The sequence below is a fragment of the Lissotriton vulgaris genome, chromosome 1_1 (genome assembly GCF_964263255.1).
Source record: "Lissotriton vulgaris chromosome 1_1, aLisVul1.2, whole genome shotgun sequence".
In the NCBI taxonomy this organism is placed as follows: Eukaryota; Metazoa; Chordata; class Amphibia; order Caudata; family Salamandridae; genus Lissotriton; species Lissotriton vulgaris.
The window spans coordinates 1,590,483,897-1,591,637,329 of record NC_141685.1 but is presented as its reverse complement, the minus strand read 5'-3'; the positions used below and the strand labels follow the sequence as shown (position 1 = coordinate 1,591,637,329).

Genomic DNA, 1,153,433 nt, shown 5'->3' with positions numbered 1-1,153,433 from the left:
TTTTCAGCTAAGCTCTGTTGTCAGAAGGCCAGTCGTTTTTTGCCCTCTTCTTCCTTGTAAATTCATCAAACCTCTGTGCTAGGAAATGCAGGGTCTTGCACAAATAAGTTTAAGGTACTCCTAGGCAGATGCGGAAAATTCCTTTGACTTCATTTCTTAGATTAGAGGAAGACCAGCACTAGCTGATGCACCTAAATTGCTCACCAGAAACTAGGATCTGTTAAGTCAAAGCAACCACTGTCAACCTCCCAACACCTGTAGGGCGCACAGCACATTCTTTCTCTAAGCAACTTACTGGGCCACAGCATTCAGAATCACTACTCATAAAGGCAATCCAGTGGGACAGAAACTTTTGTAAACCTCTGATTATTTTAAAGTGTTTAGTCTGCAATTCTATTTTAATTGGTTAATTGCTTAGTCATTTGTTTATGTTATGTTATAGGGTGTCTTATAGAGCGCGCGGCTACTCGGGCAGAGTGTCCCGGCGCTATGTAGATCTGTAGAGGAGACCGGAAAACACAGACAGACTAAAGACCAAAAAGCCAGGTCTTCAGACCCTTCCTAAAGGACAGCAGATTGTCTAATTTCCTAAGCGAGAGGGGAAGCTTATTCCAAAGCTATGGAGAGGTCTTACAAAATATATCCTCTTGTAGAAACACCAAAATAATATTATGAGTATTTGTGATGGGATAGGCATGGCTTCTTGAAAGTCTGTTGTTCATGGACAAGTTATGATCTCTTACTCTCTCAATATATGAGATGCTAGAAGACCCCTTTGTGTGCCTATCATCTGCTGGTAACATGTTGAGTTTTTGTGTGCTTTTTTTTGTTTTTGTTTTTTTCCTCACAATGTCCAGCGAAACCTAGCCTTTACATAACCAGTGAAACTCTGACCTTATGACTGGGAACAAATGTAATGGTATTTTAAATTAAAACATTTCTATTGCAGGAAAAGCAGACTTGCTTACATTTACAATCACATTTTCAATACCTTGTGAGTGGAGGTCTTGATAATACGGTCAATATCTGGGAGTTAAAATCTAGAAGACTTTATCGCTCTCTTAAGGTAAGAATCAAACTTGAAGCTCCTTTTAAAATTACTTGTAATTGAATGCTAATGAAGTGTACTGCAAAGTATGTGTGTACTGGTCACTTTGTGTTTGAATGTTTTTGTTTAAATTATTAATAAATGAAAGCAACCCGATCGCCTTCCTCCCTCCTTCTTTCTTTCTCACCTAGATCAGTGGTGGATTGAATGTTTCATTCCAGCTGCCAAATTTTGTGACTAAACACGGAGTTTCGGCCAACTTCCACCAATCGCTGCGTGGGGGAATTTTTTTCTCACAAGGCTCCATAAATGTGAGTGAGATTTGGCGTCCCCTAGCGTGATTTTCTAATGCAGGCATTCATGGTCATAGTGCTGCTTCTCGAGCAGATTTGGCTACATGATAAATCATAATTTTTTTGTTCAGAAAGACACTAAAAGCACAAGGTTCCTAAGAGGCATCAAACTCTTAGGATTCTAGTGGGTCGAAGATTTTTAATCACCAAATAAGAAAAGTCACCATGAAGGAAATGAATAAAGAACAAACGGAAACTTGGCAATGCAATACTTGTCAACCTTTCAGCTCCTTACACGATTCAAGATTTTACTCTGCATGTCCGATGAAGGAGACTTTTGTTTCCCCACTTCTGTGGTATATCATATTGAGCTAGTTCCACATTTGCAAACAGTTTATGGCTTTTCTTAATTTCAGTGTCTCCCCAAACACCCAGTATGATTAGGAAATTTTAAGCAGCATGCCTAGCACTTCATGCAATCTTCCTCATTAGTTTCTACCAAAAAGTTTGTATCACCGGAAATAGCCTCAATGTATGAGAGAACTTACCATCTTATCCACATCCCAAAACACATAATAACTTGGAGCCGCTTGCCAACCATTGACTTGCGTATCCCCCACACCCTTCTCCCATTTGATTTTTAACTTCTCCTGGGTATGTTAGCGTTGTTGGTCCCTGTTGTAAAGATGGCAGACACAACTTTCACAGCTACTATCTTCCTATCATACGATCTATCCTTCAGTGGAGTGCCCTGAGACAGTCTCAACCCTGCTGTAATATGTTTACTTGCAACATGAAAAACTGTAATGTAAATGTATGCAGTGCACTCCACTAGTTCAACCACTATTATATCACTGTCAATGTTCTAATAGTGTAAACGGGTATCATCCTCTGGTCTGGGTTTCTACAAAAACTGAATCCCATCACTCTACCAGTCTGGTGTCGTGTGAAGGGAAACACGCACATCAACTTTATTCTCTGATGAGTTGCATCTCTTTTAAATATATGTTTATAAAACAAAAAATAAACCAATTCCTTTATTTACATTTTATCATCATTATTTTAGTTAATCTTTGAAAAATGTCCCACTAAAGTAATAATCTTCAATTACACATGGTTCAACCTGGACAATTTTTAGTAAGGATCCTCAGTGCTTTCCGGACCTATGTGGTCCTTAATCAGGAAACCATACTCTAAGAAAAAGTAGAGAGTAATGTGGGTGAATTATTCTGTGCGACCATAAATTATGTCCACAACCCGTCAAATTAATTGATGGAGCCCTTACCTGTTCCTGGTGTAATAAAAAATACTTCCATTCTTCAAAATGTTCTCGATGTAAATGAATCGTAAAACAGAATCCTATCCTGCATTCTATGCGACCGTCGGAATGCATTAGTAGGCATTTCACTGGATGAGTTAAAGTGAGGATCGGGAAAACAAAAGTTAAGGAGGGTCAAGGGGACTATGTTTAAAGACCTACCAAACTCTAAACCCCTAAGTCAAACTACAATAAACAAAGAGAGTCGGAAGGTCTGTTAGAAAACGTAGCTGAGTCTATGAGGTCCTAATGAAGTGACCCTTTTGGATTGCACTGAACCAGGCCCAGTGGTCACATGACACACATGTGTATTAGAAATCCTATCAGCCCACCCATCTGGCGGAGCCTCGTCATGTAGGACCTCAAACCAGGGTGGTGTGTCCAAGCCCAGATGAATTGGCCAGACAGCACACACTACTGGTTCATCTTGTGAAAGTGTCCGTGCCACAGAGTGGTGCTGAAAAAGTGCAGTGCAAAACAGGGGATAAAGAATAAGTGATCTAAAATGGCGGTCAAGGCAAAGAAAAAATATTTTTATTAAAGATATTCACCAGGACGCCAGATTAAAAAGAAGTGTTGAACAGTGTGAAAATATCACTGTGATGCTTTGCTGTGTTGTAAATCAGGCCAACATGTTTCTGCCGAAGGTGGAACTACACCGGCATTCTTCAGGGCCAACTACAAAAAGATCTTGCTACTGCAAAGGTACACTCAGACAAATTATACAAAGTGAGACACAAAAAGGAACAGACCAAAAATTTGTTAAAGACCTGTCCAAACTACTGGTGTGGTCATATAGACCATCCTACCATATCCTCCGGATCAGAAGTTGATAGAGGAAGTAATCCCAGCAATATGTGGGAGTCGAGCCTCACCTCACCCGGCAAAGGCTCGGAGATTGAGGCCCCGCTCTCTCCGTCGGTACCCCTAGGCAGACACCTAAGCCGAAGGGGAGGCCAAGGTCTGTTCCTTTTTGTGTCTCACTTTGTATAATTTGTCTGAGTGTACCTTTGCAGTAGCAAGATCTTTTTGTAGTTGGCCCTGAAGAATGCCGGTGTAGTTCCACCTTCGGCAGAAACATGTTGGCCTGATTTACAACACAGCAAAGCATCACAGTGATATTTTCACACTGTTCAACACTTCTTTTTAATCTGGCGTCCTGGTGAATATCTTTAATAAAAATATTTTTTCTTTGCCTTGACCGCCATTTTAGATCACTTATTCTTTATCCCCTGTTTTGCACTGCACTTTTTCAGCACCACTCTGTGGCACGGACACTTTCACAAGATGAACCAGTAGTGTGTGCTGTCTGGCCAATTCATCTGGGCTTGGACACACCACCCTGGTTTGAGGTCCTACATGACGAGGCTCCGCCAGATGGGTGGGCTGATAGGATTTCTAATACACATGTGTGTCATGTGACCACTGGGCCTGGTTCAGTGCAATCCAAAAGGGTCACTTCATTAGGACCTCATAGACTCAGCTACGTTTTCTAACAGACCTTCCGACTCTCTTTGTTTATTAAAGTGAGGATCTACAATAAATATATTGCCGTATTTTTTTTATATGTATATGATATATAATATCCAAAATATGTGGTGCCCACATGTTCTACAAAGTGGAATGACCATTGGTCCATCACTAAAATAATTCCCCGTGTTAAAGGTATTATCATGCTTAATGCTGCATCTATAAATCTCCTTAATAGGCTATACCTGCCTGCGTACATCATAATCAATGAATTGGTGGTTTATAGAGCACGCTACTCACCAGTGAGGGTCTCAAGGTGCTGGGACAGCGGGGGTGGGTGGGTGGACTGTTCCAGGTCAGTAGAAGAGCGAGGTCTTGAGGTCCTTCCTGAACGTGTGGGGGGTAGGGGAGCGTTGGATGTTGACCAGGTGCTAGTTCCAGGTTTGGGCTACGATGTAGGAGAAAGCTCCCCCCCGGTTCTGCTTCTGCAGATTTGGGGGAGCTCTGCTAAGGCGAGGTCAGCAGAGCGGAGGTTCAGTCATTGAGGTATTCGGGTCCGATGTTGAGCGATTTGTAGGCATGGGTGAGGAGTTTGAAGGTGACCCTCTTCTCGAACAGGAACGTCGATGGTAAACGGACATACCCGAAATGAGTAACGATTCAAACAGTGCCTCGACTGTGCTAGTGACATATAGTGCCCATATATAACGTGAACTCGAGAGGGACGAAGCAGGTGTGTGAAGGGAGACAAGACGCCAGACTGGCAGAGGGCAGGTATTCAGTACTTGCAACATGACACCGTTGGAAATACTTAAAAACTGTGTCTCATATTTGAAACTCTTCACTCTTGAGATCCAATCTTGGCTATGATCATACCTTGCTTTTTATCCAAACAGCTACTTCTGATGATCCCAAGTTTGCTCCGAACCCATGTTCTCCCACTTCATATGCCACCTATTTCTGCAATTATGCAAAAGTCCTCGTCACCATTTAAAAGGGAAACCAGAGCCTCTCGGTAGTCACTACCTTTTTTTAATACATTTGATGAAATTCTATAGTTATTCTGAGGCCTATTGGTGCCTATCCATTTGTTTATAAATATTTTGTGTTTTGCTCAGTAACAATAGGAATCATTTTGGAACACAAGGAAACCCGTAGAGGGGCCTTCGGACCATGGGTTAATTCAGTTATTATTGGGAACAGCGGATTCGCACTGCCACTGAAGGGGGAGAAGACCATCGAGTTTCTCCCACCACCCCACCGCCACTTCCACCGAGAAGTCAGTATTGAATCTGCGGATCAAAACAAAGGAGTCAACCCTACTCTTAAAACGGGAAGAAACCATCGTGTTCTACTTCCACCCCACGGCTGCCCAAAGTGCGGCCAGCAATCAGCTCCTAGAGCCGGAAAGAGAAATCCTCTCCAACTAAGAAATAATCATGCCATCACGACCTTGATCTTGGACTTGTGAAGGCATTCGCATTGTAATTCAGGCTATGATTGTAAATTGTCCTGATGATGATCCCATTTTATTGAGAGCCCTTAGGGATCGAAACGTCGACGCTCTGAACAGTGTTACATATGATCTAATGTGTATAATTTACTGTTGACACTGTTGGATGTATTTTGCGAAACTATCTATTGAAATCGCAAGCCATCCTTCGGCTCCAAAAAACTTTTCTTGCCTGAAAAACCTCTTTCCTTTCTTCTACCTTGCTTGACTCTATTGGTTTTCCAACCTTGCGGGATAGGTACAGGACTGTACCCTATCTTGTTTTTCATATTTTGACCATCTCCTGGTCAATGTAATTCTATGTTATTCTCAATAAATTACTCTACGCCCGGCTGGGCGATAAAAAATATAGTACTGATTGTGGTCTATATTAGCATCTCTTGTTACATCCTAAATCCCTAGGACCCCTGTTCCCAACAGTAACAATAGGGAAACATTTTTACCGTCAGTAGCCCATGGTGCAATACCTTTCAAAGATAAAATTACAACATGGCTGGACACAGCTCAGTCAGCCAGATTTTGTAGATTTTTCTTTTTACCTAATGCTACTTCACATGCGTAAATACGTAGGGAATTCATCCTTTAATCTCAAAAGTGGACCCTAAAAGCTAGATTCATAGCCTATTGTCAAAAAGCCAAACAAGCCCGGGATAACACGCTAAAGAAAAACATCTGGACAATGATAAACACCCGAGGGTCCACATGGTGTGAATTTCTAGCTCACTGTGTTGGCAGCAAGACTTTTAACAAAACGGGAAAGATACTGTTGGCCGACAGTGATACACAAACTCTGAAAAACATCTGGACTGGAGTTAATTACCTTTAATCAAAATCGATTTGTAGTTTACGGAGTTCACGCGTAATCTCCTGTGTGACGGTCTTTTAACGCTCAAAGAGGAGTGTGCGTGGCTGGGCAAGTACAGGAGAAATTAACTTTATTTTCATTTCATTCTTTTTGAGACTTGAGGTGTTGCGGGCGTTGGGAGCAGCGTGCGCTGCTACAGGAAACGTTTGCATCTTTTGATGCAGCAACGTTTTTCTTGTTTCCACTGCGACTTTGATATTAAGCATCAGCTGTGGTGCGAGCTGATCACTTGCATCCTGTCACAGAGAAGCGAGAAGCTGTGAATGCACGCATAGCACGTTTTGACGTGCAGCAGCAGGATTATGATACGCTGCCATTGGTCAGTTTGTCGCACTTTCATTGGGAGCTGTGAGCTGTGCTTTCATTGGGCTTTCAAGCATTGTTTTCGTTTTTTCTTCAGTATTCAAGTGTTTTCTTTAACTACCCCTCGTATATTCAAATATGTTTCTCCTTTAATTACATCATGTTGGGCCATTGGTCATCATGAGCCTTTGAAAAGTTGGAAACTTATATTTAAAGGTGATTAGTTGCAGAGGGAAGTCGGCTCCAGAACTAAGAGGCACAGTTGACTGTTTCAGAATATGTCTGGTACTTTTGGAACATTTTGACGGCATTAATCAACATTAGTGTTTGGATATATATATATATATTGTTAGATCTGGGAGTCTCTAATTTTCAGAGGTAAGTACCTTAGACCAAGTAGGGACCCTTGCTTCTAGTCAGGGTGAAGGAATACACACAGTAGATAACCCCTGCTCACCCCCTAGGTAGCTTGGCACGAGCAGACAGGCTTATCCCTAAGGCAATGTGCATAATAAATGCACTTAACACAAACAATGACCCCAATCCACCACAAACTGAGACCACACAGGTAAGTATATATATAAAAATATAACTTTATCTAGTTGCATCAGTAAAAATCAACAGTACACATTGGTTGCTTTTTTAGTAAAAGGTTGCACTTAATCTTGATGGTTGCACTTGTGTTTAGGAAGTTCTTAATGTAAAAGAATAGTCTCAAGTCTCTTTAAGATTATTATCTATAACAATGCCAGCGTATTATATGCTCAAGTCGGCTTTTTAAATTATCACCAAAAACAATGCCAGCGTTCTGTATGCCCCAGTCGGCTCTTCGCTGACTCTAGCGGGTTATTACCCCGTTCCCCTCACCGTTGCGTTTACTTCAGGAGCCCGGTGTGGGCGGAGCCTTCACAAACGGTCCCGGCCGGTCCCGACTGCTCTCCCGCCCGCTCTCGACAATCCAACGAGCTGCGGGTAGATTGAGCAGCACTCTTCAGTCAGGAACGCAGGCCAGGGGCGCTGGGCACACTCGTTGTTCCGTCGGCGGGAGCGGGTCACACAGATGGCCCGGTTGCAGCTCCCCCGAGATCTTTTCCTTCACGTTTCTCGGCGCTTCCCCGAAGGTCCCGATGACGTGGACCAATCCTGTTGCGGCCTTCACGGCGAGCCTCCTCAGTCACCCGGGAGTCAGCCAATGGCAGTGCGGCTCCCGGGGCAGGCCCTTGCTGACGCGAACGCCAACAGCCAATCAGGACGCAGCCTCGGTGATGACGCGGCGGCGCTAGGCCAATCCTAGTGCGGCGATCACTGAGGGAGCTCGTCCTCCTGGGCCAATGGGAGCGCGGCGGCTTCGGTCTTCGTTACCGCAGCTCCGGTCAGGGACGGCAAACTTTGGAGGGTGTTTCTCGCCCCGGGCAGCGGCAGTGAATTGGTTGCAAGAGATTTTCAGGGCCGCAGGTCACGGCTAGAACGTTTCAAACCACCCGATCGTCGGGGATGATTCTCTACGCAGGGAGGCACCACGAGCCTCCTGTCACCCCGGAATATGTGCTGATGAGCAGGTCCGGTCAGGGCCGGCAAACTTTGGAGGGTGTTTCTCGCCCCGGGCAGCGGCAGTGAATTGGTTGCAAGAGATTTTCAGGGCCGCAGGTCACGGCTAGAACGTTTCAAACCACCCGATCGTCGGGGATGATTCTCTACGCAGGGAGGCACCACGAGCCTCCTGTCACCCTGGAATATGTGCCGATGAGCACAGCGATCTTCTCCCATGGCCAGCAATCAGAAACACGCGCTTGGGGCAAAGCACCACACGATCTTTTCAGCAGTTTGGCAATGCTTAGGAACCTTTTAACCCTGGGTTCCAGAACAGGAGGCCTGCTCTTCTCAGGCCCTTGGAGATTCAGTTAGAAGACACAGCACACAGCAAAGTCTTTGTAGGTCAAGCAGGCAGGGTCACAGCACACAGCAAAGTCCCTCTTCTCCTCCGCTTCAGTTGGTCAGCAGAACAGGTCAGCCCTTAGAGCACACAGCAAGGCAATCTTCCTTTAGTTCTTCAGCGGTCCTTCTTCCAGCAGAGGTTCCTCTTGATTGTAGAATCTGATTTTCTGTTGTCATGGGTCCTTCTCTGATACCCCTAAAAGTCTTTGAAGTCTTTGTGCAAGTGGGCCCTGAGCCCGGTCTAAACCAGTTCTGGGTGTTGCTGAAGCCCTTGGGCTTCCTGGCTTCCTTCTTCCTTCCAGTGTGAGGGGCAGAGGTGACAGTCGCCCAGCGGGAGGTGGAGCCAGCAATGAGGTCAGGCAGGCACAGCCCTATTCATTCCTAGGTGCTATCTCCTCCCACTTCCCTAGATGCAGATGCAGTCTTTCAACCACGGGCTGACTCAGACAACCTCCTGGGGGCTCTCCAGCCCCTGTCACCCTCAAACCGGACAGTCAATCCACAAGCAGGCCCAGGCACACAGAAAGGTTAGACAAGAGTACAGCCACTTTCTGAAAGTACTGTTCTCAAACACAGAATTTAAAAACCACCTTGCCTAAAAGATGTGTTATTAAATTCTGAGTTAAGGGATATCAATCACTTATGTCCCATCTTGTTCCTATGGGAAGATAGGCTGGTATCCATTGGGACCAGCCTCCCCCATGTTAGTCTATGGAGCAAGATAACCTTGCAGCAGTGAGCACAAAAAATGGCTGCTGCTCACTACCAGAGCATGTTACCTGCACTAGTGCATGCTCTACCTTACCCATACACTGCACCCTGCCCAAGGGGGTACCTTTAGCCTTCCTTAGGGGTGACTGATGTGCACAGACACGGAAGGGTTAGGCCCAGCCAGTGGGGACACTGGCCAGGCGGACATGGCAGTACACTGACTGCACACAGGCACTGCGGTGGCAGGCCTGAGACATCATTTTAGGGCTACTTATGCGGGTGGCGCAATCGGCGCTGCAGGCCCACTAGTAGCATCTGTCATCACCCGCCCTGGCACACACAGTGCACTTTACTAGGGACTTCATGGTGATACAAATATGCCAATCCGGTATACCCAATCAATATGACAATTTACATAGGGAGCACTTACACTCTGGCACTGATCAGCAGTGGCAGAGTGTCCAAAGCATCTAAACCAGCAAAAACGAAATCCAGCACAGCATCAAAAATACAGGAGGCAGAGGCAAAAAGATGGGGGCAAACCACGCCATGGGTGTCAGGTCTAACACGTGTCCCCTCCAGCTGAAAGTGGGGAGAACTACCCAACCTCTTAGGAGTCCTAATCACTAAGGTGGAAGAATCTGGATAGACCATCAGCGTTGGCGTGTTCTGTACCAGGGCGGTGCTCCACCGTAAAGTCCATCCCCTGTAGGGAAATGGACCACCTCAACAGTTTTGGGTTCTCACCCCTCATCTGCATTAACCATCTAAGGGGCCTGTGGTCGGTCTGAACACGGAAGTGAGTCCCTAACAGGTAGGGCCTCAGCTTCTTCAGAGCCCAGACCACAGCAAAAGCTTCCCTTTCAATTGCACTCCATCTCTGTTCCCTGGGGAGTAGCCTCCTACTAATGAAAGCTACTGGTTGGTCTCCACCATCATCGTTGATTTGTGAGAGTACTGCTCCCACGCCTTGCTCTGAAGTGTCAGTTTGCACAATGAACTCATTGGAAAAGTCAGGTGCCTTAAGGACCGGTGCTGTGCACATGGCAGTTTTGAGGGCATCAAAAGCAGTTTGACAGGCCTCGGCCCAATTCACCTTCCTGGGCTGATTTCTAGATGTCCGTTCTGTCAAAGGGGCCACAATGGTGCCATATCCTTTGACAAACCGTCTGTAATACCCGGTGAGACCTAGATAGGCTCTCACCGCCGTCTGGATCTTGGGGGGGTTCCCAAGCCAGAATGGTATCCATCTTTGCCTGTAGGGGCACCACCTGGCCGCTCCCCACCTGGTGTCCCAAGTACACCACTGATACCTACCCTATCTGGCACTTACTGGCCTTGATAGTGAGGCCCGCCTTCTGCAGGGCATTCAACACTTCACAGAGGTGTTGCAGGTGTTCCTCCAAAGTGGAGCTGAACACAGCAATGTCATCCAGGTATGCAGCGCTGAATTGCTCCAGCCCTGCCAATACCTGGTTGACCAGTCTCTGGAATGTGGCAGGGGAGTTTTTCAACCCAAAGGGCATGTCACGAAACTGATAGTGCCCTTCTGGCGTTGAAAATGCTGACCTCTCCTTGGCCCCATCAGTTAAGGCAATCTGCCAGTACCCTGAATTCAAATCAAAGGTGCTCAGGTACTGGGCAGCTCCCAACCGATCCACAAGCTCATCAGCTCTGGGGATGGGGTGTGCGTCAGTCTTGGTGACCGCATTGAGCCCACGGTAGTCCACGCAGAAACTGAGTTCTGGGGGGCCACCAGGCGTAGCAGCTTTCTTAGGTACTAAGACCACTGGGCTAGCCCTGGGGCTGCTGTAGGGCTCAATTAATCCTAGTGCCAACATCTTGGAAACTTCTTCCTTGATGCTAGCTCTGACCTTGTCAGCCACCGTGTAAAATGTTTGTTTCACAGGCCGACTATCTCCAGTGTCCATATCGTGGACGCACCAGTTGGTGACACCTAGGGTCAGGGAGAACAGGGAGGCGAACTGACCCAAGACCTGGCGACAGTCCCTCTGCTGCTCTGGGGTCAGGGTGGGTGAGAGGACCACACCATCCACTGACCCGTCTTGCTCCTTGGTTGCCAGGAGGTCAGGGAGAGGATCACTATCCTCCTCCCCTTCAGCATCTGTAGCCATGAGCATAGTCACTTCAGACCGTCTTAAAGTAGGGTTTGAGGCGGTTCACGTGCAACACTCTCAGGGGCTGCCTGGGAGTCTTCATGTTAACCAAGTAGATAACCTCGCTTTTGCGTCCTACCACCTCATATGGCCCGGTCCACTTGTCACGGAGCGCACAAGGCTCCACCGGAACCATCACCCACCCTTTCTGACCAGGGTGGAACTCAACCAGAGAGGTGTTCTGGTCGTAGCATCTTTTCATTTCCTCCTGTCTAGCCTCCAGGTTCTCTTGAGCGAGCTTCCTGATGCGCTTGGTCTGGTTGTGGATGGCCAGCACATAGCTGAACACATCCTGGGTGGTTTTCCCATGGGATTTCTCCCACCCCTCCATCACCAGAGTGAGAGGTCCTCTGACAGGGTGGCCATACAGCAACTCAAAGGGACTGAACCCTAAGCATTTCTGAGGCACCTCCCTGTAGGCAAACAACAGGCATGGTAACAAGACGTCCCACTTCCGCCTCATGGGTTCTTCTAGGCCCATAATCATGCCTTTTAGGGTGCGGTTGAATCTTACAACCAACCCATTTCTTTGAGGGTGGTAAGGAGTGGTGAACTTGTATGTCGCCCCACACTCCTCCCACAGAGACTCCATGTACCTAGAGATGAAGTTTGTACCCCGGTCGGAGACCACCTCTCTGGGGAACCCCACACGGGAAAAGATCCCCATTAAGGCACGGCCCACCACGTGGGCTGTGACTGTCCTGAGAGGGACTGCTTCCGGGTACCGGGTAGCATGGTCCACCAAGACCAGGATAAACCTGTTGCCTAAAGCTGTCTTGGGGTCCAGGGGCCCCATGATGTCGAAGCCCACCGGCTCAAAAGGGGTGCTCACCACAGGAAAGGGTTGGAGGGGTGCCACACACTTCCCTCCGCTCTTGCCACTGGCCTGACAAGTTTGGCAAGACTTACAAAAGGCAGCGACGTGCTTCTTCATCTGGGGCCAGTGAAAGTGGGTGACAAGCCTGTGATAGGTCTTGTCTTGCCCCAGATGTCCTGCGAGAGGCACGTCATGAACCAGACCCAGTAGGAAGTTCCTGAAGCGCTCTGGTACCACCAGCACACGGGCTGCAACGGGTTCAGCGAACTTAGGCTTACTATAAAGTAAGTCATCTTCCCAGTAAATGAAATGTTCCTTGGACCCCAGACCTGCTGCCTGGTCTGCAGCCTGCTGCCACACACCAATGAGAGAAGGGCACTCTTCTGAGCCTGGCAGAATTTCTCCCTGGAGGGACCAACCTCTTGCTGCCACTGGGACAGCTCGGGCAATTCCCCCAGTTCGGCCACCTGCTCCCCTGTAGGTTCCAGGGCATCCCCCTCAGGTTCTGCTTCCTCCTGGACCGTGGGAACGGCGGGGGCTGGTTTCCCACGCCCTCTACCCCTTCCTCTCTTGGCAGGTCCCTGGGCCATTGTTCCAGTTCTGCTGATTCACCCCTACTGGCTGCCATAGCACGTGTGGTCACACAGATCCACGCAGGCAAGCCCAACATTTCCAAATTAGTTCTGTGCTCCACATCCTTCCATGGAGAGCTCTCCAGGTCATTACCTAATAGACAGTCTACAGGCAGGGCATCACTGACAACAACTTCCAAAATACCAGAGACTCCTCCCCATTCAAAGGGAACACGTGCCAACTTGCAGAGGCGCACTGAACTGTCAGCTGCCACCACAGGACGGAGTACATTGGAAATGATTTGCTCTTCAGACACCCACTGACACCTGACAGATGTCACGCTGGCCCCTGTGTCTCTCAGAGCCTCTATCTCTTTTCCATTGATGGTCAACTTTTGCCCATATTTTTTTGTGTTAAGGGGCAGCAAGGTTTCCTGGGCCATCTCTTGGTCTCCTAGAGAGACAAGGGTCATCACTGCTAACTCCTTCCTCCTCCCCACCGGAAATCAAATCCCCTCCCAAAGCTACACTGGCTAACCCTGGGGTTGGAGCACCAGTGGGTGCTGGAGGTTTGTTTGGACATTTAGGGGCAATGTCCCCCACCTCCCTACACGCATAGCAAGTAGGCGGAGATCTGTTGTCCTTTTTGCCCTTATGGGGCCAGGACTTCTTAGGCTTGGGGGATTGAGACTCCTTCTCCTGGGAACTATTTTGGGGCCTTTAGAAGACTACTTTTGGTTACCCTTGCCCCCCCCCCCCCCACTCTTCTGCTGGGGACCCTGTCCACCATTGGCTGGGGTACTTACCAGCCCCTTGTGGACCCTGGTGCTAGTCCAGTGGTCCGCCTCTTCAGCAAGCTCAGTTAACTTGCTGTTTAAAAGATGCTGGCGCAGCTCTGGAACACATAGACTACTCAAGTGCTCCCAACTAATCAAGTGACACAACCCCACATAATCAGTTACTTTGCTACCCTTTATCCAACCTTCCAGTGCACGCGTGTACATACTCACACACTCCACCCAAGTACTAGAATCAAGCTTCTTGAAGTTCTTAAACTTCTGGCGGTACTGTTCTGGAGTGAGCCCATACCGGAGGCATAAAGCCTCCTTCATAGTGGGGTAGGTTAAGGTCCCTGCTGCTTCTAAGGGTGCCAAGACATCCCTCCAGGAGGCCTCAAAATGCGTCCACAAACCTGCCCCCCAACTCTTCTCAGTCACTTCATTCATCTTCAAGGCAAGCTCATAGGATCTAAACCATGCATAGATATCCTCACCCCTCTGAGAATTCTGTACCAGATCTTTTGGTATGTATACTTTACCCGCCTGTACTGGTTGTGCGCTGCCACCATTAGGACTGGACTCCACCTGTTTGGCTTTAATGTCCAGCTCCCTCATGCTCAACTCATGAGCCAACTGGAGTATCCTCTCTTCAAAAGCGAGAGCATTCCTCCTCTCCTCCGCCTTCTTTTCACTTTCAAGGCGCAGTCTCCTCTCTTCTGCTTGAGCCTTGAGTTTAAAAAGCTCAATCTCATGGGCCCTAGCCCGCTGATTATCCTCCAGCTCCTCTGGAGAAAGAACCCTACTGGAATGGTTGCTGCCAGCCCTAGAAGCTGGCCTATTCACTGGTAAATCCTGGGATTCAAAACCCATCACCTGTGCATCCCTCTCTCCAGTAAAATCCTCTGAATCAACATGTTAGGCCTCCCACCAGGCCCTTAGAGCTTTCTGTAGCGCTTCCTTGTTTGCGCTGCCCTTCACTGGGCATCCAAGCTGTTTGCAGAATTGCTCCAGCTGCTCCTTTTTATATATGAGCAACTCCTGAATTTCAAATTCCATTTCTACTCCTTCGCTTGCTCCTTTCTGAGACATGATGCTTCCTAGACTTCCAAAATAAGTTTCACCAAAAAGAAAAATCTTGTGCAATCTGTTGCTGCTAAACTAGGCTAATGATGTACAAGAAATCACTGCAGGTGAAGTGCAAATATTAGTTCAAAATCCACACCGCTGTCCAACAATGTTAGATCTGGGGGTCTCTAATTGGCAGAGGTAAGTACCTTAGACCAAGTAGGGACCCTTGCTTCTAGTCAGGGGTGAAGGAATACACACAGTAGATAACCCCTGCTCACCCCCTAGGTAGCTTGGCACGAGCAGACAGGCTTATCCCTAAGGCAATGTGTATAATAAATGCACTTAACACAAACAATGACTCCCAATCCACCACAAACTGAGGCCACACAGGTAAGTATATATATATATATATTCTCTCCAATCCTGACAGTCCTTGTCTAGAAATCAGGCGCTGACTCCGTGGGGTCTCATTTCAGAAACAAGTTTTATTTTCTTTAGTGCTTGGATCGACGCGTTTCGACGGTCACAGCCGCCTTGCTCACAACACAGAGCAACATTACGTCATTGCTTTCAACATGTCAACATTTCATTGGATCTCGGAATGGTTTCCCTGTAGTCATGGCTACCAGTTTGAAACTCACTGGTATTTTACAGCGTTTCCTTTTGAATACAATCATTTTGTTTGTATCAACACTCTTGAAGTTTGCTACACATTTTATGCATCCGCATTAAATAAAAAGACAATTGTTGTCATTGTCGATTATTAACAAAATAAATCATTTTAACTTTTGTGAAGTCTTAAGCGTTTGTATATATATTTTAAATCATTTACAATGTATTAAATTTCAGACAGTTGAAATCCGCATTCTCAATATTACCTATATAAGGGTTATATTGTTGCCATAAAGGGTCTAGTGCCCATATATTACTCAAGAACCCTCTAATTACAAGGTTCTTTTTAATTTCATCTGGTTCTTTTGAATTAAGCCCAAGTGGGCAGGGGGTAACACATTGCAAAAAATGTCCAAAACAAACTATTTCTACGTTACTTAATTCATTGATTTAGTTCTCCGCTTGCTAGCAAAAAGAAGCCATTTTTCTTAAGGAAACCAAACAAAAGGGGTTTGTGAACATATACACTGTTACTATAGAAAGATGACATGTATCTTTTTAATTACAATCATTCAGGGACTCTGTTTCCGGAGGGACGGTTTGGGAACTTACAGAAATATAAGATCATAGGCTTTTGCAAATCATAAATGTACACTGAGTGCTTCGTCTGCATTCAAACCTTGTGGCGCCTTGCTGTCTAGGAGAATAATATATCTCGATTCTAATCTTCGGAGGGCTAGTTGTCTATTTCCCCCTCTAATGCTTTTCTTCACATGGTCTATGACGAAGTATTTGATGTTTTCTGCATTGCCCTCATGTTTCATATTGATGTGCCTTGCCACTGGATACGTTGGGTCATTGTTTTTTATGGCCCTGAGGTGCTGGAGCACTCTTACGTGGACCGGATGTATTGTACTCCCCACGTATCTTTTATTGCAACTACATTGTAAAACATAGACTGCAAAGTCCGTTTTACATGTGTAGTTTGCTCGTATCTCTAGCAGGGTCTTCCTATATGGGACTTCTACCGTAGTAACATTAGTACCATATTGACAGGATTTACATTTGGTACATTTATAGAAACCATTCTTTGCTTTTAACCATGGTGGCTCTTTCTTTTTTAACACTGGGGCATTGTCTACCAACTCTTCCCTCATACTTTTGGCTTTCCTGAAAGTGAGTTGCGGGATTTTATTGCAACTTTTGCCTATCACCGGATCGTTTCGGACTATGGGCCAATGTCTATAGATTATATTTCTCACTTGTTTGTGGTATGCATTGTACCCTGTAACAAGGCGTGGGGTCCCTGCGTTATCTTCTGATTTGGGTTTTTCAGTTTTGGCGGAGAACAGTAGGTCTTTCCTCTCCCTAAGGTCACATTTCTGTTCCGCTGTTTTTAGTACATGTTCTGGGTAGCCTCTAAGTTTTAACCCGCTGAACAACTTGGTCTTTGAATTCTTGTAGCTTGTAGTTGTGCTACAATTTCTTTTCATTCGAAGACATTCTGCATATGGTATGCTATCAATTAGATTTGGAGGGTGAAAACTGGAAGCATGCAAGATAGTGTTTCCTGCGGTTGGTTTACGGTAGGTGTTCGTTTGTATTTCGTTGTCCACCACCAATAATTCTAAGTCTAGGAAATTTATCCTACTTTTACTCACTTCACAGGTAAACTTCAGGTTTAAACTATTTTGGTTGAGTTGTTCTGCAAACTCTCTTGCACTTTCTTCGTTACCTTTCCAAATTAAAAAGATATCGTCTATGTAACGACTGTAAAATGTTACATTGTGTGTCATTTCTTCCATATGTTTCACCCTGAGTACTTGCTCCTCCCACCAGCCCATATGCAAATTAGCACAGCTGGGGGCGAAGCAAGTACCCATGGCAGTCCCTTGTGTCTGTTTGTACAGCAGTTTGTTAAAACTAAATGTGTTGTTCTCCAAACACCACTCCGTCATTTGGAGTAACATCTGTGAGTGCTTATACAAATCAAGGCTTCGGCCTCCCAAGTAATGTTTGATTGCTTTGAGCCCATCTTGGTGTCTTATACTTGTATAAAGGCTTTGAACATCTAGTGTCATAAAGACAAAGTCTGACTCCCATTTTACATCATAGATTTTTTTCAGAAAATCTCCACTGTCTCTTGTGTATGAAGGTAGAGTCTTTACAAAGGGTTGTAGAAAGGAGTCCACAAATCTGCTTGTATTTTCAAATAAACCTCCTATCGCAGAGATTATGGGTCTTCCAGGGGGACAGGTAGGATTTTTATGTACTTTTGGGATTAGATATAGGTTTGGAGTGACTGGATAATTGTTCTTAAGAAACTCAAATTCGTTCTTTGAAATAGTTCCTGCCGTTTTCCAGTCATATAGACTCCTATGGTATCTCTCTTTTATATTGAGGATATTGGTCTCACTAATCCTTTGGTAACATTCTCTGTCAGACAATTGTGATAGCGCTTCAGTATTGTACATGTCCAAAGGCCACAGGACTACGTTACCACCTTTGTCTGACCAGCGCACAACTACATCGCTTCTTTCTTTTATTTTCGTCATAACCTTTTCATACGCCAATCTTTCGTTAGCATGTGTTTTATAGAATTCATTGCTACTTGACCATGATAAGGTTTTTAAATCTTTTATGACTTTTTCAGAAAAAATGTCAATGCAGTCTTTGGGCATAATAGGACAAAATGTAGATCTTGGTTTAAATTGTGTTTTTGATGAACCCCCAATGTTTACTCCAGCATATTCCGCTGCCTCCTGGGTGTCCATCATATCACTTACTTCATCTGTGTCCAACTCTATCATTTCCCTGATGAAAGGCATATCATTAATTTGCCAGCTTGTGTCTCCCGAAGGTTCTTTTTCCGTATTGCTTATCTCCTTGCAGTTAAAAAAATGTTTTTTCAATTTCAGTTTTCGTGTGAACTGATGCAAGTCTATCCGGGTCTGAGTGTAATTAAAGTTAGTGCGTTTGCAATAGGATAGTCCTAATGACAAAAGTTTTTTCTTCATTTGTTAAGGCCATATTAGTTAGATTTATGACTGTGTTTTTATCTTTTGTATCTTCCTCAGATTGTGTTTCCATTATCGTCTGTAGTTCCGTCTGTAGTTCTGTTTCTTTGTATTTTCTTTAGGCTGTCTTGTATTTTCCCCATCTCCTGTTTTTTCGTTTCCTGCTTTTTGTGATGTTGCTGCTTTGTCTCTGGCCGAGTTCTGTCGACCCCGCAGTGGTCTTAGGCTTCTCAGTCTTTCCTCTCGTAAAAAATTGAACTCGTCTGCAGGTGTGGGTACTTCTTCATTTTCTGCCATCGATCCCGATGTGCCAGGTTCCGATTCAGCTCCAGAACTTACTTCGGATTCCTCAGGTGTTCTGTTATCCTCAGCATTTGCGGCAGTTTGTTTTCTTTTCCTGAAACTGTCATATTTCTTCGCAAACGTATAAATGCGCCCTTTCATGTAGTCTGCACGGTCCCTTTGAAACTTTTCAGCTTTACGTTCCTTTATAGTTTGCTCATATTTGGTCACACGTGTTTTAATGTCTGTCATTTGTTTAGTTATATATTCTTGATCTTCTTGTTTTTCTAATTCTTGCGCAACGTTGGCTAATTGCGCCAAAAGTTTTTCTCTGTCCGTTGTCGCATATTTTACCAATATTTCCAACATATTTTTAGATGACTGTGCGTTATTGTTGGCCCACTCTTCCAACAGTCTTTGGTCAGGGTTGTCATATGTTGGTGCGAGAAGAATTCTTAGGCCCCTTGGTACTCTGTTCACTTCTAAGTACCTTCGTAATGAAGTGCACTCCCACCACTTTGAGATTTCTTGCTTGCGAAATTTTTCATAGTCTCTCAGTAGTGTTTTGGTATCGGATTCCTTAGATGACGGTTTACTTGTGCGACTTCCCTTTCCAGTGCTTGTATTTTTATCGATATCTTCAAAGATATCGCGCGCTGCTTCCATGCGCTCCTGTTCCCATTCCTCCGCCATCCTGCACTTGTGTCTTTAAGAATATGCAGTCGTTTCTGACACCCACTGTCCCCTTCGGTCTCGCTTGCAAGCTCCGCTTAGGACTACCTCTCCCAGAAGCCACCTGGTCGGATACGCAAAGCGCTAGCTCCCAGCACTCGCAGGCTTACCTGGATTTTCCGATGCCCTCCGGCACACAAAGGATCCCGCTCACCATGTCCGTGCCGAGTGCCCACGCAGTCTCTATCCGATGCGTTTAGGCTTGGGTGGCGCTTCTCTTTCCTCTCCTCGAAGATATGCCAAACTCGATCTGCCCATCAGAGAAGTGCTCCAAACCGAGGTGGGTCAGCGTGCGGGATTCAGGCTTCTCCAGTAATACTCTCTCCAATCCTGACAGTCCTTGTCTAGAAATCAGGCGCTGACTCCGTGGGGTCTCATTTCAGAAACAAGTTTTATTTTCTTTAGTGCTTGGATCGACGCGTTTCGACGGTCACAGCCGCCTTGCTCACAACACAGAGCAACATTACGTCATTGCTTTTAACATGTCAACATTTCATTGGATCTCGGAATGGTTTCCCTGTAGTCATGGCTACCAGTTTGAAACTCACTGGTATTTTACAGCGTTTCCTTTTGAATACAATCATTTTGTTTGTATCAACACTCTTGAAGTTTGCTACACATTTTATGCATCCGCATTAAATAAAAAGACAATTGTTGTCATTGTCGATTATTAACAAAATAAATCATTTTAACTTTTGTGAAGTCTTAAGCGTTTGTATATATATATTTTAAATCATTTACAATGTATAAAATTTCAGACAGTTGAAATCCGCATTCTCAATATTACCTATATAAGGGTTATATTGTTGCCATAAAGGGTCTAGTGCCCATATATTATTCAAGAACCCTCTAATTACAAGGTTCTTTTAATTTCATCTGGTTCTTTTGAATTAAGCCCAAGTGGGCAGGGGGTAACACATTGCAAAAAATGTCCAAAACAAACAATTTCAACGTTACTTAATTCATTGATTTAGTTCTCCGCTTGCTAGCAAAAAGAAGCCATTTTTCTTAAGGAAACCAAACAAAAGGGGTTTGTGAACATATACACTGTTACTATAGAAAGATGACATGTATCTTTTTAATTACAATCATTCAGGGACTCTGTTTCCGGAGGGACGGTTTGGGAACTTACAGAAATATAAGATCATAGGTTTTTGCAAATCATAAATGTACACTGAGTGCTTCGTCTGCATTCAAACCTTGTGGCGCCTTGCTGTCTAGGAGAATAATATATCTCGATTCTAATCTTCGGAGGGCTAGTTGTCTATTTCCCCCTCTAATGCTTTTCTTCACATGGTCTATGACGAAGTATTTGATGTTTTCTGCATTGCCCTCATGTTTCATATTGATGTGCCTTGCCACTGGATACGTTGGGTCATTGTTTTTTATGGCCCTGAGGTGCTGGAGCACTCTTACGTGGACCGGATGTATTGTACTCCCCACGTATCTTTTATTGCAACTACATTGTAAAACATAGACTGCAAAGTCCGTTTTACATGTGTAGTTTGCTCGTATCTCTAGCGGGGTCTTCCTATATGGGACATTTACCGTAGTAACATTAGTACCATATTGACAGGCTTTACATTTGGTACATTTATAGAAACCATTCTTTGCTTTTAACCATGGTGGCTCTTTCTTTTTTAACACTGGGGCATTGTCTACCAACTCTTACCTCATACTTTTGGCTTTCCTGAAAGTGAGTTGCGGGATTTTATTGCAACTTTTGCCTATCACCGGATCGTTTCGGACTATGAGCCAATGTCTATAGATTATATTTCTCACTTGTTTGTGGTATGCATTGTACCCTGTAACAAGGCGTGGGGTCCCTGCGTTATCTTCTGATTTGGGTTTTTCAGTTTTGGCGGAGAACAGTAGGTCTTTCCTCTCCCTAAGGTCACATTTCTGTTCCGCTGTTTTTAGTACATGTTCTGGGTAGCCTCTAAGTTTTAACCTGCTGAACAACTTGGTCTTTGAATTCTTGTAGCTTGTAGTTGTGCTACAATTTCTTTTCATTCGAAGACATTCTGCATATGGTATGCTATCAATTAGATTTGGAGGGTGAAAACTGGAAGCATGCAAGATAGTGTTTCCTGCGGTTGGTTTACGGTAGGTGTTCGTTTGTATTTCGTTGTCCACCACCAATAATTCTAAGTCTAGGAAATTTATCCTACTTTTACTCACTTCACAGGTAAACTTCAGGTTTAAACTATTTTGGTTGAGTTGTTCTGCAAACTCTCTTGCACTTTCTTCGTTACCTTTCCAAATTAAAAAGATATCGTCTATGTAACGACTGTAAAATGTTACATTGTGTGTCATTTCTATATATATCTTTATCTAGTTGCAGCAGTAAAAATCAACAGTACACAATGGTTGCTTCTTTAGTAAAAGGTTGCACTTAATCTTGATGGTTGCACTTGTGTTTAGGAAGTTCTTAATCTAAAAGAATAGTCTCAAGTCTCTTTAAGATTATCATCAATAACAATGCCAGCGTATTATATGCTCAAGTCGGCTTTTTAAATTATCACCAAAAAAAATGCCAGCGTTCTGTATGCCCCAGTCAGCTCTTCGCTGACTCTAGCGGGTTATTACCCCGTTCCCCTCACCTTTGCTTTTACTTCAGGAGCGTCTGCGTGGGCGGAGCCTTTACAAACAGCCCCGGCCGGTCCCAACTGCTCTACCGCCCGCTCTCGACAATCCAACGAGCGGCGGGTAGATCGAGCAGCACTCTTCAGTCAGGGACTCGGGCCAGGGGCGCTGGGCACACTCGTTGTTCCCTCGGCGGGAGCGGGTCACACAGATGGCTCGGTTGCAGCTCCCCCGAGGTCTTTTCCTTCTTCAGGCTTCCCCGAAGGTCCCGATGATGTGGACCAATCCTGTCGCGACCTTCACGGCGAGCCTCCTCAGTCACCCAATGGCAGTGCGGCTCCCGGGGCAGGCCCTTGCTGACGCAAACGCCGACAGCCAATCAGGACACAGCCTCTGTGATGACGCGGCGGCGCTAGGCCAATCCTAGCGCGGCGATCACTGAGGGGGCTCGTCCTCCTGGGCCAATGGGAGCAAGGCGGTTTCGGTCTTCGTTACCGCAGCTCCGGTCAGGGACGGCAAACTTTGGAGGGTGTTTCTGGCCCCGGGCAGCGGCGGTGAATTGGCGGCAAGAGATTTTCAGGGCCACAGGTCACGGCTGGACCATTTCAAACCACCAGATCGTCTGGGATGATTCTCTACGCAGGGAGGCACCACGAGCCTCCTGTCACCCCGGAATATGTGCCGATGAGCAGGTCCGGTCAGGGACGGCAAACTTTGGAGGGTGTTTCTGGCCCCGGGCAGCGGCAGTGAATTGGTGGCAAGAGATTTTCAGGGCCACAGGTCACGGCTGGAACGTTTCAAACCACCAGATCGTCGGGGATGATTCTCTACGCAGGGAGGCACCACGAGCCTCCTGTCACCCTGGAATATGTGCCGATGAGCACAGCGATCTTCTCCCATGGCCAGCAATCAGAAACACGCGCTTGGGGCAAAGCACCACACGATCTTTTCAGCAGTTTGGCAATGCTCAGGAACCTTTTAACCCTGGGTTCCAGAACAGGAGGCCAGCTCTTCTCAGGCCCTTGGAGATTTAGTTAGAAGACACAGCACACAGCAAAGTCTTTGCAGGTCAAGCAGGCAGGGTCACAGCACACAGCAAAGTCCCTCTTCTCCTCAGCTTCAGTTGGTCAGCAGAACAGGTCAGCCCTTAGAGCACACAGCAAGGCAATCTTCCTTTAGTTCTTCAGCGGTCCTTCTTCCAGCAGAGGTTCCTCTTGATTGTAGAATCTGATTTTCTGTTGTCAGGGGTCCTTCTCTTATACTCCTAAAAGTCTTTGAAGTCTTTGTGCAAGTGGGCCCTGAGCCCGGTCTAAACCAGTTCTGGGTGTTGCTGGAGCCCTTGGGCTTCCTGGCTTCCTTCTTCCTTTCAGTGTGAGGGGCAGAGGTGACAGTCGCCCAGCGGGAGGTGGAGCCAGCATTGTGGTCAGGCAGGCACAGCCCTATTCACTCCTAGGTGCTATCTGCTCCCACTTCCCTAGATGCAGATGCAGTCTTTCAACCACTGGCTGTCTCACCTCCTGGGGGCTCTCCAGCCCCTGTCACCCTCAAACCAGACAGTCCATCCACAAGCAGGCCCAGGCACACAGAAAGGTTAGACAAGAGAACAGCCACTTTCTAAAAGTACTGTTCTCACACACACAATTTAAAAACAACCTTGCCTAAAAGATGTTATTAAATTCTGAGTTCATGGATATCAATCATTTATGTCCCATCTTGTTCCTATGGGAAGATAGGCTGGTATCCATTGGGACCAGCCTCCCCCATGTTAGTCTATGGAGAAAGATAACCTTGCAGCAGTGAGCACACAAAATGGCTGCTGCTAACTACCAGAGCATGTTACCTGCACTAGTGCATGCTCTACCTTACCCATACACTGCACCCTGCCCAGGGGGGTATCTTGAGCCTTCCTTAGGGGTGACTGATGTGCACAGACAGGGAAGGGTTAGGCCAGCCAATGGGGACACTGGCCAGGCGGACATGGCAATCCACTGACTGCACACAGGCACTGCGGTGGCAGGCCTGAGACATCATTTTAGGGCTACTTACGCTGGTGGCGCAATCAGCGCTGCAGGCCCACTAGTAGTATCTGTCATCACCCGCCCTGGCACACACAGTGCACTTTACTAGGGACTTCATGGTGATACAAATATGCTATGCCATGTAAATTTGGACAAATGGCAGACTAAATGATACAAGATCAAATTGTAGTTGATGTAAGGAGTAAGATTATACAGGAACAGTTATGGGTAGTAGGAGATCCTATATTACAAGATGCTGTTGCTGAGGCGTTAGAACAGTCTGAAAAATGGGTGTCTGTAATTAGTAAGAAAGATCCTAGTAATGAGGATGTGTGTGCTATTAACTCCAATCAAGGAAATTTGTGTGCGTTAACCAAAGGACGTGACTATAAAAAAAATGAAGGCAGAAATATCTTTTGTTACAGGTGTGGTAGTTTTTATCACATTGCATCTTTTGCTCATTGTCCTGCGATTGGGAAGGAATGTATGAAATGTGGTTGCGTTGGACATTTTGCATTAGTGTGCAGAGACATGAGAAGAAGAAATAATGTTGCTACTAGTTAGAGTGGAAAAGTTTTCTCCCTAGCTGAAATAAGTAGACATGAGGTTAACTGTGAGTGTGGAAGAACTGATGTTCAAACTAAAGGAATTGTTTTATCAATAAATGATACCAGTCTGGAAGAAACAGGAGGCAAAGATCCACCCAAATGCATTGTCAAAGTTCTTAATGAGCAGTTAGAGCTCATGGCTGACTCAGGGTTTCTATGCACTACTATTACAAAGGAATATTTTATGGAAAAGTTTGAAAAACGTTTATATTTGGAGAAGTTAAAACCGTCTGATATTATTGCAGAAACTTTTGATGGCACAGCAATTGATGTTATTGGTTACCATAATGTAGTACTAGATTTCAAAGGTAGAAAAGCGGATGTTAATTTTTACATAGCTCTAAAAGGCGTGAATGTGCTTGGGTGGAGGGATCAGTGGAGACTAGGAATCCTACTAAACCCCAGGAACAGTGAACCAGTCCTTATCATATGAGACAAAAGTTGTGAGGAAACCATTATTGAACAGTTTCCTAAAGTTTTCTCTGACAAAGTGGCAATCCCTGACCACAAGGCCACAGACTGCAAAATTTGTAGAACCTTCTCTACTAAGACACTTTGTGACAGAGAGGGACGGCTTTTGACCTGGCTTCAAAAAATGAAGACTCGGAAGGAGGTTCTCTCATCGGATGAAGAGGGTTCGACATCTCTGGCTTCCTCTCACAGATCCAAGAAGAGGGGTATGTCTCCTACTGGTTCTTCTTCAGCTGAGCCCCCTTCTAAGGCCCCTCATAAGATCTCTGACTGGTCTGAGAGGGCTAGTCCCCTTCAATCTCCTCGCGGAAGTGAAAAGGAGAGGCAGGGACAGGCTGCTGTATTAGTTACAGCCTCTAGTGACAAAAAGGAGGTTTCTATCACTTCTCCTCCGTCCAAAAAGGAAAGGACTGGTGACAAACACTCTACAGGCACTCCAGGGACCGTGCCTGAGAAAAAACAGCGTCCGTCGACGACAAAAACATCAGGTACGTTGACGACTATTACTTCTGGCAAAATTCCCGCTGCTTCCTTGGCTCAGTCGACGGGCTCGTCGTCGGTAGCGGTTTCAGCGTCGACGACTTCGTCGTCGTTCAAGGTTCCAGGTTCGTCGACGATAACTTCTTCAACGTCGACGATGGTGGTCTCCGGAAAGCTGCTGTCGACGGCATCGTCGACGACGAAAACTATGTCGACGACGACAACGACTTCAACGACAATGATGGTGATGACGACGAGTTCGTCTAAGAGTCCGTCGACGATCATCCCGTTGACGACGACCAAGACTCCTTCGACGAGGTCTTCTGTGCCGTCGACGACTCCGTCGACTACCTCCGCACCGTCGACGACGACTCCGTCGACGAAGCCGTCGACGGGTAAAATACTGCAGTTTCCTCTGCAGAGAATGAAAATTACACCTGAGATGACGTCTCCTCGACGAGTTTCGACAGATCTACCGACATTGCTTCTAGATGACGATTCGGAGGAGGATGAGGAAAATGAAGGCCATTTTGGGGATGCCTACAGTCCCTCAGACTTAAATGTAAAATTGCAGGAGACTGACACGGAGGAATACTATGAGCAATGTGACCAACGGGTGCATCAATATGTTCTACAAGGACTACGTCCACCTGGTTTAGGGCAGGACATGGTGGCCATGCCCGCCTCTTTAATTTCTGACCTGCAGTTGATGCTGCAGGACTATATGAACAGGTTTCCTTCGGAACAGTCAATGCAGTGTACGCAACCTCCACCTCCGGCGTTGCCGCAAGCGCAGCCAGTGGTCGAACTTCCTCTGTCACAAGTGGTGTCTCTCACACCACCAACGGTCATTCCTAGGGTCCTTTCCCGGACACCAGATCCCGGACCCTCCACTCCGATTCAGCAGGATACCTCTTCGGATGATGAGGTACAGGTGGATCCCTTGACTGATCCATTGCAGGACCCAGACTTGGATCAAGGAGACAGTGTATTTCAAGATCCAGACGCCACTGGTCGGGATACTTCTATTTCCCCTTCGGTTGATATAGGGGTGTTCCATAACCTCATGGAGAGAGCTGCAAAGAGGTTTGGACTACCAATTTCGAAGGAAGAGTCTGAATGTTTCCTGTATGACTTTAAGGATCAGTACAGAAGATCGGTCAAATCCATTCCTATTATTGAGCATGTGTGGGAGGAAGGTATGAAGATAATGCAAAATCCAGCCACTGTGATTCCGGTTCTCCCCAGGTTGGAAAAGAAGTATAAGGCTCCAGATGGCAGTCCATTATTGAACAGTTTCCTAAAGTTTTCTCTGACAAAGTGGCAATCCCTGTGAGACAAAAATTAAGGAACGTCCCCATCAACATCAGACAAGAATTGAAAACTATGTTAGAGGACCTGGTCAAAGAAAACATAATTGAATAGGTAGAGCCTTCAGAATGGGTTTCTCCCATAGTTTTGGCCAGGAAAGGGGAGCAATCTTTGAGGCTGTGTGTGGATTTAAGAGCTTTAAATGCTAATGTGATAGCTGATTGCCACCCACTTCCTAATATAAATGAGCTTGTAAGCTTGTTAGAAGGAGCTGCTGTGTTTTCCACTATGGATTTTAGATCCGCCTATCACCAGATAGAATTGATAGATACTTCTAGACATTGTACTGCTTTTATTACACCATTGGGTCTTTACCAATTCAAGAGGATGCCTTTTGGTTTAATATCAGCAGCATCAGTTTTTCAAAGGGCAATGTACCACATTTTTAAAGATTGTAATACCTTTCAAAATGTTTCAAAGATGACATACTTATATTTTCAAAAGATCATCAAGAGCATTTCACTCATCTGGAACAGGTTTGCAAAAGATTGGAGGACCATGAGTTGATGTTAAAGAAAGCAAGTGCCAATTATTCCGCACTTCTGTGGAATATTTGGGTCACACTTTGTCGGGAGAAGCTGGTGTTCCAAATAAATCGTTGGTTGATGCTATAGTGAAAGCTCCTGCACCAAACTCTAGAGAGAAGTTACTTTCATTTGCAGGAATGTGTAAATATTATAGTAAGTTTTTTAAGGATTTTGCAACAAAGATGGAATATTTGCGTATGTTGAGCAGGAAGGGTGTAAAGTTTGAGCGTTCTGACAAACAAGAAAATGCATTTCAGCAAATCAAAAATGATATTCTGGCGGCTCCTACTCCTAAAACATTTTGTATTGGTAAGGAATGTATAATTACTGCAGATGCCAGCATGTATGGTTTAGGAAGTGTGTTGTCTCAGAGGTGTGGAAAAGAAGAATGAAATGTAGCATTTGCATCTAGGAAAATTAACGAAGCAGAGAGGAAATATGTAGTGATTGAAAAGTAATTACTTGTTTGTGTTTGGGCCATCAAACATTACCGTAATTATGTTTGGGGAAGTCATTTTTTACTCTGGACTCATCACAAACTGCTTGTTCATATTCTTTCACCAGGTGCTGGTAGGAATGCCACTGCTCGTATTGCCAGGATGCTGTCTAGACTACAAGAGTATAGATTTAAAGTGGAGTATGTACCTGGAAAGAATAATGTCATAGCAGATTGTTTTTCCCAATTACCATGTGATTTTGAAGAAGGAATGTTGGACAAAGCTCACAAAGACATTATTGCTTCCATTAGTGATTTTGTTGAGGAAACATTTGTAGGTATTGTTGAAAAAACGTGGTCTGACAATTGAAAGGAAGATGAATTACGGAACAAGGTAAAAGATTGTTTTGACAGGTTGGCCTAGGAATGATCTTTTATTGCCTGAAGTACTACCTTTCTTTAAGGTTGCTGATGAATTAGAAGGAGACATACTATTTAAGAGTGGTAAATGTATCTCTCCCTCATGTGGGACTGCAGAAGATTATTCTTCAATTAGCGCATAAACAACAATTTGGGATGTCTTTTATGAAAAGATTAATTGGGGCTAATTTTTGGTGGCCTGGTTTAGACAGGCTGGTTGACCGAGTTGTGATAGAATGTGGAGATTGTGTGAATAGTGAGAGAGGTCTCACTGTGATTCCTGCACCTTTAAAACCTGTGGATTTGCCGGAATTTCCTTGGCAGAAAGTAGCCATGGATATATCTGTACCTTTCCATTCAAGATGCGAGGATTGCTCTTGTGGTTATTGGCTATCTTTCGAAATGGTCTGAGGTGAAATTTGTTAGTCATATCACCACTGATGTGGTCATAGTTTCCTAATGACATTTTTGCGAGGGAAGGGTACCCCGAAACTCATTACTGACAATGGGGTTCAGTTGAAATCCAAAGAGATGCATGATTTTCTGGTGCATTGTAATACTGCTCTATATGAACCTCAAGGGAATGGTCAGGTAGAAAGATTTAATCGAGTCTTGAAAGAATGGATAAGTGCTGCATGTAATACTTTAAGGGAAAACATGTGGATATATCGTACTCCACCTCGCACCATCACAGAAGTGAGTCCTTTCAAGTTGCTCAAAGGCAGGAATCCTACCACTAGATTATGTCCTTGGGGTTTCAAGAAAAGATGGGAAAAGACATGTCATGATTATGATGTGCAACAAGTGGGCAAAAGGTTGGCAATAAGACAAAACAAAATGAAAGAAATGTATGATAACAAATGGAAAGTCAGAAGTCCCAATTTTTGTGTTGGAGATTGGGTTAGGATCCGTTTGCCTGGAATTATTTCCAAAGGTGTGCCTAGATTTGGAAAACCCATTAGAGTAGATTGTAAAAGTGAATTTGAACAGCGTGGTTACACAGGATGGTAAAGTTTGGAATGTTAGGCGTGTTTCTAAATGCAATTGTTTAAAACATGTTAATGTGCATTTAAACCATTCCCATGAACAGGATGGAGAATTTCTTGATGAAGTAGAAATCTGTGATCACACAAGCCAGGTTGATCCAACTGAGTCTGTAGCATCTGGGGTCATAGATACTTGCAGTGTGAGACGTTTTCTTCATAAATTCAATGATTTTACATTTTATTGATTTCTGTTTTAGAGGAGGAGAGGTGTTATAATCTCTGTGTATTTATTTCATGTTGCTTTTCAAATGTGTTCCACTGTTGCTAGTATGTTTATGGAATTTAGAATGCCTTGTAGTTCAGTTTACTTATGCTGAACCTTGAGGCAAGCTATTGGATGCTGTGCTGCATTAAAGACACAATATTTGTATATTTCTACTGGTGTCTGGATCCATTATTCAGCAACCCTATTTGGCGTATTTGAAATATACGAGCATGTCAAGCTGCCCTGGTTGAGTGCACGAAAGGCGAATACGTGCAGCTGGCGGCACGCTTCATGAAATATCTGTCGCCAGTAAAAACAGTGTTCGAGGCATGTGGGCTGCTGAATTCATATCTGTGCATAGATCGCCGCCTAGTGTTGGGTCCGGATGATTGCACATTGTTGTCCTGGAAGAGTCCTCGAAGTATCACGAGATAGGTGGCTCCTCCCCTGGACTACAGTGCGCATGGGCATCGCCTCCATCCCCAGATTGTTTTTTTCCGCCATTGGGTTCGGATGTGTTTCGGTTCCCTCTGTCGGAATCGATAGTTGTTTAACTTTCCTAATTTGAGACCAAAAGGTCTTTAGGCTTAGCGTCGGTATCGTCTTCGTTCGGGTTTTGTCTGTTCATCAGCTCCGAACCCTTGCTGCCCCTCCGCGTGCTGTCGGCGCCGACGGGCCTACACGACGCTCCAGACTACTTCAATGGAACGAACTCCGTTTAAGAGGTGCCCGGTGTGCACCTCAAAGTATTCACACCTCGACGTGCACCCAGTGTGCAACAAATGTTTGTCGCCGGACCATGATGAGGCCAGGTGTATGGCCTGCTCAAAGTTCCGGTGTAAGAAGACTCTCAAGCTTCGTCGGGCCGCTAGACTCCAGGCCCAGTTATCGGCGCCCCCGCCGGACAACATCTTCGAAGAATTTGTTGGAGACGACGATGTCTTTCAAGTTTCGGACTCTAGCCCTGCGTCGGAGGGGGAAGACTACGACACGGGAGACGAGGAGTTTGATGAAGTCGTCGACGAGGTAGGGGACGACGATGGGGCCATTGCCACCGTGGAGGATAGCTCGGAGGAAGAGCATCCTCAGACTGACTCAGGGGTCAACCCCCACCATACGGCCCAGGTCGAGGGATCGCCTTCGGGCCTTACCCAAGACCTCATTAATCGTCCAGCAGCCCCGCCTCCGGGCCCGGCCACGGACATTTCTGATGCGCCACTCCCATTGAAGAAAACGAAAGTGAAGCCATCTGGGTCCACACCAACGGTATCGAAACCGAAAGTGAAAGTCGCTCTGGTGGGACAGAAGGCTCCAGAGGCCTCCATGTCTAAAAAAATTCAAAATGGCCGACATCAAGAGCCACGCCAAGATGGCCGACCCGAAGACCCCGGTGTCGAAGCCGAAGGCGAAGTCGACCGACGCGGCTGCGTCGGCGCCGAAGATGGTCGAGGTCGATGACCCGAAGAGAGCTTCGAAGAAGCGTCAAAACGATTCCAAAGCTCTGGCTGCGCCGACTCCGGCCGTCGAGGCCAAGGATGGTGATGTGTCAGCTCCGAAGACCGTGCCTTTCGCCAATCCGACTCTGGACTCGGGGAAATCGCTCGAGCCGGTCCAGCCTTCCCCGGCCTTAACAAAAAAGGTCACGGTGTCCCTGCAACGGATTCGGAAGGACGCTGTGGCTCCTGAACCAGAGGATGTGGTGCCGAAGCCTACACCAAAGCCAGCAAAGGCGCAGACGCCTATCCGCTTCACGCTACCGCCAAAGACGACGCCGAAGGCTTTCGCTCCGAGGCATGGGGCTGGGGTGCCCTCGAAGGGGGTGTCAACGCCCAAGGCGTCCTTGGTGGTGTCGAAGCCTCGGCTCCAGCCACTTGCAGAGGAAGAGTGTCGATAGGTCATCATCGACGCCAATACCGGGAAGCTGTCTCTCCTCAAGAGGAAGATCACCACGGAGCCGGTGTTGGAACATTTTCGTATTCCACTCAAAAACAAGAAGGACTCTGCGGGTACTTCGGCCCCTATAGAGCCTGCATCTCCCAAGAATTTAGAACTTTCACCGACGCATTCCAACGCTGGGGAAGGTGATGGAGATGAGGGGGACGAGTACAATTATCCAGCGTACTCGGATCCAGAGGAGGAACATGAACCTTGGTCTGCCTGAGGCGACCCTGAGGACCCTCAGTCGGGTCAGGAACCGCAGCTTTTTGCAGCGAAAACCTCACCAACGGAGGACTCTGCAGCCTTCAACGCTCTTATTGAGAGAGCTGCAGCAAATCATGATATCGACCTACATTCAGATCCTGTGGATGTCGATTTTTTGTTTGACACTTTCTCCGTGGCTGAAAAGTCAGTCAAGACATTGCCAATGCTCAAGGGAGTGCTAAAGCACGCGCCAGAGGTTTTCAGGGAGCCCACTCGGGCGCGAGTCATCAATCCTCGCATTGACAAAAAATACAAGGCAGCGCCCTCAGATCCAACGTACATCAAGGGACACTTGCCACTGGACTCTTTGGTTGTATCCAACGCACGCAAGAGGGCGAATTCGCAGACCACGGGTGACGCTCCTCCCCCAGACAAAGAGTCAAAAATATTTGAAGCCTCAGGGAAACGAATTGCTGCGCAGGCAGCTAATATTTGGCGCATTTCAAACACGCAGGCCCTACTGGCACGCTACGATAGGGCGCACTACGACACCCTAGAAACACTTCTGCAGCACTTACCTGATCAGTACAAGGAGGCAGCTGAAATGTTGATTCAGGAGGGGAAGCTGATCACCAACGCTTCCATCAAATGTGCACTGGACGTAGCTGATACCGCCTCCAGGGCAATAAACACTAGCGTGTTGCTGCGGAGACATGCATGGCTTAGGATATCAGGCTTCAAACCAGATATACAGACAACCATCTTAAACCAAACGGTTAATCCAGACCACCTGTTTGGCCCTGAAGTGGATGCAACCCTTGAAAAAATGAAAAAAGACACGGACACTGCTAAGTCTATGGGGGCCCTCCAGTCCCAGCAGTTTCGGGGTGGTTCCTTTCGCCGCTCCAGTAACAGAGGCACCTCAAGGGGTCAGGCATCACAATCCACGCAGTACTATAAAAGCAACACCCAAACCTCATACACTAACAAGGGTAGAGGTGGTTACAGAGGCAACAACGTCAAAGGCAGGGGACGTGGAAACAACAGCTCCAGGTCCTCCACCTCCAACAAACAGTGACGCCTTGTCACTGCCCCCCGACCGCACAACACCGGTCGGGGGGAGACTCCAGCAGTTCCTGCCCGCGTGGAAATCCATCACCACGGACAGGTGGGTCAAATCTCTTATCCAGTACGGTTACTGTCTGGAACTTACTTCCACTCCACCAAACATACCTCCAAGAAACCGTCCTATGTCCGGCGAGCACTTGCACTTGTTGCAGCAGGAAGTTCAAGTCATGCTGCAAAAAGGGGCAATAGAGCTCGTTCCACTGCAAGAAAGGGGAACAGGAGTTTACTCTCTGTACTTTCTAATCCCCAAAAAGGATGGATCCCTCAGGCCCATCCTGGACCTCAGGCCCCTCAACTGGTACATCCTGTCGGAGCACTTCCATATGCTCACGTTGCAGCAGGTCCTCCCTCTGCTTCGGCAGGGGGACTTCCTGGCTACGCTGGATCTCAAGGATGCATACTTTCATATTCCCCTGCACCCTTCACACAGGAAGTACCTCAGATTCACGATCCAGGACCAGCACTACCAGTTCAGGGTTCTGCCTTTCGGGGTCACCACAGCGCCAAGAGTCTTTACAAAGTGCCTGGCGACTGTGGCGGCGCATCTACGACGCCAAAACGTCCACGTCTATCCCTATCTGGACGACTGGCTCATTCAGGCAAAGTCAGAACAGCAGTGCGCCGACCACGTGTCCCGCACCATTCATCTCCTGCACGATCTGGGATTCTCGCTAAACTATCCGAAATCCCATCTCCAACCCGCCCATATACAGCAGTATCTGGGCGCGACGATAGACACTCTGGCAGCCACCGCGCAGCCGAATTCAGTGAGAATCGCCAGTATCCAAACTCTGATCCAACGATTCAGACCACAGCACTCGCTTCCAGCGAAGGTGTTCATGCAGTTGATAGGCATGATGGCCTCCTGCATCTCCATCGTCCCGCACGCGAGACTACATATGCGTCCGCTTCAGGAGTGCTTAGCACGTCAGTGGACTCAGGCTCATGGGCAACTGACAGACCTAGTGTTGGTGAGCGGTCGGGCATACAACTCTCTGCATTGGTGGAATCCACGAAACCTTTGCAAGATCCGACCGTTCCAGGAGCCTGTGCCACAGATTATCCTGACAACGGACGCTTCTCTCCAAGGATGGGGAGCGCATGTACTCCACTACACACTGCAGGGACTATGGACACTACAGCAAAGGAAAATGCACATCAATGTATTAGAACTGATGGCAATCTTCATGGCCTTGAAGGCATTCAAAGTACATCTGTGCAACAAGGTCGTGTTGATCCGGACGGACAACATGACAGCCATGTACTACATTCAGAAGCAGGGGGGCACACACTCTCCGCAGCTGTCTCATCTGGCTCAGAGCATGTGGAAGTGGGCCATTCAGAGGAACATCTTCCTCATGGCGGAGCATCTCCCGGGCAAAGACAACCAGATGGCGGACCTGCTCAGCAGGCACAGCCACCAAATGCACAAGTGGGAGATACATCCATCGGTACTCCAACCGTACTTCCAAAGGTGGGGTCATCCAGAGATAGACCTGTTCGCCACAAAGGAGAACGCAAAATGCCAAAGCTTCGCCGCCAGGTTCCCACACCCGCAATCGCAGGGCAATGCGATGTGGATGAACTGGTCAGGCAGATTTGCGTACGCTTTTCCCCCAGCACCTCTGATACCGCTGGTGGCACGCAAACTCAGGCAGCACTCGATGACTCTCATCCTGGTTGCTCCAACATGGGCTCGCCAACCATGGTACACCACGTTTCTGGAACTCTCCGTGGTACCGCATCAAAGGCTTCATCTCACACCCAGCCTTCTGACGCAGAGCCATGGCGACATTCAGCACCCAGATCCGCAACAGCTCAACCTGGCGATCTGGCTCCTGAAGTCCTAGAGTTTGGCTACCTCAATCTTCCCCCCGATTGCATGAATATCATTCGGGAGGCAAGGAAGCCCACTACTAGAGCATGTTATGCGGCTAAATGGAAGCGGTTTGTCGTTTACTATGTAAACCACAATATTGACCCGCTGGATGCTTCCATTCAAAACATCATTTGTTACCTGTTCCACCTGTACCAATGCAATTTGGCGTACTCTTCCATCCGCATTCACTTGTCTGCAATGGCAGCATACCTTCAGAATAGGCAGCACCTATCACTTTTTAGGGTACCTGCTATCAAGGCTTTTCTGGAAGGACTCAAGAGGGTCATTCCACCACGGACACCACCAGCTCCGGAATGGAACCTCAATGTGGTTCTTACAAGACTGATGGGTCCTCCCTTTGAGCCACTGCACTCTTGTGAGCTTCAGTTTCTGACTTGGAAGGTGGCTTTCTTAGTAGCAATTACATCGCTACGGAGGGTTAGTGAATTGCAGGCACTCACCATCCAAGAACCTTTCTTCCAAGTACACGCTAACAGGGTGGTGCTACGCACTAACCCTAAATTTTTACCCAAGGTTGTATCTCAATTCCACATGAACCAGACAATTGAGTTGCCAGTGTTTTTTCAAAACCCAGAGTCGCTGGCGGAGCGAATGCTCCACACCCTTGACGTTAAAAGAGCCTTAATGTACTACATTGACAGGACAAAGGATTTTCGCAAAACCAAGCAACTTTTCGTTGCATTTGCCACACACCACAAGGGTAACGCTATCTCCAAAGCTGGTATCGCTAGGTGGATCGTGAAATGCATTCAGATCTGTTACGCTAAAGCTAAACGCACTCTCACAATTCCACCAAGAGCCCACTCCACCAGAAAGTTGGGGGCCTCTATGGCTTTCCTGGGTAACATTCCCTTAGAGGATATTTGTAGGGCAGCCACATGGTCTACCACACATACTTTCACTAAACATTACTGTGTAGACGTGCACTCCAAACAGCAGGCAGCTGTTGGTCAGGCTGTTCTCAAAACACTTTTGCAAACTGCTGCAGCTGGCACGGGCGGCCGCCAATAATAGGAGGACTGCTGTGTATTCTATGCACAGATATGAATTCAGCAGCCCACATGCCTCGAACTGCAAATGCTACTTACCAGTATGCATCTGTTCTTGGCATGTAGGGCTGCTGACATTCATATCGTCCACCCTCATCCCCGGCGCCTGTAGCAGCTGCAGTATTCATATATATATGCTCATAGCATGGTCATCACTCACTTACTTCACTCCATCTCTGCCAATGGCTAAATCATCCGGACCCAACACTAGGCGGCGATCTATGCACAGATATGAATGTCAGCAGCCCTACATGCCAAGAACAGATGCATACTGGTAAGTAGCATTTGCATTTCAATTCCGACGATCACACAAAACTATAATCCATACTGCAGTGCCAACTGTTTTAAAGCTTCATGTTTATAGTTGCTTAAGCGGTGTTTAAACTTTTTAAACTTCAGAACAAGAGTGATGAAAAAATGTATATACCCTTTTGTAACATTGGAATATAAGCACTTTATATTGGTTTAATAAAACCTGATTTGCAATGATTTCAATTAATTGTGCAATAAAAATTACCTACCTACCTACCTATAAATGGTCTGAGTCTTGATCCAGTCCATAATGTAGGAGTAAGGCTTAGTTGACATTGCCCCAGTGTTGGAACTTTCATAGATTTCCATGCTTTGTATCATTCCCCGTCGTCGGAATGGGAGCCTCGGTAGTATCACAACCTTAGAAACAAAAGAGAAAAAATAGGCCTGGTCCTCATCTCCTTTTGTATCCTATCACCCTCTTTGTGCAAAAGAGACCAAACTTTTGTCGGGACCAATCAGAGCAGCGTCACCCCCTAGAACCTTCCTGAGAGAGCTCTGAGCCTCAGATTTTTCTACCGCACGTTGTGCTAGGAAGTCTCCACTGAGCTCTGCTCAGTTTTTCTCATTCTAACTGTTTATTTCTTCAAGTTTTCTACTTCAATCAGGACATGTCTGACAAGGAGATGAAGGCCTTATTCAGGTCCTGTGCGTCTTGTGGAAAAAAGCATCTTTTTGTGGAGGATAAGCATGAAAGCTGTATCTATTGCTTATACCCTGGCCACAAGGCCACAGACTGCAAAATTTGTAGAACCTTCTCTACTAAGACACTTCGTGACAGAGAGGGACGGCTTTTGACCTGGCTTCAAAAAATGAAGACTCGGAAGGAGGTTCTCTCATCGGATGAAGAGGGTTCGACATCTCTGGCTTCCTCTCACAGATCCAAGAAGAGGGGTAGGTCTCCTACTGGTTCTTCTTCAGCTGAGTCCCCTTCTAAGGCCCCTCATAAGATCTCTGACTGGTCTGAGAGGGCTAGTCCCCTTCAATCTCCTCACGGAAGTGAAAAGGAGAGGCAGGGACAGGCTGCTGTATTAGTTACAGCCTCTAGTGACAAAAAGGAGGTTTCTATCACTTCTCCTCCGTCCAAAAAGGAAAGGACTGGTGACAAACACTCTACAGGCACTCCAGGGACCGTGCCTGAGAAAAAACAGCGTCCGTCGACGACAAAAACATCAGGTACGTTGACGACGATTACTTCTGGCAAAATTCCCGCTGCTTCCTTGGCTCAGTCGACGGGCTCGTCGTCGGTAGCGGTTTCAGCGTCGTCGTTCAAGGTTCCTGGTTCGTCGACGATAACTTCTTCAACGTCGACGATGGTGGTCTCCGGAAAGCTGCTGTCGACGGCATCGTCGACGACGACAACGACTTCAACGACAATGATGATGGTGGTGATGATGACGAGTTCGTCTACGAGACCGTCGACGATCATCCCGTTGGCGACGACCAAGACTCCGTCGACGAGGTCTTCTGTGCCGTCGACGACTCCGTCGACTACCTCCGCACCGTCAACGACGACTGTCGACGAAGCCGTCAACGGGTAAAATACTGCAATTTCCTCTGCAGAGAATGAAAATTACACCTGAGATGACGTCTCCTCGACGAGTTTCGACAGATCTACCGACATTGCTTCTAGATGACGATTCGGAGGAGGATGAGGAAAATGAAGGCCATTTTGGGGATGCCTACAGTCCCTCAGACTTAAATGTAAAATTGTAGGAGACTGACACGGAGGAATACTATGAGCAATGTGACCAACGGGTGCATCAATATGTTCTACAAGGACTACGTCCACCTGGTTTAGGGCAGGACATGGTGGCCATGCCCGCCTCTTTAATTTCTGACCTGCAGTTGATGCTGCAGGACTATATGAACAGGTTTCCTTCGGAACAGTCAATGCAGTGTACGCAACCTCCACCTCCGGCGTTGCCGCAAGCGCAGCCAGTGGTCGAACTTCCTCCGTCACAAGTGGTGTCTCTCACACCACCAACGGTCATTCCTAGGGTCCTTTCCCGGACACCAGATCCCGGACCCTCCACTCCGATTCAGCAGGATACCTCTTCGGATGATGAGGTACAGGTGGATCCCTTGACTGATCCATTGCAGGACCCAGACTTGGATCAAGGAGACAGTGGATTTCAAGATCCAGACGCCACTGGTCGGGATACTTCTATTTCCCCTTCGGTTGATATAGGGGGGGTTCCATAACCTCATGGAGAGAGCTGCAAAGAAGTTTGGACTACCAATTTCGAAGGAAGAGTCTGAATGTTTCCTGTATGACTTTAAGGATCAGTACAGAAGATCGGTCAAATCCATTCCTATTATTGAGCATGTGTGGGAGGAAGGTATGAAGATAATGCAAAATCCAGCCACTGTGATTCCGGTTCTCCCCAGGTTGGAAAAGAAGTATAAGGCTCCAGATGGCAGTCCAGCTTGTCTTCTTGCGCAGCCAAAGCCTGATTCGGTGATATCACAGGCTGCTCAAAGCAAGTCCAAGAACCCATCAACACCTTTGACTACGCCTCCGGACAAGGACGGTAGGCACCTGGATAACGTGGGGAAGATGTTTTCTTCCATGGCCAGCTTACTGGTTCGAGCAGCAAATGATCTCGCCATTCTAGGCAGATACGATCGCCAGATGTGGTGTGACATGGAGCCGTTTGTGGAACAACTGCCAGACTCCGCGAGGGAAGAGGCAAGGAGAGTTCTGATGGAGGGAGAAAAATCATCCTCTGAAGTTATCGACTGTGCTATGGACATAGCGTCCACGGCTTTTCGAGCATTGGCGGGGTCAGCTGTGCTTCGTTGCCAAGGTTGGTTGAGAGCCACCTGGTTTCGTCAGGAGGTCCAAAATAAGATCCTGGACCTCCCATTTGATGGAGAGATGCTCTTTGGTAAGCATGTTGATGATGCCCTGCAGAATATAAAAAAGGATACGGACACGGGGAATCTTTGGGCTCACTCAACTACCGTACGGTCCCATTTAAAGGCGCTCTTGGCAGAGGTTTTTCTTCATACAGAGGCAACACCCAACAGAGATTCCTCCCAGTCTTCCCAATCTTATAAGACTCAGTATTCAAATCAACGGCAGGGACAATCGGCGTCTTACTCTCGCCAGCCTCCGCGAGGGCGTCGGAACCGAAAGGAAAGCGACAACACCAAGAGACAATTGCGGCCTCTTGGCTCTACCTACTGTTCCTCCCCTCCCAGTCACATCAGTGGGGGCAGGATATCATTTTGCCTGAACAGCTGGAAGTGTATAACATCAGACCAGTGGGTCCGGAATATTGTTCAGAGTGGCCATACGTTGGAGTTCCAAGACCTTCCTCCAACGAGAGCTCCGGGCGCCACCCGCACGAAACATCTGGGACTGCTCCACCTCGAAGCCCACCAATTGTTCCTCAAGGGGGCAATAGAACCGGTACCTCTCTCTCAGAGTGGCAGAGGTTTTTATTCCAGGTTCTTCCTGGTTCGGAAGACGGCAGAGACTTGGCGCCCCATACTAGACCTACGGGAGCTCAACACTTATCTCATCAAACTCTTTCTGGATGGTCATTCTCCAAGAAATTCTTCCTCTTTTGAACCCAAGCGACTATTTGGCGTCTCTGGATTTAGAAGATGCGTACTTCCACATTCCAATACACCCAGCTCACAGACAATATCTGCGATTCAAAGTGGGAAAGAGCCATTTCCAAATCAAGGTGCTTCCGTTTGGCCTTCGGTCTGCACCTAGAGTATTCACCAAAGTGTTGGCACCAGTAGCAGCTTTTCTACGAACACAATCCCTGGAGGTTTTCCCTTATTTGGACGACTGGCTCGTCAAGGCTCCATCTTTCAAGGACACCTCTCAAGCGGTTTCGGCTTGCATTCAGTTGTTCAGTCACCTGGGCCTTCAATTGAACAAACACAAGTCAGTTCTACAGCCCTCCAGATCCACAAGGTTCCTTGGGGCCATTTTAGACACGACGCAATGCACAGCTCGTCCTTCAGAAGAACGTCAACAGAAGTTGATCATATCGGCTCGCCAACTGTTCCACTAGAAATGCCTTTCAGTCACACAATTCAAGTCCCTACTCGGGTCGATGTCATCCTGCATACCATTAATACCTTATTGCAGGCTGCGAATGCGTCCTCTGCAGGAAGAGCTAAACAAACAATGGTGCCAAGCAGAGGGATCATTCAACGACAAGGTGTTGGTGACACCAAAAATGAGAGGCATCTGAATGGTGGCTAGTGCAGGACAATATCGCACAGGGTCTGACGTTCAGAGTTTCACCATACCCTCTGATCATGACAATGGATGCCTCTTTGGAAGGCTGGGGAGCGGTGCTCCGAGAGCTTCAAGTCAGCGGGCACTGGAGTCCAGAACAGCGTCGGTGCCATATACATTTTTGGGAGCTAGCGGCCATTCGTTTGGCTTTGCAGGCTTTCCTTCCCAGGGTCCGAAATCATACAGTGCTGGTCCAGACGGACAATACGACGGCCATGCACTATTTCAGCAAGCAAGGAGGAACGAGATCACAAACTCTGTCCAAAGAAGCTCAGAGGATCTGGGATTACGCGATTCTACACAACATCAGCTTGAGAGCCGAACATCTAGCAGGCTCTCTCAATGTCAAGGCGGATGCCCTGAGTTGCCAGAAGTGAATCACGAATGGGAGTTGAATCAGTCCATTCTGGAGAGTGTGTTTTCGGTCTGGGGGACACCAACCATCAACCTTTTTGCCTCTCCGGTGAACGCAAAATGCCGGTTTTACGCAAGCAAAGTTCACCATCGGGGATCTCTGGGGAACGCCCTTTCGATGGCCTGGTATAGCGCATTCTTTTACACTTTTCCGCCAATTCCCCTCATTCCTCAAATACTCAGGAAAATGAAAGTGGAACCATGCAAGATGATTCTCATTGCACCAGCTTGGCCCCGGCAATTTTGGTACACAGAACTCCTTCTATTCTCCCAAGCTCCTCCGTTTTGCTTACGACCAATTCCTTCCCTATTGTCGAGGAATCAAGGACAAGTTTACCATCCGGATCCGAAATCACTGGACTTGACAGCATGGCTCCTGAACACAGAGTTCCGTCATCTGAATCTCTCCCAGGAATGTAGAGACGTTTTGTCCCAAGCTCGAGCACCGAGCACTTTTAAGACTTACAAGGCTAAATGGAAGATGTTCTGCCTGTGGTGTCAGAGATAAGATCTCCATCCTTACAAATCTCTGCCTCATCAACTTTTGCCATATATACTATCATTGGCAAAGTCTGGGTTGGCGCATTCATCTCTTAAGGTTCATCTTGCAGCCATATTGAGGGTTAGGCGCAGTTCTTCAGGCCCTTCCTTATGGTCCTCTAGGATTGTTAAACAATTCTTAAAGGGCTTGTTTTGAATGTGTCCTCCAGTTCGCCCTCCTCCACCAGTTTGGCAACTCAATCTTGTCCTGGCTCAACTCATGAAAGCTCAGTTTGAGCCGGTGCGCAAGGCGGACTTGAAATTTTTGTCTTGGAAACTTGCCCTCCTCTTAGCTCTAACATCAGCGAGAAGAGTGAGTGAGCTTCAAGCCCTCTCCATAGGGCATCCATTCCTGCAATTCAAAAAAGAAGTGCTTATCCTTCGCACCAATCCGAAATTTATTCCAAAGGTACCATCTGAGTTCACTTGAATGAACCTTTGATTTTAAAGTCTTTCTTTCCGCGCCCTTCAACGCTTGCGTAACGCACATTACATTCTTTGGACGTTCAAAGATGCTTAAAATTCTACTTAGAGCGCACACGACCCTTTCGGAAATCATCCAAATTGTTTGTCCTACAGCGCACCACGGAAGGGGTTTCCTTTGGCAAAGAGTGGCATTTCCCGCTGGATCTCCAGTGCGATTCAATTCTGTCATCAGGAAGCGGGCAAGCCTTTGGACAGAAAAGTCCGTGCACATTCCACAAGGTCTGTGGCATCGTCGGTGGCTCTTTTCTCTGGAGTCGCCATTAAGGACATATGCAGGGCAGCAACGTGGAGCAGTACACATACCTTCACGAAGCACTACTGCCTGGAGTCTGCAGGATGAGACGACGCGGCTGTGCTCTGCGGAATCTTTTCCATTGAGAGGTGAGCTTTCCCTACAAGCCCTCCATCCTGGTGAGCACATTTTGTTTCTTGTTTGCTATGCTATAAGTTTATATGCTTTATGGTTATGTGATGCCATGTATCTACAAAATGTGTCTTGGTTATTACTGCTAGCTACTCGGATACAAAGCATGGGAATCTATGAAAGTTCCAATACTGGGGCAAGAAAACAAGTTACTTACCTGTAACTTTGGGATTCCCATGCGCCCACCCTCCTCCCCTGGGAAAGCTCAGTTTTTTGACAGAGATAGTGGCGGTTTGCACAACGACTACGAAAATTTGAGGCTCTGAGCTCTCAGGAAGGTTCTAGGGGGTGAGGCTGCTCTGATTGGTCCTGACAAAAGTTTGGTCTCTTTTGCACAAAGAGGGTGATGGGATACAAAACGAGATTTTTTCTCTTTAGTTTCTATGGTTGTGATACTACCGAGGCTCCCATTCCGACGACGGGGAATGATACAATTTAGAAAAGGGGGTGGTGATGAACAGAGTGTCTGAATTGAGCAGACCACTCTTACCCAGTCCAAAGATCAGGGCTTGATCCATCACCGTTATTTATCTCACTGCCCCACCCCAGCTCAGAACCTGGCTATATGCAAATCAGTCTGTCCCTGGCCCAGTGCATCATGGGAACAGGGCAGACTAAACTACCAAGCCAATTCTTCACCAGAAAGGAGACAAGCTACCGGGGACCGGTTTCTGGCATTTCAGCCGTCTTCGGCCCGGCTTGCTTGAATCCTGATGGAGCAGTGAGAAAGGGACTCATGTCTGAGTATACCCTGCCGAAGATGGCTGTAATGCCAGAAACCGGTCCCCGGGAGCTTGTTTCCTTCCCAGTGTAAGAATTGGCTTTTGTAGTTTGGTTTGCCCTGTTCCCATCATGCACTGGGACAGGAACAGACTAATTTGCATACAGCCAGGTTCTGAAACTGGGATGGTGCAGTGAGCTAAAAACGGTGTTGGATCTAGCCCTGATCTCTTGACTGGGTGAGAGCTTTCTGCTTAATTCAGAGACTCTGTCCCTCACCACCCCTTGTTGTAAATATTTTTGTCCACCCTAAGCGTGGAAGGGTATTCTCAGATGTGAGACCCTTGCTCATTGCACCATCAGGATTCAAGCAAACCGGGCCGAAGACGGCTGTAATGCCAGAAACCGGTCCCCGGGAGCTTGTTTCCTTCCCAGTGTAAGAATTGGCTTTTGTAGTTTGGTTTGCCCTGTTCCCATCATGCACTGGGACAGGAACAGACTAATTTGCATACAGCCAGGTTCTGAAACTGGGATGGTGCAGTGAGCTAAAAAACGGTGTTGGATCTAGCCCTGATCTCTTGACTGGGTGAGAGCTTTCTGCTTAATTCAGAGACTCTGTCCCTCACCACCCCTTGTTGTAAATATGGGGAATGATACAAAGCATGGGAATCTATGAAAGTTACCAATACTGGGGAACCAAAGTTACAGGTAAGTAACTTGTTTTCATCTTTGGCTTTGTTTCCCGAATCCATTTCAGCCTCCGACTGTTCAATATGTTTGCTGGGCTCACAAGTATCACAAATGTCACTTGGTTGAGTACTAAGCCTCCCAGGGGCAGTTATCGTTGGTAATGGTGAAAAAGCATTGTATGGCGTGGCCGCCGTATACTCCCCCGGGGAAGTCCTTATTGTTGAGGGAGCAATTGGAGTTGTTAGGCCCAAGACTCCCTCCGTTGAGGAAAATAATACATCTCCCGGGTCTTTCAAAAACTGGAATCTTAAACAAGCCGAGTTTTTATTTTGAAATGACTTCTCAAAGAGAGATGCAATTGGTGAGATGAGTGGAGTCCGTTTTGGACTGCTTGCCTTATTAGCATTCAGTTTCTCCAGTCTTTTCCGTTTGAGAGAACCTCGTGAGGCTGGTATCTTATCCCCTGGTGGTTTTCTCACTTTACCAGACCTCATGGTGTGACATAAGTATGTCTTTATCTTTGTCTTTATCTTTTGGTCAGTAAATAAATAAGCAGTTGGACAATTCACCACCCTGTGCCTTATTCTCTAATTTGCCTTGCCTTGCCACAGAACTCTTCACACAACTCCTGCAGGACTCTGATTATTATCACCCTGCCCTCACGGCCGTGGGGCAGCAGCTCCTGCACCCTTCCGACCCCCTTCAGCACAGCAGAGCAAGGAGAGGTGTGACAAATGTGTTTGAGATTTGAGGGATGAGTCACAAACTTAACACCTCCAATGATGTTTTGAAAATTCGTGAAAATTCCTCCAATGATGTTTGAAAGTTCGAAAGTTCGTGGCACTCTGATAGCAGTACTCTGATGGCAGCGCCAGAAACTAGTGCGCCACACTACACTTCACTGTTCCTCCGTGGCACTCTGCAGCACTGCGGCTTGGAGGAAGCAGGGGAAAAGAGGCTGCAAAAGCTGCAAGAGGAGAGGGAAGCCGTAAGGACAAGAACCGGCCTGGCAGCCAGTAGCGAAAGGCGTGAGCCTAGTCTGCCACACGCCTAGTTCTCTCACAGCACACCGCACGCAGCTGGCTCACCGGGGCTCACCTCGCCTGCCTTCTCACTCAGCACTCAGCACAAATCAGCACCGAGATGCACCGGAGATGTACCAGAGCGCAGCTGCGTCTGCTCCGAGACTGCCCCACCCCGTGACTTGCACGACTGTCCTCCGCTCACCTCCGCTCTCCTGCATCACCCCGCGGCTCGTTAGTCTCTCTTTCACAGTCCTGCAGACGAAACACTGGCGAAACACAGGCCCGCTGCTGTCGCTGCCACGGAGCCCCACAGAGCCCCCACAGGGCCCCCGGAATCGCAGAGTGCCTCGAAGCCGCCGCCTCTCTCCACTCCGCGGCTCGCAGCACGCCGACCTGCTGGCCCAGAGTAACTCGATAGTCTCGTCCGCCGCTCTCTGCTGCACTCTAGCCTGGGTGTGGTGGTCTATGTCGGGCTGAAGATAACTGCACAGACAGGACGGTAAGCCTCGTCGACGATAAGGCTCGTCGACGGTTGTCCTCGTCGAAGGTTGACCCATTGGCGATAGTCAGCTTCGTCGACAGTGGGCTCGTCGGCGGTAGCTCGTCGACGGTAATCTTCGTTGACGGTGTACTTTGTCGACAGTCATTCTCGTCGACGGTACACTTCGTCGATCATTGGCTTCGTTAACGATTGGCTTCGTTGACGACAGAGCTGCTTCGATGGTGGGCGCATAGACGGTGGCCTCGTCGACGGTCAGCTCCGTAGACGTTACAATGCAGCAATTACTTCATCAACTTTGTCCGACAATGGACTTTGTCGGCGACAGAAAGCTTCGTCGACGGTTGGCTTCGTCGAGGGTTGGTGTTGTCGCCCGTTAGCTGTGTTGACGCAGATGGCCTCGTTTACAGTTGGCCTCATCGACGGTTGACCCAGTCAACTGTTGGATTCGTCAACGGTTAACCTAGTTGCCAGTTGGTTATATGCACAGTGCTTTTGTAGCCTATTTATTAGTCATACACTGCTTTTCCGCTACATCAATGTGTTGGCGTGATGGCTCCTTCCTCAACGCCATAATTTCTTAGACTACTAAAAAACGTTGCCAGACTCTCAGCCTCTGGTTCCTTAAGACTAGATTTATGTTTTTCTGACGACGAAGCTGCCATGTCCTGTTCCATGGTGAAATTATACCCTCTCTTACACCTGAATCTCCGTTACATTTCCCTCCGGTGGATAGTGGAGAATCAAACCTCCTCATGGAGAGAACGGCGGCTCGCTTTCATCTTCCCCTCGTCACGAGGAAAGAGGCAGACCGTTGTTCTCTTTGATTTTACAATTAACTAAGGACACAAGTTCGTTCAGTTCCTCCGATACCTTTTATTTGACAAGAGGTCTTTGACTCTTCCTGAGCCCCAGATCTGCGCTGGCGGTTCTTTCACGACTCAAACACAAATTTAAAACGCCAGACAATTCACCTGCTTGTCTCGTCTCTCAACTACAACCTGACAATGGCTGCACCCACAGTTTTAGCTCCGCGGGCTAACTCTTTAGCCATTTTGGGCAGGTACCGCTGCCTGAGGTAGTCTGGCATATTGGCGCAGGTTGCCCTTATTACCGAATCCTCCTCGGCTGAGTGTATCAGAAACCTTAAACCGTGCAGTGGACATTGCGTCTCCGATTTTTTTTAGACAGCTCGCAGCAGCGGCCGTATTGCATAAACAAGGTTGGCAGAACGCTTGTTTATTTCGCCCAGAGGTTCAGATTAAAATAATGGACATACCTTTTAGGGGTAATCCCTCTTTGGCCAACATGTTGAGCAGACACTACAGACACTACCCGCACCTTCGGTTCTCTCCAGTACAGAAAGCAGCCCTTTCAAGGTGACAGAGGTTGCAGCTCCACATCCTCTTTTCCAAGGAGCTCCACCCAGTATCACTCCTACAATCAGAACCAACTGCATTATTCGGCTCCAACTCGTATACAGGAAATAATTCTTCCAGGAAACAACGACTTGCCTTAGAACCTACCCTTAATCCAATCCCAAAAAGGCAGATGGTGTCATTTTTCTCTCTCTTTTATTCCATTTGGTCAACGATGCCATTTGTCTGTTGGGGGTTCTAAAATTTGTGTCGAAAGGGCACGCTCTAGAATTTGACGAATTCCCTCTTGCTACACCTTCAAAGGGGGACCTCTACCTCCTCATTTACGTGAGTCGTTTGCACAAGTGTCTATATTGTTACACACAGGGACCGGCGGAGTGGTTCCAAATCTCCAACAACAGAGTTAGGGTTTACTCTCAGTTCCTCACCCACAAGCAAGTCAGGAAGGAGGCGCCTGATTTTTGATCTTTGTGCAAACTTTTCAAATGTTGTACCTCCAGAAGGTCCTGAAGTACTACTGCCAGAACGGCTTTATAATTACACTCGACTTCCAGGATGTCTATTTTCATGTGCCAATCCTTCCACAGCACAGGAAGATGCTACATTTTACAATAGGTACAAACCTTTTCAATTCAAGGTCATACCTTTGGACTTCAGTCCGCTCAACATGTCTCCTGGCACCAGTGGCAGCCTGTCTACGTCTGCAAGGCATAAAAATGTATCATTACTTAGACAACTGTATCATAAGGGCTCGCTCTTATCACCAGGCAGTCCAGCACACCCAGACTTGTCAGTCACTGTTTCAAAACCTAATTTTCAAAAAATTATGACAAGTCCCAACTGGTCCTAGCTCCGATATGAACATTTCTCGAAGCATCAATTAATACAAGCCTAGTGTTTGTCTCACACGAACGACAGGCCTGCATCTCCCACATGTTCGTTCTTCTACGTACACAAAAAGGTCAGTTTCAGTAGATCCTCAAAGTCATTTCTGGCCACGGCCTCCACCTGCATCCTGTTGGTTCCCAACTGCAGATTACATATGAGAAAATGCTAGAGGAGCTAGCTAAGCAGTGGCGTCCGCTGTCTGGCTCATTCAACGACATCTTATTTGCCTTTCGAATGAGGACACCGCTGGGCTGGTTGGCCCACACTCCCAGTGTCGCAGCAGGCCGCTCCCTCCTCTGACGCTCCACCGCTCGCCCTTACCAACGATACCTCTCCGAAAGGTTAGGGAACGCACCTTTAGGGTTTTTCCCATCGAAGGCTGATGGATGCCTTTCCAACCATGTCGCACACTAACCGCTTGGAGCCATTATCCAGTTTCCTGGCTCTGAAAGCCTTCCGCTTCCTAGTGCGAGAGGAGTCCGTGTTAGCATGTACAGACAATACTATCACTATACACTACACATTTGCGAATAGGCCATTCACCATCTCGTTGATTTTTCTGCAATACATGTTCCAAGGGTCTTGAACGTCATGACGGACTGCCTCAGCGGATCCGCCTTGGACAATCACGGGTGGGATCTCCATTTACGGACCGTGGACCACATCTTATGCCTGGGGGTACAACCAGACCTGGATCTGTTTGCAACGCCTCTCAACCGCAAATGCCTATACTATGCCTTCCCCACAAAAGATCGTGCGGAACTGCATCGATGAACTCGTCAACAGTGTTTGCATTTGCTTTTCCGCCGATTCTCTTTGTGCCTCGTCTCCAGCGGAAAATGAGGTTCCAACCATGTCACATCCCACTCTTTGTGCTCAGACGGCCTCGCCGACCGTGGTGCATGGGTCTCCTCCTACTACCTTGCTGCGAACCTATCATGCTTCGCCCTCTGCCGCACCTTCTGACAGTACAGTACGGACGGATTCACCATCCGCATTCCTCAGGCCTCCAGCTTGTGCTTTCAACCTGTGCAATTTGAATTTGCTCTCTTGTGCAATGCCACAGACTGAAGGGAGGTTTCTCGCGAACGCAAGAGCCCCTCCACTACTTAGAAATATAAACTAAAATGTAAACGTTTTGGTATCTGGTGCAAATCTGTCTGCATCGATTCTGTACACGCTACACCAGAGCAAACCCTACCTGTTTTTCTGCTTATGGCAAAGTCAGCCCTTTTCTCATTTCGTCTTGAAAAGTCTGGCTGCACTTCTCGTTTTCGCCATGATGGATTCAGGTCTCTCTATTCCTCCCGGATTATTTGCAAGTTCTTTTAGGGCCTCTACAGGATGTTTCCACCCATTGGGCGTTCCTTGCGTACTCGGCGTCTCAACGTCGTATTAGCCCAGCTTCTCTAAGCTTCTTTGAACCAATCCATTTTCGGATTCAACATTTCTAACAGGGAAAGTTTCCCTCCTACTCGCTCTCACGTCTTCTCGACGTGTGAGTCCTATTCAAGCTTTTACCATCAAATATGTTGAACTTCAACTTCCAAGTGACTCTGGTGCTGCGCACCAATCCATTATTTATACCACAGGTTCTATCTGACTTTCACCTTTATGAACCAGTCATCCTATGAAACTTTTTTTCCAAACCCTCAGTCTTCAGCTGGGCGCACTCTTCATTCTTTAGATTTCGAACGATGTATTAAATTATACATATAACGGACAGCTGCCTTCGCAAGCTAGACCACCTTTCTTGTGTATGAGCGGATGCGTTTAGTGCATCCAGTGACTAAACAAACCATTGCCCCATGGTTTGACATCAGCTATCTCTTTTTGTCATACAAAGATGGGCAAGCTCTTACCTACTCCGGTGAGGGCCCACTCGACAAGGGCAGTTTTCATACTCCACTTCCCTCTTCGCTTGAGTACCTCTCCATCAGATCTGCTGAGTGGCAATGTCGTCCAGCAGACGTATGTTTCACAAGGCACTACTGTCTGGAGGTAATTGACAGCGCAGACACTGCTGTGGGTCAAGCTGTGCTTCTGAATTTTTTCAAGTAAGGTGAGCCTCTGTTGCTTCCCTCCTCCTGCCATTTTGCATTTTCGCATCAGTGTACCATTAATAGTGGTTGTTAAATATGCAATATTTTCATGCATTACGGTTGTAGCATTTTATGGATATATTGGCTATTGCTAGCTATTCTATTCAAGCATGTGACTCTATGAAAGACACCCCAATACTGGAGAAGAACAAAAGTTACTTACCTGTAAACTGTGGTTCTCCAGTATTGGTGTCTTTCATAGATTAACATCCAACCCACCCTTCCTCCACTCAGAGGCTCTCTTCTCCTCATCCACTCTTTTGTCACTCTTGTGCTACGAAAATCTGAGGGCCTGAGCTTCTGAGGAGAAGGTTCTAGAGGGTGTGACAGCCTGATTGCCTGGAATTTGGACTATCATAACGACATGAATATGCCAGTAAATTGATTCTCCCTCCTTATGTGTTAATAATGTTCTATGGTACTTTCAAGCATTCTATTATTATTATTATTAAATTCTATTTTATTATTATTATTATTATTTTTATTATTATTATTACTATGACATATATTTTTATATATGTGATTTGTTTACTACTATTGTACCGTGTACTCCCACTCCGACGGGAAATATTCAAGCATATGAATCTACGAAAGACACCAATACTGGAGAACCACAGTTTACAGGTAAGTAACTTTTGTTCTTAGTGTGTTTACAGTGTAAATAGTATGATGTTGGTTGAAGGGCTCAACAGTTGCAGAACGTTGTAGCGGTACTAAGATGCAAGCTTCTCCTTCATCAGATATGCATAAGACCACATTTAGGGTTTCCGGGCCATGACACAAGAGTGTAATTCTCCTTTTTATCTTATGTTTGATGAGAACTCTTAACGCTGGGTAGCAACATATTTCTTTTACTCTGATAAGGAAAGGTAGTCTAGTAATGGGTGAGTAATTCGCAAGAAGATGTAGTTTGGCATTATGTTTTTATTTGAGGGCTGAATGTCATCCGGGTCTCTGTGGAATATCTTATTTAAGGGAAGTGGTAATATGGTCACACCATGGTGGTAAGAGTGCATCAGTGTACTCCTTTGTGAATAGCAGGGGGATAGATCGGCAGACCAATTGCTGGGTTTGATATTTTATTTTTATGTGCATTTTTTTAAATTGTTCTCGGAGATGGAGTTGAATGTCGTCCAACTTGAGATGATGCTATCTTTATAGATGATATTTTACTAGGTTCTGAATAGAGTAGAGGAAGTCAATGTTTTACTGGTCATGTATGATTTTGATTAGCTCTATCGGTCTATTTCTGGCATTTTGATGCGAAGAACAAAGATTTGGCCTGCAGAGAAGCTTTTTGTAAGCTTTTCTATAACATTGCAATATTTTAGGTAAGATATAGAGTTCTTCCATTTAATCTCAGTGGCTTATAACATTTTCTGGCATTTGTTTGTTTCTATTGATGTAAACTCATTTTGTGCTCATTGTGATGCTGGTCAAGAGGCAGCTTTGGGGTTATAGGTGGTGAGATGGGGTGGATTGCATCAGAAGAATATGAATTATGTCTAGTTGAGTACATTATTGCCTCATGGCAACCCAATTCACCTCCATGTGTAAACCTATGTTTCTAGGTGGCTTCACCGTCACTTGGTAGAAGAAATCCTATCCTGACATATGACAATTAAAAAAGATCCTCATACAAAATTATTTAACTCAACATTGCAAACTGTCACATCTATCTTTAACCTAGTGATCTAAAAAATCAGAGAAAGCCCAAAGTGATATCACCCTCATAATCTGATCAGAGCGCTCCCTTTTCGCTTTTGACATCTCTCCATGCTAAAATAGAAACTAAAGGTACTAAAAACTAGGAGAGATATAAAACCAACAATGAACAACTGATCTCTGTGTCCATGGTTCATAATCTGGCAAACACTTCACTGCACACCTTAACCTACTAAGTCAATGTGATGCTAAACATAGTTGCACTAGCCAAAATCAAGCTTGAGCACAAGAAAATCATTTTGGTTTACTAGTTAAGAGATGTGCCTAATTGTAGTAGGTATATTCTCTACAAACCTGTTGCGTGTCACATCTCACTTTACTTGGCACAGGCACTAGAATATCCAGGCAAGGGGGGAGCTTCACAGCCAATAAATGATGGAAACAGTCAGAATCGTCTCTTAGAACATGGCATACACTTCCAGAGGGCTGTGGGTCTAGACATGACAATTTTGAATGCTTTGTGAACCTTAGGGCCCGCGGAGGTTGGAGTGGAGTTCAGTGCTGCAGCACATGTTCATGAGGGTCACTAAATCATATTTACAGATATGTAGCTGATCTGATGCAATTCCATTGAGAAATTTCACCTGATATTAGGTGGATAGTGTGTTCAGAGCAGAGCTCTCATGTTGATTTGGTTGCCTTCATGGCCTGCAACTCTACTATCAGATTCCAGTGTTTCTAACGCTTTCTTGATAAGTCCTGTGGTTCGTTTTTCAGCTAAATATGTATTTGTTTTCCCCAGGATCACAAAGATGAGGTAACATGTGTAAGATTTAATGGAAATGATGGATACATCGCTTCTGGCTCTACAAGTGGTGAAATTATTTTGCACAGTATTACCACCAATTTGTCAAGTGCTCCTTTTGGTCATGGCAGCACACAGGTAATGTATATTGAATGTCTTCAAAACATATCCAGACATTGTTTTAGTGTGGTCTGAATTTGATCTTAAGCATGAAGAGGAGTTACCGTTGACTTATGCTTTTCAGCAGCTTCTGTAGGTGCTGTTGAAGGCTTCAAGTCTAAACAGAAAAAAAGTACATGGCTGCAGTTATGTATGTTTTTTTCATTACAGTTGTTACCCCAGTAAAGTTAACATTTCTTTATACAGCAATGTAATGTATTTTTTTATTTGACCATATTTCATTCAAATTACTAAATGAAGAATGTGATAATGTGCTTAATATCTTAGGTGCCAAAGGCAGAACTAATTCTTAGGCAAATGAAATACTTTTAGCTTTGCTCTGTTTAGATTTGCTAAGGACATAATTATCGTTTTCTTAATATATGTATATGTTTACATTTCTGTACAATCTGACAATTCTTGTACTAAAGCTCACCTTTCAAAATGGATTGTCTTTTTGTAGCAAATACTGTATTTATTTCATTCTTTGGCAGGGTCATGAAGTTTATGCTTCAGAATATACAAGTAAATAAGTGAGGAGAAGTTGGAACTAGTAAATAAAAGATCATGAGAACAAAGTAAAATTAAATATTGGCATACCTGGTTGGGTGGGTTTATTTACAGTGTGTGTTTGAGAGGAGGGGGTAGAGAGTGTATAAAGTGAATACATGCTTCCCTGGATATTTTTCCATGTGTCTGAACTGTTTTCTTTACTTTTTGGTTCCTTGTTTTCTTCCAAATAAATCATATGAAGAATGTGCTTATCCTCTCCAGTAGGCTCACCATTATTGGGGGAACTAGCCAGGATGAAATCGGTAGTTTGTACCAGTTGTGCAGGACTTTGGTCAAAATATATATATATATATATCAAGATCGAGATCGAGATCGAGGGATATAGAGATAGATAGATGGATATATAGAGATAGATAGATGGATATATAGATAGATAGATGGATATATAGATATATATAGATAGATGGATATATAGATATATATAGATAGATGGATATATAGATATAGATAGATAGATGGATATATAGATATAGATAGATAGATGGATATATAGATATAGATAGATAGATGGATATATAGATATAGATAGATGGATAGATGGATATATAGATATAGATAGATGGATAGATGGATATATAGATATAGATAGATGGATAGATAGATATATATACATATAGATAGATAGATATATATACATATAGATAGATAGATATATATACATATAGATAGATAGATATGGATATATAGATATATGGATATATATATATATATATATATCCTACTGGCGGTCGCCAGTAGGTAGTTATAGTTAGGATCTACTTTCCATAGGAAATCCGCAACATTCTATTGGGAATAACTTTGGCGCCGGTGGACGAATCTTCACGAATTTCTCAAAGTAGGTGGCCCGCTCCGCTCCTTTCCTGAAAATGGGGGGGGGGATCCGTCAAGCGGGGGCCGAGATAAAAGGGGGGTCCCAAAACGTGTTTTCTCCATGTTAATTTCCATAGGGCGGTCAAACTCACTTTTAGCCCGAACGGCTGAATGGATTTCCACCAAACTTGGCAAAATTGTAGGGACTGGTAGCCCGATGTGCCTTTGCTATGTCTCAAGATATGTGCTCCAGTGGATTTTGAGTAATTTAGGTTCAAAAAAATATATATATCTATAGGCGCGCCCCCGTACGCGCCCGATACGCGCACCGGGCGCGCTACGCGACTTGCGCACGGAAAGCTGATTGGCTCACGGGTGTCTGTAAACATTCGAAACAGTCCGGAGCGGCCGCCATCTTGTGTCTCGGTAGGATCGAGACACAAGAGGTGGCAAAAACAAAGGGGTAAATGACCATAAGGGTGCAGGGTAGACCTCCCCTGACCCCCTAGGTTTGATGTAGGGGCCATAAAAGGGCCTGCGGGGTAAAAAAATATATATATGTTTTCGATTTTCGCGGGGGGAGCGCCCGGTACGCGCACCCGGGAGCGTACCATGGGGAAAAAGAATGACAGTTTTTTAAAAAAAAGTAGCTGTTTCAAAAAAAATGTTCTTTTTGTTGTTTTTTTTAAATTTTATTTAAGTACCTACATGTAGGTACCAATGCAGAGTCTTAAATTTAATGTACACCATCTCCTCTGTAGATATCTTGCATGTTGTTATAGAAGTTATTGTAGTATATGGAATTCATACCATAGTGTGTCAGGAAAGCAGAAACAGATATTTTAAGCAATCCCTGAGAAGTCCTAGGGGATCATGTGTAATCTATCCTGTTCCCTTATGATGAAAAAGAGATGTAAAATACACATTGGAGATAATATAGTGGGAGAAAGGTAGTAACTATGAGTAAACTTACTATGTAACACAAAAAAGTTGCATAGTATACTATAAGTCTCACTTTATAATATAAACATTTTGGTACTACTTCATGAAATACATATTAAAATGAATAATGTCTCAAACAATTTTTAATTATTAAATATAAATTTATTCTGATTCTTTTTCAAAATTTAATAAAACTTCTAACATAATATCGTCCGGAATTTCCTCATAATCATTAGTACATGATTCTATTTGTTCCAAAGATTCTAGTAACTGTTCATCGAAAGAGTCATCCATGAAATTAAATTCATCTTTTTGTTCTTCTGGATTCTCCACCTTTACTTCAAAAGAAATAACAGTTGATTGTTTTTCTCCTTCCATTTTTTTTGCTGTAAATTGCATAAAAAAATAAATATATCAGTAGAGTTAGGGCACTGTTGGGTTTAAGTTCAGACAGGTACTTTTGAGTTTTTAACAGTGAAGTTATCTTTGGGCAGTGTATGGTTTCAAGCAGGAAGTAGAACTATTAAAAAGTGCATGTGATGAAGCCTAAGTAAATTCATAATTATACCAGAGAAGCCTAACTCAATTCATAATAATAACAGAAGTCTATCTCAATCTCTAGCTCTTACAGAGGGACATTATATAACTATCAGAAAACGTTTTCCCAAATTAACTTAAAGTGCATAACATAGTTATCCTTTCATATTAACATCTTACCTTTTTCAAAGTAGTTGACATTTTCTGTCAAAATTCTTTCCAAATGTACCTTCGGTAGTATTAGTCAAAATGGCTGTTTCCCTCTCATTTTTCATATATATTCATGTACTTAACCAATCAAATGTCAGCAAAGAAAAGTACAACATGTAAGCAACATTTTAATTGGTTGAAAATTCAAACAGTTTCATGTGTGTTTTTGTCATGTAATTTACCTCAGGATATTTAGACAGGGCTACAGCCCAAATGGCTCAATGGAATTCCACCAAATTTGGGTAAATGGTAGGGACTGCTATGTAGTAGGGCCTATTCTATATTTGGCGTAAGTGTCTCCAGTGGTTTTTTTTTGTCCTCATTTCCACCATGGTATAAGAAAGCCAGATAGAACAAACCATAAGTCAGCTGTCTCAGTATTATAACTGGAAGGGATCTAACGTGAAAGGGGGACCAAGCATCCCTCAGCTGTCTCTGGTTGATTGCAATCTTGGCTACCATTGGGGGGGCTTACAACGAGGCCAGGGCCGGGTTATGACCGGATATCTGTGCAAAAAAGAATAGGTGCCATAGTAGTGTAATCATTGGACCCGGGGAAAAATAAAAACGGAATTTTTATTGTGCCCAAACAAGCATGTGCCAAAAAGCTCTTTTACTTAGATTTCCCGGTCTAGCAAGGTCAATTTGTGCCGTTTGCAGACAAGAGGCCAGCCAGTCTCCATGGGAAGGGGGTAAGGGGTCCTTCCACCTCCTAAATATCTCCCTCCTTGCTAAGAGAACCGTATAAAACACTAAACTTCTGGCTGCATTCTGCAATCCTATCAAGATCCCAAAAATCACAAACGATACATCAAAAGTGACAGGGTAGCCCAATGACGCTGTAAGAGTATTACCTATGGCTTCCCAAAATTTAGCAACCCGAGGACATTAAAAAAAAAAATGAATGTCTGATGCTGCTTGCAGCCCACACCTTGCACATGCCACTGAATTACCTGTAACAAATTTCTCTGGGGAGAATAATACGCCCTAAGGAGGGTATAGAGATGGTTCCTTCGAAGCCATGAAGGCTTTACTATACTTTTTGCGAGCTCACATGAGGTGGACCAAAGCTGTTGCACGTCCAGGTCAGTTAGTAATGCACCCCACAACTGACCAGGTAACTTGAACTCCCCATCCGATTCCTCAACTAAAAGTTTATACCATTGTGAGATCTCGCTTTTAGTCGGGCCGATGTTCACTAAATTGGTAATTAATTGACTATACCCTCCAAGGGGGAACCTATTTCTTTTGGATGGTGTAATTTTATAGGTTTGTGTCCAACTACTCATTTGTAGGTATTTAAACCTCGAAATAGTTGGACCTGTCCTATTCTGGAGGTGCTCCCAAGAAAGCAGGTCCCCTTCATAAAAGAGGTCTCCCCATACTTCAAGGCCCGCCTCTTTTAAAGGCATGGCTAGGATGTCTTCTAGCCAGGCTGGGCTTTCAGGTAACCCCCAAAGCGGTGTTTTATCGCAGAAATACCCCTGCTTGATTGAGTTTGTTACCTCACACAACATTTTAGCTAGTCCATAGAGGACCTTCAGTTTAACTTTTAAAAAAAATTTCGGGTTGCCAAATTTAAATAGATAACCCGACTGGCCGAGACCTTCCCCCTCCAACATGGCAGAAAACATTAAGCCTACCCCACAGCCTGTAGGCCTTTTTAATAGCATTCAAGTATGAGACAGCTGAAACGCCCAGGCATATAATTTCAAGTCTGGGGCAGCTAAGCCCCCCTTCTCCCAACGCCTCCTCAGCTTCTTCCAAGCTATTCTAGTTAATTGTTTGTTCCAAATAAAGGAAGTGATTTCTGACTGTAATTTGGATATATGTGTCTGGTCAAAAAAAAGGGGAATAGTGTTAAAAAGAAATTAAATTTTAGGCAAGATCAACATTTTAATCAAGTTTACTCTCCCCATCAAAGACAATTGAAGGTGAAACCATGGCTGCATTATTCTCCTACATTCTTTAGCGACTGCTGTGAAGTTTCTGTAGCAAGTTTATTAAGATCCTTTATTATATTCAGGCCCAGATAGCGCATTGATTCACCCGCCTGTACTTCCAATGCACTCACATCATCGTTCCAGACCAACATCTCTGTCTTTGATGTGTTAATCTGGTAACCTGATATCCGACCAAAACCCCGGGCCATTTCGAATATTACAGGGAGAGCAGTAGTTACGTCTGATGTGAGGATGAGGAGGTCATCGGCATAAAGGGCCACCTTCCTCTCCCACCCTCTGTGACAAAAAGGTCTGATGGCAATCTCTCTCCTCAGTTGTTGCGCGAGAGGTTCGATGTAAAAGTCAAACAGTAGGGGGGAGAGCGGGCACCCCTGCTGTGTCCCTCTAGTTATTGAAAAAGGGTCTGATCGCTCCCCATTTATCAACAGGCTCGCCACTGGGCTACCATACAGCAGCCGAACCGCCCGGCAAAATCCCTCGCCAAACTTGGCCAAGGCCCCCGACAGGTATACCCAATTGACCCTGTCGAAGGCCTTAGTTGCGTCTAACGTGAGAGCGGTCAAGGCCACTGCTATATCAATTGCGCCTATTAAGTCGTACGTCAATTCGTATAACTGTTGCCCCTTTACAAACCCTTTTTGATCCACATGAAGGACCGATGGGCCAACCTAGAGGCCAATACTGTGGTAAAGATCTTATAGTCCACATTTAGAATTGATATTGGCCTATAGGATTCACAGACAATCTTAGGTTTCCCAGGTTTCAGAATGAGCGTTATTGATGCACTATCCCATGATGAAGGAGGGGTATATACTTCCAAGAGAATCTGATTAAAAAGCTTGGTGAGAAAGGGGACATCTCCGCCTCTAAGCTTCTGTAGATTTCTTCAGGTAGCCCATCGGGCCCTGCAGCCTTCCCCTTTTTGCATTTTTTTAGAGCAGCCCTAACCTCTTCTTCAGTGATGGTACTATCCAAGAATTGGGACTGTTCATACGCAAGACAGGGTAGATCCACTTGCCTTAACCACTTCTCGACCTCCTCTGGCCGAGTGCCAATGTCCTCCTTATAGATGGATTCAAAAAATTCCCTGAAGGCCTTCCTGATTTCAACATCTGATGAGAAGGAGTTATTACCCACGGTGATAAGGTCTATGTTGTTCCGGACCTGATCAACTTTGGTTTTACAGGCAAGTAGTTTGCCTGCACCCTCGCTATACTCAAAATGAGCCAACTTGCTTGCCTCCCATCTCTGCTGTAATCTAAGATTCAGTACTGAACCTAAACTGGCTTTCAAAGTCGCCATTTCCTTTAGTTGACTGTCTATGATGGACTCATCCGCCCCAGTACTAGAATCGATGAGACTTTGGAGGTTGATAATCCCTTTTTCAATGGTAGAGATTTGCTCCTTATACTGCTTCCTTCTGTAGGATACTTTCCCTGTTATAAGACCTCTCAGAAATGCTTTAAACGAGTCCCAGATGATCCGCGTGGTCGCTGAATCGTTGTTAACTAGGACAAAGTTATGTGTCTCTAAATTGAGGTAAGCCGTATCATCTGGAGAAGAGAGAAGTGATCGGTCAAAGGACCATCTAGCGAGCAATCTCTCCGTACCTTGAGCAAGTTCCATTACTACTGCCGAATGATCGGAAAGATGTATTGGTAGATATTCAATGGATCTAACATGCTCAACCAGCCTCAGACTAATTAAAATAAAGTCAATCCTTGACTGGTGCTTATATTTATAGTTCCGGAAAGACACCCCTTGCTGACCACCCGACCTTTCTCTCCATATGTCCAGGTAGCCGTATGTTTTCATAGCAGAATGTAGCATAGACCTAGATTTAGATAAAGCTAAAGATCGACTATTAGGAGATTTGTCCAACACGATGTTAAAGTCGCCAGCGATGATGGTTGGCCCTGGAAAGGAAAGCAGCTGAGAAAACATAGCCTCCAATGTAACCGGATCATCCTGATTAGGGCCGTAGTAGCCCAAGACTGTAATTTGAGAACCTGCTATTACCACAGATGCGATGGCCCATCTGCCACCTGGGTCCACCACTTGAGATTTCAGCCTGGCTTTAGCCCCTTTTTTGAAGATTATAGAGACACATCTGGTGTTAGTGGTCTGGGTAGTTGAAACTGCTAAGTCTATCCATCTATTTCTTTTAATCAAGTCAAGCATTTCTATTTGCGTTAAGTGAGTCTCCTGGAGTATAATGACCTGCGCCTCCGTGTCTCTCAAATATTGCATAATTTTATTTACCCTAGGTTTTGTGCGCAGGCCATTAACATTCCAGGAGAAGTATTTTATATCACCCATCTTTATCATTGAAAACCCACTGAGGAGAGGAACAAACAAATAAGGCTAATCCAATCCATTGTTGCCCAAATTTCTTTCCAAAAAACTGCAAATTCACTTCCTTTCTAACATATCTTGGTTTACTGAGGACTTTTTTCCCACCCCCCCACCGCCTGTCCTACCTAAGTGACCCCCCCCCCCCAAACCCTCCACCCAACCCCTGGAAAACCCTTGCGATATCTAACCGGAACGATGTCCAGTTGATGGCGCCCCTCCGTGAACTCCCGGAGAAATATGCCCACCATTAAATGTGAAAAAAGATTAAATCAAATAGTAATATTGAATCATTATATTTCCCTTCCTAAAGGTTTTGCAATAACAGGACTCTAGCTACAAATATCACCAGAGAAAGAGAGAAGGCCGCGAAATGTTAGGGCAACTATAGCTACACCGTAGTATTTGAAAGAGTTAAGTAACTCTCTAATCAGCTATCTAAGCTAGGCTTTATATTTTATTTTTACTGCCCATCTGCATTAAGAGTTCATCTGCTGCCTGTACTGACCTGATGTTAGTCATCTTGTTGTTATACATAATTTTCATGGCAGCTGGGAACGTTAGTTGGGCTGTAGCCCCCAACGCCCTGAAGGCCTCCAGACGCCTCCCAAATTCCCATTGTTTCTCTAAGGTTATTCTGGAGAGGTCCGACCTTATTAAGAAAGTAAACCCCTTCCCAGCAAGAGATTTCTGCTTAAGCGCCATATTGAGAATTTGCTCTTTCAAAACATATGTGTGAAAGTTGACTAGTATTTTGCGAGGCTTTGATCTCTGGGGGCTGCGTTTAAAGGGATCCCTATGTACTCTTTGGATATCCAATGCTAGATCTTCCAATGACTGCTCAAGCCTCAAGGACTCCTTCAACAAGACTGTTATAAATTTCTTTATGTCAGAGCCCTCTGAACCTTCTGGAACGTTCAAAATGCGAAGATTCCCCCTCCTTGCGTTGTTTTCTAATGTTTCCATTCTTTCACTCAATGCTTGACCCTCTCTAGAGAGCTTCTGGATGTCAAGTTTCGCCTGGTCCAAATAAATAGATAGTGATGCTGTTGTCTCTTCGAGGACCCCAGTTCTAAGGGTGAGCCCGTCGATTTTATTATCGAGAGACTCACAGTACGCTCTTATTTCGGCTTGATTCGCCGAAGACTCTGCAAAACCCCTTCTTATTTCCACTGTCAGAGCAGAAAACATGGCCATTATAGAAGCCGGAGTTATGTCATCCTTGGCCTCGGATTCGGTCTGATCCGTGGGACTTTCAGTGGGCCCCTCAACTTGGCCCGCAAGGCCCCCCCCCATCAGTAGATTTTCCTTTAGTGCCACTAGCTGCCGTGACAGTCAAATCCATTACCACTAGATCTCCTGAAGGGGTGGCCGGTAACGTTCCCAGCTCTAACTCCACCCGAGCCAAAGAAGACAATGATCCCAGATGCTTTTCCTGTCTCGGCAGACTGTCTTGTGTAGGCTGGGCATCCCCCCAACCTCCGAGAGCCAACATACAGGCCTCATGCTCTATAACCTTTACTTCTGCTCCTTCTTGCTCCACAACACCATGCCCAGATAGAGAAGAGACTATGTCCAATGCCTCTGCTGGGGGGGAGACCTCCACAGATGCCATATCTTGATCCTCTGTAAGATGTAGTATCTGGGGAACAACTTTGAAATACGAGCGTAAGGAGGGAGTAATTTTAGAACCTTTTGCTGATGCAGTAATGGGTGTTTTTGATTTTGACTTAATTTTTGAAGTGTGTTTAGTAACCTCTGCATTTAACCTCTGCATTTAAATAGGAAGAGGATTTTTTTTTATTTACCACCTCTGCGGTACAGTCAACCTCTCCCCTAGATAAACCTGGATCTCCTCCCTTCGCCTCTAACAAGGCAGCTTTTTTCTTCCGCCCTCTCTTGCCGTACCCCTTACTCAGGGTGGGTGGCCCCTTTCCAGATGTCGGGGGCAACTGCCGTCTCTGATACCCCCACTTGCCCTGACAGTATAGCAGAGAGAGGGTCTAATGTATCCAGAACCGCCTTACCTCTCTTTCCTGGAGATGACCCCTCCACTATATCCGCCTCTGATGTTAATAAGTTGGAGTGATCTTGTCTTACCTGAGGGCTTGCATCCCCTGGGGTGCCACACAAATTTATATCCGAGGAACCAACGCGAAAAGGCTGCCCCAGGCTCCGCAAAACCCTCCCTCTCCTCAGCTCCAGCGCTGCTAACCAGAAATGTAGCTGCGGTGTTTTCCTCTTCTTTCCTGCTGGATCCTGTGAAGAACTCTGTTGGTTACGGACAATGTGGTGAATGGGGGTCCTCTGTGGAAAGCGGTGCACGTCCTCCTCTTCTTTAGCCTTAATCCCGCCGAGGCTGACCAGACCGTCTACGCCCTCCTCAAGGGTTATGTCCGATAGTACCCCCTCGCATGATGGTGTCCGCAGCAAGCGTGAGGGATGATACCCCCGCCACCAGACTCCACACCGGGCTCCGCACCCGGCCGTACAGCAGAAGCCACAAACACAAAGACAAGCACAGCGGCAGTCGGTGCGGACAACAAGGCTTCGACCTGTCCGTTCGCAACTGACACTCACTCCGCCCTCTACTGCCGCGCCGCATAGGAGGAGAAAGCGGACTGCTGAACACGTCCCGTCTGATATCGGGAGACTGCACTGCATTACCGGGATTACAAAGTAAGCTTCGGTCTTCGGGAAAGCAGTAAAAGTTTTTTAGGCTCAGGGATGTTATCTCAATACCACCGATGTTTTCCTCTCCATTTTCAGTCTTTTACGTGGCAATGTGGCAAATCTCACCGGGAGTTCTTTCCGGAGCACTGCGACCGCTTAACCAGCAGCCGCCATGTTTTCCCCCTCAGAATTCATCTCCAGTGGTTTTTATGTAAATTACTTTCCCACATTTTTTTAGGGAGCGCTTACCGGTGCCCACCCCGGTACGCGTACCGGGAGCGCTACGGGAGTCCGCCATTTTGTGTTTCGGTCGAATTGAGACACAAGATGGAGGACAAACAATGTTGGGAATGGGTAGAAGGGGGCACAGTAGACACTTCCTGACACTCTAGGTTTTCTGAGGGGGTTTAGGAGGCCCATTTATGTCCCCCCCCCCCCCCCCCCCCCCCCAAAAAAACATTTTTAAATTTTTCGCGGGGGGAGCTTCCCAGTGCGCGTACCGGGGAGCATACTTTGGTGAAAAATAGTGAAAAAAGTTAGAAAAAGAAAATCATTATGAGTGATCAGAGGTAGGGTAGCCCTGAAAAGAGCTTTTGGGTTCTGTGGCTGATTTAAGTACCTACAAGTAGGTTCCAATGCACAGTCCTAAATTCAGGAGGAATATTCTATTCCCCCTCATCTGAGAAGTGCACACCATCTCCTCTGTAGATGTCTTGCATGTTGTAACGCAAGTTATTGTTGTATATTGAACCCATTCCATAGTCTCTCATGTAAGCAGAAACAGATTTATTCACATGTTTCCGTGCTTTCTCAAATTGTGGACAAAATTGGTTGGACAAGTTCCATTTCTGTCTTTGGCATATATTGGAATATACCAAGGCAGTTTGTGAAAAAAAGTGTCATCAATTGATCAAAGGTGCCCTTTAAAAGTATTTCCAGACCAACCCCAGTCAAAGTGCCCAAGTCATTTCCACCACAGTGCACTATTAAGAGGTCAGGGTTTGGCAGATGCAAAAAGGTTTTCACCAATGGTATCAATTGGTGACATCTCAATCCTCTCTGGCCAATCCACTTGATTTCCACATTTGATAAATCAAGGTTGTGAAAATTTCTGCTAGCTGCATACCTTTGAGCCCAGTGGATGTAGCTATGTCCAATAATCCACACAGAATACATGATGAGAGAAGGTTCTGGTGCAGTCAGATGAAGTGTGGGAATGAAATGACAGTTGGAACAGTAGGAGTTTACAAAAAAATAATTGTGGAGTTTCCCTGCTCTTGAATCACAAGCAATGATTGGTGGATTCAGATAGGTAAAAACTGAAAGTTAGGGTGCATGGTTGTGTTGTGTGAAAGAAGCAATTTGAATGGTTAAGAAAAAGTCAATTAAAGCAATAATGCCCTGGATAAGCTGGTGTATTGAGAGGTCAAACATCCTTGCTGACTTAATTTGCAACATTGTAGGATAAACCTTTGAACCTGAGAGTTCAGTTAGGAGGGAGTTGCTATGGTAACAGATAGAAAGGTCTGAGAGGGGAAAGGGTGTTGGTTTGAAAATAGTGAGGGAAGAGTTTTGATTGGTTGAAATGAGGCATATGTGTGTAGAATTAGAGGTTTTCTGTGCCAGTCTTTGTTTCAGTGTATTGAGTGCACACCTTTTGCTCTGCTAAAGAAAAATTGGTGTGTGTGTCTGACACTGTTCTCAATCTCCCAAAGCATTTGTAAAGGTAAGTAATGATTCATTTAATTTAGATAGAGACTTGTTTGTTCTATGGAGAAGATTTGGAAGCAGATAGTGAAGTTTCAGTAGTGAAATTGAATGCTTGTACATAGGACTTGTGCTGTGTTTGTAAAAAGTTATTTAAAAACGATTTTGGGGTAAAAGAATGGCTTTTATATTTTTGAGAAGCAATTAATAGTGTCTGCCTCTGTAAAGAAATATATTTGAACCTTATAGAATTATGTCTCCTGCGTTACCTCAAATTAGGAAGCAGATTGAGATTCTTTCTTGTTGGTTTGTGGCATGTTTTTTGGAAATGCTTGATATTAAAATATGCAAAATAGAGGAATTGTCTTTTGTGAAATAGTGAAGTTTCAGTAGTGAAATTGAATGCTTGTACATAGGACCTGTGCAGTGTTTTTAAAATGTTATTTAAAAACGATTTTGGGGTAAATGAATGGTTTTTATATTTTTGAGAAGAAATTAATAGTGTTTGCCTCATTAAATAAATATATTTGAACCTTTTACAATGATGTCACTTGCATTACCTCAGATTTGGAAGCAGATTGAGATTCTTTCTTGTTGGTTTGTGGCATGTTTTTTGGAAATGCTTGATATTAACATATGCAAGATAGAGGAATTGTTTTTTGTGAAATAGTGAAGTTTCAGTAGTGAAATTAAATGCTTGTACATAGGACCTGCGCTGTGTTTCTAAAATGTTATTCAAAAAACGATTTTAGGGGCAAATAAATGGTATTTACATTTGGGCCTTAGTTATGATTGCCTTGTGCCGCTGGTGCGTCACTTTTAACATGGGAAAAAGTGACGCACCGGTGGCGCAAGGCCTTCATAAATAAGGCCTTGAGTTTCTTTGCTGTTGGTTTGTGTCTTGCTTTTTGATAATGCTTGCTATCAACATTTTCAAGATAGAGGATTTGTATTTTGTGAAATAGTGAGGTTTCAGTAGTGAAATTGAATGCTTCTACATTACTTTATTTCCGTTTCTGTATCCTTCACTCTTGTTTTATTTCTTACTACATTCATTTTGATTTTTTACCTCTTGACCTGTTTCTTCTTTTTTAAAATATATATTTTACTAATTATAACTTTTTTTTCTTTTGTCTTTCACAGATACAAAGTGTAGTTTAAACATGCAATTAAGTTTACATTAATTATATGGTAAGTGTGACAAAAAAAATGTAGTCTGTCATCACCCTTTGCTTTAACCTCACTACTTTTCTCTCACCCTACCTCACCCCTGTTTCCTTACTCTGCTTCCCTCACTTATTCTTATCCTCCATATTTACTTCTCTTTTCCTTACTTTCCTACCTCATTCAACTTCTTTCAGTGCCCCTGCTCACCCACACTCACCTTTTTTTTCTGGTTCACTTAGTCCCTTTCTGTCACTCCTTCCTTTAGTCTCTCTGTTCTTTCTCTCTGTCACTCCCCATGTCTTACCCTTATTCACTTTTATCCACCCTCTTTCACCCCTCTTTACTTACACTCACTGCTCTTTTCTTTCCCTCCGTCACCGCTGTTCCTTTTCTCTGGTTCCGTCACTACCCGTCATTCCCCATCCTTTACTCTCCTTCCTTTTACTTTCATCACCCATTCACATTTTCCCAGAACCTCTGCTTTAGTCTTCTTCCTCTTTCTTCTCTTCTTTTGCTCCCGTATTCATTTTCCTTTTCTCAGTTACTTCCTCTTATACCTTTTTTCTGTTTTACTATCTATTACACAGTCCCTCTGTGTTTCTCCCTCTAGCTCTCTTTCTCTTAACACCACTCTCTGTCCCCATTCCTCATGCTCACTCCATTATTTTTTTTTTCTTTTTAGGTCGAGCAGACCTACCTTCAATGCGTAAGCATTGATGGACCTATTGTCACCCGTATTTAGGAATGAAGACACGAGTCAGACGCGCGCTTTTCTTAGTCAATTTTGACCTCGGGAGCGAGCGCCTGAGCCGCGCTTGCGCAGACGAACTCACCACACACACAGACACAGCCAGCCCCCACCCCTCTGCATGCAGGTACAACACACGCGGGCACATACAAGCGCACCCCCCCCCCCGCCCCCCCCCCAGGGCTTACGTGCACACACACACTCCCAACCCTGCTCACCGGGCACAGGCAGGGCTTCCATCACTGGGGGGGCGGGCACCGTCAATGTGCCCCGACGCCCCCCCTCACCGGCTCCTCTCGTCCTGTCCCTTCATGTCCAGACTCCGCAGCCCGCTCCGTTGTTTCTCCGCCCCTTCAGGACAGTTCGTGCGTGTCACGCCTCTCCTTTCTCCCGGCCGGAAATCCCATATGCGTGTCAGGCCTCGTTTTCACCACACTTTTTTTTTTGTTTTGTTGCTGGCTTGTTTTTGATTCGAAGACGCCTCTTGCACACAAAAAAACATTAGCAGACAGCAGCTGCTCATGGTCTGGTTGTTCCCGTGTTTCAACTCTACAATTTTGCAGCGAACTGTGCCCTAACTACGTGGCGTAATTACACAATGTGGTGTAATTTCAGGAATTTTACTTAACCAGCCTAACATGAAATTCTAAAAATGGCACAGATTACATCAGCATAATTAACATTCCGCCCGGGCTAAGAAAACAAAGGCAATACGTGCGGAATTCGGGGTGGTTAAATACCGATTCTGCACGTTAAGTCAGTTCAAGGGTAAACTCGGAATAGGAGGTATTTACCACATCCAGCAAGTATGTCACTTTGAGGCAACGTAGTTTTTCAGGTGGTGTTCGTATCTCTCCTATTCACAATACTTGTAATGAGAACCATGTTGATGCAAGGAGTGTGTCCTTATTTCAGCCCAGGCACTGAAGGACTGGCGAGGGCATTCTTCACAGCCAGCAGCTAAAGATCAGTGTCAGATTCCCCTGCCAGCAGAATGGCCAAGCAGGCCAGGCTACAAGACTGGATGAGCAAGTACCATCCCCATTCTATGACTCTAGTGTTCATGATAGGCAGTCTTTGTTGCTGCACCTCAGTGGAGCAGTAAGGAGTGCAAAGTTGAGAGAGAGCTAGAGTCAGCAGAAAGGTCTTGGGCTACATGCATGAGCCTGGTGGCACGTATGCAGGCTAGAGTTAGCTTAGCTTGATGTTGCATGCGCCTTCAGCCAAGGAAAGGGGTTGCAGCTGGTTGGCACACTTCTGTTGGCATCCAGTCGAGGAATTAAAACTAAAGTGGATGGGCACTTAGACTTTCCACAAGGTTGTTTGATAAGAGCCAGGCTTCCAGGGAAGTAATTCTTTGAAAAGGTCATAGTGTTTAATAATAGCAGGCTGGTTGGAGATTTTGCACTTGGCAGATGATAGGAAACTGGTTCACGTATTTGTAGTTTTTTTTTTTTTTTTTTTTTACATCATAGGCACCCTTTGGTGGATTTGGCACGATATCATCAGTGGCGTAAAGTTTGCAGTAGAGCCAGTGGGAGGACATATCGTTGGTTAGCCAGAGCTAGTTTTTGATTTGGGGAGGGAGCTCTGTAGACATCCTCACGTCTCGCAGGAAAAGGCAAGAAGTAATGAACAGGAAGTAATGTAATGTAATGTAAGGGAGTGGAGTTGAAGGATGTAGAGCACGCCTGTACCAAATGCCAGCAGCTGAGACTTCTGCTACAGAACTTAAGGTGGGAACTGCTCTTACAGAGTGGAAAAAACTATTTGCAATGGAAGGAAGGTATAACCTGCATGGACAGTCACTTGGTCTTACCATTTCTCCTTGCCGATGCACACCTATTTGCTTCGGCCATGCTTTTTAATAATTCTGTTCCACATTGGCAAAAAAACAAAAAATACTTGTCTCCTAATGCCGAACTTCAGCAGAAAAAAAGCCTGAAGAAAACTATCATGATTCTACAGTGGTCCCTTTGACTCGTGCACATGCATAGTGGATTTTCATCACAATAAAATACACTGAACATAATCTTCACAAAAGTTATTTACAAAAGTTTAAGCTATTGGCATTATAAATTACAATAACTTTTACTTAAGTATTAATTATTAAAAAAATTAAAAGCCATTGTTATTTGTAATATCAATACATCTAAATCACGTAAATACAACACCTATTCCATTACAAATGCTATAGGTGTCACATTTGCAAAAGTTATAACTATTGGCATTGTAAATGACAAACCTATTAATTTAGCTATTTTCAAAACCAACACATAAATGAAAAAATTGTCATTTACAATACCAATAGCGCAAACTTTCCTAATGCGAGACCTATTGCATTGCAAATACTTGTTTTTTTTTTTGGTGCGCTGACTGGACGCGCACCGGGGCGCTCACCGGTACGCGCACCGGGAGCGCACCAGGGTGAAACTCAAAAAAATATATATATACTTTTAAAAAAAAAGTATTACATTAATATACAATATAGGATTCATTTTTACAAAAAAATACCTTTCTTAGCTATAGACATTTGCTAATAAATAATCTTAAAAATTCACTAAAAACACATAGGTATGAGACCCTATATAAAGTTAGGAATTAGCATTTAAAAAACCTATGAAATTCACTGAAAAAACCATAGGTTTCACACACGTTATAGTTAGGAATTAGCATTTAAAAAACCTTTGAAATTCACTGAAAAAACCATAGGTTTCACACCAGTTATAGTTAGGAATTAGCATTTAAAAAACCTTGTAAATTCACTGATAAAACCATAGGTTTCACACCAGTTATAGTTAGCTGGAAATTTTACTGACATAAAACCATTGAAATTCCACGTTATAGTTAGTTGGACTCACTATAACTTGCGCGCCTGCAATGCACTGCTGATGACGTCACATATTACATCACTCATGACATGGTCAGTGACATCACTCATGACATCACTGATGACACCATCCTTGTGACCGAGTCAGAGACCTACTTTCAGTGTAATGTAACCCTTGAAACACATATTAAAAAATAGAAACTAAAATTTTCAAAAAAATGGAGATACCCATACGAGTTACAACCATATGGCCGGGATGCCCGCCACCCCCTCCCAACACCAATTCCCCATGGGAGGAGGCAGACACAAGTTTGAGCTTTTGGAAGGCGGGGGGGGGGGAGTTACCCCCCCCGGCCGTATTTATTAAAATATGAAACAAAATTTAAAACATTAAATTAAAACGTTTCATAAATTATGTACAATTTTACTTTCATTACATTTTTATGAAGACATGTTCTTTGGCTAACCTTAACAGATCTCTAATACAAAGGTTTCCTAGCCGAGTCTAGCATCCTGAAAATGCATAACATTCTAAAATAAAATTGTACATCCTAGCATTAAGGGCCAATGGCAAGGTCTTAACCGGTGTCAGATCCCTACTACCAAACTCCCGCCCTCACGGTGTGAGTGGCGCATGCGCAGAGGACTTTACCCTCGTTGCCAACTGTAACTTCCCTTGTCGTGGGGGCCCCCTTTCACTCGACGCCATCTTAAAGGTCGTCCGAGTCCCCGTGTGAGGTATCTGTAAAAAGGACAGCATGGACTCCCCCCCCTTCCCCACACTCTCTTCCGCCGGAGCGGGTATCCGGCCCCCAGGAAATTCGTAGGAGGGGCATATAGCCGTCTCCCCCCTGGGAGGGGCCTATAGCCGTCTCCCCCTAGGCGACCCATCCGTAGTGGGTGCCGCCTTACTGTGGGAGGGGCCAATGGCCGCCTCCCCCGGGGCGCTCCCATCCATACTGGGTGGCGCCCCCCCCTAGGGACCTTGAAATCACTGCTCACCGATCATGACCTTACCGCCACAGGCCGGATAGTTGACCGACTATCCGGCCCCCCCCACACCTCCTAAAGGTCATGCCTCCTCAATCCCACTAGCCATGCTATGAAGTCTCCTATGAATAACTCATTCCCCGCCCTGGACAGGTGAACCCCATCATTCAAGTAATAGTGATCACCCCGAATACACCCATGGGGAATGCTTTTGCAAATGCGCGGAGCAAAACAATTTCCCAATTTTATTGTTGACCCTCTTTACCGAGTAGTTCAACGCCGTTACCGAGAAGCCCCCCCGCCAAACTCTCCTGGGGATCATGTGGGACCAGGCAATTGTGCACCCCGGGAGCCTCCTAGCCAACCAGCTGACTGCCGACAATATGTGTTCCACTAACACTCGTCTTCCCAGTCTTACCAAGTCATTGCCCCCCAAGTGCACTATGATTACAGATGGCGGTGACCTTTGCCGCCCTAAGAGACCCTCCACAAACGATTGAAATTGGTCAAAACAGAGGCCTCCCTTCCCATGGAAGGTTACCCTGAACCCGTATTCCCCAGATGCGTGAGTCGCGTCACCTGCCATGAATACGTCCCCGGCGCGCCTCACGTATGAGTGGCCCACGACCCATACCACTTGCTCTCCAGTCGGTGATCCTTGACCGATGGTCCTCTGGTGATGGGTTGATCCCAAATTCCGCCCCGCGTCACAGGCTTGCGAAACTGTAATTCAAACAAAAGACAACAAGCGTGAGTGCATTTCACTAGTCTTTTATAACATGTGCAGTCGCACATACCTCTTGAAACAATTCGAGGACCAACGGCCTAACTGTTTCACTTCTTCCGCACCCAGACCACGAGCCGTAGCCTCAGTAGCGGCCCCTATTCTGAATGAGTGGGTCGCCGCAATTGTAAGTGCCAGCACCCTCTGAAACTGAAATTTCGTCAATGGGGTGCCATCCTTGTGTCTAAGCAGGCTCCCTCCCCATGTCGCCGGCCTCTGTGCCAGGTAGCCCTCTAAATACCTTATCGGACAACTGGGGCTCCCTCGAGCGCGCTGCACAATAACACTACTCCCCAAAGCTTCCTGGTCTGTCTTAGACCTGGCTATCGAGATCAGCATGGAATTACCCCGAATTTGAACGTGATCCCTGCATAGGCCTCCCTCCATATCCTTCTTGTTCCTCGCTACGAGTTCACTTACCCGCATGGCCCCATGGAATGCCAATGCGAAAGCCGCTCGGAACAGAACTACCTCGGAAGGGGAGGAGCATGTCTCATCAAGTTTAGCTAATAGCAGAGACAATCTCTCTAAACCAATCGGGTGCCTTGTATCTTGTCTGCGACCCTCCAGGCGTTGCCAACCGCGGAGCGCCTTCCTGACTAAAAAGGAACTTGTCGGGTCCCGTATGCCGTGGAGCTGTGCCATGAATGATATGGCCGCCCTATGTCTGTTGGCAGTTGCGGCTGATCGGCCTTCTTTATGAAGCGCCACTAAGAACCCCAGGAAGGATTCCTCCTGCCCCCAGCTATGACTCCCTGCCGGCCCTAAAAAGGCGCAGTATGAACGAAACGCTCCCTCATAGGCTTTCCTTGTCCTGGGCGCTAAGCTGGCTGCCACGAGGTCCTGTAATCCGGGGCACCGATCAGCCATAGTGCTTCGGGAACGGTGCCGCCAATAGATCCGCTGTAGGTAGATAGCCCCTGAAAGCCTGCATGTGTGAACGAGAGAGTGCATCAGCTGCATTATTCAGTACACCCGGCACATGTTTTGCCCTGAACTGTACATTCAACCTCATGCAACGTAATACAATTTCTTTCAACAGTCTCAAGATCCACTTGCAGCCTGCTGCCTACTGATTAATGCACTCGACCACTGTCATATTGTCAGACCAAAACACTACTGAGCGGTCCCTAAAATCATCTGGCCATGCCAACAGAGCCACCCAAATGGGAAATAGCTCTAAGAACCCAATGTTACCTGTTAGGCCACTGGAGTGCCACCACGTCGGCCATATTTGTGCCGACCATCGGTTACCAAAGATTGCGCCAAATCCCACGCTCCCGGCTGAGTCGGTCCATAAACCCAATTCATCAGACGATGCTGGGGGTTTGTTCCACGCCACCCGACCGTTGAAGTCCGCCAGGAATGCCAACCAAATGCGCATATCCTGGTGAACCTCTGCCGACAGTCTCGTGCGGTGGTGTCCCTCCTTGAGGCCGGCCATAGCCTGTGCAATGGAACGTGAGAAGGGGCGAGCCATCGGTATTACTCTTAAGGCAAAGTTAAGCTGGCCCACTGTTTGTTGTAACTGGTGCAGGGTCACCTTTGCTTTACCCAGGCATTGCATTAAGGAAGCCCTGAACTTGGCCACCTTCTCCATTGGCAGACGGAAGCATCCCTCCACAGAATCGAGCTCAATTCCCAGAAACTCTAGTGAAGTAGATGGCCCCACTGTCTTACCTGGTGCCAATGGGACCCCAAACTCCTGCGTGAGCCTGCAGAAGTCCTGCAGTGCCTGTGCACATTTTGTAGTGCCTGCCGGCCCTAAGAGCAGGAAGTCGTCTAAATAGTGCATCACCTGTTTATGCCCAGTGGCCTCGGTGAACGCCCATTTAAAAAAACAGCTGAACATTTCAAAATAAGCACAAGAAATTGAGCAACCCATGGGCATGCATTTATCCATGTAATACTTCCCTTGGAACATAAATCCTAGCAAGCGCTGGTCCTGCGGGTGTACCGGGAGCAACCTGAATGCTGATTCGATGTTTGATTTCGCCATCAGAGCACCGGGGCCCAGATGATTCAGTAGGTCGATGGCATCGTCGAACGATGCGTATCGAACTGAACAGATTTCCGGGTTAATGGCTTCATTCACCGAGGCCCCCCTCGGGGCCGACAGATTATGAATGAGTCTATACTCCCCCGGGTTTTTCTTCGGAACCACTCCTAGAGGTGAACACATGAAATCCGCCACCGGTGGCCATGGAAAAGGTCCTGCTACCCGTCCCAAGCTGACCTCTTTCGCAATTTTCTTGGCTGCCACTGCCGGGTTGTGTTGAACAGATAGCTGATTCTTACAAAAGGGGCTCCCCCGAAAATTCCCCGCCGGGATGTTGAAGCCATATATGAAACCATTCCTCAAAATCCCGGCGGATACATGATCAGGGTATTTGTTCAGCCAGGGAGTCAAAGCCATGATGTCGATGGGTGAGGGTGATTGCTTCCCAAGCATCACATCAATCCTGCTTGGATCCCCCCTTTCCTCCCGAACTACCGCTCTTGGACCTACAGCTACTTTCTGGGTGTGAGGAGTTCCCACAGCCCGCACAAGCATGCCGGAACCTACATGTTCCCTGAGGCCTGTTACAGTTACCTCTGTTGAAACCCCAACAAACCCCGCGCTTGCCCCATTCCCGCCGGTCTTGGGCGGTGATTCCCCACCGGCGCTTGCTCGAAAGGGCTGCGCTGGTCTTTGTTGAACTGTCCCAGACCCGTTTCCCCCCCCGGCGAGGACGTACCCGCCGATCCAGGCAAGAGCTGTTTGTGCCATGACACCGTGTCGAGACAATCCCACGTTAAAGTTACATCAAACTCTTTAGATTTTCGAAAGTTAACATCGTAACCCTTCCACTCATTTCCCCCGTACATTGTATAAAAATCCATGATCCTGTTCTGGTAACATGAGAGATCGGGCAACACTTCGGGTTTACGTTCCCCCATTACTGCCGTAAAAACAGAGAAGGCCTTTACCCAGTTCGCTATGGTCTCGTCGACCCTAAATTCCGCCATCTTGGCCCGCCATACGCTGGGGTGCCATAAATCCTTCTGGGTTTTTGCGTACTCTATCTCCCGATGGTCGGTCAACAGTGAAAACATATTAATATATTTGTCCCCCCATATGATTTCCTTCGTGGCCGCCGGGATGTGCTGGGCCATCCTTTCCCGCCTCAAAGGCACTGAACTCTCCCCTACCATTGGCAATGGGTTCTTACCGGGTTCAACCACCTTGTCCGCTGTCTTTTCTCGGCCATCCGCCGTCACTCCCGGTGCCACCTGTGGGGGAATATAAGGAACATTCGCCGTAACTGCTCAATTATTATTCTGGCTTCTTCCGCCGGATCGCCCCCAGCCACTGCCCCCCCTGTTTTCTTCTTTAGCCATGGTAACACTGCTGCTAACTGAAGGGCCAGTTCTGGGGGCATCTGATCATCCTCAACCGGTGTTATCACCACAGGGATTGGTAAACCCACGTCCGGACTTGGTACTGGGTTGTCCACCGGTGCGACTGGGCCTGCTGGGGGCACCTCTGGGATTGGGACCTCCCCGGAACCTGCCCTCTTCTTACTACGCTTCCCCCTTCCCTCTGGGGCGACGCCCGGCAAGGCCGGTCCTATCACTTTCTTAGGCCGCCCCAAGAGGTTGTTCTGGGCTGCTAAATGTTTTTTAACTTCTGCCAAGCCCCGACCGATCGAATCCACTTTACCCAGTTTTCGGTCCATTACCGCCATTCGGTTCGCCAAAGTGCGCAGAATCTTCTCCATCTCGGAGCTCTTTCCCGCTTTTTTGCCAGACATGCTTTCGGTTACTCCGTCCGACTTGATCGACTAGGTCCTAGATCCTCCACACGCCTGACACTGAAAAAGAAACAACAAAGATTACAAGTTCTCAAAATTGCAGCTTGTTCCGTCGAGGGCTCACGAGCAACGAGTGGTGCAGCCTTCAGAGCACTGGAACAAGAGGACGCTTCCTTGGATTCCCGCTCTATTTATCCCTTCTCGGGTACGCCCATCTGGGCGCGGTCTTCCAGGCGGGTGTCTAGGACAACCCCTTCTGGGCGGGAAGGGCGTGCTCTGGCTACGCCGCTTTGGGCATACCAGCCGAACCACGCCCCCCGCCCAAAATGGTTTCCCAGGGGGATCGGGGCACCCATCCATACGTTCGGGGGGACCGAGTGGTCTTCCCTTTCCAATTCAGTAATACCACCATCTATATACACATCCACTCATTCACCAACAGTTATATATAGTCACCCATACATATATTCACTCATCATATGTAGTGATACACCTATACATCCTGTTACACACCGACAGTCATCCAAAAGTTACTCACACACATACTCACACATGCAAATAAACTATTGAACATCCATTAATTTGCATATACGGCTATACACACACTACCACTTTACTTCTAAGGAAACTTACACATACTCACTCTCTTAAACAATCAATTATAGAAACACATACTTATTTAAACAAGAACTCTTACAATCTCTCTCTCACATATATTCACTTATATACATCAATACTCACATATACTAGATTAAAACATATGTTGTTACTAAAAATGACAATAGTGAGACAGTCATTCACTCACTAACACACACATCTACACACTCATCCACCTATACAGTCCTGCACATATGCTGTCTTTAAAACACATACAAACAGTGAGTCAGTCACCAACCCATGCAGCTACTTATACACAAAGTGAAACACTGATACATATATTTCAATATTTAAAAGTTACTTGTTAATATACGTATTCACTAAAATACACTTAATAAGGCAGTGAACCAAACAATTTATTTATAAAAAACATAATAAACATAAATATCCATTTAGACACATATTTTACCATTTATTCTTCCATCAACCTTTACAAATACATATATAAAACATATTTATTTTTCACAAAGACACACATTCACTGGCTTGTGTCATCAGTGATGTCATGAGTTATGTCACTGACCATGTCATGAGTGATGTAATATGTGACGTCATCAGCAGTGCATTGCAGGCAAGCAAGTTATAGTGAGTCCAACTAACTATAACGTGGAATTTCAATGGTTTTATGTCAGTAAAATTTCCAGCTATATATATATATATATATACATATACTCGTACACATTTTCATTGGGTACGAGTGATGATCCGTGGGCAATCCAGTTCAAAGAGAACAGAAAGAACAAGGGAACCAAACAGGCGTATTCATTCCGTCAATGCCCTCCTCACTTCCTCTGCTCCCTTCCCTGTCTCAAACCAATTCCTCAGCAAACTAGTCCTGTAGTAGGGGGTGCCTGTCGTGCATAATTATCATTCACAAAGGTCAAGAGGAGGGTCCATATTTTGTCAAAACTTAACTTTTTGTCCCTCGCTCTGGTTTCAAACTCTTCATAGCATATATAGCCCAAATCTTTGTCCACCACAGTATCGTAGTAGGGAACTGCGGGACCTTCTATCGGAAAGCAATCACCAACCGTATGGCCAACAAACAATGTGTGATCAATTTACCTGAAAGGGGATTGCGCAGGTAAAGTCCCTCCTCATTTGGTGCCCCCAGGAGTGCCTGAAGGGGGTGGGGGTTAAGTGTAACATGTAGGATCTCTGACATTTCACGAAACAAACTTCCAATAATCAGCGACCACTGTTCATGGCCACCACATATGGAGATATGCCAGTCGAGTCCCACACCTTGGCCAACAGCCATCTCTCAGCCCCATCATGTGGGACAGGTGGCCCGGGTAAGATACCACTCCCAGGAGCAATTTATAGGAACTTTCCAGAGACCTCCCTATACTCTCTTAGGGGGTTCTCAAGTGTGTCGAAGGAAGCTACAGGGTCAGTCAGAAAACAGTGTTTCACCTTCAAACTGTGTAATCTTTACCTGGGTTACACACATAGGAAGTCCTTGTATGTTTGAATTTGCGTGGACATTCTATATGAGAGGCTCAACACAAAGGACGAACAATGCCAGTGACAGGGGGCACCCCTGACTGGTTACCCTGGATAGCGTAATCCAATCTGTCAATAGATCTAAAATATTAGTCTTTGTGGATGGTGTCACAAAGTTCGCCAAAACATAGGACCGCAAACGTGTGCCTATGTTAGTCGGGAACAGGTCCTTGGTGAGGAACAACCAGTTCACTCGGTCGAATGCTTTCTCCACATCCAAAGACAAGAGAAGCATCTGCACCCCATCTTTTGTTGCCCGTTCGGTGGCATTCATTGATATTGATAGCCGGGTGTTGTCCCGGTCTCTCCCTTCCTAATGAAACCTCTCTGAAGTGGGGATACAAGGGTGGGCCAAACCCCAGGCAAATGTTATGCCAGAATCTTAGTGAATATTTTAACATCACTGTTTGAAAGTGCAATCGGTCTATATGACCCACTTTGGTCGGGGTTGGATGGCTTCAATATCATTGAAAGTGTAAACTCCATCATTGTCGAGGTAACCTAGCCCTCATCCAGGAAAGAACTACAGACTTTTGTCAAATAAGGGACCAACAACTCTCAAGGATTTGTAAAAAAAATAATTAAGAAACTCGTCCGATCGTGGGACCTTATTAGTAAGCTGGACTTAATAGTGGCTCTCATCTCCTCCTCCTTAATGAGGGAATCTAGTTCTTCCCAAACCACGTCAGTAATATTTGGAAAATGGAGGGGTGTTAAGTAATAGTCCTGCTTAAACAAATCTAAAGTTTCCCCCAGTAGAGTTCCCTATAAAAGGAGATAAAAGCATTGCTAAAGTCTGCTTCCGAGGTCAAATAAGATCCCTCCACAGTGGTAATTCCCTTTATGTAATTCTTGGCCTGGGCTGGTCTAATCTTATAGAACAACCGGTCATCTTTCTTCCCTGTAATTGTTTGGGTCTCTAATAACTTATGAGCTGCATTCTTGTTCAACAGGGCCTCCAGTTCTCGCCTCGTTTGGCCTAGTTTCCTAAAGGTAAGGTGCAAGGTTGTTTGTTTATGTTCTTTTTCAACTTTGAGGATTGCATCTCTAGTTCCAAATGTTGGAGTTTGTATAAATGGAAAAAGGCTGTGGTGTGCACTATAAACTCTCCCCTGATCACTGCCTTGGCCACGCCCCAACTCGTAGTCCAGGAGAGGTCTTCAGTAATATTCTCAGATAAATAACACTCTATCGCCCCCTTATTTTTAGAATCTAGAACAGGATTGCGAAAAGCGTTCTCGTTCAGTTTTCAAGTGCGATATGACCGAGACCGCGGCAGCACAGTTGAACGCAACAAAGTGACAAGTGCATGGCGGGATAAAACCTGGGACTCCATAATTGTGTCGTCTGCTCTAGACAATAAGGTGTCAGATTTAAAAATTTCATTTGGTAATAAGATTTGGGTATATTCAAAAAGTAAGAATATTCCAGATCATGGGGGTGTAGAGGACATCAGGCATCCACTAGGTTCCAGTCGATCATACCCTGGGACGAACACTGTGGAGGATGGGACGCCCCCTCAAGAAGGCTGAACGATGCAAGGTTTGGTCTAAGGTCATAGTATAGTCCCCTCCCAGTATCATGATGGCCAGAAGCAGTTGCCCTGGCCGGGAACAAATTGGCGAAGAAGGGAGCCTTGTGGTAGTTGGGATCATAAATGGAAGCTATGGCGTAGGAGGTCGTATCATCAGAAGCTTGAATCATTACCCATCTCCCCTCCTTTGTTGTCACCCTGAGCTTGACACTTGCCGGAATGAGAATAGCCACCCCCTTAGTTTTATTAGAAGAGGAAGAATGGGATTGGCGTGGTAAAAGGTGTGACCTAAACCTGGAGACGTTGTTTGCCCTCAAGTGGGTCTCCTGGAGAAGCCCTACGTCTGCGTTCCCAGAGGAAAACCAGCGGAGTAATGGTTTACGTTTATAAGAGGAGTTAATGCCATGCTCATTGACAGACCAATAATGTATCATTGGATCAACTGCTATGAAGAGGTGAAAACCAGAAGGAAGGCTGTGCAAAAGCACCCCTATGGGACCACCCCTCAAGACCCAAATCCCCATGCACTGTCCCGGTAAAATCCACACAATGAATAATTTAAAAAAATAATAATAAAGAAAAAACAATACTGAGATGAAGAAGGCATCAACAACAATAACTTCTCAGAAAAATGAAACTAAGCCATGCCTGCCTCTGCCCTACTCAACGTAACCATTAAGGCATCTATAACCATAACACACAAAAGATTAAAACATAGCAAACAACAGAATATAACGCTTAGAAACCACATCTAAGCAGTCTCTCCGAAGAGGCATCCTGTCTAAGGGAAGAAAAATAAAGAGGCTAGCCCCCAATGGTAGTGGGCCCCACTGCCGTACCCATTCTCAAAAATAAGGCTTGATTAGTAGAAGAGCAGATGAATAAACCCACATGCAGAAAGAGGCACCATCATTTATTGTGGGCTATCAACACCATACTGCACCAGAAAATCTAGCCATCAAAGTTCCATTGTGTCCATCAACAGTGCATTGTTCATGTTTTGTTGGTCAGTTTTCGCGGACTTCTTCCATTCGGATTGGCTCGTCCCCTGCTACCCTGCGAAATGACCGCCCTCAGACGGAATCCCAACACCATATGTTCTCCTCTGCAGAGGAGAGCACCACAGGCTTGTCCTGGTAGCAAAAGTGGTTCTTAAAGGAGAACCCCCTAACAGTAAGAGATAAGAAGGCTCTGGACATGCGTTTCACCAGGGTATAGGATGATATGTTTTGGTAAAGGTGAATCATCAAGCCTTGGTAAACTACCACTTCTTTGTCTCTGGCTGCCCTCAAAATGTCATCCTTAATGCAGAAAAAGTGAACTCTGGCCACAACATCAGGGGTGAGTTTATTGTGAATTTGGTAGGCGTTTGATTGAACTTGACTGGGTTCTCAGGGTTACAGTTGCTCCTCCGGTGCAACCAGCAAGGTGAGAAACAGGCCCAGGACGTATACCTAGAGTTCAGAGGCAGCGAGAGACTCCAGCAACCCTCAAATGCGAACAGTATTTCTGCGTGGCCTGTTTCATTATCATCTAATTTATCTGCAGGAGTTCATATCACAGTTCTAGCTCATGGACCTTAATGTCATTTTTTTTAGAACATTTGTTTATTAGCATTTCCAAAATTATGTTCATATTGCTACGGGATATGTGTGGTTCTGTCTCAACATTGTGATACACTCTTACAGTAATTTAATAGTGCTTGGCAGAAATTAGGCAATCATTGATTTATATTTATCCTTGCTCAGTTTTCTCCGCCCAACTAACACCTGCAGTATACATCAGCCCACTTGAAATCTGGCTTTCTCTGTGTCCTGATATTGTCTCTACCTTAGGTTTATTTTCATAAATCTACAGTATTAAGTGGAAATCAGCTAGAAACTAAAGTAAAAACATAACTTGTGAAATGTATCTAACTTATTTCCGTGTGTCTCAGTACTAATACATTCATTGGGGGGGGGACTAGTTGGGTGCATAGGGTCTGCACAAGTTGAAAAATAGCTTCTCTTATTTACTGTTAGCAACCAAGCGGGGTTTTAGCTTGTGGTGTACTAATTACAGTGTGTTTCCTCCTGTCTGTGGTCTGTTGATTGTTTTGGTTACTTTTCCCATTTCTTATATTGTTTCAGCTCATCTGTCCAGTGCCCTTAAGCTCCCTCTCCATCAGTCATTGTTTTCTAGCATTAGACTTTCCCAGGATCGCACAAACTCCCTCCATTGGTCCGCTATGGGTCTCTTGCGTACCCCCTTGCCTCTTCTCTGGAAAGTGCCATCCCTTCTGCTTTATCCCAGCTTGTGACGTCTCATTTCCAGCCCTCTGCCTACGTGCCCTTTTTGGCTTTCCAGGACATCACCACCTGTCTCTAGTCTAGAGCCATGGCTAGGTCTAAAAATCTGTTCCTATTCGTTTCGGTAGGCGGGGAAATAGGCCCAACAGGCACCCTTCTGCAGAGCTATCCAGCATTCTCTCTAGGGTTGTCGCAGTCAATTTCACTATTGCAGCCCAGAAGGGAAATCATTGCAGGCAATTCCACACTATGTGGATAAAGTTTGCATCCTGTTGGTCGCACCCCATGTATTATTCTAAGCTTATATAGTGTCAGATAGGTCATGTGTATGGCTGATAAACTGAAGGTTTTTCAGCCTTGTGTTGCGGCATATTGACTTAAGAGAAGCTAAAACTTTCTCCCAATCTCAGTCTGCGAGCTGCCTACTCTGGCGTGTTCCCAAGGGTCTCTCATTTTAGGTAATGGTTCCAGCGATGCCTCCACTAGGGCCATATAGAAGCACTTCACCTGGTGCTTAGCTGCGCCCAAGGAGAGCAGCACATGAAGGAAAGGATGGACGTCCGGTTCTTCCCTGTTTCCGCCCCATAGATCTCTGAATGTGCGAATCAGGGCTTTGTACTGCAAGAACTGGCCGACTGGTAATACATATTGTTCCACTAATTCCACAAAAGGAATCGGTGTCTTTTCTTGGTAGCAGTCTCCCACCGTCTTTAAGACCACCTCTGCCATTCCGTTAGCTGCTAGGGTTGAATACCTGGCGTGGGGTTCCATGCGGCAGGCCCACCAAGGGAAGCCGTGGTGTATAGTTTGTGACCCCAGGCAACCTGGACATACTCTTCTTACATCTGGACACAGTGTTTTCCCAGCGGCCATTGATGCTATGACCTTCCTTATCTCTGTCACTTTCATCGGTTCTCCCAATAATTATCTATATTGTCTGTCTAAGGTTACTAGCTGCAGGGGCGCCAAATGGTCCCTAACTGTCGTTGGGGGTGGGGCATCGTATAGTTTTTCATGATATTCCCGGAACAGGGCGTTAATCTCTTCTGGGTCATGTATACTCGTGCCAACAACCTTGTTGATATGTGGGATTTGGCAGCCTGTTAGCCTCGATTTGAATAGCCTTGCTAACAGTCAGCCTGATTTACCTTTCTCATTGTGCACTCTCACCAAGTGGCCTTTATAGTCCGGTCGCTAAGTGTTGTCGTGTGCACATAGGGGTTCCTCAAGTTTATCTAGTTCCCTGCTGAGGGTTCTCGGCACCGCGACTGACTGGCTCAGGCAGTGCTCCTGGATCACAACTTTAAAAGCTTCCCATTCCAACAATTCTGGGAAGGCAGAGTGTGTGTTTGTGGTGAAGTAAGTTGCAATGCAGAAGTCTTGAGACTCTTTAAAGGGGCAGTCTTCAAGCATTTCAGACCTGAACCTCTACAGAGGGATTAGGGTCTAATTCCCGAAGGTCGGTGGAATAGTAGCAGCGGACTATGGTCCGAGCAGGTGCGTCGCAGATATTAAGTGTGCATGGCAGTCTCATTGATGTCTGCGTTATAGAGAAATGCATCTAGCATAGTGTGCAATTGGTGTAGTGGGGAAAAGTAGGAATATTCCCTGTCCATGGCATGCTGTACTCTCCACGTGTCAACCAATCCCCAGTGATTACTCCCGTCCTGGAAACCCATTGATGTGCGGTGTGGCTGGGTACCAGGGAGGGGGGAGGGGGATGTGAATACATGTCACACAGTTAATGTCTCCCCCTATTATTGCGGCTCCTGGCATCTGATTGACTAATTAGGCTAAAAGCCCTCGCAAGAAAGCTAGTTGGTCATAGTTTGGGGCGTAAATACTACCAATTGTAATGCCCCTGCCGCACACTTTTCCAGTAAGCAGTACATATCTCCCTTCCTTGTCAATCATAGTGTTGGTAACTTTCAAGGGGACCCCTGGCCGTAACCATACTAGGACACCTCTAGCAAAGTCAATGTAACTTGTGGCGTAAATCTACCATCTCCACCTTCTATGCAGTTTCTTAATTTCAGTCTGTTTGAGGTGTGTTTCTTGGAGTAAGGCAATATGGACCCTCATCCTTTTCAGGTAACTATGCACTGTATACCTCTTGCTCATTGACCCCAGTCCCCTTACATTCTAGGTGAGGAATTTAATAATACCCTAGGCGGCTGCCGTAGTTGACGGTGTTGAAAAGTTGCACAGCTCCACGCACCACCCCAGAGCAACCCCGAATCTCGGTAACAACCCCTACTCAGTGGAAAAAAACGCATCACATAAAAAAACAACTTCCCATAACTTATAACACCGTGATCCCAGAGTGGCTCGACAACTGTCGCTGCCTAAACCTTACCCAATTCACTAACCACCAAAGTAGACTAAGGACCATCGTGGTACCCACCCGTCGGGGGGGGTTCAGCCAGTAGATCCAAGTTAACATCTAGCTTGGTTGCATCATCCTAAAGTACAGTCTGAGCTGGATCTACTGCCCTATTGTCCACAGGTTCCCATAATTTCAAGCTGTGGCCTGGCATCTTATAAGTGTTTAATCCAATTATATCGTCAGCAGTACCCGGGGTAACCTTCGGGAGCACCACGCTGCTGACCCTAGAGGCTACAGATTCTGAGCCCTCTGTTCCTTTAGCTGAGCCTATTTCCGATGGGAATCTAGCACTCTGTACAATCTCAGCCACCCTCCTTAGCGCCACGGGGCTCTCCTTCTCAGTTTGTGAGGGGCTGGGTTTTTTCGACAGCTCCTATCTGGGTTGTCTCCTAAGCCTCTTCCTGTTGTCTCTCTCACGTTGTCTCTGGGATTGCCCTTCTTTGCCCATCGGCCTACCTGTTTTATACGCCTCCATTCAGTCCCATGCCATTTTTGGGTTATTGCAGAAGTGAGATTGGCCATCTAGTATGATGCAGAGAAAAGCGGGCGCATCAGCAAATATTGAAGACTTTCATCGCACAGAGCTTTTTTCACTTCCAGATACAATGCCCTTCTTCTTTAGACCGCCAGTGTGAAGTCAGGGAATATGCTATTATTCACTGTGAACGGGCTGCCTGACTGTGCCCTCTGCAGGAGAAAGTCCCTGTCTTTGTAATGCAACAACCTGGCTTCCACTTTTGCGGGGTGGGTCTGGAGCCGGGAGCCCCCCGGGACCCGATGCACGCCCCCCAGTGTGTAGAATGAGGACAGGCCCTAGGTCGATCACCATTTGAAGCCATGCCTCGAGGTAGCCAATCATGTCCTCTCCCTCCCCCTTCTTGGGAATTCCCACCACGCAGATGTTATTCCTTCAATTGCGGCCCTCCACATCTTCCACTCCTTGTTCAAGTCTGTCGACCCTGGACGAGAGGTCCGTGACCTGACGTTATAGCAACGCCTGCAACTGAGCCAGGTCAGCAATGGACTACTCTGCCGTTTTTACCCTGTCTGATAACTTGTGGTGTTCAGCTCGGATATAATGGCTCAATTAGAGTCCCAAATTTACAAAACACAGAGGTAAGCTCACTGGCACCAGAAACAGGACCACAATTTTAAGAAAGTACAAAAATCATTTTATTTCTTTTTTTAAATTCTGTTTTTTTTTTTTCTTTATATTGTTTTATAACAGTACAGAATCAATCAAAAGGGAATCACAATAAATAGTTAAATACACACCCCACACACTCCTACATCCCTTCAATCAAACCATACAACAGACACACAGATTTCATATCATCATGCACCTTCTACTGTCAAACATACCCAAACATTCCTCATATGTTCAAGGCTCATCATACTTCCAACGATAGATGTAGCACAAAAATTCTGTCCAAATAGTTCTCCCTGAAACAGGATGGGCGATCAGATGGCAAGGATGTATGCTTCCATTCAGTAAATATATATCTCTATATTTACTGAATGGAAGCATACATGGTGTAAATGTTTATTGTATTGTGTGATTGTTAGTGGTCCACTGGGATTCCTGCCTACGAGGCTCTTTGTTGTTATGTGTTACACTATTCTGAAAAAACTTGTTATGCATATTGTTGAGCTCACTATGTTCCACCAGAATTATTATATAAAACGTGCCACTGAAACTGTTTTGATCTATTTGTCTGATAAACTGACATGGTGGCATAGTTCATAAAATGTACATGAAAAAAACTGTAAATAGTTTCTTTTTTTTTTTACCTATTTTCAGACTATGCGGTGGCTTCATACTCCTCCCCCACCCCCTCCTTCTTCTCCTCTCTCTGATCGCCCTGATAAAGGTGTGGCCTTAGACCTGGCACTGCACCCAAACGTGCGTTAGAGTTTTGTATTCTGTCCAGATCCTTGCCATCTGATCTCCCATCCTGTTTCAGGGAGAACTATTTGGACAGAATTTTTGTGCTACATCTGTCGGAAGTATGATGAGCCTTGAACAAATGAGGAATTTTTGGGTATGTTTGATAGTAGAAGGTCCATGATGATATGAAATCTGCGTGCCTGTTGTATGGTTTGATTGAAGGGATGTAGGAGTGCTTGGGGTGTGTATTTAACTATTTACTGTGATTCCCTTTCGATTTCGATTGATTCTGTACTGTTATGAAACAAAATATAAAGAAAAAAACCTGAATGAAAAAGATATAAAATGATTTTTGTATTTTCCTAAAATTGTGGTCTTGTTTCTGGTGTCAGTGAGCTCACCTCTGCGTTTTCTAAATTTGGGACTCTAATTGAGCCATTATATTAAATTGATCGCCAATGCTGCCTCGTCGTGTGTTGCCAATTGAGAAGGAGCTCTGTCGTTCATCATCTCTACCGTGTCGGGGCACTAGGCTTGGGTGCGCGCTGTACGATCTCATCTTTGCTCGGGCCTTTGGATATTTTTGCCCTACTAGCAGGCATTTAGGCACATGCCCAGTAATAGCAATGAAAGATGATGGAGGGGTGCGGGGATCGCTGGACCACCTTCACCCACTTTTTCACTCCACACTGTAGTCAGCCGGGCATCGACCAGCCTGCCTCATCGCACTCAAAATGCCGTACTTTTGATCCCAAGGGGCAGCCACCGCCCAAGCGGTAGTTAATTGGGCTCAAAGCACTCCTTCACCCAGTTCAATTAATGCCCCCATCAAAGCTCTCACCACACTCCAGCAAAGCACGTCCAAGCTGAGGGCTCACAATCGCCAATCTCTCTGCTAGCCTCACCACCGCTCTATCAAAGAGTTGTATTTCCAGTACCTTCATGCATGCATGGGCCACGGTGAGAAGTCCCCATCTGTTGCTGCCCTCACCCATGGCCCGCATTGTCTGCGAAGAGAGGGGGGTGGGGGGGAGTCGGCAATGTCCGGCCACAGTCTTGCCCCAAAATGAGAGGGCCGCACAGATCACGGATGTCGCAGGCCTAATTTTCTCCTCCTGCTGAACGCGCCATCTAAGGAAAATGGGAGCGTTGGCACCCATGGCTCCAAAGACCCTATCAAACTCTGCAACCCCAGGACCATCGAGGACTGCACGAGTCTCGTCACGTAGGGGAAAGGTCCCCTATCTCAGTCTGTTAGGCATTCCCCGTTCCTCACCTCTGGTACGGGCATTTCGACATGAAGGGCCGTAACACCAGGGAGCATGGCGAGAACAGGTCTACATGAGTCCTCTTTGTAGCTACGCCCCTCTTTTTATTATACTTTTAATCAAGGAATATGTTTAGCCAGAAATTGACAATCTGACCTAGTAAGTATATTACATTGGCAAAAAAAATCTTTAAAACCTTGGAAACATATTAACATTTCAGTACTGAAAAAATATACAAGTCGGATGTGTTTTTGGTAATTCGCCAGCCTGTCAAAGTTGCTCCAGTACCTAGGTGTGGCTCATGACAGAAGCAATGCCTTGAGATTGAAATATTTAGTACTGGTGGAGTTTACTTTCATGGAGAGCGGAAGGGTGTTTGGGCAGAGGAAGTAACAATTTTGAATCTAACATTGTACTTGTTCATAGTCGACTATAGGGCATCTGCTACAAGTACCAAGTAATATGAACTACACATGTATCTATGCGGACCAATATAGCACCACTCTAACTACACTGAACCGGAGCCCTTTAAAATATAGGGAGGAATTGCATTCATATAGAGGTGTTGTAACAGACCTCAGGCATATCTCAGGGCTAACAGTTATCAACAAATAATCATCCGTATTCCCATTGGTACTCTAAGCTCAACACAGATTATTCAGGCTCCGTGCCCACTGCATACATTAGGCCTCTACTATATTCTGTTATTTGGGTATCAGCCTCTACCAAGCCCACTCTCTTATTGGAGAGCAGCCTAAGTAGGACTGCAGGATCTTGGTGTTGCCAGGTGGCCTTCTGGACTTCTCTACCATTATCTGTCCCGAGCCGTATAGCAATCTCCCAAGATACTAATAGTTCTTCTGTTACTTTATTACTTTGCAAAGCTTCCCCTGGTGATTCTAAAGAAGTATTTTTAACAGTTAAACTTGTTAATGACAATCCTCATATGGGGAACATGGTGGCTGAGAATTAATTGACTAAGCTGAGATTGCTACAGTATAAGTGTGGATGGGGAGCTCCCGACGTTTATAGGTATTACCTGGCGGCTCAGCTCCAGTGACCAGCCTGGTGGATGGCGGGACCATGGAATCTCAATTGTCCAGTCTCAAGCTGGAGCATTAAACATGCTACTATTCCCTGGGAGAAGAGGGGATGAGACGGACCCCTCTCTTAGTCACGAACGCCATAACCTTGTGCAAAAAGTGTTTCACAGAACCTGGTGCTACACTACAGTTTTCCTCTGCTGACCCCCACGCAGACTCCCTACAGGGTCTGGACCTCTTTTTGGGCTGGGAGTTGAAGATGTGGGAGGAGTCTGAGCGCCACACCGACAGGGACTTATACCAAGAGGGGGGTGGCTTAAGAACTTCTTCCCACAAGTCCAATTCCTCCAATATGGGAGGATTCGATGGCTCAAAATGCGCCCTTTACCAGTGCTCTACTGCATGCACTACATATTATGGGGCAGCCGCAGAATGATCACTTGGTTATATAGGGCTTTCCGAGTACACACCAATGTCTTTCTACAGCCCTTGAAGGACACATGTGAGGTGCTCTTGGGAAGGGCATTAAACGGTACAGAATGGCAGAGGTCTTTGGAGTACAGTTGGAAGGTCTCCAGAAAGGTGTAACTTCGCTTTATTCAATTAAATATTCGACACAGGGCCTACCTAATGCCCCCGAAATTTGGTCATCTATTCCTGGAGGCATGTACTGACTGCATTTGCTGTTATCCCCCCCCCCTCCCCCCCCCCCCCCGCCGACTTCAGCCATGTACTTTGGAATTGGCCACATATTATGGTCCGGAATACTATAGCAGCTCTTGCAGGTAAATCGAGGTTGACATCTACTGAGGCCTTCCTGATGCGCACATTACAGATCCCCAAAAATAAAGTAACAACAAGCTTTTCAATTCTCGCATTCCTGCTGGTCAAATAACTTATTACAATGAGGTGGAAATCCGCACTTTCTATTTCAAGAGGGACCTAGCTTACAGATGCCTTGTTCTGGGCTGGAGCAGAATGGAGGGTGCATCAAGAGAGGAGAACAGAGACCTGCGACACCATCCCATTGCAGATCAGTAGGATGCTTTGGTGCAGGACCAAATGTACTAAGGAGTGGATGATGATAGACCCCCATGGTCGGGGGTATTCAGTTGCATGTAATACAGCCGGATCAGCAACAGGCTACCTCAGCCGAAGCCCTCAAAGTTCCCCTCTGGGGGCGACCCACTCTCAGGCGGCCCCTAACCATTCCTACAAGACCCTAAGCTCCAGACACAGTGGGTCTCGAGACATGGCAGCCCTGTAGAAGCCAAGACACCAGAACACGTCCTGGCCTGTTCTCGCACTTCTAAGCGGCAACCACCCGGGCTATGGGCGGGTGGCAGAAGGTCCCATGACAATTTCATGTTAAACGTTACACCAGGTGGTTGGGGAAGGAAGTGGGGAGTTAGTTATTAATCGGATGTTAATAGCTAAATGGGAAAATAATGCATGTCACTTGAGGATGGGCGGGTGCACTGGTGGGATGGGGTTTAGCCTACGAGAGACAATTAAGTCTATTCGAGTCTGGATTGCTGTTAATGCCATGCACTTGCATGCTTCTTGTTGTCTGTCCGTTTCTGCCATAATAATGTCAAACCAAACAAAGCTTATTTGACAAGAAAAGTAGAACTGTTATAGGAGAGGCCATGGCGAGGGAGGGATGTCACAGCAGGTTCAAGTAGTGTGTTGCTCGGGCTTTGTATATTTCAGGTTTTTAGGTCGAGCTGATAGCTGCAGCGCGCATGCGCTGTGAGGCATGCAGTGATGGAGTATGAAGTGGAAGCTCCGTCCACTCCCCCGCCCATCTTTTTCATTGGCTTGTGTCTTTGTCCTTTCTAAATGTTGCCTTCCGATTGGTTTATAGGCTGTTAGGCCCTCCTTATGACCGGCCATGTCGACATTTGTATCCTTCCATGGCTACTGGCCCCTTTACTTCGAGTGTTGCATGGTATGGGTTATTTAGATTGTGAGCACTATTTTCTTCCCATGTTTCCCGCCTCTACTTCTGTTGTTCGTGTCTTCTCGCCCTCCAGCCCCCTGCCCGCCCGCACTTTTGTTTCCAATGCAATAGGTCTCGCGTAAATGAGAGTTCTATTGCATTGCAAATGCTTGTTTGTGAAACCCTGCACGAGTCCCATGCTTCTCCCCACTGATTCCCCGCACCAGTGCCTTTCGTGCTGCTTTTACGTAACTCCTGACCTCCATTGAGCTTCTTTTCCATACCTCTCACCTCCTTCCCCTGTCCCCCCCTCTCTATGCTACACAGCATCGGGGTTACTGTGCATCTTGGGAATGTGAGAGTGCAGCACAGCGGATATAATGAACCGCTAATGCAAGAGATCCTTCAAACATGGACAAGAGAGGTCCTGCCTTGCAAACAGATGTAAGCGCCCATCCCCCCCAATCGCTTGCCTTTCACTGCACTATGTGCAATGGTGTTATATATTTATAGCCAGCTTCTCTTTCAGTTCAACGTAGCCACGTTAAACGCATGCAAGTGCAGACAGGCCTGTTTCAGTCCACCGATTCCAGATAGTCAAAGATGGAGATGGCATAGAAGCTTACATCATTCTATATGTACATTTAAAAACCTGTGTAACACAGACTAGCAGCAAGGCATGTATGAAATTATATTCCTGCTTCCACTAATTATAACTCGGCATAACATTTTTTTGCCGCATTGACTGTCCGTTGCTATACTAACTGTGTCCAGGTGGATTTGGCCCCAGAGAGATGTGCTTTAGCAGCGAGATCAAGGAAGTTTGAATAAGGGAAGTGTGGGGTCGGGAGAATCTATAAATAAACGTAATACAGTTAACACACACCATCATGACCATGTGAATAACTTTGGTATTCTTAAACAGAACTTAGTCAAACAATTGTGCTTCAACACCCCAAACTGTGTCAATGGTGGCTGACAAACATAACAAAGATGACAGACTAGACGGTGGGGACCGTGGTCTCATGGAAGAACAGATACGGAACTGAAGGTAACAAGAAACTTTAGAATACCTGCAGTGCTCTGTGCAAAATAGTTCACTCTTTAAATGTAAAAAATTGGCTAATGTAAGTTAATCTTTGAATTGCCCCATTTGTTCCTCTAATGTAAAAATGTATCCCGTTTTACATGGCTATCGAGAAGCATTCCAAGACTTTGTGGGGCTTTTGACTGCATCTCCACTCTCCAGAGAGTGCCCCCTCCCTTGTCTTTCGTTCTTGTCATGCCACCACCAAATACGGCAGCCAGGTTTTCAGTCCTTTCATTTGGATGTTCGGGATAAGAAGCCTGATTCTACCAACATATAAACAACAAAATGCTGCATAAAAAGTCCACATTAGGCATCATGTAGCAACCCAAGTACAACCACATGTTCCTAACCCAAGAAACCCATTCCGTAAGGAGACCAAACTGTTCCTAGTTCCCTGAATCCTGGATTAGGAAAAATTATCACATCCACAAGAATAGAATACTAAAGTAGTGTCTATCCTAGTGAAAGACCGATGTAGTGTTTGTTTGCGAAACACAGGTGTCAAAGAATGGCTTGCCGCCTGGAGAATACGGTCTCCTGAAATGAGTGACCAAAGGGAATAACTTTAAAGTTCAAGGAGCCAACCTTGAAAGATGTCCATTTTATATAGAAAGCCATTTAAATGACAGCATAAAAGGAGAAATATGGTTAAAAGTGTAGGCACCAACCGCAAGTTATGGTGCCATATGTAATAGTATTTTTAATATTAGTTGGAAAATGTCACTTGCAAAGAATTACAGCTATGTCCGTTCGCCATTGTTGAACTGGTAAGATGTTGGATGTAGGATAACATAATTTAAACTCTGTGAATCAGGGGGAGTGCCTTGAATATGGTACACTGCTACGCACTTCTCTGTGGTCCCAGGGCAACGCTCCAGGCATGTGATATCCTTCCAGACAAGATGCTTTCAGAGACCCCACTTTCCTTCGGACACTGGTTGGGGCCAAATTTTATACAGTCCAGTAACCATCTCCTCCAGTGGCTGCATGTAGACGGTGAATAATGACGGTGACCGGATTTAGGCTAGAGATTCTCATGCGAGGAGGGGAAATGCCAGAAGCAGCACTGCCAACAAACTGCGATTTTGCAGCCTGGAAAGAGGAGAATCCGTTTACAGTCAAGCCTTTGGGCCAAATTTAAGAAAGTTAGACCTTAATCAGAACCACGTGAATAACTGAATCAAAAGCAGCTCTCTGATCTAGCAGCAAAAATAGACAAGGCTTACCTAGATTACATTTAAAGAGAGATCAGCAACCTCCTTAAGAGTTGTGTTGTTGCCGCAGTATTGCATGTGGGTGAATATGAATGGGTAGGTTGGTGAAAGTTAAATGTGAGTTGCTGAAGGTGAGTAACAGCTGGTATCTTTCATATAGGTCTTAAATAGGCTGCTTACCCAGATATGGGACCCTTAATGCAAACCAGATTTCACACAATATGCTGGAACTAACTATTCCCCCCACTATTTACAAAGAGGAGTACATTCTGTTACTATTAATTTGTTTGTTTTAAAAAGAAAGCGTTGTCTCTGGTCAAGCTAGGTAGAAAATTGTGACTTAGTAAAATGATTAATCCAACAGACATTCCTTGTAAAAACACAAACCAATTTTTAGAATATATTCACTCAATCCCATCCCATTGCTGTGCAACTTGTGACCAGGGCTAGCCCTCGCAGACTGCATTGTGAGTTGCTTTTGTATCATTTCAAACTTCATTCTCATATTTATAAGTGGGTTCACTTCCCAGTCAATCTCCTGCTCACCATCAGCAGAGGGATAGAACTTGAATGACCCAGATCTAAAAAGGAGGTGCCACCTTAACTAAGGAATGCTATTATGACTGTGTCTTCCAATCCATATCAAACATATGCTCAACTTACTTGTCTCGTAAAACTAACAACCAGTTCTTGGGGAAAACTCTCCTCAATCAACATGCTCTCAACACCAATATTTCGTTAAGCTCAGCTTTAGAGCCTAGCTGTTGGGAAAAAGCTAAATGAATCGCTGCTCTAGGGAAGATCTGTGGTAGTTCAGTACGGGAGAAAAGCCCTGCCCACTACCCCACCCATATTTTTCATTAGCTTGTGTCTTTGTCCTTCGTGAATGTTGGCTTCTGGTTCTTAAATACTCTTGTTAGTCCCTCCTTAGCACTGCTGTATCGTCATTTGATTCCTCCCATGGTTACTGGCCCCTTTACTATGGTTCTTACACCGTAAGCACTATAGGGCACATGAATCATTGCTTTTTGTGGTCGCAAAGAGGCAGATTCGCATCCCAGATGCTAACATCGCTATTTAAGCAAAATTTACAATTACTTACATTGCGATTGCAGTTAGGGAATCAAAATTGCGATTCCCTAACTTCAATGCAACAAAAACAAATCGTGATTTCGCTTTTAAGAAACGCAAATTACCTCCAACTTAAAGTTGATGGTAATTCGCGAAAACTTTGAAAAATTCACAAAAGTGCATTTTTCAAAGTTCTATGTTGCACACAAACATGCCATTGGGGCATGTGTGTGTGTGTGTGTGTGTGTGTGTGCAACATGTTTTATAATTGCACTTTCAGGGGTGCATCAGGCACCCTTTCACCCTTGAAATTGTACATGCAATTCTCATTGAATGAATGGGAAGCCATTCCTTAATTAGGACTCGCAATTTGCGAGTCGCAATTAAAGAATGGGTAGGAATCGCAATTTATTTTGCGATTCCTGCATGCATAGGCAATTGCGATTCCATGTTTGCAATTCCTTAATGATTGCAATTAAGGAATCACAACTGCCTATATTAATGCATGTGCACCTATATTCTTTGAGTTTGTCCAACTTGAGGCAGAACAACGCGCTTTATTTACTTTCAGCGCTTTGTGAGCACTTTCACTTTCGAAGGTGCCCGGACAATCTCGACTGCTTGTTTCTATATCTCACGGCTCTTACATAGTAGGATTTATTTTATCCTGCATCGAGAGAGCTATGGCTTTTCTGTGACTAATAGTTGCTCCCCATTGATACATCACTTGTCGTAGAATATATATGCCTTAATATTTATGCACTACCGTGCATTCTAATATCACAGGAGTGGCATTCTGGGAGCCTTCTCACTGATCGCATATATCTAATTGGAAAGATGAGGCAACTACGAGCTTCTGTAGTCCTATGGAAAGGCAAGGTAGTCTGGTACCTATGAACCGGATAGGTAGCGCAGTAGATTGGGTGCATTTCACAGGGCATTTAATAGGGTGAGGGTGTGAGAAAATGCCATCTTTATTGCATTGTATGCCCCCACTTTTTGCTGAATTGCTGATGTGCTTTGACTGAGTGTGCGTTTGGCTCATGCCAATCAGGTGCCCAGGGCCTGTGTTCCTGCCCTAAAAACTGTGTTGACACTAAAACCCAATTGGCATCTCTGGCCAAATGTCAGCCCCTGGTAAATGGTACCCTAGGTACCCGAGGAATTGTGAGCAGAGAAGACCCCTAAGGGCAGCAGCACTTATTGTACCACCCTTAGGGGCCCTGTACCCTGACACACACACACACACACACACACTGCCTTTGCAGGCTGAGTGTCCTGGTACAAAACTAAACAAAAAGTCGACATGGCCCACAAACCCACGGCCCTGGCATACATCAGTCACCCCTCTAGCTGGGTGCCCTATGCCAGTGGTGTAGGAGCAGGTGCATGAGCCCTGTGCCCCTACAGTACCCAGGACCATTCCTGGGCCCTGTAAGTGCAGTGATGTCATTAAGAGTATATGGTGCTGGGAGATTGTCATTACAAACTCCACAGCACCATAATGGCTACACTGAAGACTGACCAGTTTGATATCAAACTTCTCAGCCCATTAAACATACACCGATGCCAGTGTGGGATTTAATGTAAAATGTACTACAGAGGGCATCCTAGCGATGCCCCCTGAAACCTAACCTACAATCCTAGTCTAGTCTGAGAGGCTGCCTAGGCTGCCGCACAGCAGACATGTTGCTGGACTCCTGGGCAGAGAGCCCCACTCTCCTGGGTCTGCAACAATGCACATCCTGGGCGAGGTGCTAGGTCTCCTCCCCCAGGATGGGCAGGGGGAAGCTTCAAAGGCATGCTGCCTTTGTGAGCTTCTCCAGACCACTTGCTGTACTCAGCAACTGGCCCCCACCAGTTCTGACCCCCACTCTGGCGGGAAGACTGGTAGGAAACCCTACATGAGGAAAGGGGGTGTGCCAGCCTGTGCCAACTCCACCCCTCAGGTGGGAGAGCTGAGGTGAAGCACAACTCCGGGCTCCGGCCATCTTGAGGATGGGGAGCCCTGCTCAATCAGAGATAGGCTCCTGCCCCCCTCCCACAGGCAGGAGCAGGATAGGGGGTGTACTCACCCCAGGATAGGGACCTATTGGACCCTGCCTTTCTCCTACCTGTAACACCCGTAAATTCACCCTGAACCTTCCTTCCTCAGATCCCGATTTCGAAACAAGAAAGAAGAATAATAAGAAGAAGACTTGCTGTGCAGCTGCTAACAAGAGGACAACACCAACTGACTAGAGGCCTGTTAATCCTTGGACCTGCTCCTGCTAAATCCTGGCGTCTCCTGTGACAGCAACCTTGAGAACACCGGAGGACCTGCCTGCCGTGACCCTCTTAAAGATTGGGACTCCCACGAGCAGTGGTTCTACTCAAACAGCAATACCCCTGGTGCCAGCCAGGAACCGCAAAACGAGCTCACTATACACCTGCCGAGCCCGGCCTGTGCCCGAGTGGACAAAGACCCTGAGGACATCCCCTGGCAATTCTGGCGTGGAATCAAGTGCCCAAGTACCCTCCTCGACGACCCAGACGCCGCCTGCAGACTCAGACCCGAGTGGACAAAAATCCTGAGGACGTCCCCTGGCGATTCTGGCCTGAAATCCAGTGCCCAATGACCCTCCTCGACGACCCAGACAACGCCTGCTGACTCAGAACCGAGACGACGCCTGCAGACTCTGCAGGTGGAGGGACCCCTCTAACTGCAACCAGCAGAGGGTAAGATTTCCCGACGTCCAAATACACCCCTGCACCCGGTGCCACCCGGCCTTCTGTGCCCAGTTCCGGGGTGCCTACCTATCCTCCAAGATCCCAACTTACCCATCGAAGTGTTGGTCGCTCCAGAAAATCCTCCGTCCCGAGCCTGCAGACTTAGTTCCCTTTTCAAGATCTCCATTGAATATCATTGAGCACCGGACGTATCAAAAGAACCCTGCACCCAGCCGCCCCAGTGCCCCTGGCAGTGCAACCTTTGTCCTATCCTACTTCCCCATTTGCCCGGAGCAAGTGACCCGGAGCCCAGTTCCCACAGCTGCGTGGCCTGCTAGCCAGCAGCCACCAACCGAAAGCCCCCTGCCTCTCATTGGATAACATTGAGCCTAACTACCTCTGCACCCGGGTGGCCCTTTGCCGCTGAGGGTGTACCAACTGTACCTACCTGACCCTGGGAGACCCCTGAGTCTATGCCCAGAATCTCAACTCTGCCAGCCGAGTACTTACCTAAAAGCTGATAACTCACTTTTCTTCCATAGGCTAACATTGACTGGTTTCACTTGGAATTTCTTGTGTGGAGTTTTGGAACTTATATTCATCTAAAATCAGCCGAACTATGAATTCCGATGTACTCACCTGTTATCAGAAGAGACCTCAGTGCTGCATCTTTGAGCCCAGTACTGACCCTGAAAAGTAATTCTAACCGTACTTACCAGTAACCTGAATTTCCTTCCATAGGATATCATTGCCTGCTTTTTGCTGAAAAAGTTTGTGTCGATTTTTGACATATTCTCTAATAATAGTGCCAACGATAAAAATGTAATTACTTGCCTGTTGTAGATAGAGGTCCCAGTGCTGAACCTAGGAGTCCAGCACTGGATTACAAAAGTAACGTGAACATACTTTACCTGCAAATTGAATTTCCTTACATAGGATAACATTGGTAATTTCAACTGAAAAAGTTTCTACGTGTCAACTTTTTAAAATACAATAATATTCCTTAAAAATCACTACAGTAACCAGAACGCTTTTACCTACCTGTTTACAGCTCATGTCCCGGGACTGAATCTAGGATGCAGTCCTGTGGTTAGAAAAGTAATCTACAAAGTAACTAATTGATTTAACCAGAAATTCCCATTGAATGTTGCATTGTGTTTGAAATTGTGTTGCCTATTGCAACAAACTGTAGCTATTGCATTCAAAAAGTCTATTGCCTATTTGAAAAGTATTTAACTAAAGTAACTCATCCTGAGAAAATATATTCTGATACCTTGTTGGTTCTAAAATAAAACCACTATATCTTTTGATACAAAACAATTGGCCTAGAGTTCAGTTCTTGAGTGTGTGAGACCATTTGCTGACTGAGTGTGTACAACAAATGCTTTACACTGTCCTCTGATACTGCCTTGCTGCTCGACCAAGCTACCACTTTAGAGAGTAAGGTTATATCTTACTTTAGCCTCTGCCAAACCTCTGGGGACTGGAGACCCTATACACACTGTACCTTACTTTGGTCCAGTATATATAGAGCCACTTTCCTACAGAGGGGCACCCATGTCAATGCATCACCTCACCAGGCATCACTGCAGTAACGAAGACTCCACACCTTCTGCCACAGTCTTTAACACGCCTCCTTTGACATCACATCCGTTATTCCAGACTCCCTCAATTCCGAGGATTGAGTACAGCGAGATCTGCATCTGGAAGCCTAGTAAATGTTACGACACACATCCATTGACATATTAGGGGCCTATTTACAAGCTCCTTGCGCCACTGGTACGTCCCTTTTTTCTCTCACAAAAAGTGACTTGGCGGTGCAAGGAACATATAAATAAGCTTTTTAGTTTCCAAGAAAGCGAAGAGTGGATTTGCTTAAACCAGCATATTTAAGATATTTACTATTATTTTTATACGTTGTGAAATATTACATTCTGTGTATTTGAGTGACCCATTATTTTGCATATAAAATAATTGCATATTTAATTATGTAGTAATACTCTGCATGTCTTTAGGAGATAAAATCCTAAATAATGTGTGATAGATGAATTTCTATTGCTTTATTTTTGTTTTGTCTATTTATTTGTACTGCACATTACTAACACGATCACTGATTCGAACAAGCATTTGCTATGCAATAGGTCTTGCATTTACGCGAGTTTAAGGTATTGGCATTGTAAAAATGCATTTTATTTATGTTTCGAAAACACAAATGAAAGGCACTGTCATTTACAATTCCATATGCCCAAACGTGCGTAAATGCGAGACCTGTTGCATTGCAAATGCTTGTTTTTATAGGGCTGATAACCAAACTAAGTGATGCTTGTTTTTCACATTGAACAGTTGTTTTTTTATTTTTATAAAACAGATTCCTGCAACATAATAAATATTGTTTCTTTTCAGCCCATTCGACATTTAAAATATTCGGTCATAAAGAAATCTTTGCTTGGTAGCGTATCTGACAGTGGAAACGTAACCTTGTGGGATGTAAATAGTCAAAATTCCTGTCACATCTTCGACAGTGCACACAAAGCCCCAGCTACTGAAATCTGCTTTTCTCCTGTGAATGACCTACTATTTGCAACCACTGGTTTAGATAAGAGAATCATTTTCTATGACACTGCAAGTAAAAAGTAAGTGATATTCCGTTGTGTAACTCCTGTGTGTGTATGTGTGTGTGTATTTGCGCCTATTGTCCAGCCTGATTATATTTTATATATGTAATGTTGAAAATAATTGTTTCGATGCCCTGTTGTATATGGCAGTGTATTTTTAGTTTCAAAGCATCTCGTGATAACTTTTTCTCTCATTCCCATCGAGATGTAAAGCTGTGCTGTGAGAGGCAGCTTCGAAAAGCTACTGCAGAGATGCTGTTGGGTTTTATTTCTATACTGGAAAGAAGGGCCCTGCTCGTATGTTTTCCTCTATGTCTTGTTCCTTCTGCACAGTTCCTTGTTTTCCACTATTAGTCAAAACATTGCTTTTCATGCATTTGCACTCATCCACAAATGAGCACGGCACAAGAACCTTTTCTGTTGTCTGCCAGCTGAGTTCAGAGATTATGCCATAGCCAGTAACTTCTAGCTTGCAACAATCAATTGTAGGGCCTGGAGGACGAGTCTAAACAGACAAGCAAGGGTTGCTTCATATATGAAAATGAAAGCTGTCTTTTTGGGACCTTTTGCAGTCTTTGACAAGGTGGACATTAACACCCTAGAATGTTGCTTGAAAGAAGCAGGCTTTGAAGACAGTGCTTTTCTGGATTGTCTCATTCCTAGAAGTGAGCACACAATCTGTATCACTGGGGAACTTTAAATGTGCCAGCATGATGTCACAGGAGTTCCCATTAAGGGGACATAACTTAACCGCTGAAGATGGCGGATGCCTGTTGAGCAAGCTCCGAGCCAGCAGATGATCTATTCCAGCAGAATTCTGCTGACCAGGACCGTATCTGTCACCCACATATCGTTTGAAGATGTCCAGGAAGACACAGTGGCTGTGGTCAGCCGATTTAAGCAGCCTGATGCTGCTGTGGGGGATGTCATGAACTGCTGGGCCTAGTTCCCCGACCCTACACGGTCTGCTTGCAGGGCTCGATACTTCGGGAACCCAGCGTCCCGGTAGACTAATTTGGTGTGCAATCGGCACTCAAGCCTGAGATCCTTCTTTCCAGTCCACGAGTGCAAAAGTGCCTAGATAGTGACCTCCAGGTCCGCTCCACAACAGCGCAAGGAGTAGGGATGGCCCCTCCTTTGCTTTTCTACTCTCCGACAAATCCTCCACTGCCTAGAATCTACATCACAGAGGCACAACACGGCGCTCGCAGACACCCATGAGTGGTGCTGGGCATACTGAGCAGACCAGCGGCTCCCAGCGGACGAACCCTCAGAGTTGACTGACTCATGGACAAGCCCACAGCCTGTGAAGAACACTTCCTCCACTGTTGCTAAGGCCGCATCGGATCCTCTTCGGAATGCGGTCAGCATGCAGGACGGAGAGCATGCTACCCTCACTTGAGAACTGCATAGTGCGACACTATCCCTTGTGCCCCTGCTGCCCACCTGGAAACACTTTGCCACTTCTGTTGCTCCTCCTCAGTGGATCCCGACCCCTTTGGCCTCCTTGGACGCACTCATCAGCGTTAGGTCTGCACAAAGGTCGGTGAGTCCAATCACCCCACTTGCAGAGACTGAGGTGAGGATTTCCCCAGGTTCCCCCCTGGCCCATCTGATTACTACTACTGGCATTGTGCAGCCTCCCCGTAGCCACGCCTGGAATAACGCCCCTGCGCCCACATAGTAATCCCAGAGGGGTTTTCTTTGTTGAGGACTCAGGCCAGTACCCCATGCCCCACTGCTCACTACCTGCGCAGGGTCTGTTGAAGAGACGTTTAGTGGCCAACAGACTGTGTATGTGGACCTCCTGCCATTTCCTCATCCTTCTGGTGCACCCAGAGGTCCTGGTGCAGGTGGACACCCCTGATCAATTGCAGCGCACTCACCTAGACAATTCGAGCAGAACTGGAGACAGCCTTCCCAATAGGTGTAAATGACCCCACCATGTCCATGTGCAGCTTTGCCTCTTGGTGACACTGGAGCCTTGAGAGTCCTCTCCTGGCAACTCACCTAGGTTTCTGGATACATGGGCAGGCTGGACTGGGACTAGGGTTATAAACACGGAATGCGTCTTTGAGGATATACAAACTCAGTTAGCAGATCAATAAAAGTGAATGTGGGACCTCCTCGACAGGGTACAACATTTGGAGCATTGTGTGGAAGACGCTTTGGGCTGGGCCCATCGGAATAACAGAGTGCGCTGAGGGCACCTGATCGATGATTAAGTGCCTGGAGAAATGGGTGAAGCGCTCTATACCAGCACAGTTCCTCTCCCCTCTCTTCTCCATGGAAAGGGCGCACCATGTTCTGTCCTTCCACCTCTTTCGGAGGGAGAGGGGCATTTCCTTTCTGTGGTTTCCAAATGTCTTCATTACAAAGATAGATATACTATCCTGCAAGTGGCTAGACAGGCAGACCCACTTGAGAATGAAAACCGCTGCTTTTCAATCTTTTCCTGACCACACCGTGCAGACCTAGCACCAGTGCTCCTCCTTTCTCACAGTAAAACGTCGCCTTCTGGACCTCCACTACCAATACTCTATTAAACCTAGTGAAGCTCAAGGTATTTCATGACCAAAAGACAATTTTTTTCCATGGAGCCTGATACGGTTTAGGACTGGTTGGAAACTGAGTTTGAGGGCAGCCATCGCCCCATTGGCAGACAGGGGTGCCACGTCCAGCCCAATCAGATGCAGGGGCCGACTGAGGAACTCCCGCAGTACGCTCTTCGAAGGAACTAAGACCAAGTCAGCAATCCGCTATTGCAGCAGTGTTTGCAATTCGCCCATCCTAGTCTGCTCCGAACACAGACTCCAGTTCGGCCATGAGTGAAGATGGCATGGCGATGGATGCCTCGTACCGTTGTCCAGTCCCTTGGTTACACCACAAACAGTAGACAACCTCCTCTAATCGCCCGACCAGGTAGCACACTGCTGGGGGAACGGACATTGACGATCGACCACTAGACTATCTCTGGCCCCTAAACCTGGACCCCTGCTCCTCTCACCTCACGCATCCTCTCTCTTTGGACATTACACCACAGACGTCCTACCCTACTGCGAGCTGTGGATGGACGGTTTGCCACAGTCACCCATAGCTTGGCTTGTCAGCCTGCCGCCCATCGTACCATTCCCATCAGCATGCTTACCGATTACCACCACCTCCAACGTATTGCTTTGGTTTTTGAGAGACTGTTTTGTGTGTGCAGCCCCCAGCTGCAGGCTCTTGTTCTTGTTTAAGTTCTATTGTTTGTTACTCTTGGTTGTTTTCTCAACAGCATGAGCAATGGACTATCTTTTCACCCTTGGGCTGTGGTGGGCACTGGGACTGGGCTAGATTGTTCCTTATGCCTTTCCTACCGACACACACCTGCTGAACCCCCATGGCTTCCCGACTAACCATCAGTTTTCTCACACTAAGCATGCAGGGGATTCATTTGGCACGCCGCTGTTATTCTATATACTCCTACATTAAACGACAACAGGCAAACACTAACTTTCTAAAGGTGACGCATCTCAGTGGTAGTGAACTCCAGTGACTTAGTAAATGCTGGAGAGGCAAGATTTATGGCCCGAATTCTCTGCTTACGGCAGGCGTACTCTACTCTGAATCAGTCAAGGTACGCCATTCCAAACACTCAACACGATCATTGATAAAGAGGGGATATGTGTTTTTGTAGAGGGCCAGTTAGATGACAACCTCGTCCTCCTGGGCTGCATCTACACCACAGATACATAGCAGACAGCGTTCTCGGCCACCTTGACTGAAGTGCTAGCCCAGCGGGTGGATATTGCCTCGATATTAGATGGGGACTACAATAATGTCCCAGATTTCTTTGTTGATCACTCCCAGTCCCTGATCCCTCAGGCCCCACACGCCAGCATTCACAGCAATTTTCCCATTGGGCACAGCATTGGTCAATCCTTGATGCCTGGACCCCTCACCACTCACACCTCCGCCAGTACTCCCATTATTCAGTTCCACGGGATTTTACATGTCTGTCTGGACTGCTTCTTGTACTCCCCAACCAAGCCCCCACAACTCACGCACTGAGATTACCTAGACCTATATGCTTTCTGACGATGCCTTTCATGTTCGAGGCATGTGGGCTGCTGAATTCATATCTGTTCATAGATCGCCGCCTAGTGTTGGGTCCGGATGATTGCACATTGTTGTCCTGGAAGAGTCTTCGAAGTATCACGAGATAGGTGGCTCCTCCCCTGGACTACAGTGCGCATGGGCATCGACTCCATCCTCAGATTGTTTTTTTCCGCCATTGGGTTCGGATGTCTTTGGGTTCCCTCTAGTCGGAATCGATAGAAAACTTTCTTGAGACCAAAAGGTCTTTAGTCTATTACGTCGGTATAGTCTTGCGTTCGGTCTTCGTTTCTTCCAGCTCGGTCCGAGCCGGATTCTCCACACCTGCGTGCTCTCGGCGCGGAAGGCCCAGTCGACGCTCCAGACCTATCGACCCTCCGTCATGGACCGGAGTCCATTCAAGAGATGTCCGGTCTGCAACTCTAAGTATCCCCACATCGACATCCACCCGGTGTGCAACAAGTGTCTGTCGCCGGACCACGATGAAGCCGAGTGTATGGCTTGCTCTCGCTTCAGGTCCAAGAAGACGCTTAAGCTTCGACGAGCTGCGCGCCAGGAGGCCAAGCATGCTGCACGGGCGCCTGTGGACATCTTCGATGCGGGGGATGCCGAGGACGAAGTTATCCAGGACATTTCTGAGTCGAACCCCGCGTCGGACGTCGACTACGACTATGACGCGGATGCAGAGATGTTCGAGGCCGAAGAAGTCATCGACGAGGTAGGGGACCACGACGGGGCCCTCGGGGCCATGGAGGATAGCTCGGATGAGGAGCTTCCTCATACGCACTCTGGGGCCGTGCCAGTTCATGAGGCTCAGGTCAAGGGATTGCCTTCGGGCCTTACCCAAGATCTCACTATGGGTTCTACGGCCCCGCCTTCGGGCTCGGCCACGGACATTACTGCCGAGACACTCCCTGGAAAAACGAAACCGAAAGTGAAACCTACGGTCTTGACTCCAGACACTGCGCAGGTGCCGTCCTCGAAACCGAAAGTGCGCATCGCTTTGGTCGGCTCCAAGGCCTCGGAGCCTCCGGCGCCGAAGAAGCAGAAGGTGGCCGTCGAGCCGAAGGCTCAAGTCAAGGGCGTCGAGACGAAGTCTACCGCGCCGAAGACTAAAGTGAAGGTGGTCGAGTCGAGCGCGTCGGCGCCGAAGACGGTCGACGTCAGCAAAAGCCTCGGCGACCCGAAGAAGGCTATCGGCGATCCGAAAAAAGCTGTCGGTGACCTGAAGAAACGGCTGAATGACCCGAAGGTTCTCACGACTCCGCGTCAGCAGGACAAGGCCAAGGGCACGGCGCCCAGAGAGTCCACTCCAGGTGTGGCGTCGAGGGATTCCACTGAACCGGCGCGCCCATCCGCCGCGTTCACCAAGAAGGTGACGGACTCCCTGCAGCGCATCAGGGACGGAACCGCGTTGCCCGGTCCGAAGGATCCTCCGCCTACGAAACCAGTGGAGAAACCACTAAAGGCGTCCACGCCCATCCTTTTCACGTTGCCACCAAAAACGGCGCCGAAGGCTTTCGCTCCTAAGGCAGTCGCCAGCTTGCTCGAGAAGGTCTCCTCAGGGCCGAAGTCGTCAGCGGTGGTCCCCGGCCCGCATCCTCGACGACCTTCAGTAGAAGAGCATCAGGAACACTTCATCGATGCCGAAACGGGCAGGCTTTCCCTCCACAAGCGGAAAATCGCCCCTGAACGCCCAATGGAGTCTTACAAGATCCCTCTCAAGAAGAAGAAGGACTCTGCTTTCACTCCTGTTCTGGTGGAACCACTTTCCCCACAGACTCATAATGTTTCGCCCACTTACTCTGATGTGGACGCTAGTGAGGGGGATGATGAGGATGAGTACAGTTATCCTGTCTATACAGACCCTGAGGATACCAACGAACCCTGGGCAGCTGGTTGTGACCCAGGGGATCCTCAAGCAGGACAAGACCCTAAACTGTTTTCTGCAAAAACGTCCCCTACAGAAGACTCTGCAGCTTTCAATGCCCTCATTGAACGGGCAGCAAACAATCACAATGTCCAGCTCCATGCTGACCCTGTGGATGTCGACTTCCTTTTTGATACCTTCTCAGTCTCAGAAAAAACTGTTAAGACTCTGCCTATGCTGAAAGGTGTTTTAAAGCATGCTGCTGAGATCTTTAAAGAACCTACCAGGGTGAGGGTGATAAACCCTAGGATTGACAAAAAGTACAAGTCGGCGCCTACTGATCCTACCTACATCAGAGAACAGTTGCCTCTAGACTCTCTTGTTGTCTCGAATGCCCGGAAGAGGGCTAATTCTCAGACTACGGGTGATGCTCCTCCCCCAGACAAAGAATCCAAGGTCTTTGAGGCCTCGGGGAAGAGAGTAGCAGCACAGGCAGCCAACATATGGCGCATTTCTAACACACAAGCGCTTCTAGCGCGCTATGACAGGGCACACTACGATACACTGGAGACCCTGTTGCAACACCTGCCTGATGAATACAAGTAGGGGGCTGAGATGCTGATTCAGGAAGGGAAGCTGATCTCTAACGCTTCTATTAAGTGCGCTCTGGACGCGGCTGATACCACCGCCAGGGCTATAAACACTAGTGTTCTGCTGCGGCGACATGCCTGGCTGAGAATCTCTGGATTAAAGCCGGAGATCCAAACCACCATCCTTAACCAAACGGTCAACCCAGATCACCTGTTTGGCCCGGAGGTTGACACCACCCTAGAGAAAATTAAAAAGGACACGGAGACTGCGAAATCCATGGGTGCCTTACAGTCCCAGCAGTTTCGGGGTGGGTCTTTTCATTGCTCAAACACTAGAGGCGTTTCCAGGGGCCAGCTCTCCCAGTCCACGCAGTACTACAAGGGCAACACTCGGTCCACATACACCAACAAGAGTCGAGGTGGATATCGTGGCAACAGCGCCAAGGGCAGAGGTCGTGGAAACCGCTCCAGATCCTCTGCCTCCAGCAAACAGTGACGCCTTGTCACTTCCCCCCGACCACACAACACCGGTCGGGGGGAGACTCCAGCAGTTCCTGCCGGTCTGGAAGTCCATCACCACAGACAGGTGGGTCAGGAAACTTATTCAATACGGTTATTGTCTGGAGTTAACATCCACTCCACCCAACATGCCCCCAAGAAACCGTCCTATGTCGGCCGAGCATTTGCACTTATTGCAGCAGGAAGTCACCGTTATGCTGCAAAAAGGAGCAATAGAGCTCGTGCCTATGCAAGAAAGAGGCACAGGGGTCTACTCCCTGTACTTCTTAATACCAAAGATGGACTGGTCTCTCCGGCCCATCCTGGACCTCAGGCCCCTCAACCAGTACATCCTGTCGGAGCACTTCCATATGCTGACCCTGCAGCAAGTGCTCCCGCTGCTCAGTCAGGGGGATTTTCTCGCAACTTAAGACCTAACGGATGCGTATTTTCACATTCCACTGCACCCTTCACACAGGAAATACCTCCGGTTCACCATCCAAAACCAGCACTACCAGTTCAAGGTTTTGCCTTTCGGTGTCACCACGGCACCCAGGGTGTTCACGAAGTGCCTGGCGACAGTGGCGGCGCATCTCAGGAGACGGAACATTCACGTCTACCCTTATCTGGACGACTGGCTCATCCAGGCAAAGTCAGCCCAGCAGTGTGCCGCCCACATGTCCCACACCATTCACCTCCTGCACGATCTGGGATTCTCACTGAATTACCCAAAATCCCACCTCCAGCCCGCCCACATACGGCAGTATTTGGGTGCGACTATAAATACTCTGGCGGCCACAGCACAGCCGAATTCAGTGAGAGTCAGCAGCATTCAATTGCTGATACAAAAGTTCAGACCTCAACACTCGCTTCCAGCAAGGGTGTTCATGCAGTTGATAGGCATGATGGCCTCCTGCATTTCCATAGTCCCGCATGCAAGACTACATATGCGCCCGCTTCAGGAGTGCTTAGCACGTCAGTGGACTCAGGCTCATGGGCAGTTGAAAGACCTAGTGTTGGTGAGCGGTCGGGCATACAACTCTCTGCATTGGTGGAATCACACAAAACCTTTGCAAGGGCCGACCGTTCCAAGAGCCTGTGCCACAGATCATACTGACAACGGACGCCTCTCTCCAGGGATGGGGAGCTCATGTACTCCATTACACAGTGCAGGGACTATGGACGCAACAGCAACGGAAGATGCACATCAATGTTCTCGAACTGATGGCAATCTTCATGGCACTCAAAGCCTTCAAAGTACATCTGTGCAACAAGGTAGTGTTGATCCGGACGGACAACATGACAGCCATGTACTACATTCAAAAACAGGGAGGAACACACTCTCCGCAGCTGTCTCATCTGGCTCAGAGCATGTGGAAGTGGGCCATTCAGAGGAACATCTTCCTCATGGCAGAACACCTCCCGGGCAAGGACAATCAGATGGCGGACCTGCTCAGCAGGCACAGCCACCAAATGCAGGAGTGAGAGATACATCCATCGGTACTCCAACCGTACTTCCAGAGGTGGGGTCATCCAGAGATAGACCTGTTCGCCACAAGGGAGAACGCAAAATGCCAAAGCTTTGCCGCCAGGTTCCCACACCCACAGTCGCAGGGCAATGCGATATGGATGAACTGGTCAGGCAAATTTGCGTACGCTTTTCCCCCAGCACCGATGATACCGCTGGTGGCACGCAAACTCAGGCAGCACTCGATGACTCTCATCCTGGTTGCTCCAACGTGGACTCGCCAACCATGGTACACCACGTTTCTAGAACTGTCCATGGTACCGCATCAGAGGCTACGTCTCACACCCAGCCTTCTGACGCAGAGCCATGGCGACATTCAGCATCCAGATCCGCAACAGCTCAACCTGGCGATCTGGCTCCTGAAGTCCTAGAGTTTGGCTACCTGCACTTGCCTTCTGACTGCATGGACATCATTCGGGAGGCAAGAAAGCCCACCACCAGAGCATGCTATGCGGCAAAATGGAAGCGGTTTGTCATTTATTGTGCAGACCACAACATTAACCCGCTAGATGCGTCTATTCAGAATATCATCTGTTACCTTTTCCATCTGTACAAATGTAATCTGGCCTATGCTTCCATTCGCATACATCTATCTGCAATGGCCGCTTATCTCCAGAACAGGCAGCACCTTTCACTCTTCAGAGTGCCTGCCATTAACTCTTTGTTGCCTTTGCACCACACCACAAAGGTAACCCCATCCCCAAGGCTGGTCTTGCTAGGTGGATCGTTAAATGTATCCAGATCTGCTATCTGAAAGCCAAGCGTACTCTAACCATTCCACCGAGGGCCCACTCCACCAGAAAGTTGGGGGCCTCCATGGCATTCCTTGGAAATATTCCTTTGGAAGACATATGTAGAGCAGCCACATGGTCTACCACACACACATTTACAAAGCATTATTTTGTTGATGTGCACTCCAAACAGCAAGCAGCTGTAGGGCAGGCTGTTCTAAAAACACTTTTCCAAACTGCTGCAGCTGGCACGGGCGGCCGCCGTTAATGGAGGGACTGCTATGTATTCTATGCACAGATATGAATTCAGCAGCCCACATGCCTCGAACCGAATATGCTACTTACAAGTATGCATCTGTTCTTGGCATGTAGGGCTGCTGACATTCATATCGCCCGCCCTCCTCCCCGGCGCCTGTAGAAGCTGCAGAATCTACACATACTTCTAGCATGGTCATCATTCACTGCGTTCCACTCCATCTTGGCCACAATGGCTTAAAACAATCTGAGGATGGAGTCGATGCCCATGCGCACTGTAGTCCAGGGGAGGAGCCACCTATCTCGTGATACTTCGAAGACCCTTCCAAGACAACAATGTGCAATCATCCGAACCCAACACTAGGCGGCGATCTATGCACAGATATGAATGTCAGCAGCCCTACATGCCAAGAACAGATGCATACTGGTAAGTAGCATATTCAATAGTTGACATGGAATAGGAAGCACTGCACCCTCCTGGTCCCCACCTGAAGAGTATCAAGGACATACAGTATTCTGTGAAGCACAATTTACTCACATTAGCCAGAACTTTACTGACAGCCACGCTACAGTCACAACTCGCGCCTTTAAAGTTGTCACCAAGGGTTTCTGTATTCAGAACAGAGTTGGGGTCTGCCGAAATCTGACTGGGGCTGCTCAAGACATCGAGGAGGCGCTATCTGCCATTGATAATTGAGCCCTTCCAGGACAACACCACACACCAGGCCCTGCCCTCCAAGAAGAAACATGCCTCTCTGATAGTCTCCTTTATTGTACCTTTGCAGAATACACAGCCAAACCTCATGCCACAAGAGATAAACCTGACCACCTACTTGCATTTCAAGCTCACCAAGAGACTCGCAGTAACGGAGATAGCCCTGGACACCGGTCTCACCTTGCACTCCCAATCAACTATAATACAGGCATTCAGCTACTGTTATTCGAAGCTGTACAGGGTGCCTCCTGCTCTACTCCCTGACATCCTAGTGCGCTTCCTTGCCCCTCTCCTCTGCCTTCCATTAATGCCATTGAACATGAAGAACTTGACGAACTGATCACAGTGGCTGAGTATTCTGACTGCTACTCTGCTCACCTTGACCCCAAGCTGGCTGAGATTTATAAAGAGGCACTCACTACCAGAGCGCTCCCTGCTCCCCTACAGGAGTCCTCCCTCCTAATCTCCCTCTCGAAACCAGACAGGAATCCCACTCATCTGTCTTCCTTACGGCCCATAGCCATTTTGAGCGATGACTATAAGGTACTCTGCAAGGTACTTGACGAGCGGTATCTCATGGTGTTACCTGCCATAGTCCATCCATACCATAATGGATTTGTCCCGGGCCAAAGCAAATCTTATTTTATCAGATGGCTCTACTATGTTATGGACCAGGCTCCATTACATTACCCACAGGCAGCATGTCTCATATTGGACCTCGAGAGGCCTTTGATTCCTTATCATGAGATTATCTCTTCAAGGTTCTGCTGGTCTCGCCCGGCACCTTCTGGTGTACTCAAAATTGCTGTACACAAACCGACCTCCTGAGCAACAGTAGGTAGCCTGATCTCACCCCCCTTTCCCATTAGCTGGGTAATTTGTAAGGGCTACTCTCTATGTCCCCTATCCTATTGCCATGGAACCACTCGCTCACGGTCTTCAACTGGAAGGCTGACATTGGGGTATCTCCTTGGACGACACCACTCATGCATTGTTGCCCTACACAGACAACCTCTTAATATACCCTCTGGATGAGGCTGCTAGCTCCTGCTACCTGTGGGACTGGGTGGGCTAGTTTCTTTATCTTTTGAATGCTACTACCTTGCAGCGCAGCTTCAATGCGTATCCATATAGCTACCATGTATACAAGACCAATGCAGGTGAAGAGCCTCTTCCCATGCACATTCTTCACCAGCTACTGGTCCCTTGTATGGGTGGCCAGGAAGTGCCTCACCAGGATTGCCCATCTGACCTGGCAGGGGGTCCCTTACTCCCCCGCCAGCCCCCTCCAGGGTCTTCCGGGACTCCTAGGGCACTTTACGGCCGACCAGCTGACAGCTTTGCATGATTAATCCCTTGACACTTGGGTGGACTCTTCCAAGATGCCCATCTTCTCACATTTGATCAGTTACGACAGGACCATGACTTTCCTCCTGCCCAATTCCTGTTACATGGGCAGCTACTGGGACGTTGTGGTGAAAGATATACGAAGAACCCCCTACTCAAGCTGTAAAAAAACGTTATACACTAAAGGGAAGGGCGTCCCCTAGTAACATGGTTATACAAGGCAATCAAAGAACACACAGGAGTCACCTGACTCACCTTCGCCATTTCTAGGAAGAGGATTTGGCGCAGTCCCTACACGACACCGGATGGTCCATGACTGCCCGCTACTTTCTTTTCTGTATTGTTCAAGGCGTGATTCAACCAGTCCCTCACACAAAAGAAACACATTCTGAATCAAGATTATTTTTAAAAAAACATCACAGGAGTTCCCATTGACTAATGCATTTCCAGCTGTATGTTAGCCCTCTTTGAAGCCATAGCCAGTCCTTTTGCTATAAAGCACTTTCATACGCATACAATACAGTTTATTGTCAGTTTCTTAACTCTCTACAAGACTCCCATAACTTCATGTAGGCACCTTAGCAGTGGATGCCTCCCATCCTTTGAAATGTAAATGCCAGTAAAACAGTAATACTGATTACCAGGGGACAAAATATCACAATCTTCATGAGTACCTCTCATGGTAGCCAAGAGTCCAGGGCCTAGGGGGATACCTTTTGGTGCTCAGGACTCATTCCAACTGAGACCAGCAGCATGGCTCAGGCTGGTCCAGATGGTGCTGGTGATCTGGCTGTGAAGTTGAAGGGCAGGTCTCTGAATGTTTTTGTGTCCCTTTAGCTCAAACAGGAGGTCAGCCAACTGACTCTTTAAGTGACTTCTGAGGAGCCTGGGCTGAAAGAGGCAGCAGGGCAATCCTTCTAAATCCTCCACAGGTCCAGTAGAAGTCTGGGACCTCCAACAGCCACTCGCCCAGCTTCCTCACAGAGACCTGGACCAATGGCAGCTCTGCACCGGACATCGCAACCGCCATCCCCAACAGATATAAGACCATGAGGAAAAACGACCCAAAACGCCATGTAGGAGGCCTCGCCATCGTCCACATGAGCTCCCTCCAACTAACCACCACCAACTCAGACTATGTCTTGCCCCCCATGGAACACAACCCATTACAGATCCATCCCAACCCCAGAACGACGCTCTGTAGAACTCTCACCTACAGACCGCCAGAACCCCGCTCCTCTGCTCCCCTTTCACCTACACCATTGCAGACTAAATCACTCCCAATGCTCTCGCCTCCACGGACTGCATACTTCTCGGGGACCTGAACTTCCAGCTAGACAACCTCAGCGACCCCAACACCACCGCCCTCCTAGAGAACCTCACGAAATTCAGGCTGAAGCAACTAGTCTCCACCCCCACTCACACGGCTGGGCACACTCTCGACCCCATCTTCACCGGAGGAAACAACATTTGCTTTGATCACACCATGGAACCTCTCTGAACGAACTACGACTGCATCCATTTCTCCTTCTCGAAACCCACTGCACATAAGCTCACGCCACGCATCCCACGCAGAAACTGGAACAAAATCACCAAAGAACACCTCACCTCCTCCCCCTAACACACAACAACAGCAAACAACCTTCACCAATGGATCAGCACCTGTGGCAACACTCTCTCCCCCTCCAAAACTCCGACAGACGACATAGAGCTAAAGCCACCTGGTTCACCATGGACCTCCGAGAATCCAAGCGCTCCTCTCGACGAATGGAGAAACAGCAAAACCCCAGAATCACGTTCCGCCCAGAAGGCCTCAACCACGGCACACCACCAACTAATCAGATCAACTAAGAGAAAATTCATCCAAGACAGAATCCTCTCCAATGCCCACAACTCCAAGGAACTCTTCGCCATCATACAGGAATACAGCAGACCGAACATCAAAACTACTGACGTCCCTCTCTCCCAAGACCTCTGCAACAAACTCAGCTCCTTCTTCCACCACAAGATCAAGACGCTCTACAACTTTGGCGACTAAGACCACAGCACTAACCCAACACCACCCACCAGCTACGCCATCCAGCTAACCCTCCTAACCTAGACCCCTCTCGCCACAGAAGACCCCGCACAGACTATGAAAAACATCCACTTAGGAGCACCCACCGACCCCTGCCTACCGCACGTCTTCCACAGGGCTGCCTTCGCACCCGAACTACGACGAACGATACTGCTCCAGCGATTCAGCCATATTCTCCTACGACTGGAAACGTGCCGAAGTCAAACCCCTCCTCAAGAAGCCTGCTGCAGACCTGACAGACCTCAAGAAATTCAGGCCCATCTCTCTTCTCCCCTTCGCCGCCAAGGTCATCGAGAAAGCAATCCACACCTAGCTAGCGCACTTCATAGAAACAACCAACATCCTTGACTCCTCCAAGTCCGATTTCCACAGCAACCGCAGCACCAAGACCCCCCTCATAGCCGCCACTGACGACATCCGCACTATCCTCGGCCAAGGCCACACTGCAGGCCTCATCCTCCTAGACCTCTTAGCAGCCTTCAACACCGTCTCCCACTGCACACTAGCCACCAGACTCCAACACGCTGGCATCCAGGGAACTGCCCTTTACTGGATTCGATCTTTCCTCTTAGGCAGGACACAAAGAATAAGACTCCTGCTCTTTCGCTCTATTCAACGTCTACATGGCCCCCTCACAACCATCAACTAAAAACACATACGCAGCATAGTCTCTTACGCCGACGACACCCAACTCGCCCTCTCTCACCAATGAACCCAACATCATCCGGCACAGTTTCCAAAAAGGGATGAAGGACGTCCTCATCCTTAGATCTACCCCTTCCTTATGGGACAACACCCGGTGGCCCCCTGCCCTCGGAAACCCACCCACCCTTACGGACCACACCCGTAACCTCTGCATCATACTCGACTATTCATTCACCATGAAGCACCAAATCAACGCCAAATCCTCCACATGCTTCAACACCCTCTGCTTAGTCCGCAAAACCTTTAAATGGACCCCCGACTACAGGAAGACAGTCACCCAAGCTCTCATCAATAGCAGACTGGATTACAGAAACGGACTCTACGCCGGAATCAACAAAACACTGCTCCGCAAACTCCAGACCCTCCAGAACACCGCAGCCAGACTCGTCCTCGACATTTCACAACATGACAACATCACCCAACACCTCCGCACCTCCACTAGCTCCCCGTCAAAGAAGAATATCCTTCAAACTGCTCACTCACGCCTACAAAGGTTTCCATAATGCTGGATCCCAATATCTCAACAAAAGAATCTCCTTCCGTGCTCCCAAGAGAAACCGCCGCTCTGCCGACCTATCGCTAGCCACGGTCCCCCGCATCCTACGGGACAAAGCTGGTGTCAGATCCTTCTACATCGCGGCTAAGACCTGGAACAAAGTCCCCCATCACATTAGACGAAGCCAGACACAGCACCTATTCAGAAAGCAACCCCCCGCAGCACCTTGATACTCTCACGGGTGAGTAGTGTGCTTTAAAAAATTCCTGATTGATTGAGGTGAGCAAGCCACAGCAGGCTTGAGCCAGATGAATGGCTCTAGCTCAGCTCGAGGTTCTCATGGCTCCTCCAGCTTAAAACAAACCTAGCCTTAATGGTGCTTCTGTCTTCCACTCATGCTCTAAACCTATGAACAAATAATCAAAGGCGAAGCATCAACGTTTGATGTAAAACGTGAGTGGGAAAGAGAGAGCCATCTAGTGACACTATGTAGGCTTCCCCACTTGACCAAATTGTTTGTTCATGGCAGTGGTTTTATTTCTTTTTGCTTCCCTTTTCTATATTATTGCGTATATGAGCTCCTTAAAACTCATCAGTTTCTGATGTGCACTGTACACAACATTCCCTTCTATATAATGTTGCTGCAAGTATATCAACAAACTAGGTCCGTATCCGAAAACAACGTTACAGCTCTCTGGGAGACTGGCCTACAGCCCGTTTCTCACAAGACGGCATTACCCGCTGATTCTTGAGGGATCTCAACTTTACAGTTTGACTCCACGCTTGATACTTCGGCCGCAGTGGGCCTTTGTTTTGTTTATACGTTACCCGACTAGGACCGGGTTGGAATTAACACGGTCCCCGATACCGCCCCATTACACGTCCTTCAGCCTTGAAGAGACACAGGTATTATCCCGATTTGACGAAACACGTGTCGGCTGGTGCATTTTCTTTGCATCTCCTGGACAGGAGTTTCATTCTGACCCATAAAAACTATTTTATATGAAAAGAACCATTGGTGTGCGATTTTTATCATTCCATTACGTATGTGATTGCTTTCACAGTATAATTTACTCTCAAGTGTGCTCTGGACTTTGCTCATTCCCTTCTATATAATTTTGCTGCAAGTATAACAACAATCTAGGTCATCCAGAGGGAGCACATGACAAATGACATGGCTCGTTTTACTAATGGTGTTGTCAATGCGCAGAGGGGATGGGGATGAGGGTAGCAGTAATGTTTTCAAATTCATTCTGGAAAACTATAACGTTCGAGGCACATGAGCTGCAGATCCTACACTTAGCAATAGATCGCCACCTGGTGTTGGGCTCGGATGATTGCAGGTTGTTGTCTTCTTGGAAGAAGTTGTTGTAGTCACGAGATGGGTGACTCCTCCCTTGGACAATACTGCGCATGGTCATCGACTCCATCCTCAGATTGTTTTTTTCCGCAACTGGGTTCGGATGAAAGTTTTCCGCTCCGGCTAGAAAATACTTTTTCTGCATTTTCGAAGCGAGAAACTTTAGATAAACTTATTTCGACATCGAATAGACTTTTCGACATCACCAGCTACATTCCGGTGCGTCGACGCGGGCCGTTGGGCCTATCGGCGCCGTACGGCCTACGCCTCATGGACAGAACTCCATTCAAGAGATGCCCAGTATGTCGAGCAAAGTTCCCTCATAGCGACCATCACGAGGTCTTCAACCTCTGTCTCTCGCCAGAACACGACGAGTCGACCTGCGCAGCCTGTGCCTCCTTCCGATCAAAGAAAACCATTCGGGATCGGAGGGCCCGTCGACACGAAATGAGGAGATCAGCGCCAGCACCGGAGGCCATCTTTGAGGAGAGATCGTCGAAGAAGACGTCTCTGAGGACGAAGATCCAATCGAAGATATCTCCGAGGACGAGGCTCCACTCGTCGCCGAGGAAGACTCTCCTGATCTCCAGATCATATCGGGGGCAGAGGACTCGGACGATTCGATTCCATCTCGACAACCTGTGAGTACCACTGCCCCCGCACAACATACACTACCCAAGACAAAGGCAGTGGTCGGCACTCCGCCCATGTGGCCCAGTCGAGACCGAAATGTACCCTCCGACGCCCCGCCTTCGTCCTCGGCTCCGAGGAAAAAGACTACGCCTTCCGGTGCCTCGGCACCGAAAAAACAACATGTGTCAATTCCACCTCCTCATTGGCACCGAAACATCCTTCGACATCGAAGGATTCTTAGACACCGAAGCCAAAACGCCCTTCGGTGCCCAAAGACAAAGACCCTTCGGCACATGAACCAAAAGACACATCGCTGCCGAAGCCAAGAACCGTACCGGACCCGAAAGCTTCGACTCCAAAACCCTCCGGTTCCAAAAATAAAGAAGGGAAGCCAGATTCCGGCGCCGCAGGCCCAACAAAACCTGTGTCTACGTCGAAATCTACGATATCGGTACCATAGACTCCAAGGCATGATACAGACAAGCCTAGACCACCTTCGGCACCGAAAAAATTGCCACAGGACTCAATCACTCCTCGTAAGGCAAAGAAAACTAATCAACCTCTATCGGCACCGAAAAAATATACGCCAAAGAAGATTATAGAACAAGAAGAACTGTTTAAACCAGATCCTAAACAGAAAAAAGTCTATATTAATCCAAAAACTGGACATGTGGAAGCAATTCCATATAAAAAAGACCAGAAGCAATTCCATATAACAAAAGACCAGCAGACACACCACTTCCACCTGTGGTTCCTGCCAAAAAGGACTGTGCAACTTCTCCATTGCACCCTTCCTCTCCTTCACCTTCTTCCTCTCCTAATCCTTACATTGAACCTATGACTTCTCCAGTTCAATCTCCTGCATCATCACACCACACTGACAAAGAGTATGATTTAGGTGGGGGCAATGACGTAACATACCCTTTAGATGAGGATGTCAACCCCCAATATCCCAAGGAGGACGAGGCATATGGTTTTACACCAAACCATGCACCAGACAACCCTGAGCCTCAGCACAACCCAACAAAACCTTCCCCTACAAAAAATAGTATTGGCTTTAATCATCTATTAAACAGAGCTGCCCTTTACCATGGAGTGTCAATGCACTCTGATGCCATTGAGGAGGATTTCTTACTAGACACTTTTGAGCAGTCACAAATGTCTACTCAAATATTACCTACTAGCAGCCCGTCCCGACCTTGTCCGGGAGCAATCGGGCTTCCCCGCCTGCCCCGACATTGGCCATCAGCCCGGGCCCCCGTCCGCCCCGTCCCGCGGCTGCCCCGACCCCCGCCTGCCCTGACATTGTCCTCCGGAGGCTTACCTCACACAATTATGCCTGAGGCCCAGTGTTGCAGTGGTGGCCAGCAGCAGCGCCTGAGGCACTGGGGAGCTTTCTGGGTAAGTTGGGCTCTGGCGCTCTGTTTGCAAGGAGGCGAGGATGAGCAGAGGTTGCAGGGATAAGAGTAGGAGTTCACAGAGTATGGAGTGGCCGGCGGGAGTCGGGAGCTTGAGCACAATTATGCGAGAGGGTCCCTCGCCTGTCCTGACCCCCGCCTGCCCTGACATTGTCCCCAGGATCCTTTTTGTTGTAACTCCCCGTCCCCTGCGTGCCCCGACCCCTGCTCGCCCGAACAATGTCCCCCGGAGCCTTACCTCAGCCGCCGCTCCTCAGTTCAGTTCTCCTCGCCGCTCCGCTGCTGCTCACCGCCTGTGTGCCGCTCGTCAGTGCTCCTCCCCCGCGCCATGTCTGCCGCTCAGCTGCCGCTCCTCAGTTCAGTGCTCCTCGCCGCTCTGCTGCTGCTCACCGCCTGTATGCCGTTCGTCAGTGCTCCTCCCCCGCGCCATGTCCGCCGTTCCTCCTCGCGTCCCTCGCGCTCCTGGACGACGTCAGCACGCAGGTCGCGGCCGGCGCTACTTCGAGGGGACTACTTTTTTTTAAATGTACATTTTTTTAAATATAACGTATTTTTTAAATTTATATAGCCTATATCCATCTGCACACCCTGAGGATTCCAACAATGTATCGGGTGTGTGGATTGGCGCGTTGGTTCCCGAGTTTACCCGCCTCAAAGCCTCAAAGTTCTTCCTTTATAATAATAGTATAGATATAGATGATCAAAGGAGTTATTAGACATTTTTAAAGATCCAGTAAGATGTAGGGTGCTAAATCCCAGAATAGAAAAAAAGTATAGACCAGCACCAGCTGATCCGGTCTATATTAAGGGACATCTGCCACTAGACTCTTTGGTAGTGTCAAATGCACGTAAAATGCACGTAAAAGAGCAAACTCCCAAACTTCTGGTGACACGCCCCCGCCTGAAAAAGAATCAAAAATGATTGATGCGTCGGGAAAAAGGATTGCTGCACAAGCAGCAAACATATGGCGCATTGCAAACACACAAGCCTTACTTTCACGCTACGACAGGGCTCACTAAGACCAACTAGAAAAATTAATGGAACATCTCCCAGATCAATACAAAGATCAGGCAGCAGAGCTCTTACAAGAAGGCAAACCAATATCTAATGCCTCAATTAAATGCGCACTAGATGTAGCTGACACTGCATCCAGAGCAGTCCATACTAGTGTGATTCTCAGACGTCATGCATGGTTACGCATTTCAGGTTTTAAACCAGAGGTACAACCTACCTTCCTGAACCAGCCCTTCAATCAAAACCAGTTGTTCAGGCCGGAGGTAGACAACACACTAGAGAAGATGAAAAAAAGACACAGACACAGCTAAGTCTATGGGTGCATTACAATTCACCCAGAATAAAAGTTCTTTTCGCCGCTCCTTCTATAGAGGAGGCTCAAAGCAAACCGGCACAGAGACCACATCATCTTTTAAAACAAACACACAAACCTCCTCTAACAAAGGCTACTTTAGAGGAGGATACAGAGGCAACAACAACAAGGGAAGAGGCAGAGGTAATAACAGCGATTGCTCCTCTTCCACTCCCAAACAGTGACTTCCCTCTGCCTCCCCTACAGCATTCCACTCCTGTGGGGGGCAGACTTTCACAGTTCCTACCTGTCTGGAACTCCATCACAACAGACAGGTGGGTAAGACAAATTATCCAACATGGCTACTGCCTAGAACTGACAGCAACCCCCCCCTCCGCCCCCCCCCAAACATACCACCCAGGCAGCGTCCAATGTCCACAGACCATATAACTCTGCTTCAACAGGAAGTTCTAGCACTTCTACAAAAATATGCTATTCAAGTAGTTCCTTTAGAGGAACAAGGAACAGGAGTTTACTCCCTGTACTTCCTAATTCCCAAAAAAAGGACGGGACATCAAGACCAATTCTTGACCTCAGGCCCCTCAACCACTACATACAATCGGATCATTTTCACATGATCACTTTATAACAAGTACTCCCATTACTACAACAGGGAGATTTTCTGTCCACACTAGACCTAAAGGACGCCTACTTTCACATTCCTAAACATCCTGCGCACAGGAAGTATCTAAGGTTTGTCATACAAGGACAACACTATCAGTTCAAAGTCCTTCCATTCGGGGTCACAACAGTACCACAAATGTTTACAAAGTGCTTAGCAGTAGTAGCAGCACATCTCAGAAGACAACAAATACATGTCTTCCCTTACCTCGACGACTGGCTCATAAAAGCAAGATCGTTCAACCAGTGTGTACAACACACAAAACAATTCAAACATTGCACCACTTAGGGTTTACGATAAACTACACCAAGTCGCACCTAGAGCCTTCGCACGCTCATCAATATCTAGGAGCTACCATAGACACATCTGCAGCTCTAGCGTATCCCAGTCAAGCCAGGATTCAAAGTATTCAGAACTTAGTCTCCCTTTTTCAATGCCAGCACTCTCTCCAAGTCAGAGTGTTCATGAAACTAATAGGGATGATGGCGTCTTGCATCTTTATAGTTCCTCACGCAAGACTGCAAATGCGCCCACTACAAGAATGCTAGCACAACAATGGAATCAGGCTCAAGGTCAGCTCACAGACCTGGTGTTGGTAGACAGCCATACATATCGCTCTCTGTAATGGTGGAACACCAAAAACTTGACAAAGGGACGGCCGTTCCTAGACCCTGTTCCTCAGATAGTGCTCACGACAGATGCATCCCTCACAGGATGGGGAGGCCATCTCTTGCATTATACCACACAAGGTCAGTGGAACAATCAACAGAAACAGTTCCACGTCAACCATTTGGAGTTGCTAGCAATTTTCCTAGCACTCAAAACTTTTCAAGTACAAATACAAAACAAAGCTGTCCTAGTCTGGACGGACAATATGACAGCCATGTATTATGTACAAAAACAGGGGGGGGGGACACACTCTCTGCAACTGTCCCAGCTTGCACAAAACATTTGGAGATGGGCCATCCCTCAAAACATACACCTCCCAGTAGAACACCTTCCAGGAATTCACAACCAGATAGCAGATCTGTTGAGTCGTCAGTCACAACAGATTCACGAATGGGAGTTGCACCCACAAGTTCTACAACCATTCTTCCAAATGTGGGGGCATCCACAGATAGACCTGTTTGCCACCCACGAAAATGCAAAATGCCCAACCTTCGCCGTCAGGTTCCCACACTCACGGTCGGAGGGGAATGCAATATGGATGAACTGGTCAGGCAGATTTGCGTACGCTTTTCCGCATTTATGGAAGAATTAAAACTAATAATCCCACCTAGGTTACCGCCTGCTCCAGTATGGAACCTAAATGTGGTCCTTACAAGACTCATGGGCCCCCCTTTTGAGCCTTTACATAAGTGTGAACTTCAATTTCTAACATTAAAAGCTGCCTTCCTTGTTGCCATCACTTCTCTCAGAAGAGTTAGTAAAATAAAAGCATTCACAATAGAAGAAACATTTTTTCAAATGCATCCTAGCAAAGTGGTTCTTAGACCCAATCCTAAATTCCTGCCAAAACGGATTACTCCTTTTCACCTAAGCCAATCAGTAGAGCTACCAGTGTTTTTTCAAAAAACAGACTCTGTTGCAGAAAGGGCTTTACACACCTTAGATGTTAGAAGAGCTCTACTATACTACACAGACAGGACTAAATCCTTCAGAAAGACAAAACCACTATTTGGATCTTTCTCTCCCCCACACAAAGGCAATCCCATCTCTAAAGGAGGAATTGCCAGATGGATTGTAAAGTGTATTCAAATATGCTATCAAAAAGCTAAACGTACACTAACGGTTCTTCCTAGAGCACACTCCACTCGCAAACTAGGAACCTCTATGGCTTTCTTAGGAAACATACCACTAGAGGACATATGCAAGGCAGCAACATGGTCTACAATACACACCTTCACTAAACACTATTGTGTTGATGTGCAAGCCAAGCAGCAAGCTGCAGTGGGCCAAGCTGTCCTTAAAACACTATTTCAGTATGCTGCAACGGATACAAGCGACCACTGCTAGGGGAGACACTGCTGCACAATTGTTGCTAAGTGTAGGATCTGCAGCTCATATGCCTCGAACGGAAAATGCTACTTACCAGTATGCATCTGTTCTTGGCATGTAGAGCTGCAGAGTCCTACACGCCCTCCCGCCTCCCCGGGACTTGTATCCGTTCCAGTACTCATCTTACTTAGATGCACACGCATGGACATCCTTTCTCTTTACTTCTACTAACTCCATCATTTCCCATCATGGCGAAAAACAATCTGAGGATGGAGTCGATGACCATGCGCAGTATTGTCCAAGGGAGTAGTCACCTATCTCGTGACTACAAAGACTTCTTCCAAGAAGACAACAACCTGCAATCATCCAAACCCAACACCTGGTGGCGATCTATTGCTAAGTGTAGGACTCTGCAGCTCTACATGCCAAGAACAGATGCATACTGGTAAGTAGCATTTTCCTTCTAAAATGGCTTTCATTGCAGTGATGTAATCTAATGTACTAAGGTGAAATGCTTCTGCATGTTAATGCAGTACACTTTTCTGAATTTTGAATTGAGTTTATCGTATTTTACATATTAGTTGCAGGATGTCTTTAAAAATGAACTAAAGAGAAGTTTTGCAAGACCAATTCTGTGCTCATTGTCTTTTAGTTGACTGCAAATGAACACCTGCCTATTTAACAGCTTTTTGAATGTTAATTTGCTGTTGCGTAAACAGCAGCCCAGTGCCCAGGGAGCAGTAGGTAATGCTGAGAGAGAGCCTGAAGGGGCTCCCGAGCTGTACTTGGAATGTTCCTGGGCCAGTCCAAGTAAAAACTTCAGCTTCTTTTTATAAGCATATGTTGCAAAGTCATCCTGTGTCCTGGGCACCCCCCAACTTTTTTGCTGACTGGAATTGGTGGTAACTGACTCTGGCTGACCCTGGGCTCTGTTTAACCAGGCCCAGGCCCAGGGCCAGTGCCAGCTAAAAGGAACACATTAGAATGCAGTTAAAACACCCATCATACACTAGGGTACACTATGATATGGTGGGGTACCCCCTGTAATTGGCATGACCTACCCCATAAGCCCCTAGTATGTAAGAGGGCAGGGGTTTGAAACTACCTAGAAGTCTCCAGTATCCGGGGGCATGGCAGTTTAGAGGCCAGCAGATTTTCTGCACTAGCATGTGTGCAGTGCTGAAGCCTGGGGTCAGTTTAAAAGCATCCCTGGTGGCCAGGACACTTTTTAAACCTTAAATTGTGCCCAAACTCGACTTTGGGGGGTAGGGGCCCTTAAAAATGAAAAACCTACCATGTTTTTGCATATTAGGGACCCCCAGGGTCACCCCTAGGTATCCCAGGGGTGGGGGGGGGGGGGGGAGGGGGGTCAGTTATTTATAAGGTACGCCCTTATAAAATGGGTTTTTATATGCCTGGGTAAAGTGAAATTTTACATTTCACTCCCCACATTGTGTTAAAGAGCTGCTCAAATTCGACTTTGATGCTAGAAGAATTGGGTAAGGATAATCTGCATGATTTCTGCATATTCACAACCCCTGAAGTCTCCCCTAGTTGCACAAGGGGTGGGGGTCCTGTAGAAATTAGGGAAATACTTATTAAATATGGTTTCATACGCCCCGATTCTTTAAAAGTGGCCCAAGTCATTTTCCACCATTGCAAACCCCATGGCCCATAGGTTAACATGGTAGATAGTGATTGATTAAAAAATATTGATAGGAGAGGACTAGCCGACCATTCAAAGACTTCCCAGAATGGTAGTAGTAAATCCAACAATATTATATTGTTGAAGTTTTCCTACAGTGTACATACAAGAAGTTATGAGACTTTCTTGTTTGTAAGTCCAAATTCAGCCTTTCAGTGATCTACCCTGATTGGTCAGAGTTAAGTGGATTAGCCCGGCTGCTGGGAGGGCAGTGTGCTGGTCTATAGGAATGCCAGGCTAGGAGGTGGCGTTGTAAACTATACTCTTCAAAGGCAGAGGGGAGGTCTGGGTTTCAGTCCACTCTTGGCAGTCTTGACCCAGAGTCAGGGCTAGGCTTAAGGAAGGTATGTGCAGATGTTAGGGAGAGAGTCCATGGAAATGAGCCATCCCAGGGGGTGTGTTTATTCAGCTCTTACCTCCTTGCTGGAAAATCAGCCATTATGGATTTGGAAGAATGATGCACTCTGGGACAAACTAATGCCACACTCTACAGGATGTGGTCATAACTATGAGGAGTTGCCCTGCTCTCATTGGTCAGCAGTGACCTGTTGCTTGACCCAGAGATTTTTTAATAAGTATCTGAGAGGGGCAGAGCCCTCCAGATCTGCTGCTTGAAACTGAATGAAGCAAGAAGTGCCATGCTGAAGATTTTGCTGTGCAATGAACTCTAAGGCCTGACCTCTGAAGACTGCACCAAGTAAAACTGCAGCCCTGTGGATTACCTTGCTGCCAACGGACTCGAGAGTTGAACTCACTGCAAGCTTCAGGTTAACAGAGCTCACCTAGACAGCCCCACAAAGAATTCAAAGCCCGGAGTACCAGTGGATTTGTAAGGGTTTTGTTCAAGTGGATTGCGGAATTGAAGTTTCACACTTTCAAGGACCCTCTTGGAGATTTCAGAACCTTGGATTGTGTGTTGGATACTTTGGGACCCGCAAGCAGAACGCCAGGAAGGTGTTCTAACTGGACCCCGCTTGCTGAAGGCGGCCCACTACAGTGGTGAGAATTCTTAAGAACAATTTATAAAGGTGTGTCCCTGACAGCGAAAACGACATGACTTATATGGGTGCTGTTAGTTTTTAAGCACTAGAAAGTGACTAATCTTTACAAATTCATATCTCTGGTTCCCTACAGTGGATTATTTTCGTTTTGGTATAATTTAAAAGATAAAAATATTACCTATTTTTATACATTGGAGTTGGATTTTTATTTTGTGTTGTGTCTTAATTATTCACTGAAATGGTGTTTTTAAATGCTTTACATACCTGTCTTTGAAGTTAATCCTGTCTGCTCGCAACCACGTTAGCAAGGGTTGAGCAAAGGAAGACCTATGCTGAGTCCTATCATGTGTTAGTGGCCTTATTGCCAGTGGCAGACTTACATTTGTCCCTACCAATAACCCACTTTCCAACAGCATAATATCTCCAAATTATTTCATGAGTTGTATTGTGATAAGAACAAATTAGCCAAAATGTTATTCGGCTATGAAATGCTATTCTGTCAAAATGAACGTAGTGCTGCTGCTGTTTTTTCAGGCCCTCTCAGTTAGATAACTAAAGATACCCTTCCCTTTGACCTGCTGTGAGATTTTTCATTTTTTTTCTGTTGGTGTAATTGTCAAGGCCATTTTAAAAATAAAATCATTCAGACGGCAAGATTCGAATGGAGGCTAACGGCTATAGCTACAGCAACTCCCACTGGCTAGTCTGATCACAATCCTGGTTATCTGGGCTACCAGTGGCAGCCACCACAAACAAATGGTGGTAGGCTGGGTGCAGGGAGTGTGAGAGGGGGTGCGTGGGTGGATTAATAATACATTTGTAAAAAAAGGAACTTGCCTTAAGCTACCAGCCGCCTCCCGCGTCCAGCCTCCATGTTCTTCCTGGTCACAGCAGACACTAGGAAAGACTCCCTGTACAATCCCTGTGCTGCTGTCATGCTATGAGAGCAGCGCAAGGATGTCCGGAGTGGACTGAAAAGACGCTCCTCTCAGGACAGGGAGTCTGCTGTTTCTCCAGCCCGGCTGTTTAATACAGCCAGGTTGGAGAAACTTAAGTGTGCATGTGTGTCTGACCGGCCTGAGACGGACGTCCAAACTCTGTTTCGGGGAGGGGCAGGCCTGGCCTGCCCCTCCCTAGACGCACTGGCTCAGCCGGCAAATGAATAATAAAATGATGATAGAACATCATTTTATTTTTCACGTGCTGGCTGTCAGCCATTGGGGCGATGCTCCTCCACCATTGCGGAAGAACCGTCCCTGTAGACCACTGGAAGGACAAAAGCCCACGTTTTCAATTTGTATAAAAAGTCTCAATGGAGAGGTCTCAAAGTCGCAGTCATTGATCCCATATTTAGAGAACAACTGACCTTTAGCTCAACCACACATGTAAGACTGACAATTGCTCTTTGCAAAATAATATTCCTCTTACCCTGACCAAGTGTCATATCGGCAGGTGGGAGATGGCTTTGTCAATGCCTCCGCCCCTTCTGCTGCTTTCTTGCACCATGCTATGTGTTGGACCCGGCCCTTTTTGGCAGGTTCACCCCAAAACTTTTTGCTTTTGCCTAGCCTGTTTCTGTAACCTGGTGCTGGTGATTTTAGACCTCTGCGCACTTTTTCACTGTGGTCCAGTGTAAAGTGCGTGCGCTCTCTGTGTGTGTGGTGAGAGTGACCTGCCCTCCCATAGGAATGCATGGGGAATATGTGTGACCATGGTAGTTCCTGATGTGTGGGAAGTGCAGGGTCGAGTTTGGTATGTGCGAACTCGTGAGAGTAAATGCTGCGCAACAATGTATGCGGCATGATTGTGTCTAGTGTGGAAGTGCCACTTCTAGAAGTTGGCATGTTAGTGTAATTTGTGCCTGGCGTGTGATTGGCTGGAGCTGGCTGGTGAGCCTGGCTCCAGGAGTCAGGATGGGTCTGCCCCGGTGGTGAATGGAGAGATTAGCATGCTGATGTGAGGGAGGGGTACTCCTGGGACCTGAATAGGGCTGGGTTTTCCCTCCACAATGCTGGCTCCATACCCTGTGGTGCGTCTGATGTCCCTAGCCTGGCCAGTGAAAGGAGTTCCCCATAACCAGTTGTAGCTGGTTCTCACATTGCCTACACCCTGCTAGACAAAGGATTTTGCTGTATAAATGAGGAGCTGTGACCCCATGTCAGTGCTCTTTTTATCTGACTGGAATCAACCAGGGCCGTGCGGCTGCTGGGGCTCAGGGGAAGGCTTGCTTCCCTGGGTCCTGCCCAGCCCCTGGACTGCTGAGGGACCTGGATGCCTGGAGTACCTTTTTGCGTGGGGTCCCCTTTGCTTCACTGAGCCCCAGGACCCTTTTCTTTGAATCCTGAGTTGCTGGGACCCTTCTTGATGCAGAGGTCATCTCTGGGGACTTGTGGGGCTGTCCGTGCCCCCAGCGCAGTGTGAGCGCTTTATTTTTGGGCAGAGCGCTGTGTTTTTCCCTCGAAGGGAACCGCTCCTGCCCTTTTGTGCCCAGAGTAAGCTGCTCACGTCGTGGGTGGCCTTTCTTCACCCTGTGCCCTGAATCGCCAGGTCTACGCATCACCCCCGCTGCCCGGGACAAAGAACCTCGAAGAAACTCTCCGCCATCAGCCCCGGGGCCGCTGACATCACCGAGAAGGCTGTGCTGGCATTGGGCCGCCGCGGGAGGCTTGCCGGAGAATCCACGCAGTCATTGGCTGACTGTGGGAGGCTCGTCCCATGAGGCCGCGCTGGGATTGGCCCAGCCGGGAGCAGTGCCGCGTCAGAGGGGGCTCGTCTGAGAGGATTCGCTGGGATTGGCCCAGTGCTTGTGGAAGCCCAACGCTCAGATGGCTCCAGGGGGCACAGTTAGTTGTTCCTACGGGCTTGTGAAAGCCCATGCCCCCCTTTGCCTTGCCTGAGATACAGCTGCCCAGCAAGTAGTGGGGCAGCTGCACCGTTTAGGCGCAATTTGAGAGTCCCTGAGAGGGACAGAGATGGCACAGAGGGGCCAGGCCTTCTACATCTGCGCAGCACTTAGTGCCAGCTACAACGTTTAGGCCCTGTTACTGTTCCCAGCTGCCCAGCACGTAGTGGGCAGCTGCAACGTTTAGGTTTGCGCCTATACAGCACCCCTGACTGGTGCTGCGTGGCAGCGGGCCCTGACATTCTGGACACAGGGCATTTGAGCCCCTTCTTGAGATGGCCAGTTGGCCTAGGGGACTGGTATGTGTGTAGGGCGCAAGGCCCTAATGTGATTTTTGCGCAATGTGATTTTACTATGTTTATGATGGTAATTGCCTGATGTGTTTTATGGGCTAGAGTGATGTGGTGCTAGGAAATGTAATGCATTTAGTATGTTTTACGCACCTTGTATTGATACCTCTAGAGATGGTTTTTCCTATGGAGGTTTGTTAGTGAGATTGTTTCACTGTGAGTTACGCCCCTAAATGTGATTTATTCTTAGGAGGCAGAGTCTAATGTGTGTAGACTAGTGAGAGATTGCCTACTGTAGTTATACTGTTTAGGACTAAATGTGATTGCTGCGTAATGTGCTTTGCCCTTGTGCTTGTATTATACTTCTAAAGGTGCTAATGCCTAGAAGTTTGCTTTGCCTAGTAGGTTATACTAGAGAGGTTATGTGTCCATGCGTGATCTAGGCCTATGGTTATTAGTATTGCGTAGTGTGTACCTACCTGTTACCAGTGGTTACTGGTTGTGATCTATAATTGTTATTTGGTGTGACAATTATTGTAAGTGCTAGTTCTATTCAGTGCTGATTCTGACAGTGGCCCACATAGCCCTGTCCTGGTGTAAATAATCCCTTGTGAATATTGCCTGTGCCAGTTGGCACAATGTATATTGTGTGATTATTATCTGATGTGTTTTGACAATACAAAAGTTATTTTTTTATAACCTTGTGCGGAGTTCCTTTTGTGGTGTGCCTAGGATGTTGTTGCACAAATGCTTTACAAATTGCCTCCGGGATAAGCCTGTCTGCTTGTGCCAAGCTACCAAGGGTGTAAGCAGGGGTTGTCTTGGCGTGTGACTCCCTTGCCCTGACTAGAATGGTGGTTTCTGCCTGGCTTTGGAGTAAGCCTTAGCCAACCAGAGATCCCAGATCTAACACTATGCCTAAATGTAAATTTGCTTCTCGAAGTTCCTCTACTCTTCTCAGATGAATCACCCATTTAACTTCATGCTCTGCCATGAGACGTGTGGCGTTAGTAGCTTTTACTTATATAGTCAGAAATGTTGCTTTTGCACAGCATATATTCATGTATCTAGTTATTATTGATTATTGGTATATGTGTAATATTGAGACCAAAAACAATCCGCAACTTGCTAATACACCGGTGCCCTTTATCAACTTCTGCGATACATTACATCTAAGTTAACCACTGTAGTTTACATTGTTCCATTAAATTACTACTATGTTTGTTGCTGTGACTTATGGATCCATGTATTTATAATGCCCTAAATATATTTTATTTTTTGGTGTGAAGAGTGGTGAAAACTGCAGTTGCTGAGTCGCCACTGACTGCTGTCGACTTTTTGCCAGATGGACTCAGTGTGACAGTTGGATCTTCACGAGGAAAGATTTACCAGTATGATTTGAGAATGTTGATATCACCTGTAAAAACTGTTGGCGCCCACAAGACCTCTGTACAGAGCATCCAGTTTCAGCACAACAATGTATATGTGAAGGTGAGAACCTAACCTTGTATTTAACTAAGAGTTTAAATAACATCTTATCTCTTACCGAATAGTGTACCTTCTGAGATATAGTTCTACTGCTAAGGAGGAATTCGGTATACGTCTTACAAGACCGTCAATGTTCAGCAGTGCTTTGCCCATTTGAGTTTTATGAGCTCAGCTTAGGTGGAAAACTCATATAATGCTTTTAATCAAGTTTCAAGTTTAAGTTTATGTTTTTGGCTCTCAAATGAGGGCCACATAAAATAAACACACAATTATACAGTATTAATTTACAATGAAAATTACAAGTCACAAAACAAAAGGAAACACTTCGTATTCACTGGTCGAACAATCATCTAACAGTTCTTTATGTATCATTAATAAATATCTAAAAACCCTTTAAAAAAGTTAAAAATTCAGAAACAGAACAGTTCATTTGGCGGACAGTAAAGTGCATGGAAAAAAGTTTTTACATTTAAAATTCCTAATTGTAGACAAATAGGTTTTAACCATTTAAGACGCAATGGGCGTAGTGCGGGACAGATAAACAAGACATGATTACGATCCTGTATGGCACTATAACAAAGGTTACATATAGGAGATACACCATACCATTTTGCAAAAAGGAGATTTAGTGGGAGCAAATCTTGTCTTAAAAGGTACCATAATCTACGGACTCTATGGGGGATATTCCAAGTGAGATATTGTTGGGCCAGCTTTGGTGTGTATGTGTTTAACAGTGATTGCCTTTCTCTTTTTCCTTGTTGGGCAATCATATCCATTTTAAAACTGAGTTCCCAAGATGCACATTTTAATTTAGACTTTAGTTCAGAAGGAGTAAGTAAAAACAATGTGCTTACATCCAACTCTAGCAGAGTTACTGCTTTTCTAAAGTTTTTTACTAACATGGAAAACTCGTTAAAGTTGCCCAGAAGTTCATTTTTAATGGCTTCCCGTAAGGTACCCGGTTTCCCTCTCGCTAAACGGGCCACCCACCTTACGAGGGCAATCAACCCCTGTACCCAACAACTTCGGAGTCCGAATTCCAGCCTGCATGAAAATACAGAGCAAGCTGTATTTAGGGAAGAAATTCTTCTTAGCACCTTTCCTTCCATCTAATCCATACAGTAGAGTTGCAGGGATCTTTGCTCTAAATACATCCAAAAATAGTGTAAAATGTCTCTTCCCGGTAACGTTGTACAAGGAGCATATCCCCATACCGTGAGCCGATGCTTTACTTGAATTGTGCTCTATGTGGGGTTTCTCACTTAGGTTTGCTGAAATTATTTTACCTAAGAAAGTGTAGGTTTTAACCACCTCTAGTTTCTGTCTTCCTATGGCTCAACTATAGTTTTCAGACCTACATTTTTTCTTTCCAAAAATGCACATAATTTTGCTTTTCGAAACATTAATCTTCATATAATGTGCTTCTGCGAATTGATTTAATGCATGTAAGCGGTTAGACAGGCCCTTTGGGGTTAAATCTAAGATGAGGATATCATCTGCATACATTAAAACCGATATAGATGATCCTCCAATTTTAGGGGCTTGCCCACCACAAGCAGAAATGGAAGTAGGTAGGTCTGCCGTATAAAGTGAAAACAATATAGGGGCCAGTATACACCCTTGTTTCAACCCATTCGGAGAAGGGATAGATTGAGAGACCCCTTTCTCCGCCTTGTAGTACCTTACACCACGTGTTCGAGTGAAGAGACTTTACAAGTGCAAGTAACTGTATTGGCATGCCTAAAGCTGCAAGCTTTCTCCACAGCGTTGGACGATCCACCTTGTCGAACGCTGTGGAGAAGTCTATAAATGCCACATATATTCCACCACCTCGAACACGTACATATTTGTCGACAATCACCTGTAATGCTGTTAAATTATCAAGTGTGGCATGCTCTTTGCGAAATCCGGTTTGTTCCAAGGGTAAAATACTTTTTAGTTCTATCCATTCAGTAATTAATATTAAAAGATATTTAGCAAAATTGTTTCCTATTGAGTCCAATAGAGCTATTAAACGATAATTCAAAGGATTATCCCGCTCTCCCTTTTTAAATATGGGAATTAATATACGTCCCCTCCATGAGTCAGGGACTGATCTCGATAGGAGGCATGCATGAAACACTGGGAGAAGAAACCTACTCCAGGAGGTGACATCTTGCTTCATTAATGACATAGGCAATTCGTCCGGACCCATAGCTCCGGAAGAGCGCATACTCTTTATCACCAAAGCTATGGTTTTCTCGGTCGGGAGCTCTATATTATGCTCGCTATTCGGGGCTAGGTCCCAATTATCACCCTCTACGCCGTTCGATGCGTACAGACTAGATATGAATAATATCCAAACATCTTCAGCAATGGAGATGGGGATAGGGGTGGTTCTTGCACCACATCCCTTCCCTATTATAGACCAAAACTCTCTAGATTTATTAAAGGCCGATGCTTCTCTTAACCTAATCCAGAGGGAATCTTCTTTTTCTCTTTTTAATTTTATTTTCAGTCTGGCCCTTCATCTTAGTAAGGCTAACTTATGCTCATTTTCCCTAGATCTGCTAAGGTACTGTTTCCTCACAAGTTTATTTATTTCCTTATTTAAAGGTAGTAATATACTAGGAGGGGAATGCAACTTCTTAGGATTTCTTGTTTTCTTAGCTGTCATAGTAAGCTTCTTCTTAAAGTTTTCGAAATATAAGAATTCCCTACCCTGCCATTCATCTAGTTCTAGTAAAGTTTGGGCAAGAATATTTTGTACATCCTTCATAGTGATAGGGTCCCAGAAGCACCTTCCAGATTTACAATGAATAGAAACTCCTTTATTGGCTAAAGACCAGGAGTCAGTATCTGGAGGTTGTAATGAGACGGTTATGTTAATCACATTATGATCACTCAAGGAGGATTGAGAGATCATTATGTCTTGAATGAAAGGGAACGTATCATAGTCCGTAATTACGTAATCCAGGATGGATTCACCCCTAAATGACTTATGTGTAAAATTAGCGGGAATGTCAGAAGGCATCCTACCATTTATGATTAGCCCCTCTAAATAGCTAAGTTCTTCAAGTAATATCTTTCCTCTTTTATTAGTTTTTATTTTACTAGGAAAGATTGCTTGGGGTATATTATATGCTTCTTCCTTGAATTTGTTTCTAAACATATCTGTACTAGAATTAGACACTTTGCTATTTAAGTCACCCATAAGTAAGATATAAGGGGGCTGATCGAGCTCTAATAATTTTTTTACATAGGAAAACATTCGCTTCAAAACAATGTTAAAAGTATCTTCGGGTGGAATGTATGCATTTAAAATTACAAGAGAAGTACGTCTTCCTACAGACTCTATATTATTAATAATTATTGATTGAAAGAGATTACTACTGTCCGTATAATGGGAAAATTGCCATTGTAGTGAATTTAATAAGAAACAGGCAATTCCACCTTTCGCATGGCCTTTTTTTGAAGGTGTAGCGGCGGCCTCAAGGACAAAGTAATCTTTCCCTCCATATAGGCTGTTTTTACACCATGTTTCCTGAATACATATTACATCTGCATGCAAGGAAAATAAAAAATCAAGCTTCTCTGGGCAATTATGTAGTCCTGCTGCATTCCAAGATATGATTTTTAATTGTCTGTTAAAGATGTTGAAACAGTCTTGGGTTGTTCGATGTGTTATTAGATAAGACTCCTGGTAGCCAATTCCACTGCTGATTATCTTCTGTTAGAGGCATATCCAAATTCTCAGGAATGGGATGTACCTGAGAAACCATGCGCTTACCTCTAGAGACCCAGATTTTTAGATCTTTATTATAGATGGATTGATCTTCCTGCCTAAGACCCATCTTTGAGACTCCTTCTCTAGAGAAGATACGCTTTCCATTATTAAAAAAGGGTAACACATCAATCCCTCTACATTGGAATGCTTCCGCTTGTTGGAGGACAAGATTAGCAATTATTTTTTAACAGAATTTTACCCGTGCTCGTTGCCCATTTTCAAACCTTATTACTGAAACCAAGTCAATATCACTTGACAAAATAAGTTTTAAGCTTTCAATATCCTTAAAACAATTAAGCAACCATGACCTATTCAGATTTAGGTCAGAATCGAATAAGGGAAGAAAATCCAATGTCAAGGTATCCACACATGGGTTAGGAACTTTTAAAGGTGCAATGGTTATGTTCGTAGTCATGTCCGCAAGAGGGTGAAAATTAGGTGCTGATGGATTAAGTACCCTTGTTACAATAGGCATATTTCTTGTCACTTCCTCCACAGGTTCCGGGAGATTTATCTCACCAACTTCGGAACATAGAACTCCCCCATTCATAGTGCTGACATCAAGGGGACCTTCTACTACAGGGTTAGTTGAACAACAACAGCCTCATTAGAGGAAGTATCCAATAGTGAACTATCTGCAATTTCTATTACATCAAGTGCTTCTGTATTTATGTGCTTTTGAAAGATAATTTGTCTCTGTCTTCTCTTCTTATACTTGCGGATAGGTTTCCTATTTTTCCCTTTGTTCTTTCTACTTTTTTCTTTTACTAACCCCTTAGTCATTACAGCTCCTTCAGAGTCTTTTTTATCCTGATTAAAAATGGGGAAAAGTTATTTCGCAGTGCTTTGGTTAACCTCTACCAAACTTTCTTCCTTCAAAGTTGGTTCTGATTCTTTCCTCCGATGTAAGGAAAATGGAGTGGGGGTCTTAGAGGGCTCGTGAATATCTACCTTTAGCGACATCCCCACTGGTGCATTTTTACTCAATGGATTATTGCTGTCCAGGTCCTTCTGGACAACAGTTTCAGTGGGGAAAATGGACCCATTCTCAGTATTCTTAGCAAGTAATACTTTCAGTATCTCAGTAACTGAGTCCAAAATACAATCAGAACTCCCAACAAATTTCCCTAATAAAAGAAGTATGTAAGCCAGTAAATGTTCAAGTGCTATCAGGGAATCTGAAATAGGTTTATCATTTTTTGGGTATCCAGATGCAGTGAGGGAGCAGATACCTGATAGATTAAGTTGCGGAGATTTCGAATCACTCTGCATTGAAGGGATATCATTGGATGCTATAGAGGGAGTGCTACTATATAGCAATATTCCCGATGGTGTTGCTCCATTTGGAGTTTAACTGAGTTCAGGCTGTTTCAGGATTCTCTCGTCCATATAGCGACCACAAAGTTCGAGATCGATACTGGACGGAAAAGAAAGTTCTTTTATATCCACTTCCTGATTTTCTGTGTCCTTAAGAGTGTTAGGCTGAAGAACTTTCGAATTTGCTTTCGTAGGGTCAGAGTGGTCTCCTTTGGATAAACATAGTGGGAGGATTGCATCAGTATTTGAAAACCGGGTAGGCAAGTTTTTTTCCGCAGTTAGTTCAGGCTTGATTTCTTTCACTACTTCAAACTGCGGTTCCATCTTTGTTATCATTTCATCGTCAGTGATTATTGGAGCTTCCATAGATTTGTTCACTGGTTTTTCCCATATTTTCAGCAACTGCATCTGTCCTTTAAGTTGTACGCTATTTTCATATTTGTTCCTTAAGGGGTTGGATCTAGTTTTTATACAAGACCTCCCCCCTAGGACTCTTCCGGAGCGTAATTTCTTAGCTGTCATATTTTGCGGAAAGGTGACTAACCAGGCAGCAGGTTTATAAGGCAGTAGTTGTAAGTGTTTTTTAAGTGTAAATAAATAAATGAACAGTCAATAAGATGTAAATCCACAGAAAGGATAAGGTAAATATTCGACCAGTCAACAGATATATCTCCACAGTTCACACGCCTTCAAACACTATTAGATCTTACTTGTACAGTAAAATGAAAATAACAGGGCCCAGCCTGGCCTACCTCGGCCACTGAGGGCCACAGGGCTTTTAATCAGCTGAACAGAGGGAGGTTAATGCCCCCTTATGTGTTGTGATGTTAATTGATCACTGCTCTGCCAAACATTGACCTTGTCAACAGTTTGTGAGACCTTGTTTTAACCTGAATTATGGACTTTTAATAACTTTTTTCTTTCTTCCCAGAAAATTATGTCTTCTTAGATTCTATTCGGTTCCTTCGTCTTCCGTTTTTGTCTGTCCTGCGTTCGGTGGTTCTGTCAAATAAATGCTACATGTTGAACCTATAGTTTTAAAGCTGGCTATCTGTGTTGATTCTGTTAGCCATTTGAGCATTCAAATGATGATTGTTGCTGTATAGCTATGCTACGAATACTGTCATAGGAAAGGTGACCAGAATATTGGTTCCTCTTCCTCCTGTCTATGAAGGAACCCACAGTGAGGCAGATTCACAGCCATCATCCTCTTGTGATTCCTCTGCTGGCCTTTCCGTTGTAGAACATTGACCCTGAAGGACTCCTTTGCCATAAGGTTATAATAAATAGATGAAAAGCACACTTTCAGTTGGGTGAATGTCACACATTTTTTTAACGTTCCCAGATTGATGTTGGTTTCTTTCTTTTGCTCCCTCAGAAAATGACACAACCTGAATTTCTACAGAGCCTTTCCTAGTACTCTGCATTGAGGAGGCACTCACAACATCAAGGACTAATGGGCATTTCTGGCAAGTTAATAAAAAGCATGAGGGCTGTTGATTATTCCAAAAGGAAGAAGGCAAGCCACACGTCTGTTGCACAGCTGCAGAATGACTTACTCTTGTCACAGGTTACTTATCAGGTTGCTAAGGGATCGTTGTCCTTTTCAATAGGGTACCTTCTCTGGTGTCTTATTCTTCTTCGGTGTTTTCTTGCTCACATAATTAATTCTTCCTGTGTTGAAAACTGTCTTGGAACCCTCATTGGCAGATTAGCTGGTACCAGCCTCTCTCAGACGGTCAAGATAAGGGACTGATTGCTTAATCTTTATATGCAGTTCAACTGCTTTAATGGAGTTTACTGGATGTAAACAGTAAGTCTGCCACATTGATTGTAAAAATCCTTCTATTTATATTAGGAAGATTTGCTTTTAAGGAAAATCTTCTCTGTCTTTTCAGTGTGATGCACAGTGCGTGCAGTGCACTGACCTCACACTAAAAGTAAAACCAGGCGGCGCTATTAGGGCTGACTGGGTTCACTTTGATAAGTGCTCCAAACACTGATGAAGAAGGAAACGTGCAGCATGAAAAGGACAATGTCCCTCTCCGACAGGTACTTCTCTCAAATGGATCCATCCCTGCTTGCTACATAAGTGTCTAAGTGCATTAATTCCCCAAAACTATCCTCTGGAGTGGTATCCGAATCCATAGATCGCTGCAGGAGCACTCGATCATGCTGAGCTGCTCCTTCAGGCGGCCATTCTCGGTGGACGCATCCCACGCCCCCTAGGAAATTATATTTCCTTAAGATTTATGTTTTTCGCTCTATGAAGCTCATAGCACAGAGAATGCTAAATGAATTGAGCATACCGCAACAGATAGCGGATTTATCTTCGGCTTTCTTTTCCAAGCCATCATTAAAATGTATAGGGTTAAATTAACAAAATGGGGATCAAAATCTAGTTTGCATAAAGAGGAGCCTTTAGCTGTTTTAGCCGAAAACAAAAAAGAAAGCTCTTTGAAAGAGTGTAAAGAGAGGTTATATTAGTACTTGGATGTACGAAGTGCAGCTGGTGAAAATAACTCAGGACCGTTGGTCAAATCTACTCTTTAAAAAGGAATGTAAAGTGATGACTTGTGCATGGGTTTTAAAGAAGTACTCATAATCCTAGTGAGCGTTGCGTTTAGCACGCAATCCATAGTTTAATATTGGGTCAAATCTTGTAAACCACTATCATGCTGAAAATAACATTTCAACAATTAAATCCATGACGAGCATTTTAGAGTTACAATTGAGCTAAAAGACTGCTCTCTTGTCCATATGCACTTCTCATCCATTGTTTACAACAACGTACCCTTTTCATCTCTATTTCTAGTAAGAGGCCAGCACATCCTTACAATATACTTTGACACAAAAGCACCAAGTGAGTTTACTAGATGTCTAGCTTTATTACGAGCTCTTATACAGAGATAAGGCATTATATCGATGACCGGCTTAGCACATCTATGTGCCGAAAGTCCATTTCCGGGTGTCTTTATTAAATAACCAGCCACTTGCAATTGTTGTGAGTTTTGTAGTGATAGGAATATTTGGAGTAGTACTGAGCAAAAGTGTGGCACAGGCATCTGCAGATTGTATGGTCTGACAAAGAAGAGTTATATTTTCAGTTCCAATAAATATTTGTTAGAACAGTCTAGTATCTCTTACACTTGATTGCCTGCATATATTTCTAGTCCTATATCTGCATATGCTTTCAGGAATGATTGGATGATCAGCGACATCCAACCCTTAATGGGTATAATATGGTGCTGGTTTTCTTTGAGATAGCAATATCCATGCACTAGTGGATAATACTTGGATGTGTCCTAGGTTTCCCATTTCAGTTCCCTCCTCCATAGCTGCCCTTTGTGACAGCTGCATTCCTGTGGGAATGCCCAACATATGCAGACTGTTGGTGAGTGGTTACTGTTCACAGAGTGGGCATATGTTTAATATCTATGTATTCTTTCAAGTCATAAAACTGAAAAGCTTGGGCAATTCAGAAATGTGACCTTCAAAAAATACATCTCGGCAACAGCTCAATATCTTGCAGGAGGAGGGGCACGGACCTTGCTCACGACCAAGATGGCCACTTGAGCGCGTAGATCCATAACACCGCCACACTCCCCATCGCATATTTGCTCCCTGAGGCGTGAAGCAGGCACCGCAGTGACAGATTTGGCAATCAGAACTAGTGCGGAGCAGTACGCTGTTACTCAGACTACTGTGCCTCGGAGCGCGATCTGGCCTACTGCAGTGAGGACGACTGGGCCTGAATCTCTTGGGCTGTAGTTGCTGCAGCAGCCCTCTCCCATCCACATCGTTGCGGCGGAGTGTGGCGCCCTGAGACCAGTGAAGAGACTTGTCCTTCCCCCGTCCGACTGACCTCATGACTTCGCACTTACTATACAGGCTGCTGATAGATACCTCTGCTTGCTACCCCGTTGGTGGTTTGCTGCATGCGGCTGCTGTTACGCTTGACCCCTATTCCTCTTCTGACATACGATCGGCTCTGACCGGGGATAGTGTGCTCGCTCTTCCTTTGGTGGGCCACGGCTGGTGAGGTGTTGCTCTGCCACTTCGGCCCCGGATTGTGTCACAGTGCCTTTGCCCTACTCCAAAGTGGAGGGAAACATCCAGCATGGGCAAGGGCGACGAAACGCAGCCAAAGATCACCTTCAACCAGAAGAGAGCTAAGGGGCGTGAGACGGTCTTTGAGGAAGATGAGGGCACGCAGGATTTGCCCCATGAAGGGCCAGCAGGAGACATTCGAACTATGCTGGCGGCAACGGAGAAGAGCCTACAGAGTAGCCTCTCAGTGCTGGGCTCCAAGATGGACTCTCCTGCAGTATGGACAGAATGTCCTAACAACTGGATAGGCACGCTCAACGATTGGATATGGTAGAACGCCACACCACGGAGGTCGAAGAAGTGCAAGTAACACTAGATGTGGGCCACAAGCAGTTGGGGAAAGTTATGCAAGTCCTGCAGGACAAGACAGAGGACTTGGGAAGCGCGCTTGAGGCGGAGCAATCTTAGAATCATAGGTCTTCCGTAGTCCACCCCAACTGAAACATGGAACAGTTCATAGAAAAGTTGTTACACAGAGGAGGAGCTACGATAGCAAACAAGATGGCCGCTTAGTCTCCCGGCTCCGCTGACCTCCATCTTTCACTTGCAGATCCTGTCATCTATCCTGATTTTCCGCCACATATCCGTGTCTATGAACTAATCTGCAGTCCGATGGAGCAATCCCGAGACTTTTCCGACATTGTGTAGTGGAGTAATGTTGAGGTTTGACTCGAGGCCTAGCCCAGTCTGGAAGCCGGGGTCTCGAGTGCTGGTCCTGCCGGGTCCCAGTTGAACAACAGCGGACTGGTGAGGGCGGCAGGGACCGGTCCATGGAACATTCAACATCTTTTAGACTGCTTTGCTGCCGATCTGCTGCCTGGTCTTGTATCGAAGGTGAGGAGACGTGTGACGCCCGAGGCGGTGTGGCGGAGGTCCCTGACCCGGAGGCCTAGTGCTCGCCTCGCCGGTGCCTTTGGGTCGGGGACTTGGCGCGCACAAACGCATGTTGACGATCTGTCCCTCACGGTTCATCCCTGCTCCGCCTAATCTTCCCCCGGGGAGAGCGGCTCTCCGAGGGGATCACTATGCCTGATGTCATGCAGGACCTGGCGGAGCAGGCTGAGTGCGACTCGTCACTGCAGTCTGTGCTGGCAGCCCTCGAGGCACTTCAGGTGACTATGGAGGCCCAGATCTGTAAACTGATGTCGGCAGCAGACGGAATTAGGCAATCGGGACCGGACCCTGATTCATCGCACAGGACTCGACGGCCAGCTCTACTCCCGATAGACACCCCAGCGGTGCATTCAGACCCTGTGCATGGAGCTGTGCCTGCCTCTTCAGAAGTGGAATTGCTCGAACATGCTGCGATCTGTGTATCGACTGTATGGTCGGAATCCTTGGTTTCGTTACCAGTGGAACATTTAACTGCTGTTCCCACTCTGGAAACTTTTGGTCGAGACTGAACTGCGTTTGATTGTGTCGCACCCCCTTCCCAGCTGGTTCATCAAGATGGCGGAGGAAACCGTGTCGGGCCTTGGAGTCGGGGAGGGGCACCGTTGGAACCGGCCATGTACTTTGGAGTTTGCCATCCTTTCTCCACCTAGCAGACTATATTTCGGCAACTTCTATGTATATTTTGACAATTTGTGGATGGAGTTCTACTTACCAGAGAGAGTCAACAAGTTTGATCGACGGGGTTCTTTTGGGCTTATTATTGTGGTTTAATCGGTAACGGGATTTGCTTAATTAGGTTAACGGAGACCGCGCGGGGTTTATAGTTTCCTCCGGTGTAATCCTCTATTGTGTTTTGCTCGATTGCGTCTGCTTTGTGGGGGATTCTTTGTTAAGGCGGGGGGGGGGGGGAGACCGGGAATGTGTACGACAATGCCCTCCTCCATTTCTACTCTTAGTGTGCGGGTTTAGTTACTCTTTTATATCTCTTCGTTCTCTCTATATTTCGGGTTTGTTATTTGGGGCGACAGGCACGCTGCTAGGGGGGGGTAGGCCGTAGTCCTCTGCAGGGGTGCAGGGTGGGGGGTTGGGGGAGGGGATTTTTTGTTTTACTTTTATTTGTTTCTATGGCCCTTTTATTTTTTTTTCTTTCTCTTTCGTTTCCTTTCTTTTGCCTTTTCTTTCCTTTCTTCATTCTTCGGGTCAGCACAGTGGGTCCACTCTTGTGTCTATTATTGATCCTTCTTTATATGTGCCTATACTTTCTACAGTATTATCAGTTTCAATGGGCGGGCGCTTAACTGGTGCGAACTGTGACTGTATGCTTGCATATCCTGAATCATATGCCTTAGCGCCACTGTTCTAACTGCGGTGGTTCTCACTGTGGATGTCTTACTATTTTGCCCGCCCTTTATGCGACTCTGTGTTATTGTATGGCACCTGATCCTTTCATTTTTATATTATAAAATGGAGCCTTTTGAATCCTGTAATTTAGATGATACACTCAATAACAAGTGTTATCCGAATCTACGATACCTCCGATTCACGGGCTGCCGAGTCGTGTCATACCTACTTACTGTGATGAAACTGATTAGCGGCCGGCCCTGGTGGTTGTAGGCCCATACTTGTAACCGTTTGAAGTAATAATAAAGGTTTTCCACAAAAAAAAAAAAAAGTTGTTACGCAAGTTGTTAGGCTCCTTGGGCAGGAGATCTTTTCATCCGTGTTTGTTGTAGTGCATTCACACCGCTCTTTGGGCCCACGACCGGTGCCCGGGGTGCCCCCAAGGCCCATCATCGTGAAGCTCCTGAACTACCGCAACAGAGACTCTGCACTTCATGCAGCTAGAGACAAACAGCCACTTAATTTTGAGGGCTCTACTATTTCGCTATTCCCTGACTTTACTGTCAAGGTCCAAGAAGCACGTCGACAATTAATCCTTTTGAAGAAGCAACTAAGAGAAAACAATATTGACGACACAATGCTCTACCTCGCCAGACTCCAGATTAATCGCCAGGGCCAGTCACACATATTTACAGACCCGAAGGCTCTACAGAGGGTGATGAAAGACTGAGCTACAGACAATGGACGCAGCCCGGGTCAGCCTCTGCTGGATGAGGCATCGGGAGGAGTTCTGGAGGAGCAAGACTGATGATGCGCTTCTGTTCCATGCAGATAAGATGATTGTTGCTGGGGTTTGAGCGGGAGATTACCAGGCATCTGGGAAGGTTTACTGAAAAGCTGTTTGTTCACGCTTTATATACATGGTTCTGTCACGTTTCAGAATTGACAGGCGCTGTGAGATGATGTGGGAGAGGGAGTTCACCAGATTACGTAATTTTGTGGTCCTGATTAGTCCTTTAATAAGTTGACAGGAGGGGGAGGGGATTTTATGGTATAATTTTTGCCTCCAGAGTTCTCAATCCATAGGGGGTATGAGGGGCGGAGACCAGTTGTGGTCTCTTTCAGTTTATGTATAGGAAGCGTGCCACCTCTGCCCACGAGTGTGATGCACAATTGGGATATCGTTTTGAGAGGGTGGGAGGGATAGGTTCTCCTTGCGTTCTATTGACACTTCTGTATCAGTTGTTAACCTATGATGTTACCCAGGAGGTCTGTCTGCCAGTTAATTGTCTAGGCCATGTTTGGGTTGACCTGACGTGGGTGGGGGGTGGAGTGAGCAGGGGCCTGAAGATGCGCAGCACTGTTTGGAGACACTACACACACTGCACAGGTACTATGCATATATCGGGATTTTATGGCCGACACTAGCGATATTGATGCGACGGGGTCTGTTGCTACTGATCACACTCCTCGCAGGGTTTATACACAGGGTACTCTATGTGCACTTACATGGAATGTGCCTGGTCTTAATGACCACAGGAAACTACGGAAAGTATTCGCATACCTGAGCAGGCATGATATTGATATCGCACTTTTGCAGGAAACCCACCTACCTCTCCAGCCCGTTACTATGTAGCAGAGGTTTGCAAGGAAATACACATGCTGCGGGCTTCACTACACACTCCAGGGGAGTACTCACATGGGGTTCGCCCGAAGTCTACCTTCACACTGCAACCCCTATATACTGATGTTAATGGCAGATTTGTTGTATCTAGTTGTCAGGGTAGGGGGCTGGATCTACTGGTTATTAATGTGTATGGGCCCAACTATGATAACCCAGACTTTTATATAAATTTGTTCTGTAGCGTGCAGGCTCTTGAGTGTGTGAGCAGCAACTATGGTGTGAGGATTTCAATTTAGTTATGAACTCGGAATGTGACCGCTCTGGGGTACCGACTAGATGGGTCCCCGCCTCGGCTCGTACACTCGCTGCATCTATGATACGTGCAGCGTTTCCCTGACAAATTTGCACACGATTCAGCATTCCATGACTTGCACCCATGTATTGATTACTGGCTAGCCTCCAGACAGCTGTAAAATCAGGTGCGAACTAGTGAGGTGCTTGCACGTATGTTTTCAGATCATTCCCCGATTTTAGTAGTTATTGACACTCCCTCGATGAGAATTCCTCATTATACCTGGAGGTTTCCTCCATATTCCCTTCTAGACGAAATATTCAAGGCAGAACTAGCAGACGCAATTGAGAACTATTTTGACGAAAATGTGGGCTCGGTAAAGATCTTCCAGGTGGTATGGGAGGCGTTTAAAGTCTATATTCGAGGAGTCACGATGTCCAAGCACTCTGGAGTTCTTAAAGCGCTGCGTAGAAGGTTGACTGACTTAGAGGGCACGCTGACTGACCTAGAGACGCGACTGTAACTCGGTGTCTAGGATGGGATGATGGCAGAATTCAAGACCCATTTGGAGGAATTTCAAGGAACAGCTGATGCTGAAATTAAACATCTCGGCAAATATGCCACGTCACACATTTATGGTAAGGGAGAAAGACCAGGCAGGATATTCGCACAGCTACTACGGAACTGGCGTGACCTCTGCTGAGGGGGTTGCACTAACAGAAGATCATGCCATAGTAAAGAGATTTAGGCAATTTTATTCATTGTTGTACTCTTCACGTAGAACAGGCTCTGGGCTGAAAAATTAGAATACTTGCCTCATATTAAACTGCCATGGATGACTGACACATCACAAGTTTTTAATGCAGCCAATATAGAGAGAGAGGAAATACTTCTTGCGTTATCCACTATGAGAGCGGGTGGTGCCCCCGGAGTAGATGGCCTAACGGTGGCATTTTAAAAGGCATTCCTGGACCTCTTACTGCCTCACCTGTCTGCTCTATTTGATGATATTTGCGTATCTGGCTCAATCCCGCCCTCCATAGAGAGGCGGTATTTGTGGCCATTTTAAAACCGAGGAAACCACCTGAGGAATGTTCGTCATATCGTCCCCTCTCACTCCTCAATGTTGATACCAAAGTCTTTGCAAAGACTAGTGCCACTGGTCCCCATGCTGGTCGCGCCGGAACAGGAGGGGTTTGTCCAGGAACGTAACATCACTTATAATCTACATGCAGTGTTTGGGGCCCTAGAACACACCGTTCGGGAGGCACGTGCAGTTAAGGTGTTTCTCGTTATGGAGAAGGCATTCGATTCTTTTGAATGGCCCTTCATAAGGCAGGTATTGGTGCGTATGGGCTTATGACCGTTCTTTCCGCAGTTGTTGGGAGTACTCCATTGCTCGCCTTCGGCACGTATTAAAATTGGGACTTAGTAACGGATCCGATATTTATTTTGCGGAGCACGAGACAGGGTTGTCCGCTCTCTCCGATCCTCTACACGTTAGTAGCGGAACCCTTAGCCTGTGCTGCATGAGTATCCTAGACATAAGGGCATTCGCATCCCAGGACATGATCTCATAGTTTCGGCCTATGCGGATGACACTCTTCTTTATGTGTGTGATCCTGAACGACCTCTCTCCTCGGTACTGCAGAAGTGGTGCTTTTTGGGGCAGCCTCGGGTCTACAGGTTAATTGGTCCAAATCCCTCATATTCCCCCTCACGCTGTCGACAACAAAATCTGACCTCGGCTACCCACTTCAATGGACTACGGACTCAGTGAGGTATCTTGGAATACAAGTACACTCCGACTCGGAGGTGGTCTTCAGAGACAATTATGGAATATTAGTGGGTAAATTGGAAGACGATATAGACCGTTAGATTCTGTTACCGTTGTCGCTGCTAGGTAGAATTTCAATAGTGAAAATGGTAATTCTTCCTCTATTCCGGTTTCTTTTTACAAACATCCCGATGGTCCTCCCCGGTATATTCTTTAGGAAACTCACGACTCTGATGGTTAAATTAGCTTTGGCGGGCAAACAGCTGAGAGTAAAATGGCAGGTACTCACCCTACCTTACAACATGGGTGGGTTGGGGCACCGGACTTCAAACTTTATTATAGAGCCGTGCAATGCGCCCATGCTCATCTCTGGAAACACGGCTCACCAGATATCCCTCATCTACGCATTGAGCTGGAGGTAGCAGCCCCGAGCCTGCTACCCATGTTGCTCTTCATGCCTACAGATCACACGACTGGCATTCTAGATTCGATCAACGCAACTAATTATGCCTGGCATCACCTGCTGAAGTTGCAGGCTGGGGCTCAGTTGTACTCACTTTTGGTACCCCTTGATTGGTTCCACTGGTTGTCGCCATGTGGAGATTGGGGTGTCGTCCACACGCTTAATTCCACTGGGGTCATTACTATAGGAGACTTGTTCGAAAATGGAATCATGAAGGATTGGGACTCCGTAGCTGGGGGTGGGAATACGCCCTCACTCCTAACCAAGTTTCAATATCCTAGGACAAGACACACATTACTGCAGCTGCTAGGCACCGACCTGACTGAGCCACCGGAGACTACACTCTCCCTGATCATAAAAACGTAAGCCACGACGAGAATGGTCTCTAGGATTTACAAACAAGCCTTGTCATATAGAGCGAACAACTACACTAAAGCTAGTTTAGCCTAGCAACTTGACCTAAATATGGAAATAGACGACATGTGGTTATACTGCTGCCTTTACACAACTAGTTTCCCTTAATGGTAGGCACCACCTAATAACACTTTAAGTTCCTAAATAGGGTCTATTATACCCCAGAAAGAATATGTAGATATGGGCTCTGTGAAAACTCACGATGCAGTGAACAAGTAGCTGACTTTGCACATCTAGCCTGGCTTCGCCCGGGGGTGGCTATATTTTGGAGACCGGTGTTTTTGGAATTGACAGTTATAACTGGGCGGGAGCATCCACCGGGCTTTTGGGCTTCTCGAAACCCTTGCCTAAGGGACTTCGCAGGGTAGTAAACATGGGATTTCTCATTGCAAAGTGAAGGGTTGCCATTTGCTGGTCAAGGGGGCCCTCTACCTACGTTGACCCAATGGGCCTCCGACATCTTATATTGCTGTACACACACGGAAAGTTTCAGTGATCTCATGCCCCCGCAATAGACCTAAGAATTTCTGGACATTGTACAATACATATAGGACCAATAAAAATAGTGAGGGAGGGGGCTCTCCGACAGATGTAATTATTTTATCTCAATCGAGTTGTCCCTGTGCTACAACTCTGAGAGAGTAAGTTGCCCTTTGTAAAACGCCATAAGTGCGAGTAGGGGAATGAGTTATAGTTGTTATGTAACTTACAGTATGTATATCCACGGACTGTCCTCCTGTTTCTTGCCTGAGGGTATATTTCCCTTGTATCAACTATGTTATGATGACTGCCTGGTGTGTTACCATGTTGCACTTTGAACCTTCAGTAACTTTGTTTAACTCATCAGTCATTGTGTTGCCATGATTACTGTAATGTATCTACAGCCTATTGTACAGCTCGCATCTGGTGCTCCTTTATTCATTTATTTATTTATTTATTTATTTATTTTAGTAGTTTTGTATAGAGCTAGCTGGACCAAAGGGTATCGGAGCGCTTCACAACATATACAATAATGAACAGACATGTGATCCAGGAGAGTGGCGGAACATGTGGGTTACTGCAAGTGTGGGACTGGCATATGGCCGCAGGGTAGACTAGCAGGGGGTAGGATCTGATATTCAACCATACATAATCAGGAATCAAGAAGTTTAAGCACAAGGCTTTCCTGAACTGCGTCGGAAGGTAGGGTTTAATATTGAACCATACATAATCGGCAAACAAAATGTCTATACACAGAAGAATTTCTTGAGCTGCAACCGTGTTGTCAGACTCTAATTGTAGTAATGATGGAGTGTCAGTTGGGTGACTGTCTAGGGTCTGTCAGTTTCCTCGAGTGCTGTCGAGGAAGAGGTCTTTGAGTAGGCTGAACTTTGGAAACTAGTGGATTGTTCAGATGTGGGGTAGTATGGAGATTTTAGGTGCGTTTCCAGCAAAAGATTTGGCTATGGTTCTGTGCTTGCGAGTTTTTGGCAGGATGAGCAGTAGAGCTGGTGCTCCTGAGGTTTCTCGACTGGCCTCCCCTTTTGAGTTTAGCTGCCAGGTATTTTGGTTTACCTGTATGGGGGGCTTTGTGCGTGAGGCAGGCTGGTCTAAAGCTGGCTCGCAACTCCACTGGGAGCCATCTGAGTTCTCTGAGGGCTGGAGAGATGTGCTCGAATTTCTTAATTCCGGTGACCATTCTTGCTGCTGCGTTGAGTGTAGTCTTCAAGGGGGCAAGGTGGGTGGGGGTTTTTGCTGTCCCCGTCAAGGTAGCAATCCCGTAGTCTGTTCTGGAGAGGACTACTGCTTGGGTGGCTTGTTAAAGGTCCTTGGGTGGGAAGAAGGGTTTTATTTTGTATAGTAATTTTAGGTTGAGAGACACTTTTCGCGGATCTTGTGATGTTTCTTCATGTCAAGTTTTGGGTCTAGGGTGATCCCTAGAGATTTCACCGAGCCTGCCTAGGAGAGGTTACCATTGAGGGCATCAATGGCTTTGAGTCACTTTTCGATTTGAGGGTTATCATCTTTGTTGGAAATGAGTAGTATTTCTGTTTTTTCTTGGTTCAGTTTCGAGTGATTGGTTGGGAGCCAGTGTTGGACCTCCTTGAGCGTGTTGTTTAGTCTCTGGATGTCATCAATTGAGGTGGTTTCCAGATAGAGCTGCGTGTCGTCAGCATATAGATTAAAGGGGATGTTGGATTTTTTGAGTAGAGAGGTGAGGAGTTCGATGTTGATGTTGAAGAGCTGGGGGGAGAGTACAGACCCTTGTGGAACACCTCTGATGACAGGGTGGAGGTCTAATTCGAAGTTTTTGATTTTTATTCTCTGTGATTGGTTGTGAAAAAAGGAAGAGAACCAGCGAAGGACCGTCTCTTGTAGATTAGCCCTTTCTTGAAGAACCCTTAAGAACAGATTGTGGTTGACTGTATCAAATGCAGCCGATAAGTCAAGGAGGATGAGAAGGCAGCATTTATCAGAGTCGAGTGACTTGAGTAGGTCGTCTATGACATTGAGGATTGCTGATTCAGTGCTGCATCCCTTTCTGAAGCCCGATTGGTGGGGATCTAGTAATTTGATGTTTTCTAGGTGTTGAGTTAGCTGTGAGAGTACACATCTTTCTATTATTTTGGACAAAAACGGAAGGTTCGAGACCGGTCTGAAATTGTTCAGAACTTCAGTGTCTAGGCCTGGTTTCTTGTGTGACTCGTCCTACCTTGAGGCAGTCTGGTACGATTCCAGAGCTCAATGAGCTGTTGATGATCTTGCACCATATTGGGGCTAGGACTAGCTTCAGGTCTTTGGCCAGGTGAGTCGGTAGCCGGTCCAGGGCATGAGCGGAGGGCTTGGCGTTGGAGATTAGATTGACTATCTCTGCTTCCTGGATGGGAATGAATGATGACCACTGTTTTGAAGATTTCACGGAAGCGTTGACAAGGGTATTTGACAATTTGATCTCACTGAGAGAGATGGGATTTGAGCCCAGTGTCAGGTCGATTTTGGCGATTTTATAGTTGAAAAAGGTTGCAAAGCTGTCGCATTGAGCTTTGGATGCCTGAGTTGAGGGAGGTATGGGTTTGGAGGTTTGATTCCTTATGATATTGAAAAGTTATTTGGGTCGGTTTTTTGCGTTATCTAATGCCGAGCAGAAGAAAGCTGACTTTTTGTTCTTAATGTGATTTTTGTACATCCTGCAGGCTGCTTGGAGTTGATCACGGTGGAGGGCTGAGGGCTTGTTCCTCCAGGTTCTTTCTGCGGCTCTTAGTTGTCTTCTTTCATCGTTGATGTCAGTGGTGAACCATATTCTAGAGGGTTGTTCCTAGATTTCTTTAGCTTCAAGGGACCAATTTGGTCCAGGGTAAGCGTCATATTGGTGTTGTAAAGAGGAGTGAGATTGTTGGTTGAGAGGTGGACAGTGGAGAAGGGGAGCAGCCAGCTGATTCTTTCTTCTAGGTCCGCTCGTGGTATTTGGGCTGTGCTCCTGACCCATTTGGGAGGGTCGAGCTTGGAAATTGGATTGGTCAGGATCGAATGTTTGATGTGATGGTCGGACCAGTCAACAGGGAGGATGTGGTCGATGGAGATAGCCTTGCTTTCGGCTATAATGGCGTCAAGGATAGCTCCTCTGTGATTAGTTTCTTCTAAGCAGTGTTGGGTCAGATTGTTAGCTAGAAGTAGGTTATTTAAGGTTTGAATGAGCGGGTTCTTTGTTTCATTCCACCTTAGATTGAGGTTGCCCAGAACTATGTTTTTAGAGTTGCCTTGTGCGCAATCGGCAATCAAGTCGGAAAGGTAAACCCCGAATTCTCGAGAGTTGCTTAGGGGGTGGTATAGAAGATGGCAGAGTGTGGGTCTGGTATCCTGAGTTTTGATGTTGACTGAGAGGCATTCAAAGGAGCTGTAAGCACCAGAGGAAATTTCCGTGATGGAGATGTTGCTCTTGTGGATGATTGCTATACCCCTGCCTCTTTTCGCTTGCCTGTCTTTCTTGATCATTGTGAATCCAGTAGGTATTCGCATGTCTGTGAGCCAGGTTTCTATTGTGAATGCTATGTCTATGTCATGGGAGAGTATGGCTTCTGCTAGTTCAGATGCATGTTTAGAGGCTGATCTGCAGTTTATGAGCATGCAGTTGATCAGGGGGGGTTGTTCATTGAATTTATTCAGTTGGACTTTTGGAAGGAGGGCAAGGTGGGGAGGGAGTCTGGGGGCTCTCAGACGAGGGTGTTTGCTTCTGAATCTCGTGATTACTTGGATCGTGGATTTAGGAGAGGAATTCCACGTGGGTCGAAGGGTGCCGTTGGGTGTATAATTCCCTGCGGGGTAAGTGAGGTGGTTGCTCTTCTAGGTCTTTCCAAGGAGCTGCTCTTCCCTTTACTGGGGGACCGGGTTTAGGTCTGGGGGGGGACTTGAGGCTCGGTGGGAGGTGTTATCTTACCTAGGCTGGGTTGGATGAGACTAATTAGCTCTAAGGGTGGCTGGGAGGACTTTCGGGTCAGGGCTAGGATGGATAGAGTTTCATTCAAGCCTCGAATCAGGATTTCCAACTGTGTTTCTAGTAGGGAGAGGTGATGCGTCATGTTGTCTATGGAGGGAGGATGGGTGTCAGTAGCAAGATTGTTTTTGGGTGAGGGAGGAGGGACCAAGGGGTGTGGAAGGGTGTCAGAGGTCGCATTGTCCTTGATGAAGGGGGATGGGTCCCTGACTTGATGGTAGTTTGATGAGGGAGGAGAGCCCTGATTGTGATGGTTCTTGTGGAAGGGGATGCCTGGATAATTTATAGTGGGGTTCAAGGGTGAAGGGAATGCTGCTTCAAGGCAGGTGACGGGTCCCGATTGACGAAGGGACGGAGGGCTGTGAGTGGGCTGAGTTGGAAGGTGATGTTCCCACCTGGGAGTTAAGAGAGGAGGGGCATGGATAGACGGGCTGTCTGATAGTCGGGAATGGTGACTCATGGCAGGTGACAGATCCGGAGTGATGCGGGGACTGGGGGCTGTGAGTGGGCTGAGCTAGAGGGTGATGTTCCATCCTCTGAGTTAAGAGAGGAGGTGAGGAGGGGCATGGGTGAACATGTTATCTGATTGTCGGAGGGTAAGTGGTGAGAGGAGGGATAGAGTTACGGAGGGGGACTCGGGGTGACGGCTGTCTGATAGTCTGGGAGTGGGTGGAGAAAGGAGGGATGGTGTTAAGATTGAGGCCTCGGGTTGATGCCGTGGGGGATGTCGGGGCAGCTGCAGGAGGGGTCCGATGCCTCTCCTGTCGTGGGTGTCTCTCTGAGTGGGAGGCTGGGGTAGATCCGAATCCTGAGGTGATCAAAGGGACTGTTTTTTAGTGAGAGGAAGAGAGAATCGAAGCTCTCAAGGTGAGCGTTTTTGGCCTGTATTAGGACTGTGCCTTTCGTTAAGATGAAAATGAAAGAATTGTTTTGAAGGGTGTCGGGAAGATTGGCGCTCAGCGGGTACCCAGTGTGTAGGTGGTGATAAAATAATTACGTCCGGTGCAAACAGGTCAGGGGAACAACACCAGCGGAAAACAACCCCTGTGGAGACAGAGACGTTTCCCTTGCCAAATGAAATGTAAAGTGTCCTGTGCACACAAATTCTCAAATAGTTCTCAGGTGAGAACCAAAAGTATAGTGAGCCTTTAAGGAATGATTTCACAATCCATCCGTGTAGAGTGAAAATTATTTAATAGTTCAGAATGGATCAGTACATACAAGAGCAAGTAGCCGACACGTGTTTTGTCACACCGTGTGCGGGTAATGACTCATAAGGGCTATAGAGAAAAACCAATAGCAAACTGCCTCCAATTGCGGTCATTAAAACGGTTTGCACGAAATGCTAAAGAAACAGAGGGTCAATGGTTGAGGCCCAGTACATGAGGGTACCTAAGAGAAGACAAAATGAAATTACAATGTCCAGCGACATACTAGGTTTGTTCCAAGAGGTAATGTGTTGTTTCTAAAGAAAACCACTGTATAATATAGCGTGATTACAGTCTACATAAACTGTCACAAGGTGTGAATTATAGAGTCACCCAAAATAATTATCGTTGCCGCGGTTAGATTCAGAATGGAGGACAGTCTTAAAACTGACAGACTATAATCAGACTCTATCAAAGTGACATGCAAGTTACAGTACTGTGGGTAATACGAAACAATTCTATGAAGTCGGATTGTAGCATTAGGGATTATGCTTGTGCTTGGCTGGTTTCACTGTCTCTTCTGGCGGCCATTTTAGGAACAGGCATCTTATGCTCAGTACGTCAAGAACTTTTCTCTGCCGTAGCTCAAGAGATTTGGTCTCTTTTGATAATCAGACTCTATTACTATTTGTTGACTCGTTTTGTCCTTTTTTTGCAGTCTTTGCTGATAAAAACCATTTCGGACTCAGTTGTCGCTCAAGACTGTTAATTGCTAATTGTTGACTAATTGTCCTTCTTTGCTGTCTATGCTGAAAAAAAGCAATTCAGTTTCAGTTGTTCCTCCAGCCTCTGTCTGTTGCTAGTTGATTATTTGCTCAGGACTCAGTTAATTGATAGCTATTGAATATTAGTGTCCTTTTTGCTTAATTTTCTGATGAAAATTGGCCTTTTACATTTGAGGGCTATGCTGGTTTTAGCTTGTACTCGATGTCTTTTCTGGAGGCCATTTTAACCACATGCGTGCTAGTGGAATTCTGCACCCATGCTGATATTTTGTAAAACCCATTGTTCATGACGAGCTGGGCTCGTCATCAGTGTTTGAGGAGGCTACACCATGACAAGCCCAGCTCGTCATGAGCCTGGAAGGGGTTAAGGACAGGCGTCTTGCATTAACTTTGCAGCGCTCATTTGTCAGCCGTAGCACGAGCGAATCAGTCTAAAAGGTGTTCCGCGCCCGTTTGCCCTGGGCTGCTGAATGATGGCAGCTGATTTATGAAACAAAGGCTGCTCGAGTCTGTGGAGCGAGCCTCTGCCCTTTGCTTAATGGGGCTAAGGCGGCCATTGCAGAGGCAGGCACTGGAAACTCTCACCTTGGTCCCGGGTGCTTCTCTGCCGTCATGGCGCGTCCTGTGTGTCTCCAGCTGCAACTGAGTGTCCGGGCTTCTGACCCTCGGTCCTCAGTGTATCCTACTGTCCTGGACGCGCGGAACAAAGTCTGATTGCGTTGTAGAGTAGCCCATAGCATATCCTAGCCAAGCAAAAATTGTTTTAGGCCAAAAAGGACCTTTAGGTATTTCTCAAGTGCAAGTTTTCAGGTTTTGTCTGTCCCTACCACCACCTCACTCCATGCCCCTTCTCCACCCTGTCACTAGTTGCCTCCCTACTACTTACATCGTAGCTTGTTTTATATAGTGTGAAGTCCACGGGAGGGACTTGGAGCGCTTTACATTTGTGGCAGTTACAGAACACAAGGACACCTTAATTTTTACAGGCATGGGGAGGTTAATTGATTTACCCAGAATCACAGGATATATTGAGCTGTCACAGAGACTTGAATCTGGTTCGCCAGCTCCAAAGCCGGCAGCTCTGGACGTAACGCCACAGCCTTTCCATGTTCAATGTTCCAGCTAACTACACTTTGACACACTGGTAACTGCAATGGGCATTGATCCAAGAGTAAAAATGGTACTAAGTGTATTGAAAATAACAATTTGAACTTGTTTGTACTTATAGAGCTTAAAGTAAAAAAACTAAAACAAACATCATGCAGTCTAGCTATGTCATATAGCTTTTTATTGATTTCTTTATGATTTTACTTTAAGCTGTGTAGCACAACAGCTCGAACCACTGTGCAACATTAAAAATATATATATAAAAAAGACAGACAAAGCCAATAGATCTCGCATAGGGCAAACCTATTGGCTTTGATAATGCTTGTCATTAGAAGTCAAACCTTTCTGTTCCAAATGCACCTAACACACATTTAGCAAGACTTAAGGTGTGCTTCTTAGAGGAAGTCTGTTGTACATTTACCCAGAAATCAAACTATGATATATTGCTTAGAATCTGATGGTTATTTCTCTGCTTCTTTGTTCTTCTTTCAAAAGGTACCTCAAACTGCTTCTGTGCTTGGGTGTGCTATAGAATTATCGATTATGTATTTGTAACACATGTTCTGCATTAGTAGTTTGGTATCTGGATCGACCAATCAAACGTTGATAGTACTACAGTTGTATCTAAAATATTTAACTGAGGTGCTGCACAGCTCTGAATTATTTAAAAAAACTCCTGTACCAAAGTATCCAGGTAGGCTGAAAGGACCTTTGTATGGACTCCTATCAAATTTGCTTCACAGATGTAACATTCCAGGTTTTGTTAACCTTTCTCAGTGAGGTACAGCCGTTAGGTTGGCCCAATTCTTCATATAAATTTGATATAAAATTGAGGCATGTAGAATTAATATCCAGTACTTATTTGGAAACCATCTATTTTTAATCTATTTGATAAATCTGACAAATTAACGTTTTTTTCTGTTTCATTTTAATATTTCAGTCTAATAGCAAAGGTCCTTCAAGTAGATCCTCATCTGTGCTTTCTTCAGCTGTGAATAAGAGAAATTCTCATAAAGGAAACGTAGTCTCTGTAGGAACCCAGAATTCCAATATAGTGAAGGATGTGAATTCAGTTGCAACCACTGGAGTATTTGCTCCAGGCTTACCAGAAACTGACAATAAAGGAATTGATTTTAACCAGGACAAGACAGGTAACTAAAACGTCTTTTCATCTACCAGGTGTGCTGTGCTTTTAATAGATATGCAATGAAGTTTGTGAACCTGTAAAGAATTCAATAAATGTGTGATCCCTGCCACATTGAAAACAGTAACCTTGCCTCCATGTTATTTTCCTATATGTGGAGAAACCTCACATTTGGCAAATTTGTACTGTTAAGTATTCTCTGAACTGGCCTGCTTGTTTTTTTTGGGGGGTGGGGTGGTTCTTTTTCAACACATTCTTCCTTTTGTGGATTTCTCATGGTATCCCAGGCTGATGCTAAACCATGCATGTGTGCAGCAGCAGATCACTCAAACTCCCTTGCTCTCTTTTTCGGTCTTGGGCATATCCACCAGCCACCTTTATTATCCTTGGTTAAACTTTTAAACACACTCCTAGACAAATGACCTCGGGGCTATATAGGTAAATAACAGGCCAGTCTGCCATGTTATATTACATTACATTATATTTGTTTAGCTTGGAGTTCATCTGAGCTTCTTGTTGAAAACACTATAACCACTAACCTAAAGGAGATCTATAATAATAGTAACGGACTAACGGTAGAGAGTTGTAGCTTTAAAAGCTTTTAATGGGGAAAAAAAGGTTTTGTCCTAAGCTGTAGTGGGAGAGAGTTTCAGGTTGTAGCTTCCTCCATGGAAAATGTCTCTTCTCTGAATCTGAAATATTTTGCTTCGGGAACTACATGAATTCCTGGATTAGCAACCAGAAACACACCAGTTAAATGTGGAGGAAATGAAACTATTATAGAGTTCTCCATCTACTTTGGCTGCTTGGACAACTAATTAGGGGTTTTGCTCAGTGAAGATACTGTACTTGTAAGAAAGCTGATAATTTGCAGTTGGTGGTTTCCCACCTAATGGACTAATAACACTAACATTTCAGGGTGAACATCAAAGTCACTAAATTCACCTGAGTTCAACCCCCTAGTATCTGTCACAAAGCAGACCGAGACTTAATTTACGGTAATGATTAAAGTATTTTGCAGCACCAAACCAGTAATGTTATGTTATTCTGGATTAAGTGGGGACGGCAGATGTTATTAGCCGTTAGGCAGGCGCGTGTGGCGGAGTCGAGGCAGGGAAGGCGAGAGTGTTGTAGAGAGCAGAGTTCAAGAGAGGTATAGTTGTAATTTTCCCCATTCTGCCTAGTCCCTAGGCCCGACCTGGTGCGGACAGGCGCAGACTGGCTTGCCTTAGGCGCGCCCGCTGCGCTCGTCCACTGCGCGTCCTGGGAAAGCACATAGTTATAGGGGGGAGAAGGGGCGTGGCCTGACGATAGTGGGCGTGGCCCGGGGAGATGGCGGCAAAGAGAAATGTGCCCCGCGGCAGCGCTAAAATCCGCTGCGCGGGGAAGCCCAGATCGTGCCTTCTCAAAGATTCAATTACCAGGGAGATGGTGAGTTAAAATACACAGTATCGCAAGCAAAATGGTTAAAATAATAGCAGCGTTTCTCCCGGCTTCCGCCTCAGGAGTTTAGGTGTGAGAAAGTGCCTTTTTGACATGATTACCCCCTCTTTATGCCTGGTATTGATGTGGTCTTGATTGTAGTGCATAGGGTCCCTGCCTACCAGGTCCCCTGCATTAGTACTTCTTCCCTAAAAACTATTCCACAACTGTCCCTTCAGACCCCCCTGTAAGTCCCTAGTACATGGAACCTGGGTACCTAGGGCATGGGGACTGAAGAGGGTCTCTTAGAGACTCCTTACCTAGGCCAGACAGACTCTCCTTTTACCTGCAGCAGGCCATGCATACTGCATTGACAATTTGACATGGCACACTTCCTGTGTGCCATGCCAACTAGCACTGTCTAAGATCTAGGTAAGTCATCCCGCTAGCAGACCTTCCCAGCCCTAAGGCAGGGTGCACTATATCACAGTTGTGGTCACATCTGCTTGAGTAGATATGCCCCTACAACATTGTGGTCTATTCCTTAATGTTATAAGTGTCAGGCAAGCCAGAGTTCATGTGTTGGAAACTCAGCAGCTCTAGTTGTACAGCATGATGATGGCTTCACTGAAAACAGGACTGTTTGGTACCAAAGTACCTTTTTCAATAAACCCACACTGATGCCAGTGTGGGATGTATTAAGGGCACCTCAGAAGTGTCCCTTGAAAACCTACCAGCAGCCTGCCACTACCAGACATGTTTCTGGACCCCTGGGTCGGGAGCCTCTGTACTCTGGGACCAGAAACAATGCACATCCTGGGCGGAGGTGACACGCCTCCACCCCCAGGATGGACACAGTGCTTGAGATGGGAAGCTCCAAAGGCCTGCCACCTTTGTAATGTGACCCCCAGAGTCTGCTGCTAATAGGAGGTTGCAGCCCCCGGTTTATACCCCCACTTGGAGCTGGAAAACCACCTGGAAACTTAAAATAGGTGTGCCTATCTCTGCAAACTCACCTGACCCTTGCCTCTTGTTGACCTTTTGTCCCGGAGACAGGAACTGTAAGTCTGGTACTTATCTATATAACTGCATTATTGTTTTTTCTCATAGGATAACATTAAACTCTGTGTAAATTGCACTTTGTCGACTTTTGAAAGCTTTACGTATTTTTGCTGCAGAACGCACTCACCTTATTGTGAAGAGCTTGGTCTTAACATAAAAAACAAAGCTTATTTGTATAAAATTGGTGTGGATCTCCTTTTTGAATCATGTGTCCCTAATTGATCAATGTTGTGCAATAAATGTCTTATAATCCTCTGTGTTAGGCTTAAGGCTGTTCACCCACACTACCACTAATAGAGCAACTTGGGTTTGCATTGAGCCCTTTACGCTACCTAGGGAATCTCTGGATTCTGCAAGGTATAACCACCCAGTGGTATACCATATACAGAGCCAGCTTCCAACAGTAATAAAGTGAAAACAACAAACAATAACAATTTGAAACAGAGTTAGAATAAAAGAGTGCATTTTAATAAAATTATTCCAAAACGACAAAAACCAAGAAGGGAAACCAGAGAGATGAGTTTTAGGTAAATAGTTCCTAAAAGCAATAAGCACCAATGATAGCCTATGGAAGCGGTAAGCTGGGGCCTAGACACAATTTGAGTCCTACCGCGATGGGGTGCAGGTCATATACCCCAACTGGGATTGTCCTTTAATAAAGATTTTACGTTCTTGGTTTTATGAAGCTGAAAATCCTCTAGTGAGTGAAGCTTGAAGCTGTATCTGAAGAAGGTGCAGTGAAACTGGACACTTCGGCAAGAAAAACCTGCCTTGAGGCAGCAGTGAGCTTGGCAACAAATGGGAGGACAAATCACAGGAGGAGCAATGATGGTAGGAAGCAGAGTGGTAAAGCGAAAGGGGAAATACATAAGACACCAGCCCCACTCCCCAGCCATGCATCACCACCACAAGCAAACAAAGGTGCAGCCTAGCAGGTACGCTCCCAGTAAGGCACACAGCAATTACCCCAGTGTCTTAAACAGGAAGACCTCTGACCCGGCCTTCTAATATAGAAACTAAACATGTACCCAAAGTAGGGGAAGGAAAATGCCAGACCAGTTCAATCAACAGCCGACTACATACATAGGAAAGAGTGATAATAATATGGCATGGAATAGGGAGCAAGGTGGGTCCTACCCAAAGGAAGAGAGAAATGCAGCCCTGACCCATACATTTGCCTTTAGCTGATCCTTGAGCTTTTTAGAACATAAGCACAGGTGCACCATACATCCATTTCAAGAGCTAAAGGAACACTGTTCTAACTGTACACAACGCAAGAAGTATTCAAAGTATTTCTTTTTATTCCAGTATTAAGCAGAAAAGCTGCTGTTCCGGTTATCCTTTGGCTTTACTCTCTTGTGTAATTTGACTTTTTCAATCTATCAGTGCCCTGAAGAAGCCCTCTAATAGGACAAAACGCGCCGGCTGTATCATTGTGAAAACTGATGTTCACAACCATGTTTTAAAATTCAATATTGGAATAAAAGGAAAAACTTTGAATAATACTTGTGTTGTATACAGTTTAAAAAATTGTTCTTTTGATTCTTGAAATTGATGTGTGGTGCACCTGTGCTTATGTTCTAAAATGTTATGATCCCATGGGGGCTTGCACAGTGACGGTGGGTGCGTTTCAGTGTGCACACATACCTTAATAAGTATAGGGGTCAGAATATAACCAGGATAGTAGTCCAGGTGCTGTGGATGTGAGGGCTCCACTGTCAGATTCGTTTCTCACTGATCCTTGAGCTTAATATTAGGATATTATTGATGTGATACCCTGTGTAATTTTGTACACCAATCCTGTCCTTCAAGGATTGTGGCGCGGAATACAGACTTTAGGCACTGTTCGGCAGGTGTCTAGCTGGTGGGTGTAAATCAGGGATGTCCGTTGTGTCATGGACATTGGCAGGTGGGAGAAGGGAGTCCGCATCAAGTGCTGATCATTTAATATTTTTAGGTCTTGCTACTCAAATCTTTTAGCTTTACTGTTGTCAAAAGCCTCAGGTGGACCATACCAAACACCTACAACATACTTGGAGGCCGCCGATTGTTTAGCTTTATAGTCACTCATTTGCTTGCTTATCATTCAATGGCTTACTTTCCTCTTCTTGTGTTTCTGTCTCATGTAGCATATCCTTTTTACCATCCATTTGACTGGTTGACTTGTATCAGGGCTGGCCCTAGGCATGTGCAAAGTGTGCACCTGCACAGGGCCGCCAAACCCCAGGGGCCGCCACGACGACGGCGGCCCCCTGACAGGATTTGGTGGCCTCCGGGCAATGGCAGCGACGTGTGAGCGTTGTTGTTTTAAGCAGTGACTAAAAGTGAGAGCCTGTGGCAACACTGCCTGGCTGTGGTTTACACACGTTGCTCCAGCAGGATTGAGGTTCGCAGCTGTTCTAACGCAGCATTAGCACAACTGCAACAATGTTTCAACATTATAACTGCCGGGGCGCAGCTCTTCCTGTCAACCTGACATCATTGTGGGGGGACGTCACATCCTGCTTGCTGCCTGGGCGCCAGGAGAATTCGTTTTGGGTGTTAGAAATAAAGGCGGCTGGCTAGTTTGTGGAGCAGCGCGGCACGTAATCGTGCACATAATCATGCCCGGAGGGAGCACGCAGTTAATTACAGTGGCGGCCGTGAGTTCGCACCGGTCCGGACCACCTCGTGGCTGCATACCAGCTGTTGTTACTAACCCCTACCCACCTTCCCTGAATTCAGTATTTTACCGCAGCAGAAGACGGATTTAGTAGATCAGAGGCAGCCAGGACAGACCGTCTGACACTCGATGCCCCCACCTCCATGGGGCACACAACTGGTAAGCAATAAGCAGGCTCCAAGCCCTTTTTAAGATAATATGTCTTACATTCGCATGTCCCGGAAGAGAAAACTGATTATGATCAGCTATTGCTGAGATGCACCTAATGTTAACAAGATCAATATTAATGAAAATGCACAGGCCATCTCGCAGACCCTGCCCACTTGTGAGCGCGAGCTGTGCCGTACTGCCTGTGAGGTGTCCGCGTGTGTTTACAAGATGACTCGGGCAGGGCCTGCAGCACACATGGTGCCCACAAAATACAGCTTTAGAGGCGCTAATAAGCACAGTAAAGGAAAAGACCACAAATGCCCCGAAACCATGAATGCAGCTTGGTCCACAGGCATAAACCAGATTACGTTAAAGGACAGTTCAACCCAGAATCTGACTTTATTCGTTCCCTCTGAACGCGTTCAAAGATCAGAAACAGCCGTCAACAGCCTCCTGTATGCATCCGTCTCACATTTGGGGCAGATTGTAGAGGTCTGACTTTAGTCTGCTTGCTGCTGAATGAAGATAATGGTCAGACTGCATCAATCCCTTGCCCTTCCTTCTCATTCGAAATGACTTCCGAATATGTGCTCTAGATAAGAAGGAACGTGGAAAAAACCGCTGCAACGTCGGACTAACGTCATTAAGAGATAAGTCTTGAAGACCGGCCCCCCATTTTCTCGAGGGGCTATGAAAGGAAGTGACGCGGCTCCTTGTTATGATGAATTAATGTAAACAGCATTTTATAAAGCACTTCAGACATTTTGAAGAGCTCCAACTTCGCAGCAGAAGAGATTTAGGTAGATTTGTAAACTGCCCAGGATCACAGGGTGGGTGGTGCTGGATCCGGATGCAGGATTCTTGGGGTCCTGTCAGAAGTGTAGAGCACCACATCATATGAGACAACCCCCCGAGCTTTGCACAGTTGAAGGCGCACTATTTCCACGAGCAGTATATACAGTGAATTTGATTTTGCACCTGTGCAGCTTCACTCTGCCCTTTAGGCCAGGTCCGTGCTATACAAATAACAGACTCGCATATCCATCGCTCAAATTACTTTCACATTTCACTACACTAACTCACGACTAATCCTTTATGGGTTCCGCCTGGTCAGGGGTAGTAAGCGCTATATAAATGCAATTACAATACAATACAATACATGCATACAAACGTACATACAGGCTCGTACTGGCCGTTAGGGCAAAATGGCAGTGCCAGAAGGTCTGGGCTCACACATCAGTGCATGGGCTGGCTTTGTGGCTGTTTCTGGTTGAGTCGCAGTCTCCCACACCTTATACATCACTAATGCAGCTTGTCTTTACAACTGCCCTGATTTGCAAATCTGATAAATGTTTGTTAGTTGATTTGTTAATGGAGGACACTTTTTTTTGTGCCCAGTCCTATTTTTTATTATTTTTTGCATTTTAATATAGCAAGAAATCCACCCGATGGTATTGGAGTGCTTTACATGAGCCCAGGTACATCACACAAGGACACATGCGTTTTTCGGTAGGCACGGGGAGATTACGTCATTTGCCCCAAATCACAGGATGTTGAGTCAACACCGAGACTCGAACCTGGTTGCCTAGCTCCATAGTTGGGTGTTCTGGCAGTTACGCCATATCCAGTCCGACACTGCATACATACACCAAAGGAATATGTCAACGTTAAACGCTTCAAGGCCTCGTCAGGCATCGTCCGCACTATATAAAGAGAGTTTATGATTATAATCATTGTATCTCCTTGTGCTACCCAAGTGTAGCTGTCAGTTGGTCAAGTCATTCTAGAAACTTTTAATCCATCCTGTTTTTTCAGCAAACCGTACTCTGTTTTCTTTGACCTGTTCTAGGCAATATGAACATGTGGGACAGAGAACGCTTACTGCCAATGGCTGAAAAAACAGGATTGGCTGAAATACCTCTACATGCTACTGGGCACGTTGACAGCCATAACAGTCATGGCTAAGCCATGTCAGACCACAAGCATGACAGGACTGCGGGCAGGCCTGGATGTTATCACAGGAGGCGGGCCGGGCGGCAAACTCTAATTGCCACGACCTCCGCAGTAGCTCGCGGCCTAAGCCTGCCTTCAGCCAGCCTTGCAGACCAAAGTTGCGGCCTGCAAATATGGAGCGCGGCCAGAAAGTTCAGCATTTGGTTAAAAGGGTTTAGGAGCTCGGCAACTAATCTTCTGCTTCTGAAGGTGTCCAGGGTCGTTAGCGGGCACTTGACATGAAGCATACCTGCATGATGGTAAGAGAATTTCTTCACAAGTAGTTAATATTGTAATGTGGATACTGAGATGTGCTAACCTTGAGCTTTACGAGGAAAATGCTGGTGTTTTGCTTGAATAGGTGCCAAGTACAGTGGCTGTTTTCTAAATTAATTTAAAGCAAGTTCTGTATTATATTTAGCGTTTCAGCTTTTGAATTCACAATCCCGAAGCACTATAGCACTTAAAATGCTAACCTGCATTAGTGTTGTTGAGTGATATAAATGAAAAGCAATTCTTGCTAGATAAATGTGGAAGAAACGATTTAAAACAGTCCTTGTTATGTTCTTATGCCCCGGAAACCGCTATAGCCCTGCATCAACCCACAGACCTGCAGGTACCAGAACTCACTCTTTTAAGATCTGCTTAGAGTTTCTCGTTGTTCAAATGGTTGTAATTGTTTATATATATATATGTTTCCATCGTCTTAATTGTTTGATTTTGCTCGGGAGACCGTGTGTGTCACTAATAGTCGTTGAAATGTCACTTATAATTGCACCAAAATTATATAAATGTCACACATAGCAATCTGAAACCTTGGCAGCTATGTTCGTTTTTGTGGAGAGAGTATCTTCTGATCTATTCACAGTATCAATGCAGGCCCACGCTGCAGCCGGCTTCCTTATTTGATCCAGGGCCGAGACAGCAGATAGAGGTGGTCTGCTCCCAGACTCCTAGGCGCAAGACCCCGGGGAGTTCGGGGCAGTGAATTTATTTAGACAGAGGGTCACTGAGAGCCAATGAGACACTGGTATGAACTGCCAACCATGTGCTTACTTCTGTTCAAAACAGAGGTCTGGTCACGGGAGCCCTGATTCCACCCAGGTATGTGTAATGAGGGGCAGAAATAACTTCATTTATTTTGGGCTCTGCGGGAACACCCGATATTTAAAGTGGTGCTTGTGCTAACAGCGTTGCTCATCAAACTCTTTCTGTGCGCATAATGCAGTCTCATTCCTTTACGTGTGTATCGGTTCTCCTTACCCATCCCAGAGTTTCGTCTATTTTGCAGAATATCCACAAATCCATCATGCATTTTCATGCCCTGGTAGAGCTGAGCTTCTAAAAGGGCAGTAGTCTTAAGTATATGTATTCATTTTTTGCCTAGCCCAAAACACTACTTCCAAGAATATCTGCTGCATTAAATCATTACAGGCTCGGTTCAAGGATTCTGGGGGCCCTGGGCAGAAAGCAAATTTGCGAGGCACCTAATAATTTGCACAGACATCCACATTCAGGGCTGCCTGCATCTCAATAGATGCCCTAGCTCCTCTAGCTGCAGCCCCTCCCTCTCCTTAAGTGCCTCTTAACAGCTCATAAAGGGCTGGAGGTGTGAGGGTTGGTTATCTGCAGAAAGTGTTAATACTGCCAGGGAGCTAAACAGGGGGACAATAACCATCCCGCTGTGCCACCGCGCTTGTGGGGGGTGGAGGCCTAGTTGCTAGACACAGCCGGAGGAAAGTGTTCTCTTGCAACTGGGACTACCCTTACCCCAGTGCCGACGTATTATTATTAAAACATCTTCCTGAGCTCCGCCCCGTCCGGACCCCCTTTTCCGGGGCCCCCACCTACGCTCCCTGCACAGGGCCGCCTAGAGCCGGCCCTGCTTGTATCCTTTCATAGCTCACATTTAGGGAGTTATTTTTTCTTTTACCTTATGCATTTCATGAAAAATGTTTTTTCCAGCTATCTCCTTTGTGGGCTGCTTCCCATTCAAAATACCACCCATACTTCATGTTGCCCCCTCTCCCGCTATGTCACTTGTGTGCTGCTTTTGCCGTTCGATTCCTGCTCACCACCTCATGTGAGCTGCGTTGCTCAGCTTCTTTTTAATTTGTATTTAACCTCATTATGTCCGTTGCTCCTCCCACTCCCTTTTGCTTCCCTCCCTCACCTGCTCCTCTGTTGCTTCCCGCCCCTTGCGATCCATATAATGCTTATAGTTAGAATGTTTTGGAGAGCCCCACAGTTCCCATGTGCTACCAAGCCACCCTGCTTTCACAAATGCGCTCTTGCGCAGGTAACTTTTTTTATTTTTTATTTACTGTTCCGAGTGTTGTCCACCACCTTGGGTGAGTAAATGAAAATAATACAATAGCACCTGCGTCATTCAGTTGGTACATCTATGTGAAGTGACACATGCACACTCATACGTCCCCCATGGATGCTTCTGACTGAATGACGTGGGCGAATGATGCATGTGCGCTCATGCTCCCGTTGTGTTATTACCAAGCAGCATTTTGCTTTTTGGTGATGCTGTATAGCATTAGCAGAAAGCATTGGCAAGGACAATAGATTACAATGGTGAGACCTGTTGGCTGTGCCAGTGCTTTTTACTTCTTTGTGGAAGTGAGTGACCACTGCATCTCAAATATGTCTGTCTTACTACATAAAAAGCGGAGTGTTCTACCTATTGTCATAGCCAGTATTAGAGCTCAAGACAGCCTGCTGCTTTTTTGTTTTTGTTTTGTTTTTAAAACAAATGGGCAGAAAGTATCTTTAGTGCTGCAGGTACAGTGGCACTAGTGCGGAAGGGTATGAGGAGTCAACTAAACGCCATTCATCACTATTTTACCATCCTACCTTGTTTTCATTCGGGCCCAGGGCACTCTTGCTATGCCAGCGTTTTTTGGGCCTTGTAGCAATGGCTCAAAGGAGAGGTAAATAAAGGCAGAGAAGACACCATAGTTTGGCCTCAGATGGTAAGGAGGGGGATGTGGCAAGATGGGAGCCTTGTATTTAACAAAGGGCATAGAAGACAGCCCACTTTACAAAGCAGTAGCTATCGTTAGTGAAGCAGGTACAGCTACAACGGTGCCCAGGGATCTGGGAGGCCCACTGCATCACATTTATGACTGTCTCACTTTAGAAAAGGGACAGGGGGTGGTGTTCTTTCTAACATTAGGACGGAGGCCACCCTTGCAGAATTAAAAGTGAGATGACATGCGCGAGCTTGTGTATTTTTGGATCAGTTATTGGTTTTGTTTGATACGTTTTCTGTAACATTTAGTCTGGATTATGAGCTACAGAAAACATCCCTGAACTGATCTCAGGAACCCTGTGCTCAGCCCTGTCCCTCCCACTCCACCTGCAAGTCCTTGTCCTAGTTTTGGAGGGTAGCCCAACTTCAAAACATATTGTATAGGAGCTCCAAGCCAAAACAATTGAAAACCTCGGTAACGTTTTGGTTATGCACTTGACCCTTTAATCATTTCAAAGTCAATCAAATGAGTTTCAGCAGGTTTTGTTACAATTATCACTGTTCACAGCTGCAAATGAGTACTGAGCAAGTAATGTATTTATTAGATATTATTAATGTACTGTGAGAGTGGTTTTCATGTGCATTAATTCTCAAACGATTGTGTGTATCCAAAGGGCTGGTCAGTAGTATTGATTGCTGGTGCTCCTTCAATCTACCTAACCGTTGAGATCAGCCATTTGTCCGTCAGGGTAATGAGAATTTACCCATGCTGCTTTTTATCAGTTCAGTCTTGACACTTGAGAACAACTTTTTTTGTTTTACAATACAGTCGACTCGTTTTGCTGTCCATGTGCTGATTGCATTGAATGATTTTTGCCTAATGAATCTGTTCTGATAACAGCTTCTACTTTGCAGGTATTTGTTTTCCAAAAGTAATCAATCTGTTGACTTTGTTTATCATAGGTGTACGTCGAAGCACCAGTCTCGATGTTATTCCTTCAAAAGAAACTGAATATTCAAAATCTATGGATTTAAAAATCAATGATACATACGGAAGGAGTAGTTTAGGTGATATGTTCTCTCCTATCAGAGATGGTAAGTTGACACATTTTGTTGTTCTTTCTAGCACAATTGTTTTTGGCAGTACATGAAAGTTGTGTTTGCTTCGTCATGTAAAAAAATCGAGACTGAACAACCAGATACTGTTTACCATGAAACATCTCTAAACAAAATGCGGCATACTTCTTTCTGCCGCTCTGTGTGATCCTAGCAGTAAAACAGTGACTCACATTGCCTTACAGTCACTTGTTTCTACTCTGAAGCAATCTGGTCCAAGCAGTGGGGGCGGGGGTGTTGGGGGATAGTGGGGCTGGCTTATTGCCACCACAGATGGACGCTTGACAGGGAGCTGTGATCCTGGACTCCTCCATATGTGTATCCCTAGCATATCTCATTGCATCTTGGAAACCAAGATGGTTACCCTTGAGGCTGCGGGTACCAGGCGATGGAGCTGTAAGGCAATCAGAGACCCGGATCTGCCGTGCTGGCGGCTGTGCTGCTGGGGAGCTGTGGCCTAGAAGACTGAGCTCCTTTGGGCTTTGAAGTGGAGACGACTGCCAGATGATGGTGGGCGGACTTTTATCTGGCCCAATCCTTACCCACTAGCGCTGTTGAGGATCTATATGCACCTTTGCAGTGACCGGGATCCTTCCCATACACTCCCTGCCTGCTGTGCTATCAGATTGGAACACACGCAGTGGCTCAGATGTCCTGGACCCAGCAACCTGACAGAGATGCAGGTGCGAAAGAGACACAGAACCCTCACAACAAATGGAGGAAAAGCCACCATTGGGAGGAGGCACACACAGTACAATAGCATTGCAGGTTTACCGGGAGCCTTCACCGTGAGATTGAGTGTGGCCTGGCTGATGGCCTACCTCATAGGCTTTGGCTAGTCCTTTGAGATATTTCACAGGCTGGCGATCTGCTCACATCTGGGTACTAGAGCTGTGGGAGACTGCCAAACATTGTAATATTCTAGTAGGGATCTTCTCGTCTTGCCTGGGATTAATGGAGCCGGCATTTGCACATTGTCTTTCATGATGAGTATTGAAATCTGTCCTTAATTGAGTGGAAATTCAACATGCCACTGCTACAGACAGATTTGTTGTCACTGACTGCAGGGCCAATTTGAAAGAGACAGTTGGTTATTATTATTATTAAGGGAATTTTGTAAAGCGCCTGGTTACGCTCAGATGGCGTGTCCCTGCGCTATGGTGAGTGGAGTCAGCAGAGTCGTGCCGCAGGGTCTGCTCGGCTTACTGTGTATAAAGGTGGGTTTTTAACTTCTTCCTGAAGCCAAGTTCAGATGGCTCCAGGCGAAGGTCCAGTGGCAGGGCATTCCAGCTTTTTGCAGCCAGGTATCTGAAAGATCTACCTCCCATGCGTGCTTTTTTTATCCTGGTGACCTTTAGTAGCCCTCCACAGGAGGTGCCTAGGACGAGCGCAGGAGCGTATCGGGTGATCAAACTCTGAAGTGGCGCTGGTGCCTTCCCGGTCAGGATGCGATGGCATGTACAAAGGGCCTTAAAATCGACCCTGCTCTTTACTGGGAGCCAATGAAGGGCCTGAAGGGCTGCTTTGGAAGCAGATCTCTTGGGGAATTTCAGAATCAGGCGAGCTGCTGCATTCTGCATCACCTGGAGGCGGTTAATCGCCTTACTGGTGGCTCCCAGATACAGCAAATTGCCGTAGTCCAGGCGCGATGTGACGAGGGCATGCACCAGCGTCCTACGGGCTGACGTAGGAAGGAGATCTAAAACCTTCTGCAGGCTTTTTAGGACGCTGAAGCAGACACCCACCACGCGGCCTATCTGAGGTCCAAAGGTCAGGTCTGCGTCAAGCCAAACTCCGAGGTTCCTGGCTTCTTGACAGGGTATTGTGACCTCCCCTAAGAATGATGGCCACCATGCCGATGACCATACAGATGCTCACCCCCCCCCCACCCCCCCCCCCCCCCCCCCCCCCCACCACGAGCACCTCGGTCTTGCTGCCATTTAACTTAAGACAGTTGGTGGACATCCAGGTTGCTAGTTCCTGCATGCAGGCTCTGAATCTGTCCAGCGCAAGACCAGGCGCGCGCGAAAGGGAGATGACCAACTGGGTGTCATTGGTATAGGACACTATGTGCAGACCATGGCTTTCAGCGATCGGCGCCACCGGGGAGACGTATAGATTAAATAGGGTGGCGCTCAGGGACGAGCCCTGAGGCATGCCCTGGCCCAAACCGATCTCCCTAGAATAACAGTCTCCCTGGCGAACCTGAAAGCCTCTCCCTGTCAGGAAGGACTGGATCCATTCGAGCGCAGCACCTGATATCCCACCACCATTCAGACACTGTAGCAAGGTGGTGTGAGCTACAGTGTCGAATGCTGCACTCCGGTCCAGTAGGATGAGAGCCATGGTCTGACCCTCATCCACCCCCTGACGTAAGGTCTCCACAGCCATCAGAAGCGCTGATTCAGTTGAGTGGCGGGGACTGAAACCAAACTGGGTCTTGTGCAGGAGGGCAGCCTCTTCCACGAAATCCATCAGTTGTATGTTTACCGTTTTTTCCGCCACTTTGGCCAGGTAGGGCAGAAGGGAGATTGGGCGGAGGTTCTCCTACTTTTTGAAGCTAATATTGGGCTTCTTCCTAAGAGGTAGAACCACCGCCTGTTTCCCATCTCTGGGCGCGGTCTTAGTCCTGAATGACACGTCCAACAGATATCTGATGTACGGTTCCAGCACTCGCAAGCTGTCAACTAACCGTTTAGGCGTGGTGGGGTCCCGAGGGGAACCTGACTTAACAGACCTACAGATCTTCAAGAGGGTCTCCGGGGACGGGGTGGCAAAGTTGGTCAGAATGAGTAAATTTTCGCTACTTTCTCGGCAAAGAAGTCCGCGATCCTATTACAGGATTCCACTGAACAATCATCTGGGGCAGTGGCGGGCATCCCGCCCAAGAGTTTTATAAAGCAAAAACAGTTCCTTCGTGGAATTCCCAGCTTCACTAATCCTAGTGGCATAATATGCTGCTTCGGACTTCCTGATTAACCCATGATAGACTCGCCTCTCAATTAGGTAAATCTCCTTAGCATCCGTGGCAAAAGCCCCTCGCCACTGCCTTTCAGCTCGCTTCAGTGCTGCTTTCGCAACTCGAAGCTCATCACTATACCACGGGGCTGGTTTTTGGGTGCCGCCACCCGATTTATCAAGGGAGAGTGGGGCTGTGCAGTCAAGTACCTCGGTGATGCGTTTACAGAGGTTGGTATTAGCAGTATCGTCATCATCCCCCCTAGGGCTCCCCCCTCTAGTAAGTGCCGCACAAAATTTAGCCTGGGAGAAGGTGGTCCATCTCCGCCTAGGGTGGTACAGTGGTGCTGGTTCTGGTAATCTAACCCCTGGGATGCGTATGGAGAATGGTACCAGATGATGATCCGACCAGGGGATAGGAATGGGAGTCAGGGCATCTACTTCCCCCCAGTTGACGAATATGGGATCTAGCAGGTGGCCCAGCTGGTGAGTGGGGCCACTTACTATCTGATTCAGCTGGAGGGCCCCCAACGCCTGGCTGAAGTCCCTGGCTGCTTTGTCCATGGGGTCATCCAGGTGTATGTTGAGGTCCCCCAGTACCAGGAACTTGTCTCTGCGCAGCGCTGCCTCAATAATGCCTTCTACCAGACTCTCCCCAAACCTGGCCATAGGGCCAGGGGGTCTATAGATCAAAAGACCCTTCATCGTGTAGCCATCCTTTACCTTAATGGTAAAGCTACCTGCCTCGCTGTCCAGGATGGGGGAGTAGTCTAAGTGGCACCATAGGCGTTGCTTGGCTACAATAGCAATGCCCCCGCCTCTTCCGGTAGGTCTGTCTTGCCTAAGCATTGTGTAGCCTTCTGGTAGCGCCTCTAATTCATCAGAGGTAGATCACTCGTCTAACCAAGTCTCTGTGAGTAACACAAGATCCCACTGTTTCTCAGTGAGTAGATCGTAAAGATCTAATTTGTGTTTCCGCAGGGAACGTACGTTAAGCAGGCCACAGGCCAGGTTGTGGTCCCTAGAGTCCACATCCCTGCCCGAGTCGTAGGAGAAGTGGCAGTGCGCACAGTCCGTGTTATCCTCCACTCTCATGCTATATAAACATGGGCTGGCGATGGTACTGCGGAGAGCCATCAGCTCCTGCCTGTTCCACTGTAAGTGCCCCGCCCGTGGGACATAAGGTCCGGCCCTGGCCCGCGTATGATCGCGGACGGGCGCAGACGGGCTGGACTTAAGCGTGACTTTGGCACGCCTTCGTCGCGCCCGCTGCGCTCGTCCGCTGCGCTGCTGGGAAGGCATCCGCCTTAAGTATCCGGCAGCCCGTCAGCGTGAGGAACACTAGACCGCTGATCGGCCTCCTACGCACCAGAAGTGGCTGTCTTTACTTTACACGCCCTCCGCACAAAGGTGCTAGCCACCACGTCGGACCGGGGTGGGAAGGATGGATGACAGATCAGCCCCCCGTTGTGCGTCCCCAGTCAGGTAGGTCTTCCGGATTCTGTGCTAAGAGGGGCGCCTGGGCGGGAAGCCTAAGTTGCTATCCCGCCGTCCGCCTAGCACAAGTACAGTTAAAAGAGTTTTTAAAATAGCAAACCGTTAAAAACGAAGTTGAATCTCCTCCAGGCGTCCGACTGGATCTGGCAATTTTTTTTTTAAGCAGTACCCCAGCGCGTCGGTAGGTGGCATTGGTCAACTCTGCATCCGTCGTCTGCATTGTGGTCGCCAGAATTACATTGCGGTGCCAACTTAGGCGCCGCCGCTGCACCCTGATGTCAATACTTTCTTTTTCTGTTCCAGCCTAGTGCAGATCTGTAGAGGGCCAACTTATATATTTTTTTTGGTCTTTTGACTCCTGTTGCACGAGGAATGTCCCTTCGTTGAACCAGCTTCAAGCTCTGCGGTGCCTGTCACAAGATGATGTCTGTGATGGACTCTCACCTCGTGTGCCTGTGGTGTCTGGAGCCTCAAGGCCATTAGCGGAGGCCCCAATCCTTGTCGCACTCCAAATCGATGAGGTCATCGGGTACGTCAAACACAAGAAGGTGAAGAACAAGCACTCACCTTCTGATGCAATACTGGATTCGGAGTGTCGTTGTTCAAAGACTCCGTCTCCGGTGCCCGATTCAGGGACGACTCCACGCCTCCCCCTATTTCCATGAGCCGGAGCATCTCCTACCCAGCTTCAACAGTTTTTTGAGGCCTTACACCTCATCTTTGGGCAGCCTTTCTGATAGACTACTAGCTGCAGATTCCTTAACGTAGAATTATCCCCAGGCGTGAGACTGGATCCCAATTTTTTTTGCCACAGCATCCCTTCGCGCCGAGGGGAAAGCATCACGTGACTCTGCCCAGGCGTCGTCCGCGTACTGGACATCAGTGAGGTCACATAAGTCCCACTCTGGCGCGCCTACATCAGTTTTGATCTTTTCTGTGTGCCCCGTTGATCCGGCTCGTGCTCCAGGCCTGTTTAGGCCTTTTCCTTCGCTATTGTGTGTGTTTGTGGGAACAGTGTGCGGATGCCTTCTGGCTTTAAGACGTGCTCGTCGTGTGGGCGCCTAATGTCGGCGACGGACCCTCACCTCATTTGCATGTGGTATTTGGGGGAAGATCATGGCTCCACTGATTGCGAGGTGTGCCAACAGTTGAAGCCGAAGTTGCGGCGGGAACGCCGGATGAAACTACTCTTGGCTAGTCTGTCTAGGTCGGCTTCGTCACCTTGATCAGCTTCTTCGGAAGGTTTTCGAAGCAGCCATCGTCATCCTCTTCCCTCTCCTATGCCGCAAGAGCGTCGCTCCCCTGTCGGTAAGTGTCGCAGTTTGTCCCAGAGGGCTGGTTTCCGGCCTATTGGGGGCATGGGCTCTCCTCGGGTGATGCGGCCCACGTATCGTCCCCCTATCCATCGTTTCCTGGTGAGGGGGCGTCGAAAGCCCAGATGGAGACATATGTGGCTGCTTTACAAGCCTCGCTGGCTTCTCCTCCTCCTCCTTCCCCTCCTGGAAAGTCAGCGGATCCCTTGTGTTGTGCGGGGACCTCCGCGGCGTCACTGGCGGCTCCGGCCCCGACTGGCTCGGCTCCAGGCTTGGAGGATGTGGTGCCGTTCGGGTGCGGCCCTTCTGGGGTCCCTCCTTCGGACTACGGCACCTCTACTTCCCTGCAAACTCCTGCGGGAGTCCCTGTGGTGTCGCAGGAGGTCTCTGGGGCTCGGGTTGCATCCCTGAGCCCCTCTCGGCCCTCTGGACAAGCGGTGACCTTGTCTGAGGCCGAGGTGGCACCGCTACCGCGCCGGCAGCTGCTGGCCCTGGCAGCGCCACAGGGGTCGGCGGACCCCTCTCATCCCGTTATGGGTCGAGGTTGGCGAGGGACCCCTCTCATCCCTCCACCTAGGCGGCTGCCTCGTTCGAGGTCGAGTGGGCCCTGGCGGCGCCACATGGGTCGGCAGACCTCCCTTGTCCCATTATGAGTCGAGGATGGCGGGGGGCTCCCTGTCACTCCACAAGTCCCTATCTGTCCCTCCACGCAGACGGCTGCCTCGTCGGAGGTCGAGTCGGCGCCGTCCCTTAGCCTCTGCTCCGGCCCAGCCCCGGTCCCCTGCGCTGTGTGGAGGAAGCCTGACCGGCGTCTCCTTTGGTGCCGGACGATGACGTCGTGCCTCGGGCTGCGGACTCTACGGCGCTGGACAGGTGTTTGGTTGCGGACTCATCTTAGGACGCCCCCTCTTCCCCGGAGGTTGGGTGCCTGCTGGTGTCGTCCTCGCCAGAGACTGGCCACGCGTTGTGGCCTTCTCCCCAACGTCCTCAAAAGATGGCTCCTCCCAGTTGCCGCGGTTTTCACTGGAGGAGCCACAGGTCCCCCACTCCTCGGTCCCTCTTTCTCCTTTCCGGACCTGGCCCTTGCCCACTCCGGTTGGCTTCGGGACGGCCGCCTTAGCTTGCATCCTTCGCCCACGCAGGAGCTGCTTTCCTCACCGTGGGGCCCTACGGAGGCGGGTGCAGCCTTCGCTCGCTATGTCCACGGCTGTGGGTATTTTGCGCATGGGTGATACGGTTGCCCATTTCCCCGCAGATAATCTTCTGAAAGTTCTCCACCAGGGCTCTGGTGGGAGGGAGCTGCTGCTTCCCTTGGAGGGTTCGCTCCTTTCTTCCCTGAAGAGGACTTTGGGCGCCCCGCCATGGGGGATCCGGTACCTCAACACCACCTGCACCAGCACCTTCTAGCACCGCGTGACCCGGTGTGTCTTTCCCTCTATCCCTCTACCTCAAGCCCCCTTTTGCGGACTGCCTTTCCCTCCCAGCCGCCGCTGTTGTCTCCACCATCACTGGAGGCCTGCTGGCTAGACTCTTGGGGGCACAATATGTTCGATTCGACCAGTGCAGCTCTGCAGGCCCTTAACACTTTGTGTGTTGGCTAGGGCCACCTCTTGTTTGTGGGACTCGGCTGAGTCCCTGAGATTCGCCGCTTCACAGGAGGATGCTCGGGTTGATAAGCGGCACCATGCGTTGGATGGTAGGGAGCTGGCGGCGTTTATTCTTCGCTCTGCTCTGGACATCTCGGAGGTGCTTGGTCGTGCTTCGTGGCCACTCGAGTCCTTCTTGTTGAGACTGTGGTTCTGTTGGTTCTGTTGGCTGCTGGCCCTTTTTTGGCTGTGTGTTTTTGCTTTTGGTTATCTGCACCAGGTTGGCCCTGAGATTAAGCCTTCTTTTTTTCTCTTTGGCTGCTTGACAAGCCTTCTGCTGTTTTTTTTTTCCCCCGCGGCTCTTTTTTGTCATCTGCTGCGGAAGTTTCATCCTAAGAGGGTTCCAATGTCTTGGAAGTTAACATACCCTATGTGGGGAAGTGGTAGCTGTTATATAGCTTGTTCTGTGCTGGGGAGTTGTGGTCACTTTCTGGCCTCTGCTCTCCATGGCGTTTATGTACTATGCAGGTGCAATTCCCTTATTGCTGGATTGGAATGCCTTGGTGGGGCCCGGGTGTCCTTCTCTGGGGCCGCTGCGCTGTTCGCCAGGTCTGACCTGCTGTCTGCGGCCTGGCGTTGTGGCTCTGGTTCTGCTTCTCTTGGGTCGTGTGTGCTGACCTCTCGTTGAGGTGTGTCCGGGCACTTCAACGCCCTCATGTTCTCTGTCCTGGGGGCTGAGAAGGTTTTGTGTTCCTCCATCTTTCAGGTGCAGCCTGCCCGATCTTCCTGGGGGCCAGGCTGCTCTTCCTGCTTCCGACTGCTTTATTGCTGTCAGCGCCGTTTTGTCTGGTCTATTGACTTCCGACTGTGGTGGGTTTGCCTTCTTTTGCCTAGTCTCCTTGGGCCCTCTTGATTGTTCTTCTTCCTTGCCTTGGCATTGGATGGAGGTTCTGTTGCCTTGTAGGGGCTTGGGGTGCTTCAGCCTCCCCTGGCCTTGCCCTTGTTTCCTCTGTTGAGTGTGAGCAGGCTTCCTCTTTCATCTTCTTTTCTTCTTCCCACACCCCTCTTGGGGTCCGTGGTGTTCTGCTTGTGGGGGTTCCCCTTGCCTGGGGGATGAGGCTCCTCGCCCTATCCGTTGGTCTAGTCCCCTGTGGGACCCTCTGTTATGTCCAGGCTGCTGGGGTCCTTCCCCGTGGGTATGGATAGGGGATCTATTCTACATGAAGGAATCTGCAGCTAGTAGTCTTTATCAGATGTACGAGTTACTTACCTTCGGTAACAATGTATATGGTAGAGACGATTCTAACCGCAAATTCCTTCACGGCCCGCCCTCCCTCTCTGTTCTGCAAAGACCTTTGGCTTGGTCTTCTGCACTCGTCTCCCGGTGGGTGGCTATGTCTTTTGTGAGTACATTCTTTCGTTCTTTTGACAGGATGATTTGTCTTGTTTCTTGTTCCTTTCCTCCTCTTTGGTGCTTTGGAGGATGGGTCTATATGTACTCCTGTGCCCCTCTGCTCTGGTTGCTCCAGGATTGGGGCTTGCCTTTACTCTTGTCCCTTCCCTCCCTCCCTTGTTACTAAGGGTCCTGGCTACACTGCTAACCTCTGGGTTGGGGTCTTCTGGCCGTGCCTTTGCCCTTTGTACCTTTGGGGGGTTGTCACACTCTGTGCTGGGGTAGCCTTGGAGGTTTGTCGTTCCCTGTTTGTCTTGGAACTGGTTCCCCTTTGTTGTTCTTGTTTGGGGTTCTAGTCCTGCTACATGTTGTCATGACATTTTGCATATGTTCCTTGTCTCAAGGGGGGGGGGAAGTGTCTACATATTGGCAGGGTGGCTGCTCAGGGCTGTGCTCTATTCTTTCTTCTTTCCCTGCCTTTGGGTACTACAGTGTTGGCACTGCTCCTTATGGTGTTGTTCGTCACCATTCCTTTTTCTATTTTGTCTGCTCTATTGCACATTGTTCCCATACTCCCACAGTTTGTCTGATGGCTCCGCTTTGTGGCGCAGAAAAGTTCTCAGAAGAAAACTGACGTAGGCACACCGGAGTGGAACTTATGTGACCACGCTGATGTCACGTGCGCGGACGACGTCTGGGAGGAGGCGCGTGATGCTGTCCCCCGGCGCGCAGGGATGCTGTGGAAAAAAAAGCTGGTGGTCCAAGCCTCTTCTTCCAAGGGCACTTTTTCTTCTGCTCTTCTTTGGAAGCTGTGACGGAGCGGGTCCGCCTTCAAGGGAACACTATCAAATACAGGACTGGTGGCTGGCTACAACCCGCTCACCCGCTTGTGTCCCTTCTCACCAGCAGCCCAATCAATACCTCAAGACGAGTGGCATCACCGGGAAAACGAACCTTTTTGGTCCCACGGCGTTGGAAATGCAGAGGGCTCCTTTAACTGGGGATTCCCAACTCCCGAGGCTCATCCCCCCACTGACGTCACCACGCCTTCCGCAACAAATGAGGGAGGAACCAGGAAGTCGACGGACGGCGTTTCCCCTGAGGACGAGAAAGGCGACGGAGAACGAAGAAGAGGAGCAGAGTTGTGCGTTACGGAGGAAGAAGACGAGACTGAACAAGACCAAGAACCCCGAGCTGAAATCACCAAGCCAGGAGGCCAACGTCCACACGAGGCGCCCCGCCACGCTCCGCTCCGCGGCTCAATCGGGTACGGGGCAGAGTAGCGGGTTGGGTCGGGTGACGTAGCGTACCTAGTGAATCAAACCCCGCGTGTAAGTAATTGTACAGTTCCATGTATAGTCTCTAAAGTATCCCTCCCTTTCACGAGCACATTGAGCACCGAATAGTGACTGTGAATAGCACTGCCGCACTGGGTTTCCCTCACCCCCGGTCCCTGCACCTTAAACTCCCGGTCACCCTTCAAATACCCCCCCTTTTGTCTCTCTTTCATTCCCGGCTGCCGGACGGAGTGGAAGAACCAGCTATCACCCGTGGTTTTCCTTCTGCGATCTGGATCCCAATGCCAAGACGGATCGCGCAGCCTTCGCAAGAGAGAGACTGACAAGCCGGAGACGGAGGTCCTACATAAAAATAAAACCTTCTTTAAGATCCTTACTCAAAGTCTCTGACCCTTTTCATTCAACCCCTTCCACCCCTTTACAAGTGGTGTCAGAAATGGGATCTTTCCAACCCAGCCCATCTGTACCAGTGAGATGGACGCCCTAATCCAGCACATTATCAAGGGTCAGAAGAAGCTCGGATGGGCCCTTGAGAGGCAACTTTCCTCCGCCCAGGAGGACAGTGAACTCTTTCAGAACACCATCACTGCACAAATTGAAAGCCTCCAGAAAAATGTGACGCCTCCACCTGTGACTATGCCAGCAGAGGGCCGGATACATGTCCCGAACCCCTCCGGGATCTCGTTACAGAAATATGTGCAGGGAGAGGATCCTGACGCGTTCTTGCTGAATTTTGAGCGAGTGGCCAGAGCTCTAGGGTGGCCCGAGGAGAAATGGCCTTTCTTCCTGGTCCCCTTGCTCTCAGGCAAGTCACAGTTCGCCTATCAAGTGGCCAACCCTGTCGGCAATGCCCCTTACCACCTAATCAAAGAAGTTATACTTGACCATCTCGGTCTGGACCCCGAAGCGTACAGGGTGCGATTCCACAAAGAAAGAGGAACCCCTGGCAAGAACCCCAAAACCCTGTTTTTCTGCTTAAAGATGGCCAAGGATAAATGGCTAAAACCGGAGACCAGCACTAAAAAAGAAGTGATGGCTAAAATATACCTGGAGCAGTTCATGGAGGCACTGCCGTACACCTCCCAAAGATGGCTTAGGCAACACTCTGAGCTCACCGTTGAGCAGGCCATCAAAATGGTGGCCAAATATGCACAGGCTCAACCACGCACTACAGGGTGGGAACATGAGAAGGCCAGCAAGAGCATACTTCTGCCCAAATCAGAAAAGAAGCCAAAGCCTTTGTTTGAACCCGCCAGACCCAGGCCACCGGGGATGGACTCTCCTATGATGCGTGGGCCACAGTGCTTTAAGTGTGGCGACTGGGGCCACATTGCCCGTTTGTACCCCAGGAAAAGGTCAACAGAAGAGCCCATGGAGGTGGGATACCTTCCTAAAACAGTTCTATACTCCGCCGAGATGGGAACGTCTTTTTATGTGAGTATGAGGATGAATGGTTATATGGTACGAGCCCTCCTAGACTCAGCCTGTAGGCAGTCAGTGGTTCAAGAGCGTTTTGTCCTCCCCGACCAGTATGTTCCCGATACCATTGTACACATACGCTGCGTTCATGGGGATATGAAACCCTACCCCCTGGCATTGGTGACCATAACGCCTAGAGACAAGACTCCATGTACTGTCAAAGTAGGTGTAGTGGACTCCCTACCGGAAGATGTAATCATGGGGGTAGACAACCCGGAGTTCCTTTCCCTTTTCAGAAACACCCTTAACCAACCATCCCAGGGAAAAGGTGGCTCTAGACCTGCACTACTATCCCCAGAACCCTGGATCATAGACCGTAGTTTCAGGTTTGCCCAAGCCGACGATAGGACTCTGTACAATGCCTGGGAAAGCGCTCATGTCTCCCAAAACGACCCGACCCAGACGTACCCTCGGTTCATCATAAAGAACAAATTGCTGTATAGGGAGCCTGGGGAAAAAAGTTACGCACACTTGTTGGTGCCCCTGTCCTTCCGTGAACAAGTATTGTTCTTTGCCCCATACACACCTCACGGCTGGGCATTCAGGAAAGGAGAAGACAACGGAAATCATCTTACGCTATTTCTACTGGCCGGGCATATATATATGGATGTCCAGATGTATTGTGCGAAGTGTGAGATCTGCCAAAGAAAGAATATACAAAGACCCACAGCAGCGCCTTTATGACCCCTCCTCATCATAGGCGTTCCGTTTGAACTGGTGGGTATGGACCTAATCGGACCACCACCAAAGTCATCAAAAGGGCATCTATACCTCCTCGTATTGGTTGACTACGCTACGCGATTCATAGAAGCCTTCCCCTTAAGGACCCCCACCACCTCGAACATCGCCGAGAAATTTGTGGAATTTTTCGCAAGGGTAGGATTCCCGAAAGAAGTCCTGACAGATCAGAGCACGCCCTTTACATCCCGCCTAATGAAGGAGGTCTGTAAAACGCTGGATATCCGACATATAAAAGACGTCGGTATATCATCTGCAAACAGATGGACTCGTTGAGCGATATAACCAGTCTCTTAAATAGACTCTAAAAAAGATGCTGAGCTCCGAAGGGGCCGATTGGGACCGCCTCCTGCCACTGGCCCTATATGTCCTTCGGGCCCAGAAACAGAGCAGCATGGGCTGCTCTGCGTTTGAGCTCCTGTATGGACGCAACCCCAGGTCACTGCTGGAGATGGCGAAAGACGTATGGGAATCCGAAGAGGAACAGGAACAAAAATCCCTCCTTGAGTACACTCTCCAGCTAAGGTCCAAGCTCGGCAAACTCTGAAATCTTGCTTATACAAATCTGGAGCAGAACCGAGACCGACAGAAGAAGTACAATGATCGAGGGAAGAAACTGAGGAGGATGAAGGTCGGCGACTGGGCTCTAGTCCTCTTACCCTCTATCGGCAACAAAAGCAAGAGTGAATGTTTAGGGCCTTACAAAATAGTTGCGACAGTGGGAGACACCACGTACAGGCTTCAACTAACACCCTCCAAGTCCCAAAGTTATCATATCAACGTCTTGAAAAGGTGGATTGCTTCCGTTCCGCGAGATGCATACCTTGTGATACCGTCTGGGAAGAAGATGATTACCACACTAGATCGCCTGGTGGTAAACAAGGCTCTTTCTGAGCAGCAGAGGGAAGACCTAAACAAAACCTTGATCACCTTTTCAGATATCTTCTCGGATCTCCCCGGGAAGACCAACCTGATTGAACACCACATCGAAACAGAGCCCGGAAAGATGGTGAAACAACGCCTCTACCGGATTCCCGCAGCTAGACGTGAAGCTGTGAGAAAAGAAGTGAAAGATATGTTAGACCTCGGAGTGATACGCCCCTCGAAAAGCAACTGGGCATCCCCGATTGCGATGGTTCCGAAGCCAGACGGCTCCAAACGTTTCATTATGGACTTCTCAACGACATATCTACTTTCGATGCGTACCCCATACCACGAGTCGATGAACTGATTGAGAAGCTGGGGGGTGCCGTGTACATCACCACCTTGGACCTCACAAAGGGGTATTGGCAGGTGCCCCTCCGTGAAGAAGACCGGAAAAAAAAACACCTTTATCACAGACGAAGGCTTATATGAATTCACGGTACTTCCTTTCGGTCTACACGGGGCACCTGCCACCTTCCAGCGTCTCATGAATACCATCTTACGACCATATCCGTCATTCAGCTCCGCATATCTAGATGACATAGTGGTATATAGCAGTACGTAGGAAGAACACTTATGGCATCTGCATATTATCCTTACAGCTCTGAAGCAGGTGGGACTGCACATCAACGCGAAGAAGTCTAGAGCCGCGCTCCACAGGGTCAAGTACCTGGGGTATGTTCTGGGCGACGGTACCATAGCGCCACAACAAGAGAAAATAAAAGCCATAGACAAACAGCTTTTCCCTCCAACAAGAGAGACATGAGAGCCTTTCTAGGGTTGATTGGCTATTATCGGAGATTCATCCCCAGATTTGCCGATGTAGCTGCCCCCCTTACTAACTTATTACGAAAAGACACCAAACCCAGAGAGTTGCAGAACCCATCTCAAGAGGCCCTGAATGCGTTTGAAGGGTTAAAACACATAATGGTAACAGCACCGGTGTTGGTATCACCTGATTTTACCAAGACCTTCCTGCTGGCCACAGGCGCTTCCAATGTAGGAATCGGGGCCGTCCTATCACAAATAGGGGAAGATGGATTAGAACATCCCGTGTTATATGCCAGTCAGAAGTTGTTTCCCCGGGAATGTAAGTATTCCACAGTGGAACAGGAATGTTTGGCAATAAAGTGGGCCATTGACAAGTTGCAGTATTACCTGGAGGGAAGACCATTCATCCTCCATACTGACCACGCTCCCTTAAGGTGGATGTACAAGAACCAAAGCCACAATCCAAGGGTTCTCAAGTGGTTCCTATCCCTCCAGCCTTATTCCTTCACTGTGCAGCACAGAAAGGGGTCGGAAAACTGGAATGCCGACTTTCTGTCCCGGGTCTTCCCTCTCCCCGATCGGGAGAATCAAGGGGGGGAGGTGTGTGACGGAGCGGGTCCGCCTTCAGGGTAACACGATCAAATACGGGACAGTTGGCTGGCTACACCCCTATCACCCGTTTGTGTCCCTTCTCACCAGCAGCCCAATCAATACCTTCAAGACGAGTGGCATCACCGGGAAAACAAACCTTTTTGGTCCCACGACGTTGGAAATACAGAGGGGGATTCCCAACTCCCGAGGCTCATCTCCCCACTGACGTCACCATGCCTTCCGCAACAAATGAGGGAGAAACCAGGAAGTCGACGGATGGCGTTTCCGCCGGAGGACGAGAAAGGCGACTGAGCACGAAGAAGAGGAGCAGAGTTGTGCATTACAGAGGAAGAAGACGAGACGGAACAAGACCAAGAACCCCGAGCTGATATCACCAAGCCAGGATGCCAACGTCACCACGAGGCGCCCCGCCACGCTCCCGCGGGAGGAGCATGGCTCAATCAGGTACGGGGCAGAGTAGCAGGTTGGGTCGGGCGACGTAGCCTACCTAGTGAATCAAACCCCGCATGTAAATAATTGTACAGTTCCGTGTATAGTCTCTAAAGCATCCCTCCCTTTCACGAGCACATTGAGCACCGAATAGTGACTGTGAATAGCACTGCCGCACTGGGTTTCCCTCACCCCAGGTCCCTGCACCTTATACTCCTGGTCACCCTTCTAATACCCCCCTTTTGTCTCTCTCTCATTCCAGGCTGCCGGACGGAGTGGAAGAACCAGCTATCACCCGTGGTTTTCCTTCTACGATCTGGATCCCAAAGCCGAGACGGATCCCGCAGCCTTCGCAAGAGAGAGACTGACAAGCCGGAGACAGAAGTCCTACATAAAAATAAAACCTTCTTTAAGATCCCTACTCAAAGTCTCTGATCCTCTTCATTCAACCCCTTCCACCCCTTTACAGAAGCATATGTTCTTTTTCTCCAGCTTGGCACTGCATTCCTTAAATACTGTGTGCCTCTTGGGCTGATACTCCATACCATCTTTGATACGGTTGTGCATGTGTTGTCTCAGTGCCTGGAGGAGACCCGGACCGTTCTCTCCCAGGCAGTGGCGAATGGGAGAGACACAGCCAAATTTACGATCAGATGTGGACTGGACACCACTGACTCACTGGACAGTACGAGTGCCACTTTGGTAGCCTTTAGGTGCTACGCCTGGTTGAGGACATCTGGCTTTTCGGGGGATGTCCATTCAACTTTGATGGGCATGCCCTTTGATGGCCGTCGTCTTTTTGGCAACAAAGCTGACTCGCCGCTGGAGCTTAAAGATTCCCTGGCTACAGCCAGAGCTTTGGGACTCGCTGTGCTTTCTCGCCCACTCCAGTCTGCTTTTCGTCCTTTGGGCCCTCAACCGCTTCCTCCGGAAGGAGAAGTTCAAAATGATCATGTTGGCTCAGGTCCTGTCTGCCTTCGACCCTGGAGACTGGATGGTGGCGTTGGACTTGCAGGATACTCATTTCCATATACCGGTCTTGCCAGCCGACAGACGCTATCTACAGATCATGGTGAGCCACGAACACTTTCAGTTCACCGAGCCCCCCATTGGCCTTACCAGTGCTCCTCGGGTGTTCTCAAAAGTGATGGCAGTGGTCGCAGCTCATCTGCGCAGATCAAGGGTTCCAGTCTTGACGACTGGCTGTTGAAGGTGAGTTCACCCCTGCTGTCGTCTCCCACCTCCAGCCTACGGCGGACCTCTTGAACTTGCTGAGGTTCACTATCAACATGCCAAAGTCACCCCTGACTCCCTCGCAGATGCTCCCTTTCATCGGAGCTGTTCTGGACACAGTGGAGTTTCGGGCCTATCCTCCCGAGGAGCGAGTCCGGGATATTTGGACCATGAAACTGATGTTTCATCTTCTATCCTGGATTTCGGTGAGAATGACTGATGCTGCTGGGCCTCATGGCATCCTGCGGTGGGGCATGCCAGATGGCTTATTGGGCTCTGCAGTGGGACCTAAAGTTCCAGTGGGTGCTGCATCAGGGTAATTTTTCAGACTACTTCCAGATCTCACAGGGAACTGCACAACAACTGCAGTAATGAACCAATCTTGGCTCAGAAGCAGATCCTTCTCCCTTCCCCAACCAGATCTAATCGTGGTGACGGATGCAGCACTCCTGGGACGGGGCAGCCATCTGGGAGATGCAGAGATTAGAGGCGTCTGCTCTCTGGCAGAGTGCGGGCTCCATATCAACCTGCTGGAGCTTCGTGCAATCCGACTGGCACTGAAGGTATTCCTTCCCTCTCTCAAAGGGAAGGTAGTGTAGGTGTTCACAGACAAGCACCACCACCATGTGGTACTGCAACAAATAGGGCGCGGTGGGTTCATGGACCCTATGTCAGAGGCTATTCGCCTCTGGACAAGGCTGGAACATCAAGGAATTTACCTGGTGGTTCAACACCTGGTGGGTTCTCTGAATGCCATGGCGGACGAACACAGCCATCGGTGCTTGGTCAATCACAAATGCCGTCTATATTCGGAGGTGGTGCAAGGTCTCTTTCAGTGGTAGGGAAGAGCCTTGGTTAGATCTGTTTGCCACCGAAGAGAACGCGCAATGTCAGCAGTTTTGCGCATTGGAGTTTCCAAGGTGGACCCTCGCTCAGTGACGCTTTTTGTTGCGAGTGGAACTGCGGCCTCCTGTACGCCTTTCTGCCTGTACGACTACTGCCCAGAGTGCTCAAGAAGATCTATCGCGACCAGGCCCGAGTTATTCTTGTGGCTCTGGACTGGACACAAAGAGTCTGGTACCCCAAGATCCTGAGCATTGCCATCAATCCTCCGTTCAGACTGCCTCTTCAGGAGGATCTTCTGTCGCAGCAGCTGGCGACGGTTCTTCCCCTGAACCTGTCCAGTCTCCACCTCCTTGCGTGGAGTTTGAGCGGCAACAGTTGACAGCGTTCAACCTACCGCCCAAAGTCTGTAATGTCATCTTGGCAGCCAGGCTTCCCTCCACTAAATCGCTACACGCCCTTTAGATGTTATAAGTCTGTGGCATGGCTGGGGATCCCCTTTCTGCCCCTCTGTCAGTTTTTTTTGTTTATACTTTCTTTTGCCCTGCAGAGCTCTGCTCTGGGATCTCTCAAAGGTATTTTGCTGCTATCTCTGCTTTTCTTCGGCTACCAGATCAGCCATTCTTATTGAAGTCTCCTATTGTAAATAGATTCTTTAAGGGCATTACTCATTGATTTCCTCCATCTCCTTTCATAATGACCCAGTGGAACTTAAACCTTTTCCTTACATTCCTTATGTGTGCTCCCTTCGATCCTTTTCATAACTGTCCTCTCAGGCTCCTTACTCTAAAGACTGCCTTCCTTGTTGCCATCACCTCTGCTCGCAGAGTAAGTGAGCTTTAAGCTCTGTCTTCCAAGCCCCCTTTCTTCTCTTTGCATCCGGACAAAGCGGTGCTTAGGACAAGGCCTTTCTTTCTACCTAAAGTGGTTTCACCTTTTCATATAGGTCAGTCCATCACATTACCGACTTTATTCCCACCTCCGCACCCTTCCAAGCAGGAGGAGAAACTCCCCTGTCTGGACCCTAAACATGCATTGTCATTCTACCTTGACCACACCAAAGATTTCCGGATGGATGATCAGCTCTTTGTTGGATATGTGGGTAGTAAGAAAGGTAGGGCTGTTCAAAAACGTACCATCTCACAATGGGTTGTCCTTTGCATAAAAATCTGCTATGCTCTAGCTAAGAAAGATCTTCCTGTGGGGGGCCCTAGTTGCAGCACACCAGGGGTCAGTGTCTTGCATGGCTCTAGCTTCTGGCATGGAGAGTCGTGTCAGAATTGACGTCCGTGCGCAGGGGCAGCATCTAAGTAGGCACTGCAACGGAATCCCGGATACCACGACGCCGCCGACAAAGGACGCAGAGTCGATCAACGCCACTTACTGACATTCAGGGGTACTGCTTAAGAATAAAGCTCAGGATCCAGTCTGATGCCTGGGGAAAATTCGAAGGTAAGGAATCTATAGCTAACATATGTCTCTTACAGATACATTGTTACCGAAGGTAAATTACTTATTCTTCTCTGCCTTATCCTACAACACCTGAACTATGGGGAAATCGGCCACTAACCAGGCAAAACTAACTTTTGATCAGAAAAGACCTGCAACACTGTGTTCTAGATCCATCCTGCCTGTGGCGGAACGGTTCGCCTGTGGTGCGGTCAGCAACATGGATGTAGACAAGTGTTCAGTTTTGATATACATGAAATTAATGGTCAGCAGGTGGCTCTGAAAATCAACCATCTTCCAACCAGGATGGGTCTGATGAAGGAATGGTTAGACATGGCGATTACCTATATGAGGTAGAATGGTGAATTTCGACACTAGTGGATGACACCTTACTAAACACAAACACACAAGGAGCTCGAGCTTGCTAAAATCACATCCAAAACAAGAACTTTGCATCACAATCCCGGTAGAATACCATCAGAGTTGCCGGAATAGCTGATACAACAAATTTGCTTAAGCTGAAGGCCTTCGTCAAATTATTGTTGGTTACCCTGTTTGATTGAACTGCCTTTTGTGACGGTCTGATTGTTGAGAAGGTGTATTGATCTCTGGGGCCCAAATCCCCACCTGTCACTCCTCCCCGCCTTATGATAGCTAGTTTGCTCAATTATAAGTATTGGGGCACCTTGCTTGAGTAAAAGGCATGCTCTAATTCCAAGAATTCTACCATCTCAATTTTTTACCGAGTTCCCAGTTATGTTATTGATTATGGTTAATGTTTTTTAAACATGGCAATCACTCGCTCCCACAGGATTGAAAAATTCTACCTGAAAGAAACAGGTTAGAATTGATTCCTTACCTTAGAATATCCCCAGGCGTCAGACTGGATCCGGAAAGTTTTGCGTAGCAGTACCCCTGCGCGTCAGTAGGCGTCGTCCGCGGCCGTCGTTGGCGCCGTGATGACGTCGTTGGAGTACTTAGATGCTGCCCTCGCACGTTGACGTCAGTTCTTCTTTTTTCCACGCCAGCAAGCGCCGATCTGGAAAAAGTGGTACCCTTAGTCATTTTTTGAGTAAACTTTTTCAATCTTGTTGATCTGTTTTTCGAGTCGAACGACTCCATCGGTGCCGGTAGGGATGCCTGGGTTCATGCCCTGTGCTGACTGTGACCGACTGATGTCTGTTACCGACCTTCATCGCCGGTGCCTAAATTGTTTGGGGTTCGACCACGATGACAAGTCGTGCCCCGACTTCTGGGCCTTGACGTCGAAGGCTAGGCGGGAGCGGTCTCGTAAGCGCCTCGAGCTCCGGCAGTCTGCCCCGTGCCGTTCGAGTTCCCGGTCCAGGAGGAGGTCGAGGGACCCGTCGCGGGGCAGGAGTCATCACAGCTCGTCGAGTCGACACCACTCGTCGGGCTCCAAGTCCTCAGGTAAGAGGCACAAGAAGTCAAAGCAGCGACACAGCTCTTCTGACTCCCCCAACACGCTCGCGTGATGCGGCCGGGGGTTCGGGCGACACCGCCCACGCGGCTCTGCCGGAGGAGATTTGTGACGTCCTCGTGCCCATGAGGACTCACTTCCCTTGTTGGCGCGCCTTCGGGCCCCAAAGCCCCGACCGGGGGCCTTGGCGGGCCAGAGGCTTCGGCCCCGGAGCTGTCTACTACTTTGGTCCCGACGCCGCTAGGCCCCACTGGATCTGGGTCCGGATCCGGGTCGCTGCTGGCCGACCTCACGACCCCTCCGCCAGCGGCGACCCCCAGGGTGTCGCCCCCGACGCCGTCCCCAGACGACGTCATCCCTGATCGCTCCCTCGGTCCGGATCCGGCGTTGGACCGGCGTTGCTAGACGCCGCATTCGACGCCGGCTGAAGAACTTTTCTTCTTTGATCCGGCTCCATCCTTTGCCCTGAATTTCAGGAGATTTAGGACGAGGAGGGTTGGGAGGGGTCTGAGGAACCTCTGACACGTGAGTGTCAGTCCTTTCAGGACAGAGCAGAGGAGCTAGGAGAGGCCAGTGGTCTAGACACCTCACCTGACACTCGTTTTGTCTCCCCTCCGGAGGAGGAGGCTGCTTATAGTGTGGTGTTGACGCGGGCAGCTAAGGCCTTGGTGCTTACGCTCCCCGTCGCTACTGTGAGGCCTAATATCCTCACTGAGGTCCTTAGACCGCAGGCTGGCTCTCTGGAGCCTTTACTGCCGTTTAATGAGGCTCTCATGGACGTCCTGTTGGACACGTGGTCCAGGCCCGCTACAGGCCCTCCTGTAGATAGGCACGTCGCCAGGCGCCACCGCCCAGCTCTGGGCGACCCTAGCTTCCTGTCCTCCCACCCCACCCGAGAGCCTGATTATCCAGGCCTCCACTTCCCAATCCGCATTCCCGACTGCACCCCCAGATCGGGAACCCAAGAGGTACGAACAGTTTGGTAAGAAACTGTTCTTGGTTCTTAGCTGCGGACTGCGGTCAGTCAACACCGCTTGCCTCTTGGGCCAATATACCCACTCTCTGTGGGATATGGTTGCGGCCGTGCTGACAGAGTGCCCGGAAGGGGCCCGGGCGAAGCTCGCTCAAGCCCTCGCGGAGGGACGAGACGCAGCGCAGTATTCTATTCGATGTGGGCTGGATACCACGGTCTCACTGGGCAGGGCAATGTCAACGACGGTGGCGGTTTGCCGCCACGCCTGGTTGAGGTTCGCCAACTTTTCGGCTCTCATGGACATGCCGTTTGATGGCAGCCACCTCTTTGGTGGAAAGGCAGATCATGCGCTTGAACGCTTCAAGGACTCCAGGGCTACGGCCAAGTCCTTGGGCCTGTTGGCCTCATGTCAGCAGCAGTCTGCCTTTCGCTCCTTTTGTGGCCAAAGAAGGGGCGGCCCCACATGTCCTGCCAGCCACGGGCCGCAGACTAACATCCAGCGCGGCGGCGGACGTGGTAACCGCTGTGGCGGTGGCCGGGGACAGCGGCAAGGCCAGTCCACATCCACATCCACCCCGCAGCATCCCTCTTAAAGCCCTCCTAGTTCGAGCTTTCAGGCCCATTCGACGCCAGTGGGGGGCAGGGTTCGCCATCACCTCCTCCACTGGCGCACCATCATATCGGACAGGTGGGTGCTGCAAATCGTCCGAAGGGGCTACTCCCTCCCCTTCGAGGGGACCCCTCCAGCCATGCCACCACAATACCACCGCGTGTCGGGGGATCACTTGAATCTTCGACAGGAGGAAGTTACGGCCTTCTTGGCCAAGGGGGCCATCGAGCGTGTTCCTGGGCCAGAAGTAGGGTGTGGTTGCTATTCCCACTACTTTCTGGTTCCCAAGAAGGGCAAAGGGGGCCTTTGCCCTATCTTGCACCTCCGGAACGTCAACGGCTTCCTCCGGAAGGAGAAGTTCAAGATGCTGACTTTGGCTCAGGTCTTAGCTGCCCTAGACCCAGGAGACTGGATGGTAGCGTTGGACTTGCAGGACGCGTATTTCCACATCCCCGTCCTGCTGGCCCACCGGCGCTACCTGGGGTTCACGGTAGGCCACAAGCACTTTCAGTTTACCGAGCTCCCCTTCGACCTTAGCGCCCCTCGGGTGTTCACGAAAGTGATGGCGGTGGTCGCAGCTCATCTGCGCAGATTAGGGGTGTCAGTCTTCCCCTATCTCAACGACTGGTTGTTAAAGGCGGGCTCGCCCCAGACAGTCGTCAGCCCCCTCCAGACTACGGCCGACCTCCTGCACCTGCTGGGGTTCTCCATCAATGTGCCAAAGTCACACCTGTGCCCCTCTCAGAAGCTCCTCTTGATTGGAGCGGTTCTAGACTCGGCGCAGTTTCGGGTTTATCCTCCTGAACAGCGGGTTCGGGATATTCAGGCTCTGATTCCGATCTTTTAGCCTTTATCCCGAGTCTCAGTCAGATTGACGCTGCGGCTTCTGGGGCTGATGGCCTCCTGCATCCTTCTGGTGCATCACGCCAACTGGCGGATGCGGGCTCTGCAGTGGGACCTGAAGTTTCAGTGGGCCCAGCATCAGGGCAACTTGTCAGACCATGTCTTGATCTCGGAGGGCACTGCAAGACAGTTGCAGTGGTGGCTCACTGACCGCGATTGGGTCAGCGGCAGATCCCTCTCTCTTCCCCAACCGGAGCACGTAGTTGTGACTGACGCGTCCCTCCTGGGCTGGGGGGGGGAGGGCCCACATGGGAGAGGCGAAGATCAGAGGCCTCTGGTCTCCGGCGGAGTCCCAGCTCCACATCAACCTTCTGGAGCTGCGGGCGATCTGACTTGCGCTGAAAGCATTCCTCCCCTCTGTCCGGGGAGTTTAGTGCAGGTGTTCACGGACAAAACCACCGCCATGTGGTACTGCAACAAACAGCGCGGGGTGGGGTCGTGGACCCTATGCCAGGAGGCTCTGCGCCTCTGGCAATGGCTGTAACATGAGGTACTTCAACACTTGGCAGGTTCTCTGAACGCCAGGGCGGACAAACTCAGCCGTCGGTGCATGATGGATAACGAATGGCGTCTGAACTCTGTGGTGCAAGGGCTCTTTCAGCAGTGGGGAGAGCCTTGGTTAGATCTATTCGCCACAGAAGAGAACGCGCAATGTCATCAGTTCTGTGCGTTGGAATTTCCAAGGCGGTACTCGCTCGGAGACGCTTTTCCTCGCGAGTGGAGCTGCGGTCTGTTGTAATCCTTTCCCCCTATACCACTTCTGCCCAGAGTGCTGAAGAAGATCAGGCGTGACCGGGACCAAGTCATCCTTGTGGCTCCGGAATGGGCACGAAGATACTGCGATCCCGAGCTACTTAGCATGTCAGTCGATCACCCGATTCGTCTACCTTGTCAGGAGGAGCTTCTGTCGCAGCAGCAGGGGACGGTCCTCCACCCGAACCTGTCCAGTCTCCACCTCCATGCTTGGAGATTGAGCGGCGACAGTTGAGGCCATTTGACTTGCCTCCTGAAGTCTGTGATGTGATTCTGGCAGCCAGGCGTCCCTCCACAAAATCGGTATACGCCTGCAGGTGGAACAAATTTGTGGCATGATGCACAGCAAAGGCTGTGGATCCACTCTCTGCCCCTCTTTCTGAGTTTCTCCTCTTTCTTCTTTCTCTTGCCCAGCAGGGCTCTGCTCTGGGCACTATCAAGGGCTACCTCTCTGCCATTTCCGCCTTTTTAAGGCTACCCGATCAGCCCTCTCTTTTCAAGTCCCCGGTTGTAAATAGGTTCTTGAAGGGCACCACTCATATCTCCTGTTCCTTTCGTGTTGCCTCAGTGGGACTTGAACCTTGTTCTTACTTATTTGATGTGCGCTCATTTCAAGCCACTTCATAATTGCCCTCTTTGTATTCTTACCCTTAAGACTGGTTTCCTGGTTGCCATCACCTCTGCCAGGAGAGTGAGTGAGCTCCAGGCTCTTTCCTCAAAGCCTCCTTTCCTTTCTGTCCATCCAGACAAGGTTGTGTTGCGAACGCGTCCCTCTTTACTGCCCAAGGTAGTCCCAGCCTTCCACATCGGGCAGTCCATCACCTTGCCCACCTTCTTTCCGCCTCCGCATCCCTCGAAAGAGGAAGAGAGGCTCCAACGTCTGGACCCAAAACGTGCGCTCTCCTTCTACTTTGATCGCACACGCCAGTACCGGGTGGATGACCAACTCTTTGTTGGTTACGTCGGCGCCAAGAAGGGACGGGCAGTGCACAAACGGACCATCTCTCGGTGGGTCGTGTTGTGCATCAAGGCATGCTACTCTCTGGCTAAAAAGGAGCCTCCTGTTGGGCTGAGGGCCCATCCCACTCGGTCCACGGCGGCTACTACGGCCCTGGGCCGGGGAGTCCCCTTGCAGGACATCTGTGGGGCAGCTACTCGGGCCTTGCTGCACACGTTCACAAGACACTACTGCCAGGACAGCCAAGTCCCGAGAGATGGCTTTTTCGGCCGTTCCGTTTTCCAGGACTTTCTGGTGTGATTATTGGTTCGCAGACCCACCACCGGGGTTGGTATTGCTGGGGTATCTATTCTAAGGTAAGGAATCTAATACTAACCTGTTTCTTTCAGATGCACAAGTTACTTACCTTCGGTAACAATATATCTCTAAGAAACAGTAGTTGGTATTAGATTCCTTAACCCCCGCCCATCCTCCCCGTTCTGCGAACCGATATCTAGGGCTAAGGTCATCCCTTTGAGGGCCCTAGTTTCATGGCACCAGTGTTGGTTTTTATCATGGCTCTGCATTTCTGGCACGGAAAAGTTGTGTATAAGAACTGACGTCAGCGCTCGAGGGCATCGTCTAAGTACTCCGACGTCATCACAGCACCAACGGCGAACGCGGAGCCGCGGGCGACGCCTACCGTCGCGCAGGGGTACTGCTACGCAAAACTTTCCGGATCCAGTCGGACGCCTGGGGATATTCTAAGGTAAGGTATCTAATACTAACTACTGTTTCTTACAGATATATTGTTACCGAAGGTAAGTAACTTGTGCGATAAGAACAAATTTGAGTTTACAAAATGTTGAAATGACCTGGAGCCAAATGGTAAATTAAGCTGCCCCCATTGCAAGTCATTTGAATATGATTGAAAGAAGCCAGTGCAGTATTGGCAGAGCTAAAGCTCCTTACCGGACAGTAGAATCCTATTGTGGAAGGAAGATAGGCTTGGCCTTCCCCATACAGAGCTCTGCGGGTGTGGCAAAGAAGTTTAAAAAGACAGCATTTTCTAATAAGAAGCTGATGTGAGGATCTCAATTTTGCTCTGAGGGGGAAACAGAAGGAAGACTGCATACCAGATGGGCTGCCTTATTCTGACGTGGGATGTAGGCACCTTTTGCTTGTAAGAAAGAGGCTGTGCTGGCTTATTTTTTGTATGACCAGTTCTCAGAAACTTTGCATTTCCACAATATCGAAGGAAAGACTCAGGTTCCTAGACTGGGACTTCTGTGGTACAGATAATTTAATTGTTGCTGTGTCATAGTGATATTCCTTCTAGCCTTGGCCCTACTGGGTATGATGGGGCCTACTGTAATCATACCTGGTTCAATATAACCATTTCAGTGAAGGACATGGGGATTATTTCTGATTTTCATGAGTTTAGGACATTAAAGGTGAGTTTGATCCTGTCAGTTATTTTAGGAAAGCACTCTTTCTTGGCGGAGACCGAATTTGTACTCCACAATTTTTACTGAGAGATTTGGGCAGTTGGGATCTTGCCTATATATTTTTAGAGCCCAGTTCCACTATGAACAGTATTTCTCATGGATGCGTGGTACTTGGTCCTTTTTCACAGAAGGAAAGGGTGGGCTTCTTAATTTCTCAGTTGAATTACTTTAGAAGCTGTACATCCTATTCTAATTGGGACAGTGGCCTTGCCGCTTTAAACATATACATCAATATATTTACATAATGTATTGCTAATGCTGCCGTTTTGTTTGTCCCTCACGTCTCTCTGAATGATTACTTGATATTCATGTACTACATCTCGAGGTTTATTTATCAAAAATATGAGACAAGTTCTCTTCTCCAAGGATGGCACAATCCTTTGCCTTCTTTAGTTCTGCTCTCCTGATGCTGCTTGTAACTCTTTACTCCACCTTGGTTAGAATCTGGTGCTCGTGGTTCGTCTGTCTCTGAGGAGGAAAAAGAAAAGATTCCCTCAAAAGGTTGTTCTGGTAAAGATTCTGAAGTCTTATTGTAACAACTCTCAACAATCCCAAAGCTGCAGCAGTGTTTGCAAGATGATTTCTCTCTCAACTCAAACATGTGAGAGTCTGTTGTGCCAAAATACTTGCAGGAAAATCACTGAACAGGAGTTCACTCACCAGTGAAACTATAGCCCCATTGACTCCCTGTCCATTTCTTCTCACTGCCAACAAATCTCACAAAATCCTCTTGCCTAAGTGACCAAGTAAATGGCCTTTGATGCCATAGAGTAAATGCCAAGTTCAAAGCTAGCTCTGACTTTATTCGAATGAAGGTTATGTGCTCCTGTGAATCTGTATCTTTTCAGGCTCAGTTTTTTAATTGAGCACTTGTTTCCCTCATTTTCCTGCAAGTGGAAAGTTACTGGTGTGATATAAACGTTGGCTATAAACGTTGGCTGACGCACTGCCCAAAGTGCTATGGAAACAGTGGGTACGCATCAGCCCAGGGCCAGAGTTCGAATTCTCACCCCTGTGCTGCAGAGTTTCGATGAAACATTCACCCGGCAACCCCTTTCATGAAAATATAATGCTGTCTGGGCTGCCATCCAATGCTGTAATTTTTTTCGAGTGGGGGTTCTTTGTATAAAAAAAAACGAAGGAAAAAAATGCGCCTGTAATCCTTATGGAGTTTGTCATGAGTGCCGGAGCCATTTTTGTTTTCCAGCCTTAGACGAGAATGTGTCGCATTATGATCCCTTGTTGGAAAAAGTGCCACAAATACTGACTGTGAGAGAGAGGACGCCACTCATACCTGTAGGTCGTTAGGTGGTGAACATTCCATGGATCAGCAATGGCGTGATACAACCTGGGACTTGGAGGTGGAATCACATGACTACCAATCATTCCCCCCATATGATGTTTCCCACAGCAAGGCCCAGTGAGTACACCGCAAGTGGGCGGAGATGAACTCGGAAGTGGAAGTGTCAGCCCAATGAAAACCGGAGAACCCAGGAAGCAGTTGTCTTTGACCAGTGAAGAGGAAGGACGAATGAAAAGTGGAGATGCCGAAGACCGAAGGAAACAGGAGGAAGACAACGCGGGAATCCAGGAATACGCGGGACCTGAAGTCGGTCAAGAAGAAGACGAGGATATGGAGGAGCGGTGGACCGAGTATTGGTGGTGTCCACCGGGGGTTCTACCGGAGGAGGCTGGAGAGCGGCCGCAACTGAGGAGAGTTGCGGCGGAGCCGGTGAGTGGTGCCGCCTCCGGGGACTAGGGAGGAGACCACGGGAGGTGGGAGGTGTGTTAAGGGGAGGGTAGGAATACTTTGCAGTGCTGCATGTTTAATACCGTGTTTGGCTACGTACTTAATATTTTGCTGCGCTGCATATTGAATGCCTTACCGTGCCAACGTTGCTGCATATCAATGTAACTAGCTACACATGGATGTTGATTTTGCTGCACATTAATAGTGAAATATGGGCACTGATTACTAGAGCACAAACTATCTGTTTTTTCCTTAAATTCTTTGTTTTCCCACCCCTTTTCCTGTTACCTTTTCGGCAAATATCCCACCACCGCATGTTAAGTTGGGATAGGGGTTTGTTTTATCGTTTTCCCTGTTTCTCCTAGTTAAACTGGGTTTTTTCCCCTGCACACATTTCTTCGGACCTTCCTTCCCCTCACTTCCAGGTGTGGTGACTGGTAGAGAAATAAATTATACTAAAACAGAGTGTCTGACGGCTTCATTTCTAGCTCTCCTTCTATGAGCATCCGGGGAGACCGCACCAAGAGCGAAGAGGAGCCCGGAACATCTCCTACAACAAGTCCCTTCAGCTCACCACTCAGTGCTTCTGGAGAAGACCAGGAAGAGAGACATTCTGTATCAGAGGATCACTCATTTACTGCTAATAAACCACGCACTTTTGGAAAATATATACAGCCTACTCGCTGTTTATCATGCCCGGTAGCCGTAATTGGTCAGCCAATGACAGCCCTCGCTGATACCGGATGCCTACATAGTGTGATTCGGCCTCAAGATCTAGGGTCACGGCTCGGTCCAATTGATGGAACAGTAGCAATAAGATGTGTTCATGGGGTTACCAAACCCTACCCCACCGCTCCGGTCCAAATACAACATGCTAGCGATCCAGGAACCACCTTAACGGTAGGGCTCATACCCCGCTTACCAGAACAGGCTGTACTTAGGAACTATTACCCAAAACTATCTCCGGTTTTACATGGGAGTCCCAAGGAAGAAGAAGCCTGGTGGACCACTGCCCCTTTTTCACAAGATATCAATAAAGAATGGCCACTGTCAAAGGATAGAAAAAGCAAGAGACAAAGATGGGCGGAGAAAGGAAAGAGTTGCTTGGTTATGCCAGTGATACAGGATGAGAACCCTTGGGAAATTGACAGAAGCTTTCACGCAGCACAACGGGAAGACCCAGTTTTACAAGAGGCCTGGAATAAGGCCTTGGAAGATGAAGACCCTCACCACGTAGGCCCCTATTTTTTCAAAAGAAAGGGATTGTTGCACAGGAAGGGTAGTCCCAACCAGGAACCCCAATTGCTAGTACCAGGTTCTTTCAGAGATAAGGTTCTATACTTAGTGCACAGTCACTTGTTAGGAGGACAATTTGGGGTAGACAAAACGGAGAAACAAATCACGGAAAGGTTCTATTGACCTGGCATTTATCAACAAGTAAAGAAATACTGTAGAGAATGCCCAGTGTGTAAAAGAAATAGCAGATAGCATTCTCCCAGAGCACCCCTTCACCCCCTTCTCATTATAAGTGAGCCTTTTAGTAGGGTAGGCATGGACATAATAGGGCCTTTATTACCATCTCGTAGGGGATGCCATTAAGTCCTGGTCATGGTCGATTATGCGACCCGGTTTCCTGAAGCGCTGCCTATCATCCTCAAACGGATGGGTTAGTTGAAAGATGCAATGCAACTATTAAGGACACCCTTAAAAAAACTCCTGGCCCTAAAATCCAGAAAATGGGAAGACATGCTACCTCTCGCTTTGTTCGCCATTAGGTGCAAGGAGCAAAAGAGTACCGGATACTCCCCCTTTGAACTGCTGTATGGGCATAAACCACGTATTTTTCTAGAAATGGCCCAAGAGAAATGGGAAACCGAGCCCAATTGGGACAATGGCAGGGACCCTATACTATTGTGGAGGTCGTCAGTCATGTGACCTACAGGATTGAAATAGATCCAGTTAGGCATATTTCACAAATCTACCATGTGAACTTGTTAAAGAAATGGGATGGTCCAGTACCTGTAAACGTGAACACTACAGAAGCCTCAACTCCCTTGTTCTATCAATGTATAGATGCGGGTCTTCCCCCTGAACTCTGGAATGTATTGGTAAAAACACTAGAACCAATCCAACATACATTTTTTTCATCCCCGGGTAGAACCACTCTTCTGGAGCATGCTATAAAAACCCCTCCCGGGAAGCAATTACGCCTTAGACCCTACCACATCCTGGAAGCCTGGCGTCAAACCATTAAAGAAGATATACAAAAGATGCTACAAATGGACATTATAAAGCCCTCTGTGAGTGAGTGGAACTCACCTTTTGTCCTTGTGCCGAAGCCAGAATGCTCAGTACGTTTTTGTATTGACTTTAGAGAGGTCAACAAGATTTCTGAGTTCGATACTCATCCCCTTCCCCGGGTGGATGAAATGGTCGAAAGAATAGGTTAAATACATCAGTACATTGGACTTATGTAAAGGATACTGGCAGATACCTCTATGAAAACAAGATAGGGAAAAAACAGCTTTCTCTACTCCTGATGGATTGTACCAATTTAAAGTATTACCCTTTGGGTTACATGGTGCTCCAGCTATGTTTGAGAGGGCCATGAATGTAATACTACAACCACATGAGATATGCAGGAGCATATATTGATGACATAATTATCTATAGTGACTCATGGGAACAACACATGTTACATCTGTTTCAGATCATAACAACCCTAGGGCAATACGGTTTGAAAATTAACCCTGCAAAGAGTCATCTCGCAGCTCAAACCATTCCCTATCTTGAATATCTGTTAGGTGAAGGGGGTAATAAGACCACAAACAACTAAATTGAACGTCATCTCTGAAATACCTTTGCCACAAACCAAAAAGGACCTCCGGGCTTTCCTGGGGTTACTCGGGTATTATTGAAGGTTTATTCCAAGGTTTTGCAGCATGAATCTTTCTGCATTCACTATGCTGTGCATTATTCCACGGGCTGGTGGTTGGGTCCGGAATCGTAGTCTTTTCTTTTGTTTTTTTTTGTTTTTTTTTTCCGTAGCCCAGGTGGACGTCCACGTCCCACCTTTTGGTGTACTTCCTCCTGTGACGTCTGCACGCTTCCTGCGGAAGCTCCCACCCTTGGGCGCCATCTTCAGATTATTTTTTCCGCGGTTGGGTCTGGATCGTTCCCGAACCGGCTCCAGACATTTTTGGAGAAAGAAGAAGCCAAAAGTAATTTTTGGGACGAGAAAGGATTGGAAAGACAAGAGACCACACCATCAAAGGGGACGACGAAGGAATAAGAGAACTTCAAGAGCTTCGACGTCCATCGGAGAATGCGCGCTCAGGGGGCCCCCTGAACGCAAGAGATGGACAAAACACCATTCAAATTCTGCCGTAACTGGCACCACAAGTACACGCAGAAGGACGAGCACCCGGTTTGCATCCTCTGCCTACCGGTCGACCACAAGAGCAGGGACTGCAACGCCTGCTCCTTCTTCACGCCGAAAACTCTTCGAGTGAGAGCGAGGCAGAGGGTAGCCAACGCCAACTTGCAGGACAAGGGCCAGACACCATCCCTTCAAGCCCTGGGGGATCTCATCAGACGAAGAGGACAACGTCGCCGAAGAAGACAACGGCTTCACTGTCGTAGAGACCGATTATAAGAAGACTCCTATAAAGGGAGGAGACTCCACGGCCCCTAAAGTCCCGAAAGACACTTGAGAGTCTGACCCAGACTAAAAAAAAACGAGGGCAGGGCCTCGAAAGCGCCACGCCAAAAGCTTCGGCGTCCGCGGCTACATCCAGGCCCAGCGGATCCTCGGAGAAGGACTCCCAGGCGCCGAAAGCTGGAGAACAGTAAAAGACGTCGTAAAGCGTCCCCGAAAAGGAATGTTCGGCGTCGAAAGAAAAGGACCTGAAGAGTACTTCGGCGAAGATAAAGGACCCGAAACCAGCTCGGCGCCGAAGCCTGCCTCTCGCCGAAAGTTGGCTCGGCGCCGACCTATCCGCTGGAGAGAGCGGCCGAACCATTCAACGCCATACACGCCGCCGAAATGGAGAAGATAAAGAGACGGCTCGAGGCCGAAATGGAGAACATCCTGCAGCTTTCTTGGTGGCAATCACCTCGCTGCGCCGAGTGAGCGAACTACAGGCGCTAACGCTACAAGAACCCTACATACAGATACACAGTGATAGGGTGGTGATGAGAACGGAGCCACGCCTTATGCCAAAGGTGGTGTCAAGGTTCCACATCAGCCAAACAATACAAATACCAAGTTTCTTCCAGAAACCAGCCACAAGCGCTGAAAGGGCACTGCACACTCTGGGCGCCAGAAGGGCAGTCATGCACTACATAGAGAGGAACACAGGAAAACAAAGCAGTTCTTTGTGTCCTTCGCAAACAGTTTCTTGGGAAAACCAGTAACTAAAGGAATGATTGCACAATGGATCGCTCAAACAATACAGTTCTTCCACAAACAAGCAGGACAAGAACTAGCAGAGGGGACACGAGCCCTCTCCACCAGGAAGAAAGGAGCTCTGATAGCATTCCTACCTAACACACCCATTCAAGATATATGCCTGGCGGCAACATGGGCTTCAGTGCACACGTTCACGAAGCACTACTGTGTGGATATACAAATGAACAAGGAAGCAGAAGTCTGACAAAAGGTGCTTCAACACATATTCAACAACCCACGCTCATCTTCCACTCAGCCACCACAAACATAACAAACCGCTACAACGTCTATGCACAGGATAGTGAATCCAGAAAGATTCACGCTGCAAAACTAATAGTTTCTTTCCTGTCGGTGTAGCTTTGCAGCTTGAAGATCTTTCTGGATTCACTAGCGAACCCACTCACCTCTGCCGGAAAGATGAGGCTGGAGAAAGGGGGGTTAAAAACAGACAATACTGAAACAGACGCCTTAAAGGTTAAAGCGGTGAATCACTTACTTGAACATGGCCATGGATTCGGATACAGAACACAAAACGAGAAAAAAAGAATCCGAAGATGGCGCCCAAGGGTGAGAGCTTCCGCAGGAAGCGTGCCGACGTCACAGGAAGTACACCAAAAGGTGGGACGTCGACTCACACCTGGGCTACGAAAAAAAAAAAGACTACGAATCCAGACCCAACCATCAGGTCTTCTTTGACCAACTTACTCCAAAAGTCGGTTAAAACAGAAGTAAAACTGAAGTGTCCTACGGCTGACATAATACAAGCCTTCGAAACCTTGAAAGCGTCCCTCACTGCAGATACTGTTCTCATAAGTCCAGATTACTCTCTTCCCTTTGTCCTTCAGACTGACTCATCAGATCAAGGAGTAGGAGCAGTTCTGTCACAAGAAACACCACAGGGAGAAAGACCTATTCTGTTTATAAGACGTAAACTCTTCCCCAGAGAGAGAACTATGCCACCATAGAGAAAGAGGCCGAATCCATTAAGTGGGCCATAGACACTTTACGGTATTATCTTGAGGGGCGGGAGTTCACTCTATACACTGATCATGCCCCTTTAGAGTGGCTAGCTCGAAACAAACAAAATAATGAGAGGGTACTAAGGTGGTTTTTGTCACTACAACCTTATAAGTTTCAAACCAGGCATAGGAAAGGTATTGAACAAGGGAATGTGGATTACTTATCCAGGTTTCCCCACAGTCAGATCCCCAGTAGAAAGACAGCAAGGGAAAGGGGATGTGAGAGAGAGAGGATGCCACTCATACCTGTAGGTCGTTAGGTGGTGAACATTCCTCCAAGTTTTAATTATCTCCATCTCTATCAATACTCAGGTGATCCTCGGAGGCGCGATCATTTATAATCCCCCCAATAGTACAATTGACTTCAGCACCCAACTCCTGGAACAAATTCTTCCACTCTGTCTCAACCATAAAAACATTATAGTCATTGGTGACTTCAATGTTCATTTCGATCTACCTGATAACCCCCTAACTAAAAGCCTTGCTACAGACATGGAAATTATGCAACTAACGCAGAAAATAGCTCGCCCCACACACAGAGCGGGGCACATGTTAGATCTTATATTTACTAACATAACGAATACTAACATTACAAATATAACACCTTTGACATGGACGGATCATTATAGGATAGATTTTACATTAAACCTACCTATAAAAACTAAAAGACTGTTAGCTCAGCCGACTAACTCTACTAAATGTTGGAGTAAGTTCTCTATGGAAAAATTTAAAGAAGAGTTATTTTATAATCTCAACTCTGAAATGACATGCGAAGAAGAAATTTGTCAATTGCTTGGCAACATAGAGAAAGCACTGGACCATTGTTCACGGATCCGCGCAATTGATCGATCTAAACTGAAAATCTCTGAGAAATGGTATGGTCCAGACTTAAAAATTGAAAAAAGAAAATGTACTACACTAGAGCATAAATGGAGAGTAAGTAGAAACCCCGAAGACAGAGCTACTTACAAACATCAACTGAAAATATACCATACTGCCATACGTAAAGCAAAGAAAGACTATTTTTCTCAAAAAATACTAGAGAATAAAAACTCGTTCAAGGAGCTTTTAAAAATAGTAAAAGAACTCTGTAATCCCCCCAGTCTCACATCTAACTTGACGCCGTCACAAGAAAATTGCTAAAAAATTCGTGACTTTTTCAGTGAAAAAATTGACCAAATATATGCTTCTTTTACAAATAACAGCCAGGCCCCTGTGGAGTATCAGACTGACTCTACTCTGCAAGCCAGCTGCTCTACTTTTGGCCCGTTTTCCGAAGACGAGGTCACCAAAGCCATGTCAGAAATCAAATCTGGCTCGCCACGGGATGTCTGTCCACACTATATTTTCTCTCAATTAACTCCCATAATTGGCCCAGCAGTCACAAAAGTTCTTAATCGGTCCCTGGAGCAAGCTGTATTCCCAGAAGTTTGGAAAAATTTAGCGGTAATCCCATTACTAAAAAAAGCTGGTGCGGATAATAACGACCCAGCCAATTATCGTCCCATTTCACAGCTCCCCTTTCTATCTAAGGTTTTAGAAAGGTTGGTAACAAAACAACTGTCAAGTTTTCTGGAAACCAATAATCTACTAGACGTCTCCCAAACCGGTTTTAGATCAAATAACAGCACAGAGACAATGCTCCTGGCTGTAATGGACGATATTCGAATGCAGGTCGATAAAGGCAAAACAGTCGCCCTGATAGTCCTTGATTTATCAGCGGCGTTTGATACCGTGTCCCACAAACTGCTAATACACATGCTAGCCGCAAAAGGAATACAAGGTAAAGCCCTGAATTGGCTGGATTCTTTTTTATCAAACAGATCCCAGTCCATCTGTTTAGGCAACTTTACCTCTACTCCTCGAAAGATCAAATATGGGGTGCCTCAAGGAGCAACATTGAGCCCAACATTGTTCAATGTATACGTTTCCTCATTGGCGTCGATTGGCAAGAAATGGGGCATTAATATCTGCTCCTACGCTGACGATACTCAGCTGATGGTAACCCTAAATGGCGCAAATGACGCCAAAAGTAGACTGCAAAACTGCCTGTCAGAGCTATCCAATTAGATGCATGGCCATTATTTGAAACTAAATACTGACAAGTCAGAAATTCTCCTTTTCGGTGGAGCAAAACAGCTCTGGGATAACTCTTGGTGGCCAAATACCTTAGGTACTCCACCTAACCCAACATCGTCTGCTAGAAACCTGGGAATCCAGATGGACACTACTCTATCGATGAAACGCCATGTCACCACAATATGTGGCAAAGGATTTGCCATACTAAAAAGGTTGAAACAGGTCTTCCCCTGGATCCCACTGGAATGCAGACGGATCCTAGTCCAGTCGCTACTAGTTAGCAGGCTGGACTATGGCAATTCACTATTTGTTGGTATGTCGGACTATTTATTTACAAAACTACAATTAGTCCAGAATGCTGCAGCTAAGGCTGTTTGCAATAAAAGAAAGTATGATTCAGCCACAAACTGCTTGAGAGCCTTACACTGGCTGCCTATGAGACAAAGAGCCTCGTTCAAAATGCTATGCATCGCCCATAAAACATTACACAATACGGGCCCTTACATTCTGCGGAATAGAATTAAGTTCTATGCTCCAGCACGGAACTTACGCTCACAAGCCTCAGCCAAAGCAGCCACCACACGGATCAAGCTATCCAGGATGGGCGGACGTGCTTTTTCACACATTGCGGCCAAATGTTGGAATGATCTGCCCATCAACCTCCGACTTACGGACTGCTACCCCATCTTTAAGAAAAAATTAAAAACTGCATTATTCCCAATATCAGAATAATCAGTAATCTCTGGTGAATCGCCCATGGTTTACTGCTCAATATTGCAGCGCCGTGATATCCTGGTAGGATGAATGTTGCGCTTTATAAGTACACATAACAAATAACATTCCGTGGATCAGCAACGGCGTGATGCAACCTGGGACTTGGAGGAGGAATCACATGACTGCCAATCATTCTCCCCGTATGATGTTTCCCCACAGCAAGGCCCAGTGAGTACACCGGAAGTGGGCGGAGATGAACTCGGAAGTGGAAGTGTCAGCCCAATGAAAACCGGAGAACCCAGGGAGCAGTTGTATTTGACCAGCGAAGAGGAAGGACGAGTGAAGAGAGGAGACGCCGAAGACCGAAGGAAATGGGAGAAGGATAACGCGAGAATCCAGGAATACGTGGGACCTGAAGTCGGTCAAGAAGAAGACGACGAGGATACGGAGGAGCGGTGGATCGAGGATTGATGGGGTCCGCCGGAGGGTGTACTGGTGGAGGCTGGAGAGCGGCCGCATCTCGGGAGAGTTGCGGTGGAGCCGGTGAGTGGTGCCGCCTCCGGGGACTGGGGAGGAGACCGCAGCAGGTGTGTTAAGGGGAGGGTAGGAATACTTTGCAGTGCTGCATGTTTAATACCGTGTTTGGCTACGTACTTAATATTTTGCTTCGCTGCATATTGAATGCCTTACTGTGCCAACGTTCCTGCATATCAATGTAACTAGCTACACATGGATGTTGATTCTGCTGCACATTAATAGTGAAATATGGGCACTGATTACTAGAGCACAAACTTTATCTGTTTTTTCCTTCAATTCTTTGTTTTCCCACCCCTTTTCCTGTCACCTTTTCGGCAAACATCCCACCACCGCATGTTAAGTTGGGATAGGGGTTTCCTTTATCGTTTTCCCTGTTTCTCCTAGTTAAACTGGGTTTTTTCCCCTGCGCACATTCCTTCCGAGCTTCCTTCCCCTCACTTCCAGGTGTGGTGATGGGTAGAGAAATAAATCCTACTAAAACAGAGTGTCTGACGGCTCCATTTCTATCTCTCCTTCTATGAGCATCTGTGGAGACCCCACCAAGAGCAAAGAGGAGCCCGGAACATCTCCTACAACAAGTCCCTTCAGCTCACCACTCAGTGCTTTTGGAGAAGACCAGGAGGAGAGACATTCTGTATCCGAGGATAACTCATTTACTGCTAATAAACCACGCACTTTTGGAAAATATATACAGCCTCCTCACCTGTTTATTAAGACCGCACTCCCACACTGACTTAAGCGGAGCATCATTCTGACACTGAAAGCCAGCAGGCCCATTCGAGGGCTGGGAGAGATGGGTGGATAGGGAATCTAACGATCCTCAGCAAAGACTCTGTATCTATATCTATATCTGTGCTATAGATGTTGAGCATACCTAGTTCCACATTTTAATGTGGCAGTCTCATGGCTGTCTTGGGGTGAGAGGTAGCTCTGCATCTCGTTTATCTTGACTCATCACATTCACCTTCTGTTGTCTGTCCTCGGGCACAGACCATGGTGTTGACGTAAACAACTGCTGAAAGATTGAGGTGTCCACAATAACTACATTTAAGACCCCATTCTCTCCCCCTGAATTACTTAATCTCTGGCTTGGATATACATATAGCATGGACTGACACCACAAACTTATATTCTATAAATGCCTGTGCTTATTTAAAATCGGCAAAAGATAGGGGTTTCTAAAAGGCGATGGTAAATCTAGTCCCCTTAACGGTGGTTCCACAGCATGTGAACCTGCTCAGAGTCCAGCATCTACTTTCTGCAAATGATGTAGATATTTGGCTCATCTACCTCTGTTTATCTGGGTGCTGACAAAAAGATGAAGACCAGCCATATTACAGCTCTTTTATTCCCGGACTGGAAATACAACCATCACCTAGATCCATAAGTGCCTTCCTCATTTCAGTTGGTGGATTCTGGCGTCCTTACTTTTTAACAAATCTAAAAACAAATGTTCAATCATAGCCCTCAAAACATATGGTGCATATTCCAGTCCCTTTGTAAATGCAGTAACGGAGTATACCGTCCCCCAGGCATGAGTCTTAGAACCTTGGCTCCTCTTCTACAATATTTTAACATAATGAAAATAATGCTGGGATAATCATGGTTCCTCTGTTCAAAAAAATAAAACCTTAAGCCATCAAGTAAAAATGGGGGGGGGGGGGGCAGTGAAATATAATCAATTTTACGTTATCAGGAAACATTTGAAGGTGGACACTTAGGGGGTCATTAGGATGGCAGGCGGACTTTACCTGCCATCCTCCCCTGGCATGGGACCGCCCGCCATAGGTGCGGGGGTCCTGTTTCAGAGATTAGGATGCGCCCGCCACACTGGCGGGCACATCCTGCATTCCTGGCATTGCGGCGGGCGGTGCACACCGCCCGCCACAATGCCAAGAAGGCATGTTGTGCACTTCCATGCACAACATGGCAGGCACCGCGCGGGCCTGCCATGTTGTGCATGGAACTGCAGGGGGATACCACCCCGGTGTGCCGCCCATTCGAGCGGCGGACGGTCTTTCCATCCGCCGCGGACCCCTCAGCCATTGTAACATGGGTGGGGGCAGTGACTACTGCCGGCCCGGCGGGAGCGATCAGCCCGCCATCCTGATGGGGCCCCTAGTGTGAGCAGCCATCTGAATAAAATGGAATGCAAGGCGACCTGTAATATAAGTGGGGTAAATGTTGGGATGTTGCTGTATTTTGTAATACCTTTTTGTCGCTAATGCTCCCAATTTTGCCCATATGAGTTTCTAATCAAACGTTCCTTGTAAATTGTAGGTGTAAAACTAGTATTTCATCTAGTAAGATAAAAAAAAAGCTCACAATATATCCATAAAAATGTTATTGGAACTGCTAGATCTGACATCCTTGGTGTGGCTACCCCAAACATTTTGCCTTCTCTTCTCCTGTTTTGCTGGGCTCATTTTTGTTGGCCTTAGGACTCTGCACACATCACCATTTCTAACCTGTACTTAAGTGCTTGAGCTCACTACTCTAAACATGGTAGGATTGGCTTGCACCCAATTGTCATTAACTTACCTATAAGTCCCTAGTAAAGTGGTATTACATGTGCCTAGGGCCTGTCATTTTAGTGGGCCTGCAGTGCTGATTGTGCCACCCACGTAAGTAGCCCACTTAAAAATGTCTCAGACTGTCACTGCAGCCTGTGTGCAGTTATAAACTGCCATTTCGAGCTGTCAAAATAACCCTTTCGTCAATCCTCAATGTTGCTTTTTAATACATATGTCACCCCTATGGTTGGCAGCAGTCTTAAACAACTTTAAGGGCAGGGTGCAGTATACTTAAAACGTTGGGCTTGTACTTTCAAAATGTACATGTCCTGGTAGTGAAACACTCTCAAATTAGTTTTTCTTTACTGCAAGGCATACCAATTCCCTAGGGTAACATTTGGGTTACCTTATTGCATTTAATAAGTCATAACGTTTGGGTGGGATCAAGTAAAAATGTAATGTTTGGTCTTTAAAGAATTGTAATTTTAAATCCTCTTTAAGGTAAAATCAGATTTGAAGTCACAATTCTTAAAAACCCACTTTTAGAAAGTTGGCATTTTCTTGTTCTAATCATTTGGTGCCTGTATTCTGGGTCAAATGACTAGGTGTAGTTGGCAGTTGAGTATTAACAAAGGAGGGAGGAACCCTACTATTAAAAAAATAGGGACAGGGTAAATACAGTTTGGCAAAACAGAAACGTCCCAAATTGTATGCAGGAGTGTGCGTGTGTACTAACAAAAGTAACTAGTTACTCCAGAGAATTACATTAACATTACCAGGTGATGTATAGCAAGAGAATCAATTCGTCAGCAAACACTAAATGATAAAAAACCAAAGTATAAAATACAAATTTTCAATTTATTACACAAGATTTAAAAAACATTTTAATACATTAAAAAGCATTCCATAATTACAATATTAAAAAGACAAAATCAACATTTCATGGTTACACTTCAGGAAACAAGGTCGACGCTGCGTTTGAGTGATTTGACAAAGATGTTCACCTTCTTCAGGACAGTTTTCTCACTTAGTTGTTGTATTGCGTGTACGCTCAGTTTAACTTTACACCAAATGTAGGCAGGATGAAATGTGGATAGAATTTCATTCAGGTATCACTCAAAATTAATGCCGGTGAGTAAATAAATCAAAATCTGGAGACCTTTTTTGGAGCCACCGTATAATATGATTAAAGAGCTAATTTAAAATTTACAGGAAATCTTCAATGTGGTGTGCTTGTAAGTCGAAACTGGATACCGACTGAGCCTAGGACCTCCTCATCAGGTTTTTTCTAGATCCAACAGTCTGGACTTGAAACATAATGCAATAATTGTGCAGGTTATAGGTTCTTGACAGACCTTTGTGTTAAAAAACGGCCTCCCTTCGTCCAACAAAGGTTCTGCCTATTGTAGTTGGCAGTTGGCCTCACCAGCACAGACCTAGTGCAACACATCTCAGCACTAGTCTCAGCAATACTGCCGCAGTGGCTTCTTCAACCCGATGCAGTGCGACACAGGACCACGCATAACCGCTCCAGTTAGACTGGTCCTCTCCACAGCACTCCATCGCAGTCATCCTGAACTTGTGACTTAGTCCCAGTCCAGCGCAACCAGATAGCCATAGTTAGCGCTATTTGCTTCTAGTTGCTTTTGCCTCCTAATTCTTTAAAATCCAATGTCTCCCGTTCTATTGATTGCATTTTGGTTTCATTTTTTTATTATTATGTTTTAGTCTATTGCTCTATCCTGGTGTGGGATTTTTCTTGTGTGGTATTTTCTCTTTATTATTGTTTGAGTTCTGCACATATACTTTACAGATTGCCTCTACATAAAGCCTGACTGCTTTTGTGCCAAGCTGCCAGAGGTTTAAGGACAGTTCATTTAGTGATTGTTAGTGGTCCACCGTGACAAGGATTGTGGTTGTTGCTTGGGAAGGGCCCCCTCCTTCCCCCAACTAACAACCAAATTTCTCACAAGTAGTACCTAACTTTTTACAAGATTTTTCAAACTTGGGTCGTTTAAAAAATGTATGTTTTTTAATTTGACATGAATATTGCGTCTTTGTATTGACATTTCAAAAATGAGTAGTGTGCATAGCTTTGAAATACATTTCATCCTTTAAAGCTTGTCCTAGCTAATTGCCTCTATTTTCTTCTTGTAGATACTGCAACTTCTAAAGTAAATGAAGACATCACAGTAAAAGGAAATGGTATGCAATTTTAAGAACAATCTTTCCTCATTTGTGCTTTAGAAAAATAAATGCTTAAACAGATTAAAATTATATAAAGGTAGAAAACCACAGTCCTTACCTACATGGGCAGGGAATCATACATGTATCCTCTATTACTATACCTTACCCTGCCAATGATAAACTGGGAAAGAATTATTTTGTTTCGATTGAGGGCAGGAACTGTAAGATTCTTGTTAAACTTTCCTTTGGGCTATCGGCCCTCCCCCGATAATATAAGATGCCCCTGTGACGGGGTGAGCGCACAAACTGATCTGCACTTTTTCTTTGTTTGTAAATATTATTTAAAATATGTAAAATGGTTTTTAATTCCCCTTTTTAAAAAACATAGACCAATTACCATGGGGGAATCTTATCAACTGCTGCTTTCCCTGGACAATGAAGAAATAATGTGTCGCACTAACTTTTTTGAGAATCGCTGTACGAGCACGTAAAATGATGGATAGTCCTTGATAGTCCTCTGTTTAATAACTTGTAACATTTGTCTGAGGCCTCATGACTTAAATATTTTTATATGGATTTTATAATACTGTCAATTTGTGTATGTGCATTTATGAATTCTTGGAATTCGAATAAAGATTTCTGAACGGAACTATAAAGGTATCAGTTCCTGAACGTGAGTATTAAGTCCAAGTTCAGTCTTATTTAGAGTATGTTTCCTGGTCTGAATTGTTTGTCGTTAAAATTTGCAGTTTGGAAAAAAAATACTTGACAAAACCTTTAATAGTGATTTAGGAAAAGATGTGCATAGAATCCAATTTGAATTGATTAGTATATTAACATGTAGAAAATGTATAAAATGTAAGTCCACCATTGTCTCAGTAGTTTGATTATGTGATATTTTCTTAAGTGGTGTTGTTACACTAGTAACAGCTCTTGTTTCATTGTCACTGTTTTAATACACTTTAAGAACCTTACATTAGGATTGCAATTAGTTAATGTGATTTAATACTTCATTTGCATATTTCAGTGAGTTAGTGAAGCTTTGTTTTATCGGAACTAATGAAGTATGGGAGGACCATCTGACCTCGAATTTCCAACACCGTAAAACAGTTGAATAATAATGCAGGGCTCCAGAATAAAGCTTCCAAGCTTAATTTCCTCTCTTTTAGTATTCCCATCTCCAGATTTCCTTTCAGTGAACAACCATTGCTTACTTAACAACGCCCAGATTACTTGATGGTAATCTTCCTGAATGACAGTAATGATAAGTGCCAGTAAGAACTCCAGGCATTCTAGCGCCCTGGCATTGTCCATATAAAAAAATATTTAAGTTTAGGCACAATATATGAATTTACGTTAGCTGAAGTGCCATTGCTCATTACCAAGAAATGCCTTGACTCACACTGTGGTTCATACTCTAGCTCAGTGGTTCTTAGCCTGTGATCCTGGAACCCTTGAGGGTCAGCGAAACCTACTCAGGGTGTCCGCAACTGCTTAGACAATTAAATAATGTTAACAAACAGATTAATAATGTGTTTATAAATAAAGAAGTAAACTGTAAAGTTGAAGATTTTTAAATGTTCAGTAAATATGAAGAAATTTCAAACTGGAAGCAAATAGCATAGTCACATTGATGCATTTGCACTGCTTCCTAAAAATCAATCAGTAGTATGGACGATGAGCGCCACAATTGAATTTAGAGGAGTACCAACCTTCCCATTGACATTAAGATGTTTATTTCTATTTTATATTGGTTTGTGAATATTTAATAATTTGTGTATTTGTTTGAGAGCTTTTTCCTGTATTTGTAATGTATTGTTTTGTGGTTCAAATCATCAAAAATGCTTAAGCTAAGGTCTGCGGCTTCCAGTAATGACTCATTGGGGGCCCTGGGCTTCTGGTAATGATGCAGTGGTAGTTTCAGTAATGAATAAGTGGGGGTCCTTAGAAGTCAAAAGGTTAAGAACCATTGCTCTAATAGGTAAATTCGTTCACCATCCGTTCACTCTGGGAGTAACTTTCCCGAATAGTTACATTCAGTGATTCATATGCTGGGCAGAAAAACATTGGTCCCTTCTCATTCGTTCCTGTAATCTGAAAATTTCAAACATTTACGCTGATTGGCTGTTGCAGCATTTCTTTCCACAATTCCTTTTGCATCCCTTTTCAAGTACTGGCATCTTTAACTGGTGATTACTGAAAGCAGCAACTTATTAAACTACTATTACCTTACATGCGTTCTGGCTGTAGCTCCTAGTTGTTTCTACAGTTCCTTTGTTCTAATGACTTCCCCAGAGTTCTTAAATGGATCAAATTATTAGCAATCCAGTAGACTAGGGACTGAATGTACTGGAAAGTTAAGAAGGCTGGTGGCTCTTCCTTATATTTAAAAGTGTTTCTTTTGCCTGTTATCCCTTTCTAGTCCATTAAAGAGTCCATCAAGCAGTATTGGGTGCATTTGTGAAGCACCCTGGCACTAAGTACTTATAAGTACTCCAGAAGAGACTGTGCACAAATCTCACTGTATAATTGTCTTTGATGCGCTCTATGGAGTATGTTACAACAACATATTACAGGATGTTAGTCTACTGTTTTTAGTGCGAATCTAATTATTCATTGGCCAGTAAAAAACATTACATTAAACCTTCAAGTTTCCTTTCAGAATGACACAAAAAGTTACTAAGCAAATTTCAAGCTAGCGTTACTCGCTTTCAAACTTGTCTGCAAAAACTAATGCCCATTAGGTTGAACGGCTGTCCCAGCAGGCCTCTTTAACGCCAGTATTGGAACTTTCATAGATCCACATGCTCTTATCTCATTAATTAGCGCTGGACAAATGCAGACAATGTGAATATTGTTCTCCACGCCTTGATTGCACTATCTACAATTGTTGCTAGTCCTTTGCTTAGGCTATTTCGGAATAAAGTCTAATGCTGGGAGACATTCAATTCTGTGTCATGGATTTATTTTTTCAAAGTTTTGAGTAGCATGTACCAAGATATTGTTTTCTAAATTATTCAGAGAAATTGTATAATAGCAAATGGGCTGCAAAGGTGTTGTTCCCATACCTAGCCGGAAGTGCTGATCTGTTGCCCAGGAATAGATGTGAAGGAGTCCTGCAAAGTGTTTTTGCTTTGTTTCGGAACAGGGCGACTAAGCAATAGTTGGCAGGGTTGGACCTGTCGCACCCTCCCCCCTTGAAGATTGGATAGATAATTGCTTCCTTCCCATAGTATGGTACTACCTTTCTGTGTAAAATGTACTTATACAGGGATGTTCATTTTCTCAACCAGAATTCAGTGTTTGATTTAAATAGGACTACAGGAAGCCCATTGCAGCTAGGCACACCATGAGTGCGGCTTTTTGAAATTATTTTTTGTACCTATCCATCATTGTAAGCCATTCAAATTATGTCATAAGACTCGTTGATGCTGTAGTTATTTTGTGAAGACTCGGTTGATGCTGTAGTTATTTTGTGGTGGGGGGGGGGGAGTTTGGGGGGGCAGCGTACCCCGAGGAATGTAATCCTTGATGATAAATATTAGATTTCTTTCCACCTGATGCAATGCTAAGCCATGGAGTTATTAGCACAGCTTTGCATATATAGTTAATGAATCCATATAACTTCAATGATGTTGACATTTTTTGCTGTGATACTTACCATGTCAAGTTGGGTTACTCTTCTCCAAAATTCTCAGAATTGGTCATGATGTTGTTTCTTTGCAGCTCATACCTTTTGTACTTGTAGTAACTCCTGCAGATTCTTCTTCTGGGTTCTTAGTTCCCAGTGTACCGCTTTATATTTGTATTCTGAGGACATGGGTACTCCAGTTTCCTCTGTTACTAGATGGAACAAAAAATGTGCCATGTTGGAGTAGAGTCAGGAAAATGTGTAAGAGGTTTTTAAACAACTTATTCCCACTCTAGTGTAAGGTTATCCTCTTACTTGTGCCAGTGTTCAAATAAGAGTGCAGAGCGTGCCTCAATGTAATGTGACTAATCTATTATGTTTTAATTTCCATTTTAATTTATTTCGATTCTCCCAATGTGCTAAGGCTAATTCAGTATTTGCTTTTGAATGAGAAGTGGTCGGAGTGGTAAGTTTGTATCTAGGGAAAATTATCACTTTCCAAACGCTGATCAATTGTATAATGTATAGTGTACTGAAACAATGGAAGACATGTAGCAGTATAATCTATTATGATATTGCTGTTTGTGGAAATGTCTGTGAAGGTAAAAGGTTGATCCCCTATAAATCTTCGGTTTAGGACTATTGAGACTGCCAAGTTACACGAGATCAAGATGTTCTCTCCTAATACGTTATGACGCTTGAGTAGGAGTACGCCCTCGTAGGCAATATTGAACAGAGAATCTTTTAGGGAGTTGTTCTTTTTTATAATGGAGAAAATACCTTTGCATTAAAATCTCTCGATTAAAAGGAAGGAAGCGTTGTTGTATTATTGTCTTAAATCTGTGCTCATTGACTGCAATGTGTCTACTGTTTTGTGCTTCTCCTTCAACAAAGGGTTTATAAAGATGTTAACTATGATTGAAGAGGATTGTACACATCTAGGGCCAGTACTCCTTTATTGATAACAGAATATTTTTTAACTGTAAATCAGAAGAAATCTTTATTGCCAACTTGCCCTTGGGCTGACCTTTTATTTTCCTTTGATTGCATAGTCATTTATTTAAATGTAATCTATTGATGGCAGAGAACTCTCCATAGCTTCTGAAGAAGAAGAATATGAAATTATTTCAAATAGGAGAACAGTTCTTGATTTTGAATGATGTTCAGTCGGTCTCTAACATTCCATGAACAAAAGTTTAAGGAACTGGTAGTTGAGGAGGAACTGGGTGAATAATAAAAAGACTGATCTTTCATTCAATTCACTGTTGAGATAATGAATTATGTCAATAACTGGCTCCAGTTTTCTTTAAGCTGGATTGATCCTTTACCACATTACATGGCCTTCCAAAGGATCGTGAGGAAGAGATCAGTAAGTTTGATGGCCTGATTCTGGCAGCACTTGTAGTTTTGCCAAACTCACTTCTCAAAATCGATTTAGAAGAGACTCTTTTTGGTAACATGTGAGTTAATTTCGAAAATGTTTTTTTTTACAGTTATCTCTGTTTGGCAATTAACTAACAAGCCAGGTAGGCCTTTTCATGATATTTAGAGATTTTTAATCCCAGTGCTATAAACATCTTCTTTACCGAGATGTTCATGGTAACCCATGTGGCTAAAATGGGTTTCTTTTCTCTTTAGAAGTTTGATAATGTTGCTGCAGTTTAAGTCCTCCTGACTATCCTTAGATAGATATTCTGGCAAAAACAGTAACTTTATTGTGATGGCTTCAGGGCAATTTTTTGACAAGCTTGAAGATGTGGGGCTACACCCCTCTGCTGAACAGTGTTTTTATTTTCAGTGGTATGATTGCTAGATACAGGGTGTTATTTGACTTCATGTGCAGTTACATACCTAACTATAATTTTCAACTGTGTTTATTTACACATAATTTCTGTGGAGCCAATTTGAATAGTGTGGGTTTCCAAATGGATTCTAGTCTCTGCTAGTATGAAGGTCAATTTACATAGCTTTTGTTTATGATGGTGCTTTCTTCCTAGGAACCTTCATTTACAGAATCACTAGGGTTCTGGGTTTCTTGATTTGTTGATTTAAATGTCTTGATCCGAGTTTCTTGCCTTTGTGGAAAATTGGTTGCCTTCTGCAATCTTTTTTGTTCCTGCTTTGATAATGGTTGTGTGTTGCTATTAAGCAATTGGGGGAATTCAAGGAGGTAATTCTAAGGAGAAGTTGGAGTTTCCAAAGCTGGGATGTCCTCAAAGTTTAGAATAGGATCTACCTCAACCAGATGTTTAATTTGGCCTTGATGTTTGGTCTTGAGTAAGTTTTTTTTGGTTTTTTTATTTGAGTTTTCCGCATCTTTACGGATGATTTTCAAGATTGGTGTTTTGTGACAAGATATTTGAATCCTCGAGCAATCTTTGAGTTTAGATTGAAACATTTTATGTTTTGGAATATTGCAATCAGAAATTGTTTGTGAGATTGTATTTTTTTTATTGCCATTAAAGTGGTTAATGCTGTTGGGGGTGAGCTTAACTTACCTATTAGAGGAAGAACATAAAGAGGAGTTTGATTTTGCTTCTACCTCAGACCTGACCCATAGTATTCGGTTATTCATATCTTCTAGTTTTATGTCAATGATGAAGGCAAAAACTGCAAATGTATTTAAAAGTGCTACTTGTACATCCAGTTTATTTGAGTGACAATTTAGGGCTTTAACTTTGGCTTGGAGTGTGCCCAGCAGAGTGGACCAGAATAGTGGACCAGCATTCATCAGTTGGATCCGCTAAGATTTCAGGGTCGATTTATTTTAAACATGTAAGCCTTAGTGATAATGTCCGTTTTAACAAATGATTTGCTAGATCTGATGTGAATGGAATTGTCAGTGTTTGTGGTAAATATGCTTCCCATTCTTCTTTCAAGTTCTTTTGTTATTTCACAAGCTTGACTAAAGGCTGCAGTAGAGTGACATGTAGTTTTATGTGCCCGTCTGTGTGAGTTTTCTGTTCTTGAGATCTCGGCAATGATCTCCTTATTATTTACTCCCTTATTTTGTTCCGTCTATGGAGTTAACATATTTGTTTCCACTAGCTATCTATCTACTTTTTGTATCATTGGGCCCCAATGTACCAACTTTTTATGGAGGAATTTAAGGATTCTTAGGGCCTATTTTTTAAGTCCTGTGAACAATGATGGGGATAGTCTTGGGGCCAGAACTGGTTGTAATTTCTAAAACAAGCATTTGTAATGCAATAGGTCTCGCATTTGCGAGAGTTAGAGCTATTGGAATTATAAGTTACAATGTATATACCTATGTATTTTGGTTTGGAGCAGATTGGAATTATTTAGGTTGTATTGGAATTGTTAGTTGTGGAATTGTGTGTTGAAGAGTGTATTTGTGTAGTGGAATTATGTGGCCTGGTGAATAGATAAGGGTGAGAGCTGCACAGAATAGATGTAAAGGAAGGTAGAGAAGGGTAGTTTGTGTAGGAAATGGTGAATGAACTTCAGACAGAGGAGCAGAAAGAGTGTGTGAGAGAGAGAAAAAGGGGAGAGCTGGTGACAGAAGTATGAAGAGGTGCACCTGTGTATCCAGAAGACACCCCAAAAAGAGGGAGGAGAGCGTGAGTATGAGACAGAAATGTTGAAAAGGCACATGAAATAAACTGTGCTTGAAGACCTGAACTCAATCATACGAGAGAGTACAGTTCAGTACACGAGAGAGTGAGAAAGAGGGGTGAGAGTGTGCAAGAGAAAGAGGGAAGAGTGGGAGGGGCAGCCAGAGGCGGTGGGGCAAGACGAGAGCTGTACCAGTGCACTACACATCATTTTTTATAAGAATTTGAAAGCCCTTACACTGCGACTGAAAATACAAAGGTAACTATAATAAAAATAAAGAAATAAAAGTAAAGAACACGCGCAAAACAAAGTAAAACTTCAAAGCCTTTGCTCAGTGAGTCAAGGTATAAAAATAGTCATACAATTATGCATCAATAAAAGAAAATTACAAATAAAAACAATAGTGCATCATATGCTGCCTAGCCTAGTACAATGAGTATAAATATTTCTGTAAAGTTTCTAAACAATTGTAATTATAATACCAAATTTAAAAGAAAACTCCCGTTGTTAGAGTGCATTTCGGTGTGAAGAGCTGGTAAGGCTAGGACTAAGTCAGTTACTTATAAAATAGTTTGATGCTTAAGGATAACCAATTATAGCCAAGCAGCCAGTGTTAGGCTGTATGTTATGGTTTTTAGGTTTCACCTGGCATCCACTGCGCAGCAGTGTTCGCAAAGGCGAAATCTTTTGTTTTGCAGTACGGGGCTTTGTCCCACCTGTCTCTTCCATTGGCTAGCTCCATAAATGGAGGCTAGCCATTGGAAGAGAGATGCGTCGGTCATAGTGGGAGCAGATACGTGGGCGTTCCGGTGATTTCTTTCGCTCTCCGCCTCTTTTCGTATGTCATGCGGCGGTGGGCGGTTGTTTTTTTTTTTGTCTCGGCATGTTTTGGTCATTTCCAACGTGTGCTTTGCAGGGGTGGGCTGCGCGATTTTACTTTCCTTGATTTAGTAGCAGGTGAGCGGCATTTTGTACTACTTTTTTTTATCTCCTTCCCGCCCCCCTCCCGCTGTCCGTGTGCCCGTTCTCGCCCCCCCTCCCGCTGTCCGTGTGCCCGTTCTCGCCCCCCCTCCCGCTGTCCGTGTGCCCGTTAACCCGCCCCCCTCCCGCTGTCCGTGTGCCCGCCCCCCCTCCAGCTGTCCTTGTGCCTGTTCCCGCCCCCCCTCCTGCTGTCCGTGTGCCCGTTCGACTCCGTGGCCCGTCTCTCGCTAGACTTTCACCCAAAGTGTCTCCATGGCTGCAGCAGGCAGGGGTGAAGGCACTCCAGGCAAAGTACACGCAGGAGTGTTTTGGAATAAGTGGCAGGGACGTAGCTTGGTAAGTAAGATTACGGTGATGGGTTTCAGATTTTCAAAGCAGAGGGAGAGTGTGCTTTTGTGTTTTTGTAACAATTCCTTGTAAAAGCCGACATTAACCTAAGCATACCAGACTGAAAGCCCCCCTCCCGCTGTCCGTGTGCCCGTTCCTGCCCCCCTCCCGCTGTCCGTGTGCCCGTTAACCCGCCCCCCTCCCGCTGTCCGTGTGCCCGCCCCCCCTCCAGCTGTCCTTGTGCCTGTTCCCGCCCCCCCCCCTCCTGCTGTCCGTGTGCCCGTTCGACTCCGTGGCCCGTCTCTCGCTAGACTTTCACCCAAAGTGTCTCCATGGCTGCAGCAGGCAGGGGTGAAGGGACTCCAGGCAAAGTACACGCATGAGTGTTTTGGAATAACTGGCAGGGGCGTAGCTTGGTAAGTAAGATTAGGGTGATGGGGGTGGGTTTCAGATTTTCAAAGCAGAGGGAGAGTGTGCTTTTGTGTTTTTGTAACAATTCCTTGTAAAAGCAGACATTCACCTAAGCATACCAGACTGAAAGCCCCTCCTCCTGCTGTCCGTGTGCCCGTTCCCGCCCCCTCCCGCTGTCTGTGTGCCTGTTAACCCGCCCCCTCCCGCTGTCCGTGTGCCCGTTCCCCCCCCCCCCTCCCCCCCCCCCCCACTGTCTGTGTGCCCGTTTCTGCCCCCCCTCCCGCTGTCCGTGTGCCCGTTCCCACCCCCCCTCCGTCCTTGTGCCCGTTCGACTCCGTGGCCCGTCTCTCGCTAGACTTTCACCCAAAGTGTCTCCATGGCTGCAGCAGGCAGGGGTGAAGGGACTCCAGGCAAAGTACACACATGAGTGTTTTGGAATAACTGGCAGGGGCGTAGCCTGGTAAGTAAGATTAGGGTGATGGGGGTGGGTTTGAGATTTTCAAAGCAGAGGGAGAGTGTGCTTTTGTGTTTTTGTAACAATTCCTTGTAAAAGCCGACATTCACCTAAGCATACCAGACTGAAAACCTCTGTTCCCAACCATTTTCAAGAAAATGTATTTTTTAGGGGTGTAACTCTCCCAACTCCCCGAAGCTTCGCCTCTGCTAATTGGCGACGTTAACATAAGAGATAAAGTTTTGAAGAAGAATATGTTAATACACAAGTGAACGTAAATGACCAGCATCAAGGCTTGTTTCGTTAGGATGTAACTCTGTTCGCTGTGCCACTTTTGCAGGTGTAGGAGTGACCAGCACCTTTGTAAGGAGATAATGGGGCAGCACTTACAAAACATATCTTAAGCGTGAACAACATCGAGGCCACGGGTGGAAACACACTCGCACACACTCACTTGTTTTTGCAGCGAGATTGCTGATGTTTCTTTTATTTGCAATGTCAAGATTAGGGAGAGCTCCCCCAGGGCCTGGGCATGACGACTTCTCCACAAATTGTTCTGTGGAAGAGATACAAGGGGGCGCTGTGCTTGCTTCCCTGCCCCATGGCTGTGCTTGCTTCCCTGCCCCCACGGCTGTGCTTGCTTCCCTGCCCCCACGGCTGTGCTTGCTTCCCTTCCCCCACGGCTGTGCTTGCTTCCCTGCCCCCTGGCTGTGCTTGCTTCCCTGCCCCCTGGCTGTGCTTGCTTCCCTGCCCCCTGGCTGTGCTTGCTTCCCTGCCCCCTGGCTGTGCTTGCTTCCCTGCCCCCTGGCTGTGCTTGCTTCCCTGCCCCCTGGCTGTGCTTGCTTCCCTGCCCCCTGGCTGTGCTTGCTTCCCTGCCCCCTGGCTGTGCTTGCTTCCCTGCCCCCTGGCTGTGCTTGCTTCCCTGCCCCCTGGCTGTGCTTGCTTCCCTGCCCCCTGGCTGTGCTTGCTTCCCTGCCCCCTGGCTGTGCTTGCTTCCCTGCCCCTTGGCTGTGCTTGCTTCCCTGCCCCCTGGCTGTGCTTGCTTCCCTGCCCCCTGGCTGTGCTTGCTTCCCTGCCCACTGGCTGTGCTTGCTTCCCTTCCCCCTGGCTGCGCTTTCTTACCTGCCCCCTGGCTGCGCTTTCTTCCCTGCCCCCTGGCTGCGCTTTCTTCCCTGCCCCCTGGCTGCGCTTTCTTCCCTGCCCCCTGGCTGCGCTTTCCTGGCTGCGCTTTCTTCCCTGCCCCCTGGCTGCGCTTTCTTCCCTGCCCCCTGGCTGCGCTTTCTTCCCTGCCCCCTGGCTGCGCTTTCTTCCCTGCCCCCTGGCTGCGCTTTCTTCCCTGCCCCCTGGCTGCGCTTTCTTCCCTGCCCCCTGGCTGCGCTTTCTTCCCTGCCCCCTGGCTGCGCTTTCTTCCCTGCCCCCTGGCTGCGCTTTCTTCCCTGCCCCCTGGCTGCGCTTTCTTCCCTGCCCCCTGGCTGCGCTTTCTTCCCTGCCCCCTGGCTGCGCTTTCTTCCCTGCCCCCTGGCTGCGCTTTCTTCCCTGCCCCCTGGCTGCGCTTGCTTCCCTGCCCCCTGGCTGCGCTTGCTTCCCTGCCCCCTGGCTGCGCTTGCTTCCCTGCCCCCCGGCTGCGCTTGCTTCCCTGCCCTCTCGCTGCGCTTGCTCTCCTAGGTGTGTGTGTGTGTGTGTGGCTCTGGGTGTGTGGGTGTGTGTGGCTCTGGGTGTGTGTGGCTGTGGGTGTGTGGGTGTGTGTGGCTGTGGGTGTGTGGGTGTGTGTGGCTCTGGGTGTGTGGGTGTGTGTGGCTCTGGGTGTGTGGGTGTGTGTGGCTCTGGGTGTGTGGGTGTGTGTGGCTCTGGGTGTGTGGGTGTGTGTGGCTCTGGGTGTGTGGGTGTGTGTGGCTCTGGGTGTGTGGGTGTGTGTGTAGCTTTGTGTGTGTGTGTGTGTGTGGCTCTGTGTGGCTCTGGGTGTGTGTGTGTGTGGCTCTGGGTGTGTGTGGCTCTGTGGCTCTGGGTGTGTGTGTGTGGCTCTGGGTGTGTGTGTGTGTGGCTCTGGGTGTGTGTGGCTGGCTCTGGGTGTGTGTGTGTGGTAGTAATTGCTGTCTGCTGAGCTCGTTCAGTAGGGTACAATAGGTCTTACATTTGCGAGAGATTAAGCTGTTGGCAATGTAAATTACAATGCCATTTATTTATCTGTTTTCAAAACCAACACACAAATAAAGTTTTTGTCATTTACAATGCCAATAGCTCTAACTTTTGCAAAGGCGAAACCGTTGCATTGTAAATGCTTGTTGTAACGATTGTTAAACATGGGTTAGATGTTAAAGGAAGACTGGTGGCGGATAGGTTTGGTTGCGGCAAGATAGGCATACCTGGTGCAGCAGCAGAAGTGGGTTATTTGTGTAAATAAACCAAGTCAAAAACGCTCTGCTGAGATTAACAGAGATTGTGTGAAATCACCTATGCACACTGGTGTTACGGGAGAGCACTTTGATCATTGTGAATTCCAAACATGATGTATGGATGGCGTCCGGCTAACAATTGCGACCCAGGGGGTCTTTCTGCAGCAGCCTGTATTTAAGATGCTTCAGAACGTTGTCTTTTCCTGGCTGGAACAGAGTGATTTATATGCAAGATATGTGGCATCTCACAAGTACTTACGAATACTGTGTAAGTGTATGACTGTGCTCAGAGAAATTAAATGTAGGGTAAGCATAAGACGGGTACCATTTAAAAGGAGTGGCGTGAATACGTGACATTAGACAGTTATTCCAGTTGGCAAGCAAGAAGCATCTGTGGCTATAAATTACATTCTGAGAAATTAAAACGGAAATATTAGAGAGGGTGTCCGTTTGGACCATCAGGGGCTGTTTATAAGAGGCATTGAAGCATGTGCCATGGCATTTGAGATTCGACATCATACATTTACAAGAAGTGCAGAGTGAAAAACATTAGTCGCAGCTATCAAAGTGGGACATCGTGAGCTATCACTTACTAGAACTACTCTGTAAACAAGGTGCTTTATCACTGCTGCAGAGGTGTGGTGTCATAGGTGCCAGTTTTCAAGAACTCTTAAGTAGAGGGATACAGAGATACAGAGACCGAACTTTGGAGTGGCTTGTGGGTGCAAACCCACACTCAAACCTCAAGCACCAACAAGTGAAGAATACATCAATCATGCGGGTCAGTCGAAACGCTCCCCAACCGTTTAACATTGATTGTAAAGACAATCTAACGCACTCACACACACAAAGATATCGGCCCTGAAATGTAACAATTCTAGGAAAAGGTTTAGCTATAACCCAATGTTAATAACCCATTCCTACAGAACGGCCTGCGGGCACAGGAGACAGCTACCTCCCTCGGTGTGGCTGAAATAATTCCTGAAAGATGTGAATGTGGAGAAATGTACAAACATCCGCCACCAAGGTTCTCTACGCCAGTCAGTCCACCCAGCTACCACAGCAACAGTAAATGGCAGCCTCCAACTCGATGTAGAGAAGGAGAGGTCGTTAGAGCAGCGATTGGATGGACGCCAGGAAAGCTACTCTGTGATTGGGTATGGGAGGCTAGGGTGATGGACCTCCCAGTGATTAAGCCGTTCACACCTTCAGATTGGTGTGGTGTGCATATGTTGGAGAACATTTTGTGAATGAGTTTTAGGCGGAAAGGGAAAAAAAGCTCAAAGGAGAGAAAAGAACTCAGATGAGCTCTAGTTCGTGAATAATCAAGACCCCGCTTTTGTCAAGGAGGTGAGGAAGAAACAGACACGAAGGGGAGAGGATGTGGTGTAATGGTCAGAGCTGCGGACTCAGGAGCTGGGTAACCAGGTTCAAGTCTTTGCATCGGCTCAACATACAGTGTTTCTGGGCAATCACGAAATCTCCCCGAGCCTCTGCCAAAAATTAATGTTAGTGCGTAATGATACCAGTGCTCATGTAAAGCTCTCCAGTACCTACAGGTAGAGACCGTGCTGTGTAAAACAGCCCAAAAAAGGGTAGGGGTGAAATCGATACACAGAAAGGTCTCCGACCGCAGCGACCTCAGAGGGTTAGTGGGGGGGCGAGCAAGTACTGTTGTGGGAGGGGTGAGTGGGTGTGGAGCACGACACAGGAGATCTGGGAGATAAGTCCTGGGTGAAGGAAGATTATAGGAAGTAAACCAATCTAAACGTTTAACAGGAGCAGAGACCGACCTAACCAAAAAAAAGAGTGCTCTGAAAGTTTTCTAAGTAACCTTCAGCGTAACAGGGCAGTCCTTATGGGAGTTTACAAAAGTTGAAAAGTGGGGACTAATGAGCCTATTAACCAATGAAAAGCAGCCATTTACAAAGGACAGCAAAAGGAGCCAATTAGAAAGATGGTTGTTGCTTAATGCCAATATCCCGAATATTGTGTGTCTCAAAGAAACAGCACAGCGCAAGCACTGCCTAAGTGAGACCTAAAAGGTAAAAAATGATTGATACTAACATCAATTTTCCTCCCTGTAGACTGTACTTGTACTGTGTGGTGCACCTTTTTTTTTAATTTTATTTTTTTATTTTTGTTGCAAAACAGAAATATTATCTTTGACATCATCAGGCACATATCCATATACATTCGTAGGGTCTCTTCAAAATACAAAATAAATGGGAAACGGCAGATGGTGTGACATCACCCCGAAGTTACGTTGTGAGCCCGGTGATCCGGGTGACTTGATGAGAAGGAAAATACATGTATCGTAAAAAGTACAGTTTGCATTTTATGGTGTTTTTTTTTTTAGTGTTTTGCAAGTAACAAACTCAAACCAGTAAAAGTTCACACATAACTCGGCATGTAAGTGATGTAGTGTCTACAGTATCTCGCATCACAGTCTATCTATAGAGGGACCAATCAGTCGTTCCTATGCCCCCCGCCCCATTCCACCTCCCCCATACCAACCTCCTAACGCCAGTCCAACCCGCTCCTGTGCACATCGCCCAACAATCATCCTCATACCCAATCAGTGGTCTTCTTCGCTGTCAGATCCCTCAAGATCGCCCTCCTCCAGTGGTTCACATATGTCCCCCCTATAGGAGTTTCAAGGCTGCCAGACCCCGTTCCATTTACGCGGATTATCCCTCAGTTTATACACCGCCCTTTCAGTCAGCATGAGCATGTCCATGTTGCGGATCCACTGAGCCAGTGGGGGGAGATCAACAGACCCCCACTTCTGTGCTATATCCCGTTTCGCCGTCACCAACCCCACTGTAGTCCACGTTCTTGCATAAAAGGTGAGGTCTGTCGGCCCCCAGACATTCAGCAGGCACATCCGCGGGTCTAGAGTAAGTGAGGTGTGTAGTGTTTGGGCTATGGTGCGCAAAACTCGTTGCCAATAACTAACAATCAGTGGACATTCCCAGATCGTATGTATAAACGAGCCTTCTGCCCCGCAGCCTCTGAGACAATAAGGATGATCAGCCCTGTGCAGTTTGTGTAATGTCGTGCGAGTGTAGTAAATCCTATGCAGAATCTTTAACTGTACCAGGCGGAATTTGGAAGATGTGCCTGCTTCACGTGGGGACGCCATGGCTGCGTTCCACTCGGTTTCGTCTAGATCGCCCACCTCCAGCATCCATTTGTCTTTCAGCTTCCCCAGCGGGTCAGGTATATTATTAATCAATTTACGGTATGTCATCGATGTCGCCCCTTCCTGTAAGTAGTCAGTGAGTAGGCGGTCTTCAAGAGGGGAGGATTCTGGTGGGGTTGTGTCTGGCGGAATCGCCGCTTGTAGTGCGTGTCTGACCTGTATGTACCTGTAAAGCTCTGTGTCCCCCAAATCATATTGCTCCTGTAGAGTCGCACAAGGAATTACTCCTTCCCTCGTCCACAGGTCCCCAACGGTTGAGATCCCGATGTTGTCCCACTGTGTGAAGCCCTTGGAGCGTCGCAGGTGGCCCAATGCTTTTGCGTCCCACAGAGGTATAAGTTTTGTGACGGTCCCATCCCATTTCAACTTTGCCTGTGCCTTGTACCATAGACGAACAGTGTGCTTCGTGGGCCCAGTGAGTTTTGCCGCTACACCGCGGTGGTACAGTGGGGCCAACAAACTGTTCGTACCCAGTTGTGCCCTGTCCGCTTTAAACGCAGGGTCCTCTTGCGGGGCGTGTATCCATTGATTTAGGATTTTAAGCTGGGCCGCCCAGTAGTACAGCTGTATGTTGGGCAGCGCAATGCCACCGTCGTACCACCCCCTATTTAATTTTATGTGTGAGATCCGGGCTGGTTGGCTGCCCCAGAGCAGGCCTGAGATCTGCGCCGTTATTTTCTGGAGGAAGCTATCTGGTACCAAATGTGGAGTGTTTTCAAGAACGTATAGGAAGCGCGGCAGAGCCATCATTTTAAAGAGCGCTGCCCTTCCCAGTAGTGTTAAGGGGAGTTCTTTCCAATGTTGCACATCACTACGGAGACGGATCAAGGGGGGCTGCAAGTTAAGTCGTGCGAACTCTGCCTCGTCTCAGGTGATATGAATCCCCAGATACTTAAAAGAAGCGTGCGCTAGCTCTAGTGGACAGGAGTCTGGGAGTGGCGGAAGTGGTCCCCTTAGCTCAAAAATGATTGACTTCGCCCAGTTAATGGTGTAGCCCGAGACTCGCCCATGCGCAGCACAGAGAGCCAGGAGATTTGGGAGGCTATCTTCCAGTTCTGTAAGGTATATCAGCATGTCGTCTGCGTAAAGGGACACTCTGTCCTCCCATTGCGAGGTCCATTGAATCCCTTTCAGGAGCTGCGTGGTGCGAATCGTAACCGCCAACGGTTCCAAAACCAAAGCAAAAAGGAGGGGTGAAAGCGGGCACCCCTGTCGCGTGCCACGGCCTAGAGATATGGTTCTGGAAATGTGGCCGTTAGCCACCACTTTGGCTATGGGGTCTCTGTACAGCATGCGTATCCATGAGATAAATACCAGGCCAAAACCCATACGTGCGAGCACTGCAAAAAGATAGTTCCACTCCACCATGTCAAACGCCATCTTGGCGTCTAGCGAAAGGATCGCGGCCGGTTCCCGTAGTAGCGGGATTCGCGCCACTACCCCATGCACCCTGCGGAGGTTTAATGCGGTACTGCGATGTGGCATGAAGCCGGATTGGTCTGGGTGAATCAATTGAGGTAAACACGGCAGGAGCCTGCTCGCCAACACCTTAGCGATAATTTTGGCGTCTGGGTTGAGCAGGGAAATAGGTCTATATGACGAGCATGCACTGGGGGGTTTACCTGGTTTCGGTATTGCTACGATAGTTGCCATCCGTTGATCCGGCGGCAGCATACCCTTCACTCTAGATTCTTCATACATATGAAGTAGGGGTGTGCTCAGGGACTCTGTCATAATTTTAAACCATTCAATGGGAATCCCATTGGGGCCCATGGCCTTACCCGGATGAAGGGCGCCGATGGCCAGCTGAATCTCTTCCACCGTCAAGGGCGCGTCTATGTCTCTTGACGACTCCGCCGTTAATTCCGGCAGAGGGACATGCTCAAGGGCAACCCGGACCTCACCCTCTCCCACCACCGTCTCTGGGGTATATACTTCAGTAAAATAATCCGCAAGGACTTCCACTATCTCGCCGGGGCGGGTGTGGACGATGCCGCACGAGTCAATGAGCTGTAGGATGTTCCTCCCTCCCCCCTGCCTCCTGTCCAACCATGCCAAAAGTTTACTAGCTTTGTCCCCGATGTCGTAGACCCTGTGTTGCGTCGCCGCAATGTCCGACACCGTGATCCTCCTTAGGTGGTCGGTGAGGTGATGCTGATGGACCTGGAGATCATGGAGCGTGTCTTCCGAAGGACTTGCCATATGGGCGGTATTGGCCCTCTCGAGGCCCAATTCTAAGTCCAAGGCCTCTCTTCTGTGTGCCTTTTTATGATTCGCAATAACGGCAATGGCCTGGCCCCTAAACACTGTCTTGTACGCTTCCCATAACGTAGAGGGGGAGTCTACTGAGGACCGATTTTCCTCAAAGTAAAGCCGTGTAGCCTTCTTCAGGTCTTTATTGATCTGGGGAACTTTAAGATAACCAGGGAAGATCGGAAATAGCCTTTGTCGTTTAGTGTCTGTGGTAGTGATCGTCAGGGTGAGCGGAGAGTGATCCGAGACGCCCCTTGGCTGTATATTTGTCTCGGCCACAGTAAGATGCCCGTTGCTCAATGTGAAGAAGTAATCTATCCTAGAGAGGCTGTTGTGTGTGGCCGAATAATACGAGTATTGCTGCTGGTTAGGGTGTAGCGTGCGCCATATGTCCACCAATCCCTGTGCATCTAGAAAGGTCTGGAGCCTGCTGGGCCCTTTTATGTGTGTGCGTGGGGGGAACCGGTCAAGGGTGTTCGTGAGTGCCATGTTGAAATCCCCACCTATGAGTAGGTCCCCATCAGGGAGGTTAAGCAGAAATTTACCGAGGTCCGGCAAAGCCTCAGAATGTAGTGCTGGTGGTATGTACACGGAGACTACGTTTAACAGTTTCCCCTCCCACTGTCCATGAACCGCTGCGCAGCGGCCATGGGCATCGGTTGCTGTGGACTTCACAATAAATTGGGACGATTTCTTCTGCAGGATACCCGTACCACGGGACCCTGAAGTGAACTCCGCGTGTACTATCATGTGATAGCCTCTCCTATCTAGAGCCTTCGTGGCCGCCCCCGTCAAGTGTGTCTCCTGTAGGAGAATGAGAGCGGGCCCCTGTCTTCTAATCCCCTGCAGCACCAGCCCCCTCTTGATCTTATCTCCTAGACCTCTGACGTTCCATGACATGACGAGCAGAGGGTTTGGTGTGGTGCGACTATCCGTTCCAGCCATAAGAAAAACAGTGAATCTTCATGAAGCCCCTTCGCCGTAGGCGAGGCGGCATGTGGAGGCAGATGTAGGGCAAGCGTGACTTTATCCAACATTCCATTCTCTCATTGCCCCGAATAGACCAGATGCTCTCAGTTACGTGAAACATGCCAATAAACATACGTGTGCTTAGAACATGAACTTGCAGGACCAAAAAGTCCCGTAGTGCAAACTTACCCAACTCCCTTTCCCCCCCTCCCTGCCCCCTGCTGCACAGACTCAAAACTGCCCGCCCCCCCCAACTGAGCAGAGTGCATACCCCATCCCCCAAACAGTGTACTTGCGCGTTGGGGTAAGGGACTCTCCGCTGCCGGCAGTCTCTCATTCACACCCTCGGAGGCCCTTCACCCAGTGTCCAATGGCGGGAAGCGCTTACGCAGCATTAAAGTGTCATTAACAAAAGAATGTCAGATGGTCATTGTTCCTCGAGCTCTTCCTGGCCGCCTTCTGCTCCCAAAGAATCCCTGTTATCTGGTCCCCCTCCCGAAGCCTGGGAGTCCTGGTGGTGACCTCCAGTTCGATCCTTCTTGGGACGATTTGTCCGTCTCTGGTTCTGACCCGGTCTCCAGCCCTCCAACCACTCCTGCGCGGTTTCAGGGTTGTCGAAGAACCACGTTTTGTTCTCCGCTTCCACCCGCAATCTCGCAGGAAAGAGCATGGAATATGGCAGCTCTCTGGCCCTCAGTTCTTTTTTCACCTCATAGAACGTTCGTCGCCGACGGGCGACCTCCGCTGTGTAGTCGGGGAAAATGGCGACGGTAGCGTTTTGGATCTTAAGAGGAGGAGAGGTTCTGGCCGCCTGCAGGACGGCGTCCCGGTCACGGAAATTAAACAAACGGGCCACTATGGGTCGTGGAGCTGCCCCCGGTTTTGGTTGACCTCCCGGCACCCGGTGGGCCCTTTCCACTGAAAAAAAGTTAGACAGCCCTTTTGGCTTCAGTTCATCCGTGATCAGGCTCTCCACGAAAAGGTCCATGGCCTTTACACCTTCTGATTCCGGCACCCCTATAATGCGGATGTTGTTCCGCCTGGAACGTCCTTCCTGCTCATCCAGTTTCTCCCGGAGCATTCTATTATCCTGCGCCGTCTTCCCCATTTCCCGTTGAAGTTCTGAGACGTCCTCCACAAGAGATTTTGTGACCACCTCCATGTTCTTGACTTTCTCCGACATTTTGTGGAGGTCCGCTCTGAGTAGGGTGACATCCGTGGAGATTGCGCCAACGGTCGTTTGTAACTGGACCAGAGCGTGCATGACATCGTCTAATGTCGCCTTCTTTCCTCCTGGGGTTTCAGTCACCTTCCCTCCTTGGTCTTTCCCCGCTGGGGAGACGGTGGACTTGTCGGAGGTATACCGTTCGATGCGGGTCTGTGTGACGCCGCCCTTGGGGCCTTTCCCCGCCATACCGCTGATTGTCGCGCTCCTCGTGCCCCTACGCTCCAGGATGTGTGGAGCGGTGCGGACACCCTGCCCAGTCCAACTCGACAAAGATCAGGTCTCAGTGGCGTGCTCCGGAAGGCGAGAAGCGTCGAGTATCGCCAGGTGCGTTGCGACTTTTTCGATCAAGAAAATGGCGGACGCCCCCTTCGTCACAGTCTCCTTGACTCTCGGTGCTGCTCGTGTCGACCGCAGAGACGGTCGGAGCGCCAGCGACCGTGCCGGAATTCACTACTCCCCTGGTCCGTGTGGATCGTTGCATCCGACCGTCCAGTGTGCACTCGTTCTGTCGGCTCCTTCGCCCCACGGGCACTTCCGGTCCAGGTCCCCAGGTCTGCATGTACTTCCTGCTGGGTCGACAACCAGGGGAGGTCCCGGCTCAGGAGGTCAGGGTAGGCCGATCCGAGGCTTCGACGTATCTCGGTCAGCAGACGTCGGATCTTGTCGCCGCTTGTCGCTGCTTACTCCACCCGGTCCTGGGTTCTGGTACCCTCCTGTAGGGCTTAAAAAAAGTGACGGATTTTATGTCGGATCGACGAAGAGGCTGCTTCAGCTGCGGAGCTCGTCCCTTATGCTGCCGCCATGATCGGCTGCTAGCCACGCCCTCTGGTGCACCTTTTTTAATTTGGCCCCACCCTGAAGTTTTCTTCTCTGTGAGAATGAGGATGTGATGATTTATGACCTACCAGAACTCATTTTGAATTTCATATATAACAATGCAGCCACGTATTTTTGTAGACCAAAGGTTGTGAATTTAAAAAAAAATCTTCTTAAAATAGCTTTGATTTTGGTGTGAGTGTTTCGTCGGTGTATTGGTGCACACCACTAGGAGCTTGGTCCACGATTGCTAGCGAGTTTCCTTTAATATTCTATACTCTCCTAGCCGAAAGGCTGATTGATGCCCAATCGTCAACGATTATGACCAGGCTTTCAATGTTGCTTAGTTGGGCTGTATCCTTCCATCTTAAGAAATGTATTAATGCTTGCAAATTTGTGCCCTTGTATGGTCATGATGTTAAAGGAAATTTAGCATATAGCCATCGGATGGTCAAAGTGGACACCCCAGCTAATTTCGAATGGGCGTACAATGTGGTGTGGGGATAAATGCAGTGGCGTTAAACAAGATTAGATTGCACAAATTAGGCACCCAAACTGGTCTTATTTAAAATGCAGGTTCTTTATTGCCGTCGCTTGTTGTTCCTTGATTTCTATTATGGGATTACTGCCTATCACAAGATCAGCAGCTTCTGCTTCTGCTTGGAATTCCAACACTGTTCAGAGTCAACCCTCAGTGCGAGGCCACAAACCACACTGGGGTCGTCTGCAGCCCTTGAACCAGCTCACAGAGAATTGTCCTACCAATGCAGCCCAATTCCAAACATAGAACCAAGCCTACACCACCTGCCCCTCCCCCCCTGCCCACGGTCGGGGCTTACCAGAAACCTTCGCTGTCAGTTGATTTCCCCCACCCCCAGGAAATGGCGAAAGGACTGGTCCGGGAGCAAGGCTGAGATGACAATGCAACTGTAGCAGAGGTGCATTCCTTATAGCTTGAAATCACGTAGCTTGGCACAAGTTCCTCAGCTGCTTCCGAATCCTCAAGCACCAAAGAGCCAAAGCTCCAATGCCACCAGCACCTGTGCCTCCTCCCAGTATGCCCGGGATTTCACTGGCTCTGGCTCTCCGATCCCGCTGTGGCTCAGCTCACCCTACTTTCTTTACAGCAGGTGACATCAACATGACGACGTTTACACACATGCAACATTTGTGTTGTAGTTCACTTAGTCCCATTTCCACATGAAGGAGCCACAAAATATGATCATCTTTATTATAATGGCGGAAAGAGGAGGTCATAAGTTGCAATGATAAAGTTGAAATCTATAATCTCTGCTTTGAATAGGCTATAATTGATATGAAAGTGTCTCCCCTTTTTTAAATCCAATGTTCGATCCTGAGCGGTGTTCAGCTATTTGTTGGTTGCGCTATGAAATTGCTTAAATGCAACCTATGCCCGGAACTACCCCCCATCAGCTTCCTTTCCTCGATGCCACTATTATCTAAGGCCAGTGGCAATTTTGGGATCAGACTCAGCGACTCCGATTTGGACTTGCCTATGTGCTCCCATACGGAAGAAAGTGCCTGTTTTGCAATAGTTGTTAGCGGACCACTGAGATTTTGAAAAGTTACTATGCTGTAGAGACTTAGGGAAATGTACTTACTAAACTTTTCTACCGGGCCCTTCAATCTCAGAAGCTTTTGCTGACTTTTGATGAGTCTCTGACTGAGGCGTTGTGGTGACCTGGGCCAAACCTTCTCAGTGCTGTCGATGAACCCTCCAGTTGGTTGCCACAATTGTTTTGATGAATGCTTCTACCTGCATATTCCTAGACATGGATCCGGAGTTTCTCCTGGGTGTTCAACCTTTTTTTGGGAGAAATTGTGCCAGTGTGCAAGGGAAAATATCCCCTTAGACATCAAGGTGTATACTGGGTAGGGACTGTCGCAAACAGATATCTGTGACAGACTCTCACAAAGTCTTTGTGACGCCTCTGTCGTCAGTATGCCTTCTGTTCCCCCTCCTAATGTCCATCGGAGCTGATTCAGAGTTTCGTCCTGACACACCCTTTATATGCAGGTTCTTTGGCGACATCGCAGCAAGTAGAGTCCTTCACGGAGGCCATGCTTTGTATTTTTTTAATTTAACCAACTCTCCTCTGGGGCACTTTCAGGCCAAAGGATCCGCAGGGGCCTCCAGTCAGGCTTTTGCCAGCGGGTCGGACTTCTGCGCAGTCTGTGTCCCTTGGACCAGCACTGGGTTCATCACCTGCTCTAGTGCAGACCTCCGATCCGACGCCATCCCCTGGGTCTGTTCCTCTTGCATGGATGTCGAGGTTGATCACGTCGATTAGGATGTGCAGCCCACAGTCCTATCTGACTCAGAACGGAATCCACCACTATCTCCACTGAAGTCGTCCCTGATGCCAACCAGCATACAGCCACTTGGCAACCCCTCTGTATCTGATACCTTGCCTTTTTTACATGGGGGAACGCAGACCTTATACAACCTGTTTAGGGTTTGCAGTTGGTAATAGTGTGGCTCTTTGAAACCACACATGGGTAGGGTCTAGAGGCTTCTCCGGGAATGTCCAGTGATCCTTAATGGACACGTCTTTCAACAGTTTTCGCCTTTTTGGTGACAAAGTGGACTCAGCCTTGGAATAGTTGAAAGAGAGTAGAGCCAGAGCTTGTTCCTTGGACCTTCCTGCTAACACAAGACTAAAGTGACAGCAATTTTGCCCCTTCCATGGCTATGGCAGAGTTTTTTTTATTTTGCCAGCACCAGCCTCTTCCTCCAGCCCAGCCCAGGCCTTTCAACCCTTTAATGGAAGAGGCCATGGTTCTCATAGACAGAGCACATCAGGAACAACATGCAGCTCAGTTCCCTGCCTTTCCGGCAGCTGCAGCCGCAAAAAACGATTTAGTGCCAGGACACAGCCACCCTCTTGAGACAGGATCGGATTTTTCCTTCAGGGGTGGCAGGCCATCCCTTTGTAATAGTGGATCTTTCCATTCCTTTCTACCTGGCTTCACTTTACACCTCCTTCAAGGCAGCTGTTGGAGGATCATATAGCTGTCTTAGTGGGAAATGCGGACCCTTTTGGCCAAAAGTGCCATAGAGCCGATCCCATTCTCAGATGCAGAACCTGGGTGTTACTCTTGCTATTTCCTAGTGCTAAAGAAGGACGGAGGCTTTTGTCTTATTTTAGATCTTCACCCTCTCAACACCTTCCTTCAGAAACACTAATTTAAGATGCTCACTCTGGCCCAGATCATGCCCACCCTGGAGACTGGATGGTGGCATTATACCTGCAAGATGCTTATTTTCATAATCCTGTCCTGCTGGCCCACAGGTACTACCTACAACTCACAATCGGCAAGGAGAATTTTCAGTTTGCAGTGCTCCCCTTTGGCCTTTCCATCGCCCTTCGGATGCTCACGAAAGTGATGGGAATGGCCGCAGCGCTTCTTTGGAGGTCGGGAATACCAGTTTTCCCAAACTTGACTACTGGCTTTTGAAGGCGGACTCAATGCAGACAGTAGACGGCCATCTCCAGCTCAAGGCAAACTTGGAGGTGTGTTTCTTCAGGTGTTGTAATAATTCACTTGTTTCATGTGCACAAGCCGTGGAACAAGAGAGCTGAACCGCTCAATGTTTTCTTATATCATGATGTTTACTCAGCAGTCTGGCAGTGGGGTTTTTTAACAAGCATGTTGTTTGAACTTTACTGACTATTCGTTGTCATCGGCTGAGAATATAGTGTTTAGCTATCTAAGCCTCAAACTCAGCTGCTATTTCTCTGCATGTTCTGCATGTTCAAATTATGGTAAGTAAGTGCCTCATTAATTCTTTCGTCTGCAGCATGCTCGTCTGGAATAAAATATGTGGAAGCTTTTCCTTAAAATATGAATACTTATTTTTATGTTGCATAAATGAAATATCAAAATATCACTATGGAAATTAGTCCCTTTAATATCTCAATGGTGCAGTGAGTTTAAACAGTCTGCTCATATATCTGCTTACTAAAAAAATGCCTCAGTAAAAATATTGTAAAAGGAAAATTATGTTCGATGGCATGTGTGGCTGTGGATACACATGCCCTGCCATCTAGTGTTGGGTCTAGATGTGTGCAAGTTGTTTTTCTTCAAAGAAGCCTCTCGAGTCATGAAGTAAAAGTAACTCCTCTCAGTGATATTATGCATGGGCATCCACTCCATTGTTAGATTGTTTTCTTTCCACCAACCGGTTCTGTCGTGTTTTTCAGCGCTCCAGTTCGAGACCGCTTTCGGGCTCCCTTCGGTTCATTGTTCACCTGTTTACCCATCAGTATTGTTTTCATTCATGTTACACCATTGTCTTTCGAAAACAGAACAAAAGTCGATTCAACTTTCTCCAGTCGCGTCTTTCAGGCCTCCCCAATTCTGACTTTTTTTCCATTCAAGCCTAGTTTTCTGTCTCATTGGATTCAACCAACAATGCGTTGTTGATGGACCGTATTATATTTCGATTCTGGTCCAACTGCCTGTAAAAGGAAAGTTATTTTGTAGAAAATTCCTAGAACAATTACTTTTCCAAATACCTGCGAGTGGTTAGGAGGGGTCGAGGGGTCTGCATAGCAAAAAATTACATAGTCATCATTATAGCTCACCTTTGATGATCTACTAGATTCTCAGTCGATCTTATTTCTGTTTAGAAGGATGACCAGACTGAGAGTAGTAGAAGGATCCATGGATCTGACTGGTGTTAGCAGAGGGATGGAAACGCTAGGCTAGAGGGGACTGGGGCTGGTAGCTTTCATGGCAAAAACTATAAAACAAAAAAATGGTAAGCGACACAGATGAAAAGTGAGATTAGTTAAGGGGAGGGTAATTTAAGACTTGAATTATCTCCAGATCACACAATGTCTCGGTCCACAAGATGGGTGGACACTCAACAGTATGTTCCAAAATGTATTCCACCCTCCGCCTTGCATGCACAATATTTTCACTGTGTTCTTGGAGAAACGAAAAAAAAACTTCCAAAATCTAATTTCCTTGATTATTAGCAGACCTCATTTGCATGTGATGATAACATTAAAGCAATAACTGCCCTCAGAGCTAAATTTGTTATCAGTGAAAATCGCCGTGTTTCATTATTAAGAAGACCTGATTGGTTTTATTAAACAGTGACAACATATCATTTGTGTTTATCCAAAGATTTAGCAACATAATGTGTGATCCCTTAACAATTACATTTGAGGCCTTGACATAGTTTGCGGTCTCAAATTTTAGCCATTCTTCTGTGTAAACCTTGTTTATCTTGTATAACTTTAGAGTTCTCTGCTTTTACTTCGGAGCCTCTACTTTGCCTAAATCATCTGTGCTGTTAACTTCTTATGGGTGTTCTTTTTGTATATCCACTAAAAGTAACATTTATACCACACTTCTATGCACGTCAGGACTGCCATTTGCGGATTGTCCTTCATATTTAAACACATTTCTCCATTGCCGATACAAGCGATGTAAAGTATTTCATAAAGTCAGAATATTTTTCACAAGCAACCTGGTTCAACCTGCACACGCAGCACATTTTATGGCAAGAACGGAGTATAGTATTACCGTGTGAACCCTTGTAATGCGAGCAGAATAGAACTAAGAATATAGAATCCACCAAGCAAATAATGTATGGAATGTTGACACGTAAGTAGGAGTATAAGCAACACTCCAAAGAATCTTTTTTCATTCCTGCTTCTCAGGCAGCTAAGTACCACTCTTCAACGGATTGTCTTTTGTTTGCTGAGCTGAAACTGCGAAAGGTTTGGGAATGCCCCCTTTCCTGTTTACAGGCCCCTTATTCTCTTATGATTAACATTTTGTTTCGAGATGTCTTTTTCAAGTTGTCTTCTCTGGCTACCCTATAGCTGCATACCCTTCACTTTGTCTCTGACTTCGCGTTTTTTTTAGTGTCTGAAGGATGCTTTGTATCTACTTAAGTAGGAAACATAGGGCAAGCTACATCTATAAAGATGAGGTCTAGCTTGCAGTTTCCTCAAGTAAAATCCAGTCATCTGTTCAGCCAGAGCTCCTTTGTCAGGTGGCAAGGCTACAACTGGATTACTCCTGCATAAGGTTTTGTACGCAGGGCCGGGTCTGAAGACCCAACGGAGTGCTCTGCAAGTATGTCTCTTAGCTTGGAGTGTGATTGTTGCTATACTGCACAATCATAATTAGCAGTCCCACAGATTCTCCCACAATTAGTCATGCTCCTCTAGTTTTCTGAATTGGAGTGCTGCCTGTTTTTTGTGAAGAATTGAGCGAAGCCGATGCACATCATTCTGGAAGTATGGCACCTGGTAGAGATTGGAATTGCTAAAGGGGTCAGAGCCTTGACTACTGAATGATAACAGCACTCGGGTTCTCAGGTTAATGTCTCAACAAATACTATCCAAGTGTAGAGGAAACAATGTGCAGTCCGTGTGGGCAATTTTGTAAAGCTACCATCTTTTCTTTTACACAGTCCTCTTCTCAGAAATGAGACGGTCTTTGGTTGAAATTTTCACTGTATTTTTATCAGCGGGTGAATAAATCAATTAGTCTGTACAATGATATAAAATGCCAGATGATGAAAATAGAAGGCGAGCTTATTTATTTTAGTGGGCTCACTTTCAGTGTTTTTTTGATGTTGTTGCAGGTTTAGACCATCTTTCCCATTTTAATACATTGCCTTCAGTAAGGAGGAATCCTGTCGGTGCTAGCTCGCAGGGAACCTATACTTCTCCTTTACATATATTTACTGGTACTCCAATTAAAGAAGAAGATGAAAATCAAGATTCCAATTCAAAGGCGAATTCGCAACAAGTAAAGCCAGAGACCATCGACTATTCAATACAGGTAGAGTGCCTCACTCATACATTTCTTTGGTGGAATGGTATCTTTGAATCGTTTTTTGAGAAACACATCATTAGCCTATTTCTTTCATTATTTCTTTCATTATTGGAGCCTTAAAAGGGGCCATTCCGTGCAGAGTTGCCTATTGCTGCATCTCTAAAAATCAAAAAATATAGGCGTTCTAGAATACTTGTTTGTAAGCTTGGGTTTAATGTCTTGTGATTTCATGTATTGGCCTATGCCCTTTTAGGATTTTTCTCTAGTTACACATAATGTTTTGTCAGCCAGATAACTAGTTGTAGTGTATTGGTTTCCGTCCTCGCCCTGCCATGCAGCGCGAGGACGCTTCTTTACATGTTTTTATTGGTTTGAATGTCGTTCCAGGATCGGGTTCTGCCGAGGGCATTCCAGGGTTCTGACAACGTTTTTTCAGTTGTCTGGAGTCCTGGTGTGCAGCGGGAGCGTCCGGTCGTGGGTGTTACCATTATCTTAGAATAAAGCTGAGAAACTTACGAAAACAATTCTCTGGAGTCAATTACCACACTGTTGTCATGTGTTACTAGTTGTATATTATATCTATAAAACAAGTACTAGATTTGTATTTTATAATTAAGTACTTATTTCAAAACAATACTTATTGTTGAATAAATCCACTGGAGAAGGAGCATAGATGCAATTGGTTTTTATACGCGAGTAATTTAAAGCAACCATTACACTTATCATTTTCAGTATCTGCAAATAACAGCATTGAGTCCAGTATTCAGGGTGGATTACAAAAAAAGAAAACATCATTGGTAATGAAGTGAAACGTATGAACCAGCGATCAGGGAACGATCATTTTTCACAAACATTGGCCCATTTACACTACCCAACTGATCCCTTCACGCTGGGTGTCAGTGTGATGTAAGTTTGTACCCAACTTACCAAAGTACATCACATAACCTGCATTTTCTCTTTACAACATTTATTATCTGTGCCGACAGACTTATTAGTTAATTAGTTGATCACAATAATTATGTACTCCTGTACACTACTAAATAATAACAGTGTAAATGTATAATTTTTTTCGTAAATACTTTGAAGTAAAAATAATGCTCATCAAGTACTTGTTATACAATGCAAACCATGGATCATCACAGTGAAAATATATTAGCAAAGTATAGAAATAAACTCATAGCAAAATAACATTGCATTGAAGGAGTGGATAGACGTAGAGAGAAAAGTTTCAGAGACAAAATAAATGTGCAAATTATTATGCAAATTCGAAAATATCATCTATACTAACCAAAGTAAGAAATCAGGTAAATCTACCCTCTTTGCCAAAGAAGGGTAGTTGGACCCCTCGAGAAGATTTTAGTGGCAAAGATTAAGTCAGGAAAACAGGATCAGGAACAGGTAGGCCTCTATCTGGAAACGGCAGACCGACGACATTGACGATGTCCCTGTAGAAGACAAGTAGTCTTATTAAATCCAGGACAAAGGATATCTTGAAAGGAAGCTTTATTCCAAAGGTTTCCAAATCACATGAGGAGCGCCTCATCAGTCAGGAGTCCGAGTAGGAACTGAAGGTATCCAACGAACACCTGACATCTGAAGACTCCGTACATTCAAATGAATACATGTATACATTCTCAGCATGCGCCCACGCATGCAATACAAAGAATACAAAGAGCACGAGATAATAACTATTACATTATACTACATCACCTTCCCCCTTATGCAAAAACACAACCAAAACCGAAAATAAAAATCAAAAAGAAACAAATTCATTATATCTTGCGGGAGGTTTCCTGATACGACCACTGCGACTACAAGAAGGAACAGCAGGGTCGTTAACCACACTAGGAGAAGGCGAGAAGTCATTAGAGGAAGGGAGGTGATGAGGAAGAGAATCCAAATTAGGTTGTAACCAGTGCATCCAATCACACCCCTCCTGCGTTGACAATTTTTTGCCTCTACAAATCTATACTACATCCACTTCGAGAAGTAATCAATAGCTAAAATAAGGTATCTTTTCCCCTCGGGAAGCACCTTATACGGGCCAGAAAAATCCAGAGCAACCTTCTCCCAAGCAACCCCAGGAAATTGAGAAGGTTGTAACGGAGCCTCATGAGTCTTCCAATGTTTATCTGATAAACACTCCTCACAATTATCAACAACTGCCCTTACCTGAGTATCGATGCCTGGCCACCAATAATGAGATTTGATTCTCATACAAGTTTTGGTAACCCCCAAATGACCACTGTGAGCCAGCTTGACAATAATGTTTCTTAAACCACTGGGAGGAACAAACTTGTCACCCCTCAACAAAACACCATCTTTCACTGAAAGTTCTTCAGCCACTTGAGCAAAATTCCTTAAATCCCCCGACAAATTTCTGACCTCAGGCCAAACGTTAGAAGAGAACTCCATCGCTTGAGACAAAATGACATCCTTCACACTGGCCTCCTTCCAGTCTTTTTCAGAAATGACAGAATTCCACTCTTCAACAGCATCCACCACAGACACACATTCTACATCCTCCTCCACCATATCATCATCATCATCTCTATCCATTAACATCCTGGATAAACAATCTGCTCTGAAATTCTTACCCCCAGCAATATGCCTTAAATCAAAGTTAAATTCCTGGAGTTTAGAGACCAGCCTAGTCAACCTAGGAGAAAGACTGTTAGAACCCGAAACTTTGCTAAAGATAAACGAAAGGGGTTTATGATCCGATAAAATAACAAACTTAAGGCCCCAGATGTACATTTTAAACTTCTGGGCCGCCCACACGCAGGCCAACGCCTCTCTCTCAATCGTACTATAGTGTTTTTCGAAATCTTTTAACCCCTTCGATGCTGATGACGAGCTCAGCTCGTCATCACCCACGGGTGGCGTGTGCTGATGACGAGCTGAGCTCGTCATGTATCGCGGTAATTTAAAAATTGCCGCACAGCGTAAAAATCGCCGCAGCAGCGATGCGGTTAAAGACCTTGAGGCAAAAGCTACGGTGTGTTCCTTACCCTCCACCTGTTGACATAACACAGCTCCTAAGCCTTTCATACTAGCATCCACAGCAATAATACAAGGGGAATCATCCCTGAATGCCTGAAGAGAGCGTGCTGAAACAATCAATTCCTTGACTTTAGCGAAAGTCACATCTAAATCCTTGGTCCAAATGAACCTCTGACCTTTTTTAAGCAGCAATCGTAGGGGCTCCACCACCTGTGCATAATTTTCTACAAACCTGGCATAATACTCAGCCAGCCCTAAGAAAGAACGAAGAGCATCTTTATCACCTTGAGGTTTAGCTTCCATCAGAGCCCTGACCACCGAAAACTTTGGTTTAATGCCAGATTCAGAAATTGTATGTCCCAAATATTCCAACTCAGACACTCCAAACTTGCATTTGTCCTCTCTGACAGTCATCCCTTTACCCCTCAGAATGGACAACACTTTTCTCAACAAAATATTATGCTCATCCATTGTCTTTGCGAAAATCAAAATGTCATCCAAATATGCTTGAACCCCCACCAGATCCCCAAACAAAGAGTCCATCAACCTTTGAAAAACACTGGCTGCCGAAGCCAACCCAAATGGTAGCCTCAAAAACTTAAAAGCCCCAAATGGGGTAACAAAGGTGGTTAGCTCCTGCGAATCCTTTGACAAAGGGATCTGATGGTAAGCGGACTTTAAGTCCAACAGCGAAAACCATTTGGCCCCGCCTAAATTTGCTAACAGCTCTTGAATTTTTGGAAGTGGGTGAGTCAACCTTAATATTTTTATTGAGACCCCTGAGGTCCGCACATAGCCTGATTTCATTATTTTTGTTACGTGCTAATACAATGGGGGCGACCCATTGAGAGGATTCCGATGGTTCTATAATTTTGTCCCTACATAAATCCTCCAGCATTTTCTTAAGTTCAGTCCTGACACTCAGAGGAACTGGACGTACCTTATGAAAAACAGGGGATGCACCAGGAATTAACCTTATTTTGTGTTCAGCCCCTTTCACCAGACCAATTTTATTGCTAAAAACATTCTTGAACTCATTCAGCAGGTCGGTTCTGTCAATTTTTGCATCTTCTACAAAACAGATAGGAAACTCCCGCACCTTAATGGGATTTTCATCACCTGGGACCAGATATAACCCCATCTTAGCAAGGTCCTTCCAACCCACAATATCGTTCCCTTTTATTGCCACATAAATTTTTGTAACGATAGACCTACCAAGAACTTGTAAATTTCCTAAGAAAAACCTAACATATCTATATCTTTCTCTCCGAAAGCCTTCGGATTGACATCAGATTGACTCAATTTCATATCACCACCCCATTTGTCAAAAAATGTAGAATCCCTGAGAATAGTAATGGGAGCACCAGAATCCGCCATTATTTGTACCTTAATGTTATCAATCAAAGCTTCACATAAAGGTCCTTTAATAGTATCCGAATCTCCACCATCCACCATTAACATAAGGTTGTCAAAGTTTTCACAACACTCGTCCATGTCCACATAGTTGACTTTAACAGGTTTCGTTTGGAACCTGCAAACTTTTTGAAAATGTCCTACTTTCATGCACAAAACACAGCGCTTATTAACAGCAGGACATCCCTTGAAATTCCCAATATGAAATTTAGACCCACATCTAAAACAAAAATGTTGTTTGTTTTGGTTAATATTTGGTTTACTTTGCCATTTTTCCTTATTTTCTTTATTAGAAATAGCATATAGTCCTTCCTCCGACATTTCTTCAGAAACAAAATTTATTTTTTGAGGAAGAATCCACTGACATAGCTTTTGTGGAAATTATTGATCTCTCAATACTAAGACTAAGATCAATAACTTCAGATAATGATGGATCCTTACAACTGAGAATCCTTTCCTTAACTTTAGATGAGGCACAATTGAACACGAATTGATCACGAATATAGTTATCAAGCAAAGGCCCAAAATCACAAGTAATTGCCAATACCCTTAAAGCAGAAATATATTCATCAATTTTTTCATCTTCCTTTTGTTTCCTTTTATAGAACTTGTGTCTCTCTAACATAATATTAGGAGATTCCTCAAACTGCTTTTTTAACCTCGCAATAGCCTCCACGTAAACATTCCACTCACTATCACCAGAATGAGCAGCTGGAGGTGGAATAGGAACGAGACTCTTAAAAATGCGTTGAGCGGCTAGACCTAAACTACCAAACAGAAGAGCAAACTTTCTAGGGGGAGAATAGTCAGCCGCATCAATCGCCATAATGTGGTTCTCAAATAAGCCAAACCACTCTGACCACAACAAAGTAGGTTTTCCAGGCTTTTCGAGAAAAGGAGGTTGAGTGACTTCTCTGACAGAAGACATGTTAAATATGTAGAACAGTAATCACCAACTAAATAAAAGAAAATTAAACAGTCGTAGAATTATAATACTTCCAAAACAATTAAATGTTCAAACAGTACCAAATCACCAGGAAATGTCCCTCTGTAAGATAATCTTTCCGTTAGAAGAAAGAGAAATAAATTGCAGATAAGGCGTGTGAATCGCCGAAAACGGGTCACACGCAGATTGTAGAATGTATTGAAGTCTAGAAACTTCACCAAAATGGCCGCCGCACGTAACGTCCAACGTGTAACGTCACACGTATTCCCAGAATGCTATGCGGGGCCAAAGACACAAAGATTCCGAGTTCCAGCGCCGTCCTGTGGAGGTTCCAGGAAGAGAAGATCAGACGCAAACACTCCAAATTCCAGAAGCAGTTTGGTAAGTGCGTAATTTAAAATGTTGAAGCGATCGCCAGGAAAAAATTAAAATAGCGATAAATCCGACCATCAGTGTCGAATCAGGAGTTGACGGGAAATCAAACAAATAGAAATAATGGCAAATCCAACCATCAGTGGTGAATCAAGAACCAATGTCCAATATCAAGCAAATTAAGATTTGTGCAAGGTTCCGCTCCTCAAGACGAGAATCCTGAGACACCACAGTCTTTTCTTTTCATAATAAAATCCATAAACAGTTACCGAAGGTTTATGAAGACGGTAACCATGAAATCCCAGAAAACGCCAAACAGCAAAAAATTCCTTTGCGTGGGTCGGTGATTGGAAACAAATCCCGATCGTCGCCAATATGTAGAAGACAAGTAGTCTTATTAAATCCAGGACAAAGGATATCTTGAAAGGAAGCTTTATTCCAAAGGTTTCCAAATCACATGAGGAGCGCCTCATCAGTCAGGAGTTCGAGTAGGAACTGAAGGTATCCAACGAACACCTGACATCTGAAGACCCCGTACATTCAAATGAATACATGTATACATTCTCAGCATGCGCCCACGCATGCAATACAAAGAATACAAAGAGCACGAGATAATAACTTAAGCACGAGAAAATAACTATTACATTATACTACAGTCCCACTAGCTAACCCCAACATCTACTCTCGCAAACAACACCCACTGGGGCATCTCAATTACACCCTAAAACCTAAATGTCTAACCCACATTTGTCTCAGTATTTGTAAACTCTCTGACTCTCATTGGCTAAGAATGGGGGTGTTCTGTCACACCACTCTCTGAGTGATGTCCTTATTAAATGTCCCATTGTCTTGAGCATTCAGCATTACAACAGATTCTACCCAGGAAACAATTTTGATGACAAACCGCATATATTCACACTTTCTTTGTTTGCCTCTGCCATCTCGTGAGAAAGTTGCATCGCTTCCACTTGCTTATCAAAAATGTCTACCGAAGCTGGACAGTCAGTCAGCCCACTATGAAGGTCTGATTTATGCTTTTGTGTTTTTTGCCATCGCCTCAAACCCATTTTAATTCTCTGTATGTATTTCTTCTAGCAAACATTTAACCCCAAACTGGCATGCAGGAAAGTTGCCCCATGCTCGCCTTTTCTACAGTAAAAACAAACACATAACATTATTTTCATGAAATGTAATTTCATTGCACACCATCCCAGCATTGCACTAACCCATGCACAGCCCATGTTGTTCCTAGGAATGTAAATGTAATTGTAAATGTAGGTATACTTATATAGCGCGACCTGTCACCACAAAGGGCATCCTGGCGCTTGCCTAGGGAACCCGTCCTGGTATTCCCCTGTGAGAGGCCCCAGCAGGATATCCACAAGGTGAAAGCCAGGCATCCCGCCGCGAGGGGCCGTTGTGGAGATTAAGCAAGCTATTGCCCAGAGTCGCAGAGCGTGAACCCGTGAGTCGAGAAGGCACCGGAGCGAGAATTATCGAGACCGTGGAATTTTTAGCCCAAGACCCGCCGAGGCGGGGAATTGAACCCTGGTCCAGGGCCGATCTCAGCTTCCGGGTCTGCCGCCTCTAACCCCTGAGCCACACTTCTCACATTATTAACATGCACAAAAGCAGCAGTAGTCATTATTTTCCTTAAAGCCAAACAGAGTGCCGGTTATTTTTCCTGCATTAGTACACACATTAGTTTACACATGCACAAAAGCATTTCCCCTTATTTTAATGTTTATTAACCCCTTCCATGCTCATGACGAGCTCAGCTCGTCATGAGGCACAGTTGAGCTGTGCTGATGACGAGCTGAGCTCGTCATGAATGCAGCAGAATAGCAATTTCCAGCACAGGGGAAAAATAACCACAGCACACTGTTAATAAATGTTACTGAGGGTTCAATCTTGAGCAGGTTTTATTTTCGCAAAAACCCAGCTTCATCACGTAAGTAAAAAAAAAAAAATTTAAACCCAAGAATATTCAAAATGATGGTATCTTAAAGGTAACAAATCTGTTACTGTTTGTGAAACAGACCTCAAGAATGCAATACCTGGTCGTAGATAAAGGATAGTGTCAATAGTAGACCTTCAGTGTAGGCATCAGCAGGTAATGAACGCAGCCCTCACTTGTGACTTTTCACCTTTATCGAAGTTCAGATTGCTGACTCGTCAAATAAGTTGCTCCTCATTATTACCTATCATTTGGTACCTTAGTAGTTCCTCTGTCTCATTTGTAGTGTTAATTATCTCAAGTTTATTAATTTCAGCTTCTGTCCCTTTAGCTTGCCGTGTATAATCTAAAAGGGGGTTGCATATGCACCTTGAGTTAAGCACGGCATATATCATAACGGCGCAAGCCTCTTCTAGTTCATTAATGTGCAATTGGTTTTGCTACTATTCTTTTTGTGTAGATGAAGGTACCTTACACCAATGTATCACCAGTTACACTTTGCTAGACGTAGTTTTGTAGTGACAGATTTTCAATTCACAATATGTATTTCTGCAACATAGCCCTACAAGCACAAATAGTGTGATCATCTGTAACTCCCTTTCTATCATTTAGGTTACCTCTCCTATCACTCATTTCGAATAAGTTCTAATGCTAAGTTTAGGAAGTCCATCCCATCTTGTGTGCAGTGCTTGCAGTGACTGGGTCTCAGTTGCATTTCCTAATCACTTATCATGTGCTGTCAAATCTTTGATTGGGTGTGAGTGTTTGATTGGTTCAGATGCTCCGTCCATTACCACCCCCTTTTGTACCGCTTTTGGCCGCCATAGGTCTGGCAGGGTATGCTCAGACGTGAGTCCCTTGCTCACTTTGCCACTGGATTCAAGCAAGCCGGGCTGAAGACGGCTGGAATGCCAGAAACAGGTCCTCGAAAGCTTGTTTCCGGTCCAGGGAAGGCATGGCTTGGCAGATCGGGCTGGACTGTTCCCATGAGGCACATGGTCAGACTGATTTGCATATAGCCATGTCTGAACTGCGGTGGCAGAGTGGGTTAAAGAACGGTGATGGATTAAACCCAGATCTTTTGACTGGGTGTGAGTGTTTGATTGGTTCAGATGCTCCGTCCATTACCACCCCTTTTGTACCGCTTTTGGCCTCCATAAGTGTGGCAAGGTATGCTCAGACGTGAGTCCCTTGCTCACTTTTCCACTGGATTCAAGCAAGCCGGGCTGAAGACAGCTGGAATGCCAGAAACCGGTCCTCGGAAGCTCGTTTCCAGTCCAGGGAAGGCATGGCTTGGTAGTTCCGGCTGGACTGTTCCCATGAGGCACAGGGTCAGACTGATTTGCATATAGCCATGTCTGAACTGGGGTGGCAGAGTGGGCTAAAGAACGGTGATGGATTAAACCCAGATCTTTTGACTGGGTGTGAGTGTTTGATTGGTTCAGATGCTCCGTCCATTACCACCCCTTTTGTACCGCTTTTGGCCTCCATAAGTGTGGCAAGGTATGCTCAGACGTGAGTCCCTTGCTCACTTTTCCACTGGATTCAAGCAAGCCGGGCTGAAGACAGCTGGAATGCCAGAAACCGGTCCTCGGAAGCTCGTTTCCAGTCCAGGGAAGGCATGGCTTGGTAGTTCCGGCTGGACTGTTCCCATGAGGCACAGGGTCAGACTGATTTGCATATAGCCATGTCTGAACTGGGGTGGCAGAGTGGGCTAAAGAACGGTGGTGGATTAAACCCAGATCTTTTGACTGGGTGTGAGTGTTTGATTGGTTCAGATGCTCCGTCCATTACCACCCCCTTTTGTACCGCTTTTGGCCGCCATAAGTGTGGCAGGGTATGCTCAGACGTGAGTCCCTTGCTCACTTTTCCACTGGATTCAAGCAAGCCGGGCTGAAGACGGCTGGAATGCCAGAAACCGGTCCTCGGAAGCTTGTTTCCGGTCCAGGGAAGGCATGGCTTGGCAGTTCGGGCTGGACTGTTCCCAAGAGACACAGGGTCAGACTGATTTGCATATAGCCATGTCTGAACTGGGGTGGCAGAGTGGGCTAAAGAACGGTGATGGATTAAACCCAGATCTTGTGACTTGGTGTGAGTGTTTGATTGGTTCAGAAGCTCCGTCCATTACCACCCCCTTTTGTACCGCAAATCTTTGTAAGACGTTAAACCGCGGAGCAGGGTTTTTGCAAAAATAAAACCCTGCTCCATCACGCAAGTAAAAAAAAAAAAAAAAGAAACCCAAGAATATTCAAAATGACGGTTATCTTAAAAGTTACAAATCTGTTACTGTTTGTGAAACAGACCTCGAGAATGCACCCTACTCCATGGTGGAGAGCTCTAGCCACTATGGGCAGTTGCAGCAGACCTCCCATACAAAGCAGTGCAGTTCTCAGGGATCTGGTTCTCCTGGCTCCCAGCGCCAGCCTTCCTCCTGGTCTTCATTACTGGTTACAGAAGTCCAGGGCTTTACCCCAACTGGTCTCGGGGGTTTAAGGGGGCCAGAGGGTTTGTTCTTCCAGTTCTCCTTAGTGGTTTCAGGGTCCAGCTGCGAAGTGTAGATAAATCACCAGGCAAGAGAGTCTCCACTTTGTGCACAAGTTTTTAAAGAGGAGTGGAAGGTTCCAGAACCTAGGCACCCATAGCCAATCCTAGAGTCCCATTTTACCACTCCACCCCTGTCCCAAACCTCGTGCACAGCAAGCTAGAGCAGTTCATACTGGTCTAATCCAGGACTCACTAGTAATATCTCCTCTGGGGACTTCGGGTCTTCCCCCTCGTTGACATCACTGCCAGAGCCTTTCTTGCTAGATTTTCAAAGGGGAGCCCCCTCCAGTGCTAGCTCCAGAAGTCTTGGCTCCCTCCTTTGTTCAATGGGCTTGATGAATTGAAAGTGTTTTTTCAAAATCGAATCTGTGGCAAAAAAAAACAAATAGAAGTCGTGCGTGCTCCCGTGCTTCTTTGTAGATTTGTCCTGGGTGGGCCAGGTCCCGGGTACTTTTTTAAAATAAGATGAGGGGTGTGGATTGGCATACAGTGTTATAGAGTCGAACGCCACTGAGTGGAGTGGCGTGGAGAGGACTAGAGTGGAGCACTGTGTCAGAGTAAAGTGGGGCGTACCTTGTTGTAGAGTAAACTAGAGTATTGTAATGCAACATAGAGTAGAATAGATTGTCGTTTTGTGGCATACAGTGTAGCAGTGTGTTGTATAGTTGATTGTAGCGGTACAGAGTGGAGTAAAGTGTTAGAGATTGTCATAGACATTAACATCTTGTAGAATAAAGTTAAAAAGAGTAGGGTGGTACAGCGGAGCTGCATAGAGGGGATTCTTATACAGTGGCATAGAGTGTGGTAAAGTTTTGTAGATTAGAGTGGGGTAGAGTCAAATGGAGTAGCGCGACAATGTGAAGTAAAGTAGAACAGTGTATTGGTGTGTAGTAGAGTTCAGTAGCAATGAGTGGAGTGGCATACCATAGAGTCGAGTAAACTGTCATATATTGAGGTGTTGTCATACAGTAGAGTGGAGTGTTTTGTGGTAGAAAGTTGGAAAGTTTCAGACTGCAGTAGAGTGTTCTACAATGGAGCTTACAGGCATGGAGTGGAGTACAGAGTTGAACAGTGGAGTAAATGGGGAGAGTGTGGAGTAGAATGGCAGAATGTACTAGAGTGAAGTTATAAATAGTGGAGAAGAGTGTTATACAGTGGATCAGCATAGAATGGAGTAGGGTACATTGGAGTGGCATACAGTGGAACAGGGTGGAGTGGCATACAGTGGAATTGCATAGAGCTTAATCGCATACAGTGGAGTAGCATCCAATGTAATAGGTTACTCTGAAGTGGCATAGATGAAGTAGCATACACTGGAGTGGCAAACAGTGGAATAGCATGGAGCAGAGTGGAGTGGCATACACTGGAATTGCCTAGACTGGAGTAGTGTACAGTAGAGTGGAGTGACATAGACTGGAGTAGCATAGAGTGGATTGGTGCACTCTAGAGTCGTGAAGAGTGGAATAGTGTACAGTGTCATGGCACACAGTGGAATACAGTAGCGTGGAGTGCCATACAGTGGAGTGGGGAGGAGCGTTGTAGACTGGAGTGGGGTAGAGTGGAATAGCAAATAATGGAGTGGCATATAGTGGAGTAGAGTACAGTGAATTATAGAGTGTTATACACAGGAGTGGCAAGCATTAGAGTGGCGTAGAGTGAAATAGCGTATAATGGAGTGGCTTTGAGTTGAATTGTGTGGAGTGTAATAACGTATAGTAGAGTGACGTATACTGAAGTAGAGTACAGTGGGGTGGGGTGGAGTGGAGTGGAGTGGAGTGGAATAGAATAGTGGAGTGGCGTCCAATTGAATAGCAAAGAATGGAGTGGTCTGGGGAGGCGTTCACTGAAGTGGCGCAGAGTGGAGTTGCATAAATTAGAATAGCATACATTGAAGTTTTGTGGAGTGGCATATAGTAGAGTGGCCTAGAATGGAATAGCATATAGGGGAGTAGCGTACAGTGCGGTGACATACAGGAGTGCTGTACAGTGGAGTGAGGAAGGGTGAAGTAGTGAACAGCGGAGTAGTGTAGACGAGTGGATTAGAGTGGAATGCTGGCCAATGGAAGAGCGTATAATGGACTGGCGTAGGGTTGAGTGACATACACTAAAGTGTCGTAGAGTGGAGTAGTGTACAGTGGAGCGACAAACAGTGGAACAGCATGCTATTGAGAATTGTAGAGTGAAATAGAGTATAATAGAGTGGTGTTGAGTGGAGTTGCGTCAAGTGTAATGGCGATCAGTGAAATAGCGTATACTGTAAAATTCTGCATAATTTAACTCACACAAACCCCCCACCAGCTTGTGCTCATACAGACCAACCACATCTCACACAATACTCCAACTTGCATGCATGATCCTCATCATCCGCTCGCTCACCAAACATGCCACAGAGATATGGGACCTACTGCACAACCATGCCCCAGACCTGCTCCCTTCACAGAAACATGGCTAAACCCAACATCTGCACTGGACAGCACTGCTGCAATCCCCATTGGTTAAAAGATTGCTAGGCAAGACTGTCCGCATAAGCCTGTAAGTTGATCCACCATCCTATTCAAAAATACCATCAGCTGCACCACCTACACGCTCACCTTCACCGGCTACATGGAGCACCTCACTTAAAGATTTGCATCACAGCCAACTTCTCCCTTGAAGGAACCCTCTTACACAGATCACCAGGGTCCCGCACCAATTTTGACAGCGGCATCAGACTCTGTTGCCCCTTTCATCCCCTTTGTAAACATTAGCCTTCATCTAGAAGACCGCACCAACCCAAACACTACAAGACGTCTTGAAAATTTCAGAAACATCGGCCTCAGACAGCATGTTACCGAACCCACCCATACAGCTAGACACCTACTGGGCACAAGTTTCTCCTCTATCAGCAACATCACAGTTGACAAGTCAGCAATTTTGACATCAACAGACAAGGCCCATGTCAGTTTCAGCTTACCCATTCAGCATCACCACAGAACTACCATCAACAAACCCACAGCTTAAAAGACCGCAAAGAAGAGGAGTGGGGTTCTGCCTTCTCCATGCACCGGCCTGAGCACACATGCAACTTGCAGAAAGCCATCGAGAACCTCAACTGGATCCCTGCATGCTCCGACACCCTGGCTTCCCTCAAGCACAACCTATTGGCAAGAGCCAGACCACAGGCCAGTTGGTACACAAAGGGACTAAAGCTATCCAATCGCCACTGGAGTACAAATGGAAACTTAAGTTAAGACACCGCAGATTAAGTAATCTTCAAATCCACCCTAAAATGGTACCACTAGCAGATATGGAAAACCAAGTGCAAAGCTCTTGCAGACCGCATCGATGCCAACACTAACAGCAAAAAAGTCTTCACCATCAAAGATCCCATCATGCCTTCTGCTGTCTCCAGCAACCTCCCCTCCTTAACCTGGAACTTCGACCCTCAACCAGACCCCGTACTTGTGGCAACTCCACTTCCCATCACGACTGGAGAACAAACCTTGACCTTGTTGTCCGCTGTCACCACGGTCAAAACTGGTGCTGCCATGAAGACCATCCACCCACGGTCAAAACTGGTGCTGCCATGAAGACCATCCACAAGGGGACCCATCTGACCCTTGCCCCACCAATCTTTCACCAATGGTCCCCTACTGATCAACGAAGCACTAACACACCAATCTTCAATGCCTCTATCGACTCTCCCACATTCCTGGACACCTGGAAGCATGCAACAATGCGGTACTGTGCTAAAGAAACCATCCATGGCGATGACAAGCACTCCTTTAGCAGGCTATTACAAATTTTGAGCAGCAGCCACCAAACGGAATATCTTTGGCTGCCCGTCTGGAGGACTCTGTCTACCTAAAACATGCTTGTAAACTTACTGCCATCGAAATACCCGCTAAAACACCCGAGATACAATCTCTATTAATCAAAGTCCAAGGCTTAACTTTCAACCCTTTCACCTGGTGTAAATAAATTGTTTTATCAACCCGGTGAAGAGTCAGAAGAAAGACTTCATGAAATCTGTTATGGGTATTGGAAGATCTGCAAATTAAATATGAATCCCACCAGGTGATCATAGGTGGAGACTTAAACATGAGGGCCCTGGATGAGATTACAGATTTGCACAGCCACATGGGTAAAGGCCATACCCTTCCTCACCTTCCTTCAAAACCAAAAGTTATGCTTAACCCACTCATTAAAAGTAAATAGTTCGCCTTCATGGAGCTCTAAACTAACTTTCAAGAACGCGTCTACAATCAACTATATCTTAGTCTGTGAAACAAATGCAGCCAGATTGGTACACTTGGAAGTCGATGACAGAGGCGAAAGCGACCACAGGCCTCTGTGTGCTACTTTGCATTTAGCAGTTCATATAGCAGCCCCGCTCCTCATGATAGGGGGACCCACGGGAGAAGAGTGGTATAAGGTTAGCCAAAGAATTAAATGGTCAGCTAGTCTCGATGATAACTTGTCGGAGTGGGTAGAAAAGAGAAAGAACAGCTTAAAGTCAGCAACCCCTATATCAGTAATAAGTGACTGGGAGGCCCTCATTGCAGCCCTACAACGGAGTTTGGGGAAGGATCAATATAAGACCCTGAGAACTAGCTTAGAACAGACACCTCAAGCTCCCCGCTGTCCGAAGGACTTAATACGCTGCAAACGCGCCCTCCTTAGGGCATTGGAAGCCAAGAAAAGAGGCAGCAAATCGATTGATGGGCTTTCCATAGCCCCTCTGAGGGCAGCATATAAAAAAGCACAGAATTGCCAAAGGAAGTACATCGAAAAGGGAATGGCTTAAAGTGTTTTCTTTGCTGAAGGAAAAGAACCATTCCGGGCTGTGGCGGTTCTTCAACCGGCTTCATAAGCAAGAAACGACAAAGGAGAACGGGGTAGCCGAAAGCGATTGGAAAAGGTATGTCAAACATCTGTACTTGAAAGACACATCAGACGAGGGGTCCACCGTAATGAGTTGCCCAGAAGCAGACTGTGCTCTCAATCAAAAAACTTGAATAGCTGACAGCAAAGTAACTAAGAACATTAATAATATGAGGAGTGATGGAGCTCCAGGGCCAAACGGGATCCCTGCCCCATATTCAAATTAGCACAGGTATTTTGGGCTCCAATCTTTACCCCATTTTTTAACTACTGTTTATGACTGCAATGATGCCGCACTCTTGAAAAGGATCCATTCTATTTTCTATCCATAAAAATGGTGACCAGTCTAACCCAGCAAACTACAAGTTTGTTGCCTTGCTAGATTTATAAGCCAAGGCTTTATGCCCTAATCCTCATGAATGAGCTGGAGTCATGGGAAGAAGAAAAAGGAATCCTCCCATTTTTTTAAGTCGGGATTTAGGCCACACAGTTCAACCATGGACAATATCATTGCATTGGCGTATCTTTCCTTGCAATCGGTCAAGAAATGCACCCGCCCCAGTTCTACTGTTTCGTAGATTCCAGCATTGCATTTTATAGGGTGGAACGTGGTAGACTATGGGGGAAAACTAACCGCCCGAGGCATCACGTTCAAGCTCCTGAAGGCAATCACATCCTTTATATCGGGAAACATAGGTTCCGGTCAAAACAAGCCCCACCGCAGTAACATCAATAGTCGCCACAAACAACGGACTCTAACAGGACTGAGTTTGGCCCTCACCCCTGCTACTTTTCAAACTTTTCTCTGCAGATCTGGGGGCCGCCCTGCAAGGAGCCACTTTAGGTACTCCAAGGTTGGGCAGGGAGAGGTTAACTATCTTACAATATGCAATTGATACAGCAATAATGGGTCATTCTAGGGTTGGTCTCCAGACAGCCCTTAACGACCTTCATAGCTATAACCAGAAAAAACATCAGCTAGTTAACACAACATTACGTGTATTTGCAAAGCGCACATATCGCCCAAGGGAACCAAGGCTCTGAATAACAGATGTTATTGTTAACCAACTCAGTGGTACTCAATTTATCAACCTCATATGGATGAAAGGCTGAGTGGACCCACCAGGATTTGAACCTGTGGCCATGATGTTGAACACAGGCCCCTACAGTGGATGCATTAGTCCTCTAAGCCGCCTTACCCAGAGCAAAATCAAGATAGTCGTGTTTGGGAAATGTCCATACAAAAGGCAAGCCCACTGATAATGGGGAGAATATCAAATAGGGACTACGACAGCCTACAACTACCTGGCTTTCGGACAGAGCAAAACTGGCCACCCACCTAAAACATCTCAATGCAAAGGCAGACCGTGTTATCCACACATTGAAGCGACAGATCTAGCGCCTTACATGTCTAACTGCAGAGCCAATGCTGACTGTCCTGAAAGCAAAATTGATATCGGCCAAGAACTGTAGACACGTGGCTTTCCCAGGAACCTTGTATAGGTTCATAATAGCAGCACAGGTCACTTCATACTAATCAGTGTTGATTGCTCTGCAGCAAGCCAGAAAAGCAAGGCCAAGGCCGGAGCTTGGTCTCAGCAGGCCAGACTTGGCGTTACAGGGGGACCTAATCAAGTAGTGCATCAGGGTCACCAGAGCCCCAGAAAATACACTCAAACAGCAACTGAGAATTATTTTTGTGGATTAGGGTTCCCTCTGGTACTCCTTGGCTGGGGCAAGCAATTGTAAGATCAAAGCAGAGAGTCTGCATCAACCTGCCATCCCGTTATGTGCTTGTAAAACCGTGTTGAAGAGGCAGGTACTGATTACTTAGTCTGAAAAGGACTCTGCAACTCTTTGCCTCAGTCCCATCACCACACAGCACTGGACACGCCATACACTCTGGGGAAAGCTCAACCTATTCTACGCGATGCATTGTCGGCTCAGGCGCAGAGGAAAATACTCTACATGAGATTTGTGTTAAGAATCACAGATTTTAATCCAGCCTGGGCATGTAAGGGAGCAGCAGTTTTCGTGTAGGCTTTGCTCATTCCGCAAGGAATCTTGGTTGCACCTGCTGTGTTGCTGTTCCAAACTAGCCGAAGACCACCACTGTCTGCTCTGCCCTATTTTTAAGGACAGGAGGCCTCAGACTTGTGTTTTACTGAAAAAAATGCTTGCAATCTAGCTAGAGTGGGGAAGTTTACGCATTTAATCAGATTAGCACTAAAAGAGTCGCCACAGATTTCTTAGTCCCTCAACAGGCTAAGACATTGCACATTATTCCTGGCACGGCGCACTTTAACCCGTAGGCTAACAATGAGTTGCCTGGAGCTAACCCAAGTCCATCAATAGGCTAACATATGCATGTTTAACTAGCACAACACAATCCTCTGTTTAATGTGGAAGTAGCGCATTATTCCATTAAGTGCAAGAGAAGTGCACAGGAAGGCCACCCAACAGTTTTCTTTTCTTTTCAAGTAGTTTTTATTGGTTTTGGAAAGAAAGTAGAAAAGAGCAAACCACAATAAAAATGGTGTATTTGACAGTACAAGTAGAAGGTTGTTGTTTGGTTGCTGTTTCTTAGACATGATATATATTAATACGACAGATATGATTTATCTTAACATGTGGTATTCTCAAGATCAATGTTAGGTTGTAAATTGGTTACATGAAATAGCCAACTGGCTCAGGCTATACAGAGACATTGGATCATGCTGTGGCAGTTATAGTTGTTTGTACTATATAACTTCTACCTTCATAATGTTATACAAGAGAAATAGAGAATTTGATGCAAAGAAAAAGAATAAAGAAAAGAATAAGGAAGTGCAGGAACTGGGGTCACAAGTTCCCCGGGGGGTAACTTGGCTCGAGCAGGTAGGCACCCGGAAGCTTAGGAGTAAAGTGACCACACAGCACACACATCCACTGATACAATGAAACGCACACAATGACTAGACCACACCAGTAAGTTTGATTCAAATCAATAAATGTTATCTAGATCAAGGTCATGTCTGGTAATTCATTTAGAGCAATCAATGATCACAGTAACCATAACTCATTAAGATATCTCATCAGGGGAGCAAAGGGAGCAGTTCATTAATCCATGTAGCATGTTTCAATAGCTATCTTCTTAAAGGAGCACGACAAGGGTTATCTGTAGGCCTAACTTCAACCTTGCATTAGGCCGAGACCAACATCTCCTAAGGCAAAAGCAACCATTTCATTAATCAAGGATAAAACATTTCATTGAACATATGTACAGCATTTCATTAAGGCAAAAATAAACAGTGCCTAAGGTAAAATGAGCATTTCTTTGAGCATGGGCAAACCATCTCATCCCTCCGGAATAACCTCCTCACTAAGCAGGGATGGACGTTCCTATAATCTCACAGGTCAATATGCACCATAACCGGGCTGAGAACAAGCTGTAAAGAACACCACCCCATCCGGGGGTTACTCCTCCGTCACCCCCAGTCTATAGGGGCTTAATCCAGGCTCTTGCCCAGTCCACAGTACTCTTATGGGCCTTCTGGGGCCAACAACAGTCTCCCCCGGGGAGGGGCGATCTCGGGCCTCCCCGGGGGGGTTTACCTTTTCCTTCGTCCCACTCGGGGCCCTTGGGGAGGTTCCAGCGCTCTGGCAGGGAGGAGGGGTCTCACGCAGACTCCAAAGCCCCCTCGCCGGTATTCTCAGCTTGAGCGTGTGCAGGCCAATCAGGGGAGGCCCGCGCGCTCTGGCGCTCCTCTTGGGGGTCTGCTGGCTGAGGAGAGTGCTCCTACGCTCCTCGGAGCCCTCCGGCGGTGTCTCTTCCTGTTCCTGGGCATGCGATGGCGTCAGAGGTCCAGGGACCAATCAGGAGGCTGGCGCGAGGTGGGCACGGCCAATCGCAGGGCAGGCCAGGCGGGCGAGTTGTTTGCAGCCAATGGCTGTGCGGCTGAGGCGCTGCCAATGACGCTGCCGGGCGCCCCGTCACGTTGGGTGAGTCTCCCGGCCTCCAAGGCCTAGCGCGGCCTGACTGGAATTTCACGGCTGCCTTCTCACGGCCTCAGGGGCTGCCACTGGGACTCTTCACGGTCGGGCTAGGCTGCAGCGGTGACGTGGCCCCCACCAGGCGCACCGGAGGGCAGCGCCTCTCCCCAACTTTCTCCTGGGCTGGGCGTGGCCCACTGCAGCACGGCGGCGGCCCTCTCCTGGCGTCGGGGGCCGCCGGGGGGGCAGATGTCAGCCGGGGGGGGGGTGTGCTCCTCAGGGCACACATTGCTCGGTCTTCGCAGCGCCTCGCGGGGGAGAGGAGCACTTGGAAGTTCCTCACAGGTTCGTCGATACCAGAGCTTCACAGGACCCAGCAGGTGAGTAGCACACAAGAGAGCGCTTGAGGGGCAATTAGGCGGGACAGGCCACACGACAGTGGCAGATCAGAGTGCCAGCGTTAAGTAGGGAGTGCTTAGAAGGTAACTCAGTTCAGTCAAAACAGGTCAGGGCCACACCGGAGCACAGGTTGAGCAGGGGAGCGCAGCATGGATACAGCGCCGGCACCTGGTTGATCCCCAGTGGTCCTGGTGACACACAAAAGTGGGTTTCTCGGCGCTTGGTGGATCTTGCGCCCTTAGTAGGTAGTTGCTTGAAGAGTGGGGGGGGGGGTGTTGAGTTGAAGGCTGCTGACAGGGTTCCTCAGCGGGTCGCTGCTGGTGGTCCCTGGGTTCCCCTCCGCCGTCCAGATCAGTGGGCTAGTTCAGTGTTCCTCACACAGCTTGATGGGCAGCGCCTAAACCCTGTCACCCCCAGTGGTATAGGATCCTGACTAGGCCCTACCGCCTAAGTCCCCTGCGTGGGTTCCCCCAGGTCAGTGATGCCCCAACTGACTAAAAAGTTTCCCTCTTTTCTTTATATATGCCCAGGTCAGGTGACCACACTCTAAGGCGGCAAAAGCAGACTCCGCCCTTATTCTAGAAGGTTCCAGGAGCTTCCCTACTCTAACTATGGGCAGGCAAGGCAGGCTGGTATTGCAACAATGTTTAAGGGTTCCAGCCAGCTCCTGGCAACTAGAGTGTGACTAAAAAGACCACGCTGCAGTAGCAGGGGCCAGTGGCAGCCATGTTGGGGGAAGAGAGCACCTGCACCTTAGCATTGATTAGCAATGGGAAGGTGCTCGGAGACCTAAGTCCAACAAAAAAAAAGGTGGGATAAATGAGGCAAGGGCGAAAAAAATAGGGAAAGACCACCCTAGGGCTGACAGGTCTAACAGGAAGCAAGAAAGGAAATGAAAGAGATCAAAATCAGGGTCAAGGGGGGTACTGGTAGTACCTGTTGGTGGTCAGCATCGACACTTCAGGGCTGAGCGTGATGAGTTTATGAGGATTATGATGGACACTAGACGAAGCCTTATGTGAGAAGCTTACGGACCCCTTTAAATGATAGAACACATTTTTCAGGGGACCGCACATTGCACTTTAAAACGGCACTTTAGATGTTATCAAGCCAAGGGGTTGTGCACTAGGTTTCTAACACGAGTAAGAGGAGTGCACAGCCACCTGCACCAAACAACCAGTTCAATTAACTCTGGATTATTAAATTTTTCTTAAAATATGGCTTTTGCAATGGGATATTTTTAAAGATGGGTCACACATCACAACACACTGTGACGCTCTTTCTCTTCTACAAGGGAAATTAATAAAGACTTGAGAGCATAGGTGAACCGTGGGATCATGAAGTTTTAGGACCCGAGGTGGGCGCGGGGACGAACTGAACAAAAATGCTTATTTTGCTGTAATAATGATTTTAATTAATCGAAATGTTAATAAACTTCATCATTTTATTGCAGCCAGGCTTATCAACCCTCTTCCTCCACCTGGCTGCTGTTACCCTGTGCAAACACACCAGTTTAAGAAATTAGTGATTTAACCAAATTACGGTGTTCAATGATGTTTCCGATATACACAAGCAAATGTAACTCAATGCAATAGCACCATGTCTTCACATGCATGGTTTACCTGCACACAACAAACTTGTTAATGTTGTTTCTTAAGTTTAATTGTTCTGATAAAATGTGAAATATTTATGTATGTAACATAAAATTGATCTGACTAATCTATCTGTAAATAACCTGAGGTGGAAAGGTGAGCCCTTAACAGTAAACGTAAAGGTGCTGACCTCCCCCGAATACTCTAGATATTACCAAGGAATATCCGTTACTAGGTCATTTGGGTCTTATCCAATGACTGCCTCCAGCCCCTTGAGGTTTCTTGGAATGCTGATTAAGGGATTGTGGGGTATACATGTAAGTAAAGGTTTCACTCAGTAGAGACTCTTGCATTGCAAGCTTTTGTATTTTTTGACAATCAGCCTGCCATCCACGCAAGGGTCATATATGGGAGATTTATGGTATGGAATGGAAAAGGAAGGGAAAGTCAGGGAAACCATGGAATTGATTAATGGGTCAGACTTGTTTTTTAGCTGTGGCCAAACATATAGATCTGATAGAGACTATTAGTTGTAGATTCCTTACCTTAGAATTTTACCCAGGTTTCCGTCTGGCTCTGGAGATTTTTCAACAGCTGTACCCCTGCGTGTCGGTAGGTGGCGTAGGTTTGCTCTGCGTCTGTCGTGGGCGATTGTATGACGTCACAGGGCCCATATATATTGTGAACAACGTTAATGACTAATTTTTTCCCCACGTGGAATCACAACGCGGTTAGTTACCACGACCGCGTTGTGATTCTACATACTATTACCCCGCAAGTCGGAACAACGACTTGCGGAGGGGGGGAGGTGTTGGATTTAAAATCCAACACCTTTCCTAGCGTCCGCACAGACTGGAGTTGGAAAAGTAACTTATACTATTCCAACTTCCAGCACCCCCCCTCCGCAAGTCGTGGTTCCGACTTGCGGAGTAATGGTATGCGGAATCACAACGCGGTCGTGGTAACAACCGCGTTGTGATTCCATGCCGGAAAAAAGACTGCGGGACAAAGAGGTATATTCATATATATGCTGCCCATGTGCGCTGACGTCAATTCTTTCTGTTTCCGCTCCAGCCTAAGCTCTGATCCGGAGAGAGCTACCCTTTAGCCATTTTTTACTAGATTGTTTTAATTTTATCGATTTCTTTTTCGAGTCTTGGACTCCTGGTGCATGTAGGATGCTCCGACTGCCGGGCCATGATTCGGAAGGCTTTGCAAGAGCGTGCTCGAAAGCTGTTGGAGGCACCACAGTCAGTTCCACGTCCCTCCTGGTTTTCGTTCGAGAGGAATGTCCCCGGAACTGTTGGGGAGTTTGCACTCCTCGGTACATTCAAAGTCGTTGGGGAGCTCAGGTGAACACAAGAAGAAGTTGAAGAAGCACAAGCGTTCTTCGACTTCACCCCGTCCGTCAGCCAAAGCAATGCAGGACTCTGAGCATTCGACTCGAAAGCTCAGTCTGCGGAGCCTCCTTCTGAGACGACTCCACGCCTCCCTGTTTTTCTGGGACAAGAGCATCTCCTGCCCAGAACCAGAAGTTTTATGAGGCTCTGTATCTCTACTTTAGGCAACCTGGCTCCGCTGGTGCGTCTTTGGGCCCAACAGAGTCGGTCGGGGCCCTAGATCTCCGACGCTGACAGCTTCAGCACCAACTTTCGGAGGGCCCCCGTGGATCTGTTCTCGGTCCAGTGGCGATGCTGGTCGATCTTATTCTTCCTTCCCCGACATCTGCCCTGGCAAACACATTCCCAACTTCAACAATGTCCCCGGTCGGCTTCGACCCCCACCCTCGTTCCTGACTTGGATACTGAGTTGGACTGACATCGGTTCCAACGCCGGAAGGGACTTTCGTCCCTCTGTTCATCCTTGGTGTAGATTTTGTGCCAGGAGGTGGTGATGAGTAATGGGAGGGTCAGATGGACCTTAAACCGACCAGCTTGAAGACCATATGGACTGGCAGATTGACCTGGGTGAGGCCAGGTGTTTTGACCCTTCCCCTGACTTTCTTTTTACCCCTACCGTGGCTACAGAGGAGGGAGCTTCCTATGCTGTGGTGGTGAGAAGGGCAGCCGAGGTCCTTGGCCTCGAGCTCCCTTCGGGGCAGTCAAGACTAACCTCCTGACACAGGTGCTTCAGCCTGCAGTTTCCACTTCAGAACCCCTTCTACCCTACAGTGAAGCCCTCACTCTTGTCCTTCTGGGCACTTGGTCCAAGACTAGCACATGGGTTCCTGTAAAAAGGACAATCACCCACCGCCCACTCCGGCGACCCAGTATTCCTCACGCAAAACACCTACCCTGAGAGCTTGGTTGTCTAAGCCTAATCTTCAAAAGGCGCATTCCCTTCTGCATCCCCAGATAGGCAATCCAAGAAGCTGGGCCATCTTGGGAGGACAATGTTGTCTTCATGCCACTTTAGCTGATACTCCCATACCATCTGGGAAACGGTTGCAGAGGTGCTGCCTCAGTGTCCCAAACAGTTGCAGATGGGAGAGACGCAGCCAAATTCACTATACATTGTGGACTGGACACCACCAACTCACTGAGCAGAACGGTTGCCTCGTAAGTAGCAATCAGACGCTATGCCTAGTTGAGGCATTCTGGCTTTTCAGGTGATGTCCAGTCTACCTTTTCAGGTGATGTCAAGTCTACCTTGATGGACATGCCCTTTGATGGCACTCGCCTTTTTGGCAACAAGGCAGACTCCGTGCTTGAGCGCTTCAAGGAATATCGAGCTACGATAGATCCTTGGGCCTCACGACTACCACCTAACCCCTGCAGTCTGCGGTTCATCCCTTTCGTGACTATGGAAGGGGCGCCTAGTCACATCATGTCCAGCCCATCCCCGAGTCATGCAAGCTGTCCAGCCTCTGTGTGGCCGCGGACGTGGGACCCTGTGTCCTCGTGGGTCAGGAAGCCAGCGGGCAGGCCAGTTCACCCTTACTCCCCCTGCTACTGCCTCCAAACCCTGTTAGTCTGACGTTTCAGGCCCACCAACGGCCAGTCAGAGGCAGGATTCGCTATCACCTCCTCCATGGCAATCCATCACGTCAGACAGGTGGGTTCTGCATATCGTCTGAAGGGGCTACTTCCCCCTTCTCAACCCCATGCCACCCTCCTACAACTGAATGTCAGAGGATCATTTGGCGCTTCTCCCCGAGGAGGTTACGGTTCTCTTGGCCAAGGGAGCCATAAAGAAAGGTCCCGGCACCAGAAGTAGGACGTGTTTTTTTTTTTTTGGCTAGTTTCTGGTGCCTAAGAAGGACAAGTCCTGCATCCTATCTTAGACCTCCAGACCTTCAACTTCTTCCTAGGAAGGAGAATTTCAAGATGCTCACTTTGGCCCAGGTCCTTTCTGCCCTTGACTCAGGAAACTGGATGGTAGTGTTGGACTTGCTGGACGCATTTTTCCATATCCCCGTTCTGCCTGCCCACAGATGTTACTTGCGGTTCACGGTGGGCCACGAGCACTTTCAGTTTATCGTGCTCCAGTTTGGCCTTACAAGTACCCCTCTGGTGTTCACAAAGGTGATGGTGGTGGCCGCAGTTCATCTACGCAGATCAGGGGTACCAGTCTTCCTCTATCTCAACGACTGGCTGTTGAAGGCGAGCTCACCCCAGGTTGACGTCTCCCACCCCAGACTCTCAGACCTCCTGCACTCAATGGGGTACAATATTAACGTGCCAAATCACACCTGGCTCCCTCTCAGATGCTGCCTTTCATCGGGGTGGTTCTGGATCTGCTGTTTGGGGCCTATCCTTCCAAGCAGCGAGTTCAGGCTATGATGCCGATGTTTCAGCCTCTATCTTGGATTTCGTTGAGAATGACTTTGAGGCTGCTGGTCCTCAGGGCCTCTTGCATCCTGCTGGTGGTTCATGTCAGGTGGCTTATTACTACGCCAAGCATTACATGCATGCTTTTACAATGCGGTTGTTACAACAACCAAGTTGTTGGTATGCGATGCATTTCATCGCAAGTCATTCTAACGACTTGCAGTAGGTGGTGCGCTGGACTTAGGAATAGTATTATTTACTATTTCAACTCCAGTTTGCACAACAGCATGGAAGGTGTTGGAATTAATTTCCAATACCTCAGCGCCCCCTACAGCAAGTTGTTGTAGGACTTGTGATGTAAATGCATCATATACTAACAATGCGGTCCTTTTAACAACCGTGTTGTAATGGTAGAGCAATGTAATGACAGCGTTGTAAACGATATTTCCCAGGTGGCATATGCAGGCTCTGCAGTGGGACCTGCAGTTCCAATGGGTGCAGCATAAGGGGAATCTTTCTGGCTTATCCATATCTCATAGGGAACTGCACAACAACTTCAATGGTGGCCAATGAGCCAAGATTGGGTCACATGCAGATCCCTCTCCCTTCCCCCAAAAAGAACGACCGGTGCTGACAGATGCGTCACTCCTGGGATGGGTGCGGCCACCTGAGATTGGCGGAGATCAGAGGCATCTGGTCTCCGGCAGAGTCCGGTCTCCATATCAACCTTCTAGAGCTCCGGGCGATAATATTGTCACTGAAGGCATTCCTTCTTTCGCTCAAAGGTAAAGTGGTGCAGGGGTTCACGGACAACACCACCGCCATGTGGTAATGCAGCAAACGGGGCGGCCTGGGGTTCCTGGACCCTTTGTCAGGAGGCTCTCCACCTCTGGACATGGCTGAAACATCAGGGGATAACCCAGGTGGTTGAACACCTGGTGGGTTCTCTGAAGGCCAGAGCGGACAAAATCAGCTGTCGTTGGCTGGTCGATCACGAATGGGGCCTCCATCCGGAGGTGACGTAAGGTCTGTTTCAGTGGTCAGAGCCTTGTTTTGATTTGTTCACCTCCGAAGAGAATGCGCAATGTCAGCAGTATTGCGGGTTATAGTTTCCAAGCTGGCATTTGCTCTGTGACGCTTTTGTCACGAGTGGAGCTTCAGCCTCCTCTCTGCCTTTCTGCCTATACCACTTCTTCCCAGAGTGCTCAAGACGATCAAGCATGACCGGTCTCAAGTGATTCTTGTGGCTCTGAATTGGGTACGAAGAGTATGCATTCCGACCTTCTGAGCATAGCCATTGATCCTCTGATAAAACTGCCATTCAGGAAGGTCTTGTACCGCAGCAACTGGGGACGGTTCTTCACACGAACCTGTCCAGCCATAACCTCCTTGTGTGGAGTTTGAGCGGCTGCAGTCGACAGGTATCGACCTTTCACCTGAAGTCTGTGTTGTCATCTTGGCAGCTAGACGTTCCTCCACTAAATAAGTATAGGCCTGTAGATGGAACAAGTTTGTGGCATGGTGAACAGCAAAGGCTGTTGGTCACCATTCTTTCCCTTTTTGAGAGGTTCTCTTGTACATATTTTCTTTGGTTCAGCAGGGCTCTGCGTTGGGCACCCTCAAGAGTTATCTTGCAGCAATCTGCCTTTCTGCGACTTCCAGATCAGCCTTCCTTGTTCAATTCTCCCATTGTAAATAGGTTCTTTAAGGGCCTTACTCACTTGTTTCCGCCTTCCCCTTTCATAATGCCCCAATGGGATTTGAATTCAGTCTTGAACTTTCTTATGTGCGCTTCTTCCTTCGAGCCTCTTAACAATTGCCGTCTCAGACTTCTCACTCTTAAAACTGCTTTCCATATTGCCATCACCTCTGCGTGCAGAGTTGGCGAGCTTCAGACTCGATCTTCCAAGCCTGCTTATCTGTCCATCCGGATAAAGTGGTGTTGCGAACGAAAGCTTTGTTCTTGCCTAAAGTGGTCATGTGGGACACTCCTCACTCTGCCCCTCTTTTTACGCTTCCCCGCATCCTTCCAAGGAAGAGGAGAGACTCCACCGCCTGGACCTAAAGCATGCATTGTCCAAAGACTTCCAGGTGTCGGATCAACTCTTCATTAGCTATGTGGGCGCCAAAAAAAGTCAGGCTGTGCAAAAACAGACCCTCTTGCGATGGGTTGTCCTCTGCATTAAAATATGCTATGCATTGAAGAAAAAGGAACCTCCTGTGTGGTTGCTTGTTCACTCCACTAGAGCAAAAACGGCAACCACTGCATTGGCACGCAGAGTTTTAGTCCTTGATATGTCAGGCAGCGGCGTGAGCATCCCTGCACACGTTTACGACACACAACTGCGTGATTAGTGAACTCCGTAGGGGTTGGTACTTTGCCTGTTCGTGCCTCCAGGACTTCCTTGTGTGATCTTGGTACAGACTCTCCTACGGGGATGGTATTGCTGGGGTATCTATTCAAGGTAAGGAATCTACAACTATTAGTCTCTATCAGATGAACAAGTTACTTACCTTCAGTAACAATGTATCTGATAGAGACATATATTAGTTGTAGATTTCTTATCGACCCACCCATCCTCCCGCTCGGCGAACTTTTTTCTAAAATATAGGGACTCTCCTAAAGGGCCCTAGTTTTGACGCACCAGTGATCACTGCCTTTCATTGCTCTGCGCTTCTGGCGTGAAAAGTCGTGTTAAGAACTGACATCAGCGTGCATAGGCGGTGTCTATATAGGTCCTGCAACATCATTTCGGTGCCCACGACGGCAAACACAGAGCTGGCCGACGCCACCTACCAACGTGCAGGGGTGGTACTGCGGTTGAAAAATCTCCTGTTCCAGACGGACACCTAGGGGAAATTCTACGGTAAGGAATCTACAACTAATAAATGTCTGTACCAAATATATCGCTACCGTAGGTAAGTAACTTGTTCGTAGCGTATGAATTGATCTTCTAATTTGTTCTTTCGCTCCTCTACAAAGAAGACGGAGGGTGGGCTGGTGAGTGAGAAACAACAGCACCAATACTGTATAATTTGAATACATTTGTGATGTTTGCAAAGCTGACAGCATCCAGAAAAAACATCTCACAAAGGTAGCCTGATGGAGGTAGTACTTACTCATTGCAATGTTTATCAGAAAAATTACACCTCATCTATTGAATATATATATATATATTCTTTTAGGCAGAGCGCATTGTAAGTGATATGCTTGTGTTTAATTAATGCTATTGTTTCATTTCCAAGGTTAAAAAATTGAGTTCTTCAAATTCTGAGAGGGGACATGTAAAAACTCCATCATCTTCTGTAAGCATGCCCCTGGAATCCAGTGAAAAGACAGCAAAGCAAGTTCAGACCCAGTTAATCTATGACACTCCATCAAATGGCATCTCATTACCAAGTAAGTGATGTCAAGTCAACTATACTACTTTTTCTTTAGCATCAAAATAAATGTAGTTGGGGTTTTAATTGAACAAGACAAATGTACCACAACAGATTCTGACTCCTTTTCTTAGCAAGTTTGTAAATAAATGCCATTATTTACATTAGTAAACTTCTTTGATCAAAAACTATTTCGCATGAGTTTGTCTCCATAGATTCATCGGCTCACAGTGATCTGACTTGCATTAGCAACCAATCAACGGCGCTGTGGCAGTAATGGTTTTAACTTTAAATCAGTTCCACTCTTAAAATATAAGCTAAGGAATTTTGTAGAAGTCCTAAATCAATGAATAAAAATGACTGGATAGCGATTCCCGACTAATATTTCTGTTGAGAGGCCGACAGTTTCACTATCAAATTCTGCATTTTAGAAATAAGCAGCTAAATGCCATTTTACTGTTGGGAAGTACAAAACGTCCCTGATTGACTATGCAGCAGTCTTCACAGTTTGTTCTGAATGCCAATCACGCTTTTCTAGGCATCCTCTTGGAGAGGTTTTGGGAGTGTAAGTTTTCCTGCATGGTATGTCGGTGTGTCTGCCTTCCCTGAGTGCCTGACTGTGTGCATATCTGGTATCCTTTAATTTTAACCCATGGTGTCATGCTAATCTAGCCATTGTGCAGAGACCTAGGCCTATCTTTGAGGATGCATGGTGTAGGACCTATGAACTGGTGAGTGGACAAAGTATACCTCCAGAGTGAACAGAGGACTGTTGTCCGGGTCTTAGAATTAGTGTATAAAGCAATGGTGGCAGAACATTTGTGTCAGTGTGTGGCCTACTGTACCTTCTCCTGTTAATTGAAAACATAGAGCCTTTCCGTGACATCCTGTGTGGATGTCAAGTGCTTGTGCAGTATGTGGTATAGTATATACACAGCGAGCTTCATACAAAGTAAGATATAGTGTGCATAAAGTCCAGGAAGTCCCTAGAGGTATAGCAGAGGCTAAATTAGGTACGTACAAACAGCTCTCTTTGTGGTATTGTGGGTGAGCAGTTAGGCTTATCCAGAGGTTGTGTTTCAGCATTTATTGTATTCATTCAGTCAAGACTTAAGGCACACACTCGTACGCTGAATCCAGACCAATTGGGTAAGTATAAAAAATGTATACTTAAGTTTTATTTTCTAGAACCAAGCAAGTCTTGGTACAGGTGGGTAAAATATGTTCGAGGCATGTGGGCCACTGAATTCATATCTGTGCATAGATCGCTGCCTAGTGTTGGGTCCGGATGATTGCACATTGTTGTCCTGGAAGAGTCTTCGAAGTATCATGAGATAGGTGGCTCCTCCCCTGGACTACAGTGCGCATGGGCATCCTCTCCATCCTCAGATTGTTTTTTACCGCCATTGGGTTCGGATGTACTTTCTTGACTCAAGTTCGGAATCAGTATAAGACTATTTTCGCAAGGCCAAAAGGCATTCGGGGCGTCGGTAGTGTCTCGTTCGGTGCCTATACTTCATCCAGTTCTTCGAACAGGACGTCGAAGGCCGTTTGCCTTTTCGACACCAAAGGCCCCAACTTCGACGACAATGGAACGGAGCCCGTTCAAGAGATGCCCCGTCTGCAACTCAAAAGTATCCTCACATTGATGTGCACCCAGTGTGCAATAAATGTTTATCCCCGGACCACGACGAGGCCAGCTGTTTGGCCTGTTTCAAGTTCCGGTCGAAGAAGACGCTTCGACTTCAACGCTCAGCGGGACAGTCGGCGCAGAAAGCGGCGCCCGACCCGGAAAACATCTTCGAGGCCTGTGACGATGAAGGTGTCGATGAAGAGGATCCTGACCAGCAGTCGGGCCCTGCGTCGGAGCAAGACTCTACCTTCGATGTGGACGAAGAAGAGGACTATGTCCATGAAGAAGACGACGTCGAGGTAGGAGACGACGCAGAGGCCATCGGAGCTGTCGATGACGACTCGAGCGATGAGCAAGGCCCACCCGCAGTTGCGGGGCCTAATATTGACACTGTGCTCTCTAAGGCTCAGGTCGAGGCATCGCCGGAAGGCCTTAGCCGAGATCTTACTCCACATTCTATAGCCCCGCGTCAAGGCCCGGCGAAGAATACTTCAAAGGAGCCATTGGTCGATCCATCAAAATCGAAACCGAAACTGTTGAAGACAGTCCTCGGATCAACGCCCTCGGACTCCTCGGCTCCAGTTAAGTCTAAAAGTGTTGTCGATTTTGGAAAAGGTGATGGACAGAGTTTCTGAATGATGCAGAATACTCCTACCCAGTCAAGAGATCAGGGCTTGATCCATCACCGTTTTTTAGCTCACTGCACAATCCCAGCTCAGAACGTGGCTATATGCAAATTTGTCTGTTCCTGTCCCAGTGCATGATGGGAACAGGGCAAACCAAACTACCAAGCCAATTCTTATACTGGGAAGGAGACAAGCTACCGGGGACCAGTTTCTGGCATTTCAGCCGTCGTCAGCCCGGCTTGCTTGAATCCTGATGGTGCAAGGAGCTAGGGACTCACGTCTGAGTATACCCTCCCACACTTAGCCTAGATCTTACTCCACATTCTATAGCCCCCGCGTCAAGGCCCGGCTAAGAATACTTCAAAGGAGCCATCGGTCGATCCATCAAAATCTAAACCGAAACCACCAGAGGCGAAAACGAAAACGAAACTGTTGAAGACAGTCCTCGGATCAACGCCCTCGGACTCCTCGGCTCCAGTTAAGTCTAAAAGTGTCGTCGACCCTTCGGGGTCACAAGGGGGCGTCGGCCCGAAGAGCGGGGCCCCGAAGCCAGTCTCGACGGTCAAGCACGTCACTCTGACGACGTCGACGTCCAAACATGGCGACACTGCCAAAGGACTCCAGACTAAAAAGACTTTCGAACCGACGCTTGCATCCTCCAAGCCGATATTAAGCAAGGCCCTCGAGTCGAAGACTAAACCCGACCCGAAAGAGCATATCGCGTCGAAGCCCAAGGCAGTGCCTGCTGCGCACCATGCTCTTGAGTCGACGCAAGGCCGCAAGCCTGCTGGTGATCCACCAAAGCAGATCGGATCGAAGACGCCGTTGATCTCGAAGAAGGTCAGTTCGTCTCAGGTGCTTCCTGCAATTAAATACGGACTGCCCCCGACCGTTCGACCCAAAGCGTTCGAACCACAAAAGGGCGCCGAAGCGTCCAAGAAGGTGTTGGGACCTTTCAAGTCTCAATCCATTCCAGAGGAGGTAATGTTCCAGGCACCCTCGTATGACAATCAGTCGAAGCTCTTCATCGACTCGGATTCTGGCAGGCTCACCATTCAAGCGAAAAATCACTCCAGAACATCCTTTAGAGTCATACAAGATCCCTCTCAAAAGGAAACGGGATTCAGCCACCTCACCTGTTCTCTTCGAACCTGTGGAGTCATATACACAACAATATGCCTATTCTCCCACCCGCAGCGATGAGGATGTGGGAGAGGGTTACGGTCAGATTAGATTTAATTATCATGCTGACGCAGATCAAGATGAGCCTCAACCCTGGAATGACCCGGTTGACCCTGATGAGCCACAGACTGCGCCTGATACTCAGTCCTATAATGTCAAGACCTCGCCTACTGAAGACACGGCGGCGTTTAACGCTTTACTGGAAAGGGCAGCCCTTAACCATGACGTGGAAATGCATGCGGATCAGTGGAGGAGGACTTTCTGTTAGATACTCTCTCCACCTCAGAAAAATCAGTAAAGACATTGCCTATGCTAAAGGGTGTCCCGAAACATGCTACTGACATTTTCAAGGACGAGGGTTGTAAACCCAAGGATTGAAAGAAAATATCGGCCTGTGCCTGTGGACCCTACGTACATCAGGGGCCAGCTCCCATTGGACTCCTTAGTTGTGGCTAATGCTCGCAAAAGTGCAAACTCTCAGACTAGTGGTGATGCTCCTCCTCCGGACAAATAATCCAAAATCTTGGAAGCCTCTGGCAAGCGTGTAGCTGCCCAAGCGGCTAATGTTTGGAGGATCGCAAATACACAGGCCCTATTAGCCAGATACGATAGGGCTCACTACGACACGTTAGAACAGCTAATGCAACACTTGCCTGATGTTTATAAGGAGGGAGGAGAAATGCTAATACAGGAAAGAAAGTTGATTTTGAATGCATCCATCAAGTGTGCCCTCGATGCAGCAGACACAGCAGCTAGGGCCATCAATACTAGTGTTATGCTGAGACGTCATGCCTGGCTCCGCATCTCTGGTTTTAAACCAGAGATCCAAACAACTTTGCTTAATCAGCCAGTTAACCCTGACTTTCTTTTTGGTCCTGATGTAGACACGACCCTTGAAAAGATTAAGAAAGACACTGAGACAGCAAAATCCATGGGGGCCCTGCAGTCACAGCAGTTCAGGGGCAGTTCCTTTCGTCGCTCCGGTAACAAGGGAGCCTCTAGAGGTCAAGCATTGCAGCAAGCCCAATACAACAAGGGGAGCACGCAGACCACCTATAACAAAAATAACAGGGGTGGATACCGTGGGAACAGCATCAAAGGCAGAGGACGTGGAAATAACAATGCCAGATCCTCCGCCCCAACAAACAGTGACGCCTTGTCACTGCTCCCAAACCATTTAACACCGGTCGGGGGAAGACTCCAGCAGTTCCTGCCGGTCTGGGAAGGCATTACCACAGACAGGTGGGTGAGACAACTTATCCAATACGGCTATTGTCTGGAACTAACCTCCACTCCCCCCAACATACCCCCAAGGCACCGTCCTATGTCCGCCGAGCACACGCACTTTTTGCAGCAAGAAGTACTCTCTATGCTGCAAAAAGTGGCAATAGAACTTGTGCCTTTAGAACAGCAAGGTACGGGGTGTACTCTCTGTACTTCTTCATCCCAAAAAAGGACGGTTCCCTGCGTCCCATTCTAGACCTCAGACCCCTGAACCAGTACATCTTGTCAGAAAATTTTCATATGTTAACTTTACAGCAAGTCCTACCATTGCTCAGTCAGGGAGACTTCCTAGCAACCCTAGACCTAAAGGACGCATATTTCCACATCCCCATTCACCCAGGACACATGAAATATCTCAGGTTCACCATAAACAACCAGCATTACCAGTTCAAGGTCCTGCCTTTCGGGGTCACTACTGCCCCTCGGGTGTTCACCAAGTGCTTGGCGACAGTGGCTGCGCACCTTCGGAGACAACAAATCCATGTCTATCCTTATCTGGATGACTGGCTGGTCCAAGCAAAGTCAGCCAACAGTGTGCCAGCCACATGTCCCGCACAATTTATCTCCCACACAGTCTGGGATTTTCACTAAATTATCCAAAATCACACCTTCAACCCGCACATGTGCAACAGTACCTAGGTGCGACAATAAACACTCTGACAGCAACAGCGCAGCCAAACTCTGCCAGAGTCAACAGCATGCAGCTGCTAATTCAGAAATTCAGGCCCCAACACTCGCTCCCAGCGCAGGTATTCATGCAGCTGATCGGTGTGATGGCCGCCTGCATCTTCATAGTCCCGCACGCGAGGCTACACATGCGTCTGCTTCAGGAGTGCTTGGCACGACAGTGGAACCAGGCTCATGGGCATCTAAAAGACCTAGTGTTGGTGACCGGTCGTGCATACAACTCTCTGCATTGGTGGAACATACAAAACCTTTGCAGGGGACGACCGTTCCAAGAGCCTGTCCCACAAATAGTGCTGACGACAGACACATCTCTCCAGGGCTGGGGAGCGCATGTCTTCCATTATAGGACTATGGACGACGCAGCAGCAGAAGATGCATATCAATCTGTTGGAGCTGATGGCAATCTTAATGTCGATGAAGGCATTCAAATTGCACCTGTGCAACAAAGTCGTGCTGATCCGGACGGACAACATGACTGCCATGTATTACATCCATAAGCAGGGAGGCACACACTCTCCGCAACTATCTCATCTAGCCCAGAGCATGTGGAAGTGGGCTATCCAGAGGAACATCTTCCTCATGGCAGAACATCTCCCAGGCAAAGACAACCAGATGACGGACCTGCTCAGCAGGCACAGCCATCAGATGCACGAGTGGGAAATACACCCCTCGGTGCTCCAACCATATTTCCAGCAGTGGGGTCATCCAGAGATAGACCTGTTCGCCACAAAGGAAAACTCAAAATGCCAAACCTTCGCCGCCAGGTTCCCACACCCGCAGTCTCAGGGCAATGCGATATGGATGAACTGGTCAGGCAGATTTACGTACGCTTTTCCTCCAGCACCGCTCATACCGCTAGTGGCACGCAAACTGCGGCAGCACTCCATGACGCTCATCCTGGTTGCTCCAACGTGGGCAAGGCAGGCCTGGTACACCACGTTCCTGGAACTTTCAGTGGTGCCTCATCAACGGCTGCGCCTCACGCCCGGTCTCCTCACTCAGAGCCATGGAGACATTCAGCGCCCAGATCCGCAACAGTTGAGTCTTGCAATATGGCTCCTGAGGTCATAGAGTTTGGCTACCTCAACTTGCCCCCTGACTGTATGAACATCATCAAGGAGGCAAGGCGGCCTACAACTAGGGCATGCTATGCAGCCAAATGGAAGCGATTTGTCATCTCCTGTTCCAATAATGACATTAATCCGAAGATGCGTCCACGCAGAACATCATATGTTATTTGTTGCATCTATACAGATGCAATCTGGCATATAGTTCCATCAGGATACATTTGGCCGCCATGGCAGCATATCTTCAGAACAGGCAGCATCTTTCCCTTTTCCGAGTGCCTGCCATTAAGGCTTTTTTGGAAGGACTCAAGAGTAATCCCTCCCAGACACCCTCCTTCACCTGCCTGGAATCGAAACATAGTTCTCACCAGACTCATGGGGCCACCCTTCGAACCTCTTCATTCCTGTGAGATACAGTTTCTTACATGGAAGGTGGCTTTTCTGATAGCCATCACATCGCTAAGAAGAGTTAGTGAGCTTCAAGCCCTAACAATTCAAGAGCCTTTCCTACAAATTCATGCTAATAGGGTAGTGCTACGTACCAACCCTAAATTCATGCCTAAAGTGGTGTTGCAGTTCCACATTAATCAAACCATAGAACTGCCAGTTTTCTTTCCAAATCCTGATTCTGTGGCAGACCGAGCACTGCACACCTTAGATGTTAAAAGAGCTCTCCTTTATTACATCGACAGGACAAAAGACTTTAGAAAGACTAAACAACTGTTTGTTGCCTTCTCTCCACAACACAAAGGCAACCCTATTTCCATCAGGTATAGCCATATGGATTGTTAAGTGCATACAAATCTGTTGTCAAAAAGCGAAACGCACATTAACAGTTCCCCAAAGAGCGCATTCCACACGCAAGTTAGGGGCATCCATGGCTTTCCTAGGTAACATTCCCCTAGAGGATATATGTAGAGCAGCCACATAGACCACCATACATACATTTACCAAACACTACTGCGTAGATGTACACTCCACACAGCAAGCTGCTGTAGGACAGGCTGTTCTCAGAACCCTTTTTCAGACTGCTGCAGCTGGCACGGGCAACCACCACTTTATTCTATGCACAGATATGAATTCAGCTGCCCACATGCCTCGAACGGAATATGCTACTTACCAGAATTCATCTGTTCTTGGCATGTAGGGCTGCTGACATTCATATCGCCAACCCTCCTCCCCGGTGCCTGTAGCAGCTGTAGCACTCAGAATCATTCTCAGGCATGGTCATCACTTACTGTATTACACTCCATCTCTGCCACAATGGCGAAAAACAATCTGAGGATGGAGAGGATGCCCATGCGCACTGTAGTCCAGGGGAGGAGCCACCTATCTCGTGATACTTCGAAGACTCTTCCAGGACAACAATGTGCAATCATCCGGACCCAACACTAGGCGGCGATCTATGCACAGATATGAATGTCAGCAGCCCTACATGCCAAGAACAGATGCATACTGGTAAGTAGCATATTCCACTTTAAATCTTAGAACATTTCAAGAAGTGCATTTGGAAAGGGATTTGCAATTGTTTCAGAAACTCATAACATTAGTTCCTATTGGAGCAAAATGGTTAACGGTTTTACAGGTACGTACTCGACTTACAGGTATGACTTTTGGGGGTTAAGACAAAGGTCCAGGTAGGCACTCAAATTGCACTGCCAGTGGCACTGGGGCGTCCCAATGTTAGCCAATGGGGCTAACTGGGCCTTCGGTCAGGAGCTACTTACTAGCTTACCACTCTGGTGTGGAAGCAAAGCTCCTGGCATTAGGACCAGCACTCCAGGGGCCAACATTCAGCACAGAAGCTGCACAACCAGCGGCACAGGGGCAGCCGGGTGCAGAGTGCCAAGGTGACATCGGGGACCCTGTTGTTATCAATAGAGATCTTCGGTTCGGTGAAGATGCTGCAGGCTTGGGCAGGGAGGCTTCCTGGAGGTGACCACTGGCTGGAGAGGTAAGTTGGGATCTTGGGGGATGCCTAGACACTGTTGGTTAGGCGACAGATGGCAGTGGGGCTTTGGGTACAGGGGTGTCTTTTCATATCCGGTTCTTCTTACCAGCTCCAGTTGCCGTCGGGGGACCCTTCAGGTTGAGGCTGCAGTTGTCGGCTTGAGGGAGGTCGAGGATCACCAGATCCCAGGTCAGGATGGCTAGGGAGACCTCCTTCTGGTGTTAGGCCACTCGAACGCAGGCCATGGGTGTCTGGTGCAGAATCACGGAGCCACCTGGATTCAGATTCTGGGGTTGTCTTTGCTTGAGCCAATCTGGTGCTCACAGGAGACCCGGTCTGTCAGATGAGTGCAGGGCAGGTCCTCCGGGCTCTGGGGGCTGCAGACTGCTGGACTCGCCAGGGTTCTCGCTGTAGGCAGGTTGAAGTCTGGACAGGCCAGTCGGGCTGGGGCCAAAGCAGAAGGTGTATCCTTCTTCCTGGGTCAGCACTGCTCTTTGGTTCTTCTACTTTCTTCCTCGAATCGGAGGAGGCAAGGTTCAGGGTCTCCTCCAAATGCTAAATTTAGGGGCGTTTAAAGGGGTGTGCAGGTCGGGACCAATGGGTCCATTCCTTTGGGTGGGTACACCCCCTATTTTCTAGCAAGAATAAAGGAACCCCCTCTGTTAATGTTTTCGGCCAGGAAAAAGAGGGGATTGAAATGAACACAATACTAAATATTTCCCTCACACACCATCATACCTTCTCGTTAGACATTATTCATATGTTTTTCAATAAATGCTCAAACACCGAATAGGTATTATGACAAACCACCTGAAAGAAAGGAAAGTGAAGCCTCTTTATATTATACGATCTGTCTATATTAGAAACCCCAATAGAAGGTGCAATGATCTGGCGAAAATATACTGACCTCATAGAGGTGTATATATTTCAAATATATGAGACTATATGAGGCTTCACTTTCCTTTCTTTCAGGTTGTTTGTCATAATACCGATTCCCCACATGCCTTACAAGACGCAATCTCACTCTTAAAATAATTGATATTCACTTCATAGTATCTTTGGTAAGAGGATTGTACTAAATAACTCTCTGGATATTCGTAGGAAAATTCTTTAACATCTACACCAATGATATGTTCTTTGGTTATAGGTAGACTGAGAGACTCTTAATTGGAGATCCGGATGGACTCCGTTTTTGGAACCCAGGTTGATTTACTCAACATTATAACCCTAATTAAATACTGCATTACTAGTCTCATGTAAGTTGATTCAGATATTCCAGTGGCAGGGAGTTCTTTGTCCGTGTTCACGGTTTCTATGATCTTTTTTCACAGGGTGAAGGTGATGGTATGGGCCTTATGCTTTATAATTGATGAATGATATTTTTTGTTACTAATAATTGATACTGTTGACTCTACATCATATGGTTATATGACTATAGTTTTGAATCTAAAAGACAGATCAGCTCATTTGAGTGTTAAGATTTTTGAAATGTTGAGTGATACATGTTCTGTAGTACCACATGTGTGCTCATGTTGGGTCCAACTGTATAGATTTTAATTGTCTTAGTTGATTGAATTGTCTCAGTTTTTGTAATATACAACAGTGCTGACATTTTTATTTATTTATAGGTACCCTGGGAATTGAAAGCTAGGTATCTGGATAGGTCCTGAGGAAGGTGGTCCTTACATCTAGATCCCACCGAAATGCGCGTCGACCTCGTTTTGAGCCTAGTACCCTGCACTGTGATTCAGTTTGTGGCAGGGGCTTTCTCTTGTCGCAGATTACTCAACTGTGTACGGATACTGTATGGTTGTAGTTGGTGTGAGAGTGGATGAGTTGGTGTGATTGAAGTATGATTTTACTCATTTAACTCAATCCAGGGGTGTTTGTTTATGTGTATTTTTTCTAAAAATTGGTTGTGTATTATATTTGTAAAAAATTCTATTCTGGTTTTGAAGAATCACTGCTTAAAAGAAATGTATTTGTGATTGCATAACTCAGGATGAATAATGTACAATAAGGAAAATAATAAATCCCAAAAAAAGAAATATTTTTGATAAAATAGAAAGACTATGAAATAAGAAAAGAAGAATAATGTTTTGACAAAATAAAATAACAAGATAATTGAGTTGTCACTGTTGTGTTTGAGCATTTATTGAAAAACATATAAATAATGTCTAATGAGAAGGTATAATGGTCTGCGAGGGAAATATTTAGTATTGTGTACACCCCCTATTTTGCCACTGGGAAGGGGGCATGAGCCTCTTTCTAATTGGTTGGGTTCCCTCATCTCCAAGATGGAGAGGACTGAGAGGTGTGCTTCACCTCACCTCACCCACCTGAGGGGTAGGGTTGGCAAAGGTGGGCACACTTCTCCTCCTAACTTGGTTATCCCACTGATGCTCCCGCCCAAAGTGGGGGGCAGAACCAGTGCAAGCCAGTTGCTGGGGACAGCAAAAGGCACGGACAGCTTACAGAGGTGGCAGGCCTATGAAGCTTCCCCTCTCATGGACCCAACCTTTCCTGGGGAGGAGGAGGCATGACACCTCTGCCCAGGATGCGCTTTGTTATTGGAGCCAGAGAGCGGGAGCACTCTACCCAGCAGTCCAGAAATCTGTCTGGTGGTGGGAAATGGTAGACAGCCATTCAGAAACCACACACGGGCTGGTAATATGTCTGTGTGCATTTTACATTAAATCTCATACTGGCATCAGTGTGGTTTTAATGTGCTGAGAGGTTTGCTACCAAACTACCCAGGTTTTAGTAGAGCCATTATGGAGCTCTGGAGTTCGTAATGGCGAACTCCCAGACCATATACTCTTTGTGGCTTTACTAAACTTGCAATGTTTAAGAATGGACTTAGATACTGTAGGGGTACAAGGTTCATGCCTGTGTACCCTCACCTGGTGGCTAGTGCACCCTGCTAGAGCGGTGACTTACCTAGGCTCCAGGCAGTAGGTTGCAGGCAAAGCACACAGGGATGTGTACCATGTTGTGTGTGTGTGGATGTTAAGGTACAGGGCCTCTAAGAGTGGCACAGTAGGTGCTGCAGACCTTTGAGGCCTTCCCCGGTCACAGTGCCCTTGGTACCCTTGCTACCTTTTTAACCCGGCTGGGTAACGACTATTAGATGTTGTTTGTTGACTGCCAATCACATCTAGTGTTCTACGCAGACCCAAGTGGGAACAATACGATGGAACACCCACTGATCTCCTATCCCTATTTTTAAGACTAAGCACGCTCTCATCTCCGTAGGAGCCTGCGGTCCCAACACACACACCCCACTATCAACGCTGCCCTACGCATTTGGCGGCCTTTTGGTAATTATATATCCAATTGCTTTGGACTTGGAATTAGGTGATTCATTAATTCAGTTTACCTAAATCATCCCCTTTTTTCCACTAATTTAGGTGCCCCAATCTCCGTTCCCTCACATCACATCCCAGTCCTGAAGAAGACCCCACTGTAAGGTGCGACTGAACCTACACCATTAAGGGGTCGAAACGTCGACTATCATTTACAGCACCTACCCATCCTCAACAAAGTATTATTACTGTGCAGAACTACATAGGATAGGATTTTATCAATGTTAAACAATGTATGGGGCTACAATGATTATAATGCCCATGTGATGACAACCATTTGTATTTTTGTGTGACCATTACTTCTTTCTTAACACTACCTTGACCCTCACAAAGCACTTCCCCCTTTTTCTTCTACTTTCCTTCCCACTTCGGGCACAAATGTTAATTTTTTGAAAAAAAAAAATATATATATATATATATATATATATATTTTTTCAAAATATATATATATATATATATATATATATATATATATATATATATATATATATATATATATATACACACGTAGGTCGGTGGCAAACCTTTATTTCTTGGGTACAACTTGTCTGTTGCAGGCAGCTTTAATCCGACAGTCAGTTACGCGATGAGCCTGACGCGTTTCAAAATTTTCTTCCTCAGAGGCATTCGCTTGGCTGATTGTGTGCACCTGGTACTGTTTTTCACACAACATTGATGTCACGCCCCTGATGCAGTGGGAGCATTGTGGGAAAAGTAGTCCAGGTTAATTTCATATCCTATGGTGGCACTAATGTCTGTCAATGTTTTCAAGCCCTCAGATGGGCCCTGCCAGCAATGTCCAGTTTAAATCCCTCCTTTGTGTTCCGCAATGCAGCTCGATAATTATCAGCCACGCGGCTCCCGGTTATGGGGTGGTGCAGGTTCGGCGGCAGGACCACCGCCCAAATATCTTCGCTCCAACTTGCCCTTGCTTGAACAGCACGCAAACACGTAGGTCGGTGGCAAACCTTTATTTCTTAGGTACAACTTGTCTGTTGCAGGCAGCTTTAATCCGACAGTCAGTTACGCGATGAGCCTGACGCGTTTCAAAATTTTCTTCCTCAGAGGCATTCGCTTGGCTGATTGTGTGCACCTGGTACTGTTTTTCACACAACGTTGATGTCACGCCCCTGATGCAGTGGGAGCATTGTGGGAAAAGTAGTCCAGGTTAATTTCATATCCTATGGTGGCACTAATGTCTGTCAATGTTTTCAAGCCCTCAGATGGGCCCTGCCAGCAATGTCCAGTTTAAATCTCTCCTTTGTGTTCCGCAATGCAGCTCGATAATTATCAGCCACGCGGCTCCCGGTTATGGGGTGGTGCAGGTTCGGCGGCAGGACCACCGCCCAAATATCTTCGCTCCAACTTGCCCTTGCTTGAACAGCACGCAAACACGTAGGTCGGTGGCAAACCTTTATTTCTTGGGTACAACTTGTCTGTTGCAGGCAGCTTTAATCCGACAGTCAGGTACGCGATGAGCCTGACGCGTTTCAAAATTTTCTTCCTCAGAGGCAAGTTGGAGCGAAGAGATATATATATATATATATATATATATATATATATATATATATATATATATATATATATATATATATATATATATATATATATATATATACATACACAATGTATAAGAATGAGGATATGAATAAATAACATCTCTCCCAAAAATCGTGGTACTAGTGATATATACTTTAGTTGTAAGTTTTTTTCGCATATGCGAAGAAATCCGTACTTTGGGACCCCTAACTATGTAACACCTTTTACAAGAGGCTCACCTGTGGTCAGAGATGTGCCAATTATGGGTACAAAGTTACAGCTTTGAGAAAGAACACAGGCCCTGGGAATCTGATTTGCAGGGACCCAGGGCACACCAATTCAAAGTGCATCATGTGTCTGGCAAAAAGGAGCACTTTCCTACAGTATGATGCTGCATTGATGAAGTGTATGAAAGTGTATGAAAGGTTATTGATGTTATTGTTTATGAAATGTGTCTCTGCTATTAGCAGTGTACAGTCTTGATCAATTGTTAATGTATGTCAAACTCCTCAAAATGATAAGCAAGATGAAAGTAAATTTTATTTGCACACTTGATTAAAATCGTTGCACGATACACAGTAGGAAAATAACTTTTGAGGGTTAAAAGTTTAAAAAGGAAGCAATATAAAAATCAATTTAAAACAAAGAGTTTGCAAATGAAGTTAAAAAGACGTAGGAAAGTCACAGGGGAGAAGGGAGCTCAAGCTTTAACAGTAGGAAAATTCGGGGAGTTGATGTCTGTGATAAACTTAACAAATCGAGCTGCCAACTGCGGTGAGTCTCCCCTCATGCATGCGTCTGGTGCTTCCTGACAAGTCCTGATGTTTAGTAAAAGCCAAATTGGGCGCAGCCAGCAGTTTCTTTGGGCCCGGAGTTTTCGGCAAATGCACAGGATATCAATAAGATTCTCCTAGTCCTGTTTGCAGGAGCGGCATTGTGTGAGGGCTTCTTTCCTGTAACCTTGGCCAAACTTGTATGCCATCAGCGGGATTAATCCGAAGCGTAGTCTCATTAATTGGAGTTTTATATGAACTTTCACTGATGAAGCAAGGTACGACGGGAGGGTTTTCGAGGTGTATAGTTTGGCGGCCCAGGAGCCATGGAAGAGATGGTTGACCCATTGCTCGTCAAGATCATTTGAAAGAATTTTTGCTTGCTTTGTTAAAAGTTTAGTTTTCGCCTCGATAGGCAGCGAGGATAGCCATATGACTTTTGCTTTAAGGGATTCGAGGCATGACATTAAGTATTTATTCCAGGATGTTTTTGAATTACTGAAGACCAACCATAGGGAGCTCTTTAGGGTATGAAGGCTGGCATGTTTCGTTTTTAAACAATAGCTAATGAAGCGAGCACTCCTAATCCATCGCTGGGAGGATAGCAAGAATTCTTTTCTTATTTGGGCATGAGCAGTTGAATTAGGCAGTCGGAAAACCCTGCGATAGCAAGACGGTTGCGCTCTGTCCAGCCAAATATTCATTTTATCCTTGAAGATTATTGCGCCAAAGGAGATTGTGGGGAGTAGTTTTGCAGTAATCCGTTTTATTAATGGTACTAAATCCTGGGAGTGCAAAGTGCTTTTCGTTCTTACGAAGGCCCCTTCTAGGCTTCGAGCAACAGCCTGCATTTCAGTTATGTGCATAGAGGATCTCCCTTTATGATCGATCCACACGCCTAAGTACTTATAAGCGGTGACAGTTTCCAGTCTCTTCCCTTCAATAAACCACGCGTTTTTTTTGGTTTTTCCCTTGGATATTATCATTGCTTTAGTTTTGCTGACATTTATTTCAAGCGTATTCATATTGCAATACTGGGCGAGGGAATTAAACAGTCTTTGGAGGCCCACCTGAGTTTGATCTAGCAGAATGGTGTCGTCCGCGTATTGTAGAGTTTGAATCTTCCTTGATTCTATTCCCGGAGGGAAAGCACGGGTACGTGACAACCATTCGGGGAGGTCTGCGAGGTACAAGTTGAAAAGCATTGGAGCAAGTGTGCACCCTTGTTTTAAACCCCTGGTGGTATAGATTTTGTTAGAGGTGGACCATCTTGATGTAACCCTCACTTTGACCCAGGTGTCAGTGTGTAAAGCAATTAATGCTTTCAGTAGTGACTGCGGAATGCCCCATCTTACAAGTTTTTCCCAAAGTTTTGGCCGGCTTACGCTGTCAAATGCTTTACGAAAGTCAATGAATCCAAGATATAACAATTTCCCTTTTGCAGCTAGGGTGGTTTCCATCATGTGAGCAATACAGATCAAATTGTCTTCGATGTGGCACCCTTTTTGAAAGCCGGTTTGGGTGAAGGAGACTAGGTTGCTAGTTTCCGCCTACCTGGTGACCGCAGTTAGGAGAATGCTGGCGTATGCCTTCTCGTCCACATCTAGGAGGGCTATCATCCGATAATTGTGGGGATTGGTGCGCGAGCCTTTCTTATGGAAGGGAACAAGAAGTGAGCCTTGCCAAGACGCCGGAATGGGGCCGCCCAATATTGCGGCTTCAAAAAGAGGTGTTAGTATCTGGGCCCCTTTTATAGCAGAGGCTTTAAATACTTGGGTCGGAATACCGTTGGGGCCAGGGGCGCCGCCCGAGCGCATGTTCTTTATTATTCTTGTTATATCGTCTGTTAATATATTAGCGGTGGGGAAGGTTCCATCCTGACTAACTAGACGATCAAGGGAGGCCATACTATTGATGATCTGGTCATGCGGCGCTGTATAGAGCCTTTTGACATAGGTCTCCCAGTCCTCGGGGGTAATATTGGTTGCGGTAGGGTGTTTAGTAGCTTTGCTGGTCTTGTTGACCCAGTTCCAAAATTTACCCAATGCCGCTCTTCTTTCATTTTCGAGCCTTCCTATAGGTTTTTCGTACGGCCGTAATGGCCTCCTTCAAAGATTTATGTTTCATTTCATTATTAGCGTTTGTTCGTTGTACCTTATTTAATTTACTCTTTGCAGTGATTGTGTTCTGTTTTTGAACTGACAAAATTGTCATAGTTGAAGTGTCCTTCGAAAGATTATTTATGGGTTTTGAAGTGAAATGTTCTCTGAAGTTGGTCAATATAATTTCCCAACTGGGAACCGTCGCGTGGCTGGTACCAGCCGGGGGCCATCCGGTCATAAGCTTGTCTACCTCCTTTTCAATTGCATCCTGGTTACTTTCTGACCATCGGAGTTTCCTTACATTCTGCAGACTTGATGCTGACCCTATCGGATTTGTGTTTGGACGGTGTAGTGGGCGAAGCGCAATACTACATGTTAAAATAGCATGATCGCTATCAGGAGACGGTGTTACTGCGAAATGGCATACCAGATGGAAAGCCATAAGCGATATCCATAGTCTAGGTTGGCCATTCGAGAAAAAGGATACATGAGAATATGTGGCCGGTTGATCTGTGACGATCCTTCCGTTAAGGATTAGCAAACCAAGATGATTCAACTTTGTTGCTAGTTTCATTCCGTTGACATCCTTTCGGTGGTACTGGGATTTTATCTCCGGGATTGCCCACATTACGTTAGGTGATGTTATTTGAGAGGATTGGGTGAGATCGGTTTCCATCAAATTTGCATTGAAGTCGCCCATTGTCAACCACAGATCATTTGGGTATAGGACTTCAAGATTATTCATTAGTGGTATTATGTTACTCAAAGTAGACTCTCGTCTCATTTTTGTTGGGTGTAAATAGATACATCCAAGGAACAATTTTTGCTTTGAGTTCCCATTTACTTGGCTCTCGATCTCAGTTCTGATGAAAATATAACCACCAGCTCCGCTGTGGAGAGTTTCTATCTTCGCAGTCAGTGAGTTATTCACAGCGATCAGCACACCTCCAGATGCATGACCGCCTGCTTTAGATGGGGTAGCGATAGATTATATTACGCTGAAATCCTCCCAGATGGTATTTTCCAAGGCCCAGGTCTCTTGGATAGCGAAGATGTCATGGGTTTTTTGCAAGCCTAAGGTTAGGCGTTCAATTTTCTCCTTTGTTAGACCCCGGATATTCCAACAGCATATGTTTAAATGGTGAACCTTTTCATTGTGAGTCTTCTGCAGGCCCGAAGTTAAGCGTTCTATTTTCTCCTTAGTTGGACCCCGGGTGTTCCCGGAGCGTATGTTTAAGTGATGAACTTTCTCGTGAGAGGGGTTGTCGTCATGGGTAGGAGGCGTCGCACTACCCTAACGCCTGGGAAAGCCAAGACCAATCTTGAGATTTGTGCGGTTTTAATATGCATTTGCGTGAACCTCCTGATGTAGAGGCAGTTACTAGAAGTGGATTCCCAATCCATAAAGCTGTTTTTGGCTCCTGTCGTAGGCCCCGCAACATCGAGGGTGGCTGTGTTAAGTGCTTTTCTTGTTTTAAATCTTGTCTGATTTTAGTGGTCATTGTAATGTCAGGTGAGATTTTTTAAAAAGACGGGTAATTGGCAACAATATAGGGGCTAGCTTGAATGCCCCATTCGTTCAGTGGTTTTGTGTTCTTCATCAGTGTTTCCCCCCCCATTCTGGATTGAAGAAGGTTGCCAATGTAGACTTGTTTCTTTGTTCCAGAGCGGGGTCTATAAAGGCCACTGTCTCAATGTCCATAGAGTTCACGCTTTCTAAGCCTGGCAGGTTCGAGCATAACTTTAGGATATTACCCCTATTTAAAATCTCCCATTGTCCCTCGGATTCATACTATGGATATAGCAGTATTTTTCTGTGCTGTTGTTGTCCGGGACAGGGGACTTGTTGCGATGGACCCTGATTAATACTGTGTACCGCGGGATCGTTGCCCGGGAGCTCCAGGTTGTTTTGTGTGCTTGATTTTGTAATTCGCGGGCAGGCCCCTCTTAATGGATCTCTTCCCTTAAGAGGTTCTTGGGGGGAGGACGTCTTATTACCAATACTAACTGCGCCCATGCTTGCTGTATGGCGATTCTCTTCCTCTTCTGATCGTGGCAATGAGATTTCCTCAATGGTTATTCTTGCTTTTAGATTTGACGCGTGGGGAGCAAGATTGTGTGTTTCAATAACTGTGAGAAGAGAACTTTTATCAGAAGGTTTAATGAAAGATTGCTTCAGGCGATTGCAGGGAGACTTATAGTCTGCTAATTGCTGTGCATAAGTTGATGGGGTTTCCTGGTTTTCAGTTTTGTCTTTTTGGGGTGCAGCTGGTTTTTCGGCCTGATTAGTCAGGTCAGTGGATGATTCGCACTTATTTGTTCCGAGCCATTGTGTTAGCGCATTACCCTTTTTCTTTGTTTTGTTTAGTTTCTTCAGTTTCTTCTTGTTCTTTCTGGATAGGAAGATTCCTACCTGTGGATCTTGATTGATCTTGCTTATAGGAATGCGATGGCTTGGTGAAGTAGATGGACATACTTCAATATTGGGTTGCGTAGTTGTTTTTGCAACGTTCAATGTTTGTGGAGGGGGATTGGTAACAGAGTCCGGAGGTACTTGGGAGGGCTGTTCAAGATGATTATTAAATGCAGCTTTAAGCGGAAGCTGTTCCAATTTTGAACCAATGCTATTGTTATTGAGACAGTTTTGGTAATTGAAGATAGGTTCTGGTAGTCTAAGGGTATCCGGAGAACGGAGTTGAATAGGGGGAGTACTAAGACTGATCTGGGTTGGGTCTTTAGCCTCAGGTCTTCTATTAGTGTGGACATAATTTCGGGTAATGTTTCAAGTATTTTTAATAGAGGCTCGCATATGCAGCTACTTTGAACATGATTTAAGTGAGCAGTTGCCTTTGCAGTTGGTTCCATACTCGGAATCGCGTCAAGGGCATGATTGTGGGCCACGTTTTTTTGTCCTCTTCGTATTAGCGAGTTTAGTTGATCTAATTTTGAATCTATTCCCATTATAGAGTCGGCAACTAATTGTAAAATGGATATCTGGGTATCGAGTTTATCGGCGTGCATGTGAGCAACACAGTTCATTACGCTCAGGGCTCTATTGGTAGCTGCCAGAAGTCCTTCAATTTTGAGCATTCCTGGATTGGATTGGGAGACCTCGTACCCAGGATCATTGCGTGTGGATTTTTTCCAATGGGATAATTATGGTCCAGGGGTGAGTTGATGAATGTGTTAATTTGTTCCTTTGAATTGTTTTTGTTAGGGCTTAAGGGGAAACTACAGTCTTTGGTGGCGGTGTTGCGGCCGCTGCTAGTTACTGATGGCACTTTTAGTGAGCTCGTTGTGTGGACCCCCTCGGGCAGAACATTGTTTCTTAGAAAGGCAAAGTCTGGTACCCCACTAAGAAACGGAGTAGATGTTTGTGACGGGAGATCAAAGCTGCGTGTTTGTGAAGAGGCGTTCAAAAGGCCCTTCAGTGGGCTTGTTGCGTCTTGACGCTCTAGTCCGAGTTTCTGTGGTGAAATTCTTAAGGCCCTGGTTATAGGGTTAGTTGATGAGACCCAGTTATAGAGTCATCATTGCCACATGCCACTCTTTGGTCATTATCTTTACAGTTTCCATTTTCTAGTTCTGGAGTTGGACGTTCTTTCTCAGGCTCTGAGACGCTGGCTCGGCTCTTAGTGGGCGGCAGAGCAAAGAGAGCTGGCGCTGCCAAAGGGCGAAGATTTTCGGGTGATTTGGTGGTGCTTAGCTGGGGGGGTTGGAACTCTGAGGGGGGCAGAGATAATGTCGGATCAGGGTCAGAGCGTCTTAATGTTGATTCTTCCAGCTCAGAAGCGATGGGAATGATTGGGGTCTTGCATTGAATAATTATTTCGGATAGAGCGAGATCAGGTTAGGGGTGGCTGATGAGATTGTTGATTGTTGGAGGATGCTGCATTCGTATCACGTAGGAAGTGAGGAACAGATTGATTTAGTTTGCTAATCCGAAAAAAGTGCTCTCTAATAACGACAGAGCTATTATAATTTTTTTTTTTGGGGAGATTTTGAGAACAAGCAGGTTGCATATGAGTAATTGGCATTTTATCACCCTTCAGAGGCCCCGGTGAGGGCTTTGAGGGGCTCTCATCCACATCTTCGGTTCGCTCAAGGTGCAATTGGCGGGAAGGAGATTGAAGGCCCCGTCCTGCCTCTTGTGGCTATATAGCAGCTTAGACTTCTGGCGCTTGGCGGACTTATGGGGACAGTGAGTATTTTGTAGTTGAAGGCTGCTCCTAGTGCGCATCGTTACTGAGAAATGAGGGAGCAGGTGTCACTTCTAGTTATTGAAGGTGTAGAAGAGGTGATTAATGAGTTTGAAATCTTGTTACTGCCCGTAGTTTTAGAAATTTCCGGTGATTTTCTGTGGTTTTCTGTTACTCTGGTGCTCGGGGGCTTTAAAAAGAAGCTTTTGTAAGGAAGCTTTTGTGAGAGACCAGGCCCTTCCAGCCCTTCTAGCGGAGGTAGCTCTGGCAAACCGCAGAGGCGAAACGAAGTGCGGGCGAGCAGAGCGCACAAGGGCGGGTCTCGGGCAGAGTCTGACCTAGTCAGCCCTGTCTGATTCACCGCCCTCCGGCTCTTACGTGGCAGCCGCCTCTAACGGCAACCACGCTCGCGGTCCCAAGACCCAGGACTCCCCTCTCCTTATTGCTCTGTGATCTGGCTTTTTACAGCTCCGGGACACCGGGACACCGAGGAGGCTCCAGTAAATCTTTCAGCAACCTCAGCGGACTCTTGGCGGCTTGGCAGCTTAGCACCTTGGCAACTTGAAAACTTGCGAGGCCCTCCCCTGTCACCGGGGGCACAAGGAACTGGTTGCTGATTGCAGTCCGATTGAATGCCGCTGGCCTCGCGGCTTTCACCTCGCACTCGCACGTCTTTGCTCCGTGGGATCCGCGGGCCAAGAGGCGAAGGCTGAGGGTCTGTTGACCCGTACTCCTGTGCTCCCGCAGGTTCGGGCAGGGAGGGGTCACCTCTTGCAGCCGCAGGATCGTGGAGATCGTGGAGGCAGGTAATGTCTATCAATAGTCCGCGGCTTTGCAGAGCTTGCAGAGCTTGCAGAGCTTGCGAGGCACGCAGGGGTTATAGGGGCGTGCAGAGGTTAACGTGGCACAGCGATATAGTGTAACCCCAGGCAGTGAGGCGGTAATGTGAGTGCCCAGAGTCTGGACCAACACTGGGGCCGCTCACAGCCGCTGCTGCTTTGCTGTTTTGCTGGTGCTGCTGACTCGCTCTTCCTCCTACTCAGCGTCGCGTCTCAGCGTCGCGGCGGATCGGCAGATCGAGAGTCCGTCTGTTTTTTTTTTTCTATCTCTCCGCTTTGTCAGTATACTGTTGCGGGTTCGAGGCTTTCTTCCGCACTTAACCGCATTCTTTCCCGCGTCTACCACGGCTCCCGGGACTGCTAACGAGCTGCTGTGATCCGAGAACCACTAACGCGACTCCTCCTCCTATTTGCACATGCGCAGGAAAACCTCAAAGTTTGTTGCCATCCACCACTGAACTGAATTGCTTAGTTCATGTACTGTTGCCTTGATGTTAGCTATTAGCAGTGCTTAATTTGTAAAATAATGAGTACTAGGGCTGTCGTCAGGAAGCCACTGCAGGTTTGACCACACATTACTGCTGCCAATGATAGTAACAACACAACTATTAACCAACACACTCCTACAAGCGTGAACATTTGGACTATTTATAGCCTCCAAAACAGGCTTGGACAGGAGGCAATAATCACTGTTAATGTATATTGACTAAATAACTGTTATGGTCCTCTCTGGATGAGCCAGACAGCACCACCTTGTGGCAGGCTATCACAAGAGCCGGTGTTGACAATTAAGTGCTGGTGCCAAGCACCTGAAACCACTGGCTCAAATTTAGCCCTGGCTATTAGTTTCCTAATCTAGCTGTGTTTTTCTGTTACGGTTCTTTTTTTTATTAAGGGAGTAATTGTTGTCTATTGCATGTCACAGGTTCAAGGCTAACCACATCTGTCACTACTGGAGTTGCCAATTCATTATCAGAAAAAATAGTGGATGCCATTGAAGGCGACAGAACAAGTGCACCATTAACAGCGATCCAGATCAATTTCATAAAAAATATGATTCAAGAAACAGTGGAAGATGTCAGGTAATGTAGCATATAATATAGTTTTAGTATTTGTCCGGTATCAAAAACCTACACTTTAAAGTCCCTATACCTTTAAAAATAATACACAAAATTAACTTTGGAATGGAATATGCAAATGTATGAATTCATTTACTTTCTTCTCTACACTGTCATGTGTAGGTAGGAAACACATAATTATAGCAAATTAGTTATTGCAATGCTTCTTTTTAGGTCTCACCCAGGCAGAGCGCATGCGCTGTCTCTTTGAGACATCAAGTAATCTCTATCGGGGGTGAAACTCCACCTTTTGCGAGGGAATATCTCCTGCCGCTTTTCATTTGTAAACACGATGCCATGAACAATGTAGAGGGCTTATTGGCTGTAGATGTGATGCGTCACTTCCGTTTATTCCGGAAGCAGCACCGCCTAACTACAGTTTTCATCCGCCCTTGTGGTTAATGTGCATCCGAGGGGAACTTCCTTAACCATCTACAGACCAAGAAGCCCACACCCAGGCTTCCATAGTCACCTCCTGGTGTGCGCAAGTCCATTCCACTGCAGTAGTCATGGACGCTGCTTTAAACAAGGATGACCGCTCAGAGGGAACACACCATCACCGCAATCCTGAAGGAGTACTCCGATGCAGCTTCAGTACTTACAGGATGAGCAGGAAAGTGCAGGTGGCTCCACCGCCCTTGCTGCCTCCATAGCAGCCGACACTACACCATCATGCCCAACAGCGCTCTACAGTTCGCTCTCCCTGCTAGTGCTAGTGGCGCCGCCACTACCCTGCACCATGCACAGACCCCGAACGGGCAACAGTTCTTGGTTCCCTCCAACCAGGTGGTGGTGCAAACACGCTCTGGGAACATGGAAACATACCATATCCGCACCACCACCTCTGGAGGTGGTGGCAGTATCACCTCAGCTCTACCCCAGACCGTGCTCATGAGCTCACTGCTAGCCCTCAGTTGTGCCGCTGCCCCCAGTTCCAAGACAGCGGACCTGCTTTATGTGTCAACAAGAGGAAACACTGAAAAAGATAATTCTTTCAGATTAGTTGCTCAGCCTGACACCCGTCAACGAGTGGCCATCCACTTTTTCTCTAGCCCTCCCCTCTCTCTCTATCCCTCCCCTCTCTCTCTCTGAGCCTAGCCACTCATCATATCTAGCAAAGTCCAAGTCGCTCCATTCTCTTGCTCACACTCTTAACCTATTGAACCATTCTGCTGAATCACTGCCTAACCCTCACTTCTCTCCCAATCCGGCTCAAGCAGCTCTTTCATCACCTTTCCAGTGCCTTAACTCCTGTCCAATCTTTCTAAATATTCACACACTCTCATGCCTAGCCACAAGCTAACCCTTCTCACTACTCCTCTTGTTTTGTTATTAGGCTTAAATCTACATTAGTATGCGCATTGTGATCTTAGCACAGGCTTCCTTAAGCACCCCAATAAACATCGAATTTTTAGACATCTACTCCAACATTACTCACTAGCAAACTTATGCACTCAACAGTTTATAACCACAAATGAGGTTTTGAAGTAGCAATCAGTTGGTATTTTAATGTTTTCATCTTGTATGTCTTGCTTTCTGTCGGTGTGTATATATTAACTGTTTAGTGCAAATGGCCACCACGTAGTCCATTTTTCACATTAACAAACACTTCTGACCACGAGTTACCATGCGCAGGGCCCATTTATTCCCCGAGGACACACGGAGTCCTGTAGCTGTACTCCACTGACAAGCTTTCTGTGCGGTCTTTCGAACATGGCTGACTCCGGCCACTGGTTCCATTCATCATCAATGTAAGTCCCATGGTTCTTCCGAGCTTCACCCTATTATGCATTGCCCCAGCTGGCCTCCGTACTTATTTGTTTTGACCTATTCCATTTAGCCCATCAGCCTTCACTCATAGTTTCTCCCACTTGGCAATTTCCGATATGCCCTCTTCCCTGGATTAATTTCCACAATTGGACACCTGTTCACCGGGTTGCTTTGAAGCCATGACCATATCCGTTCTGACTCCCAGGTTGGTGCTAGTCCTGCTATCATCTGCCCATTTCTGTCCTCCATGGTTTCCTCGATTCATTTTTACCTCTTCCTTTTCCCCCAGTATCGGTCTCTGGCTGGCTAGAAACCCCTCCCCAACTATTTGTATCATCCCTCTGGACTGGCGCTGAATCTTCACTATACCGGGTACCAATTTTTACTTACTAATGCCATACTTATCACTTCGGTCAGCAATGTCCATGGTAGCATGCTAATTGACATTATTATGATGTATTCTGCTGCACACCACCCATTCGTGCACAAGCATAGTTTGATATCACCTCCGTTAACATTGTCCATGGTAGCATGAAATGTGACTTTTTTTAAATTGTATTTGGTTGGCAAACAACCAATCACGCACAAACTTAGTTTGAGAGGTCTCCTTATCTCCCATGGTATAAATACATTCTCTTCCAGGGGATCCTCATCAATAGTCATAAGCATTAGAATATTCCCGCCCATGCGCGGGACCCCGGAAACACTATATTATATGTGCCCCACATATATACACTTATATATATATATATATATATATATATATATATATATATATATGCAATAGCTGCCAAATACACAATAGAGCTGGATTATGCTGTAAAGAATGTCCACCATACATGAAACATAAGCATTAGAAACATGAAAAACTACTCCAAAGATTGTTTTGAAACTTTTAATGCTGAAAAGCAGTAGAAATTCTCATTATATCCTGTAAGCATAGAAAGCTCCCAGGCTGCATTGCAAACACACAGTCTAAAAAGACTGAAAAGCTAACCTGTAGCTGCATGCTACAAAAAACTGACACCGTGCCTATAAGGCACTCATGACCCCCAGTATCCCATCATGCCTCAGAGTGGACAGTTGGGTCAGTTGTTCTTTCCGGCTCCTTCAGGAAGGATCCTGGTTACACAGCTCCACTCTTTTTCTGTTTTCTGACAGAAAATACACTCAGTTTTCAATGTTTTTGACCTTACTTCGACGTTTTTCATCTAGTCAAGTAGGTTTTCTCTTGTTGGTTGGCTTTTTCATCTTAAAATGCCTTCCCTTTTTGACAAATGCCCCTCTTGTGGCAAGATGAAGGCAAAGACGGACAGCCATGAGGTATGCATTCTGTGCTTACCTGAAGACCATGACCCAAATACCTGCCCTCACTGTGAATCTGTCATCAAGAACTTTAAAAGACAGAGAGAGGATTCATGTCTATGGCCTAGCCCATAGGGCTTCTAGAGGGAGGTCCCCAGCCAAGAAGGGCGAGACTTCTCGTCCTGCAGCTTTAGAGTCGAGCTCGGCGCTGAGAAAGGAGCATCCGGTGGGTCATTCTTCAAAGAAACGACGTGTATCACCGTCGACGGCGGGCTCGCTGTCAAGAAGATCAGGTATGTCGTCGTCGAGACGTCCAGTCCTTCTGCCATCGTCAACTTGGCGACGATCGGCGTCAAGGGGCGTTACACCTCCGCCGTCGTCATCCAGGCGACGACCGGCGTCGAGAAGTGTGACTCCTCCGCTGACGTCAACCGGGCAATGTTAGCGTTGAGGGGTAAGGAGCCTCCGCCTTCGTCGTCGTCACGACGTTCGGCGTCGAGAGTTGGCTCACCTCCGTCGTCGCAGGCTAAGCGACAGACGTCGAGAGCCTCAAGTCCTCCGCCGTCGGCAACCAGGCGTCGATCGGCGTCAAGGAGGAGATCTTCATCGACGTCGAGGCGACGTTCGGCGTCGGGGCGATCAATACCCCTCCGCCGACGTCACATAGACATTCGATGTCAAGAGAGGAAGCTCCGTCGTCGGCCACACAACGCCGCTCGACGTCGAGAGACCATCATTCATCACGCCGTTCGCCGTCGAGGCATACGACGTCGAGGTTGCTTGATCCACCGGCGCCACAGAGAGAGTCGGCGTCGAAGGAAAGGACCTCGTCGACGGTGGAGCAGCGCCGGTCGAGGTCGAGAGGTCATCATCGCTTGGAGTCGAGGCATGCGCCTTCGGAGCATTCGACGTTGAGGCACCATGAACGGTCCAGATCGACGTCAAGACGTCAGCGAGCTGAACGCTCGGCTACAAGATCTAGGGATGATTGTGATCCTAGTGACTGAATCAGCTTCCCGCCACTCTTCGGGCTCTTCCAGATCCCAGTCAAGATCCAGGAGTCCTGACCGCAGACCTCCCACAGAGGGTGTGCAGTTGTCTCCCAGATGGAATAGGCCTCTGCACAATTGGCGAGATTCAGGAGCCACAAAAAGGCTGCAGGAATATGTTAGCCCAGTGCACAGATCTCCACTGCAAAGACTGGTCGAGGAAGTCGATAGACACAGCCCTCCCAGGCGCAGAGAAAGATCGCCTGTGAGACAAGCTGCATCTCGTTCCCCTGCACGAGAAGAGCTTTCAGGGAGATCTTGCGACAGGAGACTCAATCGTTCCCCTAGACAGGAGGTACCAGCCAGGAGATCTCGAGAAAGAAGAGCTTGAACACCAGCTACTTCCTCTACCCTCTCTTCCGTACGGGATTACTCCCCCACCTTGGTCGATAGCCCTATCTCTAGGGTTTTACCGTGTACGATATAAAAACCTACCATGATGTCCTACAGAGGGGTGCACTGATATTGAACATCAAGAAGTCTGTGCCACAGGTCTCCACGACAGTGATCTTTGAGACTCTTCACCAAACCAAAAGTCGGGGTCTCGTCCAGTGCTACCGTTGGTCCCAGGGATCATGGATCCTGTCAATGATGTGTTACTGGCTCCAGGATCAGTAAAAGAGGCGCAGGCCCGTATCCAGAAGAAGTATAAGGCCGCACCCTCTGATCCGATCTTTGTGAAAGCGGACCCTCCCGCCGACTCAGTAGTTGTGGTGGCGGCGGCACGGAAAACCCACTCAGTCCCTCCCTCCTCTTCAACTCCTCCTGACAAGGACAGCAAGTTGCAAGACTCGTGGGGCCGCAAGGTCTGCAGTTCTGCCGCTTCGACGCTGAAGGTGTCTAGCGCGGCTGCACTTTTAGGCAGGTACGATAGAGCCCTATGGGACTCAACGGAGCGTTTTAAATCGAAATTGCCTAAGGAGGACCAGCAAGACTTCGAGGAGACCCTGACGGAAGGAAGCCTGGTGGCTAATAAGATAATTAGCACTGCTGCAGATGGAGCAATACTGGCGGGACATACCTATGCCCATGGGGTATGTGCCAGACGTTCGTCGTGGCTGCGCCTGACAGGCCTCAAGCCCGATGCGCAACAACGCATCCTGAACCTCTCGTTTACCGGCACATCTCTCTTTGACCAACACACGGATGACGAAATGAGTCGGATGAAAGCCGAGCTCAACACCGTCTAGGCAGTCGGCCTAGAAAAAAAGAAAGTTCAAACGCCGTTTCAAGACCAACAAAGGCAGAGTGGCTCAACAGAGGGTTCAAACCCCTCAGTGGCCCCAGAACAAATCCCAGGGCAAGACCCAGTTTCAGGGTGGTAAAGCCAACCGAGGTAGAGGAGGTCACCAGCAGTCCTCTACTTCGACGAGAGGAGGAAAACAATGAGCACTGGCTTCCTCTTGCGTCGTTGTCCACTCCAGTGGGAGGAAGTGTCTCAAAATATCTGGCAGAGTGGGGCAGCATCACGAACGATCGGTGGGTGCTGAATTCACTGCGCAATGTATATGTTCTTGGTTTCTGTGCGCCTCAACAGGACATTCACCCAAAGAAATCTCGTCCGCACCAACTCGATCTGCTCCGAAAAGAGGTGAAGGCTCTTCTCCAAAAACAAGCTATAGAAGAGGTGCCTCCCTCTCAAAGGGGAAAAGGAGTCTACTCCAGATACTTTCTTGTCCCTAAAAAGGATCAGGAAAACAAGTTCCGGCCCATCCTGGATCTTCGTGTTCTGAACAAGAACATAGTCAAGGAGAAGTTTTGCATGCTTGCTTTTCACCAAATATATCCACACCTGCAAGTAGGAGATTGGATGTGTTCGATGGACTTGCAAGATGCCTACTTCCACATTCCAATCGCCATGCAACATCGGAAGTTCTTAAGGGTTCTTGTGGGCAGCAAACACTACCAGTACAGGGTCCTGCCTTTCGGGCTAAAGTCAGCGCCAAGAGTCTTCACCAAATGCATGGCAGTGGTGGCAGCCTTCCTGCACAAAAATAGTCTATCCCTACCTAGACGACTGGCTCCTAAAAGGCCCAACTCCTCGACAGGTAGAGAACGACTTCCACCTTTGCCTGCTACAATTGCACAGACTTGGCCTCCACGTCAACATGGAGAAGTCTGTACAACTACCAACTCAATCCATACACTACCGGGGCTCCGTTCTGGATACAGAATTGGGAAAAGCGTATCCTTCGGAGGAGAGACTTTTTTCTATGCAGCATAAGTGCAGAGTTCTGCTACAATGCCAGAATCCAACAGCGCGTCAAGTAGCGTCTCTGCTGGGTTCCATGGTGTCCTGCATCTTCCTGATTCCTTCACGCCAGGCTGAGGATGCGACCATTGCAGCAGGCTCTGGAGGATCAATGGGATCAGTCGACAGGGCTCTGGGAAGACCGGATCTTTCTTTCCCAGATGACGAAGACCTCCATCAAATGGTGGACTCACCCTCGCAACCTTCTGGTGGGAGTGCCTTTTCACCAACCTCTCCCGACACAGTCTATAGTCACAGACGCGTGTCTCCAAGTCTGGGGAGCACACATGGTGGTCTGCAGATTCAAGGAAGGTGGTCAGCAAAAGAACAGACCTACCATATCAACATGCTGGAGCTTCGGGCAGTCCATCTGGCTCTGAAGTCCTTACTTCCTGCTCTCGAATCACACTCCGTTCTGATCCAAACGGACAACACGACGACCATGTTCTACCTGAACAAGCAGGGCGGAACTCTGTTGCGTCCTCTCTCTCTGGAGGCACAAGCCATATGGCACTGGCTGCTCGCCAGGAACCTCACAGTAGTAGCGGTGCATCTCCCAGGAGAGCTAAATATCAAGGCTGACGCACTCAGCAGGCACTTCGAAGATCAGCCAGACTGGGTGCTGCACGACAAGGTGGTGGCAGACCTCTTCCATTGCTGGGGTCGTCCAGTAATAGATCTGTTCGAGGACAACGAAAACTCATAATGCCACGCCTTCGCGTCCAGATTCCACTGTCCAGGGACAAGGGGGAATGCCCTTTTGATGGACTGGTCAGGGACATTTGCTTGTACAGCTGTCGGTGCTTCCACCCAGGAGACTGCCCTGCAGGCCGGACCTGCTAACCAAGATGGGGGGGGAGGATTCAGCATCCCAACCTTCCCTCACTGCACTTAACAGCATGGCTCCTGAGGTCCTACAATACGGACATTTATATTTGCCGCTTGATTGTATGCACATTTTAAAGGAAGCGTTACGACCCTCCACAAGAGCGCCTTATGCGTTTAAGTGGAAGAGGTTTTTTCTTTGGTGCAGAGAACGTCACTTTGATCCCTCATTAGCACAGGAGGAGGTGATTCTGCCTTACCTGCTGTACCTAGCAAAATTTGGTCTTAAATATGACTCTATCAGTCTGCACCTCTCGGCCATTACGGCTTATAGGAAGTCTCCTACTCAGCCCTCCTTCTTCCAGATGGAGGTGATCAAGGACTTCTTACAGGGGTTGAAGAAAGTGTACCCCCCTGTTGGCAACCGTTCTCCTCCGTGGGAATTAAACCTAGTATTGTCTAAGTTGATGGGCCCCCCCTGCCAAGAGATCTATCTTCAGATGGATCGTCTCCTGTATTAAATTGGCTTATCAGCTTGCAGGCAAGCCCTTACTTTTGTCACCTAAAGCACACTCTACTAGGTGAAAAGCGGCCACAGTAGCTTTCCTGCATGATGTCCCTATGTCAGAGATTTGCAAGGCTGCAACCTGGAGATCAGTTCCTACCTTTACAAGGCATTAGTGTCTAGAATCTGATTCCAGGGCTGATACTCAAGTAGGACAAGCCACTTTGAGGAAACTATTTGGGTACGAGCTTAGTTGTTTCTAGGCTTAGTATTGTTGTTACTGTATTGTTACTCCTTTGCCCGCAGGGAGATGAGGTGAGGCTCGCTATTCTATTCTAATGATTATGACTATTGATGAGGATCCCCTGGAAGAGAAGGATTAGTTACTTACCTGTAATCCTAGTTCTCTTCCAGGGGTATCCTCATCAAAGTCATAAGCAACCCTCCCGCCTCCCCGGGCAAAGGATCTTTCTTAACTTAGAGATATTGTTAACCTATTTGTTTCCATGGTTTTTCAGTCTCCGAAAAGAACAACTGACCCAACTGTCACTCCTGAGGCATGATGGGATACTGGGGGTCATGAGTGCCTTAACCCCTTCGATGCTGGTGACAAAGCCAGCTCGTCATGGGCGTTACCTGCGCTGCGCACATGACGAGCTGGCTTTGTCACTTAACGCGGGTTTTTAACATTTTCAGCGCGCAGCGGGAAAACCCGCTAGCGCGCATGCGGTTAAAGACACGGTGTCAGTTTTTTGTAGCATGCAGCTACAGGTTAGCTTTTCAGTCTTTTTAGACTGTGTGTTTGCAATGCAGCCTGGGAGCTTTCTATGCTTTCAGGATATAATGAGAATTTCTACTGCTTTTCAGCATTAAAACCGTTTCAAAAAGATCCTTGGAGTTGTTTTTCATGTTTCTAATGCTTATGATTTATGTATGGTGGAAATTCTTTACAGCATAATCCAGCTCTATTGTGTATTTGGCTGCTATTGCTTGTTTTATATATATATATATATATATATGTATGTATGTATGTATGTATATGTATGTATGTATGTATATGTATGTATGTATGTATATGTATGTATGTATGTATATGTATGTATATGTATGTATGTATATATATATATATGTATATATATGTATGTATATATATATATATCACATATAAACAGTGTTTCCGGGGTCCCGCGCATGGGCGGGAATATTCTAATGCTTATGACTTTGATGAGGATACCCCTGGAAGAGAACTAGGATTACAGGTAAGTAACTAATCCTTGCCTCCACTTGACTTAGCACTAAATTGTTCATGGCATCGTGTTTAATAATTTAAAGAGGGAGAAAACTTTCTTAGGAGTGATGAGAACAATCCGTCTGTAATGGTGTTAGCCGGGAATGATGGTAATGGCGAGTGTTAACGTTGCAGTGATGTGCGATAATGGGCTGCATCGGTAAATAATTTTGAGGTCCCAAAGGCGAGACTGATTGCATTGCAAATGCTTGTTTGGAATTCTCATAACTACCGAAGAAGTATTTCGAGATAGTAGCCCACTCGCCCTCACCCCGGCATTTCTATGCATAGCTTCTTATATTAAAAAGCGTTTGGTGTCCAGATAAAAAAATATATATGTTAAGTCGGTAATTTAAGAAAAAGTATATTTCTGTTTTGTTCTCCAAAGCGATGACCACTATTATTTTTTTTAAAAACTCAGTGCATGGAGAATATATATATATATATATATATATATATATATATATATATACACATATTTATTTAGACAAAACGATCCTTTGATGCAACGAGAGCGCTCAACAGTGTGTGCTCGGCCCAAGGGCTGGATCAAAGCCCGAAATTCAATTTGAGCACAAGAAGGGCGGCACAACCGGATACTTTTTAAGAAGCTTTTATTCGCACTTCACAACACCCCACCGACGCGTTTCAGCCTCACGGCTTTTCTCAAGGTCCTATTCTATATTATATATATATATATATATTTTTTTTTTGTCAAACAGACCTTCGATTAAGCCTTGAGAGTCAAATTCTGATTTGACGGGGGTATTTTAAAGCTGATAACAGTAGCTTTTAATTGGAATTGATTTAATTATTTTAAAAAATTCTTTTTTTGTATTGTTTCGGATACATCTAAATATTAAACCTTTTGTGCGTTGCTGCGTTTGAGTATTTTGCTAAACTGACTGTAACAATGGCTTCTTAAACATAATACATACAATATGTGAAGGAGTTGTTCATTATATTTTTGTCTACTATCATCACGTGTTCCATAATAACATCTTAGCAGATTCACTTTCGAGAGGTTTGGTGCAAATGATAGGTATTGTGATATATTTTAATAGTGGGAGAGTCAAAGCCTCCTTTTTGTACCTTTTTAAAATATTTTTTTTAACACTAACTCCAAATTAAATTTCAACTGAATTTCTCGAAGCAATATCTATCAAATAAGACCTATATAAATGGGAGTAATGGACCCCTCTTGCCCACATTAAACTTAGCCTATAAGGATAAATCTAAATTTAAATTACACATAGTCCTTACTTGTTTTGACCTATTTAGTATTGGGTTAGAGCAAAGTGGAATCCATTTGTCAGTCCTTCTGCTAAAAGAGATATCTAAAATAATGTAGATTGTCTTTACTCCAGGCATCAACAGAGGCAATGCTTTGGGAAATGTTCAGTTGAGTATACCCCTAGATAGGAACCTAAAAATATTAACTGTGCTCAGTACTGTTGGTACAGACGTTCTAGGGGAAATTTTAGAGAGTAGCAAGCCAACTGCAAAAAAAGCATAATTGGGAAGCCTTTTGTTTCATTGTTACTCCTGATTTTCGTAGTTGTATATTCAAGTGTTAAAAAAATCATAGTTTAGTCCATCTATGTAGAGTACCTCGATCTGACCTAACACCTTTGGTGATTCAGAAAAGGGGGTGGTGATGAACAGAGTGTCTGAAATAAGCAGACCACTCTTACCCAGTCCAAAGATCCGGGCTTGATCCATCACCGTTTTTTAGCTCACTGCACCATCCCAGCTCAGAACCTGGCTACATGCAAATTAGTCTGTTCCTGTCCCAGTGCATGATGGGAACAGGGCAAACCAAACTACAAAGCCAATTCTTATACTGGGAAGGAAACAAGCTTCCGGGGACCGGTTTCTGGCATTTCAGCCGTCGTCGGCCCGGCTTGCTTGAATCCTGATGGTGCAATGAGCAAGGGACTCACATCTGAGTATACCCTTCCACGCTTATGGTGGACAAAATGATTCAGAAAAGGGGGTGGTGATGAACAGAGTGTCTGAAATAAGCAGACCACTCTTACCCAGTCCAAAGATCCGGGCTTGATCCATCACCGTTTTTTAGCTCACTGCACCATCCCAGCTCAGAACCTGGCTACATGCAAATTAGTCTGTTCCTGTCCCAGTGCATGATGGGAACAGGCCAAACCAAACTACAAAGCCAATTCTTATACTGGGAAGGAAACAAGCTTCCGGGGACCGGTTTCTGGCATTTCAGCCGTCGTCGGCCCGGCTTGCTTGAATCCTGATGGTGCAATGAGCAAGGGACTCACATCTGAGTATACCCTTCCACGCTTATGGTGGACAAAATGATTCAGAAAAGGGGGTGGTGATGAACAGAGTGTCTGAAATAAGCAGACCACTCTTACCCAGTCCAAAGATCCGGGCTTGATCCATCACCGTTTTTTAGCTCACTGCACCATCCCAGCTCAGAACCTGGCTACATGCAAATTAGTCTGTTCCTGTCCCAGTGCATGATGGGAACAGGGCAAACCAAACTACAAAGCCAATTCTTATACTGGGAAGGAAACAAGCTTCCGGGGACCGGTTTCTGGCATTTCAGCCGTCGTCGGCCCGGCTTGCTTGAATCCTGATGGTGCAATGAGCAAGGGACTCACATCTGAGTATACCCTTTTCCGGTAGCTTGTCTCCTTTCTGGTGAAGAATTGGCTTGGTAGTTTAGTCTGCCCTGTTCCCATGATGCACTGGGCCAGGGACAGACTGATTTGCATATAGCCAGGTTCTGAGCTGGGATGGGGCAGTGAGATAAATAACGGTGATGGATCAAGCCCTGATCTTTGGACTAGGTAAGAGTGGTCTGCTTAATTCAGACACTCTGTTCATCACCACCCCCTTTTCTGAATTGTTTTTGGCCACTATAGGTGTGGCAGGGTATATTCAGACATGAGTCCCTTTCTCACTGCTCCATCAGGATTCAAGCAAGCCGGGCCGAAGACGGCTGAAATGCCAGAAACCGGTCCCCGGTAGCTTGTCTCCTTTCTGGTGAAGAATTGGCTTGGTAGTTTAGTCTGTCCTGTTCCCATGATGCACTGGGCCAGGGACAGACTGATTTGCATATAGCCAGGTTCTGAGCTGGGATGGGGCAGTGAGATAAATAACGGTGATGGATCAAGCCCTGATCTTTGGACTAGGTAAGAGTGGTCTGCTTAATTCAGACACTCTGTTCATCACCACCCCCTTTTCTGAATCCTAACACCTTTGGTGGCAATCGCAGAAGTGGATTCTTTTTAGGGCACTTGTAAAACATTACATCCCATGGATTCCAAGTTCTTCTTATTAAACATGCAAAACCAATAATCCAGCTTCATAATGTCCAGTGCTTTTTGTGCATCTAACAGAGTAATAAGTCTCACTCTACTTTACTGTAAAATGTTTACAGAGTGTTGTAAGAAATTGGGTTATTTGAGAACTAAGTACCCCACTGTTGCACCTGGCTCTCTCATGGTAGTGAAGAAAGATAGGTTGCACAGGGACGTGGCTCTACCCATGCACCCGCCCCAAAAGGGGGATAATATTTCAAACTGAGTCCACATTTGTGCCAACCCCCGGACCCAGGTCTGTTGTTGCTTGTTTCTCTTCTTTTGAAAAGGCAGATCTTTAAAGCTGCAAATCTGTGGCCCCGTAGCCCCTAATCATTGACTTGTTTTGCTGTTTGAGGCTAGCCCTAACAACCAAGAGCATCTTCTTCAGGCCTTCTGGATTCTAAAAGTGGCCTATTCTGTTTTGAGCCGGATCTTCTGACTCCCTGAGCCAGAGCTGTCTTCTACCTCGAGCTCTTTTCCTGCTGTTGAGGCCTTCTTGCACAGCCATTCCGAAGCCAGCCATAGGAACACCCTCCCTGCTGCCCTCCCCAGACCCCAGAGCCTCCTGGATTCTTGAAGAGTACCTTAATGGCAGCAAACTCAAGAACCAGTCCACAGAAATCCAGGGTATCCGTGCCTGTAGCCCTATTGAGACCCATCCTAGTCCTGTGGGTCAGCTGGAGTCAAAATCCTAAGTTTGTCCTTGTAGGACATCAGCTGGCTTCTCCTTCCACTTATGGGATGAAAAGTGCTCCAGCATTACTGACAATATAAGGCCTACTCTTCTTTCACTAGCAGTTCCTGAAAACTCCCTTCTTCAATAGGCTACCTGTCTGCTGAAACGGTGCTGTGCACAATAGTAGTCTCACATGGCAATCCCACAAGTTTGTTCTCACCTTTTCATGTGTAATCAGGCCAGAGCCTCTTACCCTAGCTGCAGCAGCTGCCTTATTTTAAAAGGTCTCCCATGTCAGACTCCGGTATTGAGACTAGCTCACAGTAAAAGCCCAAATACCAAAGAGTCAATTGCAATAAATCCTGGTGGACTAAATGGGCTGACCTCATTTGCTACTTGCAACTAACCAAAACTTTCCACATATGAGGCATGTTAGTCAATGTGAACAGGCTTATTAACCACAGGGTCCTCTCTTTTAAAATATCCCCAGGCACCAGACTTGATCCACAGAATGTAATCAACCGGTGCTCAAGCAATCTGGCAGGTGGCCTTGTCAAGCTGCCACCTCTGCACGCTGATGTCAGCCACTTTCTTTCCATGTTTTTATTTCTGCTCCCATCTTTTGTCATGCTTAAAATTACTCCGAAATTTGCAGACAGTGTGCTAGGCAATCCTGTGCTCAACAGCAACTACATTTTAAAACTATGTCAATTAGCAGGAAGCACATATTGAACACAGACACACATGAGTATTGCCTCTGGTTTAGGGCTTTGGCTATGATTCTAAGTGGTGGTTTGACAATTGTGCCCTGCTGCACCCCAAGGTGATCCGAGAGGCAAAATTCTGCATTGCCGAAAACAAGAAGAGGTTACTACCATTTAATGATGCTTTCACTGACACCATGATGGATTAATGGTCCATTCTTGTTCTTGCCCTCCAGTCAGCTGGCCTGTAGTTCGGTAACATAGCCCTGTGTCTGGTGATCTGGACTTCCTACCGGCACTGTACATAGTCTAATTTAGCAGCCCTCAACTAATAAGGTCAGTTCTTGTTACCTTCCTGACAATTCCTTCAAAACGATTGACACTTTTGGTAAGAGGATGTTTTTGGTCCTTAGGTCTGTTAATGTGTGTTGTCTACTGGGCAGGTACAGCCATACTCTGTGGGACATGGCCAGTGAGGTCTTCCCAGTCACTGAGGACCTCTGAGCTTCACTGGCTCTGATAATATAAGATGTAGAGAATGTAACGAAGTACAAAATTAAATTAGGCCTGCCACTGCAGAGTGCCTTGCCATGGATGCTGGCATCAGCATCGTGCTTCACAAGCACAGATAGGGGAGACTGCAGATGTGGTACCCGCATACACTTCACAGGGTAGTGAGTCAACAGTCCTCCAATTCCTCCTACACCATGGCAGTGGCTTTCAAGCCATTTCCTCCTCGGCTAAGATCCATTACGTTAGACAAATGGGTCTTACAGATCATTCAAAGGGTTTACACCCTAACTTTCATTTCCTCCCTGGCCCATTATCCTTCTAAGTTTGAAAATAGAGGGCCCCTACCTTACAGGATAAACCCTAGCAGGGAAACTATACTTTTAGGAAAACTAGGAATTTGCACTGTGTTGTGTGCAAGGATTTAAATCACACAGTTAAGACGCTGAAAGAAGATTCAGGTACTAATGAATTTTTGTATGATCTATTTTTTGTTTAATTTTATTAGTTGTATCAAAAAGTTTGTTTACATTTTTATATCTATATATTTTTTTTAAAACTTTACATATTTTGTGACTGTACAGATAGTACCCTGTTACAAGTGACCATGTGCAAAAACTAATGAGTTACAAACACAGATTAATCACAATAAGTTGATCAGTCTTTTGTTGAAATACAGAACCAATTCCTCTTCAACGCGTTTCGGCGGTTAGCCTTCCTCAGGAATTCTGTATGTACTATATGTGACAGATTGATACTTTATTATTAGCTGGAGGGACTCCGATGGTGTGACAAGTAGGATGTTTACTGTGTTATCCTAAGGAGTTGCTGTTTCCAGAAAAATTAATCAGACGACTGAGATGGACATTCTATGCGGTTCCAGATTTGTAGAAAGGGAAAGGACTTTCCTGGTGATTTCTAGGGCTCATACTCTGCCTCCTTGATGATCTGCTTATAACCGAGACATAAAGCAAGGGTCCTGTGGAAGATGATTTGTAAGGAAACTTAATTTGGATCGATATTTTCCACTTGCAGGTATAAGAATTGCTGAAGTTTGTTGGTACTGAGCGGCGTGCCCTCCTGTGTCCTCTGTCTCTTCCGTCTGAACGAGCGCAAAACCCGGTGCAAATTCCTAGTTTTCCTAAAACCATCATCCTTCTAAGCCAGAACGAATTTTGGAGGAGCACTTGACAATTCCGATGCACAAGTTAAATCGCTCACTCTTCAAAGGTGCACTTGAATGGGCACCGTACTCCTGGAAAAACAAGAAATTCTATTACAGCTATTTCCTCGGCCTAAAAAAGGGTGGGGGCAATCAGTACTCCCCTTGAACTTTCCCCTTTGTATTCCTCTATGCAAAAGTTCAAATTCTGAATGCTTAGATCCTATCCTCACTAGACCCTCTTGTCTTGAAGGGCCTGTATTTCCTTATACCCATACTGCAATCCCACAGGCATTACCTGCAGTACACAGTGGACCAGGAACACTTTTAGTTCAATGTGTATTATTTGGCGTTACCTCAGTGTTCACAAAAATAATGGCAGTGGTCACAGCCATCTTCGGAAATAGAGAGTACATGTATTCTCTTATCTCGATGACTGACTGCTTAAGTTGACTCACCACAGACAGTCATAGACCACCACACGGCGGTGGCCAATCTCAGTTCAGTATACTATGAAAGAATGGAAGGCGCTTCTCGACAGCCTTCATTATTTGGGCAATTTTGGATAAGGTGATGTTCAAGGCATTCTGTCCACCATGGTGAATCCGGGTTACTGAGGGTATGATCTTGATATTCCAGGATCACTCCTGTGTGTCTGTTAAGATGACTCTGGGGTTTCTGGGACCTTTGAACTCATGCATTCTTTTCATCCACAATGGCAGGTGGCACATGAGAGCCCTGCAGTGAAATCTCAGAAACCACTGGGCTCAGCATTGTTAATGACTGCCTCCCTAACTCCATTCAGGTATCCAGGAGGTTGGCTCTGTATCTGTTGTGGTGACTTTCAGGTGCCAGTCTAACCCTCTACAGGCTGCTCTTCATTCTCCACCCATAACTCACAATTGTGATAGACCTGTAACTGTGATGTTGTAGGGCATATCCTGGAGGAAACTAAGATCAGATTCATGCTCCATATCAATCTTCTGAAGAATCAACCAATCGGTCTGGCTCTCAAGGCATTTCAGTTATCCATCAAGGAGAAGCAGGTGCAGGTTCTCAATGGAGCCAATACAGCAATGTAGTACTGCAACAAGCAGGGTGGAGTGGGTGTCCTGGGCCCTGTTCCAGGAGGCTCAATGCCACTGGAGGTAGCTGGAATGGCACAACGTCGTCCCAGCTGTTAAACCAGCTGGCAGGATCCCTGAACAACAAAGTGGCTGGACTGACCAGGTGTCATCTGGCGGCTTAAGATCGTCTACTTCATACTGAGGTGGTGCAGTGCATCTTTGCATACTGTGGGGATTCCTGGCTAGTTCTGTTTGCCACTATCTGGAGCACGGAGTGTCAGCAATTTTGCGTGCTGGTGTTTTCTCGAAACCACTCCTCTGAAAGAGACATGTTAGTGATAGATTCCTTACCTTTGATACCCCAGGCGTCAGACTGGATCCAGAAAGTTTTCGTCCGCAGTACCTCCTGTGACTCGGAAGATGCGGTCGTGCGGCTCAGCGTCCGCCGTAAACGTCGTGATCGCCGGAATGATGTTGCGGCAGCTACTTAGACGCTGCCCTTGCACGCTGACGTCAGTTCTATCTTTTTCCGCGCCACCAATTGCAGATCCAGAGAGAGCGGTACCCCCCAGTCAATTTTTGACTGAGTTTTTGGGGACTTTTGTCTCTGTTCTTTTGAGTCCTTGACTCCTGGTGTATAGGGATGCCCGGTTTCAAGTCTTGTGAGGCTTGTCCCCGCAAGATGTTGGTGACGGACCCGCACCACGAGTGTCTCTACTGCCTGGGGCTCGACCACGACCTTGAGTCGTGCCCCGCCTGCCAGGCCATGGCTCCGAAAACTTTGCGGGAGCGGTCCCGAAAGTTGCTTGAGGCCCGGGGGTGGGCTCCGCGCCGTTCCAGGTCCTGGTCCTATGGGAGGTCGAGGGACCGGTCGTGGAGCCGCCATCATCATTCGATGAAGTCTTCGCATTCTGGATCAGGTAAGGCGAAGCACAAGAAGTCAAAGAAGAAAACGTCGCTCTTCCTCCTCCCCTAGCCTGTCGCGAGACACGGCTGAGTGTGCGGGTGGTGCCACCCCTGCGGCTACGGCAGAGCCTACGCAGTTGCCGACGGCCTACCTGCCCTTCCCGGGTCCATCGACTACTCCGGCCCAGCTGCAGGAATTTCTGTCAGCCATAGCCTGCCTCTTTATCCTGCCGGCGTGCCTTAGGGCCCCGCGGGCCCGACTTGGGGTCCTTGCTCTCCTCCGTCGCTGGCTCCGGCCCCGACGTCAACGGCTCCGGCCTCGACGCTGCGAGACCCCATTGATCCATGTGTGGATCCCAGCCAGTGTCAGTTGTCCTCTTACGGCCTCCACTGACGTCTTCAGCACCACCGCTGGCGTTGGCCGAGGAGCCCGTCGACACCATCCCCGGCTTCCACCCCAACATGGAGACAGTGCCGGACCCGTGTCTATCGACACCGATTCTGACGCCGATGGGGAATTTCTATCCCTTTAGCCATCCTCCTCCTTCTTTTCCGCCTGTCCCACAGGTTACAGAGGTCGGGGTGGACTGGGAGGGATCTGAAGACCCTCTCACAGTCCAATGCGAGTTAGACAGAGACTGGGAAGAGGATTTGGACGACGCAGGTGGACTGGATTTTTCTCCAGAACCTCTTGCACTATCTCCTTCTACTGTGGCTACGGAGGAGGGTGGTACTTATTCAGTGGTGTTGCGTTGGGCGGCCAAGGCTCTCCACCTCGAGCTACAGTGGCCGACAGGACTAACCTCCTGACAGAAGTGCTTTGGCTTGCGTCTTCCTCTGCGGAGCCACTGCTGCCCTTCAATGACGCACTTTCGGACGTACTTTTGGGCACCTGGTCCAGGCCCAACACAGGGGCTCCTGTGGATAGAAACGTCGCCCGACACCATCGCCAGGCCCCCGGCGACCCCATTTTCCTCTCCCAACACCCTACCCCTGAGAGCTTGGTTGTCCAAGCCTCTGCATCCCCAAGCGCATTCCCTACCGCACCTCCAGAATGGAAATCCAAGAAACTGGAGCAGTTTGGGAAGATTTTCTCTTCCACCAATTCAGGGTTGCAGTCTGTGAACACTGCATGCCTCTTGGGCCGTTATTGCCACTCTGTGTGGGATACGGTGGCGCAAGTGCTGCCTCAGTGTCTGGAAGAGGCCCGGAAGGTGCTCTCCCAAGCTATTCCTGAGGGCAGAGATGCAGCCAAGTTCACGATTCGTTGTGGCCTTCACACTGCCATCTCACTGGGCAGGGCGATTTCCACGACTGTGGTGCTACGCTGTCACGCCTGGCTGAGAACTACTGACTTTTCTAGGGATGTCTAGGGATTGGCAGTTCGGGCTGGACTGTTCCCATGAGGCACAGGGTCAGACTGATTTGCATATAGCCATGTCTGAACTGGGGTGGCAGAGTGGGCTAAAGAACGGTGATGGATTAAACCCAGATCTTTTGACTGGGTGTGAGTGTTTGATTGATTCAGATGCTCCGTCCATCACCACCCCCTTTTGTACCGCAGAACACTGTGATGGGCATGCCTTCGGATGGCACTAGCCTTTTTGGGCGACAAGGCAGATAGTGCGTTGGAGCGCTCTAAGGACTTCCGGGCTACGGCCAAGTCATTGGGCCTTTCGGCCACACACTCCTTCAGCGTATGCTTTTCGCACCTTTCGTGGCCAAGGAAGGGTCGCCCAGACATGTTCATTTCAAAGCCACAGGCCTGTGCAGCAACAGTCTCGGCACAGCTGCAGATGTGAGACCTGCAGAGGTGGGTCACAGGGCCAGCGGGCATCTCAGTCCACCACCTCCCCTGCCACCACTGCGTCCAAACCTTCCTAGTCAGGTGTTTCAGACCCACCAAACGCCTGTGGGTGGCAGGATTCGCCATCACCTCCCCCACTGGTGCACCATCACTACGGACAGGTGGGTTTTACAGATTGTCTGAAGGGGCAACTCCTTGCCCTTCGAGACCACCCCTCCAGCCATGCCACCTCAGTACCACTGCATGTCGGGGGATCACTTGGTACTCCTCCAGCATGAAGTTGCGGCCCTCTTGCCAAGTGGGCCATTGAAAGCGTTCCGATGCCAGAAGTAGGGCGTGGTTGTTACTCCCACTACTTCCTTGTTCCAAAGAAGGACAAGGGCCTGCGTCCTATCTTAGACCTTCGAAACGTCAATCGCTTCCTCTGGAATGAGAAGATCAAGATGCTCACACTTGCTTAGGTCTTGTCTGCTCTGGACCCGCAAGATTGGATGGTAGAGTTGGACTGTGGTTCACCGTAGGCCACGAGCACTTTCAGTTCAACGTGCTCCCTTTTGGCCCAGCGCCCCTCGGGTGTTCACGAAAGTGAAGCGGCAGGGGTCGTAGCTAACTTGCGCCGATCAGTGGTTTCAGTCTTCCCGTATCTCGCCGACTGGTTGTTGAAGGCGGGCTTGCCCCAGGCAGTCGTCTCGTAACTCCAGACTACGGCCGACCTCCTGCATTTGCTGGGGTTCTCCATCAGCGTGCCAAAGTCTCACCCGATTCCCTCTCAGAAGCTCCTCTTTAACGGAGTGGTTCTGGACACAGCGCAGTTTTGGGTCTATCCTCCCAAACAGCGAGTCCGGGACATTCAGGGTATGATTTCGATCTTTCGGCCCTTGTCCTGGGTTTCGGTCAGGATGACCTTGAGGCTGCTGGGCCTCATGGCCTCCTGCATCCTGCTGACCAATCATGCCAGATGGCATATGCGAGCTCTGCAGTGGGACCTGAAGTTCCAGTGGGTGCAGCATCAAGGGGACTTCTCCGAGTACTTCCAGATCTCGGAGGGCACTGCACAACAGTTACAGTGGTGGCTCACAAACCAGCATTGGGTCAGTGGCAGATCACTCTCCCTTCCCCAACCGGAGCACACAGAGCACACAGTGAGTGGTGACGGATGCGTCCCTCTTGGGATGAGGCGGCCACATGCGAGAGGCGGAGATCAGAGGCCTCTGGTCTCTGGCGGAGTCCAGGCTCCATATCAACCTTCTGGAGCTTTGGGCAATTCTACTTGCACTGAAGGCATTACTTTCCCTCGGTCAAGTGGTGCAGGTGTTCACAGACAACATCACCTCCGTGTAGTACTGCAACAAGCAAGGCGGGTGAGGTCCTGGACCCTACGTCAGGAGGCTCTGCGTCTCTGGACATGGCTGGAACATCAAGGCATTTCCTTGGTGGTTCAACATTTGGCAGGTTCTTTGAAGCCAGGCCGGACAAACTCAGCTACATGTCTTCACTCTGAGGTGACGCAAGGTCTCTTTCAACAGTGGGGGAGAACCTTGGTTAGATATATTTGCTACCGAAGAGAATGCCCAATATCAGCAGTTCTGCACGTTGGAATTTCCAAGTCAGCACTCGCTTGACGACGCTTTGCATCATAAGTGAAGTTGCGGTTTATTGTACGCCTTTCCGCCTATACCACTTCTACCCAGAGTGCTGAAGAAAATCAGACTTGACCGGGCCCAAGTCATTCTTGTGGCCCCGGACTGGGCCTGAAGAGTTTGGTATCCCAAGCTACTCAGTATGAGCATAGATACCCCGATCCGACTGCCTCTTCAAAGGCATTACTCATTTTTTCCCTCCTATTCCGTTTATAATGCCACAGTGGGACTTGAACCTGGTTCTTACTTATTTAATGTGCGCTTCTTTTGAGCTGCTTCACAACTGTCCTCTTCGTTTACTAACTTTAAAGACTACTTTTCTGGTTGCCATCACCTCCGCTGGGCGCGTGAGTGAGCTCCAGGCTCTTTCCTGTAAAAGTCCTTTTCTGTCTGTTCATCCGGACAAGGTTGTGCTCCGCACTCGTCCTTCCTTCTTGCCAAAGGTTGTTACTCCATTCCACATCGGGCAAGCTATAACTCTGCCCACTTTCTTTCCGTCTCTGCATCCTTCCAGAGAGGAAGAGAGGCTCCATCGTCTGGACCCAAAACATGCGCTCTCTTTTTACCTGAATCGCACACAACAGTTTCATGTGGATGACCAGCTCTTTGTTGGCTACATAGGCGCTAAGAAAGGCCGGGCTGTACACAAGAGGACTATCTCCCGTTGGGGCGTCTTATGTATAAAAGCCTGTTATTCTCTGGCTAAAAAGAAACACCCGGTGGGGCTACGCACCCATTCTACCAGGGCGACAGCAACTACTACTGCATTGGGACGTGGGGCCCCCCTGCAAGACATCTGTCAGGCAGCCACGTGGGCCTCGCTGCACACTTTAAGTAAGCATTATTGCCTTGCCGGCCAAGTCCGGAGAGACAGCATCTTTGGCCGTTCTGTTCTCCGTGACTTTCTGGTGTGATCTTGGTTTGCAGACACACCACCGGGGTTGGTATTGCTGGGGTACCTATTTTAAGGTAAGGAATCTATTACTGACGTGTCTTCTCTTTGGTAATGATATATCTGTAAGAGATGTTAGTTAGTGATCGATTCCTTACAGCCCCACCAATCCTCCCCATTCTGCGAACTGATTTCTAGGGTTAAGGTCATCCCTTTCAGGGCCCTAGTTTCAATGCACCAGTGGTCAGTATCTTGCATGGCTCTGCGTTCCTGGCGTGAAAGGTCATGTACAGAACTGACGTCCGCGTGTGAGGACGGCGTCTAAGTAGCTTCCGCAACGTCATCCCGGCGATCGCGGCGCCTATGATGGATGCGGAGCCGAACGGGACTACTTCCGACGCGCAGGGGTACTGCTGATGAAAATTTTCCAGATCCATTCTGACCCCCGGGGGTAATTCTAAGGTAAGGAATCTATCACTAACTAATGTCTCTTACAGATATATCATTACCAAAGGTAAGTAACTTGTGGGTTAAGAGATGGAGTCCTAGAAGGTGCCTTATAGCTGGAATTGAGCGAAGGACTTGTGTACACCTTCCTACCAATCCTTTTATTGCCTCTGGTTCTGAAAAAGATCAGGAGAAATGGGGCCCAAGTCATCTTACTGCCTCGGATGGGGCAAAGAGAGTTTAGTAGCTAGAGCTTCTGAGCCTCGGCATGTGCCCTCTAGTCCGGTTTCTGCTTCAGGAGGACATCATGTCTCTGCAGCAGTGTGTGCTTCTACACCTGAAGCACCATAACTTGTACCTCAGAGCATTGAGATTGAATGGCCGCTGCAAAATGCAGTTGACTTGCTGATTGAGGTAGTGGATGTTATCCTTGCTGCCAGCCACCCTTCCACAAAGTCCATCTACCCTGGACGAAGAGACAAATTAATTGCCTGGTGTCTTTTGTTTGTTCTTCCTGTACCTCAGCAAGGCAAGGCCCATCACTGGGTACAGTGAAAGGATATTGGTCAGCTCTTTCACCCTTTCTATGTTTTGTAGTTCAGCCACTTCTGTTTAAGTCACCGGTTCTGAGGCTTTTCATAAAAGCTTTGACAGACTTTTCCTCCCAAGTCATTTGTAATGGCCTAGTGGGACCTTAACCTGATCACATTTCTTATGTGTACACCCTTCAATCCTAAACACAGGTGTGCCTTAAGGCTGTTGACGCTGAAAAAGTCTGTCTTATTGCCATCACATTGGTGCCCTTCTATGTTTGTCAATCACCTTGTCCTCCTCATTCCTCAAAAGAGAAGGAGAGGCTCCACCACCTTGATCCAAAGCAGGCATTGTTTTTTTACATCAACTTAATGAAAGATTGTGTAGACTATCAACTGTGTGTTTGGTTCTACTGGGGAGAGAGAATGCAGTCTTTACTGCGTGAAGGGGCAGACAAGGGTACTTACCATCATATTCCCCATGCAGGCAGCCGCAGCGGATTTATTTTCAGCAGCCAACAGGATTGGGGTACCACTTGGTGCACGAGTGCCTTATTACTTCAAGGGTACCCGTAATTGAGGACAGTCCGGTGCGGAGTAATGTTTGGGACCGCGTATGGAGTGAATCCAGAGTGAAGGAGGAGCCTAGTATGTCATCCAATGGGAGTGGACACCTGAACTTTCGAAAAGGCTCCCAGGAGTACTATCTTGCACGAGTGAAACCGGCACTGATTGATGCCGACTTGGCTGAAATGCGTCTCCCTGAGCGTTTCACGGACTGGAGATTTTTACCTCTGTGCGCTAAACTGCAAGATCCTTTTTGAATAAATACCACGTTTGCCCCAGAGCATGTGTCGGCGCATTCTTCTGGTGAGTGGGATTGGTTCCATATAGATGGATAGATATATATAGATAGATTGATATAGATAGATGGATATAGATAAATAGATATAGATATTTTTTATTGAGATTTTCAATATTACAACAAACGAAAAATAATTATAAAAAGAGCATAGCATTACAGTGCAGCCCTACAGGTAAAAAATGTATAACAGCATCGTACATGACAGTATATCCAAGTGCGGTCATAGCTAAACCCTTACAACTCCAGATACACATCTGTACCCTAATAATTCAGCAGTGTAACCAGTTATTTGATACAATGACTTTTACAATGGTGCACTTATTCCAGTTATGGCTTTATTTGACTTCAGGTCCAGTGGGTGCAGGCTGCTCTTGTGTGGGGGTGTTAATACTATCCTGCGTTGTCAGGAGGTAGCATTGAAACAGTGGCCAAATGTCTACGTGCCGAGCAGCCGGTGGGTGCAGTTGAGCATAGGTGTCACTCGTGATATTAAAATATGTCATACTATGAAACCATGCATTGAGTGTGGGGTACTGTGTGCAGGCCCATTTGATAGCACCTCACGTTTTGCGATAAGAAGCGCTATGGCAATAAAACGGCGCTTGGATTTGGGAAGATAATGAACATACCCCAACAGCGCCAACAAAGGTGACTGCTCAACCTCTACCATCTTAGATATTTCCCCAAAAACCGATCTCTAATAGCTCTTTATTCTAGTGCAAGTCCACGTCATGTGTGCAAAGTCGGCCGCTGCAGAGCAACACCTCAGGCATATATGTGGATTAGAGGGGGGTCATGTGTTCCCTCCACAGAAATTCGAAATGCAATGATTTGGTCGATGGTTTGGAGACATGTTTGTGCACAGCACGACCCCACTGCACATCTGCCAACTGGTAACCAAGCTCACATTCCCATGCTGCCCCACACTTGTACTGTGAAAAACACAGTTGATGGACAGAACGTAGAACAATGTCATACATTCACCCCAGTACAAGGATCTGGGCCTAAATCCATCGTTTTTTTTGCACTCCACACCACCTTGGGTTAGACACTGGCTATATGCAAATCAGCTCTGACCCTGTGCCCCATGGGAACAGTCCAGTCCGAACTACCAAGCCATGTCTTTCCCAGACCGGAATCAAGCATCCAAGGACCGGTTTCTGGCTATCAGCCTTCATTCAGCCTGGATAGCTTGACTCCAGTGGTGTGGAGAGCCTGGGACTCACGTCTGAGTATACCCAGCACACTCAGGGTGAAAATTGCAAAAAACACAGTTGATGGACAGAACGTAGAACAATGTCATACATTCACCCCAGTACAAGGATCTGGGCCTAAATCCATCGTTTTTTTTGCACTCCACACCACCCTGGGTTAGACACTGGCTATATGCAAATCAGCTCTGACCCTGTGCCCCATGGGAACAGTCCAGTCCGAACTACCAAGCCATGTCTTTCCCAGACCGGAATCAAGCATCCAAGGACCGGTTTCTGGCTATCAGCCTTCATTCAGCCTGGATAGCTTGACTCCAGTGGTGTGGAGAGCCTGGGACTCACGTCTGAGTATACCCAGCACACTCAGGGTGAAAATTGCAAAAAACACAGTTGATGGACAGAACGTAGAACAATGTCATACATTCACCCCAATACAAGGATCTGGGCCTAAATCCATCGTTTTTTTTGCACTCCACACCCCCCTGGGTTAGACACTGGCTATATGCAAATCAGCTCTGACCCTGTGCCCCATGGGAACAGTCCAGCCGAACTACCAAGCCATGTCTTTCCCAGACCGGAATCAAGCATCCAAGGACCGGTTTCTGGCTATCAGCCTTCATTCAGCCTGGATAGCTTGACTCCAGTGGTGTGGAGAGCCTGGGACTCACGTCTGAGTATACCCAGCACACTCAGGGTGAAAATTGCAAAAAACACAGTTGATGGACAGAACGTAGAACAATGTCATACATTCACCCCAGTACAAGGATCTGGGCCTAAATCCATCGGTTTTTTTGCACTCCACACCACCCTGGGTTAGACACTGGCTATATGCAAATCAGCTCTGACCCTGTGCCCCATGGGAACAGTCCAGTCCGAACTACCAAGCCAACCAAGGGTGTGTAGTGCAAAAAACGATGGATTTAGGCCCAGATCCTTGTACTGGGGTGAATGTAAGACATTGATCTACATTCTGTCCATCAAATTGTTTTTTGTAATTTTCTCCCTGAGTGTACTGGGGTAGCTCAGACGTGGGTCCCAGAGCCTCCACACCACTGGAGTCAAGCTAGCCGGGCTGATGAGAGGTGTTACCTCGAAACCGGTCCGGTCCTCGGATGCTTGATTCCGGTCTGGGAAATATATGGCTGTGTAGTTCGGACTGGACTGTTCCCATGGGGCACAGGGTCAGAGCTGGTTTGCATAAAGCCATTATCTAACCCAGGGTGGTGTGGAGTGCAAAAAACGATGGATTTAGGCCCAGATCCTTGTACTGGGGTGAATGTAAGACATTGATCTACATTCTGTCCATCAAATTGTTTTTTGTAATTTTTCCCCTGAGTGTACTGGGGTAGCTCAGACGTGGGTCCCAGAGCCTCCACACCACTGGAGTCAAGCTAGCCGGGCTTATGAGAGGTGTTACCTCGAAACCGGTCCGGTCCTCGGATGCTTGATTCCGGTCTGGGAAAGATATGGCTGTGTAGTTCGGACTGGACTGTTCCCATGGGGCACCGGGTCAGAGCTGATTTGCATAAAGCCATTATCTAACCCAGGGTGGTGTGGAGTGCAAAAAACGATGGATTTAGGCCCAGATCCTTGTACTGGGGTGAATGTAAGACATTGATCTACATTCTGTCCATCAAATTGTTTTTTGTAATTTTCTCCCTGAGTGTACTGGGGTAGCTCAGACGTGGGTCCCAGGGCCTCCACACCACTGGAGTCAAGCTAGCCGGGCTGATGAGAGGTGTTACCTCGAAACCGGTCCGGTCCTCGGATGCTTGATTCTGGTCTGGGAAAGATATGGCTGTGTAGTTCGGACTGGACTGTTCCCATGGGGCACAGGGTCAGAGCTGATTTGCATAAAGCCATTATCTAACCCAGGGTGGTGTGGAGTGCAAAAAACTATGGATTTAGGCCCAGATCCTTGTACTGGAGTGAATGTAAGACATTGATCTACATTCTGTCCATCAAATTGTTTTTTGTAATTTTTTCCACACTTGTACTGTGGCACGGGAGCAGTGCCACTGCCGCCTTGTACATCCGTGCCACCAAATGGCTCTCATCCCTGCCCTTGATAACCCCAGTTAAAATCGAAAATTCAGGGTGTTCAAAAGAGTAACTATCCATTCATGCGTGCAACACCCTCTGCACTCCTAGCAGCACAAAATTGTCCATTGTAGTAGCGGTTCGAAGCTGTGGTCTTTGGTGCACGAAAAAATATGGCCTTCAGGAAACAAATCACCAAAAGTTATCAACTGATATTTAGCCAATGTGCGCTTCACTAAGGTCTCCTGCAGGATGGGAACCCAACCAAAAAATAGATCTAAAAGTTCTGTACACCAAATCCCCCACCCCCCTCTCATACAGCAGTATTAAGGTGTCCCAGCCAATGCGGGCCTGCTTACCACCCCACACAGGCTGTGTTAACAGCATGCGTAGTTTAGAGAAAAAACTGTTGAATAGCAGTTTGGGAATGTTTCGAAAGAGATACAAAAATTGGGGAAGTACCACCATCTTAATTCTAGCTATCCTTCCGGCCATTGACAAGGGCAGTTTCAACCAGCGTTCAAACTTGCGTCCCAGTTGCTCGATGACCGGGCCATAGTTCAGCTGAAGGATACGATCCTTATCTCTATGAATGTAGACTCCTAGGTACTTCACAGAGTCGTCACACCAGGTCAGTGGGTAATCCATCGTTCTAGCACAGGTTGCCTCAGTCAATTGGAGTACCACCGACTTCTCCCAATATTACATGACAACCCGACTTGGTGCCATATCTCGTCACTTCCCGGGAGCAATGTTGTTAAATTATCGTACGAGTGCCGTACATATAGAACAATGTCATCGTGAGAAATAAGGGCCTGGTGTTAAATTGCAAACACTGATGACTATGCCTTTCTAGCAACTGGCGCACCAGGGGGTTGAGCGTGATTAAAAATACCAAGGGAGATAGAGGGCATCCCAGTCCCATTCCCAGTGTAAGTGAAAACGCTTTGGTCAACGTGCCATTTAGTTGAATATGTGCCGTGGGTAATGTGTACAATAGCCAAACCACCACCAGGAACCATTCCGACACCCACAGTCTCTCCATGCTGGCATAAAAAAAGGGCCACTCAAGCGAATCAAATTCTTTCTCAGCATCAAGGAGGACGGCGGCCGTCTGAACCGCCGGTGAGATCCTATTCAATGTGGCGGATAGTGTGAGAGTGTTTGGGGCCGTGGATGTATGGGGAATGAACCCCAATTGCCCTGGGGAGGTCAATTTCTCCACAATCAATGCAAGTCTTGTTGCCAGCATTTTGGCTAGGATTTTAAGTGCTGCCTACCTGCCGGTCGACTGAGGACTGGACTGCTACCTTTGCCCGGGTGTTACCCCTGAAAACGCCACACCTCGCCGGACCCGCTGTGCGGGTCCCGCTTCGCGCCTCCCTCTGAGAGCTCGAACTGAGAAGGAGGGGCAGAGACTTCGTGCAATATTGAATTGGGCTGAGTGGTTGGAGGAGCAGGGCTGCGAGCGGTGTGGTCAGGGACTCCATCTCCCAGGAGCCCCTGACAGCCTGACCTGAAACACCTGGGCCGCTCTCCCTGCTTGCCCCGCCTCCCTCGTGTCACTTCCACCTATAATTAACAGGCCTCGATCACCGCTGCGCGGGAGCGCGCAGGAGCGTCCCGGGAGAAGCCCAGGACAAGGGCGGGACCGTCTGTGGCCGTCAGAGGCCGGAAGAGACTGGACTGGGCCAAGGCTCTTGGTTGCTCCCTGAAGATAGAGGTTGCATATTTTGCTGCGATAGTGTTTTTACTTGCTATTGTTGCTTTTCTTGTTTGGCTATTTCGAGCATAACTATTGTTGCTTTACTGAAAACCCCCTGAGAGCTCAGTGTTTGTGGATCTCGCTGTCTCCCCCTTCTGCATTGCTGAGGTACATAGAGTGCCGCAAAACTAGAAGTATGACAGCGGCAGGCGGGAAAAAATTGACTGGAACTTTAGATGACTTTATTGTGCATACCAACTCTTTAATTGATCAAGGTATCGTACTTATGGAAAGGAGGGTTTCTCAGGAATTAGCTCTAGCCAAAAGATCGTCCTTGGGTCTTATTGGCTCTGCCTGCACACCTGATACCTCATTGCTTATACCCAACCCTGTACAGGTCCCCGCTGGCATTCATGATAAGAACTGTAGTCAACCAAGCTTATTAGACCCACCCCCCCTCGACCCTCAGGTTGAGGTTCTTAGCCCAACTGGGACTAGCTTGGTACTTAACCAGCTAAATCCACAGGTAGATCCTTTGGTAGTGTCTACACACGAACAAAGGAGGGGGAAGAGGGAGGGGGCAATCCCCAAGCGAAAGCAACCTAATTTTAACATCACTGGAGCTAAGAAAGCCCGTGTTAACCCTCCCGGGAATACTAGTGATGATTTAAATGAGAAGGGTGGTTCCGTAGAGTCGAGAGATCCGGGTAGTGAACCTACTGGGGAGAAAACTGGGGCGGAAGTAGTTCATTTAGAGGCTGCTAGCCTAACCCTTACTATTATCGATGATACTATCCTGGATAACTCACTGGCGGACATCCTTGAGGATAGCATCATTGTTGATACGTTAAGGGCGGATGCAACAGGGAAGGCTAATAGGGAGGAGGAGCCCTTGGGTTGTACTATAACTAAAATCATTAAAACCTTACTTGCCCCCCTAGAAGCCAGGCTTCATGGCATCGAAAAAGTCCTTCACGACATACATAAGGATATAAGGTTTCATGATAGTAGCTTTGCTAACAGGATCACTAATGACACCACTCCAGCCAGTAAATCTCGATCCGCGGCTAAGTGTATAGCAGCGGTAAATAATAAGACACCAAAAAACCAGGCACTAAATCCCACTAATCATCCGATTAGTAAAGTTAGCACCCAAACCCCAACAGCAAATAAGCCTAGTGACCAAGTTAATCCAAAACACCCTGCCATCCCTACTCCAAAACCTGGCCCTGCACCAACCGAAAAGAATTTGTTACGGCGAAATATTCATCTACCGCCAGATGCCTCCTCTTACGTGATTATTCTCACAGGGGTAACAGAACTGGTCCCCCCTAATACAGAAACCTTTCAGGCGCTCAAAAACAAGGTATGCCACTGGTTAACTAATAATCACCCTTTACCACCAAATCTCTGTGGCAATATCCTAATGGTCGAGAGAACGCCTTGGGTAGGACATAACAGGAAAAGAACACAGAGAGACTGTATAGTAGTGACCTTTGAGGATTCTCGTATCGCTGATTATGTCTGTCGGGGGAATCCTCGTAATAATAATAATAAAGGGACTTCGGTCACGGCTAGGCCCCTATTTTATTTTTATATGCCCAATGAGCAGCAGGATTGTAGATGGAGTTGGTTCAAAGAGCCGAACAACCACAGAGAGGAGAGATGAGGCCAGAGGCACTCAGGGAAAGGAATCCCTATAGCTGGGATAGATGTGGCGAGGAGGGGTGGATTCTAGCCCATAGAAGAGGAGGCAGAAAAAAAACCATGACATCAGACACCACGTAGACGGGTTTAGGGGCAATGGTATGAATGTCGGTCACACTTACAACTATGCCCAAATCCCTTATCCATTAGATAATCTTTATAACATCCCAATGTCAAACCAGTATGACTGCCTGTCCGATCTGGGCTGGGTTGATTGACAACAGGTGGGAACAGTTCCAGGAACTGGTAAAGGAAATAAGATCATCCCCGTCTCCTCCGTAAATTCGGCTTCGGAGAACGGGATTTTAAGTGTGGATAAAAGGGTATCGCTCAACATTGCCTGTGAGCTCGGCAATGGTAAAGTTTTAGAAAATAGCCCAGTTAGCCAACCAGTGGGTAGGGATGTCCCCAGAGAAAATAGATACATCAAGATAGGAACATGGAACATCGCAGGGTTAAGGAACAAAGTAGATGACCCCATTTGGAGGGAATTCATAGGCACGGCAGATATCGCCTTGCAGGAGACGTGGGACACAAATAACATATTTTCCATGGATGGATACACCACCTATTCTCTCCCAGCGGTCACTACTACTAGAGGAAGAGCTAAGGGAGGGCTGGTAACTCTAGTGGCAGCTAATATCCTAGGAAAACATACGGTGATTGACTCTGGTTCCCCCTATTGTTTGGTAGTCAAAATCATCTGTAAAAGGGCTTACAATGTTTTGATTGTCAACTTTTACAACTCATTCGATAGAGCCACTTCCACTAGTAACTTAACAGCTTTACATTCCTTTTTAGTAGATTATAGGGAGCTGTCTGAAAATGAATGCTATATAATACTATTGGGGGACTTTAACATCCATAGATGTCCAGATAAATGCCTGTCCAACGATCCCTTTGCCCCCATCAAACAGGTTGATTCCCACTTCGAGCATACGGAGCAGGGGATCTTATTGGAATATATCTTAGCCGAAAATGGTTTAATGTTACCCATGGGGGACGAGGTGAATATACCAACCTTTAAGGGAAATAGTAGTGGGTAAACCATTGACTTTATTTTTACAAATCTAACATTAGGGAGTAATTTAGTGGATTATTTTCCTGTCTGGACCCATTTTAGCAACCGTAACCCCGTTTTTTTGCGTGTTGGAGGCATTTTTACTAGATCCGGGACGCAATTGAAAGGGGCTGATAAACAAGATATTCGGGCCACAGATCAGGCGCGGAGAATTAAATGGTGTAAAATCATCCCTGAGGATTTCCTAAGCAACCTCTCCAATAGTAGAGGGGAGGAGTTACGTATATGCATGGACAAGGAAGCAGGGGACAGTGAAGTAGTGGAGGCATTCCAAAAGGTCTGCCAGCAGATATCGTCTGACTTAACGCATCCCCGAAAAGTTAAAGTACCAGGGCCAGTAGGCTGGTTCAACCATAACTGCTCAGTAGCCAACCGCAAATTGAAGGAGGCCCTGAAATGTAAGCCTGTTGATAGAAAAAGTGTGGCACTCCTAAGGAAAGCATACAAAGTAGCAGTTGAACAGAGGAGGCGGGAGATTAGGGAAGATGCTTGGGCAGAACTGACCTCTATTGATGTCATAAAAAATAGCGCCAAATTTTGGGCAGTGATAAATTAACCCTACTTTGTAGATTCTAGTAATAATGTTTTAGACTGTGGTGTACAGGAAGATAAGTGGTTCTGCCATTTTAAGTCAGTTTATGAACATGTGTCCGTAGGGGTTAATGATTCAACCTTAGGGGCTACTCATCCATACACCTTAGTAGTAAACGAGGCTGAGGTAACAGAAGCCATCTGTAAAATGACAAGCATTAAGGCCCCTGGCCCTGATGGCATACCAGCCGACCTCTTTAAGTCTAACATAGCAATATGGTCTAAAGTTTTATCTAATGTTTTTAATAGAATTTCTGTAACTGGTATCCCAACGACTTGGTCAAGTCGGTAATTGTACCTATCTTTAAAAAAGGTAATAGTGGAGAGCCAAGTAATTACCGTCCAATTTCCCTTATAGATTCTGCTGTGAAGGTCCTAGGCAGAGTGATTCTGTGTAAATTATCTGATTGGCTCGAGGACACGAACTCTCTGTCAGCTTTACAGTATGGGTTCCGAAAGGGGCGCAGTACTATAGATCAGTGCCTCAACCTCCAATTACTGATTGGGAAGTATACTTTAGCGAAGCAAGGTTGCTTGTATATAGCATTTATGGACCTGTCCTTGGCCTTTGACCGGGTAAACAGGTCCAAGCTATGGGATCTGCTTTTAAAGATGGGCATTGACGAAAATATAGTATACTTTCTAGCTGATCTTCATAGGGACCTCACAGCCACAGTGAGAGATGATCGTAAGGGGAATTGTACGGGTAAGATAGGTATAACTAATGGGGTCAGACAAGGCTGCATTTTAGCTCCCTTATTATTTACACTATATATTAATGAGCTAGCTAGTGTCTTGGGTGCAGCTTGTAAGGATATCCCTAAGGCGGGCAAGTTCTCTCTTCCCGCGTTGTTATATGCGGATGATGCCGCACTTATAGCGCGCACACCAGTAGGTTTACAAAGTCTTTTAAACACCTTTTATAAGTTTATGTCCTCCTTGGATCTTAGCGTTAATTACACCAAATCTCACATCATGGCTGTGGGTACAAAGGGCAGGCTTAGGAAGCATATGTCACTCCATTGTAACGGGAACAAGTTAACTAGGGTAACCAGATTCCCATACCTTGGGGTGGCTTTTTATGAAAGTTCCACCTGGCTTCCTCAACTGTCCGAGAAAAGAAATGCGTTTGTACGGTCCACCTCTGCTGTTTTGGGTTTTTCCCGTAAACTGGGGGTGAAGCCGTTACAAGCAGTGTTAAAGGTTTATGACGCAAAATGTGTGCCATAGCAATGTATGGCGCAGATCTATGGGGCTTTAAGAACGTTAAGCTGTTACAGGTGGCAGAGGACAAATTTTTAAAGTCTATTTTATCTGTACCACAATCGACCCCAGGCTTTATAGTTCACCAAGAATGTGGGGTGGAATATATAGAAGATCGGATCGCCATCGCGCCCCTTTTAAAGTGGATTATGGTCTGGTTGAATCCAGAAGTGGATGTGAATCATGAGGTCCTGGAGGATTGTCTTAGACTAGAACATTGGCAATCTATCCCGTGGTTAAGCAATGTCAGAAAGGTTGCAGTCTTACTAGGGCGACCAGAAATATTTGAGGAACCATCTAAACTGGTTAAAGGAGATATAAAATGGGTCAAGTCAGCCTTTAAACAGCTTAGAGAGATGAACAGAGAGGGCTTTGAATTGACCAAGCCAACTGTGAGAGCCCATCAGCTACTTGTAACATCAGAAAATGACCTAGAATTATATCTGAAGATTGTTAACAATGCAAACCACAGATATTTACTAACCAAGTTTAGACTAAAAATTAATTTACTTATTTCAGGGCGCCCTTGTTGGACCAAGGTTACAGACTTGAAACTATGCACTTGTGAGGGTTTCTCTGTAATGGACACTGCTCACTTTATGTTCTTTTGTGGTTTTTTTAAGGATATACGGAAAAAAATTATTGTACCCCTACTAAAGGACAAAGGGTTCAAACAAGTGAAACCTGCCCTATTATATCTCCAACTGTTAACCAATACGTGGGAAATTTTTAATGTTTCCACTTTTTTAAATATAGCAATGAGATTGAGGAAAAAATTAGTTAGCCTTAGATAATATTCTTTTTAGAGTGTCAATTATTGAACTTTTAATTAAAAAGAATTGTGTATGTTTTTTAAACTCACTTATGAAATTGTTACTTAATTTGTATTGTTTTTGTTAAATATTCTTTCCTTAGTCGATGTGCCGCTATTGTTAGTTAGCCATATTGCATTTGAATGTCTTTTCCCTCTTTTTGGACCTATGTATACTTTTCTGGTTTTTGTTATGAACCGAATAAAGTATTTTGACTGACTGGCTAGGATTTTATTATAAAAATTTAAGAGAGACTGGGGACGAGAGGTGCTACATTTACGTACATCCATTCCGGGCTTGGGCAATAAAACTATGACAGCTTCTCTTAAAGGTGGGTGGAAGTACTCAGCCTCAATGGCCTCCTGATAAATATCAATAAGATGGGGTATAAGGAGACTTTTATATTTTTTTTTATAAAAAACAACCAGTGAATCATCCAGCTAGAAATTCCTGGTGAGCCTTGTCCATCCAGGTAAGTGAGACCTCATTGAGGTATTCACTGTAGTCCGAAGTGAGTTCTATAGTTCTGGAGGTATATAATGTTATGTAATACTTAAGTACCTCCCTCAGTATCCAAACATTACTAGTGATCCGCGTGCCATCATTTCCACTAAGTTCAGCTATGCAAGAAGGTCTACAGGTTTGTTGCATCACGCTGGATAGTGTTCTATCAGGTCTTTCACCCTCCCCATACCGCCGAGCAACCGCGTATTTACCTAAAAAACTCTGGGTCATCAACATGCGGGGCATATGCATTGACAAATAGCACAGAATGTTCAAACATAGAGTCCTTAACCAATAAATAATGCCCCCCCCTGCATCCCGATAGACCTCCTCTTCCCAATATGGCACCCTTTATGTATCAACACTGCAACCCCTCTGGCATAAGAACCATATCCTGCAAAATATATATGTGCACCCCAGCTCAACACCAATTATGTTGTGCTGCGAGATGAGTCTCTTGTATAAAAGCAATGTCTACTTTATATCGTTGCATGTAGTTGGTCACCTGTTTACCCTACGGGCATTATTTAAGCCCCTGACATTCCAAGACATCGGTACCACACTGGTCTCTGCCACATCCTTATTAACCATAATTTATATCCTGTGCTTCTGATCCACTGGCACCCTGGCCACTTGTACTACACTGAAAATGACAACTGCAATAATAGCGGACTACGAACATTAGCCTGACACCCAGTTCCCCCCACCCCCTCCCACCACCCATCCCCCTCACCTAACTCTAGGGGGAAACCCTCAACCCTTATAACCATGGTTAAATAATTATACAGACAGAAACAGATTATACTATAATCCTGCATAAACGGAGACATGTGCAACTGCACTGGGGGGGGGGTGGCAACACCCAGCCGCTTCCCCTAGTCTTGGCACATAGTGCCTGCATACTTGCATATTATGCGTCCATGTCTGCGTTCTAACGTGCCACAGGCACAAGTCTATAGCGGTGCAGCTTGAAGATTATGAAACGTGACATCATAGAACTTCAGCGTTGAAGACCGATGCTATGGAACTTAACTAGCGGTTGAAAGGTCTGCACTTGCACCGGAGTCCGGTATGTCCTGTGTCTGCTGTAGTGACGCCATGCCCCGTTTGTTCACAGCATTGGAGTACTTTTGACCGAACTCTTGGGAATCAGGGGGGAGTTGAATACTCTGGATCCCCATCAACCTTCAGCCGTGCTGGATACAGCATTCCATATTGTAGCCCCATTTATTGCAGGGCCGCTTTTACCCCTACATATTTTCTGAGGGCTTCCTGGACCATAGCAGTGAAGTCCGGGTACAGGGATATGCTCGAGCCCTGCCAGTCAAGCTGGCTCTTCTCGCCTGTCAGCTGTAGGGCAGTTTCCCTGTCTCTAAAGTTCAGAAGACTGGCAATGATCGGTCCAGGCGGATTAGGTTGTGGTGCCAAGATGCATTGTGCACATTCAATGACAAATGTAGTGGTAAAGGACTCACAGCCAACTAGATCTGTAAGGAGCGTTTCCACAAAACGGTCCAGTCGCCCAGTGTTTGTAGATTCAGGTACCCCATAATATGGATGTTATTCCTCCACCCGAGCTTCCAAATCCTCATTCTTAATGGCGACAGTCTTAAGGAGCTTTTCCATTCTCTCCTATTTTTTTAGTAGTCTGGGCAGTGCCATCATCCAGGTCGGAGATTCTACCCTCCGCCACAGTCAGACGCCCTTCTTGTTGATCCAGTCGGGCCTCCATGGAGTCCAACCTCTTATTGAGGGCATCAAAGCGAGTGTACACGGCCCGAAGCCTGCCCTCAATTCCGCCAACAAACTGTCGGGCCCAGCTACCTCAGTTTCGTGCGTAACTCATCCCTCTGCAATGTTAATCTGCTGCGCACCAGTGCTGGGGGCCGTTGCTTTGAAGGACAGGGTGCTTTGCTTGGGGTCTTTACGCCCCATCCTCCACGATCTTTATTTGCGATGGTCTTGGTCGTGCTAGTAGCCCCTTGGTTCTCAACCTAGCCATCAATGGTGAATGGGCCCCACTCGTGGATAGGCTGCGCCCCAGCCCAGCTTTATTCAGGTCCACTGTCCTCGCACTCCAGTCAGTTTAGTCAAAAAGGATGTCAGCATGGCAACACCTCAACAGCTATTTATCCACAACGGCAAAGGTGCCATTCATACGCCCCACGCGTGCTGCTGGCTGAACAGGGCTTTGTCAGCAGCATTGTAGTTGTAGCAGGCCATGAAGGAACATCAGCCCACACCCCACAATTGCAGCAATCAGACTCTCCAACCTCCCAACCTGGCGCCCAGGAGGACACCACTGATTCAATACAGGGCGATATTTGCCTGCTCGCTGATCCTTAAACACAGTGCGCCCCTACGGCATGGCTCTTCTCAGCGTGGATGGGCCCTGCCATTGCCATGTGATCTATGGTGGTTTGTAGGGGCGGGTGGGAAGGTGGGGGGACCCACCGACCCGGTGCAAGAACGTGAGAGGAACAGGTAGGGGGATCGCGGCCACGGGGGGAAGCACCCATGGGCAACACAACACTGTCCCCATGCCCACTCGCAACCCCTGTTGCCGCGGGGCTTCCGGGGAATGTCAGTGTCACGAAGCCTCTAGCCCCCACCGCGACCTCTCACCTCAGTATGCGTGCTGCCCGATCAGTTCTCGCCAGACCCGCGATTCACGCCCTGGCTCCGGTCAGCGAGCTACTAGAGTCCCTGGCGTCCCTCATGGCGACAGGCAGGGCCGCGTCCAGCACTACAGGTCGGCGCCAGTCTGCGCCGCGAGCCGTGATCAGGCAATTTCCACCAGTACGAGCCGCACCATCTTCTTGTACACCGCCCGCGGTGTCTCGGAGTGCAAAATCGCCACCAGCGCCACCATAACAAGCATGGAGAAGGGAGTCCGCAGCAGAGCTTCAAGCCTACGTGGACATTTCGGTCGGTGGCTTGGGTACCCCCCACCGGGGTGGCTCTTATATTTGGCTATTTTCCCTCCAATTGGAGGTGGTGCAAAGCCTTCATGACTGACTGCGCCTTCCAGTGCATGGGAGCTCGGCTGTTGAAGTTCTTCAAATCCAGTCTGGGTATATACTAAATGTGAGTAACCTTCAATTAAAACAAGTGGTTACCAGAACGAGGGTTACTGAAGGTAAGCAACTTGTTCAATGGCAATCTCTCCATCCAAATCTTAATATGCATTTTGTAGTTCCCATTGCAGTAGTGGTTGGCTTTTAATTGCACAGTCCTTAATTTGTCTGCCTTTCTTATAGACTGGGATAAAGATTGTTTTGAGTCTAGAACCTGACAATTGGAGATATTAAAATGATATACCTCACATGGATGGGCTAAAATATTTTGTTAGGCAGGCCATCTTGTTCCAGTGAATCTTCTGGTTTACTGGATTTAATTGCCTTTCCAATTAAGTAGTACTAATATATATTTATTGAGAAAGATACGTTGAACATCTAGCAGCCATTGAATTTGTGAGTTCAAAAAAAGGGCCTCTGTTCATTGTTGCGGATCGTGGAGTTTTAAACAGTACAGTGTAAAAATCTGAATCTCTATTGACTTATTCCTTGTGAAGATCCAGTGTTATGTGGATTAACTTCTCATTGTGTAGTTTCTTAACCTACTGTGCTAAAGGTTTTCCTCCTCCTTTCTAGTACTTTCGACTAAGAAGAGAGACAGTTTTGCTTTCTTAGTGCAAATCATATAACCAACATATTTTACTCACTTTACTTCATGTCTGGTAAAGTCAGTTTATGTTGCTTTAAGTAGTTTGTTTCTAGCTGTTTCAGCTTTTTTCTATAGTTACAATTTCTTGTTGCTTATATTGCTTATTTTTATAAGTTCTGTTTCCAATTGTGATTCTAATGTGTAGTTTTAAGGCTACTCAAAACTTTATATCTGAAACACTGCCCACATTTCTTTGTTAAAATTCTTAGAAGTTTTCCTTTATATTTTTCTGAAGTGTTTCTTTAATTCATAAGGTGTAGAATTTGCTGTCCTGTTGAGTTTTGTTTCTACTACTACAGATTTGTGAATCCTTTTACAAGTGAGTAAATGCACTGCTCGGCTCTATATAAATAATTTTCAAAGATTGTTTCCTTGTGGATAATAAAGCTTCCTAATCTAACTCTCCATTCAAGAATTATATCAGCTTGTGTTTCATTTTATGCCCAGTGCATACAAGTATGTCTAAAGGAGAAGAAAGCAAATCGACATAGGACTGGATATATGTTTGTTGGGGTAGTGAAGGTAAAGGGTCTTTTTGAGAGAAAACTTCATTTTATTTATCCTGGAGCATGTTTTAGTTGTCTTCTAGATGTAATCTAATTTTAGATTTAGGTGTTGTTGTTTCCATTTTTATGTGATTGAGGATCTCTGGTAAAAGATGTGGCCCTTTGAGGGTGAATTTGAACTACGCTTTTAGGGCTGATTGTGTGATAGGTTGGGTTATTTACTCAATACAGTTGCATTTCTTTTGTTAGGCACTTTTACCTTACTTTCAATTGGTGCCAGAAGGAAACCGCAGGTCATGAAGACACTATATCATTAGTATCCTTCTCGTGCCTTTTAATTACCCCATTTAACCTTTATTTTACCAATTATTGCTTAACGTCTACTTCTTGTTCACCTGATAGGCAGGAAGCATATTAGATTTCTGTTTTAAAGCTGCTGTTGTGGTTGTTTTACAATATTTTGTTTCAGTCCAGGTTAGAGAGTGTGTTGTCTTCCTACACTTCAAATAACAGTGGCTAGTGTAAATGTGCAGAGCCAAGGAGCACACACTCTGCACCTTCTTGGCAAACCCTGGCTTCATCACAATTCTACCTAATGTAAAACGTCCTCTCACTTTTTTTAATTCTATTCAAAGGTACTTTTTAATGTTGTATCCTGGGATTTTTCTCCTGCTTGCCTACTGTTGGTGGAACTTGGTCTTTTTTTTATGCCTTTATTTCCAGCAAAGGATTCAGTCACACAGCTTCTTGGAGGCAACTTTTTTGAATGAGTGTAGTGCACCCTGTCTTTGTTGATTGAGCATAAGTAGAAATGGGTATGGTTTACGTGCCACTAAGGTAATGCTCTTGGGATTTGATATCCATGGCTAACAAATATAACCAGATTGTTTCTTGCACTTCATATGATGGTACATTATAGCAGTAAGATAGACACACAATATTGTGACACTGATTGTGCGTATGGAAAAAATGATGGATGTTAATTCATAGGGTCTTAGAAAAATCTGTAATGGAGTTGTTTGGACATTTAAAGAAACATGTTTGATTAGAGGACAGTGCAAGACTCCTATCCAACTTCACCAATAGTTACAGTACAACTGAATTGGATAGGGCCCTGCTAGGTATGTTTCCAAATCTTTGGTATTGAAAGAGGTGTGGAGACATCTAAAAAGTATAAGCCTTTTTCAGTGGTCCCTCTTAGCAAACTGGATCAGTCCAATCAACAAACAAATCTATCTGTCCACTACTCTAGTTAGAAACGTATTTTTCCTATAGTAATCCACCACGGGTTCCGTAGCATGCTACTCGCCGAAAAGTGCTTCAAAGCCTCATCAGGGGTTTTTAAGCGCTATATAAATAACATTTCAATTGTTGTGTGGGGGTGGAGAGCTGCAGGCTTTGTGAGTTGTGGCTGACCTCCCCCAATGTTAAACAAGTGTGTGGCTAAATGAAAATACAGTGTTCGAGGCATATGAACTGCAGAATTCATACTACTGCATAGATCGCCATCTGGTGTTGGGCTCGAATGCTTGCACCTTGTTGTCTTGGACAAAGTCTTTTGTAGTCACAAGATAGGGGACTCCTTCCTTGGGTGATAGTGCGCATGGGCATCGGCTCCATCCTGAGATTGTTTTTTTCCACCATCGGGTACGGATGTCATTTACTGCGCTCCAGGTCAACGTCGTTAGATTCCCCTTCGACACGCAAAAACTCTCACCGCTCGACGGTATTGTTTTAATCGCGAATCTCTCTCAACGCGTATCCAGTTTCCAAGACATTTTCGAGTCCGGTCATCGACGTGGGCCGTTGGGCCGATCGGCACCATCAACCAGCATATGGAAAGGACTCCATAAAAAAATGCAAGTGTGGGGCTAAATTCCCACACACAGATCTCCAAGAGGTCTGCAACCTTTGTCTCTCGCCAGAACATGAGAGTCGACACTGCCAGGCCTGTGCCTCTTTCAGGTCCAAGAAGAGTATACTTGATCACCGGGCTCAATGACACGAAATGTTCAGGTTAACCGTTCCGGCGCCGGAGAACATCTTCGAGGCAGGCTCCGATGACCAGACACAGGAGACGAACAACCCAACATCTCCGAAGCCGAGGAATCGGAATCAGAAGACCGGATGATTACTCCAGGTCAACGGAGTGCGAGAACTGACGTCGACGCCCCTGCCCCAAAAAAATAAAAGGCTCTGGTAACACCTTCACCTTCAGGCCTGAGTCGGCACCGAGACAACACTTCAGAAGTCCTGCCTTCGAAGCATCCAAAGCCTACAGACAGCTCGTGATCGAGACAGCCACAACATGGTGCCGAAAAAAATTGTCGGCACCAAAGCATGAATCCAAGGTCCCGCCGGCACCAGAAACTTTGGCGCCGAAACCCAAGGTACTGGACTCTTGGGAACGGAAGAAACCTTCGGATCTGAAAAACAACCTAATCCTTCGGATCGAAAACTCCACCTAGGCAAAAGGACACTAAAACACCTCCTAAGGCTAAAGAAGACTAGCCAAAACACCACTTGGAGTTGAGGTCCTCGGCGCCGACAAAAGACGACAGATCCAAAGAACTTTTTCATCCAGATCCACCGGATCCTAGGCAAAAAACACTCAATATTGACCCTATTACTGGACATATCAACTCTATACTACCTAAAAAGAGGAAATTGAACACCTCCGGAACACCTGAGATACTCTTCAAGTAAAAAGACTCATCCACCTCACCTATGAGGCCTTTCTCTCCACTTCCACAGCCTCTAAACACTATCCCTTCTCCAGCACACTCTCCAGTGCCTGCTTTTTAACCACAAGGGGAGGATGACGATATAGGGGGTGATGACATACACTCATCACATAATACAGATACTGATGAGGACACCCACAGTATCCCACCTCAGGACCCTTGGGACAATTATAATGTCCCAGATGTACCTGAGCCAGATTCATATCCCTCCAAACCATCCCCTCCAGACAATAGTATAGGGTTTGCACAACTAATAAATAGAGCTGCACAATACCATGGAGTCCAATTACATTTAGGCCCTCTAGAAGAGGACTTTTTACTAGAGACATTCGCTCAGCCTTAAAAGACAACAAACTCTCTCCCTATGCCCAAAGGGATGATTAAACATGCCCCTGAGGTTTTTAAAGACCCTGTTAGAGCTAGGGTTCTTAATTCCAGAATTGGGAAAAAATACATGCCAGCTCCAAGGGATCCAGCTTATATTAAAGGTCAACTCCATCTGGATTCATTGGCTGTAGCAAATGCCCACAAACGGGCAAATTCGCAAACCACAGGTGACGCCCCTCGGCCAGACAAAGAATCTAAATTACTGAGAAAGAATTGTCTCAGACAGCACATTTTTGGTGCATTGCCAATTCACAAGCCTTACTAGCAAGGTACGACAGGGCTCACTATGATGAGCTTGAAAAGCTCATTCAACACCTTCGAGACTAACATAAGACCAAAGCAAATGATCTTATACAAGAGGGAAAGTTAATTACAAATACCTCAATACAATGTGACCTTGATGCAGCTGATACAGCATCCCGCACAATAAATAAAAGTGTGTATTACGTAGGCATGCATGGCTGCTCATATCTGGGTTTAAACAAGAGGTGCAGTCTACCATCCTCAATCAACCCTTAGATCCGGAACATTTGTTTGGACCCACTATAGACACATATTTAGAAAAGATGAAAACGGACAAAGCTACAACCAAATGCATGGGGGCTCTACAAGCAACAACTGGTAGAGGTTCCTTTTGTTGCTCCTTTTGTAGGGGCGCCTCCAAAACCATTGGCACAGACACCACCTCTTCCACTTATAAAACCCCACCCAGACCTCCCCTAGCTAGGTTACTTTAGAGGGAATTATAGAGGCAATACAACAGTGGGGGAGGGCGCAGTTCTAATACCCGCAACTCCCCCACCACAAAACAGTGACTTCCCTCCACTTTCCCCTGACCAGTCCAGGTGGCTAAGACAAATTATCCAGTATGGTTACTGCTTGGAACTTTTTGCTACTCCCCCCAACATACCGCCCAGACAGCGTCCCATGTCCATGGGACATCTAACGCTTCTGAAACAAGAGGCTCTCTCCATGCTTCAAAAGCACGCAATAGAACCAGTTCCCCTAGAGCATCAGGGGACAGGGGTGTACTCACTGTACTTTCTAATCCCCAAGAAGGACAGTACTCTCAGACCAATACTGGACTTCAAACCCCTCCATTTCTACATTCAGTGAGATCACTTTCACATGGTCACTCTTCAGCAAGTCCTTCCACTGCTTCAACAAGGCGACTTTTGCCACATTGGATCTCAAGGACGCCTACTTCCATATTCCCAAACACCCTGCTCACTGGCAATATCTAAGGTTCATAGTGGACGGGCAACACTATCAGTTCAAGGTCATTCCATTTGGAGTAACAGCACCCAGGGTCTTCACAAAGTGTCTGGCGGTAGTAGCCACACCCCTACGAAGACAACGCATTCATGTGTTTCCGTACCTGGACAACTGGCTGATGAAAGCCAAGTCACACAGTCAGTGTGTACAGCACACCTACCAAACAATTCAGCTACTACACAGTTTGGGGTTCACAAAAAACTACACCAAGTCCCATCTACAGCCCTCCTATCTACATCAGTATCTAGGGGCCACCATAGACACTTCCAAAGCTCTAGAATACCCCAATCCAGCAAGGATAGTGAGTATGCAAGCCCTCATCACAAGGTTTCAACCCAAACACTCCCTTCCAGCTGAAGTTTTTATGCAGCTAATAGGAATGATGGCCTCTTGCATTTTTATTGTCCCTCATGCAAGGCTTCAAATGTGCCTCAAACCCTCATCACAAGGTTTCAACCCAAACACTCCCTTCCAGCTGAAGTGTTTATGCAGCTAATAGGAATGATGGCCTCTTGCATTTTTATTGTCCCTCATGCAAGGCTTCAAATGCGCCCTCTACAAGAATGCTTAGCACGTCAGTGGAACCAGGCTCAAGGTCAATTTACAGATCTGGTGTTGGTGGACAGCCGCACGCATCGCCCTCTGCAGTGGTGGAACACACAAAACCTTTCCAAAGGGTGGCCATTCCTAGAGCCAGTTCCACATATATTGCTAACATCGGACGCATTCCTCACTGGCTGGGGACCCCTTCTCCTAAACCGTACAGTCCAGGGCAGGTGGACCACTCAACAAAAGGTGCATCCATCTAGAATTATTAGCAATATTTCTAGCGCTAAAATCATTCCAACCACATCTCCTCAACAACACTGTCCTAGTCAGGACGGACAACATGACAGCAATGTATTACATACAGAAATAAGGAAGAACAAAGTCTTTGCCGCATTCTCAACCAGCGCAAAACATATGGAGATGGGCCATTCCGCGAAACATATATTTCCTAGTAGAAAATCTTCCAGGAGTTCACAATCAGATTGCGGATCTGCTCAGTCGTCAGACACAGCAGATTCACAAATGGGAACGTCATCCACAGATTCTTCGACCATTTTTCCAAATCAGGGCTCACCCAGACATAGATCTGTTCGGCGCACAGGAAAACGCAAAATGCCCAACCTTTGCCGCCAGGTTTCCACACCCGTCATCCAAGGGCAATGCGATATGGATGAACTGGTCAGGCAGATTTGTGAATGCTTTTCCGCCACTCCCACTCATTCCGCTAGGAATACGCAAGCTCAGGCAACAGTCTCTAAAGATGATCCTAGTTGCTCCCACATGGGCACGGCAACCATGGTTCACCACACTTCTCGAACTCTCCACACCAAAAACTGCGTCTCTTCCCGAAGCTACTAACGCAGAACCATGGAGGGATAAGACACCCAGATCCAGGTCAGCTGAATCTGGCAATCTGGCTCCTGTCCTAGAGTTTGGTTACCTTAACCTTCCACCAGACTGTATGAACATCATCAAAGAAGCCAGACGTCCTACAACTAGAGCCTGTTATGCAGCAAAATAGAAAAGATGTGTCATTTACTGCAATAATAATAAAACCGATCCACTGGATGCTTCATTCCAGAACATCATTTGCTATTTGCTGCATTTACAAAGATTTAATCTGACATATTCATCCATAAGATTACATCTAGCTGCTCTTGCAGCCTACCTACAAAACCGACAATACCTGTTGCTGTTTAGAGTACCTGCAATTAAAGCCTTTATGGAAGGCCTTAAAATAATAATCCCTCCCAGACTGCCACCCTCCTCAGTGTGGAATCTAAACATTGTCCTTACCAGGCTCATGGGTCCCCCATTTGAACCTCTACACAAATGTTCCTTACATGGAAAGTAGCTTTCCTAGTTGGAGTCACCTCCCTCAGGAGAGTAAGTGAGATCCAGTCTTTAACCATACAAGAACCATTCTTACAAATACATCATAACAAGGTGGTTCTTAGACCAAATCCAAAATTCGTTCACAAAGTAATATCTGCTTTTCATTGTAACCAATCCATAGAGTTACCAGTGTTTTTCTAAAACCCAGACTCTGTAGCAGAGAGAGCTCTTCACACACTTGACGTCAAAAGAGCTCTACGCTATTATATTGACAGGACTAAGCCCTTCAGAAAAACAAAACAATTATTTGTAGCTTTCTCACCACCTCATAAAGGACACCCCATCTCCAAAGCTGGGATTGCCAGGTGGTTTGTCAAATTCATTCAGATATGCTACCAAAAGGCTAAACGTGCATTACCAATTCCCCCAAGAGCACACTCAACACACAAACTAAGGGCTTCCATGGCATTCTTAGGGAACATTCCCGTACATGACATCGTTAAGGCAGCAACATGGTCTACAACACACACCTTCACCAAACACTATTGTGTTGACGTGCAGGCAAAGCAACAGGCTTATGTAGGCCAAGCTGTTCTTAAGACACTTTTTCAATCCACTTCAATGGATCCAGGTGGCCACCGCTAGGGGAGACACTGCTGTACAGTCTATGCAGTAGTATGAATTCTGCACCTCATATGCCTCGAACGGAAAATGCTACTTAACAGTATGCATCTGTTCTTGGCATGTAGAGCTGCAGAGATTCATACGTCCACCAACCTCCCCAGAACCTGTATCTGTTCCAGTATTATCTTAATTAGATACATTCACATGGACATCTCTTCTTTTTCTTACTAACTCCATCATTTCCCTTCATGGTAAAAAACAATCTGAGGATGGAGTCAATGGCCATGCGCACTATCACCTAAGGTAGGAGTCCCCTATCTCGTGACTACAAAAGACTTCTTCCTTGTTGACTGGCTCAACCGACAAGATTGTCTCAGAGAAAATACCTTTGTGATAATTAGCACATCAAAACAAAATGTAATTTAGAACAATAAACAGAGAATTACACATCAGTTTAGACAAATGTGTGGAATTTAACAATAAAAACAGTACTGAAATTATAAGAGTTGGCACTTTTTGCAAAGAAACAGTAAAAAGTATTCTTAGTAAAAATGGTTTGCAGTAGTTCGTGTTAGTCTAGGAGGTGTGGGTGAAAAAGTCCTAGGAGCATTTTAAGTCTGACTTTAGTGTGGCGAGGGTTGGTCAAAGCCTAGTGGTCCTTCCTAGGCAACAGTTTAATGGTTTGATTTTGTCTGTGACATGCAAGTCAAATCCACTAGCAGCGCACAACAGGGTCACTGAGGTCTATTTGCCACTTTTCATTCTCTCACTTCATTGTGGCCGCAATAACTTTTTTTGCAGCTCAAAATTCTACAGCAGGGAAAGGCTGGAAGTTAGTTGAGCAGGGCTCCCTGCAGTCCTGCAGGTGTCAGTCTTCACACAGCAAGCTCATAGTAAAACAAATCCGGCCTTCTTGTCCATGTGGAGTGCACCTTTGTAGGGTAACATCAGCATCTTACCCTGGTCCGTTAAGAGCTAAAAAAGCTCACCATCCCAGGTTCACAAATTGCTAAATATTTTCCCACTGCTCACTCTAAATAATGCTGGATTTTCAGGAATGGTTTCCATGGTACCAGGTCACAGATTGCACTGGGAGAGTGGATTCTCGACCTCTCTTCAGTGAAGGCTGCAGCCTATGTCTAAAGTTCCTCCACTCTCTTCTGCTTGTGGACTATCAGCCAATGTCTAGAACCCCTCCTGTGTCTTCTGCTTGTGGACATCAAAGGTTTAGCTTTCTTGACCCTTTAGAATGGCTTTCTGCTCTGGATATTTAATAGAAAGCATATTTTTCCTCAGTCCTTTGTGACAGGAAGCAGCCTTCTTCAGCGTCTTTTGGTTTTCAGGTTCTAGCAGCATTCTAATACTCAGGTGATGGGAGTCTTTTTTTTATAAGGGTAACATAGCAGTGGTTGGGAGGGACCATTGATACTGTCACTGTGGAATTCCTACACCTTCCAAAATAGATTTTGAAGCTCTTCTGTATTTTTTTTTTTTATAGAAGGTGGCTTAGGAAGATCCTTTTATACGAAGTATTTTAGTATGGTGGGAGGAGCTCAAGTCTACCTGTTTCCCCAAAATGTCAAATAAGCCAAGATTTTACAACCATGAACTATAAGCAATCTGGGGTAATCTGTTTAAAAGAGAATTTTTGTTAATTGTGCTTTTTTAGTTGCCTCTTTCGTTTAGAGACTTCGGCGGAAAGTAATAGAAAGGAATTCGATTAAACACGTAGAGGTCACCAAAAAAGAAATCAATATCAAAAATAGTATGCAGCTTTTTAATAAGAGAAGACTGCACTGGAATGTCGCTAACTGGACCGGTTTCTTAATTTTTGTTGGGACTGTCGTATTTGGCCTCCTCTTTACATCTTATTGACTGCACTATACCCGAAGGCATCCTAGTACTACAGTACAGAATAACACTGGCAGATGACCAATCCTTGGAGTGAATATAGTAAGGCTTTTAGAACCTAAATACATTTTATATGATCAGATTACATATGTAAACATGCTGCTAGCCAGTTTGAAAGAAAGCACCCTTGAAGTGAGCTGGGCACAGGGTACTCAGTCTGTGATGGAAGTTAATACTCACCCTGCTTGATCCCACGGGCAGCAGTGTATGTGCAGTGAAGGTATAGCTTTTAATAAATGAGGTTCTGGGTTGACTCTTATTTTAGTACAACACAATTGTGCATACGGTGAATGCCCAGCCAAAGTTGCAAGTCTTTGCAAAACGAAATAGCACTTTAGTAATTTCTCAATATGCAAATTTAGGTATAGTGCAAACAAGTCAAATAGCATGATAATATACATATGAAAAGATAGCGGTAAGTAAGGGCACCTGAATTGTACACAGTGTAAACCTTTTTTGATTGGTAAATGAATACAACCACAGAATACTCTTCAGATATATGAAGTTTATCACAACGCCATTGCTGTTTTGAAATGTTTAGAAAGTTCAGCACGATAAACTCTTCACAACAGTATAGTTCACTGTTCATTCCTAGACACTGTGCTCTAAAATAGAGGAGCTATTGTCCAGACAATATATGGTTGTTACGTAGACGGTGTAGTAATTGATATTGCATAGCCTATTGATTGTGAACACAGAAACTGGTATTCACACAAGAAGCACAGTGGCAGCCTCCAAATAAGCTAAACATGTGAGCACAGTAGAAGCCAAGTGTTTGTTTGGGGGATAACTGAAACATCTGTTTACAGTCCCAGTTTAAGGAAAGGGTTTTCAGTTCCTTATGAATTAGGATATCTTGTAACTTCCTGGACTTAGTGATTCTAGATCGAGGAACCAACGTATATTGACTGAGGCAGACAAATGCATGGAGATAAATGTCAGCCCACAGTCCCAAGGACCGCGCACTGGGACTATACATATCATTCTCGTGCTCAGTAACTCCTACTAGTGCTGTGGAATCTGATATTAATAAAAACAACAAAAAACATATGTGCTCGCAGGCGGCGTCACCATTCAGATAATTGGTTCTACTGTAGGCCTCTTGCCTTGTCGTATAGTTCTTAAAAATGCAATGCTTTGGTTAGACCTCTGGTTGACGCCCGATCTTAAGGGCCCGACCCTATGCGTGGTGACATTTAGGCGTGGTGGACAGCACACACTACTCCTTTACAGCGGCCGGCCTGATTGGGATTTAGGCGGAACGCTATGTATGAGACTGACGTGATTACTGACCATGTACACACAGTATGTTATTGCAAATTTTTTCGTGACGCGGCCGGCCCCTTGAGGGTTGTAGGTTTATCGCTGTGTAACTGTCACCTTTTCTCCTGCGTACTCCCTTTTGGGGGTAGAATAAAAACAGACGTTGAGATAAAAATGCAATGCATAGGATCAGCGGGTTTAGACAACATACACTATGGGACTGGTGTCCAGACTGATTCCAGATACCCACAAAGGACATGTTAGCCTTTAGGCCAGCTGGCTCACAGTGCCACCATAAGCCCCCTAATCTTACCAAGGAGCGAATAGTTTCTGGCAACTATCGAACATGACAACCCTTGATCATCAATCAATCGTATTCACTTAGGATAATTTATTGAAGCGGTGCAATTCTCAACCCTTGATCCTCAATCCATCTTATTCACTTAGGATTATTCATTGAAGAGGTGCAATTCTCAATCACACCTTGGTATTCAAGTTGATCTAAGATTTCCCTGGCCTGTTTTGTTGCGTCATGTTTTATTGGGTACTGCCTCTGTGGAACAGGAGTCGTTTTTAATGGGATCTCATGGTGAGGTGACTCGGCTTCCCACCCTACATGATTGCGGTAAAGTGCGGGAGCTGGCGCTAATGACCACTCCTGTGAGTATGAATGTTTTAGTGACTCGAATACGGTCTGAGTAAGCTGGTAAAATTACATCTTCCCTCTTTAAGCACTTCATGACGAACTCAGGAAGCCATTCTTTTCCAGCCAATAGGATATCGTATCCATATGTCAGGTTCTCCCACAAGAGACCTTTCACTTTTCTGGGTATGGCCCCCTACATCTGGAGGGTAATTTCATGTAATTGATGTGGGACACTTACCCTTGTATCAGGTGTTTCCAAAGTGATATGTTCATTCAACACTTTTGTCACTAGAAATTCAATCGGGTTCTGGTGAGCTATTGTTACTTCTGCTGCGCTGTCTAGCATCGTCAGATCCCATTCCCCGTTCAGTAGTAGAGTCCTCTGTAGTCTGGACATTTCTTATTTTAAGGCCAGCTACTATCTTCTTTTTAAATTGATGTTTAATTGTGGGTTTAACTTCTTTTTTGATTATGGAGTCTGAAGTGCGATATGTGTCTTTTGGCTTGACTCGCTGTTCTGATCTGCGTTCTGACCATCCTTCCCTCTCCGAGTCTTTTGATGAGCTGTGAAAGGAACAAGAGGAACGTATATCAGTATCCTGATACCGGTCAGGTTTTTAAATATTGTCACGGTTTCTAAGGCTGTATTTTCTATCAGAGGGGTCCAGTTGAGGAGACCCACCCCAAGATCGTGATGCATTCTGCTTATTGTTTTTTGATTTTGTTACCCCATTTCTTTTTAGAAGAATCGGATGCCTGCTTAGCTATCTTTTTCGGAATTACACATTACTTGTGATTTTACAGGTCTAATCCCAAGTTATCTGTACCCAGTAAAGCATATATTTCTTCGATAATCTTATTTATTTACTTATTTACTTGAGTTTTATATAGCGCTGGCTCAAACCGGAGGTATCAGAGTGCTTTTCATGAGGAGAGTTACATAGGTTACAAGTTACATGTTGTTACATCCGTTGGTTCGTGGCATGTAGAAGGGTAAGGGGGTAATGTAAAAGGGCGACGGGGAGGGAGATTAAGCGGAGAATTGGCACAAGGAAAAACAAAGCAGGCAGGGGGAGAGAGATTCAGGGGAGAGAGGAAAGGAATAGGGGAGGCAACGAAGGTATGAAGGAGGGAAGAGGTGGGGGCTTAGGTAGTTCTTGCTCCTGTTGTTTAGGAGTGACCTCCCTCAGGCTTTAGCATATAGCCACCGCTGCTTCCTCCCCTTTTATGTTAGCTAACATAATTGTGTATACCCGGGCAAAATTGCCTATCAATTTCATCCTTAAGTTCAGGACAGGTTCTGCCCCATACTCAATCTGTATTTGTTTCAATACCTCCGGTATGACTGCTATTGAGGGTGTACCATGAGGTCTGGTATAAACGGCAGAGAAAACTGTACCCCATGTGGTACATTCCTGGCAACTATAGAACATGACAACCTTGATTTTTTTTCAGGGAGATTGGAAACAGTACTTTTCACTTAGTCAATCGTACTCACTTCGTTTCAGAGATACACAGAATAAACAATGGGGAAATTTCCAATATGCATTTATTGAACCAGCGTCATTCTAGTATAAAACATTTGTGCTGCGACAACCATTAGACAGAAACAGATGTATAATATTACAAGCACCAACAGAGTAAATGAAAGGTAGAATTTCACTATGGTGCTAAAACCGAATATATGCAGGCATATAGATACATGACTGTAATCAAGCATACTCCTACGATGCAGCCCTACCTAGGTATACCTAGCATGTATATGGGTGTAGAGCTAAGAATCCCTTAGAAAAAAGCCATCCCCATTACCTGACGGGAGAGACCGCTGCGTGGTGAAGCTAATGCAGGCCAGGACCTCAGCATCTAGTGTCAGCGTTGATGCTTCTCCTCTGCCTATCTAGTGTTGGTAGGACTCTTTTATACCATAAATAGCCTCTGGGTTCCTTACACAATCTATATGTTGTGAGTATGATTATGAAAATGAGCATAGAACAATACCTGCAATTCTGCAAAGCAATACTTTTGCCCTAGGATGAAGATGACCATGGCTTTTACACAGTGCATCTTCATGCTGTTATGAACATCATATACAGGGACTTTTCTAAGAACCGTGATGCATAATAAATGAGGCTAGTTTCCAAGAAACCGATCAACATTTATTCAGCACATAACTGGGTAAAAGGTCAGTGCTAGAATCCCTTTGCAGAGCAAGGTAGGAAAAATGTACGTAAAAGGTTGTGTAGCTACCTAGGCACATGGGGGTACATAACATCCTCTGTGATAGTGCAGAAGAGAAAAGGCTTCTATGCATTGCCCATGTTTAGATCTGGCTGTAAATCTATGCAGACAACTACACAGCAGTAACGTGGTTTCAGCACTGTTTACAGGTTGTTTCTACCTTTGAGGCAGCAGCACTCCTCTGCAGATCCTCACCGCACCATGCTCCACTCGAGCCTAGTTGAAGCCTGCCTTCTTTTTCCAACTGAACTACCGCTCCAGTTTGTGTATCCAGTCTGTGCATCTATCCATTTTGAAATCTCAACCAACAATGTTATGGTATAGGTTCCCTCTTAACATTAAATTTCTGGGAAGGCTTCTCTTGATCTCTAATCAGAATGCTCTATGAGGCCCACTTTCTAAATAAATCCAGCTAGGTTAGTCACTGGTACCTCCTCTGACAGTAAACCTCTGTATCCCCCCTCCCTCAGGACCTGGACACAAAGGAGGCAGGAAAGGAAGAAAATAAAGCGGGTGTTGAGGCCTTGTTTCTCTGTGGGCCGCAGCTGTTTTATGTCTTCCACTCTCCGTTTAATACAAACAGGTTTTCATGATCACCCAAAGATAATCGTCCCAGCAGGTGCATTACAAGTTAAAAAAAATCCTCTGTTGTGTGCTTTAATGTTGACAGTCATTATTGTAAAACGTAGACCTATATTATTCAATAACATCTGTCTTCATTAGTTAGGAAAAATCCAAAGTCCCAGATTGCCCCATGTCAGTTGACTTCATTTAAAAGGGGAGGATGCCAGCCTTCACCAATGGGTACAGCTATTGCGTCCCACAAAGTCTACAACTACTGCCATGACCCAGGACATGGATGCCGGAAGGGTTAGAGTTGCAAAACCAATTGGGGGTCACCACTCTCGGGGTACAGAGAGGGTGATGATGTCCCTGAGGATGGGCAGAATTGCAGTTTGACAGGTCATTTGAGATTAGAGGGGTTCAGTGCCCCATAACCTGTGACTAAAGGAGGAGTCATCCAGTGGAAACACAATCACATCCATTCATTAACTGATTGAAAGTTGCCAGACATCAAAACAAAATCTCGCTATGTCTTGAAGAGAGCTATAGTTTCATCAATGTATATGTGAACCTACATCGGAAAACATCCAAGTAGTTGTCGAAAGGGGGTGGGGGACAGCAGATCATTGAGGGTCCCAACACATTAACCTGTCTAAAGAGGATTTAAATGTGGGAATTGCCACCCACTGGCACTATTAAAACAGAAATTATGTTGCTAGTGGCAAACTGCCTGATGACATAAACGTAAACTCATAGGGAACACTTCTGTGAACTGTGTATGATACTTGAGGTAGAATGAAGGGATGGATAGACCTGCAAATAAGAGGGTGTGTAGAGAGGTGAGGGCTGCAGTTAAGTAATCTTTTAGACTGTTGCACTTGTTTCATGAGGCATGTTCTTTTGCGATTACCATAGCCTTTATTTCACATGTGCTGAAATGTATATTTAGCTTTGCGTAATTAATATGGTCATTTGAAGTGCTTCTGCATTGCCCAATTTATTTCAAGTTGATCTGATATGCATTCAAAGTATCAGAAATCTTAAGTCACCGTGTTATTAAAAACATAATGAAAAATGTTTGATCCACAAAGAGAATTAGATTGTGCCAACTTAATTTTGGCATTCAATATTTACATTGTGGTAGATGTGGTAAATAATGGTCCTATTTTTGTTCCAGGGAAGCATGCCATCGAGACATTGTAAATCTTCAAGTGGAGATGATAAAACAATTCCACATGCAATTGGTATGTTTAACTATTAAATACTGCCATAGGCTCTCAAAAGAAATGGCTAAGTTATTTGCTGTCTAATGCCTAGGTACTAAGTTTCTATATTTATAGTTTTATATATTTTTTCTAACTTCTTATTGAACTGATTTCCCTTCTCCAGTAATTGTGGACAGCTTAAAAGGCGTATCTTTGTTGTATCCATGATATTTATAGTTGGAATATTTGTTAAAGACTAGTCCATCTATGAATCTGTTTATGATTTGAACAATGCACCTATTTAAGCCAGTTGCTATTATGACACTAAACACCCGAGCATGGCCAACTGGGTCAAGTGGCAGCCCCAGTTTGAGCGGACTCTGTCCCAGCGCCACTAACATCTGACACGATCCAAACTTTCATCGGGCGCTGAAAATCAGGGATACATGGAGAAAGCTGTGGAGAATCTGCAGCTTGTGTCTCTGGCCTAACTAGCTGCATGCTTGCCCCAGGATCGCCCCATAAGCCGGTCAGGTAAGCACTATGAGGGAGAAGTTGTGCTTCGTGCACGAGTGCCGCCTGGCATTGTGGGCGAGTCTGGAGATCCCCTCGACCCTCTTTGCTGTGGCGCTGGAGTGGCATCTCTTCCATGAGACTCCCTGAGGTTCTTCAGGGAAAGCCTACTCACCAGGGGAGCTGTGGATCAGCTGCTAGTGTGGGGCACAGGGCTCAGCATGGCAACCTAGGCATTACAGACCCTGACATCAGTCCTGTAGGTTGAGTGCAGGGCAGCTGCATTGCAGGAGAGGATCCAAAAGAGGCTTGGAAGTGCTGCTGTCGACACAAGGCAGGGAACCTGGAGCAGAACTGTAGAAAAACCTGCATGTACCAAGATAAGTACTTCCAGACCCCATAATCCTAAACTACGCCAGACCGACCACAGGCATAAGTGATAGTGCTCGCCACAAGACAAAAGCCTCTTGGTGCTGTGGCTTCACTGGGTGACAGCCTGCAGCTACAAAGGTGCATTGGTGACTTAGGAAGTACTCTGGGACATTGGGGTGTCCATTGTGCAAGTTAAACACTTTAATAACGCTTTCACTACTTCCTTTGACACAAAAGGGAGGGACAGTGATGCATCTTTAGTTGGCGGCTCCTGCTACCACGGGCCAAATCACAAGAGACCACAGCATAAAGGACAGAAATGGGATGCACCTACACACTGACCCCAACTGACTTGCATCGATAGCCATGATAAATGTAATTCATGGCTTGCTACATAGACTCTTAAGTGACACCAAAACTAGGCTGGGCTAAACTGTGCGGCCACTCTGGACTCGCACACAAAGTACTGCAATTAAAGAGACAATTTGCTAGAGATATCTAACCGCAGATCCTTACTTTTGAATTTCCCAGCTGGATTTGAAAGATTTATCTTCAGGCAATACCCTTGTGTTCCATTAAGTGGCATTGGTTGGCCCTGTGTGACGTCATCTGTGTCATCTTCGCCATTGTGACGTCCACCTCACTGACGTCAGCTTTTTTTTTTCTGCGCCAGCCAGCGCCTATGCGTGAAGTTACCCTCTTGTCACTTTTTAAAAGGCTTTTTGGGTTTTTTTCGAAGGTTTTATTGCACGATTTTTGATGTGTAGGTTTTTCCAATATGTCAAAGAAGACTTCTGTATTCAAACCATGTTATTGACGGATCCAGACCTGATTTGTCTTTGGTGCCTGAAGCGCGACCACGACTTGAAGTCATGCTCTGTCTGCCAAGCCATAGATCCGAAAGTTTTGAGGGAGCGTCCCTAAAGCTGCTTGTGGCCTGGTGCTCTGCACCGCATAGTTAGCCCCGAAGGTCTGGGTCCCTGTTGAGAGGAAGGTCTGGGCACAGCTCCGGTAGTCTTTAGCCTTGTCCTCCCACTCAAAGTTGTCGGGTAAGTCAGGTAAGAGGCATAAGAAACAAAAGCGACGGAGGAGCCTCAGTGCTCCAGCCCTCATTCTGTAAAACTTGTGCCTGGGTCTGCTCCGTACTTCCCCGCCTTCCAGAGAGGCGGAGCAACCCCCACCCAGCGCAAATAATTTTATAATGCCAGTTTCCTCATATTAGGGTGGCTGACCCTCCTGGCGTGCCTTCAGGCCCTGGAGGCTCAAAGGAGGCTCCATTGGATTCCACGCTAGCAGCTCCGGCGCCAATGATCCCCACCTATGGATCAGGACTGATGCAGTTCGTGCCAGTGCGACCTTCCCCAGCGCCAGCACCCGTGCCGAGAGTTCCGGTGGCATCAGCCCTATTCTTATCCCTGACGAGCCCGATCAGCACCTACTAACGCAGATATCACACTTGTGTCCTAGGTCGGTTCCTCGGCCTTATTTTGAAGGACTAGCAATGGAGGAAGATTGGGAGGGTTCGCTGGACCCTTTACAAAACCAGCCTGAACACGAAATGGACGGGTATGTAGAATTGGGTGAGGCCTGTGGACTGGATACCTCTCCAGATTCTGGCCTGCTTTCTCCCCACACTGTGGCTGTGGAGGCGGGAGCTTCCTATACTATGGTGGTGAGAAGGGCAGATGAGGTCCAGTACCTTCAGCTCCCTTCTGTGAAAGTCAAGATTAACATCTTGATGGAGATCTTGCAGCTGGGTGTCTCCTCCTCTGGACCTCTCCTGCCATTCAATGTGGCCTTGACTAATATTCTTCTGGGAACCTACTAGAAGCCCACCACAGGAGCTCCTGTGAATAGAAAAGTCGCACGCTACAATCGCCGTGCACCAGGTTACCCACATTTCCCCACCAAACACCCTACTCCAGAGAGCATGGTGGTCCAAACCTCTACCTCACAAGGTCAATTCCCTTCCCCAGCCCCGGACAGGGAATCCAAGATACTGGATAGTTGAGGAAGAAAATCTTTTCTTCCGGCAGCTTTGCATCGAGGGCCATAAACACAGGACACCTACGGGCCGTTCTTTCCACTCCCTGTGAGAAACGGTTGCGCAAGTGCTGCCACAGGTCCCAGAGAAGGCCATTCTCTCCCAAGTGGAATCAGCCAACAGGGATGCGAGAGAGTTCACAATTCGTTGTAGGCTTGACACGACCAACTCGCTGGGCAGAGTGATGTAATAGACGGTGGCTGTTAGACGCCATGCCTGGCTTAGAACTTCTGGCTTTTCTGGGAATGTCCAGGTTTACCTCATGGACATGCCCTTTGATGGCCCCAGTCTCTTCTGAGACAAAGTTGAAATGGCCTGAGAGCACTCTAAGGACTCACAGGCTTCGGCCAAGTCCTTGGGCCTCTCAGTGGCCACACACACATCTGCTTTTCGCCCTGTGCCAGTCATACCTCAGCCACACTGACCTGACCTCTGGTTGCTCGACCTACAGGGTCAGAACGAGCCGCACCCACAGCTGCGCAGGGGTTGCTGAACATGCACAGCTTTGTGCCAGTCATACCCCAGCCACAAGGCGTTGCAAGTTCAGCAACCTCTGCGCAGCCATGTGCGTGGCTCGTCCCGAACCTGTGGGTCGAGCAGCCAGAGGTCAGGTCAGTCCACCTCCCCCCTTCCTTTTTCCCTCGGCCTCCAAAACCTTTCAAGATCATGGGCAGCCAGTTGGTGGCAAGATCAGCAATCGCCTCCATCACCGGCAAAACCTCACATCAGACAGGTGGGTTCTTCAGATAGTCCGAAGTGGCTACTCCCTTTCCTTTGAGACTACCCCTCCCACCAGGCCTCCAGCTTAAGATCAGCAGAGGGAGGATCACCAGGCTATGCTTAAGGAGGAAGTTATGATTCTCTTGGCAAGAGAGCATAGAAAGGTTTCGGAGCCAAAAGCAGGCTGTAGTTGCTATTTCCGCTACTTTCTTGTCCCAAAGAAGGACTTAGCCTGTTCCCTATCCTAATCTGTGAGCCCTTAACTACTTCCTCAAAAAGAAAAAGTTCAAGATGCTAACTCTAGCTTGGGGAGTGTCGGCCCTGGATCCAGGAGACTGGACAGTAGAGTTGAACTTGCAGGACGCCTATTTTCACCTTTCCGTCTTGCCTGCCCATCGGCGCTACCTGTGGTTTATGGTAGGCCATGAGCACTTTCAGTTTACCATGCTCCCCCTTGGTATTATCAGAGCCCCTCTGGTGTTCACCAAGGTAATGGCTCATCTGCGCAAATCAGGAGTGTCAGTCTTGCTCTTTCTCTATGGCTGGCTGTTGAAGGCGAGTTCGCCCCAGGCTGTCGTATCCCACCTCCAGACTATGGCAAGCTTTATGCACTCACCGGGGGTTCTCTATCTACATGCCGAAGTCACACCTAACTCCCTCTCAAACGCTCCTTTTCATCGGGGCTGTTCTGAATATGGTGCAGTTTCGTGCCTATCCTCCCGAACTGCAAGTCCAGGATATTCAAGCTATGATACTGATGTTTCAGCCTCTGTTCTGGATTTTGTTGAGAATGATTCTGAGGCTGCCGGGCCTTATGGCCTCCAGCATCCTGCTAGTGACACATGCCGGATGGCATATACAGGCTCTGCAGTGGTACCTGGAGTTCTAGTGTGCACTGCATCAAGGGACTCTCTCCAACATGGTCCAGTTCTCGGACTGAACTGCACAGAACCTGCAGTGGTGGCTAACAGACTGCGAACAGGTCAGAGGTAGACACCTCTCTCTTCCTCAACCAGACTATGCAGTAGTGCAAGATATGTCAATCCTGGGATGGGTCGGCCCTCTGTGAGAGGTGGAGATCAGAAGACTCTGGTCTCCGGCAGAATCCAAACTTCACATCAACTTGTTGAAGCCCCGAGCGATTCGCTTGGCATTGAAAGCCTTCTTCCTTCAATCAAGGGAAAGCTTTTTCAAGTTTTCAGTGACAACACCACTACCATGTGGTACTGCAACAGGGCAGGGTGTGGTTGTAGACCCTTTGTCAAGAGGCCCTGCGTCTCTGGAAAAGCAGGGCATTTCCCTGAAGGTTTAATACCTGGCAGGTTCTCTGAATGCCAGGACAGACAAACTTAGCTGCCGATGCCTAGCAGATCACGAATGGCGTCTCCATCCGGAGGTGACGCAAGGTCACTTTAAGCAGTGGGGAGAGCCTTGGTTAGATCGGTTTGTCTCCTCCAAGAACGTGCAATGTCAGCAGTGTGGCACACCGGAGTTTCCAAGTCGGCTATCGCTCTGCGATGTTTTTTGTCTCAAGTGAAGCTCGAGTATACCTTTCTGCCAATACCACTCCTGTCCAGAGTGCTCACGAAGATCAGGCCACACTGGGGCTCCTAGTCCTTCTTGTGGCTCCAGACTGAGGACGGAGAATCTGGTATCCATAACTTCTACAACTGAGCATCGATCTTCTGACCAGGCTGCTCCTTTGGGAGGGTCTTCTGTTGCAGCAGCAGGGGTGTGTCCCTTACCCGAACCGGTTACCTCTACACCTACTTGCATGGAGATTGAGTGCCGGCTGGTGACAGTATTCGGCTTTCCTCCTGAAGTGTGTAATGGTATTTTGGCAGCTAGGCAACCCTCTACCAAGAGCATGCACACCTGCTGGTGGCACAACCTTTAATCTTGCCTCAGTGGGACCTTAATTTGGTTCTCACCTTCCTGATGTGTGCTTTGTTCGAACCACTGCACAACTCCATCTGTTTACCATCTAAACAGCCTTTTTAGTGGCAACAACTTCTGCCAGGATGGTGAGCAAATTGTAGGGTCTGTCATCTATGCTTGATAAGTTGGTGCTTCGCACTATGGGCTCTTGCCGAACGTAGTGACACCAATCCACGTGGGGCACTGTCACCCTGCCCTATTTCTACATTCCTTCTCACCCTTCTAAAGAAGAGGAGCGACTCCACTGTCTTGGACCCAAAGAGTGTTGTTCTACCTTGACCACACAAATTAGTTCCCAGTGGACGACAAACTTTCTGCGGGGTACGTGGGAGTAAAGAAGGGTTGTACGGTGCAAAAATGAGTTGTCCTTTGCATGAAAATCTGCTATGCTCTGGCCAAAAAGCATTGTCCTAAATGCTTCAGGGCTGATTCTACCACCAGGGCATTGAAACGCGGAGTTTGTCATGACATTTGTCAAGCAGCAATATGCACAACACTGCACACGTTCACCAAACACTACTGCCTGGACAGCCAAGAGCACAAGACAACCTTATCTGAAAGAGACACGTTAGTGATAGATTCCTTACCTTAGAATATCCCCAGGCGTCAGACTGGATCCGGAAATTTTGCGTAGCAATACCCCTGCGCGTCGGTAGGCGTCGTCCGCGTCTGTTGTCGGCGTCGTTAGCGCCGGAATGACGTTGTCGGAGTACTTAGACGCCGCCCATGCGCACTGACGTCAGTTATTCTTTTTTCCGCGCCAGCTAGCGCAGATCCGGAGAAGCTCTACCCCTAGTCATTTTTTGACTAAACATTTTGATCTATTTGATCATTTCTTTCTTCGAGTCTTCGACTCTATCGGTGGCGGTAGGGATGCCCGGGTTCAAACCCTGCTCGAAGTGCGACCGACTGATGTAGTTACGGACCCCCATTGTCGGTGCCTGAAGTGTTTAGGCCTCGACCACGACGACCGCACCTGCTCTGACTGCCGGGCCCTGACGTCTAAAGCTAGGCGGGAGCGGTCCCGCAAGCGACTCAAGCTCCGGCAGTCGGCCCGCGCCGTTCCCGGTCCCACGGGAGGTCGAGGGAATGGTCGCGGGGTCGGAGTCATCGCAGCTCCGGGAGTGGACATCGGGAGGCATGAGAGGTCAGAGAGATGTCATCGTTCCTCCGACCCACCCCGACGCTCGCACGATGCGGCCGGGGGTTCGGGTGACACCACCCACGCGGCTCCGAGGGAGTCGCAAGCATCGCCGCCTGCCCCACACCTTCGGGTCCCTGGGCACGGCGCGACGCCGGAGGAGATCGAGCGGTACCTCATGGTCATGAGGTCCCTCCCTCCTCAGTCGGGTTCCGTGGCGCCTCCGTGCCCAACGGTCCCGGCTGGAGGCCCTAGCGGGTCGGGTGCTTCGGCCCCGACCCCGCCGGCGACTTCGGTCCCGGCGCCGCAGGACTTCACCCAATCCGCTTCCCGGTCGTCGCCGGTCGACCTCACCAGCGCCGGCCCCGCGGGTGTCGCCCCCGTGCCCACTGTGGACGCCGTCCCCAATGTTTCCTTCAGTCCGACTCCGGCGCCGGAACGGCGCCGTTGGGCGCCGCTTCCGACGGCCTTTGGAGATTTTTATTTCCATGAGGAGACCCCGTCTGTTAATCCTGTTTTACAGGAGACGGGTGACGAGGGAGACTGGGAGGGGTCTGAGGACCCACTGGCACTGGTGTGCCAGTCTCAACAGGACTGGACATATGAGCTTGGGGAGGCCAGTGGTATTGACACTTCGCCAGACACTAGATTTGTCTCCCCTCCCACCGTGGCTTCGGAGGAGGGGTTTACTTACAGTGTAGTGTTGACGAGGGCGGCCAAGGCCTTAAACCTTGGGCTCCCCGTCGCGGCCGTGAGGACTAACCTCCTCACTGAGGTCCTCAAACCGCAGACTAGCTCCGGTGAGCCTCTGCTGCTGTTCAATGAGGCCTTGACGTTCTTGTAGGCACTTGGTCCAAGCCCGCCACAGGTCCGCCTGTGGATAGGAACGTGGCCAGACGCTACCGCCCGGCTCTGGGCGACCCTTGCTTTTTGTCCACCCATCCCACCCCTGAGAGCCTGGTTATCCAGGCCTCCACTTCCCAGACCGCATTCCCGACGGCTCCGCCCGATCGGGAATCCAAGAGATATGAACAGTTCGGGAAGAAAGTGTTCTCGTCCCTAAGCTTAGGGCTGCGGTCTATCAATAGCGCCTGTCTCTTGGGCCGCTACACCCACATCCTGTGGGACGCGGACGTGCTGCCACAATGTCCGGAGGAGGTCCAGGCTAAACTCGCCCAAACCCTCATGGAGGGCCGAGATGCAGCCCGATATTCCATCCGGTGTGGGCTGGATACCACGGACTCGCTGGGCAGGACGATGGCAATGACAGTGGCGGTTCGACACCACGCCTGGTTAAGGTCCGCCAACTTTTCGGCCGATGTCCAGGCCCCACTTCTGGACATGCTGTTTGATGGCCGTCGCCTCTTTGGCGACAAGGCAGACCATGCGCTTGAGCGTTTTAAGGACTCCTGGGCCACGTCCTTGGGCCTCTCGGCCACACGCCAGCAATCGAGTGCCTTTCGCTCCTTTCGTGGCCAAGGAAGGGGCGCCCCCACACGTGCTGCCAGCCACGAACCGCAGAACGTTCAACAGCGCGTTTGCGGACGTGGAAACCGCCGTGGCGGCGGTCGGGGACAACGGCGAGGCCAGTCCACACCTTCCTCTGCAGCACCTGCCTCAACACCTTCCTACTCAGAGTTTTCAGGCCCATGTGACGCCAGTGGGTGGCAGGGTTCGCCATCACCCCTCCCACTGGCGCACTGTCACATCGGACAGGTGGGTGCTGCAGATCGTCAGAAGGGGCTACTCCCTCCCCTTCGAGGCGACCCCTCCAGCCATGCCACCGCAATTCCACCGTGTATTGGGGGATCACTTGCAACTTCTGCAAGAGGAAGTCACGGCCCTCTTGGCCAAGGGGGCCATCGAGCGCGTTCCTGGGCCGGAAGTAGGGTGTGGTTGTTACTCCCACTACTTTCAGGTACCCAAGAAGGGCAAAGGGGGCCTACGCCCTATCTTGGACCTACAGAACGTCAACGGCTTCCTCCGGAAGGAGAAGTTCAAGATGCTGACTTTGGCTCAGGTCTTCGCTACCCAGGAGACTGGCTGGTAGCGTTGGACTTGCAGGACGCTTATTTTCACATCGCCGTCCTGCCGGCCCACCGGCGTTGCCTGCGGTTCACGGTAGGCCGCGAGCACTTTCAGTTTACCGTGCTCCCCTTCGGCTTACCAGCGCCCCACGGGTGTTCACGAAGGTGATGGCGGTGGTCGCAGCTCATCTGCGCAGGTTAGGGGTGTCCGTCTTCCCCTACCTCGACGACTGGTTGTTGAAGGCGGGCTCGCCCCAGACAGTCGTCAGCCACCTCCAGACTACCGCCGACCTCCTGCACTTGCTGGGGTTCTCCATCAACGTGCCGAAGTCGCACCTGTGTCCCTCTCAGAAGCTCCTCTTCATCGGAGCTGTTCTCGACTCGGCGCAGTTTCGGGTTTATCCACCCGAACAGCGGGTTTGGGATATACAGGCTCTGATTCCAATCTTTCAGCCTTTATCCTGAGTCTCGGTCAGGTTGACGCTGCAGCTTCTGGGGCTGATGGCCTCCTGCATCTTCTGGTGCATCACGCCCGGTGGCGGATGCGGACTCTGCAGTGGGACCTGAAGTTTCAGTGGGCCCAGCATCAGGGCAACTTGTCCGATCATGTCTTGATCTCGGAGGCCACTGCGAAACAGCTGCAGTGGTGGCTCACGGACCGCGATTGGGTAAGTGGCAGATCCCTCTCCCTACCCCACCTGGAGCACATAGTTGTGACTGACGCGTCCCTCCAGGGCTGGGGAGAGGCGGAGATCAGAGGCCTCTGGTCTCTGGCGGAGTCCCGCTCCATATCAACCTTTTGGAGCTGCGGGCGATCCGACTAGCACTGAAGGCATTCCTCCCCTCTGTCCGGGGAAGTGTAGTGCAGGTGTTCACGGACAACACCACCGCCATGTGGTACTGCAACAAACAGGGCGGGTGGGGTCGTGGACCCTATGCCAGGAGGCTCTGCGCCTCTGGCAGTGGCTGGAACATCAGGGCGTGACCCTGGTGGTTCAACACCTGGCAGGCTCTCTGAATGCCAGGTTGGACGAACTCAGCCGTCGGTGCATGATGGATCACGAATGGCGTCTGAACTCGGACGTGGTGCAAGGCCTCTTTCAGCAATGGGGAGAGCCTTGGTTAGATCTATTCGCCACAGAAGAGAACGCGCAATGTCATCAGTTCTGCGCGTTGGAATTTCCAAGGCGGCACTCGCTCAGAGACTCATTTCGTCGCGAGTGGAGTTGCGGTCTATTGTACGCCTTTCCGCCTATACCACTTCTGCCCAGAGTGCTGAAGAAGATCAGGCGCGACCGGGCCCAGGTTATTCTTGTGGCTCCGGACTGGGCACGAAGATACTGGTATCCCGAGCTACTCAGCATGTTAGTCGATCCCCCGATTCGTCTGCCTCTTCGGGAGGACCTTCTGTCGCAGCAGCAGGGGACGGTTCTGCACCCGAACCTGTCCGGTCTCCACCTACAAGCTTGGACATTGAGCTGCGGCAGTTGAGGCCATTTGACTTGCCTCCCGAAGTCTGTGATATCATTCTGGCAGCCAGGCGTTACTCCACAAAGTCAGTATACGCCTGCAGGTGGAACAGATTTGTGGCATGGTGCACAGCAAAGGCTGTGGACCCACTCTCTGCACCCCTTTCTGGGGTTCTCCTCTTTCTTCTTTCTCTTGCCCAGCAGGTCTCTGCTCTGGGCACTCTCAAGGGGTACCTTTCTGTCCTTTCCGCCTTCTTACGGCTACCTGATCAGCCTTCCTTATTCAAGTCCCCCCAACTTATAAATAGGTTTTTGAAGGGCATCACCCACATGTTCTCTCCTGTTACCTTCGTGATGCCTCAGTGGGACTTGAATCTTGTACTTACTTACCTAATGTGTGCTCCCTTTGAGCCGCTCCATAACTGTCTTCTCTGTCTTATTACTTTAAAGACTGCTTTCCTGGTGGCCATCACCTCTGCCAGGAGAGTGAGTGAGCTCCAGGCTCTTTCTTCTACACCTCCTTTCCTCTCTGTCCATCCGGACAAGGTTGTGTTGCGGACGAGATCCTCTTTCCTGCCCATGGTTGTCACAGCCTTCCACATCGGGCAGTCCATTACCTTGCCCACCTTCTTTCCGCCTCCGCATCCCTCGAAAGAGGAAGAGAGGCTCCACCGTCTGGACCCAAAACGTGCGCTCTCTTATTATCTAGATCGCACATGCCAGTTCCGGGTGGATGACCAACTCTTTGTTGGTTACGTGGGCGCTAAGAAGGGAAAGACGGTGCACAAGAGGACCATCTCGCGGTGGATCATCTTGTGTATCCAGGCATGTTACTCCATGGCCTAAAAGGAGCCCCCTGCTGGATTACGGGCTCATTTTACTCGGGCCATGGCGACAACAACTGCCCTGGGCCGAGGAGTGCCCTTGCAGGACATGTGCCAGGCCGCTACGTGGGCCTCGCTGCACACATTTGCAAGACACTACTGCCTGGACAGCCAAATCCTGGAGGGATGGCTTCTTTGGCCGTTCCGTCCTCCAGGACTTTCTGTTGTGATTATTGGTTCGCAGACCCACCACCGGCATTGGTATTGCTGGGGTATCTATTCTAAGGTGAGGAATCTATCACTAACGTGTCTCTTTCAGATGCACAATTTACTACTTGTGTAACGATATATCTGTAAGAGACATTAGTTAGTGATAGATCCCTTACCGACCCATCCATCCTCCCCGTTCTGCGAACCGATATCTAGGGTTAAGGTCATCCCCTTTCAGGGCCCTAGTTTCATGGCACCAGTGTTGGTTCTATCATGGCTCTGCGTATCTGGCGCAGAAAAGCTGTGTATCAGAACTGACGTCAGCGCACATGGGCGGCGTCTAAGTACTCCGACTACGTCATTCCGGCGCTAACGACGCCGACGACGGACGCAGAGTCGCGGACGACGCCTACCGATGCGCAGGGATATTGCTACGCAAAAAGTTCCGGATCCAGTCTGACGCCTGGGGATATTCTAAGGTAAGGAATCTATCACTAACTAATGTCTCTTACAGATATATCGTTACACAAGTAGTAACTTGTGCTTTGGCCACACTGTCCTGCAAGACTTCCTGGTCTAAACCTGTCTACAGTCTGTTCTCCGGGGATGGTATTGCTTGGGTATCTATTCAAAGTGAAGGAATCTGTGGCTAGATGTCTCTTATCAGTTTGCTTACCTTTAGTAACGCTTTATCTGGTAGAGACCTGATCTAGCTGCAGATTCCTTACTGACCCACCCATCCTCCCCACACTGCAGACAGGTTTTTAGTGTCAGGGCTGCTCCTTTTCAGGGTCAGAGGTAAAAAAAAGACCAATATTCGTGCACCTCATGGCTCCGTGCTTCTGACGTGGAAAATTGTGAAAGTTACTAACAGCAGCGCCTATATAGGTGACGCAGATGTCACAACTGCAGAGACTAAGCCTATGACCTCACACTGAGCTGACCTACACCACGGACCAGTACGTAAGGGTATTGCTCCTAGAAAAATCTTCTGGTCCAGTCTGATGCCTAGGAAATTCAAAGGTAAGGAATCTGTGGCTAGATCATGTCTCTACCAGATATGGCTTTATCAAAGGTAGGTAACTTGTCCATCTAGACTTTATCTCCGAGGCAGTCATTACTAATAAAGTGCATTTGATCTGGGCCTATTGCTTGAGGATTAGAGAAAATTTAAGGGAAGGGTCACCCAGGGGGGAGAATTCAGTGTGGTTGTTGCAGCCATAAATAGCTGACCACCACCAGCAGCATGTGCAGGATCTCGCAAAGTGTATTTGTTTCCTAGAGGGTAGGGCGGAGGATGGAGATCCACAGGGTGTGAACAAGCAGCATGGTGTAATGTATTTAAAATTGAATAAGTGCCCCAAGTCTTGCTTCTTTTCCATCAAAAGGGCTCATTTGGGTTTCAGATTGCATCCCTCGTGGACAGTCAGTATCTAAGCTACTGCATTTGGGACCATGATGCCATCCTGCAAGCAGTTAGGAAGACTTGGCGGTGCACTTAACAATGAATAACAAGGTTTTGATCTAATTTCTCCCACTATACTACTACAGTGCAACACCACAGACCTTTTTTTCTGGGGTGAAATGGAAACTCTAAGACATGGGTCTCAAATACACCCTGCTTCTCCCGGTCAAACCCAAAACGTGACCCACCACCAGGACCGCCTTCTTCATTGACCCGGAGGCTGCTTGGTACTGGGTGAAACAGTGTGGCTGTTCAACCCAGGTGGGCACTCTGCAATGGTGTGGTGGGGGCAGAGTGGGTCCTGGTACAGACGGAGGCAGCAGACTGGTAGAATAGCACTGTGGATGACTCTAAATCCTGAGCAGGCAGACACAGCGCGCTCCTCAGTGCTGAAGGCGGCAGTGTCACTATTCGGAGATGCAACATATTTTGCTTCAAACTTTTGCCTATGCTTCTCCACTCTATGCCACTCAATGTGCCACTCTATTCTTCCACTCTACTCCGTGTCACTGTACGCCATTCTTACCTACACCACTCTTCTGTACACCACTCCATTCTACACGATTCAGGTCTACCGTAGGCCACTGTATTCCAATTGCTGCTACTCTATTGTACGCAACTCCATGCTACTCTACTCCAATCTACTCTACATCACTTTACGCCACTCCATTCCAGTCTAAACCACTCTGCCATTACACCCAGGCCTACACCACTCCATTCTGCCATTCTACTTGGAGCCACTGTACACCACTCCCCTCCCCTCTACACCACTCCACTCCCCTCAACACTAATCTCCTCCCATTCACACAAATCCTCTCCCCTTCACACCAATCCTCTCCCCTTCACACCAATCCTCTCCCCTTCACACCAATCCTCTCCCCTTTACACCAATCCTCTCCCCTTCACACCAATCCTCTCCCCTCGGTGCCACTCCACTTTCTAACTTTACGCCACACCACTATTAGCTACGCTGCTGTACAACCTGGCTAATAAAATATTGGCAAAAGCAGTAACTCTCACATATGCAAGACCTATTGGCTTTGCCAATGCTTGCTTTCTGCTGCTCAAATGATAAGTCCCTCAGAGATTCTTCACCTTCGAGAAAAAGCCCCTGACCGCCTTTTTCACCACCAATTTACTTTTTGGAGTTTTTTTTTGATATTCCATTCATCCTGTGACTTTATAGAAGGAACCCATGTATAGCCTGTTAAAAGATTAATTGTACTCCTGATTTCAAATCTTTTTTGTGCTGAATACAGGTATTCGCTATTTAAATAATGCTTCTGCAGTTTGGGGCAATGTTTTAATCCTGAATTTAAAATTCTTAAGAACAAAAATGTACATGTTCTCTTAACTGTGCTATTAATAGTTGTTTTTTCTTTCAGAACGAAATGCATACTTTGCTTGAAAAGTATTCGGTGAACGAAGGCCTAATTTCAGAAATTGAAAAGCTCAGAGAGGAGAACAAAAGATTGCGAACAAACTTTTAAAAGTTGCTCATGGAGAGATTTTTTGCGTGCCTTATTCGGTGCTTAGTACCTTTGATTGTTCAAACTTTTTTAACAGCTCGTTTGGTTTTTAGACCCATCTATTATTCGTCAAAGGCTTTTATTATTGCAGTTTTACTTTCTTATTGCAGTTTTACTTTCTTATATTGTATATTGTGTCTTCGTTTACACCATATTTTTGCGGTGTGAATTAAAAACTGACAACTATTAGTAGTGTCATGCATGACCTCTTTTTAATGATGTATATAATGACCCCTTTTTAATGCTGTAAATTGTATTTTATAAATACTGGTGTGTTTTTTAATTGATTTGTGCTTTGTACATGTATAGACAGTAGTAGCCTATAATAAGAATTACATAATCATTTAACCAAAAAAGAATTAACCAAATATTCCTGCAGTTGTCTTCCGTTTATATTGTCAGTATGGAAAAAGGCTCCCTTCTGTACAGGCTACTAACATACTTACAAAGTAATGAAACCTTCCATTGTCAGACTTGACTTATCTTCAATGCAATAGTGCAATAGAAACAGTTTCTTTCACATCCTTATAGTGTTTTACATAAGTATGACTGGTAAATGGAATCCATTCCTCTATTTGTGTGGATACCCACAGAGGCCCATCAACCCTGTGTTAAATCCCTACCAACAGTTCTTCCTTCTCGCCTCGGCTGTCGCATTTGAGTTAGCAGCTCTCTGTCAACAATGTGGCATTCTTCTTTAACATGTTTGTTCTTGCTTTAATGATTTTGGCATGATCCATATATTTCAGAATGCTATTAGTAATCTCAATAGATATCAACTGTATTAAAATAAGGTTCTGTCATAAACCTCATCAAGATTGGGAAGAGTCCTAATTGAATACCCAACCCCAAGGTATTATTACATCTGTCAGTTTTTGTTAATAACCTCTTGTAGGCCCGCAAATACCTACTTTTTCTTCATTCTCACTTTGTTACCTTCGTATTCATTCGATGGTGGGGCATTGAAAGTGCCATCTTAGTTTAGACAAACTCTTTCCAAAAAAGGAATAATGTTTTATAAGGTGTTACAAAATAGATTGTTCCAGTCTATTCTCAATACACGTAGGGTTTGGCCCTTAGGGAAGCAGGTACATAAACTGGACACAGGACTCTTATAAGGGTGCCTTGGCATGAAGTAAAATAGTTGAATCTTCCCCTGCTAGAGAAAAGAAAATTGGCCTGTGGTCACAAGCTTGTCACAATCAAAGGCAGATGGGGGTCTGTGATTAGTGCAGTCTCCTGAAATGGATCAAAAAGACACGGGTTACTGGATGTATAAAATAGGGGTTGCCACCAGCTGATCTTTGCAGGCTTCCTGAACACTACTTTTTGTTGCCTTACCGAGATGGGGGAAAAGACTTGACAGAGGAAACCGAATGCTTTCTTCCTTTTGCGAGGTGAAAGTTTTCATTCAGGTTTTAAGTGCATGTCCATTGCACTAAGTAGCACTCCATTCAGAAAGTAACCATGAGATAATCCTTGGAAGCTACCACATTGCTCTCTAGAAGAAAGCACATTCTTAAACTATAATATTTGCTTTTGATCATATCCACAAGCCGTAGAGTTGGGGTATAGTAGGGAAATATAACCGCATATGTTTCGTGAATATTCTATCTTGGTTTATATCAGAATTATAGTTTATTAAATATGAGTTTCAGTGGAAGGTAATATCAACTCTCAAGACGTAGGTAGCAAGGTCACGATAGCAACTAAAAGCAATGGTGAAGCAAATAGCTTTTCTTATAGGTAAACTTGGTATTAAGTCTGCACATTTCACAGAACAACAATATATTAGCCTCGTTGTAAATTGAAGGATCAAACATGAACAATACCAACTATTTAAAGAGTAACACTTTGGGGAAACAAGATAAATGTCTCGTCTTTCTGCGCCTACTAAGCATTTACTTTGGCGGTTCAGCCATACAATCTGCCGTTATTCCTACAACTGTAGTTTATGTAGGAAAAGGGGAGATTCAGGCCAGGAGATTGTCTGTTTCATTGAATTTTGTTTCTAGGCTATTTGTTAATCATTACATTTGTGCACTACTCTTTTTGGCTATGAAGTCGGTTTCCTTTATTTCATTCACTTCACACGTTTCCTTTCATCGATGGTGTTTACGCACAACTGGAGTACATTCTAGATGAAGGTTACATTTCTAATTCTTGTTTTGGTCTCCGGCACTATTGGTCTGTGAGGTGCATAGTTTTTGTTTTTTCTTGTGTACTTCCCTGGGTACTTTTTGTTGTTTACATTACTTGTCACTTACACTTGACAATCTTCGTGTTTTATAAGGTTTCTATTTAGTGTCTTGCTCCATATAGTTAGGTGTTCAGAGAATGGTGATAGGGATTGTGCCCCAAGAATTTTCCTTGGGTATCTGTATGACATTTACTCTTAAATACTATTTGGTTTTACAATTTGCAATGTGAATTGTATATTCCCCTTGCTTCTCTTGAGTATGCCCCCCATATCAGATGAGCTAGAAACTCTGTACCTTTTTACACCTTCCAGGATAACTCCTGGTCTCTCTAGCAGGATGATGCCTCCTGTACTTAGTTTAGCAGTTTTATGTTGTGTGTCTCTATCAAGATGGCTGCCCTTGCGTCATACCAGTAACAAAGCATTCTCTCATTCATGTGGTGGTGGCTTCTCAAAACCAACCACTGATAATCTATTTGCTCTTGTGGTAACTTGTCTATTCTTTTAACCCTGCTGCTCATTTTCATACATTTAGTGGGTCCAGAAGGGGTATTTGATAACTTGAGGGTCGCATGCTGCATTGTTACTGTCATTTCCACCATCATGCCTGCATGAGGGAACAGGTGGAGAGGGCAAGAAGTTGCTAATATGAAACAATTGTTCTGCCCTCTATTGACTGAATTTATGAGAGTCACACAGCTGTAGGCTCGAGCCCTTCTCTGTAGTGACCTTTGTATTTGTGATGGCATAATACTGAAGCATTGTGAAGGGAATTTAAGTGGGGATCCTATATTTCCACAGAGCTTTTGAGCATGAAGTAGAACACCGTACCGCCACGAGAGTGCTGCAATGGGTGCAGACTGCCGTCTCAACTAAGGGTTGGAGACTGACTGTCTGTGCGTTGTACGACCATGCATGAATTGTTCTCACACTATTTTCACAGGGCAGTGCAGGCTTTCTAGCCTTTTCATAAGGTCCTACGTCTGCGCTTCCATGTACATATTATCAGCATTTTCTAACTTTCAATACTGAATCTTCTACTACCATTTGTATTCAATATTCTCGGGGATTTGTAGTAACACGTTTTCAGGGCTAAGAAGCCCTAATATTATGCAGCTACTGTGACTTGGTTAGTCACATCCTCCTTGAGTGAATGAAGAAGAATTTCTGGGTGGAAGGACCCAGTCAGTTAAAGGTGGATACAGCCCACGCATGAGACCCTTGTGACCTATAAGCCTCACCCAATGTTTTATTTTGACAAATAACTACTGTGCAAATTTTGTGTAAAACTGCTTCAAAAGCAACATTGTAGTTCTATTTTTTATAACAAAACAAGCAGAGGGGGTGAGTGATGCAACAAACCTTCAACTGTACACGAAGTGCCTTTTTTCATTAAAAAAAGGTGAGAACCATAATTTGTAAAGTCAATGTTTTAATATCAGCATTGTTTATTGAAAGACGCACCTTCTTCTATTTTTGTGAGAATTTGATAACAAGACAGTTTAATACTAGACTATTTTTGTTGAGTATGAAATGTCATTTTATAAACTTGCCTGAAATGTTCATGTGTACAGCAATGTATTTATTTACTTAAAATAGAGTTTCTTAAGTATTTTGTAAGGACTACTAACATCCAGTTTGTGTTCAAATGTCTTTTGAACATAAATACGGTTCTTAGCAGAAATCACATGCATAAAAATAATAATTTACTTTTGTAAAGTAATTGATTGTCTGCTGAGTAATGCATGTTATGGTTTGGATATTCTGAAAATATTGTTTTTGGGGTATTGAATTCAATTTGGCCTTTCCTTTATTTATTTATATATATTTTGTTCAAAATTTATTTGATTTTTCCTTTGTAATGTATTCTAAATTGCAAGGAAATTCTGAATATATATGTTGATATTTCTAGCTGTGATACCCTAGAACATGCATTTCAATAAAAAATACTTGAAACTCATTGTAGAAGTCACTGTTTTTGTTTTAGTTCTAAGAGGTTTTTGGCAATTGTATACATTTGTCTGCTGCATCCAATCTTGGTTCAAATGTTTCACACTAGCATGGTTATTAAGACCTTTAACTTTGCATTACTGTAAAGGGTACCACTCTTCATTTGGTTGGTCAAGTATGGACTTGGGCTTGAGCAGTATGACCCTATAAAAGAAACGTTAGCCAAGCCAATTGTTTGCTCTTTGCATAATAGATTTGTTTAGGTACTGGGGGCAGGTTTGCTGTGGGTTTAATGTGTGTGACTTGGAAGACGGGCGGTAAGGTGTGAGGCACGGTTTAGGAAGGACCCGACAAGGGATTGGTTCTGTGACCAGCTTTAAGGAGTGAATACTTTAGTCCAAAATTATGCTTGGGTTTGCTTTGGAAGTTGCATTGAAAGACGTTTTTGTGTACAAGGAGCAGACCTGAAAAAATATATTAATGTGTTCATTTCACTTGTTTCTGCTTTCAGCAAGTTATTCTGTGCTGTATGATATTGTCAAAGCACCATTGCTACCCAGTATGTCTAACAACTTAGTTAAGAAACCAGACCAAAAGCCTAATACGCAATTTAATTTGTTCCTGGGATGTTATATAACACAGACCTGGTTCCCAGGAATAATTCCCTGTGTTTTTGAAGATGTGATGTTGAATGTAAAACACTTTGAAGTGAAGAGTCTGAGACTGGTTTACAAGAAACCCAGGTTTGATGGTGTGATAACATGCAATTGGGACACTATACAGTTTTCTTTGTTGTACGTTTACATTACACAATTAAAATCTACAAGGATGGAGTGGCAAGACATCTCAGATTTTCTTGGTTACTCATGGAAGCCAGGATGCGGCTCTGTATCTCCAGAATCAAAAATAACACATCTCCTCTTACAGGTTAACATAAGTTTTTTGTGGTGATAACTCCTTAAAGATTTGAAGTTTTAGATTTCTAAACAGATCCCACTAATTCTCCTGTTAAAAATCACTAGAATTACTGTACCCAAGAATACACTTATAGCTAGCGGACCAGTCTGTGTATTAATCGTGGGGATGCCAGAGGAAGTTCGATAAAGTATGGGATCTATGGTTGGAGCCGAGAGAGCAGGAGGTCTAATGGACAGTGATTCAGTAGCCGGGTAGCGGTGCTCGTGGACCAAGGGGATGTATACACTGTCAGAGCTCCTGGAGAGTTGGGGCCGGCAATGGGACTGATGCCTGCAGTTCATGGAACTCTTTTACATTTTTGTGAACTTCCAGAAGATGCCATATTATACAATGATGGATATGTATCATTTCTTGTATGCGGTTTCTTTGCAAAATTAATACATGTTTTTTTCTACACCCATACCATAATATATGGCAACTAGTATTCATGTGGCCATAATATGTTCATCTTATTGACCGTCCAAATGGAAGAGTGCAGTGCCACAATTTACTCCCATTTATTTCAGCATGCTCTATCTCTCATTACATTTTCCACTGTGTTCTGTGCAGCAAATAAGTCTTATTTCTTTCGGTGGAGTACCATATATGTGGTTAGATGGAATTCTTCATGATCAATTTCTTAAACTGTTGCCAAATCACAGTACCATTTTTACCTACATTTGCTAAGAGCTTTACATTTCTGAAAGGGCTCCTATGAAATATTCAAGATGCTCCTGATCTTTGTGGTCTACGGTCCCATCAAAATTACTTTTTCTCTGCCCCATCCCTCATTGTAACTTTATTCTGGTTGGAAATGTCTGTCTGCAGATTCCTAACCTTTTCAATCTTCCTAGACATCAGACTAGATCCAGAAAAACATCCATAGCTCTTATGCATCAACAAGGCCTTCTGCAAAGCAGTGGAGGCATGCCCAGGTGTCAAAGGCAGAGCAGGCCGTGTGTCAGTATCAAAAAGGGAACTGCTGTGGAGTGCGACTAGAGGCTAGGAAGGGTCCATGAAGGAACTGAGGTAGAGTTCTATTTAAAAGCTGCAGCATTGCCTTTTTGAAAACCTCAACTTGCTTGAAACCCAAAGTAGGCCTGGATAATTTCGTAGAATTTTACCAGGATCAAAGTGGGCTTAGAGGAAGAAGAAGAAACTGGAGTCAGATCCCATATTTGCCTACTGTGCACTTGTTAGAAATGGGATTTTTGGCAGGCTAGGGCATGCGGCAAAGCCAGGCACAAACCACCACTCTAGTCAGGATAAGGGAGTTACACTCCTAAAATAACCCCTGCTCACCCCCGTGGTAGCTTGGCATGAACAGTCAGGCTTATATTAGAGGCAGTATGTGAAGCATTTCTGTTAGAAACGGGACCCTGGCCGGCCAAGACTCGCGTCGAGGTCAGTCAGGGATCGCCATTTCTAAGTGTCAGGGCAAGGGAGTCACACACCAAGGCAACCCCCACTCGCCCTCTAGGTAACGTGGCGCGAGCAGTCAAGGCTAAACTTGGAGGCGATGTAAGTTAAGCATTTGCGCACGCACCCCAGCAACAACAGCCAAAGGCCCACCACAAAGGAAAACTCCACACAAGGTTATATGAAAATAGCCTTTGTATTATCATAAATATACATCAGATAAAACACACATCTTATTACACTGTGCCAACAGGCACGGGCGGAATTTACAAGGGATATTTGTACAGGACAGGGCCACTTGGACCACTGTCAAGGGTATCAGCACTTTTAGAAATAATACTTTCAGAAGGTAAAAATCAGTGTAGCACACAATATAAAAGTAGAGCATACAACCAGTAATCACTGGTAACAGGACCTCTCTAGCACCACCTGTACTAGGGAGAAAACAACCACCTACATGTCACACTACCTGTAGGGGTGTAAAAGCAAAACACATGATGCAATGCATGACATTCATTCAGAGGTGTAAAGGCACATGACGCATAAACAATACATTCAGAGGTGCAGAGAAAATACCATTGCGCCAAACTCACAAGTCACCACCTGTGACTGTCCCGGTGTCCCAATGTCAGGGCCTAAACGTGGCAGTTGCCCACAAAGTGCTGGGCAACTGGAGCAGGGAAAGTTAGGGCAACGTTGGAGCCTCTCTGGGCTCAAAGAACCACCACTGTGGCACTGGTGAGCCTCTCTCAGGCTCTTAAACAAACAAGCGTGCTGCTGAGCCTCTCAGGACTCCAGCAACAAAAGGTGCAGCCTCGCTGGGCTGTGGGGTCCCTCTCTCTGGGGACCCAAAGGGGTGATGCTTGCCAAGAGCCTCGCTGGGCTCTAACTCAACTGGTGCCCCCGGGGCACCTCGTGGCACAAAAGGAATGCTCCCACTCGTTGGAGCCTCTCTTAGGCTCGGGAAGCGGTGCCGGCAATCGAGCCTCGCAAGGCTCGCCAACAGGAAATGCCCCCAGAGCCTCTCTCAGGCTCTAAACACGTGGGCGCGAGGTCGCGCTGCCGAGGGGGCGGGGGGGGGGGGCGGACACCGACAATGTGTCCCGGTGCCCCTCCCTCCAGGACGGCCACACTCACCGGCTGGTCTCCAGCGGAGGCGGGTCTCTCCCGCTGGTCCCGGGGCTCTCCTCTCCACTCGGGGAGCCTCGGGGATCCGGCCGGCAGCTTCTCTCTTCCCGGCTCGGCTGAGGAGGCGGGACTTCCGGTCGGCCTTTCCTGGGCCGCGCTAGGATTGGGCGGACCCCCAACCACTTCCGGGTCGCCGCGGGCAGCGCGGCGGCTCGCTTTTAGGCAGGCAGGCGGCTTCCCAGGTGATCCGAGGAGTGGGCTCCCTCGTAGATCAACAACCCGGGCTAAAACAAAGCGGCAAGGAGCGGGGTGGCACCCGCGCTGCCAAAGCAAATATAAAGCGAGGTAGGCACTCGCTGGGCACCGCGATTTCGGGCTGATGCCGGGTGGGCACCGGCTGGCTCTCAAAGCGCTAGCAGCGCTAGCCTCTAAGAAAAGGCGCTCCCAAGCGCCACCGGGCCAAATGCAGCGCTCTCAAGCGCTAGACAAGGGATTCCAGCGCTGAAGGGCAGAGAGCAGCGCTCTCAGGCTGCAGGCAAGAAGTCCTCAGTGCTCCCCAGCACTGGAGGACAGGACAGGGCTCCAGCAGGGCTGGAGGCAGGCAGGGGGGCAAGGCTGGGCCAGAGCCAGCACACTGGGTCTCCAGGCAGGGAGACTCCCCAAGTGGCGGTCCTCCTGGCCCCAGCAGCAGCAAAAGCCCCCTCTGGCAGGATCCAAGAGTAGAACATTTTCAGTGGGGACACAGCCCCTTCTTATACTGACAAATCCTTTGTTTCAGGGTGCAGGGTGGGGGGAAAACCAGTCGCAGCTGGTTCTGGAGCACTCTTGATGGCCCAACCACCCATTCCTTTCACTGGGGAGGCTAGGGTCATTAGACACACCACAGGGGGGCGGAGCCAGCATTGTGTGGGGAAAACCCAGCCCATCCAGGACACAGGTACACTCCTCCCACACATCACTCATGCTAATCTCCCACTCACCACCGGGCAGACCCATCCAGACTTCTTGGAGCCTGGCATGCCAGCCAGCTCCAGCCAATCACGCTCCAGCACCCTCACTGCACACATATCTCAATGTCCAGAAGTAGCACTTCCCAACTAGACACACACATGCCGCAGACACCATCTTGCAGCATTCACTCTCACGAGTTTACACATACCAAACTCGAGCCTGCACTCCCCACGCATCAGGAACTACCAGGGACACACACATTCCCCATGCATTCCTATGGGAGGGCAGGCCAGCCATACTACACGCACGCACTTTCACTCTGGGACTCGGGGGAAAGTGCGCAGAGACCCAAAAATCACTAACACAGGGTCACAAATAAGGCAAAAAGTCTAGGGGTGAACCTGCCCTGCGGGCCAAGTCCAACAATTTCCACATACCCAACCGTAATACAGTTTAAGCACTACTAAAGGACACCACACCAGTTTAGAAAAATAGCCAATATTTCTATATACTTTAAAACAAGACCAAAAATTAGAAAAATTCCACAATCCAGTACTTAAAAATCTAAAGTTGCCGAAATCATTTTTAAAATCAGTTCCTTGATGTCAATAGCTCCGTCCGGGGCTATCACAGCGTCGTGAGCAAACAAATCCAAATAGTTCTGGCTGACCACGGCATCGTGGGCCAGCTACGGTATCGGGAAGACCTGCTAAACAGTACCTTTTAGAAATGCAGGGCGTCAGCGTCCTCTCGTTGAGCTTCTGAAAACACGGCGTCCACACGTGTCCGTTCCGGAGGTAGGTGCAGGAGTCGTCTGGGCCCTCAAAGTCACTCGTGTTGCAGGTCGACCTCTCTGTTGGAATTAGGAGCGCTGGTGTCGGCAGGCATCGTGTGCTGCGGTGCGGCGTGCGATGCCCGCAGGTTTTGGTGCGAGCAGCGGCTCAGTGGGTGTGTCGGATGGCCTTGTCAGTGAGACCAGGGTCACGGTGCGAGATGGAGGCGGTGCTGGCAGGTCATGGTGCAAGCAGCGGCGTCGTCGTTGCTGAAGTGCTGTCAGTTGACGAACTGGAGTCTATGGCGTCGGTAGGCCAAAGCTGTGGTGCGAGATGAGGGCGGTGTGTAGTGTAACTTTACGAGCGTTACCCTCGAGCCACGGTGCAAAGAGCAGCGGCAGGGATACCAAAGCGGTGTCGTGGAGCGGTGCATAGTGCAGTGCCCCCAGGTCGCGGTGCGAGTAACAGCTTGGTGTTGGCATCGGATAGTATTGTCGGTGAGACCAGGGTCATGTTGCAGCGGTGCCAAAGCGTCGGCGTGAAGTGAGGTGGTGCAGAGTGCGGTGCCCACAGGTCGCGGTTCGAGCAGCGGCACGGTGGCGCCGTCAACAGGCGGCGTCGGTGAGACCAAGGTCGCGGTGTCCTCTGGACACTGGGTTGGCAGCCTAGAGTTGCTTTTCCTCTGTTGCAGCACAAAACACACAGTCCCCAGTGCTGCGGGCAGAAGAGCTTGAAGTCTTTGCTGTTCCTGAGACTTTGTGAACAGGAGGCAACCTCTACCTCAAGCCCTTGGAGAAACTCTAAAAGCAGATTGCAGAGATTCCAGTCCAGTCCTTTCACTGCCCAAGACAGAAACAGCCACTGCAGGCCAACACAGCAAAGCCCACAGAAAAGTGGTAGTTCCTCCTCACAGCTTCTCCAGCTCTTCTTGGCAGTCTTCTTGATCCAAAGTAGTTCTAAAGTTCAGGGTTCTGGGCCCCTATATTTATATCCCAAAAGCCTTTGAACTCTTAGGCAGAGAGTGTCTGTGCCCAGCCCGAACCAGTTCTGCCTTCTCTGGTGTGATTTCCTGGTAGGAGTGGAGACTGCATTGTCAGAGGCAGACCAGGCCCTTTGAGATGCAAGGCAATCTCCTCTCCCTTCCCCCATCACAGCCCATGTCTATTCAGCCCTTTCCTGACCCACCTAGACTATCCAGAGCCACTCCTGCTCCCCTAGCCATCTGTCATCCAAAACCCAGACAGGCAATCCACATTCCAGCAGAGGCACACAGGATAACTGAGCAAGAAAAAAACTACTTTCTAAAAGTGGTATTTTCAAACACAGAATGTAAAAATCACCTTCACTAAAAGATGCATCTTTAGATTCTGAGTTCAGGCACACTAAATTTTGTTTTCCTACCTAGGTCCCAGGGCCAGTTATATTTATTAGATGTTATAAACAAACTTCCCATTCTGTCCTATGGGGCACAGGTAGCCTTACAATAGTGAGAAACGAAATGCGCTGTAATTCACTATCAGCGGTACAAAAGTGGGTGGTGATGGACGGAACATCTGAACCAATCAAACACTCACACCCAGTCAAAAGATCTGGTTTTTATCCATCACCGTTCTTTAGCCCACTCTGCCACCCCAGTTCAGACATTCCCATATGCAAATCAGTCTGACCCTGTGCCTCATGGGAACAGTCCAGCCCGAACTGCCAAGCCATGCCTTCCCTGGACCGGAAACAAGCTTCCGAGGGCCGGTTTCTGGCATTCCAGCCGTCTTCAGCCCGGCTTGCTTGAATCTAGTGGCAAAGTGAGCAAGGGACTCCCGTCTGAGCATACCCTGCCACACTTATGGTGGCCAAAAGCGGTACAAAAGGGGATGGTGATGGACGGAGCATCTGAACCAATCAAACACTCACACCCAGTCAAAAGATCTGGGTTTGATCCATCACCGTTCTTTAGCCCACTCTGCCACCCCAGTTCAGACATGGCCATATGCAAATCAGTCTGACCCTGTGCCTCATGGGAACAGTCCAGTCCGAACTGCCAAGCCATGCCTTCCCTGGACCGGAAACAAGCTTCCGAGGACAGGTTTCTGGCATTCCAGCCGTCTTCAGCCCGGCTTGCTTGAATCCAGTGGCAAAGTGAGCAAGGGACTCACGTCTGAGCATACCCTGCCACACTTATGGCGGCCAAAAGCGGTACAAAAGGGGGTGGTGATGGACGGAGCATCTGAACCAATCAAACACTCACACCCAGTCAAAAGATCTGGGTTTGATCCATCACCGTTCTTTAGCCACACCCTGCCACACTACCGCTTTTGGCCACCAGAAGTGTTTGATTCAGATGCTCCGTCCATCACCACCCCCTTTTGTACCGCTTTTGGCCACCATAAGTGTGGCAGGGTATGCTCAGACATGAGTCCCTTGCTCACTTTGCCACTGGATTCCAGCAAGCCGGACTGAAGACGGCTGGAATGCCAGAAACCGGTCCTCGGAAGCTTGTTTCCGGTCCAGGGAAGACCTGGCTTGGCAGTTCGGGCTGGACTGTTCTCATGAGGCACAGGGTCAGACTGATTTGCATATAGCCATGTCTGAACTGGGGTGGCAGAGTGAGCTAAGGAACGGTGATGGATTAAACCCAGATCTTTTGACTGGGTGTGAGTGTTTGATTGATTCAGATGCTCCGTCCATCACCACCCCCTTTTATACCGTAATTCACTATCAGGACATGCCACACATGAATAGATTCCGGAACAGATAGTATTGTTCGCTTAGTAAAGATGGACAAATACACAGGATATATGTATGTAGTCAAGATTCCTTTGAGGATCCACAAAGCCTGCAGCAGTTGTCATTTTTTTGTCAGGGAGGAGAGGCTGGACAATGTTGAGTGGACAACAGTGTAGTAAAAATGTACTCTTTAAACTTTGGAGAAGATAGGGTTGCAAGATAGGGTTGTGGTTTTAAGATGGCATATGTATTTGTAACTCATCAATTGTGGCCCGTTTTAGCTGCAATAACTTTGTCCTCCAGTATAGATTGCTTATGCATCACATTGTTCCATTGATATGCCTGAGATGTGAAGATTGAACATCATGGTTTTGGTTCAGTAGACAGAGCTGCAGAGAGCGATGTCTAGTCTGTTGTAAGACACATGTTTTCCAGTTGGGTTTCTACGTATACCTGTCGGCTGGGGGGTCTACATTTACAGCTTGCTGCTTGCGGGAATTTGTGCTAGATGTTTCCTTTCCTTGTGCATTTTTTCTCTAAAAGTTTTTGTGGAACTGCTTGAAACTCTGGTTTTCAAACTGTGGAAAGATTTCAGGAGCTGTACTAGATTGCCACAGTTCAAAATGTCATGTCTTCCTTTTGACTGATATTCAGGATCAAACACTTTTTTTGATGAGGTGGGCACGGAGGTTTTTGTATAATCTCTTCTTTTTGTGTGAGCTGTGCCTTCATTCGATTGATGTGCTGGTTGAATTTCTGAGGCATAGTTTGCACCATAAGATTTTGATTTAAAGCAGGCTGTTTCCCTGCCGTCATAAGTTCATTTTGTGGGTTGATTGCCTACTGTGCCTCGGGTCCCTACTTTTGAGTTAGTGGACCTAGCTGCTATTGTAATTTTAATTGAGGATGGACTGGAAAAAATCCTTGCAATGATGGATTTGTGTATCGGTTTTTGGCATGTGTAGTTATACTATAATTTATCAGTGCTAACTCTATTGATTCCTGCCTATATATCATGTGTACTTTTTTTTTTTTTTTTTTAACTCTGGTTAGGCACCAGTCGTGTCTGGAAGTATTGTGCTTTTGTCTAGTTGGACTTTCCCATCACAAAGATTTCCATCTATTTGTGCTCCCCCCTCAGAATGTTCCATCAGTGGAGGGATGTTGCACCTTTTGTATCCGTTTTTTTAAGTCTTTTTTTTCCCTAGGTTTTGCTTTGCTTGTTTACGTTCTCCTTTAATTTTTTGTTGAAATTTTTTAGTCTCTTTCCTCTATTCCAGGACTTCTTGCTTTAATTGCATTGCACAATACTTTTGCGGGACAGCCCGTTCCTTACGTTGTTTTCTCCTGACCTTCCAACTTATCATTTCTGGATGGTTTAAATGATTCCCTGCCGAAGTACCATCTAGGGCTATCTCTGGATTACCTGACTATTTTGGGCTGTTTCCACTGTTTTATAATCCTCTCCCAGTGGTCTCTGTAGGTGCGACTATTGACACCCCTTCTACCATTATTTACAATTTTCCACACTTGGCCATTGACTCCACGTTTGGATCCTTTGTCTAGTTTTTTAGATATTTCCTGTTGTAAAGTTGAAATCAGCTCAGCGGATAATGCAGGGTCTGTGTGAATTGGACCGAAATGTATAACTTTTCTGACAGGTAAATTTGAGCCTTTATTATTAGAGTGCTAACTGGGTGGTGGGCGGGATTCCAGGTAGGCAATAACTTGATCTTTGATGGGTGTTTTGCTCTGATTAGATCCTGGTACTAGAGCGGCAAACTGCGTACTTTAGCTTACATCTCTTGATTGCAAGTGTTTGTCCGGCTAAGAATAACAAGCGTTTGCAATGCAATAGGTCTTGCATTTGCGAAAGTTTGAGCTATTGGCATTGTAAATTACAATGCCTTTTATTTATGCGTTTGAAAACCTGCAAGCTGTGCGTTAACAAGCACTCTGTACTCATAGTCCATGCTTATGAGAAGCAAGGCTGACAGTCCCTTTTACTGCCAGCCATACTTATCGTAAGCAAGGACTATACGTTCAAAGTGCGTTTTTATGCACCGATTTGCAGGTTTCAAAAACAAATGAATAAAAGGCATTGTCATTTACAATGCCAATAGCTCCAACTCTCGCAAATGCGAGACCTATTGCATTGCAAATGCTTGTTTTTTTGCCCTTCGCTTGCAGTCTTTTTTTTATGTCATGTCTAATCACAGTTCTCAGAGGGTTATGTGAATATCAATGTTTGCACAGTTAGTCCAGACCTTCAATTAAACTTTTCAGCTCCATCCCTTCTGAAGGATGATTGTTAATGTGGCCTTCCCTTTCTTTGTGTAAAGACACCACTAAAGGAGCCGGGAGAGGAGATCTGATTTCAAAAGGTTGGAAGGACTCAAAGACCACGTGATCTCTTTTCTTTGGTAGGGGGTTCAAGTCTTCACTTTAAAATGCATGCAAATGTCTGAAATTTGTTCCCCTCGAATGTAGCTTCATTTAGTAAAATTATCTTTAAGGTGTATTATGACGTTGTTAGGAATGAGTCACTGTCACAGTGCTAACCATATGTAAATCAAAATGTTGTTTAAATATTGACAATTCCACTAGAAACAAATCAGACCGTTCCATAGAATTGCAGGGTGGGGAACATAGCCGATCACAGGAAGGGGAATTACTCATCATTGGAAGAAGGACAAATAAAGAATTCCTTTCAGTTATGGGAGCTCAAAATCAGAACTAATACATTTGTGACAGTATCCTATTTTTTTAAGATCTGAACATGTTATTGTATTTAGAGACGTTTGATTGGCAAAGAATGCATGACTGAGTGGAAAGGAAAAATCCGTAGCATGAAGTTTATATCAGTTATGAGTGATGCTGTTGGGGCCATACACTGGAAGTAATTGTAAAAGAAATTACTGTGACATTGATTTAATTACAAATACTACTTTTTGGCTAAAATGGTATCCCACACACATAAGAACAGGAGTAAGTGTGTGTAAGTGAGAGTCTGACAAACCGCATAGACAAAAAGATGGGCACTTAATTCACAGTGAGATGGGAGAGTAGTAACAGAGGAGATACATAAAATGGAAAACTGCTTTTACAAGCTGTGGTCAGTCAAATAACACACAAGCAGGGCAGTAAGTACGTTCAGATGTTTATGTAGAGAACGGGAAGCAATATAATATAAATCAAAGACTGAAAATCAATAAACTAGCGGACACTTAACTGATAGAGCTGGATGACGGAGAAAGGCAATATTGCATAATTAGTGATTTCCCCCCTTGTCAGCACACGAGCAAAATAAAAAAGACTGAATATCCGAAAAAAAAGCCTTGCTAATTCGCCTGACAGTCCATTTGAAAGAAATATTGCTTACAATTTCAGGACGGTCGCCGAGCCGCCGTCCAGGTATCTATTTATCATGTCAAACGTGTACTATATTGAGATGATCAGAATTAGTGTGTAGAGTTTTCACGATGCAGATAAGCGCCCAGAAAACTAGTGGGGGATCGTGCTTGAGCTAAGAAGCAGCACCAAACTCCAGTCGGGTAAAAACAACATTTAGAAAACACAGGCGGAAAGCAACGGTTAACAAGTAATGGCACGTCTAATAGGGGTGGCGATGTCTGCCAGTCTTTTGGCTGTCAATGCTTCTTTCTTTTAGCCGTGGTTTTGGGAATATTTTATTGTTGGGCAAATAGCCAGGTCACCGTCAATAATAAACAAGCCCTGCCACTGCAGACACCCACTGAAGGTCAGTCGTTACAACGGTATGTAGCTTGGTGTGCGTGCGTGACAGTGGAAAATCATTTTACTAGAGGACACGTGCTAATGGAGCGCTCTTCACGAGATGCAGTGAACTAACTAACTTCCTATATACATACACTAAATGTGTTATGCTTCACGAAAACGGCACAATTATGGCTTTATAGACCATACCAAAGAACCACCCATGGCTGTCAAGAAACCGCGAGTTATGCAGCATAATGCCAACACTGGGACCCTCACACAAAGGCCACCCCCTTTCCCCTTTCGTGACACATTCATTGCAACACAGCATTTTCACCAGATACAGTTTTTGTCAACGGAGAAGAAACCGTTGATTGATTTAATCAGGTATTTCCTTTTCTCCTAAAGGCAGATACAAACATTTTAAAACGTAACGAAAGTGCACCACACGTCTTCCGACTTGTTTCCACTTTTAAATGGAAAAAAATCTGATATGCCTGCACAATGCAAACACCCAAAAGTGGTAGCCATATATGCTCCGATGCGCTGACTCCACACTAGCCTCCTCCCACCATGACTCCTATACAGAGCCCATGAACTAAGAATTACACTAACTAGGCCCTACTGTTGGGAGTGTAAATTGGCTCCATGCTCCCTACCAGTGTGCCTGAAAATTCAGCGAGTGCAAAAACCATAGTTGATGGACAGAATGCATAACAATGTCATACATTCACCCCAGTACAGAGATCTGGGCCTAAATCCATCGTTGTTTTGCACTCCACACCACCCCAGTTCAGACATGGCCATATGCAAATCAGCCTTGAACCTGTGCCTCATGGGAACAGTCCAGCCCGAACTGCCAAGCCATGTCTTTCCTGTACCGGAATCAAGCATCCTAGGACCGGTTTCTGGCTATCAGCTGTCTTCAGCCAGGATAGCTCGACTCCAGTGGTGTGGAGAGCATGGGACTCACGTCTGAGCATACCCATCCCACTCGGGGTGACATATGCAACAAGCATTTACAATGCAACGGTTTCGCCTTTGGAAAAGTTAGAGCTATTGGCATTGTAAATGACAAAATTTGTATTTGTGTTGGTTTTGAAAACACATAAATAAATGGCATTGTCATTTACATTGCCAATAGCTTAATCTCTCGCAAAGATTAGGTGTTCATCCAATTCTTGGCCTCTCTGCAAAGGCACTGAGCAAAGGTCACGTATACCGGCTGCAGTTGTTCAATGCAAACGTGTGGTTAGGGTGGCGATCTACGCAAACGTTAGTGTGCATGTTTAAGATATATCCTTAATTAAATAGGCCCCGTTCCTTTAATGCCTCTCACTTTTTCCATCCCACTTAAAGCCCTGCGCACCGTAATGAATGACCGAGATGAACTACAGCAAAGGTCCTAGACAGCAGCCTGCTCTCCTGCGGAGAATGTCGTGCGAGGCGAACACTCGTCTGCAGAGAGAGGCTCCCACCAGGTAGAGACCCCTTCCCACTCATTATGGTCAAAACTCACCCAACGGTGCGCAACGGCACATAAAATCGATAGTAATCGATGTGTTAATCGACAAATTTGGCGAAAATCACTTAGGTGCCTTAGCTGGAAGAGGCAGTCAAGTGATTAGCTCCGTATCCCAATAAGCATAGGAGCCGCGCTGGGAGGTGAGAATGCCTAACAAATGCAAACACCCACGACTTTCAGTGACCCGTCACGTCACCTACTCCCAACTGGGTGTCACTTTAGGTTTTTAAGTAGGCTGCAGCACAGCGGGTGTTGCTGGTGTTTGCACAGGATCGGGAGCAAGAGCTCTCGAGTCACTGAAGAGTTTATTTGAGGTAAGGATGTATTGTTCATAGTTTGATGTGTTTCTGTACTCGTAAAATTGCGCGGAGTAAAGCCCGTGCCTCTAGTGATCGCACGTCACGACCGGCGGCGGCACGAGCTTCAAACATGGTACCGATAAGTACTGGATGCGTCCCTCGCACCGAGAACAGCCACAGGAAGAAGATATATAGATTTAGAAACTATGACACGTATTTACTGGGATCTGTACTGAGGTAACCTCATTTAACACGCGTCACGGCGGAGTCACCAAATGCCTTGGCGCTCACGCCTCACAGGGCTCTGAGGTGACCTCGCCGGCCTCCGTGACACCAGTAATTGAGCAGCGCAGCCTGTTTGTGTAGTTTTTCCCTCGTTTTTCCGAGCACTCTTCAGCGTTACCTCCAGCTGTCACCTAGTGTATAACTGAAGAAGGTGAACCTTATGCTTTTTTTGTAGCTCATATAGGGCAAACTCGACCCGAAGTTTTGGTGCGCTTTATATGAGCAGTAGTACTATATTACACAAGGACACATTTATTTTTGGTATGCCCAGGGAGATTAAGTGATTTGCCCGGAATCACAGGAGCCGATGCGGAGTTCAGAAGCCACATCTTGAGCTCCAAAGGCTGCAGCTCTAACCGTTAAGAAACATCCTCTCTACATTTGTACGCTATGACAGGAACCCATCATTAAATAGTCAACTAAAAGAACTAAAATTGTGAAAACCAGGCAAATAAAATAACCAAATACCCTTGGGACAGTATTCCCAAACAATATTGAATAAGGGGCTACCGCAACGTAAATGCATGCAGACAGCAGTTTTGTTCTCCATGCCTTGAGCAGCAGCGAGACTCCAGGCATTCCTTTTAGCACTGCAGACCGCAGTTGCATGGTAGTTGCTCTACTGCAAGGCCGCAGAGGATGCAAGTTAGTACTGACTGCCGTGTGCGAGTGCTCCTGCTCACATTCGGAAGTCACAGAAAGGTGTGTTATACCGGAGCAGCAGCCACAAAACTAATCACTATATTGCGATGATCCAGCATACCCTCCCTCTCTTATTTTTCCCTGGGCATATGACAGCTCATATCCCAGACAATGCAAACCCAAAAGACAAAGAATGGAATAACAAGTCAGGTCCCGGGCCGGCAGCCAATCACAGCGCGGCCCGGGGAATGACGTCACAGGGGTGTCTCGGGCTGGCAGCCAATCACAGCGCGGCCCGGGACACACGGCAACAAGGGGCGGGACTTAAAAAAAGAGTCAAACGCCCACGATTCGCGGTCTGACCGGGGAAAAAGTGATTGACAACTATGTCTTCCAATGGCTAGCCTCCATTTATGGAGCTAGCCAATGGAAGAAGGGCCGGGTTCAAGTCCCCATACTGTTCTAACATTAGATTTCGCCTGCGCAGCTTTCGACAGGCAAAACCTAAAAACCACAGTTGATGGACAGAATGCACAACAATGTCATACATTCACTCTGTACTGGGGTGAATGTATGACATTTGTTCTGCATTCTGTACTTCACCTGTTGTTTTTTGCATTTGTCACCCCGAGTGAGACGGGTATGCTCAGACGTGAATCCCGTGCTCTCCATCCCACTGGAATCAAGCTATCCAGGCTGATGAGGGCTGAAAGCCCGAAACCAGTCCTTGGATGCCTATTTCCAGTCCAGGGAGGACCTGGCTTGGCAGTTCGGGCTGGACTGTTCCCATGGGGTACAGGGTCAAGACTGATTTGCATATGGCTGGGATCAAACTGGAATGGCATGGTGAGCAAAAAAACGATGATTTAGGCCCAGATCTCTGTACTGGGGTGAATGTATGACATTGTTCTGCATTCTGTCCATCACCTGTTGTTTTTTGAAAATTCAGCGAGAGCAGCCTCATCCTTCTTGCTCCCTCTAGTGCCCGCCTCTGTGTACGCGCACGTCCGCGCGCATGTCTCTCCGAATGTCTATTTTTATCACTTCTTCTCGGAAGAGCGGCTCCTTTATCATCAAATGCTTTCTGATATTAACGAGGCACAAGTCCTAAACAAGTTATTAGCACAGTGTCAGGATGCCCAAAACGCGACGTCTGCAAATCTCTGGGAAACCCCTCTGAATACGGGTTTCCCAATAACCAAGGCAAGCAGGAGTGGATGCCGGCTTGTGCCTCGGGGGGACCGTATAGTGCCGATTCATACTAGAGCACTGTAGTCAGTCCCTGCTTGTGTCCCAGGGGAACTACAAGGAGCACGCTACATGTCTGTAATGCCGAAAGCAGGAAAGCTGGAAAGTGAAAGGCAGCTGTGCTCAGACATTGTGCGCGTTAAAATAGCCAGCGTGCTGGAAAGTCTCCAATTACAAAGGAAGACAACAGCTTGCAAAACAGATGGCACTGAATCGGGTCTACAAGGAAGTTAGGAAATCACCAACAGGAAAGGAGATGCCAACAACACTAACATAACTAAGCCAATAGCAAGCAGAAAAACAAATAAGATTAGATTTAACCCAACATACAGATGACTTTAAGTCTCGCTGAGACAGCGCATTCGCTGACAAACACGAGACCTAAAAAGCATAGCTTTCCCCTGTCGTTGCCTGATGAAGCTGTGTATTACCAATATGAAACTGAACAGTTACAAGTCCTGCTGGTTCTATTATGGGTTTAAGTTCAGACACTATGTTATTTACGTATTTTCTTTATATTTCTTTATTGGCTTTTATCTTCAGTACAAACATGGCACTTCAGCAGAATTCTAGAATAAATATTTATACATATCATATTGTTGGCATGGTGTATCCATTAATGTCCATCTGTCAGTAACCCACAGTCTCTAGGACTGGCTCCCTGTGATCAGGAGGAAGGTGGAGTTCCCCATAAATTATGAACAGGCCTCGCCAGTAGTCTACCCAGTAAGGGCTGGTGTACACACAGGTCCCCCATCACTTCTCCTTCTCTCCTGCCATTGTCCCGGCCTCCCTTAGCCAAGATCAATCAGAAATGTCAGCGTCCCCCATGTCTGGGGTGTGTAACAGGTACGATTTCAGAGGGTCCCATATATCCTTCGCCCAGAGGATAGTGTTATCAATTCAGAGTATTATGACATTTGCTCCTGACAGAACATTAAACCGTAAATCCAATCCTTGAATTTTGCTCTTTCCCCCTGTTCCCATGTGCATGCCACCCTTCCTTTTGCCATAAGCAACCCAAGCGACAAATATCTTCAAACCGTCACTTCCACTTTCTCTGTGTATCCCAGCAGTGCTACTAATGGGGTAAGCTGTATTTGTGTACCCGTCATCTGTATCAGGCCAGCAGCTACCTGTGTGCAGTATGTGTTAATCAAAGGACATGTCCACCCCAGGTGAAACAAGTCTGCTCCCTTCCCCCCGCATCTGTCAGTGGTGCATAGTCTGTATCGGTGTAGTCAGGCCAGAGTATAATAGACCCAGTGCAAGAATTTATAATGTATTGTGCTCAGCCGGCTACTAGCCATGATCTTCTTGGTCTGGTGGCAGCAATTTAGTCATTGCTGGTCACTGAGAGGAGTGTGGGGTCTGGTATTTGCAATAGTGTATACAGCGGGGCAAATGTGGGGGGGGCTCCCCTGAGAAATCAGGGGTAGATGCCCTAACATTTCTTAACCAAATATATAGAAGGACTTCCATCGGGGCTGGCACTTTGCCCTCAAAGAAATCTCCCTTCTTGTAGAGATCTCCCTGTGGTAATCTCCTTCTTCTCTTTCTTTGTTGGAGTTCTAACATGTCACTCCTGGAATTGTTATTTGTAGAGTGTTACCTATGTAATGGGGAATGTTTTGTGAGCTGTGTTCTAAATCAGAGAAGCGGTTGGAGCTGATCTGATTTAGACGCTTTGCTCTGTGCTCCAGTGGGTCCTAGGATTTAACTTGAAATAAATCCTTTTTTACACTACTCCTGCCTCCTCCGCTTTTTACAATGGCGACGAGGACATTTTTAAAATAAGTGGACCCACTGCGATGCTGAGTGTCTTTTAAACTTTAATTTAAATTATTTTAAAGAAACGAACCTACGTGTGATCCTCTTCTGGAGCAGTTTGTGAGGCTTTTGACACTTGTGTGTTGACAGTTGTGTTCTCTCTGGACTTCCAAGGTACTGTAATTTTATATAATTTGAGCACTTTGAGCTGCTTTTGCCGAGGCGTCCCTCTGTCATTTGGTCTGCCTGCGTTCATCATCGTTTCCAGACTGATGACGTCCGTCAGTTACAACGGACTTCTGGAACGCATTCCTTCCTTGAAACGCAGCGCCTAGAGCACGCAACGTCACAGCCATTTTAAGTTTTCTTTTCCAATTGCTGAAACGCATTTGGAACGCGACGTAGCACGCAAGCCCACGGCCATTTTGAACTTCATTTCCGACGATCACCTGTTTAGTCCTAGCGGCGTCAGCGCTTACTGTGCAGTCTTGCCAGTTAATTAATTCCGACGCCTGTTAAGCTACGACTGGCTGTTTAAACTCTATTTCATGGGATTTCTTGCGAATTCAGTGATTCGCTCACTTTTACTTGAAAATATTTATTCTCAATATCGGAAACTGAAGGTGTGGTAAGCTGTTTCCTTCGGTGATGTGCACACTATATTTACTTCAGTGATGTGCACACTTTACCTCTTATTCTCAGTGATGTGCACACTTTATTTGCTTTGACAAGTGCACTTTCTTATTTACTTCAGTGATGTGCACACTTCATTTATTCTGAGAAGTACATTGTTATTCGTTTGCTATTGTCTCCTGCATTTATAATATTTTCAGTTTCACTGGTTATTTATATAGGTGATGGAAATGGCTTCATCTCAAATCTGCAATCAACCATCTATATTTTTACAAATACCAGGAAAACCGAAGTTAAGGTGGAAAAAATGGTTTGACACTTTTGAAAATTATATTGTTGCTATTGATGGCACTAAGTTTTCTGTGGAAAGGAAGAAAGCCATTCTTTTCAGTTATTTAGGCACAGCTGCTATTGAGATTTTCAAGAACCTTATACCTATTGCACCACCAGCTGATGGAGGTGATGGGTGGAATGTTTTTGTTGAAGCTGTTGCTAGACTTGAAAAACAATTTGAAGATGAGCCTAACGTTATGATTGAAAGACATTCTTTTCATAAGAGGAAACAGCTAGCAGATGAATCCGTTGAGGATTATATAGCGGCTCTGAGGGTATTAGCTGCTAACTGCGAATTTGGTGCCCATGTTGATACTGCTTTAAGGGATCAATTTGTTTTTAATTGTGCCGCTAAAAAAGTACAAGAACGACTTTTAGCTTGTCGCAATCCTACCTTGGCAGAAGTAATTTATTTAGCCAAAGGGATTGAAAGACCTATTGAGTCTTCAAAGGTCATTGCTGCTAGTGAAAATAAGAGTACTAATGACACCTCTGTTTGTGCTGTTCAAATGCGTAGTAAGAGTAATTTTCAGACTGGTAGAATTTTAAGCTGTTTTAGGTGTGGCTCAAAGGCACATTTGGCGAATTCTCCAGATTGTCCTGCTCTCAAGAGAAAATGTACTAAGTGTGGTAAGATTGGCCATCTTGCATCTTCTTGTAGGATTCAAAGGAAGGGTGGTAGATCTGACTCCGCTGTTACCAGTGTTTCTTGTATTCATGATGATTTGGAGAATTTGGTCATTACTATTTATGATGATTCCTTTGATAGTCACATAAATAGTGTTTCCCTTCCCTTTAAAGCTCCCTTAGGGATAGTTCGTGTTGGGAAAATTGCCTTTGAAGCTATGGCTGACTCCGGTTCGCCTGTGACCATTTTATCAGATGTTTTCTTTTATGAGAAATGGAAAGGTGTCATACTGGCCAAATCTGATATCAATCCTAAAGCTTTTGGTAATTTTAAGATCAAAATGCTAGGTTTCTTTGAAGATTCACTAAAATTTGAGTCCCGTGTCATTTTTACCAAAATTTATGTTGCATTTGATGGACAGAACATTGTTGGATGGTATGATCTTGGTAAGCTTGGCATTAATTTATGCCCTGGTCCTGATCATCCTATTCAGTTGAGAGAAATGCCTGTTAACAGTATTTCTTTAGATTATCCTATTTCTCCTATTCTCAATAAGTATAAGAGTGTCTTTGAAGATGTTGTGGGTGAGGTCAGAGGCTTTTCACACAGGATCAAACTTAAAAAAGGAGCTTTACCCGTACAACATAAGGTTCGCATGGTACCTTTGGGTGTGAGAGACAAGCTTAAGTCGCATTTGGATGGTCTCTGTTCTCAAGGTATCATAGAACCTACAGATAGCTCAGAATGGGTTTCGGTTATCGTTATTGCCCTTAAAAAGAATCAAGAGATTAGGCTATGTGTAGATCTTCGATCTCTCAATATAAACATTGTTGTAGAAACATATCCTTTGCCCAGAATACAGGAAATGTTGGCTGCTGTAAATGGAGCAAAACATTTTTCAATTATTGATTTAAAGGCAGCGTACCATCAAGTCACTCTGGATCAGGATTCTAAAGATCTAAATGCGTTTATAACTCCGTTTGGGTTATTTAGATTCTTGAGGATGCCTTTTGGCCTGGCATCGGCTGCCAGCGTTTTCCAGAAATTAATTGAAAATTTGTTCCATGGTGTGAAAGGTGTCCGGTCTTTTCAAGATGACATTTTAATTTTTGCAAAGTCTATTGATGAACACAATGTCACTTTGGAAACTGTCTTAAAAATCCTTAGCAGCAAAGGCATGACTGTGAGCAAGGAGAAATGTAAATTTCTTGTTAAAGAAATTGACTATTTGGGACATAAAATCACTCAGGAAGGGATTTTTCCTAAAAAGGATATTATTAGTAATCTTGAAAATGCCAGCAAGCCTCTGGACAAGGATGCTTTATGTTCCTTTCTTGGGTTAGGAGAATACTACGCTAAATTTGTTAAAGGATATGCTTTGGTTGTCGAGCCTCTTAGACAATTACTTAAAAAAGGTGCTAGATTCATTTGGACTGATGTCCATGATTTTGCTTTTCAGGGTGTCATCAAACTTATCGCCAATGCCCCGGGTCTTAAAACTTTTGATCCTGAGAGGAAGTCTTTTGTAACTGTTGATGCTAGCGCTATTGGTTTGGGAGCTGTTTTCACGCAGATGGTTGATGGCAAGGAGAGAGTTATTTCATTTATTTCAAGGGCTGTTAGAGGTGCTGAGGTTCATTATAGCACGATAGAAAAGGAGGCTCTTGCCTGTGTGTGGGCAGTGGAGAAGTTGAAGAATTTTTTGTGGGGTATGCCTTTTGTTTTGGTGACGGACCATAAACCGTTAGTCTATATGATGGATGGCGTGAGGAGTGGTAGCGCTTCCTCCAGGTTGGTTCGCTTGGTTGCAAGACTGCAGGAATTTAATTTTGAGATTCAGCATATTCCTGGTGGTAAGAATTTTGCTGCTGACTGTTTATCTAGGTTACTTCCACTTTGTGATTCTGATGATGGAGTCACTGATCAGCATGAGTGTGTGGTAGCTGCTGTGGATGCTGTGGAGTCTAGTAATTTTGGCATTGGTGTGCAGGAATGGAATGATCATGCTTGTAAAGATAATTTGTTAGCGAAGGTCAAGTCTTATGTTGTTAATGGATGGCCCTCCATTAAAAATATTGAATCTCCTTTAAGGAGTTTTGCACAAGTGGCAAATGAGTTGTCTATTGAAAATGGTATTTTGTTGAGGAATGAATTATTTTTTCCACCTGGTACCCTTAGGGAAAAGATTGTCAGGTTGGCACATTCTGGACATCCTGGTGTTTCTGGTACAAAGAGGATACTTAAGTCTCACTATTGGTGGCCTGGATTCGATACCTTTGTTGAGAAGTTTATCAACAACTGTGCGGTGTGTGTCCGGTCTGACAAGCATTGGAAGGTGTCTACTGAACCTTTGTCAGTTTGTGAGGCTCCTACTGGTCCGTGGGAAAGGCTTTCGATTGCCTTTTCTGGACCCTATGATTGTCTTGGCAGGGAGAATAGGTTTTTGATTGTTCTCGTTGATGATTTTTCTAAGTGGTTACATTATTCTTTTGTTGAGCATCCTAGTACTGATGTTGTCATTAGTTTTCTGGACAATGTTTTCAGAATTGAAGGGGCACCCATTTCCATTAGGTCTGACAATGGAGTTCAGTTCATCTCAAGTAAAATGGGAATGTTTCTTAAAAAGTTTAGAGTGTCTGCCAAGAGGGCTCCTCTTTATAGTCCACGTTCTAATGGTCAGGTTGAGAGGGCCAACAGATTTTTTAAGGAGGGGATCCAGGCTGCTTTGGAGAGTAATTTGGACGTTTTTGACTTTTTAAAAGACAAAATTTGGAGTTATAATCTCACTCCTAATTCCTGTACGGGGGTTTCTCCTTTTTATTTTATGAGAGGCAGACAAGCTAAATCTTCATTTTTACCTCAATTAATGAACAAGAGCTGTTTGTCTGGAAGTTTTGAGTCTTCTATCTCTAAAGCTAGAGATAACATCACCTCTGCACGGCACTCTGGAAAATCTTATCATGATGATTTTCATCATTGTAAGAGCAAGATAATAAATGTCGGTGATTGGGTTAGGATTGTTAATCCCTCTCACACACCCAAAGGTTTATCCAGGTTCAGTAAGCCTTTCATGGTAGAACAAGTTTCTGATTCCTCTGTTTTTTTCAAGGGCAGAGGGTGGTGGTGTAAAAGTTCTGTGGTTGTTCTAAAACCTGGCCAAGAATTTTTTTTTGATAAAAGGGGAGATGGTGAGGATGATGTCTGGTTTGATGACTCTTGTGATTCGTGTCCTAGTCCATTACCTGAGGACTCTTATGACTCATGTCCTAGTCCATTACCTGATCCTATTTTGGATTCACCTGTTCCTATTGATGATGCGGTTTCTAGTTCTTCTGTTCTAGATTCTCATGTTACTCCCAAGAGATGTTAGGTTGCCTAAGACGTTTGATGACTATGTTTTGGATTAATCTTTCTTTCATTTGTTTTTCTTTTCTTTTGTTTTATTTTGTTTTTTACTTTATTTTGTTTTCTGTAAAAAGGATACATGTGGTAATCTCCTTCTTCTCTTTCTTTGTTGGAGTTCTAACATGTCACTCCTGGAATTGTTATTTGTAGAGTGTTACCTATGTAATGGGGAATGTTTTGTGAGCTGTGTTCTAAATCAGAGAGGCGGTTGGAGCTGATCTGATTTAGACGCTTTGCTCTGTGCTCCAGTGGGTCCTAGGATTTAACTTGAAATAAATCCTTCTTTAAACTACTCCTGCCTCCTCCAATTTTTACACTCCCTTTGTGTGAAGCTCAGCACGAGAGCATCTGTCGGTAGCCCGCTACATGTGTCACTGGGAGCAAGGGGATGGTAAGGTAAGCGCAAAAGCAGGGAGTATAGCATAGGGATGTTGAGACATTTAGCTAGTCCTCGCCAGGTCTCAGTAGTACAGGCTACCATTGTGACCTTTGCACCTGTTACCTGAGGGCTCGCCCCTAGGAAAGCGGTTGTCTGGTTTGGAGCCATGTATCCCTAATCTGTCGCCAGGTGGGGCATGTAAGGGGGAGGGCAGAGCCTGTATGTCGCAATATGTGCATGGGCACATTGAAAGTACAATTCCAAATCTGGAACTTCGTGGCCTCCCCTTGAGAAAGGTCGTACCAGTATGTCTCGCCGGAGCTTTGGCTGTTTACAATCTCCCTTCCACCCAAACTAGATGGATTAATTGTGTTATGAGCAGTCTAAAGAATTGGCAACCAGGAGTATAAAGGATCGTTATGAAAAACTATAGTAGTTTAGGTAGCATGACCATTTTCATTAATGATATGCAGCCTGCTAACGATAAGTGCATGGAACTCCATTGTGTGATGGAGTCCGTCAGATTATTTAATGTTGTGCTAGAATTAGCCAGGATCAATTCTTCCCTTTTTCTTAAAATGACAATTCCTTACATTTAATTTCTGAATCACACCATTTCAATGGGTAGTCTGGAATATAGCAAGGGGTATTGGGGGTAAGGTAGAAAATCTGGGATTTCTCCAAGTTTATCGTTATGTCAGAGTGTACCACATAATTAATAAATTCTCCGAGTATTGGATTAAGGCTCACTTGGGGATCATGCACGCATAAGGTAATATTGTTGGCGTATAGAGATATATGGAGAAGTGTGGCTCAGGGGTTAGAGGCGGCAGACCCGGAAGCTGAGATCGGCCCTGGACCAGGGTTCAATTCCCCGCCTCGGCGGGTCTTGGGCTCAAAAATTCCACGGACTCGACAATTCTCGCTCCGGTGCCTACTCGACTCACGGGTTCACACTCTGCGACTCTGGGCAATAGCTTGCTTAATCTCCACAACGGCCCCTCGTGGTGGGATGCCTGGCTTTCACCTTTTGGATACCCTGCCGGGGTTATCTCACAGGGGAATACCAGGACGGGTTCCCTAAGCAAGCGCTTAGATATCGGGTCGGTGATTTGCGCTATATAAATACATGTACATTTACATTTACATACTAGTAAGGGCCGGATCGCATCCTTCCGGTGGTGCTGTCTAGGCTGGCTTTGCAGCCAGTGGCTCCTGCCTTGTGCCACGGGAAATGGGAACATAAGGAAAGCAAATGCCATTTATATGTACTCTTGCTTTTAGTTGCTAATATGGCAACTCTATCCAGGGGAAGCTCATGCGCCTCAATACAGCCAGGAGGAGGTCCTATTCCAGGGAATTGAAGGCTTTGGTGGTGTCTAGGAAGATGGCCACCACTGCCAGGTCAGGATCAATATCTTGAAATAGTGCAGAGAGAGTGAGCAGGTTGTGTGAGGTTGCTCTCTCCGGTATGAAGCTGGATTGATCGGGCAGCACCAGGGACCACATAGAGATTCAATCGATTAGCCAGAACTTTGGCTAGTATTTTGCCATCACCAGTTGATCAGTGACAGGGGTCTGTACGATTCACAGACGGCATCAGCCTTACCAGTCTGTAAAAGTGATATGATCAGGGCCTCTGGCATGAAGGACAGGAGAACACCTGGTTCTCGTGCCTCTTCGTATAGGATTTTTTAGGATAGGGATCGAGTTGTCCGCGTATGTTTTGTAAACCTCGGCCGGGAGGCCATCAGGTCCAGGAGCACGCCTCAACCATAGCTGCATGATTGCTGTCCTGATCTCGTCTTCCTCTAAAGTAGCCAAAAGAAAGTCCCATTGGACATCATTCAGCCATCCCTGGGCTACATTTTTCAAATAGGCCTCCACATCGAGAGGCTTGGACCTGCGGGTGGTATAGAGGGAAGAATAATATGTAAAGAATGTGTGGAGAATGATTTCTGTGTCTTTCTGAAGGTCGCCTTAGTCTCTAATATCAAGTATGTAGTTTGAGAAGCGAGGCTTACGGATCATCTCAGCTAGGGCCTTTCTGGGTGTCTCCCTCTCCCGATACCACCTAGCCCGATGGTATCTTTTGTGGAAGAGGCATTCTCTCTCCGCAGTATCGTGATAATTGGAGCGTCTCTCTCAATTTGGCTTTACATCTGCCTCATGGGAATGGTGAAGTCACAATTCCATTGATTTAAGATCTCTTTCCATTTTTTTTTTAGGCTATCGCAGATGTTGCACAAAATGCTTATACAAATGCCTCAAGTGGTGACTTTGAAGGCTTCTCATACAGTGCCTAATGTTGGGACTAAATGTATATTACACTGCAAAAAATCTTTGATTTCCTGGAGCAATTTCTCCTTGAAGTATAGTCTCATTCAGACCGGAGAATGGTCTGAATATGAGCGGGCTAAGTGTTGTATCTGCACCAACCAGGTGCCAAGTCTCTGAATATGAACCAGTAATGTCACTGGGACCAGCTGGAATGTATTGACAAATGAAATATGCCCTCCTTTATGGAGAGATGCATAGTTCTGCAGGCGTCTAAGAGATTGTATTCCCTGATAACATCCCCCCAAGTGACACGGTATAGTGGTGTGCTTCTGAATGGGACTTGTCCTGTATGTGATCAATTCTGAGATTGAAGTCTCTGCCACAAATAACATCAGTGTAGCCTGTATTGACCATCAAACCCCCTAACTTCATGTAAAAATCAAAATCATCTGTGTTTGGTCCATAACAGTTTATCACAATCACGGAGTGGGCAGCCAATCTGCCCCACATAAGACAATAGCGGCTTGAGCAGTTTTGTATTGATTCTTCCATGACATAGGGTGGTTTTTTCCTGATGATGATAGCTGTACCTCAAGAATATGTGGAGTATGCTGTAAAGCTGTTATGGGAGGTCCATCATGTTACGAATGTGTTCTGAGAGCCAGGGCAGATATGCTTTTCCTGAAGCATGGCCACATGTATGTTGTGTCTTATCTAAATCGGCAAAAATATGGTGACGTTTGCGTGAGTTCCCCAGACCTCTCACCAAAAGTCCCACAACCTATACCCACCCACCTCCCACAACCACAGCCCAATCCACCCAGAGACATGCACTCCTCCACCTAACTTACCCAACGGGGGCCTAAAACATGATCCCCATGCGGGGCAACTTAAAAGTCCCCAGAAGGAGGAAGATTAGGTGCACAGGGTCAGAAGAAAGCGAGATAAAGAAAGACATGAGGGCAATGAGGGGGCTAGCCACACCGCCGCAGTGAGGCTATAATAGTAAAGATAGAATGCTGATGGAGAGTAATAGTTGAATAATGACAGAGATAGAAAGTGATAAAAAAGAGAAGAGAAAATAACACACTGTACTGTATCAGGGGTATCCTTCTGGGGTATCGCCACATGACAGGGCTGATCCTCCTCGAATGAGCAAGGGCGTCCAGGGCAGTCATGGGCGACCTCACATGGTCTACAATGATGGCAGCAGTTTCCATTTCAACAGCAGGGATATCAGTTCTCTTAATATCGCAGCACATGTGGAGACAGTACAAAAGTTCTGGATGCATTATAGAAGTTTGTTAGCATCAAGTCCATTCTGTTTTTTGCGAGGGGCGTTTGAATCGACAAACCAGAGTGGGAACGCATCAAACAGTCAGCATCTTTCTGATTACCAAGCCCTCCAGTCCATGGCGTTGATAGCCTCCATGTGGACCAGAATGCCCTAGCCTGGATCTGAGAGAGAGATGGGGATCTGGCCCTTGGAGTGTGCTTGAGGGCGCACTCCGAGGGAGACGTCCTCTGGGTATAGCATGGCTTAGGTGATGTTTGCTTGGTGTTTCCTCTTGACTTGGTAGAAATGTCTTCTAGCTACTTGTACTGCCAGAGTGAAGTCAGGATATATTGCTATAGCATTGCCTTCAAATGTTAGTGTGCGTCATTCTCTGGCCAGGTGAAGTGTGGCGTCACGGTCCCGGTAATTTAGCAGCCTTGCCACAATGGGTATTGGAGGGATAGCGTCAACGAGCGATGGGCACTCTCAACTACCACCAATGAGGAGAAGGTGTCGGAGCCAAAGATAGTTGTGAGCATTTGTTCCACATACTCATACATTCTTTCCATGCTGGTGGTCTCTGGCACCCCAAGGATATCTCAATATGCGTTCCATGTTGAGAAACTGGTCTTCTCTCTGCGAGGAGTCTGCCAGCTGAGATTTTCTATGTTCTGCCTCCCCCCGCTGTCCGTCATGTTTTTCCAGTGTTTGGCTAATAGTCTATTCTCATGCACATGGAGTCCATATAGACGTGAGGATCTGTTTCTTTGTGATGACTGATTTCATATCATCGCTGGGCGGTTGGTTCGTCAGCATCCCTTCACCAATGGGATGGTCATGTTAGTTGCCATGGGACCAAGTCGACTTGCCGGGCTTAAATGGTAGCTTTGATTGTTTCCCCTCCATTCATGCAGGTGCCTTGTAGTGTGGTAGGGCAGAATCAGAGCGGTCTGGGTGAGCACTTGTCCAAGCCTCCAATGCCGGTCGTGAGTGTGGCCCATGGGAATGGTCTCAGGGTTCTGCCTCTCCCTCACTGCACCTCTGGAGGGGGCACAAGAAAACACTCAAATCCTGCTTGATTCCCCCACTCACAGTAGGGCCTAAGTCAATCCTGGGGGCCAGTGCTTCTTAAAATGGTGTACAGCAGTGGGGTAATGATCCATCAGGCCCTTAGTACAAAGGGATTCGCCTCCAATCAGACAGGGAGGGCCCTCCATGCGGACCCACCAATCCCCGCTGTTGCGTAGGAGCTCAGCTGCTCCGCCCACTCTCACCTCCGGGCCATAGATTAATTCACGGTCAGTCTCCATGGACAGGACCGCAGCCGGCAGGTCTCCTCTCTGGTCAGCACCATGATAGGCCTCTACCTTTCACAGCGGGTGCAGATTTGGATACTCTGCCTCTTGCCGCTGTTGCCTATCAGCCTGTGGAGCTCGAGGGAGCTAGCCGCAGCTTCTTCACAGCTCCGCAGTGACCACCATGCAGTGACCGCCAATGTGGTCTCAAGCCCATAGCCACTCTTGGGCGGTCAGCCCTCTACCTGGGTATTCACCAAGTGATGGTCCGTCCGCTAGGTTGCAGCATATTATAGAAGTTCTTCACTGCTAATTTAATTAATTATGAGGCCGTTCCGGGCAGGATTGTCAGTTGATGGTCCCGGACAGAAGAAGCCTCACGCATGCGTGGCCATCTTGCTAGCCTGCCCTCTAGCGCCCCCCATGTTACTTATTTATTACTTCAGATAGAGTGCTTATCCATCATAGGTGAAAATGGGCATGCAAGGAGATTACCCTCTGTGACTGCCTGGCCACCCGTTACAAGTTGGTTTAGCATTTCCAGTTTTGTCTATTCTGGATGTAAAATGGCCAAAGTGTTTATTAAGTTCAGTTGTTTGTCTAATTTGGAGGAATGATAATGCAAGGCCATGACCATTGTTGTAATCTGTCCAGCAAAGCCACCCGACGGTGCTTAATGTACTATTTGATGAGTTGCTTTTTCAGGCCTTGCATTCTTGACGCTCTGGGTCAAAATCAGCCATAAAACTGATTGATGCTGCATTGGAGGGTGTAATGGTTCCAGGGTGTTCCAACTGCTCTGTATAGGTTTTAATACTTGCTGCCTCTGAATTCTCAGTCATATTCTCGTACTCTTATTCGGATTTGGCCTCACCAATGGGATTTTGGCATGGGTTTTAACTTTTTGACATATCACTGACTGAGGATATGTGTTTTGTTGATGTAGCGCCCAAATGAGCCATCTTCTTCCAGCAGATTGGGTGCACTGGACAGTCGAAGATAAAAATGAAACATTGAAACACTGTACATTATAGGCGGCCGAGTGATTAGATTTTGTTTTTGCTGGGTGGAGTAAAATGGTGGCTGATACAATAAGATGATGTCTTTCTAAACTGTTGGATACATAAGGTGGCAGTGGTTATGAACCGTTCTCGCTGGTTGGGATACCACCGGGGTCTGGGCGAGTTTGACCTGAATTAAAGTTATCACCCTTGTCGCTAATTGCTGGTTCGGGGGATCTGTTAGGTATAGGAGGTCATTGTCCATGTTACTGCCTCTGCAGTATGTTGCAATCCATAATCTCCTTCTTGTAGTGGGAAGGCTATGTCGACTAATGTTTGCAGAGCCTTTACTGGATTTCTTGGATAAGCCCCCATGTGCTGCGTGAGGGTCTTGGAAGTCTGCTGACCAACTTTCTCGAACCTAGCTATTCCTTGTGATTTTCTTTCCTGCTCGCTACATGCGCTGGAGCCCTTGCTTTTCCAGATCACATCAGGATTATTACAGTGCAATGGGTGCTCAGCTGCAATGCAGGTAACATGTGGTTAGTGCCCTTGGTGCATAGAGCGATGCCATTGTTACTTGGCTTTAGTGACTACTGTGCCTCTCCACACACCTGCTCAGCAGCTGTCTTGTGGCTGATGGTTTGCAGGATGACTTCAAAGTGCAGGCGCTGAGCACAGCCTACAAGTCTATTGCTAAGCTACAGGATTAGGGTCCATATGGATGTGAGCAGTGACTGAGCTCAGGAAAAAAAGACAAGCCTCCTGCTATGCCGCAAGCGGACCTACCACTGCTACTACCACCGCCACTGCCGCCTGCAACCTCAGAGTATTGTTGAGGAGAGGAGCTCCTACTTAAGCTCCTTTCCTATGCTCTTTTTCTCATAAGCTTTGGTCCTCCCACTCTGGTAGAAAAAGAGGGTGTGTGTGGAGATGTGGGTGTGCAGGTCGGGACCACAGGGGTATGCCAAGGGTTACCGAGCCACAGGTCAGCTGGTAAAGCAAGTGGGTGGCACAGAAGGTTCCAAGCCTAAGTCGCACCGATACCTTGACTGGCCACGTCTAGGTGCTTTACTGCTGAAACCCAGCGCTATTGGTGTCTAACAGACTAGGAGAACAGCCACCTGCAACCTCTCATTTCAGAGGGAAATCCATTTCATCTCCTTGAGCAATCTGTGTCCAGTGATTCCCGCAGTTCTCTGCTCTACTCCATACTGCACCATTCAAGCTGCTCCTCCTTAGCTTCTGCTCAAGCCTGCTTCTCTCTCACCTCTGTATCATCTGAGACTTCTGCCCTTCCTCACTGCAGCAGATGCTGCAGGTAGATAGCCACCAGAAAGAATGTTAACTAACACAAATAACATATTCTTCGCTCATCTTTATCAGAGTTCTTCTCTGCTTTTCTAGTCTCCCTTTCTCTCAAACTGCTCCCCACCTCTCTAACATGTATTGTACTATGGAACGTCTATGCTCCTAGTCTGAGCAGGCGGAAGAAAGATGGCAGGTTGACTCCGCCTTGAGCTCCGGTCCTCTCTGTGTTTCCCCAATCTCCGCTACCATGGCAAGGCCAGCGATCCCAGGAGCAACGTAGGGCGCTACCTGAGAGACTGGGTTCTCAGACAAACCAAGACTGTGGTCGGTCGAGGCCGGCACCTAGGCAGTGTTTTTCTCTGTTTGTTTTTGCGGATGCCGCAGCTCTGTGGATGGTGAGCGCACTGCCATGTTTATCTGTCTGAATGCTCCTGTTTTTATTCAGTGAGAGCCATTTTCCATCCTTCCTCAATGACCCCACCAAAAACCAGTGTATCCAGAGGAGCTCGCGGGACACGAGAGGCAGTCAGAAATCAAGCTGAGGAACTGGTCACTCAGAAGGAGGCGGCTGCAGGACCCAGCCCGACAGTTGCACACCTGGTCTCTATACCCTCACAAATGGGACTCCCTATCCTGAAACTACTCAAGATAGGGGCAACACTGGACCTGATTGAGACCGCATCTATGGAATTCACCCCAGGAGGAGTATCCCATTTGGCAGAGACCTTGAAGGTGGCAGTGGTAGTAAGTACACCGGTAACCATGCCCTCACCATTATCACTCAGGGAACGGGGTCAGGACTTGGACCAGGACTTGGAGCAGAATTGTGTGCACGACCACAGCAGTGCTAATCCGATCTTGTACCCTTTGCAACCCACTATCTCTGGTTCCTTCACAAACAGGGGACTTTCCTGCAGACGGCAGAGAACCAGCTGTTCAGGTAGCCTCCCCAGAGGCTCTACCAGATACTACACAGTCAACGCATGTAAGTACTGTTTCTGGTACTTTTCAGCAGCCAGGGAGGAATATGCGCGATGACAATCAGCTACGCCATGTTCCAGGGGAAGATGTAGAGATTATGAGGGCTTATTATGTGGAGAAAGTCAGAGTGCTATATGGTGTTATTTCCAGGCAGGTGGAAAGGCGGGTTTAAAAAAGCCTGCTGACAATTAAAGTAACCATCAACCTGCTTCAGCAAGCTCAGAGGTCCCAATATTGTAGTCTAAGAAGGGCATGTTGCATGGCCTACAAGCAGAGGTTGTTTCTAAACAAGGGTGTGTGCTACCAAAAAACGGACTACAGTCGGGCAGCTCAAGCAGAGAAAATATGTAGATCAAGCTATGGCTCACCCTCCAGTACAATCTGCAAAGCATCAACAGCCTGGATGGCCAGTGATCAAGGTGCAAAGTACAGCCCACTTAGGAAGTGGGTGACCGCTAAGGCGGAAGTTAAATCAATTATTAATTGACTATCTGCCCCTTTTCTAGGCTCTGCTGATGAACCACAACACTCCGAGCCACAGGCACAATGCGCCTAGCTAATATACTCCACCCTGAACAGCAGTTCTCCCTCGGATATATCCTCTGGGACACTTTCGGATCATTATCCTCCATTTATGACTAAGGAGTTGATGGAAGAGGATGCACATGAACCATCTTTAAGATCTATTATGTTAGCCTTACAGATGCAGCGGGTCTAGGCGCAGGCCTCCTAAACTCAGTCAAGAGCAGATAATACGCAGATACAAAAATCGCTCGAGGTGGTCTCTGGACAGATCAGTAATCTTATGACGGATTTGAGTGATTTACAGCAAAGAGTAGCCTGTAATGAGGAGATGGTAGTGAAAATAACTAAGTCTGTAAAGAGTCATAAGAGCCAGCTCAAATCCCTTCAAACGAAGATTGAGAACATTGAAAATTGGAATAGGAGAAATAATCTAAGGGCTTTTGGGGTACTGGACGGTAAGGAAGGCGCTGATCCTCGGAAGTACATGGTGCAAATATTTAGAATGGCTTTTCCAGATATGAGTGACTGGGACTAGGATTTGCAAATACAGCGTGCTCATCGGCTCCTCTTCAATCGTAGTGCCCCCTAGTGCAAACGGGGAACAGCCTATGCTGATATACATTGGAAATGTTCCTGCCCGATCAACATCCCTGGTCTTAGTCAACAGCATGTCAATTGTTTTTTTATTTTTTTATATTTCTTTTTATTAATTCAAGGCATCAAACAGAAAAGACACAATACAGATGAATCACATCATAATTTGCAGTACATTTGACAAGATGCGGAGGAGAGTCGAACCAAAAATCACATTATAAAGGGTATCACGGGGATGGGGGAACATTAAATACAGAATTTCGAGGTGGTGTACAAATTTCGCCTCTATACTGATTCCATTGATTCCAAATTAAAGCCCACTTCCGAGGACGTCCTCTCGCAATATACAGTTTTTTCTCGAAACATACTCCAATCCAAATTCTTTTTCCAGTTATCAAGGGTAGGAGGGATCTCAGCACCCCATTGTTGGGCAATATTCCTTTTAGCAATAATATAACCCAGTGTGGTCCACTGTGTCTGCGCATTGTTCAGATCTGTAGGTTCCCAAACATTAAGAAGGCACCTTCGCGCCTCCGGCAAGAGTGGGACTCCAGTGACCTCCTGAATAACATTATGGATCCTACCCCAGTACTCAGTCATGTAGCGACACTCCCAGAAAATATGCATGAAAGTACCCACCAGTCCACATCTCTGTCTACATAACCCTTCCTCCGACAACCCCATCTGTACAAGTCGAGGACCAGCCACATAAACCCTGTGCAGTTTTTTTTAATTGTACCAGTCTCAAACTCGCAGGAATCGCTACCACTTTGGGGGGAGGACACAGCTGATTGCCAATCTTCATCATCCAGTTCTACACCATCTCCTGTCCACTTTACCCTCAGATCCGCAAGCAAGTCCACCCTACTATTGATAAGTTTCTTATAGATCAGGGAGATCGTTTTATCAGGGAGGTGACCATCTAAGATCCTATCCTCGAGAGGCGAGGCCTCCGGTAATTCCCCCCCATAGGCAGAGCAGCCGTTAAAGAGTATCTGACCTGTAAATAGCGGAAGTGCTCCGAGACAGAAAGCTTGTACTCTACTTGCATTTCTTCAAACGATTTCACTTGCCCCTCGTTCCACATGTCCTCAACAGTTGAAATCCCTATCAGCTCCCACTTATCGAATCTCTTAGTATTCCACAGTTTACCTAATCTCTCTGAGGCAAAGAGTAGGGTAGCCTGCGTTAATTTATTTTTCCACCCCAAAGAACTCGTGGTACCATGCCACATTTTTACTGCATGCTTCGTTGGTCCCGTGAGACCAAGTTTCACCAGGTTAGAATACATTGCTCTGTTGTAATTGCCACCTGGCAAAAGCCATTTATCCATGGCATATCCCGGATCCTCAACTGGCCCATAAGTCCCATGATTGATAGCTGCCAGCTGCGAGGCCCAGTGATAGCGCTTGATGTCCGGGAGGGCGATACCACCATCATACCACGAGATCGTCAACTTGGCCAGAGTAATGCGGGGCCTCCCCTCCCATAGCAGACTTCGTTGAAGTCCCTGTACCTCGCGGAAATAACTTGCGGGCACTGCATCTAAAGTATTCTGAAGGGCATAAAGGAAGAGCGGAAGGGACATCATCTTAACGAGGGCCGCCCGGCCCAACAAAGAGATCGGAACCCGTCGCCAATGAGCAGAGTCACTCCTAAGCCGCTCCAGTGGGGTAAGTAGATTTTCAACATATCTAGTTGTCGCATCCAACGAAACAAAGATACCTAGATATTTAAATCCATTCTTGGCAATCTGGATATGACAATTTCTCGGAGGAACCGGGGCCTCTCCACTAAGGACATACAACACTGATTTAGCCCAATTAATAGAAAGCCCAGAATTTTTACCAAAAGAAGTTAGCACATCGCATACCACCATGAGGGATTTCCGGGGAGAAGTCAAATAAAGCAGAATATCGTCTGCATATAAAGAAATCCAATCCTCCCACTCCGGGGACCATCGTATTTCATGGCTTGATGGCTCCCAACGGATTCACGCTGCCAGGGGCTCTAGGGCTAACGAAAAAAGGAGAGGTGAGAGAGGGTAGCTCTGTCTCCTGCCTCGTTCTAAAAGAAAGGGTGCCGAGACTCGTCCATTAACTACTACTTGGGCAAGCGGCTCAATGTACAATAGCCGTATCCAGCCAATAAATTCAGAGCCAAATCCAAATTTAGCCAGGACCGCCCACAAATAAGACCACACCACCGTGTCAAAAGCCATGGTTGCATCAAGGGAAGCGATAACCGCTGGTTCCCTCAGAGTATGTGCTCTAGCTATCACTCCATGCAACCTCCTTAAATTCAGGGCAGTATTCCTATGAGGTATAAATCCTGATTGGTCCGGGTGGATCAATCCGCTAATCACTTTTAACAATCCGTTTGAAAGGATCTTAGCCAATATTTTAGGCTCCGCATTCAATAAAGAAATCTGCCTATACCAGGTAGGTACATTTATCCCTGGGCTTACCGTCTTTATAAATCACTACCACCGATGCCACTCTCTGGTCCCTAGGCAGGATCCCCTTCTCCCGGGCCTCAACAAACATACCCTTTAAGTAATGAGCTAATTTATCCGGTTTCAATTTGTAAAGTTCAATTGGAAATCCATTAGGACCTAACGCCTTGTCTGAGTTTAATGAGCGAATAGCCAGGGCTATTTCATCAGCTGTTAGAGGGCTCTCCATAAAATCAAAATCTTCCTTAGATAAAAAAGGGAGTCCTATATCGCGAAGCAATAAATGGGAGTCCTCCTCCGGTCGATCCGAGACTGAAGCATAAACCATATGAAAATATTTTGCAAAACAATCTACTATATTCTGGGGGTCTGTGACTACCTCTCCTTCATCCGTAACGAGTTCTGGGACGACACGCTCAGATCTTTCTTTCTTATCCAGCCATGCTATTAGCTTCCCTGCCTTATCCCCAAGATCATATAGTCTCCCCTTCTGTTCCCTATCGAAGGCTTTAGCCCTGTCTGTAACCAGCTAGTTATAATCATGCTGTTTAAGACTTAAAACATGCAGTTTGTCTCGTGTCACCTCTTGTTCCAATTCCTCCTCTAATCTTCCAATTTCAGTTTCCACCTCAACAATTTCTTTATTCTTTTCTTTTTTGGTCCCAGCTATTAAGCCCAAAGCCTGACCCCTGATACCTGTTTTGAATGCCTCCCAGAATGACACCTTAGATAACACCGACCCTTCATTCTCTGTAAAATAATTGTCTAACGCCTTTATGAGGTCGCCGCGAACCTTAGGGTTTCGAATGTACCATGGGTTGATGGGAGCAATTCTACCTGCAGCGTGTGATACAGAATCGAAACCACAATGGGGAGTGATCAGATATGCCTCTCGCAAGATGCATCACCTCTGTAATATAGGATGCTTGTTCCGCTAGGACCAAACAATAGTCTAGCCGGGAGAGGCTATTATGCACTCCTGAGTGGAAGGTATACTGCTTTCTGTCCGGGTGAAACAATCTCCAACTGTCTACCAAGCCCATCGCCTCTATAAAGTCAGGCAACCATCTTTGAGCACGTCCCGTATCTCGCGGGGGCACCTATCCATTATTCTAGAAATTACAGCATTAAAATCACCACCTATAAGCAATAGACCCCTAGGGAGTTCAAGCAGTAGCTTCCCAAGATCAAAAAAGGTTGTAGACTGTAGACCCTGTGGGACATAGACCGACAAAAGGGTTAGGACACGCCCCTCCCATCTGCCCGTAATCCCCACATACCGGCCTCTATCATCTATCCATGTGGAATCCAGCACTAAGGGGAGAGCATTTCGAATTAGGATGCCCACCCCCTAGACCCAGACGTGAACCCCGCATGAGCAACCAATCTATATCCCATCCTATGCATAGCCATGCATGTATTTCCAATCAAGTGCGTTTCCTGGAGTAAGACCATAGCTGGCGCACAACGTTTTAAATATTGAGGAACCACACTATGCTTGATTTTGTCCCCCAATCCATTAACGTTCCAACGTATAACCTTAAGTTCACTACCCCCCCTCATCATAGACAAAAGAAAGATAATCATCTGGTGTCTGTTGCATATTAGTTCAAACCAATACAGTGATGCCAACTATAACACAAAACATAAAACTGAACAAAATTGACAAAAAAAGGAAAATACAACTACACAAAATCAAACCCAAACCCTCACCCCCCACCCTGCACCCCTACTCTCTGCATCCGCCAACCCCTAACTCGCAGTGTGCCTGTCGCCCCATGCACTAACTAACCAGCTATCTAAATATAGATTAAGGGAGGATTGAAGAACCGGGTTTTAGAACCCAGCGGCACCAGGGGAAACATCCGATGTCTTCGGGTTCACCTGTCTTAGAATACAGAGACACAGGATACTTCTCGGTGACGTCAAAGACCACATTTATTGGCTGCAACCAGGAACAGAGGTCTACGAAGCACAACACGGGTGGTTCGCTAGAGACTGCACAAATTCATAGAGCGGAGCATCGTCTTTAATGCTAAAAATCACATTCCTGGCTAGCATCGATTACATACAAACTGACCAATCAGATGATGACATTCCAAACATATCGCATGACGACAAACCCACTTTCCGTTGTCCAGCCCACCAGAAATGACTAGGCGAAATCCAACATTCCTGCTCAGACAGGCCGGACGAACCCATAATAAAAGACCTCAACCCAAATCAATAATTAAGCCATAAAGGAAGGAACAGAAGCAGATGAGAAGCAAGATAGAAGGGTGTGTGCATGTACCATAAACTCAGCAATGTCCTGCTCTTTGATCTCTATCTGACCAGCTGCCTAACAAGGAACTGGCTCAACGAGGTCAGCCTCGGGCAAGGGAGTCAGCTCGTTCAGGTCACACAAAAGGCAGCTAAAGGTGTACGTGTCCCAAGGACTCGTTCGGCCGTAGTCATCGGCCTATGAGAGGGCAACCACAAAATGGAACCCGAAGGTTTGAACGAAATCCATGAATACGTAGTGTTTCCATTGATCGATTATGACGAAAACACTCTTACATACCGCACTCATCATTTGCGGTCCGCTGATACCAAAATCGTCTTTATCCGACGACCTTCATTGAACGGGTTCAGAATCACGGAACCTCAGGATGTCAGAGCCCTGCATCGCCGTTCCCGCCCCTTGCAGCGCTTCCTCACGCCTTCTACGTCTTACAATTGTAGGGGGTAGTCTCAAAGAAAAGTCTTGCAACTAGAATAGTGCCCACCCACCCGCTCCGGTCAAGCAATGCAGTACTTATCACTCTTGTTCCTGTTCACCGCGGCCGTCGTCTTCGCCGTCCCTCTGAGGCTTCCCCCGAGGGAAGAGACTCTCCAGCTAGTCAGAAGCAACCTCCGGGTTGTCAAAGAACCAAACTTTCTCATTGGCCTCCACCCGCAACTTGGCAGGAAACAGCATAGCCTACTTTAAACCCTTGTCTCTGAGCCGCCTCTTGACTCAGAGAAAGCTCTGTCGCTGCCTCTGAACCGTCTGGGTGTAGTCGGGAAAAAAGTTAAGGGTGGAGTTCTCATATCGTAGGGGCCCACCAGATCTGGAGGCCTGCAGGATAGCGTCTATGTCTCTAAAATTAAGCACTCTTGCGATCATCAGGCGTGGTGGAGCCCCCGGCTTAGGTCGTCCCCCAGGAACCCTGTGCGTACGCTCCACAGTAAAAAAGTTTCCCAGACCTTTGGGCTTCAGATGGTTGAGGATCAGATCCTCCACAACGAGGTCAGGGGCCCCATCCTCCGCCTTTTCCGGAACTCCAATAATGTGTATATTGTTTCTTCGGAGTCGCCCTTCGTATTCATCCAGTTTGTGAAGAGTCAAGTCATCCGAAGCCCTAAGCTCCCAGACCTCACGTTGCAGCTGCGAGACATCGTCTGTCAGGCTTGCCGTTTTGATGTCCAATGACTTTAACTTCTCACTGGTTTTCGTGAGATCGGCGCAAAGCAGGTTGACCTCTATAGTCACAGTATCCAACTTGTGGTCCAGCGACTCCATCTGCTGTCCCAGGGAGGACTTAAGGCCGTCAATGGCGGCCATAACATCCTGCAGGGTAGGGTCAGATACTGAATCTGCGGAGTCCTTGCCTCCCTCCGGCGTCCGTCCCGACCCGATGGACGAACCTCTGGGCAACGTGTACCTATCCAGTTTATTAGACTGCACGACTATGGAACCTTTAGTCGACCTAGGGGCTTGTCTCTCACCCTCAGGCCGTGTCGCCATTTTGGACCGATAGTCGAAAAATGCAAGTTCACAGCGATGGTAGCCTACAATGAGATAGGGAGGCAGCGGGTCTGTCGCGCTACCAGGACAAAAGCCAACTCTCCTCTAGCGCTTGGACCGCCTCCGTTTCTCTCAGCTCTAATCAGATCAAACGTCGAGCATCGACAATCCACCAGGCAACTCACTAGGTGCCGGCCGGGCCCGCTGCCTCCACCGGCAAGAGTGTGTACAGTTAGATGACCACCCAGGGCTCGCACTCAAATCAGTGGCACCAGGAGGTATTCCCAGCAAAGATACACAGTCAGCTGCATCCGCTCCGGACCATTCACAGCAGGGGGGGCCACACCATTAAAGTCTGGAGGCAACGACCGACCAGCGGCTACTGACATCCAATAACCAGGATACTTCCAGGCATTCTGCAGCAATGAGACGAAACCGGGCACTTATATAAATTGCACCCCAGCAAACACCTCTCAGCTGGTACTGCATTAACTGAGAACGGCAAATGATCAAACTTAGAGCGTGCCAGGCCCGGTGAATGTCCCCGGGCTACGCCCTTAGTACGGAAAGGAGTTGTATGCTTCTCACTCAAAGAGTGCCACAAATAACACAGGGGGGAGAAGGCTGTCATATAAGTCTGGCTTCATGGGAGAAACAGGCGTCAGTGTAGTGGGGAGACAGTATGCGGCAGGGACAGGCTTCTTCGAGAGCTGCCCTGTTGCCCTCACTGGTGAACCACCTGCTCCTTGCACTCTCTATCCCAGCCTCAGGGTTCCTCAGTGCTTCCCCCAGTGCTCCTTTCTTGCACCACTCCACCAGCTGCCTGGACAGTGTCTCTGCCTTATGCAGTGTTAGTTTCTCCTGTCTTGCCAATTTGCATGGGCTGTTCCTCCACCCCTCTTTGACTGTGCCGTGGAGTACGAGCGGCCCCCTGCAGCCCCAATCGCCGTCCAGCCACACAATACGGGTGTCTAGCGATCTGTGACACTAATGGCTCTGATGCCCACGTCTTAATGGCGGCACTTTCGCAGATCTTCCTACAGATACTCATAGTCTACCTGCAGTTTCTCAAAGTCCGTGATGACTCCGCCGGGTCCTCACCGAAACACCACCAGTCAGCAGCAGGCCAAAGTCGCTCATTTGTCCGGGTTTTCAATCCGCTTCGGGATGCGGCCGGCGACTTCTGGTCAGCGCACCCGATGTTATTCGGTTTCAGGCCGGCCGTGCATTCATGAGAGCTTCCGGCTTCACATCAAGCGCGGCCCCAGACTTCTCAAACCAGCAACTTCGGCTCACAACGACGTCCCGAGCCCGGAATTTCTTCAACTTGCACCGCTTCCCCTCCGCCAGATAAAGCCGTCGTCTGCGCCACAGGATAAAAGGCAGGATATGTGGAGCGAGGAACTGGTCGCCCGGAGCTACTGGCCTACGCGGCCATTTTCTACGGACGCGTAGCTCCTCCCCCCAGCATGTCGATTGTTGACTGGTCAGATTTATGTAGGTCTACAATCGACCAGAGATGGAAGCTGCAACAGTTCGTAGATCCATTGAAGGCTGCTGGCGCGCAAGTGTTTCTACAGGAACTTGCTCACCTTGAAATTATTAAGAAGGGGTGCTACCAGATGTGTTTATAAAGAAGATGCTGCACAGGCTCTTGCTTGTATAAAGGAGACAAAAAAGCATACTTCAGATGAATTATAAATGGAAATACTTTGGATTCTCTGTGTGCTCTCTGGATGTTGATGTCGTGTAAGGAAAATGGGTGACAAGTTGGAATACTATTTCCCCCCCTTCTTCCCTCTTTTTGCTTCTCATCTTATGGCTCTCGCGCTTCTGTCTGGTCTCTGCTTTACTTCTTTTCCTGTATTTTTCTTTACTTGGAGGTGGGTTGGTCGGCAGGGTTCGGGGTGGATTTGATGCAGGCTCTCTTGTGGGCCGCTTCTCAATGCCCCTGATTGGGGTGATTTTTTCCTTAGGGTACAGGGCCGTTGGTGTGGTCTTCGGGTGTTGGGTGGTGTGCAGGGGAGGGCCAAGTCGGATATAATTGAGTATTTTTTTGCTGCCAGGTTTGCCCAGCTATGGAGGGTTCGGGGCAGGGTGGGGGAGAAAGTGTTTCATACAGGATGTATGCTAAGTTTTTTACCTGATATGCAAAGTCCGATATACAAAGTCTGTACTGGAATGTTAAGAAGGGGGAAATTCAGAATCTTTCTATACTGTATATATGGAAAAGACAGCCCAGATTCGATGTATGTGTTGGAATGTGTCGGATTAATGCACAGCCTAAGCGACAGTTGGTCCTAGAGGAGATTGGATATTCCGAACCCCATTTGGTAGCTTTGACTGATACTCACCTTTCACATAAAGATAGGGCCTTATTCAGTGAGCTGGATTACGATATTGTTGCTTGTACATCCCAGACTAAATTGATTCCGGGGGTAGCTGTCCTTTCTTCCCAAAAAGTTCAAGGTCAGGTATTAAAAACTCCGGTTGATCCTAGGAGTAGATCGGTATTGGTACAATTGATCTTACATTCTTTTAAATATGTGCTGTGTGTTGTCTATTGGCCAAATGTTGACACACCTGAAATATTTGATACACTTTCATTTGAAATATTGGATTGGGCAGGTGAGCGGATTCTTATGGGAGATTATAACTATGTAATGGATTATAACATTGATTTTACTAGCCATAGGGCTACTTCTCGTAAACCTAGAATTAGGGCCTCCCTTAATGATTTGATTTAAGCTACATGGTTTATGAGACGCTTGGTGGACACTCTACCCTCGGGACCCTGGCGATACATATTATTGTCACCCACACAAGCAGTATTCCAGGATTGACATGGTTTTTTCTAAGCGTATGCTGGTAGATAATATGGAAATGATTGTATGCCTTTTTACCGGGCCTGAGATGGGATAAGCCCAATAGCCCTAGGTTCCCTATCCCTCATCATTTATTGGCTAATAGTGAGTATATACAGTTTACCTCGGACTCACTTAGGGATTTTTAAAAATTATTATTATTAGAGGATCAACCCTCCCAACAATAGTATGGGATGCTATGAAAGCATATGCTCGCGGCACAATGATTCAATATATAATTAGGCAAAATAGAGATGTGACTGAAGAAACTTATACCCAACATCAAAATGTTCGCCAACTCAAGCTATTCCACGCCATCAAAATTACACTTGGCGCTAATGATGAACGCCAAGTATTTGGACTACTGCTACAAATACGATGTTGTGCCGGGTGCAGATAGAGGGAACAGGTGGTGGCTATATTTATGAAGTATAAGAAGCTCCAGTATGAACACGGGGAGAGGGTCGACCATGTAGTAACATGCCAAACTGCAGAACAACAAATGAAGGGTAGATTTCAGACCATTAAGGGATTAGACAGTAGGCTTTATACAAAACCTAAACTTATCTTGCAACAGTTCTCTCAGTTTTACAGTACGCTATATAGCCAGTTACAAGTGTTGGATATTGGCAAGTGTCAGGAATATATATCCAACAGTTCCATCTACCCTCTCTTACAGAGGAGCAGGCATATGATCTGCAGATAGAAATCGCAAGACTGGAAATTAAGACTGCACTTATGGCCCTTCCATCAGGTATGGTTGCTGGGGAGGACGCACTCCATATAGAGATTTATGAAACATTTAGAGAAGTACAGAGTGTGGACTTTTATCATGTTATACAATTTATTCAGACTGGAGGGGCCTTCCCAGATAGCTGTAATACGACTAACCTTGTGGTTTTCTTAAAAAAGGCCAAACCGGCCAATGACGTGGATTCGTATAGATCCATTTAATTGATAAATACAGATGCTAAATGGTTTTCTAAAATGTTTGCATCCCGCCTCACTCTGTTGCAGTTTGTGTTAGTATCTCCACAGCAGCATGGATTTGTTCCTGGTAGGGCCACCACAGAGCATGTTATACAGTAATTACTTCATTTGATATTGCAGGAAAATGCAACTTGGACATGGGCATTATATTACTTGATGCGGAGAAGGCATTCAACCGTGTAGTTTGAGATTGCCTACGGGTTACGCTGCATGGCTTTGGTGTAGGGGAGGGTTTTGTTCAACTGACCCAGGCACTTTATAAGCGCCCTTGTGCCCGAGTGGCGAATGCTGGGAGTTATTCCGAGTTTTTCCGTATTTATAGTGGGACAAGATAGGGGTGTCCACTTTTACCCCTCCTTTTCGCTCCGTATATAGAACCTCATCGCAAGTCCCTTCTTCGGAAAATAGGTATCCAGTCATGGATATTCAAAGGTCGACAAATCAAACTGAATGCATATGCTGATGATGTGCCACTAACCCAGCAACAGTCATTACCCAGATCTTGTTGGAAGCACTTACTTTAGGTGAATTTTCTGGTTACAAATTGAATCTTGGTAAAACACAGGTTCTTTTGAATTTTACCTCTAACTCCCCATTTCAAGGGGCTAGCACATCAATGGTTTACTTAGGTATCAGGTTGTGTTCCCCGGTTTTTAATATCGTAAAATTAAATTATGAAACGTTACTATCAGCAACAGTCCTCAAATTAAAATCATGGTAAGCGTCCACTCACCATTATCGGTCACGTGAATATTATTTAAATGAATATTCTTCCCAAATTTCTTTATCTATTCAGGGCAATCCCGCTGAGGGTCCCGGAGTCATTATTTAGGCGACTGAAAGGCGCTATTAGCAGCTTCATTTGAGGTTACAGACGGGATAGGCGTGCTTGACGACTTCTGAAATCTTCTTATAAAATGGGAGGGCTTTCACTTCCTGATTTTAAAATGTATTTGTGAGCTGCTTTTACTGGTCACTTGTGTAGTCTATTGCTATATGGTGATTTAAATCAAACACCACTTTGCTATCAGCTTGTTTTGGGAGTGGAAGCTAGGCTTTTTATCTATCGACTAGATGATCCTAATTATCTCAAGAGGGTGCATTTTAAAGTACTTAAGGATATCATCTATATTTGGAGGGGCATTTGTAAGAAATATTCTATCGGCTTTATCAATAAGGAGACCCCATATGGGATAATCCTACCCTTTCTTGTATCTTCCAAGATCTAGCCTGTAGGGCTGGGCAGACTGTGGCATTACAAAAAATGGACCAACTATTCGATTGAAATGGTTTCAAATCCTTTTCCGATCTACGGGAAGCTTTTCAATTGCCTCATCACCCTTTCTTTAAATATCTTCAGCTGAGGGACTACATGCGAACGCCTCACGGACGTTTCTAGTATTAAACCTACTATAAGCATAATGTATCAGCTACTCTCACAATCGGTTATAGATGAAACCCCACTACTAGCTGCAAAATGGAGTAGACTTCTCATCAAAGGTCTCAGCCTGAGAGACTCAGATGGCTCTAAATTTACTAGATCATTTGGTGCACTACATTAATCTCAAGCTGCAACAGTGGCACATGTTGTGCTTTTTAAACTATACCCCATATAATATTTAAAAATGGGGAGTATCATCCACTGTAAATTGGACAAATAGAATGAAATGTCCTAAATGTAAGATTCTGGCTGACGATGTCCTTCACATGTTTGTACTCAGTCCCCGTTTACAAAAATTCTGGGAAGTGGTAATTAATGGTATGTCGCTACACCTCGGCTTTTCCGTACAACTATCGGTTAAAAAAAATCTGATGGGTGTTAAAAATGAATTGGAAGGAGTTGTACAAAAATTAGTTATGATTTTGCTGGTATCTGCCCAACTTTGTAAAGCTCGAGCATGGGTCGTGGAGTATGCTTCCAAAGAAACAGAAGGGTGTTAATCAAATATCTGAATTAGAGCTCGCTTTGGCTAAAGCAAGAGGCTCCCTCCTGCTGCTAAAGTTTGATAGGGTCTTATCATTGCTGGTAATGATTAACTTGATAAATCAAAGGGTGTAATCTATTAGGCAAGCAATCTCTTGTTATAGTTTACAATCCCTCAGTTAGCGTATTGACCAATCTATATGCCAGAAATGAATTAATGATGGAAATTAATTGATTTTACTCTCCCTGTCGGATTGCACTTTTTTGATGTTATCCTGTATTAACTGTACCTGTTTATCGATTTTGTACTATTGTCACATGACCCATGGGGACATTGTGGTCTTCTCTAAGTTAGCATGAGTTTGCTGCAGACAGTACGCGTCTTTGCGCACATTACTACATGGCTTTATTTTTGTAAAGACATTTCACTTGAGAACCAACTGCTGCATTCACTCTGCCTGTTCCTGGGATTTAGTCTGAACATTGTGAGCAAGGTCGATGAACAAAGCCCCTTAGTATTCTGTTCTGGTCAGGCCCTAGCACCTAGACACAGAATACCAATAAAGCTGTTCTTTGGAAATCCTACTTTAGTTTTATTGGGATACATGCATAGGGGGCACACATGTGGAGAGGAACCTTTCCAGGAAGAAGAGCGAAACAGCACCAATGATGTAGAAATACCATCTATAGTCTTAGGTATGGGGTCTGCAGACGAAACTCAGAGATCTTCTAAAATATAACAATACTGCTCCTAACCAAGGGGAGAGAGGTTAGGCTATATAGTCTTTACATGATGACATCTCCTTTCATGATTTATGGACTTGCTCCGGTCATGAGTATAAAGATGGAGACGGGAGAGGTGGTCTATTCGCAGGCAGCAGTCTTGTTGCGCTTCTGACATACTACTCGACTTTGTACGAAAGTCGGCTGGAAGTTGAAGCCCCTGACATTGAGAATTACCTGGCGAATGTTCAACTCCCGGTGCTAGATGAGGCTACTGCAAAGGACTTGGGCGGTGCCATCACAGTGTCGGAGATTAGAGTGGCCATCAAGCAGATGGCTAGGAATAAGACGCCGGGGGTGGATGGCCTGCCGATCGAATTTTATGCAAAATATATAGATGTTTTGGCACCCAGGCTGCTTGAGGTATACTCTGAAGCCATGAAACTGGGGTGTCTACCCCGATCGATGAGGGAGGCACTGGTGGTCCCGCTTCTGAAACCCGGTAGGGAGGCCACCGACGTTACATCATATATGCCGCTGTCCATGTTGACGGTGGACTACAAGATTCTAAGTCGCATTTTGGCCACTAGACTGTTGCCGCACATGACCACGCTAATTCACACGGACCAAGCCTGGTTCATTCCTACTAGGAACACCTCAATAAACATCCACCGTTTAATCTGAATAATGGACAGTCACTTGGAGTCAGAGCAAAAGCCGTGTTGTCTGTTGATATCGAGAAAGCTTTCGATAGCCTAGAATGGGGGTACCTTGATAAAGTACTGGAGAAGTTTGGCCTAGGTGACGGATTTGGGCGCTGGACAAGAGTTTTTTACTCTTCTGCGACGGCTAGGGTAAGACTGGGGCCTGTTATATCTTACGACTACCCGGTGTGTAGGGGGACGAGGCAGGGATGCTCGCTATCTCCTCTGTTATTTGCGTTAGCGATGGAGCGGCTGACGGCCCGGGCAGGGGCATTGTACAGTGGGATTGGACATGGTGGGGAGTTTCATTACATATCACTGTACGCAGACGATCTGTTGCTGTACCTGGAAGACACAGAAGGGGCACTCAAAGGGGCAGTAGCGATGCTGTCGAGTTTTGGGAGACTGTCGGGCCTTAAGGTGAATTGGAACAAGACATGTGTTTTTCCGTTGCGGACGGATACGCCTTATCCTCCTCTTACAGTAGATGTGGTCTGGGAGGGAACTTGCTTTACCTATTTAGGGGTCCGCACATATCACGATGCTATGGATCTGCTGGAAGGGAACATAGGACGCTGTATTAGGGCTCTGGGGGGGTGCATGACCTTTTGGGCCTCCCTACCTTTATCGGTGCAGGGCCGGGTGGCACTGCTGAAAATGGTGGCTTTGCCCAGGTTGCTCTATTACTTCAGCACCTTGCCGGTGTGGGTTCCTCAGCGGATCTTTAGAGAATTGAGAACGATGATTATTGACTTTCTTTGGGGACATGGGAGACGTAGGGTAGCACTGAATACACTGATGAGACCCAAACTCGAAGGAGGTATGGCGGTTCCCGATTTTGAATTATACTACCTAGCGGCACAGTTACAGATACTAACCCAAAACATTGCTAGAGAATTTAGAGGCCTAGACCGGGAAAGGGGGACAGGCATCCAAAGACACATCCTATCATATATAATTATGCAACAGAAATTAGAGTTGAGAGGCCTGACCATGGAAGAGAAAACCCTGCTGATGTGTTGGCATAGGAGCTTGAAAAGAGCGAAGGCGGCGCGCCCATATGCCCCGGAGATTCCTCTGGGGATGCTGACAGCGCTGCCACATGGAGGGGACTGGTCTCCTCTATTGGAATGGGAAGATCTGGGCCTACAGATGGTGGGAGACTTGTATGTTGATGGGATGTTGGTCCCCTTCAGAGTATTGCAAGACCAATTTGGCCTCCCGGATGGAAGCTACCTATTGCATGCGGCGGTGGTCGGGGCAATGCAGAAACACTGGAGAGGGGGGTTGGTAGAACCCAGCACGACCATGGCCTGTCAATATGTAGTGATGGCTGCGGGAACGATTAAGGCGGTTACATGCCTCCACTCTAGAATGCTGCATGAGGGGCTAGAGCCGCTTACAGCTCTGAAAGAGACGTGGGAGTAGAGTATAGGCAAATCCATACCGGACACGGTCTGGGGACATATTTTGAAGAGGACATGGAAGGGATGCAGAAATGCCCGCTTTCAACAAGTGCATTTCTTTGTACTACACAAGGCCTATCTGACCCCAGGAAAGATAAGAAGGTACTTCCGAGTACAAGATGCAGCGTGCCCGAGATGTTTGGCGCCTGAGGTGGAGCTGGACCATTTGCTATGGGGTTGCCCGAAATTGGGGACGTATTGGCCGGAGGTAGGGTAACTTCCTAATGCAGTCACTGATCGTGAAGTGGAGTATGACATGTCTACTGCTTTGGTTCCCTCACACGGCCAAGACGAAAATCACGAGTAAGTTCATTGACCTAGGACTCATATTAGCCCAGAGAGAGATCACCTGGCACTGGAAATCCAAGGAATGCCCGTCAGTTAGGAGATGGATGAATGAGCTGCTGAAATGGTCCAGATGTGAGGGTGTGGTTAGGTTGCGGCAAGCCGCTAGGACAGCAAATGTGAAGGGCTTGGAGATGGCGAGGGCCTGGGAGGCAATAGTACAGGCCTTGAAGGACTATTTGACAGAGGATGAAGATTAAGGGATGACCAGAGAAGGGGGTTCCATGGGACATGGAGGAGCGAATGTATAGACTCCTCAGGTAGCGAAGTCTTGAGTCAGAACCTATAGTTATAGCCCACATCAGCAGCAGTTGGGAGAGGGAGGGATAGAGGGTGGGCTAATAGGGATCTGGTATAGCAATAGGAGGGATGCCCGCAGAGGGGAGTCGTGGTTATAGGTGAAGGACAGCACATGCGGGCTATGAAGATTAGGTACACACATAGATTGGTTCACGATAGTGCCCGGAGAGTACTACCACAGGGGATTCTGAAGTGTGTCTGGAAGGTGCGGGATCTGATAAGACTGACATCATTCACCGCTGGTGGATGGCTATATTCGGCTGAGAGTATGAGGGAGGGGTTTGGGTGTTATAAAAAAGCAGATGCTAAATTGTGTTGTCGACCGGACATCTCTATGAGGTGGCCTCCTTGACATCATCGATGGTTCGATCAGGTACGCCGCCCAGCCTCCGGGATGTGGGCTGAATGGCTGTGTGCAATTTTATGACAAGAATGTGCTTTATGATGATCAGGGGCGAGAAGGTTGACCTATTTCAATGCTTTGTTTATGAATCTGCAATAAAAACATATTTAAAAAAAAAAAAGATTTATGGACTAGCTGCTATGATGACTATATTTGTATTATGCATTTTCCTGCTTGTTGTGGCACGTATACTGCATGTTAGAGAATGTTAGTTAAAATACATATTTAAACTGGTTCATATCTCTGTCAAATCTGATTGTGGACAGGTAGAAGAATGCGAGTGAAAGGGTGTGTCTTGCAACCACGAGTCCTGCGTCGGGAGTGTTGAGTTCTGGGGTGTCTAATCACTTGTTTCTCTGTGAGTGAGTAGGAAGGCAAATGAGGCAATATAGCTAGCCGGTCCTGTGCTCATGGGTACTAAGGTGGTAGGATGACTCAGTCACTACGCACTAAGGTCTTATAATCCTACGCATAGTTATGTTCTTCCAGCAGAATCCCTGCAACACTATGACCTAAGAAAATGTCATTTTTAAAAAAGGAACTTCTATGCTCCTATCCTTATCCAGCTGCTCCTGCCTCCATCTTTGTCAGTCTTTTAGAGCCCTTATTTGTTTGCTCCCTTATAGACTTTGTGTGTCCCTCTCTTTGCATCTTGTACCCAATCTATGTTCCCCCCTCTTCCTTTTTGACTCATTATAAAGTTTCCTTTTTCTCTTAGCAACCCATTTTGTTATGTGCACCCCTTTGTTTGTCAACCGTCTATTTGTCTCTTGTCTTAATTTTTTCTTGTCGCCTAGGTTAACCTGCCTTTGGTTCATTTATTTCTATGCCCCATCTCCCTGCATTTATGTTGTTTTACTTATTTTACCTTTATCTCTTTCTGTCCTTTCTAGATATTTGTGCACTGTCTCTTTGTAAAATTTTATTTTTACATCTTCCAAATTATATTTTTATTCGAGGAATAAAGTACTGTTAGGCCTGGCATCTTTTGCCATGATTCCCATCTTTTTGCTTTCTGACCTCCAGCTTTTGACTCTTTTTTTGCTGGTTTAGTGTCTCTGCGCTCTTTCTCACTGCTGATCAGTGTAAAAGTGGAAGTGTTCCTATTGTAAAATACATCATGGATTGGTGTTTCCATGATTGGCATATTGGAGTTACTGGTAAGTCCCTAGTAAAGTGCACTGAGAGTGCTAGGGCCTGTAAATCAAATGCTGCTAGTGAGCCTGAAGCCCTGGTATTGCCACCCACACGAGCAGCCTTTCAAAGAGTTCTCAAACCTGCCACTGCAGTGTCTGCGCACAGTTTTTACTGCCATGTCGACTTGGCAAGTGCACCCACTTGCCAAGCCCTAACCATACTTTTTATATAATGTGAGTCATCCCTGAGGTTTGCCCAAAGTACCCCTATGGGCAGGGTGTGGTGTACTTGAAAGGTAGGACATATACTGGTGTGTGTTACATGTCTTGATAGTGAAATTCAGTATATTTCGTTTATCACTATTGAAAGGCTATAGGATAGAATGTGAAGTACTGAGTAACAATTTACGTGTTTATCTTCCCATTTGCTATAGGATAGAATGTGAAGTACTGAGTAACAATTTACGTGTTTATCTTCCCATTTGGACAAGATAGAGAAATGAAGTTTAGTATGCCTGAACTCAGAATGTAGTAATGCATCTTTAAGTAAAGATGGTTTTTATGTTCTATGTTTGAAAATACTACTTTTAGAAAGTAGGTATTTTCTTGCTTAGCCATCCTGTGTGCCTCTGCTGGGTTGTGGATTGATTGACTTGCTTTGGAGTGACAGGGGCTGCGGATGTGCATTCTCTTCAGACAGCCATGTCAAGGTGTTTCCTGCCTTTCTTGAATGAGTCAGGGTTGGGCTGAATAGACGTGGGCTGCATTTAGAGTAGTGCGTGGAGATTTCTTTGCATCATCACCTCTTGCCAGGAAGCTGGGCCAGAGAGGACCAAACTGTTTTGGACTAAGCACAGTCACTCTTTGCCCAAAAGAACAAAGAGAAACTGAGTATAAATATTGTGGCCCAGAACTTTAGAACTCACTTGGATCAAGGATCCTGCCAAGAAGAAGAGCTGGAAGAACTTCCAGGAGGAGTACTGCTCCTTTGCTGTGGTGTTGCTTTTCTGGGTTGGCCTTCGGTCGATGCTTCTGCCTTGGGCAGGGAGAGGACTGAACTGAACCTTCTTGACTTGTCACTGAGTATCTTCAAGGACTTCAAATAGAACTTGCCTCCTGTTCACGAAGTCTCAGGGACAGCAAAGGCTTTGCTTACCTCTGGGTACTGCCTCTGGAACTGTGGGTTTCGTTTGCCACAGAGGGGGAAAGCAGCTGACAACGTCACCGACACCACTGCTGGCTGCGTGTCCTGAAGGCACTGCAAAAGGCGCTGCCACACTTTGCACGTCAATTCTGATCTCACCGAGGACGACGACCGCGCTGCCACCACGCCTCTGTTTGCAACATGACTTCTGGGCCCTGCACTCCGCACCGCCTTGTTTCACTCCACCGCTCTTGTCTCACCAATGCTGTCGCTGCTAACTGAACTAGACACTTTTAACTGCACTGTGGTTTGGAGGCACCACTCGTAAGTCGCCTGACGCGCCGTCCCGTCCCACACCGTAGTCTGGGCTGACCAATGCCATCTGCCATCAACCGGCACTGTTGCTTGCACCGTGACCTGTCAGCACCGCAATGAGCGCTGCCCTGCTTCACACTGTAGCCCTGATCTCACCAACGCCACTGAACGACCATCACTGAGTGGCTGCCTGTACCACGCCTTAAGAGCACCGCACACTGCACCGCTACGCTTCACATCGCAACCGTGATGGTTGCCTCAACCAGCCCGCACAGACGTGGTCGGCCGGAACCAAAGGTACTGTTTATTAGTATGGTGACACTTACGCCGGTCCGCACTGATTCGGCCGGCCGGAACTGTTGGATTCTGTGTTTTTTCAGCACCGTGGTAGCCCCAGATGGAGCTACTGGCTTTAAGGAACTGCATCTTAGTCATTCTTGCAATGTGCATATTTTTATTTTTTTTAAAACCTTTATTGAAAATCATTCAGTTACAAATGCGAGCCTACAACCACACGGGCCGGCCGTCGCCAAGGCAGACAGTAGCATGGTATTTGTACGGTTACACAGCACTTCAGCCGGCAACCCGGGGTCTGGCGGCAGATAATCGCACATATCATGAAAATATACGTTAAAACGTAGGATAAATTAAGGTTTTACTTTTTTAATATATAAACAAACATGAAAAAGAAACTAAAAACCATAAAAGAGAGGCAAAATAGGAAATTTATGTGAGGTGTCCCTCCCAGGAGGGGGAGAGCCGCATCTGGAAAGTTGTATGCAAATCAATGAATGAAGGAATGAAAAGGAGGGGGGAGAGAGAGCAATCAATCATGTTAGCAACGAAACTCAACACGGTAGAAGGAATGTCAGGCTATGGGGATTGCGGCATCTCCAGGGTATCTACAAAAGGAGGAGTACAGATTTCTCCGCGATATAGGTTCCACTGGTTCCATATTCTGCCCCACTTCTTGGGCCTTCCACGTGCAACATACACAGTTTTTTCCCGAAACATGCACCAGTCCATGTTCTCTGTCCAGGTGGAGACCCTAGGCGCCCTCTGGGACCCCCATAGCTGCGCGATGTCCCTCTTGGCCACCATATTCCCCAGAGTGACCCATTGTGTCTGCGCCACGTTGTAATCATTAGGCTCCCACACATTCAACAAACACCGTCGGGCTTCAGGCAACATTGCAACTCCAGTAACTTCATTCATGACCGCATGCACATGGTTCCAAAACGTTACGACCTCGGGGCACTCCCATAGAATATGGAGAAAGGTACCCATCATACCACACCCATGCTTACACAGCCCATCTACCGAAAAACCCATTCGCAACAGTCGGGGGCCTGTCATGTAGATACGGTGTAAGATCTTTAATTGCACCAGTCGAAGACGGACCGGAATCGCAACCTCCTTGGGAGAGGATATCACAGCCTGCCAATCCTCATCATAAAGCTCCAATCCATCGCCGGTCCAAGCCTCCCGCAGTTGTAAAAGGAGATCCGATTGATCATTAATGAGTTTTTTATAGATCAGGGAAATGGTGCTATCCTTCAAGAGGGGAAGATTCCGGGATTAAAGTTCCTGTCGGAAAGACCGCACCAATCGCGTGTCGGATCTGCATGTATCGGAAATACTCCCTATCGTTTAGCGTGTATTCAATTTTCAGTTCATCGAAGGTCTTGATCCTGTCCTTGACCCAGAGATCCCCGACTTTACTGATACCAATGAGGTCCCACTTCTCGAAGCCCTTGGTAGTCCATAGACTCGGTGACATAAAGCGGGGTCACTCGGGTCAATATGTGCGACCAACCCATAGCTACATTTGCACTATGCCAAATCCGCACCGCAACCCCAGTGGGCCCCGTTAATGTCCTACCAGTCAATTTGGAGTATAGTGCCATGCTGTAATTCCCTCCCGGAAGTTTCCATTTATCCATCTCGAATGCAGGGTTGGACGCAGGGCCGTACATGGCATGATTAATTGCACTCAGTTGGGAAGCCCAGTAATAGCGGTTGATGTCCGGCAACGCGATGCCCCCATCATACCAGGGCAGTGTTACCTTTGCTAAAGCAATGCGGGGGCGCCCGCCCCATAGTAGCCGCCTCTGAAGGCATTCTATCTCGCGGAAATAACTGGCGGGCACGAGGTCAAGTGTGTTGTGAAGGGCGTATAGAAATCTGGGTAAGGACATCATCTTGAATAGGGCAGCCCTTTCGACCAGAGACAACGGCAGTCCACACCAGGCCGCCACGTCGGATTTTAGCCGAAGAAGCGGATGGAGCAAATTATTCTGGTACCGAACCGCTGGGTCAAGCGAGACATATATGCCCAAGTTTTTAAAGCCGGTGTGCGATATTTGTATCGGGCAGTTACGCGGCACGGAAGGTACCTCGCCCGTAAGTGAGTAGACACAGGATTTGACCCAATTAATCACCAAGCCAGAGTTCTTCCCAAAGGAGCTAAGGACATCGAACAGCACTCCCAACGACTTCCGAGGGGAAGTAAGATACAGGAGGATATCGTCCGCATATAGAGTCGGGGGTCCATCTAATGCCCTTAAGCGATGGTTCCCACTGCAGCCATGCCGCTAGGGGTTCCAAGGTGAGCGCAAACAGTAGCGGAGACAGGGGGCATCCCTGTCGCGTGCCTCTTCCGAGGGGAAAGGACTCCGATACCCTACCATTGACCACCACCTGGGCCAGCGGATTCTCATAGAAGAGTTTGACCCAACCGATGAATCCCGGGCCAAAACCGAACTTCGCAAGGGCCGCCCATAAGTACGGCCATTCCACAGTGTCGAAGGCCATAGTGGCATCTAAGGATACCAAAATGGCCGGTTCACGCAACGTTCCCGCCCTCGCGAGAACGCCATGAAGACGACATAAATTCAACGCGGTGTTACGAGTAGGGATGAATCCAGACTGATCCGGGTGGATCAGGTCCCCAATTACTTTAATTAATCGATTTGCTAAGAGTTTTGCCAGGATCTTAGGTTCGGCATTCAAGAGTGATATAGGTCTGTAAGACGCACACAAATCTCGGGGTTTCCCATCTTTATGGATCACAACAATGGAGGCCAGCCTCTAGTCCCGGGGAAGTGACCCAACCTTGCGCGATTCCAGAAACATCGCGCAGAGATATGGCGCCATTTTGTCGGGGCACAGCTTGTATAGTTCGATGGGGATGCCATTAGGGCCTGTGGCTTTTCCCGAGCGAATTCATCGTTGGAAAATTCCGCCTCCATAAGCTCTCTATCAGAATCAGACAAGCTAGGCAATGCGATATCTCTGAGCAATAAATGCGAGTCCTCCTCAGGCCTGTCTGAGACTGGTGCATACACCGTTTGAAAGTGACATGCAAAGCCCTCCACTATCTCAAGCGGGTCAACCACTAGCCCACCATCCGCTCTTTCGACAACTGGCACTACTCGACTCAATCTTTCCTTTTTGTCCAGCCATGCGATCAACTTCCCCGCTTTATCACCCACATCGTACAGTAGTCCCTGTTGCTCGCGACTCATGGCTTTAGCCGCGTCTGTCACTAAGGCTCTGTAGTCGAACTGTTTGAGTTGCAGGACATGTAGCTTATCCTGCGTGACCCCAGACTCCAGCTCTGCCTCCAGGGTAGTGATTTCAGACTCCAGTCGCACAACCTCCTCATTCTTACGTCTCTTAGCACAGGCAATCAACGACAGTGTCTGGCCTCGAATCACAGTTTTAAAAGCCTCCCACAACGATATAGATGAGGACACTGACCCCACATTTTCAACAAAGTAGTGATCTATAGCCTTGACAACACCCGCCCGGGTCTCAGGGTTTCGGAGATGCCAGGGATTGATCGAGGCGACCCGACCCCCGGCTCCCAGCTGGATATCAATGAGAAGCCATAGTGGGGAGTGGTCCGAAATGCCTCTGGCCAAGTGTCTAACCTCTCTCACCGATGTGGCCTGTGCCGCTGGCATGAGGACGTAATCAAGCCTCACGAGGCTCCCATGTGCAACTGAGTGGAAGGTATATTGGGCCTGCCCTGGATGCATCATTCTCCAACAGTCAACAAGACCCAATGTCTTCAGGAAGCTGCCAAGCCAGGATTGCGCTCTTGTGAGGTCCCTGGGGGGGGGGCAACAATCCTCTCTACCACATACAACAGAGTTGAAGTCTCCACCCACCACTAAGATCCCTTCGGGTAGCTCCAACACCCTCTTTCCCAAGTCAGCAAATGTTGTGGTTTGTAGACCAGGTGGAACATACACAGAGAGCATAGAAATCGTTTTCCCTCCCATCTACCAGTAATAGTGGCATACCGTCCCCTATCATCCAGGATGGTATTGTCAACTTCCAAGGGGAGGGAGTTCCTAACAAGGACACCTGTCCCTCTCGATCCGGAAGTAAACCCCGAGTGTGCGATCAGCCGATAACCTCGCCTATTCATTGCGTGACATGTGTTCCCCACTAGGTGCGTTTCCTGTAATAGCACAACATCGGGGGAAAGGCGTTTCAAGTACTGCAGTACTATCCCCCGCTTTATCCTGTCACCCAAGCCATTGACATTCCAACTTAAAACTCTCAGCCCCCTACCCCCCATCCCCGGAACGCTGGCAGAATCTCCCAAACAGTGAGAAGGACACAAAAGTCAAATTGTACAACGATATGTAGCCTCTGTAGCAAAACAAAAAGAAAAAAGAAGAACCACCCCACCCCCAGAAACCCAGAACCCACATCTCCCCTCCCTGCACCCCTGCGTTAATCCAAAAAACCACCCCTACTGCAGTGTCCCTGTCGCCCTACCCCAGAACTAATCTACAAGAAGAAAGAGGAACACCCCGGGAGGAGGAAGAGTCCCAATCACCCTGCCGCCTCTGGGTGTATAATCATTGTATTTACGTTAAACCAAAATTTCAACAAACCACTGCTGCAAAGTCCATGAACCACACATGCCGATTCTGCTCGCTCCTCCTGTTCCATCTGGCCACCTTCCGCACCTCCAGGTCGTTCCGTGCGGTATCGATGCGTAGATAGTGTCTAGCCAGTCACTAACTACCTCAGGCCGATCAAAAAAGAGCACACGTTCGTTATGCTCAACCCGTAGCCAGGCAGGGAAGAGCATGGCGTACTTCAAGTTCAAGTCTCTGAGTCTCCGTTTCACCCCGGTAAATCCCATTCTCTGCTTCTGTACCGATTGGGTGAAGTCCGGGTAGAAACTGATGGACGCGTTCTCGAATTTCGTGGGGCCATTAGTCCTCGACGCCTGCAGGATGGCATCTCTGTCACTGAAATTAAAGATCCTGGCAATTATGGGCCGTGGTGGGGCGCCTGGTTTGTGTCTTCTGCCCGGAACTCTGTGGGCACGCTCCACTGCAAAGAAGTTGCTGAGGCCCTTGGGGGCGAGATGATTTAGTATCAGATCTTCCACAAGGAGATCCGTGGTTTGTTCAGCAGACTCCTCCGGAACTCCGATAATGCTTACGTTATTGCGCCTCGCACGACTTTTGAAGTCATCAAGTCGGCGGGCGAACTGATCGTCCGAAGTTCTCAAATTCCGGACCTCCAAGGTCCTCCGGTGTTTTACCAGTACCGCTGGGGGAACCTTTAGGGCGAGTGTATCGATCCATATTGTTGGATTGGGTGGCGCCTCCTCGGGACGTGATCTTGACCGTCCGTCTCTCGCTTTCAGGCTTGCTCACCATGTTGAGCTGTGCGCCCCAAAGGGGCTTTTGGGACCTGGTGTAAATGGCTCCCCACAGACAAAGCTGTGAAAAATCAAAAGACAGAGCGCCCTGTAGGAGCGGTCGATCAAGTTGGACCGTGGGCCGACAAGAACAAAGGGCGGCCGTCTTTCGGTAGACAAGAGCAGTGAAAACGAAACTGAAAGTACACCAGGAGTACCAATTGCCTTCCAATAGCCTATGTTGTTCAACTGCCCCCTGGGTGTTTCGGAGGCTCGAGTCCCGGGCTGTCTCTCGATGTAGGCCTTCAGGCTTCAGAGCGGAGTAACTCTGGTTCTCGGCATCCAATTCGAGTTTTGGAAAGAGCAGTTAGATCAGCAGGGTTATGTCCGCAACAACCCGCTGTTCATATCAGGATCCGTGACAGGATATATGTAGAAGGCGGCTAGGGTCTCGGGAGCCCTTTGCTCACGCGACCATCTTGGATGCGCGCTAAGCTCCTCCTCCCCGCAATGTGCATATTTTTGATTACTGTATGTTGGACTTAATTTTTTGGTATTGTTTGCACAGACAAATATTGGTTATTTTTCTAAAACTGGTGTGGTGTCCTTTTGTAGTGTTATTACTGTATGTTATGTTCAAATGCTTCACACGCTGCCTCTGAGATAAGTCTACTGCTCAGGCCATGTTACCAAGGGAGTGACCGGGAATATTTCAGTAGTGTATCCCCCTTATCCTGACTAGAAGGAAGGGTCTCTTTTTGGACAAAGGTGCAAACCATTGCCAACCGGAGAACCCAATTTCTAACGAGTACATAATTAATCTATTTAAATCAAGCTTTATTATTTCTGAGATATGCCCAAATAATTTATTTAGAGGTGTGACATATGTTAAAAAATGGAGATTGTCATTAAAGTAGTAAAACAAAACTAGCTTAGAAGATACAGAATAAATGGAAAGCAATGTATGATACTTGAAACTGAATTTGACTTTAAGGATACACCATCCCTATCACAATTAATGACAACATTGTGGATGTGAGGCAAGCTAGTTTAATTTTAAATCACACATTTTTCAGAGTCAAGATGTGAAACATCACTTTCCTCGAAGTGAAACACATTGGGGCTGATTCTGACCTCTCTGGGTGAAGGCTTCGTCCGACTTGGATCCAGAGGGATTTCTGCCGACTCGTGCTCCGGGGCTCCGAGCGCCCGAGTACAATGCAAACAAGCGCTGATGGACACAGGTTGCTCGGAGCCCCACTGAAGTCAATTGGTGCCTGTTGTACGACGCGTACATAGGCTCCAATTGATGAAAAAGGTACGTTGCGCACAAGGGCGCCCCCTGTAGCGGGGACGCGTCTGTGCCACACGCACCATACTTGCATGTGTATGGGGGACCCTTGGTTCCCCCCCTGTAATCAACTCATACGACTACGGGTGTTGGGGGGTCCGGCGCGGACCCCCGAAGTCTGCTTCCCTGAGCTTATACGTGTCAGAGGCGTACGTGCGATCAGCCGATAACCTTTTCTATGTGCCAGAATAGGATATTTCACGGTTCTATCTGGTATAGCCTGAGGCAGAAGGTTTAGAATGTTATACATGAACGAGTCAGAAACAAAAAGTCAAACCCTAGAATGTTTGAGCAGAAAGAAGGTCTGTACCAGTGATTATTGGCCGTAAGTCACGTTATTATCTTAAATGGATCCCTCAATTTTTCAATCTTTTAATATGGCTGTATAATCTTTTTTTACCGGTTAGAAGGCAGCCCTTCTGGCTCCCATCCCAAATCCAGCAACTCAAGCCTTTCAGTGCCAGCCAAGATCTCTATGACAGGCTATTAGAACATTCTGCCCCATGAGGACAGAAAGTCCTAGGAAAAAAATAAAAGCAGCCTTATGGTAGCGACGGGGGTTTACAACCCCTAGCGCCTATGAAGCGTAAGTGCCTTCCATATCTTGTGTGTGCCTGACAGTTGCTTCTGTAAACCGCCACGGCGAGTGAAAGGAACTATCAATCATGCACAGAACGTGCTCTGAAAGGGGTCAGCCCTATTGCTCTTGCCTTAGCTGAACAGTTTTTTAGGTTGAGCCCAGACCACGCTTGAGCTGTTGCTTAGTGACCTGTTGTATATGCTTTGTGGGGTTCAACTCAGCCCATTGCTTGCCATTGCTTTTCATTTGTCTATGAGTGTTCTTTAAAAATCCTTGCTTGCCAGTGGTCAGTCCTGCCTTTTTTGTCCCTCTATTTTCTCTTCCGTTCCTCCCACTGAGCAGGGACTAAGTACTGTATCATTATGCTATCGTTGTTCATCTGTTCTTTGGGGGACTATTTGTTTTCTTGGTTTCCTGCTCTGTTAATGTTTGACTGTGTTTGGCTTCTGCACTATATCTGCTTACATTTTAATATAGCATTCCTCTCTCCCACCTCTTCTTAATTAGTTATGTTAATGCTGCCAACTGTTCCGCTCCTCGTATTTTTTGTCTTTTTTTGCAATTTTGTATGTCGCTTATCAGTTGGTTTCTTTGGTAAGCTATTGTTTGGTTTTGGGCTTCCTTTTAAAAGGGATTGGACTTGTTTTAGGCTTTTTTTTCAACTTCTGGATGTTGACTTTTTTGGGCTTCTTGTGGGAAAATATTACTTTTAGGCTACATTTTAGGGGGTATTGGGTGTGCTCCTTTTGTGTTTGCATACTTTTTTTGTTTTGTTGCACAGTGCATTGGTTTTCCTGGCTCAGCGCGGCTCCCATTTCACGGAAGCCACACTTGATCTTTCATAGACACTCGCTCTCCTCTCTATTATTTACAGGACAGCAGCAGTAAAAAGCGCTCCCCCAGGCAGCTACGTGACATGCCTTAAGGAGTTGTGAATTAGCTGCCTTGTTCATATCTGCTGTCTCCTATTTGGCACTGTTTCCCAGTGTCTCTTTTCTCCTTCTTCCCCCTTTGCTTCCTTCCATCTCTTGTTTTTCTTATGCAAACCACGAACTCGCCCAACACCCTGGCTAATAATATTATTTTACCTGCTGAACGACTAGATAGCAAAATGTGAGGGGTGCCAGGGTTACTGTGCCCCCACGTGCCCTGAGCAGCAACACCAGAAGACATGCAATCTCAGGCTGCAGCAAATGATTTACTGTCTGTTTAGTGGCAGTTGCTTTTTAGGTGGCATTCTAACCACCTGAGATGTACTGCCCATAACTATTCACAAGCAGCTGTACGATCAGTCTATTTCATTCAATCTCCCCGTATGACCATATCTGCTTGTTTTTAAGCTTTCTTCATATCCGTCTGTGTGTCCATTCTTTATTATGTTTTACATTCGTTTTTTAAGATGGTGTGTAGTATTCAAGGGGTTACAATGTAAATTATGGTACTCCTGTAAAGCTTGTGTTTTATCTGACAACATGTTTTTTGATTTGAAGTTGCATCAGCTTCGGATTGGCATGTTTATCACATTTGCTTTTTTATAATGTAAAACTTTTTCGTTAAATTTGAAGTGGCACAGATTGATTTGTAAAGGAATCTGTGTGCCTGTATGTTTTCTTTTTAAGGTTTCAGCAATTTTTTCCGTTTGTCACTTTGCTTGACGTGCGTTTCTCTAGATGGCATGTAGTATTCAAGGGGTTACAATGTAAAGTATGGTAATCCTGTAAAGCTGCATCCATCTTTACGTATGCCAAAATAATTTGCATTCTACTGTTATTATTTTGTGATATACATTTTGTTCATATCTGGATTTATAACTTTTTGCCAATTTACATTTTATAAAACTCTTTATTTAAATAGGGATTATTAAACAGTCTGTGTGTTAACCCTACTTTTGTAGCGGCATGTTTAGTACCTCTGCTTTTTTAAATAATTAAACATTTATCAATATTTTTTGTTAATTGTTGCACTAGCACAGATTTATACAGGAGTCTGTGTGACCGTATGAGTTTGTTTTGAAGCTTTCTTTACATCAGCATTTTTTTCCATTTGGCATTTTGTTCTAAGTGATTTTTAGGTCTCCCCTGGAGTGAGCAGCGCTATGCGTCATGGATGATGCAAAACGCAGTGTAATGATTGCACCAGAGGCAATATTAAACTAAGGGTTGCCAGCCTGTCCGCTTTTGGCCCCGCCCACCGGGATTTGATCTTTTACTTGCGGTGGGAGACAGTGTCTCTTAATTAGCAGCTACGCCCCTTTTCCCTAGTACAGTGTTTGTCTGCAGCAATGGCTGACGTGCCTTTCATTTTTCTGCGCTGCTGGTTTCTTTGGCTTTCACTACATTGTTAATAATGGCGCACTTTTGTGTCCACTACACTAATGCTTTCACTTTCCCACTCACTTTTCGCTGCATTCAGTTCCAAGCGCAAGCGAAAGGCTTTCACTTTTGCGAGCACTACATTGTCAATAATGGCACACTTTTGTGTCCGCTACACTATTGTTTTCACTTTCTCGCGCGCTGTCCGCGCATGCTACATTGATAATAAAGGCGCACTTTTGAGTCCGCACTTTTTTGTCCGCTACCCTAGTGCTTTCCCTTTCGCTCGCACTACATTATTAATAATGGCGCACTTTCATTAGTTGCTTAAAAAGTGTCCCGCAGACCCGTTGCTGAGCCTCTCCACCTCATAAGCAATTCAGTGTGCTCTGGGGCTTGTACTTCTCTGTCCCCTGCCCCTCTAGTTGCTTCCCCCTCCCCCTGCTTGTTGCAGTCAGCCGTTCAACCAGCGGCTAAAAAAAGAGATCGCAGTCCATTTCTCGCGCCTACTCGGTGTCCACACCTCTTTGCACACCACATTCTCTCCATTTTTAGGCTCGGGGAGGCATCTACCGTGTTCCTGTGGGCGTTCCATCAGTGCTAGGCACCCCTCCAACTGTGGCTTGCAGCATTTATGAGGAGCACCCTGCCCCTCCATGTGCACATTCAGTGTCCGGCGTTCTCTAGGCCAACGGTCTGCGTGTCCAACTCGGCACACACTGCCAGGCACCTTCACTGCCCACCTCCCCGTGTCTTGGCCTGGCACAAAACGGTTCTCCACCAAGGCCTTCTGTGCGTACCCACTCAGTATGTGGTACCTCTCCAGGCTTCCCTTGCTGGTGCTTGTCTGGAGGCAAGTTGGAAGACATTCTCAAAGCTGCTGACTGGTCAAATGCTAGCACCATTGCACGTTAATTATTGCAAGCTTTTTGAACATATGTCTGATGTTTTACAAAGCTACCAACATGCATAATGTAGCCTCAGTTCTTGTAATGAAATTGCGATTCTCATATTAACATGACTAGAGAATCTGGATTTCATTAAAGACACGAAGGCTGACATTATCCCTCCCATCCCACCCCTTGGTGGTCTTACAATGATTTAATGCTGTTTTTGTTACAGTTTATTAGTGTACTTTTTATTAACAGTACTTGTTTCATCTCTTGTTCCTTTTAGCTTGATAAGCTTGACAATATTTTTTACATTCAAGAGATATTTACTTATTTCTCTTTTCAGGTAACGCTCCTTAACTGTGTGTTGTCTGGCCTTTGTTTTTACCTTTGTTCTTCCTTCTCCTTCATCCTGCTCATCAGAAGATCGTTTTGATGTTTCAAGTTTCGTGAACTTATTTTCCTCCACATTTAAAAGAGGCAGATTGTTGATGGCTCATGCCTTTCATGTGGTTGCAAGGCCGCTCCAGCCTTGAGGTCAGCCCTTACTGGCCTTTTTTCGCCCCAGCGAGAACAGCCCGCAGTGCAACAGCGGGCCATCTGCGAGGAACTGTATGTCACTACCAGAGGTTTGCCTCCGCCATACCTCCCTTCTTGTTAGCAAACCTCCGGCAGGCTGTCCATGCCTGCCTACCAGAGGAGGAAAGAAAAGGGGCAGCACCTACCCGGATGGAATCGATGACAGAGGCCGCATCGGTGTTAGAGTGCCGTCCCCACGTTGCTCCGCTAGCCCTCGCACGAGCAAAGCTGCTGTGGCCGGAGGCACCGCCTAGCTGCTATACTGAAAACTAGGAGGACTGCCTCGAGAGTGCACGGCGCAAGACAAGGGCTCTGAAGACTCAGCTGTCCAGCACTGACTCAGGCATGGCAAGACCAGCCCAAAGGGCAGGATGTGGCATAAAGAATTCCCGCAACAGCCAGCAATCCCTTTCCACCCAGGCATAATCACAAAACGGGCCCGAGGAGCAAAGGAGCCTGCAACTGATTCAAGGCACTGCACTGCCACCTGTTGATCGCCAGTACACCTCGAAAATTAAAGCGGACAAATAACCGGAGCAACTCCTGTCTGCACTTCAGCCACAGAGAAACGTCCCCAGAGTGCAAAGTGGAATGCCAGGGCCTCCAATTTAAAACAAGCATTTGCAATGCAATAGGTCTCGCATTAGGAAAGTTTGAGCTATTGGTATTGTAAATGACACATTTTTTATTTATGTGTTGGTTTTGAAAATAGCGAAATTAATAGCTTTGTCATTTACAATGCCAATAGTTTTAACTTTCGCAAATGTGACACCTATAGCATTTGTAATGCAATATGTGTTGTATTTACGTGACTTAGATGTATTGATATTACAAATAACAATGGCTTTTAATTTTTTTAAATAATTAATATTTAAATAAAAGTTAATGTAATTTATAATGGCAATAGCTTAAACTTTTGTAAATAACTTTTGTGAAGATTATGTTCAGTGTATTTTACTGTGAGGAAAATTCAAGCACAGAAGTGAAATATTAACATCTTTTTGTGACATTTTTAATAAAGCTTGAAACATTGAGAGAACATATTTGAACTAGTTGTTGTTGAATGGTTGCACAGATTGATGCTGTGGTGGCGTTGAGAGATGTTGTGTTGTTGACGAGTGATGCGTTGGCGTTGAGTGATGCTGTGGTAGCACATATTGATGTTGTGGTGCCCCTGAGGGATGTTGTGGTGCCCCTTAGGGATGCTGTGGTGCCCCTGAGGGATGCTGTGGTGCCCCTGAGGGATGCTGTGGTGCCCCTGAGGGATGCTGTGGTGCCCCTGAGGGATGCTGTGGTGCCCCTGAGGGATGCTGTGGTGCCGCTGAGGGATGCTGTGGTGCCGCTGAGTGATGCTGTGGTGCCGCTGAGTGATGCTGTTGTCCCGCTGAGTGATGCTGTTGTCCCGCTGAGTGATGCTGTTGTGCCGCTGAGTGATGCTGTGGTGTCGCTGAGTGATGCTGTGGTGCCGCTGAGTGATGCTGTGGCGATGCGATAGATAGAGAGTGAGGGCGATAGAGAGTGAGGGCGATAGAGAGTGAGGGCGAAAGAGAGTGAGGGCGATAGAGAGTGAGGGCGATAGAGATAGATAGATAGATAGATGGCAATAGATAGATGGAGTGAGGGTGATAGATAGATAGATAGATAGATAGATAGAGTGAGGGCAATAGTAATACAAAATCCACTTTTTCCAATGGAACTATTTCAAATCTAACAGAGAAAATACATAGGGACTATTTTGGTTGAATACAAAGTAAATTAAATTGACAGAACCAGACAGTAACCATTTAGATAAGGTAGCGACCTCACATTTTAACTTTTGAGTATCTGGTTGAGCATAACATAAATAAAGTAATTAAATTGTGTTTTCCTTAAAGTAGAACAAACTTATTCAGCAGCAATGCTGTTTCACCTAATATTACACAGTTGTAAATTTCCTTTTGCAGTTCTAAGAAGGGGATACTCGCCTGCATTCAAATAAAAAAGGATTAAATTACTTTGATAAATAAAATGGGCCAAGTTGTTTGACCGAAGAGCTGTAAGATAGTTGGCCTTTAAAGTTGTTGTGGACTCCGTCAGTCAAGATGAGGCGACCAGATTACCTGCGCGGCTTATCTTGCATTGAGAAAGATGTGTTCCTTTATCTCTCCACGTGAACAGGTGCGTAACCCGGCCTCAGGAGTAATCAGAGCAACGCCAGTCTGAGAAGGCCTGCGGCAAAAGAAAACATTCTTATCCGAGTCCTCTCATTTGGAACAAGTGAAAAGGAAATGGAGATATAATCACACTAGACCCAGCCGGCTACTATATGTGTTAGAAAAAAGGGGGAAAATGTTGGTAAAGGGGGTACTGGAAATCGTGGAAATTAATGAACAACTGTAGGTGAGGATGCTTTCTTCTGTGTGAGGGTGGGGTGGAAAGGAAGGAGCAGAAGGAAGGCTGGCGGTGGACGATGAGACAAGGCAGATGCGGCTGTCTATGGATCAGAGCCTGAGAGCTATTACCTGCAAAGGAGGCGTGGTACATGAAGGGAATAAGTGCATCATGTATTAAAAATGTATAAAACGACAAGTAGAAACTTGAAAAATTCTTACCCGTGTAGGCCTCCATTAAGGTAGGCCAAGTCACAGGTAGCAATGAAATGGGCACGGTAACTGGATATGTTCCGTCCTGGGATATCTGAAAGGATGCACTTGTCCATCAGTTACAGAGTTCAGGAAGTTATGTGAGATTAAATCGGGCGCGCGGTCATCGCGCATTAATTAGCTTCACATTGCTGAGTTACTGTGATGTGTAGCTGCTCCGTGTTAAATGACCGGGTTATGTTCGCAAGATGGTGTGCCGCACCTTAATAGCGCATTTAGTCCCTTTGCTAAGCATTCAGTGCCCCAGTGTGTGGCATTTCATTCAAAGTATGAAAGTAATTTGCGCAAAATATTTATGCGCACGACAACATCCCCCATAAATTGCTTAATAGTCGTGAAGACTATACCTGCACCACCCTCATATTGGCTGATAGTGCCTCAGTGGTACCAGAGTTTGGGAAACAGATTAACTTAGTGTACGGGTGGTGTGCAGAATAACGAAGTGTGGGCCAGCCGTTAAAGAAAGTTGATTGTGCGTGAGGCTTACCTTCCGAAATAATCGGCAAAAAAACACCTGGAGCTGCTACCCGTCGCCTCTGTCTGGATGTGATAACAGCGAGGGAAGTTTCGAGGTACACTTAAGGACTGTCTTGGTCTAGTCAAAACCGGTTCGCACGGCAGGCATCTTAGTGGATTGCCGTTCGTGAGAGGGAGCAGGACGGAAAGGAAAAGGGTAAAAAGGGTGAAACGCCGCAGCCCGGCATCAACAGGAAGCCAGGCAACCTTTGTTGGGACGGGGCGGGGCCAGACAAATGCAGGAAGCAGACGGGAGTCTACCCCGCGCTCCTGTGCCTGCCGGAAGATTTGCGTCTCAGCGCGGCACCTGCCTGTTGCCCAGAATGACCGTATGGCTGCCGAGGGACACGAACGAAGAACCTGGTGAGTGGGGTGTGAGGGGGATGTGTGCGCACTGCCATGCCATGCTGTCTGAGTCAGAAGGGCCCGCGCCCAACGGTATCAATCCTTAGTTGTAGGGGAGGGCGGCGGGGGGTCTTGGTGCGCTTGTGTGTGTGCTGTGTGTGTATGCGCGCGTGTGTGTGTATATGCAACGGCGGGGGTGGGTTCTCTGTATGTATGGGTGCGTGCATGCATGGGCGCTCGTGTGTGTGTCTCCATGTATGCGTGTGTGGTGTTGGAGCTTCCGAGGGGGGGGTAGCGTGTGTGTATGCAGTGTGTGTGTGAGTGTGTGTATGCGACGGCGGGGATAGGTTCTCTGTATGTATGGGTGCATGGGCGCTTGTGTGTGTGTCTCTGTGTATGCGCATGCGTGTGTGGTGTTGGAGCTTCCGAGGCAGGAGATGGGCACGGCGCCGTGCGCGCCCACGAGGTCAAATCTGGGCTAATCTGTGCTTGTGCCATTCTCGTGTCTTCATTCCCAAAAACGGCTGACAATAGTTGTCGAGCAGACAGCAATCAATGCTTCGCATTGAATGCAGGTCGAGCTCGACCTAAAAAGGCAACACTACTGACTGCTCAATTTGAATGCCCACAGTGCCTCCCTACATACAGAGACTACAGGAGAATCTCTGCACCTGCAGCATCAAGAAAGCTGTTAGGACCCAGGACTAATGCTGCAGTGCCACCTGGTGGATAATTCCATTTACGCACCAGCAGGAAAGAAAACACCTACATTGCTCCCCTAGCTCCGAATTTAATTAATTAATTAATTGTGTGCTTATATAGCGCTGGAATCACTCCCGAAGGGGTACCTCCACGCTTCGACCGCTGCGAAACCCTTCCTGGTTTCCCTGAGAGATGGTCCCTTAATGGGTATCTCCAGGGTGAGACCAGGCATCCCCGGCGGTCTGGTGGGGCCGTTAGTGAAGATGAGGCAAGCTAATGCCCAGAGTTGCCAAGTGTGATCGCTGATCAGAGTGGGCACCGAGGCGAGAGAATTATCGAGTCCGCTGACCCTGGTCCAGAAACCTGCCGCGTCGGGAATCGAACCCTGGTCCCGGGCCGTCCTCTGCTCTCGGGTCTGCCGCCTCTAACCAGTGAGCCACACCACTTCACGAATCACGGTGTAAGGTCTAAACCCCAGTAACCACACTGTTATTTGGAAGGAAGGCACAGGAAAGCCAAGCAGTATCCCTAGTAGGAAACACCAAGGCAGTACCCCTTAATGCCAAAACAAGGGAAGAGAAACAAGCCAACTGAGCACCTCATGCCTCATGTTAGTGCCCTTCCCTCGCTGCAAGAGGGGGAAGACCTGGTAAACCCCATAGGGAGCAACAAGATGCTCACAGCTGCCCTGGCCAACAGTGACCTAGCAAGGCCCTGAGAAGGCAATAGGACCGAGAGCACCCAAGCCCCAGGAAGACGCGAGAGAGTTGCACGCCGAACGGGCAAACCCCAGTGGCAAGTAGCCACCACGGCAAGCCATAGAACGGACACACCAAGTGCCAGAAGAGAGCGCCCAGGAGAGCGGACCTCTCCACAGAAAGAAAGCAACAACACAGGCATACCAATTGCCAGGGGAAAAGCCCAATAAGCAAACGGAGCGTACTAAGTCCGAGGTGCGCAGAAGGCCACACCAGATAGCCTGACAGCACCAGCAAGTGCCCAGGATACAGAGACATCTCCGCAAAGAAGCACTGCTAAACGCAGCTAGGAGAGCCGAGGGCAACACAGTGTCCTCCCTCGCACCACCTCAGGACGGAGTCGGCAGTGACCTGCGACAGGCAAGAGAGGAGTTGCACACTCCATGCGGCAGGCCGCAACTGGAGCAGGCGTTCCGACAACTGGTGACAAGTGCCCGGACATCACGTTGCCCAGCAATCAAGGAGCAGTCACCCCAACTGACCAGTCCGGACAAGCACCCCGAAACGAAGGCAGAAGCTGGCGCCACAAAAGCACTGCCTCGAGGTCCAAGCACAACGCCCTCGAAGAAAGAAGAGAGTGACAGGCCTGTCACCCCGACAACCGAATGAACACAGGTGGGTTGAACAGACAGAGGACTCACACAGCAAGCCAAAAGCACACCCAGACATGCCAAACAGCCACCAAGGCGGACGGGCGTCCCTGGATACAGCCGCAGCAAGAGCACACCGAGTCTCATCCCAACGCTTCTCCAGGTGAGTGCCAACTGGCGTCCCTGGATATAGCCCAGGTGCACATGTTCTTGGCCAGTTCCTGCACCATACCAACCAGTGTCTGTGTCCATCAATTCTCACCATGTGGGCCTGAGGCCCAACTTTACAATGCATACCACCTCTCCGCGTGTGTATAGCCGTAGCCCTCTCCGCTTGCACACGGTGCCTGGCACCCTTATTGCCCCCCTCTAGCTGTGCATGCACGTCGTGCCTGGCACCTCTCAGGTCCCTCCCCCGTGCCAAGTGCGCCCCCTCCTCAACGGGCGCAGGGTGCGAGGCCTGTTTACAATGAATGCAAACAGTGTGACAGCTGATGGCCCCACCAGCCGCTCGGTTCACAAAGCACACATTATGGGGAAGGCAGCGGCGAAGCTCCGGCACATTATCGTTGCCTGCCTGCGTGGGTTCATTGGAAAGGCAAGCCAACGTGCCTGTTCCTTCGAGGCCTCCTCTCTCTCCCTCGGCTGCAGCGGGGTGGGAACAGCCCCTTCTCACAACTTTTCCCCTATCATGGTTCGCCTGCCTCCTGTAGCACGTCTGAAGGCTTCTCCATGAAAAACAAAAACCACCGCCCCTCCCCCCAACCCACTTCTTCGGGACAATACCACTGAATTTTATGAGACTGTGCCCCATAAAAGTAGCATCCACAAACAACACAAGCATATGTGGCAATAAAGAGTAGTTTCTCAGTTGCTGAATGTTACATTTTTAGATAAACATATTTATCTCTGGGCCGATGTGTGTTTGTGGGGAAGCCAGTGGGTTGGTTCTTTGGAGTGCTAAATTATTGGGCAGCAGGGCCGGACTGGTAATACCGGGCAATCCTCCCGTAGGCTGGATGGGGTGGGAGCCGGGGTTGCTGTTTGGATGATTTTCTGCCCGCGATGTGAGTCAGAGAGAGAGTAGCGTACTCCTGTCTGTCCGTGTTTCTGCTCTGCGGAAAAGTTAAGGGGTCTGGTGCCGTACAGACAGACCGTTCACTTTGCAGCCTGAGGCCGCCTCCACCAGGGACTTTTTAACAGACCTGTGATATTGGAGGAGGTGACCAGGCCCAGGGGAGGTGCCAGGTGCGCACAGGCCTGGGTGCGCAACGTGCAGATGAAGTCTCCTCCGCCACCGCCTGCCGTGGGCTCGTGCAATTAGAAGTGCGCATGACTGCCGGTCAGTGACAGTTAAAAATGGAAGTTTACAGTCAGTGAAGCAGTGTATCAGAAACTCTACGGGGTGAGGAACGTGGCTGAACTCTTAAAGGGTGCGAAGGCGATAAAGAGGCCAGCCAAGTCTAGATAAAATGCTACAGGTTTCATGCGGGCGTATGGCTGTATATGGCTGGTTATTCATAGATATCCATTTATTTATATGTTGTAGAATTACACAACATTGGTAAATCTGAGATAAATGAGCAAGCAAAGCCCTGTGCAGTGCACTCTATATACCCCAACCGCACTCATCTTTCGCAGCATTTTTACGTTTCTGTGAGGTGGGAACCTCGGAAAAGACTCGCTGCATCTTGGGTGACTTGAACACAACCTTCTTCATGGGACCCTCAATAAATGTTTGCAGCTTTTTGACAAGGAATATTTTCTTTCCCCCAAGTTTTGATTCAAATCGTATAGAACATCTCCAGCCTTGTGTATCTCTGTATTGCGCAAAAAAGTACCTGTCACATATTGTTATTGTTATCTGGATTTTGTATAGCGCCAAATCACCGTTAGGTCTCTAGGCGCTTCTGACAGATACAGCAACAAGAGAGAATAAGTAAGCAGGGATTCGGATTATCGGCCTAGCTCACAGAGATCCCAAAGGCATCTCTGAATAAAAGTGTCTTCAAAGATTTCCTAAAAAGGAGGAGATTAGTTTCTTTACGAAGGGCCTCAGGTAGCTTATTCCACATTTGTGGGGCTTGGATTGAAAAGGATCTCCCGCCTTTGGTTGCCATTTTAAAGCGCGGACATGACAACAATTGGGAGTTGGAAGATCTTAAAGCTCGCTTGGGATTGTCAATGCATTTGAGGCTGTTCTTTTCCATGCGCTGTATAGTGAGTGACAAAGCCACCCTGAATGATGCACACAATATTGCACCTATGTAAAGCTGTGAAAGTGTGTGAGTGCTTTGACTGCGACTATTACAAATGGCAGTTTTAATTTCGGCACCATTTTCATGGCACGCATTGCTCTTTTTTCCTCAAAAATCAGTGGTTTTAGCTTTGAAATATATAACTTAGTGCAATAAATAATGGTTTCAACAAGTTAGCATTGAAGGGGAATCTTTCTTTCATATAAATTTGGGGGTAGGCTGGATATATGATGCTCGCTAGGCCATCAAGGTGGAGATAGTATGGAGTACCAGCTGGAACTCCTTCAACCCCTGTTTTTTGCTAGCTTGACAATCACATTAAATCTGCTAGAGGCATTGCCAAAGAAAATGCACAATTCCACAGCCACAGCTTTTACCTCATAAATATGGATTTGCTGCACTTGCCACATAATCCGTATACACATAATTAAAAAATTTTAACAAACATTTTTTCTAGGTCAGATGGATAAACAGTTATTAAATTGACACACATGGGCCTAGCACTTTGCAAAAAGTATCAAATCATTGTTCAGCCGCGGACTTGTAATCAGGCGTTTAACGAGGTGAGAATGTTGCTTGGATTCTGTGTCATGCGTGACAGGGCTGTTATGGATGTCCCGTCCACTGTTCCCCCAACAATGCGACACCTGTTTACTGCTCCCAGCCCCTGTCTGCTGAGTCAGGAGGGTTTATGAGTCACTGTGAAAAGACAACTCTTTAGCAGAACACGCGAGTGCGGCGGGGACAGGGGCGGTACACTGCATTCACATTTGAAAAAGCACAAAATACACTCAATTAAAGAGATCGGTGCGCGGCCACAGGGAGAAGGGGGCAAGAACCAGAAACGCCTGAAAAGTAAATAGACTCAGATATAAAAGGGCATACCCTTTAGTAGGATAACTTTCGATCAACGTATGTCAGGGCTATTGATTCCTCAGGAGCAGTACCCTCAATATGCCCACCTTCTGGCAGCTCCAATTCTGTGCTCGTTAGTAACAAAGGGGCATATTACCAATAAGCATGGACGGAAAATCCGTTACGCTCACAGATTTTGCGGATTTTCGGTAAATTCGCAATCCGCGAGATCCGCGAATTTCCCGCAAAATCCGCAAATTCGCACGCAGCGGATTTTTTGCTGCGTGCGGTGTAAGTTCGCAATTGCGAACTTACACAAAACCCTCGCGAACTGGCAGAAATCCTTGCGAACTGGCAGAAATCCTTGCAAACACAAAAAAAGCATTCAGCAGGTTCAAAAGTTCAAACTCATCATTAGTAACCATTCCCTGTAGTGCTTCCTGACAAGGGCCCCTCCAGAGTTCAGTTGCTAGTTGCAACAATTATATGACCCTGCTCTGACCCTCACAGCAGGCTCATAGAATAGCTACAAGTAAGCCACAAAGGTCCTGGAAAAAAAAATTGCACTGCAACAGAAAGCAAATTACAGATAAGGAAGCAGGTGCCAGACTGGAATTTTAAAACAGTGACACATTAATAAATCAACCCCAAATTAATTCATGTCAGTTGAAGCAGGCAGGTGTGCTTGCTTTTCCCCCCCATAATCTACAGTGATGATGAACCAGAGGGTGGCATTGATGCACCAGAGGATGGCATGGGTAAAACAGAGGGTGGCAGGGGTGAAACAGAGGGTTCTGGGAACCTGTGATGATGAACCAGACGTAGAAACAACATAATAGTGACCGTTGCGAGCCGACATGTAAGTTCGCAATTGCGAACTGGTACAAAACCCTTGCGAACTGGCAGAAATCCTTGCGAACTGGCAGAAATCCTTGCGAACACAAAAAAGCATTCAGCAGGTTCAAAAGTTCAAACTCATCATTAGTAACCATTCCCTGTAGTGCTTCCTGACAAGGGCCCCTTCAGAGTTCAGTTGCTAGTTGCAACAATTATATGACCCTGCTCTGACCCTCACAGCAGGCTCATAGAATAGCTACAAGTAGGCCACAAAGGTCCTGAAAAAAAATTGCACTGCAACAGAAAGCAAATTACAGATAAGGAAGCAGGTGCCAGACTGGAATTTTAAAACAGTGGCACATTAATAAATCAACCCCAAATTAATTCATGTCAGTTGAAGCAGGCAGGTGTGCTTGCTTTCCCCCCCCCATAATCTACAGTGATGATGAACCAGAGGGTGGCATTGATGCACCAGGGGATGGCATGGGTAAAACAGAGGATGGCAGGGGTGAAACAGAGGGTTCTGGGAACCTGTGATGATGAACCAGGCGTCGAAACAACATTATCGTGACCGTTGCGAGCCGACATGTAAGTTCGCAATTGCGAACTGGTACAAAACCCTTGCGAACTGGCAGAAATCCTTGCGAACTGGCAGAAATCCTTGCGAACACAAAAAAAGCATTCCGCAGGTTCAAAAGTTCAAACTCATCATTAGTAACCATTCCCTGTAGTGCTTCCTGACAAGGGCCCCTCCAGAGTTCAGTTGCTAGTTGCAACAATTATATGACCCTGCTCTGACCCTCACAGCAGGCTCATAGAATAGCTACAAGTAGAACACAAAGGTCCTGGAAAACAAAATTGCACTGCAACAGAAAGCAAATTACAGATAAGGAAGCAGGTGCCAGACTGGAATTTTAAAACAGTGACACATTAATAAATCAACCCCAAATTAATTCATGTCAGTTGAAGCAGGCAGGTGTGCTTGCTTTCCCCCCCCATAATCTACAGTGATGATGAACCAGAGGGTGGCATTGATGCACCAGAGGATGGCATGGGTAAAACAGAGGGTGGCAGGGGTGAAACTGAGGGTTCTGGGAACCTGTGATGATGAACCAGACGTAGAAACAACATAATCGTGACTGTTGCGAGCCGACATGTAAGTTCGCAATTGCGAACCGGTACAAAACCCTCGCAAACTGGCAGAAATCCTTGCGAACTGGCAGAAATCCTTTCGAACACAAAAAAAATCCACAAATTCGTGAGAATTCACGGATTTTGCGGATTGCGAGTTCGCAAATTCGCAAAATTCGCGAACGCCAGATTCGCCCATACTTAATTACCAAGCAATAGCGATAATTATCGCTATTGCTTGGTTAGAGACAAAAATTTACCGCAGCGCTGCGGCGATTTGTACCGCAAATAAACCTTGGTATTACCAAGGTTTAACGCAAATGCGGTAAAAATCGCCGCAAAGCATGAATATTGCTGAAAAGTCAGCGATATTCATGCATTAGCGAGCTAATGCTCTTAGCCATGTTATCCACCTCCCATTGGATAATATGGCTAAGAACTGCTCAGGGCAGGTGTTAGCTTTTGGAGATATTCCCGCTTAGAGCGAATATCTCCAAAAGTTGGTAATAGGAGATAGCGATGTTAGCGACTGTTTTCAGTCGCTAACATCTTGGCACGCCCACTTTGCATCTCATTAGTGATAAATATCACTGACATGCAAAGTGGGGCCCAAGATGGTCGCTATCTCCTACTAGCTGTCGCAAACTGGTGTTAGCGGCAGCTAGGTAATAGGGAGATAATTTTATCTCCGCTTTCTTGGCTTTTAAAGCCAAAAAAGCGGAGATAAACGCCCTTGATAATATGCCCCAAGAATGTCTGCGAGGCCAGACACGGAGAAGGGTTTGAGGAGGGTACTTCTGGGAGGGAGACCTGTGGAGAAATATGGTTAAGTCACACAGTATAAGCAATCAATGCGGTCTCTTATCTGAATCATTCATATACTTTGTGCATGTATCCAATATGTTTACACACATTGTTACACTTCTCCAACTGGAACTTTATTATGGGAAAGTTCTAATCTCTTTTTACCATGGCTCACTCAGTAATGTGTTTCAACCTTATGCACTTTGCTGATAAGGTGCCCTTTACAATAACAATGCATAGCAAAGTGTTAATAGTCAAATGGTTTTCTTGATTAAGACAAGCGCTATAATTACATTCAATACTTTGCTCTACCAGTTTTTTCTGTACGATTGCTTATACTGGACATGCATTAACAGTTGGGATATCGCTAACCAGTGCTAAAGTGCTTGCCCTCTTTCCTTTAAACATGGTAATATTGGATTACACCGAATTGGAAAATTTACTTGCAAGGCCCTAGAAATGTGGTTCTACATGTACACAGAGACTGCAAATTAAATGCTGCTACTGGGCCTGCAAAAACAACAAGTGATGGACCGAATGTGGATCAATGTCACACATTCCCCCAGTCAAAAGATCTGGGCCCAAATCCATCGTTTTTTTGCATTCCACACCACCCTGGGTTAGACAATGGCGATATGCAAATCAGCTCTGACCCTGTTGCCCCATGGGAACAGTCCAGTCCGAACTGCAAAAGCCATGTCCTTCCCAGAACGGAATCAAGCATCCGAGGACCGGACCGGTTTCGAGGTAACACCTCTCATCAGCCCGGCTAGCTTGACTCCAAGTGGTGTGGAGTGCCTGGGACCCACGTCTGGGCATCCCCAGCGCACTTAGGGCGGCAATTGCAAAAACAACAAGTGATGGACCGAATGTGGATCAATGTCACACATTCCCCCAGTCAAAAGATCTGGGCCCAAATCCATCGTTTTTTTGCACTCCACACCACCCTGGGTTAGACAATGGCGATATGCAAATCAGCTCTGACCCTGTTGCCCCATGGGAACAGTCCAGTCCGAACTACAAAAGCCATGTCCTTCCCAGAACGGAATCAAGCATCCGAGGACCGGACCGGTTTCGAGGTAACACCTCTCATCAGCCCGGCTAGCTTGACTCCAAGTGGTGTGGAGTGCCTGGGGCCCACGTCTGGGCATCCCCAGCGCACTTAGGGCGGCAATTGCAAAAACAACAAGTGATGGACCGAATGTGGATCAATGTCACACATTCCCCCAGTCAAAAGATCTGGGCCCAAATCCATCGTTTTTTTGCACTCCACACCACCCTGGGTTAGACAATGGCGATATGCAAATCAGCTCTGACCCTGTTGCCCCATGGGAACAGTCCAGTCCGAACTACAAAAGCCATGTCCTTCCCAGAACGGAATCAAGCATCCGAGGACCGGACCGGTTTCGAGGTAACACCTCTCATCAGCCCGGCTAGCTTGACTCCAAGTGGTGTGGAGTGCCTGGGACCCACGTCTGGGCATCCCCAGCGCACTTAGGGCGGCAATTGCAAAAACAACAAGTGATGGACCGAATGTGGATCAATGTCACACATTCCCCCAGTCAAAAGATCTGGGCCCAAATCCATCGTTTTTTTGCACTCCACACCACCCTGGGTTAGACAATGGCGATATGCAAATCAGCTCTGACCCTGTTGCCCCATGGGAACAGTCCAGTCCGAACTACAAAAGCCATGTCCTTCCCAGAACGGAATCAAGCATCCGAGGACCGGACCGGTTTCGAGGTAACACCTCTCATCAGCCCGGCTAGCTTGACTCCAAGTGGTGTGGAGTGCCTGGGACCCACGTCTGGGCATCCCCAGCGCACTTAGGGCGGCAATTGCAAAAACAACAAGTGATGGACCGAATGTGGATCAATGTCACACATTCCCCCAGTCAAAAGATCTGGGCCCAAATCCATCGTTTTTTTGCACTCCACACCACCCTGGGTTAGACAATGGCGATATGCAAATCAGCTCTGACCCTGTTGCCCCATGGGAACAGTCCAGTCCGAACTACAAAAGCCATGTCCTTCCCGGAACGGAATCAAGCATCCGAGGACCGGACCGGTTTCGAGGTAACACCTCTCATCAGCCCGGCTAGCTTGACTCCAGTGGTGTGGCGTGCCTGGGACCCACGTCTGAGCATCCCCAGCGCACTTATGGCGGTATTGCAAACAAAACAAGTGATGGACCGAATGTGGATCAATGTCACACATTCATCCCAGTCAAAAGATCTGGGCCCAAATCCATCGTTTTTTTGCACTCCACACAACCCTGGGTTAGACAATGGCGATATGCAAATCAGCTCTGACCCTGTGCCCCATGGGAACAGTCCAGTCCGAACTACAAAAGCCATGTCCTTCCCAGAACGGAATCAAGCATCCGAGGACCGGACCGGTTTCGAGGTAACACCTCTCATCAGCCCGGCTAGCTTGACTCCAGTGGTGTGGCGTGCCTGGGACCCACGTCTGAGCATCCCCAGCGCACTTATGGCGGTATTGCAAACAAAACAAGTGATGGACCGAATGTGGATCAATGTCACACATTCATCCCAGTCAAAAGATCTGGGCCCAAATCCATCGTTTTTTTGCACTCCACACAACCCTGGGTTAGACAATGGCGATATGCAAATCAGCTCTGACCCTGTGCCCCATGGGAACAGTCCAGTCCGAACTACAAAAGCCATGTCCTTCCCAGAACGGAATCAAGCATCCGAGGACCGGACCGGTTTCGAGGTAACACCTCATCAGCCCGGCTAGCTTGACTCCAGTGGTGTGGCGTGCCTGGGACCCACGTCTGAGCATCCCCAGCGCACTTATGGCGGTATTGCAAACAAAACAAGTGATGGACCGAATGTGGATCAATGTCACACATTCATCCCAGTCAAAAGATCTGGGCCCAAATCCATCGTTTTTTTGCACTCCACACAACCCTGGGTTAGACAATGGCGATATGCAAATCAGCTCTGACCCTGTGCCCCATGGGAACAGTCCAGTCCGAACTACAAAAGCCATGTCCTTCCCAGAACGGAATCAAGCATCCGAGGACCGGACCGGTTTCGAGGTAACACCTCTCATCAGCCCGGCTAGCTTGACTCCAGTGGTGTGGCGTGCCTGGGACCCACGTCTGAGCATCCCCAGCGCACTTATGGCGGTATTGCAAACAAAACAAGTGATGGACCGAATGTGGATCAATGTCACACATTCATCCCAGTCAAAAGATCTGGGCCCAAATCCATCGTTTTTTTGCACTCCACACAACCCTGGGTTAGACAATGGCGATATGCAAATCAGCTCTGACCCTGTGCCCCATGGGAACAGTCCAGTCCGAACTACAAAAGCCATGTCCTTCCCAGAACGGAATCAAGCATCCGAGGACCGGACCGGTTTCGAGGTAACACCTCTCATCAGCCCGGCTAGCTTGACTCCAAGAGGTGTGGAGTGCCTGGGACCCACGTCTGGGCATCCCCAGCGCACTTAGGGCGGCAATTGCAAAAACAACAAGTGATGGACCGAATGTGGATCAATGTGTGGAGTGCAAAAAAACGATGGATTTGGGCCCAGATCTTTTGACTGGGATGAATGTGTGACATTGATCCACATTCGGTCCATCACTTGTTTTGTTTGCAATACCGCCATAAGTGCGCTGGGGATGCTCAGACGTGGGTCCCAGGCACGCCACACCACTGGAGTCAAGCTAGCCGGGCTGATGAGAGGTGTTACCTCGAAACCGGTCCGGTCCTCGGATGCTTGATTCCGTTCTGGGAAGGACATGGCTTTTGTAGTTCGGACTGGACTGTTCCCATGGGGCACAGGGTCAGAGCTGATTTGCATATCGCCATTGTCTAACCCAGGGTTGTGTGGAGTGCAAAAAACGATGGATTTGGGCCCAGATCTTTTGACTGGGATGAATGTGTGACATTGATCCACATTCGGTCCATCACTTGTTTTGTTTGCAATACCGCCATAAGTGCGCTGGGGATGCTCAGACGTGGGTCCCAGGCACGCCACACCACTGGAGTCAAGCTAGCCGGGCTGATGAGAGGTGTTACCTCGAAACCGGTCCGGTCCTCGGATGCTTGATTCCGTTCTGGGAAGGACATGGCTTTTGTAGTTCGGACTGGACTGTTCCCATGGGGCACAGGGTCAGAGCTGATTTGCATATCGCCATTGTCTAACCCAGGGTTGTGTGGAGTGCAAAAAAACGATGGATTTGGGCCCAGATCTTTTGACTGGGATGAATGTGTGACATTGATCCACATTCGGTCCATCACTTGTTTTGTTTGCAATACCGCCATAAGTGCGCTGGGGATGCTCAGAGGTGGGTCCCAGGCACGCCACACCACTGGAGTCAAGCTAGCCGGGCTGATGAGAGGTGTTACCTCGAAACCGGTCCGGTCCTCGGATGCTTGATTCCGTTCTGGGAAGGACATGGCTTTTGTAGTTCGGACTGGACTGTTCCCATGGGGCACAGGGTCAGAGCTGATTTGCATATCGCCATTGTCTAACCCAGGGTTGTGTGGAGTGCAAAAAAACGATGGATTTGGGCCCAGATCTTTTGACTGGGATGAATGTGTGACATTGATCCACATTCGGTCCATCACTTGTTTTGTTTGCAATACCGCCATAAGTGCGCTGGGGATGCTCAGACGTGGGTCCCAGGCACGCCACACCACTGGAGTCAAGCTAGCCGGGCTGATGAGAGGTGTTACCTCGAAACCGGTCCGGTCCTCGGATGCTTGATTCCGTTCTGGGAAGGACATGGCTTTTGTAGTTCGGACTGGACTGTTCCCATGGGGCACAGGGTCAGAGCTGATTTGCAACTTCCAGCCCATCTCCCTGCTCCTGTTTCCGGCGAAAGTCATTGAGAAAATCGTCAACAGGCAACTGATCCAACACCCTGGACTCATCCCAATCCGGATTCCGCAGCAAAAACAGCACTGAAACCGCCCTCATCACCGCCACCGACAACATCAGAACCCTGCTGGACAGTGGCAAAACCGCAGCCCTCATCCTCCTAGACCTCTCAGCCGCCTTCGACACGGTCTGCCACCACACCCTACCCACAGCCCTCCACAACGCAGGAGTCCGCGACAAAGCCCTGGACTGGATCACCTCCTTCCTCCCTCCATTCCAATCCGAAGCCACCAAGATCACCTGTAGCGTACCCCAAGGATCATCCCTCAGCCCGACCCTTTTCAACATCTACATGGCACCGCTCACCAACATCGTCCGATCGTACAACCTCAACATCATCTCATACGTCAATGACACCCAGCTGATCCTCTCCCTCACCAAAGACCCCGACACGACCAAGACCAACTTCCTTGAAGGAATGAAGGCTGTCGCCAAATGGATGAAGAACAGTCGCCTGAAACTGAACTCGGACAAGATGGAGGAAGACTCCTGGAGGCCGGCCTCGCCGGGAGCTGCACCTACTCCCACCGACGATGCACGCAACCTGGGGTTCATCCTGGACTCATCACTGTCAATGTCTCAGGAAGTCAAGGCCGTCTTCTCCTCCTGCTTCAACACCCTCTGCATGCTTCGCAGGATCTACAGATGGATCCCCACCGGAACCAGAAGGACGGTCACCTAGGCCCTCATCACCAGCAGGCTGGACTACGGCTATGCCCTATTCGTGGGACCCACAGCCAAACTCCAGAAAAGACTTCAACGCATACAGAACGCCTCCGCACGCCTCGTCCTCAACATCCCCCGCCACAGCCACATCACTGGCCACCTGAGAGACCTGTACTGGCTCCCCGTCAACAAGAGGATTTAAGCTCCACACCCACGCTCACAAAGCACTTCACAATGCTGGACCTACATACCTCAACAAACGACTCGCCTTCTACACGCCAAACTGCCAGCTTTGCTTTGCTGACCTCGCCCTTGCCACTTTCCACGCATACACTGAACGGGTGGCAGGTCTTTCTCCTACCTTGCCGCCAAGACATGGAACACCCTTCCCACCCAATGCAACAGACCCAGGACCTGCTGGCCTTCAGGAAACATCTCAAGACCTGGCTGTTCGAGCAGTAGCAGCCCCACTCCCCTTAGCGCCTTGACACCCTTACGGGTGAGTAGTACGTTCTACAAATACTTGATTGATATATTAGTAGGGGTGAGGCAAGACCATGGCTCAGTGATGCCTTGGAGGCTTCTCGAGCTGTGGAGGACATTGGCAGATTGGATAGAGTGCCTTTCGTCAGTCTAGTGCTCGCCTTGTGCCCTGTAGTTAGGGTGACCAGAATTTTAAAGCCAAACACCAGGACATTTCCCCAAAAAATAGAAGAAGGACTACAATTTTACTTCAAGCGAGTGCAAAAAATGACAGGGCTTCTCAGCAGAGAATTACAGAACAGGCAGTAAGAACATACATAAAATGCCATTTTTAAAGCCAGTAGCATGCCTGATAATTAAATTGATTTCTTATAACAGCTGCTAACTATCCCTGCTTTGCAAAACATAAAAAGATAGCTACCACCGTTTTCAGCCGACCCTCTCTAAAAACCAGGACTTGATTGTAATTATCAGAAATCTGCCTGGACAGCTGGCGAAAAACTGTGACTGACGGGCAAATCCGGGAAGTCTGGTCACCCTAACTATAGTACCATGGACTCTCCTGGGCCTGTTGAGTGCTCTCCCTTCTTACACCTTGGTGGGGGTGGCCTCTGCTATTCTGCTGAGGAGCGAAAGCACTGACGTCCCATTATGGGGAAATGTGATAGAAAACAACCAAAGCTGCATTTCAACGTGCATAGAGTGTGTGCTCTGCTACATCAGAGGTTGCTATGTGGGTGACCTCCGGGTCGGTCTTGAATGTGGGTGCACTGCATACAGGCATGAAAACCTTACTGAAGGCAATGCAGGAGAGTTTAACCTCATTTGATCACAAAATGAATGAATGAAGGAGTTTATAAAGCAACAGCTACTCCTCCAGTGGCCCAGCACTGAGGTAGATGGCCAAGATAGGGTTAATTACAATCTAATCATTAAACAAGTGTTTTTTTAGCGGTTTGTAGAACAGTTTTTTTGTCTGAAATGCATCAGAGGTGAAAAGGATGTTTGTTCCAGTGTTTGGCAGCAAGACCAAAGCAAGCATAGCCACCCCTCCATTTCCTTTTGCTGAGGGGGATGGACAAAAGGCTGTGAGCACAGGGATCTGTGCAGGCAATAGCTGGACAATCTTTCTGGCAGGTAAGAGGGGCCAGTTTTATAGAAAGCAGAGTGTACTACTGTTAGGGCTTCGAAAATGATCCTTTTCTTTACTGGTAACCAATGCATTCTGCAGCACACATAGAAAGAAACATAAAGTTACCCCTTCTTGAACACAAACAATATTGCCTACAACACAGGCCCCTTGCAATTTGATGCAAGGGGGCCTGCATTGGTGATAGGCTGCTAAAACTGCACCAACGCAAAGGAAAATGACAGGAATGCACCATATTGGATAAATAAGGTGCATTCCTGTTCTTTCCCTGTGAGTCAAGTCAGTAAGGTGACTTGCTGTGTCGCAAAAGTTATAAATATGCTCCTTAGAACCGGTACCTGATCACATGACTGGATGTAGCTGACAGTTGAGCTTTGTTTTTTCCTCCTAAACAGCCACACACAATAAGGAGCTTTGGTGCACCTGGATGGGCCATCACCGGAAGGATGGGAGGGAGGACCTGGTCAAAGTCCTATTTACACTTGAATAGGCTACCTCCTGCCTCAACACAAAGGTCTGCATACCCCCTGTTGCTAGTCTGGAGCCTGGGCACTTCAAAGGGAAACCTCTTGAAGCTTCTCCCACACTTCAAATAGGGATTTGGGAGGGGCGGTAAACCAGGGGAGGCCTGCTCCTACCGGGGGAGGGGGGGGGGGGGGACAGTCAGCACCTCAGTTGGGCTGGTAATATAGTTTTGGGCTGGGGTGGACTACCTTTGGGCTATTTTTGGGCTGGGTCAATATTTAAACGGCCATTTTAGGGTACTATTCACCATTTGGTGGTAGTGACCCAGCAGCCGGTATTTGGTGGTAGTGACCCAGCAGCCGGTTGGGGGTGGTCCTGTGGGCGATTTATTTTCCTGTGGGCGATTCCTTTGTACTGTGAGCGCTTTCTTTGGCTTGTGCGGTGTTAGCTGCTCCCTACTCGTGTGGGCTGTGGTCTGCCTGGGGGCTGCTGAATTCGGTAGCGTGTGGCGCTCATCAGAAGGTACCTGCTCCGGACGGCCTTGTCGGGATGGGGCGGCTGGATGATCCTCGTGTGGCGGAGGCCTTCCGCCTTCTCGAAGAGGCGGGCCGCACCGAACTGTTGCGGCCTGGAATCAAGGTAAGGCTGCTGCAGCGGGTGGCGAGCAATGACAAGGTGGCGGTACTCTCGGCGGATCGCTGCGGTCCCAAAGGAGGCTGGGTGGGAAGGAGGGGGGCGCGGTAGTATGGCGGGGAATGGCGGAAAGCGCGGCCACATGTCTGAAGCAGCCGCACTGACGGTGAGGAGGAGGAGGAGGAGGAGGAGGGGGGCAGGGCACGGCAGCAAGGCTTGCGCTGGCGTTCGTGGCGAGGGGCAGGATAGGCCCCACGAGAGGAGGGCGATGAGGGTGAAGCGGTGAGGGAGATCCGAAGTGGTGGCAGGCGAGGTGGGCGGATAGGTGAAGGTGCGAAAGCTGCCTCAAGCGGAGGAGGAGGCGTGTGCGTTGGAGAGCGAGGGGGAGACGTCCCCACTGCTTATTGATGACTCAGAGAGTGAGGAGGAGAGGGGCCGGGTGGGTTAGCGAAGGGCCGGGGAGGGTGCAGGCAGCGCACATGGTACAGTGGGGAATCTGGGTGGGGGGCGGCCAGTACACTGACACCGGGGGGAGGTGAGGGTGCCTGCCCACAGGGAGTAGGGCATGGAGGGGGGTGTTGGGGGAGGGGAAGAGGCTGGCCACGGCCTGGGGGGGTGCGGACACGGGTCGGTCCACGCTTCGGTTTTCGTACGCAGGGGGAGGGGGAGAGCTGGGGCGGTCGGGGGGTCAACGGGAGGAGGGGTGTCAGTGTGCCAGGAGCTGGAGGAGCTAGTCTGTAGCGAAGGGGAGGAGGAGGGGTGCAGTCAAGGGGCGTGGCCGGATGCACCTTCGCAGCGGGGGGGGGGCATTCATAGGGCGGGGAAGGGTGCGGGGGTGGTGGCCGGTGGGGGCTTTGGTGGAGGGGGGTCCTTTTAACCCGGTATGCTGGACTCTACTTCTTTTTCCCGACAGTAGCGTCTGGTGAGTTGTTCGGGAGAGCTGCATGCGGCTCCACTCCACCGAGGGGATGGGCCGCCTCTGCCTGGTGCGGGCGGTTGCGCTCCCACGAGGTCCCCGCCAGCCCCCCCCCTTGAAGGGTCGACACGGCGCCGGGGGACGCGGGCAGAGGTCCGTCAGTACTGAACGAAACCCCGGAGAAGAACAGGACGGGAGGCGACGGGAGAGTGTGGAGGGGATCTGATGCGTACTTGTAGGGAGAAGGCAGGTCTCAGCCAGCTGGAGCCTGCGGAGGGCAGCCGAAGGCAGGATTTGGCAGGTGGTAGCGGAGGGGGATCTGGAGGGCGAGAGGTCCCAGTTGGATTATGAGGAGGAGAGCGCAGAGGAAGGGGAACTTAGGGAGGAGAGGGGGTGGGTGCAGGATGGAGGGGGAGAGGAGTAATGTTGTTCCTAGTCTTTTGCAGACCCGGAAGTGCGGAGCGGAGAGAGTGACGGCACCCTTTCCTCAACTGGTTAGGCGGCAGGATCCAGTGCGGACGCCAGCCTTGACGCCAGGTAAGTAAGGTTGCAGAGCGGGTCAGGAGGGGCCAGAGAGGTCACCGTGTCGGTGGGAACTGGCACGGAGGAGATGGCAGAGGGGGCCAGACCAGGTACAGTGTCAGTGGGGACAGAGGCAATAGGAGGAGATGAAGGGGTGCGTCTTAATAAGGGACAGTACGTGAAGGACACAGAGGTAGGCCCGGAAGGGGGAGGTGTCAACAGGGATGGGGATCTCAAGGCGGCCGGGGGAAACAAGGGGGGTGCCGAGGGGAAGGAGAGTCACGATCTCCCGGTGCGCGAGCTGCCTTATATGGGCATCACAAAACCGCTAGGGGCGCACCTGTCACTGGCTACCAAAGGGAAGATCTGGAACGGGGAATATGTGGATATTCTGAAACTCCTCCACCGTGAGCTGACGGCGAAGGAGGAGGAACAGGAGTTGGCCAAATGGCCGAAGGATCCTCTGACTACAGAAAACTGGTAGACGTTTTTTTTTTATATTCGCCAGCAAGTACCCAGAGCGGGCGATTGCTCTGTTTAAGTATATGGACATGATCCGGAGGGCGCAGGTCACGTATGGGGGTTACGCGTGGTCGCATTATGAGGAGGCGGTTTGGGCACGCTTGGTGGCAGGTCCGGAGGTGAAGTGGGGGGAGATTGATGCTGACATGTATCAGCAGACCATGGGGGGGGGGGAAGTTCGGTAAGGAGATATATACGGCCAGTGGTCTCCCGCCTTGCCCCTTTACGACCCGCCCCACCTGTGGGGGGGTGGGGCACGGAGAAGGTGTCGCAACCACCAATGTTGGAGCTTGCTGGGACTACAAGGGCGCATGTGGCAGGCAGTACTGTTGGTTCCGGCATGAGTGTGCCAAGTGCTTAAAACGGCATCCGGTGGTGCAGTGCTGGGGAGTCGGGCGGAAATGCAAGAAAGTAGTCCGCAACGTCAGGGACAAAGTCAGGGGGAAGGGGGGGAAAGGAGGGGGGTCAGGGCTCTTGGAAAAGTTTTGTACGCCGGTTAGGCAGGACCAGCTGGAGACCATCCTAGCGTCTTATCCACAGACTGAAGACACAGGTGTGTTGCCACAGGGGTTCCAGGAGGGTTTCCAATTGGGATACGAAGGTCCGAGGATTGCCAGGTGGGCGGAGAACCTGAAATCGGTCAACATGCAAAAGGTGGTGGTGCGGGACAAATTGTTCAAGGAGGTGTAAGAAGGGAGGATGGTGGGCCCCTTTTGGGAGGCGCCCCTTCGGGATTTGATTATCTCTCCTATCAGCGTGGTGCCAAAGAAGGAGCCAGGACAATGTCGCCTGATGCAACACCTGTCATGGCTGAAGGGGACATCAGTGAACTTATATATATTGTCAGAGTTGTCCTCGGTATCGTACTCGTCCATGGATGTGGCAAGGTGGCTCGTGACGACAGTGGGGGCGGGTGCCATCATGGCGAAGTGCGACATCAAGTCGGCATTCAGACTGCTACCGGTACAGCTGGAGGATCATCAGCTCTTGGGGATTCAGTCAGACGGGGCATTTTTGTGGACAAGGCACTGCCAATGGGGTGTTCGATATCGTGTGCATTGTTCGAGCGCTTCAGTAACTTTTTGCAGTGGGCTTTTTCCTGGCACACAGCCAAGGACACGGAGACGCACTACCTGGATGACTTCTTCTTGGTAGGACGGCCTGGTTTGGCGGACTGCCAGCAGCAGCTGGACGGTTTTACGGAACTCATGGGCTACTTGGGTGTGCCCCTGGTGCCTGAGAAGACGCATGGTCCCAGTACGGTGGTGTCATTTTTTAGGTATAGAGCTTGGTCATGGAAGCACAGCTGCCGGGGGAGAAGAAGGCGCATATGTTGGCATTGGTGGATACCATGGTGCGGAAACAGAAGGTGACAGTGCTGGAGCTACAGGTGCTGCTGGGGCATTTGAACTTTGCAGGCCGCGTTGTGCGGGTGTGTCCCACGTTCTGCAGATGGCTCGGTCTGGCGCTGTTCGGTTTGACTTTGCCACATCATCACTTGAGGCTGTCGGCGGGGACAAGGGAGGACCTACGCATGTGGGGAGCCTTCCTGGAGCACTTTAATGGGATGCCCATGGCTCTTCCTGAGGACTGGGAATGAGACGTCACTATCTCATCGGATGCGCGTGGGGGTGGGCGGTTTCGGGCTGTACTGGTGAGGGAGGTGGTGTGCGGAGGAATGGCTGCTGCATTGGCAGGGTGGGGGGCAGAGTATTGTATTTTTGGAGCTCTTTATGCTGGTGATTGCCGTGACAGTATGGGCGCCACAGCTGGCACACAAATGGGTCCTTTTCAAGGTGGACAACATGTCGGTAGTGCAGGTTGTCCATAGACAGTCAGCTAGGGACCCACAGGTGCTCAAGTTGATGAGGGTTTTCATGCTACGATGTTTGGAGCATGACATTTTGTTTCAAGCCCGGCATGTGCCAGGGGTGGACAATGACATTGCAGATGCTTTGTCTCATTCACAGTGGCAGAGGTTCCATGGGCTAGCCACAGAGGCGGACGAGTGCAAGACGCCAGAGCCATTGGAACTGTGGTCAGTGGGAGAGACCGGGTCGTACAACTGGTTAGAGCGTCGTTGGCCGTTTCTACCTAGAGAGCGTATGAACAGACATGGAACTAATTGGTGGTGGGGAGACTTTTGTTGTGTTTTGCAGGCAGCCTCATCTTGATAAAACTTGCATGCCATCTAGTGCGAACGCCTAAGATCTATCATCCGAGAGCGCTCATGCAGGATCCCGACCTAGCTGATATCTGGCAGCACAGGTTCCAGCACACTGTAGAGGGCACTTACAATTCCCACGTACAAGTTGGGGCAAACCTTGACTATTGGTTACTGTCTACGGATGTGGTGCTCTGATTGCATTAAGTAACACATTTAGTTTGTACCCTCTTGGTCTTTCATGAAGGTTGCACCCAGGGGCCCTATTTGATAGGGTTTTTGCAGAGGAACTCTGCATTGAGATAATGGAATATTTTGAAATGAAACCACTTCTAGTGGCATTGAGTGGGAGGCATTTAAATGTACGGTTCCTGGCATGTGCATAGCCAAGCATGGTGATGTGCTGCAGTCTCTTTGGGCTTGTTTGGCTGGGTTGAAGGCAGAGTTGAGGGCATTTGAGTGTACTCTGGCATGTGTGTCATATGGGTCAGTGGGGGCATGCCTCCACTCTTAGCTGAGTAAATGAGGTTGGGGATAAGGAATGCAAACTCGGGGGCAAATATGCCAGGGTGCGAGTGTACAGAAAGGAGGAGAGACCATGCCAGTCATGGGCCACTAGAATTAAGTGGCTTTGGGCCTCTGACACCATTGTGGAGTTTGAGGATGACCAGGGGCAGACGTGCTGTGGTGTGTCATAGATTTTGTCTGTCGTCTCGCAATATTTTCAGGGCCTCTATGCAACTACAGGGGTACGATCAGCCACACAGGTGGGCAACTATGTGGAAGATACAGCTCTGGGATGGTTGAGTGATGCTAGACTCCTCTTCCTGGTGAAGCCTTTTACAGTGGAAGAGTTAAGAGAGGTAGAGGACACAAACTCCCCTCATGGAAGGCGCAAGGCTTAGATGGCTGGTATTTGGATCTTAAAGCCCTTTAAGCTACTTGTGGCCTTAGAGGAGTAATGGATGGCTGGGACTCTTCCTCCTTGCTAGTGGAGGCAGTGATTAGCCAACTCACAAACGTGATCTATCAGCCCCTGCTGCTTCTTAATTGTGATATGAAGATATTGGCTAAACTTGCGGCCAATCGGCTTTGCCTTCTTGAACTTGAGAGACCAGATCAGTCTGGCTTTGTTGCAGGTTGATCTGCTGCCCACAAACTGAGCATTTGATTCAGTTGAATGGGGATACTTTTTCACGCTGTTGAGCAAAATGGGCACACCACAGGGTTTCCTGAGTTGGATACAGGTACTCTACAGCCCACCCGTGATGCAAGTGTGTATAAATATAGGTGCGGGGCTGCCCAGTTACTGAGTACCTTTAACCTTACTTCAGAGTAGTAGCAGATTGCCCTAACTGAAGGAGCAAAGCAGATGTCAGCCTTATCCACTCCAGAAGGCCACTACCAATTCAAAGTGATTCCTTTTGGATGGATTAAAGAATGGCCTTGCCACCTTCCTGAGGTTATTAAACCAGGTTTTTGCTGGTATGCAGGCCTTAAGTACTGCTTACTTGGATGACAATACTGCCTTCAGTAGCAGCTTAAGGGCCACCCTTTTCACCTACAAGAAGTTCTTCAGGCTCTGCAACAGACAAGCGTGACTATTTTTTATTTTTAATGTCATTTGTAAAGCACCTTAATCACCCCAGATGGGGTATCTCCACGCTGCGGACTAGTAGAGGATGCTGACCAGTATGTCTAGAACAGAAGTGTTTTTAGTTTTTTTCTGAAACTTAGATAGTTGTTAGATTGGCAGAGCTCCAGGGGTAATTGATTCCAGATTTTGGGCGCAAGATGGGAGAATGATTTGCCTCCCCATCTGGTTTGTCTGATGCGGGGATTGACGAGAAGGTCTTTACCTTCTGAGCGGAGAGTAGGTGACGGGGTGTATTTAGTCAATTTGTCGGTCAGATAGGTTGGCCCTAACTGGTGTAGACCTTTGAAAACTATGCAACAGACTTTGAAATGGATTCTTTTGCGGAATGGAAGCCAGTGGAGTTTGTGTAGGAGAGGGAGAGACGGGGTTCGGTGAGAGGCACTGGTGACTAGGCGGAGCACCGTATTCTGCACCACTTGAAGGGTCTGTAGCGCTGAGTCTTTGGCGGAGATCAGCAAAGCATTGCTAAAATACAAGCGACTTAGTACCAGAGCATGTATAAGGGTCTTCTGAGTTGATGAGAGGAGAAAATGGAAGACTTTGCGCAACAGGCTGAGGGCGTGAAAGCAAGAACGTTTGGTGGCTGCTATATGGTCATCCATGTTCAGCTTATTGTCAATCAGGACTCCTAAGTTTTTAACCACTGGTTTGGGAGAGGGTGCTGCACCAAGTTCTTCCGGCCACCAGCTGGTGACTGCGTCAGTGAACAGCATGATTTCCGTTAACCCCAGTATTGAGCTGTAAAAAATTGTGGCTCATCCAGGATGTGATCATTCGCATGCCTTCTGCAAAAATCTCTTGGATGTTGGGAGTATCATTGTCATAGGCCAAAAGTAGTTGTGTATCATCTGCGTAGGAAATCGGGTTGAACCCGATGTTTCTGAGCAGCGTGGCGAAGGGGGCAATGTATATATTAAAAAGGGTGGGGCTGAGGCATGAACCCTGGGGGACTCCCTTGGTGACGGAGGTGGTATTGGCTTTGAAGGGTCTGTCAAGCTTTAGAATGCAGTAGCCGTCAGGAAGGGCCATTGCGATGGAGGGGGAGGAGGAGGTTTTTAGCCATGTTTCTGTCAGGAAACCAATGTCCGGATGGGAGGAGGATAGTAAGTCCCAGATATGAGTAGCATGCTTAGGGAGAAAGCGTACTTTGTCCTGAAAGCGTTCCAGCTAGATTTAGTGGAAATGTGGCCGTCCACTTGAGGATTGATGTGGGGATCGTTGGCTGATGGAGGAATGCTTTGTAAGCCTCAGTCTAGGCAAGCGAGAGGGCCTTCCAGATAGGAAGGAAATTGGTGAGTGCATGCGCGTATTTTAGAATCTGGGTTGGACGGGTGAGTGGGGGAGCTAGAGAGTAGCAGTAGCTCCTGCCTGGAGTAAGTAATCCTCATCTTAGAGTCTGTGACCTTACCGGTGGAGAAACCAGCATGGTGCCTGGCTCGGACGGGTGCAGACGGGCTTGCCTTTGGCGCGCCGCTGCACGCGTCTGCTGCGTGTCGGCCAGGGCATGGGCTTTTAACTCTGTCGGCAGAGTCCAGCTGATCTGGGTCTCTGGCGTCACTTCCGCTGGTGCGTCCCTCCCTCCACTCAAGCGGAACTTTCCGTGTTGGACCGGAGGCGCAACCCAGCACTGCAAACAGGTAGGTGCAGTGAGTGAAACAAAGATTCAAATTCAGATTAAATGCCAAAGACAAAAGTGGATTAAAAACAGATACTTTGTGACAAACTGCGCTGGCTGCATGGAGTTTGTAAAGTGAGTGGCAGCAGAGAGTGTGTGGGCGAGGAGGTGGGGAGTCAGGAGGGTTCCAAATCAACTTCCTTAACGACTCTAAGCAACAGACCTCTAGCGCGTCCGCTGCGCGTCGGCCAGGGCATGGGCTTTTAACTCTGTCGGCAAAGGCCAGCTGATCTGGGTCTCTGGCGTCACTTCCGCTGGTGCGACCCTCCCTCCACTCAAGCGGAACTTTCCGCAGTGGACCGGGGAGGCGCAACCCAGCAGTGCAAACAGGTAGGTGCAGTGAGTGAAACAAAGATTCAAATTCAGTTTAAAAAACAAAGACAAAAGTGGTTTAAAAACAGATACTGTGTGACAAACTGCGCCGGCTGCGTGGAGATTGTAAAGTGAGTGGCAGCAGCGAGCATGTGTGCGAGGAGGTGGGGAGTCAGGAGGGTTCCAAATCAACTTCCTTCACGACTCTAAGCAACAGACCTCTAGCGGACTATCAAGGCCAGTAAGTGCCAGATCGGGCAGGGGAACTGTGATATACTTTCTACTACTGATGGGCAGAGGTAAGTTGCAGCCCACTCATTCCAAGATAGAGACTATCATGGCCTGGAAATCCCTCTCTCCGACCCCCCTCCAAAACCTCAAACTGATGGGAGAGCCTTCTTACTCCTCACAGAGTGCTACAGAAGCTTTGTCAAGAGATATGGCACAATTGCCCCCTTGACAGAGCTGACTTCAAAGAAGCAGCCGAGAAATGTGATTTGGATAGAGGCTTGCCAAAAAGCATTGCCTCTGTAAAGCAGGCCATGTGCACAGCCTCTGTTCGCAAGGCCCCTGCCATTTCCAGGGAATTCATTGTACAGGCAGATGCCTCAGACCAATCGCATAGGGGCAGTTCTATCATAGCTATATGATGAGGGCCTTCACCAGCCTGTAACTTTCATCTTTATGGGGTTACTCCCAGGAAACAGAGGCGGAGTGCCATTGAAATGGAAGCCTTTGCTGTGATCTGAACACTGCAAAAGTTAAGACAATACCTGTTTTGGACTCACTTCCTGATTTAGACAGACCACAGGCCCCTCAAGTGGCTCATGTAAATGAGGGTTAAGAATCCAAAATTGTTAAGGTGGTCCATCTTCCTACAGGGAATGGACTTTATAGTGGAACACATACCAGGATTACGACAAGACACTACGTAGGAATCACCACTTACCTCCTGAAGAGGCTGCAGACAATACAGAACTATGTGGCCAGAAATCCTCGAGCTCCCCATACGCACCCACATTACCCCCAACTCAATAAATTCCACTTGCTCCCCATTCAGAAGTGATGTCAATACATGATGCTAATCCACACCTACAAAGCCCTTCAAAAGCATGGAGCAGCATACATTAACCACTCCCTGAACTTCCACCAACCCTCTAGACTCCCTGTGTTCTGTCTTCTTCCAACTTTGGCACACCCCAACATCCACCAGAGCAATACTGAAGGGTGCTCCTTCTCTACCTCACAGCAAAATCCTGGAATGATCTCCCCTTCACCTGCAGACCTCATCCTCTCTTCTGAAATTCAGGAAAGGACTCAAGAGCTGGCTGTTCGACTGAAATTCGCAGCTTTCTCTCAGCGCCTGTATACATTCGCAGGTGATTAGCTGCACAATAAAAATTCTGATTTGATAAGAACTGGGATAGACCATGCTAATGCTCTTTCACCTTAGTAATGAGAACCTTCAAGAGGTTAGGTAGCTCTCCCCACTTTCAGCTGGGGGAAGAGGGACACGTGATAGACCAGAAAGCCTTAGTGTGGGCTTTCCCCAAACGTTTTACCTGCTTATCTGCAATTTTTCTGAATCTTTTTTCTTGGCCATAGGACTCTGAGCACTTTACCACTGCCAACCAGTGCTAGGGTGCATGTACTTCTCCCCTAAGACATGATTTTATTGACTTATCCACAAATGGCATATTTAATTTAACTACAAATCCTTAGTAGAGTGCACTACATGTACCCAGGGCCTGTAAATTTGCTACTAGTGGGCCTGCAGCACTGATTGTGCTACACACAAAAGTAGCACTTTAAACAAGGCTCAGGTCTGCCACTGCAGAGCCCGTGTGTGCAGTTTACACTGCCATGTCGGATTGGCATTTAATCCCCCTTGACAAGCCTTAAACTCTATTTTCCTCCTAAGCGAGCGCCTAGGCCGCCCTGGTAGTGAAAAACTTCTTAATTAATTTTTCACTACTGTGAGGCCTACTCCTCTCATAGGGTAACATTGGGAATTCCTTATTACACTTACAAATTGATATTCATGATTGAGAAGGAGTAGGTCAGCCATGTTTGATATAATTGGAATGGTAATGAAAATTCATCTTTACCGGTAACGTTGAATTTAACACTACCCTTTAAAAAAGCCTCTTAGCCTTGTATGCCTACAGCCTGTCTTCAATACACATCTGGGGTGGGTGATAGCTAGACTCTGTGCATCCCCTCTGCACAGCCACACACAAAGGAAGCTTAGGTGTGACTGATGGGTCATCCACATCCTAATGGGTCATGCTGGGCAGGATGGGAGTGAGTAGCTGACAGTTACAACTGAATAGGCTGGGTCCTGTCCTCACACAAAGAGCCCTGTATTGTGTCTGGAGCCAAAGCTAGGGGGAGGACCTATACGCACTTCAGAGCCCCTCTTTGAAGTCACCTCCACTTCAAAGGCACAACTGGGTATAAATACTGGGTCCCTGAACCCACTAAATCAGACACTACTGAACCTGTGAAGAAACTCTGACAGGAGGAAGGACTACTGCGCTGCCACAAGGACTGCCTCTCTGCTGCTCTGGATGAACAGCTTTTTTACTGTGCTGCCCGCTACCCTGCTGAGGAAGAGCTGGACTATCTGACTTAAACCCAGAGTGATCTCCAAGGGTAGGGTCGTTTGCATTCTATATTAAGACTCCGGGATATCAAAGTCGTACTCCCTACTCCTGTAGAGCAGAATCGTCGGATCACCGCTGTTGGGGTAACAGGACCAGCACTTTGCACTTGGAACCGGCTCATCACTATTGGAACCAACGCATCAGAATCACTGGCACTGCAGTGAGAAAGACTCAATGTATCCCCTCAAATGCAAGAAGAAACCCGGCACATCGCACAAGGAGCTGGCACTGCAGTGAGAGAGGATCGACGCATTCCCTCAACTGCATGAAGAAACCCGGCACATCGCACAAGGAGGCAACACATCTCGAAACGATGCTTCATTTTCTGAACCGCCGAATCCCCACCAATTTGTGGAGAAAATTGACACATCAACTTGAGTGCGGGATTGAAACAAATGCATAACTTGGCTGCACCCCTGTATCTCGCTGTTCCTACCCGGATCAAGGTACTTTTCTTCAGCGGGCCTTGCATGGCTCCTGTATATGGCCTGTACTCTATTGCAGTTGGCCTGAACTCTTGACTTTGCCCCAGTCCAGCGTGACCAGATAACCCTGTCATATGGTTACTACGTTTCTATATATTGTGTTAAGTTAGCATGTGCTTATTAAATGTTTAAACGCCATATTTTCTTTCTGCTTCGGTTTGCACACGACACCCAATTGTTATTGTAGCTTCTAACCTAGACGAAAGATGTGATTTATTTGAGAATAATATGTTATTGCACTGGTATCAGTCGTGCTTGGTACACTTGGTACAACTGTCTGCACACTGAGAACTGCACACTCTAAGAATAACCTAACACAAGATTGCTGAAGGCCTGATCCTCGCACCACGTTAGTCATAACACAAATAATGTTGTTGCCAATATTGGGCTCTACGCGGGTTTAAGATACAGTTACAGGGAATGAATCAACACACTTGATGCTTCGCATGCTGAGAGCTGGTAGCGGTTGATGTGATCTCTTCCTACTGAGAATTAGAGGTATGGGTCCGCCCTGCTAAGAACCCAGATGAGACCTTCTTAGATATAATATAATATGCTAATTAGGGTGCGCGAAATATAGGTGATACAGAATTCTATAGATCTTTGCATCATAACATGCTATCACCTTTTGCTTATTATGGATTAGTGACTATGCTGCTAACTCTGATTTTTATAATATGTATGTTGATATTATATAAGATACTGCGTTTGAGAATGTTGCATTGAAAAATAAACATTTCAAACTTGCACGTGTGTTCTCTGCCTCCCAGTTTCGGTTTGTAATGATTATATAACGAAAGAGTGTTCATGTGTTCCACGATACCTGAGGTATTCTAAGTTCATGTTCTGGATTGTCTAAGTCATTGGTAAGTTATTACTGCCGATGAGACACTGTAGCTAGCTTGGTAAGGGGATTTCTGAAACAAAGGTGAGTTTTGGGTCACCCTAACTCACCGAGGTTCTAGATCTCTGTGCACAGTTCTGTGGGAGAACGGAAACCCTGCTACATGGCGCCCAACGTTGGTTGGCCTTATATCATGACACTCGAGTAGTATAACGTTCAAACCTTAACGCCTTCATTCCCGTTTCCGGAAAACGGCAGTGTCGGAAAAACCTACCTATTTTGGAAATAGGTCTTTTTCAAGCTTGAATCTAACTGTAAAAGGTTTCTTTGAATTACTACCCAGTTGTGCTACAAAGTACTCTTTGTGTTTTCACTTTCCTGTGCTGACATGGCACAAGCCGTGGACATCCCGCAGCATAGTCGCATTGCGGTGCGTGACCATTTGCGGATGTATGATGTTCCTGTGGAAGGCTTGGCTGTCGTTCTGGTAGTGAGTGCAGAACATGCTTACCCGTACGAACTATTTTATTCTTGGGTGACATTTCCGGCGGTGGACGCTAATTCTGGAGTGTTCCATTCATACACTGCTTCGGCTGTACCGGCTGCGTATGCTCCGTACAGAGCACTGGAGGTTCCTATTGATGCTTGGCAGCATGGAGTTTGGTTTGGTGGCGCCCTACCACACTCTTTATCCGCTTCGAGGTTAGGTCCTTTGTCCATTCCGGGCACACCTTGGCCCGCTTTGGCTGGATTCACTCCTCACCCTCTACGCGCCACTTGTAACGTGGCTGATCTGCGGCGGCTTCATGAAGTCGCGGTGGCAGTGATTAGAGCGCTTGTTCATTACACTAGCCGTAATGTTCAGGAGGCGGCCCCTAGGGGCGCACAGCTTCGTGCAGAACATGCTGGTCTGAAAATCAATCCGGTCATGGTGAACTCCGTGATGGGTAAAAAGCCCCAGGAAAAGGATGATTTTCCGTTCTGGCTTGCTGAGAAATTCGGCCAGCTGGAAGCTGTGTTTCCCAATACGAGTCCGGGTGATAAACACCGGATTCTTACACTAAGTTTTCCGAAAGATCTGGCTCCTGACCTTGTTGACTGTGAGACCTGGGGCAAGACTTTTGCAGCGGTCTATTCGAGGTGCTATGGCTCCCCGTCTGTGACCAATCTAGGTGGGGTCCTTATACGTGTTCAAGACGAACACGGACCAGAGTCGGCTGTTGAATTGGGTATGCGCCTGTGTGGCTCCTTTGAAGTGGTTTGCGATCTGATCCTTGCGAATGTCAAGGGGGATGCAGTAAACTTTCAGGTGGCTAACGCGTTGGCGTTAGTTCAAGAGGCCGACCGACCCCGACAGTTGGCAAAGATAATTGTAGCTGCTTACAAAATGGTTGGCCGCAATGCAATGGGGGTTAAAGCTTTTCCTGATAAGGAGAAGAAACAGCCCCAGGGTCAGACATCGGAAACTAGTGGTCAACAAAAGTCCAAGAAGCAAAATTGGCCTAAAAAGCAGAATCAGGGTAAGCAACAACAACAGCAAACACAAGTTTCTGCTCCTGCGTCTCTGTTGCCTGCGCAGTCGGATCGTGTTTATGATTTGCGCGACCGCGCGATGATTAAATCGCCTGAGAGGTTTCAGGCTTCTGACCAACGCTCTCCTCGTTCCTTTCAGGACTCATCGGCTCCGTCAACCGGTGGTGGAGGGGGCGGCAGGGGCCGGGGTGGCCAGCAAGGACGTGGTCAGCCCCGCCCGCGAAACGGTGGAGAGCAGCAGGAAGGCTCTACGCCCAAGAGACCTCAGTTTGCCACGAAGAAAGTCGCCGCCCTGACAGCGCATCGTTATGCCCCAGATAGTGAGAACGCGGCTTCGGAATCTGACGTGGGCTCTGACCTTGCTGGACAGCGCAGCAGAGATTACCATAGTGAGAGAGGCCCTCCGTCCACTGTTGAAGGTGACAGCGACTGATTCTTATGTTGTGATAGAAACTGCTGACACGCATGTTGCTCCCCCTGAACGTCTTTTTGAAATTGTCCTGTTAATTGAAGGTGACATGCAGCGAACTGTAAAAGGGGTATTTTGGGAAAATCTCTCGTCCACATATGACATTTTGCTTTCGGAGGCTGACTGGCCCCCACCTTTTGTTCTCGCAGCTCCGCGAGGGGAGGAGGTAATCCTGCCCAGTTTCGCGCACACTGTGCCGAGAGTGGAAGCGCTGCATTTTGCAGAAGAGTGGGCTCTGGCGCTTGCGCCGGCTGTGTACCGCAATCAGTGTGGCTGGGATAAATTGTCACCGAGCCACGAGATTCCTTTACGGTCACAGCCACAGCCTCAACCTCAATATCCCATACGGCGTGAAGCCAAAGCTTCAGTCGCGGCTATCCTTGAACAATTGGAATATCAAGGTGTAATTGAAACGTGTGTGTCACCGATGAATAACCCACTTTTTACTGTAAACAAGCCGGACGGCTCATATCGTTTGGTTTTGGATTATAGGCATTTGAACTCGCATTGCCGTAACTGCGCAGTACAGAATACTCATGGCTCTGCGTTAGTGAATAGTCTTGAGCGTAAACGGTTCAAAACCACGCTTGACATTTCCTACGGTTTTTATGCCCATAGATTAGACGGTCTAAGTTCCCAATGGACCAGTTTTACATGCGGCGGTGTGCAAAAAAAGTTTTGACGTCTCCCAATGGGCTATAAGAACAGTCCTGGCGTATTCTCCGCCCGCATTGTCTCTCTTCTGGAGAGCTTCGACCCAGTTGCTTGTTCGTATGTGGATGACATTTATCTCACAGACGACGACCTTTGGGAGCATCTGTGTCGAGTAAATAGCATAATTTGTAACTTTGCTGACATAGGTTACAAGTTTAACTTTGCAAAGTCGCACATTGCAGAGTACACGGTGTTGTTTCTAGGTTACAAGCTTAACAATGAGGGGAAGGGTTTAGCACCCCATTTCCTGGAGAAGTGCGCACAGTTGCGCTCTCCGACAACACTGAAAAAATTACAATCTCTGTTGGGTTTTTTGAATTTCGGGAGAACTTACATTCCGGAATATGCCCAGCGTATCAAGCCTTTGTATGCTTTGATACAACCATCTTTTTCCAAATCATGCTGGCTGCCTGAGCATTCGGCCATTCTGCAGTCTTTGCAGGCTGATTTGCTCGCTTCTGAATACTTACAGACTCGTGATAACCACACCAACCTGGTGATAAGAATTATCCCTGGGGCGGTGGGTTTCCTGACTTTTAATGAGGGTGATACAGTACCTATTGCTTACAAGTCACACTTGTACACTTCGGCTGAATTGCGTTTTTCCACTGTGGAGAAAGTTTTAACGGCTGTGCAGATGGCAATTCTTAAGGAACGTGCCCTGTCACAAGGGAAGCGCATGTTGGTTGTTACCCCAAGACATGAGTCCCTTTCTCACTGCTCCATCAGGATTCAAGCAAGCCGGGCCGAAGAAGGCTGAAATGCCAGAAACCGGTCCCCGGTAGCTTGTCTCCTTTCTGGTGAAGAATTGGCTTGGTAGTTTAGTCTGCCCTGTTCCCATGATGCACTGGGCCAGGGACAGACTGATTTGCATATAGCCAGGTTCTGAGCTGGGATGGGGCAGTGAGATAAATAACAGTGATGGATCAAGCCCTGATCTTTGGACTGGGTAAGAGTGGTCTGCTTAATTCAGACACTCTGTTCATCACCACCCCCTTTTCTGAATCGTTTTTCGCCACTATAGGTGTGGCAGGGTATACTCAGACATGAGTCCCTTTCTCACTGCTCCATCAGGATTCAAGCAAGCCGGGCCGAAGAAGGCTGAAATGCCAGAAACCGGTCCCCGGTAGCTTGTCTCCTTTCTGGTGAAGAATTGGCTTGGTAGTTTAGTCTGCCCTGTTCCCATGATGCACTGGGCCAGGGACAAACTGATTTGCATATAGCCAGGTTCTGAGCTGGGATGGGGCAGTGAGATAAATAACGGTGATGGATCAAGCCCTGATCTTTGGACTGGGTAAGAGTGGTCTGCTTAATTCAGACACTCTGTTCATCACCACCCCCTTTTCTGAATCGTGGTTGTTACCCCGTGTCCTGCCTTAGAGGCGGTTATGAAAGCCAGTGTACCTAATTCCAAAGCTTTGCACCCTCGGTGGATTCAATGGGCTGCATCCTTGACGTCCCAGGATGTCACGTTTATTTTTGACGCCACTTTACGGTCGCAGGAGTATTTACAGTATGAATTTGTTCATCCTGCTCCATTAGCAATGCGGCCGTTGGAGGATTTCCATTGCATCATTTACACTGATGGTTCGGCGCAGGTTGCGCATGGCTCTAAACATGCCTACGTTCCGCTTGCCCCATTGTGGTCGGTGCCATGGTGAACGATGAGTTCAAGTCCAGTGTTGTGCACACGCAGACGCTTGGAGACTGCACCGCACAATTAGCAGAGCTTCGTGCTCTGATGCTTGCATTGGAGTACGTAGATCCTAGTGTGACGACTTTGATCGTAAGTGACTCTTACTACTGTGTCCAGTCTTACAATGAAAACTTGCTCTTTTGGATTCAGAATGAATTTCGTGATTCCAAAGGTAGCACAATAAAACATAAAATGATCTGGGTCCGAGTGGCGGAACTTAAAGAGAAGCTGCCACTCGTCTTTGTGATTCATACTCTCGGTCATCAGCGCGTGGGGGTCCACGCTGTTGGCAATTCGCTTGCTCATGAAGCAGCGAAGTCAGCAGTATCAAAATACTTAGTTGCAGCAGTCACGAGGTCCAAAAGCAAAATAGATGATGACATCTTGGCAGCAGTTGCTGCAACGGAGAAGGGAAGTAAATATCCTGCGGGGTTCCCTTCTAAATACACATACCACTTAAGTCCCGATAAGGTTCCTTATGTGAAAATCCCTGATGTTGGCGAACGTCTAGTTCCCAACTCGGATCGCAGGGCTGTTTTGATTGCAGCGGCTCATGAAGGTGTGGCGTCTGCGCATGCGGGCGTCTCAGCCACTGTAACTCAGCTACAACAAAGGTTCTGGTGGCGGGGACTGTACAAACAGACGCGCAAATATGTTCTTCAATGTGACATTTGCCAGCAGATTAAGCCTTCGACTGCGGCGCGTCCGCCTCAGACACAGTTGTACATCTCGAATAAACCACTTGGATGCGTTTATTTGGATCACTGCGGTCCATTTTCTTCTGATACTGCATACAAGTACATCTTAGTAGCAGTAGATTCATGCACACGCTTTGTGTGGGTATGGCCACATCGAAGCGCTGATTCACGTACTGTCATTAAGGATTTGCGAGTCTTTGTGGGAATTTTTGCCTGTGGTACCTTCCATTCGGATCAGGGTCCGGCTTTTGCCTCTAAGGCATATAAGGATGCTATGGTTTCGATGGGGGTCCAAGTCAAGTTTTCGAGTCCCTACAGACCCGAGGGTAATAGTGTAGTTGAACGAATGAACCGCGACTTAAAGCAATCTTTGACAGCTCGGGTTATAGGCGCTGGCAGTAACTGGTTAGCCCACCTCATAGGCGTGCAGCATGCGCTTAATAATCTCCCTAGAAGGTCTCTGGGTGGGCGGACCCCATACGAAATGCTCTTTGGTATCAAGATGTATGTACCTGACCTCGATGGGCTGGACTACAAGGCCCAGGCCACGGCCTTTGACGTAGATGAACATTGCAATGTTTTACAGAATCTACAAAAGACCAGAGACAGTCTTGCAAAGGAACATTTGCCCTCCACATCGGATGAGCGCTGCAGATCCCGGTAGTTGGCTGGCTGCCCCAAGTTGGAGAACTGGTTCGAGAGAAGATCGATAACAAGAAAGAGTTTGGTCCCTCATATCGAGCACCGGTTCGAGTTCTTGGAGTGAAGGGCACAAGAACAGTCATTTTACCACCACTTCCAGGTCGTAAGGAAAACAGATTTGTTTCTATTGACAATGTCAAGACACACAGGGTTGCCGATTCTTCATAGTATGACACCGGCTGTATCCTGTCCTTCCATGGTGAGGCACTCTGTACTAGCAATAACATCTGGCGCAGAACAGGAGGTGTCGCTCGAGATGCCTACCATATCCAATCCTTTATTAAATACTATTCCTGTTACTAACATTGATGAGCTGAACTACACTTATCCTGCTGATTTATCGATGCCTGATTTGCAGACCCGTTTGGCCAACCAGTCCAGATTCTCTTTTGACTCTGATTCGGAACTTTCAAAGAAACCCTCAAACATTGCAAGATATGCCACATTGTTTAAAAAACATTTTTTAATACCCCCTTGGACATACATTTGGTTGATCCTATTTTCATTTTATCTTTTTATGTCAATTGGTTTTGTGTTTTATTTTTTCCGTCTGATTGATGGTCACTACGTTAAAGAAAGAACAGGAATTCGGTACCTTAATGGAACATTGGCCCCTCTTTCCTCTTCACATTCAGCGCACAGACTGAAACGAAACTTAAATACAGTTAACATTACTGCTTGGCCTGTCCTTGATGGGATTGTGTGGGATGCGGTTAGGTTTCAGATACATGGGCCCACTGAAGTGATTAATGTTCCAAATGTGCTTAGAGTAAACATGGGAGATGTTATTAAACAGAATATACGTTCTGATGATTGGGATATTCAGGCCGTAGAAGCATTATTCTTGGATTTGAAGTATTATGCTGCCTTCGATGCTGAGGATCTGTACACAGATTCTATTAATTATGGTGATTTGTTTTGTTTTCAACACTATGGTAATCATTTTTTACATAAGACAAATTCCAGGAGGGTTGCTGTAAATTATACACAATGGGAACATTGCCCTGCTCCATTCGGTGGCAGTTCCAATACATTTCTGAAAAAATATACCTATTTTACAGACTTTAATCGGTCTAATCCCGAGTCATTTTATTTTAAAATGACACAAAAGCCCATTTCCAAAGTTAGACTTACCGATACAAAATTGCTGTATTCGAAGTCCTTTCTAGACAGGTTGGCTGTAGATGGCTACGAGTTTTGGAAAGGAACAATTGACCTTAAATCGGTTTGGGGTACCAAAGATTGGCAGGTACAAGGCACTGAGGCTTTGCACCGTGCATGTCTCATCCCGAATCACATGTTGTTTTTAAATTCGACCATTTTCCAGACAACATGCTTTGGATTGGCTACTTCTAAAAAATTAAATACACCGACCATCCCAGATTTAGATGAATATACAGGTTGGGGTAATTTTACTGATTTCTCCATTCATGAGTTGCAAACTCTTTTACACAATTCATCCTTTAACATTTCCAGTTTGGATTCCAAGGGTTGGCTGGTATGGCAAAAGAGTGCTGATTCTTGCCAACGCCGTTTTATGGGTTTGGCTGAAGGGTTCACAAAAGTCAGGCCCGATCCGCGTTTTGAAGAAGACTATACTGTCACAACTTATTCTGTGGGGAAGCTGTGTCAAAATTGGTTACAACATTCCACATTAGATGCAGTTAAACTACATCTGTCTCAATTAAATGATAATGTGGATTTGAACGATTTTATAAAAGGCCCGGCTAAAGGTAGATCTAAACGATGGCTGTATGCAATTTACAATGAAATCTGGAAAGTTACCCAGGTTGAGGCTGCTAAACGCCTAAGAGCTATTGATCAAGCAAATTTAGAAAAGGTACTTGCAGTTGTTGATAACAGTATTAACACGCTTTCTTCCCGAATTTACACTTTAAACAATATTGTGTCTTCTGTTGTTGACATTGTACATGATGAAGTGTCCGTGTTATATCATGGTCAGAATCAATTACGTTCTGTGATGCAGTTTGCTTGGACACTACAGACTCTTAAGTCTGGTCGAGTGCCGTGGAATTTTATGAACGTCTCATCACTATTTGCCCCATTTAATCTGACTGAAAAACAGCGCATGCTATCAATGAGAGATGCGACATTTTCTATGTTACACATTGAAAAATTAGAATCCTTGCCTTTTTCTGTGGCTGAGGTGACTGCTGCTACATGGCTTATCCATGGTGTTATTACCTTACCTTTTGCTTTGTATAAATTTACAAATTGTATGGAATATATAGCTATAGGGCGATATGAACCATTAGGCAGTGCTTTTCTCCATGAGACATGGTCTTTACCATACACTTATAGATGCCTAAAAGAGGGAAATGAAGTGAATTTGAATGGTGAAGAATGTACACAGTCGCCTGACCGCTCACTAATATGCAGACACATCCAGTTGCATGGTTCTTGTAATCAGGACAAACCTAATTTGGCCTGTGTTTTGAAAGGGACACCAGTTCCTGCAATAGTTCCCACGTTCACTTTGTTGTCCAACGGTAGTTATTTGCTTTTGAATAACGAGTTTTGTTGTGGGTTAGAGGCCGGTATCGCATATGTGGTTACCGTGTCAGAAAGGGTGGTTTGCTGCAAGAATGTGTTATATCCGCCCACGCATGGAAATTCAGATGTTTTAATTTGGCCAAGTATACCAACCTTGAAAGCTGAGTTCAATGGTTTAGGCCGTATAAGAGCCCTATTGTCTCAAAAGCAGGTGGCCCTGAGCTCTGCCCGCGAAACTTATGTCCTTCACATAGAAAACACACGCACAGAAGTACAGGCACTTTTAAGTACTGATTTGCCGTTTCATTTCTGCGAGCTGGTTCATCAAATCTTCAATGCCTCCTCCACAACGAGCCTGGCTCATTTTTTTAAAATGGTTAGCAGTGGTCTCGTGACTACATTTGAAAAAGTATTTGGTATTATCCCTGCGTTCTTTCATTCTATATTCGCTAGCCTGTTTGGCGGATTTCCTGTTTTGCTGGCTTTGGCTGCAGGCGTTCTGGTGATATTTTACTTTATAAAACATGGATGCCCATCCTGCGCAAGGAAACGCTCAGTCCCTACTGATGCAGTTTCGCAACCGGATGCTTGATTATTATGGATCCCTGCCGCTTGCGACTTTAAGCACGGCTTTTGGATTATCCTTCAGATTTTCCTATTTCACATGTGTCCAGCCCGTGTTTCATTGCCTGAGCTGTGATTTCGACTGGGCCAATAATTTGTGTCTCTGTTTACCGACTTCTCCTGACGTCGACTTTGATCAGCTGATGTACCCCGTAGTGGCTCACGAGCTGGTCTGTTCTGGCGAAAGGGTTATGGCTGTGGCAGCGATGCATGGACTAATGGGTCAGTGGGACATATTCGCAGCGGCGCATGACTTTCTGGCACAGAGCGTTCTCGAGAACCCACTGAGTTGTCCTCTGATGTTGCTAGAGGAACCGGTGTTGGAGGAGCACGTATGTTCTTTCCCATTGCTTAATTGGATGGCTGAACTGTTTTCGGATGATGACAGTGATTTCATGTTGGAAGCTGTAGCTACCTATTTTGCATATTCATTCAACCATGAGTGACTTTGAAGACTTCCATCATTATGGCACGTGACTTTTTAGTAATTCTGAATGGTGCCTTTTTTCAATACGAACATTCGATTTTTTCATATGTTCTAGGCCTATTAACTGAGAGTAGGCCTTAAGTTCGACTTTTTATATTTTGTGTGGCCACTATAGGCATTCATACATAAATTTTGTTTTTGAATTTTACATATATTTGCATACATTTAGCTTGGCTCAATATCATTGAACTCTGCTTTCATGTCTTGCCTCTCATAGAGTATTGGCTTATATTTTTTGATTTTTAACCGTCCTCGGATCATTGGGGGGGTGTCATATGGTTACTACGTTTCTATATATTGTGTTAAGTTAGCATGTGCTTATTAAATGTTTAAACGCCATATTTTCTTTCTGCTTCGGTTTGCACACGACACCTAATTGTTATTGTAGCTTCTAACCTAGACGAAAGATGTGATTTATTTGAGAATAATATGTTATTGCACTAGTATCAGTCGTGCTTGGTACACTTGGTACAACTGTCTGCACACTGAGAACTGCACACTCTAAGAATAACCTAACACAAGATTGCTGAAGGCCTGATCCTCGCACCACGTTAGTCATAACACAAATAATGTTGTTGCCAATATTGGGCTCTACGCGGGTTTAAGATACAGTTACAGGGAATGAATCAACACACTTGATGCTTCGCATGCTGAGAGCTGGTAGCGGTTGATGTGATCTCCTCCTACTGAGAATTAGAGGTATGGGTCCGCCCTGCTAAGAACCCAGATGAGACCTTCTTAGATATAATATAATATGCTAATTAGGGTGCGCGAAATATAGGTGATACAGAATTCTATAGATCTTTGCATCATAACATGCTATCACCTTTTGCTTATTATGGATTAGTGACTATGCTGCTAACTCTGATTTTTATAATATGTATGTTGATATTATATAAGATACTGCGTTTGAGAATGTTGCATTGAAAAATGAACATTTCAAACTTGCACGTGTGTTCTCTGCCTCCCAGTTTCGGTTTGTAATGATTGTATAACGAAAGAGTGTTCATGTGTTCCACGATACCTGAGGTATTCTAAGTTCATGTTCTGGATTGTCTAAGTCATTGGTAAGTTATTACTGCCGATGAGACACTGTAGCTAGCTTGGTAAGGGGATTTCTGAAACAAAGGTGAGTTTTGGGTCACCCTAACTCACCGAGGTTCTAGATCTCTGTGCACAGTTCTGTGGGAGAACGGAAACCCTGCTACAACCCCAGAGGTGGTTATTGCTTCTAAGCGCTATTTTTCACTTTAAATCTTAAAAAATTCATATCTTGACTTCTACTCATTGTAATATTGTTGTTTTGGTCTTGTTTTATTTATTAGATCATTTATTTTTTTAAGCAGGTGTGGGATCATTTTGTGATGTTTTCACTGTGTTACTGCTTGAAGTGTTACACTTTGCCTCTAAAGTTAAGCCTGCCTGCCCTGGGCCATGCTACAGAGGGTGAGCACAGGTTAATTTATGGTGTGTATCTGACTTACCCCGACTAGGAAGGTGGTTCCTGCTTGGACAGGGTGCATACCTCTGCCAACCAGAAACCGAATTTCTAACAATGTCCCTTTACGTAGATAACATACCCTTATATATTAGGGATGCATAGTTAAGTCTTAGGGGCCTATTTACAAGATAATGATGCACCACCAAGCTGATAACCATCTTACTGCCCCCATCTGCGTCATTAGGAAAGTGCAGGTTTGATGTTTGGGAGTATTTAACTTAGTGAGGTTGGTCCCGATGAGAACCCCAAGAACAAAAGGGGTTTGAAACCCGTAGACCGTGGAACTACCAAACATTTGCCCTTAGTGATTGATTTCAAATTTGGTATTTGCTTGTATCCAACTAATGAGAATGTTATATCAAATGTAAAAATATTTGTAAAAACTGTATAGGATATGTTTTAAAAAAGAAATTGTGATTAATAGCAATGTTGGTTGGTATTGGATTTACAAGTATGATTGTGTAAGACATTTTTTTGAAAGTGTGGATATTGTGTTTGTAGAGTGAGTGGGTTTTTGGAGAACTGTTGAATGAAAGTGCAATTTATTTCTTTGCTTTTTCCTTCATCTAGTGTTTATGTATTGTTTACATGAAGTGTCCATCACATGTATTAAAGTGTTTCTTCTGAAGATAGATCTAAAAAAGTTTGGTATATTCAAATAAAAGCTATTAATGAGCTTAAGGATGTTTTGATGGTTGGTCTGCGCATCTGTATTTAAATGATTTAAAATGAATAGCAGTATTGGCATTCCCTTTGATTGTTACTTTTAGAAGTTGGCGTTTCTGTGTGCTATGTGTCTTTGCCTGCCTGGTGTGTATTGTATGTCTGGCTCTGGAGTGACAGGGGCTGGTGAGTTGTGTGGCTCCAGAGGGGATGGATGAGTCAGCGCTAGGCTGAATGGGCAGATCTGCATTTTGAATAGTGGGAGGAGTAGCCCCTGACCCGGAATATGTGTGTGCCTGTCTTGTTCAATGCTGTCTCCGCCCCCGGGGGTGTGTCTGAGGACAAAGCCCAACCTGACAAAGGAGGGTGTGAGCACATAGACAAACATAGTATAAATATTGGGGCTGTGACCCCATGTGAGTGTGCTGTTTTTGCGTGCTGCTTGTACCTGATGGGCCCCAGGAAGAACCACCAAGAGGGACTGCCCCTCTACTGGGAGGGGCCTGTGAGCTGGCCTGCCTGGGCCCAGCTTTGCCTTTTGGGCTCTGAACTTAGCGTCTCGTGAGCACCACACTTTTGTTGCGGATCCCAAGGAGTGAGATTCCACTTTGTCCGTATGCCAGGAGCTCGAGCAAGAGGCTCCCACCTGCAGCTGCAGGGGCTCCATTGCACTGTGGTGGGAGAGCACTGTGTGCTGCAGAGGTCCCCAGAGGGGGGGCTCCAATCTTATCTGACGAGAACTCCAGCACTGCACCCTGTGTAGTATTACTGAGCCCAGTGGAGAAGGACTCCAGTTCTGCTCGGACCGAGTGAGCCTGAATTCAGGCGAAGACAACCCAGGAGCCTGACCTGAGGCGGGCCGGCAAGAGAAGCCAATCTCAGCCACCGCCGGAAGTCAGGTGTTGCCTGGTGAGAGGAGGGGCATTCAACACGTGGTGAAAGAGGCACCACTGCCAGGAGTTTATGCCTCGGCAGTCGGGGAAGACCCAGGGGTCCCGGACGGGCCGCTAGCGAGTAAGAAGGAGCTTCTTGGTTGCTCCACACGACGGGGAAAAGCAGCACTCCCCCTTGCCCATCAAGGAGAAAAGCCCTGGTGAGAGGGAAAAAGTACTGTTGGTGCTGGTCTGGATCTTCAGCTACACCGCCAGATCACGGGTAGCTGCCACCACTTGAAGAGAGCCCCAGTGAGTGGGGTTCACGAGGCACTGTAGTGACGATATTTACTACGAATAGAGCCCCGGGAAGGAGGGGCTCCCCAGGCACACTGTTGGTGCCTAATTGTTTCACAGCTGCACTGCCTGATTGCAGGAAGCTACAACAAGGGGACACTTTTTGTTTATAAGTCCCGGGGTGGGGCTTCAGGGGCACCATGGTGCCATGGATGATTTTCTCAGCTGCACACCCGGAGCGCGGGCAGCTGCAACAACGAAGGCAGGCTGTTTCTTATAGCGAGGAAGGGGTGAGATGCACCCCCCGCCCTCCTGTGCATCACGCACATCTTTATGCTGCATTGGCAGTCAGAGGACTTGGTGGAAGGCCCTATGATCATCAAACCCTGACCTTTGGGACAAATGGGATTTGGGACAGCGCAGATGGGCCCCCTAGGAAGGCCATTTGGCCTGGGCTCTTTTTTGTGGTGTTGGTAGGGCGCAAGGCCCTAAAAGGATGCATAATGTATTTATGCCTGAGGTGATGTATGCACCTACGGATTGTTACTACGGTGCACTTCTAAATGCGATTGATGCCTAATGTGTTTAAGCATATGTTTTAGCCAAGTACAGTATTTTACCAGTAGTCACAGGTTCTTTCATTTCTTACCTGTTCTTATGGTTTTAACAGCGGCCTGATTGGCCCTGTCCTGTATATAATGCCCTGTGAAGTATTGCCTAGTGCAAGGTGGCACAGTGTACATTTGTGATTATGATTCTAATGTGTTTTGGATAATAAAAAGGTTATTTTTGATATAACCTTGTGTGAAGTTTCTTTTGTGGAATGCCTACTGTGTCGCTGCTGTGTGTGTGTGTGTGTTGCACAAACGCTTTACACATTGCCTCTGGGATAAGCCGGACTGCTCGTTCCAAGCTACCAAGGGGGTGAGCAGTGGTTATCTTCAGCGTGTAACTCCTTTGCCCTGACTAGAGTGGTAGTTTCTGCCTGGCTTGCCCTAGCGAACCAGAAATCCCATTCCTAACAGGCTGTTTATGTCCATTGGTCACACATGGTGGATTCCAGTATACCAATTGATCCTGTGTGTGCTGTTGGGATATTTAGGGGATTTGAATACCCTCCACATATGGTTCTAGCTCTGGCGTTTTTGTTGGCAAAGTGGCATGTTGTTAGGGCAGAGCTCCTAAATGTAAGTATTTTCAACATGCCATGATTTACTGCAATGAACACCTTCAGCTGTACCCCAACCTGCTCCCAGGTGACTCTCAATCTTGATACATATGGGGACCTTTAGAGTCATATATGCTCACATATTGTGAATGGTATGGAACAACATTGCAATGTTTAAGAGCTGCAATGAAATGCTGTTGAAGTCCAAAACGTTGGCTTTCAGTAGTCTTAAGAGGTCCTGTTGGGCCTCAATGATGGGCGGGAACTATGTACAGCTGGAATTGGTTTCCAAGTAGGTCCTCCGAGTGAGAATGCGCTTGATATGCGCCACTGCTTGTTCATTCTCAGCTAGTCTATTTGGACATTCTACTGTTGTATTGCTATAATGTATCTCTATGTGAGTTTAATGCACTACATAAAATAATTAAAACAATAGGTATTGTGTAGAGTTATTTAAAGTAGTGTCCAGCCATTTGTTTTTGATTGAAAGGGTTAGCTTTTTGTTAAAATTATTGTTTAGGATTTTACATATTCTTGCAGGATCATGTAGCTGTGTGGACAAATCTGTGAACCAATTGAAGAGGTAAAAGCAATAGGGTTTCGTGTGCTTGCTCAATGCAACTTTGAGCTTCAGAAAGCTTTAAAAGACTTATCTAGGTTGTATAGTCTTTGTAATTGTGCCAAAGATTTAGGAATTTCAGAGGCCCATTATTAGTTTCTGGAGAGACCATGCACCGTTGCCTTTGGAAATGCTGTCATCTATACTATGGAACTCTGGGCAATTCAGGATCTGTGCAATGAATTCTCAAGATGCACAGCTAGATTCTGAGACTGACTACGCGCAGCTCCTCATGCACTGTGGCCTGTGGATGGCTCAAAGCCACCAGTCTACACTGTGAAATTTAAAAACATTCTCCATTTGGCAGCTCTTAAATCTTTCAAGTTGCTTGGGTCATTCAGTTGGGTCTATAAACAGGTAGCAGCTATTCTGGCATACATGAGGTTGTCAAAACTAAGTTATGTGTCCATTTATTGGGGGCTTTGCTATACTGTAATAGCCTGTCTTTGGCGTTGTTGTGAAAGTTGGCAGCTGCTAAGTCTAAAGTACAGTTCACTTATTAAAAGTAACAGCATTTTAAGATAATATTAGGAACCTTTGTTTTGGGTTACTTTAAGGTTATTGATATGGAAGAAACAGGTGAAGTGTGCTGGCTGATAGAGAGCCGCCTGGTCAGTCTAATATCTGATTAACGATTTAAAAGAACATTCGAAATTCAGGAAAAGAAGCAGTGAACTTGAAGCATGGTAAGCACAGGAGAAGAGAGGTATCAGAGGACCAATAGTTGTCTTTCTCAAAGCATAAGTAAACCGAGGAGGAGAAACACAGGGAAGAAAATATGAATGAAAATACACTTTTAGAGAAATAAGACAAAAGATAACATATGGATGATAGAAAGAGGGTTTTGTTTTATTGAGATGGGTGCCCATGTGCTACAAACGGAGTTGGGTGTTTTGTTTGTTATGAACGAGGAAGGAGTTCTTAGTGGGACGTAAAGGATGGGTGTTTTTGGCAGTAAAAATGATGACAAGTGGTTGACTGGCAAAACTGGTTCGAAGGCTCTCTTGATTATGCAGGGTATATTGACTATACTAATGAGTATTTTGAATAAATATTTCACGGATGCCATAGATAGGGACACATCGAACAGGTTTGGAAGTCACACTAAGAGGGGGGGTTTTAAAGTGTCCGCAAGGCAATGGTATGTTTATCATCACCATCATTCATCACACAATAGGAGTGCAGATTATTGCCCTCTTGATGTTAGAAAAGATTTAATGTATTTTTAACCCCTTGATAAAGGGCTCAAGGAACTGTATGAGGACATAATATTCAAAAATATGTACTTCATTATTGTTCTGCTCTAGATTCGCTTGTTAGTCATTGTTTTATTGAGGTGTGTAAACCTATTATTAGATATCATTTCTCCAATTGTTTGAATGTTTGATATGACAGAGGAAGCAATGATGAAGGGAGTCAATGTATATATAGCTCTTTTGAGAGGTTGAAACCAAATGGCCAAGTATAAAGTTGATAGCTTACAGACTTTCCAAGATAAAGGGTATTTCTCTTTCGAGGGACATTCTTGAGGAAAGAGATGGATTGGTGAAGCTCGATCTCAAGATTCGTTAATTCACTATTCCAGGTGAAAAAGTGCGTCAGTAGACACTACAGTTCAGAAGAGCATATAAATTGTTTTGGTTTGTAAGTATTCAATTTATCTTGCCACCAGTTGGTAAAATTGTTCCAATGAATGAGGGGTGAGGAAATAGGGTTTCATAATGAACGAGGAGAAGAAAGTTATGGAGGTTTTGAAAAGTATAGGTTCTGAAGTGAACACAGTGTGAGATTTATGGAAACTTCCATAGAAAAAGTTCAGACTAATCCATTCAGAGATTTATTATAGGTTATCTGTGGAGGCTTTGAGTTTGGAAGCCATGGCTTGTGTGATTGATGATCTTTTAATGTCAATTAAACCTATGTTCTATAGTTCTTTGCATTACAGAGCTCTGCAGTACTTGAAGATGGCAGGTTTGTGTAAAAGGTAATGTTATAGAGACAAGATTGGTCTGATGAAGAATGCCAACAATGAAGTGCCATGGTGATTGGAGAACCTGTGGGCAATGAATGGTGGTGAGGATTTTGTTTGCAGATCACATGCTATAATCAGAAGCAGGTTTCCTAAATTGGGGTACTTGCTGCAGATCGAGACAGATAGTCAGTGGTAGATAGGCTGATTGCACAGATTTTTTTTGAGCTGACGTCAATTACTTTTGCTTTGAAGAGGTTTCAATTCAGAGGTGTTCCACCCTATTGCACATCAACATTGTGTCTACAATATTTTACATGAATTGACCAGTTGGCTGCAGCTCAAACCAACTGTAAGAGTTGACAAAGCATTTATCACATTCAAAGCATAGTATCTTCTGAGAGCGGAGATCTTCATAGTTCAAGGACATGTTGCTGGAGACCTTTGGACTTTTCAAGCCACACTGATCCCATCAGCAGGTGGAGATATCTATATATGATGGGTGATTCTCCACTGCAGAAAGAATTAAAGGTGTCTACTGATAGAGCTGACTGCCTTCCAGGATCTAAATGCCATGTATGCCTTTGTCAATCGCATTCTCAAGGAACTGCCAAGATAATCTCTTTAAATTTAAAGAGGACCTGGTAGCCATCTCTGACTGGATGGCAGCAAATTGTTTGCAGCTGAATGCTGCCAAATAAGAAATTCTAGTGCTGGGGAGAGACAGTGCCCTCTGGTCCGAACAATGGTGGCCTGACAAACTTAAACCTGCGCCCCTGCCAAAGAAGGCAGTAAAAAATCTTGGCTTCTGGATTGACAGTGAACTTTCATTTGATGCGCAATCCAAGGCCTTGGCGGGATCTTGCTTTGGTCTCCTAAGAAGGTTAAGGCCCTTACTCTGCTATTTTGCACCAAAAGTCCGCCAAACCATCCTTCAGGCCACAATTTTGTTAAGGCTAGACTATGGTAATTCCCTTTATCTAGGCGCCAACAAGTCTTGTATCGCTCGCCTCCAGAGAATCCAGACTGCAGCAGCTTGCGCCCTGTTAGCTCTGCCTAAATCATGTTCGGTCGCGCACCTTCTGCCTAAGCTACACTGGCTGCGGATAGCGTAAATAATTCATTTCAAGTCTCTATATGTGGCCCATAAAATCTTGACTTGTCAAGGACCACAGATTTTAGCGGCTCTGCTGGTTCAATATGCGATCGGCCAATTTGGGCTTGGTTTCTACTCCCTTTTTTCAAAGAGCCAGAGCAGGCGCTCGCTCTTTTAAAGACTTTTTGAAAGGCTTTAAGACCTGGCTCTTTCCAGCTTAGGCTCACTCCTTCTTCGAGTGTTCTCAGCCCTTGCTTAGATAGCGCTGGGACGCCCCGTCACTGGAGCAGCTATACGCTTTATAAAACTTTAAATAACAAATACAATTCTCATTCAATTCCACTTTTCTATTTGTTTTCCTCCTACCTTGTCTTTTTCTCTCTCCTCCTTTCCTCTGCCAATCTCAATCCATCTTTTAATTGTGTTCTTCTGAATTTATCTTTCAAGTAACAGGGCTATTTTCTGTACACTGCAGCGGATTATCAGCAGAAGCAAATATTGACAATACTCTATAGTTTAAGTGACAGAGTTATTAACAGTATAGAAAACAGGTAGTACAAAAATGATTATTAAATCATTTAAATTACATCATAATAAACCGCAATTAATAACCATAAATGAATGTAAATACATTAATAATGCAACGATTCTGTTATTATAATTTATAAAATAGCACATGAAGGAGAGAGCTGCACAAGAGGTAAAGAGTGACATGGAGTAGATGGAGGTTTTTTGGTAGGGGAGATGCATATGAGCGAAAGAGATGGAAAAAAACATTTACTCTTCTACTGCTTAAAAAATGTAGCTCACTAAATGTGAGCTGTGGATGAAAACAAGTCAACTGCTGCAAATAATGATAAAGAGGTTATGCTCCACAGAAGGGACAAACGCAAGACGAGGAAGGCAAAACTTTGAATACAAATGAGCCCAACAATAAAGCCAACAAATGATAAGCAATGGGCGAGCTCTTAGCCCATTGTAAATATTCAGTATGCTCCTCTAGAGAAGTGTTTCCCAAACTCTGAGCAATAAATAAAGATGCATTTAAATTCTGTGTATATCTTGTCACATTTACCAGTACCACTTTCCAGTCAGAGAAGGGAGAGTTAAGTGAATTATGTGACAGGTACAGGGAGTGTGGAAAAAATACTGTAGGATGTCGTGTTTTAGCAAAACACAATCAAACGTAAATACCTGTAAATGAGCTGTATGCATTCAGCAGTTCAGAAAGAAAAAATGTAGCAAGTTTTTTTTGTAATTCTGAAGTGTGCTGGAAACAAAGATTGTAATATGATCAAAACAAATAAAGACATTTTATTTAGTGATGGAGAAATGATAAATATTCACAGAATCCCGATGTAGTTTCATCATTAAAACTGTATGTCTGTGCAAATTTGGTGGACACTTCAATGGAAAATGTGCTGTCTGTAAATGCCAGAGAGCTACCACATGAAGCTTTAGTTACATTCAAAATTTGGTGAGTCGCAAGAGTTTCTCATTCTAACAATTGGGTCGTGGTTCTGAAAGATTTTGGAAAAACTGTTTAGAGTCTATGCCTACAAAAATCTAGGGTGTCAAAATTACATACTATACCATTGTGCATGGTGCTGCTACTAAAAGTCCGCATGAGTGAACAAAGGTGAGGGATTGTGTGGTTGTTCCAAATTAGATGTGGACCTTTGTCCTGTGATGGAAACGAACCTGTATTAAAACATCTTACATTACACCGCGTGGGAAGGAAAAATAGCTGCAATTCTGTGATCTCTCCACCTGAAAGAGGAAGGGAGAAGGGGAGGTGGAGAAAGGGGAAGGAGCAATGGGAAATAATTCAAAGGTGAGGACTATTACAGTGTGAGTGTGAAGAAAGAGAGGCAAGACTAAGAGGAAAGAGCAGGGCATGCGCCCCTATGGAGTGCTAAATGTCAAATGCTACAGAAGCATGCAAAAGAAAAATAGTTCCCTCACATCAGCAAGGTATTGTTTACGGTGCTGTTTGTGGCAAGATTGCCAAAGGAATTTGGTATTTCAGCAAACAGATATAAAAGTCCTAGAAGGTATACCGTTTTACTGCTTCAGATTTATTCAAACTATTTCAATAGAAGATTTTTTTTAAGGAATTCATTACTACACAGAGTATTTTAGTCTTTATTAATGTAGTAGGTTTTGCAGTAACAGGGCATGATTCACACTTTGTGTAAGTATACACTTTAAGTGAAATTCACACACTAGGTGCAGAGTTTTAAGACACTGCTTGTCCTATCTTTATATGTGCCGAGATTACCCCCTGCCCCCAAACTGCGAAGTCTCTGCACACGTAAATATATGAACAGTGGTAAAACGCATGTAGTTTGTGAATTTCACTTTAAGTGAGAACTTACAAAAAATGTAAGTTTACCTCTGTGAATCAGACCCTTAGTATTTAGAATGTAGTTTGGACCATTCAATTTGCTACCTGCTGAGTGTATTGGGATTATACTGTGATTTCAACATATTTACAGAAACAAATACATTGGTCTTTAATAAAGTGAAAGGTTCTAAATATTGCGACTAGGTTCCATTATTTAACTCAGCACAATGCTTTTCTGAAATGTTTGTTTCATTACTGGATATCTTTAAACTGCAAGGATTTCTGATCACACACATTACATGTTCTCGTTCTAACGACAATCATAGGAGAAGTGGGTATAACATATGCATTTCTAGAGCTATTAAATATATGCGAGAGGTCTTAGCAGAGATATTTGAAGTTTTTCAAACTCGGTTTTTAATGAAGGAATAACCTAAATCCAAAGAATGCCGAGCAAATGATAAAAATCCATAGAAAAGATAGACCAGATTTGTATCTATACAAAAGATACTGGGAAGAGTTTATTGCATAAATTGGAAACGGGACCATGCCCCACAAAGTGCAGAGTGAGCAACAACTGATCAACAAAGAGCATCCCATGTTATGGTCTTGCTCAGAGACAGTTTTTTTGGTCTCTGTTCTGTTGCCAAAGACCCATTGTGGACAATACCAATACCTGCTTTGGGTTATCCCGTTCTTTATCATTAGCTGCCTTTCTTGTCAATCTAATTTGCTTGCATATTATTCTATGGCTGTCCTTTCTTCCGTTTGTTTTTCCTTTTCCTGGAGAATCATTCCTTTTTGATTAGATAAATTATATCTATGTCTCCACACCAGGGAATTACTTTTTCATTTTCCTTTCATCACTCCATGGTAGTGGTGTAGTTTCTTGCTCTCTCCTGTGTGTTGCATCCCCTTATATCCTGGACCCCCATGCTCTCCACATTGTTCGCTCCATGCTTCCCTGTTGCTTCCCCAACTCCTCCCCGTTTCACTCAGCTTTCTTAATTTTATTTAAACACCCTCCCCACCATGCTCCTCTGCCACTCCTGCTTCTTATTGACATTTACTTCCTTCTCTTTGTTGCATTCTCATTTAAATGTTTAGGTTTTGCTTGCATTGTGCTTGAGAAATCTATTGTATTTAATATAAGCTTCAAAGGGACTTACATCCTGCCTCCTCTCTTTACCGGTTTTTCATTGGTTCCTGTGCGTGCTACTTACTTTTACTCCATTTTTATTGTTGTAGCGTATTTTCCAGCATTTACTAATGCTTGTTCCTCATCTGCTTCTCTTATCAGTTTCCAGTCGCTGAAATACTGTTAACATTCGTGTCGGTGGAACTATGTTTTCCATTTCAATTTGTCTATTAATGCTTTTTTGTCTTGCCGCAGATTTATGAAACACAACATATCACCAGGAGAAATTAAGTGATTTGCACAGAATCACAGGATGGTGCATCGTCAAAACTCGAAGCAGGATCCCTAGCTATCGTCAGCAGCTCTGCCCACTGTGCCACATCCTCTCAACTCCTGTGTTACTTGTTTTAGAATACCCCAGTGTCACAGATTTCTCTTGCTTTCTCCTAGCAGCATGTTTGCTTCTATCAGGTCACTCCGGCACCTGCAAATGTCCCATGCCATTAACGCATACTGGCACCTTTGACCTCTCTTGTCATCTCTTCCTACTTTCATAAGCTTCACGGACCAGTCTCGCCCTCCCACCACCCCCCATGACATCTGGCGTCACGTAAAATGGTAAATGTGTCACAGGCGATAAGCCTCCGCAGCTCACCTCTCAGAGATTCTATTTGGATAGGGTGGCTAAATCTTGGTGCTGTCAGCCTGTTTGCCAGTGAATGAAGAAGTTTAACAAACTAGAAAATGGCAATTCATTACAGCTTGATGAAAAGGTAACAGAGCCCTACCTTGTCCCCTCACCCTCCACCCCACAACCAGCTTCGAACAGCCTAAAGACGGCAGCTGAATTTGAGACCGACGTACGGGGAGTACACTTCACTCGTGCAGAACATTACATTGACAAACGGGAACTTGTTTTACATTCCAGAAGAAAAGAGCTGACACTTCTTGTGGTATTTTCTTGGCACGCCAGCTCTCCGTCTGTGACATTCCCATCTTTGCTGTAGGGTTGGCAGCTCCTAGGTGTTAAGCCCGGTTGCCATGTAAATTGTTGCTGAAAAATCCTTGGAAGACACATACCATTTTAATTTCCAAAAGTTGGCATATAGGGACCTAGATTAGCAAGCCACCATTAATTAAAAACACAACCTGAAAACATGGCGTAAAGTAAAGCTTGTCATTGGCCATAGCTTCCACGGTTCCTCGGCGTAGCTAGTTAGAAGAAAGTTTGGTTTTAGATTTATTTAATCCAGTATAAAACAAAGATTACAAGCAGGGGCTGCTCCTCCGTTGGAGTGGAGGAGCGCCGCCCAACTTAGATGCCCTTCAAAGCCCTGGAGATGAAAAGTGAGGACGTAGACGTGGCCCACTTAAAACACTGCCTGTAACCTAAGGTTACGGGCTAGTCTCGCTCTACAACTTGATGCGAAGTTCTGTTGTGTGTCGTCTGTGGGGGTCAAAGCCTTGTGGTAGTTCCGAGTCACCTTTCATCTGCAACAAACTTATTTTGGCTTTTCTGTAGACAGTGTTAACCCTCACTGGCCATTGTCTATCATTTACCCTAATTGTATATTCTTGTATTTACTATGGATATGAATCCCTGGTAACAATAGTAGTATAGTTACAAGGGTAGTACCAGGAGAAATTAAGACGATTTGGCCAGAATCACAGATTATTGCGCCGCCAAGACTCAAACCGGGATCTCTATCTCTCGAGTCAGCAGCTCTGGTCACTGCATCACATCCCTTGAACTACCATGATACTTGTAAGGGAGCTCTTTCATTAGTCCCGTATGGTAACTGATTTATTATTCATCATGTGGGTGAAACCGATGCATTACCAATGCTTGTTTTTATGTACCGTTCCAAAATCAATGTCCACCATCTGGGAATGGTAAATTGAAACAAACCCAAAAGGGCTGCAGCATTATGATGCATGTTCATGCTGCTGTCGTCACACTGAGGCGCAGTATCATCATGCATACGTGTGCATGCGTGCATATACATCATTCAAATTCACATTTTTTTTGGCTGCTGCTGCTCCACATTGGCAACAACCACTTTTTTCTTTTCTTTGAGCCAATACTGTTCAGCATCTGCAAAAAAGTACTGGGAAAACCAATAGACCTACCTTGGCAGAGCCAAAAATGCTTGCGCTTACTGTTGGTGACAGACAGGAGCACACCTCAGTCAACGGCAGCGTTAACTGCACCGAACAAGGAGGTTTGACACAAACTATTAGCATTTCTGGTTTAGCGGAGTGTAACTAGTATGGTGGAGTGTAACAGATGATTGTTGTTACGTAATACAATGCTAAGCAGCAGTCCCCCTGCTAATTTCCTGTCTTAAGTGCTTACTTTAGAAGTATTGGTTAGGATTTAAATGCTCTGTCCTATTTCAGACTTGTCCCATTCAAGGCTGCGGCATATCTTTATTATTTTTATGGTGTATTATACTATAACTGTCAGTAATGTGCTCATGCTCCTGCTCCAACCTCCAGCTCAGGCAACGTATTCTAGTGTCTTTCTAATAATGTACTCTCGTTATTTATAGTTTCTCTTGGTTTCTTGGATACAGAGGTTGGATACCATAATGTTGTGAAGGCTGTGCCGTAAGCACCGTGGAACTTCCCTGTGCTTTCACTCATGCCGGCACTTTTTGGGTACACTTTGAGTAATCTGTAGTTGTTCATAGACATCACAGGAGACTGGAAGTTTAATCTTACATTCAATAATCATTTAGTACAAGCTTTAGAAAAAGAATTGTTTCAGAGGTCATCAAAAGTCCTTTGTCTGCTGAAGGATAAATTTACCTGTCTATCTCACAATTAAAACTGCCTCTCAAACTCACTTTAAGCAGACTCACGATATCAAACTTGGTGTCCTTCAAAAGCAACCTGAGAACATGTGCTATTGAAAGATGTCTACTATGGCCCCTGTATGTCCAGGGATACCCCCTCGCTATAGTTAGATTTCAGGGCCTCTTTTAGGTCTTTCTCCTGGTGAGCAGGTACTGCAAGTTCTCTTAAGAGCACCTAGACCTTTCAGCCACACTCCACCAGCTAGTACCACAGAGAAGCCCAGCGGGAAATAAACATTTGAATGCTACAAACTGGTAAAATGTCACAAGCCAACACTATACAACGCAAAAAAAGGGGAAAACCTTCGTCCTGACACTCTGGGGCCCTCAGCTCACAAGCAAGCTTCTTCTGTCAGATGTTCTGTGTCTACAATTCGTCAGGGCAAGGTTGCCTCACATCTCTATCTACAAACACTTGTGGTGAAGAAGTAGATGCGCGGTGGGAATTTATTGCATAACAATGAATGATGGTCCGCTTATATTAGATAGTAAAGCTCGATTTAATGTATGTGCTTAGTGAAATATATTTTATTAATTTCAATTAACAGGAGTATTTAGTTTTCTTAAACATGTTTAGAGCAAAGCTTTCGTAATCGTTTGTTCTCTTCTCGAAGCTTCTCGGTTTCAAGTATCAAATCATCATTTACAAAATATGCGTCAATGAAAGCGTGTATCTCATTCTGAAAGAGAAATAAAATATTAGTATTAAAATTCAAATATTCAACACAATAACGCACGAGTTTGATTAAAGATTAAATAGGCAAGTTTACATCAAAGCAATATTTTGCTCCATTGTGCCTACCATGCAATTCGACTTGAATTAAGTTTAAACACAATAGGACATATGCAGCAATTAACCAGCAGCTGAATACCACAAACATTACATGTGTAGCACTTTAGAAAATCCCTTTCCTTTCACAATTGAGTGTGCGTTCTCAAACCCGACCAGACTGCAGTCCAGCCACTATGCCATCCCTTTTCAGCCTAAGCGATACAGAATTCTGTGGCAGACCAGCTCAGTGTTTCCCTTTTCTTCAGCCTCCTAGTCTTAGCATAGCATTGAATAGTCGCTGGAGTGGGCCTTTACCAACCCAGGCCAAACTACAGCCCATCCTTCACCAGCTGATCCCTCTGCCAGCTTAACCCTTTCACCAGCTTAGAACAGCACTTTCCACATCCTACTTCCACGCTACTGGTCTTCATTCTCAATAGTGTCTCGGGTCTTAATAATGACGTCCCAAGGAGAGCCTCACAATGGGGCCACCATTATCTCCACGCGTAATTTGGCCCAAACAGGTGATGCTTGGACTGCCTGGGATCCTGCGTCCTGGTGTGGATGCAGCAGCTGTCTATAGCGCTAGTCCACTAGCATTCACAGCACTTGCTCACTGGTCCCCTGCTCCCCTCGAACCCCTCATGCACTTAGCATGCCTTGGCAGTGATTCGTGGTCAGACCACCCCCACAGGGACTATGTTGCTTAAAAGACACCCAGCCACTTTTCTTTGTCCTTTTTCCACTGTCTGCCTTGGTCTATTTGCCTTTTTCATTCCTGTGAGCAACAGTGAAATAGTGCCCACCTGCCGTGCAATCAGCAGCTCCAGAATACAGGGTGATGAGCCAGGATCCTCAAAAAAACATAGAAGAGCAGCATTGTTTCTATAAACCTCAGTCCTTGAAACAATAAAGAGGGGCTGAAGGCCTAGCCACCAGTATTGCATTAACACCAAAAGGAAGGACTGTTGGGGCATTAGTGCTTTTTCTCTATCCATTCTTCTGGCACTGGTGGTAAAGACGGAGCACACATTTTCAAAAATGTGAAAAGGATTTGAAAGCAAATGAAGGACAGACTCTGTGCCACTACTCTAACCTTCTAGATTCTAAACTATATTGAGGAAGAATGAACACATAACATTACATTAAACAAATCATTAAAAAGTAAATGGATAAAACGGTTGTATGTTTAAACCTTGCATGCATTTACCATGCATTCCAACGCAGTCAGAACCACAACAACATCTTTACAATGCATTCCTTTACTACGCATGCGTCTTTACAGCGCATTCCCTTACCACGCAAGTCCTTACAACGACTTGCCTTAGGATAAGCGTTGGCATTTGGAATAGTATAATTTACTATTCTAACTCCAGTCTGTGCAGCAGTAGAGAAAGTGTTAGACTTGAAGTCCAACAACGGTCCGACAACACTTTACACAAGGCAATTCGTCGTAACAACTTGCGTGGTAAAGGAATGCATTGTAAAGACGCACGCATGGTAAAGTGATGTTTTGGAAAGATGCATTCATGATTCTGACCCGATTGTAAAGGCACAGAATGGTTCAAGCCACGTTGTTGAGGCTGTTTCCTTGTTAAAACAACCTAAAAATTGACTTAATTAACCAAACATTCACCAACAAATAAGCAATGCGACCTAAATATATTAAAGGTATACACAATCTACTAATAGGTAAATTAATAAATTGCATGATATCAGTATTAGAAGTAAATGCATTGCACTAGCTCTATCAGGGAACATGTTGCCTATAGGAATGGTCACCCTCAAAACAGAGACCATGTTTGCCCCACTCTTAATACTTTGCACCTTTAGTACCTGCTATCCAGTAGTTCCTGGCCCTGTAGACTCTCCAAATTGTAAACTTATAAACACTATTTCCAGAAAAATACAAATGTTTGTGGGGCCCATCCTAGGAGTTTCCCTTAAGAAATGCTCTGCTGCATTATCCTCTTCCTGGCTCCCCAATAGCCCAAGTAGCACGCACCTACACAAAGCATACAGTCATGCACACAAATGGTGCCTTTAATATGCTCGGCTATGGTTCTACAGTAACAAAAGTGTATATATATGGATCACAAAAAGTTGCAAGTATCTCATTCCTTTTCCTCCTATCAAGGTTCAAATGCTCTGTTTAATCCGTTTGCACAATGCTTCACAAAGGTAGTCCTCCACATTTAGTGAGCAAACCCCACTAGCTTATTAACAATTATCCATAATGGCAGCACAAAAATACATTAATAAAGTGTTAGACCTGTCAGCCTTAGGGGGTCTTCCCCCAAACATTTTGCCTTACTTCTCCATATTTTTAGGATCTTGTGTTGGTCGTCTTAGGGCTCTGTGCACTTTACCACTGCTAACTAGTGCGGACATACCTGTGCTCTACCTCTAAACATGGTAGAATTAACCTACACCCAATTGGCATCTTTAATTTACTTATCAGTCCCCAATAAAGTGGTAATACATGTACATAGGTCCTGTAAACTGAATGCTACTAGAGGGCACCTAGTACTGATAGTGCCTCCCACTTAAGTAGCCATTTAAACATGTGTCAGGCCTGCTAGTGCACCCTTTTTGTGCAGTTTTAAACTGCCATTTTGACCAGGCAAATAAACCTTCTGCGAGGCCCAAAACTTCCTTTTTTTATACATATAAGTCAGCCCTAGAGAAGGCCCCAAACAGCACACAGAACAGGGTGCAATATATTTAAAAAGGACATGTACTTTTAGGTTTTACATGTGCTAGTAGAGTAAATCTGTTTTTCACTACTGCAAGGTCTGCTTCTCCTCTAGGATAATATCGGAGTTACCTTATTACATATAATAAACTGTAACTTTCAAATGGGAACAGGTGGACAGTTAATGTTTGGTGTCTTTAGAATTGTAATGGAAATTTCTATCTTATGGTAAAGTCGGATTTTACATTACAAAAATAGAAAATACCACTTTTAGAAAGTTGCCATTTCCTGCCTTAGCCATTTAGGGCCATATGTATCAAGCTAATTTTTATTCGCAAACGCTGCAAATCGCAAAAAAACGCGTTTGCGATTAAAAATTCGCTATTTCCAATGTATGATGCACAATCTTATTGCAAAAATAGCGATTCCTTATGTTGCGGGACCCAGAATTCTGCAAATTCGCTAGCGATTCCTTATTTTGTGATTTCTCAGTTAGCGAAAATCGCATACGGGAAATCGCATAATAGGAAATCGCTATCGAATATATGAAAAAAATCGCAATTAGCAAATTCACGAAATTCCCAATTTAGAGAATCCCAAGTAGGAGCAGGTGGTAACCAGGTGCAAACTATTTAAGGAGTCCCACAATGCAACAGACTCTTTCCACAATGGCTGGGCTGTACGTGATAGGCAGGAGGCTGCGACTCAGAGCTGCTGCCCAGAGGAGACGCCAGGAGAGGATATTCCATTACCATGTTCCAGCGGACTGAGGAGGACATCTGTACACACTACAGACTGGATGAAGAGAGCGTCCTTGATTTAATTGAGGAACTCAAAGCCTTACTTGAACACCCCACACGCAGGACACACTCCATCCCCACCCACATCCAGGTCCTGTGCTCACTGCACCTCTTGGCATCATGTAATTTCCAGGGGGTGATAGCTTCAGCAGGAGGGGTATCACAGAGTGCACTTTCACACTTTTTCAACGCTTTCCTTGATGCCATGGTACAGAAGCTGCATCACCACATTCACTTCCAAAGCACCCCACAGGCACTAGACCAGACCAAGCAGGACTCCTATCAAATAGCCCAATTTCCTCACGTCATTGGATGCATGGATGGGACACACATTGCAATATCCCCCCCTCCCAGAATGAGTACGTGTTCAGGAATCACAAATCCTGCCATTACCTGGACATACAGGTGGTGTGTGATGCCAAATATCATCACAGGCATGGTCACTAAATTCCCAGGCAGCACGCACACCGCTTTCATATTCCGTCACAGTGGGATACACCGTCGAATCACAAGTGGTGAGTTTGGTGAGGGATATCTACTAGGTAAATGCATTTTAACAGAGGCTACACTTGTTAAGGATAGCATGTGCAGGACAGTGTTTAACCATAATTCTCCCACCCCCCAGGTGACAGTGCGTATGCGGTCCGTGACTTCAAACTGACACCCTACCTCAATCCAGGCAACGCTCGGGAGCGGTGGTACAACAGCGCCCACATAGCAACCAGAGGCACCATTGAGCAGACATTCAGGATACTCAAGAGCAGATTCAGATGCCTACATAAGAGTGGAGGGGCACTACAATTCAACCCCCAGACCTGTTGCAAGATAGTGGTAGCATGTGCCATGCTGCACAACAGCGCCACCAGGAAAGGCACACCGGTGGAGCTCAGTGAATCAGATTCATCAAATGTGGAGGGGTCAGCTCCAGGACGCATGCCAGCTGCTGTAGTTGGTGCAGTTGCTGGCCGGCAGAGGCGAGAAGAGAATACACACAACTATTTCTAAGTAAGAAAATATGACACAATGCTAGATATCATTTGTGAGACTGTGTTTTATTCCTTAACATCAGGAGGAATGATGTCACACAGCCTGAGTGACACACAATGTCTCTCCCAATGTCCAGCACATGTTACAGTCGCAGTGCAAGTCTTTCATCAGGAGCAAGTTTCAATGTAATGTGGCTAGCTGCACCCATCCAGTGTTCCTATTTAGTGCACCTGATATGCGGCGCTGTCGGGAGGAAGCCCCTGTTCAGGGTTGCACAGTGCCCTCCTCACTTGGCCCACTAGGCCTACTGGTACGGCCACTACGGCGCCTATCCATGGTGGGTGGGGGGGGTGATGCTGCTCCTTCCTGATTGAGCGTCCTCATCTGTGGGAGTTAGGACTCCTGGCCCAATAGTGCGAACGGCCCACAGCTCATCAACAGCAGATGTTATTTGGACCAGGGCCCTTGCAACGTCCTGGCTGTTGTGTGCCACCTCGCACTGCATGCAGATGCTGCGCCTTGAAAGTACATTGGTAGCAGAGGACAGGCGGTTCACCGCACGTGTGTACAGATCTAGGCGCTGCATCTCTCTGCGCCTAGCAGCACGGTCTGCCTTAAGTTCGGCACAGAGTGCCTCCAGGGCACCAGTCATGCCCCTGAAGCCTGTCCTGACTTCCCTCTGAAATGCTTTTATATTTTTGGCCTACAGGCGCTTTACTGGCAACATGTGCATCTCCAGTCCGCCGAACACTGTGTCATCCCCTGGATCTGCAGCACTGCCGGATGCACGAGACCTGCGCCTGGTTTGGACTGTTGGGATGGGATCAGCACGTGCATGGTGTTGTGGCTCTGGCTGTGTTGCGTCAGTTTGGACATCATCATCGGTATCCTGGCCTCATCCTCCAATGGGGGTAGTGGTGGCACTGCATGTCTCCTGCGGCACTTTGGAGGGTGCACAGGGCTGTCCTGCTCCGTTTCCTCCTCTTGCCCTGCTGCTTCTCTATTAGGGGAATCGCCCTGTCTTCCACTGCCAGTTGCCTGTGTTCCAGATGGTGCTGCTGATGTAAAAGCACATTTATTTACTGTTCTGACTTGCACTTGTGAATTATTAAATACCACTGTTTGGGATTACATGTGTCTCGTATTTGCCGTTCCTGATGTGCACATGTTATTGGGGACTGGCTGGGTGTAAATGCAGCCCTGTAATGTGCATGTGACTACATCTCCCATAATGCATTGCAGTGTGTGCTTGTGTACCTACACTGGACTTCTAGTTTTGTCCTGCCCCTGGGTCGCTGCTGGATGTGTGGGCGTAGTTGGCGGGGGGGGGGGGGGTCAGCGGTGTGATGGCATGCTTTTTACCATGTCCTGGTACTGGGGGGTCGGAGCTATCAAGGTCGGCCACACCCATTACACTTTCTGGAAGCAGGGTTCCCTCCACCAGTTCCTCTAGAGGTGTGGAGTAAGTGGCAGTGGAGGTCCCTTCACCAGTCTTCCTGGACTGCTCCAACCTGGCAGCCACCTTCTCCTTGGAGCGCTGGCGCATACCGTACCAGCGCTTTCTTAAGTCTTCCACACTCCTGTGTGTGACACCAACAGCATTCACTTTCTTCTGGATTTCTGCCCATATGCGCAGCTTGCGTGTCTCAGGCACCCGGAGTGATTTCTTCCCAGATAGGAGCTCATATCTTGTCATCATTTCCTGTATGAGCACCTCCAACTCGGATTCAGAAAACTTTTGGTTCCTTTTCCTCTGGGTTTCCCCCTGCTGCTGCTGTGTGTCCTGGCTGGCCATGTCTCCAGTGTCTGCCATTGTATTCACCACTGCAGTGTTCACTCTCCACCACTCCTTATCTCTGACTCTGCTTCAGAAACTCAGGTGCAGCACGGGTAGTCACACTTCCTGGTTGTGATGTCATCAAGCTGCACCTGAGGTTCCGATTCTCAGATTTGCGAAATTCGCAATTTAGCATTTTTTTCCGTTAAGGAATCGCTATTTGGGGGTGTCACAATGAAAATAGCGATTTTTACAGAATCGCAATTTTTTTTGATTTTTCACAAACATAGCGTTTTGTGATTCTGAAATTGCAATTCGCTAAAAATCGCTAATTCAGATTCGCAAAAGGGGAGATTGATACATATGGCCCTTAGTGCCTGCAGCCTTTCTTTAAGTCACATGACTGGGTGTAGTTGCCAGCTGTGCTTTGTGTATTCCTCATAGATACCATACACACTAGAGAGCTTAGGTGTGCCTTGATGGGCCATCACTGACAAAATGTAAAAACTGAACTGGGCAGAGCCCTACTTACACTTGAACAGGGTCTGTCCTGCCTTCACACAAAGGACTACCTACCTCCTGTAGACATCGTTATTAGATAAAAAAATGTTTGACTTAACTTAGTACGTGGGTGTATGTTTAGCTGAAAGACTGCTGTATGAAGAACAGGAGGTTGGTGCTTTTACTGTCCTAGGTGCAATTATCTACTGTGAACAGTTTTGTGCTCAATAGAAATGACTTAGAATTAACCTTTTGTAGGAAATTGAGTTACTGGTTGAGCGGGGTGTAACCCTACTCAAGCAGAAACCACAATCAGACTTAGAGGCAATATGTAAACACTTCTGACAGTAACAACGTGTAAACACACCACAAAAAGGATTTCGGTTTGCGATGAGAGGACCTGCGTTGGGGATGCATCATGCAGTGGCGGTTCCGATGCTGCTGCAAGGTCCATATGGAGTTCTTGCACTGGAAGAATACTTGTAGGCCCCTTCCCCGTACAGATCTAGGCGCTGCATCTCTCTGCGCCTAGCAGCACGGTCACACAATGGTGATCATCTCTGGACCTGTTGCATATATCTTCCGCATTTTAAACATCAATCAGTGTTAGAAACAGCAATGGTCATGGTTTTATGGTACTAACAGAAATTTGCAAGTGGTAACCAATGAATTGTCTGTCACTGTTGTCGGAATTCGCAGCTGGGAATTCTGGGAGGGATTGATCCTTATGAAGGAGCGACCACGGATAGGCAGTATGTGCTGTGATAAACCAAAGTCACTCTTCATTGAACCAGCATCTGGTGGGAGTATGGCAGTGGAGAAGGAGAGAGGATAAGCAGGAAACCCAGACATACATGATATGCTCTTGGGAAGCACAAGAGACCTCTTGAGATCATCCACAATGTGAGACAGGAGAACAGCACCTTAGGATTGTGTTTGAAGGGTAAGTCACCTTTTCATGCTGTTCAGATAATCCTAGGGCACTGCACTAGTTGTGCCACCCAGCTTTAGCACATATTGTACTTCAATGCCATATGTCAAGTCCCCACATCATGCCACAACATCAGACTCCCCAGTATTTTACCTATTTTCACAACCACCCTCTCCAAAGTCAGTATCTGGGTCCCAGATGTTGAAATGCCTTTCTTCCTGCTCATCCATTATTACCCAGTCCAGGTCAGCTGTCTTATTATTTTTGCTAGGGATAGGCTTCTTATACGCCACATCAGCTGTAAACATTAATGAATGTAATATGCTTCAAGCAACCCACAGATAAGCTTAATTGAGGATTAATTACGAGTCTGGAGAATTCCTTTCATCTACTCCACTTTATGTCTTTTAACAGATCACAACACCACACAAAAAACCAGCCATTCCCTATTCACATTTTCTGTCAATACAACTGCACTAACAAAAGTAAAGTGTGGATGTAGATTCGTTATTTCTTCGTAATCCATTCTTTCAACTGGTGAGAAGCACTGTGAGTGAGGGGGCGCTATACTACAATTTGCTGCTTTTTAAACTGATCTTGCACATGTTTCTTACCCAACTACTGAATTTTAGTGTGCTATGTATGTCTGTCTGTCAGTGTTTTTCACCGACACTTGTTGGGTATATCAGATTTCTCAATCCACTTCTCGCAGATGGAGTGGCAGCGGCCCTCTTTTCTTAAACAAAGTGCACATACTGAGCCTCCATTTTTGAAGGGCGTGCTCTTGCTTTGATGGGCAAGCATTGTCTAGCCCTATTTAAATTCAGTTTGGCATCAACGGTGCAGCAGGTGTGCCAAAGGCAAGCCAGTTTGTACCCGGCTAAGACCAGTCACTATACCTGTGCACTGACTCACCCACCCCTCCGTAAGTGTATAAATTAGGTCAGACATCTTAGCTAATTTAACCCCTTCCATGCGGCCGCGATTCCCCTGGTGTGCTGTAAACAACACGAACAGGGGCGGGCCGTGACGAACCCCAGCCGTCATCAGCACACGAGCACCGTAGTGCATGACGGCTGGGGTTCGTCATCAGCATGGAAGGGGTTAAAGGGGAATGAGACACTGATTTAGCCCACTTCTCCTATTATAAATATAACTTTCAGAAACTTAGGTACAGCATATGAGCACTATCCCCATGCCCCTAGATGAGTTCTGGGTCATTTATTTAAACACTCGCTTCCCTAGTTAAGCAAAAAAATAATTAAATCGGTTAGATACGGAAAACCCAATATATTTACTTTCACCTGAAACTCAACCCGCTGAAAAAACCACTCCAGACATTTGAGCTGCACTACCCAACAAGTTTCAAGATAAATTATTGTTTATTTGGACAATCAAATCCATCAAAATGAGAGCAGCTGTAGCATCCTCTCTGATTCACACTGTATGATGTCATGTATTCTATTTGGTTACCATAGCTACTAGAATGTATCTTTACAAGCTGTGGGCTGTTTGACTTTGAGCTTGGATGAGATCTGGATGTGTCTCCTTTATCTCCAATAAAACCTGAGCTTCTTCTCAATCCAATCCTGTGTCAGCTGCATCTTTATCAACATCCAGGATCTTACATTGGCGTAGTCGGCAGCTGAAGAAAAGGGAGACTCAACTATCTCAACAAAACTGTTTTTCATGCCTCCAGAACTCTATTCATCTGAAGGACTCTGTGGAACTGCTTCCTGATTGCATCTCACCGCAAGTTATCATATATCATATACTGTACTACTCCACTTTATTTATTATTAATTTACATTTACAAATAGTGTTTTTATCTCTTTAAGCTGTTCTTCCTTTTCAGGTGACTAGGGTGATTGTTTTTTTTTTCATATATACTGCTTAGACAACCATGCAGAATGTTACTGCCGCCCCATTCTTTCTATCGTCTCCTGGGGATCCTCCTATTAAGTGGCAAAAATGGAAAAAGGTATTCGAACGTTATGCTAAAGTTTGTGGGGTTAGTCTGAGCGCTGAACGCAAGACTTCTCTCCTACTTCATTGTCTTGGGTCAGAGGGCCAAGATGTATTTGACCATTTAGCTGAACTTACTGCTGAGGAGGAAAGAAATCTGAACGAGTTTGAAATTTGCATGAAGAAGTTAGATAATCACTATTTACCCAAGGTTAGTACAATCTTGGAAAGATATCAATTTGCTAAAAGGTTACAAAATGAAGGGGAAACTATTGAGGGGTATGTCACGCAGTTAAGAAAATTAGCTTCCTCTTGTAAATTTGACACTTCAAAGTTCATGGTTGGTTGTAATATTGAAAAGGTTCGAGATGAACTTTGGTTAAAAGATGAACCATCTTTAGATGAGGTTCTACAACTAGCCAAAAGAGTTGAACATTCTCTAAAGTGTGTTGACACCTTGAATAAAGACAAACAACCCTCTGTTCACGTTATTAAGAAAACTATACCTGACTCACAAAAACCCTTCTGGGTTTACCACCCCTTCAAATTCTAAAAAGAAACCCTTTGTACCCAAATGTTTCAGGTGCGACAAAATTGGTCATTATGCGAATGACACGAAATGTCCTGCTTTTAATGCGGTTTGTTCAAAATGCAAAAAGAAGGGTCATTTTTCAATGTTATGCAAAAGTAAAACCCCTTCCACTTCTGTAAAATTCGTTGAAGATGAATGTCTAGAAGAAGACTTTGTCTGTGGACAAGTTATTGTTCAAGTCACATCCACAGCTGATCAAAGAAACTGTCCTATTGACACCATTGAAATTGAGGGTGAGTCAACGGATGTTCTTTTTGACTCTGGTGCCAAAATAACTATTATTTCTAGAAGTTTTTATTTGGGTAAGTTATCCAAAAAGACTCAATTAGCTAGAGCTGACATTCGTCCGTTAGCTTATGGAGGTAAACTTATTCCTCTTATGGGATGCTTTACAGGACGTATTGAGTATAAAAGTCGTTATACTGTTGGCAAAATCTATGTTTCTCAGAAGGGTGATAGTATAATCAGTTGGTTCCACCAGGGTGATCTTCACATAATGTTGGATCCCAGTGGTCCCAATCCAATAATACTTAAAGAGCTTGTCAACTCTGTCCAAGTTGATTCTAATGTTGAGTTATTGTCACGCATCAAGATGCAATTTCCTAAAGTGTTTAGAGATGAATTAGGGTGCCTCAAAGACTTCAAGCTTGAAATTCCATTAAGGCCTGGGTCTCAACCCTATGCTTGCAAGCCTAGACCTGTTCCCATTTCCCTCAGAGATGAGATGATTAGTGAATTGGAAAAATTAAAGTTGGGTGGGATCATTGAGGAAGTTACAGGGACTGATTGGATTGCGCCCGTGGTGGCCGCACGCAAACCCAATGGTTCTTTGCGTCTATGCATTGATTTGAGACAATTGAATAAGTGCGTTATCAGTGACAGATACCCTCTTCCTAACATCTCTGATCTTTTGACTAAAGTGAACAATGCAAAGGTATTTAGCACGTTAGATTTAGCCTCTGCTTACCACCAGATTGAGTTAGAAGAGTCTTCAAGGAATCTTACATCTTTTATCACTCCCTTTGGGACTTTTAGATTTGTCAGAATGCCCTTTGGCCTTGTTTCAGCGGCGTCTGTATTCCAGCGCATTATGGAGAAAGTTCTCAAAGGTTGTTATAAAGTATGTGTTTACCAAGATGACATTCTTGTTTTTGGTAGGAATGATGTTGAGCATGAATCTGTCCTGTTTGATGTACTTAGTAGACTTGAAAGAGCCAACCTCACCATCAAGATTGAGAAGTGTCATTTTGGTGTCTCATCAATTCATTATTTAGGTCACACAATTTCAAAAGATGGTATTGCCCCTAAGGCCAACTTAGTGGATACAATTGTTAAGATGCCCCCCCCTTCCTCCAGAGAAGAATTGATGAAATTCTTTGGTATGGTAGAATATTACAATAAGTTTGTTAAAGATTTTGCCAGTCAGTGTGTAGGCCTGAGAAGTTTGTTAAAAAAAGGGTCTGAATTCATTTGGGATGACACTTGTGAGTCTGAATTTCAGACGTTAAAGAAGGGTCTTGAGAAAGCTCCTAATCTTCGAAGCTTTGACCCTCAAAAGATTTTTATTCTTACTACCGATGCCAGTCTCAAAGGACTTGGTTCTGTTCTCCAACAAGAGAATGATGGAGTCTTAGATACCATTATGTTTGCCTCACGTGGTCTTAAGGGCCCTGAAACTCGGTATTCCGTTATTGAACGAGAGGCTCTGGCTGTATATTGGTCTGTCAAAAAATTCAAGAAATTCTTGTGGGGAAGTAAACTCATAATCAAGACTGATCACAAGCCTCTATGCGAGATTTTCTCAGAAAAAGGTATTGATTTAGTATCCAGTAGAATATCCAGATGGGTTATTGCACTTCAAGAATTTGATTTTACTATAAAATACATACCAGGTGTTCAGAATTGAGTGGCTGACACCTTGTCAAGGTTGGTTGACATTTCAAAGGACGTACCTTTAGATGATGACTGTGAGGAAGATAAATATCAAGTTTGCCCAGTATCTGTTGAAGTCATTGATGAATCTGAGTGGCGTTCTAAATTATCATCTGATCCCGTTCTCTCTGAGGTGATGTCTCTCTTAGAGAAGGGTTGGCATTCCAAGAAACAGGGATGTGCTGAGTGTGAAAAATTCTGGGGGGTGAAAGACGAATTGGCTGTTTGTAATGATTTGTTGGTTCGTGGGACTAGATTGGTTCCTCCCTCTGAATTACGCAAAAACATCATTGATCTGGCTCATGAGTCACACTCTGGCATGACAAAAACTAAGGAAAGAGTTCGCTCATCCTACTGGTGGCCAGGCATGGACTTGCACATTGAGCGTATTATCAGGGATTGTGTGGTTTGTAACTTGAGTGATAAATCCAAAGTTGTAAGAGTACAACCCATGATTATTAGAGATCTCCCGAGTGGGCCGTGGAAAGAGGTCTCATTTGATATCCTTGGCCCCATTTACACTGATGGGCAGCAAACTTTCATTTTTGTATTAATGGATTTATTTTCCAGATGGCCTGAAATACATCTCACTTCAAACATTGAGACTAGCAGTGTTATAAGATTCTTAGAGTCCCTCTTTGCCAGGGAAGGATTCCCACATTCGTTACTCACTGATAATGGGGTTCAATTAGTTTCCAGGGAAATGGAGTCTTTCTTACTCAGATGTGGTATAGTCCATAAAAAATGTGCTCTTTACCACCCAGAAACAAATGGTGTGGTGGAGAGATTTAACAAAGTACTCAAAGAAACCATTTCCTGGGCTAAAGGGGTGGGCCTCAATTGGAAAGAACAAGTTCTTAAAAGGGTTGAAAATTATAGATTCACTCCTCACTCCTCAACTGGCAAATCGCCCTTTGTTCTTTTTAGGGGTAGGTCCCCTTGCACTTTGTTGGAACCAATATGGGTAAGAGATTTGAGTGATGAAATTGCTAGTTGTCCAAAAAATGGTGATTCGAGTAATGAACTTAATTGGCGAGAGAAAGAGATTTTGAAATCCTCCAACAGAAAGCTTTATTTCGATTCCAGGCATGCTGTTAAAGCAATGCCTGTGAAGGTTGGTGACATGGTAGTTGTTAAACTTCCTGGTAAAAAAATCAAATTCTCTGAACCAATAAAAGTTATAAAAGTCTTTAAGAATGCTGTGAGGACTTTAGACCATAGAATATGGAACTTAAATAGAATTTGTGTCTTATCTGGCAATCACGGGTCTTCTGCTCCTGAGCTTAAAATGGATGCTGATGGCTCCCGACCTGACACCAATCATGAAGTTCCTAAGGCGTATCGACGTTCTTCCAGGACCACCAAGAGACCTTCTCATTTAAAAGACTATGTTTCTTGATGTAAGCTTGATTGTTTACCTTATGTTTTACAATTTTAGGTGTTCTTCCCTTTGTTAGTTATTTATTTATTTATTTATTTATTTTTTAGGGGGGATTATGTGTAGCATCCTCTCTGATTCACACTGTATGATGTCATGTATTCTATTTGGTTACCATAGCTACTAGAATGTATCTTTACAAGCTGTGGGCTGTTTGACTTTGAGCTTGGATGAGATCTGGATGTGTCTCCTTTATCTCCAATAAAACCTGAGCTTCTTCTCAATCCAATCCTGTGTCAGCTGCATCTTTATCAACATCCAGGATCTTACATTGGCGTAGTCGGCAGCTGAAGAAAAGGGAGACTCAACTATCTCAACAAAACTGTTTTTCATGCCTCCAGAACTCTATTCATCTGAAGGACTCTGTGGAACTGCTTCCTGATTGCATCTCACCGCAAGTTATCATATATCATATACTGTACTACTCCACTTTATTTATTATTAATTTACATTTACAAATAGTGTTTTTATCTCTTTAAGCTGTTCTTCCTTTTCAGGTGACTAGGGTGATTGTTTTTTTTTCATATATACTGCTTAGACAACCATGCAGAATGTTACTGCCGCCCCATTCTTTCTATCGTCTCCTGGGGATCCTCCTATTAAGTGGCAAAAATGGAAAAAGGTATTCGAACGTTATGCTAAAGTTTGTGGGGTTAGTCTGAGCGCTGAACGCAAGACTTCTCTCCTACTTCATTGTCTTGGGTCAGAGGGCCAAGATGTATTTGACCATTTAGCTGAACTTACTGCTGAGGAGGAAAGAAATCTGAACGAGTTTGAAATTTGCATGAAGAAGTTAGATAATCACTATTTACCCAAGGTTAGTACAATCTTGGAAAGATATCAATTTGCTAAAAGGTTACAAAATGAAGGGGAAACTATTGAGGGGTATGTCACGCAGTTAAGAAAATTAGCTTCCTCTTGTAAATTTGACACTTCAATTGAGGAAAGAATTAGAGATCAGTTCATGGTTGGTTGTAATTTTGAAAAGGTTCGAGATGAACTTTGGTTAAAAGATGAACCATCTTTAGATGAGGTTCTACAACTAGCCAAAAGAGTTGAACATTCTCTAAAGTGTGTTGACACCTTGAATAAAGACAAACAACCCTCTGTTCACGTTATTAAGAAAACTATACCTGACTCACAAAAACCCTTCTGGGTTTACCACCCCTTCAAATTCTAAAAAGAAACCCTTTGTACCCAAATGTTTCAGGTGCGACAAAATTGGTCATTATGCGAATGACACGAAATGTCCTGCTTTTAATGCGGTTTGTTCAAAATGCAAAAAGAAGGGTCATTTTTCAATGTTATGCAGAAGTAAAACCCCTTCCACTTCTGTAAAATTCGTTGAAGATGAATGTCTAGAAGAAGACTTTGTCTGTGGACAAGTTATTGTTCAAGTCACATCCACAGCTGATCAAAGAAACTGTCCTATTGACACCATTGAAATTGAGGGTGAGTCAACGGATGTTCTTTTTGACTCTGGTGCCAAAATAACTATTATTTCTAGAAGTTTTTATTTGGGTAAGTTATCCAAAAAGACTCAATTAGCTAGAGCTGACATTCGTCCGTTAGCTTATGGAGGTAAACTTATTCCTCTTATGGGATGCTTTACAGGACGTATTGAGTATAAAAGTCGTTATACTGTTGGCAAAATCTATGTTTCTCAGAAGGGTGATAGTATAATCAGTTGGTTCCACCAGGGTGATCTTCACATAATGTTGGATCCCAGTGGTCCCAATCCAATAATACTTAAAGAGCTTGTCAACTCTGTCCAAGTTGATTCTAATGTTGAGTTATTGTCACGCATCAAGATGCAATTTCCTAAAGTGTTTAGAGATGAATTAGGGTGCCTCAAAGACTTCAAGCTTGAAATTCCATTAAGGCCTGGGTCTCAACCCTATGCTTGCAAGCCTAGACCTGTTCCCATTTCCCTCAGAGATGAGATGATTAGTGAATTGGAAAAATTAAAGTTGGATGGGATCATTGAGGAAGTTACAGGGACTGATTGGATTGCGCCCGTGGTGGCCGCACGCAAACCCAATGGTTCTTTGCGTCTATGCATTGATTTGAGACAATTGAATAAGTGCGTTATCAGTGACAGATACCCTCTTCCTAACATCTCTGATCTTTTGACTAAAGTGAACAATGCAAAGGTATTTAGCACGTTAGATTTAGCCTCTGCTTACCACCAGATTGAGTTAGAAGAGTCTTCAAGGAATCTTACATCTTTTATCACTCCCTTTGGGACTTTTAGATTTGTCATAATGCCCTTTGGCCTTGTTTCAGCGGCGTCTGTATTCCAGCGCATTATGGAGAAAGTTCTCAAAGGTTGTTATAAAGTATGTGTTTACCAAGATGACATTCTTGTTTTTGGTAGGAATGATGTTGAGCATGAATCTGTCCTGTTTGATGTACTTAGTAGACTTGAAAGAGCCAACCTCACCATCAAGATTGAGAAGTGTCATTTTGGTGTCTCATCAATTCATTATTTAGGTCACACAATTTCAAAAGATGGTATTGCCCCTAAGGCCAACTTAGTGGATACAATTGTTAAGATGCCCCCCCCTTCCTCCAGAGAAGAATTGATGAAATTCTTTGGTATGGTAGAATATTACAATAAGTTTGTTAAAGATTTTGCCAGTCAGTGTGTAGGCCTGAGAAGTTTGTTAAAAAAAGGGTCTGAATTCATTTGGGATGACACTTGTGAGTCTGAATTTCAGACGTTAAAGAAGGGTCTTGAGAAAGCTCCTAATCTTCGAAGCTTTGACCCTCAAAAGATTTTTATTCTTACTACCGATGCCAGTCTCAAAGGACTTGGTTCTGTTCTCCAACAAGAGAATGATGGAGTCTTAGATACCATTATGTTTGCCTCACGTGGTCTTAAGGGCCCTGAAACTCGGTATTCCGTTATTGAACGAGAGGCTCTGGCTGTATATTGGTCTGTCAAAAAATTCAAGAAATTCTTGTGGGGAAGTAAACTCATAATCAAGACTGATCACAAGCCTCTATGCGAGATTTTCTCAGAAAAAGGTATTGATTTAGTATCCAGTAGAATAACCAGATGGGTTATTGCACTTCAAGAATTTGATTTTACTATAAAATACATACCAGGTGTTCAGAATTGAGTGGCTGACACCTTGTCAAGGTTGGTTGACATTTCAAAGGACGTACCTTTAGATGATGACTGTGAGGAAGATAAACATCAAGTTTGCCCAGTATCTGTTGAAGTCATTGATGAATCTGAGTGGCGTTCTAAATTATCATCTGATCCCGTTCTCTCTGAGGTGATGTCTCTCTTAGAGAAGGGTTGGCATTCCAAGAAACAGGGATGTGCTGAGTGTGCAAAATTCTGGGGGGTGAAAGACGAATTGGCTGTTTGTAATGATTTGTTGGTTCGTGGGACTAGATTGGTTCCTCCCTCTGAATTACGCAAAAACATCATTGATCTGGCTCATGAGTCACACTCTGGCATGACAAAAACTAAGGAAAGAGTTCGCTCATCCTACTGGTGGCCAGGCATGGACTTGCACATTGAGCGTATTATCAGGGATTGTGTGGTTTGTAACTTGAGTGATAAATCCAAAGTTGTAAGAGTGCAACCCATGATTATTAGAAATCTCCCGAGTGGGCCGTGGAAAGAGGTCTCATTTGATATCCTTGGCCCCATTTACACTGATGGGCAGCAAACTTTCATTTTTGTATTAATGGATTTATTTTCCAGATGGCCTGAAATACATCTCACTTCAAACATTGAGACTAGCAGTGTTATAAGATTCTTAGAGTCCCTCTTTGCCAGGGAAGGATTCCCACATTCGTTACTCACTGATAATGGGGTTCAATTAGTTTCCAGGGAAATGGAGTCTTTCTTACTCAGATGTGGTATAGTCCATAAAAAATGTGCTCTTTACCACCCAGAAACAAATGGTGTGGTGGAGAGATTTAACAAAGTACTCAAAGAAACCATTTCCTGGGCTAAAGGGGTGGGCCTCAATTGGAAAGAACAAGTTCTTAAAAGGGTTGAAAATTATAGATTCACTCCTCACTCCTCAACTGGCAAATCGCCCTTTGTTCTTTTTAGGGGTAGGTCCCCTTGCACTTTGTTGGAACCAACATGGGTAAGAGATTTGAGTGATGAAATTGCTAGTTGTCCAAAAAATGGTGATTCGAGTAATGAACTTAATTGGCGAGAGAAAGAGATTTTGAAATCCTCCAACAGAAAGCTTTATTTCGATTCCAGGCATGCTGTTAAAGCAACGCCTGTGAAGGTTGGTGACATGGTAGTTGTTAAACTTCCTGGTAAAAAAATCAAATTCTCTGAACCAATAAAAGTTATAAAAGTCTTTAAGAATGCTGTGAGGACTTTAGACCATAGAATATGGAACTTAAATAGAATTTGTGTCTTATCTGGCAATCACGGGTCTTCTGCTCCTGAGCTTAAAATGGATGCTGATGGCTCCCGACCTGACACCAATCATGAAGTTCCTAAGGCGTATCGACATTCTTCCAGGACCACCAAGAGACCTTCTCATTTAAAAGACTATGTTTCTTGATGTAAGCTTGATTGTTTACCTTATGTTTTACAATTTTAGGTGTTCTTCCCTTTGTTAGTTATTTATTTATTTATTTATTTATTTTTTAGGGGGGATTATGTGTAGCATCCTCTCTGATTCACACTGTATGATGTCATGTATTCTATTTGGTTACCATAGCTACTAGAATGTATCTTTACAAGCTGTGGGCTGTTTGACTTTGAGCTTGGATGAGATCTGGATGTGTCTCCTTTATCTCCAATAAAACCTGAGCTTCTTCTCAATCCAATCCTGTGTCAGCTGCATCTTTATCAACATCCAGGATCTTACAGCAGCATTATATAACTGCGATTAAAATTAATACAATACATAAAAAGGCATAAAAACTGCCGTAAATAGGTTTAAGCCAGAGATAGGGAATGACATAGTAAATATAAACAAATGTCTGACAGAATGACCAGCTGTTTTAGGATTTAAGCCATAAATAGGGTGACGCATAGAGATCTCAATAAATGTCTGACAAAATACCCATTACTCAACAATAACTATATTTTATACCAGAATAGATTGAAGCTAAAAAAGAGGGAGAGGTGGTGCCCATATTTCACTGGAAGGTCAAAGTAAACCAACCCCATTCCAGAAGTTTATTCTTTAATTATAAATATTGAATTAACCTAACTGACCATACTCTGGCTCCTGACCTTTGAACACCCCATCTATATAGGAGTCTTCCCTCAACAGTTTTATTATATCTGTTGATTACACACTAGTGGCTGATTCTCAATGGCTTAAACTATTGGGTTAACAATGACAGGGCAAGACCTAAAGGCCAGGAATTCTCTTAGTTAATTAATTCTTTAAAATGTAATCAACACATCTCTTTTTCAAACTATATTTAAAGGGACATTTCCTTCTTCTGGACTGGACTCAACTCATCATAATCTAGAGATCACTGACTTACAGTTTATACCATGCATCTGGTCAAAACATCTACTGACCACATTGAATTTTCTTGCCTCATGTCAAAGGGTCAGCAGTAAAACGGTTACTAAATCTTTTTGTGAACTGCATTATCTAAAATGAACAAAATATTCAGTGACATGGCTCTTACATTTAGCCATCAAGTGGATATCGCTGAAAGGAAAAAAAAAAAGAAGAAATTTCCCAATGGCTCGACTCTGCTACAAATCATAATGCTCGATTAAAAAAACTAAAATAATCACAGAGTAACAAAGCCAGTTCTCTTGTTTCCTAGGAATTAAAAGAGGCAAAATTATTATGTCACTATTTAGAACACCAATGACTGAGAGATTACTCTCTCTGGGAACAGTTTCAAAAAAGGGATTCTGGAGTAAATTTGTTTGTGTTTCTTGTCCAAAACTGTGCCCTCAGGGCAACCGTGGGCATGGTGAATACTGGAAGGTCAACTTTATTATTCCAACTCCAGTCGAAATATTCATTACTACACTAAAGAATTAATGGAAGCACATGACAGGCAGAGAGAGATTTTGAAAGTGATGGACAAGCTTTAGGTTCCGGATAGCGTAATCCTGAACATAGTCTCCACAAAAGAGTTTTCTGACAGAATAAATGGCTACTTTATAGTTAAATTGAAACATATTAAAGAAAGCATACCTATTAATCTTTAATCTTTCTCTCCAATTGTCAAAAATCGTTTTCAAACCGTGCTGTCAAAGGTGAATTCTGGATCATCAGTTGACCCATCCCCAATGTGTATCTTAAAATCAATGCTATCTTATTTATTTATTTTAGTGTTTTATAGAGCGCGAACTTGACCCGTTAGGGTATGAGAGCGCTTTACAGAGTCAAAGAGTCATACAAGAGGCATGATAAAACAAGAGTATACTGTACATTCAGCAGGGGGGGTGCTGATTACAAGAGGAATGGGAGTTACAAGGATAGTCAATATTATAGTTGCTGAGAAACAGGCCCCTGGTTTCTTGGTGGGGCGAGGTCGAAGGAGGATGGCAATAGTCTCTGAGGTGGTTGTGGGACGGGGTTAGCCGAGGAATTTACCCATGAGGAAGGATTTAGCCTCCATTTTGAAGCGTGCCAGAGAGGGGATTCTTCTAATGACGGGTGGGAAGGAGTTCCATATTATTGGTGCCGCCCCAGTGAACGCTCGATTATAGGTTTTTGTTTTCCGGAAGCGTGCAGGCTGGAGAAGGAGGGCATTGGCCGATCGTGAGTTTCTGCTACCTCCGGATATCACAAGTTTCTGTGCAAGATGCGCAGGGGAGTTTGAGTGTAGGGTCTTGTGCGTGATGCATGCCAGCTTGAGTTGAATTCTGGCCTCGAGAGGAAGCCAGTTCAACGCTTTCAGATGAGGAGTGATGTGATCAAATTTCCTAGTGCCAGTGAGTAGTCTAGCGGCTGCATCGAGGCAGGCTTTCAAGGGTGCTAGGGAGATATTAGGTAGACCAGAGAGGGTGGTGCAGCCATATTCCAGCCTAAAGATGACTAGTGCTTGGACTGCACATTTTTAGGTCGGGAGCGTCAAGAAATGGTTTCAGTTTCCATAGGTAGCTCAGGTGGAATCTGGCAGATTTGGCCATTGAGTTGATGTGGTCTCGCATGTTTAAGTTGTAATCCAAGGTTATTCCCAGAGATTTGGCCGAATCCGCAATGGTCGGGAGACAATTTAAGGCTGCGATAGCCTTGATCTATGCCTGGATCTCAGAGTTGCTTTTTGGCGGGGAGATTTGAAGGAACTCCGTTTTCTTAGCATTGAGTTTAAGTTGGTTGGAGGAGACCCATTGGACGGTCAGCTTCAGGGCCTCATTCAGGGAGAGAATCTCCTTGAGAGATGAGATTTTTATGTAGATCTGAGTGTCGTCGGCGTACATATGGTAGGAGATATTTGCTGTGCGAAGGACTTCGGTAAGGGGTTCTAAATAAAGGTTGAAAAGGGTGGGGGATAACGTTGAGCCTTGGGGGAGTCCAACCGAGACCAAGGAGGGAGCGGTCAGGTTACCATTGATTAGGAATCTTTGAGGCCGGTTTTGGAGGAAGGATCTAAACTAGTCAAGGACAGGGCCTATTAATCCCATCCTTAGTTTGAGGCGTTCCAGTTTTGCCTAATTCACCCTTGAGGCGGAAAGCCGAGGGTACCTTGCGCTTCCTTGCGCGCTATTGTGACTTGCCAGCGCTGATTGTAGTGTTGGGGTTATTGACTACGAATAACATATTTTAACAACTGTAAATATTTTAATAGGTGGTGATTTTAATAGTAGCCCCTACCTTAGCAAGACTAACATCGCTAGGACATTCTCCGTGGGTGACACAGCGCCGCTGTTGCTAGGCGCTGGTCACTTCCCATAGTAACTGGAGCCGCCATCTTGGGCCGGGGAAGGCTCGTGCTGGAACTCGCAGCCCCTCCCGCCCTCCCGGGTACTTAAGGGCGTTTACTCGCTGTTTGAAACATTTGCCTAATTCACCCTTGAGGCGGAAAGCCGGGGGTACCTTGCGCTTCCTTGCGCGCTATTGTGACTTGCCAGCGCTGATTGTAGTGTTGGGGTTATTGACTACGAATAACATATTTTAACAACTGTAAATATTTTAATAGGTGGTGATTTTAATAGTATCCCCTACCTTAGCGAGACTAACATCGCTAGGACATTCTCCGTGGGTGACACAGCGCCGCTGTTGCTAGGCGCTGGTCACTTCCCATAGTAACTGGAGCCGCCATCTTGGGCCGGGGAAGGCTCGCGCTGGAACTCGCAGCCCCTCCCGCCCTCCCAGGTACTTAAGGGCGTTTACTCGCTGTTTGAAACATTTGCCTAATTCACCCTTGAGGCGGAAAGCCGGGGGTACCTTGCGCTTCCTTGCGCGCTATTGTGACTTGCCAGCGCTGATTGTAGTGTTGGGGTTATTGACTACGAATAACATATTTTAACAACTGTAAATATTTTAATAGGTGGTGATTTTAATAGTAGCCCCTACCTTAGCGAGACTAACATCGCTAGGACATTCTCCGTGGGTGACACAGCGCCGCTGTTGCTAGGCGCTGGTCACTTCCCATAGTAACTGGAGCCGCCATCTTGGGCCGGGGAAGGCTCGCGCTGGAACTCGCAGCCCCTCCTGCCCTCCCAGGTACTTAAGGGCGTTTACTCGCTGTTTGAAACATTTGCCTAATTCACCCTTGAGGCGGAAAGCCGGGGGTACCTTGCGCTTCCTTGCGCGCTATTGTGACTTGCCAGCGCTGATTGTAGTGTTGGGGTTATTGACTACGAATAACATATTTTAACAACTGTAAATATTTTAATAGGTGGTGGTTTTAATAGTAGCCCCTACCTTAGCAAAGACTAACATCGCTAGGACATTCTCCGTGGGTGACACAGCGCCGCTGTTGCTAGGCGCTGGTCACTTCCCATAGTAACTGGAGCCGCCATCTTGGGCCGGGGAAGGCTCGCGCTGGAACTCGCAGCCCCTCCCGCCCTCCTCCCACCTACTAGGATGAACTTAAGCCAGGGGTCGTCCCGTCCGCGCAGCGGGCGGGCGCAGCGGGCGCGCCGACGGCGCGCCAAAGGCAAGCCCGTCTGCGCCCGTCCGCGCCGGATCCGGGCCTAGGGCCATGACCCCTGGCCTTTTCCCCCTACCTCCTCTAGGGACGTACACCTCCAGCCAGCTCAGGAGCTGGCAACCTCCACGAGATCCCCTATGTTTCACATTTGACCCGCATTATTTAGAGGGAAATGCTCACCAATGCCCGAATTGTGCCGCCTCAATATCAAACCGCCACGATTTTTCTCGCCGGAAGCCCAATAAGACTCCCTGCAACTACTCTATGGCCCTCATCAATGTTCGCTCATTGGGTAAACATCGACATGAAATAGCAGAGCTTATGGAAGAAAAACAATTAGACTTTTTGTTTTTAACTGAAACCTGGTTGGACAATGCTTCCGATCCGGACTTGGTTATCGCTGTCCCCCATGGGTTTTCAATCCACAGACTGGATAGACAACGCAAGAGAGGGGGAGGGATAGCCATAATTGCGCGGGATACCTATGCGATCAGAATTAATGACATACCGCTTCTTTCTTGTGAGGCTCTCCAATTTTCCATTAAACTTACTCCTTCCGTAAATTTCAAAGGTATCCTTCTTTACCGTCCTCCAGGACAAAGGTCGGCATTTATTTCCGACATCAGTCATATTCTGGAAGTATCTGCTCTGGATGGTTCATTTACCATACTAGGCGACTTCAATTTTCATTTCGACAAAATTTAAGATAGTGATACAGTCGCCCTCCAGGCATGCTTAACTACTTTCGGACTCTCCCAGCTAGTGAAAGCCCCCACTCATGAAGGAAGCCATACTCTGGATGGCATTTTTTCCAACTTAAACGATCTCCAGGTCTCTGCCATTTTCCCCACCATATGGTCAGATCACTTTGTTATAACGGCCACCCTAACCAGTTATGCCTTAGGAACAGCCATGGAAAATGGTAATCACCGTCAGACCTTCCTGGATTGGAAAAATATTGACAGCAATAGCTTACAATCACTTCTGATTAAAACCAGTCCGCCTCTATCACATGATCCTAATCTCGCTATTACCCAATATAATGAATGGGTTGCATCCGCGGCCACTTCCTTGGTCCAGTTAAAACAAAGCTCCCGAAACAGATCATCCCCGTCTGCCCCATGGTTCTCGGAAACACTAAGGACACAGAAGCAGCTGTGTCGGAGGAATGAAAGGAACTGGCGCAGACACTATTCCGAAGAGGCCAAAATAGTATACAAGCACTCGGTTACCATATACAAAAATATGATCCTAGATGCTAAAAAGAAGTTCTTCTCGGAAAAAATCGAGCTCTCCAAAAATTCAAACAAAGCCTTGTTTGAGACCACTAAACAATTGGCTGGCTGCTTACCCAATCTACAACCCCCCTCCTCCCAATTATTTTGTGATGCATTGGCCAACTATTTTTACAATAAAGTCAATGACATTTATGCTGTCTTCGCAAACTGCGTAAAAATGCCATTAAATACTGCTCTTGAGAAAGCGAGTCCCTCCATAGCTGGTCCTTCTCTCTCTCAGTTTGAGGAGGTCTCTATCCCTCAGTTCAGGGATTTTTTGTTACTCATTAAATCAGGCTCTGCCCTTGATCCTTGCCCTTTTAAAGTATTGCAACCAGTTTTGGAAGTCCCGATCCCAGCTATCACTACTATCTGTAACACTCTGATCAACACAGGAGTTTATCCCTCTGATCTAAAAAAGACATTACTTAAGCCGCTGCTGAAAAAACCAAACCTAGATAGGAACGAGCTCAAAAATTACCGACCGATTGCCAATTTGCCTATTTTGGCTAAAGTTGTCGAGAAGGCTTTAAATGTCCAACTCTCAGCCTTTATAGAATCCCATCATCTATTGGATGATTCTCAGTTTGGTTTTCGCCAACATCATGGGACGGAGACGGCCCTGATCAAGGCGACAGAAGACATCAGAATCATTCGTGATGCCGGTGGCACAGCAGTCTTGATACTGCTGGACCTGTCAGCAGCGTTCGACACGGTCGATCATGCTATTTTGATCGACCCTGTCGAAGATCTGGGGATCAAGCACAAGGCCAAGACTCTCCTGGCATCCTTTCTTGCTGAAAGGACTCAGGTGGTCACCATAGGGCCTTTTCAGTCCACCACCCTGTCCCTGCCGTGCGGAGTACCCCAAGGCTCATCCCTGAGTCAGACACTCTTTAATATATACGTGTCGGACCTTGCCAATACCATCAGAGCTCACGGGATGAGCCTTACATCCTACGCTGACGACACCCAGTTGGTCTTGGCCATCAGAAATGACGGCCAAAAAATGGCCGATAATTTCAATCTGGGCATGCAGGCCATAGGGAATTGGATGGCCTCCAATTGCCTTAAATTGAACTCGGATAAGTCCGAGGTGGTCATCTTTGGAAACTTGTCCCCAGACTGGTCTTCCCGCTGGTGGCCACAGTCCATGGGTTCACCCCCCACTCCGGTCAGCAAAGTGAGGAACTTAGGTGTCATGTTTGATGACCGTCTCACTTTTCTCCCCCACGCAAATCAGATTGCCTCCTCCGCATTCTACAAATTACGAATCATTAAAAAAATCCTCCCTTTCCTTCCTACTTCAGCTGGCAAAACCCTGATTACGTCCTTGGTCTTATCCACCTTGGACTACTGCAACGCTCTATTCCTGTATTCCCAAGAGAAAGTCCTCAATAAGCTGCAAACCATTCAAAATGCTGCTGCCCGACTGCTGGGTGACATCCCCAAATTTCAATCAGTCTCAGGCACCATCAGAGAATTGCACTGGCTCTCCATCAGGAACAGAACTAAGTTCAAGGCTCTGTGCATTGTCTATAAGTCGTTGCACAACCAGGGACCAGCCTTTCTCACTCAACAACTTGTTCCCTACCGGCCTACTAGGTCCCTGCGGTTTCTGATCTTCTCCAGCTGGAAGTACCCCGTACCAAACTGGTCTCATGGGGTGACAGAAGGTTCCTAGTTTCAGCACCCAAGCTCTGGAATTCCTTGCCACTATTCATAAAGAACAGCCCCTCCTTATGGTCCTTTCGAAAACAACTCAAAACGTGGTTATTTGACCAATAATCACATCCTCCTGTAGGGCTGAATTTGGCAGATACTAGCACCGAGATGCCCAAGGGCCTTCGTAGCGCTTTACAAATGTTTAAATAAATAAATAAATAAATCACATGGTTGACCGTGTCGAAGGCTGAGGATAGATCTAATAGGATTAGGAGACAGGTTTTGTCTTGGTCAAGGGCGTGTAGGGCATCATCGACGATGTGGAGCATGGTGGTTTCAGTTCTGGGTCAAGGTTGGAAGCCAGATTGGCAGTCATCGAGTAGGGGGAAGTTGTTGATGTGGTGACTTAGCTGCAGTTGCACACACTTCTCCAGCACTTTAGCTAAGAGAGGATTGTTGGAAATTGGTCTGAAACTGTCTGGGGAGGCTGGATCCAGCGACGGCTTTTTCAGAATGAGAAGGATTTGGCCCGCTTTCAGAGAGTCAGGGATTGATCCTTGCCGGAGAGAGGCATTAATTATCACAGTCCAGCTGGGAATAATGGATTGGGCGGCGGTCGGCAGACAGTTTGAGGGGAGCGGGTCGTTGAAATGGTTGTTCGGGTTGAAGGTGGGAAGGATTTTGGCAACAGAGTCAACGTCAGAGTGAGAAGTCGGTCCAGCGTGCTTGATTCTTAGGTGAGGCCTGTGGAGGCACGGGGGGAGAAGGCAGAAGGTCAGGGTTCGGTAGCGGGAGTGAGGCAGAACTAAGTTCATTACCTAAGGTTTTGATTTTGTTACCGAAAAACGAGGAGAATTTTTCGGAAGTGATAAGAGACTTGGGGTTTTCTTTCGATGTTTTGGCCAATTTGTTCAATTGGTGTTTGACCAACTCGAAGAGTTTGTGTGGTCTGTTCTGGGCATTACCTAGTTCCGCTCTGAAGAACTCTTTTTTTGAGTTGAGGATGTTCTTGTTCTATGTATTTGTGGCCTGGCGGAGAAGTTTTAGGTGAGCGGCCGAGGAGTGCTGTCTCCAGGTTCTTTCGGCTTGTCGGCGGGATCTCCTCTCATTGTTGAGGGAACCAGTGAACCATGTATTTCTATCTTTGACTTGAGTTCTTTTTAGTTTAAGAGGGGCTAGGTAATCCAGAATGTTAGACTTAGTTGCAGAGTAGTGATCATTGAGGTCACTGACTGATGTGATATGTGGGGGGGGGGGGGGGGGGGGGAGTCAGATTTGCAGCGGACTTCAAGTTCCTTGCGGTCCAGGTTCTTGGTGTCTCTGACCCACCATTTGGGAAGCACCAGTTGTGGTGTCCTTATCTTGTGGGTGCTGGGTAGAAGGAAGGCAATGGCGTGGTGGTCAGACCAGTCACAGGGTTCTATGGAGATAAGCTTGACGGTTGGGTTGGGAGTGAACAGGCTTGGGTCAGGGCTTGGGCGGCCAAGAGATCTTTAATGGCGTTTACATGAGGATCCTTGGGATAGTTCAAGTGTAGGTTGAAATCTCTGAGGAAAATATCTTTGGCATTGGAGGAGCTGTTTGCTGTGAGAATTTCCATGAGGTGGTCAGTGAAGGAATCGTTGGTGCCTGGGGGGTGGTAAAAGATGTGGAGGTTGCATAGTTGAGTGGTGTTACTGCGAATTAAGAGGGCTAGGTATTCGCAGCAATCGGTAGTATCCGCTAGGAGCTCTGTGACAAGAAGGTTAGAGCGATAGATGCAGGCGATGCCACCACCTTTCTTGTTATGTTGTCTGTCTAGCCTGGCAATGTTATAGTTGGGGGGACTAAGAGGTCCAGACATTGGGATGAGGAATCATTAAGCCATGATTCTGTTAGAATGGCTAAGTCGGATTTATTGTTGAGGATGAGAGCAGCGACATCGGCTGCATGCTTTACTGCAGAGCGGTAGTTAATTGAGAGACCAGTCAAGGAGGGGATGGAGGCAGTGTCGGGCGTCAGGGCAGGCTGGTGCACAGGCGCTAGATTGCTTCTGATCACCCGTCTGTTACAGAGGGGAGCTGGTCTGCAGGGGTTGATAGCGACCTTGCGGATGGGATGTTCAGCACTCACGTCTGGTAGACAGGGTGTGCCCAGGGCTGCATTATGGTCCTGGAGAATGTGAAGGATTTCCTTTTTGTGAGGCCTAAGAGATTTGATGTGGTGGGGGAAAGGTTGTAGGAGAGGGCGAGGGCCAGGGTTTCCTCCTCCGATAGGTGGCTAGGGTGCTTACGAAGGGGAAGATGTCTCAAGGATGTCGGTAGTGGGTGTTTGGGAAATTCTGGGATAGGGGGGGGGGAGTGGGCTTCAGTTGAGGCCTCAGCGAGGTGAAGGAGGTTTGTTAGATCCAGAATGGAGAAGTAAATGCTCTGAATTATTTTGGTGGCTCTGGAGTGCAGACTATCGAAATCCGTGTAATGGGAGGTGCGGTAGAGGTGCTGGGAGGGTTAGGATGGACTGTGTTAGGAGTCATAGAAGGGGTGGAATGTGTGTTAGCAGGGCTAGCTTGACCTGCTTCAGCAAAAGTCGTTGGAGGCGCACCAGCCTTAGAGTTTGAGTGGGGAGCATGAAGGGAGGAGACCAAGGGTCTTGAATCGATTGCGTTGGGGAGGCTGGTAGGAGGGCTGAGGGGGTTAGGGTGTGCTGTGTTGGAAGCCATGGAATCCGAGTGGGGAGCATGGATGGAGGAGACCAAGGGGGTCGGGTCAATTGCATTGGTGAGGCTGGTAGGAGGACTGAGGGGGTTAGGGTGTGTGGTGTTGGCAACCGTGGAGACCGAGGGAGGAGATCCAGCGTCTCGGGGTGGTACTGTTAGCAGGGCAGGTAGTGAGCTGGGGGGGTTAGGAGGAACTGTGTTGGAGACTCTTAAAGGGGTGGCTTGTGGGAAGTTAGTCATGGTGGGCATGTGGGTCGAAGGATCATCGGGACGGGTATAGTCAAGCATTCCATGTTGACTTCACTGACCTAATCCATTTCTCAATGGATAGTTTTGAAATACTTCAGGGGTGCAATAGTAATGCCTATACAAGAAAACATGGGTAAGACACTACACTTCGGAAAGAAATGCTCACCTGACCGCTCTTCTCCCATTTCCATTGAAATATTTGGAACCTCATGTAGCTCAGGAACTTTGTCAACACCTACAAGTAATGGATTATGTTGACCAACTACAAGCCTTATTTTGACAAGTGCACAGCACTGAATCTGTCATATTGCCAGCAGTAAATGCAGGGGCGTAGCTACACAGGAGGAGGGGGTATTTGTGGTGAAATCCTCCTAAAAAATGTATTCTGTAGTAAATAGTTGCGTACAAGTGCTTTCAGTTGGGAAGTGTGAAGTGTCAGTAGGATTTCACCCTGGATTTTTACATGCCCACACTGAGAAAAACACACACAGTCTCTCTCGTCTGTGTTTTGAAGCCAATAAAAATGTTTATTAGTTAGAAAAATATTGCATTTTAAGTACCCCTAACAATCTGCACTCCTTTCTCTTTCCACTGCCCCATATTCCCTCTCATGTCCTACTTGTCATAAAATGTGTTTTAAGAAAATGTCCCAGTTTGATTGTTGGGAAATCAGAAGCACACCTCTCCTTCCACCCCCCACCCAATCATACTGACCAAGCTACGCCCCTGAGTAGATGACTTGCATTGAAACAGGGACAAAGGACAGACTTTGGTATTGGTCTTGTCAGATTTGCATCCAGCTTTTGAGTCGGTTGCCTATAACATACTTGTTGACAGTATTGATTAGAGGAAGGCACCCTAGCAGGGCGCCTTCCCTCTTCTGGGTAAAGTAATTCTTAGGAAACTGCACACAGTCCACCTCACCCCCTTAATTGCTACAGCAGTACAAGCGGACTGTGAGGGTACCCCAGGGTTCCTCATTATCTCCTCACCTGTTCAATTTATACATTAGACCTGTGATGAAAGAAATGTGAATTAGAGAGTGCAGTCTCTATATCTATGCAGATGATTGCTAATTCCTAGTCCATCTGAATGACACCCCTGCCTCTCAACAGAATTTCCAGATTATCATGATTTATATATGGGAGTGGTAAGGTAAGGTAAGGTAATTTTATTATGCATAGTTAATTAAATTATATATGGGAGTGGATGGGCAACAACTATCTAAAGCTAAAGACAGATAAACCTCAAGTAGTTATATTGAGTAATAGGCTGAGCCGTTGGAATCCTCTTTTTTGGCCTACCAAATCGGTCCAGCAGCACCCGGCCCCCTAAAACACAAGCTAAAAGCCTAAGGGTAATCGTTGGAGAGCTATCCTTGAAACCTCAAATTGGACCAGTTGTATCAAAAGGTACCTTCATGCTAAAAAAAAAAGAAGATCAACGGCATTGCTTTGTTACATATGCAGGATGCTTTAAGAACAGTGTAGTACCCTCCAGAATGGACAACGCAAACTCGATTTACATAGGTTTGCTTAATATGCGGATTCCCAGATTACAGAGCCATCCAAAATCAAACAGGACTATTTGATAAAAACTCCTGAAGGACTTATATTGGCTTCCAATGGAATACAGAATAACATTTAAGGTGTTCATTTCTTACCCTAAAGACTCTCGGGGGCAAGGATCCTCACTTAATAGCTAAAAAGATTTAAAAATACACTCCCATAAGGGATGACCATTAAAACTTCATGTGGAGAATTCGCTACATCAGGAAAAATAATATAGCAATCTGTCTGTGTTGCTTCCACTCATGAATGGTCATTCAGGGGTGACAATCTATCAGCACTATTACGGGGCCTATGTCCTGCCAGCCATTGGCCTCAAAGAGGCTTCGAGTTGAATAAAGATTTGCACCACAGAAAATACAGACAAAGGCTACACTAGGCAAATATCAAACTAGAATGACAGTAAGGTTGACATGCTCTTAAAAATGCCCCTCTAGTATATTGTATAGTGCTGGAGCATTGCTCTAAAGCAGTGGTTGTTAGCCTGTGGTCCGGGGACCCCTGGGGGTCCACATAGCCTTCTGAGGGGTCCATGAATTTTTTTACAAAATTAAATAATATTAACAGAATAATAAAGCTTAAATAAAGAAGCAACATGTAAAACTGAACATTTAAAACGTTCTATAAACGTGAAGCATTGCGAAACTGGAGGCTAAAAATCAAGGTAGTATCCTCATATGTATTCTTTGGAGCCGTCATACAAAATATAGTATGGATTCTGATTGGCCTCAATTGAATTTAAGAAAAGCTCTACACATCCCATTAAAACAAGAATTTTGATTTCTGTTTAACATGTCCTTGTATTCCAACTTATGTCACCAGGGGTCTCTGGCAGTGCATTTTCCAGTAGTAATGACCCCTTGACCGCGGTGCTGGGGAAATAATGAGTGGGCAAGGTTCGGACGGCCCCCGACCGTCCTCCGCACATGCCCACTGTGACGTCGGACGGATTAAAGCACCAGTTTGTGTTATTTCGTTATGGCAACATGGAGTCAAAAGATGTTATTTCCTCCTGGAAAAAGAAGTTGCAGAATCTAACTTGCAGACTTTGTGGATATAAACAAGAGAAGTAGCCCACATCTTCTGTGTTTGTCCATTACGCTTACAGCAAAAGGAAAATCCTTTTGAAAGCAATTTTCAGTGTAAAGTTTTTAACACCACTAATCAAAGACATGACAAAACATTATGAGTAAGGATAGAGTCAGAACTGCACCTCTTAGCTGCACAAAGCACTTGCACTTTAAGCTATGAAACGAATATGGATCATGAACATCTTGGCCTGTGGTCAGGCCAAAATAAATCTTGCTTCTGAAAGGCATTTTTTTCATATTAGTATTTTAATTGTGGGGCACTTGCACAGCCTTGGGTATAAATGGGTCTTACAAACTGTAAGCAGTTTTCAAATTTTTGGTTGTCCTTGTTTTTTTTGTTTAGTTTTTCTGTAGTTTTATATAGCTCAAACCTGACCCAAATGTATCAGGTATCACAGCGCTTTACAATAGCACAGTTGCATTACACAAGGGCACATTCATTTTTTCTTTTGGTTAGGCACAGGGTGATTAAATGATTTTCCCAGAATCACAGGTTGCTGAGCATCATTGCAGAGATTCGAACCGGTTTCCCAGATTTGAGATCGACCACCCTAGCCGTTCGGCTACATCCTCTCCCCAACCTGTTTGGTTTTTAAAGTCACGTAATGGTTTTGAGAACTGTTTATAAACAGTTTTTATACTTTTTGAAGGTGCTTGATTGAGTTTTAAATAGTTTGCAATGATTTTAATAGCTTAGCTGCGGCGCAAATTCTCCCGCTGTGCGGGAAAATTCCACGTGTGCGGAAAACGGACGGCCCCCAGCTGCCTTCCGCACACGCCCACCGTGATGTCAGACAGCCAGGCGCTGTCCGACGCAGCTTAGAGCTTAATTAACTATACAAATAAACTTGATTTGATATTTCCTTGTGAATTAAATAAAATATTTCATCATTTGTTTATTTGTTTGATGAACACCTGTTTCCTGTATTTTTTGATTTATTGCTTTGTGGTTCAAAACATTGAAAATTCTTAGGCTGGGGTCCCCAGCTTCTAGTAACAACTCAGTAGGAGTTTCGGATTCCTATAATTATTCAGTGAGGGTCCACAGAAGTCAAAAGGTTAAGAACCACTGCTCGTCCGCACTATAAATCAAAAATTAAGTTCTTTAGATAACCTGAGTGATTGGCCTATAGCCAGAGTGATGGTTCCTCAATAAAAACTTGAACCGTGTTACAAACCTTTTACTTGCAGCTTCATTTGGATACGAATGTCAGGTGTTTAATGATAGGGGAACTACATGAAATTAAATTGAAAGCGAAAGGTGTGTGTGCTATGATGTCATTGTGGAATAATACATCCCCACTTACTGACAACATAATCTGAACTATCCAGTAAAAGAACTAAACTGGATTTACTGTCAGGTTGAGATACTATGCTCAGCTAGGCAAGCTCAAATCCATATTCTGACATTCCCTCGTGTCTTAACCATACCATCCTTTAACTGGCAGTCAGAGAAGGCAGCATTGTATTTCTTTGTTTAGGCAGGGTCACTTGTCATTGCCACTGTAATTCTGAAAATAAGATTTGTCATTGCCACTGTAATAATGAATATAAGATGAACCAATTGGGGCAGGGATTCCTCTTCATTTTCAATATTTACACCAACACTAGGTTTAAAAAATTAAGTACAATTAAAAGGATTGTGTGGCAGCATTAGACTGCTTCAATGTGTCTAAAGCTTCATCAGCTTTACATCAAAAGGCATCAAAAGGGGGGGCATGGCTAGCAGCCGATGATGGCGGCAGCCTAGAAGGAGAGCTCCGTGATTGAAGCGGCTCCCAGTTCAATCCGCAAATTTATCCGTCGACAAAACTTCCCAGGCGGGAAGGCAGCGAAGCCCAGGACCAGGCGGCGGCAGTTCGAATTAGCTAGACCTCAATCCGAGGTCGGGATCCCCAGTTATTGTCAGCGCCCCGAGCGGGCCTGTATGCGACATCCGGACCGGGAGGCACAGTGAGCGGCGCACTGACAGGAAGTGGCCCGTGTCGGGCAGCGATCCACCGGAAACACCCGGCCACGGAGAGCGACGGGGTGAACAGAGACCGAGCCTTCCAGTCTCCATCACCGGACTGCGGGGAGCCGATCTGCCTGACGAGAGGCCCATGTGAGGTGAGGGGGACGCCCGGCGAGGACGGTGCCCGGCGCCCAGAGCGACGACGTGGGGACCTGACGCCGCCATCTTAAGCAGCGGCGGCCAGAGCGCAGAGTCTGGCAGCGAAGGAACCGCGCTACCTCATTGTCTGCACGGCGGCTTCCCCTCGCCGATCGGAGTGCCTGACAAGGCGAAACGGACCCGAGGGCACCCCCACCCAGGAAACAGCGGAGCATCTGCGCAGGGCACCCGTCCTCACGGCGGAAGGACCTGTCTGGGACTGACCCGGGCCCCCCATCGCCATCAGGGGACCCACGCACGTGGCGCCGGCGACCCAGGGGCGCTACGCGCGGTGCCGGAGGGGGACAGAAGGAGTCCTCCAGGGTGGCGACAATCGGTTGCGCGCCCCTCTAACTAATCCGAGACCCGGCCGGCCACCACACACCGGAGGCCCGATCAGATCTGCAAACATCCCGGGACACAGGTACCGGTGCACCTCGCAGGGGCCACTCTCACCCCACTAAGCACAGCGTGGGCCCAAGGACGACCCCTGGTAACCGTCTGAAGGAGGTGGCCTGGCCCAGGCGACACCAAGATGGCTGGCAAGGGCTCTAAAAACGGGGCGACACAATCACGCCTGGACCGCTTTGCATATGACAAACCCGGCTCTCCCTCTCCCTCACAGGACGCCAAAGCACAAGCGAGCAAGACAACCGAAGTGACCGGAGGAAAGAAAGCAACCATTGATGACGTCATGCGGGCCCTCACGCAAGTACAGGCCACGGTGGGGTCGATCTCGGCCGAGATCACACTTATAAGGGCGGACTTCCATAAAATGACAGAGAAGGTGAACAATATGGAGGTCGTGACCAAGTCCCTGGTCGAGGACGTCTCGGAACTCCAGATTAGTATGGAACGCATCTCGAAGGAGAACAGAGAACTACGCGACAAGCTCGATGACCAGGAAGGACGCTCGAGGCGGAACAACATCCGCATTATTGGTGTGCCAGAATCGGAAGATACGAGGGCGATGGACCTATATGTGGAGAGCCTAATCAAAGACACCCTGAAGCCCAAAGGACTCTCCGCCTTTTTCACAGTGGAAAGGGCGCACCGGGTACCAGGGGGACGCCACAAGACAGGAGCTAACCCCAGACCGATCATAGCGAGGCTCTTCAATTTCAGGGATCGGGACGCCATCCTACAAGCGGCAAGGAACTCGCCCCCCATTAAGATCCAGAATGCGACGCTGGCATTCTTTCCTGATTATACGGCCGAGGTGGCGCGGAGGAGACGAACCTTTTTTGAGGTCAAAAAAGAACTCAGAGCCAGAGAAATCCCATACTCAATGCTTTTCCCGGCCAAGCTTCGGGTCGTAGCGGACAACAAGACTTGGTTTTTTGACTCCCCAGAGGTAGCGCAGGATTGGCTGGAAGGATGGAGAGCGGCGGGCCCTCGTCGCTCCAATAGACAGAACAAACACCGTACAGCTGGCTCCCGACAGGGCTCACAAGCCAACGACGAAGATGCAGAGCTACATTCCCCCTTATCCGACCGTCAGGAGGACAATGCAGACGGGGATCAATAAGTCACAGCCATGGTCCGGCTGAACGGAAGAAGATACAAGCAGGCAACGCCGCCTTGGACACTGGGCGGAAAGGCCTCCGCAGCTGAAGATGGGGGCCGCTGACCACGGAGAAACCTTCACCCCAGCGAGCAAGTACTATGTTATGGGATGGGATCAGGCACTCTGCTGAGTTGGGGGGGGCGGGCAGTTCTGAGTCCGTTGAGCAGGGGGGCAGGGAGGGGGGGAGTTGGGGATATAAGGGGGTTTTGGTTTTTAGTTTCTACACAGGGGCAGGGTAGCTACAATGGGGCACACGAGTATAGGATGGTAATGCCACAATGCAACACACAGGGTCACTGCACAGACCTCCTGGTCATCCACGAGCGCACATTCACAGACCGCACACCCACACAGGATGGGGGAGGACACTAATGTAGGGCAGACGTCCCCGCTACACCTCATGTCCTGGAATGTAAGGGGCCTAGGCGACAAGATTAAACGTGGGCTGGTTCTGCAAACTATAAAGAGGCTGCACCCCGCCCTGGTCCTACTACAAGAGACACACCTCACCGGCACAGCTACGAAGGCCCTGGACAGAAAAGGGTATAGCATGGTGGTTCACTCGGGCTTTACAAAGGGGTCCCGGGGCTCCGGGATATTAATTAATCGCTCATCCAGGTTCATAGCCCAATCAACTGCAACAGACACACAGGGGCGCTTTGCAGCGGTACATGGCCAGTGGGAAGGGAAACCGCTGAATGTGGTCTCGGTCTACATCCCGCCAGCGCTACACACCATAGCTTTCCCGGAACTAGGGAAATTCTTGTTAGATCTTCCTGAAGGTGATCTTGTCGTGGGGGGAGATTTCAATGTAGTGGCACAAGACTCCCTAGACCGCCACCCGACGTGCACACGAACACCAGGACCCTCCAAATTGCATGACTTCATGGAAGCGCAGGGCTTAGTGGATGTGTGGAGGCGGCTACACCCAGATGTCCGGCTGTATACATACCACTCGGCAGTCCACGACAGCCTGTCGCGGATAGACTATTTCCTGACGTTGGGGGGGGGGTCTCCTCACTTTCACTGATTCCCAAATTAGGCCGAGAGGGATCTCTGACCACTCCCCGCTTACACTGACTCTGTCCAGTCAGGGGAGAACCCGCAGAAGGATTTACCCTATTTACCCGGGTTACCTTAGAGAACCGGGCGTAGCCAAGGCCTTGAAGAAAAGCACACGGTCCTACCTGGCAGAGAACGTGGGGTCGGTGGAGTCGCCTACTGTTCTGCGGGAGGCTTACAAGACAGTTCTCCGCGGACAGGCGATTTCGGTGATCGCACAGCACAGGCGCACACAACGTCAGGAGCTAACAGACCTAGAGGAACAACTGGATAAGGCAACACAGGAACACGAGGGGAACCCGACTGGAGACACCCAGCACACACTCAGACTGGCCCAGCAGAGTCACACCGACTTTCTGCGCCGCAAAGTGCGAGACAACATGTCCGCAACGGCGAGCAGGGTGTACGACATTGGCGATAAGGCAGGGAAGCTCCTGGCGTGGTTGGAAAGGGCACGGGGAGGCCAGCGGGCGATACTGCAACTGAGGGACTCTAAGGGTGAGATGCAGACCAGTCCGGCTCACATAGTGGAACTCCTAGCAGACCACTTCCACTCCGTATACTCCCCTGATTATGAGGTCACACGGGAAATGGCGGAAAGCTCCCTTGTGGGAGTGCCGACCCGCACTCTCTCCCCAGACCAACGGGACGAGCTTGACTCCGATCTGACGGAGGAAGAACTACAGACAGCCATAACAGCACTACACCCCGGGAAAGCACTGGGCCCCAATGGTGTGCCAATAGAATGGTACAAACTCATGTCCGAGACACTGTCCGCACCATTGCTCGATATGTTTCAGGAGTGTCGGGAACAGGGGCGACTGCCTCCTGATCAGCGCACGGCCACAATAGTTGCAATACCTAAGCCCGGCAAACCCCCTCAGGAGTGCGAATCCTACCGCCCGATCTCCCTCCTTAACGCCGAGAGTAAAATCCTGGCGAAACTGTTGGCCACCAGGCTACTGCCCCATCTGGCGCACCTTATACACCCGGACCAATCGGGCTTTATGCCACACCGGAGTACGGCGCTGAACTTGCGACGGCTACACGGGGTATTAGCCCGAGCCCCGCAGTTGGAGGAACCGGCAGCGGTACTGTCGCTAGATGCCAAAATGGCATTTGATATGGTGGAGTGGCGCTATCTCTTTGCGGTCCTGGAACACATCGGTATCGGCCCAACATTCATATCGTGGGTCAGACTGCTATACACCGAACCCATGGCAAGAGTAACCGCAAACGGACACATATCGAGGGAGTTTCCGTTGGCAAGGGGCACGAGACAGGGGTGCCCACTCTCGCCACTACTGTTCGCCTTAGTGCTAGAACCCTTGGCCACGATCCTCAGAACCACCCAGCTGCTGAAAGGTATACAATGGGAAGGTGGAGGCGAAGATAGGGTATCCCTATATGCCGACGACATGCTCGTCTACCTCATGGACCTCACGAACAGTATCCCGGTCTTACTGGCACTATGTGAAAGCCACGGTACGGCCTCGGGCTATAAGCTCAATTGGTCCAAATCCGTTCTCTATATGATAAAGGGCGACCTTCCAACCTTGCCTGAGGATTGCCAATTACTTGTAGAACACGTCACCTTTAAATACCTAGGGATACGGATTACGAGGGAGCACTCGACCTTCCTTGACCTGAATCTTAAGCCCCAGCTGGACAAATTGAAGACTGACGTGCGCCTTTGGAAAAATCTCCCTTTAACACTGCTAGGTAGAGCGGCGCTCTTTAAGATGCTGGCGCTCCCTCGCTTCCTTTATGTTCTGGAGAACACGCCGGCAATGGTTCCCGTGTCGTTCTTCCGCCACGTCTCGGCGCAATTGTCCAGTCTTCTGTGGGGAGACAAACCGGCCCGGGTCGCCCAGTTGAAACTAACCAGAGACTGGTATAGTGGGGGAATAGCCCTCCCCAACCTTGAACTATATTACTGGGCAGCTCACCTTAAGGTGATTAACCAATGGCTCCACGCAGCGCAAGACGACCCGGCGTTCAGGGCAGATAGACAACAACTGGGCATGTCCACCCTGCTAGCCCCACTCTATAACAAAGGGATGGTGAGGAAGTTAGAGGGGCCTACCAAACACACTGTAGCCTTATGGCACAAAGCTCAGAGACGGCTGGGATGGGAGGGAGTGATCACCAGACTCACGCCACTATGGGACGCCAAGGCCCTCGGTAACCTGCGCAGCTCCAAGGGGTTCGACCAATGGGACAACATTGGGATCTCAGCGGTGGGCGACCTATGGACCAGAGAGGGTGTGCTCTCCTTTACGACCCTGAGGGAACAATACAGCCTTGCAGAAACCGAAACATACAGATACATACAAATCAGACACGCACTCCTGTCGGTGTTGGAGATTGGTGCGACGCTTCCGGAGTCGGCTCCGTTAGAGGACCGATTGCTTACAGACTACATGGAGGCCGGGGCAACCTCCCTCACTTACCGTAAACTCATGAATAACCTGCCGGACCCCCTGGGGAAGCTAAAGGAGTACTGGGAGGACGAGATAGGGGACCTAGATGAAGCGGACTGGAACGCAGCCCTAGCATCGCCCAGGGAGGCAGGTATTTCCACTCGATTCAGACTGATCCAGTTCAAAGTGCTACACAGGGTCTACTACACCCGCACGACACTGTATAAAATACATAGAGCAGAACACCCACATTGCCTGAGGAATTGCGGGGAGGAGGGTACGCTGTACCACACTATATGGACATGTCCACATATACAGGACTACTGGCGGCGTGTCACACGCACGATCGGTCAGACCCTCCAGCACCCATTTGCACCGGACCCTAGGGTTTGTCTCCTGAATGTGTGGGGCCCAACAGATCTATCACTGCATGCGAAGAGGTGGGTGATCATAGGTGTAATGCTGGCAAAGCGTGATATCGCGAAAAACTGGGGGGCACAGGAAACACCAACACTGGCGCAATGGTGCAGAAATATGGATGTGATCATGTTGACTGAGCGGGCAGTATATCAGCAGAGACATAACCCTCGAAAATGGAACGGGACTTGGTCACCCTGGAACACTTATAGGGGAGACATCTGTGAGCCTCTGCCCGAGGAGGAGGATGGGGACAGCTCAGGGGATGACGAAGATCTGGATTGATGGGTGGGAAGGGGGAGTGGAACGTGGAGACAGTGAATGATACAGGGCCCTGGGAACCTACAGGTAGAGGAACATACTGAACTGTGTATTTGAACCAAGACCTGATAGTTGCATTTGGACACACCGATGATGATGTAAATAATTGTTATGAATAGTGGATCTTAACCCTAATAAGTAGCAGGTTGAAGTTGGGGGGGTAAAATATAAAAAAGTTGCTCTACTGATTATGGCAGCTGAATGTTGACGCTGCACTGAAAGCCTACTGTCCGTTATCGTGTACCATGTGACAGCAACAACAAAAATAAAATAATTAAAAAAAAAAAAGGCATCAAAAGGCATCAGCCCAAGCAGCATTTCCAAAAGCCTTTCTTGCCAGAATAATGAGCCTTGGGAAATACATTTATTCCTACTGTACCATTTAAGTTGAATGGATCCACTCAAACCAATAGGAGTCTTTACAGAAAGAAGAAACCATGACCTTTCTTTTCCATTTTTTATGAACAAGAAGAAGCTTCAGGCAACTTAGAGTGGACTTCAGCACCAAGGCCTGATTCCCAAACTGCCCTTTTGTAGTAACTAACAGTTCTGTAGTAACTTACACTTTTGTAGTATAGTACTACACATGGCCAACCACTGGTACTGCAACAATCTCCCAAAGAAAATAATGGAGGTATGGCCTTAAAATAAAATCTCTTAGAAAATAATGTTAAATCAAATTTCATTATTTAAAATAGTTTAAAATATAAAGAAATATAAACTAATGTTAACAAAACGTACAAATATATAAATATGTAAAAACAGTATGCATTATTTAGCTATAACATATTTGATATCCAAACCATAGGAAAGCATGGAAAACAACAACAACAAGGATGGCCATCGACCTCTGCGGCCATAGGAAACACTCCAAGAGAGACAGGAGCCCTTTGGGACCATGTAACAGAGACCCAATGAAGAAGAAGGTTTGTGATTGTGAAGCTGTGAACAAGTGAAGGTCCTGTGGGACACAAGAAAAACTGCAGCAATGCCACCAACTGAATGGCAACAATAAGGCAGATGAGAGAAGACTGAAAGAGAAAACAGCAGGTGAAAAACAACCCGCTTGAATAAAGAAACAAAGACCACTATCTGGGACTGTAAAAGAGCAAGTGGAACAATGGGCCGACACAGGGGAGTGTATTCAGACAACCAGTCTCCATCTTAGTAGAAAAATTATATCAGACAGGAAAGAGGGGATGGCAGGGGTGATTAAAACCACGGATTAAGACAGAATAATAAGTGTAGGAAGACCAACACCACAAGAGTAGGTCCACAATGAACCAATTGGTAGAAGACCTGGAGTAACAGACGGAGTGGCAGCACACACAGTATCACAAGTGCAGAGACCACAAAATAAATGTGTTCATATGAAACAGGACCCATAAAAAGGGTCAAAGGTTATCGTTGAAATACAGCAAGATACCTATAGTATACCACAACTATGGAGGAGAAAGAACCTCACCTCTTCCAGATGAAGAGAAGGGAGAAAAGGAGAGAACATTCAACAAGTACAACGAATTTCCATTGTCTACGTGACAACTTGTGTCCAGTAAACAATTCCTGTGACATCAAAAGTGAGGATCTCAGGGTCACCTGAGAGCGTTATTTTCCCACTAAGAAGTTCAAGCAATAATGAACCCCCAAGGGGTTGGCACTTTATCCTTACCTGCGAGAAGTGAAAGAAAAGTCCCTGGAATACATCGAAAGGAGTACTAAACCTCAGTACGAACCAACCCAAGAGAGTATGATCAAGGAACACAAGTTCAAGAAGAACAATAGTTAGTAACAAAGGGTTGGGGTTTGTATAAGAAGGGTCATGGAAATATTTCCAACAAAGCACAAAAACTTTGCCCAAAGCAATAACAGTTTCACCTAGGGCAGAAGACGAGGAAAATCCGACCATGCAATGACATAGAAGAGAAAGAGTCAGCGAAATAGATCACACATGCCAAGAAACCAGCAAGGTATTTCCACAAGGAACCTTGAGGGAAGAGGAAATGACAAGAATCCTTAGTACCCGTGCATAATGGGAACTAGCACTAAGCCGGAATAGAAGGAAAGAGAAGGAAGGACAATCATTTGCAATGCAATAGGTCTCGCTTTTGTGAGAGTTTGAGCTATTGGCATTGTAAATGATAATGCATTTTATTTATGTGTTTTGAAAACCTACAAGTAATGTGTAAACACAAACATTGTAGTTATAGTTCTTGTTTACGAGAAGCAAGGCTGGCAGTAAAGGAGGCGCAGTTACTGCTAGCCTTGCTTCTTGTTTTCGCACCACTTGCAGGTTTTCTAAACACATAAATAAAAGGCATTGTCATTTACAACGCCAATAGCTCAGACTCTCACAAATGCTAGACCTTTTGCAAATGCATGTTGAGCTCTGAGGCAGAGGTGGCAGCAGCTATAGGAAGGCTGGGACTGTGATGCCAGGCCTTGCATTTCAGAGGGAGGAGGAGGCAGATGTAGCCAAAACAGACCTCTGCCTTTGAATGCACAGCAAATGTGGCAAGTTAAGAGCAAGATTTACAGCCCTGTTTACAACAGAGCTCTTTAAACCACAAGCACTGGTCTCCAGTGCTCCAGCTTAAAGAAAGATATAGTACTCACAAGCTCTGGGTAACTTCACATGTAACAGGGAAAGCCCATATCCTGAATACAGCATGTCTCAGAGACAGCGATATCACTGCCTAGGCAAGACCTACAAATAAGTCTTCTTGCCAGGGTGCTTGCTGTTTAAATGAATGTATGCTTGTGTAACTGGTTATCCTTCAAACGTAAAGGCACCTTTGAAACCAGTATTGGTTTTCAATGATGGAGTAACTTGATGCTGCATGATGACAAACATTTAGGGTCGGATTTATATGTTGGTGGTATGTATGCTCCTTTGCTAGGACTCCGTCAGGCCATCGAAGAGGTTTGGCTGTGGCGGTGACAGAGTAGTCACCGCTGTAGCCAAACCTAAGGTCCACCCGCATATAAATTTGGTGGGCGGACCATTAAAGCGATATGTCTGCACAGCCAATCAGGATGGGTGGACATATCGCCATTTTTTATTGTAAGATGCAAATAATGTTCACCCAGCCATGGGAGATGGGTAAAGAGACAGAATATTGAATAAACAAAATCGAGTTGCACAAATATTGAGTAAAACATACCATGGTTCAGAAACATAGTGGTCAATAATATCGACTTAAGGTAAGTAATATTGATTTTAAAAATATCTAAGTGTTAAATATTGTTTGCAAAAATATAGTTGTTACATATAGTTTTTTAAATTAAGGTTATGTATTTTAGTATATATTTTATAAGTATGTGATGTTTTTTGTATGACAATTGTTTGTATTTTTAATATATGTGTTAAATATTTAATATTTATTAAATTTAATTTTAATTTTGCATTTTTAGTTTTGTAGCGAGTTGTCGGTTTATAGGGGAATAGGGTGGGAAGTAATTTAATTATATTAAATTAATTGAATATTTTTCATTCATGAATATTTGAGATTTTATAGCTTTTAATGTGTAAAGTAATTTATAATTATTATTTATTAATTGACTTAATTTTAATTAATTTTTAATTAATTATGGTAATGTGTAATAGATTTTAGGTGTGTGGTGTTTATATATATAGTTGTTAATTAATGGTAATTATTTGATATGTATTTTGGGTAATTGTTAATTGTTTTACATCTTGTAGGGGGAAAGGGCGGTAATGAAATACATTTTAATTACTTTAGTATTGGTTATTAATAGTTTTTAATTTAAATCTAAGTATTAATTGTGTTTTTTTATAGTTTAATTTAGGTGTGTGTTGTGGATATTATAGTGTTAAAGTGTGTGTAGTCAATGTTTATTCGTTTTTTATTAATATCTTTTTAATTGATTATTAATTATGTTAATCATGGAAATAAATGTAATTTAAGACGTTGAAGTGTTTTTATGGAGTGGTGTTATAGGGTAGGAAATCAAAGTAATACATTTATGTAATGATTATTTTTTTGTTTGGAAATATTTTTCAGCGTAAAACAATAATTTGTTTTATTTTATTTTATAGAATATTTGTAGGTTTTTGTATGTAATTAATATTATATGTTTTCTTTTTATATATACAATATAGTTTATTTTTCATTTTTTTAATATTGTTTATTTTTATGATTTAAAAAAAAAAATTTAAACATTTTTTTTAACTGTTTGAGTGTGAATAGTAATTTTTGTCTCTCCGCAATCCAACACTTACCCTAATGCTGCACTCACTGGAGTGGGAATAGAACATTTTACCTCTCCATTATCCAGCAGTTATCCAGCACTTTCCTTCGTGTAGCACTGACTGGAGTGGGAATAGCAAATTTAACCCCTCTGCTATCCAACACATTTCCTACTGTTGCACTCACTGGTTTTGGAGTAGTAATTTTTAACCCTCCGCTATCCAACACTTTCCCTACTGTTGTTGCACCCACTGGAGTCGAAAGAATGTTTTTTTTACCCCTCCGCTATCCAGCAGTTATCTTACTGTTGCATTCAGTGGAGTGTGAATAGTAATTTTTACCCCTCCGCTATCCAACACTTTCCCTATTGGAGCGCAAATAGTAATTTTTACCCCTCCTCTATCCAACACTTTTCCTACTGTTGCACTCTTTGGAGTGGTGGTAGTAATTTTAATTACTCCACTATTCAACACTTACCTTACTTTTGCAATCACTGGAGTTGGAATAGTTATTTGTACCCCTTTGCTATCCAACACTTTCCCTACTGCTGCACTGATTTTATTGTGAAGTTTAAGTTTAAATATTTTTTAATAGTTCAATGTTTTAATTTATTATAGATTTGTTTTTTTATATTTTTAATCATCAATATATATTGTTTTTTTAATATTATTTTATACTTTTAACATAAACAATAAAAACATTTAGTATATTTAATATTGTATTTTATATAAAGTCGATATTTTATACATCAATATTTTTTATTCAATATTTTTGTTCTTACCCAAAAAAGTGTGGAGCCGATATTTTTCTTGTTTATATTTTTATTTCGATATTTTTTTAGATCGTTATTTTTTACATCAATGTTGTGTCAGTAAACCAGAAGATGACTAGCATGGCGAGGGGAGTATTACTTTTTTTTATTTTAAAAAAAGAAAATCCAAAACAGGATTTTGTCTTTGAAAATTAAAAAAAAAAAAATGTTTGGTGCAGGGCTTGACAGAAATCTAAGTGATGGCGGTTCCTGTCAACGCATTATAAATTACCGCCTGCTTGTCGAACATTTATAAATTTGGCAGGAGGTCCCCCTACCATGGAGATGGAGTAATTTACTCCATTCCCATGGTGGAACGACAGGCAGCCTGTCATAACATAAATCAGGTGCTTAGTCTTTTTTGAGAGGTATTGTGATGGTGTAGCCAACAGGGCTGTAGAATGTGTGCTTTTAATGCTTTTAATGGAGGCTTATGAAAAAAGTTGCACTAGGTGCAGTCTGATTGCATGTTCCTAAAATCTTAATTTTCGAAGAACATTTTTTAATCCGAATTCTACAACATTTGTGAATGAGTGAGTCCACTGACCTGTCACAACAGTGGAATGCAAGCACCTCTTTCAAATGTTCAGCAGTCACAGAGGTGTTTTACCATCAGAATAGTGAGCAGGGAAAACTGTATGAAAAGCATCAGATGTAACCTGCAGGTGTGAGTATTCATTCTCCGTGGTCACTTACACCTGCCCTAGCCCAAATAGCCCAAATACAAGGGTTTCACCCCCAAATCGTTTACTCATTTTCAGAAAGAACTACACTTTTTAGTGAGCAAATATTTTATGCAAATGCTTCATACGGATAGGACAATGTCATTGTAAATATAGTACTGTCAGAAAGAGAAGATTATCTCTCAAAGATGTTAAGACTTGTTTAATCTAGGGACATCCAATAGGAATGATAAGGGAAGTAACCAAAATTAGGGAAAATGTGCTGCAATGTCAATAAAAGCAGGTCTTATACCTATGTCCTTTTGGTGACATGTTTCAGTTTGAGTGTCAGCATTGCTTTGGCGTGCATCCGTGGTGTAACGCAAAATGTTGGGGGCCCCTTCAGAGACTAGGTACCCTCGAGCCTCCAATATCCCACAGATATTCATGTGCATTGGGCTGAATGGGGACCTTTGAAGTGTTGGGAGCCTCCCTGCGCTGCAGGGGGCCTGCTTTACACCCCTGGAGTTCATGGCAACTGTGCGCAACATATCTTCAAAGTGAAGATATGAAAAGGGGGGAGCTCCTTGTGTGATCTTGAGCACCATGGAGCTGTGGCTTGGTTGCCCCCACGCCTTGCACTCCATTCCGAGGGTGGCGCGTGGTTCTGTGTATATCTAGACTGGAGGTGTGACGCTCTCATATTAAACCTCCAGTGTAAGGCCTGCTCTGGGTTATCCCAGCCCTTTCAGGGTCTCTCTTCGGCCTTTCCATCTGTCCTGCCTAATGTTGAAAACACCCTGGGCCAGCAGGCGTGGTGTCTGGCTGGCCAGTACACGGTATATGGACCCAACTGGCCAAAGGAGCAGGCTACTCTTGCAAGGCGTGTTCTGGGGCACGACATATGGAGAGAGGCACAAGTGAGGTGTTTGCGTACACACCAGCCCTCTGAGTGCTACACATGCCTCATTGTGTCACCACTGAGGTAAGTATGCCTCAGGCCTAATAAATGTACGCATACAGGTGACAAAGCACGATGAAAGCACAATAAGGAATTTTGTTACTACCAAATATTTAACATATGCGCTTAGAAGGCTTTTTACGCTACACAGCCATCTAGGCACTTGACAGTAAAACATGTAGTTCCAAGAGGCCCAGTGCGTACACATACTTAAAATTACCCAACAAGAATAATAAACAAGCATTTGCAATGCAATGGTCTCGGCATCATTAAAGGTAGAGCTATTGGCATTGCTCATGACATTTCTTTTTTTTTCTTTAAATCATAAATAAATGGCATTGTCATTTACATTGCCAATACACAGCACTCTGCACTCAACAGCACACACCACTCTGCACCTGCACTCACTGCTCTGCACACTCACTCTGCACTCACTACTCACTACTCTGCACTCACTACTCACTACTCTGCACTCACTACTCACTACTCTGCACTCACTACTCACTACTCTGCACTCACTACTCACTACTCTGCACTCACTACTCACTACTCTGCACTCACTACTCACTACTCTGCACTCACTACTCACTACTCTGCACTCACTACTCACTACTCTGCACTCACTACTCACTACTCTGCACTCACTACTCACTACTCTGCACTCACTACTCTGCACTCACTACTCACTACTCTGCACTCACTACTCTGCACTCACCACTCTGCACTCACCACTCTGCACTCACCACTCTGCACTCACCACTCTGCACTCACCACTCTGCACTCACCACTCTGCACTCACCACTCTGCACTCACCACTCTGCACTCACCACTCTGCACTCACCACTCTGCACTCACCACTCTGCACTCACCACTCTGCACTCACCACTCTGCACTCACCACTCTGCACTCACCACTCTGCACTCACCACTCTGCACTCACTACTCTGCACTCACTACTCTGCACTCACTACTCTGCACTCACTACTCTGCCCTCACTACTCTGCCCTCACTACTCTGCCCTCACTACTCTGCACTCTGCCCTCACTACTCTGCACTCTGCCCTCACTACTCTGCACTCTGCCCTCACTACTCTGCACTCACTACTCAGCCCTCACAACTCTGCACTCTGCACTCACTACTCTGCCCTCACTACTCACTACTCTGCCCTCACTACTCTGCACTCTGCACTCACTACTCTGCACTCTGCACTCACTACTCTGCACTCACTACTCTGCACTCACTACTCTGCACTCACTACTCTGCCCTCACTACTCTGCCCTCACTACTCTGCACTCTGCCCTCACTACTCTGCACTCACTACTCAGCCCTCACAACTCTGCACTCTGCACTCACTACTCTGCCCTCACTACTCACTACTCTGCCCTCACTACTCTGCACTCTGCACTCACTACTCTGCACTCACTACTCTGCACTCACTACTCACTACTCTGCACTCACTACTCTGCACTCACTACTCTGCACTCACTACTCTGCACTCACTACTCACTACTCTGCACTCACTACTCTGCACACTCACTCTGCACTCACTACTCTGCACTCACTACTCTGCACTCACTACTCTGCACTCACTACTCTGCACTCACTACTCTGCACTCACTACTCTGCACTCACTACTCTGCACTCACTACTCTGCACTCACTACTCTGCACTCACTACTCTGCACTCACTACTCTGCACTCACTACTCTGCACTCACTACTCTGCACTCACTACTCTGCACTCACTACTCTGCACTCACTACTCTGCACTCACTACTGGCCCGGATGGCTACTTTCAAGAAAGCACAGACGTGGTAGCAGATTTCAGGTGTGCTCAAAAATTGTAAGTGGAGCAGATGCATATTTAAAATATTTCTCACAAAAATACTACCGCTGATGGCTGACCACCATTCATTTCACATCTATGGAAACTGAGGGGCAGATAACGTTTAAAAATATTTCATTTAACGTTTTCAGCAATTTTGTTTGTTTTGCATGTTTAGCTAATTCTCTGCTTTGAGTGACGTTTGCCAGACGTGAGAGTGCTTAATTGATTGCATAACACCGACACAAGCACCAATCTGCACTCACTACTCTGCACTCACTACTCTGCACTCACTACTCACTACTCTGCACTCACTACTCACTACTCTGCACTCACTACTCTGCACTCACTACTCTGCACTCACTACTCTGCACTCACTACTCTGCACTCACTACTCTGCACTCACTACTCTGCACTCACTACTCACTACTCTGCACTCACTGCTCTGCACTCACTACTCACTACTCTGCACTCACTACTCACTACTCTGCACTCACTACTCACTACTCTGCACTCACTACTCTGCACTCACTACTCACTACTCTGCACTCTGCACTCACCACTCTGCACTCACCAGTCTGCACTCACTACTCTGCACTCACTACTCTGCACTCACTACTCTGCACTCACTACTCTGCACTCACTACTCTGCACTCACTACTCTGCACTCACTACTCTGCACTCACTACTCTGCACTCACTACTCACTACTCTGCACTCACTACTCTGCACTCACTACTCTGCACTCACTACTCTGCACTCACTACTCTGCACTCACTACTCTGCACTCACTACTCTGCACTCACTACTCACCACTCTGCACTCACTACTCTGCACTCACTACTCTGCACTCACTACTCTGCACTCACTACTCTGCACTCACTACTCTGCACTCACTACTCTGCACTCACTACTCTGCACTCACTACTCACTACTCTGCACTCACTACTCACCACTCTGCACTCACTACTCACCACTCTGCACTCACTACTCTGCACTCACTACTCTGCACTCACTACTCTGCACTCACTACTCTGCACTCACTACTCTGCACTCACTACTCACTACTCTGCACTCACTACTCACTACTCTGCACTCACTACTCTGCACTCACTACTCACTACTCTGCACTCACTACTCACTACTCTGCACTCACTACTCACCACTCTGCACTCACTACTCTGCACTCACTACTCACTACTCTGCACTCACTACTCTGCACTCACTACTCTGCACTCACTACTCTGTACTCACTACTCTGCACTCACTACTCACTACTCTGCACTCACTACTCACCACTCTGCACTCACTACTCACCACTCTGCACTCACTACTCTGCACTCACTACTCTGCACTCACTACTCTGCACTCACTACTCTGCACTCACTACTCACTACTCTGCACTCACTACTCACTACTCTGCACTCACTACTCTGCACTCACTACTCACTACTCTGCACTCACTACTCACTACTCTGCACTCACTACTCACTACTCTGCACTCACTACTCACTACTCTGCACTCACTACTCACTACTCTGCACTCACTACTCTGCACTCACTACTCACTACTCTGCACTCACTACTCTGCACTCACTACTCTGCACTCTGCACTCACTACTCACCACTCTGCACTCACTACTCTGCACTCACTACTCTGCACTCACTACTCTGCACTCACTACTCTGCACTCACTACTCTGCACTCACTACTCTGCACTCACTACTCACTACTCTGCACTCACTACTCACCACTCTGCACTCACTACTCACCACTCTGCACTCACTACTCTGCACTCACTACTCTGCACTCACTACTCTGCACTCACTACTCTGCACTCACTACTCTGCACTCACTACTCACTACTCTGCACTCACTACTCACTACTCTGCACTCACTACTCTGCACTCACTACTCACTACTCTGCACTCACTACTCACTACTCTGCACTCACTACTCACCACTCTGCACTCACTACTCTGCACTCACTACTCACTACTCTGCACTCACTACTCTGCACTCACTACTCTGCACTCACTACTCTGCACTCACTACTCTGCACTCACTACTCACTACTCTGCACTCACTACTCACCACTCTGCACTCACTACTCACCACTCTGCACTCACTACTCTGCACTCACTACTCTGCACTCACTACTCTGCACTCACTACTCTGCACTCACTACTCACTACTCTGCACTCACTACTCTGCACTCACTACTCACTACTCTGCACTCACTACTCACTACTCTGCACTCACTACTCACTACTCTGCACTCACTACTCACTACTCTGCACTCACTACTCACTACTCTGCACTCACTACTCTGCACTCACTACTCACTACTCTGCACTCACTACTCTGCACTCACTACTCACTACTCTGCACTCTGCACTCACCACTCTGCACTCACCAGTCTGCACTCACTACTCTGCACTCACTACTCTGCACTCACTACTCTGCACTCACTACTCTGCACTCACTACTCTGCACTCACTACTCTGCACTCACTACTCTGCACTCACTACTCTGCACTCACTACTCTGCACTCACTACTCTGCACTCACTACTCACTACTCTGCACTCACTACTCTGCACTCACTACTCTGCACTCACTACTCTGCACTCACTACTCTGCACTCACTACTCTGCACTCACTACTCTGCACTCACTACTCTGCACTCACTACTCACTACTCTGCACTCACTACTCTGCACTCACTACTCTGCACTCACTACTCTGCACTCACCACTCTGCACTCACTACTCACTACTCTGCACTCACTACTCTGCACTCACTACTCACTACTCTGCACTCACTACTCTGCACTCACTACTCACTACTCTGCACTCACTACTCACCACTCTGCACTCACTACTCACCACTCTGCACTCACTACTCACCACTCTGCACTCACTACTCTGCACTCACTACTCTGCACTCACTACTCTGCACTCACTACTCACTACTCTGCACTCACTACTCACTACTCTGCACTCACTACTCACTACTCTGCACTCACTACTCACTACTCTGCACTCACTACTCTGCACTCTGCACTCACTACTCTGCACTCACTACTCTGCACTCACTACTCTGCACTCACTACTCACTACTCTGCACTCACTACTCTGCACTCACTACTCTGCACTCACTACTCTGCACTCACTATTCTGCATTCTGCACACTCACTCTGCACTCACTACTCTGCACACTCACTACTCTGCACACTCACTACTCTGCACACTCACTACTCTGCACACTCACTACTCTGCACACTCACTACTCTGCACACTCACTACTCTGCACTCACTACTCTGCACACTCACTACTCTGCACACTCACTACTCTGCACACTCACTACTCTGCACACTCACTACTCTGCACACTCACTACTCTGCAGTTAGACCTGGCACCTTGGCGTGAGTCTCCCTTCCACTTTTTGCTGATGTGCCTCCGATGTTTTGCTGGTTTTCCGATACTCAGGGCACTGCGCCACGGCTGATCCGTGCCGCAGTGCAAGTGCTCCCTACTGTAAATTGTACATACGATTGGTATCCATGATTGGTGCATTGGATTTACTGTTAGTCCCTAGTAAAGTGCACGAGAGAGTGCCGGGGCTTGTAGATGCCAATACTGCTGGTGGGCCTGCAGCGCTGGTTGCGCCACCCACCGAAGCAGCCGTAAAGATGTGTCTGGGAACTGCGACAGTAGAACCCGCGTGCGGTCTCGTACTGTCACGCTAGCTGGGCAAGTGTCCCCACTTGCCAGCACCGACCCTTCCCTTGACTACATATTAGTCCCCCCTATGGTAGGCCTGCGGGCAGGGTGCGTTGTAGGTGCAAGGTAGGACAAGCCCTGATGTGCGTGGCATGTCCTAGTAGTGACTTACAATGAAGACCGTATTTCACTACTGAAGGCTACCTGCTCCAGTAGGCCAGACTGAGCTGCGTGGATTATTACACCCTATAATCCCTGCAGGCTCAAGGAGCATGGTAGTGAGTCATGTTTAGTATGCCTGAACTCGGGATAATGAGATATTTCTTGTAGTCAAGTTTATTTCAGTATCCTGGGTTTGCAAAGGCTACTTTTAGAAAGTTAGCATTTGCTTGCTTAACCATTTCAGCCGCCTCTGCTGGTGTGTATCTGACTGTCTGGGATGTGTGAGTGACAGGGCTGGAGGGATGACGGGTGGTGAATGCGCAGATTACACCTTAGTGGGAGGTAGGAGTGCCTCTTGACTCGAACTGTCACTGTGCTCGACCTCCACAATGCTGGCTCCACCCTCCTGGGGAGCGGCGGATGACTCTGCCGGCACCTGGCCCAGGAAGGGCGAAGCCCCCATCAACAAGGTACTCTGGCCACTCCTGTCCGGACAATGCTGGCTCCACCTCCTGTGGGGCGTCTGATGCGCCTGCCCCTCACACTGAAAGCAGAAGCCGGAGTACACCCGCGGGGGTACTCCAGAACTGAGAGTGGCTATGCAAAGGCCCCCCTGGCCTGCGAGAACAAAAGAATTGGCCTATAAAAGACGGAGCCCTGCTCCTTGAAATTTAGATCCGGTTTGGGCCACAGAAAGACTCTGCCCTACGAGAAGGACCGTGAGAGACAAGGAAGGGTGCTGACTCTTGCCTGTGTCTGGTGCCTTGCTGCTGAAGGAGAGGAAGACAATAAGACTACGAAAAGACTGTTGTGCTACTTGTGCCAAACTCTGCAAAGAGATCTCCAAGGGCTTGCAACTGAACTTGCCCCCTGACCAGCGTCCCAGGACCAGTGGACGCTACCCCCTTGGAAAGCGACTGCGGGTGCTGACCATCGCCGCAGCACCGACGGAGGAATCTCCTCTAGGGCATCGACCTCCTCCCAACCACCGTGACCGGGGCCCAAAGCAACAGCGAAAGCAAAGTGAGGACCAGCCGCCGCTGGCCCGAACACCGTGACCGCAACTGCACCGGGAGCCCGAGAGCAAAGCAAAGGAGGACCCGTCCGGTCCGAGCTATCGAGGTGAAGGCACAGCGAGCCCTCACTCACCTGCAAAGACGGACAATTGCCCTACGAGAATCCGCAAGGTCGGTAAGCCTGCCCGACAGCCCAGCTGTGAGCCCACAGCTGCACCGACATTTGGCTGGGTACGTCCTGCACTTGGGGACCGTACTGCCACTTGTCACCACCGCACAGCCGCCGCCTCCAGGGTCGGAGCGGACGACGAGGAAAGGACCCTGCCGCCACAGAACACCGCTGCCCCGGACGACCAGTGACCTGCTCGGCCGAAGAGCCGCAACGATCAGCGACCCCGGGAAGGCAAAGCGACGTGGGACAGATCCCTTGGAAGCCGCCGGCTCCACAAGAACTTTGAATAACACCGGCCTACGGGCCTCAAGAGAACTTCCATAAGAACTGTGGTAACCCGAATTAAGTAACCTGCAACCGTCTTCATAAAGTTATTGACTGTATTCATAAGCCTGCTTAAAATCTATATAAAGATATATATTTTTACAAGAATACAGTCTGGTCTCGTTGTGTGGTGGGTTGGTTGTAAAGGTGTACTGTTGCAAGTGTTTAACCCTATGTGCCCCAAAGATTAGCCTACGACTGCTTAAGCCACACTACCTAGAGGGTAAGCAGAGGTTGTCTGGAAGGTAACCCTCAGCCCTGACGAGGAAGAGAGAGTCCCTGCTTGTCGCTAGTGTTACACTGCGCCAACTAGAGCCTCCCCCTTCCTACATCTGCACACTCACTACTCTGCACTCACTACTCTGCACTCACTACTCTGCACTCACTACTCTGCACTCACTACTCTGCACTCACTACTCTGCACTCACTACTGGCCCGGATGGCTACTTTCAAGAAAGCACAGACGTGGTAGCAGATTTCAGGTGTGCTCAAAAATTGTAAGTGGAGCAGATGCATATTTAAAATATTTCTCACAAAAATACTACCGCTGATGGCTGACCACCATTCATTTCACATCTATGGAAACTGAGGGGCAGATAAAGTTTAAAAATATTTCATTTAACGTTTTCAGCAATTTTGTTTGTTTTGCATGTTTAGCTAATTCTCTGCTTTGAGTGACGTTTGCCAGACGTGAGAGAGGCTTAATTGATTGCATAACACCGACGCTAGCACCAATCTGAGGGGAGAAACAGAAGTCTGTACATGATGCCAATATTTGGAATTTCAGTTGGCTAAAGTGTACTCAGGCGAGGAGTGAAATAGACCCATGGCATCCTTGTCATAGGCTATGGGCTGGGGAGGGAGTGGACAGCACACAGCAACCCGCCTGACGATATTCCCTAAGGCACCCCAGCACCCCAAAACCTTTTCTTGAAAAGGAGAGTGGATAATAGATGGAGACATGTAATTAAAACCAAAGGGAGAAAAAGAGTTGTGTTGTGCGTATGTCAGGTTTCATTATGTTAGGGAGTGCCTACAGCAATGTTCTGCATCTGCTGCTAAAAAAAGTTGTAGAGCTGAACTAATTTAACGACACATTGTGAATAACAGAGAAGATATTTTGTAAATAACAGCAGCATCCTAAATGCCCCCAGAAGCCCGCCGCGGCCGCCCCGGAAGTCAGGCACGGTCGCCTGTGACGGGGGCGGGGCCACGTCCAGACCGGAAAAGGAGGCAGGCGGAGTCGATGCGTCTCGCGGCCCGGGACTCCTGTGAGCGGTGTAGAGCCCCGGGGCCGCGCCAGCAGGAGGTTGGGCGCCGCGTGCTGAGAGCAGAGTCCCCGACATTGGCCAGGTAAGTTCCAAAAGGCTGGGGGGGCTTGGTGCACTTGTGTGTGTGTGTATGCTCGTGTGTGTGTGTATGTATGTGTGCGACGATGACGGCGGGGGAGGGGGGGGCCTCGGTGCACTTGTGTGTGTGTGCGCGCGTGTGTGTGTATGTGTGAGGGGGGGTGTCTCTGTATGTATGTATGTATGTGCGTGCGTGCATGGGCGCTTGTGTGTGTGTATGCGCATGCGTGTGTGGTGTTGCTGCTTCCCAGGAGACAGCAGCTGAGCGCGTTCGCGAGTGCGTGGCCAGCGGAAATCACCTCCTTGAAGAGGCAATGCGCGTGGCCGAGGCTGTCTCCTGGGAAGCACAGTCTGTGACAAAAGATCTCGGCGGAGACGCGCTTCCGCGCGGCTAGCCGAGACCTAAAAATTCATATGAAACCAATCTTTAAAGATGGACAGAGCGAGATGTTAGAATACTTGTGATGCTGTATAGTGCATTACTACCACTGGTGTGAGACGAGGAATTACATATGCTGTGGGCATTTGAGTGAAGGGCTTTTTCACTCTCCTTCCCTGCACTCCGGCCATTCTGCTGACCAAAACGGTACTGCAGCATGTTATTGTACCTGAGAGTAGAGCCGAGAGCTGCAGCGCTTCTACGCCAACAAAACAGATGGTCTGGGCGGGGAGTGTCCTCAAAAGGAAAAGATAAAGGAATGCAAGCAGCATGAGTGTGCCTGCTCGCTCCTGCGGCAATACTCCATTGGAGTGAACTTATGAGAAAAGGTTGGACATGCACCCACCATTAGCTATTTATAGGCTACGATTTTTACATGACAAAGATAAAAGTCAATCCAAAGCATAGGCGGAGTCACACCCCACAAAGTGCAGACAACACGTTGCCTAACAGTGCAAGCACCGTCTAGGCTCATCCTAAAATTTACATTGCCTAGGGCAGGAATTCTGCCTTTTTCTTTGCATCTGATAGGAAGGAAGGGCACCAAATAAGGTATAAGGAAAGCGCAACGAGGAACCCCATGCACCTTCCTTCCAAAAACACTAAGGTGAAGTCCCCTATAAGGGGTACCAAAGCGTCAGAAATGATGGAGGGATGCCCGTAGGACATACAGACAAAGTACCCTGGAGGACAGGGAGCAAGGCAACCACACAAGAGAAGTAGAATACCCCACCTGAACCTGGGTAGGAAAAACAATAGAACACCTTGCATCAACAGGCTTGGAAGCCAATAGGGCCATAAAACAAAATGTTCCCCAATAACGGGGACCAGAACGAGTCTTTCACAGATCCGGAAGCAATTAAAAATACCCGCTGGAGAATCTCACCAGGTGCCCCTCATAGGCGGTGTGAAAGAAAAAAACTCAATGGCCCTGTTCCAAACGTCTCCCTTGTAAAAGAAAAAAACAGGCGGCCATACCCTGTACAAGCTCAGTACAGGAGAAGAGGAAAGGACAGTATCGCAAGCAGGGCTTAAGATTTCTCTCCACCTGACAATCCCAAAAATGGCATAAAGCGAAGTTGGCTTGAAAGCTAAACAGATGTTGATCATCGAAAGGCATGTCCACCAAGGAGGATTGAACAGCCTTTCGAAAACCAGAGGTGCACCAACCAGAGAAGAACTACCGAAAGAGCCATGGCTCGCACGACAGAATCTGTGGTACCCATGTAACAGCGAATCAGCAATTTAGCCACCTGACGCCCTCCTGGTGTAACCGAGTAAGTGTGTCCTGGGTGTCATCGAGGGGAGAAGGTTCGAGACCAAATCTCACAACATGTGAGAAACAGCCCAGAACACAAGTGGTATTAAGGGACTGCAAAGCGGAACTTTTGGCAGAAAAGATATATCTTCCAAGAGAATTTAAAATGTAGTCTCCCTGTCTGGAGGGACATCATGCAGGGTGCTGATGTCTGAGGAGGTTGGAGCAGCCTGAACCACAAAGGTGAGCAGAGTAGGCTGTCCGAAGAGGCAGATAGGGTCTCCAGGGACAGGACGGTGCCGATGAGGTATAGACTGGTCAATTGAAGTCTTTGAAATGGGTTTAGCCCAATAGCCCAAAAGAATATCAAAGAGGGCTTCACTGAAGGGCAGCACAAGCTCAGCCCCCCATCTGGCCCTGATGAAGCACCCCAAGTAGGGGATCAATGGCTACCTCTACAGAAGGGAGCTGGTGCTTCAGAACCACAGCAAGTCTAAGCAAAAGAAGAGCTAGCCTCAGTAGCAAGGCTAGGAGGAGAAAACAAGCCCAAGGATGGGTTAGAGTCAAGTCCACTAGCCTCACAATGCTCAGACACCCAATGAAACTTTGGAGGAAGCTAAGTAGTGTCACTCATGTCATCACATACATCACCAAAATACCTGTCTCCAGAGGAGAAAAAAGCAGAGGGCTCCTCTGAAGGAGGAGGAAGGTAGTCCAGAAAGAACTGTTCTGCCGACTCCGCTCCAGATGTAGACCAGCATCAAAGAGGTGACACCTCAGCGTCGGCGAAGAGAGGTATAGTAGCAGCAATTGTTGCCTTCAATTCCAATTTCAGGGCTGGTAGATCCAGCATTGGCATCACAGGTGGGAACCCCAAAAAGCTGTGCACCGGAGACAATATGGTTTCAATCACAGATCCAGAGGGCCTCACTGACACCAAGGGAGGTCTCACCAGTTTGGAGTCAGTCAAGACTTCTCAGGACTCCTTTGGGCAGAGACTAGCACTAGAGGGAGACGGAGAGCCAAAAATAGCATAAAAGGAGAAACAGTATTCCCTCATCTGATCCAGAGTTGCCCCTGCGCCGGGAAATATTGGAAAGCACGGGGTAGACTGTTGCTCCAACTCTGTAACCGGAGGAATAGGAGGCGTTGCAGAGACACCGTGTGCACGTAGAAAAGTTAGGGAAGACCACGACTCTGACCACCTATGGGGTGACTTACCAGTCGACAGTGAAGACGAAACACTCCTGAAGCTGGCCCTTGAGCGGTCCTCGAAGGGAGAAGATCACGGCTGGCAAGGGACTTTCGACCACCACATCACTGACAGTGTTATGCGGTGCTCCTGTAACGCCGACGACTGAAGCAGAAGACATTAGCCGCACCCTTCAGAGTCATGGTGCATGCCCAATCACCACATGCAAATAGAATGAGGGTGCAGGGTCAACATCTTAGTCCACAGGACCCCGAAAACATCAAGAAAAAAGCACACTGTGTCATCAACAAACTTAGAGATAAGCCAAAATTTGCCAGAGGTACTGCTCTCCAAATCCACTTGGAATAACGGAAAGGAAGAACCTGACACCAGGGGAGGGCTTCTATGGACTCTGTCAACGCCACATCTGGTGGACATCATTGCTACGGAGTCGCAAGTCACCCTCTTTCGACGTGCAGTGGTACTGCTGTGGAAACGTTTTCTGGCGCCTGGGGAGAATTCAGAAGTAAGGAATCTGTGGCTAGATGTCTATCAGATTGAAATAGCCATCCACTAACCAGAATAAATATGACCTCGAGACTTTCAAATGGCTGAATACACCATTTATCCACAATGAAAAACTCCATCATCCCTAGAGACAAGAACATAGACACATCATGGTCTTTTTCCAATAAAATATCATAAGATTCACTTTATGAACATTTTACCATCCCAAAACTCTCCCAAATTGAATGGTCTCAATTCTATCTACATTAGCTAAAAACAGATGTACACTGATGCACAGCTGGTCAAAACTCATCAAATCATCCCTTATACAGGCTACTGTTCATGGTCCCTTAACATTTGGCAAGTTAAAAGCCTATTCAAATACTGGCAATGCTAAGAGGTCTGGTTTTAAAGGAATGTGGTATGGCAATGTGAGGCATTACAAGCAGATAGCATGGAAACTGATATGTATTTGCGGGGAAGCAACAAACTGTAAAATAATGTTGGTGTAGTTTAAAGGGCCAGGTGACAGTTGCACATATCAAGCCATAACTAAACATCCATGTAGGTTAAAGATTGTCCTCCCGTCTATGTTCCTGCCAGAGAAAAACACCATCACATTATTTAGTTACGTAAAACACTGAAAGATTAAGCCCAGGCAGCTGGATAAACAAAATGATCACAGCTGTGAGGTGGGCAAGCACTTTTTTTGTGGAAGCACATAGCTTCTGCCCAATCAAAACATGTACTTCGGGCTCCTAACATGTGCGTGGAGCCAAAGCCCCTCTCTAGTGATGCTCACATAATTTTCTGGTTAGAACTGCACTGTCAAGCCAGACTATAGAAACTTTCACTCAGGTTTTTGCCAGGGCTGTTTGGATCTAGAAATTCTACATTCACCAAAAGAAAGATGCACTATAGAAGTATAAATGCTACCAAACATATTTCAAAATGTCAAACCTGTCCCTGAAACTCGCGGTGTTCCTGAAGGATCCATATTAGCACCTTTACTATTCTACAAATACTATAGCTCACCAGTCCCAGCAACCGTGTCTTCTTGTCTAATCCAAGTATAATAACAACTGAATAATCTGCCTGTACAACTTTACAAACCCAAAACTGAATGTTTAGTTCTTTCACTGAATACAAATTTCTATTTCGATGAGAACAGGGCAAACCCAATCCAACCAGATTGTTTCCAACCACAAATTGTACAAGTTTATACGGTTCATACTTAATCTTGAAGCACGCATAACATCTACCAAAGGGGGAATTTTACATCATAAATTACCTTATAATTGTAAGCCCTTCTTACAATTTGAGGACCTAAAACATGCTTAGAGTACGGCAATGGCCTTCTCACAGGACTATCCAAACAGAGCCTGGCACATCTGAAACTGACCTCCATGCTGCTGTGCAACTAATCTTAACACTCCTTTAAAATGGTTCCTGACTGAGGCAAGATGCAACTACAAAACCATCTGCTTAGCTTACAAGACTCAATGCCTTTACACTCCAAAATATCTTTTAAATAAAGTAACCATCTTCGGTGGCTGTTGCATGGTTAGAAACAAAAGACATGTTTGCCGTCTGTTCCAACGCCTCTTTAGTCTTTACCTTTTCGGACCAGGAGACTGAGTTATGTAAAACAAATATCCATGAGACGGATCAATCCTTCCAATCAATTTAAGTGCTCCTTGAAATTATACCTTCACGATAATGTCCTCATCTTATGTTTTTCGTATCTGAAATGTTTACTAGTGGCCATGTTCGCACCTACGTCCCTTAAAGTGAACAAATACACTGACCTAAAAATATATTTGATGCGACTGTCATGAAGAAATATCAAAGACATTGCCAGGTAACTCAGGTAGAATTAAGGGTTACCACCGTTAATTTATGAAATTCGCATTATTACATTAGTACAACGTTTGCTCATCAGCTCATGTATGGTCCTATCGCAATAAATCCACCAATCGATCGCATCCTCTCTTATAGTCATGTCCTTAACTTTTCAAACAAAAGCACTCATTCATTACTAAATAAATGTAAAACCGTTAAGGTAACCATGTTGCTGCTGCATACATTTTTACATGCTTTACTTAATCCTGCATTCCCGATCACTGTTTACTTTCTCCAGGATGTTCTGACTTTTTTTCCAACCAGCATATTACTCTTGTCTCCCCTCCCTCATAACTTCTTTCCCATTTTCTGGTTCTCCAGCGCCGCAATGTTATAAGAATGACAATAGCGTATGCAAATATCATCACTCCACACCAAAAAAGCAAAATAAAAAACATTGTCATTTTCAACGGCAACAGATCTAACTTTCACAAATGCGAGACCTATTGCATTGCAAATGCTTGTTTCAGTAGCAGTTACTTTAAAGCGCATTGCCATTTCTTGCAGATAAAGAAATGAAACGTGAAGAAAAATCAGTTAACCTTGTTAGTAAAGCATAGAAGCCTGAATTAGAAAATGTGTTTTAAAGTTGCCATCTAGGCTACTAGGTCACACCAATTTTTTGAGAAGTTTCATTAAAAATAAAAAAAAGTGAACACTGTGTAACAATAAGCATTTGTTTGAAATATATAATCTATGATACTGAGATATGCACAATAGAGAACTAGTGATAGAAGTTAACTATGTGCTTTCTTTCTCAATGGAGAACTAGACAATACCCCAGGTCTAGGAGTCTTCCTTTTACATTTTCATACCTACCAACTGCATGTGAAACTGCTTTATCATCTCCACTTGAAGATTAACTATCTCTCGATGGCATGATTCCCTGAACCAAAATGAAATGACATATTATTCAAACACATATCATAAAAACAAGTATTAAAATACATTGTCTGAAACTAGGCTAATGCATGTCTATCTAGTAATACAGAATCAGGGAAGCGGCTGGGGACTAAATCGACTCTAATTCAAATGTGACTATTTCACGGTAAATGCATATGAAAGAAATATAGAAATATTAACACACTCGCTCATTGACTTTTTTTCCAAGAAATAAATAGCAGTCAAATTATTTGAAGACGGAGATTTCAACAGTTTTAAATTGAGTAATCACTGAATTGCAAATTCAATAAAAATAACAGTTTTTTATGATGATATACCAGAAACTATAGTGAAGTAAAAAAAACACATTGCACAAACTATTTTTCTTTGTAATGAATCTTTTGAATATTATTTGTGGCAACATGTTCTTAATCTAGCCATGAATCTGCAATACTAATTGGAAAAACACACGTCCTTTCACTTTTGGTAGTAGAGAATGTTAAATTAAAGTTAGCCTGTCAAAACTCCTTTCAGAGGGCCAGAGTTCAAGCAGGGGTTACTAGGCCCAACCGTTTTTTCTGATGTCCCTGGGACCGACCTACGTGGCAAAGTGGTATGCCATCACTTGACTCTCTGGGGTAAGGAAGTCAAGCAGTCAAAGGCACTTCAGGGAGAGGTAGGGTAAGGTGTTGTTACGTCGATAGTCTTTCCTATCGCGATTTGTCCCCTGCATACTCCCGTCCCTGCCGTGCGACCTCCCCACCTTTGCATGCGTTACGTCATAGGGCTTTGTTCTAGGACAGCTAGGTAGTTGACAGTTTGTTATGACAGTTGCAGCTGTCCATGGTTTATGAGCTGGTGACCGGAGCGCCGACCTTCGTACCGGTGTGTCGTTTGTTATGAGGAATAAAGTTACGCATTAAGACATATGCTTTTGTCATTTCCTTAACAATTTGGCGACGAGTGACGACACACCGAAGAACCCACGAAGAAAAAAAATGTGTAACTGAAGTAGAAGGCAGTGCGAGGCATCGTGAGAAGTGAGGCAGCAAACACGAAGAATTTATGAGCAAAGATGAGAGCGCAGACACCGTGTGTCTTCACAACTAATGATTGAACTTTGAAGATTCGAAGGAAAAAGAAAAGTAAAAGAACACTTGAAGATTATTAAGTGGTATCTGCGCAAAGCAAGTGAGGTGAGCCGTGAATGCTGGGTGGAGGAAGAGTGAGCGCTGTGGGAACACAGTCAATTTCCAGAAACCGAGTTTGGTATTAATTTGAGTCGACGCGTCAAGCGTGTGAGGGGAAGCTCATCACAGATCTCCAGCATGAAACAAGAGTAATAGTGATGACGAAAGGGGCGTCAGGGGGCCATTTTGAGTGAGGGAGCCTTCGTGCCAGTTTCATTTATGAGGCAATAATAGCTTGTGTTGTAACAGGAAAGTAATTAAAACGTCACCACGCAAACCTTTTGAATTAGAAAAATAACACGTGTGTGGACTAAAAACAGAAAGAGGATTTAACCCCTATGCATTGGTTCGATCATCTTGAAGCGAAGAGGAAAATAGTGAGAGATTTTTTTTGTGCTGAATAAAAACACAGATTACAAGTAAGGAGTACTAAGAAACAAGACATTTAGTGTGGAACTCCTTTTGAAAGGAAAAAAAAGAAAAGAAGAACTGTAATAGGCAAATAAATAAAAAAAACATAATAATAAGGAATTTAGTGGTCCCTTCAGGGTAGATCCTTCCCATATCCAAATGGCAACAGGCAACATATACAATCTACCACCCCCACAATCATTCATAAAGGGAAAAGAGGAACCAGAAATAAAATGGGAGGAATGGAGAGAATTCTTCAATAACTATATAACGACTTTTGACAAACCAGAAGAAACTTTAGCAGCAGAGGAAAAGGAAAAGATACTGTTACACTGTTTAGTGGCAGGTGGCCTGAAGGTGTACAACAACATTACAAAAAAACACGTGGGGTAAATGAAGGAGATGTGTTCAATAATGCCATGGAAGACTTGGAAAATTATTACAAGCCCACTGTGTGTGTTGCAGTTAACAGATATAAATTTTATAGGCGTAAACAAGGGAAGGAAGAAAGTATAGAAGACTATGTCTTCGCTTTAAAAAATTTGGCACTGACATGCAAATTCGGAAACATGCATGATGACTTGATAAGAGACCAAATCGTAATGTGTGCGGCTAATCCCGACATACAGGACGCATTATGGGCCAAAGGAGAGAAACCACTCAAGGAAGTAATTGAAATAGTAAGGAAATAATTAACGGGTCATTGTGCTAAAACAGTCATAAAAGAGGACGAGTATAAAAAGGAAGAAACAGGAATAGTAGCTACAGTAAGCGGAAGAAGGAAGAAGCAATTAATAAGGAAAAACGTAAAGGAGGAAGATGATGATACAAAAAGTGAAACTACAAAGTACAAAGATCTAAGATGTTTCAGATGTGGGAGCAAAAAACACTTGGCAGATAATTGGGAATGTCCAGCAAGGAACAGTAAATGTACTCAATGTGGACTGATAGGTCATTCTCAGAAGGTGTGCTACAGGAGAGCAAAAGGGAAAACCTGTTATGTCGAAGAGAGTGAGGATGAAGAATCAGAATCATCAGATGAGTCGGAGTACAACTTATGTGTGCTCATCATAACAGAGGGAGAAACCAATGAGAAGGAAGAAGAGTACAAAGAAAAACCAGAGTGTGTCATCAACATAGGTGGTGTGGACATCGAAATGGTTGCAGATTCTGGGTCAGATTGCACAATAGTAAACAGGAATGTGTGGAAAAGTAAATTGGCAAGAAAACTAGGAGAAGAGTTAATGGAAGCCACTTTAACGCTAAAAACATACACAGGAGAAAACATTGACCTGGTTGGATGCAAAGAGATGGAATTGAGTTTCAAAGAGAGAAGTACTAGGAGTAAGGTATACATTTCGGAAAAAGGCATTTCAGTAATGGGATGGAAAGAGCAGAGCAAATTAGGAATAACACTAAATCCCAACAATTGGGAACAAGTGAGTTGGTTGGCTCATAACGAAAGAACACAACATAACCAGTCTGTGTTGTTGGGTGGGATGACACCACAAGCAAAGGATAATGACGGATGGAAAAAAACTGCTGGTAGAGCTGAAAGAACAAGTGAAGCAACAATGGAAAACAACAAAACAAAACAAGGTACTTACAAAGAACATATAGAAGATAAACACGCAAGCAAAGAATGCGAGATCAGGAAAAATAAAGCAGTAAAAGTGGAAGAGAGTGTGGTCGTTGAAAAGAGACAAAGTATACCAACACAACCCAAGGGGGAAGAGGACTTGTGTCTGGAGGAACTAGAGTGCAACAACAAAGTGGATTACTATGACTGGCTGTATTTGGAGGAGTCAGAGGATGTGGGGGAAGAGACACTAGAACAATTATAACGTCTAAACCCCAAGGTTGATTTAGGGATGAGCGGAATGCATAACAGGTTCAGGGGAGAATATGCGTACAGCAGTACAGAGGACTCTTCCTGTGCTAGTCAATCATCCATGTTGAAGAAAGGAACGGCTCTAGAGGGAATGGTTACGGAAGGAATGGAGCCAATGGATAGCAAAGCCGCTGGTGGTCCCAGTACTGAGTGCAACAAGAGGACAGATGTTGGTGATAGGATAGCAACCAGTGCCAAGAAGTGTCCTAAGGAAGAGGATTATCTAGCTAGTGACACTGACCAGCGTGGAGAAGAATGTGCGAGTAAGAGAAGTCTCGAACACAACAACATGAGGGATTACTACGAATGGTTGTATTATGAGGAGTCGGAGAACGTGAGCGAAGAGACACATAAACACCTACAACGTCCACACCCAGAAGTGGACTTGAGAGCGAACTGGATGCAAATTGAGTCTATGGAGAAGAACGAGTTCAGGGGATCTGAGGACTCTGCCGACTCCTTCTGCGAGATAAAATCGCCTACGTTAGAGGAAGTTCGAAACTTGGTGGAAGCCATTCCAGAAGGTATGGACCCTGTCGACAGGAGCAACACCAGTGACTCTGGAACAGAAAACGAAAAGAGGTCCAATGTGAGACTTTACACGAATGATTACGACGGAGAAGATACCAGTCGCACGGTTGACATGGACGCCTGGTGGTCAGGTCCATGAAGTACAATGACTTCTTGTTCTACTACAGTTCATGTTTTTACTTCTTTCTTAGGGAAGGAGATGTCCGGATATTGTTAGGGCCTTGCCCCGTGGTTACGTGATAAGCAGGCTCGATCGTCCTAAGGGCCGGGGCGGAGGCATAGCAATTATTTGTAAGGACTCATTTAAGTGTCGTACTTTAGACAACCCGCTGTCAGACTGCGAAAGTCTGGAATTTGCTATTTCCTTCTCCCCAACCTGTACACTTTCGGGTATCCTATTGTATCGTCCACCAGGATCCTACAATGGCTTTTGTAATGCCCTCCTTGATAACATTTCTCACCTTAGCAGTACTTCCTCTAATTTCTCTATTATCGGGGATTTTAACATTCATATTGATGACCCTGAAGCACTGATCTCGCAAAATCTTTTAGAGGGATTGGGGACTTTAGCAATGAAACAGTTTGTGGAGGGAGCCACTCACTCTGCTGGCCATTTGATTGACCATTTCTACACCAATCTCACTGACATGCAGTGGAAGGAGTCGCAATTTATTCCATGGTCAGATCATGCACTACTCTCATTTGCATGGACGCCTGCGGATGTTGTCCAGCCTTATATAACAACTAATAAGATAGGTCGGATTTGGTCAAAACTGCCGGTGGCGAAGTTGGCATCCTCCTTAAAGTGGAGAGGTGTGGCTCACTGGTTAGAGGCGGCAGACCCGAGTGCAGAGAACGGCCCGGGACCAGGGTTCGATTCCCGACGCGGCAGGGTCTTGGACCAGGATCAGCGGACTGATAATTCTCGCATCGGTGCCTACTCCGACCAGGGAGCACACTCGGCAACTCTGGGCATTAGCTTGCCTCATCTCCACAACGGCCCCACACAAACGCCGGGGATGCCTGGTTTCACCTTGGAGATCCCCAGGAGGGACTATCTCACAGGGAAAGCCAGGACGGGTTCCCCAGCGGTCTATAGCGCTACGAGGCCTCCGGGTAGCAGTGCGCTTTACAAGACACAACAATTTACAATAACAATTTACAATTTAAAGGATTCTCTTCCGTTAATTAGGGAGGATAACCCGATTGAAGTCTACAGTTCCTTTAACAAGTGGCTAGAGTCCTCTCTTGATCTCACCCTTCCTAAACGCAAAATAGTGCACCGCGGAGGCTCCAATAAAATGCCTTTGTACACTGCAGAATTGAAATGTCTTAAACGGAACTGTAAGAGGCTAGAGAGGAAGTGGAGAAAGAATTTCACCCTGGAGGATAAATCGGAATATAGAGCAATTATTAGGATATATAAGACCCAATTAAAATCAGCTCAAGCTTAATTTTACCAGCTGGAGATTTCTAAAGCTGCTAACTCCCCCAGGGAAATGTACAAGATCTTCAAGTCATTGGTTACTCCGCCTAGTCCCCTGAATGAAGTGGCCGATTCTCTAAAACGGTGCGAAGAGTTAGCCAATTTTTTTAGCTCAAAGGATGCTACCATCTACTCCTCCTTCTGTGTGAAGGAAGCTACAAATGATCCTGGACACTCCATTGAGCTCACTCCTCGATTGGTCTCTTCACCAACTTTGGATGTTCTGCCCCTGATAGATCCCTCCACAGTAGAAAAACTTTTGGAGAATCTTAAGTCAGGCTCTCCATCGGATATGGCTCCGCCCTCTGCCCTGAAACAAGTCTCCGAGGTGGTGGTACCAATCATGAGGGATGTGATCAACTCCTTTCTTTCCACTGGAGTGGTTCCCCCACTGTGGAAACAGGCCAGAGTCAAAGCTCTATTAAAAAAAGCTAATCTTGACCCCTAGGATTGGTCAAACTACCGCCCTATCTCCCTGTTGCCAGGGATGAGTAAAATCACGGAGAAGCATGTAAATCTAGCTTTATCCGCCTTTATTGAAAATGAGGCAGTGCTTCACCCTACTCAAACTGGTTTTAGAACCAAACAGAGCACTGAGACCGCCCTGGTTGTTGTAGTGGAGGAAGCGAGGAAGATTGTAGATGCAGGAGGCTGCGCTGCGGTGGTCCTTTTGGACCTTAGCGCAGCCTTTGACACGGTTAATCACTCCTTGTTGATCAGCCGGCTCTGCGGGGCTGGTATCTCCGGTGTGGCCCTTAAATGGCTTCAATCTTTCCTAGCAGAAAGAACATTCTCTGTTTTTGAAGGGGAGTTTACATCACAACAGTTCCCCTTTCATTACGGCGTTCCCCAGGGATCCTCATTAAGTCCCACCTTATTTAATATCTATAGGAGGCCCCTGGCCGAGGTGGTGCTTCCCTGGGGAATTAAATTGGTCACATACGCCGATGACACTCAGTTGGTGGTCTCACTAACGAGGTCTGAGGATTGGACCTCGGGACCAAATAATCTGTCCCCCTGTCTCACTAAGGTTTGTGACTGGATGGAAGCCTCATTTCTGAAACTGAATGGGACAAAAACCGAGATCATGATCATGGGTTACAAGGCCCCCATGAACCTCAAACCATGGTGGCCGAGTTGCCTGGGCCCCCCCTGACCCCCAAGAAACAAATCAAGAGTTTGGGAGTCTGGCTTGACCCCTCCCTCGGTTTTCAAGTGCAGGCAAGGAATGTAGCCGCAACATGTTTTGGCCTGATTAGGGTACTAAGGAAGGTTTTGAACCTCCTTCCATCTGTTTCGAGACGGCTCCTGGTCCAGTACTTGATCATCGCCCGATTGGATTATTCTAATGCACTCTATCTTGGCGACCCGATGGGCACTATCAAAATTCTGCAGTTAATCCAGGACTGCGCTGCTTGAGTATTGGTCAAAGTACCTAGACACAGCTCGGTTAAGCCTGCTCTACGTGCTCTACACTGGCTACCGATCCAGGAGAGGATAGGTCTCATGTGCATGGTCCACAAATCCATCACAAATAACGGTCCTGATATTCTGTGCCCACTCTTTTGCCCATACCGATCCTCTAGAACCCTTAGGTCTAGTGAACTCAATCTTCTGACAGTCCCAAGGATCAAAAGATCCCGTATGGGGGGTCGGCGGTTCTCTTTGCAAGCGGCCAAATTCTGGAACAATCTTCCTGAGAGCATCCGACTTCAACCGAACAATCTCATGTTCCGGAAACAACTTAAGACCTTTCTTTTCCGATGAGTGATGGTGATGTGCCTTGGGTCAAAGCGCTGGGATGCCTTAGGGTAGCCATGCGCTATACCAAGTATATTATTCATTCATTCATGTGTTACGTCGATAGTCTTTCCTATCGCGCTTTGTCCTCTGCATGCCCCCGTCCCTGCCGCGCGACCTCCCCGCATTTGCATGCGTTACGTCATGGGGCTTTGTCCTATGACAGCTAGGTAGTTGACAGTTTGTTATGACAGTTGCAGCTGTCCATGGTTTATGAGCTGGTGACCGGAGCACCGACCTTCGTACCGGTGTGTCGTTTGTTATGAGGAATAAAGTTACGCATTAAGACATATGCTTTTGTCATTTCCTTAACAGGTGTACACTGTACACCGGATCAAGACTCAAAATACATACCGGAAATGCAATAATTTATTTTCTTGTCAAATTCTGGCTTTTGTGAAAAAGTAGTATTCAATATAAACACTCAAAGCACAAAAGCCATGCACTAAATAATATCCACAGACTTTAAAGGCTGCTACACCAGTGTCATACTGGGTGGTATATCCCTATCCGTTAGTCTCCCTTTCCCTTCCAGTGGGGCTGGTTATTCCCTATTCAATAATGGAGGTGGCTTCATTGTAGATTTAAGACATGGTCCATGTTCTTTCCCACACAACAAAGTCTGACTTTGGCCTTAACAGTAAACTTCAGCAGTGCTATCCACTTAGCTAGCATAAGTCTCTGGCAAGCCTGGTGGCCTAGAACAGTCTTACCCGACCCGCTGGCAGCAGCTGAGTGCCGGAGGATCAAGGTGTGTCTTGATGGCTTTGGCCCCTCAATCTCTTGCAGTCATTTCCCAATTACAAGGGGGCCACCACAATCTCAGGTTAGCCTGCGTTGATTGTCTTTTCCACAGCTCCCTTGGCGATTGTTGTTACCATATCAGTTGTCTTCTAGAGTAGGCACCTCATGGCTCATCCCCAAGCTGGGATCCTTTTCGGCTGACGTTTCAGGACAGTGGATATGACTTCACAGTGGTCACCACCTGGCATACTGGGGCCGCGGACTTCACACAGCAATGGTGACAGCCCTAACTTAACGGTGGACCCACCTGACATATGTGAGTCACCGACATCACAAAGCATGAGCGACGTCCCTACCTTCATGCTAACCCGTGTGAGAAGTTGGCCTGATATATAGTGCTCACTATTCTAGTGATCGCTGTGTATCATTCCAAACGACCCTTATTGATGATTGGTTGTAAGTGAACCTTATAGACCAGCTATCCTAGTAGCGTGGACAAAAGCAGTCTTTAGGCTAAACTCTAGAGGGTGTGTTAAGCCAGCTGTTTTACCATCACATATACCCCTTGAACACCAAGTGAAAGGACACCACACAAGTTGTTTTAAAAATAAAGGATATTTATTAATAACAAGTCTACCCTGAGCTCGTTATGAGTCAGGGAGCTAAGCACAATACAAAACTCTTACGAAAATACTTCAAGTTGCACAATTTACACAAATGCCCGAGGGGCACGAAAAACCATATACCCTAAAAGTGGAATGCGAAATACTAGCAGGTGAGTAACACGATCCAGAGGCTTCAGGATCGCTAGGACTACACTACTGAACTCTAAGGTTAGGAGCAGGAGGCCTAGGGAGATCGGGTGCAGAGTGTGCACTCTCACGCGGGATGCGGGACAAAGTCTATGGAGGCTAGTATTTCTAAAGTTACTGTTTCCGGACGAATCCGACTAGGTAGACTTAAAACGAAAAAGGATCTGGACACTTGGATAGTGAACCTGCGTTGGAGCACCGGAATGCTCGGGTTACCTAGCCCAGGGGCTGCGGCTGCATAGGGTTCAAAAGACGTCGGGAATCCTCGTTGTAGTCTATGGAGCCTGAAAGAAGAAGTTGCTGGCAGGCGACCAGTGAAGATGTTCGGTGTGATCCAAGCCTGGATCGGTGATGGAGACGACCTGAAAGCAGAGGGGACTCAGTTCTCAATCACTAGCCAGTGATTGTGTGGGCACCAGGATGGCTCCGGATGAGGTCACCGCGATCAGGTGAGTGGGCGACGCTGGACTCTGCAGTCACACGGGCCAGGAGGCGTTATCGGCGACCAGGCTGGAGGTGCGAGCTGTCCCACGATGGTGTCTGCTGTCGGCGATGCTGGAACCAGGATTGGAGCAACAAGCCTTGGCAAAGGCAAGCCCACGCGGTGGAGTCAAAATGGCGTCTGGAGTGGACCAGGAGGGTCCGGGGTGCTCCTCTTTTGGAAGGGAGCAAGGGCCAGTCTGGAGCAACCAGACCAGCGGTGAAAACGTCGTGGTACGTCGTCAGGAGGGTCACTGGCCAACGGGCAAGTGACCGGACACCGTGGCAAGCAGCAAAAGAGCAGAAGGGCCCCACGCAGATCTCGTGGATGCTGGGGGGCTGGACTTCGGTGCTGGAGCTGCTCTGGGTTGGGGCTTCTCAAACCCCAGTGCACTCACTCGAGGATCCCTCGGCAATCGTGCTGGTTAAGCGTTGTCCTGGTTTTGAAGATGGCCAGTCCCTCAGGTCTCGTCACACCCACGAATCTCAGCTGGGCTGATGATGCAGGTAGAGGTCAGAGATGCCAGGGAATCCGGGTCTCGTTGAGCTGGTCAGTCTTGATCCGGAGGATGGACGTGCAGCAAACCGCGATGCTTAGGTGGTGCCTGCGGGTGCAGGGTGGCTACTCCTTAGCCACAAGGGAGAGTCTTCAGAGAATGTCAAGAGTTCCTTTAGTGGAAAGTAGTTCAAGATTCAAGATTATCTAATTTGGGAAGGGGGCCCGCTCCTACCTTTATCCTAAGAAAAGGGGCTGGCACGCAACTAGGTCCTGCCCATGGGTGGGACCAGGAGGGGGGTGGTTACACCCCTCTCCTTTGTCCGGACTTTCCCCAGCTCAGGGGCTGGGGTGCCCCTGGAACTGGTTTGAGCCGGCATATGCACAGTGAGCACCGGGGTGCCACTTGCAGTCACCTTCCTCTCAGCCCTGCCTACCTGGGATACACAAAACCCTGTCTGGGATGGTGCTAGCACCGCCCCTGACAGGAAACCCTTGGTCCGAGCTCTCCTCGCTGGAAGGACTCCCAGCAGCAGGAGGTCAGACTTGTGTCTGTGGTGGCAGCATCCATTTTGTGATGCTGAGGCTCGAGTTAACTTTAACCGGGGTTCACAGTTACACACATGTCGTGTCCCTCTAGAAGGGTGGAATGCTAACCCCGTCGCCAGAATTGGCGAGGGGTTAGTATTCCAATTCGTATGACACCTTACTCGACATGTTTTGATAAAGCGATACCAAAGTTAGCAAATAACCGCGAGGATTATAATGCACTTAAGAGTATATGGTACGCGTTATCATGGAACAGCTATTAGGACCTGGTTCCGCAAGCTGCAAATGGGCTCAGCTCATGCCAGAGCACCATCTCACATAATTCCAAGCACTCTGCCTTCAGGATTGATAAGGCCTGCCATAGGACTGACTGATAGGAATATATGTGTCCATTTCAGGGTTAGATATAGGAATACTATATCTAAAGCAAAGGGTGATTACACCACCTTGCCCCAGCTGTCGTGCAGCCAGTTGTGTCAGATTTGGGTGGCCAGCCAGGGGTGGCATAATACATGCTGCAGCCCCTGGTAGGCCCTGGGTACACCTATGCCCTGGGTACCTAAGGTACACTGTACAGGGACTGATAAGGTGTCTCAGTATCCAATTAGATATGTACATGGAATCCATTTTACAGAGAGAGCAGTGGGCCTGGGGCCCTGAATAGCAGGGTCCCAGGTCAACTAAGTCGAAAAACCAGCAAAACACCAGGCAAAAAGTTGGGGGCAACCATAGTCAGATATCCACCTTCCTACAACCCGCACATGGCATACAGGGTTGCCGACTTCCTTGAGATGGCTCACATTCTTGCAATGGTCCTAACTGCATTGTACGTCTAACATGCATTCAGCAGGATCCCTGGTGGGCCTCGCTCCCTCCATGTGCTCTTCTCTTCCTCCTCACTGGGTCTGCTGGCTTTGGCAGCCTGGCTGAAGGCTGATGCTCCACACTCGGGGAATGTGGTCTTCACTTCTTCTGTAATGGCCTTTTGCCCAGCATGGAATTAGCAGACCTTGGTCACTTGTCTTTGTTACAGCAACTGGAAGTCTTGCTGATCTTTCCACTCTGGAGAAAAGTGCTGTTGAACAACTTGTGGGACTTGCACTCCCAATTTTATAGTCCGTATCTAGAGACAGATGTGGTTTAGTGTTTGGTCAATTGAAATTCGTGTTGGGGGTGTTGACTGCTTTGCATTGCCCTCTGCTTTGTCAAAGGGACAGTCTGCCACATCAGGTACAGCTTCAGTTCTTATTATCCCATCACACAAGCCAAGGGAGTAGCAGGGAATCACACCTGGCTTCATTGAAATATGTTTCACAAAGATTCAAAGGCCTAATCCCCCTCATCTGTTATGACTCCCTGGTCCCACAGCGACCACCTTGTCAGACCCATCATTTCCCTTGACAATGAGCTCAGGCCTCATTGATCACTACCTCATCCTTGAATCAAAGAGACCTTTGATGTGCATAGAGGAAGCTCTGATCCCCCTTCCTCCAGAGTGTGTGTGTTCTCACCTCAGCCATCAGGAATGACAGCAATCCAAATCTCTTGTCATTGAGGGTGGAAGTCCTCACCCCCAAATGAGTTTTCCATGTCATGTACCATCAATACAAAAATAACAACTGATGGACAGAATGCAGAACAATATCATACATTCAGCCCAGTACAGAGATCTGGCCCTAAATCTATAGTTTTTTTTCTCCCAAGCCATTCCAGTTTGAACCCAGCCATATGCAAATCAGTCTTTAACCTGTGCCCAATGGGAACAGTCCAGCCCGAACTGCCAGGCCAGGTCCTTCCCTGGACTAGAAGCAAGCATCCTAGAACCAGTTTGGGGGGTTCACCCTTCATCAGCCAGGATAGCTTGACTCCAGTGGCATGGAGAGCATGGGACCCACTTCTGAGGGTACCCATCCCACCCAGTGTGACAAATGCAAAAAGAACAATTGATGGACAGAAGGCAGAACAATGTCATACATTCACTGTGCTACTGGATTCAAGCTATCCTGGCTGATAAGGGGTGAAACCCCGAAACCGGTCCTAGGAGTCTTTGTTTCCAGTCCAGGGAGGATTAGGCTTGGAAGTTTGGGCTAAACTTTTCCCATGAGGCACAGGCTCAAGACTGTTTTGCATATGGCCAGGTCTAAACTGGGGTAGCATGGTGAGTGTTGACTTGGCCCTTTTGGTTAAAGTTCCCTAAACATTTTGCCTTTCCCCTAGACCTTTTTTCCAACATGATGGTGCCAACTCAGATGCTTTGGGCACTTTGCCACTGCTGATCAGTGTCAAAGTGTAAGTGCTCCCTATGTAAAGTGTAATGGTAATTAGTTGTCCATGATTGGTAGGTTTACCTTGCTGGTAAAGCCCTTAGTAAAGTGCACTATGTGTGCCAGGGCTAGTAATGCAAATGCTACTAGTGGGCCTGCAGCCCTAATTGTGCCACCCACACAAGTAGCCCTAAAAAGAGATCTCAGGCCTGCCACTGCAGTGCCTGCCCGCAGTTTGTTAAACTGCCTTGTTGTCCTGACAAGTTCACCCACTTGCCAGGCCTTACCCTTCCCTTTTTATACACATCAGGCACCCCTATGGTAGGCCCAAGGTACCCCCGTGGGAAGGGTGCAGTCTATGTGAAAGGTAGGACATGTACTAAGGTGTGCACCATGTCCTGACAGGGAAAAACTGCCAAATTCGTTTTTCAATGTTGTAAGGCCATCTTGCCCATAGGACAGAATGGGGAAGGCTGTGTAGTATGTTTTCAGCCCATCTTCCCATATGCTTAAGATGGAGAGGTGAAGTTTAGTGTGCCTGAACTCACAATTTAATAACACATCTTTTTGTGAAGGTGGTTTTGAATTGTGTGTTTAGAAACTAAGCTTTTAGAAGTGGCTGCTTTCTTTGTTCTAACAATTCTGTGTGTCTCTGCCTGGTTGTGGATTGATTGTCTGGATTTGAATGTGATAGGATCTGGGAAATGTCTTTACCCAGGGGAGGAGTTGAGACAGCAACAGGTTGACCTGCATCTGGTGTGTAGGGGGGAGGATTAGACCCTGGAGGTGAAGAGGCATGGGCTGCTGCCATAAAACAATGGCTCTATCTCCTGTTGAGTTGAGTGATTGAGGATCCAGACCCCCACTAATCAAAGGAAGAAGGTGTCACTGGCAGGGAGACACCCGGAACTGGTATGGACAGGGGTCAGGGCCGCCCTGAACACAAAGACTTCCAAGACACTTTTGGGTGTAACTATGAGAGCTGAAGCCCCAGAACGTTGGCACTCATCAAGACTGAAAAGGATTGAAAACTACTTTGTGGTCAAGAGGAACCTCTTCCAAAGGAAGAACAGCTGAAGAGAAGGACTGACCCTTGCTGTGTGTTCTGGGGTTGGCCTGCAGTTTGCTGATCTAACTAAGAAGAGGCTAAGGGACTTTCCTGTGTGCTTTGTCCCCTGCTTGAAAGGACTTTGATGTGTGCTGTGTCCTGAAGTAACTTGTCCCCAAGGGCCCAAGGAGAGCTGGATTCCTGTTGTGGAAACTCAGGAACATAAAAGTTTCCAAGTGTGTCTCAACGACGCTGTGTTCATGTGCTTTTTGCAGCCTGAGACCTTTGTAAGAACTGCCCCGTGATCGTGTGCACCCGGAGTTCAAGGGAGTCTCCGCGACGCTGTGTGCATGTGCTTCATGCAGCCTGAGACCTTCGTGAGGATTGCCCTGTGATTGTGTGCACCCGGAGTCCAAGGAAGTCTCAGCGACGTTGTGTGCTGTGTGCTGTGTGCAGCCTGAGACCTTTGTGAGAAATTGCCCCATGACTGTGTGTCCCGGACCAGTCTTGTTCTCTACTTTGATCGACAGCGTGACCAGAAGTGCTGCGATCATCACTGCCATCGGCCGGGACCGGCACCCCCAGAGGTAATGGGGAATTCACCACCGCCGGCCCGAGCCTGCCTTTACCAAAGAGAGACCTCAAACCATTACCGTCGGGGGTCCAAGTTCCACTTCCCAAGAGCAACAAAGTCGCATCAGAGGCCCAATCCGCTAGGAGAGGAGAGTGAGATTGTAACCCCCAAGCTAACGTTCAGCGAGCGTGCCTGTGTCGCCGCCTGGGGTGGGGTGTGGAAAACGAGAGAAACGCTCTCGGCATTTCCCCTCTTTTGCAGCACGAGCCTCTGTTTAAATCCGTATCGTGGCAGTACCGGGGCCGGAGTTTCGAGCAGCACTTTGTTTTCCATCATAACAGTGTTGGGGGCATATTTTGGCAGTAGCTGACCGCGAATCAGTAAGAGTGGATTAGAGACCGTTCAGAGCACCATGATCGGTGCCGGAGTACATAATTTTTGCATTACGAATTGCATTATTTTTGCATTACGAACTGCCTCATTGGTGCATTACGAATTGCATTATTTTTGCATTAGAACTGCCTGATTGTTGCATTACGAACTGCATTATTTTTGCATTATGAACTGCCTGATTGTTGCATTACGAATTGCATTATTTTTGTATTACGGAATGCCTGGTAGTTGCATTACGAATTGCATTATTTTTGCATTACGGACTGCATGATAGTTGCATTACGAATTGCATTATTTTTGCATTATGAACTGCCTGATTGTTGCATTAAGCATTTTATTATTTTGGCATTACGAACTGCCTGACTGTTGCATTAATAACTGCATTCTTTTTACATTACCAAGGGCCTGAATCTTGCATTACGAACTGCATAGCATTGCATTAGGACTGCATGGGATTATTGAGAATTGAATCAAAGTCGTGGGTTGTGTGGCACTCTAAAGATAATCATTTTAAAATTGTTCACCTGTGTCTTCTAGCGGTTTTCAATGCTTGAGTGCTGTTGGGTTGTTTCCTCTGACCTGGTGGAGTTGTAATTAATGAACTGTGTGTACACTGCTAAACTTAACAGTGGGCCCAGCTGCACTCCTTTTGGAGAATGGAAAATCTTCAATGTTTAAGTTCGAGGTATCCAAAAAGTGAATTCACATGAATCTGATTTAACTTGTTTATTCATCTTTCAAAGTACTTCATCTTTTTCGCTGTTGCGTCACTGCTCAAGCATTTCATTTTATTGCATCATGATAAGTATCTCATCCTCGTTGTGGTATATACAATCCAGAAATTTGTTAACGTATGTACATCAAAACCCTATGCATTTCGTGCCGGGGCACTTCATCAGGGGAAATGCATGTGATCTGTAATAAACGTAAAAAGTAGAAGAAGTGTGTCAATGATCAGGAAGTAGAAGAATTGAGAGTAACTAAATATATGTGTGGAGAGTTCATGCACGGCTACCGATGAAAACGTGTTGCTGTATGGCTTAATCATGTCTCGGGGTAGGGGTTAACGAGACTTGGATATGAACAGTCTACTGTTCTGACGTGGTGCTCAAAAAAGTGAGGTTAGTCCGAGTGAGTAGTTTTCAAATAAAAAAAAAATGGTACTGTTGGGTGAATACTGAAAATCTTGTGTCCTTCAATTCATGTTGCTGGAGATTAATGTTATAAGTGCAATTAAAATGTGCGGTGCCGTTAAGAAATGTGCTTGTGCCCGTAACCTGATTTTTCAAAAAAAGAATACCCGCGGTCGGCGTAAAAGGTTAAATGGTGCTCGTAGTGGTTAAATTATCTACGGTGCATGCGTTATATAAGCGTACTAACGTTCGTACCTAAAAATGTTGTGTTCAAGGCCAGAGGTCTTAATTGCGTTGAATGAAATCCGTCTGTTCACTGTGAAAACTGTCCGTAATACGCGACGCATGCGCACATTTTTACTGATTGCCCGATTTATACACCAGGAGTATTTGTGCACACATGCATTTGTTTAAGCACGGATCCATTTCTGAAATTTGATGATCTCATTTATACCCTGAGTTTGATTTCGCTTGTCACCCGTGACTCACTTTTATTTTAATGTCTGTTAGTTTCACTTGGACACCCAGCTACCCTCTGGATTTTAGTAATTTAATGTGCACGCACTGAGAATACCACACAATTCCAAGATGGCCGCCATACACAGTTCATGTCACCAAAGTATTTATGGTGTAACAGTTTCTAACATTACCGGCAGCATATTGTTGTGCATTCACACGTGATATAATATCCCCAACTTCACATAATTGGCGTATACTATAACATTTTTTTCGCACAAACTAGTTCGTCACCAACACGCACTTCACCATGTTTGACTTCCGGGTTATCCCTATAGAAACGCACAACAGAATACCGTGCGCATGTGTTGCGTCTTAAGGAGAGTTTTCACAGTTTTCAACGTGAACAGACGGATTTCATTCAACGTGATTACCCGGTAAGACCTCTGGCCTTGAACACAACATTTTTAGATACGAACGTTAGTACGCTTATATAAAGTATGCACTGTAGATCATTTAACCACTGCGAGCACCATTTAACCTTTTACGCCAACCGTGAGTAGTCTTTTTTTTTTTAAAAACAGGTTACGGGCACAATCATATTTCTTAACGGCACCACACATTTTAATTGCACTTATAACATTGATCTCCAGCAACATGAATTGCAGGACACGAGATTTTCGTTATTCACCCAACAGTACCATTTATTTTTGATTTGAAAACTACTAACTCGGACTAACCTCACTTTTTTGAGCACCACGTCAGAACAGTCAACTGTTCATATCTAAGTCTCATTAACCCCTACCCCGAGGCATGATTAAGCCATACAGCCACACTTTTTCATCTGTAACCACGCATGAACTCTCCACACATATATTTAGTTACTCTCAATTAAGGATTCACAGGCCTACTTCCTGACCATTGACACACTTCTTCTACTTTTTACGTTTATTACAGATCACATGCATTTCCCCTGATGAAGTGCCCCGGCACGAAATGCATAGGGTTTTGATGTACATACTTTAACAAATGTCTGGATTGTGTATACCACAACGAAGATGAGATACTTATCCTGATGCAATAAGATGAAATTATTGAGCTGTGACGCAACACCGAGAAAGATGAAGTACTTGTGAAAGACGAATAAACAAGTTAAATCAGATTCATGTGAATTCACTTTTTGGATACCTCGAACTTAAACATTGATGATTTTCCATTCTCCAAAAGGAGTGCAGCTGGGCCCACTGTTAAGTTTAGCAGTGTACACACAGTTCATCATTGAGAATTGCTCATTAATGCTGCAAGAACCTAAAAGGGCTTGCTGGCCTAATAACCGGCAAGGTGAAATATTACAAATACGCATATGTTGGATTTTTATCGTATGGTCTCATCGTACATCATTTTCATAAACATATAATTGTTTTTTTATGACACTCGTGTGGAGTCCATTTGTGGTGTTATCACTATGTTACTGAGAGCATGGTTGCAAATACTTTACATATTTGCCTTGCAGATAAGCCTGGCTGCTTGTGCCAAGCTATAGAGGGGGTGAGCAGGGGCTATCTGAGAAGGTGTCCTTCCTTTCCCTGGCTTAGAAGCATGGGTCCCTATTTGGACTAAGGTCCCTACCCCAGCCAAATAGAAACGCCCAGTTATAACAGCGTTCAAAGAAATTATGGTTTTAACCCTGATCTCTTGACTCGGAGTGAACGTTTTGATTTGTTCTGCATTCCGTTCCATCAATTGTGTGTCTTTTGCTTTCTCGCCCTAACTGCGCCGGGTATGCACAGACATGGGCCCCAGGCTCACTATGCCACTAGATTCAAGCTATCCTGACTAATGAGGGGTGAAACCCCGAAACCGGTCCTAGGATGCTTATTTCCAGTCCAGGGAGGACCTGGCTTGCCAGTTCGGGCTGGACTGTTCCCATGAGGCACAGGGTTAAGACTGATATGCATATGGGCAAGTCTAAACTGGGGTGGGGTGCCATAGTGAGCAAAAGAATGATGGATTTAACCCAGATCTCTTAACTGGGGGTGAATGTTTTGATTTGTTCTGCATTCTGTCCATCAATTGTGGCTTTTGCTTTCTCGCCCGAAGTGCGCCTGGCATGCCTAGACGTGGGTCCCGGGCTCACTGTGCCACTGGATTCAAGCTATTCTGGCTGATTAGGGGTGAAACCCCAAAACCAGTCCTAGGATGCTTGTTTCTGGTCCAGGGAGGGCGTGGCTTGGCAGTTCTGGCTGAATTCTTTCCATGAGGCGCAGGGTCAAGACTGATTTGCATATGGCCAGATCTAAACTGGGGTGGCATGTTGAGCTAAAAGAATGATGGATTTAACCCAGATCTCTTGACTGGGGGTGAATATTTTGATTTGTTCTGTATTCCGTCCATCAATGGTGTGTCTTTTATGCACCATCAATAGGCACACATAAATCTCAGAAAGCACATGTTTTATACAAGTGCAGCATGGTGCTGCATACAGACATCATTTAGCTCAAGGGTGAATTAAGTATACAGCAGTGGAACATTACATGAGTGGGCAGGTAGCAGCCACTCCAGGAACACTGGTAGTAAGGCCTGCTCACACTACTAATTACTGAAACTGGTTTGCTGCCACCACTGAGCACGTGCCACTTAACTCCTGGCAAGTGCTTTTGATCTTTACCACTACTATGGTAACGCTTGGGGCACCCCTCCTGTTCTAACAAGAACTCATGATCATTAAACAGGCCTGTGCCATTGTGCACTTGCATGATTTATGTTTGCCCTAGACAAAAGAATCCAGTTGTCCGGATATCAATGGACTGCACTCCCATCACCATGCAGGAAACATTTCTGTCCCGAGGCAAAGTAGTCTGAGAAAGTTTGCACTCCCCAACTATTTCTGCAGTAGAATGCACAGCAAGGGGCACACATCGTCAACTAGGCCTTCTATGAGCTGTCTACTGCTCCAGGTCCATGGCAATGGTTTCACTGTACAATCAATCTACGGTTTATCTTTCTTCTGTCTTATGTTTCATCACATCCAATGGAATTAGAATCAAAATGTTCAAGCGTTACCTGGAATTAACTTGCTTCAACACTTGGGGCGTGGTTAGCACACAATGATATCAAACTCCTGGGCCGCCCAAACAAATCCTTAGGCATCCTGGACCCACATTGATGGAACACCTCCTTGATCCCTTTGAATTGATGGGGGAACACTAACAGTCCTGGGATGATAGTGGCATCCAGCACAAAACAAGTGGCAGCAGCCCTGCACCAAATGACCTTCAGCAGAGGCAAGGATCCAAGATGGTGCCCACACATCCTGACGGACAAGAGAAGGCCAGCCACTGCTGTCCCCGCCTTCTGAGTAAGAGGCACAGAGAGTAAGTAACAAGGTCCCTGCTGTTGCCATACAAGATCCTGGCATTAAGGAGGAGGACGAGGAAAAGCTGGGCCTAGTAACAACACTGCCTGTCTGCCATGAGGGTTGAGAAGTGCACCCTTGGAGAGGAGGTGGCCACGGCGGAGTCATCCCATGCTGAACCTGATTGAATTGAACATGCTGGAGGAAGTGGGTCTTTGAATGCGGGTGGTGGAGGAGAAAAGGAGCCTCCGGGGTTGCGGATTGGACCCCTGCTGATACTGGGGAGAGGGCTCCACTCTCTGCAGGTCTGTGGCAGTCTTGATTCAGTGGGCCCAGTACCTGGAGATAATCACCTGCAAGGGCTGAGCATGCTGATCCTCATATTTTGCTGCCTCCTCTCCCTCCCCCTACTGAGGCCTGGTTGAAAGATCTCAAGCGGCACACATGGTGATCAGCACCGAGTGCCCTGGCAGCAATAACAAGCAAACAGCACATGATTTAAAAGAGGGTAGCCATTGGCTCAACGTCTAACTTGACCTGTTGGAGCAACTCTGAGGGCCACAATACTCTGAAAGTTTGACATGGGATTCTCACCAGGGAGCAGTCCCCCCCCTTGATGCCAGTAGTCCCATTAAAGGGGCATTAGCCCACTGAAAAGAGACACCCAAGAAGAACCAAAGATGCCGATAGTGAAAGGTCTAGCCAAACGCAGACATGGAGGCATACATTTGAAGGGCTCCTTTATACTGGCCCTAAATAAACCCAACTGAACAGTAGTGGTAACAAAAGGCAGCATCAATGACATCCTTCCCCGGTACTTAGAAAATCTCTACAAGAGAGCTAGACAGCCTCCTGATGTCACATCTGTGGGCCAAGAAAATAAACAGAGTCTTACTTGATACCTTAAAGCTGGATAGTGAACAGAGAGAGCTTGGCCTACCAGACCAAAGCTGCACAGCTCTAACACATAGCAAGATGGCATTAAATTCAATATCAGCTTTGATGGAGTTTTTAAAGAAGGTTAAACTCTCAAAGCTTGTCAAAAATCACTTGGCTGAGTTGGATTCATATCTCCAGATAGATAAGTTTGTGTCTGCCATAAGTGAACTATCCTCAAAGAATACTCTGAGAGCAGACCAACTCCCACCTGTGTTTTTATCATGTATTCCCTGACCATGATCCCTGAAGTCTATGCAGAAGCTTAGCAAAGAGGGAGACTACAGGACACCATAAGGGAGGCTATTGTAGTCATGTCGCTCAAGCCAGATAAGGACCAAACATAGTCAGACACATATTGGCTGTTATCCGTGTTCAATGTGGATACCAAAGTGTTGTCCAAAACACTAGAAAACTGACTTCTATGAGTAATTTGGACCACAGTGCAGGAAGACAAGTGCAGATTTATTCTGGTCCGCAGTACACTTATGAACATGAGACACCGTAACCATGTAATGCACACAACAGTGGAGGCAAAAATGGAGAGCGCCCAAATGGTGTATGCTTTTGAAAAGGCATTTGATATCCTCGGCTGGGAATATATGCCTGAAGACCTTGACAGAATGGACTTGGGACCAAACTACCTGGGTTAGGTTGAACAGTTCTAACAGGAACCCAAGGCACAGGACTAATCCGGTCCGGTCCTCGGATGCTTGATTCCGTTCTGGGAAGGACATGGCTTTTGTAGTTCGGACTGGACTGTTCCCATGGGGCAACAGGGTCAGAGCTGATTTGCATATCGCCATTGTCTAACCCAGGGTGGTGTGGAGTGCAAAAAAACGATGGATTTGGGCCCAGATCTTTTGACTGGGGGAGTGTGTGACATTGATCCACATTCAGTCCATCACTTGTTGTTTTTGCAATTGCCGCCCTAAGTGCGCTGGGGATGCCCAGACGTGGGTCCCAGGCACTCCACACCACTTGGAGTCAAGCTAGCCGGGCTGATGAGGTGTTACCTCGAAACCGGTCCGGTCCTCGGATGCTTGATTCCGTTCTGGGAAGGACATGGCTTTTGTAGTTCGGACTGGACTGTTCCCATGGGGCAACAGGGTCAGAGCTGATTTGCATATCGCCATTGTCTAACCCAGGGTGGTGTGGAGTGCAAAAAAACGATGGATTTGGGCCCAGATCTTTTGACTGGGGGAGTGTGTGACATTGATCCACATTCAGTCCATCACTTGTTGTTTTTGCAATTGCCGCCCTAAGTGTGCTGGGGATGCCCAGACGTGGGTCCCAGGCACTCCACACCACTTGGAGTCAAGCTAGCCGGGCTGATGAGAGGTGTTACCTCGAAACCGGTCCGGTCCTCGGATGCTTGATTCCGTTCTGGGAAGGACATGGCTTTTATAGTTCGGACTGGACTGTTCCCATGGGGCAACAGGGTCAGAGCTGATTTGCATATCGCCATTGTCTAACCCAGGGTGGTGTGGAGTGCAAAAAAACGATGGATTTGGGCCCAGATCTTTTGACTGGGGGAGTGTGTGACATTAATCCACATTCAGTCCATCACTTGTTGTTTTTGCACAGGACTAATCAGGACACATGCTATCAGACAAATGGAATATAGAAAGGGGGGCCGGGTGGGTTGTCCCTTATCTCCATTATTGTTTTCCCTAGCAAATCCAAGAGTGGTGATCCAGCTAAGAGAAGCAATGCAGCCATGGGGAGTCAGATCAAGACAGACACTACAAACAGTGTCAAAGTATGCTGTGGATATGATCCTGTAGACAGTCGACAGCTCTCGGACACCCTGCTCTTACAAGAATTAGACAACAAGAATAAAATGGTCCTGCATCCACTGGCAAGTCTGGTGGGAGATACCCTGGGGGAGCGCCCGACAATAGATGAGAACGATTTGCTATTAGGGGATCCAGGTGACGCATTTGGCAACAACTATATGACTATGACATGGGGAGGGTACTAAAGGGTTTGAGGACCTCAATTCAATTCCTGAACATGCTCTCAGTCTACATTATGGAAAGAATGGCAAGCCCTAAAATGGTATGAAACCCCCCCTGCCTGTTTACACCTCAAAACACTAGGGGTACTATTAAGAATACAGCATGCTGTTCCTATTGACCCACAGTGCACCTTTACATAAGTGTGCCGTGCGGAAACGGGAAAAGGGCACCTTATTATAAAGAAAGCGCTGCCGCAAACTCATGCTGCACTGGGGGCAGCGCCTTCAAGTGAAATTCAGAGAGGCGTATCAAAGCTGCTTCATGTTTCACTGTGCAGGTGGCACCCCGTCTACACTCTTTAAAGAGGAGAGAAAGAGCCCCTTGTAGGTGGATGCAGTGAGTGACTGCACCTGCATGCAAGGGGATCTCTTGAGGGTCCATAGGACCCCCTTCTCCTCCTCCAGAGGACTGCCATCAGGGGGTGCACAGACAGTACATTAGCTTTTTGTTGCACACCCTCAGTGTGCCTCCTAACAGTTTCTTTGAATTTGCAACTGTGCCCATAGTACGGCGTGGGTGCAGAAGTAGAGACACTTTGTCATTTGTGGGAGGCAATGCCTGCAAGCAAATGAGGGAACGCCCTCTCTCGATAACACTGGTGCTACATGTGCACCAGCGCTATCTACATTACAAAGGGGCCACACAAGTGCTTGCAGCCCTTTCTGTAATTCCAAAGTGCCCTGGGAACTAAATAAGCAGGTGCACATGCCAGTTCCACCCCCAGGACACCTTTTGTAATATGGCCCCTGTTGTCTAACTCTTAGATCCACTATGAGAGAACTAGACAGCCTGCTGGTGTCACAGGTGTGGACCGGGAAAAGAAACTGAGTCTTTAAAGCTTGATAGAGAACAGGGAGAGCTTGGCTTGTCAAACCAAAGCTGCATAACTCTTATACGTGGCAAGCTGATGTGCTGAAGGTGAAAACTCGTAACAAAAGCTACTTAGGGGCTCAGTAGATGAGGAAATGCTACCAATTTGCTTGATGAGGGAAGGAAGTCTACCAGCTGACACCCCACTTCATACGACAGGTCGCAATGGTGTGGGAAACGGTGGTCAGAAGACTTCTGAAGAGACCTCAGTTTTAGAAATCACTCCACATAAGTACTGCTTTGTCAATAAATACTGGAGAGAGGACAAATGTCAAACAATGGGAGGTCTGTATTCGGGGTCAGGTGCATAACTTCTGAGGAGGCTGAGGCGACCTTTGGGGTTGGGTCGGTCAGTTCCTTCAATTTGCTAAATTGTCCAGAATATAAGCAGGATCTGCATGCACTCCACTGCTACACAAGCGTCCTTCATGACAATCAAGACCCTGCTCGAAGTGCGACAGCATAACAGGCTGGTCTTGTGTATATACAAAGCTCTAAAAGCTAAGTAACAGGCAGGCCCTATTAAAAGCAAGAAAGGCATGAGATGTTACCCTACAGGAACCAGCCAATTGTAGAATGGGAGAAAATGGTGCACAAGTACAAGGAATTGTAAACAATGCGAGATTTGAACTATCACTTTTCAGTTATTGACATCATACCTATTTGACTCCCTCCAGTCTACCTAAGATATTCCCTAATAAGTCTTGAAACTACCCAAAATACAGAGACAGAGAAGATACATTCGTACATATGAGCTGGACATGTAGAAGGATATTTGAATACTGTAGTGAGAAGTACAGGGCATCAGATTTTGATCACCCCTAGAAGGCATCACATTTTGATCACAATATATGTAAGCAAAGAGGACGCTTTCAACACCTTTTTCGCCCCTAGTGGACACTGTGCAGCATGTACCCTTTGTAAACACCTTTAGGCCACAGTAATAGCAGCCATAGAATTCGCCCTAGAGGGCGGTGCACAACCAGCTGAACAGCACATGCTCCAGCCTTGGGAGTGCTTGAAAATTCAGGGAAGATTCTGGTCATCTTTTTTTTTTTAAAGTGCCACACAACTTAGTGTTAGTACTCTTAAATCCTTTTTGGGGTGGTGGCTGCTCGCTCCCCAAGACACTGGGAGCGGGGAGGTGCACCACAGATGGGAGGTGAGTGTGTCATCATTCTCATCTCCTGCAGCATTGTCGGGCCTATAGTTGGGACCCCAGGCCTGCCTCTTTTTACTTTTCCTCAGGGGAAGTGTGACAGTGCTACCCTGTCACCACAGTGATCGGGCCCTGGAGTTGGGGTCCCGGGCCCCCAATCAAGAACCAGGCCTGGAGGATGTGGTCCCCAGGCACATAGAGCACTTCAGAGGGGGCCCCATACACGCCCCTTCCTAGCATATACACCAGAGGACCTCTCCTTTGGCAACGCCCGGGTCCTGGCCCATCTGTGGGGTTTAGAACAGCTTGGCAGCAGAGTTCCACGTGCTCAGAGATCGCAATGGGGGTCAAAATCCTTCTCATGCGGATATCTGGGGCCCGTTGCTTTTGATTTTCCCACACAGGTTATGCTCTAATTCGAGGTGTCACTGGTCTCTGCAAGCCAAAGGGAAGTGAAGCTACACTCTAAGGAAGCACTCCCAATAGGTGTATAATAGAGTGTCACTACAGACAATACAGAAAACCACACAGACTTTCTTTCCTTATGAGTCTACACTAACTTTAGGAGGCCTGCCCCAGGTCAATATCCAATCCAGCAGAGTTCCCTCTGCACCAGCGTACTTGTGCGCAGTTACCGGGCTGCACACTACAGGAGTCTCCCATGTGCAGCCTCACAAATGTAACCAGCCACATGCCTTGCCCTTGCTGCATCACAGCGGATTTATCTTAAAAGGAAGACACTGGTGGTACACAAGCGCAGTCCATTTACCTAGAGTTTACCGTGGGTAACTCATAGGTTAGAAGGCTTTATAATATAAGGTTGAAAGCCGGGTGATCAAAAAGTGAAAAATTTGGGCGGATTAGTAGGGCAGAACCCATTGTCTCACACAGCGCATTTCAATGCATTGGCTTTCTGCCAAAAGAACCACTAAGACTATCTGGGAAAAAGATATGATGGAATGGATCCAGTTGAAGAATCCCCAATGAGAAACGTTAGTAGAGATGTAGGAGAGGCAAGTATTTGATACTCTTGGAAGAAAGGAAGGATTAAAAGATTGGCAGAACCCCCGATAGATAACTCACCATAAGGAAAATAAAACCCAGATGCATATGGGCTTTACTGTGTGGGTCAAGAACTGATGAGAAGGTTTCTCAGGGAACTGAAAGCGAGTGACTGGAAAGGAATTGAGGCAAGCATAGGGGGCAGGAACTCTGACATGATGGGGTATGAACATGGACCTAATATAAGGTGTGGCGGTTACAAATACTCATGTGAAATGGAAAAAGTAATGAGCACAGATTATATGCATCAGACAAGAGAAAATGCACATCGATCCATGTGTATGAGGTTATAGCTGTACTTAACTATGTATCAGATATATTTAAAATATTGTATACTTTTTGTTATGCAATAACAATCTAGCTTTCCTTTTATGCATTCCCTTTGTCCAAGTATATATTTCTTGCCAATCCATCATGTCAGAATGAAGGAAAGATTTATTCTAGTATAAAGATTTTTTTAAGACTTTAATAAGAGTGTAAAAATCATACATAAGAATAAGAATGATTTAGTTAGGCAGCATCATTCCGCAGCTTAGTTTCAAATCGAAGATATTTCACGTTTTGGTAAGGAGTAAAAGTTTTGTGACCAGTGGCTATAAATGAAAACGCACAGAAAAAAAGTATTGAATAAATGCATAATTGAATGAATCTAAATGACCAATTAGAAGAGGGATTCAGTAGTTTATCATTGTAATTTGTAGGACCTTAATCCGGAGCAATGACTATAGCAGACACATGCAAACATGGCTAAATATTTAGCCTCATATGTTTTCACTGGATGACTATCAGCCTATGTCTGACTTTATCTAGACTGATATGATCTTCCTGGCAAACCACAGTATAAAGATGACTGGCCTCCTGTCAGAAACAGGTAAAAAAAGGTTTAAAGCATGCCCTGGACTACCTCTCACTATAAAAGCTGGAATCCAATTTTCAATAATGTACTCCATGAGAGGATGGATGAATGCCACAAATACCAGAGAGGCGAAGAGAAGTGTATCCTTTGGAGGAAGGAGGGGGCTATGAATTAAATTTACTGATCTCACTATGATGAGTAACTTGTATCATCTGTAAATGTAAATGTAAATGTCAAGGTATTTGTAGAGCGCACTGTCACCAAGCGGTTTCCTGGCGCTATTACTCATACCGCTGTGGAACCCCTCCTGGCTTTCCCTTTGAAGTGTCCACTCCTGGGCACCCCCAGGGTGAAGCCAGGCATCCACAGCGCTGTTGGGGCCGGTGTGGAGGTTAAGCAAGCTATTGCCCAGAGTTGCAGCGTGGGACCCATGATTAGAATAGGCACCGAGGCGAGAAATCAGGTCCGAGGAATTATGAGCCCAAGACCTGCCGAGGCGGGAATTGAACCCTGGTCCCGGACCAGAACTCTGCATCAGGGTCTGCCGCTCTAACCATTGAGCCACACTCCTCCAGTAACAGCAAGCAATGCTAAGAGGAACCTTACATGTCCCAGTAAAAATCCATAATTTGTACAAAAATGAAGGAAAACATAAAGGGCTCAACAAACACCCAAAACTCTGAGTTGCAAATAGATGAAGTAGGATGCTGGAAATTGAGGCACATAAGTAGATGAAAATGAGGATCTCCTTTAGAATAGGACGTGGGAGGCCATAAGGAAAATATAATGAATAAACCTAGAGGGACAAAGGCAATGATGGTTTCTCACACAGGTAGATGTAGAAGAGCAAGATGTATTCACCACCAGCCCAGACAGCACCAGGAGACAAACTGCCTGGAACATTCCTGACTGATCATATTCCATGGGATTTGGATGTAGAATGCCCCATTGTACTTAAATATACATCAGCACATCTCTCTCTCCATGAAAACATAAATATTAACAGCAATACTAAATTAATAAAACAATAGATTAAGTATTCTAAGACTGGCAAGGACTCCGTTGTTGGAAATTGTCACTGCTGGAGTAAATTAATGAAGATCTCACTGCTTAGGTAATGTCTGCATCAATGCTAAGACAGCAAAATACTGAGGGCCTTATTACGAGTTTGGAGGTCCTACAGCAGACGGTGCAACCTGTGGTTGTACCGCCCACCAGATCAGGAGTTTTCTCTTGGTCTGGCGGGTGGTCTATCAGCAGTCCGAGAGTGGCAGTCTGTCGGAGTCCTTAAAGAGACAAACAGACAGACCATTGCTCTAAGAGCGTCGTCTGCACCTTCCTGCCCAGTGTGCAAGAACTGGGGGTACAGAATTAGTGGGCGGCACTACATATGCACCCCTGCATGCACCCCCAGGCACAGTGGCACAAGGGGGCCCTGTAGGGTCTCCTTTGTTGCCTCACCACCACCCTTTTCATGGCGGTGCAACTGCCATGAAGAGGATGGCTGTGAGGTAACTCAAAATATGCTCAGCGGTGCCACGGCAGCACCACCAGCTTACTTTGGCCAGGAACCACCACCACCTGCCACAGGTTCCTTGATCCACGGCAGTAGCAGCGGTTCAGTGGTGGTCCAACCACCACACTTATAATACTGTGGGCGGTCCTACACAGTGGCGGTAGTCATACATCCACCGTGACTACGGCGGTTCCATGGACCCCCGTAGATGTAATAAGGCCTAGAGTGTATTTTCCCTCTTTGTACTAGTTTGGCCCAAATGTTGTTTTTTTCCCACACAAATTATCTAGTCCCGTAAAACAGTTGGGGCAACCATCTTATCTACACTCACTAACATTTTGTTTCTAGGGACAAGTTGTCAGCTACCTTAAACTAGGATTGCATTTTAGTGTAGGGACTTTTCTTTTTTTAAACCTTCAATGACACATTTCTGAACAAACAATATACATTGTCCTCCTTTGTTATGACTCCAATAATTGTTCCCCAAAAAAACCTTTCTCACAAAACACATTAATTGCAGCAATTAAGCATTCTTCGCTTTCCTCATCGTCTGGAACGCTGTGTATACATGGGGGAACATATGACCTAGACAGATAATTTGCTCTAAAACGTCTGCCACAGGCAACATGATGTACCTCAAAATTGTACTGTAGTAACTTTGAGCACAGCCTCATACTCCTGAGGGTGTGATCTTTGATCAGGCAACCATCTACGATATTTACAAGTGTTTTGTGGTGAGCCATGAGGGGGAATTTCCTGTCCAATGCAAAATACCATTCCACAGCGCAACATCATGCTAGTAACTTTTTTTGTTATTCTTAAGCCCCCTTGGAAGGTAACCTACAGTTCTTTCACCGTCACTGTTTTTTTTTTGCTATATTATGGCATCCTTATCACTGTTACTTGCATCAACTGAAATTATGTATTCTTTGGTAAAATCAAAAGGTAGAAGCACCTTGGCAGAAAGAAATTTCTTTTTTCAGTGCATTCAAATCGAATTCACATTTTTCTTTCCACTTAAATGTCATATTTTCTTAAATAAGCTTCTTAAATCTTCTACTTTTAAAGCACAATTTTGACTAACATTTGATTATAACTCACATACACCTAGAAAAGAAGGTACTTGATTCTTGTAATTAGGTTTGGGTGCCTTTGTGATGGCTTCTACTAATCCAGATTGTGGCTCCACCACTTGTTGAGAAATGAGTTCTGCAAAATACTTTATAGATTTTTTGAGAATTTATATTTTCCATTATTAGCAACTATGCCTTCTTGTTCTTCAATGTTCTAGGCTCCTCAGAAGCATTCCCTTCAGCATATTGTGTTCCTGACTGACTTGCGCTGCTATGAGGATGTAATCCTGAAAAGTAACTACACCATTCAAACCCTGGAAAACACTTTGTATAACCTGCTGGAATTCAGATGCAGCAAACGCTAACCAAAAAAGCATCCTTTTGAACTGGAACGTTCCCACTGGAGAAATGAAAGCTATAAAAATGCTTAGGCGGTATGTTTAATAAGTAAATGCCAGATTGAGCTTGCTGAAAACTCTAGCACCTGCATATATCATAATGCCTTCTATGTAAGTGATAGGGTGCGAGTCAAACCATGTTTCCTTATTCAAACTCCTAAGGTTGATGCAAATTCTCAAGTGCCCATTTTTCTTTTGTGCTATGAATAATGAGAATGATTACAGAGATAATTCCACTGGCTCTATAACACCATCGTCACACATTCTCTTACGAAATTCAGCCAAATCTACTCTGCCAATGAAAGGTAACATTTTTTAATTTATGTTTTTCAGGTCTAACTCATACTATGTTGTGGATTTCGGGTTTGAAACCTCTGATCTGAGTCTGTTGTTAAAAACAGATAAGAAAGACTCCGCCCATCAGTAACTGAGGGTTGTATTTCTTCAGCTACCAATGAGACTTAGATTTCTTTTCCAGGCCTTCGAGTTATTTCTCCTCAACCTTGGTGGTATCCCCAAAAAGTGAAGTCCCTTTTTGGCCAAATACATCTTTCTGATATTTTTAGGTTGAGGACTGCGTCGCACTGCGTAGCAATGTGGGCGGTGCTCAGATTTTATGTTTCTTAATTAGGGGGCTTGAACCCGCCCCTCTTCTCCATTGGCTGGCTTCCTAAACAGAGGCCAGCCATTGGAGGAGAGGGGCGTCACCCCATTCAAGGCCCGTCTTTTTCGGATTCGGGGGCGTTTTCTTGCTCTTCTTTCTATTTTTTAAGCCCCGCCCCTTTTCTAGTGGTGGGCGTTTGTGGGCGCCAACCCGTTTCGGAGCGCTTCTGCTGGTTCGGGACTCCCTTTGCCGACATTTTTTCTGCAGCCGTTTGTGTTTTTTCCCGGACAACAATCACCCCGTTTTCGGAGCGCTTCTGTCGGTTCAGGACTCCCTTTGCCGGCAGAAGTAAGTTCCTCACTTTCCATCGCTTCTTTTTTCGAGGACAGGCTGGCAGCGCCCGCCGCCGCGCTGGGATTGGCTGCCGCTGCCGGAAACAGGAGGTGAAGCTGCTCGGTGGAATCTGGTGAGCCACTCGGAGTGCAACCTGCTGCACAGCACCAAACAAAGCCCTCTTGTGCTCCAGAGACTTGTGTGCGCCACTAACTCCCCCTCCCCCACTTATCCAGTATTGTCCCACCCGCCCAAAAAAACACAAATTCACGGAGCCTGACACGTGCCAATCAATGAAGAATAATTTTCATTCGTTTACATACGGATAGCGTATTGGCTTTCTCGAAGCTTCTTTAAATTGCTTTGTTTACATTTCCCACACTTGTATCAAATAGTGTTGCAGCATGCTTTGAAAACGGAGTTGGCGATCTCTGGGCGGAGTTATGGAGCCAGGAGAGCAGGGCTCGGAGATGAGATGGGGGGAGGAGTCAGAGGGCTGTCCTTACTCCAGCACCGCAGTCAGGACGACACCAGGGCAGTACGTTCTGCGCTCGGTACCACAGATGCGACCTTCGGTGGAGAAAAGCGGGTGAGAACTTCGAGGTCGGGCTAAAGTACCAGTGATTTTTTTGTTTTCTTTTTGGTGAGGGTTATGTCATTGTTTATGGTCCCACGTGCTGTGCAAAAGTATAGTGTCCGGTCAAACAGCTCGTCTGCATGATTGTTGAGGAAAACACCAACCTTTCTCGCTGTTGTGCTCTCTAACTTTCAAGGGGATATTGAGTTTCAATGACGTGCACACCTTCCCAGAACTGTAAAATGTACAGTGAAGATAAGTCAGTTGCCTTGATAGTGTCGCGCCCTGGCACCGCTTGCTTACTTAAGGTTGCCCTTCTCTGCCAGGAAGCGAAGGGGGCGCTGGGGTGGGGGGAGGCAGGTATCTCTGGAAATTCCCGCAAACGGCGCGTGAAGGGCAAGGAGAGTGTGCTCCCTGTAGGAGGCAGCCTTGAGGTGCTTGGATGATAGTAAGGTGGGGTTAGTGTTGGTACATACATAGCAGAATCCAAGCAGGGTCCAGACATGAGGGCTGGCAGTAGTACAGTGCGAAGATGGGTGGGTGTGATGGAACATCAGATGCATTCGCTACAATCTGCGTTTGCGTCAATATTTTCTTAAGGTCGGTCCTGGCAGTGTGTGTTTTGAGTACTTGGGGAGAGGGGGCGTAATCTCCTAACGCATGTGACCCCGCCCTGGTTAATTTGTAAACCAAAGTGTGTGGAGAGAAAATAACCACGTGTGACTCTTTGGCTGCTGCGTCCAGTTGGCAGAGAGGGTGGGGGGGGGGGAATCCTCTGTCTTCAACTCACGTTTAATGGGTCCTCAACACAACTCCTCAACACAACGAAGTGCGTCAAAAGAGGCAGCAAGTGTGTGCATGCGGGTTAGATGCCAGTATTAGATGCAGCTCCGCCAGCGAACCCAGCCTTTTTAGCCAGCAGCATTTTCGCTTTGAAATATTGACACCGTGCGATGTTAAAAGCGAAACTACAAGTCCCAACATGCAAAGGACTATTAACTAACATGTCAGGACTGACGAAAGGTAGCACACATTGCCACTTTTTGACAGTGTGTTTCCTTTGGTCTTCCTTTGGGTCATTATAGTCCTTCTTTGTTGTCACAGTTTGTGTTTTTTCCCGGACAACAATAATCCAGTTTTCGGAGTGCTTCTGCCGGTTCAGGACTCCCTTTGCTGGCAGAAGAAAACTCCTCACTTTCCATTGCTTCTTTTTTCGAGGACAGGCTGACAGCACCCGCCGCCGCGCTGGGATTGGCAGCTACCGTCGGAAACAGAAGGAGAAGGTGTACGGTGGAATCTGTACCCACTCGGAGTGCAACCTGCTGCACAGCACCCAACAAAGCTCTCTCGTGCTCCCGAGACTCGTGTGTGCCATGGCGACATCATCGGCAGCGGTGGGGACACACCTGAAGCCGTTGGGCACCTGGCGTTGTAGTGAGTACGGTGCGGCCGGCGTTTCGACTGTCTGGGTGTGCCTGGCGGAGCCGCTGCGGATTGTGCTGCCTCTCCCTGATGGCGCCGGAGCACAACAACTGCTTAGTGAGCGTGTGTGGAAGTCCAGGTATGAGCAGCGCCAGAGGGGCCAGCGGCCTGGGCTATCTACATTAACGGACTATCTGCCCGCCTGCGGAGGCAAGGCCCTGACGGCTATCCTACTCTGTGTCCGCGAATAAGCTCTACTACTCTCTAATGCTCACCTATTGCCATTGTAAATGACAATACCATTTATTTATGTTTTTTAAAAAAATGAAAAAAAGTCATGAGCAATGTAAATAGCTCTACCTTTAATAATGCCGAGACCATTGCATTGTAAATGTTTGTTCTCTTTGAAACTTGTAGAGCATAAAAAAAACATGTGCCCGATTTTCTTTCCTTCATCTGATACAGGACATCTGTGAGGTAGTTTTAGCTCTTTTGCTTCAGATTTATCTTTAAATAAATCCTCCATTATCATAGTCCTTGTTCCAGAGTCAATAAGTACAGTTAAAACTCTTCAGTCAACTACTATGTCAGTGTAATACTAACTACAGATGCACAAGCAAGAATAATCTTCTATTTCAAGCATGTTCCTCTATGATGATCCGATTTGTCATTCAAGAATACTCCTCCGAAGGTGGAGTGTATTCAAACACATTTTGTTTGCTCATTCAATCAAGGAATGACATTGTACAAGTAAAAATGTATTTCAATGAGCTAAATTGCACTTTTTTCTACATAGGGAAATAATGTTTCCTCTGGACAAACACCTTCTTCTAGATCCCAACCAATTTTACACCGGAATAAATTTCACTCCTGCCCTGAACTGAAGGAAACCTCCGAACGTTCTCTGGGTGGCAATGGACTGTAAAACGATTTGTGAATAGCCACAAACAAGTATCCTTGTAAAAATGCTCTGAAAATGTGTCTGCACCCACAAACAAGAATGTTTTGAGTACAAACTTTCAGAGCATTCGGATGCTGGAACTCTGAATAAAAAAAGATATTGTGAATTTCACAATAATTAAGCATTAAACGTTCACATTTACTATTTGAACCATATTGTATGTGGGCAGACTCTCTAGCCAAAGACGTGTGGCTTTCAAAGTAGGCGCTGAGAGGAACCTTATTGTCTCTCCATGCCCTTTCACTGCCTTTCTTCGATGAGGATATCAGCTGGCTACACTTCGAGCCAACAGGCTAGTATGTAATATCATTTAAAAACGTAAGTATGATCTAATATTTCCTTTTTGCCACAAGTATTAACTCCATTTGTGGAGGTGTGCTTTTAATACATGGAAATCTTAAATGTAACAAGTTGCAAATCAGTAAAAAAAAAAAAACTTGCTTGCACAGCTGCTGAATACATCTTTAAAGACGCTAAAAACCTCCTACAGAACACCCAGGAAGGTCTATATTTGTTGCGGGTTCGAAACTGCACGAAGAGTGGCAAAAGTGTTTAAGAAACTAAAAAATACTTATCAAGATTTTGATAGCGCTCTACTGCTGAAAAGGGGAATGAATCAGCTCTCATTTTGGGTGAGCTGCTCTTCATTCTTATCTTAGTTTCATCTTTGTACCTCACGTAAGCATAATCATGGACAACGGGCAGCAGCAGGGTAAGGCCCCACACAGGTTATTGACTGAAGGACATTATTGCTGACAAAATGCATAATAAGTGCATTGGAGTTGATAATGAGGGCAACGCAATTGCTTGCTATTGGACATGGCATTCAGGGGTGAGTGGAAGTGCTGTGGCACAGCGGCTGATGATGGCTGTGGTCATACTGCGAGTATTTGTCAGAGTTTTAGAAAGTCTAGCCTCTTCCGGGTTTCATGCATCACCTGCAGGAGTTACCAAAGCTAATCCTGCACATGGCTTAAGGATGCTGCCAGTGTCAGGATTGAGCTGCTGCCAGCTTTCATGCTGCTAGCACTTCTGCAGCTCATGGCAGTGGCAGCAGTGGTAGATTAGGTGGACGCTTACCAGTTCAGTCGCTCAGAATTATGTGTTTCATTTGCCAGGTTTTTGTTTCTGGGCAGATTAGTACTCTTCGTGCAGCTAAAATCTGATTACGGAATCATAGCAAATATAGGAAAATTAGCTGAATGCCAGAGAGTATAAACAGGGGTGAAATAATGCCAAGGGAATAATGGTATCGACAAATCGCAAACAGATTATTTTAACCTCATTATACCCCTGAAGAAATTCTTAACAATTCCAAAAACTCACAATAAGTATGTGCACAGAGTTAGCACTGGCAAACCATGTCTTGTGCTTCTCCCTCTCAGGGAGAGACACATACATCCCTCCTCCTGCGGGAATCTAAGTCCTGGTACGCCTTCTCCACAGTGCTTCGTAACTTGGTTTACGGTAAACCAGGTCGTGGGGGCTTCCCCTTTCATGGCTTACTATCCGATAGATTCCTTTATACAAGTGATGTTATTTTCCCCCGAAACTTTTGTGTATTCTAATTTCAGTAAGCTTTAATAAATCTGCTTTTAAGGCGTCACATTTTCTGCGCTACCTGACATCTTCCGCCGCTTCCTTAATCATGTCTTTTATCATATTGATCTGCGTTGCTGTCAATGGTTGGCTTCCATTATCTGTTTCAATGGTATCTGCATACTTTTCTGATATTGATTTGTCAACTTCTTTAGTCATCGAAATGGCTAACAATGGACCTTTAAGAGATAACAAAAGAATGTTAAGATGTTAGGATAAGTGATCATGCATAAAGACAAATTTCTTCAAGTTAAGGACAAATTATTTTTAACAGTACCTTGTTCCATGAACAATATGTGCAACATACGTTTTTGAGGTCCAACATCATTGAAACATGTCGACATGATTCATTACAAATTCTTCAGATGTAACACCTACAAAAGCTTGGCGACAGGAGTAACAAGCATTTGCAATAGGTCTCGCATCTGGGAGAGTCTGAGCTATTGGCATTGTAAAAGACAATACCTCCCATTCATGTGTTTATTTACAATGCCAATAGCTTAAACTCTCGCAAATGCCAGACCGTTGTAGCACCCGCACTTTAGCTTTAAACATTTTAAACTAACGTGCAGGTGCCGCAATAGCTTGAAAAGAAAAGAAATAGAAAAAACGTTTTTTTGTATTCCATTACTTTTGGAGCAATAGCGGCACCCGCGCCGGAGCTTAAGTTGTTAAAAGCTAAAGCGCGAGTCCCGCACATGTAACAAAAAGTAAGCAACTAGAAAAAAAATGGCAGGCAAACACTTTTTTTTCTATTTATTTACTTTTGTTACAATGGCGACATCCTCACTTTAGCTTTGAACATCTTAAGCTAAAGTGTGGGTGCCTTAATTGCTTCAAAAGTAAACTAACAGATTTGTTATTTATATTTGTTTATTTGTAAAGCAATTGCGGCACCCGCACTTTAGCTTAAGATGTTTAAAGCTAAAGCACGGGGGCCTCCATTGTGAAAAAAAAAAAAACCCCACATAAACATAAAAAAAGGCATGCAGTTCAGCCAATAAATATCAAAAGAAAAGCATGGCCGCCATTATGGTGTGCCGAGCTGACTAAATGAGAGAAAAAAAATAAGCAATGAGTTCGAGCGTCTCCTGCCTGCTACAGTAGGCAGGACAAAGCTATTTAGGAAAATACTGCTTGGAGGCTGTAATCAGGGCCTACCGGGTAACAACACATGTAACAGGGGGTGTCCTCGTGGGAGGGGACAAGAAGAGAAATGTTGGTACTAAGGAGGGACTACTAAGTCTATTGCAGTGGCTGCCCCTCTGCTAGAGTGGAGAAGCGTTGCCCCACTACTCAAAAGAATAAAGAAAATAATAATGTAGTGTTATTATTATTTTATTTTTCCTATTGAAGTCAGTGGCTCTCGCGGTGAGGCTGGCCAAAGCAGGGAGAGAAGAGGTTTGTACTCCATAAGTGAGCATGACTGCTTGGCTTGCCCTCTCAGGCCAAACTAAACCTCTAGCCTTTTAAAAAATGCAAGCATTTGTACTTCATCATATCTCTCTTCCTGCCAAGAAATGCCACAGGCCCCAAAAGGGGATATACCCAGCCATACCACAATGAGAAAATGGTAAAAGTTAAATTAAATTAAGGAGCTACAACAGGTGTAGTCTGCTCTATAAATCATTTCAATAAGAAATCAACATAAATTCCAGAAATATTATTTTTGATTCAGCAACTCTTCCTTCATTTTAGTTCGTAGACATGGTTTTAACATTGTCTACGTGCCCTTGAGGTATGAAGAAGATTCCAAATATCTCAGAATGAAGATAACATTTTTCAAACAATTCTGTAAGACTACCTGGCCAAAACTCTATCAACTTGGAGCTGGAATCCACTCAGTGCTTGGTAAAAGTGCACAACAACTTTAACTTGGCAATCGTAAATGAAGGCATGTCTAGTGAGTATGGATTTCCTTTGTGGAGAAAGACTAGGAACTTTCAAATCTGGTTGTACAGCTATCCCCTAGCTTAGTGCAATGAAGCGTACATCCCTCAAGGAGAGGACTGTTTGGAATATGAACACAGTTTTAGTCTTAAGAGTGTAAGAGTTTTTGAGACACTTGGGCATGAGAGGGCCACATCACACAGTAACACTGTGCTACTGTATGCATAATGTATGTATGTATGTATATATTTGGTATTTCTATACCGCAAACATACCCAAAAGGTATCAGAATTCTGTTTAGGGACAAGAACAATATTAAAGTCAACGAGGTTTAGGAGAGCAATCTGGATTGAGAACTTTTAATGCATTGTGATGTAGTGTTCTCTGAAGAGGTGAGTCTTCAACCCTTGTCTCAAGTGCAGCAGCGTGGGGGTGCTCCAGATCGATATGAACGTGTTATTTTAGATCGTGGTGCATAGATGGAAAGGTCTGCTGCCTTTTTTTTTTTGACTTGTCAAACTCTTTGAACCATTTCCTTAACAGTAGTTGACTTTTGATTGAGAGTATTTAAGAAAACGCTACTTGAAATTGACATATTCCCCTTTAGTTCCGTACTTGGATTAGTCTTCCCACAGGAAAGGGATTTTTCCTTTTCCCTTTAACTTGTCCATCCTTGACTAATGCGGACATCATTTTTAAAATATAAAGTTTGTCAAGCTGTTGTAGGAAATTCCAAAATAATGATAACCAATAGCATCCTCTTTAGAAATTGCATTGCTACATGTATTTGAACAAACTTTATAACAAACATGATAATTTGCCTTTATTCATATTTTTAGAGCTCGCATTAAAGCACTAGATATTAAGTAACAGGCAAATACATACAATCCAATGTGTAACCAGTATTGTTATTATATATAGACTTTTCTTCTGTCTGTTTCCATTCATTGTATTTTGGTTGGGTATTTCAGTCTTTTCCAGTGTTTTTAAAAATTGTGAGCATCAGTGGTTGTCAGTCTCTGGTTGTTTTTGCACTGTAAACAAAATCATGGAGTTGGTGTTTTTTCAGGGCTTATAAATACGGTTGCTTTTATTTTCATCCTTCCCTCATTTATTCCTGTTTCCTTTTCTACATTCTTTCTGGCCTGTGTATTAACTCCCCTTCTTTTGACCCTATCCTTGCCTTGGCTCTTTCAAGTCACCTATCATTATTTTCCTCCGCTCCAGGCTGGGATTTTTTCCCAGCATTCAAAATTCTCTTTCCAGTGTTTGATCCTACCCCATTTGAAGGATGTGTACGGATGGAGAAATACAAATGGCAAATATTGGCTGAATTAAGATTGGCTACTTAGGTCATGGTGTGTATATATAATGTGGGATTCTTGGTGCTCTGCTCTACAAGCCAGCGTCACACTGCCTCATTGTTTGTATTGAGATTCCAAGAAGGGACTGGACTACTAAATATATTGTTATTGTTTGATCTGGATCTATATCTACTCTACCTGGTCATAGGAGAGAAGCATCCTTAGGAATTATTATGCATCCTGTTAGGTTCTTTGGTAACAGCATTTCACTCTGTGACTACAGCCTATTTTACATTATTGGGCTGTGCCTGTTGGTTTTGCGTTTACCTGAAAACCAGTACGAGGACTACTACATTATTTTTGTACCAACTATGGGAGGCCTTTGTTTAATTTAGAAGCAGAAAAGGACTACACTCCTGCTGGGAATGTGGAAGAAGTGCAAAAGGCATTTTTATGTCTTGGGGAAAGAACAGGCACAAATCAATATCTCAATAGGTTCCTATTAAGTGCGGTTAAAGTGTTTATTTTTGGTGATGTGGGATAACTGAACCCATAGGGGATGAGAGGAATTAGTCTAAATAGAACATTACAATGTTTTCAGGGAATACACAACAATCTCAAATATGATCACATCCAAAATCTATGCACCACAAAGAATAATTTATTTACTTATTTAAACATCTTTAAAAAAATAATTTGCCAGAATAACTTTCTCATGTCTCTAATGCATCATTCTTACATAATATTATTTTAAAGATTTGTTTAGGTAAGTAAATAGTCTCTGGTGGAAGGAAAAGTGACATATGTATTCCTTGCAACACTGTATGTTCTGTGCCAATATGCATACTCTGTTGTGTACTATATTCTAGGTATGGAACTTTCTTTGTAGTAAAGAAGTAAACCCTCAAGCATTCAGAGTAACATGCTGCATCATTGGCCTAATCCTTCAACACCATCCTGTTATTAGAAGAGCTCACACTAAATGCTTGGACTTTTTTGGTGTGCTAAAAATTGCTAGGGTCTCTCTATTTTCTGTTAAAATTGCATTATGGTAGGTAAATGTCTTCTTCCTTTATTTCTAACGTTGAACATATGCAGGTTAGGTCACAACTAGATATTTGAGTACAGTAACAATCATTACCATATCTCTTTTAACCTTGCATATGTTAGGAAAAAAAGGTTCCACAAATAGAACACAGTACAACACAGAGTAGGTGTAATGAATTTTGCCATCCATTCTGATGTTGCTAAGTGTCGAGCCTTGATTTGGCACTGTCAATTCTAAGTTTCATTTTGACATTGTGTTGTACGGTTCATACTTTCTCAGGAAAACTGTGGGTTTGTTGGACAACATAAATGTCAAAAGTGTGCAGTGTTTCTATGCACACAATCAGGATATATTGGCCTTATTCCTGCTAGCTCACAGTGCACCATCTGTACCCTTTAACTGGCAAGGTAACAGGTGCAATGTGCAACCCCAGAACAGATGGAGTAAGGACGGACGGTTTTAAACAACAGGCAGCAGGTATGTGCTAAGTGGGAACATCGCTAGCTTATCCCCGGTTGTAAAAACATCAAAGATGGAGGGGAGGGAACAGAGAGTTAACATGGAATAATGATGGCTGTGAGGGCGCGGTTAAAATGGGAGACGGGGCACGTCAGTTTGCATACGGCTCGCCGTTAGGTTAAATGTGTGTGAAGAGAGATGGAAATAGATCGGGAAGGGGAATATGCGTGATACGGTGTCGAGGCACAGGCAGACACCAAGGGATTGACGAGTGGCTCTCATGTGGGGAGGAGACCGAGGGGGTTTCAACTTTTTGTAAAGCGGTAATGAGATAAAGATTAGGATCTAGAGTAAGAAAAAGCATATTATTTAAATTGTTTGGCACTCAGCGGATAGCGCAATACACCAAATTGTTGAGTAAAGTGTTCTAAATGTTGTTAAGACACTGGGTAACATGTTTATTAATTGGACTGGTATTAAGCAATGTTTGTAAAGTGGATAACACAACTTGTGACTGTGGTTATTTGTCATTTGTTTACAGTGACCCCCGAAGAAGGGCGTTGAGCCCGAAATGCATTGGGTATTTTTTGAATAAAACGCTGCCTGACACGAATTCTTGCCTTAAGTTCTGTTCATTCATAAAGTCTGGATAGACATGGGGTGAACAGTAAAAACTCGAAAATAGCATGTACACTCAGCGCGCAGGCTCGCATTAAAACTGATTAAGGAGGAAGACAATTGTGGAATATAAATGGAGTAAAATGGAAGAACATGAAAAAGGAAAAATAAGGAAATACGAAGGCAATTGGCACATTTAGCAGTGCGATTGTTTGGGGCGTGATGGCACCCCACTACAGTCAACCTCAGAACACGACAACCCTCACTCCCAAAGAGAGACACAAGAAATACACAATGTGTCATTGACATTGAGTGATATTTATATAGCGCATGGCTACCCGGAGGCATCCCAGCGCTAAGATAGATAGAGGCAGATGACCAGAACACGCTAAGGAAACAGCAGTGTCTTTAGGGATCTGCAGAGGGAAAGATGGTTGGGTTCGGCACGAAGTTAGGCCGGGAGGGAGTTCCAGAGTTGGGCAGTGTGCAGGGAGAATTGACTGCAACCACTTCTGGTTTTATTGATTTTAGGAATGGGTGCCAGATTTCCATATTTATTGAAGCATTATGACTTGTGTAAAATAAATGTGCTGCAATTATTAATAGAAGGAAATACAACAGTGTAATCAGCCTCACAAGAGGGGTAAAGAAAATTAACAATCCAACCATTGTGCTGGTATATAGGTATATGCTTGTATACAAGTACTGCTATATTTTGTGCTCCTACCTAGCGCTACCTATCCTATTGTGTCTACTGTGGATGAATCAGCCAGAATCCCAGTAGGGTGATCTAAATCCCCCAATACCTGTTGGTAAGTGTCATCAGGGAACCTGTCTTGGCGGAGAGCTAGGAGTTGTCTCTCACAAGAGGTAAACAGGAATCCGCTGGTCGGAATTCCAGCATAGGGCAACCTCAGTCCTCAGCAGTATAGGCGAAATCCTTCTCTGACTTAACAAAGGAGTGATGTTGTTTATATAAAACACTTCACTCACGTAATTTTTCTGAAGCCCCAGTCAGGCCGCTATTGTTGGTTCTTTTTTGATAGTCCTGCAATCTGCCCCTTACTCAAATTCATTGGCATAGTTAATCTTGAGTAGAAAACATCTCCGCTCATCCCCATGGGGAGTTGTAGCCCACACTGGGTTTTCCTGTGGTCCTAGTGTGTTTGGAGGGACCCCAATGATGAAGCATGTCCCCTTCGGATGAGTGAGGGTTCTTGTACGAACAGCATAGTGCTCCACTCGTGTTCCATCTGTCCTTCTTTTTACACCCACCCACGTGCATAGTGTGTGTTATGATTCATATTGGAGCAGTACTTTTGTCTATTTTTGGGTGGTATAAGGCACCGAGTTGACCCTTTAGTGAGTATATATAATAAATGGTCTACCATGGCTTGAAGTGGTGATAGAGAAAGCATCCATCACAGGATAGTGCTTACAGGATATAGCTGCACTTGAACAGCTTTGGCACCGTAGGCAAAGCAAAAGAGCAGAAAAATCTGTTATTTTTCTGGATTCTTCTCACAATGAAGTATTACCTTCAGTGGTGTTCAACAGTTATATTTGGCTTCATCTGAAAACCAGAAATCCTAATTATATATATACATCCCAACCAATACAAAGTGCTAGTTCCGACTTAGCATTTGAAAGTATAGGTGTTGAATGTAGCTGGCACATGGTTTGCATCCACCAGGGAGGTATTTGAGCTTTCTCAAGATGTAACTGTTGTCTGCATTTTGTGTTTTTGTGTTTGTAGATATGTCACGTCTGGTCTGGGTTTGTGTTTTCTTCACTCCCTTCGCTTCCCCTGACTAGTAGCGTAATGAAAACTCAAGGGGCCCCCTGCAAGGTACACTGGGGGGCGGGCCTATATCACCCTGCCACCCAGTATCCCACTATAATGGACCCCCCAATATTAAACACGGTTTCAGTGGTACAAATAACTCCAAACAGGTACAAATGTTCAGTGGTCAGAGTGACAGTTTTAGTAAGCATGAACATCCCTTCTCTTGTGAGAGGAGAAAGATACAAACACATCTTGATAGGAGCAATGAGAGACATTCTCCTACGTGGAACTGGAAAGACCACCTAAACTCCAAGGGGGAGGAGGGGCATGCACAAACCACCTGGAGAGACATGTAGACATCAATAGGACCTAAGAAGGAAGAGCTGTACCACGTGAAACAGGTAAAGCTGCATTTAATTGGTTGGTGTTATTGATTTACAAAATGAGGCTTAGTGGTCCGGTGGAGTGTGCACTGAACTAAAAATAAATACTTAAATCAATGTATGCATTAACAAAATCATCTTTAGTTGACTACTGTGAAAGGGATGCACAAATGCAAATAAGTTAATCCTACAAGAAGTGACGTTTTATCATTACTACCTTCACCACTGGATTAAAACTGGAGTTCCTTTCTCCTTGAACCTTTTTCTAAGCCTGTATTTTGCTTTTTTTAACAGTAGCTAACCTAGAGTGGTGCCATCTTTTCACTACTGACAACGAAACAATGCCTGATAGAGATTAAATAAATCTTAGTAGCTAGGTGGCCTTGGTTCAAGTCCTGCATCCCTTTCACCGGATTGGATGTTCTTTAAATCAGCGTTGCTACCTATACCTTGGTTTCATCGCCTGCTAAAACTGAGACTGTCTAGAGGAGGAGGTCTTTGTAGCTGAAGAGGACATGGCAAAAATACCATGCCCACATTTCTACAAATTTTGGAGGAAATAAGGTTGGACTGTGTTTTACATCAGTTTCTGAATAAATGAGTTAGTAATACATAGGTTTCACACAGATTTCTGAAGGAAAACTCAAGGAACATTCTGATACTTACAGGTGCACAGACCAAAAAAATGCATTATTTCTCTAATTCTGCACCTTAAGTATGTGCCATCCAGAAAGGTTTTCACCAACAGATAGATAGAATGAACAAAACACAAACTGTGCCAAATGAGAATCAGTGCCTGATAAAATTAGGTTATTATTCTTTCCATGTCAGTTGTCAGTCCATAGAAATGCACGTTCTAGAAAATAGATTTTTTTTTATATATTCATTATTATTTGCTACATCACAAATATTGCTGTAATTTTAATTTGACTGTACAGTGGCAGATGTTAAATCAATATCATGCTACAAATTGTCAGCATAGAACTATTTGATAGCAATGCATTTTATTTCTTCATGTTTAATGTCATATCTCTTTCTTTGGTTTCAACAGGAGGTATCTCTTAAGTAGATATTGCCCACTATTCTTTTTTTTATTGACATCACATAAGGGTAACATACATCAGTTCATAACATAAATCAAAATACATACGTATAATCATCATAAGAATAACAAAAATATCCAAGTATTTTTAAAAATAATCATAATCGTCAACTGGTGTACCTGTTCTGGGACATTCCAATATTTAAACAATAAAAATTAGTTTCTTTATCTAGGATAGACTATATCGCAAGATCCATAGGACCCCAAATTTTCTCACTCTTGACCATAGAGCCGATACCCCTAGCGTTGGCCAAGGCGAATTCCATGTCATAAGTTTCTTTAATAATAGACCACCAGTCACAAATAGTTGGCAGCAGCAGGGAGACCCACATCCGAGCAATAGCCAACCTAGCAACAACCATCATGATTGAAAAAGACTGTGCCAAAGCTGGTTTATCTACATTATAACCTAACATAATTTGTAAAGCCGTAAATGTAGGACCGACTCCTAGTTTACTATAGAACACTTGACCAATCTTCTGCCAATAAGATTGCAATTTCTAACATTCTATGAACATATGTATTCGATTTGCAGCCTGAGTCCCACATTTAGGGCATTTAGTCTTTTACTCGCTACTATTACCTCCTGCCCATCTATTGATCCTTTCAGGTGTATAATACAACATACCGATTGTATGAAACTGTTGTATTTGCAGACTCACAGAATGGACTGAGTTACCAATATTACCCAAAGCCTGAGTGATCATACCAGATGTTATCGCCTAGTTCAGCGTTTGGCTCTATTGTACTGCTAATTTTACACACCCATCTGCTTTGAAGCTAGTCAGCAATTTATACATGTTGCCCATGAGAGATTTAATTTTCTCCCCATATAGAAGATCCCAGGTCAACTATTTAGTAATCATATGTGAGTCCACATTCTTCTGTAGATAATCCCTTATCTGTAGATATTTGAACAGGAGGTTAGTAGGCAGTTTATATTAAGTTGTAGAACTTCAAATGATTTAATTCCTCTTGCCTCGTACATATCGCCTAAACATAAAATCCCATACATTTCAGGAAGCATTGGGTTTCCCCAGAGTGGGAGCTTGGTGTGGATGAACGACAAATTACTTTTGGCAGACCTAGCCCACCATATGAAAACAGTCTCTCTAACTGCCTTAAACTTGACACGTTTAAAATAGTTTGGATCGTTGACGCGATATAGAAAAAATAAACTATCATCACCCAAAATCAGTCTATATAGGGAATCTTTCTGATCGATCCCCAGAAGACTACGGAAGGGCCGGCGAACGCTGCCCAAAAATAAAATCTAAAGTCTGATAAACCAAGGCCACCTTGTTTGTAGGGTGATTTAGGCAAGTCAATAGCCCGTCGAGCCTTCTTAAAGCCCAAGATAAAACTACTCAGGACTCCATCCAATTTAAAAAAAATATATTAGGAAGATGTAAGGGAATAGATCTAAACAAATATAGACATTTGGGGAGTATTTTCATCTTTATTAAATTGCATCTCCCCAAAAGCCCTATAGGAAGTTTATGCCATTTTTTTAGAATTTTAACTGTTTCGTCTAATAAAGGAGTATAGTATAAAGATATTATTTGGCCTACTTTAGCAGAGACCTTGACCCCCAAATATGTAGCTGTAGTACAACTCCCCAAAATTGGAGAGCTGGGTTTAAAATTAATGAGCACCTGTGTTTTGTTAATATTTAGTTTATATCCCGAAGCTAATTCGAATTTGGTTGCAGCCCTCTCAATAGCTGGAACAGCTTCTACAGGGTTAGAAGAAAAAAATTGCCAAATCATCGGCATATGCTGTTATCTTTAAAATACTAAAAGTAGTCCTTAATGATTTGATATGTTAGTCAGCTTGTAGGGTATGTATAAACGGCTCTATATAAAGAGTAAATAACAGCAGGGAGGACAGCCCTGCCTCGTACCACATAAAATATCAAATGACGCCGAGTATGATCTAGAATATGAGAGCTTAGCTGTAGGTTTATAATATAAAGAATGCACTCACTGTATGAACTTTTTCCCAAGGCCAAATGCGCTCAATGTAGCCCATAAAAATTCCCACCCGACCTTGTCAAAGGCCTTTTCAGCGTCTAAAAGAATTATACCCAGACCCACCCCCTCTTTCTCCGCATAATTGAATGCCCCAATCGCCATATTGACATGAGATGTAGTATCTCTGTCAGGTATGAAACAATGTTGAATATCGGAAACCAAACCTGACATCATTGGGGCAAGATGATTTCCGAGGATTTTTGAGAAAATCTTGGCATTTGTATTTATGAGGGACATGGGTCGGTATGATCCACAATCAGTAGATATTTTACCCTTTTTAAGAAAAAAAATCGCTCTGGGTCATATTCCATGACTCCGGTATCTTGTTATCTATACCAATATATTGAATAACTGCACTAAATGATACAAGCAAAGTGCTTTTGAAGACCTTGTAAAATTCAATTGGTAGTGCATCTACCCCTGCAGCTTTGCCTGAAGGTAGTGCAGAAATAGCTGTTCCTATTTCTTCCAACAAAATATTATTATCTAATAATGCTACCTCATCATCGCTCAGACCCGGAAGATTACTTTCTACAATATATTGTGCAATGTCCCCTTCATCAGCTATAGCAGAAAGTTTCTGGTAAAAAAGTGAGAACTGCTCCAAAATAGCTGAAGTATGATTATATGAAGTACCATCTGCACTTATGAAAGCCTTCATTTTAGTTTGAGCCTTAGCTTCTGCGGATTAAAAAGCTAACACTTTACCAATATGTTCACCAGATTCATACTGCTCCTGACAGTGTTTTTTATACCTCTACGCTATTTTTCCCCTACATTTTTTTTTCATTTCTGATCTTGCATCTAATAAAAGAAGAAAAAGCTGATCTTGATCTGATTGACCTCGTATTACCACCTCAACATGTTGCTTTTCCCTATTTGTAATATCATAATCAGTTTCTCCCTATTGCTTTTCCTTTGCTTGTTCTGATCCCAAATGTACTGTTGGGTCATTCCTCTAACATAAGCTTTCATGGCATCCCAAACGATCAAAGGGGAAGCTGTCCCTGTATTTTCCTCAAAAAAACCTCCAGTTGTTGCCTCGAACTTGATATATATTCATCATCAATAAGCAAGTATCTGGGAAAAGAAAATGGTCTTGCATTTTTAGTTTCAAGAATAACTGCAAAAGATAGCAAAATAAGGTTGTGGTCTGATGTAACTCGAGGGCATATTGCAATATCTAGTCCTAATACCAAACTATCAGAAATCCAGGCCATATCAATTCTTGAATAAGATTTGTGCGGGGCTGAGTAATAAGTATAACCCGGAATAAATGTATATATCTGCCGCCAAGCATCCTGCAGAGACTGTGATCGGGCCATTTCAAGTAGAACTGCCCTGACTTTTCGCATTCTACTAGTACCCCCTCTTTTAGTAGAGTCAATGTTGTAATCAATGACACAGTTAAAATCACCCATTATCAGACGTTCCCCATCCCAATTCAGCACAACTAAATTAAGGAAATCAAATATGGCAGGGTCGGCAATATTTGGTCGTTATATTGAGCCAAATAAATTTTTCTTGCCGCAAATTTCTATTTGAGCTAATGTCCAACAACCTTTTTAGTCAGCCACTGTCTTAGTTATTTTACAAAAAAAACTTATCTCTTAATATAGCAGTCCCTTTTATTGATATTGTTTGGGAAGTACAAACAATAGTTTCATATCCCAGATGTTTAAACAAATGACGGTCTTTATAGGCCAAATGAGTTTCAGTTTTAAAAACCAAATACGATTGATGTAATTTTAGCTCTTCCTTCACCAATTGTCGTTTAGTAGCACTATTGAGTCCGGACACATTCCATCCCATACATTTTACCTTAGCCATACTGAATTATGTTTTCTTATCATTATCCCCCTACAAGTAAAAATTAACCTAAAGAAAAGCGGAAAAGAAAACAAAACCTGATGATTTATTAGTGATTTCTTGTAAAACTACATTTCACCTTAGTGATGTCCTTTTTGATTTTTGCACACCCACCCCCACTCCACATCCAGTCCTCCCTCTGACCAGAGAGGTCCTGGAACCCCCCTCACCCCTGTTACTTGAAGGAGTAATCCTCCCTTTAACCAGCTGCCGCTGAACGCGCAGCACCCCAGAGCCACCCCCGCAAAGGTTGCCCCACCACACCCGAACACACCCTAAATAGAAAGAGGAAACATAAGATGAGCAATATCATTTACCCAAATCCAAAAACTAACTACTGTATCACTAGTAAGACGTATATATCATTGAGGTGGGGTTACAGGAAGGGACCGGAGACTTGTTCTGGGTATGTAAGGTTTTATTTTAGAGAAAGTCTTTTTATAGCGCGACGCAAGTCTTTCTGTTGAGAACCCGGCAAGATCCGTTTTAGCGGGTTCCCCCAACAGGGGGGAGGAGTCTCTGTGGCCTTGTTCTTCATTCTTCACTCCGTTCGTCCTGGTCCTTGGGTTCTCTCACCACAGGCCATGTAGGAAAAGGAAGATATAGAAGAGGCTGTCAGGACACGAGTCTTCTATCTGAATGCTCGAGGGGAACCGGTGAAGTGAAGGGGTCACCGCTGCAGTCGTGTTTTTTTACACTAGGAGTCTATACAGGTGGCATGAGGAAAGATTTAAGTGAGGAGAGGGTAGAGAAGAAATGCGGGAAAGACGGGAAGAGGAAAGGCTACATACACTATGGACATAGGGCACAAGTCGGTCGCTTGCGGTCCTATGGAGGGGAGTCTCCCCTCCTCCCAACCCAGCCTGCAAACCGCTGCTGTACCTGCTTAAGCCACACTCCTCCCTCGGGGGTGTGGCATGGTGCTTCTCGGGGACGTTGGCCTCCTGGCTCCGTGACTCCTTCTGCTGCCTCTCTTCGTCTCTCCCTGCTCCGGTAAACGTCTCCTTGCTTCAACTCTTGACCTCCGTATGCCTCCTGGGTGTCTCACATGCCATTTTCTCGTCTTCCTGGATTTGAACTAATCCCACAGTCCTGGCGTCAGTCGGGCCGTGGCTTTGTCGTCCGTGTACGCCCAGTTAAAGGAGCCTTCTCCCATATCATCCGCTTGCTGTGAAAACAAATGATGCCTGTCTGTACTCCATTCGTTCTGGGGTAATTGGAGAGAGGGAGGGTAGGCAGAATCAACAACCCACCAGTCACTTGAGGGGGACACCTCCTCCACCCGCTTGGTCTCCCTTTTACAATCATTCATCATTTAATTTTTTTTATTAAAGACTTTATGACTTCTGAGAAGCTTCCATTTGCCATTAGAGATAGCCAGCTTAACATCATGATCATCATTAAAAAAGTAAGACTGTCCATCTTTGAAGACCTCCAGGCATGCCGGTTCCTATAGAAACACTTGGGACGCCAGAGCTTTAAGCGGATTATTTGACTGACGGAGCTGCCAACGCCTGTCCATAGTGATATTACAAAGAAAGTAACAGATTCCACAATAACTGGTGTATTAGGTCGAGCTTTAAGAGCAAATGCCTCCCTTAATAAAAAGTTCCCAAAGAAAACTATAAACGGACTAGGGTATCTACTTTCCTGATTATGTTTAACAGTTGGGTGCCTATGTACTCTCTGCAACTAAGAATCCCAGTCCCAGTCAGATAGTTCCGGGAAAGCTCTCCGGAATAGCTGTACAAGGTAAGCCCTGGAGTCCGCCCCTTCCACTTCTTCAGGAATACCAAATATGCGCAGATTGTGATGGCATTGGCGGTTTTCTAAATCCTCAAGCTTAAGCTGAAGGGTTGAAATTTGAGTAGCCTGTTTCTGCACCATGGTGTCTGTGAGGCTTACAGTTTGTTCCGTCTCTCCAACTCTCTGTTGTAAATCCGATACGTCATTAGCAAGACCACCAACTTTTACTGTCATCTCCTGCAGCAGTTGTGACATCTTATCTGTATCTGATTTCGTTATCTGTATCTGATTTCGCCTGTATATAATTATCTTGAGCTTCTGTTCGTTGATCTCTCAAGAACTGCATTATCGAGGCAAGTGTCGGGTCAGAATCTATCAGAGTAGCCAAAGGCTGAGTTGTCTCTACTGGAAGCGATGCTGCTGTGACTGCTGCTGCTGTGATAGATGCTAGTTGAGCACCAGTCTCCATTTGTTTTTCAGTGGAGCGATCCCCTTTCTCCAATCGTTTTCCAGCAAGATTATTGTTCGCCGTATTAAAGACTGTATTATCTTCATTAGGACTATTACCAGTAATTCAGGAAACCATACTTTTCACTCCTCCCTTTGCTTGAACCCATTTGCAGAGAGAGCTATTTTCTGAATTACATTTCCCATACATATTATTTTGAGATAGGCTCTGCTGTAAATTCTCCTGTCTCTGGGGTGTCTTCTTATTTTTAACTTTAGCCTTAGTTCTCTTCCCAGGAAGAGTCTTGATAAATCTGACACCGGCTGTTGAAACTACTGTAGCTGCTAAAGTATCATTGGTGTAAGATGCCAGCTCTTCCGACTCCTCTAAGGCATTATCATGTGTCTCTCCCCTGTCAACACCATCATTATTAATTATGTTGCTAGTTGTAACCCCCAGCTTCTTGTAATCAAAGTTTCTGCCTCTCAGCTCCATTAGGGACTGACTCATTAAGACACCCATGTTCGGTGAGCTCACTGACGTAGGAGTAGCCTGGCTATCCTCTATAGACAGATCAGTCTCTGCTTCTCTTTGTGTCCCTTTTTTAGTCCAAGCACCAGTCTCCGTGCTACATTGTATCCCTGGCTTTGAAACACTTTTAATCACACTCTGACATATCTGTATAGCCTCCAACAATGTCTCAGATAGTTTGTTACTATTGTCCATTTGACTTACTGAACCGGTTGCAAGCAGCTCAGCGGCTTTCCCTGTTTGAAATAGGCGTAGTATGGGCTTACCGACAGCTGAGCCTTCAGCCTTGCTCCCAGCAGCAGCAGCCTCACTCGTATCCCCTACTGTGTCGGTATAAGCAAGGGCACGGCCAGCCCGCGTTCCCCTCGGATGATTCTTTGGAGGCGCCATGTCCCATTTTAGCGTTGTCGGAAAGCCGAGAGGCAGCCCAAGCCAGTTGTATTGTATTGTATTGTATATTGGATTTATATAGCGCTTATCACCCAGGGGCCTCTAAGCGCTTGCCTTGGAAACCCGTCCTGGTTTTTCCCTGTGAGATAGCCCCTACAGGGCATCCCCAAGGTGAAAGCCAGGCATCCCGCCGCGGGGGGCCATTGTGGAGATAAAGCAAGATTAATGCCCATAGTTGCAGAGTGTGAACCCATGATTAGGTCAGGCACCGAAGCGAGAACTATCGAGTCCGTGGACATTTGAGCTCAAGACCCTGCCGCGTCGGGAATTGAACCCTGGTCCCGGGTCTGACCTCTGCTTCAGGGTCTGCCTGCTCTAACCAGTGAGCCACACTGTGTCGAGCGGCAGCCAGACAGCCAGGGTAGTAGCCTGAACGCCAGCAGCCCGCGTCTGCCTCCAGCAGCGCCAATCACTCGCATACGTCCTCGAGTCCTCAAGGTCTCTCCGATCCCTGGATATTGCGGTCAAAGACGGTCAAAGTCGGCTTTGATGCAGGTAAGTAAAACTACCAGTTTTTAATCCATTGCACCGCCGCTATTTCCCCCGCTCCAGGTTAAGAACAATCCAATATGCCGAGTGTGGGGAGGCTTTCCTCATGCGGTATGCTCCGTGGCAATGTCAGCCCGCCATCTTGCTCCTCTATCCGAATAGAATTCTGTTATAATCTACTCTTGCATTTCCCCTTGCCTATGTTTCTCTTCTCTACTGCTCAGCCAGTTTGAGTGTTGGTGTGCCTGTAGATGTCTAGAATGTTGGATGAATGATGATGTCATGGAATGTTGGGTGCTTGGTGAGCAGTGAGTGTCAGTTGGAGTGTGCAGGCTGAGCAGGACAGAGGCTGCTCCTGGTGGGGCATCGCTTGGACTTACCATCTTCCAATGACTTACTGAAGTTATTATCTTATCAATAAATCCACAATATTTATCTACACTGCACTTGGCTACAGAGGACTCCATATTAACAATAAATTCCATCTGAATTTCTGTTATTGTAGACAGGATTTAACCTAAGGATACAGGCATCTCATACTAGGGTGCTTCCAACATGTGCCTGTTGATTGACCACCACCGCTGCTGACTTTATGCCGTTGCAAAGTTACGAGTACATATTCAATACACTATACACTTCTTGAGAGGTGTCTATCTCTCGCATTTCTTGCTTCCATTTCACCCAGTCTTCCTCTCATTTCTATGTCTGTCTCTCGATCTTTCATCACTATTTCTACCTCTCTTATATAACTGGTGCCATATTAATCGCCATCTTGCTCCTCTTTCTAAACTTCTGACTAAAGATGCTACAGGTGTCTGCCGAGATGATTTAGGTCAAGAACCTCATAGTTATGCGTGCAACATGATTTTTTTGTGAATGCTAGATTCTGTTAAGCCTAAGGGATTTGTCAAATTAACCTGAGTTCTCGAATATGAGGAATGAATAGTTCAGTCCTCCATAAAAATGGCCAGTGTTTTCCTTCCAAGCTGTCACCACCTTGATGAACTAATAGTTGCAGATGACACAAGGTTTTCTGCTTTTGGCGGCTTATGGTATATTGAAATGTGTATTTCCATATTTCAGGCCTTTCATGAAGGTGCTACAAATGCATTGTTCCAAAATTTAAAATCCTTCATGCTTAAGGGCATTGGCAATGGTTTGCCATTAGCTGTGCCTTTAGTGACTTAATACTCCGTGCTTCTGGTGACAATTATCCCGCAGGGCTTTGATATCCATCACAATAGACTTGTCATAGTTCCTACTCGAGAATATGTTGGGCTCCCTTCAGACCATACTTTGAATTTACAGGTCACCAAGCAGAACTAAAGACCACATGTTTGACTCCTAACTTCTTTCAAATGCTGCTCCTGGGAAGGACGGCTTGAATTACATATGTGTAACTTGCAATCACAGCCTGTGATGACTGTCACTACATTCTATGAAACAAGCCTTGAGGGACCTAAACCCTGGTACACAACTTATTTGTTTCTAGCTATTTGCCATTAACAATTCATAAAAAAGTTTTTATGAATCAAACAATTCACTCAGAAAGCCAGTGACGATAGAGTAACTACGTGGAGAGGTTGTGTAGTTGATTGATAATGAAATTAATTGATTGTACTTTTGCTCTTAGTATACTGCAGCTATTTATGTTTCATGTATTTAGAAGTTAAGGCATTGCCGAACAGGGATTGCATTCTGAAGCACAACACAACATTTTGCAGCACACACAGAAAAAGGAAAAATCTTTAAGGATTGTTTATGCACAGGAAGGTATTCTTTCATGCACAAAAACAATTGTGCCCATAATGCTAGCACCCTTGCAGCATGGCGTAAGGGAGCCTGCATTGGCGCTAGGAAGCATAGTGCACCAATGCAAGGATGGAACAGAAGTGCGCCATATCTTAGTAGATATTGGCAGTTCGGCCATCTCCGCTTCACGCAGCGCAGCATCTCTGCTTGCTGCCCTGTGTTGCATGAAACATTAGTAAAACCTAGGCTGTGGTTTTTAGGTCTGGGTTTTGACAGCTGAGTTGCAAGATGCCCGTTTGCAAAAGTATTCTTAGAGCGGGCTTTGGATCCACCCCTTTCAACCACCGGATTTCTTCGACCAGCCTTTATCCGCTGCCTTGAAATGGTTAATCACGTCTTGGCTAAGCCCAGTCAAATATTCATCTCTCACATATTGCTACTGGCCGAGTGTTTCCTCTCATCGCCTCTTGAGCACTTACATCAAAGTGCATCAGGGAATACTTTGAAAATGTAGTTCTCTCGATCAGCTCATGTTGGCTATCTCCGGTGTGTCTTAGTATGCGGTTGCACATTAATTCCAGAACTATTGGATTTGCTAGTGTTTGTGTATTTTTATTGCTACTCAGCAAAAGAGAATAGTAACTATGCTGAATCTAGAGAATTTTAGTATTAATCTTGCTTACCGCGTCCACTTTACTGACATTTTATTGTACCAAGTAAAGTGTGAGATCACATTTTCTATCACTTACCGCATTATTTTTCTGACTGCTTGACAATAAGCTGTTCAAAGATGCCATGTGTATGAACTCACATACTCCCCGCAATAACTCCTATTTATTTAATCCGCCACAAAGAAACTGGAGTAAATGCATGGAATGGTTTTCTTTAAGAGCGCAAGGCTAATATCAATAGCCGCTGAATTAACCTCTATCCAATAGCCACTGAATTAACCTCTATCCAATAGCCACTGAATTAACCTCTGTCCAATAGCCACTGAATTAACCTCTGTCCAATAGCCACTGAATTAACCTCTATCCAATAACCACTGAATTAACCTCTGTCCAATAGCCACTGAATTAACCTCTATCCAATAGCCACTGAATTAACCTCTATCCAATAGTCACTGAATTAACCTCTATCCAATAGCCACTGAATTAACCTCTATCTAATAGCCACGGAATTAACCTCTATCCAATAGCCACTGAATTAACCTCTATCCAATAGCCACTGAATTAACCTCTATCTAATAGCCACGGAATTAACCTCTATCCAATAGCCACTGAATTTACTTCTATCCTTGGAATCTGGAGCAGCCTGTTGCCCCATGTTAAGTGCTTCATTACCTTGCCAGGGCCTGTAAGCGCTAACAAAATACAATTGCAATACGAGTTAATGTCAGCCGTTTTTGTGAGATAAGGGGTGAATTTTCTTGCGGGTCCTCTTTTGTTTTCAATCCAAGGACAAGCTCTTAATTAGGGAAATGGAAAACTGAGTACTTGCCATGGTCCTTGTGGTGTAGCCACGTTAGCTGTGTCACAAAGTAACAGGCCAGTCCTGCTTCGCCTTAAAACAAAATCACGTTGTAACAGGAGCTCAGCCAACCAAAAGGATCTGGGTCTGGGGCACAGAGGCCCTGCCGCCCTCTCCTTATGGTAGCCAAACTGGTGCTCTCTGTAACATGGATAACTAGCTTCTTTCTGTCCTGGTCACAACCCGACTAATAGCTCGACTCTGCTGAAAATCACTGAGTATTGAACTTTACCTACATCCCAGTGGAGAGACTGCTTACTGACTCAGCCATGTAAAATCTGTGTAGATCGTCTTGCTTGGGATCCTCACTCCTGCGGATGTGAAAGTTGTATATGACGAAAACCTGAACACATGAAGGATGAGGTACTCCAGTATAATGATTCCTAAGTATGAAGTCAAAGGTTTGCAGAGAATTACAACTGTTTTTACAGTTTTCCTTCCTACCTAGGCCTCTCAACCACTTATTTTCGCCTCCATCCTCCCAGTGAACTCAAATGAGCATCCAGAAATCTCTTAGTTCTATCTTATCCATTTATTCACTTACCATCATCACTCAATGTCGCTTTGACCCCTATCCCTTTAATCTTTGTTATTCCTTTTCTTTCATCATCTCTACCGCTCCTTCTCTCGCAGGCATCTTCTAGCTTCTTTGTTGCATGAAGTTGTCAGCTATATTTCCGTTTTGCTCCGCTCTACAAATCTACTGATAGTTTCTTCCCCTGATCCTTATCTATTTTTATGTTTTACACCTATGCCACACCTTGTCATCTCTATGCCACGCCATGAAGCCACATTTAAGATGTTTATCCACCCTCGCTCTTCCTTATCCACAACGCAATGGACTGCTCTATCCTCCTTCTTTCCCCCCTACTCGTGCTTGGCCTCCCTATCCTGGTCTCCCATTCTTCGTCTTTTCCCTACCCCTCAATATTTCTTATGGTCTTTTTATTTTCTGTCGATTGGTTCCTTTCTCTTTCCATTTCCTTTGTTTTGTTACTTCTTTTTATGTTTATGCATACCATTGCCCCATCTTGCTTTTTTTGTCTTTCACATCTTACGCTTTTGTTCTATTTTAACATCTGATTTCTTTCTCTTCTGTTCTTGCCGTGACATCTATTTTTTCTTACATTTTACCAGTTTCTTTCTTATGTTGGTTGTTACCATCCCTTTTATCTTTGCCCTCAAAGTTTTCTTATTTCTCACACCCATTTTCTAACGCTGTTCCCATTTCTTCATTACTTATGCCCACACTTTCATCATTTCTGTTTCGCCCTTTTGCCTCACTCACCCTTTTTTCTCTCTCATGTACTATCTAGTCAGTCTCTGTCACCGTGTAGAGTCCTATGCTCCTATTCACACACCAGAATCTCAACGGTTTATTCCAGACTTTATATTAAGACAAGCTGTACAAAAGCCACCCCAGACAAAACAGGACACCATGGGAGCAGCTATGGGGTTCGCCCACACTAAACAGGAACTCCATGTCTTATTCACACGCAGGGGTTGTCCTCCGTAATGGCAGAGGAACATCACCCCACAGCACAGCACCAGCATAAGATGTAAGATGGTAATAATATGTTAGTATCATTTTATTCATGCTGTCTGAGCAGCACAATGAGAATTTGGGAGGGGTGCAACTGGTCATGGCAGAGAGGAGGAGTAGTGCACACTTATAAGTGCGCATGTCAGTTTGGCCGGCCTTCTTAGGGGCACCTATGTTTCTCCAACCAGACTGTGTTTCACAGCCCAGCTGGAGTAATGCCACAGGCTCTAATGCACTGTCTAAGCAGCAAACGAGGATGAGCAGACCAATCCTAGTGCTGCTCTCATAGAGCAGAGTCTGGATTGGGTGGGGAGCCTGTGCCTTGAGGGGCCATCTCCTTCTGGCCCAAGAGAGGAGCAGCGAGGAGGCTGGCAGAGTCAGTGGGAGCGGAGAGGCAGGTAAGTCTTTTTTATTTTTTATTATTTCATGGCTCCACTTTCCAAGTACAACCCAATCCTCAATCCCAATCCCACAGATCCCCCCCACCCCCCCGGCGGCTGCCCTACTAATTTAGAACGGTTGCAGTCTCCACTGTTCACACTAGAAGTAAAGAATGGGGAATAGATATGTAGATCTTACTTAACAAAAAACAGTCATAAATTACCACACATCCAAGACCCACATGGGCATCTTTGAGCAGACGGGCGCACAGCAGCCAAAAAATATCATTATGTTACCATTATACAGTTTTTGGCTTTCCCAAAATGACTTAACAACCTGGAATTTTTAAACAGATACTTATAAAACGAAAGAAAACGGTATGAGACCAGGAGTCCCAGGATGCAGAGTAATTTTTGCTAAGAAGGAAGGACTAGCTCAAAATGTCACAATTGATATTGTGTGAGGGAGAACACAAGCAGTCATGTTCAAAGGTGATAACATTCAGCTGTGGCTCATAGTGCACGAGTGGATGTATTATACATAGTGCCCCAGAGGCGCAATGGGTGTTAGCCCCCACCTTTTGCACCTGGGCCACAATGGTGTTACAGCAGGGACCATAGACACTTGTGCGCACTTTATTAATACTGATAATGCTGGTGGTGCACATGTGGTGCCAGCGCTATCTTCAGAGTGATGGTGTTCCCTCATTTGTAGGGGCATGGTCCAATGCAAATGAGGGAATCAGTTTGCGTCTGCACCGTATTTCAGACACAGGCACAGAGGCAAATATGCCATTAGGCGGTGCACTGTCAGTGTGCCCCTTCAGAGCAGCCCTCCAGAGGGGGAAATGGGATCCCATGGATCCCCAGACATCCCTACGTAAGGGGGTGCCACTAATCACGGCACCCGCCTGCAGAGGGTTCTCCAACCCCTCTTTCAAGTGCAGATGGGTTTCCTGCTGTAGAGAGAAACATAAAGTAGCTATTCCATTCTTTCACTGAATGCACTACCCCCAGGACAGTGCGGTTTAGTGGCTGCCCTGGGGGCAGCACATTCATTGAAATATGGCGCACTGTTCCTGTTTGCAACTGACGTACCTGCTTAAAATGTGCACTATGGCACAAGCAAAGACAGTTCACAGGCTCAGATATACCTGGAATACCCTCTTTAAATCTTCGCTTGATGTTCATTTTTAAAATACGGAATACTGGGCAATCTTTGCAACGCACATCATAGTATGAGCCTAGCCTGTGTTAGTGAATCTGATAGCTAAAAAAGTGGTCCACATTTGCAAATCAGGGTGGTTTTCAACTTGTAAAAGCACACTGCATAGGTCTTTTTTTACAAGGCATGAGGGACTGTATGCATTTAAGGCAGGGTTGGTACCTTTCTACAAGAAAAATACCCTTCGCTTGATGTAGTGCTTGCATAGGCCCGGGGATGAAACTATATAGAGTTCTAAACAAAATGTAATGTGTTCCTTTGTAACGTGACTTTCCTCTCTTTGGCCACCATAAATATTAGTCATGCATCGTTAACGTAGCTTTAACACATATTTAAACGTGCTTGGTATTTATATTGCTGTTTGAAGTCTATACAGATGAGGCTAAAAATACATGATTTAGGTGATTTGGCTTATTTTTGTACCAGTTGAATCATTAAAATACAAGTAATTCCAGTAGAAAAATAAACTGGCCAGGTGGTAACTCTTATTCAAGGGTTTGACAATCAATCCGGCAGCAGGTGCTACTGTTTAGCCAGTAGGCGAGGGGCCATTTGCTCGCTTGCACCAGGGCCCATGATACTGTAGTTTTGTGAACCCAGTGCAAAGGCAGAGGGGTGATCTGTTTAACTCCCCCATCGACATGAGGGACTTGGTTTAGCCCATACATCATGCCCATAGTACAATAGAAGCATGCAGACGTGGCAGCCTCTGCAGTTACGCGCCAGTACGGAACTGCAAGCACTACACCTCTACCTGTTAATAATTGGCGCACCACAGCTTGGCAGTACTGCCAAGACCAAGCACCACACTGGCTGCGGGGCTGTAGCCATGCCCGTGCCCTCAGCTTGATGTCATCCCTGGCAGTTCAGCCTCGTGGAGGCCGATTACCACCCCGCAGCAGTGTGCCAGTGGCGTCCTACATAGCCGGTGCATTGCGCCACACAGCTCAATCTCCTTCGAAGAGAAGTCTCTGTCTCAGGCCCCGCCCACATGTACCATTGGCCCGAATTCCCCTACTGGCAGCCTTCACAGGCCGGTGGAGGTTGCCTGGTATAAGAAGGAAGCAGCTGGATATCTGTACATCTGTGGCAGCCTGCATCCCTAAGCCAGGTGCTTCAAACTATGCACTGGTTGCAGCTTGCAACTAGTACCAGGTGCTCCTGCCCGGGCGTCTGACCCTACAGGTGAGGTGAGTCGCGTGCCCAACATCCTAGAAAGGGCCCTGTTGGGTTGAAGGCATCTCACTGGGATCGCCATCCCTCGGCCAGGCAGCTGTTTTGTGAATCCACTTTGTGGAACAGTGCTCATGCCACAAGAGACCCCTCCCAACTCGCCACGGAGACCAAGAGGCCACCTACACAGAAGCATGCATAAGGGGCTGAGACATGGCCACAGTCCCTGCCATAGAGCCTTTTATCATTGAAAACACACCCTCGGAGCAGGCTCCCAAGTGCAGGGCCTGGGTGGGAAAATGGCCTGCGCCCTCATGCTGCATCTAAGAGGGAAGGACATTTATAAGGTTTATAAAATCCATGGTGGCAGCAACTCCTAAGACTTATGCAATGCTGGTCACAGCCCTGAATGCACCTTTTGAACCTATGGCCTACAGGGTCAATGACAGGTTCATCTTTAGACAAGCCCTCCAAGAACCGGAAGAGTCGCTCAACACCTTTCATGGCAAACTCAAAAAGCTGAAGAGCACATGTGGCTTTCATAACAAAGAAGAAGAGATCATGGGCCAGATCATCCAGGGATGTGCGTCTGCTAAACTTAGAAAGACTATACTCCAATAATCTGCGAATTCACTCTGAGGCATCCTGCCCTCAGGTAGGTAGAAAGAACTATCCAAGGCTCAAGGGTCGCACATTGAGGCCGCCCTCCACAGGGCCATCAAGACAGAACATATCAATGCAATACAAACGCGCTGCCCCATTAAGACCCCTAAGTGACTTCGAGATAGAAACAGGAATCGTGGCTATTGTGGAAGACAGCCCCACAGGTCGAACTATTGTCCCACCAAAGGCAGACAATGCACAGCCTGCTGAAAGTACAATCATTTTGCCAAAGTCTCCAGGTCATCAAAATGTAAACCCTGGAAGGAAACCATTCAAGCTGTCACCAAGATATTGAGTTGGCCAGACGACATGGATGATGACGTTGCGGAGTACACCGTATACTCAATCTTTCTAATGGGACCTGTTCACTCCACACGTTGCTCGCTCCCACAGTGCCAGATACAAGTAGGGCACCACACTATCACCACTACAATCACCATGGGAGATTCTATAGATCTCATGTCTGCATACACCTACCATGTGCTGACGAACCCCACAGCACTTAAGAAAGCCAGAGTGAGGGGTTTTGCATACGGCCAATCCCAGCCACTGCCCATGCTAGGGGTCTTCAAGTAGTCGGTGTCTCATGGCGAAGCGAGTGTGCATACCATCATCTACATGCCAGATGGAGGTCATGGGATGTTGGTCAGTGGTCCCACCGCAGAATCTTTGGACTTGATTTCTTTTGCATTCAGCGTGCAAGTTGAGGAGCTGTCGAGCATCCTAGCAGAATTTGAAGAAGTGTTCCAAGGGATTGGCAAAGTTGTGTGGCTGTATATCAACTAGTCAATACAGCCAGTAGCTCGATGTTGCCAGCTCAACGTATTCCACTTCAGGCTGAAGGTGGAGGACGAGGTATACAGGCTTAAACGAGCTGGCATCACATTGAGAAGGTGAATGGCCCCACACCATGGGTATCACCTATCGTAGTACCAAAGAATCAAAAACAACTCGGAGAAGTCTGCATCGGCATGGACATGCAGCTCCCAAATATAGCAATCAAGCGGGAATGCCACTTGACCCTTCCACGATTGATAAGATCATGAGGGAACTCAACGGGGTGAAAGGGTTCTCAAAAGTTGATCTTCATTCTGGGTACCATCAGCTACCTTTACACCTCGACTCGAGGTACATAATGACATTTTCCACACGTCGGCCTCAGGAGATACAGAGAACTCAATTTTGGGATATTGAGCACAGCTGAGGTATTACAAAACACCATCCAGAAAATGCTCACCGGTTTGCCAGGCATCATCAATGTCAGCAATGCCATCCTGATCTTCACCAAATCCATTATGGAGCACTAAGAATGCCTGCGAGGGGTCCTCCAGAGAACCCGTGACTCAGGATTAACCCTCCACCGGGAGAAGTGTGAGTTCCTACAACAACAGATTAGCTTCTTTGGCTACACTTTCGCAGCAGGAGTGGAGCCGGATCCAGAGAAGGTGCAGGGCATGCAAGAGGCACATGCCCCCACCAGAGTGTGTGAAGTGAAAAGCTTTCTGGGGATGGTGAACTGCTGCGGATGAATAATATCAGACCTCACAGGATTCACACCCTGCCACTCCGCAAACTCACAAACACCATACCTCCATGGACCTAGGGTGTGGCACAGGAAGAGGCCGTTCAGCAAACAAAAAGGGCCCTCTAAGCAAGCACCACGCTGCCATATTTCGATGCACTGAAGCCGATGACCATCTCAGCTGATGCAAGCCCAAAAGGACTAGGGGCTGTCCTCATCCAACAGCAACGCCATACACTGAGCCTGCTGGCACTTTCACTCATACATCTACGAACACCCCTTTTAGGCCAGCACTAACTGCAAGCCCCTCATACCTTTGTTCCAAGGCTCGGAGTCGAAACCACCACCTGGAATTGAAAAGTGGATACTTCAATTAAAATAGTACGATGGCTGAGTGGAGTATCGACCAAGTGCCAACATTCCAGCAGACTCTCCCAGCACCCTTGTGCTGCCACTGGATTCAAACTAGTCTGTCTGATAAGTTGTGATACCCCAAGACCAGTCCCAGGATGTTTGTTTCTGGTCCATGGAGGACCCAGCCTGGCTGTTCAGACTGTACTGTTCCCATGAGGAACAGGGTCAAGACTGATTTGCATATGGCTGGGTCCAAACTGGGATGGCATAGTGAGCAAATGAACAATGGATTTAACCCATATCTCTTGACTAGGGTGAATGTTTGAATCATTCAGCATTGCGTCCATCCTCTGTTGCTTCAGCATTTTTCGCCACTCAGAAAGAAGCAGAAGACCCTGAAACAGTAGAATATGACTGGTATATAACTGAGAGATCAAGGCCACTTCCACTTTTTCTCAATGCCCTACAGCTTGCCAAACAAATCGAAGAGTGCCACCAGCTGGCTATTGCAGCGATCCAGTGAGAGAAAGGCATGGACTGAAGAAACATACATCTCAAAGAACCCCAGAAGCGAAAAGGTTTTGGAATCTCTGCTCAACATGCGCCACAAACTCATGGCTGATGCCAGCGGGTGCTTGCTAAGGGGATGCCACCTGGTAATAACCTCCAGCTTAACGGCCCAAGAAGTGCAGCTTGGCCACCATGACATTGTAAAAACAAAGAACAGACTGAGGATGTTAGTCTGGTTTCCGGGCATGAATGAGATGGTAGAAGCGGCTGTGACCTGTGAGGTCCGGTGAGTGGTACCAAGTGTATGGCCCCCTGGAAGCACAAGCACCTACACTCAGCAGCTCTGGGAGTGCATCAGCCTGGATTTTGGTTGCTTCCCTGATGGGCCGTAATCCTTGTCTTAATAGATGACTAAACAAGTTCGCAGAAATAGAGCTCATTGGGCCTCAAGCAGCAACAGAAGTCATCCCGAAGAGGGAAAAGATGATAGCCATCCACGCTCTTATGAAAAATCTCAAAACAGACAATGGGCCACCATTCCAGGGGCAAGAATATGCAGACTACCTCCAATCATGGGGTATCAGCCACCGTAAAGTAACCCCCTCTGGTCACAAGCCAATGGAGAGGTGGAGTGTTTTATGCACACCCTGACCATAGCACTACCCATCGCTAATGCCAATCACCGACTCATGGAATGTGCCATTTATGGGACCTTCAAGAATAACAACAGACTGCACACTCCACCACCAGACAAACCCCAGGGCATGTCAGCATGGAATGGATCCCTCACCACACAGGATGGACACCAATTTCAAAATATAGTGCCAGGACTTTTTAAAGGAAAAGAGACACCAATAATCGGGCCAGTACCACTCATAGAGCTCAGCCATCTAACATCCGTCCTGGTAACCTAGTATTCGTAAAGGACCGACAAACAGAAGCATATTTAGATTGCCATTCAAATGTCACTGCTAGGATGTTATCCCATGGAGAAGCATAATGATCACTGCTCGAGACAAAGATACCACCCATAACGTCTCATCCTTCAATGAACCCGTGAAAACTTTAGTGAGGAGAGCCTAACTCCCACGCTTTCCAACCCCTTGCCAAAAAGAGATGTTCTCATGACCCCATCACTCCCTGGTCCTACCCTCTGCGAAGAGACCTGGCAGTCCTGACAGAGCCAGGAGAACCCAGTCACTTCAGGCAGAGCCCGATGAAGGCCCCTCATCTACATCTGCTCCCCAGAACTCAGCAGGTCGAGGTGACCACCCAAGGTACTTTTTGTGGAACAATCAGGTGCTGTCCACCTAGTTGATGAACTTCCTGGTCTGAAACCCCAAGGGAGCCATGAGGCATCCCAGTAAGATGTACACATCCACACCAGAGAACATATTGAAGTGTTTGCGAAATTATTGGTATATCTGTGACACATTTCCAGTTGTGTATAACTGTTTTATTTAATTAAAGTTTAGGAGGAATGTAGTGTTGTGAACCTGGCGAGAAGGTAGAGGGGTGCTCTTTTTTTCTCACCCAACAACGTGTTGGAAATTCGTTTAGCTCGTGCACCATGTGTGGACTACAATAAAAGCGTACGGACGCAGCTGCCGTGGCGGTTATGCAGCAGTACGGAACTGCAAGAACTAAGTCCCTGCCTGTAAATATTGGCGCACCGAGTGCTGGTCTAGTGCCAAGCTCCAGCACCACTGGAACCATCGCCATGCCAATGCATGCAGTTGAGCTTGGTGCAGGCAATGTTATATTTTCATATCGGGCAAACAGCAATAAAAACTGCCAACAAGACCACAAAACAGGTCACAAACAGACAAAAAAAAACAGCCTACACACTAAACTGTCAAACCATCTTTTAGGCACAACCTAGGCCAGTCCAACCCTGGATTTAATTGAATGAAAAATATGCTGTCCTTTCTTACATGGCCAGTTCTAATCTTTCTTATTCCAAACTTGCTTCCCATTTTGTATAAATCGCTTTATGGAGGGATCGAGGGTGGCGGCCAAGAGAGGCCCATCCTACTCTCCCAAAGTGGGCTTCTCCCACACTCACCCTGGAACTGCCTGAAACAGAAGCTAGCAAGTCATATTTAATTTCTCCTACTGCAGAGTCCAGGAGTCAGCTTGTAGCTCGGTGCGAAGCAAATTGAAACACACACAGCAGAAAATCGGATAAGGTGAGAGAGCTTCCAGCCTGAGGGGGGACCCATCAGATTTAGAAAGCAGGGACGCCCGCACACACCACTGGAGCTGCAGGGGGGTGGCTGTTACACCCCTACCCCTAGCTGGTATCAAAACATGCGTCTTCTACACTTAACACCCCTTTTTTTAACCCCTTCCATGCTGGTGACGAACCCCAGCCGTCACGCTCTGCGGCGCTCGTGTGCTGATGACGGCTGGGGTTCGTCACGGCCCCGCCCTGTTCTTTTGTTTACCGCACAGCGGCGGAAACGGCCCAGCATGGAAGGAGTTAACACAGCTACAATAGTTCTCAGAGGCTTGTCATTTTCAAGAATACAGTTGTTATGGGTTATTAATCTTAGTTATGCAATAAAACATGGTCCTTTACTAGAAAACGTTCACTCTAGTTGGGATTTAGAAGTCAACAAAAAATATCCCCCACGTGCTCAACCAGGTAGAGTTATTAACAGTTATTAAAAATATTATTTTCTTCCCTCTCTCCAGTAAGACTACAGATGGCTTGGCTTACTTTAAAGTTAAGGATCAGTGATGGAGATAATGCGGATTCTCCACTGCATATGAACTAGTTGTAGTGGTTCATGTTTCCCAAATGTAAAAATGCCCATGGGAAAAAAGAGAAGTGACTCAGGAATTTCTACTTGTCCCTCTCCTCTTCTTTGATTCACTTTGAGCCCATCTCGTCACTACCGGGACCTCCTGGAGGGTTTCCATTGGAAGACACCTAGAAGTGTGCTGATGCTACAGTAGATTCAAAATCCGGTGATCACATATTCTCCCAGAACACTGTTAGTTGACTCATACTCGGTTACATGGCCCATTCAGTTATCCAACTGGATTCAACATCTGTGCACCTCATCACTCACACCAGCTATTGCCTTTCTCCCTCCTGTACATTCTAGCGGACCCCTTTCAACTATAATACCTCCTCTAGATATTGTCGTTCAGCTACACTTGCTGTAGGAAACAAGTTGGGCATCATATAAAGGACATTCACCATCACACAACTGTCTCGCCAGTGGCATGGAGAGCATTTATGCATGTAACACGCGCACACTCACCAATCTCTATATAATGTAGAGCCTTTCAAAGGTGACTTTCTAGATTGGATTCACATCTTTGAAGAAGACACAGCTTCTCTATAATTGCCCATCAGGTCCTACATGAACAAATTGTAAAGTGACTGGAAGAGACAGTAAGTAGGTTCTGTGAGTTAAGTGTACACTAATGACATATGTGTGCAGCCCGCAGACTCAAGACCGATCCACACAGAGACAGGATAAACTCAGTCTTTTGTCCCTCCCATTTGCACACATAGCACGCCATAAGGAATTCATAAAGAGCTGATGGAGAGAGGTTCTGTGGCACTAAGCAATAGTGCCACAGAAAGGCTGAACCTAAAAGGCCCCTCAAGTTGTTCCTTTTTCTTCTTCTGTTCACCTACGATTCTTCCTAAAAATGCCTTAAGCACTGCAGTGAGATGTGTACAAATGACCAGAGACAGCAGGAAGAAACACAATCAGCTGACAAAACTTACTTTGGGAGAATGTAGAATTGCAGTCCTATAAGGCTGTACCTTGGTGAGGCAAAATATCCATCACCAATCTGATACTTGGATGCATGTAATGGCAATGACAGAACCTGACCAGCCAAGCAATCCATGTTGTGAGTCCACTGATCCTGCCCAGACCTAATTACACCTGCTACTTTGAGGGCCACACATGGGAAAGTTGAACTGACTAACTCCAGTTCTGCCGCTGTCTGGTTTCTGCTGGCATGGACCCCCTCTAATGCTTGGTCATTTGCCCTGCCTCTTATTCTCCGCCATGGCCCCGATACTGGGTGGTCCAATGCTGTTGGTGCATGCAGGAAGATGCCATGGGCACTCACAGCAGTGTGTACCCAACATACCCCTCGTGTCCCAAAATATATATTCAGTAGTGCCCAAAGGGTCCAATCTATCGCAGAAAGTCTGAAGGTTTGTAAGTCATCCTTGGTCTCCACCCCTGACCCTAGGCTTGCTACAGTGGCTTAATGAAAACCCAAAGACACTTTGAGGAAGGTCTGCAGCACATTCTGTGGTGAGTCTAATTCTTGGCATCCTATTTCATTTCTTTAGGAACCACCCATATTCCTTGTTATGCTTTGACATGCGGTGTCGATAGTACATGGTTGATGTTCCAAAGGACTAGAGGCCTCTCTGCCCCCTGCTAAGTGCTTGGTCATATAACTTGTAGACAAACCTATGTGCACTTATGCACTTGATTACTTGTTCACAGGTTCAATGGCTATGGGGGGGCGGGGGGGGGGGGGGGGGCTGGAGTAAAAAAAGTAACAAGACACCGCTGGCCGTATTACACTAAGTGTCCTTGGGGGCTCAACAGGCCTTTGCCCCCACTTTGTGCGCCTCTGTGGCACTTTGATATATCAGAAGGGGGCACAGATGCTTGTGCGGCCCCTTCAGTAATACTGCAAGGGCTGGTGATCATACAATGCCAGTGCTTTTTCAAGAGAGCCTTCCTTCATTTGCATGAGGTCGTGCCCACGCAAATGAAGGTATCCCTTTGCCTCTGCGCCGTGCCGTATTACAGACACAGAGGCAAAGAAGCTCTCAGAAGGTGCACTAACAGTGCAGCACCTGAGAGCAGCGCTCTGGAGGGGGGGAAAGAGGGTCCCAGGGACCCCCAGACATCCCCTTGTCAATGACTGCATGACTGCACCCGCCTGCAAGGGGATCGCTAATCCCCTTTAAAAGTGCAGTTTGGGTTCCCGCCTGCACTGTGAAACACGGAGTGGCTGCATCAAAGCCGCTCCATATTTCACTTGAATGCGCTGCCTCCAGGGCACCACTAGTTCGCGGCTGGCCTGGGGGCAGTGCATTCTATGTAAACGGGCAAACTTTCTCTGTCTTAAGGTGCGCCAGGGCACAAAAGGGGGAACGTGCACCCTATACATAATAGGGACCCAGGAATTGACGTCCCCCAGAGCGTGCTGCAACATGAGCTGCAAGAAGCTGGCCTAAATAATCCACTTGTTATCCTCTTTGCATTCTACTGTGTGAAGTGCAAGGCCAACAATCGCTGTGGGGGGAGTAGAATCTCATGATTGGGAAACAAGTGACAGATAATTGTTACATATATTCAATCATGGAAAACAAAGTTTTTTTTTTTTTTTTAAACCTTTTCTTTATTATGAACATTGTGCAGCACATAGTCATGACAGTAACATCAGCAATTATCCTGTACAGTATCGATCATGGTACATTCAGCGGACAACCATCGTCTACACCGGGCAAGGTACAATATGGATGAATTCCAGCAATGTCCCGGAGTCAGAAGCCACTGTGCCTGCATCCCTCCCCCCGCCATCTTAGCTGTGCAATTTTAGCAAAGGGGGGGACCCCCCCTCCCTCGAAGTCAGGTATCCCCTCCACAAGGAAAACCAGGAGTTCATAATGTCATCGGTCCGAAGTCTCCCTGTCGTCGCCCAGTGAGACAACCACGGCGCCCAGTGTAACAATATGTTATGAGTGTGCCCAGTGGATAGGGAGCCGCTGCGCGCCCCAGGGAACCAACCATGGGAGGAATATGTGAGGTGGAGCTCCGCTGGTCAAGGGCCAATCTATCGGGCGGTATGTATTGCGGTGAGTGCAGTGTAATGTGCATTTTCACGCTCATGGGCCAGGCATCGGCTCGTCCTCACCAGAGGAGTCGCTGCCGGCAGCCAGGGACAGCCAGTAAGCCTGCAAGGGGGACCAAAAGTCCCTGGGTCTACAGCGGGCAGGCATCAGGTCCGCATAAACGCCATGTTGGTCCTGGCAGTACTTGAGGTCGTCCAGCCACTCCTTAAACTTGGGTGCCCTCCCTCTCCCCCATCTGCATGCAATCCTCCGTTTAGCTAGAAGGAGCGCGAGATCGACAAACTTGCGATCCGATTTGGGAATGTTTTTGGTATAACCCAGCAGCATCACCACCGGCTCCAGGTCAAGAGGGCCGTCGATCATCACCTGCAATGCAGCATGAACCTGCTCCCAGTATTCCCGAATTGCTCCACATTCCCAGGCCAGATGGAGGAAACCTGCGCCCTCTGCACGGCACCGCGCACATCTGTCGTCATCCGACAGTTGGAATCGCAGTTTCCGAACTGGGGTATAGTAATACCGTTGTACAAATTTATAGTGGATAATTTTCAGTCTACAACTAGAGGAGACTCTTGCGGTAATCGAGCAGCAGTATCTCCACTGGTCATCAGTGAGAGCAGCGGGTAGGTCAGCGTCCCAGGCAGTACGTGCCTTGGACGGAACAGGAGGCCGTTGTTCTCGAATGGCCGAATATAGCTTCGACACCAAATGTCTGCCGTCCGAGACTAGCATGATGTGCAGCGGCAGGACCGTACCCGGTTCCCCCGGGTAGCCAGGAATTATCTCCTTCATACCCTGACGGAGCCTGATGTAATAAAAGACCTCCATTGGCGTCGGGGGAGTAGCACCAAAGAACTGCTCCTTAGTGCGGAACTGCTTCTCATGAAATAAGTCCCCCCAGGTATGAAGTTGGATGCGGTTGCACATGGAATGAAATCCATTTTCCGTCAGGAGGGATAACTTCGGATGATACGAAAGGGGCAGCGCCGGTGAGTAGAGCATGGGGGCTTCCAGTAATCTAGTCACCCTCCGCCAAGCGTCCATGGTACAAGTTACAGTAGTGGCAGGCGTCTCAACATCCCCGATCTGGCCCAGCAGCATGCCCTTGAGCGGCAGTGGGTGAACTATCCAGTCCTCAGCCGCCACCTGAGGCATAAAGGGGGTGGGGTTGATCCAATAATAAGCATGTTGTGCCTGCGCGCTGAGGTAATACACCTCCAAGTCAGGCACGTCGAATCCACCCCTGTCGTACGGTTGTGTCAATACTTTCCAGCTGAGGCGCGGTTGTTTCCCGCCCCAAAATAGGCGAAGCAGTTCGGACCGGAGTCAAATGAAGAAGTAGGCTCCCGGGTAATAGGGTATATTTTGAAAGAGGTATAGGAAGCGTGGGAGGATGACCATTTTTATCAGGGATGCCCTTCCCGCCATCGACAGTGGGAGGGCCAACCAGCGAGTCACATTATCGGCTAATTTGGAGATGGCCACCCCGTAGTTCAGTCGGACCGTGTCCTCCTTAGCAAGTGACACAACAATTCCCAGATACTTCAAATCCGTACTACACCACTCCAGCGGGTAATCAAGGGGGAAAGGGGCCACCGAGGGCGTGAGGGGGAAGAACTGCGACTTCTCCCAGTTGATGTGTACACCGGAGATTCCACCAAATAACACGAATTCTCTCAATAGGGGGTTGAGGTGTACTTGCGGGCGCCGCACATATAGGGTAACGTCATCCGCATAGAGGGATATGCCTATCTGTCTCTGGTTGCAATTAAAGGCGCTGTCCTTATGCAACTGCCGGATCCTGCAAGCCAGGGGTTCGATAGCCAGGGCAAAAAGCAGGGGCGACAATGGACATCCCTGCCGAGTCCCTCTCGTGATCGGCATCTGCGATGACAGCACTCCGTTGACGATGACCCTAGCAACTGGAGAGGTGTAGAGCAATGTCACCCAGGCAATGAAGATCCGGGGGAAGCCCATCCTGCCTAAAATGGCCAGGAGATAGCCCCACTCCACCGAATCGAACGCCTTGGTGGCGTCCAGAAATACAGCAGCGACCGGCAGGTCCGGCGAGATTGTAGGTATGAGGGAGAACAGGGTGCGGAGGTTATGGGACGTAGCCCTGCCCGGGACAAATCCAGCCTGATCCGGCAGCACCAGGGTAGGCATAAGTAGGGATAACCTAGTCGCGAGTACCTTCGCTAGAATCTTTGCGTCGCAATTCAGCAGCGATAAGGGCCTATAGGCATCGGTATCCTTCGGGTCTTTCCCCGGCTTAAGCAGTGAAGTGATTGCCACCTCCCTCATAGAGCCCGGTAGTATCCCCTCCTCCAGCGACTCCTCATACACCTCCTTCAGCACTGGTGCCATTATGTCCATGTAACATTTATAAAATTCGGCCGGTAGGCCGTCCAGTCCCGCGGCTTTTCCGTTACTGAGTGACATGATCGCATCTCGGATCTCGTCAATCTCGAAAGGGCACCCCAAGAAAGCCCTATCACTATCACTCAGCCAACACAGTGCAATGTCGTCGAGGAACCCACCGAGGTCAGCCTCTTCAGTCTGTTGCGTGGTATACAGCCGTTTATAATGTTGCAGAAAGGTGTCCTGTATCCCCCTAGTGTCCTGATGAGTTCTGCCTTCGCCATCCGTGATTTCCAGTATATGCGTGGCAAATCGCTGGTGCCTAGTGAGCGCTGCTAAAACTTTACCCGGCCTATCTCCTTCGCAATAGCGTCGAGCCGTCCAGTACTTACCACGGAATTTGGCTTCCCTGGCCGCCTCCTCCTCAAATTCGGATAACTTGGCTCTGAATGCCATCGCCAGTTCAGGGCAAGGGTTTCCAACCATCTCCGCCTCTAACGCTTTAAGTTCCGACTCAATACCCGTCAGCGTGCGCACTATTTCCCGTAATACGCCACAGCTTTTAGAGATTGTGACTCCGCGCACTGTGACCTTAAAAGCCTCCCAGATCGTCTCAACCCTAGCGACAGAACCCTTGTTCCTAGGGAAGAAGGCCTCGATTTCCTCTCCAAGTTCTTGTTTGAATACCGGGTCAAGGAGGGCCGAAGGGAATAGCCGCCACGGAGGGCGTATTCTCGCATATCCAGGCAATTCCAGGACGGTCAGCACAGGGCAGTGATCCGAGTATGTTCGGGGTAGGTGCCGCACCTTGGCGACGCCACCAGCAAGACCACGTGAGACGAAGCAGTAATCAATCCTGGCCCACGAGCGTGCATGTGTGGTGAAGTGGGTGCCCTCCCTAGCCCCCGGGTGCAAGTGCCTCCAGCTGTCTAACAATCCCGCTTCCTCCAGTATGCCCCGTAACGCCTCCCTGGCTTTCGCATTGTACTGTCCGCTACCGTCTGACCTGTCCGCCCCCGGGTACAAGGAGAGATTAAAGTCCCCTCCCCAGACTACATGTGTGGCCTCGACCTCAAGTGCAAGTCCCCATAGTGTCAAGAAGAACCCAGGCGTGTCAATGTTGGGTGCGTAACAGTTGATAAGCATAACAACATCAGTGCCCAGTCTCCCCCAGAGGATCACGTATCTCCCCTCACTATCCGTCCGAACACCCAGTTTTTGGAACGCTAGCCGTTTATTAATCAAAATGGCAGTACCCCTGGAATAGGTGGAATAGGAGGAGAACTCCCGCATGGTCGCCCATATGTCTGCAAAGCGAGGGATGCAACGTGGATTAAGGTGAGTCTCCTGGAGTAGAGCTATTTGCACCTGGTGTTTATCTAAGTATCCCAACACATTCCTACATTTCCGCGGATTATTAAGGCCTCTGACATTCCAGGACACTATAGACACAGTATTCAACATATGATCACCCGTGCTCAACATCACATCCCTGTACCCAATGAGTGCAAAGAGCTCCAGCACCCTGTGGTGCCACATCCTGTACCAAAAACCAACGCGCATAGCATCGTCGAGTGTCCCGATCAGTCATACTGCCACAACCCGCACGTCCAGACCCAACATACATGCCATGACTACCATCCGCACAGTCATTCATTCTCCCAACAAGCCCCCCCCCAACAAGTAAACAGTCCTCCTCTCTCCGTTCACAGTAACAGAAACCCCACTCCCCGAACCCTCCCCCAACCCACTGAAGCAACCCAAACTTGCCAGTATTACAATTCCTCCCCCCCTCCCAGACCCCGTATGCAATAACCATAGTAAAACCATGTGGGGAATCCCCTCCTGGGGGCATCAGAGGTACACGTCTACTCACCCCAACACTCCCCTCCCCTCCCGCATATGCCATATGGGGAAGACAGAGAAGAAGGGGTGGTGCCTGGCCTAAAGTAGTCCTGCAGAGGTAAGCCTCAGCGAAAAGCCATCAGTGCCGGACCCACAGCCCTCCAAGTGTAGAAAACAACAATAACTTCAGTGACCCCGTCCCATTCCCAGCTGCCACCCGCACAGTCACCTGCTTTATTATCAGTGCGTGCGCCCCAGGCGCTAGTCAGTCTAAGGATCAGTGCGCTCCAGCTGGGCCAGTAGTCCGCTGGGGGTCCATGGCACAGTGAGGCAGGTGCCCAAATCAAACGAGGAAGGAGCATGCCGCCTCGGAGCAGCCAGGGCGGGGACACCGATGTCACCGCCAGCAGCCCCCAGCCCCTGTTCCAGCAGAGCGGCAGGGTGCGAGTGGCAGAAACTTCATGATGGCGCCGTTAGGGGTCATTCATCCTGTTCAGCAGGATTCCCTCCCGCTTCACCCTCACCCTCGTTACGCCTGTCTCTCCTTTCAGTGCAAAGCCGTTTGACATAATCCTCAGCGTGCTGTGGGTTCGTAAAGAAGTGCTGTTTGCCCTGATGGGTCACCCGGAGCCGGGCCGGGTACAGAAGGGCGTAGTCGATCTGCATATCCCTCAATTTCTTTTTCACTTCCAGGAACTTTTTCCTCTGGTCCTGCACCATGGGCGTGAAGTCCGGGTAGAGTGAAAACTGCACACCATCACAGGATAAATTCCGATGCGTGCGGGCAGCTCGGAGGGCAACGTCCCTGTCACGGTAGTTGAGTAACCGGGCGATGATAGGCCTAGGTTGTGCTCCTGGCTTGGGGACCGGGCCCAGAGAGCGGTGCGCTCTCTCAACTATGAATTGACTCGAGAAGGCCTCCTTGCCTACAGCCGTTTGCAGTATGCGTTCAACTTAGTCCTCCATGCGTCCAGAGTTGGTGGACTCCGGCACCCCCGTGACGCGGATGTTATTGCGTCTACTTCTCGCCTCCAATTCCTCATTCTTCGCCGCTATCACTCTGAGGATATTGTCCATGCGGGTAAGGCGTGTGTCGTGCGTCGCGGCAGTGTCTTCGGCCGTGGAAATGCGTCGCTCCGCCTCAGATAGCCGCTCCTCATGCAACTCCACTTTTTGTACCACGCCGTCCATCCTGGAAGAAAGCCGATCAACCTTGTCCACAACTGTTGCGAAGCCCTGACGCATCTCCTCGATGATCAGGCGCAGTTCAGGTGTTATGACCGCAGGAGGGGGCTCGGTGCTTGGCTGCCCCGTGGAGGTCCCGGCGCCCGTCGCGCCACGCGTTGGTTTCTTCGAAGCTGCAGGTTCGAAGGACAGTTTGGGCTGCTTGGCATCGTTCTTGCCCATGGTGCCCAAGCTGTTGGCACCCAGTGGTTGGAATAGAGTGGGCGGTCCGCCAGCCCCCACGAGCAGAGCCCGCGCGCAGGTCGTCCCAGATATAGTGCCCCAGAGGCAACCGTGGCAGCGTCTTGTCAATGGAGTAAGCAGGGGGGCCGGCGCGATGATCAGCCCCTCCGTCGTCCGTCCCCAAGGGCCGGGGTCAGGCAAGCAAGCCTGCGTTGATAGCAGATCTCCGGGGTATGGTCAAGGGGGCCCCGGCAGCAGGAGCACCCGGGCGGCAGATGGGCGCGAGGGGGGGAGGGGTGGGTTAACACTCCCCGGTAGGATCCGCAATGCAGACACCTCAACGGCCTCTATTGTTTATCCGACAGTCCCCAAGCCAACACGCCCGGGTGCAGCAGAGGTCCGCACGGGCCACGGGTCTTCAGTGGGAAGTTGCGCTGTGAGGCAGGGCAGCGAGAGCAAGGTCCGGGCGGCGGGCGCCGATTGCAGCCCGCTGCTCCAGCGAAGCACAGATGCGGCTCCCAGCGTCTCCTCACCCCGCAGCGGAACCGATGCAGCAGAGGTCCGCACGGGCCACGGGTCTTCAGTGGGAAGTTGCGCTGTGAGGTAGGGCAGCGAGAGCAAGGTCCGGGCGGCGGGCGCCGATTGCAGCCCGCTGCTCCAGCGAAGCACAGATGCGGCTCCCAGCGTCTCCTCACCCCGCAGCGGAGCCAGAGTGGTGTGACTCACCTCCGTTTATGTCCGGTGAGCCTCCGGTGGTCTGCACACCCGGTGGGCTGTTCTCCGCGCCCTCGAGGCCTGGACGCCTCGTGGAAGGCCGCGGCCTCGCGTAGGCCGGCGTCCAGTCCGCTGCAGCAGCCCTCCGCCCCGGTGCCCTCCGGGGATATTTCACGGCGTCGTATCTCAGGCGCCAGCTCTCAGATCCGCTCCAGAGTTGGACGGGCTCAGCAGCATAGGTGGGTCAAACTCCGGCGTGATTCTTAGGCGCCGATCTGCAGATTAAAAGGAGAAACAAAGGATTATTCTGGCCAGGCAGCCAGAGCCTCACAGAAGTGCGGCCATTAGGTCGTGCGCCCTCTAGCGCCCCCCGGAAAACAAAGTTACAAATGTTTTAAGTGTCCACTTACCATGAACGTTCCAGAATCAGTAATAAAACTCAAAATCAAAGGAAAAACCCTTAAAAACGATTATATTTAGTCCACCCCCAAACATAAAAAAGAGCTAGCCTCCATAAACGATTAGGCCCTGCAAGGCTGCCCACAGTGGGATAGCTGCAGGGCACCCCTGCTCTGCCTAGCCAAAGGTCCAGCAGAGCAGGGGCTGGTTGCCCATTGTGGGTTGGTTGCAGCGTCTGGTAGTAGGCCAGGCTTTGCGGACAACCCTCACTGAGCATTAGGGTGACCAACCGTCAGTAAATTTCATGGACTGCCCGTAATTTGGGGCTCTTGTCCGTTGTCCGTGAAGGATTCTTTCACGGACGCCTTTTGTCCGTAATTTCAGCTGCCCCCTGCAAGCAGTCTGAGAGTCCTGTAAATGTCACAGCAGGGGTCAGCTCGCGCTCCTGCTGTGATCAGTGGCCTGTAGCAGCCCCTCCCCGACCTGGCACAGATTGCTATCAGGCCCATTATCACTCTGTATGTAGGCCTAATTATCACATACAGAGAGATAATGGGCCAGTGACAGCATTTGCTGGGCCTCCTCTTTCACTCACTGTTCTTCTCACGGATCGATCGTGTGTGCAACAGTATTGCTCAGTGAGTGTTACCAGCTGCCACTGCAATGCCACGTTCATCTTTACGGTTAAGGGGTTCCATTAATGGCTTCAGTTAATCAGGGGCCAGTGAAGCTTTACATACTCCAGTTTATGCTGTGCCTCCTACTCGCTCAGCATTGTTAGGGTGTAGTGGAACTACTACTCAGTGGACGACTGGAAGCAGAGGTATGACTTACAAGCATTTGCAATGCAATAGGTCTCGCATTTACGCGAGTTTAAATGATAATGCCTTACATTTATGTTTTAAAACAAAAACAAAAAGAACAAAAAGAAAAGGCGTTGTTATTTACAATGTGAATAGTTCAAATTCACCTAAATGCGAAACCTATTGCATTGCACATGCTTTTTGTCTGTGGTATGCCCTGTTGGGATCAGTTCTAGAAGGCACTGGAATTCCTTTGTACTTGGGAGAGGGCAACCTTGTGAAGAGCTCTGTCTTGTTAATGATGACTTGGACCACGTTGGATTTTGCTTACAATGACTTCAGGGAGATTTCCTCAGATGTAAGGTTGGTACTCTGCCAGAACAGGAGACATCTTAAACCAGTGTGTGTGCTACTTGGAATAATTCTCATACCAACAGCAGGGAGCAATATCAACTCTTCTCATGAATCTACTAGAAAACATACTGGTAACCTGCAACATGTCTGCTTGTTGTGTAGGTAGGTATATTTTAGCATTATCCCTGTAATTTTTGTCACTCGCAATTCCTTCCCCATTTTATTAAAATGGATGTATTCCTTTAATTCTTTTTATTTTTAACAGCATTCTTGTTTGGTTGCTTTGTTACAAACACCACACATCACAAGAAGGGGGGGGGGTACTGCTTTTGGCACACTACCAATAAACACTGGCAAAGCCAATAGGTACTGCTTGTTTAGGTTTATGTGTTGAATGTTCTTCAGTAACATGGTTTTATACTGGATGAACAGAAAAAAACACATCTGAGCTCCCCATATGCACTAGACAATACCAAGATGCACATATACACTCAGAAACACACAGAGAAATGTATTTACATATGCATTCAGTTAAACAACACATATACGTGCCCATACAGTCATATTTATAGGACAGTTGGATGAATGTGTGGATTGATGGCTGTGTAAAGAAGGGTGAGTAGGCAGTCCAAATCTGTGGGTGTCTACAGTGTTGTGGGGAGATTGAATCAGTTGTATTGTTGGACTGATACATGCAGACTTGGTGTGGGCGGACAGGTGAATAAATGGATGTTGGGGTTGGATATGACCTGGAGAGACAGCGAATGGTGGGCCAATGGCTGGGATAGGTAGATGCATGCCTGTGTGTAGGCACATGAGGCTGATGGCCCAGAAAGAGCATCAGGTGGAAAGGGAGCATACGAGCAATGTAAAGGTTCAAGCAATAGCACAGGAGACTTCTAGCACACAAACACTGTACTGGAACCGAGGGAATACAAGCAACACAAGGGGTTGACTGTCTAGGAACTAGTGGAGATAAGGGAGAGCACAAAAGCATTAGGGCCTGGCAGGAGGGAAGACAGAGGCTGGGGCTCGAGAGGAGCCAGGGCAGATAGAGATGGGCAGCCATGTCAAGACAAGCTAACAGCTATGTGGTTATAATAAATAAGCGGTTCCCTACGACAAATCTCCTTATTGACCTACACTTTCGCAATTGCTTCACTAACCTTCTTGCTTTCTCAAATATTCTTGGAAAGGCACCATTTGCCCACTCTTTTTGCAAACTTTTCTCAAGGAAGAACCCCCCCTTCCCCCGGCCCCCACCACCCCTCCTAATGACGTTCAGGCTCCCTCACTGCGCTCGCCACCGGGCACTCATCACAAGTTTTTACGCCCACCGCTTTCAAATGTAACCAGCGGCAACTGTTCCTGTGGAGCCCAGGGCATGGCAACGTGTTTTTGTTTATGGAGTCCTGTCACCTCACCAGGGGCCAAGCTCTGGGGGATGGAGGTTTCATTTTGGCTAATGTTACCCAGGTGCATCCAATATGTAAATCATGTATTTAAGTTTCACTCCGGCACACAACAGATGCAGTGCAAGGTTCTCTCAATCTAATATAACCTTATTTTGACTTGTACTTGTGTTGGTTCTCTGTTTACTTATGTAATATTGCGCGACCTCCTCTGATGTGTCGGTAAAATGTACCTTTTGTCCCAAATTTTTGTCCTGAATTCTGACCTTCTGTCCTGAATTTTTGTCCTGAATTTTGACCCTTTGTCCTGAATTTTTAGACTCACTGTCCTGAATTTGCACCCATGCCAGTTGGTCACCCTACTGAGCATAGCACAGCGGATTGGTCGCAAGTCCAACAACCAACCCCACAATAAGCTGTAGGGTTTGGTCACAGGGATGGGCCAAATGTGATTCAAGTCGTTAAGGAGTAAGGCTCAAATATGCATTCACTTTCCTACTAGGTGTCAAAATCACGTATAACAATTTTCCTGCAAAAACACAAAAGTATTTACACACATGCATTTGCCTACCTTCTCCTTTTGCTGCACTGTCATCATTTGCTTTGAATGCTTCCGAAACTAGAACAAGAAAGCAGTAGAAATAGTTAGCATGAATATTTGATACACAGCAGTTGTTGGAATGTTGATTCAATTATACATTTTAAAACATTACTTAAAGGGAGTGGCATTGGTTTGAAAAGAAGTAATACAGCCTGGGAGTAGCTGTTTTCTAATCAAACTGTGAAGTTTACAATCCTTTAAATGTTCCTGAACGAACCCGGTCTCCAAAGCACTGAATACTTTTCCTGACTATATATCTATGACTTAGGTCATTAAAGGAGAGAGAGAATTTCTTTGCATGTTTCTACACATTCTGATTTAAAGCATTTCAATAATTCGGACTGTATTAAGCAAATGCTAATATTTATTTGCAACAAATATCCAACTGCTCTTTATGTGTTTAATTTTGCACTAGAGATTCTAGTTTCATTCTTCATTCTATAAACATTCTGACTCTTTCATATGAAAGGGCAACTTACCAAGGATGTAAGTGGATAATGGCCATGTGTTATCAGGGAAAAAGTACAGTCTGCCTTACATTATGAGGATATTGCAAGTCTCCTCGGAGTTCCATAAAATTATAAAGGAACTCTGCCTTTGGCCTCCTTCTTCTATATGGTCATGGAACTCGTCAGTGACTTGCAATATCCTTATCATATATGAAGGGGAGCACTTTATCCCATATACACTCATAGTTGTCACATTGATTGTGGTAATGTTAATGTGAAATAAAGTCACAGCTGAAAAATCATTTATGAAATGTGTAATTGTATCAGTTATGTCAAAGATGAGGGCTTGAGCGTTGTATTTGTGTGTGCTATAGTTTGTATGACTGCAGTGCAAGCTGAGGACTGCAACAAATTTATATAATCACATGTTGCAATTTTTTCTTTTTGATTCGTAACCATAACTGTAATTTAACTGTTTTTCCAAGTCATTTTCTTTTTTCTTTTTTAAATGTAAGATGAGGTGTTTAGCCAAAGCTTCATTTTAACCTTGGTTTAGTCAATGAAAAAATGACCTCTGCAGTTCATGTTCCCACTCGCTCTCACCCTCTCATCACACTTGAGTATGTAGATGGTGCCGAGTTTGTATGGCAGATCCGGCCTGCTCTGGGAATGTGATAGGACTGCTTTTGCTAGTGTTTTTCCCTCTCACCAAATAGGTCCACAACCTCTGCCCAGATTCCAGCTATTGATGGTACTTGGTGGGAAACAGTTGGAACAATGCGGGCTAAGCCAAGCGTCCTCCAACAAGGCAAGTGCTACCACGCTTGCCTTAACCATGCATATGCCTTAAACACACATATGCGTGGTTAAGGCAGTGCGCAGTCTAGCTGCTGCCGGGCTGAAGCAGGAAGGATAGGAGAGGACGCGGTGAGGTAAGTGGGGCTGACTCTGGGTTTTGGGGGTTAGTTTGTAAGGGTTGGGGGTAGTTTTCAGGGCTGGGAGGTTGGGTAGCTTTTAGGACTCGGTGGTCAGTGTAGTTTTTAGGGCTTAGGGGAGGGCGGGGTAATTTTTAGGGCTAGGGTGAGGCGGGGTTCGAGATATTTTTGAAAATTAGTGGTTAGGGTTTTAGGCCTCAGGGCAGTGGAAGGGGTTGGGTAGTTTTAGGCGCAGGGGTGGGAGTGTCAGGGTAGTGTATGCTAAGGGGCAGGGTTTTAGGCCTCAGGGCAAGGGGAGGGGAATGGATAGTCAGAGTAGTTTTTAAAGCTCGGAGTAGTTTTTTAAAGTGCAGGTTAGGGTTTTAGACCTCAAGCCAGTGGAAGGGGTTGGGTTAGTTTTAGGGCCAGAGTGGGGGTGGGGGTGTTAGGGGTAGTGTATGTTAGGGGCTGGGTTTTAGGCTTCAGGGGGAGGGGAATGGGTAGTTTTCAGGGAAGATTTTGGGCCTCCGGGCGGGAGGCAGCAGGTAGGGGTTTTGTAATTTAGGGCTTACGGTAGCGGGGTCAGACCCGTGGTGACCTTAACCATGCGTACCCATTACCATTCATGCCTTTAACACGAAATTACGTGATAAAGGCATGCGTGGTAAAGGAATGCTTGGTTTAGACGAATTTGAGGTTCGGGCTGCATGGTAGAGGCATGCATGGTTTACCCATGCGTGCCTCTATCATACAACTGTTAATTGTTCCTTAAAATCATGGCCTGGTTGTGCTTAGCTTTTTCCCCTCCCTGCCCTGCCTTGGTTGACCATTATCATGTGTGTAACTCCCCGCTCCCACTCACCATCTTACCCCTAGTACATGTTGAGGGAGCCATCAATAGGACAGTGTCAGGACTGCTTCGCCAAGGATCCCTATCAACAGTTTGCATTATAGCCTCTATTCAATTCCAACTGGGGGTGGCTAGATCCTTGAAGCTTTGACAGGGTCTTGCCCATGGCAGGAGAGCCCTGGGTTCTGCCTGGGCAGAATTCATTGTCGCCTGATGTAGGTGAGCTTTGGCTACGTCCATAATGACAAGTTTATTAGGAAAAATAACTAAACTTAACACTGAGACCATTTTACAGGTTTCATTTTCGGCCATTTTAAGTAAAACTTTAAAGCAGACATTAGTTAATGTAGAGGAGGATGAGTTACTAAATTACCTGGGTTGTATGACTGAGGGAAACATGGTTGTATTTGAATGTTATGTAGGTTTTTAATATTTTAAGTCTCTTTTTTAAGACTTTTAACACTGTGTTTTGACGAGGCATACTTTTCACTTACATTGTACATAGTGTTTCTGGTGTACAAACAACTATAACAGGGCATGTGGCTTTGTAATATGCTTAAGGGTAACAGTGGCGGCTCCTCCGCTAAGGCAGAGGAGCGTCACCCCACGGCCAGGAGCAGGAAGGAAAGGAAAAAATTCAATGAGAATAACGGAATGTTATTTTATTTTTCCTCCTGCTGCAACAGTGCCTGTGGAGTCGGGGCTGCAGGGGAGGAGTGGGAGACACTCCTGTGCAGCCTGCATGGAGAAAATGCCCACCCCTACAGCCCTTGGCTGAGCGCTGTGTCACAGTTCTCAGACCAATCACAACACTTCAAAGGAGCATTGTGATTGGCTTAGGGGTGGGAGTCTAGTTGTCTGCTTCCTGTTCCGACCAGGAGTTGGACACAGGCAAGCAGGAGCGAAGATGTGGGACCCGCCGGCAGCAGCAAGGTAAATTTTCTTTTTATTTATTATAATTTTTTTTACAGCAGCCTGCGAGCAAACACCCCTCCCCTTCCCCCGTGCTCCTGCCCCCAACCCCCCTCACACCCGCCCCCTACTTGCGAGCCATGCCACGGTAATTAGCAAGATAACACGCTCTAGCTTGCTACCAGCTGCAATCCTCAAGACACACATGTTGGGAAACCTCAACAAATCCAGTATAACAGCTAGCATCCACATGCTGGCCCTCTGTCTGAGGAGTCATGCAGCAAGAGGGCGGGTGGTGGTTCAGAGATGTTGGTGGTCCCATGGAGGAGCGTAGAACTGTAGTCAACTTGAGGCTGAAATGAACCAAGGGGCTGGCAGTGCTTGTGCCGCCAACAGATATGGTCTCTGCTTGGCTTATGGCCAGGTAGTCTCTGCCACAGCCTCTGACCCTAAACTAGTTAACCTTCGTTGCTGACAGTGAAAATTGCACCATGACGTAGGTGTTGTCCTGTTCAATTCCCCTGCTGCCAGCGTTTGCTGGTGTCTGCACTTCCACAGACATGACTGCCACAAAACCACGAGAACGCACTCTGATCCCCAGCAGATCTCCATGACCATACAATACATTTTTGTCTCTGCTGCCAAACTCCTGCAGTATGACAAGTTCTAGGGGCAGCCACAAGTACCAGCGTTTGAGCATTTGAAGTAGTAAGAGGCCAATTCTCAGTTCAGACAGCAATTCAACAAATACAAAGCTTATTCCAGTTTGTGCAGCACAGGCAAAATCCCTGGACTCAAATTCCACCAGAGATAGCAGGTACTTTTGTGGAAACCCCCAGTACAACACAAGAGAAATGCCAAAAAAAGTCTCGCTGACTATTACTCAAGGTCACAAAGCAATAATGACTGAAATGTTGTATGTTCTATTGTGATGAACTTTTATGATCCTAGTGATGGATAATAAAATCTTTGATGATAATGATAATGACTCATGGGTATACATATTGTGATCTAGGTTAGCTGCAAAGCAAGAATTTTGGGGTTGGGAAAATGGCTTGGAGATTCTTCTCGGTGAAGTTGTACTCTCAGCTAACACCCACATGAGCAGCACGCTGCAAGCCGATGGGAATAGTATTTGCATTGTGGTGAGACTGCACCAGGGCTAGTAATAGGGAAGGATTGCAATAGTAACAACAGAGCAGCCTTTAAAATACTGCCAACATTAACCCTGGCTTCCCTTTAATGAGCTAAGTACCCAGTGCCATGAGTAACAGGGAAGAGGGATTAGTAGCGATGCTGGAACGGGATGGGAAAAACTTATGTGGATGCATACCGATTGGTGGAGAGTAATTAACTGTCCTGGGGAGGGATATGCAAAAACTACTATAGGACGTAAACGTCTACCAACTATTGCTCCTTCTCTGGAGGACATAACCCACCTAGGGCAGTATTTTTGTGCAAAGATTCATTCTAAATGAACTGTGAGGCATTGATAAGGAACTCGACACTGTCAATGGCTGATGTTTCTATTCAGTCGATGAATGCCAGAGCCAGCATTCCTCGATGAAATATCTCACCGCCAGTCGGATGCTAATTCCGCCGGAATGACACAATGGTCGAAAGCCCTGTGGTCCACCCCTTAACAGAACAGATTTTCCTTGCAGAGAATATGGCAGCACAAATTTCACTTTGTGATGCTGAGCAAGACTTCATACTCTCCAGATCCCTAATTTCTCTAACAACAGATAGTAAACTCTGTGTTAACATTATTACGTAACACAGTACGGGACAATGACCATAACACTTTTCTTCTAACTGTTATATTATTAGATATTGCTATGGAAACAATTACACTAGAGGCATCAACCAAGAGAACCAACAGCCTTCTGGACGATCCTGCGCTTGCATTATTGGAAAAAACCTTTACCTCTACATTGCTCCCAAAATCCAACGAGGCAGCAGGGCGTGTTGCAGTTACAGGTCTGAAGGACAAGCTAGCAACCCCTATAAAGTCGAATATGGTAGGTGTAGTGCGGTTAGCACTCTAGCAGACGCACGTACGCATCCACGCATCCGCAGGCCAGGCGTGGCCTGCGGGGTCCAATAAAAGAAGGACGCGCGCTCGGGCACGTCACTTCCGAATGAGACGAGTGTGTGGTTTACTGGCTGATGCTCCGCGCTTCCACCCCTGCGCACGTGGCTACGCTGGTCGCCTAGGCCTACCCACACACCCTCATCACATTGGCGACGAAGGTGGGATACCAACCCCGCTCCCTTCATCGGGTGGTACCATCGACACCAACCCGCGGTGCCTACCGCGAGGAGCTCAACGTGCCCTCATTCTGGCGGGTCCGCCCCAGTGACCCGAAATTGCCTGACTCACGCCGAGGCAACACCACAGGTTTTGTCGACCCACTAACATTCGAGCACAACCGCCATGGTGGACGAGGCAGCGGCTCCAGTCATCAACATCCCGTTCCAGCATGCTGCTGCGGGAGTGCTACCGCCGTTCAGCGAAGCGAGTGACCCATCCACAGCATCACCCCGGTGGAAGGTGTGGCTAGAGAGACTTGAAGATTACTTCGTGGTCACCAGAGAAACGGACGACGCGGTGAAACGATCGCTGCTCCTTCACTACGCGGGGTACGAGGTGTTCCGACTCTTCAAACACCTACCCAATTCGGCGGGAGTAACCACGTATGCTGCTGCGGTCACCGCATTGAACAATCACTTTGACCCACAACTGAACGTAGACTTCGAGGTCTTTAAGCTGGGACAAGCCCGCCAACGAGAAGGTGAATCGATGGATCAATTCCACACCCGGGTCCGGGAACTGGCCAGTTCCACGGACGAAGACTAACCCAAGGCCATCAGGCGCCAACTAATACAAGGGTGTCGGGACAAAACGCTAAGGGGCCATATCCTAAGAAAGCCCGGGATCTCGCTCGAGGACATCCTTGTCTTGGCCAGAGCCCATGAACTGTCAGATGCCAGGGCCACGGCCATGGAACAAGCGCTGCACAAAATTCCCGCCAAACCGGAAACGACCAGGAGTGAGCGGGCTGACGCAGTACGGGCACGACCACGTGGTCCAGGAAGAAAAGGAGCCCGGCGAGATGCACCACAGGGCCGGTGCGGATACTGTGGACACGAACCCCATGCGGCCAGAGACTGTCCTGCCCAAGGCCAAGTCTGCGGGAACTGCGGAATCCCAAATCATTTCGCAGCGGTTTGCCGCCGGAGGAACAAACCTCCAAACTCACAGAAATCATGGACAACCGCCAAAGCGGTCCGCCAACTATCTATAGCAGAATCACTCCCGGGGAGGACAGACAAATTCCTACCAACGTCGCAGGTTGAATCAGACTCTGAGGACGAGGAGGAGGCGTATGTGGTCTCGTTCGCCAGGGAACTAAAAATCAGACGAAGGCCGCAGCCAACATGTGTGATCCACGTGGGTGAGAGCGAAGTGAAGGCCGTCATTGACACAGGGGCCACCGTCAATGTCATGGGCCTACAAGAATTCAACAAGCTGCGCCCTCGCCCGGAAGTCTTAAACTCCAAGACCAAGATATTTGCGTATGGCGCCGACACCCCACTTCCCCTAAAAGGGAAAATAATCACACCCATACGGGCTGACGACGTGGAAGTAACCGCAACGATCCACATCATTGATCGAGAGGCCGACACCCTAATAAGCAGTCACACGGCGGAAGACCTAAAGCTCATTGCTTTTGCCAACCACATACGGAACCACCAGGTAGAAGAACTTCTGGAACGCTTCCCCGAGCTGTTCAAAGGCCTGGGGTGCATCAAATGTGCACCGATCAAGTTGCACATCGACAAGACCGTCACCCCCACCGCTCTCCACCATCGGAGAATCCCATTCCACCTGTGGCCATTGGTGGAGAAAGAACTGGTGAAACTCGAGAAATTGGGAGTCATCGAAAAGGTAACCGGGCCCACCCCGTGGGTGTCGCCCATGGTCATCGTCGAAAAACCCAAGCAGCCGGGCGAGGTCCGGCTATGCATAGATATGAGACTACCAAACGCGGCAATCAAGCGGGAAAGACACCTGACCCCGACGATGGATGACATCATAGCCGACGTGAATGGCTCGAAGTGGTTTTCCAAAATCGACCTTAATGCAGGATACCATCAACTGCCACTCGCTGAAGAGTGCCGTTTCATAACCACATTCAGCACCCACCTGGGCCTCCGGAGGTACAAGCGACTCAACTTCGGAATATCCTCGGCTGCCGAGGTGTTTCAAAACACCATCAGGGAACTGCTTTCAGGACTGCCAGGAGTCATCAATGTGAGTGACGACATCCTCATACACTCAGCCACGGCCTCCGAACATTACAAACACTTGCGGGATGTGTTGAAGAGACTCAGCTCACATGGAGCGACACTCCACAAGGAGAAATGCCAATTCTTCCAGCCCTCGATCGAGTTCTTTGGCTACGTGTTCAACCAGGAGGGAGTCCAGATTGACCCGCGAAAGTCAAAGTCCATCAAGGACGCCCCAGCACCCCAGTCGCCCACAGAAGTGAGGAGCTTCCTCGGAATGGCCACATATTGCGGCCGCTTCATCCCAGGACTAGCCACACGCAGTGAGCCTCTTCGAGCGTTGACGAAGGCAGATGCCGCCTGGACCTGGGGCCCCAAAGAACAAGAAGCCTTCCGGAGCATAAAAGAAGCACTTCTAGAGAACGCCACCCTCTCATACTTCGACCCGACCAAGCGGACGGAGGTAATCATGGATGCCAGCCCCGTGGGGCTTGGGGCAGTCCTGACACAAGAACATGAACCAGGAAAATGGACCGCCCTAGCATTCGCAAGCAAAGCCCTAACGCCCACCGAGGCCCGATATGCCCAGATTGAGCGCGAAGCGCTAGCTATCAAGTGGGCCTGTGGACACTTCCACCTTTACCTACACGGACAAGCATTCGTCATGGTCACAGATCATCAACCTTTGGTGCCACTCTTCAAAGGCACTGCCCCCCATCCACCGCCACGAATCGAGAGATGGGTGATCCAGCTCCAGACCTACGACATGGAGGTCATCTACAGGCCCGGAGCCAAAAATCCAGCCGACTACTTGTCACGGCACCCACTGCCGCGAGAACTGACAGCCACTGATGAGGAATGTGATGGCTATGTTCAGTGGGTGGCTCTCACATCATGCCCCCAGTGTATGACTCTAGATGAAATCAAGGAGGCAGCCACGGAAGACCTCCCCTACATGCGGTCACTCCAGGCGGTGCAAGAGGGGTCCTGGACAGATTATCTCCGGCCTCCCCCGAGCTGGTCGGCGGCAGACAAGGAAACCCTCACCAAGTATTGGCAGATCCGCCATGAACTCAGCGCCACAGAGGAGGGCACACTACTTAGAGGGAAGCGCCTCGTGATACCAAGGCAACTCAGACATCGGGCCACCCAACTGGCACACGGAGGCCACCAAGGGGTCACCAAGATGAAGGCGCGCATGCGCGAGAAGGTGTGGTTCCCCGCACTAGAAAGCACCGTGGACGAATATGTCAAGAACTGCATGCCCTGCCAGTTAACCAGCGATCCGGAGCGACCAGTCCCCATCATCACGGAGGAAGCCTGCACAGCTCCCTGGGAAAAGGTCAGTGTGGATTTTGGAAGCTTCCCCGGTGAGGGACACACTCTGGTGGTCATAGACTCTTATTCCAAATACCCCCTTGTAGAGAAAGTGCCATCCACGGCTTTTACCCATGTGGGGCCAGCACTTGAAAAGATGTTCTCCCTATTCGGCCTGCCCGGTGAACTTAAAAGCGACAATGGCCCTCCCTTCCAGGGGGCGGAGTTTGCCACCTTCATGGCGACGCGAGGCATCACCCACCGGCGCATCACTCCCCAGTGGCCACAAGCCAATGGGGAGGTGGAGCGGTTTATGCGTACGCTTAACAAAATGTTCAGGATCGCAGTGGTCGAAGAGGCCGACCCCGAGCAGAGACTGCACGAATTCCTGAGGGAGTACCGTGGAACGCCCCACTGCACCACGCTGAGAAGCCCGTGGTCGCTGATGTTTCAAGGCCAACGTAGGGACTTCCTCCCTGTGCCGCCGGGGCCAAGGCGGGAAGATAAGGAACCGGATGAGATGCAGGAACTCGCACAAAGACGCCGACGCAGGAATAACATGCGGGCGAGCAGCCGCCGCAGGGCCACCCCAAGGCAGCTACATCGAGGGGACAGGGTCATCATCAAGAATCGACGACCCGGGGGAAAGTTTCGGACTTTCTATGAACCAGGACCGTGGACGGTCACTAACACGAAGGGCACCATGGTGACCGCCAACAAGGAGGGAGAAGAAGTATCAAGGAACTCATCATGGTTCAAGGTAATCACTCCAGCCGGCAGTGCAAGTGCTGAAACACAGGAGGACACTCCCGAAACGCCCGGAGCGACAGCACCAGAAGTGGTGAGTGGCTCTGCAGCAGACAGCGGGGGCCTCACACCAGAATCCGAAGCGCCAATACCCTCCACCCCCGTCCGGAGCCAGGCCCACCACGGGGATCGAGGCTCAGGCCGCACGCCTCGTTACAGTCTGAGGCCCAACCCCCGCCCCAACCAGAAACTCAATGACTATGTCTGCCACCTGAGCTCCTGAACTCTGCAACCGAGGAGCACGCAAGTACCCTGTCATCAATGTATTGTTTCATTTCATGAACAGTTTATTGAACATTTTGAAATTGTTGAAAGTTGGATAGAGATGTAGTGCGGTTAGCACTCTAGCAGACGCACGTACGCATCCACGCATCCGCAGGCCAGGCGTGGCCTGCGGGGTCCAATAAAAGAAGGACGCGCGCTCAGGCACGTCACTTCCGAATGAGACGAGTGTGTGGTTTACTGGCTGATGCTCCGCGCTTCCACCCCTGCGCACGTGGCCACGCTGGTCGCGTAGGCCTACCCACACACCCTCATCACAGTAGGCACCTTTAGAGTGGAGCAGACTATTATTGGCGAAAGGTGTGAGGAGGCTACGGGATGAGATAAACTTACATCTGCACTAATAATCAAAGTAATCACAACACTAAGGGCATCGTGGGGAAGACACAATTTATTGAAGAAGAGAATAAAAAGGCACACATTCAGAGGAAAGGAAAGAGGCATTTAGAGAGCGATATGCAGACTGTTGCAAGCGAAAAAGTCACCCGAAAACAGCAAAGTGCCGGACATTGAAGACTAAAGGTAGAAAATGCAACAAACCAGTGAAAAGGGAAATAAAACAGCCAAGAATGTTGCTATAACGAAAGTATTCAAAGAATCTGTTGAAAGCTATGAGGATGACAAGTGGCTGTACCCAGTTTTTAGAAGGAAAAACTCAGCCCTCAAAATGAATTCCATCGCGACAAAGCCAAGTGCAGAGCCTGCTCTGCAACTAAAAGAAAAACACAAAAGGAAGAATACATTTAAGAAAAATAAAGTGGCACGGAAGTGTACAGAAAATTGAAAAAGAAATCATGCAGTTTTATAAACTAATGCAGAGGTTACCTCCGGGGAAACCACCACACAAGCGAATGAGCTCGCGAACACTTCTGAAAAAATTGCCCTTGGTTCGACCTGCAAAGAACTAAGTGGCACCAAAGGAACGAGTCCCACTCTGTTAAATCCACATGGGACGGTATTTAAGCCAGAACCAACTGACTCTATAGTGCAGACCACCAAGGTAGACTGGATCAGAGGCGCTTTAGCCCTTAACAAAGTTTACCTTCATAGACCTGGTCTTAGACCCAGTGCATCCGCTACCACTAAACTGAGCACAACTATTAGATGTGTTCCATGTTAATTAATGCTGCACCTTTTTGATCTCAGAACAGGACATCATATTGGTAAACCCAAGTGTGCGTTTCAACCCTAACTGGCAAGGTTGCCATGAGTGGGCGTCTAGCGATGTGGAGTTCCATATACCAGTCTCCCTAAATTGAACAGTGACAATATTGACTATTTGCATGTGATAGGACTAGATATGCTCCCACAAGGTAGTGATCACAGCTTTAAGTTGCAGCAAAAATGCCAGATCGAATTGGGTCCAGTGAATAGAGAGTGACAATGAGTGCGAGCTATCCCCAAAAGACCAGAAGGTCTGTTCAAAGTAGCACCTAGTATTGGGTTTCACCAAAAACATGACTCATGAGGGGAGAAAATAATACCGCAGCCATCATCATCCATCAAGGAAGGAAGCCCGAAACTGCACAGATTCTGGGGCAAATTGGCTGCCAGCTGTTTTGAATCGCTCCAATGCTGCATGATCCACAGCTCGACCTACCCAGGCTACACTTTCTGGCAGTAACATCCATGGCAAGAGTAATGGGATCACTATTTTGTCATGGAACATAGCTGGATTGCACAAAAGCCTTGAGGATTCTGACTGGGTGGCATTTGTAAGTTCCAAAGAGGTCTCTTGTTTTCAGGAGACATGGGCTGCGGTCAGTACTATAGTTACATAGTCACCCCAGATTATATGGGCTTTCCAAATGAGACAACTAGATCCAGTAGAGAGAGAGAGAGAGAGAGAAACCAGGGGACTCTACTTGGATTACAGCAAAATAGGACTATGCAGCAACAAACGTCGCCTACGACTCAAATATGCATGTAACAGTGTCTAGGGATCAAAAGACATTACGTTTTCTAATAGATGTTATGAATGTCTACTTATTTATTTTATTTATTTATTTGAGATTTGTGGAGCACCTGGCTACTTCAAGGAGTGTACCTGTGCTAGGCAGTAGCACCAGGCCATTGTCAGAAGAGTCAGAACAAATAGACCCACTAGCTCTACTGACTCTGCCTGAAGAGCCAGGTCTTAAGGTCTTTATGGAACCTCACCTCTGAGGGTTCGAGTCTCAGGTTCAGTGGCATGGAGTTCCACAGCCTTGCTGCCCATAGTCTGAAAGAGCTGCCCCACAGTTGCAGTCTGCGCATTCTAGGAATCAATGCCAGAACAGCTTCACTGGTTCTAAGATGTCTGGAGGGTATATAGGATTGAATCAAGGGAAATGAGGTAACCAGGACCTCTCTGATTCAGTATCCTGGGCGTAAGACAGAGAGCTTTACAAGAGACACTGTGCTTAATGGGGAGTCAGTGTAGTCGAGCAAGACTGAGACTAATAGTAAGCCATTATGAATTCCTAATAACACCCAGACTGCTGCATTTTGTACTCTTTGAAGCATTCCCAGTCTGAATTTGAAGACCCCAAAATATAGTACACAGCAATAGTCAAGCCAGGACACCACAAGAGCTTGTATTTCCGTTTTTTTTAGCTGATTCCGGAAGAAGCCCTAGAATATTCAGCCTCAGCACTCCAAAACAAGTGCCCACCATGGCCTTAATCTGACTCTCAAACGATAACTGTGCATCAATAAGAATGCTGAGATTTTTCACTTTGGGTTTAGGGATCGGCATAGGGCCCAGTACAGAAGGCCACCATGCGGTAGACCAAATTGAGGGCTGCCTCCCAACCACCATGACTTCTGTCTTATCTGCATTTAATTTCAGACAGCTGGCCTGCATCTATGCCACAAGGTCAACCAGACAAGAGAAAAAATGTGCTGCAGCACTGCCATCATCTTGTGCAACTGTGTTGATTAGCTGCGTGTAGTCAGCATACAACACCATTCTAAAGCATGGCATTTGATTACGTCCGCCAGAGCGGTGGATCTACAAATTGAAGAGAGTAGGACTCAGAGCTGAACCCTGTGGCACTCCCTGTTAAATATTTTAGGAAGAAAGGGGCCCCTGCCTAATAGGATAAACCCTGGCAAGGAAACAACATGTGAAGAAAGAGGACAAAGTTGCACCGGGTTTTGTGCCTGTTGAACTAAAGAGAAGGAAAACAGAACGCTAATGACTAAACTGACACTGAGAATATATATTGATACATTCTAATATTTAATTGTTTTTTTTTTTTTTTTTTTAATTTTTGGTAACCTTTATTGTGCAAAAGGAGCAAACAAATACGGGCCTACAACCACCTGGCCGGCCACAAAACAGTAAGCACAATTGCAAACAATACGGTACATCGACAGTGGGAAGTCATTAACAAGGAAACATTAGAAGTTACACTGGGTCGTGCCACACTGCCGATATGCAGGAGAAGTGAGGTTAGTTTAAAGTTTTATAAAACTATAACAAGAATTAGGTCCAGGAGAGCCATTGTCCAGTCAGCCCCATTTCAAAACAGGTTGTCCACGATAAACAGGCGAGTCCCATGGGACAGAATAGCGTCACAATCAAATTAGCGGCATCATGAGGATTACAACAGGATGACTAAGGCAGCAATATGGCAAATGTCGACAGGAACCCACCCAACTGCAAACCAAACAACAGCCCAAGGACAGAAGAAGACGAGAGAAAGTGAAAAAGGAAAAAATGAAGGCCCATAGAAACAAAAGAAAATGACATTTAAACCCCCCACCCTACACGCATGCAGAGGCTACGGCCTACCCCCCCCCCCCTTGCAGTGTGTCTGTCGCCCAATAGAGTACCCGAAATATAGAACAAGAGATAAAGTAAGAAGAAAGAAAAAAGTAATCCTGTATTAGAAAGCCTGGGGAGGGCCCAAAAGTTTTCGTCCCGGTCAACCCGCCATGCAGTCCCTACCCACCCCGTAAAATTACAAAACATTCGCAGTCTTATGTACTGTAAAAAGCGGGGTGAGACATTTCAACATGCACAATCCAAAATACAGTCGTTAATGATCCAAACCGGGTTCCCATCAACCTGTCAGTCCCGATCTGCAAACTGACGCCTTCAGCCCTGGCCAGAGCGCAAAAGTCCCCCTGGAGACATCAACCGAGGAGAAACCGATCCATACAGACCCAGGATAGAAAATGGCCGCCGCCGATGAGGAATCGGGAGACGGGGACAAAATGGAGGTCCCCAGGCAGCAGCCGAGCCACAAGCAGACCGAAGAAGCACCCCCATATCCTTAAACTGACGTACCTTCCTTCGCTGAGAAAAAGTCACATGAAAAGCAGCAAACGCTGGGGGATACAGTTGCAGCGCAGAAGGAGGTCGGGGAAACAATAGCTTCTCCACCGGCAGGGTCTCAGACTCCGGAGATGCTTGCAACAATGTGTCCCCGGGCCAAGTGTCGAACTGCAATGCACGGGAAGCGCGGCGTAAACTAGGATGCCTCGCTTCCCTGCCAGTGAGCAATCCATCGACGTCCCCCTCCGGGCCCACCGAGGACGAGGCAGCACATCGCCGAGAGGCAACCGGTTGGTCCCACGCCGACCTCCACGCCGCGCCGCCTCCCACCATGTCAGGGAGTGCTCGCATTTCTGCCCCGAGTTGAAGCAGTGCCATGAAGACGTCACGGCAAGTCGGTTCCGCCTGGTCACCATGCTGCTCCTCAGCGCAATTCCCGGTATGCTGCTTAGTATTCCGCCTGGTGGCCGGCAGGGAGTCGCCGGCGCGAGGTGAAGGGACAGTCTCCGCGGCAGTGAGGGCAGCCGCCATTTTCGGTGCCTGGTGGAGTGCTGCACAACAGGGGGGGCAAAGTCGGTCCCAGGGAGTTCGAGATCGGGTCAGAGCGTCTCACAATTCCGGAACCTTGTGGAAGGAAGGGCACTGCCGCCGCGGTGCAAGGCCGAGCAAACCTGGAGCGGTCCACGCACTCCGGACGGCGCAGGGCAGCTCCAGCCGGGGGAGGCGACTGCAACAAAGGAACGCTGCACCCACTCACAACGATCGCACAGGTGGAGGCGCCAGGTGCTGCAACAGGGTTCCGTCCGGCTCCCCCGACGACGTCGCTGCCAAGAGGTGGATCTCCGCTTCCAGGACGCAGAACACGTCTACCCCACTGGTGGTCCACGGCGGCCAGGAGCAGCGCTGGTCACAGGATCCGGGCACAGGGGCCGCCGTCCGACGTGGCGATATCTCCGGAGATCTGGCAGGTAGGGATCCCGGTGGAACACTGAAAGTATCAGTGCAATCTCAGCTATGGTCCGCTGCGATGCAAAGTCGAGTTCGGCGTCAGGATAGATATGCGGACCACACAGGCTTGCGGAGCCGAGAATCGAGCGTCCGTTCAGGTCGCCATCTTGGCTCCTCCCCCCATTTAATTGTTTTTTGTATCAACTTTTATATTGAAACTAATTTTTTTCTTTCTTATTTTTATATCTTAGTACATACAAAAATCCATTACATGTAACACAAAATGTGTGAATAATAACAAACAGATCAATTAATTTATAAAATACAGAAGTGCATTCCAATTGTATTTCTAACACCTCTTGAGGCGGAAAGCCGAGAGGCAGTGCTGTAAATTGCTGTTTTAAATATTAGGCATCTTGAACTCGCTTAGAATTCGTTTGTGTGTATTTTAACTTTGATGTGCATTTTAAACTTGCTCAAACCCCACACATTCATCCCCCACTCAGAGCCGATTTCGAGCTGAGAGTGGGATCGAACCGACGCTGTCCTCCTTGGCCGCCATCTTGCTGGAGGCTCAAGGTTAGCGTCCTAGCTGCCCTGAGCTCCCGCCCCTGAACACATAAATTGGGAACGTCCAAACAGGCACGGTAATTTGTATTTTTAACACCTCTTTAGGCGGAAAGCCAAGAGGCAGTGCTGTAAATTGCTGTTTTAAATATTAGGCATCTTGAACTCGCTTAGAATTCGTTTGTGTGTATTTTAACTTTGATGTGCATTTTAAACTTGCTCAAACCCTACACATTCGTCCACCACTCAGAGACGATTTCGAGCTGAGAGTGAGATCGAACCGAAGCTGTCCTCCTTGGCCGCCATCTTGCTGGAGGCTCAATGTTAGCTTCCTAGCTGCCCTGAGCTCCCGCCCCTGAACACATAAATTGGGCACGTCCAAACAGGCACGTTAATTTGTATTTTTAACACCTCTTGAGGCGGAAAGCCGAGAGGCAGTGCTGTAAATTGCTGTTTTAAATATTAGGCATCTTCAACTCGCTTAGAATTCGTTTGTGTGTATTTCAACTTTGATGTGCATTTTAAACTTGCTCAAACCCCACACATTCGTCCCCCACTCAGAGCCGATTTCGAGCTGAGAGTGGGATCGAACCGACGCTGTCCTCCTTGGCCGCCATCTTGCTGGAGGCTCAAGGTTAGCGTCCTAGCTGCCCTGAACTTCCGCCTCTGACGGTCTAAATGGAGCTTGACATACGTAGGCGCAGCAGACGGGCGCAGCGGGCGCGCCGAAGGTGCGCCTAAGGCAAGCGCGTCTGCGCCCGTCCGCACCGGGACCGGGCCCAGGGCCTTACATCCTGACCATTCCAACACTCATTTAGAGCCTGTAAGTGATATTGATGTAGCTAGGAGAATTGAGATCGCGGCCTTAGAGAACTACTCTGGTCCAGTTTTTAAGTATAGCTCTAATCGATTGAAAGAACTGAGAACACCCATACTTCCGGATTGCACGGGCTTACACCTTGAAACTGGCTTGGCCTCGTGCCTGACTTGTGGTTTATCCACAACAATTACATATAGAGGGGAGGATAAGACAAATACAAGGAGGGCGCATCCACAAGGGAAGGATAAAAACTTCTGTTCTTGAGCCTAAACTGTAGATCTTTACTCAAGCATAAATATGAAATCTTTAATCTACTGCTGGAGGAAAAACCGGACGCTCTTTTTTTGACTGAGACATGGCTCCAAGAGAGTTCAGGGCCGGATATTGCAGTGGCTTTGCCTGATAATTATGCGATTGTTATGTTGGACCGTCTCAATCAAATAGGAGGGGGTATAGCAGTCCTCTTCAAAAAAGAATATAGCTGCGAGCTTTTGAGACTCAGTAACATTAAAGGGGAGGCGGCGATTTTTAAGCTGGCAGTTACTCCGAACTTCACCCTTTCTGGGATGCTGGCCTATCGTCCACCAGGCTCAGTGACAGATTGGATAACGGCATTACCTGAAATTATAAGTCCCCTGGTTCTGTCTGCGGCAAATTTTTCTCTTCTTGGAGACTTTAATATTCATTTAGAGAATTTAGCTTGCACTACTATAGCAGATTTTATATCAGACTTAACTGCACAGAACATGAGGCTGTTAAATACAGAAGCCACTCATAGTGCAGGCCATTTATTGGATCCAATTATTTCTAACTTAAGGGATGTCAAGGTTTTGCCGTCACTTCCATTGATTGGTCAGACCACTATCTGGTTGGATTCTCTATGCAGATTGCCTCCCAGAAAGTTAACGACCCACTGGACTACCCCAGACTGATAAGAAGCTGGAAAATTCGAGACCTAGAATAATCATCTAGAGGCACACCGCCCGTGTTTAAATGGGTCGGTGCAGTCTCTGTCTGAGGAAGTGCAAAACTGGTTAAGGGTAGCTATAGATACCTGTCTACCACTTTCTAAAGCAAAAGGTAAGGGGAGGAGGCCACCTGCACCTTGGTTTAACGAAACATTAAAAAAGTAAAAATCGGAATGTAAAGTAAAAGGTAAGGGGAGGAGGCCACCTGCACCTTGGTTTAACGAAACATTAAAAAAGGAAAAATCGGAATGTAAAGTTCTGGAGCGGAGATGGAGAAAGCACTATCTCCCAGAAGCAAAAACGGAATATAAAAACAAGCTGAAAATGTATCGGTCTCTCGGTGACAAAGTGCAAGCAAACTATGTCTGCTCCTCGATATCAGAGGCCTTAAACCGCTCCCAAATGTTATTTAAAATGGTAAAAGAACTGGCTGGCTCAAAAACCATAGCTAGCCACCCAGAATTAAGTAAAGGCCAATGTGAAGCCCTAGCATCGTTTTTTATTCAGAAAGTGGATACAATCCATCAAGGAATAGTGACAGCTAAACAATGTGATTTATATTCCGGGACAACTCCCCCTCTTGGAGAGGAGCAAGAGTGTGGATTGGAGGTAGAGCGGCCTTTGAATAAAGGAAACGTCCTAGATAAATGGCCTAATTTGAGTACGGAAATTTTTATTAAACTGCTCAGCTCGAATAGGTCAGGATCCCCGAAAGACCCTTTACCTTGTAAAATCCTGAAAAAAACTCTCTCCAGACGTACTGGATATTATCACAAGTTTACTAAATAGGTCCCTGCATGAAAATACAGTACCGTCCGAGTGGAAGCATGCCATGATTCAACCCATTCTGAAGAAAGCAGGAACAGACCCTAATCAGCCCTCCAACTTTCGTCCAATTTCATTATTACCAATTTTCTCAAAAATTCTTGAAAAAAATGTAAACCGCATCTTAACTGAATTTGTTACCACCCACGATCTATTACCTCCCGGTCAATCAGGTTTCAGAGCAGGCTTCTCAATGGAGACCACGCTCTTGGGGGTGACGGAAAATATCAGGAGTAGGCTGGACAAAGGAGAAACTGTGGCCCTGGTGTTGTTGGACCTCAGTGCCGCGTTTGATTCAATATCCCATGCGGTCCTGATTTCAACATTGCAATCATTAGGTATCTGTGGTCCAGCATTGGAGTGGCTTATTTCTTTTCTAAAGGAAAGGCCATTTCAGGTTTTTTTCTCAGAACGCATGCTCTGACATCCACAATTTTGAACATGGTGTTCCCCAGGGATCAATTTTGAGTCCTTTATTATTTAATCTATACATGAGCCCTCTGGCTAAGATTGTGGAAGAAACAGGATTAGTGATGTTTTCTTACGCAGACGATTCCCAACATGTTGTTTCCCCGACTTCTGAGACAGTGGAAGATGAGTCCATCCTGAAAAGTGGTCTGAAGAAAATCGCAAGATGGATGCAGGATAATTTTCTCCAACTGAATGGGGACAAAACTGAGGTTATCATCCTAGGGAATAACAAAAATTTGTGGGGCCCCCACCACTGGCAAACTGAGATGGGCAAGATCCCCGTCCCAGTGACTCAAGCACGCAATCTTGGAGTCATTATAGACGATGCGCTTAAGATTCATAAGCAGGTGGAAAAAACGGCAGGAACATGCTTTGCCATCCTAAAATGGCTGAAGAAAATCTGTTGGATGCTACCTGAGCCAACCAAGAAGAAGGTGGTGAATGCTTTGATTACCTCCCGTATTGATTACGGAAATGTCTTGTACTTGGGCGCAAATAAAGCACTAATTCGTAAGCTACAGGTAGTCCAAAGTTCTGCAGCTAGGCTTATATGCAGAATTCCCAGACACACCTCAACCACTAAATACCTGGGAGATTTGCACTGGTTGAAGGTGGAAAAGCGGATTAGAATTAAGGCCCTTTGCATTATGCACAAAATATACATGGCCAGAGCCCCGAAATATCTGATGACACTGGTCCACCCGTACCTTCCATCTCGATGATTGCGCTCCTCTACCCAAAAGAAATTCAATATTCCCAGATTTAAGCTTTCCTGCGTAGGAGCCAGGTCTTTTCGCTATCAAGGCCCAATGCTGTGGAACTCCATGCCTCTTGCAGTTCGGATGGAAGATAATTATGGCAGATTTCGCAAAAGCCTCAAAACCTGGCTATTCAACATCTAAATCTCATATTCTGTAGTGTTGCTTATCTTTACAAATCTCCGCGCCGGGAAACCCTTTGTGGGTAGCTGTTGCGCGTAACAAATGCAATAAATAATAATTTGTTTGAGAGAATTACACACTGACGCCCGCTCCACGCATCTGCCTCTCTGCCCTAAAAATGGAGCACTTTTGGGAGTATTGACGTTTCCAAGTCACCTTTAACCATACCCAGAACCTCGAGTTCGGTTGAAACACCATGTTTTATTAAGCAAATTCGAGTGGGCGTCGCCACTTTTCTCTATCCCCAATTCTCATGTTTGTCATCTACTGGAATATAACAGGCCCTTTACCAGGGAACCTATAGTTACATGCACCACATTCTACAGAATTGCAGTTTTCTACCCTGCTCACACAATTGAAGTCAACATAATTGTGCATGAATACAAACTTCCTGAAGAAGGCTCACGCCGAAACGCGTTGAAATGGGAATGCACTTCTGTATTTTATAAATTAATTGAACTGTTTGTTATTATTCACACATTTTGTGTTACATGTAATGGATTTTTGTATGTACTAAGCTATAAAAATAAGAAAGAAAAAAATTAATTTCAATATAAAAGTTGATACAAAAAACAATAAAATATTAGAATGTATCAATATATATTTTCAGTGTCGGTTTAGTCATTAGCGTTCTGTTTTCCTTCTCTTTAGTTCAACAGGCACAAAACCCGGTGCAACTTTGTCCTCTTTCTTCACACGCACTCCCTGTTGAAACCAAACCAGTAGGGTAAGCAAAAGTATAATATGATAGTCACTGGAGACCAACATTCATCTGCTTGAAGGCCTATGGCATGATACAACAAACAAAGAGGTGGCGAGTGTGGTTATCCCAGCGGCTGATATTGGAAGTTCACCAGTCAGATGTGTTTCTGGTGGTGCTAGTGGTCATGTGGTAACCAGGTGCAAACAATAAAAAGGCACCCAAAATGTATCAGGCTCTTTCACAATGGCGGCTTTGTACCTTCTGGTGAGGAGGATGAGGATTTTTGCTGGGAGGCAGAGAAGGAGGAGACAGGAGAGGATTTTTAAGGTGAGGGTCACCCTGATTGAATAGGCTGAGGAGGAGATTTATGAAAGGTACACACTCAGTTGTCAGGTAATTATTGATTTAATCGCTGAGTTACAACCTCAGCTACAGACCCCAACATCCAGAAGCAACACAATCCCATCACATGTGCAAGTATTGTGCTGCCTACACCCCCTAGCTTCTGGTAGTTTCCAGTGGGTCATATCAATGGGAGGGGGGTGCCACAATGTGCATTTTCAAGGTTCTTTTGCATGTTCATGTACATCATGGTCAGTAAAGTCAACCAATATATATCTAACCCTATCCCCCTAATTATTGCAACAAACCAAACTGATGTTCCACAGGGTAGCACAGTTCCCCTATGTTATTGGCTGTGTTGATGGTACACAAATTACCGTATATTACCCCTCAGCAAATTATTACGTATACAGGAAAGTAAAAGCTCACTGTGCAGGTAGTGTGTGATGCCTCCTGTATCATAACAGACCTTGTGGCCAAATTCCTAGGCATCACCCACGACTCATTCATGTTCCGCCACAGTGTAAAACAAACAGTGTCGCAGAATGAATTTGGCAATGGCTTTCTATTAGGTGAGAGAATTGCAGACTCAATAAATACAGTGGTCGGATGGTGTGACCAAATGGTTTTTCTACTCATGATTTTAAGGTGACAGTGCATACGCCTTACATCCCTGGATACTCACACCATACCTGACTAAGGACAAGAAATGAAAGGCAGCACACAGGACAACACGCTCCATCACTAAGAGGATCTTTGGGATCGTGAAGTCCTGATTTCGCTGCCTCCACAAGACTGGCGGGGCACTTCTACACAGATTGGATACATGCTGCAAGATCATTGTCAAAGGTGCCACACTGTACAATATCGCATTGAAGAAGAGTTTGCACGACATACCCATAGAGCTTGATTCCGACTCAGATGATAAATTATCACCACTACAGGTGCAGCAGGAGTGTACACATGCAGCAGAGAAAGGGGTACGATGCACAGAGATCACCAACAACTATTTCTGAGGAAAGAATAATGTAAACATCTAATAATGAGACATAACACATGATAGTAATGCTTGGTGCACAACTAAGAAACCACCTTTTATTAGGGTAGCAACAACATTGTTTCACTCATGGACCAACTGTATCCTTGTGTATGTAACATTGTTAAAAATAAACAAAGTAGGGGCGTGGCTTGCTAAGCCGACATGGCGGACGTGGGCTGAAGAGCTCCGCCCAGCCCAACGAAGATCCTGTAATAATCCTGGCTCCCTCGGACGACAATTGAGTCCTGGAGGGAGCGCATTGCCTGCGGACCCCAGGGAAACTGATCGGTTCAGGCACCCAGCGCAGCTGTGAGGCGACGCGGCGGCCCTGGGGCCTGCGACCTGGTCACCGCCTGTGAAGCCGCGAGGTGCCGTGATCCGCGACCCGGCTAGGGGCAGCTGGTGGTGGCTAGAGGGCGGTGGCGGCAGCCAGGCAGAGGCCGCGACAGGTCATCATCGGGTCCCTGCCGGATGTGGCGCGACCCCCGCCTACCAGTGAGTTGCCCCCCGCGTGGGGCTGTAGAGGAGAGGCGCCCGGCCGGTGTGGCGGGGTCGGACCCGGTCTTGTGTGGGTGTATGCGGCGGCAGAAGTCCGGAGGTCAGCGACTCTGGGTGCAGGCCTCATTCCAGGAGCGGAGGCCACGCAGTGAGGAGCACACAGCGGCCTGAGACCGGGGCAGGAGTGGGAAAGGCCGGTGCTCGGTGGCTGGGTCGGCCACTCCGGTGGGCGCCGCCAGGATCACCAGGTCCTATTCCTTGGGGAGCTGTTCGAGGGGACGCCGGGGTCTGGCTGCGGTGGATGGGCGGGCGGTCCCCCCACCCTCTCCGTGCCTGCTGGCTTGGCGACCAGTAGAGGCATTGGACCCTGTGGGGGGCAGGTATGGCGGCCAGGTGGATGCGATAGCAGAGGTGGTGGTCCCCCCATTCTTCCCGCTCACACAACGACGCCTGCTGGTTGCTGGTTGTCCGGGTGGCGCTCTACTTAGCTCTTGTGTGGTGGCTGATCCCGGCCCTTGGTGTAAGGGAGTACCGCGCCTAGTGAAGTACCTGGTTGGTGGCAGTCGGGCGGGGAAGTTGCTGGACAGACTCCTGTGGGCCCGGGCGGAGCGCCCGACATGACGAGGGGCAAAAGCGGCGGTGGCCCGACCACGCATGGACCTATAGATAAATTTACCGGGCCCGTTATGGCGAGCGGATTGGCTGGCTTGAAGCAAGGGACCCCGCCGGACAATGCAGCTCTACTGGTGGCGATTACCCAATCGCGGGACATGCTGGACGCTAAGATTGGTGCGGTTGGGTCCGACGTGATGCTGCTGAGGCAGGACTTGCGCAACACAGTGTCCCGCATAACAGAGGCGGAGGCACGAGTGTCGGGGGTGGAGGACGATGTCACCATCCTCAAACAGAAAGTGGCGAAGCTGGAGAGTACCCAGAGGGCCCGGAGCTACGGGTTGAAGACGCCGAAGGGAGTGCCAGGCGCAACAACCTACGTTTTGTGGGCTTTCCGGAGGGCTGTGAGTCTGGCAATATAGAATGATTCCTCACAAAGTGGCTGGAGGGTTGGCTCCCCCGGATGCCATGTCCCGCTGCTTCGTGATCGAGTGGGCGCACAGGGCGCTCACTCAGAAACCACCAGTGGGAGCCTGACCTCGCCCAGTCATTGCGAAGCTCCTGAATTATCTTGACCGAGACACAATCCTGAAGCAGGCCCGGGCCAAGGAACCCTTGCTATACGACAACCACCACATCATGGTATTCCCCGACTACACGTGCCTGGTGCAGCAGCAGCGCCAATCCTTCCAGGCGGCCAAGGCCCGACTTCGGGAGCTTAAATTGCAGTATGCCCTACTCTTCCCAGCGCGCCTTCGAGTGGTGTTCCAGTCCCGCACCATGTTCTTTGATACTCCGGAAGACGTCTTCAAGTGGACGGACGAAACTGTGCGGGTGCGGCCTCACACTCCACCGGGCATGCACTTGGACTCCTCCTTGAGTGAAGCCTGCGGAGGGGCTCAAAGAGACCGCGTAGGCGCGGCACCAAACGATCTCGTTCCAAGCGGCGGTCATTGTCCCGCAGTCCAGCGTTGGTGGGAGACGAGGGATCACAGCAGCAAGACACTGGCTCCTCAGCCCTGGCGGACAGTCATCGGACGGATGGGGCCTCCTGAGTGGACATGATGGAATAGTCGATTTACAATGTACGAGGGAGCTCCGAGATGGGCTCCTACCCTACTGACTCTACACCGTAGGCAGCAAGTGGGACTGTTATGGGTGGTAAGTTATGGATCCATTGGTAGGGCAGGCCCGGGTCCTCCTGTTGGGGGCTTGGTCCCGGTCTCGCCGCAACAGATACTTCAGAGTTTTTGAGGTATGGGGTGGGGGGTTGTTGGGGGTTGGGGTGGTTTTGTTAAGGGGTTGAGGCGCACATTCACACTGGGTTCCGGTTGGAGGGTTTCCTCTTTTATGGGTCTGTGGGATGGGGTGGAGGAAGTGTGTGTATCTGAATGGCTAATGGACGACTGATGGCTTCTGGTCCCCTGGGTACACTATGTGTTGTCAGCTGGAATGTTAGGGGGATCCTTGATAAGATTAAACAGGCGCGATGCTGCGACAGGCCAAGAGGGTCGGTGCGGATGTCCTGCTACTGCAGAAGACCCACTTGTTGGGTTCAAAGGTTTTGTGCTTGCAGCGCTATGGCTATCAATACATTTTCCATGCTGGTTTTACTCAGGGGTCCAGGAGGGTGCTATTCTGATACACCGCAGGGTCCCTTATGTACATGTACAGCAGTGGGCAGATGGGTAGGGGCGCAATGTCTTTGTTCGGGGTACCATTGGACAGGCCCCGGTGGTCTTTGGCAGTGTTTACGCCCCCCCCTCCCCTGCAGTGGCACCTGGTTGAAAAATTGTTGGCAGTATAGGCTGATATCCCAGAGGGGATCTCCGCCATAGGGGGGGATCTGGAACGATGTTATGGACATTTCTCGAGACAGGCGCCGGACGGGTGGGTATCGGGGTGGCCCCCAGCCCATGAGGTTGCATTCCCTGGCCTCCAGCCTTGATTGGGTGCTCAGGATTCAAGCAAGCCGGGCCGAAGACGGCTGAAATGCCAGAAACCGGTCCCCGGTAGCTTGTTTCCTTCCCAGTATAAGAATTGGCTTGGTAGTTTGGTCTGCCCTGTTCCCATGATGCACTGGGCCAGGGTCAGACTAATTTGCATATAGCCAAGTTCTGAGCTGGGATGGTGCAGTGAGCTGAAAAACGGTGATGGATCAAGCCCTGATCTTTGGACTGGGTAAGAGTGGTCTGCTTAATTCAGACACTCTGTTCATCACCACCCACTTTTCTGAATCATTTCTGTCCACCATAAGCGTGGAAGGGTATACTCAGATGTGAGTCCCTAGCTCATTGCACCATCAGGATTCAAGCAAGCCGGGCCGAAGACGGCTGAAATGCCAGAAACCGGTCCCCGGTAGCTTGTTTCCTTCCCAGTATAAGAATTGGCTTGGTAGTTTGGTCTGCCCTGTTCCCATGATGCACTGGGCCAGGGTCAGACTAATTTGCATATAGCCAAGTTCTGAGCTGGGATGGAGCAGTGAGCTGAAAAATGGTGATGGATCAAGCCCTGATCTTTGGACTGGGTAAGAGTGGTCTGCTTAATTCAGACACTCTGTTCATCACCACCCACTTTTCTGAATCATTTTTGTCCACCATAAGCGTGGAAGGGTATACTCAGATGTGAGTCCCTAGCTCATTGCACCATCAGGATTTAAGCAAGCCGGGCCGAAGACGGCTGAAATGCCAGAAACCGGTCCCCGGTAGCTTGTTTCCTTCCCAGTATAAGAATTGGCTTGGTAGTTTGGTCTGCCCTGTTCCCATGATGCGCTGGGCCAGGGTCAGACTAATTTGCATATAGCCAAGTTCTGAGCTGGGATGGTGCAGTGAGCTGAAAAACGGTGATGGATCAAGCCCTGATCTTTGGACTGGGTAAGAGTGGTCTGCTTAATTCAGACACTCTGTTCATCACCACCCACTTTTCTGAATCATTTTTGTCCACCATAAGCGTGGAAGGGTATACTCAGATGTGAGTCCCTAGCTCATTGCACCATCAGGATTCAAGCAAGCCGGCCGAAGACGGCTGAAATGCCAGAAACCGGTCCCCGGTAGCTTGTTTCCTTCCCAGTATAAGAATTGGCTTGGTAGTTTGGTCTGCCCTGTTCCCATGATGCACTGGGCCAGGGTCAGACTAATTTGCATATAGCCAAGTTCTGAGCTGGGATGGTGCAGTGAGCTGAAAAACGGTGATGGATCAAGCCCTGATCTTTGGACTGGGTAAGAGTGGTCTGCTTAATTCAGACACTCTGTTCATCACCACCCACTTTTCTGAATCATTTTTGTCCACCATAAGCGTGGAAGGGTATACTCAGATGTGAGTCCCTAGCTCATTGCACCATCAGGATTCAAGCAAGCCGGGCCGAAGACGGCTGAAATGCCAGAAACCGGTCCCCGGTAGCTTGTTTCCTTCCCAGTATAAGAATTGGCTTGGTAGTTTGGTCTGCCCTGTTCCCATGATGCACTGGGCCAGGGTCAGACTAATTTGCATATAGCCAAGTTCTGAGCTGGGATGGTGCAGTGAGCTGAAAAACGGTGATGGATCAAGCCCTGATCTTTGGACTGGGTAAGAGTGGTCTGCTTAATTCAGACACTCTGTTCATCACCACCCACTTTTCTGAATCATTTTTGTCCACCATAAGCGTGGAAGGGTATACTCAGATGTGAGTCCCTAGCTCATTGCACCATCAGGATTCAAGCAAGCCGGGCCGAAGACGGCTGAAATGCCAGAAACCGGTCCCCGGTAGCTTGTTTCCTTCCCAGTATAAGAATTGGCTTGGTAGTTTGGTCTGCCCTGTTCCCATGATGCACTGGGCCAGGGTCAGACTAATTTGCATATAGCCAAGTTCTGAGCTGGGATGGTGCAGTGAGCTGAAAAACGGTGATGGATCAAGCCCTGATCTTTGGACTGGGTAAGAGTGGTCTGCTTAATTCAGACACTCTGTTCATCACCACCCACTTTTCTGAATCATTTCTGTCCACCATAAGCGTGGAAGGGTATACTCAGATGTGAGTCCCTAGCTCATTGCACCATCAGGATTCAAGCAAGCCGGGCCGAAGACGGCTGAAATGCCAGAAACCGGTCCCCGGTAGCTTGTTTCCTTCCCAGTATAAGAATTGGCTTGGTAGTTTGGTCTGCCCTGTTCCCATGATGCACTGGGCCAGGGTCAGACTAATTTGCATATAGCCAAGTTCTGAGCTGGGATGGTGCAGTGAGCTGAAAAACGGTGATGGATCAAGCCCTGATCTTTGGACTGGGTAAGAGTGGTCTGCTTAATTCAGACACTCTGTTCATCACCACCCACTTTTCTGAATCATTTTTGTCCACCATAAGCGTGGAAGGGTATACTCAGATGTGAGTCCCTAGCTCATTGCACCATCAGGATTCAAGCAAGCCGGGCCGAAGACGGCTGAAATGCCAGAAACCGGTCCCCGGTAGCTTGTTTCCTTCCCAGTATAAGAATTGGCTTGGTAGTTTGGTCTGCCCTGTTCCCATGATGCACTGGGCCAGGGTCAGACTAATTTGCATATAGCCAAGTTCTGAGCTGGGATGGTGCAGTGAGCTGAAAAATGATGATGGATCAAGCCCTGATCTTTGGACTGGGTAAGAGTGGTCTGCTTAATTCAGACACTCTGTTCATCACCACCCACTTTTCTGAATCATTTTTGTCCACCATAAGCATGGAAGGGTATACTCAGATGTGAGTCCCTAGCTCATTGCACCATCAGGATTCAAGCAAGCCGGGCCGAAGACGGCTGAAATGCCAGAAACCGGTCCCCGGTAGCTTGTTTCCTTCCCAGTATAAGAATTGGCTTGGTAGTTTGGTCTGCCCTGTTCCCATGATGCACTGGGCCAGGGTCAGACTAATTTGCATATAGCCAAATTCTGAGCTGGGATGGTGCAGTGAGCTGAAAAACGGTGATGGATCAAGCCCTGATCTTTGGACTGGGTAAGAGTGGTCTGCTTAATTCAGACACTCTGTTCATCACCACCCACTTTTCTAAATCATTGATTGGGTGGATACGTGGCGCCTTCACCATGGCAATGAGAGCGGGTACACCTATGTTTCGTCAGTGCATGCGTCCTTTTCCAGATTGAATTACCTCTTTGTCCCTAGAGGGGTGGCCCCGAGGGTGGTGTCTGCGGGTATTCATACACGAGGGCTCTCGGATCATTCGGCCATATATGTGGTGCTGCAGTTGGATGGGAGGCGGTCGCTGTTTCGTTGGCGCTTATCGGTCTGGCATCTACTCAATGACAAATATGACAATCAAATGAGGAAGGCGATTGCGGACTTCCTGGTCGCGAATGTAGGCTCAGTTTCGGGAGTGACAATGGTTTGGGATGCGATGAAGCCTACCCTTCGGAGGGTAGATATAGCCTGGTGCAAGGAGACTCGGCGGCAGCGTCGGGAGGAACTAGTAAAGGCAGAAGCGGAGATAGCGCGTCTGGAACGCTAGAGTGGGGAGGCGGATGGGGGTAGGCAGGTGAGATGCCTGATGCAGGCGCAGCAGTCTTACGCCTCCCTCCTGTTGGATGAGGCGAGGCAAGCATGGCTGGCGACGCGAAGTCTGATCTGCCAGTGGGGAGATAAGTCCAGCAAAATGTTGCATAGGCTCTGCCAGGGCACTTTTAGCCCACAGGTCCTTCCGGGGGTCCTTGATGTTAGCGGGGCGCCGCTAGCGGGCCCCCAGGCTATCGCCAATAGTTTTGCTATTTACTATGCGGCCTTCTACACCCCCCAGGAGTGCTTGGCGGAGGAGTGGGTGGATAAGTTCATAGCGGACCTTCCGCCCAAGGCGGTCTCGGATGAGACACAGCAGTTACTAGATCTCCCCCTGTCGGATTAGGAGCTTGGTAGGGCATTGGGGGAGCTGAACACCGGGAAGGCTCCAGGCCCAAACGGGTTCCCCAGCGAATTCTTCAAGCGGTATTTTCTCCAGCTGGCTCCACATTATCGAGCTGTGGTCGAGCCGTGGTCGAGGAATCTAGAGAGGCGGGCAGGCTTCCCCCTGACTGGAGACATGTGATGGTAGTTGTCTTCCAAAAGCCGGGCAGACCGCCGGAACAACACGCCTCATACCGCCCAATCTCCTTACTGAACGTTGAGACCAAGGTCCTGGCTAAGGCCCTGGCGAACCACCTCCTACCGCACATAAAGACCTTAGTGCATCCGGAACCGGCCGGATTTATGCCACAGCGGCGACCCGGCACAATATTCGGAGGGTTCATGTGGCGCTGGCGACGCGGTTGGGGGTTCCAGCGGCCCTCTTGCTTGCTGACATGGATCGGGCTTTTGATTCCCTTAGCTGAGTTTACCTGTTTGCCTTCTTGCGCAGACTAAACTTGGGTCCCCGGTTTCTGTCCTATATAAGCCTGTTGTATACCGACTTGACAGCATCGGTCCGGGTGGCCGGGGCTACATCGCCGAGCTTCTCCGTGCGGCAAAGGAACCCATCAGGGCTGACCTCTGTCGCCCTACCTTTTCGCTCTGGCGATGGAGCCACTCGCGGCTTGGGTGCGTATGTATGCGCAGCTGAAGGGCCTGGAGTGGACGCCCAGGATTTCGGATAGGATTGCGCTGTACGCTGATTATGTCCTTTTCTTTTTGACGGACTAGGACAAATCGGGTCCGAGGATCCTGGATATCATGCGCATCTTTGGGGAATCCTCTGGATTGTACATGAATCCCGGGAACTCCACCCTGTGGATACTGGGAGATCCCGGGCCGGTGGGATCCTGGGCCTCTACTCTGCAACGGGCTGATGGCCGCCTCCAATATCTGGGGGTGTTTCTTACTGACGTGCCGGCGGTGGCGTGGGAGAAAAATCTTGCGCCAGTGTGGGAGCGGGCTCGAGCCGACATGAAACTCTGGTCGCGTATGCCTCTTACCATCTACAGCCACTCGGCTATTTTTAAAATGGTTGCACTTCCCCGGTTGCTGTATCAGCTCCAGAATCATCCATATCCGATTGCGCCCAAATGGTTCCAGCAGGTTAATTCTGCGTTGGGGCAGTTCCTCTGGGCGGGGGGAGCGGTCCGCGTGGTAATCTGTAAGTGCTTTCTTTCCACCTATTGCGGGGGGCTCCCTACCTCCGATATCCTGTCCTATTATCAGGCCTCCCACCTTCTGAAACTAAATGAGTGGTGGCACGGGGCCAAGGGGGACCCGCACTCCCTACATAAAAAAAAGTAAGTAATGCCAAACAAAATAAAGGCGACTCATTGCTCTGAGTGTTCAGTGGTTCATTTCTTTCGGGCTCTGGGGTTGGGTGCCTTGGCAGTAACACTGCGCAGTGGTACTGTTGACATGTCAATCCCAGAAGTGTGTTGGTGTGAACGCCTGGAACTGTACGTGCATCCTGAATGGATGTGCTACGGAGGCTAGAGCTCTCTTCGTTCTCAGGAAGGGGCAGGATGTTACGGACACAGAGGTTGTGGGACTGGATATTCTGCAGAGCTGTGGTCACTTACACTAGCCCATGTGCTGCATCCTGACAGCAGTGCCCCATGCCAATCTGTCTGGTGACAATTCTCCTAGCCACTGATGTTGTGGCTTCTGCTAATCGGGTGAAGACATCAAACCGTGCCAGGTACTGCATGTGATTCTGTCTCTGCACATGGTGCTCCCTCTCCATGGCAGCAATACACTGGTCCTGCTCTTTCTCCAATTGCTGCATCAACCAAACCATTTGTAGCACATGTCTGCTAACATTCCTTATTTGTTTTGTCTGCAGGTGCTGTATGGAGAAAATGGCCTTTTTCAAGCCACCAAAGACAGGAGAACACTTTGACATGCCATCTGACACATTCTCACTGTGGCTGTTGCTTGCTGGCCTCTGCGCTGTCTGTGTGTCCTGCCCTGCAATGGTCCCACATCACTATCCACAAAGTCGGGCAGTGATATGGCTGCTGTCCTGCTGTCCTGGCAGTTGAAGTTAGTGTGATGGGTTGAGTCGATGGTGATGTTGTGTCCTCAACTTCAACATGCGTGTCTTCAGCCCCTTCAGCATCAAAGACTTCTGAAATGTCCTGGGAGTGATCTTTGGAAATGTATGTATAGTGTAAATAAATGGTTTATGGTTGTCCACAAAAATGTTGGAACTGTGCTTCATGTGTTTGTAAAATGTTTATGATCTACATATGTTTGGTGTAGTCATCAGCACACAGTACAGCATGCAAAATGTGCACAACAACTCCAATGATGCCTTGGTAGGGTAGGGCAAGCATCTCAATGGAGTTAATAATGCTGTGATGTTTGATTTTTGGTTTTGCTAACATTATGTAATGTTAAGTAAGTAATGGGACGATTACTTAACCTGGTTGGGACCTGCACGATTGGGGGTGTCAATGTCAGAAACTCCCACCTTACTCTCTTGTTCCAGGGTCCCTTTGTGTATTCATCAGAGTGGAGGGGTGCAGGGGGAGGAGTGCTGAGGGTCTACCACCTGTTCCACGACCTTCAGCCATCCTGATAGCAACCTTCTCCCTAGTGTGAGATTGTGGGTCCTACCATTGTTTGCGTATCTCTGAGATGGTCCTCTGGGTGACACTTAGGGAGTTTACCTTTTCCAGTATGCTGGACCAGATCTTCGTCTTTTGGCTCTCAGGTACTGTGAAGGAGACCTCAAACATCTGGTTCATATGGGAGACACATTCCTCAGTCAGGAGCTCTAGCTCCTTCTCAGAGCATGTAACCTTTCTCTTCGTGCTCCCTGAATCATTGTCCCTATATTCTTTTGACCATTCTGGGCTTCTGGGTTGTGACCACACACTGTATTTGTGAACATCCCAGTCTAACATCATCATTCTGCATCCAGAATGAGACTTTTCGTATTTTGGGATTTCCAGTTTCAGAAAATTGCAATATTGCAATTTCCAAAATTGCAATTTCCTAATTACAAATAAAAACCAGTAGGAATTGCTATTAGTGGAATTGCTGGTTACATACATACTGTTTGTCGAATCCCAATTAGCGATTTCAATGGATTTACAATTTGGAAACCGCAAATCCTGAATTTCGTAGCTATGGCCCTATATTACTCTGGAGTAACATTTAAGTGTCCAACCAATAATGATTCATCATTAGGTTGGAGGTGCACGTGACCAGGCAAATGTGAATCTAAGCAGGGAAAGTTATATTCAGTGGAGGTGAGTTCAAGATTATGACAAGTCACCCTCTGTGGTGACGGGTGTTGAGAGAATGAGATGATACAAATGGACTAAGTGCTTGTCCCTCCCTGTAAAGAAGCATGTGTACTTGAGAGGGTGTTCCAAAGGACTGCACAGGGAGACACAAACTACATCACTATTAAGCTGGAATACAGTGGGTCTCTTGGACAAACTGAAAGACAGAGATTGGCTGGACTTTGTTTTTGGCTCAACATCGGCTGCTTCCAGGAAGTTATGGTCCCAACCAATGCAGTAATCTGAGGCAATCTCAGAATCATCCACTTTTGCTTAAGAATGAAACAAGTGTAAAATAATTGGTGTCTCACAGTGAACCATGATCCACTGCAAAATCCCGAACCACCTATCCAATTAGGCATGGCATAATCTGTGGCTTGATAGTAAGAAAAGGCCAACATCAGGCAATATGAACAGTCTAACTGTAGACACCCCTTCAGATTAACTGAAAGTAGACAATCGGAAATGCTGAAACAGCCTGGGACTGTATCCTTTTCAGAAATTCAGATTGGCTACCATCAGCTAATCAGAATGGATCTATATGATTAGATCCGTCTGGTCAGTTTATGGCAGCCCATTAACAACAATGAGCGGCCCTGGTCTCCATGAGCTGTTTTACAGTTAGTGAGGCAAGGCATTCCTGATCAAAAGCAATTTTCCAGGGTTTGCGAAAAGAATCCGCTTTTTTCTGCGTTTGCCTGTGAAGCAGGTTTAGGAGTTTTTATTGTCCACAGTCTTCCCTCTGAATGAACTATAAAGGTGAATTTTGCCCATTTGTTAAAGAATAGACACAGTGAAGCTCTGTTAGGTTTCCTTCTGGATTTCGAGAAGAAAGAGTGAATCTTCCCGGTAGCCACGGTGCCACAATACAAGTAAAAAATGAAACCTGTCTCCTTAACCCCTTGGGCGCGGCCACGATTCTGCACCTGTGCGGCGTTTTTTGAAGTGGGCGGGTTTATGACGGCCCCCAGCCTTCATCAGCACACACCCACCGTAGTGCATGACGGCTGGGGGCCGTCCTCAGCATCAAAGGGGTGAACAGGGTCCCAAAATGGGAAAACAAGAAACAAGTAGGAAAAATGATCCGCTTGGCAATCTGACACGAGGGGGATTATTGGAGGAACAGACAGGCCAGACACAAAACTCACCCCAACATAAGGAAAGAGAAAAGACCCAGGTCATCAACAAGAAGATGTTAAAGGACTCCAATAAAAAAAAAAATAGGCACAGAAATAGAAGTGGTCAATTAATTCAATGACATGTAGGAAACAAATGCATCTCCCCTTGCATTTGCCTCCTTTTACATTCAAACAGGAGCGGACATCAGAACAAGATCTTCATCTTAGAGTGGGAAACTCTACATTTCAAAAAAACTACCATCCTGGAAAGGGTTCTTCATAAGCTCAGCGACACCCCTTTTCTCAAAATCATAGTGTCAGCATGTCATGTCAACAAGCAATTTAAGTATATTATTGTTTTTCTGCTCATGAACTCTGCAGCTCTTCAACCACCACCCTTTCTCAGCCAATGCTTCCAGCAGATTGCAGAAGACCATTCTGGGTGACCCTGACTATATGGTCCAGGCAGCGTGGATGCCTGGATGGTGGCTGAGCAGGGTGTCCAACAACATGTTGTCTAAGGCCACAATCTCAACCTGAAGTTGCACCGACACTGGATCACATAAATGACTCCACTTGCTTTACAATTGGTGTGATTTTTGAGTAACCATGGGGTTCTGTCAGTGTACCTTGCAATACATAGGCATGAACATCCACAAAGTGAGGACAATAATAGTAGAACACCGGATCATGATTAGATGCAAGCGTTCCAATACTAAATTGACCCAACATTTCCTCAATTTTCATCACAACGAAGATGACATTAGGTGTCGACAAACTTTACCACACATCACATGTGTGTAGTCTATAGAGCCATTTGTTTTAAAGAGAACAACGTTGGGTGCTCAGGTTGAGGAGTCACATTATAGGCCTCAATGATGATTTGCCTTGAGCTGCTTTTCCATAATCTACTCTATTTTATACAGTTATTTTAATAAATAATCTTACAGCTGGTTATAACTTTACCTCTTGGAGGTAACCGATCCAAATATATTTTTGTGTTGTGTTACAAGTAACAGTAGAAAGATAATAACATCTAATTTCATGCACAAAACCTAATCACATACTTGTGCATAAAGTCTCTGTATTCACACCTTGCAAATAATATATGTAAAAATACGTCCGCTATGATTAGCGTGCAATAAATTCTGGCTTGAAGCCCTTGCTTTATTATTAACAGTACCTATCTGACATTAAATCGGATTGAGGCCTTTTGGAATGTGTCTTTATGTACTTTACCCTGTTGGGACCATATTTCCCTGCCTTCTTTGCATCTTCTACGTGAACACTGCCTCACGTGACAGACGCTTCTGACGTTGTTCTCCTGCCCTAGAAATGGCCGCTCTCTCTGGCCTACATTGCTTCCTTGCTAGGCATGCCAGAGACAGAACACAGTAAACTTTTATGGCAGTTATATGGGATGCCCCATTAAAGACAGAGTTGAAGTAAAACACCCAACTGGTGTAGGTGAGAAAGACAGGGGATTCCCTTAACAAATGTTGTGGGTTACGGTATGTGTTAGTACACTTCACCTACATTATCTTACAGAGTGCAATATATTTATGGTCCTGAAGAATGCCTAGGAATCTCATAGCAAGGTCATGAGTCGGTCATAAATAGATTCATGTTGACCACTCATGCACTGGGGTGAAACACCACTCATGCACTGGGGTGAAGTTTCAATCTCCTTTGATGTTCTTAATCTATCCCTTAGAGGCACCTGAATAAGGTCTAGATTTTGCCCACCAAGAGGTAGTTTTAGTTCACTTCACACGTATTTAGCAGTCCTCACTTGGACCATTATTTTCACAACGAGCTACCTCATTGGAACACCACAACAGCTTGCCTCTATTATAAATTTGTAGCCCACTTCAAGACCACGTTGGTCCTGGTGTGAGGAGGGACCCGAAGATGAAGCATGCCACCTAAGGGTGTGTGAGGGTTCTCGCCCTTAACAAAATAATTGTTTGAGAGTACAGAGACACATTTTTTCCAGTTAATCACATGTACCTTGGTGTGCTTATCTGGCTAAGCTGGACCGTGGGATAGTCAGAAATTCATGCCGAACATGTTGGAGAGCGAGTTGGATACAAGGGCCAGGTTCATATAAAGAGCTGCTGTTCTCGTTGGCAAGGGCTGCAAAGAGGTCGTTTTAGGTGCAAGGAGCAGGTTAGACATCTCGGGTGGTTGCTACTGTAGCACAAAATACCGGCTGTCAGTAGAGATTTGAGTTAGCAGATGACACAAGCTTTTGCTCTTGGTGCAGGTCTCCTCGGAGCTTCGCACTGACAGTTGTCATGGATTGTAACTGTCGAAGGAAGAGCAGGTCCCACTGGAGCATCTTGTTGGCAGTCATCACAGTTTGTTGATTTTTGGCACAAAGGCGTCACTTTGCAGTCGCGTGGGGCCCAAAGCTTCTTCATCTTCACCTTTTCTTCTGAAGTACAATCTGATGCAAGCCAAGGGTACAGGACCTAGGGGCATTCTTGGGGATCAGTACTCTTTGCAGCAGTGATCAGTAGCAATACTCAGACAGGTCCACCTGGTGATCGTCAAATGGTCCGTTGCAGGGAGGCCTCCGAAAGCTGGTTGTGTCTCTGTAGCTCAAAGAGGATGTCAGCCAACTGACCATTGGAGACATTTCTGGGGAGCCGGCTTCAAATCAAGTAGGCCCAATCTTCCTTCTTCAGACAGCAGAACAGTGATTCTTGTTAAATTTGTAATCACTTTATCCTAAATTGAATAAAGTTTCAGTACCAATGTTATTTGCCTGAGATGCTCTTCTGGTTACCCATATAAAATTAGCAACACATGAGCTCTTCAAGTGGTTTAGCATCTGTTGTAATAATAAAGGCAGTGTTGTAAAAGGCTCTCACAGTACGGGGGGAGGCCCAGTCTCCAGGGGACCCTCCCTCAGCACAGGGCCCTGGCCTGAAAGCTCCCAAGTGAGTCCGGAGCGGGTCCCTCCATGTACATTGCCGGGGGACCCTCTTAACTTTTGTTACACCACTGAATGAAGGCCTAGTAAATTAATTAAATTAAAACATAGATTTTGCTTGAGGACACTTGGGAGAAACCAAGGAGGTTGTATGGGGAAATGGGCTTCAACTGGATCAAGTACCACCATCTGATTACCCATGAGAAAGGCTGCTGGTTCTGGTTGATACACATTGGAAAATAGGTTGTTGCTGGTATTACATAGATTGGCAATGCCCCTTGATGATTTAAGAGTCATCAGAGTTGCTACTACATGACAATTTTTAAAGATGTATTTTAAGGTAAACAAATGTATTATGCTACGCACATGTTGTGCACATTAAAAACCTTTGGTTCAAATACACTAAGTAGTCTATTGTACTGAATCCAATCGTGTACAACAGGAGAATACATTTATCGTGAAAAAGAGCCACTAAGAATGAAGGACGAATCAATTATTGGGTAATGTAGTGTTGTAAATGAATCTAGGACTCTAGTGTAATTTTTCCCGATTCTTGCCCTTATATAGGTATAGATTATCCTATCCTTATATAGGCATAGAAATCATTACCACATTTAGACTGAGCCTATGCAGCCCAAATACGGCATGCCTACTTCCACTAAATTCCAAGAATCAACAACGATTTCTTAGAGAAACCCGCCTTCAGCAGCTAGGGACTTCCCCTTGCCTGAATACTAATTTATATAGGAAATCATGGACTTTTCGAAGAACTGAGTCTCTTATGACGTTATTAAGTCCAATCACACGTCAAACTCGGCACCTTCAAAGTATAAATATGCCTAGATTTGCCCAGACAAACACACAGTGGTTTGGAGCAGATCAACGTACTACTTGCCTGACGCCCTGCAGCAGCAAGTGCAGAAGGAAGCCGACCCTCCAGCTGACGCACTGAGAGACGCTGTCTTTTCTCCTGCCGAGAAAACCAGCTCCAGTGTTTCCAGGCTACCCTTGCGGGTTGCTGGGAAATCGAGTCCTGAGATAGAGATACAAGGCCTCCTTCATTCTAAAACCAAGGTACGGAGCTGATTAGACCCTTAGAGAATTCTTGGATAGATTCTTGGCAGAGAAATACTAAACTTAAACTACTCCTTACTTACTTCTTCCCTTGTACTAGACTTAGGTTAGGTACATCGGGGTAGGCGTATTTTAGAAGCACCAGTTGAGTACTTTTAGTCATTATTTTATCACTGGATGTATTTTATATGTTTTAGACAATTTATGGCTTAGAAACCATATCATGCTTTTACAGTACTATATAATACTTCTCGTATTATATGCTTTGTACTTTATAAACAGTATTACGATTGTAGCAGTAAATTTCTTATGCTCGAGAAAGAAGACTGTTCAATGAAATACTTTTTATTGAAAACGCCCGTCTCTCTATTTTCTCAGCACCGCTGGTGAAACGAAGCATGCACGATTGACTCAGTAAAATAGTTATCTATTGTTTCCGCGACTCTAGAGATTGATTTCTAATTCTTGGGAAACAAAGTTGTCATGTTTATGCGGTTGTCAGAAACTAATCCCTTCTTGTGAATTCAAGAAAGTTTCTAGTAACCTCTGAGCTACCTGGCACTCACAATTAAGTCTAATAGATTCGGTAGAGACCTAGTCGACCTCAGTCCTACGTCTAAACTACAGGATTCATTATTCCAATGCGCAGAGCATATTGGAAATATAGGAACTACACTACATGGCGCCCTACGTTTGGTAAGGCGATAATTTAACGCTAGATACTAGAGTAGCTCAGTCATGCTTTTCACACAGATCCCTTTTCTCTCGTAAAATACTCCACTAGACGTCTGGAGAGGGTGAAAGGATAATATCCGCCAAAACTGAGTAGGACGAAAAATCCTATGCATTAGTGTTTGGTTTTTTCAACGTTGAAGGATACAGTGTTCCAAATAATTGTGCACCTTATCTTTGTTTCCTTGAAACTTGTTCTGCAAACTCTTCAATCAGTAAAAATAATGGTTACTGACGAAGAATTAGAAAGAGCTGGAGCAGCAGCTCAAGCAGCCTAAGATGACAGAAATCTCCTAGAGAATGACCCGGATGTTATAATCATCCCGGTAAATGTAAGGAAAACTATAACTTACAAACTGATAAATAATGGAGTATCATCGAGAGGTGGTAAAGTAATCTTTGTTATAGAGGCACATGAGTATAGACAGATAGAGGTATTCTATTTATGGATTCACTTTCCTCCAGCAGATGGAGACACACACAAGTTTCACAACTACAAAGTAGAGGAACCTCCAACGGAATACGTTCCTTACGAGGACGTTGAAATTCCATTAACTTACCAAAAGCATCAGAACTGGTTTAAAGGCGCCCACCAACATCAAAATCACATTACCAGGCTCGGTCCACTAGGTAGACCAGGAGCGACATGGCCGGTATTAGCCAGCTATACACCACATCCTGACATTTAAAGAATGACAGGTCCAGAACTGTTAGTACAGCTAAAATAGTTAATAAAAATACACAGACAATTGGTACAATATGTCATGCGGACCTTAACAGTCCATCCTACTGTAAGGATTCCACAGCACACCCCTCACCAGGGGAACACAAACAAAATCCCACCACATACTATATAATCAGTCATTGGTAAACTTCCTGCCAGAAGGGAACAAATTCAGTTTTGGTTAGCCCAAAACATTACTCAAATTGAGGCAGTATTCCCTGATAGTACACCTCATGAGAAACACAGAATTCTGACAATCTGTTTACCAACGAGGATAGCACCACATGTGGAGGACTGCGACACTTGGGGTACAGTCTTTGCTTCAATCTACACAAAAACACATGATGTCCCGTCTATGGCGGTAATACCAGACGTTCTGAGACAGATTCAATATGAATACAGCCCTGAACCGGCCTTGATTCTAGGTATGAAATTACTGAAAGATTTCAAACAGGTCTCGGCTATACTGTTAGCCAATATCAAAGGTGAAGCAGCATCCGTGGCAATCCGCCAGAAGTTAAAAGAAACAGATATAACAGACCAACCATATGAGCTTGCAAGAATTATTGAAAAATCATATGAAGAACTAGGTAGAGATAGTTTGGGTGGGAAACCATTAAAACCCCAGCTAACTGAAAATCCAGAAAAAGCTTTTATTAAAAATAATCTCACTACCACTAACAAGAAGTGGGAAAACAGTAAGCAAACACTTCCTAAAGAGAAGCATTCGCAGTCCAGAGGTAGATCTCCCCAACGGGGAGGTAGATCTCCCCAACGGGAGCCCTCTGAAAAAAGATATAACCTTAGAAATAGGGATAACTTAAGAAAACCTGATAGATATCAAGATACTGATACACGTTCTTCTCGTACCTTTCAGACTTCCTCACAGAAATCCGAGAGGAGAGGACAATCAGAACAAAAAGAGGAACGCGTGAAGTCCAAAGAAGAACAGCAAGTTCCAAAAAATAAGAAAACTCAATTCACCAAGAAGAAGGTAGCAAGCATAACGATCAGACATGCCGAGGATCTTAAGGACACAACTCAAGAACGGGGAGTGGGCTCAAACAATGCTAGACAGCGCATCAGAAGTGACCATAGCTCGCAAGATCTTGATGGATCACCTGGAGACAGTGGACATGAATGAATCCATTCAAGTTGAAACTGCAGACACCAGGGTTAGTGTACCCCAAAAGTTATTTGAAATAACACTCCGGATGGAGGGGGACATACCTAGAAAAATGAAAGCTCTCTTTTGGGATAAGCTTTCCAAGGGTTATGACATTCTTCTAGCTGAACGGGACTGGCCACCTGAATTTGTCAGGGAGTGCCCACATGGCGAAGAGATAATTATGCCACCCTTCTCAAATCATATTCCTATTCAGAAAAAATATACATATGCCAGAAAATGGACAATAGCTCAGGCTCCAGCATTATATAAAAATCATGTGGGATGGGATGAGGATTCTCCTCACCATAAAATCTAGTTAAAAAATCAAACTACTGCACAAAGGCAGTATCCAGTTAAGCAAGAAGCTAAAAAACAGGTCAGGGAGATTTTAAATCAACTTGAATACCAAGGGGTGATTGAAACATGCACCTTGTCAATGAACAACCCTTTGTTTCCTGTCTCCAAGCCAGACAATTCATATCGTCTACTTTTGGACTACAGACACCTAAACTCATGTAGCAAAACATTTGCAGTACAAAATGCTCACAGTGCAGCACTAATGAATAACATTGTGCGCAAAAAAATATAAAACCACAGATATTTCAAATGGGTTTTTCTGTCAAAATATTGCACCTGAAAGCAGGCATTTGACCGCTTTCTCAATAATGGGGACACAGCGACAATTTTGCCGTCTCCCCCAATGATTCAAGAATAGTCCAGGGTTATTTTCAGCCAGAGTAACAGAGTTACTACAAATGTACGATGATGAGGCATTATCTTATGTCAATGACATCTATCTTACCGACGATGATTTCGACATGCACTTGAAAAGAGTGAACACCATAATACTCGGGTTCGCATCTGAAGGGTACAAATTCAATTTTTGGAAATCACGAATTGCCCACCGCGACGTCCTATTCTTAGGATACGAGTTATCAAGTGAAGGAAAAAGCCTGGCAGCCAACTTCCTAGAGAAATGTGCGCTGCTCCAACCTCCAAAGACGCTGAAGAACTTACAGTCAATTCTAGCTTTCCTGAATTTTGGAAGAACTTATGTTCTAAATTACGCAGAAAGGGTTAAACTTCTCTACAAACTAATCAAACCTGATTTCAAACCAACAAATTGGACTCAAACACACACACAAATTTTGTGTTCAGTGCAAACAGACATGTTAGCAAAAACACAATTAGAAACACGCGATAATACGCGCAATCTTGTGATCCGAATCATCCTAGGGAGATGCGGATTCACATACCTGACCTTTAATGAAGGTAAAAAGGAACCAATAGCATACAAATCACACTTGTACACACAAGTAGAAATAAAATTAACTTCTACAGAAAAAATTCTGACAGCTGCTCAAACTGCAGTAGCAAAAGAGAGAGCCCTCGCACAGGGTAAACGCATAATGATTGTTACACCTGTGCCTGCCTTAGAGGCAGTGACAAAAGCAAGCATTCCCAATGCTAAGGCTTTACATCGGAGATGGATACAATGGGTTAATTCTCTTGCTGCAGCAGACATTGAATACGTTTTTGACCCCTGCTTAAAGACACAAGAATTCCTACAATACAAATACGAATGTCCTCTGCCGACCGAGATTCTGCCTCTAGAGCATTACGGATGTATAATCTATACAGACGGATAAGCGCAGCCGCAGTTGGGGGTAAACAAGCCTATAGTGCTGCGTGCGCAATTGTTAAAGGTCACTGGCGCGAAGGTAAATTTAGTCCTATGGTCACTAAAACTCAATCACTCGGAGACTGTACAGCTCAGCGAGCTGAATTACAGGCTTTAAAGATGGCGCTTGAAAATACCGATTGCGAATTCCCCACACTAATAGTGAGCCATTTGTATTTCTGCGTCGAATCTTACAACAAGAATTTGCAGAACTGGGTTCGAATCGGTTTCAAAAATGCAAAAGGTGGCACAATCAAGCATAAAACGCTTTGGGAACAAGTAGTTCTTTTGCAGAAAGAATTACAAAAGACTAACCTAATTCATATACTGAGTCATCAGCGTGATGGCGTTCATGTTGCAGGGAATTCATTGGCTGATGAAGCCGCGAAGGCAGCTGTGCAAATGGCTTCCGTAGCTACAATCACTCGCTCAAAAAGAGTAATAGACGATGAAACATTACTAGCAGTAAAAACCTCAATGGAAGGCAGCTATGCAGCGTTACCTCTAACCCCTTCCATGCTTATGACGGAACGGTTAGGTCATCAGTGTCGGTTGGGCTGTGCTGATGACGGAACCGTTCCATCATGACCACACCCGTTTTTCGAATCTTCAGCACAGTGCGAAAATTCGCGCTGTGCTGAAGAGGCTAAACTATCCACTCGGAAATACATACATAACTGATGCAAACTCGGTTCCTTTTGCTCAAATCCCTGGAGTGTGGAACAGAGTAATTCCAAACAGGAACGAGCGAGGTACTTTGGTTCACAAAGCACATATGGGAGAGGGTCTGAGACATCAAGGGATCTTAAAATCTCTAATAGAATTAGAAAAGATGTACTGGAGGCCAGGAATGAGCGTTGATGTGTATAATTTCGTAATTTATTGCCCTAACTGCAACAGAGATCGCAGCAGCGAAAGCCACCAGATACCGGACTACAGTGTAGCCAGCCCAGTTCAGATACCATTGCTAGACAGCATTAGATTATCTACACGCAAACGTCATAATGAACAGATGCAGTCCCACAACTACTAGGAGAAGATTTATTTGGATGTGGCCTCAGCGCTCGGCTGACGCCAGAACTGTTATAAAGGATTTGCGAGTCTTTATCAGCACATACGCAATCGGCACGCTACATTCTGACCAGGGTCCTGCGTTTAGCTCTCGAGCTTACAAGGAGGCCATGGCTAGCTTGGGAGTTGCATTACGGTATTCTAGTCCCTTCCATCCTGAGGGTAATGCGGTAGTGGAAAGAAAAAACTGTGACCTAAAGCAATTGATAACAGCTAAGGTATTAGGTTCGGGTGATGGGTGGGTCAAACATCTAATAAGTGTCCAACGTAGTCTTAACAATCTGCCAAGAAATTCTCTGGGTGGAAACACTCCGTATGAATTACTGTTTAGTACTAGAATGTTAATCGAAGACTTCGATTGTCAAACTTCAGTGGTGGAACAAAAAGCCTTTGATGTCAAAGATCGTTTGGCTGTCTTACAGGACTTAAATGAAACAAGAAGAAGTCTGATTAACAAGATACAGAAGCCATCAACTACTGAAGAAAAACCCCCTGTCCGAGCAAGACCTGTCTGGATTCCAAAGATTGGGGATCTAGTCAGGGAAAAGATTGCGGTAAAGAAGGAATTTGGGCCTTCTTGCAGAAAAGCAGTACCAATCTTGGCAATCCAAGGAACAAGATCAGTAGTACTACCGCCCCTTGCTGGTAAAAGGGAGAACAGAGTTGTGTCCCTCGACCTGGTCAAACCACAATCATGTGGCTTATAATAAGTAGTAGGCCCAGTGGACTCCCAAGATGTAGCAGACGACCAAATCTAGCTACAATCCAAGAGGTTCAAACTGAAAGACTTATCACCTTTGATAAACCTGCAGTAAGAAAAGAAGGACTATGCAACAAAGCAATGGAACTTATGCCCCTGGATACCCAAATAACAGTTCGTCAAGAAACACCCGTCTACAATGATGTAGCCTCTGACTATACAAGTATCACAAAGGAAGAATCAACTCCAAAGATTAATAGCAATCCTGATGCAATTACAACAATTGACAGAACTGCCTCCGGCTATTTCATCACCTTTGATACATTCTCTGAGGATCTCAGTGAACCCGAGTATAAGCCAGCAAATGAAACTTTCAAAGAAAAAATGACAGAACTCTTTCACTAACTTGGAAAAACATATCTAGTTTCACTATGGGTAGAATTTTGGATTGTGCTAGGTGTACTTTTCCTCCTGCTCTGGCTCATACTAGTGTTAAGTTTGGGGAGAATGATAGATGGAAAATACAGTGCAATGGACACAGCAAGTAAGAAAATCAACTTGGTCCTAAAACCTCACAAATCATCTCATTGTGAAAAAAGAGACCTGTCATCAGTGAACATCACAGCCGTTCCTATACCTGGTGGTATAGCATGGGACAGAACTGATTATGACATCTATGGCCCGGTGGAGCTGCTAAAGATTCCACACTAGTTCAAGGTTTCTTTAAGTGACTTTGTCTCACCCAGCACATTTTCCGATGATTGGGACTTTGAAACTGTTAATAACATGATGACAGACTTAAAAATGTCAGCTAAATTTACAGAACAGGAATACTTAGATGGTTCATCAAATTACGGACACATGTATTGTTTTAATCATTATGGTCACCATTATTTGCATAAATCTGCAAGCCCGAGAAATGTTTTTACTTACAATCAATGGGAACATTGTCCAACGCCAAAAAAGACAGCTCAAAAACATTTTATGAAAAGTTTTCGTACTTCTCAGGGTTTAATATTACACATCCAGAAACATTTAATTTTAAAAATGAAAATAAGACAGGAATGAAAACAATGCTGACCAATACTAAACAAATGTATTCTGCAAACTTTTATGCTCAGCTGTCTACATCAGGGTTTGACTTTTGGAAAGACAACATTGAGACAAAAACTGTCTGGGGCACAAAAGATTGGCAGGTGCAAGGTTTAGAAGCCCTGTTCAGAGCCTGCATTATACCATAACAAATAATGTTTTTAAATGAGACACTGTTCAACAAACTTCTTGTCTTGGCCTGGCTAAGATAAAAGATTTCAACAAACCGTCTATACCTAAGCCCACATCTGACAGTGATGATACTACAGAAGAGGAGGTAGACGTACCCTATATTTTAAAACAAAACAGAACTAATCCTGATTGGAAAAAATTGTGAATCTGGCCCACAGACATGAATAACTGTCAAGATAGATTCCTGAACAAAACACAAGGGTTCACAGTGAATAGGCCCGATCCAAGATACTCCCAGAGACAACATCCAAGGATAGTTACTACTTATAGTGTAGGAAAGCTATGCCTTGAGTGGCTACAGAAATCTACACTTCCAGAAATCAAACAACACTTAGCTTTACTTAAAGAAGGCATTGATTGGCGAGATTTCTTAATGGGGCCTCGCAAACCACGTCAAAAACATTTCATATACGCCAGTATATACGCTGCGTACAACGAAGCTTGGAAAATAACGCAAATGGAAAGTGCAGAAAGAATATGCGAAATTGATCGTGTTCATTTGGAGAAAGCTCTCTCTGTAGTGGACAATGGGTTAACAACTCTGTCCTCCAGAATTTATTCTTTGGACAGCATCGTATCATTTGCAATTGACATAATAGTGCAGGACTTGCTAATGTTACAACATGGCCATCTCAATTACGTTCTATAATGCTGCTAGGCTGGACGTTGCAAAATCTCCGTTCAGGCTACGTGCCCTGATGTCTAATCAACACCACGTCATTGTTTTCTGTATTTAACCTTACAGATAAACAAATCTCTTTGGCACAAAAAGGAGCAGACTATACGGTGCTGAGCATTGGAAAGATTACCATTGACAGTTTCTGAGAAACCTGTCATTGAATGGATAATACATGGCACCATCACGATACCAGTGACGATTTTCTAATTTCAGTATTGTCTACAGCATATACCAGCGGGCCTGTATGAAAGGTTGCGTAAAGAATACATTAAGTCGGCCTGGACTTGACCATACACCCACAAATGTTGGAATAATGGAAAGGATGTATTCCTTAGTGGTAAAAATTGTAAGAACTCACTAAGTGGTACACTTTTGTGCAAAGGTATTAATTTACACAAAGCCTGCGAAGGTTCTGCAAATAACCTCTTGCCACCTGCACGGTACACCCTCCGAAGTGATAGAACCAATTTTCAGGCAGCTATCCAATGGCAGTTACGTGATGCTCAACGACCACAGCTGTTGTGGCATGTTGCCAGGAAAAGCGTATCTAGTCAGTGTCTCGTCCATGGTCACTTGTTGTATGCCAGTATTGTATCCAACGCACAAAACAGACAGGGAGACGGCAATATGGCCTTCACTGAATATCTCTTCTATACAAATTGATACTTTAAGCAGAATGAAAGTCATTCTTTTACAAAAAACTGTGCGACTGACCTCATCTAGAGAAACATATGATCTTGCAAGGACTTCTGCAGAGATACATGTATTATTATCAACAAACTGCCCAGTACATTTCGCAGAAATGTTAAGTCAAATCTTAAATATGTTCGATACCAGTGGCATCGCACATGTATTTAAGATGATTTTTTCGGACTGTTAACACCATTTGAAGCAGTCCTCTGCATTTTTCCAAATTTCGTACACTCTGTGTTCGGCGGCCTGGCTCTCATTTTGGGACTCGTAGCAGGAATTCTATTTTTATTCCTTCTGCTCCGATATGGCAAGTCCTGTCAACAGCAACACCCAGACTACAATGGAACAATGCCTCCTTGCCATGAGGTATCGTGAGAGGAGTTCACAGTTTATTGGCTTGGCTCGTTTAAGAGATCTGAACACAACCTGGTTTCTATCGTTCAGATCAATCTGGCAAGAATGCATTTTACCTGTTCTACGATGCCAGCTTTGCGGATAGGAATGCGTGTTGGACATTTGTCTTACACTTCTATCAGTACTGCCATCGGAAGCTGATGCTTTGCTCAGTCCAGTAACTACTCATGCATCGTGTTGCCCCCAACGGCTGCCCATTCTGATGACGGCATTCATTGAGGTTTCACGGTCAAGTCTAACTGAGGGTGAGGCACGGGACACTACAGGCACCATCTACTGCGGATATTGCTAATGCATCAAACGCTGACTGCGATGATCCACACTTCTGCACTTTTGATCTGCTAACTGAAGTGATTCCACTTTCACCTACTATGGTAGAGGGTTTATTTTCCAGCCTAGACAATCTGATGTTTTCTCCTGACACCGATAATAACTTTTGACTATTTCACACAGCGATCCCTGAACTCTGAAATTCGGCCCTCATTTTTCAAAACAAACCATCTACCAATTTTAACTTTTTCCAAAATAGAACTTTTTGGAGTAATCTGCTTAAAGTAGAACTATTCTTAGAGAACAAGATTTCTTTTGAAAAAACTTCCCAATGACAATATTTGGCCTAAATCATCATAACAAAACGGTTTAAAAATAACACTAAGGGTTAGCCTCGATTTCTTTTCTGTAAAACCCAAGAGACATTTCATAAATGTAAATTTATGTTTCATGCTAGAATGTATGCTCTCATACCATGCTTCATATCTGTTGAGAACAGTTTTTTTTCACCAGACAAATTATACTGGTTTTATGTAAACAAGCCTTCTCAAATGCAAATTGTATTTCGTATTTTGGGTGGGATTGTAAACACTAGCTTTAGATAGGTCAGTGCTTCTACGCTTAGTTGTATTGAACTTAAAATCATGGAGTGGGTGTTGTAAATGAATCTAGGACTCTAGTGTAATTTTTCCCGATTCATGCCCTTATATAGGTATAGATTATCCTATCCTTATATAGGCATAGAAATCATTACCATATTTAGACTAAGCCTATGCAGCCCAAATACGGTATGGCTACTTCCACTAAATTAAAGAATCAACAATGATTTCTTAGAGAAACCCGCCTTCAGCAGCTAGGGACTTCCCCCTTGCCTGAATTCTAATTTATCTAGGAAATCATGGACTTTTCGAAGAACTGAGTCTCTTATGACGTTATTAAGTCCAATCACATGTCAAACTCAGCAACTTCAGTATAAATATGCCTAGATTTGCCCAGACAAACACACAGTGGTTTGGAGCAGATCGACTTACGACTTGCCCGACGCCCTGCAGCAGCAAGTGTCGAAGGAAGCCGACCCTCCAGCTGAGGCACTGAGAGACGCTGTCTTTTCTCCTGCTGAGAAATCCAGCTCCAGTGTTTCCAGGCTACCACTGCGGGTTGCTGGGAAATCGAGTCCTGCGATAGAGATACAAGACCTCCTTCATTCTAAAACCAAGGTGCGGAGCTGATTAGACCCTTAGAGAATTCTTGGATAGATTCTTGGCACGAGGTCCGGCAGCAGGAGACGCTAGGTGCGGATCGGGTGCAGGGCGTTGCGGGCGGTGTGCCATTGTCGCCCCACCCACCTCCCGAGACCTATGGGGCGTGGATCGTTTTTTGTACAAACTATACAGGTTCCTCTAAAGTAGAGGTAATTCCCACAACTTGATGGTTTGTTTTTCTGCACAATTTTTACACAGTCATTTTTAACTTTCACGTCCTCTGGTAGGGTGGACCTTAGCGCGCCCACACCGCCAAGGTACACAAAACATGGTCCTGAAGAAAGCCCAGTAACTTTACACATAAGGGCTGAAACATGTCGACCCCACTTTAAGTGGAAATAACCAATACATTAATTGGCACATTTCCCTACACATATTTTAACCTTGTCAGGCTGACCATTGAATACATTTTTCTTTCTGGTACAGCCCTTTGACAATTTTAATATCACATATTTTTTCACATCACTGTCACAAAAAATCCAGCTCCGCAGTAATCTGGCGTTGTAGCACACCAGGGAGGCACTCGGCTTCTCCTGGTGGGCCCGATGATGAAGCATGTCACCACCCAGGGTGGTGAGTGAGGGCTTCTAATAAATCCCTAACGATTTCCAATGTGAATCCTACAGGAAGATCTTCATCTCCTATTTTGTGCTAATTTCCTTTGTTTTTTGACACTCTCTTGTTGTTTTACTAAGACTAATATAAAGTCATGGGTTTGCCCTGGTATCATATGCTGACCATACCCAAATGATTGTCTCTGTAAGTGGATCTTCTAACTCCATGGCTAGCAGCTTTCAAGACTGCATGAGCCACATCAGGAACTGGATGTCAGAGAACTGTCTGAAACTTAACTCGTCCAAAACATAGCTCCTACTGTTTGGCAACAATGCTCAGTTCTGGACCACCCATTGGTGGTCGGCCCAGCTCAGACCACTACCAACGGCAGTCTTAAAAGCAAAAAACCTGGGAGTAATAATGGATAATAAACTATCCTTTGAGGCGCAGATCAACTCCACTACCTCCAGCTGCTATTTTGTACTAAAGATTTTGAGCAAGGTCCTAGCCTCACTCCCATTAGAACTTAGGAAAACAGTTATATCAGTCTTAATGTTATCAAGACTGTATTACGGCAATGCCCTTCTCACAAGCGCAACAAAAGAAAGCATTCAAAAACTGCAGAACGTACAAAAACCACAGCCAGGGTTCTCCTAGGAATCCCTAAATCCGAGTTTGTAACTTATGCTCTCCCTCCGCTGCATTGGCTGACAGTAGCAAAATGGATTCAATTTAAATCCCTTTGCATTGTTTTCAAAGCACTTAAACAAAATGCCCAACTCAATTAGCAAGTTTTCTAAAATCATATGTTTCGGCAAAGACATTAAGATCAGCAGAACTCAGAAAATTGAGTGTCACCAGGATAATAAAGACTAAGTGGGGTGGAAAGAGTTTTGCCTGCACAACATCAAAACTCTGGAACACCCTTCCAACCTCTCTAAAGAGAGAGACAAACATTAAAATTTAGGAAGAATATAAAAACATGGCTTTTCAGAACATAGCAGTACTCCTTTTTTCTTCGTTCCAACTGTACGTGTTCTCAGGTAGTGCCTAGACACCTAAGGGTATTGCTGCGCTTTATAAATTACTCATTCATTCATTAATACTTAGTTTCTCTAGATCTGAGATCACTAAGGAATACCACACAGAAGAGCAAAAACGAGAATTTGAGCATAGAAGAACGAAAGCATTACATGATTTAATGGAAAATAATGAGATCGGAATAAAACTCGCAGACAAAGGGGGGGATAAAGTAATTATGGAGAAAATACATGAAGGAGGCTATGATACAACTGAATGTGGCCACCCACTATACGAGGCTTAAAAATAATCCTATTAATGATATAACTTTAACTTTGAAAGAGAAAAAATCAAAAAATGGCAAGCAGAGGGCCTATTGAGTGAAGATAAACGATGATGTTTCTACAATGGCAATCCAATAATTCCAGCAATATATTTCCTCCCAAAAATACACAAGACACTGGAATAAACTCCGGAAAGAGCCATCATATCAAGTTGTGGGTCCTTGTATAAGAATCTGTCTCTGTATGTGGACCATTTTCTAGCCCAATCGTAGCATTGTTAAGCTCTTAGATTAAAGACACCAGTGATTTATTTAGAATTCTGGCACACACAGGATGGCAGGAAGGATATCTATTAGTGACCATAAATTTCACTTCATTATACACATCCATCAATCATTTAGTGGGACTCAAATCAGTGAATTACTTTCTCCAACAGATAAATTGCAAACTTTGAAACACTCAGAAATGCTTATGGGAATGATGGAACTGTGCCTGGATAATAATATCTTGCTATTTAACCATCAGATTTTATCACATATCTGTGGTACAGGCATGGGAGTAACCTTCTCTCCGAGCATGCAAATCTTACCATGGGCTAGTGGGGAAAAAAATAGCATGGGGAGAGGAACATGAGGAGCACACTGACAAAATAGCTGTATAGCTGAGATTTATAGATGCACTGTTCCTGATTTGGAATGGAACAAGTGACGAGTTCATGGAATATTTTGAAAAATTAAATTCCAATGATGTTGGTCTCAAATTTACATGCAATACCAGTAAAATATCAATAAAATACTGGATGTAACGGTCTACATTAAAAACAACCATATACAAACCACAAAACGACATCCACAAACCGCATACTACATAGATCCAGCTTTCACCCAAACTCTTTAAAGAAAAGCATCCCTTATGGAGAGTTTGTTAGGATGAAATGAAACTGTTTGGAGTAAAATAATTGGAAAACAGAATGAAAGAAACAAAAAATAAATACTGAGATAGAGGTATACACCAATGGATATCAAAGAAGGAAAAAAAAAAACATGGACGGAATCCATAACTCGTGCTCAAACATCAGGCCAAATCTCAGGCAAAGAATATCCCGCAATTAGAATGATACTGAATTTCAGTGAGAAAAATCAACAAACTGTCAGCATACTAAATAATTATTGGAACACACTAAAGAAGGTTCCTGGCACTGGGAACCTGCTGGGAGACAGACCTAACATAAGTTATCGAAAGCTCCCATCCTCAAAGATCAACTGGAGAAGTCACTTTGAGAACCCCAAATCGAAATCATGGCTGACTAAACAACAAACAGGATTCATGCAATGTGACAAATGCAAAGCATGCCGGATAGGAAAAAACATCCAGGAAAACGCTGATTTCAAAGGGAAATTATTTACCATCCATAAAACCACCTATGAAATATACATGATTGAAAAAAGGATCCTTGAACTCATTCGAGCAGTACAAAATAAGGACATGAATTGTGCCATGACCAAACATTTGGAAACACACTCTGGATACGACTGGAAACAGATGAGATTCTATGGAATAGCAAGTGTACCCAGGAGTGTAAGATTAGGGGACAGAAAGCTGAAACTAGGACAACTAGAATCCTGTCTCATCATCAGATTCATGACCAAGCATCCACATGGTTTGAGCGGGGACAAAGAACTGAGAGGACCTGGTTTGGCAGTTCAGGCTAGACTGTTCCCATGCAACACAGGGTCAAGACTGATTTCCATATGGCTGGTTCTAAACTGGGATGGCATGGTGAGCAAAAGAAGGATGGATATAACCCAGATCTATTGACTAGGGTTGAATGTTTGATTTGATTTGCTCTGCATTCTGTCCATCATCTATGTGTCTTTTGCTGTTATAGTTAGCTAGTTACAAGAAAAGGGTAAAGCCCGGAATCACTGGGATCTGGGTACTAATTGATATGCAAAGGAAAGGATCCCAGTGTGGCAAATTCACAAAGGGGTGAAAGCATATAACAATTTATATTGAAACTTCAAAGAGACACAGAAGAAAACCATTTCAACTAATGTTGTTTAATCACATTGGAGGGCTGGGTATTCACATGGATGACATTAGAAAAAATTATCTTATAAATAATTGCAAAAACGCTGCCCCAGGGGAAAGGGAAAGTGCAAGTAAATTGGTGGTGGGTAGGGTTTTTTTGAGGGTAGTGACAGTAAATCACACACAATACTGGTATATGAAATGCGTATATACCACATATGTATACTCTAAATATTAAAAACAAAATGCCATTTGTCACACATGGAGTCACAGTTAATTAATCACTGTTGATCGGATGATGGCAGATTTTCTGAAGTCGACGTTTCGACCCCTTGTCTGTAGGTGGTTAAGCCCTTACTGTTGGGGTCTTCACCAGGACTAGTGTGGTGTGAAGAGGGGTGGACACCTAAAAGGGAAGGTCAGTGTTTAGATACCAAACTAGAGATAAGGAAGTTGGAAAAAAGTCCCAGGGACCTGGGCTGGATTAATAGAACATTACCATTAGTGCGACGACGGGGAAGAGGGGCCCACTCTAACAGTCCAAATGTTGGGAGTAGGGGGGGGCTTCGGAGCTATTCAGATATGGTAAGCGGTAGAAAGGAGACGTCACCTTATGAATAGAGGTGACTGAAATAAGTAAAGGCAAATTTGTAAAATTGGAGAAGCACAAAGTGCCCTGGTGCACTTACTGATCGTGCAACTGAAAAACACAACTGTGGTGGTGGTGTGTCAATCCCTCTGAATCGGGCCCTCCAAACATCAATGAATGAGGATGCCCGAATGAAACCGGGGTATGTCCAGTAATCAATCTGCAAAGGAGTAAGAAAACCAATGTGCAAATGACCCAGGAAAAGAATCTTATAAAATGAAACAACCCAACTAGGGATAGTCAGGGGAAACTCCGTTGTAGCTAGCACCAGTTGTCGGGGGTGAAATAATCACATCCATAAATTAAAAAGGTTTAAAGAATAAGGAGTGGTGGTGAGGTTATAAAGAAAATTGTGTGTCTTTTGCTTTCACGCCCTTAGTGCGCCAGATATGCCCAGACGTGAGTCCCGGGCTCACTGTGCCACTGGATTCAAGCTATCCTGGCGGATGAGGGGTGAAACCCCGAACCCGGGCCTAGGATGCTTGTTTCTTGGGGTGAATCTTTTGATTTGTTCAGCATTCCTTCCATCAATTGTGTCTCTTTTGCTCAACATTGAAGGTGAAGCAGTGTACTTACAGGTGCGCCAATGCCTAGCGGCAGTGGATCGGTACTGATTATTATTGCGGATGTGTATACATCATTGGGTCGCAACAGCTTTGGAATTCGACTGCATGCTTTGACTTGGAACACAAATGCGTGGCAGCAACAGCAGATGCCTGGTTCTCGTGCTGGTTTGCGTCCACCTGACCCTTCTGAACGTTGATATGATTTGCGTGACCGCTCTAAAATTAAAACACCCTAGAGGTTTCAGGTTCCTTATCCTCGTTCTCCTCGTTTCTTTCAGGAATTGTTATATTAACAATTTGGCAGAGGAGGGCGCCAGGAATGCAGACAAGGGGACTCTACACAGATGAGACATGACCCATAGCGCCCGTTTGACCTGAAAATCAAACAGGAGGAACCACCTCAATATCGAGCCCCATTTCATAAGAAAAAAGTTTCCGCTTTGACTGGAAAGTATGCCTTAGATGGTGGGAATCCTCCTCCCCGACAGGAGTTGGGCAGCAACCCTCCTCGACAGCGCTGTGGAGGTTACCATAGTCCACCAGCGTCTGGAGGCGAAAGCAACTGACACTTTTATTACTGTGGAAACAGCTGACACTTGTGTTGCCCCTCCTGATGGGTTTTATGAAGTAGGCCTCCATATTGAAGGTGATATTAATGCACTATTAAGGAAGTCTTTTGGGATAATCTCACATCTTCTGATGATATTTTGTTGGCGCAGGTTGATTGGCCCCCTCCTTTTCTCCTTGCTTCCTCTAAAGGGTAGATGTTAGACTCCCAGGCTTTTCGCAATATGTGCCAGAAGAGGCTAAAATTGCTTATGCGTCGGAGTAGGCAGTAGCCCCAGCTCCAGCATTATATCGCAAACAGGCATTTTACACCACATCCCCAACCTCAATATCCAATTAAACATGATGCTAAAGCATCCGTGGGTGAAATTCTGACCCAATTGGAATATCAGGGTGTGATTGAACCCTGTGCTACGTCAATGAATACTCCTCTTTTTCCGATATTGAAACTGGCGGTTCATAGCGTATAGTTTTAAATAACAGACACTTAAACAGTCATGGTTGTGCCTTTGCAGTACAGAACACACATAGCTCTACATTAGTTAACAACATAGTTATGTCACAATTAGACTCTTGAAAGCCGTGACTTGACTGCATTCAGCACCATAGGCAATCAGAACGATAGAAGAGATAGCCTATGGGATATAAGAATAGCCCAGGTGTATTTGCTGCATGCATTGTGTCAATTTCACATGAGATTGACCCTGATTGACCCTGATGCCTTCTCGTATGTCGATGACCGTTACTTGATGGTTGATGAAATAAATCTGCATCTTATGCGCGTGGACCACATTATCACCCACTTTGCTAACTTGGGTTACAAATTCAATTTTGCTAAGTCGCATATGGCTTTCTTCGCTGTCTTTTTCCTTGGTTGAACTTAATAACAAAGGTAGGGGGTTGGCGTATCAAACCGCTTTACGCATTTATTCAACCCTCTTTTTCGTCTTCCAGTTGGCTTCTCGAACATACAGCAGCACTTAGGTCTGATCTGCTTGCAGCCCAGTTCTTGTTAACAAGAGATAATACCATACATTTGGTCATACAAATTGTACCAGGAGTGTTAGGGTTTACTTACATGACTTTCAATGAAGGGGACACAGTTCCCATTGCTATAAATCGCATTTGTATACTCCAGCTGAGTTGTGTTTTTCTTCTGCTGAAAAATATTTGACAGCTGTACAGATGGCAATTCCTAAAGAACACTTTTCATGGTTTCGCCAGGGCCTGCTTTAGAAGCAGTCATGAAGGCGAGTGTTCCAAATTCTAAGGCGTTATGTCCCCGTTGCATACAATGGGTTAGTTCATTGATGTTGGCTGATGTCAATTTTATCTTTGACCCTTTCTTTGCAAACACAGGAATTTTTACAATATGAATATGTTTATCCTCCTCCATTGTCATTGCTTCCTCTTGATCAGTAAAAATGCATTATTTACACTGATGGTTCTGCAAGGCTTGCCATTGGTTCTGCGCAATTGTGGAGACACGATAGTTGATGGGGATTTCAAGTCTTCCTTGGTGCACACACAATCCCTTGGGAATTGCACAACACAATTAGAAGAGTTACTTGCTTTGGATTTGACTCTAGAATTTGCTGATCCTGAAGTCCCTATACTTGTAGTGTGCGTTTCCTTTTACTGTGTACAATCCTTCAATGACATCTTGTTCTTCTCATCACAAAATGGTTTTTGCGATTCTAAAGGTAGCTCAATCAAGTATAAAATGCTTTGGATCTGAGTGGCCGCTCTTAAGGAACGTTTCCCGCTCACATATGTTATTCATACATTAGGATATCACCATGTGGGAGCACACACCATTGGTAATTCATTGGCTGATGAGGCAGCCAAATCTGCAGTAGCCACTTGCTCTGTAGCAGCAATTACAAGGTCTAAGACTAAAATTGTTGATGACATGCTGGCGGCTATTGCCGCGACAAAGGAGGGAACGCAGTTTCCCCAAGGTTTCCCTTCTCGTTACACATATCACTTGATGTCCGATCAAATTCCATTTGCAACTATCCCGTCCGTTGGGGATCAGCTGATTCCCAATGAGGACCACTGACGTTGCTGCACATGAAGGCGTGGCTTCTGCCCATGCCGGCATTACAGCGACAAGGTCGCTTTTACAGCAACATTTCTGTTGGCGTGGCTTATACCAGCAAGTGCATTAATAACTTCTTTCTTGTGATATTTGACAACAAATTAAACCTTCACAGTTTCACAACCACCTCATACTCCGCTCTTCATTTCAAATCAGCCATTTGGTTGTATTTATATTTATCACTGTGGTCCTTTGACTTCTGAAAATGCTTTAAAATATATTTTAGTTGCAGTGGATTCTTGAACTAGGTTCCTTTGGGTTTTGCCGTGATGCAGTGCTAACACTCAAACTGTTATAAAAGATTGGCGTGTCTTTGTAGGGACATTTGCCTGGGTCACCTTCCATTCAGAACAAGGACCAGCTTTTTCCTCTAAGGCTTACCGTGGTGCAATGAAGTCTCGGGGGGTGCAGGTGCAATTCTCGTCTTCATATCAGCCTGAGGGCAATTCTGTTGTGGAGCTGATGAACCGTGACTTAAAACAATCTTTGACAGCTAGAGTATTAGGTACTGGCAGGGGCTGGCTGACGTGCCTTTATGGAGTCCAACGCGCACCTAATAATCTCCCTAGAAGATCTTTTTGTGGGTAGACCCCATACGACTTGCTCTTTGGCATTACAATGTTTGTGCCAGAACTTGATGGTCTAGACGTTGTGGTGGCTTCCGCAACGTTTGACGTAGATAACCATTGTGCTATGTTACAGGATCTACAAAAGACTTGTGACACACTTGCGAAAGATTGTTTGCCCTCATCCACGAATGCAGCAGTGCTGATTCCGGTTACTGGCTGGCTTCCTAAAGTTTGAGATCTGGTCCAAGAGAATGCGGAGAACAAAAAAGAATTTCGTCCTGCATACAGTGCACCAGTCCCATTCCTTGGATTGAAGGGTACCCGTACTGTAATTTTACATCTGCTACTTGTTCGCAAGGAGAATTGATTTAGTTCAATCAAACATGTCAAGTTACACCATATGGCAGATACTCGATAGTATGCCTACAAGCAATCCTCAATGGGATGTTTCACTACGTCCAATGACTACTGTCTCCCTGACAACTCCACAAGAAGAACTGAGGTGGCAAAGTGAGCTAAAGAATGATGATGGATTCAACCCAGATCTGTGACTGGGGATGAGTGTCTGAAATGTTTCAACGCTCTGTCCATCATCTCCTTGTGTTTGCTTTGTTCGCCCTAAGTTGGCAGGGTATGCCCAGATGTGGGTACCTTGCACACTTTGATAATTAGTGATGAGAGAGGCACTCCTAACAGTTTACATAGTAGACATTTCTTTGTACAAATAATAAACATCAATTAATCACGCGTGCTGAGAAGGGAGACACACTGTCCAATGTGTGCCGGTATATAAACATAAAAAATAATCAAGCGGAAACCGCTTGCCCTCTACGCACTGTTGCGTAGAGGGCAAGCGGTTTCCGCTTGATTATTTTTTACCTTGCACACTTTGCCACTAGATTCAAGCTGGCCTGGCTGATGAAGAGAGTTACCCAGACCCCGGTCCAAGGATGCTTGTTTACGGTTCAGGGAAGACCTGGCTTTGCAGTTCAGGCTGGACTGTTTCCATGAAGCACAGGGTCATGACTGATTTGCATATAGCTGGGTCTGAACTGAGGTGGCAAATTGAGCTAAAGAATGATGATGGATTTAACACAGATCTGTGACTGGGATGAGTGTTTGAAACATTTCAGCACTCCGTCCATCATCTCCTTGTGTTTCAAACTTTTTAAATACACTTTCTGCATAGCCCTATGGGCTAAATAAAGCCTAGCCAAGGGGTTACTTAGATGTTTTAAAAAGGAAGTTTTAGGACTGCCAAAAGAGGGTCATATTGCCAGGTCAAAATGGCAACTTAAAACTGCACACAGACTGTAATGGCAGACCGGAGACATATTTAAAAGGCTACTTAAGTGGGTGGTATAATAAGTGTTGCAGGCCCACCAGTTGCATTTAATTCAAATTCCCTGAGAATATGTTGTGCCACTTTAGTAGGGACTTGAAAGGAAATAAAAGTAGGGCAGAAGGCAAAAGGTTTGGCGGATGACCAATTCTTCAGAGTGTTCGTCTAAATAGTTCTTGTGACACACGCTGCACTTGGGAGACATATTGTTTTTTCACAACCTTGCTAGATAATTTTGAAAACCATCATTGCCAAAAAAATCAAAGAATTACTTTTACCTTTCAACCCTATTGTAAGAATCGTTCTATCTGGTAGAAGTGACTGATTACAACATTTCCCTAAGACATTGAAAACACCAGTCCAGTAATATACCTTTGGACCACAGTATTCTTTCAACTTCTTAATGGATGCATCGTGAACAGACAGGCTGCTCCTTATTTGTTATTCTTAATCAACTTCAAGTTTTTAATAAAATGATATACAAGTCATATATGTGGTAGGGCTGAAACCAATACACAGATTACTGTAGAAAACATTAAACGTATAGTTGCCATATTGATATGAATTCTCAGTTCTTATAGTGATTTAGATCACTTTATTGTCACTCTTTTGACTTTTATGTGTCATGGACTGAATTAAACATCTGAACACTGTAGTAATAAGAAATTAATGGCAGAATTGGATAATTTCACTCTGTCATTTTCTGTGAAAAAGTGATTCTGAGGAAATCTTCAGCTATTTGAAGATTACATGCTTTCAAATCTCAAATTGATGGTTGCCCCTTCTCCAAAACGCTCTGCTCCACTACTTAAACAACATAACGTGTATTTGTATAGCGCATGTTCACCAGTAGGTATCTTGGCACAGAATATCAGATAAATATAGGACAAACAACAAGATAACTCCAAATCACCATGTGGTTGCAAGCCACTCATACATCCCATTTGGACTCCCATTTGCAATTGGCTGCAAACCTCCTTTTACAAGTCAATAAGACTCTTCTAGCTTATCTACGGGGATTTGTACCTTACAAAATATTTTGTGTTGCTCCATGTTTTTTGTGATTGCCGCAGTTTGAAATCACATATATTTTTACATTTTTTACATGAAGCCCTTATTGAAGAATGGGAGACCTAAGATTGGCATACAGCTATTTAACATTTCAGGGTCAGTATACTTGAAGACACATCTAAATGTATGCAGGGAACCATACTGGAGTGATAACTGTAGCAATAGAAGCAAAGGCCTCTGGCATGGTCTTCGGCAAAGCTGGGGGAAGCAATTATTTGATAAAGTGGGTGGGTTAGCATTAGGAGTTATTTTTTCTGTTGCATCATTAGTGATTGGGATTAAAGCATTCTTTTTTGGAGGAGGATTGCTTTGCATATAAAAGAAATAATGATGCCAGGCTAGATGACCTCTGATTTAAGTGATCTTATTGTAGAAGTGAACTTCTATCTCATTGAATTTTAATTCTAAAAGGGGTGGTTGACTGGACTCAGTTAATGGGCTCTGGAGCTTCTGGAACAATTTCTTACACCATCAAAACAATGTTTTCATGATGGAAGATTTTGCATGGCAGAGCGTTGTATGCATGGCTTTTTATTTCTTTTTTGCAGAAGGATGTAGCAAATTAAGATATTTTCTCCATCTCTTCCCTGATGCCCATATGGTCTTCAAAATATTTTTTATGTCATTATTCAACCAGCTAGCAAATCCTCAGATCTTTTAAATTTACTAGTGATGGAAGTATGTTGCTAGCTATCTTGCTATATTACTGTAGTACAGTGTATGTGTCATCATTAAGTGCATGCACAAGCTTCAAAGAGTGGACCATGAAACTTAAAACCAGGTTGTCCATGCATGCGCGTTCACTGGAGATTCCAAATACAACTTCTGGTTTAGCATGGCGAAATCATGTTGTGTCAAGACTGTAAATGGCATATGGATGTGGTGTGACAAACGAGTGTTATAGATTTGTAGATTAGTACGTGATCTTGGATATAATCAGGTCAAGTGTGGTCCCTTTATCTCTTGTGGGCGAGGAGCATGGTTGTAATAAATTATAGTTCTGTACAAAGGATGTGAGAAGGCCTGTGAAGATGCCTTTCTCCTTTTCCCAGTGGAGCTTGAAAACTCACTTGAAAATCTGTTTGCAAAATGAGAAGTGTTGGTTAGTAATTTTTCGATGAGATCCTTTATGAAGATATATCTATTTACAGGTGGTTGGTAGAGGATGCTAAACTCTCAGGATTCGATTACGTTGGTAATATGCGTAAAAATGCTTGTATGTGACGGAATCTATGCAGATAAGGGCATTTTGCTTGGTACAGAATTCTGTATTAGGATTGTAGAATTAGAGCAAATAATCATTTGATAGAGGAGCTAGATCAATTTTAGTGAATATGAGAGACTCAAGATCGTAGTCTTGGATGGGAGAAAATGATGAACCAAGTTTAGAGATTACAGGCGTGCACCTTTAATGTGTTTCACAGATTAGGAAGCATGGGGTTAGGAAGGGCAGATTGTCAGAAGATATTTTGGGCAAGCTGCTCTAAGATTGTGTTTAGGGTGTCTAGTTCTGGAAATTGTGCAAATGTGATGGGTAACAGAGTTAGAGAACCCAGAGGAGTTGGTTGTGGGTGGAGCGCATGATGGTCTATAGGGATAATGCCTTATCTCAAAGTCATGCTGCTTGGTGTGTTGGCTAAAGGGGAAGTTTCTGAATAGATTTCATAAGTAAAGTGCTTATGAGTAATTTAGCTGAAGAATGGGTTCTTCTGGATACTGTTAATCAGTTCACATAGGGGATCAAGCTTAAATGTACTGTCCTAGAGTTCACTGTGGGAAGTTGTCATGAGAGTATTAGATTGGTCAGTTGAAGGAGCCTCTACTGGTGCTGTCATGGTAAATCTCTCTAGAGGATAAGCAAAAAGATCTATGGACTCTTCATGGAATACGAACTATGGTGTTGCACTGTGGATAATGAAGTTAGGTTGCAGTGCAAGGCTGTACAGTGGAGCAGTAACTGCTGTCCAGACAGCAATGGCTAGAGTCTTTAGTAACAGTCACATTGAAATTAGTCTGAGTGCAGAGTTGTTCCATTTGCAAATGGCGAGTCTAACGTTTGTTAACACATTCTCTGCTGCAATGCTCGGGGGAAGCTGCATGAAGCATGTTGGTGATGGATGAGGGCAGAGATGGAGGCATTCAAGAAGGTAATTGTACCTGTCTGTTGAGTTATAATAGGAAGGTTGGGTTTTAACACCTCTAATGGGGGTAGAGGCTTAATGGCCTTCAAGGGGTCAATGAGGGTCTTTACAATGAGGAGATCGATAGAAATCTGACACACAACCTTTCCATTATCATATAGTTAATCCTCAACGCATCAATGTGTTTGGAATATCATGGTGATCAGTTTTCTTCCATAGGGTGTATTGTATATAAGTTTTTCAAAATGAAGAACAGGTTGCAGAGAAAAGCTTGCCCAATCTTAGGTTATGGTATTTGCGATTGCATCCTCCGAGGTGGCTGTAAGGACTATATGTTTGAGATTGTGAGGACTTTTTCAGAAAGGCCAGTGGAAATAGGATTTCTTAGCAGGAAGGAAAAAAAAAAAAAAAGAACACGAGAGGGGCTGAGCACATACACTAAAATGCATTCACTGGTCTGAAAATTAAATGTTCATGTTTTCGTCTTTCCTGCTCTCCTTGCTTAATACTGATGAAAATAATCTCTGGTACTAAAACAATACCGTTGTTTCCCTCTTTCTGACATATCTATTCTACAAACATCACATGCAATCCTGTTGAGATATACTTACACTAATTTGAATCCTTTACAGCTTGCTTTGAGTCATTCCTATTTCAATAGCCCTTAAAACAATCATATGCTTTACATAAAATACCAGCTATAAAAAAAATCATCAGTATTAACTTACCATTCCTGGCCGGGGAAAACAGATCACCTAAACTGCTTCTCCTGTATACTCCTTTGATTTGTGAATCCACATCTTTTGCGAATTTTGTTTTGTTCAATTGCTTTCCATATGGGGTGGTTCCACGAGGTGGCTCTGTAAACAGAAAAGTAAGTAGATCAGCTATTTTTGAGAGTGTTGTATGCAAACCTAATATTCGAAAGACAGCAATGAATAATGACAACTGTTTCTGAGGATTAACAATGATATTACTCTAAGCTTACCTGTATTTCTCAGTTTGACCAACTTCGCTCTTTTGGTCCACAAGAATGGCCTGCATAACATTAACTAAACTATAACCTACAAACGCTATCTTTTAAAAACTCAGCTTTCATAGTTACTTTATGGGTGTTTTAACATTTTTATTGGGCTACACTTGTAATCTTGACTTTTGTATGGTTTGTATCAAAATACAAGCATGTCATAAAACAGTAATAGTTTGAAAATAACACAGAATGTGCCATTACTATTATCTTCATAGCAAGGCAGAACATGTCACAGCATGGCCCACCCCACTGCACAGATTTCACTTCAGTTCCTTCTTTTTGGCCAACAGATAGGACAAGTTCAGAAAGTCTTTAATTCAAGCGTCCATTCCTTTGTAAGCAATGGCAGACTCCAAGCATGACAAATTATTTGACTGGAGAGGATAGAATATAATGGTTTTGGGGGAATTTGATAGTATACAGGTAGCCAAACATGAATTTTATGTCTCGAATACAGTGCATAGTGCAACAAGCTTGCCAAAGCATAAGACTTGGCCATTGTTGCAGAGCAACAGGGCATGTTGCACTTGCTTATTACACAATTCTGCATTTAGATTTCAAAATTGCCTCTTTAGTTGATGGGTTGATCTACTAGTAATAAAACATAAGTGTACTTAGTTATGTGACTGCCTTCATACTCTATAGTGCATCTATAGTGTCCTTATCCTCCTGCTTTCAAAAAGGGTATACAATGTGTGTAATGGTGAGTGATGGCTGGTGCCTTGGCACACATTTTATATTCATAGTACAAACGTACCGCACCATTAGAAGCAATCCAAAAGCATACCTGGGGTGTATTGTGATAAGGTACTAAAAACAAGGCTGATGGCGGTACCTTCATAAAAATGCACCTGATCTGAAATAACCTCAATAGTAAATTTTTTCCTTTTCTTGATACTTGAAAAGGGGGACTATGTGCACACCGAAAAGACACCCGCCCTCACAATGCCAGTTCTAAACAGAACTTTAACATGTAACGAAAAAAGCACAGGTGCACCATAAATTGAAATTGTGCAAAAATTAACAATATAATGTTAAGGCACAGGTAATAAAGTCCAGTAGTCTTGTGAGTTTGATTCTTTATTTCTCAACACAAGGAAACGAACAACCGATTCGTTTCGTCCCAAGGCGGGACTTCTTCAGGGCAAGGAGTAGAGAGACAAAATCCTCGTGGCGAAGAATGATCAGGTGATGGAGGACCGGTGGTGTGGATCAGAATGTCGTGCCAAACAAGAAGTTAAAATGTAAGGAAAATGCCTGGAGGTTGTTCCGATGGTCGGGTGCTATACGGACGGATGGTGAGCAGAGCATGGGCTCCGTATGTCAACACATCTTGTTCTCGCGAATTTCTGGCGAAGCAGTGAAAAGACATCTCCACAACCATACACGTTTTCGTTTGGAGGGGTCAGTTATATTAGCTCAGCTATATATATAGGTGCACAACCCTTGGATGGTGCACCGAGGTCACTCTGTTCTACACCGTGATTATAAATATTTTCCCTTCTGGATTGACATACCTAGCCACACTTTAGGTCTACCTGTATATTTCCCTGGAGGATATTACTATTTGAATTATCCCCAGGCATTGCTACTACAAGCCCGAGCCCGGCCGCTCAACATACCTGGAGGATAATAATATTTGAACAACCTCCAGGCGTTTTCCTTACATTTTAACTTCTTGTTTGGCACGACATTCTGATCCACACCACTGGTCCTCCATCACATGATCATTCTTCGCCACGAGGATTTTGTCTCTCTACTCCTTGCCCTGAAGAAGTCCCGCCTTGGGACGAAACGCGTCGGCTGTTCGTTTCCTTGTGTTGAAAAATAAAGAATCAAACTCACAAGACTACTGGACTTTATTACCTGTGCCTTAACATTATATTGTTAATTTTTGCACAATTTCAATTTATGGTGCACCTGTGCTTTTTTCGTTACATGTATTGTGATAAGGTGTTTAATACAATCACCATAGCATAAGTTGCAGACCTCTCTGTGACCCCCAAAGATTCATATTTCTCTCCAGGTTCCTTTCTTGATCCTCTATCAAAGCAAGTTCAGCAGTGAGCTCTGATGTTAGAATATGCTTTGTGTCCTTAACAGATCTGACCACATCATTCAAAGTCTTGTTTCACCTTTTATCTTTAGTACAGATACCAGCTATTGGTCTCATTCTCTGTATCATGGGGTATTACGTAAGGCTTACATGCCTTTTGGAACTTGAACATGACAGAGAACCATTCCCGTTTAAGACATTTTATTTTTTACAGAATTTTATAGTTTTATATAGTGCGAACTTGACCCGAATCGGGTATCAGAGCGCTTTACATAGCACCAGTTGCATTACATGAATTCACATTCATTTTCGTTAGGCACAGGGAGATTAAGTGATTTGCCAAAAACCACAAGATGTTCAGCATCCTTGCTGAGACTCTAACCTAGTTCCCCAGATTCGAGGTCGGCCGCCCTAGCTGTTAGGCCAACTCCTCTCCCCCATTTAAGATTGAGTGATCTCTTTCACATTCCAATGCATTTACAACACCTGCTTTAATGTCCTTGGAATTGCCTTGACATGCATGCCATCTTACAACCTTTCCTACTGCATTGACAGCTTTGCTTATTGGACTAGACAAACACATAGGTAGTATTCTGCAGTTCTCTTTTGATGTTTTTGAAACAGCAGGAGGTGGCTGGTGGCATAAGATATATTAGGGCTGCATGATGTGACCAAGTACTCACAGAAACATGTGCGAAGGTGATGGAGCAAGGTGGAAACAAAAATTTTTGTATACCCCTTGTTAAGTCAATTCTCCATAACAGTAACATGTATTAATCGTGTGGCTTTGAAATTAACCACCATAGAATAGAATGCACCTACACAAATACACGTGGGATACTAAATTGCATGTAATGGCCAAGAGTAATTTACTAATTTGTTATGCATCTCATCATAAAAAGTACGCATTTGTTGTAATTTAACCAGAAGTTGCATGAATGTGCTTATTGTCTTTTTATTTGTGGCATAAATCAGGAAGATTGTTCAGAAAAATTACACATATGTGTTGCTTAAAGCTAGGTAAATACTAACTGGGATACTATTAGAATGAGGGAGGTAGACAGAAGGGCTTTATTTCTCAAATGCACGTTTATTTGTGTTTGTTTCTATAAAAGTTCCTAAATTAAGGCCTATGTGGCCAAAGAAAATGGAAACTGACTGACTCTGAGGTGGCGATCCAAGCGCGTATGCGCTAAGAAGAAGAGCGAGCTGCATGTGCCTGTGTAGAATGGGTCAAGTACAGTGTTGTGAACGTATCTAGGACCCTATTTAAAACATTCCCGATTTATGCCCTTATGTGGTTATATCAAATCATATCCTTATAAAGGCATAAGAATCATATCCATATTAAGTCATAGCCAATGCAGCCCAAATACGGCAAGGCTACTCCCATAAACTCCTAGAAAGCACAACGCGTTCTTAAAGAAACCAAGCCTTCAGCAGCCCGGGAATTCCCCCTTTTTCGGTATTGATTTGTCCTAGAACTCCTGGAGTCCTGAAAGAACTGCGAGTTCTTAGTGACGTCTTATGTCCAACCTTACGTCAAACTCGGCTCCTTCCAGGTATAAATATACCAACATCTGCCTTAAGCAACACACGGTGGTTTGGAGCAGATCGGCTATCTACTTGCCCGACGGCTTGCTGATGCGAGTGCCGAAGGAAGCCGACCCTCCCTGCTGACGCGCTGAGAGAGACACTGTCTTTTCTCCTGCCAAGAAATCCAGCTCCAGTGTTTGCCTGTCACCCTTGCGGGTTGCTGGGAGATCGAGTCCTGAGAGAGAGATACAAGACCTCCTTCATTCTATACCCAAGGTACGGAGCTGATTAGACCCTTAGAGAATTCTTGATTCAGATTCTTGGCAAAAACTATAACTCATCCCCACGTACTAGGCTTAGGTTAGGTACACCGGGGTAGGCGTATCTTAGAAACACCAGTTGAGTACGTTTAGTCATTATTTTATCATTGTATGTATTTTATCCATTTTAAGTATCTTATGGCTTAGAAACCATGTAAATGCTTTTACAGTATTATTTCATAATACTCATTTTACTGTACGCACTTTACTTTATGACAAGTATTGCATTTGTGGCAATTCACTTCTCTTGCATGAGAAAGAAGACTGCTCAATAAATAACCACTTTTATTGAAAACGCCCGTCTCTCTATTTGTCTGCACTCCTGGTGAAACTAAGCATGCACGATTGACTGAGTGAAATATCTATATATTGTTTCTGCGACTCTGGAGATATGCTCCTTGTTCTAGGGGAGCAAAGTTGTCATGTTTATGCGGTTGTCAGAAACTAATCCCCTCTTGTCTATTCAAGAAAGTTAGCACCTTCTTGTTTACTCGAGAAAGCTTCTAGGGACCTCTGAGCTAGCTGGCATTCATAATTAAGTCTAATATATTCAATGGAGACCTAGTCGACCTCAGTCCTACGTCTAAACTATCGTTTATGTCATTCCAATGCGCAGAGCCTGTTGGGATTATAGGAACTACACTACAACAGTGTGGCCTGCCACTTGGAACAGTTGCCAACTTTTTAGAATGTCAGCATCTTGAACGTGGGAGTAGGGCATCGAATAACAAATTGAAGGATACAACGGAAGAAGCATGACATGAACAATGGGCTTACTATTTTTTCAATTATAACTTCAACAGTAAGGCGATGAGGTGATGCTCATCCACCCCTTAATCGACCAATCACGGACACTACAGGAAACTGGAGTTACAAATTTAAGATAGATAAGTTATTAAAAAAGGGTATAAAATATGACATTTGGGACGATGAAATTAGCTTGCTTTTCGATCTAATCTTTGAACCCCGAGATGCTGTCGGACTGCACAATTTTCCTAGGGAGCAGGGACTTTGAAATTTTCTGAACTTTAACTTTTGAATGGGTGTGGAGTCCTATGTGAGGGGAACATCGAGAGAGATAGAGAGGTGTTCTTTGGGAACTGATGTCTGCGTTTCTACATTTTGGTAATATTAACCTTTTCTTATTTTCTGAACGGTCAGGCTAATAAATGAATGTTTTGAATTTTAAACTTTTCTTTCAGTTTATTAATGCATAATTGAATTTTCCCCTTGAAATAAAACAGAGGTGATGCTAGGAGATTTAATCTCTAAATAAAAATTAAATAAATGGAGAATTAAGCACGTCTTGTTATCCTTTAGTTAACGTTTACTAGTAGATCCATTGACAAATAATGGTGGGGTGTTTTAAATGTTTTCTTTAAATCAAAACCATGGTATTAAAATTAAACTGCAGATGTAAATAATGTATGGAATTTTAGTTTTAGACACTCTGCTATATTCCAGCAGCTCTCCTTTGGTCTTCACTGAATCCTCGGAGCAGAGTAAATGTGTTTATGAGTGACTTGCAGTGTAATGGGCCCACTAATGAGTAAATTGTGAATAGCTCCTTGGGTTAAGGTGATGGTTTATAGAAAATTTCTGGAGCTGTGCTGGACCAAAGGTCTGTAGATGTGGAGCATCTGAATCTTTACCAACAAGTAGGCAGAGGTAATGATATCCGCAAATGCTCACCTTTCCTGACACCGGTTTTGAGTCACTGGAGGCCATGCATTGAGGTGTAATGAAAAGGATTCAGGAACCACTGTTGACAGACGACTTAAAGGTCAAACCAACTTAGCGCTCTTATCCATGGACTACAAGTTGCATAGTCTCTCGGCTGGACATGGCTCATTCTGCAGGGTCACTTGAAGGATTGGGTTCTTTAAGACCCAGCGGTGCCAGGGCACAACACCTGAAACCTTCGTGGGTAACCTGCTCCGGTGTACGAATCACAGAGACACGGGACACTTCCTTTGGCGTCAAAGACTCAAGGTTTATTTGCTGCAGGGAACACAGAAGTCACGACAAGTACACCACGTGCAGCTTGGGGAGACTGCTTCAAATTGGTTCTGTGGATCGCTCCTTTTATACAGTTTTTACCCATACGACAACATGATACACAAAGGTTTACAACCCGGTTCCCACCATCATCCCCCAGAGGGGTCGCTTTGGTCACTTTGAAACACATGAGGTCCGGAACATAAGTGCGGAAACATTTGGCGGTTCCCAACTGTAAAAAAACCCATCTTCCCACCATTAGCGAATTCCAATCAGCAGTAAAATAGATCGAAATATGAACAAGGACAGGTGGAGAGGAAGACGGAGACAGTGGGGAGATCGGAAAGGGTGTAAAAGGGGAGGTATCGGGAAACACGAGATACAGGCATCAAAGGGACGTGCCTAATGAGATGCACGGCTGAGACAATAAGTCCGTGCGGCAAGATGAGCCTCGAGCGGCGCCATCTGCCTTACAGTAGCAACCCCCTCGTCATAAAGACACTTACAAAGAACATGTGTCTTCCGCAAATATCTTGGGAGTCCCAGGGTCGCGAAGCGGACAACGTCCGTTCGCTGGCTACTTGAGGGCAAGAGACAAAATGGATGCCGTATCTAAGATGGAACCCATGGGTACAGATGGAAATACCCACGTAACAGACGAACGGTTTAGGTTAGCACAGCGAAACTGCGCACACCCACCAAACTCGTCATTTGCGGTCCATAGATACCAGACTCGACCATATTCGTGCGAGTCAAATGCACCACTTATATTTGTCACGGAACCTCAGACGCTCCTTTTGCCCTCATGTAGGCAAGCACTAGTCGGAATCATAGTCGATATTCATCAGACCATCGAGATGTTGCTGTAGCATAGCTCTGTCCAACCGAGTCCCATTGGTAACAGGCGGCTGTCTCATACACGTCGTAGCACAGAGGCCACATAAGGCAGGACCACACTGCACACAAAGGCAACACGTGAACAGGAACACTACAACAACTCCAATGATCATCAGAATCTTCCAACCCCAAGTCGACATTAGGCCCCAAAACCATCCAAGCAGCGTCCAATCCCCTACATCCACGTGTATGGATTCGGAGATCTTATGCAACCTCGAGATGGCTTGATAGACAGTTGGAGCATTATCTGGAATAAAAATGCAGCAACTCGAATGGATCACCTTACATACCCCACCTCGATCTGCTAAGATGACATCTAAAACCATACGGTTTTGTAACGTCATAAGTCTATCCGCCTGAAGTTCTGTGGTGATATTACCAAGGGCACTGGCGGTAATATTAGCTGTCGATTCTACCACTCGAGTCAACTGTCTCAGGTTCCTACTATTAACCATAGGTCCCCAAAACGGGAGGAAACCCTTGAAAAAGTCTCCTGCCTCTTGACCGGCAGTATCCTCTTCGCTAATTACGCCTCGTACAACTCTAGTCTTATGATAATCGGCATCTACAGTGAACGTCGGAGGCAACAGATTTGCAATGAAGCATGAGCCCATGAAGTCAGCGGGCAACCATGCATATGCACGATCATAGCAGATAAAGTATGTACCCTTGGCAGCCAGAAACACAGGGGACGAGACCATCGGCAGCATGTAATTTTCGGTGCAAGCACTCTCTCCAAGTCGGGCTTTCGATCTTCGGCCACGACCCATGAGACAAAAATTACCAGTGTGGGGTACGACCCATATTGGAGGCGAGTTTTTAAGCTGTTTTTCGCTGCTGAACACACTATATTCACCTCTACTTAGGACTCTATAGGCTTGTACCTCTTCTTCGGGAATGAGCGAGGGGTCATAGATATCGCTATCTAAATCCTCTATTGCTATCGACAAAGGCTTTTGATACGAGGTAGGACCAGAGTAGGGGGAACGTGGTTCTCGAATGGGGTGGAAACCCAGTGCGCTTCGAAACATTGTTTGGAATGCTCGAGCTGACCCTTGGGAACTATACGGTAACACCAGATATGGAATTCCCTTATCCGTAGTATGTGGCATCAACCCACACACCCAACAATTAGTAGTGTTAACCACTAACTGATGCTGATGAAGGAGCTGAATAAAGGAATTGTTGCGGAATTCTACACGTCTAGCCTGCTCGTGTTCCGGTAACATGTGAAAGGAATGAGGAGAAACAGTAGAGACAAGTTTAGGGTCAGGAGTAGGAGTAGGTGTAGCAGGTAAGAAGTAAGACATCGTGTAATACACCCCACCCACCAATAATGCAGAAGCAGTCAAAAATAATACAAACAGTTGAAATATGAAACATTTGGTACGACTGAGTCGCTGCAGCTTGAGTCTGTGAGCCTTAGCTCCCTCCAAATCATTCAGCTTCGAGAATGCCATTCCCTACGACCGTCCGCAACGTTTCTTGACGCACTTCGTTCTGTGTAGCAATAGTCAATCCCTAGGAGTTCCCAGGAACCGACGGCCTTTAACCTAGCGTCAAGACCTACTATCCAGAAGGAAGTACGCGCGCGGCCCTACGGCCTTCAATGCACAATAGGTATATATGCAAGCACAAAGTCTCTCAGCTGTGGAAGCAAAAAGGTACAAGGAAGGAAGCTCAATATATATGTACAAGAATAATTACAGTAATACGAATGTTCAAAACTGATCACGGAAAACGGGATAATGCAGTTGTCAATTCAGCAAAGCAGAATATTTTATTTGTCCTTAGTGCGAGATCGCAAAAAGTATCGGGTTTTCCCAGGACGTGTCTGCTCGTCGAACAAAGGATCCGTTGAAGAGACAGCGTCCTGCTGATCAGTTGAGTGTTCTGGTCTTGAGTTTTTTGATGACAATTGTTCAACAGTGTCTTTCTGCTGCGCCGAGGATTCTCCAACAGGCTGTGCGTCACTGAAGGGCACAAACGCCGGCAATGTTTCTGTTTCCGTTGACGCAATGCCTCTCCTTACCCACGGGTCTGCCGGCAAAGGGATGGGGACTCGTTTAGTGTGGGTGGCATGCACCCAATTCTTACGTCCCTCGAGACGAACGGCAGTCCTCGTGGCCAGGAGCACTTGATAGGGTCCGGTGAACCTCGGGTCCAGATTATTCTTGCGTGAAAAATTTCTCGTCACCACCCAGTCTCCGGGCTGGACCTGGTGGCCTGGACCCTCCGTCTGCGTCGGCAATGCGTCGTAAACCTGTTGGTGAATTAACCTCAGTTTAGCAGTCAAGTCATGTAGATAATCGATCAACATTGGGTACTCAAGATCAGAGAACATTCCTGGCCTAGGAACCCCCCACACATTCGCAGGACGGCCGAACACTATTTCATAGGGACTAAGCCCTATTCGGGAGTGTTCGGTCGCCCTAGTTGATAGTAATGCTAAGGGTAAAGCGTCAGGCCACGAAAGACCGGTTGTAGCCTGAATCTTTGCTAGCTTTAGTTTAAGGGTGCCGTTATACCCCTCAACCAATCCAGCTGACTGGGGATGATTGGCGCTGTGGAATTTCTGATTAATTCCAAGGCCCTTACACACACTCTTCATCACACTTCCAACAAACTCACTTCCGTTATCTGACCACACGACTCTAGGCATTCCGTACCGAGGAAAATATTCCTTCAGTAGGATTTTCGCAGTAGACAAAGCAGTATTGTCTTTGAGAGGATAGGCCTCGATCCATCGGGAGAATGCGCAAACCACAACTAAAACGTATTTCAGGTTATTGCATCGCTCCATATGGATGAAGTCCAATTGAATCACCTCAAAGGGATACGAAGGGGGAGCAAAACTGCCAGGAGGAGTTGGGGTTCCTTTGCCAGGATTGTACATCATACACACCATACAATTCTTCACCAGACGTTCAGCACATTTCGTAATACCATCATTCTTCCAAACAGGCGACAACAATTTACAAATACCTTTCACGCTAATATGCGCTAACCCATGTGCCATTGTCACAACGGCCAGCACATACGCATCGGGCAACAACCATCTTTTCTGATCAGACAAATCAATCCAGCAACCACTCGCATCCAACTTTCCCGTGCTTTCTTTCCACTTCGCCTTTTCAGTCTCGGTGGCCTCATTCTGAATTTCTTTCACGCTTTCAATAGTGTTTTCACACATGCTCGATTCTGTAGGCCACCTAACCGAACTCGTCACATACATTCGAGTGCTAAGGTTCCGGGCAGTCTCCTTAGCAATCTCATCCGCAAACGCATTACCACGACCAACATCATCCGTCACCTTACGATGCGCACTACATTTAACAATCGCTACTTGCGTAGGCAACGTCAATGCATCCAAAAGATCATTCACAAGCTGGCCATGCTGAATCTTCGTACCATGCGACGTCAAGAAACCTCTCTCTCTCCACAATCGTCCAAAGCTGTGAGCGACGCCAAAAGCGTATTGGCTGTCGGTAAACACATTCACACGTTTCCCTTTCGCTAACACACATGCTCTAGTGAGAGCAATCAATTCCGCAGCTTGGGCAGAATTCTGATTCAATCTTGCAGTCTCAACAACAGTGTTCAACGTTACAACAGCATAAGCGGTAGTCACATCGCCATTCGGCAACTTAAAACATGACCCATCCACATACAATGTACCATCTGGTTCTTCCAATGGGGTGTTTTTAAGGTCCACTCGACCTTTCGTTTCTTCTTCGGTCCTCAAGTAGCAATCATGTTCTGCTACTTCATCTGACTCTGCACTAATCGGTAACAAAGTTGCCGGGTTCAGAACATTACAACGTTTTATCTGAATATGACTTGCCAATAACGTCAACTCGTACCCAGACAACCTCGCACTTGTCAAGTGCTGAGTTTTCGTACGATTCAATAAAGTATCGACTGCATGCGGAACCATCACCGTAAGCATATTATCCATGACCAATCCTGCTGATTGTCGGATGGAGACCGCAGCTGCCGCAGTTGCTCTCAAACAACTCGGCAATGCTCTAGCTACTGGGTCCAAGGTCGAGGAAAAATATGCACATGGACGCTGTTTACCACCAAAAGGTTGCGTTAAGACACTCAAAGCACAACCTTCCCTCTCGTGAACATATAATGTAAACGGCTTACTGTAGTCAGGGGTACCCAACACAGGAGCCGTACACAATGAATCACGCAATTCAGAAAAACTTTTCTGACATTCTTCCGTCCATGGTAAAGGAGTTGAAACATCCTTGCACGTAAGAGCCACCAATGGTTTCGCTAGCAATGAAAAATTAGGAATCCACTGCCTGCAGTACGACGTGATACCTAGAAAGGCACGCACATCTCTTTGGGTTGTTGGCACAGCCATCCGCGCAATCGCTGCAATCCTCTCTGGGGTCAACCTCCTTCCCTCCTTTGACAATAAGTGACCTAGATAGGTTACTTCTTGACAACAATATTGGAGTTTAGAAGGGGACACCTTATGATTCAACTCACAGAGATGTTGCAGCAACAACACCGTAGCGATTTTGCAAATGTCCTGAGTGTCAGCAGCCACCAATAAGTCATCAACGTATTGGATTAAGGCTGCACCAACCGGCAACCGAAACGCATCCAGTTGACCCTTCAAGGCTTGACTGTAAATCGATGGACTTTCACAGTAGCCCTGAGGAGCGCGTTTGAACCGGAAGCTACGTCCACCGAGAGAGAAACCGAAAAGGTCTCTGCTCTCTTCGGCAATCGGGATGCTGAAAAACACATTTTTCAAATCAATCACCGAAAACCATGATGCAGAAGCTGGAATCAGAGTCAGTAGCGCCGTGATGTCAGGCACAACAGGAAATTGAGGAACCACAATTTTATTCACCTCCAGTAAATCGATAACAAAACGATAAACAGGCGGTTTTGAAGGATCAGTACGTTTAAGAATGGGCAGTACAGGGCTGTTGCACACGTTTCCCCGAGTCTCTTCGATAACATCTTTCTCGATCAGATCATAAATGATCGATAACAATGCTCGTTCACCATCAAGAGAGATACGATACTGGGGAATACGTGGCAATCGCACATTAGATTTCAACTGAACAACATAAGGGGAGATATCAAGTAGGCCCACGTCATTTGGACCCGTCGCCCACAAAGACGCAGGAAGAGAACTCAATTCCGGTGGAAGCTTATCGAGAGACAGGTACATAGGAGAGACAACCCTCTCTCCTAACGTAAGCTTTACACCCGCAGGGGAACAATACAAAGTTGCATACAAACGTTTAAGCAAATCCAGACCCAAAAGATTTTCACCACAACCAGTAGTCAAGATCAACGGAGCTTGAAGCTCAAGTGGCCCTATGGTAAGGGGCAAAGGGCGCGAAACTGGATTGCTAACCGGGGCGCCAGAGAATCCAACGGATACATTTGTTAAGCCAGACAAAGGTGCGCCAGGGAGTTTCGAATGCATGATAGAACTTTTCGCTGCACCAGTGTCCAACAGAAAAGGCTCAACGACGCCCGATGTAGCAACTGCGACGTAAGGCCCTCTCTGATCAACCGGAACTGATACCACTCCCTCTCCTTGTCTTTGGCTGTCCTAGTAATTACTGTCGTCAGTTCCCTGATCGACGTAATAATCGTCTACATTGTACTGCGCAGATCGTCCTTGCGATGATCCACGTTGATCGAAACAATTATTAGAATTGGACGAGTTATCTGAGCGATCGTTCTGAGCACCACGACCTCTACCACGTGATGCCTGCTGCGAACCACCACGACCTCCTTTGGATGAAGTACCACTATTCCGTTCATTTAAAACAGGGCAATTGAATTTAATGTGTCCCTCCTGTCTACAATAAGCACATTGATTGTACCCCAACGATGATCTTTGGGAGGAGGAATCATTACGCGGCTGTGATCGATTCGATTGCGACTGCGATCTATTCTGTTGGGGTGCATTCTGATTGGAACGCGGCGGATACGCTTGTTGCAACAGCACTTTAGTTTTCAGCTCTTTCGTCTTTTTGTCAGCACGGTCATTCTCCTCCTTCTCCCTATTCTCGTAATATTGTGCCGTAGCCAATATCTGAGCTGAGGTAGAAACGGCCCATGCACTTTCCGAATTCTTTAATTTATTGCTCAAGTCGGGCAATAAGTTCGACACAAATTTATCCACAAACAACCTCTGTCCACCCTCGGTACCCATATCCTGTCCACTATGGTCAATGAATGCTTCCTCAAACCTCGTAAAGAAGTCGGAAACACTCTCATCCTTCTTCTGCTTGCAAGCTGACAATTTGTCCCAATTTACCCTCATAGCTGGCATAAGAGTTTTCATTAATGTTATTATTCTCTGAGGAAGAGCAGTAATCAACTGGTCGGGTTTAGTAGCAGCCACTTGTCCAGCATCTGCCGCTATAATGGCAGCCCAATCACCGCCTAATTCATTCGCATGATTCTCCTGCCGAATCTTAGCCCATACTGGTTGCGGTACGACATTGCCGAACAACATATCGATATCGGCAAGATTCATTACCGTAGCATCTACGAGCTGCGATAATTCCTTATAATACCCTGTAGGATTTTTGCGCGGATCAGGCAAAGATTGCTTCACCTGTAGCACTTCCGATCGTTTCCATGGGAGATGTATCCACACTCTCTGGAAATGCGCCACTGTCGCAGGATTAGCATTAGGATCAGCTGGTACCCAAACCGGCGGAACTTCACGCATAGGATATTGGCCAGACTCGTCTGGGTGTCCTTCAATATCCTCAACAAACAATGCATGGGGTATTGGAGCGGGACGAAAAGATAGCAATCGCTCAATAGCACGTCGAACGTTAGTATCTACTATTAGTCCATTTGCGAACTGAAGCTGAAGCTCAGACAGGGCGGTCAGCACCTCGTCAGGCGCATCGGCCGCTATCTGATCATGAAGGAACTTACACATTTCATTAAACACATATCTCTGGGTTGGTATATTGAATTGACAAAACGTTTCGAGGACAACACGGGGTGGATTCCTAAGAGGGTTTACCATCCAACCCATCGCCATATTATATAGCGCAACACGTTCTCTGTTTCCAGGAAGCTGACTGCGTCTTTGAGGACCATCAGAACCAGCGGACCCATGAACAGGCCCGAGCGAATGAAAGAAGCTAGCCGCAAGGGGAGAATTACGACTACGAGTAGAGGGAGAAAGATACGACACAGGACTAACAAGAGAAGGAGTAGAGACAGTAGCAACAGCAGGGGTTAACAAAACAGGAGCAGTAGCGGGAGCAGGAGTATGTGGAAGCGGAGGAGCAGTGGGAATAGCAACAGGCAAAGGAGCAGGAACAGTCGGAAGGGCAGGTACAGGTTGAGGAACAGGCGGAGGAAGAATAGGTGCGGCAGGGACCACAGGAGCTGTGGTACCCTGTACGTACGGAGGTGGCGACTTCATAAGATAGGACATTAAAGGATCCTCAACTACCTCTTCCTTCTTTTCTGACTCCGTAGGCAAAGCAGGATAACATTTATCTATAGTCATACGCTGTAATCTGTCAAACACTTCCTTATCCTTATCCTCCTTATCACGCTGAAACTGCTCAGCTTTCTTCACTATGGTAGCAACATTATCTCGCTGAGTACGTTTATTCTGTCTGATTTCTTTCTGTGGGGCTTCTTTGCGCCACAACCGAAAGGCATCAAACATGGCCGGCCTGGATTTTCGTTCAAACAATTTAATCTCTAGATTATCTAAGATCGGCGCCTCGAAGCTACCATGAGGTGGCCAACGAAGGTCACCGTCCTTCTTTGTGTATTTGATCCAATAATCGTTAAAGGCAATTGGGCCTAGCCCATGCTTACTGTACAGGTCATAAGTGGGAGTTCCAACCGGAGGTATCGGACACGAATCCTCCAGTCGGGAATCCGTACCACAAGGTCTGAAACAACTAAACAAAGTACTACGACCAGGCATCTTGCACACTAGCCGAGTTTCACAAACTTCAAGGGTTACGGGATTTACCAAGTCCCAGGAAAGAACAAAACCCTCGGTTTTTGGCGGCTGCAGTCGTCAAACAACACAACAAAGTACCAAGAACCACAAATGCAATGGAACCATGCAACCACTAAGTAACCACAACCAAGAACTCTGGGAGCGACCCACAAATACTTAACTCAAAGATCGATGGCGTCACCAGGAAGGCCCGTCTGTCGTCTCGCTCTACCAAGGTCTACGCCAGGCGCCAAAACAGGTCTACAGTCAGGGCAGCAGTCCGTCGCAGCCGTCAGGAGGCGGGAATCTTCGCGGGAAAAGTCTTCGGGCCACTTATTTCGACAACAGGATCGATGAAGCGGAGTGCACCTTCCCTCGGAGATTTCACACGAAGTTCCTCACGATCGTCGGGCTTGGACCGGTACCACTGATGCAGCCCCACGTTGGGCGCCAACTGAAGGACTGGGTTCTTTAAGACCCAGCGGTGCCAGGGCACAACACCTGAAACCTTCGTGGGTAACATGCTCCGGCGTACGAATCACAGAGACACAGGACACTTCCTTCGGCGTCAAAGACTCAAGGTTTATTTGCTGCAGGGAACACAGAAGTCACGACAAGTACACCACGTGCAGCTTGGGGAGACTGCTTCAAATTGGTTCTGTGGATCGCTCCTTTTATACAGTTTTTACCCATACGACAACATGATACACAAAGGTTTACAACCCGGTTCCCACCATCATCCCCCAGAGGGGTCGCTTTGGTCACTTTGAAACACATGAGGTCCGGAACATAAGTGCGGAAACATTTGGCGGTTCCCAACTGTAAAAAAACCCATCTTCCCACCATTAGCGAATTCCAATCAGCAGTAAAATAGATCGAAATAGGAACAAGGACAGGTGGAGCGGAAGACGGAGACAGTGGGGAGATCGGAAAGGGTGTAAAAGGGGAGGTATCGGGAAACACAAGATACAGGCATCAAAGGGACGTGCCTAATGAGATGCACGGCTGAGACAATAAGTCCGTGCGGCAAGGTGAGCCTCGAGCGGCGCCATCTGCCTTACAGTAGCAACCCCCTCGTCATAAAGACACTTACAAAGAACATGTGTCTTCCGCAAATATCTTGGGAGTCCCAGGGTCGCGAAGCGGACAACGTCCGTTCGCTGGCTACTTGAGGGCAAGAGACAAAATGGATGCCGTATCTAAGATGGAACCCATGGGTACAGATGGAAATACCCACGTAACAGACGAACGGTTTAGGTTAGCACAGCGAAACTGCGCACACCCACCAAACTCGTCATTTGCGGTCCATAGATACCAGACTCGACCATATTCGTGCGAGTCAAATGCACCACTTATATTTGTCACGGAACCTCACACTCCACAATGTTTTGCCTTCACCGCTCAATTCTGACTCTGTTTACTTTACCACTGCTGATCAGTGCTAAAATGCTTAGGCTCACTCCCTAAAACAAGGAAACATTGGCTAACATCTAATTGGCATATTTAATTTACTTTTAAGTCGCTAGCACAGTGCACTACATGTGCCTAGGGCCCATAAACGAAATGACTGCTAGTGGGCCTGCAGCACATATTGGGCCACCCACTTCAATAGCCCCCTAAAAAATGTCCCAAGTCTGTCATTACAGCCTGCATACTGTTTTAAATGTCCAATTCAGCTTGGCAATATAACCCTCTTGCTAAGCCTTACACTCCAGTTTTATTGGATACAAGTCACCAAAGATAGGCCTTAGGTGGTCCATAGTCCAGTGTGCAATGGATTTAAAATGTTGTACACGTACGTTTTTTCACTACTGTGAGGCCTACTTCACTCAAAAGATAACATTGGGGTACCTTATTACATTCAATACACCATAACTTTTGATTGGGAACAGGTAAACATTTGAGGTTTAGTGTCCAGTAAATTGTAATTAAAAAACCTGTTGTAAGTTACAATTTTGAAAATGCCACTTTAATAAAATTGCTATTATCCTGTCATAACTATTGGGTGCCTGCAGTCTGTTCCTGGGTCACATGACTGGGTGCAGTTGTACTAGGACTCAGACAGCCACACAATAGAGGGATTCTGTGCGCCTGTATGGGCCACAACAGGCAGGTGAGGCTGGGCTCGGACTAAACACAAAGGACTCGTCACCCCTGCATTGTTTATGCATCTAGCTTGGAGCTACGGCAGGGGAAGCGGGAAACTTTAAGAACTCCAAAGGGAATTCTCTAGAAACTTCTCCTACTTCAAAGAAGGAAGAGGCAAGTACACTTTCTGTACCTGTGGAAGGACTCTCAGATGACCACCTGCTGCTGTGGCCTGAAATGTACTCCACAAGACTGCTTTGCTGCACCTAGAAGGACTGCTTGGCTGCCTGGAGCTTGCTTGCCTTGAACACTCAGAGACCTGCCCTGCTGTTTGAGCCCTGCTCTACTGCTGAACCCAGGGCTAACAGAGTGACTCCAAGGGATAGTTGATTGACCACCTGAGCAGAGCCTCATGGACAGAAAAGGCTCTGACCCTCTTCAAGCCACATCTGAACCAGGATCTGAGTGAGTACTAACCCCCCCTCCAAGTGTTGCCCCTCTAGTCTTGAACCCTTGGCTGTTGTGTTAAAGATGCCTAGATAGTCAAAATTGAAATCTTGGGACACAGAAATGATTTGGCTGTAAACTGCTCTAAGCAGACCCGTTCTAACATGCTTGCTTACATGCCCATGTGTATCGCCGGTCAGCCTGACTTTGATGCAGCTCAAGCTATGTTCTTCTACCACAGTTAATTTGGTGACTTTTGTGGTTCACCCAGACAGGGATTGTGGCTGTTGTTTGAGCAGGGTTAGCACCCTCCTCAAACAACAACTCAATTTCTCACACCCTCACAGGTGATGCTCCACTTTATTTTGAAACATCACACATTCCTCACAATGCTGATGAGAACCCAACTGCTCAGATACAGATCTAGCATGGCTCAGTTATAATATCCAATCTGATTAAAGATAAAAAAAACTTCTGGAGAGCTCTTGTCCATTCATGACCCATCTGTGCCTTGTCAGGATTAGGGAAGTCTTACCTTACTGCTAAAGAAAAGCTCAAATGATGTTAAATCCATATCATGTATTTTTTCTTCTGACTTTTGACGACTGGCTAGTAAGGCCTGCGGTGCAGGGTGTGGATGGACATTTGGTCAGGGACGAAAAGCTTCCTTAGTGTCAAGTGAAGCGTGTCCTTTTATTCAAATGCTGCATTCAAACTTGTGTCCAGCAACTTTGTGTGTCAGAGGATGCTGTGCATTCGTTTAGTACCCTCACCCAATCTCTATTTCCTCGCCTTCATTGTTTATATTGTTTTCCACTAGTGTATCACTCATATAGTAAGCAGCTTGAGGAGTTGTTCTCCCTCTTCTTTCTATAATTTATTTGCCGTCGCTTATCCTGCTTCTTTACGAGTTTCAGTCACATTTCTGCTATTTGCCTCCTGTGATTGCATGTGATAATAATATCCTATCAATCCTGGCTTCTGTGAAAGAATTTGTGTAGGACTGCAGCTATTTCTGAACAGAAGTTGGCAAGACTTTTTATATCTAACCTCCGATGTGTATTGTATATGTGTTGTAAATATATTCCTTTTGTTGTAGTTTGGAAAATTACTGAGTACCACTGTTGCAAGTCAATCGAGATACACCAAGAGAGAGGTCACCAGAATAGTTTATTTCCTTTCTTTCCACAGTTGAGCATTTGTCCGTTTTCATATTCAACAGATAGAGAGGCTAGTGGAAGTGGAGCTGTAGTGAATTATCATGACGTGTTATCAGACAAAGCCGGCACTAGGCACTAACTGAAAGGGTTGCATTATCTGAAGCAACCACTAGCGACGCTCAACTGTAAAATGGCAAGCATCAGGCCTGACAAAAAATGTGCAGCCCACCTGTGTGGTTCCGATCTGGGTGAGCCAGATCTGAGATTGCCTGATACAATAAAAAATTTCCCACATAAATATATATCACACTAGGTTTAGTCCCTTCCTGAGACCACCATGCATTCTGTTTAAAGAGAAACCTATGGGCCTGTGGCACCTCCTGATCCCAAACCCTACTTGCCAGCTCTGTAAAGGCTCATTTAAAAAGGCCAACCACATATTTACGAGCATCATCACCTTCTTGCCCCTCTGGAATCTCCTCGGGTTATTTTGTCTTAGCCTATTCTCAAAATCCTCCAATTTCCATTGGGTAGCTGGCATTTGGGCTTCCAGAGTCTGTTACCTTTTTATGAATCAGTGCCCTACTTTCCAGAGTCACAACCCTTTCTTTAACTTCCCCCCCATTCTTGTTGCACATTCCGTACATGTTTTGGCAACCCTTCGGATAGCATCTTCCGACTATCTGATTGAGTTCTACAACTCTCAGTGCGGGTCTCTTCCCTATGTGTCATTCTACTCTGGAATATAGCCTCCAGTGAAACTGCTTCCGAATGCTGAGTCCCCACACTCAGTCACCACACTCACACCTTCCTGACCACCTTCTAAGGATGGTGAGGCCGAACAGTCTCCAAGAAGTTCCTTTGATTCTGTCTTAGGTGTCTACTGTTGGATTGCCTTCTTCCTTCTGACTGTGGCGATATCTACTTGATTTTCATCTTGACTGCGTACATCACTCAATACACTGTCTCTCTCATGGCTCTCATCATCTGACCAATCAGAATGGTCTGATAATGAGAAAAATGTGTCCACCAAGGCAATATCCCAACAAACTTAACACTTGCACCAGTGGGGCTAGGCTCAACTTGAAATTGGCATTGTCCTCTTGCATCGACCCATAGCGATTAATTTTGCCATCACGGCTAGGGATACCTCCTCCTTTTTCACTAAAACATAGACATCTCCCACGGTTACTATAGTTAACATTGTACCTTGAATTTGAGAGAGTTCTGTTTGCTCCTCAGAGCCCCCAACCGTCATTCTTTGCTCAATTTCCCCCTCCTGGAGAACCTTCTCAGCATTCTCCGGTCTGCTTGAGGGTCAAGGTCGGTATAGCTTCACAAGTGCTCTTAGGAGATCCAACCACTCTAATGGCCACAGTTTGTATGGGCTTTAAAAATACGTTTACCCAGGATCCTGCCTTTCCTGCTGTCCCGGACTCCATCACCGGCGCCATGCCAATCAGGCCCAGGTTCTTCTTCTCCGCACCCATTTTATTTACAGGCTGCACAGGTTTACAGATGGTACTCTCTGGTCATGAAGCACCGCCGCAGCTACTTTACTGCTCTTGTCGTCCTCGCCGGAGGCATGGTCCTTTTGTCCAATATAGATTAGTCGCAGCTGTCCAGTGTGTTACTCGCAGGCCGGGCTACTTCCTCATCCCCCGCCGCCAATATGTGTTGGGGAAACAGCATTCACAACAGTGGGCTTGACATACGGGAGGGCAGAGACAGCTGTGCTCAAGAGGCCACCATCTTGCTTTTACCAGGTCTTTCATTATCCTTATGTCGCAAAAAGAGTAAATTTGAGTAGAAATAAATTCCTAATATTAAAGAGAACCCACAACTATGGTGTTACTTTTTAAATTCTGACTTTGTGCTTCTCCAGACCAAGCACTCTCAAACTATAATTCCTACCAGAATGGATGACATGTGACTCCTACACTTTGTAATCCTCTGTCTTGTGTAACATTTACTATGCACTGATTCACACTCATATTATTCTTGTCTCTGTGTAATGTGCGTTTGTGATGTAAAGTGCTCGGCCATCCTACACTAGCATGAGTGGTGCTATAAAACAAAATAAATGCATGTGAGAGAGAGTGTGGTTATGGTGACTTAGGATCTCTGTTAAAGTGTAGTAGGGAATCAGTAGCAAAGGAGTTCATTGGGGGGCACCAACCAACATTGTTGAAGTGGGCGCCACCAGTGCTGAAGCTGGCCCTTGTCCTCAGATTCAGCCAATAATGCATTTTCGCTCTAGTTCCTAGTATTTTCTTATGCCAACTGAGACATGAGTTCTGATCAGAACCCTTTATAAGCTATGGTTCAGGCTATAGCTGTTATTCAAGATCTAAAAACAGTGCTCAATGAGCAATACTGTTTATGGAACATACCTTATCAATTACCCTCCAGAGTATGGTCTGGAGTTGCTTATCCAACCATAATGTCTACCAGTCCTGGTACTAATAATCCTTCTCAAGCAGAACCAGATCCTAGTACAAAGTCGCACATTTTTAATGGCACCTTAAATTCCAAATAAAAGTAAAGACTGATTAATTTCAACATTATTCTTCTCATATGAATAGCAGATGAGTTGTAATGAATGCCACTTCTTCAGAGCTATTCAAAGATTATAGAAACATACTTTCGTCTGTTATAAAAGCATGTTATATAATAAGTACAAGATAATATATTGTCCAACATAACATTTAATATGTATGAAAGAAATAATTTCAGAATCCTTATCATACATATAATGTAGGACACAATAATAAAGTAAATAGTGTCCAATAATGAGAAGGACATGTAGCAAGCATAGAATAAATATGACAGTCTACAAGTAATATAACCATTATATTATTAAAACATTATTTATATATTATTGGGATGGAACTTAAACATATATTTTTTCAATAAAATCACTTAACTCTTAAATTTCTTTCAGGAACGTTTTACTTAGCTACTCTATGTTACCAGCTGTGGCTCCCACCTGTTTTGTAACCAAGGAACAAGATGATCTTTGTCCCTGCATTGGTAATAGGAAATTGAATTTGAAATCAATACCCCTTACATTTAATATCAGTCTATTTCCTACTGGATCAGTCGGTAAGGCTCTTTACCAAGCATTACCGTAGTGAGGCCTATAATGCGTTAAGAATAAGGGCTGGAGATAAGTGAAAAGCAGCCTTTGATATAAGATAGTATCAGTATGAATATTTAGTAATACCATTTGATCTACGTAATACCCTAGTGACCTTTTGACATCTAGTTAAAATGCCAAAATGTTTTTAGATCTCCATATTCATCTCTTTAGATGATGTCCTATTACTATCCAAAAATGTCAAAGAGCGTCATTGAGGAAGCGGTACAATAGCTTTGTAAATATTCCTTGTATACAAAATTTGAAACAAGTGTTTTTACATTTTGTTCATTTTCCTGGATTCTTTATTTCAGACAACTTTATAAGTATGAATCTCAGGTGGTTTTGCAGTACTCAGTAGCACTCCCCACAAAATTGTTAAGAAAATACATAGGTTCCTGGTGTACACTAACTTTTATCAAGAATGTATTAGCAATTTCATCATAGAGATCTTCTTCCCCAATTGCTTTACATCCTGTGGCATTTTGTGCTCACACCACCTTAAATACGCAGAGAACTAAACAATATGTGATCAATAACTTCTGGCTATTATAGAAATATTTGGGCAATGCAGACATTATTCTGAGTATTTTTAAGAAGGGGCTGCATTTCCAGTAACAGTTCAGATCACTCACAAACATCTCAGCCTTATTAAATCTATGAAATGCTTATACACTAGACATGCAAGGTTGATGTTAGTCTTCTCTAGATGTCATTATGTTATCACCTACTGGTATGGAAAAAGCAAAGAAAAACACTTTAGCTCGACATGAAGACGGAAAAGTAATAGCACAAGAAGCCTCAAACATGCTGAAAGTACATAGAGCAGATTCCCCTCATGTGAATGATTTTTGATCGAAAGAAGTATTGAAAAACTGTGAAGTTCAACAAAGTATTCAAGATGATCCTCACCAGTGAACTGATTGAGAAGGCTTACTTCAAGGTAAAGGACACATTTGCACCCAAAACTGTTCATAAAGAACCAAGGTTCTTTTTTGTCTCATGATGCTCCTGTACTGGGGCATTTTGGAGAAAGGAAGTCTGATCTATTTTTTAGCAATTTCTGGTGCTCAGCTATTAGTAAAGACATTAAGATATACATTAATTACCATATTGTTTGTGCTAAGATGAAAGACACTCCTCAAAAGCTATCTGATTTCATGTCTACCTCACCTAAGACACAAAAAACCATTTCTCTTGATTGTATTACAAGAAGATGGAAAGATTCAGTATAACACAGTATTGATGTGCATTCACACACAAAATATAGTCCTCTTGTTTTACTTTGGAAGACAATTGAAGCACTACTCTCAGAAGCCAGTTGATATATACTATCTCTTGGATAGTGGTGTTTGTTCTTTTTCTACTCCCTTGCCTACATGTTTCACTGGCGATATCTGAGCAGACAGTAGGGTAAGTGGGAGTAGAGCTGGTGTGATTTATCACTAACTCCAGACAGTATTTAATTGGTTTCTGAGTTTTTAGCACTCATATGCAGCATTCACATGGATGGTTTAATAGCTCCCATTAGGACCTTGGGACGTTTCTCAGAAGGGGCTGCATTACAACCAGGTATCCTGTAGTCAAGTTCACCAGTCGTGGGTCTGATGCTGTATTTGACCGTGTTGCTAATACAAAATAGAACGTTCTAGCCCCACTACTAAAAAACATGTTGTCCCTGCCTATTCCAGAACACAGGCCTGGCAAATGCTGTTCAGCCGTCTAAAGTCACTAAAGTAGTCCTACCCCTCTAGATCCCTGAGCTTAAGGGCAATAACAGCAGGGGGACATCAATTCCCAGAGCAGAAAGCTCTCTGGCAACTAGAAGTCAAAACACCTTGCACATCTAACCAGTTGGAGGTTCGAGATGCAAATGTGCTTGATTAGGTCAACACAGTGAAAGTCTCGGTCTTGAGGGCCCTTTGCCCCATGTTAGTTTGTAGACATGTAGTTTTCGTTAGCCTCACTATGAGTGGAAGAATGGTGACCCTTGCTTAATGTTCAAAACAAGAGCATACTAGGCAGTTGGTGGAAAGGCCTACACCGCCTTCCTAATTTTTAATATAAAATACGTCCAAGTGTTGTGTAGCTGGACCTACTACTAACTAGCACGAGAAATACGCGGAGTTTGAAGGACTTTCAGTTCCAGGATACTTCCCACACTGGGAAGGTCTCAGTCACTATCAACTCCTCTAAAAGGAACATGGTGCAGGAGAAGCAAGTGCTGAACCAAACAATGAAAGAGCTCCACCAAGGCTAGGCAATTTATATGGAGGGAATCTTGTAAAAACAAGCAAAGAGAAAATTAATACATTAGCAGTCACAGTAGTCTTCAATCCAAAGTACTGTGCTGGTGAATACAGGGCCATGAGTCACTGTGTTACAATGGAATGAACTTGAAAACAGTCAGTTTAAACTATAACCATTCCATTTCACAAGCACAAGAAGGAAAGAAAAGCAGCTCAAACCCCAGCTACGGTTACTGAACAATGTGTAAGAGGCAATAGAAGAGAGCAAGTACCTTGATAGCATAGTTCACAGACATGCATGAAACAGCATCCGCTGAAGTGAAGAGAAATGAAGTGACATGCAGGGGATCTTGGACCAATAAAATATCTCCATAACACACAGCAGGGATAGTCAAAGAGATGGAAACATTGGCTGGTGAAAATACTGATGTAAATTATCCTGAAAGGCAGACACCATCAAAGCCAATTTACAGGTGTACATTTTGTGTCCACATAGAACCTCAATTTTGGGTAAGACGTCACATATAGCATGGGAATTAACAACTGGAATAGAGCAAAAGAGTGCATTGTTGGGCATGTCTAAATACCAAATGAGCAACTCATTCTCTTACTCCTAGCGACGAGGAAGATTTCTGTGACAATAGAATCAGCATGCAAGTCTCAACCTGGAACTGTTCCAAAAGTAGACTGGAACATGACACAGCTAAACTACAAGTCTGGCAACTGTAATGTGCAAACATTACAAGAGAAGATATGTAAGAGGGATGTAGACATGTGAAATCACATTAGCCATTGCCTTTGTTCTCTTGCAATAGGAGTTTTATTTCCCCCCAAATTACTCTTAATAACGTGAGCAGGAGTAACTGAGTAATTATCTTCAATTCTACATCAAAGAGTAACACAAAATTACTCAGATTACTCTGCTTGTTTCGAATTCAGCCAGGCCTAGTCATAGTAAAGAATGAATGGAGAAAGGGCAAGATTGTATTAATGACCAGGGAGAAAAGAACAGAGGTAAACAAACTCTCTACCTACTCCCCCACCCACCCTAATGTAGCTCCAGCTCCTGAGGCAATACAAAGGAACTCGGAGTAATTAAAACGATTTCAGATGGGTGGGATTTGTGCCTCCTAGCAAACTGAAGTGTACTTGGAATGACTCTTAGGTGAGGAAGTTGATGAATACCATGAGGGTCTAAAGAGCACAGCGAAAAGAGTCCAGAACACATGAGGAACAATTTAATTGACAGATGCATCAACAATGCAACCTTATTTAGTCAGTAATGCCGCCCTGTCACTTGGTATTCTGGTTTTAGTCAAGTATTTTTAGAATCTTGATGCGTGTAACAAAATATTGGACAACTTTAGAGTCTAAGCTAAAAGGCTTTACTAAGAAATATCTCATAATTGTGATAGGATTATAGGGTGACCACAATAATTTGGTAACCTTCCCTAAGTATACTAGAATATAATAAGAGAATATGCTAAGCAACAAACGGATAAGATAATCTACTAGTACACTTTTCATTCCTCTTGGGACACGGAACACAAGCATTCTGCAAATAATTACTTTCTTTTAGTATTCCTTTGTATTTCTGCATTGGGCTACCTCTGCAGAGGAAAGATGCTTAGCAAACTAGAGCAACAAGTACTTTGGTTGCTTAGCAGAAACCACTGATAGAGCCATGGGAAATTAGAAGGCGTGTAGAAGGAGCAGCAGAGCTGTTGGCTAAATCATGAAGAGCTGGTATTACCATTCAATCCGCATTTATATAGCTTGGCTTATCACCCAGTGAGGTATCCAGGTGCTGGAGGTATGGAGAGCCTAAGCTGAAGAGCCAAGTCTTGAGGAGCTTTCTAAAATTGGTGAGTAAAGGAGAGGTTCGTTGGTGGAGTGGGATGTAATTCCAGGAATTGGAGCCAAGATAGGAGAAGGAATGACCTCCACTGCAGCTTTGTCAGATGTGGGGGATGAGTGCAGGGGAGGTGGATTGAAGTTGTCTGGTCAGCTGGTGGAAGGTCAGACGGTAGTTGATGTTGGAGAGTCCTGCATTGTGCAGGACTTTGTAGGTGTGAGTCAGCAGCTTAAACTGGTATATTTTCTGGACAGGGAGCCATTGGAGGCCTCTGAGGAGGGGGGTGATGCTGATTCATTTGGGGAGAGCGAGGATGAGCCTGGCTTGGGTGTTCTATATGGTCTGTAGTTGTTTGAGGTGATGGGTGGTGGTTCAGGCATAGAGTGCATTTCCGTAGTCCAGTCGGCTGGTGACAAGGGCCTGAGTCACCAATTTCCTTGTGCTGATGGGTACCCACCTGAAAATCTTATAAAGCATGTAGAGGGTGTGGAAGGAGGCTCCTGCATTGTCCTGGCACTCAATGAAGAGATCGCTGTCCAGGAGGATAGTGAGTTTGCTGGAATGGTTGGTAGGGGTAGGTGACGGTCCAAGTTCGGTGGGCCACCAGGTGTCATCCCATGGGGAGGTGTTCCTTATGAAGATGAGCACTTCTAACTGCAAGTTTTCAGTTTTAGGCAGTCGGATCTCATACAGGCGGCAACATTGATCATGGCGTTCTGGAAACTGAACCTGCTGGTGGCGGGGTCTTCCGTGAGAGAGGAGTGTTGTCGGTATATGAAATGAAGTTTAGTCCATGGGTGTGGATGATGTCGGCCAGTGGCATCAGGTAGGCATTGTAGAGGGTGGGGCTGAGGGAATATCCTCGGGGTACACAACAGATGATGCTCTTGGGTTCAGAGATGAAGGGTTGTAGCTGGATTCTATGTGCGTGTGCGGCTATTAGAGCGGAGTCAGTGCTGTGGTTGGAACAAATGCCAGACTGGGAGGCACTGAGTAAGTTGTTTCCTTCCAGGCGATTGGTGAGCTGGCAATTAATGGCTTTCTTCAGGACCTTGATTGGAAAGGGGAGCAGTGAAATGGGGCACTGCTCACTAGGGTCAGCAGGAGATTTATTCAGTAGAGGTTTAACCTCCTTGTACCTCCAGGAATCTGGAAAGGTGGCAGTGGTGATGGATAAGTTGAGGATGTTGGGAAGTGTGCTGCTGATTTCCTTTTGTCCCAGGGTGAAGGTGTGGTGTGGGCAGGGATTTGTCAGTGCTCCATAGTGGATGCAGGCCATGATTGGCATGGTGACTGACGTGGTGAGTGGTGTCCAATCAGTTATGTTACTGTGGGAGTTGTCAGTGTGTGTCAGGAGGTGACAGAGGTAGGTAGGCTGTGGGTCGAGATTGCTGTAGATGTCTGCTATTTTGTTGTGGAAGTGGTCTGCCAGGGAGTCGCAGAGGGCTTGGGAAGGGCGGGTCGTGGTCTAGGCGGCAGACGGGAAGGCACATTTTCTGACGATGCTTAAAAGTTAAATGGGGTTTGCCTTGATGCTGATGGCTAGGGCTTCCTTTTTGGATTCCCTGAGGTGGTGGTGGTATTTGCGGAGGGCAGATTTGAAGTTATTTGTTTTTCTACAGTCACTTTCGAAAATTCACCCCCCAATTTAGATTCTCATAAAGTCTGTAAAATAAATTGTAAACACATATGCAGGAAGCACATATTCATTCCAATAGGTTGAACAATATCCCTACGTGGGTCTTCCTGCACATGTGGGTCATTGTGTTGAATTATATCTGGGTGATACTCTCCTAAGGAACCTCTGTGTTGCTAGTTAGGATTATCTAGTAATGTAGGCGGTAGAGATCAAAACACATAATCCCAAGCACTCAATGTGTTACTTTCTGACACTGAGTGAAAGAGAGATCTCCTCATGAAATCATGAGCCAAAACCACAATATCACTATGGGTTGAATGCTACCAATGTAGGGATAGTCACCGACCCACAGGCAAACCTACCAGTACTCACTGAGGCTGGAGAAGGACATTATCCTACACTCCAGTAGCAAAGATTTCCCCAGCTGTGCTCAAAGCAGCCAGCTCCTCAAAGGTTCAGGAATCTGTCAAATGCGCCAAAAATATACTGGTTATTTCAGGACTTTCAGGAGCAACGTTTTTTTTTAGAGTTTTGAAAATTGGGAAAAGCACCATAAAACTACAGATTCCCACCTCACCACACTTTTTGTTTGCCCAATCTATTTACAGTGGTGGGAAGGCACATTGTTTACACCTCTGAAGCCTCCACTGCTTCCAATGTAATCCTTTGAACTGATGGCCTGCTCACCCAGGGGTTGCCAAGTCATGGTCATGGAGCAACTGCAATTCACTTTCTCCACCAGTGCCTGCCTTATATAGCATGCCATACAAGGGCATGGAAAAATCTGAATGGTCCCCATATACAGGAATACAATTCTCTTCACGTCGGGTCATTAATTTTGTTTAGTGAAAATCCTGTTTTAGGAGTTTCATTTCTCTAAATAAAAGTATTTGCAGAGCAGGTGCTTAAAACGTGGTACCTGCCACAGCAGCTCCCTTCACATCACAGACATTCTCCACTAATCATGCATCAATCGCTAAACAGAGGCCATGTCCAGAGTCTAAAAGTCTTCCATAGTCTTGTGAAAGGCAGGCACAAGAGGAAAATACACCAGCAAGCACCACAGACTCTGTGGCTTTGGGCACCTTTCAACTGTTCATAGGCCAATATTCAACACAATATAATTGATTATTGTCAAGTGAGCTTAGGCTCTACAAGCATAACTCAAGTTAACAATACAGCAATTTTGGAAGACCTACATATGATAGCAGATGATGAGCCCCGATTTTATCCTGTCAATTACATTTGACAGCATCATTGATACAATACTGTATGATAGGCTGGATTAATGGGGCTTTAATGACAGGGCTGACCTGGCTTAATTCATTTGTGGCAGGCAGTTCTCACGCTTTAAGTCTTAGCCCCTACATTTTAAAGTGAAACCCTTAGACTTGAATGAATGAGCGTCCTGTCGCTAGTTGCAAGGAAGCCTAAGACTAAAACAAAGTGTAATAATTACAAAAAAGAAGAAGGAGAAACATCAGAGGAGGGTCTGATTTCTATAAAAAGGTGGGTCTACAGGTAAGCCTTAAAAATAGCCTCTGAGGAAATACTCTGCAGAAGGTTGGAAAGGGAATTCCAAAGCTTTGGGGTCAGGGCAGAAAAAAGCCTGGTCTCCCGCAATTGATTTGTGTACCCTAGGGATGCATAACAAATGTTGCTCAGTAAAGCAAAGATTTCTCAGAGGTTGGTATTTTTTAATCTTGTTTTTGATGTAGGGAGAGCTGTTTGTTGCATAGCCCTAAACATAAATACGAGGGTTTTAAATGTTATTCTTTGGTTCCCAGGTAGCCAATGAAGGGTTCTCAAACTCTTGAGAATTGAGAGGCGAACTGGGATGGTGTGGTGTCAAACAAAGATGGATTTGTTGTTCCTAATCAATGCGTCTTTGCATCCTTTATTAATATTACTGAAATTAGGGAAGATGAGGTGTTTCAATTATGCCTCTGATTCTACATTTATTGTGGAAATTACTTTATCTACCTGGGAAGATGAAAGAAATCTTGGACTCTACCTTCTAGCACTCGACACGCCAGATGTATGTACGTGCTTTTCATTAGGACACTCACAACTTCCTTGAATCCAATAACCACTTGTGTCCCCCACAGACCGAGTAACTGCAGTGGCCGAGCATAACAATATATTTCTGGAGAGATATTCAGACGCTGTTGGACACAGATGTTTTCGGAAATCAGTTTAAACTTGATTTTTGTAGGGAGAACAACTTTTTTGCTTCTAGCTTAATTTTTATTAGATCTTCTTTTGCCTCCACTTTTGGAAAGAGTTACACCCTAGAATCTTCAGCACTCTGTGTTTCATGAAAAGACTGTTCCTGTTTTTAGTGGTCTATTGGCCTTGAAAAGGTGACTTTCAGATTAAGCACGTGTCAGCTGCAAAGTCTTTGTATACTCACAGATGTGACTATTATTATGCCTCATTTGAATACAATATTACCTTTTCATAGAACACTGCTTGTGCGCTGATAATGTATGCTGTTGACCCTATAGATTAACTAGGAAAGTGCATTTCAAAATTCTTTGTAAACAGTATTAATTTGAATCTTCTACAGCTGGCTCTTGGCCGATTCCAATTTCACTAAATCCTAACACAATTATATTACCTTACTGTATGCATGTAATAACAGCTATACATAAGAAAAACAAAAACAGTATTATATTTTTTACCATCTAGTGGGAAGAACATATCAAATAAACCACTTCTTCTTTGCACTTTTTTAAATTGGGAATCCACACATTTTGTGTAATCCTTTATGTTTGAAGGCTTTTCGTCTAGGCCGGTTCTGCAAGCTGTACCTAAAATCAAATACATAAATAGATCAACTATTTCGAGATTGTTCCTTGTAAAAGTTAACATTAGAAAGGCATAAATGATTAGCGGCAACTGTTACTAAGGATTGACATTGGCTTTCCTGAAACAACATGAAATGCAATTTCTGCTGTTGTAAGGTTACTTACTTTTTATTATTTCAACAATCCCCTTGCTTCAGACACACCACTGCTGCAAAATAACCCAGCAGACTGACTTCCAAGATCAAGGTTTTAAAACATAGATTCACTGCGCACAATAACAGATTGACCACTTCATTGCAATAATAAACTGCTGAATATGGATGGGATCAATAACCAAACGTAAAAATATTGCAATAGTTAGACTATAACAATGAATTTGACTGTGATAGATAGATAGAGAGATAGATAGAGAGATAGATAGAGAGATAGATAGATAGAGAGATAGATAGAGAGATAGATAGATAGAGAGATAGATAGATAGAGAGATAGATAGATAGAGAGATAGAGAGATAGATAGATAGATAGATAGATAGATAGATAGAGAGATAGAGAGATAGAGAGATAGAGAGATAGAGAGATAGAGAGATAGATAGATAGATAGATAGATAGATAGATAGATAGAGATAGAGATAGAGATAGAGCTAGAGATAGAGCTAGAGATAGAGATAGAGATAGAGCTAGAGCTAGAGCTAGAGCTAGAGCTAGAGCTAGAGCTAGAGCTAGAGATAGAGATAGAGATAGAGATAGAGATAGAGATAGAGATAGAGATAGAGATAGAGATAGAGATAGAGATAGAGATAGAGATAGAGATAGAGATAGAGATAGAGATAGAGATAGAGATAGAGATAGAGATAGAGATAGAGATAGAGATAGAGATAGAGATAGAGATAGAGATAGATAGAGATAGAGATAGAGATAGATAGAGATAGATAGAGATAGATAGAGATAGATAGAGATAGATAGAGATAGATAGAGATAGATAGAGATAGATAGATAGATAGATAGATAGATAGATAGATAGATAGATAGATAGATAGATAGATAGATAGATAGATAGATAGATCATTCCACTAAATGGATCTCCCTCACCACCACCTCAACTTTCGCATCAGCTTCTTTGCTCGGGCCATAAGGTGGTTCCAAACGAATAAGTCTTGGGTGTGCTCGGTCCCTTGTCTTTTCTATTCTTGTAAAAAGTCCAAGCAAAAATAAAAGTTTAGCCTCATTTAAAGAGTGCGAGCAACTCACCGACTCGTCAGGTCGTCAAAGGATGCCGCCTCCCTTACCAAAGTAGGTAAGGGATTTGCAGAGTATCCCCAGAGTTTGATGCACTCATTCAGCAACGTTCTTTTTGTTTTCAAAACACAAACTCCAAAAGCTTCAAGAAGCAATCTCCCAAAAAGGGAGTTTCTTTATTCAAAACGCACAAAAATTACCTTGGCATGCATGAGTTTTTTTCCCAGCACATTGGTGTCATTTTGAGTTTTCTCTACCCAAGACGGTTATGTCTTGCAGGGCCATCCAGGGCAGGGAAAATGAGCGACAGACAAGATGGCTGTCACTATGACATGACAGCCCTGTGCCACACAGGCCATCAGGTCAGTCGTTTCCGACAGCGGATGCAGCTCAAAGTACACATAGAAAGTTGTTATTGAACACTTTGGCAGGCTAAGACGTCTGGAAACTCAAACAACCAGCAAGTAAAGGTGATGAGAACCAGAAACGCATGTGTTTCAGGTCACCAGTTTCCCATCACTGGAGGTCAGGTAATAACAAATCACTTCTGTTTAAGTATCAAACTGGAAAAGGTCTCATAACAAGCATTTGCAATGCAATTGGTTTCGCATTTTTGAAACTTTAACCTATTGGCATTGTAAATGACAATGCCTTTTATTTATGTGCACTTTGTACTTAGAGTCGTAGGTTGCAGGTTTTCAAAACACAAAAAAGGGCATTGACATTTAGAATGCCAATAGCTCGAAATCTCGCAAATGCGAGACATATTGCATTGGAAATGCTTGTTTTGTTTGGAAATCTTTCTGCTGGTATCAGTGTGTGCGACTCGGGGAGAGGGCCAAGAAAGCCACTGGGACAATGTTGTGCAGTATACAAGATAAATTGCAATAAAAAGTAACTGGATCTCCAACGTGCACCACGATGCATAAAAATGCAAACTCATTTTGTACTTTCATAAAAAAAAGGAAACACTTTAAACATGCAAAACCCATTGATCCTCTTTAAAAACAACAATTAAACCACAAGATATTAACAGTTCATGAACTTTGAATTACATAACAGCCTTCATTGTTTTTTCGAGCACGGGCTTGAACAAATCTTTACTTGTAAGACAACCAGTAATGTGCCAACTCTGCCAAACGAGGATAAAATGTTATGAAGGAATGGAGGGGGCCTTTATTAGGGGCTGTTCGACTAGAGAGGGGTAGAGGTCCTGAAATGAGACCGGTGGGCAGGGGCAGGCGAAGGCTACGAGGATATTGGACAGGAAAATGTCATTGTATGAGCGAAGCACGGTGGGGTGCGACAATGGAGGGTGAAACCTAGACTGAGTTTGTAAATTCAAAACTGAAGGCAAGAACTAGTTTAGGAAATATCAAATTTGTTTAATTCGCTTTTATGTAATTATGTGAAATTTTGACAAAATTCAGCACAATTTCATGTAATACCAAGCTCCCATTTTGCGGTACATTTTAACGTGAAATTAAATGGACTTGAGGACACGTTTGGCGTTAAAGATAATATCGCTAAAAAGCACCTCAAGCAGATGTTTTCTAATTGTTTGTGATGTTCCCATACACTACTGGGCATAATTATACAATAAAAGTTGAGCAAAATTACACATTATTATTCCTGCGTAACAGAATGTTTAACCCCCGCCTGAAGTATGTGGAATTGACAAAGGAACACATCCCGATGACCAAATCTCAAGCAGAACATCTTCATCAGGCTAGGCATTTAAGCAAACATCCCTGCATTCTGGGACTTGTAGTTTTGGATTTAACGTGGAATTTTTCGTGCTGTAAGCTTAAGACTTCAAAGAGCTGAAAAATGTCAGCAATGACTGCATGATCATTAGGACTCCTATCAGTGGCATATGACAAGGGGCGGCCGTGCAAACAGGCTGGGCTACGGTTGGTGACATGGTCCTCTCTCCCCGCTAAGAGCCGGCAAAAGGATATAGTCTGCTCTGGGTACAGAGTGACAACTGAGGTGCTGGAGGGTGGAACAACAGATCAGCCTCATCTTGTTTCCGGAACACCTGACCCTGAGATCACCTACTGGCCAGGGGAGAGGGCGGACAATTCTAGAGAGTTTGGTGCCGGGCCCAGATTATCCGACATACTGTCCCCTCCTGAGGAAGTAAATACGAATAATGCTGTGAAGATCCTCAGCTGGAACATTGCAGGGATCTCTAAGAAACTTGATGTCCCTGATTGGATCTTATTCATCGAGTCCTTTGGGATATGCATTTTCCAAGAGACATGGAGTGTGGAACCTCGCCACAAGGTCGGATATTCTACATTTTATGTACCAGCAACCCCTGCCCATCTGGGAAAGGGCCGCCCCACTGGAGGCCTCCTCATTTGGATTAGTATCTCCCGGGGCTGCCATATCAGGCATTTAGTATCCACTTCACCCGATCTACTTAGACTGTCTGTTAGGGGCCCTCGGAGAGGACGGTCCTTGGAGATATTTAACATCCACGCTAGAGGCACAAAAGGCGGTTCCCAATCCCCAACTATCTCTACGCTCGAAGAGGAACTTAGTAAGTGCAACAAAAGCCCTTATGTTCTGGTTGTGGGGGACTTTATCTGCACCTTTGAGCCCCTTGCGGCTGAGGACATCTTGGGCATTTCCGAAGAGGATGCAAGAAGGGGTATTCATGCCCTGACCATCCCGCCCATTAAGAGATGGTCCCAGAGGTCCATACAGTTGAACACCGTAACCCTGGAATTTGGCTTAAGGGCAGTGAATGGTGGCACGCCATTGTATCCTTTAGATGCCCACACATTCAACAGGGTAGATCACTCCTCAAGGATAGATTACCATCCTACTTGATTTTAGGCTATGGAGTTACTTACGTGATATGGAAGTCTTGCCTACGGCAGACAGCGACCAAAATCCGCTATCATTAAGTTTAGATTCCTTGTGGCCGCCCTTAGACGCCATACCTGAACCATCACTAAAAACAACATCAGAAATGTGTCTATCTAAAGGAGGGAGGTGCCTTAACTGGCGCATGGTTTCCCTGGATGAGGGAAAGACACAGAATATAGGGGCCACGATGGCAGCAGCCCTGATCAAGCTGGACACCCTTAACCTGGATCCTCGAGAGGTTCTTGGGCTTTTTTGTAACACGACCAAAGCCTTGGGAAACCTATTTATTAAACTGAAGGGCACCTTAGGATGGTTTTCCAAAAAGTGCCTCAAGATGAAAACAGCTCTGGTGAAGGTTGTTAAATTGAAAGACCAAGAACTAATCCAGGCTGCCAGGAAGGATTATAGGCTTTCTATTAATGAGGCTAAGAGGGACTGGGATGGCAAATTCTGGTGTGACCTAAAGGTGGCCAGCGCGGGAGGGACTCCGGTGGCTTCTGGAACTTAATAAGGATTAGGAACAGGCCTGATAGTAGCCTCATTACGTGTAATATCACTGGGCAAATGTGGTTTGATCATTTCTCCCTCCTCTTCTACTAATATAGTTGATGGGCCAGGGTTGCTTAAGCCACCCTTTTCGGGTACCTCTGGGGAGAGCATGGACCCCCTCTTTACAGCTAGGGAGGTGGAAGATGTGATCAAATCTCTAGTGCCCTATAAAGCAGCTGCCCGATGGGATACCAGGGGACTTGCTTCGCCTTAATCCCAAAGAATGGGGCAGGCTTATCTCGTCCTTACTTAATGCTAACCTCTATGATATGGCAAGTCCAGATTCCTGGAAAGGGGCTGAGGTCGTCCCAATTTTTAAAAAGGGCTGTCGGGACGACCCAGCAAACTATCGCCCCATAAGCCTCAGATTCATCACAGAAGGTTGCCGGGAAGGTAATCCTAGGGAGAGTGATCCAATGGGAAGCTGAGAACAATATCCTCTCCGAGTTCCAAGCAGGCTTTAGGTCAGGTACGGGCACCATTGAGCAGGTCTTTAGACTAATGCTCATTTATTGGAAGGTGGTACTTTTAGGCAAAGGCAGTCTTTATCTCGCTTTTATCGATTTAAGGACTGCCTTTGACCTGGTGCCACGAGACCGCTTATGGGGGTACTCGCTAGGGATTCCGGATTACATCTTGTCCCTACTGATGAAGCTGCATATGAGGAACTTTGCCCAGGTGAGGTGGGGCACTCAGGGCCAAAAGACCGCCAAAATTACGGTGAATAGGGGAGTCCGCCAGGGATGTGTTCTTGCCCCCACTCTGTTCTCATTGTACGTGAACGGAGTGGTGGAGCATCTTCTGAACAAACCATCTGATGCTTCGTCTCTGGCGGGCAAGAAAATACCAACCCTCCTATTCGCCGATGAGTCCCTCCTCATCTCAAAGTCACCTATGGGCCTACAGATCCTCTTAGATATCTTTCAGACCTTTTGTTCCAATAGGGGGCTAAAAATCAATACCGATAAAACAAAGTACTTGGTATTGAATCCGCCGAGGAAGCTTGGCCGTCCCCCAGTACTGAATTGTGTGCCCCTGGAAAGAGTCAAGGAATTTGATTATTTGGGTATTCGCCTGTCTGACTTCATGCAGTGGAGTTCCCATCTCCAGAAACTGTTGTTAGGCCACAAAAGGGTCGTTGGGGCACTTCTCAAAGAGCAGCGCTCGTCCTCATTTAAACCTATTGCCCCTGTGCTGGATATCTATAAAGCGAGAGGAGTAAGTGCAGCATTCTATGGGGCAGAGTTCTGGGGTGCAAATAAGATCGATCACCTTTCGAGATGAGAGAACAGATTTCTGAAGGATTTGATGTCCCTCCCTCAGACCCGGCCCGTCTCCGACTGCTACTACTTTGGGCCCGCCTGTGGAGGGTTCCTCAACTTACTAGCTACGCAGAAGGGCTGTCAGAAATATTGTCGATGCCGGGCTGGTCTAAAATCGGGTGGCTTAGTAATGTTAAATCCCTGCTTGAAGACATGGGACTTGGGGACGCATGGACATCTAGAAGTGCCCCCCCGAAAGCTGCCCTCAAGACCACTTATTGGCAGTGGGTAGCTAACAATCTAAATTCCAATTCCAAGGAATGTAGAACAACAATGGAGTTCCTCAAGATCAAGTATTTGCCTCAATACGAACCCTACTTGGACTTGATTTCAAAGCCTCTCGATAGAGCCTTGTATTGGAGATTCAGGGTGGGCCTGTTCCCCCTGAGAGAATTGTCGGCCCGTTGGAAAATCCCGGGGCAAACTGTTCCTTTTTGCATATTTTGTACATCTAGTGTGGAGACTGTTGCCCACTTTTTATTTGAATGCCCGGCCTATAAATCCCCGAGATCTAGGTGACTAAAACCACTATGCAGGAGGCTGGCCACCAGACACCATATAGTCGCTCTGCGAATTTTAATGTCGGATACCTGCCCGTTGTTTGTATGTGGCACGGCTAAATACTTAGGCTGGGCCTGGTCAATTAGACTTAAACGGCTAAAAATTATTGTTTAATTGTGGTCATGTATTAGGACCATTTTATCTAATTTATTGGAAATATTTTATCTTAACTGTTTAGCCAATGGTTTTAATGTTCTGGTTTTTTGCTTGTTGTCCTTGTAATGCTTTTAAGAAATTTCTTTTATCGAAATAAAGCTAATTGACTGACTGACTGCATGTGTTGCACATAATATCTGATCACTAAATAGCAAGGGTATGGACTGAACACAACAGTATGTAAGAAGGGAACACGGCTGCTCCGTGAGAAGAAGACGGAAGGGTATTCCTTACCTAGGAGAAAGAGGAGGGTGCACGTCATTAGCAAGGTCCTCTGCAGCTTCATAGTTCGTCACTCTTGGAGGTCTGCGCGAAGGGCTCGGGATGTTCTGGGCGAATCTCTGCAGCTTCTGTGCCTGCTCTGGGGTACGCAACCGATAACACGGAAGCAGGGAGAACTGAGCTGTGGGGGAGGAGGCTACTATGTTTTTACAAGAAAATAGAAAATAAGCATTGGCAATGCACTGGGACTTACCTTTACGCGAGACCTATTGCATTGCAAACTGAGTGCGTGCATGCAACAAGGCACAAAGGGGTAGAGGGGGGCCGGTGCGAGTAGGCATCGGGCTGCGGGAGGAGGGGGGGCAAGGGAGAAAAGTAGTCTGTCCAGCCATGGAAGGACACACATAACGACATGGTCGTCATAAGGAGGGACGTAGAAGCCTACAACCAATAGGAAGGCAGCACTTGAAACAAACCAATGAGAAAACATGGCCAGAAAGTGGGCGGAGCTTTCACAAAGCTTCCAGCTATACCGAATACTGCATGGCTCGCAAAGAGCACAGCGCATGCTAGGTGAGACCTAAAAAGGACATACATTTGTAATACCCCATTAAAATCATCATTAACTCTATTTTGAGGCAACCTGATACTGCCAGAGAGGTCCTGCATGAGTCAACATGGATGCATGAGAGGAGATCTCTCTTGCAATCAGTGTCAGAAAGTAACACATTGAGTGCAAGGATTATGTGTTTTTGATCTCTACCTGCTACATTACTAGCTAATCCTAACACAGAGGTTCCTTAGGTGAATATCATCCAGATATAATTCAACACAACACAAATTATATTGTTAAACCTATTGGAATGATTATGTGCTTCCTCGATATGAGTTTACAATTTGTTTTATGAAGATGGTAATCCTGCTATGCATGTCCTAAGCAGGGGATGAAGATATAATTCTAAGAAACCTCATGCAGAATACATGAGGCTAGTTTTTAAAGAAAACTACACAACATTAATATGGCACGTAACTTGGTAAAAGGTCGGCACCAGCACCAGTATGTAGGGCATTGTAGGACAAATGAGGTAAAAGTTTGTGCAGCTACCTATGCCTATAGTGGGGTACATTGAGGCTCATAACAGTTTTGAACAGAAGAACATTTATTTTAAACTCCAGGATGTTTATGTAGAGATCTCTATCCTCAGTCTTTTGCACCTGCTTCTCCACGCTGCTGAAAGAGATCAATGTCTCGGAAGCTGTTGAGCCCATTTCAAGATGTCTGGCTAAATTTTTACAGAGGAACTTTGTTTACACCTACCATTGTGAGTTGCAACTAAAACATCCTCCTGTCTGGGAGAAAACGTCCTGCACAAGGTGTCAGCAACCATTCAATGATTGATCAGGAGCTTAGCACAAGTGAAACATTGGATGCAACAATCGAGGATAGAGAGCGCAGTTCCACACAAAGCCCATGCGCTTTTAGCTTTCTTACAAAGTAAGCAATCAAAAGTATAATAGTGCAGCAGAGACAACTACCTCCTTTTTTGTGGATTATGCAGGCAGAGGGGATGCTATGTAGTTATATTAATGAACAACCAAAAGACATTCAGGTGAAATTGAAAGCATAACATCATTACATCTCCTTCGCAGGGTAAGGAAATAGATCAAAACTGATTCATTGTCACAGAAGAAAGAAAAACATACCGAAGAAAAGAAACTTGGAAGAATAGACCGAAGATGGGCATTGTGTGGCATGATCTAGGACTCAAACTCACCCACCTACCACTTCAGGGTTGATCAAATGGTATATGACATGACATGGGGAGACGCTGCAAAAGCCTAAACGTCCGGAGCCTTACCTGTCAGCGCCTGTGACCAGAGAGCGCACGGAGACCCACACACCGCCGAATTCCCGCCACCAGTCGCGCCGCCGCCTTGGGACTACGTTTCCCATCAGGCTCAGCGGCGGCGCGTTCCCCGACGCGGCAGAAGCGCCGGGAGGAGCTCTACAAAGGCAACAGCCCTCAGCGTCGCGGGACGCGAGCGGGACGCCCGGGGCGAAGCCCGGGCAAAACGCGGGCCCTCTGTGGCCCTCAGAGGCACGAAAAGGCCAGGCTAGGCCATCCCCCTGTCATCCATCTGTCGTTGATCAAGGTACTCTATCTATTTTGATATCCTGGTCACCATATTGCATTGCTGTCACGTGCACCGCCACTGATTGTTACTGACCGCCTGTTGCATTACCGTTCGCAGTGCACCCTTACTATAACCCATCTGAGCTGAACTGACCTCAGGGTACCTGCTGTTACCATCTTAACTATGGGGAAAAAACGGGTCCCTGTCCCGTCAGAGTCTGTGAACACCTTAGACTCATATCTCGTGCAAGTAGTCAATGACATTAACAACAAGCGCAGGCAATCTCTTGGGTTGAGTCAATCACCCATCTTGCCGTCAGTAAGCCCCTTGACAAGCGCTTTAAGCTCTGAGATATCAGAACCACCGCCAGAAAACCTTCCAGGTTCCCCAGAAAATTTGCTTTCTCAAGATTTGGTATCTGAGGACAAAGTTGATTCTGACCCCCGATCAGACAGACAAGATTTGATAGATCTATCAGATAACACCATTAATGATTCAAATCAACAGATAGCTGCTACGGACGTTGTATCACAATCTCCGCAACCTGCCAAAAGGGCTGTTAGAGCTTGTCGAAAATCCGCAGCAAAACGAGGGGGTAAACATCTAAGCAGGAAAAAGGCTGCTACCCCACCCCCCACTCGAGCAAGGAAACAGCTTGATCCCGATATTAATACTGAGCCAAGAAATACCATCGACGAGGACCTTTTTAACAGAATCCAAGACATGATTGACATTAAAATCAGGACTATAATCAAACCCATGATAGGGAAACTGGATAAATTAACATCCGAGGTAAAAAAGTTGGGTGTGGCACATAGCAAGCTGGCAGACGAGGTTGAAAATGTATCCTCCCTCGTTACAAACTTAATACCCACAAATGTGGAGGCCACCCCGAATGAGAGCAGCTCGCAACCCATTCAGCAAGGGGTGCCACCTCCGCCTCCATCATCCCCAATACCACCATTACCTGCAGTGGGTCAGGTTGCCGATGCTGTAGACCCTCGCATCAGTACATCCGCTGCTATAGCGGGAACACATCAAGAGGACATTTCAGCTCAATTTATCTTGGAAGCCTCGCCGGTTGTCCTGGTGTTGGCAAACGTCCCCGTTTTAACACAAGGCAAAGTAGAGTCCAACCAGGACCTAAAAGACAAAGCGCTACATTGGCTCACTAATAACATGCTTATGACAGAACAAGGTTGTGATAAGCTGGCAGGGGATATTGTTATGTCAAGGAGGGTATCATGTATCGGCAGCAAGCCCAAAAAGTTTCAAGGGGATTGCGTCATCCTACATTTTTCCAATGCCGAGGTCCTCCCAGACATTTTAAACAATATCTTTCCACCCCAACGCCGCAGTGGCTCCATAATTCCTCTCACCCTCAAGTTCTTCTTCGACGAAAACAGGTTCACCATCTTACCTAAACCCCCCAGTTACATAAGAACAGCCAATACTGGTAGATGGGGAGGGGGCCCCAGACTTCGACGCCATAATGACTGGTCTCAGCCCATAGCATATCGGGAGCCAGGAAGACTTTATCGCCCAAATGAGTTAATCATCAGGCCACCCTTGGTACAAGAGCCAAGAGGAAATGTTTGGGGTTCTGGCATACGGGCTTATGATTATAGCACCAGGGGCGTTAGGCCAACACAATGGTTGGGAAACGATCAGTTCCCGGTACATCCAATAACCCCACATCCTATGTGGAACTCAGCTCCATTTGGTCAGGCCCAGGTAGCCACCCCTTTTGAGTGGGGATTTGGTACTGGCAATAGATTCGCTCCCTTGTCAGACTTAAATTCCTGCGACTGACTTGTACCAGGAGCAGTTCAAGAACGGGAGGAGCCGATCAACTCACCACCAACAAACGGTGGCCCGGCATCGCAACTACCAACAGCTGAAAGAGCAGTTGAGAGTGTGAATGAAGATTCAAGGTCACCCACTGACTCTTGCAAGATTATAAGTTGGAATGTGGCGGGACTAAACGCCAAACGTCAGGACCATGCTTGGCTAAGTTTCATTTCTAAATATCATATAATCGCCCTGCAAGAAACTTGGGATACATCTAACAACCTTTGGTGGGATGGGTACACCAGTTTTACCAAACCTGCAGTGCCTAGCAGAGCGGGTAGAGCCAAGGGGGGCTTGGTGATCTTGTTCTCATTGGCTCTTAAAGGCAGCTATAGGCAGATCAGTTCCGATTCCGATAATATTTTAATGGTCGAGAGGGTGATCAGTAAAGATTGCAAGACTCTATATGTCAATTTTTATAATTCTGGGAACAGCGATTACAATGGTCGTAATATCGCTAGTCTAGATAATATTTTAAACACAGTACTTCAGGATATCAACCAAGTTTATGAGCTAATTTTATTAGGCGATTTTAATATTCATTTGTGCGAATTAGCCTGTAAGGGTAGTGACGTAAATGATGTCGACGATGCAGCCCTACAGGGTCCTCATTTCGAACATTCCGTAGAGGGGCAGGAGCTTGAGGAACTCCTGGCCAACTTTGATTTAACCGAACCTGATTGCGCCCTGAGAAACCCAACTTTTACCGGCACCCAACACGGTACAGTGATTGACCACATTTTTGTTTCATTGGGCATTTTAAGTGGGTCTATGGCCTATTGCACTGTATCTACTCACTTCAGTGACCATAACCCAGTACTTCTTGAAGTGGCCTGGGGGGCCTACATGGGGGCACCTCCGGCAACCGAGAAAGTGGTACAACCCCTGAGGACCGCTGATCAAGACAGACGAGTGAAGTGGGCTAAAGTGATCCCGGAAAACTTCTATAAAAAATGCTTCCCCAAAATTAAAGCTCAAGTCGAGCTCTGTAGAAATCCGGGCACTCAAGGGCACACCATAGTGGCAGCTTACGAGGCAATATGCGCTCAGGTCTCTAAGGATCTCCTGGCCAAATCCACCCCGGGAGCCCAAGGCCACAAGCGTTGGTTTGACCATGAATGCTCGAAAGCACATAGAGAATTGCTTGTGGCATTAAAATCTGTTCCTAGGGATAAAGCTGATATTGCAAGAAAAAGGAAAATTTATAAAGCGGCCACAAAAAACCGCAAAGATATCATAAAACGGGAAACATGGGACAATCTCCTTTCCGCGGCTGTATTAAAGGACAGTAGGAGATTTTGGGAGATCATGAAGCAGCCCCTTTTTGCGGAAGACACCAACGCACCCCTGGACTGTGTGATTACTGATGAAACATGGTTGTCCTTTTTCAAAAACGTATATGGGGGCACTGATGATGAAGGCCCTAAGAGGGGTCAGTTGCCCAGCAACCACGTTCATTCCATCATCTTTAATTCGCAAGAAGTGGAAAAAGCACTCCTGGCAACAACCAAACACAAGGCACCTGGCCCGGATGGAGTACCGGGCGACTTCTTCATGTTCTCACCTAAACTATGGGCTGAGGTTATGTCAAATTTGTTTAATGCAGTCAACGGCAACCCAGCCCCTGCCTCATGGGCCATATCCACGATTGTCCCCATTTTTAAAAACAAAGGACGGAGGGACGATCCCGCATTCTACAGGCCCATATCCCTTTTGGACTCGACCATAAAAATATTGGGTAGAGTTCTGTTATCCAGACTGAGGGAGAACATTGAGGATTGTGGCGGCCTATCTGACTTGCAATATGGTTTTAGAGAGAGAAAAGGAACCATTGAACAATGTATTAACCTGCACTTACTCATCTCCAAGTATACGGTAGCCAAGGAGGGTTCTGTGTTTCTTGCTTTTATGGACCTTTCATCGGCGTTCGACCTTGTTAATAGATCAAAACTGTGGGCGATCTTGTTGGAGCTGGGCATCGATGAAGCCTTGGTCTCGTTTATGGCCACCATGCATCAGGAGTTGTTTGCAGCCGTTCGAGTATCAAATAATGGTAGATGTACCCCACTGTTCAAATCCTTAAAGGGGGTAAGGCAAGGCTGCATCTTAGCCCCCACGCTTTTCACCATCTATATCAACGGCCTGGTGGCACACCTGCGCGGCCAGGACGCGGACGTTCCACGTGCAGGTGATGTACAAATTCCGGCACTCCTGTACGCGGATGATGCCGTGTTGATCGCTCGAACCGGTGTTGGCCTTCAGACTCTTCTGGACGCATTTGGCACTTTTATGAATAATTTGGATCTGAGGGTAAATGTTTCAAAATCTCACACGATGGTTATGGGGCGTGAGTGTACCAAAAAAAGGCATAAATCTTTCTTTTGTAGGGGGGTCCCTGTCTCAATGGTAACTACATTCCCCTACCTGGGCGTACTATTTGACCAAAAGGGAACATGGGGGCCACAGATAAGATCTAAAAAGTTGGCGGTAACCAGATCCTCTTCTGCGATCCTGGGTTTTGCAGGCAAGTTGGGAGCTAGGCCCATGGAAGCCCTTTTAAAGATCTATAAGTGCAAGCCGGTGGCTATTGCACTTTATGGCTCACCTTTGTGGGGCTACGTTAACCATGACCCTATCCAGAGAGCGGAAAACAGATTTATTAGATCTCTGCTCTCTGTACCTCAGTCTACCCCAACCTATTCAATCCATCGAGAGGTGGGTTTACCATATTTGTCAGATCTATTGAGCTTAGCACCCCTGATCCTATGGCTGAAAATGTGGTTAAATGAAGACCTACCACTAAATCATAAAATACTGAAGGATGTCTTATCCTTAGATAAACATAATAGTATTCCATGGATGGCCTATCTGATTAAATCTTTTACTGACCTGGGTCGCCCCGAACTCTTTTTATGCCCAGATAAAATCAGGGCCCTGGACATAGGTCATATAAAAAAGGCATTCAGGGAAAGGAGGGAAGCTCGCCGCGAGGATGACGAACTATTGAAGCCCTCAGTTAGGTCGCATAACCTTTTGGTCAGTGCCCCCTCCATCGCACCTTATCTTATTTTTGTAACTGTCCCATATCATAGGTTTCTGTTAACCAAGTTCAGGTTTAACCTGATACACTACCACCTTGGTTCATTTAAGGGTTGGCAGAAGCCAGATCAAGCCCCACCTTGTAGATGTGACGACTTCTCGGTGCAGGATACAATGCACTTTGTTATGTTTTGCAGCTTCTTCCATGAGCAAAGGAAAAAATATTTGCTCCCTATTTTAAAAGAAGCGGGTTTCACTCAGGTACGCCCAGCATTGCTTTATTTACAGCTTTTGTCAAATCCTCGCACTACCTTCTGCATCGCTAATTTTTTAGTGGCTGCAGCCAGGGTGAAAGCTGCAGGCCAAAATTCGCCTTAAAATTTTTTTTAAGAGTTATTATGCTTGCTTTTCTTGAAATGATTTGTATTTGTATTGTCTTAATTTTGTATATGGTATTTTAAACGCATTTGCAGTTTTGATGTTCTTATGGAAACGCTGGGTTATGTAGGTACATATGTATCCTATGTTATGTTTTATCGTCTTTTTGTTTCTTTGTATGACTTGTAATAAGTCGAATAAAGATATCCTGACTGACTGACTGTATATGACATACAGAGGGCTGCATACTGCACAACAAGGGTGACTGATGAAAGAAGAGAAAGAAATAACCAGGAATGTGGAGGGGTCTGTCACTCTATTTACGAGCAAACAATTTAGGAGAACATGTGTGGCTTTCATATAGATTCTCTCTTTTTGCCCACCGTTTGGAAAGAACTAAGGAGTAACCATTTGGGATGCAATACAACAAGGAAGCGTTTGAAATGTCTAGTAACACCTTGCAAATGAATATTTAAACAATAACAGAAAAGAGCATTTTCCAATATATGACAATATTGGCCACATTGCTCAAAAATTAAATTAACCTCATCAGAGCTTCGAAAGTTCAGCGCCCAGTGCTGAACGTTCGAAGAACGAATGATGGCTCGACGGCCAACGGTCGTGCGCAGTACTGGGGAGTTAGTGCTCGTGACGACCGTTGGCCGTCGGCAGCAAAGGGGTTAATCAAAAAACGATAGGCATTGAGTACACCTCTCACAGATGAGAAGTGGAGAAGTGTGGCTCACTGGTTAGAGCAGGCAGACCCTGAAGCTGAGGTCAGACCCGGGACCAGGGTTCAATTCCCGACGCGGCAGGGTCTTGAGCTCAAATGTCCACGGACTCGATAATTCTCGCTTCGGTGCCTGACCTAATCATGGGTTCACACTCTGCAACTCTGGGCATTAAGCTTGCTTAATCTCCACAACGGCCCCCCGCGACGGGAGGCCTGGCTTTCACCTTGGGGATGCCCTGTAGGGGCTATCTCACAGGGAAAAGCCAGGACGGGTTCCCAAGGCAAGCGCTTAGAGACCCCTGGGTGATAAGCGCTATATAAATCCAACATACAATACAATACAATACAATACAATACAATACAATGATTCTCATTTTAGAATATAGCTTACACCACACTATGCAATTCCCTACAGCTGCTTCATTCAACTTGCCCTCCCTGGTTCTGAATTTCATTAATTGCAGTGAAATTCAATCCACAGTAGCTTTCCCAAAAGCTATATATTTTCACAAACATCCAGAGGCATTCCTTTCTGCCCTTCCATGTGAGTACAGCATCTTGTTCTTGTAGAGCATATGGAGTTCCTCCACTCTCTTGTGAGGTCTCTCTTTGCTTGTATGAAGACCAGGGAGCTGGCATGCCCAAGGCGCGCCTATGTTAAGCCCGTCTGCGCCCCTCCGCGCCTGGACCACGCCTAGCGCCAGAACCCATGGCCCCCGCACCTGCTACGACTACGACACAAGCACAACCCCGGACGGACCCACAACTGCTTCAAGGCTGCCCCGAAACGAACACACGGCCCCTTTACCTGCCAGAACTGCAGCTACAACAGCCACAGAGCCGACAAACCACCCACCAAGAAAGACCTCAACCCCCTCCGATGCATACTACTGAACACCCGCTCCGCACGCAAACACGCCGTCGAGCTCTGGGACCTGCTCAATATAACCTCCCTGGACGTCAGCTTCCTGACAGAGACCTGGTTGAACAACTCCTCCGCACCCGACATTGCCATAGCCATCCCAGACGGCTGCAAGATCACCCGCAGAGACTGCACCAACGGAGTCGGAGGAGGCATCGCCATCGTCCACAAGAACAGCATCAGGGTCTCGACTAGCACCGCCGACGTGCTCAGCACCACCGAACACAAGCATTTCCAGATCCACACATACCCTAACTCCACCCTCAGAGGCACCCTCGTCTACTGACCCCCCGAACCTTGCCCTCAGTTCAGCGACTCCATCGCCGACTTCATCAGCACACATGCCCTTACCTCCACAGACTCCATCCTCCTCGGAGACCTGAACTTTCACCTTGAGAACAACAACAACAACAACTCCACAACCCTGATCGATAACCTCGCCAACCTCGGACTGAAGCAACTCGTCACAACGCCCACCCACTCCGCCAGCCACACGCTCGACCCCGTCTTCTCCTCAAGCCGGCACGTCTCCATCAGCCACTCCACCGAAATCCTCTGGACTGACCACCGCTGCATCCACTTTGCCTTACAGAAACCCACCACACACAACCGCACCCCAACAGATCCCCCTCCGCTGCTGGAGCAAAATCACCGAAGACCAACTACATGCAAACCTCGCTTTCAGCCCACCCACTGAACCCCCCAACACCAACGAAACTGCCCACAGCCTCAGACGCTGGATCGAGGACTACACCAATACCCTCGCCCCGCGGATGTATGACGTTACAACGCATACTTTTACCACGCATACCATTACAACGCGGTATTTACAACGAATACCGTTACAACGCAGAGCGCTTAGAGGTGCTGGATAGTGGTAAGTATAATTTTATATTCCAACTCCAGTCCCCGTGGACACTAGGGAAGATGTTGGATATAAAATTATACTTATTCCCTATCCTAGAGCGCCCCCCAGCGCAATGCGTTGTAATGGTATGCGTGGTAATGCCTGCGTTGTAGTGGTAGTGCGTGGTAAAAACTTTGTTGTAAACGTTGTATACCTCGCCCCGCTGAGGAAAACCCCCCCCCACAGAGACACCAGCAAGAAGGCCAGCTGGTTCACCCCAGAACTCCTAGCCTCCAAGCAAGCCTGCCGGAAACTAGAGAAGAAATGGCACAGTGAACAAACTCCGGACAGCCACACAGCACACAAGGACACCATCCGCAACCACCACTACCTCATCAGGGCGGCCAAGGGGACCTCCTTCAAAGACTGCCTCGACAAGAACGCACACAATAGCAAGGAGCTCTTCAACATTGTGAAGGAACTCTCCAACCCCAGCTCCAACACCATTGACATCCCGCCGTCGCAAGCCCTGTGCGACTCTCTCGCCACCTTCTTCCACCGCAAGATAGCAGACATCCACGCCAGCTTCAACACCCAGACAACCCCAACAGACAGTAACACAACAGACCCTCTGCACACCATCGACCATGACCCCCTGCTAGCCTGGGGCAGAGTGAGGATCGGTGACACCATCAAGACCATGCGCACAATCCACTCCGGCTCTCCGTCAGACCCAATCCCGCACCACGTCTCCAACAGAGCAAGCAGCTCCTTCGCACCCCACCTTCCACAATTTCATCAATCTCTCCCTCGAGACCGTGACCTTCCCAGAGATCTGGAAACACGCCCTACTTAAAAAACCTAAGTCAGACCCAAGAGACCTCAAGAATTTCCGGCCCATCTCTCTGCTCCCCTTCACGGGCAAGGTCATCGAAAAACCGTCAACAGAGAGCTAACCCGATACCTCGAAGAAAACTGAATCCTGGACCCTTCCCAGTCAGGGTTCCACAGCAACCACAGCACCAAGACTGCCCTCATCGCCACCACCGACATCAGGACCCTGCTGGATAACGGCGAGACCGTAGCACTCATCCTCCTATACCTTTCTGCCACCTTTGACACCGTCTGCCACCGCACACCATGCGCACGCGTCAGGGATCCGAGACAAGGCTCTGGACTGGACCACCTCCTTCCTCTCCGGCAGAACCCAGAGCGTCTGCCTCCCCGATTCTGTTCCAAAGCCTCCGAGATCATCTGCGGAGTACCCCAGGGATCCTCCATCAGCCCGACGCTGTTCAACATTTACATGGCCCCACTCGCACACGTAGCCCGACAGCACGACCTCAACATAATCTCCTACGCCAACGACACTCAGCGGATCCTCTCCCTCACCAAGGACCCCATCACCTCCAAAGCCAACCTCCACAAAGGAATGAAGGCCGTCGCCGACTGGATGAAGACCAGCCGTCTGAAGCTGAACTCGGACAAGACGGAGGTCCTCATCCTCGGCTCCAGCCCTTCAGCCTGGGACGATGTCTCGTGCCCGACGGCACTGGGGGCAGCCCCGACACCCCCCGACCACGCACGCAACCTGGGAATCATCCTAGACTCAATGCTCTCAATGACCAAGCAAGTCAATGCCGTCTCCTCCTCCTGCTTCAACACCCTTCGCATGCTCCGCAAGATCTACAGATGGATCCCAACTAATCCCAGAAAGGCAGTCACCAAGGCCCTCGTCAGCAGCAGACTCGACTCCGGAAATGCTCTCTACGCGGGAGCCCTGACCAAGCTCATAAAACGACTACAACGCATCCAAAACGCCTCGGCACGAATGTACCACGCCACGGCCACATCACCCACCACCTGAGAAACCTACACTGGCTCCCCGTCAACAAGAGGATATCCTTCAAGCTCCTCATCCAGGCACACAAGGCACTCTACAAGACCGGCCCAGTCTACCTCAACAGATGGCTCTCCTTCTACATCCCCAAACGCCACCTTCGCTCCGCGTACCTCTCACTCGCCACCGTCCCGCGCATCTGAAGAACAGCCACCGGTGGGATATCCTTCTCCCACCTTGCCACCAAGATATGGAACACCCTCCCACTGAGCCTACGACAGACCCAAGACCTGCTGACCTTCAGGAGGATACTCAAGACCTGGCTGTTCGATCAGTAGCGCCCCCCAGCACCTTGAGACCCTTGCGGGTATGTAGTGCGCTTTACAAATGATTGATTGCTTGCCATGCATGGTCTTGTGTGCTGCCACATCCCCTCCCCCCCTGCCCTGTGTACTCAGTTTGCTACCCCTGACCCACCTCCCAACTTTCCTCCAATGTCTGAGTGCATGCCTTTACAGTTGCACTGTTGCCCTCCATAGTGTGTTGTGCTTCAAGTGCCTATCCCTCCTGTCCTCCATGGTCAGCTTGCTGCTCCTGCCCTTCCCTGTTGTCGCTGGCCTCCGTTTTCCAACTGTAGACTCCTATCCCCTCCCTCCTGCCTTGTCTGGTCATTTGCTGTGTCCCTTCCCCCTCCGTCTTGCCCTTCATGGGCTGTTATGCAGCAACTCTCCCTCCTGTCTGTCCGGTACGGTCAACTTGCTGCCCTTGCCTCTTTCTCCTCTGCTGTGGGTTGTCAATATGCATAGCCCTGTCCCTTCACTACTGCTTTAAATGGTCTAATGTGCTGGACTGCCATCCCACTTGCCCTGTGTGGTGTATGTGCTGCTACAACCCCGGATGCCTGCTCTGTAAGGTCAGTTTGGTGCCCATGCCCATCTTTCTCCTGTTCCCCCTTATCCAAGTCCAAGTGCCTACCCCATTTCTCCTGCCCTCCGTGATCCAATGTACCATATTTGCCAACATTTTGAACTTGATAGGAGGGAGATTTTGAAAACGAACACCCAGGAAACTGATTTTCCCCACTGACTCACATTAAAAAACAGGAGCTTCTAGGCAAAGAGACAGATAAAATAAAGCCATTTTGGGCTTCATAACATCAGCAATCTCTTGCCTGAATTGCATCTGTTGTCGTGTATTGTTGTACTGCCACTGCCTTTTCCTTCTGCCCTCAATGGTCTTTCATGTTGCCACAGCCTCTTTTGCCTGTACGGCATAGTTGGTTTGCTGCCCTTGTTCCCCTTTCCTCTGCCCTCCATGGTCTGTTGTGCTGACACTGCCACTACCGCCTGCCTAGCGTGGCCAACTTATTATCTCTGCACCATCCTCCATGACAGGGTCTTATTCCCAGAGAAATTATAGTTTGTGCTCTAAAAAACAAAAATGAGGACTTATTTTCTGAGTTCTCAAATAGCAACAATGCACTTTTTCATAATGTGCAATCTCTATCTTACGCTTAAGGAAGGGTGTGTGGTGTTAGAGCCAGAGCTGCAGACTTTGCAAATGGGGAACCAGGTTCGACTTTTAACGTCAGCTTAACATCCTGTGATTCTGGGCAAATCACTATCTCCCCATGCCTAAACACAAAACTAATATGTGCTTGAGTAATGATGCTCAAGTAATGCACTTTAATACTCCAGGCTCAAGTCTCCACTATATAATACTGCAAAAACACAAACAAAAAAGTGTTTAGTACACTTCTAACATTGAGCTTTACTTGGGCTACATTTGGGTGATATTTGTGCAACATTTGGGCTCTTTTTTCTCTAGTTCCATCTTGGGAGACATATCTGTTATGTAGCTTCCTAATTTCCATATTTACTGTAGAGTCCTCGGTAGAAAATGCTTTCAGTTTTCTACTTCCGTTCTATCAAGATGGTGCTGAGATGTGCCACACTTTTAGCATAAATACAGAATGTTAGCACTCTAGTTGCTCATCAGAACACTTTAATAAGGCAGCTGATAACTCGGGAGTTAATTGTCAATCTGTTGCTGGTGTTGAAAGTGCATGTTTCAGTCTGCATGTCAGAATGTTTGAATGAAATAGAAGAGGATGATTTTAAGAGGTGCAGACAAGTATTGTAGTAAGAGGAACTTTATTAAGTTAGACGGAACAAACCCTAGACACGTCCTTACAGCAGCAACAGTCTCCTCTTCACTGGTCCACCTTCCAGAACTCTGGAGGGCTGGTAACCATAACAAGAATGCAGGACCTGTCACTAGGACACAACACATCTTCCTTCTTAATAATAAAACAATAAAATAATAAACACACATTTACAAAGAAAACAAGAGAACAGAATGACTATTATAGAAAATAAAAGAACATATGAACATTACATAATATTATTACATAGTATTAATAACTCACATAATCGTTATGCCATTTAGGAGCCTTCTTGACTCGTTTGTTGCCTTCCACAGCAACAGATCCATCCCCGCTGTCTACCCTCTTCAACTTTTCCACTTGATCACCACCCATCCTCTTCAACCACACATCTCATTCCACAACATTGCACAAAGTGACACTTCGGATATTCCACTTTTTGCCATCAGACAACCAAACATTGTTACCCACAACCTTAGTAATGCACTTGAGCGCCGACCATTTTGACAAACCACTTCTTTGAACACACATACAGTATGTCCTCACCCTATCTCCATCTGCAAATACTTGTTTACACTTTTTCAATTTGTCATTATGCCTGCACACATATTTTTCTTGGTGCTTTTTATCTTTACGCTCTAAACTCCTTTCTCACACATGCCTTGTAGAACCCTTAAGCATCCACCCAGGTGAAATTCTTGTTCCTGGTTGTCTGCCCATGAAGAGTCTAAATGGGGATTCCTTGGTGACGAAATGGGGTGTAGTACGGTAACTTCACACCATCTCTCTAACAGCTTCCTTGCAGTCCTCACTACTACTTTCAGTCTATTGGATGCATTCCTTTAAACTCCTAACTAGGCTATTCTCCCTAGGATTATAAACAGCAGTGATATGGTGAGATATGCCCATTTTGGAAAGATAGGAATTTAATTCTTCTGCTACGAATTGAGGTCCATTGTCCGTGACCAACATGTCAGGACAACCCTCTCTGTGGAAAATTTGGTCAAAAAATTAAATGACATTCGCCGCTTTAATTTCTCCAGTAAATGCCACCTCCGGCCATTTGGAATAATAGTCAACTAACATCAAAGCAAATTTGTTTGTTATTCCTTTGGCCAAAAAAGGCCCACAAATATCCATACCCACTCTTTTCCATGGCCTTCTTGGAAAACCAGTGGAAGCAATAGGAGATTCCTCAACCCGGTGGGATTTATCACTGCACATGTAATCTATGCAGCCTCGTACATGCTCTTCCACATCTCTGTCCCTTCCGGGCCACCAAAAAATCTCCCTGGCTGTTCTCTTCATACCGGACATTCCATTATGCCCTCCATGCAGTAATTTTAAAAGTCTAGCATGTAAACCTTCTGGCACCACCAGCCTACCATTGCTACGCACCACTCCCTTTACAAACGAAAGGTCTGTCCAAACTGTCCAAAACTCACCAAACTTTTTCTTGAGAATAATGTTGGCTTTTGAAGGATTAGATAATTCACCTATTAACTCCTTAATGGTAGCATCTTCTCCCATAGACAATTTCCATTCATCCAACATGATAGCACCTTCACCTGACTCAGACACGCTGGTTACAACACAGTCATCATTAGAATCTTCTTCATCCTCACAATGCACCGGCAAACGCGATAAGCAATCAGCGTTAATGTTGCGTATCCCAGGAACATAATTCAGTGAAAAATCATATCCCTGAAGCCTGTACAACCACTTGGCAATCTGGGAGTTTCTTTCCCTGCTCCCTTAGTGGTGAATACATGTATAAAAGGTTTATAATCTGACCTGACCTCAAAATCCGTTCCCCAGACATAGGTTTTAAAATAGTTCACACCCCACCAACATGCTAGGGCCTCCTTCTCTATGACAGAATAAGCCCCCTTAAGAGTACAGGATGCACAGGCCACTACACATTCTTGCCCTAAGTGTTTTTGCATCAGGACAGCTCCCAGGCCATACGCACTTGCATCTACCACAATTGTGCTGTGATTTGATGGATTAAACGGTTGTAACGCCACCAACTTCACAATTAGTTGTTTTATGAACTGGAAAGCAGTTTGACACTCATCAGATCATTCAAATTTGCTGCCTTTTTCATTAACTCCCCTAAAACATGTAGTTTGTCAGCAAAATGGTAAACAAAGTTGGAGTAAAATTCCGCTAAGCCAAGAAATGAGCGCAGTTCCTCTTTGTTACGTGGTGGTGGTGGTACATCTGCTATGGCGTCCAGTAGTTTCTTTTTAGGCTTCACCCCCTCTTGCGATATGGTGTGCCCCAGGTAATCAATTTGTATGACACCAAATTTAAATTTATTCACCCCCACAGTCAGACCTGCATCTTGAAATTTGTTCAACATCTTCTCCAGAATTAAATCATGTTCTTCCTGACTAGGACCCCACACTAGGACATCATCTTGGAACACTAAAACCTTGGACATCCCACCCCAAATTTTGCATATCACCCTCTGAAATACAGCTGAAGCAGATGCTAATCCAAAAGGCATTCGAATGAATCAGAAAGCCCCTCCTGGCGTAATAAACGAAGTAAGAGTCTAGACGTTGGGTGTAACCTAATTTGGTGGTATGCACTCGAGAGATCAATCAATGAAAAATAGGATGCATTGGTTACAGAGGACACCATCTCATTAATATGTGGTAAAGGATAACTGTCAACCAAAATATTACAATTGAGATCTCTTAAGTCAATACACATGCATACATTTCCAACAGATTTTCGCGCTAAAACATTGGGGCTAAGCCATTCTAATGATTCTATTGTTTCAATAACCTGTGCATCACACAGTCTTTGTAATTCCTTCTCCAATTGCTCGCTGAAATTGGTACTTTCCATTGCTTTTGAATATTTTGGGGAATTTGGCACTCCACCTGGCTTTTCCTGCGTCTTCTGTAACCAGTACCTGCTGGGGATGGTTGGGGTCTAAAGTGATGCCTAACATTTTTTGTTCACATCAGCCTAGTACTGCTCTTTTCTCCACCTAATACACTTTACTGGTTGCTTCCTTGTCCTTGTGCAATAAAGTACACTTGAAAAAGCCCACCAAAGGAAGCTTGACACCACAATACCCCACAGGTTCAATATCGGGGGAACTCAATTTGCAGCTCCCCACTTTCTCTCAAGTATGTTTGTCTATAATCGTGTATGGGGAACAAGAATCTGCCCAGGCTGCTATCTGGATACCATTGAATCCCAAGACATAATTAGGTGGGTTACACCCTTCATGGATGTCAAGGACAGTGTTGTTGTATACCACCATTACTTCAACTTCCCCATCATCAGTTGAATTCCCTTCTTCACAACATTCACTTATGACGTGTACAGAGCGCTTCCACTTTTCAGAGGAAGAACCAGCTTTACACATGCGTGCAAAATGACCAAACATTGCATTTATAACATTTCTCCTTAATGGTAACCCACTTATCAGAATCAGCAGTCTGTCTTATGCTCCCGCACATGTAACAAACTCGGTTGTGTTTAGGCAACGTAGTTTTGATATTTCTTTCACCCTTCTTTGATGCATTGTTCTCCAGAACACAAACGCTCCTAGCATCTCTTTTCTTCTTCGATTGGTCAGTGCTCAATTCCTTAATGTACATGTACCTTGATGTATTTTCAACATATCTAGCCACCGCTATGGTTTTCTGTAAGGGTGGATCCTCCATATCCAACAACCTCCCTTGAGTTTTAATATTGTTTGTCCAATTTATGAAGTGGTCCCTGGATATTCACCTCCTGTAAATCCCTAAACCTCCATGTGGACACAAAAGTCCTTAGCATAGAGATGTACTGTTCCACTGACTCCCCAGGCAATTGTGATCTTGAAAGAAATGTGTGCCTCTCTATTACTATACTAACTTTCTTACCAGAATTCTCTTCTAAAGCTCTCACAACTTCAAAATATTAGTTACTTTGTACGTCTTCGTCACATTGCACCACTTCATCTTCACCACTTTCCCCTTCACCTGCTTTATCACCAAGATTAATGGAATTTATTCTTGAGGTGTGGGTAGAGTTTTCAGCACCTTTCTCCCTTCTATCCCCAGATTATGCTTAAGTAATGCCACCTTTCGGGAAGCTACAAAATCCTCTCCACCTATGGCTTCTAAATACGTCTCAAAAGACTCTAACCAAACTTCCCAAGGCATAGTAGGTTCCCCAGGATTTTCCACACATTTGGAAGGAGCTAAAATGGATGACATGTCCATGCTGGTAAATGATCTGCTTTACCAATAAATTTGAACTGTGAACACTGGTTAAAATATCTCAGTTCAAATACCTTTAAATTGGACAATGTTAACAATGAAGGTACAGTGGTGAAAACAAGTAATTCAAATAAAGAATGTAGTCACTGTGGTCTACACAAATATCAGAAGAACAACAACAGAGAACCTCTCGGTAACATATAATGAATAATCGGGTGATACCTCAAACATCAAAAGTACATTGTCCAACAAAACATTAGTTCATATTCTTTTTTTTATTTATCAAAAATATTTTTGTATACTCATTTTTCAAGTAGAATAAATCAGCTCAATAATATAGGAGCCCAGAAAACAAGTTCAAAATATAGAACTCAAAAACTTGCACTCATCCATCATCAGACACACAACTACAATCATACATAACACCATCATACTACCAGACATAGCTCAACAAATCAATACATATCATAATACATATCATAAATACATGAGTTAAAACATGAGAAGAAAAATAAACCGCCAAAAGATTTCTTATACGTGGTGCACATATGACAGCACTTTGAGCTTTATTTCAACGGTTAGTCTGCACCATAAAATGGGGTGAGAGCTTGAGTCTCTCAAGACGGTAGCAGGTATAAGGCCAAGGGGTCTAATGTTTTCATACACCGAGATAAGACTGAATCAATGTGTAATGCTGAAACATACACCTTTATGTCAATATGATCAGAAAAAGTATATAGTACTTGAACCACAGCTTGGCTTACACTTTCAAAGGGTTATAAACATTCAAATCCGTACTTGCTATGGTCCCGCTCCATACTTGTACATAGATGAAAGACAGATACAGGTGCCAGAACGCTGGTAAATGCTTCTAGGTGTTGTGAATGTATCTAGGACCCTAATTAAATATTCCAGATGTATGCCCTTATAAGGTTATAATAACTCATGTCCTTATAAAGGCATAAGAGTCATACCCATATTTAGTCATAGCCCATGCAGCCCAAATAAGGCAAGGCTACTTCCTTCGACTCCTAGAGAGCACAACGAGTTCTTTCAACAAACCAAACCTCCAGCAACCTGGGAATTTCCCATGCCTTTGTTTTGATTTGTCATAGAACTCCTGCGAGCACTAAAAGAACGGCCCGTTCTTAGTGACATCTTTTATTGACGTCTTCTGTCCAACCTTACGTCAAACACGGCACCTTCCAGGTATAAATATACCAACACTTGCCTTAAGCAACACGCTGTGGTGTGGAGCAGAGCGGCTATCTACTTCTCCGAAGCCCAGCTGATGCGAGAGCCGAAGGAAGCCGTCCCTTCCTTTGACACACCAGGAAAAAAAGCTGCCTTTTCTCACGCCGAGAAATCCAGCTCTGGTGTTTCCAGTCACCCTTGCGGGTTACTGGGAGATTGAGTCCTGAGAACGAGATACAAGACCTCCTTCATTCTATAACCCAGGTACGGAGCTGATTCAAACCTTAAAGAGAATTCTTGATTCAGATTCTTGGCAAAAACCCAACTTAACTTAAAACTGCAACTTACTTACTCCTTCCAACGTATTAGGCTTAGGTCAGGTACACCGGGGTAGGCGTATCTTAGAAGCACCAGTTGAGTTCGTTAGTCAATGTTTTTATGTATGTCAATATTTTATCAATTTTAAAGTATCATATGGCTAAGAAACCATATCAATGCTTTTACAGTATTATTTCATAATACTCCTTTTACTGTACGCACTTTACTTCATGATAGCTATTGCAATTGTGGCAATTCATTTCTCTTGCATGAAAAAGAAGACTGCTCAATAAATTAAAACCTTTTATTGAAAACGCCAGTCTCTCTATTTCTCTGCACCCTGGTGAAATTAAGCATGCACGATTGACTGAGTGAAATAGCTGTCTATTGTTTTCACACGACTCTGGAGATATACTCCTTATTCTGGGGGAGCAAAGTAGTCATGTTATATGGTTGTCAGAAGCTAATCTCTTCTTGTTTAAATCAGGGAAGTTAACCCATCCCTATTCATTCGAGAAAGTTTCTAGTGAACTCTGAGCTAGCTGTCAAAACTAATTAAGTCTAACATAGTCACTAGAGACCTAGATGACCTCAGTCCTACGTCTACACTGCTGTTTATGTTATTCCAATGCGCAGAGCCTACTGGGAATATAGGAACTACACTACATAGGTGTGTGGACGGGATGGCGCCTCCATCGTATCAGGAACACGGACACAAATATCCACAAAGAAGGAGAAAAAACAAATCAAAATAATTAAAGGTGTCACCGTGGTCAACGTTGCTCAGATCAGCAGTCACAACTTGCACGCTAAACACTGTTGGTTCCTTCTTGTTTTTCCTCCTCAATACGCTGTCAGTTTCACTTTCCAATTACTCCTTGTTGCAGCATCCAGTTCCCATGACGTCTTCCTCCCGATGCTCACACTATGGTGCTCACGCTGCACTGTATGTCTTCCTTAATATGATGTGGGAACACGCCGGAGCCTCGCAGCAATGGACTACGCAGCTGTGCGTCTTTCTCACTATGACGTGCAGCGGACAAGATGCATCAGAACGGAGAAATGCAGCAGAACTACCCGGTGAGCTTGTTTTTAAAAAATAACAAGTTCAAGTACAATTTGGTAGTTAGGCTCTGAGTTTAACAGTAACTTTTGGCTAAATAGTGGTTAGGCACTCCGGTCTGGCCAAATTACATGCTCTGCCTTAAACACCTTTTGACTGGGGGGGAGTGTGTGACATTGATCCACATTCAGTCCATCACTTGTTGGTTTTGCAATTGCCGCCCTAAGTGCGCTGGGGATGCCCAGACGTGGGTCCCAGGCACTCCACACCACTTGGAGTCAAGCTAGCCGGGCTGATGAGAGGTGTTACCTCGAAACCGGTCCGGTCCTCGGATGCTTGATTCCGTTCTGGGAAGGACATGACTTTTGTAGTTCGGACTGGACTGTTCCCATGGGGCAACAGGGTCAGAGCTGATTTGCATATCGCCATTGTCTAACCCAGGGTGGTGTGGAGTGCAAAAAAACGATGGATTTGGGCCCAGATCTTTTGACTGGGGGAGTGTGTGACATTGATCCACATTCAGTCCATCACTTGTTGGTTTTGCAATTGCCGCCCTAAGTGCGCTGGGGATGCCCAGACGTGGGTCCCAGGCACTCCACACCACTTGGAGTCAAGCTAGCCGGGCTGATGAGAGGTGTTACCTCGAAACCGGTCCGGTCCTCGGATGCTTGATTCCGTTCTGGGAAGGACATGGCTTTTGTAGTTCGGACTGGACTGTTCCCATGGGGCAACAGGGTCAGAGCTGATTTGCATATCGCCATTGTCTAACCCAGGGTGGTGTGGAGTGCAAAAAAACGATGGATTTGGGCCCAGATCTTTTGACTGGGGGAGTGTGTGACATTGATCCACATTCAGTCCATCACTTGTTGGTTTTGCAATTGCCGCCCTAAGTGCGCTGGGGATGCCCAGACGTGGGTCCCAGGCACTCCACACCACTTGGAGTCAAGCTAGCCGGGCTGATGAGAGGTGTTACCTCGAAACCGGTCCGGTCCTCGGATGCTTGATTCCGTTCTGGGAAGGACATGGCTTTTGTAGTTCGGACTGGACTGTTCCCATGGGGCAACAGGGTCAGAGCTGATTTGCATATCGCCATTGTCTAACCCAGGGTGGTGTGGAGTGCAAAAAAACGATGGATTTGGGCCCAGATCTTTTGACTGGGGGAGTGTGTGACATTGATCCACATTCAGTCCATCACTTGTTGGTTTTGCAATTGCCGCCCTAAGTGCGCTGGGGATGCCCAGACGTGGGTCCCAGGCACTCCACACCACTTGGAGTCAAGCTAGCCGGGCTGATGAGAGGTGTTACCTCGAAACCGGTCCGGTCCTCGGATGCTTGATTCCGTTCTGGGAAGGACATGGCTTTTGTAGTTCGGACTGGACTGTTCCCATGGGGCAACAGGGTCAGAGCTGATTTGCATATCGCCATTGTCTAACCCAGGGTGGTGTGGAGTGCAAAAAAACGATGGATTTGGGCCCAGATCTTTTGACTGGGGGAGTGTGTGACATTGATCCACATTCAGTCCATCACTTGTTGGTTTTGCAATTGCCGCCTTAAACACCGGCAGTCTAACTCAAAGCACCACACAACGCCCAGCAGGACTCCGCAATCACTGGTCTTAACAGTCAGCTTACCGGTACATTTGGCACATTAAAGCTTGGTGGAATCAGTGACATTAACGCTCGGCAGAATCGGTGTATTCAGTGCTGCACAACACAGTTGACCTCCGTCTGTGGCACAGAACCCACAAGCGTGTATATCACTGGCAGAACTTTAGGTGTGGATTTCAAAATACAATACAATGCCTCTGGCTTGTCTCAATATGACGCATAACCCTCACTGCAATCCCTCACTCGACGTCCTTCAAATGTCTGGACAACTCCCAGGAGTAATGCAGCAATAACACCACTTCAGTTATCCAGGACCAACTGACAGTAAGATCACCAGGTTGTCCAGGGGTTCACTTTATACAGTCTGCCCTCAGGAAAGCACTAGCCCTTCCTTGTCACCATTTTTAAGAGGCGCAGACAAGTATTGTAGTAACAGGAACTTTATTAAGTAAGGAGGAACCACCCCTAGACACGACTTTCCAGCAGCAACAGTCTCCTCTTCACTGATCCACCTTCCAGAACTCTGGAGTGCTGGTAACCTTAACAAAAAGGCAGGACCTATTGCTAGGACACAACAGAAAATATTTGAGAACTCACTTAAAATGTGTTCTAATTCTTCTTTCAACAGTGCTGACCATAATTTCTTTGACAAACTGTACTTTCTCATTCTGTTCCTTACTAAATTAAATGTTTTAAGTTCTACCACTTTGATTCAATCAACATGGCTTCAAGTGTGCCATACTTTAGTCATAAGGAACAATGTTAGTGCTCTAGTTGTTCTTTTGAAAACTCTGGGAGACTGCAGTAGAACACAAGGGAATCAACTGACAGGCTGCTCCTGTTGGAAGCACATGCTTTACTGACAATGTCAGCCTTCATTTTCATATGGCTGAGAAAGATTCTGCAAATTTACTGAAAATATGCTCCGCATTTTAGCTTCTGGAGCACCTTCCATAACCTCTATGGGAAGATCATGAGAAAACAGTCTTCCCTCAAACATGATTCATGAAATCCCAGTGGAAGGCTTTTTCAAAATGTAAAATGACCTTAGAACAAACCACTATTCTTAAAATTAGTATGGTACCATCAACAAATGATATATTTTGTAACTAAAATTGGTTATCGACGTTTATACGTTCTACTTTTTGTGACCCTCAAAACCTGCCATTCACTACAATGCATTTCAAAGGGGTGCTATTATGTATATTGATCCCAAGATGGCTGCCAACAAATCCTGGTGGGTGTTGGCAGCCAATCCAATTTCAGTAGGCTTTTGGGCTTCCACATATCTATATTTTTTAAACTTGAATATCTCTGAAACAACTGAAGAGATTTACATAAAAATACAAAAAGCATGCTTTCTGGTTCAACATTGAGCGTTCTCCCAAATTTGGTGTAATTCGGTTCGGGCTGTAGTTGTGTTCAAAAACGAAAAATCCCTATAGATTTAACATGGGGGAAATATGTTTTTGGAACCCCCTTTTTTCTTGGCCCCCGCTTGATGGACCACCCCGAAACTTTCAATGTATTAGCAGAACCAAAAAAGGGTAAATTTTTGTAAATTTTGTGAAGCTTTGTCTTCGTATTTATATATATGCTTGAAATGACGTGACAGGCATTGTAATAATATGTTATTTTACATTAAAAAAATAACCATACATTTCACCCCAGAAAAAAAAAAGTTACAGGGACATTATAGTTATGTGGAAAATGTCATTCAAAGCATACCGCTTTACTTGAACAAAACAACTGAAATTCACCAGTTATCGTTACCTCAAGTAACTATGTTTTGTGTCCTAAAGTAACTAATTAGCACCCTTGCCATACACTGCTAATTACCTTCCCATATTACATCACTCATGCAATGTGCTATGACATTATTCATAGCATGACTACATATGAATTGAATTAATTGATGACAACACTGTATAAGGCGGTAAGGCTAGCTATAGTTAACTTATGGCATGAGGTTATAGCTACTTTAGATAAATATAACTGGTGATTTTCAATGGTTTTGTAGGTTTAAAATGGTATGTTTTAACTGACATTATCACCTAACTATAATGTCCCTGTAACTTTTTTCCGGGTGAAATCTCTACTTCTCTTGCATCTCTGCTTCTCATCCATCATCCCTACTTGTCATCAACGATTCCTACTTGTCACTCCTTCTTCTCAACCATCTTCCTTACTTCTCATCCCATCTTCTCATCCATTATCCCTATTTATTATCACTACTTCTCATCCATATGTTGCATCCCTCTTTCTCATTCCTCATCCACTATCCATACTTTTCATTCCTTGTCCCTCAGTCATACTAACATACGTTCAATAATGTGAAACACACCTTCACACTGATTGGTTGGTAACAGGCAATTAGAGTTAAGAAACAGAGCTGCATTCTATAGGTCTAGCCACTGAAAAAACAAAAAATGTAGGGATGTTAAAAAGAAGTAGGGATGACAGAAGAGAAGTAGGGATGATGGAAGAGAAGTAGGGATGAGAAGTAGGAATGAAATGGAGATGATGGATGAGAAGTGAAGAGAATGGATAGAAAAGAGGTACACACATTAGGGATAATGGCTAAGACGTAGGAAAGAGAAGTAGGGATTATGTATTAGAAATAGAAAAGAGAAGTATGGATGAGGAGTGAGGAATGAGGAACCATAACTTAGATGATATACACTGATATGGTACACTCTAAAACACCACCGAGACTCAAACCTTTTGTTTAAGGCAGAGTTTTTAAGCATGGGATTAGCACAGTGCCATGCATACCAAACTAGGAAGTTAACACAACCTTTCTCCATTTTTACCGTGATGTCTTTTGGCATAGGATTAGCCAGTGTAATCTACTTTGGGCTGAAAAATAACAAAAGCCTTTTACTATTTTAGCCATAGTAATACAGCTTTGGATTGCAAAAAAATGATCCAAGCCAACCTGTAATGAATAAAAGAAACGCCTGGCACATCCTTTGCTCGTATTAGAACAGCATAACTTTGCCCAGACACATTGGGGCAAACTATCTGCCATGCCGATGTGGTTGATCGTGTGGCTTTTGGAAGTATGCTGACATGTTTCCAGCCATATAAATAGTGCAAATATGAGATTTTGCTCATAGTTAATCTATCCAAGCATATTGAGGGTTTATCTCTCAGGCCCATGCCTAATCATTTACAACCAGACGTGGGATGCCCTGTAGTAGGCTTATATTTGGAAGAGCTATTCCCCCATCATAGACTGGTCTATGTAACTGCCAGTGCTACCTGTGGAGACCAGCCACTTCATATTACAGAGCACAAACCAAATTCCAATTCTTCCTCCAGAAATGCATATGATCATTTTGCTGCGCATACAGCAATTTAGGAAGAGTTATAATTTTAAAGATTGCTGCTCCTCCCATCAAAGAGATTGAGAGTTGTACCATCATTTCGCATCCATTCTAAAGCGTACTACTACACCTAAAGAAGTCCACTGTCTGCCTTGTGATCTCCATACCCTGTTACCTGAAGCTGTCAAGAGTACATCAGTTGCTTGGAATGTTAATCCTTCTGTTGTCCATGAGTTAATTTATAGGAGTTTACATTTAGACTAGAATATTGCCAATATTCGCATGAGATTGAGAACAGATCTGTTATTGAGTGTAAAGGGTCTGTAGCATATTGAAGGATATGATCACAAATAGTTTAATCTTAGCCTCTGTCCCAACTCTGGATCAAAAGTCCATGGTCCTGCCAGGGGCTTTACTGCCATAGCCAACTAGAATGGGGAGAGGGAACATCTCTTACCTGCACCCCTACCAAATTTTAAGAAATAGATAGAGCTTCCCAGAGGTCCTACACACTGCAGTGGACTGAGGAGGGGGGCCCTTGCCTAGAAGATCCAGTCAAGCCCACAGAATATTAGAGATAGACCATCACCAATCAATTAGATCAAAAGCAGTTTTGGCATCAAAGGAGAGGATTCTAGGTGTTTTCTCCCTAAACACTGGTTGCTTAGCCATTTATAAAATCTCTGGAGATTTAACGTGGTGGTTTTTTGCATGATAAAACTTGACTTATCATGGTCATAATAAAGTTCAATAACCTATTAGCTAGTGCTTTGGCTCATACTTTTGTCTCCACACTGACAAGTGAACAAGTGAAATGTGGTAGTAAACTGAGCAGCAGCTGCTAGGTTTTACCTCTATTAGTATAACTATAATTACTGCTTGTCTGAGGTCCAGTGGCAGCATCCCTACTGTCTTAGTCTCACTGAGTAGGTTGAGCAGGTGTGAGCCAGAGTAACAAAATGTATCAGGAAAGCACTGGGGTCCCATTTTGCAATTGGCCAAGTGTCTGTCTGGAACGGTACAACCCTGCATATTAGGACATGAATGCTCAGGTGATCTAGACATCAATGTGTCTTTTACTAACTCTACTTGAAACCCATATAACCTCATCTTTTCTCCTGCTCAACCATTCTAGTGATTTTCCAGCTTTGTCCACCACTTTGTGTGCTTAAGTAATATGCTTGTCACTGCATTCTTGTTGTTGTAATACTTCTCTCTCATTAGCATTAGCCTTCACATCTCTAATTCAGTCAAGACACATTCTTTTCTGTCCCTCTTATTCTAGGGATGATATTCCCTAAAGTCTTGCTCTTTCCTATTACTAATGATTTGCAAGACTCCCACAAAGTTACACTGAATTATACCAGATCCAAGATAATCTGTCATATCCTATAATATAGCCCAAACTGCTACCTGCTGCTGTTTCCATGCATCTAATCTCCAACTCATTGCCTAGGTCTCTTTCCAATTCTGATACGTCATTCTGAAATAATCTGATATGCTCCTGGTACAGGTATTTTAGTGACACAACCATTGAGACAAATAAATAAACTTATCTAGAGAGTGACCTGTGCACCACAGAGAATTGGGAGTAATGGCGTCCCATGAAACTTTTGCTAGCTGCACAGGAACATCAGATGCCTTGGTACAGTCTGCCAATCTGTTCATGTCCACTGCCATCACATCATTCTTCAAGGGACAACGGACTTACTCTATGCGGGCCTCTGCGGAAATGGATGGATATATATATATATATATATATATATATATATATACATTTTTTGCATTGTGTATGCATAGAGTAATACGGGTATTTGTACAGTATAATTGCCTCTATTACATACATCTGTAAAAAACTGCAAAATAACAGACTTTTATATTTATGTCGACAAATGAACAAACGAAACTCTATTTTCAATGTATTGCATTCCTAAATTTGTGTCCAACACATGGGTACATCTTGTATATAATTATATGCACCCTTCGCCCGCACTATTTATTGACTCCAGCTACGCATAAAAAAGAATATTTTAGCATTTATATGATGTACGAATTTTTATACGTCATGTCTGGCATATCTAATTTGTTAAATAGTGTTTTTTCCGCATTATAATTATATCGGGCAATGACCTGTGCACACCGTTCCAAAATGGCGGAACTGTTCATTCATTCCCAGTGAAGCACTCCACAACATAAGTCCGTTGTCTGTGTTAATGACCATTACCACACAGCGAGTTTGGCGCGCATTTTGTAATATCATGTATATTTAAATGGTGGACAGGCTATGGCAATTTGTCAGTGAGCAAGGGCACAGCCGATGCCCGAAACGCGTTTGACGAGGCTTTGCACCCTGCATGCACGAATAAACTTCATCACGTGAAACTATTGCAAGTCTGGCTGTGGCGTCATTTTGGTGTCCCGTTTTTCTTGTCTGCACGGAAAGTGCTTTGGAGACAGATTGGATATATATATATATATATATATATATATATATATATATATATATATATATATATATATATATATATATATATATATATATATATATATATATCTCACTTGTCATCAGTGAAGTCATCTGGGATGTCATCAGTGAAGTCATCAGTGATGTCACTGACCATGTCATGAATGATGTAATATGTGACATTATCAGCAGTGGATTGCGGGTGCGTGAAATATAGTTAGTACAACTAACTATGTAGGAGCAATTTCAATGGTTTTTTAAATGCTAATTCCTAACTATATAAGGCCTGAAACCTATGGTTTTTTAAGTGAATATATATGTGATATATATATATATATATATATATATATATATATATATATATATATTAATATTTGAAGTCCCTTCTGTCCCACTTGTTGTAAATACCTACACCTCAACCCCCTGTGTGTTCAGACAAGATTTCTTTCCACTCTAAAGGAAGGCAATTTGTTAGCCAGCATTGTCACTTCGCTGGCGCTCCAAGTAAACCCACCAAGAGTCACTGAAGTATGTTTCCTTATGTGAGGAATTTATACTATGTCTCTAATAAGGGAGTTTCTTGCAGGAGAGTAATTTTAAATTCCTTTCTGCAAAGTTATTGGGTTACCAATCCTCATTTTCTTGTTGGCCAGTTCATTTATGTTTCAAGTCAGAATGGTTAGTTGGTCACTGCTACTAAGTTTACCTGGCTTAGCGAAGTGAAGTTTCAATCAACTTCACCTAGCAAGATTTTGCAAATAATGGGATTACAGTGGTCAAATTAATCACTGACCTTTGTCATGTCCTAAATGTCATGCTTTTTACCTTAAAAACATCAGAACAAGCTTTAACTGAGAATAATTCCAAATGGATGGTGAATCACTTCCAACCAACTTTTCCATTCCACAGGTTTCAAGCTGCTCAACGCCCCAATATGCGAATGGTCTCTCAACCCCCACTCAGCCCCCTAAACAATTACTAAAACTTAAAAATGACTTTATGTTATGTCCTCAAAAAGTATTCCGGACATGTAATAACAGCAGGATATGGGAAAAGCACATAGTCTAGTTACATTGCCCAAATGTTTCTTAACGTCTTCAAAGGATTTTCTTTGCTTCTTTGGATTTTCCAGTACAATCCAGAAAAAACACAATTTGTGAGAAATCAACCTGGATTATGTGCCGTTTTCAATGCTCTGTCCCTGTAGGCGAATAATTTTGCAATTAAAGGTTAGGCGAGCTCTTGAAAGTGGTTTCTCGTAGGGATCTATGGACTTGCTCTATGACAAATCGGGCACTCAACTTCTCGCTCCCAAGGGTGCATATCCATTTTTCTAGAAAGGCCTAAGGGGGTCGATCCTCTGTCCTCTCTGGCATAAGCACAATTCATACATGTATCATACATGTATCATACATGTATCCCTATTGTGGAAGATTTATACAAGAACTGTATCTGTTTCTAAATTTTTTAACTTCGAACTGCTTCATAAAATAGACAAGAACACGATAAAGCAGAACAGCAAGTTTGGCAAAGAGAACTTTAATGTGTGACCTTCACAAGAGAGGGTTTGTAAGAAAGATGGCAACATTCTTAAGGGTGTTAGACATGTCAAAAGATATCAGAGGAGCAGATCCAGGTCCCTTTTTTGAAAGAAAAATGGATCCCAAAAACAAATGACCTCAATATAAGGGAGCCCCCAAAACATTGAAATGTTGTATTTTGAGAGAACATAAAAATGCACCTAAAAAGGTGTTATAGGAAAGGCCAAATAACACTGGTTAAACTGAAGAATACTGGAGTGAGGAACAAAGAAGAACAAACGGACAGACAAGAAAAGGCAGGACAAAGCCCCAGTGTACCCTATCCCAGTGAATTGATTCATTGACTGAGGCTTGGCAGAAGGAGCACAAATTATTTAGAAGAAAACTGTGCTAGTGGGTCCAATACCAGGCTTGTACTCCATATGTGGACAATTAAAGATGCCAGAAAGCCAACAGGCTCTGGGATGGTTCTGAATCAAGAAATTTGATGTGCTCATTGAAGGAGGAAACAGCACATGAGATGCAGGTCAGAATAACGAGCATTTGGAGTGTCATTAACATGGAATGCTATTAAATCAGTCACACCCACAAATGACTTGAGTTATTCTGTTGCTGGTCAAGTGATCTTTTTAGCCATTATATACTCATGGGTGGGTAGAGTGCTTAAATCCCCTGATTGATTATAAAATTGCTCATTGCTCATGGTAAAGTATTTGTGATGTATATTCCTCATACTGAGTAATAATTATAGCATGGCAACATGCATGTTGACCCCCAGTCTAGTAAGATGGAGTCTATTTTAAGATGCAAATGAAAGAATGATCAACTTCTTGCACTTGTTTCCAGATTTCCAAAACATTTGATTCCAATACATAAAAATATTATTACTTATAAAAATCTCTATTGGGCCATGGCATGAAATCCTGTAAAGAATTGCATCCTCCTTTCCTCATCAGCAAGAACCCCATGGGTAAACCCACTAGGAGCAAGGGTGTGGGGGAGAATAATGGACCTGATGAGGTCTGTAAAGTAAATTACGAAATCTTGTGGTGGAAGCATATCTGTATTCCTATGAGTTTAACATAACAAGTGAATTGTTCCAGGAGGAGGAGCTACGACACCAACCAAGATGGCCGCATAGTCTCCCGGCTCTGCTGACCTCCGTCCTATGCTCGCTTATCCTGTCGAATATCCTGATCTCCTGCCCCGGATTCGTGTGGGTGAACTAGTCGGCACCCCGATGGTGTGACCACGGAATTTTTCGGATGTTCTGGGGTGAATTAACATCGAAAATGGTTTGAGGCCTAACTCAGACTGGAAGCCGGGGTCTCGATTGCTGGTCTACCCGGGTCCAAAGTGAACAACAACGGAGAGGAGAGTGGTAGGGTCCGGTCCTTGGAACTTTGAAAATTTCACTGGACTATTTCGCAACCATCTGCTGCCTGGTGCTGTGCCTGAGGTGGGGTGACGGGTGGCGCGCGGTGCTGCGTCGAAGGGGACCCCGGCCCGGTGGCCCGGCACTTGCACCGCTGGTGCCCCGGGGTGGGGGTCCCGCTGCGCGTTGCTGCGTACTGCTGGCCCGTCCCTCACGGCTTGATTCTGCCCTGGTGTATCCTGCCCCGGAGGAGGTGTCTCTCCGTGGGGATCGTTATGCCGGCGGACATGTTGAACTTGGCGGAACGGGCTCAATGTGGCCCTTCCTTGCGGATGGTAATGGTGGAACTGGCGGCGCTTCGCGCGATGATGAGGGGCCCAGGTCAATCGTTTGCTGTCGGCAGCAGATGGGATCATAGGACCGGTAGCAAGCCCTGATTTGCTTTGTGAGACCCGGCAGCCGACTTGCCTCCTGTTGGACGCCCTAGTGGCGCGTCTGGACCCGGTGCTGGAAGCTGTGCCTGCCCCCGAAGAAATGGAACTCATCGTGTGTGCTGAGATTGATGACTCTCTTAAGTTCTCGGAAACATCGGTCCTACAGTTCTCGGAACTTTTCACTGCTTCCCCCATCCTGGACACTGTTGGCCTACACTACAATCTGTATCGGAACGAGTGGCACCCCCTCCCTAATCGGTCTCCCAACATGGCGGATGTAACGATGCTTGGTGTCGGAGACGGGGAGGGACATCGTTTGTGCAAGCCGTGTATATTGGGATCTGATATTCCTCTCCCATTTGCTGGCCTAAGCTTTGACTGCTACTGTGTGACTCTTGACTTTCGGGAGATGGGGCTTTACTTATCCGAGGGACTCGGCAACTTTGATAGACGGGGCCAAGGCTGACAATGTGGGTTAAATTGTTTGCGATGGATCTATTGGTAACGAGACTGCTTCATCAACAGACGGATTCCGGGGCGGGGGTTTGTGGTTCCCCCGGGGTATTTTCGTGGGGTGGTCCACTTTATTTGTGCTGGCTTCGGGGGGCCCCTTTGTTAGGGCGGGGGGGAGAGACCGGGAGCGCAGAGACTATCGCCCTCCTCCACTTCCCCGTTGGGTGGGGTTTCCTTTCTTTCTTCTTTTTCTCTGCTTCTTCTATATTTCGGGTTTGGTTCTCGGGCGACAGGTACACTGCTGGGGGGGGCCGTAGTCATATGCAGGGGTGCAGGGTGGGGGGTTGGGGGGAGGGGATTTTTTGTTTTTAATTTGTTTCTATGGCCTTTGTTCTCTTCTCTTACCTTTCTTTGTCTTTTTCTTTTTCTGGGTCAGTGCAGTGGGTTTATTGACCACTGCTTTTTCATCAGTGCCTCAATTTTTGTGGTGTTCTCTGGGTCTTAGGGCAGGTGGCTAGCAGGAGCAAATTGACCGCAATACTCCTTCATATCCTGAACCATTTGTTTCAGCGCCATTGATTTGACCGATTGCAGTTTACTGTTGACACGTTTATTAATCTGCCTGCCATTTTTCGCTGCTGGGAAATTGTATGGCACCTGATTCTTCCATCTTATATTATAAAATGAAAACCTTTTATATCCTGTTTTTCTAATTGTGCTGTTCAATGACCAAGAGTACGTTAATATGGTGATTCTGCTCCCCGAGGTGCTTCATGTGATTTAATATTTGTTCTCTGTCAACCTTACTGTTTAGCGACCAGCCCCGGGGGTTATAGGCCCATGATTGTATTTTGTTGAAATGTCAATAAAAGTTTTCAAAAAAATAAAAAAACTATTGAATTGTTTCAGTTAAGCTTCGACACTTGCTGGTTCATCATATTAAGTGTGATTTCTAGATCTTGTTCCAACTTTGTAACGGACCAAGGTTTTGGTAAATATGGGCTGCTTTCAAGTTAAGTGATGGAGAACAAATTATGGTAAACCCAAAGGTCTCAAAAACACAGCTTTGTATACAATCTTGGTTTCATCCATTATATGATAAGTACTTCATGTCCCAAAAAGTCCAATCCATGCTCCCACTAAGGTTAGAGGGAGCCATTTTCAAAAACGTTCAGGGCAGACTGTGAATCGTTGTACAACACCATTTTGGTACTTGAACCTTTCACAATGCTCGTGAAAAAACATCATGGGGGCTGTGTGAGGAAGAGGGAAAGTGGATAACAACAGACTATATAAATGCATTACCATGTCCGAACTTTTATTAAAAATAATTTGTCTTTCAAATTTGAGGCAAAATAGGAGTAAACTAAAGCATGTCTTCTTTTGTATTAAATAAATGTGTGGTTTCTCAGTGATGATGCTCCAATACATGTATTCTAGAAACACAGAAGTACTAAGCCGGAGACTTAAGTCATATTAACTACAGTCAACTATTGGGTCAATCTAATTTTGTTACATTTTAACAAAATCATTTGACGTTAAGCTATGCATAAACTAAAATAACACCTCTAAATATGAAAAATCAAACCATCATGTATCTATGTATAAAGTATGTATAAAACCTACCATTTGCGAATGGAGAGAAAACGTCACATAAACTACTCCTCCTGTAAATATCTCTAAATTGTGACTCAACATGTTTTTCGAACTCCTTTTCATTTGAAGACTTTCCATCTAGGCTCTCTCTGCACGATGTACCTGAAACAAATTAAGTGAGGAGATAAACTATTTAGTAAGAAAATTAATCATTTCGAAGCCAAAGTTAAAGTTTTATTTAAATCAAGTGTACGGAAAAGCACCCTCTCTGCAACCAGTGATTCGAATATTGACTGGATATTGGATTAGAAGACCACGGTGTAAGGAACCCCTTTTTTGAAATAAGTAACTCGTGGGGGGGCGGGGGGGGGGTGTTCATGTGTGACTGGATGGCATGAAATAAATCCTTCAGAGGTTTTTGTGATTATCCAGCAATATCTTCACACATCTCATATATTCACATGCTTAAAACATTACACACCTCTCACCTAAAAGGCCATCTAGTCTTTGAGTCTTCTCTTATTCCATTTCAATTAACTTCAAACAGTGTACAAGGGTGGGGAGCTGGTGCCAGAGCTTCATCTGCAGAGGTTCTTGGGGACTATATGTCCTACTTAAGATGCTAATTTCCATGTGAGAGTGTCTTGTCAAGTTAGGAGAAGATGCTCATGTTGCTGACTTACAAACGTTCTCAAACAGCATATTGGCTTTATGTGCCGAGGTACCCTTTGTCAATAAGAACGTGTGCGCGGTTACCTAGCTACGAAGCAGACTGGTAAATGTTTTATGCAGTCCAAAATCCACATACTGTAGTTAGCTAGGAAAGTGCCTGGTCTTAATGCAACTTGAAATTGAAAAAAAGGTTAATCAGCTATCTTCAATGATTTGGTACTGGTCTCGTAAAAACACAGTACTTTCAAAACATTATCAAAACCATTAATTAGTAAAGGTATGCGTGGTAAAGGCTTTCGTGGTAACCACGCATGCGTTGTACTGCATGCGTGGTTATGGTATTCGTGGAAACGGCCTCGTTGTAGTGGCCGTTTCCCATTTAGAATGTACATTACTTAATCCATGACCTAAATACCTATGTTATATTTATTATTAAAGTATTCACAAAAGATATACACATGTTCATGTGTTAAAACGATCCCAAAACACAAAAACTAACATGTTATGTTCCTCCTGTCTTTTGACGCAACCAGCAACATACATATGCTACATTCATATCCACTTTATCTGCACTAGTTTTGACAGATATGATTACCAGATTTTGTCTATCCAAGCTGTATGGAATAAACAATCATGTCCATATTTCTCATATAAATGTACCATTATTAAAACACAATGGTCAGAAACGTGCATGTGTTACAGAGGTACGGGTTTACTTAGAAAGGCCATATTGCATTCTTCAGGACAAAGAGCGGTACAGATTTCGAGATGATATTATCAAGTTTGTGAACTCGAGGCCCTTTGCCCTGTGTTCTCCCTCACCAGAATGTAGTCCCTTGATGTGGGCTTGATCCGCTGCATGCTGCCTCAGTCTGCACAGCATCTCCGAGGGACCCAGGAACTGAGGAATCAGGTGATCAAAAAAAACACAGTTTGGCAGCAGAAAATACCTGCGGTACCATTGGTGACACTTGAATAATCTAAATTTACTCGGATTTATGAATTTTAGAGCATAATATCTATTGTTCTGAGTCCAGACTGTCTGAACTGAATTATTTTTGGTGGTGACAATAAGGGAAAGTTAATTGGAGAGGCTCCACTACCAATGGATATATTAAGTCATGAAACTGCATCTCTGAAGCCAGCAAAAAACCTCCACTGTGATTGAGCAAATTAACTTGTTGCTGCAGGAAGTGGTGCTGCTTTTCGAAGTTTTGTCAAACACTTCCAATACAGCTACTGCACTGTATTAATACATAGCGGCTATTAGCAATGACCCATTCCTACAATCTACCAACCTTCAAAAACACAAAAACAAAGTTGAGCTTTAGGAAAGTGTATTGGTATTACTAAAATGAAACTAAAATACACATAATCTACCCAGTCCATCAAAACCGAATATTTTCATTGATCTTTTTTTTTACCATGGGTCGCACAATTATATTTTTCGGTCTCTTCCAGAAATGGCATGAACGGCACAGACAATTGGCAGGAGCTTGTGTATACGCTCGAACAGGGATGTCGCTCTGAAGTGGTTGTCCACAAAGTTAGGGAGAACATTAACATGAATTCTATAAGTATTTCTACTTTCAAAAAATAGCTCTTTAGACTACCAAAGGGTTGAATATCTGTTTTCAGACTAAATGAACTAGGGTTATGATTCCATTCTGCTCACAATTTATATGAATCCACTGATCAACATCACACGTTGATCCTCACGGATGTACGTGCACTATACAAGAGCCCGTATGGTAGCTTTATTTCAAAGGTTATATTTTTATATAATAATCATTTTTATGTTGGATCCAATAAGCATATGATTACAGTTGAAATTAGTTTAATCTGATGAATAGAAGTGTGCATTAATGTGATTCCGTTATGCCACATAAATAGGGAAAATCTCTTTTGGATAAAAATGGATGTTGTTTCTGTCATTCACTCCTGTATTCCCTCCTGCAATCCTGTACGCATACGCATCTTCTCTGCTTGCATGTTCCGCAGAAGAAAGCAACTGATATAATGGTTTATTTCCACTGTTGTGAATGCAAATTTTTCGATTTTGTGTTCCTAATATGTTGCAACTTCAAGACTCTTCTACTGTAGTTACATTGCTAGGCCTGGTCATATTCATCTGTGTGAAGCTTCGTTGTTGGAATAGTTCTATATTTTTTTCAAACATCTCTGGATGGCAGTAGCATGGAAGATGCTGAATGCTTTCATAAAATAGGATAGTGCCTAAGTGTTAAGGTAATGACGTTCATCGTTCTGATTTTTCCCAGTGTTGTTACTTTTGATCATAACATGAATGATGATTTGGCTGTTTTACTAATTTGTTATGAAAGAATTGTGTAAAAAAAACAACTTGATTTTGGGGTTGAGACAGATATGAGATATTTTTAGAAGACTTTCCCCTGCTTTTCCATGGAGTTCTAATTAACGATAAATTATCCTATTATGACCAGTTAATACGGTCACCTCTGCCACATACTGTACTCTGAGACTGATTAAGAGGATCTTACTGTTTATTCGTGCCAATCATCAGAATACTGTAGTCACCTCTCAGGTGTTAACTAAGATTGATTACAGCAATGAGCTTTATCTGAATGCCCATCAAACTGTTCTCAGTGAACTCCAGACTCTGCAGAACGCGGCTGCTAGTTTGCCTTTCAAAATTCCTAGGTACCATTCTGTGTCAAGTTCTATTAGGAAACTTCATTGGTTGCCTGTAAGGCAAAGGATACTTTTTAAATCACTTTGCATTGCTCATAAAGCTCTTTGTCATAAAAAAAGATTTACCTGGTATCTTACAGCCAGAGCTCTACATTCAGGTACTGCCAAAATGGTCGTAGTGCCTAGCTTTAAGCTCGCTACTTGGGGTGGCAGAGGTTTTGTGCTGAATGCTATGAAAGCTTGAAACAAACTCCCACTTTTCATCAAACCGATGCCTAGTCTTTTGCTTTTCAGGAAGTTTCTGAAAACCTGGTTGTTTTCCACTTATTAGTGCCCTTTGCTTATTCTCTTTCTGGTTTATTAGCTAGCACCAAAACGCTTATGGGCATTCGAGCACACAATAAAAATATGGAACAATAGAACATACTAGGGATACTTTCCAATTCCCTCTTGATTTTGCTGCTCATGTAGAACTTAAATGTTTTCTAATTTTAGCAACCCTGTATAACGCTTTGTTGAAGCCTTCATGGTTGAGTCTGTACTGTGAGAAGTTGGCCTGGTATATGATGCTCACTAGTTCTAGTGATCACCTTGAACCATGCCAAGCAACCCTTATGATGATTGGTTGTAAGTCAACCTTATAGACCAGCTATCCTAGTAGCGTGGACAAAGCAGTCTTAGGCTAAACTCTGTAAAGGCATGTGAAGCAAGCTGTTTTAGCATACACAATCCCCTTGAATACCAAATGAAAGGACACCACACAGATATATATATTGAAAATATATATATATTTATTTACTACAAATATCCCCTATACTCTTTATGAGCACAGAAGCAAATGCGTTTAAACAAAACACAGTTTAAATATACAAAAGTTGCACAATATGGATGAGCCCTAGGGGCCACCTAAACCATATACTAAAATAGTGGTATAAGAACCACCTATCGGGAAGGAAGTAGGCCTGGGGCCTGGGGAATCGCTGGAGCTGTTCGGGACTAACAGTGAAGAAGTCGGGAAAGGCCCGCGGGACTCGGGTGCAGTGCTGAAAGCACACGCATGTACCAATGCAATGTCAATGGTGCGTAACAGTTATAAAGTTACAGTTTAAGGAACCTTCCGACTGACCTAGGAGGACGAAACTTTAGACAAATACACTAGAGGTGTGTACCAGTGCAGGAGCACCGGAGTTGCTGAGTTACCTCACCCACAGGAAGCAGGTGCACAGGTGCAAAGTAGTGTCGGGTTTCGTCACGCAGGTCGATGGTGCCTGAAGATGAAGATGCTGCAGGCGGGTCGTCGAGGAGAGTTCCGGTGGATCCAAGGGTGGATCTGAAGAGGTGAAGACCTGAAAGCAGAGGGGACAATGTTCAAAGTCACTAGCTAGTGACTACCGTGGAACCAGGATGGAACCAGGCGATGTCGGGTGCAAACAGGCGAAGAGGTGAAGATTGTCTCTGCAGCCACGTGGACACGAAGAGGTCGAGGACGTCCAGGCGTCGGTCCCGAGCTGTCCCACGCAGGCTCTCGCTGATGGCGGTGTCTGCTTCTTGATCAGAGAAATCAGGCCTTGGCTTAAGCAAGCCACACAGGAATCGTTGCAAGCTTCTCACTCAGACCAGCAAGGTCAGAGTGGGTGCTCCTTTTCAGGGGAGTGAGGGCCAGTCTGGAGCAACCAGACCAGCAGTGTTGTTTGTAGGTTTCGTCACCCAGATGGCCAATAGCCACGTGGCAAGTGGCCGGGATGGCACGTCCAGTGGCAAAGTGAAAAAGGGCCCGCACAGATCGTGGAGATGCTGGGGGGCTGATCTTCGGTGCAAATGCTGCTCGGTGGTGGGGCTTCTCAAACCCTAAAGCACAGCATCGAGGGTGCCTCGAGTGCTGCGCAGTCAGCTTCTCGGGGGTCTTTTGAGATATCCGGTCCCACGTCTCTCGGTGCCTCCACGAGTCTCTTCTTTTCAAGGACTGTGGATCGGGCTCTGAGATGTCTGGGAGTCTGGGTCTCGTTGGGCTCTGGGCTCGGGCTCTGGCAAGAGAGGCGGCGGCAAAGCAGACGTCGAGTTGCTGGATGGTGCCTGTATTCACAGGGTGGTCACTCCTTGGTTTCTTTCATTCAGACCAATTTGGCAAAATTGCATCTTAGCTGTGCTCCGATGTCTGCTATGTGGAGAAGAATGCGTGTTGGACGTTTGTCTTACACTACCATCAGCAGTACCAATGGATATTGATGCTTTGCTTTGTCCTGTAATGACTCATGCAAAGTGTTGTCCCCAGCGGCTACCTATTCTGATGACGACATTCGTTGAGACTTCACCATTACGATTAGGTGGCGGTGAGGTACAAAATGAAAGCGGCACCACACAGGTACAACCTTCTGTGAACATTGCTGATCCTGACATCGATGATGGCAATGCATCGCACATATACACTATTTCCACCTTTTCGGAGTTGGCCCAACTTTCACCTACTGTTGTAGACGCATTTTTTGCTGGCCTATTAGTAGTAATGTTCTCCCCTAACAACGAGGATAATATTTGAAAGAGCGAGCTCACAGCGTTCCCTTAACTCTGAATTTGGCCTTTAGTTTTGATAAACAGAACTCTAAAAAAACAGTGGAACTATTTTTTTTCTCCCTTCCCGAGAACGAAATGATTTTTCCCAGATTTCCAAAATATTTACCATTTTTTTGGCACATGGTACTCTGCTTAAAGTAGAATTATTCTTAGAGAACAGAACTTCTATTTTTAGAGACTCTAGAGACAATATTTTGAATCAGCCTCTAGCATATGTACAATCTTGTATAACTATGTGATGAAATGATCTCGACCTTTTTTCTGTATTCAGAGCCATTTCATAAAAGTAATTTTCGCAATTCATTCGGCCAATATTTATATTTGCATTTCCTGAATGATAACTCTGCTTGAAAACGTACAGTATAATACTCATTTTCGTGTATCTACACCATTTCAAATGCATCCATTGTATTTTGGGGTGGGCTGGAAAATACATGCATACCTATATGTTCATATATTGCTTAGTATTTAGTAACGATGGACATTATACGTGGAGTGGGTGTTGTGAATGTATCTAGGACCCTAATTAAATATTCCAGATTTATGCCCTTATATGGTTAAATCATGTCCTTATAAAGGCATAAGAGTCATACCCATATTTAGTCATAGCCCATGCAGCCCAAATACGTCAAGGCTACTTCCTTAGACTCCTAGAGAGCACAACGAGTTCTTTCAACAAACCAAACCTCCAGCAACCTAGGAATTCCCCGTGTTTTGATTTGTCATAGAACTCCTGCAAGCACTAAAAGAACGGCCGGTTCTTAGTGACATCTTTTATTGACGTCTTATGTCCAACCTTACGTCAAACACGGCACCTTCCAGGTATAAATATACCAACACTTGCCTTAACACCTTGACTGCTGCAGCAATTCCCCCTCTGTGCTGAAAATCCTTGGAATCCATTGTTCATGACGAGCTCAGCTCGTCATAAACACACGACCAGTGTACTGCATGACGAGCTGAGCTCGTCATGAGCATGGAAGGGGTTAAGCAACACGCGGTGGTGTGGAGCAGAGCGGATATCTACTTATCCGAAGCCCAGCTGATGCGAGAGCTGAAGGAAGCCGTCCCTCCCTTTGACACACCGGGAAAAGAAGCTGCCTTTTCTCACGCCAAGAAATCCAGCTCAGGTGTTTCCAGTCACCCTTGTGGGTTACTGGGAGATCGAGTCCTGAGAATGAGATACAAGACCTCCTTCATTCTATAACCAAGGTATAGAGCTGATTCAAACGTTAAAGAGAATTCTTGATTCAGATTCTTGGCAAAAACCCAACTTAACTTAAAACTGCAACTTACTTACTCCTTCCCACGTATTAGGCTTAGGTCAGGTACACCGGGGTAGGCGTATCTTAGAAGCACCAGTTGCGTTCGTTAGTCAATGATTTCATGTATGTAAATATTTTATCCGTTTTAAAGTATCATATGGCTAAGAAACCATATCAATGCTTTTACAGTATTATTTCATAATACTCTTTTTATTGTAAGTACGGTGGAGAAGTGTGGCTCAATGGTTCGAGCGGCAGACCCTGATGCATAGGTCTAGCCCGAGACCAAGGTTCAATTCCCCGCCTCGGCGGGTCTCTGGCTCAAAAAAATTCCACGGACCTGATAATTCTCACCTCAGTGCCTATTCCAATCACGGAGTCCCACTCTGCAACTCTGGGCAACAGCTTGCTTAATCTCCACAACGGCCCCCACAATGCTAAGGATGCCTGGCCTCCACCTTGGGGGTGCCCAGGAGTGGACACCTCACAGGGAAAGCCAGGATGGGTTCCACAGCAGTATTCGTACAAGCGCCTTGAGACTCTTGCGGGTGAATAGTGCTCTATACAAGTATCAATTTACTTTACTTCATGATAGGTATTGCAATTGTGGCAATTCATTTCTCTTGCATGAGAAAGAAGACTGCTCAATAAAATAACACCTTTTATTGAAAACGCCCGTCTCTCTATTTCTCTGCACCCTGGTGAAATTAAGCATGCACGATTGACTGAGTGAAATAGCTGTATATTGTTTTCACACGACTCTGGAGATATACTTCTTATTCTGGGGGAGCAAAGTTGTCATGTTATATGGTTTTCAGAAGCTAATCCCTTCTTGTTTAAATCAAGGAAGTTAACCCCTCCCTATTCATTCGAGAAAGTTTCAAGTGACCTCTGAGCTAGCTGGCAAAACTAATTAAGTCTAACATAGTCAGTAGAGACCTAGATGACCTTAGTCCTACATCTACACTGCTGTTTATGTTATTCCAATGCGCAGCGCCTATTGGGAATATAGGAACTACACGACATAGGTGTGTGGACAGGATGGTGCCTCCATTGTATCAGGAACACGGACAAAAATATCCACAAAGAAGGGGAAAAAACAAATCAACATAATTAAAGTGGTCACCATGGTCAACGTTGCTCAGATCAGCAGTCACAACTTGCACGCTAAACACTGTTGGTTCCTTCTTGTTTTTCCTCCTCAATACACTGTCAGTTTCACTTTTCAATTACTTCTTGTTGCAGCATCCAGTTCCCATGACGTCTTCCCCCCGATGCACACACTGTGTTGCTCACGCTGCACTGTATGTGTTCCTCAATATGATGTGGGAACACGCCGGAGCCTCGCAGCAGTGGACTACACAGCTGTGCCTCTTTCTCACTATGATGTGCAGCGGACAAGAGGCATCAGAACGGAGAAATGCAGCAGACAAAGAAGCGCCAGAACTACCCGGTGAGCTTGGTTTTAAAAAATAACAAGTTCAAGTACACTTTGGTAGTTAGGCTCTGAGTTTAACAGTAACTCTGGGCTAAATAGTGGTTAGGCACTCCGGTCTGGCCAAATTACATGCTCTGCCTTAAACACCGGCAGTCTAACTCAAAGCACCACACAACGCCCAGCAGGACTCCGCAATCACTGGTCTTAACAGTCAGCTTACCGGTACATTTGGCACATTAAAGCTTGGCGGAATCGGTGACATTAAGGCTCGGCAGAATCGATGTATTCAGTGCTGCACAACACAGTTGACTTCCGTCTGTGGCACAGAACCCACAAGCATGTAGATCACTGGCAGAACTTCAGGCGCCGATTTCAAAATACAGCACAATGCCTCTGGCTTGTCTCAATATGACGCATAGCCCTCACTGCAATCCCTCACTCGACGTCGTTCAGATATCTGGACAAATACCCAGGTGTAATGCAGCAACAACACCACTTCAGTTATCCAGGACCAACTGACAGTAAGATCACCAGGTTGTCCAGGGGTTCACTTTATACAGACTTCCCTCAGGAAAGCCCTAGCCCTTCCTCGTTGCCATTTTTAAGAGGCGCAGACAAGTATTATAGTAATAGGAACTTTATTAACTAAGGAGGAACGACCCCTAGACACGTCTATCCAGCAGCAACAGTCTCCTCTTCACTGATCCACCTTCCAGAACTCTGGAGGAATGTAACCTTAACAAAAAGGCAGGACCTGTTGCTAGGATACAACAGAAAATATTTGAGAACTCACTTAAAATGTGTCCTATTTCTTCTTTCAACAGCGCTGACCATAATTTCTTTGACAAACTGTACTTTCTCATTTTGTTCCTTACTAAAGTAAATGTTTTAAGTTCTACCAGTTTGATTCAATCAACATGGCTTCAAGTGTGCCATACTTTAGCCATAAGGAACAATGTTAGCGCTCTAGTTGTTCTTTTGAAAACTCTGGGAGATTGCAGTAGAACACAAGGGAATCAACTGACAGGCTGCTCCTGTTGGAAGCACATGCTTTACTGACAATGTCAGCCTTCATGTTCATATAGCTGAGAAAGATTGTGCAAATTTACAGAAAATATGCTCTGCATTTTAGCTTCTGGAGCACCTTCCATAACCTCTATGGGAAGATCATGAGAAAACAGTCTTCCCTCAAACATGATTCATGAAATCCCAGTGGAAGGCTTTTTCAAGATGTAAAATCACCTTAGAACAAACCACTATTCTTAAAATTAGTATGGTACCATCAACAAATGATATATTTTGTAACAAAAATTGGTTATCGACGTTTATACGTTCCACTTTTTGTGACCCTCAAAACCTGCCATTCACTACAATACATTTTAAAGGGGTGCTATTATGTATATTGGTCCCAAGATGGCTGCCAACAAATCCTGGTTGGTGTTGGCAGCCAATCCAATTTTAGTAGGCTTTTGGGCTTCCACATATCTATATTTTTTAAACTTGAAAACCTCTGAAACAACTGAACAGATTTACATAAAAATACAAAAAGCATGCTTTCTGGTCCAACATTGAGCTTTCTCCCAAATTTGGTGTAATTCGATTCAGGCTGTAGTTGTGTTCAAAAAACGAAAAATCCCTATAGATTTAACATGGGGGAAATATGTTTTTGGAACCCCCTTTTTTCTTGGCCCCCGCTTTGAGGACCACCCCGAAACTTTCAATGTATTAGCAGAACCAAAAAGGAGAATCTTTTGTAAATTTTGTGAAGCTTCGTCTTCGTATTTATATACGTGCTTGAAATGACGTGACAGGCATTGTAATTTTATGTTATTTTACACTAAAAAAATTACCATAAAATTTCACCCCAGAAAAAAAAGTTACAGGGACATTATAGTTATGTGGAAAATGTCATTCAAAGCATACCGTTTTACTTGAACAAAACCACTGAAATTCACCAATTATCGTTACCTCAAGTAACTATGTTTTGTGTCCTAAAGTAACTAATTAGCACCCTTGCCACACACTGCTAATTACCTTCCCATATTACATCACTCATGCAATGTGCTATGACATTATTCATAACATGACAACATCTGAATTGAATTAATTGATGACAACACTGTGTAAGGCGGTAAGGCTAGCTATAGTTAACTAATGGCATGAGGTTATAGCTACTTTAGATACATATAACTGGTAATTTTCAATGGTTTTGTAGGTTTAAAATTGTATGTTTTAACTGACATTTTCACCTAACTATCTCTTGCATCCCTGCTTCTCATCCATCATCCCTACTTGTCATCTACGATTCCTACATGTCACCCCTTCTTCTTAACCATCTTCCTTACTCCTCATCCCATCTTCTCATCTATTATCCCTATTTATTATCACTACTTCTCATCAATATGTTGCTCCCTCCTTCTCATTCCTCATCCACCATCCATACTTTTCATTCCTTGTCCCTCAGTCATACTAACATACGTTCAATAATGTGAAACACACCTTCACACTGATTGGTTGGTAACAGGCAATTTGAGTTAAGAAACAGAGCTGGATTCTATTGGTCTAGCCACTGAAAAAACTAAAAATGTAGGGATGTTAAAAAGAAGTAGGGAAGAGAAGTATGAATGATGGATGAGAAGTAGGAATGAAATAGAGATGATGGATGAGAAGTGAAGAGAATTGATAGGAAGGAGGTACACACATTAGGGATAGTGGCTAAGACGTAGGAAAGAGAAGTAGGGATTCTGTATTAGAAATAGAAAAGAGAAGTATGGATGAGGAGTGAGGAATGAGGAACCATAACATAGATGATATACACTGATATGGGACACTCTAAAACACCACCGAGACTCTAAATATGCTCAAACCTTTTGTTTAAGGCAGAGTTTTTAAGCATAGGATTAGCACAGTGCCATGCATACCAAACTAGAAAGTTAACAAAACCTTTTTCCATTTTTACCGTAATGTCTTTTGGCATAGGATTAGCCAGTGTAATCTACTTTGGGCTGAAAAATAACAAAAGCCTTTTACTATTTTAGCCATAGTAATACAGCTTTGGATTGCAAAAAAATTATCCAAGCCAACCTGTAATGAATAAAAGAAACCCATGGCACATCCTTTGCTCGTATTAGAACAGCATAACTTTGCCCAAACACATTGGTGCAAACCATCTGCCATGCCGATGTGGTTGATCGTGTGGCTTTTGGAAGTATGCTGACATGTTTCCAGCCATATAAATAGTGCAAATATGAGATTTTGCTCATAGTTAATCTATCCAGGCATATTGAGGGTTTATCTCTCAGGCCCATGCCTAATCATTTACAACCAGACGTGGGATGCCCTGTAGTAGGCTTATATTTGGAAGAGCTATTCCCCCATCATAGACTGGTCTATGTAACTGCCAGTGCTACCTGTGGAGACCAGCCACTTCATATTACAGAGCACAAACCAAATTCCAATTCTTCCTCCAGAAATGCATATGATCATTTTGCTGCGCATACAGCAATTTAGGAAGAGTTATAATTTTAAAGATTGCTGCTCTTCCCATCAAAGAGATTGAGAGTTGTACCATCATTTCAGTTCCATTCTAAAGCATACTACTACACCTAAAGAAGTCCACTGTCTGCCTTGTGATCTCCATACCCTGTTACCTGAAGCTGTCAAGAGTACATCAGTTGCTTGGAATCTTAATCCTTCTGTTGTTCATGAGTTAATTTATAGGAGTTTACATTTAGACTAGAATATTGCCAATATTCGCAGGAGATTGAGAATAGATCTGTTATTGAGTGTAAAGGGTCTGTAGCATATTGAAGGATATGATCACAAATAGTTTAATCTTAGCCTCTGTCCCAACTCTGGAACAAACGTCCATGGTCCTGCCAGGGGCTTTACTCCCATAGCAAACTAGAATGGGGAGAGGGAATATCTCTTACCTGCACCCCTACCAAATTTTAAGAAATAGATAGAGCTTCCCAGAGGTCCTACACACTGCAGTGGACTGAGGAGGGGGGCCCTTGCCTAGAAGATCCAGTCAAGCCCACAGAATATTAGAGATAGACCATCACCAATCAATTAGATCAAAAGCAGTTTTGGCATCAAAGGAGAGGATTCTAGGTGTTTTCTCCCTAAACACTGGTTGCTTAGCCATTTATAAAATCTCTGGAGATTTAACGTGGTGGTTTTTTGCATGATAAAACTTGATTTATCACGGTTATAATAAAATTCAATAACCTATTAGCTAGTGCTTTGGCTCATACGTTCGTCTCCACACTGACAAGTGAACAAGTGAAACATGGTAGTAAACTGAGCAGCAGCTGCTAGGTTTTACCTCTATTAGTATAACTACAATTACTGCTTGTCTGAGGTCCAGTGGCAGCTTCCCTACTGTCTTAGTCTCACTGAGTAGGTTGAGCAGGTGTGAGCCAGAGTAACAAAATGTATCAGGAAAGCACTGGGGTCCCATTTTGTAATTGGCCAAGTGTCTGTCTGGAACGGTACAAGCCTGCATATTAGGACATGAATGCTCAGGTGATCTAGACATCAATGTGTCTTTTACTAACTCTACTTGAAACCCATATAACCTCATCTTTTCTCCTGCTCAACCATTCTAGTGATTTTCCAGCTTTGTCCACCACTTTGTGTGCTTAAGTAATATGCTCGTCACTGCATTCTTGTTGTTGTAATACTTCTCTCTCATTAGCATTAGCCTTCACATCTCTAATTCAGTCAAGACACATTCTTTTCTGTCCCTCTTATTATAGAGGTGATATTCCCTAAAGTTTTGCTCTTTCCTATTACTAATGATTTGCAAGACTCCCACAAAGTTACACTGTCTTAGACCAGATCCAAGATAATCTGTCATATCCTATAATATGGCCCAAACTGCTACCTGCTGCAGTTTCCATGCATCTAATCTCCACCTCATTGCCTAGGTCTCTTTCCAATTCTGATGCGTCCTTCTGAAATAATCTGATATGCTCCTGGTACAGGTATTTTAGTGACACAACCATTGGGACAGATAAATAAACTTATTTAGAGAGTGACCTGTGCAAAACAGAATTGGGAGTAATGGCAGTCCATGAAACTTTTGCTGGCTGCACAGGATCATCAGCGGCTCTGGTACAGTCTGCCAATCTGTTCATTCTTTATGGGTAGTGGGCTTACTCTATGCTATGTGGGCCTCTACGGAAATGCATATATATATATTAATATTTGAGGTCCCTTCTGTCCCACTTGTTGTAAATACCTATACCTCAGCGTCCTGTGTGTTCAGACAAGATTTCTTTCCACTCTAAAGGAAGGCAATTTGTTAGCCAGCATTGCTCCAAGTAAACCCACCAAGAGTAACTGAAGTATATTTCCTTATCCGAGGAATTTATACTATGTTTTTAATAAGGGAGTTTCTTGCAGGAGAGTAATTTTAAATTCCTTTCTGCAAAGGTATTGGGTTACCAATCCTCCTTTTCTTGTTGGCCAGTTCATTTATGTTTCGAGTCAGAATGGTTAGTTGGTCACTGGTACTAAGTTTACCTGGCTTAGCGAAGTGAAGTTTCAATCAACTTCACCTAGCAAGATTTTGCAATAAATGGGATTACAGTGGTCAAATTAATCACTGACCTTTGTCATGTCCTAAATGTCATACTTTTTACCTTAAAAACATCAGAACAAGCTTTAACTGAGAATACATCCAAATGAATGGTGAATCACTTCCAACCAACTTTTCCATCCCACAGGTTTCAAGCTGCTCAACGCCCCAATGTGCAAACGGTCTCTCATCCCCCACTCAGCCCCCTAAACAATTACTAAAACTTACAAATTACTTTATGTTATGTCCTCAAAAAGTATTCCGGACATGTAATAACAGCAGGATAGGGGAAAAGCACATAGTCTAGTTACATTGCCCATATGTTTCTTAACATCTTCAAAGGATTTTCTTTGCTTCTATGGCTTTTCCAGTACAATCCAGAAAAAACACAATTTGTGAGAAATCAACCTGGATTATGTGCCGTTTTCAATGCTCTGTCTCTGTCTCTGTAGGTAAATAATTTTGCAATTAAAGGTTAGGCGAGCTCTTGAAAGTGGTTTCTCGTAGGGATCTATGGGCTTGCTCTATGACAAATCAGGCAGTCAAGTTCTCGCTCCCAAGGGTGCATATCCATTTTTCTAGAAAGGCCTAAGGGGGTCGATCCTCTGTCCTCTCTGGCATAAGCACAATTCATACATGTATCCCTATTGTGGAAGATTTATACAAGAACTGTATCTCTTTCTAAATTTTTTAACTTCGAACTGCTTCATAAAATAGACAAGAACACGATAAAGCAGAACATCAAGTTTGGCAAAGAGAACTTTAATGTGTGACCTTCATAAGAGAGGGTTTGTAAGAAAGATGGCAACATTCTTAAGGGTGTTAGACATGTCAAAAGATATCAGAGGAGCAGCTCCAGGTCCCTTTTTTGAAAGAAAAATGGATCCCAAAAACAAATGACCTCACTATAAGGGAGCCCCCAAAACATTGAAATGTTGTATTTTGAGAGAACATAAAAATGCACCTAAAAAGGTGTTATAGGAAAGGCCAAATAACACTGGTTAAACTGAAGAATACTGGTGTGAGGAACAAAGAAGAACAAACGGACAGACAAGAAAAGGCAGGACAAAGCCCCAGTGTACCCTATCCCCGTGATTTGATTAATTGACTGAGGCTTGGCAGAAGGAGCACAAATTATTTAGAAGAAAACTGTGCTAGTGGGTCCAATACCAGGCTTGTACTCCATATGTGGACAATTAAAGATGCCAGAAAGCCAACTGGGATGGTTCTGAATCAAGAAATTTGATGTGCTCATTGAAGGAGGAAACAGCACATGAGATGCAGGTCAGAATAACGAGCATTTGGAGTGTCATTAACACGGAATGCTATTAAATCAGTCACACCCACAAATGACTTGAGTTATTCTGTTGCTGGTCAAGTGATCTTTTTGGCCATTGTATACTCATGGTTGGGTAGAGTGCTTAAATCCCCTGATTGATTATGAAATTGATCATTGCTCATGGTAAAGCATGTGTGATGTATATTCCTCATACTGAGTAATAATTATAGCATGGCAACATGCATGTTGACCCCCAGTCTAGTAAGATGGGGTCTATTTTAAGATGCAAATAAAAGAATGATCAACTTCTTGCACTTGTTTCCAGATTTCCAAAACATTTGATTCCAATACATAAAAATATTATTACTTATAAAAATCTCTATTGGGCCATGGCATGAAATCCTGTAAGGAATTGCATCCTCCTTTTGAAACCTAAGAGCTTTCCTCATCAGCAAGAACCCCATGGGTAAACCCACTAGGAGCAAGGGCGTGGGGGAGCATAATGGATCTGATGGGGTCTGTAAAGTAAATTACGAAATCTTGTGTGGTGGAAGCATATCTGTATTCCTATGAGTTTAACATAACAATTGAATTGTTCCAGTTAAGCTTCGACACTTGCTGGTTCATCATATTAAGTGTGATTTCTAGATCCTGTTTCACCTTTGTAACGGACCAAGGTTTTGGTAAATATGGGCTGCTTTCAAGTTAAGTGATGGAGAACAAATTATGGTAAACCCAAAGGTCTCAAAAACACAGCTTTGTATACAATCTTGGTTTCATCCATTATATGATAAGTACTTCATGTCCCAAAAAGTCCAATCCATGCTCCCACTAAGGTTAGAGGGAGCCATTTTCAAAAACGTTCAGGGCAGACTGTGAATCGTTGTACAACACCATTTTGGTACTTGAACCTTTCACAATGCTCGTGAAAAAACATCATTGGGGCTGGGTGAGGAAGAGGGAAAGTGGATAACAACAGACTATATAAATGCATTACCATGTCCGAACTTTTATTAAAAATAATTTGTCTTTCAAATTTGAGGCAAAATAGGAGTAACCGAAAGCATGTCTTCTTTTGTATTAAATAAATGTGTGGTTTCTCAGTGATGATGCTCCAATACATGTATTCTAGAAACACAGAAGTACTAAGCCGGAGACTTAAGTCATATCAACTACAGTCAACTATTGGGTCAATCTAATTTTGTTACATTTTAACAAAATCATTTGACGTTAAGCTATGCATAAACTAAAATAACACCTCTAAATATGAAAAATCAAACCATCATGTATGTATGTATAAAGTATGTATAAAACCTACCATTTGCGAATGGAGAGAACATGTCACATAAACTACTCCTCCTGTAAATATCTCTAAATTGTGACTCAACATGTTTTTCGACCTCCTTTTCATTTGAAGACTTTCCATCTAGGCGCTCTCTGCACGATGTACCTGAAACAAATTAAGTGAGGAGATAAACTATTTAGTAAGAAAATTAATCATTTCGAAGCCAAAGTTAAAGTTTTATTTAAATTAAGTGTACGGAAAAGCACCCTCTCTGCAACCAGTGATTCGAATATTGACTGGATATTCGATTAGAAGGCCACGGTGTAAGGAACCCCTTTTTTTAGATAAGTAACTCGTGGGGGGGGGGGGGGGAGGGGGTGTTCATGTATGACTGGATGGCATGAAATAAATCCTTTAGAGGTTTTTGCGATTATCTTGCAATATCTTCACACATCTCATATATTCACAGGCTTAAAACATTCCACACCTCTCACCTAAAAGGCCATCCAGTCTTTGAGTCTTCTCTTATTACATTTCAATTAACTTCAAAGAGTGTACAAGGGTGGGGAGCTGGTGCCAGAGCTTCATCTGCAGAGGTTCTTGGGGACTATCTGTCCTACTTAAGATGCTAATTTCCATGTGAGAGTGTCTTGTCAAGTTAGGAGAAGATGCTCATGTTGCTGACTTACAAACGTTCTCAAACATCATATTGGCTTTATGTGCCGAGGTACCCTTTGTCAATAATAACGTGTGCGCGGTTACCTAGCTACGAAGCAGACTGGTAAATGTTTTATGCAGTCCAAAATCCACATACTGTAGTTAGCTAGGAAAGTGCCTGGTCTTAATGCAACTTGAAATTGAAAAAAGAAGGTTAATCAGCTATCTTCAATGATTTGGTACTGGTCTCGTAATAACACAGTACTTTCCCTATCAAAACATTATCAAAAGCTTATTTACAATGTACATTACTTAATCTATGACCTAAATACCTATGTTATATTTATTATTAAAGTATTCACAAAAGATATACACATGTTCATGTGTTAAAACGATCCCAAAACACAAAAACTAACATGTTATGTTCCTCCGGTCTTTTGACGCAAACAACAACAAACATATGCTACATTCATATCCACTTTATCTGCACTAGTTTTGATAGATATGATTACCAGATTTTGTCTATCCAAGCTGTATACAACAAACAATCATGTCCATATTTCTCATATAAATATACCATTATTAAAACACAATGGTCAGAAATGTGCATTTGTTACAGAGGTACGGGTTTACTTAGAAAGGCCATATTGCATTCTTTAGGACAAAGAGCAGTACAGATTACGAGATTATTATCAAGTTTGTGAACTCGAGGTCCTTTGTCCTGTGTTCTACCTCACCAGAATTTACAGCGACATGCATCAAAGGAAATTGCATTCGCAAACGGTGCGTATCGCAAAATTCGGCCGTTTGCAAATGCAATTCCCATTTTTGGGATGCATTAACATTTTTGTAATTTTCGCAATTTAAGAAATCTCAAAATTGTGATTTCTTAACTTGCGATTGCATTTAAGGAATCTCAAATTGAGATTCCTTAAATGCAATGCATCAAGTCTAAAAATTTGCGAATTCGCAAATAAGGGGAGCAAATTACCATGAAGTTGACCTTCATGGTAATTTGCGAAAACTTTGAAAAATGCACTAAAGTGCATTTTTCAAAGTTCCATTTTACACACACACACATGCCCTTGGTGCATGTGAGTGTGCAAAATTTACTCCTAAGCAGATTTCAGGGGTGCAACAGGGTGTCCTTTGGACACCCCTGAACCCTTGAAATTGCATTCTTAATTTGCGAATTTTTAATGGTGAATTGCAAATTAAGAATGTCTTTCCATTCATTCCTATGGCCTCTAGGCCCATAGGAATGGATGGGGAAGTATTCCTTAATTGCGATTCTCAATTAGAGAATCGCAATTAAGGAATTTTAAGAAATCGCTATTTTTATAGCAATTTCTTGATGCATTGCAGTTTGCAATTCCTTAATTGTGATGCCTTATTTTTCGCAATTAAGGAATCGCAAAATGCAATAATGATGCATGTGCCTGAAAGTCCCTTGATGTGGGCTTGATCCGTTGCATGCTGCCTCAGTCTGCACTGTACCTCCGAGAAACTCAGGAACTGAGGAACCAGGTGATCAAAAACAACACAGTTTGGCAGCAGAAAATACCTGCGGTACCATTGGTGACACTGGAATAATCAAAATGTACTCTGGCTTATGAATTTCAGCGCATAATATCGATTGTTCTGAGTCCAGACTGTCTGAACTGAATTATTTTTGGTAGCTCTTCCCTCTTTTTTGAGATATTGCAAAATAATGATGTTGCATGCATATTTTTCCGGACTGTGTTTTTAGTACTAATGACATTTACCAATTTGAGACAATAAGGGAAAGTTAATTGGAGAGGCTCCACTACCAATGGATATATTAAGTCATGAAACTGCATCTCTGGAGCCAGCAAAAAACCTCCACTGTGATTGAGCAAATTAACTTGTTGCTGCAGGAAGTGGTGCTGCTTTTCGAAGTTTTGTCAAACACTTCCAATACAGCTACTGCACTGTATTAATACATAGCGGCTATTAGCAATGACCCATTCCTACAATCTACCAACCTTCAAAAACACAAAAACAAAGTTGAGCTTTAGGAAAGTGTATTGGTATTACTAAAATGAAACTAAAATACACATAATCTACCCAAGTCCTTCAAACCGAATATTTGTATTGATCTTTTTTTTTTACCATGGGTCCCACAATTATATTTTTCGGTCTCTTCTAGAAATCGCATGAACGGCACAGACAATTGGCAAGAGCTTCGCCCGAACAGGGATGTCGCTCTGAAATGGTTGTCCACAAAGTTTGGGAGAACATTAACATGAATTCTATAAGTATTTCTACTTTCAAAAATAGCTTTTTAGACTACCAAAGGGTTGAGTATCTGTTTCCAGACTATATGAATTAGGGTTATGATTCCTTTCTGCTCACAATTTATATGAATCCACTGATCCACATCACACGTTGATCCTCACAGATGTACGTGCACTATACAAGAGCCCGTATGGTAGCTTTATTTCAAAGGTTATATTTTTATATAATAATCATTTTTATGTTGGATCCAATATGATTACAGTTGAAATTAGTTTAATCTGATGAATAGAAGTGTGTATTAATGTGATTTAGTTCTGCCACATAAATGAGAAAACTAAGCCTGGGCGTAGTTCGCGTAGCCGCACTCCGCGGAGCTACGCAAAGATGCACTTGCACTCCGTGAACTACGCATAGCTCCGCGAGCATGCGTAGTAGCTTGCTTGACCCTTTCGCAAGCCATTTTTCGTCTTCGGGAGCACCGTGGAACTCTGGAACCTGCTCGACACCACATCTCCAGACGTCGCCTGCTTCACGGAAACATGGATGAACGCCTCCTCAGTGCCCGACATCGCCGTCACCATCCCGGACGGATACAAGATCACCCGGAGAGACTGCGTCAACGAGACAGGAGGAGGCATCGCCATCGTCCACAAGAACACCATCCGCATCACGACCAACTCAGACGGCACCCTCACAGCCGCTTAACATCTTCACTTCCAGATACACACCGACCCCAAGACCACACTCAGAGGCACCCTCATCTACAGACCCCCAGGACCTCGCACACAATTCAGCGAAGACGTTGCAGACTTCATCAGCCCGCACGCCCTCGCCTCCGCTGACTACATCCTCCTAGGGGACCTCAACTTCCACCTGGAGAACAACAACAACAAAACCACCACCACCCTGCTGGACAACCTCGCCAACCTCAGACTCATGCAACTGGTGAACACCCCCACCCACTACGTCGGACACACGCTTGACTCAGTCTTCTCCTCCAGCAAGTACATCTCCTTCAGCCACTCCACCGGACTCCACTGGACAGACCACAGCTGCGTCCACTTCAGCTTCAGAAAGACCACGACTCACCACCACCCGCAACAGGTTCCCCGCAGGAACTGGAACAAGATCACCACTGACCAGCTCACCACTTCACTGAGCCAGAACCCTCCCGCCAGCTCAACGGACCCCAACCAAGCAGCCAACAACCTCACACAATGGATCACCAATTGCGCTCGCCCAACCAGTCTCGACCACTCGCAGTCCGGCTTCCGCGCCAACCACAGCACCGAGACCACCCTCATCGCAGCCACTGACGACATCCGAGCCCTGCTCGACAACTGGGAAACAGCTGCCCTCATCCTCCTGGACCTCTCCGCAGCATTCGATACGGTCTGCCACCGCACCCTAGTGCAGCGCCTCAGCAACATCGGAATCCAAGAGAAGGCACTGGAGTGGATCATCTCGTTCCTCACCGGAAGAACCCAGAGAGTCCGCCTCCGCCCGTACAGATCCAAGGCCACCGAAGTCATATGCGGCGTACCACAAGGATCATCACTCAGCCCCACCCTCTTCAACGTCTACATGAGCCCCCTCGCAGCCATCGTACGCCAACAAAACCTCAACATCATCTCCTACGCCGACAACACCCAGCTGATCCTCTCCCTCACCAACGACCCAGGAACCGCCAGAACCAACCTACACGAAGGGATGAAAGACGTAGTCGAGTGGATGAGGAACAGCCGCCTGAAACTGAACTCAGACAAGACGGAACTCCTCATCCTTGGATCATCACCCTCCACCTGGGACGACTCCTGGTGGCCCCCTGCCCTGGGCAGCGCACCCAAACCAACGGACCACGCACGCAACCTGAGCTTCATCCTGAACTCCTCCCTCTCGATGACCAGACAAGTCAACGCCGTCTCATCATCATGCTTCAACATCCTAAGCATGCTCCGAAAGATCTTCCAATGGCTCGCCACCGAAACCAGGAAGACGGTCACACAGGCACTCGTCACCAGCCGACTGGACTACAGAAACACCCTCTATACCGGAACCACAGCCAAACTCCAGAAAAGACTAACACATCCAGAACGCCTCCGCACGACTCATCTTGGACATCCCCCGACACAGCCACATCTCCAGACACCTGAGAGACCTTCACTGGCTCCCCGTCAGCAAGAGAATCACGTTCCAACTCCTCACCCACGCACACAAGGCCCTCCACGACCTGGGCCCCAGGTACCTCAACAACCGCCTGACCTTCTACACTCCCACCCGCCAGCTATGATCGACCAGCCACCCCCTCGCCGCCGTGCCACGCATCCGAAGATCCACCATGGGCAGAAGATCCTTCTCCTACCTGGCAGCCAAGACTTGGAACTCCATCCCCATCCACCTTCGCCTGACCCAAGACCACCTCTGCTTCAGGAAGCAACTCAAGACATGGCTGTTCGAGCAGTAGCGGACCCCCCTCCCCCAAGAGCCTTGAGACCCTCTGGCTGAGTAGCGCGCTATACAAATATCCTGATTGATTGATTGATTGATTGCCTGCATGCTCGGGATGGGTAGCGCGCAAAGTTACCCACGAGGTTTGTCCCGCCCGCTCGCGTCCCCTTATTTCCGGTCACTACTAACGTGTTCGCGAGTTATTCTGTGCCAGATTGCAGTTTCTGCGTGTTCGGCAACTCGATCTTACCGACAAGCATCCTCGCGCACGCGAAAATGCTATTGAGCGCGCGAGAACTACGCTACGCAGCAGTTTGCGGAGTATTCGACAACTTCGCGTTCTCCGCGGAGCGCGGAGTTGCCGAAACTCCGCAAACTCCGCGAACGGAGCGTAGTTCTTCGCCCAGGGTTAGAGAAAACTCTTTTGGATAAAAATGGATGTTGTTTCTCTCATTCATCCCTGTATTCCCCCTTGCAATCCTGTACACATACGCATCTTCTCTGCTCGCATGCTCCGCAGAAGAAAGCAACTGATATATTGGTTTATTTCCACTGTTGATTTTGTGTTCCTAATATGTTGCAACTTTAAGACTCTTCTACTGTAGTTACATTGCTAGGCCTGATCATATTCATCTGTGTGAAGCTTCGTTGTTGGAATAGTTCTATATTTTGTTCAAACATCTCTGGATGGCAGTAGCATGGAAGATGCTGAATGCTTTCTTAAAATAGGATAGTGCCTAAGTGCTAAGGTAATGACGTTCATCGCACTGATTTTTCCCAGTGTTGTTACTTTTGATCATAACATAACATGAATGATGATTTTGCTGTTTTACTAATTAGTTATGAAAGAATTGTGTAAAAAAACAAAAAACTTGATTTTGGGGTTGAGACAGATTTGAGATATTTTAAGCAGACTTTCCCCTGCTTTTCCATGGAGTTCTAATTAACGATAAATTATCCTATTATGACCAGTTAATACGGTCACTTCTGCCACATACTGTACTCTGAGACTGATTAGGAGGATCCTACTGTTTATTCTTGCCAATCATCAGAATACTGTAGTCACCTCTCAGGTGTTAACTAAGATTGATTACAGCAATGAGCTTTATCTGAATGCCCATCAAACTGTTCTCAGTGAACTCCAGACTCTGCAGAACGCGGCTGCTAGTTTGCCTTTCAAAATTCCTAGGTACCATTCTGTGTCAAGTTCTATTAGGAAACTTCATTGGTTGCCTGTAAGGCAAATTATACTTTTTAAATCTCTTTGCATTGCTCATAAGGCTCTTTGTCTTAAAAAAAAGATTTACCTGGTATGTAACAGCTAGAGCTCTACATTCAGGTACTGCCAAAATGGTCGTAGTGCCTAGCTTTAAGCTCGCTACTTGGGGTGGCAAAGGTTTTGTGCTGAATGCTATGAAAGCTTGAAACAAACTCCCACTTTTCATCAAACCGATGCCTAGTCTTTTGCTTTTCAGGAAGTTTCTGAAAACCTGGTTGTTTTCCACTTATTAGTGCCCTTTGCCTATTCTCTTTCTGGTTTATTAGCTAGCACCAAGACGCTTATGGGGATTCGAGCACACAACAAAAATATGGAACAACAGAACACACTAGGGATACTGTCCAATTCCCTCTTGATTTTGCTGCTCATGTAGAACTTAAATGTTTTCTAATTTTAGCAACCCTGTATAACGCTTTGTTGAAGCCTTCATGGTTGAGTCTGTACTGTGAGAAGTTGGCCTGGTATATGATGCTCACTAGTTCTAGTGATCACCTTGAACCATGCCAAGCAACCCTTATGATGATTGGTTGTAAGTCAACGTTATAGACCAGATATCCTAGTAGCGTGGACAAAGCAGTCTTAGGCCAAACTCTGTAAAGGCATGTGAAGCAAGCTGTTTTACCATACACAATCCCCTTGAATACCAAATGAAAGGACACCACACAGATATATATTGAAAATATATATATATATTTATTTAAAACAAATATCCCCTATACTCTTTATGAGCACAGAAGCAAATGCGTTAAAATAAAACACAGTTTAAATATACAAAAGTTGCACAATATGGATGAGCCCTAGGGGCCATCTAAACCATATACTAAAATAGTGGTATAAGAACCACCTATCGGAAAGGAAGTAGGCCTAGGGCCTGGGGAATCGCTGGAGCTGTTCGGGACTAACAGTGAAGAAATCGGGAAAGGCCCGCGGGACTCGGGTGCAGTGCTTCAAGCACACGCATGTACCAATGCAATGTCAATGGTGCGTAAAAGTTATAAAGTTACTGTTTAAGGAACCTTCCGACTGACCTAGAAGGACGAAACTTTAGACAAAAACACTTGAGGTGTGTACCAGTGCGGGAGCACCGAAGTTGCTGAGTTACCTCACCCACAGGAAACGGGTGCACAGGTGCAAAGTAGTGTCGGGTTTCGTCACGCAGGTCGATGGTGCCTGGAGATGAAGATGCTGCAGGCGGGTCATCGAGGAGAGTTCTGGTGGATCCAAGGGTGGATCTGAAGAGGTGAAGACCTGAAAGCAGAGGGGACAATGTTCAAAGTCACTAGCCAGTGTCTACTGTGGAACCAGGATGGAACCAGGCAATGTCGGGTGCAAACAGGCGAAGAGGTGAAGATTGTCTCCGCAGCCACGTGGACACGAAGAGGTCGAGGATGTCCAGGCGTTGGTCACGAGCTGTCCCACGCAGGCTCTCGCTGATGGCGGTGTCTGCTTCTTGATCGGAGCAATCAGGCCTTGGCTAAAGCAAGCCACACAGGAATCGATGCAAGCTTCTCACTCAGACCAGCAAGGGCAGAGTGGGTGCTCCTTTTCAGGGGAGCGAGGGCCAGTCTGGAGAAACCAGACCAGCGGTGTTGTTTGTAGGTTTTGTCGCCAAGATGGCCGCTAGCCACGTGGCAAGTGGCCGGGATGGCGCGTCGAGTGGCAAAGGGCCCCACGCAGATCGTGGAGATGCTGGGGGGCTGATATTCGGTGCAAATGCTGCTCTGTGGTGGGGCTTCTCAAACCCCAAAGCACAGCATCGAGGGTGCCTCGGGTGCTGCGCAGTCAGCTTCTCGGAGGTCTTTCGAGATGTCCGGTCCCACGTCTCTCGGTGCCTCCATGGGTCTCTTCTTTTCAGGGACTGTGGATCGGGCTCTGAGATGTCTGGGAGTCTGGGTCTCGTCGGGCTCTGGGCTCGGGCTCCGGCAGGCGGCGGCGGCGGCAAAGCAGATGTCGAGTTGCTGGATGGTGCCTGCATTCACAGGGTGGTCACTCCTTGGCCACAAGGGAGATGCTCTTCAGTCTTCTGTGCAGCAGAATGTCGAAGTCCAGTCTTCTTCTTAGTTTCAAGTCGAGTTCAGGATGATCTGAAGTCTTGGGACACAGCTCCTACTCTTATTCCAAATCTGGGGGCCGGATCACCTGCTAGGTCCTCCTCTGGGTGGGACCAGGAAGGGGGGCGGTTACACCCCCTTTCCTTTGTCCAGCTCCTCTCCAGGGCTGGGGCTGGAAAACTCCAGCACCGGTTGGGACTGGCTTATGCACGGGGACACCTTGTGTGCCCCAGGCATGTCTCATTCTAGTCAGCCCTGTCCTACCCAATACACAAAATCCTGTCTGGGGTGGTTCTTGCACCACCCCAGGCAGGAAACCCTTTGTCCAAGCCTCCCTCGCTGGAAGGACTCCCAGCAGCAGGAGGTCAGACTTGTGTCTGTGGTGGCAGCATCCATTTTGTGATGCTGAGGCTCGAGTTAACTTTAACCGGGGTTCAGGTTATGTACATGTCGTGTCCCTCTAGAAGGGTGGAATGCTACCCCCGTCACCAGAGTTGGCGAGGGGGTAGTATTCCCGTTCGTATGACACCTTACTCAACATGTTTTGATAAAGCCAAACCAACGTTAGCAAGTAACCGCAAGGATTATAATGCACTTAAGAGTATATGGTATGGCAATATCCCGGAACAGCTAAGGGAGTTGTTCCCGACAGCTGCAGACGGGCTCAGCTCGTGCCAGAGCACCATCTCACATGAAACCAAGCACTCTGCCTGATGATGATCACAAAGATTGTAGCAGCGGACCCTACGGTGCTGCACCTAAAATCCAGTTCCAAAATTAGTCTTTAACGTTTTGTGCTAACAACCCCGACGTCAGCTGCTGTTTGATGTCGCTGTGCTTTCCAGGTCAAAAAGGTACTTTATTTGATTCTTTGTGGGGGTGCACCAAAAAGAAGTCCAGAACGATTATTGCTTGTGTAAGTAGAAATGTTCTTTATTTATTTTTATCCATTCTTTTAAAATACAAATCACCAGGCACTTTACAAACAGATCAGCCAACGCGTTTCACTCCCTTCCAGGGAGTTTCTTCAGGGCGAATAGAAAATTCACTGGCACCGTACGGTTGGGTCCTTCAGATTTTTGTTTTAAATTGATATTTCTTATTCCTGTCAGTCGAATGAATCTTTAGATAATCTGATATGAGGGGCAGTATAGCCTACCCTGTTTGTGTCTGACGTTTCCGGTGTTTAGGAATTTTGACCAAGGAAGTCGGGTCACTTCCTCCTCCTGAACGTATATGGAGGTTCCGTCGCCGTGAACCTGAAAAAGTAACTGTGGTCGTTTCACCGTAGCGGCATGGATGGTCCCAGGCTTCTTTTTGGTGCGCCCCCACAAAGAATCAAATAAAGTACCAAGCACTCTGCCTCCAGGATTGCTGAGGCCTTCCATAGGAGTGGCTTATAGGTTAATATGTGTCCAGATAGGGTTAGACATAGGGATACTATATCTAAGTAAGAGGTGATTACACCAACTTATCCCAGCTGAGTGATGAGCCAGTTGTGTCAAATATGGAGGCCAGGCCAGGGGTGGCACAATACATGCTGCAGCCCCTGGTAGGCCTTGGCTACACCTATGCCCGGGTACCTATGGTACACTGTTACAGAGGCCTATAAGGTGAACCAGATCCAATTCGTAATGTACCTAAGGTACATGGAGTCCATTTTAAGGAGCGAGCAATAAGCCTGGGGCCCTGAATAGCAGGATCCCAGGCCAACTAAGTAAAAAACCAGCTAAACACCAGGCAAAAAGTTTGAGGGTAACCATAGTCAGATATCCACCTTCCTACATGTACTCCTTATTTTTTAATTATTATATTACAAACCTTTAACTGTTCTCTGGTCTACATCTCAGTTATTGAGTGATCCTCATTACGAATTCCTGTTACTCTGCTAAACTGATATAGCGAGGGTGCCTTTTTGTGTAATTATTCTCAGTGGGAGAATCTTCAGAGGTAAACTTTTTAGATACTCTGAATTTTGAGGTGTCCTGAATATTGCAGTATTGTTCTCTTCCCACAAATTTGGTAGCAGAAAATGGTTGCGCGCTAAAGAGCATCTCACCTTTTGAGGGTCCTCAAAAACTACTCTCAGTTCCTAATGCCCAAACCGAGAGAATACTGATTTTTTTTTTAAACTATATCAGCAGCTCCCAATCCTGAAGGTCTGGCAGGCAGCGCACTTCTGGAAGATTTGGAGAATAAGTATGATTAGGATGAAAGATTTGTGGATGATGTGTGAAGTCTTGAGACGTGCTAAAGTGTAATTTTGAGAAATGGATTGCTATGCTTTTTGTGAGGTGTTTGGATATGCAATGCTGATTCTGGGTTCAGTTGGTGAACTGCATTGTCGATGTGCTCTTAATATTTGAGAATATATTTAGTTCATGATTGGTTAGTCTGGTCATGTTTCATCAAAATCCAAGTTCCCTAAATATTGTGCTTACTTCCCTGAATAAAGTAGTATGTTATTTAAGGCGCTGCTTGCAAACAAACATAGGTTTCTGAACTAATGAGTTTTCCTTTCCAGGTTTGTGTGTTTAATCGGAGGTTGGGTACTTTGCTCCGAAATGCACATGAGCAAGTGCATTAGCCAGGGTAGATTACCTCTGGACGGGGATCAATCTAGTGTGAATTGAAATTTCAAACTGTACTGTGAAGGGTGCTGTTCTAGTTTATCATTTTACTATTAATAGAGAGAATTGATTTTGTCTTACCTTAAATTGCTGACTTTCTAATTTAGGTTGAGCACACAAGAGTTTATTTAGTTTAAATTGAGGTAGAAAGGTTTTGCAATTGTATGGCAAGACCGGAGGCTTCTATTATGCTTTCTTATCTTGCATTTATTCCAATAGCAGCCAAGTTAAGTGTAAAAAACTAGAGTCCCCAGGGGCCCAGGTAACCAAACTGGCCAATGGGAATGTAATAAAAACGAAACCACATAACCAATCATAAATCAGAAACCTATAAAACATCATATCTGACTGCGCAGCTTCCTCTTTTCTTGCTGCAGTCAAATAAGTGCTTATCTTTTTGCTCTCAATTTTATACTGTATTACTATCTTATTTATTACTGTATTGTTGCCTTTTCGTTGCTTTGTTAGCGATTTACACGCTTGTGCCCCGTGTTGTGCACCGCTTTCCCGCGACGCTGTTCTTTGAACCGCTCCCCCCATGTTACCGGTGGTCACGCCCGTCGTCCCTTGGGCTGTTACCGCTCGCGCTCACCTGTCGGCCTGTGCTCCCTTGGCCTGGTGTAGCATCGAGCGTTTTGCCTCAGCCCTTGGTGCAATTTTCTCCCGGTCCGCGCGCCCGTCCTGAGTGCCAATTTAGTGCGCATCTAACCGGAGAGTGTTTTCTGGTCTCCATCAGCAGCTCATTTGAGCTCTAGAGAGCTCGCCTCACTTGACACGCCCCTTGGGAGTGTTTGCTCTTGCCGCCCCTCAATCAATCAATCAATCAAGAAATTTGTATAGCACGCTACTCACCCGGAGGGTCTCAAGGCGCTTGGGGGGTGGGGGTCTGCTACTGCTCGAACAGCCAGGTCTTCAGTTGCTTCCTGAAGGAGAGGTGGTCTTGGGTAAGACAGAGGTGGATGGGGAGGGAGTTCCAAGTCTTGGCCGCTAGGTAGGAGAAAGATCTTCCTCTCATGGTGGCTCTTCGGATGCGCAGCACGGTGGCGAGGGCATGGTTTGTCGATCGTAGCTAGCGGGTGGGAGTGTAGAAGGTCAGGCGGTTGTTGAGGTGCCTGGGGCCCAGGTCTTGGAGGGCCTTGTGTGCGTGGGTGAGTAGTCGGAACGTGATTCTCTTGCTGACGGGGAGCCAGTGCAGGTGTCTCAGGTGTCCGGAGATGTGGCTGTGATGGGGGATGTCCAGGATGAGTCGTGCGGAGGTGTTCTGGTTGCGTTGGAGTCTTTCCTGTAGTTTAGCTGTGGTTCCTGTGTAGAGGGTGTTTCCGTAGTCCAGTCGGCTGGTGACGAGTGCCTGGGTGACGGTCTTCCTTGTTTCGGTGGGGATCCAGCGGAAGATCTTTCGGAGCATGCGTAGGATGTTGAAACACGATGATAAGACAGCGGTGACTTGTCTGGTCATCGAGAGGGAGGAGTCCAGGATGAAGCCCAGGTTGCGTGCGTGGTCCGTTGGTTTGGTTGCGCTGCCCAGGGCAGGGGGCCACCAGGAGTCGTCCCAGGCAGAGGGTGATGATCCAAGGATGAGAACTTTCGTCTTGTCTGAGTTCAGTTTCAGGTGGCTGTTCATCATCTACTCGGCTACGTCTTTCATCCCTTCGTGTAGGTTTGTTCTGGCGGTGGCTGGGTCACTGGTAAGGGAGAGGATCAGCTGGGTGTCGTCGGCGTAGGAGATGATGTTGAGGTTGTGTTGGCGTGCGATGGTTGCGAGGGGGCTCATGTAGACGTTGAAGAGAGTGGGGCTGAGTGATGATCCTTGTGATACGCCGCAGATGACTTCGGTGGCCTCGGATCTGAACGGGGGGGAGGCGGACTCTCTGGGTTCTCCCGGCGAGGAACGAGATGATCCACTCCAGTGCCTTCTCTTGGATTCCTCCCCTCCCCTCTGCCTCTCTGTTAACCCCTCGCTACCTCTTTTTGATTATAGTGGGCTCTATGGAGTTGGATAGCTCCCCTGAGAATATTACATTGAATGAAGAAGGAGAAGCCTTTAAGCAAGATCTACATAAATTTATTAATTCGTCTGTGGAGAATGCTGTAGAAGCTTCTATGCCGCTCATGTCAAAAGGAATTGAAAATTCCATGTTAAGCCTTCTATCCAAGGCTTTGGTCCAGTCTGCGGGGATAGCAGACATAAAAAGGTGGGTTCCTCTGCTGCGTTGCTCACTTCCAAATCTGCGTCACAATTGAGCTGAATGAGGACATTATGCCTCCCAGGCCTCGTGTTCAGGAGGGGATTGTAGGTACCGAGGGCAAAGGAAAACTCAAAAAGAAGCACGCACAGCCACAGCAGAAATTAGTTATCACTTCTATTATGGACACTGATGATGACATGCAGGACGCAGACTATCTTTTTGACCTCTTTGATATTTCCGACCCCCCTTCAAAAAATCCATTTCAGATTCTTTTGTGTTTCAACCAGTTTTTGATGCTGAAGGAATGCCTATGTTCGATCCTTCCACAATACGTCATCCTAATTCCACCGAGTGGTTGCCCACTACTCATGTAGGGGAATACATTTCAGCAAGATTACGCCTTCCATTGGAGACCTGTCAGGCCTAGGCTGAAATCTGAATGTCCCAAGCATTCTTTGCCAGAAAAAATCACCATGGTACCTTCTATTGATCAGCCGCTCCTCACCTTCTTTTCCAAGTTTGGCAAGGATCCCCGCAAAGGGGTGGGCAAAGCCTGGTGCACTTACAGGATAAACTGCTCGATGTGGTGGGCCCCCTGGCTCACATTTTTGACATGGCTGGAGCTGAATGTTTAGATGGTTCGGACCGGTCAGCCGAAGAGATCTCAATATGGGTTCAATGAGCCTCAATGTGGGTTCAACGAGCCTTTTGCCTCCTGGTAAATGCAAATGCTGCCATTACGCATGAGCGCCGTAAAGGCCTCTTGATAAAATTGGATCCCAAACTAGCCAAATAAGCTCCTCAAGATCCTGGTAGGAAGGCTAACTTGTCTTCTTTCGGCAAATCCTTGGTCAGCGATCTTAGTAGATTGTGTCCACTTTCGCGTCTCTAGATAAGGCGCAACTGACCATTAGGAAGGTGTTTGCCCCACGGGTTTTGGACGGGCCGGCTGAGGCAGGAGTCGCTCGTCCGGTCATTCCTACAACAATCAGGGCTCCAGAGCATCCTTCAACAATTCTTCCCAAGACTACAACCCCCAATTCTATCCTCAGCGGGGTAGAGGTTTCCGAGGACGCGGACAGAAGAACTACCGCAATTCCCACAACAACCAACAAGGTATGACTTTTTCTGCCTCCCCTATAGGAGGTACATTAAAACTGTTTCTTTCAAAGTGGCAAACTGTCAGCACAGATCCATCGGTACTAAATACTGTTCAAGACTATCTTACAGAGCTCTATTCGCCGCCTTTTCAAACGTCTTATCCCCTCTAGTTTTTTCAAACGACATGGCTCTCCTGATATCCTCGAAAATTCAAACCCTACTTCGGAAACAAGCCATTCAGGTCACTCCTTTCAACCCGTCGGGCTTTCTAAGCTCTATCTTTCTTGTCCAGAAGAAGAACAAGAAACTGCCCCAGTAATCAATCTCAAATGGTTCAACCAATTCGTGGTATACCGCCACTTCAAGATGGAAACCACCCTTCACTTACGGGATACTCTGTGGCCCTCAGATTGGATGGTTCGCTTGGATTTACAAGACGCTTACATCACAGTTCCCATCCATCCTTCCCACTCCAAAATTCTCCATTTCCAGTGGTCGGGCCTCACTAACCGCTTTACCTCTCTTCCCTTTGGTCTTTCCTCAGCACCCTGGTGCTTTACAAAACTTCTGAGGCATGTGGTGACCTTTCTGCGATCCCTCGGGATCAGGCTTATTATCTACTTAGACGGTATCTTGACCATGAATTCGGACAAGCAGCTTCTCCTATCAGATCTTCATACCACTCAATCCCTCCTCTTGGTCTTGGGATTCCTTCTCAATGCTGACAAGTTGATGCTCATTCCTTCTCAGACCATCGATTTCTTGGGTTTCTTAATAGACTCAGTCGTAGCTTCTCTCCTTCCTCAGTCCAAAGTTTCCACGATCAAAGCGGAGATCGCCCATGTTCTACGGACTTCACTCATATCTCTGAGATCACTGGTGAGAATAGCCAGTGTTCTCTCTGCTTCAATCTTAGCCATATTTCCCGGTCCCTTTCATTATCGGGCTCTTCAACGCCTAAAAATAAGACATCTACGTCAAGGCTTGGCCTATGCCGATCTTATCGAATTAGAACAGGAATCACGTCTAAAACTCCAATGGTGGATCGACCATTTAGATGCGTGGAACGGTCGAACTATCTTCGCCTCGGCCCCAGATCTTGTATTAGAATCAGACGCCAGCCTGGCGGGTTGGGGCACCCGTTGTGGTCCAATATCCTTCTACACATGTACAATGTTTCTGCGGTCCGCTACATCAATCATCTCGGCGGGACCAAATCCAAGCCCCTTGCAGTTGTTGGCAAAGAGCCTTTGGGAATACTGTCTGTCCAATCAACTGTCCTTGACAGCAGAATGTCTGCCAGGAGATCTCAATTCGGTGGCAGATTGCCACTCTCGTTATCTTCGAGATGCCAGCGACTGGAAGCTGCTTCCCTCCGTTTTTCTATCCCGGTCTCAAAAATTGGGCCCTTTCTCTATAGATCTCTTTGTTTTCCACCTCAACACACAGTTGCCCCGGTTCTTCAGTTGGTGGCCGGATCCGGCAGCTCTTGCTACAGATGCATTCCTGCAGGATTGGTCTCTCCACCTCAACTATGCTTTCCCTCCTTTCATTATGATCAGCAGATTTCTCTGTAAGGTTCGTCGCCAATCGACTTCCCAGGTCTCTGTGGGCCCCTTTTGGCAGTCCCAAATCTGGTTCCCGTCTCTTCTGGAAATGGTAATAGACTTTCCTGTGCTTCTTCCTGTTCGCGAGGACTTGCTTCTGTGCCCACTGGGGCTACCTCACAATCTCGTTCTGGACAATTCCCTGGTTCTTTCGGCCTGGAAAGTTTCCGGCCTGTCCCTTCTGACATCTTCATTTCACAAGAGGCTTCTCTCTTTATCAGCAAAGCCTGCGCCCCTGGGACCTCAAAAGCTTACAAATCCGCTTGGTCTCTTTGGGCTACCTGGTGTCTGGAAAGGCATATCGATCCTAAGCATGGGCGAATTTTGCGAATCTGGCGTTCGCGAATTTTGCGCAGTTTTATTGTGTTCGCAAGGATTTCTGCCAGTTCGCAAGGATTTCTGCCAGTTCGCGAGGGTTTTGTAACAGTTCGCAATTGCGAACTTACATGTCGGCTCGCAACGGTCACAATTATGTTGTTTCTACGTCTGGTTCATCAACACAGGTTCCCAGCACCCTCTGTTTCACCCCTGCCACCCTCTGTTTCACCCATGCCACCCTCTGGTACATCAATGCCACCCCCTGGTTCATCATCACTGTAGATTATGGGGGGAAAAAGCAAGCACACCTGCCTGCTTCAACTGACATGAATTAATTTGGTCAAGTTCGTCAAGTCTGCTCATTTAAATGTCAATTTCCCGCCCCTTGGTGGGCTTGCTCCGGTGCAATGAAGGAAAGGCATGCTGGGACTTGAAGTGTTTCCCTCGTGTGCTTCTGCCATCAGTGGTCTGTTAATTTGATCTTGTTGACTTCCAGTTAGTAAGTTTGGAAAGAGTCCGGTTCATGTTGCGTTGTGACCTGTCACCCTGTGTTTTGCGAGCGCTCTGGTGCCTCGCTACAGCCCATTAGTCTTCAATGGCGGTGCAATCTCCACGACCATGGACTGGCCGTTATATATTCAACAATTTATTTCCCTTGCTTTGGTGACGCACACAGTGACAAGCAGGAATCCATCATTCTCGACAAAGTCCTTTATTAGAAGCAAACCGGGACTCTCTGTTGCACTGACCTTTGCCGTGGTCTCTCTCTTCGTACCTGGACCCTTCCCTGCAGAAGCAGCTCCTCGCCGGACCCGCTCCGCGGGTCCCGCTTCGCCGCGTGGTGCGAGGCGCTGTGTGCCAAAGGGGCGCTGTACCACAGGACTCGGATATTGGATTGGGCAAGTGAGAACAGGCAGGCACAGGGCTGCGAGCGGACCTGCAGGGACTCCAACTACCAGGAGCCCCTGCGTGTGGTCAACCCTCAACACCTGGGTCGCTCTCCCTGATCGCCACGCCCCAGCAGCGGTGAAAACACCCTCCGCCTAGATCGTCGTGGGACTCTCTGTTGCACTGACCTTTGCCGTGGTCTCTCTCTTCGTACCTGGACCCTTCCCTGCAGTGAGCAAGGGCACAGCCGGTGCCCGAAACGCGTTTGACGAGGCTTTGCACCCTGCATGCACGAATAAACTTCATCACGTGAAAGGATTGCAAGTCTGGCTGTGGCGTCATTTTGGTGTCCCGTTCTTCTTGCCTGCACGGAAGGTGCTTTGGAGACAGATTGGAGTATATATATATATATATATATATATATATATATATATATATATATATATATATATATATATATATATATATATATATATATATTACCTACTGGCGGTCGCCAGTAGGTATATATAGTTAGGATTTTTTCTCTATGGGATTTTTGAAAATTCTATGTCTAATAACTTTGGCGTTTGTGGACGGAATTGGCTGAAATTTTCAGGAAAATGGAACATTTTGTTTCTGAGCAGCCCCTGACAATTTGGGGGGGTTTCATCAAGGGGGGGCCGAGAAAAAAGGGGGGTCCCAAAACGCATTTTTCCCATGTTAATTTCCATAGGGCGGTTGGCCTCACTTTTAGCTCGAACGGCTGAATGGATTTGCACGAAACTTGGCAAAATTATAGGGACTGTTAGCCTGATGTGCCTTTGCTAGGTCTCAATATATGTGCTCCAGTGGATTTTGAGTAATTTAGGTTGAAAAAAATATATATATCTGGGCGGAGCCTAACCACACATCTGATCTGATTGGCTGTCAGCACTTCATCCAAGAAGTGTTGGCAGCCATCTTGGGACCAATATACATGATAGCACCTCATTAAAAAGCATTGTAGTTAATAGAGGGTTTTAGGACTTTAGTTACATTATAAATCATTTGTTGATGGTACCATACTTGTTTTAGGAATTGTGGTGGGTTCTAAGGTGATTTTACCATGTGAAAAAACCTTCTGCTGTGATATCATGAATATTGTTTGAAAGAAAACTAATATCTCATGATTTTCCCACAGTGGTTTGGAAGGGGATCTATAAGCTAAACTGAAAGCATATTTTCTGTAAATTCACATTATCTTTCTCAGTCATGTGAAAATGAAGTCTGACATTCTCAGTAAAACATGTACATCCAACAAGGACAGAGACTTTCAGTTGATTCCTTTGTGTTCTACTGCAGCCTCCTAGAGTGTTCTAAAGAACAACTAGAGCGCTAACAGTCCTACTTATTACAAAGGTATGGTACACCTGAAGCCATCTTGATTGGAATAAAGTGGTAACTCTTAAAACGTTTAATTTAAAAAGAAACAACATGAAGGGGTATATTTTGCCATAGAAAGTATGATTAGTGCTGCAGAATGAAAAATTAGGGCACATTTTGAGTGACTTCTCAAATCCTTTTCTATTTCATTAAAACATTCTGACATGCAGTCTCCCAAAATGGCCACCAGAGACAAAAGAGCCCAAATGTAGCCCAAATATCACCCAGATGTAGCCCAAGTATAGCCCAATGACAGAATGTCCCAGAGTGTTCTAAAGAACAACTAGAGCGCTAACAGTCCTACTTATTACAAAGGTATGGCACACCTGAAGCCATCTTGATTGGAATAAAGTGGTAACTCTTAAAACATTTAATTTAAAAAGAAACAACATGAGGGGGTATATTTTGCCATAGAAAGTATGATTAGTGCTGCAGAATGAAAAATTAGGGCACATTTTGAGTGACTTCTCAAATCCTTTTCTATTTCATTAAAACATTCTGACATGCAGTCTCCCAAAATGGCCACCAGAGACAAAAGAGCCCAAATGTAGCCCAAATATCACCCAGATGTAGCCCAAGTATAGCCCAATGACAGAATGTCCCAGAGTGTTCTAAAGAACAACTAGAGCGCTAACAGTCCTACTTATTACAAAGGTATAGCACACCTGGAGCCATCGTGATGGGAATAAAGTGGTAACTCTTAAGACATTTAATTTAAAAAGGAACAAAATGAGGGGGTATATTATGCAATAGAAGGTATTATTAGTGCTGCAGAAAGAAAAATTAGGGCACATTTTGAGTGACTTTTCAAATCCTCTTCTATTTCATTAAAAAATTCTGACATGCAGTCTCCCAAAATGGCCACCAGAGACAAAAGAGCCCAAATGTAGCCCAAATATCACCCAGATGTAGCCCAAGTATAGCCCAATGACAGAATGTCCCGGAGTGTTCTAAAGAACAACTAGAGCGCTAACAGTCCTACTTATTACAAAGGTATGGCACACCTGAAGCCATCTTGATTGGAATAAAGTGGTAACTCTTAAAACATTTAATTTAAAAAGGAACAAAATGAGGGGGTATATTTTGCCATAAGAATTATGATTAGTGCTGCAGAAAGAAAAATTAGGGCACATTTTGAGTGACTTCTCAAACCCTCTTCAATTTCATTAAAAAATTCTGACATAGTCTCGCAAGATGGCCACCAGAGACAAAAGAGCCTAAATGTAGCCCAAATATCACCCAGATGTACCCCAAGTATAGCCCAATGACAGAATGTATCAGAGTGTTCTAAAGAACAACTAGAGCGCTAACAGTCTTACTTATGACAAAAGTATGGCACACCAGAAGCCATCTTGATTGGAATGAAGTGGTAAGTCTGAAAACACTCAATTTAAAAAGGAACAACATGAGGGGGTTAATTTTGCCATAAAAAGTATGATTAGTGCTTCAGAAAGAAAAATTAGGGATCATTTTGAGTGACTTCTCAAATCCTCTTCTATTTCATTAAAAAAATTCTGACATGCAGACTGAAACATGCACTTTGAATACCAGCAGCAGACGTCCCTGGTGAGCAGTAGCTTTACTACAGTGATCTAATGTGCAACTAGAGTGCTAACATTCAGAATTTATGGCAAATGTGTGACACATCTGAATGCCTTCTTGATGGAACCAAAGTAAACAAGCATTGAAAATGCAATAGATCTCGCCCTCATTTAAGTTAAAGCCATTCTGTTTGTAATGAGGTGGCTTTTTAGCTTTGCTTTTATTAGTGTTTTTTCAACTTTCATGTAAATAACGCACCGTTTTCACCAAATCGACTTTGCCCAAGCACACCCTTCCCTTCGGCCAACAAATCCCAAAAATTCGGCACACCTGCCGATCCACTCTCCCTACAGCTCACCCAAGCCCCGTCCCTCTAGCGCAACTGGAACATCCCACATTCACCTTCTCCATGCGCACCAAAAACTCCCATTGAATAACATGACAATTCGCTACTCCGCACAAAAATTGCTCTTTAAAGCACTTCCACTGCTCCGATCCGCTTCAAACTTGGCTGGAAACTAGTTCCAGCGATTCCCTAACATCTCACCAAAAATCAGCTCAATCCATCCACTGGAACGGGGACGAATTTCAACCCGAATACGCGCCCCCCGCAAACACAAAAAAAGCCATAAAACGGCCAAATCTCGACCAAAAACCGCCAAAATCCCTCAAAACCTTGCCAACACCAATACGCACGAAACTGAACCGGCCCCTCAGCCCTAGGCTCCGGGAACCCTACTTAATTGACCCAAAAGCCCTAAAAAAGCAACATAATACACACGAAAACGCCCTAACAACCCTAAAATGCATATAAGTATATGTATGCATGCATTTATGTTTGTATTTATATGTAGATATACAGATGATATATGTTTATATATGTATGTATATATATATATTCACTGAAAAAACCATAGGCTATAGACCATATATAGTTAGGAATTAGCATTTACAAAACCTTGAAAATTCACTGAAAAAACCGTAGGTTATAGACCATATATAGTTAGGAATTAGCATTTACAAAACCTTGAAAATTCACTGAAAAAACCATAGGTTATAGACCATATATAGTTAGGAATTCGCATTTACAAAACCTTATTTTACTCACACAAAACCATTGAAATTCCATATATAGTTAGTTGCACTAACTATATATCGCGCACCCGCAATCCACTGCTGATGATGTCACATATTACATCATTCATGACATGGTCAGTGACATCACTGATGACATCACTGATGACATCTCAAATGACATCACTGATGACATCACTGATGACAACATCCAGTGACTGTATGTTTCTGTAAAGTTAAAATATGTCTTACATATTGAAGAATGAGTGGATGTATAAGTGTCTGGATGAAGGATTTAGTAGGTGCATGACTGACTGTATGAGTGAGTGATTAAATGTGTCTCACTGAGTGCATGGGTTAGTGAATAAACTGTCTTAATTTGTGCATCATTATGTCTGTTGTTCTGTAAACTGTTGCATGTGTTGATAAGTAGCTATATGAGTAACTATATGGGTTATTGATTGGTTGCCCAAGTATTTGTATGGGATACTGAGTGTGTGTGTGGGTGGCTGGGAGGTGTATGACTCTGTGCATAGATGTGTGAGCAGTTGATTCACTAGATGTATGGTTTCAAAAGTGCATGTGGAAACAGCTGTATGGGCGGTTGACTGTGTGCATGAGTGTATTGGTGAGTGAATGGATATCTCAGTGCTACATGTCAAAGTAAGTACATATGTAAAACACAGTACATGTGAGAGTTGACATATATAAATAACTGTGCATAAGAGCCAGTGAATGTGTGAGTGGCTGTATGGATCATTGTGAACTTGTATCAGGGATTGTATAAGAGAGTTAATATGTGTTAGTATATGTTTGAATAAGTAAAGTTTGTATAACTGTATAGTTGAGGAAATGGAGGTGTGATTGATTCTTTGATTGACTGACTAGGTGTGTGAGTAACTCCATGGATGAGTGACAGTCTGTGAGTGTCTGTTTACACTGATTGTATCTAAGGTTATATTAGAGTCTGAAGAGGTTCATCGTATTATCACATGAATGATATCATCAGTGATGTGATCAGTAATGTCAAATGAGATGTCATCAGTGATGTCATCAGTGATGTCATTTGAGATGTCATCAGTGATGTCATTTGAGATGTCATCAGTGATGTCATCAGTGATGTCACTGACCATGTCATGAATGATGTAATATGTGACATCATCAGCAGTGGATTGCGGGTGCGCGATATATAGTTAGTGCAACTAACTATATATGGAATTTCAATGGTTTTGTGTGAGTAAAATAAGGTTTTGTAAATGCGAATTCCTAACTATATATGGTCTATAACCTATGGTTTTTTCAGTGAATATATATATATATATATATATATATATATATATATATATATATATATATATATATATTTGGGATGTCATCAGTGAAGTCATCAGTGATGTCACTGACCATGTCATGAATGATGTAATATGTGACATCAGCAGTGCATTGCGGGGGCACAAGTTATAGTTAGCTCAACTAACTATAAAAGGGAATTTCTATCGTTTTGTTTGAGTGAAATGTTCAACTAACTATAACGTCCCTGAAACCTATGTTTTTTCCAGTAAATTTCAAAGGTTTTTTAAATGCTAATTTCTAATTATAATGTTCATTAAACCTATTTTTTTTGTGTTTTCAAATTATCATCCCATTCTCAACCTGGTGAGAACTGCAAATCCCACCCGTTTTCCATCTATACCTTCCGCCAGAATAAATCGCCACAAACGAGACCCACAACTAACACTAAGGATATGCAAAGTAAACGTTCCTGTGGAAACTAAAAACTAAAACACCACTTCCCCATATTTTCAACGACAAGGCAAATCTGCAAGGCAATCCAAAAACAGGCAATGGGCCGAGTTACCAGTAACAAATTAACATCCACCTTTAACTGGTGTAAGAAGATCAACTAGCTACTGCTTGAATTGGACCCAACTCACAGTCACATCTAAAGACCAACACATGATAGAGCTCCTGACCATGCAACTCTGAAACCCAACAAGGCCACAACACCCAGCGCCACCACCACCAAACCTCCCCCAGGACCATCAGCTATAACTATATAGGAGCAATTTCAATGGTTTTTAAATGCTAATTCCTAACTATACAAGGCCTGAAACCTATGGTTTTTTAAGTGATATGCACATATATATATATACATATATATATATATTACCTACTGGCGGTCGCCAGTAGGTATATATAGTTAGGATTTTTTCTCTATGGGATTTTTGAAAATTCTATGTCTAATAACTTTGGCGTTTGTGGACGGAATTGGCTGAAATTTTCAGGAAAATGGAACATTTTGTTTCTGAGCAGCCCCTGACAATTTGGGGGGGGTTTCATCAAGGGGGGGCCGAGAAAAAAGGGGGGTCCCAAAACACATTTTTCCCATGTTAATTTCCATAGGGCGGTTGGCCTCACTTTTAGCTCGAACGGCTGAATGGATTTGCACGAAACTTGGCAAAATTGTAGGGACTGTTAGCCCGATGTGCCTTTGCTAGGTCTCAATATATGTGCTCCAGTGGATTTTGAGTAATTTAGGTTCAAAAAAAGATATATATCTGGGCGGAGCCTAACCACACATCTGATCTGATTGGCTGTCAGCACTTCATCCAAGAAGTGTTGGCAGCCATCTTGGGACCAATATACATGATAGCACCTCAATAAAAAGCATTGTAGTTAATAGAGGGTTTTAGGACTTTAGTTACATTATAAATCATTTGTTGATGGTACCATACTCGTTTTAGGAATTGTAGTGGGTTCTAAGGTGATTTTACCATGTGAAAAAACCTTCTGCTGTGATATCATGAATATTGTTTGAAAGAAAACTAATATCTCATGATTTTCCCACAGTGGTTTGGAAGGGGATCTATAAGCTAAACTGAAAGCATATTTTCTGTAAATTCACATTATCTTTCTCAGTCATGTGAAAATGAAGTCTGACATTCTCAGTAAAACATGTACATCCAACAAGGACAGAGACTGTCAGTTGATTCCTTTGTGTTCTACTGCAGCCTCCTAGAGTGTTCTAAAGAACAACTAGAGCGCTAACAGTCCTACTTATTACAAAGGTATGGCACACCTGAAGCCATCTTGATTGGAATAAAGTGGTAACTCTTAAAACATTTAATTTAAAAAGAAACAACATGAGGGGGTATATTTTGCCATAGAAAGTATGATTAGTGCTGCAGAATGAAAAATTAGGGTACATTTTGAGTGACTTCTCAAATCCTTTTCTATTTCATTAAAACATTCTGACATGCAGTCTCCCAAAATGGCCACCAGAGACAAAAGAGCCCAAATATCACCCAGATGTAGCCCAAGTATAGCCCAATGACAGAATGTCCCAGAGTGTTCTAAAGAACAACTAGAGCGCTAGCAGTCCTACTTATTACAAAGGTATGGCACACCTGAAGCCATCTTGATTGGAATAAAGTGGTAACTCTTAAAACATTTCATTTAAAAAGGAACAAAATGAGGGGGTATATTTTGCCATATGAATTATGATTAGTGCTGCAGAAAGAAAAATTAGGGCACATTTTGAGTGACTTCTCAAACCCTATTCAATTTCATTAAAAAATTCTGACATACAGTCTCCCAAGATGGCCACCAGAGACAAAAGAGCCTAAATGTAGCCCAAATATCACCCAGATGTACCCCAAGTATAGCCCAATGACAGAATGTCCCAGAGTGTTCTAAAGAACAACTAGAGCGCTAACAGTCTTACTTATGACAAAAGTATGGCACACCAGAAGCCATCTTGATTGGAATGAAGTGGTAAGTCTGAAAACACTCAATGTAAAAAGGAACAACATGAGGGGGTTAATTTTGCCATAGAAAGTATGATTAGTGCTTCAGAAAGAAAAATTAGGGATCATTTTGAGTGACTTCTCAAATCCTCTTCTATTTCATTAAAAAAATTCTGACATGCAGACTGAAACATGCACTTTGAATACCAGCAGCAGACGTCCCTGGTGAGCAGTAGCTTTACTACAGTGATCTAATGTGCAACTAGAGTGCTAACATTCAGAATTTATGGCAAATGTGTGACACATCTGAATGCCTTCTTGATGGAACCAAAGTAAACAAGCATTGAAAATGCAATAGATCTCGCCCTCGTTTAAGTTAAAGCCATTCTGTTTGTAATGAGGTGGCTTTTTAGCTTTGCTTTTATTAGTGTTTTTTCAACTTTCATGTAAATAACATGCATCTGTATGCATATAAGTATATGTATGCATGCATTTATGTTTGTATTTATATAGATATACAGATGATATATGTTTAAATATGTATGTATATATATATATATATTCACTGAAAAAACCATAGGCTATAGACCATATATAGTTAGGAATTAGCATTTACAAAACCTTGAAAATTCACTGAAAAAACCATAGGTTATAGACCATATATAGTTAGGAATTAGCATTTACAAAACCTTGAAAATTCACTGAAAAAACCATAGGTTATAGACCATATATAGTTAGGAATTCGCATTTACAAAACCTTATTTTACTCACACAAAACCATTGAAATTCCATATATAGTTAGTTGCACTAACTATATATCGCGCACCCGCAATCCACTGCTGATGATGTCACATATTACATCATTCATGACATGGTCAGTGACATCACTGATGACATCACTGATGACATCTCAAATGACATCACTGATGACATCACTGATGACAACATCCAGTGACTGTATGTTTCTGTAAAGTTAAAATATGTCTTACATCTTGAAGAATGAGTGGATGTAAAAGTGTCTGGATGAAGGATTTAGTAGGTGCATGACTGACTGTATGAGTGAGTGATTAAATGTTTCTCACTGAGTGCATGGGTTAGTGACTAAACTGTCTTAATTTGTGCATCATTATGTCTGTTGTTCTGTAAACTGTTGCATGTGTTGATAAGTAGCTATATGAGTAACTATATGGGTTATTGATTGGTTGCCCAAGTATTTGTTTGGGAGACTGAGTGTGTGTGTGGGTGGCTGGGAGGTGTATGACTCTGTGCATAGATGTGTGAGCAGTTGATTCACTAGATGTATGGTTTCAAAAGTGCATGTGGAAACAGCTGTATGGGCGGTTGACTGTGTGCATGAGTGTATTGGTGAGTGAATGGATATCTCAGTGCTACATGTCAAAGTAAGTACATATGTAAAACACAGTACATGTGAGAGTTGACATATATAATAACTGTGCATAAGAGCCAGTGAATGTGTGAGTGGCTGTATGGATCATTGTGAACCTGTATCAGGGATTGTATAAGAGAGTAAATATGTGTTAGTATATGTTTGAATAAGTAAAGTTTGTATAACTGTATAGTTGAGGAAATGGAGGTGTGATTGATTCTTTGCATGACTGACTAGGTGTGTGAGTAACTCCATGGATGAGTGACAGTCTGTGAGTGTCTGTTTACACTGATTGTATCTAAGGTTATATTAGAGTCTGAAGAGGTTCATCGTATTATCACATGAATGATATCATCAGTGATGTGATCAGTAATGTCAAATGAGATGTCATCAGTGATGTCATCAGTGATGTCATTTGAGATGTCATCAGTGATGTCATTTGAGATGTCATCAGTGATGTCATCAGTGATGTCACTGACCATGTCATGAATTATGTAATATGTGACATCATCAGCAGTGGATTGCGGGTGCGCGATATATAGTTAGTGCAACTAACTATATATGGAATTTCAATGGTTTTGTGTGAGTAAAATAAGGTTTTGTAAATGCGAATTCCTAACTATATATGGTCTATAACCTATGGTTTTTTCAGTGAATTTATACATATATATATGTATATATTACCTACTGGCGATAGCCAGTAGGTATATATAGTTAGGATTTTTTCTCTATGGAACTTTTGAAAATTCTATGTCTAATAACTTTGGCGTTTCTGGACGGAATCAGCAGAAATTTTCAGGAAAATGGCACATTCTGTTTCTGAGCAGCCCCTGAAAATTTGGGGGGGTTCCGTCAAGGGGGGGCAGAGGAAAAAGGGGGGTCCCAAAACGCGTTTTTCCCATTCATTTTTCCATAGGGCCTTTGGCCTCACTTTTAGCTCGAACGGCTGAATGGATTTACATGAAACTTGGCAAAATTATAGGGACTGTTAGCCCGATGTGCCTTTGCTGGGTCTCAATATATGTGCTCCAGTGGATTTTGAGAAATTAACGTTTAAAAAAACAGATATATCTGTGACAGCGTCCCAGATAGCGCACCAGATCGCGTACTTTTCGCGTAACGGAGCTTTGCGTAGCGAAGCTGATTGGCTCTCCGGTGTCTGTCAACATTCTAAACAGTCCGGTGCGGCCGCCATCTTGTCTCTCGGTAGGATCGAGAGACAAGAGAAGGAGAAAAACGAAGGGGGAATTTAATGAAAGGGGGCAAGTAGATCCTTCTTGACCCCCTAGGAATGCTGTTGGGGTTATTAAAGGGTCCCGTGGGGCAAATAATAAAAATTTGATTTTTCGCGGTAGAAGCGCTTCTCGGTTCGCGAACCGGGTCGCAAACTGGTAGCGAAACGTGAATTCGCCATTTTGTGTTTCGATTTAATTAAATTACTAGGTATAAGGGGGTACGGGAGACGTATCCTGACCCCTTATGTTTTCTGAGGGTGGCTGAGGAGGCTCATATATGTTGATACATGTATTCCAGCGGCTGTGCGTGAGCGTTTTTTTTTTTTTGCTGCGTGACGTCTGTTAACGTTCGATTCGATGGAAATCAGGAACTGTTGACCGCCATTTTGTCACTGCGAGTAAATATTTTGTTAAAAATAATTGTTATAAATTAATCCTTATTGATAAACATTGTCTGCGCCATCTTGCCTTTTTTGCAATGCCACACTTTTGTTGAGCACGACAGCCATTTTAGATGCCTTGACCAGACCCACTCTCTGCACGCCGCCGATCCTCAGCATGGCTCCCCACCCTCGCAAGCATCTCCCCCACGCACTGGTCACCCCCGCTCTCTCTCTCATGCATGGGCCAGAAACAACCTCCCATCTGCGCTGTTCGTGAGCGTTTTTTTTTGTTGCTGCGTGACGTCTGTTAACGTTCGATTAGATGGAAATCAGGAACTGATGACCGCCATTTTGTCACTGCGATTAAATATTTTGTTAAAAATAATTGTTAAAAATTAATCCTTATTGATAAACATTGTCTGCGCCATCTTGCCTTTTTTGCAATGCCACACTTTTGTTGAGCACGGCAGCCATTTTAGATGCCTTGACCAGACCCACTCTCTGCACGCCGCCGATCCTCAGCATGGCTCCCCACCCTCGCAAGCATCTCCCCCACGCACTGGTCACCCCCGCTCTCTCTCTCTCATGCATGGGCCAGAAACCTCCTCCCATCTGCGCTGTTCTTCTCTGAGAATCACACCCTGTGCATGCCCGACACCTCCCTTTCACCCTATTCACTACCGCACCCTCTGACACTGCTCTTCCTCTGTGTCCGATTGTCCAGGCCGGTCCCAGGCTATCACGTAGCCCTGCAGGTGTAGTTTATGGCCCCAGCTGTAGAGAATCACCCCTCTTCAAAGGAGTTACAGTAGATCAAGGCCCCCACCCGATGAGATCCGTCACACCACACGCGTTCCTACTATCTGATAACCATCCTGTATTGTGCTTGGGGAGGGGATTCTCACTGTGAGGGTGTGTGGGTCCGAGCCTGAAGCGGAAGGTTCCAGGGATGCCTCTTTGTACATCAAAGTTTTTACAATTATGTGTCACATTAAAAATATATAGCACTCCAACAAAGTAGTAGCATTATAACATTTTAATAACTTATAAATATATACAACGCAACAAAAACAGTAAATACATTTAAACATTTTTATAAAATGAAGCACCAATGGTCAGTAGCTGTGTTTTGTGCGAATAGTCCCAAGGCAGCACAACGTGCTGAGTTCTGGACGGCACCCAGGTGATGTTACCTGGGTGCCGCACTGGTTTTTGGTATTCTACAATGCAGCTCCGAAAAACGGCGTGGGGCGTCCCAGTTGGTGCGGGGGGAGGCCTCGTCAGTAGCGGTCTGTTGTGCGAATAGTCCCAAGGCAGCAGAACGCGCTGAGATGTGGATGGCAACCAGGTGATGTCCAGTAAGTTGCCGCACTGGTTTTGGCATCCTACAATGCTGCTCCGAAAAACGGCGTGGGGCGCCCCGGGGGGGGGGGTGGGATTAGGCGGCGTGAACGGGCCTCCCAGGTGGAGGCTCGTCTTCTGTACTGGGGCGCCTCTTTACCGTTTCAGTTGCCATTCCGCCCGCTTTTGCTACACTGTGCCTCGTCCTCCATTCAGCTGTTTATCACCCGCTCTTGCGGCTACAGCTTGTCGCTCACCATGTAGTTGAGTTGCGCCCACTCTTGCGGTGCAGCGATAGGCGGCTGCCACAGGACTCTTAAAATGGCGGACGGCTCTTCGGATTTGGGCCTGGTCCGCTAAAATGGCCCTGGGACACCTTGGAACTCGGATGTCCCCTGAGCCTTGAAGTTTTTACAAAAGTCTTGGGGGCCCCCGACTCCGGCAGGCTTCCGGTGGGGAGCGGCTGCCATGATTGTTCGCGGAATGACCACGACGGAGCCACGAGATGGTGGTGGTCTCATGCTGACGCCAGCTTCAGTCTGAAACATCCAGAAACAAGGTGGGGCTTTCATCGTTTGGGAAAAAAAAATGTTTTAATCCAATGAAAAGTGTTATTTTCAGGTCATATGATCAAGCCTTCTATCATTAGGAAACCAAAAGTAAAATGAACCAATGAAAAGTTTTATAAACAAGTCACATGACCTGTTATGCTTACGTTACGCTCTGCTATAAAAACCGTAGAAAATCCGTTGGCACGTGAGGCGGCGTCAGTAGCGGACCGATGTGCGAATAGGCCGAAGGCAGCACAACGCGCCAAGATCCAGATGGCACCGAGGTGGTGTCCAGCAAGTTGCACTGGTGTGGCCATCCTACAATGCTGCGCCGAAAGTCGGCGTGGGGCGCCCCGTTGGCCTGTGAGGTCGCGTCAGTCAGTGGGGGCTGTTTGAGGATCTGACTGCATTGGAAAGCAATGGGATGCTGTGCGTCGCCCCCAAGATGGAGGCTCCTCGGCTGCAGTGGGGCGCCCCTTGGTGTTTCACTCGCTATCCAGCTGAGTTGCGTCCGCACTTGCGGCTACAGTAGGCCGAAGGCAGCACAACGCGCCGAGATCTGGATGGCACCGAGGTGGTGTCTAGCAAGTTGCCGCACTGGTGTGGCCATCCTGCAATGCTGCGCCGAAAGTCGGCGTGGGGTGTTCCGTTGGCTTATGAGGTGGTGTCAGTAGTGGACCGATGTGTGAATAGGTCGGAACCAGCACAAGGCGCCAAGATCCGGATGGCAAGTCCTGGATGTTGAGTGCCATAGTTGAGAGTTCTGAGCAGTGTTTGTAACACTGTCTGAAGCTTATTTGCACCTGCTGCAGCTTCACTATTTCCCTGGTGTGGCCAAAGATCGCCCATGACATAGGCGGCCGGCTCCCGAGGTCCGGCGGAACTTTTTTCCTTTTCCTTTCTGCATCTTGTCCCACAATCCGTTTGACCTGAAGACACGACCAGGTCCCTGAATGTGTGCAGGGGGACGCTATTGATTGAATCAAAATGGCGGCTTCACACAAAGCTGACTCAAGCGTTGCTGGTGATGCTATACAGACAAAAACTGGTTTTCAGTTTGTACATTCTTCAGGATTTTTCCATCCAAGGCTGGTTGAGAGTTTGTAGAACAATGGCTTTAGATCTTGTCCTCCCCTCTTTTGACTGTTGGTTCTTGTTGCCTATCTCTTCTGTTGTCATTTAACTGAACCTTCTTTGACTGCCGAAAGGGGTTCTGGTCCGACCGCTGGTTGGTGGAGACATTTTGACTATATCCTGGACCTGCCCGGCCTCGCCCAAAATGGCGCTGGTATAAATGGGACTCGTAACTCCTTGTTGTGTACTGGTTGCACAACCTTGATATCACGAGATACGTCTGCAGTTTTGAAGCACATGGCGGGCGGGGACGAGAATTGATTGACTATTTCGACATCCTTATTGATATTAAGTTCTGATGTGTTATTGATTACTGTACTATTGTAAGTTGGAATTAACGTCACCCATGGTACTTTCCCGCAAATGTATATCTAGAAAATTTTATTGTAAGTGGCCCTGTCGTATTTTAATTACAAAATGTACGTCCACCGATTCCGCAACTGTTAGACACCTTAGTTCTTGCAACCTAATGGCCCGCTCGTTACGTTCCTCTACAGTGTAAATGTCTCCTCATCATATACGATTCCAGTTTGCTCCGTGGCCGGCCCACGTGGTTATAGGCCCGTATTTGTATACTGACATTTTCACAATAAAGGTTTTTAAAACAAAACATGGTAGTAGTATTTACATTGGTAAAGTTTTTAATTTTAGTCACTGTTTTCGAATCAGTAAAAGGCAAGTGAAATAAAGCAGTCCAATTACATGACGGATAAAAGGTATAATACGCAGGAACGCAGTTAAGATAAATGGTCAAGGGCTGTTGTGTTTTCTACTCCTGCAACATAAAGTGATCGATAAGAATCTGATATTCAGGCGTATCGGCGACTAAGACAGCAGGCCGAGCATCTTTTGCTCAACGGCTCCGTCATGGGACGAAGAAACGCCCTTTTTCTAGAAAAAGGAATATATTTTACTTGCAGGACAGTTGTAAATTTTCCGGGAAAGTACATTAGCCTGGAACATTATAACATATATGTTTAAGAAAAAATTATGTTCGAAAGCAATCAAAAGCGTAATTTTTAGGTCATATGACCAAGCCTTTCATCATTAGAATAACAAAAGTAAAATGAACCAATGAAAAGTTTTATAAACAAGTCACATGACCTGTTATGCTTACGTTACGCGCCGCACCCCGGATCGCTTCCGGGAAGCTGCGCTTCGTGCACCGGAGCACTTCCGGGTGCGCTAACGCGGCGTGTCATAAAAACGCATTACGCGACAACGTAGGTCCAGAATATAGTCAAAATGTCTCCACCAACCAGCGGTCGGAACACAACCCCTTTCAGCAGTCTAAAAAGTTCTGTTAAATGACAAGAGAAGGGACAGGCAACAAGAACCATCAGTCAAAGAGGGGAGGGCAAGCTCTTCCCTACCGGGTCACGTTGGGGCGCTACCGGAACTGATCGAATTGGTAGTCTACAGTGTTTCTGGATGTTTCAGACTGAAGCTGGCGTCAGCATGAGAGCACAACCATCTCGTAGCTCAGTCGTGGCCATTCCACGAGCAATCATGGCAGCCGCTCCCCACCAGAAGCCTGTGGGAGTCGGGGGCCCCCAAGACTTTTGTAGAATCTTCAAGGCTCAGGGGACGCTTTGGAGAGTGGGGTCCAAGCCCTAGTAGACAAGCGTCCGAGTTCCAAGGTGTCCCAGGGCCATTTTAGTGGATCACGCCCAAATCTGAAGAGCCGGCCCCCATTTTGAGAGTCCTGTGGCAGCCGCCTATTGCTGCATCGCAAGAGCGGGAGCAACTCAACTACATGGTGAGCGAGATGCTGTAGTCGCAAGAGCGGGCGGTAAACAGCTGAATGGCGGAAGAGGCACAGTGTAGCAAAAGCGGGCGGAATGGCAACTGAAACTGTAAAGGGGCGCCCCACTGCAGCGTGTCTTCAGGTCAAACGGATTGTGGGACAAGGTCCAGAATGGAAGAGTCATCAAAAGGCAAAAAGTTCCGCCGGACCCCGGGAGCCGGCCGCCTATGTCGGGGGCGATCTTAGGCCACACCAGGGCAACACGACTTGGGGAGGGGGCAGGAGCCAAGCGCCCCCTCCCAGTCCGCGCCACCACACCGTATGTTGAAAATCTGAAGCCATCGTTCTACAAACTCTCAACCAGCCTTGGATGGAAAAATCTTGATGAATGTACAAACTGAAAACCAGTTTTTGTCTGCATAGCATCAGCAGCAACGCTTGCTATCAGAGTGCATGAGTTTCATGCTCGATCGATTGAGCTAGCCGGATCAGGCAACAAAAAGTATAAAATAGTTATGTAAATAGTTATTTAATAAAATGTTTTACCCTGTTACTTTGCTGGTGTGTTGTATATATTTATAATATTTGCATAGAGTTTATCGTTATTTTGGGTGGGGTGGGTGGCGGAGCCGAGCTGTCTTGCAGCCCTCATGGTGTGGAGCTCAGTTCATCTCACTATTTTCGTATTTCTCATGAAGGGTTGTTCCTAATGTTTCTATTTTAGCGAGGTCAAAAAGAGATCCCATTAGTGGCCTACTGATTTTGCTCGATTACTTTTGTTTTTTTACACGATTTTTCACTATCTGCAAAGACTAAACAGAGTATTGCGACTTTGTGCTTGTTTGTAAATAGAGAATGAACCAAAGAGAATAAATTCTAAAACAGTAAATGCTTGGATAACAATCAATCAAATGGAGAGACAAGCAGGCACGACGGATTACAACGGGGGCAAAGGCCTGCGTTAACTACCCTTCATTATCTGCAAAGAGAGAGTACTACTAAGAGAAAAGAGGGGGGGGGGCAGCGTTCAAAGCACATCAGCGTGCATAAACACGAAAAAGTTTTGACCTATCACGTACTTGACATTTGACAGCTTTTGATATTTGCTATTAAAAAACCATTGAAATTCACTGAAAAAACCATAGGTTTTAGGCCATATATAGTTAGGGATTAGCATTTACAAAACCTTAATTTACTCGCACAAAACCATAGAAATTCGCATATATAGTTAGATGCAATAACTATATATCGCGCACCCGCAGCCCACTGCTGATGATGTCACATATTACATCATTCATGACATGGCCAGTGACATCACTGATGACATCTCAAATGACATCATTCATGACATGGTCAGTGACATCACTGATGACATCACTGATGACATTTCAAACGACATCACTTGTAAAATCACTGATAACATCTCATTTGTCATTACTGATCACATCACTGATGATATAATTCATGTGATAATACGATCAACCTCTTCAGACTCTAATATAATCTTAGATACAATCAGTGTAAACAGACTCTCACAGACTGTCACTCATCCATGGAGTTACTCACACATCTAGTCAGTTATGCAAAGAATCAATCACACCTCCATTTCCTCTATTATACAGTTATACACACCTTACTTAATCAAACATATACTAACACATATTTACTCTCTTATACAATCCCTGATACAAGTTCACAATGATCCATACAGCCACTCACACATTCACTGGCTCTTATGCACAGTTATTTATATATGTCAATTCTTACATGTACTGTGTTTTACATATGTAGTTACTTTGACATGTAGCACTGAGATATCAATTCACTCACCAATACACTCATCCACACAGTCAACCGCCCATACAGCTGTTTTCACATGCACATTTGAACCCATACATCTACTGAATCAACTGCTCACACATCTATGCACAGAGTCGCACACCTCCCAGCCACCCCCACACACACACTCAGTCTCCCATACAAATATTTGGGCAACCAATCAATAACCCATATAGTTACTCATATAGCTACTGATCAACACATGCAGCAGTTTACAGAACTACAGTAATAATGATGCACAAATTAAGACAGTTTAGTCACTAACCCATGCACTCAGTGAGACACATTTAATCATTCTCTCATACAGTCAGTCATGCACCTACTAAATCCTTCATCCAAACACTTATACATCCACTCATTCTTCAATATGTAAGACATATTTTAACTTTACAGAAACATACAGTCACTGGGTGTTGTCATTTGAGATGTCATCAGTGATGTCATCAGTGATGTCACTGACCATGTCATGAATGATGTAATATGTGACATCAGCAGTGGGTTGCGGGTGCGCGATATATAGTTATTGCATCTAACTATATATGCGAATTTCTATGGTTTTGTGCGAGTAAATTAAGGTTTTGTAAATGCTAATCCCTAACTATATAAGGCCTAAAACCTATGGTTTTTTCAGTGAATATATATATATACATATTAATATTTGAAGTCTCTTCTGTCCCACTTGTTGTAAATACCTACACCTCAACCCCCTGTGTGTACAGACAAGATTTCTTTCCACTCTAAAGGAAGGCAATTTGTTAGCCAGCATTGTTACTTCGCTGGCGCTCCAAGTAAACCCACCAAGAGTCACTGAAGTATATTTCCTTATCCGAGGAATTTATACTATGTCTCTAATAAGGGAGTTTCTTGCAGGAGAGTAATTTTAAATTCCTTTCTGCAAAGTTATTGGGTTACCAATCCTCCTTTTCTTGTTGGCCAGTTCATTTATGTTTCAAGTCAGAAAGGTTAGTTGGTCACTGCTACTAAGTTTACCTGACTTAGCGAAGTTTCAATCAACTTCACCTAGCAAGATTTTGCAAATAATGGGATTACAGTGGTTAAATTAATCACTGACCTTTGTCATGTCCTAAATGTCATGCTTTTTACCTTAAAAACATCAGAACAAGCTTTAACGGAGAATAATTCCAAATGGATGGTGAATCACTTCCAACCAACTTTTCCATTCCACAGGTTTCAAGCTGCTCACCGCCCCAATATGCGAATGGTCGCTCATCCCCCACTCAGCCCCCTAAACAATTACTAAAACTTAAAAATGACTTTATGTTATGTCCTCACAAAGTATTCCGGACATGTAATACCAGCAGGATAGGGGAAAAGCACATAGTCTAGTTACTTTGCCCAAATGTTTCTTGACGTCTTCAAAGGATTTTCTTTGCTTCTTTGGATTTTCCAGTACAATCCAGAAAAAAACACAATTTGTGAGAAATCAACCTGGATAATGTGCCGTTTTCAATGCTCTGTCCCTGTAGGCAAATAATTTTGCAATTAAAGGTTAGGCGAGCTCTTGAAAGTGGTTTCTCGTAGGGATCTATGGGCTTGCTCTATGACAAATCAGGCACTCAACTTCTCGCTCCCAAGGGTGATATCTATTTTTCTAGAAAGGCCTATGGGGGTCCATCCTCTGTCCTCTCTGGCATAAGCACAATTCATACATGTATCCCTATTGTGGAAGATGTATACAAGAACTGTATCTCTTTCTAAATTTTTTAACTTCGAACTGCTTCATAAAATAGACAAGAAACACGATAAAGCAGATCAGCAAGTTTGGCAAAGAGAACTTTAATGTGTGACCTTCACAAGAGAGGGTTTGTAAGAAAGATGGCAACATTCTTAAGGGTGTTAGACATGTCAAAAGATATCAGAGGAGCAGATCCAGGTCCCTTTTTTGAAAGAAAAATGGATCCCAAAAACAAATGACCTCAATATAAGGGAGCCCCCAAAACATTGAAATGTTGTATTTTGAGAGAACATAAAAATGCACCTAAAAAGGTGTTATAGGAAAGGCCAAATAACACTGGTTAAACTGAAGAATACTGGAGTAAGGAACAAAGAAGAACAAATGGACAGACAAGAAAAGGCAGGACAAAGCCCCAGTGTACCCTATCCCCGTGAATTGATTCATTGACTGAGGCGTGGCAGAAGGAGCACAAATTATTTAGAAGAAAACTGTGCTAGTGGGCCCAATACCAGGCTTGTACTCCATGTGTGGACAATTAAAGATGCCAGAAAGCCAACAGGCTCTGGGATGGTTCTGAATCAAGAAATTTGATGTGCTCATTGAAGGAGGAAACAGCACATGAGATGCAGGTCAGAATAACTAGCATTTGGAGTGTCATTAACATGGAATGCTATTAAATCAGTCACACCCTCAAATGACTTGAGTTATTCTGTTGCTGGTCAAGTGATCTTTTTAGCCATTATATACTCCTGTGTGGGTAGAGTGCTTAAATCCCCTGATTGATTATAAAATTGATCATTGCTCATGGTAAAGCATTTGTGATGTATATTCCTCATACTGAGTAATAATTATAGCATGGCAACATGCATGTTGACCCCCAGTCTAGTACGATGGAGTCTATTTTAAGATGCAAATGAAAGAATGATCAAATTCTTGCACTTGGTTCCAGATTTCCAAAACATTTGATTACAATACATACAAATATTATTACTTATAATAACCTCTATTGGGCCATGACATGAAATCCTGTAAAGAATTGCATCCTCCTTTTGAAACCTAAGAGCTTTCCTCATCAGCAAGAACCCCATGGGTAAACCCACTAGGAGCAAGGGCGTGGGGGAGCATAATGGATCTGATGGGGTCTGTAAAGTAAATTACGAAATCTTGTGTGGTGGAAGCATATCTGTATTCCTATGAGTTTAACATAACAATTGAATTGTTTCAGTTAAGCTTCGACACTTGCTGGTTCATCACATTAAGTGTGATTTCTAGATCCTGTTCCAACTTTGTAACGGACCAAGGTTTTGGTAAATATGGGCTGCTTTCAAGTTAAGTGATGGAGAACAAATTATGGTAAACCCAAAGGTCTCAAAAACACAGCTTTGTATGCACTCTTGGTTTCATCCATTATATGATAAGTACTTGATCATGTCCCAAAAAGTCCAATCCATGCTCCCACTAAGGTTAGAGGGAGCCATTTTCTAAAACGTTCAGGGCAGACTGTGAATCGTTGCACAACACCATTTTGGTGCTTGAACCTTTCACAATGCTCGTGAAAAAACATCATGGGGGCTGTGTGAGGAAGAGGGAAAGTGGATAACAACAGACTATATAAATGCATTACCATGTCCGAACTTTTATTACAAATAATTTGTCTTTAAAATTTGAGGCAAAATAGGAGTAAAACTAAAGCATGTCTTCTTTTGTATTAAATAAATGTGTGGTTTCTCAGTGATGATGCTCCAATACATGTATTCTAGAAACACAGAAGTACTAAGCCGGAGACTTAAGTCATATCAACTACAGTCAACTATTGGGTCAATCTAATTTTGTTACATTTTTACAAAATCATTTGACGTTAAGCTATGCATAAACTAAAATAACACCTCTAAATATGAAAAATCAAACCATCATGTATGTATGTATAAAGTATGTATAAAACCTACCATTTGCGAATGGAGAGAACATGTCACATAAACTACTCCTCCTGTAAATATCTCTAAATTGTGACTCAACATGTTTTTCGACCTCCTTTTCATTTGAAGACTTTCCATCTAGGCGCTCTCTGCACGATGTACCTGAAACAAATTAAGTGAGGAGATAAACTATTTAGTAAGAAAATTAATCATTTCGAAGCCAAAGTTAAAGTTTTATTTAAATCAAGTGTACGGAAAAGCACCCTCTCTGCAACCAGTGATTCGAATATTGACTGGATATTGGATTAGAAGGCCACGGTGTAAGGAACCCCTTTTTTGAAATAAGTAACTTCACACATCTCATATATTCACATGCTTAAAACATTCCACACCTCTCACCTAAAAGGCCATCCAGTCTTTGAGTCTTCTCTTATTCCATTTCAATTACCTTCAATTAGTGTACAAGGGTGGGGAGCTGGTGCCAGAGCTTCATCTGCAGAGGTTCTTGGGGACTATCTGTCCTACTTAAGATGCTAATGTCCATGTGAGAGTGTCTTGTCAAGTTAGGAGAAGATGTTCATGTTGCCAACTTACAAACGTTCTCAAACAGCATATTGCCTTTATGTGCCGAGGTACCCTTTGTCAATAATAACGTATGCGCGGTTACCTAGCTATGAAGCAGACTGGTAAGCGTTTTATGCAGTCCAAGATCCACATACTGTAGTTAGCTAGGAAAGTGCCTGGTCTTAATGCAACTTGAAATTGAAAAAAAGGTTAATCAGCTATCTTCAATGTTTTGGTACTGGTCTCGTAATAACACAGTACTTTCCCTATCAAAACATAATCAAAAGCTTATTTACAATGTACATTACTTAATCTATTACCTAAATACCTATGTTATATTTAATATTAAAGTATTCACAAAAGATATACACATGTTCATGTGTTAAAACGATCCCAAAACACAAAAACTAACATGTTATGTTCCTCCTGTCTTTTGACGCAAACAACAGACATATGCTACATTCATATCCACTTTATCTGCACTAGTTTTGACAGATATGATTACCAGATTTTGTCTATCCAAGCTGTATGGAATAAACAATCATGTCCATATTTCTCATATAAATGTACCATTATTAAAACACAATGGTCAGAAATGTGCATTTGTTACAGAGGTACGGGTTTACTTAGAAAGGCCATATTGCATTCTTTAGGACAAAGAGCAGTACAGATTACGAGATTATTATCAAGTTTGTGAACTCGAGGCCCTTTGCCCTGTGTTCTCCCTCACCAGAATTTACAGCGACATGCATCAAAGGAAATTGCATTCGCAGACGGTGCGAATCGCAAAATTCGGCCGTTTGCGAATGCAATTCCCATTTTTGGGATGCATTAACTTTTTTGTAATTTTCGCAATTTAAGAAATCGCAAAATTGCGATTTCTTAACTTGCGATTGCATTTAAGGAATCTCAAATTGAGATTCTATGTCAGGACCGGAGGCTTCAGATTATGCTATATCTTCCTTCGCTTTATTAACATAAAGAAACCACAGCAGCTTAGGAAAAGATATAATAAGAACAAAAAATGCTTTAAACATAAAGCATTGACGTAATGTTCAACAAAAATCAACAACAACTCCCAAGAGTCTCTTTGTTATAATCATAGTCCACAGTCCTTTGTCTCTGTCCATCATCCCTATATAACCGGACTTCCCATCATCTTCCTCCTCTTTCTTCGCTGCTCCCGCAGCCAGATAAGTGTTTTTCTATTTTGTCTTCTTTTATTGTGATTGATTGTCTTGCGGTCTTTGGGGACTCCTTGCATGGTTTATTCCCTTTCAGAGTCCCCTGGTTGCGGGAACGTTCTATCGTTCCTACGCGACTTTATTCCCACTTGTGTGCGGTGTGTACATAGACCGCAAGGGGGCGGCCTGTCGCCTCGCCGACCCTCCGGCGCGCCTCCGCAGTACGAGGAGCCGCGCCGTGGGGTCTGCTTGCGCGGGGGCCGACCCTCGCGTACCCCTCTGACACCTGGTGATCCGGGTCTGTACTTTCACAATTATGACGCCCTCTGGGGTCTGTATAGCGGTTTTGACCGCGTGAATCGCCTTCGGGCGAGATCTGTGCACCTCTTTAACCGTGTGTGGCCTAGCGCGCTTGAGGGGTACGTAGACCCGGTCCCGGCGAGGAGGGTCTGCGCGCTTGGGGGTTGGTGCAGCCCACCTGCCACGTCAGCTGGCCCAAAACGTGATCGCAGCCGCTGGGCCTGCCCACATTCGAGAACTTTCTCGGTTGCCGCCCTCTTGGGTGCCCCGCATTTGCCCCTTGGTTCCGAGATGGAAGGGGAGTACGATGAGGAGGCCTGCCCCTATCTGCAGGATGATGAGTTTTACCAAGCGGTGGACAACTCCATCTATCGTTGTGTGACGGAGGTGGTAGGGCCCATGGAGGACCGCCTTTCGGCCCGCATCGTGGAGGAGTGTGCGAAGCTGGCAGCGGCGCAGGTGCCGCCGTCCCCCGAACTCCCGGGGACGTCCGGCGGGTTGCCGCCCACTCCGAAGAGACCCCGGGGTGAGGGGCCTTCATCGGAGGCCCAAGGCGTGGATAAGGGCGCTTTCGAGCGTCTTCGTGACGCCTTCCTGGCCAAGGCGACGGCGGTGCCTCCGACGCCCTTGGTGGACCCTGGCACTTCGGGCGGCCTGTCGACGGCGCCCGCCTCCCCGATCTACGACTCTCCGGACACGGATGACGACGGGGAGTCGACCCGTTCTTGGCTCCCGACGCCTTCAGGAAAGGAGATGCCCCGAGATGAGTCGGGCATGCTGGACCCGGACGAGATCGTCCACCCCCGATCCGCGGCCTGGGCCCCGGGGGAGACGGTGGCGAAGTTTGTCGCGGGCAGGCTGCGCAAGCCCCTGGAGAAGGAGGCGAGGGGTTGCCTGCGCGGGGAATGCCCTCGGCCTACTTTGGAAGGGAAAGTGGCCATGACACCAGAATTGGACCCCAAGATGGCCACCTTCCTGGCGAAATTCATGAAGGACCCCAGGAAGGGGATCGATCGGTCCTGGCGGGCCTGCCAGGACAAGCTGTTGGATGCGGTCGGGCCCGCCACGAAGATCCTCGATATGGCGGAGGAGGCTCGAGCGAATGGCACCGCCATTTCACCGGAGGTGCTCTCCAACTGGGCCCAGAGGGTGATCGTATTCTTGGGCAACGCCAACTGTGCCCTGTCCACGGAGCGGCGGCGGTCGCTCCTTATCAAGCTGGACCCGAAGCTGGGGGACCTGGCCTCGTCGGAGGCAGGTGCCGTGGCCCAGGGTGGCCTCTTCGGTGAGCCTTGCATCCGCGAGCTTGGAAAGTTCGTGAACACGTTCACGTCGCTGGACAAGGCCCAGTCCAGCATCAAGAGGGTGTTCCACCAGCGTTTTTCTGGAGGGGCCGGTCGCGGCAGGGGCCGCGCGATCGGCCGTGGTCAGGAAGACCAACAACCGTGGACAAGGCTCCGGAAGAGGTCAGTACCAGACCTCGGCCAACTACACCAATTTCTACCCCACGAGGGGACAGCGCTATGGTGGCAGAGGATTCCAAAAGAAGTCCGGACAAGGAAATGCCCCCGGTAAGTGTACTTGGATCAAGTTCCGATTGGGGGGCGGCTGGCAAGCTTTTACGGGGAGTGGGAATTGCTCACTGCCGATGCTTGGGTTTTGCAAACTGTGAGAGGTTTCCATATAGAGTTTCACGACCAACCAACTCAGGTGAGGCCCCCGCGCCCGATGGTTTTCTCAGAATCCGACGCGCGATTGATAGACGGGGAGGTCTCAGACTTGCTGCACAAGGGAGCCATCCGCCTATCAACGCGCCACCCACATGGGTTCCTCAGCAACGTCTTCTTGGTAGACAAGACGGATGGGGGCAAGAGGCCTGTGATCAATCTCAAGGAATTCAATGGGTGGTTGGTCTACCGTCACTTCAAGATGGAGGGGATCCACCTCCTTCGGGACGTGCTCCTCCCTCGGGATTGGATGGTGCGACTGGATCTCAAGGATGCCTACTTGGTCGTTCCCATCCACCCCCCTCATCGTCGTTTCCTACAATTCCTGTGGGACGGCAAGGTGTTCGAATTCACCGCCCTGCCGTTCGGCCTTTCTTCGGCCCCGTGGTGCTTCACGAAGGTCCTTCACCCGGTAGTGGAGTTTTTCAGAAGCCAGGGGGTCCGTATGATAGTATACTTAGACGACATCCTCCTCATGGGGCAGTGCCCAGAGGTACTGGCAGGACAGCTGCGTCAAGCTGTCGGCCTGCTTCAGAGACTGGGGTTCGTCGTCAACGGCTCCAAGTCGGTCTTGGTTCCCACTCAGCGGATCACCTTTTTAGGTTTCGTGGTGGACTCGGTACAGGCGGTCTTGAGCCTACCGGGTCGGAAGGTTGCAAAGATACGACACCTGCTTCGGCAGACGATCGCGAGTGATCGTACGTCACTGCGCCATGTCGCCAAGGTGGTGGGTCTTCTATCGTCCTCCATCCAGGCGATTTTCCCAGGCCCGCTGCACTACAGGGCTCTTCAGCGCCTGAAAGCGCAGCATTTGCGCCGTGGGATGTGTTACGATCAGTGGGTTCCCCTCACGGACGAAGTGAAGGAGGAGATGTCATGGTGGCTGTCTCACATGGAGGCATGGAATGGGCGAGCGATCTTCGGGTCGGCTCCGGACTTGATCATAGAGTCCGACGCCAGCAGGTCGGGCTGGGGCGCCCGGTGCGGGGATTTTTCCACCGGCGGCGCCTGGTCGTCAGAAGAACAACAATTGCATATCAATTGTTTGGAGCTCCTTGCGGGCTCCTTCGCGGTTCGCTGTTGGACCAAAGATTCGGTCAAGGCTTGTGTCCTGCTACGGATGGACAATATTTCGGCGGTCCGATATGTGAACCACCTGGGAGGTCCTCGGTCCCGCGCCTTGGCGGATTTAGCGAAGGACTTCTGGGATTATTGCCTGTCTCGTCACATTGCGGTGACGGCGGAGTATCTGCCAGGCCAGTCCAATCAAGTAGCGGATTGGCACTCTCGACATCTCAGGGATGCCAGCCAGTGGAAACTGGATCCGGGAGTCTTCCGGTGGCTACACTCCCTTTGGGGCCCCTTCTCGGTGGACCTCTTCGCGTCCCGTCTTGACCACCAGCTGCCGCGGTTTTACAGCTGGAGGCCGGACCCTCTGGCGGAGGCCACGGACGCGTTCTTACAGGATTGGAGTCGGGAACAGCCGTTTGCGTTTCCCCCGTTCTCCATGATCATGCGAACGGCGGCTCAAATACGCCGCCAGGGTGCGGACCTGGTGTTGGTTACACCGCTGTGGAGGTCTCAAGTATGGTTTCCGGTTCTTCTGGAACTTTCCTGGGATTTTCCAATCCTACTCCCCCTGTTTCCTCTGCTCCTGACGAGCCCGGATCAGGAACCTCACCCTCTCGTCATGCAGAACACTCTCCGCCTCGTGGCGTGGAGGCTCTCAGGAGACGCTGGACGCTCCCGGGCCTTTCGGGGTCAGCTGAGCACTTGCTCTCCAAAGCATGGGCCGATAGTACGACGAAGCGTTACAGATCCGCTTGGCTTAAGTGGATGCGTTGGTGTTTACGAAGGGATTTGGATCCCATGGTCGCCGGCCTTGTTCCCGTGCTGAATTTCCTGGCTCATTTGGCCGACAAGGGTTTAGCGTATAGAACGATCAATGCTATCCGGTCGGCGATTTCTGCGGGCCATGATAACATCGATGGCCATCCGGTAGGGGAACACCCTTTTGTGTGCCGGCTTCTGCGAGCGGTTCGCCTCGCACTGCCGCCAGAACCCAGGTACTCCGTCCTTTGGGACGTCAATTTGGTTCTGAACCTGTTGCTATCGTGGCCAGCGAATTCTTATCTGTCTCTGAAGGAGCTTTCGGCGAAATTAGCCATGTTGTTATGTCTGGTCTCTTGTAGGCGCGTCTCGGACGTGCGCGCGCTGGATGTTTCTGCACGCATTTTTTCCCCGGATGGGGTTACTTTTACGGTGGGCCGACGCACTAAGACGTCGTCGCGTTCCATTTCTTATCCAGCCTTTACTGACACTCCTAAGTTGTGTGTCGTGCAATGCCTCAAAGCATATGAGGACCTGACCTTGGATCTGCGCCCTCCGGGCGAGCGTCAGTTGTTGATTGCCCTGCGGAAGCCACACAAAGCTGTCTCCTCCCCCACTATTGCTCGGTGGGTGCGTTGGGTCATGCAGGAAGCGGGCATCAATACTTCTCTCTTTGGAGCACACTCCGCCAGGGGGGCCATGGCCTCTAAGGCATTCTCGGTGGGTGCTCGTCTGGAGGACCTTATGCGAGCGGCGGACTGGTCCTCGGATTCCACCTTCAAGAGGTTTTATTTTAAGCCGGTGGTGGATTTAGCTCAGTTGGTGGTAAGTAAGCTTTAAACTAGCATAATCTGAAGCCTCCGGTCCTGACATAGAATCGAAATTTGCCTAGCTTACGTAACGGTAAGTTTCAATTCTATTAAGGACACGGAGGCGAGGATTATCCCACCCGGACTACAGTGGTGTCTCTACCCACCCGTATGGCAGTAAGTAAAGCGTTTTCCTTTACGTTGTCAGTACTGTGTTGTTCACTGAATGCTCCTCGCCTTGTTGTCGCATTTTCCTGGGCCACCTCGCTGATACTGTTCCTTTTTTGACAGGCAACGACGGTGCTAAACAGGACCAATGAGGCTTAAGCGTGATCTACGCGAAGAAAGAGGAGGAAGATGATGGGAAGTCCGGTTATATAGGGATGATGGACAGAGACAAAGGACTGTGGACTATGATTATAACAAAGAGACTCTTGGGAGTTGTTGTTGATTTTTGTTGAACATTACGTCAATGCTTTATGTTTAAAGCATTTTTTGTTCTTATTATATCTTTTCCTAAGCTGCTGTGGTTTCTTTATGTTAATAAAGCGAAGGAAGATATAGCATAATCCTCGCCTCCGTGTCCTTAATAGAATTGAAACTTACCGTTACGTAAGCTAGGCAAATTTCGATTCCTTAAATGCAATGCATCAAAGTCTAAAAATTTGCGAATTCTCAAATAAGGGGAGCAAATTACCATGAAGTTGACCTTCATGGTCATTTGCGAAAACTTTGAAAAATGCACTAAAGTGCATTTTTCAAAGTTCGATTTTACACACACACATAGCCTTGGGGCATGTGAGTGTGCAAAATGTACTCCTAAGCAGATTTCAGGGGTGCAACAGGGTGTCCTTTGGACACCCCAGCAGCCTTGAAATTGCATTCTTAATTTGCGAATTTTTAATGGTGAATTGCAAATTAAGAATGTCTTTCCATTCATTCCTATGACCTCTAGGCCCATAGTAATGGATGGGGAAGTATTCCTTAATTGCGATTCTCAATTAGAAAATCGCAATTAAGAAATCGCTATTTTTATAGCGATTTCTTGATGTATTGCAGTTTGAAATTGCTTAATTGCGATTCCTTATTTTCGCAATTAAGGAATCGCAAAATGCAATAATGATGCATGTGCCTGAAAGTCCCTTGATGTGGGCTTGATCCTTTGCATGCTGCCTCAGTCTGCACTGCACCTCCGAGAAACTCAGGAACTCAGGAACCAGGTGATCAAAAACAACACATTCTGGCAGCAGAAAATACCTGCGGTACCATTGGTGACACTGGAATAATCTAAATGTACTCTGACTTATGAATTTTAGCGCATAATATCTATTGTTCTGAGTCCAGACTATCTGAACTGAATTATTTTTGGTAGCTCTTCCCTCTTTTTTGCGATATTGCAAAATAATGATGTTGCATGCATATTTTATCCGGACTGTGTTTTTAGTACTAATGAAATTTACCAATTTGAGACAATAAGGGAGAGTTAATTTGAGAGACTCCACTACCAATGGATACATTAAGTCATGAAACTGCATCTTTGGAGACAGCAAAAAACCTCCACTGTGATTGAGCAAATTAACTTGTTGCTGCAGGAAGTGGTGCTGCTTCTCGAAGTTTTGTCAAACACTTCCAATACAGCTACTGCACTGTATAGATACATAGTGGCTATTAGCAATGACCCATTCCTACAATCTACCAACCTTCAAAAACACAAAAACAAAGTTGAGCTTTAGGAAAGTGTATTGGTATTACTAAAATGAAACTAAAATACACATAATCTACCCAAGTCCTTCAAACCTAATATTTTCATTGATCTTTTTTTTTACCATGGGTCCCACAATTATATTTTTCGGTCTCTTCAAGAAATGGCAAAAACGGCATAGACAATTGGCAAGAGCTTGTGTATACGCTCGAACAGGAATGTCGCTCTGAAGTGGTTGGGAGAACAATAACATGAATTCTATAAGTATTTCTACTTTCAAAAATAGCTTTTTAGACTACCAAAGGGTTGAATATCTGTTTCCAGACTAAATGAACTAGGGTTATGATTCCATTCTGCTCACAATTTATATGAATCCACTGATCAACATCACGCGTTGATCCTCACGGATGTACGTGCACTATTCAACAGCCCTTATGGTAGCTTTATTTCAAAGGTTATATTTTTAAATATTAAACATTTTTATGTTGGATCCAATAAGCATATGATTACAGTTGAAATTAGTATAATCTGATGAATAGAAGTCTGCATTAATGTGATTTAGTTATGCCACATAAATGAGAAAACTCTTTTGGATAAAAATGGATATTGTTTCTGTCATTCACTCCTGTATTCCCCCCTGCAATCCTGTACGCATACACATCTTCTCTGCTAGCATGTTCCGCAGAAGAAAGCAACTGATATATTGGTTTATTTCCACTGTTGATTTTGTGTTCCTAATATGTTGCAACTTCAAGACTCTTCTACTGTAGTTACGTTGCTAGGCCTGGTCATATTCATCTGTGTGAAGCTTCATTGTTGGAATAGTTCTATATTTTGTTCAAACATCTCTGGATGGCAGTAGCATGGAAGATGCTGAATGCTTTCTTAAAATAGGATAGTGCCTGATTGTTAAGGTAATGACGTTCATCGTTCTGATTTTTCCCAGTGTTGTTACTTTTGATCATAACATGAATGATGATTTTGCTGTTTTACTAATTTGTTATGAAAGAATTGTGTAAAAAAAACAAAACTTGATTTTGGGGTTGAGACAGATATGAGATATTTTTAGGAGACTTTCCCCTGCTTTTCCATGGAGTTCTAATTAACGATAAATCATCCTATTATGACCAGTTAATACGGTCACCTCTGCCACATACTGTACTCTGAGACTGATTAAGAGGATCCTACTATTTATTCCTGCCAATCATCAGAATACTGTAGTCACCTCTCAGGTGTTAACTAAGATTGATTACAGCAATGGGCTTTATCTGAATGCCCATCAACCTGTTCTCAGTGAACTCCAGAACGCGGCTGCTAGTTTGCCTTTCAGAATTCCTAGGTACCATTCTGTGTCAAGTTCTATTAGGAAACTTAATTGGTTGCCTGTAAGGCAAAGGATACTTTTTAAATCACTTTGCATTGCTCATAAAGCTCTTTGTCTTAAAAAAAAAAGATTTACCTGGTATGTTACAGCCAGAGCTCTACATTCAGGTACTGCCAAAATGGTCGTAGTGCCTAGCTTTAAGCTCGCTACTTGGGGTGGCAGAGGTTTTGTGCTGAATGCTATGAAAGCTTGAAACAAACTCCCACTTTTCATCAAACCGATGCCTAGTCTTTTGATTTTGGTTTTGTATAATACTGTCAATACAGTTTTGCTCAATTGACTGATTTTACTGTCACTATATACCTTTCATCTCCACATCCTCACTTGATCACCACCTCCCTCCCTTTTCCTTCCTTGGGGCACTGTACAACCGCTAACTGCGCTTGACAATTTGTTGTGTATATTCATTATACCTTATCCCATTGTGAATTTAAACATTGTGGATCCATTCTTTGTTTTGGTAATTAATTCTTTGATCTGTGTATATTGTTCTACGTTCACACTGGGACCCCTTCCTCCTAGTACCTATAGAACCCAGGTCCCAGTGACTATGTTTGGGTAAACCCCCTTATTCATACACTATTCTCTTTCTGGTTTATTAGCTAGCACCAAAATGCTTATGGGCATTCGAGCAAACAACAAAAATATGGAACAACAGAACATACTAGGGATACTGTCCAATTCCCTCTTGATTTTGCTGCTCATGTAGAACTTAAATGTTTTCTAATTTTAGCAACCCTGTATAACGCTTTGTTGAAGCCTTCATGGTGGAGTCTGTACTGTGAGAAGTTGGCCTGGTATATGATGCTCACTAGCTCTAGTGATCACCTTGAACCATGCGAAGCAACCCTTATGATGATTGGTTGTAAGTCAACCTTATAGACCAGCTATCCTAGTAGCGTGGACAAAACAGTCTTAGGCTAAACTCTGTAAAGGCACGTGAAGCAAGCTGTTTTACCATACACAATCCCCTTGAATACCAAATGAAAGGACACCACACAGATATATATTGAAAATATATATATATATATTTATTTACTACAAATATCCCCTATACTCTTTATGAGCACAGAAGCAAATGCGTTCAAACAAAACACAGTTTAAATATACAAAAGTTGCACAATATGGATGAGCCCTAGGGGCCACCTAAACCATATACTAAAATAGTGGTATAAGAACCACCTATCGGAAAGGAAGTAGGCCTAGGGGCTGGGGAATCGCTGGAGCTGTTCGGGACTAACAGTGAAGAAGTCTGAAAAGGCCCGCGGGACTCTGGTGCAGTGCTTAAAGCACACGCATGTACCAATGCAATGTCAATGGTGAGTAAAAGTTATAAATTTACTGTTTAAGGAACCTTCCGACTGACCTAGAAGGACGAAACTTTTGACAAATACACTAGAGGTGTGTACCAGTGCAGGAGCACCAGAGTTGCTGAGTTACCTCACCCACAGGAAGCGGGTGCACAGGTGCAAAGTAGTGTCGGGTTTCGTCACACAGGTCGATGGTGCCTGAAGATGAAGATGCTGCAGGCGGGTCGTCGAGGAGAGTTCCGGTGGATCCAAGGGTGGATCTGAAGAGGTGAAGACCTGAAAGCAGAGGGGACAATGTTCAAAGTCACTAGCCAGTGTCTACTGTGGAACCAGGATGGAACCAGGCGATGTCGGGTGCAAACAGACGAAGAGGTGAAGATTGTCTCTGCAGCCACGTGGACACAAAGAGGTCGAGGACGTCCAGGCGTTGGTCACGAGCTGTCCCACGCAGGCTCTCGCTGATGGCGGTGTCTGCTTCTTGATCGGAGCAATCAGGCCTTGGCTAAAGCAAGCCACGCAGGAATCGTTGCAAGCTTCTCACTCAGATCAGCAAGGTCAGAGTGGGTGCTCCTTTTCAGGGGAGTGAGGGCCAGTCTGGAGCAACCAGACCAGCGGTGTTGTTTGTAGGTTTCATCACCAAGATGGCCGCTAGCCACGTGGCAAGTGGCCGGGATGGCACGTCGAGTGGCAAAGTGCAAAAAGGCCCCACGCAGATCGTGGAGATGCTGGGGGGGCTGATCTTCGGTGCAAATGCTGCTCGGTGGTGGGGCTTATCAAACCTCAAAGCACAGCATCGAGGGTGCCTCGGGTGCTGCGCAGTCAGCTTCTCGGTCTTTCAAGATGTCCGGTCCAACGTCGCTCGGTGCCTCCACGGGTCTCTTCTTTTCAGGGACTGTGGATCGGGCTCTGAGATGTCTTGGAGTCTGGGTCTCGTCGGGCTCTGGGCTCCGGCAGGAGGAGGCGGTGGCAAAGCAGACGTCGAGTTGCTGGATGGTGCCTGTATTCACAGGGTGGTCACTCCTTGGCCACAAGGGAGATGCTCTTCAGTCTTCTGTGCAGCAGAATATCGAAGGCCAGTCTTCTTCTTAGTTTCAAGTCAAGTTCAGGATGATCTGAGGTCTTGGGACACAGCTCCTACTCTTATTCCAAATCTGGGGGCCGGATCACCTGCTAGGTCCCTCCTCTGGGTGGGACCAGGAAGGGGGGCGGTTACACCCCCTTTCCTTTGTCCAGCTCCTCGCCAGGACTGGGGCTGGAAACCTCCAGCACCGGTTTGGACTGGCTTATGCATGGGGACACCTTGTGTGCCCCAGGCATGTCTCATTCTAGTCAGCCCTGTCCTACCCAATACACAAAATCCTGTCTGGGTTGGTGCTCGCACCTCCCCAGACAGGAAACCCTTTGTCCAAGCCTCCCTCGCTGGAAGGACTCCCAGCAGCAGGAGGTCAGACTTGTGTCTGTGGTGGCAGCATCCATTTTGTGATGCTAAGGCTCGAGTTAACTTTAACCGGGGTTCAGGTTATGTACATGTCGTGTCCCTCTAGAAGGGTGGAATGCTACCCCGTCGCAAGAGTGTGCGAGGGGGTAGTATTCCCATTTATATGACACCTTACTCGACATGTTTTGATAAAGCCAAACCAAAGTTAGCAAGTAACCACGAGGATTATAATGCACTTAGGAGTATATGGTATGGCAATATCCCGGAACAGCTAAGGGAGTTGTTCCCGACAGCTGCAGACGGGCTCAGCTCGTGCCAGAGCACCATCTCACATGAAACCAAGCACACTGCCTCCAGGATTGCTGAGGCCTTCCATAGGAGTGGCTTATAGGTTAATATGTGTCCAGATAGGGTTAGACATAGGGATACTATATCTAAGTAAGAGGTGATTACACCAACTTACCCCAGCTGAGTGATCAGCCAGTTGTGTCAAATATGGAGGCCAGGGATGGCACAATACATGCTGCAGCCCCTGGTATGCCTTGGCTACACCTATGCCCTGGGTACCTATGGTACACTGTTACAGGGGCCTATAAGGTGAACCAGATCAAATTCGTAATGTACCTAAGGTACATGGAGTCCATTTTAAGGAGAGAGCAATTAGCCTGGGGCCCTGAATAGCAGGATCCCAGGCCAACTAAGTCAAACACCAGCTAAACACCAGGCAAAAGGTTTGGGGGTAACCATAGTCAGATATCCACCTTCCTACATGTACCCCTTATTTTTTAATTATTATATTACAAACCTTTAACTGTTCTCTGGTCTACATCTCAGTTATTGAGTGATCCTCATTACGTATTCCTGTTACTCTGCTAAACTGATATAGCGAGGGTGCCTTTTTGTGCAATTATTTTCAGTGGGGGAATCTTCAGAGGTAAACTTTTTAGATACTCTGAATTTTGAGGTGTCCTGAATATTGCAGTATGGTTCTCTTCCCACAAATTTGGTAGCAGAAAATGGTTGCGCGCTAAAGAGCATCTCACCTTTTGAGGGTCCCCAAAAACTACTCTCAGTTCCTAATGCCCAAACCGAGAGAATACTGATTTTTTTTTAAACTATATCAGCAGCTCCCAATCCTGAAGTTTTGGCAGGCGGTCTGGCAGGCAGCGCACTTCTGGACGATTTGGAGAATAAGTATGAATAGGATGAAAGATTTGTGGATGATGTGTGAAGTCTTGAGACGTGCTAAAGTGTAAGTTTGAGAAATGGATTACTATGCTTTTTGTGAGGTGTTTGGATATGCAATGCTGATTCTGGGTTCAGTTGGTGAACTGCATTGTCGATGTGCTATTCATATTTGAGAATATATTTAGTTCATGATTGGTTGGTCTGGTTATGTTTCATCAAAATCCAAGTTCTCTAAATATTGTGCTTACTTCCCTGAATAAAGTAGTATGTTATTCGAGGCGCTGCTTGCAAACAAACATAGGTTTCTGAACTAATGAGTTTTCCTTTCCAGGTTTGTGTGTTTAATCGGAGGTTGGGTACTTTGCTCCGAAATGCACATGAGCAAGTGCATTAGCCAGGGTAGATTACCTCTGGACGGGGATCAATCTAGTGTGAATTGAAATTTCAAACTGTACTGTGAAGGGTGCTGTTCTAGTTTATCATTTTACTATTAACAGAGAGAATTGATTTTGTCTTACCTTAAATTGCTGACTTTCTAATTTAGGTTGAGCACACAAGAGTTTATTTAATTTAAATTGAGGTAGAAAGGTTTTGCAATTGTATGGCAAGACCGGAGGCTTCTATTATGCTTTCTTATCTTGCATTTATTCCAATAGCAGCCAAGATAAGTGTAAAAAACTACAGTTCCCAGGGGCCCAGGTAACCAAACTGGCCATGGGAATGTAATAAAAACAAAACCACATAACCAATCATAAATCAGAAACCTATAAAACATCATATCTGACTGAGCAGCTTCCTCTTTTCTTGCTGCAGTCAGATAAGTGCTTTATCTTTTTGCTCTCAATTTTATACTGTATTACTATCTTATTTATTACTGTATTGTTGCCTTTTCGTTGCTTTGTTAGCGCTTTACACGCTTGTGCCCCGTGTTGTGCACCGCTTTCCCGCCCCCTGTGTTGCCGGTGGTCACGCCCGTCGTCCCTTGGGCCGTTACTGCTCGCGCTCACCTGTCGGCCTGTGCTCCCTTGGCCAGATGTAGCATTGAGCGTTTTGCCTCAGCCCTTTGTGCAATTTTCTCCCGGTCCGCGCGCCCGTCCTGAGTGCCAATTTAGTGCGCATTTGACCGGAGAGTGTCTTCTGGTCTCCATCAGCAGCTCGTTTGAGCTCTGGAGAGCTCGCCTCACCTGACACGCCCTTTGGGAGTGTTTGCTCTTGCCGCCCCTCAATCAACCAATCAATCAAGAAATTTGTATAGCGCGCTACTCACCCGGAGGGTCTCGAGCTACTGCTCGAACAGCCAGGTCTTCAGTTGCTTCCTGAAGGAGAGGTGGTCTTGGGTAAGACCGAGGTGGATGGGGAGGGAGTTCCAAGTCTTGGCCGCTAGGTAGGAGAAGGATCTTCCTCTCATGGTGGCTCTTCAGATGCGCAACACGGTGGAGAGGGGGTGGTTTGTCGATCGCAGCCGGCGGGTGGGAGTGTAGAAGGTCAGGCGGTTGTTGAGGTACCTGGGGTCCAGGTCATGGAGGGCCTTGTGTGCATGGGTGAGGAGTCGGAACGTGATTCTCCTGCTGACGGGGAGCCAGTGCAGGTCTCTCAGGTGTCCGGAGATGCGGCTGTGATGGGGGATGTCCAGGATGAGTCGTGCGGAGGCGTTCTGGATGCGTTGGAGTCTTTTCTGTAGTTTGCCTGTGGTTCCTGTGTAGAGGGTGTTTCCGTAGTCCAGTCGGCTGGTGACGAGTGCCTGGATGACAGTCTTCCTGGTTTCGGTGGGGATCCAGCGGAAGATCTTTCAGAGCATGCATAGGATGTTGAAACACTATGATAAGACGGCGTTGACTTGTCTGGTCATTGAGAGGGAGGAGTCCAGGATGAAGCCCAGGTTGCGTGCGTGGTCCGTTGGTTTGGGTGCGTTGCCCAGGGCAGGGGGCCACCAGGAGTCGTCCCAGGCAGAGGGTGATGATCCAAGGATGAGAACTTTCGTCTTGTCTGAGTTCAGTTTCAGGTGGCTGTTCATCATCCACTCGGCTATGTCTTTCATCCCTTCGTGTAGGTTTGTTCTGGCAGTGGCTGGGTCGTTGGTGAGGGAGAGGATCAGCTGGGTGTCGTCGGCGTAGGAGATGATGTTGAGGTTGTGTTGGCGTGCGATGGTTGCGAGGGGGCTCATGTAGACGTTGGAAAGGGTGGGGCTGAGTGATGATCCTTGTGGTACGCCGCAGATGACTTTGGTGGCCTTGGTTCTGAACAGGGGAGGGCCGGACTCTCTGGATTCTACCGGCGAGGAACGAGATGATCCACTCCAGTGCCTTCTCTTGGATTCCTCCCCTCCGCCTCTGCCTCTCTGTTTACCCCTCGCTACCTCTTTTTGATTATACTGGGCTCTATGGAGTTGGATAGCTCCCCTGAGCATATTACATTGAATGAAGAAGGCGAATCCTTTAAGCAAGATCTACATAAATTTATTAATTCGTCTGTGGAGAATGCTGTAGAAGCTTCTATGCGACTCATGTCAAAATGAATGGAAAATTCCATGTTAAGCCTTCTGTCCAAGGCTTTGGTCCAGTCTGCGGGGGATAGCAGACATAAAAAGGTGGGTTCCTCTGCTGCGTTGCTCACTTCCAAATCTGCGTCACAATTGAGTTGAATGAGGACATTGTGCCTACAGGCCTCCTGTTCAGGAGGGGATTGTAGGTACCGAGGGCAAACGAAAACTCAAAAAGAAGCACCCACAGCCAAAGCAGAAATTAGTTATTACTTCTATTATGGACACTGATGATGACATGCAGGATGCAAACTATCTTTTTGACCGCTTTGATATTTCCGACCCCCCTCAACCCTTTTGCTGCGGCGGCTATTCTGCCGCAGCGCTAACGGGGTGGGGCGGCCGCTCGGCGGCCGCATGCTGGTGACAGAACCGCTCCATCACCAGCCGCGGTTGAGCTGTGCTGGTGACGGAGCGGTTCCGTCATGACCCGCCCGCTCATTAGAACGGCCGCGCAGGCTCGAAATCAGCGCCGCACAGGCGCGGCGGCCGGGCCATGACGGAACCGCTCCGTCATCAGCACAACCCAACCGTAGCTGATGACGGAGCAGTTCCGTCATCAGCAGGGGAGGGGTTAAAAAATCCAAGTCAGATTCTTTTGTGTTTCAACCAGTTTTTGATGCTGAAGGAATGCCTATGTTCGATCCTTCCACAATACGTCATCCTAATTCCACCGAGTGGTTGCCCGCCACTCGTGTAGGGGAATACATTTCTGCAAGATTACTCCTTCCATTGGAGACCTCAGTCAGGTCTAGGCTCAAATCTGAATGTCCCAAACCTTCTTTGCCAGAAAAAATCACCATGGTGCCTTGTATTGATCAGCTCCTCACCTTCTTTTCCAAGTTTGGCAAGGATCCCCGCAAAGGGGTGGACAAAGCCTGGTGCACTTACAGGATAAACTGCTCAATGTGGTGGGCCCCCTGGCTCGCATTTTTGACATGGCTGGAGCTGAACGTTTAGATGTTTCGGACCTGTCAGCCGAATAGATCTCAATGTGGGTTCAACGAGCCTCAATGTAGGTTCAACAAGCCTTTTGCCTCCTGGTAAATGCAAATGCCGCCATTACTCATGAGCGCCGTAAAGGCCTCTTGATAAAATTGGATTCCAAACTAGCCAAATTAGCTCCTCAATATCCTGGTAGTAAGGCTAACGGTCTTCTCTTCGGCAAATCCTTGGTCAGGGATCTTAGTAGATTGTGTCCACTTTTGCGTCTCTAGATAAGGTGAAACTATCCATTAAGAAGGTGTTTGCCCCACGGGTTTTTGGACGGACCGGCTAAGGCAGGAGTCGCTCGTCCGGTCATTCCTACAACAATCAGGGCTCCAGAGCATCCTTCAACAATTCTTCCCAAGACTACAAACCCCAATTCTATCCTCAGCGGGGTAGAGGTTTCCGAGGACGAGGACAGAAGAACTACCGCAATTCCCACAACAACCAACAAGGTATGACTTTTTCCACCTCCCCCTGTAGGAGGTAGATTAAAACGGTTTCTTTCAAAGTGGCAAACTGTCAGCACAGATCCATGGGTACTAAATACTTTTCAAGACTATTTTACAGAGCTCTATTCGCCACCTTTTCAAACATCTTATGAATGAATGAATGAATGATTTGGATCTTGTAACGCGCAAACTTAGCCCAATGGGCGTCAAGGCGCCTATACCAAAAAGGAACTAGCCAGGTCAAGCAACAGTATCTCATTGATAAGCTCTGATGAAGCACCAGGTTTTGAGGGCCTTTTTAAACAGATCGATGGAGGGTAGAGTTTTGATCCCCATCGGGAGGGAGTTCCAGAGCTGAGGGGCGGCAAGGGGGGCCACGTAGATGTTGAATAGGGTAGGGCTAAGGGCCAACCCCTGTGGCACCCCACATTGCAATGACTTGGCAGGGGAGAGGAAATCTCCGAGCATGACTCTCTGTTCTCTGTCATGGAGAAAGGAGTTGAGAAGACTCAGGGCTGGTCCAGTAACCCCTGCCTCCCTAAGCCGAGATGTTAAAGTTATCCCCTCTAGTTTTTTCAAATGACATGGCTCTCCTGATATCCTCAGAAATTCAAACCCTACTTCGGAAACAAGCCATTCAAGTCGCTCCTTTCAACCCGTCGGGCTTTCTAAGCTCTATCTTTCTTGTCCAGAAGAAGAACAAGGAACTGCACCCAGTAATCAATCTCAAATGGTTCAACCAATTTGTGGCGTACCGCCACTTCAAGATGGAAACCATCCTTCACTTACGGGATACTCTGCGGCCCTCGGATTGGATGGTTCGCTTGGATTTACAAGACGCTTACCTCACGGTTCCCATCCATCCTTCCCACTCCAAAATTCTCCAATTCCAGTGGTCGGGCCTCACTAACCGCTTTACCTCTCTTCCCTTTGGTCTTTCCTCAGCACCCTGGGGCTTTACAAAACTTCTGAGGCCAGTGGTGACCTTTCTGCGATCCCTCGGGATCAGGCTTATTATTTACTTAGACGGTATCTTGATCATGAATTCGGACAATCAGCTTCTCCTAGCAGATCTTCATACCACTCAATCCCTCCTCTTGGTCTTGGGATTCCTTCTCAATGCTGACAAGTTGATGCTCATTTCTTCTCAGACCATCGAGTTCTTGGGTTACTTAATGGACTCAGTCGCAGCCTCTCTCCTTCCAGTCCAAAGTTTACACGATCAAAGCAGAGATCGTCCATGTTCTACGGACTTCACTCATATCTCTGAGATCACTGGCGAGAATAGCCAGTCTTCTCTCTGCTTCAACCCTAGCCATATGTCCCGGTCCCTTTCATTATCGGGCTCTTCAACGGCTAAAAATAAGACATCTACGTCAAGGCTTGGCCTTTGCCGATCTTATCGAATTAGATCAGGAATCATGACTAGAACTCCAATGGTGGATCGACCATTTAGATGCATAGAATGGTCGAACTATCTTCGCATCGGCCCCAGATCTTGTATTAGAATCAGACGCCAGCCTGGCGGGTTGGGGCACCCGTTGTGGTCCAATATCCTTCTACACATGGACAATGTTTCTGAGGTCCGCTACATCAATCATCTCGGCGGGACCAAATCCAAGCCCCTTGCAGAGTTGGCAAAGAGCCTTTGGGAATACTGTCTGTCCAATCAACTGTCCTTGACAGCAGAATATCTGCCAGGAGATCTCAATTCGGTGGCAGATTCCCACTCTGGTTATCTTTGAGATGCCAGCGACTGGAAGCTGCTTCCCTCCGTTTTTCTATCCCTGTCTCAAAAATGGGGCCCTTTCTCTATAGATCTCTTTGTTTTCCACCTCAACACACAGTTGCCCCGGTTCTTCAGTTGGTGGCCGGATCCGGAAGCTCTTGCTACAGATGCGTTCCTGCAGGATTGGTCTCTCCACCTCAACTATGCTTGCCCTCCTTTCATTATGATCAGCAGATTTCTCTGTAAGGTTCGTCGCCAATCGACTTCCTTGGTCTTGGTGGGCCCCTTTTGGCAGTCCCAAATCTGGTTCCCGTCTCTTCTGGAAATGGCAATAGACTTTCCTGTGCTTCTTCCTGTTCGCGAGGACTTGCTTCTGAGCCCGCTGGGGCTACCACACAATTATGCTTGGGCGGATTTCGCGGATCCATGATCCGCGAATTTGCGTATTCGCGGATCCGCAAAATCCGCGAATTTGCAGATTCGCAGATTTTTTAAATGGGGGAGGGTCTGCTGTGCGAGTTCAAGTGCCTCTTGTGTGTATAAATGGTCAGAGACCGATCAGAGCAGCAGATGAAGAGAAAGAAGCTCCTGGTCACAGGAACAGCACGAGGATTGCGCTCGTGAAATTTGGGAAGAAGGCACACCTGCCCAGCCTCGACGACGCTCACGATTGTTTTTGGGCTGATGAATGAGTCACTGAATTTGAGCTTCAACTAGTTCCAGCGGCCATGTGTGTGTTACTATGCACACCGATGTGCGCAGGGGTCCCTGGAGTGTGCTGTCCATCCATCATCCTGTAACTATTTTAGGATGGCGCCGGCAAGCTGCCAGCGCCATCCTAAAATAGTTACTAAATTAGCTTCATCAGGAAGCACTAATAGATAAAATAAAGCAGGTGCTTGAGCACCTGCTTTATTTTATCTATTAGTGCTTCCTGTTGAAGCTAACTTAGTAACTATTTTAGGATGGCGCTGGCAGCTTGCCGGCGCCATCCTAAAATAGTTACAACTTCAAGCTTGAAGTCTTGAACTTTTGCCCCCCGGATCCGCTGCTCGCAGATTCGCGGATTTTCGGTAAATTCGCGGGAGTTCGCGGATTGCGGATTTACAAAAAATCTGCGAGCGGAACGGATTTTGCGTGCACACTTACTTACAATCTCGTTCTGGACAATTCCCTTGTTCTTTTGGCCTGAAAAGTTTCCGGCCTGTCCCTTCTGACATCTTCATTTCACAATAGGCTTCTCTCTTTATCAGCAAAGCCTGCGCCCCCGGGACCTCAAAAGCTTACAAATTTGCTTGGTCTCTTTGGGCTACCTGGTGCCCTGGAAAGGCATATCGATCCCCTTTCAGCCCCTTTAAATGTTGTGGTCAATTTCCTAGCGTCTGAAGCTAGTGCAGGTAAGTCCTACAGAACAGTCAATTTGTATAGATCTGCTATTTCCCTCAATCATTCGCCCATCGACGGCAAACCAGTAGGTACCCATCCTTTAATCTGTTGTCTGCTGAAAGGAGTTCGTTTTTCCAAACCTCCATTGGCTAAGTATTCCAATTTATGGGATGTTTCTGTTATGCTCAAACTGTTCTCTGATTGGCCAGATAATTCTGCTCTCTCTTTAAAAATGTTGTCAGCCAAACTTACCAAGCTTTTATGTTTGGTTTCCATTAAAAGAGTTTCAGATATTAAAGCTTTAGATTTCTCTTCACGCCCATTTTCTCCTTCAGGTGAAGTGTTCCAGATTCAAAGAAGAACTTAGACTAACCTGCATACTGTGTTTTACCCCTACTTCCCCTGTCAGCCCAAATTATGCATAGGTCAATGTCTAAAAAAGTATGAACAACAGACTTCTGATATCAGATCGCCCTCACATTCCCAACTCCTAATTTCTTTCCGAAAGCCCCTTCTTCCTGTCTCTTCTGCTACCCTTGCCTGGTGGGTGCATTGGGATACCTCTCTTGCGGGCAGTGATGTCTCCGTTTTCGGAGATCACTCTAATAGGGGAGCCATGGCTTCCAAAGCGTTTTGGGTTGGGTCCCAACTTGAGGACATTCTGAGATCAGCAGACTGGACCAATGACAGTGTTTTTCAAATGTTTTATTGCAAACCTGTTGATACTGTGGCTTCTTTGGTAGTTCGTATGCTTTAAACAAGCATAATAGGAGCCTCCGGTCTTGCCATAAAATGTAGATTTTCGTAGTTATTATGACGGAAAGTCTTAATTTTATTACAGACACGGAGGCGAGTATTATTCCTCCCCTACACTGCTAACCTGTGTTTTTCCCTCCCTTCAACGAATCCGGCACTGCCACCTGCATCGTCGTAAGGATTCTGTTTCTCATCGAATTTGGTCTCCTCCTCGAAGGTGTATCTCGCCGTCCGGACCCGAGGCCACTGTGACGCATCCTGCGGCTCGCTTCTCCTGGATGAATGTGGCTCAAGATCTTTGTTCAAGGACTTTGGCTGTTTCTATCTTTTTGGCAATTGTTCCGCTGTTTTCTGACTTTATCTGAGCTGCTGGTCAGCGAAAAGAGGAAGCTGCGCAGTCAGATATGACGTTTTATAGGTGTCTGATTTATGATTGGTTATGTGGTTTCGATTTTATTGCATTCCCATTGGCCAGTTTAGTTACCTGGGCCCCTGGGAACTGTAGTTTTTTACACTTATCTTGGCTGCTATTGGAATAAATGCAAGATAAGAAAGCATAATACTCGCCTCCGTGTCTTTAATAAAATTAAGACTTTCCATCATAATAACTAGGAAAATCTACATTGTTTCACTCATTCATGGAGAAGTTGCTCTGTGAGCTAGTATTTATTCTAAAACAAGGGAACCCAAGAAGGTCGACCAGGGACCTTGGGAATCAATTATTCTTAACAACAGTGGTCCCTAGAGAGGAGGAAATAGGAAACCAAGCAATGAATAGCTGTGAGCTAGGGCGCAACACTGGGGTTTGTGAAACATCACAACAAAGACCTATTGTCATTGGTTGGTTGCTGACAAAGTGGCACTGTGATAAGTTGAGCTTTTAAAGAGCTGTGCTGACATTGGTTGTTGTCTGATAGTCCCTTTCTTGTGATTTTGAGATTGCTTTTAAGCTGAAATAATGGGAAGCTCATTGAAAAAGCCTACGTTTTCAGCTGTTCTTGCAACTGAGGGTCAGAGAGAGAAAGTCTGACTATGAAATGACAGACATTATGTTGTTTACTTTGATCAACACCTCATTAGCATCCGGCGTGGTTCCAGTGAAGTGGAAACAGGCGGTAGTTATGCCCATCCTCAAGAAACCAACCTTGGATGCCGGTAAACCCGAGAACTACCGCCCAATCTCACTTCTCCCGTGGCCTGCCAAAGTTGCGGAGGCGCATGTCAACTCTGTCCTCTCGGACCATCTTCTACAGGCTAACATCTTAGACAGCACGCAGATTGGATTTCGTGCAGGGCATAGCACGGAGACAGCTCTACTCTATATGGTGGAGCATTTGCGCTCCGTGCTTGATGCGGGTCAAACGGCGGCGCTGGTGCTATTAGATCTGAGCACCGCCTTTGACACCGTGTCCTACCCGATCCTCCTGCTACGCCTGGAGGAAGCTGGCGTTACTGGCCCTGCACTCCAGTGGTTCCGTTCTTTCCTTGCCAACCGTTCTTTTTGCGTGGCCGTCCCGCCCCAACAGTCCAAATCTCATCCTCTGGATCTGGGGGTCCCCCAGGGCTCCATACTGAGTCCCACGTTATTCAACCTATACGTGAGACCGCTGGCTGAGGTTGTCAGGCATTGGGGTATGACCATGGTGTCATATGCCGACGACACTCAGTTAGCGGTTACAATTAGCGGGGATGCGGATGTGGATGCCCCTAGATTCCAGAACGGACTTCGGGCGGTCGCCAGCTGGATGACCTCCAACTGTCTCCAGCTGAACGCAGGCAAGACGGAGATTATGATCTTTGGCAAGCATACGGAACGCTGGGGAGACAGGTGGTGGCCGTCGGATTTGGGTCCTACACCAACTCCGGTCGCTGAGTTAAAAAACTTTGGGGTGTGGCTTGACCAAACTCTCACCTTTGTCTGCCATACTAAGCGCACGGCGGCTTGCTGCTTTGGCATCTTGCGTGGATTACGGCCCGTATTAAAATTCTTTGATGCTACCACCAGGCAACTTGTGATTCAGGCAACAGTGATTTCTCGGCTCGATTATGCCAGCTCCCTTTTAGTGGGATTAAATCAGGCCGAAATCACACGCCTGCAGCGCGTTCAGAATGCAGCAGCGAGAGCTGTTGTGGGCCTACCTAGATGCTGTCCCACAACTAACACCTTGCGCACGCTGCATTGGCTACCGATTGCGCGAAGGATCCAGTTCAAGGTCCTCTGTGTAGCTTACAAGATTCTCAAGGGATCCCCTGCCTTGATTCTTTCCAACCTTTTGTCCTGCTATGTCCTGGTTCGTGCCTTAAGATCTTCGGACCTAGAACTTGCTGTCATCCCTCGTTTTAAGCGCTGCCGGGCTGGCGGCCGCTCATTTCAAGTACGCCCCGCAGTGTTGTGGAATTCCCTTCCCCTTGAGATTCGTGCCCTCAGGGATTTGCTCTCTTTTCGTCGAGCTGTAAAAACTTTCTTGTTTCCTTAGTTCCTTCCGTTTGCCCCGTTCTGTCCTGTTGTGTTGTGTTGCTACCTTGTCGGGCGCCAGGACGATCCTTTGCTGGAGCATCTGTGCGCGTAATAAATGAGTTTAACATAACATAACATAACATACTTGCACTTGGATTTCTGAATTGCACAGATATGCAGCATCTGACAGAGTTACAGTTTTGTTTGAAGGGTACTTGTAACAAGAGGAGAAGTCGCATCCCGGACCTACACAGTTTGAGGCACTAAATAAATGGGACCAATGGGCAACAGAGAAGAAGGGGATGAGAATGTTAAAGGAAGTGAATGGTTCATTTAGACAGTGGTTAGGAAGCAAATCGGTTTTACTAAAATGTTGGAAGAAGGATATGATGGAAGGTGTAAGAGACTACAAAATGATGAAAACAAGGAGAGAAACAAAGCAATAATTCTGATGTGGAGGATTATTTTCTGAATGGTCTTTTGAATTCTAGACCTCAACCGTACACAGATAGAGCAACAGGGTAAAATTATTCTGTATCTGGACCTTATTTGGGTAAAGGAGGAGATAGCACTACAGTGCAAGCTTCTACAACTGTGGTACCAAGCATGCCAACTGATACAGCGATAACATAGTACCAAGCAGGGATGCCCAATCTGTTTTTCAAGTTCACATCAATCCACCTGTTAGGAAAGTGGTAGTTGAAGAGCCTCCTAGAGCTATTAATACTGGCATTTCAGAAATCGAGCTTTGTGAAATGTTACAGGGAAACAATGACATAAATAGTCTGTTGATGTATAAAGTCAAGGAAATGAGATATTTGAGGCACACAAATTAGTGGAGTTAGCTGATGAATGCAAGCTATACATTACAAAAAAAGAAAAATGAGAAACAAAATAATAAAATGATTTGATGCATGAAATAAAAAAATGGGCCTAAAACTCAGATCATATTAAAGATTTAATTGAAAACAAACAAGGGAAAAGAGTGATTTAAAGAAGTACAGGGAATGATGGAAGATCGGGGCAGCAGGTACATGGAAAACAAAGGGGAGTGAGGTAGGGCAAAGGGTTCAGCAAGTGATTCAGAAGATGGGTCAGGAACCATTTTAGAATTTCTTTGGAAGTGCTTGGGGATAATCTTGTGCATGTGCCATGGGCAAGGGCTGATCTTTAGGCTTTTACTACAAATGTTCTGAAGTTTTGAGAAGAAATGGAGAAGAGGTACAAAGAGGTGCACAGGCTGACATTTCTCACAGGTGTTGTGGACTGATTTGAATTAATTATTCACAATTGTTGTTCCTAGTGCTTTGTGGGTAGAGTGCATGACAGTGTATGACAGTGTATGCCAGTTGTTGCAAGGCCAACAGAAAAGTTAGCTAGAGTTGCTATTAGCAATACTCTTTTTGAGAAAGCAGCTTATAAGTACAGACAGGTAATTGAGCATTTGAAGAAAGATATAAATTGGGGAATATTCTTTAGACCTTCACAGGAACAAAAAGAGCCAATGCACGTTTTTTATGGGAAGTTAATGCAGAGTTTCTGTTTTTGTTATGGGTTTGCAGCTAAACTTCGTAATTATATACAACAGAGTGAACTGTAATGGCAGACACAAATTAATTTGAAGCTGGCAAAATACAGTAGGGACTACTTTGATGCAAAAGAAAAAAACAGACCAAAAAGAAGCTGATGAGGGACCAAGGTGGCCACTTGAAGTGAAGCTCTGTGAGTAGCCCCATTATCGCAGTACCAAATGGGCACAAATAGCACTTCTACCATGGAGGATGGTGCAAGAGGGTGAGGGCTTGCTGAAATATAGTCTGCACAACATTTCAGATAAATCAAAAGATTTCATTGCAGTTTTTGTCCACAACGTTCAATGTGAAGGAGAAAGAGAATGGAACTCTTAAGAACAAATTGGAAACAAGGTGTTTCTTGACTGGGTTAAAGTGGCCTGCTGCACTTCTCTTGTTTTAATGAGCATGGAACATACCCCCCCTGACAGAAAGGCAGTTTTTTTGCCTCCTGAGGTGATCAGGCAAGAACAGTGAGACTTGACTACATTCCTTCAGCTACATTAGTTTCAATAACCGATGACCTTGTGCTAAATATAGTGGCTTATATTGTAAAATAAGTTTCTCATCAGGTAAATGTGACAACAGAAGTAACAAAAGACATTCCCTGCTACGGTTTGAATCCTGGGGACTCGATAGTAGTGAAGAAGCTCATCAGAAAGAACTGCTTAGTAAAACACTGGTGTGGACCCTATCAGGTAATACTGATGACCAACACTGCGGTGAAGTTTGCTGGAGTGCCACAGTGGATCCACGCTGCTCATATGAAAAGAGTGAAAAAGCAGCAGATGAAGTGGCAGAAACAGTCTCCGAATCAGCCGCTGATCTACAAAGTCAAGCACAAAGCAAAGCTCAGATCCAAGCTCAAGTTCACAGCATGAAACCAGAGGGGGGGGGTAGAATTTTCATACTGAGAATTTTGAAACTAGTAAAGAAATCAATGCACTCATAAGATTTCAGATTAGCAAGAGCTCTGAGGAAGAACCTGAAATGTCTGAAGTCTAATATCAAAGCAAGGATCAGAGTGAAGTGATGCTACCATATTAAATCCAAAATAAGTGGCAGCAAGAAGTAATAGTCTCTGATCCAATGAATAAGAAATTGCAGTTGGAACTATCAGTCACAAGAATCCTCAGAGGAAGAAAGCAGTTTGCAGTAAATTGCTGAGTCAAGGCTGATCAAGACATAATCAATTCAAGCTCAAGACTAAGGCCCTCATTATGATAGCAGGCAGACGAGCATCTGACGGCCATCGCCGAGGGCAGGTATCTGTTCGACAATGAGTTGGCGGTCCCATCTGCTCTATTATGATTGGATCACCATGAAAGCAGTCGGAAAGTGCCTTTTCCTCCTGCAGCTTGTGTTGCGGGCCAGGAAAAGAGATGCAGCACAAGTCACAGTAGGAAAAGTCACTTTGTGCACATCCATGCACCATGTGCCAGCCACCATTTGGTGCCTGGCACATCGTGCATTGATGTGTGGGGGTGTCCCCCGGGCCACTTAGCAGCAGCCCACGGGGGCCATACTTGGGGCCCCCAAAGTCCCTTCCCAGCTGGCTTTTCATGAGGATCAGGTCACTATAAAAAGCTAGTCAGAAACTGGCATCCTAATCCCAACGGTGGTGCCTGTGCAGGCACTGCCTTGAATTGTAGGGACAGGCATCCGACCACCGCCTCAACTGGATCCTAGATCATGTTTTTCCCCCAACAGCAAATGGACTGCCTGCCGGTATCATTATCCGGTGGTCTGACTGAAGGTCTGTCAGCCAGTTGGACCCCCACCGATAGGCTGTTCCAAATGCACCCGGCATCCAAATGAAGCCCTAAGTTCTTTGGAAAATTAAGAACACTTGACAAAGACATTTGGTGACCAAAGAATAAATGAAAAAGATATTCCTAGGAAAAGAACTTGCAAAATAAATCATTGTGAACCTGAAATGTTATAAAGGCAATTAGTGGGAATGAATCACCTGTTTCCAAAAAGTAAACAAGAAGAAGAGTTCAAAATAGTAAAAATGTTTCACCTGAATGAACATATACAGTCATAGGAAGAAAAAGAAAAAGAAAAAAAAGAAAAAGAAGAAAAAGAAAAAGAAAAAGAAGAAAAAGAAAAAGAAAAAGAAAAAGAAAAAGAAAAAGAAAAAGAAGAAAAAGAAAAAGAAGAAAAAGAAAAAAAAGAAAAAGAAGAAAAAGAAAAAAAAGAAAAAAAAGAAAAAGAAGAAAAAGAAGAAAAAGAAGAAAAAGAAAAAGAAGAAAAAGAAGAAAAAGAAGAAGAAAAAGAAGAAAAAGAAGAAAAAGAAGAAGAAAAAGAAGAAGAAGAAGAAGAAGAAAAAGAAAAAGAAAAAGAAAAAGAAGAAAAAGAAAAAGAAGAAAAAGAAGAAGAAAAAGAAGAAAAAGAAGAAAAAGAAAAAGAAGAAAAAGAAGAAGAAAAAGAAGAAGAAGAAGAAGAAGAAGAAGAAGAAGAAAAAGAAGAAGAAAAAGAAAAAGAAAGAGAAGAAGAAAAAGAAAAAGAAAAAGAAAAAGAAAGAGAAGAAGAAAAAGAAGGAGAAAAAGAAGAAGAAAAAGAAGAAGAAAAAGAAGAAGAAAAAGAAAAAGAAAAAGAAAAAGAAAAAGAAAAAGAAAAAGAAAAAGAAGAAGAAGAAGAAGAAGAAGAATCAGAGTTTGAAAGCTACAATTTAGTGAACAAATTGCCAGTACAAATTTGAGTGAGTCTGGAACAGAGACATTATACGAACCACCTAGAATATAGAGAGACTAAGCAAGATCAACAAAATAAAAGACTTAAATTCACAGACTGAAATAAATTCTTGAAAGAAGCAAAGTAAAAAAAAGATTTTGAATTTGTGTTTTGATTCTTTTTTAAGGAAATAGAAAGAAAAGAAGACATTATATTATTGTTTTATAGGAAATTTTTGTTGTCTTTGAATTTTTGAGCCACAGACTAACGTGTCTCAAATAGAAGATGGAGACCAGCAAACGTAAAATTGTAGTATTAGTGCTTATATTAATAATATTATTAGTCTTAGTTTGGCTGTTGTTGTCCTTACTATCTCTGGTGGGACATGGCTCTATGGACGTTGAGCTAACTACAGTTAATAAGAAACTGAAGCATGATATGTTAGAACAAAATTTTAGTATTCCAGCTATACTAAAAAGATACATGAATACATAAACATTATGGAGGTTAAGGGGTAGTACTTATGTACCATTCTTCCTACTGCTGCTGGTGAGGGATAAACCTATGGTCAACCTCTTAATTTCTTATGCACTGTATTGTAATGAGTATGCTATATTTAATAATGAGGTTTTTACTTATCGTTATCTAATAGATTTCAACATGTCTTTGGAGGACTTAATGAAGTTGTTAAATATGGTCATTTTTTAAGGTGGTTGCACAAACTACTCAGGAAACAAACTACTGAATGGAGTTATATGTGTGGTCAGTGTATAGATGAAATGTTGCTTATTGGGGTATGTGAGAGAGTAGTGAAAGTTGTGACCGATTGGAAAGAGAGGGAAGTTATCATGGAACATGTAACAGGAAAAAGAGGAGTTTAGGGTGTCAAATATACATCCTAGGCTAAGAATGGAGCAAGAATGAAAGGGTAAGTGGTGTTTGCTGAGTCATGGACATTTGAAAGATGGTAAGGATGAATAGGTGGGAGAAAGAGTGTGAAAGAAGCTAAGAGGTTCTTGGAAAGGATTTGTTGGGTGGAGAGCAAGAAAATTGTGCTAGAGTTGTTACTTTTTCGTCAAGCCATGTTGATTTTGCTGTTTTACTGATTTTGTTATGCAAGAATTGTGTAAACTGTTTAATTTTGGGGGACAGCCTGATTTGAGACATTTTTGAAGACTTTCCTGTTTACTAGAGATACAGTCCAATTTCCTATTGATTTTGCTATTAATTTAGGACTTATAATTTTACTGATTATGACTATTGTGTATAACTCTGCACTTGAGCATTCCTGGTTTTGACTCTGTACTGCTTATTTTTGAATTGTTGTAATGAAACTCTTTAACATCTTCACTGTGGCGCGAATTCCACCGCGGTGCTGGACATTCCAATCACGGGCGTGGTCATGACGGCTCCCGGCAATCATGAGCACACACCCACCGTGACTCATGACGGCCGGGAGCCATCATGAGCATGGAAGAGGTTAACTGTTTTCTGATCTAGACCTCAATTATTGAGTGGTCCTAACTACTTATTTCTGTTACTCTGCTAAACTGATGTGGGGGAGGGGACCTTTTTGTGCAATTACTGATAGTGGGAGAAGCGCCTGAGGTAAGTTTTTGAGGTGTTCTACATTTTGGGGTGCCCTTAATATTCGGGGACAGTAATCCTCCCACCGCCTGGAGCAAGACGTTTGCCACTCCACTTAAATTAACTTGGGCTGCTTGGACCTTTGGTTGAGCTTCACTTCAATATCTACAAACGTGATTCCTGTAAAAAACAGAGAAATTATTTTGGCTGTTCAAATGCAAGATTTCCCATAACCATGAAAACATTGAAATACTGAACTATATTTCAAATGGGCAGGATTTGAGAAAATGAAGCACAAACCATTCATTAATTTCAGTAACTGCAGTTACTTTGGTAATACAGGGATGGTGTGGGAAATGCCCATCATCTGATGTGTCTTAGCTCTAGAATGATACTTTGATGTCAATTTCCCATTTCTTTCCATTTTATCCCACAAACTCTGGTCTACTGAAAAAAAATAGTTGCAACTGATTCTCAACTGCTCAGGTATTACATATTTTCATGATGTATTACCGTATTGAAGATCTGATTAACATTTTCTATATTCTCCTGGATATTAGACTGTAAATTTTCATTGGATGCCAAGCAATTAATTCTCTAACATACTTTTTTCCAAATGGAGATAACGTTTTATTATGATTTTCCATTATAGTGCTACTATATCTACTTATGTATTAAAATAGTGTAAAACTTTTCTTATGTGTCGTTATTTTAGGATTATTTTATTTTCTATTAATGATGAACTTGGCATGCAGCTTTTAAAATACACAAACATATGCAAGTCATACCATTTAGGGAAATTACTCAATATGAAGAAATGAAATCATATATTAAATGCATAATGGATAACAAGTATATTGAAGGGTACACATTATCGATTGGGAGACACCACACATGGTAACTATGGATGTTAAAGGACTCTATACCAATATCCCACAACATGTATCCTGGACGTTCTTGAAACACGTTTTAAATAAGGAAATCTCTCACCATTAAGTACTAGATTAAATGAACTGTAATTTTTTTCTATATATAGAATTTTGTTGCCAGCTGAAGAGGATAGTATGGACACCTTCTTCCCCACATAAGCAGAAAATGTACATGTGACCAAGCTCAAAGAGACAAGATGCCAGCTAATTAAACATGAGGCACAACAGCAACTATAAACCACAACTGCTGCTCGCATGCTGCTTTACATGATGCACACATGCACCAAACGTCTTCTCTAAAACTGAGACAGAGGGTCAGAAGGACAGGTAAGGGAAGGTAATGCTACCAGTTCTCCTTTTCATGCTGTACAATAACGTAGCTGTCATTAGCAATATTGATACACTTGAAATATGTCTGGCCACTTTTTCTCCGCCTACTTATCCTAAGTAGCTAAAACAACTGCACCATCTGTCCCCGTCACTGTTCAGGTAGATTTAAATGTGACGTTGCCCAAACTGAGAAACATTTTACCTATATTGGGACTGCATGCTTAGTCTACGGGTAGGTGTTCAGCTGGCTCAGGGAGGGATATGCCTTGAGATAGGTGAACATGTACACTAGCAAAAAAGAATGCACAGGCACTAGAGAGGGTATATTTGTGCCAAAGAATATACCCGTTTGCACATGGACACAGGGAAAAACAAGGCGCTGACTCAGACAGAGAACACACAAACTGAAAGGTGAAATAAATAGGCACTTGAACAGTCCATATATTGAAACTGGCAGAGTAGATATACTGGGACAGGGGACTACACAGACATTGAGATAGGAGATACCCTGGCTTTAAGAGCTACAATACAAAGACACTGGTTCAAGAGATGGAGAAGGACGTAGAAAGGAAATCAATCAGAATATCACTGTCAGAGCCATTTTGTAAATACACCTGTCACCCCTTTACTGTTGTTGGCTAATACCCACCTAACAGTTACCAATAATAACTTGAGGGTTCAGCCTGCCAACTTATTATTTCTTGCTAGAGGATGTCCCACCCTCGAGAGGAAAATGTTTTTGGGCAACTGATTTTATCTACACCGCATGAAGTAAAGTAACCACAAAAAGTTTTAAGTTTTCCCTTGATTACTCGGTTGAAATATAAAAAGGCAGACTATCTCTTCTTATCTAATGAATGAACACTGGTTTCCAGTTCATGAATGCATTAATTAAAAAACTATTGTGTATTTTTCAATCCATGATCTATGGTACTGCTCTTTTTCTCAATCGAACAAGATTTGAGTTTTTCTCCAGTTTGTTCTTTGCGCCCTTTAAACATGTGGCTCTTGTGCATCAAAGGACTGGTAGAAGTTCTGGTCTATGTTGGGACTTTCTGACTTGAATGCATGTATGTGCTGTTTGATCATGAGATCCCAGCCAAAAGGCAAAGGAGCATTGTACAAGGGTCAAAGACACAGTCAATGTGTGAGTGGAGAGGTAGCTAGTTTGTGGACTAATACTGTACCAAGATTTAGTGCTTTTTAAAGAGGTGAATCATCAGTTCATTCCTAAACCAGAGCAGGGTTTTGCCAGTCCTGATGGCTACAATGATATCCCTACAGATCCTAAGCACATAGATGTAATGGCCTGTAGCTTTGGGTTTTAATGGGTTTTTTTTACAACTCTTTTTATTGAAAGATCACAATATCACCACAGCACTCTGAACCCCCAGAGGCACTGCAATCAAATACTTCTATCAGCAATTACGATCTGTACAATTTATAGTATTACCCCCCAACAACCCTTCACCCAACAAGCCCTCCCACACCAGAACTCCCACCCTGCCCCAAGTCCACCCCCCCAACCCCCCGTTTGGTTTTTAATTTTAACACTTCTCGTCTTCAGTCGGATGGTTGTCGTACTTCGAGTATTCCTACAACCAGTGCTTGCATTTTTTGTAAATAAAGGTCAGCTAAAAATAAAAACGGTTTAATTAGTCCATTTACTTTTAATAAACCATATTCTCCTTGTAGCCTTTACTTTTAACATATTAATCCCCATCACCCAAACACTATGCTCAAACTTTCAACCCGATACAATATTCCCTTAACCTTTAACCATTAGCCCTATAGCGTTAACACACACTCTTTACCCTACGCATTCGACTTTTAACCCTTTAACCGATAAACGTAAATCCTATACACCAAAACCTAAATCCTACGCTCTAAACCGTTAACTCTTTATACTTTAACTTAACCATTAGCCGTATACTCCTTAACCCTATATCCTTAACCTTTGTCACTATACCTTTACACATTAAACCAGTAATCTCAGCCCTATACCTGTAACACAATTTATACTATTGGCCTCTATACCCCAAAGTGATAACCCTTAATCACAGCGCCTAACCAGTACTTAACCCCAAATCAGAAACCCTTGACCATTGTACCTTTTATTACTCCAGAAAATACTATCACTATCAGAAAAAAAATAAGCCACAAAAGCAAATCCACATTATACTTCTGATACGATACATGAAAAGAAGAATTGTGAACAAAGATCGTAGTGACCAATTACAGCAATAAACAACATTCTTTATGCATAATGAATACAATTATAATCCGTAAATGATAAAAAGATAACTATGTCAATACAGATAAGCTGCATTTCTTATGCAATTGAAAAGACCCATGGCATATAGTAAAAACATGTATCAGTATCCATGTATACCGTCAAGGCCGAGGTAAAGGAAAAGAAAGAGAAGAAACATCCCCCATACGAATGGGGAAAGGAGCATTAAAGAGAAAGAAAAAGAGGCATTGGCTACTTCAAATAAGTTCAGTAAGGCCAATAGAGATTGTGGGGGAGTGCCACAGGTTGCTTTTGACAACAACAGGAAGTAGCAGACACACTCCATGAACAAGGGGACATAGAACAGAGAGGATGCCTAGGGAGTTTACTTTTTTGTAAATAATCATTAAAGGCATCCCAGAGATGTCTTGAGACAGCTGCTCAATGTAGTTTAGCATATATTGTCTGCCCCTTCAAATGATCACAATATATTACACCATTTTGTAAAAGAGCTCACTGAATTTAAATTCCAGCCAGAGAGTATCATTGTAATACCCAGAGAGGGCAAGAGGTGCATTAAAAATGGAACCAGGTGAGTCAGTTAAGTCGCAAGCTGATTTGCATGGATGTCCAAGGTAACAGTTAGCAGATTGAGCTGGAGAGAATCCCCAGTTACATCATGGATTAAGGATTGTATTTTAGTCCATTGTGGATGGACAATCTTCCAAGTAAGAAACATATGTTTTAGGTCCCCTGGTCCCTCCCCAAGTATCCTGCAAGTATTAGATGGAATGAAAACAATTTTGTGATGTCTTAGTTGAGTGCAATAAGTTTTATAAATAGACCAGAATTGGGATTGTGCTAATGCTGGTGTAATTTTTGCAAAGAAGAGGGGTTGCCAAATTCTTTTCCATGTGTCATCAGAAATTAGCATGCTTTGTAGGGGTTGTGAGTAGGATTCCCATTTCCTGGTGACTGACCTTATCACATGAATTTTGGGCCATTCTAAGAGTTTATAAATGTAAGATGCAGCATAACCTTGTTTCCTATAGTTACCAAACAAGCTGGGTAGCTCAGTTGAATGAGGAGACTTCAGTTGTCCAATCACACTTTTCAATCCAAAAAATTATTTTAAAATCCATGTTTGTGAGATGAAACGTCTAGTGTAGGGTAGAGAATGGAATGGGTTGCAGGTATGTAACAAGATCTCCTATTAAGTTAATGCCTTTCACTACCCAAGATTCCCATCTAATTTATTTTTACATTTATGACATAGAGATGCCATAGTAGAGCGTATCATTTCGTGATTTAGTAGTTTATCAAAACTTAAGAATGCCAACACCGTATCCAATATGATGGGTCTTGAATGTTTTAAAGGGAGCCTAGCTGAATATTGTATTGAGCGAGTGGCACACAGATGTAAGAGGTTCGTTAATTGAGTTTTTTAGAAACCCACGGAGGAGGACCTGCATCATTCATCTGAAACCACCAAGATCCCTGGATAGCAAAAAATGCCAATTAAGAACGTTGGTAGTCCAAAAGGTTAAAACTGCCTGATGATTTTGTTATCGTCAATTTAATCACAGAGACTCTTGATCTTTTACCTTTCCATATGAATTCTGATATAGAATTATTGACTGATTTGAAAAAGGTGGGAGAAAGAGAGACCAGTAGCATGCTGACGAAGTTGATGAGTTGGGCTATCATCGTTATCTCTGGATCGACCCGGGCCCACCATGTGATACGTTTAGGGACCACATATTAAGAAGGTCTTATTTTGGAAAGAGTTTTTTGTTCCTTGATAGAGATGGATTGTGTGAGGTCTTTGTCTAACCATATTCTTGAGTATTTGATGGATTCCGATTGCTATTTTAAACCTAGATTGCCTATCACCACAGCTATACAATGCATGTTTAATGAAAAGACTTTGGGTTTTGTCCTAGTTTAAAGAATAGCCCACAACTGGGGCATATTTCTCGATTTTGCTCATAATGATTGGTAGGACTCAAGGAGCTTTCTCAGGGAACAAAAGGCCATCATCAGCATATGATGCTAACACCAGTCTGGCTGATTTGAAAGTTAGGCCGGTTATGTCATGATTGTCTCTGAAGGAGGAAACCAATGGTTCAATTACCAGTAACAAGACAAAGGGCAAACTTGGTAGATTCCCAGAGATAAAGTGAATGGATTAAACAAATCATCATTAACCCTAACCTTTGCCATTGGGTTGGAATACAGAGCCATAATCATTCCTATAACCTCATCCCCAAGCAGGTACTTGTGCAGACCTGCCTGTAGGAAGTGCCATGATACTTTATTGAAAGCCTTCTCTACGTCCAACGCAAGTGCGGCAGTCAAAAAGCGTGATAATATGGCTTTTTCCAGAACATGACAAAACATTGATGTATATCTGAGGCAAGACTGCCCTTTAAAAAACCTGTTTGCCCGCTTTGACCCGTGAATCTGGAGTCACTAGGGTCGAAATGTCGACGGCACAAGCCCTTGGACCAACAGAGAGTATTCCATGATACCCGCCAACTGTTGTGGTGCAGAGGAATAACTAAAATTGAATACTGCTTTGGCCAACATCCCACTCCTCTTCCCTTTCACTTGTGTATAAGTCACTAATTCTAGATCACTACTGCACGAGATATCACTGCACATTCATCTTCACGATCCCCTTAGATAAGATGCGCCTTTTTTATGAAATGTACTGGATTTAGAAATATATATATTGAAACAGGGTACGTATGAATGCAACTAAATTCATTAAAAAAAATGTGTGTATACCCTTTTTGTTGGTTTGGATTTGCATTTTGTTTTTGCTTTGTACAGAGTGATTGAGATTGCAACTCGGCAAATCACTGTAAGAATTAATTTTCGAAGTTTGAAGCAATCAGTTTTTTACCCAACAGAACCACTGTTTATATAAAATAGCATCGCCCAGGTTCTGAGGGATACTGAGTTACTCCATAGTTATTTTCTGTTTGCAAAGTAGCTATAACCTTTGCATATATTTTGCAATCAATATTAATGAGAGAAATCAGTCTATAATTCTTAACTTCCAAATGGTTTTTCCCTTTCTTTGGTGGTCACCACTATTGTGTCTTCTGTGGAGTCCAAGGAAAGTAGCATGTAGAGGTGCCCCAACTTTGTTAGCAAACATTTGTAGAATTTAGCTGTGTATTCATCTGGACCTGGAGCTTTCCCAGATTTGAGATTATTTATTTCAGATATGATTTTGTCCTCTCCTCTGGTTTTATTAAGGTGGAAAGAGTTATCCAGGGATATACGAGGATAAATACAGGATTCTAGATAATCATTAATTAAAGAGGGAGGCGGGCTCATTCAAATAATATTGTTTTGAGTAGAATAATTGAATAGATTTAAGAATATCCTGCATGGATGACTTAACCAACCCATCAGCATTTCTTACCTTTGTCATAAGTCTTTTATTTGTTGTATATTTCAGATAATTTGCCAGGGTTTTCTCTGCTCTATTTCTATTGCAGCGTTTACCAGCATTTGCAACCTCAAACCATTTCTGGGCTCTTGTGCTTAAAATTCGGTCATATTCATATTGCAATGTAGTCAAAATATCGGAACCTTTGGTATGGCTGAGATTTTTATCTAGTATTGAAATATTCTTTTCCAAGGATCATCACTCAGTCCCACGCTCTTCAACATCTACATGGCCCCCCTCTCCGCCATCATCAGACAGTACGGACTCAGCATAGTACCCTACGCTGATGACACCCAGCTCACTTAGGACCCAGAAACCACCAGACTCAGCTTCCAGGACGGAATGGAAGACGTTCCAGCTTGGATGAGCAGCAGCTGTCTAAAGCTGAACTTGGAGAAGAAAGAATTCCTCATCCTTGGACGCACCCCCGCAGTTTGGGACAACACCTGGTGGCCCACTGCGCTCCGCAACCTCCCCCCCCTCATGGACCACGCCCGGAACCTTGGCATCAAACTCTACTCCTCCCTCACCATGGCCCGCCAGATAAATGCTTTCACCTCCACCTGCTTCAACACCCTTCACATCCTCCGCAAGACTTTCAAGTGAATCCCCCCTGAAGCCAGAAAGACCATCACCCCTGGCAATCCTAACTAGCAGAATTGACTACGGAAACACCCACTACGCCGGAATCAACTAATCCCTGCTACACAAACTCCAGACCATCCAGAACACCGCGGGCAGACTCGTCCTCGGCATCCCATGACATGAGCACATCACCCAAAACCTGCGAGACCTCCACTGGCTCACCGTCGAAAAGAGAGTAACCTGCAAGCTACTCAACCACGCCTACAAATCCTGCCTCAACACTGGACTCAAATACCTCAACGAAATAGTGTCCTCCCACGTACTCAAGAGAAAACTCTGCTCCACCGACCTCGCCGTAGCAGAGACGCCGCGAATCCGTAGAACCAGAGCGGGTGGAGGAGCCTTCTCTTACATAGCAGATAAGGCCTGGAATGAGCTCCTGGTCAACATCAGATGCTCCCCTACTCTGCACACCTTCAGGAAGAGCCTCAAGACCTAGTTTTTTGGCTGACCCGGAACTACACCCCGCCTCTCCCCCCCCCGCCCCCCAAGCGCCTTCACACCATCACGGGCGAGTAGCGCACTTTAAACCCCCCAGATTGATTGATTTTCCAGAATTGTAAGTCATTCTGAAACTGCTTTGTTTTTGCGTGACAATTGTTGAATTTTCAAACCCCTTATTATGGCTTAAAGGGCATCCCATCTAATGGGGAGATTGTATCTTCAGTACTATTTTCTGCAAGAAAATTATAAATGGCATGCGCTATAACACCTCTAGTGTTATCATCCTCTAATATGACATCATTTAAACACCAATGTCTAGGAGGTAGGGTAGGATCATTCATCTCGTGCTCTACTGATATACACACATGATCCTAGATGACTATTGGTTCAATTCATGGGAAATGAGCCAACTGGAGAATACATTTACTAACCATTATATAATCTATCCTTGAGAAGCAGTGAAGAGGTGATCTGTAAAATGTGTAGACACTCCCTGTAAAATTATAAAAATGACACACGTAAACTAAGTTATTGTTATTGAAACAGATTTTCATTTGTTGATTTGAGATTCATTATACTCAAATTTATGTGCGGGTAGTCGGATTAGTTTCCCATCCAATGGAACATTGAAGACTCCACCTAAAATTATCCCACGGATGCCAGGAAGTTCTGTAAGCTGCTTATCTAGATCTTCCCAAAAGTCACTGCATTATGATTGGGTGCATAGACAATGAGCCGTCTACTGTATTGATCATGAGTGTGAGACAACACAGGTATATCAGATCTTATGGATATCATAGTGAGAACCCCATTCTTTTTCTGTGGGGCCGGGGAGATACCCATTTCTGCAATACATGGACTATAGAAGTTGGCATCTTGAATAGATTTTAAGTGCCTCTCTTGAAGTAGGATAATGTCCCCAATCAGTTTATAACAATAGTCTGTAATTTTCCCTCCCTTAACTGGGTGATTGAGGCCCTTTGTATTAAGAGAAAATACTTTAAGGGCATAAGACATGGTATGGATACAAAATGTCATGAGAAACAAAAAAGATGTATAAGATAGGTATATGTAAGGAGAGTTCCCTGAGGCAAATGGCATAGGTCTTATTGCTATGTGCTTTTATGACCAGAAATGTAGAGTTTATGTAATTGCCTAGAGTGATGATAAAGTTTCTATTAAGATATATAGATGCATGAGGTAAAGTACCTATCGAGTAGCCAAAGAAAACAAACAGAACAAGAAGAGAGAATAAAGGTAAAGCAACAATTGAAAATGATTGCAAAAACAACAAAAATATAACAAACATATATCTTAACCGCTTGACCACTCTCTACCCTTCCCCTGAATTGTGTTTAAGACACATTTCCCCACCCCCTATCTGTTAGAGGCATAAAGAGTCATGACTTAGCCCAACCCCAGCCCACTAACGGGTCACCTCAATCTCATAGATAGATAACATGGTTGGAAAAGCACAGTAATATTGAGTTTAACCAGTACAAATAAAGCAGCTATAGTGAAATAAATCAGCTAGTGGCATTTAGAACAAAGTGTTTGAGTTAAAAGTTTGTTGATCAAGCATATGTCAAATGTTATATGGTAGGGAGATTAGGTGTTGAAAAGACCGATTTGATTCTTAGGAATGATAAAGAGCATTAATATATATTAACACTCAGTATGATTAGTATAAATATATAAACAAGTGTACCCAAAACATATAAGCATATCTACAAATCAAGAATAGTTAGTATAGTTACTGGAATGAATATCTACATATCAATATGCAGTATCAATTCACATCTCAAGTGTCCAAAATCCTGACATAAGAAAAAAGGAGAGGAAAAAGAGAGAAAGAGTGTAACTGACAATGATTACCATTGTAGAAAAGAACAGTGGTACCTTACACTACCATGTCCGAGGAAATTGAAGAATCAAGGTATGCCTGTAGTTCAGAAGGATCCAAGAAGAACAGTGATATCCCTTTAACCACATTGTGAAATTTAGCTGAGCCAGGAAAACCAAAAGGAATAGCATGGTCCCTCAAGGTGTGGCGAAGGGCCAGAAAGCCCTTTCTGATAAGAACTGTTTCTTTGGAGTAATCTTGGGCAATGTTTATTCTGGAGCCATTCCATTGGATACTTTGTACCTTACTCATGTTAGAGAGAATTATTTCAGTTTGTCAGACTCTTAGAGGACAAAATAAAATGGCCCTTGGTTTCTAATTTGTATCAGCTGCGGGGAATTGAGGTTTCCCCATAGTGACCATGAAATCTTTTAATTTCGAAATCCTTGTCAAATGAAATCCCCAAGGTTCAAGGTAACCATGCTCCAAGAAATTAAACACACAATGTTGCTTCTTCTTCCACATTTTCAGATAGACCAAAGAGCCTCAGGTTTCCCCTTTGGTTACGATCTTCAAGATCAGACGTTTTTGTAGTTAGTACCTTGACTTTCTTAACCATTGCATCATTCCGCTTCTTCTCTGAAGTAGACAAATCTTCCAAAATGCCAATTCTACAGCCCGTATCTGTTAGCCTCCCTGCTAAGCTTTTGCAGTCATTGCCAAGAACTTGTAGGTCTTCGTGCATGGTGTCTGTGTTAGCTTTGGTATCTTGAGTTAGGTCATGAAGTGCACCAATTCATTGTAGAATGGTATATAATCTCATATTAGGGTCTGTTTTCGGTTTACCAGTGAGTCTGGTAAAGGTTGATCAACTTTAGCCCTTTTTATGGTATTTTTGCGTTCTTTTGAGTCATTGATATAGTTAGAGTCTTTGTACTTGTGATCCACAATTGTGAATGATTATAATGGTAAAGCGTATAGAGAGCGGGAAAAAAGTGCAAGATCTGTTGGTATAAATTTATTATAAACACAAAGTGCTGTGCTAAATAGTTGATCTTAGATCCTCCTAATGTAGGTGTCGATATGTATATGTATCAGGCTGAAAGCGTTCATTATTGATTTGAAGAGGCAAAGAATTAGATCTGATAAAATCAGTGTTATGCAAGTGTATAAAAAAAGTGCATACCAATGAGTCAACAGTCAAGAGAGTAAAGCGTTTTAGCGTAGAAGTCGATTGGCAATGAAAAACATTTTCCTAAGAGAAAAGATTTGTTCCGTATAACAATGAAGAGGATATGTGAGTAGTCGAAGTCATCAGTAGAGTCTCACAACATCAATATGGAGAAAAGATATTATGCGGGATAACATGGAGAAGAGGTACTTAAAGTACAATAAAGAATCCACCAAAGTATTAAAAAAAGGTTGAGGCTCTATAAAATACATAGGAAAAGTTTGCTGAGTTCACCAGGTTTAGGTTAAAAAACTCAGTTTTGATATTAATCGCCATTTTAGGTTGCATTTTAAAAATATAAGTAGGGATCAAAATGCACCTCAGAGTTGAATCAGAGAACATATGAAATTTAATTGAAAAATTGGACAAGAAGAACAAGTAACTTACCTTCGGTAACAATTTATCTGTAAGATACATAGATTAGTTATGGTTCCCTCACCTTAGAATTACCCCCCCGGGCGTCAGACTGGATCTGGAAAATATTTCTTCAGCAGTACCCCTGCGCGTCGGTAGGGGTCGTCGTTGGCGTTGTGGTCGCTGGAATGATGTTGCGGTATCTTCTTAGACGCCGCCCCTGCGCGCTGACGTCAGTTCTTTAAAAGACATTCCACGCCAGAAGCGCAGAGCCATGCAAGACACTGACCACTGGTGCACAAAACTAGGGCCCTGAAAGGGAGTCCCTTACCCTAGAAGTCAGTTTGCAGAACGGGCAGGAGGAGAGGAGCGGTGAGGAATACATAACTAATCTATGTCTCTTACAGATATATTGTTATCGAAAGAAAGTAACTTGTTCATATGAAAGATACAATTAGTTATGGATTCCTCACATTACAAGAGATACCCCAGCAATACCAAGCCCAGAGGTGGGTCTGCGAACCAAGTTCATACGAGAAAGTCCTGGAGAACTGAACGCCCAAAGAAGCTTTCTCTCTGGACTTGGCTGTCCAGGCAGTAGTTTTTGGTAAACATGTGCAATGAAACCCACGTAGCTGCCTGGCAGATGACATGAAGGAGGACTCCACGTTCTAAAGCAGTAGTGGCTGCCGTTGCCCTGGTGGAATGGGGACGCAACACCACTGGAGGTTCCTTTTTCGCTAAGGAACAGCTGATTTTTATGCAAAGAACGACAAATCAAGAGATGGTTCGTTTTAACACGACCCAACCTTTCTTGGAGCCAACAAAGAGCTGGTCATCCACCCAGAAGTGCTTAGTGCAATCCAGATAGAATGAAAGCACACGTTTTGGATCCAGACGGTGGAGCCGCTCCTTCTCTTTAAAAAGATGCGGAAGTGGAAAGAAGGTGGGCAAAGTGATGGTCTGTCCTATGTGGAAAAAGGTAACCACTTTGGGAATGAAAGAAGGCCTAGTGCGAAGGACAACTTTGTCCGGATAAACAGCCAGGAAAAGGAGGTTTGGAAGAAAGAGCCTGGAGCTCACTCACCCTGCTAGCAGAGGTGATGGCAACCAAAAAGGCAGTCAAAAGTCTGAGAGGACAGGTATGCAGCTGCTCGAAAGGAGCGCACATAAAATAGGTCAGAACCAGGTTTAAGTCCCACTGGGGCATTACTAAAGGAATTGGAGGAAACAAGTGAGTAATGCCCTTTACGAAGCGATTTACAATATGGGACTTGAAAAGAGAAGGCTGATCAGGAAGCCGAAGAAAGGATGAAATGGCAGAAAGATAGCCTTTTAAAGTGACCAGCGATACAGAAAAGGGGGTGGTGATGAACAGAGTGTCTGAATTAAGCAGACCACTCTTACCCAGTCCAAAGATCAGGGCTTGGTCCATCACCGTTATTTATCTCACTGCCCCATCCCAGCTCAGAACCTGGCTATATGCAAATTAGTCTGTCCCTGGCCCAGTGCATCATGGGAACAGGGCAGACCAAACTACCAAGCCAATTCTTCACCAGAAAGGAGACAAGCTACCGGGGACCGGTTTCTGGCATTTCAGCCTCTTCGGCCCGGCTTGCTTGAATCCTGATGGAGCAGTGAGAAAGGGACTCATGTCTGAGTATACCCTGCCACACCTATAGTGGCCAAAAACGATACAGAAAAGGGGGTGGTGATGAACAGAGTGTCTGAATTAAGCAGACCACTCTTACCCAGTCCAAAGATCAGGGCTTGGTCCATCACCGTTATTTATCTCACTGCCCCATCCCAGCTCAGAACCTGGCTATATGCAAATTAGTCTGTCCCTGGCCCAGTGCATCATGGGAACAGGGCAGACCAAACTACCAAGCCAATTCTTCACCAGAAAGGAGACAAGCTACCGGGGACCGGTTTCTGGCATTTCAGCCTCTTCGGCCCGGCTTGCTTGAATCCTGATGGAGCAGTGAGAAAGGGACTCATGTCTGAGTATACCCTGCCACACCTATAGTGGCCAAAAACGATACAGAAAAGGGGGTGGTGATGAACAGAGTGTCTGAATTAAGCAGATCACTCTTACCCAGTCCAAAGATCAGGGCTTGGTCCATCACCGTTATTTATCTCACTGCCCCATCCCAGCTCAGAACCTGGCTATATGCAAATTAGTCTGTCCCTGGCCCAGTGCATCATGGGACAGGGCAGACCAAACTACCAAGCCAATTCTTCACCAGAAAGGAGACAAGCTACCGGGGACCGGTTTCTGGCATTTCAGCCTCTTCGGCCCGGCTTGCTTGAATCCTGATGGAGCAGTGAGAAAGACCCTTGCTCATTGCACCATCAGGATTCAAGCAAACCGGGCCGAAGACGGCTGTAATGCCAGAAACCGGTCCCCGGGAGCTTGTTTCCTTCCCAGTGTAAGAATTGGCTTCTGTAGTTTGGTTTGTCCTGTTCCCATCATGCACTGGGACAGGAACAGACTAATTTGCATACAGCCAGGTTCTGAAACTGGGATGGTGCAGTGAGCTAAAAAACGGTGTTGGATCTAGCCCTGATCTTTTGACTGGGTGAGAGCTTTCTGCTTAATTCAGAGACTCTGTCCCTCACCACCCCTTTTTGTAAATATTTTTGTCCACCCTAAGCGTGGAAGGGTATTCTCAGATGTGAGACCCTTGCTCATTGCACCATCAGGATTCAAGCAAACCGGGCCGAAGACGGCTGTAATGCCAGAAACCGGTCCCCGGGAGCTTGTTTCCTTCCCAGTGTAAGAATTGGCTTCTGTAGTTTGGTTTGTCCTGTTCCCATCATGCACTGGGACAGGAACAGACTAATTTGCATACAGCCAGGTTCTGAAACTGGGATGGTGCAGTGAGCTAAAAAACGGTGTTGGATCTAGCCCTGATCCTTTGACTGGGTGAGAGCTTTCTGCTTAATTCAGAGACTCTGTCCTTCACCACCCCTTTTTGTAAATATTTTTGTCCACCCTAAGCGTGGAAGGGTATTCTCAGATGTGAGACCCTTGCTCATTGCACCATCAGGATTCAAGCAAACCGGGCCGAAGACGGCTGTAATGCCAGAAACCGGTCCCCGGGAGCTTGTTTCCTTCCCAGTGTAAGAATTGGCTTCTGTAGTTTGGTTTGTCCTGTTCCCATCATGCACTGGGACAGGAACAGACTAATTTGCATACAGCCAGGTTCTGAAACTGGGATGGTGCAGTGAGCTAATAAACGGTGTTGGATCTAGCCCTGATCTTTTGACTGGGTGAGAGCTTTCTGCTTAATTCAGAGACTCTGTCCCTCACCACCCCTTTTTGTAAATATTTTTGTCCACCCTAAGCGTGGAAGGGTATTCTCAGATGTGAGACCCTTGCTCATTGCACCATCAGGATTCAAGCAAACCGGGCCGAAGACGGCTGTAATGCCAGAAACCGGTCCCCGGGAGCTTGTTTCCTTCCCAGTGTAAGAATTGGCTTCTGTAGTTTGGTTTGTCCTGTTCCCATCATGCACTGGGACAGGAACAGACTAATTTGCATACAGCCAGGTTCTGAAACTGGGATGGTGCAGTGAGCTAAAAAACGGTGTTGGATCTAGCCCTGATCTTTTGACTGGGTGAGAGCTTTCTGCTTAATTCAGAGACTCTGTCCCTCACCACCCCTTTTTGTAAATATTTTTGTCCACCCTAAGCGTGGAAGGGTATTCTCAGATGTGAGACCCTTGCTCATTGCACCATCAGGATTCAAGCAAACCGGGCCGAAGACGGCTGTAATGCCAGAAACCGGTCCCCGGGAGCTTGTTTCCTTCCCAGTGTAAGAATTGGCTTCTGTAGTTTGGTTTGTCCTGTTCCCATCATGCACTGGGACAGGAACAGACTAATTTGCATACAGCCAGGTTCTGAAACTGGGATGGTGCAGTGAGCTAAAAAACGGTGTTGGATCTAGCCCTGATCTTTTGACTGGGTGAGAGCTTTCTGCTTAATTCAGAGACTCTGTCCCTCACCACCCCTTTTTGTAAATATTTTTGTCCACCCTAAGCGTGGAAGGGTATTCTCAGATGTGAGACCCTTGCTCATTGCACCATCAGGATTCAAGCAAACCGGGCCGAAGACGGCTGTAATGCCAGAAACCGGTCCCCGGGAGCTTGTTTCCTTCCCAGTGTAAGAATTGGCTTCTGTAGTTTGGTTTGTCCTGTTCCCATCATGCACTGGGACAGGAACAGACTAATTTGCATACAGCCAGGTTCTGAAACTGGGATGGTGCAGTGAGCTAAAAAACGGTGTTGGATCTAGCCCTGATCTTTTGACTGGGTGAGAGCTTTCTGCTTAATTCAGAGACTCCGTCCCTCACCACCCCTTTTTGTAAATATTTTTGTCCACCCTAAGCGTGGAAGGGTATTCTCAGATGTGAGACCCTTGCTCATTGCACCATCAGGATTCAAGCAAACCGGGCCGAAGACGGCTGTAATGCCAGAAACCGGTCCCCGGGAGCTTGTTTCCTTCCCAGTGTAAGAATTGGCTTCTGTAGTTTGGTTTGTCCTGTTCCCATCATGCACTGGGACAGGAACAGACTAATTTGCATACAGCCAGGTTCTGAAACTGGGATGGTGCAGTGAGCTAAAAAACGGTGTTGGATCTAGCCCTGATCTTTTGACTGGGTGAGAGCTTTCTGCTTAATTCAGAGACTCTGTCCCTCACCACCCCTTTTTGTAAATATTTTTGTCCACCCTAAGCGTGGAAGGGTATTCTCAGATGTGAGACCCTTGCTCATTGCACCATCAGGATTCAAGCAAACCGGGCCGAAGACGGCTGTAATGCCAGAAACCGGTCCCCGGGAGCTTGTTTCCTTCCCAGTGTAAGAATTGGCTTCTGTAGTTTGGTTTGTCCTGTTCCCATCATGCACTGGGACAGGAACAGACTAATTTGCATACAGCCAGGTTCTGAAACTGGGATGGTGCAGTGAGCTAAAAAACGGTGTTGGATCTAGCCCTGATCTTTTGACTGGGTGAGAGCTTTCTGCTTAATTCAGAGACTCTGTCCCTCACCACCCCTTTTTGTAAATATTTTTGTCCACCCTAAGCGTGGAAGGGTATTCTCAGATGTGAGACCCTTGCTCATTGCACCATCAGGATTCAAGCAAACCGGGCCGAAGACGGCTGTAATGCCAGAAACCGGTCCCCGGGAGCTTGTTTCCTTCCCAGTGTAAGAATTGGCTTCTGTAGTTTGGTTGTCCTGTTCCCATCATGCACTGGGACAGGAACAGACTAATTTGCATACAGCCAGGTTCTGAAACTGGGATGGTGCAGTGAGCTAAAAAACGGTGTTGGATCTAGCCCTGATCTTTTGACTGGGTGAGAGCTTTCTGCTTCATTCAGAGACTCTGTCCCTCACCACCCCTTTTTGTAAATATTTTTGTCCACCCTAAGCGTGGAAGGGTATTCTCAGATGTGAGACCCTTGCTCATTGCACCATCAGGATTCAAGCAAACCGGGCCGAAGACGGCTGTAATGCCAGAAACCGGTCCCCGGGAGCTTGTTTCCTTCCCAGTGTAAGAATTGGCTTCTGTAGTTTGGTTTGTCCTGTTCCCATCATGCACTGGGACAGGAACAGACTAATTTGCATACAGCCAGGTTCTGAAACTGGGATGGTGCAGTGAGCTAAAAAACGGTGTTGGATCTAGCCCTGATCTTTTGACTGGGTGAGAGCTTTCTGCTTAATTCAGAGACTCTGTCCCTCACCACCCCTTTTTGTAAATATTTTAAAGTGACCAGAGCAGAGCTCTGCTGGGCCAAAGAAAGAATGAAGAGGAGAAACTCTGAAAGGGGTGCAGAAAGGAGATCCACCACCTTTTCTGCGCACCATGCCACAAATGTATATCATCTACAGGCGCATACCGTTTTGGTGGAGGGAGGCCTGGCTGCCAAAAGAACATTACAGACTTTCGGGAGGAAGGTCGAAAGCTGTCAACTGTCGCCACTCAATCTCCACGCAAGGAAGTGGAGGCTGGACAGGTTTAGGTTAAGGACCGTCCCCTGGTGATGCAAAAGAAGATCCTCCTGAAAGGGCAGTCTGATCAGAGGATCGATGGCCATGTGCAGAAGCTCGGGATACCAGACTCGTTGTGCCCAGTCCGGACCCACGAGAATGACTTGGACCCGGTCGTGCTTGATCTTCAGCACTCTGGACAGAAGTGGTATACGAGGAAAGGCATATAGAAGAACGTAACTCCACTTGCATTAAAAAGTGTTGCCTAGCGAGTGCCGCCTTGGAAATTCCAACGCTTGACGACCCCTCACCGCAGCGCGGTGACCGTCCTGACTCCGTCAGACGCGGTCGCTCCCCCTCGCTCCCTGGCTTCAGCTTCCAGCAACTGGTATCGTAGCCTGCTTTCACTGTGCTATTGCTGCCACATTGCGCCCTTTGGTGTCTGCGCTCTTTCGTGAACACATTAAGTTGTCGCATTGCCGAATATAGCGTAACATCGTGCCATTTTGAGGATACTGCTTACTGTGACGATTGTGTGGGCTCGCATTGCACTGTGTAATTGTCTGTGCCTGATTGTGCCTGCGCCTCTGCAAACCCCAATTACATCGTGTTTCCTTTAGTTTTTACCGCCATCTTGTTTGTTGTGCCTTCCAGTCCGCCCCTACACCCAGCTCCCGCCTCCCAGCTGACCCTCCCTCCCACAGGATAGATATTGACGACCCCTCACACCGCAGCGCCGTGACCGTCCTGACTCCGTCAGACGCGGTCGCTCCCCCTCGCTCCCTGGCTTCAGCTTCCAGCAACTGGTATCGTAGCCTGCTTTCACTGTGCTATTGCTGCCACATTGCACCCTTTGGTGTCTGCGCTCTATCGTGAACACATTAAGTTGCTGCATTGCCGAATATATCGTAACAGCGTGCCATTTTAAGGATACTGCTTACTGTGACGATTGTGTGGGCTCGCATTGCACTGTGTAATTCTCTGTGCCTGATTGCGCCTGCTCCTCTGCAAACCCCAATTACATCATGTTTCCTTTAGTTTTTACCGCCATCTTGTTTGTTGTGCCTTCCAGCCCGCCCCTACACCCAGCTCCCGCCTCCCAGCTGACCCTCCCTCGCCCCCGCCGCCTCCACTGTACACATACGACAGATGCCTACGCGCGCAGCGGTCGCGCCCCATACGCGCCGAAGGTGCGCCAAAGGTAAGCCCATCTACGCCCGTCCGCGCCGGGACCGCGCCCAGTGCCAGACCCCCTGGCCCCCGCAAACCCCCCTCCGCCCGCATAACGTACGACCGCCATCCTCCTAGCCCGTAACCCCAGACGCACACCTCAATGCTACGAAGCTGCCCCGGGACGTACCCACGGTCCCTTCGCTTGCCACTCCTGCAAATTTACCAGCATCAAAACCCATACCACATCCACTAATCCTAAAAACAGCCCCGACTCTAACCACCTGAAGTGCATACTGCTGAACACCCGATCGGTCCACAGACACGCCACCGAACTCTGGGATCTACTAGACACCACATCACCGGACGTGGCCTTCCTTACGGAAACATGGATGAACGCATCATCAACACCCGACATCGCCATAGCCATCCCAAACAATTACAAGATAATCCGAAAGGACCGCACCAACCAAACAGGAGGCATCGCCATCGTCCATAAGAACACCATCAAAATCACGACCAGCTCCGACGATATCCTTACAACCGCCGAACACCTCCACTTATAGATCCACATCGACCCTAGGACCACACTCAGAGGCACCCTCATCTACAGACCTCCAGGAACCCGTAAACAATTCAGCGAAGACATCACTGACTTCATCAGTTCACATGCCCTCGCCTCCGAGAACTACATTCTACTAGGTGACCTCAACTTCCACCTGGAAAAGAAAACCGACAGCAACACCACCACCCTTCTTGACAACCTGGCCAATCTCATCCTCAAACAACTTGTTGACACCCCCACCCATGTAGCCGGACATACGCTCGACCCAATCTTCACCTCCAGCAAACACATCTCCTTCGATCGCACCACAGCTCTCGACTGGACGGACCACAGTTGTGTCCACTTCAGCTACGAAACCACCTCGACCCACAACCTATCCCCCGAAGAAAATGGAACAAAATCACCACCGACCAACTTCCCACATCGCTCAACCAAAACCTACCCGCCCTCTCATCGAACCCAAACCAAGCTGCCATCAAATTCAAACAATGGATCACTCACAGCGCAGACGAATTAGCACCCTTGAAAAACCATCACACCAAACAAAACAGCAACAAAGCCCCCTGGTTCAACGACTACCTTAAGATTTCCAAGAAGCTATGCCGTACTCTCGAGAAAACATGGAGAAAAAATCCAACCACCGACAACATGACCACCTTCAAGGCAGCCACCCGCAAACACCACCAGCTGATTCGATCCACCAAGAAATCAGCATTCAAGAATCGACTCGACAACAACGCCCATAACAGCAAGGAACTATTCAACATATTCAAAGAATTCACCAACCCCACCGCAGCCTCAAACGACATCACTCCCTCCCAAGACCTCTGCGACTCGTTATCCTCCTTCTTCTACAACAAAATTGCCGACATACATAACAGCTTCGAAAACAGTTCCAACCAACAATCCTCTCCACTCCCCTCAGAACCTAAACCGCCCTCTAACAACCTCAGCGCCTGGAACCCAATCACCACTGAAGACACCATCCGCCTAATAAATTCCATCCACTCTGGCTCGCCAACCGACCCATGTCCCCACCACATCTTCAACAAAGCAGACTCCGTCATCGCACCCCATCTCCGGGATGTCATCAACTGCTCCTTCATCTCTGCTTCCTTCCCAGAAAGCTGGAAACATGCCTAAGTCAGCACCCTCCTGAAGAAACTCACAGCAGACCCCTCTGAACTTAAAAACTACCGCCCCATATCACTCCTCCCATTCCCGGCCAAAGTCATTGAGAAAGCCGTCAACAGCCAACTCGCCGCCTTCCTCGAATCCAACAACGCCCTCGATCCCTCACAGTCCGGCTTTCGAGCCAAACACAGCACTGAAACCGCCTTTATCGCAGCAACAGACGACATCCGAACACTACTGGACAATGGAGAAACAGTGGCCCTCATTCTACTCGACCTCTCCGCCGCCTTCGACACTGTCTGTCACAGCACACTCATACAACGCCTCAGCAACATCGGAATAAAAGGGAAAGCCTTGGACTGGATCAACTCGTTCCTAACTGGGAGAAGTCATTTGCGGTGTACCACAAGGATCATCACTTAGTCCCACCCTCTTCAACGTTTACATGAGTCCACTCGCTTCCATCACGCGTCAACACAACCTTATCATCTCCTACGCTGACGACATCCAACTGATCCTTTCCCTCACCAAAGACCCCAACACCGCCAAAACCAATCTTCACGAAGGCATGAAAGAAGTAGTCGTATGGATGAAAAACAGCTGCCTTAAACTTAACTCAGACAAAACGGAAGTACTCATCCTAGGATCATCCCCCTCTGCCTGGGACGACTCCTGGTGGCCTTCGGATCTGGGCTTAGCACCCTCACCCACAGACCACGCACGTAACCTTGGCTTCATCCTGGACTCCTCACTCTCGATGACCAGACAGGTCAACGCCGTCTCATCCTCCTGCTTCAACGTACTTCGTATGCTCAAAAAAATCTTCCATTGCATCCCCGCCGAGACAAGAAAGACTGTCACCCACACACTGGTTACGAGTCGACTAGACTACGGAAACACCCTCTACGCCGGAATTCCAGCCAAATTACAGAAAAAACTCCAACGCATCCAAAACGCATCAGCAAGACTCATCTTGGACATCCCTCGCCAAGATCACATTACCGGCCACCTGAAAGACCTCCACTGGCTTCCCGTCAACAAAAGATTAACATTCCGTCTCCTCACCCACGCACACAAGGCCCTCTACAAACTAGGGCACGAATGCCTCAACACCCGACTATCATTCTACGCACCCACCCGCCAACTAAGATCCTCCTATCAAGGCCTCGCCGCAGTTCCGCGTATCCAAAGATCCACCATGGGAGGTAGATCCTTCTCCTACTTGGCGGCCAAGACCTGGAACTCACTCCCCACTCACCTCCGCCTTACACAGAACCACATCTCCTTCAGAAAAGAACTTAAAACCTGGCTATTCGATAAATAATGAACCCCCTACCCAAGCGCCTTGGTGATAAGGACAGCAGCCGGGAGACACCCACAGCAGATTTACAAACTGGACCAAATGTGAAAACTTACTGTGTAAAGAATGACGAAGCACACAGAATACATAAAATTGTAAATAGCCTTGAGAAAGCCCTGGCGCAATACGCCACAGGGGCGAAACACGTGTCGGCTGTCTACGTCCTTGTCCTCACAAATAAAGAGTAACTTTTCTATAAAGAACGGACTCCTTTGATTCTATGTATACAAAAAGGATTGAGCCTAAGAACACTATGATGTAATGCCTAACACACTCATCACCCTCTCTAAAGACCAAGCGCCTTGAGACCCTCTGGGTGAGTAGTGCGCTATATAAATTCCTGAACTTGAACTTGAACGCGCAGAATTGCTGGCATTGCGCGTTCTCTGCGGTGGCGAATAGATCTAACCAAGGCTCTACCCACCGCTGAAAGAGACTTTGCACCACCTCCGAGTGAAGACGTCATTTGTGATCCATAATGCACCGGCAGTTGAGTTTGTCCTCCCTGGCGTTCATAGAACCTACCAGGTGTTGAACCACCAGGGACATACACTGATGTTCCAGCCACTTCCAGAGACGAAGTGACTCCTGACATATGGCTGACTGCCCCACCCGCCCTGTTTGTTGCAGTACCACATGGTGGTTGTGTTGTCCGTGAACACATGAACTACCCTCCCTTTGACAGTAGGAAGGAATGCCTTCAGTGCAAGATGAATCATCCAAAGCTACAGTAGGTTGATGTGGAGCCCGGACTCCGCCCAAGACCAGAGGCCCTGATCTCCGCCTCTCCCAAGTGGCCACCCCACCCCAGAAGTGATGCATCTGTCACCACTGTGAAGTCTGGTTGGGGAAGGGAGAGGGATAGGCCGTTGACCCAAACCTGGTTTGTTAGCCACCACTGCAATTGGTGTGCAGTGCCCTCCGAGATCAGGACGCAATCTGAAAGATTCCCCTGATGTTGTGCCCACTGGAACTTCAGGTCCCACTGCAGAGCCTGCATATGCCACCTGGCATAGTCCATCAGCAGGATGCAGGAGGCCATGAGGCGCAGTAGCCTCAGGGTCATTCTGCCTGAAAACCGGGATAGAGGGTGAAAGATCGGAATCATAGCACGAATATCCCGGACTCGCTGCCCAGGAGGATAAACCCAAAACTGTGCTGTGTCCAGACCCGCTACAATGGAAAGGAGCTTCTGAGAGGGAATCAGGTGTGACTTCGGCATGTTGATGGTGAACCCCAGCGAATGCAGGAGGTCAGTCGTAGTCTTGAGGTGGGAAACGACAACTTGGGGCGAGCCCGCATTTAACAGCCAGTTGTCGCGAGGGGGAAGACTGGAACCCCTGATCTGCGCAGATGAGCTGCGACCACTGCCTTCACTTTCCTGAAGACCTGAGGGGTGCTGGTAAGGCCAAAGGGGAGTACGGTAAACTAAAAATGCTTGTGGCCTACAATGAACCGTAGGTAACGCTGATGGGCCGGCAGGACTGGGATGTGAAAATAAGAGTCCTGCAAGTCCAACGCTATCATACAGTCTCCAGGGTTGAGGGCAGACAGGACCTGAGCCAGTGTCAACATTTTGAACTTCTCGAAGGAAGCGGTTAACGTTCCTGAGACCAAAGCTAGAACGCAGGCCCTTGTCCTTCTTGGGCACTAGAAAGTAGTGGGAATAACAACCACAACCTACTTCTGGGGCAGTAACTCGTTCGATGGCTCCCTTGGCCAAAAGACTGTAACTTCCTGTTGGAGAAGGACCAAGTGATCCTCTGACATGCGGTGGAATTGTGGTGACATGGATAGAGGGGTAGTGTCGAAGGGGAGGGAGAAGTCCCTTTGGACTATCTGCAAAACTCACCTGTCCAACGGTATGTGGAGCCAGTGGGGGAGGTGATGGCGAATCCTGCTGCCCACTGACGAATTGTGGCCCTGAAAGGTCGGAGTAGGAGGGCTTGAGGGCTGCTGCAGAGGGGGCAGTGGTAAACTTGCCCACCCGTTGGCCCCCAGGTCACGACGATAGGACCCATGTCCCCGGCTGCGCAGAGGCTGGACAGCTCGCACCAGCCTGTGGCTCTGGGCGGAAGATGGCGGGGCACCCCTACCGTAGCCACGAAAGGGGAGAAAAGCAGACTGCGCTGGGCGGGAGGTGGAGGCCGTAGCCCTGGAGTCCTTAAAGCACTCGAGCACATTGTCTGGCTTGTCGCCAAACAAGCGACAGCCATCAAACGGCATGGCCAAAAGTGTTGCTTGGACATCGCCCGAAAAGCCAGTGGACCTCAGCCAGGCGTAGCGTCTCAGGGCTACTGACGTTGAAATTGTCCAGCCTAGTAAGTAGGCGTTGTCCAGCCCACATCTTATGGCGAACTTCACTGCGTCTCTCCCTTTGGCAACTGCACCGGAGAGCGCAGCCTGGGCCTCCTCCGGGAACTGTGGCAGCACCTGCACGACCTAGTCCCACACCGAGTAGGAGTAACAGCCCAAGAGACCTGTGGTGTTCACCGACCACAGGCCTAAGCTGGAGAAAGAAAATATCTTCTTCCCAAGGTGGTCCAGCTTCTTGCATTTCTTATCAGGTGGTGCGGTAGGGAATGCGGCCTTGGAAGTTGAGGCTTGGACCACCAAGCTCTCAGGGGTGGGATGTTGGGAGAGGAAAAATGGGGTCGCCTGGGGCCGGGCAATGGCGTCGAGCAATCATCCTGTCCACAGGACCAAGTGCCCAAAAGGATGTCTGTTAGGGCCTCATTGAATGGCAGCAGAGACTCCGAAGAGGTCACTGCCAGCTGAAGCACATCGGTCAGGAGGTTAGTCCTGCCTGCCACCGTAGGAAGCCCAAGATTTAAGGCCTCAGCTGCCCCTCGAACACCACTGCGTAAGATGCACCCTCCTCCATAGCCACGGTAGGGGGAGATAGCATGCCAAGGTCTGGAGAGGTGTCCAGACCACTGGCCTCGCCCAACTCCTTTCTCCAGTCCGGTTCCTCTAACTGGTCAGCCAAAGGGTCCACAGACCCATCCCAGTACTCCTCACTCTCCTATGGAGCCACTCAGAGCGGTAGGGAACACCAGGGGAGAACAGTGATACAAAAGTACCGGTCAGCGCCGGCCCAGACGAGGATAGACGATGGTCGGGCTCTGTGTCCACATCGAGGGGGAGGCTGGGGACACAACCAGCATCGGAGTGGGCGGAGGTGTTGCCACTGGATTTGGCACCGGATGAGGTGTCACAAGGTCCACCAGCCCTGATTCCAGACCCAGGCCTGGATCCCTGGGGGCCCTGCGGTGTCAGAGCCAAAAGCGACGGCATCAAAGGTCAAGAGCCTCCAGCAGAGTCCGCGGGCCCGAAGGCACACCAGCAGAGTTGGGTTGCCCAAAGATGGAATGGAGGGCTTCGTAAAAGCTGCAAAGTTGGACAGGGGTCGCTCCGGCTCCTGGGAAGGCAGGCAAGGTCGGAGTCGACCCAACATGCTCTGCGGGTGGAGCCGGACGACTACCTTCCGTTTTCCGTGTCTTGTCGGACGATGGACAAGGAGAACGCGAAGAGCAACAGTGCTTCGTCGCCTTCTTCTCGTGCTTCAACTTATCCGAAGACGAGGACAATGAGTGGTAGTGATGACTCTGCGACCGGTCCCGTGACCTTCCCCTCAACCGACCCGGAGCGGACTGCCGGGTCTCAAGAAGCTTTCAAGACCGCTCCCGCAAAGACTTTGGGTTCATGGCCCTGCAGTCGGAGCACGATTCGGGTCGTGGTAGCGCTCCAAACATCAAAAGTACACGAGGTGCCGGTCCCTAACTGACATCAATTTGGACACTAGCCGCAAGCCTTGAAGCTGGTTCGAGGAGGGGACATCCATGCATGCACCAGGAGCGGAACGACTCGAAACGATGTTGATAAAAAGGTGCAAAAAGAGTCTTAAAGGGACTCAATGTACTGCTCTCTCCAGATCTGCGCTGGCTGGCGCAAAAAAAGAAAGAACTAACATCAGCGCCAAATAATGCATGTTAGGTCCTTAGAAGAGGAGGTCGGGCCGGAGCAGTCCGCTCAGCGCAAACATTGCATACGGCTAAAGCCACTCCCATCTTGACCACGGTACCTTTAACCCTATACAGCATACCCTTAAAGTGTAACCCTGTAAGCTAAATCCTTAACACCATTCCGTAAAACCATAATATTTACCATATACCCCAAACTGATAATCATGTATCCCATACCCTTAATCCTATATCCTCGACCCCTACCCACTAACCCTTATACAGTTAACCCTATATCTTAAGTCTTTAAACCTTTCTTTAACCCCATACTTTTAAACCCTAACCTTTATTAACAGCTGTACCATTAACCTATACATGTAATCTTTCGTTTTTAACCTTTAAACCCTACAATTTTAGTGCCAAACGCATATCCCTTAAATCTATAACCCTACACCACAAACCCATAATTCTACACCCATAATCTAAGCCCCCAAACCATATACCCTAAACCCTGAACCTTTAACCACTTTTACACCGTCTTTACTTCGGTATATTTTGGGAACAGTTTGGGAAGTGTCTTTTTCAAAGTTGTCATTTTAGAAGTGTTTCTTTAGAGGTTTTGAGACAATACCTACTGATCACATGACCAGAACACTCTAAAGCTACCATAGTGAAGTCTATAGACCTTACAGGCAATTCATATACACTGTGATAGGAAATACACCACACTGGGACAACGAGGTGCACACACTGGGTTAGGGGTGTACATTGCACTCACAATACTGGGGAGAATCAGGTATTAGGATACAGAAACAAACACAGGGACATTGAAACATAACAAAGACAGAACATACAATATCACATACAAAGGGAACAAGCAGAGATGAAGACAAGTGGATACATAATCTTGAGACATGGAAAGATATACCCTTAGACAAGAGAACCGGCATTTGAGACAGTCCGATTCCCACATTCACTATGGAAGTCATGCACACAGAGAGGGAGACAAATACACAGCAAAACAGTCACCCACTCCAGGAAAGAGACCCACACAAACACTGGCCAGAGAACACATTGAGGCTAGTTTAAGGTTTACAGTGAGCTCAAGAGAGATCGACATCAAAATACAATCACAACATCTGTTGTAGGTAAACACCAAGCAAAACCTCCATTGGTTCAGATACATTGTAAACCTTACCAACGTCTGAAGTCCGTCTCCCTCCAGATGTGACACTCCCTTTAAGAGATTCTCTCTTGTTCCCAGAAAACAAAGATGATCTACGTGAAGAACGCCAACCACAAGACTGAAATATATATGAAAAATAAACATGATGTAGCAGTTTGTGTGAATTAAGCACACTGAAAAACGCACATTCCCAAAATTGTCCTCAGTGGCACACAGATTTCATTTTTCCCTCAGTGGCAGGCCCATTTCATTTTGGAAGCGGACCAGGTGATCTAAGCCCCTCCTGCTTTCTGAAAAATCACCCTCGGACCTCTTCAATCACTGGTTTTGCTATATGCCCTGTTTCTCACAGCAGTTCTCTCAGTCCTGTAATTGTGAAGCGTTGGTCTCCAAGAATACCAAGGCAGTGCATGGTTCACAACATGTAGTTTAAACACAACAAAAACAAGCATTTACAATGCAATAGGTCTCGGGTTAATTAAGTTTGAGCTATTGGTATTGCTTAATATTGCAACACCAATTGCACCAAAAGTCTATAAATTGTAGGCCAAAAAAATGTGTATTTATTTTTGTAGCAGTGGTGGCATGCTGCGCTTTAGATGAATATGTTTGAAAGTAAAGTGCACCATACTGCGATTGCTACAATAGTTATTTGTGGATGCGTTAACAATTGATGTGTGCACTGATGGCTGGTGGTGTGTGTGCCTGGTGGAAGTGTGCACTGCCGGCTGGTGGTGTGTGTGCCTGGTGAAAGCGTGTACTGATGGTTGGTGGTGTGTGTATCTGCTTAAAGTGTGCTCTGACGGCTGGTGTTGTGTGTCTGATGAAAGCGTGCACTGACAGCTGGTGGTGTTTGGGCCCAGTAAAACCATGCACTGACGGCTGGTGGTGTTTGTGCCCAGTGAAAGCGAGCACTGACGACTGATGGTGCCTGTGCCTGGTGAAAGTGTGCACTGACAGTGTGGTTGTCTGTGTGTGTGGTTGTGTGTATGGCTGTGAGTGTGTGTGTGGCTGTGAGTGTGTGTGTGGCTGTGAGTGTGTGTGTGGCTGTGAGTGTGTGTGTGGCTGTGAGTGTGTGTGGCTGAGTGTGTGTGTGTGGCTGTGAGTGTGTGTGGCTGTGAGTGTGTGTGGCTGTGAGTGTGTGTGGCTGTGAGTGTGTGTGGCTGTGAGGGTGTGTGGCTGTGTGTGTGTGTGTGTGTGGCTGTGTGTATGTGTGTGTGTGGCTGTGTGTGTGTGGTTGTGGTTGTGTGGTTGTGGTTGTGTGTGTGTGGCTGTGTGTGTGTGGCTGTGTGTGTGGTGTGTGTGTGTGTGTGTGGCTGTGTGTGTGTGCGGCTGTGTGTGTGTGTGGTTGTGTGTGTGGTTGTGTGTGGCTGTGTGTGTGTGCCTGTGTGTGTGGCGGCTGTGTGTGTGGCGGCTGTGTGTGTGGCGGCTGTGTGTGTGGCGGCTGTGTGTGTGGCGGCTGTGTGTGTGGCAGCTGTGTGTGTGGCAGCTGTGTGTGTGGCAGCTGTGTGTGTGGCGGCTGTTTGTGTGTGGCTGTGTGTGGGTGTGTGGCTGTGTGTGTGTGGCTGTGTGACCGCACTCAACGTGGTACAGCAGCATGGGCTCCCTCAGGTAAAATGTTGGTTCTCCAGCAGTACAGTGTGCTCTGTGCACACTTCTGGAGTGCACTTCGGCACCTGCCACATTTCTGGGTAACAGTAGCTACACTAAGCATTTATTAAAAAAGCACCAGCATACTGATAAGAAGAAAAATATTAATATGCTGCGGGAAGAGTCTGGAAACAATTTCACCCCGAAAAAGACATTAAAACAGGAAACACAGGTAATTCTGAGTTCCAAACTATATTGGTCTATTTACCAGCTTGACATAGCTAAAGCGGTCCTTACGTCAGGATACACGTTGCAGAGGTGGTTTGCACCTGCACAGCTCAGCCATGTCCTTGGTACTTACACTCATGAGGTTTAAAAACCTCTTCTAAAAAGGTAATGAAATCAGTACCATCAACCACATCATTGGACACAAACTGAAGGGCACAGTGCTTGGATTACACCAGAAATAGTCCTCGAACTGTTAACATATATGTGTGATGTATGCATCACAATGAGACCACAGGCTAACCTTCCGTAGGCAGGACAGACACAGTGAACGTTTATTTGGCACACTACATTGCTTTAAATGGGCCGGTACGGAGTATCAGCACTTTTATTTTGAGAGGGAGAGTACCGGCACGGTTCAAAACTGACGTAATATATTTAAGTGGAGTGTACTGGTACTTCTGAGAAACACGCAAGTACTCCGGTTTACAGTGCCTGCACTTCTATTTTTCCCATTTCAAGCCCTGCCGCATAGTAGGTAAACCACGGGACGCCGATATTCCCTTTACCCCTTAAGAAATTCAAGCGTTTCTTGGCAAGCAACAATTCAACTGTTAGCCTAAAACAGGAGAGTTTGAACCCAACAGCAGACAGCAGATATAAAGGAAGCGAAAGCAAAGTGTAAAACAAGCACCTACCTCTCAGTGCTCTCACTGCGTTGCGAAACTTCTGGATGCCGGCCAGGAAGAGAGCAGTGATCGGCGCACGGCGGGGACGCTGGCGCCGTGAGCGTGCGCGCGACTGAATCCGCACGTGGCCAGCTCTTGTCGCACCTCTCCCATTGAGAATGCTGGGCGCGTGCCCAGCTCTTGTCTCCTTTTGTCGGCTTTGGAGACTGAAACGATTACAATAGTTCTCTGCCGAGAACGCGCGTTGCGCGTCTCTAGGCCGAGACCTAAAAACCTCCACGCGGGCGGAGGATGAGAACACACACATTTCACTTCTGAGTAATTGGAGGGGCCATATGGAGTAGAACACTACTTTGGTATGGGTTTATCTCTAAAATAGCAAACATTGTAACTACGGCCCACAACTAAGTGTTGTAAATATTATAGTTAGAGACACAGGGCGACATAGTGACAGCCATATGTTCATGGGCTATATGTAATATTTAGTTACTTCCTATTTCAATGCATATATTGTAAGTGTGAGCAAGGTATGCACTGATGCGGACCACACCATGCCTGTTCTATGAGCTATGCTTTCAATGCTGCTCCCTCTGCTCTGTTTATTCAATGTACATGAACATACTTGAAATATTACACTGTAACCTATAAGCAGTTGGAATAACAACCTTAGCGTTTATCTTTTTTTAAGGATAGTTCAAACTTCTAGAAACATTTTGACAACGGGTTTGCTTGTATTATGTCCGTCAGATCTGAGCCAAGTAATTCCTCGGTGAACCCTTAAAGAACTTGCGCATTATGTTTGCTCACTGAAGTCTGAGCATATAAGTTTTCTCTAACTGGAAGGGCAGATTTGCAGGCAGCTGCCTGAGGCAGTAAAATATGTGTTATCCAAGGAATAGCTTCCATTCCAAAGTCTTAGCATGCACGATCAGTGAAGCTGGAAAGATTGTTATTTTGCTGCAATCTACAATAGATTTGCTATCCAAAGCTGCAGTCAGTGTAATTTGGTTTGTAAAGTATTTCTATGCGAGTGAGCTTGTACGTATTCGAGGAATGACATGTTACTAACGCTGGTTGTATACTGCCTCTAAGATACCCAAAATGTACATGTATGTTCCTGTCCTGGATACAGTGGAAGCAGTTTTAATAAAAACAAGTTAAAAAAAGGATTCCTATGCGAGTTTAACACCGCACATAATTTCAGCATTTGGCCTGAGACACACTTGTTGCTATTACTGGAGGAATCCCTCCGACTGAACCAAAAGCATTTAAGTTGCCTTTTATATGAGGTAAAACTCTGTTGAATCTTTCACATTATCATATTTTTAATTAGATTTACGTTATAGATACCTGAGCCTGTAAGATCTCTACAACCTGAAAGGTAGTTTTCCTGATTTGGGCTTGAAACTGTAAAACCTGCTTAAACCGATAAATAGTTCTGCTGTCTCAGAGGATATGGTATGTGTAATCTAAGGTTTAGCTTTAGGGGCGTAAAAGGGCGTTTTCTTTTCTGTAACTTTCAGGATAATTCAGTTGCGATTTTATCTAGTAAACTCTCTGTGACGTGAGCGAGAGATTTACTATTCGATATTACAGCTCGCAATATCTGTGTAAGACAAGGGCCAAGCCTTGAGGAGCTATGGACCATGGGAGCAATCTCTGCTCTAAAGCTGGAGGATGCAGGATCTCTGCAGGGTTAGCTCTGCTGCCAGAGGCAGGAGCCTGTAACTTGTGTGTGATTCCTGTGGAGTAGCTTCAGTTAGACGGTCCACCGTGAGATCTCTTCGCTCTGCGGTCATTGGATTGAGCCTCCAGGATCTATGGCCCACATGCATCAATCTCGGCTTTTGCGATTTCTAAATTGCGATAAATAGCGATTCGCAATTTAGAAATCGCAAAAGCCTATGCATGATTATTTTTTCCATTTTTATGCAATTCGGTAGAAATCGCTATTTTTACCGAATTGCATAAAAAATGCGATTTTCAAATTGCGAATTCGCAATTCCCATTCATTCCTATGGGCCAAAAGGCCCATAGGAATGAATGGGAATTGCGAATTCGCAATTTGAAAATAGCAATTCCTCAATCCATTTCAAGGGTGGAGAGGGGGGTCTAAATGACGCCCCCATGCACCCCTGAAATGTATTTTTCGCATCATGTTGCACACACACATGTCCTAAGGACATGTGTGTCCGTAACATGAATGTTTTAAAAATGCATTTTCTGCATTATGTACAGTTTTTGCAAATTTACCGAGTAGTTCAACTACTCGGTAAATTTGTCCCTCTAATTGCGAATTCGCAATTTTAAAAGCATTCATGCATTGCTTTTAAGAAATCGCAAATTTGCGATTTCTTAAAAGCAATCGCATTTTTAGAAATCGCAAAAATGTTGCGATTTCTAAAAATGCTTGATGCATTCCAAAAAGCATTTTTGGAATCGCAAACGGCCGATTTTAAGGAATCGCACCGTTTGCGACTCCAAAAATGCTTGATGCATGTGGGCCATAACTTAATGGCCATCTTTGCTGTTGTAGTCCCGAATCTTTAAGATGTGTGAAATTATTTCTTTATTTTACATTTTTTATAGAGCTAGTCTACCCTGGGTGAGAGCGCACTTTGGCTAGGAACAAAGGGGCACATGCATCATTGTTTCATTTTGCACTTCCTAATTTGCGATTTTTAGGGAATCGCAAATTAGGAAATGCAAAATGGGATGCATGTACATTTTCTCAAAATATTTGAGAATCAGTAAAAATCGCAATTTTTACCGATTCTCAAATATTATGCGATTAGCAAAGTGCGAATTCGCAATTCCCATTCATTCCTATGGGCTAAAATGCCCATAGGAATGAATGGGAATTGCGAATTCGCACTTTGCTAATCGCAAATCCTGATTGCATTTCAAGGGTGGAGAGGGGGGTTCAAATGACCCCCCCTGCACCCATGAAATGTTGTTTTCGCATCATGTTGCACACACACATGTCCTAAGGACATGTGTGTCCGTAACATGAATGTGTAAAAAACTGCTTTTGCAGCGTTTTTAACACTTTTTGCAAATTTACCGAGTGGTTCAAACACTCGGTAAATTTGACACCCTAATTGCGAATTCGCAATTATAAAAGTAATCATGCATTGCTTTTAAGAAATCGCAAATTTGCGATTTCTTAAAAGCAATCGCATTTTTAGAAATCGCAAAAATGTGCGATTTCTAAAAATGCTTGATGCATTCCAAAAAGCATTTTTGGAATCGCAAACGGCCGATTTTAAGGAATCGCACCGTTTGCGACTCCAAAAATGCTTGATGCATGTGCCCCAAAACAATTTAAAACAAGGTTTGAGTTACATTAGAAGACATGATAGGCTTAGAAACTGATGAGGGCAGATTAACGGGGAAGAACCATTATAAGTTTGGATAGGGGGGGATAGAGTAGCAGAGAGAAAGAGACGAGCAGGTGATGAGGGAGAGAGAGGTAGACGAGGGTAAAGTAAAGGGGAGGAGAAGAGAGGTGGTAAGTGGGAGGCAGGAGAACCAGCGTTGTGGACTAGGTGTGGAAGACAAGGGGGAGACAGGATGAGACAAAGAGGGGCAAGAAGGTAAAGGTAGGTAAGAAATCGGGTGTGGGAGGAGGGATGGCGAGGAGGAAGGAGGAGGGGAAGGAGGTGAGGTGACGCTCATGAGACAAAGTGAGAAAAGGGGGAGGAGGGGATGGGCAGTGGAAAAGGCAGAAGGAAGATGGTAATTATCAGTAGAGGTGATCTAGGTGGAGGAGTTGAGGCAAAGAGAGGTGAGATGTGAGAAGGAGGAAGAGTGCAGATTAGGTAGAGAATTTGCGAGAAGGAAGGGCGATGGAAAAGAGGGGAGAGATAGGAGTTCGTGGAGAGAGAAAAAGGGAAGTGAGAAGTTGTGGGAGATATACCTGAAGGGAAGATTTTAGGACCAGGTGGTCAAGGAAGAGGAGGCAATAGAAGGGCAGCAGGTGATGGGAGAATCAAGAGAGGGCCAAAATGGGATGGTTAGGTAGAGGTGAGGTGTTTCAAATGGGTTCCGCCCATTTAGTTCTCCAGGTTTTATTTTTGCTTTTGAACATTCAGATTTTGGATCCCATACTGTGAGTGAGTTTCACTAACGGTAATGTTATGTTAATTGTGAGTGTTTACCACCAGTGTCTTCCTTTTTACCTCTTAAATGCAGCTATTGGTCAATGGCCGACAGCCACATTCCCTCCACAACATAAGGTGGTGCAGGTGTTGCACTCTGTTTTGCCTCATTTAGGGGGTTACTAATATCAAAGTGCAACACCTGCACCACTTTCTTTTGCTACAAAGGCAAAATCCCTGATATCGGATGGACTTTCTACCCCACTCCCAAGGGCAAGTTTGGGGCAACCTCCACAATTGGGATGAACATCTATCGGCCACCAGGATGGTGGGGGAGAGTGTGGGGGTGGCGCTTCTGCCTCAGTTTACAGGTTGATGCCAGGGTAGGTGGAGCCCTCCTTTTTTTATGCTGCCATTTTGAATTTGCAGGTGTGTAGTGGACTTTCTGCCCCCCCCCCAGGGGCGAAGTGAAGACAATCCACATGTCCCATTTTGGGCTGACTCTGTCACGGACACTTGGCCTTCCCACACAAGTGAGGAACTATGTTTATCTGGAGCCTGGGGGCGAATGCTGACTGGAAGGAAGACTGTGGCTCCCTGCAGATCCACCACAGAAATGTAAAGAAAATGTTGTTGTTTTTTGTCAATGTGCGAGGTTTGCAAGAGATTCTGGGTAAAAAAAATCTGGTGAAAGTCACTCAAGTCACCTCATCCTGGATTCCCCCAGGTGTCTAGTATTAAAAAAATTGTAAGTTTGCTAGGTTTCACAGATGTGGACTAAGCTAGGGTACAATCAATAATGCCCTATGTGAGCCATTTTCAACACAGTATGGTCCTTGTGGTGCCCAAAGGAGGTGTAAGGGCACCACAATGTATTTGTTCAATATTGTGGGGGTTGAAGTGAGGTCAGGAGGCCACACACCAAGAGATCTTCTAACGTGCCCTATGTCTACTGGGACCCAAAGATTATGACCCCATGAAAGGTTTACATGAACCTAAGCATTATGAAAGGAGCTTTCATTCTTCAGCTGGGCAGTGTGAGGACCCTTAGTGGTTGGTCCGGTAGCTGCATTATGTGGCCTAATGACTGTATTGAAATACTCTGGCATGTTAACTTGATTAGCAATGCTTTCTTCAAAGTGTTTTTATCAACAATGCTTTATTGACATGTTACTGAATTGTTTTTGCAATGCCTTTATTAATAATGAATGCATTTATTTCTATTGGTTTTAATGGTAGTATAAACATAAGCTTATTAATGTGGTGACCCCCTGACGATGCCAACAGGGTTGCTTTATACATCAATGTGATGACCCCTTGTCAAAGCCAATAGGCTGGCTTTCTATACTGATATAGACAGGGATCGTATTTAAGGGACCCATGGACACTTATCGAGGTGCCGGACTTCTCAGTTTGATGACTCATCACTTATTGGCCCGTTGTGGACACACTAGTGGATACTGAATGGAATAACTTTTTATTATTTCACTTACATTTTGATATACTATTATCCAACATGATTAAGCCCTGATGAAGTTCTAAAAGTGGTTTTTCGAACGAAATTAGTTGGCTGGACGATGTCATTTATTTGGATTTAATAAAATATAATAAACATTTGGCATTTATTTATAAAAATTTGACTATTTTTGGGATCCACAACTGTGCACCTCTCCATTTGTGATCACATATTCTGATGATGACCACTCAACAAAGCCAATAGGCTTTCCTTATATATTGAAGATGTGACCCCTCGACAAAGTCAATAGGCGTGCTTTTTTTAAAATGAAACCTGCTTATATTGTGATGCTGCCTCTGGTATAGGTGTGTGTGGGGGGGGGGGGGGGGGTACTGTGATTATAGAGCTCATGAACAACTGAAGGTCAAATCTGATTTGAAAGTGTCACCGCAGTGTTTTCATCCACCTAATGCATATATTTGTACATTAATACTTTGTATTTATTAGTGTGCGTTTAATATCTGTACTTATCCTTTTTTTTTTTTTAAAGAAAATAGCACTGTCTGGACAATAGTTTATTGAGTGTTAGTGTTGCATGCACCAAATAGAGATTACTAGTCTACAGCACCTCCCCCAGTAGGCCATGGACTGCTCTGCTTTGTTACAGAGTCAAGTTCCAGAATGGGGTATTTGGTACCCAGTAAGGAGACAATTATGGACCTTATTAATTACACAGGACTTGCATCCTTCACAGATAATAATACAACTACTAACAAGTGGAAATAGTGACTGGGAGGGAGAAGGGAGGGTGAAGGAAAAAAGGGGTCAACAGGAAAATATGATAGGTGTAAGTTCATCTTGGGAACCGATTTCATGTATGGGTAAAGTTCAATGAAAAGGTTAAGTTCATTGCAGCAATTAGTTTAAACAATAAAATAGGAAGGTTCTTCAGATAGAACATGTCATCAGGCAGCAAGTGCCAGAGGGCTGAAGGTGACATAAGAAACTATATTGAATGGGCACCTTGTGTTTTTTTCATTTTCGGATTCAAGTATCAGGTTTTTTGCTTTCTCTAAAGCTTTTTGTGGTGTGATGTAATTTGGATGAGGAAAATGGATGGCTCTGTGGTAATATATGCTAGTTTGAACTCCGTTCAGGCCTTAATGGAGAGCCAGTGTGCATGTTTTAGCAGTGGGGTGAATGGAACACGTTTGTAGGTGACTGACAGCAGAGTAGAAGTTGGCTTTGAGAGTGTAGAGCAAGGTCTTTGAGACCTGCATTGTATAATAAATTGGGAAAATTAACAGGGCATGTACTACAAAGCAGACGTCTACTGGAGATTGGAAAAGGTTCATTTTTTTAAAGGAGTGTAGGAAACAGAGTTTTTACTGCAGTACGTACCACCCACTTTTTGCCTAGTATTTTATGCATCTTTGGTTGGAATTGTGCTGGGTTTCTGCTAACCAGTTTCCCAGTACTAGTGTTCTTTCCCTAAAAATGTACCAATTGGCCAAATCTTTAGCACTCTCTTTAGGTCCCTAGTTAATGGTACCCCTGGTCCCTAGGGTCTGAGTTACTAAAAAGGGACCCCTCACAAAGCACATACAAGGCTACCACTTCAGGCTGCTTGTCATGGTGCAGACAAAAGTGAAAACACAACCTCCCTCTCTTTTGAGACAGGGCGCTAGCCCGCATACCCCCACCCCCACTACTCTGGGACCTAACGGTTTTACTTCACCTCTCTTCCCTCTCTAAGGCCTCCTCAGACCCTTGTACCCATGACCAGGGGTCCAGCTCTGGTGCCAGCTCCAGGGAATCAAAGAGCTCACACCCTAACATGGGTTGGCGCAATCCTGGAAAACAATTACTGAGCCTAGGCTCCCTGGAGGCAACATTGAGCAACCCCTTGCCACGCTAACCATCGCCCAATCAATAAGTGCACGCTTGTACTCATCCACACTTGGCCCTGGCTGTACGCAGCCACCATTCAAACTGGACTCTGCCTGTTTAACCCTAATGTCCAGTTCACTCATGCTTAACTCATTAGCTAAGAGAATCTTTTTCTCCTCCAAGGCGAGAGCGTTCCTGCTCCCCTCTGCTCCCTTTTCATTTTCAATGAGCAGATTTCTCTCTTCTGCTTGAGTTTTAAGTTTTAAAACCACCAACTCATGCTCTCCGGCCCTTTGATTTTCCTCCAGCTCCTCTGGTGAAAAACTCCTCCCTGAATGGCTACTACCAGCCCCTGAGGCTGGTCCCTCCAATGGCAAATCCTGTGGACCAAATCCATTCCCAGGGTCCTCCTCGTCCACCCCACCATCATCCGCCTCCTGAGCCCCTTTGGCTTCCCACCAGGCCCTCAAGGCCAATTGGAGTTCCTCCTTCTTGGCGCTACTCGTCATGGGACATCCCAAAGCTTTGCAGAATTGCCTCAATTGATCAACATTGCAGGTATGCAATGCCTCAATGTCGAACACCAATTCTACAACTTTGGCTACTTTACTCCTTCGAGACATGATGTGTGGCTTAAAGGTCACTCAAAAATAGAACAAATAAAATAAAAAAACACAATATGTGGTTGTGTCATGGTCTGAGCTAAACTAGTGATGTACACCAATTACTGTGAGTGGATTTGCAAATAAACGTATAATCCCAAACCGCTGACCACCAATGTTAGACCTAGGGGTCGCTAGTTGGCTGAAGTAGGTACCTTAGGCCAAATAGGGACCCTTGCACGTCAGGGAAAGGAAGGACACCTTCTCAGATAGCCCCAGCTCACCTCCTTGGTAGCTTGGCACGAGCAGCCAGGCTTATCTTCAAGGAAAGAGTGTAAAGTATTTGCAACCACGCTCTCAGTAACTCAATGATGACACCACAAACGGACTCCACACAGGTTTCATAAAATCAAGTATACATTTATATTAAAAGATATATGATGAGACCACACAATATAAATCCAACATATGCATATTTGTAATATTCCTCCTGGCCAGTTATTGGGCCAGCCCACCCTTGTAAGTTCTGCCGATATTAATGAGCAATTCTAAATGATCCACTGCAGTCCCAATACAATGCTAGGCAGTTCATAATGCAAGAATCAAGCACTTTGCAATGTAAAAATAATGCAGTTCGTTATGCAACAATCAAACAGTTCGTAATGCCAAAATAGTGCAATGCGTACAGCAACAATCAGGTAGTTCGTTACGCACACTAACGCAATGCGTAATGCAACAATCAAGTAGTTCGTTATTCAAAAATAGGGCAATGCGTAATGCAACAATCAGGCAGTTCATAATGCCGAAATAATGCAATGCGTATTGCAACAATCAGGTAATTCGTAATTCAGAAATAATGCAAAGCGTAATACACTCCAGCACTGATCACGGTGCCTTAGGCGGTCTCTCCACCACTCACTGACTCCCGGTTAGCTTCCGTCAACAGATGCCCCCAATGATGGAATGATGTAATCCAAAGTGCAGCTCCGCACTCTGGTACTGCCACTCCTTGGCAAGTACGGGTCTGCACCCCGCCCCAGGCAGCGACACACGTTACCTGGGTGTGTGACCTCTCACTCCTCTCCTTTTCTCTCTTCCTCCTGCGACTTGGGCCTCCGATGCAACTTGTGGATTCCCGGTAGTGGAACTCGGGCCTTCCCTCTACGGGGTTGGTTCTAGGTCCCGCTCTGGCAATGGTGAGCTCGAGCCGGCGGCTCAGCTCATCTGAGGCTGCCGGTCCGGGCTGCTAGTGCTACGAAGATTTGAGGCTGTATCAGTGCACAGGCACATAGCATGTCTGAGATTCACTTGTGCTCGTGTGTGCACGATCACAGTGCACTCCTCCCAAAGGTCTCAGGCTGCACGAAGCACACGCACAAAGCATTGCGGAAACTCACTTGAAGTCAGGGTGCACGGTAACAGGGCAATCCACACGAAGGTCACAGGCTGCGCACGCACACAGCGTCGCTGAGACTCACTTAGACACTGGGTGTGCACTGTAACAGGGCAATCCTCATGAAGGTCTCAGACTGCACAAAGCACATGCACACAGCGTCGCAAGAACTGACTTTGACTCTGCTGCATACGATTACAGGACAATCCCCACAAAGGGCTCAAGCTGCAAAAAGTACATGCACACAGCGCCACTGAGACTCGCTTGGACTTTAGATGCCCACAATCATAGGCCAATTCTTAAGAGGGTCTCAGTCTGCAAAAAGCACATGCATACAGCTTTGTTGAGACTCTCCTCCGGACACAGCAAAGTCCCTTTAGCCTCTCCTTGGTTAAAGCAAGAAACTGCAGGCCAGCACCAAAACACACAGCAAGGGTCAGTCCTTTCCTTCAGTCTCTTCAGCTGTTTCTTCCTTGGCAGATGTTCCTTGTGACCACAAAGTGGTTCAATCCTTTACAGTCTTGATCACTCCATTTCTCCATTCCAACGTTCAGGGGCTTTAGCTCTCATAGTTATACCCCTAAATGTCTTTGAAGTCTTTGTGTTCAGGGGCACTGACCCCTGTTCAAACCAGTTCTGGGTGCCTCTCTGCCAGTGACACCTTCTTCCTTTGATTAGTGGGGGTCTGGATTCTCAATCACTCCGCAGGAGATGGGACCATTGTTTTATGGCAGCAACCCAGGCCTCTTCACCTCTCGGGGCTACTCCTTCCCCTACACTCCAGATGCAGGCCAGCCTGTTGTTGTTTCACCTCCTCGACCTGTGTTAAGACATTCCCCAGATCCTATCACTTCCAAATGCATACAGTCAATACAGAACCAGGCAGAGACACACAGAAATGTTAGAGCACAAAAACACAGCCACTTCTAAAAGTGTGGTTTCTAAACACACAATGCAAAAACCACCTTCATAACAAGATGTGTTATTACATTGTGAGTTCAGGCATACTAAACTTCACCTCTCCATCTTAAGCCTTTAGGAAGATAGGCTGGAAAACATATTACACAGTCTCCCCATTCTGTCCTATGGGCAAGATGGCCTTTCAACAGTGAAAAAAGAAATGGAGAGTATTTCACTGTTAGGACATGGTACACACCTCAGTACATGTCCTACCTTTCACATTCACTGCATCCTGCCCAGGGGGTACCTTGGACCTACCATAGGAGTGCCTGATGTGCATAGAAAAGGAAGGGTAATGCCTGGCAAGTGGGTGCACTTGTCAGGACAACATGGCAGTTTAACAAACTGCTCACAGGTACTGCATTTGGCAGGCCTGAGTTCTCTTTTTAAGGCTACTTGTGTGGTTAGCACAATTAGTGCTGCAGACCCACTAGTAGCATATGCATTACCAGCCCTGGCACACATAGTGCACTTTACTAGGGACTATACTAGTAAGGCAAACATACCAATCAAGGACAACCAATTATTACACTTTATACAGGGAGCACTTGCACTTTGACACTGATTAGCAGTGGCAAAGTGCCCAAAGCATCTAAGTTGGCAACACTACGTCAGAAAAAAATGTCTAGGGGGAAAACAAAAGGTTTAGGGAACTTTAGCCAAAAAGGGCCAAGTCCAACAACTGCCAACGCGAAGCTCCAGGAGCAGCCGTCTGCGATTCTTGACTGAATCTTCACTTCACCGGGATGATCGTCCACGACACTAGGCCTGCCCTTCTCTCTACTGCAACAGCCTTCCCCGATGCTCTCTATGATCCTCACTGCCTCCTCCAACGCAAATGGAACGTGGCAGATATTGAGAGGTAGCATTTGCAGTGGGACTAAGCTGGTCCCTGGACCAGACCAGCGATCCATTGCGGTCAGCCTGAACTTGTGACCTTCCTCAGGTCTAGCACGACTAGATGACTGCGAGTGGAGCTTTTTGGTTTTAGGAACTATATCAACCTAAAACTCTAAAATTGAATATCTCCCGTTTTATTTTATAGAAGTTGCTCTATTTTTTTAAATTAGTTTGGGACTTTACTTGTATTGTGTTTTCACTTTATTATTGTTGGTTGTTTATTACCCTGGCTAGAGTGAGACCTGGCCCCTAGGAGCCTTTCCTGGAAGTCTGCGGGCTATGGGTGAGACCTCCTAAAAGTTCTTCATCATCTAAAGAAAAGCAAACTTCATGGCTAGTTTGGGAGTACAAATAGTATCTAACTTCATGGAGGCCTTATTGGCTACAGCATTCTTCCTTAACATATCTGATGAGTTTAGCTTCCAGAAAAAAGACCCAAAGTAAAATTTAAGATTGTGTGACTTGCTAGGCTTATCTAACCTCAACGCAGTTGCAGCTTTCTTGAAATGAAACTCAGTCCCTGGTGAATAAAAATTATGTAGTTGTGCATGTGTTATGTGGTCTTTTTGTGCCTACATCATTAAAAATGAATATCTTGTGTACCTTTAACCTCATATTGATCATTCTTTATGACCTTTTTCTCCTTTTAACTAAATTGGTTGGGGATTTTTTGGGTTTCGCTTGAAAAAGGCCCAGTTTGAGAAATTGGGTTGCTGTATGAGGGGGTTAACCTTACTCAAGCAACAGCCACCAACTTTGCCAAGGTGAACCACAAAAGTCACTAAAATAACCTGTGTTTAACGAGCTGGTAGCTTGGCACAAAAGCAGTCAGGCTTAACTTAGAGGCAATGTATACATTATTTATGCAATACACAAACAACAAATGTAAAACACAACACATGAAAATTCCACACTAATTTTGGAAAATAGAGTAAAGTTTCATAAATTATTTGACACCAGAATGACGCAAATCCAACCAGTGGAACCAGAGATATGCATTCTTAAAGATTTAAGGTAGTCATGGCACGAAAAAAATCACAAAGCACTTACGGTTATCGTGTTGTGCGAGAGCGAGTGAAATTCACAAACTCAGGCCAACAGCAGTGGAGCACAGGCCTGTTACATGGACCAGGTTAGCCCTACAGAAAAAGTTGCCTTCTAAATTCTAGCACGAAGAATCCAGTTAGCGGTGGTGGAGGCCACTAGGAGCAGGGAGAGTGTTGAGGCTGTAGGGCGAAGAGCAGGCCAGGCGTCACGGAAGGTCATCACTGTAGCATGAAGGTTCTGCTGTGCATCGCAGACAGTCGTGAGCTGTCAATGCTGTATCACGAAGTGCAGATCTTGCATTTGATGTCGTTACTAGCAGTGACTGTAGTATGAAGAGTCAGGTTAACCGGAGCTTAATGCTTATGATCGGTGCAAACGGCAAGATCCTAACGTGAACTAGCACGTTCAAGAAGAGCTGACAACTTCAGAATTTCTCCTTTTCTTCTAAGAGGAGCTCAACTGATGCCATACCAAAGGTTCAGAACTTGAGGGACACCTCTTGGGGATTAGGCACTCACTCCAACAGAGCTCAAGCAGGTCCGGTACAGAAGGTAAGCTGGGCAGTTGCAGAAAGGCCTTTAGAGCTTGTTGTGTCCCTGTAGCTCAGAGCAAGAAGTCAGTCAGCTGACCTTTGGAGTCACTTCAGCTTGGGATGAAGAGAGTAGGTTTAGTCTTCCTTCCCAGACAGCAGGGAAGGCCTCAAGCAGTTGAGTATTCCTCTGGTAGAAGAGCGTCCTTCTTCTATGGTATGTACAGATCCAGGAGGGTACGGAAGAGTGGCTTTGAGGGCCCTTTTTTTTACCTGGTGCCTACTTTTTCCTGGAGGAAACCTCTGGAGCCTTCCTTGTATAAAAGTGCCTGGGATTTCTTGCCTCCCTGCCCTGGTTCCAGTCTGTCTGCAGGCACAGTAGGCTAGTGTGACGCCCTTTATGCATGAGCTGAGATAGTGCCTCTGAAGTGCAAGTATGACAGGTCACAGCTCCACCCCTATCATCAAGTCAGGGTGGCCAATCTTCCCAACACTTACACCCTTTAATGTGTGACTGTCTGGGAGGAATACACGAAGGCCAACAACACCTTTTCATGTGACCTACGAAACAGACTGCAGGCACTAAATGTTTAGGGCAAGAAAATGGGAACTTTCCAAAAGTGGCATTTTCATAATTGTGACTTAAAATCTGCCTTTACTATTAAAAAGGGATTTAATTTGGAACTCCTCAGACACCAAACATTACATTCCAACCTGCTCCCAAACAAAAATCGTCACTTAAATGTAATAAGGTAACCCAATGTTATCCTTTAGAAGAAGTAGGCTTTGCAATAGTGAAAAATGAATTTGAGTGTTCTTCACTATCAGAAGATATAACATTTATATGTGCATGACCAACTTTTTAAATACAACACACCCTGCTCTATGGGCGGTTTAGGGTCTACTCTGTGTTTTACTCTTACATATCAAAAAGGAAGGCTTAGGCCTGGAAAAAGGTTTATCTTGCCAGGATGAAATGATAGTTTAACATTGCACACACAGGCTGCAATAGCCGACCTGACACGTGGTTTAAAGGGCTACTTAAGTGGGTGGTGTACGATTAGTGCTGCTGGCCCACTTGTATCAATAAATTTACCAGCACTGGGTATATGGTATACCACTTTACTAGGGATTACAAGTAAATTAAATATGCCAATTGGGTGGGAACCAATTTTACCATGTTTAAAGCAGTGAGCACTTTAGCACTGGTTAGCAGTGGGAAAGTGTGCAGAGCCCTAGAACCAAAAAAAAACAAGTTCATCAAACCAGGTAGAGTGAAGGTAAAAGGTTTTGCGGTGAACCACCAAGGATGCCAGGTCTAATAGCCAGGCTACCAGAGGATAAGCACAGATGTTCTAGGTCCTCAAGCACTACCATCCCCAGTAAGCAATCTTTATTGGGGTAAATCAAAAATTAAGACTGATCCGCCTGCCAAGGGAATTCTGAGCCATGCTGCCCAGCCTGTTTTGGACTTCACTCAAAGTTGCATGTAGTTACCAAGAGAGTGATGAGGTCATGATTTTTGGAGACAACCCTGGCAAATGCTAGAAAGACAACTGTACCCTCTCCAATGATCCCTAATATGGGAAACATGTTATTAAAGAACTAATTCAGCACAGTAGATGTGAGGTTTGCCAGCTGCACCTGTATGTATGTATGTATGTATGTATGTATGTATGTATAAACCATTTTATAGCGCGCTCTGTTACTTGTGAGTATCCTGGCGCGGGTACAGGAGAGGTAGACAGCAGAACAAAAAGAAGGCATCTTAGCTTACACTCTTGAACAAATGAGTTTTCAGGTGTTTTTTTAATTCAGACACTGAAGGCATAGAACGCAGATGGAAAGGGAGAGCGTTCCAGGCCCGTGCCCCGATCACAGAGATCGATTGGCCACCGAGTCTTGCTCGTTTGAAATGGGGAAGGTACAATTTGAACAGAGTGGAAGATCTGAGGGTGCGTGCAGGGACATATCTGGTAAATCTCTTTCTCAGATACAAGGGGCCTTGATCGTGAGTAGCACGAAACGCAAGCACCAGGGATTTAAACAAAATGCGTTGAGCAACAGGAAGCCAGTGGAGCGTGCGTATCTCTGCACGGATGCTCTTCCATCTAGGGATGTTAAATAATAGACGGACAGCCGCATTCTGCATAATTTGCAGGCGTTTCACCAGATAGGCCGGAATGCCACTGAACAGTGCATTCGCATAGTCCAGCCTTGCCAGTATAAGTGCCCGAGCAACCATCTCCTTAGCATCCCTTGGGAGCAAGGGGAAAAACTTGCGGAGCATTCTCAGAGTGGCAAAGCAGGTGCCTGTGAGTTTTTTTATATGGTCCTCGAATCTGAGATCCTCTGAGAACCAGATACCAAGTTTTTGGCAGGTCTCCCCATCTCTTTCGGACTGGGAATGTTAGGAGGCCACAGAGTGTTTTTGAATGAGGGGGGGAAGGAACCATAGAAAAGCACTTCAGATTTTTCTTCGTTGCATTTCAACTGGGCCTGCGTTAGCCAGCGGAATACAGAGGACAAACACAGATGAACTGCCGACGTATCCAAATTATCGTCTGGCCAGGTGAACAGCAGTTGGGTATCATCTGCATACCCTATGAACATCTCTGACACAGATGTCATACTGGCATCTTTCAGAAAGTGATTTCTTAATTTGGAAAGATGTTATTCTTACCAGCATAATATACCCAAACTGGATAGGCATTTATCCAATTTTAAGAAAAAACTCTGCATAACTCATGGTAGGCCTGGTAAAGGAGTGAGCAGTTTCCTAGAGAAATGCCTTTTAAGTGCATGCAGTATCAACAATTTTGAAGTCATGAAAATAACATAATAACATTTGCAAATCAAATTAGAAAAATAGAAGAAAGTTTATGAGCATAAAAACTATTAAAACAAATATGAGCAGAACCAGGCATAATATAAATTCTTTTTACTAAGCCATGACATAATTGTACATACAAAGAGCATTTATATTGTAGCGTCAATCTTATTTTACATTAGAATTTTCTATCGGTATTAACAAATGAAGTTCCACATCAATAGAGTATACCTCCTTCCCTCTTAAAGTCCCTGGTGTACCCGCCACGCTACCCACATTTTCTCTCCTTTCTTAGGGCACCCTATACATTTATAAATCACTGACTCTGCTTGCCAGCACCAGTCAAGTTAATTTTCCCATTCCTCGAGTTTTGGGGGTGGATGTCGCCCCTGCACTTCCTTGCAATATTTCGTTTAGCCACTATTGCTGTTAATCCCAACCATATCTTCACATGTCAAGGCCAGTCTTCATTAGCTTCCATTATTATAAGGAATCATTTGGGGTCCAGTGGAATCTTCACCCCCACCACCTCCGACATCTCTCTGCGATCCTTATCCAGAATGCAAGGATGCCCAGACACTCTCAGAGTAGGTGATAAAAGGATCCCTCCCTCCCACATCCTCTATTGGCAGCTCGTATCTTCACACCTCCCCATTCTAGAGAGTACTGACCTAGGGTAATACACTCTATGTAATATCTTAAATTGGATGAATCTGAATCTGGCCAGGATTGCCGCTTCCCTTAGGCCCTGGAGCACCTTCCATCCATTGCTCACCGTCTAATGTGCCACAATCTTGTTCCCATGTCTGCCTTAGTGTGATCGTGGGATCTGGAGTATTGTTGATTTTTTTTAAATAAAACATGGAAATTGTCTTGTCTTGTATCTGCTCTGTAAGAACTCGATCCTTTAGTGGGCCGGCCTCTACTATAATTTCTCCTTCCTTGAAATGTTTCCTAAATGCATGACCTAATCTCATGTATAGGAGCCATTCCCCCTATGAACCAGACATTAAATATTAACGTTTGATGGCTAAATGCACCTAGAAAAAATAAAGCGCCAAAATAAATTATCAGTTTGGGGTTGACAGGAACCTAGGCACAATTTCAGGTAGACCAAGCTGAAGAGAATGTTGGCAAAATCAATACAGGTCATACTGGTAAAAATGTTTACTCTGGTGCTTGCTAAAAGTGTTGGATATCAAAGACTTCCAGGTAGACAAGGTCAGGAACTGAAGAGAGTGAGGGCCCGGGCAAGCTGTTGCTGAATTTCAGCTAAAGTTGTTGTTTTTGGCACAAACAGCACTGAGCTGACAAAGTTGAATCCCATAACCGTGTTACAGTTATGGTTTTGCTACCTCACTGCAGTCCAAGATTTTACCTTTGGACTTAGTCTGTTTTTTGATTCTTGAAATTGACCAGCCACAAAAACAATGCAGGAAGCATGTCTTCAGGGGCTGTATACTTTTACCAGGTCTGATTGAACCAGATTTGAGGGGGCGTGGCTTGGGCGCCGATGGCGATGGTCGCCTGAGAGCTCGGCTCCGGGACTAAGCCCGAAATTATCCTGAACATCGGAGGCTGAGGGGCACCCCAGACCCCGCATTCGGTTGAGCGAGGCGACGACACCCTGCCGTGGGCCCTGGTGGAGTTTGGACGGAGGTGGCTTTCAAGAAATACCGAAGTTTGCGGAGTGGCGGAGTGCGACCCAATATGGCGCCCGGACCCCTTTGTCCCCTTGATCGAACCTACGGAGTTGAGGAGGTCTCGCGGGTGTCGCCCGGCACCCGGCCTCACCAGCCTCAGTTGTTTTAGACATTGGACGTTGGCTGGTTCGGACCCTCTACAGCGGGACCATACTCGATTGAACGACCGGGCGGGTGCCCACGCGTTAGAGGGCACCGGGCACGGGTGCCCTCAGTTCCAGGCGGTGGTCTGCACCGCGACTCCGCAACTAGCTGCGAGTTCCGGGCCACCCCGACTACATGGATGGCGCGACACTCGGGCGCCACAGGACAACCGGGGGAGTTGGTGGCCCTTGCCTCGGAGCTATAGTGGGTGATCGGGCCGGCCCGACTCGGAGACGGGTGTCTCCGCCCCCTTATCAGTGCCCTCGGACGCCGTGGCGGTGGCGTGAGCCGAAACGGCGGAGTCTCCACAGGCTCTGGAGAAGGCGATCGCCCATTCCGGACTTGAGGGCGAAATCCCGGGAAAGTCGTGCAGGACACTTACGCACGGAGACGCCTACTCCGGGACCTTTGCGGAGAGCCCCTGGCAGCATGGGGAAACCTAAAGGAGCCAAGGGATCCAGCCAGGCCACCTCGGACTCTGAGGCCCAGGACAAGGAAGAGCATGGAGATCCCAAACGACCTGGTGGCGCACCACTCCAACAACAATTCGACCGTGTACTGGAAGCCATAGAGGCAACTCGGTCGGCCCTACAACAGGACATTGCCCAGGTGGCGACTGGCCTGGGCCTCCTTAGGGCAGACCATGGTAAACTCTCAGACCGGGTCAAGGAGGTGGAGAGCACGGTGAAGACTATCGAACCGGCGCAGAGAACCCTGGCTGCGACGATAAAGGATGCCATGTCCCGAATCGAGACCCTCGAACGGAGGGCGGAGGATGCGGAAGGTCGAAACAGGAGGAATAACATTCGGGTAGTGGGCCTGCCGGAAAAGGTCAAGGAAGGCGATATGGTGCGCTACTTGGAGACCTGGCTCCGAGACACGGTGGTCCCGGAGGGCCTGTCCTCCTTTTACACCCTAGAACGGGCCCACAGAGTTCCAGCGCGGCCCCCACAGCAGGGACGAGCCCCGAGGCCGGTGGTGGCGCGGTTGCTACATTTCCGGGACAGAGACCTGATCCTGAATGCCGCCAGACACAATGGCCCGTTCCAGGTTGCAAACAGTCAGGTGAATATCTTCCCTGACTATACCTACGAGACGCAGCGCAAGCGGTTCTCCTTCCTGGCGGTTAAGCGTGAACTCAGGAGTGAGGGCATCCAATATTCGCTCCTATTTCCCGCGAGGCTCCGAGTTATTGTCGACGACAAAACCCAGTTCTTCGACACCCCGGAGGAGGTCTGTGACTGGCTCGAACTGTACCGAACGGGGAAGGATGGTTATAACGCCTCGACCCATCAGGCGGAGGAGCCGGAACAGAGGAGGCGATCTAAAAGGGTCAGGAACCGCCGCGGCCGCACAGGAGGACCCTCGACAGCGGAGACATCATCTGAGCGGAGGGGAGTGTTGGAAGTTCTGTCGGAACTGTCGGGAGCAAGGGGCGAAGACGTCGAAGAGGAGGAAGAAAACCCGGGTGCTCAGGGGGCACCATCGGACTCGGAAGACTCAGTGGCAGACAGTACCCACACACCGGTGATCACACCGAAATCGGTGGAGGACCTTTTGGACGGACAAGGGTAATGGGATAGGTTGCCTTGTTTTGGGTGGGGGCCCGGCAGGGGGGAGGCGGCTGCCGTTCTTTATTGCTGACAATGGAGGAGGGAGGGTTGGGAGGCTTCTGCCCCTGCCCCGAAAGATTTTGACACAGGGGGGGGCTTATTACAGTCCTGGTGGCCTGGGCGACGAGGGCCCACTGCCTCCGCTCAGCCCGCACCTGGCCCATAAGGCCTTCCTACGGTGGCGACCGTGGGACTAGTGGGGTTTTTGGGGTTGTTCTCTGTAGTAGTTTGGATGGGATCTAGATGGTGCAGTTTGGGTCCTGTTCTGGGGTGGTTGGGAGGGGGTTTTGTTGGTTTTTGGGGGGTTTGGTTCTGGTTGGGGAAAATGGCCGCCGTCAGCGCTGGGAGGACTGATGTTTTTTCTTTGTGGGGACCCGGACGGGGAGACTGTGCAAGAACGCTCTGGGACAATGGCTGATGTTGCTAACTTGAAATGTATTACTTGGAATGTGAGGGGGCTTCACACTATGTCCAGGCGTCACAGGGTCCACGCTTATTTAGTGCGTAGGGGAGTGCAAATGGCGCTGCTGCAGGAAACACATCTGAACAAGGCGGAAGGGGCGGCGCTTCAGCGTAGGTGGCGAGGGCAGGTCTTTTCCACGGCGTACTCTGCTTATGCCAGGGGGGCGCTAATATGGATCAGGGCAGGAGTCCCCTTCCAGGTCACGAGGACAGTGTTGGACCCAGAGGGGCGTTTCGTGGCCATATCAGGCACGCTAGGAGGGAGGGACTTGAATGTTTGCTGTGTGTATGCCCCTAATGTGGACCAGACTGCCTTCCTTTCCGAGTTATCGGGCTCGTTGGCCCACTTTTTCGCCGGTCCCCTCCTGCTGGGGGGAGACTTTAACTCCGTGGTAGATGTAGACATTGACCGCTCGCATCCCCCGCTCCCCGATTCCCCGGTCCGGCGGACGGCTAAGGGCCGTCAAGATTGGCAGACCCGCTGGGGTTTGACGGACATCTGGAGGGCGCATCACCCCGCGTCTAGAGATTATTCGTACTTTTCGAGCCTTCATGAGCTGCATGTCAGACTGGATGGCTTTCTTGGTTCGTCCGAATTAGTCTCGGCAGCGGTCCGATCGGAGTATTTATCGCGGACCATCTCGGACCATAACCCCCTCCTGCTGGACATTCGCTGGTTCCCTGGGACGCCGGCGGTACCCACTTGGAAGATGCGCCCCGAGATCCTCGAGGACAGTGTCTTCAAGGCAGACCTAGGGGAGAGAATCATGGATTATTTTTAGGCTTTCCTGTTTTCAGTTTCTATTTTTGGTAAATTCTGGTGGTGTTTTGTCAGTGCTTTCCAGTGATTTCAATACCTCAAAAAAACAGTGCTTTTCAGTGGTTACTCATTTTCGCGCCATAAAAAACAACTGACACAGTGTTTTACCGGTGTTTATGGAACGCTTTGCTTTTATTATTGCTTGCTTGCTTGATTGATGCATGATATATGGACAGTGTACTTACAGTGTATATGAGGTCCAAATACAATCTTACAAGTCAAACTTATTGTAGTACACCATACAATATTTCTTCAGTGAGTCTTTGGTCATTCGTGCTCTCTCTTCATTGGCAATTGAGACTGGCAACGCCAAAACAGCCAGTACATAATTTGCCAACTCTGGCCACTGACGTAGCTTTCCATGCCAATACTGGGGCACCTCCCTATGATACGTAACCCAAAGCTCATATTACAATAATCCCACCGCATAAACAGTAAAATTGAGTTTCCCACCAACATTTCAAATTATCGTCTTGGTTTAACTGCAAGATCACGTGGATGGAGCAGCAGCCGCCACCAAAATATTTGACTACACAAGCAGCTTCCAACATTAATGGGGAAGGGATGATAATGTGCAGGGCACACATTGAGGCGTGCTCAAATGGATAATATTCAAATGACAATAAAATGCATTGTCTAGTCAACTAAGTAGACGAGGCCTGTGTTTGGGGCTTGCATGCAGATAACATGCCATTCTGTTATGCTTTATTTTGTCATCTATTGACATCTGTCATAAACTACACAATTTCAAGGAAGCAAATGCAAATAACACTGGTCACAGCAAAAAGGGCACATGCTACAATAGGAGAGACAGCAAAACTGATGCATAGGGGAATTAAGAAATTCTCCAAGGGGTGCCTCCAATGCCCTGATCACATACCAAAATAAATCCTAAAGATACACCGAAATAAAAGTTTGTGGTTCTCAAAGGTGGGGGAGGGTTACCCGGCATGATGTAGAATATGTGCTTGTTATGTCACTATCCCCAATGGTTTGGCAAGACACATCTGTCACGAACATATGTCTACTGATGTGCTGGACATATGTTCTACCTACCTAGTGACCTAACCAGATGGGAATATTCTATCCGCACAGACACTCATATTGTATTTACTACATGCATGCATATCTGTACACAAAGCCCGTGCATTTCCACGTTTACATTCAAATCAATTTTAGAATGCAAAAAATGTATGCCAACACCATTAACCGTCACATATGGTAAGATGTTATTTTACAGAACTTCGTGCAACACAAGAGAGTGACCATGCATTCCTTGATCATATCATGAGACACATTTTTAGGCCGGATATCGCTGCAATCAAAATGTACAGCTAAGGAAAATCGGAATATTTAAAGTTCTGCAAAACAATAGAAGCGATGCGGTCACGTGACTGGGGGAAAAATACAGAAGGGGTGGCCTACGCAAACAGGAAACAACTGTCAAGGGAAAACACAGAAGGCTTGCCGTTCAGGGAATCAAATGAGCGGGCTAACCAATGCATATTGCACATGGAATGCAATTGATTATTTTATTTTAAGAGTTTTATATAGCGCAAACCAGACCCACGCCAGGGTATCAGAGCGCTTTACATAGGGTGTACTGAGAAACAATGAAAATGGGAACATTCAAAATAAGTAACAAGGAGAAACAACAATGAGAAAGCCTATTTTGAAAAACATTACAAAGATCATTCAAGTTCGTGTGGGTCATAAGTTCTTGTGGCAGCAATGATTAGAGTGTTCAACCAACACCTAAATACCTTCGAGGCAAACCAACCATGTAATCAATGGCAAATATGCACAAACCAATGGTTGGAAAAGAAACTTCCAATTAAAAAAAATCTACGAATATTTCACAAAAAACACCGTAGTCAGACAAATTTATAGAACTGTTGTGAACTAAAATGTATACAGGTGGAAACTAAAGGCCGCCTATGGCTGTTTTTATCATTTCACATTTCCTTCCACAAACAACGTATATAACTTGCCAGACTTGAGATGCTTGTTGCACGTTAAATACAACACGATTTACACTGCAGGGCACATAGCGCTTTAAACAAAGATTTCATTCATTAGAACAGATCTGTGCCACTGTATTCCCAACAAAAAAACACGCTCACGTGAATTAGAAAAAATAAATGAATTACCTTTGTTTTTTGGGGGCAGAGTGCTCGAGCTCTAGCTGTTTTCCATGTAAGAGTGTAGCTGCAGGGGCTCTAAGAAAGGCCAAAGAACAACAAAGCCTCGATAAGTAAATGGTCTTTTTAAAGACCTGCGGGTGCGACCAACAGTAAGACAGACAGCAGACTGGTGGGGCTCTGTGTGTGCCCGGGAAGCTGAATCAGCCCATCGACCACAGAATGATGAGAGGCAGAGCAGACCCTGGAAAATGTGATCGATCTGGCACTGACTCCTCGGGCCCTGTAACCCGATGAACCCGCAGAGCATACTGCTGGGGCTTTGCCAGAAGTCGGGGTGCGTTCTTCCCAGATGCAATTGAAGCTGTTGTGGAGTAAGTTTCCCGCAGGAACCACAGGGCAGACCTTTTCAGGACATTTAATCCCAACTCCGGCAAAGCGAGAAGACAACCTGTTAAGAGACGCAGCAGCAGATGCCTGACGGAAACCCTTATAGGAATAAAACCCACTGCAATCGAGGTACCCGTTCGCAGGCCTGCTTCGCAGTCCCACGCAAACGTTTACCCACGCGGGGCTGGGAGGGGCGAGGAAGGGAGCAGAGGCAGGCTGTGGCCTGCCTGTGCTCTCTGGGGCAGCATGGGTGCCCCCAATAAATGTCCCAGCTTCCATTTACCAATAAGAAATACCCCTAAAGTGTTCCGCTCAGTTCTCAGCTGTGTAAGGCACCATGACAACAGTCAGCCACGACCTGCGAACTGTCGGCGGTAAAGATAATGCCTTAAGTGAATACTCTAGTGTCTGACTCCATACCTGCCCCTGGCAGGAGGAGTGCTATCAGACCGTGCCCCTGTCTGTCGGTCTGTCAATCATGTGAGCCTCTCGCTTTCTGTAACTAGCTGCCATCCTCACAAGATTTGGCCTGTCTTGACTCTGGCTTAGGAAACGTGTTACAGTTATAAGACTCACAAATAAAGAATACATACTTAACTTTTCTCTCTTGAAATCTGTCTCTTCTTGTTTACTTCCTATCTGCCCACCCACTGCTTGCCTTCTACTTCTATTTTGTTTCATCATTTTTTATCTATATTGCCTTCTGTATTTCTTCTTTCTTGTAGTCATCTATCTATCTGATTACCCGTCTAGGTCTCTGGTTATCTATCTGTATATCCAGCTCTCTGTGTACTATCCCTCCATCTACCCCTCACGCCCCATGCTTTCTCCCCATATTTCTCGATCTTCCCTCTTTCTCCCCAGCCCTATTTATGACTTCACCCTATCTCCTCCTGTTTCTGTATGAGAATGTGCCCAGAGCAGGCGGGCAGCAAGAGCCAAATTTCGGGGTGGGGGAGGGGGCGCTAATTCTTCCAACCACGGGCAAAGTGGCTGTGAGAAGGGATGACCACACAACAAAAGCCTAATTTACAACTAAATGGTCTTTTAACGACCTGTTAAGTCCTCTGGCGCGCCTGCAATTAAATGCTTGCCAGCCCGTGAAGCTGTGTCAGCCCGGGCTGACAGGCACGACAGGGGGGGAGGGGGCTGAAGCCCAGTGAGCCCAATGGGTGTTGCGCGCCCGGCCCAGAACATCCACCCATCCTATGTGTGCCTCTGCCTACCAGACCTATGCACGTGTGTTTCTGTATCCCCACATTTACCAGTCTATCTATCTATCTTGCCTGCCTGTCTCTTCTCTATCTACCAAGCTATCTACCTCTCTTCCCCTTTCTTCGTGTACCGTTTATCTGTCGTCCTGCAGCCCCATGGCTCTCAGCAGTGCAGGGCCCGCGCTCTCTGTGCATGTGCCTGCCTGCACACCTCTGTATTGAAAGATGGGCTGTGCTTGGCTGAGGCAACGTGTGGGAGCGATGGTTGCAGCATTTCTAGCCCCCGCAGCTCCATGAACTTCTCATGAACTGTGCCTGATATTGAGACCCTGGCCCCCCCATTCTGCCGCATCCTTGCCAAGCCCGCAAAGTCATGCGGGGTGCTATCTGAGACCACCCGAGATAATGCCGCGGGGCCGGGCATCCCGATATTAGTAGCCTCACACGAGAATCTAAAGGGGGCAGCCCTGGCAGGCAGGTAACAATGCCTGAAATCAAGCGCCTATGCAGTCCTGGCAACTCAGAGGCACTCTGCAGGGAGCCGAAATCACTGGCACACTCCTGAGTGAGCAGTGAAACAGAGGAAGGGGGCTCCTCGGATGGCTGCTATGCTGACCCTGAAAACATTTCCAAAACGCACTTTTGAAGAGCAGGGCGAGTTTATACAGCTTCACCTCGGGTTACCAAGTCAGATCAGAACAAGCTCTTTGCAGAAGTAAACTTTAGAGGTCGGGTTAGGAGCCGAGCAGCTGCAAGGGTTTGAAATGTGGGTCTGTTTGACTAATGAAGAGACAAATGACTGCGCTTTCTATCCAGCGTTGAACCTTCCAACCCTTAGGCCCACAGGCAGGAATGCTGCAGTCTGTCCCTGCACCCAAATATTAAATTTATACCAGCACGCATGAAAAGCCGTCGCTGGGACTTTACACACAAAGCACTCACAGGAATCGCCGGCAAGAACAGATCAAATGCACTGCGAAGAGAAAGCGGCCGCCCCTTGCACACTGGTTGTAAACAGCGTGACATAATAGAAAATGTCTTTCGGTTTAGTTGTCCCTGTAAGTATACACTTGGTACTATGATAACATGCTTTCAGGTTTCTGAAGTTCGTGCGACTCTTTTACTTAAGCAGTAGCAAGAATGCCTCTTAAAAGAGAAAACCGTCTGCGGTACCAACCTGGTTTGTACTCCTTTGGCTCCCTCAAGTGGCCAAGCGGTGCAACAAATATGTAAAAAATCAGTGACACTCGGTTTTAAACCAGGTCAGCTGATTTTCAGTCGGTAGGGTATTATCGTTTAGAGTCGGTTAAAACCGAAATCCGGACAGCCTAATTATTTTGCATCCAACGGCGGCTCCGCGAGTACTAGGGCGTTCGAATGGGACGCTTTCAAGTTGGTGGTGAGGGGGTACTGTATCTCTAAGAAGGTGGGCATGCGGCGTGTTATCCTGGCTGATTTGGACACAGCGGACCGAACGCTCCGCGAGCTCGAAATTAGCCGGCCCGGACACCCGGAATTGCAAACACAAACGGTAGAGGCGAGGGAGAAGGTGGCGGTGGAGGTAGAGCGGCTCCGCTGTTTTGATTATAAGGCCTACACGGTCCGATCCATAGCGGAGGGCGACAGATCGAGCGCGTTATTGGCGTGGTTGGCCAACCCTACGCGCCAGTCCCAAACGACGACTAGGATGCGCAGGACGGATGGGACCGAGGTATACACCCAACCGGAGATTCTTAATTGCTTCCGGCATTATTACGAATGTTTATACCGCAGTCGCTCCGCGCGGGACCCAGACCAGCTTGATAACTATCTTAGCCTGCTGGAACTCCGCACAGTGGAACAAGAAGTGGCAGACGCCCTGGGATCTGACATCGGCTTGGGGGAGATCCGCGGGGCCATCAAACGGATGGCGAGGAACAAGACCCCGGGCCTGGATGGCCTGCCGGTGGAGTTCTATGCAGCTTATGCTGACCTCCTGGCCCCTCGTTTACTGGTGGTCTACAGGGAGGCGAAGAGGCTGGGTCGCCTCCCCGGCTCGATGTGTGAGGCGTTGGTGGTTCCTCTTCTCAAGCCTGGCCGAGACTCGTCTGACCCGGGGTCCTACCGTCCCCTCTCAATGCTGACGGTGGACTACAAAATATTGAGCAGCATCTTGGCCTTGAGGCTGTTAGGACATATGAGCTCCCTAGTACACGAGGATCAAGCCGGTTTCATCCCACGGCGAAATACGACCATGAACATCCGAAGGTTGTTTCGCTTGCTTGGGGAACCATTCGTAGATGCCCCGTCCCCGGTAGTTTTGTCGGTGGACCTGGAGAAGGCTTTTGATAGCCTGGAGTGGGACTACTTAAGTGCGGTATTGCGGAAATTCGGCCTCGGGGAGGGATTCATCAAATGGACAGCAGTTCTCTACGCTTCCGCTTCAGCCAGGGTTAGATCGGGCCCTTTGATTTCATCGCGATATCCGGTGGAGCGTGGCACGCGGCAAGGGTGCTCCTTATCCCCGCTTCTTTTTGCACTAGCGGTGGAGCCACTAGCGATGCATCTTCGCTCGGGAGCCCACTATACGGGCTTATGGACAGCGGCGGGCCCTCATTACGTCTCGCTCTATGCAGACGACCTGTTGCTCTTCCTGGAGGATCCGGTCGACGCATTACGGGGAGCGGAATTAGCGCTAACGGAGTTCGGAGACGTCTCAGGCCTACAAGTGAACTGGTCTAAGACCTGCCTCTTCCCGATGCGTAGGGGTGTACCCACTCCGGCGCTCAGTAAGGAGATCAGATGGGAACCCGACTGCTTTAAATACCTTGGGGTATTTGTGTACCACGACCAGCCCGACCTCCTAGACGGCAACATTGCCCGTTGCATACGAGCACTCCGAGGCAGCATGGACTTTTGGGCCACGCTGCCGCTCTCCGTAGCAGGACGCATCGCCCTGCTCAAAATGGTGGCGCTCCCCCGACTTTTGTATTATTTTCGGACTTTGCCGATCTGGGTCCCACCGGCCACGTTTCGCCGCTTGCGTTCTATGGTGGTCGGGTTCCTTTGGGGCACGGGCCGGCGGCGGGTGGCCCTCAATACCCTGATGAGGCCGAAGGACGAGGGGGGGCTCGCTGTGCCGGACTTTGAGAAGTATTACCTAGCGGCGCAGCTTCAGACATACACCCAGGAGATAGCCAGGGAGTTCAGAGGCCCGGAAGACGGTAGAGGAACGGGTATGGCCAGGCACGTCCTCTCCTTTATCGCGCTGCGACAGCGCTTAGTCCTTCGGGACCTGTCGATGGAGGAGCGGACTATCCGACTCTGTTGGAATCGGGCTCATAACAGAGGTCACCTGCGGACCCCATATGCACCTGAAATGCCATTGGGGATGCTGACGGCCCTCCCCCACGGAGGAGACTGGTCGCGACTAGCGGACTGGGAGGACTCGGGTTTACAGCTCGTCGGGGACCTGTATGAGGACGGAGTGCTCCTGTCCTTTCAGGATCTCATTGACCGCTTTGGGATCCCCCGGGGCGACTTTCTGCTGCACTCGGCCATTGTGCGAGTGATCCAGGCGCACTGGCAAAACGGACTAGAGGAACCTCAATTGTCTCAGGTGTGCCAGTATGTAATGATGTCAGCGGGCACAGTGGAGGCGGTCACTTGCCTTTACGGCAGGCTGATTAATGAGGGGTTGGTCCCTCTCGCCACACTGAAGTCCCGCTGGGAAGAGGACATCGGCAGGGAGATCCCGGAGACGACCTGGTCCCAGCTGGTGAGGCGAGCATGGAAGGGTACACGTAACGCCCGCTTCCAACTGGTCTACTATTATGTTCTCCATAGGGCGTACCTGACCCCGGTTAAGATCAGGCGTTATTTTGCCACGGCTTCGGCGGAATGCCCTAGGTGCCCGGCTCAGGAGGCGGACCTCCTACACATGCTATGGGCCTGTCCAGGATTGACGTCCTACTGGCAGGAGGTGGCGGCGACTTTGGAAGAGGTGACGGGGAGGCATTTATCGTTCGATGCGGCGGTAGGGCTATTGCACTGGTTCCCCCATACCCCCCGGAATAAAATCACCAGTAAATTTATCGACCTGGGACTCCTACTTGCTAAGCGAGAGGTGACCAGGAACTGGAAGGCACGTGCTGGTCCTACGGGCGGCAGATGGCACGGTGAACTTTTGAAATGGGCGGCGGGTGAGAGCGCGCTGCGATATCAGTTGGCTTGGAGGCAGAGCGATGAGAAGGCGCAGGAGGCCGCGTTAGAATGGGAAACGCTGGTGCAGGCCCTCAGGGATTATTGTGCCCCCAGCGATTCCGAAAGTGAAGAAGCAACTAGACCCGAGTCCCGTTAGACACTAGCATTAACAGCACTATTACTTTCCCCGTGGGTCAAGCAGTGGATCCTAAATTGATAAGCTCCCTGGCGCTGATGGTGGGGGGGGGGGGGGGGGGGAGGGGGGAGTTTCACAATGACTGGAAGTTTGAGGGGGGGGTATCTTTTTGGGGGTTGGGGTTTGTTTAGAAAAGCAGATGACGGACAGTGTGTTATCCGGACCAGCTCCAGCATCCTACTGACCCCAGCTACATTCGCCGCCCAACCCCAGGGATATGGGCTGCTTGGCTGTATAGCAATGCTACGGAAGGGGGTCGGTGGGCTATATCATGTAACAGTTGATTATAATATGATGCTGGTCGTTACTGTATTGTTGTACTGATTCCTGCAATAAAAATATATTTAAAAAAAAAAAAAAAAAAATTGAACCAGATTTGAAAGTAAACAAAAAAGGGGGGGTTTCTTATGTGGGAGGGGATGGCACCTATAAAGAGTGCGTAAAATCTGATAATGCGAGTAAGGCGTTGCAAAAAGGTGAGGGAGAACACCCTAAGCCCTCCAAAGAAGACCCTAGGGTCAAAACATGATTAAATCAAGCCTATGCACACGCTAGTATTCGATTCAATTCTTAATAAAACGTTGGTCAAAGTTCTTCACAGATTCAATAAGATCAAAACAGTGTAGTCGTAATTTTCTTGTCTCCTTTAATCCAAAAAATGCCCAGCCAACTCGTGTGTTGTCTGGGGATGTACCCACAACTTCTTCAGGGCTTTATGGCAACTGTGTAAAGTGAGGGACTCCTCTCTGACAGTTGTAATTCCGTCCGGCTGGTATGTTGATAAAATGTAACTGTCTTTAAAGATGTTCTTATAGTGAAAAGCTGTTCCTTAAGTAAAGAACATCATCCGGTACTTAATGTCCAAAATTAAGGCTAGTATTCCGTATTCATCAGCACCCCTATTAAGAGTACTTCTCAGCGTGTGCGCTGTCAGTGGTAAACACGCTCCGAGGTTCCAATTCAACCCAGAAGGACCGTTTTGAAAGTAGCAAAAATATCTGAATGGTACAAACCTGGTTTCCTTGTGTCCTCCCTTTGGTAGCCTCAGCACCATGTCTTGGTACTCTGGAGGAGAAAAGAAAATACTAGGTCCCATGTTTCTGCAACTGCTAGTTAAGTTCCTCTGTGTCTCTTCATCAACACTAAAGTCCTTACTGCAGACTTATATGCTCCAGATATCTCTCTCTCTCTTCAGCCAGAGCACTTGCAGGGTCCAGTCCTCATTTGGGCCTTCTGGAAATCGGGAGTCCTTCAGTTTTTGTGTCTCTGAAGCAGGTAAGAGAAGGCCAGCCAGTTGACACGTGGGGAGCAGTTCCAGTCCTTAGGTGCCAGCCAATGTCAAGATCCCTTGGGTCCAGTTTTCAGGCACAGTTTTCTTCTTGCCAGATTGTACCTTCCAACATCCAGGGATGGCATGAAGGGATGGTTGTTTGGTTCTGGTCTTATCCTGCACATAATACTACAAACCGTCTCATAATCCCTGAATAAAGGTGTCCCTGGCCTTTCTTTACATGGAAGAGCTCTAGATCTTCCTTCAGCATTTCCATATGGAGATGAGGCATCATTCCCTCTGTCAGGGTCAAAACCGGGTTTCTCTCAGGCTGAGTTGGTCCTTTACCTCACCCATATGGCAAATTCCTGAGACCACTTGCTGACAAGGCCTCTGCTTTCCCTTGCTTACGTGCCAAGCCATTATACTCCAAGAGCAGGGTCAATAGTAGGTCAGTCTGTTTCCTCAACTTTTATTCGATTATCAATTTGAATAATCATAAAAAGTACGTTTTTGAAAAATTTTAAGCACAAAAAGTTAAAAGTAGTACAATCACAAAGAAATTAGGTCACAGTAGAAAAAAAAACATTTTAAAACAGTGGAATAGTTTTTACAGTTTGTAATAATACTGATTTAGCTGGAGATGTTGCGGCGTGTTGTTATAACTGCTTTAAGAAAAGTCGCTATGAGTTTGGCTTCATATGGGGATTTTAGGGATTGCAAGTAAGAGAGTGCTGGGTAGGATTGTCTGAGTCCACTGGATCGGAGAATAGGGATGATCCATGTTTTCCTTGCTGGTTTATAATATTTGCAAAAGAGGACAACATGAATCGTGGATTGTGAGGAGACTCCGTCACAGGGGCATCTCGTCAGGTTACGGGACCAGTTCTGCATTTCCGGGAATGAAACCAAACGGTAGAAAACATCGAAGCGTAATCTTGTAAGTAAAAACTTTTCATAGTTGGATAAAAAATATGTCAGGTAGGGCTGAATAACTTTTCTTGGCTGCAGTAGACAGATTTTTTCGTTTTGTGGTTTGATAATCTCTGCCTGGTTTCGGAGGTCTCTCAGATGACCCATACACATTTGCTTTAGTTGTTTCCTGGAAATGTCTTCGACTGAAGGAGGTTCGTCAAAATAGTGTTCACAGTCCAGATCTTTGAAGAAATGATGTATATAATTTAGCCACGGGATTTTCCGCCAGTTTGTCAAGCCTAAACAGTCAGTAATAAGGGAGCGAGTTAGATGACTTTCAGGATTACACCATATTCGATGCCACAGTAAGATGGGCTGGCATCGGATGGTGTCGATGATGTATTCCATGCCAAGCTCCCGGTGCGAGGCTAATATCGGGGAACTTTGGGGGAGGGCTAGGATGTATTTTATAAAGGCATTTTCAGTGACCTGAAGCTGGTCAATACGTCCATATCCCCAGATTCCAGCTCCATAAGTGGCCACACTATGGCATTTTGCATAGTATATGGTTAACAGTTCGGGTGGGGCTGGTTTTCCCAATTTCCTCGAAAAAGAGGTTAGTGCTGAGGTTGCACGACGGAAATGAAGGTTTCTAGCTTCGACTGCCTTGTGCCAGTTCATTGCGTCATCCACTAGGATGCCCAGATATGGATACACCGGGGTTTTTTCTAGTCTATTATTATTGACCAATATGGGTTTGAGAGTTTTTGTCCTGGGGCCGATATTCATTGTAAACGTTTTCTTGATGTTAATTTTAAGGCCAAGTGAGTCCATGAATGTTACGTATTTATTGAGCTGCAGCTGAAGTTGGTTTAAAGTCCGTGCTAGGATTACTGATTCATCAGCGTACAGGAGAGTGGGTATCGGGCGATGGTTTATCTGGGGCAGATCCTGGCTCCCTTCCAGCATCGCCTGTTCAAGCCCATTTGTATAGAGGTTGAACAGGAAGGGAGCCAGTACGCATCCCTGTCTTACTCCCTTCGTTATTTGGAAAGGTCGTGACAGTTCGCCGCTGGTATTCCGTATTCATCAGCACCCCTATTAAGAGTACTTCTCAGCGTGTGCGCTGTCAGTGGTAAACACGCTCCGAGGTTCCAATTCAACCCAGAAGGACCGTTTTGAAAGTAGCAAAAATATCTGAATGGTACAAACCTGGTTTCCTTGTGTCCTCCCTTTGGTAGCCTCAGCACCATGTCTTGGTACTCTGGAGGAGAAAAGAAAATACTAGGTCCCATGTTTCTGCAACTGCTAGTTAAGTTCCTCTGTGTCTCTTCATCAACACTAAAGTCCTTACTGCAGACTTATATGCTCCAGATATCTCTCTCTCTCTCTTCAGCCAGAGCACTTGCAGGGTCCAGTCCTCATTTGGGCCTTCTGGAAATCGGGAGTCCTTCAGTTTTTGTGTCTCTGAAGCAGGTAAGAGAAGGCCAGCCAGTTGACACGTGGGGAGCAGTTCCAGTCCTTAGGTGCCAGCCGATGTCAAGATCCCTTGGGTCCAGTTTTCAGGCACAGTTTTCTTCTTGCCAGATTGTACCTTCCAACATCCAGGGATGGCATGAAGGGATGGTTGTTTGGTTCTGGTCTTATCCTGCACATAATACTACAAACCGTCTCATAATCCCTGAATAAAGGTGTCCCTGGCCTTTCTTTACATGGAAGAGCTCTAGATCTTCCTTCAGCATTTCCATATGGAGATGAGGCATCATTCCCTCTGTCAGGGTCAAAACCGGGTTTCTCTCAGGCTGAGTTGGTCCTTTACCTCACCCATATGGCAAATTCCTGAGACCACTTGCTGACAAGGCCTCTGCTTTCCCTTGCTTACGTGCCAAGCCATTATACTCCAAGAGCAGGGTCAATAGTAGGTCAGTCAAGGACATGCATTGGGCCTCTGGAGAAGGGCAGAGAGGCAAACCAGTTCCAACATGAATAGTAATATAATGGAGAGAAACCCCCAAATATTGTATGTTTGAAACAAAGATACACCTCCCATTTTCTACACCCAGGGAAAGCCTGCTTTTGTAGAGTAACACAAGGGCTGAAAGAAAGGAGACCAAAGGGCCTACTGGAAAATGAAGGAATTAATTATGAAATAAAAACATACAAACTAAGCAATTAATTTAAATGGAAAAACAAATATATTCAAGCTTTAAAAAACAGCAAATCAGAAACAATTGAAAAAATGATACAAACAAGCAGAAACCGGGGTTACAACCGGAAACCAATTGAAGAAACATTTTGTACAACATACAAGAAGCCAAAACGCGTGCTAAAATCTCTACCTTGGATAATTATGCCCCATCATGAATTGTGATGTACATATAATTTCTAATTCCAGCCATACTAATTTCCCACCTAGTTTAACACTAAATTAACTTACTATTCTTACAAAAGTCCTGGCAGATGTGTAAGCTGATGCTCTATAGGGGACATGCTGGTCTAAATCTTTGTACTGAGAAAGTAATGTAATGATTTTTGGGCGTTTATATTTTTGCGTAAAATACTTTTACATTCTATCTATTCACATTCTACTAATGGACTTCAATTGTGTATAGCATTTCACAAACGTCTCATCAGAAGAGAGATCAGATGCCCACCTTTTCAAAGAAGCTGCGGCTCTGGAACTGAATGCTCTGTATTGAGGATTTGTGAGCTTGGATTATTTTTACTGGAGCTGTGGATAGAAACATTCTCAAATCAAACTGGTAAATCCTTCCACATGATGATCCAACCAACAATGTGTGTCCATCTGGCATAAAATCCACAGCTGTCAGAGGTGATTCAGTTGTCAAAACCTTGACCGAACTTTAAATACAAAAATATTAATTAATAACTCATTTGTGCAACAGGCATAAACGTGTATAAAATATGTTTTTGGAAAATATTTAGTGCCACTTAAGAATTAGGTTTAAGTTAAGAGACACACCAAAATAAATTATTCAAAAAATTCGTTATCCTGAAATGTGAGGTCCGTTCACTAACAGCAAACATCAAATCACATGAAATATTATATTAAAGCAATATGCACGTTCAGATGCACGGTAACCTCACAATCTCAGATGAGTTACTCTTTTTTTCAGGCACCACAATTTACAATAAATTATGAACTATAGTAACTAAGTCAAAGCTGCTGGGAAGATGACCGACTGGAGTTTAAAGAAAAGCAATATGAATAAAACAATATGCATCCCATAGAAAACATCATTTTTGACATACAGCAGTCAAAGGTTGCTGCTTGGGTTTTCCATCGCACCAGAAAATACATTTGAGTTGCTTTTAAAAGGAGGAGGTGAATGGTGGGTAGAGAGGGATTAACAGGAAGTGAGAAGAAAGCAGGGGGGCATGAAAGGGGTGAGTTGGGAAAGCACCAGGAGAGTGTGTGGGAGAAGTGAGGAGATAGAGAGCACAGGGCAGCAGTGAGAGGGAAGAGTATGTGAACCAGCGAGCAAGAGTGCAAGAGAGGCAGAGAGACCAGCATTGAGGAGAGAAAATAGTCTCTCGTGCAATACAATGCAAGGGCACAGAAACCTCAAAGAGAGTGATGTAAGAGAGCCAATTGCTGAGGGATGATGTATGAAGTGATGAACAATGTTCTAAGGCACTTACTATAAGAGGAAAAGAATAAACAGCCAATGGTTTTAAGCATTTTGAATCAAAACCCACTCTGTGGGTGGTCTTCTTAAGATTTTGGGCAAGATGGCGGCTGCGTGAGTTCTGCGATTCACCACCCATCTGACTCCCAGTGAAACTTCTAGATGACACCAGGGAGAGTGTGTTAAAAAAATTTAAATGGCTAGATAATGTTCGCCACATGGGCTAAGGTGAGTATTGGGGGGCCCATATGACAAAAGGAGCATTTTAGCCTTCTTTCTAATCTGGATGACAGCAAGGGCACTTACGGCTGCGGGCTTCCAGGTACCAATCCGCGTCGAGGCATCATGTCGCCAAGTGCTCCCAAGTCCCAACGTGGCGTTGGAGACACCGGGGTCACAGGTGACGGAGCGGGAGCGGCCACAATTCAGCGCGGCCTCCCAGCGACTCGAGGGGCACCTGGAGGAAGGAAGTCGGGAGACGCTACTCCCGTAGCAACAGGATGCGTGGAAATGGATCTTCCGAAAGTGAAAGCTCGGATCAGTGTCCAAGTGTGAAGGAGCGCGCTGGAATAATCAAACCAAGGGTGATCCCGGGAATATTTGGGGGCCGGGGAAAGACTCAGATGGTACCACCAACAATATCACAGAGACTCTCTTTGGCTGTAAGCGATGAGGCCCTTACAACCTTGGTAACTGTAAGAACGGGAATGATGCCCTCTCTGCTCATAAACTTAGACCATGGGGCTATTACACAGGCAGTTACACAGGGGGGAGCCCAGCATGTGGAGGCAAATGGCTTAATGGGAGGACAAGGGAGGGGAGAAACTGAAGCAGGTTTCTAAAGATGGAGTATTCACTAACCCTAGACTGTCTGTGACACTGCATCTACCAGCAGGAACCCCCGAAGGTGGCGATAATTTTTTTTCCCTTAATGAGGACTCTGAGACCGCTAATGTTAGTGTTTGCGCCAGCGGCCAGGAGGTCTCTTTGCTTGAGGAGCCCGACTCAGACAGCTCCTTCTCTAACCCTAGCACTCAAAAGCGGTGACGGAGCAAGATTAAAGAGGGGAAAATGATAAACCGGGAGGCAATACAATCTGATTCTGATTGAAGCCACTCAGGGAAATTAAAATGGGACTATTCCAATATGCACTTTGATATCGACGACAGACCTACTCCTGATGTTACCACTCTTGGAGAGAGTAATTTTTCTACTCTAACATCATCTACCTCTGCGGCCTCCCCCTCAATAGATCTCATTTATTCAACTCTCAAGCAGATTCAAACTGAGGCTCGGCAGGAGCATAAGAGGGATCACCATGCAACCAAGCTGATACAAGGGGCCATCAGAAAAATTTATAAAACTTGTACAAAAATAGCAGAAAGAACAACAGTGCTGGAAGAACAAGTGTTGGCACTAAAGACAGGAGCAGAGAACATTACCCAACAAGCAACATCTAATTAAACTAGGACGATGGATGTCATGTGGAAGCTAGAAGATTTTGAGAATCGCCAAAGCTGCAATAACTTAAGGCTACTGGGCATTACGGAAAATACAGAGTGGGAAGATATCTGTGGGTTTGTTCTCCGATTGCTGAAGGGCGGCTTTCCTGAACTTTCACACTGGGACTGGGAGTCGGAAGTGCAAAAAGTGCATCGTTACCCACTCATGCTAAAGAAATAGAAGCGCCAAACGGAAGGGGATAATAAACCCAGAGCAATAATATTTTTGGGGGCAATTTTCTGCTACGACAAGCAGTTTTTGACAAAGCACGCCCGGAAGCAAGGCGCCCAGGGGAGGGCCACTCCTTTTTTGTCCGGTCGGACTTTTGCCATGCAACGGTCGAAAGGAGGTGGAGGCTTCACCAGCTTATATCTCCTTTTCAAAAGGCTCGCTGTGAAGTGTATTTATTGAGCCCTGCCCGTCTCAAGGTTATCTACCAGGGAAATACAAAGGTCTTCTCTTCGGAGATACAAGCTCAAGATTTTTTACGAGAGTTATCTTGAGCCTCGGCCCATAAGGACTCTTAAAGAGGGAATAATTGGTTATTTGATGTGTTGGACTTAATGAATTTCTTTTTTTCTGGTGTTGGCACAATGGAGTTTGATGGGTGGTGGTGGGAAGCAGTGCCATGCAGGAGGCATCACAAGGGTCTTCTGACCTTTTTTGCCACAACGGAGGGAGGGGTTCTTCAGGGGGTATGGATGGTTCACTGGGCTAAGATATATGCATTGGCATGGAGACCATACGGTCTGGTAAATGATTTTTTTTGGAAGACAATAGAAAGTTTGTAAGGGGTAAGATTAGAATTGTGTGGGTCAACATTTGTGACTTGAATTGTCTGCACAAAAGGCATAGGTTCGGGAGGGTATGCAGTATTTGAACGCAGACATAATATGCTTACAGGAGAAGCACATTGAAGAGGGGAGGCAGAAGGTGGCAGAACTAGCAGGTTACCAGCTAATTTCCTCCACAACTCAGGGTTCACCGACCAAGGGGGTAGCTATTATGGCTCGTGGGAAGAGAATTAGCTTCTCACGCTCTAAGGTGGATCACTTGGGCAGATGGGCCCTCATTCTATGCAATATGGATTTATTTTCTTTCACGCTCTGTTCGGTTTATGGCTCGGTTCTTGATGATCCGGCTTTGTTTAATTGGTTAAATATGGAATTAGTTGGGTGGCCATTACCAATGATTATCTGTGGGGATTTCAACAGAAATCTGAGAGTTAATACAATGAAGTTGGGGTTGAGCTTTACAAATGACGTAAAACTCAAGGTTTTTAAATCAATGTTGGATCTTTGTCAGACTCATGGGCTTATAGATGCCTGGACCTTGCAGAAACCCCAAGATGATGGTTTCACCTTTTTTTCAGCCCCACATCAGTCACATGCTAGGCTTGATTATTTCTTTGTGTCCCAGAACTTGTCGATTAAGTGCCAGATTTTTAAATTCCCTAGGGTCATGTATGACCACAATAAGCTTGTTCTCGAGATCCCCTTCCAGTCTGTAAAAAGGGAAACACCACGGTGAACCTTTGATAGAGCACTCTTATCTGATCAAAACTACATTGCACACATGAAAACATGGGTTCCGTGATTTATATATGAGAACAAAAGTAGCACTCAGGTGGATATCGTGTGGGATACCCTGAAAGAAGGGATAAGGGGGGAAACTTCAAGGTATTGCTGGAGGACACAGAAAGCGGCTAAACTCTATTTACAGAAACTCTATGTTAACTAGCGGACACAGAAATACAACTGGTCGAAACTATTGGCCAGGCACAGACTAGGGTAGCCTTAGCCAAATCTAAAATATTGGAAATCTCAACAAAGAAAGCAGCAGGGAAATATACAGCATGGTGATCCAAAATGTACAAATGTAGTGAGAGAGTGAGACATTTTCTTGCAGTACGTACTAGACAGAGGGTGACTCAGGGAGCTATTCTAGAAATTAATGATCCTCAAAGGGCTGCTTTCCAACACTTTTATCAACTTCTATATTCCGAAGATACAATGGGAAGCGAAGAAGAGATATAGGATTATCTAGCAGAGATGCCTGGGGAAGGGCTAACTGGAGAGGAGAGAGAAGCACTAGAGGTCCTCATCACAGCGGACGAGGTTGCAAGTGTTATTAGCTCTTTGGCTAATTGGAAGGCGTCGGGCTCTGATCTCATTACAGGGGAATTTTACAAAAAACTGGCACCCTGTTTATTAGATTTACTGGTTGAAGTTTTACTTCAAAGGCCTGTAAGGTCAGAGGGCGCCCACCTCTTGGGGGTTGGCTAATATGGTGGTCTTCCCCAAGAAAGGGAAACCGGTTAAAAAGCTGGGCTCCTATAGGCCTATAACATTAATTAATAGCAATGTCAAGATCTATGCAAAGATCTTGGCAAACCGGTTAGCTGGAGTGGTTAAAAAACTAGTTACTCCTTTCCAGCATAGGTTTGTTCCGGGCAGGAGTACAATTGACCGTATTCAGAGGGTGATTGCTCTCTTTGATACAGCCGAGATTATGGGAGATCCTATCGGGCTGATCCTGCTAGATGCGTAGGAAGCTTTCAATAGGGTCTCCTGGCCGTTTCTATGGGCAACTATTGAGAGACTATCTGCGCCGGGACGCTCCTTGGCTGGAGTATCTGTGCGCATAATAAATTAATGTAACATAACATAACATAACAGAAGAGGGTTTGGCATTGTCTTCATCAAGGCTATTTCAGTAATGAACAACTATCCGGTGGCCAAAATCGCCATCATGGGGGAACTGTCAGGTCCAGTGTTAATAAGAAGGGGGTCGCGTCAGGGGTGCCCCTGCTCCCCCCTGCTATTTTTTCTATACATCGACCCCCTGGTCAGGAGGATTATGGACAATAATTAGATCTCAGCTCTATATAGTGATGGGGGGAGCACTAAGATCTTGGCGTATGCTAACGATCTAGCCTTCATGACCCCTAACCCACTTGGAGCACTATCTGAAATTGAAAGAGAAGCAGAGATCTTTGGGCATATCTCGGGGTATCGCCTTAACTCCAACAAAACTCTTGTTGTATTAGGTAAAGGACTCCAGGCTAACGACCCCTGGGTTGTTCAGAAGGCAACCTATTTTGGGGTCGAGATAATTGCAGAAGTGTCTATGGAAATCAACCTAGACCCACTGCTTCCTAAATTTAAAGCAGGCTTTCAGCGTATAGATAATCTTAAATTGTGCCTTGTTGGGAGGTGCAATATCATTAAAATGTTATTCTTACTGAAAATCTTATACTTTTTTTAGGGCAACTCTGTTGGCTATCAATAATAAGTGATACAAAACGATAAACCAGCTATTTTCCAAATTTCTCTGGGCTAACTGCCGCCCGTGGAGAGTCCTCAAATTTTTGATGCTACCCAGGGAGAGAGGCGAATGGGCGGTTCCGAACCTTCAGCTATACCACTGGGCTGCTATACTATCCAAAATAGGAAGCTTGATTGGGGTTGAACCTGAGCAAGTACAGTGAGCGGGCCCTGTATCCATATATGTTTTATTGTTAGGTTGAGAGGCCAGGGGCTGTCACTTATATTATACCGATTTTAAGTACTACAAAAGAGTGAAATGTAAGGCCTAATGTGTGCTTTTAAAACCTGGGTCACCATTCGTAAAAGGTTAGGTATGGGCCTAATTCATGCTTACACCCCACTGTATGGCAATAAATCATTCCCCAGCATCTTTATTGATGGATTTATGAAGATATGGAATGATAAAAGAGTGAGAATGGTTGGGGATATTATCAATGGAACTTGGATGAGGTCATTTGATGTAATTAAAAAGACTTTTGGGTTAGATAATAGGCACCTTTTTAAGTACCTTCAGATTAGGGATTTTTTATGGAGAAAAACCGTAGGTAGGAGTGGTTTTGATCGAGTGACGTTGGTTGAGGGGCTTCTCAAGGAGGCTGGTACTCTAGGTGGGATCTATAAAAAGCTAATAGAGACAATGTCGGATGACCTTCACAAACATTTGGAACGGCGGCAAGAGCGGCTACAGGTTGAAGCGGGGAAAGTAGAAGACTCCTTAAATTTGGCCCAAACCTCTTGTATTGCTACAAATCTCCAATGACAACGCTTCAAGAAGTGGTTTAATCTCTATATAACACATGAGAAGATCTCTAAATGGGGAGGAGGGGCAGGAACAACATGTCCGCGGTGCAGTCATCCTGCGGCAGACATTGTGCACATGTTTACTTCCTGCCCTGAGATGGGCCTGATCAAAAGGGAAGTCGGTTCCATCCTTGAATCCTATTTGGGACAGCAAGTAGAGATGACTTCCCAACTAATAGTATTGGGGGTGAGCAGCTCTCAGCTACGGGCCCGGGTTCAAACTTTTTTGTATGTCGCTATGATAGGGATTCGACTTTGTTTGGCCACCCATTTGCTTGATCCTGTACCCTCTACGGGGCAACAAAGGCTGGGGAGATTCCTAGCAGTGTATAGGCTAGAAACAGCAAAATATGCCAGAAGGGGTCAAGGATCAAGAGTCACAGGGATGGGTAGATTTGGCTCTTCTGACAAGATAGTTGGAAAATGGCTTGGCGACTGGTCGGAGAAATCTAGGCTTATAAGTCTGGTTGTTTTGTGTACAAGTCTGGTGCTGGCAATTTATTCTTTTGCACTTTTTTCTATTTTTCATGGTACAGGCTGAATACATCTCTTTAGTATTGTTTTTCCTTTCCTTTTGTTGTATTTTTTTCATGTTTCTTTCTTTCATTTGGACGAGCCAGGGTGGGGTGGGAGTAGGTGGGAATACTGGATATACTTTTATGTTGTTATATATGCTGTATACTTTTAGATAATAAAAAACAATAAAGAATTGTTTAAATAAAAAAATAAAAACCACTCTTACTGTATAGTAAGGTATTCAATCTTACATCTCTATAACTGTATGGGAGACCTAAACATAGCGAAAGAAAGAGAACACACATATATATATATATATATATATATATATATATATATATATATATATATATATATATATATATATTGGGTCTAACCTCACATGCTTTACTTTTAACTCACATTTAGTGAGTCATGAAGAAGAAATGGGTAAGATTTGGGAGTACGTGAGAAGCACATCAGTTTTAGGAGGGAACAGTTATGACCAGAAGGCGCGCAGTGTTGTGTAGTATTCATTTTTGATTATGATACGTTTTGCAACGTTCTGCACTCTACTGCTCCATTTAAGTTCATCTAGATGCTCTGAAGAAGTACAGGCTTAGTGTCAGCTTTCCAACTGGAGACATAAACTTGGTGGACTTTAACCCACAAACCATATGACCTTTACATAAGGATGGAGTATTCTAGGCAACTATTCTAGTCCTGTGGGAATCACAGGATTATTTGTTTTTAATGTAGTTCCGAACTCCTTTCACCATGGATAGAGACACAAGAAACCACGCTATAGTTATATTTCATGAATGAACTAAAATCACCATCCAAATCTAATGCGGATGATGCGTATAGATGTAATTATGAAGACAAGCAATATAGTGGTAATGAAAGCAATTGATAAGCAAACTATTAAAGAAAATTGCAACGCTTTGATAGTGTTTTTGAAGCCTTTGAATGATGGAACCAGCCTTTGTTCACCAACCCTTGGCTAAGCTGTCTTAGCAAACAAAAGTGCCCGTCTGATGTCTTTGAGGAGGCCCAGCCAAACTTTAACAGAACAACAAGCCCTTTGGTTCTGGACTTCAAGAAACTCCTTCTCAGTCTCTCTGTCTCAGTTGTGGCATTACAAAGTGAGTCCATAGCCTTCACTGAGGGTGTTTGCAGCTCACCTTGCACAAACGAAATCTCCCAGGAAGTTGAAAATTCCTCTCTGCCTAATACATGCCGTACCAAGCTTAAATACACTTTTCTAAGTAAAGGGGCAGGCCTCACAATAACATATTTAAAAAATGCAAGAATTAACATATTAATCTTGGTTAAAGTAAAATTATAGTTAGGTGGAATGTTCAGGTTGAAACTCTAAAAACCACTGGAATTCACCAGTTTTAAATAGAGTTATCTCAAGTAACTATAACTGGTGCCCTAAGGTAACTATAAAACCTGCACCCAACATACATAGTGATATTATCAAGGATGCCAAAGAAGATGACATGAGTGATGTAATATGTAGGGTAATTAGGAGTGCATGGCAAGGGTGCGAGTTATAGTTACCTTAGGGCACGAGTTATAATTACTTGGGATAAGTCTAATAATAACTGGTAAACTTCAGTCTTTTTTTTTTGTTTAAAACCAAACATTTCACCTAACTATAACATTACTTTAAACGTCGTTTTTTTCATTCAATTTCTAGATTTTGTTTCTACATATAAAGTCGTATTTTATTAGCACACGTTAAACCAACCTCCCATGTCTCGTATGCAGCCGACTCCAAGCTCCGCAATCCGTTCGGTCATGCATGGTGAGCGGTTAGCCACAGGGCAGTCTCCTGCATGCATCCAAACAGAGGGCACAGTATTTGGCCGAGTGCAGAGGGAGGTTGGCCACGAGTCTGGCCGTAGGAAGGGCAGTGTCTTTTTTTTTTTTTTTTTTTTTTTTTTTTTTTAAAGAGGATGGGGGGGAATGTGTCCTCCTCCCAATCCTAATATGGCCCGGGGGACTCCATTCCCCAGGGCGGTATACATTTTAAATAAGGAGGTGGCCATGCGGCCCCCATTCCCAAGCCTCCTTAAACACTGGTGACCCCTTCCCCCAGGGCCACTATTAAAATTAAAGAAGAATGCTCTGCCCCTCCCTGAACCATGATAGACTTTGGGAACCCAATTTCCCAGAGCCACTAAGCTTAAATTAAGGCAAGGGTAGCATGCAGTACCCCTCCCGGGGCTGATTTCAACCCCAGAGACCCCATAACCCAGGGCCCGTGCATTTGTTGGGAGGCTCATGGCCCCTCTATCCCCAGGCTGCTTTTAGCCAAGGGGACCCCACTCCTGTACATTTTTTGAGTGGAGCAGGCACATGGCCACCTCCTCAGGCTAGGTTTAGCCCCGGGGACCCCATTCCCAGGGCCGGTACCATATTCATGGGGTAAGGACTCACACAGCCCCCCCACCCCGGTCAACAGAGGGTGGGTGCCCTGGTGCTCATCCAGGGTACCCACCACCATGTTGTTGGGGGCCACATGGGGAACCACCCCTCCTGTTACCTACAGTAAATCCCACACAGCGCAATTGCGGAGAGGTTTTCAGAGGGCATGCCCCCTTTCCCACCACTCTAACACGCCTCCTGATGCACTGCTCGTTGGTTGTGAAGTCCTCTTGGCTCTAGAGAGTCCTTGGGGGCAACAAGCCCTCCTGTTACCTCCAGTAAGTACCACACATCCTGATTGCTGTGAAGAATTTAAAGGCCACAATCCATTTCTCTACTACTCTGCAAACGCACCTCCTGGTGCACTGGTGGTTGAGGGATGAAGTACCCTTGCCTCCAGGGTATTTGGGGGCCCTCCTGTTGCCTCCAGTAGGCCCTACATAGCAGGACAGCTGAAAGGTTATTAAAGGCCATGCCCCCTTTCTCCACCACTCTGAAAACGCACCTTCTGGCACACTACTACTTGTGGGATGAAGTCCCCTTGGCTGCTAAGGGACCTTGGGTGCCAAGAAGCCCTCCTGTTACTTCCAGTAAGTCCCTTACAGGGGGTTTCCTGAGAGTTGGTCGGAGGTCTGAAAACTCGACTACTAGTTAAATTGAAATTCACTTAAATAACCAAAAGGTTAAAGGGACGTTATAGTTAGGAAATATCATTTGAATAACCTTATAAACTCACTGACTCAGGCTGAATTTTAAAGCCCCTCATGGCAGCCCCATGTAATAGTAATAAAAGCAAAGTTATTGCCCTCATTGACATATGGCTAGGAAATCCACCCTGGGAAGTTTTCATGTTTCTTGAACAAAGCCCAGAGCAAAGTCTTATCTTTAACTTGCTGCAAAGTGCCTCTCCGGGCAGATTTTATGTCAGGACCGGAGGCGAGGATTATGCTTTGTTCTCTCTTCGCCTTTATTAACAATTTTCCACAGCAGTTCATCACAAGCAAGTAAAAAAAAAAGACATTTCCCACAACACTAGGGAAACGAAAAACAGTCTTTGCCAAGTCCTTTCACGGTGTCCATGAACGTCCTCCCTTAAATCAGCTTGCAACTTCGTGCCCTTCCTCTTTCTTTGCTGCTCGGCAGCTCGAGATAAGTGCATTTCTATTCTCTTTGTGATTGTCTTGGGTCTTCTTGTCTGTTGGTGGGGCTCATGAATTGTTGGCAGTTTTCCTTCCACAGATCCCCTGCTGGCCACGGGAACGCTTGTGCGCTCTTTACGTGGCTTTCTTTCCCGTGACTATGAGGACCGCGGTGCGGTCCTCTGCCCACTAGAGGGGCCTGTGGGGGCGACGCAACTTAGGTCCCGGAGCGCGTTTCTGTCAGAAACAGCTTGAACGCGCTCCGGTCACCAGTGTATGTCCTCGCCCATGCCGCCTAGTCTATCGCCCAGGTTCTTTCTGGATCTGTACTGCCCAAATCTTCTTTCACGCCCCCTCGGCGGGTAGGTAGTGGTGCAGTGCACCTTGTGGACTCAGTCCCTGCATGCCTGATCATTCGGGTAAGTATCTGTGTGGGGGCCCACGCGGTAGGTCCCTCACGGACACCCTGACAGGCGGCTATTTTTTCCCTGTGTACAGTGGGAGAGGGGGTGTCCTTGGGCTGCAAGCCCGTCAAAACTGTGCCATTGGCTGTGTGTCACTACTGAGAAGCCCTCAGTCCCTGAATTACCGCACTACGCGTGGGAGTGCTCCTCTGTGTTTCACAGCACCAGTTTTCACAAGAACTGTACTAACCAGTTATAAGTTACTTGGGTTGCTTGTGGTGGTTGGGAATCAGTGGGCATGGAGCACGAGTACTATGAGGAGGAAGACTCTTTGGCGTATCTGCAGTGGGAAGATTATTTTTATGCGAAGGTAGACAACTCCATTTACAACTCCATTTACAAGGCAGTCACAGACATTATGACCCCTATGGAGCAGTGACTAGCTGACAAGATAGAGAAAATATGCGCGAAAGTGGGTCAGCCCCCTCCTGCGGTCCCGGGGACGTCTGGCGATTCAGTACAGGCCCATCCAGATGAAAAGGGGCCTCCCCCTACTAAGAGGAAGTGTGACAAAGGGGTGGACACAGATGCTTTCGAGCGCCTTAAACAGGCGTTTCTGGAGCATACTGCCCCGACTGGACTTCCTCAGGGGCCGCGCCTTCGGATGAGGATCCTCCACTGGCGTCCCCTGGGACACAGCAAGGGGATACCCCGGATGCTTCTGACGACGAGGCAGGCTCGTCGAGGAGGCCATCGGGGTCTTCGGATCCTCCGAAGGCAGGCATCTCAAGATATTTTGGACCCCAATGAAATAGTACATCCTCTCTCGGCGGAATGGATCCCTGCTGAGAAGGCGGCCTTGTATGTGGCGTCTCACCTCAGGAAACCTTTGGAGAATGAGGCGTGGAGTCGACTGAGAGCGGAGTGTCCCCGACCTACCCTAGATGGCAAAGTGTCACTCACTCCCGAGATTGAGGGCAAAATTGCGACGTTCCTCACCAGGTTTATTAAGGATCCCAAGGAAGGGATAGATCGTTTGTGGCGCACATGCCAGGACAAGTTGCTGGACGCCATTGGTCCGATGACAAAGATACTGGACATGGCGGAGGAGGCCCATAGTTTGGGTTCTTTAATTGACCCCGAAGTCTTATCAGCGTGGGCGCAACGTCCGATATGTTTTATGGGCAATGCGAATTCCGCGCTCTCAACAGAGAGGCGTAGAACATTGCTGATACAAGTAGATCCCAAACTTGGGGATTAGGCATGTTCTGAGGCAGGGGCTTTGGCTCAAGGAGGGCTGTTCGGTGAGCCTTTCATAAAAGATCTTGGGAAGTTTGTTGCTACGTTCATGTCCTTGAGCAAAGCGCAGGCTAATATTAAAAGGGTCTTTAGTCCTCAGGTTTTCCGCGGGGCCAGTCAGGGCAGGAGCCGCCCCCGCCCAGCCGTGGACAGAACCAACAGCCCCAGGGCAGGGAGCAAGGCTCTGGGCGCGGACAATATCAGTCTGACCAGCGCTTCAACAACTTTTATCCGACCAGAGGTCAGCGGTTCTGAGGCCAAGGCTACAGAGGAACAACGGAAATGCCAACGGTGAGCGTTTTGCCCGCTACGCAGGTGAGAGTTGGGGGCAGACTAGCGCAGGTTTTCCCCACTTGGGAAATGCTTACGGGGGACGCTTGGGTACTGCAGATGGTAAGAGGGTTTCAGATAGAATTTTACAGTTTCCCTCGTCAAGACTATCCTCCCCGGCCAATAGTTTTCTGCGCATCAGACGCGGCTATGATAGACGAGGAAGTGGATGAGTTACTCCGCAAAGGGGCGGTGTGTCGGACAGTAGTCCATCCCTCTGGCTTCCTCTGCAATATTGTTTTGGTAGACAAGACTGACAGAGGTCGGAGACAGGTCATCGACCTACGGGAGTTCATCGAGTGGCTGGTTTACAGGCATTTCAAAATGGAGGGCATTCATCTGCTCAGGGATGTTCTCCAGCCACTCGATTGGATGGTACGACTGGATTTAAAAGATGCGTACCTGGTAGTTCCGATTTTTCCTCCACACAGGCGATTCCTCCAGTTTTTGTGGCGGGGGCAGGCCTACGAGTTCCGATACCTTCCGTTTGGGCTTTCCTCTGCCCTGTGGTGTTTCATCAAGGTTCTCAAGCGCGGTGGAATACTTGAGGGCGCACGGGGTCCGCTTGATCATCTACTTGGACAACATGCTTCTCCTGAGTCAATGTCCTTCACAGTTTCGGGACCATCTGCAGATGGCAGTGGCCCTCCTTCAGTCGTTAGGGTTTGTCATCAACGAGAAAAAATCCCTTTTTATTCCGACTCATTCCTGGGTTTTGTGATAGACTCTGCCACACTCAGTTTGCCCTCCAGGAAGGTGGCGAAGATTCTGCACACGATCCGTCACACCTTGGCCAAGCCGGTGCCTTCTCTACAGCAGATTGCTCCTTTGGTGGGTCTGTTCTCAGCTTCCTTTCAGGCAATCTTCCTGGGCCCGTTGCATTATCGGGCCCTGCAACGGTTGAAGGCGCACCATCTGCGGAAAGGTCTCACTTACTCGCAGGTGGTCCCGCTGATGGAGAAGGTGCGCGAAGAATTGGAGTGGTGGCTTTTCCACATGGAGGCTTGGAATGGAAGAGCAATCTTAGGTTCGACCCCAGACTTGGTGATCGAGTCTGACGCCAGCCGGGCAGGCTGGGGTGCGCGGTGTGGGTAGTTTTCCACCGGCAGAAGTTGGTCTCCTCAAGAGCACCTACTCCACATCAATTGCCTAGAGCTCCTGGTGGGCTCCTTTGCGGTCCAGTGCTGGACCAAGGACTGGGTGCAAGCTTTGGTCCTATTAAGGATGGACAATGTCACTCGGTCCAAGGCACTGGCAAACATGGCAAAACAGTTTGGGGGTTTCTGTCTTTCTCATCGGATATCGGTCACTGCGGAGTATCTCCCAGGAAGGGAGAATCTGGTGGCGGATTGGCACTCCCGTTATCTCCGAGATTCCAGCGAGTGGAAGCTGGATCCATAGATCTTTTGTTACCTGTAGGAGCAGTGGGGCCCGTTCTCCATCAACCTCTGTGCGTGCCGCCTCGATCGGCAGCTTCCCCGGTTCTTCAGTTGGAGGCCGGACCCTCTGGTGGTAGCATCCGAAGCGTTCGACCAGGATTGGAGTCATGAGAGAGGATATGCGTTCCCCCCCATTCTCCATGATCCACCAGGAGGCAGCCCAAGTTCGCAGGCAGGGAGCCTCCTTGGTTCTGGCAACGCGGTTTTGGAGGTCACAAGTTTAGTTTCCGGTTTTACTGAGACTTTCTTGGGATTCTCTAATCCAACTCCTCCCAACTCCACATCTCCTGTTGAGTCCAAAGGGGAGTCCCCACCGGTTGGTGGAGGAAGGCTCTCTCCAGCTCATGGCTTGGCGGATTACAGGAAATATTTGAGATTACCGGGCCTTTCGGTCCACGCTGAGTTCTTGTTGTCCAGAGCCTGGGCGGACAGGTCATCTAAGAGATACAAATCTGCCTGGACGCGATGGGTATGTTGATGTTTACGACGGGATGTGGATCCGATAGTCGTAGATTTGACCTACGTTCTGAATTATTTGGCCGAGTTAGCTCAGAGGTGCTTGGCATATAGGTCAGTGAATACGGTCCGTTCAGCGATCTCAGCAGGAAATGTTCCAGTGGATCGAGCGCCCTTAGGGGAACATCCTTCTGTGTGCAAACTTCTCAGGGGCATTAGATTGTCACTGCCCCGGAACCCCACTATTCGGTCCTCTGGGATGTGAACCAGGTTTTGATTTTCCTGTTGTCTTGGCAACCGAATCGTTTTCTTTTTCACTAAAGGAATTGTCGGCTAAATTGGCCATGTTATTGTGTTTGGTGTCTTGCAGGAAAGTGTCAGATGTTCGTGCTTTGGACATCACTGCCAGGGTTTTTTTCACGGATGGGGTTACCTTTACGGTGAGTAGACGTACTAAATCCAATACGCCCAAGATTTCTTACCCTGGTTTTGCAGAATCACCTAAGCTCTGTGTGGTGCAATGCTTAAAAGCTTATGAAGAAGCCCTCGGGCGAACGACAACTCCTAATAGCTCTCAAGAAGCCTTTTAAGGCGGTTTCTTCTCCCACTATAGCCCGTTGGGTGCGGAGGATCATGCAGGAAGCAGGTATTAATACAAGAGCTTTTGGTGCGCGTTCAGCGAGGGGTGCGATGGCTTCCAAGGCGTTTAGCCTTGGTGTGCGTTTAGAGGACCTTATGAAGGCAGCGGATTGGTCATCTGATTCCACCTTTAAGAGGTTCTATTTTAAACCGCTGCTGAATATGGCACAAGTGGTGGTGGATTAGCTTTGAAGGAGCATAATCCTCGCCTCCGGTCCTAACATAGAATAAAAATTTGCCTAGCCTACGAGAAGGTAAGTTTCAATTCTATTAAGGACGCAGAGGCGAGGATTATCCCACCCAGCAAGCGCGTTGGTTGCTGTTCCCGCGCTGTATTGGTTGTAAGTACCCCTTTTTCGTTATTGTTTCTTGGCTAATGCTGTGTTCTAAGTTGGTTGCTGTGTTATGCACAATAATGGTTTTATGAGGAAAGTTGTTCTTTGCTCGGTTGGTTGATGGCGCCATGAGTAATTGGTGTGGTTTCTTTCAGGGAATGATCACACGAAGCAGAATGCCTAACCATGGGAGAGATCCTCTAGCGAAGAAAGAGGAAGTGCAGGAAGTTACAAGCTGATTTATGGGAGGACTTTCATGGACACTCTGAAAGGACTTGGCAAAAACAGTTTTTCTGTTCCCTAGTGTTGAGGGAAATGTCGTTTTTTTCTTGCTTGCTAGTGATGACCTGCTGTGGAAAATTGTTAATAAAGGCGAAGAGAGAACAAAGCATAATCCTCCGTGTCCTTAATAGAATTGAAACTTACCTTCTCGTAGGTTAGGCAAATTTCAATTCAACTGGAATTGTGCCTCCAAGAACAGGCAGTTGTGCAAGCAGGAGATCTTCTTAAATATGTATCCCTACTTAAGCAGGCAAAAGTGCAAACATTAAAAGGCCTACCATGGCAAGAAACTGCTTTTAACACATTCCCAGAATACAAACAGCTGGTCAGCAAGTATATCAGCCTCAATAAAACTTCTGAACGTGAACAGGTCTGGAACTCAATTCTGCCACAACAGCTGTTTAAGAAAGTCTTGAACAAACAATTTAGACTGATCTCCTGGTGGGAAGATAGAACAAAATGTAGATAGCAGAAACACTCATGATGAACATTAATACATATAAGGCTCCAATTGCACAACTTTACAAGCATTACCATCTTGAGGATCCTGCAAGCTAGATTTGGAATTTTCTCATCAACTGACAAATTACCAAAATGGCACCCACCAAGACAGAACAAGGCCAGCAGGTTATGTGGTAAACCAAGAGAAGATTTCTTGCAATTATTAAGTATCTGTCCATTTCTGTTGCCATGATACCGAAGGATCCTTCAAAACCTTTTTAACTTGCATGTTATCAGAACCTGCCAACAAGCAGTTTTTTGTATGAAAGGATCCACGCCACAAACCATAGCATGTTTTGCTAAATTTCTTTTAATAGTGAACCCATTCTCAATGTAACCGACAGGGCTCAAGAAACCTTTCTCTTCAACAGGATAACACTCCTGCTTTGAAAAGGTCCAATAATGTTGCACTTTTGCTTTACTGCTGCAGAGCTCTGAGGAGTGGACTAAGTGAATAAGAATCTGGAAGGAACAGTTTGTACATTTACCCAAAACTGCCAATTGCTGAGAATGGACCAAATGACTAGAAACATATTGATTAGCAATTTTTCCCTTTTATAGCAGTTCTATAATCCGTGAAAACACAGCCCAAGGCAGAAAAGTCTTTAAAGCGAACATTCAAGCTCTACCAGTCTTTGTTTCTGAAATTTACTCTAATTGGTAACATTGGTCTATTGGTTATATCTGTGGGTAGGTTTTTTGAGTATTCAGAAATTTAGGCGCTCAACTTCTTACGGTATGGTTTTGACTTATTCGTGGTACCGAGGTAGGTGCTTCTTGGTCAAAGGAAAACCTTAACCTCTGTAGAGAGAAGTGGTTAAACCACCCCCCTTTTGTGTTAATTTGGCAAAGAAACCAGAGCACACTATATTTTTTCTTTATTTTTCTTTTTTCAAAGTATCTTCTTCATCAAGTTTTCATTCATTCAGGATAGATCACACCAAATGAATATTTTTTTAAAGGATTTTATTTGTGAACAGTGTCCACTTCTCAGAAATCACTGTATCAATCACTTAAGCCTACACGTGTTTCATCACAGCATGTGGCTGTGACTCATCAGGGCTGATCAAATGATCAAAAACGCGTGGTCGGGGAGCCGGTGATAATTCCAACCCGGTCCTAGTCGGGTAGTTTATAAGGCACAATTGGTGATTAAGTGTGCCGTCAGGAAACTTTTTTTCGGTGCGCAAATGTTCATAAATAAATTCAGGCCGTATGCAGCCAAGGTCCAGCTTGTAAAGCTTCTGTCTCCGAGTGCGGAGACAGAAGCTTTACAAGCTGGACCTTGGCTGCATACGGCCTGAATTTATTTATGAACATTTGCGCACCGAAAAAAAGTTTCCTGACGGCTCACTTAATCACCAATTGTGCCTTATAAACTACCCGACTAGGACCGGGTTGGAATTATCACCGGCTCCCCGACCACCCGTTTTTGATAATTTGATCAGCCCTGATGAGTCACAGCCACATGCTGTGATGAAACACGTGTAGGCTTAAGTGATTGATACAGTGATTTCTGAGAAGTGGACACTGTTCACAAATAAAATCCTTTTAAAAAATATTCATTTGGTGTGATCTATCCTGAATGAATGAAAACTTGATGAAGAAGATACTTTGAAAAAAGAAAAATAAAGAAAAAATATAGTGTGCTCTGGTTTCTTTGCCAAGTTAACATTGGTCTATTGTTGAACTTTAAAATTGCCCTGCAGAGGATACTGATATTTAGGTCTCGGCTCAAGACCCATAGTTTGTACATTGTGGGCTTCAGCCTGCCCCTAGGCTTCTCATTTGCTGGCCCCATCCCACTCTTCAATTCTTTACCTCCATTTGTCTATGGCATACATACATCATGCCTATTCCTGTGTTAAGTCCTCACCGGGAGCACTGGCCAATTTCTAATCTCCATACACAGAACTAATTTTTAGTTAAGGATTTTGTGACTGCTTTTTTAATTAACAGTGCTTTTGATGAGCCCTATTGTTCACACTTGCTATGAGCGGTCAGCTCCACAATTGCATTGCCTGTTTATTGCTTGCTGTGAATGCAGATTTTGTTTCTTGACCTCTCATTTGAGCGATATGATATTATTTTTCGTGGCCTCTGAGCTTGCAGTTTACAGTTCCAGGGTTGCTTGTACTGACTAGTTGGTTGGTTTGTTGATAGCTTTATTTCGATATGCAAGTATCATATGGCCTCACATTCGCCTAAATACAATTTCTGAACAGTATATTGTTTTCTGGCTATCATGGACCCCAGGTTTCTCTTATGACGCCAGCGCTTGATGGATTTTATAACCAAATGCTGAAGGAGATCTAAGTGTAAATTAGCAGCGCTCTTCATTTGACCAGGTTTCTGCGTGATTAGTTTATCAAGTCCAGATTTTCTGTATCCATTCCGGGACATGTAGTTCTGATTTGGACAGGATAAACAGGATTACAACTTTAAAAATGAAAAGCTAGAATCTGGACAGGCCATGGTTTGTGATGTAGGTTTCAATCAGCTGATTGACTTGCTTGGTCATCGTGAGGGATGTGTCCAGGATGAATCCCAGGTTGCGTGCGTGGTCCGCTGGTGCGGAGCCCAGTGCTATGGGCCACCAGGAGTCGTCCCAGGCGGAGGGGGATTGTCTGAGGATGAGGACCTCCGTTTTGTCTGAGTTCAACTTCAGGCGACTGAGTCTCATCCGTTCTGCGACGTCCAACAGTTGTGCTGTTGCCTTTCACCCCCGCCTTTCCCAAGTATTCCATCACACACCTTGGGAACTCTGTCCTGTGCTGCATTGCATCCTATTCTCTGGCGACTTTCCACTGTTTGATTGCATTCAGTTTTGTCAGCCATTTTATTGGAGCGAGCTGTTATTTGGACCAGTGTATGTTGCTGGGTGCACGCAGTCTGAAGACCTCCTAACCCCCCTCCCCTCCCCCCCGGCCTCTCCCCATGCCGCCTAGAAGCCAAGTACTGGATGTTTTTTTTATTTTTCAGTCACTTATAGATCAGCTAGGCATTGTGTATGCAAAAGGGACAACCGTGAGGATTTCAAGTGGGGAAGGAGGTGCCCTACCTGGGCTCTAACTTTGATTGAGGAGTGAAGGAAGCAGGGCATTTGACTTAAAACCCACCTAAAATGGGCGGAGTCAATAAGTTGGAATTCACTTACGAACCACTGAAGAATTCAAACAAAGATCAGAACCGTTATTAACTGTCCCTGTAATTTTAACCTTGCTTTTACCTTGTTTGTATGGCTTTGGGTGGGCTTCACTGGTCCAAGAGCCATTGTAATAAATTACCCGATTTACTAAAAGGTATACGTCAATATTTAATAAATTGTCCGCTTCCATTGCTTTTTAAAATTATCGTCATAATAAGCTTGAAAAATGTCTGTACTTAATGAAACTACATTTTTTCCTTTCTGTTTTTCATGGCACACAACAGAGCAAGAGTTTTCTTAAAACGGAGTATATTATGAAAAATAAACACAAGGAAACTGCCTTTGTTTATTATTTCGAATTACATTTTGGAAAAGAGTTAATATAAGGGGAAAATAGCCGTGAAAACCAATGTAAACAGAAACAGGTCAATAAATTCGAATGGGTAGCGTGGAGTACCAAAACCGCAGAGCATGGGGGGGAGGGGGGAGGGGGGAGGGGAAGCGGGGGAGGGCACAAACTAGGAAGTGGGGAATGCAGACTGAGGAACAAGCAGAGGATTTGTAAGATGTCACTATGTCTGTGCCATAGTGCAGAGACCAGTCCGAGGAATGCTGGGCAGGTAAGGTTTGACTGCTTTCTTTAAGGAATCTTTGAGGTACAGTTTTCCTGTATTTACAACATGGAGCATGAAAGCGCGGGCCCCACTAGTCTGATCTCAGGGGAAACCTATTAATGCTGGTCATCATATTGGAAATCATGGCCTTACCAAAGTTAAACGTGGTCATAGGGGGGAGTTTCCATCAGGTAACCAAGAACAATCTGAAGTTCACGAACTGTACAGTTAATCTCTACCCCTGGGTATTATTGATGGCACTATGCCTAGTGTAAAATGCTGCCACTGATATCGACTTATTGGCAATATTTGCAGAATCCAGTTCTAGTCATTGATTAGTGTATAGGATTATTCTTCCTTCAACGTAAAAAAAGAACATAGCAAAATTCCTGCTGCTATTGGAATTTTACTCGAATATCTGCGCATGTCAATTGCATGGCTCTAGTCAGCTTCTTCTTGTCCACACCATCCCCAGGCTCAATATTGATCATTCAAGTGCAGCATAAGTTGTACTGAAAGCTCAAGTAAGGAAGCTGTATATTTTAATTTCGCACCTTGGGTATTTAAGGCACGCTTGAAACTTTTTTTTTCGGAAACTATGCTTATTTGAGGCATTTTTTTCAAATTTGTAAGGGTTCATAGGCATGCTCAATGGGAGACACTAAGACTGAGAGGCACAGACATGGGGGCCAAGAAATACAGCCACAGAGACACCTAGCATGGCAGACACAGGGAAGGAGACTGGAGACCCACACACCATTTCACCAATCTGCTCTGATCTGTGGAGTTGTGGGAATACAAGCTACCCCAAATCCACATTCCTGCAGAAAATACTCACACCATTGTGAGGCGAAATCAGTAGCATAAGTGCGCTGGATAAAATATGATAATACCACTGATTTAGGATACATTTTTATGGGTGAGAGTTTCATTCACTCATCCACACACCCACAGACAGGCATTTATGAGTTCTGTCACACTGTGCCAGGCTAGCAGAGATTTTACTATTTACTGACGTACCTCATACCAGGGGCGCGTTCCATTTCTTGGACCACTTACACCCACAAGACTTTACATTTCGCCATGAACTCAGTTTGTGTACCCTCCCCCACCCCAGCATCCTTGGTACATACTGAGAAACGCATTGAATGAGCCACGCCACCTCTGCTCTGAGAAGCTTTGAGTCCTCTGATTGCCCCTTCTTTGCACTCTTTTGGTCAAAGGTCAGAAGTAGGCTCTTCATAATACAAGAAGTAAAAGGGCCAAACACGAAGGCAGGCCGATCAAAGGCAAAACGAAGAAGCTAAATAAATTAGGCACAGAATTCCAAGAAAAGCAGAGAGCGGGACAGGGCTAAGGAGACCAGTAACATGCTCAAAGCATAGTTCCTTGGTCACAACTGCATTGCAAACAAATCCAGTCCAAGGATAATTCAGTGAGCTCACACCTGTGTCAGACAGATACTATAAGAGATTACAAAAGAAAGTACAACAAATTGATGAAACATATGTCCAGCTGGACAATGAAGGGGATTCAGCAGAGACAAGGAACTACATGTGAAGTGTACTGCACACAGAGGACAGTCATGTAGCAAATGTTCTTGGATGCACGAAAAATAGACACAGACATCAAATTGTCTGGTTTCAGCAACAAACATTATACAAGAGCAAAAGACAGGTTTGGTGCATCTTATTTTACTCACCAGTAGTATGTGGTGCCTTCAAATGACACGATGATTATTCCCTACACTAGACCAGAGGTGGTGGTTCTGGGGTGCCATCTATTTAATCTGTTACCACTTTAGTACCCTAAAGCAAACGGGTCTCATTGCCTTTCCACCGGCATACCATAACTCACAGAAAACCCTTAAGGAGTCAGTGTTCCAAAAAATAAATTCAGAGTCGGTGTTGAAAATAACCATCTTTTTGCATGGTATTTCCCCAGATTTTTGTCTTATCTAGCTAAACACGTTTTTGTTGGCCATAGGACTTAATAGGATTCTATGCACTTTTCTACAGCTAACATGGTGAAGTGCTTGTGCTATCCTTCTTAAACATCATCAAATTGCCATATACCTCATTGCCACATTACATTTACTTTTAAGTCCCCATGCTACTAGTGGACTGCATCACTTATTGTGCAACCCACTGAAGTAGCACTGTAAAACATGTGTTCAGGTCTGCCATTGCAGCCTGGGTGGGCAGTTTTCAACTGACAGTTGTACCTGGTAAAATAAACCTTTGGCCAAACCTAAACCATCTTTGCTAATGCTTACAAGTCGCCCCTAAGGTAGGCCATAAAGGCACATTTGGCAGGGAGCATAGTGTTTACAAAGTAGGACAGGTATATTGTAAGGTTTACATATCCTGGCAGTGAAAAGCCTCCAAAGTTGTATTTCACTGTAGCATGGCTGGCTCTCCCATAGGGAAACACTGGGTTACGATTTAAGGCCAGATAAATATGAATTGCTGTTTGAAAGTGGCTAAAAAAAATATTCAAGGACTGAACAGTAATTTAAAATGCTAATTAACGGTAAGGTAAGAGTTTATATTAGTATCTTGAAGAAAAAAAAAACTATTTTAGAAAGTTATCCTTTTCCTGCCGAAGCCAAATGTGCCTTTCTGCCAGTAACCAGTGTCACTTGACGGGTACCAGGCTCCCTATTGGTGAGATGTTATTTGCTTGCAGACATTAGACAAATGGCTTGGGTATGGAGAGATGTTGAGAAGCCTGGCCTGGTGGGTTGGACCAGCCCATTCCGCTCTGACCAGGGGATGAAGGGTCCTGCCATGTTGGATTTGGGTATAGAGGGGTTCTGTGGGATAGCTTACCGTAAAACACACAAAGTTCAGCAAAAGTGGGGAGGGTCTTCCCTGGGAACTATTACCCCATTGCTTAGCCAATGGGACCAGGAGTTTCCATTACCCACAGACCGGCAGTGGGCATACACGTAGCACCCCCAGTATCCTCTTCCAAAAATCCAGGGCCTGTGAAGAATCAGAAGAATGTCTGACCCACTGTATGAAGAACCCCAAGGAAGACTGGACCTGCCTGCCTGCCTGCCTTGACCCAAGAAGTCACTCTAAGGATCAGTTCGCTGACCTCCTATTTAAGCTATATGGATACTACAAGCTTCTAGAAGGGTTTCCTGCAATTGCCCAGCTGACCAGTTCCAACTGGACCTGCTCTGAATACGGCTGCTATCCTTTACTAGAGTGAGCCTTGTCCCCCAAGTGCTAACACCAAGGTGCTAGACCCTCTGCTGGTTTACTCCTCTGAAATTGTACTGAAACCTGGGACTTGAAAACATTTTACTGGGAGAACCGATGGATAATGGAACCAGCAAGCCTAGTCGATCCGATGAAGGTGCCTAGCTATTGGGCAAAAGATTCAAGTTGTTCCCCATACATTCTTCTCCTAGGCACCAAATCATATTCAGCTGGACTTTGCGGACAAGCTGTACAGGCTTGCACTGTTGATTCTCACCTGGGACCTGTTCTGTGGTAAGGAAAGTTTGCACTGCTGAGGGCACTAAGTAACTATTTAAGCTGTGTGAGCAGCAGTAGTGCTGGGTCGGTCTTCCTTTCCTCCATTCCTTTGTACCTGTTCTCTATCAATTTGCAACCTTATCGCCTTTACTAGAGTTTATCATTTCAAGGCAGCGACGGAAGAGTCACCACAAGATCAAGAGCAAGGTGTTAAGAACAAGAAGGTTAATTTGGAAATATGGACTGGATTACCAGTAAAGTGAGCATTGGGAGAGGCTTCAGATGAGGGACAGTAAAACTTTCAATTCAGCCCAATCTGTATCAGTATACTGATGACCATCTGTCATTATATTTACAGAACACTGGAGCTAGCCGATGATCAGACAGGCCATTCTGAAGAAAAGATGAGTGACCGAACCAAGTACTGGAGCCCAAAGCGGAGGTCTGTAGGGAGCAGAGATATGGGGATTTACTTACGATTTGTGAGAACAATTTTGCCAGGGCTCTCTCTCTCTACCTGTTACAACACCACTCACCCCACTTTTCTGTGATCTTGGGGTAAAGAGAATTGGCGATTTGGCTGCCCTGAGACTCCTAACCTATTGGTTGCGTTTTTGTACTACACCCCAATTAATTGACTATCGTAACTCCCTACGGGAGGTCTTGGCGCTCAATGGAGCAAAACAACTTCCTTGGCTTAAACATATTGCTAAATGGTGTAAACTACTGAACTTGATGGGATTGTGGGAGCATCCAGAAAGGGCCACTAGACGTGACATCTTGACCCTTAAAGCTTTGTATTGGAAGGCAGTGGGGGAGCAATATATTAATAATCAAACAAGCAGCCAGGTAACATCCAATTTTTTAAACATTAAATCATATTTCTTATTTGAACCTTTTCTTGACTTGATTTCACCACCCTTTGCTAAAAGTTTGTATATTAGATTTAGATATGGTAACTTGCTATTGAGGTTTCTGGGGAAAGAGGCGATCAGCCTAGTTTTAGACACCTATCCTGCCTGCCACGAAGTTGATGAAACTGAAGAACCCATTTTGTTCATTTGTCCCATGTATTGGCAGTTACATAGGAGATGGATTAGACCAATATGCCTTAACTTGGGTGCTAGGCAGTACCAGATTGTGTTCAGAATTTTGAAAACATACTACTGGGCCAATAGTTTTTGCTCTTAGCTGTTTTTTATTCTCCTACTGGCTAATTCGCAAAAAAATCTTATTATAGTTGCGTTGCCCAATTTAACTCTTTTTCCATTTATACTGTATACATATGCATGACTAGGCCAATTGTATATATGTATCTATGTACCTATGTCTTTTTAACCTGATTAGAGATGTCATTTGTACTTGTGTTTGCATGGTTTAATACTATTTTAATTGTAAATATACCCAAGTTTTATTTTTGTATACTTTGATGGCGTTTTGTACAAATGACCGAATACAGTTATATAAGTTGATGAAACCTAGTCATTAGAGTGGTTTGCCGCGCTTCAGGTCATACCTGTTCTACAAAAAAGGGATGGACTGCCCCAAAAGTTTACAAATATCATCATTTTGAGCTGCTGAGTAGTTGTTCACTGGCTCAGGGACAAGTCTCACAGCAGTGAAAACTGGCATGTTAAAAAAAGAGACCCTCTCACTGACGCAAGGTAAAAAGATTATAGCGGTGTCCCCGATACTCAACATAGAAGCAGCTAGAATACAAAGATCTGTAATGTCCATGCCCTGCATCTGCACTGAATGCAATGAATCATTGTATCTACTATTTGAGTATAAACTCCTCACCCCCACACACAATGAGAAAGCAGGAGTTTTTGAAAAATCACAAAAGTTGCATGTTTTACCAGTAAATAAGTACAAAATTGTTTCCTTTATGGATGACACTACACAGAATGCAATGTGCGCGAAACAGACATACTCCACTGCTTGCACTGTAGTACAGGGAACAATCCAATATGGGTGATTCCAAGCACTACAGACTCACACTGAAATCTTACAGATTGGTGATAGGCATATCTTAAATAAGGCAGCTAAAATTAAAACTACTTATGAGGGAGGTGCAGCCAGTTCTTTGACGTTCCATTGTCTTGGATGAGGAGAAACAGACATTTTAGCTGAAACCCCATATTCACCTTGTTACAGGACAAACCACGAGAGTACTCAATAGTTGCTTGAACAAAGCACGTTTTATTAATAATCCGACAAGTGCCACCATATACTCCTTTTGGCGAGCCTCTGTGACTCAGTCTGTGTCTCTTCGATCGAAATCATCGATCCTCCATAGGTCTGCCTTGGTGCCGATACACCCTCGGGGAAAGGACAGGCAATTAGTTATCTGATTGCTCCTAATAAGTCATGGTTTCCTCACCAATACCCCAAGGAAGTAGGACCATAGTAGGGACACTAGTTCCCTCAGGTTTACTGGGTAACCTCTAAGAGAAAATGGGAGACCGGGTATAGCAAGAAAGCGCAAAGCAGTAGAATACTAACCGGGTGGCTTTACCCTCTTTGGGCTCCCAAATCCACACTCTTTCCTCAGCCCCAGGTTCTCTTCACCTCACGGGGTACACACTCAAGTCTGGTAGAAAGAGAGTGAAAGAATAGGTGGGGAAACCCTTCCAAATTAAAAGATAAAACACACCCTGCCTTTAAGACCCCCAAAATGTCCTTTAGAGCTCAGTGATGTATGTGTGGGTGAGAAACCAGCTGTCTATATAGAGACTGGTCATTCGGGTCACTTGCCTGAGGCCATGGCTCAATAACAGAGCCACGGCTGCCTCGTCCGGTTGGCCTTCCCCCGGGATAGTCTGTACCTCTGACCCGCGTCTCCTCTTCTCCGGTCCAGTTCTCACTCTTTGCAGTCGCTTCTGCCCTCAGGTCTCGCTGCTCCAGCGTCGGTGAGCTCCTTCCTCTAAGCCGCTGGTTGACCCCGTCTCTGCACCTGGAGCCTCCTTAAGTTCTTTCTGGGCCTGCCGTGGGCCTGCCACACTAAAGACGCCGAACACATCTTCACGGTACCTGCGGGCACTCGTAGTCCTGCTCCAGGGGCGCCCTGTCACACACCTGTTCCTCTTTTGCTATTAAATATTTCACAAATGGGCAGCGCTGTTGGTGCTGTTTCTCATCAGAATCTAATGGTCACACCAGTCTGATGTTTAGGAAGACGTTAGCACAGTGGGTGTCTGAAAACAGGTCTTACGTGTGATCAACAAAATTAAGGAACTGTGGTGTGAATGAAAAAGGTGAACGCCCATGATTAGATGGGGCAAACTAACACACCGAAGCGTTACACAGAGTCAAAGCTCTTCCAGTTATTAGAATGTGACTATTTGGACAGCTCATGCAACAAAACAAATTATCTTATACCACATTGTTAAGAGGTAGTATTAACCCACATTAGCCACATTTTTTATGCGCTACATAACATTAGTTTTCATGCTCCTACAAGCTTTGATTAGTTGGTGAAACTATCCTGCACGGATAAAAGACTCATCTGGCTCTGTAGGAATTTGAGTGCAGGTCAATGCCTACATTGAAAGAATGAAAGTCATGCTGCCATTCTCCACATGGCGCTTCAGCTTTACACATTGAGTTCTGCATTATGGACTAAAATGCATGAGGTCTACATAATGCTCCTGGCATGATAAATGTACCGGAGGCTTAATTTCTTTATGATCAGAAACATTTCACTAACTTGAAATCCTAGGGAATGTGTGTTGGCCACTTTTATGGCAAGGCAGGGGGCTAGCATTATACATAAACTTTCATTCACTCCTGCTGAGCAACAACTCTTTTAAAGCTTCCTAAACAGAACCTAAAACACATCACAATGTAACATAGAATCCGCAGTCCCTTAAATACTCCTTGTCCTCCAAATTCTTCCTCTCTTTTGGTTGCTGCTTCTCAGCAGATATCATTGAATGTATTATTGTTTGGGGGTCTATACTGCTTTTGAACGATTGTTATATGTAATATTTTAAATGTAGTGTAGTATATTGTAGATAACGCTCCAATTTATGGGCAATAATGTTTGTATTTGTTATAGCAATTCAAAGATATTTTTATTTAAACAACTCTCTGCTTTATAAATCATTAGTGATGGACAATATTTGAAAGAAATGGTTGAAATATAAGTAGTTTTCTATAGAAATCTAAAGCTGAATGTTTTTTCAAAAGGTACAGATTTAATTACAAATAGATTTATAAACAGTTAGTGGTTAAATTTAAAAAAAGCCATGCCGGCGCTCACATGAGAGCAAGAACCGCTTGTCCAGCGTCTCGCTCTAAAAATCATTTAAAACGCGAATAGGAAAGGCACCAGCAGGCACTTGAGAGCGAGCGCAATGTATCCCGTCCCGCTCTCCAAACTGCACCCATTAATCGTGGACATGTAGAAGCATTGTATGCGTCTGTAGCTTCTTTTTAAAGGAAGTTGGGCATTATGCGTCTGATTTCGCAGCTCAGTGTGTATGTATTTAATTGAAATAGGGAATGTTTTCAAATCATAGAATTAATGTTTACCGAAATTAGGGATGCAATAACAACGAAATGCTTCCGGTTGGTGCTTGTTGCAGGAAATGGCTGGTGTCAGCAGTTGTGATATTTGCGAGCAATTTAACATAAGATAACACGAATATAGACAATGGAAAGAAAAGAAATTATAATAATTGGTAAAATATATTTAAAATGCCAGAATGGCTGAGAAAAGTAAAGAGGAGTCAAGCCAGGGGGGCATGATTGGGAAAATGATCAGTCAGGAATCACATGATGCAGCTGAAGAAACTGTAAAACAGGAATTAAGTAGAAAGAGGAAACTTAGACCAGTAGATGATTAGGAATATTTTTCAATAACTGATGAGATGGATCTTTATAGAAATCCAGGAGGGAAATTTATGAAGAAAAAGAAGCATATGTATGTAATGTCCAATAAGAATGCAGTCCAAAGTGGCTCAGGAAGAGGAGGTGTCCAAAGTGGCACAAAGAAAAGTTAGTATAACTCTGAAAGTGAGTTTAAGCCAAAGGATGAAGTGGAAATGACAGGTGAAACATCAAATATGGATGAATATAATCTGGATTTGAATAACAAAGATTGTTTAGAAGAAGAATTTTATGATAACAAAAATAAGTACAAGGAAATAAGAACAGTTAATGATCTATTAGGAGAGAGATTATTTGACCCAAGTTATATAAAACACCCACAGGATTGTTGACCTTTAGATCATATGCCTAATTATATAAAGAACAGAATGATGACACCACTAGAGAAGGATAAGACACATTATGAGGGCTGAGTGCTCTCATCCAGTGATAGAGGAGAAGGTAACCCGAACACCTAATCCGGACCCGGAACTACTAACATACCCTTCTAAGATGGGGAAGAGACCCAAGAAAGGGTTTAGAGAGATAATTAAAGCAGTGCCAGGACAGGGTCAAAGATACCCTGGGTCCAAGGGCTAGGATTTGTGATACAACGTAAGATGCATATTTGAAAGGGAGTGATCTAAATATACATTTACTAAGAGGATGGTGCAAGTGTGCCATTTGTTTTTAGGCTATGCCAATGCAGGACTTTTGGCTAAGAGATGTAGAACAGTACAAATGCATATTAATTCTAATTGAGGCAATTTGGCTAGAAAAGAGTCTAGTAGAGCAGCAAAGGGATTATTATTCGGAGATGGAATGGGAAAATACCTGAGTAAATATGTGCAGACTTTTACACGTCTAGGCAAATCTCACCTGTCAATGCTAAGAGTATTTACAGGGAACAGTGTTTATGGGAATGCTGGGAGGAGAGGGCACCCTGTCATTTTAGCAAATTATAATTCCCAAGTGTTGTATCAGAATAAAGATATCAGAATAATTCAAGACACCAGAATTATGGAAGTTATAGAGGAAACCAAGGAGTTCCCAATTTTTATTCCCAAAGAAGAAGTGTTCAATTGGGTAGAGGACAAGGTCTAAATATCAATGACGGACAAGGTGAGTATGAGGACTGTTTTTGGTCCTATCCCAAAAAAAGTTGACAGAAGGTTAAGATTTTTCAAAGAACCAATGTAGTGATTTACCAAAGGATACATAGGTATTTAAGACAATGGAGGGTTATCAAATAGACTTTGATTTAGATCCACACCAGATGAAAGCACCGGTATACAACGTTTAGCACGCATTTTTTACCACGCACTACCATTACAACGCAGGCATTACCACGCATACCATTACAACGCATTGCGCTGGGGGGCGCTCTAGGATAGGAAATAAGTTTAATTTTATATCCAACACCTTCCCTAGTGTCCACAGGGACTGGAGTTGGAATATAAAATTATACTTATCACTATCCAGCACCTCAAAGCGCTATGATTTGTAACGGTATGCGTTGTAAATACCGCGTTGTAAAGGTATGCGTGGTAATAGTATGCGTGCTAACGTCATACATCCGAAAGCACCAAATGAGCTAATTTTTCAGAAGGGGTTACAGAATATTGTACAAGAGGAAATGTTGCAAATATTATTGAAAGAAGCAATAATATAAATAGGTGAAAACCAGAAACAGTTTGTAAGAACTCTTTTTTTGGTGGAGAAAAAAGATAAAGGCTGGAAGCCTGTGATACAGTTGAGAAATCTAAATGAAATTGTAATATATTTTCACTCATTTACTGTGGGACATGCTTCGGGGCTTAGACTGGATGGTGAAAATGTATCTCAAAGATGACTATTTCACAATTCCAAATGCAAAGGAGAGTCAATGCTATTTACAGTTCAGATGCAAAGGACAATTATACTAATTCCATTGTCTCACACTCGGGCTGTCAGCCACACCATGGTGTTTTCCAAAAGTTATAAGGCAGTAGTGGGATTTCCAAGACAAAGAGTAGTAAGCATGATTGTTTATTTAGACAACATTTTGATAATTTTTCAAAGTTGGGAGGAATTGAAAGACCAGTTGATGTTGGTGTAAAATTTGTTAGAGACATTGGGTTTTATAATAAATACAGAGAAATCAATATTAGTACTGTCACAATAATTGGAATTTACAGGACTTGTCGTAGACACAGTAACAGGCCAGTTATAGTTACAGCAGAAGGAAGTAAAGAAGATAAGAAAGGAAGTGAGATTGTTGTCAAAGATGGTGAGTGTAAAGTTGTGAGAGTTGGCACTGGTGATCTGTCTATTATCTTCATTGATACAAGTTGGATTTCAAGCACCTTTACATTACAGGGCCCCCCAGTGTTTAAGGAATTTAGGTTTGAGGAAATGATTGTGGTATAGAGTCATGATACCTCTGAGCCGAAAAGTGAAAGAGGAGTTATTATAGTGGAAGGAAAATTTGGACTCCTGGAATGGACAGGCAATGTTTGGAACAAAACCAGATTTGATTCTAAAATCAGATACAAGCAATTCAGTATGAGAAGCCATATGCTATGGCCTGGAGACAGGTGGTGTTTGGAATGTGGTAGAGAAAGAGGAACTCAAATTGTTTAGAGTTAAGAGCGGGTTTGTTTGCCCTCCGCAGTTTCAGGAAAGATTTAAAGGGAAATTCTGTCTCATTGAAGATGGACTACATAACCTCAGTAACATATATATACAAATTGGGCGGAAGCAGGTCAAAGAGACTGCCAGATTTAGCAACATAATATGGAAATTTAGCTTGGAAAAGAAGATCAGATTAAAAGCAGAATATTTACCATGGGATGCACAATGTGGTATCAGATTGGAGTTTGAGAAATCTGATGGATTACAGCGATTGAAAGTTAAGGGAGGATTATTCTCAGAGAATTCAGGAAATAATGTTCTCATTTGGGGTGTATCTTTTATTTTCCTAATTGACTTTTCAGTTACCTAATTCTATCAGAGGCCAGATCCGGGAGCAATAGCAGTAGATGCATTTTTGCAGGACCAGAGGAAAATGAAAGGGTATGTGTTTACCCTCATTCTTTATTAGTATTGCTTCAAGTGAGGAGGCAGAGATTTCAAATAGTACTGGGAATACCTTCTTGGAAAACGCAGGCATGGTATCCAGCTATTATGGAGATGCCGATAGAAATCCCATATGTGATAAGGTTATGTGAATGTCTTTTTACAAGGAATAAAAAAGGAAGAACATCCTTTAGTGGAGTGGAGTTTACTCAACATTTTAGTATGGAGGATATCAGGTGTTCAGGTAGATTCATTGTCAGTGGGTAGGAGCCCATTGATATGCAGGTTACTGAAAGGGAAACAGATAATGAGACCACCTTGAGCAAAATATCAAACATTACAGAATGTTGATTTGGTATCTAAGGGCCATATGTATCATTCCAAATTGTGATAGACGCCGAAATTCTGTGAATTTCGGCGTTTGCGATCGCAATTGAGCTTAGTGGTATGTATGAATGAAAAACTTGTGATTACCTATTTTGCAATTGCATTTAAGGAATCGCAAATTGTGATTCCTTAAATGCAATGTAAGAAGCATAGAAAAAGTGCAAATTGACCTTAAGTAATGGCAAATTACCACCAACTTCAAGTTGGTGGTAATTAGCGATTTCTTTGAAAAATTCAATTTTTGCATTTTTCAAAGTGCAATGGGCGCACATACATGCCCTTAGGCACCCATGCTTATTTCAGTGGTGCAACAGGGTGTCCTTTTGACACCCTTGCAACCTTGAAATTGCATTCTCTAATCACAAATTGAGAATGTCTTCCCATTCATTCCTATAGGCCTCTAGGCCCATAGGAATGAATAGGGAGGGTTTCCTTAATTGCGAATCACACTTTGTGATTCACAAATAAGTAATATGTAGGATTCACAAATCTTTTTGCACATCCTACATACATCTCGTTTTGCAATACTCAAATAGCGATTCTCTAAAATGTGCTAATTGAGAATCGCAAAACCAAACTTTCATACATATGCCCCAAAGTTATTTGAGACATGTTGAAGCAACAAATACCTAGAAGTGGGAGAATATGGACATTAGCAACATTACTGTGTTTCATTTCATTCAGATGGGTTTCAGATATAAGGGTGTTAGAAGTGTCAAATAGATTTCTTCAACCAAATTGAGTTTTTTGTTTTTTTATTTGGGAAAGACCTAAGACTATGTATGGTTCGGGATTTTACCCAAGTTTTGACAATCCTTCTAATTTGTGTGTGGTTAGATGTATTAAAGAATAAGAAAGTAGAATGATGTCAAAAGATGTGCATGAGTGGATCAATTGTTGATTTCATATGTAAAGCCATTTAACCCTGACACAAATGCAACAATTGCAAGATGGGTGAAGGATGTAATGAGGGAATGAGTTGTAGACTTGTCAAAATTCATGGCACACTGTAAGGGGTGTCATGGTGAGTAAGGTTTTTTTGATTGGAGGACAATTGGAAGACATTCGGAAGGCAGCAGATTGGTCTACTGCGGATACGTTTAGGAGGTTTTATTTCAGAGCTGTAGAACATTTTTAAAGCTGTGCTTTGAAAAACTTTGAACATGCATAACGCTAGTCTCCAAACTTGTCAAATTACAGTTCTTAAAGATTTATTGAATAAAGAATTGTGGTTTTATTAAAGACAAGGAGGCTAGCATTATCCCATCCACCCTCACACAAGATAAGGAGGTTAAATGGGTAGGGAACAAGGGAAGGGTTTAGAAAACAAATTAGAGAGATTGTAATTTTAAAATAAGTTGTTTGTTTAACAGGTGTATACTAGATTAAGAATAGGACAGAGGATTTTGGTTACCTTTGCAGGTAATGAAAGAGAGATAATGAATTAGGAAAAGAACAACAAGGAATATTCAAAGAAGAGTCAAACAAAAGAGGAAGAATATGGAGGACAAGAAGTATTTAGGGACTGAGGATTCTATGTTGCATTGTGCTGTTTTTAAAGTTCTGTTTTGGAAGCTTTAAAATAGTTGCTGCACAGAACGAGTGAATTAAAGTGTATGCATAAAGCTAGCATCCTTTTATTTAAAAAAAGTCGCAATTCTTTATTAGGTAAACTTTTAGGAATTGTCATTCAGTTTGCCCGTTTGTCATGTGTCAAGCGCCACACAGCACGTGTTCAGGAAAATACAAAGAACTGCAGAAACTCATTGCAGCAAGATATGCGGCACTGAAATTAAATAAAAAATGTAATGCTCACAAATATTTCTCATCAAGTGTCTTCCTTTTAACTGCAAAATACACACTCATTCTTATAGGCTGGAAAATCTTGCTCACACTTGTTTTTTAGTTCATCTATTTCCATTAGATTTTTCATATATCTGTGTTGCCAATCCACGATGGCGGTGGCAAACATTTCTCAGCCACATTTTCTTGTTGTTGGAAAAAAGGTGATCATGTGCTCTCGTGGAAGCAAGGGAAAAAAATATTTTATTAGTATTTAGTCGCTATAGATAGTGAGAAATGTCCGGCAACTAGAAAACAAGACATTTTGTTACATAATTTAGGATAGAATGGACGAAATGTATATGACAGTTTGGAGGAACTGACCATAGGCTCACCCAATGAGAAACCTAGAGATCTTTATGAAATGCTGGTGATAAAACTGGAAAAATATTGGTACCAAGATTATTGCTGTTTTTTTAATGGCACAAGTTTTTCTCCAGAACCCAAAGTAAAACTCAAAGTGGGGAACTATCTTGCTCTAGCTCATACATGTGATGTTGGTTCATTCACTGATTCTCTCATCAGAGATCAATTAGTGAGGCGTATCAACAATCAAATATTGCAGGTAAAACTCTTAGCAAATATCAGTCTGCAGGAGGTACTTGGAATAGTAGAAGCTATGGAGAACATGTCCATGATGGTACAGGAATTTCATGACAGTCAAACTGCTGACACTGTTAACCAAAGTGATGGGATGAAAGATTAATCCGACATGGTGGGTATTGGATTTTTTGTTAGGAAGTTAAAGAATGTGACATAGTTTGCACTGAGGAATGGTGATAATAAAGAGGGACAATTCAAGTGCTACGTATGTCTTAGAAATGGGCATCTCTCTAATAACCATAGGTACTATGCCAGATATCCCCCTTGTAGGACATGTGGGAAAAGGGGCCATAATGCCAGAGTGTGAAGTAAAAAAGTGTATACAATAGATGTGTAGGACATTCCAACTGACAAGTTAAGGAAGGTGATTGTAACTGTAAAAGAGAATGGAGAAATTGACAGTGATTCTTTTGCCATGCCGCAGATAAAATAATGGTTTGTGGCAAAAATAGTACAGTTTTGATAGGTTCAGGTTCATAAACCGTGGTTGGAGATCAACATTGGAACAGGTGTTTTGGCGATTAAAAGATAAAATAACTACCCTCTGATATTAATCCTGAGTGGTATGGCGGAACTAGGATTGGTGTTTTGGGTTACACAGTGATGAAGATTGAATATAAAGATAGATAAAATGTGAGCAAAGTCTTTGTTGCTAAGCTTGGGACAATTTACTCAGTTGGCAAAACTAAACAGATATGGGCATAATTCTCAAACCAAACACTCTTGAAGCTATTTTATTGGTGCACACAATGGGAGTGAGTGCTCATAGGTTTCCAGAACTGTTTGAGAAAGATTTATAATTGCTGCATGAATTTGAAGTTAAGATCGTGTTCAAGAGGAATGCAGTGCTATGTTTGTTTAAGGTAGGGAAAGTGCAGCATTTAATGAGTGAGGCTCTTAAGGCTGAACTCCAGTGGTTGTTGGATTTGGGGATCATTGAAGAGATCGAGTCCTCAGACTGGTTGACTTAGATGGTTGCTGCGCCCAAGGATGATGACCTTAGAGGTCTTAAAAACATTTTGGTGGCTCACTAACCACTCCCCAATATCACTGAAACCCTAGCAGCACTTAAGGGGGCTAAGCAGGTTAGTAACATGGACTTGGCTTCAATATGCCACCCGATGATGAATCCAGGCATCTCACTTTGTTTAGAACATCTGAGTTCCTACAGGTTTTAAGAATGCTAGCTTCTGCACCAGCATGCTTTTCAAAGAGTACTGAAAAGGATCTTGGAAGGGATACCCCAGGTTCTCTTCTTTCAAGGAGACATATTGGTGTTTGGAAAGAACAAGGGTATCATGGCAGAACTCTGGAGTGTGTACTTAAAGTAAAAGCTACTCATTTACCTTTGAAGAGGAACAAATACAAGTTTGGTTTAACTCCGCTGCAGCTCGGCTAAGGTGGAGGGGCATTGCCCCACTGCTCTAAGAGCAATGCAAAGGAAAAATAAAATGATAACTGAACGTTCTTAGCCTTTTATTTTTAGCCAGGTTAAAAGTATTAATGTTTGTTAGTTGTTTAGAGTTCAGACTAGAAGGTATGAAAAGCTATAAAGTTAGGCCAAGAGTGGTTCAGAGTGAAAGCGGCAGGCCTACCTACAAGTGTTATATTTAAATTTGTAAACCAATTTTTAGTTGAGGATTCGAGACCTTGTATATACTTGAGTATATACTTATATGTGTATGTAAGAGACCTACTAGGGTGGGGCATCATTCACTATGACTTATGGGGTTCAAGTGTGAAATGGTCTGACTGACTCCGACAGAGAAGCATGCCACATGTTCAAGAGGGGGGCAACCAAGGGATTCATTATATCCTCTTCGACGTTGAACTTTGGCCTAGTAAAAAAGATATGGCTGTATTAATACGGGAAGACAGCAACCATAATGCTCTGGCCCTCACACTGTCGGGTTCAGCTTTACTGTATGGTAACCTTGGGCCTAAGAGTGCCCCGATCATCACCAGTAATAACAATAAAAGAGTCAAATGGCAAATGATACTGGTCGATCCAACTGCTCTTCAGAAAATATACTCCGAGGTGGAGCTGACTCTTGTTGATCTGAGTACTAACACCACCAGTATAGATGGCATCATGGCTAAAATCCTTCAACTGAGCGCCGCAATCAGACCAGTATTTTATAAACAGTGTAATGGCCAATTTGTAAAACAGAAGTCAGCCCTTTGGTTTAATAAGGCCTGTGGTAAAGCCAAGGCTGAACTTACTGTGGCGGTAAAATCAAAATTCCCTATAGACATTAAACAGGAAGTTATATAAACTAGCCCAAGAGAAGGCAAAAAGGGAATGGGAGGCAGATAATTGGGCCATGCTTGTTTAGGTGTCAAAGCAAAAGAATAGCCAACTGTTTTGGCATCTCATGGCCAAGGGTTCCCCCAATTTAAAACTAGAAACCGATTTCTATATACAACCCCATGAGTGGGAGAAATACTTCGAAGAGTTATATACAGGACAAGGTGTCCTGTCTGACCCGGGCTCGCAATTGAGACACACAAACAGTCCTAACCGAGGAGACAGTCATTTCCTTAGAGGAACCTATCACAGCCATAAATGCACTACAAAGTGGGAAAGCCCCGGGCCTAGTTAAGCTTCTTGGTGACATGCACAAGGTGGAACTCTTAATATGGGGACCACTACTCCAATTAGTTTTTAATGCAATCATTTCAGGTGGCAAAAACCCGGTGCTGAGATCATCCCTATTTACAAAAAGGGAGAAAAAAGGGATGCCCAGTAATTACAGGCCAATCAGCCTTATAGATGTCTCCCAAAAAATCTTTTGTAAAATCATTTTATCTAGGATCTAAAAATGGATCGAGTATAATATCCTGTAAGATCTCCAGGCGGGATTTAGGTCCTCCACAAGTACCACTGACAAAGTTTTTAGATTTCTTCTATTAATCTGGAAGGAAGTGACGATTAGAGGTGGCCACCTGAATGTTGTATTTGTGGATCTAAAAACGGCATTCAACTCAATAGATCGTACCCAACTTTGGCTAGTACTGAGCGAACTAGGTCTCCCAGCTTATATACTTACCATCCTGATCTGTTTACACCACGACACATATGCAAAGGTCAGGTGGAACACTGATGGCAGTTTGAAAAAAGACATATTAGTACAGAAGGGTGTACGTCAAGGATGTGTCCTCGCCTCAACTTTATTCACCCTCTATATTAACTGATTGATAGAAGAATTGTACAACTGTTGTGGTGATCCCCCCAAGATTATCAGGCAGTTTAGTGCCTTGTCTGCTTTTCGCAGACGACACGTTGCTTATTCCTAGAACACCCAAAGGGTTCAAGAACCTTCTGAACAAATTTGATAAAGTATGCAGGGAGAAGGGGATAGAAAAACCTGTTCTAAAACAAAATTCATGACGTTTAATCCCTATAAATCAAATAAGGGCAAGGTTATGCTGGGTGCGCAAGCATTTGGATCAGTAACACAGGTCCTGCTGAAGGTGGCTTCGGAAGAATTGATTGTTTTGCATAAACAATCAGGCCGTATCAAAAGGTTTAATACAATTAACGAATGGTTCTTGGAACTATGGCTGGGGTGCATCTGGGAGGGTCCCGAGTCTATATCTAAATCAACGGTTCCCTTTATTAAAAAAAGGTTCTGGGAGCATATGGAATTCCAAAGTGTAGAAGGCATTGCACATGGCACTTTAACTACTAGCTTTTTACATTTTAACCCCCACAGGCAAAAGATCTGTACATTCAATTTAGACTTGGGGCTCTACCTTTAAACTCAAGAAGAAGCACATGGGGAAATGCAGTTGTAACATCATATTGTCCTACATGTCATACTCGATCAGAGACCCTTGATCTTTTTAACTTTTTGCTTTCCCACCTACGCTGACTACAGGAAAACCTGGATAACTCCAGTCTGTCGCCTACTGTCGTTTACAAACCCCAGCAAAGTATTAAGAATTTTTAGATCTAACACCACAAGATGGCTCGTTTTTGCAATATCGAGATTCTTGCTGCATGCATGGTGGAGAAGGTCAAAACTGTTTAAAAGTGTACTTGGAAATACGATTGGCTAATGCATATCAATATAGTTCCTCAGAATTGAATCATGTATTTTATATATTTTCTTCTGCTGCTGCTATTGTCAGTCTTTTACGTGATTTTCATGAAATATTGTATTTTACATTTTTAACGGTTTTATAATACGATTGTTTTAAACCTAGCAAATGATCATATTTGCGATTGAATAAAGATTATATATACACACTTGTGTAGTTTGTGGGCTCTGGAGATCAGCCCCTAGGACTTGTCTGCTTCCGCTTTGGGACTTTTTTTTTCAGTTCAACTGCCTCGAACTGTCTGGATAGAAAACGACCAGTAAAGGTCAGTAAAATACCAGAATTGCTTTCTGCTTGTTCAACCGCCTCTATTTAATGGTCTTGATAGAATATGACCAGTAGAGGTCAGTAAAATACAAAATTTGCTTTCTGCTGAGGGACTTACTTTTATTTATTTTTCTGGCAACTGCCTCTATTTAACTTTCTTGATAGAAAACGACCAGCAGAGGTCATTAAAATACCAGAATCACTTTAGCCTTCCCTAGATTTCAGTCCATAGGAATTGTCTTCCACGAGCACCAGTAGACAATAATATCTTTTTTCAAACCTTGTATTTTCAGTGATATGACCACCGAAGGCCCTGATTGTATAATAAAAATAGAGCTTTAGACTAATCAATCAGTCATTTGTTAAGCGCACTACCTACCCGCAAGGATCTCAAGGCGCTGGGGGGAGGAGGTGGGGGCCGCTACTGATCGAACAGCCAGGTCTTTAGTATCCTCCTGAAGGTCAGCAGGTCTTGGGTCTGTCATAGGCTCAGTGGGAGGGTGTTCCATGTCTTGGCAGCGAGGTAGGAGAAGGATCTCCCGCCGGTGGTTGTTCTTTGGATGCGCGGGACAGTGGCAAGTGAGAGGTCGGCGGAGCGTAGCTGGCGGTTTGGGTGTAGAAGGAGAGCCGTCTGTTGAGGTAGGCTGGGCCGGTCTTGTGGAGTGCCTTGTGTGTGTGGATGAGGAGCTTGAAGGATATCCTCTTGTTGACGGGGAGTCAGTGAAGGTTTCTCAGGTGGGGGGTGATGTGGCCGTGTCGTGGTACATCGAGGATCAGTTGTGCCAAGGCATTTTGGATGCATTGTAGTCGATTGATGAGCTTGGTCAGGGCTCCCGCATAGAGGGCGTTTCGTAGTTGAGTCTGCTGCTGACGAGGGCCTGGGTGACTGACTTTCTTGTATCTGTCGGGATCCATCTGTAGATCTTGCTGAGGGTGTTAAAGCAGGAGGAGGAGACGGCATTGGTTTGCTTGGTCATTGAGAGCGTTGAGTCGAGGATGATTCCCAGGTTGCGTGAGTGGTCGGTGGGGGTCGGGGCTGCCCCCAGTGCCGTTGGCCACCAGGAGTCGTCCTAGGCTGACTGGTTGGAGCAGAGGATGAGGACCTCCGTCTTGTCAGAGTTCAGCTTCAGACGGCTGATCTTCATCCAGTCGGGGACGGCCTTCATTCCTTCATGGAGGTTGGCTTTGGTGGTGATGGGGTCCTTGGTGAGGGGGAGGATCAGTTCAGAGTCGTCGGTATAGGAGATTATGTTGAGGTCGTGCTGTCGGGCGACGTGTGCGAGCGGGGCCATGTAAATGTTGAACAGTGTCGGGCTGAGGGAGGATCCTTGGGGTATGCCGCAGATGATCTCGGAGGCTTCAGAATGGAAAGGGGGGAGGCGGATGCTCTGGGTTCTGCCAGAGAGGAAGGAGGTGGTCCATTCCAGAGCCTTGTCTTGGATCCCTGCGGCGTGCGCGTAGCGTGCAGTGGCAGACGGTGTCGAAGGCGGCGGAGAGGTCTAGGAGGATGAGTGCTGAAGTCTCCCCGTTGTCTAGCAGGGTCTCTACCATTTCCAGTTGAAAGGCAATATTTCTCTCCATGTTTTCCCATACCTGGAATGTCACACAGTTTGGTGCTTACTTTCCCTCCATGTTAAATAACAGTAGATGTTTCAGCACCCAGGCTAATGTGCTGCATAGCTAAATACATATAAGGTCCCAAAGGCAAAACTGATTGCCTTGCAAATGCTTGCTCTTCTTTTGCCTGAGATCATTGTTTTTGCAAAAGGTCTCCAGGCACAAAAAGAAGATACACTTTACCATTTCCCAGGGACATAAGAAAGCAAATGTTCTTCTACAAAAAAACTGAAGGCAGTCATGACTAAGGATACTATGTGACATCGGATTAAGGGAACAACCAGTATTGAGAACTTATATCTTTCAGCACTTATTGGGCGCATTCATCTAAAAATGACTGCTTTTAGCAATGCATAATACAAGCCAAATACATTTTGTGAGACGTCGGAATTTAAAAAGTATACAGGAATGTTGCAAGATAGAAAGTACATGATCAGAATTAGTCAACTGGCGAGAAAGAACATTAAAAAATACTTACTTTTTTTTTGCAGCGTCATATTGAACTAGTTTTTGATCCAAGCCAACGCTGACAACTAACCAGTCATTAAGTGGAGAAGCACATATTTCTGTGGCTGGTGATGTGTGCTCCGCATCGAACATGTGATAACATTTCTGTTGACACACGTCCCACAAAGTTACAGTTGCAATGTCCGATATGGTGGCCAGCAACTCCTTCTTTCTCAATGAGTAGTTTAAGCGTCGAATGGGCTGAAACGAGACAACTTTTATGTTATTACTGCACGTATACTTTTGTGTTCATTAATAAAGTGACTGTTCACACACAGATCAAGGCAGACGCGAAAAACAAGCATTAATAACAAGTTCAGCTTTTGTGTTATGCATAAATGAAAATGTGCGGGCACAAATGCACTTGGGTCTTGGACCGGTCACTGTTGTTGCTTCTTCGGAATTATAAGTAAGATAGGTACGCTGCAGATTGAAAAACACGGCGATTGAAGAAGAACGAATTAGAGCTCGGAATCCATTAGCTAACAGCTGTAAGAAATTCTGCAGGTCAAGTGTTCAGTTTGTGGGGATTGCTGGACACTTTTAATCCACCTGCTGTGCAGGATACAGCATTTAGGACGCCCATTCTGTAAATCTTTCGGCTCTAGAAACGAGAAAGAAGACCGAGATCCACCCGATTGGTCCACAATACAGTCATTCATTATGTAAAATGTTATTGTTACAGAAAAAAAGAGAAAAAAAGATGAAGTTTGGTCTGTGAGGGCTGCCTTACCTCACTCTTAGCTCCCGCACCAAGTACCTGATGAAGGCTGTTGATATTGATTGTACTTCCGAAACGCATGTCGGCTCATTTCTGTTCATCTGTTCTAATGCCTGCTATACCAGTACCATTCTTGTTGTATTATAACTATTATCACAATGAGTAACAATTTTTAGAACCGGTTTGACTTCTTTTGTTTTTGGATGATTGGTATGTGATCATTGTTACATAATTTTTTATACGTGTTTTCTGTTTTCATTGTTTGGCAACTGGTCATGTGTTTTTTTGTGCTATATTTAGATTGTATATTTGTATTGTCCGTATTTTCATGTGGTACACACTAATTATGTATATATAGATGCCAAGGTAATATCACAACAATATGTGCTATGGCTCTTTATTTTTTTTTAAAGGAATAAAAAAATATTTTTGAACTTAAAATGAATAAATTATAAACTCAACTGGTCTGACTTATGGCTTTTGTACACCATGAACATACTGTTTTTTCCATATGAAGATTTGAAGAAATATTTATTTCTGTTTGCTATGTGTATTTTTCCCTGCGTTCTTCTCCAAATATATCCAGTCAGTCATGGACCCTCTATGTACTTTTGAAGTTACACCTGGAGTCAGACTGAAAGAAAAGTCCTGGACAGAGATGGGTGGAGAGTCCTGATTGATGCTTATACCTCAGCGGGTTAGTAGGCATAAGTAAGTAATATGCAAAAGCAACAATTGATGGACAGAATGCAGAACAATGTCATACATTCACCCCACTACAGAGATCTGGGCCTAAATCCCTCGTTTTTTTTGCACTCCACACCACCCCAGTTCAGACATGACCATATGCTAATCAGCCTTGACCCTTTGCCTCATGGGAACAGTCCAGCCCGAACTGCCAAGCCATGTCTTTTGTGGACCAGAATCAAGCATCCTAGGACCGGTTTCTGGCTATCAGCCGTCTTCAGCCAGGATAGCTTGGCCCCAGTGGTGTGGACAGCATGGGACTCACGTCTGAGCATACCCATCCCACTCGGGGTGACAAATGCAAAAACAATTGATGGACAGAATGTAGAACAATGTCATACATTCACCCCAGTACAGACATCTGGGCCTAAATCCATCGTTTTTTTGCTCACCATGCCATTCCAGTTTAAACCCAGCCATATGCAAATCAGTCTTGACCCTGTGCCCCATGGGAATAGTCCAGCCCGAACTGCCAAGCTAGGTCCTCCCACCAGGGTCAAGGCTGATTTGCATATGGCCATGTCTGAACTGGGGTGGTGTGGAGTGCAAAAAAACGATGGATTTAGGCCCAGATCTCTGTACTGGGGTAAATGTATGACATTGTTCTACATTCCGTCCATCAAGTGTTGTTTTTGCATTTGTCACCCCGAGTGGGATGGGTATGCTCAGACGTGAGTCCCATGCTCCCCACACCACTGGAGTCAAGCTATCCAGGCTGATGAGGGCTGAAAGCCCGAAATGGGTCCTTGGATGTTTGCTTCCAGTCCAGGGAGGACCTAGCTTGGCAGTTCGGGCTGGACTGTTCCCATGGGGCACAGGGTCAAGGCTGATTTTTATATGGCTGGGTTCAAACTGGAATGGCATGGTGAGCAAAAAAACGATGGATTTAGGCCCAGATCTCTGTACTGGGGTGAATGTATGACATTGTTCTGCATTCTGTCCATCACCTGTTGTTTTTTGCATTGGTCACCCCGAGTGGGACGGGTATGCTCAGATGTGAGTCTCGTGCTCTCCAAGCCACTGGAATCAAGCTATCCAGGCTGATGAGGGCTGAAAGCCCGAAACCGGTCCTTGGATGCTTGTTTCCAGTCCAGGGAGGACCTAGCTTGGCAGTTTGGGCTGGACTGTCCCCATGGGGCACAGGGTCACGATTGATTTGCATATGGCTCGGTTCAAACTGGAATGGCATGGTGAGCAAAAAAACGATGGATTTAGGCCCAGATCTTTGTACTGGGGTAAATGTATGACATTGTTCTGCAGTCTGTCCATCACCTGCTGTTCTTAGCATAAGTTAGTAATATGTTTACTCTAGTACTTGTGGCAGATAGGACTGTCCTTGTACGTATGTACCCAATCAAAGGTTAGCACCTATTAAATGTAATAGATTTCCACTTGTTAACCAGTGGAATAACTAGGCAATACAGCAGTGAAAAACAAATGTAGGGTTTTTCCACTACCTGGACATGCAGAGCTTACACCAACATCCTATTTCTTAAATACAGTGCACCCTGCCCTATGGGCCTTCAGAGCCTACATTAGGGGTGAATTATATGTATTCAAACGTAAGCTTTATGCCTGGCAAACAGTTTATTTTGCTAGGCCAAAATAGCAGTTTAAAACTGCACTTTCAAATATTCAACCTAACTGCAGGAGGGGAATCCTCGCACTTAACAAGGTGTCAATTCGTTAAAATTGAAGCATACTACTGTCAGAAGATAAAAGTTCCACTTTTTGTGATGTATTCTAATTGGCGCCTTAGAACCTTACCTCATTAAGCCCTGATGAATTTCCACCCTTTTCATGTTTGAGAACGAAACACGTTAGCTGGTCTTGTGATTTAAATTAAAGAAAAAATTTTAAGAAATCAATATGGACTCAAAGTCATCTTTTTGGTGCACCTCTTTCTTGTTCAACATAAAACTGCACTACAGGCTGCAGTGGTAGGCCTCTGATAAGTTTGAAAGTGCGGCTTTAAAACAAAATCTGGGTACCCTAAAACAACCAACATGTGGGAAAAAACACAATTTTAGCCAGTATATGTTTTGTGGGGAAAAAAATTGATAGCTTAAGCGTAAAGTGCCCTAAGCATAAAAACAGAAATCTCAGCATAGAATGAAGGTGAAGGGGGCACATTATTAATTATGATAGTTGAACAGTTAAGAGGTTACATTTGAAGTAAAAAAAACTTAACACCATAATTACCAAAACGCTTGTCCTTTCTTACGCTTGTTTGCTGAGTTAGCAGAGTGCTTTTGCTAAGAGAAGCTCAAAGCTCTTTCGCTAATGCCATGTAGGAAACCAGTGACCATGTATATTGCTGTTGAACACTTAATGGCGGCTAGCGGGGAATGGAGATGGTGGGTACGAGAAGGGGGTGAAAAAAACAAACGAAAAACACTTTTACCTCTTCGGCCAGCCTCGCCTCTCCTTGCGTCCCTGCTGACGTCCCAGAACGGTAGCGGGAACTGGAAGCACACACATGCTCCCTTCCCTAAGCCAATCACAAAGCTGCACTGCAGCGCGGTGCTCAGACGTGGAATGGGAGCCTGGGCATGTTCCTCACCAGCCAGCCAAACAGCCATGCACACTTACAGTGTGCTCACCACTTCTTCCCCTGTGATCCCAGCCCCGCACCACCCCAACCCAGCCCCGCAGCTACCCAAAAAAATTTGATAATAACAAAGTTATTATCATTTCATTTTTTATTTTTGCGCTCCTCTGCCTTAGCGGAGGAGCTGCCCCTGCATCGTTTGCTAGCGAAAATCATTTGCATGCTCTCTGGGCAGCAACAAACTGTACTTTTTGTCTACAACATTAAATTAACACACATTCCAGATCGATATTGTAATTTTCAAAGCGTCCTTTAAACAGAGGACGAGACTTACAATTCACATAAAGAAAACCATGTAAATAAACAAGTACATGTGAATGAATCACAAGGACAGACTGGTATATGCTCGAATACCCTTGGTCGATGTCTATACTGTGCCTAAAATGGTCGTACAAATACAGTAAACTAAATGAAATAATTGACAAACGTTTTAATCAAATTTAATCGTCATGGTCGTGCCAAAAACATCTGTTTTAAACAGAATATTGTACCTGTTTCCCATCACCGCCGAATGGAGCGCTGAATAAATTTGTGGCGACTTCGTGTATAATAATTTCGCCACTTGTTGAGCCAGAAGCGATACAGCTACCGTTTCCATTAAACTTTACACAGGTTACATCGCCCCTGTGCTTCTACAAACAAGAAGTTCACAGTGAGATACAAAGCAAGAATGGGTCTTAAAAGATACTCTTCTTTACATGCTGTAAACAATGAACTTTCGAGCCTTAAACAGGAAGTTTAACTTCTTACCTGATGGGAACGATAAAGTGTTTTAGTTTTTAACTCCCAGATATTGACAATATTTTGAACTCCTCCACTTACAAGATATTGAGATTGTTTATCCAAATGTATTATGGTCTGGCTTTCCTAAAGAACAAAAAACAAACATGGATTACTTGGGTTACATTCAACATAATTTTTTAATATCTGCCTAGGCATCAAACCAGAACTCAATGTGAAAGATAAAGATTCTTAATAGTGGGGATATCCGTGCCATTCGTCCACCACACCCCCCCACCACAAAGACACTTTATACGAACTTGGTGTTCACTGCGTAGCTTTTATTACTTGTCAATAACACCATCTTTATTTGTTATTAAACCTCCAACTTTTGACCAATTTTATTAACCATCGAAATACCATTTCTGAAAATAAGGAGGCGGAGTATCCATCTGCGCTACAGGTTACCATGTATTTACAATTCGTCAGCTCTAGATCCACTCGAGGCGTGTTGTACCAGCAGGACACAACCCAACCCCTTACCACTTAATACCATTACTGAAAATAAGGAGGCGCAGTATCCATCTGCGCCACAGGTTACCTTGTATTTACAATTCGTCAGCTCTGGATCCACTCGAGGCGTGTTGTACCAGCAGGACACAACCCAACCCCTTACCACTTCGTCCATATGAGATACCATGTTGCATCATCCAAGCACCGGCTACTAGGGTAGGGCCGGAGAGTCCAGGACCACCAGCAGGACGGCCCCCTCTCCCGCCAGCCCAGAGCCCCAATGACTGCCTCCCTGTTGCAAGGTCAGGCACTTTCTGCATAAAGAAGTCCCCGGGCCTTTTCCTCTTATCCGGGACCCCGCCAAATCTACCTAAAACGTAGGGATGGGTGGGTGGGCAACTGTTCCCGCTGCGCCTTTCCGGCGACTCCACAAGGCGAGAGGACAAAGAGGGCTACTCCCTTGATTCCGGCTATTTTATCAACTAAGGGGAGGGACCGCCAATGCACCTCCTTCTTTAATCGCATTTCAGGCGTCCCTCCCCTTGCCCACTTTCAGGGAAACCAAACTGTCCGCTCGGCACTAAAATCCCACTAAAGGCACCCCTCCCCTAGACGCGGGGGGTGCCTCTCATTCTCCGTAGGATTTGGAAGCCCAGAAACTTCTTACTCCTGTACACTTCGGACGCTGGTTACTTACATAGCGCACAAGTTCAAGGGTGCTGCAGGACACCCGTCATATCCATTTAGAGAAAAAAAGTGCAGTTGGTGTATTTCCTGGAATTTATCCTATTGTCCTCTTTTAAACTCATCTTCATATAGTTGGTCTGTATGAACATTTACTCTTTTTTCCCCTACGTTTGCTAAGATGGCACTGACCCCTCCTACCGTAAATCTAAACTTCAGTCTTCTGCTCCAGTTCGTACAATGCGTTGTTCTGCTGCTAACCTTATGATCATCCCTAGGATTTCTAGGGTTAGAGCCCCTAGGTCGCAACTCGCAAGCCTGTTCTTTGGAATAAGCTGCTTTAGGAAACACAGAAATGGTGCAGTATTGAAGAAAAAGGTAAAGGATGATCTCTTCCCATAGGCCATCTGGGGCCATATTATGCATTTGCATTGTTTGTGCCCTGTGCACCCTTTAAAAGGTGCGCCAGCTGCAAACAATGAAAATGCGCCCCTATTACTTTGAATGCATTGTCCCAGGGCAGCTGTAAATTCGCGCTGCCCCAGGGGCTGTGCATTTATGTGAAAACACGGAGTGGATGCTTGCAGCCGCTCCGCGTTTTCACAGCGCAGGTGGCAACCTGCCTGCACTTTTGAAGGAGATTAGAGATCCCCTTGCAGGCGGGTTTAGTGACTGCATCCGTCAGCAATGGGATGTCTGGGAGCATCATAGGACCCCCTCTCCCCGCCTCTAGAAGGCTGCTTCTGGGGCACACTCACAGTGCATCACCTAGAAGGTGGTGCACTGTGAGTACGACCCCTGAGAGCTTCTTAGCCTCTGCGTCTGTAATATGGTGTGTTGCAGAGGCAAAGAAATGTCCTCATTTGGAAAGGGCACACCCTCATGCAAATGAGAGACTGCCCCCTGAAGGTAGCATTGGAGCAGAATTACAGTAAGTGCCCGAGACACGTAAAAGGGCAAAAACACCTGTTGCGCCCCCTGGGGAACTTACTATAATACGATTCCAGATTGGAATATGTGGTGGGTCCACCTTGCCTTAGCACCAGGACACCCACACCTGGGTTATACATGTTATACAAAAAAAACGCATACACCAAAGTGATACCTACAGATTAAGGGCAAAGAGCAGACCCTTTAAATACTTTTTCAATAACAGAGTTAATTCTGCCCTGCAGGCTTCAAAGAGGCTTTATTTTTAAGTTTAGCATGGAAGGTTACTGGTGCAACAGGATGCATATGTGGTCACCCGCACCTCCCCCATCTTCACCCAAGTAATTACTCATGAGGTGAATTATACTTCTGGACAGGAAACTATGAAGACAATCTTCAAATATAAGTGCCGCTCACCCACTAGGTACCATAATTGAGTTGAGGTCCCTGACATAACCAAGCCGCCTTCAACATACACCAGTCAAGAAGGTGGGAATAGTAGTTTACTTGTAAATAATTGGGGCATTGCGCCTCAAAACAGCTACATAGGCCACAATATAAATAACGTATTGAACTGGAAGTGACCCAAAGTATTTATCCAATGTCATGTTGTTGGACCTGGCCCTTTTTTCAGGTAGTATCCCCAAACTTTCTGCCTTCTTCCTCATGTTTTTCTGGCGTTCTTTTTTGTTGGCTTTGTGACTCTGGGCACTTAACCACTGCTAATCAGTGCTAAGGTATATGTTCTCTTTCCTTTAAGCATAGTATTATTAGTTTACACCTGTTTGGAATATTTAATGTACTTGCAACTCCCTTGTACAGTGGTATCCATTATACCCAGGGCTTGTAATTTAAATGCTACTTGTGGGCCTGCAGCCACCCACAGACGTAGCCTTTCAAACCTGTATCAGGTCTGCCACTGCAGTGCCTGCATGTACAGTTTACTGCCAAATTAACTACTTAACAAGCCGAAACTCCCCTATTACTACATGTAGGTTACCCCTAAGGTAGGCCCTAGGTAGCCAAATGGGCAGAGAGCTGTGTAAGCAAAAGGTAGAACATGTGCCTTTATTGTGTGGCATGTCCTGGTAGTGACAAACAGCTTATTTTGTTCCTGATCTGAAAGGAGTATCATTGCTATGTTTGGTATGTCTAGAATGGTAGTGAAAAATCATGCTTACTTCTGTTGGTGGATTTTATTTTACTATTTTAGAAATGCCACTTTTCGAAAGCAAAATTTGAAACAATAATAAAATGGTTATTGCCTAGAACATTGCAATAAAGTTACTAAATAACATATAATGAGACACTGTGGTGCATATACAAAATTGTGCATCCAAACAATTACGTAGACCACACATACATATAAACGCCACAATATCTGATAGATTTCAAGATATTTAATGAGCAACTCAATTGTTAATGTACTACACATAGGTTGCGCGCAAAAAGGTAAGAAGTGAAAAGCGTAGAGTAGTGGTGTTCAGAGGTGGAAAGGTGAATCAAAGAGTAAGATATAAACAATTTAACACATTTTTAATACTGATAGCAAAGATCAGTTCTAGCAAGCCTGTCCAAGGATGGTTTACAAGTAATCTGTAAATTATTCAACATGCATAAAATGCAAAATCCAATGTCATAGTGTGGTGAGTAGAAGGTACAGGGAAGGCGTCGAGGTTAGGTCAGTAATTGCCCTACTTGACCATATTGACCACACTGACACTTGCCATGTCTAATACACGATTTCCATCATAGGTTGCTATCCTATTCAGTCATGATGAAGACTCACAGCCAAGGTTCAAACACCTGAGGGCATTTTGAATGGATTATTATTCATACAGGGATAGCCAAATAGCTACAATATTACAGGGCAACAACATGTCAAGGGTATCATTGAGATGCCAGCTTCCTCTCCATATACTTCCCAGGCAGCTTTGATACTCATTCATTCTCTTGCAGCGTATTCACATGCAGATACAATAACTTACACAGATATATGCATCTCCTACAGGCCCTGTTTCCCCTCTTCCTCTACCTACCCAGTGGTGGAGGTGTCCTTGTCCTCTATAGTTCTTGCTACACTACAGGACCTATATCGGTCCAAGTGGTTGCAAGGAAGAGGGAGGCCTGCAGTGCAAAACAACCTGGTGTTAGGCCTACCCATGGTCCAGACTCTGGAGAAAGACAATTCAAACCTGCAATTCTACGGCTTTTGAGCAGTGAAGATGCTCTGCACCTACAACGAGTGAGCTGTGGACTGCAGGGGACAGGAGGTAGCATTAGAGGTTAGATCAGGTAGTTCTCAAGCAACTATAGCTTATGCTTCCTCTCACTTGTTGAATCTCTGAAGTCTCTGTCTTGAGAGGAGAAGTTGGGACCTGGTGACTAAGCTCAACACCTGTAATAGCTCATGCTGAGAAGTGTTTTGTAATTTAGGCCTGTCTCAAGAAGCTCTACTTTTGCATACACAATGTATGTGTTTACACTTCTTTGCTGCACTTGTACCAGAATCATCAGTAGGAGAGCAACAGACTAGTTTGATTGTTTCCTCCCTTCCTTATAAGTGCTGATGGGGCTCCTGTCAATCACACCCATGTGCAAGCAGCTCCTACAACTAGAAGCGTGGTCTTGATTTCATAATTGTGTAACTATAATGGATGCTTAATCCCTTAAAAAATTTAAAATATTAAATTAGCTATAAGACTCAGTTAGTGGAAAGGATTGTGATCTCCCACTAGAGGAGTTTTGTTTTTTTTTTTTTGTTTTTTTTTTTAGTTTTGAGCAGGTTCTCTTAATCTTCAAAAAATCCCATTTAAACCCAGATTAGCATGCACACTTTTCACAAGCTATTAAGGGTACTAGAAGTGTCAACAACAATAACTTAACTAAATCATTTCTTTCTTCTGAGTTTTCCAAAGCAGATATAGAAAAAGTTCGCATCTACTTGTTCCTAGTAATTCTGTGCTTTCTTATGGAGGTTAGAGGTGGTCAACCTGTTTTCCACTCTTTGCATTTAGAGTATAGGCATATGGACACTTTGGAAGCTGTAAATTTGTAAACTTTGCATAAAATTAATAATTTAGAAATTTCTCACTTGCTTCTGTTGACAGTGACACCATTTTTATCTGCCCTAATACTTCCTGCAAATATTATTGTAGACCATTCTTAATCCCCCAGTTCTCGATACTTCTCCGTCCTGCTGCCCTAGAGCCGAATACCACCTGCTCTGAATGATTCCACAGCCATGTAACCTCCCAACCCCCTCCTGCCCCCAACAGGTGTTCAAAATATCTGATTGGCCTACTGTGTTCCAGACATAAGGATCAACTACTGTACATAGTTCTATTTTTTTGTATAGCTTCCAAGACCCAGATATCCCGACCCCTAGATACCTTGCTGCCTCCCAGTGTTAAATGGCCAATAAATACTCACAATGCCAAGTACATTCCTCTTTAACTTCTATTCCCCAGCCATGGGAGAGTCACTGTCCTGGACGGTTTACCCTTTAGACCTTCAGTGTTTTATAGATTCAGACAGCATCTGAGATGGCACATAGCCTGGAATTATGTGCTTCCTCGGAGGCCAAATGCCACTAGACTTTCGTTTTGCGTTGGATAAATCACTTCAGCATATGAGACATTCACCTAAAAACACGTAGTTGAAGCGCAGTTACAAATTCAAACTGAAAAAACAGTAAACACTCAAACACTCAAATGTTCAAGGTATGTTAGGAGCACAATCCATAACTCGCACAACAGCCATGCAAACAGTAACGCGCACACCAAATACAAGGTTCATGACGTCACCCTATGCAAATCAGAGCTCTGCTATCAAGACAGACCCTGCAATGGGCTCTGATTGCAATTACAATGTCCAGCTTTGAGGAATAGACCGTTCATTAAACAAAAGGCAGTGATTATGCTCACAGACCATTGAAGCTACTCACAATGGCCTCTGATTGTCAGCTTTCATGAACATAGAATCCTGATTAAATAATACACGCAGGTTATGGGGTATTTCTGAAGCTACCACCAGAAACAAAAGCTAACAGTATAACTTGAGTAGAACGTTTTGGGTTTATTTACCTTTCACAGCAAGTTTGCCGATTAAAGAATGAAATATGGCTCAAGCTCAAGAGATTTTTTAATCGTTTCTTTACTAATTTCACAATGTTGGTAATGGTGTAGACCTGTAAAGACTGTCATCCTGATGCACTTTTTCAAAAGTATGGAAAATATTTGATTTGTCCTTTTAAACAAGGAGTTTTTATCACGCAACAGTTTCTCCTAGGAAAGAACACGGACTTGTAACAAATTCACATATCAACCCACCCCCCAAAAAACTGTTATACTTACTCCTTCCGCGATATGAAAAAGAGGAACAGCACTGGACTTCCAAGCTGAAATTACAATTTTATCACCACTGCAAGCAGCACTGGCCAGAAAGTCATCTGGGTTGCACGTTATGGAAGACAACGCATGACATTTTTCATACACCATGACAGTAATAGAAATAGTAACATTGGAACTATAATATTTTTATAGTGCTTGGTTTGACCCATTGTTGGTGTACACAGCTGGTGGTGCACAGCAAAGTTAAATTGCATTCATATGCAAGTTCAGCTCTAAATTGTATATAATCCAAAAAGTCTTTATTTTTCATCGGTGATAGCAAAAGACAGCCAACGCATTTTGTTCACTGAACGTGAACTTCATCAGGGCAAGTAGAATTGTGCATTGGTCAAAAGTTGTATTCAGTTTCTTTAATTTCATCTGTTTGGACCCCGGTCCCTCAATTGCATTATATCCTCATATCTCCTGCTAATATGAATAATTCAGCCAGCTTGAGCTATTATGCCTCCATCGTTGACCCCTTAATACATGTCATTCACTGCTCAGCTCTTGTGGCACACAAGTCCATTCACTTCCTCTCTCAGACATGTTCATCAAGGCAGTTGGCATTTCAACAAAATAAAGAGCTCCCCGCGCTAAATTTCAATCCTTTCTCCATTAACGTAGGTTCCATTACAAACCAGAATGCCCTTTTGCTGAACCCTACCTTCCACATGAACCGGTTGGGGGTACTAGCTATATAAGTTAAATCGCACTGTGTACTGTAATAGCATTGGCGTCTTTTTTTAATGTTCTGAAAGTCTTAGCTGAAAACACTTGTGTTGAGTATTTGAAATGTTATAAAGATGTTCCTAAATCTATATCAGACATACTTGATCAAGTGTCTTCCACTTTATGGTCCAAAATGCAAAGGATGTTGGCTATGTTTTGCGGTGAGAGCCGGTAGAGATTAAAGTAAGTCCTATGAAGAAATGTCCTCGCATTCCTCTGTACCCAGAAGCAGGAATTTGACTTTTTATCTCTACCTTCTTTAAAACTGGGCCTTATTGCCCACTGTGACTGTGTGCAATATTCCCATTTCACATATAAAACACCTGACAGATTTGTCCATCTCAGAGCTATCAATGCTCCTGTATTAGCCGGTTATGTGTAACCATGCGATTGTATTGTCATGTATTCCAGCTACTGCCAAATGGTTCACTTTTGTGGATCTTAGTTCTGCCTTTTTTCTATCCCATTACATCAGAAGAGGCAGTATCTAATTGTTTTAACAATTTCAGGAGGCCGGGGGAGGAGCTTCGCGGGCACCCAAGATGGCCGCGTGAGCTCGGAGCTCCGAAGACCTCCCGATCCTCCGCAAATATCCTGCCACCCATCCTGTCCCACGATCGTGGGAAACTATTGCTGAGCTGGTGCTGAAGCGGCGCCCGCTTTCGGAATGAAAATCCGACATTCCTGGACTTAGCTAGCTCGTCGGAACTTTGGTGGCTCCGCCTGCGTCACTGGTGAACGTCGAGGGGTACGAGCGGTGCCTCTCTACGGACCTCCTTGCCTAAGCTTCATCGCCCCGGCTGATGCTACTTGATTCTGGACTCTAAGCTGGGTGCCTCCTTTGGTGGCCTTCGGCAACCCTATCACGCCGACTGAGGGCGCGACTCACATCTTCTTCACCCCTTTGGACTGCTCTGCCCCGGCGTGCCAACATGGCGGGCAGAGGGGACTCGGACAAAGGCAAGCCCCCGAGAGTCAGTAGGAAGCTGAACCAGTCCCAATCCACCATGCCGGAACGATTCTCTCACTCTAAGGGATCACCTGGACTGGCGGGCCGAACTAAGGACCCGATAAGGGACGAATCCCCTGATGACTCCGAATTCACGCTTCGGGACGTGATGGGGCAAATTGCTGGGGTGAAGACGGAGATGCACACTCTTCATGAGGCGCTGTCTGGCAAGGTCGACACCCTGAAGATCGAGCTGAACCTCATCAGGACTGATCTCAGAAAGACCAATGATCGGGTGAAATCATTGGACCTTAAGACATCGAGCCTGGTCAATGATATGTCCGACATGCAGACCGAGATCCGAGACTTGAAGATGGCTAACGGACTGCTGGCACGCCGACTGGATGAGTTCGAGGGCCGTGCGCGACGCCAGAACGTCCGCATCACTGGAGTGCCGGAGAAAGCCGAGGAGGACTCAGCTGAACTCTTTGTCGAGGAGCTTGTGGTTAAAAACCTAGCACCGGGGGGACTGAGCAAGTTTTTCTCGGTGGAGAGGGCCCACAGAATCCCGGGTGGACCGCCGAAGTTGGGCGCTACCCCTCGTCCCATCATTGCGAGACTGTTTAACTATAGGGACCGGGACGCCATTCTGCAGGCATCAAGGTCCGCAGGCCCGCTGCGCTTCCAGAACTCTGATGTCAACTTCTTCCCCGACTTTACCCAGGCGGTACAGAAACGTCGCCAGAGCTTTGCTGGGGTAAAACGAAGGCTCAAAGAGTTGGGACTGCGCTATTCTATGCTTTATCCGGCCAAACTCCGCATTGAACACAATCATCGGACTCTGTTCTTCGACCTTCCGGACGCAGAAGGAGACTGGCTTGATACTCTATCCCAACAACGGACCGACCCGGCAGACCAGACGGAGGAGACCACCGGAGGAGCAGGTTCTCAGGAATGACCGACTAGACTTTAGACTTTCTGGGGGGGGCGGCTGCGAATGGCACCGACTGAAGACATTGCTGCATTTGATTTGGATATCTTTGTTAGTTATATGGAGGGTGACGGGGGGGATAGGATGCCTCCTTTCTCCTCTGTGGGACTTCTTGTAGATTAGTTGAGGGGCGACAGGCACACTGCTAGTTGGGGTGGCTATTAGTCTAATGCAGGGGTGCAGGGTGGTGGGTAGTTGGGGTGTGTTTCTTCTCCTTTCTTTACTGTCTCTTTCTTTGTTCTGGCTGAGGTCTCAATGGAATGCTATGTTTGCTTTGTGGGTACCATTGCGGGTGGGGGGGGAGGGGGTGGAACGTCCTAGGTGATGGGGGGTAAATCTCTTAACTTGCTGAGTTGGAACGTGAACGGGTTGGGGGATCGGATTAAAAGGCGTGTTGTACTGCAACTGCTTAAGCGCTGTTCACCTGATCTTGTTTTCCTGCAGGAAACCCATCTTGTGGGAAATACGTGTAAGGCTCTGAACAGGAGGGGGTTCAAGATGGTGGCTCATTCGGGGTTCTCCACGGGATCCAGGGGCGTGGGCATCATGGTGCGCGTGTCCCTCCCGCTGGAGGTGGAGTCTACACTTGTTGACGAGAGGGGCCGATATGTGGCGGTGGTGGGTAAATGGGAGGGGCGCACCCTGGTTTTGGTTTCGGTCTATGTTCCCCCGGGGCTGCAGGAGACTACTTTTCGGGATCTGGGTAGCGCCATTTTGAATCTCCCTGATGGCCTGCTGATCCTGGGAGGGGACTTTAATTCAGTGGTATCGGGGGACTTGGATCGCTTTCCATCCAGAGACCTACGCGCCTCTCAGTCCTGGCTCCCAGACTTCCTGGGCTCCAAGGGGCTGATTGATTGCTGGCGTCTACTGCACCCTGCCCTGCGACAGTACACCTTTCTCTCGGGTGCCCACGGTAGCCTGTCTCGCATTGACTACGTCCTCACCCCCGCGGCCCAGGCACAGTCGGTTTCCACCGCCCGGCTAATGGCCAGGGGCATTTCAGATCACTCCCCGGTTTGGGTGTCCTTCGATTTTCAGATATCCGCGACATCGAGGGTGGCCCATATCAATCCATGGTACTTTCGTGATCCAAAGACTCGGGACCTCCTGGCCAAATCTATAGAGCGATACTTTGCCGAGAACACCGGTTCGGTCGATTCGGCCGTTTCCCTATGGGAGGCCTTTAAAACTGTGCTTCGCGGCGAGGCCTTCTCCTTGATTGCAGAGGCCCGCAGACGGCGGGATGAGCACGTGGTGCGGTTGGAGTCTGAACTCTTCGAATTGAACTCTCAGCTGGCTCTAGGGCCGACTCCCGAGCTGCTCCACGCCCTCTCCCTGAAACAATCTGAGCTCCTGGCCACTGCTACCGACGCAGCGAAGGCCTTGAGCAGGGAACAGCAGGGCAGAATTTATGATTGTGGCGACAAGGCCGGTAAGCTTTTGGCGTTGCTAGACAGGAGGGAACTTGCGTCCCGTGTAGTCCCGGAGATAATGGGCGACGATGGCCTGGTCCTGACGGACCCGGCCGCTATAGTCGGGTCGTTTGCAGAGTATTTTGAGGCGGTTTACATATCCGCGACTTCCCTACTGGAATCTGCTTCGACCTCCCTTTTGGAGGTTATCGAGCTTCCCTGCCTCTCGGATGTCGAGCGGGAGGACATGGATCGAGACCTGACGGTCGATGAGGTGGCGCTGGCGATCCGTTCGTTGCGCTCCGGCAAGGCGCCGGGGCCCAACGGCATCCCTGTGGAATTGTATAAGCTTAAGGCCGATACAGTTGCCGCGCCCCTGCTAGACATGTTTCTCGAGGCCCGCGAGGCTGGAGAGCTCCCGCTCGACCAAAGACTCGCCACCATAGTGGTTATACACAAGGAGGGGAAGCCACGTGACCTATGCCGCTCCTATCGACCCATCTCTCTGTTAAACGCCGAACCCAAGATTCTGGCCAAGTTGTTAGCTAACCGACTAGTAGGGGTGATCTCGGACTTGGTTCATCCGGACCAGTCTGGATTCATACCACACCGCAACACGGCCCTCAACCTTCGAAGACTCCACGCGGTCATGGCGCGAGCGCATCTTCTTACTGAACCTACGGTACTCGCTTCGCTTGACGCCACCATGGCATTCGACTCGTTGGAGTGGAACTACCGGTGGGCCGTGCTAGCAAAATGGGGCTTGGACCCGCTTACATCGGTTGGGTCCAGCTCCTTTATTCAGCCCCGCTGGCTAACGTGACTGTGAATGGCCGGTTGTCGGCCTCTTTCGCGTTACGCAGAGGCACCAGACAGGGATGCCCATTATCACCACTCCTGTTCGCTTTGGCGCTTGAGCCCTTGGCGGCGTGGATCCGGGTACATCCCGATGTCGCTGGGATAACATGGTCTCCGGGATTTGAGGACCGGGTGTCGCTCTACGCCGACGACATCCTCTTGTACCTCACCTCCCCTTGCCGCTCACTCATAGTAGTGTTTGACTTGCTGGGCACCTTTGGAACCTATTCGGGCCTGGTTATCAACTGGTCCAAGTCCTCTCTATACACATTGTGTGGGGACACTCCGCGCCTTCCCCGTGGCTGCTCAATACAGATTGCCCAACAGGGCTTTAAGTATTTGGGTATCTATGTGTCAAAGGATTCCCGGGCACGGTACTCGCACAACCTGCTTCCGCCTTTGGCGAGGTTGCGTCGATATGTGGAGGGCTGGAAAAAACTGCCGATTTCCTTACTGGGCAGGGCGGCGTTGTTCAAAATGATGGCGCTGCCGCGGTTCCTCTATGCGCTGCAGAACACCCAGGATCCGGTGCCCGCCAAATATTTTGGGGAGATCGAGTCCTTACAGCGCACTTTATTGTGGGACGTTAGACCACGGATCTCCCTGGCCAAACTGACCATACCGTGCTATGACGGAGGCATTGCCTTACCTGATATACGTCGATATTACTGGGCGTCCCAGCTTGCAGCAATCAATCATGGCCTCTACGGCCCGGCAGTAAACCCTGGCTATGCCATGGACCGATGGCTTATGAATGATGGGAACTACTACAGGGCGTTATATTCAAGGTCTCTGGATCGGAAGTTGACGGGTCCCACCAAGACGGCGGTGCGCTTGTGGCGGGCGGTTACTAAAACTTTGGGCTGGCAGGGTAGGATTTCCATGGCCACTCCACTATATGACTCCGACCTGCTAGGGAAGTTGTGGCACACCAAAGGGTTTGACAGATGGGATATCATTGGTATATCTAAGGTGGGTGATGTGATGGCCGGGGGAGGGATCAAACCTTTTGATGCACTACAGGCTGAGTTCCAACTGGGGGGTGACGGAGTATTTCCGATACGCACAGCTTCGGCATGCTCTCACGTCTTGTATAACGGTAGGGGAGGTGGTGCCCGAATCATCTCCACTGGAGGACAGAGTGCTGGACGGCCACATGCCGGACAGCGCCATCTCCCTGACCTACAAGAAGCTTATTAACGTGCGGGCTGACCTGCTGGTGCAGTTGAGGGAGCTTTGGGTGAACGATGGCATTGAGGTGGATGATGAGGAATGGCAGTCGGCGGTCTCTTCCCCCAGGGAGGTGGCCATCTCGGCGAGGCTCCGCCTTGTCCAGCTGAAAATCTTACACAGGGTTTATGTCACGGACTCCAGACTTATACACATGGGGCTCTCGCTGGATGGTATGTGCCGGAGAGGATGTGGAATGCTTGCGACCTTCATGCACATCATCTGGGAATGTCCTGAGGTGGCTCGATTCTGGGTGCGTGTGCACGAGGTGATGAGAGATGTGACTGGCGTGACTTTACCTGCGGAAGCCCGGCGCTGCTTACTTAACATTTGGGGCCCGAATGACTACAACGTTGCCCAGACCCGTTGGGTCACCCTGGGCAACATGATAGCCAAGAGAGACATTGCTCAAAGATGGGGTGCGCCAGCTCCCCCCACGATTGGCCTGTGGGAAACCAACATGGACTGGTGCATGCTACGCGAGAAAACTGTATATGCGGCCAGGGGCAAACCTAGAATGTGGAGGTCTGTGTGGGGTGCATGGAATTCGTACCGAGGTGACATTTGCACACCCCCCGAGGAGGTGGAGCCTGATGCCCGTCTATCTCCATAGTGCCCCCTGCCCGTGGTTCCATGTCTGTTATCCTGTTCTGCTACTCCCCACCCGAACTGTTATCGTTAAATGTGTTGCAAGCTTAATAGGGTGTGCGGCCCCCGATCTCTCCCTGTGATGTAAGCCCGACGTACGTTATATGTCCTCGGCCTAGGTTTCTTTTTCTCTCTTTTTCTCTTTTTTTTCATGTCCTTTCTCTCTTCCTTTCTTTATTCCTTGCTCGTTTTTGCTGCTCTTTGGTTTATTTATTGTATTAATCTAATATATTGAAAATTAAACCTGACTGTTCCTGTGCACAGTTTGGTGCACGATCAAGAGGGCTATCACAATGCTGCCTGGCCTCCGGGATGTACGGCTGAATAGCGGTGTACTTTTTCTACAAATAAAGGTTTTCCAAAAAAAAAAAAAAAAAACAATTTCAGGAGGCCAACTCAACTGGTAGTACCTTCCACAAGGGTTCATGAATGGCTATCTAACTTCTTTCAAGCTTTAAATACGGACCTTGACACCCATTTCTTCCCGATGATATAATTTGGTTCAATATGTAGATGATTTGGTAATTGTGTCTGACTTACTAGACCATCAAAAGGATGAGTCACTGTATTTCCTTACTGATTAAGATAACAGGGGGCATAAATCTTCGAATGAGAATTACAATTCTGGCTGTGGTTGTTGTTTAGGTCACACCATCCCAGCAGGGTAGAGACACTTGTCCACAGACTCAATTGAAGCCATCCATAAGTTGCTAAAACCGGTTACATTTACTCAGGTAATAACTTTATTGGGAATTGAGAACTATTGAAGGCAATGTATCATGGACTTTGCTTCTAGAGGTATGCCTCACCAAAAATATGAAAGCAAAGGCACCACAGAATCTTCGAATTTGACTTGGGAGGAAGAACACGCTATTGTAAATCTAAAAAAAAAAGCTCTTTCTGCAGCCCCTGTATTAGGATTTGCAGATTACTCAGTATTGTTTACTTTTTATTGCGGCAAAATGGATGGGTGTGCTTCCAGGGTATTGGTGCAGAAACACAGAAGTCAAATGAAAACTGTTATCTACAATTCCTCTGCTCTATTTTTTTTTTTTTTTTTTTTTTGTCTTGCCTTTCTTAACAAAACTAATAATTGTGGACTCTTTAAACTCTGGGGGGACCCTACCACCTCGTTTGATAAAGTTAAATAAATGTTTCAAGGGATCCTCCAGTTCCTTCAGAAAAACCTTATAAAATTCAATTGGGAATCCATCAATCCCTGAAGCCTTTGCTCCCGCTGTGGTTTTTATACTATTTTGAATTTCCAAATAACTTATATCGCCGCTTATTTGATTAGATCTAGATTTAGAAATTTTGGGGATATTCAAGTTGTCGAAATATTCCCTGATTACATTTTCTTCAATTTGGATATCAGTCGAGTATATTCTCTCATAATGATCAAGGAATATTTTTGCGATTTCCTCACTTCTATTATTTATCCTACCTAATGGATCTTGAATTTTTACGATGATGGAAGATTCTTGTTTTTTCCTAATCGAATTTGCCAACAGCTTGCCCATGAGTTGACTATCTTCATAAAGCTTTTGTTGGAAGGCTTTTGAGCTATTTATTTCTTCCAAAATGAAGAAGTCCCTAAGTAATACTTTAGCTTGTTCCCAGTTGTTTGGTTTTTGTTTAAGTTTCAAGGCATACTCATTTTCTGCAGCACCCTGGAGGGCAGATATTTTTCTTTTTCGTTCGTTTGCTTTGTTGGAGGAAAATGCTATGATTTGCCCCCGAGCTGCTGCTTTAAATGCTCCCCATACTGCGAAGGGTTCTGCAGAATCCTTATTTACTAAAAAAAATTCCCTTATCCATTCTTTAAACCCCTCAACCCATATCATATTCTGTAAAAGGGTGCGATCCAGCTGCCACCTAGGTCGCACCCCTACCGTGCCCTCCAATATTAATTCAACCTCAATCCTCCCATGATCTGAAAATGGATTGCAACCTATCAATGCGTTGGAAATTTGGAGCGATCTTGAGGATAGAAAGAAATCTATTCTAGAGGCTGAATGAAACCTATTAGAATAGCACGTGTAAGATTCTAGATTGGGATTTAGGGAACGCCATGGGTCCTGCAGTTGATATTCTGACATAAAAGCCTCTAATACCCCTTTTGTTTTTGGTTTTAGCTGTTTCTTACTCTTATTAGAGGTGTCCTTTTTTAAGTCCTGAATATAATTAAAATCACCTCCTACTATAATTTGCCCAGCAGTACTCCTTAGAATTTCACTAATTTCAGTCAGGGCCGAGGTGTCATCAAAAATTGGGCCATAATAGAATTCCTCTGCTCTTGATGCAGTCACATGAGGGTTTCCCCCATGTTTGTGAGCTGTAGCGGCTGCTGCCCATCTCGTAGGGGATTCTGAAAATATGGTCTCTGGTTCTACTCGCATAATGACTATGCTCTGTGTCATAAATGCCATCCTACTCATTGCTAATACATAACATTTATTTATGGTGAGGGTATCACAGTATAACATTCTCTTATTCTCCACTGTCCATATCGCCTTCGTCCATTGCCCCATTTTGAATGCAACATCCATTCTACCCAAGCCCTAGGATGGGGAGTCTCATACCTGCTTAATAGTTACTGCCCACCTAACGCCTGTATCAATCTCCCTAATGCACCACTACTCACTCATGATCTAATATACTAGGTTGATGCTTCATGTTTCAGAATGAAAATAGTTTGTTGGTAGTTTGTCAAGTGACTCACAGGTGCTCTGTTGTGTGTGACGGAGCTGCTGACCGCAACACAGCACAGTGGGAGGAGCCGAGAACGAGCCGAGAACGCGGACTCAAGGCTGACGCTGCCCTCGCCAATCGCCTACACGAGTGCGCGCGCGCTCTTCCTGGACAATCGGAAGAACCAGGAGCAAGGAGCGAGGCATGAGGTGGAATACGCAGGGGCCGGCAGAAAAGCCCCCCAGGCTGCCACGGTTGGTATTGGTACCGAGTAACAGTACAGAGCAATGAGCCATTTGCCCTTGTCCACAAGGCAAAATCAATAAAGCAAACAAGGCTGGAGGTGAAAGCCTGTGGTTTAGCATGTAGTGCGTGGGGCAAGCTTGGGGCAAAATATTTGTGCCCGAGAAAGCTGAAGGAACACCTGGCACAGGTGTAATTAAATGACAATGTGGTGATAAAAAAGAAGGAAAGCGGATTAAATTAAATTGGTCAGTTCAGCCTGTTTACGCATAGCGGATGAGAGTGGACCAATAGCTGTGTTTAAATTAAGTTATATATAAAAATCCTAACCAAATTTTGTACTAATTTATAAGATATAGAAAACTGACACCTCCAATTACTTCTACAAGAAGGGTGGGGTTGTAGTAAACAGACGGCAGCAAAATACTCTGGTGGTAAGCATTTCAACTAAAGTTGGAAGCCAAAGACATTGTATGATGGCCCCAAAAAAGACTAAAAGCCATAAAGGTCTGAAAGAGTCGGATAGCTCCATTAAGGAAATTGTGCCTGAAACGGAGTCCCGGGTAGAGAGCATGGAATCACCTAACCGCGTGGCAAAAAGGTCTTCTAAAAGAAATAAAGATACAAGCGAAGGCACCCAAGGTGGATCAAAGGGAGGCACATACCTATTTAAATCAATTAAAGACTTTGTAGGAAAACATTAAGAAAAAAATTGCAAACCCCAGTAAGAACCCCGGATTTGAATAAAGAACTATTGTACGAACAAATGGATCTGGAGAACTGTGTAACCAGTTTAGATGTACCCTTTAGTAACCAACTGAACCAAAGCCCAATTGAGGTCACCCCGGAACCTAGACTATGCTCCTCACCTCGGATTTTCTCCCTGTCAGGTGGCTTGTGAAGGGATGTACTTAACCAACTCTAGAAGAGAACAGAGAAGTGACTCTGATCAGATTAGAATGTCTACGACCGCAAAGAGCAACATGAAACTCAAGGAGCAGAATTTATAGAAAATTCTGCGCGTAACAATACTTTGGGTATAGATATATCAGCAACAGCTTCGGTGTCAATGCTAGATATAATGTTAATGCTACAAAAACCTTGCAAGGGTTGTTGGAAGTGGCGATGTTAAATATTAGTATTCTAAAAACCCATGAAACACAATTTCAGAAGATTGTAGGGGAATTGCAAGGAATCAGAGGGCTGATGCCCACGATAGTGAGACCGGCTCAGAACCTGGACCTCCCATTGCAGGTAGAGTAGAGGGATTGTGAGCAGATGATTGACCATCAGGAGGTTTATACATTGAGATGCCCGATGTTGGTAAATAGATGGAAGGACCTATTGTGTTATAGGTGATATAACGTACAGAGAGTAAAGAGAAGAACAGCACCCCTAAAAAAATGAGCCGTGGGCAGTGAAAAAAAGGCTGGAAGGAATCTCAAACGTTGTGAAGAAAGGGAGTAAAGAAATGGTAATCCCCCAAGAAGATAGAGCTACAGTAAGAAATAGGAGGTCAACGAGGATCCCCAAAAATAGTGCAAGGATAGGGGAGGTAGTAACGGCGAAAAGAAAGGAGCAAACACAATTAGTGCCAACAAATAAAGGAGAGGTCAAGGTGGTTAATTCATGGAAATTACCCCAGGGGCAAATGAACATGAACAGAATATTAGACAGGGGAGAAGCCTCAGTAAAAAGAGGAAAGGAATGGGATGGAGGGGAAGCAACCTAGTACTTTTCCTGCAAAAGATGTGGATAATCTGTCGAAATAGAGAAAGGGAGAAAAAAAGGCAGAAGGTTATACCCCTAAACCATTCCCAACTTGTGTATTCCTGCTCTAAATGCCCTAGTCTGAGGGAGTTGGCATCAAAGGATTTAAAACAAGTAGGTTTCAGTAATAATAAGAATGGGAAAGAACTTACTAGGGTATTCTTGTACTCAAGTTTGGTAAAAAAAGCAATTGTGAGGGCGGAAAAAGAGATACCAAAGGAAGGGATAAGGTTGGTACCAGCTAGAGAAATAGAAAAGAGGATTAAGCACCACAGAGCCTTTTTAGCTTGTCATTCAGTCTTGGGAAGAAGGCAGATAAGTCTGATCTTAGGCAAGGAAGTGCAGGAGAAAATATGAGAATGTTAGTTGAGAACCATGAGACAGGTAACCCTTGGGGTGATTGGTCCATTAATGATAGTTGGCCAAGCGCCCCATATGGGCACAATTCCACTGACGACCATCTCAGCGATGTCAATTAGGGAGGAGGGGTGTCGCATAACATGAACCTGTTATCCTGAAATGTAAATGAGCTAGGAGGGGAGATAAAAGTAGAAAGTATAAAAACCCTAGCCCGAGGTGTTGAGATAATAGGTTTGCAGGAAACCTGGCTATGCGACAATACCCCAGTCTTTGAAGGTTTTGTGCAGCTACATAAGCCAGCAAGAAGAAAAAGATTTGGTCGCCCGGCTGGGGGCATTATGACTCTTGTCTCGACTAAGATATCGAAAAGGGTCATGATGGTAAATACGACATGAAAATGGTTACTGGTCAGTGATGTATCCCTGCTGGGCTCAGAACGGTTGTATGATCACATGATAATTATAAATGTCTACATTCAATGGGGAACAAACGAAGAATATGAAGTAGAAATGGGACGTTTTGAAAATGATCTAGTTACACTGTGTGAAAAATTTGAAAATTATACAATTGTAATGGGTGACTATAACTATAAACTGAACCCCTTGAGATATGACCGGTGGTTTAAAGACCTCTTGAGCTCAAATATTATATCCTCAGCGATGCTTCCAAATTGTACTATTTCTAAACAAGACGTGAAGTTGGGCACATTTTTGGGGCTAAAAGGATTGTTTTGCCTAAACGGCAGATGGGAAACAGACTGCACGGCAAAGCAGACCTTTAAGATAGGTTGTTCCTAACTTTGTCCGATTGATTATGTATTCATTCATGCATGGAATTTCGACCTTATCAAGGGGTTTCAGATAACTCCTTGTGATGGTAGTGACCACAATATTCTGCATTTAGTATTAACAAGGGGACCCCCAAGCTATAGAGAATTAGTTCTCCCTCAACAAGTAGAGTACCCTAAACGTCAGACAACAAGACTAACAGAGCAATATATTGAAAAGCTAGCTGGATTTCAATAGGCAGTGGGTTTGGGCGATGTTAGGACTAAGAAAGTGTCTTGGTTCAAGGAAAAGATAAAAGAAATGGCGCAGTGCCTTAAAGTAGAACTAAAAAGTGAGGAACCATGCACAATTGCTAAACAATCAATGCAAGGCAAACAGCCTAGCTGGTTTAACGGGGAGTGTTTAAGAAAAGAGAAATAAGAAGAGATGAAAGAAGTCTGAGGAAAAAACATGATCCAATAAGGCACAAAAACTAAGTAATGTGAGGAAGGAGTATAAAACGTTAGTTAGAAATTTGAAGAGGGCCTACAAAGAGAAATGCTGGGTAAACTTGCTGGAAATTATTGATTCTAAAAACTTGTGTAAATTCTGGAATTTGATAAAAGAAGCATCAGGACTGGCTAACATGGCTATGCCCTGTGTAGTAGAGGAAGCAGCATGGGAAGAATATCTAGGCGAGTTATACGGAACAAATGTTGAAGTGGCAGGTGGGTATATCCGTTCCTGGAGGGAGGCTATGGTAGATCTAAAACCTCTATTTACAACAGAAAAGGTAAATAAAATAATAAGAAACTTAACCCAAACCCGTGCCGCAGGACCTGATAATCTACCAGCAAATTATCATAAAATCCCAGCAAGATTGGTGGGCGGAATTTCTTTCCTGTATGTTTTTGGCAATATTGGAGTCAGGCCAGATCCCTGAAAAGTGGAGCAGAGCAGTCATCGGACCTATCCACAAGAAGGGAGACAGAAAAGCCCCCAAAAACTACAGACTTATTAACTTACTGGATATTTGGGAAAATTTATTTTCCAAAATAATTCTGGGCAGTCTGAAAGACTGGGGGGAACAGTGGTTGATCGTACCAGTAGAACAAGGAGGGTTTAAGAAGGGGCATTCCACGATCGATCACTGTTTTGCACTGTGGCTGTGGTGGGGAAGTCTGTGGAAAAGCAGGGGAAGCTATGTTGCTGCTTCGTAGACTTCCACGCGGCATTTGACCTAGTGGATAGGAAATGCCTTTAGGAGTCCTTAAGAAAATTCAATATCCCAGAGGGGCTCTTGGAAATTATCCAGGAGCTATACAAACATAACTGGGCGCAAGTCATCAAAGATACAGATGGAGCCTTGACACCTAAAATATTAAGAATGGAAAGAGGCAGGGATGTGTATTAGCCCCCTTATTGTTTGCAATATATCTGGCTGATCTCCCAGCCATCTTGGAAGTGAATAGAAGTGCCAGCCCTAAGATGAATGGGGAAACATCTTTCCTGCTTGCTGTATGCCGACGATTTGGTAATCTTCGACCAAACGGAGATTGGATTGCAAAGGAAGTTATCTGCCTTTAATGAATATTGCTTGGCTAAACGTCTGACTGTAAATATGGATAAAACTAAAATCCTATGTTTGGGAGGAAAATCCAGAATTTTAATTGGTATCTGGGTTCTATCAAATTAGAAATTGTGAATGAATATAGATACCTTGGTATTTGGTTCGAAAAGTCTTTAGAATGGGACATCCATCTGGTAGCCCAGAACTCCAAAGCCCAGACATCAGGATGCGGGCTAAGGAAATTTAGCATATCTACGGGGATATGTCACACAGACCATTATTGAAAGCCTATAAGGCAATGATACCCCCACAAGTGCAGTATGGGCCGAAGTCTTGTATTTGAGTGGGAAGAATAATTGGGTCATTGAGGAAGGGAAATGTCTAAAACCATTGATGTCACTACCTGGCTGCTCGATGATCCAGGCAATCCGATTGGAGCTAGGATTGACATCATGGAACATACAGGTACAAGTGGCCCTTTTAAGATTTTGAAAAAGATTGGGATCTGAGGAAGTTACAAAAGTGTCACAGTGGTGTAAAGAGGAGATCTTGCACAGTGATTTAAATTGGGCCAATGTGACCAGAAATAAACTGTGCGCAATGTGCAAAAACTTAAAAGTAAAATTGGACCAGGCGACACTGTCGGTTGAAGCTTCAAATGGGGAGCTTAGAACAGCAGGAAGAGAAGTATCCAGGCAAAATGACATGATATACCCGAGAAAGAAAGTATCAGTCCATTGTATGTTGAATAGCTGGAAGAATGACATGTGGTACCCTTATTTGGATACACTACCTAACGCTGGCTTAAGAGCTTAAGTGCTCAGATGGAGAATAGGAGTCAACTATAAGGTATCTCATGGAAATAGAAAAGCAGAAATGGTACAATCTGACGGTAAATGTCGCTGTGGATTAGGTACCAAGTGCGACAATTTACACATTTTATTAGACTGCCAAAAATTTGTGCCACAGCGGAAACTGTTTTTACGACCAATTTTTAAAAAATATGGTACAACTGAGCGCCTGCTAGCAATTAAACTGCTTACTGACATGCCAAACCTTGATATAGCAATTGCTATGGCAAAATATATGAATGCGATAAAAAGGACCCTGTTGGAACCAAATATGATTGGATAGAAGTTGGCATGTAAATAAAGTGGGACATGCTCAAGTAAATTATGATAAGGCTGTAACACTAGCTTTAAGTTATATCTCAAGACTGAGTATTTTTATAAGAAACTTGTAAGTTGTGGGAGGGAGGTAGGAATTGCCCTTTTAAGCTATTGCCTTTTAAAGTATCAGAAAATTGTTTTGTATATTTTTTAAACTATTTATTGTAATATGTTTTATGTTGTTTAGAGACCAATGGTCTAAATAAACGTACTTCTACTGACTGGGTGTGCTTCCAGGGTACTGGTGCAGAAAACCAGAAGTCAAATGAAAACGGTTATCTACAATTCCTCTGCTCTTGGTGCAGTCACATGAGGGTTTCCCCCATGTTTGAGAGCCGCAGCGGCTGCTGCCCATCTCGTAGAGAATTCTGAAAATATGGTCTCTGGTTCTACTCGCATAATAGCTATGCTCTGTGTCATAGATGCCATCCTACTCACCGCTAATACATAACATTTATTTATGGTGAGGGTATCATAGTACAAAATTCTCTTATTCTCCACTGTCCACATCGCCTTGGTCCATTAACCCATTTTGAATGTAACATCTATACTACCCAAGCCCTAGGATGGGGAGTCTCATACCTGCTTAATAGTTACTGCCCGCCTAACGCCTTTATCAATCTCCCTAATGCACCACTACTCACTCATGATCTAATATACTAGGTTGTTGATTCAGGTTTCAGAATGAAAATGGTTTGTTGGTAGGCAGTTATGTCATTTGTACACTATTTCAAGTTGCTGAAAGCCGATGCACTACCCAGGTTTGTTTGAATGCTGCCCAAAGATCTTTACCAAACTTATTGACTAAAAATTACCATTCAGCGTAGCTCAGCATTTAGGTCTTCACTGAATACAACAGGGTTTTTTCCCACTCAGTATGAACTCCCATCGAGAAGGATGCCTGTGTTAAAGGCTTCCTTGATGCGCTTACAATGCGTATTAAAATCACTGTGTTTGAATGTACTGCCCATCAATCTGCCCAATATAGTGTCTAGATAGAGGTAATGCTTTAGCTATCCGTACTGCTAAGAAAGCTGCTTGTATTCAAACTCTGATGTAGGACTGCATATTTCGCAAAGTTCTGAATCTCACATACCAACGCTTATACATTTGTCTGAATTGTGGGTTTGTGCTAATCTCTTTCCCAACCTCGCCCGACTGTACAAAGGTATTATGCACATCAGCAGATATGCTGTAATACATGCTGTAAGTACTCCTTTCTTTGCTCCATGTTTCCCTTTTGTTGACAAAGAGTATTGCTATTCTTGTGACACTTGCCAAACACATAACATTTGAAAAGGGATATAAATCACCCTGGCTGCCCACCCACTTCATGGGGCTCTTCAGTCACTTAAAGCATACATTATGTTCATGTTCTTATGTTTAAGTAATATTCTGTAAAATTTCAGGATGGGTTAAGACATCTACTTGGTCCCTTGCAGATGATATTACAATGGCAAATAGATAATCAGAGATGTCATAGCAGGGTTTGGTTACCCTCTTCGACTATCCAGTGACATGTGTTCAGTTGTATTTCCTCTATAGTTCTGCATATCACCTTTGGTTCTCAGGGAAAGTTTGTTTTTCTTGGTACAGTTTAAAGAATAAACTAGCAAAAACATGCTCTGAAACTGCCCTCAAGTGGCCTTGACATTTCAATCCATTTGAGTCACTCCAGCCCAGGAAACAAGCTCAATCCATATGAAATCGTTATGGGGTGGACCATGCTACTTTTTCACACCCTGAAGTGTCTCAAGTCTAACTTGACTCGCACCTAAATAATGTAGTTCTTCAAGACTGCAAACAACGTATTTGCTGTCTCAATGGTTTTCATTCACATGTCAGAGCTGCATCACCCGTTTGTCCAACAGAGACTTCTCACGATTGGTACCGGGCAACCAGATCTACCTGCCAGACAGTCAACAAAAATCTGGCCTCCAGCCCGTTTTGGCCTGGTCTCTTCCTGCTCATCACAATCAGTGCCATAATGTCTATGGAATACCAGCCTGGGTTCAAGCAAGCACGCAGGGCTACAGAGTCCAACCCTGCTTGCGCCTCTGCATCTGTGAACCAAGTTCACCTTTGCATCCTTCTCCAGGTACAAATGGAGACTTCTCACCAACCTAATAAGAAATCCTCATTGCCAACCCTACTCTATCAGGCCCATATCGGAATGCAGCCTCTCCTTCCCACCAACACCAACTCCGGCCGATGTAGTTAGAAGCCTCCCAGCTACGGTACCTTAGTGAGCCTGTTTGATCTTCTTTGATATGAGCCTTACCATCTGATGCATGGTGTGCTTCTATTTGGAAGGGCTGGGTAGCAGGTTTACCTTGCCTATGGCCCACCCTCAAAATCCTCTTTCTTCATTCAGTGAGAACACCTTCTTGAAACTTTCAGAGCAAAACCGAAAGAACCTTAAGCCTTCCTCCTGTTGGTTTTTCACCCAGTTGTCTATAAATGCTCAAGGGGGCTTGCCAATGGTCCCCATTCCCTAAAACCAAGAAATGTTGTGCATTTAACTGCACCTACAAGGGCAATTCCCAGAACTGTTTGAAAATGTTAGTATTCCCATACCATAATAATCAAATATTGCCACTTCCCAGATCAGACAAGTAGGCCTCTTACTATTTACCTTCCTGATATTGTCTACCGACACGTTTGTTAATTACAAAATGTAGTATTTATGTGGGCTACAGTGATTGTGACACGTTTCTTGAAGCAAAGGAGGACTCTGACCTTGAAGAGCATCATTTTGAATTTCCTTCAGGAGTCCTTTATTACCACTGGGGCTTCAGAACAAAACCAACTCTGGGTGTCTGTGGTAAGCGAGCCTACGTCTCGCTACCTAAGGACTGATTACATCATTTCAGCCATATAGCACATCCCTATCCGGATCCCGTATACAATGAGTACCTAAAACCTTTGGTTTCTTCACATCCTATTCTCTATGTATAGAATTGAACTAGCTATTCATGAAGTTCATGCTATGGCCAATGTCGCTAAAGTTAATATCTGATCACTTGGAAGTCCAGAGAACAATTCTCTTAGAAAACAGAACTCCTCTAGATTTTGCCTTGGCAACTAAATGTGGAGTTCTTGCCTTGTAGGATCTGAATGTTGCTCACTTACACCAAAACTTTCAATGAGTATACCTAATCAGATCATTCCCATCGATCATAGTGTTGACGAATGGCAGAAATTTAATGATGAATTTAATCTTGATGGGTTGTGTACTTGGCCCCGGTTGAAAGACATTTGGAAGGCTTGAGACAAACATTTATAGAAATAGTACTAGCTATCTTTGATGTAATTTTACTGCTTACATCCCAATACCAGTCTGTAAGTGGTCCATTCATCACCTAACCAAAATGAAGACTCTTCTACCTCCTTCCCGCTTACATTTCCTGAAAGCAATGATGGTGAGGATGAAACTTCTTAGTATGGCTCTTTCCAAGGTCTTTATGATGAAATGTCCCATGAAATAAGTAGACGTATGTAAATAGATTTTACCCAAGTTTTGCACAAATGACTCGGCCAAGGGAAGGGATGGCAAGAGTTTTTCTGATCTTCCTTAGCACTAATTGCTACTGTTAACCGTTGCATCAAGCTTTGCTGCATCCGACATATAAAGCCCCACTTTCATTCTTGGCAAAAGTAATCTAGAAATCTCACATAGCTTGCTGAGTGCCGAGAAGTTGAGGTTTTTGTGTCATTTTGAAGATTGAATGTGCTGGATTCTTTCACACCACTTGATCTCTATTGGAACACTGTTTTTAAAAACCTATAAATGTGGTAATGAACATATGCGTTTCAGCATTTTATCATCAGCGGGTGAAAGGGGGGGGGGAATCTTATCAGCCAACTCCGTGATCCATTGACTTTGGTTTTTCTTTTTAATTAACTTGCTCTGAAATCAAGTAGGCATGTGAACAGATCTTCATAAACAGACCTGAAACAGGTACCAGATCGTCAGAGTTCAGGGATGTCAAAATGACCTTTGGACCTTGTGCAGCGAAGGAGAATATTGTGTGACACGCAAGGTATCCTCAAGCATGCAGTCCCCAAGCACACCACATGTAATAATTCAGTCATACAGCATACACATGTCCAATAGAAGGATAGCAGTTAAGAAAGACTATTGAAATTTACTGAAATGGTCAGTAAATACCACCACCATTTCTACAAGTAAAAGGGATGCATCCCTGCAAATCAAAAAATCCTGGAACATCAGTCTCTCAAAAGCCTTCTATGTGCAGTAACAACAACCCTAGATTAGAGTTGGGGAATACACTCTGAGTGTACCTCTGCCCTGATCCAGCAGAGGCTAACACTCTGCAGGGGAGCCAATATAAGTATAGGTGGTGCATCACCATGTAGTCTTTTTTTTTTTAGCATATCCCTTTATTACATTTTGCATGCCTACAAATGCCTCCCCAACACTGGACCCCAATACCTCAACGAGAGAATCTCCTTCCACGTACTCAAGAGAAACCTCTGATCTGCCAACCTCGCCAAAACCCCGCGCATCCGCAGAGCTAGAAAAGGTGGAAGATACTGCTCCTACATTGCAGCCAAGATCTGGAACGAGCTCCCGCTCAACATCAGTCAAGTCCCCTCCCTGAACATCTTCAGGAAGACGCTCAAAACCAGGCTTTTCGACTGAACGGAGCTGCTTACCAACCACCTACCCCCAGTGCCTTGAGACCCTCACTGATGAGTAGCGCGCTTGATTGATTGATTGAGAACAACATACTGCATTGTATAAATATCAATCGTCAACCATAAGGTATAGACATATTGCGCAATCTTATCATGACACAAAGAAAGGCAGAACTCCTACTTATGCAATTTATGTGCTATAATGAGTCACCCAAGATACCTCAGAAACAAAGCCTCCAGATCCTCACTATTACAGTCACCCCTCTGGCTTCAAACAGGTTACTACTTCCAAGTGTACAAGGCACTCCACATCCAACAGGCATCCCCACATGGCATCCCCACCTCTCCTTCTGAGACTAGAAGGGTTCTAGCATTCCTTGATAAACATAGGTTCACCCCTCATCGTGGCATCCAGTGATATTCTGTATATACCTATAGGCATACCGCAATCTGGTTACGGTATCATTATATATATATATATTTATTTATTTTACCTACTGGCGGTCGCCAGTAGGTAGTTATAGTTAGGATTATTTTGTATAGGGAATTCGCAACATTCTATTGTGAATAACTTTGGCGCCGGTTGAGGAATCTGCCTGAAATTTGCCTCGCGCCGCTCCGCTCCTTCCCTGAAAGTTTGGGGGGGGGGGGGATTCGTCAAGCGGGGGCAGAGATAAAAGGGGGGTCCCAAAACGTGTTTTCCCCATGTTAATTTCCATAGGGCGGTTGAACTCACTTTTAGCCCGAACGGCTGAATGGATTTCCACCAAACTTGGCAAAATTGTAGGGACTGGTAGCCCGATGTGCCTTTGCTATGTCTCAAGATATGTGCTCCAGTGGATTTTGAGTAATTTAGGTTAAAAAAAATATATATATATCTATAAGCGCGCCCTGGTACGCGCACCGGGGCGCGTACCAGCGCGCTACGCAAGTTCGCGCGCGGAAAGCTGATTGGCTCTCGGGTGTCTGTCAACATTACAAACAGTCCGGAGCGGCCGCCATCTTGTGTCTCGGTAGGATCGAGACACAAGAGGTGGCAAAAACAAAGGGGGAAATGACCAAAAGGGGGCAGAGTAGACCCCCCCTGACCTCCTAGGTAATTTTTTTTTTCGATTTGCGCGGGGGGAGCGCCCGGTACGCGCACCGGGGAGTGTACCGGGGAGCATACCATAGGGAAAAAAATGACAGAGTTTTTAAAAAATGTAGCCTTTTTTTATAAATTGGAGGTAGTGCTAAAAAGAACTGTTTTTTTTCTTCTTTTTGTTGTTTTATAGTTTTTTCTTGTTTTTTTGAACATTTTGTACTTTTTTTGGCCTTGATGAACAATTTTATATTTTTTTGTTATTTTTATGGGGAGAAACAAAAACAGGGAATTGTAAACGGCTCAACTGGAGCAAAAAAAAATCTGGAAAAAATTACGTTTTTTTGGGGCAATTGTGGTTGTCACCAGCACGGTTGATGAGTTTTATGCTTTGCTCACCATAGGTAATTGTTTTACCACAAAATATACAACTGATTTTGTATTGTCCAAACTGGGGTTGTATGTTTGGGACCATCTCCCTTGTCTCTGGACCCAATGGAGTGGGTTGCTTACTTTTGGAGGTGCTGGGTGAAGATTGGGGAGGGTTTCTGGCCAGTTCTCTGACCTCTGCCGCAGCATAGTTGTTAGGGTGCCGGCGTTGCATGTGGCGAATCATGGTGTTATTGCCAAAAGAATACTTTTTGTTAGGGTTCCCCCTTGAAAGTTCAGTGCCACAGATTAGGCAAGTAACCCTTGGCGCATTTACTTTTTTGAGGTCCTTTGGGATTGAAAAAAACTTCCAGATAATGTGCTGCTTTGGCCTATATGGGATATTATCTTCTGGCAGGAACCTCCTCCTCTCCTCCTCTTCTTCATCTCCACCACTGTGGTGGTGTGGTGGTCCTCTTGGTGGTGGTGGTGGTGGTAGCTGAGATGCTCCTGCTGCTGCTGCTACTGAAGCCATTAGTAATAGCTCTGGAAACAGGTCTTCCTCACTTAAAGTACAAAGTGAGAATGAGGAAAAAAGGTGGGGGCTGTCATCATTAGAAAAAATAAACTGTCCTGAACCAATGAAAAGTGTTATTTGTAGGTCACATGACCCGACACACTTACGCTACGAGCCCCGTAGCACGATCGTATGCGCTCGAGTGCTTCCGGGTGCGCTTACGCCGTGCGTATCACGCGGAAGCAGCTACGCGATACGTCACAATGATGTTTTCGTTCGCGGCAATAGCGCTAACGGGACGCTCACCGGTACGCGCCCCGGGGCGCGCCGCAAGACTGCGCTTACCGGTGCGCTCACCGGGACGCGCACCGGGAGCACTCCAGGGCAAAAAAAAAAAAAAACACGAATATACATTAAAAAAATAGTATTACATAAATATACAATATAGGATTCATTATAAAAAATATTACATTTCATACCTATAGAAATTTGCTATTAAAAAACCTTTGAAATTCACTGAAAAAAACATAGGTTTGAGGCCCTATATATAGTTAGGAATTAGCATTTAAAAAACCTATGAAATTCACTGAAAAAACCATAGGTTTCACACCAGTTATAGTTAGGACTTAGCATCTAAAAAACCTATGAAATTCACTGAAAAAACTATAGGTTTCACACCAGTTATAGTTAGCTGGAAATTTTAATGACATAAAACCATTGAAATTCCCACGTTATAGTTAGTTGGACTCACTATAACTTGCACGCCTGCAATGCACTGCTGATGACGTCACATATTACATCACTCATGACATGGTCAGTGACATCACTGATGACACCATCCTTGCGACAGACTGACAGACCTCCTTTCAGTGTAATGTAACCCTTGAAACACATATTCAAAAATAGAAACTAACATTTTCAAAAAAATGGAGATACCCATACCAGTTACAACAACCAATTCAGTAATTCCACCATCTATATACACATCCACTCATTCAGCAACAGTTCTATATAGTCACTCATACATATACTCACTCATCATATGTAGTGATACACATATACATCCTGTTACACACAGACAGTCATCCAAAAGCTACTCACACATATACTCACACATGCAAATAAGCTATTGAACATCCATTTATTTGCATATACAACTATACACACACTAGCACATTACTTCTAAGGAAACTTACACATACTTACTCTTTTAAACAATCACTTATAGAAACACATACTTATTTAAACAGGAGCTCTTTCAATCTCTCACTCTCACATATACTCACTTATATACATCAATACTCACATATACTAGATTAAAACATATGTAGTTACTCATAAAGACACTAGTGAGGCAGGCATTCACTCACTCACTAACACACACATATACACACTCATCCACCCATACAGTCCTGCACATATGCTGTCTTCAAAACACATACAAACAGTGAGTCAGTCACCAACCCATGCAGCCACTTATACACAAAGTGAAACACTGATACATATATTTAAATATTTAAAAATTACTCGCTAATAAATGTATTCACTAAGATACACGTGAATATATATATATATATATATATATATATATATATATATATTCAATAGTCTATAGCGTCTCTCAGCATGTAGTTTACGGTGGACAGTCATCCGCCTTGGCTTGTACAGCCAGCAGGAGCGTGTTACATTCTGTAGTTGGTGTACCCTTATCTAACTGATGGTAACTACATTAATCCCTGCTTTACACCATTTCATCAACTCCAGAAGCCATTTTGCAACCTGTGGGGTCACAGTGGCCTTCCAGCTCATCACTATATTAGGTTTACCTAGTAGTAGGGAAGGTTGAGCAATCAAAATGTGTGTTTGGCTTTTTTGGGTCTTGGAAATCTACCCAATAGGAACCCTGCCAATGTTGTGGGAATTGGTCTGCCTGTCAAGTCTGTTAAGAGAGCAGTCTTTAGTCTTCCAGTAAATTTGTATCTGAGGGCAGTCCCATACCATGTGAAAACAGTCTGCCTCCCACCTGGCAGTGAAGGTAAGTCGCCAGGAGTCCCAGGTACATTTTAGTCAGTCGGGCAGGAGACAGGTATGTGCAGTGGAGGTATACTTAAAATGGGGGATCCCATTCACTACCTTTGTTTACTCTAATATCTTTCCCCATTCTTTGGTGGAAATATCTTCACCCATCTTCTGTGCCCATTTAGATTTCCGTGCCTCTGTAGGGGTATTTAACACCAGGACCAGTGCCCTATGAATACATGCTACCGCCGTACTGTTCACCTCGCGTGTTAATAGTGTGGACCATGCCTCTGCTCGTCCCGGCTCCTGCATTCCCAGCCCCCACATCAGCTATTGCTGACCTTAGTGCACCATATACGAGAAACTGCCCTCTTTGTATCCAGTAATCTGCCATCAGAGTCGCAAAAGTTAGTAGCTCCCCATCGCTGTACAGGTCTCCGATAGCAATGGTTCTGGACGAAATCCAGTTGTACAGTTTGTGCTTAGCTACTACTGTGAGCATGGCTATCACCGCCCGATTGGAAGTTCAGGGGAGTATGGGATCCCTATGCTTGCTTTTTAAGTGTATGTGTCCCAGCATTCTTTTGTTGCTTGTAGCATCCATGTGTATGGGATGTTCGGGTTGATTCTCTGGTACAGGATTCACAGCAAGTCTCCATTGTTTACCAAACCTACCAGATCCTGCCTTACAAGGTCCAAATTAATTAATAATTATTTGAATTAATAACAAATTAATTGCCAGTCATCCTGCTAGCCATACCAGTTGAGCTACAAGATAAAACATTTCAAGGTTGGGGGCGCCCATGCATCCAAATCCAAGGGGTTCATAGCTTTTCTATGGAGAGCCTACGTCTTTGGGTCCCCCATTTGAAGTTCAGAGAATATAGACCTTAGTTCTCTCAAGAATCATTTTGGGAGGGTAAGGGGAATTGAGAAGGATATTGAAAACCCTTTTATTGCCATTCCTGTTAGGATTGGGTGCATTATAGGCGAGGATCTTGTTTGTTTATAATATTGTGAGTGGGGGCGGCCTCACTTTTCTCTCCCCCTGTGATCCTATTGTGTTGAAAAGTAAGGGTGAGGGCCAGAAATAAATACAACAATCTAGGGAGAACAATCATCTTCAACATAGCCACCCACCCCAAAGGAGGCAGTGTAAGGCAATACCCGAAAGGCATCGATTCCCTGATGCGTGCAACATTTGTATCTAAGTTGCCTCCCTTTAAATCCTGGTATGTACAGTACAGTAGATCGGCACTCCTAGATATTTAAACATTATAGGGTCCCAAGCAAAGGACGGTGCGGCCACAACATGAACAAAAATGCCATCCCAATTTACCGGTAGACCGGATACCTTCCCGAATTACTCAAGCAATCATCCCAGGGTGGGCAGAGTGGCTTCTGGATCCCTAAAGAACAAAAGGGCATTGCCCACGTTCCAAGGCACTGCATGGTATCTGTTCCCAACTTTGATACCCCAATCTGGACCTTTATCACACAAAAGACACGCAAGTGTTTCTAGTGCCAGTACGAAGATAATAGGGCATATAGGACATCCCTGCAGGGTGGTCCTATGCAACTGCCAATTAGCAGAGTAAACATTTCCAATGCTTATCCTCGCCATGAGCCTAGTGTACAGCAATGGTATCCATTTCAGAATGTTTCCTTTAACCCCCAGGTGCTTAAGCACCGCAAACTGACAGGGCCACAGGAGGATATCATCACCCTGTAGTCTTAAAATGGAAATTCACTTTACTGTAAACAGGCAGACCGTGCAAGATGCACAGCAGACTATTAATAAGGGGTGGTCATCCCAATTGCCTACCATTCAAACAGAACAACATTCACAACAGTACGACGAGCACTCCATTTAAAGAGGTTTAGATCCAGATATCTAGGTGTTAAACCAAGGTGATCAATTGAGAATCACTGGAGCATTCGAAAGAGACGATAATTTGGCCAGGGAGAAATTTCCATTAGGTCTGTGTAATCTCACATCATTTTGGTATTTTTGTGCCACCTCTGTTATACGAGATTCCCAAAATCAAAGGCCACATTGCATAATTATGTGCTGTACATGGCAAACATTTAGCATGAGCGCACTGGACTAAACAAACAACTAGATTGCGAGCGGCTGCTCTTGTGGTGTGAAATGAATCCTCCCTTCCAAAATTGACACAAGGATACAATGGGAGCTAAAATATATCACAAAAAAACAGTTTTTTGCATTTCATGTACTTATGCGTAACGTTTCGGAAACTCCGGAAAACGTCCTCCAACCATGGACAATACACTCCTTATTTCTTCAAAGGAAGACCGGAATGAGAAAGAAAACCTTTCACATGAACATGATTTAATTTTTCTCACGCAATGTTTTCAGTGATTTACTCATACTTAACAGAGTTCTGAAAGAAGTAACTGGAGATGAAGCGACTCGAGTAGGAATTATGATTAACTAATGAAATAAAACCGGTTATGTTGGTCATGCAGGAAAATGATATGGCGAAAAAGGAAAAATTTGACGAGCATAATCTGACAATAATCTGGGAATATTTTAATTATTGAAACATTCAAATAATTAGCGATTTCAAAATAGTCTCTGTAAAGGATACTGTCAATGCTCCAACTCAGAGATGCAATTCCACTAGGGGAAATGTGTGGATTAAAGTGCTCTACCACCTCCATCGAAGCAGAATCCCATATTTTAATATCTTCACCAGCAGTCGCGAATCCGAGGAAATCCTGCATAACTGGACCTAGTAAAGAAGTCATACATTTTTAGAAAACAGTCTAAATCTTGTAGTTATTTAGATATATATAAACGATCAGATAATTTATTAAAGGACCTCCATTTAGGAAAAGTTATTAGATTTATTATGATGATTTAGTTCATCCACCATTTAAAATGGATTCAAATTCACAGAAGTTGTGAACCAGCATTATATTTCATTTCACTTCAGAGGTCAGACTACTGTTACATTCTCCAATGACGGTCTTACAAAATAGAATTAGATATTACAACTGTCTATATCATTTTACGGTGATCAAGTCAGCATAGTTATTTATAATTCACTTTGGATTGTTAATTTCGAAATCATGTTTTGGCCATATGCATGCTTTTCTCCCCGTTTGTTTTATATGTCATGATGTTATGTATGTATTGTTCTTCTATTGTGTTAGGTTTTTGTAGCTGTATATGATTATGTCCATGATGTATGTGTTTGAATTATTTGCTAATTAGTCAGATCTCTGTATCAATCAGAGTACTTGTAAAGCGCGCTACTTACCCATGAGGGTCTCAAGGCGCTGAGGGGAGGGGGTGCCGCTATTACTCGAAGAGCCAGGTCTTGAGGAGTCTTCTGAAGGCGAGTAGTCTTGGGTCTGCCGTAGGTGGGTAGGGACGGTGTTCCAGGTCTTGGCGAGGTAGGAGAAGGATCTGCCGCCGGAGGTTGCTCGTTGGATGCGGGGCACAGGGGCGAGGGCGAGACTGGCGGATCGGAGCTGGCGGGTGGGGGTGTAGAAGCGGAGTCTGCTGTTCAGGTAGGCTGGTCCGGCGTTGTGGAGGGCTTTGTGTGCGTGGGTGAGGAGCTTGAAGGTGATCTCCTTGTCGACGGGGAGCCAGTGTAGGACTCTCAGGTGGGGGGTGATGTGGCTGCAGCGGGGGACGTTGATGATCAGTCGGGTGGAGGCGTTTTGGATGCGTTGTAGTCGTCGTCGGTGTTTGGCTGGGATTCCTGCGTAGAGTGTGTTGCCGTAGTCCATTCTGCTGCTGACGTGGGCCGTGTCACCGTTCTTCTTGTTTCGGTAGGGATCCACTTGTAGATCCTGCGGAGCATGCAGAGGGTGTTATAGCAGGAGGAGGAGACGGCGTTGACCTGTTTAGACATGGAGAGGGAGGAGTCGAGGATGAATCCTAGGTTGCGTGCATGGTCGGTGGGTGTTGGTGCTGTTCCCAGTGTGGTCGGCCACCAGGAGTCGTCCCAGGCTGAGGGGGTGGGTCCAAGGATGAGTCCCTCCGTCTTGTCCTCAGAGTTTAGCTTCAGACGGCTGTTGCTCATTCAGTCGGCGACGGCCTTCATTCCCTCGTGGAGGTTGGTTTTGGTGGTGTGTGGGTCCTTGGTGAGGGAGCGGATGAGCTGGGTGTCGTTGGCGTAGGAGATTATGTTGAGGTGGTGTTGGTGGGCCACTTGTGCGAGGGGGGCAATGTAGAAGTTGAACAGCGTCGGGCTGAGGGATGAGCCCTGAGGGACGCCGCAGATGATGTCGATGGCTTCAGATCGGAAGGGCAGGAGACGGATGCTCTGGGTTCTGCCGGAGAGGAAGGACGTGGTCCAGTCAAGGGCCTTCTCTTGGATTCCGGCTTCTAGCAGGCGTGTCTTTGGAGTGCAATGGCAGACCGTGTCGAAGGCGGCTCACAGGTCTAGAAGGATGAGGGCTGATATTTCGCCGTTGTCTAGTTGGCGCCTGATGTCGTCTGTGGCGGCGATGAGGGCTGTCTCGTTGCTGTGGTTTCGTCTGAACCCGGACTGGTCCAAGATGTTGTTGTCTTCCAGGTGGCGGGCCAGTTGCATGTTGACGATTTTCTCTATGACCTTCGCCGGGAACGGGAGCAGGGAGATGGGCCGGAAGTTCATGAGTTCCTTGGGGTCCACCTTGGGCTTCTTGAGGAGGGCGTTGATTTTGGCGTGTTTCCAGCTTTCTGGGAATGTCGCTGTTATGAAGGAGATGTTGATGACCTTCGGTAGTTGGGGTGCGATGGCTCCATCTGCTTTGTTTAATACGTGGCATGGGCACGGTTCTGACAGAGATCCTGAGTGGATGGAGTTCATGACCTTGCGTGTCTCGTCCTCGTTGACTTTTTTACCAGAAGGACAGGCGGTTGGCGCTGGTGGTGTTCACAGGGGAGGTGGGGTCTGGCGTAGTCAGGCGGTCATGGTGTTGAAGCTGTCATGGATGTCAGCGATCTTGCGGTGGAAGAAGATGGCCAGTGAGTTGCACAGTTCTTGTGAGGGCGGTACGTCGTTGGCGCTGGGGTTGGAGAGTTCCTTTACGATGCTGAAGAGCTCTTTGCCGTCATGTGCATTGTTATCCAGCCTGTCTTTGAAGGAGGAACCAAAGAGAAGGGTTTTAGTGTAAAGGGAATAGTTGCGCTCTGCGGGATAAGCGGTAGTCAAGTATACATGGGACAAAGTACTATGGTGCTAACAGGAAAGGGGTGACCCTACTAACCCCTCACAAGTCTTTGGAACTCCAAACCCATTTCTTGAAAACAAAAGACCTGTGCACACATAAATCATTAATACTGTCTGTACATATCATATACACATAGAAAAAAGAGAGTTAGACACAAATTATTCTTGTTTCATTTGATGCAAGGTTTGCATAACGACCAGCCAGCTAACACGTGTTTCGTCAAAGCACATTCCAGTTTGATTCTTCAGGGCTGGAATTAGAACAAAAGGAGCTTACTCAGTACAAAACAATTACATCAAGAAATGCCAAACTATTGTAGAAAAGCATCATCTGCAGGGTGGTACCATGCAGAAAAAGGAAAACCATGGAAACAGAGCAAAGTTTCCTTGAGTATTTGTGGTACCAGTTTAGAGGGAGATACAATGGTGCCAAAGATGTCAGAGTGCAACAACCATTGTGACATGCTCCAAACTCTTGTGCGTGGTTCATGCACATCAAAATCAAACAAGAATTATAAGTGTTTAGATGAGACTTTTTTTATATAAAAGACATTTTATTAGAGTATTCCAGAGAAGACCCGTGCAAAATAAAAGTGTGACTCAAAACAGATGTCCTCATGCACCTACACCCCAGTGCTGCCATAAGAATTAAATACATGATATGGTGTGTCAAAAAAGAGATAGAAACACAGCACCGTCACATATCTCGTCGTGATAGACGGATTACGTGTTCTAAAGATAAATTGAAATGCAAAAAAAGGAGGAGGGGCATATGTTGAAAACAAAGTACTCCTATGGAAGGGCGCTCAGGAAAAGGAAAAAATAAAAGAAGAAAAGTGGATTGATCCAAAGAGAGCTTACCCCCTTGCCAGTGATAATCCAACCCGGGAAGGGTCTGAAAAAGCAGGTCACAAACCATGTGAGGAATCAGGAAAATACACTGCTGGGAAAATTAAAGTATAATCACAAAAGGGGCACAGACATGAACAGTGAAAAACCCGACAGGCCGACAGGACATACCTACAATGTGTGTGAACAAACAATGTATCCAAGTGACACAAAACCTCATGGATTGGTAAATCCAGCCAAATAATTTGACGCGCAATAAATCATTGTTATGGTGCAAAGAAAAATAAATATGGGAAAACCTATACGGAAAGAAGTACTAGCTGACAAAAAGAGGGAGGTGGTGTTAATGGGGGGACAAGTGGAAAATGCAAAAAGCGGAAAAAAAGGGGGAGGGTATTGTTGTTACATCCGCTATGTTTCTACATACATTGATAAGAAGTATTGTATGCACGTAGATGGAGCCGATAAGGGGTCAAGGAGGACGAGTAAGTCCTTCGAGGAGATCTGCGCAAGAAAGGCAGAAACCCATGTCACAGAACATATGCCAAACTCCCGGTAAAGGAGCACCCAAGTGCTCAGAAAATAATGAAGACTTACGGTTGTATTACAAGTAATAATTATATGGCCTCCAGTAAAGCGAAATGTGATCAGAACACTGTAATAAAAGAAAACCGAATACGGTTTAAATGAGAGTTCCGCAATCATAGTAAGGCACAATATATACTTGGGTATTCCTGCAAAAAGAGACAAACTATTTGGGCGCAAAGTAACGTATTTACTGAACAGCAAAAAAGACCCCACGTTTCGGCTGCATGTGCAAGGTTACCGGCGTCTGAAGTAATGGACTCCCGGGAACGCGGTGATCTACATGTACATAGAAAAAGACTAGACAGCGTTGGCATATCCGGCGATTAACCGAAGTGTAGATTCCAAGGTATCACAAGAAATGGATCAAACTTGCGATCCAAATATCAAAGGCCAGGGTGGGGTGAAAAAACTAAGGATTAGGTATAATGGAGGGCCATACTATGGCTGGTGTAAGTCACACCAACAATAATCGTAAAGCGGCATGTCTCAAAAGGATGTACTCTTCATTCTAAGGCAATTAAAAAAACATACTCTAATAAGTATAAATAAGTCACGTAACCCACACTAGGATTGTGCCGAAAATACGGACACAATCGTCCCATTTTATTGGCAGTATTAGTTCTGCACTGTGAATGTAATATACTAACTGTAATAGACAGAATATGAATAAAAATTCTTGTGAATAGCAACGGACGGCACAATTAACGAAGTTCAAAGTACGAAAACCGGACATAAAAGAGAAGTACAATGTTCATAATGTCCTGTGGTAAAATAGAAAAAGAGAAAAGGAAAAAGAAAGGGAAAAACACCTTTAGTACTCAGTAAGGACTGAGAGGTGGAGTATAGCACTATTGAGTAGCCAAAGTACCAACTCTCCATTGATATATTAAGAGCTCAAGATCTTTTTCTATACAGTTTCGCCAAAACCAATAGGAAACACAAACACCCAAAATCTACAGAGAGTCTAAGTGCTGTGCTGGTTAGATGCCAGAACCAATATTGTAAGTGTGTGGTAAGATAAAAAGACAGTAGAGCTTGTGGCTTTCACAAATTACATTACATTTGATCAATCTAAAACATTTTTTTCTTAATGGAATTATATCGAAACAGCCTCCAAATTCGGTCAAGCTTGACTAAGGTTAATTTAAAAGAGATATTCTAAGTAAATTCCGAATAAGTTGCTGCCAATTGTCCGTTGATGTTACCTAGTCAAACAATTATTGAAGACCAAGAGTGGCCACATATTTTAGTTCTAATAAACATCTTATTACTTATTCATACTTAAGGTACATAGCTAAACACATATTATTGTCGCGCAACATAACTTGTTACCTATTAATAACCCAAAGTACGTAACGGAGTTCAGGCATCATTTCAGAAATTGCAAATTAATGTGAGGTGAAATCATTTGTCACCTAGGAAATATTGCATTTCCGAATCACAGTTTAGCCCGTGTTGCACTGATTGTAAACGCATGATCCACATTGCTTCGGATCTGCGCAAACGAAGTTCCCTGTTTCCCCCTCTTTGGTGTTGTTCTATTGTTTCGATCCCAAAGAAGGTGAACTCTTTGTGTAAACCTTGTGCAGTACAGAGGGCTGCATGTGTGGCCACCGGATATCTGGTATCGCCCTGTTTAGGTGCCCTCACGTGTTCTGTAATTCTCTCCTTCAATGGTCTTATTTTACTGCCTACGTACTTTTCCCCACATTTGCATGCAATAACATAAACAACAAATCTAGTAGTACAATTGATGTTGCTCCTGATTGCAAATATCTGATTGTTGGGACCAGTGAAAGTTTTGACCTTATGTTGTGCCCATTTGCACATCCCACAAAAACCACATTTAGAATGAGGAGTTAACCATGTGTTTGGACGTTCTGCTGTCGGTAAGTTCGGACCTAATCTGGAGCGTAATGTTCTGCCCCGTCTGAACGTTATTAATGGTCGATCTGGAATACTCTGGGCTAAGGTGCTGTCTGCTAGAAGTACGGCTGAAAGTTTAGTCATACTCCTTCTTAGCAATTGATTCAAACCATTGTATTCCGTGATCATACGAACAGTGTTGTCCCCTGCTGAGGGTTTGGGTTTTGTTGTTAGAGTGTCTTCTCTTTTTACTTTTGCAATTCTCTTGGATGCCTTGTTTAGGATATTTTTGTTGTAGCCTCTGCTGTGGGACCTCTGTTCCATGTCCTTAACACAGTTTTGAAATTCTACGTCCTCACTGCAATTACGTCTGGCCCTCAAGTTTTCACCATATGGGATAGAATTAATTTGGTGCACAGGATGACTACTCTCAGCATGAAGGGCAGATTTGCAGGAGGTACTCTTACGAAAATGATGGCTGTTAAGTTTCCCATTTTTGATTTACAGTTCTATATCAAGAAAGCTGACACTGGAGGCACTGTACTCCATAGTAAACTGCATATCATAATCATTGGAGTCCAGATAGTCACCGAATTGTTGTAGTTTGCTCTCAGTACCTGACTACACCAACAGACAATCATCGATGTATCTGCCCCAGTAGATTATATGGTTAATCCAAGTGGCACCCTCCTTGCCCCAAATACAGTCCATCCCCAGGCAGCCCATGAACAGGTTAGCAAAGGAGGGTGAAAACTTAGAAGCCATGGCCACACCTTTTGTTTGTCTGAACCACTTGTTGTTAAAAATGAAGAAGTTGTTCTCTAGTATAAGTTTCATCATACCAATTAACATTTCATTATGCAGCCACTGGGAGGCTGGTCTATTGCTGAGTAAACGTGTAAGTGCCTGTATTCCCTTTTCTGGTTGTATGCTGGTGTATAAGGCCACTACATCAAGTGTTGCTAATAGTAAGTCAGGTTGCCATTGTAAATCAGTGAGGATCCCTAGAATATGTTTGGAATCTTGGATGTAACTTGCCAAAGTACGTACCAGAGGACCCAGGAAAATATCAACATATTCCAATAATTTTTCTGTGGGCCCACCGATTCCCGATACAATTGGCCTTCCTGGGGGAAATGGTTGATGTTTGTGCACTTTTGGTAAAGTATCAAGAACAGGGTAGTTGGGTCTAAAAACCCTAAAGTATGCCAGCTCATCTTCATCCAGAAGACCCTGGGTGTGCCAAATGAGCAGCTGTTGATTAATCAAAGTACTGAGGGGCCCTATGGGATTATAATTGACCTCCTCATCACATGTCTTGTCATTCAATTGGGACATGATCTCTTGTTAAAGTCCTGCCTGTTCATGATGACCACATTGCCACCCTTGTATGCTTCCCTGATCAAGATGGTGTGATCCTCTCCTAGTTCTTTAAGTGCTTGTCTTTCTCTGGAGTCTAAGTTATAACGTTGGTATCTATTGTGTTTTCTCTTATCTCTGTAGTCATATTCATCTAGATCTTCCAAAACTCGTTTATAGAAATTATCAATGGCATTGCCACCTGGTAAGGTAGGAGTCCACTTAGATTTGTTTTTTAGGCCACTGGACATGGAGAGATCTGTATCGATGCCCAGTTCTTCTAAGAGTTGTGTCATAGTGTAAGGGGATTCCTCAACCTCTGAGATGGATAAAAGTAGTCTAGTGGCTTGAATATCCTGAATTGAAGGAACATCAGACACATGACCCAAAGTTGTACTGCAACTCCTTTTATTAGAAGCGGGATTACACAAAAAGTGTTTCTTAAGTTTCAAAGTACGTATAAATGTATACAAGTCCACTTTGAGTTTACAAATGTCTCCTGTCTCATAGGGATTAAAGCGGAGACCCCTGCTTAAAAAGGAAATCATATCTGGGGTCAGTATCTTGGAAGAATAATTGAACACCTGTACATCATTCTCTTGAGTCATTGTTTGTTCCCACCCTTGTCCGACCTCAATTTCTTTTTTTACTCTTCGTTTTCCACTCCTTTTGCCTCTACGGGTTTTCCTGTTGCTGTTGTGCGTGTACCCTGTAGTCTGTTGCCTCTGCGTACTGTCCGTACCTCCCGTAAAAATGCAGAGACAGTCTGGCCACTACCCAGATTACTGTCTGGCTCACTGTCGCTAGATTGTGGTGCACTAATTGAGGTTGAACTAGAGGAAATTGAGATACTGTCAGTTTAATAGAAGCTTTGGGCATGGAATTAGTTTGAATTACTGAGTCATATTTTCTGGCATAAGTAAAGATCCTTCCGGTTTTATAATCAATTTCATTTCTTTTCAATTGTCTAAGTTTCCGTTCTTTAATCTCCTTCTGGTGGAAGGACAATACATCATTGAGAATGGAATAGTTCTTTTTTGGTGGCTTCTTTTAAATGTAGATCTTTAATCTCACCTTCCAGTATGCCAATCTCAGTTTGTAATTTGCTCACCTTCCTATCAGCACTCTCAATTAAGATATCCATAAGTGTGAAGGAATTTACATTAAGGGAATCTTCCCACTTAGTGAGAAAATCATCATCCAGTTCATCGTATGTAGGCAGTATTTGTGCCCATAGGCCTCTAGGTATCCTTTTAAGTCGGAGATATTGTTTTAATGTTGTGCCATCCCACCACCTGACATTTTCGGGTTTTTTCAGCCTTTCAAGTTTCAGAAACTTTGCTCTTAGACCCACAGTACGAGTTTGATTCCCACTGGTGGACGGGGTGATACTATCTGTACCTGCTGTGAGGTTACCAAAAAGCTCATCAGCTTCCTTGTCTCTATCCATTTTGCACTCTAAAACAAGTTTGCCAAAATATATCTCGTACTATACCGCTTCGGCTGCAGTCCCCTTTTTTTCTCTGATTAGTGGAACCAAAGAGAAGGGTTTTAGTGTAAAGGGAACAGTTGCGCTCTGCGGGATAAGCGGTAGTCAAGTAGACATAGGACAAAGTACTATGTTGCTAACAGGAAAGGGGTGACCCTACTAACCCCTCACAAGTGTTTGGAACTCCAAACCCATTTCTTGAAAACAAAAGACCTGTGCACACATAAATCATTAATACGGTCTGTACATATCATATACACATAGAAAAAAGAGAGTTCACCACAAATTATTCTTGTTTCATTTAATGCAAGATTTGCATAACGACCAGCCAGCTGACACGTGTTTCGTCAAAGCACATTCCACTTTGACTCTTCAGGGCTGGAATTAGAACAAAAGGAGCTTACTCAGTACAAACCAATTACAACAAGAAATGCCAAACTATTGTAGAAAAGCATCATCTGCAGGGTGGTACCATGCAGGAAAAGGAAAACCATGGAAACAGAGCAAAGTTTCCTTAAGTTTAGAGGGAGATACAATGGTGCCAAAGATGTCAGAGTGCACCAACCATTGTGGCATGCTCCAAAATCTGGATGCACATCAAATTCAAACAAGAATTAAAAAGTGTTTCGATGAGACTTTTTTTTTATATAAAAGACATTTTATTAGAGTCTTCCAGAGAAGACCCGTGCAAAATAAAAGAAGTGTGACTCAAAACAGATGTCCTCATGCACCTACACCCCTGTGCTGCCATAATAATGAAATACATGATATGCTGTGTCAAAAAAGAGATAGAAACACAGCACCGTCACATACCTCGTCGTGATAGACGGAGTCAGTGTTCTAAAGATAAATTGAAATGCAAAAAAAAAGGGGGGGCATATGTTAAAAACGAAGTAATCCCATGGAAGGGCGCTCAGAAAAATAAAAAAAAGGGTTTTTCTCTGTTCACGTTTGTGCCCATTTTGTGATTATACTTTAATTTTCCCCGCAGTGTATTTTCCTGATCCCCTATATGGTTCGTGACCTGCTTTTTCAGACCCTTCCTGGGTTGGAATTATCACTGGCAAGGGGGTAAGCTCTCTTTGCATCAAAATTAAAGTATAATCACAAAATGGGCACAAACGTGAGGTATGTGATGGTGCTGTGTTTCTATCTCTGTTTTTCTATCTCTTTTTTGGCACAGCATATCATGTATTTCATTCTTATGGCAGCACTGGGGTGTAGGTGCATGAGGACATCTATTTTGAGTCACACTTCTTTTATTTTGCACGGGTCTTCTCTGGTAGACTCTAATAAAATGTCTTTTATATAAAAAAATGTCTCATCTAAACACTTTTTAATTCTTGTTTGAATTTGATGTGCATGAACCACACAGGAGATTTTGGAGCATGTCGCAATGGTTGGTGCACTCTGACATCTTTGGCACCATTGTATCTCCCTCTAAACTGGTACGACAAATACTCAAGGAAACTTTGCTCTGTTTCCATGGTTTTCCTTTTCCTGCATGGTACCACCCTGCAGATGATGCTTTTCTACAATAGTTTGGCATTTCTTGATGCAATTGTTTTGTACTAAGTAAGCTCCTTTTGTTCTAATTCCAGCCCTGAAGAGTCAAAGTGGAATGTGCCTTGATGAAACTCGTGTCGGCTGGCTGATCGTTATGGGTCAGGGTCAGAGGTCGCTCCTTCACCACTGCGTGGTCTCCTTAAGAGGGGGAGAGGGAGGGAGCAGCAGCTGGGAGGCAGGATCGGGGTGGCCAATGGGAAATAGGGGCGCGGGGCCGCAGAGACGCAATGGCGGGAGGAGCGGGAACGGCGGGGAAAAAAGGCAGGTGGCAGAGAACAGGCACAAAGCAGCTGGCGGCCGTGTGGTGGCGTGGGGAGCGACCTGCCTGCAGCAGGGTCAGAGGTCGCTCCTCACGGTTGTATAGTGTGTATTTCTTTAGCTCAACATTTCTGTGGGTTGTTTTTCTGTCTCATGAGTATTGATGCAGTCTATATATTATTGTTGTAGTATGTATGTATGTATACTTTTCTATAAAAAGTTTTCTACTTTCCTTTCCAAAAAAACTAATGATGACAAATAAATAAATAATCTTTGAACTGATCTGTGGATGATCTTTACTCATTCTTGGAACTACTGCCCAATTTTTACTTATCTTGTGGGGGCGTCCTCTCATGTCCTTTGTTTGTATTTTCCCTGGTTTGGATGTTCCCCCAGAATGAGTCTCTCAGGGTCCCTCTTTGTTTATATGCAATGTATTTGTGGAACATACACACACAAACATACACACACACACTAACTCAATGAAAACAGCACAAAGAGACTCACTGGTTTAGAAATATAGTTTATTATATTCTGAACAAAACAAGACCAAACCAATAAAAATCAGATGAGTATGTTTCAAATTACTACATTAAATGCACAACAGAAATGCAGTGCTTAAATTGAATTCACTATTTTGATGGCACTGAGACTTTAGGAACAGGGGGCAAGCCAGCAAGCACTAGGAGAGCAGTTTTAAGTTTGGCACACAAAAGCTAGCAGGCAGCAGACCAGCACAACAAGGCAGGTAGCAAAGTGTCAGTCCATCCTGCAGTACAGCAATCAGAGAGCAGCAGGCCAAGACAGCAGAGCAGTTAGCAGAGTGGCAGTCCCTCCTGGCAGGCAGTAGTCCTTCTAACGTGTATTAAAGACAGGCTGTCAGGCACACAGAGCAGTAAGTACAGAGAAAGGTTCACTTTCTAAAAATTATGAACACGGACGTCCGTTAGAACAGGAAGGCCGCAAGTCGTCGATCTGATTTTAAATTAACTGCCAAACGTATAACGCTCCGGACCATAGCACCATGTCGCCTATGTAAAAGCGCCGATGCCAGGTCTCTAAAACTTCGTGTTTGGTAGAAAACGGCTCATATCCTGACTTAAAGTGAAAAAAAGTCAGAGCTGTACCTGTATTTGATTTTAACCGCTAAGTATTATGGTGGTTCTAATGGACAAAGAATATATATCCACTATCAAAGTAGTAAGGCTGTATCCTTGTGGCCTCTCGGTGGGGCAAATAGCACCACAAACTAAAGTATCGGAACATCATCCAACTTACTATAAGATTTGTAGAAAGCTCTATTAGTTCTGATAAAGGTGAAAACATCAAGGTGAAACGATGCGTCAACTGTTTTTTCCAAATGCTTTAAATCTAATTTGTGTGATATATTTAGATTGTAACCCCTGGTGGGAGGAGTGTTATTGTGTTCATTGAATGAAAAAGTTAGTTTACTGTATACTTTTTAAGATATTTTTATTTCAATACATTGCAATTTGATTTTTTTAACCAATTTTCCCATGTGCCGGGTATTCCTCATGCTAGGTTATGTGGTTCCTCACCTAGACACTTGTACGAGATTTAGTGATATTCTGACATAAACAATTGTCCATGGTGAGGTGTTTTGCCCTCCTGAAATCAGGCCGTAGGGACTTCGTTTCTTTTGGCACTTTCTAAAAGTGGCATTTCTAAAACGGTAAGGATAAATCCAACTTCACCAGTAAGGATTTATCCTTACCATTCCAAAGATATAAAACATGGAAAAGGTACTGCTCTCTGATCAGGAATTACCACTTAAAATGATGTAAGGGAATTCCCAATGCTAACCTATGAGACAGGTAGGTTTCACAGTAGTGAAGAATGAATCTAGCGGTTTGTCACTACCAGGATATGCAACACAATAGTACAAGCCCTACCTTTTACTTACATAGCACCCTGCCCTTAGGGCTACCTGGAGCCTACCTCAGGGGTGAAGTATATGTACTAAAAGGTGAGTTTAGGACTTGACAAGTAGTTTTAAATGCCAAGTCGAAGTGGCAGTAAACTTCCCACGTAGGCACTGCAGCGGTAGGCCTGAGACAGGTTTAAAAGCCTACTTCTGTGGGTGGTACAATCTGTTCTGCAGCCCATCAATAGCATTTAACTTACAGGCCCTGCGTATATGGCATACCACTTTACAAGGGACCTACAAGTAAATTAAATATGTGAATCAGGTATACGCAAATTATACATATGTTTAGGGAAGAAGTACTTTAGCATTGATTAGCAATGGCAAAGTGCTCAGAGTCCTAAGGCCAACAAAAAGATACAGCAAATCATTGAGGTAAAAAGCTAAACCTTTGGGGGAAGACCATCCTAAGGATGCCAAGTCCAACATGTCTCAAGGCCAATAAACTAGGCAACTCATGCTGAAAGTGCTACACTACAACCCATGAAATAACCAAACTAAAAACAAGCAATTGCTTGATGGAATAAACCAGGAGGCAGGGCTTCTTAGTCAGAGAAAAGACCTGCAAACAATATCAACATAAGAACTGCTTCAATCCTCCTGTATTTGAGAGAGAAATTGAAGACGCATCTCTATACACATACCAGGGCTTTGCCCTTTGATTCAGCACTCCATTACTTACTAACTAGAGGTGCAATAGCTATATAAATACTTTTACATACATAGCCAAAGCCACACCAAATCTGGACTAGATTGGATTCAATTTTGGACTCCTTACATCGATTGTATTCAGACATTTGAAATTTTAGGAACAGAGTAGGTTTTCATAGTTTTAAAACATGTTTTAAGTAAATTGTTTGGAATCTTAGCGATGAATTCTCGCAAGCACAGCACTATAAACAAGTAAAAACTATGCATCAAATTTGATGTGCACTTATAACCCATTAGAATAATAGATGCTCTTCAAAAATGGGGGGGGGGGGTTTACACATTTTTCAGAGGGTGGGAGGGAAAGATGTGTACAGTTTCTGAATAATTTGGTGATGTATAGGGTGAGCAGTCATGTTCTGCGGAATATTCATGGACCAAAGCATGCATTGTAAAACAAACTGATATCTGAAAGAAAACTTCAAAAATTACCCATGTATAAGCTTGCTAGATACCTTCATCACCTGCCAAATAAAAAACCTTTTCACAATTCGTTCAAATGAATACGCTTACATTCACAAATTTGGATCACGTGCACACTTTTCACTGAATACAATGCACATCACACTAAACTCACTAAATACAAATACATTAATATAGCATGTGAAAAGGTATGCATGCTTATGACTCCAGTATTGAATGCACATTCACACACAATACAATCACACATTTGTGTATAAAGGTGGGCAAGCCAAGAGAATTCACAGGAAAAGCAGAGCTTGAGCCGTGCAGGGGTCCTGCTTCGCTTACAGACCCTAAGGACGAGCAAAGGTTGCATTAAAAAAAAAGAAATGTGATTTACTTTTTTTTGTAAACCTCCGAAGAGACCAACATTTTGCTGAAGAGGTAATCAAAAATACTAAGGCTCTTTCACATAAAAATATTTTGAAAATAAGTGTTTATTTACAGTACATATGTGTTTCAACTTTCTTCAACAATTGCCATAAAACGCTTGTATAAAGAGAAGCATTCAATCACACACTTAATGTCCCAGATATCAATAATAAACATTACTTTCTGCTTGCCTCGGATGTAGTTTGTGATCTGGGCCAGCTGCAACTTTACATGTTCAGTCTAGTTATTTGTGTGTATAATATATTTTCACTGAAATAACAAATGTTACCTTCGCTGCGGGGCAAATTCCCCCGCAGTATGAGAGATGGCGGCGCTTGGCGTGGCGCTGCCATACTGAGGACGGATCCCGGCTGTCACGAGTCACAGTAGGTGTGTTCTTATGACGGCCGGGAGCCATCCGAACTCCGCCCACTGATTAATTCTCCCACACAGGCAGGGAATTAACTGCACGTGGGCGGAGAGGCAACGTTGGGAAGGCTCCCGGCTGTCATGAGCACATGACTACCTTCATGGGCACACAAGGTGTTAAAGTAACTGTACATTAGGTTAATATGTCAATAACAACATTATTATTTTGAACTAAAAATAAATTGAAAAAGATACAAAGCTAACTATAACCTGCGCCCATACATGCACTGCTTATGATCTCACATTTTAGATCAGTCATGACATGTTCTATTTCATAATTCATTACATCATTGATGACCTCTCAAATGACATCATTGATAACATCACTGATGAAATAACTGGTAACATCAACCAAAGTGTGTGTGTGTTTTTTTTAATATATAAGTTACGTAGTGGTAGTTAACTACCATATTACTTTTCTACCTAATTTTGTAAAGTTGGTGTGCAGCTAATTGGTATAAGGGTTTACAAAACGCATGTTCTCCTAATTAGTGGTGGGCAATTCATTCCGCTCAGCCAGCAGAGTTGCTTACCCTAGGGGGCAGCCCAAATAACTCTTTAGAATTTTGGGCAGTTATACACAGAAACTAAAAGACAATAACTCTTGCGGGATAGATAAATGTATTTTCCTCTACAGTAATACTTCAGTTATTATTGTATCATATCATGAATAAATGGACGGCCAAAACATTCCTAAATTAGCGCTCCTGCAAGAGTCTCTTGAGACTCCTGTGGACCCAACTGTCCAGATTCACACAGGGGCAGCTGGCATACATATGCCCCAGGTGGGTGCTTGCATGCTGGCAATGTGTGTGGCAAATAATAAAAAAATATAGTCACGTACCTTGCGTGCTGCAATTCCAAAGCCCTCCTCATTCTGTCAGCGGTCAGCTCCGCGGGCTACAGCTTCCAGGAAATACCACTACCCAATCCCGGTGCAACTCTCACCAGCATGAGAACTGTGTCGGAATTTGATGGAACTTCCTGGCTGGATGCTCCTTACAGCCCTTCATGCCTGTGTTTGGTCTCCACTCAGCTAGTGGAAAGCTGCAAGGTGCGCATGTCACTTTGGCCGGCTCAAGAGAGCCAGCCAAACTGACATGTGTACTTTGGAGAGTCCACCTTGCTCCTCCAATCCTCTATGCTGCCAATCTGCAGCTGAGGAGCACACGCCTCCCGAATGGAGGCTGATACGTGCTAAACGTGACAAATATGATGGCAATGAAATGATTTCATTGCCATTTTATTTTTCCCCCTCACGGAGAAACCACCACTGGATTCACACCTAATCACTTCCTGCCAAATTTGTAGTTACTCCATTCAGCAGTTTTTGCTGTAGCCCTTCTTAAAAAAGTATATGGAAAATGTATCGTGATTTTTCGTTTTGGGACCCATGAACAAACTAGTCAAAAAGTAGCAACGTTTGAGAAAGTTTTGTGGAGAATTTTCAAATGATGCCAAATTCATTAGCAAAACAAAAACGCTTTTACTATGAAAGAGCTGACCTAACTGGAACTACCAAGTGACAATATTAACAATTTGTACTAAAAAAAAAAAAAAAAAAAAAAACACAAGAATTCACGAGTATAACTTTCACCCCACTGTGCACTACTTGAGGACCCAACCGAGCTCCTTTTCGGCTCCATCAGGAATAGTGCAGGATAGGATCCTTTTGGGCTAGAGGTCCAAGAGGATCCTGAACTGAGTGAGATAGAGGAATCTGCATTCAGCCAAGCCTAAGCCTTCAAGGGGTCGCCCATCTCTACTTGTGTCACTTTCAGATGCCGACCATACGTAGAGGCACTTGTATACTCTCATGGAATCTAACTTTCCAACACAATTTTGAGGCCTATTTTCTGGCACTAGTTACTGGACAGTATCCTAGTGATACTACGTCTCGACCTCCAAATGAATCAAAAAGGCTGTAAAAAGGCATTGTAAAACTTGGTCTGTCCAGGGCAGTGAGAGAAGCAGTCACGACTTACACCAAGCGGTAGAAGAAGGTTTGGAACAAATTAATAGATAGTTTGTACATGACTGTACTGCCACTGTTAAATGACTGTATTTAAATTAGGTATGCATTAGCAAAAAAATGCAAGTTCATTTCAAAATAAATTGTCCAATCCAATAACCAGTTGCATCCAATCTACAACTGAAAACTCATTAGATAGAGGGAGTGCCGAAGTGTGTCTTCCCCACCTTTGTTGTCCCCTTCAACTAACCAAGCATATCCCAACAAAATACCACTTGTAGCAAGTATAATAATTCACCTATGTATATTTGACCCGTAACTCAAAGTACCAAAATATTCATTTGAAACACAACCTTTTGTAGATAACTTTTAACCATACCAGCATTGTGTCAAAAACACGTGCCTCCAGTACTGAATTTTAAGTGGTGGTTTAAGGTGGGCCTTACCGGCATTCATTTTTTGGAATGGCGAATATTTGTCGGAGAAGATTTTGATCCAGTGCAAGTAGGAGAAAAACACAGAAGGGGAATAGAGGATGAAGAAAACAATGGACCAACATTGCAAAAAGGAGGAAAAAGATCCTGTAAGATAGAGGTTAAGAGACGGGGGTGTGGTGGTGGATTAGATAGGCATAAGGTGGAATCAAGACTACTCAACCTTGGTATTCAGCACCCAAACTTATTATTTCATAAATTAAATTCTCTGGCGCTTCCCGCAAACATTTCTTTTTTTTTTTTTTGTAAAATGTTTATTTTGCATACAGAGAAAAAATAACAATTAACAAAAGACATTACAGTGGGCGCACGGAAGGTCCCACACAGTGGGAAGGCTGAAAGGGAAGATGAGGCAGGGCATAAAAAAACAAAAAGTCTTCAGTGCTGGTAATGTCGGCAGTCCCGCAGCAATCCCCCACCAAGGGGTAGCGCAAATAGTGCAGCCAGCAGATAGTCCAGGAGCGCTCCGGTGATCAAGTAGGCCTCATCTCGGTGAAGTAACTGTCCCAATGTAACTCCCCACCCTTCCCCCCAAAAACTCCCCCCTCCCCCCCCCCGTGACGGCGCCGCTCGCAAAACACATTCATTCACCAAGCACACTCTAGAGCTGAAACAAGTGCAAGTTCCTCAATGACGCCGGGCAAACAGCCGAAGGCAAGCCAGCAGAAAGGAAGGACACCAAGGGGCCCCACACATGCTTGAAGTTTTTGTATTTGCCTATAAATATATCCACCATTCTCTCGAGACTCAGAAGTCTCCACAGTCTGGAGTGCCACAGGGAAACCGCTGGGGCCTCCTTACGTTTCCAGGCCGAGGCCAGCGTGAGCTTGGCTGCGCCGAGGCATAGCCACAAGATCTTTCTGTCGGCTCGCGATTGGTGTTCCAGGCCGGGATCTCTCAAACCCAGCAAAACGAATTCGGGGGAGTCATCGATAGGGTACTGCAGAATGTCCTTAATATGTGACAAGATCTCGGCCCAGAAGGGCTTAATGATCGGGCAATCCCACCAAATGTGGCGGAAATCCCCCAGAAGGCCACAACCCCTCCAACACCTGTCTGTGGCCGCCGGGAAAATGCGATGAAGTCGAGCCGGGACCATGTACCATTGCGTTAGGGTTTTGTAATGTGCTTCCCTCAGGAGTATGGAGTGGTTAAACTGCGTCATGTCCTTCCAAAGCGCCGACCATTCTCCGTCAGTGATATCCCGCCCCACCATCTCCTCCATGTAGCGTGGTCTAGGGGAAAGGGCAGAGCGGAGCAGCAGCTGATATAAAAAGGAGATAGCCCCCTTCATGGCCGAGGTCTTCAGGAGAAAGGCCTCAAAGTCGGAGAAAGGTCTCGTTGCCGCTTCTCGTACCGCGGGCGAAGTGGCCCAGTGTAGCAGTTGCAAATGCCGGTACCTTTCCCCCGGCGGCACTTGATAGTCCCGCATGCAGTTCTCAAACGTCAATGGGTCGGGGCCATGGAACAAGTGAAGCAATGCCCGGCATCCCCCCTCCCTCCAACCGTCAAAGGGGCCCTCGGTAAGCGCCGGGGGGAACTCTGGATTAAAATGCAAAGGGGTGAATGGGGATGGGAAGGTCGTCCATCTCTCGTCGCCGGCCAGTGTGTCCCAAACTTTCAGCGTAGTCCCCGTGGGGGTACTAATGTACGCGTTTACCGGGCGGTCTCGCTTCGGCTTCCACGCTAGGTCCCAGATGGACCGGCCTGCCACACTCCGGTCCATGTGCATCCAGTGTTTGTCAGAGAACTGCTGCGACCACTCCACCAAAACTCTAAGTTGGGCCGCCTTGTAGTAGAGGTGGAAGTCCGGAAGGCCTACCCCTCCGTCATTCCGCAGGCGCCGCAGGAGTGTAAACGAAAGCCGCGCCCGACCACCTTGCCAAACAAATTTCAACATCATCGATTTGAGGTGGCTAAAAAAGGTAGAGGGCAATGGAATAGGCAAGGCCTGGAACAGGTATAGATATTTGGGGAGAAGGACCATTTTAACAGCATGTACCCGTCCCAGCCAGGACAGGAATCTAGGCTTCCATTTCTCCAGTTTCGCGCGCGATCGGGCCATGAGGGGCGGGAAGTTGGCCGCAAAGAGACCGCCTACTGTAGGAGTGAGGTGAATCCCGAGGTATAGCAGGGAGCCCGAGGCCCAGGCCAACGGCGTAGTCGCCTTCACCCGAGCCACCTCGACTTGAGATAGGGTCAGGTTCAGGACATGCGATTTGCCATAGTTAACCTTGAAGCCGGCCACCGCCTCAAATTCCAGCAATATATCACGTACACACGGAAGGGAGTTAGCGGGGTCGGCCACCGACAAAAGAACATCATCTGCAAACAGGGTGATCTTGTGCTGTTCCCCAGTGAACGGGATGCCCTTCACCCCCTCATGCTCCCGGACTGCCAGTGCCAGAGGTTCAATGCTGAGTGCAAACAGCAAGGGCGAGAGGGGACATCCCTGCCTAGTGCCCCGCGAGTGTTGGAAGAAGGCCGACAGGTGACCGTTCACCGCCACCCGGGAACGCGGGCTGCAGAAGTTAGCTCTCACCATCGCGATGAAGCGGTCGGAAAAGCCAAATGCCCGTAACGTGTGGAATAGAAAGCCCCAGTCCACTCGGTCGAAAGCCTTCTCCGCATCCAGCCCCACCAAGACCGCCGGGATGCGGAACCTGTCCGCCTTCTCTATAAGGTGGATGACCCTCCGGGTGTTATCATGCGTCTGGCGGCCTTTGATGAAGCCCGATTGGTCCGCATGGATAATCGACGGCAGCAGGTCTTGCAGGCGGCTCGCTAAAATAGCCGAGTAGAGCTTGGCGTCGATGTTGAGTAAGGCTATGGGGCGGTATGAGGCACACTGCTCTGGGTCCTTCCCCGGCTTCGGCAGGACCGTGATCACTGCTTCCGCCAGGGTCCCAGAATTCACCCCGGGTCCAGCCATGTCGTTAAAGAGGGCGACCAGGAAGTCACACACCTCAGTCGCATAGGTCTGGTAAAAGACAGCGGTGAACCCGTCGGGGCCGGGGGCTTTGTGGAGTTTCAGGTTTTTAATAGCCGCGAGGACCTCCTCCCTTGTGATCGGAGCCTCAAGTAAATCGTTCCAGGTCCCTGGCACCGGCGGAAGCGATAAGCGCTGTAGGAATGCACGTTGATCAGCCGCGTCCAACTCTTCCCCCGCGTACAGCGCGGCGTAGAAGCGGCCGAAGACATCAGCCTTTGCCCCGTCGCTGTGCTGGAGCACTCCTGCCAAGTCTCTAATCCCACCTACGTATTCACGCTCCCTCTTATCCTTCAATTGCCGGGCAAGGTGTCTGCCAATCTTGTTACCCCCAGAGTAGGAGAGCCGGCCCAGCCGCAACAGGGTGAGTTCAGCCCTATTCGTGTAGTGAGCCTTCAACTTGCCCCGCACTGCCGTCAGGGGACGAAGGGTCACCCTCGAGGGATTAGCTTTGTGATCCCTCTCAAGCGCGAGCACCTCTGCCTCCAGTGCTTCCCTCTCCTTCCTACGTAAGGCGTTCAATTGCGAGTTGAGGCCCAAGCACGTCCCCCTGATCGTCGCCTTAAAGGCGTCCCAGGTGGTCATTAGGGACGTGTCCGAGGGAGGGTTGCTATCAAAAAAGTCCCGGATGGCCTGACGCAAGGCCTGATGGGATACATCGTCTCGGACCACCGAGGCTGGGAAGTACCACTTCCGGTTCGCGGTGTCCGGAGGCGACCACCGAAGCGTGAGCACTAGGAGACTGTGAACCGAGACAGAAAGCGGGAGAATGGCGGCATCTAAGATGTTCCCTCTAAGGGACTGGCTGAGGAAGACGTAGTCCAGACGGGAGTAGGAGTGGTGTACATGGGAAAAGAACGTAAAGTCCTTCACAGCAGGGTGAAAAAACCTCCAACCATCCACCAGCCCCATCTCTTCCACCCTCCTCTGCGTACTCCCCGAGAAGACCCCCGTGTCAGCCCTTCGTCCCCCCGAGCTGTCCATCTCCCCATCCCAGACCAAGTTATAATCACCCATCATGAACACAAGCCCTTCCGCAAAGTCCCCCACTTTCTCCAGCAGCCCCTGCAAGTACTTATTTTGGCCCGAATTAGGCAAGTAGAGCACCACAAATGTACACAACCTGCCCTGGACGTGCCCCTTGACCATTAACCACCGCCCTTCTCTATCGTTGCGGACTCCCACAGGCTGAAAATGCAACGCCGCCTTAAACATTAACGCCACCCCCCGATGCTTCGTGACAGCTGAGGACCTGTACACAATGGGGTACGCCCTGTGGCGGAGCCGCATTTCATCCTTTCGAGCTAAATGGGTTTCCTGCAGCCCCACAACATCAAGGTGATGGTCTACAAGATATTTCAGGACCTTCTGTCTCTTCTGAGGGGAATTCAAGCCCTTGACATTCCAAGTGCCTATACTAATCGGCATAATAGACACCACCCAAAGAGCTTGCTATCAGAAATACAAATGGCGCCCAACCCTCCTTCCACCCCTCCCCCCAACCACGTGCTCCCAAACGTTTCCAGAATAGTCGTAGGATCAGCCCCTCTACAGCATGGCGCGCATTCCACCACTCATTCTCTACATTCATCCCCAAAGGTCTGCCGTCACGGCCCTCCCTCCCCCACCCCAACAGTCCCCCAACCAAAACCCCCCCAAACCAACACAGAACATTGTGCAAAAATGAGAAAAAAAGGGCAAAAACCATACTCAACAAGATCAGCAGGCCGAAGTCCGTAGGAAGCCCCCAATCGAGCGACAGGCCTGAGGAATGAAACCACTATTCCCCTTGGCCGTAATCAAGGTCGTCTCCACCAGAGTACTTGTACACCCTCGATCAGAAGGCCCGAGCCTTCCCGGCGCCAATCCGCCATTTGGGGATTACGCCGCCCCAGAGCTGAGCTGTGAGGCAGCCAACGTGGCCGAGGCCACCGAAGCGACAGCTGCCCCTCGTTCCTGCAGGCTGGTAGAAAGGTCCGGACGTTGTCTTGCAGGGGATCCGGCGGGGGAGCGCCCAACCCTGTGCCATGAGTTCGAACGGCGGCGCCGCCGAGATGGGGAGGCCGCCGTGGCCTGCGATGATGGAACATCTGCCAATCCCAAAAGCTCTTTTGCCGCCTGAAGTGTGCGTACCTGGGCCAGGCGGTTCTGCCATCTGAAAATTATTCTGAAAGGGTGCCCCCAGGAGTAGGCAATCCCCCTCTCTTTCAGGAATGCTGTGATAGGTCGGAAGTCCCTCCGTTTTTGTAAGGTAGAGGCGGCCAAGTCCTGGAACAGCTGGGGCCTATGGCCTCGAAATTGCAATGAGTCGATGGTCCTGGCCTTCCGTAGTATCCTCTCCTTGAGTTGAAAATCGTGGACGCACACCAATATGTCGGGGGGAGGGCCTCCCCCTCGTCGCGGCAAGCCCACCCGGTGCACTCTGTCCATCCGTACCTCCGTCGTGTCCGCCTCATCTAGGACCTGGAGAAACAGCTCCTGTACGTATCCCCGGAGGTCTCCCGCCTCACCGTCCCAGGGCACCGCCCGTATACGGATGTTGTTCCTACGGGAGCGGTTTTCAAGGTCTTCCGTATGCAGTTGGAGGTCCAAATTCTGCTCGGTGAGGCGGATAATATCTTGCTGGAGCATATGAACATCTGTGGCCACGCTCAGGTCCCTGTCCTCCAGGGACGCCACCCTCTCACCTATGCCGTCCACGTCCCTCCGTACATCCCGCAGGTCGGAGGCAAGCTGCGACCTAAGGTCCGATATGTCCTCCTTGATGGAGGCAAACAGCTCCGACATGAAGGCCTTCGTCACTGGAGCGTCTTCATCGGATTGCCTCGATGACCCACTCGCTCCAGGGGAGGCCGGTTGTTGGGAGGCCTTATCCTTCCCCTGGTTTCGTTTGCGCTGCACTGTAGACATGGCGGAACACCACGCCCTGTGTCGGCTCCACGTGGGCAAGGAAAGTAGCGGGGCCTGCCGGCGGGCCAAGCTCTCGGTCCCTTCCTTCGCCTCCAGGCGCTTCCAGGCTCCCCGCCCTCAGGCACTCGACCCGTGAGCGTCTCCTGAATCCCAGACGGGAGTTCCAGGGGGCCGGTGATCTGCCGCCTCGGTCCTCCGAGCCTCCGCCACCAATGAGCGATAGAGTCACTCCCGTGCCCCGTCGCCGTCCGGCTCTGTGCAGCGACCCGGCCCTAGGTCGGAAAAGTTCAAGCAGGCCGCTGGCGCCACCCCCGAGGGGAGGCCAGTCGATGGCGGTAGCAAGGGGCCACCGGTTGTTCAGGTGTCACTACTTGGCCAGGGGTCAGTGCCCCACCCCTCCCAGGCGTGGCGGGGTATGAGCCGGGTCTCGTCGATAGAACCTCCCTCGTCCAAGCTCTGGTCCGATCAGCCGTCCGTCTGCTCAGTGCCTGCAGGCGGATCTAGGGCCCCGCCCCTCGACCACGCCGGGCCGCGATGGTTGGAAAGCCCGGGGTCTCACAGGCCGCAGGTTACGAACGCTCTCGCAGGTGCTCCGGGGGTCACACCGCTCCGGGGACCCCGCCAACGTCCGCCGCTCTGCTAGGCGAACGTCTCCGCCACCTTAGGGGCTCGTGGGCGCCCCCAAAATCGTGCTATTAGTTGCTAAGTTGGATCAGCGCCGGAGCGGCACGAAAAGGCGTCCTACTCCGCCGCCATCTTGGCCACGCCCCCCCAACATTTCTTTTCTTAAAAATAAAAATGGGTGTTTGTTTGAATCTTTAGTTTGAGATTTTCTAGCCAGTTTTTCATAGTTTATTTATATAGAACTGTTACAAACATTAATATCAAGTCATTCATTTTAATAAATTAAGTAATACGATACTGATAGTACACAAACTCATTGCTCAAAAGTGCATCTTTAAAACAAATGCGTCTTAGCATGGACTGCAATGAGGAAACCAAAAAGAGAAGCTACTTCTACCTTATGGGAGTAAGACACCTTTCAAAGCATAATTTACCTTTTAGGTGGTAAGGTACTGTAATTCAAATAACATGTAAGCCCATAGCCAATGTTTTGCTCTAGAAAAAGTTTCAGGCATTTTCAGCTAAATTTGGGCCAGGGGCGGCCTTAGGCATGTGCAAGCTGTGCACCTGCACAGGGCCACCAAACCCCTGGGGCCACCACACCAATATATATCCTTAATATAATATTCCTCTGAGGATGGATACATATTTGCGTGGCAGCCCCTGGCAGGGATTTGGCGGCCTCCTGCTCTGTTCCACTTCCAAACACCCTGACCCGCCCCTCTTCACTGGCATCCGTGTGCCGCCCGGACCCCCTCTTCCGGGGCCCCCTACGTACGCTCCCTGCCCAGGGCCGCCATGAGCCTAGAGAAACCCCTGTTTGGGCACTCTTTAAAAACCACCCCTCTAATTTTGATTTGTTTGTGTTAGTGTAGTTTCAAAATCCTTGCTCACTAGTAATCAGTCCTGCCTCTTTGCCCCTCCTTTTTCTCTTTGGTTCCTCCTACGCAGCAGGGACCAAGTACTGTCTCATTATGCTACGGTTCTTTATCTGTTCTTTGGGGGACTAGTTTCCTTGGTCTGTTACTGTTTGCCCGTGTTCCTTTTTTGCGCCACAAGATTTTACATTATAATATAGCATTCCTCCCTCCCACCTTCTCTTAATGCCACGATTGCCAGTGCTGCTTCCTGCAATGGGCCTGCTGCTCTGTTTCCCCGGACGTGGGCTAGCTCTGGTTTCTGCAGAGAACTGTAGGTATGAGCTCTTTCTACCACAGTGGCGCCCGTTTCACGAGCACCGCCCTGGTTTCCCTTTCATTGTTGGGTCTTTGCCCGCTTTCCTCCCTCCCTTCTCTCCCTCCCCCATCCTTCCAATCAGTCACTGGGCTCCAATGTTTTCGTCAGAGTAGGTAATAGCAGCCATGCGCTTTTTTTGCTTGCTGGTTCTTCGCTTTCTCCTTTCAACAGCTGATTACAAAATTGCTATCCTCCGAAATAATCCTGTTGCATCTAGCACCCTTGTTCCTGCTTTCTAGAAGATAGTCTGGGCGTGAAGACACGCCTGCTCTATGCAAAGGGAAGGTGCATCTGAGCCCACCAAGAAGCCATTAGGCAGCTGCCACCAGATCATATTCATAAAAGGCAGCAGAGCAGGAGTGAGGCTTGAGAAAACAAAGGTACGTGGAAAGGGATACTCTTCAGGGTTATTAGAGGACCCGACTTCACAGGAACGATAAGAGACTTGGCAAGGGGATGTAAATAGGGCGTTTTCACAGCAACAATGTGCATAAGGTTTCATCTCCCCTTGTATATTACCTTGCGCGCTGGGTTACAAAGATTTTCTTCCTTGATATCTGTCCTACACAAAAAGCACGTTTCACAGCTGAATTAAAAAATGTGTCCCTTGCAGCTTAACAACTTCCAGTGAAGCTCCACTTAACCACAATTTCCCAACAGCATGTCAATGATTTAAAATTTAAGTGACGGTTCTTTATTTTCCCAGTCCCACCCCATAAGTGGCTACACTAATCTACAGCAATGTACAGTTTTTGTTTTTCACCATATATGACAAGTTCATGCATCAGTGATCGTGTGCCCAGCAAGGTGGTTTAAAGTGCCCCAAACAACAATCTAAGGAAACAGTTGAACAATACCCAGAGCTTTAGTGAAGAAATGCTGACCACCAGGACAAATGAAGGAGGCCTACTAATTGAACCCAAATCCTCAAGTGTAAAGGTAAAACTGATGAAACACACCAAACGAAACAGCAGACTAACCATGCTTCATTTGACTTAAATTAGTTGCATTAAAGTAGATCGGTGAATCCCTTAACTGTCCACACACTTCGCCTGTGTGCGCCTCTTCAACCTCAAAGTTTGATGAACATTAAAACGTTCAAGAGTGAAGTGGCACACGCCTTGATGAAACAAGCATTGGCAAACCAATAGGTCTTGCATTTCGAAGAGTTTGAGCTATTGGCATGCAAATGATTTTTCATTTATGTGTTTTGAATCCCTGTAAGCGGGTTATAAACATGCACTTCATACTTATAGTCCTTGCTTACGAGAAGCAAGGCTGGCAGTAAAAGAGGTGCAGTTACTGCCAACCTTGGTTCTCGTAAGCAAAGACTACAAGTACAAAGTGCATGTTTAGGCACCGCTTGCAGGTTTTCAAAACACATAAATAAAAGGCATTGTCATCTATAATGCCAATAGCTCAAACGCCCGCAAAAGCGAGACCTATTGAATTGCAAATGTTTGTTTACAATGGTCTCTGTTTACAAGTTCCCGTCAAGAGAGCAAAGATGCTAGAGAGAAAGCAGCAATGTTACACGTTGGCTAAGATACATCTAGTTTACTAGCGACCTTTAAGTGTAATACATGATTGCATAATGGTTTTGAGAACAGGTTCTCACTCTACAAAAACTGCCCTGCAAAGGTAAATGCATACAAACCTTAATAAAGCCTGAAAGTGAAGTTTTCTGGTTGGAATCGTCTAGTTCCTAATTTCAGGGAGTTGTGGTACTCAAATAATAGGGATGTCAGGAAAACAGTAGTTGTGGTATAAGAGCCCTGGGGAAAGGTGAAGGAACCAGTTCTGTCTCAAATGATCTCTAAGTCAATAGCCAAAGTCGTTGTTGCTAGCATGTAGCAATCAGCCAGAGTACACACCCTGGGGGCACAAAACTTCATAGGCTTGTTTATAAGTATATGACCGTGGCAATCAGGATGATAGATTAGAAGGGATGCTTTCGAAGCCTATGGCACCTACTGGACCATTGGGAAACTGGGAATTAGGGTGAAGGGTTCAGTGGTAGCGAAACACTATGGAATCAGTAAGACAGGCTGCAGGGTACCAGACCAAGGTGTGGAGTGAAGTGTAACAACCCTGGTGTTCCTCTGGGAACGAAATGGGCAGACCCTTCCTTCCAGATGGGCTATTAGTGGAGTTGGTGTAATGCAGCCTCTCCACTTTCACAGTTCTGGAATGCCCTCTACCCACAACCTCGTCGATATGGCTGATTTCCATACACCATTTCTGGACAGCTGAGCCGCAAGGCCGTCACCGATGAGTGTGGTGCAACTGGGTCTGTTGACTCGGGCCACGCACTCTCGAAGGGCACTATGTCCCCCAATGACTTATGAACTTATCACAGGTCTTTCTCTGCGCTATGCTGAGCGCGTGTTCTCTTTTATGGGCGGACCACAACTAGGTGTCACCGTCTCTTTGAAATGTCTGTAAAAGTCTTTCCCGGTTATATTTTGCGTTCTATTTTGGCACCACGCTTCCATAACATAAGCGTACGCAACAGAAAGCAACCCAGAAACTGAAGCAGGGAAAGATAGTTTACTGTAACACTGTGCTGCTACGGTCTACTTGATCCTGTGGGACCAGGGCGGGGCAGGGCTGCCCATTTACTGTGGCTTGAGTTTACTATCCGCACACTACAGCCCGGACCTCACCTCTACTGAAACTGTCCTTCCTTCATCAAACACAGGGCCCACGGTTCTGAGCGTGTGTATGCTGCAGTGGTGTGAAATGATAACACAGAAGGGTTGTTTATTTTGTAAACTGGGAAAAAGTGATGAAGTTTCTGGCGGACACGCTTTGATTCTTCAGTCAATCAATCAATCAATCACAATACTTTATTCGGTATATAGAAAATACCGTAAAAGCACAAGTAAAATACATCATGGTTAAAAAAGACAATAACAGTTCGACCAATTAAAATTATACATATTCTTGATCCAATTTAATGTCCTTCATAGGACCTACTTTGATCGGGCAAGATTGCAAAAGATTGGGAGAATAACTGACCCGGACTGCCTGAGGTGTGGCACTGCTATAGAGGACTTCTATCATACACTATGGACATGCCCGAAAATTCAACTATTTTGGAGGGCGGTCCTGACAGAGCTGGGGGAGGTGCTGGAGAACACAATACCCTTAGATCCCAAATTGACCCTACTGGGAATGACGAATGATGTGGATCTAGCTCGACCACTGCTAATCTTCCTGGTACTGGCTTTGGTGGTAGCCAAGAGAGATGTGGCCCGGAAGTGGGGGGCACCAGACACACCACAAATAGAAGAATGGAGGAGGGGAATGGACCTATACATGGCCGCCGAGAGAGTTGCGTATAAGGCGAGGGGATGCCCCAAGAAATTTGGCAGGGTATGGGGTAAATGGAGACGCTATCATGGGCTGGATGGAGGATTATGAGGTACAAGGGGGTGAGAATCCCTACGCTCATAAGGGGCAGAACGAGTTGAAGGGACAAAGGCTGATCGGCAACAGGATTTGGGATGGAGACTTACCTGACCCATTGGACAATATGGACACTATTTTTTATCTAATACAAGGGAAAATGGATAAGGGGGCGAGGGGATGGAGGTGTAGCTCGACATTGACATGCTTGATGTTTGTTATCATGATGCCAAATGGCAATAAAAATGTTTTTTAAAAAAAGATACATATTCAATTCATCCACGAGTAAGAACCCCTCCCCTCATCAAGTTCCTTCATGAGGCCATTGCGGGACTGACATCACGAGCCACCTGTGTTCATCCAATGCCCTTTGTTGTTCTGAGCCTGACCGCTGCCCTTAAAAAATGTACAATACAAAAAAGAGTCAAAGCTCTCTGTGGACAATTTTAAAAATAACAGGACCACCCTTGCATGTTTAAATCTAGCTTTCTTTAAAATATTTTTTAAAAAGAGGCTCCTAGTTTTTGACTAAAAGGGACATAATAAAACTAAGTGAAGGGTATCCTGTGGAGACCGATGGTCGCAGCCACACAGACCCTTCATCTCTGTAGACAACCGGGTCCGCTAATAAATGGTGCAAAAGATTAAGCCTAAACCGTGTCATTATGAATCTATCATAGGCATTATGGAAATAAGACAAAGAAGGCTCTATATCCACGCATGTTTGGTCAAAAGATATTCACTCACTGTCGGCTTAATCAGCTCCCTATCTTCACTAAGTGTTGTGACATGCTTGAGAAACCGGTCCTTAACCATGGCCTTATCCTGCATAGATGTTTTTGCAGGATTGGTAAAGAGATCTGCGCATCCTATTCCTTCTAGGGTTTCCTTCACATACTTAAGCCATGGGATGTTCAGCGCCCGGTCGCGGGCGAGGCAGTCTGCTATGACCTGCCTACTAAATGTGGCCTCCAAGTTTGCCAAATTTTAGCCCAGCAGACTAAGGGGTTGACTCCCAACCTATCCCTGATGTAACAGATGCCAAGTTCTTTGTGGACAATATGGGAAGGTGTACTCTGGGGCACTTTAAGTAGGCATCGAAGATACTTATTTTTCTCTATTTTTAACATATACAAGCCAAAAACTTGGCTGACAAACTAGAAGCCAGAAAATATCCAAGAAAGATGGTGTTGAGAGCAAACAAGAGAGCCCTGAATAACAATAAAGAGGCCCTCCTGGCTTTACGACCACAGAAAGACAGAGAAGAAAGACCAATATGCATTACCACTTTCAACATACCATCCAACCTGGTGATCAAGATGATTTTTGTTTTAAAACTGGCGCTTTTTAAACAGTGGATCCCTATGTATAACACAACCTATGTTCTTCACAAACGTGTGAAGACCCTGAAAGAAATGTTGGTACACACACATGCCCAAGCAGAACACAAGAAGAGGCAATAAACACCCAGAGTCCCTTAACATCTATCAAGGGCCACTACCCAAGTGGCACCAGCAGTGCCTGTAATCGGACACAACCCACAAAAACAGTGGTTTCTAACAAAAAAATGACCTGGGAATTGAGAAACCTAACAAACTGCAATGCACAGAGAGTAGTGTATTTGATAACATGCCGCTGTGATCTGCATTATGTGGGTATGACAACCCGGAAAGTAAAAACTAAAATTTTCAAACATTGCAGCAATCTGCGGTGTGGCCGCGGCGCCACAAAAATGTCAGCCACTACATAGAAAAGAAACACACAGTACTAGACTACAAATGGGTTTGAATTGAACACATTAGGGACAGTGAACTAAGAGCACCGTCTCCTAGAAAGGGAGTAAAGATGGGTATTTGAACTCAAGGCACACACCCAGGACCTGAATGAAAATATCCCATGGGGCTAATTAGGGCACACTATCCCCAAAATTCTTTTAAAGAACACTTGCATGGACATTTATAGCTGAGAGTATTAACATTTATTACAAGTTTGGCAATAACTAACATCAACAGATTTGAATGTTAGAACCAAACTAGATCAACCACTAACACCTTGGCATAGGGTATCTCTGATGCAACAAATTTGCTTTATCTACAACTTGTATAACTTGGATATATATTTCATGACCATTCTTAAATAACGAAATGCACAATAATGGATTAGCTCTCTTTTTGTGTCCGAGAATACATTTCTCACTGTTTCTCACTATAATAACTTAAACATCAATAGGGACGGAATTTTCCTTTTACCTCCCCTCATGTCGACTCTATAACATTAAGCCTGACACACCAATGGCACCACGTCATTGTTCCATTCCCCTCTGCCATCTTTGATTTTGATGGTCTAGGGGCTATACAACTCCTGCAGCATGAGGACATTGCAAGTTCAAGTTTCAAAGCTTTATTCGACAGCATTGTCATAAAAGCGTTTTCACCCTAATCTAAACATGAATAAATACTATACTAAGTTACAACAATTTAAAATACACATTAAATACAAAATGCTGGCGAATTCATGTTTTAAAAGAAAATTTTACGGCTAAAAATACAGAGTCATTGTACCTAGATCACAGATAATAAGACCAGCTAAAAACATGATACTGTTCATTGATCATTTTTCCTTAAAGTTAAAGTGCGGGTGCGAATGATCCATGCCCAGCCCAAATATTTAGCTAGGGCAATTGCAAGACAAGGGGAGCAATTTGATATTAAGATTCTAAGTGCTTCTTGGTATCTTCTTATCCCCAGATTCTTGCACACTGGTTTTAACCATCTACTTCTTGGTGCGGCATAAAGAGGGCAAGCAAACAAAAAGTGTGGGATGTCCTCAGCATGGACCTTGCAATGGCAACACGTATTAACATTATTAGGTGACCATTTTAAAGTGAAAGCATTTAGAGGTAGGCAACCAACTCTGAACTGAAAGTACAGCTTTCTGTCCAAGGGTTTTGTAATCAAATCCCAGTATTGTTCGCAAGTTGGGGCTAATTTAGTCTCCAGATACTGGGATGTCAACATAGAGGGCTGATTGGAAGTCAAAGCAGAGTGGTGTACCATGTCCCAATACTTTTTCTTTAACAACATCTTAGATGGAAAGGCTGTAGGGTGAGTGATAGACCATAGGTGGTCTAGATGCAGTTTTTGCAACAAGTTCCTGATTTCATTGAGCCAAGTTATTTTGTGGAACCGGTCTGAACTGATAATGTCCATGAGTGCGGATGCATAATGGCCCAGTTCCGGTGTTGTCTTTATGCGCCTCCAAAATAGCAGTGGACGCAACCGAGCCAGATCCTCAATCTTTTTCCTCCCTAGGTCATATAGGAGTGGGATCAATGGAGTGCTCTGCGGGACTCCTATCAGCCGATGTAAGAATTTATTCTCCGCAGTTGACAACACACTAACATTGGCGAAACCCCACAGTTCTGCTCCATAAAGGCATGCACCCAGCACTTTCATACCATAAATCTCCAGAACAGGATGGATAGGTTTAGTTAGAGAAGATTTATGTTTCAGTGCTATGGCCCCAGAGAGCTGATGGAACTTTAAGACCACAGAATCAATATGAGATTTCCACTTCATGTTGCCCTGTAAGGAAATACCGAGGTACGTGAAGGCATCCACCTCTTCTAGCGCTGCCCCATTAAAATTTATTGTGCCCTTAAATTGTTTAGCAGGATTCATATTCATGAACTTGGTCTTTGTCGTGTTTAGTTCTAAGCCCCGAATCCGACAGAAATCCCCCAAATGCATAGATTGTCTTTTGTAAGCCACTAGGGGTTCGCGAGACCAGAAGCGTGTCGTAAGCAAACATTAATACTGGGACCCGCACCCCACCAAGTATTGGGGCATCAGTTGGTGATTTCTTGAGATAGTCCACTACTCCGTTAATGTAGAGGGAGAATAAGGTGGGAGCCAGGACACATCCCTGTCTCACCCCACGCTCTACGGGGAAAGAATCAGTGACCTCGCCCTGGGTCCCCCACCGAATCCTGGCGTAGTTGCTTTCGTGCATACGGACTAGCAATGTCAATAATTTGGGGCTGATACCAAGCTCACTAAGGACAGTCCATAGTTTTTGTCGAGGCACTAGGTCAAATGCTGACCTTAGGTCGACAAAAACGGCATACAATGGGCCATTTGCCAAGGTCACATTTTTCCAGTAAAGAGTTAAAAAGTGAAATACTTGGTCAATAGAGCTGGGTAGGGGGCGGAAGCCAGCTTGGTACGGGGAAAGATTATCCTTATCATCTATCCAGGCTTGTAATTTATTTTGCATCATTCTACCCATCAGTTTTTGGGCCGAATCGATAAGGCTGATGGGTCTATAATTACTTAGTAAACCCTTATCCCCTTTTTTGAAAACGGGAATGATCTCCGCTCCCTTCCACAAGACAGGTATTATGGCTCCTTGTGCTATGGAATTTGCAAGCCAGACGAAATATTGGCACCAGTTAACCCGGTCACATAGAAATACATCGGCCGGTATTCCATTAATACCTGGGGCCCTCCCTCTTGTCACCCCATTCAATGCTACGTTTATATCCCCTAGTGTAAATACTTCATCTTTATAAAATACCATGGGGGGGGAGGGTGAAACCCGAGGGAAAGGCTGCAAGAATATTGCGGCTTGAAAAAATCAATCCAAGATTCCTTTGCCACGTGGTTTTTTGGGCATTCCGCTATTCCACCGCTATCCCATTTTATGATTGCCCAAAACTCGTTTTGCTGCTTGGCTGCACAGGCATTTTTTAGATCCAGCCACTGATTTTCATCCCACAACCTTTTTGCCCTAGCTTGTACTTTTCTATAATCATCCCTGGCCTTCAGGATTTCTTCTCTGTTTTTACTCCTCAGCACCAAGCTTAGTTTCTGTTGTGCTCTTCTACAGGATTGATCATACCATCCTTTCTTTGTTAGGGGATATGCACCCTTTTTTTGATTAACTTGCTTTAAGAAAAACCCCTGTAATTTTGAAAAAAACTTGGGGTGTGAGTCTTCAATTAGTTTGTTAAAATTGGGCTCATTACAATGATCCTGCAATCTACTAACCTCACTTGCCACAGCCACCATTAGATCTTGCATTTTCTCTGGCTTATCTAGCAGTGTTGCCCACTTAACATGGCGTTGGTTATTAGAAGAGATAATATCCAGGGGCGTGATACCCTTTCCCGAGCTTGGCACTATTACTCCTTGGTTTAATTGGAAGAGCAAGCACAACGGATTGTGATCACTCTCCAATCTAGATGTAACCCTCATGTCTACTAACATGTGCCAGTCTCTGACATCTACAAGGATGTAATCTATCCGACTACTTGCCCTTATATTGTCAAAAGTATGGGCCCCCCGTTGGTCAGACGGGGTAAGTCCATTTGCTGCCCTCAGACCCCTGGCCAGACACATGCTCTTTAACTGTACTGCCACCTCGGTCCATTTCTTTACCGGGGGCAAATCTAGCTGAGGAACTCCCCATTTTGCATCCTCCTCTTGGGACATTTCACTATCCTCCTGGCCCAATGGTTCGAATGTGGTATTCATATCTCCCCCCACCAAAATTGTACTGTGCGGTGAGAGGAGTTCCAGATCGTTGTCTAATGCAGCTACCACCTCTGAAGCTTTACCCCCCGCTACTCCCCTGGCATATATGGTGAAGAGGGCCATCTCGTGGCCATCAGCCCAAGTGATCACAATTGGCAATATATCACAGCTATTAACGGATCTCGCTCTTATAGTACATTGCAATGATTGACGTACCCATATAATTAACCCCCCTGAAGGCCGCCCTTTGGGATTCTTTTTTGCAGGGGTAAAGAAGTTTAGGAACCCTTGCCGATAGACAGGGAGCACTGGCCAAGTTTCCTGCAGCATGATTACATCATGGAACTCAATAAATTCGCACCATTCTGGGGACTCTAATTTGTTCAAAATTCCAGCCAGGTTCCATGATAGGAGTTTAAGACCATCCTTGACTGGACCCACCCTCTCTTGTGATAGCAATACATTTTGACTGTGGGGAGGTTGGGCCAGATTAGATGAGGGGCTGGTTGCCCAATTATTATCAAGGTAACAAGTAGTAGAAGCCGAATACCCTGCAGTGCTAAGCTCAATCCTATTCCCAGAATGTATACTCCCATCATGAGGTTTGATGACAGCAAACGAACTATGTTTAGTTACTCTCTTCTCAGCAATGTCAATCTCGCCAAATAGCGTACCGCCTATTTGATCTTGGGCAGCACCCTCCATCCCATTCAGTCAGTCACACTCATTTAGGTCCGATAGGGCAGAGAATCTATTTTCCAAGGGCATACCCCAGTTACTTTTTATTCCAAAGGACTTTCCCTCCTTACCACAGTATTCCATTTTGTTCTCAATACTGTGGGATTTAGAGTATTACCTTTTCTAGCATAAAAAAAGTCTAATGTTAGAGGAACTATCTCAGTGGATCTACGCTGGGGAGGATATATGTTAGCCAAAATATTTGGCAACACTTCGGGGTCTGAGAGGTCTAACACCACACAGTCCCCTCTAAATTTTTTATTACCACCCCGATTCATTCTACTCTTCTTGCCTTTACTACCTCTTGTGCCAACTGGTCCATGCCCCCTGGAGAAAAGGCCATATTACGTGAAAGCCAATGCAGTGATTTGTTTATCAGGGAAGATGAATTCTCTCCTTGCCCAGATTCCAAGTGAGGGACATTAGCGAGAACCAATACTAGAGGAGAAGCCTCTACAATTAATTCTACTGGTCCCTTCTCAATGTTGCAGTCTATGAGCCTGTCCCTTTGCCCCAGCCCTTCATAAGCCCCACTGTTTACACCCAGTCCCCCAGTAGCCCCCCTCCCAGATCATTGCTCAATATGGAAGTAGGGGGTGTATTAACCATGGGTTCTAACCTGCGCGCTGTCTGAGTTTCTTTTGTCTCAACTCTGAGTGTCTCTTGTTTGGGGATATTTGCCACTTCCTGTAATGTTTTTTGCAGGAGTCCCCTAACCTATTCACCTCTTCAGTGAGATGGTCGATTTTAGTCAGAAGAGGTTTAGTTATATTCTTAATTTTAGTGTCTAGGGCGTTAACTAATCTCTTAAATTGATCTTCGTCCAGTAATAACTTCCCTCCAGAAATACCCCTCTCATCTTCTCCGACCTTTTTAGGTGGAGAGGTGTCAGGGCGTTTTTTACCTGAACGGAGCCCACCCCGTTTTGGGAGACTCTTAACCCCCCCCTTAGCAGCTCTAGGGGCTGGTACTGGTGCTGGGAGCTCATCTTCTAGTAATACTATTTCTTCGTCATGTATATTATCAGCATCTGACTCTGCTAAGGCTACTATTAGCTGGGTTAATGAATTACACTCTTGAATGGACTACTGGAAAACCTCATTGCTAGTATCAAGAACAGGTATGTCAGAAGGCACATTTTCAATTGATGGCAATGGAGGGGAGAGGCTCAAGCCCAAGGAAGATCTCCTATCATTATTTATTTTCGCAACAACCTGAACTAGGTAATTGTCAAGAGTATTAACAGCTTGGGGTGTTTTAGATTTAGACATTTTGAGTGATTATGAAACTAGTTTTCCACAGGTGGCACCGTACAATATAACAGGTAGATAGCGTGTTATAAGTAAGGTTAGACAGAAACAAATATCAATGTTTGCAGCGGAAGGTGTGATCAAATTTGGGAACTCACAAATAATATATTGGGCAGCGTTCCTGGCCCAGTCCAGTGCCGGCCAGTCCCGGACTGTCACAGACTGTCCGCCCTTTGTCCGGGCTTCGTCCGGGCGTCCCGCGGTACGCGGCGCTGGTGCTGAATTTCACCCAGCTGAGGGGGGCGTGGGGGGGAGGTGCTCCTGGCCCAGGTGTCCTGTGGGCGTTATAGTTTCCTGCCTCCTGTGTTGCAGCCTGGCCCCCTGCTACGAGCGTTTCCCGCGAAGCGGGAAACGCGAGAGGTGGAATGAAGCGCTACCAGCTAGCGCTACGGGGCTCCGGGCACTCAGGGACATAAAGCGCTTCTCCTCTTCAAATTGGCAGCAAAAACGGCAAAACGAACCTCTCCTCAAGGCAGGTAGTTGTTAGAAGTGTTCCGCAGTCCCCCGCGCTGGTGCCGAATTTCACCCAGCTGAGGGGGGCGTGGCGGGGAGGTGCTCCTGGCCCAGGTGTCCTGTGGGCGTTGTAGTTTCATGAGGACATTGAGTTCCCACACACCGGAAAGTTACTAATTCTCCTGGAGGACACCGCATTGTTAATATGCCGTCCCTGGAGGTTCGTCACAAGTAGGTGAACCAGCAAGTCGGCCTTCATGTGGTGAGTGTCTGACTATGTAGTTTAAAATCTACCAGAAGCCCAAGTTCGGCTTTTTCGACGTATCGTGTCACCACTTTAATTTTTCCACTAGGTCAAAATTATTTTAGAAAAAGCTAGATTACCCTGATTCTGTGTTTGAAAATACAACTTTGTCCAGGAATCGTTTAATAACTTCTTTCGTATAACTACCCCCTTTTTCCCATGCCACCATAGAGTGTGACTATAGGCCACCCTCTCCCCCGAGAGGCACCATGATGCATCAAAGTAGCATCCTCTATGTATGTGAATTATTATTAACCTATCTATATGCATGGTATATTTATGTACAAATAATGCATGTCAAAAGGTTTTTAACCCTTCTTTATATATTCATTGCATAGCACTGTAAAGTTCCACCGCACAAGTTGGCTAGAGGTCTCACTCCTATCACCTAGATGTGCTTACTTTGAAAACAAGAATTGTTTATTACCATAAGAGTGAAATATGTATACAGCCATAAGCTGGTACACCTAACTTTCTGCTTATATCACCGCAGACGTACTTTGTTTTTCGAAACGCCCATTGGGGGGTAAATGCTCTGGCGACGGATGATCCTGGCAATTGCCGAGGCATGGGAGGCTGCTTTGCTGCATCGCCTCCCCCCACCCCCCTGGTGTAGGGCTCCCACGATGATCGTGCTCGAGGCTATGGGGGCATCAGGGAGCAGAATGAAGCAAACGGAGCCAGGGCTCTATTGTTGAACAGCATGGACAAGAGCACGCAGCGCATCCCTTGCAAACAGAACGTGCCGAGGTGCTGGGGAGCGGTTTCTTGCCACCCCGCCCCCCTCCCTGGTGCAGCTCTTCCGTTATGATCACGCTCGGGGTGGCAGGGACACCACGAGCTGCGTGGAGCTGCTGAACGGGCTCACGGCTCTAAACAAAGCCCCGCCTCGCCCCCGCACTTAAAGCAGCAGTAAGCTCTAAGGTTGTGAACGGTGTGCCTGCCTTGAAAACGTACTCATGGAGGACAACAGACGATTAACCCGGCCAACAGATGAGAAGCCCCCCACAATATGACAGGCACCGAGTGAGCAGTGTGCCTTAGCAGGGACATAGAGATATCCAGACACAGAGGTGGGTCTGGTATCGGAATTCTTGGCGGTACCGTGAAGCGGCCGGTCAGTGGCACAACAGCAGCTTTATTGCCCCTGCCATTTTGTTCACAAAACTGCCCCTTCAGGCTGCCCAGACAGTCCACCCTTGAAAATGGCAGCACTTTGAAATGGCTATGGAAAGAGGACTGAACAATAGAAACAAACAAGGGTCCACAGCTGTTCCCCAGCCAGGCTTGATCAGCAATGGTAACAGAAAGAAGACTGCACCTTCTCAACAAACAAGGGCCCATAACTGCACCCTGAGCCATGCTCGCTCAGGTGGCGGCCATCTTGAAGTGGCACTGACCTGCTATAGCAATCAATAAAAGCCTGTTGGTTCTTGGAACGCTCCAGGAATTTTGTCTCACTTACGACCCGGCCAAACTCTTATCTCTCAAAGTTACTATCCCAATGACTAAGGACATAAGGATTTCTGCTGATTACCGACCAAAGAAGCTCCTTTGGTGCTCAAGCCTTGTCATCATGGTTGGCCCTGGCCTGACTGCTACTGGGGTAAACACATACACCCTGAATTACCCCCCTACCCTCTCCAAAACCACTGCAAAAAATTTCAAGCACCTCACCATGAAAAATCACCCTAAGACTCTGATCTCTGACCTACGCTTCAGTGCGGACAACGGCACAGTCATCAACAACCTTGTTTTCTACTCCAGAAGAACCTCCGCTTGGCGCAATACCTTGGAGCACCTCCTTAATGTACGCTCAACCAGGAACATTCCCTACGGCACAAAACTCACAATAGCGCCCTCCGCAACACTGCGAGCCGACCTTACCATCACCCTTTCCAAAAGCGGCATTGTATTGGTCCAAGCCTCAACCAAAAACCTTAATAAATTTGAGGAGCTTTTTACCCTCCTCAGAAACTATGTGCATGACACTAGCAGGACGACCAACACCCGCCTCAAAGACCTTCGACCTGCCCGCCCCGTATATCTAACCTCCCACAAACCACCTCTCTAAGGTTCTCCAACACTCCTCCTCCCAACCCCTCCAGTTCCTTTACCGGCCCTGCTAACACTACTGCCCGAGACCCCTTGTCCCCTCCCCTCTTTCTCCCCATACGGTCTCGGAGGTCTCCAACACGGGTCACACTAACACCCTCAGCTAATCTACCAGACCCTGCTAATGCAGTTGACCTGAAACCCCTGGTTTCCTCCCGTCTACCTCCCCACTCGGACTCTGAGACCAATAAGCCTCCAATAACCTATGATGCAGGTCAAGCTAACCCTGGTAGCCCACAAACCACCCCCTCTACTGCTCCCAATACAGCCCATCCTAACCCTCCTAGCACCCCTATGCGCCTGCTCCCATCACAGCCCATCATAACCCTCCTGGCACCCCTATCACGCCTGCTCCCAACACAGCCCATCCTAACCCTAATAGCACCCCTACTGTGCCCCCCTTATATGGGTATTGATACTTTGCACTCCAGAGCCACCAAAATAATTCAGAACATCCATTTCTCTATCCTGGATCTAGCAAACCTCCTCCACCTCGCTGAACTCTCCTTTGCCAGCCTCCAGCCCCTGTTGAACTCCACTTCCCCACCTATTACAGAGCTCCCCAAACACCTTCTACCTCCATCCCTGAGGCACCTTCGCCCTCGCAAGCCCCCTTGCCACCTATCGGAGGAAGAAACCCTAGCTCTGCCCTCTCCTACAACCCTTCCCTCACCTCACCAAATCCGCTAGACCTCACTGAAAAAGAAATCCTCGCCATTCTACAGGACCACAATGCAGCCCTAGTCACCCCTTGTCCATCAGACGTGAGTGAAGAACATCCCATCTGCACGGTCGCTATCTACCCCTGCAGATCTGTTTCCCTCTGCAACAGAAGTGTGACCAGAAGCAATCTAACGCCTGTACTTCTGCTTGCCCCGACACCCGACACCTAACAACCCTCCCCTCCCCCGACGGCTCCCTGACTGGTCTCAATCAACTGCAGTAAAGCACGCCGCTGATGTTGCTGCTCTCATCATGAACAGTAAGTTCGACTCACAGAATCATGGCTAAACGATTACTCATCCCCATGCCTGGACCTCTTAGTCCCTCCCAACTATAACATTGCGAGGCTAAACAGACAACATAGCAAGAAAGGAGGGGGCATCGCCTGCATCTATCGCTCTATCCTTCATGTCACGGAAATTCTGGTGGATACCACGGACTCCTGCGAATACCTCGCCCTCTCAATTTGCAATAACTCCACCCAACTATACAACGTCCACATCTTTTACCACCCCCCAGGCATGAACGACTCCTTCACGGACCTCCTCATGGAAATCCTCACAGCAAAGAGTTCCTCCAACGCTAAAGAAATCTTCCTCGGCGATTTCAACTTACACTGGAACTACCTCAAGGATCCTCATGTCAATGCAATTAAAGACCTCCTGACCGATCAAGCCCTGACCCAATCTTGTTTACTCCCAACTCACTCGAAAGGGGCCACTCTTGACTGGATCATTGCTAAGGAAACAACCGTCAAGCTTATCTCAATAGAACCCTGTGACTGGTCTGACCACCACGCAATTGCCTTCCTACTACCTGGCACCCTCCTAACAAGGGCACCACAGTCGGTGCTTCCTAAACGATGGGTCAGAGACACTAAGAACCTAGACCACAAGGAACTCGAGGCTCTGTGCAAATCTGACCCCCCGCATATCACAACGGTCAGTGACCTCAACGGTCGATATTCTGCAACTATGTCCAACATTCTGGATGACCTAGCCCCACTAAAACTAAAAAGAACTGAAATAAAAAATAGAAACCCCTGGTTCAATGGATCCCTAAACATTGAGAGGAGATCCCTACAACAATCCGAAAGAATCTGGAGACAGCACCCCTCTGCCGCTCACCTAAAACTTCTCCGCCAGGCCAAAAATACATACAACAAGAACATCCTCAACTCAAAAAAAGAATTCTTCAGATCGGAACTGGGGAACGCTCAGAACAGGCCCAGCAAACTCTTCGAACTGGTCAAACACCAATCCAACAAATTGACCAAAACATCGAAAGAAATCCCCAAGTCTCTAATTTCATCCGAGGAATTCTCCTCATTTTTTGTGGACAAAATTAAAACCTTAGGTAACAAACTTAGTTCCGCCCCATATTCTCACCCCCCCCCCCCTGACCTGCCTCCTCCACCCACGCCGCCCCAACATGCTTCACCCAAGAACAAGGAACACTGGACCAACTTCACACTCTACGACGAAGACTGTCTCCAAAATCCTATCTACCTTAAACCCGAACAGCCACTTCAACGACCCGCTCCCCTCTAACTGCCTAGTTATCGTCACCCAATCCATTATTCCTAGATGGACTACGATAACTAATGCCTTCCTCCGGCAGGGATCAATTCCCGACTCCCTGAAAGTGGGCCAAGTTCTCCCCATTCTGAAAAAGCTGTCTCTGGATCCAGCCTCACCTGACAATTTCAGGCCAATTTCCAACATCCCTCTCTTAGCTAAAGTGCTAAAGAAGTGTGTGCAACTGCAGCTAAGTCGTCACATCAACAACTTCAACCTACTCGATGACTTCCAATCTGGATTAAGGGCGGGACACAGCACTGAAACCGCCATGCTCCACATCGTCGATGATGCCCTCCAAGCCCTTGACCCAGGCAAAACCTGTCTCCTAATCATCCTAGATCTATCCTCGGCCTTCAACACGGTCAACCATGGGAAGCTTCTCGAACGTTTAAAACTCAGGATGGGACTAGATGGCACCGTCCTTGAATGATTTAGATCCTTCCTCCAAAACCGATCTCAGAGATTCCTAATCAACGGCATACACCCCGCCCTCGGCCTCCCAGCTGTCCCTCCCCCCCCACTGAGTGTTCTGCCCTGACCCTCCGCCATCTCCTCTGTGACCGTCCGGATTCCTCCTGAGACGGCCGCTCCCCCACGCAGCTCCTCACCCGCCTGCAGTGGTATCGTAGCGCTTGGGCTGCAGACAGATTTGTGCCTCGCATTGCTGATTAGCTGTAATTGTGCTGCTTGTATCGCTCTGGCATCGCAGCGCCTGCATTAATCAATTGTTTGTGCCTTGCTCATATTTTGTAACTGTGCCACTTCTAGTGCTCTGACATCGTAGCGCCTGCATCTTAAGTTTGTGCCTCGCATTGCTTTCAGTAGTACTGGCCTTTCCTACCTGGTTAGTCTGCTACTCTGCTAGCAGCCATTTGCTTCATCGCGTTTGTTGTGGCGCCTCCCTGCTCGGACATACACCCCGCCCTCGGCCTCCCAGCTGTCCCTCCCCCGCCCCCTCCCCCTCCACCTTCCATTTAAGACTGATGTCCCAACGCGCAGCGTCCACGCGCTACGGACACGCCGAAGGTGCGCCAAAGGTAAGCCCGTCTACGCCCGTCCGCGCCTGGACCGCGCCCAGCGCCAGACCCCCTGTCCCTCACGCTGCCCAGCACCCCCGTGTCACCTACGATGCCGCCACCCTCCTAGCCCTCAACCCCGGCCGCTCCACCAACTGCGTCCAAGCCGCTCCTGGACACACCCATGGACCTTTCTCCTGCTACTCCTGCAAATTCAGCGGCACCGTCAACATCTCCGCCACGACCACACCACAGATCCCCGACCCCAACCACCTACAGTGCATCCTTCTCAACACCCGATCAGTCCACAGACATGCCATCGACCTATGGAATCTACTAGACACCATCTCTCCAGACGTCGCCTTCCTAACAGAAACATGGATGAACGCTTCCTCCGCACCAGACATCACCATTGCCATCCCTGAAGACTATAAGATCACTCGCAAAGACCGTACCAGCCACACAGGAGGAGGAATCGCTATCGTCCATAAGAAATCAATCCGCATCTCAACCAGCTCTGACGCCAACCTCGCCAACTCCGAACACCTCCACTTCCAAATACACATCGACCCCAAGACCACACTCCGAGGCACCCTACTCTACAGACCACCAGGACCCCGAGCTAAATTCAGTGAAGACATCACGGACTTCATCACCCCACATGCGCTCCCCTCCAAAGACTACATCCTTCTGGGAGACCTCAACTTTCACCTTGAAAGGAGCAACGACCGCAACACCACCACCCTCTTGGACAACCTCGCCAACCTCGGACTTAAACAACTGGTCACTTCCCCCACCCACATCGCAGGTCACACACTCGACCCAATCTTCACCTCCAGCAACCATGTCTCCTTCAGCCACACCACGGACCTCCTCTGGACTGACCACAGCTGCGTTCACTTCACCTACAACAAACCAAAACCCAACATACTCCTCCAACCTACCCTGCAAAGAAACTGGAACAAAATCACCACGGACCAAATCTCCGCATCGCTCCTTCGAAACCCCCCAGCCCTATCTTCTGACACCAACGAAGCCGCCGCCAACCTCACCCTATGGTTATCCAACACCGCCGACACCTTAGCACCACTCAAAAAACGTCAAAGCAAACCTGGCAGCAAGAAGGCCTCATGGTTCAACGATGATCTCAAGAAGTCCAAGAAACTCTGCCGTTCCCTTGAAAAGGCTTGGAAAAAAGACCCAACCACCAGCACCAAGGACGCCTTCAAAAGCGCCACCCGCATTCACCACCAACTGATCCGAAAAGCCAAGAAAACAGCATTCAAAGATCGACTTGACAACAACGCCCACAACAGCAAGGAACTTTTCAACATAGTCAAGGAATTTTCCAATCCCTCGGCCAACTCCAACGACATCACCCCATCTCAAGCCCTCTGCGACTCCCTAGCCTCATTTTTCCACAACAAGATTGCAGACATCCACAACAGCTTTGACAACCAACCCGGAAACCAACCCACCCTACCATTTGCTGATCATCCTCCCCCCGTGAACACCCTTAACAACTGGAACCCAATCTCCACTGAGGACACCATCCGGCTGATGAATTCCATCCACTCAGGATCCCCCACAGACCCATGTCCTCACCACATATTCAACAAAGCAGACTCCGTTATAGCACCACACCTCCGAGACGTCATCAACTGCTCCCTCAACTCCGCCACCTTCCCGGAAGACTGGAAACACGCTGAACTCACCGCCCTCCTGAAAAAACCAACAGCAGACCCCACCGAACTCAAAAATTACCGCCCCATCTCGCTTCTTCCATTCCCGGCCAAAGTCATCGAAAAGGCTGTCAACAACCAGCTCGCCGCCTTCCTCGAAGCCAACAAATCCCTCGACTCCTCACAATCTGGCTTCCGAGCTAAACACAGCACTGAGACCGCCCTCATCGCAGCAACAGACGACATTCGAACTCTACTGGACAATGGAGACACAGTCGCCCTCATCCTCCTTGACCTCTCTGCAGCTTTCGACACAGTCTGCCACAGCACCCTTTTACAACGCCTCAATAACATCGGAATCCAAGGAAAAGCACTTGAATGGATCACCTCGTTCCTCACCGGAAGAACCCAGAGAGTCCGCCTTCCTCCATTCAAGTCCGAGGCCTCTGAAGTCATCTGCGGCGTACCACAAGGATCCTCACTCAGTCCCACCCTCTTCAACGTATACATGAGCCCCCTCGCGGCCATCGCACGCCAACACAACCTCAACATCATCTCTTACGCGGACGACACTCAACTGATCCTCTCCCTCACCAATGACCCCAGCACCGCCAAAGCTAACCTACACGAAGGAATGAAAGAAGTTGCCGAATGGATGAAACAAAGCCGTCTGAAACTGAACTCGGACAAAACAGAAGTCCTCATCTTAGGTACATCCCCCTCTGCTTGGGACGACTCCTGGTGGCCAGAAGCCCTCGGAAAAGCACCCATCCCGACAGACCACGCACGAAACCTAGGTGTCATCCTGGATTCTTCACTCTCAATGAACAGACAAGTCAGCGCCGTATCCTCTTCTTGCTTCAACATTCTTCGCATGCTCAGGAAAACATTTCGCTGGATCCCCTCCGAAACAAGGAAAACAGTCACCCACGCTCTGGTCACGAGCCGACTGGACTACGGAAACACCCTCTACGCAGGTACTACCGCAAAACTCCAGAAGAAGCTCCAACGAATCCAAAACGCCTCAGCCAGGCTCATACTAGACATCCCACGCAACGAACACATCTCCGGTCACCTTAAAGACCTCCACTGGCTACCCGTCAATAAGAGGATCACTTTCCGTCTGCTTACCCACGCACACAAATCACTCTACGACATCGGACCAGATTGCCTCAACTCACGACTGTCCTTCTACACCCCCTCCCGCCAACTACGCTCTTCCAGCCAAGCCCTCGCCACTGTACCTCGCATCAACAAGACCACCATGGGAGGCAGATCCTTTTCATACCTGGCTGCCAAAACATGGAACTCACTCCCCGCGTACCTTCGCCTTACCCAGAACCACCTAGCATTCAGAAAGCAACTTAAAACATGGATATTTGACAATTAACCCTCCTCCCCTTCCTAAGCGCCTTGAAACCCTCTGGGTATGTAGTGCGCTATACAAATTCCATGACTTGACTTGACTTGACTTGTCCGCTCCCTCTTCGGTCACGGTTGGAGTCCCTCAAGGCTCATCGCTGTCCCCCACCCTCTTCAACCTTTATCTAGAACCACTTGCCCAAGTCCTTCGCACCGCAAACATCTCCTACCATAGCACCGCTGATAACACTCAGATCTACATCAAAATCTCATTTCTCAAGGAGGTTCTCTCCCTGAATGAGGCCCTGAAGCAGACTGTCCAATGGCTCGCCTCCAATTAACTCAAACTCAACACAAAGAAAACTGAATGAATTTCTTCTAATTTCCCCTCCTAAAAACGACCCCGAAATTCAGACTTGGATTAAGGCCATCACAGCCTTAAACTGTCCACCGACCATTGTGAACTCGGCCAAATCGCTGGGAATAACCTTGGACTGCAACTTGAACATGCAAGACTACATCAGCTCGATGGCCAAATCTACCAGATTCCACCTGAGCTACCTATGGAAACTGAAACCCTTCCTTGACGCTCCCGACCAAAAAATGGCAGTCCAAGCACTAGTCATTTTTAGACTGGAATATGGCTGTTCCACCCTCTCTGGTTTACCCAAGATCTCTCTAGCACCCTTAAAAGCCTGCCTCAATGCGGCCGCCAGACTACTCACTGGCACAAGGAAATTTGATCACATTTCTCCACACCTGAAAATGCTGAACTGGCTTCCTCTCGAGGCCAGAATACAGCTTAAGCTGGCATGCATCACGCACAAGGCCTTATACTCAAACTCCCCAGTATATCTGGCACAGAAACTTGTGTTATCTGGAGGAATCAGAAACCCACGGTCCGCCAGACCCTCCTACTCCAGCCCACACGCTTTTGAAAAATAAAAAACGTATAATCGGGCGTACACTGGGGCTGCGCCAAGAATATGGAACTCCCTCCCACCAGCCATCAGAAAAATCCCCCCTCTTGCACGTTTCAAAAAGGAGGCCAAATCCTTTTCCATGAGTAAGTTCCTCGTCTAAATCCTGTCCCACAACCCCAACAGAGACTATTGCCTCCTTCCATCGACCTTTCGGCACACCAAGAAACCTGGGGCCTGGCTTCAGCAACTATAATGTTAACTGTACCTTGTATCCTTCCATCCCTCCTGTGTCCTCAGCAACTGTAATGCTAACTGTACCTTGTGTTCCTTCCATACCCCTTGTACTCTCGTCATTCCATGCCTTTTGTACAACTCTTTGACTATGTTAAGCGCTCTGATACCCTAACGGGTCAAGTTCGCTCTCTATAAAACACAAAAATAAATAAATAAATACAAATATATTTTTGGTTCCTATTTCTCTGCACGCACAGTATATGTACCTAGTGTGAACGGACAGGAGTGGTACCAGGGAAACCAATTGATTTCCCACAGTCCTGAAGAAGAGCCAATTAGGGGCCCGGCTGGAAACATGTTGACCATTTAGGGGAGCAGACTCATTATCAATCTAATATCCTAAAGAACCTCCCGACCGTTTTTAACCATATCGACTAGAGGATGGAATAAAGTAAAGAACACCTACTACTAGTTAGGTATTTTTAGTGACGCATTATCAACCCCCACTCCCTTTTCCCTTAAAGAACATCACTTTTTCATCGCGTTTGCAAACATAAGTGCTCCTGTGTAACTCGTAGGTTGCAGCACGCCTCGTTCCACAGTGGAACAGGATGGACCCGATGATGAAGCATGCAACCGAGGGTTAATCCCTGGTCGGTGAGGGTTTTATAAGAAAACCCTTTGTTTTTCTTACATGGAGAGTAGTTTGTACAAAACTGAACTGGGCTTTCATATTTTTGAAATAATGTGAAAAGTATCCAACCAGCAGCTACACGGAGTTTGATTGAATGCCAGGTTTATCCCATGTGGAGAAGAGTTTTCCCTCAAAAAAACAACAAAGTTCCATCCAGATCTGGACTTTCTCAAATGTTCCTACTTTCAGTCCCTAGTCAGGCCAATCTACTTGATATATGTGACCGGTGCTCTGTCTCAGTCAGCCTCAAATGCTTAGGACCTTGCCTACAGCAACTATGGACTACCATTGCTGCTTTGTGTCTTTTGGAGCTACTCACACTTAAATTTCAAAAAGTCTTATCTCCAGTTCCCCTAATTGGATTTGTCATGTTGGTGTACATTTTTCCCCTTTTTATAAATTGGAATGTGATGTTTACTGTGTTGTTTTATCGAGTTTTTTACTGTTTTGGTACTTCTAACTTCTGAGTTTAGACTGCCAGCTCTGTGCCAAAGCTACCAGTGAATGAGCTCAGGTTTTAATTAGTGAAACCTTTGACTGGACCAAATAGGATAGTGACAGTTACTTGTGGTGAACACCACTCCACCCCTACTGTTAAACAAAGTCACATAAACCAATCACGAGGGGTGAACAAAATTGTAACTATGCACAATTTCGGAGAAATCACGCTTAATAACAAAATGAAAAACTGGCAGTTGGTGCTGTAATTTACAGTGAAATACCACTATATACAAAAGGTTCCAGGAAGTTGGAGGGGTTTAATCTTACATCCTATATTCAAGAAGGGAGACAGGCTGGGTCCAGCCAACTATGGCCTGATCACCCTTCCTGACATCACAGCTAAGGTATACGCCTCTGTTCTCCTAAAAGAATTGGAGTTCTGGGCCGAAGCAACTTAGATAATGCCATTCTGCCAGACTGGCTTTAGGGTGCACATTTTTTGTCCACTACTCCGCCACGTTCGACTCGGTGGATAGGAATAATTTATGGAAGAAATCTCAGAGCTGGGAGATTTCGAACAACTTGCTCCGAGCATTAATGTCATTATACACCTCGACCTGGGTGAAGGTCAAGTTATCCCCAACAGTGATAACAAGGAAAATCACAATAGACTAAAGCAAGGCTGTGTCCTTGCTCCCTTGTTATTCAATCCATATACCGCAGATATGTCCCTGGCCCTAAAACAAGCCAACCTGATCCTGCCAAAAATCGGAGATGGTAAGGTCATGCTTCACTAATATGCAGATGACATTGTTCTACTGGACCACTCCAGAATTGGGATCCATAAAGCTCTAAATGCCCTCCATAAGTACAACAAGGTAAACAAAATAACGGCAAATGAGACAAAGACAAAGGTTATAATTTTTGGGAGGACGACCAAGACAATATACCAAGACTGGAGACTGGGCCCCCTAAAAACAAAAGGACAAAATCATACAACTATTTGGGTGTGTGGGTGACAGCAAATGGAGGAACTAAATTTCACTTTGACCACCTGAAAGCAAAGGGCAAACTAATTATCACCAGCCTCAGCCAGATCAAAACAATATTAGAAAGGATGTTATGATGGAACCAAGCATTCCATTATAAGGCATGCCGCTACAACACGAATCCCATTATCACGCCTAGCCTTTACCACGCAGGAGTTTACAAAACATTTCATTGTGAAAGCATGAATGGTAAGGACATATGCATGGTAAATGTTTTACAAGCAATTATAAGTATTTTACAGGTAAGTTTAAGCCTTTTCTATATATAAAGGGTTTATATTTTCCTGTAAAAAATACTCAAATTTTTGTGATAAAAGCGTGCTTGGTAAAGGCATAAGCTTGCTAAAAAAATGTTTTTACAGGTAGGTACAAACACTTGCTATGTGTACACACACACACACACACACACACACACACACACACACACACACACCTTTTTTTATTTGAGGCACAAAATAAGGTTGTTTGTTACATAGGAACCTTTAGCCACACCTACTAGCACGAACCGCTGAACAGACTTACACCAAATTTGGCAGGGAGGCAGATGTTGGTTCAAGGAAGTGCCTTTTGCTTATTTGGTGTAAAATCATTCAGTAGTTGTTGCGAAATTGAAGTTTAAAATTATAGTAATATGTATGGCCGCTGATATTTCGTGTTGGTTTCGCAATAAATCGCTAATGTACGCCTCAACCAGAATGCTCTGATTGCCTGGACACAACCTGAACAGAAAGTTGCGGCTGCCATTCTATCTATCGGGACTGGTTCCGGTGCTGTAAAATTCTGAAAAAGCTAACATAATGGGTCAGAGTAGAGGTACTCGGAACCCATTTTTGACAAATGAGGGTGTTAGTGACACAAGTTGTGTGTTCAAAATTAATTTTTTTAATCATGCGAGATATTCGCAACAATGCAGCGACCGCCAGCGTGCCCCCTGTGTACCATCGTGGGGACATTGCGACTGCAGACGTTGCCGCGAATATTGGTGGGAAAGTATAAAAAATAAATCAGTGAATCATTAATATGCATTGGTTTAGAGATATTGAGATTTTGATAAATATGTTTAAAGAGTTATTTCTTTAGTGAGCTATTTACTGTGAGGGTTAGAATTAATTATATAGTTATAATTTTTTTATGTAGTGTTGGTTATTGAATTCCTGCTTTTGCTTTCTGCTTTCATGACTTAACAGCAGGGATTGCAACGACCAACATCATCGCGATCTCAGGTCTCACCGGGAAAACAGAAAATAGGTTTTAGTGATGTTTTTTATAGAAACTCTCTAGAAAAGCAAAACTTTAGAGAATACTGCAAAAAAACCTAGTGTGTAAAATACTGTAATATGTGTGGATATATGTATTTTAGACTTTATGGGTAAGGCGCGACGGCCGAGGTTAACAATGTCATCGTGACATCCCGATTAACAGCGAAAATGGGAAATAGGTCTGAAAGGTGGTTTTTAAAGAAATGTTGTCAAAATATGAGCTTAAACATGCTTTGAAAGATGTATATAATAATATGTGTAGGGCAATGTTTAGAATGGATTTTTTAACATTTTTGGATGTGTTGGTGTTCAGTGAATGGCAGCTTTCGTTTTCTGTTTCCGTGTTGTGTCTATGGGGATTGCACCATCGTTGCAAAGATCCTAAAAAACAAAAACTAAAAAATCTTTAGAAATAAACTGTGAGAAGTTGGCCTGGTATATGGTGTTCACTTGCACCAGTCAAAAGACCCTTATGGTGATTGGTTGTAAGTCAACCTTATAGACCAGCTATCCTAATGGTAGCATGGACAAAAGCAGTGTTAGGCTAAACTCAAGAGGGCACGTGAAGCCAGCTGTTTTACCATATGCAATCCTTTAAAATACCAAATGAAAGGACACCACACAAGTTATATATTACAAAATATATGTATTTATTTCTAGAATAATCCCCTTAACTCTTTATGAGCACAGGAGCACAAGCGTTAAACAAAGAACACAGTATAACATACAATAAGCTGCACAATTATGGATAGGCTGGGTGGCCACTCAAACCATATATTAAGAAAGTGGTATAAGTACCACGTCACGAACAATGAACAGGCCTAGGGCCTTGGGAATCGCTGGGCCTACACTGGACTAATGAAGGTTAAGTCGGGAGAGGCCCACAGGATACCGGTGCAGAGTCTATAGGCAACCGCATTTACCGTACAAGTCAATGGTGCGTAAAAATCAGAAAGTGTTAGGTTTCGAGACTTCCGACTGGACTAGAACTTAGCCACGTAAAACTAGGACACTAGAGGTGTAAACCACTATAGGAGCACTGGAGTAATATCGTTACCTCACCCACAAGAAGCAGGTGCATAGGTGCCAAAGTGTGTCGGGTTTCGAAGTTCTATGGAGCCTGGAGGAAAAGATGCTGCAGGCGGCCAGGAGAGAAGAGTCCGGTTGGATCCAAGGGTGGATCGAAGATGTAGAGTACCTGAAAGCAGAGGGGACAGAGTTCAGGTCACTAGCCAGTGACCAGCGAGGAACCAGGAAGGAACCAGGCGATGTCGGGTTGCAATCAGGTGATGTCGAGGTGTTTGTCTCCGCTGCCACGTGGACCAGGAAGGATCGGGGATGACCAGCTGGTGAACACGAGCTGTCTAACAAAGGTTCTTGCTGTCGGCGGTGTCGGTACTCGATTCGGAGTCACCAAGCCTTGGCAAAGGCAACCCACGCAGGACTCGAAGATGTCTTCTTGATCGGACCGGGAAGGTCAGATCGATGGCTCCTTTTCAGGGGAGCTGGGGCCAGTCTGGAGCAACCAGACCAGCAGTGTAGTTTCGATGTTTCGTCGTCACAGAGGCCACTAGCCAACGGGCAAGCGACCGGACAACGCGTCGAGCAGGAAAAGTGCAAAAAGGGCCCCACGCAGCACTCAGTGAGTGTGGAGAGGTGATCTTTGGAGCACAGGCTGCTCGGGGCTGGGGCTTCTCAAATCCCAAAGCACAGCGTCGAGGGTGCCTCGGGAGCTGCACAAGAAGCACTTTGTTGACTTTTCAAGATGGCCGGTCCCATGTCTCTCGTCGCCTCCACAGGTCTAAGCTTTGCTAGGACTGTGGATCGGGCTGTTGGAAGTCTGGGAGTCCAGGTCTTGTCGGTCTCTGTCGTTCGAGCTCTGGCGGGAGCAACGGCAAAGAAAGTCTCGTCGCGCTGATGGTGCCTGATTGCACAGGGTGGCCAATCCTTGACCACAAGGGAGATTCTTCAGTCTTCTACGTTGAGTAGGATGTCGAAGGGTCCAGAATTTTGCTTCAAAGTTTCAGTCAAGATGATCTAAATTGCATTGGCACAGCTCCTACCTTTATTGCAAATCAAGGGGCTGGATCACCTGCTAGGTCCCTCCTATGGGTGGGACCCAGGAAGGGGGTGGTTACACCCCTTTCCCTTTGTCCACTTTCGCACCAGAGCTGGGGCTGGAGTGCCCCAGCACCGGTTTGAACTGGGCTATGCATGGGACGCCTTGTGCGCCCCAGGCAGTGTCTAGTTTCATTCAACCCTCCCTGCTACAATCCACTATCTCCTGTCTGGGGTGGTGTAACACCTCCCTGTGACAGGATACCATTTGTCCAGGCCTCCCCTGCCGGAGTTTCGGTCAGCAGCAGGAGGCCAGAATTGTGTCTGTGGCAGCAGCATCCATTTTGTGATGTTGGGGCTCTGGTTAGATTTAACCGCGTTTAAGCAAAGTAACATGTCTTCTCCCTCTAGAAGGGTGGAATGCTACCCCCGTCGCCAGAACTGGTGAGGGGGTAGTATTCCAAAGTGTATGACACCTTACACGACATGTTTTGATAAAGCCAAACCAAAGTTAGCAAGTAACCGCGAGGATTATAATGCACTTAAGAGTATATGGTAAGGCAATATTCCAGAACAGCTAAGGGATTTGGTCCCGAAAGCTGCAGACAGGCTCAGCTCATGCTAGAGCACCATCTCACATAAACCAAGCACTCTGCCTCCAGGATTGATAAGGCCTGCCATGGGAGTGACTTATAGGTGCATATGTGTCCAGATATAGGTATACTATATCTAAGAAAGGGGTGATTACACCACCTTGCCCCAGCTGAGTGATCAGCCAGTTGTGTCAGTTTGGATAGCCAGCCAGGGGTGGCAAAAGATATGCTGCAGCCCCTGGTAGGCCTTGGATGCACCTATGCCCTGGGTACCTATAGTACACTGTACAGGGGCTGATAAGGTGACCCAATGTCCAATTGGTTATGTACCTAAAGTACATGGATGTGGATTTAGAGAGAGAACAGCAGGCTGTGGGTCTGATTAGCAGGCCCACAGCCACATTAAGTCGAAAACCAGTGAAGCAAAAAGCAAAAAATGGGGTGACCATAGGAAAGCAGACCCTACTCTCCTACATAACCCCCCCCCCCCCAAACGCAGGGACATTAAACTTAACCTTGACCAGATAAGTCTTCATGTTCTAAGTGGAAATACCTGGAGAGCCCATCTGCATTGCCATGGTCAGTCCCTGGTCTGTGCTCCACTGTAAAGTCCATCCCATGTAGGGAAATGGACCACCTGAGCAGTTTGGGATTTTCACTGTTCATCTGATTTAGCCACAAGAGGGGCTTATGGACTGTCTGAATTCTGAAGTGAGTGCCAAACAAGTATGGCCTCAGCTTCTTCAGGACCCAAACCACAGCAAAGGCCTCCCTCTCAATGCCTGACCAACGTTTCTCTCTAGGGGTCAGCCTTCTGCTAATGAAAGCAATGGGCTGGTCTTGACCATCTACATTAAGTTGTGAAAGCACAGCTCCCACCCCAACTCAGAAGCATCTGTTTGGACAATGAACTCTTTGGAGTAGTCAGGACTCTTTAGGATAGGTGCAGAGCACATGGCCTTCTTCAGGTCATCAAATGCCTTTTGACAGCTAACTGTCCACTGAACCTTCTTTGGCATCTTCTTGGATGTCAGATCATTTAATGGTGTCACAATGGACCCATATTTCTTTACAAATTTCCTGTAATACCCAGTCAGGCCCAAGAAGGCTCTGACTTGTGTTTGGGTAGTTGGAGGAGCCCAGTCCTGTATGGTCTGGATCTTACTCTCCAGTGGTTGAACCTGACCCCCACCTACCAGGTGGCCCAGGTACACAACCTTGCTCTGCCCTATCTGGCACTTGGTAGCCTTGATAGTCAGGCCTGCCTTTTGCAGGGCCTTCAGAACTTTCTTCAGGTGGATCAGGTGATCCCCCCAGGTGGAGCTGAAGACAGCAATATCATCCAGATATGCTGCACAAAAGTCATCCAACCCAGCAAGGACTTGATGCACCAACCTTTGGAAAGTGGCAGGTGCATTCTTCAAACCAAAGGGCATTACCACAAACTGATAATGTCCACTGGGGGGTTGAGAATGCTGTTTTGGCCTTGGACTCCTCAGCTAACCTGATTTGCCAATAACCAGCTGTCAGATCAAATGTGCTCAGAAATTTGGCAGAAGCCAACTTATCTATGAGCTCATCTGCCCTTGGAATAGGATGAGCATCTGTCCTAGTGACAGTATTGAGACCTCTATAGTCCACATAGAACCTCATTTCTCTCTTTCCATCTTTGGTATGAGGTTTTGGCACAAGGACTACTGGGCTGGCCCAGGGGCTCTTTGATGGCTCAATTACTCCAAGTTCAAGCATTTTCTGCACCTCAGCCTTTATACAATCCCTGACATGGTCAGGTTGCCTGTAGATCTTACTCTTCACAGGCAGACTGTCGCCAGGGTCCACCTCATGGGTGCACGAGTTAGTTTGACTGGGTGTTAGTGAAAACATGTGTCTGAAAGACTGTAGAACTTGTCTGCAGTCTTGTTGCTGCTGGTCAGTGAGGCTTCCATCTAAGGCCACACCATCAACTGAACCATCATCAGGGTTATGGGATAACAAGTCTGGGAGAGGGTCACTCTCTTCCTCTTGCTCCCCATCTGTAGCCACGAGCAAGCCCATGTCTGCCCTGTCCACAAATGCTTTCAATCTGTTTACACGGAGCACCCTGTGGGTGCTCCTAAGGGTGCCAAGGTCCACCAAGTAGGTGACCTCTCCCTTTTTCTCAATGATGTCCAGACCATTTGTCTTGGAGAGCTGCTGAGGCCACTGGCTCCAACACCCACACCTTCTGTCCTGGCTGGTACTCAGTCAGCACAGCCTTTTGGTCATGCCAAGCTTTTTGGAGTTCTTGGCTAGCCTCAATGTTTTTGGATGCTTTCTCCATGTATTCAGCCATCCTGGAGCGGAGACCAAGTACATAGTCCACTATGTCAAGTTTAGGCTTTTTGAGAGGTAACTCCCATCCTTCCTTCACAAGACACAAGGGACCCCTTACAGGATGCCCAAACAAAAGTTCAAAAGGGCTGTAGCCAACCCCCTTTTGTGGGACCTCTCTGTAAGCAAAGAGAAGGCAGGGTAAAAGGATGTCCCATCTTCGCCTAAGCCTTTCAGGTAACCCTTTTATAATCCTTTTAGGGTCTTGTTGAATCTTTCAACAAGCCCATTGCACTGTGGATGGTGGGGTGTAGTGAATTTATAGTTAACACCACACTCCTTCCACATTGCTTTTAGATATCCAGACATGAAGTTTGTACCTCTGTCTGAAAGTACCTCCTTTGGAAAGCCCACTCTGGAGAAAACTCCAAGTAGGGCCCTTGCCACAACAGGAGCTGTTGTGGCCCTCAGGGGAATTGCCTCTGGATACCTGGTGGCATGATCCACTACCACCAGTATAAATCTGTGCCCAGATGCTGTTTGGGGGTCCATTGGTCCAACAATGTCTATCCCCACTCTTTCAAAGGGTACCCCCACCACAGGTAGTGGTATGAGGGGGGCCTTTGTGGTGCCACCTGATTTGCCACTGGCTTGGCAGGTGACACAGGAGCGACAAAAATCCTTGGTATCTTCTGACATGTGAGGCCAGTAAAAATGTGAGGGACAAGCCTGTCCAAAGTTTTGTTCTGGCCTAAGTGTCCTGCTAAAGGAATATCATGTGCCAAGGTTAGAAGGAAGCCCCTAAATTGCAGAGGTATGACCAACCTCCTGGCAGCACCAGGCTTGGGGTCTCTAGCCTCTGAATAAAGGAGCCCATCATCCCAATACACTCTATGGGTACCTTGAGAATTCCCAGCAGCCTCAGCAGCAGCCTGCTGTCTGAGGGGTTCAAGAGAAGGGCAAGTTAATTGGGCCTGCCCCAGATCTGCCCTTGAGGGTCCCCCTGTCCCCAGAAACTCAACCTGATCAGGTTCAAGCTCTTCAGGGACAGTCTCCTCTTGGATCACAGAATCAGCCTCCTGTGAGGTCTGATCCTCAACCTGGGGCAAGTGGGAAGGCACTGCCTTAACCCTCTTGCTCTTTCTCTTGGGTTGTGCTTGGTCTATTGTTCCAAGATCCAGCACAGGTTCAGGTAAGCACTTTTTGGCCTGTGACCTGGTCACAGCAAGGACATGTGCTGAAATACCTAGCATATCTGCATGAGTCCTGTACTCCACTTATGAACACAGTGAATCCTCTAGATCATTGCCCAAAAGACAGTCAACTGGGAGCTCTGCACTTACCACAACTCTCTTGAGGCCATTTACCCCTCCCCAGGAGAAGTTAACAACTGCCACACTATGTCGAGTAGTGACATTGCTAGCATTGATCACCAGGTAATTATCACCCAGTATAAATGGTCCAGGGTCCACAAAGTTAGGTGTCACCATTGTGACACTGGCACATGTGTCCCTGTAGGCCTGAGCCACTTTACCATTAATCAAAGGCATCTGCCTGTACTTGCCCAGAGTACTGGGACTCATAGTAGGGGACATGTCCATATCCCCATCACAGATCAAGACTGCCTGAGTAGGAACTCTGACTAGGCCAGACTCCATCTCAGTACCCATGGTTAACCCCACTATCACTTTAGTTTGGGTGCTGCCACTGCTGACTGTACTAGGGGGTGCAGTTGCTTTAGGGGCTGCAGTGGCAGGGGCTCCACCTTTCTTAGTGCACTCACTAAACCAGTGAGAAACTGACTTACAGTAATTACAACAAGGTTTCTTTGGGCCATCATTCTTCTTCTTCTTTCCATTTTGGGACCCCCCCTCTTTATTACTATTTTGGGGCCTGAAGAAGACTTCTGATCTTTTTGTTTCTGATCTCCACCCTTCTGGTCTGCCTTCTTCTGATCACCACCTTGGTTCTGGGGTTTCTGCTTAACCCTGGTTCTGACCCATTTGTCTGCCTTCTTTCCCAATTCTTGGGGAGACGTCAGATCTGAGTCAATCAGGTGCTGATGCAACAACTGGTTCTGGCAATTATTAAGGATCTGTTCTCTCATTATTAGATTGTACAATCCTGTATAGTCTGTAACTTTACTTCCCAGCAACCAACCTTCCAGAGCCTTAGTGGCACAATCAACAAAGTCAGTCCAGTCCTGAGTCTGGGTCTTTTGGGTATCTCTGAAGAACAACCTGTATTGCTCAGTGGTTAGGCCAAACCCTTCAATTAGAGCACTTTTCAGGACAGAGTAGTTTTTAGCATCCTCAGGTCTAACAGTGAGGAGCTTGTCTCTCCCTTTTTCTGAAAAGAGGAGCCACAAGATTGCTGCCCACTGTTCTTGAGGAAACTGCTGTACCATGCAGGCTCTCTCAAGAGCAGTTATCCATTTGTGGATGTCATCCCCATCTCTGTAGGGGGGCACAATCTTACTCAGGTTTCTATTGTCATAGGACCTGTCTTTATCCTTGGGGATAATGCTGCCACCAGTGGAATCTAATCCACTTAACATTTGCTCCCTTGCTAAAGCAAGTTTAGCTTGGGCCAGGGCTACCTCTTCCTTTTCAATCTGGAGTTGGACAGCTCTCATCCTAGCCTCATGTTATTTTCTCTGGGGGGGAAATCATTCCCCTTTGAGATCCCCTGGAGGCATTAGACTGGTTAGATTCCCTGGAAGGTGATCTAACCCTTCTATTGCCAGGGTTAAGTCTACTATTGGGCCTGGGAAGGTGGTTACCTTCTCCATTTCCATGTAGGCTTAAGTTGGCCTGGTTCAATATTCTAACTTGAACTTGGCCATCCTCCCCCTGATCATCTGACTCAATTCCATCCTCATCATCATCTACCTCTTCAGGTTCAACTTCTGGGGCATCAGTATTATCAGGTGGGTTTCCCTCTCCTATCTTACTTGAAGGACCTGAAGCAGATTCCTTCTCAAGATCAGCTTTCTCTAGGATTGCTATGAGGATAGGGATGGAGGGGTTGTGACCCCTTTTCAGCCCCCTTGCAGTGCATAGGGCACTCAAGTCCTTGTGGCCGAGTTTTTCATAACTGGATGGTGCTTTGTGAGAGTCACCCACAGGTAGAGAACTGGAGGGTTCACATGTGCCAGGCATGACTAGTGAGGTGCAAGTGGTGCACTTACCTACACTATTTGTTTTCCTACTGGAACCTCTCTTTGGTTGTAGTCAGGGTGTGCTAAGCCCTTTGGTCTACAACCACTAAGTTCAGTAGAACTTAAGTATGCTAAGCTTTGTTTATATGTACCTAGGTACTTGATGTGATCTTTCAAATGATATTTGTCAAAGATTACAATTGGTAAAACAACAGCAAGCTCAAATCCCAACCGCTGCACACCAATGTGAGAAGTTGGCCTGGTATATGGTGTTCACTATTCTAGTGAGCACCTTGCACCAGTCCAAACGGCCCTTATGGTGATTGGTTGTAAGTCAACCTTATAGACCAGCTATCCTAATGGTAGCATGGACAAAAGCAGTCCTAGGCTAAACTCAAGAGGGCATGTGAAGCCAGCTGTTTTACCATATGCAATCCTTTAAAATACCAAATGAAAGTACACCACACAAGTTATATATTACAAAATATATGTATTTATTTCAAGAATAATCCCCTTAACTCTTTATGAGCACAGGAGCACAAGCGTTAAACAAAGAACACAGTATAACATACAATAAGCTGCACAATTATGGATAGGCCGGGTGGCCACTCAAACCATATATTATGAAAGTGGTATAAGTACCACGTCACTAACAATGAACAGGCCTAGGGCCTTGGGAATCGCTAGGCCTACACTGGACTAATGAAGGTTAGGTCGGGAGAGGCTCACAGGTTACGGGGGCAGAGTCTATAGGCAACCGCGTTTACCATACAAGTCAATGGTGCGTAAAAATCAGAAAGTGTTAGGTTTCGGAGACTTCCGACTGGACTAGAACTTAGCCACTTAAAACTAGGACACTAGAGGTGTAAACCACTTTAGGAGCACCAGAGTTATATCATTACCTCACCCACAGGAAGCGGGTGCATAGGTGCCAAAGTGTGTCGGGTTTCGTTTTGAAGTTCTATGAAGCCTGGAGGAAAAGATGCTGCAGGCGGCCAGGAGAGAAGAGTCCGGTTGGATCCAAGGGTGGATCGAAGATGTAGAGTACCTGAAAGCAGAGGGGACAGAGTTCAGGTCACTAGCCAGTGACCAGCGAGGAACCAGGAAGGAACCAGGCGATGTCGGGTTGCAATCAGGTGATGTCGAGGTGTTTGTCTCCGCTGCAACGTGGACCAGGAAGGATCGAGGATGACCAGCTGGTGAACACGAGCGGTCCCACGAAGGCTCTTGCTGTCGGCGGTGTCGGTACTCGATTCAGAGTCACCAAGCCTTGGCAAAGGCAACCCACGCAGGACTCGAAGAGGTCTTCTTGATCGGACCGGGAAGGTCAGATCGATGGCTCCTTTTCAGGGGAGCTGGGGCCAGTCTGGAGCAACCAGACCAGCAGTGTAGTTTCGATGGGGCTTCTCAAACCCCAAAGCACAGCGTCGAGGGTGCCTCGGGACCTGCACAGGAAGCACTTCGTCGACTTTTCAAGATGGCCGGTCCCACGTCTCTCCTCACCTCCACGGGTCTAAGCTTTGCTAGGACTGTGGATCGGGCTGTTGGAAGTCTGGGAGTCCAGGTCTTGTCGGTCTCTGTCGTTCGAGCTCCGGCAGGAGCAACGGGAAAGAAAGTCTTGTTGCGCTGATGGTGCCTACTTGCACAGGGTGGCCACTCCTTGACCACAAGGGAGATTCTTCAGTCTTCTACGTTGAGTAGGATGTCGAAGGGTCCAGAGTTTCGTTTCAAAGTTTGTCAGGATGGTCTAAATTGCATTGGCACAGCTCCTACCTTTATTCCAAATCAAGGGGCTGGATCACCTGCTTGGTCCCTCCTATTAGTGGGACCCAGGAAGTGGGTGGTTACAGCCCTTTCCCTTTGTCCAGTTTCGCGCCAGAGCTGGGGCTGGAGTGCCCCATCACCGGTTTGAACTGGGCTATGCATGGGACGCCTTGTGCGCCCCAGGCAGTGTCTAGTTTCATTCAACCCTCCCTGCTACAATCCACTATCTCCTGTCAGGGGTGGTGTAACACCTCCCTGTGACAGGATACCATTTGTCCAGGCCTCCCCTGCCGGAGTTTCGGTCAGCAGCAGGAGGCCAGACTTGTGTCTGTGGCAGCAGCATCCATTTTGTGATGCTGGGGCTCTGGTTACATTTAACCGCGTTTAAGCAAAGTAACATGTCTTCTCCCCCTAGAAGGGTGTAATGCTACCCCCGTCGCCTGAACTGGCGAGGGGGTAGTATTCCAAAGCATATGACACCTTACACGACATGTTTTGATAAAGCCAAACCAAAGTTAGCATGTAACCACGAGGATTATAATGCACTTAAGAGTATATGGTATGGCAATATCCCAGAACAGCTAAGGCAGTTGGTCCCGAAAGCTGCAGACAGGCTCAGCTCATGCTAGAGCACCATCTCACATAAAACCAAGCACTCTGCCTCCAGGATTGATAAGGCCTGCCCTAGGAGTGACTTATAGGTGCATATGTGTCCAGATATAGGTTTAGACATAGGTATACTATATCTAAGCAAGGGGTGATTACACCACCTTGCCCCAGCTAAGTGATCAGCCAGTTGTGTCAGTTTGGATAGCCAGCCAGGGGTGGCAAAAGATATGCTGCAGCCCCTGGTAGGCCTTGGATGCACCTATGCCCGGGGTACCTATAGTACACTGTACAGGGGCTGATAAGGTGACCCAAAGTCCAATTGGTTATGTACCTAAAGTACATGGATGTGAATTTAGAGAGAGAACAGCAGGCTGTGGGTCTGATTAGCAGGCCCACAGCCACATTAAGTCGAAAACCAGTGAAGCAAAAAGCAAAAAATGGGGTGACCATAGGAAAGCAGACCCTACTCTCCTACATAAACCACAATATTCGGGTACTAGGGTGGCTCTGACAAGAGCCGTTGCTTTGTTTGTGTGTATATGGCTGCTATGCATAAGACCGGATGCAGAGTTTCAGGTTAATTGGAAATACCCTGTTGCCTGCATCTGTAAAGAGCACTCCCATTTCTATAAATTCCATGCATGGTAAAACACACGTTATTAACATGTTTCCTGACTTTGTCAATCTGTGGACAGAATTGATTCAACAACTTCCATTTTGGTCTTTGGCATATATTCAAGTACACCAAGATAGTGTGAGGAAAAAGCGACATTAGTTTTGCAAAGGTTTCTTACGTTAGGATTTCCAGCCCTACCCCAGTCGATGTGCCTAGGTCATTGCCACCACAGTGCACATTCATGATTTGAGAAGCTTAGAAATCCACAAAGGATTTAACCAAAGTCAGCAACTGATGAAACTTTAACCCTCTCTGGCCAAACCAAGTAACCTGAACAATTGCAAACTCCAAGTCCTGGTCAATACCTCTCTTTTTTTGCAGCTACTTTAGCCCAATAAATATAGCTGTGGCCCACCATTTATAGTATAATCATTTTGAAGTGTAGGAGCAATAGCAGTCAGGAGAAGGCTGAAGCTCAACGATGCAGTTTTCCAAAGGAAAAGCAATTAAAATTGAGTTTTTTTGGTTTTTTTAACAGATATATTTCATTGGATGCTGCCAGGGTGAACGTGAATAAAATTAGGTAGTGTGTTGGATGCCTTAGCAAGAGGTCTGATCATTGGCTGCTGTTTAAGAAAAGGAAGGAAATGCAGACATGGATATGCTTTTGAATCTGTGGAGTACAGCACACCTGCAGTATCTCATTTGGAAGCAGCATGTTCCTTCTAGAATGTGCTGTGAACTTGTGACCTACTGTTAAAGAGACAGGACTTTTTTTTTTTTAAGTTGAGGAGTGATGATACAATTTAAGTAAGGGCAAGTTTTAATTTCCAACTCAGGAATATGTAGTAAACTGTTGTGTAGTATTTAAATTTCAGAAGAATTAAACTAGATATAGGTTTAAACTCCCATTTTTTTCATGATTTCCCCCCCATAATCGCGAAACTATTGCGATAACGCACCAACAGGAACCTTGTTTTCAATGAGAGGGAAAGGGTTAACAGATGCTAACCATTTACAAGTGGAGATGCAGTAGTCTAAAATGTAAGACACAATTTCATTTGCAGCTTTTGTCCTGATGATAGAGTGGAAAGTTGAAGAGGTTGCCATTTTGGATTGGCTTTGTATGAGAGTGGTGTACCTGTCGGGGCTTCCCTAGTTGGGAGGGCCAAGGTTCCACAGAAGCGAAGACTGAAGTCCTCCACACTTCCAAAAAGCAGTGACAAGAGGGGAAGATGTGTACACTCAATGCCTACTGCTCCCAAAAAGTGTGGGGGGAATAATCCAAGGAGTGGACCACCACTCTCCCTCAGCTGGATGACGCTGCTGCAGACTCGGAAATCAAGGGGAAGGCTGCAAGAGATACACAGTGTATCTAAACTACTAAACAAGTAAACAAAAGGATTATCTACATGTGTTCAACATGAAGTTCCACTTACCCCACAATGGTGAGAGACAGATCTTGAAGAATTATCAGGAAAACTCCAGTGAGGAAGATGCCAGGGAGGATAGTCACTTGAAAGTGAGAGAGCAGGAGTTTCACCCGGCCTCAAGGAGAATGGAGGCAGAGCAAACACTCACTACTAACGGACTTCCTACCGGCTCATAAAACTCAAGACAGAGCAGGAAGGAAAACACACTACACTCAGGAGGAGAAGACCTCGTCCGGCTCATAAAACTCAAGACAGAGCGGAATGGGCTTACTCCAACAGCACAAACACCAAAGAGAAACTCCACTCAAATAGTAACCCGCAATCAGAGTGGTACGGGCTCATATGAAGAAGGGTGATGCAAACTCACACGAGACAAAGGGAAAAATGGAAGCGCTGTCCGGCTCATTAACAGCAAACCGAGCGGAACTTGTAAATACTGTGTTAAACCAGATAAAGACAGGAGGCGGCGTCACCCGGAAATGAAAGGTAGCGGGGTCTCAAGAGAGGAAGAGGGTGCTACACAAGGAAATAATCCGGGTAGCAGAATATGCAGGCAACAGGAGATAACCAGGGAAAGAAGTTCTCTACAGAACGGCGACCAGGAATCAGGATCAGCAAATGGAGCAGGAGAGAAATACGGGATACAAAGCTCTGTTAACTTCCAAGAAGCACGAAGAGCAAACGCTAGGAGAAGGGGGCTTGGTCACGTCAGATTCAGTAAGCCAAGCGTGGATTCACGTGAGAGGCGTCCTTTTCAGTTCACTAGGGACTGTCTCAAAAGTACACGAGAGGGCAAAAGGAACATAAGGAGTTCATTAAGGGGACGTTTCAAAAGTGCAAATCAGGTTAGGAAGGAACACAATGCTGAACTTACGTTACAGAGGGTCTGTAAATCCGACCACCCCTAACAGTACCATTCTTGCGTTTAGTTTTTACAAAATAACAGTGTCAAAACTATCTAGAAGGAGCAAAAACAACAATGTTATGTTATGTTAATAACAACTTATAAGCGCTTGGTCACCCGTAGGTTTCATGGTGCTAATCAGAAAGGATGTCGCAGCAGAGTAACTATGCAAAGGCCTGCGCAAACAGCCAGGTCTTCAAGGCTTTCCTGAAGCCCAGGAGGTTATCACTGCTCCTGAGTGCTAGAGGAAGAGAGTTCCAGAACTTAGGAGCGAGGTAGGTGAATCGGCAACCTCCTAGCCGTTTCCGTTTAAAAGAAGGGGTGGTGAGCAAGTGGATGTGGGCCGATCGGAGACTACGTGAGGGTACATGCTTTGTTAATTTTCTTAATTTTACACAGTTGGTGGAAGCTAGAGGAAATCACCGCTCCTACCTGTCCTCTAAGAGAGAGGTCTGCATTGATGGTGACCCCTATACTTTTCACAGATGGGGAGGGAATAGGCGGTGACCCCAGATCCACTGGCCAAAAATGCGGGCCCCAGCTGATCTCGCTCTTCCCAGGCAGCACTAATTCCGTCTTGCCTGGGTTGAGTTTCAGATGGTTCAGATCCATCCAGCGCTGGATGTGAAGCATGGTGGCCTGGAACTCAGCAGCAGAATCAGGGGAGTCCAATGGGAATATAAGCTGAAGGTCATCATAGTTAAGAATGGTGACATTTCTATTTTTTAGAGAGTATATCAGGGGCCTGAGATAAAGATTGAACAGCAGCGGGGAGAGCCAGGAGCATTGTGGGACTCCACATGTGGAAGTGATCTTGGGGGCGGTAACAGAACCGAGCCTAACTGATTGAGTGCGATCAGCGAGGAAGGATTTATCCAGCTAAGAGCTGGTCCTCGCAGACCTGCCTGCTCAACACGGTTCAACAAGATGTTGTGGTCAACTGAGTTGAACGCGAGCGACAGATCCAGGAGCACCAGAGCCTGGTGGATACCCCTGTCTGCATTTGCTCTGATAGTATCCATGGCTGCCAGAATCACAGCCTCTGTAGAATGTGCAGGGCAAAAGCCAGCTTGATTTGGCTCTAAGTATTCTGATGTTTCGATGAAGCTGGACAGGCAGCTTGCCACATAGGCTTCCAATATTTGGGCAAGGAAGGGGAGGAGAGCAATGGGGCGGTAGTTTGAGGGGTTTGTGGGATCGCACCCTGGTTTTTTAATAATTGGGACAACAGTAGCATTCTTGAAGGAGCAGGGAACCTACTATAATCTACAAACTCAATTCACTTGTATGCATATAACGTTATCATTATTTTTTAAATGTACATTTGAAATGAAGATGTATAAGGGAGTTTGATTAAAAGGACTATCACAGCGATATGAAAAAGTTTACGAGATGAACTGTATCTATTAGAGAATATGTGTTGAAGAGATTAGTGTTGAATGTTTTGAGAAGTAAGAGAAAAAAAGAATTAGTGCCTCTTTAGTACATTGAGTATTTTATTGAAAAATATTAGTATAGTCTTGTGGAAAGTTGCAATGAGGAACTAAGAATGTCTTAAATCTCTAAACATGATGTGCATAATAGATACATATGTTCTTTGCATTCTGGGAGTTGTAGTACTTGTAGTAATATTATTAAACAGGAATAGTGTAGTGAGAAATAAAAGATGAGAACATCTTGTCTGCCTGTATATGAATTAGAAAGAACTAATACTGTTTAGGTATGTATTGGGAAGTGTTTGTGAATGTGTTGTTTAACTTATATGAATGCTTTGCATATGCTTAGATGGTGAGATATGGTTGTTGTGCTTGCACATAGCTATATATACGGTGGGACTTTTGAGTTTACTTAAAGGTGCAGAGAGGTATATATTTTTGGAAAGCTGGCTTGAAGGTGTACATCTAGTAAGAAATTGCATATATGTTTACATGGTGATCTATGTTCAGTAAGGGTGTTTCATGTATATGGTGAGGGTAGTGCTTTTCTTTAAACATGGTTTGTTTAAAATTGAGGAGGATTAATAGTGCAGAATGCCTCGATAGTTCTTGTGCTAGCTTCATTTCCAGGGTAACTATTGTTTGAGATATGCTCAATATAGGTTTTAGAAGCAGAAGACATATTGGAGAAATGATTTAGGTATGCAATTCGCAAAATGTTTTGTGCTTTGAAAAAGTTCAATTTATTTTTCTGTTTTAGAAGCTTAATGATGCATGTGCACGCTCAGTAACAAAGCAATCTATGTTTCTAGAGAGCCATGTATGCAATTATATATCATGTATGATTCCTATATTTCACTCAGACATAGCTTTAGAAGAAAAGCAAATATACAATAAAACAGATAGTTTGATACTCACAGAAGGCGATAACCAATGAGTCAGAAATATAATAACTGTAATGTACCTGACAGCAATGAAGGTTCTTTCACAGTTAGTGGGGCAGTATTCAGGCACCCATGCAATCGTCCAGCCGCTACTCAGGTACTCATCAAATCAGTGATTTACTATCCATGGAGTTATTCAATTACCCAGACACCACACATGTACTCTTGCAATCAGGCAGGCGGAAAATATATAGTTGTTGAATTATGCAGGCAGTACCCATACATTAATGTAATAACCTAGGTAGTAACTATTGACTTATGCAATTAACAAGGCTGTTACTATGCAATCATTATAACATTTGCGCAGAACCTATGCAGCCATTTAAACACTCTCTTACAACCCGTGCAGTCATTGAAATATAGAGGCACACTTGTGCACTGATTAAACACTCAGGCACTCCTCATGCACTCATCTAATTACATAGAGAGTACCATTGTAGTAAACCCATCATCCATCCAGTACCTATGCAGTCATTTAGTTACTGAGGCAATAGCCTTGCACTAATACAATCACCACAGCAGTACACTTACTTTCATCCAATTTCTCAAGCTTTAACAATGGAATCAGGCAGCCACTCAGACACTAGTCAGGCACTCATCTAATTGGCCAGGCACTACTGATGCACTTATTCAATTCTCCAGGCACTACCCATGTAGTTATCTAAACATTCAGGCACTACCTGTTCACGCAACAAAAAACACATAGGTAGCATCCAATCGCTGAAACACGATGCATCTACTCATCCAATAGACTAGGTGCTATGCATGGGCTTAAACAATCATGTATGCACTATCCACGCACTCTATAAATCACCTATATACCATTTATGCACTCTTGCAAATATCCAGGCACTAAAATTGCACTCATTTAATCATCCCACCAGTATCTATGCATGTATTGAATTATTGAAACATTAGTCACACACTTGTATAATCATTCAGGCTATACTCATGCACTCATCCATACACCCACATACTAGTGATATATTCATTCAAACACACGGGCTACAAGTATGCATGTATGGAATGACCCATGGAGTTATGACGTAGTCATGGAATCATCTACGCACTACCTGTAGCCTCAGCGAATCACCTAGGCACTACCTATGCACTTATTCAATCATCCAGGGAGTACTGATGTATTTAAACACAAACCCATGTATTTACAAGTTTTACTGCGGAATATGTAGTCTTTTAGAACCATGTACCAATTATATAGGCAACCTGTCACACACTCTTCGCAAGTACTCAGAGGAATTAGTAATATGTATCGTTGGATATCGATTAATGTGCTGATTTTTATATGCAGCGTTTCCTAAAATTTGAATCTGATACATTTAAGTAGAAAAGTACTGAGATACTTAATACACCAGTGACACAATGGTAGGAGAAGCACGCAAATAGCTCTTATGGTGTGTTTTTGGATTTACACAGTTGAGATACTGCATGTACTAGTACACTTAGGTAATGTGGCGCAGAGCTGCAAGCAATTTGGCTGGGCTGTGCTGCATTACTTTGAAAGCATAGGGATGCATCATATTTACAACAATATGATGGATCCCTGTGCTCTCCCCTGCACTGGCGCACAACTGACTGTCATGCTCCAATGGAGGTACCCTTGTAGCATAATCCAAGGGTGCCTGTGTTGGGGGGATGATTGTTTTTGTGAAGGAAATTACCCGATTCGGGTCACCCGGGTCATCAATGACCACCTCTAAGCCTTCCATACCAAATGAAGAGTCAGTCAGACAATAGAGAATACAAACCAATATCTGTTTATTCATAGCAGAGCCCAGTCTGCCCAGTCGCTAGAAGTGCTGCAGAGGGACTGAAATCAACAAGCATAAAGATACATTATGTATATTTCGTAACTGGAATTTTGGTACAAAGATGTCCTCTGGGAATATTTATTGTCCACACCTTAGCTTTCACTCATACTCAAAGTCACATTCATTAAGGTCCCTTAATCACAATCGCCCAAACTTTGCATATGTAACCTATTGGCACACACTCTCCTATATGTATATAATGTACAAATCACTAGGATTTGTGTGGTAAAAACGGATTATCGGTTGTGGCAATTGATGACAAATGTTACGGTCTACCTTGTTACACTCTTGAACAATAATGTTTTGGATTGTATGTGGATGAATTGGTTTTTATATCGAGTGTATTGTAAATTGCTTTTTTTCTTCCTTTTGTGATAAAATTGTTTTTAATGTGTAATATCATTAGAACTAAATTGTTTTAATAAATTCCAACCAATATTTTCATCAATTTCAAGTGTTTGTGCCAATAAGTAACAAATGCAAAGTTTGGGGACATGCAGCTAGATTCATGAAGCCAAATTGCGATCGCAATAGCTGCGAATATGCAATTGCGATCGCAATTTGAAGAAAAGGAATTCATGACAGTGTAATCCCTAAAAATGCGAATTCGCTAAAGAAAAATTGCGAGTTCGCAAATAAATTCGCAGAATCCTGGAAGAAGCCCATTAGCGAATCTGAAATAGCGAGAAACCATGGAATCTGCGAATTAATCTGCAAAATCGCAAAACAATCGCAATTCATGAAAAATCGCAGATTGCGAAATTCCCGAAAAATCGCAATTTGCGACGCGCAATTTAAGGAGAACCCAAACCAGGTGGTAACCAGTAATGAAAAAAAAAATGTATTAAAAAAAACGTTTACAAAGTACCAACAGGTGCAGGCCTGACCTAACACACTTAAGGATATGCAGCTGGAGCAGGAGGACTCTCACAATGCCAGGACTCTACATGGTGGTCAGGCGGCGAAGGCTACAGCGAGCAGCATGGAACAGACGTAGGATCAAGGAGCGGATATTCCACCAGCGGGTCACCCTTCTGGGCCAAACCAGGGAGCAAATTTACGCTAAGTACCGCCTGAATGGGCCAATGATCATCAAGCTGATCCGGGACCTAGACCCCCTGACGCAGCACCCAACAAGGAGGACCAATGCCGTGCCCACACATGTCCAGGTATTGTGCAGCCTGCACCTTCTGGCCTCCGGAAGCTTCCAGGGAATAGTCGCTGTTGGAGGAGGGATATCCCAGCCCACCATGTCCCGCTGCCCAAGGAGTTTCCTGGAGGCTATGCTGACCCGGCTAAACCACAACATCTCATTCCCCACCTGCCAACAGGACTTGGATGACACCAAGCTACAATTTTACAACGTAGCACGATTTCCACATATAATTGGATGTATTGACTGTACCCACATCCACATCTGCCCACCAGCACAAACGGAATACATGTGTCACAACCGCAAGTCCTACCACTCTCTCAATATCCAGATGGTGTGCAATGCAAGGACAATCATCACGGACGTAGTGGCACAATACCCGGGGAGCACACATGACTCCTTCATATTCCGGCACAGCGGCATTCACACACGACTGGCCAGGGGAGACTTTGGTGAAGGACACCTACTAGGTAAGAACACATGCCCCACAATATTACACTGTGATAATGTAGCTGCGCAGCACAGGCACTCACCCTCTGCTCCTATCATTCAGGTGACAGCGGCTACGCTCTCCGTGAGTACCTCCTCACCCCTTACCTCAACCCTGCAACACCACAGCAACGGCGTTACAATGCTGCACACATACGCACAAGAAATTGCATCGAGAGGACATTTGGCCTTTTGAAGAGCAGATTCTGCATACTGCACAAGACTGGTGGGGCCATCAAATACGAGCCAGAGGTCTGCTGCCGCGCATCGTGGCCGTGTGTGCAATCCTCCACAACATTGCTACCAAGCGCAGGATACCTGTAGACATCTCTCGCAGTGAGTCGGAAGGGGACAACCGACCACCTGCACATGTGCATCACGCACGCGGGGAGAATCCTGCAGAAGGACACAGGCGCCGTAACCAAATCAGCATGAATTATTTCTAGTGCACCCACTCCCCACACCCATTACTTCACTCATGCATGACAACATTAATAATGACATGAGTCAGATTTAGTCAGAACGAATATTTGTTATTGTTACAGCACAATAAAGTGGGGATTCCCCAAACTGGTACATGATTGACATATTGCGTCATATGTCTGTTCTTCATGAGGGCATGCTTGTAGCAGCAGCATGGCCCCTCATGTAAATGTTCAAATGTTCAATGCCGCCTCCGGGCAGATGCTCCCAACCTCCTTTCCACATCCTCATCCTGATTCGGCCGTGAAGCAGCAGAGGGCCTGATGCTGTGGCGGGGTGCTACCACCAGTGGCACGGACTGGCTACTATGGCTGGAAGTAGCCTCACTAGTGTCGTCACCCCCCCCCCCCACCTGGCCACGGCCGGTGGCCTGCATGCCCTGTACTGCTGTTGTCACTTGCTCCAGAGCTCTCGCGACGTCCTGACAGCACTGGACCATTTGGACCTGCATGGCCAAGGAGCGTCGCGAGAGCTGCGAGTTCGCGTTGCCAATAATGTAATTGGACCGCGTGTATGCGGACAGGCGGGTCAGCAGCTGCCGGTGTCTGCGGCGGTTGAGGTCCCGCTGGCTGTACATGGCCTGTGTGTTGGCCTCCATGGCAGCTGACATCCTCTCCATGCGGTCTGACATTCGAGAAACATTTCGGGCGGTCTTGTTTAGCTGGAGGTGGATAGCCGCAAGATGACGGGCTTGTGTTTGATGGACATGTAGCATACGGCGCTCAATGGAGAGCCCACCTGGCCGCACGTTTGGTCCCCTGCCAGCGCGGGAAGTGTTATTGCGCTGCTCCCTCACCAGTCCGCTTGACTGGCTCCTCACAGCCGCAGGTCGACGGGTTTGTCGGCGTACTGCTGCTGGTGTTGTCAGCCCCACTGGTGGTTGAGTGACGCGCTGTGGTACTGCTGCGCCTGTTGGCGCAGAGGTGGCACTGTCCACAGGGGCAGGTGGTGGAATGACAGCTGGTGCGGCAGCTTGCCCTGATGGTCCTGGCTGTGGGGATAGATGTAAGTCTCCCTCTGTGTCCTCTGTGATGTCCTCTATTTGAAGGGCATCGCTGTCTGTACTGGGGACTTCTGCGCCACCTGTGATGTAAAGTGGACGTTGATTAGTGACATGTTTCTTCCACATTTAAGCTTCCTACATGCATGCAGGCTACCATTCCCTGAATCGTTGCAGGATTGACTCTCACTAAACATGCCAGGCTTTATGGGGCTAGATGGAAATTGTGGTCAGACTACATGTCCCACAATGCAATAGCGCTTTTGTGGTGTGCTTTGGCTGCATGACTGGGGTTTGAAATGGGATGATCTGGAGTCATGGACATTGTTAGGGGACAGGGGGTCGCAGTCGCATGGCACTTACCTTGTGTATCTTGGGTGGATCGGGAGGAGTCCAGCTGGATCACACCCACGCATGCCTGCGGATTAATGGTGTCCTCCACTCGGTCCTCGAGTGGTGTGTTTGGTGGGACAGTGGGCTCCCCTCCACCTGTCGCAACACGCTCCCCCAGTCTCTCCGCAATCTTCTCCTTTGCCCGCCCTCTGAGGTCGTACCAACGTTTCTTAAGCTCATCCACGGAGCGCTGGGTCACCCCCACAGAGTTAACTTTCGCGCGGATGCGCACCCATATACGCCTTTTAATCGGCCTCAGGCACCCTTCTGGAGTCTTTACCGAAGAGCCGATTGTGGTCCTTGCAGACTCCTTCGATCAAATATTCGAGCTCTTGCTCAGAAAATTTTATTTTCCTTTTCCTCCCACTTGAAGTTCCACCTGCAGCTTCCTGTGACATGCTGGCTACTGGGGTGTCTCCTGGTTTTCACCTGTAGGCACTCTGGAGGGGAGCTCTGGCACTGCTGCTTCCACGTCAGGCTCTCACTGCTGAATGAGGGTGGAACCTGCCTACTTCGTGGTTGTGATGTCGTCATCACTGTGCTCAGGATGCGACTTCCCGTTTTTGCGATCTCGCAATTAGCGAGATCGCAATTTGCGATTTCGGTAATTGCGAGATCGCAATTTCAACACGGGTATCGGCCGATTCTGCGAATAATTTCCGATTTTTGGGTACTCGCAATCTGCGATTGCGGCCGATAGCGGATCCCTTTTTTCCTCGCAAATATTCATGAATGCCATTCTGCGATTTCTAAATTGCGATTCGCTTTTTCTCGCAATTTAGAAATCGCAGAATTTGACATTGATGAATCTGGCCCTTTGTGATTATGGGACGTGAATGAATGTGACTTTGAGTATGAGTGAAAGCTAAGGTGTGGACAATAAATATTCCCAGAGGACATCTTTGTAGCAAAATTCTTGTCTGAACCTTGGTCCTTTGGTTACCGAGGGTTCCTCTCTTTCCTTTTTTTACATTTCGTAACTAGGCTAGAACACGCCCATAATGGAATTTTCCAGGCAGGTGCTGCAAAGCAATGGAATACGAGAGAAAAACAAACTCATTGCTCATATCTTACAGAGTTACAAAGTCGAAGGTTACTCCATGCGGGCCCGTCATCAGACAAGTGGGAGAAGGCCTGTATCTAGTGAGAAAGGTATGCGCTAATAAGAACAGTCTGTTCATTAGCAAAGCAAAACCCAACCTTGGGGAAGCGAAACTTAGCAGAAGCCTTTTCTCAGAAATAGCAAAGGACTAGATTCGATCATGATTCAAAATCGTGCTGCGAATGCTAACTTACATAGGGTAATGTGCAAGCAGAAACAATTTCATTTTAACCACGGCACACCTTCCTGCGCAAAAACAATTACAAGAGGTGTTTTCCTCTTTTTATGGGTGCTGCAGAATGCATACAAAGAGGAAACAACAAGTAGAAATAAAAGTATTTTTCCTTGTTGTACTGCCCTACACCTTCCCTGGGGAGGCGTAAAACTCTGACGTATTTCCAGGTGTATGAATCGTTGTAAATCTGGGAATGTGGCAAAATGCACTGGTGTTCCGTGGGAACACCTGCAGCACCACCCATGGCATGCTCCTTTCTCACAAAGTGCTGTGTGAAAAGAGCCCCTATAGACAAGGCCATGAAAAGCCGTGCAGAGTGGCTTTACATGGCCTTGTAAATATGGAGCATCACACTATGCCAAAGGCGTGCATAAAAAATGACACTTTGGCGCATGAGGCTTATAAGTACACTCCCTTGGCTTGATGTTCATTTTAACATTTACTACAGATGGGATAAACTGGCCTTTCACCATGCATAAGTTAGAAGTGAGATATGGTGCAGCTGTGTTGTAGGACAGGGTGCTAAAATGTTAAAAGTTAACTAATACATAAAGTTTTGTGTTTTGCTTTGGGTTTGCTCTATTGCAGTAAGTTCATTCAGTAATTTAGCTAGGTTAAAATGTACATTTAAAAATGCAACATACCATAAAACTGTTTTTGCATTATGTGTAAGTCAGTACTAAAGTACTTTGTATGTTGGCTTGGGTTATAATTAAAATATACTTGTTTTTTTAATAGAACAAGATATACATAAATACACACAATTAGAATGTTTACAAAAGCTCAGATGAAAAAGCAACAGAAGCAACTAAAGTAGCTCTGCAGAAATGAGTTACACAAGGGGCAAAAAAAGAAAAAGTGCTAAAAGAAAAAAAGAGCTACTGGTAAGAGGACAAAGTCAGTTCTTAAAAATATATGTGGACATTTGCAAAGATTACAAAATAAAGAAAATACAATAATAAATATGAGAAACAACAAGAGTGGGCAAAGTTTACATTGGAAGAAATGAAAAGATTGTAACAAACATGGACACAATATAACCAGGATACAGAAGCAGTTTAAGGAAATCAGAGGAAGGATGTTTCATAGTAGGGCGGTTGTAAAGTAAGTGATAAATTTAAAAAAAGTATAGAAGAAGGAGAGTTGAAGTGAAACAGAAAGAACAAGTTGAGAGAGTAGTTGATAAGGCCTTTGCTTTGAAGAGGAAGCTTTTTATTTTGACTCCAAATAGAATAAAGACTCTTGACAAAATAGTGTTGTGCATGAGGAGACAAAACCAGAAGAAGTGATTAGTGAATAGAAGTAACTTTTATACCTTTTTTAGTGGAGAATGGATACATTCTTCTTGTATAAAGCCTTCCTTTAATGAAGAAAGGTATCTCCAGGATAACAGATTAGTTCATACTATTGAATAAAGAGGACAATGTTATGAAATGAAGAATGGTAGACCTATAGCAAAAGAGGTGATGGCACCTAGAAATGTAAAAGAAGTTATTGCAGAAGAGGTACAAGGAAGGCGTAGTCAGGGTCCTGTATACAAATGGAATTCTAGTAGTGTTTGGAGTATTAGACAGCAATCTATTGACATGTTAAGAAAATTCCTACGTATATTTCCAAGGTGAAGTTTAAAACACAAAGTAAGTTATACCACTCAACAATGCAAACTTTACTTAGGAGTCTGTACTATGTGAAAACCTGTGCTTTATGTTTAGAAGAAATTAATAGAACACTTTTGTATGGTAGTGTGGCAGACATAGAAAAGGTTTGTGGTGTGTAGTTTTGTTTCCTTGGTCTTGAGCAGGATTCTAAGGGGAAATGAAGAGTTGTTAAGAGGAGGAGTTGCAGAACAGGACACATATATTACAGTTGATCGTTTTAAAGAAGAGATTACAAAATGTAGTACAGTGTTGTCTAAAACACCAGAGTATGTTTGTATATGTTGTTGATGCACCTACTAGAAGTTTTAAACACAGACTGTTGACTTATATTTTAAAAGTGAAAAAGTAAATAATGATAGCTAGTAAAAGTTGCCTGTGTATTTATTTGTAGAAGGACAGTTGGACTTGTCAATACGACAAGTAATATGTAAGTAGTGTTACAATAAATAAGATATTAAAATGAACAACACATAGATATTAGATACCCATTTCGTAAGATAATAAAACGCCTGCTAATGTATAAAAACAATGAAGAGCACCCCCGTCATCCCACATAAGTCCAAAAAAGTCTCCAGCCAGGAAAAGAAGATTCAAGAAGGTGGAGTGGGTGTCTACTTTGTATTCATTTTACTGAAAAGTATGTTATCCAATGGTATTCCTTACTTTCCGGTGGTCATGTGATGTTCGCAACTCCTCTTGTGCATTGCACTAGTTTTGCAGCAGTTTTTAATTCCCCATAAGTTTGGGTAACAATTGGTAGTTTGATGGCTGTTTGGTATTTATGTTCTATTCATGAGTTCAGATGTAGAGGTATTTTTTAAACAGTTGTTTTTTTATAAATGTGTTGTTAAATAAAGTTAAACCAATATGTTACTAAACTTTGCGTAAAATATGTCTATATATCTGTTTTACACTTTGTCATTTGTATATGTGACTACTGATGTCAATGCGACCTCTGGTGTTGCTGTGAAGAAGGAAAATGCATTTTTGATTTAGTTATTTCATATAATGAATACAAAGGGAAACATTACATTATTATTTTACTAACTAGCTACAGTGAAACCTTGTGTAAAATATGTCTATAAATGTGTTTTACACTTTGTTAAAAACAACCAGTATTAGCAGTGTGTACATGGCAATTGCACTCATAGAATCATACAGGCACTACCTGTGCGATCATCAAGGTCGTCCTTTCTCCACCACTATGCAAACACACCTCCTGGCATAGTACTAGTTGGGGGATGATGCCACTCCCTTTCCATGATAGTCAACTGTAGGCTCTGTAGCTATAAAGCAAAGTCATTTAATCATTTATTGTGTCGTTGCCCAGCACTGCTGCATGCCAGTCGCACCCTCTTAAAACCACTTTTTTTAGCCCACAGAATACGAACCTCCAACAAGGCCTTGAATTTTGTCTTCACTATGATGGAGCCATGCAATCTGGTGAAATTTGGCAAATATGTCAGTCTACTACAAGAACTCATTAAGGAATTTAATAAGACTGGCTATGCGCAGTCTGGAAAGACAAATCCCATTTCAGCTAAGCCACTGACAGCAAGCAATGACCACTCTATGTATTATGTAATACCTACATGTTTCATATTAATGGTTGCCACTAATGCTCCTGTTTTACCTATTGTCTTTTAATGTCTATTATTACTGAATATTTTAGCACATGACCTGTCAAATAGTGTTTGTGTGTATTTTAGCAACCACATTTCTTTGTAAGACTTATGACAGCTGCTAGGTTTTAAGGCTCTCTATGGAACATGCACTTTCCGGTTATCTGAGCTACTATGGAGCATTGTACAGGCTTGTTCCTAGCTCTAAAAGCAACACTTATAACATTTCTGTTAGAACCGGCTGTCTCTAGTTGGCAGAGGTATGCACTTCTGACAAATAGGGACACACCTTTTCTAGTCAGGGCAAGGGGACCACACACTTAGATAACCCCTGCTCACCCCCTTGGTAGCTTGGCAGAGCAGACAGGCTTATCTCAGAGGCTGTTGGTGAAGCATTTATGACCACATACAGTAATAAAGTGAATACACTACAAATGGACACGACACAGTAGTATAATAAAAATAAGGATTTTTATATAAGGCTTAGCACAAGACCAAATAACGACAAAAATATACCACAGTCTTAATAAATACTCTTGGAAGGAAAAATAATAGTTCAAGTGTAGTTTCTTCTTAGCACAAAGTCTTTAGTATCAAAAGCAACTCTTCTTCTTTAAAACACAGTTCTTGGCAACAATGTAACCCACACTGGAGTCACACGACGTCGAGGCAAAGTTAATCCAAAGGTTCGGCGTCGACCGCGAGGAGCGCTACGTCGAGCCCGGAGTCGCACTGACCCCCACAACACAGTACCTTTGAAAAGCGAAGCACACGATGATCAGCGGCGTCGAGATGTCCGGCGTCGCGTCTTCGGCGCCGATCCGGCCTCGGAGTCTGGGCGACCTGCAGCGGCGTCGATCGATGTCGGGCAGGAGCAGCGCTCACGAGGCGAAGCAGGATACGGCGTCGTCGTCGATGTCGAAGTTGCAAGAGTGAGCAGCGCTCACGGCGTCGAGAGGGCTCGAAGTCGATGCGATCAGCAGCGGTGCAGACACGGGGTCACTTGGAGCTGGAGCCGAACTCGCTACTCCCTGGCGTTGCTGCTGGCGTCGATCGGGCCCGGCGGCCGGCGTCGAGGAAGCGGGACACTGGAGCCGTTACTCACGATGTCGAGCTGGATTCGGCAGCGTCTGTCGGCGTCGAGATTGCTGGTTTCTTTCAGAGGTGCTGGATTCACAAGTTCCAGCAACAAGCATTTTTAGCAAATGATGAAGTCCTTTAGCCCTGTGACTTCAACAGGAGACTGGCACTCTTCCAGTCCTTGGAGATTTTCTTAGCAAAGTGTGAGAGTACACACACAGTTCCTCTCTCCTGGTTCCTTGGCAAAAATAAAGAAGCACATGCAGGATTCCCCCCAGCCAACAGCACACTGGCAGAAGGGGTAGGCAAGTCCTTGGATCAGCAGGCTTCTTGTCCTTGGTTTCAGGGTTCCTTGTCAGAAGTGATCTAAAGTCTTGGTTCAGGCGTCCTTCTCTTATACCCCTTTTTGGCTTTGATCCCTTTGTCCATGCAGGGGGATTTCCCAACATCCTGCGTTTGTTGTGGGTGTAGCCAGGCAGAGGCACCTGGCCTATTCACTGTGCAGGGCAGAGTCCTCAGCCGCTCAGTAGGAGGTGGAGCCAGTATTGTCACTGGCAGGAGCAGAGCTATCAGCCTCCCGGTAGGAGGTGGGGCCAGGATCGTCCCTGGCAGGCACAGAGCCATCAGTCGCCTGGCAGGAGGTGGAGCCAGCATTGTATCAGGCAGGGCAGGCTATCAGAAGCTACTCTCCCCCTACTCTCAATGCAAATGTCCCACTCATCCCACACTGACTCATCAGATCTCTGGAGCCACCCAGCTCCTGTCACACACACACCAAACCAGCAGAAACCAGAAATAGTTAGACAAGAAAATAGCCACTTTCTAAAAGTGCTATTTTCAAACCCAGAGTCCAAAAACCATCCACACAAACGGATGTGTGATTAAACCCCGAGTTCAGGGATACCAAACTCGACATTGCACCATGCTCCCCGAGCCAGCTAGAATTATAACATTAATAACCCAGGCATCCCATTCTAACTAATGGAGAGCAGGTTACCTTACAATAGTGAAAAACAAATATGGCTGTAATTCACTATTAGGACATGCCAACCTTGTCAGGCTTGTCCTACCTTATGCTTACAATGCACCCTGCCCTCAGGCCTACCATAGGGGTGACTAACATGAAGTTAAGGGAAGGTTTGGGGACTGGAAAGTAGGTGTATTTGCGCAGTCAGCGTGACAGTACCAGACTGCACGTAGGTCTAGCAATGGCAGACCTGTAGACAAACTTTTACTAGGCCGCTCCTGTGGGTGGCACAACATGTGCTGCAGGCCCACGAGCAGCATTTGTATTTACAAGCCCTGGCACTCCTGGTGCACTAGACTAGGGACTGACAGTAAACCAAATAAGCCAAACATGGAATTCAATCAATACAGTAATTTAACATAGGGAGCACTTGCACTGTGGCACTGATCAGCAGTGGCACAGTGCCCAAAGCAGTATACCAGCAAAAACATCGTAAACAGTGGAGGCAAACAGAAAAAAATGGAGGAGAGACTCAAGCCAATGATGTCAGGTCTAACAATCTCCTTTAATGACTTATTAGGCAATTTTACTCTTTTTTGAGCATGTTTGTTATAACAGTTTTTATCTATAGATCTTTCTTGCTAATCTGAACTTGACATTTGAACATATATTGCAATGATTTTAACTAATTACACAATAAACGGAAATGTATATATATATATATATATATATATATATATATATATATATATATATATATATATTTCTTTAAGTGGAGGTGCAGTCAATCTAATATGATGGAGTGCATTTAACATCTAATGTCACATCATTTACTGCTTTTTCTCTCAGCACTTGTACTATGATTTTGCACCTAAATGTGATGCCACTGCACTGCTGACTTTGCAAAAGGATGCATTTTTCATCTGTGTTTGTGGACCTAAATGTTACTTTTTCTCACAGATATATTTTGGCAGCTTAATGTGTTCTAATGACGCTGTACCCAGGTTGGTTTTCAACCCAAATGTGTTTTCCCACCGAACATGTTCCACACTCTTGCTGGTGTTGCACCAATGGTATGTCTGGACATAAATGTGATATCATAATTATCCTTACTTTGTACTAAGGATGATTTTATGATTTTGAAATGCTAAATGTCACCTAATGTGGCATATTTACCATCAAATGTTTGCATATATTTATGTTGTGAATGTATCTAGGACCCCAATTAAAACATTCCTGATTTATGCCCTAATGTGATTATATCAAATCATATCCTTATAAAGGCATAAGAATCATATCCATATTAAGTCATAGCCAATGCAGTCCAAATACAGCAAGGCTACTCCCATAGACTCCTAGAAAGCCCAACGCGTTCTTAAACAAACCAAGCCCGCAGCAGCCCGGGAATTCCCCCTGCTTCAGTATTGCTTTGTCCTAGAATTCCTGGAGTCCTGAAAGAACTGAGAGTTCTTAGTGACGTCTTATGTCCAACCTTACGTCAAACTCGGCACCTTCCAGGTATAAATATACCAACATCTGCCTTAAGCAACACACGGTGGTTTGGAGCAGATCGGCTATCTACTTGCCCGACGCCCTGCTGATGCGAGTGCCAAAGGAAGCCGACCCTCCCTGTTGACGCACTGAGAGAGACGCTGTCTTTTTCTCCTGCAGAGAAATCCAGCTCCAGTGTTTCCCTGACACCCTCGCGGGTTGCTGGGAGATCGAGTCCTGAGAGAGAGATACAAGACCTCCTTCATTCTATACCTAAGGTATAGAATGAAGGGCTGATTAGACGCTTAGAGAATTCTTGATTCAGATTCTTGGCAAAAACTGTAACTCATCTACTCCTTCCCAAGTACTAGATTTAATTTAGGTACACCGGGGTAGGCGTATCTTAGAAACACCAGTTGAGTACGTTTAGTCATTATTTTATCATTGTATGTATTTTATCCATTTTAAGTATCTTATGGCTTAGAAACCATATAAATGCTTTTACAGTATTATTTCATAATACTCATTTTACTGTACGCACTTTACTTCATGACAAGTATTGCAATTGTGGCAATTCATTTCTCTTGCATGAGAAAGAAGACTGCTCAATAAATAACCCTTTTATTGAAAGCGCCCGTCTATCTATTTCTCTGCACTTCTGGTGAAACGAAGCATGCACGATTGACTGAGTGAAATAGCTATCTATTGTTTCAGCGATTCTGGAGATATTCCTTATTTCAGGGGGAACAAAGTTGTCATGTTATATGGTTGTCAGAAGCGAATCCCTTCTTGTGTATTCGAGAAAGTTTCTAGTGACCTCTGGGCTAGCTGGCACACACAATTAAGTTGAACATATTCAATAGAGACCTAGTCGACCTAAGTCCGACGTCTAAACTATTGTTTATGTTATTCCAATGCGCAGAGCCTATTGGGAATATAGGAACTACACTACATGGCGCTCAACGTTTGGTAAGGCGATAATTTAACGCTAGATACTAGAGTAACTCAGTCGTGCTTTTTCACACAGACCCCTTTTCCCGTAAAAACTCCAATAGACGTCTGGAGTGGGTAAAAGGTTAATATCCGCCAAAACTAAGTAGGAAGAGATTCCTATGTATTAGTTTTTGGTTTAGTCAACGTTGAAGGATACAGTGTTCCAAAATATTGTGCACCAAATCTTTGTTTCCTTGAAACTTGATCTGCAAACTTTCTATCAGTAAAATGGCGGAAAGTGACGAAGAAAGGGAGAGAGCTAGACTAGCTACTCAACTTTTGGAGGAAGACACAAGTCTCCAAGAAAATCAACCGGATGCAATAATCATCCCGGTAAATATAAGGAAAACCTTAACTATAAAACTTATAGAAAATGGAGTATCAAAAAGAGGTGGTAGAGTCATATTTGTTGTCGAGGCACATGAATATCGGCAGACAGAGGTATTCTGTTCATGGATAACTTTTCCAGCAGCAAATGCTGTGACACGCGAGTTCCACTACTACAAACTAGAGGAATCTCTAGAGGAATACTCCCCTTTCGAGGAAGTTGAAATTCCACTAACTTACCAGGAGCATGAGCTCTGGTTTAATGGCGCCCTAAAACATCAAAATCACATTACCAGGCTCGGTCCACTAGGTAGACCAGGAGCCACATGGCCGGTTCTAGCCAGCTATACACCACATCCTGACATTGAAAAAATGTCAAGCGCAGAACTTTTAGTTCAGCTAAAACAACTAATTAAAATACATAGACAATTGGTAAAGTCATGCTGACTTTAACAGTCCAACCAGCAATATAAATTCCACAGCACACCCCTCACCAGAGGAACACAAATAAAATTACACCACAGACTATTCAATCAGTCATTGGCAAGTTACCCACAAAACGGGAACATATTCCGTTCTGGTTAGCTCAAAAAATTACTCAGATAGAGGCAGTATTTCCTGATACTACACCTCACGAAAAACACAGAATTCTGAAAATCTGCCTACCAATTTGGATTGCACCACATGTGGAGGACTGTGACACATGGGGAACAGTCTTTGCTTCAATCTACACAAAAACACATGGTGTTCCGTCTATGGCGGTTATACCAGACGTACTAAGACAGATTCAAAATGAATATGGTCCAGAACCTGCTTTAAATCTAGGTATGAAATTACTGAAAGACTTTAAGCAAGTCTCGGCTATACTACTAGCCAACATAAAAGGAGAAACAGCATCTGTGGCAATCCGCCAAAAATTTAAAGAAAAAGATATAGCAGACCAACCTTTTGAACTTGCCAGAATAATTGAAAAATCCTATGAAGAATTAGGTAGAGATAGTTTGGGTGGGAAACCACTAAAACCACAACTAACTGAAAATCATGAAAAGACTTTCATTAAAAATAATTTAATTACTCCAAAAAAGAAGTGGGAGGTTAATAAGCAGACCACTCCCAGAGAAAAACATTTTCAGACCAGAGGAAGGTCTCCCCAACGAAGAGATAGATCTCCAGAAAGGGGGGGCAAGTCTCCACAACGGGAGCCAGCTGAAAAAAATATAACCTTAGAAATAGGGACAATTTGAGAAAACCTGACGGATATCAAGATATTAATACACGTCTCTCTCGATCTTTTCAGACTTCCTCACAGAAATCGGAAAGAAGAGGACGGTCAGAACATAAAGAAGAGCGCGTCAAGTCCAAAGACAAAGAACCTGCTCATCAAAGTAAAAAATTACTATTTCCCAAAAAGAAGGTAGCCAGTATTAAAGTAAAACATGCCGAGGGTCATGAGGACACAACTCAAGAACGGAGAGTGGGCCCAAACACTGCTAGACAGCGCAGCAGAAGTGACCATAGCTCGCAAGATCCTGATGAATCTTCTGGAGACAGTGGACACGAATGAATACATTCAGGTGGAAACTGCAGACACCAGAGTTAGCGTGCCCCATAAACTATATGAAATAACATTACGTATAGAGGGGGACAAAACTAGGAAAATAAAAGGTCTCTTTTGGGAGAATCTATCTAAAGGCTATGATATCCTTCTAGCAGAGAAAGATTGGCCACCAGAGTTTGTTAGGGAATGCCCACATGGCGAAGAAATGATTATGCCTGCCTTCTCAAATCACATTCCAATTCATAAAAAATACACATATGCAAGAAAATGGGCAGTGGCCCAAGCCCCTGCATTATATAAAAATCATGTAGGATGGGATGAGGATTCTCCTCACCATAAAATCCAGATAAAAAAAATCAACCTACTGCACAGAGGCAGTATCCTGTTGTGCAAGAAGCTAAAAAACAAGTCAGAGAGATCTTAGATCAACTTGAATATCAGGGGGTGATTGAAACATGCACCTCACAAATGAACAATCCTTTGTTTCCTGTCTCCAAACCAGACAATTCATATCGTCTAGTATTGGACTACAGACACCTAAACTCTTGTTGCAAAACATTTGCAGTACAAAACTCACATAGTGCAGCACTAATGAATAATATCGTGCGCAAAAAATATAAAATGACATTAGATATTTCAAATGGTTTTTTCTGTCAAAACATTGCACCAGAAAGCAGGTATTTAACCACTTTCTCAAGCATGGGGGCCCAAAAACAATTTTGTCGTCTCCCACAGGGATTCAAGAATAGCCCAGGATTATTTTCAGCCAGGGTAACAGAGTTACTACAAATATATGATGATGAGGCATTATCTTATGTCGATGACATCTATCTTACAGACAATGACCTGGAGACACGCTTGAAAAGAGTGAACACCAACATACTAGGGTTCGCATCTGAAGGGTACAAATTTAACTTTAAAAAGTCACGAATTGCCCACCAGACTGTCCTATTTTTAGGATATGAATTATCAAGTGAAGGCAAAAGCCTAGCAGACACAACTTCTTAGAGAAGTGTGCAGTACTTCAAGCTCCAAAAATGCTGAAAAACTTACAATCAATTCTAGGTTTCCTGAACTTCGGAAGAACTTACATTCTAAATTATGCAGAGAGGGTTGAACCGCTCTACGAATTAATAAAACCTGATTTCAAACCAATTAATTTGACTCAAAAACACACAGAAATTTTAAGATCATTACAACCAGACATGTTAACTAAAACAAAACTGCAAACACGCGCAAACGAACGCAACCTTGTAATCAAAGTCATCCCAGGAAGATGCGGATTTACATACCTAACCTCTAATGAGGGAGAAACGGTACCAATAGCTTATAAATCACACTTGTACACACAAGCTGAAATGAAATTCAGTTCTACTGAATGACACCATTCAACAAACAACCTGTCTTGGCCTAGCCAAGATAAAAGATTTAAACAACCCGTCGATACCAAAGCCTATGCCCGATAGAAATAACACTACAGATGAGGGGTTAGACGTGGCCTATATTTTAAAACAAAACAGAACTAATCCTGGTTGGAGAAAATGGTTGATCTGGCCCACATACACTAATAACTGTCAAGATAGATTCCTGAACAAAATACAGGGGTTCAAACAGAACAGGCCAGACCCAAGATATTCCCAGAGACAACATCCAGGGATAATAATAACAATATACAGTGTAGGAAAACTATGCCTCGAATGGCTACAGAAATCCACACTACCCGAAATTAAGCAACACTTGACTTTACTTAAAGAAGGTACTGACTTGCGAGATTTCTTACTGGGACCTCGCAAACAGCGTCAAAAACGTTTCATATACGCCGATATATACGCCGCTTACAACGAAGCTTGGAAAGTAACACAAATTGAAACTGCTGGAAAAAATACGAGAAATTGATCGTATTAATTTGGAAAAATCACTGTCTGTAGTGGACAATGGGTTAATGACTGTCCTCCAGAATGTATTCACTGGACAGCATTGCATCATCTGCTATTGATATAATAGAACAGGATATGCTAATGTTACAACATGGCCAGTCCCAATTACGTTCTATTGTACAGTTAGGCTGGACGTTACAAAATCTGAGTTCAGGCTACGTGCCATGGCGTCTAATCAACACAACGTCATTATTTTCTATCTTTAACCTTACTGATAAACAAATCTCTTTGGCACAAAGAGGGGCAGACTATACGGTGCTGAGCATTGAAAAACTAGAAAGATTGCCATTGACAGTCTCCGAAAAACCTGTAATTGAATGGATAATACATGGCACCATTACAATTCCGATAATGACTTTTCAGTTTCAATACTGCCAAAAGTATATACCAGCAGGCCTGTATGAAAGGTTGGGTAAAGGGTACATCAAGTCAACCTGGAATTTGCCTTATACACATAGATGTTGGAGTGGGTGCAAGAAAGAGGTATTTCTTAGTGGTAATAACTGTAAAAATTCACTGAGCGGTACACTTCTGTGTCAAGGAATTAACTTGCATGGAGGCTGCGAAGGTTCATCAAATAACCTTTCATGTCACCTGCACGGCACCCCTGCTACACAGATAGAGCCTTTTTTCAGGCAGCTTTCCAACTGCAGCTATGTTATAAGTGACCACAGCTGTTGTGGCATGGTGCCAGGAACCGCCTATCTCGTGAGCGTTACTTCCAGGGTCACTTGCTGTATGCAAGTATTGTATCCAAACAGCAAACCAGACATGAAGGCGGCAATATGGCCTTCTTTGAATATCTCGATTTTGGAAAAGGGGGTGGTGATGGACAGAGTTTCTGAATGATGCAGAATACTCCTACCCAGTGAAGAGATCAGGGCTTAATCCATCACCGTTTTTTAGCTCACTGCACCATTCCAGCTCAGAACCTGGCTACATGCAAATTAGTCTGTCCCTGTCCCAGTGCATCATGGGAACAGGGCAAACCAAACTACCAAGCCAATTCTTATACTGGGAAGGAAACAAGCTTCTGGGGACCGGTTTCTGGCATTACAGCCGTCGTCGGCCCGGCTTGCTTGAATCCTGATGGTGCAATGAGCAAGGGACTCACGTCTGAGTATACCCTCCCACACTTAGTGTGGACAAAATCGATTTTGGAAAAGGGGGTGGTGATGGACAGAGTTTCTGAATGATGCAGAATACTCCTACCCAGTCAAGAGATCAGGGCTTAATCCATCACCGTTTTTTAGCTCACTGCACCATCCCAGCTCAGAACCTGGCTACATGCAAATTAGTCTGTCCCTGTCCCAGTGCATCATGGGAACAGGGCAAACCAAACTACCAAGCCAATTCTTATACTGGGAAGGAAATAAGCTTCCGGGGACCGGTTTCTGGCATTACAGCCGTCGTCGGCCCAGCTTGCTTGAATCCTGATGGTGCAATGAGCAAGGGACTCACGTCTGAGTATACCCTCCCACACTTAGGGGGTCATTAGGATCGCGGACGGACTTGAGTCCGTCCGCGACCCCAGAGCATGAGGGAACGTCCGCATGGGCTGCGGCGTTCCCTCTGTGCAGATTAGGATGTGACCGCCAGGGTGGCGGTCACATCCTCTATTTTTAACATTGCTGCGGGTGGAGCTTCAAGCTGCACCCGCAGCAATGTTAAAAATGCATGCACAGCATTTGCGTGCACAAAGCGGCAGGCACCGCGCGGTGCCTGCTGCATTGTGCACGCAAATGCAGGGGGGTACCATAGGTACCCCCCATGTGCACCCCCCACCCCCCACTACACCTAGGGGGCCCGCAAAGGGCCCCTGCAGTGCAGTTACACATGCTTTTCCACGGCGGAAAAGCCGCCGCGGAAAAGCATGTTTCCATGCACATCCTAATCTGGCTGAAGGTGTCTAAGAGACACCTTCACCATTTTAGTGCTTTTCCGCCGCGGTTGTAAGCCAGCCGCGGCGGAAAAGCTGCGGACCTAAACCATGACCCACCAGCCATCCTAATGTGGCGGTGGGTCCTGGTGGGTCCGCAGAGGATTTTCCGCATCCTCCGGGCCGGCGGTGGCTTCCGCCGGCCCGGAGGATGCGGAAAATCCTCCATCCTAATGACCCCCTTAGTGTGGACAAAATCGATTTGAATATCTCTTCTATTCGAATTGATACTTTAAGCAAATTGAAGTCTATTCTTTTACAACTGTGCCTTTAACCTCGTCTAGAGAAACGTATGATCTGCAAGTTGCAAGGACAGCAGCAGAGATGCATGCATTATTATCAACAAATTGCCCCGTGCATTTCGTAGAAATGTTAAGTCAGATCTTAAACATGCCAGATACCAGTGGCATCGCACATGTATTTAAGACAATTTTATCGGGACTGTTAGCACCCTTTGAAGCAGTCCTGAGCACCTTCCCGAATTTCGTGCACTCTGTGTTCGGCGGCCTGCCTATCATCTTGGGACACGTAGCAGGAATCTTATTTTTGTTCCTTCTGCTCCGATATGGCAAGTCAAATCACAGACAAAACTCAGGCTACAATGGAAGACACGATCCTAGCAATGCAATACCGAGAGTGGATTACTAAAGTCCTCGGCTTGGCTCGGCTAAGAGATCTGAATACTACCTGGTTTCTTTCATTCAGACCAATCTGGCAAGATTCCATCTTACCTGTTCTACGATGCCTGCTTTGCGGAGATGAATGCGTGTTAGACGTCTGTCTCACACTCCCATCAGCAGTACCTATGGATGTCGATACTTTGCTTGGTTCGGTAACAGCTCATGCAACGTGTTGTCCCCAGCGGCTACCCATTCTGATGACGGCATTCGTTGAGACCTCACCATTACAATTAGGTGGAGGTGAGGTACGAGATGAGATGCGGCACACAGGTACAACCTTCCGTGACCATTGCTGATCTAGACACCGATGATGGCAATGCTTCGCACATATGCACTATTTCTACTTTTTCGGACCTGGCCCAACTTTCACCTACTGTTGTAAACGAATTTTTTACCAGCCTATCTGAGTTAATGTTCTCTCCTAACAACGAGAATAACGTTTGAAAAAGCGAGCACACAGCGTTCCCTGAACTCTGAATTCGGCCTTCAGTTTTGATAAACAGAACTGCTAAAAAACATTGGAACTATTTTTCTTCCCGAAAGCGAAATTATTTTTCTCCAGCTCCCAAAATATTTACTTTTTTTTGGCACATGATACTCTGCTTAAAGTAGAACTATTCTTAGAGAACAAGATTTCTATTTTTAAAAATATCTAGAGACAATATTTTGACTTAGCCTCTAGCACATGTACAGTCTTGTATAAATATGTGATGAAATAGTCTCGACCTTCTCTTCTGTATTAAGAGCCATTTAATAAAATGTAAATTTTGTGATTCATTCAGTCAACATTCTAAATGTACAAAATATGCATCATCTGAATGACACCACTGCTTACTAAAAACGTACAGTATTATACTAATTTTTTCGTGTATATACCATTTCAAATGCTTACTATGTATTTTGGGGTGGGCTGGAAAACACATGCATCGTTATATGTTTAGTATTGCTTACTATTTAGTAATGATGGACATTATACGTGGAGTGGGTGTTGTGAATGTATCTAGGGCGCCTAATTAAAACATTCCCGATTTATGCCCTTATGTGGTTATATCAAATCATATCCTTATAAAGGCATTAGAATCATATCCATATTAAGTCATAGCCAATGCAGTCCAAATACGGCAAGGCTACTCCCATAGACTCCTAGAAAGCACAACGCGTTCTTAAACAAACCAAGCCTCCAGCAGCCTGGGAATTCCCCTTGCTTCAGTATTGCTTTGTCCTAGAACTCCTGGAGTCCTGAAAGAACTGAGAGTTCTTAGTGACGTCTTATGTCCAACCTTACGTCAAACTCGGCACCTTCCAGGTATAAATATACCAACATCTGCCTTAAGCAACACGGTGGTTTGGAGCAGATCGGCTATCTACTTGCCCGACGCCCTGCTGATACAAGTGCCGAAGGAAGCCGACCCTCCCTGTTGACGCACTGAGAGAGACGCTGTCTTTTTCTCCTGCCGAGAAATCCAGCTCCAGTGTTTCCCTGACAACCTCGCGGGTTGCTGGGAGATCGAGTCCTGAGAGAGAGAGAGATACAAGACCTCCTTCATTCTATACCCAAGGTACGGAGCTGATTAGACCCTTAGAGAATTCTTGATTCAGAGGATAGGCGTATCTTAGAAACACCAGTTGAGTACGTTTAGTCATTATTTTATCATTGTATGTATTTTATCCATTTTAAGTATCTTATGGCTTAGAAACCATATAAATGCTTTTACAGTATTATTTCATAATACTCATTTTACTGTACGCACTTTACTTCATGACAAGTATTGCAATTGTGGCAATTAATTTCTCTTGCATGAGAAAGAAGACTGCTCAATAAATAACCCTTTTATTGAAAACGCCCGTCTATCTATTTCTCTGCACTTCTGGTGAAACGAAGCATGCACGATTGACTGAGTGAAATAGCTATCTATTGTTTCCGCGATTCTGGAGATATTCCTTATTTCAGGGGGAACAAAGTTGTCATGTTATATGGTTGTCAGAAGCGAATCCCTTCTTGTGTATTCGAGAAAGTTTCTAGTGACCTCTGAGCTAGCTGGCACACACAAGTAAGTCTAACATATTCAATAGAGACCTAGTCGACCTAAGTCCGACGTCTAAACTATCGTTTATTCCAATGCGCAGAGCCTATCCGGAATATAGGAACTACACTACACTTAGTGATACATCATAGCTACGTACTGTGCTGTACCATTTTGAATTTTCTGCTCAAGATCAGTACCTTGGACAATTTTCATTTGATCTTGTAATTGCCACCAAATGTAAACCAATGACAAACTCCTATCATGCAGGGAATGACTGACCATCTAAACTCCTCTTTGTAAACTAATTTTGAGGGAAAACCACACATCCCTCCCCGAATTATTTCTAACAGACCCAAACTCCTTACAACCTTGCACTTGTTGCACCCAAATTATTTGCTGTACCTTGACCTGATTTTTTTTATAAGGAAATGCTACAGATATACCTCTAACCAACTGAAATTGGTCAGACCATTTATTCTTTCCTATTAAAATCTTAAACTTAACACACACTCATCATGCTAACACGGAGACAGAAATCTAGAAACCTCACACACAAACAGTTCACTGGAATTTGTGCACCCCTGCTTGCATCAGCTCATTAAAGCTAGATCTTTTGGCTTTGCCATGGATTGTTCATTTTCCTTACTGTGCAATTTGAAAGGAAAGAGTTCTATGTGGAACATTGTAGCTCCCATCTCAGAAGAGGCAGTCCAGTATCAAATGCAAGGCCATGCCCCTCCGAACTGTATACAAGCAACTCAACACCAGTTTTCTCTGTCCTTCAAATGCGTGGCTTGCACACAGAGATGGTCACAACCAGCACATGAACCCTTAGAACTATCGTATTAGCCTACAGAATGCACAATACTATCCTTCTGTATTTGAAACTAGAAAAAATATTTTATTTGTTTCATTTATGTTTAATTTTCTCTAAGTGCAGTGGACATTTGGAATTACATTTTATGCAGAGCGCTATGAGGCAGTCTACACGCCGGTCATCTGTTTAAGGGAGAGAGAGTAGATAACTGTCACCAGCACACCTTGTATCCACTCCTGTACTTTCATTTAACAAATTATTGCATTCTGGGAATTGCAAGATCTGGGACCTGCTGCATGACCATACCCCAAACCTACTGTTCCTCACAGAAACCTGTCTGAACCCCATAGCAGCACTAGATATCACCAAATCCATCTCCCCAGGATCCACAATTGCCAGGCAAGAGAGACTTCACAAACCCAGAGGTGTAATTACCACAGTCCACAAGAGCACCGTCAGCTGCACCACCTCTGCGAACACACAATCTACTAACATGAAACATGTCCCACACTTCAGGACATCTCCTTGACCTTATTTTCACCTCCTTTGACAACGTCAGAGTCGAAGAACCTACTCTGGTCACCTGGACAAACATTCCCTCATCAAGTTCATTATACCTGTCCCTTCCCAAAAAACATAAACCACTGCCAAAATAGCCAGCGATAACTGGAACAACATCTTGGGCAAAAAACTGAAACACTGCCCACAACATTCACCCACGCAAACACAGCAACAGCCTTCACAAAGTCATCATAAACTTCAATAAGTTGATCTCCTCCTATGCAGACACCCTGGACCCCCGTAAGCACAACAATACAATGCAATCCAGACTGCAAGCCAACTGGTACATGGAAGAACTCAGGCTAATGAAGCGCCAATGGAAACAACTAGAAAGAAGATGGAGAAAGAGCAAGAAAAACAATGATAGGAGCCCAATCAAGTCTCATTGAGACCCTACCATCAACAGAGCTGAACCAAGGAAATCTTGACCATCGTCAAAGATTCCAACTCACTAGCCACCACCTCTAACTCCACCACGCCCTCACAAGACCTCTCCATTCACCTCTCCTTATTGTTCAGCAACAGCGTCACTACCACTTAAAGCAATTTCAACCTGTCTCTGGACCCAACAGAGTTCACCAATCAACTTCCAATCTCATCCAAAGACCCAACACTTACCTCTTGGCCCGCCATCACCGGGGACAAAACTACCTCAACATGAAGTCCATCCACTCAGGAGCCCTGTTCCACCCTTGCCCCGCCACACCTACTACAGAGGAAGTCTACCGATCAGTGCCATGCTGACACCCATCATGTATACCTCCATCCCCTCAGCTACCTTCTCATATGTTTGGAAACGAGCCATGGCCACGTTTTGTTGAAGACACCCGCTGCAGACCCCTCTAAGCTCAATAAATACAAATTGATCTCCGTGCTGCCAAGGAATTAGTGAAAATAATAGACATGCACCTCACCAAATTCCTCAATTACCACCAACTCCTCAGCACTTCTCAGTCCAGATACAGACGAGACCACAACAGTGAAACTGCCCTCATCACTGCCACAAATGACATCTGCATTATCTTTGATGGAGGAGACACAGCGTCCCTCACACTCCTGGACCTCTCAACAGTGTTTGACACGATCTTCTACTCCATCTACATCCACCACATGCACAACATCATCAGAACCCAAGGGTCTGAGCTCAGCTGGATCTGCTCCTTCCTGACTGGCAGGACCCAGTCAATCATCCCGACACCCTTTACATCGGATGCCTGTGACCCGCAAAGATCCTCCCTCAGCACAATCCTCTTCAGTGCTTATATGATCCTGCTGGCCGGCATCATCCCCTCCAACATTATCAATGAAATATCCTACACCAATCACACACAACTTATCTTCTCCCACATGGGCAAGACACCCACTACCAAAAACAAGTCCACAATATGTATGGCTGAAATTGCACTGTATGAAGTCCAGCTGTCTGAAGCTGAATAGCGACAAGACTGGTGTTGTGATCTTCGGTAAATGCTCGGCTCAGTAGGACTCAGCCTGGTGGGTGACAGAGCTAAAACCTACACCCATCCACGCCTCCCAAGACAAGAACCTTTGTGATTGTCATGGACTGCAAACTCAATAGGACCACGAAGTCAATGCCATAACTGCTTCACACTTTCACTCTGAACATGCTAAGGAAGATTTTCAAGTGGTTTCCCTAGCAACACCGGAAAAGCCATCACCCAAACCCTCATTACTAGCGAGCTGGAAAATGGGAACTCCCTTTCCTCTGGGATCAACAAGCAACTCATCAGAAGGCCACAGTTCACCCAGAACATGGCGCCCAGAATCACTCTCAACCTCCCATGCCACGCACACATCTCATTTCACCCCAAGGAGTTACATTGGCTACCCATAAATAAATGAACGCCCTTTAAGTGCATCTGCTTCCACAAACCCTCCAGACACCTCCACTCGGATGACTTTCTGCTGACACACATCTCATACAAATGGAAAACCAGATCTGGTGGTCAAGCTTCCTCCTACAGTGCTCCTGCTTCACATCAGAGCCTTCTCCTCACTTCTTAAGTTCCGAAGGAAACCAGACCTTGCTCTTCGAACAGTGCTATGCCCACTGTAGGTGCGGCTGTTCAGCGCCAGGATTCCACCCAGGGTGATAGCATGCTTTACAAATTAACATACATAGATTTGGTTTAGTTAAACACAAAAGCCAAGGCCTGAAAAAGCTGTTCCCCTATATAATGTATGTCACAGAGGCATAGTTTTTCTGCATGGCATACTTTAGTGGTACCAGACTGCACTACAGACTAACGGCCCTCTCTAAGACAGATTTAAATAAGCATTGAAGAGGAAAGAAAATGCAATGGGTTTACTCACTTTAAAGTGGCTATACATAAATCAGGACAACTGTAGTGCTTTAAATGGACCAGGACTGTCCGGTACCGAGTACCTGTACTTCTTTAATTTCAAAGGGCGAGTACCTGCTCTTATCTGCACTGCTGGAATACATTTAATGGGAGGGTACCGCCACTGCGTAGGAGCTAGCAGGTTCTCTAAATATTAAGGGCCAGGTGTATCAAAGGGTTTTACCCATTCGGTGTTTATGGGAAAATTTGTTGTTACATATGAGCCTAAGTACCTGCACTCCTTTATTTCCATTTAAAGCACTGGGCAACTGTCCTGGGAGTTGTTTCAGTTCAGCAAATCTGTAAACTTACATTTATCCAAATCTTTTGAAGGAAGGATTCTCGAACAACAGCTTTAAAAACAAACCTCACAGATGCCCTCACTCGAGAGCAGGAAGTTATTGTTCGCCTGGTCCCTCTTCACGGATAGTTTTCCTTGACGAACTGTACGATAGGTCGGAAAACAGAACGCTAGAAGTCTTTTACCGCTTCAATAGTCTGTCTCGAAATGCTCCAACAGTAAATGTTGCTATTACTTCCCGTATTCTCTGGAAACGCGGCTCATTTTGAAAAACAATACTGCGTATCACTTCGTTCAATTTGAAGGCGGTAATTTTCAAAAACACAGACATTTAAGTAACAATACTGTCTGCAAAGAGAAGGTGGGAGGTGTCGATGCAAAACAGTCAAATGTAGGCGTCAATAGAACCAGGCTAGTTCGAAAGGGTGGAGCCGACATAACGAGATTTGCATTTTGAGGATTGATATTTTAAGGTCACCTGCACACCCCGATGTCGTTTTTGCTCTTCCACACACTTAAGCGGCATCTACTGCAGCCGTGTACTTGCGTTCCTACATCTGACCTCTGACCTGAACGCATGAGCGCTACACTGTACTAGGGCCATACACGAGTGATTATCCAGTCCAGGTTTTTTTTACTTTGTATTATGGGATTTGTAGTCCTTATTACACAATGGCACCCATGTGATTACAAGGTCAGAACGCAAAACGAAAACCTGGCATTCGCGAGTTAATTAGGCAGGTTCCTGGAAAACTTGAACGATCCGGAGGAAAGTAGGTCTGTTGAACAAAATGAAAGTCACGGGTCTCCTCTCCGGACCACAGCCTACTTTGCCTTCAGAAACATACATGCCTACATTTTGCCAGTCAGTATCTGTGTTGTGCGACTGCAATTAACTCTTAACATCATGGAGATGTTTTGCAGCCAAAACAGCCGCAGCGACTCCCTCTAAACGCTCAAATAAATAAATAAACTTCCGAACACTTATCTCTCCTCGTTAATTGCTCTATGCACCGTCCACCAGACTAAGTTCGAGCATGCGCAGATAGACTGACAGCATTTTCCTTTCACCATAGCAGCTGCAACCCCTTACTAAGGCTTACTGGATTCTGGACTATTCTACCTGTCCCGTAAATAAACCGAAATAAAGTAGTTCATCCTATAGGAGCACCACTGACATGCCTTTAGGATTAGTGAGGCACTGGTTTTCGAATGGTGAGTTTTTTTTCCCCCACCGATTATTCTACCACATTCTGAAAAAAAAAATTAGTGAACATGCATCCTGAAGTTTACGACTTGGTGTCCCTTATCATAGGAATTAAAAAAAACTCTTCCTGGTTACACCTGGAAACGAAACAGTCGCCAACTGTAGCCTTCCAGGCATAACCATGGAAGAGTTTTGGGGACGGCATTTTCATATGAAAATATACAAATATATTTTCACAGATATATTTATAAAATAAAATATTGTAAAAATATTTTTCGCTATAAAGAAACCCCTTCTCATACATCCCCAACACTTTTGGTGAGTGTTTATTCCTCATCTCTTTGGGAATGGAGCTTTTCAGCTCCCGTTAGCATGAGTACATTTGTTATCTTTCCCAGGGAGGGATATTGGGTTGAGAAATATTCGTGAAAACCCACAAACATGTAAGATAGAGAGTGTGCACCACCCTTGAGGGCATTACCTACTAGTCGGCCTTCTTTATCCTTGCCTTATTTAAGTAAATAAGGGTTATCTCAACACGGGGGTAGGATTACCTATCCTAACTTAAAAAAAGTAAAAAAGTCATCCTTGGTCCATTGGTATCTACCTCTCTCGCCCACCAGGCAGCCAGCCAGGCACTCCACGGCCCAGTGCAAAGTGGCTCCACCCAGGCACGCCCGGCTTTCAGGAGGGTTTCCCATGGCCTTCATCTGTGATATTTGCATTGATGTCACCTGGGTATATCCACACCCTCATGTAACATTGGAGTTTGGATTCTGCGTCTGTGTCCAAGTGACTCATTTTTCTTTTTTTAAGTCCTCGCCTACACAGCGCGCATGTGCTGCGTAGGAAAAAGACCTTTAGTAATGGCTTCAGATTTTTAGGCAAAAACGTGCACATGTTGCATTGCCTTGAATGGCAACGCGTGCACGTTTGGTGATTCTCTTGCGGGAGCGAGCTCAGACATCATATGTTTGTAATTAACTTGCAAACATATGGTGCCCCTTCTCGTTCCCGCAAGGGAAACCCAAGGGAAACAGGCGTCTCTGCTGCCGCTCGTGAAACTATTTTTTTTATAACTCACGCCTAATCCCGGCTCACTGCGAGCAATTTCCTGACGGAGTGGCTGCCCGTCCTTTCACTCTGGGACCAACAGATGCTGTCTCCATATAAGGAAGTGTCACAACGGACTCTCGCTTGCAAATGACTCGAGTTCCCCCCTTTTTTTTTAACCCCTTACTAATTTCACCTAGGTCCGTTGTCGCCAACTCTGAGGGTTTCCATTCTTAATAACGGAAATTTGCACCCTGATTGACATTACGGCTGTTATGTCCTAATCACTGAATTCATTACAACCATACCCCCATTCTCCAATTAAGTAAGTGCCTTCACTGCATGCTCCCCCGTAATTCTAGCCCTTCCTTAGACCTCCAAGTGATGACACTAATTTTCCCCACAGCATCTTGCATTATCAACGCTGTGTCACATGAGGGTACCTTTGAACTGGTAGCAAACAAGATAAAAGCCCAAATAGATCATTATCAAAGAGCAGATAGATAGACGCAGTCATACCTTTATCAGTTGATCCAGGGTTTGTTTTACAAGTGGAGCATTCAAGCACAATATTCTGTGCCTGCCTCATCTCTCTCAATCAGGCACAGACAATGGCAGTGATTAAATCACTTCCAACGTCAGAGCCATTTGCACCAATCAGAGGTCGGCTCTAAATGCTTCTCATTGATCCCCAGCTGCTGCTGCGCTTTGTCACCGGCCACACCTCCCATTGTACACAGGAAGCGGCCGCCACATGCTCGCTTTGTTTCACGATGGCTCAAATCCAACCATGTTACTGCACAGAAAGACTTCAGAGATGCTTTGAATAAAATAATTCAGCTGACACTCTCACGCAGCGATGTATTAGCAAAAACAATGTACCTCCATAAGGTATGTGGAGGAAACACCCGCTAAAATTTAGACCACTTAATTGTGTAACCTCATTGCACATATATACAGACCATGGAACGAACCCCCGTGGTAAAGTGTGTTGCCCCCTCCCACTGTAAAGCAGGCGTTGTCCTGAGCATATACAAAGCCCCTGATAAGTCTCAGCGGTAAGGCTAACACTTACATATTATCGCAGTGGCGTAGCGCAAAATGTCAGCCTCTCCCCCGCTCCACACTGCCAGTTTGGTGAATGGCCCGAGACTCCCACATCTCACGCAAATTCACAGGCCTTACCTTAGATTGAGGTTGGGGGTACTGTGCCGCATGGGCTGTAGCGGCCAGTGATAAGCACCCACTGTATGGACAATTAACTATTTTTTATATGAAATTAAGGCAAACATCTTGTTCTTCTGAAGTTCTTTGGAAAATATGTCAATGCAACCTGTAGCAGTGGCTGAGTGATATTTCTATAAACGGAGTGCAAAAGCAGTACCTGCTCCCATCAAAATGCTTTGAAGAACAGCTTTAGTAAAGTGTGATGTTGAGTAAGCAAAACTCTCCCATAGTAGAGTCCTATGGAGCCACATATGGTTTCCTGCACGCCCAAGGTGAAATAGTGCCTGCTCATTGATATACAAACCAGAATATTTAAAGAAATTGCATTTTGTATGAAAAACCGCACACTAATCTAATTCCATCGAAGGCTTACAAATGTAAACGTGGTTCCTGTTTTGACTGAAAACACCCTTAAGAAGCATTGTCAAAGCCAATAGGTCTGGCGTTTGCCGCCAGGCTTTTGGCTTTAGAAATGTTTGTTTTGTTCTTTCGTGGTTTGTGCAAAACCTTATTGTGGGGAGACAGCCAGACCATCAGAAATCTAAAAAAAAAAAACAGTGCTGAAAGTCAAAACAATTTTTGGGGTTTCAAAAAGCATACAGTACCGAAGTAGTCCCTGACGCTGAAAGGGATTACTTTGTTTGGAGGTGCTCCTTGTAAAAGACGGCATGCTGTAACTCAAACTGAAACCAATCGGTGGCTGAAGTGTGCTAAGCAACTGCCTCACCATACATGCTGCAGTGGCTAAAAGAACAAGCTTTGGCATAGCCAATAGGTCTCGCCTTTGGGACCTTATAATTGTTTAGTTATCCAGCATAATATCCTTGGTGCAACAAAATCAAGCTTTGCATGGTTAAACACTTATAAGGTCCCAAAGGCGAGACCTATTGGCTATGCCAATGCTTGTTCATTAAATGTCATGGGTTGCTGCGGTTCTTGCCCTCTGTGTTTTGTTCTGTGTACCAGTGGATGAGTGGTGTTCCTGCTTTGCATTGGTAAGTACTTGAATTTAGGTAGTAAAGTTGTGATGTGACTACTAGTCTTCCTCCACCCAGCCATGGATGTCCAGGCTCCATCTTTGCCCTTCTTTGAACCGGCTAGAGGGATGATTGGGTTTGCTTGAAAGTACAGGATGTGCTCTCTCTCAGGTTTATGTTTATGGAATACAGGAAGGCGATGAGATATAGCTATGAACCAATGTATGTTTTTTGTCAATTTTTGGGTTAGGATACCTACATTTTGTTGCAGAGATAAGGCAGATCTCATTTAGTTAGGAACGTTGGAGAAAGACTGGGACTCTGAGTATGACGATTACTGGTAATTAATCAAAACATTTGTATTTGACACAACAACTTTTCTGAATTTTAAAATGAATGGGATTCGCACGAAAGTAATTTCTCATGTATATCTAAATTAAATACACCAATAGCTTTAATAAAAAAAAGCCCACATATGCAAGTGTTTAAGTTCATGGGAACGAGGATTACAGCTTCAAAAATCCACCAAAAGTTTCAAATAAACATCATGGATGAGAAACTAGGTAACTATTACCTTTGTGTTCACCTTGGTGTCTCCTGTATTCTAGTAAGTACATCAATAGATAGTATTCAAATTGTCAATGCCTCAGAGATAAGAACAAACACTTGTTGTTGGATTCTTTAATCAGAACAAATGTTCACCACTGCGGGGGCTCCATTAGCAGCACACTATTGCAGACATCGTCATAAAATCCTTCACACCAGACCCCTGGATGAACAGTGTCCTAGCATGAAAAACCAAGAAATATTGTATGAGCGAAATAAGTTGTAGCTGCCTCAGCAGGAAGTCAGCCAATAGATTTGCTGTATGGGTAGTGATCGCATTATCTAGTTGCTGTTTTTGCTATGGAAGCAGTCAGGACAAACACACTATATACATATTTAAATTGTCTGCCTTTATTGTCCCCCTTGTTACTCCTACTTACCACTTTTCTCGATTAGACTTTCTTCATCCTTATTTGGACCTCAGGTTGGGGGAGCAGGTAGGGGTTTGTAGCTTAGGACGGGGGAAAGGAGGGTCGCGACCTTAGCCATGCATACCCCTTTACCATTCATGCCTTTACCATGACATTGCATGTTAAAGGCATGCGTGGTAAAGGAATGCAGGGTGGTTAAGACGCATTCATGGTTCAGGCTACATGGTAGAGACAGGCGTGGTTTAGCTATGCATGCTCTATCATACAACCTATTTGGTGGGAAATCAGTAGGGTTTAAAAAGGGCAGGCAAAATGGCGGCGGTTCTTTACATGTTATTAGATTATGAGCACGCTGTTGAAAAAGATTCCATCTAGTGAGTTAAGTGAGTGATAGAAACTTGTCGCTAACTAAATTCAGAAATTGGCACAAACTTCTAAAACCAATTATGTATGAGTCTGAAATTAGGTGCTTTTACAATTTTCTTGCAGATACCCTTTATGATGGGGAGATGCATAAATATTCCAGAATGTGATTGTAGAGAACTTTTTTTTCCAACTTAGGTAACAGAAGTTACATTAGTATTATGTCTTTGCTTTTATCTTGATGCCTCCTCATGTCCTGCAATGTTATGCAATCTTTTCTTTTCCTTTGTGTATGTAAAGCGCTCTGATACCCACAGGTCTAGCTAGTGCTATATAAAACTTTATAAATAAATAAATCTAGTGAAAGTAATGAAAAATATATCATTTAATTTTTTCTGATTCCCATGTTATTGCTTATTGGGGGGATATCATATAGTGAGCATATTTGACGAGCTGGAGTGGCTCTAAGTGAGAGAGTAAAAAGGATATACATCATGTTGTTTCCAAATTTCTGTGAAATCCTTTAGGAGAGTTTAATCTTAGCTATACTACTATGAAAGTTAAGAAGGGACAATTACTTGTTTTACAGGTCATTAAGTAGGTAGTTCTAATCGAGTAATTCTGTGGCAAATTAGGTCAAATGGGATATCCTAGTGTTAATAGCCGGTGTGAACTCTAAACACACAAGCCGTCGATGAGATATTTTGATATAACCTAGCTGAGGGCCAGTGTGTGGTAGATTGGCAAGAGTGGTTCTATCACAATCAATATTCATAATATTTTATTATTGACAAATACAGCAAACGACGTGAGTGTATAATCCTGTTGAAAGATGTATTGTAAAAGAAAAGAGCAGTATATTTGAAGGGAGCACTTTGTTAATACATGATGGAGTTTGGAGATGTTCTGTGCTTCAAATGGGCAGGTCCTGCCCCGTACTGCAATTCTTCAATTTGAAAGGGACTTGCACTTTACCGCACTGATGTAATACATTTAATGCAAGAGTACACCACTTCCCAGAAGCAAACATGTACTCTAAATAGTGAGTTTGTGCGCTTCTATATTTCCATTTAATGCACAAAAGATATTTGTGATCTAGAAAGCTGTATATTTGGTAAACATGTGCTGGCTATAAAAACTAATAGTAGGAATGACACATTATAGATACAAAACAAATATAAAGAAGAAATTGGTTTATGGGGAGTACGAAAAATGAAATTTTCAGGCTTCAACGTCTTATTCTGTTTGGACTCTTTAACAAAATGGTCTCCTGAATATTAGAGATTTTGTTGGCATACATACAAGTGCACCAAAGGGTAACTAGTGTATATAACGAGTTGTAGCAAGCGGCAAACACCTTGGTTTCTCATTTGCAAATGATTACCTTTGAGATGCAGTAAATAACTAAATATTTTACATACGCAAAAGTCTGATACTTTGTAGCTAGATTCACTCTTTAGGACCACATACATGCATAATTATGCTTACTTGTAAATTGTGTGAACAACAACAATATAAACACAGAAGATATTGAGTGAGGGGCTTCTAGTCTCATCTCCTAGCACACTCCCATGGCAACACGCGGTATAGTACACTTTACATTGCAGAAAACCCAAACCATAACATACTAAAAAGCAATTTCTGGGTCCTTCCTGGGGTCCATTTTACAAATATGGGGGAGGGGGGAAATTTTCCTGGGGTGTGGAGAGAAGAACATTTACCCTTTCCCCTCTATGTACACAAATCACATTGAAAGACACAGATCACAAATCCAGTTGCTCACTTGCTTGTCCTTGGCAAGGCCCCTCTGCTCTCCTAAAAAATTCTGGGCTGCGGTTTAGCAAAGCTTTCACATAAACAGGAAAACAGAAACCATAGTGGAAAACAGATGCTGGGTTCTCACCTGCCATGAGAGATAAAGTGTTTGCAAAACATGCTTCCTAGACTAGCGTCTTCCTTACTCTGTGCCCCAAATGAACAGCGACACATTTCTCAGAGGGACTCTAACGCATGTATTACTTTACAAAACCTATGCATTTTTTATGATCTTGTTTCTTAAATCCTGTGTAAACGCGCAAGGAGAGAATTTCAACTGCCTCTATTTTAGCATGCTCTTTAATGACAAGCAATGAAAAGTGAAGCGGTTTCAAAAAAGGAAAAGAATACAAGCAGCAGAGGAGAAACATGATTGAAAAAAACATAACACAGGACATCCAGGCGCAAGTGCCCAAAATGATGATGACAGTGAAACTTATAGTATCTACATCTGCAGTGCAGTTAGCTCATGCTCGGAAATTCCGGCAGCAGCCCAGTGACAACAACACGCTTAACAGCATACAGTGTTTCCTCACGAAGCCGCCGCTGGATCCATCTTTCAGATCTCGTTAGCAGGCAGGCTGCTGGAAATGCCTGTCACCTGCACCATTCTGCGCACCACCCCTGCCTTTTCCTTAAGGCAAGACCTGTGCCCAAGTCGGGTCTGCAGTGTCACCGCTCCCGCAGTCCGGAGCATCCGACAAGAACCAGCGACATGCCTCCTTATCTCGCCTCTTACCTCAAGAAAGCACCCGCCTGGTCCGCTTCTAGCAGGCGCTCCCTTTAATTTCCTGATAGGCGAAGAATAAAAAATGGAATGACGAGGAAATCAAAAAATTCCAGCACGCCAACAAATAAAGCAAGAGAGGAAACGGCACGCGCTCACAAGGGGCCCATGATTTGGAATCAGAAAGAAGTGTGATGATAACGCAGAGGTTTGCTGCTGGCTGCCTGCCCTGTGCTTTGTCAACTCCGCGATGCTGCTGGTACAGCTACCATCTCCCTTCCGTCTGAGTGGGTGGGGGACTCCTGCTGCTCTGAGAGGGAATCGCCAGGGACTGGAGAGTCTGCTCACGAAAGGTCACTGCTTCCTAAACTGCGTGTCACAAAACACAACAAGTGCGCGCTGAAACACATACGCGGCCCCGCGGCCACGAAAGTGAAACTACCGGGCTAACAAGTGGGAGGGGTGGGGGGAGTGCCCTTGCGGGAGCGAGCAAACATATGTTGCCAAAGCTCACTCCCGCAAGGGGATCGCCACACGTGCACACGTTGCCATTGAAAAGGCCATGAAACGCGTGCACGTTTTTGCCTGAAAAGGCGCATCAATGGCTAAAGGTCTTTCTCCTATGCAGCGCATGTGTGCCGCGTAGGCGAGACCTAAAAAGACAATATCAATTAAATGCATGAGAAGTAACTGAGCAGGAAATTGACCATGATGATCCTCCTATGTAATTCATCTGAACCTCTGGCCTAGCTTAAAGTGCTTTAAAAAGTGCTCGTACAGCACTTACAGCTACATTTAAGTTTTTGCTTTGGACTTGGGTCCCACATTCTGTGGTACATCTACAAGGCTTGGGCAGAAAAAAGTTGTTGTAATTGCAAGAACCAACATTATTAGGACCATCATGATGGCCCCTGCTTGGTAGCACTCAAATTAACTAAAAAGAAAGAAATATAAAGCCAACGATATGTACAGCGCATAATGATGAAAACGGTGAATAAGAGATAGTCATCAGTTACTACACGTTCATTTTAACAAAAGAAAGAGCAAGGCTCAATTTGCAGGATGGACCTAAAGAAATGAGCCACGGAGGCCTAGGGGATATTCTTTAGAATGGCTCTGCGGGTACACCACATAGAAATAGCAAGCGTGAAATGGAGAACACGATGGGCGTGTGGGTGTCATATTTGAATAACCTAAAAACCTCACTACAGTGTCTGGACCCCAAGTTCCTGCATAGCTGAAGCAGCCATCGATTCCATGCCCTCCTATAGCCTGGACAGAAAAATAGCACATGAAGTTCAGTCTCGTCTGCATTATTACAAGCTGGACAACACCGATCAGGAGACCCCTCCCACTTGTTAGTAAATGTACACAGCGGAAGGACCCCATGTCTAAATTGTAAATCTAGCTTCTTGTTGTATAAAGCCAATTCTAGGCTATATCTGTCTTTTGATTCCAGAACCCAATGGTCAGTCGGCCCAGTATAGGCCTCCTATGAAGCTGTGCGAGTTTATGTTCTTTGTAGCTCTCCATCAAAGCCTTTCTGGAGGTCATTTGGAAGGATTCTTCTGCATTATTCAACAGGTTACCCCTGCCCAATGCCTCACAGGTGTTCTTGATATGCAGCAACAAACATAGTTTTCCCACACCATGCATCCCCAAGACTTCAGTCAGCTCTTCCCTATATGGAGCCAGTTCAGGGGTGCTCCACAGATGTCGCCAGAATAATAAAGGTTTAAGTGCGGCTTTGTCTGCGATGGGCCTGATCTCAAGGTCCATTCGGAGAGGTGTTAATGGGGGGCTAGAATGAAGAGCCACAAGTTGCCTTGCAAACAAGTTCTCAATACGCACTAACAGACCGGATGAACAATGGCCCCAGATTTCAGCACCATACAAGGCAGCACTACAGGCCTGTATTTTGTACATTTCCACCACCGGCCAACCAGTGTATGAGTGCAGCTCCTATATAGTTTTGTAATACCCTCCGTTGTCTGTGTCAGCTTTAAACATGCTTTGTTTATTTGAGCATCCCAATCCATTTTCTCTTTATTCGTAATCCCCAAATACTTGAAGATGGGTACCCTCTCTAACCTATTACTAGTACTTCATGTCATGTTCAAATTGCAACACCACTCTCTTCCTTATCTATCGTTCTTGTGTCTCACTCTCTGTACTGAGGCCTGGCTGTTGTCTGCACAAACCTCTCTTATAGGATAATATTATGCACTGTTAGAGAGTCACTGGTTGCACATAATGGTTCACACTATGTAGTAGGTGCTGGACAGACATTGAAAGGATATGTTAAGTCAAGTCAAGTCAAGTCATAATTTATATAGCGCACTACATACCCAGAGGGTCTCAAGGCGCTTGAGGAGGGGGGGGGAGGGATTCATGCCATTCATTCTGTGGGTCATGCAGCTTCTCCGGGTTCACGCATTTCACATTGCGACTGCACTATACAAAGTCTTACACTTTTCCAAGACTAATGCAGTGCAGCTATGCAGTTCACTTTTCCAAGCGCTTTAAATTCAGTTCACATTGACGAGAGAATGGTGGCCATTTGCGAACATAATACTCTAGAGTGCTGCTGCTGGGACATCTCAGGCTTCTATGTCCTTATGCCTGAATCATTAATGCTGCTGGTTGGTTCCTGGCCTTTTGCGCTTCTAGATTCATCACAGCTTGTGTCCACACTGCCTTCTGCTGCTGAGGGGAGGAATCCCTGAAAACTGGAGACAAGGTGAATCTTTTTTAGTCTCTGGAGGCCATTAATGGATAGATCTGCTAAATTGTTCCTGGGGATTTTTTATCATGCCCCCGCCAAAGATGGCTGCCAACTATAAACTGTTGTGGAATCTCAAATGGAACATCTCATCTTACCAGAAGAGAACTCAAGCTGGAAGAGAGGTGCTCACTGGAGTCACCATGGAAAGAAGTAGAGCTGGGTGTTCTGCTCCTTCTTGGATTGTTTTCCCAGTTCTAGTTTCTTGTGACAATCTTTATTTCTGTGCCTTACTGAGGACTGTGTGCCCCTGCTTTGTGACCATGCTCTGATACAGCTGGGAAACCTCGTCTGGCACACCAGCTAATTGCAGATTGGGTTTTGTCCAGGTTTGTTGCCTCCATAGAGGTGAACCCTGATGAGGTCACGGACATCCAATTAAGGAAAATGCTAGGAGTGTTGGCTGCTCTTAACATGGGAAAACCCACTCTTAAGCATGGGCCTTACACCTGTGCCTCACATTAGAAGCTACATCTCTGCCAAGTTGTGCAGTCCTTGTTTTCTAACTTGTCCAAAACAAGCAAAAAGCTAAGCTCGTGTGCTTTGTCGCTGTAACAAATTGGGTTACTGGTTGGGGAGGAGGGGGGTGATGAAACCCTACTCAATCAGGAACCACAATCTTTGTCAGGGTGAAATAAAGCTAGGTAGCTGTGATGCAAGAACCTGTGTCGTCGTTGAGGCCACCATCTACAAGAGTTTTGCGTTGTCAGGGCCTACATCAGTGAAGCTTCACTCAGCGGTAGTTCTGATGCAGCCTGCGAGGTTGATGCAGAGTCCTTACCTGGGAGAAGCCGACCGGCAAAAGTGATGTGTCAGTTCTGCTTGGGTTTATGCTGTGCAGAAGGGGAGATGCGTTGGTTCTGCTGGATCCACAGAGGCAAAAACAACAGTTGATGGACAGAATGCAGAACAATGTCATACATCCACCTCAGTACAGAGATCTGGGCCTAAATCCATCGTTTTTTTTGCACTCCACACCACCCCAGTTCAGACATGGCCATATGCAAATCAGCCATGACCCTGTGCCTCATGGGAACAGTCCAGCGCGTATTGCAAAGCCATGTCTTCCCTGGACCGGAATCAAGCATCCTAGGACCGGTTTCTGGCTATCAGCGGTCATCAGCCAGGATAGCTTGACTCCAGTGGTGTGGAGAGCACAGGACTCATGTCTGAGCATACCCTTCTCACTAGGGGTGTCAAATGTAAAAATAACAGTTGACGAACAGAATGCAGAACAATGCCATACATCCACCCCAGTACAGAGTTCTGGGCCTAAATCCATCGTTATTTAGCACTCCACACCACCCCAGTTCAGACATGGCCATATGCAAACCAGCCTTGACCCTGTGCCTCATGGGAACAGTCCAGCCCGAACTGCCAAGCCATGTCTTCCCTGGACCGGAATCAAGCATTCTAGGACTGATTTCTGGCTATCAGCCGTCATCAGCCAGGATAGCTTGACTCCAGTGGTGTGGAGAGCACGGGACTCACGTCTGAGCATACCCTTCCCACTCGGGTGACAAATGCGAAAACAACAGTCGATGGACAGAATGCAGAACAATGTCATACATCCACCCCAGTACAGAGATCTGGGCCTAAATCCATCATTTTGTTACACTCCACACCACCCCAGTTCAGACATGGCCATATGCAAATCAGCCTTGACCCTGTGCCTCATGGGATCAGTCCAGCCCGAACTGCCAAGCCATGTCTTCTCTGGATTGGAATCAAGCATCCTAGGACCGGTTTCTGGCTATCAGCCGTCATCAGCCAGGATAGCTTGACTCCAGTGGTGTGGAGAGCACGGGACTCAGGTCTGAGCATACCCTTCCCACTCGGGTGACAAATGCAAAAACAACAGTTGATGGACAGAAAGCAGAACAATGTCATACATCCACCCCAGTACAGAGATCTGGGTCTAAATCCATCGTTTTTTTGCACTCCACACCACCCCAGTTTAGACATGGCCATATGCAAATCAGCCTTGACCCTGTGCCTCATGGGAACAGTCCAGCCCGAACTGCCAAGCCATGTCTTCCCTGGACCGGAATCAAGCATCCTAGGACCGGTTTCTCGCTATGAGCCATCATCAGCCAGGATAGCGTGACTCTAGTGGTGTTGAGAGTACAGGACTCACGTCTGAGCATACCCTTCCCACTCGGGGTGACAAATGCAAAAACAACCGTTGATGGACAGAATGCAGAACAATGTCATACATCCACCCCAGTACAGAGATCTGGGCCTAAATCCATCGTTTCTTTGCACTCAACACCACCCCAGTTCAGACATGGCCATATGCAAATCAGCCTTGACCCTGTGCCTCATGGGAACAATCCAGCCCGAACTGCCAAGCCATGCCTTCACTGGTCTGGAATCAAGCATCCTAGGACCGGTTTCTGGCTATCAGCCGTCATCAGCCAGGATAGCTTGACTCCAGTGGTGTGGAGAGCACAGGACTCACGTCTGAGCATACCCTTCCCACTCGGGGTGTCAAATGCAAAAATAACAGTTGACGGACAGAATGCAGAACAATGTCATACATCCACCCCAGTACAGAGATCTGGGCCTAAATCCATCGTTTTTTTGCACTCCACACCACCCCAGTTCAGACATGGCCATATGCAAATCAGCCTTGACCCTGTGCCTCATGGGAACAGTCCAGCCCGAACTGCCAAGCCATGTCTTCCCTGGACCGGAATCAAGCATCCTAGGACCGGTTTCTGGCTATCAGCCGTCATCAGCCAGGATAGTTTGACTCCAGTGGTGTGGAGAGCATGGGACTAACGTCTGAGCATACCCTTCCCACTCGGGTGACAAATGCAAAAACAACAGTTGATGTACAGAAAGCAGAACAATGTCATACATCCACCCCAGTACAGAGATCTGGGACTAAATCCATCATTTTTTTGCACTCCACACCACCCCAGTTCAGACATGGCCATATGCAAATCAACCTTGACCCTGTGCCTCATGGGAACAGTCCAGCCCGAACTGCCAAGCCATGTCTTCCCTGGACCGGAATCAAGCATCCTAGGATCGGTTTCTCGCTATGAGCCGTCATCAGCCAGGATAGCTTGACTCCAGTGGTGTGGAGAGCACAGGACTCACGTCTGAGCATACCCTTCCCACTCGGGGTGCCAAATGCAAAAATAACAGTTGACGGACAGACTGCAGAACAATGTCATACATCCACCCCAGTACAGAGATCTGGGCCTAAATCCATCGTTTTTTTGCACTCCACACCACCCCAGTTCAGACATGGCCATATGCAAATCAGCCTTGACCCTGTGCCTCATGGGAACAGTCCAGCCCGAACTGCCAAGCCATGTCTTCCCTGGACCGGAATCAAGCATCCTAGGACCAGTTTCTGGCTATCAGCCGTCATCAGCCAGGATAGCTTGACTCCAGTGGTGTGGAGAGCACAGGACTCACGTCTGAGCATACCCTTCCCACTTGAGGTGTCAAATTCAAAAATAACAGTTGACGGACAGAATGCAGAACAATGTCATACATCCACCCCAGTAGAGATCTGGGCCTAAATCCATCGTTTTTTTGCACTCCACACCACCCCAGTTCAGACATGGCCATATGCAAATCAGCCTTGACCCTGTGCCTCATGGGAACAGTCCAGCCCGAACTGCCAAGCCATGTCTTCCCTGGACCGGAATCAAGCATCCTAGGACCGGTTTCTGGCTATCAGCCGACATCAGCCAGGATAGCTTGACTCCAGTGGTGTGGAGAGCATGGGACTCACGTCTGAGCATACCCTTCCCACTCGGGTGACAAATGCAATAACAACAGTTGATGGATAGAAAGCAGAACAATGTCATACATCCACCCCAGTACAGAGATCCGGGCCTAAATCCATCTTTTTTTGCACTCCACACCACCCCAGTTCATACATGGCCATATGCAAATCAGCCCTGACCCTGTGCCTCATGGGAACAGTCCAGCCCGAACTGCCAAGACATGTCTTCCCTGGACCAGAATCAAGCATCCTAGGACCGGTTTCTGGCTATCAGCCGTTATCAGCCAGGATAGCTTGACTCCAGTGGTGTGGAGAGCATGGGACTCACGTCTGAGCATACCCTTCCTTCTCGGGGTGACAAATGCAAAAACAACAGTTGATGGACAGAATGCAGAACAATGGCATACATCCACCCCAGTACAGAGATCTGGGCTTAAATCCATCGTTTTTCTGCACTCCACACCACCCCAGTTCAGACATGGCCATATGCAAATCAGCCATGACCCTGTGCCTCATGGGAACAGTCCAGCCCGAACTGCCAAGCCATGCCTTCCCTGGACCGGAATCAAGCATCCTAGGACCGGTTTCTGGCTATCTGCCGTCATCAGCCAGGATAGCTTGATTCCAGTGGTGTGGAGAGCGCGGGACTCACGTCTGAGCATACCCTTCCCACTCGGGGTGACAAATGCAAAAACAACAGTTGATGGACAGAATGCAGAACAATGTCATACATCCACCCCAGTACAGAGATCTGGGCCTAAATCCATCGTTTTTTTGCACTCCACACCACCCCAGTTCAGACATGGCCATATGCAAATCAGCCTTGACCCTGTGCCTCATGGGAACAGTCCAGCCCGAACTGCCAAGCCATGTCTTCCCTGGACCGGAATCAAGCATCCTAGGACCGGTTTCTGGCTATCAGCCGACATCAGCCAGGATAGCTTGACTCCAGTGGTGTGGAGAGCATGGGACTCACGTCTGAGCATACCCTTCCCACTCGGGTGACAAATGCAAAAACAATAGTTGATGGATAGAAATCAGAACAATGTCATACATCCACCCCAGTACAGAGATCCGGGCCTAAATCCATAGTTTTTTTGCACTCCACACCACCCCAGTTCAGACATGGCCATATGCAAATCAGCCTTGACCCTGTGCCTCATGGGAACAGTCCAGCCCGAACTGTCAAGCCATGTCTTCCCTGGACCGGAATCAAGCATCCTAGGACCGGTTTCTGGCTATCAGCCGTCATCAGCCAGGATAGCTTGACTCCAGAGGTGTGGAGAGCATGGGAGTCCCGCTCGGGGTGACAAATGCAAAAACAACAGTTGATGGACAGAATGCAGAACAATGTCATACATCCACCCCAGTACAGAGATCTGGGCCTAAATCCATCATTTTTTTGCACTCCACACCACCCCAGTTCAGACATGGCCATATGCAAATCAGCCTTGACCCTGTGCCTCATGGGAACAGTCCAGCCCGAACTGCCAAGCCATGTCTTCCCTGGACCGGAATCAAGCATCCTAGGACCAGTTTCTGGCTATCAGCCGTCATCAGCCAGGATAGCTTGACTCCAGTGGTGTGGAGAGCACAGGACTCACGTCTGAGCATACCCTTCCCACTTGAGGTGTCAAATTCAAAAATAACAGTTGACGGACAGAATGCAGAACAATGTCATACATCCACCCCAGTAGAGATCTGGGCCTAAATCCATCGTTTTTTTGCACTCCACACCACCCCAGTTCAGACATGGCCATATGCAAATCAGCCTTGACCCTGTGCCTCATGGGAACAGTCCAGCCCGAACTGCCAAGCCATGTCTTCCCTGGACCGGAATCAAGCATCCTAGTGTTAGTTCCTGATCAGCTATGCCCATACACTGCAGGAGCGAAGATAGCCCCGTTCCTCTGAACCTACCACTCCGTGGCGCATACCATGAATAGTTCCATGAGCCAACAGAATAGTAAGGGACAGGGGGCGGGAATAAGGGAAGGACAGACAAGGAATCCCAGATCGTCTCTCCGAGGGGAAAGGTCCTACTGCAGGGACCACGTCACTCCACGTACTTTATCACAAGGAACAGTCTGGAACAGTGTCTGCACAAGAAAAGCAGATATCAGCGATGAGGATACAAACAAGAAACCCTTTTTCTCCCTTCATGCACCCACACACCACCCTATGACACTCCTCCTTACCACCGTTACTTGTAATAGTCGCAGGGTGGAGTACTCCGTCCTGGAGTATAATTCCAAAGCCAGCAAGTACTATGCAGGAGAGCAATATCAGAGGTCCGGGATCAAAAGAAGGAGGGAGGGTGGGCTGGACGGCAGGGATAATTGCCACAGGTAACCAAAGACCAAAATGGGGGACAATGATAAAAGGAGGAAAAAGTCGTTAGAACGACTAAAAAAACCTCCTTACAACTGTGGAATTTTGTGACGTCCTAACATGCCGCCTGGAATAGGATCAAAATCAGGGCAAAATAGGATCTACTCGTAGCACAACACAAACGCTCCGTTGTGTTCTCTCCAAAACCCGGAAACGCCTAAACCAGCACTCCGCCTCCGCACAAAGAGATGGACAGCCTGCACAAGAGGCGGAAGTGCGGAACAGCGTTAGCGTCACCGGGACCAATAATTAATCAGCAGGAACAACCGGACAATCCAGCCGGATCACCCGAGTTCCACAAGAAGCGCCGGAGCCCCAGCACCTCTTAATCCCAGCCGGGATAAAAATCACCCCAAAGTAAAGAACGTGATATCTAACACACAACACGACAAGACGAACAAACAACTAATCCTCAGGGACCCAAACACGAATAAACTAAACAGAAAGTCAGGGGAAACAAGAAAACAGGAGGGAGCTAGGAAGGAGTGAGGGGGTCTGGGTTTAACAGGAATCTACAGGGATTAACAGGAGCCAAAAAAATGGGAAAATGCCACGAGCTCGTGAATGCAGCAAGGATCCTTTGGTTCAACAAACAGCTCCCAGCACGAACCAGGAACCACAATTCAAGATAACGAGCACCGGGTACAGGGAAAACAACCCTTTTAACCCCGCCCGGCCCGTCACATGGGTGTTGTGTACATGGTAGGAGAAAGAGGACTTCTAGGCCAGTTCCTAACAGTACCCCCTCCCAACGATCCTCCCCACTGGGCAGGGCTTAGACGGATGTTGCCGATGGAACATACGGATCAGGCGAGGAGAGTGCACTCCCCCAGCCGGCTCCCATGTACGGTCCTCGGGGGCATACCCTTTCCAGTCTATCAAATAGAAAAGACGCCCCTTTCGCCTTTCTGAATCCAGGATAGCCCGAACCTCGTACTCTTTCTGTCCATCCACTATTACAGGGGGAGGAGGTGGTATGACCTGTGAAGATGGTATATAGGGCTTCAACAGGGACGTATGAAATACTGGATGAACCATATAATCTCCGGGCAGATCTAATTTCATGGCAACAGGATTTATAATCTGTATGATCGGGAACGGTCCTGCATACCTAGGTTGTAATTTACGGGATCCCCCAAGCCTCAAGTTCTTTGTTGCTACCCATACCTGGTCTCCAACTTGATACCCAGGTGCAGGGACACGATGTTTGTCCGCCTGCAACTTCATAGCAGCCTTAGCTGTCAACAACTGCTCCCGGGCAATCGCCCATATCTTGCCCAGACGGTCACAAACATCATCTATGGCTGGCACACGTCCCGTAGGCTGAATTGCCACCGCCCTGGGATGGTAACCTAATGAACAGTAAAAGGGTGTCATCCCCAAGGCTGAGTGCTGACTGTTGTTATACGCGAACTCAGCAATAGGAAGAGCCATAACCCAATCACAAGCCAGTGATGTCGTTAAACACCGAAGGTACTGTTCCATGGTCTGATTGGTGCGTTCGGTCTGTCCGTCAGATTGTGGATGATACGCGGATGACAATCTGACGTCCACCCGCAACACTGAACACAATTCCTTCCAAAAATGTGAAACAAACTGAGCCCCCCTGTCTGTCACCACCGCAGAAGGCAACCCATGGATTCGCACAATGGAGGACATAAAAACCAAAGCCATTTCCCGAGCTGTAGGGATCTTCGGAAGGGGAATGAAATGAGCCATCTTTGTAAACAAGTCGACCACCACCAATATGGCAGTAAACCCAGAAACAGACGGAAGATCGGTCACGAAATCCATACTAATGGTGTGCCAAGGGGAAGGGGGAACCTCCAAAGGCTGCAACAAACCCGATGGTTTGCTATGTGAAGGCTTACTGATGGCACATACCGGACAAGCCTCAACATATCCCTTTACATCCTTGGCCAATGAATCCCACCAAAACCATCTCGTACACATCTCCTTAGTCTTAGGGGTCCCAGGGTGTGCCACCAAGGCAGATGAATGACACCACTCCATGACCTGACTCCTCAAAACAGGGGGTACAAACAACCGATCCTCATAATACAACAATCCATCCCGAACTGATGCCTGAGGCAAAGTCAACCAGGGTGTAAGATCCATCTCACGCAGTTGACGCTTAACTAATGTAGTAAACGTCTCGCTTTCCACAGCCCCAACAATCCTGTCCTCAGATATCATAGGCCTACTCTCTTTTTCCTGAGATAGCTCTTTGGGATCCACATGGATACGGGACAAGGCGTCAGATTTAACCTGCTGCGCTGCTGGTCTATACGTAATGATGAAGTCAAACTCATTAAAAAAAAGAACCCACCGCATTTGGCGTGGCGTCAAGGCTCGCGCCGAACGGAAGAACTCAAGATTCTTATGATCCGTGTAGATGGTAACGGTGTGTCGTGCCCCCCACAGATAATGCCTCCATTCCTCAAAGGACAACTTAACTGCTAATAGCTCCCTTTCAGCCACCGTATAATTGCGCTCTGCAGGCAGTAGGGTCTTAGAGAAGTAGGCGATAGGGTGCATACATCCTGTCTCAGCCGCTCTCTGGGACAGCACTCCACCTACTGCACAAAGAGACGCATCCGTCTCCACATAAAAGGGTAGAGCCGGATCAGGATGGATCAACACGGGTGCCGATGTAAATGCCCCCAACAACCGCCGAAACGCCCCCTGCGCCTCTGGAGACCACTCAAAGGATACCCCTTTACGTAGCAGCTGTGTCAGGGGAGCCACAATGTCAGAGAAGTGCGAGATAAAACGCCTGTAGAAATTGGCGAACCCCAACAACACCTGTATGTGTTTCACGGACGTTGGAACAGGCCAGGTGATAATGGCCTCGATCTTTCGCGGATCCATCCGCACCCCTCCAGCAGACACCACAAATCCCAGAAACTCTACTTGAGTAGTACTAAACTGGCATTTTGTCAGTTTCGCGTAAAGATGGTGCTCCCGCAACTTGCGCAAAACCTGAACCACATGGTGGTCATGCTCGGCCACTGTCTCTGAAAAGATCAGTATATCATCTAGATACACAATCACGCTCTGATCCAAGAACTCCCGCAACACCTCATTTATGAAATACTGGAATGCCGCCGGCGCATTGCATAGCCCGAACGGCATCACACAGTATTCATAAAGGCCATATTTTGTTTTAAAAGCAGTTTTCCACTCATCCCCAGTTCGCACACGCACCAGATGGTAGGCGCCACGCAAGTCCAACTTGGTGAACACCCTTGCACTGCGCAGCTGATCTAGTAACACGGGGATGAGTGGAAGCGGGTATTTATTCTTGACAGTGGCTTTATTTAGCGTGCGGTAATCCACACACGCCCGCAAAGTGCCTTCCTTCTTCGGGATAAAAAAGATAGCCGAAGAGACGGGCGAACACGATGGACGAATAAACCCCTGACGTAGCATCTCATCAAGATACACCTTCAAGTGCAACTCCTCCGGCTCAGAGAGAGCATAAACTCTACTACACGGAAGAGGTGCCCCGGGAATAAGATCGATCTTACAATCGAATGATCTATGTGGGGGCAAACCCTGCGCCTCTTCTACATCAAATACCTCCCTGAACTCCTGATATTGCAAAGGCACTGTGTCCATGCCAGTAGCAGCACAGGACAACGACAACTCCTTTTCACCTGCATCTTTATAGCAGTGCTTCAAACAATACGAGGAATCAAGAGACACTAGCCTTTGTACCCAATCTATCCTGGGATTGTGCTCCTGCAGCCACGGCACACCCAAAACCATCCCGAAAGAAGGAGCATCGATGAGGTCAAAACACACCATCTCTGAATGCCCATTCTCGCACACCAGACACAACGGTACCGTCCTTTTCGTAATAGAACCTGATGTCAATTCAGTGCCATCAATCGCCCGCACAGGTTCCGGCTGGTCCTTTACACAACATGGAACATTCAATTTCTTAGCCAACATAATGTCAAGGAAATTGCCTGTAGCCCCTGAATCCAACAAAACCGATACCGGCACTTTTCCGCTGTACAGCGCCAAATGAGCATTAATTATGAAGTGCCTAGGGGCCTTATCTACTGCTCCAAGTACGCTGTACTGATGATCCATCCCTTCATAATACAAACAGGCCACTCTCTTTCCATAAGAGGTTCCAGAGGGTTTCACGGGACATTCCCTTGCAAAATGCCCCCCCTGGCCACAGTATAAACAAAGACCCATCTCTCTTCTTCGTTTCTTCTCCTCATCGGACAAAGGCCCCCTTACTCCACCTATCTCCATGGGTTCAGACACACTCTTTGTCTCTCCTGCTCCCAAGGACTTATGATCAGGTCTCACAAACCCTCCCCTTGGCTGATAACGGCTTTTCTCTCCCCGTCTCTCTGCTAGGCGATGATTAAGTTTAACTACGAGGTCAATAAAAGCCGCACAGTCCGTAGGGGGGTCTACGACCTGTGAGACTATGTCCTTCAGATCTTCGGACAGTCCCTGATAAAATAAAGAAGTCCTCTTATCTTCGGGCCAGTGTGTCTCTGACACCAAGCGATTAAAGGTGGATATATATGTCAATAAATCCTGGCGCCCTTGTCTTAACTTCAACAATTCCGCGTCACTTGCCTGCATAAAGGCGTGCTTTGCAAACAAACCACGCATTAGTTCCTTAAATGCAGGATAGTTTGTTAATACCGGATCATCCCTGTCTACGAGAGGTATAGCCCATTGTGCCGCTGTACCAGCCAAGTATGAAATCGTGAACGCCACTTTGGCCGAATCATTTGGGAAAGCAGTAGGTTTGCACATAAAGTGCAGTTGACATTGGTTCATGAATGTGCCAAATTTGGCGCTATCCCCTACAAATCTTTCAGGTGGTGCCAAAGGGACCGGAACCGGAGTATTCACGGTAACCGCCACCGGTACCCCCCCACTAGCTCCCTGCCCCTGCCCACCAGAATATTGAAAGGTGGCTGGGTGTATCACCTGGGCCTGAGGAGTCCTAAGCTGTACTTTTTCCCTACTAAGTAGTGCCCCAACCTCTTGCTTCATAGCCACGTTCTCTTGTCGCAAATCATGGATCTGGCTTTGAAGGGCAGTCAAAGCACCCATAACATCCTGCAAAGTGGGAGTAGTACCAGCCGTAGCCCCCCCGTCCTCATTCATCGTCGCTCAGGCAGTGCAATTAATACGTGGGCTCGTTATTCTGTTAGTTCCTGATCAGCTATGCCCATACACTGCAGGAGCGAAGATAGCCCCGTTCCTCTGAACCTACCACTCCGTGGCGCATACCATGAATAGTTCCATGAGCCAACAGAATAGTAAGGGACAGGGGGCGGGAATAAGGGAAGGACAGACAAGGAATCCCAGATCGTCTCTCCGAGGGGAAAGGTCCTACTGCAGGGACCACGTCACTCCACGTACTTTATCACAAGGAACAGTCTGGAACAGTGTCTGCACAAGAAAAGCAGATATCAGCGATGAGGATACAAACAAGAAACCCTTTTTCTCCCTTCATGCACCCACACACCACCCTATGACACTCCTCCTTACCACCGTTACTTGTAATAGTCGCAGGGTGGAGTACTCCGTCCTGGAGTATAATTCCAAAGCCAGCAAGTACTATGCAGGAGAGCAATATCAGAGGTCCGGGATCAAAAGAAGGAGGGAGGGTGGGCTGGACGGCAGGGATAATTGCCACAGGTAACCAAAGACCAAAATGGGGGACAATGATAAAAGGAGGAAAAAGTCGTTAGAACGACTAAAAAAACCTCCTTACAACTGTGGAATTTTGTGACGTCCTAACATGCCGCCTGGAATAGGATCAAAATCAGGGCAAAATAGGATCTACTCGTAGCACAACACAAACGCTCCGTTGTGTTCTCTCCAAAACCCGGAAACGCCTAAACCAGCACTCCGCCTCCGCACAAAGAGATGGACAGCCTGCACAAGAGGCGGAAGTGCGGAACAGCGTTAGCGTCACCGGGACCAATAATTAATCAGCAGGAACAACCGGACAATCCAGCCGGATCACCCGAGTTCCACAAGAAGCGCCGGAGCCCCAGCACCTCTTAATCCCAGCCGGGATAAAAATCACCCCAAAGTAAAGAACGTGATATCTAACACACAACACGACAAGACGAACAAACAACTAATCCTCAGGGACCCAAACACGAATAAACTAAACAGAAAGTCAGGGGAAACAAGAAAACAGGAGGGAGCTAGGAAGGAGTGAGGGGGTCTGGGTTTAACAGGAATCTACAGGGATTAACAGGAGCCAAAAAAATGGGAAAATGCCACGAGCTCGTGAATGCAGCAAGGATCCTTTGGTTCAACAAACAGCTCCCAGCACGAACCAGGAACCACAATTCAAGATAACGAGCACCGGGTACAGGGAAAACAACCCTTTTAACCCCGCCCGGCCCGTCACATGGGTGTTGTGTACATGGTAGGAGAAAGAGGACTTCTAGGCCAGTTCCTAACACCTAGGACCGGTTTCTGGCTATCAGCCGACATCAGCCAGGATAGCTTGACTCCAGTGGTGTGGAGAGCATGGGACTCACGTCTGAGCATACCCTTCCCACTCGGGTGACAAATGCAATAACAACAGTTGATGGATAGAAAGCAGAACAATGTCATACATCCACCCCAGTACAGAGATCCGGGCCTAAATCCATCGTTTTTTTGCACTCCACACCACCCCAGTTCATACATGGCCATATGCAAATCAGCCTTGACCCTGTGCCTCATGGGAACAGTCCAGCCCGAACTGCCAAGCCATGTCTTCCCTGGACCAGAATCAAGCATCCTAGGACCGGTTTCTGGCTATCAGCCGTTATCAGCCAGGATAGCTTGACTCCATTGGTGTGGAGAGCATGGGACTCACGTCTGAGCATACCCTTCCTTCTCGGGGTGACAAATGCAAAAACAACAGTTGATGGACAGAATGCAGAACAATGTCATACATCCACCCCAGTAGAGATCTGGGCCTAAATCCATCGTTTTTTTGCACTCCACACCACCCCAGTTCAGACATGGCCATATGCAAATCAGCCTTGACCCTGTGCCTCATGGGAACAGTCCAGCCCGAACTGCCAAGCCATGTCTTCCCTGGACCGGAATCAAGCATCCTAGGACCGGTTTCTGGCTATCAGCCGACATCAGCCAGGATAGCTTGACTCCAGTGGTGTGGAGAGCATGGGACTCACGTCTGAGCATACCCTTCCCACTCGGGTGACAAATGCAATAACAACAGTTGATGGATAGAAAGCAGAACAATGTCATACATCCACCCCAGTACAGAGATCCGGGCCTAAATCCATCGTTTTTTTGCACTCCACACCACCCCAGTTCATACATGGCCATATGCAAATCAGCCTTGACCCTGTGCCTCATGGGAACAGTCCAGCCCGAACTGCCAAGCCATGTCTTCCCTGGACCAGAATCAAGCATCCTAGGACCGGTTTCTGGCTATCAGCCGTTATCAGCCAGGATAGCTTGACTCCAGTGGTGTGGAGAGCATGGGACTCACGTCTTAGCATACCCTTCCTTCTCGGGGTGAGAAATGCAAAAACAACAGTTGATGGACAGAATGCAGAACAATGGCATACATCCACCCCAGTACAGAGATCTGGGCTTAAATCCATCGTTTTTCTGCACTCCACACCACCCCAGTTCAGACATGGCCATATGCAAATCAGCCATGACCCTGTGCCTCATGGGAACAGTCCAGCCCGAACTGCCAAGCCATGCCTTCCCTGGACCGGAATCAAGCACCCTAGGACCGGTTTCTGGCTATCTGCCGTCATCAGCCAGGATAGCTTGATTCCAGTGGTGTGGAGAGCGCGGGACTCACGTCTGAGCATACCCTTCCCACTCGGGGTGACAAATGCAAAAACAACAGTTGATGGACAGAATGCAGAACAATGTCATACATCCACCCCAGTACAGAGATCTGGGCCTAAATCCATTGTTTTTTTGCACTCCACACCACCCCAGTTCAGACATGGCCATTTGCAAATCAGCCTTGACCCTGTGCCTCATGGGAACAGAGCAGCCCGAACTGCCAAGCCATGTGTTCCCTGGACCGGAATCAAGCATCCTCAGACTGGTTTCTGGCTATCAGCTATCATCAGCCAGGATAGCTTGACTCCAGTGGTGTGGAGAGCATGGGACTCACGTCTGAGCATACCCTTCCCACTCGGGTGACAAATGCAAAAACAATAGTTGATGGATAGAAATCAGAACAATGTCATACATCCACCCCAGTACAGAGATCCGGGCCTAAATCCATAGTTTTTTTGCACTCCACACCACCCCAGTTCAGACATGGCCATATGCAAATCAGCCTTGACCCTGTGCCTCATGGGAACAGTCCAGCCCGAACTGTCAAGCCATGTCTTCCCTGGACCGGAATCAAGCATCCTAGGACCGGTTTCTGGCTATCAGCCGTCATCAGCCAGGATAGCTTGACTCCAGAGGTGTGGAGAGCATGGGAGTCCCGCTCGGGGTGACAAATGCAAAAACAACAGTTGATGGACAGAATGCAGAACAATGTCATACATCCACCCCAGTACAGAGAGCTGGGCCTAAATCCATCAATTTTTTGCACTCCACACCACCCCAGTTCAGACATGGCCATATGCAAATCAGCCTTGACCCTGTGCCTCATGGGAACAGTCCAGCCCGAACTGCCAAGCCATGTCTTCCCTGGACCGGAATCAAGCATCCTAGGACCAGTTTCTGGCTATCAGCCGTCATCAGCCAGGATAGCTTGACTCCAGTGGTGTGGAGAGCACAGGACTCACGTCTGAGCATACCCTTCCCACTTGAGGTGTCAAATTCAAAAATAACAGTTGACGGACAGAATGCAGAACAATGTCATACATCCACCCCAGTAGAGATCTGGGCCTAAATCCATCGTTTTTTTGCACTCCACACCACCCCAGGTCAGACATGGCCATATGCAAATCAGCCTTGACCCTGTGCCTCATGGGAACAGTCCAGCCCGAACTGCCAAGCCATGTCTTCCCTGGACCGGAATCAAGCATCCTAGGACCGGTTTCTGGCTATCAGCCGACATCAGCCAGGATAGCTTGACTCCAGTGGTGTGGAGAGCATGGGACTCACGTCTGAGCATACCCTTCCCACTCGGGTGACAAATGCAATAACAACAGTTGATGGATAGAAAGCAGAACAATGTCATACATCCACCCCAGTACAGAGATCCGGGCCTAAATCCATCGTTTTTTTGCACTCCACACCACCCAAGTTCATACATGGCCATATGCAAATCAGCCTTGACCCTGTGCCTCATGGGAACAGTCCAGCCCGAACTGCCAAGCCATGTCTTCCCTGGACCAGAATCAAGCATCCTAGGACCGGTTTCTGGCTATCAGCCGTTATCAGCCAGGATAGCTTGACTCCATTGGTGTGGAGAGCATGGGACTCACGTCTGAGCATACCCTTCCTTCTCGGGGTGACAAATGCAAAAACAACAGTTGATGGACAGAATGCAGAACAATGTCATACATCCACCCCAGTAGAGATCTGGGCCTAAATCCATCGTTTTTTTGCACTCCACACCACCCCAGTTCAGACATGGCCATATGCAAATCAGCCTTGACCCTGTGCCTCATGGGAACAGTCCAGCCCGAACTGCCAAGCCATGTCTTCCCTGGACCAGAATCAAGCATCCTAGGACCGGTTTCTGGCTATCAGCCGTTATCAGCCAGGATAGCTTGACTCCAGTGGTGTGGAGAGCATGGGACTCACGTCTGAGCATACCCTTCCTTCTCGAGGTGACAAATGCAAAAACAACAGTTGATGGACAGAATGCAGAACAATGGCATACATCCACCCCAGTACAGAGATCTGGGCTTAAATCCATCGTTTTTCTGCACTCCACACCACCCCAGTTCAGACATGGCCATATGCAAATCAGCCATGACCCTGTGCCTCATGGGAACAGTCCAGCCCGAACTGCCAAGCCATGCCTTCCCTGGACCGGAATCAAGCATCCTAGGACCGGTTTCTGGCTATCTGCCGTCATCAGCCAGGATAGCTTGATTCCAGTGGTGTGGAGAGCGCGGGACTCACGTCTGAGCATACCCTTCCCACTCGGGGTGACAAATGCAAAAACAACAGTTGATGGACAGAATGCAGAACAATGTCATACATCCACCCCAGTACAGAGATCTGGGCTTAAATCCATCGTTTTTCTGCACTCCACACCACCCCAGTTCAGACATGGCCATATGCAAATCAGCCATGACCCTGTGCCTCATGGGAACAGTCCAGCCCGAACTGCTAAGCCATGCCTTCCCTGGACCGGAATCAAGCATCCTAGGACCGGTTTCTGGCTATCTGCCGTCATCAGCCAGGATAGCTTGATTCCAGTGGTGTGGAGAGCATGGGACTCACGTCTGAGCATACCCTTCCCACTCGGGTGACAAATGCAATAACAACAGTTGATGGATAGAAAGCAGAACAATGTCATACATCCACCCCAGTACAGAGATCCGGGCCTAAATCCATCGTTTTTTTGCACTCCACACCACCCCAGTTCATACATGGCCATATGCAAATCAGCCTTGACCCTGTGCCTCATGGGAACAGTCCAGCCCGAACTGCCAAGCCATGTCTTCCCTGGACCAGAATCAAGCATCCTAGGACCGGTTTCTGGCTATCAGCCGTTATCAGCCAGGATAGCTTGACTCCAGTGGTGTGGAGAGCATGGGACTCACGTCTGAGCATACCCTTCCTTCTCGGGGTGAGAAATGCAAAAACAACAGTTGATGGACAGAATGCAGAACAATGGCATACATCCACCCCAGTACAGAGATCTGGGCTTAAATCCATCGTTTTTCTGCACTCCACACCACCCCAGTTCAGACATGGCCATATGCAAATCAGCCATGACCCTGTGCCTCATGGGAACAGTCCAGCCCGAACTGCCAAGCCATGCCTTCCCTGGACCGGAATCAAGCATCCTAGGACCGGTTTCTGGCTATCTGCCGTCATCAGCCAGGATAGCTTGATTCCAGTGGTGTGGAGAGCGCGGGACTCACGTCTGAGCATACCCTTCCCACTCGGGGTGACAAATGCAAAAACAACAGTTGATGGACAGAATGCAGAACAATGTCATACATCCACCCCAGTACAGAGATCTGGGCCTAAATCCATTGTTTTTTTGCACTCCACACCACCCCAGTTCAGACATGGCCATTTGCAAATCAGCCTTGACCCTGTGCCTCATGGGAACAGAGCAGCCCGAACTGCCAAGCCATGTGTTCCCTGGACCGGAATCAAGCATCCTCAGACTGGTTTCTGGCTATCAGCTGTCATCAGCCAGGATAGCTTGACTCCAGTGGTGTGGAGAGCATGGGACTCACGTCTGAGCATACCCTTCCCACTCGGGTGACAAATGCAAAAACAATAGTTGATGGATAGAAATCAGAACAATGTCATACATCCACCCCAGTACAGAGATCCGGGCCTAAATCCATAGTTTTTTTGCACTCCACACCACCCCAGTTCAGACATGGCCATATGCAAATCAGCCTTGACCCTGTGCCTCATGGGAACAGTCCAGCCCGAACTGTCAAGCCATGTCTTCCCTGGACCGGAATCAAGCATCCTAGGACCGGTTTCTGGCTATCAGCCGTCATCAGCCAGGATAGCTTGACTCCAGAGGTGTGGAGAGCATGGGAGTCCCGCTCGGGGTGACAAATGCAAAAACAACAGTTGATGGACAGAATGCAGAACAATGTCATACATCCACCCCAGTACAGAGAGCTGGGCCTAAATCCATCAATTTTTTGCACTCCACACCACCCCAGTTCAGACATGGCCATATGCAAATCAGCCTTGACCCTGTGCCTCATGGGAACAGTCCAGCCCGAACTGCCAAGCCATGTCTTCCCTGGACCGGAATCAAGCATCCTAGGACCAGTTTCTGGCTATCAGCCGTCATCAGCCAGGATAGCTTGACTCCAGTGGTGTGGAGAGCACAGGACTCACGTCTGAGCATACCCTTCCCACTTGAGGTGTCAAATTCAAAAATAACAGTTGACGGACAGAATGCAGAACAATGTCATACATCCACCCCAGTAGAGATCTGGGCCTAAATCCATCGTTTTTTTGCACTCCACACCACCCCAGGTCAGACATGGCCATATGCAAATCAGCCTTGACCCTGTGCCTCATGGGAACAGTCCAGCCCGAACTGCCAAGCCATGTCTTCCCTGGACCGGAATCAAGCATCCTAGGACCGGTTTCTGGCTATCAGCCGACATCAGCCAGGATAGCTTGACTCCAGTGGTGTGGAGAGCATGGGACTCACGTCTGAGCATACCCTTCCCACTCGGGTGACAAATGCAATAACAACAGTTGATGGATAGAAAGCAGAACAATGTCATACATCCACCCCAGTACAGAGATCCGGGCCTAAATCCATCGTTTTTTTGCACTCCACACCACCCCAGTTCATACATGGCCATATGCAAATCAGCCTTGACCCTGTGCCTCATGGGAACAGTCCAGCCCGAACTGCCAAGCCATGTCTTCCCTGGACCAGAATCAAGCATCCTAGGACCGGTTTCTGGCTATCAGCCGTTATCAGCCAGGATAGCTTGACTCCATTGGTGTGGAGAGCATGGGACTCACGTCTGAGCATACCCTTCCTTCTCGGGGTGACAAATGCAAAAACAACAGTTGATGGACAGAATGCAGAACAATGTCATACATCCACCCCAGTAGAGATCTGGGCCTAAATCCATCGTTTTTTTGCACTCCACACCACCCCAGTTCAGACATGGCCATATGCAAATCAGCCTTGACCCTGTGCCTCATGGGAACAGTCCAGCCCGAACTGCCAAGCCATGTCTTCCCTGGACCGGAATCAAGCATCCTAGGACCGGTTTCTGGCTATCAGCCGACATCAGCCAGGATAGCTTGACTCCAGTGGTGTGGAGAGCATGGGACTCACGTCTGAGCATACCCTTCCCACTCGGGTGACAAATGCAATAACAACAGTTGATGGATAGAAAGCAGAACAATGTCATACATCCACCCCAGTACAGAGATCCGGGCCTAAATCCATCGTTTTTTTGCACTCCACACCACCCCAGTTCATACATGGCCATATGCAAATCAGCCTTGACCCTGTGCCTCATGGGAACAGTCCAGCCCGAACTGCCAAGCCATGTCTTCCCTGGACCAGAATCAAGCATCCTAGGACCGGTTTCTGGCTATCAGCCGTTATCAGCCAGGATAGCTTGACTCCAGTGGTGTGGAGAGCATGGGACTCACGTCTGAGCATACCCTTCCTTCTCGGGGTGAGAAATGCAAAAACAACAGTTGATGGACAGAATGCAGAACAATGGCATACATCCACCCCAGTACAGAGATCTGGGCTTAAATCCATCGTTTTTCTGCACTCCACACCACCCCAGTTCAGACATGGCCATATGCAAATCAGCCATGACCCTGTGCCTCATGGGAACAGTCCAGCCCGAACTGCCAAGCCATGCCTTCCCTGGACCGGAATCAAGCACCCTAGGACCGGTTTCTGGCTATCTGCCGTCATCAGCCAGGATAGCTTGATTCCAGTGGTGTGGAGAGCGCGGGACTCACGTCTGAGCATACCCTTCCCACTCGGGGTGACAAATGCAAAAACAACAGTTGATGGACAGAATGCAGAACAATGTCATACATCCACCCCAGTACAGAGATCTGGGCCTAAATCCATTGTTTTTTTGCACTCCACACCACCCCAGTTCAGACATGGCCATTTGCAAATCAGCCTTGACCCTGTGCCTCATGGGAACAGAGCAGCCCGAACTGCCAAGCCATGTGTTCCCTGGACCGGAATCAAGCATCCTCAGACTGGTTTCTGGCTATCAGCTGTCATCAGCCAGGATAGCTTGACTCCAGTGGTGTGGAGAGCATGGGACTCACGTCTGAGCATACCCTTCCCACTCGGGTGACAAATGCAAAAACAATAGTTGATGGATAGAAATCAGAACAATGTCATACATCCACCCCAGTACAGAGATCCGGGCCTAAATCCATAGTTTTTTTGCACTCCACACCACCCCAGTTCAGACATGGCCATATGCAAATCAGCCTTGACCCTGTGCCTCATGGGAACAGTCCAGCCCGAACTGTCAAGCCATGTCTTCCCTGGACCGGAATCAAGCATCCTAGGACCGGTTTCTGGCTATCAGCCGTCATCAGCCAGGATAGCTTGACTCCAGAGGTGTGGAGAGCATGGGAGTCCCGCTCGGGGTGACAAATGCAAAAACAACAGTTGATGGACAGAATGCAGAACAATGTCATACATCCACCCCAGTACAGAGAGCTGGGCCTAAATCCATCAATTTTTTGCACTCCACACCACCCCAGTTCAGACATGGCCATATGCAAATCAGCCTTGACCCTGTGCCTCATGGGAACAGTCCAGCCCGAACTGCCAAGCCATGTCTTCCCTGGACCGGAATCAAGCATCCTAGGACCAGTTTCTGGCTATCAGCCGTCATCAGCCAGGATAGCTTGACTCCAGTGGTGTGGAGAGCACAGGACTCACGTCTGAGCATACCCTTCCCACTTGAGGTGTCAAATTCAAAAATAACAGTTGACGGACAGAATGCAGAACAATGTCATACATCCACCCCAGTAGAGATCTGGGCCTAAATCCATCGTTTTTTTGCACTCCACACCACCCCAGGTCAGACATGGCCATATGCAAATCAGCCTTGACCCTGTGCCTCATGGGAACAGTCCAGCCCGAACTGCCAAGCCATGTCTTCCCTGGACCGGAATCAAGCATCCTAGGACCGGTTTCTGGCTATCAGCCGACATCAGCCAGGATAGCTTGACTCCAGTGGTGTGGAGAGCATGGGACTCACGTCTGAGCATACCCTTCCCACTCGGGTGACAAATGCAATAACAACAGTTGATGGATAGAAAGCAGAACAATGTCATACATCCACCCCAGTACAGAGATCCGGGCCTAAATCCATCGTTTTTTTGCACTCCACACCACCCAAGTTCATACATGGCCATATGCAAATCAGCCTTGACCCTGTGCCTCATGGGAACAGTCCAGCCCGAACTGCCAAGCCATGTCTTCCCTGGACCAGAATCAAGCATCCTAGGACCGGTTTCTGGCTATCAGCCGTTATCAGCCAGGATAGCTTGACTCCATTGGTGTGGAGAGCATGGGACTCACGTCTGAGCATACCCTTCCTTCTCGGGGTGACAAATGCAAAAACAACAGTTGATGGACAGAATGCAGAACAATGTCATACATCCACCCCAGTAGAGATCTGGGCCTAAATCCATCGTTTTTTTGCACTCCACACCACCCCAGTTCAGACATGGCCATATGCAAATCAGCCTTGACCCTGTGCCTCATGGGAACAGTCCAGCCCGAACTGCCAAGCCATGTCTTCCCTGGACCAGAATCAAGCATCCTAGGACCGGTTTCTGGCTATCAGCCGTTATCAGCCAGGATAGCTTGACTCCAGTGGTGTGGAGAGCATGGGACTCACGTCTGAGCATACCCTTCCTTCTCGAGGTGACAAATGCAAAAACAACAGTTGATGGACAGAATGCAGAACAATGGCATACATCCACCCCAGTACAGAGATCTGGGCTTAAATCCATCGTTTTTCTGCACTCCACACCACCCCAGTTCAGACATGGCCATATGCAAATCAGCCATGACCCTGTGCCTCATGGGAACAGTCCAGCCCGAACTGCCAAGCCATGCCTTCCCTGGACCGGAATCAAGCATCCTAGGACCGGTTTCTGGCTATCTGCCGTCATCAGCCAGGATAGCTTGATTCCAGTGGTGTGGAGAGCGCGGGACTCACGTCTGAGCATACCCTTCCCACTCGGGGTGACAAATGCAAAAACAACAGTTGATGGACAGAATGCAGAACAATGTCATACATCCACCCCAGTACAGAGATCTGGGCTTAAATCCATCGTTTTTCTGCACTCCACACCACCCCAGTTCAGACATGGCCATATGCAAATCAGCCATGACCCTGTGCCTCATGGGAACAGTCCAGCCCGAACTGCTAAGCCATGCCTTCCCTGGACCGGAATCAAGCATCCTAGGACCGGTTTCTGGCTATCTGCCGTCATCAGCCAGGATAGCTTGATTCCAGTGGTGTGGAGAGCATGGGACTCACGTCTGAGCATACCCTTCCCACTCGGGTGACAAATGCAATAACAACAGTTGATGGATAGAAAGCAGAACAATGTCATACATCCACCCCAGTACAGAGATCCGGGCCTAAATCCATCGTTTTTTTGCACTCCACACCACCCCAGTTCATACATGGCCATATGCAAATCAGCCTTGACCCTGTGCCTCATGGGAACAGTCCAGCCCGAACTGCCAAGCCATGTCTTCCCTGGACCAGAATCAAGCATCCTAGGACCGGTTTCTGGCTATCAGCCGTTATCAGCCAGGATAGCTTGACTCCAGTGGTGTGGAGAGCATGGGACTCACGTCTGAGCATACCCTTCCTTCTCGGGGTGAGAAATGCAAAAACAACAGTTGATGGACAGAATGCAGAACAATGGCATACATCCACCCCAGTACAGAGATCTGGGCTTAAATCCATCGTTTTTCTGCACTCCACACCACCCCAGTTCAGACATGGCCATATGCAAATCAGCCATGACCCTGTGCCTCATGGGAACAGTCCAGCCCGAACTGCCAAGCCATGCCTTCCCTGGACCGGAATCAAGCATCCTAGGACCGGTTTCTGGCTATCTGCCGTCATCAGCCAGGATAGCTTGATTCCAGTGGTGTGGAGAGCGCGGGACTCACGTCTGAGCATACCCTTCCCACTCGGGGTGACAAATGCAAAAACAACAGTTGATGGACAGAATGCAGAACAATGTCATACATCCACCCCAGTACAGAGATCTGGGCCTAAATCCATTGTTTTTTTGCACTCCACACCACCCCAGTTCAGACATGGCCATTTGCAAATCAGCCTTGACCCTGTGCCTCATGGGAACAGAGCAGCCCGAACTGCCAAGCCATGTGTTCCCTGGACCGGAATCAAGCATCCTCAGACTGGTTTCTGGCTATCAGCTGTCATCAGCCAGGATAGCTTGACTTCAGTGGTGTGGAGAGCATGGGACTCACGTCTGAGCATACCCTTCCCACTCGGGTGACAAATGCAAAAACAATAGTTGATGGATAGAAATCAGAACAATGTCATACATCCACCCCAGTACAGAGATCCGGGCCTAAATCCATAGTTTTTTTGCACTCCACACCACCCCAGTTCAGACATGGCCATATGCAAATCAGCCTTGACCCTGTGCCTCATGGGAACAGTCCAGCCCGAACTGTCAAGCCATGTCTTCCCTGGACCGGAATCAAGCATCCTAGGACCGGTTTCTGGCTATCAGCCGTCATCAGCCAGGATAGCTTGACTCCAGAGGTGTGGAGAGCATGGGAGTCCCGCTCGGGGTGACAAATGCAAAAACAACAGTTGATGGACAGAATGCAGAACAATGTCATACATCCACCCCAGTACAGAGAGCTGGGCCTAAATCCATCAATTTTTTGCACTCCACACCACCCCAGTTCAGACATGGCCATATGCAAATCAGCCTTGACCCTGTGCCTCATGGGAACAGTCCAGCCCGAACTGCCAAGCCATGTCTTCCCTGGACCGGAATCAAGCATCCTAGGACCAGTTTCTGGCTATCAGCCGTCATCAGCCAGGATAGCTTGACTCCAGTGGTGTGGAGAGCACAGGACTCACGTCTGAGCATACCCTTCCCACTTGAGGTGTCAAATTCAAAAATAACAGTTGACGGACAGAATGCAGAACAATGTCATACATCCACCCCAGTAGAGATCTGGGCCTAAATCCATCGTTTTTTTGCACTCCACACCACCCCAGGTCAGACATGGCCATATGCAAATCAGCCTTGACCCTGTGCCTCATGGGAACAGTCCAGCCCGAACTGCCAAGCCATGTCTTCCCTGGACCGGAATCAAGCATCCTAGGACCGGTTTCTGGCTATCAGCCGACATCAGCCAGGATAGCTTGACTCCAGTGGTGTGGAGAGCATGGGACTCACGTCTGAGCATACCCTTCCCACTCGGGTGACAAATGCAATAACAACAGTTGATGGATAGAAAGCAGAACAATGTCATACATCCACCCCAGTACAGAGATCCGGGCCTAAATCCATCGTTTTTTTGCACTCCACACCACCCCAGTTCATACATGGCCATATGCAAATCAGCCTTGACCCTGTGCCTCATGGGAACAGTCCAGCCCGAACTGCCAAGCCATGTCTTCCCTGGACCAGAATCAAGCATCCTAGGACCGGTTTCTGGCTATCAGCCGTTATCAGCCAGGATAGCTTGACTCCATTGGTGTGGAGAGCATGGGACTCACGTCTGAGCATACCCTTCCTTCTCGGGGTGACAAATGCAAAAACAACAGTTGATGGACAGAATGCAGAACAATGTCATACATCCACCCCAGTAGAGATCTGGGCCTAAATCCATCGTTTTTTTGCACTCCACACCACCCCAGTTCAGACATGGCCATATGCAAATCAGCCTTGACCCTGTGCCTCATGGGAACAGTCCAGCCCGAACTGCCAAGCCATGTCTTCCCTGGACCGGAATCAAGCATCCTAGGACCAGTTTCTGGCTATCAGCCGACATCAGCCAGGATAGCTTGACTCCAGTGGTGTGGAGAGCATGGGACTCACGTCTGAGCATACCCTTCCCACTCGGGTGACAAATGCAATAACAACAGTTGATGGATAGAAAGCAGAACAATGTCATACATCCACCCCAGTACAGAGATCCGGGCCTAAATCCATCGTTTTTTTGCACTCCACACCACCCCAGTTCATACATGGCCATATGCAAATCAGCCTTGACCCTGTGCCTCATAGGAACAGTCCAGCCCGAACTGCCAAGCCATGTCTTCCCTGGACCAGAATCAAGCATCCTAGGACCGGTTTCTGGCTATCAGCCGTTATCAGCCAGGATAGCTTGACTCCAGTGGTGTGGAGAGCATGGGACTCACGTCTGAGCATACCCTTCCTTCTCGGGGTGACAAATGCAAAAACAACAGTTGATGGACAGAATGCAGAACAATGGCATACATCCACCCCAGTACAGAGATCTGGGCTTAAATCCATCGTTTTTCTGCACTCCACACCACCCCAGTTCAGACATGGCCATATGCAAATCAGCCATGACCCTGTGCCTCATGGGAACAGTCCAGCCCGAACTGCCAAGCCATGCCTTCCCTGGACCGGAATCAAGCATCCTAGGACCGGTTTCTGGCTATCTGCCGTCATCAGCCAGGATAGCTTGATTCCAGTGGTGTGGAGAGCGCGGGACTCACGTCTGAGCATACCCTTCCCACTCGGGGTGACAAATGCAAAAACAACAGTTGATGGACAGAATGCAGAACAATGTCATACATCCACCCCAGTACAGAGATCTGGGCCTAAATCCATTGTTTTTTTGCACTCCACACCACCCCAGTTCAGACATGGCCATTTGCAAATCAGCCTTGACCCTGTGCCTCATGGGAACAGAGCAGCCCGAACTGCCAAGCCATGTGTTCCCTGGACCGGAATCAAGCATCCTCAGACTGGTTTCTGGCTATCAGCTGTCATCAGCCAGGATAGCTTGACTCCAGTGGTGTGGAGAGCAGGGGACTCACGTCTGAGCATACACTTCCCACTTGGGGTGACAAATGCAAAAACAACAGTTGATGGACAGAATGCAGAACAATGTCATACATCCACCCCAGTACAAATATCCGGGCCTAAATCCATCATTTTTTTGCACTCCACACCACCCCAGTTCAGACATGGCCATATGCAGATCAGCCTTGACCCTGTGCCTCATGGGAACAGTCCAGCCCTCACTGCCAAGCCATGTCTTCCCTGGACCGGAATCAAGCATCCTAGGACCAGTTTCTGGCTATCAGCCGTCATCAGCCAGGATAGCTTGACTCCAGTGGTGTGGAGAGCACAGGACTCACGTCTGAGCATACCCTTCCCACTTGAGGTGTCAAATTCAAAAATAACAGTTGACGGACAGAATGCAGAACAATGTCATACATCCACCCCAGTACAGAGATCTGGGTCTAAATCCATCATTTTTTTTTTGCACTCCACACCACCCCAGTTCAGACATGGCCATATGCAAATCAACCTTGACCGTGTGCCTCATGGGACAGTCCAGCCCGAACTGCCAAGCCATGTCTTCCCTGGACCGGAATCAAGCATCCTAGGACCGGTTTCTCTCTATGAGCCGTCATCAGCCAGGATAGCTTGACTCCAGTGGTGTGGAGAGCACAGGACTCACGTCTGAGCATACCCTTCCCACTCGGGGTGTCAAATGCAAAAATAACAGTTGACGGACAGAATGCAGAACAATGTCATACATCCACCCCAGTACAGAGATCTGGGCCTAAATCCATCGTTTTTTTGCACTCCACACCACCCCAGTTCAGACATGGCCATATGCAAATCAGCCTTGATCCTGTGCCTCATGGGAACAGTCCAGCCCGAACTGCCAAGCCATGTCTTCCCTGGACCGGAATCAAGCATCCTAGGACCAGTTTCTGGCTATCAGCAGTCATCAGCCAGGATAGCTTGACTCCAGTGGTGTGGAGAGCACAGGACTCACGTCTGAGCATACCCTTCCCACTTGAGGTGTCAAATTCAAAAATAACAGATGACGGACAGAATGCAGAACAATGTCATACATCCACCCCAGTAGAGATCTGGGCCTAAATCCATCGTTTTTTGCACTCCACACCACCCCAGTTCAGACATGGCCATATGCAAATCAGCCTTGACCCTGTGCCTCATGGGAACAGTCCAGCCCGAACTGCCAAGCCATGTCTTCCCTGGACCGGAATCAAGCATCCTAGGACCGGTTTCTGGCTATCAGCCAACATCAGCCAGGATAGCTTGACTCCAGTGGTGTGGAGAGCATGGGACTCACGTCTGAGCATACCCTTCCCACTGGGGTGACAAATGCAATAACAACAGTTGATGGATAGAAAGCAGAACAATGTCATACATCCACCCCGTACAGAGATCCGGGCCTAAATCCATCGTTTTTTTGCACTCCACACCACCCCAGTTCATACATGGCCATATGCAAATCAGCCTTGACCCTGTGCCTCATGGGAACAGTCCAGCCCGAACTGCCAAGCCATGTCTTCCTTGGACCAGAATCAAGCATCCTAGGACCGGTTTCTGGCTATCAGCCGTCATCAGCCAGGATAGCTTGACTCCAGTGGTGTGGGGAGCATGGGACTCACGTCTGAGCATACCCTTCCTTCTTGGGGTGACAAATGCAAAAACAACAGTTGATGGACAGAATGCAGAACAATGGCATACATCCACCCCAGTACAGAGATCTGGGCTTAAATCCATCGTTTTTCTGCACTCCACACCACCCCAGTTCAGACATGGCCATATGCAAATCAGCCATGACCCTGTGCCTCATGGGAACAGTCCAGCCCGAACTGCCAAGCCATGCCTTCCCTGGACCGGAATCAAGCATCCTAGGGCCAGTTTCTGGCTATCTGGCGTCATCAGCCAGGATAGCTTGATTCCAGTGGTGTGGAGAGCGCGGGACTCACGTCTGAGCATACCCTTCCCACTCGGGGTGACAAATGCAAAAACAACAGTTGATGGACAGAATGCAGAACAATGTCATACATCCACCCCAGTACAGAGATCTGGGCCTAAATCCATTGTTTTTTTGCACTCCACACCACCCCAGTTCAGACATGGCCATATGCAAATCAGCCTTGACCTTGTTTCTCATGGGAACAGTCCAGCCCGAACTGCAAAGCCATGTCTTCCCTGGACCGGAATCAAGCATCCTAGGACCGGTTTCTGGCTATCAGCCATCATCAGCCAGGATAGCTTGACTCCAGTGGTGTGGAGAGCACGGGACTCACGTCTGAGCATACCCTTCCCGCTCGGGTGACAAATGCAAAAACAACAGTTGATGGACAGAATGCAGAACAATGTCATACATCCACCCCAGTACAGAGATCTGGGCCTAAATCCATCATTTTTTTGCACTCCACACCACCCCAGTTCAGACATGGCCATATGCAAATCAGCCTTGACCCTGTGCCTCATGGGAACAGTGCAGCCCGAACTGCCAAGCCATGTGTTCCCTGGACCGGAATCAAGCATCCTCGGACTGTTTTCTGGCTATGAGCCGTCATCAGCCAGGATAGCTTGACTCCAGTGGTGTGGAGAGCACGGGACTCACGTCTGAGCATACACTTCCCACTCGGGGTGACAGATGCAAAAACAACAGTTGATGGACAGAATGCAGAACAATGTCATACATCCACCCCAGTACAAATATCTGGGCCTAAATCCATCATTTTTTTGCACTCCACACCACCCCAGTTCAGACATGGCCATATGCAAATCAGCCTTGACCCTGTGCCTCATGGGAACAGTCCAGCCCTCACTGCCAAGCCATGTCTTCCCTGGACCGGAATCAAGCATCCTGGGACCGGTTTCTGGCTATCAGCCATTATCAGCCAGGATAGCTTGACTCCAGTGGTGTGGAGAGCACGGGACTCACGTCTAAGCAGACCCTTCCCACTCGGGGTGACAAATGCAAAAACAACAGTTGATGGACAGAATGGAGAACAATGTCATACATCCACCCCAGTACAGAGATCTGGGCCTACACCCATCGTTTTTTTGCACTCCACACCACCCAAGTTCAGACATGGCCATATGCAAATCAGCCTTGACCCTGTGCCTCATGGGAACAGTCCAGCCCGAACTGCCAAGCCATGTCTTCCCTGGACCGGAATCAAGCATCCTGGGACCGGTTTCTGGCTATCAGCCATTATCAGCCAGGATAGTTTGACTCCAGTGGTGTGGAGAGCACGGGACCCACATCTAAGCAGACCCTTCCCACTCGGGGTGACAAATGCAAAAATAACAGTTGATGGACAGAATGCAGAACAATGTCATACATTAACCCCAGTACAGAGATCTGGGCCTACATCCATCGTTTTTTTGCACTCCACAACACCCAAGCTCAGACATGGCCATATGCAAATCAGCCTTGACCCTGTGCCTCAAGGGGGCCTTCACCCTATGTTGGAAGGGTATGCTCAGACGTGGGTTCGGTGCTCACTAGGCCACTGGAGTCAAGCTATCCTGGTTGAAGATGGCTGATAGCCAGAAACTGTTCCTAGGATGCTTGATTCTAGTTCAGGGAAGACATGGCTTGGCATTTCGGACTGGACTGTTCCCATGAGGCACAGGGTCAAGACTGATTTGCATATGGCCATGTCTGAACTTGCACGAGTGTAAGAGAGGTGAGTGTCCTTATCCTGCCAGGGGAACCCTCTAGTGGTAACGCCGGAGCGTATGGGATCAGAGCTCTGGTGAGAAATAGGCTCCGGCGATTTGTACGCCACCATCAGGAGGAATGGTGTTGGTGTCGGGGGTTTACCAGCTGGGTGAAAGAGTGTGAGGAGCTGCTCAGGAGAGTATGAGGGTAGGGCAGACGCCGTGTCTTCCCGGCCTTTATCTGCAAACCAGCAGGCAATCCATTGCAGCTGTGCAGCTAGGTAGTAGTGTTCAAAGCAAGGCAATGCCAGTCCCCCCTGATCCGTGGGAAGATATAATTTCGCTAGTGACAGCCTGTGTCGACTGCTCCCGCAGATGAAGTCCCGGAGCAATTTAGAGAATGTGGCAAAAAATGCCGCTGGTATATAAAATGGTAGGTTGGCGAAGTAATACAGTAGCCTGGGGAGGATCACCATTTTAGATAATGCCACCCTGCCCATGACTGTCAGCGGCAATATGCCCCAGAAATGCATCAGCGACTTGACGGTTGTAATAGGTCTACCCAGATTTCCATCAAAAAGGTCCAATGGTTGATGGTATATCTGTATTCTCAGGTATCGGAAGGTGTCCCCTTTGCACGCTACCCTCGTTCCATTAAGGGTGTATCCCGGATCATGTCTCCCCTCCCTGAACGCATAAAGAGAGGATTTACTGATATTTACCTGTAGTCCTGAAACAGTGGCGAAATCCCGCAGGATGTGGGCCAACTGGGCCGGGATATTCTCAATGTCTCTCATATGGATAAGGCTTATCTGCATGACGCTGCACTGAAGCCCACAGCGCTGCTGCTAGTATTGCTTTGAAGGCGGTTGCGCCTTTTTTTGTAACTTACAATTCCCGTTTTTTGTATTTAGTTTAAAATTGATTTATTTGCCCCTGTTTTTAATCTGCACTATAGCGCTTACCTGCACTATAATTCGGTAATTTCCACCGCTGTTTGGGCGGGCCACTAGCTGTTCCTTAAGTTCGTCGGCCATTTTGGGTGTGGCTGGGGACCTTTGCGGCCATATTGTTTAGCACTCTAGTGCTCAGCTGGGCACACGAGCTCCCTACTTAAGGCGAGTTCCTTTGAACAATCGGCCTTGGATAAGGCTTATCTGCATGACGCTGCACTGAAGCCCACAGCGCTGCTGCTAGTATTGCTTTGAAGGCGGTTGCGCCTTTTTTTAACTTACAATTCCCGTTTTTTGTATTTAGTTTAAAATTGATTTATTTGCCCCTGTTTTTAATCTGCACTATAGCGCTTACCTGCACTATAATTCGGTAATTTCCACCGCTGTTTGGGCGGGCCACTAGCTGTACCTTAAGTTCGTCGGCCATTTTGGGTGTAACTGGGGACGTTTGCGGCCATATGGTTTAGCACTCTAGTTCTCAGCTGGGCACACAAGCTCCCTACTTAATCCTCCTATGGAGACGCGCAGCGGTGACGTGCAGCGGGCGCGCCGTATTTGCGCCGGAGTCGAGCCAGAGTCCTGCCCGTCTGCGCCCGTCCGCGCTAAGGAGGCGCAAAGCTCTAGAGAGGACTCTGTCTCTTCGCCGCTTAATGGAGGTAGGTATTCTAGGGAGGAACTGTTGAGTGTCCGGCACGCACTTTCATATTGTGATGTGGACCCCATAGATCCGCTTTCCGGTCCTTTCCATTGTGCCTGTCAGAATTTTTCTCTTATTAAGCCGGGCTCTATTGCATCTTTCATTGACTCTACTGCCTCGCCCCTGACCTTAACTCCCCACACCATTCCCTCCACTTCCAAAGACCTTATGATTTGGAACCTTAATGTTAGGTCATTGCCCAAGCACCATTCGGAGATTTACGATCCTATTACGGATGAGTCCCCGGACATCTTTTTTGTGACGGAAACTTGGTTACAGGACGATGACACGGCGATAGTTAATCTTGCTCTGCCTCCTGATTATTCTATTTATACCCACAATCGTAAGTTTAGAGGGGGGGGGGGGTCGCCGCGATTGTTAAGTCTTACTACCCGTGTACTTGGAAGGTCCACAATGTGGCTGGCTGTGAAAGTGCATATTTTCGCATAACAATCAGCCACCACTTTACATTGGCTGTACTGCTGATCTATCGCCCTCCAGGCAATGACACTGCTTTTAGAAGCTCTCTTCCTGAAATAGTCGGCTCGCTTGCACTGGGCTCTGCGAATTTCTGTGTTATTGGAGACCTCAATCTTCACTTTGATCTCTGCCAGAATTCTACCATTAGCAATACTCTTGCAGATTTGGAGGCACTTCAGCTCCACCAGCTGGTCTCTTACCCCACGCATGTGGGCGGACACATATTAGATCATATCTTTACGAATTTGACCAAGGTAAAGCTGCTGCAGCCAAGCCTAGTGGCATGGTCCGACCACTTCCTGGTGAAACTCTATATTACGATCAAGGATTTGCCTTTTAAACCTTTAGATAGAGTTGTCCTAAAGCGTCCCTGGAAAAAACTTAAGCTAGAGGACTTTCATCGTCTGCTCGAGGATAACCCGCCAGGTCAGTTCACCGATATCGAAGCTGGGTATGATCTCTTCTGTGATTGGATCACTGGGGCCCTTGATACTTTAATTTCTGCCTCCTGGAGCAGAGTTCGCTCTTTGGAACCTAGTCCATGGTACGATGATTCTCTTCTGCTTTTAAAGAAAGCCTGCAAACAAGCTGAAAGGCACTGGCGTAAGTCGTATGAGGCAGGGAAAAAACACTGTATCTCTCTAGGGTTAAAAGCTACCATAGAGCTGTATGCAGGGCCCTTGCAGCATATTACGCTCAAGAGTTTAGGAGCAGTCGTAACCCCGCCAAGCTGGTCTTTAAGGTGCTGACTGCTAAAAGAGCTCCCGCAGCGGAAATCTGCTCGGTGTCTCACTGTGAAGACCTTGCAGCTTTTTTCTTAGAGAAGGTTCAGACAATTTATCGTTCTTTTACCAATACTCCTTCTCCCCGCGAGACTCCTAGGTTTAGTGTCAACACTCCCGAGACTTTTGCCTCCCTCCCTGTTATGTCAGCGGAGGTGTTTGACAGGCTAGTCATTAAGGTGAAATCGGGATCTCCGGCTGATCCCCTCAGACCGGCGCAATTCAGAGAACTATCCACCCTCTGTCTTCCCTCTGTGCGTCATTTAATCAACCTGTCTCTGTCCTCTGGTTCTGTCCCGATTAAATGGAAGCAGGCGGTGGTCACTCCTATTCTTAAGAAGCCTATACTAGATCCTCTTGGGTTGGAAAACTACCGCCCGATCTCACTCCTTCCATGGGCTGCGAAAGTAGCTGAGGCCCATGTCAATGTGGTATACACCTGTTACAACGCAACTTTTACAACTACCTACTGTTACAACGCAACTTTTACAACGCATACCATTACAACGCATTGCGCTGGGGGGCGCTCTAGGATAGGGAATAAGTATAATTTACTATCCAACACCTTCCCTAGTGTCCACGGGGACTGGAGTTAGAATAGTAAATTATACTTACCACTATCCAGCACCTCAAAGCGCTATGCGTTGTAATGGTATGCGTTGTAATGGTAGCGTTGTAACAGTAGGTAGTCGTAATGGTATGCGTTGTAACATGGTACATCCGTCAATGTCCTCCTGTCTGAGCATCTCCAAAGGGCAAACATTCTTGACCCTTCACAGAAAGGTTTTCGTGCTGGCCACAGCACTGAGACTGCCCTTCTCGCAATGACGAAACATCTGCGGACCGTACTCGATTCTGGTCATACAGCGGCACTGGTGCTTCTCGACCTCAGTGCCGCGTTCGACGCGGTCTCGCATCCGATACTGCTGCAACGTCTCAGAGAAGCTGGTGTCTGTGGCCTGGCACTAAAATGGTTCCAGTCTTTCTTGACTGACCGCTCATTCCGGGTCGCCACTCCGCCTTTTGAGTCCAAATCCTATCCTTTAGAACTGGGTGTGCCTCAGGGGTCGGCTTTAAGTCCCACACTCTTCAACCTTTATGTTCACCCGTTGGCTGCGGTCGCCAAACAGTGGGACATGACCATCGTTTCCTACGCTGACGATACGCAGCTGGCGGTTGTGCTGAGTGGGAAGCCAGACCTTGAGGCCCCCAGGTTCAGAGCAGGGCTCTTGGCGGTGGCTGACTGGATGACAGCCAACTGTCTTCAGTTGAATGCTAAAAAGACTGAGATACTGGTTGTTGGTAAACATTGTGACATGTGGAGTGATGAGTGGTGGCCCCCCGAGTTAGGTGTTATGCCTACCCTGGTATCGGAGGTAAAAAACTTAGGGGTCTGACTAGACTCTGCCCTTAGTTTCTGCGCTCATACCAAAAAAGTCGCAGCCATTTGCTTCGGGATTCTTCGAGGACTCAGACCCATCTTGAAGTTCTTTGACGCCTCTACTAGGCAGTTGGTCATCCAGGCCACCATTATGTCTCGGCTCGATTACGCCAGTTCGCTCCTGTTAGGGGCGAACCGGGCGGAAATCGCCCGGATGCAGCGCATCCAAAATGCTGCGGCCAGAGCACTGGTGGGGCTTCCGAGGTTCTGTTCTGCGAGTGCAACCATTCGGTCTCTTCATTGGCTGCCTATGGCACAGAGGATCGAGTTTAAAACTCTGTGTCTTTCTTTTAAGATCCTCAAGCTGTCCTCCCCTCAGATTCTTGAGAATTTGCTCATTCCCTATGCTCCCTCTCGCTCCTTGAGCTCTGCCTGTCAAAATTTGGTGGTAGTGCCTCGGTTCAAGTTGCGTAGAGGTGGCGGCCGGTCCTTCCGGGTTATGGCGGCCAAACTTTGGAATTCGCTTCCGTCCCATATCCGTGCACTTGACAATCTGCTTGCATTCAGGAGGGCCATTAAAACTTATTTGTTCCCTAAGGTCTTTTAATTTTTTCCCTTCTTGCTCCTGCCCATAGTTTGTGTGGCGTTATGTGTGTTATCTGCCTGTTCAAAAGCGCTGGGGCAGCTGTGCGCTATAAAAATTCCTATAACATAACATAACATAACATACACCAGCAGGTCATCTGCATATAATGACACCTGGTGCACAGCGTCTTCCTGCGGTATACCGTCTCCCATCAATGCGAGGAGGGCCGCCGCTAGAGGTGCGATCACTAACACGAAAAGGGGTGGTGACAGTGGGCACCCCTGTCTGGTGCCCCTGCATATTGGCACAGCTTCAGATATGTCCAGACCCAGCCTTACCCGGACTGTGGGGTTCTTATACAAGAGGCCCACCATTTGTAAAAATTCCAACCCCAGATCATAGCGTTGCAACCGCCGACAAGTACCTCCACTCCAAACAATCAAAGGCCTTTTCCAGGTCCAACATTAGGCAACCCGCCATTGGCCACTCTTTTACACTTTCCATCGCCACTCTGAAGAACCTCTGCAGGTTCAGGGACGTACTCCGCTTGGGCACAAACCCATTTTAGTCGCTGTGGACTAGGGCTGAAACCACTGGCGCCAAACGCTCCGCTAGGACTTTAGCGAGTATTTTATAGTCTGCATTAAGAAGGGCCAGCGGTCTATAAGACCCCAAGTTCATTGGATCTCAGTCTGGCTTCAGCAGGGACACCAAGTACGCCTCGGGCATCAAGGGGAAAAGCGTGTTTTCCTCCAGCGCTTTTGGGTAAAGCGCGTGTAATTGTGGCACCAAGGACTCCCGATAAGCTTTATAGAATTTGGCCACCAGCCCGTCTGGCCCTGGTGTTTTCCCGGATGCCATGGATGCAATATCCTCCCCTATCTCCTCCAAGGTGAGGGGGCAATAAAGCGCCTCCTGATGCATTTCCGAAGCTGTGGGCAACTTGATCTGTTCGAGGAATCTCTCTAGCCCGTGCTCCGAATAGCGAACTCTTGACCGATACAGCTGCGTATAGTGATCCACCATGACGTTGTGAATCTTTCTTTGCGTGTACACCAATTCCCCCTCCCGTGTACATATAGCCGCAATCGGAGCAGGAGCATTGTCTTCTTTTAGCAGCCAGGCGAGCAAGCGGCCCACCCAGTCTGCTGTACCGTGCATGCGTGCTATGTGGGCTGCATAGTTATGGCACCGTAACCGCTCCAGAAGCTCCGCGAACTGCATCCGAAGATCCTCTAGGTGATTCGTGTATCTGCCCCCAACCTCTCCCTCGCGTTCAAATTGTAGTAGTTCGGACTCGTAGCGGGCGATGTCCTTCGTCAACTGCTTCCGTATGTTCATGTGGTGCCTAAGCAGTGACCTCTGAAGGTTGTTTGAGGGCATCCCACTTCACCCGTGTGGTACTCGCGATGCCTTCGTTAAGTTCAAAATATGTCAGGATAGCTGTCCCTAGTGATGAGTGGAATTCGGGGTCTTACAGCGCGGCAGGCTGGAAGCGCCTTGTGGGAATAGGGGGCCAATCAGCCTCTCAGCATATTTGAATCCGCAAAGGGTTATGATCGGAGTGTGTCCGTCCTAAATATTCTGAATTCTCGACTAACGGCAGAAGAGACTGGAACCCCACCACCCTATCTAGTCGGACATGCAGGTCATGTGTCGCAGAATAATTGGAGGAAATATGATCAGCTGGGTGGAGGACCCGCCACATATCTAACAATGTCCAGTGTGAGAGCCAGTCCGTGAGCGCCTGCACATTGGACACTGCTGACGTGACACAAAGAGGGGGAAAGGATCTATCCATGTGTACGTCAAGCACTGTGTCGAAATCGCTGCCTAGCAGCCAGGGGAGGCCAGCATACGGAGTAAGCACAAGTGACAGCTGCGTCAGGAATGATGCTTGATTGACATTCGGAGCATAGATCGAGCCTAACAATATGTGTTGACCATTAAGCGTTTCACGCACCAGAGTGTACCTGCCTTCCAGGTCTGCTACCACGTCTTTGCTAACAAATGGGACGCCCGCTCTTACCCAAATGAGTGTGCCCCTAGCATGGGCGGAGTACTGTGTACCATACACCGACCCTCTCCAGCGCCTGTACAGTCGGTCCATCTCTAGCTGTGTTAGGTGTGTTTCCTGGCAAGCCTCATACGAACGTGGCTGTCCCCTTAAATGACCCATCAGCATACCACACAAGTCTGTGGCGGTGATACATTCATTGCAGCTCCGACCCTCCACCATTAAGAAAGGACCCGCCCTGAAGTTTATTCCTCTGCCGATGCTCCGCCGTGACACAGCCTGCACCGGCACCCATACCTTGGATACCTGCATTTCCAAGCACAGCATATTCATGCAAGACGTCTGATTGCTCCGGCCCACAACGCTACTCCAATAGAGGGAATAGCGTCCCTCAAGCACTGAGGCAATCATACAACCCTGTCCTGATGATGATCCATAGTAACTGGATCGAGACGTTGTCAACTCTTCAGCGCAACCAAAGGGGCAGCCTCAGTGGTTTCTCCTCCCATTTTAATCTGTGTCTGGAACCACCTTATTTACTGTATATATTTGCTCACATTAGCACATTGCGCCGTTCCCGTCCGCTGACCACATATTGTCACTTGAGTCGCCACTTATTGTGTCACCTACACAACTAAGCACCAAGTTAAATTCGGGTTGTTCACACATTTTTGCATACAGTGCTGTTATAACTGTATGTTCATTTATGTTGATTTCTGTTCTTAAATACATGATGCTGAATGCACAACTTTTTTAAAAAAAATCAACCAAGAGTCTCCCGGTCTCTCCTTTCATGTAAAATATTGTACTTGCATACCTAACCATCCTCCTTAGCTATACCAGTTGAGATATTGTTGTTTGCTTAACGTACCTACCCTAATCTCAACATGGTTTGTGGGTTACACTCCTGTTGTTAAAGACATGATCGACATTTGGAGAATAGATCGAGGCTAACAATATGTGTTGACCGCTAAGCGTTCCATGCACCAGAGTGTACCTGCATTCCGGGTCTGCTACCGGGTCTGTGGTAACAAATGGGACGCCCGCTCTCACCCGAATGAATGTGCCCCTAGCATGGGCGGAATACACTGTACCATACACCTACCCTCTCCAGCGCCTGCGCAGTCGGTCCAGCTCCAGCTGTATTAGGTGCGTTTCCTGTAATAGGGCAATTCCGACTGAGTGCCTTTGAAGATAAGCAAATATTGAGTATCGATGTGAGGGTGTGTGCATTCCACGTATGTTCCACGTGAATATGTTAACTCGTGCCATTGCTAGGGGCTGCAGTATGCTGGGAGGCCAGGGGCGGAGTGTGACTTAGTAAGTACTGGCCGTGTCCGGGCATGTGTGAACGGGTCTGTTATATTCATAACAACTTGTGAACTGTAAAGTATATAACGTGTTGGGCTAACTTTGCGTGGTTGTCCGTCCAAACTTTGTGACCATGCATAGGTGGGAACTAGGTCAATGTGTGGCCTGGTGGGGTGTGTGCGCAGTCAACAATCTGCTGTGACCATCCCCTTCTGCCCCACGTATGCGGTGCGCCACTCAGAGTCCCATTATCCCAGCTCGCTAAGGCAGCAACACTCGAGCGCTAATGCGAGTTATCTACGCGAGTGTGAGGATTACCTGTACAGACTGACTAGGCGTTTTTGTCGTAAGCGCAGCCAAACTCAAGCAACAACCAGCGAAGAGGTGTGTACAGTGTCCCCGTTGCTCCCCCCTTGCCCCCTCACATCATAAATAAACCATTGTAACCCACAATATGGTACTTGCGTGTGCGATCGTCTACAATGTTCATGATAGCAGCGTTCTCATCCTAGGATACCATCCGCAGTCTGCGGAGTGACCACCGGCATGCAAAGTTCTTCAGAGAGTTCGGTCGACGGTGTCAACGATCTGCTCAACACCACTGTGTGTTGCATAGAAAGTTCCCGGCGAGCTTGAGCATCTGGTGAGCCAAGAGTTGTGACAGCTTCCAGTACGTTTTGGTGCTCCATTCTCATTCTTTCCGGGCTTGGGGCCCCCGTTCTGGACGTTGCTCCATGGGCCGCTCTGCATTGTGGTCAACGCTTGCTTCTCCTGCCTGTGGCCATGCCGTCATCCGGATCCGGCGGCCTCTTTCCCGTCCAGAGACCCGACTCTTCTAGCTAGTCCCATGTCTCCGCTGGCGTGTCGAAGAAGTGGGTTTTACCCTTCGCAACCACTTGCAGCCTGGCAGGGAACAACAGGGAGTATGGGCTCTCCAGCTGTCTGAGTTGTTGCTTCTCTGCTGTGTAATTGTTTCTACGGCACTGCGCCAGGGCAGTATAGTCGGGGAAAAGCATGACGTGGCTGCCACTTACTGTCATGTTATCCATTTTACGGGTTTCTAGCAGCACCGCGTCCCTGTCTCTGTAGTTGAGGAGTTTGAACGGGCATGGTCTGGCTCCTGGTTAAGGCCTCTGGGCAGGCACTCGATGAGCTCTCTGCACCGCAAATTGTTTCAATAGTGTTCCCTGCGGAAGAAGGTACTGCAGCTAGTTCTCTGTGTACTGTGCAGGGTGCCTACCTTCTTCTCCTTCTGGCAATCCCACTACTCGAATGTTGTTTTGACGCGAGCACCCTTCAGCACCCTCCGCCCTGTCCTCAAGGGCATGTATCCGCTCCATCATATCTTGCAGTGCAGCTGCATGGCTGTGAGTGACCGGTTGGAGATCGTTGAGCACTTGACCTTGAGCGGCAACTCTGTCAGTTAGCTTACGGTGGTCCGCATGCAGAAGCGTGAAGTCAGAGTTGACCTTATCGATCCATGTTTCCAGGGATGTCCTGGTATGATCCAGTGCGGCCCCTATGTTCTCCACTGCTGCAAGGACAGAGTCCATTTTGGCCGCCAGTACTGTGGATGCCCGCTCCATTTCGCTCTCGGATGCAAGGAATGCTGGTTGCCAGCTCGTAGCGGTCCCTGCTGCATCTTGGCCCGCATATGGCCCATCACCAGTTTTTGCACCGTGGGCATTCACAGCTGGCGCCTGGCAAGATCCACAGCAAACAATGCGATTGTGTTAGGGGTTCAGTTCAGGGACCAACTGTCACATAGACGTGTGACACTGGGACTATGTGGCCTGATGGGGATGCTAATCACAGCTGCAAGCGGTACCGTGGTTGCGGTGTAATCTGCACATCCGGTTAGTGGCAGCTGAGATCCTCTCCCCACACCAAGTCCTCTTGCGAGTCGGTCCTCTACTGGATGCATTGCTTGCAGAATACACCCTGTTGCAGCAACAGCTTGGATTAGCAAAGGCAGCTCCGGAAGCACGTCCGCGTCTATTGTTCCCAGGTAACTTGTTGTGCAATGAGGGACTGTTAGCTGCTTGGTGTTGTGCTCAACTTCAGAATGCCAGCCACTTCTCTCACCTCTGAAGTCCCTGATAGACTCATCTCTCTACGGTTGGAGTCCTCCGTCCATTTTTGCGGCAGTTTGTCACAGGTCGCGCTAAATGTGGGCTGTGCACTGGCTTAGTGGCGGCTTGAGCCAGCAAGGGCAACTCCAAGAACACGTCCTTGTCTATTGCTCCCGGTCCGCTTGTTGCGCTAGGAGGAACTGTTGACTGCTTGTGGCAGTGGTCATTGCCAAAATGTCTGTTGCGTCCCCCACCCCCGGAATACTGGAGAGGTCTGTCCCCCTGCGGTTAGAGTCCTGCTGCCGTCAGGGACTGGGCGGGGTTCGGTGGGTGGAAGGACGGGAAATACTAGCCTGCAATGTGTTTGTGTAGTCACAGCTCTGGGGGCGGTGTGTGTGTCGTAAGACTCACCTTTGAATTAACAGCTCACTGGGTAAGGTTTGCAGTCACTTTGGTGAGCCCCTTCACAGGCGCACGCCACCCTCGGGTTAGAGGAAGTTGGCACAAATCGCGGCCGGATCATGCCGCACGTTTGTGGAGCAGTGCGCTTCACCTTTGTCAAGCCGTTGGGTGTCCTTCATGTCGTGCAGAGTACATATGTACTAGCGGGAGTTTCCCTGATCGCCTCCGCTTTGTCCCAACATCACTCTCATTTTTTGTTGCAACACTCAGCTTGAGGAATGCGCAATCTACGCTGTGTAGGCCTCATCCAGTGTTGCGCATAGGCTGCCATTCGCATTATCCTCAGAGCGCACTTCTGAGCGCATGGGCCTTGGGTCTCCACTGTGTGCTCCTCTGTTTGCCTCTGTGTCCATGGCCTGTCGGAGCAGGCCTCCCCAAGCAACGCCATCACCGTGCGGGCCGTCCGCTTGGCCCGCGAAGCTGTCACAGTGGCCCTTGGTGAGATTACAGGCGCGCACAGCAGCGGTTCCGTTCAATGATCACAAGTCATCCTCAATCTCAGTGCCCGACAAAACGGCGCTGGGAGGTCTGTGTATGGGAGCCAGCCCCCCTCCCCCCCCCCCCCCCCCTCTCTGTGCCTGGGCGGAACTTGTGGGATCGCCACCCCACTCTCACTTGGGCCTTTACCAGAGGGAGGACAGCTCACTTCTCGGGGGGGGGCCGCCCGCTCTTCTTACCTGCTGAAGCGCTCCGGGCCTCTGTTCTGCAGGTGGTGGCAGTCCGTAGGCTGCACCTCTCCGCACTCCCGGTCCGCGGGCCGCTCCACCAGGCGCCTCCCCCATGACAGTGTGGTGGGCAAATCCGCTCCACGAAGCGGGACAGGGGACCACGGGGAGCCTGCCACAACCTCCGCTTCGCTGTCACTAACTATGCTCCCAGCTTCAATCGTCGTAGCTGCGCGAGCGGCTGTCGCCCAGCAGGGGTCTCTGCCGCGCGGTCTCGCCTCCCGGGGGCCGCAACTGCTTTTCCGCCTGCATCTTCGTCCTCAGCTCACGAAACTGTGTAATAAAGGGTCTCCTGAATTCCACTGTGCCTCAGACGGCTGATTCCACAAGCTACAGCCAGGCTTCCTGAGAGGAAAATTATGCCAGATTCCAGGGCATATTGGTCGGAGCACTACGAGCTCACGCCCGCCATGTTGGCCGGCTAGCCAACCCCGTGCACTGGTTTGTTTGATGTGACTGACTGTCCTGTCCCATTAGCTTTTTAGACGTCATCCTGATACTCATTTAGTTCTGCTAGCACTGTGAAGAAGCCCAGTGTTGCGCATGCTGCTACTAAACATTATGAAGTGACTTCACTCAAAAGAGGCCCTAGTGAACAGTTGTGACATTTTTATTTACAGTGATGGACTCTCCAGGACAACAAAGACATTATTTCACTGCACAAGTGTTGTGCTTTAGAAAAAGCCCTAAAAGAATGCAAAATGTATTCCTGGAAAATGACTTTCCACTGGCTCTCTAACACACAGAATCATGCCATTGAATTTATGAAGTTCAAGTACCACATATCTCTTCAAACACACACAGCCTATTTCTTTTTGTATCATCCCAGCCGATCTTCAACGCATCCAATCCTGTGATGCATTTCTAAATAATCCTTTACTCAGAGTGAATGTATTTTATGCTTAGGTACATGGGAGTAGTTGGCAAGAGGTATCAGCAGAGTGGTTTCTGTATTCCTGGTATTATCCCTATCCCACAACACCTCTTGATGCTTTTAGTTTCTACACACTCATTGTTAGAACTGGGGGTCTCCAGTTGGCTGAGGTAGGTACCATAGGCCAAATAGGGACCCTTGCTTCTAAGTCAGGGAAAGGAAGGACACCGTCTCAGATAGCCCCTGCTCACTCCCTCGGTAGCTTGGCAGGAGCAGCCAAGCTAATCTCCAAGGCAAATGTGTAAAGTATTTGCAACCCCGCTCTCAGTACCCGAATGATGACACCACAAATGGACTTCACACGAATTTCATAAAAAAACAAGTATAGGTTTATATAAAAAGATACACGATGAGACCACACAATAATATTCAAACATATGCGTATTTGTAATATATCACCTGCCCGGTTATTAGTAACCCTGGGCGTAGTTTGCGTAGTTGCGCAACACAAAGTGCACTTCGCACTATGTGAGCTATGCGAACTGCGTGGTGCGGTAGGAAAAATGCTGTTTGCACTGATCGCACAGTGCCGGATGCTTGTCCGCACTGTGCAATCATTACAAACGGCATCTTGCACAGTTCAAGCAGTCGTTTTCTGCCGCTCAAGTAGATTTGTACTCGAGCAGTAGCTTTCTCAACACGGACTGGTAGTTTTTCATTGCGAGCAGCACTTTGTAGTGGAACAATAATGCAGTTCGTTATGCAGAAATAATGCAATGCATAATGCAACAATCAGGCAGTACATTATGCAGAAATAATGCATTGCGTAATGCAACAATCAGGCAGTTTGTAATACCAAATTTATGTAATGCGTAATGCAACAATCAGGTAGTTCGTTATACAGAAATAATGCAATGCGTAATGCAGCAAACAGGCAGTTTGTAATACCAAAATGATGTAATGCGTAGTGCAACAATCAGGTAGTTCCTTATGCAGAAATGATGCAATGCGTAACACAACAATCAGGCAGTTCGTTATACCAAAATGTTATAACGCGTAATACAACAATCAAGCAGTTTGTAATACCAAAATGATGTAATGCAACAATCAGGAAGTTAGTTATGCAGGAATAATGTACTCCGGCACTGATCATGGTGCTCGGGACGGTCTCTATGCCACTCCTGCTGACTCACAGTCAGCTACTGCCAAAATGTGCCCCCAACATGGGTGTGGTGTAAAACAAAGTGTAGCTCCACACTCCGTCCCCGGTACTGCCACTACTCGGCAAGTACGGGCAGCAAAACGGACTTCAGCTGAGGCTCGCACTGCGAGAATGGGAAAGGCCGAGAGCGTTTCTCTCCGAGCCCGCACCCCGCCCCAGGCGGAGACACACGCAGGCTCGCTGAGCGTCACCTGGGGGGTGTAACCTCGCTCTCCTCTCCTCATGACTTGGGCCTCCGATGTGGCTTTGTTGATTTCGGGAAGTGGAACTCGTGCCCCCCACCCCCCCCCCGACGGGGATGGTTCGAGGTCCCTCCTTGGCAAAAACGGGCCCGGACCGGCGGCACAGGTCCTCTGGAGATGCTGGTCCGGGCCGATGGCAATGATGAAGATATCAGGCGGCAACAGGGCACACACACACACAGCGTCGCTGGGACTCACTTGATCTCCAGGTGTGCACGTTCACAGGGCACTCCTCATGAAGGTCTCAGGCTGCACAAAGCACACGCACCCAGTGTCGGGGAGACTCCCTTGAGTTCCGGGTGCACATGATCACAGGGCAATCCTCACAAAGGTCTCAGGGTGCACAAAGCACACACACACAGCGTCGCTGAGACTCACTTGGATTCCGGATGCGCATGATCACAGGACGATCCTCACAAAGGTCTCAGGCTGCATGAAGCACACACACTCAGCATCTCTGAGACTTCCTTGAGTTCCAGGTGGACACAATCACAGGGCAATCATCAAGAAGGTCTTAGGGTGCACAAAGCACACATACGCAGCGTTGCTGAGACTCACTTGGATTCTGGATGCGCATGATCACAGGACGATCCTCACAAAGGTCTCAGGCTGCACAAAGCACACACACACAGCATCGCTGAGATTCACTTGGACTTCTGGTGCCCACGATCACAGGGCAATTCTTAAGAGGGTCTCAGGCTGCAAAAAGCACACGCACACAGCGTTGCTGAGACACACTTGAGTTCCGGGTGCACATGATCACAGGGCAATCCTCACGAAGGTCTCAGGCTGCACAAAGCATACGCATACAGCGTCACCGAGACTCACTTAGACTCCTGGTGCCCACGATCATAGGGCAATTCTGACGAGAGTCTCAGGCTGCATAAAGCACATGCACACAGCGTTGCTGAGACACACCTGGAAACTTTTGTGTTCCTGAGTTTCCATAACAGGGAGCCAGCTTTCATCAGGCCCTTGAGGATACGTTACTTCAGGACACAGCACACAGCAAAGTCCTTTCAAGTAGGGAGATACAGCACAAAGCAAAGTCCCTCCAGCCTCTCCTTGGTTAAATCAGCAAAATGAAGGCAAGCCCCAGAACACACAGCAAGGGTCAGTCATTTCCTTCAGTCTCTTCAGCTGTTTCTTCCTTGGCAGAGGTTCCTCATGACCACAAAGTAGTTTCAATACTTTACAGTCTTGATCAGTTCCATTCCAAAGTCCAGGGGTTTCAGCTCTCATAGTTATACCCCTAAATGACTTTGAAGTCTTTGTGTTTAGGGGGGCACTGACCCCTGTCCAAACCAGTTCTGGGTGTCTCTGCCAGTGACATCTTCTTCATTTGATAGTGGGGGTCTGGGTCCTTAATCATTCAGAGGAGATGAAGCCATTGTTTTATGGCGGGAGCCCCCCTACACTCCAGATCAGCCTGTTGCTATGTCACCTCCTCCCCTGGGTCAAGACCAGGGCTTAATTTTAACCGGAGCTTGCCGGTGCTTAGCACCTGCACCTTTTTATCAGGGCCGGGTCTACAGTGAGTCACCAGTCACACATTAAGATTAAGTGCACGGCACCGTTAATCGATTTATTTAAAATGACACTGGCACAGAGAGAGCGTGAGCTGTGTTTATTCTGATTGCTCTGGTTGTTCTGATTATGTAAACACTTACTGTGTGTCTTTGGTGACGTGACTGATTCTCAATTTCTGTTCACTAGTCATTCACTTTCAAGAATTCCGGCTGCGGATCACTGAGTTGGGCAGCAGGGCTTTGCTTTGGCCTGGGGGCTGGTCTTCTGCGGGGGTTGGGGGCCGGGCTGTGTGCTCAGCAGAGGCACCGACGCATGCGCAGATTTTGCAGTTGAATGCGCCCGCACTGGCTGCTTTAATTTTGCCACAGCACTCCGGCCCCAGCATACCCGCACGGCCACACCCCACTGACCATCAGCACCAGTGAACTCGTTCAACACTACCGTTTGGAGTCTGCGGACTGCGGGACGTCGAGACAGACTACTACCGCTGCAGTACATAGCTCTGCTCACCAGGTGAGGGCGAGCGAGACATGGCCTGAGGGGGGTAGTAGGCTGGTGGTCTATAAATAAAGGTGCGCAGGTGAGGCAGGGCAGGGCTTAGCAGGCCGCAGGCGCCGTGACGTTTTTTTAATCATTATATGTTTATTGGTCTGGTGTGGTGACTGTCATGGTGGCCTGGGGTAGGCCGGCGGCCAAATTATCATTCATGATTTAACAGTTCATTCCTATACTTCTGCGCTTCAAAAGCCAACAAAAAAATGTTTTTCAAACTCCCGGCACATTCAGAGCATATCATGATCCGAAACATAGCCTGAAAGCCCATCATAAACGCAGAGACCCACGATATTGAATCAAAGCATTAAGCATGTAAATATTAAAAGATCTGATATAAATAACGCCTTGTGTTAAGTTCATACTATTCCACATAAACATAAAGATGCGCGATCAGAGACTTTCACTTTCTGCATTAGTGCAGCGGTGGCTATTGTTGCGGGCCGGCCCGTGCTACCTGGATGGATCAGTACTGGCTCTGGCTGGCCCTGGGATAGATTCACTTTCGGTTCAGGCAGGCTGGTTTATCAAATCTGTGGGGGACTGGATTGGGGCTGTGAGCGGCAAGCAGTGTGTTCAGTTTTTTTCACAGCAATGCGCGAGCATTCACTACTTTGCCACCACCACACCCCAGCATACCCGCACTGCCTCAGAGGCCAGCTCACAGCCTTGTCTGGAATGAGGTACTAACTGGCTGGCTGCACACAAATTTAGCGTGGAGGGAGGGGAGTGAATGGTTTTCAAACTCCTTTCACCTAACTAACTACACATTGAGGATGATACACACACTTGAAATGTCTGCATCGCCGGTATCGTAACTGTTACCTGCAGCAGTTCCTTAGGATGGAACTCGTGGTGGGGCCCGTTGTGCTGGGGCAGTTCGCCACAGGCCACATTTCTAATTTTCTACATTTCGCATGCTCCGGGGTGATACGATTTTGAGAGTGTAACGGGGTGTACAAGAGGGTGCAGGGCAGGCAGGACTCAGAGCCTCCCGGTGCGGATCTACCTCGTGAAAAGGGGACGACCGAGGGGAGGTCCGACTTAACTCTTGTTCCCACCCCTCCCCTCTCTCTGTCTCAATCACAGGACCCGGTGGCGAGCTGGACTGAGCCAAACGACTTGGACTGGCCCTTTAACTCTGAAGTACACGACGAGTGGGAGGAGCCGACATACCTGCCCTGCCCCTCAAAAGGAGATCCAGACGAGTCACAGGTGTGCTTGTTCACCTGGAGGACGAAGGGAGAGAGCGTGCGGAGGACGGAGAATTGAGAGGAGGAACGTACAGATCGGAGGATTGGAGCCCAGGAGGAGAGAGCGGGAGACGCCACGGGAAACATCGAGAGCTGGTTAGCTGGAGAGAAGGAAGGGAGTCAGACGACAGAAGTGGAAACGCGAGCAGAGTCGGCGCCTGCCCCGGACGGAGGAAAGCCAGGAGGCCACCGTTCCCACGAGCCGCCCAGCCACTCACCCAGGGGAGGTGCGTGGCTTCTCCAGGTACGTGACCGTTTGAGGGGCTGGGTAGGAGGTCAGCGTACGCTAGGTACAACTCCACGGGACGTTTAGTTATTACGGTTACTTCTTGCACCTTTAAAACCGCCGTTCACTCGTTAATTGAAGCACCGGGAGTCCCCTCACTTCCCCTTCCCCTGCACCGCTTGATAGTTGGAATACACCCCTGACACTTGTCTCTTTCCTTTTTCCTCTGGCTGGGGGGTCGCTGGAGAGCTACTCCGACAGTCGGGACGGACTCCGAAGCAGAAGAGACCCCACCCCGAAGACCGGACGTGACCAGGAAAAAGGAGAAGGTCGTCCACTGAAGACGGAGTAGAAGCCGGTCTCCGAGGAAATACCCTAACCGTAAAAGCTGTACGGACCAACTGTTTGCATCAATAAAACCTCAATTGCCACGAGCGCGACTCCTGCCCCTAACTTTAGCGCCGCAACCCGCTCCCAGTGTAACAGTGGTGGAGAATGCGGGCAACCTAAATCTCGATACGGAGATGGAAACCATTCTGCAAGAGCTCGTTAAAGGACAGGAAAAGCTTGGCTGGGTAGCGGAACAGCAGTTGACCTCGGCCCAGGCTGACAGGGAGATCCTAAAGAAAGCCCTTGCCGCCAGAGAGGAAACTCAACAACCATGGGTGGATCCCGTCGCCGCAGGGGGATCTAGAGGAGAAGGAACTATCCCCCACGGCACTTCTGCGGTGGCCCTGCAGAAATACCATGCCGGAGACGACCCTGATGCATTCTTGCTGAATTTTGAAAGGGCCGCCAGGGCCTGTGGGTGGCCCATCAGCAAATGGCCCTTCTTCTTGGCGCCCCTCTTATCAGGGGAAGCGCAAGCCGCCTACCAGGTCGCTAACCCTAACGGGGATACTTCCTACAATGATATAAAGACCATCATCCTCGATCACCTAGGGCTGGACACCGAGGCCTACAGAATAAGGTTTCGGAAGGAAAGGGGCAACCCCGGAGAGACCCCTAAAACCCTATTCGTGAGGCTGAAGATGGCCGCAGATAAATGGCTGACCCCTAACACCAGCACTAAGTCCGAGATAATGGACCATATATATCTCGAACAATTTCTGGAGGCCCTTCCATATGCGACGCAACGTTGGCTCCGCCAACATCACAACCTGTCCACAGCTGAAGCCGTGGAGATGGCCACCACCTTCTCTAGAGCACAACCCCGCTCCTCGGGGTGGGAACATGAGCGCCACCCGAAGCAGCCCATGAAACAAGAGAGACGCCCCGTCCCGCGGGCCATAGACTCTCCAAAAAGACGCACTTGGAAGCCTGAGGTTCCCTCCAGCTCTGGTCCGCAATGTTTTGATTGTGGAAACTGGGGCCACATCGCCAGGTTTTGCCCCTCCAAGAAAGCTCAAGATGAACCGATGGAGGTGGGATACCTGCCAAGGACAGTACTTTACTCCGCCGAGATGGGGAGCACGTATCGGGTGAGTGTACAGGTGAACGGAGTGGTCATACAGGCCCTACTAGACTCTGGGTGCAGGCAGTCGGTTATTCAGGCCCCTCATGTTCTCAGGTCACAATACCTCAGCTCTCAAACAGTGGCCATAAGATGTGTACACGGGGATGTACGGACCTACCCACTTGCTCAAATACCTATAACCCCCAAAGGTGGCCCCCAGCAGCTAGTAAGGGTAGGTGTTCTCAATACCCTCCCAGAGCCGTTGATATTAGGCACTGACAATCCGCGATTCCTTCACTGGTTCAGGCAGAGTGTGGGAACAGGGGAAAACAGCTCTCAATCTCCGAAACCAGCCCTTCTAACTCCTGAACCCTGGGTCATGGACCGGAGCTTCAAATTCGCCCAGATAAATGACACCACCCTCTTAAACGCTTGGGATCAGGCCCACAGGGAGACGGATGACCCTCACCCCAGATACCCACGATTTCTCATTTCCAAGGAGCTATTGTACCGTCAGGCCAAGGAAGGCGAACCAGAACAGTTGCTGGTGCCTGTCTCCTACCGAGAACAGATCCTATTCTTCGCCCACACCCATCTAGTGGCTGGACACACCGGGAGCGAAAAGACCACCCAACTCATATTACGGTTCTTTTACTGGCCCGGTATATATAAGGACGCCCAGCGTTATTGCCAGGAATGCAGCATATGCCAAACCATGAACATGACGAGACCTCCAGCGGTGCCTCTCCAGCCCCTCCCCATTATTGGAAAACCGTTTGAAAGAGTCGGTATGGACATCATCGGTCCATTGCCCAAAACCCGGAAAGGACACCAGTATGTGTTGGTGTTGGTGGATTACGCCACTAGGTTCCCTGAGGCCTTCCCCCTCACGGCTACCACCACGAAGCAAGTAGCGGACAAAATGATCGAGCTGTTTAGTCGTGTGGGGTTCCCGAAGGAACTACTGACCGATCAGGGGACCCCCTTCGTCTCCCGGCTGATGAAGGAGGTCTGCAAGTGCCTAGACGTGCACCAAATCAGGACTTCCGCATACCATCCTCAGACGGATGGCCTAGTGGAGCGCTATAACCGCTCCCTAAAGACAACATTGCGGAAAATGATGGAAGTAAATGGGAGTGAATGGGATCAAATTCTTCCCTTGGCTCTTTATGTTATATGAGGGCAACGCCAAAGCAGTCTCGGCGTTTCATCATTTGAACTCTTATACGGTCGACAACCCCGCTCTCTGATGGAGATGACAAAAGAAGCCTGGGAGAACGAGGTTCCCGAAGAAACCTCAGCCACACTGGACTATGCACAGAACCTTAAATCCAAACTGGGAAAGCTCCGAGACCTGGCCTATGCCAATATGGGGAACAGTCAACAAAAACAGAAACAAATCTATGACAAAGGCAAGAAGTGGAGACAGTTGAGGGTAGGGGAATGGGCCCTCGTGTTGTTACCCTCCTCCACTCAGAAGTTTCGTGCCAGTTGGACGGGGCCTTTCCGAGTTGTCAGAACCATTGGTAAGACCACCTATTGTCTACAGATCGGACCCAGAAAAACGCAAACCTACCATATAAACTCTCTAAAGAAATGGTTAGGAGCCCCCCCAGCCGCCGATGTACGGATCCTGACTAGTAGTGTTCCGTCCTCTTCCACTCAAGACCAGCTGAACATCAACGACGAGCTGACTCAAGCTCAAAAGAAGGACATACAGACAGTACTTCAACAACATGAGGGATTGTTCTCCGACCAGCCCGGACTAACTAACCTGGCCGAACATCGAATAAACACACCGCCTGAAAAGGTTATTAATATCAAACCCTACCGAGTGCCTGAAGCCAGACGAACCGCCATAAAGAAAGAAGTACAGGACATGTTGGATCTAGGGGTAATAAGGCCTTCCACCAGCCAATGGTCCAGTCCGATCGTCATGATTCCTAAGCCGGACGGGAGTCGGCGCTTTTGCATGGACTTCAGAGCCCTCAATGAGATATCGGAATTTGATGCGTACCCGATTCCCCGAGTGGATGAACTTATAGAACGCCTCGGGGAAGCCCGGTACATAACTACACTCGACCTTACCAAAGGATATTGGCAGGTGCCCTTACGGGAGGAGGACAAGAAGAAAACCGCCTTCAGCACCCACGAAGGGCATTACGAGTTTACCGTCCTCCCGTTCGGGCTCCACGGGGCACCTGCCACCTTCCAGAGACTTATGAACACCGTTCTAGCCCCCGTATCCTCCATGGCATCGGCATATCTTGACGACATCGTCATACACAGCAAAACATGGGAGGATCATTTACAACATATCCACCAGGTGTTTCAGGTACTCGAGAAAGCAGGACTAAGAGTGAACTCCAAGAAATCCCGGCTAGCCTACCAGAAGGTGAAGTACCTCGGTTACGTCTTGGGACATGGAATGATAGAACCACAGATAGAGAAGGTCAGGGCTATTGTGGACACCCCTTTCCCCTCCACCCGGAAAGAGATGAGGGCCTTCCTAGGGTTGGTGGGGTATTACAGGAGGTTCATCCCTCTCTTTGCAGACATTGCCGCCCCCCTTACAGATGCCCTACGCCAGACAGGTAGATCCAACGCCCCCATCAAGCCCTCTGAGGGCATGGCCGATGCCTTCAACCATTTAAAGCGCATCATAACCACTACGCCGGTGCTCACTTCCCCAGATTTCTCGGTCCCATTTCTGCTACATACGGACGCCTCCGAGTATGGCATAGGGGCCGTATTGTCCCAGATAGGTAAAGACGGGCTGGAACACCCTGTGGTATACGTCAGTCGCAAACTCTTTCCCAGGGAACTAAAATATGCCACCATTGAGAAGGAGTGTTTAGCGGTAAGGTGGGCTATTGAGAAGCTAGCATACTATCTAGAGGGTCGACCATTCCACCTGTACACTGACCACGCTCCCCTCTTGTGGATGTCAAGGAATAAATCCAACAATGCCAGGGTCATGCGCTGGTTCCTGGCGCTCCAGCCTTATTCATTTACTGTGCATCATAAGAAGGGAACTGAAAACGTTAATGCGGACTATCTGTCTCGCCATCCCCTCCCCGATCGGGAGCGTCCTAGGGGGGAGGTGTGTAACGGGGTGTACAAGAGGGTGCAGGGCAGGCAGGACTCAGAGCCTCCCGGTGCGGATCTACCTCGTGAAAAGGGGACGACCGAGGGGAGGTCCGACTTAACTCTTGTTCCCACCCCTCCCCTCTCTCTGTCTCAATCACAGGACCCGGTGGCGAGCTGGACTGAGCCAAACGACTTGGACTGGCCCTTTAACTCTGAAGTACACGACGAGTGGGAGGAGCCGACATACCTGCCCTGCCCCTCAAAAGGAGATCCAGACGAGTCACAGGTGTGCTTGTTCACCTGGAGGACGAAGGGAGAGAGCGTGCGGAGGACGGAGAATCGAGAGGAGGAACGTACAGATCGGAGGATTGGAGCCCAGGAGGAGAGAGCGGGAGACGCCACGGGAAACATCGAGAGCTGGTTAGCTGGAGAGAAGGAAGGGAGTCAGACGACAGAAGTGGAAACGCGAGCAGAGTCGGCGCCTGCCCCGGACGGAGGAAAGCCAGGAGGCCACCGTTCCCACGAGCCGCCCAGCCACTCACCCAGGGGAGGTGCGTGGCTTCTCCAGGTACGTGACCGTTTGAGGGGCTGGGTAGGAGGTCAGCGTACGCTAGGTACAACTCCACGGGACGTTTAGTTATTACGGTTACTTCTTGCACCTTTAAAACCGCCGTTCACTCGTTAATTGAAGCACCGGGAGTCCCCTCACTTCCCCTTCCCCTGCACCGCTTGATAGTTGGAATACACCCCTGACACTTGTCTCTTTCCTTTTTCCTCTGGCTGGGGGGTCGCTGGAGAGCTACTCCGACAGTCGGGACGGACTCCGAAGCAGAAGAGACCCCACCCCGAAGACCGGACGTGACCAGGAAAAAGGAGAAGGTCGTCCACCGAAGACGGAGTAGAAGCCGGTCTCCGAGGAAATACCCTAACCGTAAAAGCTGTACGGACCAACTGTTTGCATCAATAAAACCTCAATTGCCACGAGCTCGACTCCTGCCCCTAACTTTAGCGCCGCAACCCGCTCCCAGTGTAACAGAGAGTTGTTGATTCTCCACTATAGATAAATCAGTGGGCATGCCTGCTGCAAACTTCTGTGTGTCTGTCTCTTGAGCTACATTATGATTAAGGGCATATGCTTGCGCAGATTATTTTCAAGTTGCCATGCCCTGGCAGACACGCAACCGACAGTCACCATCAGTTCAGGTCGACATCGATGGCTGGCAGCAGACCTTTTAATAAAGGCAGTCCCGCCCACCAGTAACCGTAAGTAGCCAAACCAATGCTGCTTGCTTGCTAATTAAAAGCCTTACACCCCCAGCTGACAGGCAGCCGAGCCAACGCTACATTTTCACACGCAGCGCCATGCCACCGCCGCACACGTTTGCAATAACCGCTATTTCCAGCTTAGTACTGGTAACTAAATGAATGGCTCTGCTTTGTTCTGTGAAGCATTTACTGCGAAAAACGTTTACCAATTATGAGTTAGGGGGCAGTTGCTGAAAGTGCCCATAACTGAAAAGGTACATACTTTTTAATGTATACACCAGTGGATTAAGGTATTCATGGCCAAAACCTCCACTCCTCGTGTTGGCAACGCAGAAGTTGTTAGGAAACAACAGGTGGTATGGCCTGAAAACATCTGCGCCACATCCTCGCCTCCTTGTCCCAGACCAGCCTGCAATGCTCAGTGCACCAAACGTTCCTAAACCAAACCCCACAGTGCAGAGGTAGTGCCCCGGTTCTCCCTCCCCTCACCCTATTGGGCGAGATGTGCTGAAATATCGACCTCGGCCTCAGAGTGCGGAACAGGAATGAGTCACCCGCTTGCTCCGCTTGCGGGCTAGCAGGCAGGAAATCACTGCAGGTCAGAAATGATTTAGGGTTCTTTGTGACTGCCCCTGTGCTTACTTCTAAGAGTCGATGTAAAGTATTGTAAACCTGTGAGCACTTCAACACTGGCAATTCGGGGCACTTGGTTTCTGGCCAATGCTGACTTGTCAGGCTATAACCTACATTGATATTTTTGTTCAGGTGCTCTTATATCGCAGCTGTATAACTAACACGTCTTAACACTATAGAGTGGGCATTCAGTCCACCCCCTTCAACCACTGGCCTTCTTCGACTAGCCTCTTTGAGCCATGGGCTTGAGACATTGTAAACCACATCTTGTCTCAATCCTGCTGAGTAAACATCTCTCTCCTAATGTTATTGGCTGCCTCAGTGTACCCCCCTCTGCTCCAGTTCTTGCATTGAGTTGCATAAAGGACGACATTACAACTGTTACCCTCTCTGCCTGCTCCCACTGGAATCTTCGCAAGTATCTCTCTTTAAAGTGGTAGTGCCCCTTGTGTAAGCAAATTAAACCCAGATCTACTGCCTTTGCTAATGTTTGTGCTACTTACCCTTACTGCTCACCTTCCCATCATTGCATTACCTCTGGATATGTAAATAATTTAAACTTTTGTATACCAAGGTCAAGGAAGAGAAGATATAACTTAATCTAGAGGAAAGTGAGCGTAAACTGACAGGGGAGAAAGTCGCAAGGACTGACCCCTGATCTTAGGAAGAGTTCCAGCACATCAGTCAAAGTGCCAGCCATAGGGCTTCGAAACCCTCAGAAACTTCCATAGAGTGTACCTGGAGCTGGGTGTATCATAGGTGTTGCTTGCGTTCCTTTTACATGACCTATGATGCCCATCACAGTAGCCTCCCAGGGCACCAATGTGGCCTTCTTAGCAAAGCTACTATCTTGCCATACATGGAAAGGAGCATATCTCTCTAGCAAGACAGTGACAGGAACAGGTGCCGCCACAGTGCAGGATGATCTTGCCACCGTGATGTTCTCAATGTGATGTGGGGTAGGTAGCCGTGGCTTATCAGATCAAGGAGGGGACGATTGTAAAGGCACCATTGTAATGTGGAGAGAAGTCAGTAGGTGATGGAGGGTAGTCACTTACTTGGTATGAAGTGTGAAGTGAACAGTCGGAGGCCTGGCCTCTCAGTGGAGAGTTTTATTTGCCAGATAGTGAAGTCCTTCTGCTCTTGTCGCAGTGCACCATTCGCCTAGTGACAATGACACCCGCTGCATAGCTGCCAAGGTTTCCGATTCCAATGAGTGCCATTTTCATAATTTCAGTGCAAATATGAGTGACATTTTAGCGAGTATGAACAACACTTTCTGGAGAGCAAAATCAAGCAATGAAGATGAGAGAAACATGTACATTTCCGACATTGCACCCATTTGAGCATTGAGATTGTCTGACTCTTTTGTTTTGAGCTGAATCATCACCCTTTATTAAAGCATCTGCTACATTATGCTCCCAAACAGGGCATTGCACGTCCATGATTGTTCAACACCTCTGAGCGATGTTTGTAATTCTTAGGATAAGGTTATGTTGAAAATGTACTCTATTTTGCTCCGGAGCAAAATTATTTCTCTAGTGTGGCCTGCAACAAAACCTGAGTCCAAAATATATATAATACTTTAGGCCTCCTATTCTTAATCCCTAAATTCATTACATTGAAGTTTCTTTTTCAAATGTGTAAGTTTGGAACCTCCTTTCAAAACCTTAATATGAAGAAGGTTCCCTTGCTGAAATTCTGATTTGGTATTACATCGGACTTTTAGCCGTTCCAGTTGAGGATGTGGGTAGAGTCAATAGAGTAAGTGGGTGGAGCTAGTGGAGGAAGTGGGTGGATCCCGGAAAAAGTAGGTGTGGCCTCCGACAAACATTTGAGCACCTGCACTTCATATTTGACAAATTAAGCACTGGTCAAGACATTCCCCAGAGCCTATCACATTAAAATCCAGACAGTAAATCTACAAATAGGCAGAGACACGCAGAAATGTTAAAAGAAAAAAAAACAGCCAGTTTTAAAAGAGTGGTTTCTAAACACACAATGCAAAAACCACCTTCGCAAAAAGATGTGTTATTAAATTGTTATTAAATTGTGAATTCAGGCACATTAAACTTCACCTCTCCATCTTAAGCCTATGGGAAGATAGGCTGAAAACATATTACACAGCCTCCCACATTCTGTCCTATGGACCTGATAACCTTTCAACAGTGAAAAACGAAATGAAGATTATTTCACTGTCAAGACATGGTACACACCTCAGTACATGTCCTACCTTTCACATGCACTGCACCCTGTCCAGGGGGGAACCTTGGACCTACCATAGAGGTGTCTGATGTGCATGAAAAGGGAAGGGTATGGCCTGGCAAATGGGGGCACTTGTCAAGACAACATGGCAGTTTAACAACTGCGCGCAGGCACTGCAGTGACAGCCTGAGTTCTCTCTTTAAGGCCACTGGTGTGGGTGGCACAATTAGTGCTGCAGGCCCACAAGTAGCATTTACATTACCAGCCCTGGCACACATAGTGCACTTTACTAGGGACTTTACTAGTAAGGCAAACATACCAATTATGGACAACCAATTACTATTACACTTTACACAGGGAGCACTTGCACTTTGACACTGATCACCAGTGGCAAAGAGCCCAAAGCATCTAAGTTGGCAACACTGTGGCAGAAAAAAGTTCTAGGGGGGAGGCAAAAAGTTTAGGGAACTTTAGCCAAAAAGGGTCAAGTCCAACACTCATGTAATGTATAAAAAGATAATATAGTACACAAGGTGTAGGGCGGGCTTTAGGTCAGACTGTTTTAGTTATTGCTTGCTTGAAAGTGTTCTTTGGATTTTTCAAGAGCACACAGCTGAAGTAAACCAGTGTTTTGAGTGTCATTCAATGATGTGCGTAGTTTCAACACTGTACCAGAACCTTTATTGGTGGAGCAGCTTATGAGTCAGCACAGGCAATGATGTGCCCTTATATCTAGAAGTGGCAAGTACTTAGATGCAAAGGAATTAATCTCACACCCATGAACCATTAGTCTCTGTCATTGGTGGTCTGCTGTAGGGCTCTTTCTGTCAACGAATTTCACAGTATCTGTTACTGGATGTCTCTGTCTGCCCTTTCACTTACAAGCTCAGGTATTGGATATCTCTGTCTGCCCTTCTGCTCCCCAGTTCCTCACCTATCACTTTTCAAGTCCTCTCAGTGGCTGTCTCAGCCTGCCGTAGCACTACCAATCCATGTCACTAGCTGTTTCTTTACTTCCCTCCCCTGTCCTGAGCTGTTTCCTAGTGTTCTCTGTTGGCTTCATGCACTACCACACCCTACCACTGGTTGTATTAGCTACACTGTACTTGTCTTCCTAGCACCTAATGCCTGTCAGATGCTTTAGTCTTCCCTATCCCCAGCCACTCTTTACCTTTCAATAAGTGGTTGTTGTATACTATCAATCAGAGTTTTTGAAGCGCACTACTTACCCGTGAGGGTCCCAAGGTCCTGGGGGGGAGCAACTCCGTAGATCATTCGAAGAGCCAAGTCTTGAGGTCCTTTCTGAATTGGTGCAGTGTCGGGCTTTGTCAGATATGGAGGGGGAGTTTGTTCCAGGACTTGTTCACCAGGTAGGAGAAGGATCTGCCACCTCCTCTGGCTCTGTGAATGTGGGGGACCATGGCTAGGGTGAGGTCGGCAGAGTGGAGTAGTCTCTTGGGGGCGTGGAAGGAAATTCATTCTTTGAGGTATTGGGGTCTGGTGTTGAGGAGGTCTGTGTTAGGTGTGTGAGCAGTTTGAAGGTTATTCTTTTTTCGATGGGGAGACAGTGGAGGCTATGGCGCTGTTGGGTGATGTGGTCATGTTGTGGGACTTCGAGGATAAATGTGGCTGCGGAGTTCTGGATGGCCTGGAGTTTGCAGAGGAGTTTTTTGTTGATTCTGGCATAGTGGGCATTTCCATAGTCCGATCTGCTGGTGATGAGTGCATAGGGGACAGTCTTCCTGGTTTTGGGGTGGATCCACTTGAAAGTTTTGCAAAGAATGCAGCGGGTGTTAAAGCAAATGGTGACCACAGCATTGATCTGGCGGTTCATGGTAAGGGAAGAGTCGAGTATGATGCCAAGGTTGTGTGAGTGGTCCCTTAGGGTGTGTGTTTCCGAGGGCAGGGGGCCACCAGGTGTTTTCCCATGCAGAGGGGGTGGAGCCGAGGATGAGGACTTCTGTTTTCTCTGAGTTGAGCTTCCGGCAGCTGCTGCTCATCCAGGTTGCCACATCCTTCACCCCCTTCTTGGAAACTGCTCCTGGTGATGTTGGGTTCCTTTGTGAGGATGAGCTGGGTGTCGTAGGCGTATGAACGGGGGACCCCACACCAATATAAGGCTGGTAGATGGGGAAAGTTAAGGTATCAAAACAGGGAAAAGAACCTGCCCTGCCTGCCCTGTGATTTTAAAGGTCGGCCTACGAGAGGTCCGGAGGATTACATACCACTCTGAACCCTACAAGGATATCTCATAAATACATCAACACATATATTTTATCAAAACAATTTATTATAAATTATTACGGTTCATTTTTTTCTCATTTTCATTTAGTATTTCATTGGTATAGACAAGCATATTCAAAGAGAACAAATATAAATATACAATAAAAAATTAGATAGGAGGATTATTTCCTAATCACAGCCCATATTCCCACAATTCATATCACCAACACACAAACACAGTCATTCACACTTCACTTCACACAGTTGCCACAGATGTATACGATGGATATGGGACAGATGGCATGGAGTCCCAAAAGGTTATGTGGGTTCCAGGGGTGGAACAAACGCTGACGTGCGTTTCCGTGTATAGCCCGGAACGGGCTACACCTTCATCAGGGCGGAGGTGAGGTGGAGGGAAAAGAGGGCCACAGATGAGAGAAGTTCTCTTTAAGGATGACCTATTTAAAATAACATTTGTTTAGAGAATATCCAAAAAGGGCTTCAGAGTTTCAAAATTACAAACAATTAAATTTCAAGGATGATATACAAAAGCATAGAAACGACATCCAGGGGTTCCAGTGATCGGTAGGGCCAAAACAAACATTAAATCAGGACTACAATAACATAAAATTTACACAAAAAGCTCGCACATTCCAGATAAATAAGGGGACCAATTTTAGTGGAGATTATACCTTAAGGAAGAGGTGGAAGGCAGGGCGAGCTGTAATCCCCTGCTCGCTAGGTGGTCCAATTCACCAGAAGGTTTAGCTAGAAGGTATAGAATAGATACCTAAGGGTTAGGAATGGGGTCCCATTTAGATTCATACAACCTATAGACATAGGGAACATACTCATACCATAACAAGCCTAAAAGGCTTCAGGAAGTTGGGAGTCCACGATGTGAGTTCAGGTTCAGGTTCCAAATTTAGGATGTAGATAGGTAGTGGTACAAACAAACGGACAACGGAATCAGTTTGAAAAATGCGGCGGACAGAATGGAGAATTCAATATGTCCACTTAGGTCTCTTCAAGGGTTAAATATGTAGGGACAGGCACATCATCCAAATGGGGGCATCATGGGGATGGCTGGCAAAGTGTGTAGCCCGGCTAAATGGGATGTCTAGCGGAGATTGTTTAAAAGGCGCTGTTTTCCGCTAATGGGTCGACGGATCAGAAAAATAATAAGTCGGGCAATTCAAGATATATTTCAGAACTTACCAATTTAGAGGACAACACTAGGCTCTGCGTGGGCTTTCTTTTATGATAGACGTCAGAGGGGTCGAAAGCGGAGACTCCGGGATAGGCGGAGGCGACGGGAAGGATGCAGGTTCCCCCAGAAGCTCCCAGCGGGGAGCGGTAAGTGCGGGAGTTATGTCTCCTAAACAAATAGAAAAAATAGGGCTGGAGATAGCTCTCAAGGGTCCTAACGCCTAGTTAAGGATACGGCGATCAAAGGCCGTCATATGCGGGGGCAGAGGTAAGGTGGAAACTCTCTTACCTGTTCACAATGCGAAAACGCGCTTCTCCGGCTGGCCGTGCAGGACGCACACTCGGGACAGGACGGGTAGCTGGGAACGCTTTGGGGGATCTATTAATACGGTCACCGGAAGTGTGACCCGGGTGAGACATCGCAAGATTGAGGAAGGGTCATGAAGGGCAGATAAGCGCCATGAGACTGCGGATACTAAGGATGATTCTAGTGGCGCAGCCATATTGGAACGGGGTGATAAATGGTAGAAAAGCTCCCAATAGGATATTAGCACAGGATCTATTCTATAAATAGCCAAAAATGGATAAGTGCATTTGAACATAAAAAATGTAAAGAAATACCAGCAACGGGTCCGTCGCCTCCGCCTATCCCGGTGTCTCCGCTTTTGACCCCTCTGACGTCTATCATAAAAGAAAGCCCACGCAGAGCCTAGTGTTGTCCTCTAAATTGGTAAGTTCTGAAATATATCTAGAATTGCCCGACTTATTATTTTTCTGATCCGTCGACCCATTAGCGGAAACAGCGCCATTTAAACAATCTCCGCTAGACATCCCATTTAGCCGGGCTACACACTTTGCCAGCCATCCCCATGATGCCCCCATTTGGATGATGTGCCCTTCCCTACATATTAAACCCTTGAAGAGACCCAAGTGGACATATTGAATTCTCCATTCTGTCCGCCCCATTTTTCAAACTGATTCCGTTGTCCCTTTGTTTGTAGCACTACCTATCTACATCCTAAAATTTGGAACCTGAACTCACCTCGTGGACTCCCGACTTCCTGGAGCCTTTTAGGCTTGTCATGGTATGAGTATGTTCCCTATGTCTATAGTTTGTATGAATCTAAATGGGACCCCATTCCTAACCCTTAGGTATCTATTCTATACCTTCTAGCTAAACCTTCTGGTGAATTGGACCACCTCGCGAGCAGGGGATTACAGCTCGCCCTGCCTTCCACCTCTTCCTTAAGGTATAATCTCCGCTAAAATTGGTCCCCTTATTTATCTGGAATGTGCGAGCTTTTTGTGTAAATTTTATGTTATTGTAGTCCTGATTTAATGTTTGTTTTGGCCCTACCAATCACTGGAACCCCTGGATGTTGTTGCTATGCTTTTGTATATCATCCTTGAAATGTAATTGTTTGAAATTTTGAAACTCTGAACCCCTCTTTGGATATTCTCTAAACAAATGTTATTTTAAATATGTCATCCTTACAGAGAACTTCTCTCATCTGTGGCCCTCTTTTCCCTCCACCTCACCTCCGCCCTGATGAAGGTGTAGCCCGTTCCGGGCAATACACCGAAACGCGCGTCGGCGTTTGTTCCACCCCTGGAACCCACATAACCTTTTGGGACTCCATGCCACCTGTCCCATATCCATCGTATACATCTGTGGCAACTGTGTGAAGTGAAGTGTGAATGACTGTGTTTGTGTGTTGGTGATATGAATTGTAGGAATATGGGCTGTGATTGAGGATATAATCCTCGTATCTAATTTTTTATTGTATATTTATATTTGTTCTCTTTGAATATGCTTGTCTATACCAAAGAAATATTAAATGAAAATGAGAAATAAATGAACCGTAATAATTTATAATACATTGTTTTGATAAAATATATGTGTTGATGTATTTATGAGATATTCTTGTAGGGTTCAGAGTGGTATGTAATCCTCCGGACCTCTCGTAGGCCGACCTTTAAAACCACAGGGCAGGTTCTTTTCCCTGTTTTGATGTCGTAGGCGTATGAGACTATGGTGCATCCGTGTTTTCTGATGATGGTTGTGAGGGGGGCCACGTAGACCAGAGTTCTTCAAACTTTTGGATGCCGAGACCCCCCCTGTCAACATTTTGAGGCGTAAGGACCCCCTCCTGACAAAAACTTCTAAACCTGTAGACAGGGCTATTAGAATTATGAGGCAGGTGAGGACCAAATTACGCGACAGGCTTGACTAAATTGTGTGGGAAGCAAATGTAAGTAATGTTATGTGATGCCGCGTATTTTGGGATAGCATTGCTTCTTTATTTTGACATTTTTTACACACAGTAACACGGATTAAAGATTTCACCTCATCAGTACCCATTTATAAGAAAAATACAGCAATTAACATCAGAAAGATTTCTAGTCAACATTTGAGAAGGGCCTTCCACTCCGCAGGAATACCTGCTGCCACATTAGACGCTCACCTGGCCGTGGCCAGGAGAAGCAGGGGTCCCTTGAAAACCTGCCGGTTTTGTGCAGAATTAAGCAGTTTACCCATGCAGCTTTCCTCTCACCCCCTCTTTTCCACCCCTCTCTCCTCTCCTAACCCCGGATCCCTCTCTCGCTTTGCAGGCCATTTTCTTTTACTCCTTTTTACAACTTCTGAACTCTCCCCATTCAACCTCTCACTTCACGTTTAATCACCTCTTGCCATTCTCTATTTTCACTGCCCTCATCTCTAACAGTCTCTCGCATTTATCTCATGGCCTCTCTGGCCCCGTCACCACCTGTGCCCCTCAGCACTTCTCATTCACCTCGTCTCTCCATTCAAATTTTTGTCTATTTGTATCTTACACCTCTCCAGTCCCCCCATTCAACTTTCACATCTATACTTTGTTCTAACAGAAGCCCTCACCTTTGGCTCACACTTACTTCTTGCGTGTCCACACTTCTCTTAGGCAATTCACATTTCTCCTCATCCCTGACCTTTTCAATCGAATTCTTCCACTCCCTTGCTGTCCTCTCTCATCCTCATCTCTCCTCACCAAGCATACGGGTTGGACCAGTATGCTCCTCTCGGCCTGTGCCACTCTGCCTATTGTTCTCTACTTCAAGAAGGCATGAGTTGTCTGTCTCGCTGTTTTGGTGCAGGCTGCGCAGTTATGGAACTTGCACCCTCCTTTGCTTTGCTCCACCAAGAATCTATTATCCTTTAAGAAGATATAAAAAACTTTCTCTATGCTCTGTAGGTTACCCCATTTGGCTGGTTCTCCCTCTCCTTCTGTGTTTCTCATTTGCCTACAGGCAGCAGATGGTTATTAGCCCCAGGCCATCTTTTGGTAACAGTAGCCCACTACAAATGTAAATGATAATAATAGCCAGAAGCAGGGGAGTCACTAGATCAAAAATTCGGAGGGGACTAACACTCCCAGCCAGGGCTGGTCCTAACACTGGTCGCACACGGTGCAACAGTCTTTTTTGGTGCCCCACCCCCCTTTCCTCCTTCTCCATGAATTCCTTCATTGCCACTCACCAACAATGCACCTCATCTCTCTATAGCACCTTTCTGACAAACATTTCATTTTTTTTATGGCGCTACTCATAGTTTACTCACACTCAGTTCTATGATCTGCATGGTACACGTTCTTTGTAGCAGGCACAAAGAGAAAAAAGACAGAAAAGTCACATAAGGAATGCATACATACTTTTGTATTTAAAAGTCTATTAGGTGTCAAGAGGAGGTCTTTCCAGGCTCTTTAAACAAAAAAAGGCAGGCATTTTTCTTTTGGCAACCCTACTTTATATTCCTTTTCATTAAATGCATTCTCACAGTACAACAGTAATTGTAAAATACAAATGTAAGGAACAGGCAGAGTGGGGGCCCAGGGGTACTGGAACCAGGCAAAAAAAAACTAAGCCTCTGTAACCAGTTTACAAAGGCATGTAAATATGCAAATGGTCTTTAAAGACCTGTGAAAAACTCGGGCGGCTGGAGATGACTCCAGACACTGCCCAGCCGAGCCCCCAGCAGCTCGAGTTTCACTGCAGCAGCAGCCCAGCTGAAACACACGATGAGAGAGGAGGGGGGCTAAAGCCCTTGGGCCTGGGCAGAAGTGTAACTGTGAAGGCGCGACCCCCTTTGCATCGCTCCACGGCCCCCCTTTGGGTGGCGCCCCACAGTTTGAAGACTCCTGACGTAGACGTTGAAGAGCGTGGAGCAGAGGGATGTTCCCAGAGGTACTCCGCATCTGATCTCTGTTGGTTCGGAGAGGAAGGGTGGGAGTCTTATTCTTTGTGTTCTGAGATGAAAGATCAAATACTATGCACCTGACATATTACCACTGCCTCACATATCATCACAGCAACACATGTGCTCATCAACGCACACCCATTACAACAAAGTGCTTTTACACCTACAATAGTCCTGAGCGATTAAACTATGGATGCTTCTTTGGGTTTGAAGTATGATGGTGTGTGAACCATATTTGGTTAACATGTAATCTACACTGAGAAAAGGCTAGCCTCGCTACTTATTGGTTGAACTGTGTTTCTTCGTTGACATACAGTACCATAACTATCACAAATGTCTTAGTTCTATAAATTTTAGTTTTGGTACTTTTAGCAATTGTAACAAAAACTGTTCGTTATTTTTACAGTCACTACAAAAATGTCTGAGCTGTAAAATAACTTTTCAGTTTTCCTTGTTCCCCACTCACTTCTTTTATTTTGTGTGTTATGTGATTGAATTGATTTTTGAATTTTGAAATTGTGTTGGAATCGAACGTATTTATCTTCTATGTTTAATATTAATTCTGAAACTATATGAAGGACCACTTGTTTCTTTACAAATACTTGTACCCATGGTCCCTTACATAACTCTGGGTTACCTTGTTTACGAAAATATAGTTGCAAGACAAACGAGAATAAGCGAGCACTTTAATGCTTCATGTGAACTGCTGCTAGTGTCATTCATAGTAAATATCATGCAATCTATATAAACGGGGCAAAATGCCAGTTTCCTTCAGCATCTGGAGAGTATGTATCCTTATATGTCACTTAGTCCATATTCAGCAGCCATTGCTTGGTTGCACTCTCTGTCTCGAAATATGGAGTTTAGCTTGTACTCCTTGATAGTGATTTTAATGTTTCCACAAAAAGGCAGAAGAGGATGAAAGTAAGCGAGTCTATTGCAGTCTCCCACATGGCTTTCTTTACATTCATGTAGAGCCCTACCATGCATACTCACCCAGCCACATGTCAGGCTGCAGAAGCAGGTAGGTCGTTAGTTGGTGAGTCCTTGGTGGCAGTTTAGATCAACACCAGAGCCCATCCGCCATTGCAGGCTTGGAGGAAAGAGCCCAGGTAGTTACAGTTGTTAGGCAGGAGGGCTCGGATAGCTGGAAACGTTCATTGTGAGCCCCTTAGGTTTATTACTGCCTGGGTCTTATGGCCTTTGGAGCTCATTACTATCTGGAGCGAGCACGTATGTATATTAATGCACAGGTGTATTGCGATATGTATTGCACAGAACAATTGAGGCTTGCTAATTCCACATCCCATTGAGGATCATTAATGCAGTTTGTGTGCCCGGGTGTCTGTAGATTTGTGTGAACATGGCTGCATGAATGTACCATGTACGGTAATGTACTGGCAAGGTCAAAGCTTTTTTTGAGTTACTTGACACTCACATACATAGCTGTCAACTGACACTTAAACATATATGTAAAGGAAGCTTTCGGTATGACTCTTGCTCATGGTTGGATTGCTTACTTGTCCATTCCAAGTCCCTTCCACTAATTAAATGGCTTTCATATGTTTGACCTGCTGCAGGAATATTTCTGGTTTACCCTAGTATTAAATGGATTTGTTGTATTTTTCCACTGCTGCTGTCCCAAAACGATTTGCACTTGTATATGTTTTGTGGCATATGGCACTCAATGAAGTGCATGGGCTTTCCTTTTCACCCCAATCAATCATGGCATTTATAGCGCGCACTACTCACCCGGAAGGGTCTCAAGGCGCGTGGGGAGGGGGGTCTGCTACTGCTCGAACTGCCAGGTCTTGAGCTGTTTCCTGAAGGCGAGGTGGTCCTGGGTCAGTCGCAGGTGGGCGGGCAGGGAGTTCCATGTCTTAGCCGCTAGGTAGGAGAAGGATCTTCCTCCAGCGGTGGCTCTCTGGATGCGAGGCGCGAGGGCGAGGTTCGCCGATCGCAGCTGGCGGGTGGGCATGTAGAAGGTCAGGCGGTCGTTGAGGTACCTAGGGCCCAGGTCGTGGAGGGATTTGTGTGCGTGGGTGAGGAGTCTGAACGTGATCCTCTTGTTGACAGGGAGCCAGTGTAGGTCTCTCAGGTGGCTTGAGATGTTTAAGCTCCTCACTAGAAGCCTGTACGCCACAAAGATGGTTACCCATCACCGCTTCTGGGATTGGCTTTGCCAATGCATAAATATTTGAAACGCAGTTATTAACATAGGCAATAGCTTTAAGCTATCATCTTGGAATCATTATTTGCTTGATGTTATACATTACAGTTTTTGAAATTCTGCAATGTGATGGCCTTCTTGGAATGTTAAAAATATAATAAAGAATACAAACCAAAAACAATTACAAGATGGACAACAGATTAAATCTAGATGTATGTTATAGCTATTTTTAGAACTGTATTATTATAACAAAGAATATTCCAACCACACAGAATTCCATTGGTTGAACAAAAGAGTTGAATGAATACAGTCTAGGTTCGGGTGACAATAACTGAACAGTGTACACACTTAACACTATTATAGAGTGTTATTTATTTATTTTAAAGGTTTTATATAGTGCTGGCTAGACCTGGAGGTATCAGAGCGCTTTACATGAGTATCAGACCATAATTGCAGGTTACATTGTTACAAAGGTTACACAGTTATTAGAGCCGGGCAACATAGTGACAAGTAAGGTCGAGACAAACAAAAAGGACATATACGTAAGGGTAAAAGCAGGCAAGGGGAGAGATTCATGGGAGGAGGGGGTAAGAGCAGGGGAAGTAGACAGAGAATAGAGGAAGGAAGAGGAGGGGATGGTGAGAGACACTGCATGGTAAGAGGAGGGAGGGGTGACGGGGACACAAACCGGTAGACGAGTCAGAGCAGCATCCAAAGTCCAGTAAGCTGTGATCCTAGGGGAAGTGGTATAATTTCCCCATCTCTGTTGCGAGAGGCTCCATATACGCAGTGGACTCTCAGCAGGTTTGCTGAGACTCCAGAGTATAAATATTGGATCTTTCCCCAACAAGGGGAGAAGGAGTGCTTAGTCAAAGGGCACAAAAGGACAGAGGGCTAGGCGGTGTAGCGGGCAAGGGGAAAGATTAAGGTGAGAGGGGATAGGAGTAAAAGAAGTAGGACAAAGAAAGAGTGCTAAATGGGAACAGATATATAGATAGGAGCCAAGGAAAAAAGCAGAGTTACATAAATACGATGAGAGGGGTGGGCGAGACAGGGAGATGGAGAGAAAAACTGTGCCCAAAGTCCGGCTGGGTAGGTGACGGTCAGGGGATGAACCAAGGCCGATCTCCTCAATAGCTGAACTGAGCAGCTCCACCGGGCGTCGGACATAGTGTTTGGACTCTGATGTCAGGATGGAGATCAGGAGTACTTAGAGATTGTCCGATTTGGGGGGGATGGTGGAGGAACCATGTACCGAATGAATTCCAGATGCCATTTTGAGGTCAGGCACAGCCCTGGTAGGATTATTAGGAAAATTTCAGGTGGGGGAAAAAAATAGTTAAAAATGGCGGCCACGTCGCTGTGGCGCCCACAGCGGCAGTTCTCGCTCGTCTTCACCTCTGCCAGGCAAATAGGGACAGTTATGTTGCAGCAGGATAACTCTGTAGGTAGGGGGTTAACAATTTCCTTGTGGCTTAGGGACAGTTATGTTGCAGCAGGATAACCCTCTAGGTAAGGGGTTAACGATTTTCTTATGGCTGCGGGCGGCTTCTCATCTTCAGATTATGATCAGCACTACACCAAAGTCATGAGGAAGCTCACTTGTCAGCACCAGATACTGAAGGCCCCTCCAACTTCAGCAGACCCAACGGGGACCTACATCATCCTTAACCCCTTCCATGCTCATGACGAGCTCAGCTCGTCATGAGGCACAGTGGAGCTGTGCTGATGACGAGCTGAGCTCGTCATGACACCAGCAAAATGGCAATTTCCAGCACAGGGGAAAAATAACCACAGCAGCGATGTGGTTAAATTGCAGAGTTCAAATCAGGCAATAATTAGATTGCAAGTCTCTCGCATCTGAAAAGCGCTTCAAATATCGTAATATTAGGGACACACACACTTTATGCATCCAGAGCGCATGGTTGTGACCGCTTGTTGCTCCTTCCTAATTCTCCACAATTTCCATCCACGTGCCAATCATACATGCACATGGACACAAGCTCCGCCCCCATAACCTCAATCCAAACAGGTATAGCTCATCACAGTATCAAAGGGGGTCGGGATCGGAGCAAAAACCTTGCCGCAGGGTGTGACCATCAATGCTCAATTAAAACTGCCAGTAATAAGGAGCACTGCAATGTTATAGGCAATTATGAAGATCGTTGCGCACTCACGATCGTGATCATATAACTTATGGAAATCATATTATTTATATTTTTCAATTAAACTCCTTCAAATCAAAGGTACGAACATCCTGCAAGTGAGCTTGCAAGTGAAGATGACTGACACCACATTTAAGTGAACCCTTTCAAACTCGGATCAACATGGTTTCAAGCCACCAGAGACAAAAGGCCTGAATGGGACTTGTTCTATAGAGCTTGTTGAGCCCAGTACCTAGCGGCTGTGATAAATTCAACAACTCCTGATACATTTCCACAGTTCAAACCTGCCAGGTTCAATGGTGGGAGGGGGGGGGGGAGGCCCGATAATGACTGGGGCATGCAGATTTTGGTACAGGAAGCACCAAAATTCTCATTTACTTCCCCCATTAATTCTGATAATAGGTGGAATTATTAAAGCCTGATAAATGCCATACTTAGTGATATCTGTTTTTAACTGATGCAATACATTTTGTATAACCCCTAGGGCACTTGTAATCAGGCCCAAGATGTTACAGTTTTAGGGATTACTTTTAATACACTAAAGTAATTTCATCAGACAGTATTGTTTGTGTTGTTCTGCGGGCCACTTCAATGTATTCCAGTTGTCATGAATGTTACACTTATACTATTATGAGCACTTGTGCTATACTTGCAATATTTTACTAATTAGTGGAACTATAAGACTTAAGCAAAGTAAACTTTGTAGTGCAAATGTAAAAAGGAATCAATTTTACAAATGTTGTTAAAATATATACTTCCATAAGCAGGGTTCTAAAATAGTGTGCCTAGCTAGTCTACCCAACAACTTTTCATTGTATTTCTGGCGAGCATCAAGTACTAAATAAGGTGTCAATATCCAGCATGATTTGTGATCTGCCTTTACTCAACGAAGCTTTTGAGTTAACATCCCCTGCTTTAGTAATGCCTTCAAGAAACTAAGTGGTTAGACTGGTCTGACTGTGGCAGGAAATATAATCCAGTATGTAGCAGAAATATCTGCAAGGGAAGGGGAACATATTTTGCCACCCCTTGCTAATGCATTTTCCTTTAAAGGCTTCTTTGATTTGGATGTTCAGGCTTGAAGGTTGTCGTCGGGGCAGAAGAAGCAGAAACAAGCCATCCCTTTCTGCAGACGTTTTGTAAAAATAGAGCATAGGGCTTCTCTGTATAGCTGTTGCTGCAAGTCAGCAGCAACAATAAAAGAAAAAAAATGTCTCCTGCTGGTGCTTTGCAGCATTGGCTAAAATGTACAATGCATACACTTGAATGAATCATCACGCATGCAGGCATATGAATCATGGCACTAGATGGCTCAGTATGATGGCATATACACATGCATATGCTTACACACACTTGTGACATGATGGAGTGCACATTATATTGTAAATTTGGCAGTCCAAGATGGCACACTCTACTCTTTGCAAGGAAAAAAAACTAACACGGAATGTATGTAAAAGGACGTTTTGAAAAAAGAAAATGAAACCGAATTTCGATTGCAAGGCCTCCAAAAATGTCAATGGGTGGAGGAGAAGGAGAAATCAATGTGCAGGAGAGCAACTAAGTTTTTTGGGGGAGCGAGGACGGGAGAGCAACAGGGAGTTTGGGAGGGGGCAGGGGATCACCAGACAAGTGAGCCTGAGTGAGTAGAAAATAAAAGCAAAAAAGTTATGGTGAGAGGGGAGGGTGTAGCAACGTGCAAGCTGGAATGGGAGAAGGAAACAAAGAACATGCAAAGGAGGGTTTATTTGATGAGGAAAGAAACACATGAAGGAGAAAGCCAGAGAATACAAGTACTCTTGTGGTGTGCTCAAAGAAAAAGGAAAAAATGAGTTGTCTCAAATAAAGCAGTGGAAGGAAACAAGTCTTCCAAGCATGACATTTTAAAGACGGAATGTTCCATGGGGTGGGGTGGCTAGACCTAACACCCTTGGGTGGTAGTCCCCTATACTTTTTTCCTTCACTCCTGCTGTTTTCTGAACCCATTTCTTTGGGCTTTTGGGACTCTGTGCACTTTACCACTGTTAACCAGTGCTAAACTGCTTGTGGTCTCTCCTTTAAACATGGTACAATTGAGGCCTTTTCCTCTTTGCAGAATGCCACACACGTAGAAAGGGGGAAAAATGAGGAGACAAAGGTATTTCTCCTTGTTGTGCTTCCCCCTTTGAAAGCACGCCTTTTTGACGCATGCCTAGATTTACTACTGCTAGGGAATCTTGGAATGAGCCAAAATCCATGGGTGGCTGCATGGGAACAGCCAAGCATCCACACATGAAATGCCTTCCCCGGCAGAGTAACTCAAGGCAGTGGCTTGCACAGCATTGTGTTACTTCAGATTTACTATGCCGCACAAGGTGGCTCTGTGAGGCTTAGTAAATATCACTTAAGGCTCGCGTTAACTTGTTGACAAAAGGGCAATAACTTCATAAATTTAGTCCTTGGTGCTTAGCTATGTGATGGGGGTGACATTGACAAATGATTTTCAGCCCTAGGGGATGCAAAGGGTCGCATAAAAAGGTTGGGAGGGAGAGTCTCTGGAAACACATGCCCCTGGCTGGGAGGGATACCCTGCTGACACCAGAGGTAGATAACCAGATGTAGTAACACTTTATGAAGGTTATTCTTGTCACCAAGTTTGGGCTCACCCCAGATAAATACTGCATGAGGTTTAGGAACAGCCACAAGCTATCAAACCAGTCTTGAAGGATGTCATTGATTACTTCAGTAAGGTACTGGTTAGTTGGGTGAAAGGTAGCAAATTGAGAGACTATGAAGAGCTGCATGATCTGATTTTGAAACTTGTTCAATACTCGCTTTACAGAGCTACATCAACACCTGATTGATAGCAAGTTTACTTCACCCGAGAGCTTGCAAAGGAGTCGGACCTCTGGGTCAGCACCAGGGTTTCGAAGAAGGCACATTGGGGGTAACCACAAGGGTGAATAGGGTCCCCACAAGAAGAAATGGGGGGCAATGAAGAACCATCTGAGTCCTCAAAAAGGCCCTCAAAAGAGTAAAAGAGTGTCCAGGTGAAGGATTGCCAGTACAATCATGATCAAAAGAAGGGATGTTTCAATAGGAAGAATTCTGCGGGTCACTTCACCCCTAACTGCTTTGAGTGCTACAGGTATAGGCACTCAAGGGGAGACCCCAACTGCCCGAAGAGGCAGTAGCACCCACTGGTGGGCAAAACCTGGGAATGGCTAGTGTTTCGCTTAGGGAGGAGGTTGTCCCAGTTAGTATAGGGGTAGTGCAGAGATCACATTGGGGCCCCTGGAAGATAGATTGTCCCCAAGACTCATGTCTTCCCAATCAAGTCCATCAGGTGGTTACTGCTGACCACCACAAGAGTCACTACCCAGTGACTGTGGTTCTCTGTGAATGGAGGGGTCTCTGGAGTCCTGAAAGTGCCAGGCTCAGGAACCCCACCTCAGAGATTCCCACATTCCGGGAGGAAGCAGAACCTGAGGTGGATACTATGGAACCTAAAAGGGAAAGCATTGCTGCCCTGGAAGAGCTACTCTACTGGCTGGCTGGCAAACTGAAGGAGGTCCCTACTGGGCAGAATTCTGCAAAGAGTAGAAGAGTGCCTCACTATCAAGGCCGTTTGGTGCCAGGCCGAAGCCCAGGCAAATGGATACACCTCTGGTGATCACCTCATATCCTGGGAGAATGATCTCTGGTGCAATGAGCATAAGGTTCTTGAGTCTAAAGCAACCCATGGTTTGGTAGTCCCCCAGTGCTACAGGGCCTTCCTACAACAGATGGAGGTGAGGAAGAAGAGAGTGAATCTCTCCCAGTCTCCTATCCTCAAAAGAGCATGATGATTCACTAGAAGGAGTGATCCTCTTTCCTTCTCTATCCCCCACCCCACCCCAACAGGAGAGAAACTCCCTCAATCTGTTGGAGCAATTCTCTTCCTTGTTCTCACTTGCACCTAGGCTCACTTATTGGTGGACCCATGCCATTGATACGGGGGATAGTTTGACTGTGAAGAAGGGAATCTACGAGCTAACTGACACACGGAGGGCCAGAGTCAAGGAAGAAGTGACCAAGATACTGGAGCTACGGGTGAATGAGCACGAATAGCCCTTGGTCTAGCACAATAGTTCTGTTACCCAAGGTCGCCCTACCAGCACCACCCCAGACCTCCTGTTCTGTGTGGACAATAGAGGGCTCAATTCAGTAACCAAGACTAATGCACAACCCGTTCCCCAAGCTGATGAACTCCCTCATCAGTTGGGAGCTGCGTACCTTTGATTTGACATCAAGATACTGGCAGATTGCCTTCACTGAAGGGGCCAAGGTGAGGTGAGCATTCTCCTTCGCCCTACACCCCGAAAGGGCCAGTTCAGGGTAATACCAGGTGGGTTAAAGAATGCAGAGGTTGGCCAACTGGGTCCTGGCTAGGTTGGAGGACTTCAGTGCTGCTTACTTTGATGACACTGCAGTCTTCAGGTATAGCTGGGAGGACCACCTGAACCACCTCCAGGCAGAGCCCCAGGCCCTGCAAAAGGCAAGCCTAACTATCAAGGCCAGTAAGGGCCAGATGAGGCAGGGTTCAGTGGTTTACCTGGGTCACCAAGTCAGTGAGGGCAAGGTACAGCCCCTCCAACCCACAATTGAGACCATCCTGGATTAGGAAACCCTAACACTCAGACAGAGGTAAGAGTCTTCCTGGGCCTCCCTGACCACTACAGTAGATTTATCAAGAGCTATGGCACCTTTGTTGCCCACTTGACTGAGCTGACTTCTAAGCAACCCAGGAAGGTGATCTGGCTGGAGGTGTGCCAGAAGGAGGCAATATGCATGCCACCTGTGCTCCAAGCGCCTGACTTCTCTAAGAAACTCGTGGTCCAAATAGACACCTCAGAGTATGACATCGGGCCGTGGTCTCATCTGTAAACGAGGAAGGCCTAGACCAACCAGTAGCCTTTATCAGCAGGAGGCTGCTACCCAGGGACAGAGGTGGAGGGGCATAGAAAGGGAAACCTTTGTAGTGGTCTGGACACTGAAGAAGTTGAGACCATACCTGTTTGGCACTCACACAGACCACAAACCCCTTAGGTGGCTCATGCAAATGAGGATGAGAATCCCAAATTGTTGAGTTGGTCCATCTCCCTAAGGGAATAAACGTTATGGTTGATCATCATCCTGGGACTGACCAATCAAATGCTGATGGTCCAGGTTCTTCTGCCTTAGTGATGGGAACTCCCATGAGGGTGGGTGGGGGGGCAGAGATTAGACCCGACACCCTTGGGTGGTAGTCCATCAAACATTTTGCCTTCAACCCTCCTGTTTCCCTAACCCATTTATGTTGGCTTTAAGGCTCTGTGCACTTTGCCACTGCTAACCAGTGCAAAAGAGTTGTTCTTTCTCCTTTAATTATGGTAACATTGGCTTTCACGCAATTGGCACTCTTAATTTACTAGGAAGTCTCTATTAAAGTGGTGCTACATATACCCAGGACATGGACATTAAATGCCAATAGTTGGAATGCAGCACTTATTGTGCCACCTGCTTATGTAGCCCTCTAACAACATAGCTTAGGCCTGCCTGTGTATGGAGTTTTAAACTGCCATTTTGACCTGGTGAAATAAACCTTTAGCCTCTCCTAAGCCTTCCTTTTTAGTACATGTAAGTTATCCTTGGGCAGACCCGAAACAGCCCATTGGGCAGGGTGTGCTATATTTAATAAGTTGGACATCTACATTAGGGTACCTTATTATATTTAATAAGTGATAACATTTGTGTGTGAGGAGGTAGGAGGGTCATGTTTGGTGTCTGACAAATTGTAATTTGGAATCCTCTTTAATGGTAAAGTTATATTCTCAAAATGCCACCATATAAAGTTAAAGAAGCACAATATATGGACGGAATACAGAACAAATCAAAACATTCACCCCAGTCAAGAGATTTGGGGTAAATCCATCATTTTGCTCACCATGCCACCTCAGTTCAGACCTGGCCATGTGCAAATCAGTCTTGACCCAGTGCCTCATGGGAACAGTCCAGCCCGAGCTGCCAAGCCAGGTCCTCTCTGGAACAGAAACAAGCATCCCAGGACCGGTTTTGGGGTTTCACCCATCTTCAGCCAGGATAGCATGATTCCAGTGGCACAGTGAGTCCAGAACACACCTCTGGGCGTACCTTGCGCACTTAGGGCAAGAAAGCAAAAGACACACAATTGATGGACGGAATGCAGAACAAACCAAAACATTCACCCCCAGTCAAGAGAGCTGGGTTAAATCCATCATTCTTTTGCTCACAATGCCACCCCAGTTTAGACCAGTCCATATGCAAATCAGTCTTGACCCTGTGACTCATGGGAATAGTCAAGCCTGAACTGCCAAGCCAGGTCCTCCCTGGACCAGAACAAGCATCCTAGGACAGATTTCGGGGTTTCACCCCTCTTCAGCCAGGATAGCTTGATTCCAGTGGCACAGTGAGCCCATGACCCACGTCTGGGCATACCTGGCTCACTTAGGGCGAGAAAACAAAAGACACACAATTGTTGGACAGAATGCAGAACAAATGAAAACATTCACCCCCAGCAGTGAAGAGTTCTGGGTTAAATCCATAATTCTTTTGCTCACTGTGCCACCCCAGTTTAGACCTGTCCATATGCAAGTCAGTCTTGACCCTGTGCCTCATGGGAACAGTCCAGCCCGAACTGCCAAGCAAGGTTCTCCCTGGACCAGAAACAAGCATCCTAGGACTGGTTTCTGAACTGGGGTGGCAAAGTGAGATAAAGACTGATGATGGATTCAACCCAAATCTGTGATTAGTGGTGAGTGTTTGAAATGTTTCATCACTCCGTCCATCTCCTTGTGTTTGCTCTAAGTTGGCATGGTATGCCCAGATGTGGGTCTCTTGCTCACTTTGCCACTGGATTCAAGCTAGCCTGGCTGAAGAGGGCTGTTAGCCCGAAACTGGTCCCATGAGGCTTGTTTCCGGTACTTTGCAAGGTAAAATAATGCAATGCATAATACAACCATCATGTACGTCGTTATGCAGAAATACGGCAATGCACAATACACTAATCAGGTAATTCATAAGCAGGAATAATGCAATGCGTAATACGACAATCAGGTAGTTCGTTATGCAGATAAAATGCCATGCGTCATGTGCTAATCAGGTAGTTTGTTATGCTACAATAATGCAATGCGTAACACTCTAATCAGGTACTCCATTATGCAGAAATGGAATAGTGCGTAATACACTCAGGCACCGACCACTGTGCCTTATGCGGTCTCTCTGCCTCTCCTTCTGACTTGCAGTCAGCCTTTCAACAGTTGCCCCCAACACGGGTACGATGTAATCAAAAAGTGCAGCTCTGCACTCCAGCACCTGTACTGCCACTCCCATGGCAATACGGGCCGCGATCCGAGCCAAAGCAGAGGCTCGTGCTGCAGACATGCGAGAGAGGGAGGCTGAGAGCGTCTCCCTCCGAGCCCAGCCCCATGAGTCGACACATGTTACCTGGGGGGCACAAACCCACTCTCCTCTTTTCGTCCAGCGGCAGGGCCTCCAATGCAACTTTGTGAATTGGCAACAGGCGGGTTTGGGCCGGCAACTCCGCTCCTCTGGGACTGCCGGTCCGGCCCACTACAGTTACGAAGATCCAAGGCTGCCACAGAGCACATGCACACAACGTTGCTGAGTCTTCCTTAAGCTTTAGGTGCACGATCACTGAGCACTCTACACACGGGTCTCAGGCTGTACAAAGATCATGCGCCCAGCATCATTGAGGCTCACTATAACTCTGGTGCACACGATAACAAGGTAAATCTTCACTAAGATCTCACAGTACACAACGCACCCGCACACCGCATCGGTGAGACACACTTGCATTCCAGTGCACATGATAACAAGGCAAATCCTCATGAAGGTCTCATGGTGCACAACGCACAAACACACAGCATCAATGAGGCTCACTTGGATTCCGGTGCACACAATAACAAGGCAAAACCTCACAAAGGTCTCACGGTGCACAACGCACACAGCATTGATGAGACTCACTTGGATTCTGATGCATACGATCACCGGACAATCCTCACAAAGGGGTTCAGGCTGCACAAAGCACACACACAGGCACAGAGAGTCACTGATCCTTGCTTGGACTCCAGGTGCCCACGATCACAGGGCATGCCTTACGAGGGTCTCAGGCTGCAACAAGCATGCACATACAGCGCCCCTGAGACTCTCATGGAAACGTTTGTGTTCCTGTGTTTCCAAACATGGAGCCAGCTCACCTCGGGCCCTTGGGGATAAGTTACTTCAGGACACAGCAAAGTCCTTTCAAGCAGGGGGACACAGCACACAGCAAAGTCCGTTTAGCCTTTAATTGGTTAAAACAGCAAACTGCAGGCCAGCCCCAGAACACACAGCAAGGGTCAGTACTATCCTTCAATCTTTCCAGTTGTTTCTTACTTGGCAAAGGTCCTCTTGACCACGAAGTAGCTCCAGTCTTGTTCACACTTGATCAAGCCATTCTCCAAAGTTCAGGGGCTTCAGCTCTCATAGTTATACCCCTCAATGGCTTTGAAGTCTTTGTGTTTTAGGGGGCACTGAACCCTGTTCAACCCAGTTCTGGGTGCCTCCCTGCCAGTGACATCTTTCTTCCTTTGTTTAATGGAGGTCTGGATTCTCAATCACTCAGCAGGAGATGGGACAATTGTTTTATAGCAGCAACCCAGGCCTCTAGAGGCTTCTCCTCCCCCTACACTCCAGATGCAGGGCAGCCTTTTGCTATCTCACTTCCTTCCTTGGGTCAAGATATTCCCCAGATCCTATCGCTTTCAAATCCAGACAGTCCATCTACAGCCAAGCAGAGAGACTCATAAATGTTAGAGCAGAACAACTCAGCCACTTCAAAAAGAGTGGCTTCTAAGCACACAATTCAAAAACCACCTTCCTAAAAAGATGTTTAATTACATTATGAGTTGAGTCATACTTAACTTCACCTTTCCATCTTAAGCCTTTGGGAAGTTAGGCTGGAAAACATTACACAGCCTTCCCGTTCTATCCTATGGGCAATACGGCCTTTCCACAGTGAAAAACGAAATGGAGATTATTTCACTGTCAGGATATAGTAAACACCTAAGAACAGGTCCTGCCTTTCACATGCACTGCACCCAGACCAGGGGGTACCCTGGACCTACCATAGGGGTGCCTGATGTGCATAGAAAGGGAAGAATAAGGTCTGGCAAGTGAGTGCACTTGACAGAATATGGCAGTTTAGCAAACTGCACTCTGGCCCTGCAATGGCAGAACTGAGTTCCCTTTTTAAAGCTCCTTGTGTGGGTGGCACAAATAGTGCTGCAGGCCCACTAGTAGCATTTGCATTACCAGCCCCGGCACACAGTGCCCTTTACTAGGGACTTTACTAGTAAGGCAAACATACCAATCATGGACAACCAATTACCATTACACTTTATATTGGGAGCACTTGCACTTTGACACTGTTTAGCAGTAGCAAAATGTCCAAAGCATCTAAGTTGGCAACACCATGTCAGAAAAAAAGTCTAGGCGAAAATCAAAAAACTTTAGGGACTTTAGCCAAAAAGGGCCAAGTATTACAAGGACCCTCAGATCTGCTCTGCAGATCACTTATGGGCAAGTGGAAGACTCAGAAGAATGACTTCTCTGTTGCCCTGCTGCTGGAAGGACTTCCCTGTTTCAAGAGGGGCTACCATGCTCCCTTAGGAAGAAAGACTGGGCCTGTTCCTTGAACCCAAAACCACCAGAGTGACTCCAAGGGCTACCAGAGTGGCCTCCTGTTCTGAACTACAGGGACACTACAAGCACAAGTGACCAGTCCTGCATCTGCCCAGTGGCCAGACTACATTGGACCTGCCTGTGTGCTGCTAATGGCCTTGGCTGGAGTGAGTGTTCATCCCTAAGAGGTACCCCTGACATCCTGGACCCAAAGTGTACTCCTCCTAGCCGAACTGTGGGTTTCCTCAGACCGACGGAGCCCTATAACTCAACAACTTCACAGCATCAGAGCTCCTCATCAGATCCGACTCAGCGCAACGCATCAAGGACCTAAGTCATAAATCTCATTGGGGTTCACTTGGCCCCTGTATCCAGCCCATGCTACATTACAGTTGACTTGAACTTGTGTCTTTGCCCCGACCTGTTGCAACTGGAAAACCACCGTTGGTATTTTGTACTTTTAGGCGCTATACTTATTTTAAATTAACCTTAATATTCTGAAATTACTTTCGTGGTTCACCCTGACAGGTTTGTGGTTGTTGCTTGAAAAGAGCTCACACCCCACTCAAACAACAACCCAATTCCCCACTTCAGGCGAACAAAAAGACATTGAGGAAAGTTACTTAATAAGGACTGTGGAAATTAGATAAACGAGAAAGACATCCTATCAAGAGCAGGGGGATGAATCAAAGCCCATAAGATGAATATATTTTAATGCATTATTGCTATTTTTTATCACAAAATGTTCATTGCATCAACAATGTATACAACGCATTTTGTTCTAAAAGATAGAACTATATGAAGAATTTGCATTTTGGACTCTATTTAATATCTTTATATTTAACAGTGAAGCACATATTCCTCGTACAAAAATATCAATATGCACAAAAAAGGTTGTGTTAAAAAAAATCCATTATTACATATAAGCAGAAGGTGCATTTACAGATAGTATTTATATGTCCATTATTCCATACTCTCCCCTAAATAATGTGGTTAAAAATACTACAATAAAAAAAATACTACAATAAAAGTGCTAAAAAATACTTTATATACAAACAGTAAAAGCAACAGTACATCTAGAGTGGCCCCACACACTACCTAGGTCTTCTTTTTCTTTAGCAGTTTGTTACGTGTTAGCCAAGCACCGCCCAAGTATTTGGCTACCTCACAAATCATGGTGAGGGAGGTGGTTTCAGATCTTAAAATGCGGAGCGCCACCCAGTAATTCTTGGAGCCCAACTTTTTACAAATAGGTTTAAGCCACTTCCTTCTCGTGTACCTGTATGCTGGGCAAGAAAAAAGGAAGGGTTCAGTGGACTCCAAAGGAGCTGCACAACCAGGACAAGAAGGAGATGTTGCATTACCCTGTTTCCACACTGCCGTGAGTTCGTTAAGCGGGAGAGTTCCGAACCTCAGCTTCATGTAGAGAGTCCTGTCTCTTGGGGTTTAGATAAAATCAAGATAGGGTTACAATTTACGGACCGGCTTATGCTCAAGAAATTGTCCAGTGAGGATCCCCCAATTGGATGTACTTGCCTCCTCCGCCTGTACCCAGTCCCAATATACTGCCACAATACATTGCACTAATGTCCATTAAGTTTTTACCTATAGAATGTTGCATTACCTGAGAAATCAGTGTATTCCCACATGTAAGGCACTTTTCCCCACATACGTTCCACCTGCTTTTCCTTGGCAAAATTTGTACCGGGAAAATCAAAATGGAAGAAATCTAAATGTGCAAGACTTTCCTTCATAGTTCGGGATCACGAGTTGGTTGGAAACACAAATCCTCTTCACAGCAGGGTGGCCAAGACCAGAAAGATAGGAAGACTGGACACATGAGCGTTCATTTTTATTTCCCTTTTTGAATCAGGGAGCCCTATTTCAAATAAGATGTTTACCAAGTCTAGTCTGCAAACATCAATCCAGCTGTTGCCCGTCTGAATGCTCAATCCTTTATAAATTTTAGAACCGATGTCTTTTGGTGGCCAAACCTTTCTTTAATGAAAAGTGACCAACCACTTCTGTCCTCTCCAAGACTGGTCTCAGAGCGGCCCAGTTAGAACTCCATGGAAATTAATGGTGACATCCAATGTCTACCTGTACTGCAAATTATATCTACCCTCGTAAAACTCAACCACTTAAAATCGGACTTGATCCAATTTAGGAGTTTTTTTAACCAGAAATCTGCCATTGATCGAAGATTGCGCAAAAAGCAGTATTGATTTCATCTTTTTTTTATGACCTGGGTAACGCACACGTGCTATTCAACCTATAGAAGCTGATGTTGGAAAGGCCCTCGCAGTCAACTTGGCATAAGTCTAGTTTTAAGTTGTCACCGTTTTTGTAGATGTTTGGCGCAAAGCAGTTTTCTTCCATTTCGATTTTCCATTGATTTTAAAAGTAACGACCTTTTCCACTAATTTTAATTGCTATTTTTTATTTTCCATAACTTTTGAACACTTTGTCATTTGAAAAAAAATTCTTATTATAGTTTCAACTTTTATTTTAACATAGGGGCTGATTACGATGGCTGTGAGACTGCCCCCCCACTGCCGAATTGGTGGCGGTCCCACCGCCATCGTAGGTAAAATTCCTGCCTGCCATATTACAATGGCGGGCGGTTTATTGGCGTTCGGCAATACCGACTGCCACACATTAGATGAGATCCTTGAGCCCGCTGGTGTGTCAGAGGGGAATCATATCCTACAATTTTAGCAGTGCCTACAAGGCACCGCCTTAGACATTATGGTGTCCCTTTCAACCTGCCTTTTCATGGCGAGTAACACACCATGAAAACGCAGTTGGAAAGGAACTTTGGGGGCCCATTGTGAGCCCCCTTTTCCCCTGACCTGAGCTATGGGTTTTGGGGACACCTAAGGTGCCCCCCTACATATTCCTGCACCATGTGTGCAGCGATATGGCTGGTGTCTTCTTTTTGCATGGAGGTGTGTGCTGCAGCCAGCAGCACCCACCGCAATGCAGAGGGTAGGCATTGCGAACGCTGTGGTGGCGGTCGCATCGTAATGACTCTGTCAGGACCGGCGACATCCTGTTGGGCAGTCGCGTTTAAGATAGGGTGGTCCGCCCGCCATCCTAATCAGCCCCCTAGTATGGGTATTGCACTTTCTTTATTTAATACTACATTGTGGGGATATTGGTTTGTTAAACCCTACACCTATATTCCCTCTAGGCTGCGTGCATGGCTATGCTTCTTCTAGTGCACACACCATCTCTGGGAGCACGTAGATCTAAAAGACAAAAGGCATACCAGTCTCATGTTTACAAAGTGTGGTAGGGCGTGAAAACATCCCTTTCTTTTATGGTGTGTGACAGGCGGCACTTCAGTGGATCAACCGAAAACAAAGAAGTTGCTGCTTACATTAATTTATTTAAGAATTAAGGGGCACATGCATCAATATTGCATTTTGCGATTCCTTAATTGCGAAAAATAAGGAATCGCAATTAAGGAATTGCAAACTGCAATGCATCAAGAAATTGTTAAAAAAATAGAGATTTCTTAAAATTCCTTAATTGCGATTCTCTAATTGAGAATCGCAATTAAGGAATACATCCCCATCCATTCCTATGGGCCTAGAGGCCCATAGGAATGAATGGGAAGACATTCTTAATGTGTGATTCACCATTAGAAATTCGCAAATTGAGAATGCAATTTTAATGGTGCAGGGGTGTCCAAAGGACACCCTGTTGCACCCCTGAAATCTGCCTATAAGTACATTTTGCACACACACATGCCCCAAGGGCATGTGTGTGTGTAAAATGGAACTTTGAAAAATGCACTTTAGAGCATTTTTCAAAGTTTTCGCAAATTACCATGAAGGACAACTTCATGGTAATTTGCTCCCCTTATTTGCAAATTCGCAAATTTTTAAAGTTTGATGCATTGCATTTAAGGAATCTCAATTTGAGATTCCTTAAATGCA

The 1,153,433-nt window shown here is 46.0% G+C and overlaps 2 protein-coding genes across 3 annotated transcripts in view; one reads left to right on the top strand and one right to left on the bottom strand.

Annotated features, from left to right (window-relative positions):
- The window catches only part of NEDD1 (NEDD1 gamma-tubulin ring complex targeting factor), a 413,616-nt gene extending 59,940 nt beyond the window's left edge, over positions 1-353,676 (top strand). For both annotated transcript variants that reach the window (XM_086918169.1, XM_086918174.1), the window contains exons 4-15: positions 950-1,066; positions 52,113-52,253; positions 97,355-97,584; positions 127,062-127,263; positions 151,710-151,920; positions 163,145-163,276; positions 204,162-204,209; positions 231,067-231,266; positions 259,338-259,491; positions 281,645-281,801; positions 335,237-335,303; positions 349,373-353,676. In XM_086918169.1, the coding sequence (XP_086774295.1) occupies positions 950-1,066; positions 52,113-52,253; positions 97,355-97,584; positions 127,062-127,263; positions 151,710-151,920; positions 163,145-163,276; positions 204,162-204,209; positions 231,067-231,266; positions 259,338-259,491; positions 281,645-281,801; positions 335,237-335,303; positions 349,373-349,477 (1,764 nt within the window). In that variant the 3' untranslated portion in view covers positions 349,478-353,676. The remainder of the gene's footprint in view (positions 1-949; positions 1,067-52,112; positions 52,254-97,354; positions 97,585-127,061; positions 127,264-151,709; positions 151,921-163,144; positions 163,277-204,161; positions 204,210-231,066; positions 231,267-259,337; positions 259,492-281,644; positions 281,802-335,236; positions 335,304-349,372) is intronic.
- Positions 353,677-471,647: 117,971 nt separating this feature from the next.
- Positions 471,648-1,061,747, bottom strand: LOC147750852 (protein NEDD1-like). The gene is made up of 17 exons (XM_086937113.1): positions 1,061,613-1,061,747; positions 968,779-968,922; positions 942,090-942,184; positions 935,638-935,754; positions 935,379-935,519; positions 930,780-931,009; positions 889,919-890,126; positions 854,016-854,121; positions 797,620-797,751; positions 759,204-759,335; positions 742,437-742,568; positions 701,842-701,970; positions 671,497-671,628; positions 610,027-610,074; positions 567,524-567,680; positions 532,439-532,505; positions 471,648-471,843 (listed from the first exon to the last, which is right to left on the bottom strand). Exons 2-17 carry the CDS (start codon positions 968,912-968,914, stop codon positions 471,727-471,729), a joined length of 2,079 nt encoding a protein of 692 aa, XP_086793239.1. The 5' UTR covers positions 968,915-968,922; positions 1,061,613-1,061,747; the 3' UTR covers positions 471,648-471,726.
- Between the last annotated feature and the right edge of the window lie 91,686 nt (positions 1,061,748-1,153,433).

Bases quoted from the DNA above. Each gene is read 5' to 3' on its own strand.
- LOC147750852 (XM_086937113.1), bottom strand. From the start codon at position 968,914: ATGCAGGATTTCCTCGGATTCGCGACTGCTGGTGAAGATATTAAAATA. The intron at 701,971-742,436 runs GTAGGTTTTATA...ATTTGATTTTAG, and splicing joins TTTCTCTCCATTCGCAAATG to GTACAGCTTGCAGAACCGGC. The intron at 567,681-610,026 runs GTAGGCAAATGC...TATCTCTTAAAG, and splicing joins CAGTGCAGCAAAAGGAGAAG to GTCCATTGTTAGCCATTTCG.